Genomic DNA, 981,240 nt, shown 5'->3' with positions numbered 1-981,240 from the left:
GCACGCACAAGTACGACACGCACACCCCTCGGCCAAGCCTACGCGAACACCCCCACCCGCCAACGGCCCGTACCACTCACTCGCACGCACAAGTACGACACGCACACCCCTCGGCCAAGCCTACGCGAACACCCCCACCCGCCAACGGCCTGTACCACTCACTCGCACGCACAAGTACGACACGCACACCCCTCGGCCAAGCCTACGCGAACACCCCCACCCGCCAACGGCCCGTACCACTCACTCGCACGCACAAGTACGACACGCACACCCCCCCAACAAGGCTACGCGAACACCCCCACCCGCCAACGGCCCGTACCACTCACTCACACGCACAAGTACGACACGCACACCCCTCGGCCAAGCCTACGCGAACACCCCCACCCGCCAACGGCCCGTACCACTCACTCGCACGCACAAGTACGACACGCACACCCCCCCAACAAGCCTACGCGAACACCCCCACCCGCCAAGGGCCCGTACTACTCACTCACACGCACAAGTACGACACGCACACCCCTCGGCCAAGCCTACGCGAACACCCCCACCCGCCAACGGCCCGTACCACTCACTCGCACGCACAAGTACGACACGCACACCCCTCGGCCAAGCCTACGCGAACACCCCCACCCGCCAACGGCCCGTACCACTCACTCGCACGCACAAGTACGACACGCACACCCCCCCAACAAGCCTACGCGAACACCCCCACCCGCCAAGGGCCCGTACTACTCACTCGCACGCACAAGTACGACACGCACACCCCTCGGCCAAGCCTACGCGAACACCCCCACCCGCCAACGGCCCGTACCACTCACTCGCACGCACAAGTACGACACGCACACCCCTCGGCCAAGCCTACGCGAACACCCCCACCCGCCAACGGCCCGTACCACTCACTCGCACGCACAAGTACGACACGCACACCCCTCGGCCAAGCCTACGCGAACACCCCCACCCGCCAACGGCCCGTACCACTCACTCGCACGCACAAGTACGACACGCACACCCCCCCAACAAGGCTACGCGAACACCCCCACCCGCCAACGGCCCGTACCACTCACTCGCACGCACAAGTACGACACGCACACCCCTCGGCCAAGCCTACGCGAACACCCCCACCCGCCAACGGCCCGTACCACTCACTCGCACGCACAAGTACGACACACACACCCCCCCCCAACAAGCCTACGCGAACACCCCCACCCGCCAAGGGCCCGTACTACTCACTCGCACGCACAAGTACGACACGCACACCCCCCCAACAAGCCTACGCGAACATCCCCACCCGCCAACGGCCCGTACCACTCACTCGCACGCACAAGTACGACACGCACCCCCCCCCCAACAAGCCTACGCGAACACCCCCACCCGCCAAGGGCCCGTACTACTCACTCGCACGCACAAGTACTGCAAGCACACATAACGCCAACACCAAAACGACCACAAGGACCTTGCTAACAAGTCGCACTACCACACTGAACATGTCTCCTGTGTACACACCTTTGACAATCAATGTCCTGGTCACAGCCAAGCAGCCAAACAGAGGACAAAACCAACACCCACCCCATATAACACCCACCCCAAAAATTCAAATTAAGCCACACCCACCATTTGACCAATAAAAGGGACCACACATACAACCCATCATCCTTTGCAACATACCCATGCTTGCGAGGAAACACAGAGCACACCAACAATTCCAGCCACATACCTTCACACATACACCCTATCACATCTACACCAACACCACCTCCTTCACTATCACAAACACACACCCTCATCCATACACACCATCACACCCTCAATCACATACACCTCACACCATGAACACACCCAAGAATCCAAAATTCACCAACCCGGAGATGGAGATACTTACTGATGAAGTCATCAGAGTCGACCCACAGCTGTTTGGCGCATTGGTCAGACAGACCAGCATGGCAGAAAGAACACGCCTGTGGGAGAGGATTGTAGACCGGGTCAATGCTGTTGCACCCATCAGGCGCACCAGGGAAGAATGCCAGGCCAGGTGGTACGATCTGCGGAGGATGGTGAAGAAGAAGATGGCACAGGATTACGCCAATGCACACCACACTGGAGGCGGTGGTCCCCGCAGACCTCCTGTATACCAGCCCTGGGAGGAGAAGGTCATGGTCCTACTGCCAGCGGTGGGAGTACATGGAATAGAAGGAGCCATTGAGTCTGGTGAGTGTACAAAAAACACAACTTACATGGGTAGACTAACAACAGTGCCCAGCAGCATGGGGTGGGTGGCCATGACTCCAAGCAGTACACAACCAAATGGTGGTAGTTGCAAGGGGGAGGCACATAGGGTGCAATGTGTAGGGTAAGAGGCTGCTCTCATGCCATATGTCCCAGGGACACACACAAGCATAATGCCCAATGCACAGGGATAGGTAAAGATCACACAAGATACTAGACCACAGCTGCTAAATATTAACATTTTGCTGACACACCTTTCAGAGATGCATCATTTTGTGACAAAGTAAGGCAGTGTAGCAAGAGAGCAAGCACAATCTACCTGTCTCCATCCCTGTCTCGCCCTCTCCCTCTGTCTCCCTCTGTCGCCCTCTCCCTCCCCCTCCCTCTGTTGCCCTCTCCCTCTGTCTCCCTCTCCCTCTGTCGCCCTCTCCCTCTGTCTCCCTCTCCCTCTGTCGCCCTCTCCCTCTGTCTCCCTCTGTCGCCCTCTGTCGCCCTCTCCCTCCCCCTCCCTCTGTCGCCCTCTCTCTCTGTCTCCCTCTGTCTTCCTCTGTCGCCCTCTCCCTCTGTCTCCCTCTCCCTCTGTCTCCCTCTGTCGCCCTCTCCCTCCCCCTCCCTCTGTCGCCCTCTCCCTCTGTCTCCCTCTGTCGCCCTCTCCCTCCCCCTCCCTCTGTCGCCCTCTCCCTCTGTCGCCCTCTCCCTCTGTCTCCCTCTCCCTCTGTCTCCCTCTGTCTCCCCCTCCCTCTGTCTCCCTCCCCCTCCCTCTGTCGCCCTCTCCCTCTGTCTCCCTCTCCCTCTGTCTCCCTCTGTCGCCCTCTCCCTCCCCCTCCCTCTGTCGCCCTCTCCCTCTGTCGCCCTCTGTCGCCCTCTCCCTCCCCCTCCCTCTGTCGCCCTCTCCCTCTGTCGCCCTCTCCCTCTGTCTCCATCAGTCAGTGTTTGTCCCTCGGTCACCTCAACGCACATCCCTGGGGCACACACACAGTTGCACACAAGCACTGCACAGGCCTCACAAACTCCATAGAGCTGAATGTTAAGGGATGTCTCACAAGTACCAGCAAGCATCTGCCATGTGCCTGTAAGACAGCCACCATTTGCTGTCAACACTGTACTGTGTCAGGACACACATCTCAGAAAGCTCTATAGTACACAATGGGCACATGTGTAGGCAGCACAAGTCCCTCCTGTGCTCATTGCTAACACAAACATCAGGACAAGGTCACACATCCTGTGCACAAACACAAATCCAACATAACGGCAGCATGCCACATGAGGGGACAGCCAAAACATGAACAATGGACGCTTGCAATTCGCAAACAAAGTAATAGCATGGCCTGTTGTACACACCCCTTACAGAAACTCATCCCCGGGGGACAGGCGTTGTATTGCAACACTGTCCCAATTGCCATGTACCACAACAAAACACGTACTCATATGAATATGCATACAACTCTTACATGCACATAACAGAAGCTCCAGTCCATTGTGGCCCTCTAAAAAAGCTAGTGCCCCATCTCATTACCTTTGTGGATGTACATAAGTACCAACATGGACATGGGTATTGACAAGGTGATGCGTCTCAGAGAAGTGCCAAGTTCTAAAGCCATGATCTCCAAGTGGGTGTACAGGTCCAGCGGTGTTGGCATTGTTTGGCCAGCATGGAACAGCAAAAGACATCCAAAGTAGTAGCTGACATGCTAAATAATGATGCTCTGTCTCTTACATCAACATGCTGCATCTAAACTCTGTGCATGCTTGACGCACACATACGAATTTTCACCACATCCAGGATGTTGTGTGAAACTTACAAATGCTTTACACGTGTGGTGCCGGCAACACAAGACACAGCAATCGCTGTGTCAGTCATTGTCAAGAGATTGGAAGAATGTATATACCCCATCGTACTATTGTTTTTTCTACCACTAAATACACAACTGTACTATGTCAACTATGTATAGCTTGTGGAACAGTGATGCTGATAATGGATAACCAAACCACATGTCACTTGATATAGCCCTAACAGTGTCTCTCTCTCTCCCACACACAGGGCAACGTGCGGATCGCCCCCCCAGCCAGGGGGGCCAAGGATCCCAGTCCCAGGCTCAGCAGGACCCAGACCCCACCGCCAGCGCCGTCCCTCAACGCACTGTGGATGACCCCAACCAACCTGGCTCCTCTGGATCCCAAACCCCTGCAGCAACTATACCAGCTACATCTCTGCCAACCACCGGACCTATTCCCACCACATCCCAGCAGACAGGTCAGAGCCCTGCCCATGATTCACAATCGAGCCAGTCTGAAAATGAGGGACACCCTTTGTCGGGCGCCCCTGAGGTTGGTGACAACCTCCACCCTCCCAGCACTCGGGGGGCCCGTCGATCGGATGTGCCCACAAGCGCAGGCCGTGCTCATGTGGGTCAGGGTGGTGGGAGTGGCGCAAGGCGGAGGCGAGAATCTGGGCAGTCAGCTGCAGGGACCGGTATGGCTGAACTCGGTAACATCCTTGAGGCATACCGGCGGGACACCAGTGAGGTAAACCAGCTTGCGGAGACCATCAACCAGCTCAAAGAACAGCAGGCAGAGCAAATAGCCAGGCAAGACCTGCATTATGGACGGGTGGAGGCACACCAGGCTCAGCTCTTGATGGTGCATAGGGACATTGTCCATGTGCTACGTCAGATGGCTGCCAACATGCAGCCCCCTCCCTGTGTCACAAGGCCAGCAACATCACGGCAAAGTGCAACACCAGCCACAGGGAGGGAGGAGAGGGAGGAGGATGAACCCTCTGACGTAGCGTCCCATGCACCGTCCATGCCTGCACATGAGGGTCCCCCAAGGAAGGCGGGTCGTCCACGCCGAAGACGTTGAGGGCCTGTGGCCCATGGACTTCTCCCAGGACACTGGACCTGGCATATAGCCCCTGGGTGCAACAGCATCCCCTATGAGACTCTCCCACAAGGACTTGCTGGTCACAGTCTGCCCAATGATGTCAGGCACTGTGGGCTGGACTCTGTTGACTGAAACAGTAAGCCATCTCATCTCCAGCAGTGAATTTTGGATTTCCCCCCTTTCTGTACAGCACCTATTCACGTTTCATGCACTAGAGCACCCAATAAATAATGTAAACATCATACACATTTGGTGAGTAATCTTTGAAACAGCATACATGTATATGTGTCAGCAAATGTAATAAATGCAAGGTATACAACAAACAGCAGTCATCCACACACTAGGATCAGAATCTGAGTGAGGACACACATTGGTCAGAAATTTCCACAAACTACATACATGGATGGTAAGACACACCTGTGTGGGACAGTCAATGCTGGAGGGGGGATTGAATCCCAAACAGCTAGCACAGGCAGGCCCAGGAGAGTCACTTTGAGGAGTACATGTCAGTGTCACAAAAGTAGTAGTCCATGTAGGGAGTACCTACAACTGTGTCCTCAGGTATGTGAGATACCATCAGCATGATGCATTACTGTGTATGTGATTAATGCCGCACAGGATGACGGTGGCAGGACAGACTGTGGGCAATGGGCTGGAGCACTCTACACAAGCACACCTGATTAGGTGACCTACCCCTATGGAGCTACAAGTACTATACTACTGTAATGGGAGCAACGCATACAGAAAAACAACACACACCAGACAAATACCAACCCCGGAACGGCCAAATCACACCACACCCAAGAGACAGGGTCATGGTGTGTGTCCCATGTGCCAACTTGACTGACTGTGACAGCAATGTTGAAGTGGTGTGAGCATGTTGTGTTCTGGCACGTGACTGTAAGCTAACAGTTTTTGGATCTAGTGGTGTTGACAAGCTAACACTGTACAATAGTGTGCCTATGTAAGGTGTGTGTGTGTTGGACACGCCACATGACCTGGTGGTACGTAGACCCAATGTCATGTGAATCTGCATAGTTGTGCCAGTATGTGTTGCACACACACGCATAGCAGCAGCTATGGCTGAGTACACAGCATTTTCATAGCACGAGGGTGAATGTCTGGTGTTGTCTGTGTGTAGGGTGGCCGGAGCATGCTCTATTAATGGATGGTGTGCGCTGCATGTTGGCTGTGTATGCAGCTGCAGCAATGAGTGAATAAATGACGGCAGGAGGGGTGTGACTAATTGCTAAACAAACACATAACACAAGGGCAGCCGCAATGCACAAAGTGACATGTGGATGTGAAGGCAGGAGTGTCTGCCTCACTCAGGATCACTGACAACTAAATGGCACAGTAAACACCACACATCACAGTCAGTGGATCAGGGCCCTTACGGTCAAGTGGGGCACAAGACACACAGCGTCTGCAGGTGTATACAAGAGCTAGTATGTTCAAAGGAAAACTGCACCGACAAAGACATGTACCTCACACACAACATAGTATTCTAGCCGTCACCCACCCCATGCGTGTGGACAATACACAGTTACACACCTAACAAGCATGAGGTAACTAAGTTCAAAATAGTATATGTGCACATTAGACGGACATGTGTGTAGAGCCACAAGCAGGCACTATATTCTGTAGGAGTCAGACGTCATGCACAACATGATAATCTACATTGTGAGCCCATGGAGCTATCACAATCATACATGTGCATTGTCAATAAGTCCAAATTACACTAATCATGATGTCACCTGTAATGCCGCTTTACGAATACCTACAAGGCTGTCAACGAGTGGCCGTACCTTCCTTCATCAGACTGGTGTGATGCTCTAAGGGTTCCACCTCCAAATAGCCCATTGGTCTGAGTACAAACAACAGACACAAAAGGGTGATCAGGCGAGGGAAGGAGAGGATGGGAACTGCTGGGAGGGAGACCTGAAACAGAGGCAATTAAGCATTAGGACAACATTCTCATGTCACAGACACATCAAAAACCTCATTAGCTACACTGTACCAGTCACACCTGTGAAGTGTACTGTCTGGTGACAAATAATGATGATGAATCATGCCATCACATCAGATTCAATGCTGTGACACAGACACATAAAAACTGGGACAGTCTGTCATCCATTAGAGTCATGTGTAACGCTCACAAGTGAGCACCCATGCAAAAAGATCTATGTAGTATAAACACATTCCCAGGCACAGATGAGGTAGACCTCAGTAACAAATGGAAACATATGGAAATCCAACTACCGCTAACTCTAAAGTCTGTATGTGATATTGGTCAGCCATAAGGGCCCTGTAAGCTAACTTGAGCAAACCCACTACAGCTGTTAGTATCACATATGATGAGGAAGTTAATGATCGACATGCAATGAAGGCACTCTGTAGCCAGTGTTTTGGTGTGGCAAGTATGCATCACAATGCTAAACATGATATGCATGTACAACAAATATGAAGGGCAAGTGATGTCCATCCAAGCTACATAATCAGACCCTACCATAGCACAGTCATGGTGCCGGCGACCAGAGATTCATGTGAATGACCGCACTCCACTGGTGCTACACAGAAATTCACATATGCATCTTTCACACTTTTTACTTTGTCATGCTAAACATACATGGCATCATGTGCATCTAAACATCACGGCTACTCACTGTGAAGGCTGGCGTAGCAGTATTCTCAACCTGCACTGAGGTAACGACATGACAGTGACATGATATACTGCTGCAAGGGGCAATGCATCCATGTTAACTGATTCACGGGACAGTTGTCTTAAGATGTGGAACATACACTGGGCAACACCAACACCACATGGTTTCATGGTAATCACACTGGACTGGCCCACAAGCTGGAGGTGAGGATCCAGTCACATTCTAATGCACACAGGGAGGCTGCAATCCCCCACAGAGTCCGTGGTTGTGACCTCTGACACAATGTCATGCCATGGTATGTGCAATGTTGCTGTGGCAATGTCTACACACATTGATGCATTCACCAGAGTATCAAAGTACAACAGATGACAGAAGGGGGTGACTATCCTGTCATGGGAGTGGCCATACATGTCATGAGGTACATAATGGAGTAGCATGTATGCAAGATGACACCACATGCACATGAACATGTACCACACATTTCTACACATACCAATGCTAAACAGCCTCATATGAGTCCTTACCCAAATTGACTCCTCCACATGTTCAAGCATGCTCCGTTGATGTGGCTGACGTTGCAATCATAATGAGCAGTAGCAGGATGACCACGATGTACCCCAACGGACAACAGGCAGGGCGAGCTGTGGATGAGAGTGGCACACAAGGGGTCACGGTCGGTATAATGTCATTTTGTCAATGTCAGTTGAATAGCCAGATGTAGTATGACACCTGTACATTCCGAGTGCACTCATAGCACGTATGTGTGTAGCATTCCAACTGAACATGTGACACAGCACAACACACATCCAATTGATCTTACTTACAGTCTGTTGCATACATAGCATGCTACCCATGCTACTCTATAGTCCATCTTTTACTGAAAAGATGAAAGGACTCACCATCATGAAAAGAAGTTGCGGATGAGGTGACCGCGGATATCATCTTCACCCTCCTCATCACTGGCATCCTGGCCAAGGCCTTCATCCTCAACGGGCGGATGTTCCAGCTCATCAGGATCCAGGTAGAGTGGCACAGCCTTCTCCACTGCCATGTTGTGTAGCATGCAGCACACGGTGAAGATGTCACACACCTTGCGTGGGCTGTATTGGAGGGCTCCGCCTGTCTTGTCCAGGCACCTGAAGCGGCTCTTCAGGAGTCCAAAGGTCCGTTCGATCACCTGCCTGGTCTTCACATGTGCATTGTTGTAACGCTGGTCTGCAGCTGTCCTGGGGTTGCGTAGCGGAGTCATTAGCCACGGCATGTTTGGATATCCAGCGTCTCCTGCAATTTGACAACATGTACAAGAGTGAATCATATGATGCAGATCATGAAGTTGTGACATACTGACATACAGAGCTCACAGTGTATACTCACCAACTAGACATGCCCGGTGGTTGTGCAGCTGCAGCATCATCTGTGGTACCCTGCTACGCCTCATGATGAAAGCATCGTGGCACGATCCTGGATAACGTGCACAAACATGTGAGATAATCATGTTGGCAAGACACACCACCAGGGCATTTATCGAGTGGTAGTGTTTCCTGTTGCGATACGCTTGCTCCTGAGCCTGTGGTGGGACAAGAGTAACATGTGTACCATCAATTGCACCAATTACATGTGGCATACGGCCCAGGCCATAGAATTGCCCCTTGACATCTGTCAACTCTTCTGGAGTAGGGAATGTAATGAAATCATCAAGGTGGAGCAACATTGCTCCCAAAACATCACTCAATACCCGGCTAAACATGGTCTGAGACATCCCTCCCACATCAGCTATGGTAAATTGGAAGGTACCTGTGGCAAAGAAATGGAGGGCTGCCATCACCTTCACCTTGGGTGTCAGTGCACTTGGATACCTGTGGCGTGGTTGTAGGTGAGCCTCAAGCCTGCCCGTCAGGTCCTTGATCAACTGTCGGCCGAAGCGATATCGACGGATGCAGTTGCGCTCCCTCATGGCTTCCAAGTCAGGCAACGGCCTTTCCAGAGGGGGTGCCCTGCAAGACACAATTTTAAGGAAATGTCTACAACTGTCTGACTAAGACTATAACAATGTACATGGCACAAGCAACACCTCTTCAAATAATGTAGACAATTTGGAGTGTGGTGTGGGATACACACAGATGCCAGCTCCCACACACTCCTCCGTGGCGAAGGTAAATACCTGTAGTGTGTGGAATGGATGTGACATGCATACAAGCCTTCAGATGTACAGGTCTAAGTGACCATGACAATGTATCATGTCAGTGAGACACGTCATGTCAATGTCAGTAGGAGGTTGTCTGCACACCCAGATGGCAGACTGCAATACACACACACCACATGTGCAATCTTTTGCACTGTTCAGCCTTAGTCATGTCGCGGTGTGTACTTTCAGTGACAATTACATGACCATCATCATACAGCATGATAATAACATTTGTCACTGACGGTCTGTAATGCCATCACACATGTGAACGGGTCATTTACACACGTGGCATGGTGTGTGTACATTAGTCACCCTGCCATCACAGCAAGGACACAACATAGATGCTCCTACAGCAGATGCACAGTACTTTCAAGGACTAATTACTTACCTTTTGTGAACCAATATCTGTAAGGAACAGTAGGCAGTAGCAAAGTGTCACATTTCAATACATACATAGCTTAGGACTAATTAGCCTCCCTGGGTGTCATCGATCTGACCAGTGAGTGGTGGCTATCCAGGCCACACCGGAACAAAACTAGTGTTGTTGATTGGCATCCGACAAGGGCGTGGCCACGTTTTGGCCTTACCTACAACGCATACACTGGCAGCTGTTACACAAACATATCCCACAGAGAGTGTGGGTAGCAGGCAAAGATGCATGTCAAGTAGCTAAACATCACTCCCAGAGTCAGGGAGGATGATGACATCTTTGCGTAGTGCCTGTACCTCTTGGATACCCTCTACAGCGTAGGTAATGTGAATGTGTTCTGTGGTATTGAGGGCTGCATGCAGATGCTTCCTGGGATGGGGTGGTAGGACAGGGAACATGGCCAGTCCGGGTAGGGCAGTGGGGGTCTGACAACGTGCCTATGTACAGACAAACATGCTGCGTGGCTGTACATGCTTGCAAATATACATACAGTACTCTCATCAAGATAGGCCTGCAGAGGCTCAGCGTAGCGTTAGTGTAGTTGAAGGACCTGAGTGACTAGTTGGTCCTCACCGCAACAACAGGGAGATGAAGGGCCATGGTTACAACCGCCCACATAAACACTACACTGAACGTTACCAAATCATCCAAATACATCTTTTGAGTTGAGACATCACCTGTGTCTGGCTAGGTGTCCACAACACTCGCATCCCCCAGTCCACCTGTCCTGTGGTGTTGGGACTGACACTCACGTGCCAGTGGGTCTTCTTGACCCTCCCAATACTCATTTGCGCCAATTGTAATGAGGTGTGGCCAGCTCATTGATGTTTACATTCCCATGCAGCATTAAGAGCGGTGTTCTGCCACACAGTTACCACGGCGGAGCCGTACAGTGTGTGTTATCGGGGCCAGCACCACCCCAGAATGGCGCCACGGCTGACACCTGGGGGAGATCTGGCAGTGAGGTTGTGAGTTGAACCAGCGGGGACCTGGATGAACATTCCGATCATGTCTGTCACAGCGGTTCTGGGACGTATGCACCGCCTGCGTCCGTCACTCAGCGAATGATGGCGTCAGGGGCATATCAACTGAGGCGCAACTGCCCCCTGACGGGTACGGTGGGCCAGAAGCTGATGCGGAGTCACTGGCCGGGGTGAGGGACATCATGGACATGAGGAAGTGCACTTACTCCTCCTGTGTCACATGCAGGGCTGGGACCGTAGGTCGTGGTGCTGGCTATGATGGCTGCTATTCTGATGGAGCCGTGTGGTCGCCGTCACCCTAATCCCATGCAGCATTGCACTTGCATCATGGTTATTTGTCAATGCAATTACACATCTCTGACTTTTGTTGTTTACCTGACGAGTTTCGCCTGGGGAATGATGTACTAATGAGGGGCTCACATGTCTCCACACCCACACACATGCACTGGTCCTACATCCCAACCATGAGCTATTGTGCTGCTGTGCCACCTGCTGGAGTCTAAGTGGCTTGTGGGACATATCACACCTGGATTCATATGTCAGCTCCCCGCAATTGGAGCAGCTCTTGTTGTTGTGCCTGACGTGAAAACCGTGGAGACACAGACGGTGAGGGTCACTCACCAACATGAGGCCTTTTCATTCCTCACAGGCTTTGTAAGTGACATCCCTATTGGCACGGTCTTGAGTATGACAATAAAAGGTAAATGTTCTGAAGTGTTAGTACAATGATTTAGGGTACAAAATGTGTAAGCTTTAACTTAGACCAGACCTGCGTTGGTGTTGAGAAACACACAGAGGACCTGACGTGTGGACGCAGAGGTGACATATGACTACTCAGATAACGTCATCAGGGCAGACACAACGCCAAGGATACTTGCAGAGCCAGAGGAATTACACACCAACACACAAGTGTACGGTATTACGGAAATTGCCATGTCCAGGATGACATGTGTGGATATTCTGAGGTGAGTAATACTTTACTGACCTCTTCATGGCATATGCTAACAGCATGCACAATGTAGCACAAGGCACACACATGACGTGGTCACACAGGGTCATGCTGTGCGGCTATGACACCTCTGTGACAGTGGGCATGTTCCTGTCATCATGTGGCAGTTCCCTGTACTGAATTGTGGCCCATTCGAGTGTTCATGTGCCTCGCTACATGTTGCACACGTTAATCGTGTTGAAATTGTTGAATGCATGTGATGCACATGTGCATCATGAATGATGACATGTTGTGCAAGCTATTTACACATCAACTGAGGCACAGGGTCACAATCCCTGTGCTTCTTCAATGTCTGCCAAACCTGGCACATACTGATGTATGTGTGCCATGCTGATGTATGCATCCACATGGTTGACATGAGTGTAGACTACATCCCTGCTGTGTGATTTCCTAGTGTGACTCTGCCAATGGTGACATGAAGGTGGACAGGGACGCAGCCTACACAATCGTTCACTTGACCATGTCTGACTCAATGTACCCCAATGGTACGGGCCTGTGTACGCATCGTTTCCCTATCGCCTTTAGGCTCTACGCGAGCTGAGCGTACCCCAATGGTACGGGCGTGTGTACGCATCGTTTCCCTATCGCCTTTAGGCTCTACGCGAGCTGAGCGTACCCCAATGGTACGGGCGTGTGTACGCATCGTTTCCCTATCGCCTTTAGGCTCTACGCGAGCTGAGCGTACCCCAATGGTACGGGCGTGTGTACGCATCGTTTCCCTATCGCCTTTAGGCTCTACACGAGCTGAGCGTACCCCAATGGTACATGCCTGTGTATGCATCGTTTCCCTATCGCCTTTAGGCTCTACGCGAGCTGAGCGTACCCCAATGGTACGGGCCTGTGTACGCATCGTTTCCCTCTCGCCTTTAGGCTCTACGCGAGCTGAGCGTACCCCAATGGTACGGGCGTGTGTACGCATCGTTTCCCTATCGCCTTTAGGCTCTACGCGAGCTGAGCGTACCCCAATGGTACGTGCCTGTGTATGCATCGTTTCCCTATCGCCTTTAGGCTCTACGCGAGCTGAGCGTACCCCAATGGTACGGGCGTGTGTACGCATCGTTTCCCTATCGCCTTTAGGCTCTACGCGAGCTGAGCGTACCCCAATGGTATGGGCGTGTGTACGCATCGTTTCCCTATCGCCTTTAGGCTCTACGCGAGCTGAGCGTACCCCAATGGTACGTGCCTGTGTATGCATCGTTTCCCTATCGCCTTTAGGCTCTACGCGAGCTGAGCGTACCCCAATGGTACGTGCCTGTGTATGCATCGTTTCCCTATCGCCTTTAGGCTCTACGCGAGCTGAGCGTACCCCAATGGTACGGGCGTGTGTACGCATCGTTTCCCTATCGCCTTTAGGCTCTACGCGAGCTGAGCGTACCCCAATGGTACGGGCGTGTGTACGCATCGTTTCCCTATCGCCTTTAGGCTCTACGCGAGCTGAGCGTACCCCAATGGTATGTGCCTGTGTATGCATCGTTTCCCTATCGCCTTTAGGCTCTACGCGAGCTGAGCGTACCCCAATGGTACGGGCGTGTGTACGCATCGTTTCCCTATCGCCTTTAGGCTCTACGCGAGCTGAGCGTACCCCAATGGTACGTGCCTGTGTATGCATCGTTTCCCTATCGCCTTTAGGCTCTACGCGAGCTGAGCGTACCCCAATGGTACGGGCGTGTGTACGCATCGTTTCCCTATCGCCTTTAGGCTCTACGCGAGCTGAGCGTACCCCAATGGTACGTGCCTGTGTATGCATCGTTTCCCTATCGCCTTTAGGCTCTATGCGAGCTGAGCGTACCCCAATGGTACGGGCCTGTGTACGCATCGTTTCCCTATCGCCTTTAGGCTCTACGCAAGCTGAGCGTACCCCAATGGTACGGGCCTGTGTACGCATCGTTACACCATTCAATGTGTAGCATTGGCAATGGCAATGTCACCGTACTTGTGTGTGGATTTTAAAAAATGCATAGGGAACAACTAGGGGAACAGTGTACTGTTCCAAATGCAACCAGGTTGTCATGGATACGGAGTTTTTTCCACTCCTACAGGTGTCCTGGAAGATTCAGTTAGGAAAAAGTATACAATGTTGCGAAAGTTGTTGTTCAGCTCTGGCTCTATTTTCAAACCATGCATATGTGTGTCATGGGCTTAGGTGTGATGTGATTGGATGGAACATAGGATGCAAATTATGGTGGCCTATCACACACTACTCCTTGGACTCACAGACCCTCTGCAGCACAGATATAAGGCAGCATGTGGCTGTGGGAGGGCACTTGCCTGCACAACATTGGTGTGCTAACCACAGCTGCTGTCTCTGAATCCTCTGGCCCTGATTAGCTGAACATGGAGAGGGCACCTGCATTCACTGATGGTGAGAACAAGGCCCTTCTGGATGCCCTCCTGCCAAACTTCAGCAAGCTGTATGGGAGACTAGAGGATCAGGTGAGTGATGTGTGCAATACCTTGGAGTGTGCACCTGTTGTGTGTGTGACATCATAGCCACTGTGTAGTAATACTGGATAGATGCAATGTTGTTGTGAGTGAGTGCCAGGGTGCACAGTGTTGTTAGAAGAGAGTTATTTGTTGTAGTGTGGTGTGTGACAGCATGTCACGTGCTGCATTGCACCCAGATATAGCATATCTTGTTCAGTGAGTGTCATGCTCAAAGAGTGTTTTACAGCCCTCATGGAATCTGTAGATTTACTATGTCATGCTAAGCAGTTTTGTTAGCACACAGGCCACATACTCCTGGACAAATATGCTAATGTGTGTGCCATACGTTGCCCTATTGTCATCATGTATTTTGTGGACATATGGGTGTCTTGGGAACATGCACCAGGTATACTGATGTTCTGTAACTTTACATTTGTGACAGGTATCTGCCTATGAGAAGGGTGAAATCTGGGTGGACATCGCCAGGGCTGTCCGGAGTGAGGGGGAAACATAAAGAAGAGGTGGCAGGACATCCGGTGCTGGAGCCGCCGCATCGCCCGAGTCCAGCTGAAGCTGGAAGCTCCACGCCGGCATGGCGGCAGCCGCCAACTCACCCCCAACATGCTCCGGGTCCTGGAAGTGGTGTTCCCAGACCTCCATAGGCCGTTGCAGGAGGGACAGCAGCACGAAGGGGGTAGGTACATGTCTGTTTGTAGTCATGTGTGTGAGAAATGGTACCTGATGAGCTCTACAGCATGGTCACACTCCCATAGTTTGAGTGGTGTAGTCAGACAGGCAGTTCATGCATTGGAATTCGATTGTCCCTCTGTCAGCAGCTGCTTCTTTACATGCCTTGCCCTACTCCACAGTAGAGGTTTGCTTTGGCTAATGCTTGTTTTTGACATGTACTCCTATGGTGCAGTGTCTCAAGTTGCATCTTCCTTTGCACATCTTCATGTTGTAGGGGGGTATGTGACACCTGTTCGTACCTTAAATGTAGCACCACATGTGCACTATGTCTGCCCTTCTTCATATTGTGGCACTGTTCTTGAGTCTCAACAAGTGTTTTGTGCACAAGTCAGCCTCAGTGGCCTTTGTCCATGGTACACTTTCTAATTATCTTGTGTTAGCTGCAGGTGCACAATGTACATGTGCTATATTTTGGACTTCTGCATACTCACACTGGGCAGTGCGTGTGTGCATATTCTCTACATCTGTGGCATGTTCTTTGTACATAGTATTGATGGTTTGCCACACAATGTGACTTTGGATGTACTAAGCGGTGATGGCAGTGTGAGGTGATGGAAGACTTGTTTCAGGTCCCAGGATGGCATCACATGGCAGTTTGCCCAGGACTTTTCTAATGTGGCACAGAGTCAAAGCGAATCAAACATGACCAGGTCTTGATTTGGGTGGCAGGGTTGGCTAATGAACTGTTATGCATCATCAGCTATCCTGTTGTCAGGCAGTGGATCATGATTGTGTCTCTCATACAAGTATTTTCCTTGCCTATACCTTGTCTCCTACCTTACATTGAGCTGTGTGTCTCTGACATTTCTCCACAAGTAGAATTGTCATTATGAAGAGTTATGTGTCATGTGACTCATGATGCATGCCATGTTGACGAAAGAGGCCATATGATTTGCAGCTGATATGTCTGATGTGTACAGGTGACTGATATGTTTTCATTCTTCTCCTTGCTCACAGCATCATCATCTGAATCTGGAGGAGACAGAGGTGCGGACCAGGCGGAGGGACACACCAACAGTGCCACCTGCTGGGAGGTGTCAGAGGGAGGCAGTGGCACAGAGTGGGAGGAGAGTCTACAGGCCGCACGACATGTGACTGACACATCGTACCATGCCGACGAATCCGAGACAGACTCTCAGGAGGGGGGGGAATATGCAGCAATGGTCACTCATACATCTTTGGCTGCCCTCCCCTCCTCCAGTCCCATCTCCAACCTCCCACTCCTTGGTGTGCCTAGGGTCCGTGCTAGCCCCCGTGTCTCCTTTGTTCCCGGCACCGCAGCCCCTGCCCCTGTGTCCCCTGCTGCCCTCAGTGCTGAGACAGTGGACCTACTCCGGCAGATTGCAGTAGGTCAGGCATCCATGCTGTCTGTCCTCCATGGACATACACAACTGATTACACAGGTGGTGTCGTTCATGGAGGGCATGTCATCAGCCATGTCTGATCTGCGTCGGAGTGTGGCTGCCATTGAATCAACGCTGACGGCAGCTATGTACACCCAGCAGCATCTGTCCCCCCCCATCCTTCGGAGCCATCCACCTCTGCCTCTCACATACCTACACAGCATACACGCACACGCCACAGGTCAGACACACCCAGCGCACACACACAGCATAAGAAGCTCAAAGCTCCACGCACACAGTCTCAAGGGCAAGTAGGCACACCCACAGGGAGAGGGGAGACACCTCACACACACATCCACACACCCAGTAGGACTGACTCACAGCCCTGTACCTCCACCCCCAATGTGTCCCCGGGTTCAGGTGGTAGTTTTTCCGCCCTGGCTGAGGTGTGCAGCCAGGTTTTTGAATCTACTTTCGGCGATGCCCCAACCAGTGTGGATGAATCCACTACACCTGCACCCACTCCACCTGTCCTTCCCTCTCCTGTCCATGCGGTGCCGGAGGATTCCACAGATGGTGCCCCCGTAGTCAGCACAGCTGATTAAACGCCATGTGCAGGCAGGTTTGGGTGAGATGACACCCATGGAGGCACAAGCTATTGCTGAGACTCTATTGGACTGGCCATTGGCCTTTAATGAGCGAGGACTCTCATTTGCTTTTATTTTGTGATTCCGCTGAATAAAGCTAATTTTTGCTTTTCAGATTTGTAGTTTGTGTGATGATGTCTGTGACTGCTGGGTGCCTGGGAGCTGGTGTGATGTTCACATTTAGGTATACTAAAATGTGTCTATCTCCTGAGGGTAATGAGGTTGACAATGGTATGTTTATGATGTACGAGCTGGGCAGTGGTGGGCACTCTGATGCTGGGCTCTCTGATGCTGGGCAGTGGTGGGCACTCTGATGCTGGGCACTCTGATGCTGGGCACTCTGATGCGGGGCAGTGGTGGGCACTCTGATGCTGGGCACTCTGATGCTGGGCAGTGGTGGGCACTCTGATGCTGGGCACTCTGATGCTGGGCAGTGGTGGGCACTCTGATGCTGGGCACTCTGATGCTGGGCACTCTGATGCGGGGCAGTGGTGGGCACTCTGATGCTGGGCACTCTGATGCTGGGCACTCTGATGCTGGGCACTCTGATGCTGGGCAGTGGTGGGCACTCTGATGCTGGGCACTCTGATGCTGGGCACTCTGATGCTGGGCAGTGGTGGGCACTCTGATGCTGGGCACTCTGATGCGGGGCACTCTGATGCTGGGCAGTGGTGGGCACTCTGATGCTGGGCACTCTGATGCGGGGCAGTGGTGGGCACTCTGATGCTGGGCACTCTGATGCTGGGCACTCTGATGCGGGGCAGTGGTGGGCACTCTGATGCTGGGCACTCTGATGCTGGGCACTCTGATGCTGGGCAGTGGTGGGCACTCTGATGCTGGGCACTCTGATGCTGGGCACTCTGATGCTGGGCAGTGGTGGGCACTCTGATGCTGGGCACTCTGATGCGGGGCACTCTGATGCTGGGCAGTGGTGGGCACTCTGATGCTGGGCACTCTGATGCGGGGCAGTGGTGGGCACTCTGATGCTGGGCTCTCTGATGCTGGGCAGTGGTGGGCACTCTGATGCTGGGCACTCTGATGCTGGGCACTCTGATGCTGGGCACTCTGATGCGGGGCAGTGGTGGGCACTCTGATGCTGGGCACTCTGATGCTGGGCAGTGGTGGGCACTCTGATGCTGGGCACTCTGATGCGGGGCACTCTGATGCTGGGCAGTGGTGGGCACTCTGATGCTGGGCACTCTGATGTGGGGCAGTGGTGGGCACTCTGATGCTGGGCTCTCTGATGCTGGGCAGTGGTGGGCACTCTGATGCTGGGCACTCTGATGCTGGGCACTCTGATGCTGGGCACTCTGATGCGGGGCAGTGGTGGGCACTCTGATGCTGGGCACTCTGATGCTGGGCAGTGGTGGGCACTCTGATGCTGGGCACTCTGATGCTGGGCAGTGGTGGGCACTCTGATGCTGGGCACTCTGATGCTGGGCACTCTGATTCGGGGCAGTGGTGGGCACTCTGATGCTGGGCACTCTGATGCTGGGCAGTGGTGGGCACTCTGATGCTGGGCTCTCTGATGCTGGGCAGTGGTGGGCACTCTGATGCTGGGCACTCTGATGCTGGGCAGTGGTGGGCACTCTGATGCTGGGCACTCTGATGCGGGGCACTCTGATGCTGGGCAGTGGTGGGCACTCTGATGCTGGGCACTCTGATGCGGGGCAGTGGTGGGCACTCTGATGCTGGGCACTCTGATGCTGGGCAGTGGTGGGCACTCTGATGCTGGGCACTCTGATGCTGGGCAGTGGTGGGCACTCTGATGCTGGGCACTCTGATGCTGGGCACTCTGATGCGGGGCAGTGGGGGGCACTCTGATGCTGGGCACTCTGATGCTGGGCAGTGGTGGGCACTCTGATGCTGGGCACTCTGATGCTGGGCAGTGGTGGGCACTCTGATGCTGGGCACTCTGATGCTGGGCAGTGGTGGGCACTCTGATGCTGGGCACTCTGATGCTGGGCACTCTGATGCGGGGCAGTGGTGGGCAGTGGGGGGGGTTTAGCCATACACACACTCTGATGCTGGGCACAGGTGGCCAGGGGGGGGGGTCTCAGACACACACTCTCATACTTACACATACAATTACTTGGCAGACGTATGTCCCACACGTCTATTGCACTGGTGTTGTGCGGTGAGCTGGATGAGTACATCGAGCTCGATGACGTACATGCGGCACGTATAACACTGGTGGGGTGCGGTGACGTACCGTACCCCGAAGTCGATGACGTAGGTGCGGTACGTCTCCGTATGACACTGGTGTTGTGCGGTGACGTACCGTACCCCGAGCTGGATGACGTACATGCGGCACGTATGACACTGGTGGGGTGCGGTGACGTACCGTACCCCGAAGTCGATGACGTAGGTGCGGTACGTCTCCGTATGACACTGGTGTTGTGCGGTGACGTACCGTACCCCGAGCTGGATGACGTACATGCGGCACGTATGACACTGGTGGGGTGCGGTGACGTACCGTACCCCGAAGTCGATGACGTAGGTGCGGTACGTCTCCGTATGACACTGGTGTTGTGCGGTGACGTACCGTACCCCGAGCTGGATGACGTACATGCGGCACGTATGACACTGGTGGGGTGCGGTGACGTACCGTACCCTGAAGTCGATGACGTAGGTGCGGTACGTCTCCGTATGACACTGGTGTTGTGCGGTGACGTACCGTACCCCGAGCTGGATGACGTACATGCGGCACGTATAACACTGGTGGGGTGCGGTGACGTACCGTACCCCGAAGTCGATGACGTAGGTGCGGTACGTCTCCGTATGACACTGGTGTTGTGCGGTGACGTACCGTACCCCGAGCTGGATGACGTACATGCGGCACGTATAACACTGGTGGGGTGCGGTGACGTACCGTACCCCGAAGTCGATGACGTAGGTGCGGTACGTCTCCGTATGACACTGGTGTTGTGCGGTGACGTACCGTACCCCGAGCTGGATGACGTACATGCGGCACGTATAACACTGGTGGGGTGCGGTGACGTACCCTACCCCGAAGTCGATGACGTAGGTGCGGTACGTCTCCGTATGACACTGGTGTTGTGCGGGAGTGTGTGGTGCAATGTACCCAGACATGACAGTCGTGCAATGGAGATGTGCCCGTATGGCAACACGTACAGGTATGTTGGAGTTCGTTGTACTCACCTTCTGCGCCGTCGTCGGTTTCTATATACGAGGTGGTGGGCGTACAGGATAGGGATGACACGGACGATGGCGTTCATGTCTTGCTTGTCGTGTACCGGGTGCCGGGTTTGCCGGAGTGTGGGTTTACGGTAGTTTTGAGCTCTCGTAGCAAAAGAGCCGTACGGAGTGTGTTCGACACGGATCGTACTTCCTGGGTCGGAAGGCGCGGTCTATTTACGTACGGACGCTGCGTGGTGCGTCAGCCGACTGCAATTCGTATGGATTTTCGATTTGTACGGTGTTTTTTACGAGTCGTACGGAGTCACGCATTTATTTGTGATCGTACTTGCTGAATCGTACGGGGACGCCTACGGGTGCGATTCGTACGGGGAAAAACGCTCCGACCTGCAAATCGGAGCGCTTTTTACCGGATCGGAATCGACACCTAAATTGGGATTCTCATTTTGACATTGTCCTGTTCAAATGCCAAATTACATATTATCGACTCCAAAATATCGTTTGGACAGAATATCGAGTTTGAAATTTCGTTTGGACAAAATATCGACAGGACAGAATATAGACAGCCAAAATATCGTTTTTAAGGTAAGTGAAGTAATATCGACTGTAAATAATATAGAAAGTGAAAATATCCAAGTATATAATCTAGATAGTAAAAAATATCGTTTTTTAAATAATATTTAATTATTTATAGTGTTTTTTCATGTTATAATATGTGTGAAAAGTGTCATTTTATGTTATAATTATTTTTAATTAATGATTTTTTTTAATTATTGTGTAATTTTATTCTGTAGCGGGTTGTGGGTTTATAGGGGAATAGGGTGGGAAGTAATTTAATTATAATTAATTAAATTAAATATGTAAATTTATTAATTGGTAGTAATATTTAATTAATTGGTAATTAAATAATATTTGTTAATTATTTAAATGTAATTGGTAATTAATTTAATTTAATTGATTAATTGCTAATTATGTAAATGTAAATAATTTATTTCCTGTAGCGGGTTGTGGGTTTATAGGGGAATAGGGTGGGAAGTAATTTAATTATAATTAATTAAATTAAATATGTAAATTTATTAATTGGTAGTAATATTTAATTAATTGGTAATTAAATAATATTTGTTAATTATTTAAATGTAATTGGTAATTAATTTAATTTAATTGATTAATTGCTAATTATGTAAATGTAAATAATTTATTTCCTGTAGCGGGTTGTGGGTTTATAGGGGAATAGGGTGGGAAGTAATTTAATTATAATAAATTAAATATGTAAATTTAATAATTGGTAGTAATATTTAATTAATTGTTAATTAAAAAATATTTGTTAATTAATTAAAATTTAATTGGTAATTAATTTAATTTAATTGATTAATTGCTAATTATGTTAAATTAAATTATTTATTTCCTGTAGCGGGTTGTGGGTTTATAGGGGAATAGAGTGGGAAGTAATTTAATAATAATTAATGAAATAATAACATTTATTTAATTGTATTTAATATTAAATAATTGTAAATTAATTTTTAATTATCAAATAAATAATTGGTAATTCGTTATAAATTAGTATTAATAGGTAACTAATTGAAATATTTATAGTTAATTAGTAATTTTAATATATTAATTATTATGTTATATTAAATAGTTAATCATTTTTAAATAAATTTATATTGATATTATTTTGTAATTTATTTATTAATATATGAAGTATTTACTTTCTCTAATGTTGCACCCACTGGAGTGGAAATAGTAATTTTAACCCTTACGCTATCCAACGCTTTACCTACTGTTGCACCCACTGGAGTGGGAATAGTAATTTTAACCCCTACGCTATCCAACGCTTTCCCTACTGTTGCGGGAAACATCTTTTACAACGCAACTTTTACAACGCACTACCATTACAATGAAACTTTTACAACGCAAAAACTATTACAATAAATTATTATATACTTACCAATACTTACGTTGTAATGGTATGCGTTGTAAAGGTATCTGCGTTGTAAAAACATGCGTTGTAAAAACATGCGTTGTAATAGTTTTTGCGTTGTAAAAATTTCATTGTAATGGTAGTGCGTTGTAAAAGTTGCGTTGTAACGTCATATATCCACTGTTGCACTCTTTGGAGTGGGAATAGTAATTTTAACCCCTACGCTATCCAACGCTTTCCCTACTGTTGCACCCACTGGAGTGGGAATAGTAATTTTTACTCTTTTGTATTTCTACGTTAATAATATTGGCTATTATTTAATTAAATTGTGTTACTATATATATATATGTTTTAAGAAATATGAATAAAAAAATATTATTTTTTTACTTTCATTAATTATTAAAAGTTATTTTAAGTATTGTTAAGTATATTTTAGTAATTAATTTTTTATATTAATGTAATTAAACATTGTTTTTATTAGTCGATATTTTTTACAACTATATTTTTGTAAACGATATTTAAAACTCGATATTTTTGTACTTACCTGTTTGTACATAGAAAGTCGATATTTTGACAGTCTATATTTTGTCAACGATATTTTTGAAGGTCGATATTTTGTCACTCGATATTATTTCGGTGATCCCAAATTTTTATCTGATTTTATTTGAACCCAATTTACTCCAGGAAGCGCATGCTGTTTCAACGCAGCAAACCACCTACCCTATGGCTGGAGTGACCTTTTTAATTATGCACCTTGCACTCTATGTTTTGCTGAAGCTTCGCGCCCTGGAGTTCTGTCAAAAAAATCATTGCTATGATTCTATTACTGCCATTAGGCGAATTGACGGACCCTGCGATGTTTTAATGAAATTGTTATCTAAATGATATTTTATTACGATTGTCAACTTTTTAAATTGCATTTTTATTTACTATGAATTAAGCGTGTGCGTAAAATCAGTTCCGGTCGCGGATTTTGCGGATTTTCCGCAAATTCGCAATCCGCGAACTCTCGCGAATTTGCCGAAAATTCGCAAATCCGCGCGAAGAGGATTTTTTGCTTGGTTGCACTTCCCAAATGGAATACAATACAATTTTGCGGTGCGCAGCGTTCACTTACCGTTATTCAGCGTTTGAAGAGTTGTTTTTCTCCATGTTTGCGTGTGCTGCGCCATTTTGGATCTTGCTGCGGGATCCCGCGGGAGTTTGTCGACCGCGATTACATCATCGCAGCTTGCCACCTTGCACAGCGAGAGTTTGGCAACGCGAGTACGTCATAAAGGCCCGTGATCACGCATCGCGGGAGTAAACACTTGCGAACACGTAGACGCGGCGGGCAGCGACAATCTCGCAATTGCAAGATTGCAAAATTTGCAATTTCACACAAGAAATCCACCAGCAGACAGCATAAACCTTGAAAATTATGATTTTTATCAGAATAACTCCTCAGGTTGACATTTGCCTGCACTTTTTTTTGCAAGGAGTCCATTTTGGGGGGATGTGGGAGAAAGGAAGTGCCCCACAGTCTCAAACTTCCCGTTCCCGTCCAGCAGGCTCCTCCCAGTGCTTTGTTCATGTCCTGGTCACTTTGATTTGGATCTTGACCTGGAAGGATTACTTTTTGTGGATGCTGCTGGATATTTGGATTTGAGGCCTTTTTGACTTTCTTTGGATCACTTTTGGATTAGAAATTTCACAAGTAAGTTGATGTTGTTTGTTTGGGGCATTACAGTTGCTGCAACTACAATTTTGGTACTTTTTCAGAACATTAAATAAAATATATTGTGGGTAGCCACAGTATCCAGTAGGACCAGGGTTAGTTATGGGTGCATGATGCAACTGTTTTGTTGAATTTCAACATCATTTAGGGCATGGATGGCATTGGATTGTGGTGATTTTTGTGTGTTTTTCGATTTTTTTGATGTTGTTGGGGCCTTTTGCCCAGGGGTACTCAGTGGTGCATGGGCCTAGTCTTTCTGTGGGGTCTCTTTAATGTAAACATCATGGAGGGCATGAATGGCATTGGATTGTGGTGATTTCTGTGTGTTTTTTTTTTTTTTTGGCTGTTGTTGGGGCCTTTTGCCCAGGGGTACTCAGTGGTGCATGGGCCTTGTCTTTCTGTGGGGTCTCTTTAATGTAAACATCATGGAGGGCATGGATGGCATTGGATTGTGGTGATTTTTGTGTGGTTTTCGATTTTTTGGCTGTTGTTGGGGCCTTTTGCCCAGGGGTACTCAGTGGTGCATGGGCCTAGTCTTTCTGTGGGGTGTCTAGAATGTAAAGATCATGGAGGGCATGGATGGCATTGGATTGTGGTGCTTTTTGTGTGTTTTTTTGGCTAATGTTGTTGGGGCCTTTTGCCCAGGGGTACTCAGTGGTGCATTGGCCTAGTCTTTCTGTGGGGTTTCTTGAATGTAAACATCATGGAGGGCATGGATGGCATTGGATTATGGTGATTTTTGTGTGTTTTCGATTTTTCGGGGTGTTGATTGGGCATGGCCATGTGGGTGGGGGCCATTTTGAGGCCTGGTCCAGGCAGGGCCTGGCCATGTGGTGGGGGTGAAGGGGCCATTTTGAATCCAGGCAGTGTGCTTTGTGCCATAGGCCTGCATCCAATGTGCCTTGCTTTCATCCATTATGCCCAGGGGTACCCAGTGGTGCATGGGCCTAGTCTTTCTGTGTGGTCTCTTTAATGTAAACATCATGGAGGGCATGGATGGCATTGGATTGTGGTGATTTTAGTGTGTTTTTTGATTTTTTGGGGTGTTGATGGGGCATGGCCATGTGGGTGGGGGGCATTTTGAGGCCTGGTCCAGGGCCATGTAGTGGGGGTGAAGGGGTCATTTTGAATCCAGGCAGTGTGCTTTGTGCCATAGGCCTGCATCCAATGTGCCTTGCTTTCATCCATTATGCACAGGGGTACCCAGTGGTGCATGGGCCTAGTCTTTCTGTGGGTTCTCTTTAATGTAAACATCATGGATGGCATTGGATTGTGATGATGTTTGTGTGTTTTTCGATTTTTTGGGGTGTTGATGGGGCATGGCCATGTGGGTGGGGGGCATTTTGAGGCCTGGTCCAGGGCCATGTGGTGGGGGTGAAGGAGCCATTTTGAATCCAGGCAGTGCGCTTTGTGCCATAGGCCTGCATCCAATGTGCCTTGCTTTCATCCATTATGCCCAGGGGTACCCAGTGGAGAATGTGCCTAGTCTTTCTGTGGGGTCTCTTTAATGTTAACATCATGGAGGGCATGGATGGCATTGGACTGTGGTGAGTTTTGTGTGTTTTACGATTTTTTGGGCTGTTGATGGGGCATGGCCATGTGGGTGGGGGCCATTTTGAGGCCTGGTCCAGGGCCATGTGGTGGGGGTGAAGGGGCCATTTTGAATCCAGACAGTGTGCTTTGTGCCATAGGCCTGCATCCAATGTGCCTTGCTTTCATCCATTATGCCCAGGGGTACCCAGTGGTGCATGGGCCTAGTCTTTCTGTGTGGTCTCTTTAATGTAAACATCATGGAGTGCATGGATGGCATTGGATTGAGGTGATTTTTGTGTGTTTTTCGATTTTTTGGCTGTTGTTGGGGCCTTTTGCCCAGGGGTACTCAGTGGTGCATGGGCCTAGTCTTTCTGTGGGGTGTCTTGAATGTAAAGATCATGGAGGGCATGGATGGCATTGGATTGTGGTGATTTTTGTGTGTTTTCGATTTTTTGGGGTGTTGATGGGGCATGGCCATGTGGGTGGGGGCCATTTTGAGGCCTGGTCCAGGGACAAGTGGTGGGGGTGAAGGGGCCATTTTGAATCCAGGCAGTGTGCTTTGTGCCATAGGCCTGCATCCAATGTGCCTTGCTTTCATCCATTATGCCCAGGGGTACCCAGTGGTGAATGGGCCTAGTCTTTCTGTGGGGTCTCTTTAATGTAAAGATCATGGAGGGCATGGATGGCATTAGATTGTGGTGATTTTTGTGTGTTTTTTTATTTTTTGGGGTGTTGGTGGGGCATGGCCATGTGGGTGCGGGCCATTTTGAGGCCTGGTCCAGGCAGGGCCTGGCCATGTGGGTGGGGGTCTAGGGGCAATTTTGAAGCCAGGCAGTGTGCTTTGTTCTGTCATAGGCCTGCACCCAGTCTGCCATGCTTCATCCATTATGCCCAGGGGTACTCTGTCAGTGGTGCATTTTATTGGTCTTTCCATTTTGGGGGGTGGGTATAATAAAAATGCTTACTTGCAAACTATTAATTGAAGCGCTACATATGCAACATTTATTTAACTGATGTTCCTCTGGCTTTGTTTGCTTTTAGGTGCAGAAAGACGAATCATCAGCCTCATCGTTCCTCATCAGTGCCAGGAAAAAGTCCTGCTGCGGTGTGTGCAGCACAACGTCACGTGTGGTCACAGACAACTCTGCAACTTGTGCAACTGCGGCCTGCTGTTCTGAAATCTGAAGAAGATGGCCCCAAAAAAAGTTCCCCGTAGCTCCTCTAGCAAGAAAGTTGCCAGTAAGGAGCAGAAGAAGCAAGTGGCGCCACTTACCAAGGAGACTGGTGTGCTGACCGCCGTATTTTTTGGGGAAAAAAAGTACGCCTGCAGCAGCAGCGGGGTCTGCTGGGGACCAAGCTGGGAGCAGCACCTCCGCTCCATTGGGCTCAGTGCCACCAACACCACGCCAAGTTAGGTCCAAGCCCTTGAGTGCTGCAGAGGCAGCCAGTATAGTTGTTCAATCACCATCGACCAGTGATGTTGGCTCATCGCAAGAAAGTAGCAGCATCCCTCAATCAACACAGGTTGTTGTAACTCATCTGACGAGTGTTCAACAACCACAGCCGCAACAACAACCACATGTGCAAGTACAAGCCCAAGTACATGTGGAAGGAGAGGCGGCGCAAGGAGAGGAGCAAGCAGAGGTGCATGGAGCGGTACAAGTGCCCACAATAGTTGTTCCTCCCGAAGTAGGGGCACATCAGGAAATCGACATTCAAGCCGAGGTATCACATGAGGAAGCCACTCCTCCTGATGATTCATTGTCTTCCAGATCCCCAGCAAGGAAAAGATCAAGGATGGTGTCTACTTCTTCTTCAAGCCCCCTTCCTTCTGATGATATAGATGTAACTTGGGAACCACCACGGCCGTCTGAGAGTGAGGCACACCATGATCTGACAAAGGTAGCTAAGCGTAAAAGGAAGGTCCCCGAAAGCCTCAGAGTTATGGAGTGTGATGATGACGCTGAACAAGAAGTGGCGTATACTCCTGCTGATGAAGACTCTCACGACGACGACGCAGTCATCATACACGTCACTCCAGCCTCAGCAGACATACAGCAAACAGACATTTTAACCCTAGCCCGAAATGCTGGTGAGCGTGATGATGATGATGGCGACGTGGGAATGGGACCACCACTACAAATGCAGTTAACTAGTACACCACCACCTACATGCTTCCATATTTTCTTGCCAGAAGGGACCTCCATCCACCTCGACCTCCATTTCCTCAATTAGTGGTGCTGTAAGTGGACAACGTACTAAATTTCGGCAACACACATCCTCCAGTTCATCTGGCATTAGCAGTATTCCCAGTATCGCCTCCTCCACCCCCCACAGACATTTGAAGTCCGCAGTTTGGGACTTCTTTAGTGTTAGCCCAACAAGGGAAAACATAGCCATTTGTACAATTTGTAAGGTTCGAGTTAGTCGTGGTAAGCTTGGTACCAACTATGGTACCGGAGGCCAGAGAGGTCATCTTGAGAGACAGCACACTGTCAAATGGCATGCGCACCTAAGGGAGATCAAGGATGCCCGAATTGCAAGTCAACAAATTGTATCCGTTGATGTTTCATCTGCTGATGACGAGGAGGAAGAAGGGTCAAACATTTATTCAGTTACACCCATTACCCCCCACCCACACCCCCTGCAAGATATATGAGCCACACTAAGAGTGTGGGAGAGAGTGAGACACCAATGCGAAAAAGTTCATCATCACTGAGCGTAACTGGGTCGCAGAAGTCATCATCATCCCGTAAAATGGTCTAGCCCACCATTAGAAGCATGTTGTTTTCAGAAGCGCCATATGAACGCAACCACCCAATGGAGCGTCTGTATAACACTAAGCTGGCTAAAATGCTAGCGCTGGACCTTCTCCCTTTTTCTTTTGTGGAAGGGGTGGGTTTTCTTGAAATGGTGGCAACGCTCTGCCCTAAATGGAAGGTTCCTAGCCGGTTCTATTTTGCCAGAGTTGCGGTTCCAGTACTACATGAAGATGTGCTGGAGGTGATTGGGGCAGCTTTGCAGAAGAGTGCTGTTCACACTATACATCTGACAACAGACATGTGGACCAGTTGCGCAGCCACTGATTACATGTGCATCACTGCACACTGGGTCTCTTTTTCAGGGGTTAAAGCAAAGATAAACGCAGGTGTTGACTTGGACAAAGTTTATAAAGCTGCTCGGAAACATGCAAGAATAGCCATGTTTGCCATGGAGAAAAGTCATACAGGAGAAAACATTTTGCATGAGTTTAACACAAAGGTCTTTGAATGGCTGTCCCCAAGAAAACGCATGATTGGTTGTTTCCACGGATAATGGTGCCAATGTAGTTAAGGCCATGGATATGGGTAACTATTTCAGAGTGCCGTGTCTAGCGCACTGTATAAACCAGGTTGTTAAAAAATTCTTGAGTGAAGAAAGTCCAGTCTCCGAGTTACTGACCACGTGCCGAAGAATGTGCACACATTTCAACCATTCTTTTAAGGCCCGGAAGCAGCTGAGGTGCCTGCAACATGAATGTAAATTGCCAGTGAAAGCACTCATCCAGGAGGTGGCAACACGTTGGAACTCAACCTTCTACATGCTTGAGCGTCTGTATGAGAAGTATGCTGTAAAAACAGGACCCACTGCACACTTATAATGAGGGTTAGAGCAAATCAGATGTCACGATGGACATTAAAGTTCGGTTTTATCAGAGGAAATAAAAGTTCGTTTTCAGCATTCAAAAAATGGGGACACCAATGTTCCGGCTCCTCTTTTATTCTTCAAACAATGCCAGCCGACACGTGTTTCGTCGCCGGGAAACACCTTTTCCCGCGACTCATCAGGGCTGGGGAGGATACAAAATTACAGGATGGAGTACATGATGTTCAAAAGACAGCAATGATGCGTACTCAATTGTGATAATCATCGGTGCGGTCGTGCAGTGTGGGTGAGAGAGTATGATCATGCAAATAACAAGATTGGTGGTTGCATGTTACACCAACCCACATGTCACTGTGAACGGATCCGATTATTCGTGTATATGGAAGGCAAATGGACTGTGAATTTATAAGTATTGCGTGAAAAACCAAAAGAAGGTGGCTAAAAGTGCATTCGCCGATGGTCATGTGAAGACGGTAAGTGCAAGGTACAGTGCACAAACAAGGTATCATGGGATCAGTGCAATCTATGTAGGACAAACCGACCGGGGGTCGAGGACCCGTCAATAATTCCAAAAGGTTGGTGGTACGCATCCTACCTGTAGATGGTCTGTGTAGGACCAAAGGTCTGTAATGTCACAAAACGAAAGGAGACAGAGAACCATAAGGTTGTGTACGCGTGAACTGTGAGCTGTTAAATAATAATAGCACAGTGAGTGATAATTCAGATTATGTACAAGAACTCACCGCAGTGCCGGTGATAATTCCGTCCCGGCCCTGCTCGAGACCGGGTTCCTTTCAGTACAAAATGAGTCCTTGGTGTAAGAATTAAAATTTCCCCACGAGTAACCAAAGTAGCTAGAATAAAGGTAAATGCAGCCGATTAGGGTTAGCAGAGAGTGGGTCATGGGTAAAAAAACTCTGCGAAAGGACTTCACCAAACATAAATCATTTGTAGTTCATTAAAGCTCACCTTTGTTTATTGGTGACACTTGTTAAAGTGGGGATCCAATCGCTAATTCCGTCTAGACTACTAGTCAACATGTGTTGGGTGCAAATACTTGTAGTATCCTTATGCGTGACACCCTTAGGGATGAAGAAAAAGTCCACGTAGCAATGCGGGAGATGAAAGATAAAAAATGGGGGGGGGGGGGGGGAGAAAGGAAAAAATATAATTAAACCTTTGCCCGGTATCAAAACAAAAATGAAAATCTAAATATCAATTCAAGTGCATGGGCTAAAAGTTGGATCAGTGTTTAGAAAGTTAGTCACGGGAGACTTTCTTATAACAAAAAGGCAAAATAAGATCCCCAAATATGATCCGTCCTATGACGGACAATGGATCCTGAACATGTCAAACAATATCGCTTGGGGATCTCGAGTAGATAGTGGCCGGGGAATTACCTGTTGTAGATAACACGGATAACTTCCACACATTCCCACCTTTGAAGAAGAACGGTATGTATTGAAATCTTACCCGAAGTGCGGGATGCGGCGCCGGCAGAGTTAGTAAGCTCAATGGCAGTTCCGGGTGCAGTCACGTGATCTGACGACCCGGAAGCGTATTAAGTACTTCAGAGTAGAGACACCCGGATACGGGTGACTAGTGCGTCAACTTGTCATCAGGAAGTGGTAGTGTGATGCAAAATAGAGAACCAGGTTCCAAGTAACTAGTATGTCCACTCGTAATGTGGATTATGCTTATAAGTGGTTGTAACACCCTGCGCTAAGTAGCCACAGGCAGAAAAAAGTGGCATGAAAATAATTTTTTTTGATGTTGAGTATAAAGAACGCCGTGAGTGTGAAAACCCGGTGTTGCATACACTTATGTGGAGTGTCGAGCATGCAACATTTCACAAAGTATTTTTGACAATTTCTATAAATCACGTTTTGGTATACATAAATAGAAGATTCGCAAGCTTATTTTTTCTTCTCAAACCTTTTGACAAAATTAATGGAGCATTAAAAAGATTCTGTCAGCGTTCGCAGATGCAGTCATTTTCTAAACTATGTACAATCATAGATCGAGTTTATAGTTATACAATAATTCATCAGTGGACAAATCAAAATCCCATAAGGCAAATAAAATAATATGTAGCTGATAGTAACCGAGCCTCGAATTGCCTCTATTAAGGAGGAGTCCGTGACTCAGTGACCTCACGTACATTGTGTTTGAGAATTCGTAAATTGCGTTGCGTGGGATCAAATTAAAATCACAGAACCTGTTAATGAGATGAAAGACCACAAGTTCATGTAGCAATGGCAATACAAAAAGACATTTTATACATTAATTGCTGTTTGTCTCTAGGTCAGTAACAGTGTAATCGGATTAATCACCAAGGAAATATTGCATCTCCTGGTCGAAATTCAAACCCTGGTCAACCGATCGAAGACAAAGAATCCAAGTGGCCTCTTGTCGTCTGAGTTTGAGTTCCCTGTTGCCACCTCTGACACATAAAGGGACAGTGTCTATTCCAAAGAAGGACACTTGTTTGTCGACACTCTGGTCACAGCATGCAGCCGCATGCAATGCTACTGGGTATCTGGGGTCCTGCTTGTGGATAGCCCTGATGTGTTCTGCTATTCTCTCTTTCAGTGGGCGGATGGTACTGCCTACATACATCTTCTTGCAGACACACTCAATGATGTAGACTACAAAACGTGTAGTGCAATTAATATTATCTTTGATGGTGTATCTGTTACCTGTTGTGTCATAGAATTCTTTCGTTTTGTGCTTAGCCCAACGGCACATGGAGCAAAAGCCACATTTGAAAAAACCTGAATTCTTGGTTGTGAGCCAGTTAGATGTGGTTGGCCTGGGAGTAGTAGGACTAAGTCTGGTTCTCAGAGTTCTCCCTCTTCTGTATGTGATTTGTGGATTCTCTCCTATAAACTCTTGTCGCCTCTTAGGATTTTCCAATGTTTCGTAAAGCTCTTGCGCAGCAGTCTGTTATGGCTATTGAATTCAGTTATTAATCGAATTCTATTGGGGCTAGTTTCAGTGACTATATGCTTCTTCTTGAGTGTGTCTGCTCTGGTGATTTTCTTAACACGGGTGGTGGCCCTGTCAATAAGTTCATCAGAATAACCTCTTTTTCTGAAACGTGTTTGCATTTCTCTCAAATTCTGTTCAAACTCTCTGTCATTGCTACAATTCCTGCGTGCTCTTAAAAATTCACCATAGGGGATGGTGCTAATTTGGTGAGGAGGATGGGCACTCTGTGCATGCAGGATCGCGTTACAGGCAGTGCTTTTTCTGTACAGTCTGCTGTTAATTTTGTTATCGGCAATGTAGATTTCTAAGTCAAGGAATTCAACTTTTTCTGTACTGGAACTGATGGTGAAACTCATATCCCAAGTGTTGTTGTTCAAATGTTTGTGGAAATCCATTAAAAGCTTTTGTGAGCCAGACCAGATTAAAAAACAATCGTCTATGTACCTCCCCCAGAAAACTATGGAATCAACAAAAGTTGCACCCTTGATGCCCCAGATGAGGTCTTTCTCGAGGGCGCCCATGAATAGATTCGCAAAGGAGGGCGAGAATTTAGAGCCCATGGCTACGCCTTTAATCTGTTTGTACCATGAATTGTTGAACATGAATACATTGTTTTTCAGGATGAGTTCCATCATAGTCGCCAGCATATTGGTATGCTGCCACATGGTGGCAGGTCTATTGTGCAGTGCCTTAGTGACTGTTTCTAAACCAAGTTCTGGTTGGATGCTGGTGTAAAGTGCCACCACATCCAATGTTGCAAGAATGTTGCCTGATTGCCACTGTAGATCGGAGAGTAGGCTTAGAATGTGTTTGGTGTCTTGGATATAAGACGGAAGGTTATGTACAAGGGGTCCCAGAAATAGATCAACGTATTCTGCTAGTTTCTCAGTAGGTCCCCCTATACCGGATACGATGGGCCTCCCAGGAGGGAAAGGCAGATCGTTGTGTATTTTCGGTAGAGTATATAGATAGGGGAAAGTAGGTTTAAAGACTTTTAGATAAAGAAATTCGTCTTCATTGAGTAGACCCTCCTCTTTCCATTGGTGAAGGTGTCTATTGATCACTGTTGTAAGGGAAGCCATAGGGTTATGATCAAGTAGTTCATAGCATGTGTTGTCATTAAGTTGCCCAAGTATCTCATCTTGATAATCTTTCTTGTTCATAACCACAATGTTCCCCCCTTTGTCCGCCTCTCTGATGACGATGTCTTGGTCTTTGGTTAGGGTATTCAGAGCGGCCCGTTCCCCTGGTGTTAAATTGTCTCTGAATCTAAAGGTATGATGGTTTCTTGCTTTGTCCATTTTGTCTAAGTCTTCTAGAACTCTTTTATGAAAGTTGTCTATGGAATTCCCCCCTGGCAAAGTTGGGATCCATTTGGATTTGGACTTAAGTTCTCATAGCAATACTGTAATCGGATTCAATATTCAATTCTTCAAGTAATCTCTCCATATCGTAGGGAGTGTGTTCATCATCAGTTAAGGAGAGTAAAAGCTGAGTGGCATGCATATCATTGATTGTTAAAGTACTCGGGTCAAAATCAGTAGGAATGTTCTTGGATTGTTTATTAGACAAATTTCTATTAGAAAAATGTTTCTTAAGTTTCAAATTCCGCACAAACTTAAACAGATCAATTTTGTGTTTACAAACGTCAGTGTAAGCGTATGGATTAAAATTTAAACCTTTGCTTAGAAGGGAGATAGAGGTAGGAGATAGAGGTTTGGAGGATAAATTAATCACTTGAACATCCCCTCCCTCGTTTTCCACTATTTCGGGTTGTTCCCAGACCTGAGTTTCCTCCTGTATTGGTCTACGTTTCCCCCTTCTGCCCCTACGGGTTTTGGATTTTGTAAACGATTGCCTTTCCTGATCCGTTGTATCTCGCATAAAAAAGGTGTGCTTTCGCTATCAGTTCTATTTGAGTCATCTTCGCTGACACTGATGGTACTAAGTGATGTATTACTTGAAGAGGCAGAACTCGCCTCTACTTCTACACGTTTGTCTTTACCTTTTAGTGTGGATTTCTTGATCATGAAATCGTACTTCCTATCATAAGTAAAGATTCTGCCTTCTGCATAATCAGCCTCGTCTCTCTTTAACTGTCTGGCTTTGCGGTTCTTAATCTCATTCTGGTGTTTCAGTAGAATTTCATCTAATGTGGTGTAATTCTTTACTGTGGGTTCAGGACGGTTCAAGTCCTTAATCTCCTGTTCAAGAGTGGCAATTTCGGCTTGGAGTTTCGTAACCTTCCGGTCAGAACTCTCAATTAAAATGTCCATGAGGGTGTAGGAGTTGTTGGTGAGGGAATCCTCCCATTTAGCTAGGAGATCACCATCTAGGTCGTCATAAATAGGAAAGATCTGTGCCCTTAGACCCCTTGGTATACGTCTAAGTCTAACATATTGTTTCAAGGTGGTGCCATCCCACCATCTTGAATTCTCCTGTTTTTTATTAATTTCTCCAATTTAACAAACTTTTCTCTGAGACCTTCTTGCCTAGTGACACTAGGTGTGCCGCTAGTGGCAGCTCTGTGTGTTGACATACCCTTAGCCAGGTTGTCAAAGAGTTCCTCTGCTGCTTTGTCTCGGTTCATGATAAGGGATGGGAAGTGCCTATCCCTAGTAATGTGTAAGGTGACTGCGTGGCGGCCGCCCCCCTCCCAACAACGATATACAATATAGGACAGGGTATTTAGCAGATGAGGGAAATACTGGGCGCACAGCTCATTGGTAAAACGCAGTAGCTATGTTGAAGCAAAGGTGCGAATGGTTTAGAGGTAAGACCCTAGACCTCTCAAAGTTGTGTCAAAGACACAACGTGAACAATCAAAACAGGACCCACTGCACACTTATAATGAGGGTTAGAGCAAATCAGATGTCACGATGGACATTAAAGTTCGGTTTTATCAGAGGAAATAAAAGTTCGTTTTCAGCATTCAAAAAATGGGGACACCAATGTTCCGGCTCCTCTTTTATTCTTCAAACAATGCCAGCCGACACGTGTTTCGTCGCCGGGAAACACCTTTTCCCGCGACTCATCAGGGCTGGGGAGGATACAAAATTACAGGATGGAGTACATGATGTTCAAAAGACAGCAATGATGCGTACTCAATTGTGATAATCATCGGTGCGGTCGTGCAGTGTGGGTGAGAGAGTATGATCATGCAAATAACAAGAGTGGTGGTTGCATGTTACACCAACCCACATGTCACTGTGAACGGATCCGATTATTCGTGTATATGGAAGGCAAATGGACTGTGAATTTATAAGTATTGCGTGAAAAACCAAAAGAAGGTGGCTAAAAGTGCATTCGCCGATGGTCATGTGAAGACGGTAAGTGCAAGGTACAGTGCACAAACAAGGTATCATGGGATCAGTGCAATCTATGTAGGACAAACCGACCGGGGGTCGAGGACCCGTCAATAATTCCAAAAGGTTGGTGGTACGCATCCTACCTGTAGATGGTCTGTGTAGGACCAAAGGTCTGTAATGTCACAAAACGAAAGGAGACAGAGAACCATAAGGTTGTGTACGCGTGAACTGTGAGCTGTTAAATAATAATAGCACATTGAGTGATAATTCAGATTATGTACAAGAACTCACCGCAGTGCCGGTGATAATTCCGTCCCGGCCCTGCTCGAGACCGGGTTCCTTTCAGTACAAAATGAGTCCTTGGTGTAAGAATTAAAATTTCCCCACGAGTAACCAAAGTAGCTAGAATAAAGGTAAATGCAGCCGATTAGGGTTAGCAGAGAGTGGGTCATGGGTAAAAAAACTCTGCGAAAGGACTTCACCAAACATAAATCATTTGTAGTTCATTAAAGCTCACCTTTGTTTAATGGTGACAATGTGTTGGGTGCAAATACTTGTAGTATCCTTATGCGTGACACCCTTAGGGATGAAGAAAAAGTCCACGTAGCAATGCGGGAGATGAAAGATAAAAAATGGGGGGGGGGGAGAAAGGAAAAAATATAATTAAACCTTTGCCCGGTATCAAAACAAAAATGAAAATCTAAATATCAATTCAAGTGCATGGGCTAAAAGTTGGATCAGTGTTTAGAAAGTTAGTCACGGGAGACTTTCTTATAACAAAAAGGCAAAATAAGATCCCCAAATATGATCCGTCCTATGACGGACAATGGATCCTGAACGTGTCAAACAATATCGCTTGGGGATCTCGAGTAGATAGTGGCCGGGGAGTTACCTGTTGTAGATAACACGGATAACTTCCACACATTCCCACCTTTGAAGAAGAACGGTATGTATTGAAATCTTACCCGAAGTGCGGGATGCGGCGCCGGCAGAGTTAGTAAGCTCAATGGCAGTTCCGGGTGCAGTCACGTGATCTGACGACCCGGAAGCGTATTAAGTACTTCAGAGTAGAGACACCCGGATACGGGTGACTAGTGCGTCAACTTGTCATCAGGAAGTGGTAGTGTGATGCAAAATAGAGAACCAGGTTCCAAGTAACTAGTATGTCCCCTCGTAATGTGGATTATGCTTATAAGTGGTTGTAACACCCTGCGCTAAGTAGCCACAGGCAGAAAAAAGTGGCATGCAAAGAAAATTTTTTGATGTTGAGTATAAAGAACGCCGTGAGTGTGAAAACCCGGTGTTGCATACACTTATGTGGAGTGTCGAGCATGCAACATTTCACAAAGTATTTTTGACAATTTCTATAAATCACGTTTTGGTATACATAAATAGAAGATTCGCAAGCTTATTTTTTCTTCTCAAACCTTTTGACAAAATTAATGGAGCAGTAAAAAGATTCTGTCAGCGTTCGCAGATGCAGTCATTTTCTAAACTATGTACAATCATAGATCGAGTTTATAGTTATACAATAATTCATCAGTGGACAAATCAAAATCCCATAAGGCAAATAAAATATTATGTAGCTGATAGTAACCGAGCCTCGAATTGCCTCTATTACGGAGGAGTCCGAATCTCAGTGACCTCACGTACATTGTGTTTGAGAATTCGTAAATTGCGTTGCGTGGGATCAAATTAAAATCACAGAACCTGTTAATGAGATGAAAGACCACAAGTTCATGTAGCAATGGCAATACAAAAAGACATTTTATACATTAATTGCTGTTTGTCTCTAGGTCAGTAACAGTGTAATCGGATTAATCACCAAGGAAATATTGCATCTCCTGGTCGAAATTCAAACCCTGGTCAACCGATCGAAGACGAAGAATCCAAGTGGCCTCTTGTCGTCTGAGTTTGAGTTCCCTGTTGCCACCTCTGACACCTAAAGGGACAGTGTCTATTCCAAAGACGGACACTTGTTTGTCGACACTCTGGTCACAGCATGCAGCTGCATGCAATGCTACTGGGTATCTGGGGTCCTGCTTGTGGATAGCCCTGATGTGTTCTGCTATTCTCTCTTTCAGTGGGCGGATGGTACTGCCTACATACATCTTCTTGCAGACACACTCAATGATGTAGACTACAAAACGTGTAGTGCAATTAATATTATCTTTGATGGTGTATCTGTTACCTGTTGTGTCATAGAATTCTTTCGTTTTGTGCTTAGCCCAACGGCACATGGAGCAAAAGCCACATTTGAAAAAACATGAATTCTTGGTTGTGAGCCAGTTAGATGTGGTTGGCCTGGGAGTAGTAGGACTAAGTCTGGTTCTCAGAGTTCTCCCTCTTCTGTATGTGATTTGTGGATTCTCTCCTATAAACTCTTGGATACTCTTGTCGCCTCTTAGGATTTTCCAATGTTTTGTAAAGCTCTTGCGCAGCAGATTGTTATGGCTATTGAATTCAGTTATTAATCGAATTCTATTGGGGCTAGTTTCAGTGACTATATGCTTCTTCTTGAGTGTGTCTGCTCTGGTGATTTTCTTAACACGGGTGGTGGCCCTGTCAATAAGTTCATCAGAATAACCTCTTTTTCTGAAACGTGTTTGCATTTCTCTCAAATTCTGTTCAAACTCTCTGTCATTGCTACAATTCCTGCGTGCTCTTAAAAATTCACCATAGGGGATGGTGCTAATTTGGTGAGGAGGATGGGCACTCTGTGCATGCAGGATCGCGTTACAGGCAGTGCTTTTTCTGTACAGTCTGCTGTTAATTTTGTTATCGGCAATGTAGATTTCTAAGTCAAGGAATTCAACTTTTTCTGTACTGGAACTGATGGTGAAACTCATATCCCAAGTGTTGTTGTTCAAATGTTTGTGGAAATCCATTAAAAGCTTTTGTGAGCCAGACCAGATTAAAAAACAATCGTCTATGTACCTCCCCCAGAAAACTATGGAATAAACAAAAGTTGCACCCTTGATGCCCCAGAAGAGGTCTTTCTCGAGGGCGCCCATGAATAGATTCGCAAAGGAGGGCGAGAATTTAGAGCCCATGGCTACGCCTTTAATCTGTTTGTACCATGAATTGTTGAACATGAATACATTGTTTTTCAGGATGAGTTCCATCATAGTCGCCAGCATATTGGTATGCTGCCACATGGTGGCAGGTCTATTGTGCAGTGCCTTAGTGACTGTTTCTAAACCAAGTTCTGGTTCGATGCTGGTGTAAAGTGCCACCACATCCAATGTTGCAAGAATGTTGCCTGATTGCCACTGTAGATCGGAGAGTAGGCTTAGAATGTGTTTGGTGTCTTGGATATAAGACGGAAGGTTATGTACAAGGGGTCCCAGAAATAGATCAACGTATTCTGCTAGTTTCTCAGTAGGTCCCCCTATACCGGATACGATGGGCCTCCCAGGAGGGAAAGGCAGATCTTTGTGTATTTTCGGTAGAGTATATAGATAGGGGAAAGTAGGTTTAAAGACTTTTAGATAAAGAAATTCGTCTTCATTGAGTAGACCCTCCTCTTTCCATTGGAGAAGGTGTCTATTGATCACTGTTGTAAGGGAAGCCATAGGGTTATGATCAAGTAGTTCATAGCATGTGTTGTCATTAAGTTGCCCAAGTATCTCATCTTGATAATCTTTCTTGTTCATAACCACAATGTTCCCCCCTTTGTCCGCCTCTCTGATGACGATGTCTTGGTCTTTGGTTAGGGTATTCAGAGCGGCCCGTTCCCCTGGTGTTAAATTGTCTCTGAATCTAAAGGTATGATGGTTTCTTGCTTTGTCCATTTTGTCTAAGTCTTCTAGAACTCTTTTATGAAAGTTGTCTATGGAATTCCCCCCTGGCAAAGTTGGGATCCATTTGGATTTGGACTTAAGTCCACTAGCAATACTGTAATCGGACTCAATATTCAATTCTTCAAGTAATCTCTCCATATCGTAGGGAGTGTGTTCATCATCAGTTAAGGAGAGTAAAAGCTGAGTGGCATGCATATCATTGATTGTTAAAGTACTCGGGTCAAAATCAGTAGGAATGTTCTTGGATTGTTTATTAGACAAATTTCTATTAGAAAAATGTTTCTTAAGTTTCAAATTCCGCACAAACTTAAACAGATCAATTTTGAGTTTACAAACGTCAGTGTAAGCGTATGGATTAAAATTTAAACCTTTGCTTAGAAGGGAGATAGAGGTAGGAGATAGAGGTTTGGAGGATAAATTAATCACTTGAACATCCCCTCCCTCGTTTTCCACTATTTCGGGTTGTTCCCAGACCTGAGTTTCCTCCTGTATTCGTCTACGTTTCCCCCTTCTGCCCCTACGGGTTTTGGATTTTGTAAACGATTGCCTTTCCTGATCCGTTGTATCTCGCATAAAAAAGGTGTGCTTTCGCTATCAGTTCTATTTGAGTCATCTTCGCTGACACTGATGGTACTAAGTGATGTATTACTTGAAGAGGCAGAACTCGCCTCTACTTCTACACGTTTGTCTTTACCTTTTAGTGTGGATTTCTTGATCATGAAATCGTACTTCCTATCATAAGTAAAGATTCTGCCTTCTGCATAATCAGCCTCGTCTCTCTTTAACTGTCTGGCTTTGCGGTTCTTAATCTCATTCTGGTGTTTCAGTAGAATTTCATCTAATGTGGTGTAATTCTTTACTGTGGGTTCAGGACGGTTCAAGTCCTTAATCTCCTGTTCAAGAGTGGCAATTTCAGCTTGGAGTTTCGTAACCTTCCGGTCAGAACTCTCAATTAAAATGTCCATGAGGGTGTAGGAGTTGTTGGTGAGGGAATCCTCCCATTTAGCTACGAGATCACCATCTAGGTCGTCATAAATAGGAAAGATCTGTGCCCTTAGACCCCTTGGTATACGTCTAAGTCTAACATATTGTTTCAAGGTGGTGCCATCCCACCATCTTGAATTCTCCTGTTTTTTTAATTTCTCCAATTTAACAAACTTTTCTCTGAGACCTTCTTGCTTAGTGACACTAGGTGTGCCGCTAGTGGCAGCTCTGTGTGTTGACATACCCTTAGCCAGATTGTCAAAGAGTTCCTCTGCTGCTTTGTCTCGGTTCATGATAAGGGATGGGAAGTGCCTATCCCTAGTAATGTGTAAGGTGACTGCGTGGCGGCCGCCCCCCTCCCAACAACGATATACAATATAGGACAGGGTATTTAGCAGATGAGGGAAATACTGGGCGCACAGCTCATTGGTAAAACGCAGTAGCTATGTTGAACAAAGGTGCGAATGGGTTAGAGGTAAGACCCTAGACCTCTCAAAGTTGTGTCAAAGACACAACGTGAACAATCAAAACAGGACCCACTGCACACTTATAATGAGGGTTAGAGCAAATCAGATGTCACGATGGACATTAAAGTTCGGTTTTATCAGAGGAAATAAAAGTTCGTTTTCAGCATTCAAAAAATGGGGACACCAATGTTCCGGCTCCTCTTTTATTCTTCAAACAATGCCAGCCGACACGTGTTTCGTCGCCGGGAAACACCTTTTCCCGCGACTCATCAGGGCTGGGGAGGATACAAAATTACAGGATGGAGTACATGATGTTCAAAAGACAACAATGATGCGTACTCAATTGTGATAATCATCGGTGCGGTCGTGCAGTGTGGGTGAGAGAGTATGATCATGCAAATAACAAGAGTGGTGGTTGCATGTTACACCAACCCACATGTCACTGTGAACGGATCCGATTATTCGTGTATATGGAAGGCAAATGGACTGTGAATTTATAAGTATTGCGTGAAAAACCAAAAGAAGGTGGCTAAAAGTGCATTCGCCGATGGTCATGTGAAGACGGTAAGTGCAAGGTACAGTGCACAAACAAGGTATCATGGGATCAGTGCAATCTATGTAGGACAAACCGACCGGGGGTCGAGGACCCGTCAATAATTCCAAAAGGTTGGTGGTACGCATCCTACCTGTAGATGGTCTGTGTAGGACCAAAGGTCTGTAATGTCACAAAACGAAAGGAGACAGAGAACCATAAGGTTGTGTACGCGTGAACTGTGAGCTGTTAAATAATAATAGCACAGTGAGTGATAATTCAGATTATGTACAAGAACTCACCGCAGTGCCGGTGATAATTCCGTCCCGGCCCTGCTCGAGACCGGGTTCCTTTCAGTACAAAATGAGTCCTTGGTGTAAGAATTAAAATTTCCCCACGAGTAACCAAAGTAGCTAGAATAAAGGTAAATGCAGCCGATTAGGGTTAGCAGAGAGTGGGTCATGGGTAAAAAAACTCTGCGAAAGGACTTCACCAAACATAAATCATTTGTAGTTCATTAAAGCTCACCTTTGTTTAATGGTGACACTTGTTAAAGTGGGGATCCAATCGCTAATTCCGTCTAGACTACTAGTCAACATGTGTTGGGTGCAAATACTTGTAGTATCCTTATGCGTGACACCCTTAGGGATGAAGAAAAAGTCCACGTAGCAATGCGGGAGATGAAAGATAAAAAATGGGGGGGGGGGGAGAAAGGAAAAAATATAATTAAACCTTTGCCCGGTATCAAAACAAAAATGAAAATCTAAATATCAATTCAAGTGCATGGGCTAAAAGTTGGATCAGTGTTTAGAAAGTTAGTCACGGGAGACTTTCTTATAACAAAAAGGCAAAATAAGATCCCCAAATATGATCCGTCCTATGACGGACAATGGATCCTGAACGTGTCAAACAATATCGCTTGGGGATCTCGAGTAGATAGTGGCCGGGGAGTTACCTGTTGTAGATAACACGGATAACTTCCACACATTCCCACCTTTGAAGAAGAACGGTATGTATTGAAATCTTACCCGAAGTGCGGGATGCGGCGCCGGCAGAGTTAGTAAGCTCAATGGCAGTTCCGGGTGCAGTCACGTGATCTGACGACCCGGAAGCGTATTAAGTACTTCAGAGTAGAGACACCCGGATACGGGTGACTAGTGCGTCAACTTGTCATCAGGAAGTGGTAGTGTGATGCAAAATAGAGAACCAGGTTCCAAGTAACTAGTATGTCCACTCGTAATGTGGATTATGCTTATAAGTGGTTGTAACACCCTGCGCTAAGTAGCCACAGGCAGAAAAAAGTGGCATGCAAAGAAATTTTTTTGATGTTGAGTATAAAGAACGCCGTGAGTGTGAAAACCCGGTGTTGCATACACTTATGTGGAGTGTCGAGCATGCAACATTTCACAAAGTATTTTTGACAATTTCTATAAATCACGTTTTGGTATACATAAATAGAAGATTCGCAAGCTTATTTTTTCTTCTCAAACCTTTTGACAAAATTAATGGAGCATTAAAAAGATTCTGTCAGCGTTCGCAGATGCAGTCATTTTCTAAACTATGTACAATCATAGATCGTGTTTATAGTTATACAATAATTCATCAGTGGACAAATCAAAATCCCATAAGGCAAATAAAATAATATGTAGCTGATAGTAACCGAGCCTCGAATTGCCTCTATTACGGAGGAGTCCGAAACTCAGTGACCTCACGTACATTGTGTTTGAGAATTCGTAAATTGCGTTGCGTGGGATCAAATTAAAATCACAGAACCTGTTAATGAGATGAAAGACCACAAGTTCATGTACCAATGGCAATACAAAAAGACATTTTATACATTAATTGCTGTTTGTCTCTAGGTCAGTAACAGTGTAATCGGATTAATCACCAAGGAAATATTGCATCTCCTGGTCGAAATTCAAACCCTGGTCAACCGATCGAAGACGAAGAATCCAAGTGGCCTCTTGTCGTCTGAGTTTGAGTTCCCTGTTGCCACCTCTGACACCTAAAGGGACAGTGTCTATTCCAAAGAAGGACACTTGTTTGTCGACACTCTGGTCACAGCATGCAGCCGCATGCAATGCTACTGGGTATCTGGGGTCCTGCTTGTGGATAGAGTTTATAGGAGAGAATCCACAAATCACATACAGAAGAGGGAGAACTCTAAGAACCAGACTTAGTCCTACTACTCCCAGGCCAACCACATCTAACTGGCTCACAACCAAGAATTCAGGTTTTTTCAAATGTGGCTTTTGCTCCATGTGCCGTTGGGCTAAGCACAAAACGAAAGAATTCTATGACACAACAGGTAACAGATACACCATCAAAGATAATATTAATTGCACTACACGTTTTGTAGTCTACATCATTGAGTGTGTCTGCAAGAAGATGTATGTAGGCAGTACCATCCGCCCACTGAAAGAGAGAATAGCAGAACACATCAGGGCTATCCACAAGTGTGGGTTGGTGTAACATGCAACCACCACTCTTGTTATTTGCATGATCATACTCTCTCACCCACACTGCACGACCGCACCGATGATTATCACAATTGAGTACGCATCATTGCTGTCTTTTGAACATCATGTACTCCATCCTGTAATTTTGTATCCTCCCCAGCCCTGATGAATCGCGGGAAAAGGTGTTTCCCGGCGACGAAACACGTGTCGGCTGGCATTGTTTGAAGAATAAAAGAGGAGCCGGAACATTGGTGTCCCCATTTTTTGAATGCTGAAAACGAACTTTTATTTCCTCTGATAAAACCGAACTTTAATGTCCATCGTGACATCTGATTTGCTCTAACCCTCATTATAAGTGTGCAGTGGGTCCTGTTTTGATTGTTCACGTTGTGTCTTTGACACAACTTTGAGAGGTCTAGGGTCTTACCTCTAACCCATTCGCACCTTTGCTTCAACATAGCTACTGCGTTTTACCAATGAGCTGTGCGCCCAGTATTTCCCTCATCTGCTAAATACCCTGTCCTATATTGTATATCGTTGTTGGGAGGGGGGCGGCCGCCACGCAGTCACCTTACACATTACTAGGGATAGGCACTTCCCATCCCTTATCATGAACCGAGACAAAGCAGCAGAGGAACTCTTTGACAACCTGGCTAAGGGTATGTCAACACACAGAGCTGCCACTAGCGGCACACCTAGTGTCACTAAGCAAGAAGGTCTCAGAGAAAAGTTTGTTAAATTGGAGAAATTAAAAAAACAGGAGAATTCAAGATGGTGGGATGGCACCACCTTGAAACAATATGTTAGACTTAGACGTATACCAAGGGGTCTAAGGGCACAGATCTTTCCTATTTATGACGACCTAGATGGTGATCTCCTAGCTACATGGGAGGATTCCCTCACCAACAACTCCTACACCCTCATGGACATTTTAATTGAGAGTTCTGACCGGAAGGTTACGTAACTCCAAGCCGAAATTGCCACTCTTGAACAGGAGATTAAGGACTTGAACCGTCCTGAACCCACAGTAAAGAATTACACCACATTAGATGAAATTCTACTGAAACACCAGAATGAGATTAAGAACCGCAAAGCCAGACAGTTAAAGAGAGACGAGGCTGATTATGCAGAAGGCAGAATCTTTACTTATGATAGGAAGTACGATTTCATGATCAAGAAATCCACACTAAAAGGTAAAGACAAACGTGTAGAAGTAGAGGAGAGTTCTGCCTCTTCAAGTAATACATCACTTAGTACCATCAGTGTCAGCGAAGATGACTCAAATAGAACTGATAGCGAAAGCACACCTTTTTTATGCGAGATACAACGGATCAGGAAAGGCAATCGTTTACAAAATCCAAAACCCGTAGGGGCAGAAGGGGGAAACGTAGACCAATACAGGAGGAAACTCAGGTCTGGGAACAACCCGAAATAGTGGAAAACGAGGGAGGGGATGTTCAAGTGATTAATTTATCCTCCAAACCTCTATCTCCTACCTCTATCTCCCTTCTAAGCAAAGGTTTAAATTTTAATCCATACGCTTACACTGACGTTTGTAAACTCAAAATTGATCTGTTTAAGTTTGTGCGGAATTTGAAACTTAAGAAACATTTTTCTAATAGAAATTTGTCTAATAAACAATCCAAGAACATTCCTACTGATTTTGACCCGAGTACTTTAACAATCAATGATATGCATGCCACTCAGCTTTTACTCTCCTTAACTGATAATGAACACACTCCCTACGATATGGAGAGATTACTTGAAGAATTGAATATTGAGTCCGATTACAGTATTGCTAGTGGACTTAAGTCCAAATCCAAATGGATCCCAACTTTGCCAGGGGGGAATTCCATAGACAACTTTCATAAAAGAGTTCTAGAAGACTTAGACAAAATGCACAAAGCAAGAAACCATCATACCTTTAGATTCAGAGACAATTTAACACCAGGGGAACGGGCCGCTCTGAATACCCTAACCAAAGACCAAGACATCGTCATCAGAGAGGCGGACAAAGGGGGGAACATTGTGGTTATGAACAAGAAAGATTATCAAGATGAGATACTTGGGCAACTTAATGACAACACATGCTATGAACTACTTGATCATAACCCTATGGCTTCCCTTACAACAGTGATCAATAGACACCTTCTCCAATGGAAAGAGGAGGGTCTACTCAATGAAGATGAATTTCTTTATCTAAAAGTCTTTAAACCTACTTTCCCCTATCTATATACTCTACCGAAAATACACAAAGATCTGCCTTTCCCTCCTGGGAGGCCCATCGTATCCGGTATAGGGGGACCTACTGAGAAACTAGCAGAATACGTTAATCTATTTCTGGGACCCCTTGTACATAACCTTCCGTCTTATATCCAAGACACCAAACACATTCTAAGCCTACTCTCCGATCTACAGTGGCAATCAGGCAACATTCTTGCAACATTGGATGTGGTGGCACTTTACACCAGCATCCAACCAGAACTTGGTTTAGAAACAGTCACTAAGGCACTGCACAATAGACCTGCCACCATGTGGCAGCATACCAATATGCTGGCGACTATGATGGAACTCATCCTGAAAAACAATGTATTCATGTTCAACAATTCATGGTACAAACAGATTAAAGGCGTAGCCATGGGCTCTAAATTCTCGCCCTCCTTTGCGAATCTATTCATGGGCACCCTCGAGAAAGACCTCATCTGGGGCATCAAGGGTGCAACTTTTGTTGATTCCATAGTTTTCTGGGGGAGGTACATAGACGATTGTTTTTTAATCTGGTCTGGCTCACAAAAGCTTTTAATGGATTTCCATAAACATTTAACCAACAACACTTGGGATATGAGTTTCACCATCAGTTCCAGTACAGAAAAAGTTGAATTCCTTGACTTAGAAATCTACATTGCCGATAACAAAATTAACAGCAGACTGTACAGAAAAAGCACTGCCTGTAACGCGATCCTGCATGCACAGAGTGCCCATCCTCCTCACCAAATTAGCACCATCCCCTATGGTGAATTTTTAAGAGCACGCAGGAATTGTAGCAATGACAGAGAGTTTGAACAGAATTTGAGAGAAATGCAAACACGTTTCAGAAAAAGAGGTTATTCTGATGAACTTATTGACAGGGCCACCACCCGTGTTAAGAAAATCACCAGAGCAGACACACTCAAGAAGAAGCATATAGTCACTGAAACTAGCCCCAATAGAATTCGATTAATAACTGAATTCAATAGCCATAACAGACTGCTGCGCAAGAGCTTTACAAAACATTGGAAAATCCTAAGAGGCGACAAGAGTATCCAAGAGTTTATAGGAGAGAATCCACAAATCACATACAGAAGAGGGAGAACTCTGAGAACCAGACTTAGTCCTACTACTCCCAGGCCAACCACATCTAACTGGCTCACAACCAAGAATTCAGGTTTTTTCAAATGTGGCTTTTGCTCCATGTGCCGTTGGGCTAAGCACAAAACGAAAGAATTCTATGACACAACAGGTAACAGATACACCATCAAAGATAATATTAATTGCACTACACGTTTTGTAGTCTACATCATTGAGTGTGTCTGCAAGAAGATGTATGTAGGCAGTACCATCCGCCCACTGAAAGAGAGAATAGCAGAACACATCAGGGCTATCCACAAGCAGGACCCCAGATACCCAGTAGCATTGCATGCGGCTGCATGCTGTGACCAGAGTGTCGACAAACAAGTGTCCTTCTTTGGAATAGACACTGTCCCTTTAGGTGTCAGAGGTGGCAACAGGGAACTCAAACTCAGACGACAAGAGGCCACTTGGATTCTTCGTCTTCGATCGGTTGACCAGGGTTTGAATTTCGACCAGGAGATGCAATATTTCCTTGGTGATTAATCCGATTACACTGTTACTGACCTAGAGACAAACAGCAATTAATGTATAAAATGTCTTTTTGTATTGCCATTGCTACATGAACTTGTGGTCTTTCATCTCATTAACAGGTTCTGTGATTTTAATTTGATCCCACGCAACGCAATTTACGAATTCTCAAACACAATGTACGTGAGGTCACTGAGTTTCGGACTCCTCCGTAATAGAGGCAATTCGAGGCTCGGTTACTATCAGCTACATATTATTTTATTTGCCTTATGGGATTTTGATTTGTCCACTGATGAATTATTGTATAACTATAAACTCGATCTATGATTGTACATAGTTTAGAAAATGACTGCATCTGCGAACGCTGACAGAATCTTTTTAATGCTCCATTAATTTTGTCAAAAGGTTTGAGAAGAAAAAATAAGCTTGCGAATCTTCTATTTATGTATACCAAAACGTGATTTATAGAAATTGTCAAAAATACTTTGTGAAATGTTGCATGCTCGACACTCCACATAAGTGTATGCAACACCGGGTTTTCACACTCACGGCGTTCTTTATACTCAACATCAAAAAAATTTCTTTGCATGCCACTTTTTTCTGCCTGTGGCTACTTAGCGCAGGGTGTTACAACCACTTATAAGCATAATCCACATTACGAGTGGACATACTAGTTACTTGGAACCTGGTTCTCTATTTTGCATCACACTACCACTTCCTGATGACAAGTTGACGCACTAGTCACCCGTATCCGGGTGTCTCTACTCTGAAGTACTTAATACGCTTCCGGGTCGTCAGATCACGTGACTGCACCCGGAACTGCCATTGAGCTTACTAACTCTGCCGGCGCCGCATCCCGCACTTCGGGTAAGATTTCAATACATACCGTTCTTCTTCAAAGGTGGGAATGTGTGGAAGTTATCCGTGTTATCTACAACAGGTAACTCCCCGGCCACTATCTACTCGAGATCCCCAAGCGATATTGTTTGACACGTTCAGGATCCATTGTCCGTCATAGGACGGATCATATTTGGGGATCTTATTTTGCCTTTTTGTTATAAGAAAGTCTCCCGTGACTAACTTTCTAAACACTGATCCAACTTTTAGCCCATGCACTTGAATTGATATTTAGATTTTCATTTTTGTTTTGATACCGGGCAAAGGTTTAATTATATTTTTTCCTTTCTCCCCCCCCCCCCCCATTTTTTATCTTTCATCTCCCGCATTGCTACGTGGACTTTTTCTTCATCCCTAAGGGTGTCACGCATAAGGATACTACAAGTATTTGCACCCAACACATGTTGACTAGTAGTCTAGACGGAATTAGCGATTGGATCCCCACTTTAACAAGTGTCACCATTAAACAAAGGTGAGCTTTAATGAACTACAAATGATTTATGTTTGGTGAAGTCCTTTCGCAGAGTTTTTTTACCCATGACCCACTCTCTGCTAACCCTAATTGGCTGCATTTACCTTTATTCTAGCTACTTTGGTTACTCGTGGGGAAATTTTAATTCTTACACCAAGGACTCATTTTGTACTGAAAGGAACCCGGTCTCGAGCAGGGCCGGGACGGAATTATCACCGGCACTGCGGTGAGTTCTTGTACATAATCTGAATTATCACTCACTGTGCTATTATTATTTAACAGCTCACAGTTCACGCGTACACAACCTTATGGTTCTCTGTCTCCTTTCGTTTTGTGACATTACAGACCTTTGGTCCTACACAGACCATCTACAGGTAGGATGCGTACCACCAACCTTTTGGAATTATTGACGGGTCCTCGACCCCCGGTCGGTTTGTGCTACATAGATTGCACTGATCCCATGATACCTTGTTTGTGCACTGTACCTTGCACTTACCGTCTTCACATGACCATCGGCGAATGCACTTTTAGCCACCTTCTTTTGGTTTTTCACGCAATACTTATAAATTCACAGTCCATTTGCCTTCCATATACACGAATAATCGGATCCGTTCACAGTGACATGTGGGTTGGTGTAACATGCAACCACCACTCTTGTTATTTGCATGATCATACTCTCTCACCCACACTGCACAACCGCACCGATGATTATCACAATTGAGTACGCATCATTGCTGTCTTTTGAACATCATGTACTCCATCCTGTAATTTTGTATCCTCCCCAGCCCTGATGAGTCGCGGGAAAAGGTGTTTCCCGGCGACGAAACACGTGTCGGCTGGCATTGTTTGAAGAATAAAAGAGGAGCCGGAACATTGGTGTCCCCATTTTTTGAATGCTGAAAACGAACTTTTATTTCCTCTGATAAAACCGAACTTTAATGTCCATCGTGACATCTGATTTGCTCTAACCCTCATTATAAGTGTGCAGTGGGTCCTGTTTTGATTGTTCACGTTGTGTCTTTGACACAACTTTGAGAGGTCTAGGGTCTTACCTCTAACCCATTCGCACCTTTGCTTCAACATAGCTACTGCGTTTTACCAATGAGCTGTGCGCCCAGTATTTCCCTCATCTGCTAAATACCCTGTCCTATATTGTATGAGCAGTATGCTGTAGTCGATCAGTATTTCTTTAAACTGGGTACACCTATGATAGACATGAGGATACAGGTGGAGCAATGGGACCTAGTTAAAAGCCTGACAGACATGCTTCGTCCTTATGAGGTCTTCACGCGTGCAGTCAGCAGGGAGGACTGTAATTTGGGAAAAGCTAACCCATTGTTGAGCATGCTAGAGCACCGACTGAAGGCGGTGTGTTCTAAGTTTGAAAAAGATGGAAAGGAAGAAACATGTGAGTTGGCCACTCGCAAGCGTGTCTTCTGAACGTGTTTTCAGTGCTGCTGGTAGCATTGTAACTTCCAAAAGGACCCGCCTCTCGCCCAAAAATGTGGAGAGGTTAACAATGATCAAGATGAATCAGCACTTCATACCACCAGATTACAAAATACGAGAATGCACGCAGGAAGAAGACGAGGAGGACACCAACTTAGATGAGGGAAGTTCTTCCCTGTTAACTGACCTACTCCCGTCTGAATTAGCAGAGTTTGAGGACGAGCTCTTCTTCCCTGACACCGAGCCCTGAAAATGAGTCAATGAATCACTAACTTTCTTTTTCGTCCTTATTCACTTTTATTCCTGTGTGTCTGTCTTTCTTTGTTTTCAAAATCTATATAAAAAAACTTTAATCACCTAACCACAAAAACAAGCCCATCAGCAGAACTTTCTTCACTTATTTGCTTATTGATTTGAAGGTGCCGCAGTCTGCATTCCTCAGGTTCACAAGTTCACAAGAACATGCTCCTCTATCCTCCTCCTCCTCCAGACTCCTATTTCCCTCAAAGCAGATAGCTGGTTTACGCCCAATGAAGAAAGACTCTGCAATTGTGGTGGTGTTCTACTTTTTTGCGGGTGAGTTGACAGGTCTGGGGCCATTGCTGGGAAGGTCTAATACCGGATAAAAGGGGTTTGGAGAAAATCGGAGCAGAAAAAGATTTTGCGCTTTTGATCACTTGCCTGTCTTTGGGGTGCTGTTTGGCGGGCTTTTAGGTTGTTGTGGGTGGGTTTTAGGGTCTGGGAGCACTTCTCGCACAGTCTAATGTTGATTGCATTTGCTTTTCAGGAAATCCATTGTGGAAAAGGGGAGTTAGGGCCTAGCTGCACAGCGTATTTGGACAGAATTGAAGGTAGTAGGCCCATTTTTGCTTTTTGCCTGTTTGGGGGTGTTCTGCTTTTTTGAGGGTGGCTGCAGTGGTCTGGGGCCATTGCTGGGAATGTCTAATACCGGATAAAAGTGGTTTGGAGAAAATCGGAGCAGAAAAAGATTTTGCGCTTTTGATCACTTGCCTGTCTTTGGGGTGCTGTTTGGCGGGCTTTTAGGTTGTTGTGGGTGGGTTTTGGGGTCTGGGAGCACTGCTGGCACAGTCTAATGTTGATTGCATTTGTTTTTCAGGAAATCCATGGTGGAAAAGGGGAGTTAGGGCCTAGTTGCAGAGCGCATTTTGACTGAATTCCAGGTAGGCCCAAAGTTTTTAAGTGTGGCTTTTCCCGGGTTTTTCCTTTTGGCATGTTGGGGGGGTTAAACTTGTTTTCGCCCAGGTTGACAGTTCTGGGGCCATTGCTGGAAAGGTCTAATACCCAAAAGAAAGTGTTTTGGAGACAATCCCTGGGGAAAAAGTTTTTGCATTTTCTGAGATTTCGCTCACTCTACCGTTTTCGGGGGGCTGTTTGTGGGGGTTCCTGGTGTTTGTGGGGGGGTTTGCGAGTCTTGGAGCAATGCTGGGTATGGATACTTTTGCTTGCTTGCAAGTGGTTTGAATACAATCCATGGTGGGTAAGGGGGGATTTGGGCCTACTTTACTTTCCAAGTACGTTTTGTCACCATTTTCTACTAAGCCTCGTTTTTGGAGATCTGATTGGGGGTCTTCTACATTTTTGCGACTGGGTTTAGTAAGGGTCTGGGAGCACTGCTGGGAAGGTCTAATTTTGTTCTAAAACACAGTTTACAGTACACCTAGCTTGAGGGGAAAGATGCGCTAAATTAATTTGCCCATACTTATTTATCCTTCAAAAGGAGACTCAGACAGAGTAGGCACTTTCAAAAATATTGTACTGTCTATTAGGAAACTCAAAGTGTGACTTTTTGCACTACACAGCGTACATACCTTATATTTATTTGTCAGTGGTGTTCTAATATCACTTCCTGTTTTTCCATCAATAACTACAGGCCGGGTTTCAGCCTGTGCAATGGGAAAAAAAGGATGAAGTCAGGCTTCACATTAGTGAGCCGCAATTCAGCATCCGCCAGGCAGGCAGTGGACAGGGTGTCTTCTGGTCACCAACATTGATGGACGGAGCGTCAGATGGAATGGAGGAGTCCCGCTAATAAGAGGAATGGTTGGATGCATGCAACTTACCAAATTCAACAGGACAACTACAAAAACATACAGATACAGTATCCGTTCTTTTTAAATTATCTTTTAAATAATGTTATTGCTGTGAACTTCTATGAGTGTGACTCTGCATTTCTTTGATCTCTGCTTCTAAATTCATCCCTACAGCCATTCTATAGGTTTTACTTCTGCTATTTTTTAAACCTAATTTAATGTAAGAAGTGTTCCTCTGAGTGCAGAGATAGGCAAGTGAAAACGCATAATTATTACTGCAGCCCTGTACTGTCGCATTCTTTCATTCACGGTTGTCGAAAGTACTACTTACTTTTCAGTAACCATGCATGCAGTAGTGCATGCACTTCCTTTATGTCACTTACAAGATTTATGGATAGCTTTGTACCCAAAGATGTGTTTATCTTCAATTATTGTTTGTCCATGATGTGCTTTTTTTTTCTTCTCTCAACAAAACTTTCCCAAAAAACCCCATTCCCATCCATTTTCCAAACCCTAACCCTCTACCCCGGGCTGTGTGGTTTTGATTGATGTGTGACTAAATGACAGCAATAATTCCACACACTTGCTGGGGAGGATAAGGTCATAGCAACAGGCTGGTGAAGGAATGCGAGGATATATTCTTACTCAGCTAGACACTGAGTCACTATTGGCAAATGAAAGCAGATTTTCATGTGCCCATCAACTTGATTGGTCATCAAGAACATCCTCCTCCTAGACGTGGCAAATTAATATTACGCTGCTGTGTCCTTCACCTTCAGTACTATTTCTTGTAGTAGTAGCCAATGTCAAAGAAATTCAACGCAAGTACTTTCAATACTTTACCATTTGTTCGGCTACATTGTGGCACTGTTCTAGTGTACTGTCACCTGCTATATTCTCTATCGTACCGTTCTAATGCTACGGTAAGGACAAACAAGGTTTCATTTTCTTTTTTTTCAAATGCTGCAACTGCCACTGTGTAACACCACAAGTACCACCGCAATGATGACATTTCATCCGCCCAGGATTGCCAACCTTAATTGCCTCGTCCCGTGCAGCCAGCCCTGTGCCTAGCCCTATTTCCAAACACAAATTACACGTAGGATAAGCATTTGGGGGGAGGTAGTATAATGGAGTATTGGGAGAGACGAGAGACTGATGGTCCTAGGACTACTGAATTCACTTACTCTGTGTCAGGCACTTCGTTTTGAAAACATTTGGGCAATTACTAGTACTTACACAACTTGAATCAAGATGCCACTTAAGTTTCAGGAAAACAAACTTACTGTTAAACCCCCACCCACCAGCCTCCAAAGCAGTAAAAAACACGTATGCTAAGATAAAGTTTAAAGTGTATTTATATATCCCTAACATAAATAATCTCCCGCAAGACCCAACCCACCCCCTCTCCCAAACCCCAACGAATGTCCATGAAAACTAAGTCAAAAAAAGTAGAAAACCCAACTCCCAATTCCCACCCCCCAGAAGTCTTTAAAAAAGGGGCAAGGGACAGTCTCCTCCTACTGCTGGCTGCTGTTGACTTTTCGGGCCAGGTCGGCATGCTCCTTGCTGAGGGTCTCGAGCAGGGTTTTGGTGTTGAGGAGCTCCTGCTCGAAGTAGGACACCATCAGTGAAAGGCGGTGCACGCATGCCTTGCACCTGCTGTGGGGGGCAGCTGATTTCTTTGCTGCTCAGCGGTGGCTGTGGTATCCCGGCTCCGTACCGCTGGAGACCTGCTGCGCTGACTGGCTGACCCAGGGAGCGCGGAGGAGGATGCACGTTTCGCCGTGGATGTTGTTGACGTACTCTGCGTGTCCTCCTCCTCCTGGGCCACCAGCCGCCGATATTCGGCGACCGTGGCCTCCAGCCTCCGTTGCCGGGCCCTTTTAGCCAGCTCCTGCCGTGTTGGTTTGGAAGGAGCATCTATATGAAGAAAGAAAGACATAGTATGTAACCAATGCTCTTTAAGATTAACACAAAATGATTCAGCAGAAGGTTGTGTCACAGTAGAACTAGCAACTTGCAAGCGCAGTACATAACTATTGTGGCCAGTATCTATCTAACCTCCCACTTCTTCATCCTTGCTCTAACATTAGTGGGAGTTTAAGGAATCAATTCTACGAGCACTATGGACTCACTCCATTAGCATCGACTATGACAGTACACCAGTCTTCTTCTTCTTCTTCTCTCTTGTTTAGCAAAATTGGTACGTTAACTTCTGCAAGCCGGCATAATGCCAGCGCAGTCAACTTGCACCCGAGAAAAACAGACGCCCGCCATGATGAGTGAGACAGACTTGCGTTACTGTACCAGTCTAGTACATGCAGGTGGTGATGCTCTTACTTTTCTATTACGGGTGGCACTGAGAATACTCTGTTACAAGGATTACTGCTTAATTAATTTAACTTTCACCCTACAGTGCCAATGAATACTAGAAAAGGAAAATGAAGAAGATAAATAATCTGATTATCTATCACTGCACATGGTATGCATTTGCTTACATATGGGATGACTTTAGGTGCTTTGCTTTTTATTGAGTGAACAGTGATACATCCACACATGAATGACCGAGTTCTACTAAACTTATTAACAGAGGTAGTGAGTGGCCATCGTAATAGCCGGATATATGCTGTGCTTGCATTACAAACTACTGCTACTATTCATGGTAGTATTCGGACAAAATTACAACTTCTTTTCCTTGCCTTTCCTACACTGGGACGGACGTGCGGGTGCGGTGTTACTTGCTCTTCAAAGTAACACTTAGTTCATCCAGTGACCGTCTACTCTCTCTAGATACACATATGCTATCTAAGAGTCAGATAGTACCATGATCCAGGCATCCATCCATTCAAACTATATGTCAATCATTCTTCTTCATGTCTCTCATCTGGACAAACCTTACGTTTTCTCACGGGAAAACAACCTTTTCATTTTATTTGGGAAACCGCAAGCCATACATCCGTGCTTGACTTGCATTTGAATTTCAACCAAAGCATATATTGCGCACACATACAGTTTCTGTTTCAACCACCCAGGCTGTTCTCCTTCCACCCATCCTTGCTTCATCCTTCACCCAACCATGCATCATATTCCTTCCCAGCCACCTCGGGCACCAATCAAACACGTATCATTCTTCTTTGTCAGTCATCATTACTTTTAACTTGCTCATCCTTCCACACTTACTTACACCCTTCTTTCGCTTTCGTTCATCCCATCCATCAAGTTCATCTCAGATGAGATTTGGATTCTCGAAAAAAAAATCACCGCTGAGTTGAAGTAAATTTAGAGGAGGCTACTACTAACCCTGGGCGGGCAACTTCGCTACGCCCACGAAGTGGGCGCAGTGTTGTCTACTTTGCCCTTTGCAGAGTAGGTGAAGCAGGCAACACTACGCCCACTTCGTGGGCGTAGCGAAGTTGCCCGCCACCCGCCTCCCTCCCGCCCTCCCTAAATGCTTACATTAATATATAAAAGAATTATAAAACCACTTACCTTGTCCTGCCGCATCCCCGGGGCTCCCGCTCGTCATTGCGCCGCCAGCGCGCGCGTATTGGATGCTAATGCGCATGCACGGCCGCCCGCGCATTTCTCACGAGAAGTACGCATGCGCTGGCGGCCGCGCATGCGCATTAGCATCCAAGACGCGCGCGCCGGCGGCGCAATGACGAGCGGGAGCCCCGGGGACACGGCAGGACAAGGTAAGTGGTTTATAATTCTTTTATATATTAATGTAAGCATTTAGGGAGGGCGGGAGGGAGGCGGGTGGCGCGTAGTGGGGCTACGCGAAGTGCGCCACTACGCCCACTACGCCCAGGGTTAGCTACTACCTGGTTGATAAAAAACTTTGTTCTAAATTTGAAAGTCTGCTTAACAGTATAGTAACTTAACTGTAGAACATATATACTACACCAGTGCAGAGAGCACACTATGCAGTCTGCAATCTCAATAAGTAAGGAATATAAGAGCTTACCACTGCCCGCCACTACCGTGGCAACCCGCACAGCAGTTTCGTCCGGCACTTGCACCGCCTCCTCCCCAGAAGTGTCCTCCCCCACCTCCGCGCTGGGCCCAGCACCAGATGTTCCACCTACAAAGTACATTTAAGAATGTTAGATGTCATAGACATACACCACTCACTAGTATTTTGTCTAGGAATGAAGAAATGTGAATACAGAAACGAATCTAATAATTTGTGACTGTCTACTCTAAAGTAAAAATGTCCCTTTTTCCGGGGAAGGGTGTTGTCTTGCTGCACTTTTTGGCACAACTGATGAATGCTTGCTTTTTAACACGCACCATTTTTCTCATAACAGACAGAAGCTTCACTTCTAAGAACAAATCATCATCACTAGGACGGAGTGACCAACGATTCAGCACCAAAAAGAAAAATTAAAGTTCAAACCAGGTGAGGGCTCGGCTTGCCCACAATAAATGTGTGAAATAAATCACTAAGCACTTTCCCATTTTTAATCAACCGTTTATGTTTTATGACAAGCTTGATTTTAATAAATATTTTTACTTTTAATAAATCTTTAAAACTTAAATAGACTCTGTGGTTTTTGGTCAAGAGTGAATGAGCAAAAGGTTTTGCAATTTCCAAGCATGAGTCCGTGCCTCTGACACTCTGGACTCTGACTCCGTACTCTTGTCCTGCGTTGGATAATCATCATTGGGAATCAATAATCTATGAATTCGGGAGCTAAATGACTCTGCCACCCTATCTAGTCAGTAAGGAGATTGGGGGTTCTTCAAAGTCTGATATCACTGAGGTACGTGGAAAGTCTACCTGCGCCTATTATAATTGATAAACAATGCACTATTTAGTGTCCATAGTTCTGTTTGTGCAGATTTGTCCCTGCAACAGTAGTAGTATGGATTGTCCTCCTATCCAAACCAAAAGTAAAGTAGTATCTTATTCTTTCTTGGTGGTCATTCACCTTTTTATTGTTGGTAATCGTTTAACACCTTTTGCCAACTGTGCAATTTTAGTTAGTTACACAGACAGACTAATAAGAATAATCTAGTAATACCACAGGGAGTCATAGTGGAGGCAGGATAAGAATTTAGATACAGTCTACAAGAAGATCAAAGACGATTTAGAAAAAATCGAATGAGGAACGCTAGGAAAAAATAGGTACTCTATATTAAAATTAAAACTTACCGGGGCCAGCAAAGGAGCCCTCGCCTGACCGATCCTGGCCTTGAACAGCAGCAGCAGCCGATAACCCCTCCCCCTCTGTCCTCTTGCCCCTGGGGGGAGCTGATGTACAACATAAAAGAAAGAAAGACCCGAAAACATGGATGATTGTTGTCAACCAAATCAAACATTTCAAAAGAACAATAACAAAATATTTTGGTGAAATAGCAAATAGACAACTATTCCACGGGATATATTGACCTATCTCATGTGGTCTACTACGATATTAGTATTGCTTGATTTGAGGACCGTCGACTTGGAAAGTTATGTAACTCACTAAACAAACTACTAAAAAGGTTCGCCTAGGACTGGCAGGCAGAAGTCCGCAGCACGCGAAGTGACAGACAAACTCCATCGTGATTTCAGATCAGAGACAACACTAAAAAGTTTCCTACTACATTAACCAGTCATTAAAATACTCAAACTATCAATCCACCACCACTATTTCTTCTTATTGCCAGGTGTACAAAGGAAGGACTGGACTTGAGTCTGTAGGGGCAGATTTACAACCCCCTTGCGGCTCTTTTGCTCCATTGTTGCGTGAATTTTGTGACGCAGCGGCAGACCAAAAGAGGCGCCATGGTGCGGCGTATATTAACAACATGACGCATATGGGAGATGCATCACGTTGTAAAGCCCTGCGTCATCAGGGGGCGTTCCGGCGCAAGGGAGGGCGTTCCTGCGCAGGAACGCATCCTAAAAGTGGCTGAGTGAAATCGACAAGATTTCAATCAGTCACTTTTAGGACAATGAAGTGTGACTCAAACCCTGCACCTGCTTGAAGCAGACGTACGGCTTCACGCAGCATTGGGGAGATAGGGCACCCCAGAGCATTTCAGGAGCTGCGCCATCGTTGCGACGCAACTCCAGCAATGCGCCGCCTTTACGGCACAGATGCCTAACGCTTCGGTGACGTTTTGGGCCCATGGTGCACCGCATTGTAAATACGGCGCACCATGGGTGGTGGTGGCGTGGCGCACAATTACTGGCGCATCCCTGCTACTTTGCAGGGATGCGCCGGAAATTGAAAATCTGACCCTTAGTGTCTAGCATTACGCAGTTCTTTACACTACACTCATACATAATTTCTCAGGCCAATGAAATGAGCACAAAATCGAAAACAAATAAGCATAGTAGCAACGCTACTGAGAAGGAGAGCAGTGCACCTGAAATGCACAGAAGATTTTGAAATATAATTTACCTACAATGTAATCGGCAGCATTATTGCTCTTGGTAAAAAACAAAAATTTGCAATATAATAACACACAGAGCGGGAGAAAACAGAGTAGTGATGAAATAGCTAGAAATAGCTACTACTACTCACCAAGCCCGGGGATCTCGATGCTGAGCACGTCCAGCAAGTCGTGTTCCCAGTCCAGGAGATCCATCCAACGGTGGGTGGCCTAGTTGTAGGTGCGCCGGACCCGAGAGTGTTGAAACATGGCCAGGCACACCTTCTCCCACCGCTTCCGGCGCTCCCGGAGCCCGTAGCCACTAGCGATCTTGCCGCCTGCCATGATGGTCCTGGGGAGGCGGCGCTGGACATAAAACACTAATGCGGCCACCTCCTCCGCGCTAAAAATCTCCCGGGCTATAACTTGCTCCCCCCTCAAACGCCCGCATGGGAGTCGGGCACGGGGTGCGGGACCCTTCCCCTTCTCAGGCTGCTTCCCGGCTCCCTTTACCATGGTCTGGGCAGAAAGGAAGGTAAATAATAAATAAGAAATAGAATAGGGAAGAAGAAAAGAAAAGAGTTTAAAAAAGTAGTTTAAAATTAACCAAAAGTAGCAGAAAATACAAAAATATAGAGCTAGAAAAATAGAGGGATAGATAATAAGTAAAATAGATTAAAAAAAACTCCAAACAAGCAAAGGATGGCAGAGATTGACAGAGGATACAGAAAGCATGCCCAGAACCATAGCAATGAATGAAAAACAAGATGGCCGCGCCCGTTCACGACCGCGTGGGTAAGTTCGCGCGAGATTTCCCCCGGGATCACACGCGAACATGTACTAGCAAGCCGCACACTTTGCGAGATTACACATAGCGCCCGGAAACGGAAATACGTCACGCAAACAAGATGGCCGCGCCCATGTACGACCGCTAGGGTAACTTCGTAAACGTTGCGCTACAAGCGGCTTGCGAAAACGCAAAAAATCACGCGAACTAACATGCCGCAAAAAAACAAATCGTATATTCGCACGAATTTGCGGCTTCCGAATTCGATCTCGTGAGAATTTGTGCCCTGCGAATCGCGCGAAATTGCAGAAAAACGATTTTTGCAAAACTGAAAGCACTCAGCAGGTGCAAAAGTTCAATCTTCTCATTAGTAACCATTCCCTGTAGTGCTTCCTGAGGGGCCCCTTCAGAGTTCAGTTGCCTACTTGCAACTATTCTATGACCCTGCTCTGACCCTCACCGTAGTCTCAGAGAATAGCTACAAGTATGCCACAAAGGTCCTGTTAAGAAAAATTACACTGCAACAGAAAGCAATTACAGATAAGGAAGCAGGTGCCAGTCTGGAAGTTCAAATTCAGTGACACATTAATCAGCCCCTGATTCATTCATGTCAGTTGAGGCAGGGCTGAAAGCACTTGGCAGGTGCAAAAGTTCAAGCTCATCATTAATGAGGAAGCACTTACAGCTAAGGAAGCAGGTACCAGCTCAAATTCAGTGACACATTCATCAGCCCCAAATTAATTCATGTCAGTTGAGGCAGGGCAGGTGTGCTTTCCCCCCATAATCTACAGTGATGATGAACCAGAGGGTGGCATGGGTGAGCCAGAGGGTGGCAGTGGTGAAACAGAGGGTGGCAGTGGTGAAACAGAGGGTGCTGTGATGAACCAGACGTAGAAACAACATGGTCGCGACCGTTGCTACCCGACAAGTAAGTTCGTGTTTGCGAACTGGTAAAAAACCCTTGCGAAATGGCAGAAACACTTGCGAACACAAAAAAAAGGAATCCGCAAAATTCGCGAGAGTTCGTGGATTTTGCGGATTGCGAATCTGTAAATACGCAATTTCGCAGATTGCGGATTCGCAAAATTCGCCCATACTTACTATGAATATATACTGTGCTTTTATGGCTGTTTGATACACCCGAATAAAGCGTATTATTGATATTGATTGACATCACTCATCACATCACTGATGACATCTCAAATGACATCACTGATGAAATCACTGATGACATCATCCAGTGAATGTAGTCTTTCTGAAAAATAAATATTTTTTATATATGTATATCTTAAGGTCGATGGAAGAATAAATGGGTAAATTAGTGTCTAAATGGATGGTTTTTTTGTAAAATTGATTGTATTACTGACTTATTAAGTGTATCTTAGTGAATACATGTATTAGCGAGTAATGTTTAAATATGTAAATATCTGTATCAGTGTCTCACTTTGTGTATAAGTGGCTGCATTTGTTGGCGAGTAGCTACATGAGTGTCTATATGGGTTATTAGTTGTTTTTTTGAGTATCAGCATGAGTGTCTGTATGGTTTGGTGGGGGGTATTACTTAGCGCATAGATGCATGAATGACTGACTCACTGTATGTGTTTTGAAGACAGCATGTGTGCAGGACTGTATGGATGGATGACTGTGTGTATCGGTGTGTTAGTGAGTAAATGACTGTCTCAATAGTATCTTTATGAGTAACTACATATGTTTTAAACTAGTATATGTGAGTATTGATGTATATAAGTGAGTATATGTGAGAGTGTGAGAGATTGGAAGAGTTCCTGTATAAATAAGTATGTGTTTCTATAAGTGATTTTTTAAGAGAGTAAGTATGTGTACGTTTCTGTAAAAGTAAGTGAAGTGCTGTGTTTATAGCTGCATATGCAAGTAAATGGATGTTTGAAAGTTTATTTGCATGTGTGATTATGTGTGTGAGTAACTCTATGGTTGAGTATCAGTGTGTAACAGGATGTATAGGTGTATGAGTATATGTGATGAGTGAGTGCATGTGTGAGTGACTATATAGAACTGTTGGTGAATGAGTGGATGTAGATTTTGTAATTACTGAATAGGTTGTTGTAACTTGTATTGGTATCTCCATTGTTTTGAAAATTTTAGTTTCTATTTTTTAATGTGTGTATCAAAGGTTATATTACAGTGAGAGGAGGTCTGCCACTCTTTCACAAGGATGATGTCATCAGTGATGTCATTTGAGATGTCATGAGTGATGTCACTGACCATGTCATGTGTGATGTAATATGTGACGTCATCAGCAGTGCATTGCGGGCGCGCATGTTATAGTTAGCTGAACTAACTATTACGGGGGAACTTCAATGGTTTTGTATGAGTGAAATGTCCAGCTAACTATAACATGTGTGAAACCTATGGTTTTTTCAGTGAATTTCTAAGGTTTTTGAAATGCTAATTCCTAACTATAACGTGGCTGAAACCTATAATTTTTTCAGTGAATTTGCTAGGCTTTTTAAATGCTAATTCCGAACTATAACGTGTGTAAAATCTATGGTTTTTTCAGTGAATTTCAAAGGTTTTGTAAATTATAATTTTTAAATGTATTAATTATTATATTTCTTTCTTTTTATACTAATTTCCTACATTTGTATTATAAATATTTATATATTTTTTTAATTATATTTCATATTGTTAATGTAAAATAATAACAAAACTAAATTGATTTTTTTTGTATTAATTTTTTTTCCAATATATTAAAATTGAATTCTATATAATTCCTTTATCATTGTTTTTTTGGGGCAATCGTACTGTACGCATACGCTAACGGAATTACACCAAATTTGGCAGAGAGGTTGAGTTCGGTTAGCAGATTGTGCTTTTTGTTAAATGGTGTAAATCCGTTCAATAGTTCATGAGAAAATCCCTATAGATAATGCATGTAGTCGTCTATGCACCGGGAAACTTGTCTTTTATACCTTCAATTCCCCAATCTGTATCCTTACACTTCCAGTAAACACTATCACACTTCTGTTTCAGTATTGTAGTGACCATACAGCACTATGTACTTATCTATACACTATTCTAAAAGAATTCATTCACCACATTAAAACACTAATCAGCAGATATACAATAAGTGGTACATCCCCAGAGATATGACAGTTATTGTCTACTGTGATATCACCTCCTTCTGGCGCAGGGCTTTATAATGTGATGCACCTTCCACACACCATAGCACATCTTTTGCACTACCAGTGCATCACAAAAGTGACACAACTGCTGTGTTAAAAGAGGCACAAGGGGGTTGTAAATCCACCCGTAACACATAGAAATTCATCCAGGCAGTTTCACCAGCAGTGCAAATGAAGCATAGACTTGTAACATATTTATGTGCATATGTTATATTCAAGTCCTTCAGAGGTTATACAGTATACTATAGGTAAACTGCTTATAGATTTATGCTGTAGCAGTTCCTTATGGTTCTGCAGTTTCACATTCACCATACACTAGTAATGTATTAATTTATTAACTACACATTCATTCTGAGAAACATGTATACACTAACATAGATATATAGTTCTTTCTTTGACCAGTGAAGGTAGTTCTAAAAAGAACTGTTTTTTTTGTGTTTTTAGTTTTCAATTTTTTTTGTATTTGTCAACAAGTTTTTTTTAAAACCAAAAAAATTGAACTGGAACCGAAAAAGTGTCCAACAGAAACAAAATAATGAAAAAAAAAACTAATGTCGAGGACAGCGATGCTCCTGCTTCCTGAGTTTTATCAGGTCAATAGACTGTTACCCATAACACAAAAGTTTATCGCAATAAATGCATAGAATGTTAACTTCACCAAAATCAGGATGAATTTGTGGGTGTAGACTTGCTGAAAATGCTGCTTCAGCAGTTGATGTGCTTGGTGCAGTAGCAGGTGGGTTGTCCTGCAACCTCCGTGTTGCAGCTCGAGCAAAGTTGTTGGGATGCAGGTTCTTCACGTGTTGCACCATATTTGCTGTGTCAAAGGAGTATTTTTTAGATGAATCACCCCTTGAAAGAGTTGTTTGGCACATTTTACAGGTTACTTTTGGAGCATTAACCTTTTTTTACCCTTCAGGAAAAGTAAAAAACTTCCAAATTAGAGCTTCTTTCCTCTTCTTTGGAAGTCCTTCAGGAATGAAATCTCCCACTGAAGAATGGCTGGAAGATGAGTCCATTGATGTTATTATGGTGATCTTCCTTCTGTTTAACAGGATTCTCAGAAGAGACTCTTCTTCTTAGAAAGTTAAAGTAGAATGATTAAAATGGGACGGAACTTTCAACAGTTGAAATAGGAAGTGTTATGAACCAATCAAATCTCTTCTTTTAAAGTCACATGGCTTTGCGTACGCTTATGGTGTGCTTATAGTGCTCTTTTGATGCGAGTACGCATGACGTTCCACCGCGATTTGTGTAATTGCTTTTAAAAGTAATATACAATTATTAAAAGTTTGAAAAAACTATTTTCATTATTACCATAGATAATGTGTTCTGTTAGTATGTACATTAAATACTTAAATATATGGTTTTAAACAATTAAAAACATGTGCGCCTTTCGCGTACGGGGCGCCGTACATGACGTCACACGGAAGTTTTGATGTGACGCGTAACGTCAAAGCGTATTCGTAGCGTATGCGCGGGTACGTGCTGAGTATGATTAGCAGTACAAAGTATGGTGCGATCACCCTCTCAGTGTCAAATCAGATCACAGGGCGCGCTACGAGAATGATTACAAGTGGTCACTCATTGGAGATACGATTCTGGGCCTGCCTCTACACACATGATAACCCCGCCCCATCTCTCTCTGTTGTTAATTGTTGGTGCACACACTCACACTTGCAAATGCGCGGTGCACGCCCGCCGACACTCCCCAGATGTCACCACCTAGCTTTCTTGCTATTACTAAGCCTGGAAGCCAATACATTAGCCAATGGGAGGTCCCCCAGGGCCGTCATTCTTGTAGAGCACGAAAACGCTATCAATGACAACCCTGGGCTTGGTTTGGTCAGCCCCGCGGTTCCCATATAATGCGGGCACTGACGTGAGCACGCTCTCTTTTGCCTGCCTGTGCTGCGGTAACAGACAGACTCTCGTCGTCAATTGTACTACGAACTGTTTGCTCGGCGGAGGAGGACTCATGACACTCAACGTGGTGTCACTGCTGCTGTCGCCCAGCCAGGCCACCATAGGCGCAGTGGTGGCGGCGCCTGCGCCCAGCCCACCCCAGGCCCAGCCAAAACCCCAGCCTTTGAAGACAGGACAAGAAACGACAGAAGCAAAGGTAGGATAAGCTGTCACAACATGTGTCACTTAGCCCTCCCAGCTCTGTTTTGCTTTATTTTTGTGCGCCACATGCTTTGTGCTTTATTGTATTTACTCCCTCCTAATCCTCCCGTGAGTTTTAATATTTATTGCTGCCTCACTTGGCCTTCCCAAGCCTCTATTCCTATTGATCCTATATGGTTGATCGGAATATTTCCTTCTGCGTCACAGGGCCCTCCTAGGCCTTTTTAAATAAATTGTGCGTGCATGAATTTCTGTGTCGTATTTTTTGAAGTATCATGTGCTTTAGCCTGTATTGTTATAAATTGTGCGTTCATAATAGTATTATTTTTTTACTGCATCACGTGGCCCTCCCAGCTCTGTTTTGCTTTATTTTTGTGCGCCACATGCTTTGTGCTTCATCGTATTTGCTCCCTCCCAATCCTCCCGTGACTTATAATATTTATTGCTACGTCACGTGGCCTTCCCAGGCCTCTATTCTTATTGATCGTATATGGTTGATCGTAATATTTCCTTCTGCGTCACGGGGCCCTCCTAGGCCTTTTTAAATAAACTGTGCGTGCATGAATTTCTGTGTCATATTTTTGAACTGTGTTGCGTGCTTTAGCCTGTATTGTTACAATTTGTGCGTTCAATATTAGTATTTTTTACTGCGTCACGTGCCCCTCCCAGCTCTGTTTTGCTTTATTTTTGTGCACCACATACTTTGTGCTTCATCGTATTTGCTCCCTCCTAATCCTCCCGTGACTTTTAATATGTATTGCTACCTCACGTGGCCTTCCCAGGCCTCTATTCTTATTGATCGTATATGGTTGATCGTAATATTTCCTTCTGCGTCACGGGCTCTCCCAGGCCTTTTTTAAATAAATTGTGCGTGCATGAATTTCTGTGTCGTATTTTTGAACTGTTCACGTGCTTTAGCCTGTATTGTTACAATTTGTGCATTCATATTAGTATTATTTTTTTACTGCGTCACGTGCCCCTCCCAGCTCTGTTTTGCTTTTTTTGTGTGCGCCACGTGATTTGTGCTTCATCGTGTTTGCTCCCTCCTAATCCTCCCGTGACTTTTAATATTTATTGCTACCTCACGTGGCCTTCACAGGCCTCTATTCTTCTTGATCGTATATGGTTGATCGTAATATTTCCTTCTGCGTCACGGGCCCTCCTAGGCCTTTTTTAAATAAATTGTGCGTGCATGAATTTCTGTGTCGTATTTTTGAACGGTGTCACATGCTTTAGCCTGTATTGTTATAAATTGTGCGTTCATAATAGTATTTTTTTACTGTGTCACATGGCCCTCCAAGCTGTTTTACTTTATTTTTGTGTACCACGTGCTTTGTGCTTCATCGTATTTGCTCCCTCCTAGTCCTCCCGTGACTTTTAATATTTATTGCTGCCTCACGTGGCCTTCCCAGGCCTCTATTCTTATTGATCGTATATGGTTGATCATAATATTTCCTTCTGCGTCACGGGGCCTTCTTAGGCCTTTTTAAATAAATTGTGCGTGCATGAATTTCTGCGTCGTATTTTTGAACTGTGTCACGTGCTTTAGCCTTTATTGTTACAATTTGTGCGTTCATATTAGCATTATTTTTTTATTGAGTCACATGGCCCTCCCAGCTCTGTTTTGCTTTATTGTTGTGCGCCACATGCTTTGTGCTTCATTGTATTTGCTCCCTCCTAATCCTCCCATGACTTTTAATGTTTATTGCTACCTCACGTGGCCTTCCCTGGACTCTATTCTTATTGATCGTATATGGTTGATCGTAATATTTCCTTCTGCGTCTCGGGGCCTTCCTAGACCTTTTCTTAATAAATTGTGCGTGCATGAATTTCTGTGTCATATTTATGTTACTCTTGATAGTAAAGTATACTATATACACCAGGGCTGCTCATGTAAATGCTACTAGTGGGCCTGAAACAGTAATTGTGCCACCCACACAAGTAACCCGAATAAAAAAAGTCAGGCTTGGTACTGCAGTGCCTGAGCGCCCTTTCTAAAACTGCCATGTTTTCAAACTGCATCCATTTGGCAGGCCTTACCCGTCCCTTTGATTGGACTGTACTCTATATCCCTCACTTAAACTTTGTGGGTGTATTGAGCTGTGAAGACAGGGTGACAGTTGTTTTACTAATTATATATTCACACATCTTTCTAGTCATTTATGTCTTTATACTTGAATGTGCGCATATAAAATTTGTTCTTTACATCTATAATGCTTTTCTTCTAATGTTTTTTCCTGTTTTTCTTCATTTTCCATAGAAATGAATGCCACTAAGTACCAAGAGCTTCTGGATTATATAAGCCGTAATGTGTATCCTGATGGTTTCAGTAAGTTCCAGAAGCATGGATTGCGTATACTATCTAAAAAATTCTCTGTTGACGGTAGTATAATTTTTTCAGTATTGGCACATAATTTGAATGTCTAGATTAATGATGTTCTATTGGCTGGTGTAATTATCTCCTATATAGGTGAAAAGTTAATAGGTTGAAGAACAGTACATGATTATGTCTTTCTGCACACAACATATTTTACAAACTACATTAATGTAAGAAAGGTATTTCTGATGAACTTTTTGTGTTTGAGAAAGGTTTGTGGTAGGTCGTTAAACTAATTTCTTCTTTAAGAAATGTTACTTTTTTTAATAGTTGATGAGGTTAGATTCTGCTACATGTAAATTGTGTATACTATGGCTAATAACGTAAAGTAAAGTCCACATTTGTAAAGCGCACAATCACCCGTAAGGGTCTCTAGGCGCTGGGGGCCGTCGGGAAGATTAAGCGAGCTATTGCCCAGAGTCACATGGTGCTGGGCTAACCTGCCGCCGGAGCCGGGGATCGAACCGTGGTCCCCAGATTCCAACGTCAGTCGCCCTGGCCGCGGCGCCACACCTCTCCCACAATACCAACACGTATGATGTACATGTTGGTTCCTCTTTAGAAGCTCATGTGCTTTCATATATTTTTACAGGTAATCAATATCTTCCTCTCAAATATGTTTGTCAAGACAAAGTGTATGTATATTTCCATTCCTAATACAGTTACCTATCTTTAAGTAATAATTTCAAATCAATGTGTGTACTGAAATCCTTTAATTTTAACCTTAGTGTTTAGCAATATCAGCAACAGTGTTGTCTTGTATCTTCCTCTGCAAATATCGCTCTTCTAATTTTCAGGTAAATATTCATATCAGTTATGTGACTTTTCAGTGTTACTTGTTGCAAATACTGATCGTCATTGGATACTTTTGGTAATTGCATTCATCAATCTATTTTGAAAGTTCTTGTTTGAAAATGACTGGTTGCAAAAGTTCAAATTGTCCCAAAAATATTTTTTAAAAATTTTAATGCAAATTTTTCTAAATGATTTTGTAATGTATCTAGAGCCCTGAATCCTATGATTGCTTTTCAACCTCAAACCTTATGTAATTAATGGTTTTTATGTACATTAACATTCAGGCTGGACTTTTGCTCAACATATACATTGGTTATTATGTTTTCAGTTTGAAGAATTCTACCTAACTCAGCAGCAAGTTGCCGAGATTTTTACTAATGTAATATTTCTAGCGAATTATCTACTGAAAATTGCAATGGACCTAATGGGGTCATCAGGTTTGACTTTAACATTTCAATGATAAATAAGGTGTCACACTGTAGTGTTGTCCTGAACATTGGATTATTCTGTATTTTCTTTTTTATAGAAGGTTTTTTGTAGATAAAGGCATATCATTAATTTTTAACATAGTATAGTAAGATATTGTCATTATAGTTGTGAATTTTCAATAATGTTCGTAGTGAAGCCATTTGAATGTTTGCAACAGTTGTGACTGTCTCTATTCCTGGATCTGAAAACACCTAGAATCATGCATGATATATTGCAAAATAAGTTTTGAATTGTTAGCATTGCTGTTATGATGTGCTAATGTACATCTTTTTTTACATTTAGAGTCTGTTGAAAAGTATTGCGGTGTCTGCAGCCAAGATACTTCATCAATTTATATGCAAAACTTAATGGTAAGTACCCTCAATGACTGTAGATGCTGAAGATCAAAATTAGATGATATAGTCCTTGGGGTGTTTTGGAGGCATTAAGTCTCCAGTTCACATTCGTCTGATGCAGGGTGTATCTTGGTATGACTCAGATAACTGAGGCAATTGCAAGAGTATTTTCAGAGATACGTCCGCCATATTGCTTAGCTGGCTATGCACCCTTCCTAGTTATGGACTCATTACCACTTTTCCAATGAGTGTTGAAAGGTCACTATGTTTAGTATGTAAATACATATAAAGTTTTCATTTCGAAAAGCTAATTGACCTTTAAAAAATGCAATGTTAATAACAAGGTACTTTTCACTATCTTCCCAACAGGCCCAATGTTTCGAATGCAGCAGATGGGTCCACCTTGAATGTATCAAACCAAATGTAACATCCTAGTTACCTTTTACTGGTTACAAATGTACAAAATGTATGTCTTGAAGTAAAGATGTGATCGCATGCAAGATGTCTAATTAGATGTTTTGCACACTCCTGCGATCTAGTGTTGTGTCCGGATTATCATAAGAAGTAATGTAGAGAGTAGACACACTTCCTTCAGCTGTCACGATTTGCACAATCCTTTTAGAGTTGGGCCAGACTTCCTCTAACATTCCTACTTAATTTTCTTTTTCAAATCGAGCAACTATTTTGTTAAGGTGTTGAAATATAAATTTAAATCTTCCTCCTCTTTGAAAGTCAACAAGCAATACCGCTGCTCCACACATTATTGTTCAATGGTAGTCTAAAAAGTAGTGGTAATTCCACTATCACTAAGGTAGACGTCTGACAATAGAATCTATGATATAGTTACACCACTATTCCATGGTCATAATCCAAAAGGTGTGTTTAGAGTCAACAAAAAGAACAATTATGCACATTTTATGCTGGACAGTATTGCTTCTAAACACCCTTTCACTGCTTTCTTCCATACCTTCAAAAAAGATTTCATGGATTTACATGCATAGTCTTTCAGGTCTGTATATCTCTAATGTAAAACAAGCGTACTTGTTTTTCTTTTCTTTTGTCACTGACATATATAAACTCATCAGTCACTCCTATGGCAAGCTTTTACAATCCTGAATGCTGAGTGCTGGGTTTTGTGTGAGAGGGTGCCCATGCATAAGCATACTAAGTTTTCTTTGGCTGCATGGAAACATGTAGTGTAACCTGTCAAACACTTTGAAATGCTTCCCTCCCACTAGTCCTAGAGGCGGATGTAGAATTCAACCGTTCTAAATAAAATAGAATTGGATGTCACTAAGTACAAAGAATTTCTGTATTATGCAAGCCCTAATGTGTCCCTTGAAGATTCCAGCGAAGTCCAGACACATACTCACTGAAACACACCAACAATTAGTAACCTGTTAAATTTGCCTAACAACTCTTTCAAGGGGTGATCAATCCAAAAAATACTCCTTTGGCACAGTGAATATGGTGCAACATGTAAACAACTTGCACCCCAACAACTTTGCTTGAGCTGCAACACAGACATTGCAGCACAACCCACTTGCTACTGCACCAAGCACATCAACTGCTGCAACAGCATCTTCGGCAAACAGTCCATACTCACATATTGATCTTGATTTTGGTAAACTTAAATTTCTATGCATTTATTGCGATGAACTTTTGTGTTACGTGGAACAGTCTATCGACCTGATAAAAACAGGAAACAGAAGCATCTCTATCCTCCAAATTAGTCATTAGACATTTATCAAGCTTTTTTGTTGTAACAACTATTCCGGCCGAAGGCAGCGGGAAATTAGCGCACTTGCTGCCTTTCTTTGCTGGGGTTATCAATTATTGTTCAATTTCATATTCTGATTCAAAGTCAAGGCCGTTTATCAAACCTTTTTGTTGTAACTACTTCCCCAGCTAAAGGCAGTGGGTAATTTGCACACTTGCAGCCTTTCTTATTTTTTACATTATTCATCTTCCACTCAATCAACACATCATCTACACATACGCACACCTATTTGCTGCCTTTCTTGGCTATGGTTATCAACTATGCTATTTCATATTCGTATTCAAAGTGGAGGCCCTTTATCGAGCCTTTTTGTTGTAACAACTACCCCGGCCGAAGGCAGTAAGAAATGTGCACACTTGCTGCCTTTCTTGGCTGGGGTTATCAATTACTCTTGAATTTCATATTCTGTTTCAAAGTCAAGGCCCTTTCATCAAACTTTTTGTTGTAGCTACTACCCCGGCCAAAGGCAGTGGGAAATTTGCGCCCTTGCTGCCTTTCTTGGCTGGGGTTATCAATTATTCTTGAATTTCATATTCTGATTCAAAGTCGAGGCCCTTTATCAAGCCTTTTTGTTGTAGCTACTACCCCGGCCGAAGGCAGTGGGAAATTTGCACACTTGCTGCCTTTCTTGGCTGGGTTTATCAATTATTGTTCTTGTAATACAAATTCAAAGTCCAGGCCCTTTATTGAACCTTCTTGGTAAGTACTACCCGTGAATGGCAGTGGGTAATTTGCACACTTGCATCCTTTCTTGCGTCCTTTCTACCGCACAGTGTGTGTACTTTGTGCACTTGCTTAACTCCTTAGATGAGATACCCGTTTCTCAGGCTCCCACTGCGGAATCCGACTCGCAGTCTGTAATGGACTGGAAAACCAAACACCCATTTCCTTTACAAGGCAGTGGGTTGTTTGCGCGTCTACTACCTTTCTTAATTTTCACCTTATTCTGCATCCACTACCTGAAACACACCTACCTGCTAACTTTCCTGCTGCCTTTGCCAAGTATTATTCTAATTTAAAGTAGAGACCCTGAAATGGGCCCGTGTGTTGTACTTTTCAGCCCTACCGCCTACAGTGGGAACTTAGTACACTTACATTGCTTGCTTCGATGTGGTAGCCATTTCTCAGGCTCCCACTGCGAAATCCGACGCACAGTCTGTGTAATGAGCTAGGTATCCAAAGATCCACTTCCCTTACAAGGCAGTGGGTACTTTGCGCGTCTGCAGCCTTTCTAATTTTTCACCTTTTTTATCTTACACTCAATCAACACATCATCTACACATACACACACCACCTTGCTGCCTTTTTTGGATTGGGTTATCAATTATTCTTGAATTTCATATTCTGATTTAAACTCGTGGCCCTTTATCGAGCCTTTTTGTTGTAGCTACTACCCCAGCCGAAGGCAGTGGGAAATTTGCACAGTTGCTGCCTTTCTTGGCTGGGGTTATCAATTGCTCTTCAATTTCATATTCTGATTCAAAGTCAAGGCCCTTTATGGAGCCTTTTTGTTGTAGCTACTACCCCGGCAGAAGGCAGTGGGAAATATGCGCACTTGCTGCTTTTCTCCACAGAGGTTATCAATTATTCTTCAATTTCATATTCTGATTTAAAGTCATGGCCCATTATCGAGCATTTTTGTTGTAGCTACTACCCCGGCCAAAGGCAGTGGGAAATTTGCGCACTTGCTGCCTTTCCTGGCTGGAGTTATCAATTATTGTTCAATTTCATATTCTGATTCAAACTCATGGCCCTATATCGAGCGTTTTTGTTGTAACTACTTCCCCGACTAAAGGCAGTGGGTAATTTGCACACTTGCAGCCTTTCTTATTTTTTACATTTTTCATCTTCCACTCAAACAACACATCATCTACACATACACAAACCTACTTGCTGCCTTTCTTGGATATGGTTATCAGTTCAGTTCAGTTCAGTTCAGTTCAGTAAATCTTTATTTCGAAGAATAAAAATTCCTCATAAAAAAACATATTACATTATAAAATTCCATTAAATGTCATTACATGTCCTTCCTGAACTTCTTGTGTTAAAAACATCAATTACAAAGAGAGGATGAGATTCTCAAAGCAGTTATAATTTTATAAAACAAATTCATTTCTTGTGTTCTTCAATCTTACTGCCACTTTTAAAAAGCTTAAAATGGCGCATAGGGTGTGGGGATCAGTAGCTTTCTGTAAAAACAACAGTGCAGTTTTAGCTTGGCGGAGTTTCTGTTTCTTAAAAATGTCTACCAAAAACAAACGTATTGGATTGCTATAAAAAGGACATAAAAGTACAAAATGAAGGGTGTCCTGCGGAGACCTATTGTCGCAGCCGCAGGCACCCTTCTGCTCAATGGTTACAGTAAAACCAGCAGGATAAGCTAAAATATTTGGTAACCAGTTGAGCCTAAAACGGCACATTAAAAAACGATCATTTTGGCTATACATCAGAAACAGATATGGTTCCATCCCCTCCCCATTTCTTACAAGATCGTGGGCTGCTAAAGATTTCTTTGCCTGACCACGTCTTCTTCTATCGGAGGCAAATTTTTCTAAAAGCAATTTTTTCACCTTCAATTTACAGCTATATACAATAGAAGAAGGATCATTAAAGAATTGGCACTGGTCAATACTTGTTAGAGAGTCTTTCACATATTTCAACCAGGGGATTTGTTGGGCCTTGTCTCTTTGCAAACAGTCTGTAACTATTTCCCTGGTCAGGGATGCCTCCGGGTTGGTCCAAATTCTCATCCATGCCATTGTTGGCCTTAGTTTGACAATGTCCGAGATATATGGCATCCCCAATTCATCATGGGCAATTTCTGCAGGGATGGTTTGCGGGATTTTTAAAATTCTTCGAAAGAATTTGTCTTCATGCTGTTGGAGTTGCTTACAGTCCCTGAAGCCCCATACCTCCGCACCATACAAAGCTTTTGCTGTACTGATTGAGCCATATAGTGCCATTATCTGTTCTGGGCACCAAAGTCCCAATCTCCGGGCGAAGGTCAAGATGGCCCCATTAGAGGAGACAAGCTTGGTGCAATGGGCCTGAAGCAGGTGATTAAATTGCATGTCCCCATCCATTAACAGCCCTAGATAGGGAAAAGTCTTTTCTTTGCCCAGGGTGTGTGACCCGATTTTGAACACGCTCTTGCTGACGGTTTTTTTGCCGGCCACCATAACAAAAGATTTTGTTAGGTTGACAGACAGGTCCAAATCCCCCATGAACTCAACAAATCCGTCCACCAAGAGTTGCAAAGCCCTTGGGGTCCTGGCCAGCAGGACCGCGTCATCCGCGTACAAAAGTACTGGGAGATGACGCGGTCCTACTTTAGGAGAGTCAGCTTCAAGAGCAATAAGGGCACTCTCTAGGGCATTAATGTAAAGGGAGAAAAGAAAAGGGGCTAATATGCACCCCTGTCTTACTCCCCCTGAACATAAAAACTGATCGGTTTGCCCCCCCTCTGGGCTGAAGCGGACCTTGGCTGTGGTGTTCCAGTGCAGCTCTTTCAGGATGTTAATCAGCCCCTCCTCTATCCCTAGGTTTAGCATCATGGACCATAGTTTCGACCTATTGGCATTGTCAAAGGCTGCGGCTAGGTCCATAAATGCCATGTAGATAGTGCCCCTGCCTGCTTTTGTATACTTAGATGTCAAAAGATACAAATTTAGGCACTGGTCACTTGTCGATCTGCCCTCCCTGAACCCATATTGTATTTCAGCCAGGATATGGTGTTCCTCTGTCCACTCCATAAGCCTGTTTAGAATCACTCGCCCCAGGATTTTAGCAGAGACATCAATAAGCGAGATCGGCCTATAACACTTAGGGTCATCCCTGGATCCTTATTTAAATATCGGTATAATCAGTGCCGTGGACCAGGAACGCGGTAAGCCCGATTTAATGGCTGCATTTAAGACCCTTGTTAAGATTGGTGCCCATAAGTCTATATTACTTCTATATAGGTCCGGTGGTGTACCATCTTGACCTGGGGCCTTGTTTGGGGTCAACCCGCTGATTGCATTTGTTATCTCCACTAACGAGAGGGAGATTTTGTCACTCCGTGTGCCCTGCCATTCGCCCTCCTGGATTGCTAGGTGTAACTTATTATAAAGCCCTTGGAAGTGATTAACCCATTGCTCTGGGAGAATGTTACTGCTAATCACCGGGGCAGAATTCTCGTTGAAACAGGGCCGATTTACAATTCTCCAGAATTCTGCAAAGTCCCTGTTTTCTCCCGCCTCTCTCAGGTCTGCCCACACTTCTGCCTGTAGCAGCTTCTTCCGCTCTTTTACTTTAGTTCTATAATTTAGTCTGCAAGAGGCCACTTCTGTCTTATTCCTTGGTTTAACTTTAAGACAGGCTTTTAAATCCCTTAGGGCTTTGGAGCAGCACTTGTCAAACCAACGTGGGTTCTTCTGCTCTTTCCTCGGGCCTTTGACTTTCAGCATATTATCCACTCTGTTTGTGAGGATTGTGAAGGATTCCCTTAATTCTGGGCCTTCCTTCAGGGGGTCCAAACAGTCTTCTATCTCTTTTCTACCATTTTGGACAAGCGATTTATAAAACTCATCAGAGTTTACCCTTGCCCACTTGAGACGCCTACCCTGATCTGTTGGTTGGATGCTGATTTCCCCCCCCTTTGAATTTGCCCACCCCACATACATCTTTAATTTCTAGAACAAGAGGGTTGTGGTCACTAAAGGGACTCCGTTTAGTTATAGCCCTGGCAATTCTGTTTTTAGCAAAGGAGGATATTAATATATAATCTATTATGGTGGAACTCCCTCTGCCTTTGAAGGTTGGAACATATGTACCCTCTGCCTCTGGGACTATTAGGTCCATCGTATGTGCTAATGAATGGGCTTCTAACATTGCATTTAATTGTGTGCCCTCCTGGTTATGTACCCAATGGGGTCCCTCATTTAGGGGGCAGGTGTCCCAATATAGATGATCCTGAAGCAGGTCTGGGCAGAGATGACAGTTAAAGTCGCCCAATACTATTGTCATTGGTACCCCCCTCCCTTCTTCATCTCAGCCTCATATGTGAGTTTCTCATCTAGTTCATTGAGTGCGCCATTTATTCCCCTTATGGGTCCGGGGTTATAAAAATTGAAGAACTGTACCCGCAGCCCTCTACTCTTTGCAGGGTATATGATGACCAGGATGGAACAGTCCATTTCCCTTCCAGTGCTAGATTGACATAGAGCGCCAACCCTCCTCTCGCTCTTCCCGCCCTACCTTTTTGTGCGGGCACAAAAAAGCACTTGTAGCCCTCTATTTGATATAATGCTGCATTGACTGCCCATGTCTCTTGGAATGCCAGGATGTGATATCCCTGTATCTCATTCCTCCATTCAGGGTTATCAAATTTGCCTGCTAGACCCGCTACATTCCATGTCAGGATGTTCACTTTTCGTGTTTGTACTTCCCCACTATTTGTATCCCCTAGAACAGGGTTTAAATCTAATAGCATTTTGTTACCAGCTCTCGCTATTTCTGATATTTTATTGTTTAGATTTTCTGCCGTGTGTTGGGTGCCTTCACATTCCTCCACTTCCACCCCACTAACCAGCGTTGCAACCTTTTCTTCCTTATCCTTCTCAACTTCCCTTAGTCAGTCATTTTCATCCATGGATTGTAAGGGACTATATCTATTTGTCCATTGGGGCCCTCCCTGGTGTGCTGTAGTTTGCACCCCATACTCCATGGGCCTAGGACCAGGGCCATCTATGAATCTGTTCCTTCCCGGGAAGTGGAAGTTTGTTTGGCGTGTCACCTATTTCCTAGGATAGAAGTTTGCTAATGGCAGGGCCCTTATTGTGCTGGTGGTATTTCTATTGTCATTAGCTAATATATACTCCACAAGATTCGGATCCCTGAAATTGGCGATAATGCAATTTCCCTCTATTTCTTTCTTTCTGGTTCCCACCCATTGTACTCTCCTTAGATGTAAGATCTCCCCCCCTCTTCCACCCTGTAAAGGTCTATGGATGTTTAGCCAAGTTGTAATTTTTTGTTTTAATTCTGTGAAAGTTTCTCTCTGCCCCCTTCCTAGCCCTGGGACCCCCGTGAAGATAACGACAAAAGGGCTTGCTTCCGGAGGTAGGTTAACACATGGGAGTGGACCTTGTGTTCTAGCATTATGCTCAGTCAGATATTGTTGATTTTTTGCCTGGTGTGAGGTGCTGGTGTTATCTGGTTGCCTTGGCCCTCCCACACCCTGTCTGTGAGTGTTATTTCTATCCGAGTTTCCATGTGTATTGGTGTTCCCACCCCTATCTGCGGATGCCCCTTCAGTCGCGACATGCACCTGAGCAATGGTGCATTGTTCATTGCTAACGCAGTTGTTAGGTGATACAGGGCGTTGGGCTGGGGCATTATTTAAAAAGGTCCCCTTAACATTTTGTGTAGGTGTTGGGGATTCCCTTACCTTGCCCTGTCTTTGTAGTTCGCTAGCTATTTTATCTATCTTGCTCACTAGTGGTTTGATTAAACTAGTGATGAATGTCTCCAGGTGCTTTTGTAGCTCTAAAACTATCGGATCAAGCCACCTAGGGGGGATTGGGGCAGCTTTAGGTTCTATTATTAGGACTTCATCCTCTATATCTTTGGGCTTACTACACTTCTTAATCTGTTTCTTCGCCCTTGTTTGTCTGTTTCTATTGTGACGTTTTTTAGTAGGTAGTTTTGATGTTACGTTTGTTTCTACGTTTATGGATGCTTGGTCCTCTGCTGCTACTTGTGCACAGGGGATAGTATCTAGTGAGTTTTCACAGCTCCCTTCAGGTGTTATATCAGCTTGGGTTACATCCTCAATTAAATTAGGTGTCAGTGGCAGGGAGGTTAAGGTCATTGATATGCGTCTCTCTGCACGCTCGATGTCCCCTGCGACCTTTTTTAACATTAAATCAATGACGGTGGGAGTAGTTTTATGGGTGGATACATCACCAGGCCCTGGGCCGGGGTTCTTTAGTTTAAGAGGGGTTCCTACTTTGCTCATAGTTGAGCGGGTTTTAGGTTTAGTTGCCATAGTTTTTCAGGTTACAGTGACAATAATATGGTCCTTCTTGCTGTTTTGTGTAAAACAGTGTGGGCAACGATAGTAAACAGAACAATAGCAATAATCTGTCTGCTTTCCCCCCTAACAGTTGCTAGGCTTCCGTGTCAGTCTTAACAAATTTGACCGGGCTCGGGCACTCTTTGGCGTACGTCTTTTACAGTACCTTTCAGCAGGACCATGGGATGTGGCCCGTCCCGTCCCTGGTCGTCCCCGGACGGCCACAGGCGGCCCGCCCTCTGCCCGGGCTCAGCCCGGCGCCGCCCGCGCGTGTCCCGTGGGGCGGGAGGCTCTCGGTGCTCTTGTGGCGCCTCCGGGTGCTGGGAGAAGTGTCACGCCCTCTCCGGGGCTACTGGGAGCGGTAGTCCGCAGGTGGGTTCGCCTTGGCGGTGGTGGACACACAGGACACACAGGTGAGTTTGCCTGGAGCCGTTTCCCTCACGGCGGCGTCAGGCTCTGGAAATGCCCCCCAGGAGCGCTCGGCGCTCGGTGCTCTTGTGGCGCCTCCGGGCACGGGAAGAAGTGTCACGCCCTCTCCAGGGCTGCTGGGAGCAGTAGTCCGCAGGTGGGTTCGCCTTGGCGGTAGTGGACACACAGGACACACAAGTGAGTTTGCCTGGAGCCGTTTCCCTCACGGCGGCGTCAGGCTCTGGAAATGCCCCCCAGGAGCGCTCGGCGCTCGGTGCTCTTGTGGCGCCTCCGGGCGCGGGGAGAAGTGTCACGCCCTCTCCGGGGCTGCTGGGAGCGGTAGTCCGCAGGTGGGTTTGCCTTGGCGGTGGTGGACACACAGGACACACAGGTGAGTTTGCCTGGAGCCGTTTCCCTCACGGCGGCGTCAGGCTCTGGAAATGCCCCCCAGGAGCGCTCGGCACTCGGTGCTCTTGTGGCGCCTCCGGGCGCGGGGAGAAGTGTCACGCCCTCTCCGGGGCTGCTGGGAGCGGTAGTCCGCAGGTGGGTTCGCCTTGGCGGTGGTGGACACACAGGTGAGTTTGCCTGGAGCCGTTTCCCTCACGGCGACGTCAGGCTCTGGAAATGCCTCCCAGGAGCGCTCGGCGCTTGGTGCTCTTGTGGCGCCTCCGGGTGCGGGGAGAAGTGTCACGCCCTCTCCGGGGCTGCTGGGAGTGGTAGTCCGCAGGTGGGTTCGCCTTGGCGGTGGTGGACACACAGGACACACAGGTGAGTTTGCCTGGAGCCGTTTCCCTCACGGCGGCGTCAGGCTCTGGAAATGCCCCCCAGGAGCGCTCGGCGCTCGGTGCTCTTGTGGCGCCTCCAGGCGCGGGGAGAAGTGTCACGCCCTCTCCGGGGCTGCTGGGAGCGGTAGTCCGCAGGTGGGTTCGCCTTGGCGGTGGTGGACACACAGGACACACAGGTGAGTTTGCCTGGAGCCGTTTCCCTCACGGCGGCATCAGGCTCTGGAAATGCCCCCCAGGAGCGCTCGGCGCTCGGTGCTCTTGTGGTGCCTCCGGGCGCGGGGAGAAGTGTCACGCCCTCTCCGGGGCTGCTGGGAGCGGTAGTCCGCAGGTGGGTTCGCCTTGGCGGTGGTGGACACACAGGACACACAGGACACACAGGTGAGTTTGCCTGGAGCCGTTTCCCTCACAGCGGCGTCAGGCTCTTTGGCTGCGGGCTGTGGGCGCCGGGCGGCAGACACGGAGGAAGGCCACTCTCCATCTATGCCAGCCTGTCTTTCAGTCGTCTCTCCCACGCGCACTTTTTATTACACCGACCCGACGACCCCCAATGCACTCCAAACAACACATCATCTACACATACACAAACCTACTTGCTGCCTTTCTTGGATATGGTTATCAACTATTCTTCTATTTCATATCCGTATTCAAAGTGCAGACCCTTTATCGAGCCTTTTTGTTGTAGCAACTACCCCGGCCAAAGGCAGTGAGAATTTTGCACACTTGCTGCCTTTCTTGGCTGGGGTTATCAATTATTCTTGAATTTCATATTCTGATTCAAAGTCAAAGCCCTTTATCGAGCCTTTTTGTTATATCTACTACCCCGGCCGAAGGCAGTAGGAAATTAGCAAACTTGCTGCCTTTCTTGGCTGCGGTTATCAATTATTCTAAAAGTAACTCAAATTCAAAGTGCAGGCCCTTTATTGAGCCTTCTTGGTAACTACTACCCGTGAATGGCAGTGGGTAATTTGCACACATGCGTCCTTTCTTGCATCCTTTCTACTGCACAGTGTATGTACTTTGTGCACTTGCTTGCCTCCTTAGATGTAGTGCCAGTTTCTCAGGCTCCCACTACGTAATCCGACTCGCAGTCTATAATGGCATGGAAAACCAAACACCCACTTCCTTTACAAGGCAATGGGTAGTTTGTGCCTCTGCTGCCTTTCTTAATTTTCATCTTTTTCATCTTCCACTCAATCAACACATCATCCACACTTATACACACCTACTTGCTGCCTTTTTTGACTGGGGTTATCAATTATTCTTGAATTTCATATTCTGATTCAAAATCAAGGCCCTTTATCGAGCCTTTTTGTTATAGCTACTACCTCGGCCAAACACAACACGACATGGCAGGACTATGAAAAGCATCTAAATCTACAGCACTACATGCCAAAAAAAATGCTTACTGTGTAAGTGACATTTTCCATCTGTAAGATATAAGATCTGTCAATAGAAAAGAAACATCTGCAACTATTTTCACAACTTCCTTACTGTAATATCGAGGTTTGTGGTGCTCACATAAAATATTTTGTGATACCTTGAAACTATTTTTAAAACTTGTTTACTATAATATCAGTGTTTCAACTGCTTTCATAAAACATTTTTGGATACATTGCAACTATTCAAAAAAATTCTTTACTGTAATATCAGTGTTTGAGGTGGTAACAGAAAATAAATGTGATACATTGTGCTGTGTGGCTCACTACAATATTAAAACAGAAGTGTGATAGTGTTTGCTGGAAGTGTAAAGATACAGACTGGGGTATTGAAGGTATAAAACACAAGTTTGACGGTGCATGGAAGAGTGCATGCATAGTCTATAGGGGTTTGAAGCAGTCCATGTCCTAAGGCCCACTTTGCATCACGAGTACTTCAGTACTAGCTGAATGATTACAATTCTGCAAGAAGAGTGTCTCAAACCATTATTATTATATAATAATACATTTATTCTTGTAACATCTCATAATTTAATAGAGCTTCTAAAATAATTTCATCAAGTATTTCATTTTCCTGATTATTAATTTTAAAAGTCACATGATCATTCTTGATGTCATCTAATGCTTCAACAAAATCTGCATCCAAGGTTTCATCTAGGAAATCACAACTGATATCTGCAGCATTCATTTCTTCCTCTTCATTCTTGCTACTTACAAAAAAGTATGTTCAGCTCTTCTATGACACTGTTACTAATTTTTAAACCGTCTTCCAAATTGTTTTGTTGATTTTTCCATACTGAATTTCTTATGTTGTATGTTCTTGTACAAAAACAAACACTTCATTTTATCCTTACTGTAATATCAGCATATGTGATGATTCTCATAAAATAAATTGAATATTTATCTTGGAAATGAAGCAACAATATTTTGTACTTGAGTGTATATTATTTTGAAAACATTTGAAAAATAAATACAATAAATACAGTGTCACTATGCATTGTGTCAAGTGCTTTATTTAGGATATACAGGAATATGTTACCTTTGATTGTAATGACATACAAACCAAAACAAGATAAAACACTGCAACTAAAGCACATTACATAATAGTGCAAAGCATGTCATTGGAATGTTGGGTATTAGTATAACATACACAACTCACATATAAAATGATTTCAGAAACTTGCTACTTTTTTGCTGTTGAGGATTACTAATATCTTTCCAAGAAGATTTGAATATTTAAAAGGGTAAACTAAGAAGTAAAGAAAAAAAGGTAAGAGGTTTCATCTCAGCATGCAAGAATGGATGAAAAGGGTGGTCCAAGGTCTGCATGTACAAGCGCCAGTGGAGAAGTTTCGAGGGTGGATACACTCAATGTGTTCTATAATGTGCAATATGTGGTGGCCGTACCACCACACAGAATGCACAAGAGCAGATAAAATGATGGATTGTATGTGCCTAGACTATGATGAGAATACACTGTTGGAGGACCACGGTCAAGTGCAGAGATTAAGGGCCTTATTTATGAAGGCCTTGCGCCGCCGGTGCGTCACTTTTTCCCATTTTAAAAGTGGCGCACCGGCGGCGCAATGCCTTCATAAATAAGGCCCTAAATACTTAAGACATAGCAAATGAGGAGGCAACAAGGGCCAGGAGGGTTTAAGAGTGGTACAGCCTGGGTTTCTTAACCCGTGTCCTACCAATTGTGTTGTAAACTTAAAACAGTGACAACAGGAGTGCCTTACTTTGACTCCCCCCATTACGTTGTCAATTAGGATGGAGGGAGGGAAAGGAAAGGAGTAAACTACATGTCTACAGATGTACTGCTATGTTCAGGACACTGGATCAAGCACTAAATAAACAAAGTCAGATATAAAAGAAGATACACAAAAGATGGCTGCACAAAAGATACACAAAGGAAAGCTACACAAATAGGACAGCGAATCTTCAACACAAACTGGTAAGTCACCAAAAGAACAAGAAAACTAACAACACTGCAACGGATGCTTCGCTGTAAACCACATTGTGATGAGAGGTAGAAAGATACTGTACATAAAGCGGAATTCAAATAAAGAAAAAGTTAAAAAGATACATGGATGACAAAGTCACTGGGGTAATACTCTGTTGTCCAATACAAAAAAAATGCAGAAATGAGATGTTCGAATGTTTAAAGAGCTGCAAAGGGGGTACACAAACACCATTACCCTAGTGAACACACACTGCCAACCTAGAATCAGCCTTTATAACCTCCCTTTAGACTTAGGGGGTACACAAAACCACAGGGAGAAGAAATACTATCTGTTCCCCATCAACGGCAGCTGAACACCAGTCAACACACACTGCCAACATACATTCATAGATTCAACATAGAGGTTTTTGTCTAGTAATACTGGTGTATTACTATTTCAGGATACATTTCCGATAAGACAATTTGAGGAATAACAGAGGAGTTCTGTTGAGACCGTATAGGACAGGTGATTATGACTTCCCTATTAATTTAATATGCTTTCTTACTTTGTTCTGTTACTATGACTTATTATTCAGCACCTGTATTGCCTCTTATAAAATGAATGGTGGTGGCTTTCTTATGCTTTTGAGCACGTTTATATAAATAGGTGACCTTTGAATTTTGGTTTGACCTTTTCGATGGTTCTACCCTTTCACGGGATTGCAGTAGTATTGGATCATTTGTGTAGTATTCTGTTGTATGTAATTTATACTGTGTAACCCCCAAGTAATGTGTACACATACTATATGTTTGGGTTGCAGCCCTGAGGTAGTCAATGTGCATTATAAAGCATGACGAAACACGTGTTGGCTGCGTTTTGAAGAATACAGTGGATGAATAAAATCTAACTGGAACACGAGGACTACAGTGGTTATATTGGAATTGGGATTGGAATTTAGCTTCCTGCAATAGATGAACCTGATGACATTGGATTTTTAACTGTTTAATAATTTGTTTTTGAGTGCTCGGGGATAATTTTGTTTCAGCTTCACATAGGTGGCCCTGAGTGAGTATGTATGGTAACCATACTCTTCACCCCTAGTAGCACCGTGGGAGATATAATTCAGGATAATTTTCCCATAGATATTGCAGAGCGCCCTACCTAACTGGTTAAATATATATATATATATATATATATATATATATATATATATATATATATATATATATATATATATATATATATATATATATATATATATATATATGTCCAAACTATCTCCCCATGCGAAGAGAAAATGAGTCGCACACGGAACTTCGTTTTCAATTTCAAGCCGTCTATTTTATTTGGACAGCAGGATTAGGACTTTTTCGACGCGTTTCGTTTCTTCCTGGAAACTTTTTCAAGATGTGTCCTGCACCTAAAAAAACATGCCGTACGTTCCCCAGTCCGATGTTTTGGCATTGTTTCACTTCCTCCGCTGGTGTCTTTTTTAAAACATTTCCTTTTTGCGCTGCATTATGGGACTTCTTTTTGCGCTGCATTGTGGGACACGAGGTTCAGACGGTTGTTGCTTGTTTGTAACCCTCCGGTGGGCGGTGATTAAAATCCTGTTGAACATTGTCCATACAATTCCAATATTTTCGGCAAAAAGTTCCCCCATGTCAGTTTACTTTTGAAACTGACTCGGGGCCAATACCGTGGTCCAGTCCTCGGCGGCACCTTGCTCCCCATCCATCTTATCAACTCCAACACTGTGGTTCAGGTTTGGAGAGCATGGGCGCTCTTCTGGTGGTGCGTTAACTCTTCGGCAGAACCAAGCCGATATACATGTCCAAACTATCTCCCCATGCGAAGAGAAAATGAGTCGCACACGGAACTTCGTTTTCAATTTCAAGCCGTTTATTTTATTTGGACAGCAGGATTAGGACTTTTTCGACGCGTTTCGTTTCTTCCTGGAAACTTTTTCAAGATGTGTCCTGCACCTAAAAAAACATGCCGTACGTTCCCCAGTCCGATGTTTTGGCATTGTTTCACTTCCTCCGCTGGTGTCTTTTTTAAAACATTTCCTTTTTGCGCTGCATTATGGGACTTCTTTTTGCGCTGCATTGTGGGACACGAGGTTCAGACGGTTGTTGCTTGTTTGTAACCCTCCGGTGGGCGGTGATTAAAATCCTGTTGAACATTGTCCATACAATTCCAATATTTTCGGCAAAAAGTTCCCCCATGTCAGTTTACTTTTGAAACTGACTCGGGGCCAATACCGTGGTCCAGTCCTCGGCGGCACCTTGCTCCCCATCCGTCTTATCAACTCCAACACTGTGGTTCGGGTTTGGAGAGCATGGGCGCTCTTCTGGTGGTGCGTTAACTCTTCGGCAGAACCAAGCCGATATACATGTCCAAACTATCTCCCCATGCGAAGAGAAAATGAGTCGCACACGGAACTTCGTTTTCAATTTCAAGCCGTTTATTTTATTTGGACAGTAGGATTAGGACTTTTTCGACGCGTTTCGTTTCTTCCTGGAAACTTTTTCAAGATGTGTCCTGCACCTAAAAAAACATGCCGTACGTTCCCCAGTCCGATGTTTTGGCATTGTTTCACTTCCTCCGCTGGTGTCTTTTTTAAAACATTTCCTTTTTGCGCTGCATTATGGGACTTCTTTTTGCGCTGCATTGTGGGACACGAGGTTCAGACGGTTGTTGCTTGTTTGTAACCCTCCGGTGGGCGGTGATTAAAATCCTGTTGAACATTGTCCATACAATTCCAATATTTTCGGCAAAAAGTTCCCCCATGTCAGTTTACTTTTGAAACTGACTCGGGGCCAATACCGTGGTCCAGTCCTCGGCGGCACCTTGCTCCCCATCCGTCTTATCAACTCCAACACTGTGGTTCGGGTTTGGAGAGCATGGGCGCTCTTCTGGTGGTGCGTTAACTCTTCGGCAGAACCAAGCCGATATACATGTCCAAACTATCTCCCCATGCGAAGAGAAAATGAGTCGCACACGGAACTTCGTTTTCAATTTCAAGCCGTTTATTTTATTTGGACAGCAGGATTAGGACTTTTTCGACGCGTTTCGTTTCTTCCTGGAAACTTTTTCAAGATGTGTCCTGCACCTAAAAAAACATGCCGTACGTTCCCCAGTCCGATGTTTTGGCATTGTTTCACTTCCTCCGCTGGTGTCTTTTTTAAAACATTTCCTTTTTGCGCTGCATTATGGGACTTCTTTTTGTGCTGCATTGTGGGACACGAGGTTCAGACGGTTGTTGCTTGTTTGTAACCCTCCGGTGGGCGGTGATTAAAATCCTGTTGAACATTGTCCAAACAATTCCAATATTTTCGGCAAAAAGTTCCCCCATGTCAGTTTACTTTTGAAACTGACTCGGGGCCAATACCGTGGTCCAGTCCTCGGCGGCACCTTGCTCCCCATCCGTCTTATCAACTCCAACACTGTGGTTCGGGTTTTGAGAGCATGGGCGCTCTTCTGGTGGTGCGTTAACTCTTCGGCAGAACCAAGCCGATATACATGTCCAAACTATCTCCCCAAGCGAAGAGAAAATGAGTCGCACTATATACATATATATATATATATATAGTGCCGATCCGTGAACTCGAGTCACTTCGTAGCACAGTGTGTTGTCGAAAGGTGTTAAATACTGGAACGTGCTCAAGCCTTCGGGACAGTTGGACTGTGTATTGAGAACATTTCTCGTACCAGGAGGAGTAGTGCTCTTCCCTGTTGGTGTTTTGCCTTTTAGCTTTCATGCAGCCGTAGGATTTCTGGCAAAACATGGTTATGTTTTTGTTGTGTACGAAAAGTTAATGTTGACATTCGAATTAGTATAATCATTATATGTCTCGCCGATGTCTCGCTCTGCAGGAACCGGTGAAAGGCGAGCAGCGGGTGGCTGGACTACGGAGCAGAGTGTGGTAACTTTATTTTAAAATGGTGGAGTCCGTAGCTGCTTCCGCCTTCCCACACTAATACAGCGTTTCCCTTAAACTACAGAAAAGACTCCAACGCATACAGAACGCTTCTGCATCACTCATCCTGGAAATACCCCGACACAGCCACATCTCTGCCCACCTGAGAGACCTGCACTGGCTCCCCGTCAGCAAAAGGATCACGTTCAGGCTCCTCACCCATGCTCACAAAGCTCTCCACGACACTGGCCCCGAATACCTCAACAACCGCCTCACGTTCTACACACCCACCCGTCAACTCTGCTCCGCCAGCCAGCCCTCGCCACCATCCCACAGATTCGCAGAACCACCACCAGAGGAAGATCCTTCTCCTACCTGGCTGCCAAGACGTGGAACTCCCTCCCCACCCACCCACGACTAACCCAAGACCATCTCTCCTTCAGGAAGCAACTCAAGACCTGCAGTAGCAGCACCCCCCCCCCCCCCCCCAGCGCCTTGAGATCCTTGCGGGTGAGTAGCGCGCTCTATAAATGTCTTGATTGATTGATTGATTAAACTGAAGATGCGCCCATCGTTGCTTCTGCTCACCCTGTAACACAAACACAGGAACCGAAAACATCAAGCTACGCCTGGATTTAGCAGAGCAAAAGACACACAATTGATGGACGGAATGCAGAACAAATCAAAACATTCACCCCCAGTCAAGAGATCTGGGTTAAATCCATCATTCTTTTGCTCACCATGCCACCCCGGTTTAGACCTTTTGGCCATATGCAAATCAGTCTTGACCCTGTGCCTCATGGGAACAGTCCAGCCCGAGCTGCCACGCCAGGTCCTCCCTGGACCGGAAACAAGCATCCTAGGACCTGTTTCGGGGTTTCACCCCTCTTCAGCCAATCCATCAATTGTTCTTTTTGGATTTAACATAGGCATATTGCCATTCCTTTTATCTTTTTCCTTTTTTTCACTCTACGTTCTAATTTTTTTATTAAATTTACATACATGTCCGGCCGCGGTACTTCAAAGTTATTAGAGGTACACATGTCATGAATGCGCAATGTTATAGGGCGCTATAATGACCGTTTCAATGTTGGATTTTAATTATTACTGTGCCAGGGACCTAGTCGACTTAAGGCCTTGATTACACTCATCGTACATCCAGGATTGTTGATCTGCTATTATCACAGAATTGCATGTTGCCCTTGAACACTGCATTGCACTCAGGTTTTTATAATGTTATATGATATCCCATGCCCACAATCATTAGGGGTATATAAACATAGGCACCGTACCAACCTGGGACTTTTAAGTGAATGTGTAAAAGGTTAAGAATGCTAGCTCTCGCAGTCTCTGTCCACCGTGTTACAAGAGATTTGCAGTGAGTGTCCTGCTCGCTAATGCCGATCTTGACCTGATGCTGCAGTCCGAATTTTAATGACTCTTCAGCACGCAAGTTCGACGAATGTGTCCCCTAGCTTCGTCAGGGGTATTGAAGTGTGTCCTTTAATTGTATTTTGAGATTTTACACTGTCAATCTATTAAACACTCCATGTGAATGTCAAGGTATACTTTGAACTGTCTGTTTCTCTTACAGTTTCAGTGCTTTTGTTGTTAAGTAATATTGTTGAAGAATTCAATTCACCAATTGCTTTCAGTTTGTATGAGCCCTTCGCATGTTGTATCCTATGTGGTGACAAGACGCATTATCAAAACTTTGAAATTGTAACACATTATTACTTATACCAATGTATGTTAATCAGTCCCACGGCAGATTTCATTTTTGTAATTCATAATAATTTGATAATCTAGGACATAAAACTTCAACCTCGTTTTTGCTCAAGTAGTTTTTCCTGACATAAGGCTGATAGAAAACCAACATTTCTTCGTATTGCGTAGCATAGTTTGTTTTATATGGTCCCAAAGAGTTAGCACACTTTGCAATTGAAATAACTTTATACGCACACAATAAGGCAGCAGTAAGTGTATATGTAAGCTCAATTGCAGATACAGATACATTTATAAAAGACAGCACGTTGATCAGCTGAAGGGAAAGGTACAAGAGCAACAGCAAGCATGCACATAAAATCAAGGCAGTCCTTTAATTGTGCATTTCATTAGTGGTGATGACATAAACTAGTTTAGTCTGTAAGCAGTATTTTCTTTAATGTGTTTCTCCTACTGCAGGCGCAGAGTGCTTTCCTGCAACATTCAGCGCGCCACACGCACTTTCCTTTTCTAAGCAGCCTGGGACAATGGCAGCCACTTCTTTGAATAGGTCTCGCATTTACAAGAGTTTTAACTATTAACATTGTACATGATGATGCCTTTTATTTATGTGTTAATCATCAAAACATATAAGTAAAAGGCATTGTCATCTACAATGCCAATAGCTTAAACTCTTTAAAACGCGAGACCTATTGCATTGCAAATGCTTGTTCTAATCTGTTGATTCTATTCTGTTCTCTGTTTTCCGGGGGCATAGGAAGTGCAGGAATCCTTCCAAGTTCCAAGAGGGCGGTCGTTGTACTCTAAAGCTTTCTACTTACTGAATACTGTGCTCTCTAACACGTTTCCTGCAGTTCATTAATCCCGTCTCTCGTGTTAATCTGCTGAGGTCAAATGGCTCCAGAGAAAGCTTTGGAGGGCGATCAAAAAGCGAAAACACTTCTTTGTCTGTTTAACACGCGTTACTGCCCGGGAGCCTTGAGCCACTCTTGTGTCAATTAATTAAGCTGTGTTCCCGCCCCATCGCCCTGTTTACTGTGAGAAATAGGAATTCATGTGTTTGAGGGAGAAACTCTTTGCATTCCCAGGGCGCGCATCTTGCTGAACGCCTCACCTCTACCGTGCGCGTCTACATCCTGTCCCAGCGATGGGTCCGCTGTTATTAACTGTTATTCTAGCGTCGCTAACTCCGTGCCCGGCAACCAGTGAGAAACTTCCAGATGAACTGATCAGCTCTCTGCAGAACAGCGCGTCCTACCTGGAAAAAGCTTACAAGGACCTCAACCTCGATGGAATAGTGGGGTTCCAGTTCTTGAAAGGTAACTTGAAACTCTATATTCTTGGACTGTAAACGTTTTGGTTTAATACTCATTTTATTCGAGGGCGGAGGGGGGTGCTGGTTCCGGAATTCCCTATATTCTCACATAGCTGGGAGTGATAAATTATACACCTTGGGCGAGTCACAGGGCAATCTGAGTCTGTCAGCCTGAGCAGTGTTCATTCCAAGACAGCTTTATAACGACCTGCTTCAATAAGAATGTTAAATTATGTCGCAGGAGCATCTTAAACATGAGGAGATGAGGGGAAACTGTAGAAATTGTTATTGTTTTTTTGTGATCGTGACAAAAACAAACGTGAGGCTCCATTTCCTGATAAGTGTTGTCAAAGCTGATAGGTCGGGCTTTTTTAAAAGCGGAAGTGCTTCTTCATTGATCGGCCAGTTTGGCATAGGTGAGTAGGTGATTGGCAGAATAAGCCTATGGTTTGGAGAGTGGATGAACGCACGAATGCATGGATGGGGAAACGACTGACGTATTAACGCAAGGACTTTGTGAAGGGCACACAAAGAGTGTGTTAGCTTTGAGAAAGTCCCCAGGCCATGAGTCTGGGGAACACCCGGGTGGACTACGTCTACCCTCTATTTTCACAGCGTGAACGCCATCCACCTTGCCAAGAATTTGGGCCCCACTGAATAATGTGCTGAACTCGTCCCGGTGTAATTTTCAACACTGGACACTTTCAGCAGCGCCTGCCCTTTGACTGCTTTCCATCTGCAACAAGCAACAATGTGCAGCCAGGGATGGGATTTCTTATTTTAGACTCCTGCTGGGCCCAAAGCAAAGGCCGAATTTTAGGGGTCATCAGGCCTCCTCCTGTTGGAATCTCTTGGCTGGGAGCCATCAGGAGCCTCACACCTGATGCAAATGAAGCGGAGGGGAAACATAGGCTCATACCTTGTTAGCACTTCATACATATCTAAGAGAGGCAGCTTTTCACTTTGTTCAGTCCCTTTTTAGGAGATATGCAAGAACTGTAAGAATATCAGATGTGTTGGCCTTTCCCAGTTTTTACACAAAGCCAATTGCATTTATATAGAACTTACTACACTTGAGGGGGCGTTGGAATAATTTCAGTACCACTACTTTTTCTTGTATAGCTCTACTTATCCCAATGCAGGGTGTCGGAGCACCTTACATACACACATGCATATTACATGTTAAATACATTATATTTTTGTATATGAATGTACAGGATGTGTTACATGAAACTGGGGGTTTGCAAGGTGTAGACGTCACATATCATCTTCCAACGCTCACTGTACTATTAACCTCGCAATGCACTCAAACGTACTGATAGACCTGCGCAACATATATGTGAGGGCTTTAGATCTGATGTCACTTCATGTGATGCCACTTCCTGTAAAGTCGAGGCTTTTGATGTCACTTTCTATGATGTCAATTCCTGTGATGCCATGGGTGATGTCATGGCTGTGATGTCGCAAGCCGTGATGTCGAGCGCCGTGAAGTCACGTGCCGAGATGCCATTTGCATAATGCCTCACTAGGTTAGTCCCCCCACTTCCTTTAGAACTTGCGCCTTGTATGTCCCAAATACAGTATGCGTAAAAGGAGAGTAATTCTGGGTGAGAACATAGAAAGAAAGGAACACGAGCTGCACAGAATATCAGGCGTAGGCATCAAGGAGTTTCTACGACCATAACACACAGTTCAACTAATATCGGAGAAGTGAGGGTTATGTCAACATACAAGGCAGCGTGAAACAAACGGATAGGTGGGTCCATGAAGCCACCTGGTTCTAAATGTTCACAATTAACCCTTGTGTGTCATTCCCCATCACAGACTGAGCAGGTGTGGGATTCACAAACTAATAACAAATTCAAGGCATTAATTAATGTGTGTCCAAACCACAAAGACATTCAGAGGGAAGTAAAGACGAAAGGTTGACTATCAGTCGATGGCTTTAATTTCAACGTAAAATGCATAATTGTGTACTTGTTAAGAGTAGCGAAATCGAGAAAATGAATGCCCCCCCTGCAGCTGGATAGGAAATAGCGCACGTTTGAACTCCTTTCGCGAAAAAACACAGGGGTATATTACCAACAACTAGCGATAATTTTTGTCTCTAACTTGTTTAGAGACAAAAATTATCGCCGCACATCGGCGATTTTTATCGCAGATAAACCTTGCTATTAGCAAGGTTTATCGCAAATGCGATAAAAAACGGCCGCAATGCATGAATATCGCTGAAAAGTCAGCGATATTCATGCATTATCGAGCAAATGCTCTTAGCCATGTTATCCACCTCTCATTGGATAACATGGTGAAGAACTGCTCAGGGCAGGTGTTAGCTTTTGGAGATATTCGCGCTTAGCGCGAATATCTCCAAAAGTTGGTAATAGGAGATAGCGATGTTAGCGACTGTTTCCAGTCGCTAACATCTTGGCACGCCCACTTTGCATGTCATTAGTGATAAATATCACTGACATGCAAAGCGGGGCCCAAGATGGTCGCTATCTCCTATTAGCTGTCACTAACTGGTGTTAGCGACAGCTTGGTAATAGGGAGATAATTTTATCTCCGCTTTCTTGGCTTTTAAAGCCAAAAAAGCGGAGATAAACCCCTTGATAATATACCCCACAATTACAAGATCTTTATAAATATCTGACATGATTGCAAAATGCCTCTGGCTTCTTTAGACACGACGCTTGCCCGGTAGATGTGTGTTAGTCATGGGAAGATATTGTTCAACGTGTGGAAATAAATGCTGAGATTCCGGTTAAGATGAAATACAGTCCCAGGACTCCTTGAGTACATAACTTTTATAAAACAGCAAACAAGAGCAAAGCTAAAGATTATTCAGGGATTCGTTGTTGACACTAGGTACGGCTGGGTGACTCAACACAGGAACAGGGAGGTCTGAACCACAGCTGAGCCAACGGTCTGGCTTTGCTCTTAGTGCCCGCCGAGCCTCTGAACATGTTTTTATTTTAATCGTACAACATTCTCTTCAGCGTTTTTTAAAAATGCATTCATCTAAGCTGGATAAGCTTTGTCATTAGTGCATCGCATTATAACCCTGCACTGAGAAGTACCTATTAAAAGTGATAGTTTTTAAACACAAGCCATTCCTGATCTAAGAGGCAAGACAGTTGTTATGTAAACCCTGTATGTTGCCCAGATTATTGTGAAGTCACATTATAGTCTAGAAAATCAAACACTATAGGATTTGTACACCTGGTATTCTGAACTCACATATTTAAAAGTTTTCTTATGCCATAATGAAGAAAAAGGAGTTTTGGTGAAGTAAAATGTTTGCTTAAGATCACACAATTTAAGGAGGTAAGCCCAGATGTATCCATGTTTCATGGTGTCAGTTTGTACAGACCAGCCACTACACAGATATCTTTCTTTCCTTTTTATGTTAACATTTTTTTTAACCTCTTTATTTATTTTTCTGCCGTTTTTATATAGTGCGAACTTCACATTAAGTCTTTGAGTGGGTACCAGTTACATCACACCAGGTCATACTTATTCTTTAAAGGCATTGGGAGATTATGCGATTTGCCCAGAATTACAGGAAGTTGAGCTGACGTGAGACTCAAAGCTGGTTCGGCAGTTCAAAAAACATTAGCTCTTACCTTGACATCATGGGCCATATTATCAAGAACGGCGATAACATTATTGCCGTTTTAGCGGCAGGAAACTGCTGCTAAAGTGGTGATAAGGGGCTTGATATTATGTCCTTGAGAATTCCAATAGAAGCCCAGGTTCAGGTGTGAAGGACATCAAACCTGGGTGTTAGATTTGGGGGTCTCTAGTTGGCACAGGTAGGTACTTGTGACAAAAAATAGGGACCCTTGCCTCTAGTCAGGGTAAGGGGGTACACTCCTAAAATAACCCCTGCTCATCCCTTTGGTAGCTTGGCACGAGCAGACAGGCTTATCTCAGAGGCAGTGTGTGAAGCATTTGTGAACACATACCGTAATCAAATGACAACACTACAGATGGACACCACAAAAGTTGTATATTAAAAACAAGTATCGTTTATATAGATTTAACACAAGACCATAAACGACAAAAATCCACAATACTGTACTTACAATGGTAGAATTAGCTTAGTTCTTTTAAGATGGTAAATGCAACACTCTGAGTTCAATGTACCTTAAGATGCATAACGCAAGACAACGAAAGTGTTGCAAGGACGGTGATGCGTTGAAGATCTGGTGCAAAGAAACAAAGATGGCGCTTTCTTCTTGATGCAACATGCTTCACGGTGATGTGACGGCGTCTGCTGCGACGTTGATCCTCTTATCCGGCGATGCGAGATCCTTCACACGATGCGAGCCGCGACAGGCCCTGTGACACACTTCCCAGTGATGCGGCGGCGTCTGCTGCGACGTCGATCCTCCTTTCCCGAAAACTCCTTTGAAAAAACACACTTACAAGATCTTTATAAATATCTGACATGATTGCAAAATTGCTCTGGCTTTTTTAGACATGACGCTTGCCCGGTAGATGTGTTTCATCATGGGAAGATATTGTTCAACGCGTGGAAATAAATGTAGGGATACTGGTTAAGATGAAATACAGTCCCAGGACTCCTTGAGTGCATAGCTTTCATAAAACAACAACCAAGAGCAAAGCTAAAGATTACTCAGGGTTTCTTTGTTGACACTAGGTATGGCTGGGTGACTCAACAAATTAACAGGGAGATCTGAGCCAGAGCCGAGCCAACGTTCTGGCTTGGCTCTTAGTGACAGAGCCGAGCCTCTGAAAATGTTTCTATTTAAATCATACAACAGACATTATGGAAAATATGATAAATTCTCGTCAACATTTGAAAAAAATTCATTCATTTAGCTGGAGAAGCTTTGACGTTAATGCATTGCATTATAACCCTGCACTGAGCAGTACCTATTAAAAGTGATAGTTTTTAAACACAAGCCATTCCTGATCTAAGAGGCAAGACAGTTGTTATGTAAACCCTGTATGTTGCCCAGATTATTGTGAAGTCACATTATAGTCTAGAAAATCAAACACTATAGGATTTGTACACCTGGTATTCTGAACTCACATAAGTTTTCTTATGCCATAATGAAGAAAAAGGAGTTTTGTTGAAGTAAAATGTTTGCTTAAGATCACACAATTTAAGGAGGTACGCCCAGATTTATCCATGTTTCATGGTGCCAGTTTGTACAGACCAGCCACTAAACGGATATCTTTCTTTCCTTTTTATGTTAATGAATTTTTTTGAACGTCTTTATTTATTTTTCTGCCATTTTTATGTAGGCGAACTTCACATTAAGTCTTTGAGTAGGTACCAGTTACCTTACACCAGGTCATACTCATTCTTTAAAGGCATTGGGAGATTATGCGATTTGCCCAGAATCACAGGAAGTTGAGCTGACGTGAGACTCAAAGCTGGTTTGGCAGTTCAAAAACTATTAGCTCTTACACTGACACCATGTGCCATATTATCAAGAACAGCGATAACATTATTGCTGTTTTAGCAGCAGGAAACTTCCACTAAAGCGACAGTAAGGGGCTTGATAATATGCCCTTGAGAATTCCAATAGAAGCCAAGGTTCGGGTGTGAAGGACATCAAAACTGGGTGTTAGATTTGGGGGTCTCTAGTTGGCACAGGTAGGTACTTGTGAAAAATAGGGACACTTGCCTCTAATCAGGGTAAGGGGGTGCACTCCTGAAATAACCCCTGCTCATCCCCTTGGTAGCTTGGCACGAGCAGACAGGCTTATCTAAAAGGCAGTGTGTAAAGCATTTGTGAACACATACAGTAATCAAGTAACACCACTACAGATGGACACCACACAAGTTGCATATTAAAAATAAGTAGCTTTTATATAGATTTAACACAAGACCATAAACGACAAAAATCCACAATACTGTACCTAAAATGGTAGAATTAGCTTAGTTCTTTTAAGATGCAAGATGCTTCCCTTCGATGCGGTGGCATCTGCTGTGATGTCGATCCTCTTCTCCGACGATGCGAGATTCTTCACACAATGCAAGCCACGACAGGCCCCGAGACACGCTTCCCAGTGATGCGGCGGCATCTGCTGCGACGTCGATCCTCTCCCCTGGCAATGCGAGTTGCTTCCAGAACTATGCGAGCCGCGACAATCCCTGCAACAGTCTTCCCGGTGATGCGGCGGCGTCTGTTGCGACGTTGATCCTCTACTCTGACGATGAGCCACGACAGGCCCGGCGACACGCTTCCCGGGGATGCGAAGGTGTCTGATGCGACATCGATCCTCGTCTCTGGCAATGAGCCACGACAGGCCATGCAACACGCTTCCCAGTGATGCGGCGGCGTCTGTTGCGACATTAATCCTCTCCCCTGGCGATGCGGGGTGCTTCGGTGGCCCTGCGTTGACTCAACAATACTTCTGCGACGTGCTTCCCAGTGATGCGGCGGTGTCTGATGCAACGACGATCCTCTTCTCCGGCGATGCAAGATGCTTCTGGTTGTGATGTGGCAGCGGCAGTTCGGCGACACGCTTCTTGTTCTTGAGTCGCGCTTCCAGCTCCTTGCGACACTCAAATCCTTAGAAAGTCAAAGAACTCTTGGGGAGCTGGTGGGTGAAGTCTGTTGTCCCTGAGACTTCAGCAGGATGCAAACTCTTTTTTCAAGCCCTTGGAGATCCTTACAAGTTGAAATAAAGTACACAACGTTCCTCTCTCCTTTCTTTGGCAGTCAGGCAACCAATGCAGGCCAATCCCCCAAGCAGCGCTCCAGCTTAGGGATAGTCTCTCCTCAGTCTTTCTGGTTCCGCTCCTCAGTAAAGGTTTCTTCTTTCTGTCCAAAGTGATCTAAAGTTCTGGAGTTTGGGTCCCTTCTTTTATACAAAGTTTCTCTTTGTTCTCTGAAGGCAGAGAGGCATTTGCTTAGTCCAAACCAGTTCTGGTTAGTCCATGAGCGCTCTGTTTACATGACTCCTTCTTTCCTTTCACAGTGCAGGGCAGGGACATCAGACACACCACAGAGGGTGGAACCAGCATTTTGGAGGGAAGGCACAGCCTATTCAGGTCCTAGGTGCAACTTCTCTCACCCATCTACATGTAGATCTCTCTATTTATCCCTGTGCTGACTTACCCTGTCTCCTGGAATCCCCCAGCCCTGTCACTCCATCTCCAGATAAGGAATACACAACCTAGTAGAGGCAGGCTTGGGTGGTTAGACAAGAAAATACCTACTTTCTAAAAGTGGTATCTTTAAACACAGAATGTTAAAACCAACTTTACTAAAAGATGTAATTTATCATTCTGAGTTCAGGCATACTAAACTCGAATTTCTACCTAGTTCCCTGAGTCAGTTATGATTATAAGATGTATTTATCAAACTGCCCTTTCTGGCCTGAGGGGAACAGATAACCTTGCAATAGTGAAAAACTAAAATGGCTGTAATTCACTATTAGGATATGCCACACACATCAGGGCTTGTCCTACTTTATACTTACAATGCACCCTGCCCTTGGGCCGACCATAGGGGTGTCTGATATGAAGAAAAGGGAAGGTTTAGGCACTGGCAAGTGGGTGCACTTGCCCAGTCAGCGTGGCAGTACCAGACTGCACACAGTCTCTGCAATGGTAGACCTGAGACACATTTTACTAGGCTACTTCTGTGGGTGGCAAACCAGTGCTGCAAGCCCACCAGCAGCATTTGGATTTACAAGCCCTGGGCACACCCATTGCACTGTACTAGAGTCTGACAAGTGAACCAAATCAGCCAATCATGGAGTCACTAATCCATAAGTCAGTTTACAATAGGGAGAGCATACGCACTTCAGCACTGATCAGCAGCAGTAAAGGGCCCAGAGTCATAAAACCAACAAAAACAGGTCAGACAAAATACAGGAGGAAGGCAAAACGTTCAGGGATGACCCTGCAAAAACGGCCAAGTCCAACACTGGGCTTCTATTGAAATTCTCTAGGGCATAATATCAAGCCCCTTATCGCCGCTTTAGCAGCAGTTTCCTGCCGCTAAAATGTCGATAATGTTAACGCCGTTCTTGAGGCAGACAGAAGCCACATGAAAGCTCAGCTGGTTAGGGGCTCGCGGTTCCATCAGACATCCAACTGAGCCAGACTTCATGTCCAAGCCTGGCTCGAGCTATTAGTGGCCCACCCGCCTATAACACTAGGGTCTTCTTTATGCTCACTTCGTAAAACGTTGACACCTGTGGAAACCACTGTTTACATAGGTATCAGAGATATGCCATTTTTGTTAAAAAATCAACAGGCGGATTTTTCCCCTGATTAATTTATGTGCGCCAACCCAAATCTGGCAAAATGTATTGGCTGAAAAAAAAAGGGGTAACCATCATGTCGTACAGATTTTGGGGAGGTATGCAACAAAGTCTACATGCAATGAATGCTCCATTAACACCAGGAGTCTTGAAATTATCAATATTGTATTTAATACATGAGAATCCCAGGGTGTCGTTATTTCTTGGGAACAATAAATATATCACAGTTATGCAGGCTTCATAATCAAGGTCAATGTGGGTAGAATAGCTCAGCAAGTGGGCCAGTGCTCAGAAGCTGTCATCACATTCTTGCAAAGCACAAAAATAAAAAATTGTTGTTGTGTTGGTGGTAACGCCCCTGCCAAAACTTGTTACTCAAAACGCAGTATGTTTGACCTCAGAGCACCACATCCTGTGTTTTATACAAATAAAAGAAATATATATTTATTACAATTATAAATCTCAGTCACCTCTGCTTACATTTTTGATACTTGACCTTGGCCAAGTTGCATTATATTTTTACGTTGGCCCGTAGTTCTGAAATGTTCATGGCCTCACTACCTGTGTTTAATTGTTTAATTGTTTCATACTATAGAAGTTAACTGTTCGTAAAATACAGTAGTACTTTGCTGCTTCTGAAGAACATTGATAAAATACTCATGAGCACTTTAAGAAGATTTTAACTGTTTTAAAGCTGTCTTTGGTTATCACATTGCGCAGTGGGAAGTCACTTCTCAGCCTAATCTCATTAAGTCGATATTACAGGAACATAATTGGTCCAGAGGAACAAAATTAAAGTTTACAGCACAGTAACATCACAGAGAAAGCAACCAACCTACAGAATAGCTTGCCCTTTTTAGTTAGAGCCTAGATAGCTTATGCGCTGCACTGCAAGGCATGCTGTATTCAGGTATAGACTTGAAGCTCCGACCACTCTCCACCCATATTTTCATTGGCTTGTGTCATTGTCCTTTTTTCATTGGTCAACAGGTTTAGTAGTCCCTCCTTAGTACCGCCTTGATTTATTTTGTAACCTCCCATGAGGACATCCCCTGTTACATGTGTTGTTCCTTGTAGGCGTTAATTACAGCCTAAGAGCACTATTTGCTTAAATGTTTTTCTCCTGTCTGCTGTTGCAGGCAGGACACGCTTTCCTCCATTGCTTTACATTTTTTTTCATAGTACGGCAAACTCATACAATGGCAGCCATGCCTTTGGTTTATTTGCAAAAACAACAGTTGATGGACATTGGTTTATTTGCAGCACCGAACGTGCCACATGTTTTTTATTTTTGTAGTATTTATTAACTTTTTTTAAAAACTGCCCCATTCCACACTTTCACTTTAATGGCGGCCATGCCTGCTTCCTTAGACGAGCCGTGTCTAAGGAAATGGGCATGACAGCCATTAAAGTGAAACTGCGGCATCGGGCACTTTTACAAAAAAAGCATTTGTTTGTCAAGTTGACAAACAATTGTTTCTTTTGTAAAAGGCCCATGTCGCGGTTCCACTTTAATGGTGGCTGTGCCCCATATATGGTTACAATTTGAGGCATAACTTTGTCAACTGGAGTCCTGCATCTCTGAAAGTTGTACCATCACATTGAGAGAAGAGGAAGGAAATTCACTGTACATCCTCCTAACAAAGACTCAGCTTTATGCAACCTTCTCCGGAGTCATCGCGATATTCAGGGGTTGGCTTCATATATCTAGTAATATGTTTATTGTCTCTTAAACCACGTGGATCTCTGCTAGCTGCTGCAACTTAACTCTGTGCCTAATCTGCAGTTTGCATGCTTGAAAGTCAATTGTAATTGTATTTATGTAGCACTTACTACCCCTGACAAGGCATCAAAGCTCTTTACGGAGAGTAGTATGCTACTCTGGAACCCAAAGGGATTATTGGTGGATTAGTATAGGGAAATATAAGTATAGTATTAGTATAGGGATGTACAAGTTAATCTGAGCAGAGGACATTAGAGTCTCTTTGTTGGATTAACTAGAGCATGGGTCTTCAAACTAGGGGGGTGGGGGGGGGCTTTTCCTTTCTCAGGCCTTATAAAAATGTGTAATCATTTGAAGCCTATGAAAAAGCACTCTATAGGCAGCTCTGTTTATGTGAGGCTAAAATTGAGGAGCCTTCATCCACTGAATGGAGATTCATTACAGTGTTACTGTGTCACCTGATTTCAGGCCTTCTCGCCAGTTACTGGCTACTGGGTAATATCCTAGGTGAAGAATGCCATTTGCTACCAGGGTTTCAGGTCCTTGGACACTACTGCAGAGAAAAAAATGATAATCACGACTCCATTGTATTTTTGACTCTCAAGACTTAGCTTGAATGCCTTTTATAGGAAGTGCTGCTAATTTGTGTCCAGTGACTCTGTTCTTTATTCTGTTATGTAACTCTCTTAACTAGTGCCACTTGACCGTAAGGTATTTGGGCACTTGACATGTAACTCATGTATCAACATTTCATTAAATCTTAATAAATAGGCCACCAGAGATGGTGAGCAACTGGGCACTACTCTTTGTGTAGTGATAATGTGTTTGTGTGATGCTTCAGCAAGATGGTGACAACCTGGCAGAGATGGCTGGTTAGTATATATCTGAGCCTGACTTGGTGGCAGTTAAATCTGGGCCAAAGATCTGACATGCATCAAGCCTGCAGCGGCAACAGGTCATGCTCGCTTAAAACAGCGAGAGGGAGCACTTAGGCGCAACAAGAGACAGAAGTTGGCGAGGGCTTCCTCTCTGCTGAGGTAAGCATTTCCATAGACGTCTCTACACCACCCAACCACTTTCGTGCCATTAACTGAATATTTACAAATAAATTCAATGCACAATCAGAATACATTTTACAATTTGAGGCATATCTTTGTCAACTGGAGACCTGTGTCACTAAAAGTTGGACCATCACACTGAGAGAGGAGGAAGGAAATTCACCATACATCCTTCTAACAAAGACTCAAAAACCACAAATGGTATGGTGAATAGCTTTAGGGGATGGATTTCTTCTGCTATCCAGTCAAAATAACCTAGGGGCAAAGGACAAACACATAATTTCTGGATAAGGAGACTCACCCACATCATGTGGCATGCTTCATCAATGGAAACCTCATCCCACCTTGGTAAGAAGGTACTACCAGGGTGGACTCAACCTCTTCTATGAGGGAGTTCTTGAGAAAAGCTAATGCCTGAATAAGACAGGGGTGCAGATGGAGTTATAAATACCTTAGGGTATACCACAGACGTTCTTTTTTATTAGGTAGCACCTTAGGTATAATTTAAAGCATAAATTGCATTTGCGTGGTTCTAGGTACCATAGCCTTATCAACCTTTAGAGTTGCAACATGTTTCTGCCCACTTTTGTGCCTCGTGGATGGTCAGGGACATTTGTCAAGGCTGTGTAGAGATACCAATTCACTCACATTGTGTACAAACACAACCGGTGAGACAGGAATTTCTTCCCTTCATCAATTTTATGAGCCAACCTAGGAGAGAGATTAGATTTGATTACCAGGCTGCATTCGTTCCAGGGATCATGCTCTGTTATAGCAGTGTAACACAAGCACTTCTATCAACCCACATGATAAGGAAGTGGCACTGCAAATAACAGATAAGCATGTGTGCTGGTTGCTTAGTACGAAAATCCATGCAGTCCTTTACATTTATTGTTTACCAATTTCTTTCATGGTCTGGCACCAAGCATCGAGGTTTAGCTCCTCCTGTAGTCACACACTCTTCGCGTAAAAGAAGAATGACAATATTTACATAGTGGTAAGGAACTTAATAATTATGCTATGGGTAGTGCATTGAATAAGCTCAAGGGCAAATCCTGTTGGTTATAAAAATAGCATAATGGTTCCCTCAGCTCTCAGGTGAAATCTCAAGAAAAAGATAATCTTTACTCCTGATAGAGAGGTGTTGCAGCTATTTTTTTCTGTGGCGTTGTAATACACCTCTTTTGGAGGGTGCCCGCCTCCAGATAATTCTAAGGGCCTGATATACCAACCATTTCGTTTTGCGAGTCGCAAATTGAAATTTTTTGTGACTCAGAAAACGGAATGTACTAATGTGTCTCATACATATTTCGTGATTCCCAATGGTGTTGTAAATGACATGTCTCATCAATATTCAGGCAGGTCGCAATTTGCGACCCATTAGGAATGGGTTACAATCACAGGCATGGTGGCCTATTGGGGACAGCAGACCACCATGTCTGTGTTTTCTTTTTACATAAAGTAAACATTTTTCCCAAATGCAGCCCATTTTCCCTAAAGGAAGACTAGATGATTTTAAAAGAAAGAAATGAAAAGTTTTATTTTTCTTTTTTAAAGGTTAGGCTGCTGTACATTGGACCAATGCTTGCTCTCAAAAAATATTTTCACTGCCAAACACAAAGGGTAAGGGGTCCCCTGGGTATCCCTTCACGTTTGCGACTGGCTCACTACCAAGTTAAAATTGGTGGTAATTGCGATTGTTCTGCGACTGCACTTGCGGTCGCAAAACAATCATACATCCCCCTGCGACTCGCTATTAGGAAGGAATGCCCTTGGTATTCCCTTTCCTAATAGTGACTCGTAAATCCTATTTTGCGAGTTGGTAAATCCTATTTTGCGAATCATTAATAGGTTACTCCCTCTATCTATCGCACTCACTCTATCTATCGCACTCACTCTATCTATCGCATCACCACAGCATCACTCGGCACCACCAAAGCATCACTCAGGTGCACCACAACATCACTATGTGCTACCACAGCATCACTGAACGCCACAGCATCACTCATCGCCACCACAACACCACTCAGCGCCACCTCAGCATCAATCTGTGCAACCATTCAACAACAACTGGTTCAAATATATTCTCTCAATGTTTTAACCTTTATTACAAATGTCACAAAAAGATGTTAATATTTCACTTCTGTGCTTGGATTTTCGTCACAATAAAATGCACTGAACATAATCTTCACAAAAGTTATTTACAAAAATGTAAGCTATTGCCGTTATAAATTACAATAACTTTTATTTAAGTATTAATTATTTAAAAAAACTAAAAGCCATTTTTATGTGTAATAGCAATACATCAAAGTCACGTAAATACAACACATATTGCATTACAAATGCTATAGGTGTCACATTTACGAAAGTTATAACTATTGTCATTGTAAATGACAAAGCTATTAATTTCGCTATTTTCAAAACCAACACATAAATAAAAAATGTGTCATTTACAATACCAATAGCTCAAAGTTTCCTAATGCGAGACCTATTGCATTGCAAATGCTTGTTTTGCGTAGTGCCCGGGTTAAACAGATAAATGTCTCGGTTTTAAAATAGTGTTTCGCTCGGTGCGCCGGCTTTACTTCTCACAGGTGCTGAGATGGGTCTCTATTGGGCTCTCTATCTTTGCCCTCACGGCGAATGAAAAAGCTTACTACTGCAGCAGTACAACCCTACACTACTTTTAAAGAGACCCATTAAAGTTCTTTCACAGACTGTCTCTTCATTCCAGAACTGAGGCATTTTCAATGTTATGTACAGCGAAGCCAAAGTTGTTGCTTATTTCTCTTATGCAGCTAACAACCGTTGACAAAACCAATAGTCCAGGCTTGTTCTAGGTGTGATGTTACTCGTTATATTGTTGACAAAGCCAATAGTCCAGGCTTGTTCTAGGTGTGATGTTACTCGTTATATTATTTATCTGGAAGCGGGACGCTATGCTAAGTGCATATTTTTTTTGTTTATATGTTTTAAGCCACATCCTTAGTTACATCGACCACGCCCCTTGAGAGACACCCCACCTCTTTTTTTTTTTTTTTTACTTTTTATTGCATAGGTACCTTATGAACTTACACAGCTTTTTGCCTACAACCCTGGGTCCGGCAGCGGGAGAACATAAAAAATTAAACACGGCTTTGTGGCCAACAACCCAAGGGGCAGGCAGCGTTATATATACCGTAAAATACCATATATCACATATGAATCAAGACAATGATGTACTCAAGTCGAATCAACATAAAACGTTGTGTTTGTTTACAACTGTCAGGAATCCAGGAATCTATACATCGCCTATTCTCCCCCAGCAGAGGTAGTCGCAGAAAATCGCCACTCTAAATTACCTCTCTCCCTCCAGTTATCACTAGCGTCTCCAAATTTCCTTACTGAACATCTCCTTGGACTCCCACTAAGTATAGGTTTGTGACATGTCTACCATCAACCATCATGTGTTGTGTAATGGTGTTAAACTTCTCCATCTGGTTCTGCCGACACTTCGCCCCCTGGCTCAACAGTCCTATTAAGCTGGTATGTTGTATATAAACCCCAGAAATTCTTAGGCCTGCTACGAGGTGGGAGCAGCTCACTAAAATTCTCTGATTGTGTGCAGCAGTAGAGCATATCATGCGACCACTGTGTAACGTTAGGAACTGGGCCTCTCATCCAACACATTGCCACCCTGTGCTTTGCAATTAGGAACCCCAAATCCACTAACCTACATATCGCTTTAGGCAGGGCTTTAAAATAGCCCAAAAGGGCTATCGCAGGATCAGGTGTGAGCTCCGCCTCTACTACAGTTCCCAACTCACGGAAGACTGCCTCCCAAAAAGCAAATACTCCCGGACACTGCCACGCCAGATGCATAAAGTCTGCTTGGAGGGCCCAACATCTATCACAATATGCATCCTCCCGCAACCCGTATCTATGGAGTCTCTCAGGGGTGTAATAGGCTCTATTGATGTACTTAAAGTGTCTGCCGTGTAATGAGATTCGTCTGGTGTTAGTGCAGCAGTAATTCCACTTCGAGTCATCTATTGTAACCTCAAGATCTCTTTGAAATGCAAGCCTGGCCTTTGAATATTGATTTGCACTATGTGACGTAGCCAATTTGTATATGTTGGAGACCACTTCGTGGGGGGATTTAGGGCCAGATGTAGGTAATTTTATTTTACCACCTCTTAAATACCGAATCATACCGATTCGGTATTTAAGAAGTGGTAAAATATAAGTACCGAGATGTAGGTAAATACAGATGTGCATTTACCGAATCGGAAATATTCGGTATTTACCGATTCGGTAAATACCGACCGGTAAATGCCCATTCATTCCTATGGGCTTTGAAGCCCATAGGAATGATTGGGCATTTACCGGCCGGTATTTACCTAATCGGTAAATACCGAATGTCACAAGGGTGCAGGGGGTGTCACTTTGACACCCTCTGGCACCCCCAAAAGAGGCTCGGGTGCCATGTGGCAGGCATACCTGCCCTAAGGGCAGGTCTGCCTGTTATATGGCATAGGTGTGCATGCACACATGTGCATGCACACCAGAATCAGTATTTTACCATCAAATAGTATTTGATGGTAAAATACCGATTTTTTTTAATGCTTGTGGGACTCAGAAGAGTCCCACCTACATATCAATTTTCCCGAATCGGTAAAAACCGACTCGGTATTTTACAGAATCGGTAAATTTACCGATCGGTAAATTTACCGATTCTGTAAAATACAGGGCCCTACATCTCAAATTGCATTTACCAGTCGGTAACGGCCGAATTCGGCCGTTACCGACCGGTAAATGCCTACCTACATCTGGCACTTAGTCTTTATGACATAAGACAGTTCCAGGACCTCAGGAGGCTCATTTATGTCTTCCCCTAGCAGTTCACGCATAGCTCTGTGCACCCTGAAAAACTGAAAGCGTTGCAGTAAGGTGTTGGCATCCGCCGCTCCTGCAATTTGTTCCCATGTCTTAACCACCCCATCCTGCAACAGGTCTGCCGGCGTGACAATTTTCAATGTGTGAATAGCACGAGTGACCCCACTGTCCCCGCAGGGGGCTATCCACAAAGCCCATGCTAACGGCATAGCCGGTGAATAGAGCAAAGCCCCCGCTTGTAAGTGCAATAGAGTATGCCAGGCACTGCGGGGCGAGTTAATGGAGTCCTCAGATCCACGGGTTCGAATAACGTGGCTGGCAGAGTGAGGGGCTTGGCAAACAGTCTTTCAGTACGGAGGAACGGCACGTCAGGTGCACCATGTATCCAATGATGTGCTAGTGCTCCTTGCGCAGCCCTATAGTATAAGTCAAAATCTGGGGCTTCCAAGCCCCCCATCTGGTATGGCAATGTAAGTATTCTCCATTGCACACGTGCTTGTTTACCTGCCCAAGCTAATTTTATCATCGATTGATGAAGTTTGTGAAAAAAGGAGTGTGGTAAAACTATGGGAATATTTGAAAAGAGGAACAGGAATCTGGGTAATACCACCATTTTCATAAAGGAAACATGGCCAATGAGCGACAGCGGCATACGGATCCAGGTCTCAAAATCATCCTCCATTTTATATATGGCAATGCCATAATTCTCTCTGAAGACTGTCTCTGAATCTGTGTGGAGTCGAATAACTAGGTACCAAACCGAATCTGTGGTCCATTGTAGAGGGAAATCCATTTCAAAATTTGTCATGACCGGGGTGAGCCGGAGGACAATGGATGTAGGCCAATTTACCTTTATTCCTGATAGTGCACCGAAGCGGACTAATTCTCTAAGAACCGAGGATAGATAACGTTCCGGGTCTCGAACATATAATAAGGTGTCGTCCGCATATGTGGACACTACTATTCTATAAGTTGGGAACTGGATACCCTTGTGTCCATGATATTCTCTGAGAGCGCATGCCAAAGCTCAGCAACCTGGGCATATAGAATAGGAGACAGCGGACAACCCTGCCTAGTCCCCCTAGTAATAGCAATTGGATCTGTGACCAGGTTGCTGAGCCGGATCCGCGCTGTGGGCGCATTATACAATACGGCGATCAGCTGGAGGAAAACTGAGCCCAGACCCATCCTGTTCATCACCTGCCGCATAAACGGCTATTCGACAGAGTCGAAGGCCTTTTCGATGTCAAGGAAGACCGCAACCGCCTCAATATCTTGCTTAAAGTATTGTATGGTCCCAAACACTATACGCAAGTTATACGTAAAACTCCTATCTGGGATAAAGCCTGCTTGTTCCGGCCCTACCAGCACCGAAGATAGAGGGGCTAGGCGGTTGGCTAATATTTTAGCGAATATCTTGGTATCCACATTGAGCAGTGAGAGGGGGCGGTAAGAACCGCATTCCTCCAGGGTTTAACCGGTTTGCGGATGCCCACAATGATTGCTTCTCTCATAGTCTGGGGCATTGTACCCAAGACACACATATCATCGAATAGGGCTGAAAGATGAGGGAGCAGCAAGTCGAGAAGCGTTTTATAGATTCCAGCTGTAAGGCCGTCCGTGTCTGGGATGCTAGCAGTTTTCATTCCCGCCAGTGCTTCCGTAATTTCCTCTTTTTGAAAGGGGTGCATGAGAAACTCTCGATGCGTGTTGGTGAGAAATGGCAACTTAATGTGTTCTAAATAAACAAGTATTTCTTCGTCCGTGCCTGACGAATGAGAAGTATATCATTCCGAATAAAACTATCTAAACCTATCCGCAATGTCTATTTCGTCCGTCAACATTGTTCCGTCTGCTGACCTAATTTCACTGATCAGAGTTTTGTCACGCTTAGCTTTCAGAATGTGCGCCAAGACCGAGCCCGGCCTATCTCCTTCCTCATACGTTTGGACCATAGTGCACTTGCCCAGATGCTTAACTTCACTGTCTGCAGCCTCCTGGTATTCGCCTAGTGGGTCTTTTATTGCACTTGCGCGCTCCCAATCTTCACCCGCAACTTGCCGCAATTCCAAATCCTTCAATTTATGTTCCAGGTCTGCTAGCCTCTGTCGTATAGATCGGAGAGCCCCCGAGTGCTTGGCCATGGCCACACCGCGAGTATGCGCTTTGAAAGCCTCCCAAACGGTCTGAAAATTATCCACAGATGTGATATTGGTAGTAAAAAAATGTCAATGGCATCTGCCAGCTCCTCCTTGAAGAGTGGGTCAAGCAATGAATAGGGGGAAAGCGCCATGTGAAAGGCAGTATAGTTTTCTTTGGGGTGGGCAAGACCAGCAGCAGCAGCAAGTGATCCGAGAGCATGCGAGGGAGTACCATACAATGACGTACCCGCTCCATAAGCGACTCAGTGGCTAACCAGTAATCGATGCGAGTGTGCAAATTGTAATAGGCCGAATAATGCGTGAATCCTCCCTTGTCGGGATAGCCTCCGCCATACATCCCAAAGGTCGCAGCTAACCATTACACTGTCCAGCGCCCATGATGCCACCACAGGCCTCCTCACTGGACCTGCGGATCTATCTAGCGCAGGATTTTGGACCAAGTTAAAATCCCCCCCAGAGAAACTGTGCGCCCTGAAAATGGTATGCTGTAGTCGCCAAATTCGTAAAAAAACTCAGGGGAGTCATAATTGAGGCCGTATATATTCACTACAACCTGATCCATGCCTCTGCCCCGACATCTAGAGATGACAAACCGTCCCTCCGAGTCTGAGTGAAACTGCTCAATTGTGTATTCAGATCTAGGATGTACCCAGGTCAGGACCCCCGTGCATGTGAAGTACATCCTGAGGCATTGGTATTGCCCAGTAACCCCTGCCACACAGCAGCACACTAGACAGTGGGAGATGTGTCTCCTGAAGTAAAGCCAAATTTATGTTCTGCCTGTTCAAATAGCTTAGCACCTTACGCAGTTTGCAGTAGTCATTAAGCCCACAAATATTCCATGACAATACTCGTAGGGATTATTTACAAAGAGAGGGAGAAGTCTGTTTCAAGAAGGGCATTCACCACTCCTAAAAAGTGGAAGGTCCAGCCTCAGTCGTGCCCCAAAAATATAGGAAATTACAAAATTCTGGTCTGTTCCTAAGTTGGAGGAATGTACGTGTCCCTGTGGTATAAAGGATGTTGTAGGGTCTGAGGGACTCCTACAAATGGGCATCCATTATGTTGGATGTAATGCCCTCACACACCCTTTCAGGTGTCATGCTTCTTCATCTGGGCTTGCTCCTCGTTGGGTCGGCGGTGCAATACCCAATGGGTAACACCTCAAAGAGGGGCTCTTTAGCGGAGATCTTTTATCCAACTGCCGTTTAGATGAAGTGCGGGTGTGGGGCCAGAGGTGCGTAGACGTGTGAGTGTGAGTTAAAATAAACTAGGAGTACCAGGTAGTGACTTTATTCTGGGGGTCCCCTGCTCTAATTAAAAAGAAAGACTATCCGGTTCTTGCTGGAATATTATGCTTCCAGTTTGTGAGTGACGGTATAGTATGTGCTGTGGTTGGTCAACATGTTTCTCGCTCTAATGCAATTAGCTAGCGATTCTTTAGGACCTATCAGTAGAGAATATATCTATAGTGTTGACTGTCTACGTCAAAAGTGGTTGATGTCTCATAGTCAGACAAGCAATCAAGTGTGTGTATCTCACAGAAAAATAGGTGTTTCCTGCGTCATATCTCTGTCGGACTGCATCTACCTGGATTGTGAGAAAAGAAGCAAATCACAACAGGTACAATTCTAAAACCAGAGGGTGGATAACGTACATTCCTAGTGCCATGCTAGATCGAGTGCTGCTAGCATGTGATTTAAAACTAATATGAACAAGTGTTCGTGCAGATCCTTAGTGAGCAATGTGGTGGGCATGCTCATGTGGACCTCTGTGGACTGTAAAACATTATGGTTAAAATTAATAAAACACATACAAGACACGGAATCGCGTCCACAGTGTGGGGTGGTATCGCTTGTAACTCACCTAATTGGTTATGTATACAGACCCCAACAGTGTCCGGCGGGTCGTATAACGTGTTGAACCTTCAATTATCTGGTGGGTTATAGGAGGAAATCATCATTCAAAGCTTGTAACTGGTAGTGTGTGTCACTAGCTGTTAGTTCAATAACATACTCCAATTAGTTTGTGGTTATTTAGCTGTCGCCGCAACTCAGCAATTCCACAGTGTGTGCTAAATGGCGTGGCCGAGTGAGTTGATTGTGCATGGCTCATCCCTGATCGGACTATCGCTTGGGTACTGAAATCGCCCGCATTCTAGATCTGAGGGTTGCCTATTGTTTGGACCCCCGGCTGTGCCATACTAAGTGCCCTGGGTATAGGTTAAATAAGGATGCCCCCGAAACGCAGTAATCGTTTGCGGGAGCGGTCTGTAGTTTAAAACAGTTGAGTCTAGTGCAGTTAAGTAGTCACAAGCGATATCTACCCTGTCACAGTTCTCATATGGAGTCAGCTCATTTTTTCCCCTTTTCTAGGTGCCCCCGGTATCGGTGCAGAGGCGGGTGTCGCTACCATGTATCTTAAACATGCCTATTATAAAACTGCCTTGCACAACGTGTCGATCCCTAAACAATCCTTCTGGTGCCCCTTTGTTTAGAAAATAAGCCCGCCGGGCTATGGGCGCTGACTAGTGTTAGGTCCCCCCTCGCCACGACTGGGAGACAGCGAGGGGCAATGGAGAAGGTCAGTCCATGGTTCCTACTAACAGGGACTTATAACACTTACTTGGTTTCTCCTGCGTTGTTCAGTCTCACACCTACCCTTCGCCGCCGGACCTGGGTGGTAGTTAGCGGTCCGGCGGCTCGGTCTCTAGTACACAATCCCGCGGTCACATGGTGGTGTGACTCAGCGGGAAGAGGCATGTATCATTTAGCATGGGGAACATGGGGAACATGGCGGCCATCTTGGCGTGGAGTGGACGCGCTCCGTTCTGAAGGTCTCAGCCACACTCAATGCCATGCTAAAGCTCGTTCTGGTGGTTGTGTGTATTTATTGGACGGTTGTAGCGGACCCTAAGTACTCAGTAATTAAAGACTAATAATACGCCTATTCTCATTGTAGTGGAATTAGTACGTGTGTATGGCTCATAACACTGGCGTAATTACCCCTATGTCATGGGCAAGCCCGTCCACAGTGGGGGAGCTTGAGCAACGGAGTTGGGGTATTATCATAAAGATCAGTGTGGCTGGCCTGTTTGAGGTCAAGGTCACGTGACTCAGAGTGTCGGGCAGGCGGCCATGTTACAGTGGTGCTCGGTAGCTGGAGATATTGGTTATGGGTGTCTCATGGAGTGAATGGATTACAGTGCACTCCATGGTATTTCTTCATTGAGGCCTCTGTTGTCAGAAGATAGCCTATGTATCCAGCGTTGTTCTTTAAAGAACAAGTTCTGTTTCGATATTCTGGGACTGGCTTCTAAAACCAACCATTGTAGTGAATCAGGTGTGTGGTTCAACTCGAGATAGTGTTTACACATCTTCGTGTTATTCTTTTTACAACGGATGTTGCTCCTGTGTTCGGAAATGTGTGTCTTAATCGGGCGGGTTGTCATCCCAATGTAGTACAAACTGCTTGGGCATATCAGGAGGTAAATGCATTTAGTGCTGTTGCAGTTAGTGTGCCCCCTCATCTCCCAAGTGAATGTATTAGCCAAAGTAATGGTCTTGTGTATTTTAGTAAATAATCACGCACTACAGCTACCGCATGGGTAATGTCCCTTGACTGGTGGTAGTTGCCACAGAGTAGTTTGTACTCCCGCCATCTGTTGTGTCTTGGGTCTCGTGTGTATCAACATATCTTTGATGTTCTTTGATCTCTTGAGGCAAACCTAGGAGGTTCTAGTTCTAGGGTACCTGTGTTCAGGATCTGCCAGTGTTTTTTCACATTTTTCCTCACTTCATTGGAGGTGGGTGTGTACGTTGTGACGCATGTCATAGGTTGGTTTTCCAAAGGTTCCTTTACCGTGTGTTCAAGCAGACTCTCCATGTGGTTATTTTGTGCCCTTTTCCTGGCTCTGGTGATTTCCACAATGGGGTATCCCCTCTCCTCTAGGTTCCTGGATAGGATTGAGGATTCTGTTTTATAGTTCTCCAGGTTGCTGCAATTACGTCTGACCCTTAAAAACTGCCCAAAGGGTAGATTGACTCTAAGAGCACTCGGATGGTGGCTCGTGAAGTGCAGTAGGCTGTTGCGATTAGTGCTCTTCCTAAACATGGTGGTGTTAAGTCTCCCATCTACCCCCTTTGGATGGTAAGGTCTAGGAAGGCAATCTGTGAAGCAGATGCTGTCATGGTGAACTTCAAGTAGGGATTCAGTGTATTAAGTCAGCTGAAAAATTCAATGTATGATTCTTTGTTTCCTGCCCAGAAGACCAAAATGTCGTCTATAAAACGTTTCCAAACTTTTATATTGGTATTGTAGGGGTTTGTCTGTGATGCGATGTGTTTGCCCTCAAAGTCTGCCATGTATAGGCAGGCCCCACTGGGGGCAAATGTGCTGCCCATCGAGGTCCCCTGTGTCTGATGGTAATATGTGTCTGATGGTAATATTGGCCCTTGAACTCGAAATAGTTCTCAGTTAAGGCTTTTTCTGCACATTCCATAATGAAGGTAGTGGGTGTTGGTGATTCCCATGAGCCTGTATTAAGTACTTCCTCGATTACTTAGAGTGTGGCCCTCTGTGGGATGTTAGTATAGAGGGCCTCCACGTCGAGCGCAATGAGGAAGCCAAATTGAGTGCAATCTTCAAAGTCGTGTAGAAGGTGCAACATATCAGTTGGGTCCTGTATGTAGGAAGGGATATGTTTGACCAACGGTTGGAGGAAGTGGTCGCAGAATTGCGACAGTGGTTCCAATACCGAGTCAATCCCGGAAACTAATGGGCGGCCTGGGACTGGGGTGATCTCCTTATGGATCTTCGGGAGAATGTAGAAATAAGGTACCTTGGGATCTTTTTGACCAAAAATTCTGCCTCCCTTTTACTGATCCACCCTTGGCATTCAGCTGACTCAACCATCCCTGAAATGGTGTCCTTCAGACGCTCAGTTGGGTTCAGGGGAATGGGTATGTAGTAGCGTACGTTACTCAATTGTCTATGACATTCAGCGTCATAGTCAGTTGTATTCATCAACACTGTGGCACACCCCTTGTCCGCTTGTTTGATCGTAATTTTAGAGTAATTTGCCAGGGATTCAAGTATCTCAAGTTCTTTCTTAGAGATATTGGTATGATTCCTGTGTCTGGTCATGGTGTTTATATCTTTCAATACTGCCTGTTCAAAGGTCAGTATTTCGTTCGGGACCCTACCGCTGTGTGGAGTGAACGTTGAGGCATTCCGGAGGCCAGAATCATCTTTGCTTTCCATGGGTTTCCCCTCAAAGAAAGCTTTGAGCCTGATCTTGCGGAAGAACGTTTGTATTTCCACTGTTTGTTGGAAGTTGTCCACTCTCGGGGTTGGAACAAACCCAAGGCCCTTCTGTAGGACTCTTTCTTCATCTGGGTTAAGTTAGCGTGTAGAGAGGTTGACTACCAAACTCACTTCCTGGTGGTTTTGCTCCTGGTGTCCATTCCCTGTATCGTGGTGTCTTCCCTTTGGACTCTCTTGTCTGGCCCGTTGCCTCTCTTTCGCCCTCGCCCTCTGCCCCAACCTCTGTCTAAAAAAGGTCGGTTGGTACCTTGTGGGGCGAATTGTGGCGGGTATTGGGGACCAAACTGTGGCATCATTTGTGGGAATGTGGGGTATTGCCAAAGTGGGGGTCCCTGGTAGGGTGGTTGAGGATAGTTGTACTGGCCTCGCCTCCCTCCTCTCACCCCTCTACATTGGCGCGGTTGCCAATCATCTCCATTTGAGTTACTATCGCTGTTGGAGACTCTCCTAGAGGAATTTGCACTACAGTCCGAGAGGTAGCCTGTACCAGGGGGAACATAATCCGCTTTCAGGTAAGGGTAGACCTTCTCCTTCTGGAATTGTTGAATGTCCTTTTGGAGTTTGGTTATTTTTTATTTCATAAGGTATACCTTATGTTCAGTCAAGTCCTTATTTATTTCTGCTAGTTTGGTTTTGAAGCCAGGGTTCGGGACCCAGCTTTTAAGTGTGCTTTCCAAAGTCTGGATGCGCACTAGTAGTTCGTCTGCTAGACGTTTAGCTGTGTTCACTATCAGGATCAATAAATCGTGGGTACATTTCCAGGATATTTGAGACCATTCTATTTTGAATTGGCCATCTTCCCAAAAAATCCTGGGAAAATTCTTTACGATTAGGCCATTGGGTGCTATCTTGGCTTTAAAATACTCTGCCATGGAGTGAGATTCTCACCCATTCTCTCTTGAGCTCTGTGAGAGTCTGCCAGTCAGCAGAACTACTCCCCGTGGCGCTCTCAGTCTCAAGGCCAAGGATCGATGGTGTTCTAAGGATTGCTGCTGCGTCATCTTCCCCAAAGCTCAAACCTTGACCGTCCATGGTGAACTCTTGGAAGTGAAGAGGATAAAAATCACACAAATAGTGGATAGTATTGGCACCCTTAGGAAGGATAGAGGGTACCCGGGGGATAGAACTGATCTTACACACCTTTAGGAGCTCCTGAGGTGGTTAGTCGTGAGCTTAGATTGTTTACAAAGAGAGGGAGAAGTCTGTTTGAAGAAGGGCATTCACCACTCCTAGAAAGTGCTCGTAGGGAGTCAATACGCCTCGGAGCACTAACCTCACATGGTGTCGTCATACTGTGTATCTAGTCGCAACTTGCATCCTGACCTGTGCAGCTCGTATACAGTGTGTGCAATATGTGTAAAGCATAATAAAACCACAATTAACAAAAAAACAATCTAACACAATCCCTCCTTCTCCCACCCCCCACCCACAGCAGACCTTCCCCAACTTGGCCGCCCCTTATTCCAGAGAACCCTTACCCAGCCCCCTGCTACCCACCCCACTCCAACAATTAAGACCCTGGTGTGTAACACTTGTGGGCGGAGGTTTCTCGACAAGTAGAAGAAGAGTATACAAACACACTTCTGCTCTGCCTCACGCACACCGCCCGTAAATGTATACAGCCCCTTCAACCAGACCCCGTCCAGAAACGTAGTAGGGTGCCAAATCAGTCGAGGCCAACCTCCCATCCCAATTTGCCCCTGGAGCCCCCGGTCACCGTTGCCGCAGCTTCCTTACCAAATGGGCAAGTTAGCTCGTATCAGCCGCTAGGGACCGGCCAATGCAAGTGATGCAGCCGATCCCATATAATCCCCAGATCAAAGCAAACCTAGTGTCTCAATATTCTAACTGACACATTATCACTAAACATTAGCCGTTCCCCCCTCTGGACCCCCCAATTGCCCCCATGCAATGCCCCCTCATTATAGTCATCAGGCAGCAGTTGCAGTTCCTTTTCAGTCTTGTTCGTCCAGCGCTCCTACAGTCGCTTCGTCAAGCAGGTTCCAATCAGGACTCCCACTGTGTTCTTTAGACCAACCATTCAGGGCCTCTGCAGGGCCTTTGGATCCGTGAAGATGTGGGATCTGCCTTGCCTATTAACTCGTAATTTAGCGGGATACAGCATGGCATAATCCAAGTTGAAGTCCCGTAGTTGCTTCTTCATAGGGGCAAATTGTCTGCACGCTTCTTGCACCTGAATAGTGAAGTCCGGGTACAGCGATATTGAAGATCCTTCATATGACAGCACTTGTTTTTCACGCGCTAGGCGAGGCGCGACGTCTCTGTCCCGGTAGTTGAGCAGCTTTGCAATAATAGGACGAGGTGGTGCACCCGGAGGTGGGCGCGGACCCAAGGAGCGATGCGCTCTCTCCACCATGAACATGTTGAAGAAAACTCCGTCCCCCAGGAGAGTGGTCAGTAGTTTTTCAATTAATTGTTCCATATTGCCTGTGTAGGTTGTCTCCGGCAGGCCAGTCATTCTCAAGTTGCAGCGACGCAAACAGGCTTCTAAATCCTCCGTTTTGTCCTGTAGAACTCGCATAACCCTCCCCAGTTGTTTGTGATCCATATCCAGCTTGGTGTGCGCCTCTTCCACCTCTGTGAGTCTCCTTTCAGACATATCTAGACGTTCCGTGTGTTTGTCGAGACGTTCCACCATTCTATCCATTCTGTAAGAGAGAGTGTCCATTTTTTAGCCTAGGGAGGCAATGCTGCCTTGCAGGCTTTTTTCCATAGATAGGAGCATATTGCGAATGTCCAGGCTAGCATCTCTGCAACAGGGTGGGTGTCCTGGAGGCCTCTTCTGTGGTGGCATTTGTGCGATTTCTACCGCTTCTGCTTGAAGGAGAGCTTAGGTTGGGCTCTATCAACTCTACCCATGTTGAGGCCAAGGCAAGTATGCCGATTTGGGGGCTGGCCGCGCTTTGCGTTGAGTACCCGACTATAACTTGGCCAGAGCAATCGACTCACTCATCCAGCAAACTCCGTCCACGCTCCCCTGCCGGACAGGGAAGTGTCCTTGGGCGCGTGGTGTGACCGGTCTTCCCTCAGAGGAACTCTGCGTGCTCCAAATCAGCCCGCCTGGGCCCTAGGGCTGTGCAGTTTTGTATGAAGCTCCACGGTGCGCACTGCAGTCGTGGCACCAGCATCCGCATCCCCCGCCGCCATTCCAAAGGGTTCTTGCTGCACTATGTCCCAGTCCAAGCTGTTCCTCCAAGGTCGACGCCAACAGCTGCGGGAGTCAGTCCAGAATATATCCTCAGCCACCACAATGCCGCCCCCAGTGTTGTCTCTCTGTAGACACTGAAAGCGCACCTGTACCCGCACCACGCCAGACCCAGGCGCAACCGGTGAACCACAGTCTGACCATTCTCTATCTCCCTTTGGCAGCAAGGACTATTGCAGGGTCAACGCCATGGGTAGTGGTCCACAGTAGAGGTCTCACTGCCAATTGACCACACGTTGCGGGGCCCTGCGCTGCTCTACTAGGGGCCTCAATAGGACACAAATGCCCCAGGATGCCTTTATCCAGTCACCACCTCTCAGTGGTGTGGGGCACTCTTCACAGTGGGTCTCTCCCAAATCACCACTATCCAGACATGCGCTGGTACCCAAAATAGGCAGGCTCCCCAAGCTCAGTAATGTGTCACCAGTGTTCGCCTACCTGGCGAAAGAACTCCACCTCTCGCTGAGAGTCTCATGCAGCCTCTTTAAATACGCGTGGTGAGGCTTGAAATTGGTGAGAACACAGCAAAACTGCCTCACGCCTCAGTTTCCCCTTCACTGCGGTATGAGAGGGCAATCCTCCTTCTCAGAGCTGTGCGCACTTGCAGCCCTCCCCTCGTGGTGTTAATCTGTCCCGTGCTCACTCAGTCGGGCGTAACAATGGTGGCCAGTCCCGGCGGGCGCATCTCTGCCAGCTCTAGGGCGCCATCCGGACTCACTTCAGGGTCCAGCGCCATACCCAGGCAACAAGCGACGTCACGGGCTCAATGCTACTCTGGGGTCTGCTAGGGCGCCGGGGGCCACGCTACACGTCGGCGGACGCAGCTCCACTCCAGGCCGGGGATCACGGGCCTAGTCCGCAGTCAGCAATGCACTGTATAGCTCTGGCACGGCTATCCGGAGCAGCTCCAGGGTACGCTTCGTGGCCAGCGGGTGAGTTCTGATCGCTAACGCTGTGTCGGGGGGGGGGTCTGGAAGCCAAAGGGCAGTCGGATATGTGCAGGATTGTTGGGCGGTGGTGCAGAGTTCGAGGTTCAAGCAGCCATTCCGGTCACGATCAAGCTCCACCCCCCCTGTTTTTCATCCCACTTAAAGCTTCTATGTCTAAGACACCTGTCCCGGTTTTTTGTTTTGAGAATCTGGTCACCCTACCGAAGGATCAACTGCAAGCTTTAAAGAAAATATATGCTGCCTGTGAAAAACCACACAGCTCACTCTTCTAGAATGTGTTTATTGAGTAATATTATTCCAGTATCAGGAGACTGGTTGAAGCTAGGGGCATAACTATCACAAATCTGAGATGTCCAACTTTTTTGCCAGTTTTTAAGTATTAGAATGGGGAGACACAGGCCCGGTTCTAGCGGGTGGGCCAGGCCACTCAAACATGAGCCTGGCCCACCCAAACATAAACCCTGGCCCGCCCAGCGAGTTAAGACACTGCCCACATTTTAGTTCTGTGCAAACTGTGAGAAGCGGCATATCCGTCACTCGTGTGTTGTAATTTTACCCCGGGAGTTGAAGCTTTGGGCAACCCCAGTGGTGTAAAAATACATAAACGCGTCCTCCTGAAAGGAATGCTGATGTGGGGGGATGCAGCGCACACGTCCATTGGACTCAAAGGGCTTCAGCCCCCACCCCTGTTGTGTGTGTCAGCCAGGGATGAGACAGCTTCCCGGGCACAGGTCTTTAAAATACCATTTACTTGGATCACTCATTCTGGAGATTAGTCCGGTGGTTTGCCACTAGAGTTACGGATACCGGTGGTGCAGAATGATTGAATCTCGGGAGGGGTACGCTGACCGTCCCTTTAGAGATAAGAAATTATCTGCGGAGTCTGAAATACTGCACCTGGTTAGTCCTCATTTTCTTCCTTTATTTCACAGGCAGTTTTCTGCTGCTCTTAGCTGTGCTCCCACAGATCTTACATTCGAGATGGGTCCGAAATTGCTGGTACTGGCCCCTTCGAAATTGAGAAGCACTCATAATGCGGCCTTTAATGATTTGTCTCCAGGAGAGAAGCCATCGATTAAATCAGCTTTGGGATCCAGCAACCACAACACTTAGGGCCCGATGTAGGTCACCAAATACCGGTCGGTAAGGGCCGAATTCGGCCGTTACCGACCGGTATTTGGTGATTGAGATGTAGGGCCCAATATTTTGCACAATCGGTAAATTTACCGAATCGGTAAATTTACCGATTCTGTAAAATACCGAATCGGTAATTTTACCGATTCGGTAAATTCCAGATGTAGGTCGCACTGTTTACAGTGCTAAAGGCCTTCAGAATTCGGTATTTTACCACCCAATCCAATTGGGTGATGAAATACCGAATCCAGGTGTGCATGCACATGTGTGCATGCACACCTATGCCATGTGACAGACAGACATGCCCTTAGGGCATGTCTGTGTGCCACATGGCACACATGCCTGTATTTGGGGTGCTAGAGGGTGTCAAAGTGACACCCCCTGCACCCTTGCTGCAATCGGTATTTACCGAATCGGTAAATTCCGATTCGGTAATGCCCATTGATTCCTATGGGCTTCAATGCCCATAGGAATCAATGGGCATTACTGAATCGGTATTTACAGAATCAGTAAATACCGAATCTCAACGATTCGGTATTTACCGATTCTGAAATACCTACATCCCCCCCCTCCATTTTACCACTTCTTAAATACCGAATGGGTATGATTCGGTATTTAAGAAGTGGTAAAATTAAATTACCTACATCGGGCCCATAGACTCGAAGGCTGAAGATGGCTGACATTTATGAACTTCACCCATATGAAGAAGTCAACTGAGGGATGAGAATCCATGCCTCATGCTCTTAAAAGAAAATGGAAGATATCCGTGGCTTGCTGCCCCATAACATAAGAAATAAAAACAAGGTTCTATTTGTCGTAGGCATAATGGGAGATGGATGTTGTGACAGAATGTACACTGCACCGTCTGTCAAGTTTACCATATTAATTTATGAAACTTGAGAATTCTTTCTAGTAAAGACCCAGAGAATAGGAAGATATACTGTGGAATTACCATAAACTATTACTTTAGAAGCCGTCGTACAGTCTCCTAAATCTTTTTCTGGTGCCTTATGAATTACTCTATCTGATCCTTTGTACATGAGCATTTAAGTCAAGGGCCCCAGGAATAATTAGGGAACCAGGAATGGCTGTACTCAAAGTGTTTTGCAATTTGATGTTTGAAACAGAGTAAACTCTGAGAAATTTATTTTGATGTAATGCATAAAATGGTACTGATGTCTCCTTAGGAGTCAGTTTGCTCTTCTTCGGGCCCATATTCTGTCTGGACACCATAACCCCTGTCCATCTGCTCGTGTTTGTCTACTGCCACAGCTGTTGTATTATTTGCCTATTTCACATCCCTGTTTGTCTGTTTACCTGGCTGTTCTGACAACACTTGTGTGTCCATGTGTTAGCATCTGTTTCTGTAATTGGGTCTTTGTCAGTAAATTTGTATCTGTGTTTGGCACCACTTTGCCTTAGGTGCTGAAGAGAGCATGCGTAGGGGACGGTGTGCTCACCCACATTTTGTGTGTCTGAGATAATGTGTACACAAACAGCATAGTCCAAATAACTGACTAACATGTCAACCACTCAAATTACTTTAATATTTCACTATACTAATTCAACACTAATCCTTTATGGGTTCCGGAGTAGCATGCTATACGCCGAAAAAGCTTTTTGATGCCTTGTCATGGGTTGTAAGTGCTATATAAATTCAATTACAATACAATACAATTTACTTGCCCACGAGGCTTTGTTGTGTTTTCATCCCTTCTTAGAGCCACTGCATCTCCACTCTGCATATTGCTGGAAGAATCAGCCCCCCCTGAAATCTTTGGTAGCCCCTCCCCTGAAATCTGGCTCTAGTTACTCCTCTGGGGGGGAGCATTATTTGCCATGTTTTGCCCTTCGTCAGCCAGGATCCATTCCTATCTTACAATTAAGACTCCGAAATTCTCCAGAGACAGGAAGTCGTGCATGTGCAATGCCCAGTCTCCCAACGATTTCTGTCAGGCTTGCTGAAGTGAGGTATTCTACCATTTTAGATTTAATACCAAACTGATGTTATCGGGCACATTCAGTGCTCATCCAAGCAAACTGGATGCACCAGAGATTCCTCTACTGTTTAAAATGCGGGAGGCAGTTATTTACTCACATTCAGTGAGGAACTTTTCCTCAAGGTGGGAAGTGGTGTATTTTCAGAAGATGCTTAAGATCTTCATGAGGATTTTCCTTTAATTAACCCCTTGCCTACTCAGGACGGCCCCCAGTCGTCCTACGTCATGCTTGGCGTGTGCTCAGGATGGCGGGGCCGTCCATATGCCGCTGATTTCCCAGTGCAGCCCGAATTCCGAGCCTGCGATGGAGAATTAATTAGTGGGTGGAGTTCAGACGGCTCCTGGCCATCCTGTGCACACGCCCAGCATGACGTAAGACGGCCAGGGGCCATCCTGAGCATGCAAGGGGTTACGCCCCTAATTACATCCCCGCACCGCAGCGGAATTACTGCCGCGGGGAAGGGGTTAAACCGTGGTTTGTGCCCACTCTGCTGTAGCAAAAGCTCAGCTCTTAATGACGTTTAAACCGACTTGCTTTATTTAATTACAGCCAATTACTCGGTGAAACGTGGAATAGTCTGTGATCTGCAAGTGGAAACAAACCAAAACTGAATGTGTTCTCCTTGTGTAATATAACTGGTGCTCAGGCAAAGCACTCCAATAATATGGCAACATTAAACGTGAAATGTGGCAGACAGTGCCTTATAAATCAGATCACTCAAGATTCCAGGCACCTGTCCATTGGATGGAGTCGCACCAGCAGCACTATGTGTTTAGTTTAGTTACATGAAACGATCAGTCGCATGACACCTCAAGTGCCACTGCCTACTTTGCAGACAAGCATTGTCAAAGACAATAGGTCTGGTTTTATAGTTCTAAGGCTTCGAAACTGCATGTGTGCATACCTAAAAAAATAAACAGGAAATAACTGTAATAAGGCAGTAGGTAATTAAAAAAAATTTAAAGTATACCGCTGTTAGGGCAGACTTAAAGAAGACCATATGGAATGCAATACGACAGTGGAAAGGCACCCAAGATTGCAGAACACAGAGAGTAAGGTGCATATATCAAAACACAAACTTTATGCCATTCACTGGCAGAACATACTCTCCTTGCTCTTTAATAATCACATCGTTTTAATTCTTCCAGTGTCCCTGAATATTCATTATCATTGTTTTGAACATTAACATGGCTAGGGGCATGGGGAAAGGTGTATGATGTTTTAAATCGCTCGTCAGCACTAGTGTGTAACTAGGTGTGCAGCGCTATCGCATTTTTAATTAATCCCGTTTTTGGCATCTCTGTTATATTTACGTTTGTTAGCCCCTGATTTTAACATTTACCATTGTGCCCTCATACTTGCATCTTAATTGTGCCCCCCACCGCTTGTAGAGCGGATTACTTCCCTATCTTACAGCCACTCGAGGCGTCTCGCCGCCATCTTGGGGGTGATTGAGATTTTGATCCGGTTACTTGCCTGAGCGCTCTAGTGCTCGGTTTCCACATCAGGTGAGCCTCTATTTAAGGCGAGCACCTTGAGCTGCTCGTTCTTGGGGAAAGGTGTATGATGTTTTAAATCGCGCGTCAGCACTAGTGTGTAACTAGGTGTGCAGCGCTATAGCATTTTTAATTAATCCCGTTTTTGGCATCTCTGTTATATTTACGTTTATTAGCCCCTGATTTTGACATTTACCATCGCGCCCTCATACTTGCATTTTAATTGTGCCCCCCACCGCTTGTAGAGCAGATTACTTCCCTATCTTACAGTCACTCGAGGCGCCTCGCCGCCATCTAGGGGGTGATTGAGATTTTGATCCTGTTACTTGCCTGAGCACTCTAGTGCTCGGTTTCCACATCAGGTGAGCCTCTATTTATAGCTCACAATACCCGCGCAGCGGTTGACGCGCATCGGAAGCGCCTGACTCGCGCCTGAGTTGACCCAGAGTCTGCCCGTCTGCGCCCGTCAGTGTTCCGGAGGCGCCGGGGCGGCGGTAGACTACGGTCCGGTCAGGCGTGGGTGAGGATGATTTGTTACACCTCGGCGACGCTGCGCGCAATGCAGAACTATTCCTGCTCCTGTTGCGTGGTCTTTCCGGGGCGCTTCAAGGGTAAACGGCGCTGCCCGGGCTGCGGCTGGTCGCCTACTTGGACACCAGCCAACGCCCATAGGCTAGTTGAGGCTCGTGTTAAACATCTATGCCTGCTGCTCAATACGAGGTCAGTAGGTAGCCATGCCCAGCACATACATGATCTCCTTGTTAGGGAAAATCCCTTATGTCTTCTTCTGACCGAAACCTGGTTGGGAGAGGCGTCCAATCCGGACATTTTCTCTGCCATTCCACCGGCGTATAAAATTTTCCGGCAGGACAGAGCTAAGGGAAGGGGTGGCGGAGTAGCTGTGGTGGTGAAGAAGAACGTCTCCTGCTCGGTTCTCCCCTTGAATCCCATCGGGGGCTCTGAGTCTCTTGCCTTTACACTTAGATTATCCCCGGGCCAAGCGTTTAAGGGGCTGCTGGTTTACAGGCCACCAGGTCCCATGGGCTCTTTCTTGGAGGACTTGCAGATAGCTATCTCCGAGTTGGTGCTATCTACACAGCATTGTGTGGTAGCAGGCGACTTCAATGTCCACCTTGACGTGATAGATGACCCGGATGCTATTAAACTGCTGGACATTACATCCCCGTTGGGCCTCGCACCGTTTGTGTCGGGTCCTACACATGAGAAAGGGCACACCCTCGATCAAGTGTTTTCGTCAGTCCCGATTGCTGATATCGAAACCTTGCCGGTGCTCTGGACGGACCATAGTCTGATTAGGTTCTCCGTGCTGGAGAATGGGCGGCCGGACAACAGCGCCCCCACGCTGCCTAGACCAGCCTCGAGAGCGTTGCACAGAGTGACGCCTGATATGTTGGAGCAGGCGCTCACGGAACATCCCTGCCACCTCTCGGGGGATCTGGAAAGAGACACTAAGGCTCTGCAGCTGTGGTTGACTGAAAGGTTGGAGGATCTTGCCCCTAAGGCAGCCCCCCGCTCCACAGTAATACGGCAATCTGCGCCGTGGTTCACGGAGGCGCTGCGTGTGGCTCGCAGCCAATGTAAGGTTGCTGAGCGGGCCTGGCGCCTTCAGTATGACGGGGAGGCTAAAATTGCCTATAGGGCGGTTGTGAAGGCATATCACCGGGATATCCTAGGTGCTAAGAAAGAATATCTTGCTAGGAGGATTGAGGCGTCGGCGAACTCCTGTAAGGAGATCTTCACCATTGTGAAGGAGTTCACGACCCCTAGCTCCTCACCCCCGCCAGTATCATCGGATGCGTGGGCGTGTGATCTCACCAGCTTTTTTACCAACAAGATCAAGGCGATTCAGGCCTCCTTCTTGGAGAGCTCGGAGGAGGGTTGCTGCGGCCCCGGGGCGGGACATGGGTTACCGTCCATGCCTGTCGCTGTGCTGTCAGACTTTCCAGCCGTTTCCAGCGATGCGTCCCGGGTGCTGTTGGCCAGTCTTAAATCAGGCTCGCCACTAGACCCCTGCCCTGCCAAATTTTTGGCCGGGATGGCGGCGGTGGTGAACCCCCTGGTCAACCCTATCCTCAATGCCTCCTTGAGGGAGGGGAGTGTCCCACGCACCTGGAAAAGGGCGATGGTAATCCCCCTCCTGAAAAAGCCTGGTCTTGATGCCGAGGTTCTGGCCAATTATAGGCCAATTTCACTTCTCCCGGCTCTGGCCAAGATCACAGAGAAACATGTCCATGGCGTCTTGTCGAGCTTTTTGGAAGCCAACAATCTGCTCCATCCATCCCAATCCGGATTCCGTCCTAATTTCAGCACGGAAACGGCGTTGTTGGAGGTATCGGAGATCATCAGGGAGACCTTGGATGTATGCGGCAAGGCCATGTTAGTCATGTTGGACCTGTCGGCGGCCTTTGACACCGTCCCCCATGAGGCGCTTCTCGCCAGGCTTTATGACATCGGCATTAGGGGGACGGTGTTCAAATGGTTTACATCTTTTCTTGAAGGCCGCCGCCAGACGATCTGGGTTTCCCAGAGCTCCGCCGAGATGCCGCCATTGGGAGTCGGGGTTCCACAGGGTTCTGTGCTGAGCCCGTCATTGTTTAACATCTTCATGTCCCCTTTGGCGGCTGCGGTGGAGGCCTATGGGGCCCAGATCGTGTCCTACGCCGACGACACGCAACTCCTCTTCACATGCGGTAAAGACCAGGCATTTGATGGAGAGAGTATTCGGGGCTGTCTGGGAATGGTCTTCGACTGGTTCCAGCGGAACAGTTTGAAGGCCAACTCCAGTAAGTCGGAGGTCTTATTCTTTGGCTGTGTCACCGACCCTGAATGGCGGCAATGGTGGCCGTCTGACATGTGTCCTCCCGCACAGTCATCACAGGTCGCCAAAAACCTTGGTGTCAAGCTGGACAACAAGCTTTCATTGAGAGCTCATGTCCTTGGGCTGGCCGGCACCTGTTTCGGCATTCTGAAGATGCTCCGCAAGTTCCTACCACTGCTGTCTGTGGAGCATAGGCGCATTACTGTGCAAGCGCTCATTGGATCCAGGTTGGATTACGCCAACGCCCTTTTCCTTGGCCTTCCTGATTATCTGGTCCAGCGCCTGCAGGTGGCACAAAACTCTGCGGCCCGCGCCATTTTTGGCCTGCATAGGCGTGCACGAGCTTCCGGGTTGCTGCATACGCTTCACTGGCTGCCTATCCGGAAGCGGATCATGTTTAAATCCCTGACGCTGATGCACAAAGCATTGTTTGGTTTAGGTGCTGGATACCTGCAGCGAAGATTGGCCTTATATCGCCCAGCCCGCTCACTGCGGTCCGAATCTCTCTTTAATGCCGTGGTCCCGCGTGTGAGGAAGGCCCGCACTGGGGGGCGCTCCTTCAGCTTCAAGGCTCCCCAGTTGTGGAACTCGCTTCCGCTGGCGCTACGCAGCACCTCCAATCTGCTTCAGTTCAGGAAGAGCCTGAAGACCTGGATTTTTAATCTTTAGGCTTTTTAATCTTTAGGCTTTTTCTGGTGGTTTTTCTTTTCTTTCTTTGTATCTGTTGTTCCTTGTTGTGTTATTCTACACCGAGCTGCCTGTAGAAAGCGCCGGGACACTCTTTCAGAGTAGCCGTGCGCTATACAAACTCAATATAACATAACATAACATAACATATGCCACAATTGAGAGCTCTGGAGCGGAGACTGGGGGCACTGCACGTTTCTCATAGTGCATGCAGTCAGTCAAAAACATGTTCAGAATACATGGCCATCCATCCTTGGCCTCTCGGCAGAGAGCACAAAGTGGTCACATTCTCCTGTTGTAATTGTGTTTCTGTTGAAATGGGTGTGATGGGACCCTTTTGATGGGGCTACACAGTCTTCAAAATAATAAGGCTAAAGTAGAGTAAAAAAAATGCAGTGCTTGCTTGCTACTTAAGTCATCCCTAACTTTACACCACACCACTTTCAAATGTCACTAGCCACCACTGGCAGCGACATTAAGAAGGCCAACAGAAAATGGCCACTGAAATTTAAAACGTTCCTCTGAATGTTATTTTTCTTCTTCTAGGAGTTGCGTGATTGGGCCTGGGATCTTTCTCACAACCCTCCAATCACGCATCTCATTTTAGAAAGGTGGGCTGTGTCCCTGACCACTTGTGCAGGTAGAATAGGGGCATTTCGAAGGGGACAAATCCTTTCTTTGATACCAATGCAAGACAACAGTAAAAATGTCCAGATAACTCTGGTGATTATTTATTCCGCTGGAGAGCAATCCTTTGTCTGTTGGTAGTTTTGAAATGCAGATAAACTGTAGGTTATGTAGACAGCTCAGTGGGTTACTGCCTTGCTTACAGAGATCCTTTTGTTACTTGCAGTTCAGAAGTTACAATCCTAACAGGACAGTGACCTATGAACTGTCATCAAAGAGCCGCATACAAACTTGAAAGGTATAATTAGAACTTCTTTTTTTTGTAGTTAATATTTCCTCAGTCTTTCATTATTCTAATGTTGCTATAAAGAGTTTGTTAGGGCATATGTACATTTTAATCAGTAAAGCCCCCCACCACACCACCACTCTGGTATGCTTTAAATCCTGTGTTTGTGCTTCTCCAGACCAAACTCACTTAAAACATACTGCCCACCACTATGGATGACAAGTGATTCCTACTACTGGTAATCCTCATTGGCTCATGCGACATTCCCTATAGGCTGATTTACAAACTTGTATGATTCATTGTCTCATAATCTGGGCATGATGTAAAGTACTGTAACACCCTACACTATGAGTAGCGCTATACAACCAATGAAGTGCATATGAGAGAGAGGCTACGGAGATATGAGGGGTACTGGTGGAGGGTGGTAGTGAGGGAGTTTGAGGAGGAGGTCCTGAGGGGGAGAGGCACTGGGGGAGGGTGGTAGTGATGGAGTCTGAGGAGTAGGTCATGAGTTCGAGGGGCTATGGAGAGATGAGGCACTGGTGGAGAGTGGCAATGAGGGCATCTGAGGAGGGGGTCATGGGGGAGGGGCTATGGAGCGATTAGGAGCACTGGTGGAGGGTGGTTATGATGGAATCCACGGAGGTGGTCATGGGGTGTAGGGGGGCCTACAGAGTGATAAGGGGCATTGATGAAGGGTGGTAGTTAAGGTATCTATGGAGAAAGAGGTCAGTGGTGGGGCACCAATAAAGACTTTTGCACCAGCGCTAAAGCCGGTCCTATCATAGCCTTTCTGTTTTTGTTTATTTAATTAGCAGTCGGGTCATTCGGGCCACTGTGGAATATATTTTAAAGTGTGTACTCATTTATTTTCCTGCTATATATTCAATAATTTAAGTTTGAGGGTAATTTTCCTAATGTTTTTTACCGGAATAATGAAAATGGAGTCGGATGGTGGCTGATATAGGGCTGGGGCCCAAGGTCAGCTGTGAGCTAAGGTGCACGGGAGATAAATGGTAGAAAATGGATAATCAGGGCGGGAAGGGAGTGTGCTACAGTGTCCGGAGTATCTGCAGGTAGTAATGAAGAGAGATTCTCTCTGAAGACTGGCAATGAGGGAGGCTGAGTAGTGTTACTTGCCTTATACTTCCACCTCAGAAACCACCTCTTCTCATCAAAGGGACCTTACATGGGATAAATTTCAAAAAGAAAAATGAAACTTTTGTTTCATTTTTTAGGAGCGAACAGTGGTCCGTGGGACCACTGCCTGCTCTTAAAAAATATTTTAGCATCCATTCACAAATAGGAAGAGATCCCCTTGCGACTACTTCCTCTTTCCGAGCGGGTTACGGCCTACTTAAAGTAGGTTGTAAACTGCGAGTATTTTGCATTTGCGGTTGCAAAACAATGAAAAAATAAAAATGCGGCTCGCTATTTGGAAGGGACACCCTTGGAAAGCCCCTTCCTAAAACAGTCTTGCACAATAGTGTTTGTACATACCATCACCCTTTTTTCCCGTCGCAAATGGGAAAATCGCCTGTTTGCGACTGCAAAAAATGGTTGTATATCTTGCCCATAGTAAGCTAAAAGACAAGTCTGTTGTTATGTGTGCCTTACTTGGGGCTTAGATTCTATTGCAGATGAAGACTAAATCAAACAGAAAATGTGTTTTTAAATAAACTCTGTGTTGGGTGATATGGCCCAGTGTGGTGTTGGTGCTCACTCTTAGCTGTACTATCCTAATTCGTAAATAGTGGCTGTGGTGCTCAAGGGAGGGGAGAATCACCCACACCCCTGATATGTGACCCAGAGGGATCTACCTTAAAAGTGAGAACAAGCCCAAGCACTCATATATCAAATGATGTATGCATGCTCGTGCGTGTTCTTACAGAAAATTTGTTTTGTTCAGTGCACATCTTGAACACATGTATTTGAAGGTGCCCTCTTATGTAATGATGACTAATGGAGGCTCAGGGAAATAAAGGTTTGGCTAGGATCACACAATTTGGTCATGCATGGAAGCCAGGAATGATCCCAGGATTTCTAGTTTCACATTGTGCAAATCAGCAACTAGATGGGTGTCACATTCTCCTGTATTGCATTACAGATTAATGCTTTATCTTTCATAATTTGACTATTTTAGCACATGAGAACGGAGCTCACGGAAACCTATGTATGGATGAGTTTATAAGGGAGTTTCCAAAGAATAATAGAAGGTTACATCTTTGACTAGACTGCTAGGTTTGAAATGGTCGGTGTGAAAACTGCCGGCAGTTTTCATAAAATACTCCTTTCTCTTTTTTCAAATTCGTTACTGTTTTTCTAGAATTTGTATTTTTGAAAGTACATCGCAAAAGAATGACAAGAAAGTAAAATGTATCTAGTTAAATTTGTGCAATGAAATAAGTGTTGGACAAATTGCAACAAGTAATTAGCCAGCCTTTCGAATTTAATGATGTCAAGGCTTTCATGTGGTAATAGGGACTTCCTGAATCTTAAACTATTATAATATGCTTGGTATTCAACGACTTGGGTTGAATCCTGGCCTGCTGCAATTCGAGGGTTTGCAGTTAGGTCCAGACATTGCTCTTACTTTCAAATAGCTCTCCACGTGCTCTGCATACACACAGAATCAATCCGTGGTATCATGGTGACTGGTTGCAAGTAGATATGATGTAATCTAGGGCTTGTAGACTACCTCCAGAAGCAACAAATTGGGCCCGCAGTGCAGGGGCGGCTCCTGCACTAGGGTGGAGGAGCTTTGCCTCGTTGATTTCTCGCAGTGCGAAAAGTAGAAACATAAAATGGTGATAACATTCAGTTATTACCATTTTATGTTTGGTTGCGGGTGGGCGGAGCTGCTCTGCAAGCAGGGGAGGAGTGGTGTGCCCACTCCTGATTGTGTTAAGACTGTTTGGCCGACCCTCTGGGGCCGCCCAAACCAGTCATTCACACTCTGACCTTCTCCATGCTGATTAATTAAAATTAATATTATTAAACTAGCAGCCCGTCCCGACGTTGTCCGGGTATGAATTGCTGCCGGCCAGTAGTATATTGTTTTGTAGGATTTCGTTTTGATAGCATTTCTTATCTGTGAAAGGCCTGTGAAACGCTCCGATTCACAGTGCACTGCTGATGCACTCAAGACTGCGCGTTCAGTAGTGTGTGAACTCAAGTTTCCCTACTTTATTTTTCCTTGCAATATTATATAGCGCAAACTCTACAACATGGCATGAGCACAATTTACATTACAGAAGAACACATTAATTTGTGGTAGGCACGGGGAGACAAAGCGATTTACCTGGAATCACAGGATGTTGAGCTGATGCCGAGATTCGAACGTAGCTCCCCAGCTCTAAAGTTCGCAATTCTAGAACTTGTGGCGGGAGGTGTGTCTAAAAGTGTATGTCGGTGCTGGCCATCAATGAGAGAGACCTGTGCATTTTTCAAATGGGTGGTGAAAAAATATGAATATGGTGCTGGAGATGTGGTCCGCCGTGCCACCAATGTACTTACCGGGGGAAGGTAAACACCCATTATTACGCAACTTTCTTTCCGCATACCATCACTCCGCATACTTTCATTACGAAAGCACCAAGACTCCGGAATGCCATTATAACGCATGGCATTACATTTTATATGCTTTTACCACACATACATTTACAACGAAATTCGTTGTAAATGCATGAATGGTAAAAGCATGTTTTTTTTAATGTTTGGATAAGGTAAGTATGGGTATAGGGGTATATGTTTTGGGGTACTGAGGTATATGTTTTGGGGTGTTTGGGTATTTTAAGGGTTCAGATATAGTTTTGGGTTATGGGGTACAGGGGTAGTTTTAGGGTTTAGGGATAGGTATGGGTTATGGGGTAAGGGGTATTTTTAGGGTTCAGGGCTAGGTTTGGGTTTTGGGGTATAGGGGTATTTTTAGGGTTCAGGGCTAGGTTTGGGTTTTGGGGTACAGGGGTATTTTAAGGGTTCAGGGCTAGGTTTGGGTTTTGAGGTACAGGGGTATTTTTAGGGTTCAGGTCTAGGTTTGGGTTTTGGGGTTCAGGGGTATTTTAGGATTCAGGGGTAGGTTTGGGTTTTGGGGTACAGGGTTATTTTTAGGGTTCAGGGCTAGGTTTCAGTTTTGGGGTACAGGGGTATTTTTAGGGTTCAGGGGTAGGTTTGGGTTTTGGGGTACAGGGGTATTTTAAGGATTCAGGGCTAGGTTTGGGTTTTGGGGTACACGGGTATTTTAGGATTCAGGGGTGGTTTTGGGGTACAGTGGTATTTTTAGGGTTCAGGGCTAGGTTTGGGTTTTGGGGTACAGGGGTATTTTTAGGGTTCAGGGGTAGATTAGGGTTTTGAGGTACAGGGGTAGTTATAGGGTTCAGGGCTAGGTATGGGTTTTGGGGTACATGGGTATTTTTAGGGTTAAGGGACAGGTTTGGGTTTTGGGGTACAGGGTATATTTATAGGGTTAAGATGGGTTAGTGTTTAAGGGTGTTGGGGTATTTTAAGGAGTAAGGATGGGTTATAATTATGGGGTGCAGGGGTATTTAAAGGGAGCAGGGTGGGATTAGTACACAATATGAGACATGGCATGAAGGGCGGAACGTACCACATGCCCCCAGCGTTTGTCACGCACCCAGCACACGCCCACAGCACAACGCAGACACGCCCACAAGGGACTACTTTGCTGGCATGGTTCTTTTTACCTTTTAAATGTATATGGTGGGCGTCTGCATAGCCTATGTCCTTCTGCTGCAACTGCCCTTTCCAACGCTGTATTGGGTGTTGTGATTGGTGCTGTGGTTCCTGAGATTACCCGCCTCAAAGGTTTGGGCTCTCTCTTTATTATATTAGTATAGATGAAACCCCAGCGTGATACCCCCACAGCCCCCACACCTCTCTCCCCAGTCATGCCGGCCTTGACTGCTGCCGTGGCCCACCCGAAATCACCTTTGGCCCACCCAAATAAAAATTCCTGGAGCCGGGCCTGGTGAGACATCGTTAATAACAGCGACATCATACCAACACTGAAATTACGACTCCTCTTATACTGAGCCCGAGCGGCGACTTCACATGACAAAGACCGACTTTTTCCACAGATGTTTAACAATCACAGACAGGCTTCGCCCTGTTTCAGACTGGACAGTGTGAGTGATATGGCATTAAATAGAGGCAAATTGCGCTAATATTCATAATGGGCTTGATTCACAATATGTTTTTCCAAGTGTACGTATAACTTACGTCCAGAAATGCATGAATACTGAATACTGTATCAGTGGTATCTCACATTCACTGACCTACATTTGGAATTCAAGCAAAAAAACGAAATTCTGTTTTATGTAGAGCAAACTGGGCCGAAAATATCAGAGCACTTTACATGAGCACCAGTTGCATTACAAACGAATACTTCATTTTTAGGCATTGGGAGATTAAGTGATGTGGCCAGAATCAAAAGATGTTTCAGCCTCCCACCAGCTCGACCCTGCTTAAAATGCGGCCGCCCTAGCCGTTAAGCCACACCTCTCCCCCCTCAAATGTCCGAATAGACAGAAAAGGGTCACATAGGAGATTGAGTGGGCTCGGATTCTGCCAGACACCCGCGTGACACATACATCATTTTGTCTCATGTCCTAGGTTGGGGTGTTTCTTATCCGCTGGGCTGTGGGCACTAAATAGTCTACAGTGTTGGTGCACAATAGGACTTTGATAAACAGCAGCGTAGGGCACGTGCCAGCCTGAGCCCACTCGGCCGCCGGACTCCCTCCACACTGGGATTCTTTATGTGGATACCAAGGTGCCTTGCGTAATGTATGACGGCATGCGTGTCCTGGGCACGCAACTGGTCCTTCGTTTAAGTTTATGGGACAAGGGAGAGTTCAATAGGCACAGGCAAAGTCAATAGGCCTGGTATTATTGTGCTAACGTATGCTATCGAAGCAAGCTGAAGTGCTCATTTGTACATCCCTGTGACTCCACGTGTTAACACATTACACCCAGACGTGTTGGCTTTGCCAATGCTTGATTATTTTGAGGCAAACCAGAGCACAGTATGGCCCCACTAATGAACGGACGTCGATGCAAATGAATCCTATATAACCAGTTCTGGTTTGGAATTCTAAGTGTGTGCTCATATGTTCCTTGCCTGTCACAAAAATCTGTCAAAAATAGAACATCTATAAAGTAACTTTCACACTCCTTCATTTAATTTCCTAAAACTAAACTACCCATTCAAAAGTGGTAGGCAAGCACGTAATTTGATTTAAAGCAACAATTGTGGTAGTTTGCCAAATAAACGTTAACGTTGTTTTTGTGGCACATTTCGAACTCTCTGAACATGTTAACTAAAGATATTCAAATAGCACGCTTGTTTAGAATGATAGGTATTCATGGCTTTTTAACCTTGGAACGATTTTCAGAAATCTCACCAGAGTGAGCAATGAGTCCTTTCCAATCTGTGGTTTCGTCGCTTATTCCAGAACGGCAGCCTTCCTTTTGGGATATGTTTAACCAATTAGGTTTTACAGAGAGGATTGGCGGTACCCCATAGGATACGCGTCAACCTAGACCGGTGCACAGCAAGTGCTCCTGCGACATGTAGTGTGACCTGAAGGCTGCGAGTTCGAAATTTCGCAGGGTAATCTATCTCTGCGTTCATTCTAACGAGGTCGGCTTTTTACTAAGTCGAGCATCAGCAGCAAGTGACTAGGCAAGACGGTGATAGATAACCTGGTTGGACATCTGAACATGTTGTTATGTGGCCATCCAGGTGAATACATTTAAATCCTTGGTGTAGTATGGCCTTTTAATAGCTGCAGGCGCTCAAAGCCCATTGGGCCGTCGTGTGTGTGAGAAGTTAGCCTGGCATATGATGTCCACTAGTTCTAGTGGGCACCTTGCACCAGTCTAATCAACCCTTATTGATGGTGGTTGTAAAGTCAACCTTATAGAAAGCTATCCTCGTGATAGCATGAACCAGCAGTCTTCAGGCTAAGACTTCAGTAGGCGAGTTAAGCAAGTTGTTTTACCATATATAATCCCTTGAATACCAAATGAAAGGACACCACATAAGGTATATATCAAATATATATGTATTTAACCACATCGCTGCTGATGATATTCTTCACCTGTGCTGGACAGCAATAAAAACGGGTATGGTCATGACGAGCTCAGCTCGTCGTGAGCACCTGAGAGGTATGTGCCATGACGAGCTCGTCATGAGCACCGAAGTGGTTAATCTAAACGCAACCCCTCTGCACTCTTTATGAGGTTAGAAGTAAAAATACAATACAAGTCGCACAGTTAATAAACAATAAGTTGCACAGTATACGTTATGTCCTAGGGGCCTCACAAACCATATACTAAGAAAGTGGTATAAGTACCACGTGAGAATTAGAAAGCAGGCCTGGGGCCTGTGGAATCGCTGGGGCTACACTAAACAACATAGGGTTAGGAAGTAGGAGGCCCACGGGAGACGAGTGCAGTGTCTAAACACGGATGCGGGTTACCATTGACTTTCTATGGGAAACGAAGAAGTTACAAATATACAATTCAAGGACACTTCCGGATGAACTAGGATGGAACCCTTTTAAACTAGGACACTTCGATAGTCAAGACCCACGGGAGTACCGGAGTACTCGTGTTACCTCACCCAGGGAAGCCGGGTGCATAGGTGTCTTTTTGTGTTGGGTTTCGTCATCGTTTTCTATGGAGAGCTGCAAAAAAGTGCTGCAGGCGACCAGAGGAAAAGTGTCCGGGTGGATCCAAGGGTGGATCTGAGATGTGAAGAACCTGAAAGCAAAGGGGACAGAGTCTGGGTCACTAGCCAATGACCAGGAAGGTACCAGGAAGGAACCAGGCGATGTCGGGTGCTTGAAGGTGAAGAAGGTGAGTTTGTCTCTTCATGCTGGATTCGAGCTGTCCCACAAAGGATCTAGATGACTGCGGTGTCGGTATCCGGATTAGAGCCAACAAGCCTTGGCAACCGCAACCCACGCAGGATGTCAAGATTGGCTCTGTTGCAGACCAGCAAGGTCTGTGGCGCTTCTCCTTTTCAGGGAAGCTGGAGCAAGCCTGGAGCAACCAGAAAAGCAAGTTAGATTCAAGATGGCGTCTTCAGGGGGCTCACTAGCCACCAGGTAAGGCTTGGCCCACGGGACACTCGTGAAGTATGGGGGCCTGGGATTCGGTGCAAATGGTGTTCGGGGCTGGGGCTTCTCGTACCCCATTGCACAACTTACTGAGGCTTCAGGAAAGGAGTGCAGGTAGCAAAATGCAGGATGTCTAAGATGTCTGGTTCCACATCTCTCGTGTCCGCCACGGGTCTCAGCTTTGCTGTGGATGTGGGTCAGGGTCAGAGAAGTCTGGAAGTCCAGTTCTTGTGTCGCAGAGCCTTCTGGATCTGACGGGAGCCTTGAAACTGCTGACTGGCAAAGATGCTGTTGGTGCCTGTTTGCACAGGGTGGTCACTCCTTGACCGCAAGGGAGATGTCTTCCGTCTTCCAGTCAGAATGGAATGTCAAAGGTCCAGGATATGTCTTTCAAAGATTCGTCCAGGATAATCTAAAGTCCTAGGGACACAGCTCCTATACTTATACTAAGAATGGGCGCTGGATTACCTGATTAGGTCCCTCCTATGGGTGGATCTGAGAAGGGTTGGTTACACCCCTTTCCCTTCGTCCAGTTTCGCGCCAGAGTTGGGGCTGTGTGCCCCAGCATCCGGTTTGAACTGGGCTATGCATGGAGCACCTTGTGTGCCCCAGGCAGTGTCTAGAAAAGCATCTGCTGATGCAGCCCTCCCTGCCCCAATACACAAAATCCTGTCTGGGGAGGTGCTGGCACCTCCCTCGACAGGAAACCAATTGTCCAGGCCTCCCCTGCCGGAGTTTCGTCCAGCAACAGGAGGTCAGACTTGTGTCTGTGGCAGCAGCATCCATTTTGTGATGCTGAGGCTCTGTTTAATTTTAACCGGGTTTACCAGTAACTACATGTTTACTCCCTCTAGAAGGGTGGAATGCTACCCCTGCCCCAGGACTGGCGGGGGGTAGTATTCCAAAGTGTTTGACACCTTACACGACATGTTTTGATAAAGCCAAACCAAAGTTAGCCTTAACCGCGAGGATTATAATGCACTTAAGAGTATATGGTATGGCTATATCATAGAACAGCTATAAGGAGATGGTTCCAGAGGGGCTCAGCTCATGCTAGGGCACCCTCTCACATGAAACCAAGCACTCTGCCTCCAGGATTGTCGAGGCCTACCATAGGATTGGCTTATAGGTGTATATGTGTCTATATATAAAGGTAGATGTAGGTATACTATTTCTAAGTAAGGGGTGATTACACCACCTTACCCAGGCTGTGTGAACAGACCTGTGGTGTCAGTTTGGAAGGCAAACCAGGGGTGGCACAATACATGCTGCAGCCCCTGGTAGGCCTAAGGTGCACCTATGCCCTGGGTACCTATGGTACACTATACAGGGGCTCACAAGGGTGATCCAGTAACCAATCTGGAATGTACCTCAAGTACATGGAATCCTTTTTATAGAGAAAGCAGATAGTCTGGGGCCCTAAATAGCAGAGTCCCAGGCCAACTAAGTCGAAAACCAGCAAAACACCAGGAAAAAAATGGGGGTAACCATATAGTCAGATTCCACCTTCTGTGTCTGTTAGTCTGGGCTGAGACAGTCCCCGGGCACACGCACAGCCGCACCCAGGTATGAGTACTTCACAAGTCTTTAAAAGACCATTTGCTTTTTAATGAGGCTTTGTTCACCCCTTCTTAGAGCCCCTGCATCTCCACTCTGCCTATTGCTGGAAGAATTACCCCCTGAATTTGTTTTTATACCCCCCAACCCGAAACGTGGCTCTAGTTGCGCCTCTGAATAGATGTATGACTTAATGATCTAAAAAGTAATCCAAATGATGCAGCTACAATGTATCACCAAAGAGAGCAGCTCAAAACTATGAAAATGTGTTGCTTTCAGAACGCTTCTGCTAACATATTGGAACAGCACGAAACAAAACATAGCTACCAGCACGTTTCATGACAGTAATGAACAAGCATTGGCAAACCCAACAGGTCTGGCTGGGTGCCACGGATAATTTATTATATTTAAATTCCAAGAATGTGCCACAAAAGAAAAAGAATAGAAAAAACACGCATCCACCTAAATGTGGCCACTGTATGCTTGCAGTAAAAAATTAAAATGTAAACATTGTTCACTATTTTTTGATTGTTGTGAGAATAGAGAAAGTACAGCAAATACTTGTGTGGGCAATTGGTGGTCACAAGTAAATAACAAGCATGTTCCAATAATATAAGAGAATGCACTAGGAGTAAAGATTACAAAACAATATGCTAGAGTCTAGCTTATCGCTTTTCTTTTTAGAAATAAAATTACATTTTTAAATGCTCCAACACTCCTTTTAATAGCTAAATCAGTTAGCTCTACTTCCAATTTTTCAGTTCTGGGGGACCTTAATATTCATTTTGATCAGGCCCACGATCCGGAATCGTAGGCGCTAACCGATATCCTGGATGCACTAGCTCTGAAACAAAAAGTGCTCAGGTCTACCCATCAGAAGGGTCATGTTCTGGACCCTCTTTTTTCTAACATTAATGACCTTAAAGTGGATAAACCTATTCCTCTACCCTGGTCTGATCATTATTTGGTCCTTTTTGCCTGGTCTCCACAGGAGGGTGGACAGTTAAGGGAACGGGAAAAAACCTGGAACCGGAACTGGGCTAAACTTTCCATTGAAACCTGGTCGTCTTCGCTTGACAGTGGATGGCCTGTGCTTAGTAATGACCCTGAGTCAGATAACATTAAAATTAATCAATGGCTAGAGACATCGTTAGATAGCCATATTCCCAAAAAGTGGTCTTTTAGTAGAAAATCGGATCATGGTGCTGCCTGGTACTCTCCGAAACTCAGAGAGATAAAACAGCTCTGTAAGCGCCATGAAAGAATCAGGAGAGAGGAGTTTTCAACTCAGGAGAAAATCAAATATTGAGAAGCTGTCAAGGCCTACCAATCAGAGATCAGATCTGCCCAATCTGATTTCTTTACCAACAAAATTTTATTAGCGGCGAATTCTTCCCGTGAAATTTTTAAAATTACGAAATCTCTTACCCGTTCTCCTGAGCCTTCTATACCCCCCGAAGTCGCAGCTGCCCACTGCAATAATCTGGCGCTCCTTTTCCATAAGAAAACCCAGGATACCTACCTGGATTTTCCTCCCCTTCTTGTCCCAGGAGACGGGACCTACCCTCCTTTGATCAGAGATCTTTCTCTTTTTCCACACCCAGCTATTGATTCCATCCCATGCATGGATATAGACATTTTAAAATCACAATTGGAGCGCCTAAAATCTGGCTCCCCTAGTGATGCGGCACCCCCCCCGCATTCTCTATCAGGTATTTGATTTGGTTGCCCCTGTCTTTTTAGATCTTGTTAACAGTTCTTTCTCCTCTGGGATCGTCCCCTCCCATTGGAAACAGGATAGGATCAAAGCCCTTTGGAAGAAGCCCTCTCTGGACCCCAGAGTCCTTTCCAATTATCGACCAATACCGTTACTTCCTGGGATTGCCAAAATTTGCGAAAGGCATGTAAATTCTGTGCTTTCAGATTTTCTGGAGGAAAATCATTGCCTTCACCCCTCTCATACGGGCTTTAGGCCACAGGAAGGTACCGAAACTGCTCTGTTATCAGTTGTCGAGGAGGCCAGGAAAATCCTTGATGCCGGAGGCTCCGCTGCGATCAGTTTACTTGATCTCAGGGCAGCCTTTGACACAGTCAATCACCAGCTCCTACTGGTAAGACTTAGAGAGATTGGAGTGACTGGCTTTTTACATAAATGGCTGGAGTATTTTCTTGCTGATCGTTCATTCCATGTGTTCGAGAACAACGCCACTTCCGACTGGATGCCATTACAGTGAGGGGTTCCTCAGGGTTCCTCACTGAGCCCCACACTTTTTAATGTCTATATGCACCCCTTAGCTGAGATTGTTGAGCCGTTTGAGGTTCAGATTGTCACATACACTGACGTGTAAATATGTGGATATATTTCTACAACCCCTTGTAACTTCTCAAAAGGCATATATAAAGGACACGACATCAATAATACAGAAGCTGGAAGGAATTGACTTTGACCCAGACACCCAAATTCTCGTTACCCTCGATATTGAGGCGTTGTATACAAACATCCCTCAAGACGCCACTATCGAAATGATTAAATCAATGCTGAGCAGGAACGACAGAGACCACAATGCACACGAAACTTTCATTATAGACTGTGTACAAGTGGTACTTAAAAACAATATCTTCATTTTTAATAAAGATCTCTATAAACAGACAAAGGGTACCAGCATGGGAGCTACCTGTGCGCCGAGCCTGGCATGTCTCTACGTGTCCAGGTTCGAGGATCAACACATCTATAACGACCTTGCTCCCTTTACTGAAAACATCTCTGAGTGGTCCCGCTACATCGATGATGTCTTTTTTATATGGACCGGGACACCAGAGATGCTGCACGAATTCATTAGCTGGCTCAATCTAGGAGATGCCAACTTGAAGTTTACCTCCCACGTAAGTAACCAACAGTGTGAATTTTTGGACTTAATAATAAAACATGTAGATGGACGCATCAATGTAGAATTGTTTTCCAAGCCCACGGACAAAAACACAATGCTTCATTTCAAAAGTAACCACCCCCCAAGTCAAATCAATAACATCCCTTTCGGCCAGTTTCTTAGATTAAAACGCAACTGCACTACCATCAAAGACTTTGACAAACATGCAAGTCTTCTCCAACAGAAATTTATTGATAGAGGATACCCGCGCCGCATGGTAAGACATGCATATAAAAGAGCCAAATATTATAATCGAGAAAGTCTCTTGAGTGGCAAACAAAATTCCAACAAAGGTCCCCAACAGCTGGTTTTCGTCACAAACTTCAACCCTGCCAGCAACCAGTTAAAAAACATCATTAATAGAAACTGGCATCTTATCACTGATAGACAGCAAAAGAACTATCCAAAACCGATGTTCTCGTACCGCAGAAATCGCACGATTAGGAACAGCATAGTTCACACCTATAGAGACAATAACATCTGTACCCAACCGAGCATAAATAAAGCACCACTACCAACAGGCACTTTTGCGTGTTCGGGTTGTACAAACTGTAAGGATATAATTAAGGGCAACATAATTAAAATTAAGAACAACTCTGTAGAGATTAAAAGTTTCATGAACTGCCGTTCAAAAAATATTGTCTATATGATTAGGTGCCCATGCGACCTAATCTATATCGGTGAAACGTCACGGGAAGTACGCATCCGAATGAATGAGCACAAATCAGCCATCAGGAACAACAAGAAAGGGGCACCCCTTACTGACCATTGGCATACCTCGGGTCACAACATCAATGACTTCAGATGGTGCTGCCTGGAATCTGTGACCACCAGCCATAGAGGAGGTGACATAAATCAGAAAAGGAAAAAACGTGAGCAGTACTACATGTCGAGGTTCAATAGCGTTAGGTCAGGACTCAATAGCCGTGAAGACTGGGAGCGTGTTATTAACTAATTAAATAAAACAAGAGGTCTAGTGCAGGAAGACAGTCAACTTAGATGAAAACACTCCTTATTAGTAGTTGTGATTGTATACAGAATGCTCTCCTGTCAATAATATTTCTGGAAAGGCTGTGAACCAACATAGGTTAGTCTCGCTAGCCAAAGCTACACATACATACAATTGCAGCGATAGTCGCCCTACAACTCCAACATTCAAGTAATGTAATGCATAGAAACCAAGGGCTTAAATATTATCAGTGACTAATATATCGAATACAACTATGCATGGACGCTAACCTAAGTATAACCTATTTTAAGTCCCAAATCAGGTATACAATAAAACGTTTATCCCAAATGTGCATTATGGAAAATTACTCTTATAAAGTAGACTGTAAACTGTCGCCTTTATAAACTGAAAAGATTGTGTAAAGATTTAGTTAAGACTGAATGCGAACATTAAAGTTTTTCATCTAAAAAAAAACAAGTAGATCGCGATCACGTGACCAGGTTGCAGCCACTCACAGAGCCCTGTGTATCTACCAATAACAGACTGGTTGCTATTTAAAGAATAACAAACAAAATGTCAGCGTTTCCTACTGGGATCATCAGAATCCAGAACGCTGTAGACGGAGGTGCAGGGAGGCCAGCTCTATTTATGCAGGTAAGAAACACTGAAGGGTTGAACAGCTAGGTGCTTAAAATGATGCCATTACGCTGAGATAGTTACCGCGCCAGCAGTAAATCAATGCATTTTTAATGATTAGAGCAAGTCCCTGTAGCACGCACTCCGTTAAACAGCTAGGTGCTTAAAATGATGCCATTACGCGTAGATAGTTACCGCGCCAGCAGTAAATCAATACATTTTTAACGATTAGAGCAAGTCCCTGTAGCACGCACTCCGTGTTAGTTATAAAGCATACTGCATGGCACCGTACTGCAAGAGCGATGTGGTTACGATTATATTAGCAATGCGGTGCTGGGACAACACCGTGCTCCAGTCCCACTACCATACGGGTTTTTGCAACGACTATTAAAATACTTGGGATAATGCAATAAGCCCCACGTATAGAATAATGTGGAAATTTTTAAACAGGGGGAGTTAAACAGCCATGACAACAACACTGGGTAATTTAGAACCCCGATGATGCTGGCACAAACCTAAAATATGGAGGGCAATCTTGAGCGCCCGTTTCCAATGACATTAATATCCCACTGCGATGACCGCTGGCTGTGTAAAGGGAAGAATAAAAATAGAATAGGCAGCCAATAACACTATTTTTTGCAAAACAGATGGCAACTAGCTTAAAAAATTTTAAACAAAATTTTTTTAAAAAATTTATTAATTTACAGATGGAACTGATATCGCAAGCAATATAAAAACAGCCCATGAAGCACATGTACTAAACGGCTATAGCGATTACGCAAGAATTGCTATCGGTAAGTTATATTCCCAATAGGTGACAAACTAAGTATCCACGAAATAGCTGCAAAAAGAGGGGAAATCTTCGATTAAGAACAGTAAAAGACCCTGTTTCTCCTAAATTGCAGTGTATACAGATGTAATAGTGTACGAATCCTCTGGTGGCCCCTCCGATACAGCGATAAGTAATCAACACTCACAATTGAGGTATTTATGTCACCCATTGATTCTTTATTTACCTTTTGTGTATAAATAATAGTGGATTCTTAATTCATTTCTGGTCTTTATCTGTACCCCCATAGCGAAACGTTTTATCCTATCCCGAATATATGGGACGTTACTATCTTCATATGTGGACCCAAACCAGGACACATCTAGGCTTTGTCATCACAAAAGCTGGTGACTGAACAAATTGTGAATTCAGTCACAAAATCTGAAGGTAAGACATCTTCATACGAGTGGCCGGTTTATTGACATACCCGCCCAGTAATAATTGAAATAGATCTCTCATTCTGGAGACTCCCAGTAATATCACCACATTTTGTGTTATACTCCTCAAGCAAATTCAATGGCACAACCATTAGCACAAAAAACGACTGTTCTCAATAATGTTTCGCAAGTTGACATCTCTCGTAACTGTTCATGAGAGGACACTAGGACAAATCGCTGAAATGAAAGAATGTGATTGATTACGTGACAGCTGCTTTATTGTTTTCTATTGATGTACACCTGTTATAATATTGTAGTAATATTGTGTTTCTTTTTAGAAACTGTCCTGATGAAGGTTTTTTAAACCGAAACGCCGCGTCGACCTGTGTTCCTTTGAACATTTTTAACAATTTTTTGTGTATATTTTTATGTATTTGTTGTATTCGTTGTGTACAATATATCTGCTTTTTAAAAAAATTCAAGATAAATGTGTAATAAACTTATGTCTATTTTATACATACCAAACTTTTGATTTAGATTGCTTCTTGTCACATGAAATGCCTTACACAGTGATATGCTAATATGTCCATGTCCATGACTGAAACAAAAACCTGGTGTTATGAGAACTTACCCATTGATAACTGAACTCTAGTGGTTGTGTCCAGTAAAGGAATTTGCCTAGTGGGTGGCCTACTTAGCAGGTACCCCACCTTTTGATTATTCTCTAACGTAGGGACATTGCAACACTTTTCTCTGTCATTTCCCCTGGTCCCAATTTGTTCCTAAGGGGTCCCCCTATACTTTCTTTACATATTTACCCAGCTTGTCAGCTGAGGGGGCACTAACTGGTGCATATTTGCCTCAATTGATCGCACTAACCTATCCTTAATTAAGATGGAAGGTATCAAAACACTGTCCTATTCTGAAGATCAGTTTAATAGAATTATCAATGGAACTTCGTCAAAAAACGTAACATGTACACATATAGATAAAACAGACGAAGAACAATGGCGTGTACTATGGAACCTTAAGAAAAAGGTAGTACGAGCCGAATTACATGCTGAATTCTTAGTCCATTATTGTAAACAGGGCGTTATACCAAAAGGGTTGCAGGTAACGAACGAACCCGGGGTATTTATAGATAATAGGAAGTTTATCGAGAACTGGACACTCATCGCGAACCGATGCAGTCGCGATTGGATGCTTCTTATAATAGAGACGGCATTCGATATCTTAGTGGTAGAGCGCAAAGATATTGAAGAAATGGAAGCCAAATTTATGGCGGATACAGCACTTATAGATGCCAAACAAAAACTAGAAGAAATCCAAAGAGACGTGTCCAGTTACAGTGAGTATCTAACTAATAAGAAGACCAATAAACTACGCAAAGACATCCAAAACTACAAACTAGAGTATGTCTACCCCTATCTCCAACATGACTACTATGATAGACCAAGGGACACACACTATCCCCGTAGGAATTGGCAGAATCGACCTCAACATCAGCAACCTAATAATGGTAGGAAAAGGGTACGTTTCTTCGATACATCTTATACTAGTTCTGAATCCGAAGCAGACTGCCCTGAAGAAGGCAGATCCTCAAAAGAATCCCATACAGGTGCTAGCAAAGAGGGGTTCTCTTTTTTAGAATCTCGCCAACAAAACTTCAACCAGCCACGTGGGAAGGGAAGGGGTCGGGGCAATTTCAACCAAACTCCCCAATTCCTTCGACGTCCTCACACGAGGAGTCAGAAAAATTGGGACTAGCAAAATCCAAAAAAGCGCCAATCATTAATCTGTCCCAACATAAATTAGGCAATAGTGAAATGTCCCTTTTAGAGAAGGGACTAGGATATGCGGTCTCTGCACCAATAGATAGATATTCCCTCGAAAGAGATCTACAGAGCTTCTTTAGGAAGATTCGTTTGGCTAGCTTCTTTGAAGGTAAAGAGAAGCAGGTTAGTGCCAACAAGTCAGGTTTGAAAAACAAATCAACCTGGACTCCAAACATTAATATGGTATCAAAGGATATAGAAGCCTTCGAAAGAAGCGTAGACAAAAGTGTAGATGACCTTTTGAAACATAAACAATGGCCAAAACACAATTTAACTAGAGAAGAAAAAACTGCTCTTCGGACCCTTCAAAATAACACCAATCTAACTATAAAGCCGGCCGATAAAGGCGGAGGTATCGTTGTCATGGACACTTCTGATTATGACAATAGAATGCTTGTATTGCTAGCTAATCAACAACATTATAAACCATCTAATTTCACTGAATGGAGTAAACTTAAGACATCAATACAAACTCTTCTGTCACAAGCTAAGGATGACGATGTAATCTGTGAGGAAGAATATCTCTTCTTAAACAATACCAATCCCACCCTACCTGCTCTGTATGGATTGCCTAAAGTCCACAAGAGTATCACAGATCCACCAATGAGACCGATTGTGTCCAGTATCGGTTCTCTTACTGAACCATTAAGTAAATATGTGGATATATTTCTACAACCCCTTGTAACTTCTCAAAAGGCATATATAAAGGACACGACATCAATAATACAGAAGCTGGAAGGAATTGACTTTGACCCAGACACCCAAATTCTCGTTACCCTCGATATTGAGGCGTTGTATACAAACATCCCTCAAGACGCCACTATCGAAATGATTAAATCAATGCTGAGCAGGAACGACAGAGACCACAATGCACACGAAACTTTCATTATAGACTGTGTACAAGTGGTACTTAAAAACAATATCTTCATTTTTAATAAAGATCTCTATAAACAGACAAAGGGTACCAGCATGGGAGCTACCTGTGCGCCGAGCCTGGCATGTCTCTACGTGTCCAGGTTCGAGGATCAACACATCTATAACGACCTTGCTCCCTTTACTGAAAACATCTCTGAGTGGTCCCGCTACATCGATGATGTCTTTTTTATATGGACCGGGACACCAGAGATGCTGCACGAATTCATTAGCTGGCTCAATCTAGGAGATGCCAACTTGAAGTTTACCTCCCACGTAAGTAACCAACAGTGTGAATTTTTGGACTTAATAATAAAACATGTAGATGGACGCATCAATGTAGAATTGTTTTCCAAGCCCACGGACAAAAACACAATGCTTCATTTCAAAAGTAACCACCCCCCAAGTCAAATCAATAACATCCCTTTCGGCCAGTTTCTTAGATTAAAACGCAACTGCACTACCATCAAAGACTTTGACAAACATGCAAGTCTTCTCCAACAGAAATTTATTGATAGAGGATACCCGCGCCGCATGGTAAGACATGCATATAAAAGAGCCAAATATTATAATCGAGAAAGTCTCTTGAGTGGCAAACAAAATTCCAACAAAGGTCCCCAACAGCTGGTTTTCGTCACAAACTTCAACCCTGCCAGCAACCAGTTAAAAAACATCATTAATAGAAACTGGCATCTTATCACTGATAGACAGCAAAAGAACTATCCAAAACCGATGTTCTCGTACCGCAGAAATCGCACGATTAGGAACAGCATAGTTCACACCTATAGAGACAATAACATCTGTACCCAACCGAGCATAAATAAAGCACCACTACCAACAGGCACTTTTGCGTGTTCGGGTTGTACAAACTGTAAGGATATAATTAAGGGCAACATAATTAAAATTAAGAACAACTCTGTAGAGATTAAAAGTTTCATGAACTGCCGTTCAAAAAATATTGTCTATATGATTAGGTGCCCATGCGACCTAATCTATATCGGTGAAACGTCACGGGAAGTACGCATCCGAATGAATGAGCACAAATCAGCCATCAGGAACAACAAGAAAGGGGCACCCCTTACTGACCATTGGCATACCTCGGGTCACAACATCAATGACTTCAGATGGTGCTGCCTGGAATCTGTGACCACCAGCCATAGAGGAGGTGACATAAATCAGAAAAGGAAAAAACGTGAGCAGTACTACATGTCGAGGTTCAATAGCGTTAGGTCAGGACTCAATAGCCGTGAAGACTGGGAGCGTGTTATTAACTAATTAAATAAAACAAGAGGTCTAGTGCAGGAAGACAGTCAACTTAGATGAAAACACTCCTTATTAGTAGTTGTGATTGTATACAGAATGCTCTCCTGTCAATAATATTTCTGGAAAGGCTGTGAACCAACATAGGTTAGTCTCGCTAGCCAAAGCTACACATACATACAATTGCAGCGATAGTCGCCCTACAACTCCAACATTCAAGTAATGTAATGCATAGAAACCAAGGGCTTAAATATTATCAGTGACTAATATATCGAATACAACTATGCATGGACGCTAACCTAAGTATAACCTATTTTAAGTCCCAAATCAGGTATACAATAAAACGTTTATCCCAAATGTGCATTATGGAAAATTACTCTTATAAAGTAGACTGTAAACTGTCGCCTTTATAAACTGAAAAGATTGTGTAAAGATTTAGTTAAGACTGAATGCGAACATTAAAGTTTTTCATCTAAAAAAAAACAAGTAGATCGCGATCACGTGACCAGGTTGCAGCCACTCACAGAGCCCTGTGTATCTACCAATAACAGACTGGTTGCTATTTAAAGAATAACAAACAAAATGTCAGCGTTTCCTACTGGGATCATCAGAATCCAGAACGCTGTAGACGGAGGTGCAGGGAGGCCAGCTCTATTTATGCAGGTAAGAAACACTGAAGGGTTGAACAGCTAGGTGCTTAAAATGATGCCATTACGCTGAGATAGTTACCGCGCCAGCAGTAAATCAATGCATTTTTAATGATTAGAGCAAGTCCCTGTAGCACGCACTCCGTTAAACAGCTAGGTGCTTAAAATGATGCCATTACGCGTAGATAGTTACCGCGCCAGCAGTAAATCAATACATTTTTAACGATTAGAGCAAGTCCCTGTAGCACGCACTCCGTGTTAGTTATAAAGCATACTGCATGGCACCGTACTGCAAGAGCGATGTGGTTACGATTATATTAGCAATGCGGTGCTGGGACAACACCGTGCTCCAGTCCCACTACCATACGGGTTTTTGCAACGACTATTAAAATACTTGGGATAATGCAATAAGCCCCACGTATAGAATAATGTGGAAATTTTTAAACAGGGGGAGTTAAACAGCCATGACAACAACACTGGGTAATTTAGAACCCCGATGATGCTGGCACAAACCTAAAATATGGAGGGCAATCTTGAGCGCCCGTTTCCAATGACATTAATATCCCACTGCGATGACCGCTGGCTGTGTAAAGGGAAGAATAAAAATAGAATAGGCAGCCAATAACACTATTTTTTGCAAAACAGATGGCAACTAGCTTAAAAAATTTTAAACAAAATTTTTTTAAAAAATTTATTAATTTACAGATGGAACTGATATCGCAAGCAATATAAAAACAGCCCATGAAGCACATGTACTAAACGGCTATAGCGATTACGCAAGAATTGCTATCGGTAAGTTATATTCCCAATAGGTGACAAACTAAGTATCCACGAAATAGCTGCAAAAAGAGGGGAAATCTTCGATTAAGAACAGTAAAAGACCCTGTTTCTCCTAAATTGCAGTGTATACAGATGTAATAGTGTACGAATCCTCTGGTGGCCCCTCCGATACAGCGATAAGTAATCAACACTCACAATTGAGGTATTTATGTCACCCATTGATTCTTTATTTACCTTTTGTGTATAAATAATAGTGGATTCTTAATTCATTTCTGGTCTTTATCTGTACCCCCATAGCGAAACGTTTTATCCTATCCCGAATATATGGGACGTTACTATCTTCATATGTGGACCCAAACCAGGACACATCTAGGCTTTGTCATCACAAAAGCTGGTGACTGAACAAATTGTGAATTCAGTCACAAAATCTGAAGGTAAGACATCTTCATACGAGTGGCCGGTTTATTGACATACCCGCCCAGTAATAATTGAAATAGATCTCTCATTCTGGAGACTCCCAGTAATATCACCACATTTTGTGTTATACTCCTCAAGCAAATTCAATGGCACAACCATTAGCACAAAAAACGAATGTTCTCAATAATGTTTCGCAAGTTGACATCTCTCGTAACTGTTCATGAGAGGACACTAGGACAAATCGCTGAAATGAAAGAATGTGATTGATTACGTGACAGCTGCTTTATTGTTTTCTATTGATGTACACCTGTTATAATATTGTAGTAATATTGTGTTTCTTTTTAGAAACTGTCCTGATGAAGGTTTTTTAAACCGAAACGCCGCGTCGACCTGTGTTCCTTTGAACATTTTTAACAATTTTTTGTGTATATTTTTATGTATTTGTTGTATTCGTTGTGTACAATATATCTGCTTTTTAAAAAAATTCAAGATAAATGTGTAATAAACTTATGTCTATTTTATACATACCAAACTTTTGATTTAGATTGCTTCTTGTCACATGAAATGCCTTACACAGTGATATGCTAATATGTCCATGTCCATGACTGAAACAAAAACCTGGTGTTATGAGAACTTACCCATTGATAACTGAACTCTAGTGGTTGTGTCCAGTAAAGGAATTTGCCTAGTGGGTGGCCTACTTAGCAGGTACCCCACCTTTTGATTATTCTCTAACGTAGGGACATTGCAACACTTTTCTCTACCCTTTTAAACTAGGACACTTCGATAGTCAAGACCCACGGGAGTACCGGAGTACTCGTGTTACCTCACCCAGGGAAGCCGGGTGCATAGGTGTCTTTTTGTGTTGGGTTTCGTCATCGTTTTCTATGGAGAGCTGCAAAAAAGTGCTGCAGGCGACCAGAGGAAAAGTGTCCGGGTGGATCCAAGGGTGGATCTGAGATGTGAAGAACCTGAAAGCAAAGGGGACAGAGTCTGGGTCACTAGCCAATGACCAGGAAGGTACCAGGAAGGAACCAGGCGATGTCGGGTGCTTGAAGGTGAAGAAGGTGAGTTTGTCTCTTCATGCTGGATTCGAGCTGTCCCACAAAGGATCTAGATGACTGCGGTGTCGGTATCCGGATTAGAGCCAACAAGCCTTGGCAACCGCAACCCACGCAGGATGTCAAGATTGGCTCTGTTGCAGACCAGCAAGGTCTGTGGCGCTTCTCCTTTTCAGGGAAGCTGGAGCAAGCCTGGAGCAACCAGAAAAGCAAGTTAGATTCAAGATGGCGTCTTCAGGGGGCTCACTAGCCACCAGGTAAGGCTTGGCCCACGGGACACTCGTGAAGTATGGGGGCCTGGGATTCGGTGCAAATGGTGTTCGGGGCTGGGGCTTCTCGTACCCCATTGCACAACTTACTGAGGCTTCAGGAAAGGAGTGCAGGTAGCAAAATGCAGGATGTCTAAGATGTCTGGTTCCACATCTCTCGTGTCCGCCACGGGTCTCAGCTTTGCTGTGGATGTGGGTCAGGGTCAGAGAAGTCTGGAAGTCCAGTTCTTGTGTCGCAGAGCCTTCTGGATCTGACGGGAGCCTTGAAACTGCTGACTGGCAAAGATGCTGTTGGTGCCTGTTTGCACAGGGTGGTCACTCCTTGACCGCAAGGGAGATGTCTTCCGTCTTCCAGTCAGAATGGAATGTCAAAGGTCCAGGATATGTCTTTCAAAGATTCGTCCAGGATAATCTAAAGTCCTAGGGACACAGCTCCTATACTTATACTAAGAATGGGCGCTGGATTACCTGATTAGGTCCCTCCTATGGGTGGATCTGAGAAGGGTTGGTTACACCCCTTTCCCTTCGTCCAGTTTCGCGCCAGAGTTGGGGCTGTGTGCCCCAGCATCCGGTTTGAACTGGGCTATGCATGGAGCACCTTGTGTGCCCCAGGCAGTGTCTAGAAAAGCATCTGCTGATGCAGCCCTCCCTGCCCCAATACACAAAATCCTGTCTGGGGAGGTGCTGGCACCTCCCTCGACAGGAAACCAATTGTCCAGGCCTCCCCTGCCGGAGTTTCGTCCAGCAACAGGAGGTCAGACTTGTGTCTGTGGCAGCAGCATCCATTTTGTGATGCTGAGGCTCTGTTTAATTTTAACCGGGTTTACCAGTAACTACATGTTTACTCCCTCTAGAAGGGTGGAATGCTACCCCTGCCCCAGGACTGGCGGGGGGTAGTATTCCAAAGTGTTTGACACCTTACACGACATGTTTTGATAAAGCCAAACCAAAGTTAGCCTTAACCGCGAGGATTATAATGCACTTAAGAGTATATGGTATGGCTATATCATAGAACAGCTATAAGGAGATGGTTCCAGAGGGGCTCAGCTCATGCTAGGGCACCCTCTCACATGAAACCAAGCACTCTGCCTCCAGGATTGTCGAGGCCTACCATAGGATTGGCTTATAGGTGTATATGTGTCTATATATAAAGGTAGATGTAGGTATACTATTTCTAAGTAAGGGGTGATTACACCACCTTACCCAGGCTGTGTGAACAGACCTGTGGTGTCAGTTTGGAAGGCAAACCAGGGGTGGCACAATACATGCTGCAGCCCCTGGTAGGCCTAAGGTGCACCTATGCCCTGGGTACCTATGGTACACTATACAGGGGCTCACAAGGGTGATCCAGTAACCAATCTGGAATGTACCTCAAGTACATGGAATCCTTTTTATAGAGAAAGCAGATAGTCTGGGGCCCTAAATAGCAGAGTCCCAGGCCAACTAAGTCGAAAACCAGCAAAACACCAGGAAAAAAATGGGGGTAACCATATAGTCAGATTCCACCTTCTGTGTCTGTTAGTCTGGGCTGAGACAGTCCCCGGGCACACGCACAGCCGCACCCAGGTATGAGTACTTCACAAGTCTTTAAAAGACCATTTGCTTTTTAATGAGGCTTTGTTCACCCCTTCTTAGAGCCCCTGCATCTCCACTCTGCCTATTGCTGGAAGAATTACCCCCTGAATTTGTTTTTATACCCCCCAACCCGAAACGTGGCTCTAGTTGCGCCTCTGAATAGATGTATGACTTAATGATCTAAAAAGTAATCCAAATGATGCAGCTACAATGTATCACCAAAGAGAGCAGCTCAAAACTATGAAAATGTGTTGCTTTCAGAACGCTTCTGCTAACATATTGGAACAGCACGAAACAAAACATAGCTACCAGCACGTTTCATGACAGTAATGAACAAGCATTGGCAAACCCAACAGGTCTGGCTGGGTGCCACGGATAATTTATTATATTTAAATTCCAAGAATGTGCCACAAAAGAAAAAGAATAGAAAAAACACGCATCCACCTAAATGTGGCCACTGTATGCTTGCAGTAAAAAATTAAAATGTAAACATTGTTCACTATTTTTTGATTGTTGTGAGAATAGAGAAAGTACAGCAAATACTTGTGTGGGCAATTGGTGGTCACAAGTAAATAACAAGCATGTTCCAATAATATAAGAGAATGCACTAGGAGTAAAGATTACAAAACAATATGCTAGAGTCTAGCTTATCGCTTTTCTTTTTAGAAATAAAATTACATTTTTAAATGCTCCAACACTCCTTTTAATAGCTAAATCAGTTAGCTCTACTTCCAATTTTTCAGTTCTGGGGGACCTTAATATTCATTTTGATCAGGCCCACGATCCGGAATCGTAGGCGCTAACCGATATCCTGGATGCACTAGCTCTGAAACAAAAAGTGCTCAGGTCTACCCATCAGAAGGGTCATGTTCTGGACCCTCTTTTTTCTAACATTAATGACCTTAAAGTGGATAAACCTATTCCTCTACCCTGGTCTGATCATTATTTGGTCCTTTTTGCCTGGTCTCCACAGGAGGGTGGACAGTTAAGGGAACGGGAAAAAACCTGGAACCGGAACTGGGCTAAACTTTCCATTGAAACCTGGTCGTCTTCGCTTGACAGTGGATGGCCTGTGCTTAGTAATGACCCTGAGTCAGATAACATTAAAATTAATCAATGGCTAGAGACATCGTTAGATAGCCATATTCCCAAAAAGTGGTCTTTTAGTAGAAAATCGGATCATGGTGCTGCCTGGTACTCTCCGAAACTCAGAGAGATAAAACAGCTCTGTAAGCGCCATGAAAGAATCAGGAGAGAGGAGTTTTCAACTCAGGAGAAAATCAAATATTGAGAAGCTGTCAAGGCCTACCAATCAGAGATCAGATCTGCCCAATCTGATTTCTTTACCAACAAAATTTTATTAGCGGCGAATTCTTCCCGTGAAATTTTTAAAATTACGAAATCTCTTACCCGTTCTCCTGAGCCTTCTATACCCCCCGAAGTCGCAGCTGCCCACTGCAATAATCTGGCGCTCCTTTTCCATAAGAAAACCCAGGATACCTACCTGGATTTTCCTCCCCTTCTTGTCCCAGGAGACGGGACCTACCCTCCTTTGATCAGAGATCTTTCTCTTTTTCCACACCCAGCTATTGATTCCATCCCATGCATGGATATAGACATTTTAAAATCACAATTGGAGCGCCTAAAATCTGGCTCCCCTAGTGATGCGGCACCCCCCCCGCATTCTCTATCAGGTATTTGATTTGGTTGCCCCTGTCTTTTTAGATCTTGTTAACAGTTCTTTCTCCTCTGGGATCGTCCCCTCCCATTGGAAACAGGATAGGATCAAAGCCCTTTGGAAGAAGCCCTCTCTGGACCCCAGAGTCCTTTCCAATTATCGACCAATACCGTTACTTCCTGGGATTGCCAAAATTTGCGAAAGGCATGTAAATTCTGTGCTTTCAGATTTTCTGGAGGAAAATCATTGCCTTCACCCCTCTCATACGGGCTTTAGGCCACAGGAAGGTACCGAAACTGCTCTGTTATCAGTTGTCGAGGAGGCCAGGAAAATCCTTGATGCCGGAGGCTCCGCTGCGATCAGTTTACTTGATCTCAGGGCAGCCTTTGACACAGTCAATCACCAGCTCCTACTGGTAAGACTTAGAGAGATTGGAGTGACTGGCTTTTTACATAAATGGCTGGAGTATTTTCTTGCTGATCGTTCATTCCATGTGTTCGAGAACAACGCCACTTCCGACTGGATGCCATTACAGTGAGGGGTTCCTCAGGGTTCCTCACTGAGCCCCACACTTTTTAATGTCTATATGCACCCCTTAGCTGAGATTGTTGAGCCGTTTGAGGTTCAGATTGTCACATACACTGACGACACTCAGCTTATTGTGTCCCTCAATCTGATGAACAACAATAAGTTCATCTTGGCTAATTGCCTGCAGTACTTGAGTGCGGCTGTGTGTGTGCACCGGGAAAGCTGTCTTAGCCCGGGCTGACACACTCGCGGGTTGAGGTGACATAGGGTGACAAAGGGAGGGAGACAGAGGGAGAGGGAGGAAGAGGGAGAGGGACGGAGGGAGAGAGAGGGAGGGAGACAGAGGGTGACAGAGGGAGGGAGATAGAGGGTGACAGAGAGAGGGAGACAGAGGGAGGGAGAGGGAGAGGGAGGGAGGGAGGGAGGGACAGGGAGAGGGAGGGAGGGAGGGAGAGGGAGGGAGAGGGAGGGAGGGAGGGAGACGGAGGGAGAGAGGGAGACGGAGGGTGACAGAGGGAGGGAGACAGAGGGTGACTGAGGGAGAGAGAGGAAGGGAGAAAGAGAGAGAGAGAGAAAGAGAGAGCCAGAGAGAGGGAGACATAGAGATGTAGGCAGAGAGGGAGTCAGAGAGGGAGGGAGTGAGAGGGAGACAGAGGGAGGGAGACAGAGAGAGGGAGAGAGACAGAGGGAGGGAGACAGAGGAAGGGAGACAGAGGGAGGGAGACAGAGGAAGGGAGACAGAGGGAGGGAGAGGTTGACAGAGGGAGGGAGAGGAAGGGAGACAGAGAGAGAGAGAGAGAGACAGCGAGACAGAAGGAGACAGAGAGAGGGAGGCAGAGAGGGAGACAGAGGGAGACGGAGGGAGAGGGACGGAGGGAGAGAGGGAGAGGGAGGGAGGGAGACAGAGGGTGACAGAGGGAGACACACGGTGACAGAGAGAGGGAGACAGAGGGAGGGAGAGGGAGGGAGGGAGAGAGAGGGAGGCAGACAGAGGGGGACTAAGGGAGGGAGCCAGAGGGTGACAGAGGGAGAGAGAGGAAGGGAGACAGAGACAGATAGAGAGACAGAGAAAGGGAGGGAGAGAGAGGGAGGCAGAGAGGGAATCAGAGAGGGAGACAGAGGCAGGGAGACAGAGAGAGGGAGAGAGACAGAGGGAGGGAGACAGAGGGAGGGAGACAGAGGGAGGGAGACAGAGGGAGGGAGAGAGAGGAAGGGAGACAGAGAGAGATATACAGAGACAGAGAGAGGGAGACATAGAGACAGAGGCAGAGAGGGGGTCAGAGAGGGAGAAAGACAGAGGCAGGGAGACAGAGAGAGGGAGAGAGACAGAGGGAGGGAGACAGAGGGAGGGAGACAGAGGGAGACAGACAGAGGGAGACAGTGGGAGTTAGAGAGAGAAAGAGAGAGAGAGAGAGAGAGGAAGGGAGACAGAGAGAGAGACAGAGAGAAGGAGACATAGAGACAGAGGCAGAGAGGGAGGGAGGTAGAGGGAGACGGAGGGAGGGAGACAGAGAGAGGGAGAGAGGGAGGGAGACAGAGAGAGGGAGACAAAGGGAGGGAGACAGAGGGAGGGAGACAGAGGCAGACAGAGGGAGAGGGAAATAGAGAGCGGGAGATGGAGGGAGATGGAGGTAGAGGGGGGAGAGAGGGAGGGTGACAGGGGAAGGGAGAGTAAGGGAGACAGAGAAAGAGAGACAGAGAGAGGGAGATAGAGAGAGGGAGGCAGAGAAGGAGGCAGAGAGGGAGGGAGACACAGGGAGACACAGGGAGGGGGGAGAGGAAATCAGAGGGAGGGAGACAGAGTGAGAGAGACAGAGAGGGAGACGAAGGGAGGGAGACAGAGGGAGGGAGACAGAGGGAGAAAGACAGAGGGAGCCAGACAGAGGGAGATAGAGAGAGACAGAGAGAGAGGGAGACAGAGAGCAATGGAGGCAGAGAGGGGGGGAGACAGAGGGAGGGAGACAGAGGGAGGGAGACAGATGGAGGGAGACAGAGAGAGGGAGACAGAAGGGGGCAGTCAGGGGGAGACAGAGGGAGAGAGGGAGAGGGAGGGAGACAGAGGGTGACAGAGGGAGGGAGACAGAGGGTGACAGAGGGAGAGAGAGGAAGGGAGACTGAGAGAGAGAGAGAGACAGAGAGAGGGAGGCAGAGAGGGGGAAGCAGAGAGGGAGGGAGACAGAGGGAGGGAGAGGGAGGAAGGGAGAGGGAGGGAAGAGGGAGGGAGACAGAGGGAGGGAGTGAGGGAGAGAGACAGAGGGAGGAAGACGGAGGGAGAAAGAAGGAGTGAGACAGAGGGAGGGAGACAGAGGGAGAGGAAGAGGGAGAGGAAGGGAGGGAGAGGGAGAGAGACATAGGGTGACAGAGGGAGACAGAGAGAAGGAGACAGAGAGGGGGAGGCCAAGCGAGAGGGAGACAGAAGGAGGGAGACAGAGGGAGGGAAAGGGAGGGAGGGAGAGAGACAGAGGGAGGGAGACAGGGAGGGAGACAGAGGGAGGGTGACAGAGGGAGACAGGCAGAGGGAGACAGACAGAGGGAGACAGAGGGAGACAGAGAGAGACAGAGAGAAAGGGAGAGAGGGAGATAGAGAGATGAAGACAGAGAGAGGGAGAGAGACAGAGGGAGGGAGACAGAGGGAGGGAGAGAGAGTGGGAGGGAGACAGAGAGGGGAAGATAGAGGGAGGGTGATAGAGGGAGGGAGACAGAGAGAGTGGGAGACAGAGGGAGGGTAACAGAGGGAGGGAAACAGAGGGACGGAGACAGAGGGAGACAGAGAGAGGGAGACAGACAGACAGAGAGAGACAGGGAGAAGGAGGGAGACAGAGGGAGGAGAGCGACAGAGGGAGGGAGAGAGAGGGAGACAGACAGGGAGACAGATGGAGACAGACAGAGGGAGGGAGACAGATTGAGGGAGACAGAGGGAAAGAGAGCGAGGGAGACGAAGGGAGATAGAGAGAGGGAGACAGAGAGAGAGGGAGGGAGACAGAGATAGAGGGAGGGAGGAAGAGAGAGAGGGAGACAGACAGTGTGGGTGAGACAGTGAGAGACATAGAGAGGGAGGGAGAAAGAGGGAGGGAGAGAGGGAGAGAGTGAGCGAGATAGAGAGTGGGAGGGAGAGAGAGAGAGAGACAGAGAGAGAGAGAGAGAGAGAGAGGGCGAGAGAGATGTGTGTATGCCGTGTCTGGTGGCTCAGTGGACAAAGGCGTGTGATGCAGGGACCTGTGTTCAACATTACCGGTGCAGCCCTTGGCCACAAACCACACTGTAAATTTGGTCCCCAAGAGAAAGTTTGTGAGACCCAGGGTCTAGTGCGTCCAGACTGCATAATTCTATGGGCTTGGTAATGTTGAGTTTTGTGGTATATTGCCTTGTGTGTAATGCATGCAATTTTTAGCTCTATTCTTGCCTCGTATGGTAGCCAGTTGAGCGCTTTCTGATGTGGAGTGATGTGGTCGTATTTTTTTGTTCCCGTTTTGAATCTGGTTGCTGCATTGAGACAAGCTTTTAGGGGAGCTGTTGAGATCTTAGGGAGTCCTGATAGAGTTGTGCATCCATATTCAATTCTTGATATGCCCAAGGCCTGTACTGCCTTTTTCAGATCCCCGGGATCAGTGAGTGGCTTCAGTTTTCTGAGGTAATTCAGAAGAAAACGCAATTTTTTGCCATTGTGTTGATATGTCCTCGCATGTTTAGATCTTTATCCAGTGTGATACCAAGGGATTTGGTTGAATCAACTATCGTCGGGGTACTGTTTAGTGCTGTGATCATCTTGGTCAATTCTTTCATCTTGGCTGAACTCTTTGGAGGGGAGATCAGAAGGAATTCGGTTTTCTGTGAGTTGACCTTAAGATGATGGCCAGCTAGCCATTCAACAGTTTTCTTGAGTGCTTGGTTCATAGTGTTGATCTCTTCTGGAGATTATATCTTTTTATACAGCTGGGTGTCGTCAGCGTACATATGAAAGAACATGTTAGCCTTATGCAGTACCTTAGTTAATGGTTCTACGTATAGGTTAAATAGTGAAGGGGATGTGGAACCCCAATTCGAATCAGAGATGGTGGGATATTTTGTTGTCTACCAGGAATCTTTGCGAGCTGTTCTCTAGGTAGGAGTAAAACCATTTCAGTACAGTTCCTGATAAGCCCATCCTAATTTCTAGGCATTCTAATCTTTTGGGATGGTTTACTGTATTAAATGCAGATGATAGGTCCAGAAGGATCAGGAGGCAGGTTTCGTTACGGTCGAGGGCTAGCAGAGCGACATCTACTATGTGTAGGATTGCTGTTTCCGTACTGTGGTTTGGTCTGAACCCTGATTGACAGTCATTTAGTAGTTCAAATTCAGTAATATGCTGACTTAGTTGATTGTGCGCACATTTTCTAGCACTTTGGCTAGTAGGGGAATGGTTGTTACTGGACGAAAGTTTTTTGGGTTAGATGGGTTCTCCGTAGGTTTCTTTAGGAGAGGGATAACCTGACCTGTTTTTTGGCAATCCAGAATTTATCCTTCCTTGTGAAACACAGTTTGCCCCGGTTCCGGTGCCTGTAAAGGAACGGACTTACTTGTGATGCTTCTCGCCTGGCTGGTTACCTACTCGGCTTCCCTCAAGACCGGATGGTATCGTTTCACTGCCGGGATCCGCTATTAAAGGAAGTGCTACAATCTTTACCCAATGGACACTACCCATACACAGTACTGCCCAGGCTGACATTAAAAGAGAGTCCGCTACCTACGGAAAAGTAATCTCCCTTTCTCTTCCGCTTTTAAATTTACGTCGGAACTCTCTTGCCCCCTCGATTTGACCATGAGGCATAATACGGCCTTTTGAAACGTATGTTTATGTGTGTGTATTGTCCGTTTATCGTCTTTTAATGTGGCACTTTCAAGAGTATTGGTCATTTGCCAATCTATAGTTTACCTTTAATTATTCACTTCAGGGACACCGCGCACCGAAAAAAAGCGCTTTTTTTCCCTTCGAGGACTACAGGCGCATGAAGAATTACTTCCCAACAGGCACAACAATTCTTTATTTATAGCCTGGTGCAATATACTGTTTCTTTCCTGTCTAGGCACTACAAATAGGGAACATTATCTTTTCTTAGCAGACCAGCAGAGGACAGGTTGTTGTTTCTTAACATAGTTATTTTCTCTATTACAGATATCTACTAAACATTATCAAATGTCGTATGTATATGTTTTTTCAATTAATGCTCATTAACTGGCATTTGTGATTAGCATTTTTCACTGCACTTATGAGTGGTACACACAGGGCTGGTCCTTGTGGTGTCCTGAAGAAGAGCTTGGGGGTAAGCTTGCAACATTTTAGCACTCTGCTAGGACTCCTGACTCATTGCAAACCAGGCTGACCTAGAGATCCACCCCATTTGTAATATATCAACTAGGAGCAAGAATAAAATAATTCCGCCCAATAATTAGGTATTTCTAATCACTCCACTCCACAAATGGAGTGATTAAAACTACGTATTCTCGCAAGTCGCAGCACGCCTCAACCCGCAGCGGGTTTGGATGGCCCCTATGATGAAGCATGTCACCGTGAGGAAACTCCGGTGAGAAAGGGGACTCAGGAAAGGACATTTCTCCTTTCGAGATTACATCCATCACTGATGATAATCTACCTCAACAGCTAGGTTCTTCGTCCGAGATCTCGGATATTTTTGTGCCTACTCTCAGTTAGAATAGCCACATCAGTATCTTGATTCATGATTAGGTTGGAAATGTCAGCGGCATGTTTCAGTGCTGAGTGGCAGTTGATAAGTAGGCATAAGATCTTTTTTGTAGGGTTTTCTCGGTGCGAATTGGAGTTGGGTCCCTCTGGGCTTAACGTTGTTTCTTTCAGGTTATTAGAGTTTGATTTTCTTTGATTTGTGTGTGATATTCTGTTGATATTAATTGGGACCACCTCAATCTTCTGGTCGCTTTTCTGATCGGGGAGGGCGTATCATAATAAAGTAGTAGGTTTTGGGTTTCTATGTCCGACAAATATCTAAGGAAGATACGTGGATGGTAAATCCTATTGGAAAGAGGCAGTGGGGTTGTGTTGAGCATATTGTGGAGATCGTGTGCCGATTATTGGCTCTGGATAATGTTGGAGAGATAACTTTCTGAGAGCAGTAGAGTATTCTTCATGTGCCTAATAGTGTTTCGCATGTCTGTAGCTATTCTATCTGTCTGGGCCATGAGCATTTCTAAGTCCTTTCCTGACGGTGAGCGTTGGTGTTTTTGTAACAGGACTACTGACATGTGGATTGTTAATATGGTAGGTTCATTTTCTGGCTGATTGTTTACATGTTTCGTTCTTTCAGGAATTATTTTTTGCTTTGAAGGGCAGTTCCTGTATTAATATTGGTTGTGTGATTTGTCAAGTTTGAGAAAGTAACACTGCAGTGTCCCTGACAGTTCAAAATGAATGGGGCTCTGTGTACTGGTGCATCTACTAAAGGGGCTGTGGCTGACATTATGATCACAGATTTGAAGCCTGATGTTATGAGCGTCCAAAAACTGCTTTGGCAGTAATCAGTAATCATCGATTGCTTTGACATGATTTTATTTCAGCGTCAAACCACTTAACTCAATACTTTATTTTAATGTGTTCTAATCTTCAACTATTTATATTGCACCTATAACCGTACAAGTTTAAGCATCATTTTAAGGAGTATGATTGCTAATATTTGAACTACTATATCCATATTAAAAATTTTCAGCAAATATGTATTCTGTTCTCAATGTAGAATCTAATTATTTACCTGCTGGGAGTCAGCACTTTACGAGAGACAAGATACAATACATAAACTATTTTATTTACACATACATTTTGCTTAGATTACATTTCAATTTGGAAGTTTTAATCAGGCAAAAGTCAATTCACATAGTTAAGTTTCTGTGCAATCTTAGTATTTTCTCGGGCCCTCCATGGCAAGATGAGATGTGTGACACACACCAAGATGGCTGCCAGGGATCAACTAATGTCTTGAAAGTATACCTGACACCTCTTTTGTTCTCAGGTATATATATATTTTTTTGTTGTGAATCGCTTTTCTCAAGACTTACTACGAACTGGTAAGACACATGGGGGCCTCATTTATGAGCAGTGTTGCATCGCTGCGTGAAAGCAGTGATGCAACACTTCTCAGTGCGCCCTCCTTGCGACATGATGAATGTGTCATATTTACTGTATGACGCATCATGTCACCAGGAATGACAGATACATCAGCATTACTGACGTATCTGTAGGCGCAAAAGAGGCGCATTGTTGGGGTGTGTCTGAAAACAGACGCAACACCAGCTAGGTGTCCTTTCACATGGGGCAAGCCCCATTTGAAAGGGCCTGTATCACCTTTGTGCCTGCCATGAGGCAGGAGTAAGGTTTTGATGCATTGGCGTCCTAGAAGTGGAGCAGTGAAATCTAATAGATTTCACTGCGGCAGTCCTACGACGATTTCTTGAAGGGGAATGCCCACCCTGCATATATTATACCTGACGCAGGTATAATGTAGCTCAGGGGTTTGCGAAGTGAATCACCAGCCTAGATGCTTCACTTCGTAAATATTGCGCAACATGGCGCATTATTTACGCCACTGCAGCATCTCAAAAAGTGATGCAACTGCACTGTAAATATGACTCAGGCCTTCATAAATAAGGCCCATGCTATTTTATAGAGTTGGTACAGTTCAAAGAATGTAGTTGCTTAGGGTATAAGACAGTTTGTGAACTCCATGGCATCATATGCCCTTGTCCCCTGTAAAGTTGAGTGTGCGCACAGCAGTTTGTTCACCAAGTTTTGAAACCTGAATCTGTAATGTGAAATCATCAGTATCAACTTCAAATAAAGAACAACATATTATGTCAGTCAAAAGGTCTTTATTTCGATATATATCATAAAAGACAATATACAACAAGCATAAAATACATTTCATAAAAGGGTTAAGACAATAAATACAATTCACGTTAAAACCTGGGTAAAACAGCATTAAATTGGCCAGAAAAAGACCATGACAACGACATACGACAATACACAATTACAAAACAGATGACATAAAAATTATGACTCAGTGACTAAGGTTACGGGAACGTATAGACCAGGCCCAGCTAATGAACTTTGCCACACCGATGACAATAAAGGCAGTAGTGTCCGTTTTCAGATTTAGGATTCCGAGCATATAGAGCTACAGTGATAAGTACTGAATCATTGGAAAAGTGTTATACTACAAATATTATTTGGCCTGCTAGAGTGCTTAATCTACAGAAATTTTCACGGCCTCAATTCTTTTTCTTAGGGGCCTACTGCTTGTTCAATACTAAGACTGCCTTCAACTCAATGCACCACATTTTTCTTTCATCCAAACCCTACACTTTCTGTCTCTGTATCCATAGCCTAATAATGAAATACTTCCACTCTAAAAGAAAGCTCTGATGGGACGAAACAAGCCCAACCCTCCCTAGAAGATTTCCCTTGTTTCTTCCATCCAAGCAATTTTCCATCCAATCTTTCACCCTTCCATCCGCCCGTTGATATCTACGATTTCCTCTTGACATTCTATCATCCACTTATTTTTTCATCCATCATTCAGTCCCCATCCAATCCGTCAGCAATTCCATCCGTCCATACATTATCTATGTATGCATTAATCCATACATCATTCACCCATATAGCCATTGTTTGATCCATCCATCATCCATCCATCCATCCACCTATCTGCTCAGATTTCTCTTTACCATCCTTTCACCTGTCCATAAGTCTATACATTCATCATCCTTTCACCTACTCATTCATCTACCCACCAATTCATCCACCCATTCTATCTTTCCTATCCCCTTCCCTAGCTTTCTTTCCGCCTTCCTTCCTCACACTCTTTGTTCCATTCAATAGTCCTGCCTTCTTTCCTTTTTCTATATACCATCATTTCATTCTTCCTTTCTCCTGCTTGTTCTCCTAATGATGCTTGCATTCCTTTATAGCATTAAATTATGAACTTTTGTCTGCTGATTTGCACACAGAAGAGGCCCAAAAAGAACCCCATCAGAAGCTGCTAAAACTGGGGGTTTATGACTTCCCTTTTACACCCAAACCTTGCAGGTTCTTTTTCACCCCTGCTTTCTTATTGATTTCTATTTTTTCTCTCCCCCCTTATGTCTTGTTGGCCTTTCTGTTGTATGCTCTGATTCAAGTTCTGATGATGAAAAATAAGTCCTAGTGTCCAACATCAATGCTTCTATCCACCACTTGCAACTACCAGCTCAAACTAGTTTAGAAGTATGAAAAGAAATGGTTACACTTTATCTGGTAGGTTGTTTCTGACTCCCTCTCCCGCACCCCATTTCCTTCAAATGATCCTGCATGTATGTAAATATGGAAGAAACATTTTTTGTGCTGGGGGACTCTTTGACTATCATTTGATGTCATTTTGTGCTGATGCTGCTACTTCTCCTGCCATGCATTTTGCTTTAGAATGTGGTTACGCCTTAGAATCCAGGTCTTCATGGCACGCCTATTCAGTGCATAATTTGTACAAAAATCAGTGCAAGGGCGCTTGTCGGGAGGCCACTACAGTTTACACCACCAATTGCCCCTGCTAGAGCTGCTAATTACAGTACCATAACAACTAACTATCACACTCATACAAGTTTGACAATTCAGACTTTAAATATACATAAAAAATGACTAATGCATTTATTTATTTAGTTGCAGAGTTTTATATAGCGCTGGCTTGACCCGGAGGTATCAGAGCACTTTAAATGAGGATCAGTGAGTTATAAGTTACAAAATTACAACAATTACGGGAGCCAAGGATAACATAGGGAAAAACAAATAGCGTTACACAAAAACATGAGTCACTAGCGCATAGCAAAACCAGCTCACAGGTCCTAGGGGCAAAGAAGGAAGAGGGGGGGGAGGTAAAAAGGGGTAGGGGATGCAGATCGGGTCAGGTAGACCGGCAAGGAGGAAAGTACTACAGGGGATGGATTCGTCGGAGGGCGGGGGAGGAAAGGTAACACAGCGGAGAGACGAGGGAAACCATGTCCAATGCCCGGCTGGGTAGGTGATGCCCAAGGGGGTGAACCAGAGACTAATCTCCTCTATAGCTGATAAAACAGCTCCACCGGGCAGCGGCCATAATTGGTCGGGCTCCGAGGTCAGCAAAATGCACGGTCCATCAGAAGATCACAAACCAAAAGTCACGGGAATTGAAGAGATTGAAGGGCCATCATCACATATAACCTCAGGTGAGTCCAAAGGTTCAAGGAGGGAATAGAACTCAGGGGATTAGAGCCAAAAAGGAAACCCCTAGCCAGGGAGCTCCTGGCCGGATCTCCTCCCATGTCACATGTTACATGGCTCGCATGACTTAATAAAGTGCAATATCCATTGCATTCAAAGATATTAAGGAGAATCTCTTGGCTTTCATGGTGAGCTCCATGACTTTGCCTGGTTCATAGGACTGCTTGTCTGTAGAGAGTTGGACCTTTCTGAATATTCACACATTTATCTTCCACATTAATCCACACTGAGTTGGCCACCAGCTCTGCAGTCTGGTCTCCAGTCAGGATGTAATAGACAAGGAGATGCGGAGAGGGGACCATGTCGAACGCCAGCTAGAGGTTCAGGCTGTAATAGGCACAGTCAGCATATCTGCTCTGTGTCCCGTGTTTTACAATTTTTAACTTGGATAAAATTCCGGGCAAGATGAAGAGGCAGCAGGAGGGAACCAACAAGACCTCAGGAGTTCAGTCTCCTCACGCATCACACCTCAGCAATCACCAGACCTCAACGCGTTCCACTTGTAGGTTTCAGTGTTTCTGTTGTTGTTTTATGCACCGGGTGCACTGGCCATGTTGAAGTCAGGCACGCAGGTGTACCGGAGTTCCTCCTCTGGTGCCCCCAGATGCCTCCATCGACCGAACAAACCGCTCATTAAGCCTCTATGTACACCTTTGGTATCCCTGCAGCCACCACCAACTCCACCGTTACCTGCTCTAAAGTGGCTCATTCGTGGTTCAAACTGCCACAATGTTGGAATCAGAAAAACACAAAAATGCCTGACCACCATTATTTTTACCCAAAAATTCAATAGGTCAAAAACACCACTTGTCTAATTTGATCAAGTATTTTTATTTATACCAACTATATGTATCTATTTTTAAATGTTTTATGAAGACCTTTTTTCAGCAAATAAGACCACTGTACATCCACATATTTACACTATTATACAATGCAATTTACATACAAATCATGACATTACAAAAATCTATAAATTAAATGAATACAAACAACTTTAAATGAAATAAGTACTAACATCCTACATAAAACACAAGACTGTTAAACAAGACCATACATCATATAATCATGTGCCTTGAACAATGATACTTCAATCAATTCAAAATTAAAGGAGTTCAGTCAATAAATGACGACTATTTGGACCAGCAATTGTTGGTTTAGTGCTTTGAATAACCAAAAGTCCTCCTTATTAAATGCCGACGCGTTTCGATTCCAGGACAAAGTTCCTGGGATTTCTTCAGGGCGATGTCATTGTTTCAGATAATTTTAAAAGAAATGGGAGCTGCGGAATTAATTCTTGTGATTACACAAGCCTTGGCTCGTAGGAGGGCAACCTTTTAAGTCTTCCTTGCCTGTTTAGTGGTCGTCTCCGTATTGCATGCAAAACGCCATTCTTTTTTGTTAAAGTCGCTGATTTCAGGATTTTGCTGGTGAGGTTCTTAAACTTCATAAATATGAACTTCCGGATGTTATGCTATGGCAGAATTGTAGCTTAAATGTGGCGTGCTGTCCTTCTCGTGCAATTCCCAATACGATGGTGGCGTTTCTCACTCTCCGCTGCTACTGCTCACTTCACAATCGCATCAAGATCATTTTTAAAATTATCTGATACAATGACATCGCAGGAGGACTTTTGGTTGGAGATTTTGGGAGGAGTATGTATCAGCATGTGTTTCAAGTTCTTGGTTAGTTTGAATGCAAATCTCGGGACAGGTAGGTTGAGTGTACAGGTGTTAAGAATGCCCCAATTCTTTTTGATAATGTCCCTGATTTTATTTGAGGCAGGGGTAAAAGTGGTGACACAAATGAGCACCTCACTAGGGTCTTTCTGTCTTTTCTCCAGTAGGGCTTCACAATTACTGTTTTTAGCCCTCTGGGGTGCGGTTCCGATATTAGAACATTAGATGCAAATATATAACTAGGCCCTTACTGAAACTGCTGGCCACCCACCACAATACATTTGAAAAGTACAAATACATGCTGGTGCATAACCTCTATCAAACAAAAATCATCCTTATACAAGAGTTTTTGAACTTACTTCTTAAATCTCAATTACAAAGTCCTTAAATCCAATGGTATATATGCAGTAGACAAAGAGAGAGATTCTTCCAGCACCTAATCGAAATGAAAAGGGATCAGGAGATGGACAAAGCACTGGGAGGAGGCTTTTGGCCGAGATCAGGAAGTTGGAGTCTCTGGGGCACTTCCTTTTCTTGGAAAAATAGTAAAACAACAAAAAGGTTTCTCACACTAAAAAACAACTTGAATGGTCAATTGGAGAAAAAATCCAATTGAAAACCTATTTTTGTAGATGTAGTTGCTTCTCAAGCAAAAAAGTTACTTGAGTGGTGCGTTTGAGATCGCGAGTGGCACTACATTGGCACCGTCACAGTCGAAAGCCATGCAGGTGGTCTTGCGCACTGTGAGAAAGTCATCCTTTTTGCCCTAATCATCCCCATTTGTTTTGTACTGGTGGTAATTGACTCTGACTGTGCCCTGGGCTCTGCTTACTACGCCTGGGCCAGTGCTCTGATTATAAGGGTACGCAGATTAGATGTGATTATATTTGGTACTGACAACCTAGCTGTAAGTCCCTAGTACATATTAGGACATGTAGGTTTAGAGACTCAGTAGACGTAATGCACTTAAGTGTGCACTACTGTGGTGTCAGTTGTCATTTTAAAGGCAGCATTGCCTTTCCAGCTACCTCTACCTTGAATGTTTGTGCAAATTCGACATTGGATTTAAAGGCACTTTCAAAGTTCAAACTACCTTATTTTTACATATAAGCTACCTCAATGGTCTCCCCTAGTTGCCCTAGGGGGTAGGGTGCCTTGTACTATAAGCAGGAAAAACTGCCAAATCCGTTTTCCCCATTGTAATGAATGGCTGCATAGGCTAACATTGAATATATAAGCATAAATATTAACAGGAGCCAGCTAAAAATATACTTCAATGTATATAATTAATAGTTCAGATAAATCCAACAACTTTCCACTGTTAGATTTATAACTATTACAGAAAAGAAGTTATTAAACTTTCTTTTCTGTGAGCCAAAATCCAGCTTTCCAGCATTCCATCTACCCTCTCCTCTATGGCCAGCTTATCCGAAGCAGCTGAACCATTGCTGCTTGATGAGGTGTTCAGTGTTCTGTCAGAGTAGACCATGGATTTCCTGTAGGTGGAGACTTTAGCCACGGAAGCCAAAAGGCAGGAAGGAAGTGGGGGAGCCAAACTGGTCTTTAGATGGAGAATGACAGTTTGGGACCAACACAGACTGACCCGCACATTATACACCCCAGCCACACAGTAGCCTCAGATATTAGATTAGTCAGGGGGTTGGAAAGGGTGTGCTAGTGAAATGTAGCCACACAAATGGGTTGGCTTTGCCAGCTCTAACATCAAAGGAGAAGAATTCTCCATGTTGGATTTTGATAGAATTGTGCTTTCTGGGACAAGAATATGCCACATGTTGAAGGAAATGGTCATACACCTGGGTGGTACCCTGCATCCCATTGGTCAGGCCCCCCTGCTTGATGCCCAGAAACAGTGAATAAATATGGGAGGGCTTTATATCTCCTTAGATGTCAGGTCAGTAAGGGCCGCAGGCTTCTGAATCCTCTGGATCAGTTTGTGGCTCAAGTGGGTCCACCCCTGATAGCCTCAATTCGAAAATATATATTAGCACAGAAACTTGAGGTGATCAAGTGAGAGAAGGAAAGGATGGGAACAACAGGGAAGGAGATCTGAAATCCAAGACAAAACACTATCATAAGATGCCTATACCAGGTTGCATTTATATTAATACATTTGCTTAACCCATTACCTGTAAAATAAAATAAGAATGGTCTGTACCAATATGGAATACAAGGAATGAATTGTGCCTTCCTGAATACTGATACTCCTTCTTAGAAACACTAAATTGAAAAAAGAGTATTTACCATTGGATCTTACACAGATGATATGCCTGATATTGCTTCCTTCTGCGTGTTATGCACCCACCAAAACAAAAGGACTGCAAAACATCACCTTGGTGGGGGGAGATATTCACCTCAGAATAATCCTGTTAAATACAGCAAATGAGAAAGAATACTTATGAGGTGTGTGCAACATAGAAAGAAGCCTTTTGAGTCAATAGCATTGGTCTGTAAAGAAATCAATCACCTTTCTGAAACCATACCGAATTATTCACACCCAAAGTAAATGAACAAAAAATAAAGTCACAAAGGTTGTTGCCACACCTGTGACAAATCACCTTTTAACTGGGTCTTGCGAAAGGAATTTCCCATGGAAAAAATACAGATGAGACTGTTTATTTGAAGCTGAGTGTACCATAGACTTCCATGACTCCCTCCGATAAGAAGTACTGCACTGGTAAAGCAGAATATATCCGGCAAAACATCAAGAAATTCCTCGTAATAATAATCCTGGGCCAAAACGATTTGTGAACCTCAAATAAGAGGCCTGCAACTGCCTTACCGCACCACTTCTGAACACCGTGCTCAGCAACTCCTCCGAACAATGTAACTCTGGAACCAAATGAATAATCTGCACTGCGATTAACCCAGAAATGTCTTTTTAACATTTCTGGTTCATAACTAGATGATGTTACGTTTGTTTTCTAACGCGCTGATATCACTAGGGAATCGGTGCTTCACTATTGGAACATCTCAGGACTCCCACCACCCGCGGAGTCTGTCACAGGCATGCAGGTCGGTTGTTGGTCGAAAACTGATGTCCTGCATGTTACTCAAATGAACGGTTTCTCGGATCATGATAGTGTTCAACACGTTGCAATGTGGGCTCCGTCTAACAGCAGATCTGCTTCCTGAAACTACAAGGACAAGAAGGACTGCCTTGCAGGAATCTGGATCTGCACCCAAAGGATTGCACTCTGAGGAACTGCATCTGCTGGACAATCTGATATTACAGTGCTAAGGACTTTGCCTTGCTTCAAGAACAATTAAGGGGTGGATTCCCTGCATGCTACAGGTTAACAGAGCCCAGCTGCATCATCTCCACCAAGAATCCCAATCCAGGAGTGCATTAGGTGGACCTTTAAGTAGGGGTGCGGAGCAGAGTTCACCAGCGCGCTCACCTGAAAAAATGAGTCCACTGCTGGTAAAGGAAACAATCTGAACCAACTGAAAACAGGTGCAGTTAAAATTTGACCTGAGGTTCAACACATGTGTATGTTATCAATTTCACATGAGTATCACACTGGGGTAATGCACTCAACCAGCAGATGTGCTCAGAAGTCGTTTCAAAAAGCAATTCATGCATGTATGACCTTGTAGACCCTGCCTTAAATATTCATGGAGTCACAGTGCAACAACATAAGTGCACTCACTTTGTTCATCACTTCTTTGAATTTGCATCTCAGCTCACCACCATCGAGGGTCACCTGCAGCTGCTTCTCGGTAGGATCCCCTTTCTCCCTCCCCTGGAGCGCACTTTCCACGACATTCAGCCTACTGGACATGCAGACTGTACCATGGTTGAAAAGGAGGAGGAGGCTGACATGCGTGAAAGGTGCTCCCAGTTTGGAGCCTTTCACTATCCTCCTGATCCTCTTGTTTGCTTCGCCATTGTGGAGGACGCACAGTAGCCTGAGTGGTAGACTGCAAAGCTGTACATGCCTGTATTTACCACTCCCCCTGCATCTCACTTTATGGCTTTGGTACCTTCCTCCTCCAAGCTGGTGGCCTGCAGTGGCACTGCTCCAATCCTAGGACGGTTCGGGCTGTGTTTTCCAGGATCCAGTGCCTTCCCAATCCTCAGTGCCAAACCAGAGAGCAGCTGCAGTGCCAGGAGCAGGAGGCTGCGCACCAGGACAGGAAACCAGTGGCAGCAGTACACCAGTGCCAACTTTCATTTGCCTCAGTGGCTTCCGAGACACCTCTCCCATGAGCCCCCAGCCATGGGCGATGCTGCCAGTGAGCGCAACAAACCACCCAAACTGCCATGCCACTCCACTGCCCCTGTGTATTTTAGAGGTAAGAGTGAGCAGCACAGGGGGTGGTGACTCACAGGTGAATAGCAGGCAGTGAATTCTGTTCACACTGCATGTAGCATGTTCTGCTCTTAGTGGCTGTGCACTGAACATAGGGCTGAGTGGAACTCTGCAGAATCCCATGGAGTTTTTATGGAAATCTGCGGAATTCCACATAGTACTTGCGAGCCCCGCTCACCCCTACTTTTAAGGATTTGGCCAAGTTCATTGTGGGAATTGTAGTGCAGACATCCCAATGACCATTTAGAAGATTCCAAACCCTTTGAGTTTTGTTTTGGACACTTTGAACCCTCAAGAGGAACTTCAATAAGAAGTTTCTGAAGTTTGAAGAAGTTTAGAGCAACTTTTGAAAAAAGCTCCATAAGGTGATCAACTCAACATCGAGAGTCAAGCCCGCTACCTTCAACTGCGACCCAGCTTCGATTTCAAGTTCATCCTGCTGAAAGCTCTAGAGCTTAAGATTTCCAAGATTTGGCCAAGGCCTCGCAGAGAAACAGTTTGATGACGTTGCAAAAAAATTGACCTACAGGAGGAGGCACCGCTCTACCTCGAGAGAAAATTCCTCCAGAAAACTTTCCAAGTCCTGCTTAGTGTATCCGACCAGGGCTCCATTGTGGTCTGCCTCAAACTTTGACTTTGTCCCAGTCAAGCGTGATCAGATGTCCCAAAGTGGCATGATAGGTTTTTAAGCACTAGAGAGTGCTTTTTCTTTAAAAATCTATATCTCCGGTTCCCCACATTGGATTTTTGTTGTTTTGTTGCCTATTTATTCACAAAAAATATAATCTATCTTTATAAATTGAAGTCAGGTTTTTATTGTGTGTTGTGTCTTACTTATTTAATGTATTGGTGTTTTAATTGCTTAACACACCTGTCTCCTAAGTTACACCTGCCTACTCTATGCCAGCTGTCAAGAATTGGTATATTGTATTGAGACCTTGACCGACCTCCTTGATGTGCTTATAGTCTTATTACTAGTGGTAAGTCAATACTTATCACCGCCTATAATCCACTTTCCAACACGCACTGACTCGCGGCCCAAGACTATCACAGCAGTCGCTCTCGAGCGGCATCACAAATCTTGAGTGTACAAGCAAAAACAGAAGCTCAGTTTTGTGCAGGAAGGTGAAATCCAGAAACTCCATCCTTTGTTGTAGAGTGCCTGAAATCCAGAAACTCCATGCTTTGTTGTAGAGTGCCTGAAATCCAAAAACTCTGCGAGTGGAGCAGAGTTTTCTGCTCGGGCCTAGTCATAATGTTAGTTCTTGGCAAGCAGAGAATGTTGAGAAACAAGACACTCACTGCCCTCCTGCTTGAACTGATCTGACTCGGTTCCCTCCTAGGATGTTGTGGTGAAGTCTTCGGACTCACTGAAGAGCAAGTACTATTCACAATCCAGTGGTTGGTGTAATCGAGTTGCGCCGTATGGCTGTGGGGAAGGCAGTACAGGAGGAGCTGGGCAGGCAGCCCTGGGGAGCACTGTGGATGAAATCTTTCACGGTGGCCTCTCATTTCTTCTATCTCTCCAATGAGAGCAGTTTGTTCCTCTCACTTACATATTGTTCCTCAAGAGGGAGGGCTTGATGGCGGAGCTTAAGGTAGGATTTATACCGAATGGTGATTCCTAGCCAGGGAAGCTTACAGATGTAGCTCCCTCACAATCGGTGGCCATGGTTCTTTATTGGTTTTATCTTCAGTAGTGTTTTGAAAGAAAACTGCACACATGCTTTCATGATTGTTTCACTGCTGCAATAACATGCACCTGGTACGTTAAATGGTGCTTATTTTTGGGAATATTTCCAATGTCTTAATGTTTTTATTTTTTCATGTTGGCAGCTACATGGCAGGCTAACGCAATAACAAACAAATATGTACACATGTAGGATGAGCAAAGAAGACTGTTGTCTGACTCAGCCTTATATTTATGTAGAGGTTGAATCTTCAAAGATTGGAACCAATCTTAACATGCATGTTGTCTGATGCATAGTAGAGCGAAGGCCTTATAATTCATTAGGGTACTTAAATGGAGTCCACCTTTCCTTTCAGGCAACATATATGATCTGTTGTATTTTCAACGTTCTGTGCTCTATGTTTAGAACCGTGTTTAATTTTAATTTTAGAGTGGAACATGCTACATAGTCCAGAGGTGCTTCCTTGAATGCAAATTTCAGGGTGTAGACTGTGGGTTAAAGGTCAGAGTTTCGTAGTTGAACTCTTTCATACATTTATGTAAAAGGCATGGGTTTGTTTTAGTCTTCCTCTAATGAAATTCACTTTGGGACTGCAGTGATAGGAAGAAATAATTGCTCCGATGCCCAGCTAGTAGATCAAGGCCCCTTATAACAGTAAGCCCATTCCAGAGAAAATTAGTGTAACATGCTAGAGTAAGGGGAGTACATAAATCAAAACAAATGCCAGTACTGAGATCTATTTAACACTTGACTTTGCACTAGAGGCCACTGTAGATTTATCAATGGTCTCAACGAAAGGTGAATTTCTTCACCGCATTTTCTCGCGGGATTTGACACCGCGGAAGCTCTACGACGAATAACTCACGCCATATTTCCTGCCAGGACAGCGTTTTCCTTGCATTTCACAGGTTAGTACCGGATGGAGCAACCCGCAGTGGAGTCTTGAAGTGAAACGCCAATTGCCTGTAGCCCCTTTGAGTTGGACATACTCGAGTTAAGAACTAGACGTTCTGGGACAGCCTTTTCAAAGTCCATCATTTCCTGAGACATTAAGTGGCCAATACAATCAAATCTTGATGGTCCTGAGGAGAACCCTGATAATCACAGGGCTCGAAACGCGTCGACCTTGCACCCTCTTAAGTCAAGCAAACACATTCTAATTCAAGTGGTTATGTTTAATGCACATATAGTTGGGGATTTCACTGTGTAAATTCATATGGTGGTGCATTAGAATTGATTCCAATATTTTTGTGTTGGTTGACGGAGTGCACTGTTGTTTCCTCGGGGGGAAGCCCTGCCCCTTGCCTATAATTGCGCATCCACTTGGGCGACTCCCGTGGTTGGATGGATGAATGCGTTGAGTGGGTTATGAATTGGTAGTGAGTGTAGAACAGATGGGTGAGAACATTGAATGGGTGAGGTGTTTTATAACGAGTACCGGATTGACAAAATAATTTATGTTACATAGTTGTTGTTAGTCTATTGTTGAGTTATTTTTGTGTAACTGCATTTCCTGTAAATGAAAAACAAGGTTGGAAAATAAAAAACAATTTTGAGAAATTCACCTTTCGTTGAGACCATTGATAAATCTACAGTGGCCTCTAGTGCAAAGTCAAGTGTTAAATTGATCTCAGTTCTGGCATTTGTTTTGATTTATGTATTACTATTGGTTCAGCCTTTCTGAGTGGAGTCAAGGCCTGTGGTTGTTTCTAGAGTAAGGGGAGTAGCATTATGGATTTCACAAGCTGTAAGAAGCAACTCCATGTTATTTAAGGAAGGATAAAAAAGTTGTGAGAGAGAAGAGGAAGGCTCCCTGGGCAGCGACAAGCCCAAAGAGCTGATATGATCCAATTGGTCTGTTCTTTGGAAGATTCATTACCTTGGATAATTTGTAGGATGTTGTGTACATGTGAGATAGGCAGTGGGATGGTTCTTGTGAGTATCAGTTAGATTTGGGAAGCTGATGTGGTAACTATGGATTGGGTGTCTGTCCCACCAGTGGCACAATTCTCCAGCCCCCCCTGTGAGAAGCAGGGTCAGTATAGGTTGCTCACTTATGTAAGTGTAGCACCTTGTACAAACCCGGGTGACCCTTACAGTGGTATTAGGTGTTTAGATAACCATAGAAATCTCTCTAAATTGTAACTGTGGAGAACAACCTTCAGGCTTAATCTAGGAGGATTGCAAAGCAGCTCGGTTTACCAATATCTGATACTTTATTATAGGCTAAATGAAAAAAAAAAACATTGATATTTATTACAATCACTCACTAACATGTTACAATATCTCCTACCCGGAGATATACTCACAGTACACTCAATACTTTGGACATAAATAACAGGTAGCACTAGTACACAGTGGTCCTCAGGGGGGAGTCCAGACCATATATGAAAATAGGGGGAAGTGAACCACGACCGAGACAGGACCCAGGAGACATGGAAGAGTCGGGGATCCAAAGAACCACCCCAGATGAGAGTTTTGGATCCCCCAGCGGTTGGGTGAGAAGAAGATACCCAACTGTGTACTCAATACTGATCAGCGGGTACGTCATGGTTGCAGACTTATCACATAAGGACGAAATAGTCTGTTGGACCCCAGCAGTGAGTTCGAGTCATAGAGTACCTGAAAAGCAGAGGGGACAGATCAAGTACTCGAGGGAGAGGTTCCTCAGTATTGGTGAGAGGGAGAAGGAGGGGAACATCCAACATCTAGCCCAGAAGGGAGGGTGTCCAAACTCGCTAAACTGTGGACTGATGAATTGTAGGTCCCTGATTAAACACTATTTGGAGGTTTCCAACATGGTAGAGGATCTGGACCTGGATGCTCTTTTTCTCACAGAAACCTGGACTCGACCAGGTTGCCTGGTGGAACTAGGCTTTGCTTGCCCGGAGGGATATAAAATGTTCTATAAACTTGGGAGATGGGCAGAGGAGGAAGACTTGGGGTATTATATAAGGAAAAATGGGACTTTGCGCCTTTTGAGATAGAGGCAGTCACCGGGATAGAACTGCTGGGTTTCTCACTCCAAGAGAACAAAGGGAGGCTCATAACGGGAATGGTCTGCTATAGGCCCCCAGGGTCGGATACGCAGTATCAAGCACTACTTGACACCATTACCGAACTGACCCTAACCCACTCAAGGACGATCCTATTAGGGGATTTCAATTTGTGGAAACATGGGACCCTAGACAATCACCTGAGAGACCTAAAGCAAACGTGTGAAAACCTCAATCTTTTCCAACTGGTTCATTGGCCCACGCACCTAGGAGGACATATCCTAGATCTCCTATTCGCCAACCAGGATGAGACTAAATTAGTAGGCATAGTACCCCAAAGTTGGTCGGACCACTCCTTAATCAACTTTCATATACTATTAACCCGGTGGGGGGACAACAACACTCATGGAACATCTTATAGAAAGGGTAGGGAGTGGACTAAATTAGTCAAAAATAAGATATGCCTGACTTCCCAGAATCACAATCTCTTCGTCTCGGATAGATCAGTTGACGAAAATTATCAGGCATATTGTGACCATATAGTCATCTCTCTGGATGGGATAATCCCTATCAAGAAGATCAAAAACAGGAAAAAAGTCTCTGCCCCCTGGTACAGTGAGGAACTGAGAGCCTTGCGACTGACCTGTAAGAAGGCAGAGAGAAGATGGAGAAGGGCATATCTGGAGAGGGACAGAATAGAGCTGAAAATAGCTCAGACCAAATATAAGGAGTCGATAGTAAAGGCCAAGGCAAACTTTTACGCTAACTCTATTCTGCGTGCGCCAAACAGCACAAAAGCCCTCTTTAAAATCGTCAAGGACTTGTCCCAGCCAGCATGTACCAGCAACAAGGTGGTCAACACACAGGAACTCTGTGACACGATTGCCGCACACTTTGAGGAAAAAATCGCAAAAATTGTGGGCAACCTTGGGTCTGGTAATATTAATAATAGGAGTGATCCATTGGAGTCAGCAGAGGAAGGGCCTGGAGCAGCTTCCACTCTGGAATTTGTCCAGGCTCCATCTGAAGAGCATTTCATCAGTGTAGCCCAAAATATCACTTCGGGCTCCCCCCGGGACCCCCTCCCACCTAGAGCCTGGAAGGTTTTCGGACGGGAAACTCTCCCTTGGCTGTGGACAATTTGTAACCAGTCCCTGGCAGCGGGCGTGGTACCGGAGGCCTGGAAACAGGCAATAGTCACTCCCCTACTCAAAAAGCCTTCCCTGGACCCTGGAGTTCCGGCTAATTTTAGACCCATCTCTCTGCTCCCGTACCCAATTAAGATCTTGGAGAATATAGTTAGCAAGATTTTGTCTGGCTACTTAGAGGACAACCATCTCCTAGACAGGGATCAATTTGGCTTTCGTCCGGGCCATAGCACGGATACTGCCCTGGTCACCGTTATGGGATGTATGTCATTACCACGCATGCTTTTACAACGCATGCCTTTACCACGCAACTTTCACAACGCAAGTCGTTACAACGACTTCCGTTGGGGGGTGCTGGATAGTGAATAGTTTAATTTACTATTCCAACTCCAGTCCCCGTGGATAGTAGGGAAGGTTTTGGATAGTAAATGAACTATTCCCTATCCTAGAGCGCCCCCCCAGCGCAAGTCGTTGTAACGACTTGAGTTGTAAAAGTTGCGTGGTAAAGGTACTGCGTTGTAAAAGTTGCGTTGTAAACGCTGTTCCCCCCGTTATGGACAATTTAAGGATGCGGGCTGACAATGGAGACCGGTCAGTGTTGGTGTTATTAGATATGTCAGCCGCGTTTGATACGGTGAACCATACCATACTGGCAGAAAGACTGAAGGGCCTAGGGGTCAAAGGACGAGCCCTGCAGTGGCTGCAATCCTATCTATCAGGGAGACAACAGGAGGTGACAATGCCACCGTTTGAGTCTAGTAAGTCCCCAGTACACCATGGGGTGCCGCAGGGGTCTGCGATAAGTCCCATCTTGTTCAACATCTACATCTGTCCTCTGCTTACCCTGGTCAAGTCCTTCGGAATTGAATTGATCAACTACGCGGACGACACCCAATTGGTGTTTTCCCTAGAAGGGAAACAGGCGGTGTCCATGGATAAGTTCCAAGAGTGCATGTGCCGGACAGTAAGCTGGCTCAAACGTAACTCCCTACAATTTAATGGGGGGAAGACAGAGGTGATATGCCACCCTACTCCCTCTAGCTTACAGCTAAGATCGATTCCAGAATGTAGGCTTACCACTGAAGACGATCCCCTTGTCCCCGCAAAAACGGTGCGTAACTTGGGGGTATTAGTGGATGGGAGTCTCCAAATGGAATCTCAGGCTAATAAAACTGTCAGCGTCTGCTTCTCTCTGTTGCAGATGTAAATGTATTTCGATTTATATAGCTCACTAATCACCCAGGGGTCTCAAGGCGCTTGCTTAGGGAACCCGTCCTGGTATTGCCCTGTGAGATACCCTGGCAGGGTATTCACAAGGTGAAGGCCAGGCATCCCGCCGCGAGGGGCCGTAGTGGAGATTAAGCAAGCTATTGCCCAGAGTCGCAGAGTGTGACCCCATGAGTCGAGTAGGCACCGGAGCGAGAATTGTCGAGTCCGTGGAATTTTTGAGCCCGAGACCCGCCGAGGCATCAAAACCCTGGTCCACGGCTGATCTCAGCTTCCGGGTCTGCCACCTCTAACCACTGAGCCACGCTTCTCCACAGCAGATGCTGTGACAGATTCTTCCTTTCCTACCTATAGAAACCCGCTCACTGGTAGTGAGGAGCGTAATACTCAGCAGACTGGACTACTGCAATGCTCTGTATTTGGGTGCCCCACAATACATCTTACAGAGCTTGCAGAGAGTTCAGTCTATGGCAGCTAAGTTGGCGCTAAACAGGCAACGTAGGTCTTCTACAAGTCTAGCCTTAAGGGACCTACACTGGCTGCCCATCAAAGAGAGAATCTGCTTTAAATCTCTCTGCATTGTGTATAAAGCGGCACATGAGGAGGGCCCCATTCCACTGCAGGAGAAGTTTATATGGCATAATCCAAAAAGACAGCTTCGCTCCTCAAACGCAAACCTGATCAAGACCTCTAGGTTTAGGAGAACCAGAATGGGGGGCAGAGCCTTTGGGGTGGCTGCTGCACGACTATGGAATGATCTGCCCCAGACCATCAGACAGGCCAGTTCATAGACCTGTTTCAGAAAGAATCTGAAAACCTGGTTGTTTCCTAGGATGGAAGACTAGTTCTCTCACTGCCTATTATGGGCTGGTAACATGCTGACCATCACCATTTCTAAAAGCGCCAGGATACCCGTAAGGTGACAGTTTCTGCACTATATACGTGATTGTTACATTTACATTTACATTTTACAGAGTCTAGACCACACCGGGATGTCCAGGAGGCTCAAAAGATGAAGGTCACTCAAGCTCAATAAAACAGGTGAGGTGAAGAGGCTTCAAGTGTGGGAACACCGAATCCGTAGCTCGGCCCAAGCCACTGGGATGCTAAGGACAACAGAATCGGTCCATCCAACCAACCGTGTTGGCACGGGTCAGGTATAGTGGGGACAGACTCATCGACAGAACCTTTCCATTCGCCCAACCCTGTTGGCACGACTTCATTGTGGTAACCGTTGTGATTGCAGCGATCTTGTGACACAGTGCACAGGGGTTTTGTTGCAGGGCATCCTAAGAACGATGCTGCCCTCAACTCGACAAGAGAACAGCTCAGGCCTCAAGGGAACACCAATCCACCACCTGTGTTGCAGAGCCTTGTGGAATCTGTTGGTGCCCAGGTTCGGCAAACCAGTTGATCATGTTACGGTGTCTGCGGATGCAGGGGAGTGGCTCCTTCATTTCAAGGGAGATTCCTTTGGATGTTTTTAGATGTCCATAGGCCCAGGACGGAACCTGTATGGAGCACGGACCTGATGGTGCAGCAGATTTGGAGGACGGTGAGCTCAGGAGTCAACAGAGTAATCTCTGTTACAGTCTTGGTCCCAAAGCAAAAGTGCGATGCAATCAGTTTGGCACAGTCAGCACGACTCGGCCAAGATACTTAGGCAGTCAAAGAAGAAGTGGAGTTGGAGCTGAATTGAATCCCACGACAAATCTACAGATAAGCCATTAAATACCCTAAGGTGAGGGTTAGGACGATTCAGGGGCCCCTCCCCTAGGAGGGGTCCGACAGTGGGAAGGATCCTTTGTCCAGTTTCGTGCCAGAGCGGGGAGCCAACGGGTCCCTGATCTGGTTTGAACTGGAGTATGCAAGGAGGGAACAAAATGCGCCCTTGCAGCAGACTAAGTGGTGCTGGCAAGCCCCCCCACCCCGACCCAATAACCTAAGTCCTGTCTGGGAGGTGGTCACACCTCCCTGTGACGGGGAACCCATTGTCCTACCTCCCCCTGCTCGGTCATGGCCCACCAGCAGAAAGGCAGAATCGGGTCTGTGGTTGCTGTCAAGCTCTGTAAGACCGCTTCAGGTAGCATGGAGGGCCTCCCAGAGGGTCCCTACCATGGTTGGAATCATACCTCCAATACTGGATACGGTGTTGGGGTATGATTCCAATGTCTTTGATAGCAAACATGCCCATGTTCGTTCCAGCCAGTTGGAGACAGTCCTCGCGTAATGACGCATGGCTTCTCTTTATTATAATGGCTGATTCAATTATACAAAGTCTGGAGAGTGGACTCTGTAGTTTGTAGGGGTGGTCTGCTCATGGAGGGCCACCCTCACACTCGGAACCGAGCACCCTGCCTTTGGGACTGAAAAGCCTTCTAGAGGGGTGAATTATAGGTGTTGAGTACAGTGAGTTTCAGATATAAGGAAACATATCTTTTGTGAGTGGTGCATGCACCAACTCACACAGGCTGCAATGGCAGGCCTGTAGTGGTAATTTGGAGGGTCCCTCATGGGTGGCATAACACATGCTGCAACCCATAGAGGATCCCTGGGCTACCCATGCCCTAGGTACCTCAGTTACATTTGCTAGGGATTTACCTGGGTGCCCCAGCAGCCAAATAGGAATATACCATAACCAATTCAGGGAGGAAGCCCAGTGACTGGGGTTCTGATAAGCAGGATCCCAGTCAGACTAGTCAGAAAACAGTTGAACACCAGCAAAAAGTGAGTGTAGCCATGAACACAGATCCTACTTTCTTACACCCCTCACTTCAAACCACTGTCACTGAGGATTAGCATTGGAAAAGGAGCCAGTTCAGCTGTTAAACTTTGCATTATCATTGGAGGTGCAGCAACTCCTGACTTGCACTCTTGGACTCTTGTGGACTTTGCCCAGGGCTGGTAGCACCATCTCCCCATTTCTACCCTAGAACTAATAGGAAATATGAATGCTGTAGTTCCCTGAAGGAGGGAGTACTGTGAAATATTGTTGCTACTGGACCTGCTGCAGTGTCTCAAAGAAATGGTGACTGTAGGTTCATGAAGGGTGCACAGTCACCCTGCAACAGGCTGAAGCACTTAGTGGCTGGGGAGTGCAGGCGGCTTTTGGGGCCTGATTTAGACTTTGTCCAGCAAAGTACAGTCGAAAATAGGCTCCCAAAGTGAAACCTCCCAGAGTGTGTGGGTCACTATTGTATTTTTCCTATCCTTCACTGAAAGGGTTTTCCTACAGGTGATGGCCAGGAAACAGACTAAAATAACACTGCCCACCCTAAATAAGGCAGGTGATGTAATGTCCTTCCTCCGATGGACCCTTCTTTGTTAGGTTATCAGAGGAAGCATTCCATCGACAGATCCAAGGAGGGCTCCATTGACTGAATACTTGAGGCCGGCAGACAGAGAGTTTGATGGGCAGGGTAGTCTTTTACCTTTGCAATGGAGTACCATGTTTGCCAAACTCTACATCAGTATTTAACATTATGAGGTGCATTCACGTCCTTTCCCTGCAGTGGTGCACAATGTGCTGCCTTGCGCCAACGCAGGCACCCTTGAACCATAAGAGTGTCTGCATTGTAAAAAGGACTGCTTTTGTGCAGGAAGGGACTCCTTCCTGCACAAAAACAATCTCTTTGGGCAGTTTCATCATTCTGTGTGTTCTTCAGAATGCAGCACACATAGAAAGAGGAAAAACAAGGAGAAATAGAGATATTTTTTCTTGTTACACCTCCCTTGGGAAGGCCTATCTTTTGGCGCATTCCCAGGTTTACAAGTACTGGTAAATCTGGGAATGTATGAAAATTCATCGTATTTGTGTGGAAACACCCATGCAACGTGATGGAATGTCTTCCCAGGGCAGAGCAACGCAATGCAACAATTTGAGCTGCATTACATTAGGCACAAGGGCGGCGCAACACATTGATAAATTTGGCCCTAAGTTTATATTTTGCATTGTTTCAATACTTTTTATAACTTACTGTGCTGTACAACAATTTTTTGTGATTTGTTTTATTGATCAAACAATTATGCCCTTAGCCCCTGTGAAGGTTCCAGATAGACCAGCACACCTTAACAAACAAAGATGCATTCCAGTGCTTAATTTGTGCTTATTTTTGCCAGGGCCGGGCACTGGCACTTATTACACAATGCAAACACAAGGAGATGATGGACGGAGCACTGAAACCTTTCAGACACTCAACCCCAGTCACAGATCTGGGTTGAATCCACCATCGATCTTTAGCTTAATTCGCCACCTCAGTTCAGACCCAGCTATATGCAAATCAGTCTTGACCCTGTGCCACATGGGAACAGTCCAGCCCGAACTGCCAAGCCAGGTCTTCCCTGGACACCGAAATAAGCATCCTGGGACCGGTTTCTGGTAACACCCCTCATCAGCCAGGCTAACTTGAATCCAGTGGCAAAGCAAGCATGGGATCCACGCCCGGTCATACCCTGTCAACTTAGGGTGAATAAAGTAAACACAAGGAGATGATGGACGGAGCGCTGAAACTTTTCAGACACTCGCCCCCAGTCACAGATATGGGCTAAATCCATCATCATTCTTTAGCTCACTTCCCCACCCCAGTTCAGACCCAGCAATATTACATAACACCATAACTTCTTTTTATTCCACCACATTGTGGCCCTGTGTTTTTAAAAACAGTGCAACTTCACTGTGTTTAACAATCCCATATACGTTATGAAAAAATCATGCAGTGCAGTGCAGCAAGTCATCTTGCTGCACTACATGACAGGGAAAGCGCAGGAATGCTCCATATTTAAGGCAATATGATGCATTTCTGTCCTTTCCCCTGCACTGAGACACTTTTCATAGCCTAGCGCCAATGCAGGCACCCTTGCACCATATGGTGGGGGAGCGTCGCCCCACTGCTTATGATAATGACTTCCTGTTATTATCATTTTATGTTTGTGCTGCTTTGCAGGTGGGCGGGTGGGCTTAGCTTTTCTGCTCTCGGAGCAGGACAGGGGAGGAGGGGGTTGCCCACTCCTAAGTGTGCAATGACTGTTTGGTCGGCCCAAACCACTCTCGTGCACTTTCCCTGTTCTCCATGCAGGCTGCATTACAGCCTACGTGGAGAACCTGCGCAGGCCCCCATTCCCTGGTATTAAGATTTTTTAGATTAGCATAAGAAATGGCAGATTTTGTAATCAGTTAATCTAAAACTTCATAAATCAATTTCTTTGAGGTCTTTTTCCATAGTACAAGTTAGCAAAAAAGTGAAAATATTGTTTATAGGTTTATATTTGAATGTTCTATAATATGGTCATATCATACAGAGTGGTTACATTTGTCATTTTCCAATTGTTTCAGTGTATATGTCAATGGTTTAAGATTACTTTCACCTTCTGCTGCGGTTTGATTTAGTTTAGAGTAACCAAAATTAATCTTTCTGTATACTGAATTTATTTAATTCATGGCCGGTATTAATTTTCTATATTCTCAGGCTGTCTTTCAGACCTTTATCTTTTACCTCTTTTTCCAAGTCATGTAATTAGAGATAACTGTATTAAACTATGATTAGGATCTCTTCCCATTTCTGGATGATTTAGATATAAAAGGAGCTCACAAAAGAGCTTTAAGACAAGTTCATTTAGTACAGGCATTTTCAGCACTACCAGTTTTAACAATAATGACGTTTTTAATCTCTCTTAAGTGTCTGCAAAACTAGACCTTTGTAACACCTAATATTCCATTTTCCAAGTCAATTACTTTTCCCTCTTATTATCTAATCTAGTTCATAAATACCTCAGTTTATCGATTTGTGTCCTTCATCAACGAGGAATAGCATGTTGGTTTGTGGTGCTTTCAAATAATGCTTAATGTCCTCCAGGGTAAGAACCCCTCGCAAAGAGCACATGCATAAAGGGACTCATGAACCAGTAATTCCAAGGAGGAGGCAATTGAAGACTAGGAGAAACACTCTGCCTGGCATACCAGCTGCTTTGAAATGCTGCTGAATATCTTTTAGGTGAAATACAAAGGACCAAACCAGTAGACATTTTATCAATATGCACACTAGAATTGGTAGAGAGGAACGCTTCAGTACTTGCAGTAAACTACATTGACTGTTAACATGCACTGTGATTACCATAATGCAAAATTTGTGCTGAAATGAGACATTGGACTCCCAGCACCATATTTAACTGGCATACGTTTTATTTCTTTCTCAATTACCTATTCACTCAAGTTACTTGATCTGAATAATCGTTTATTGACTACTTTTATAATTTAGGAATTGCCAATCAGATTTGTCAAAGTATATATTATCTTTATATCTTAATATATTTGTTTACTTATTATATACTTTTTTTCTCGTTTTCTTTTTTTTTTTATCATGATACTGTCAATAGGTTGGATTGAATATTAGGAACTTGGATTACCAAATTTAGTTCTGAGTAATATCATTGTAACTCTTCATTAAAAATATAGGCATCTGCTTTGGCCCAGTCACAGATAGGGGCTGAATCCATCATCGTTCTTTAGCTCACTTCCCCACCCCAGTTCAGACCCATCAATATTACACCACACCAGAACTTCTTTTTATTCCACCACATTGTGGCCCTGTGTTTTTAAAAACAGTGCAACTTCACTGTGTTTAACCATCCTATATACGTTTAGGGGCTAATTAGTGAAAAAATCATGCAGTGCAGTGCAGCAAGTCATCTTGCTGCACTACGTGACAGGGAAAGAGCAGGAATGCTCCATATTTAAGGCAATATGATGCATTTCTGTGATTACCATAATGCAAAATTTGTGCTGAAATGAGACATTGGACTCCCAGCACCATATTTAACTGGCATGAGTTGTATTTCTTTCTCAATTACCTATTCACTCAAGATACTTGATCTGAATAAAATCGTTTATTGACTACTTTCATAATTTAGGAACTGCCAATAAGATGTGTCAAAGTATATATTATCTTTTTTTTTATCATGATACTGTCAATAGGTTGGATTGAATATTAAGAACTTGGATTACCACATTTAGTTCTGAGTAATATCATTGTAACTCTTCAATAAAAATATAGGCATCTGCTTTGCTGCGTAAGTATGTATTTTAAACATTATTTAAAAGAATGCCAATATTATGAAAAATCCGTTAAATTAGAAAAAAGTATTGTAATTGTTAAAACACAACAAAGATGAAATTGTACTGCTACAAGAAAACGTCTAGATGATTCTGAATCATGGAAACTTGAAAGAGACTTGGCATTAGCTGAAATTCATAACACTTCCTCTCGAAGACAAGAGGAGTTAGCTTTCCTATTCACAAAAAAGTTAATGTATCTGTACTGAAAACAAAAAAAGATTCAACAATCCATTGGGTTGTAGCTATAGTTAACAAATCGATAACGCTGGATTTTGGAATCGTGGAGGGAGGTGACTTAAAAATTAGTCCTAATCATTTTTAAGACTGCAGCAGTAGGATTTTAAAAAAATTACTTTAGAGAATGTTCTGGTATGCATTCTTTCTGACACAATATGGGTCCTGTTGTCTCTATAAAGCTATGTAGTTGAACTGATAAGGATTATACTTTTTTCTCCAGTGTGTGCATTACCTTCCTAAGGACAGATATAATCTTATCTAACTCCAAAATAAACAAAGATGTTCTAAACATGCTCCTTTCCAAGGAGGTGCTATGAAAATATAATGTTGTAACTAAGACCAGAGTAGCATATAGGCACCTTCCTCAAAGTCTGCTTTAAATGTGTGCAAATATACAGCCATATTTGTCTTCACCTGGAGCATGCCTATCTAGTAAATATGGGGTTATCACAAAGCTTCACATGAACTGCTGCAGCCCTGATGAATAAAGAGGTTTTCCGTCTGAAAATCTACCTTTCCGATACTCTATTCTGGCTCACCACTAATACCTTCTGCATACCAGCACAAGAAAAAAGAAAAGAAGAGAAAGCATCACGTAGACTCACACCAGGGGTTACACCTTTGGCATTAGGCTGCATTAAAACCTGTGAAGTTGCCTGGCTGTAGAAACCAAAGGGAGAGAAAACGATGCCAGCTTTCAAGATGTAGTATCATCATCCACCAATTACAGCAAGGACTAGCTGATTGGACAAAGGTGCGGGGAGGCAGTTCAACCAACGGAGCCTGCTTTGAAGACACAACAGTAGCCACAGTGACCCAGGAAACAACATGTAATGAATAATTATGCATCAAGTGACACTTAAATGTGTTGTAAGAAAGATCTCTCGATTTGGACAAAGGTGCGGGGAGGCAGTTCAACCAACTGAGCCTGCTTTGAAGACACAACAGTAGCCACAGTGACCCAGGAAACAACATGTAATGAATAATTATGCATCAAGTGACACTTAAATGTGTTGTAAGAAAGATCTCTCATGGTCAGGTCATGTTGATTATTAAATGTAGAATTATTATAGAAGAATCACTTAAGTTGTAAGTTACAGGCTCAGCATAAATAGCCCCTCAGGAGCAGCATCCTTGCAGTTCATCCCGCTCTCTCCAACTGACATTCATACCAACCAGGCACTCGTCAACATTCCAACATCACACTCACACAGGCTGAGCAGCAGGGTACCTGGAACAAAGGAGAGGAGTCATAGCAACAACCACAGGTTATAACACATCTCCTCCCCTTAGCGAAATAATTGAAAATACCAACAGACGTAAGATGGCAAAAAACAATTATTAATTCCCCTAAATATTCAACCTAATAAATCATCAATTGCAAAAGGACAAAAGATGGAAGTGATTAAAAACATTTTTTAAAACATCTTACATGACACTTTTACCGATTTAGACACAAAAAACTAAATGTGCATATTGCGCAAGATGAATGGAGTGATACAGCAATAGAGACAAATGAAGAAACAGCACTGTATAAGCGTGCTTGAAAGAGTTAGAAAAGGAGAAATTATATTTCTAAATAGCTATAACACATATTAATAGATTTTCATAACAATATTACTCAAGAAATAATGTTTTACTATTCACGTGCTGAAGAAAAAAAATGAATCAAAGGATGAGGCCTAACAGTTCTGTTGCCTTACATTGCAAATGTATCATAATTAGATTGTAGTACAATTATCTAGGGCTAGGAAATTGAAACTTACAGATATAATAGTAGAAACGTTAAGGATTATAAAAATGTAGAAATGGTTTTGGTAAAATGGCTTTTAAGAAATAATTTACATGACAAATGTGACAGTAGGCCATAGGAAATGCTATTCAGTTTTGCGTAAACATACATTGGGGAAACATTAGGGAAACAATGATTATATTTGATTTCAATTCAGTTTCATCCGTTGAAAGCTGATGTATGCATTTTAAGCTCTAAACACGTTCTTTCTGGTGCTGCAATTTTCCATTAGCAAGCAAAATAGTTCAATGGCATTTCTGCTAAGATTGCATTATTTGCTCTGTGTATAATTCATTTTACATACAAAGGAGATTCTTTCAAAGTACACTGTGAGATGTCTCTATGGGAAAATTAACTCTCTCGATGCCATAGTCTGTTACATTGTATGTTTTTTACAGTTGACAACCCTGTGAGGGCCGGGAAGTCAAGTTGTTCACATCATGTCGTTAGGAAAGAATGCAGGAGTAACTAAATGTATTTTGTGAGTACATACATAAACTAATCATACGATGGACTGACTAGTGGAGTGACACTATGTCATAAAGGTGTCATAAGGACTATAAATGCAGAAACCCCAAAAGGAGGGGCAACACTTAAAATGCAATAATGTTCCCCTATCTTGGACTGTTTTTTTGCTGATGCTGCTACAGTCATGCAGTTGACCTGGAATATTTCTCTGTCAAACAAATACATTTTTTGAATTATAGTTACTTTTTTGCCAATGCTCATGGGCATGGTAGAAGTCTGTAATCTTTTATCTGAAGTTTGTTTTAAACCATACTCTTTGTTCCTGAACTTTTGACTAGATGTGTAGTCTAGTATTACAAGCTGTAATAGCTCTTGCCTGAGATGCACAAGAAGTTGATTGTCTGTATGAGTTTTTGATCTTAAATACAATCAGTAACTATCTAAATTGCCTGAGTTTATTATGTCCTGGTGTTCGTTATTTGAAACTGTATTGAATTATTTTTTAATATAAATGCTGTGTAGGAAGAATCCGTGGATCTTTTGAGAATATTAAGTGCTGTTTCTTCTATTCTGTGTTGCAATAGCAGAGCTTCTAGTTTGTATCATTCTAGCTAGACAAAAGTTCTTTAGGCGATTGGATCTCGCATTGAAATACTTTTTTTACAGTACGGTCTTGATAGTAGTGTATTTTAACTAAATTTCAAATTTGCGAGTTGGTCACCCATTAATGGTCCTCAAAGGGTCAATAAGGTAGTGTTATGGCCATCCTAATTCCCACCCCTCTTATCAGCGGAGAAAGGTCCATCAGGGGACCATTCGCCTCTGTGGAGAGGGTAATGGTGTAATCAATATAGCTGTAGTGGGCCCAGTACAGATATAGGGATAAATGAGTAAGAAGTGAGTTGAAAGTTAAACTTGAACTGTTTATACCACTTATACTGGCTCAAATATTAGGTAGAAGAGCTATGGTTCTGCCTAGAGAAGTGAGGCTGTAAGGTACCAAAAAGACAGGGAGATAATTGAAAATGTTTGTTTGGCAAATTGAAGGATTGATGGAGTGCTGAAGTAGTATTGTTACTGATGAAGTCAACGTGTAGCAGCGAAGGAGTTTAGTATTAATCGGGATACAAGTTGCTATTGTTTTTGCTACAATTGTTGTTTTTTAAATGAGTCTGTGTTGCTGAGCAGAGTGAAGTGATTAGAGTCCACATGGTTATCAGTCACGTTTTCACTTCCAGGTAATGGCATCGAAGTAGCTGGGTTTAAGATCATGCATCTTTAAAGTGTCACATTTTCTGCACCAAGCAAAATGTGTTTACTCTTAGTCAAATGACAGCTACTCAAATACTGTGTATGAGTATGTGTCAGCAGTAAATCAATTGAATGGAGTACAAATACATTCAATAGGTGTCCCATGACTATACTTTTGCACTGTTCAAGACTCACACATGCAAATGCAACCACTTTCAAACATCCAGGCAATGCAGGCCTAACAATGTCAAGAGTCACGAAAAAAAGGTAATCGGTCTGCGATTGCTTCCCTGCATCTGTGTCGACACTGAAAGAGAGCAGCCTTCTCTTTCACTGCAAAACAACACAAAGCATTTACTGTAATCAGGCATTCCCAATACTGGTGCCCTACAAGGGCATTCTTGCAGCATTGTGAAAGCTGTCAGCGATCAGACACGTCTTTGTGTGTCAACCTCTGTAGAGGTTTTGTTGTCAATGAAAAATTTGGAATCCACTGCCAACAATAGCTCACCATTTCTAAGAACATGCAGACATCCTTTTGGATAGCTTGCTGATTCATGTTAAGATTAGCTGCAATCCATTCTTGTGACACTTTTCTCGCTCCTTTCTCAATGCGATGTACTGGGTACAATACTTCTGTTTTGCAAAACTATAACTTGGTTAGCAATACTTTATGTCCGTTCTCTTCCAAGTAGTTCATAAGGGCACCAGTTTCAATCCTGAAAGCTTCTTTTGTATTTATTGCACTGGTAGGTCATCAATGTACTGCACTAACACTGAATGATTCGGCATTACCAGAGACTCAAGATTCTTTTTAAGTGTCTGGTTAAAGATTGAGGGGCTTTGGCTTTATGCCAAAACATGATTGCCAAAAGAGAAAGCAAAAACATATTGACTATCTTCATGTACTGGAATTGAGAAAAATGTTTGACATAAGTCAATATTAGAAAACCATTCGGCTTCTAATGGAATTTGGGAACAATATCACAACTGGATTCAGCACCTCAGGACTACATGGATGTGATGACTCAGAAAGACCAGGGCGTAAACTAGCTCTGGGTAAGTAGGGCTTTATTTTCTTTACAGTTCATTTATATCTACTGGTCAGTCTATCAGCTGCAAAGCTTGTGGGGTCCGTGGTGAATGCTAGACTCCAGTTCTTCTATACAGTTAGCTGGCTGTGTCTCGAACTTCCTTCAGTCCGGAGATCGTTTGGTAGCCCCCAAAAATAAAAGTAAATAAAGGATAAGGTCACTAGGCTGCTGTCTGATATACACATTCCCAAAAGGGCCGGGAGTGGGGGAACACCTATGGCACTAGTGAATTGTGCATACTATTTACAAAACAACGGTGATTCGGTGCGGGTGTGTTGTGTCACACGGGAGGGTACGGGGTGTGAGGAATACTGCAAAGGAGTAACGGGTGCCCCGAAGCTTAAGACCCCGAGTAGCAGTTTAAGAGCGGCCCTGCACCCCTACCAAACCCGAGATACGTTCACATACCTGGGTAGCCACGCTGTCCTGTGAGAGTGACTTGGGGATAGATGGGGTCGTTGGCCTCCTGGCTTTACTCCTGCGGGCGCTGTGCTTCCTCCACCGAATGCCTCCGGTCCGCGTCCGAAAAGGGCTTCCCTCCTTTTCGCTCCGGTCGCCCCTCTCCAGCTTGCTTCTTCCGCGCCTCTCCAGCTTGCTTCTTCCGCGTCGGTGACGTCACACGCCGGGAGGTGGGCTTCAGATGTTATATCCAGTGTCTGTCCTGCGGGACTCCCTTGGGGCGGAGTCTCGTCACAAAAGAGAGACCAGTTAAAGGAACCTTGGTCTTTTCCTTCTTAATCGTCCTGCTCGGCGTTCCATGCCCAGGTCTCCTGTTGAGAGAGAGAGAGGGACGGAGGTAAGGGAATCCACCAGTCCTTTGATGCTTCTGGGGACCCCTTGGCCCGGTCTGCCCGGTCACAATGAAACAGCGATTGCATTAACCCTACGCAAATCCTGCACAATGCAATACTTGCCATTTGGCTTCTGAAGGCCCATAATAGGAGAGCTAAATTGACTTCCCGTGATCGCCTTTAAGATCCCTTAAGCAATCATTGAGTCGATCACAGGAGTAATCCAGGCAATAGTATCTGGACTCAAATTGTATTGTGGGATTCTTGGAAATTCTGCATTTGGTTTAATTACATTACAATGCCAGTGGTCGAAAGTGAAACCGGCCTGTCATTCCAGCTGGATTCCGATGGGCTCAAGGAGCCTGTCAACCAGTCAGAACCGACACGTAATCCTATAGGGCGGCGTTTCCGCAGTCAGGATTATGATCTTGGTTTCTGACAGGCTTTCCATGCCCGGCTTTCTGACTTGGAAAGCCTGTCAGAAAGCAACTTTGGGGACCCCCTAGCAGGCCCCCCTTATCCCTGTGGCCTCCGGTTGGGGTCCGCGGAGGCACCTATGGTGCCCCTCCTTATAACTCCCTGTACCGTGTGGCAAGCACCATGAGGTGCCTCCTAAACGGTGCAGGGATTTGCACAAGCTCCCATTTCTGTATGGGAGTTTGTGCTGTAGGCGGTTTACAGCCACAGCACAAGCTCCCATGGGGTAATGGGAGTAAGCGACCACACCATGTGCAGTCACATCGTAATAAGGTATAGGGAACCGCCAACCCAAGGTCGGGTAGTTCCCATACGGATACGGTTTCGGGCTGACTCAAGTTGGCCTGACATTGTGATAAGGTCCATAGTGTCACCGGTTGGTAGAGTGCCAACAACAGAACCCTGGAAGAAAAACACAGGTTGTCATGAGTCGTATTGATAAATCCACAGGTTCTTTCAACCGAATGCAAATAGACTTTATTGAAATGCCCCTTTGCAATGTTTTGGTCATTGTATGCATTTATAAAAATTGATTGAAGCTTATCCAACACACAGGAATGACAGTATGACTATGCAAAAAAATGTGTTAAGGGAGTAGATTCCACATTTTGGATTTCTGACCTCTCTTGAGTTGTATCAAGGAACTCATTTTAATAATGAGGTCCTGAAAATGTTCTGCCCAGCACTACTGGTTCTTGCAAACACAACAATGATGGACAGAATGTGGATCAATGTCACACATTCACCCCAGTCCAAAGATCTGGGCCCAAATCCATCGTTTTTCCACTCCACACCACCCTGGGTTAGACAATGGCGATATGCAAATCAGCGCTGACCCTGTGCCCCATGGGAACAGTCCAGTCCGAACTACAAAAGCCATGTCCTTCCCAGAACGGAAACAAGCATCCGAGGACCGGCCCGGTTTCGAGGTAACCCCTCTCTTCAGCCCGGCTAGCTTGATTCCAGTGGTGTGGAGCACTACTGGTTCAGCAGAATCTCCATTGCAGTTACCACCCAGAAGCCTCTGGCTTGGCGGAGCAAGTTTATGGCACATTGAATTCCAGATTGGCAAACGTGTGCGCTTCAACGTCTTTAAAATGGCCTGATGCATTGCCTCTTGTGGTAATGAATTTGAGAAGTACACCAAGCAGGAGGACAGGATTGTCAGCATACAAAGTAGTTATGGGCTGAGTGATGAGACCGCCAACTGTTCCTGCTTATGCATTAGTAGGCATAACCAATTATCTTATTTTAGACTACTGCAAGGGACTGGCGGATTATAGTCTCACCAGGTTGGCAAAGCTGCTTTTGAGGTTCAACAGGAGTAGTACTATGACCTCAGTCCTGGTAACTGATAATGGTGAAGAAACACATGTGCAAAACGTGTCTGGAACCGTGTTGGAGAGGACATTTCCAGGTGATCTTAGTCACCAATGCAGGTGTGAAGTGCGGAGGTCTCCCGAACTGTGGACATGCTAGCCACACTTTTAGAGTAGGATGCCCCCTTGATGATACAACAGCACCTGTTCCTGATGTACCAGTGGTCACAGTGAGACAGAAGATCAGGTTAGCAAAGCTGTTGGAGACCAGCAGGCTGCTGAGACAGCAGTTGTTTGGTCTGACAGGGGTCCGAGAGAGTCGACTGTAGGTAACGAAGGGGTTAAGCAAACAAAGTTACCTGCAAGAGATACAGATCCTCTCGAAGGGTCTAGTGCAGCAAGAAAGCAAATAGTACCCAAAGACTGTTGGCCCACAAGAGGTTTGATTCTGAGAAGTTGCCTGCCAACAGGATGAGTACCACCAACTGTTCCCAGAAGTTCTGAGCAGGATGAACAAAGTAATTCCGGTGATAAGCAAACAGATGTGCGGTGATCGAAAAGAACAAGAGTACCCAGTCAAAAGTACTCATCCTCAAAATGGACTTATCGGCAGCAAATGAATGGGAACGGTAGTTAATTACCCATTGTATTAACAATACTATTCCATCTGAAACTCTTTGAAACAAACGTTGTTTTAGATCTGAATTTCAACCCTGGTGTATCAACAAAAGGGACTGACCCAATGATTCTTGAATATACTCACCAACAAACCTGTCAGCCAATCAAATATTCCTTATTAGTTTTTTCACAACCATAAAAGAAACAGATAAATAGGTAAAAATAAAACAAATTAATTCACATGTTAATAATCAATATAGAGATTCATTATACCCATTCTGGGTAAACAGGTGTAGTCATTGTAGCAACCTCAGATTATAAATCTCAACTGATATATATGAATTTGTATCAGGTACATTAAAACTACATAATTAACCAGATAAGGATGAATAAAATAATGTATATTGCTGAGACAAGTTACCTTGAAATTGATAAAAGTTACAAAGAGGAAAAAGTGGCAACATGCAGACCTGAAAATGCACTCTTAATTCTCAATGGCATCCTCATATTTCGATATTCTCAATCAATAAATAGAGAAACTATATTAATATAGGTTTCATTAAAATCACCTAAAATGACCAATAAGTATTAAATAAAATTCAAATTGTATCATTAAATCACATTCAAATCCATAAAAATGAGAAATAAAGTGTTATGTACAACCTAAAAAATGCTAACTCGATACCTCCATACATAAAACCACTACCTTTAATAACCACATGATATATAACAGATATTCATTTTCCTACTAAATTCCGCAATTGAACTGCTGAAGAAATACATTTATATCTTAAGATGAGTGTGCTACGTGGTACGTAGGCACATCCCTGTGTGGTGGGCACACTTGTAAGGTTCAGAATAACTGACTCAAAGGAGGTTCAGGAAATAGAGTTAATGAAGAGTCCACACCAAGATTTCATCATATGGTTGATTTTTAGTAGTTTCACAAATTCTTGTATTTAAAGCGTTACATCACGCCAAACAATTGAATACAATCCAACGAAGTTTTCGAAATATGCTCCAATGCATTTCGGACTAATGAAAGTCCTTTATCAAGGAGCGGTTTACGAACTCAGCGGGAGGCTCACATCAGTGTGTGGAGAGGTTCAGGAGGTGGACCGAGTGTCACGAACTTCGCGAAGTTACTGCGGGACACTCGGTCCACCTCCTGAACCTCTCCACACACTGATGTGAGCCTCCCGCTGAGTTCGTAAACCGCTCCTTGATAAAGGACTTTCATTAGTCCGAAATGCATTGGAGCATATTTCGAAAACTTCGTTGCGATGTATTCAATTGTTTGGCGTGATGTAACGCTTTAAATACAAGAATTTGTGAAACTACTAAAAATCAACCGTATGATGAAATCTTCGTGTGGACTCTTCATTAACTCTATTTCCTGAACCTCCTTTGAGTCAGTTATTCTGAACCTTACAAGTGTGCCCACCACACAGGGATGTGCCTACGTACCACGTAGCACACTCATCTTAAGCATCAGTGGACGCATTCGGCCAGTTGCGTCGCCTGTTGGAGCACCTTCATTCCATCTTTAGCCCACCATTATCTTCTCCATTAACCATTCACTCAACTTGATGCTGTGCGCCTAAGCCTTGTTTTCCGCTTTGAAATACATTTATATACCATTTGAAATATGTATTCTGTTTTAAGAAGCTGGGGGTAATACAAAGCAAGCCTGAATTTCCTAATATTCAAACCCCTAATGGTGGGATCATTAATTCTCTTCACGGTTTAGAATATAACTGACAGAAAAAAAAGGAAATGGAACATATTCTGGGATGAATTAGAGTTGCACGGACAGGGATCACGATGGGAATAACAATATACTTTACGGAGATAAGAAACCAATAGGTGTGCAATACTAAACCTAAATCTAATAAGACAAAACCTTGTAGAATGACAAAAAGTAAACAATTGATGAGGCTCCAGGCGTTCAGTACAAACCAGGGGCTAAAATTTCACTACTTTCTTATTACCCAACTTCATGCGATCCCTCTCCTCCCTCCAGAGGTGTGGCGCCAAGGCCAGGGCGACTGACTCCGGAATCTGGGGATCATGGTTCGATCCCCGGTGCCGGCGGCACATTAGCCCAGCACCATGTGACTCTGGGCAATAGCTTGCTTAATCTTCCCGACGGTCTCCAGCGCCTAGAGACCCATACGGGTGATTGTTCGCGCTTTACAAATGTGGATTATTATTATTACTTAACACAGATAGGAGATCCTGCTTCAGCTGAGATTTGGTACTTTTGAGGTAAGTTACAGGTTACAGAAACAATCCACTCTTCCTACTCATTCACGCTGTTTTTTAACATAACTGGGCCAAGGTATTCTCTGCATGTGATCAAGACTCATACAATCCTGTATTATTGATTCAAGTGCTGGCTTGTCTTTTGCCCAAATTGAGTGCCACAGACGCTCCAGGGGATTTTAACCCGCAATCTCTGCTTCTGCCACCACTTACCTTTGCCTGCTGAGCTGCTGCTCACGCCCCTTCTGCCCTCGAGGCCACGGACACCACACCCTGATGGGACTCGCTATCCCAGGGTACATCACACCACAACGCCCGCATTGGATGCAGCTGCCTCTGGGGGAGGCGTTGTGATCGTGCTATAAAACGCTGCCAAGACCCCCGCAGCGCGGGACGCTCCAGGGGATTTTAACCCGCAATCTCTGCTGCTGCCACCACCTACCTTTGCCTGCTGAGCTGCTGCTCACGCCCCTGCCGCCCTCAAGGCCACGGACGCCAGAACCTGGTGGGACGCGCTGTCCCAGGGTACAACATACCACAATGCCCGCATTGGATGCAGCTGCCGCTGGGGGAGGCGTGGTGATCACGCTGTAAAGTGCTGCCTCGACCCCCGCGGCACAGGACGTGCCCGGGCCAAGGGTGGGCCAATCTGTGCCCGTTTGGGGCCGGAAGAGGCCGGGCGGTGCCCCCCCCTCTTGGTGTTCTTCTGCAACTGTGGGGCAACACTGAAATTCTAAACTGGGACTATGTCCTTCTTTTAGTGGACCGTTTGGAGAAGTGTTTAGGTGTAGCATCATACTGCGGGTGAAGTAGCACTCAAACGGGACCCCTTTGTGCTCTCGTTGTTGCACGGCAGGGGCCTGTAACGGTCTGTCAGGCTGATATTGTTTCTTTTACCTTAATTAGGGTATTAGGTGCTGTGCTGTGCTGTGTTGTTAACTTTGCTTAAGATTCAGGGGTTTATATTGTCATTGCGTCATGGGGAGGTGGAAGACTAAAGTGAGTCAAGAAGGGACAAAAGCTGTAACCAGGGCTAATGTCAAAACTATGGATTTTTTTATCGAGAGCCGCTTCAGTTATAGGCAAGGAGATCGAATTAGTGAACAGGCATCTCTCTAGATCTCCTTCCAATGGCCTATTCTCTCTCCTGGCTGGTCCTATCAACCTCATAAGGGAAGTTGTAATGGAAACACCAAGTAAATCTTTGTTCCCCGTGCTGGGTACTGACTTAGAGCCCACTGAAGCCTCATCTCCTTTGCAAGGAACCTCTTGTGAGGTGCCACATAGGCCACTTTCTCCCGCTGTTATTATTGTGAACAGGGAGAATGGTGTTTCTACGCTAATGACAGGGACATTAATAATTGTAAGTCGCTAGAAACACACAGTAACGTTGGCCCCTCACAACAGCCAAGGGTGGCCCAAAGGTCATGTGGGAGCATTAAAAGAAAATTGAAGCCTATCAGGAGTCAAGCCAAAAAAACTCAACCAAATGTATCCACCAAGTCGGTCCCTAAAATCATGGTACCAGTATCACCAGTAGTAAATACTGTTCACACTATGATGGAAGCCTTTAAATCAACTATGAGTTGTATGCTGGATGCTAAGTTGAGCCCCATCTTGGATAAGTTAAACCTCAAAGAGAAAATCCTAGCAGAACAAAATAGGTCTGCCCCACCCACCCAGTCTATCCAACCTGTGGTTCCGGACGTGTCTAGGGATAACATAGCCAAAGGTATTACACCTATGCCTGGGTCAGCTTCAGTCCCTTGGCCTGCCAGTGAAGCTTAACTTCATGGTATAAATATGGCTCCCGAAGACTTAGGGGAGTTGGCTAATGTCTCAAGTGAAAGACAGGTTCCTAGTATTCATCCCCAGGGTTCGGTTTCCCAAAGATCAGGAATTCCAACCGAAGAGGCGCATGGTCATCCAACAAATGCCACACAAAATCTAGCAGTGATCAATCTCCCACCCCAATCAACACCACTTGTAAGAATCCTGGGAAACGACCCTCCACTTTTACCAAGGTCCAATGAGGATTTTACTCAACTTAAAAACAAGGTTACTCATTGGCTGTCGAATAACACCTCTGTGCACCCAATGGTTGAACGCAATATCATTATGGTGCGTCGTGTGGGTTGGTTAGGGAGTTCAAGGAAACCCGGAGGGGGGTATTGTATTGTTGTGAATTTCAATAGATCTTCCCTTGTGGATAGAATTTTACAGGATGCTTATTTTGACCGTACACATCACGATTCTGGCATCCAGGTTCTCCCGTTGGGTTTTTTCTATAAGGCTGACTACATAAGGCCCCCAATCACAAACATTTCAAGTGATAGGTGGTTTCAAAGACCTTGTGAGGTTATAGGCGGTAGTCATCCACAATCCCAAGGGGTCCAATTCCGATCGACTGGGTACCAGCCTGCTAACCGGTTAGAGCTATCCAACAGATTTTCAGTTTTATCAAGGTTGGATGAGTGCCACTGCCTGAATAAGAACTTAGAGCCCGCTGGAGAGTTACCGCATCAACAGGGGTCCCCACACATTTCTAGGCGAAATGTTGTGTCCTGCTCTGTGGAGTCATCTGGGAAGGTTAGCACCCAGCAGCAGGTGCTTCCACCGACTGCACATCAAGGGATGATCGCAATTACCAACACTTATAATGTCCTGTCATGGAACATTGCAGGTTTATTGGGTCCATTTCAGGATCCCTCCTGGATGCAGTTCATCCGACAATTGTCTGTGATCTGTCTCCAGGAGACTTGACTTGTGAACTGTAACCTGTCTTTGGAGGGATATAAAGCCTTCTTCATTCCTGCGTCCCCGTCTCCTTGTGGCAGAGCTAGGGGTGATTTGGTGATTTATATATCGTTGGCTGTGACTTGCAGGATCCAGCAACTTTCTACTGCTAACAGGGACTCTCAAGTTATCGCTCTAAGGAGAGGAAATGACAGCATGGGCATTATTAATTTTTATAATGCAACAAGCATGGAGGGGGAATGCAAGATTGCCCAGCTAGGCTGCCTTATAAGACAGTCCTGCGGTTCTGTTGCACATAATCTTATGGTAGCGGGGGATTTCAATATTCATCACTGTGGAGATCCCAAAATCAGACGTATGGCTAAGCTGGGATGTGCCAGGATGCGGGGATTCCACTTTGAGCATTTTGTCCAGGGGAAGCACTGAATAATTTGCTTAATCAATTTGACCTGCTACCATAAATGTCTTTATCTGCCCCCTTCTTTTAAAGGATGTAGTGATGGTTCTTTTATAGATCACATATTGATCTCCACTGGCCTCCTGTCCAACTTCCTTGGATTTATAATCATGGACAGTGTTTTCAGCGACCATAATCCTATCTGTGTGCACCTTGTAGGTAGGCTGTTGTCAACACAAGCCAGGGTGACAGTCCCAGGCATGTTGAGACGTGTGGATGGAAGACGCCGCCTAAAATGGTCGCACATCTCCAGACTCATTTTATGACGAGGTACAAGTGTTATGTGCAACCAAATTAGCTTCCTGTGTGTCATCTGGCTCCCACCCGGGGGGTGTCCTCAAGGTGTCCTCAAGATTTTTGATGACATTATTACCGACATAGGGGCACTCTTAAGCGCCCCTTTACATAAGACGGTGCTATCCGACCACAGATGGTTTGACCCACTATGTTCTAAGTCAGCAAGACAATTAAAAGTTGCTCTAAAGGCTACCCCGAGAAATCAATCTTTGATTTGCGCCCGCCGTCGTGAGTACAAATGGGCATTGGCCACCCTTAAGGGCAAACTGAAGGAGGAAATGTGTAGAGATCTACTGGAGGCAAGCACCTTAGGGAACAGCGCTAGGTTTTGGGACAATATTAACCAACCTTTATTTGAAAAGGCTAGGGATGTAGAAGTAGGCACTAACATATCTGAGGATGAATGAGTGTCTCATTTCAAATCTATTTTAAGATGCCCCATGGATCCTCACCAATCCCAAGGCAGGGTTAATACCAATGCCCTAGTAATGTTCGAGCAGAAAGAGGTGGAGAAGGGCATCTTAGGGCTGACGTACAATAAGGCCCCAGGCCCGGATGGCATCCCTCCAGACCTTTTCATAATTAAAACCCACTCCTTTGGGCTCCGGTACGGATGGCTGTGCTTAATGTGGTGGCCAGGATCAGCTGCCCGGACTCCTGGGGCACCTCAAACATTGTGCCAGTTTTCAAGAAGGGCAATCGTAATAGCACTTCGTGTTATAGACTGATCTCCCTTCTTGACTCCGTGGTTAAGGTTGTGGGTGGGGTGTTATTGGGAAGATTATCCTCCTGGGCGGCAGAGAATGAGATCATCTCTGATATACAATACAGTTTTTGCCCAGGGCGTTCCACTTTGGCCCAATGCCTTAACTTATATTTGATCCTGGGGAAGTATACAATCGCGTAAGATCTACCTGGCCTTCATGGATCTTTCCTCTGCTTTTGATTGTGTCAATCGAGGGAAACTGTGGCAATCCATGAGGGCCATGGGGTGGAGGATAATTTGGTTGACTTCCTGGAGAATCTGCATAGGGACACTAAGGCCAACATAAAATATGCCCAGGATCTCCGTGTTTCTAGGGATTTTACAATAGAGAGGGGGGTTCCGCAGGGGTGTATCCTGGCCCCCTTTTTATTTAATTTATACATCAATGATATGGAAAAATCTCTGATAAAAACAGGGGTCGACTTCCCATACGTGGGGCGAAGAGGTCTGCCCGTCCTGCTATATGCGGACGACACGGTCCTCGTTGTAAGGACGGCAAGGGGACTCCAGACCCTGCACGACACCTCCCGGAGTTGTATGGAAGCCCGCGACCTGGCAATTAATAATTCTAAATCTTATATCATGCAGGTCTGGACTCGCCTAAAGAAACAGTTCTCTTTGAAAGTGGGTAATGGGAAAGTACCAATGACCTCGATATTCTCCTACCTGGGTGTTTTAGTAGATGATCGCTTGAATTGAGGGGCCCTGATTCAGAGGGAAAAAGTGGAGATCACAAGGGCGAATGCCGCAATTTTCAAATTTGCCGCGAAGATGGGTAAGCGCCCAATTGCGTCAATTCTGAAAATATACCGGGCCAAAAGTGTTGCTATAGCTAGCTATGGGAGTGAAATTTGGGGCTATATAGCAACTGACGCTCTGCAGGTGGCGGAGAACACCTTCTTAAAACGTCTCCTAGGAGTGCCCAGCAGAACATCAAACCTGGTGGTACATGAAAAACTGGGGTTGCCATTTTTAAGTGATACTTTGGCTATGTGCCCTTTGTTGTTCTGGCTTAATTGCTGGCCTTAACAAAGATTTAGCTCTCAGCCCCCAGATCTTAAGAGAAAATATGAGCCTCGATCATATGTCATGCATTCCATGGTTAAAATTAGGGGCTGTTTCGAAGAGCTGGGGAGGCCGGACCTTTTTTTAAAGCCTGGCGCTATCACTTTGAAGGATGTGGAATTTGTAAAGAAAACTTTTACTAACCTAAAAAAGCTTGGTAGAGATGATCTAGAAATTGGAAAATCTAGAGTCCGTAAACTTGTGATGCTTAAAACAATCACATCCATTGAGCCATATCTCTTGTGGTCATTGACGTCCCATGAGCGTTTTTTATTGATCAGGTTCCGATTGGACTATTTCCATCTGTTAATTGCTGTCCCAAAAGGGAGCTGTAGAGGCCAGGTGCTAGCATCCTGTGGCTGCGACAGAGTGTCTCCTCAGGATTTGCTACACTTTATGTTTTTCTGTAAATGTTATGAAGTACCTCACAGATATTTTTTAACACCTCTTTTAAAAAAGTTGAATTTTACTCAGGTCCACCCAGCTCTTTTTTATTTACAACTGCTGAAACCAGAATGTGTAACTTTTATAGTAGGCTTTCTGAAATCCTCTCTGAGATCTAGGATATGTATGGAGAGCTAGTAAACTCTCAACGTTGGTAGGCACCCCCCAATATTACCCATATAGATGAAGTTAGGGCCCCTGGCTGTGTGTTTTTCCCCCTATTATTCCTTGTATTAGATGACTATATTTCTTTATTTCAAGGGACCATCTGTCCCAATTTTAATGTATTGAATTGTATGTTTTAACTGCTACATGGAGTGGTGTAACTTTTATGGTTTTTACTTTAAAGCTGAATAAAGTATTTTGAAATGAAATGAGTGCCATAGCATAACTGGGGCAATTTGTATGCAATGAATTAAAAGGGTCAGACCTAATTTCGTATGGTATAATGTAATCAGCAGACTAGTAGGGAATGCCAGCGTATTCTGAGAAAATAATTTTCTATTGTCTGCAAGCGTGAAGAATTGCAGAAACCCCAGACTCCGGTTCCATACAGAATAACGGAACAAGAGTGTGTTTTATAGATATTAATTAATGCAGCAATTGGCTGAGATCCCAGTTTCCTCACAAACCAAAAGAATTCCTCCACGTTTTGTTCAAAACACCTTTTCCTGATCTCAATAAGTTAATTCCAGGTGCTTCTTTGAGCAAAAGGAACACCTAGGCAGGAAACAGTTGGAACATAAAGAAACAAAACATAACATAAAGAAACTTGACATTATTAAACAAAAACAAGCATTTAAAGGGGATAGGGTGTTCCCAACCACCATAACATGATATTTGGCTGTGTTTAAACCCAAGTCACTCATAAAATCATGAAATCTATTTAGAAGTATTTGCAAGCCCATACCAGTTCTGGATATCAGCACACAGTCGTCAGCATAAAGCAGTGCTGGGGGATTTCTAGAGCCTACCCTAGGTACATCGGCCATCCCCTGATTAGGATACCTCTCCAGATCATTAATATATAGACAAAATAAAAAAGGAGCTCCTACCACCCTTGTCGAACTTCACAACTCATTTTAATGGATGCAGTAAGTTTACCATCTAATCCATATCTGACTCTCCCATTCTCATCCTTGGCGCATCTGTGCTAGGACATAGACCAAAAATGAATCTATGCCGATGCCCAACATTTCTTTCACAGTTTTGGTCTGCACACAGTCAAAAGTAGATGTTAGATCCTTAAATCCTAGATAAAGAGTGCCATTCTTCGCCAACGTATTCTTGCTTATGACCAGGTGGAGATTAAGGCACTGTTCAACGGTCCCCAAACTTCTTCTAAAACCATATTGAATCGCAGAGAATTTTTCTCTCTAAGCTCCCCAAGTTTCTAAGTGATATAATAGAACTCAGTCCATTCATTGACATGTGAAATCAATCAACAAATTCGGGCTGTAACATTTGGTATTTGACATGTTTTAAAAAACAAATGGGGACTATTATCAAGTTGGACCAAGATTGTTTTTTACTCAAACTCTGTTTATTGAGTTTCTCACCAAACGGAGAAACAACAATAGAGTACTGGTGGCACTGGAAGGATAGGAGACATTAAATAAGCAGATACAGTGCAGCGACCGTACAGATACATAACACTACCATGCCTATTTAGAGAACTAAAAAACTTAGGAGAAGCCCCAAGAGGCACGGTCTGTCTGATGAGGAGGCTGTTTTATGTCTAAGCGACAGTTCAGGCACATTTGGCTCCAAATGGAGGGGAACTGTTCAAAGGTAAGGAGAACAAACCAGGAGTGAATAACAGGGAATGTGGGGGACTTGAGAGGGGGAGAGGGGGAGTTGGAGGTCCCCTTCAGGTCCCTCAAGGCCCGTAATGATGTAAGAAAATAGAAGAGGGGACATTGTTTCCGCAGAGATAATATGTTAAGCATAACCAGCCCGAGTCTGCTGGGTGGGGGGAGCCGCTATATCGGGTCCTTGAAAAGATGTAGTCCCTGCAGTCTGGGGGGTTGGAAGAATAAGTATTCTAGGTGAGGCATGTACTGGATGTGGGGTGACCAGAGACTTTGGAAATTCCTATCTGTAGGCCACCTTGTGTGTCAACAGCTCCAGCGCAATGGTGTGCCAGAGTTGTGTGAACAAGGAGGGGGCCAACGAGGAGCAACAGGACTGCGCAATATGCTGCTTAGCTGCACCAGCCACGTGATGCACTAGATACCAGTCTGCATGGGTCATTGCAGCCAGGTATGAGGGGTGGATGCCTAAAATAATTGTGTGATAGCCATCTGGTATTGGGTATGCAAGTGTACCCCTATAGTGGCTCAGGATCTCCTTCCAAAAGATTTTAAGAGAGGGCAAGCCCATCCCATGTAATGGAAGTCACCCAGAGGGGCCCCGCCGTGCCTGCAAGCAGCAGGGAACGTCAGGTGCTTAGCAGGAAGATGGTCTGGAGTGTAATGCCATGGAAACATGACCTTAAAGGCTGCCTCTTGCCAAGCAATGGTTCTGTGAATACATGGTATTTCCTGCCAGAGCTGTTCCCATTGCCTCTTGGTAATGGTGGTTAAAGTGTCCAGTGACCATTTGCATTGATAGGGGTGATGAGGAAGAAGGTGTGTTTGTTGCAGGACTGCATATGTTTTGAATATCAGTCCCTGGGAACCCATAAAGCAACAAACATGTTGTTAGAAGAGGGTGAGTGTGCGAGCGGCTGCCTCCGTGTTGGAGGGTAAAGGGCCCAGTGACGGAGCTGAAAATATTGGTGACAAGCAGATTCAGGCAGGTGTAAGCACCCGTTTGCAATGGTCAAAATACTTTATTGTCTGGTATTCGAAAAGATCCTGCAGAAGAATATATTCGCTGGGTGTTCACTCCAGGAAGGACACCTGGGGAGGGCGGGGAAGAAGTCGGGATTATGTGTGATCGGGGTGTTCGGCAAGGGGAACGTAGTTAGTCCACAACGTAACAACGTATAGCTAATGTATCCCAGATGTCCAGCACCGTGCACGTCATGATAACGGTGTAAGCGCTGCACAGCCGAGAGTGTTTGGACAACCGCACAAGGTCTCCTGGAGGGTTACAGGTGACTGCTCTATCCATGTGAACCGTGTTCCTCACTTTCCCGCACCACCCACTCACAGATATAACGTCAATGTGTCGCCCAGTAATAGTCCTGCAGATTGGGACACGCCAGACTTCCATGACTATGGGGAGCATTAAGAGTGCCACAGATATGCAGGGATGTTTACCCCTCCAAATGAAGGAGGTGAGGTCAGCCTGCAACCTAGTGATGTCCCATGCAGTGATGGGAATTGGCAGTGACTGAAAAAAAAGAGGAACCTGGGAAGAATAGTCATCTTTGCTAAATTAAAGCACCTCAGCCACGAGATGTAAAGCGGTTTCCACTGTCTGAGATCTTCTAAGATCGTTCCACAGAGGTGTGGCCAGTCGCCTTCATCCAGGAGGGTAGGGTGTTTGTTATGGTGAGACCTAAATATTGTACTGAGTGCATGGCCCACTGAAAGGGGGAAAGTGCCTGGAGCTGCAGGAGGTGGTATGAAGGAAGGGTGAGGTTGAGAGCCTGCGATTTTACTAAGTTGATCTTTTACCCAGAGAGACGCTTGTAGGCCTGCAAGATGTGAACAAACTCCGGAAGGGAGGTATTCAGTTCTGTCAACGCCAGGAGGAGGTCATCCGCATATAGTAGGACCATGTGCTCCTAGTCAGAGAAAGGGATGCCTTTGACTTCTGCCAAGCATCACAGTTGGATAGTGAGGGGTTCTACCACCAGGGCAAAGAGTAAGATGGACATATCTGCAGCGTGCCCCGGAGCAGCGGGAAGGATGGGGTGGTCTAGCCATTGATACAAATCGAGGAGGTAGGCACCAGTTAGGAGGTCATGTTTTTAATAATCATAACCGGGCCTAGGCCTATATACTGCAGCACTGCCCTCAGGAATGCCCAGCTCACCCGGCCAACAGCCTTTTCCACATCCATGGAAAGAAGGAGAGTGGGGATGGAGTGAAGCTGGGCCTTTTTGACCAAGTGAGCCAGGTGGCAGAAGTTGTCTGAGCCCTGTTGGTTCTTAATAAAACCCACCTGATCCGGCTGTATCAGCATAGGGAGGAGATTCTCGAGGTGGGTGGCCAGGATTTTGGTGTAAAGCTTCGCATCAGTATTTAGGAGGGCTATCTGGCAGTAAGTTGACCAGAGCGCAGCGTCTTTACTTGGCTTAGGGCTAAAAAAAAAATCAGAATTGGACATGGTGGGTGAAAGTCCTGTGGCAGGAGTAAAGGAATTCTAAAATACGATCAGGGGGTTAGGAGTTGAAGTAGAAAGGCCACGTAAAAAGCCGGGGTGAGGCCATCGGGACCAGAAGTTTTCCCCTTGGGGAGCTCCTGGAGCATAATGTGAAGTTCGGGGAACATCCTTTACAACGCAGGTGTTACCCCGCAGTACCGTTACAACGCGTATTTTAGAACGCAAGTCGTAACCACGACTTGCGCTGGAGGGCGCTAAAGGGGAAGGAATAGTAGATTTACTATTCCAACACCTTCCCTACTGTACGTAGGCTGGTGTTGGAATAGTAAATTAAACTATTCCTAAGTCCGCACCCCTACAGCGCAAGTCGTGGTAACGACTTGCGTTGTAAAATACGCGTTGTAATGGTACGCGTGGTAATACCACGCGTCATAACAACGTACATCCGTGAAGTTCAGCTGCTGCCATAAGTACTTTTTTGAGTGTCCCTGACATCGACCCTGTGCCCTGGATATGTAGCATATTTCTATCGAGTGCGGGGTACCAAACCAGATTGAAATCACCCTCCATAATGATGTCCCTCCACACTTGTTGCCATTTGTTAAGGAAATTAGGCCAGCAGACATTGAGGAAGAGCAGTTTGAGGTCATGTGTGGTGGTCAGAGGCAGGGACCAACAGTTGGTGAGGTGGGCGGAGTGTGAAGAACAGCTGTTTGGGTAGGGCCTGCAAAGAGTGGGCCCCCCAGTGGGCCCAAAGAGGAGCATGAGTGCTGTGAAGGAGAAGGGATATCGAGGAGACCAAGAGGGCACGTAGGTGCACGGGAAGGGGTTAACAAGGCCAACGTGGCCCAACCATGCAAACCACTCCTTAGGGGGCAGGGAGAAAATACCAGACACAAATGACGTGAAACCCTTAATGGAGGAGAGCTTGCCATATGCGGGGTGGCCTAATGCGATTCAGGTGATCACTAGTATTAGGTAGTCAATTCCACGAACAAATTGAGTGCAAGGGAAGAACAGCAATCAATAAAAAATTACAGTTTAGGCTCCATGCCCTGGGCCATGCCTGGTGAGCTGCTCTGTGCATGGCCGGAGAACTGGTAGAGGAGTGGTTAACAGGAAGGCAGGTGCCGGTGTTTAAGTCAAGTGTCCTCTGCCTGTGGTATCGGATTTTGTCAGGTCTACATACTCTGTAAAAAACTCTCGGACACCATAGAGTAGAAGTTGGCACGGAAACTGGAAATGCAAAAGACAAGTTTATTAAGACCCCATGGGGTGGTGGTACATTCCTACAGCACCCTTCGGTAATGCAAGAAGTATCACACCGGACATCGGTGCGTGACCTCTTTTACTCTTTACACTCTCTTCAGAGCACGAACTGCTGCTGAAATACTTACTAGCGCTGTATATTTATAATCTGCTTTGCACTTAGACATTTATAGGCTGCTATTGGATGAATTTTAGAAATATTATGTGATTTTAAAAATTGCCACTTTTAAATAACGATCGCGACGATATAGCTGTTGCACTCACTTTTGCTAATTTTGCACATACTTTAGCACCTACCCGACCCGCCAGAGCGGAGGGAATAGGGCACTCGGACTCGTCCATGAGCACCAGCCGCCATCTTGGGGCTGGGTCGGGACGCGTTCTAGCTCTTCTCCACTTCCCGGAGAGAGCTATTTAGAGCGAGCGAGCCCACCGCTCAGTGATACTCTTTACACTCTCTTCAGAGCACGAACTGTTGAAATACTTACTAGCGCTGTATATTTAGAATCTGCTTTGCACTTAGACATTTATAGGCTGCTATTGGATGAATTTTAGAAATATTATGTGATTTTAGAAATTGCCACTTTTAAATAACGATCGCGACGATATAGCTGTTGCACTCAACTTTTGCTAATTTTGCACATACTTTAGCACCTACCCGACCCGCCAGAGCGGAGGGAATAGGGCACTAGGACTCGTCCACGAACACCAGCTGCCATCTTGGGGCTGGGTCGGGACGCGTTCTAGCTCTTCTCCACTTCCGGGAGAGAGCTATTTAGTCCTCGCTTGGCTAGGATGCGCAGCGGACGAGCGCAGCGGGCGCGCGCCAAAGACGCGCCTAGGACAAGCCCGTCTGCGCCCGTCCGAGCCAGATCCGGGCCCAGGGCCACCCCCCCTGCTCCTGCTGCCATCCTAGACACTACATCTACCCTACGTTATACCTCCAAACAGATACGAGAGTGGAACACAGGTTTGGGTAGGTCTTGTCAAGTACTACCGTCCTTTAAACACCTGACATCCACACCTATATCATGTGTAGGCTGTGTTTTTACTCTGCAACCTCCTCTGCCCGCGATAAATATTACATCTTACTCACCTGTAATCGCCAGTGCCCCTTCCTCAGCTGAACAGTATGTTAGAGCACCATTGATTAATTCACGCTCTCTCCCCCAACATAGTCTGGATATTAGGGAGAGTATTCTTAATCAGGAACTGGACATCCTTTTCATTACCGAATCATGGGGAGATGAAGCATCAGGCCCTGATTTCGTTCTGGCCACCCCAGAAGGCTACTGTGTGGCCAGACAAGATAGAACTTCTGGACGAGGCGGAGGCTTAGCCATTATTCATAGGGCCATTTATCGCGCAAAATTTGAGCCTATCCAAAGTACCAAGTGCGAAGCTTTCGCATTTGCTATCAATCTCACGCAGAAACAAGCCTTCAAAGGGACACTGGTGTACAGGCCACCAGGGCCTCGGACTAAATTTTTAGCTGCACTCAATGAAATTACGGATTTAGTAATAGGATCCCCGGACCATACGATTCTTGGGGATTTTAACTTCCCCCTTGAAAACATGGAAAATAAAGATACAGCCCAACTCATCACTGATATGCAAGCAATAGGACTGCAGCAGTTGGTGAGGGGCCCTACGCATGAGGCCGGGCACACGCTGGACGGCCTGTTCACTAATGACCACAGCATTGAGTTGTCAGCAGTGTTACCTCTGATATGGTCTGATCACCAAGCTATTATCTTCAGGATTCGACTGTTACCATCCAAACCCTCTCAGACCAAAGTCCGGTCGTCAGTGGGGGCACAGATGTGGAAAAATGCAGATATGCCACACTTTACAAATCTCCTGCTGTCATCAGTCCCGGAAAGCGTAGGCGATACGGAAACCATGTCTATTAAATTTCAGGAGTGGATCCTAAAGGCAGCTAATCAAGTTGCACCCGAAAAATTCTATCGCCCTAATAGAGCCACTCCATCTGCCCAGTAGTATACAGAGGAGTTGCGACTCCAGCGTCAGTTCTGCAGAAATTTAGAAAGGCGCTGGAGAAAGCACTATAGTCCCTCTGCTAAACAAGATTATATAAATGCTCTAGCGATATACAAAAAAGCTATTAGCACGCAAAATAATCTCTTTTTTACTGGTCAAATTGAGCATGCACAGAACTCAGCCAGGATACTGTTTCAAGTGGTGAACTCTCTTTCCAGTCCTCCGGCTGGATCCACAATAGAGAACTCGCAGGAATTTTGCACCTCACTGGCTACATTTTTCACCACTAAGGTGATGGATATTTATTCCACTTTCTCTAAAGAGCTGGTGGGAAGAACTGCTGATTCAATCATTCATCCAGTAATGAATCATTCTTCCCTCGCTCAGTTTCAGCCAGTTACTGAAGATCAAGTCAGCGCGCTTGTTGGCAAGATCAAATCAGGTTCTCCGCTGGATCCATGTCCTCCTGCCATAATGAATCAACTACATAATGTTATTACGCAGCCGTTGACCAATATATGCAATTCCATCTTCAAAACAGGTGTTTATCCAGAGACCTGGAAGAAGGTCATTGTTAAACCTTTGATTAAGAAGCCCTCTTTAGACCCCACCATTACGTCCAACTACAGGCCTATTGCCTGCCTTCCCTTCCCGGCCAAAATCGTAGAGGCAATCATGAACAAACAGCTCTCAGAGTGTATTGAACAACACAAACCCTTAGATGACACTCAGTTCGGGTTCCGGAAGGGACACGGAACCGAGACAGCACTGATAAAGGCCTCGGATGAAATCAGAGATATCATGGATCCGGGAGGAGCGGCAGTGCTCATTTTGTTGGACCTGTCGGCGGCCTTTGACACAGTCGACCATGTCATCTTGGTCGACCGTGTCGCAGCCCTTGGAATTAACCATCTGGCCAAAGACCTTATAGCTTCTTTCTTAGCTAATCGTAAGCAGGCAGTCAAATTGGGCAACTATTATTCACCTACCTCCGAACTGCTCTGTGGGGTCCCTCAAGGATCCTCGTTAAGTCCTATGTTGTTTAATATTTACGTCGCGGACTTGGCGAGGGTCATTAAATCTTATGGGATGCGCTTAACCACCTACGCGGATGACACCCAGCTTGTGTTGGCGGTGCACAAGAACGGCCCAGTGGTAGCAGCTAAGTTTCAGGAGGGGTTACTGGATGTACAATCATGGATGCACAGTAACTGCCTGAAACTTAATGCGGAGAAAACTGAGGTCATGACCTTCGGTAAAATTTCTCCAGAATGGTCCCCAATATGGTGGCCCAGTCAGATGCCCCCCCCCCCCCGGTTCCAGCTGTTAGGGTCAGGAATCTGGGAGTGATCTTTGATAACAGGCTATCTTTTGGATGTCATGTTAACAAGGTGGTCTCAGCTGCATTCTTTGTGCTGAAGAAGATAAAAAAAACTCATGCCATACTTACCAGCTTCAGCAGGAAAAACACTGATTACCACCTTAGTGTTTTCAAAACTGGATTACGGAAATGCTCTTTTTCTCAGCACGCATAAATACATCCTGAATAAACTTCAGTCTGTCCAAAATATGGCAGCACGGATCCTGCTTAACATTCCCAGGCGACACTCCACTTCAGCAGCCATACGCCACCTTCACTGGCTAAGGGTGGAGAGCAGGATCAAATTCAAAGCTCTCTGCATCGCCTATAAGGCCATTCATCAGACTGGACCGAAGTTCTTAAAGGATGCTTTTCAGGTGTACACTCCTAAAAAGAACTTAAGATCAGCAGCAAGTTGTCTATTGTCTGTACCCCGTACAAGAACGGCTACATGGGGAGATAGACGTTTCCTGGTAGCAACTCCCTTACTGTGGAACTCACTCCCCTTGTACATTAAAACTGCACCAACTCTCATTGTCTTTCGCAAGGCCTTGAAGACTTGGCTTTTTAATCAATAAGTTTGTATCCTGACTTTTCTGTATCCTAGAGTATCTCACTGCGCCTAGACACCTTAGGGTATTAGTTGCGCACTAAAAATCCCATAAATAAATAAATAAATGTTATACAATTTAACAGCAATAAAAAAAGTAAGCAGTATACTTTTGAAACAGTTTAAGTACATATAAGGGCATTTTTGGAACACAGCCAACGTTTGGGAGGAGTTTAGTACCACTGGTCAGTTTTGGAGTACATTCCTAAGAGGTGACCGCTCATTAATCTAAATGTTCGAGTACGCATGCGTGAGCTTGACCAGTGCTAAAAATAGCCTGTTGCCGGGCAAGGTAAATGGTCATTGGAACAGAGAAAGGACAAAAGGGCATGCTGATCACGAGGCCGCATGTTCATACAAAATGGAAGCCAGGGAATACAAAATGGCCCCTGCAAGTTTGGTCAAGTTAAACACGAAGGTTCGTGTAGCTGAGCTAAATGCTAACCTAGTCACTGCCATATTACGACATGCCGAGGAATGTGCCTGTCCAAACTTCATTTTCTGAAGGTTGGCAATTATGTCCACCTTTGGCGATTCCATGGTTTGGTAGGTTTTGCGCAGCGGGAGCGACACCTCCGCAGGACAGTGTGCTACTGAGGCTGCCAGGAGTCTGGGTGCGTGGTGAGTGAGGGAAGAATAGGGAGTCTCTCCCGGAGTCCCTTGGGAGGCCCAGGAGGGACCTGGAATCCGACAGAGAGCGAACCATGCATTGCTGCCCATTCCAGGTGAAGAGCAATCCGAAGGGGTGGGTCCACTGGCACTTGATATCCTGGTTGCGCACATGTTCAGTTAGTGGCCTGAAGTACTGCCTCTTCTTCAGGGTCAGTGGGGAGAGATCTTGAAAAATCTGTATGGTGGCCCCAGAACACCAGATCCGCTTTGCACCTCGCTGCCTGAACCACAGTTTCCTTGTCTTGGAAAAGGTGAACCCTGGTGAGAATGTCTAGGGGGCATGTGGGCAGCTAGAGGGAGAGCCAACTCAATGTCTGTAGTAATGCTTATAATGTTATTTATTATAGTACCTCTTAAGTAATCTTAGAATTGTTATAAGTCATGTATAGAATGTGTGTATGTCATTATGCTTGTACTTGGAGTGCTGGTCAGTCCTGAGTTCTTCTACGAACTGGCAGCACCTTTTTACCTGTACTACTTATCTTGAGGAATAAAGGAGAATTTATTCAAATCTACTTTGTACTGATTCACTACAAATTTGGCGACGAGGGAAACCGCTAATTTAATGAAGATTTTGTGATCCTGCTTCATTCAACAGTACAATTGCCTGTCTCCGGATTTAACAAAACTCTTCGTTTTAAAGAAAAACTTCCTGTTTCTCTTCAGAACTGCTTCACTTCAATTGCGGTCAGATTCTCATTTATTATTAAAAAAAAAAAAGAGAAGAAGAAACTTTGTTTGAGTTCCTACCAGCGTCTGTGCCGGCATCTTTCAAACGTTGCCGTTTGACAAACCGCTGCAGCGTCTCCGCTCCTACTCCAGCGAATTCAAACAACGCAGCATTTTCTCAAAGAACCTTTCTTTGTTGCTGTTCGTCATTGCACCACTCGTCACTGATACCTACGTCAACAACCGGTGCAGTGCATTGTGGGTACGACCCCACGTAAGGTCACGCCGGCGGCCATTTTGGATTGGTTTTCTGCCGATTTCTCGCATTTCATCGCATTTCACTTCGTATTGAATCTGGACACGAGCAACTGCTTTTCGTGTGGTATTTATCAACGATTTTCTTTAGTGTTATTTAAATACAATTTCAAACTTGTTTAAGTTAAGGTGCTGCCTGCAATTATTTTTTATTTCTCCTCCTCAAATAAGATAAAATTGATATACAGTGATATACATATTACTTTTCTTCTTTCATTATGCCTGACACTAACAGTGCCACTACATCTAGTGAAAAGCCTGTACATGGCTTGAACTTAAATGCTCCCAGAGAGTTTTTAGTTGTTCCTGGTGATCCTCCTGTTGCTTGGTTAGATTGGAAAGAATATTTCTTGAACTATGTTGCAAATCTTGAGGATGTGAGTGGACTTTTCACTCCTGAAAGGAAGAAAAGGATTTTATTATTAGGTCTTGGCCCAGAAGGATTAAGAATCTACAATCAATTGGACAAGACTGATAGATCTGCGGGTGACATTGATGTTTTCAATTCAGCACTTTTGGATATTGATGATTATTTCTCTCCATGTGTTTGCATTGCTGTCACCAGACATTCTTTCTTTCAACGTAAGCAAGAGAAATACGAATCAGTAGAGGATTACGTTTCTGCACTTAGAAAATTAGCTGTTAAGTGCAAATTTGCTCAACTTCATGATGATCTCATTCGTGATCAAATTGTCATGTACACTAAAACTAAAACCATTCAAAACAAGTTATGGGTTGAAGGTGATGGACCTTTGAAAGAAATTATCGCCATGGGGAAAAAAGCTGAACTTTCAGAACGTTGTGCTAAAGCTTCTCTTTCCAGTGAGAAAAAGGAAACTGAAAGTGTAAACCAAATTTCTGAAGGGAAATCTTTTGTTAAAAGTAGCAAAGATTTCAGGTCTGGTAATTCTAAAAAGGAAAATTTTGACTATAAGAAAACTTCTGAACCAGTGTGTTATAGATGTGGTAGTCACTCTCACCTTGCTCATTATCCTAAATGTCCAGCTAAGAACACTAAATGTCTGAATTGTGGAGTTATGGGGCATTTTGCTAAGGTCTGTAAGAAGAAAGTCTTTAAAAATTCCAAAGGTAAGATTGCTTGCATTCAAGAGGTAGCACAGGAGTGTACCTCCTCTTCTGATGAAGAAGTGCTAATTGTGCAGAATGTAGTAAAAAAAAAAGTAGTGTTAAATATTTCTGATATTGACTCCAGTAAACCCTTATGCCTAGTCTCATTAGGTGGAGTCATCACACAGCTTGCTGCAGATTCTGGATCACCCTACACTATTGTGAACAAGAATGTTTGGGATCAGAAATTTGTTAGCCAAATTGGAAGTTGGTTAGAACCTTCTGATATCTCACCTGTTAGTTATACTGACAACACAATTGAGATTCTAGGGTTCAGGCTCTTGATTTTCAAGTTTAAAGGGATGCATGCCACCTGCAAACTTTATGTTTCTAAGGATGGTCCTTCAGTGTTAGGTTGGAGGGATCAAAAAAGTCTACACATAATTTTGATCCCAACAGTAAGGAACAAGTTTTGGTTTCCTGCATAAGTGAAGACACCAAGAAATGGGTGGTTGATGAGTTTCCTTCTGTTTTTACTGGCACTATTGGCAAACTTAAAGGTTTTACACATCAAATCAGGTTAAAAGACAATGCAGTTCCAAAAATTCACAAAGCTAGGAATATTCCTCTCATCATTAGGGATGAGGTTAAATCCGAATTGGATAAATTGTTAAATGCCAATATTATTGAGACTGTTGAGGCGGCTGAATGGGTTTCGCCATTGGTCGTCGCACGCAAGGCCAATGGTAAGGCCCGTTTATGTGTGGATTTGAGATATTTGAACAGTCAAATTTTAGTTGATCAATATCCACTTTCACGCATTGATGAAATGTTGTCCTTAACCAAAGATGCAAAGATATTTTCCACCTTGGACCTGTCAGCAGCTTACCATCAGGTTGTTCTTGATCCTGACAGTAGACATCTAACATCATTTGCTACCCCATTTGGATGTTTTCGATTTAAAAGAATGCCGTTTGGCTTAGCCTCTGCTGCGGCAGTATTTCAGAGACTTATGGCCAACCTTTTGGACACATCAAAGGGGTAATCTTTTTCCAGGATGATATTTTAATCATGGGAAAAGATAAAGATCACCATGACAGCCTCCTGAGAAAAGTTCTGAAAGTTTTAGCTGATAATGGTTTAGTTGGAGAGCTCAGCAAGTGTAAATTTTCGGAGAGCTCTGTTACTTACTTAGGTCACGAAATTTGTGATGAAGGTATAAGACCTAAGACGAAGTTAGTTGAGGCTATTGTGAACTCACCTGAACCTAAGTCCAAGGATGAACTTAGATCATTTCTTGGATTAGCTGAATTTTATTCTAAATTTGTTAATCAATTTTTCACAGAAGACTTTTCACATGCGTGTTCTGATGAAGAACAAATCACCTTTTGTTTGGGATGAAAAATGTAGTGCTGCATTTAAGGAAATCAAATATGCCATAGTGAATGCACCTATGCTACAAGGTTTTGACCCTTCCGCCAAAACTTATTTGACCACTGACGCTAGTGGAGTTGGCTTGGGGAGTGTTCTCTCACAGATTTCTCAACAAGGTGATGAAGTGGTTGTAGCTTTCGCTTCACGTTCTTTGTCGCCTTGTGAGGAAAAGTACTCTGTGATCGAGCGCGAAACTCTTGCTGTTGTATGGTCTATGGAACATTTTTGTAAATTTATTTGGGGTAAACAATTTATTTTACGTTCAGACCATAAACCTCTGACCAAACTTCTCACTACGGAGGGCTTGTCCAGAGCTTCAGCCAGGATTGCTCGTTTATCCATGAGACTGCAAGATTTCATGTACACTATTCAATATGTACCTGGTGCAAAGAATGTGGTCGCTGATTTCTTAAGTAGGTTACCCTTGCCAATGAAGGAAATTGATTTGAATGCTTGGAATGATTGTTGTGTTGCTGGAATTTTTTCTGATCCTCATGGCCTATCAAAGGATGAGTGGGATTCAGCATCTGACAAAGATGTGGTGTTTGAAACAATCAAAACTAAAATCAACCAAGGTTGGTTTGTTTTAGCTAAAAAGGACATTCAATTTAAGCCATTCTGGGAGGTCAAAGATGAGCTCAGTGTTGACGGTGATTTCTTATGTCGAGGTGACAAACTCATACCACCGTTAGGAGTACGTCAAAAGATTATTTCATTGGGCCATGAGGGACATCCTGGAATATCCAGAACAAAAAGGGTTATAAAAGCTTTGTACTGGTGGCCTGGCATTGATTTGGAGATCGAAAGATCTGTTCGAGACTGTGTGCAATGTGAATGTTCTGATAAAAGCCAGAAAACGCTTAATCCTCCAATGTCCTCTCTTAACTGTCCCAAATTACCGTGGGAGGAATTAGCGTTAGATATTATGGGACCTATTGTGTGGCAAGATGATTCTATCAAGTTTATCTTAGTCTTAGTAGATTTATTTTCTAGATGGATCGAATTGAAAGTGGTTAACAGAGTAAACACGGAAACTGGTATAGCATTTTTGGATGAGTGTTTTATCAGAGAAGGTCTTCCTGCTTCCATTCTAACTGATAATGGTGTTCAGTTCAAATCTGATACCATGAAGGTTTTTATGAAATCCTCTGGTATCAAACAAAGATTTTCTGCGGTTTATCACCCTCAAGGCAATTCTGTTGTAGAAAGGGTTAACAGAGTCATTAAAGGAACCTTACAATTAGCCAACAAGAACAGAAAGAATTGGTATGCTGAACTTGATAAAATGTTATGGTCATATAGAATCACTATTCATGAAACGTGTGGTGAGAGTCCTTTTGGTTTAATGAGGGGCAGATTTCCTTATTCCAAATTGAATCCTGTGTGGATGGGCAGAAGCAAAGAATATGTTTGGAATGCTGTCAATGTCACTGACAACATTTGCAAGTCTCAGGAGAAAAGCAAAGTGTATTATGATAGAAAACATGGCACTAGGGATACTCGTGTTGAGGTTGGTCAATTGGTTAGAGTTAAGTCTTCCAAGAAATTGGGTAAGTTGCAACCTCGTTTTTCAGATCCCAAGACCATTACTAAAGTAATGCGCAATACCGTCTTATTAGATGATGGTTCCATTCATCATATGGGTAAGATTGCCTTTGCCAGAGGGTCTGATTCTCGCAAAAATGAGAAAGGGGATGTGTGTGATGTTGATGATTTTTGGTGGTTGACTCCAGTTGGGTCCGTTGATTCCAGTACAGATTCTCTTGACAGAGACAATATTGTTAGTCAGCCTTTAACTCCCTTGCTTGGGTCTGGGTCTTTGGTTGAAGAGTCTCAGAACACAAGTGAAGGGCCTTGTTCATTGTCATCATCTCTTTCTGAAACTTCCAAAGGTAATTACTCTGATTCATCTCAAATTCAAGGTGATCACAATCCTTTTGTCTCTAAGGCTGTGCAGTCTCCGGTTCTTACCAGAAGTGGTAGAAGTGTTGTCACTCCAAAATTTTTAAGTGATTTTGTCTGTAAATAATTCCTTAATTTGATTTTGTTTTCTTTTGTTATTTTAGGGGGAGGATGTGTAGTAATGCTTATAATGTTATTTATTATAGTACCTCTTAAGTAATCTTAGAATTGTTATAAGTCATGTATAGAATGTGTGTATGTCATTATGCTTGTACTTGGAGTGCTGGTCAGTCCTGAGTTCTTCTACGAACTGGCAGCACCTTTTTACCTGTACTACTTATCTTGAGGAATAAAGGAGAATTTATTCAAATCTACTTTGTACTGATTCACTACAATGTCTCTATGCAAGACCAGAGGAGCAGACACCAATTCCCCACAGATGGCCGTCAAGAGGTCCCTGGTAAAGGACATGATATCTTCCCCTTCTGCTCTGCGAGGTACAACCCTGATGTGCAGGTTGTTGCTTTGCCCCCGATTTTCTAGGTCTTCCTGCTTGGCCTGGAGCTCGAGTTGTAGCACAAACCCTCCTCTACAGGGGTTTCTAGTCCTTAGCCCGGGCATCAACTGCGTGTTCCAGGCCATCAACTCTGTCCCCCACTGCCGCAACGTCTCTGCTCAATTCGTAGAGACAGCTTTTGAAGTCTGTCTTTAGAGAGTCTATCTCCTGTTGTATGGCAGAGAGAAACTTTTCCATGGAATCTTGCATTTTGGGGAGGCCAGGGGATGCTGTGTGGGCTTGCGGATGTTTCATTTTGGCCATGTCTGCAACAGCTGATTTGGCCCAGAGGGAGACCACTGAGCTCTCTTTAACAGCCTTACCTCTGGGCTTGTCAGGCACAGTGGCCTGCAAAAGGGTGCAGGAACACAGGACAGCACAATCCGGGTATCAGCGAGTTGAGGCCAGTAGCTGGGCACAGGAGATAAGCACCGCAGAGGGAGCCCCCTTGTATGCAGGAGAGGCAAGCCTCAGGAGAGATGCAGCAGAGGATGGACAGCCCCAAGCCAGACTTAAATGCAGGTAGATAGGGGGCCCAGGACCCAGCAAGGTCAACACATAGCAGGAGCCCGGGGGAAGAGCACAGCAGACGTCGGAGCACTACACCCTCGCCGTCTCTGGTGGTGACTATACTTAATCGCCAGGTAAGTCCAGTGAAAAGGGAACGAGGACTGCACCAGGCTACAATCAGGATTGTGTGCAGATGCAGGGGCAAACCTAACCGGTTCAGTGGTTCCAAGGAGGCGGTAAGAGCAGACCCTTACCGGGCCGTCCCTCTGTCAGGGTGAGCACCACAGCAGGAGGTTGTGAAGCAGGGGGCACTGTACCTTGTAAGTAGTCCACAGGCATGGTCCTAGTCAGGCCTCCAGGCCAACCTCCACTTTGGTCACATTATCCGATTGGGCAGCTGAGGGCCAACAGGAGGGGTCACAGATCAGACAGCAAGCAGGCGGAAAGTTGTGGCAGCGGCTGCAGGGAGCCACACAGAACTGTGGCCCTACCCCAGTAGCGAGGTAGTTTGGGCCATCTGGGGCGAGATGGTGGCAGTGGATCCAGCAGGCACCGCCATCTCAGGGGTGAGGAAGAGGGACCAAGAGACTGCAGGAGAATTGTCTGTGCTCCCGCTGTGCAGCAACAGTACAGGGGAGGCTCCAACGCTCCCACCAGCCCAGCCGACCTCCCCATGGGTTTGCCGCATCACAGGGACACCCTAATCAAGATGGCATCCGCAGCACTCAGTGCTGCAAATTCAGTATCCAAGCCCAGGGTCCAGGAGTTCAGTGGAGCCCGGCAGTACCCCCAGTGGCCCTGCTGGTACAAGGGAGGCTACAGCACTCCAACAAGCCAGAGCAGGCACCCCATGGCAGTGCCACAGCCCGGGTTCGCCCAGGACAAGATGGTGTCATGCATGCTTAGATTTCAGGCCCCCAAGGAAGAGCTCATGTAGCTCGAAATGCATCGGTCATGAAGAAAACTTCTCCGGATGATCTTATAATTGTTGTTGTATAAAAATTGAAATATTTGTTAATACGTGTATTGTTTTGAAAATGACAAACATGAATGTTTTCAAAAAAACGATAATTATGTGAACTATAAATATAAAATATGTGCAGAAATCTCTGTGTAAAGCGCAATATTATTTTGAAATTGAATTTGAAATTAAGGGTAGTGTTCTAAAATTTAGAACTATATTTGGCAACAGTGCAGAGAGGTTGAGTGTCGTGTTACACTCAAGATAGGATGGTTTAGTAGAGGCACGGTCTGGACAAACGTGCTACCTCTCCTGCACGCTTTGTTGAAAATTGTGTAAAGGTTGAAGTGTTGATAAGCAAACCAAATAAAAAAGACGAATGCTTCTCCAGTTGAAAATCATGCTGGGCTCAGGCCTGCCATGGCAGGAACTGGGTGAAGGGTCTGAAGAACTGGCATAGTGAGGATTAAGGGGCCCAGTGACAGCGGGAGCTCCAAACGTGCACGTCCGTCGCCATGTTGGTCAGGCCACACACACCTGGACCAAGATTTTAATGGGCCCAAATGCGCTACAAAACTAAAAGAATTGATTAACACTGGGAACCAAAACAGGCCCCCCTGGCAGTGCTGCAGCCCAGGTTCACCCAGGAAATTATTGGTTAACACTGGGAACCAAAGATCGGGGTATGCCAGAAAAAGATCGACAGAGACACCGTCCTGTGCAGATGCATTGTGCTTTGTGGTTCAATTTAGGGACTTTGTAACCTTCTCATATATAAGGGGTGCCATCTTTGTATCACTCACACCTATATAATTATCAGTGATCTCTGTAAGGCAAAAAGGCTACCAATCACTCCTGTATACCCCAGTATAGTAATCAACACATTTGTTAGGGGGAATTGTGACATCAATACAACTATTGTGACTTCCCTGAAAGAAAGACGAATTAACAGTCATCCAAAAAAGGCTAGGGTCCTTCCTAACACTTGTTTTGTAGAGTTTTTCCCATGACTCTTGTCTAATGGCCATCCTGTACATCATAAGTGCCTGCTTATATTGTTGTCTACATAATCTCACAAACCCTTTGCCCCTAGACTTTTGTTTCAAAGCCATAATAAGATTACTATGGTTCCATGAACAATCGCTATTAAACTATTTATAGGGAATTTGGACTATTGGCTTCCCCTCAGCCTGTAATATTTAATTTATGATCTGAGTTATATCAGCAAAAGCTTCCACAATGCTTTTTGGATTTATCATACCCTCTAGACAAGCCATAATTAGTGCCCTGTTTGTATTCATTATCTGCTCCAATACAATATCAGGGCTTACGGAATCCCATTTACACAAGTCCCTTAATATTATTATAAGTTATAGGAAGTAAGCTTGGTATAGTATTAGGTATTTCCATCAGTGTTTCAAAAAGAATGGACAATGAAAAGTGATCACTAAAACCTTCTTTTAAAATAGAAAAAAACCCACAGATGTTGCTTTGTAATACTCAGAAAGAGCACTAAAATCAATAGGATGCCCTTGACCTCTGCCTATATATGTAATTTTTTCTGTTAGCGACTGTATGGTGACATCTATTATCAGAAAAAGTGAGAATTTAGACAGTGTAGACTTAAAAATATCCCCACAGGGGTTATGATCAAAATGACAGTGATCATCCATATCCCCTACACTCAGACTACAAGCAGACATCTCAGATAAGGGGCATAATCTACAGTTAAAATCCCTGCCCCATAGGAGAATAAAATCAGTATTAAGTTCCATCAGATGTTTACTAAGACAGTGTTTAAGCCTTGCAGCTATATCAATGTTAGTAAGTCCAAAATCTTTGTGATAAAAATTAACAATGACCACGGTTACATTTTGTCCCAACATAATATTAATTAATTGAAAATGTGGCGATTCAAGATGAGTACTACAAACCTTATTATCTAAAGTGGTTGCTATCAAGGTAAGCTGACTTCACTTATGATGACCCACAATGCCGGACCAGCTGGGGTATAGAAAGATACGCACCCGTTGAGATGGACTATTTCCCCGGCCGGGGTTCCTTGAAAGTCAAAAATATTATAGCCCCCCCCGAAAAGTCAAGCCATTCATCATTCTTCATTATTCTTCATACTATTTAAAAGACCAACCACATTCCAAAATAGACACCTAAAGGCATTATGGTCATTTTTAGGAAGCAAACCAGGTCTGTCTACACAATCATTATTTCCAAAGTCAACGTCAGAGACAATGTTTAAGAGGTTACCTCTACCATCATCTCTGACGTTAATTCCATAATAATTTTAAGTTCCACATCGTCACAAACCAGAGGTGTAATCACATTTGCTCGGATGTCTATCACCATAACTCCACACGAAAAAAGGAGGTAAGGGAGACCTTACCCACAAGGAACCAGGGTAAGTATTGTATTAACAGAAACAGTGGTTCCTGTGGAACAATGTGACTAATATTAATACTATAATGCACAATCGCAGTATAAGTTTAAGGGTGAGGACGATATTCGAAGGAGAAAAACTATCACAACTCATTTTTTAGTATGAACATAGTTGTTTATCTAAATTTAAATGTATTTTTTTAAAAAACATTGCAATGTGTCCCCAGTGAACATGAAACCTAGAAAGTAGTGACTTATTTGTGACATATAAATTTGGTTTCCAATATTTATGCAAGTCGACCAACACAGGTAATGCATAGTACAGACAGCGTCCTTATATGACATACAGCATCCTTATATGATAATAGGCGCTGATGGGTGCGGCATACCCTGCTGTGGGCCAAGAAAGGATCTGAGCCCCCCGGGTCTGCGGGGTCTACCAGCTGCGATCCGTGAACTCGGAGATGCCCGGTGGATATCTGCTGATACTGGTATAGCCCTGCCTCTCTGCAACCAGCTACAATGGAAGGCGAGCGGCCGGTGAAGCGGAGACCGCGGAAGAGCGAGCCTGCCCGGCGTCTGCTGCCCATCACGCGAGCGCCCGGCTTTTGCTGGGCCCGCGGAACTCTGGCTCCAGGTTGGGGACTGCTGCCGATCGCGACCCTGTGGGCTGATCTCCAACTAGGTGAGCTGCTGAACGAACTAGCTGCCCCGCTGGTGATGGCCTGGATGCGGTTGGCCTCTTGCTGGTAATGCTTGCGGAGATCGGAGGCTTACCTGTTGCTGATCGTGCCTCCCTACCCCTCCGGGCTGATTTGCGGGGCTGCGCTAGGCCCCAGAGACCTTCAATGGCGTGACGCCCGCCTTGTGGCTGGGCGAAGTTGCGGTCAAACTGCGGTGTTCCTACTGCCCCGGCTGTGATCGGGAGGAGGCCTGTGTGCGGCGCGCCGTGCTGGCGCAGAGCTGAGAGGTGCGGCTAGGACCTCTAGAGACCGTCTTACATCTGACTCCCATTGTGCGGCCCCATTTGCAGATGGAATGGGCGGCAAGACTCTCCTGGCGGTGTGGCGGTGTGGCTGTGAGGCGAGAGAGGTGAGCCGGGAATACAGTAAAATTGGGCCCTGAATGGGGGTTCTCCCCTGTGCATAGGCCCCCCCTAAAGCTACAGCACTGTGCACTGCAAGCTGGCTTTTGTGACGCGTGTAGGGCCTCCTGAGACCTGGGACTCGAGATTGGTGTGAAGAGCCACCTTCCCTCCAGACGCCTCCAGAGTGATTCCGGGGCCCGGTGCTGTGGGCCTCCCTGTGGCGGCTCTACGACTGAGTGGGAGCCCTGCTACTGGGTGTGACGCATGGTCCCCCTTCTATTGGCATTGGTCATCTGCTGGTCTATTGCTTAAGGCCCGTGCCTTGCCTTCCCCGCCCCGCGGCCTGCAGCCCATACATCGGTCGAGTGCCTGGCTGGCGGGAGGAGAGCTTTGCCCCTGGCTGCTGGGGGCCACTGAGATCTACGTGCTTGCTTTTCACCCGGCAACTGCGGAGCGAGTGTTGGTGCTGTGTTGGGGCGCACAGACAGGACCCAACCCAAACTGTCTTTTGACAACAAACGGTCTAAATCTAGCGACCCTCCGCCGGACAAGGACTGCGCTGAGCCAACTGCAATGGGCGAATCGTCAGGGCGAGATATCCGCGGCATACTCTTTGCCATGGAGAAGGGTCTACAGAGCGGAATTGCCTCGCTGGGTTCAAAGATTGACGCTCTCACCTACCGTATGGACCGGATGGCGGAACGGATAGACAAACATGCTGAACGGCTCGACATGTCCGAGCGCCGCATTGGTGAGGTGGAGGAGGCGCAGTCCTCGCTGGACTCAGAGCACAAGCAGCAGGGCAGGGTGATCCAACTCCTGCAGGACAAAACTGAGGACCTGGAAGCCCGGTCCCGAAGATGTAATCTACGCATCACGGGTTTGCCGGAGACCACACAGACTGGGAATATGGAGCTGTTTGTGGAAAATCTCCTAAAGTCATTGCTGGGGGATTCGGCCTCTTCAGGGATGTTTGTCATCGAAAGGGTGCACGTTCCCTGAGACCGAGGCCGAAACCGGGGGCTCCTCCACGCCCCATAGTTGCTAAACTGCTCAATTATAGAGACCGAGACACGGAATTGAGACTCGCCAGTGCAAAACAACCGTTGACATAGGAGGGCTCGGCAATCTCCCTCTTCCCTGATTTTACTGCGAGGGTCCAGGAGGCACGGAGACAGTTTGCGCCAATGAAGCGCCAGCTTCGTGAAATGGGCAAGGACTATGCGATGCTATATCCCACTAAGCTGAGAGTCAACAGGCAGGGGAAGTCCATGATTTTTACCGACCCTAGGGCTCTCCAGAAGGCCCTCAAAGACTGGTGCAGGGAAGCGAGGCAACTACCAGAAGGCAAACTGCTCTGGTGGAGCCTACGGAAAGCTCCCTCGATGAACAGGACTGAACCGGGAAGATCAGTTGCTGTGAGAGTAGTATAGATTTGAGAGCACGTTGTGGGGGCGAGTTCTCTTGAGGTCTGTCCCTGAATATTTACTGCTTTTTGTACTTCATTAACTTTATCGTTGGTCAGAATGAGTGTGGCGAGGGGCGGGGGCTCTCGGGTTAGGCACCTGTATTGCATCACTTACTGACCCATGTTGATATATAGTACTAGCACTTTTTGATGTCATTATCAGTCGGCCCTGATGTGTAGCGCTGCCCACAGCCACAATGACAGGTGCTTGAATGCTCCGATGAGCTCTACACAGCGGAGCTTGGCCGACTGCATATGAAGATGGACACTGTCGCTCTCTCTCTTTTTGCGGGGCATTGGAACGTTAACTGGGACTACATGCTTTCTATTTTTCTTTTGTCTGGGAGACGGGGGGTATTGCACGGCAGCAGGACATTCTGTGACAAACAGTTTTTGTATAGCTACACTGCCGGCTACCTACGCCCCTGCGTGCATCACACTCCCCTGAATAGGGTTTCTTGTTAGTTGTTCTCTTTTTCTTGGGAGAAGGGGGGGTGGGTCCTTGAGGTATGAGGAGGCTTGATGAGGGGGTGACAGAGGGTGGGGGGTAGATGACGGCCTAGTTGGGGTTGGGGAGGCATGGGTGGAGCAGGGGAGGGGAGAGTTTGGTTGTTCTTCGGGCTTGAGGGGGTTGTGGGGGGAATGGCTGCAAGTTTTATGTCTAATTGAGGGACTTTTCTGCACAGATTTGAAGCGACAGATACTGCTGACACAAACTGAGACTGCACCACACAGGCATCTCTACATGCTGTTAACCCTGAGATGACGCAACAGAATTCCACTGCAGATACTATTACATTACTTACGTGGAATGTCAGGGGTCTCAATGACCATCGCAAAGTGAGGCGGGTTCTCCAGTACCTCACGAGACACGGGACTGATGTAGCGCTTCTGCAGGAGACCCACTTACGCCAAGACACCCGACACTACTTTATAGAGCTTTCTCGAACAACATACACGCAGCAGGATTTACCTCGCACGCTAGGGGAGTTTTAACATGGGTCAATCCAAAGGCATCTCTGAAATGTACCCCTATATCCACAGACAGGGAGGGGCGATACACGATTACTAAATGTACTGGGAAAGGTATGGAGTTTTACATAGTAAACACCTACGGGCCTAACTACGATTGTCCCGCCTTCTACTCTAATCTAGCGGCTAAAGTCCGAGAATACTGTGGAGAACATGTCCTATGGGGGGGCGACTTCAATATGACTAGGCAGCCTTCACTGGACAGGTCGGATGGTCCTGACCGATGCCCCTCGGCCTCTGCTAAAATATTAGATGCTGAAATGACGCGACTGGGGCTGCAGGACGTGTGGCGTTTTAGGCATCCCACCCGGGGGGGATACACGCACTACTCTGCTCCACATGACATTCATACTCGTATAGACTATTGGTTGTCCACTTCCCATCTACTTTCCCGGGTTCGGGCGTGTACGATTCTCCCGCACACCTTTTCAGATCACTCCCCTGTCCTTATTACACTAGTAGCGCCGGCGAGACGCATTCCTCCATTTGCATGGTGCTTCCCCCCTTACTCCTTGCTGGACGACGCCTTCAGGGAGGAATTGGCTGTCGCTATTGAGGAATTCTTTGATACTAACGTTGGCTCTGTTGATTCATTCTTGACCGTCTGGGAGGCCTTTAAGGCATTTATACGGGGAGTTGCCATCTCTAAGCATGCGGGGGTCCCTAAATCTATTCGGGGCGCCTGACGGTACTGGAGAAGAGACTTGGGGACATTGAGGCGCGACACCTGCAGGATGCTGACGCGGGCTTCACTCAAGAACTTGCTCAGATGCTGTGCGAGTACCATGAGGAGGCTGATTCTGAGATCAAGCATCTGGGTAAATACGCCACTGCGCATACTTACGGGGAGGGAGAACGACAGGGGACAGTCTTGGCACAGCTGGCCAAACAGCGTAGGCGGGGTACTGCGGTTCCTGAGATCCCCCAAGACTGACGTGCCCCTAGATGATGAGCAGGTTGCGGACCGTTTCCGTGAGTTCTATGCATCGCTGTACCTCTCCAGAGGCCTTGCCCCGGAGGAACGCATTTTGGACTATCTAACTCATATTGAGCTTCCCTGGCTGTCAAACACGCAGCCGTGAATTCCTGGTGCGGCCGTTTGAATGAGAGGAAATCGTCTGGGCCCTATCGTCGATGAGGGCGGGGAGTGCGCCGGGCAGTGACGGCCTAACTGTGTCATTTTACAAAGCATACTCAGACCTCCTAATCCCACGACTACTGACTCTTGTTGAGAACATAGCAGAGGCGGGCGAGATGCCCCCCACAATGCGTGCGGCGATCATTGTTGCTAATCTTAAGCCTGGGAAACCCCCGGAGGATTGCTCTTCGTACCGCCCGCTATCGCTGTTAAATGTTGACGTGAACATTTTTGCGAAGGTCATAGCCAATCGTCTCAGCCCGCTGGTTACCACACTAGTTGCCCCCAGTCGAAACCTCACATACAACTTACGGACTGTGTTCGCGGCATTTCAACACACACGCCCAAAGGTCTCTGCTGTCGCGGTATTCTGAGACATGGAGAAGGCCTTTAATTCTGTTGAGTGGCCTTTCCTGCGACACGTTCTGAGTCGCATGGGGGTGGGGGACCTTTTCATCCAACTACTGATCACGCTCTACGCTTCTCCTACGGGCCGGGTTCGCATTGGGTCGCTTATTATGGACCCCTTTGATATCGGTCGCGGCACTAGGCAGCGATATCCACTTTCCCCGATACTTTATGCTTTGGTGGCTGAGCCCCTCGCTTGCGCTCTACGCGAATATCATGGGCACCGAGGCATACGGTTTCCTACATACAATTTGATAGTGTCCACATATGCGGATGGTACATTACTGTATGTGCGGGACCCAGAGGTCAACCTGCCGACGGTGTTACGGGAAGTAGTTTTATTCAGCTCACTTTCGGGTGTACATGTGAACTGGACTAAAACACTCATGTTCCCGCTCACGCCTGCCACTAAGAGATTTGAACTGGAATATCCCATTCAGTGGACCACAGAGGCGGTACGGTATTTGGGAATCCGGCTGCAGACAGACTCGGAGGTAGTTCTTAGAGAGAACTACAGGGTGGCTGTCTCTAAGTTTGAAGACGATGTGGCTAAATGGATTGGCCTACACTTGTCCTTGATGAGCCGCATCTTGCTACTGAAAATGATTGTTCTCCCTCGTTTTTTGTTTCTGTTCAGTAATATACCCATGGCACTGTTGAGTGCATTTTCCCAGCAACTCCACTCACTCATTCTCCAACTGGTGTGGGCTGGGAAACAGCCCAGGGTCACTTGAGAAATCCTGGTTCGCCCTTACGAGGAGGGCGGTTTGAATGCTCCGGACCTGGAGCTTTATTATCGTGCTGCACAAAGTGCACATGCGCATTACTGGATACACGGCCCGGCGGATATTGCGCACATCCATATAGAATCGATTGTTGCAGCCCCGGTTCCTCTTCTTGCGTTGATGTCCCGCCCCAGGGATCGCCGGACGGGGTTACTTGACTCCCTGAATGTGGTTATTCACGCATGGCACAACCTGATAGATGTGCAGGCCTGCTCGCTTCTGTATACTCCGAAGGCCCCTCTTGCCTGGTGTTCGTGGCTTGCCCCTTGCAGGAATAAGGGAGTGCTATCAGCGCTGGCCGCTATCCATATAACACATTTGGGAGACTTATTCTTGGACGGTAGGGCTCGCACTTGGATGGAACTAGAATCGGAGGACACTACCAGCTCCCGCCTTCCCCGGTTTCAATTTTCCAGAGTCCGACATGCACTAAAGTATCTGTTTGGGGAGGACATGATAGAACCCCCGGTGATTAAGGCATACGAGTTTATCATTAACGCCAAGACCTCGACCAAATTAATAATTAATCTGTATCGAATCACGCTCTCTGAACATATGACAGATTACACTAAGCCTCGGCTGGAGTGGCAGTCGGACTTGGCTGTGAACCTACCTGATGAAACGTGGCGATACTGCTGCGCCAATATGAAAAGGGTGTCGCTCAACGGCCGCCACTGCTGCTGCATTCTAAATTTTTAAATAGGGTTTATTACATCCCAGAGCGACTTTTTCGATACGGGATTCGGGAGAGCCCTTGTTGTGAGAGATGCGGAGTACAGGTAGCTGATTTTTCACATTTGTCTTGGTCCTGCCCGAGAATCTTTGCCTTCTGGTGCGTGGTTTATGGAAAAGTCAATAGGGTTACAGAACTCTCACTTGCTCCTGCTCCCCTGCTAGCCATTTTAGGGTACTCTAACGACATTACGACAGAACATAGGCGACTTGTTGACATGGCCTTTCTTGTAGCGAAAAGGTGTGTTGCTCTCTCCTGGATGCGAGGCCCGGTCCCGACGCTCACTCAGTGGTCTAAAGAAATGCTCTATTGCTGCACACAAACTGAGTTATATAGCAAATTATTGCCTCCCGCAATAGACCCAAAAACTTCTGGGCGCTGTACCTGGTGAAACGGTCTGATCAGGACGTTCCCACTACATGTGAGGCGGACATGACTTTGACAGAGGAGGGGTCACAGACGGGTCCCCACCCCCCACGCTGGCGAGTGTGTGCTTGCTGGCCGTGGAGGTCTCTGACTGGTTTCATGACACCTCTTGATGTGGCCTTCACCGTCTATGTCTGAGTGACTAGGGTGTAACTATGCCTTTATTGCTTGTCAGCCTTGATTATTTTATTGGTGGTGCTGTATTTTTAAGTGTTCGATATGTGAATATTGAAGTGTCGCTGATTCATGCTCCTAATTTCGGTACTTGTCCCATGTTTCTCTCTGTTTTTTTTTGTTTGAAATGCCAATAAATACATATTTTAAAAAAACATGCGATTATGCATGTTAGCACCCTCTTGTACATAGGGCACTGGTTTTATCTTAAATATGCCCCGTATAACTTCGTTTTTTACTTGCTGTGTGCCTTCTCCCTCTGGTACTGTATAGGTGGGACATTTTTTAACCAGTGGAGTTGCTTCTGGTGGAAGTTCTAAGAATACGTTAGTGCTTTTTCTAACCATGTGATGTTCAATACTAGCGAATCCATCATTGTCGAATCTGTTAGGCCCAGGTTCAGGCCGGGTTTGACCCTTTCTCTGTACCACACTCGAGTCCCTAGCTATTCTATTTTGGGATGGGTGATCCGAAGTGCTGACGACTAAATTGTTATCTTGATCGTGAGTCTCTTGCAATGGATGTAACTTGCCCTGCTTATGAACTGCTGGAAGGTTTTGCCAGTCTGAGTTGGAATCCGAATGCACTAAATGTTTAGGTCTACTAGTAATGCTAGTCAGACTTGAACCAATCAAAATCTTCAATGGTGTGCCAATACTGTTAAAAATGAGCAGAAGGGGATTGAAATGTGTTTTCAAAGTTTTTTCCAGAATATTTTCAAACTGAGCATGCATCAATGCCTCACCCAGCACCCCTTTTACTGGATCCATCACATTGTTCTCCTCAGCTTTTACTTGGAAGCTTCCGTCTGATATTAGGTTTGTTGCAACCTTTACCCTTTCTTAAGAGTGGTGAGCAAGAGGTGCCAGTCTGGATTCCTAGCCTTCACTGGAAACACCATTTAAATCACCCTGGTACACCCAGGGGTTTAAATCGCCCAAGGGGGTCTTAGTAGTTCCAGCCAAACAGGATGGTTGCATAACACTAGGCACCCCAACAATAAGGCTCCTTTGCAAGGCTTTCTTTGTGGCCCCTAGCCTTTTTTTTCAACGTACTCAATTTAATTATTAATCACACCCATTGCTGTAGTGAGGAAGCTAGTAATTGTTGCAGTCAATCGTCGTTTTTGATGGCAGGCATAGCAGACTTCCTCTTCCCCGTTCTCTTACCTTATATGTAGGCTCGGTTTTGGCAGATAAATTCTTTAAAAAAGACCAATATACTACAGCGAGTGTCCCAGCCCAGCCTTGTTCGGCCGTGGATGGGCGCAGATGTGCTTGCTCTTGGCCAGTCCTTGCCCATGTGCAGGCCCACGCATATCCTGCACTGTCGTGAACCTACTATGCTTTTCATTTTGGTCAGAATAAGTTCCCCTCCTCCACCTGTACAGGCCTCCTGGGTGATTAAGTCTGGACCCAGTCAGCCGTAGGCAGCAGTGTAACAATGTAGCAGCTCTAAAGGTGTGTTCCATGCCACAGGGAACCTTCTGTGCTTTTCAACACAGCTGGTATCAGTTTACCCTCCTCCACCTGCACGAGCCTCCTGGGGGGTGAAGTCCTGCCCTATTCAGCCGTAGGAGGTAGTGCAACAATGTAACAAGTCTAAAAAGGCAAGTCCCGCAAGGAACCTTCTGCACTTTTCAGTGGGGCCGGAATCAGTTACCCTTCCTCCACCTGCATGGGCCTCCTAAGGAATTAAGGGCCAGATGTAGGTAATTCTATTTTACCGACTCATAAATACCGAATTTTACCGATTCGGTATTTATGAATCGGTAAAATAGAAGTACCGAGATTTAGGTAAATCCAGATGTTGATTTACCGAATCTGTAAAAGTCGGTATTTACCGATTCTGTAAATACCGACCGGTAATGCCCATTCATTCCTATGGGCTTTGAAGCCCATAGGAATTAATGGGCATTACCGATTCGGTATTTACCGAATCGGTAAATACCGATTTTCACAAGGGTGCAGGGAGTGTCACTTTGACACCCTCTAGCACCCCCAAAACAGGTTCGGGTGCCATGTGGCAGGCATACCTGCCCTAAGGGCAGGTCTGCCTGTCATATGGCACAGGTGTGCATGCACACATGTGCATGCACACCGGAATCGGTATTTTACCATCAAATAGAATTTGATGGTAAAATACCGATTTTGTAAGGCTTGTGGGACTCAGAAGAGTCCCACCTACATATCAATTTTACCGAATCGGTAAAAATACCGATTCGGTATTTTACAGAATCGGTAAATTTACCGATCGGTAAATTGACCGATTCTGTAAAATACAGGGCCCTACATCTCAAATTGCATTTACCGGTCGGTAACGGCCGAATTCGGCCGTTACCGACCGGTAAATGCCTACCTACATCTGGCCCCAAGGCCGGCCCCAGTCAGCCATAGGCAGCAGTGCAACAATTTAGCGCCTCTCAAAAGGCACGTCAATTAACCTTTGAGAGTTTGAGAGAAACTGCTGAACTGTGCCTTAACATTTTTGTGCTGAACTGTGCCAAACTACATAAACCACTGCTGGTATTTTTTAAACTTTGCTAGATAAATTATCTTAATTTGGAGAATATATTATAACAATAATCCTAAGAGTAACACATATAACATGAAACAATTAGATATAGACCAAGATGGGCGCTATATTCAACAGTGTCCAGCCGGACAAAGTATTTAATCAGATAAATAAATGTTCATTATTAGCAAAAGCGACAAACAATGTAGTGGGATGCAGTCCGGCAACCACTACATTAAACAAAGCACGAGTACATACAAAACAGTAAGGATTTCAGGCAACAAGTAGTTGAATTTTTGATTTGATAAAAAGATTGAACAAGCTATCCATGATAGTAGCCACACTAATAATACACAATGGTTTTATGTGTGGAACTATTTCAGTGGTCGACGACGTTTCGATCCCTTTCAAAACTATAGTGTGATCATCATCAGGACAAATGGGTTAATTGCCTGAGTATCAAAACACTGCCTGTGAAGAAAGAGAGTGAAAAAATATAGGGTAAGGCAGAGAGAAATGTAGTAAAAAAAGCTTGTTTAGGGCATCAATAATAGGACCATGCAGGTGGAGATTCTATATTGTGAGCATGCCAGTTGTCACTTCGAGGGTGTTTGAATTTCTATATTGTGACCCATGCAGGCCTGCATGGGCAAGTGTAACAACCGTGCCTAAGAACTAACAATTAATGTTGGCGGGCCACTGTGAACCAATATGGAAGAAATAATGAAAATATGCCAGTATATTCAGTAGAGTAAATGGTAATTTGAGCCAGTGTTTGGCGAGACAAGTGTACATGCGGCATAGCAGAAGGCATCACTAGTCAGATGGGTGAGTGATTAACGAGTGTCCCGAAGTTACAGTGCCTCGTGGTTCGTGATGAATCAATTAATAGCGGGAAAAGAACAAACTTTGAAATGGTTTTGGTTCAGAAATGTCCCGTAAAACGTAGGCAAAGTACAACACGAGCGCCTGCTGCCAAGGAGAAAGACAACATTGTCAGGAGACCCGTTGTGGTGATGTGAAACTTGTGATAAAAAACAGGGAAAGTACATACCGTGGCTCAGAATGGAGCCAATACAGGAAAAAGGTTTAAGCAGCGCGAGAAGTCTGCTCATGGGTGAAGCGAGTATAAGGATGAGTATGCTCACGGCGGTAAATGGCGCCAAATTAGTAGCCGGTATCTGTGGAAAGTAAAGCGCGCATTGGCAAGGTGATTATAGAAATTATACATTTTACAACCTGGTTTCTTGTTAGTGGTGTTCAGGTAAATTACCACTGGGCGTATTAAATTGAGCGCACATTGGAAAGGATGATTTATAATAAAAACACACATTATTATCCTAGAAGTTAGAGGTACATAAGCAAAATGCCAAAGGGCATAATGACACGAATATTGCAGGAACACTCAATACAATCATATACGTGAACTGTCAGGGAAAAAAATGTGTATACAATAACAGTCGTTTCAACACGAATGGCATTAACAATGAATACAATGAGAGATCTGAGTGTACAACTTGGCATGGGTCAGGACAAGGGATCATTTCTGGGTCAGTGGTTGCAGTCATGAACGTTAGTATTGCAGCTTGGAAAAGACAGTTGCAAGATCGTAGTCTAGAGTAAAGAGGTCCAGTCCTCAATCCTGTTCAAACCATTTCTGATACTGTCCATAAGAACTATCATCTTAAGTTCTTCTTTATTGAGGAATTGGGCCATGTGCCCGCCTCTCTGGGGGAGTTTAACTACTTTTAAGACCGTTCATTTCAAGTCGTCCTCACTGTGATTGGCCAAAGAAAAATGTTCCACTAAAGGTGCGTTCGGAGTTTTACATCTCACCCTGCTCTGATGCTGGCCAATCCTTGTCTTGACTTTCTGTGTTATTTGGCCAATATACACTTTGGGGCAAGGGCATTGGATCAGATAGATAATGTTACATGTATTGCAATTAGAGAAAACATGACTTTTTACAGCAATATTGTTAAATGTGAAAGATTGTCCTTCCATTGTGAAGTCACAAGCAGTGCAACAACCACATTTAAAGTGCCCGATCAAAGGTTCCAAACCCCAATGAGCATCAAGTGTGGTGTGTAATGTAGGATTAGGGAGTGCGGCTCTCACAAGGGGATCCTGCAGGTTGCGACTCTTGTGGAAGGCAAACAATGGGCGTTGGATATTGAGTGTCCCTACATTGAGTATCGACCAATGCTGAAGTATAGTCTTCCAAACAGATGGAAATAGGCATATATGGGAATATTTTCTATTATTCCTCTGATATTACTTGCTTTGCAAATCATGTTAAATTTACCACATTATCCTCCTGCAAAAGATTCTAAGCATACAATTTCTTCTGAAATTGCAAAGATTATACACTGATTATATATCTTGGAATTCTAAAACTTTACATAATGCAATTGCGATAACTTTTGTCTGCACGTGTATATAATAGATTACTAAGTGAATATGTTAATACCATGAATGTTGGTAATTGCTACGTATGAATGCAAATACCTTCATCAGTTGCTGAGGGTGTAACCTTCATAGTTTACCTCAACCATATAGAATTTCATGAAGTGCATTAACCTGCTTATTCTATGATACTGGTCAATAACAGTATTATTACTTTAATCAAACTCAGATCTTTTCTGAACTCCTGGGGCCAAAGGTATCAATCTATGTTATGAAGCTTCTAACGCAGAAACTATGGGTTCTATATTCAATTGACTCAATCTTTGGACATGGTTTATGCACTTAGAAATAACCTAACATGAAATTTAGTAAGAGCTACAAAGAATTTTATAAACTCCCTAGAAAGTAGACAAGCTAATATCTTTAAAAAATGATGCATTGCCTAAAGGAACTCCTTGGAAACTGCAGCAAGAAGAAACTAAAATAATAGAAGGAATGGCTTCATTAGCTTTAGACTGGCAACATGTGATAATTTTTTTATATATTAAAATGTTATTGGGTTTAAAACGTACAAACAAATCAGCAAAATCATGGCTGGCAAATGGTAATTTACTGCATCAATATCAATACAACTCTTAAGTCCACACCCCAAGGAGTGCATGTCAGCAAGAAGGTTTAGCAACTCATTTAATGTCCCCGACAGCGCCCTGCCACTTACCCCACACCCTCCTATATTTCTTGGGGCATCCACGTGCTGTATATAGAACTTTTTCGTGTGTCGCTCACCAGTCCACTCCCTTGCGCCACTTCCCAGGGCTGGTGGACCGGGACATATCCATGCCACCACTATGTCCCGCTTAGCTACAATCATGGCTGTGTTGAAGAAGGACTTGTCGTTCCGCGACCCATCTAGCCCATCCGTTATCCCTAATACTGAGTGACGAGGATCGTGAGGAATCGTCCACCCTAGGACCTCTGTAAGCTCCTCTTCAATGGCCCCCCAAAAACTTGTCAGCCGGGGACAGGACCAGACCACATGAGAAACAAATCTGCTGGATCTTGGCCGCACCTTGCACAGGACGCATCAGAGTGCAAGCCCTCTCGGTGAAGGCGCAATGGAGTGAGATAAGCGGCTTGTAAATAATATAATTGGATTAGCTTGAGTTTGGCAGAGGCAGTAATTGTCTTAGGCGCCATAAGCGCATCACACCAGTCCGCCTCGTCCAGAGGACCCACCCATTCTATCCATTGGTCCCTCAATTTGTCCAGTGAAGTGGGAGTGTTGCTAATGAGGGCGCGGTATATATGGGGAAAATATCGATTATTAACACATTTTGTAGGTTCTAGTTAACGGGAACATGCTTTTGAGATAAATGAAAACCTGGGAATATACTTAAGGGTTGTTGATTCCATCTTTCCTGGAGTGTATTATGTTTGTGAAAAGAATGCTTTGTATAGATTACTGAGAGGTTGATATGGAAGTTGTAATATGGGAATTGCTTTTTCAAAGATTTATCATGTTAAAGATTTTGAAAAAGAAAACAAATTTGGAAATGGGAGAATGAAGACAGGCACGAGTGTAAGTGAAATAGTAGGAGATATTTTTGGAGTATTAATACCTTCTGCAGGAGTAGCATTTCACACACATAAAATTAGACAACTTTCTACTATAGTTGATAAATTAGCCACTTGTACAGATGGGGAATTTTCTGTTATAGATGTAGAAATTATTTCAATAAGATCAATGGTGATTCAAAATCAACTTGCCCTTGATATCCTTCTTGTGAAGGAGGGCAGAGTCTGTCAATTATTAAAGGTCCCACATTATTGCACCTACATACCAGACAAGAGCATATGTTTAGAGAGTTACATAAAATGCATTATTGACTTAATTGAGGACGTCAGAAATGTAAAATTCTGATGGTGCATGGGAAACAATAAGTAAGGGATTTTGACTACTGTTAGTAACTGGTTAGGTAATTATGAAATTGACTGAAAATTTCTATCATGAGAGCTTTCGTGGTGATCTCTCTGAGCATAATGCTGGTGATATTATCTATCAAATTTTCCAAACCCCGGAAAAACAAACAAGGAGTGAAAAGAACAAGAATTAATCCTGAAATAGAAAATGAACAATGTAAATACTATGACAAAATCAAAATCCTAGAAGAGAGCAGAAGAAAGAGTTTAAAGACAACAAACCTGCAATCTGTGATGAGATCTAAGGAGTAGATATTGTAATGGCTTAATTCGCCTTCAGAGGGAGGCTTGATGAAGTGAAATATTTTAAGGCTTGATGAAGTGAAATATTTTAGACATCTTACATGACACTTTTACTGGTTTAGACACAAAAACTTGAATGTACACATTGCACAAGATAAACAAAGTAATACAGCAATAGAGATAAATGAACTAACAGCACTGTAAAAACGTGCTTGAAAGAGTAAGAAAAGGAAAAAATATATTTCCAAATAGTTATAATGCTAATAGATGTTCATAACAAGATTCCTCATGAAATAATGTTACTAGTCACGTGCTGAAGAAAACAAATTAATCTAATGATCGCAAATGCATTATAATTAGACTATGGTGAAATTATGCGATGAACTTAGCTAGAAAGTTTAAGTTTTCTGAGGTGATAGTAGAGACCTGAATGATTGTAAAAATGTAGAAACAATTTTGGTAAAATGGCTTTCTATGGATTATTTACATGTACGGCTGTTGAAAATTGTGGCAGTAGGCCATTACTAATGCTAATCAACTTTATGTAATAATACATGGTGAAACATTTTATTATTATTCACTTATTATGAAATAATGATTCTATCCATTATATTTGATTTCAATTCATTTTAATTCATTTAAAGCTGATGCATGCATTTTAAACTCTAAACAGTCCTTTCTTGAGCTGCAGCTTTTCCATTAGCAAGCAAAATAGTTCATTGGCATTTCTGCAAATGATGTATTATTTGTTATGCGTATATTTCATTTTACATACAAAGTACATTCTTTCGAAGTTCACTGTGATATGGCTCAGTGGGAAACTCAAATCTCACCCGATTGCCATAGTCTGTTACACTGTGTATTTCTTACCGTTGACAAACCTGTGAGGCCTCTCAAAAAGTCAAGTTGTTCACATGAAGTGCTTGGGAAAGAATGCAGGAGTAACTAAATGTATTTTCTGACTCCATACGTAAACTAATCATACGATGGACTGACTAGTGGAGTGATAACACGTCATTAAGGTGTCACAGTTTATAAAAGATGACAAAGGAAGGGTAACACTTGCAATGCCATTATTTTCCCCTATTTGGACTGCTTTTTTGCTGATGGTACTATATTCATGCACTTGACCTTGAATCCTCCTTTGATAAACAAATTGATTTTTACTTTATATTTTCTTTTTGTCAATGCTCACGGACTCGCCCATAGAAGTCTTTAAAATTGATTCATTTATCCCTTTGCTTAACATCTTTAGGTATTGTTAAAAAAGCTCTGAACTATAGTTCTGGCTTTAATGATGGTAGAGGTCTGTAATCTCATATCTGAAGTTTATTTTAAATGATCCAATTTGGATTTGAGCTTCTAGCTAGATGTGTGGTCTAGTACTACATGCTTTATTATTCTTGAATGAGGTGCACAAGAAATTGCTTATCTGTATCAGTTTGGTACTTTAGTACAATAATTATCTAAATTGCCTGAGTCTATAATAGTGTACTGATGTTCTTTATTTGAAACTGTACTGAATTACTCTTTTAATCTAAACGCTGTGTAGGTAGAATCTGCAAATTTTATGAGAATATCAAGGTTTGTTTCTTCTATTCTGTGTTGCAATAGCAGAGCTTCTAGTTTGTAACTTTCTTTAGAAGATTGGGTCTCCACATTGCGATACTCTATTTTTACAGTATGGCATTGATAGTGTATTTGAACCTTATTTCAAATTTGTGAGTTGGTCAGTCATTAATGGTCCTCACTGGGTGGCTAACATTTTGTTTTGGTCATCCGAATTCCCAGCCCCTCCTATGGGCGGAGAAAGATCCATAAGAAGACCATTAGCCTCTGTGGTGAGGGCAATGGTGTATGTAACCTGTCTAGCTGTAGGGTGCCCATTACAGTTAGAGGGATAAATGAATAAGTACTGAGTAGAAAGTTAAATTTGAAATATTCATACTGGTTACGCTGGATCAGAAGTTAAAGAATTTATCAGTCCTATACACATCTGACTCATAAATATTCCAAACAGGTAAATCCTCTGCAGGACTTAATATGCCCCCTACTACCCACAGTTAATCCATAACCCCTTAGGAAGGACACTCACAGAATCACCAGTGTTCAACACAAACACTCACCCTATACTGCTCCTACTACACACAGTTATCCTTAAACCCTTAGTAAGGACACATGCAGTATCACTAGGGTCCAACACATACCCTCACCCTATACTGCAACACATTGGCAACAATAGGATGCAACACACCACCCCCTAACTCCTAAGGAAGGACACTTTGTAACACTTTAGCATAACATTGTGCAATATACAAGATATCATACTCAGCATAGCATTACATGAAATACACCAGAAAGCATATGAAAAATATGCAACATTCAATATTTTGCCCTGGCAGGTAACAGAAAGACCTCAACCCCGGTGACCCCTCGATCCATTGTGCTATGCACACGTAGGTTCGTATCCGATCCTCGTCAACAGTGTTGTAATGTAAGATGTCATGGGGCCAGGTCATGTAGATTATAAAATATAGATTTCTTGTAGCAGAATCACTAATGTTACAACTTACAGGTCCAGTATAAATAGCCCAACCAGAGCATCATCCTTGCTTCTCAGCCCACTCTCCCCAACTGCCATTCATACCAACCAGGAACTCATCAGCATGCCATTACATCACACTCATGAACTATGGAGAGGATGCATAGCAACAACCACAGGTTACGACACAATGCCACACAAAAATCATGTAAGATACTGACATACATCATATTCAAAATTAACATGAGATGCAAGCAAGATAAGGGCTTATGGTAAAATTGTTCCATACTCAACATGTAATTTATTAACTAGTCTACTAAAGGAAATAATTATTTGAAATTTCCAGAGAGTGCAACAGTAGGGAAAAGCGTTGGATAGCGTAGGGGTAAAAATTACTATTCCTACTCCAGTGAGTGCAACAGTAGGGAAAGCGTTGGATAGCGTAGGGGTAAAAATTATGATTCCCACTCCAGACAATGCAACAGTAGGGAAAGCGTTGGATAGCCGGAGGGTAAAAATTACTATTCCCACTCCAGAGAGTGCAACAGTAGGGAAAGCGTTGGATAGTGTAGGGTTAAAAATTACTATTCCCACTCTAGTGAGCGCAACAGTAGGGAAAACGTTGGATAGCGTAGGGGTAAAAATTACTATACCCACTCCAAAGAGAGCAACAGTAGGGAAACGTTGGAAAGTGGTGGGGAAAAATTACTATTCCAACTCCAGATAGTGCAACAGTAGGGAAAGCGTTGGATAGTGGGAGGGTAAAAATTGCTATTCCCACTCCAGTGAGTGCAACAGTAGGGAAAGCGTTGGATAGCGTGGGGTAAACATTACTATTCCCACTCCAGTGAGTGCAACAGTAGGGAAAGCGTTGGATAGCGTAGGGGTAAAAATTACTATTCCCACTCCAGAGAGTGCAACAGTAGGAAAAGCGTTGGATAACAGGAGGGTAAAAATTACTATTCCCACTCCAAAGAGTTCAACAGTAGGGAAAGCGTTGGATAGCAGGGGGGGGGGGGAATTATTATTCCCACTCCAGAGAGTGCAACAGTTGGGAAAGCATTGGATAGCGTAGGGGTAAAAATGACTATTCCCACTCCAGTCAGTGCAACAGTAGGGAAAACATTGGATAGCGTAGGGGTAGAAATTACTATTCCCACTCCAGAGAGTGCAACAGTAGGGAATGTAATGATTTAATATTAAAATTATATTAAATTAATTATCAATACCAATAACAAATTAATTAAACATAATTACCAATTAATAAAGATTAATTACCAATTAAATTAATTAATAACCAATTAATAAAAATTAATTTACTAATTAATATTTAATTATCAATACATATAAATAAATAAAAATATTTACTTTATTACAATTAAATTACTTCCCCCCATTCCCCTATAAACCCACAACCCGCTCCAAATAATAAATAATACAATTAACATAATTATCAATTAATCAATTAATACAAATTAATTACCAATGAATACAAAATAATTACCAATTAATAATTAATTATCAAGCAATTAATTATCAACACATATAAATAAAAATAAATATATACATTATTACAATTAAATTACTTCCCACCCTATTCCCCTTTAAACGCACAACCCACTCCAAATAAATAATACAATTAACATAATTATCAATTAATCAATTAATAATGATTAATTACCAATTAATAAAAAATAATTACCAATTAATAAACATTAATTACCAATTAATAAAAATCAATTACCAATTAATATTTAATTATCAATCAATTAATTATCAATACACATAAATACAAAATATTATTTCATTTACTATAATTAAATTACTTCCCACCCTATTCCCCTATAAACCCACAACCCGCTACGGAATGAAATTACGCAAACATTAAATTACATAACATTCATTACTTTAACAAAATTAAACATACATTACAAAATTAATACATAATTTTAACACATATACTACCATACATAACACTAAAAAAATTCAATATTATGGAAATCGATATTTTAAATTCGATGTTATGGAAATCGATATTTCCTACCTCAAATTCAATATCCTGACTAACTATATTTTGGTAATTCGGTATTCTTTCCTATCTATATTTTGAAGTCGATATTCTGTCCATTCTATATGTTCGATTCTATATTTTGGTTGTTTACCTCACCGAACATCCACCAAATTAAGAGACTGGAATATATTGCATAGAAATAAAAAGTATAGAAGCTTAGAATATTAAGACATAATGTCCTGGGGTTTTAACAACAGTCTCTTGCTTTAAGGAGCTTCTTAGTTTATTTTGTTTTCATGAGAACACCATTATGGACCTCTATATGGGTATCTCTTACCCAATGCTAAATAAAGCTTAGGTCATCTTGGTGACCATCACAGAAAAAATTGCAGGACTTAATTCTTTTAGTTGATGACAATTATTCGACTGTTGTATTCAAAAGTGGGAAGTGCACTCAGCATCTGTTATCAAAACCAGCAAATGAACAAGTTTTTTATTTGTAATGCAATGAGCACTTCTCATGTTACCTCAGCAAAGCTTACACTCAGACAACCCACAATCCTTCTCACAAGTTCTCTGTTTAACGTACTATCACAAGCAAAGATCCCATGCCACCATAGTTCTGCAGCTCTTCACCCATCACTGCAGAAATAAGACAAAATAACATAACAGTTTCATGGTGACCACAGGACTTATGGGGTCATTGAGAACTTTCAGGTAGAGCTGCCAACTGCCTGAAGCAGTAGAGGCATAGTCTCCCTAGCCAAGTGGTAAGCAGGCTTCCCTATCTTGAGTTACCAACCGGTGAGTTACTGCTGCTACACACCTCTTTTAAGTCACAAGTATTTTCAATCCGTGTTTAGTGTTTTAAAAGTTTCCTTTTATCATGTAGAGATGTGATACTGTATGCCATGTTTTTGATTAATTATGCATAATAAATTTGATTTGATTTGTATCTTCATCTACAATAGTTTTACAGCATGGTGGGTGAACTTTTGGGTAACAAATGATTGACATCTGGCCAGCCATGCTGTTGTAGCATGGAGGATAAGATTACAACTGTTTTTATTCAAAGATAAACACCCAAAGTAGGGATTACCTTAGAAGAACAAATACTTTTAAAAAATCACTGTCACTTACTGGGAATTTTCTCCCAGCACATCAGTAAACATATGGGCAGTTTTCAAGCCCTTTCATTGCCGGTACAGCCTTGGTGACGGACATGAGAAAGCCTAATGGAAACTTTGTGGGCAGTTCCTTCATAAATTGATATAATACCAGCCAATGGATTGGAGGGAGGAAGGCTGTTATGTTTCTCTCTGCCATTAGTAGCTCCACCATTAGAAACATAGCAATGTTCCCATCTGTAATTGAGACGGGGGAACTGAGAAAAGAGCCAACTAGACAAAAGCCAATTTTTGGTGGATATCCCTTTACCACATTTTTCTTCTTACTAAGGGTCAAGCCCTTAGTAAGAAGAAGAAAAGATTAGTAACAGTCTGAAGATAAGATATTCATGTTTATGGGAGTTTTACTTATTGATTTGTGAACATTGAAGAGTTGTGTGTTTATGTGCTTTACAGTTAGACTAATTACTCATGTGCCTTAAATTCCCGCATCATTAGTGTTCTTGGATGTACATGGTGAAACCCCATGGCAAAAACAATAGGAAGGATTTCACAAGTGAACTCTCCGACAAATATTATAAGAAGGGGTTTTACATTGCACTGGCTGCCAAAATGATTCAAAGTCTCTTTACATCATGATCCATGAGAGAGTACTTTGCAGCAAAGATTGAATCTGCCTCCAACTCATCAAGAAAAGTTTTTAAAATCGTCAAGTCATTCACCTCCCCTGATGCAATTAAAAGTACCATGGCTCCTTCACATGATCTCTTCACTAGGCTATCCAACTTTTTTGATGAAAAGATACAAAAACTTTACTTCGCGTTCCCAGGATCTACTGGCACTATTAACACAGCGGTACCGCACTCCAGTCCCTCACCTGTTTCTCTGAACTCTGTACTATTTTGGTAGAGGAATCTCTGGAGGAAGTGCTAAAATGCAAATCGGGTTCCCTTGAGAACCCATTCTGCTCTCATATTCTTAGTTTGGCTGCATACTCAATCAATCCTTATCTGAATATGATCTGAAATGTTCAGTTGATGTCTGACATTTCCCCTCCATATGGATACAGGCGTTTCTGCTACACCTCCTAAAAAACAAACAAAAAAAAACAATGTGGTCCCGAGTATGCTCAGCAACTTTAGGCTCATCTCCTTTTTGTCTGTCCCCAATACGATCCTAGAGAAGAAGGTGAATCACCAACTATCATCCTTCATCAATGCAAATAATCTGCTATATGACACTCAGTTGGGCTACAGTGCTGGTTGTTACACATAATCTGCCTACTGGATGTTTTGGAGTTTGTCAGAGAAACTGTAGACTGTAGCTCCTCAGCTGTGGTCGTTTTGTTAGACCTCTCGGCAGCATTTGACATGGTGGCACACTCCACCTTGTTGAACAGTCTAAGCTAGCTTGGCATTCAGGGCACAGCTCTATCAGGGTTCAGATCTTTTTTGGAAGAGCTTTCCCAGCGGGTTCGTCTTCACCCCTTTTCCTCCTCATTCAAACCCCTTATCTGTGGGGTGTCCCGGAGCTCTGCAGTGAGCCCATTGCTCTTTAATCTCTACCTAGCGCCCTTGGTCACTTTTCATGAAACTTGGGGAGTGAAGGTTATTTTCTATGGAGACAATATGCAGCTACATTTGGAGAGCATTCAGTAGTGGCCTTTCTTAAATCCAAAGATTGTCTAAAAGACATTGTCATATGGATGGATTCAATCAATCAATCAATCAATCACTGCATTTATAAAGCGCGCTACATACCCGTGAGGGTCTCAAGGCGCTGGGGGGGAGGGGGGCCGCTACTGATCGAAGAGCCAGGTCTTGAGGAGTTTTCTGAAGGCCAGCAGGCATGAGTCTGTCGTAGGCTGGTGGGGAGAGCGTTCCAGGTCTTGGCGGCGAGGTAGGAGAGGATCTGACGCCGGCGGTGGTTTTCCAGATACGAGGAACTGTAGCGAGGGCGAGGTTGGCTGAGCGGAGGCTTCGGGTGGGGGTGTGGAAGCTGAGTCGGTTGTTGAGGTATGTAGGTCCGGTCTTGTGTAGGGCTTTGTGTGCGTGGATGAGGAGTTTGAAGGTGATCCTCTTGTTGACGGGGAGCCAGTGCAGGCCTCTCAGGTGGGGTGTGATGTGGATGCATCGCGGGACGTTGAGGATCAGTTGTGCCGAGGCGTTCTGGATTCGCTGTAGTCGTCTCAGGAGCTTGCTTGTTGTTCCTGAGTAGAGGGCATTCCCGTAGTCGAGTCTGTTGGTGATGAGGGCCTGGGTGACCGTTTTTCTCGTGTCAGGAAGGATCCATTTGAAGATCCTGCAGAGCATGCGGAGGGTGTTGAAGCAGGACGCGGAGACGGCGTTGACTTGCCTGGTCATGGAGAGGGTGGAGTCGAGGATGACCCCCATGTTGCGTGCATGGTCTGTGGTTTCCGGGGCTGTGCCTAGCGATGTGGGCCACCAAGAGTCGTCCCAGGCTGATGCGGTGGGTCCGAGAATGAGGACCTCCATCTTGTCTGAGTTCAGCTTCAGTCTGCTGTCCTTCATCCAGTCTGCTACGGCCTTCATTCCTCTGTGGAGGTTGGCTTTGGCGGTGTGGGGGTCTTCGGTGAGGGATATGATCAGCTGGGTGTCGTCGGCGTAGGAGATGATGTTGAGGTTATGTTGTCGGGCGACGTGGGCGAGCGGTGCCATGTAGATATTGAACAGCGTCGGGCTGAGAGAGGATCCCTGTGGGACGCCGCAGATGATTTTGGTGGATTTCGAGCGGAAGGGTGGGAGGCGGACGCTCTGGGTTCTGCCGGAGACGAAGGATGTGGTCCAGGCCAGGGCTTTCTCTTGAATTACGTCGTCATGGATGCGTGCTGATAGGGTGCGGCGGCAGACTGTGTCAAAGGCTGCTGATAGGTCCAGGAGGATGAGGGCGGCTGTTTCTCCTTTCTCCATCAGGATCCTGATGTCGTCAGTGGCGGCGATGAGGGCGGTGTCGGTGCTGTGGTTGCTGCGAAAACCAGATTGGGAGGGGTCCAGGATGTTGTTGTCTTTGAGGTAGCGGGTTAGCTGTTTGTTGACGATCTTCTCTGTCACTTTTGCCGGAAACGGGAGCAGGGAGATGGGCTGGAAGTTCTTCAGGTCCTTGGGGTCTGCCTTGGGCTTCTTCAGAAGGGCGTTGATCTCGGCGTGCTTCCAGCTTTCCGGGAAGGTTGCTGTCTCGAAGGAACGGTTGATTGTTTTTCGAAGGTGAGACGCGATGGTTGTGCTGGCTTTCTTGAAGACGTGGTGAGGGCAGGGTGTCGTGTATTTCTATAGGTTCTGAATCAGTCCCCCTATTCCTGACCCTATTCTGGTTAAACTAACTATCAAGTTAACTAACAGTCAGCCCATGAGGCAAGAAATCCCCCATGATGCAGATACCGTTATCTGACGCAGTCACACTACGGCACAGGAACGTGTTATCTGATTAGGTCATAACGCTTGAGATCTAATTAGACAAGCGACATTCCTCCAGCCCCTGATAAGGCATACGACGTTCTCATAACAAATCAAACCTATGACAACCTGGATAATCCGTGCGGCCATTGTTTTGATTTCACAGAGAACTTTTGCAAAAGAATGTGCTAACGAGCAAGTCGTATGACATCTTTATTGACGTACCTATGTCCATCCTTACGTCAATCTCGGCACCTTTAAGGTATAAATATTGCCGACCTTGCCCTATGCAAACACACGCGTGGTGACAAGACGGAGCAGCCATACTTGCCGAAGCCGAGAGCAGAAGCAGACCCCGCTGGCAGCAGCCCCGCCTTCCTGACGCGCTGAGAGACGCGCTGCTATCTCAAGCCGAGAGACCCAGCACCGGCGTTTCTGGGCAGCCCTCGCAGGCAGCCTGGAATATCGAGAGCAGAGAAAGAGATACCATTCCTCATCCAACCTAAATTCCAGGTACAGAACTGAATAACCCCTCACAGAGAATTCTTTAGTTATTCACTTGGCAAAAACAAACTTAACTTAAACTGTAACTTTCTATTCCCGCCCACGCATTAGACTTAGGTCAGGTACACGGGGTAGGCGTATTTAGAAACACCAGTTGAGTACGTTTAGTCAAATGTATATGTGTATGTAAATATATTTTAATCATTTTTAAACATCATATGGCTCAGAAACCATATCAATGTTTTTACAGTATTATTTTATACTATTGCTTCTAATGTATGCACTTTACTTAACTATAAGTATTGCAATAATATCGATCCATTTCTCTTGTACGAGAAAAGAGACTGATCAATAAATAACATCTTTTATTGAACACGCCCGTCTCTTCCTTTTCTCTACATTCTGATGAGACTAAGAATGCACGTACTGACTGAGTAAAATAATTGCCTTGTGCTCACACGACTCTTGAGATTGACTCTTGATTAGGGGAGAGCAAAGTTGTCATGTTCTATGGTTGTCAGAAACTAAATCCCTTCTTGTCTAATCAGGGAAGTTAATCCTTCCTTGAACATTCGAGAAAGTTTCTAGCGAACTCTGAGCTTAGCTGGCAAACCCAAAAATTAAGTCTAGCATCGACAGTAGTAGACCTAGTTAACGTCTGGTCTAGGCCTTTACTGCTGTAGGTACTATTCCAATGCGCAGAGCCTATTGGGAAGATAGGAGCTACACTACATGGCGCCCAACGCGTTTGGAAAGGGCGATAAAACTAACGTAAGACATTTAGAGTAACTCAGTCGTGCTTTCTCACTCAGACCCCTTTTCCCGAATACTCCAAAGATGTCTGGAGTGGGTGAAAGGTTATATCCTCCAAAACCTCGCAGGAGGGAACTCCTATGTATGGTTCTTGGTCAAGTCAACGTTGAAGGATAAAACAGTTCCGAAATATTGTGCATCTTATCTTTGTTCCATAAAGAAACCTGATCTGCAAACAAACATAATACCATCCTGACAGTAAAATGTCAGAAAGTGATGAAGAAAGAGAGGAAGTTAGATTAGCAACTGAACTTGCAGATGCTGATGCTACCATGCAAGCAGCAGACGCGGATATAATACTCATTCCGGTCATTAAAAGGAGATCTATAACCTTAAAACTTATAGAAAATGGACTGACACCTAGAGGTGGCACAGTCATATTCGTAATTGAGGCACACGAATATCGGCAGACAGAGGTATACTATTCATGGATACATTTTCCAGCAGCAAATGCTGTAACAAAGTACTTCCACTATTACAAAGTAGAGGAACCTCCTGAAACGTACACTCCTTTCGAGGAGGTGGAAGTACCACTCAAATTCCAAGAGCATTTGCTCTTATTTGATGGCGCCCTAAAACATAACAATCACATTACAAGGCTCGGTCCTTTAGGAAGACCAGGAGCAACGTGGCCGGTCTTAGCCGGATACACACCACATCCAGACATCGAAAGAATGCCTGCAGCAGAGCTATTAATACAGCTAAAACAACTACTAAAAATTCATAGACAATTAGTTCAGTATGTAATGCGGACTTCAACAATTCAGCCAGCGATTAAACTTCCACAGCTGACCCCTCACCAGGGGAACACAAACAAAATTACACCACAGAACATCCAATCCTGCCTAGGTAAAGTTCCAGCTAAACGGGAACAGATACCATTCTGGTTGGCACAGAAAATTACCCAAATAGAGGCGGTGTTTCCTGACACCACCCCATTAGAAAAACACAGGATTCTGACTATATGTCTCCCAATGGGAATCGCACCACACATTGAGGACTGTGACACTTGGGGTACAGTCTTTGCTTCCATCTACACAAAAACGCACGGTGTCCCATCCATTTCGGTGATACCAGATGTGCTAAAACAAATTCAAGATGAATACGATCCAGAACCTGCTTTAACTCTTGGTATGAAATTACTAAAAGACTTCAAACAGGTTTCGGCTATATTACTAGCCAACATAAAAGGTAAAGCAGCAAACGTGGCGATCCGCCAGAGGTTAAAAGAGACAGATATAGCAGACCAACCAGCTGAAATTGCCAGAATCATAGAAAAATCCTATGAAGAACTAGGCAGAGATAGTCTAGGTGGAATACCAGTAAAACCGCAACTGACTACAAGTCCAGAAAAAATATTTTTTAATAATAATAATTCACCAAAAAAGAACTGGGATGGAAACAAACAATCCAATCCTAAAGAAAAGAAATTCCAGTCCAGAGGAAGGTCTCCTAGGCGAAGAGAGAAATCTCCAAACCAAAGACAGAGGTCACAGCAGAGTGACCCCTCTGGGAATAGATATAACCTTAGAAATAGGGATAATATTAAAAAACCTGATAGATATCAAGACATTGATACACGTCCCTCTCAATCTTTTCAGAATTCCTCGCAGAAATCGGAAAGAAGAGGACGATCAGAAGAGCACGCCAAGTCCAAAGACAAGGAACCTGCTCAACTTAAAAAGAAATTACAATTTCCAAAAAAGAAGGTAGCCAGTATCAAGGTAGTTAAAAATGCCGAGAATACTGAGGACACAACTGAAAAACGGAGAATGGGCTCAGACAATGCTAGACAGCGCAGCAGAGGTGAGCATAGCTCGCAAAGTCCTTATGAATCATCTGGAGACAGTGGACACGAATGAATACCTTCAAGTGGAAACTGCAGACACCAGAGTTAGCAAGCCCCACAAGATATACGAGATAACATTACGTATAGAGGGAGATAAGACTAGGAAAATAAGGGGACTATTTTGGGATAACCTCTCCAAAGGCTATGACATCCTTCTAGCTGAAAAAGACTGGCCACCAGAGTTTGTCAGGGAGTGCCCTCATGGCGAAGAAGTAATTATGCCTGCCTTCTCGAATCAAATACCGATTCATAAAAAATACACACTTGCTAGAAAGTGGGCAGTGGCCTTAGCACCTGCTTTATATAAAAATCATGTAGGATGGGATGAGGATTCTCCTCCTCACAAAATCCATTTAAAATCACAACCAACTGCACAAAGGCAGTACCCAATTAAGCAAGAAGCTAAAAAACAAGTAAATGAAATACTAGATCAGCTAGAATACCAGGGGGTGATTGAAACTTGCACCTCACAAATGAACAATCCTTTGTTTCCGGTCTCCAAACCAGACAATTCGTACCGTCTAGTTTTGGATTACCGACACCTTAACACATGTTGCAAAACCTTTGCAGTGCAAAACTCACACAGTGCTGCACTAATGAATAACATAGTGTGCAAAAAATACAAAACAACCTTGGACATCTCCAATGGATTATTTTGTCAAAACATAGCACCAGAGAGCAGATCTTTAACTGCATTCTCAGTAAATGGCACTCAAAAACAATTCTGTCGGTTAGCCCAGGGGTACAAGAACAGCCCGGGGGTATTCTCAGCTAGAGTAACAGAATTACTACAACTATATGATGATGAAGCATTATCTTATGTCGATGACATTTACTTAACAGATGATGACTTGGAGACTCACTTGAAAAGGGTGAACACCATAATACTTGGGTTCGCTGCAGAGGGTTACAAATTCAACTTCAAAAAGTCCAGAATTGCCCATCTGACGGTCCTATTCTTAGGATATGAGTTATCAAGTGAAGGTAAAAGCCTGGCAGACAATTTCCTAGAGAAATGTGCCGTAATCCAAGCTCCTAAAACACTAAAAAACCTACAGTCAATTCTAGGCTTCCTAAATTTCGGAAGAACATACATTGCAAATTACGCAGAAAGGGTCAAACCCCTTTACGATCTAATTAAACCAGACTTTAAAAGATCCAGTTGGACTCAAAAACACACAGAAATTTTGAGATCCTTACAAACAGACATGCTAATTAAAACAAAATTAGAAACACGTGATAACACACGCAATCTTGTGATTCGAGTCATCCCAGGGAGATGCGGATTCACATAACTGACTTCTAATGAAGGAGAAAAGGTACCAATTGCATTCAAATCACACTTGTACACAAAAGCTGAACAGAGATTCAGCAACAAAGGAAAAATTGTTCAAGCAGTTCAAACCGCAATAGCTAGAGAAAAAGACATAGCTGACGGTAGACATATCACAGTCAGAACAGCTGAATCAGCCTTTGAGGCATTAACAACACCGTGTAATTTACCATCAACAACATTGGATCCAGAATGGATACAATGGGTGAATTCAATCACAACGGACAAAGTATACTACTACTTTGATCCAGAACTAGAAGAATTAAAAAATCTAAAATATGAAAAGACGTATCCTCTGCCAATCGACATTTTGCCTCTACGACATTACGCCTGTGTAATCTATACAGACGGACATGCTCAACCCTCCGTTTGGGGAGAACATGCATACAACCCCACATGTGAGATTACAAAAGAAGTGTGGCGCGGAGGTAAACTAAAACCTCTATTAACAAAATCACACTCAGTAGAAACTAATTCAGAACTACAAACTGAAATAATAGCTTTGAAAATGGCGCTAGATAATGCGGATCGCGAATTCCCGACACTTATAGTGTCAGATTCATATTACTGCGTCAAAGCATATAACAAGGATTTGCAGACATGGATTCAGAACGGTTACAAAGATGACACAGATGCACCAATAAAGCAGAGACTGCTCTGGGAACAAATAGCTCTTTTACAAAAAGAACTACCAAAGACTCACGTGACACACTCACTGAGTCATCAACTTGATGGCGTTCACGTTGTGGGGAATTCATTGGCTGAAACAGCCGCAGCGGCAGCCACTAAATCGGCTCCCGTAGATCGAAAAAAGCGTACATTAAAATACATTGACGGTGAAACATTGCTGGCAGTGAAAACGTCATCAAACGGCGACTGCTCAGCACTACCGATCAACTATCCACCCAATTATACATACATAATCGATGCAAACTCCGTCCCCTTTGCTCGAATCCCTGGAGTGGGGGATAGAGTGATTCCAAACATGGACAGGAGAAACTTGTTAATCGCAGACGCACACATGGGCGAGGGTTACAGACACCTTAAATTAAAAGATTATCTGGAAGATTTACAATCACGGTACTGGTGGCCAGGCATGAGCCTGCACTACACCATGTTTGTAAAAAACTGCCCAAACTGCAACAGAGATCGCAGAGGGGAGAGAAGCAGTTTAATACCTCGTCGAATCAAGGCAGATAATATTACCAGCAAAAAGAATGGCTTGCGATTAACATATACAGGCTAGTTTCCACTTATAATGTAGATCACCAGCACTCGGCTGACGTCCGGACTATTATACAAGATTCGCAAGTCTAAATGGCATATACGCTAAGAGCATGCTACGTTCGACCATTTCTTTCACTCAGGCAAACCAGCATGGGGGGGAAACATGGCCAAATGAGCACAGCCCAGCGGGAATCTTCTCACTTCCTTCCTGAGGGTATGGGATGGTGTAAAGAAAAAACCAAGGCAGAAAGCAATCTATAATAGAAAGGATATTAGGTTCGGGAGCTGGGTGGGTCAAACATCTAATAAGTGTCCAACGTAGTCTAAATAACTTGCCAAGAAATTCTCTGAAGGGATTAAGTCCGTACGAATTATTATTCGGAACTAGGATGTTGATCTCTGACCTTGATAGTCAGACTTCAGTGGTAATAGAAAAAACCTTTGATGTCAAAGACCGTTTGGCTATTTTGCAGGACTTAAATAAAACAAGAAAAGACCTGAGCAACATACAGTTGAAACAACAGCCAACAACCACTGAAGAGTCACCACCTGTCCCAGCAAGACCTGTCTGGATTCCAAAAGTCGGGGATCTAGTCAGGGAGAAGATCGCGGTAAAGAAGGAATTTGGGCCTTTTTACAGAAAAGCAGTTCCTGTCTTGTCTGTCAACGGGACAAGATCAGTTGTACTACCGCCACTTGCTGGAAAAAAGGAGAACCGAGTTGTATCCATCGACCTGGTAAAACCACAAGATGTGGCCAATAACAAACAGTAGGCCAAGTGGACTCCCAATAAGTAGCAGAACACCAAGGTTTGCTACCAGTACAGAGGTCCTATCAGAGAGGCTCATCACATTCGAAACGCCTACAGAAGAACAACAAGGACTATGCAACAATGCAATATAACTAAGACCTCTGAAAACCCAAATAAAAACATTTAGCAGAGACACACCTATCTATACTGAAGTACCAAGTGACAATGCAAAAAACAAAAATCCTGAACCAATTGGAACAATTGACAGAACTGCATCTGGTTACTTCATCAACTTCGATGATTCCTCTGAAGGCTTCAGTGAACCAAAGACACAGCCATCATCAAAATCCTTTAAAGACAAAGCTAAGGAACTTTTGAAACAACTGAAAGAAACATATCTGGTTTCTCCATGGATTGAATTTTGGGTGGGTTTTGGTGCATTTATCCTCATACTTTGGCTCATCATGGTATTTACTTTGGGACGCTTCATTGAGGGAAAATATGCTAAAATGGACACAGCAAGTCAGAACATCAACTTGGTCCTCAAACCACACACATCTTCACACGTCGAGAAAAGAGAACTTTCTCCAGAACTTTCTTCAGCCAACTTCACAGCCAATCCGATACCTGGTGGGGTAGCCTGGGACAACACTGACTATGAAATTTATGGTCCGGTCGAGATCCTGAAATATCCACACCAAATCAAGATCTCTTTGAGTGACTTTGCAAAACCAAACTCATTTGCTGATGATTGGGACTTTGAAAGTATTAACAATATGATGTCTGACTTAGTAATGTCTGCTAAATTTACAAAACATGATTATTTGCAAGGTTCTACAAATTATGATAGTATGTATTGCTATAACCATTATGGTAACCATTTCTTGCATAAATCTGCACAACCTAGAAATGTTTTAAATTATAATCAATGGGAACATTGTGCTACACCTCCAAAAGGGAGCTCTAGAACCGTTTATGACAAATATTCATATTTTTCAGGTTTTAACATAACTAATGCTGAAACATTTTATTACAAATTGTCAAACAAGACAGGGATGAAAACCATGATAACCAACACAAAATTGATATATTCAGATTCATTCTTTGAAAAAATGAATACTTTTGGATTTGATTATTGGGACAAAAATGTTGATTTGAAAAGTGTTTGGGGTACAAAAGAATGGCAAGTACAGGGTTTAGAAGCTTTGTTTAGAGCCTGCATGATCCCAGAACAAATGATATTTTTAAATGACACTGTTCAACAAACCACCTGTCTTGGCTGAGCCAAAATCAAAGATTTAAATAACCCGTCTATTCCAAAGCCAACAATGTTTAGCAATAACTCTGATACAGATGAAGGAATAGACATAAACCATATACTTAACCAAAACAGAACACATCCTGATTGGAAACAATGGTTGATCTGGCCCACAGATACAAATAACTGTCAAGATAGATTCCTGAATAAAACACAGGGTTTCAAAATGACCAGGCCAGACCCTAGATATCCCCAAAGACATCACCCAGGGATAATAACAACCTACAGTGTGGGCAAATTATGCCTCCAATGGCTACAGACTTCCACACTGCCTGAAATTAAGCAACACCTAACTTTACTTACTGATGGTGCTGACTTGCGTGATTTCATACTGGGACCACGCAAACAGCGTCAAAAGCGTTTCATAGCAGCCTCTGTATATGCAGCATACAATGAGGCCTGGAAGGTTACTCAAATTGAAACAGCAGAAAGAATACGGGAAATTGACCGTATCAATTTGGAAAAATCACTTTCTGTAGTGGACAATGGGTTAATGACTCTGTCCTCCAGAATTTTTTCATTGGACAGCATTGTGTCTTCAGCAATCGATATACTATCGCAAGACTTACTGTTATTACAACATGGTCAGTCACAATTGCGTTCCATTGTACAGCTTGGCTGGACGTTACAAAATCTGCGTTCAGGCTATGTGCCTTGGCGTTTAATCAACACAACGTCACTATTCCAAATCTTTAACCTTACTGATAGACAAATCGGTATGGCGCAAAAGGGTGCTGATTATACAATCTTGAGCATTGAAAAACTAGAAAGATTACCAATGACAATGTCAGAACGACCTGTCAGTGAATGGATAATACACGGAATCATAAATATTCCAATCTCAACCTTCAGGTTTCAATACTGCCAAAAATATATACAGGCTGGCATGTACGAGAAATTGGGAAAGGGGTACCTTAAAACAACTTGGAACCTGCCCTATTCACATGCATGTGTCAGTAATAAAGGACAGAAAGTGTTTCTTAGTGGCAACAATTGTGCTATGTTACTAAGCGGCACGCTTCTGTGTAACGGAATTAGTTTGCATGGAGCCTGTGAAGGGAATTCTTACAACCTTTCATGTCACCAGCAAGGCGCACCTGCAACTGAAATAGAACCATTCTTTCAAAGACTCTATAATGGGAGTTACATTCTTATTGTAGACCGCAGATGTTGCAGTCTTATGCCCGGGACTCCTTATCTAGTAACTACAACGGCGAAGGTCAAGTGCTGTGGACGTTCTTTATTCCCCAGCTCCTTTCCAGACAGGGAGGCAAGGGCATGGCCCAGTTTGAAAATTACTTCTATTCGAATAGACACTTTAAGCAGAATGAAAACAGTGCTTCTTCAGACGCCTACAATGCTCACGTCATCAAAAGAAACGTATGATCTACAAGTCGCAAGGACGACTGCAGAGATACATACAATATTATCAACTAATTCCCCCGTACATTTCGCGGAAATCCTAAGCGAAATCTTAAATATTTCTGATACCACTGGGGTCTCAAAGGTATTTAAGACAGTATTTTCGATGGCATTAACACCATTCAAAGCCATACTGGGTATTTTTCCAGATTTCGTCCATTCGATTTTTGGCGGACTTCCCCTGATCCTGGGACTAATTGCAGGAATCCTATTCCTAGTCCTTATTTTTCGTTATGGCAACCCATGTCACAGATCAAACTCTCGCGACAATGGAAGACACGATCCTAGCCATTGGATACCGGGACCGGATATCAAAAATCCTGGGACTTTCCCGGCTTAGAGACCTAAACATGACTTGGTTTCTATCATTTCGACCAATGTGGCAAAGGTGTGTTTTACCTGTACTAAGGTGTCTGCTATGCGGAGAAGAATGCGTGTTAGACACCTGTCTGACGCTACAATCGGATGCGCCAGTGGATGCAGATACACTGTTGGTTCCTACCAAGGTTCACGCTTTGTGCTGCCCTCAAAGGCTGCCAATCCTGATGACGGCATTCCTGGAATCTTCACCACTGCGATTGAAGAGTAGTGAAGTTCAAGATGAAAGCAACATCGAACAGGTACGACCTTCTGTCAGCAATGCAAATCAGAATGTCAATGGAGACAATCATGCCCATGAATGCATGGTTACCCCTATTTCCGACTTAGTGGAACTTTCCCATGAAGCTGTTGACAGTTTTTTCGAAAGCCTGAATGATATGATGTTCTCTCCGGAACAGAAATAGAGACTTTTGAGTAAACTCGCACACGGCGTTCCCTGAATTCGGCCTTCAACTTTAAAAATAAAGTCACATGAACAATTACCATCCAGTTCACGGACAGCAATTTTTTCAGCATGCCCCTTAAAATATTTTTCTACATATTTTTTCCCGGGACACTGATCTTCTGCTTAAAGTAAGAAACTATTCCTAGAGAAATAAGATTTCTATTTTTAGATACTTTATATAGACTTTAGCTGCCCGCTGGTAGGTTCACAAATATTTTATTATGTGATGAAATGGTCTCGGACTTCCTTTCTGTATAGCCATATTAAGAGCCATTTCATGTGTATTTCTCATATACCAAAAAGCAATAATGCATAACAATGCGTGTTTACTTTTGCATTTAATTCATAGCTTAAGTGCATACAATATATATGACTGCAATTTTTCAGTATATTTGAAAATTTCAAAATGCATTTATGTATTTTGGGGTGGTAAGGTATACACTATACTCTATAGTATGTTGTACTATGTTATACTATGCATAGATTAGTAGATATGACCATAGTTAGCGTGGAGTGGGTGTCGTGTATTTCTATAGGTTCTGAATCAGTCCCCCTATTCCTGACCCTATTCTGGTTAAACTAACTATCAAGTTAACTAACAGTCAGCCCATGAGGCAAGAAATCCCCCATGATGCAGATACCGTTATCTGACGCAGTCACACTACGGCACAGGAACGTGTTATCTGATTAGGTCATAACGCTTGAGATCTAATTAGACAAGCGACATTCCTCCAGCCCCTGATAAGGCATACGACGTTCTCATAACAAATCAAACCTATGACAACCTGGATAATCCGTGCGGCCATTGTTTTGATTTCACAGAGAACTTTTGCAAAAGAATGTGCTAACGAGCAAGTCGTATGACATCTTTATTGACGTACCTATGTCCATCCTTACGTCAATCTCGGCACCTTTAAGGTATAAATATTGCCGACCTTGCCCTATGCAAACACACGCGTGGTGACAAGACGGAGCAGCCATACTTGCCGAAGCCGAGAGCAGAAGCAGACCCCGCTGGCAGCAGCCCCGCCTTCCTGACGCACTGCTATCTCAAGCCGAGAGACCCAGCACCGGTGTTTCTGGGCAGCCCTCGCAGGCAGCCTGGAATATCGAGAACAGAGAAAGAGATACCATTCCTCATCCATCCTAAATTCCAGGTACAGAACTGAATAACCCCTCACAGAGAATTCTTTAGTTATTCACTTGGCAAAAACAAACTTAACTTAAACTGTAACTTTCTATTCCCGCCCACGCATTAGACTTAGGTCAGGTACACGGGGTAGGCGTATTTAGAAACACCAGTTGAGTACGTTTAGTCAAATGTATATGTAAATATATTTTAATCATTTTTAAACATCATATGGCTCAGAAACCATATCAATGTTTTTACAGTATTATTTTATACTATTGCTTCTAATGTATGCACTTTACTTAACTATAAGTATTGCAATAATATCGATCCATTTCTCTTGTACGAGAAAAGAGACTGATCAATAAATAACATCTTTTATTGAACACGCCCGTCTCTTCCTTTTCTCTACATTCTGATGAGACTAAGAATGCACGTACTGACTGAGTAAAATAATTGCCTTGTGCTCACACGACTCTTGAGATTGACTCTTGATTAGGGGAGAGCAAAGTTGTCATGTTCTATGGTTGTCAGAAACTAAATCCCTTCTTGTCTAATCAGGGAAGTTAATCCTTCCTTGAACATTCGAGAAAGTTTCTAGCGAACTCTGAGCTTAGCTGGCAAACCCAAAAATTAAGTCTAGCATCGACAGTAGTAGACCTAGTTAACGTCTGGTCTAGGCCTTTACTGCTGTAGGTACTATTCCAATGCGCAGAGCCTATTGGGAAGATAGGAGCTACACTACAAGGGGTCAGATGGGGTTCCGGAGTGGATGGAGTTCATGGTTTTGATGGTGTCTTCGTCGCTGACGTTGGACCAGGCGGTCAGGCGGCTGGTGCGGGTGGTGGTCGCAGGGGTGGTGGTCTCGGTGGTGGGTGCGGGGGTGTCGGAGTTGAAGCTGTCGTGGATGTCGGTGATCTTGCGGTAAAAGAAGGTATCCAGGGAGCCGCACAGGTCTTGTGATGGTGGGATGTCGTTGGCATTGGAGCTGGGGTTGGAGAGTTCTTTCACGATGCTAAAGAGCTCTTTGGTGTTGTGTGCGGTGTTGTCTAAGCGGTCCTTGAAGGCGGTCCTCTTTGCGGCCCTGATGAGTTGGTGGTGTCTGTGGATGGCTCTCTTGTGGGCTGTGTGGATGTCAGGTGTTCGGTCCTGGAGCCATTTCTTCTCCAGCTTCCGGCAGGTGTGCTTGGAGATCTGGAGGTCATCGGTGAACCAGGCGGCTTTCTTGTTGGTGTGGTTGGTTGTGGAGGTCTTGAGAGGGACGAGGGTGTCGGCGCAGTCGTTGATCCACTGTTTGAGGTTGGTTGCGGCGGTGTCGGGGTCGGCGGGTGGCTTCAGGGCGAGGGTGGTAGTCAGTTGGTCCTTGGTGACCTTGCCCCAGCAGCGGCGTGGCAGCTGTTGGGTGCTGTGGTGTGTGGTGGGTTTCATGAAGGTGAATTGGACGCATCTGTGGTCGGTCCAGTGGGGTTCGGTGGTGTGGTTGAAGGCGACGTGGGGGCCGGTGGAGAAGATGGGGTCCAGCGTGTGTCCAGCGGTGTGGGTGGGTGTCGTCACGAGCTGTTTGAGTCCGGGGTTGGCGAGGTTGTCGATCAGGGCGGTGGAGTTGGCGTCGTTGTTGTTCTCGAGGTGGAAGTTCAGGTCCCCGAGGAGGATGTAGTCCGTGGAGGCGAGGGCGTGGGTGCTGATGAGGTCGGCGATGGTGTCGCTGAACTGTGGTCTGGGTCCGGGAGGTCTGTAGATGAGTGTTCCTCTGAGGGTGGTGTTGGGGTCGGTATGGATCAGGAAGTGTATGTGCTCGGCGGAGGTGAGGGTGTCATCGGTGTTGGTCGAGATTCTGATGGTGTCTTTGTGGATGATGGCGATTCCCCCTCCTACTCCATTGGTGCGGTCTCTGTCAGAGATTTTGTAGCCCTGTGGGATGGCCATGGCGATGTCTGGTGCTGAGGTGGCGTTCAGCCAGGTCTCCGTCAGGAAGGCGACGTCGGGAGCGGTGGAGTCTAGGAGGTCCCAGAGTTCGATGGCGTGCTTGCGAGCGGAGCGGGTGTTGAGGAGGATGCAGCGGAGGTGGTTGGCTTCTCTGGTTGGTGGTTTGGTGGGCTGGATGCTGGTGTATCTGCAGTTCCGGGAGGTGAAAAGCCCTTGGGTGTGCTTCGGGATGGCCTGGTAGCAGGGGTGGTCTCGTTCGGTGTTGAGTGTGTGGAGGGTGCTGGAGTCATAGTGCAGTCTGGCGTTGTGGGGGGCGTGGGGTCCAGGGGTTCTGGCGCTGGGCACGGTCCAGGCGCGGACGGGCGCAGTGGGCTTGCCGCTGCGCGCGGCCGCTGCGTGGCCTCCATAAGAGGCGAAGTGGGAAGAAGGGGCAGCTGGGAGGCGGGAGCGGGGCGGCCAATGGGCGAGGGCAGGGAACAGAAAAGAAAAAGGGGGCGGGCCGTGGGGGTGCAGCGGCGGGAAGCGGGGGGGCACAGAGGGCAGGGGCGCACAAGAAGCGCTTAGAAATATACAATTCCAGAAAAAAGAAATACTTTAGAAATACAGTAAACCACAATAAACTTCAGCAACAACAATGAAGGTAGGCAGTACCCGGGGCACACCAGTGGCGAACCCTCGGCAGCACTCGGGCACCCAGTTGTGCGGCGTGGGAAGTGACCTGGGGTCAGGTCACACTCACCTGCGCTGCGCGGCCTCCATAAGAGGCCAAGTGGGAGGGAGGGGCAGCTGGGAGGCAGGAGCGGGGCGGCCAATGGGCGAGAGCAGGGAACAGAAAGGAAAAAGGGGGCGGTGCCGCAGGGGTGCATTCATACTTTCTTTTAACTGAATACAGATAAAACCAAGATCATTTTCTTCAACCAGAAGGCCCCTCCCCCTGCTTGCCTCAGGCGGATGGCCAAACTGAACCCACCCGCAGTTCCAGTTTCATCGGCAAGAATCCTAGGGTTCTTGTTTGTCTTTTATCTTTCTTTTGCCTCCCAGATTAGGTAACTATTGTTGAACTGCTACCTGAAGCTCCAATCAGTCAGGCTGGTGATAGCGCTACTTCCAGCTGTCACCTGAAAAATATTAATCCACACTCTTGTGACATCTTGCTTGGATTACATGAACAGTTTATATATGGGTCTACCCAGCTATCTGATCCATAGGCTTTAGATCATACAGAATGCGGCAGCCAGGTTGATTTGGCGGTTCCCTTTCCGCCATCCAATCTCGCTGCATCCGAGATTGCTTCACTGGCTTCGTGAAGCAAAAAGGATCAAGTTCAACACTCTGACCTTGGCGTTCGGAGCCTTGGCAGACAAGGGCCCTTGTTACCTGAGAAACAGACTCGACCAGAGAGATTGCTGAGATCCAACCATCTCTGACTCACGTGCATCCCCAGCTTCTCCAAAGTACGAGAGAGAGGTAGATAATTTGTAACTCTGGAACTCACTGCCTATCAAACTCTGCATGGCTGAGTCTGAGCACCTCTTCAGGAAAGATTTAAAACCTTGGTTCTTGAATTCAAAATTGATTTGGATACCCAGCCAGTCCTTTACTCAGTGTCTGTTTTGAGCGTCAGGATGTGTCTTTGAATCAGCCGAGCACTTTACAAATCACAGTGATTGATTGATTGATCTCTCTGACAAATGCAATAGAGAGGGGATTCACATTGTGAACTCCCTACAAACACAGCAGGCATGCAAACCAACAAATGCAGTTGGAAGGGTTTTATGCCGTGAACTCTGGCAAATGCATTAGGTTTAATTCTGTTTTTATTTCGTAATACCAACATTAGTCACATACAGCTTATGACCATTTCACAATATGTAGTATACACCCGTTCTACTGCATTACTCAGTGCAAATTGGATCTGTTTATAAAGGTGTCTGCATCTGCGTCATTTAGTATTTGTATTGTATATTTCTAATATGAAACAATATCCGGAGAAAGAAGTACAACAAAACCAGACTACAAACATTTCCCTTGCCCCCTCCCATCCTTCCCCTGTTACTCTTCTTTCTACTTCTATTGTGTATCTAGCTTCCATGGCTTCTTCCTAATCAGGTTTCAATGGGTCTCAGAGGATTTTCCATGTTTGTTATCTGAAGGAGGCAGAGATATTTCAGACAGGTGATTTCACGGAATTCCATTGACAGCCAACCGATAAGCGGTTTCCACACTTCTTTGAATGCTTCTTTGGAATAAGTGTGAGAGACATGTATGCGCTCCATCCCCAAAATATAACGTAATCTGTGGAGCCAACCGAGGAATGTTGGTGTATTTTGTGTTTCCCACTGTGTCAGAATATTCTGGAGCACTGCCCCCAAAGCCAATCTCATCTTTTTCCGCTTGCAAGATTTCAATGGGAACATTAAGGGGTTAAGCATTCCCAGTACTATATATGTCGGGAGTCATGGATCTGTGCCTCAAACCGTAGGTCTATCTCATCCAGTATCTTAGGCAAGTAAGATGATAAAAGTGAACAATCCCACAACAAATGTAGGTGCCCTCCTCCCCACACCCACGCCAACAGGTGGGGCTTCGGTCTGGATTCCCTTTATTAAGGTGTACGGGGGTCAGGTACCAATATGTGGCTATCTTAATAGCTGTTTCCTTACTAGCTGTGTTCCTAGTAAGCATGAGCGCAAAATCCGTTACGCTCGCGGATTTTGCGAATGTTCGGTAAATTCGCGATCCGCGAACTCCCGCGAATTTACCGCGAATTCGCAAATCCGCGAGTGGCGGATTCCGAGGGCAAAAGTTCAAGCCTTGCTGGCCTGTTGTAACTATTTTACGATGGCGCCGGCAAGCTGCCAGCGCCATCCTAAAATAGTTACTAAATTAGCTTCAACAGGAAGCACTAATAGATAAAATAAAGCAGATGCTCGTGCATCTGCTTTATTTTATCTATTCGAGCTTCCTGTTGAAGCTAATTTAGTAACTAGTTTAGGATGGCGCTGGCAGCTTGCCGGCGCCATCGTTAAATAGTAACAACAGGCCAGGCAGGTGTGCCTTCTTCCCAAATATACCATCGAAAATCAGCTGTGATGCTGGACAGAGGCCTTTGCATCCTTGACTTTCACGAGCGCAATCCTCGTGCTGTTCCTGTGGCCAGGAGCTTCTGTATCTTCATCTGCTGCTCTGATCGGTCTCTGACCTTTAATGCACACAAGAGGCATGTGCACTCGCATGGAAGCCCCGTCCGTTTGGCCCCGCCCACACACTCGCGGTGGGCACTGTCTTCCCGCCATTTACCCACTATGATAGCTCACTCTAGGGACCCCTGCGCCCTTCGGCGTGATTGCATAGTAACACACACCTGGTCGCTGTAGACAACTCTCTGGCACTTTAGGCAGCTGTAATGTAGTAAAAGCACTATACATTTACCCAACGAGGTATTGCACAAAACGGTGGTGTCTTCTTGAATAAATATGAAGGGCAGGGTTCATTCTGGCACCATGGTCCTGGCACAAAAATTAAACCTCAACCGGAAGCACTTACAGATATCAATTAAGCATGTGCCCTAGTTGAAGCTTAAATTCAGTGACTCATTCATCGGCCCAAAAAACAATCGTGAGCGTTGTCAAGGCTGGGCAGATGTGCCTTCTTCCCAAATATACCATCGAAAATCAGCTGTGATGCTGGACAGAGGCCTTTGCATCCAATGACTTTCACGAGCGCAATCCTCGTGCTGTTCCTGTGGCCAGGAGCTTCTGTATCTTCATCTGCTGCTCTGATCGGTCTCTGACCTTTAATGCACACAAGAGGCATGTGCACTCGCATGGAAGCCCCGTCCGTTTGGCCCCGCCCACACACTCACGGTGGGCACCGTCTTCCCGCCATTTACCCACTATGATAGCTCACTCTAGGGACCCCTGCGCCCTTCGGCGCGATTGCATAGTAACACACACCTGGTCGCTGTAGACAACTCTCTGGCACTTTAGGCAGCTGTAGTGTAGTAAAAGCACTATACATTTACCCAACGAGGTATGGCACAAAACGGTGGCGTCTTCTTGAATAAATATGAAGGGCAGGGTTCATTCTGGCACGATGGTCCTGGCACAAAAATTAAACCTCAACCGGAAGCACTTACAGATATCAATTAAGCATGTGCCCTAGTTGAAGCTTAAATTCAGTGACTCATTCATCGGCCCAAAAAACAATCGTGAGCGTTGTCAAGGCTGGGCAGATGTGCCTTCTTCCCAAATATACCATCGAAAATCAGCTGTGATGCTGGACAGAGGCCTTTGCATCCAATGACTTTCACGAGCGCAATCCTCGTGCTGTTCCTGTGGCCAGGAGCTTCTGTATCTTCATCTGCTGCTCTGATCGGTCTCTGACCTTTAATACACACAAGAGGCATGTGCACTCGCATGGAAGCCCCGCCCAAAATCCACGGATACGCAAATCCGCAAAATCCGCGGATTTTGCGGATCCACGATCCGTGAATACGCAAATCCGCGAATCGTGGATCCGCAAAATCCGCCCATGCTTAGTTCCTAGCCATGTTTTTGGCCATATAGTATATGTCTTCCTATTCCTTTATCGACAAATATCTTCCTAGTTCCTTTGTCCAGCTTTTCAGGCAAGCGGTGGTTTGTGTGGGGGCCATTTTACGTAGCATGTCATATAATTCGGAGACTAATTTCTTGTCTTCACTTTTGGTGATCAGCTATTTCTCATATCTCATTAATTTCCGACTATTTTTATTATTTTATTTATTTAAAACATTTATATAGCGCAGCTATCACCTTACAGGTATCCTGGCGCTGAGATAGCTCCTAAGAGAGATGCACTGGGAGAACAACAGTTGAATAAGCAGCGGCAAATAATTTGGAAACAGCCAAATTTTAACCCGTTTCCTAAAAGGGAGCAGTTCACTTGTTTGACGGACATCCAAAGGCAAGCTGTTCCAGAGTTTCGCTGCAGCAACCCTGAAAGATCTTCCTCCTGTCCTGACTTTTTAAAATCTTGGTACTTTGACAAGACAGGATGTTGTAGATCGGAGGGCTCTGGTTGGAATGTACCAGTCAAACATCGATTGCAGGGGGCCGGGCCCGACTCCATGCAAAGCCTTAAAAACAAGACAGAGAGATTTGGGGCCCGATGTAGGTAAAACGCATTTACCGATTTTAAAATACCGATCCGTACCGATTCGGTATTTCAAAATCGGAAAATGATATGTAGGAAATAATCATCGGAAAAATACCGAATCGGTAGCATTCGGTATCGAGAGTCGATACGTACCGATTCGCCAACTACCGATTCGGTATAGGCCGGGTCGGACAAGTCCGAATCGGAAAAAAAAAATGCGGAACCAACCGAATCGGTAAACGCCGAATCGGAATAATAAATACGCCCCATGGGCCGAAAGGCCAATAGGAAGGCATTATACATTCCGATTCGGTATTTACCGAACACATTCGGAAAATACCGAATCGGAAAATACCGATTCGGAGAATGCCGTTTTGCTGAGCTGGTTGAGTGACACTGAAGACATCAGCCAATGAGCTGTAAGCACCCTCCCCCACAGGGTGTGGCAACCCAGGCAGGTGCAACTCATCAGAACTTTCTGGAAAGCTGCCTGAGCTGAGCAAACACAGAGAGAGCAGCATTGTGAGCAGGATCCCTGAGAGACATGGACACCAGCACAGAGAGCCAGAAGGCAGGGCGTAAGCGCAATCCTAAATTCAGCACCATGGAGCTACAAACTTTGGTGGAGGAGGTGGTGAGGGTGCACACCCAGCTATATGGCAGGCAGTCCCTGACTGTCCCGGAGAGCACCAAGAGGAGGCTGTGGATCGACATCGGGGAGAAAGTGAATGCAGTTGGTGTCACCCACAGGAGCCTAGACGACCTCAAAAAGAGGTTTTATGACATCCGTGGCGTGACCAAGCGCAAACTGGCCGACCTGCACAAGCAGGCTGGACTCACTGGAGGAGGAACAAACCGTGCGCCACCCCTCACTCAGCTGGAGGAACTAGTGGCGACGACCATCGAGAGGGCCAGTGTCGTGGGCATTGGGGACCTGGATAGCTCATCCCGAGCTACAGCTACAGGTAAGAAGCATGCGCAACTTGACACACCATACCAGACACCTCCCCTACAGACCCAATGCACAGCCAAACCCCAGGCCAGTACAGCTAGCAACAGACATGAGCAATGCATCGTGCTAAATGTACTCAGCAAAAGTTACCAATAATGCCACAGCAGAAGCATGAGATAAATAACTGTAATACAGCATCAACGTGTTTGTAATGAGATGTGCAATGCTTTAATAGTTGTGACTGGAACACATTAGCACCCACTTGACAAATGCTTCTTTGTACCTAGGGCACCATCAGGCGGGGGAGCAGCATCAGCTCCAGCACCAGCTCCAGCACCAACAGCCAGTGCGGCAGTGGCAAGCACCAGTGCAGCAGCACAGGAGGAGGAGGACAACAGCTGTGCCCTGGCAAATGAGGAGGACACAGGACATTCCCTCACAACTCCACACTCCCCCCGACTGTCTCAGTCTCAGTCGCCCTCATTGGTATTCTCCCCGGACAACACACCACCACAGAGCCACCCTGCACCTGCCACTTCCCCGGCCCGGAGGAGAATAGTGGCTCCATTAGTCATCATGGAGGGGGCAGCGGGTCAGGCTCCTGCACAAGACCCCGTGACACCAGCGACACCAGAGCACACACAGCAGGGCAGCAGAATTCCACGTAGGCCACGTGCTACCAGCAGCCCAATACCAGCACCGGGAGGCAGCGTCTTCGCAGGGCTGGAGACCAGCATGGTCACAATACAGAGGATGCAGGCGAAATCCATCCTGGCCTGCCATCGCCAGTTGCGCCTGCACAACCTGCAGATGGGTGAGATGACACAGGGCTTCAAGACCTTCGTTGACAGCAACAAGGACATAGCAACATCAATTGGCCGAATGACCACTGCCATCACCCAGCTCTGCACCAGGTTGGATGACCATGAGCTGAGTCGTCGCAGGGATGCAAGAGTCACGAACAGGTCACTCACCCGCCTTGCGGCTGCGACTGCCCAGTCATGCCAACGTGGGGCAAACATGGAGGCCAGCCTCACACAGAACATGTCCGAGGTCACTAGGGGCATGGGCCGTATAACAACAGCCATGGAGACACTACTCATCTCCAACACCGCAGTGAATCCCGTCCTGGGCGAGGCTGGGGACAGCAGCAGCCGCAGCAGCCCGGCCAGCGCTGCGTCAGAGCCGCGCCGGAGCACCAGGCGCTCAGCTGAGGCTGCAGGGCATTCTGAAGGGGGTGAGGTTCATCCCAGTGGGCCTGCTAAGCGCAGCAAAAAATAGGACTGCCACTGCGGGTGAGGCAACCCGGACATTGGACATTCCTACCCCTTGTTGTTTAAGTTTTCTTTTGTTGCACATCAGTGCAGTAACGTTGATGCAACATTATTAAATTTAATTTCTGAACACATACATTGACCTGTTTGTGCATCTGTACTCACTCAGAAATAGTTGTCTGTGATCTCCTGACGCCTGTATCTGCCGTCAGATGGTGCTGAGACTCCAGCAGGTAGTGGTAGTGGGACAGCATTGTCATCGTCGGGGTCCTCGTAGTCGGATAACTCTACCTCAGTGCCTTTCCTGACTGCAAGGTTGTGCAACATTGCACAGACAGCAATAATCTTGCAGCAGGTGATGGGGGTATATTGCCTTGCACCTCCGCTCTTGTGCAGACATCTGAACCTGCTCTTCCAGATGCCAAAGGTCCTTTCCACTACGTTCCTCGTGCTTTTGTGTGCACGGTTGTACCTCCTTTGGCTGGGTGTTGAGGGGTTGAGGTAAGGTGTGAGAATGAACGAGCGTAGGGCATATGCACTGTCGCCTGGAAGGAGAAGGGGTAACATTACTCACATGCATACATGTATTTCACACTGCAATTTTGGTAATGGGGGTCTGACACTGTGTCTTACCTAGGAGGTATCCTTCGCCAAATTCCCCTGCCATCAGCCGTGCATAAATCCCGCTACTCTGGAAGATATAGGAGTCATGGGTACTCCCCGGAAACTTTGCAACCAGGTCAGTGCTCACACACTTGGCATTGCATATCACTTGCACATTTATGGTGTGCCGTGACTTCCGATTGCGGTATACGTATTCGGTGTCAGCAGGGGGGCAAATCGGTATGTGTGTGCCATCTATGCAGCCAATGATGTGGGGGAATCTTGCCATCTGATAGAATTCAGCTTTTGTCTGTGCCAGTTCTGCATGGGTGGAAGGGAAGGAAATGTAGTGGGCCATCCTCTGGATCATGGCATCAAGGAACTTGTGGAAGAACCTTGACAGGCTGCTCTGGGTCACCCCTCCTGCCACAGCAACTACACTTTGATAGCTGCCAGACGCCAGAAGATGTAGGCAGCATAGCACCTGCACCTGCACAGGGATTGCATGTGCCCTTGGGGTGGGGTGCTGCAACAGGGGTTGGAGGTCCCTGATGAGGTCTCTGATGGTGTCTGCCTCCAGCCTGTACCTCTGTAGGATCTCTGGATCTGTCAGCATGCACAGGGTCACCCTCTGCCTGTACACCTGCTCCTCTCTCTGCCATTCCCTCTCACCTTCCTGCTGTAGCCGTAGCCGTCTAGCTATGACATAGAAAGCTGCCATGTTGCAAGTAGAACTGCATTTTGGGTCCTTTTTTATAGGTTGCACCTGGTTACCACCTGATTCCAATCCATGGTAATTTCCGAGTCAGAAATACCGATTTTTGAGCAAAATCGGTATTTCTGTGCTTACCTACATCTCAATCTTAGGGTTTTGGCATGGAATCGGATTTTCACCGAATCGGAATATATACCAATTCGGCGATTTTACCGAATCGGAAAGTCACCGAGTCGGTCGGATTCCGAATCGGGAAAAAGTAGTAATCGGAAAAAATCTCCGATTCGGTAGATTACCTATTCGGAGATTTTTTCCGATTCCTACATTTTTCCGATTCGGAATCCGACCGACTCGGTGACTTTCCGATTCGGTAAAATCGCCGATTTCGCAGGATTTCGGCCTCCTACATCCCGTTGTCTGTATTCCGATCGGTAACGGCCGAAAATACCGATTTTCGGCCGTTACCGACCGACCTACATCGGGCCCTATAAAGCAACTCGCTGTTTCATAGGGAGCCAATGAAGCTCGGCCAAAGCCGCGGTGGCCGAGGATCTCCTAGGCCAGCCCAAGGCCAGTTTGGCAGCGGCAGTTTGAACTCTTTGGAGTCTGTCTAGCAGCACAGACGGGGCCTCAAGCAAAAGCGCATTGCAATAGTCAAGGCGACTAAGAATGGTGCACCTGACTATTAAGGCCCGGGCCTGTGAGGGAAGGAGTGGCAAGATCTTGCGAAGTGATCGAATAAGGACGGAGCAGGTGGACACTGTTTTCGCAACCTGGGCTTCCATGCTGAGTTTGTTGTCCATCATAACCCCCAGATTGCGAACAGTGGTGACCGGCTGTGGCTTTTCCAAGGTTTCAGGGGGCCAAAACTCCGCCGGGAACGGGCGTGGAATCCGACTTCCGGCACAGAACAGAACCTCGGTTTTAGAGGCGTTGAACTGTAGGGAATTTTTGTGTAGCCAGCCAGCCGTATCTCGCAGACAGTCATGAAACGACTCCAAAGGAATCGCTTCCTCACCCCCCCAAGAGAGGATGAGCTGAGTGTCGTCGGCATAGTTAATTGCCTTTAGCCTGTGGGATTTTATTAACGTAATCAGTGGTTTTAGATAGACGTTAATTAAAATCGGCTGATGGACGAGCCCTGAGGCACCCCATGGATCACCGGGGAGAAGGCAAATTGAAACGGGGGAGGGACACAGCCTGCTTCCTATCCCACAGGAAGGAGTGAAACCAATGCAGGGCAGTGCCGCCCATCCCGGCCTCTCTTAGTCTCTCCAATAGAATCACGTGATTGACCGTATCGAATGCGGCAGACAGGTCCAACAGGATCAAGGCTACTGCTTGGCCCCTGTCTGCACGCATACTAAGGTCCTCCATGGCAGTAAGTAAAGCTGTTTCAGTGCCATGGGCTGGACGAAAGCCGAATTGTATTTCGTCCAGAAAATGATTCTGCTCCAGATGTACGGAGAGACAAGAGCTCACCCAGCGCTCGGCAATTTTTGCCGGGAATGGTAACAGGGAGATTGGTCGATAGTTCTGTAGACACTCAGGGTTCAGAGAGGGTTTCTTTAACAGTGGCCTAATGAGAGCCTGCTTCCAAGGGGCAGGGACTAGGCCACTGCTTAGGGACTGATTGCAAATCCTGCGGAGAGTGGGAAAGAGTTCCTCCCTGGAAGCCTTCCAGTTTTAATCAGGAATAGGGTCAAGAGGAGAGCCCGAAGAGATCCCTTGAGCCAGTCTGTCAAATTCTACCTCAGTCATAGAGGGAAACTCCCACAAGTGGTCCATAAGCTGGCACCCTGGGCTCGCCACTCCATGATCAATGAAGACGCCCTCAGGGCCAGTGGAGCCAACCAGAGTGGGGGAGATGCTCAGGTTTCGAATAATAATTTCAATTTTTTCTTTGAAATACAGCGCATGATTGTCGCAAAGGGATTGAGGGGGAGGGATTGATTTTTTTGCGCAGTCAGGGTGGGTAAGGTTATTCAAAATCTGGAAGATACTTTTGGAACTGTTGGCGGCTGTACAAATTGTGGAACAATAGTAAGCGGACTTGGATTTCATAATCGCGGTTTCATATTCCAAAAGTTTGGTTTTCCAGAGTTGCTTGTTAGCATCGAGGTAACCCTGTCTCCATTTTCTTTCAGCCTGCTTACAGGCCAGTTTAAGGGCCTTTAGAGAGTCGTCGAACCAAGGAGCTGATACTCTACCCTTGTGCTTACATTTTTTTAGTGGAGCTAAGGAGTCAATAGTTGTCGCTATCCTAAGACGGAAGGCCTCATAGTTATCCTCAGCTGGACAATTTGGAGAGAAACTGTCCTCCACTTGGAACACGGCACCAGTAGTTCTCCGCCTTTCGAGAGCTTTCCAGTCTCTGTACATGACTTCAGAGGAGGTACTGCGTGCCGGCAATTTAGCTCCCTTACAGTTGATATAGAATTTAAGGAGAGAGTGGTCAGTCCAGCCCATGGGCAGGATATCATTTAAATGTACTAACTGCGGGGTGGAGAAGATATGCAAGTGGGTGAACTTCAGGGTGAAGTAAACAGTGCCTTATCTGGGTGTAGCTGAAACTCTCTGTTTCGAGTAATGCGTACTTTTGTCGCAACTGTGTGAATGGTATAATCCCTTCCAGATCGAATAAGTGTGCTGCCGCTTTGCAAGGTGTCTTGTGCCACTCTGCGAACGCCTTACTGTCTAGCCCTGGTGTGAACTCCCTGTTGTCTAATAGTGGTGTCATCGGAGAAGGGAATGTCATGAGCTTTGTTTTAGTAGCTGCCCTATCCCATGCTTCCATCACTGACTTTGTTACAGGTGACCTCCAGAGACTCCGCGGCCTATCCGCTTTCTTTAGAAAGGGAACCTTCCATAGGGCAAGTCTCGCTAGTGGTCTATCCTGGAATAACCAGTGCTTTTTGGATTCTTCTCTGCTCCACTCGATATCTCAGATGGACTGCTCTAAAATAGTTTAAAAGATTCAGAATCCCCAAACCTTCTGTAGCCTAGCAAGAGTTCCATTAGGTTGCGAGACCAGCAGTGTTTGAAATAAATATAGAGCTTTGGGTAGGATTGTCCTATTCACTGCCGCCACGCGGCCCAATAGGGACAGATGATGGTTTCTCCAACTATTCAGGTCCTTACTGATCTGTCGGGAGAGTTTCATATAATTAAGCTTGGCTATTTGTAACACCATCGTGGCTAACTCAAGTCCCAGATATGTGATAGACTCTGCTATCTGGATCTCTGGGATGCCAAACCCACTCCTTCCTAGCCCGGCAAAGTCTCGGTTAAAGGGAGGATCTGAGATTTTCCCACATTGACCTTAAATCCGGAGACGTGTCCAAAGGACTCCAGTTCCTGTAGAAAAGCCGGGAGCAATCGCCACAGGGAGTGGGGGGAGCTAATATGTCATCGGTATAAAGGCTTATTACCTGTTGCTCTCCCCCGAAAGGAATCCCATCGATATCTGGGTGGTCTCTCAATGTAATTCAATGTATAAGGCAAACAGGAGGGGTGACAATGGGGTGCCTGGTGCCTCGCTGGATAGCAAAGGGACGGGAAGAGACCCCGTTGACCCTAATTGTGGCTGTAGGAATAATATAACAGTGAGAAAAAATGAGAGAAGACCCCACAGGTTCCAGGGAACAGGGTACTAGTATCACTGTAAGTCAAAAAAGGGGCAATCCCTGGACACTATTTTACAAGAGGCGAACTCTTGCCACCAATACCTTATCATTCACTAATCCCACACAAGCAGAAGTGTCAACTAAATCACTGGTCACAAACTAAATCACAATGTTTACAATCTATTTTATTAAAAAAAGAAGGAGAATTTTTTCCAGTTAAAAATTCAGTAAAGATTAACTGAATACATCAATTTAAACACATCTCATGAAGACATTATTAAAAACAGACCTATTTAAAAATAAAAGAAACATTTTCATACAGAGTAAATTAAGAAAACAATATATATCTATTAAGCAAGACCACAGTACATTTGTCAAATCCACAAGGATAGTTTCACAGTATATCACAATTTAGACATAACAAACAACATAACCCCTCTGTAATCAATACAACTCTTAATGGTGCTACAGATTAATTGATTCAAAGAAAACCTTATGTGAATATCTGGGTTGCTTCTAGTACAATATAATAAAAGTATCTCAGGAGCCCCCTAGGTAAATTTGAATTCTATGCGGAAATTGCGTCGATGCGTTTCGGTGTTGTCGCCCGTTGATATGGTCACACCTTCCTCAGGACAATTTTTTATATATTGGGGTCTTCTAGAACAAAACTCCGTATCCTCTCTGTGTAATAAAAGAGAATCAATGAGTACCTATATTTATTTCCTTGTCATTAACTCAAAAGGTACACCATTGTATATTCTCACATGCATCATTAATTTAAGTAAGAGTGTTTCTTAACTACCACAATATAGCTCACAAGTTACTTTCTATTACACGCCTTTGTACCCTTGCATGTCAGATCTAGAAATGGAAGTACTGACAATTTTTACGTGGCAAAAAATCATTTTCCACATCTTTCACATATCTCTATCTAGTGCATATTTCTCCTATCATGGTCACTATATATTCATGTACTATGGTTCTACATTTACTTTTGCATCTTTGTCATTTATTAATTACCATGTGTCCCATATAAAATAACAATTTTAAAATTTTCTCCATTTGTATCATATCACGTCCCTCCATTGTGGTTTAGAGAGTGACCTGTTGTACTCTATAGACATGTCATTATGAGAAGGTGGGTCAACTGACCTCTAGAGTATATTGTCTGGGTTCCTCACATTCACCCGATCTTTCACCACTTCGTACGTTATCAAGGATAATACCCTGTTAAACGGAAAATTTAAAATTAAAACTAAACTATAGTTGTGCTTTCATGTTTACATATTAGGATTTGAGTTGACGAATAAAAATTACCTCTATGTTTCAGGCCAAACCGAGTTAAATGTTCTGGTCCTAAATTGGTTACTTGTTAGTCGCTGTAAAATTCATGTTCCTGTAAGTACACCTTCTAGGTGAATCATGTGGGATCCTATTTATCAAAGAGGGAGTAGTTTTTATTTATTATTTCTTTTATTACAGCTCCCTTTTTCACGTTTTTATTTCACTTGCACCCTTACCTTGGACTCTTGGATAATCCTCGTTCCCCGTAGTTAAACTATCTTTCTGGATCACCTCTTGCGTCCTGGTACAAAATTATTAAAACTGTCTGTTAACAAAACCGGCTATAGGTGGAGGTGGGACCGCGTTCATGGGAAAAGAGAGTTATTTTGGAATTTAAACTCCGCGGTTCGCACAGGGGAGAAGATTTTGGGCAGCTAAACTAAATCTGGGACAATATCGAGAAGTAAATAGGAAGTGAGAGCCCCAAATCTAACTAAATAAATAGAGAAGAACGGGTGGTGTATTTACTCTTACTGTTTTCCCATTGTAGAAATCACCGGTTTTAATAATTTTGTACCAGGACGCAAGAGGTGATCCAGAAAGATAGTTTAATGTCACGTTGATTCACATGTGAAAAAAAAAAAAAAAAAAAAATACGAACAGCGAAACTTTTCTATCAACACGCTGTGCATTGCCCACCTTACTTATTTGAACCTTTTGAGTTAATGACATGGAAATAAATATAGGTACTCATTGATTCTCTTTTTATTACACAGAGAGGATACGGAGTTTTGTTCTAGAAGACCCCAATATATAAAAAATTGTCCTGAGGAAGGTGTGACCATATCAACGGGCGACAACACCGAAACGCGTCGACGCAATTTCCGCATAGAATTCAAATTTACCTAGGGGGCTCCTGAGATACTTTTATTATATTGTACTAGAAGCACCCCCGATATTCACATAAGGTTTTCTTTGAATCAATTAATCTGTAGCACCATTAAGAGCTTTATTGAGTACAGAGGGGTTATGTTGTTTGTTATGTCTAAATTGTGATATACTGTGAAACTATCCTTGTGGATTTGACAAATGTACTGTGGTCTTGCTTAATAGATATATATTGTTTTCTTAATTTACTCTGTATGAAAATGTTTCTTTTATTTTTAAATAGGTCTGTTTTTAATAATGTCTTCATGAGATGTGTTTAAATTGATGTATTCAGTTAATCTTTACTGAATTTTTTAACTGGAAAACATTCTCCTTCTTTTTTTAATAAAATAGATTGTAAACATTGTGATTTAGTTTGTTACCAGTGATTTAGCTGACACTTCTGCTTGTGTGGGATGAGTGAATGATAAGGTATTGGTGGCAAGAGTTCGCCTCTTGTAAAATAGTGTCCAGGGATTGCCCCTTTTTTGACTTACAGGATTATTATAACAGCCTGCTACCCAAGATCGAAAATGGCTCCCTATGCCTAAGTATAGTAGGGTTTGTTCTAAGTTTCCCCAGTCGACCCAATCGAACGCCTTCTCGGAGTGAACTGTTAATAGTAAAGCATCCATGCTTGTGTGGTGGGCTTTATCTATTAAATGCAGGATCCTCTTAGTGTTGTCCCCGCTTTGCCAATTTTGGATGAATCCAGCTTGATCCGGTTCTATTATACCGGGCATCAGTGGGCCTAGTCTCGTCACTAATATACTTATAAACAGCTTTAAATCCACATTAAGGAGGGACATTGGGCGGTATGAGCTACATACTGTTTTGTCTTTCCCGGGTTTGGGCAGCACCACCATGGATGCCAACAACATTCCAGAAGGGATCAATCCTGGCCCATCGAATGAATTAAAGAGCCGCGTCAGCACCAGAGCTAAGATGTGGCAGAAGGATTTGTAAAATCCTGCTGAGAAGCCGTTCGGCCCCGGCGACTTGAGGAATCTAAGTTGTGATATCGCCCCAATCACTTCCTCCAGTTTTAGGGGGGAGTCTAGCAAATCTGCCTGATCTTTATATATTGTGGATGTATGTGCCCCTTCCAAATACGATGTCATAAGTTGCTCCGACCTAGCTTCTCTTTTATATAACTCTGTGTAGAAGTGCCTGAATCCGTGAGCTATATCTTCGTTTTCTATAAGATCATCCCCCTTGCTATTCTTGATAGCCTGGATCTTGGACTGTTGGCTCCTGACCCTGAGTTTATTTACCAGCATTCACCCTGTATTGTCCCCCCAATGTAGTAGGAATACTTTAATCTCAGTGCCGCATATTCCACTCTATCGAGAGCCAGCCCTGCCAGTTGTGCCCTCGCTGCCTTCAGTTGCTTCCATACTCTTGGCGCCCCCGTCCGGCAATGAACCCTTTCTAGTTCTAAAACTTGTGCCCCTAATTGATCCCTCTTATCTCTTTGTTCCCTACTCTCTGCTGCCGCAATGGCGATTAGTTCACCCCTCACCACAGCTTTCAGCTGAAGTATCGTTCACCTCTAGGTAGTCCTTAATACACTTGGTGATCTGCTTCGTCACTGTATCCATGTGCCATTAACCTCCAGCACCCCGGTGACTTCCACTATGGTGGTAGCCACAGTGAGATCATGACTGCATCATGTTCGGATAGCGCTGCCAGTATGATGTCAGCATTCTCTACTAGATTATTGAGTTCTGTCATGCCTATTATGTAGTAGAGGTGGGCATATGTGCCATGAGCGTGTGAATAGAGTGAGTATTGTGAGGTTTGGGGGTAGTTTTCCCACCAGCATTTCACCATCCCCATGGTCTGGAATCAACTGACCCCCTCTTGTGACAATTCTCCAGCATGCGTGTAATGGCTCCCCGATCTATCCTTGCCTTCATCCATTACTATATTTAAGTCTACACCCACTACTGTTAAGCGTTCTTGTCTATTCATGACCTCTGAAAAAGCTGTCAGTAAAAAGCGTTCCTGTCCCGAGTTAGGGGCGTATACCAAACCTACCACCCAGGTATGCCCCCCCCCATCTGTATTGTGTATGCTAGAAGCCTTCTTTAATTTCTGAAATTTTGTCCTCCTCCTCCCCCTGAAAATGTTTAGTGTTCAAAATTGTCACTCCCTCTTTTTTATCCCAAGAGGAAGAAAAGAACTGCTGGGGGAAGGCACACAACCATATCCTGTGCCAGTCTTTTCAGAGCAGGTGCGTCTTCTGTAGAAGGCACACCTCTGCGCCGGAGTTCTCCAAGTAGGAGAGAATGGCCTTTCTCTTTATGGGGTTATTGAGGCCCTTCATATTGAGTGTGAGAACTTTCAATGTGCCATATGACATAACGTAAAGAGTGGGTATTTTGCTGTCTAACCTTATTTCAGTGTCCATATCTCCTCTCTTGCCCTGATGTGTCCGAGCTCCCAATAAATATTGTTTGCCCCTGTAGACCTTTCAGAATGAGTACCAGTCCCCAGCCCCCCCTCCTTAACCCCAAATGTACCCCTAACAAGAACTCCCATATTGTCCCGGACCTGCAGGTTGAGTTTTAGTGTACTTGGTGATCCAAAGTGTCGGGTTCATGATGTGGACAAAGAAGAAGAAAAAAAATAAAAGCCCATTGTTAGAACAGGGGGTCTCTAGTTGGCAGAGGTAGGTACCACTGTCCAAATAGGGACCCTTGCTTCTAGTCAGGGCAAGCAGATAACCCTCTGAGATAACCCCTGCTCACGCTCTAGGTAGCTTGGCATGAGCAGTCTAGGCTAACCAGAGGCAATGTGTAAAGTATTTGTACCAACACTCACAGTAACACAGTGAAAACACCACAAACTGACTCCACAACAGTTTAGAAAAATAAAGGTATTTTTATTCTAAACTACACAAGACCAAAACGACAAAAATCCAACATACACAGTTCAAGAATATGGTTTCAAAAGTGTTCTTAAGGTTTGCGATAAAGTTCTTTAGGTTGCGATAGAATAATCCACAGATGCGTGAAAAGTTCACAGTTGCGTCACGTTTACTCACAGTACCTTTTAGTTGCGACAAAGTTCCAAAAGCAGAAGCTGGTGCGGTGGAAAACAGGCGATGCGTTGCTCCTGAGACCCTGGGGAGGCGATGCAACAACCCCGCTGCAGCAGCGGGCATGTTGCAACGAATCCGGTCTGTATGGGGAGGAAGGCCACTTGTATGGATTCCGGTGCGTAGGTTCCGTAGGAAGTTTGTTCTCGCAAAGGCACGATGCGACAATCTCGTAGGGGCTGCGACGATCTCCGGGGCGACGATGCGCGATTCAGCGGTGATCATCTCTCTCGCAGCTCCTCGATGCGATGGCTCTGCGACGATGCTCGCAGCGACATGATGCGGTCCGCAAGCAAGCGGTGTGGCAATCTCACCCAGCGACGACAGGCTCTGCAACGACACTCGCAGCGATGTTCGACTTTCCCGCACCGGTCTGGTACGTCCCGCAAACGAAGGATGCGACGGCTCTGGCAGCGGCGTCAGTTGCTGCGACGATCTCGACCTTCGTAGCGGCGGGAAACTTCTCGCACTGTCGGGGATGCGCTCCTCAAGCTTGGTTTCAAGTTTCCCAGCACAGGTACAACTTCCAGTGGCCCCACAACTGGATCAAGCACTCTAGGAAGGACAGAACTCCAGCTTGACTTGACTTGACTTGAGTGAGGGGCAGGGTCGTCAGCTGCCCAGCAGGAGGTGGAGCCAGCATTGTGGAAGGCAGGCCCAGGTGCTAACTCCTCCCACCACTCCAGTTGCAAATGCGGTCATTCAGCCTAGGGCTGACTCAGCCAGCCTCCTGGGGAATCCCCAGCCCCTGTCACTCTCAAACCAGACAGTCAATACACAAACAGGCCAAGGCACACAGAAGGGTCAGACAAGAGAACAGCAACTTTCTAAAAGTGCTGTTCTCAAACACAGGATTTAAAAACAACCTTTCCTAAAAGATGTGTTATTAAATTCTGAGTTCAGGGATACTAGATACTTATGTCCTCTCTTGTTCCTATGGGAAGAAATGCTGTTAACCACTGTAGCCAGCATCCCCCATGTTAATCTATGGAGCAAGATAGCCTTACAATAGTGAAAAACGAAAATGGCTGCCATTCACTATCAGAGCATGTCACCTGCACTAGTACATGCTCTACCTTTTACATACACTGCACCCTGCCCATGGGGGTACCTTGGGCCTTCCATAGGGGTGACTGATGTGCACAAAAAGGGAAGGGTAGGCCTGGTCAGTGGGGACACTGACCAGGAGGACATGGCAGTTTCTAAACTGCACATAGGCGCTGCAGTGGCAAGCCTGAGACACCATTTTAGAGCTACTCCTGTGGGTGGCACAATCAGTGCTGCAGGCCCACTAGTAGCATTTGTCATCACCAGCCCTGGCACACCCAGTGCACTTTACTAGGGACTTCATGGTGATACAAATATGCCAAACATTTATATCCAATCAGAATAACACTTTACATAGGGAGCACTTACACTCTGGCACTGATCAGCAGTGGCAGAGTGTCCAAAGCATCTAAACCAGCAAAAACGAAATCCAGCACAGCATCAAAAATACAGGAGGTAGAGGCAAAAAGATAGGGGGAAACCACGCCAAAGGTGCCAGGTCTAACACCCATTAAGGCCCCTGGCCCCAGCGGGAAGCCCCACTGCCCATCCAGCCCTCTTTCCCCATTAATCTGTCCCTTGACCCTTCCGGTTGCCACCGACCTATGGATGCCATACGACCCTTTCTCTCCGCCTCCTCTTGGTGTGGGTATTCAAAACCTAATCTCTGAGATGGTTCTTGCAAGGATCTAAGTTGGTGTAGCTTGCCCTGCAGCTTGAAGATTAGCCTGAAAGGACGTCCCCATGAATATGCAATTCCCTGCGACCGTAGATACATTTTCACCGGCCGGAATTCCCTTCTTTTTTGTAACGTGATTGTGGCAAGATCTTGGTATAGAGCAACAGGATGTTCCTGGTACCTGAGTGGGTGCTTATCTCTGGCTTTCCGTGAAATCAGTTCTTTCAGCTGGAAATCTGGGAGGAAAGCTAAGATATCAGGAAGTGGTGCTGGCACTTGTCTCTGTGTTCCAAACCTGTGTGCCCGGTCTATCTTAATTTCGAAATCCTGTATGGCATCCAGTATGCTGTGAAAGAGCCCCTGTAGGTATTGGGTAATATCTGCATCTTCAACTTTGGGAGGGACCCCCTTGATGCAGTGTGCCTGGAGGTCCACTTGTTCCTGCAGGCTAATCCCTCCTGCTGAAATTGTGCCACTTCCTCATCCCAAGCTTCGTCTTGTTCCTCAATGCTAGCCACTCGTTCCCCCACTTCATCTATGTCCCTGCGCACCTCCTTCATTTTAGATGCTATTTTGCCCTTTAGTGACTGTAGATCCTCTCGCAGCATATTGAATAGCATTTCCCAAAAGTACGGGGGGTAGTGCCTCTGTGGACTCTGAGTCCTTTACAGATTGTGGTGTACTGTGAGCTTCGAGAGCGCTTTAGGGTGTCGCCTCCTAAGGTCTGTCCATTCTCTCCGCAACTCTTGTGTGCCCCAGGAGGTGAAGTCGCACTTCGCGCGTACCTGTCCGTTCTCTCACCTTGTTAATTTCCAGCAAGGGCTGCCCATCAGTTAGCTACTCTGGCCCCCGATCCCTCAGGTGCAGACGCTTTCGTCCAGCGCTGGCCTCTCCACCGTTCCCCCTCGATAGCAGCAATACCTATGGGCCAATTGCCTGCTTGCTCTAATTCAGGCTCTGCAGTGCTCTGGTGAGTGCCCACTGACTCTTTATCTCCCTCACCACTCTTCACTGGGCCCTACATTTCTGTCGTTTGGGCGCCTGCTTAACTCTCTGCTTGCTAAACTTCAGGCTCTGCCATGCACACATGAGCGCCCGCTGACTCTGTGTCTCCCTCGCTGCTTTTTGCTATACCCTGAATTGTTGTCAATGGTTCTACTCTGCCGCTCGATCTCCTCATCAGCCCCGTGCTGCTTGCAGATCTGCTTTTCCCTGTCTTGATCCAGGCTTCTCCTCGAACCCTCCATGCGCCGCCGGTCCCTTGATTTCTTTGGGGTGTTGACTCTCTAATCTGTCCGCTCTCCGCCCAGCTCCTATGCACGTCAAGGGGAAGGGACATACCTCCTGCTTTCGGCCACTTTGTCTCCTCGAGAGCTCTCCACGACCGCTGTGGCGCTCTCCCCGGGCCTCTGTGCCGGACTCTCGATGCCCTTAACTTGCGGGCCCTTGGGTCTCGTTGCAACCTACCTCCGATATGTTGCGTCTGCGCTGCTTTCCACCTCCACTAGTCCTGCCACTTCAGTATGGCTTGGGGTTTCCAGCTCCTTTTCCCTGTATCAGCAGGGTCGGATTGGGATTGAAAATCGGCCCGGGCACACAAAAAGAAAATCGGCCCCCATTTGCATAATGCCTTTCCTCAAATCACTGCTTCAGCGTAATTACATTAAAAAGAAGGAGGAGGGGGGGCTTAAAAAAATGCACGCATTAGTTTATACTAGTGAAATACACCTGAAAACAAGTGAGGCCACTTCTACTGAGGCCCCCTGCCCCGCTCAGTATGTGCATACATTAATGGGCCGGCCAGCGAGACAAAGGGAGTGATACCTCTGCCTGTTGCTAAACCGGGGGTGGGGGACCGGCGGTGTTGGTGGCAGGGTGGGGGGGGTGGTTTAAGGGGTGGTAATGAGCACCCATCTGCCTGCAGAAAGGCCACACAGCTGGCTGTATTCTGAAGATAGAGACACTGCCCAAATCGTCTCCAGACTGCTAAAAAAAAAGCAGCCCACAGCAGGAACTCAGACACCGGCCCCTCGGGCGTTGCCCGAGTGCCTGCGTTACCAATCCGAGGCTGTGTATCAGGGTGGCGCCAATTTGCCTTCCTGTTGCCATTGCATTCTGGATGGATGAAAGCCGCACCGCCTGTTCGTCCCTCTCAATCTGGTGCCCGGCAGATTCCCCTGACACTCCCCCAGCGTTTAGGATCTCACTCTGCTCCGTAAACAGCAGCTAGACGCAGTGCCGGTCCTAGGCCTTCTGAGGCCCCGGGCGAAAGGAAAGATGTGAGGCCCCTCCAAGTGACATCACAGAAAGTGACTTCGCAGGACTTTTGATCTTAGTTATTTGGCATCAGTGAAGCAAACTAATGTGGATATCAGTAACATGGACAAAAAGTAGAGGGAATGGAAAACAGGTGAGCAAATATCCATGAGTGTAACACTTGCCGTCTCCTTGAATGATTAGTAGGACATGCCCCCAAATTCCAAAGGAACCAGAGGGTCAAGAAAACAGCAAAATAGAGACACCTTCAGTGTAATAATCATTGCGCAATAGGTGATCTAATGGCATAAGCACCATAAAGTAACAGGATCATGATCAGACATCACCACCACCACACTTCAACTCATACTAATGCAGACAAAGTGAGAGAAGACCTCACTGGCGGAGAAGGTGAGCACACATGAAAAGGAGGTGAAGAAAAAAGTAACACTACAGGACGTATCTGACTAGGAACACGTCTCTTGGTGACTCATCTTGTTCATAATTAAGGCTTCCTGTTTTCCGTTTTTACTGATTTTGAGAGATAAATACAGACAGAAAACATTTCTTTTCTTGTCTGTATTTATTTTTAAATGTGGATAAAAACGGAAAGTGGGTTGCTTTTAGAGTAACTCTAAATATTGTCTGCCATGGCTGCCAGGCCTGTGGATTGATAGGTTATGGGGCTAAAAAAGAAAGGAATTTTAGTAAAGAGCCTTTAACAGAAGTAGATATGCACAAGGTTCATTTTTAAAATAGCATATTTCCTTTTAAGTGCATTGATTTATCTTTTGCAGCCAGTGTTTACAGCATTGAAACATGAAAGGCATTCAATTATGACAGCATATTTACTGGTTAAATAAATGTGGCAATATAGTAATTTCAGCTTCATTTTTCCACAAAACCATAAATAAATATGGATAAATACAGATAAAATTGGCCACAAATAAATGTGGATAAATACAGACGGAAATGCCCAAAAAAATAAATACCATAAAACCGGAAGCCCTATTCATAATGTACCACATCTTACTGTAGAAAAACACACCTCGCACCATACAAATTGTATTTGTACCTTTCACTGTAGTTATCAGAATTAAAATACACATCATACCCTGTCAAATAACCATCCATTGCAATATACTTCCTTTGGTGGAAACATCAGAAAGTGGTTACGAGAAAATGAAAGGGGTTCGGATCATACTTCTGTCACATAAAAGGCATTTTTGAGAGATTTTGAAAATGTAGTGCCTGGCGAAAGGAAAAAGAAGGGGGAAACTTCACTGATCTTTACAATACCTAAATGGACTTTATTTCTGGTGCTCCCTAGTACAGAAACAGTGGAATGTTCAGCTCTGTGGGCTGGGATTTGCATGAATGTGTACCAACCTATAGTTACTTTCCTGGAAAAGGCCTGTCATTCAAACCTATTTTTTTTGTATATCACAGCAGTTCTATTGATGTACCCTCTCATCCGTTTTTATTTTATTTTAATCATTGCAGAAATTGATTTAACCATGTCACCTTCCGTGGCCATTATGTCATCTTCCGACTATGATATATTCATATAATTAGGGTATTCATATAATTAGGGCTAACGGCCCTTGACTCTCAATGATGAATTGAACTGAAGCAGGTCTCTTACCTTAACTTAGACACACGGAATCAACTGGTGGGGGGCGCAGGGGGGGCGTGCAGGCGTCTTTGCGTGCGTGCACAGACAGTGTTGTTCCCCGTATTGTGCAGGAGGTGCTGACTTAAAAGTAGCAGCAGGCTCTGCTCAACGATGGGACGCAGAGACCCTAGGTGAAGTAAGAGAGAGAGAGGGGGCCCAGGGGGCCCAGGGGGAAGTGATGCCTAATGAATAATGGCTGAAAGAATACAGAGCTCTAAGCTCTAAGAAGTCTCATCTCGCACTTTCTTTGCAGCCAGCAGACACCCTTGAATTGAATATCACAGAAATGCCGATTGTAGGCACACGCATCAGAGAGGCGGTAACAGATGTTCCCAATGTCAAGTCAGAGGCGAGGCAGGCAAGGACGGTCTGGAAGTAAGTGAGCGATGTGTTCAGTCAGGCACTTCGACCTAGGGGCCACGTGCAACAGAGTGTGGAGAACGAGGCCTGGTAACTGTCTGCAAAATAAACACACTCGATATTATTGGACGGAAGAATGCAGAAATAAATCTGAACCTTTGATACCAGAGCTCTGCCGAAGCAGCCGGCCCTCTCTACCTTCATCTCCAGCCATCGTTCATAATAAAGACTGGACTAGCCTTTCCTAGGGGCCTCGCATTCTATGCCCCTATCTTTAATACCAGAGCTGGACACACCTGTCCTAGCACCTCGGATCACTGTTCTCCCAATGCCTTCGTACCCGGAACATTGACTTCTCCCAGGCCTCCTTCCCTGCCTTAGTTAGTTACTGCCTGCAGCCTGCGGGCCTGCGGCCCGGCCCCTGCACGAGTGCTGTGCTCACTGCGCAGCACTTTTCCCCATCATCATTTATTTATTCCAGCAACTGCGGGGCTGGCAGCGGGGCCCCCCTGAGCGCGAGGACCTGGGCAGCTGCCCATACCGCCCATGGCTAGGACCGGCCCTGGCTAGACGGCTCGGCGGGCCAATGGGAGTTGAGAGACGATTGAGGCAAGTCTTACCCGATCGCCATCTTGGCCACGCCCCTCTGACAAATGCATTAGAAAATATCTCACATTGTGAACTCTATAACAAACGAGAGGTTTTACTTTGGGAAAACAATGACAAGCGCATTGGAAAAGGCTTTATGTTTTCAAATATTTGTGAACTACTATAGGAATGGGATTTACATTGCCATTTATGATCAATGCAATAAGAAGCAGTTTCGTACACATCTTCCTTTTTAGCTGCTGCCCTACTGTTAGTGTTTGGTGTTTTCAGAGTGAAGTTAATGTTCTAGTTAATGTATACTTTTTATCTGCTTTGTTTGATTCATGTGTCTTTCTAGACAGAGACAAATTGGTCATGCTTATTAATTACTAAATGTGGTTGAAAATGCAGCAGGCCTCTCATTTTACAATGTAAACAACTTGACAACGTTTGTATACTTAAACATTCTAATTGTGAAAAGCCTTCTGATTTTCAATAGGCGCACATAGGACTATTGCTGGTTTATGCGATTAGATCCTGCTGATATGCAATTTCAATATGGTCCCCCACAGATAAAGGAAGTTGACTACATTTACGGGAAGTGTTGCCTCCAGTGATCCTCCTGTGATACTTCTTTAGATTGTGTGGTCTACAGTGATCCTATAAATCTTATAAATATGTGCCACTTTTATTATACTATTTAGTGGTGTATGTATTAAAGTGCTTTTTCTTTTTAAAGAACGCACTGGCTGGACATTCACTAATTGAGTGTTAATGTGTATTGTTGTATTCTGAATTTGTAGTCCACTGCACCTCAATCAGTCTTAGGCTGCTATGCCTACTTGTTTTGAGAGACAAGTATTAAAAGGGGCTCTTAGTCTATACTTTGAGGCTCAAGGCATCAAGTGAAAGTGAAAGGTCCTCTTGACTCAATTCAAACCAGATTTATCATATCAATTGAAAGGAGTGTTACATTGGGAACTCTCTGACAAATGCAAAGGGGTGAGGTTTTACATTCTGTATTCCCTGCCAAACACCATAGGTAGGTGCTTTATATTGTGAAACCTCTGAATCGCAATAGAAAATAGGTTTACAATGAGATCTCTTGGATAAATACAATAGCATGGGATTTTATACTGTCAACCTTCTATCAAATACAAAAGGATGGGCTTTCACATCGTTAATACCATGTCAAAGACCATTCTAAAAGGGTTTTACATTTTGACCTTGAAAAATACTGTAGGAAATAGGTCTGTTCAAAGGGGCATTTATAGGTCTGGACAGAGTATATGGTTGGTGTAACACAATGGGACTAACTATTCATTTAAAGGCGTACTTTGGGTCTGCCTAAAATGTTTGATGAGTCTATCTAGGCAAAGACCAGAGTCATGTTTATGAGAAAGTCAATAACATTTCTTTATTGATTTCTGAATGTCATGAGAAAGTCAGTAAGCTTCTCATTTTACGTTGTGAATGACATTACAAAGTTTACAGACTCATATTTTCCAAAAGGCTCACATAGGACTGTTTTTACGGTTAGAGCCCATTGGCGTGCAAATTGCCACCTGGAATTTCACAGATGACTGAAGTGCACTACTTTTACAGAGTTACCTGACCACTATGATTTTTCTGTAAGTTATATGTGATTTACACCATATTTAATCGGCAAGACCATTATATGAGTGGTTCCAAATTGTAATTTCACTTGAGATCTTCAAAATATTTGCCATTTTGATTATAGTGTTTGCCTGTGTATGCGTGAAAATACTGGATGGACATTGATTTATTGAGTGCTAAGATCCTGTGTTGTTGTGTTTTGATTTTCTAGCCCACAGCAATTGCCTGAGTCAACCTTAGACTGCTCTGCCTAGTTACCTTTAGATATGAGTGTTAAAAGGGTCACCTGGTCCCCAGTTTGAGTACATGGGATGCCGGGACCCCAGGATACCACAGGTGAAAATCCCCATTGACAGTATTGGGCTAGTATTTCCTCCTGCCCTGGGACCTCCATAACTTTATTTGTCAATTAGTATGGGGAGGGGGTTACACTGTGAACTCTTTGACAGATACAGTAGGGAGGGGTTTTACATTATGAACTAATTATCAAACCCCATAGAAACAGGTTTTATATAGGGAACCCTCAGACAAAAGCAATAGGAATGTGTTCTACATTCCAATCTCTCTGGTAAAAGCAATATGAAGGGTTTCAGACTGTGAACCACTTGCAAATATAGTAGGAAGTGATATGACAACATGGGTGCCATGAAAACACCACAGGAAGAGTCTTTACATTGTGAACTATGTGACAAATAAGAAGAAAAGGGATTTACATTGTTAACTCTCTGACAATTGCAATAGGAAATGATTAAGTACTTAGGTCCCCTTTGCCATGTCTGGCCCAGCAAATGCTAAGGGGCCAATTAGGATGGCGGTGCTGGGACCGGACTCCAGTGGTGCGGCGGTCCCGCATCTGCAATTAGGATGCTACCACCACCGTGGCGGTGGCATTCTCTATTCCCATTATTTTGGCGGGCAGTGCTCACAGCACCGCCCGCCACAATGCTGGGAATGCACTGTGTGCATTGTCATGAACAAGGTGAGAGGCACCACGTGGTGCCTGCCACCTTGCCCATTACATTGTAGGGGGTACCATAGGTAACCCCATGTGTACCTCCCCGCCCAATAACCTGGGGGCCCGCAATGGGCCCGACAGAAAATCTGCATGCCTTTCCGTGGCGGTATCGCTGCCACAGAAAGGCTGCTTCCTGCACCCATGCTAATATGGATGGCGGTGTCTAGCAGACACCGCCACCATATCTAGCCCCTTTTCTGCCCGGTCAACTAGTCGACCAGCGGAAAACCTGCAGACGGTCTTTCCGTCCGCCGGGGTCCCCCCACCATACTAATATGGTGGGAGGAAATGGGTGGCTGGTGGAGGGAAATGTAGAGCAGATCGTCACCACCATGCGGGCGGTGGCGATCCACCCTACATCGTAATCAGCCCCCAAGTGGTCAGTGGGAGACTTAACGTCCTTGTCAACATATACTATGTGAACGCCTAAAAGGTTGAGTTGTTTTCTTTGTAGTAGCCAGTGCATAAATTGCCAGCTGGTACCAAAGAGGTAATATAAACAGACTAGATGTTCTGAGTTAGTACCCCCTGTGATATTTTGTTGGGGTACATGAAGTCCTGGGTGGTGTTTCATGGTTTAGAATGTGAGGCCTTTTTATCTTCACACAGCTCTCAACATAGTTGTGACAACATCTTAATGAACACAGGAAAGAGGGGTTATACATTGTTTAACACTAATAGACGTTCTGACAAAGATCTCCAGTTTAGGTGGTTCTAAGGAGGTCTTGTTGAGGGCCTGACATTCTGAAAGATGGTGTAAGCGATAGCTCATGGAGATGGACTTGTCATTATTAGAACAAATATGTGTTTGAATGAAGCAAACATTCACCTCTTTACAGGTCTGGCTCTGGATTGGCTCTGGATTGGTTTAGATCCTTTCTGTCCGGAAGATCTTTTCGAGTCACTGCTCCCCCTTTTTTATCTCAGGCGCACTCCATTGAACAGGGGGTGCCTCAGGGCTCTGCCCTGAGTACCACTTTATTCAACCTGTATGTCCAGCCATTAGCTGCGCTCGCCAGGCAGTGGGATATTTCCATCGTCTCATATGTGGACGCACGCAGCTGGTGGTGGCATTGACTGATGGCTCCACCCTGAACGTCTCTAGATTTAGAGATGGCTTGATGGCCGTGGCGGAGTGGATGACTTCCAACTACCTACAGTTAAATGTAAGCAAAACTGAGGTGCTGTTAACTGGTAAGAATGCTAGCCTGTGGGGTGAACAGTGGTGGCCGACGGCGTTAGGCAAGACTCCTGAACCTAAGGATGAGGTGAAGAACCTGGGGGTGTGGATGGATTCCTCCCTCAGTTTTCGGATTCATACGAAAAAAGTTGCCAGTACATGTTTTGGTTTATTACGAGGCCTTAAACCTCTTCTAAAGTTTTTGAACCCTCAACGGGTCAGCTGATTGTCGAGTCCACTATTCTATCTCGACTGAACTACACTAGCTCCCACCTTTTGGGGGCCAATCAAGCTGAGATCGCTCGACTGCAACGTATTCAAAACACAGTGGCTAGGACCTTGTTAGGGCTTCCTCGTTTCTGTCCTATTTCCGACACTATTCGGAAACTTCATTGGCTTCCTATGGCGGAGCGCATCAAGTTTAAAACTCTGTGTCTTTCATTTAAGATACTGAAACTTGCTTCGCCCAGTCTGCTCTGCAATCTGCTGACTCCATATGTTCCATCTCAAGCGATGCGCTCCTTCGGGCAGCACCTGGTCACGGTTCTCCGTGTGATGCGCTGTCGAGCAGGAGGACGCTCTTTCCGTTTTTTGGCAGCCAAACTATGGAACTCTCTGCCACTTCAGATTTGTGGCTTGGAGGGCCTGTCGGACTTCAGGAGAGCTATTAAAACATATCTCTTTCCATCACAATAGTTTCCGCCATCAGTTCCTTATCGGTGTCCCTCGCTGTGGCTTTCAGGATGGGTCTCTGTGAGTGAAAGCGCCGGGGCGCCCCTTTGCTGGGGCAGCTGAGTGCTATACAAGCCCAGTTAACATAACATAACATAACAACGTTTGTCAGTCAAAATTATTTATGATGCTGCAGCACCATCTGCGGAGATTCCCTTGGCCTTCCACAGGCCCAATTTGAGTGCCCAGTCTGGGGGTGCTCAAAAGTCTTGATCCTGTTCGGAGAAGCCAGACTGCTCATGGAGCCCAGAAAGTGTACAATGTCTTCTGCAGCATCCTTCATGGTCAGTCAGGGGCAGGTCACAGTGTGTGTGCTCAACCCCCGGTCGCAGCTACAGTTTTACATGAGGCAATTGACAAATCTTCCTGCAGTGTTGGTCCTGCCAGCCCCTCCAGTCATACGGAGTTGCAGCAGTACTTATGCCTTTGCACACACCACTGCAGCCCCTTGTGGTTGTTGTTAAAGTGGACATGAGTCTCAGAATGCTGACAGCAATAACTTCAACGGAGCCCCCTCAGGCATAGGTAGTCACCACAACAAGGTGGTGCGAGCTTTGCACTTCCCGCGCAGCATTTAATGCATGTCTCCATTTACGGCGGCCCTCTCTTGGCATATGGGGGTCACTGAATCAATCCTGTTGACAGATAAATTTGCATGAACAGCCATTTACACACAGCTCACTCAGGGAATCCTTGAGGTATGGCTCCCCAAATGGAACTCCCTCCTTCCAACACTCTCCTTATCCCCAAAGAGCACACTGGTCTTGTCAAACTGGCAGGTGCTGGTGCTCTAGGCTCCAAGGCAGGTGGCCATGGTTTCCATGGGTGATGTCCCCTCACTCAGCAGGGAGACTGGCAGGCCTTTGCCCCCAGTCGTGGTGTTTTGTAGTTCCCACTAATCCATAGGATCTGCACATTTTTTGGACAACATAATTTAGACTGCTTCCAAGCACCTCACAAGGACATGTTGGCCTAGAGACCAGCTAGCTCACATTGCCACCATAATCCTACTAGGAAGTCAATAGTTTCTGGCAACCACTGAACATGACAACCCTGACCCCTCAGGGATTGTGGTAACAGATTAAGACCTTTTGCTCAGTCACTGTTGCACTTTTGTCCTCAGAGAAATATACAGAGAATACATAGTGGGTTGTTTTCAATATATCTATTGAACCAATGTTATTCTTGTATAAAATGCATGCGCTGCAATAATCAGTAGACGGAAGCAGATGAAAATAATTACGAGTACTAAAAGAGTAATTAGTAGATTTAGTTCTACCATGCTAAAACAGTGTAAACATACAGGTATATAAACAAGGTGGTAATCAGGCGTACTCCTAATATGCAAACCCTACTCTGTGTATCTTTAGAGTGTATGTAGGTGTAGAGACAAGAAGCACCCGTCTCTAGCGATGATCCATCCCATTACCTGGCAAGAGAGATTGTAGGACCCTGTCTTGGGCATGAGCGGTACACCCCTCAGAGAGATGTCAGATCGCTATGTGGTAAAGTCTCAGCATGCAGGGACCCTCGTTGTCAGCTGATGTGCCTCCTCTGCAAATTCTATGAGATACTTATTATTTATAATAAAAAACATCCTTGTGATCTATGTATACATTAGCAATGTTCTAGATATGTAGATATCCCTGTCATCCCGTGGACAAAGACAGAACAACATGTGTACATTCATGTGAAAAGGCCTTGTACTTGCTGTTTGAGACATCATGCTAATGTTATGCAAAGCAAGATGTGTAAACAGAAGTAGTTTCAGAGAAATGTATCCAACATTGTCACACAGGCGAATATGTGCAAAAGGTAACAGCAGAAATGTTATTGTCCAAAAAAGGAAAATGTAAGAAATGAGCAGCTTCTCAGCATAGGCCTAACTCGAGCACATAACACTGGCAGAAGTCTTGCTTTTTCACAAGGCGCATATGACTGCTTGGCAGGTGACAAAGTTTCACCTTTCAACCCCACCTTTTTATAGCCCATTTATAGACACTAAACGCGATTTAGGGTCTGAGTCTTTCTAAGTTTTATGTTAGGTTTGTGCTTTGGGCTTCATTTGAAGTGTACACTTTTCTTTGTCTTCTTTCCTCTGGAAAGGCTGTCTATCACAGCAGGAAAGATATCTGCCACAGTAATATGGGCATCAAAAGGTTAATCCCAGGCTCCCAGTACTACTGTTTATGATTCCCTTATCAGCCGCATATCCTTCCGGAGATATGTCCAGGCTCCTCCCATGTGATCTATCAGTGAATCAAAGAGCTACCCTTTGAAGAGGCTTTTGCTTCCTTCCTCCAGTATGTGTCGTACTCAGCTGACAGTAATGCAGCAATGCACAAATCTGTCTGTGGGAATTCCACTACTCCTCATGTCTTCATCGGGCAGCCTTGAGCTTCCCGAAATAGAACCTAGGATCTTCTATGGAATGTATCATTGTAGGCACAATTGCACTCAGTGTACATTCAAAGCACACATACTGTCCAGCACAGTACTAAAGAAGAGTGGAGGTTAGTAGAGTGAAGTAAAGTGTTATAGAGTAGAGTGCTGTATAATGGATTGTGGAATAAAGTGGGATAGAGTGCCATGTAGTGGAGTGCTATAGAGTGGAGTGATGTAGCGTAGAGTGGAATAAAGTGTCATAGAGTGAAGTGGAATGCCATAGAGTAGACTTTCTTAGAGTGGAACGGCGTGGAGTGTTGTGGATTGGAGTACAGTTGCCAAGTTTGAAGTGGCATTAAGTGGAGTGGCATAGAGTGCCATATATGAGAGTAGAGAATAGTAGAGTGGTGTTGAGTGGAGTGGTGTAGAGTGGAGAAGAGTGGTGTAAAGTAGAGTGTAATAGAGTGGAGTGGCGTAGAGTTGAGTGTCATAGAGTGGTGTGCCGTCCAGTGGAGTAAAGTGCCATGGAGTGTTATAGAGTGACGGGCCATAAAGTGGAGTGGAGTGGTGTAGCGCAGAGTGGAATAAAGTGCTATTGAGTGGATGGTTGTAGAGTGGTCTTGTGTAAAGTGTCATTGAGTGGATTGTCAAGGAGGAGAGTGGAGTAGAGGAGAGTGATGCCTCGTGGAGTAGGGTGTCATGTTGTAGAGTGTCACGGAGTGTCAAAGAGTATTGTGTCTTAGAGTGGGGCAGCATGGAGTGGAGTGGCATAAAGTGGAGTAGAGTGTTGTAGTGTGGAGATGTAGAGTGGTGTGGTAATGCACTGCCATTACAGGTAACACATTTTTGATTGAAATGAAAATGACATGTGCTAATACAGTTTTACTGATAAAGGTATACTGCACCCATATATATAATGTATGGAAATGTCATCACCTAATATTGGAAAATGGCCCTCTCTGTAGGGTCACCCCAAACGTTTTGCCTTCCTCCTTCCCTTCGATTTGAACTAGTTTTTGTTGGATGTAGGCCAGTGGGAACTTTACCACTGCTAACCAATGCTACTGTGCAGGTGTTCTCTGCTTAAAACATGGAAAAATTGGCTTATCCACAATTGGCATATTTCATTTACCTAAATGTCGCTAGTAAAGTGCACTACCTGTAACCAGCGGTACAAAAGGGGGTGGTGATGGACGGAGCATCTGAACCAATCAAACACTCACACCCAGTCAAAAAATCTGGGTTTAGTCCATCACCGTTCTTTAGCCCACTACCTGTAACCAGGGCCTTGTAATTAAATGCTACCAGTGGGCCTGCAACACTGATTGTGCTACCCAAACAAATAACACTTTAAACATGTCTCAGGCCCATAGTTTCAGAGCCTTTGTGTGGAGTTTGCACTACCATGTCCACTTAGCATTTAAAACCTTTTTTTTCAAGTATTAAACTCCCCTTTAGTTACATATTTGTCACCCCTAAAGTAGGCCATAGATAGCCCACAGGGCAGCGTGTTGTGTAATCAAAAGGTAGGACATGCTCTTTTACGTTTTGCTTGTCATGATAGGGAAAACACCCAAATTCGTTTTTCAGTACTGTGAGGCCTACCTTCTCATAGGTTAATATTAGGAATTCTTTATGACACTTTTAAGCTGTGATTCCTGATTGCGAAGAAGTAGATCTGTCATATTTCATATCATTGGAATGGTGCGAATAAACCCCCTTTACTAGTAAAGGCAAATTTATCATTACCCTTTGAAAAATACCACTTTTGAAAGATATTATGTTTCTGCTCTTATGGGCACATGAATTGAGGTAACCATTTGCGAGTACCAAATAGCTAATTTTAAAGATTCACTATTTGGTACTCGAAATGCCTATGCATGAAGGATTTGCAAATAATTTAGCAAATCCTTAATATTCTCTAATAGCAATTTTCAAACTGTTAATCGCTATTAGGGAATGCATTCCCTTTCGTTCCTTTGGGCCTACAGGCCCATTGGAATAAATGGTAATGCATTCCAATTTGCGATTTCCTAAGGGCATGTGTGCGCTACATAGTGCATTGAAAAATGCATTTGTTGTGCATTTTTCCATGCATGCACAAATTACCATCAACTTGAAGTTGAAGGTAATTAGCGTTTCCTAAATGCACAGTCGCATTTAGGAAATGCTACATGCATCTCAAATGAGGGATACGGTACAAAAGGGGGTGGTGATGGACGGAGCATCTGAATCAATCAAACACCCACACCCAGTCAAAAGATCTGGGTTTAATCCATCACCGTTCTTTAGCCCACTCTGCCACCCCAGTTCAGACATGGCTATATGCAAATCAGTCTGACCCTGTGCCTCATGGGAAAAGTCCAGCCCGAACTGCCAAGCCATGTCTTCCCTGGACCGGAAACAAGCTTCCGAGGACCGGTTTCTGGCATTCCAGCCGTCTTCAGCCCGGCTTGCTTGAATCCAGTGGCAAAGTGAGCAAGGGACTCACGTCTGAGCATACCCTGCCACACTTATGGCGGCCAAAAGCGGTACAAAAGGGGGTGGTGATGGACGGAGCATCTGAATCAATCAAACACTCACACCCAGTCAAAAGATCTGGGTTTAATCCATCACCGTTCTTCAGCCCACTCTGCCACCCCAGTTCAGACATGGCTATATGCAAATCAGTCTGACCCTGTGCCTCAGGGAACAGTCCAGCCCGAACTGCCAAGCCATGTCTTCCCTGGACTGGAAACAAGCTTCCGAGGACCAGTTTCTCGCATTCCAGCCGCCTTCAGCCCGGCTTGCTTGAATCCAGTGGCAAAGTGAGCAAGGGACTCACGTCTGAGCATACCCTGCCACACTTATGGCGGCCAAAAGCGGTACAAAAGGGGGTGGTGATGGACGGAGCATCTGAGTCAATCAAACACTCACACCCAGTCAAAAGATGCATCTCCTTCAATCCTGAGCATCACTGACAATGCTCCTTTATTAATACATCTAAGGTACTTTTGAACAGGCCGAGGCTGGTCCCTGTATCTGACCTGCACTCCACTGTGGTTGTCTTGAACTTTTTGATTTTTCCTTGTCTAGTATGACCAAATGTCTCATAATAATACTCTTTATTGATTGGTTTAAAAAAACATTTACAATTTAAAACATGACAAAATTAAACGATAAAAATGACTGTGATAAATGTTAAAAACTGTGGATTTTAAAATTACTTAAAATTAAGGGGGCCATTATGGGATAATAATGTTCTGGTAAAAGACATCGCACTGGATTTCTTGTAGTCTTTGATTTGAGTCTATTAACTCGGCCGCCATGCCATGATGAGAAGGATTTGGGTGTTGTTGTGGCTTCGAGTAGTTTTAACGCTTTATGGATGAATTTCGAAAGGCCAATGTTTAGTTTGGGTTTGTCAGGGTTAAGAGCGGCCATTATTGCTTGGCGGCAAGATCGAACTCCCAACGTAATACATTGGCCTTGCAGCAGTGACCGTCTGGCCGTGAGCAGTGCAGGACATGCACAGACAATGTGTTTCATTGTTTCAGAATGATAGCCACACAACCTGCATTCAGAGCTACAACCCGGCCGGCGCCATTTGAGAAGATTCTTCAGCAAGGGCCAGTCACCCATCCTCAAGACTAAAAACTTGTGTTTCCAATAAAGTGCGTATGTGATAGGTAGAGTGGCTGAAAACCCACTTTAAAATCAGCGATTACAGCCCGAGCATGTCTCCTCTTTGACAGTATTGCCCTGTATGAGTGAAAGGACCACAATCTAAAGTTTATTTTAATGGCGGTCTTTAACACTGGATGAGAGGGGTTTGTTTCCCAGAGGTCTTTTACACCTAGTAGCTGTAAACTGTGATCCAAGAGTTGCCGATGCTTGTGACTGGTCTGATTTTTCCGTATTTCCTGCCAGAGTCGGGCCTCCAAGGAACCCTCCTGGTGTGGCTCAGTCTGTTACATAGTCTAATGAATGTGCCTGCCTCCACTCCATGGTGATCTTGAAGTCCCAGTTTGAGTCTCACTTGGGTTGGCGAGGCAGATTTTGATAACCAAAATGCTCTTTTAAAAAATGTTGTTATTAACTTGTTTATTAATATACTGGTTATGCCCTTATTGATCTTGTTTCCATATGTCAGGGAGTTGATTACTTTAGCTTTCATTACTTTCAGCATGGGAGTTAGGCTGGGACCTAGTAGCTGTTTTGCCAATTTTGCAGCAGCCACTTCTAACGACAGGGCTTTAGTTTTCAATGCTTCTTTGTGCTTGATAAAAGTACCTCTTGTATCAAGAAAGATGCCCAGGTATTTATAACTGGGGGTTGATTCTAGCTTTGTTTTGTTGAAGAACCACCTTTCTATTGACCTTTTTTGCTTCCGGAAAGATATAGTCTTGGTTTTTGACAGGTTAAGCTCTAGATGGTTTCTTGTCGTGTAAGGTAGCAGTTCATCCAGTAGCCTCTGGAGACCCACTTTTGTGTGACTTAACAAACCAAGTCATCGGCGTAAAGCAAATTAGTGATGCGGGTCCCGTCTAGTTGAGGAGGGTGGCAGTTTACACTGTCAAGAACCGGAGGAAGGTCAGATATAAGCAAATTAAAAAGTAGTGGGGCAAATACACAACCTTGTTTGAAGCCAGTTTCGGTTCAAATCTTTCTGGAGACGTGGCAGCCTTCGCCCAGCTTGATTCTTATCCATGTTTCCGTGTGGAGTTGGATTATTGCTTGAAGAAGAGGCTGGGGTATGCCCCACGATTTTAGTTTCTGCCATAACAGACTCCTGGGCACACGATCAAAGGCCGCTTTGAAGTCTACAAAGCAACAGTGCAACTGAATATGTTGGACTGTCGCTTTCTCCCTCAGGACTGTTAGCGTTAACAGGTTGGTTGTAGTACCGGTGTTAGCCACAAAACCCGTCTGATTAAAAGGAAGGCGCGTTTTTTTCGGCCCAGGCCTGTAGCTCCTCCAATAGAATATGAGCATAGTACTTGGACTCCACGTCAAGAAGTGCAACCATTTGATAATTTTTGGGCTCGTTTCTCTTCCCACTTTTGTAGATTGGGTGAATGATTGCACCTCGCCAGGACTCTGGGACCGTGTTATTTAGACTACAATAGAGAAACAAGGGGGTCAGGTATTCTGACCATAGACTGACATCAGATTTGAACATGGCTTGAGAGAGGCCATTCGGGCATGGGGCCCCTTAGGCTCTGGCTTTCGTTATGAGGCACAAGATCTTCTATTTTAAGGCATCAGGAGTCACTGTGGGCTCTGGTGAGGTATCGTTCCTTTTCGTTGATTCCTTTTGTGTCGGATCTTCAGATGGAGTGTTTGCAGGGCGAGCTTGCCTCGGCACTCCAGTCCTGATGGGGAGATCATAGGGTTTACAGGGCTGTAGAAATTGGTGCAAGCTTCGTTTATGTTGGTGTCTCCAAAGTGAAGAGATAAAAACGTACTCCAAACGGCGTCACTAATGTTTGCACTGCCATACCCACTTGTACTTTGTTTGCTCCTATTTACAAGAGACCAGAATTGCTTCGGGTTAGGATTTTTACTTTCATAGATGAGCTTCAGCCACAATTGATCTGAGGCCGCAAGTTTTTCCTTTTGTGTAGAGATTCTAAAAGCTGCTTGGGCTTGCTTGTAGGTATTGAAGTTGATTTTATTGCTGGGGTTCTTTCTTGGTAGACGGAGTGCTCAGTTCCTCTTGATTCTTAATTTCCTTATGGCTTTTGAGATGTAAAATTGAGAGATTTGGTTTCTCTGGCTCCTCCTGATTGGCAATTTGTTAAGAAGGAGGTTTGTAAGAGAGGTCCAGCCAGTAACGACATGCGTATTTAGCTCTAGGTGTTGATGTAATAGGGCTCTGCTTTTTTCCACCAAGGCTGGAGCCATGGAATCTGACCACTTTATCCGCTTTAGGTCCTCTGTGTGGCTGCCTGAGTGGGTATGGGCCAGTTCTTGATGGTGTGGAGTGCTGGTGGATAGTGTTATTATTTGTGCCTGGCAGTCACTCTCTCCTTGTGGTGCGATCAGATAACTCTTGATCCAGGGCAGTATTTCTCTACTCCCTAGAGTAAAGTCCAAAAACAAGAAGGATCTGCTATCTGACCGGGTCCATGCGGGCGGGATGTCAGTAGGGAGGCGCCCATTCAATAAGGTAAATCCTCTGCTGCTGAACTGCATTGCCACATATTATTCGCCCAATGTTGAAGATTTGTTTCCAACAGGAATTGACTGGGATGCAAAGTGTAGAGGGACTCTTGGGGGGTCCGGTCCAGTGTCGTCGGCAAGATTGCAGTAGAGATTGGTATTGAAATCACCTGAAATGATACTTGGTGTGCTGTCATACTTGCCAATTAGGTCACAGATGGAATTAATCAAACTGTCCATTTTGGTTTTTTTCTTGGTGGTGCAGGGGAAAATATTGACGTTGAGTATGGGAAGCTGAGAGTCCATAAGTGAACTTCCCAGAATTATTCCAGAGAGCCAATCCTCCTCAAATTTAATCTGTTTAATACATTTGGATAATTTTGTTGATACGTAGATCGAGAGACCGCCACTTGGTCTACCGAACTTGGACTGTCTGGTGGCGGGTGTCATAAACTCTAGGAAGCCCACTATTGGGATACTTTCTCCTGCCCATGTTTCCTGTAAAAGGAGGATTTCATATTCTTTTAAAAAGTCAAGGATAGCGGCAGATTGTTTTTCCTGCCCAAATCCGTTTATGTTCCAGGAGAATATTGTTAGACCGTAATTAATGGTGGTTCAATCGGTCTGGTTTCTGGATAGAGCCCCCGTCAGCCACAACCAATCCGCTCCGTCGAGGTTTCGCTGGATGGGTGCGGGCTCTGGGATTACTGTTGTTGAGCTACCTCTTGCGGACCTCAGGACTGAATAGGGGGCTAAGGAGGAACTGGAAGTACGGGCCTGGTTGTTTTCCAGTATTTAGGGGTAGCGAGGACCACTTGGTATTATTGTTGTTATACCCCAGGATTTAAATTGGTCAATTTTTGTCAAGACCAAATCCCGGGTTGCCAGGGTTACCAGTGTTACTTGCGTAGCTTCACCCGTATTAGATCCAGTAGATGTAAGGAATTCAATAGCGATTACGTCTCTCGATTGTAGGTGGCTTAAGTCTGTTAGTGATTCGAAAAGTATTAATATATTCTCTCAATTGAGGATGTCATGAGGGCCTCTGGAGTTAAATTCTGGAATGAGCAGTAGTTTGGTGTTTTGGGGGCTGCTTGGGGACTCACAGGGCTCGTTAGCCATTACTGGCTGTGTTCGCTTTGATTTTTCTTCGAAGGGCTTTCTTGATGATGTGGATGTAGTGAATGCTGGAAGGGGCAATTCCCTATGATGGGTGATTGGGGATTGTGAAAGATGACTTTTATTTGTGGCCACCAACTTGCGACAGCTTGCTGCGTTTGTAAGATTCTTACGACCAGGCTCTGTGGCTATACTCTGTGTTTGTGATTTGTTGTCCTCTATGGTAAGAAGACGAGAGAAACTAGCTTCTTGAGCTAGTATCTGGAGAGTTGTAGGGCTCTGTTGCCCTGCTTTCAATGCTGGGGACTTAGTTGGTGGTTGTTTAGGACCAGGTTTTGATTGTATTGATGGTTGGAGGGGGTGTCCCATAGCTTGAGATAGCCCTGACAGCTGACTGGGCTGGTGTGAAGGTTCTGTCTGTAGGGCCAAATGATTCGATGTTATTTGCGGGCTCATCTGTTCTCCTTTCGAAAATGATGTAGAGGGGACATTTCCTGGAAGCGATGTGTCGCTCCTAGAGAAGTTACCCATATTTGAAGTTGTTGTGCCAATTTTTTGTTTATTCCAGGTTTTTCGTTGTCTTTTTTTTCCCTTTTCGACAACCGATGTGAATTATGATTTTTGGATTGTTCGATAGGGAATAATTTAGCGACTGCCTTCTCCGTGAGGTACAAGGAAGGGAGACGGGTTTGAACTTTCAGGTGAGGTGAGCCCTGTGCCGGGTTTGGTTTCTGAGTTAAGGGGTCTGGGGGCTCGGACACCGAGGGCTTCTTTATTTCCGTTAGGACAGCTGAGAGAAATTGAGGCAGAGATGGTAAGGAGTCAATTATAGGGGAACAGCAGCACACTGATTGCACCAGTTGAGTTTGGGATTGAGCTTTTTTGATAAAAGCGTTAAGCGCCTCCAATTTTTTGTCGATCCCGGCGGTTTACACCGCAAGCGTGTTTAGTAGATGCACCTGCAGATCCATCTTGTCTGAATGATATGTTAGTGCGGCTGATGTTGTTTGCAAGGTTTGTAATAATTGGGACCATAGGTTATTAACGTTGGCCGAAGGAGAACTGTCCTGCCTTTCATACTCTTTGGGTTCAGTAGTAAAGAATGATATGTCTAAAGAGTTGTGAACTATGTTGTTGTTTGACCCTTCTCGGATGACCGTTTGGTCGGCTTGATCCCCTTGATTCACTTTGACCAGAAAACATTCCGGTTCTGGTTGGACTGGGTTGCTGAAAAAGGCTTGCGGATAGGCCATGACCTGTGGTAGTAAGACTTTCAGACTCTTTCGTAGCTTGTCAGGTTTAGATTTGGTTGAAGAGTAAAATACAGATGGTGAAAAAAAGGTTTAAGTTTAAAAATGGTTGAAAAGTTGACAGGTGGACGTCTCTAGGGATGACTATGTTGGGAGAAGCTTGTTCTAGATGATGTTGAGCTGGGGTATGAAGAGGAACCTGTTGTGATTGACTGACGTCCATGGCTTCTAAGGCCCTTTTGCATGGAGATTCTATTGTTAATAATGCAATGGATTGCCTCGAGTTATCGGTCCCTCTGGCATCCCTGTGGATCAGTGGCAGAACCGTAATTTGATGTGGCAATAGCTCGGAGGCTACAGGGGTGAGAACCTGCGAGGGGAGGGGTACCTGCTGTTTGTCCAGGTTGCTTGTCATTTTCTTCCGTGCTATAGCTGGTACTTTGTTCCTAAAGTAGTCCCTTAATGAGGCCTTGATTTTTGTTGGTTTGAATTGTTCTTTAGATCCAAGTGTTTGTTCCTCAGTGTTTGGATAGGCATGTACAGGCCCTGTATCGGAATTGGTCCTTGAATTTGCTGATGTTTGGCGAGGCGAGGACGCCATTGAGGGTTCTACCAGAGGTTCGCAGAGGTCCATTTTCTTTGCACCTTTTTTGGAGGGTTTTGATGAAGCTTTCCTTACTTGTCCTGTTCTCATCCCGGGAACTATTTTTTAATATTATTATTATTATTATTGTTTTTATTTTTTTAATTATTATTTTGAAGGGCTGCAAGGCTTCCTGGTCATTCCTGGTGATTTCTGTCGGCTGGTTACGGTAATGGTCCGGGTTGTTTGGTTGATAGATTGATGGAAACAAGAAAATTAGGTTAGTTAAATGATTGATCGATTGGATTAATTTGAGCCCTTGATTTGTTGCTGTAGCTTTATTGTGGGCTAGAGGAGCTGGCAGGACGCTCTGACAGAGTTGCTGGCAGCGCTTGTTCTAGACGGACCACCTTTGCGGGAAATCGCACTGGTCCGCCAACGGCCGGACTCGCTCCCCCAAATTTTGCTGGCTCACACTTACTATTTCATTGTTGCCGTTTCCCCCCTGGGTATCTTGAGTCTGCCGCTCCTCTGTGTGTCTGCGCGTCTACTGCCTCTGCTGTCTCTGATGTCTCTGAGATCCAGATGTCCCGCAGTGTCTTGCCTCTTCTGCCTCTTCTGCCGGGTCACGACTTCTGGGTCACAACTGTAGCACCTCGGCTCCCCACACCTCACCCTCACCTTACCCTGCCTCGCCCCACCTCTCCCCCTCTGCCGCCGCCCCGCTCACAGCCTTGCAGTGTCTGCTACTGGGGGCAGGGGGAAAGAGACTAGGGTGGTGAATGGAGGGGGGAAGGCGTATAGTCAAAAGGAGATGGTGATAGACTGCCACCGTGCCCCTACAGGCCACAAGCCATAGACCACAGGAGGGGCACAGGAGGCACAAGGGGGTACGCAGGGGGGGGGCGCTACACGGACCACTGCAACACCGCAAACCGCTCTGCAGTCTCCGCAGTCCAAGACCACGCCAGCCGCTAATGAAGGCGGAGGTCGGAACAGCAGGAGACAGCGAGAGCGGGAGCGGGTGCAGGAGCGGCAGAAGCGAAGTGTCTTCCTCGCCGTGGGCCGTTGTAGGTAGAGCAACACAGATGATACTGCCGGCTGCGATGGGGAACTGGGTGGGGATCAGGGAGGGGGGCCGTGGCTGGGACAGCGCCTGCCGCGTGCCGCCTGCCGCTGCCTCGCTTCGCCTCGGCTGAATGCTGAATGCCGGATACAGGGCGCTCCGAAAACACAGACAGGAGTCTCAAAATGTCTCAGTTTGGCGCTTTAACTGCTTCGCCGCAACAGACATTCCGTCGGGGTGCGGCCGAATCCAACATGTGCGCAGATAAAACGTACATGCCCATCGTGATGTCGGACGCATCGAAAAGGTTAAGCTTTTAAGCAGTATATTTTCATTTAATATTTAAAAATGTATAACCCTGGTCATTCTAATTGGATTTTTGTAATTTTGGTCTTGCTAAGTTCAGAAAAACATAAGCGCTCCTTTTTTGGTGTTTTCACTGTGTTACTGTTTGAAGTGTTGCACAAATATTTTACACATTACCTCTTAAGTTATGCCTGACTGCTCTGTGCAAAGCTGCCAGAGGGTGAGCACAGGTTAATTTATGGTGTGTATCCAACTTCCCTTGATTAGGATTTTGGTTCCTGCTTGGACAGGGTGCATACCTCTGACAACCAAAAACACGATTTCTAACACCTAGTGTCCTGATTTGTTTTGATTGTAATAAAATATTTGTTTGCCATACACGTTTGAATTACAAGAAATGGGCTTCATATAAGCTTTCCTAATTCTGAAATATTTGTACAGTTCAGTTACGGACATTTAAAGGTTGTTATGTGCTAGGAAAAAAATATATAAATTCTTTCACTTTGAAGTCAGAGAAATAAAAGTAAACACCAAGCTCCCTTGGCACACAGAGCCTGTCATTTGACCTCTGTGTTTGAACACACAGCAAATGTAAGAAGGTAAGAACAGCATTTAAAGGACTGTTTACAGAAAGCAATGACTCATGTAAGAATACAAGGAGTGAACAAGGTCTGCTCCATCGGACCCGCGATGACCCGCTGGAGAGCCTAAAACAAATGAAGTCAGCAAATAGACAGCCAGAAAATGTGAGTAACAAACTGCAAAGCCAATGGTATTTATTTATTTTTTATTTATTTCAATTTATATAGTGCATTATCACCCCAAGGTCTCTAAGCGCTTGTACAGAGAAAAAAGAAGACACCGACTCTACCGAAAACAGATGACTAACTTACAACCCTCCCCATGCTTCCCGAAAGAGAATAGTTTTTAACATTCGGCGGAAAGGCAGTAGGTTAGACTCCTTACGGAGATTAGTTGGTAATTTATTTAACGCTGCAGGAAGCAAAGTGGAGAAAGCACGCCCTCCCAAAGTGGACAGGCGGAAGCGTGGATTAACCAGAAGAGCAGCTTCAGAGAACCGTAGCATCCTACCCGGAACATAGCTAGATAATCTGGTTTTGATGTAGCTGGGCGCATTACCATAAAGTGCCTTGTGTGTAATACACAATCCTTCGAACAATGCCCTCTGTCTAACGGGGAGCCAATGTAACTGACGTAGGAGAGGTGAAGCATGTGTTTTCCTAGGCTTCTTAAAAATCAATCTCGCTGCATCGTTCATTACTGTCTGAAGCCTCGCAAGTTGTTGCTTGGGCAGCCCTATATACAGTGCATTGCCGTAGTCCAGTCATCCCAAAATTATAGCAGACACAGCACTTCTTAGCGTGGAAAACGACAACAATTGGGCGATCTTACGGAGCTGTCTCAAAAGACCAACACACGTACCTACCACTACAGACACCTGTTTCTTCATAGACAAAGTGCTGTCAATATGGATTCCCAGGCTTTTTACCACGGTTGCTGGTTCCGGCGTCCTGCCCATTGGTAAGCAATGGGCAGAACACAACTAACACAAAAGAACACAGAATGCATTCCAAGGGAAGCTTTCAGAATGCCCTCAAAAAGCATTCTCGCAACCAGACAGCTGCATTACCTAGTAGACTTCGACCTAAAAAGGGTTTCTATGGTTTTTCTAAGTAATACTGTCTGCTTGGAAGCACCCATACTGTTTTCTTAAAACTATATTTAATGTATAATTGTTTTTTAATGGTAACAATTGTATTGTAAGTAGATGACGCCACCTTTAGGCAGCAGTATTCTTTTTGGTTTTAGAATATACTTGTAATAAAACATTTTGAACAGCCTTGCATCAGTTTGCCATGGTCAGACCTATGGCTTTGCCGTTGCTTGATTTACGAAACAACATACTACAAGTTGTTATTCTAGAGAGGCTCCTTTGCAAGCAGACTACTGTGTCGCTTTATTGCGATGATGTAGAAGCTGCATGCTGCTCTGCAAACTAACTGAGCAGCTTGGCAAAACATAACGCTTCACTCGAAGTGTTGCTGTTTCTCAGCACGGTAACTACATTACCCAATTTAAGAATATTTGTATCAGAGAGAGGAGGATCCAAGATGGCGGATTGACACCGCCAGGAGTGGGGGCGCTGAGCCGGGTCCAGGTCTGAAGCAATAGCCACGCTATGACCCGACACAGTATACAGCGCTGATCCGCGAACTGCTGGTATACAATTAAACCTACATTACGGAGCAACCAGCAGAGCAACCTGGACTCTGGAGGGCTCACCTCGATTAAATGAGTAACACTCTAACATTGATGGACACGGAGACGGAGACGGAGACGGAGGCTGATGTGGAAATTGCGGCAGATCAGGAGCTGTTTCCAAAGCTTATTTTTCTCCGCCGGTGCTAAAAGAACTGAGACACCGCAACTGCCGCGAGTAACTGCAAGGACTCGGCGGGGTTGGGAAAGCCTGTTAGAGTGGATCAGGCTGGGATCGGCATCCGCATCAGCAGCGATCCGCTGGCCAGGTCTGCGTTCCTCCATAGCACCGGCAGCAGCCCAGCCGGAGAGAGCGAGCGTCTGCAGGATGGCGCCGAAACCTCCCACACGGACAACGCGCAATACAACAGCGAGCGGGAGAGCAGGAGCCTCGGCAGTTTCACTGTCGGTGACCGCAATCAACGAGATACTGACAAGCAAGAAATCCACCTTGGATACGGCTCAGAGCTCGGCTCAGGGCACCGAGCAGGAGATACAGCTTGGAGTAAGCGGGGGGACAGGAGCAGCAGCGGCGGCAGCGGCAGCGGCAACGGAGAACGTTGAAACGCTGCTAGAAAATAATCAAGGTAATACAGTCGATAAGGGTCAAATGGGAGGCAATGCTGCAAATGTAGAGGAAGGGGAGCAGAATAACTTAAAGGACCCTGTGAAACAATCTCAAAATGACGCTATTACAGTTATCACAGCTCCCACAGCTCAGGCTAATATTGAGGTACGGGCCTTAGACACAGCTCTACTGGGAAACGGAGTTGCAGCAGCGGCGGCGGCGGCAGCGGAGAACACTGCTGATCTAAATCCTACCATTAGCACTACCATTATTAACAATACTAGTAGCACTTTTGTCCATCATATCGACCCTCAAGCACTTCAGTCTCCAATACTGAATTCATCCAGTACTGACACCAACGCTAAAACTTCCTCTAGCGTCACTAATGCTATTAATGTTACTAGTTTCTCCCTCGATAAAGGCTGTGTTGTGGAGGTGACAGAAACTGAAAGAATTGCAAATGATGTTAACGCAGACGCAGGTGAAACAGATGAAGAGTATGTGGATGTCAATGAACAGGGGAGTAACACGCCCTTATGTTTGATCAAAGACAAAAATAAAACTGTACCTAAAAAGCCGAAGGGGAAAAGTAAGAATAAGATGGTTAAAATGGCGGGCAAAACGAAGACAAACGCCTTGAAGGCTATCGCTGAAAACAGCCCTATCAGACAATGGGTGCAGGCTAAGGGTGGTGTGAAAACCATGGCTCTGCGACTATCTGGTAATAGCCCCAATGATGTAATCACTGTACCCACCGGCAAAACAAAAGCTGATGTTCCACTCAGCCCTACCCAACCTATTCTCACTGAGAAATTAAAGGTTACTGGAGCTAGCACTGGAGTTAGTACGATGGATCAGTTACAACCTTACTCTTCTGCATCCACCCTGATATTTACCGGAGACAATCCTGCTTCAGCTTCTGTGTTAATCGACTGTAGCAATACCAGCAGTAACAGTGGGGATAGTGGCAATAACGGTAGTGACAGCATAATTGATGATATGTGTGATATGCCCAAGGCTACTACTCCGGAGGTTTTAAGGACCCCACTAAGTGAATCTATACAAGTAATGCACTTGGGTGACAATATTTCATCCTCATCAACTGGGGCAACTGAGTGGATACCGCAGGGGGAAGTGGCTGCTTCTTTCCAGACAATCTTGCATCTCCTAAATGAACAGAAACAAGAGGCCAAAACTCACTATCAGCAAATGAGAGAAGACAACAACAGAACTCAAATTTCTTTACAAGAGATGGCATGTAAATTGGGAGCAGTGTCACAGGACATAGAAGAATTGCAGCAGAGAGTGGCTGCTATAGAAGAGAAATCGCAAAGTTCTGAGGCAGGATTGAATAGGCATGATTCACAAATAGCCCAGATGCAGGCCAAACTGGAAGATTTGGAGAATAGGAATAGAAGGCAGAACCTTCGTGTCTTTGGTATTGCGGAAGGAGCAGAGGGGGCAGATCTGAGGGCATACATTACTCATTTGTTTCAAAAGGCTTTTCCTGATCTCTCAGACTGGGACTGGGACTCACAGATCCAGCGTGCACATCGATTACCCTTATTCCAGAGAGATAAGAGCGGGAAATTTCCAAGACCTATTCTGATTTACATTGGCAACTATCTGCTTCGACAAGCCATCTCCTTAAAAGCACGCCCTAATACCCCAGTTACTATTGAGTCAGTCACCTTCTTTGTGAGATCAGATTTAAGTAAACTGTCGCTAGAGAAAAGATGGAAGCTAAAACAATTTATAGATCCGATCAAAGAACTCGGATTTCAAGCTTATCTGCAAGAACCTGCAAAGCTAAAAGTGATAAAAAATGGCCGTTCATATTTTTTGGGGGATGTAGATGAGGTCGAAAAAGCAATTACCTCCTGGAAAAATGGGTAATGATTGAGCTCAGGACTAATGTTAAGTAAATACTGGTGTAATAGGGGTGTTATGTTTCTTTCTTTTTGGTCTCATTGGCCTTATTAGATATATTGGATATATTGAAGTCAATATCTTTTCAGTCTCTCGCCACTCACAAAATTTTCACAGGATATTAATTGATTGCTTATATGACAATGAAGAGGTTAAAATTGAGACAATGAGAAAATGCGTAGTACTGTGTCGTATGGACTAACTATAAATACCTGGACTCGGTTAGCGTTCCACCCACCTACTGCCAGGTGAACGGCAGTCAACAGGGAGGGGGGATCCACAGGTAAACACGGGGTGGGGGGAGGCAGTATCAGAGTGTGGGGTGGGTTAAGGGAAGTAATGGTTTGGGGTAAAAATTGCATCAAAGGACACAAAAATGACAAAGAAAAAATTAAGACATTTTACAAGGCACTGATTGTGATTATTTTTGGTTACATAGGTAAGGAAATATATAATTTAGAATGCATTTAATAAAGTGCTTAACCTGGAATGTTTCAGGATTAAACAACAAAATTAAGCGCCATCTTGTCTATGAGGAACTTAGGATGTATAGTCCGCAAATAGCAGTTCTAACTGAAACACATATTGCCTATAAAGACAAACAACTGATCAAACAATTAGGATTTGATCCAATAGTTTGCACGGAATTTCATGCTTCAATTAGGGGAGTAGCGATCTTAAAACATAAAGGACTGAAATGTGAAATAATTAAGACTCTAACCGATAAAGCTGGCAGATGGGCGATAGCGCAGATAAAGCTAGGAAACTTCAAACTTACAATATGTGGAGTTTATGCTTCTAATCAAGATGAGCCTATAATCTTTGACCAAATTAATATGGAACTACTGGGATGGGGGGGAGAGATTATTGTGTTAGGAGATTTTAATTGCATAATGAACTATAAATTGGATATCACAAGAAAAAATGCTTTTCAAAGGATGAGGAAAACTAGAGCTGCAATTGTGGATTTGGCAGCAATTCATCTTTTAAAAGATGTATGGAGATCTTTAAATCCCGATATAGCTGGATACACTTTTTATTCTGCTGCACATAAGGTATGCTCACGCATTGATATGATATGGGCCTCCGGCTTGATTCTTGATAAATGCAAATGTTCAATAGATATATATCCAAGGGTGACGTCTGATCATAACCCGATCTCTATAACATTTACACTTACAACTGAGGAAAAAACTACTCGCTCCTTCTCTTTTCCTCGTTACTTATTTTCTGACGCCATGTTTATAAATCAGCTCAAAGAGCATATAAAAGAATTCATTGATATTAACAGACAATCGAGCTTACCATGGATAGTCTGGGATTCATGTAAAGCTAGAGTACGGGGATTTACCCAACAATACATTTGGCGACAAAACAAAGAACTTCGAACTATAAACCAACAAAGGTTAAACGAAATCAGGGATATTGAACTCCAGATATCTGATGCTATCTGTAACAATGTTTTAAACTTAGAAGATTTAAACTTCAAACTAATTGAGCTTAAAGCAGCAATTAAAAACCTTTTGAGGGACAAAAGCATTAATAAACTTAAAAAATATCATTTAGAACAGTATGAAAATGGAGATAAAAGTGGGAAATTACTGGCTTACAAAGTTGCGGAAGATCGCTCCATTAATATGGTTAAAGAAATTAAAGGGGACAATAATCAATTATTCTGTGATCCAAAATCGATTCTACAACAGTTTGCTTCCTTCTATCAAACTCTTTATACACCGGAAGATGCTATCTTAGATGACTGTATTAATAATTATATTGATGTTAATAAAGTCAATAACTTAGATCCAGATCAATCGGCTCAATTAGAGGCCGAGATCACCCCTTTAGAAATTAGGGGCGCAATTAAATCTCTTGCAATGGGTAAAGCTGTTGGGGAAGATCTTATTCCTTTGGAATTGTATAAATATTGCACTGAAGAAGTATTACCACTATTTGTTGATGTGATTAGTGCTATTGGTAAAGGGCAACAAGCACCCAGATCATGGAATCTAACTAAAATTATTTTCTTTTTGAAAAAAGGTAAAGCACCACAAGAGAGGGGATCTTACAGGCCTATCTCTCTTATTAACAGCGATGCAAAAATCTTTGCCAAAATACTGGCTACTAGATTAGCTCCATATATGTCCCAACTTGTCTCTCCCCAACAACATGGTTTCATCCCTAAGCATGACACCACAGCACATATTAACATGGCTATATCAGCTTTCGATGCAGCACGGATTAAACACACCCCACTCGGTATGATTTTATTAGACGCTGAAAAAGCATTTGACCGGGTGGGGTGGGGTTTTCTGTGGGCCGCACTACAGGCATTTGGTATTAAAGGAAAACATCTACGATGGATTCAATCTTTATATGATAATCCTATGGGTAAGATTTCATATATGGGAAAATGCTCTTCTTTGTTTTCCATTAAAAGAGGGACAAGGCAAGGGTGCCCTTTATCACCATTACTTTTTGCTCTTGCAATAGAGCCTTTTTTAATTGCTTTACAACGTCAAACACTAATCTGCCCTTTTTTTAATGGATTAGACAAATTAGATATAACTGTATATGCTGACGATATCGCAGTTTTTTCCCCAGATGTCGCTAAAACTATGAAAGGTATTTTAATAGAAGCTAGCATCTATGGCTCAGTTTCTGGTTACAAACTTAATACCACCAAAACTCAAATCGTCATGAATTACCAATCTACCACTCCTGTCCCTGGAATTAGCAATGTAGCCACCTACTTAGGTGTCAAAATATGCTCAGATATTGATTCCATCATAGGACTAAATTACGAACCTTTATTAAAAGAAACTGCCATGCAACTTAAGAAATGGCATAAACTTCCTATCAATATGATTGGTCGAATAAATTTAATAAAAATGAAAATTCTGCCTAAATTCTTGTATTTGTTTCGAACAATCCCTTTGCGGGTCAATAATTCCTTCTTCACCAGACTAGAAGGTATTATTGGCGGTTTTGTATGGGGATATAAAAAAGCCCGGCGTGCTGTATCACTGCTTAAACTTCCCTTTAGTCAAGGAGGACTGCTTTTTCCGGACTTTAAATTTTACTACTGGTCAGCATTTATGACTCGGATTTGCAGTTTGGCAGTTCTGGATAAATGTTTATATTTTCACAAGTTTCTACTAGGATTAGATGTCAATTTGTTTTTGTATAGGATGAATGACCCCAACTATTTTAAAAGGGTTAAATTTAAGACCATAAGGGACACTGTGAGTATCTGGCGATCTATTATGGCTAAGTGCAATACATCTCTTTTTCACAGTCAAACACCTTTATGGGGCAATCCCGGCTTTCCTACTATTTTTCATGACACAGCCTGTCAAATGTTTTTAAACTCTGGTATTAGACTTCTGGGGGATTTATATGATCATCTTGGCTTTATGGCATTTGAAACTTTGCTACAACCTACCAGAAATAGCTAGGTTTAAATACTATCAGATTAGAGATTACTTAGTGAAAAAAATAGAACTCACTACAGTCTCAGAATCTGAGATATGGGACTGTATCTATAGGGATGCTGATAAATCTATTATAAGTCTGGGTTATAAGCTCTTTTCTGATCTCAAGACCGGTGATGCTACTATTTTAACAGAGAAATGGAATAGGAAACTGGCAATGAGTATTCCTACAGATTTAATTGTCACATCATTTAAAAGCCTAAATACATCAGTTCAATCTTCCAGCTTAAAATTGCAGATGTTTAAAACAATCTGTCAATTATATTATACGCCTGAAAGGATACTTAAATGGGCAACGAACAACATTCATTCAGATAAAACGAAATGCCCTAAATGTGATTTGAGTGGTGCGGACATTGTCCACATGTTCTTTACTTGCCCTCACCTCAAGGAATACTGGGAAGGAATAACTAAGGCTATCACTGAGAGGTTGGAGCAATCTTTCTTATTATCAAATATTGATGTTTGCGTAGGCGTCAATGGGGGTGAAAGGTTTAAAGATCTGTTGAATATCTTAATCACTTGTGGAAGGTTAATTGTTGCCAGAGCATGGATTCAAAAGAACCCACCAATAGTTTTAGAATGGTGGAGTTTAGTAAAGGAGATCCATAGTATGGAAGCCGCTATTGCAGATTCTAGGGGAGTGCAGGCCAGACGAAAAATCGACAGAATATGGGGGTTATTCATGTCTTAGCAAATATTTTTCAAAACACATGTTTATCGACTCTTAATTTTATGTCTCACACTGTTCAAATTATGCTATATATTTATCTAAATGCAATTATGGAATTCTGTCATATTTTTGTTTCTTTTTTCTTTCGTGAAAAAATGAATTGTTTATTGCCTATGTGATCCTTTGATGCAAATAAAAATATTTAAAAAAAATAAAAAAAGAATATTTGTAAAATTAGTGGAAAACAATATGCCTTAGACGTCTCCGTAAGAAATATGAATTTTCAACAAAAGGACTTGATTTTCCTTTATTGTTTTGGGCTGCTGTCAAATATGTATGCTGTCCTACGTTCTGTATTGTTTCAAGTTACACTGTACATGTGATGAAACTGGAAATGTATAGCAGGGTTACGACATCACTGTGAGCTACTGTGCCTCCAAATTACCAGTCCTGAGCTTATATTTGCCCCACAGGTGCATTCTGGTTGTTGTCGTTTTTTTCCCTACTGATGTAAATTCACTTGTAACCTTAGGACATGGTAAAAGAGCACACGCTTTTCTTCACAATAAATGCAACTCAAAAATATTAACACACATGCTACTGCCCACCATTGATCTGTAAATGTCACATTTTGACCAATTGCCCTCTGTACAAATGCGCTCGCCATTAAGTACTGCTCACTGACTCACTTTTAGACAAGTGTGTCCTTTGTCTCCAAATGGCTCTCGATTGTGAAAGCGTCTTCTTATTTCAAGGCGGCTCTTTGTCAAGTTTGTTGTTGTTTTTCTACAACGTGCACTGGGGCTGAAAAAAGTGCCTTTGTATTTCAGAGCACCCAGTGGCACGAAAGGCAGCTTGCTTTCATCGCTCTAGACAGATCCAATTGTGCTACCTAATTAGGAAACTGCTAGACTCTGCATACTGTATGAGTGATTTGGCACGAATGCCGACACCGCGCAGGCGCAGTGGAAAGTGAATGAACAGTCCGGCAGGATAAAACAAAGTACCAGAAACTGATACCTTTTGCCCCCTGGAAGTAAAAGAACACTGCGGCATAAAGAAACGCCACTGCCTGGACTACATTTTTTCTTTGTTGGGTGCTTGCCTACCACACACAGTACAGAGGCAGCGCCATCACCCACACTGCCTGACACGCCTAACACGAATGGCTGTCCTGGGGGCTGATCCAAAACAGACAAGCATTTGCAATGCAATACGTCTCGCATTTGTAGGAGTTAGAGTGATTGGTGTTATAAATGACAATGCCTTTTACCTATGTGTTTTGGTATGGAGTGTAGTGGGTGTATGATATATAGAGTGGAATTATATGGGTTGTGTTGAAACTGTTAGTTTTGGAATTGTGTGCTGTGAAGTGTATTTGCGTAGTGGAATTATGTAGCATGGGGAATAACCCTGGGCGTAGTACTACGCTACGCTCGCAGATCGTGCATAGTTTGCGCTACTACGCACTGCGCTAATTGCACGTAGCACAGTGCAAAAACGCGTAGCGGGCATTTTTTGCTCACTTGCTGTCCTCAACGTCAAGTTTGCGACCGCGAGTGAGCAAAATCAATATCCCGGCGAGAGTTTTTCCACGTTCCCGATCAGCAACATGAAGTTGCCGATCGCGAGCATGGAAAATAAACCTCCCGGCGAGATTCTCAACACGGGGAGGTCAGGTTTCTGATTGCGAGTGGTTGCGTATGCTCGGGACCGCTCGTGATGAGAAACTAGCAGCCCGTGTTGAGAAAGCTGCAGCTCGAGTACAAATCTACTCGAGTGGCAGAAAACGACAGTTTGCACTGTGCAAGATGCCATTTGCAATGATTGCACAGTGCGGACAAGCATCCGGCACTGTGCAATCAGTGCGAACTGCATTTCCCTACCACACTACGCAGTTTGCGTAGCTGCATGCAGCATGCGTAGTGCGAAGTGCACTTCGCGTAGCTACATGTAGTGCTACTACGCAAAATACGCCCAGGGTTAGAGATATGGGTGAGAGCTGCATAGAATAGATAGAAAGGAGGATCGAGATGGATAGTTTGTGCAGGAAGTGGTGAATGAACTCGAGCAGAAAGGGTGTGAGAAAAAGAGAAAGAAGGGAACAGCAGGCTACAGACTTATAAAGTGTACGCAGAAGACATGCTAATAGGAGGTTGGCATGGGTTTGAGGTTTGGAAACTTTGAAAAGGTACAGGAAAGAAACTGTGCTTGGAGATCTGAAGGCAACCATATGAGAGAGTCTTATTGTTTGTTGTGAAATTGTGTCATGTGGAGTGGATGTATGTAGTGGAATTATGTGGGATGATGTATAGTGGAATTATATGGATAGTAATTATGTGGTTTTGAGTGTAACTGAAATTATATTGAGTGAGATTGTGTTTTATGGAGTGTAAATATGTGTAATGGTATTTGGTATTGTGTAGTGGTATGTTGTGGAATTTAATTATGTGGTGTGTTGTTGAATTTTGTGGTATGGATTGGATTCATGTGGTGTGTTGTGTAAAAGTGTAGTTGAGTTGCATTATGTAAATGTTTTCCATATTATTTGGTGTGGAATGGAAATGTATGGAGAGGAATTGTGTTGCGTGTAAATGTGTGGTGTTTAGTGAAATTATGCTGATTGGAATTATGTGGTACAAAAGGGGGTGGTAATGGACGGAGCATCTGAACCAATCAAACACTCACACCTAGTCAAAAGATCTGGGTTTAATCCATCACCGTTCTTTAGCCCACTCTGCCACCCCTGTTCAGACATGGCTATATGCAAATCAGTCTGACCCTGTGCCTCATGGAAACAGTCCAGCCCGAACTGCCAAGCCATGCCTTCCCTGGACCGGAAACAAGCTTCCGAGGACCGGTTTCTGGCATACCAGCCGTCTTCAGCCCGGCTTGCTTGAATCCAGTGGCAAAGTGAGCAAGGGACTCAGGTCTGAGCATACCCTGCCACACTTATGGTGGACAAAAGCGGAGGAACTCAAAATACATGACTTCAGGATGCGTACTCTTCAGAACCATCTCCTGTGCTTGGATGTATTCACTAATGACATTGTTGTCAGGGTGGGAAGGGGGAAGCATGACCGTTTCTAAATTCATCTTTGTAAACCATCACTTTAAGAAAAATACTTCTGAATGCACTACTCTAATTTGATTTACTAAGGTGAAATGGTTCTACAGGTCAATGAAACACACTTTTTGAATTTTGAATAGACTATCGTATTTTTACACATTTGCTGTCTATAAAAATGAAGATGATCCTAAAGTTAAGGGCCTAGTTACTTCGTTTGCCTAACTGCAATTAACCTTTAAATAGGTGTTTGCTGAATATTTAACATTTTTATTCATGTTAATGCTGAACTGAGTAAACAGCAGCCCAGTGCAGCTGCTGCCTAGTGGGCTGCATGTAAAGGTCATGAGGGCCGCATGTATTGCTGCTCTACACAATGCTTTAGTTACATTAAAAAATCGCCGGGCTCATGTCCATAAAAGCTAGTTGGGTCACAAAAGTATGTCATTCAAAAAAGTGGGTTGCGGTTCTGAAAGTTTGAGAGGCATTGACTTAGATGATTTCCATATATTTATTCAAGGTACATAGATACGGTGTTCAGAATAGTAAAACCATACTTATGAATATATAATTACTTTCAAAATATTGTGATAGCACGTATTTTGGCTATGGTACTTTTGTGGGTACACTTAATATTCAAGTAGAATGCCTTCTAGCCATCACCCACTTTCCACTGAGTGGTGTCTCTTCATTTTCTCCTCCCGTATAGTAAAGTATGTGAACTGCAGGACTTGCAGCTCCATTATGAATGGAATGTACACATATACATTTTTCCAGGCTCTTAGCCCACGTTAAAGGCCTTCGAAGGCCCTTGATCATCCAACTTTGGGGCCCAAAATAATTTCAGTCTGATGCCCTGCGGAATCTCAATACCTGCCGCAAAACCTGCCTGAATATAAACCTGAAACATGACAAGACCTCTCATAAAAGCTGTAGAGACGGCTGAATTTGCAGCTTCACAACAATCTCCCCTTGGTGTTAGTTCCAGGATGCCATTTGCTAGATGGGTAATGCCAACAATGTACAGCTCCTGAGACAGGAGTAAGAGCCATCTTCTTTAGATAAATCCCAATTAGGTGAAGCTCACCTCTAAAGAAAAGACCCTCATTCTTATGGTATGAACTTTGACAACTAACAAAGACATCTGAAATTATGGAGTGTTCATGAGAGGCATAGGGTGTTTGACTATAGAACTTGTTTGTATGAGGAGTGAGACTCCAAGGGCCCGCCATTCCATTCATGAAAACTCTTTCCACCAAAACTCATGAGCCCATGTAGTCAGAGTCGAGATTTCAGAGTTTTCCACCTGAAGTGGTATGGTGTTGGCGAGTCCTGTAGAATGTTTTGTACACACAGAACAGCTCATTCAAGTAGGCAGCGATCAGGTAGATCTTACCTTGTTCAATCAGGAGCACCTAGATCTCTATTTAAAAGCTGCTATTGTCAATATTTCCACACAGGGTCCATATTTTTAATACTGTTTTTCTTGTGCAAAAGAATAACACCACAAGATGTTGCATGTTATCAATGTTGTTATGAGGATACCTTCACGGAATTCACAATGAAAGGAATTTGCTTTCTCTGTGTTCATTTTTAGGAAAGTGGCTGGCTTACCTGGATGGATTTCAATGATGATTACCTAACAGTTACAATTCCCCCATAGGAATCATGCTTGGAACAAGGTTGATATATGCACTCTGAAGGATATCCTAGCATCTACCAAATCAGTGTTTATTAGAGACACTGTGTCAGACGAGGTGCCAGTCAATAACTTACTGTCAAAAGCTGCCAATACGGTCTCCCCGAAACCGGGTCAGGCACTACCAGACAGCGCCCCTCCACCCGTTGGTTCACTACCGAATGAGCGGGAGAAAGGATGGAGTGCAAGAAACTAAAACAACTATAAAGGAAACACTAGTCCAAACTAGACAAAACCCAATACAAAGCTGCCTTTAGCACCTACTATGACAATTTGAAGCTTGCATGATGCAATTTCTATTCTAACCAAATTGTTAAAGCTAACAATAAAGCAAATTACGTTTTTTAAATTGTGACAGATTTTACAGACCTGAAAATCACTGCACCCTCCCCTTGAGACAAATGCCTCCCTATGTACTAAGTTGAACACTTTTTGACAGCAACATTCTAAAGATCCTGAACAAGCTCTTAGAATTGAGGGATATTGAACTCTCTGGTAATACTCAAACTATAAGAGTCCCCCTGTTTAGGGTATGTTGTCACAGCTCATACCTCCAAATGAAACCAAACTAAGAGGGTTCTTTGCCAAGTGCAAATCAGGCTCCTCCTAGATCCCCCTACTCCCCAAATTGTGAGGCAAATAAGGGAAATCCTAAACTCAATCTACCAGAACCTCTTCGCTACCTCACTAAGCTCTAGGCTAGTTCCAGCCTCATGGACAAAGGCGAACATCATCCCCCTCTTCAAAAAACCAAATGCAGACCTAGCATTCCTCATGGAGATTGTAAATACCCAACTGCTGGTTTACCTGAACACCTTCAATCTCCTACATCCCTCACAGTCTGGCTTCAAGGATCTCCACAGCATGGAGACAGCACTTATAGAAATATTAGGCTCCATTAAATTTGAGATGGATATCGGCTAAAATACAGCCCAAATTTTATTACATTTCTCTGCGGCATTTGACACAATCTCACATAAGATCATGTTACATCACTGGGCAGCAATTGGTGTAAAGGAGTCTGCTCTAGCCAGGTTAAGATCCTTAAGCTGAAGCCATTCTATTCTGAGGCAAAGATCCTTAAGTGTGCCTCAGGGCTCGGCCCTGAGCCTCCCAATAAGTTATTAATAGGTAAATGACACCATTGGAATACCTTATTGAATCATTCAGTATTCAAGGTGTGTCATATACAAATGACACTCAGCTACTGATAAACTATGACAACATTACAACAGGATCTAGGGCAATGTTTACAGCCTGCATAGTAGCAGTAATGAGGTGACTTAAGTCCAACTTGCTTCAATGCAACCCGGAGAAAACAGAGGTCTTGTTGTTAGGTGTCATTCCCCTGCCCATCTGGATAGGGACTTGGCCTGGTGAGTTGCACATCACCGCCCCAAACCACAGGGTTAACTAAGAATCTAGGAGTGCTCATTGACATTCATTTATCCTTCAAATCCCAAATTTCATCTGTTGTTAAAACCGCTTTTTGGAAATTGAGGATGTTGAGAAAATATCTGAACCTCCTACCAGGGGAAGCCTAGAAAAAAGTAGTCTAAGCCTTAATCCTTTCCAGACTGGAGTACATGAACATACTGTACCTAGGGGCCCCACTGCCAATGGTGCAGAATATGGCAAGTCCTCCCAAGCATGCCTCCATCTCCCACTATTGTGACCATTTGCACTGACTACCTGTTCAAAAGGAGGATCATGTTCAAAACTCTGATGGTGGCACATGCTCCCTTTTATAAGACATGACTCAAACAACTGTCCAATAGGGTGGTTGAATACTGTCCTAAAAGAACTCTACGTTCAGAGTCCACAAAGTTGCTAATTATCCACTTCAAAAATTGGGAACAAATTGAGTGGATCAGCCTGTCCGGTTCCTGTGGCAATGTACTGGAATGAGCTCCCTCTTCCTCCAAATGCATCCCTGAAAAGAAATCATTCTGCGAGCATCTGAAAACGTATCTATTTCAGCTGTAAGGTGTGAGATGCCTTTAATGTGCCATCTGCCTTAACTTCAGGACACTCTTGCAGTGCCTGTTGTGCTTTAGAAATCTCCTCACACATTCATTCATTTATTCATTCAATTTGAACTCACAAACCCTCTTTCAGTTCCTCTGGCAAAACAAACAATGGAAGTTGACTTACCTGCCTTTCGGGCTTTCCTTAGCTTTGAGGTGTTTACCAATCTAATTGATTGCTCAGTTGACTAACTTTATAACTAACTTTATTAATGAGGTGTCCACCTGATAATCTACAAAAAGAAGGCCTTATGTACTAAATCCCTCATGCATTCAATTCAATTTAATGTTTTTCTACCCCCCCCAGCACTCCTCCCTCCACCACAGGATATACCTCTAACACAAATATCAACAAAGCTACACTCAGAATTGGATGCTTCCGTCACCCAGATTGAGATCAGAAAGACAATTTGAATGATAGTGAAGCGCAAGTTACCCCGTCCCAACGGGTTGCCCCTAGAATTGTATTAAACCCTAATCTCCTGGTCCCTAGGGTAGAACAGCTTAACATGACAGCTGTGGTTGGAAGCACATTGGCACCTCTCTCCACCAAGCCCTTTTTGTGTCTATCCCTAAACTTTCTAAGATAGATATGAATGGCCTCTCCTCCTATATACCACTTGCTATACTAAACACAGATTATGTGATACATAGCACATTTTTGGCAGATCTTTTGCTGTCTATGGGGGTGGAGCTATTTTCTGCTGACCTATGCCATGTGGGAGAGTCTTGGGGCATCCAACTAAGTGACAGAACCCGTGGCATTCCCATCTACTCTGATGACCTGCTGTGGTATCTGCGAGATGTTACAGCTGACCACTCGGACACAGCGGGTGTCTTTCACACATTTGCCTGAATGTCTGGTATAAGGATCAACTGGCAGAAGTCTTGTGTATTTCCCTGCCAGAGAACCACCTCAAAGATCATCCTTTACTGCAGAGTAGTGATGGAGCAAGGATTCATGTAAAAGAGACTTGCTCAGATGCAAACCTCTCATATAATCCAGTAACAAAGTATTAATAATCTTTTGTAATACTAATTATGCAAAATATTCCATATATTTCTAGATAGATGCCTATGTGTTTTACTAACAAGTAACCCAAGTGTGATTAAAGATGGCTGCTAACGCTGGAAATTGTACTGCGCCTGCGTCAGCTGCATGACGTCTTATCGCTTGGAGGGAAAATTCTGCTTCTGCGCAATAGCATCTAATATGGCCACTTGAAAACCCACGTGCTAAGCATCTGCTTTGCTGAGAATTAAAACGAGTTATATACTAAATGCTAATGCATAAATAGTCTTTATAAGTAAATGGAATTAGAGTAGAGATAAGTGGTATACAGTGAAATCATTTTATTTTTAAATAAATACTTTTTCTTTTGACCTCTAAATTAGTTCATATTTGGACCTCTGAATGATGCTAAAGTCTGACACCCACGTGGTTATCTTCGCATGCGCAAAAGGGACAACTCCAAAACAGTGAGCTAAAGTCTTGAAACTCATCTAAGGACGTTTTTCACACATGTCCTGGGAACCAGCTGAACATCCTGTAGATTCAGTAGATGACTGTGAAATTGTATACATTGTTGTTGATAAAGTCTACAAATATGGGTGGGAAATAAAGCTTGAGAGAAAAAATTAATGGGCGGGAACTTAAAACAATGAACAAAAGAAAATGATTAAAAACTTAGCGTGGTGTGATGATCATCCCCTCGGCTCTTCCAATCAGAAATAGGAGTTTCATAAAGCTGAAACTTTTGGGGGTGGTACATACCATTAAGAAAGTATAATTGAGGTAGTGAGAGCAGCCAGAACTCTGAGAGACCGAGATGCTGTCTGAATGCTGATCGAATACCTGAAGAAGCCGATTTAGAATTTAAAAGCTAGATAATTAGAAGAAGGTAACGGAAGCCTCGAGGAGGTGATAGAATTAGAAGAAGATTGCGGAAGAATTGAGGAGGTTAATAGACTTAGAAGAAGATCGAGGAGGACGTTATTGTCAGAGAGGGGTGCGATGCAGGCAACGAATCCAGAAGAGGTCATGGTATAGAGTCAAAATATCGAGTTTTTAATATCGACTAGACATAATATCGAGTAAAAAATCTAGAATGGACATAATATCGACTAGACATAATATAGACTACCAAAATATCGACTAGAACATTTTAATATCGAATAGAATGGACATAATATCGAATAAAAAATATAGAATGGACATAATATCGACTAGACATAATATAGACAGCAAAAATATCGAATTTAGGGTAAGTTAATATTAATTTTTATTTTTTGTGTAATATAATTCTGTAGCGGGTTGTGGGTTTATAGGGGAATAGGGTGGGAAGTAATTTAATTATAAATAATTAAATATGTTATTTTATTTATTGTTATTTATTTAGAATTAATTGTTAATTAATTAATAATTGGTAATTAATTAAAATATAATTGGTAATTAATTTTAATTGATTAATTGATAAATATTTTAATTTTAGTAATTTATTTTCTGTAGCGGGTTGTGGGTTTATAGGGGAATAGGGTGGGAAGTAATTTAAATATAATTAATTAAATATGTTATTTTATTTATTGGTATTTATTTAGAATTGATTGGTAATTAATTAAAATATAATTTGTAATTTATTGTAATTGATTAATTGATAAATATGTTACTTTTATTACATTATTTTCTGTAGTGGGTTGTGTGTTTATAGGGGAATAGCTTGGGAAGTAATTTAATTGTAAGTAATTATATTTTTTAATTTTTTTGTGTCTGATTTTTATTTATTTTTATATTGTAAATTAATTTATTGGTAATTGGTAAATAATTAGTATTAGGTAATTTTTATTATTAGTTAATTTTTATTTGTAATTTTAATTGATTAATTAATATATTTTATAAAATTTTATAATATATTATTATTTTGTAATTGGTATTAATATTTATGTTATTTATATTTATATATGAAGTATTTACTGTCCCTACTATTGCACTCACTGGAGTGGGAATAGTAATTTTTACCCCTACGCTAACTAACGTTCTCCCTACTGTTGCACTCTCTGGAGTTGGAATAGTAATTTTTACCCCTACGCCATCCAACGCTTTCCCTACTGTTGCACTCTCTGGAGTAGGAATAGTAATTTTTACCCCTACGCTATCCAATGCTTTCCCTACTGTTGCACTCACTGGAGTGGGAATAGTAATTTTTACCCCTATGCTATCCAACGCTTTCCCTACTGTTGCACTCTCTGGAGTTGGAATAGTAATTTTTACCCCTACGCTATCCAACGCTTTCCCTACTGTTGCACTCACTGGAGTGGGAATAGTAATTTTTATCTCTACGCTATCCAACGCTTTCCCTACTGTTGCACTCTTTGGAGTAGGAATAGTACATTTTACCCCTCATCTATCCAACGCTTTCCCTACTGTAGCACTCACTGGAGTGGGAATAGTAATTTTTACTCCTACGCTATCCAACACTTTCCCTACTGTTGCACTCACTGGAGTGGGAATAGTAATTTTTACCCTAACGCTATCCAACGCTTTCCCTACTGATGCACTCCAAGGAGTTGGAATAGTAATTTTTACCCCTACGCTATCCAACGCTTTCCCTACTGTTGCCCTCACTGGAGTGGGAATAGCAATTTTTATCCTTACGCTATCCAACACTTTCCCTACTGTTGCACTCTCTGGAGTAGGAATAGTAATTTTTATCCCTACGCTATCCAACTCTTTCTCTACTGTTGCACTCACTGGAGTGGGAATAGTAATTTTTACTCCTAAGCTATCCAACACTTTCCCTACTGTTGCGCTCTCTGGAGTGGGAATAGTAATTGTTACTCCTACACTATCCATCACTTTCCCTACTGTTGCACTCTCTGGAGTGGGAATAGTTATTTTTACCCCTACGCTATCCAATGCTTTCCCTACTGTTGCTTTCTCTGGAGTGGTAATAGTAATTTTTACCCTCTCACTATCCAACGCTTGCCCTGCTGTTGCACTCTCTGGAGTTGGAATAGTAATTTTTACTGCTATGCTATTCAACGCTTTCCCTACTGTTGCACTCACTGGAGTGGAAATAGTAATTTTTACCCCCACGCTATCCAACGCTTTCTCTACTGTTGCACTCACTGGAGTGGGAATAGTAATTTTTAACCTTACGCTATCCAACGCTTTCCCTACTTTTGCGCTCTGTGGAGTGGGAATAGTAATTTGTATCTCTACGCTATCCAACGCTTTCCCTACTGTTGCACTCTCTGGAGTGTGAATAGTAAATTTAAACCTCTCGCTAGCCTACGGAAAAAATATTGTATATGTTTTGTTAATAATATGTATATATATATATATATATATATATATATATGTTTTTAAATTATTTTATTTTTTTAAAGTTACAATAATTATTTATTAATTTTAAGTTTATTTAAGTATTTTAAGTATGTTTAAATTAATTATATTTATTATTATATTACTTTAAAATTACTTTTAAGATATTTTAAAAATTCGATATTTTGACTGTCTATATTTTTTCCTATCGATATTTCGGAGTCGATATTTTTGTACTTACCTGTTTGTAGTTAGGAAGTCGATATTCTGGCATTCTATATTTTTACCTCGATATTTTGGCAAGTCGATATTTTGACTGTTGATATTCTGTCAGTGATCCGAGGTCATATGTCCTGTCCTGAAACCTGTCCTGAAGTCCTTGTCACCTGAACTTTCCAAGGGACCTATTAACTCTTGGCCAGAGGGTCTTATTTTCACACCATCCTAGGTAAATATAATTCTGTGTATTGTGTCAATGTGCTTTCTATTTTCTATCCTCTCTTTCCTGAGGTACTTGTTATTGTGAAATCTTGTTCTAAATTAGGTAAACCGATCTGAATTCCTCAGAATGATGGCGTTAACACTGTGATTTGTTTTGCTCATATGATTAATCAGATAAACATTTTAAAATGTTACAGAGTCTGTGAATATTTTAATAAGATGAAAAGGTAAATGAACTTAGGCCATATCATCAATTACTTCTCAATTAAAATAGATCCATTGATATAAGAAAGAACTTTGGACCACTAATAGATTAGAGGATTGAAAAGTAATGAATTTACAATTTTAGACCTATAAATTGACCCCAGAGGGAGTGTGTTAATGGGCCCAGATGAGTATATAGTGATAGATGTTTGCAGGTTGGTAGCCCGCTGGATCAGTAGGCCTTCTCAGGTAGAAACCCATAATGTTATGTGACCTTGGGATCCATATATTTCACGAAGATAGAGATCTGCTCAATGGAAATATCACCAGGACATTGACAGTGCTGAGATGCCTCTGGCCTTGTAGAGGACCCTTCCCCTGAAGGTCATTGGGAGGATTGCCTTATCGAAAATAGTCATGCTGTCAAGGCTCTTGTATTGTTTTGCTAACCTCCATGTATTCCTTCCTGGATGATTCTTTCTTATCACAGAGTTCTGCCAGTTTGTTTCGAGGTTTTCATTCGTACATGTTGTCTTTCTCTATCTACCCATCTATTGCATTTCATCCCTACTTTTTCTTTCTCACCTTTCTAGCTTAAGCTTTTTCTTTTGCCTGTCTCTATGTATTTTTCTCTAGTTTCATCATTTCTCTATCTCGCTTTTCTTCACTGAGCAGCACTGTTCACTCCCCACTTCCATAGTCTTCCGTTACAGTGTTATATATGAGCAGTGTGTCTGCAGACAGACACACTGCTCATATAGCAGGGGCCCAGTTGCAGCCCCTGCTTCTGCAGTGTGAGGGAGGTTCACTACGCCACAGCTTCTGTGGTGAAGGGAAGTCGAAATTGGCGTGGCCGGTGAGGGCTTTAAGGCAGTAGTGGGGGGTAGGAAGGGTGTAAGAGAGAACTCTTATTTCACTTTTCCCGATTTCATAAAGTTACCAAAACTAGGGTCTTACCGTCTTTTAGTAGATAAAGTGTACTGCATTGTTAAAAAGTAAGTGGGTCCCAGGCTGTGATTGTTGCCATTTTCATGACATCACAGTCGCCTCTCCTCAACCCCTTGGCCCGGGTTCCATGACTGGCAACCCCTGTATTTAATTTCCACTAGGCTCCATTTCCTGATGTACAGAACTGTGTAGAAATGTTAAGTGTGGATCTTTCAAAGAACAGTGTTGTGTAAAAACCGCAAATACTTGTATAAATATCTTACCTGCCATTCATCTGCATAACTGATGCAATATATGATACTGTTGTTCATTGTTAATATCTTTATTTCTATTCCTCAACCTGCACTCTGCCATCCTGTTAAGCTTTTTCTATGTCCCTGATTGTACTTTTAGCATTAAACCTCCATTGCACCCACAGCTCAGTAGAGCTGTGGGCCCGTAATCCATAAAGGAACCCTTGCCTGCTTCCCGAATCTCTTCGTACAGCATTTTATGCAGGGCAGTAAAGCCACAGCATCTGAAGCAACTATAATTCATCTCACTGTACATCTTAGTAGTTGGCTGTTGCAAGGGGTATCCTTGACAGTCACTTGGTGCATTCGGTTCCCATGCACTCGACACCCCCCTTTCGTACTTGCAGCCAATCAGCAGCATGGAGTCTGTCAAAGGAGGGGTACCTATTTGGATCACTTTTAGGGATTGGGGTCCCCATCCCACCACTGGCGTTTCTCTCCCCCAAGGAGGTGATTCACCTCGCTCGGGAATGCCTGTAGGTGCAAAGACCCCCTTTTAGGCCAATCCTGAGAATGGATCCTGGTAGTGGTTCAAAATTAAACTCTCCCCTGGAACTCCACATTTTGCATGAAGGCATCGTCAGCATGATAGACTTTCCTCTCACCTCCATTCCTTCAGGTTCTCGCTCCCGCCTCTTTGGTTCCCTATCGCAGAGACAGGTCAAACCAGCCTGAGCATTCTATTCATTCAGTCATAAGAGCTGCCCTCTGCGGCTGGGTCCCGAGATCTCATTCACACTGTAATTATTAGTGGCAGGCGCGGAAAAAATAACAATTGGGCCCCAGATCTTCACGAACTCTTGTAAAGAAAGAACTAACACCTAACTGGAAGTCAGAAAACACCTAACTAGTACAATACCAACGTCTGTGGGTCTTCCTTCTCAATAAAATGTTTTCTTTTGTTTCTATTAAACCAGAGCGTTTAAGGTTTCTTCTCATTTTAATCCCCACCTGGCCATCCTTGAACTAATCATTCATCTGTTTCACCTAAAATACAGATCTAACTAAGTTTATTATATCTAATATGGAAGTCACTAAGTATCCACATCAGTGGCTGAGTGCTATCATTGTACAGCTGTTTCATGACATGATCCATTCAATGGGCTTCAAGGCCAGTTAGTCTCCTTAGTAATTCACTTGAGAAGACAACACTGCAGACTGCAGTCAAATGGTTATTTTCCTTTGTTCTGGCCTTATGACATTCTGTCTACCTTTTCATTCTGCCAGAGGAGGACAGTCTTTGCCCGAGTTGAGGCTAGGTCCTGGCCTTGAGATAAACAGCAATCTTCAGGATCCCATTTCTGGTAAACTTCACAGAAAATCTTTCAAATAAAGATGAAGTGTGATTTCTGAAGCAAGAAGGACAATATTTATAGAGCAATGCTGCTCCCTAGACCGAATGCGCGTGACTTAGACTATTTGCAAGCGTATCTCCCATCACAATTTGTAGGTTTGATGTAACACCCTAAGTGACAAGAGGTATCGACAGATGAGGGCTGCTTCCTTGCTATACTACAAGATCTAAGCTGTACCTCACTGACAAAGCCTAACAAGGCTGAAACTAATTTGTGGTGGCTACTGTTCCCTTCTGGAGGGGGCATATCATGGTGGTAAACATCCTTTACAACGCATCTTTTACCACGCAGTGCTGTTACAACACAGGTTTTACTACGCATACCATTACAACGCATTACACTGGGGAGCGCTCTAGGATAGGGAATAAGTTTAATTTACTATCCAACACCTTCCCTAGTGTCCACGGGGACTGGAGTTGGAATAGTAAATTAAACTATTCACTATCCAGCACCCCCAAGTGTAATGCGTTGTAATGGTATGCGTAGTAAAACCTGCGTTGTAACAGCATGCGTGGTAAAAGCATTCGTTGTAACGTCATACATTCATCATGGTGGATCTATATGGACTGCTCCCCGAAGGAGTAGGGGCTGTAATGATTTGCATAAGACAAGCCTCTGTCTAGAGTGGTATAGCAGGTGAAAACACAATGAGTTGGACTACTACTCCTCGCAAATGCCAAGTGTTCAAACCATTTGCAAGCATTCCTCTTCCTAGATCTGACATCCTTGGTGTGGTGTTGCATTCCTCGAAATATTTGCTTTCACTCGCATACTTTGCTGAGCTCACTTTTGTTGGCATTGGGACTCTTAGCACTTTACCCCTGCTTACTAGTGTTAAAGTACTTGTACTCCCGCCTTAAAACATGGTAATGTTGGATTACACCCAATCTGCACATTTCATTTGCATGTAAGTCCTTAGTAAAAGCCACTACATGTATCCAGTCGTGCAAATTAAATGCTACTAATTGGCTGCCACATTCCTTTTGCCACCCAGCAAAGAAGCCTTTTAAAACGTATCTTAGGCCTGCAATTACAGCTTGTAAATTGCTCCTAATGTAGGCCCCAAAGGCTGATAGGGCTGGGTGCATGGTATTTAAAAAATAGGTTGTAGCTGATCGGGAGATGGGGCCGAGCTCCTGGCAGTCCTGCTGTGTCACCTGAGGTGATACAAAAGGGGATGATGGACGGAGCGTTTGAACAAATCAAACACTCAACCCAGTCAACTGATCTGGGTTTAATCCATCACCATTCTTTAGTTCACTCAGCCACCCTAGTTCAGACATGGCTATATGCAAATCAGTCTGACCCTGTGCCTTGTGGGAACAGTCCAGCCCGAACTGCCAAGCCATGTCTTCCCTGGACCGGAAACAAGCATCCTGGGTGTCGCCTGAGGTGTCGCGGGCCTGAAGTAAATGCCCATTAACAAGGGTTGGCAGTGCCTGCTGGCAGATTGACATGATCGACCTTGGTCCCCGGTTTCTGGACTGCAAAGGGCCTGCCTTCTTGGGCAAGGAGGGGTGAGTAGGGTGGAGGCCAACAGTCAAAAGGATTTCCTGAGGCCTTCCCCGACTTTTTTCCCTCCCATTTCCTATGAGAATGGGGACCGCAAGTGACAAACAGTGCTGCAGTGTCCTCTGGGGTCGTGGAAGGATTGTGTGGCAGGACGGGAGTGAACCCACGGGAGACCTGCATAGGCCTGTACATCGCCCTACTCCAGCGCTGGTATAGAGATCCTGTTGGACCAGTGGTGGGCCTCTACACCCCATTAAGTAAACGGAAGACTTTGGCCTGCAGATATCGGGCCTAGCTAATGACTCAGAGCAGCAGGTCAACCTGCCTGCAGTGCCCTGCCCCAGGCAAGGTTGGGGATGGCCATGGGGGAGCGCAATGAGACTGTGAGGGGGCACTCATCTCCACAATAAATAAACCAAGATTAGTACTGCTGTGCCCGAGCTTCAGTAGCTGCAAAATTTGCCTTAAGGCACAGATTGGCGGTGGGTGCTCATGAGTGGATTGAAGGCCTGAGGGACCCTGATTGTGAAGGGCAACGCAGCCCAAATGACATTTTAGTTAGCATGCCAGAAAGTTCAATGTCACTATCTTGCAGCACCGGGCGAGTGCTAGATAATAAAGAGCGGACTGCTGGAATGAGACCAGAGTGTATCTGTCAAAAGGAAATGGTCAGAAACCAGTGAATCAAACCAGCCCAGATGAATGACCTAGAAAAAAATACGTGGTGATGGCCACTCCCAGAGCGACCACTCGGAATGTAAATTGAGGCAGACAATCGGATTATCAACCTTTTGAGTATCCTTCCCTTATGGAAATAATGACAGCTATCCATGCTCTGCGAAGTACATTAGACCCAAAACTCGATGCAGCTAGCATTTATGTAAATCTCCTACGGGCAGACCTGCACAACATGTCTGATAAAGTAAAAAAGGCAGTCAACAGACTGGAGGAACAAGTCCGAACTCTGAATAAACAGAATGCAATCCTCATGGGGAGGCAGGATGACCAGGAGGTACAATCCCGGCGTAATAATATTAGGGGGTTTGGTGTCCTGAAGGGGGTGTAAGGGCCCAGCATTGACCTCAAATTGAAAGGCTTGATAATGAGCTCCCTCAGCCCCAAAAGAAAATTCAATTTTTCTCAATCGAGAGAGCCCACTGGGCATTGGGCCCTGCTTTAAAAATGGGTGCTCTGCCATGAACAATCCTTGCCAGGATTTCTTATAATGGAGACCGTGATGCAATTCTCCAAGTGACTCGAGTTCATGGTGACCTCTGAATTGAAAATGGAACTATCACATTTTTTTCTTGACTTCACCCTCCAGGTACAGAGGCAGCGAAGGAGCTTTGAGGGGTTTAAGTTGCCCCTATAAGGCAAATTGATAACATACTTGATGATGTACCCATTCAAACTGCGCTTCATTGAGCATGGTAGGACCTGGCATTTTGCCACCATGTAAGAGGCATGGTCCTGGATGGATGTCTAGAGAATACTGAAACAACAAGGAGAGATGAAGGGAAAAAGAGATACTCCTGGAAGGTGCCGCAAACCCGATAGACCGGCCTTGCCAGATTAGCATTGTATGACCATCTCCCAAAGGGATACCTGAGCATATGACTACATGAAGCTAGGGGCTATGAGTCCTATATAGTTTTGAGGGAGGTGGACATGTGAGACTGATTAATGATGCTCCTCAGAAGGGGGGAAGACCTTAACCTGAATGGTTTTGATTTTGGTGTGTATGGCCAGTCTTGCCCTAGGACAAGGATATGTAGAGTCGGGACAGATGAATGCCTATGATGGGATGCTTGGAACAGAACGTAAGTAATTATCTGAATATGGATCCAGGTGGCCGGTAACAGCCTACCCACATTACCAAATGTTATCAATGGGGCGACAGGCTCTCTGAAACTTTGGGGGTGGGCGGTTTTAGGCTCACGACGCAGGGTTGCAGGGAGGGGAACGTTTTAGCGGGTAAGAGTGTGGGCAGGGGGAGGTTTAGTACATATGTTGTGGTGTTTGGCATTCAATATGGCTCATTTGTATACAACTCGTGACATTAGAGACATCTTTTACATACATTGACTGGGGTTGGGAGGTGGAGGCCAAGGAGGTGGCTTCTAGGTGATGATGAGACAAGCGTAGTTCAATGGGGTACCTAGCTAAGAAGGAAGTGAATATTTGGACCTGGAATTTGAACTGTCTGAGTAACACGAATAAGAGGATTCTGGTTCTCCAGTATATACTAAGGTATGCCCCGGACATGATTTTACTTCAGGGGACCCACCTTAAGGCTATCCATTATGAAGCCCTCTATAGATTGGGCTGCCAATGGGTGGTGCATGCAGGACTCACCACAGACTCTTGAGGGGTGGGGATGCTACTCAAACAATCTCTACCCATTATTGTGCGATGTACGTAGCATGATCTTCAGTGTAGATTTGTGGCACTGTCTGGATCGTGAGAGGGTGGGATGATTAATGTCTGCTCGGTATACGTCCCTCCACGCGGACCCTCCCAATGGTGGCAATGGCATAGCCAGGGCTTGATAAGGAACCCGGTGCCACCCTGCATTTTGGAGGCCTTAGGGATGATGAACCTCCGGCGGTTCCATACCCACAAACAAAACAACAAAAATACGGCTCAGTGCCACATGGAAGCTTCTCCTGTCTATTTCACATATATACACATTACTTGCATGCTGGCAGATTTAGAAATGCAAAGCATTATGCAAGGGGCATCTCTGATCACTGCCCGGTGGGGGTAACATTAGAGGGGCCCACCAGGGAATTTGTGTTGCTTCCAAATATTGATCCTTGAGGGGATATTTACAAGAGAAGTGGGGGAGCGTGTCGTTAGCCTCCTTGGCCTAACAACACGCTCCGCCACTTCAGAAATGCAGGGCTGCACTATATTTACAAGAATATGGGGCAGCGCGGCGTTTCCCCCTGCTCTGTGGCTACACTTAGCAGTCTAGCGCCATGCAGGCATCCTTGCACCACAGTGCAAGGGTGTGCGTGCAGGAGAAGACTGTTTATGTACAGGAAAGTTCGCTTCCTGCACATAAACAATCTTGAAATGCCGTTTTGTCACTTCTGTGTGTGCTGCCTAATACAGCACACATGGAAGATACAAAATGTAATTTTTTAAAAGATTGTTTATGTGTAGGAAGGGTCACCTTCCTGAACATAAACAATCTAAGGCATTTTGATTTTTCCATGTATTCTGCACAAGGCAGCACACATGGAAAAAGCAAAAATGTGAAGAAATAAAGCATATCTCCTAGTTTTGTCAAGTTAAGACCAGGGTTTCCCTGGTCTTAATTTTGGCCAGACTCCTATTTACGCTGCCCTTGTAAATAAGGGGCAGCGTCAAAATCAATGGGTGTTGTGATGGAACGCCCACAGCAACACCCACTGCCCACCCTTTACACGCTAAGCATAGCATGATAGGGGGCCTTATTTACAAGGCAGCCGTAAGTCACGTTAAGTGGCTTAACGCTGCCTTGTAAATAAGGCGAAGTCCCTATTGCCTCGGGAATGTCGCAAAAACTGACGTTTCCGTAGTGATAGGAGCTTGTAAATATGCCCCCTGGTTTCCTGCAGAAGGGCCGTATAAGCACCTCTGTTAATTGTATTAACAATACAGCAACCTGTGATGTGTGCCTTATACCTCCATGCATGCATCATGAGAACAGAGATGTTTTAATTGAGAATATCACTTGATAAGCAGGGTTTTCATAAAAAGGGTTAAAAAAAGTATTACGAGTTCTGACACTAAAAAACTCCTAAAGTCCTTTTTCACTGCTAAAAGGCATATCTCTTCCATTGGCTTATACTGGGATACCTACGTCCAATTAATAAGTGTCAACTTCATGTTGGGAGCAGATAAAGCAGATTGGGAGCTGATAGAGAAATGATGTTTCTATTCAAATTAATTGTAGTTTAAAATCCTCCTAAATGGTAACATTGGATTTAAGATTATAATTTTGAGAATGCCCCTTTTAGAAAGTTTTAGGGGCCCTCCACCAATACTGTGTAGTGGGCCCAGACAGTGAACCGTGGGACCTGGGAATAGCTGGGAGAGGGTCTTTCTGACAGGATGTCTGGGGAGGACCTGTACTGCTCCTTAATTACATTTCTAAGGACTTGCCCACAGCACACACTAAGGATCCTGCCACCATGCCTGCTCTTTCCTTGTTACCCTAGACACTTTGGAGCCAGGGGAAGGGGAAGAATTGACAAGAACCAGTTTTGGGGGTAGGCCAGGGAATTCCCCACACAAAGTCTAACACCCAATATAAAAATAAGACCATCAGAACCATGCATCAGAATACTCCTGGACCAGTGGAAGATTCAGAAGTAGAACTGCTATTCTGTTCTAAGGAGTGCCTTGCTGTCTGCAGAAGGAGACTGACCTGCCTGCCTTGATCCCGTCAACCCATAGCAACTCTTAGGATCAGTTGGCTAAGCTCCTGTGTGAGCTACAGGAGCGCGACAAGCTTTCAAATGCCTCCTTGTAACTGCCCAGCTGACCAGCACCAACTGGACTTACCTAAGCCCTGCTGCTGCCCTCCTCTGGAGTCAGTCCTGATCCCCAAGAAATGCCTCCCTCAGGTCCTGGACCCTTAGCTAGCAACAGTAACAGCATCTCATGAAGAAAATGTAAAAATTCCGAAGTTTAGATTCTCTTCCCACTTTAAGCAACGAATTGACCACCTGCGACAACTGCCAATTTGAAGCTCCAGTGGAACTTGTTCTTCAGGCCTACATTGACTATCTGGGATGACTGACAATACAAGAATTTGACTTCGCATCAACAGTGACAATCAACCAATGCAAAGCACCAGTGATGACCGGCTCTTTGCGCTACATGATCAACCGTCCGTGGAACTCATCCTGCTCTTCACACTGGAAGCCACCTCCACCAATGCAAACATACCTCTTCACGTCAGACTTGAGAAAGTAACCCTTCGGCAGGATTAACCTGGTCACTGTGTCCGACACATGCTCCATCGCAGTTGACTTGAACTTGTGGCTTTCACCCAGTATAGCGCGACCAGATAACCACAAGTTGCCCTTTCTGCTTCTTGGCACAATTTTCTCCAAAACTTTAAATATCAATATCTGTGGTTCTAATGACTGGATTTTGTTAATTTTAGCAAATTGTATGCATTTCAATTTGCTCTAGTTGTCTAGATGTGTTGGAAATGTTTCTTGTGTTGTGTTTCAATATATTACTCCATACATAAATTCTTTACTCATTGCCCTTAGGTTAGGCCTGGTTGCTTTGTGGCAAAGTACCAGAGATTTAAGCACAGGTTAATTCAGTGACTTTTTGTAATTCACCCTAACAAGGTTATCAGTTGTTGCCTGAGTGGGGCTTTCACCACTCTCAACCAATATCCCAAATTTTACACTTCCTGTTACCTTTTGTGTGTTTGATGAAGGTAAAATAGCCCATATGTATGAAATTACATTAATCTGGTAAAGAACATCAGTCATGATCCATCCTGTGTGTGGGAGCAGGAGCCACCATCGCCTATTGGTGGTGCTATGCTGTCAATGTAGTCTTCAGCCAGAGACTCAGCTTTTATTATTATTTTTTTATTTTTTGTTTTATTGATATTTGCGTTGCAAGTTTACACAGATTATGACATGATTCCTTCTTGAAAAGAGATTCGACTAGATATTATACAATGTATAGAGAAAAGGAACATAATACAATCCAATACAAAATAAAGAAGAACTGGAACATACAAAAATACGCAATATATAAAATTCGCTATATCATTACTTCCTCAGTCCATTTCTGAATTGGTGACCAGATTTTTAACCCAAGTTGTTTCCTTTTTTTCCCCTTGGTGGCATATATTGCTGATTCAAGCTTATATCTAGCTAAAAGACGACCCCTCCATGCGGAAAAAGATGGTGATTCTGGACTGATCCAATCCTGAGATATACATGCGCGAAATTCAGCCATCATAATAAATAATAGATTATTTTGATCAATATCTTTTGAATCTTTGGAAACACCGAACAATATAAGTTCAGGTGATATGGCTATATTTTTACCAAGAATGTATTCAATAAATTTCTTAACATCACAGATTAATCCGTCTAATTTTACACACGAATAAAACATATGTAACGTATCGGCCCCTCTTAAATTACACCGATTACATTTAATTCCAGTAATACTCCCCCATTTCAAAACTTTTGCCGGTGTATAGTATAAATCACACAAAATCATATAATGTTGAGTACGATTACGCCCAGAAAATAAAATAGAGGAAGCCATTTTAATTGATTCTTCCAGAAATACATCCTTTTACCTAATTTCTCTTCCCATTTATCCCTCAGATTATTAAAGTCATCCACAAGATAAGTCATTAAGGTGTTATAATAGAACCCAATCCTTCTTTTATTATTTAAATTATCTAAAAGTAGAATTGGGCTTAAATCCAGTCTTTCTATGTTGGAGGATGAATGTAGGTAGCTGTTAATCTGTAGAAATTTGAAATAATCATTTGAAGGAATATTAAAGTTACTTTGTAATTCATCAAAAGAAAGTAATGTTTCTGAATTATTAATATACAAATCAGAGAGAAAGATAATCCCCTTATCATTCCAATTTTTCATCACCTGGTCCCTAAATATTGTGGGAAAGGATTGGCTTGAGTTTAGAGGCGTATATCTAGTGATTTTCCTAATTCCCACCAGTTTTTTAATAATTCTCCAGGCTTTATATGCTGCAGCCACTATCTTAAATTTTGTTTTTTTATAGTAGCTTGGCTCTATGAATTTTAACAAATGATAATTTGCATCAGTACCTATTACCATTTCATAAATATTTGGATAATGTGTCCAATTAATGGGGATCTTTTTACCTACGATTAAGGGAAACATATATTGGAGTGCGGCTGCTAAATAATAAAATAAAAAGTGTGGTGCGGCCCACCCCCCCCTATCTTTCGGTATAATCAGCTTCTTATATGCTCTTCTAATACCTTTATAGCCCCATAGAAATCTTATTGCAGTTCTTTCAATTTTTTGGAAAAAGTTTAAAGGAAATTCCAGGGGTATTGTTCTAAATAGGTAAAGAAATTTAGGCAATATAAGCATCTTTAAAACGTTGTTTCTACCATGAAGAGATAAATGTAAATGATTTATTCTTTCCAGAGTCGTGTTAACCTTTTTTAGAATTGGAGTATAATTAATACTAGGTATCTGTGAGATAGGTGTAGTTAATCTAATCCCTAAGTAGACTGCTTCCGAAACTATATTTATAATAGGAGGTGGATTTGATCCTATAAACACAATTTGCGTTTTAGACAGATTTAATTTATACCCAGAGAAAGATCCGAATATACCTGCTAGTTCTTCAATCCTCCGAAACGTTCTTTCAATGTCTTTAGTGACTACTACCAAATCGTCCGCATAGGCAAGGGCTCTATATGTCGTACCTCCTAACTGTAATGGAACTATGCTTTCATCCCTATTAAGCTGATTAAGAAAGATATCTATATATATAGCAAAGAGAAGAGAAGAGGATGGACACCCTTGGCGTGTTCCTCTTTGGATAGAAAATAATGCAGATTTATTAAGTCCTATTTTTATTGCTGAGACTGGATTTTTATATAATGCCTTAAATGCATTTATTATTCCTGGGCCAAACCCTTTCATGGATAAGACATCCCAAAGATAGGGCCATGCTACTCTATCAAATGCTTTTTCAGCATCAAGCAAAGTAATTCCTATTGTTGTATTAGAAGCTTCTGCCCAATCCATCATTGCTATAATTCTACGTACGTGATCCGCCGTATCTCTATTGGGAATGAACCCATGTTGCCACCGAGATACAATTGTTGGAATAATTCTTGACAGTCTTGTGGCAAGTATTTTTGAATAGACTTTGCTGTCGGAATTGATCAACGATATTGGCCTATAGGAGGCTGGATTGCATGGATCTTTATCTTTTTTTTAAAATGTCATGATTATCGATTCAGCCCAAGATGCTGGAGATAAGCCTTTCTGTGCCTCTAAGAACATAGCCAACATCTCATTTTTTATATGTTTTCTAAAGGACCTATAAAATTCTAACGGAATAAGATCCGGACCAGTAGCTTTGCCCATTGCTAGTGAGTTTATGGCGTTCTCGATTTCCTCCCATGTGATAACGGCATCTAAGACTAATTTTTGATCGTGAGTAAGGATCGGGAGAAGATTTCCCATGGCAAAGTTCAGGCATATATCAGATGAATAATTATCATCCTCTTGTGTATATAATTTACCATAAAACTTACGAAAAACTTCTAGGATTTCCTCTTGTTTATTATACACTTGCCCTGTTTCATCCTGAATTGTATTGATGGCATTAAATACTTCTTTTTGCCTGATTCTTTTTGCCAAGATTTTCCCAGTGTTTTCTCCTATCTCATATATCTGAGTTCTATAGCTTGCCATCAGTTTTGCTGATTTTTCTGCAAAGAGTTCGTAAGCAATAGATTTACTAATTGCCAGCCTTGTTTCTATGTCTACAATTGGTCGTTGATGTATTATTGCTATAACTAATTCCTTCTCCCAAAATAATATTCTCTGAAGAACCTTCTCATTCTTTTCACGCATAATTTTCTGTTTTTTTATTGTATATGACAAAGTCTCTCCCCTTATCCCTGATTTGAACGTATCCCAGACAATCTGTATTGATGCAGTACCTTTATTAATATCAAAAAATTCTTTCATCCATAAAGCCAATGTATTTATATATTCAGAGTCATGTAGAAGTTTACGATCAAAAGTCCAGGATCTCGGTTGAGTGGTTATTTCATCAGTTTTAATTTCGATCACTATTGGATTATGGTCAGATATTATGCGTGGAAATAATTCAAAGCTTGTATCATGAATAAATGATTTTTTAAGGAAAAAGTAGTCCAAGCGGACCGATTTTTTATGAGGATGGGAGAAGAATGTATACATGGGAAGTATAGATTTTTTTCATAAGCTACATCAACCAAACCATGCTCTAATACCATTGACCGTAGTGACATGAATAATTTTTTCTTAACGCCCTGGTAACAAGATATATCAGATATCTCTTTACTCACATCTAAATGAATATTTAAGTCGCCACACATTATTAATGATGAGGACCAGTTAGAGAGTTCGAGATTTAGACTGTCCAGAATACCTGGATCATCCACGTTTGGAGCATACACAGCACATATGGTCCATAATGCATCATTGATTTTAAACTCTGCTATTGCCCATCTGCCATATTTGTCCGCTTTATGTCGAGTTAATATGCCTAACCCCCTCTTAAATAGGATAGCAACACCTTTTGTCGTTGATCCTTGAGATGTACATACCGCTACCTGCATACCTAGGTCTTTATATAAATGTCTGTCATTCCATGTTATATGTGATTCTTGAATGCATACTATGTCGTTTTTCATAGATTGTAAAATTTGTGCCGCTATTCCCCTCTTCTTCTTATTATTTAAACCACAAATGTTCCAAGAACACACTCGTAACTTTCCCATTTATAAGATTTTTTATACAGCGATAACATCATCTTAAGTGAAAAAAAAGATTTCATTTCCTTCTCTGTCACAAGCCACCTATCCAACAGTGTACCTACAAATATCAAAGTAATAATATACAATCTGTTTTTACTTGCAACTTCATTTTTTCCCCTCACCCACCCCACACCCCTCTCTGGGCTCACACTGAGCCTCCCCCACCCCCCCCCCACCCCTCAGTGCTATCAGGGCAAAGGGACATAGTGTCCCTCGTATTGATGATGTGATAAGCACTAAGTGAATCTCATCGTGCGGCTCGGCTCATGATTACTTATACTTCACTCATAATCATTAAAGCCGCAGTTAGCTCAAATATATCTGAATATTTCTGAACAAGTTTTGTCTTAGTACATTGCTATAATCATTTACTTTTTCCTTACACGTTTAGTCGTTGCTCAAACGAAAAAAAAAAAAAAAAACAGAAAAACAGAATAAGCAAAAACTTATCAGAGAGTCATCAGGAATTCTTTGGCCGCTGCCTCGGTGGTGAAAAAGCTAGCTCGTTCTTTGTATATGACTTTGAGTTTGGCAGGGTTTAGAAGAAATGCTTGGGCGCCTTTTGCCTGGAATGTTGTAATCAATTGTCTTAATTGCCATCTTAGCTGTACCGTAGTATGACAATAGTCCGGTCGAACAAAAAATTCAATATCTCGAACCTTGCGCTTCTTATTAGGTCTTGCTAAGTCATAAAGAGCTTCTCTTGCAAGAAAATTATTCAGTGAAATAAGGATCGCTCTTGGTTTAAAAGCTGAGGCTGTGTCTCGCCTTACTTGGAATGGAAATCTATGCGCCCTTTGAATTTCGGTCTCCCATTTCCATTGACTTAGCTCAGGGAAAGCAGCAGAGAAAAGATCTATCATGAATTGTCGTGGACTTGTATTTTCTTTCCCTTCCGGTATGTCCAGGACTCGGAGATTATTACGGCGAGCTCTATTTTCCAAATCCACCAGTTTCCAATTAATCTCCTCTTTCAAGCCCACCATTGATTCTAGCTGTGCCTTTTGTTGCACCATAGAGTCTTCCATTTGTGATATCCTGCTCTCCGTCTCCGTAACTCTTATAACTGTGTCGTTAGAGATTTTCATTACTTTCCTGAGATTATTTTGTAGCTTTTTTACAGCTCCCTGGGTTCGAAGATTTTCAGTTTTAGTCTCCTCTCTGTGGTGCAGCATTACTCTATATAAGACTTCCAATGTTATTTCAGGCAAGTCATCGGAAGAATTATGGGGTCCAGAGATTACAGGTGTTTGGGGTGAGTTAGGTCTGTTTACTCTTTGTGGATCAAAGTTAGCATCAAAGTTCTCGGTTTCCTCCTCTCGCCCCCACTCCTGTCTATTCGGGACTCCTCTAGATCTGAATCTGAACCTTCAGAAATGCTAAGATCATCTTGACCCACACCCTCCTGCAGTAACTCAGTATTCGGTAACATCTCATCTATGTTATCAGAGTCCAGTGCTTGGGATAAATCAGTCATAGAGTAGAAGTTACCTGCTGAATCCAAGGACTCTGTATCGTCTCCTCGAGTATCAGCTGGAATTGCTAGCTTTTGACTTAGATCTTTATTTTTTTCGCCGCCACTAGACTCACCCTTAGCAGGACCTTCTGCGTCTACTTGTTTATCTAGAGACTTCTGGGTTACGTCAGGATTAACAGATTTTCTCCTAAACATGCCAGGAATTTTCGGTATTGCTCCTGTCCTACAACTACCAGAAGTCATTGCGTTTTCGGCATTTTCAACTGTACTACTTATTGTAGTTGCATTAATTGCGTTAGCGTTATTTAATTGTGGAGTAGCTTGATGTAACCCCTTGGCCGCATTTAAAACAGCTAAAAAGGTTTCATTACTTGCACTTGAGTTTGGGGTTGTACTCACATTTGTAGCAGGCTGAGTGTTACCAGCTATCACTGCCGCCGTATGAATTGTATCTTGACTTGCTGCTGCTGTTGCTGTGTCAGCTCTTGTCTTCGGTTTCTGCTGCCGTAAGGATCCTGCCGGATTTTTTGGCGCCATTGTAGCCGAGGGAAGCCGAGACACTGAAACAATGTTGCTGTCAAGCCCGTGTTGTTCCTTTGATTCCCGGTATCGACGTGCCGAGAAGGATTTTGACTCGCTCCCTACTCCTTCTCTTATGGTATTCCAGTTAGCAGCTGACACTGATGAGATGGGAGTCGAGCGCCCACACGCCGAACAAAGGGTTCGAATGTATTTTCTCCACGGGTCCAGGCGCATACCCAAGTTTGACAAAAACGTCCTTACTGTTGCCGACGCAGAGCACCGTCACCCCTTCAGACGGCTTTTTTTTTCCCTCCCGTAATCGGAGAGAAGGAAACGAAGCACTCTCTTCTCCAACACCACCTAGAGAGCACAATCTTTCCGTGAAAGTGGATAGTTAATTCCGTAATTAAGCTCCCGCTGCTACAGCATCAACATCGCCTTCCTTTTCGGCCACGTTCAGTAAGGAACACCAATAACTCTGAACGAGCCACACGAGAGCCTGCACTAGCGTCTCCTCACTCGGACTCAGCTTTTAAATGACATCTTAAAAAGCATGAACCATATCAGTTGGCTTGTTTTCAAACGCACTGCGGAAAATACAAGTTTGGCCACAAGATGCAAACCATTGCCATGATGACACAGCTTTCAAAATCATGCAAGTACTTTTGTTACAATGTGACATGCTGGGTGAAAGATTGTCTCTTGTGGCTACGGCATTAGATGGAGTATGAGCTTTAGGTCTCTGGAATGTCTCAGGTATTCATAGTTTACCAGATGGTGAGTATTCTACGCCAGGTTTATAAGGGACGGTTCCCAAGGGTGAAGGTAACAGAGTATCCCAATGATAATATGTCTCAAAGAAGAGGCTGCTGCGCATTAAAGTCCTAGTCAGTAAATTTAATACATTTACCATCAATAGATTTTAAAAATTTCGGCCGGATGGTGTTAAGAGTTTCTTCAGGTATAATGTAGTCCTAGTATGGAGGGAAGAGTAGGAACTGTGGTCTACCTTTGGCAAATATATGAATTGGTTAATATGTCCCCATCCACACCCAAAAATCTAGTTATGCATAGCTGTCAATGAAAAATCAACTCCTTGAGAATATACACTGAGAGTGCCTCAGTGCAGGTGTTGGGGTTGAAACAACGCGCCTGGTCAACCCTGATCAATGCAGTAAGATTTTTTTTCCAAACATAATTTTACTGGCATTTAGTTCAATATCCATAAGGAGCATTAACAATTATCAATGCTTATCATAACCCAAAAGACAAAACCCATCCAAGGCATATTTAAACTTGCTTTTGCTACTGTTCATTCCTTTACACCATCCCCTGTTTCAAATCGCGGGGCTGCACAAACGTTTTCCAGGATCTGTATATGTGCTGGATTTGTGCGATCTTACGGCTCGCTTTTGCTTTACTTGGTATAGTGTTGGGGAGGAGCCAGTCCTGTTCTATAAGTAAGTACATGAAGGGTGTCCTCTAATATGTAGCTCGTAATATGTAAAACAAAAAAAATATATGAAAAAAAGCGAAAAAGAAAATGTGTAACTTGTGTAACTTACTAATTAACTAACTAGGTGGTAGGGTCGAGGCTATGTAGTTGTATCAGTAATGCAAATTAAATGTCCGGGGTACGTGAAGTATAGGGTGGGCAAAGGTGCGCAGGGGCCAATTGTCTCATGTCAGGTTCCTAGCCCGCGTGGCCCTCTAATGGTGCACTATCTGCACTGGGGTGGGGGGTTAATGGTATGTAGGAATACTACCCATATATGGCCTTTGTTTTTCATTATACTGAGGTCATGTTATGTTGGTAATCCATCTATGAGCCTACCCAGTGGTGGTCACATAGGTGTTCCCTCTCCAACTCTGTTCATCCCTTACCTAAGCGGTGTTGTTGTTACCATCTTCTTCAATATGATCCCATTCTGGGTGTTCCCACATCAATCAAATCTCTCTCCAGTGCCCTGCGATAGGGTATTGTCTCAGCCCCCTCATATCTTCCCTCACTAGAGCTCTGCCCTCAGCCCCAGCCCTTTAGGTCACATCCCGCTTCCAAGCATCGATTGTCGGTCTGCTAGAGATCGCGGGTCACCCGACCAATAATTTCGCCACTTCCGGCTTCGGGTCCATATATTTCAAATCACCATATACATTGATCGGATGACGTCGCAACCTTCCACCATTAATTGTGAGTTCCTTTTCTTTTTCTAGTGTACCCGACTTACCATCCACTGTTACGGGTACCTATGACCACAATGGATCAGGGAGCTAGCTGTAAAAGGAAAGGCAGCAAATAATATACACTTCAATAAATGACCTTCGCTTTTCATAAAATGACCACGGACAACTAGAAGTTTTATAAAATTTATATAAAGTTCAAATCAGTGTGAAAATCCAACTTACATTGAGCAGATAGTCAGTAAGGAAAAAAACATTTGGATTCAAGAGAAATGCGACTGGGAACCTGCTAAGCTAGTAAACTAATCATACAAGAGTGGACATGGGTGATGAAGAATTAACTAGGGCAAGTATCATTTATTCTATGGAAATGGGAAAACTTTAGAAATCTAAGCAGTTTGGTTAACGTAAAAATAGGACACGCTATAACTTCAGAAAAATCTCTTCATTCAGTTTAGTGAGAAAATTTATAGAACACAATCAACCAAGTTATAAACTGCAAATAGGAAAAATGATTTGTAAAAGGAAGGGTAACATAGGAACATGCTATGAAAATAAATGCATACGTTTCATGAGATGCAATGAGTTGCAGAAAGCATGGAAAAACTTATCATATGCAAAGAAATGTCTTTATTGAAGCAAAGACAGAAAAATAGAAAGGTGCAGTTTCAAGAGATTTAGAGCGATATTTACCTAGACTGGTGTGAAAAACCAAACCCTGGCCACGGGTCAGTTAAGGACAGGAAACCCTCAAGGAAGGATACCCCTCAATGGACAGCAGGTGCAGAATGGACACCCAGGACAGGACAGGAAACCCTCAGATTCGGATTAGGACAGGACTACCAGGACACGACCAGCACCCGCAGTTCGGAAGCAACGCCTGCGCTCCACCCTCTCTGCAGCTATCGATCAGAACCCCGATTGGGTTAGCGAACTCCCAGCAAAGTGCTTCGCCAGCACTTTAAGGTTTAGTAAAACCTTAGTCTATGGTCAATTTCGGACAGAGTGCTCCGCAGCGGTCTGTATCAAGTCACCTATTGAGTGCGTTGGGTCAGTGACAGGTCAGCTATTCAGACAAGTCGGACAATTTCCCTAGGTGAACCTAGGCTAGATATACTGTTTTGGGACGGGGTACCACCCCCCAATGTTGCAAAGTGTCAGAATCCCCAAATTTTGATTGGTCCTAAGGTAGGATTTGGTTAACACACCAATCAGAACAGACTATTACAAGCCCTACTTAGCATCCTAGGGTGCCGCCTAGCAAGATTGGGGTTCCCACGAGAAGTCGCAGAGAATACAATGGAAAAAATACATTTTGATACAATAGAACACAATCATGATGCTCTTGCTGGGTGAAGGTGCACTTTCCCATGCTGGCTCTGGCATCAACCTTCTTTGGCTTGGTTTCAATGTCACCGCACCATCTAGTGATTCTGCGCAGAAATACCCTCCAAGATGGACTCCCCAGCCCCAGCACCCCTCAGTGTCGAGGATACATGAAAAGTAAGCGAAAACAAATTAATACATAGAAATAAATGAATGTATTATATGTCGTGACTTTTGTACTTCAGATTTATCATCAAAAAAAATATACTATGCAATTAGACATTAGTAATATATACACTGACACGAGAGCAACTGCACGAGCATCACCACGTTATCACGAAAGCTGCGTATTACGCATGCGCCCCCTTTCCCTCCAGAACTACCTCTACGTAGAGTCACGTGAGTGTGACTAACGCATGCGCACAAGCGAAAAGGCAAGCAGCGGCCATTTTATGGACAAGGGTTAGTCGGTTTAGTAAAACACATAGGCAAGCTTCTATACTTTGCACGCGTATCCAAAATAAAGATATTAATAATAACGTACGTTTGTTATGAGGTTATGACAAGTCGAGGTTCATGAATCGAGCAAGTCGCGATGCGAAATCTTGCTCTATCAATCCCCTCTTTGATGATATTTACTATCATCACACATAAATGGAACCAGATGCCAACTTTCTTTCACACTTTGTACAACTCTATCTCTTCTAACATTCCATTTAATTTTTCCTTCTCATTTTTGGTAGGGTGAGAATTTTTCACCCTTTTGTAAATCTGATTATTCATTTCTTCTAATTCAAGTTCATCCGCACTCCGTTTCACTCCTCTCGCATTCACTTGATACTTCTTTGTGTGTTTGCGACATTTGCAACAGACGAATATGAAAAATACAATAAGACCTATAATTCCAATTGGCATCAGTACTTTGAACAATAAGCTTCTACCTAAGTTAGCAAACCAATGACCTACATTTGAGAGACCATCAACTAGTCTCCTCCAGGCACTGTCAACCTCGAGTGGTTTGAGTTCCCTTTCCAAATTAGTAATGGTTTTCACATATATTTTGAGCTGCACGCTCTTGTCCGGAATGTAAGTGCAACAATGTTGCGCTTTCAACATCCGGCAGACTCCGCCCTCTTTTGCTAATAAGGTGTCAAGAGCAAGTCTATCCTGCAAAACCATTGATCTGATCGCAACCATTTCGGTATTGACCAGCAGAAATCCATGAGCTGTGTCAGTAGACAGCACATCCACTACTGTGGACAATTTGCAAATTCGGTGAGTGTTCAGAACCACTCCCACTCCAGGTATCAGTGCACTAAAAATACTACCCATTATTTCACCTACGCTTTCTCTTTTACTACGCACTAAGCCATTAGTGTTTTCATTGCTTCCAGAAATTTCATTCACATGGTATATTTTCGGGAAGACAATGCCAAAGTAGCAGCTTCCATACCAGTGATCCGGCAATTTGAAATAAGCCTTGTCTCCACATATATAATAAATTCCAGGAAACACAGGCTCTGACCCATTTTTGAATCCCCAACCTCCAATTACCTTGTAATTGTGCTCACATTGACTGGAACCAATGAAAATGTTATTATAATAATCAGTCTTCTCGCGGTGAAGACAGAGTTTCCCTTTCTTTTCAAAATCCAGCAACAGAGCAGGCCCTGCCTCGCCAGTTGAGGTGCTCCCCATGTCCTCGGCCCATTTAGGAGTTTTCTATCTTTTGTCATTGGCCTTTCTTTGGAAACTCTCTCTTCTCTTCTCTGCCATGTTCAAAAATATTTTCTCTTGCTCATGCAATGAACAGGTCAAGTTGTCTCTATGTGCTTCAGCTATGTCTATATTGCCTATAGTCAGAAAGTAGTCTCCCATATAGCGTATCACGTCACTTTTGGTATGTACAGGATTCAGATTTCCACGAATGGGAAGTTCAGAAAAGATCACGTCATTGTTAGAGTAATAGTACTGTAACGGTCCTCTTTTGTAAAATAAGCTTGCTAAAATACTACAGGAAATTCCATATGTCAGGGGCAAGTGACGGTATGTCACGCCTTCAGCCACAGAGGTAGGTAGCTTCATGCAGACATAGCAATCCTCTATCTCCATAGTCTCTACATAATGTACTAATAAGTTTGCGAAAACATTTGAATGTGTCTGATTCCTAACTCCGTGGTAATGTAGTCCTTCCTCATCTGATGCATCTAAGTCTCGTTTTGTCTGTTTGAGTGCTTTCTCACGTCTTTCTACACTTCGTGTTGTCAATTCTTCAGTGTCAGTAATCTGAGTAGGGGAAATATTAGTATTTTTACTAACCATAAAGGGAATGAACACTGTTAGTCCTATCCAAACTAAAACAACTATAACTATACTACATACACATACTTTGCAGCATGTTTTGCAACCACTGCAACTAGGCCTTCCATTCGTTCTTGACTCAGACATTTTGGCTCAGAAGAAATTTCTCAACCCCTCTTTGTAAGTTTACACAGGCAGCTTACTCTGTGCAACCTCAGGTGAGCTTGTCTTCCTCTTCTTCAGAGTACTCAGCAACCTGTTCTCCGTCGCTTTCGTCAGTGATATCAAGTTCCTCAAAATTTCCCAAGATTAAGTAGGTCCACTCCGGATCCTGATATTTTGCGTTTTGTCTTTTTATTCGCTCACTCCTTCTCTTCGAGCTATCTTCAGGTATTTCTGCAATTCGGGGACTTCTTCTTATATCTCCCAGTTTCTCTTGGACTGTTTTTATTCTTAATTTCAGTCTCTTAACATACCTTGGCTCAATGTGTTTCTTTTTCTTTAGTCTTTTTGCTGGCACTGTGATTGTGCTTTCTTCTAATGCTCTTTTATTTTCACTTGTCTATGGCTCTTCGTTTTCTGTTTCATCCCTTCCTGTCTGACTAGTCCCAGGTCTTGTATCTATTTCTTCTGCCTGGTTACTAAGCTGGCCTGGTTCAGGTGAATTTTTGTTTTTGCTTTTGAATGTCTCTATTTCTGTGTCCTGAAAACGTTCTTCTAGTTCTGACTGATCCTGTTCAAGCACTTCGATCCCTTGATTTTCTTCTGCTCGAACTATTACACTTTTTCTAGTCTGTCCCTTTTCAATTTCAGGAGTCAGTGGAGGTGTGTCCATCACCTGATCTGTCCCTGTCTGACCTTCTTCTTCGTCCTCAGACTTGATGTGAATCTCAATGATCTGAGGGTCTTCGCCTGTGCCTTGCTCGACCTCACTATTCCACTCTCTGTCTTCTCTTATTCGCTCTCTTGTTCTGAGTGGGTCTCCAGAGAGATCGACTATGGGTATCCAATCCTCTGGCCAGATTCCCTGCAGCTCGTCATCAGCTACTTCTGGACCAGTCTCCGTTGGATGCTTAGCAGTACTGGTGCTTGGCCATGCGTCATCAGCTACTTCCGGGCCAACCTTTGCAGGACCCTCCACTGGGCTGGTGCTCGGTCGTCTTTCGTCAGCTACTTCAGGACCAACGTCTGCAGACCCCTCAGCTGGACAACCTTCTGCTCCAGGCTCCTCGTCAGGTATCACCTTCTGGGTATGGCTGGCATGGATCCACTTGGGAACGCCGGCGCACTTCACAGCGGTCGTCGTTACCAGGATTACTTGCCGCTTTTTCCCCCACCTCGGTGCTAGGCAACTTGAACGAGTGTGCTTCTTTATTTTAACCCAGTCACCAGGAACCAATTTGTGAACTGGTGTTGTCGGGTTGGCGACGGCGTCTGCCCCAATCTGGCGAGAGATAGAACGCACTTGGTCACCCAGTTGCTTGCAGTATTCAAGTACCAAATCATCAGAAATGCTTAACAGTTTGTATCCTGGTACCCATGCTTGTCTCATCACTCTTCCCATCAAGATCTCATGGGGGCTCAGGCCTGTTCTCCGATCTGGAATGCTTCTGAGTCCCATCAGGACAAGAGGCAAGGCAGCTATCCAGTTCAGGCTAGTGGAATCACAGATTTTTGCCAATCTATTTTTGATTGTGCCATTTATTTGTTCTACCACTCCAGAAGCCTCTGGATGATATGCACAGTGCAGTTTGTGTGTGATCCCAAATGCTTTGCAGAGGTGAGCCAAGATATCATTCTGAAAATGTCCGCCTCTATCTGAGTCAATAAAGACTGGAACCCCGAACCTCGGTACTAGCTCTTTCAGCAATAACTTGGCTACTGTTATGGCGTCGCATTGTGTGGCAGGGTAAGCTTCCACCCACTTTGAGAATAGGCAGACAATGACAAGGACATATCGTTTTCCCTCACAACGGGGCATGGTAATGAAATCTATTTGTATTCTTACAAAGGGACCCCCTGATCTCCCAATTTTCATCAGTTCAACTTCTGTTCTCTTGCCAGCGTTGAACTGCTGACATGGCAAGCACCTCTGGCAAAGGGACTCTGCTACCTTCCTGAACTTCTTGTTGTACCAAGTCTGTTGAAATACCAGAACCATGGCATCCCTACCAATGTGTGATCCTTCATGTATCAGTCTGGCCATTGGGGCAAGTAGTTGTCTGGGTAACACAGCCATACCATTCGGGCCCACAATGACACCATCCTCACGTCTTGGTTTACAACCTTCTTCCTTCCACTTCTCTTTCTCCTCCCAGGGCGTCACATGCTGCCATTCTCTCACTTCATCCCATGTAGGCACTTCTTCAAACATCCTAAGTTGGCAGCTGTTTCCAGTCCCACCCCGCTTCGGATTTATTCGCATCTGCTCCACGGCGCATTGTTTTGCCACCCGATCAGCAAAATCGTTTCCCAAAGATACAGGGTCAAGGCCCTTCTTATGAGCAATACACTTGACCACTGCCAATTCCTTTGGTAACTGGATTGCCTCTAAAAGGTCTTGAACCACTTTTCCATTTCGAATGGGGGTACCTGATGAAGTCAGGAATTCTCTTTGTAGCCATAACTGGCCAAAGTCATGCACCACCCCATAACAGTACTGGCTGTCAGTATACACTGTTATTCTTTTGTCTTTTCCCAATTTGCAAGCTCTAATCAGAGCGATCAATTCGGCTACTTGTGCAGACTTTACTCCAAATAAATAAGCTGCTTCTTCAATTTTTGTTAACGATACCACAGCATAGGCAGCACTTAGGCCCCCTAGTTCATGCCTCAGGCACGAACCATCCACAAACCATTCCTCATCATGCACAGGCAAAGGAGTTTCTTTAATGTCTGGGCGAGGTTTAGTACTGAACTCTGTCAGATCAATACAGTCATGCTCATCATCTCCCTTACCTTCTATTACCATTGATTCAGGGAGTAGAGTGGCAGGGTTTGAAATATTGCATCTGGTGATGACAATGTTTGCAGCACCCATGAGAATCCTCTCATATTTAGTCAGCCGACTAGGGGTGAGATACTGAGTTTTTGTTCGGGTCAGTAGAATCACAACTGCATGTGGAACATACACAGTTACAGGATGTCCCATGATAATGGACTCACTCTGTTCTAAACTGGTGCATGTTGCAGCTACTGCTTTCAGACATCCAGGTAATCCAGCAGCCACTGGATCCAAAGTGGCAGAGAAATATGCCACAGGCCTTCTGGTCAAACCATGCTCCTGGGTCAGGACGGACAATGCACAATTGTCACGAGTGTCACAGAATAGGCCAAACTCCTTGGAGTAGTCAGGCATCCCTAGAGCAGGAGCGGTACACAGACAATTTCGTAATTTTGTGAAAGCGGTCAAGCTCTCGTCATTCCATTCCACTGGGTCTTTCGCTCCTCTCTTTGTCATTTGAATCAAGGGCTTTGCCAGGACTGCAAATCCCACAATCCATTGCCTGCAGTAACCTACAACTCCCAGGAACATTCTGATTTCTTTCTGAGTACGGGGTAACTGCATATTTTGAATTATTCTGACTCTCTCTGAGGTAACTTTTCTGATGCCTTTTTCTATCTGGTGTCCCAAATATTTCACTGATTTTGAACAGAACTGTAATTTCTCAGGGGCCACTTTATGTCCCTTTTCACTCAGGTGATTTAGTAGGGCAATGGTGTCAACCACACAGTCCCTATGACTTTTAGACGCCACCAATAGGTCGTCAATGTACTGGACCAAAACGGACTTTCCAGGTAAGACTAAAGTTTCAAGACATTTTTTCAAGATCTGATTAAAGATAGAGGGGCTCTCTGTGTACCCCTGGGGGACCCTATTCCAGACATACACGTGACTGTTGAAAGCAAATGAGAAAAGAAATTTGCTGTCTGGATGCAATGGGATCGAAAAGAATGCATGACATAGGTCTATCACAGTGAACCACTCAGCATCCCAGGGAATCTGATACAGGATTACTGCTGGGTTCGGGACAATAGGGCAGCAAGGAACCACTATTTTGTTAACCTTTCTTAGGTCCTGAACTACTCTGTACTTGCCATTAGGCTTTTTGATGCCCATAATGGGTGAGTTACACGGGCTACTCATCACTTCCTGTATTATGTTTGCTTCTAGCAATTTCTGTATTTCAATGGCAACACCTGCTCTTACTTCTGCACTCATTCTGTAAGGCTTGGTATTGGGGTATACTGCATTCTCTCTCATGGCTATTTGTATGGGGTCTACGTTTTTCATTAATCCTACATCCTTTCCTGTAAAGTCCCACACTTCTGGTTTTACTGTCTGTTGGAGTTCTTCAGGTAAGTCCTGTATAGTCAGTCGTTTTATTTCTGAGTCAGGTCTAATTAACATTAGCTTATAGATACCGTCTTCATCTGGGGTTTGAATTTCGACGCCCTTTGGTGTGCAAAAGATGGTACAATTCATTTTGCACAGCAAATCACGTCCCAGTAAATTTACCGGACTGGTATCACAGACCACAAATCTGTGCATTTGTTTGAAATTTCCAATTGAGATCTCCATGGGCTCGGTAACAGGTGTACTAATCAGTTGATTAGATACACCCACTACTTGGATTGCTTCTCCCGAGAGGGGTAGGTTTGGAACGTCCACTGTTCTCACAGTAGAACGGGTAGCACCAGTGTCCAACAGGAAGGTGACATCATTTCCATCAACCTTTCCTTCAATGTATGGTCCCGACTGGTCTACCGGCAAGGAGGCGCCAAGTACGCACTCCTCGTCCTCCCCTCTCAGGCCCCGTCAGTACTGGTCGTCACAGAAGAAAGTGTTGTTCAACAAATACTGCGAAGTTGCTGCATTTCTATTCTCATTTCCTCCCCAGATTTCTACATCATCACCCTGTGATGATTTTCCCTTAAAAATAGGTTTTGGCGCTCTGGGCACTTGGATCGTTTTTACCTGCTGCTGGGTCTTTCTTTGTTTTTCATTCTGCATCTGTGGAATTAAATCAGGTGTTTGGGCATTATCATCTTGTAAATAGGGACACTCGTCTCTCCAGTGTCCAATTTCCCCGCACTGATGGCAAGGAAATTTCTTTTTAGCTTCCTCTCTACTCATTTTAGGTCTAGGCTTTCCTCCACCCCCACCTCCAGTGCTTTGGTTCGGGGTAGTTTTGTTCATCTTGTTTAACTGCTTTTCCTGTTGTTCTGCGAGCTTTACTTGAGCCCACATAACCTTCTCCTTGAGAGCCTTTTTCTTTTCTGTCATCTCGTCCTCACAGTACTTTGCGTACCGTAGGACCTCATCTATCTTTTTAGTATGCCAACAGATTTTATTATCCTTTATCCACTGACAGATTTCGGGCCTTAAACCATTTACAAACCTGTAAATGAAGTGTGTCATATCTTTCATCTCGATGTTATCTATACCACTGTATGTTTTGAACACCTGCAACAGCCTTTCATAAAAGGAATGCACTGTCTCGTCTCTCTCTTGCGTGGTTCTATCTATCTTGGTCCAATCAGTTTCCTTTGCGGGCACCTTTTCTTTGAGATATTGAATTACCTGATCATATTTTCTCATTACCTCCTTCGATGGTTCTCCTGTTTTCTCATCTCTCGCGTATTCCTCACTAGGCCAAGCTATGGCTATTTTACACTCGGTCCACAGATCTACAGGGACCACTATGTCGAAGAACCCATCCAGGTCCTTCCACAGGCATTTTTGCACTTTTACGAATCTTTCTACCTGCCTATACCAATCCACTGTTTTTTCTCGTAATTTCGGGAAATCATTAGTAAAGGATACAATATCCTGTCTGGACCATGGAACATGCACATATTTTCCACCTGGTACTTTGCGCATAGGGCATAGCTGTTCTGGTCTGTCAGCTTCTTTTAGGACAAATTCGGGAGTTGCCTGCCTAGACCTGGCCTCATCCTTTTTCTTGGCCCATCTAGATTTCCATCTTTCCACATCTCCCCATTTTTGTAATACTGTCAATAGTTCTTTGACCTGTGCTTTTTTCCCTGAAACATTCAAGTTTTCCAAATCCTTGTCTGAGAAATCTGCTCTGTATGGTTTCTGCAGAGGTTTCGATTTTGAAATATCTATTCCCATGGTAGCAGCAGTGTCTGTCAGTTTTTCATGAAGTACTCGAGTATTTCGGGTGAGACTTTTGCAGATAAACAGCATTTCGTCTTCGGAGTAGGTATTTAATCTGTCTAATCCTACGTTTCCTGCCATCAATTCCTCTATTTCTATTCTCAGCTTGTAGAGATCTAAAGGTTTCGTTGGGGACCCTGGTTTTTCAAATTCTTGACTCCATCTTTCGATTTCTTCATGAGTCACCAATGTGACACTCTTAGTACCTGAGGTCGATTCCATTTGAATTTCCCTCGCATTAAAAGGATTATGTCTTTTCTGCATCCTTTTTCCTGTATTTCTAATGGGCAGATCTAGCAGCGAGACCTCCGACTCGCACTCACTTGTCTGGTCATCTACAATTAAGGGTTCTGGTCTGGTTGGTGCAATGACAAGAGTAATTACTGGAGTTTTCGGAGTCCCTTGACGGTCCCCGTACAACGGAACCACTGGTCCGATAGTTACTGGGATTGTCAAGGCTTCAGGACTTGCATTTAGCTGTGACATTTTCTGTATTATCTCAGCTCTCTGCTTTGCTAGTGCTTCTCGCTCCTTTTCTTCTAATAACCTGTCCAAAGATTTGTCATGTAATACCTGTGGGGTTAGAATGGGAGCATAACTTGGGGCAGTGGGATGTGTCTCACTCGGTCCTCCGCCATAATTAGGTTTTTGGAACAGACTTCCTGTGCCTAAAATTCTCGGATCTTCCTCATCCTGTGGCCGTAATAACGGCATACCTGAACCTAAGGACCTCACCTCACCTCCGTAGGGGGGACGAGAGTAAAAATCTCCTTCCCGTGAATATCCCATCTCCCCACCTACGGGTCTCCTGGGGTAAATACTTCTGGTTTCTACGGGTCCTAGACTCTCAGTATAAGGAGGAATTAGATAACCCTCTCCTACGCTTGCGGACCTGACCTCTTCCCTTTGTAGAGGTCTCCGGGGAATATCCCCTGCACTCGAAGGTCGGTGTCCTTCATTATAAGGAGGCGGACTTCTCATGCATATGTCATCTAACAATTCGTCATCCGATTCTCCGAGGGGCCCCCAGTGTTTGGATTTCTCTGTCCTTTTTCCCCCCCCAGGAGGATCTTCTGCTGGCATCATGGGAAACAGTCCCTCAACAATCATATTCTGTCTCCACTGTTTCATCTTTTTGGCTCGGGCTTCCTGCTTTAATTTTGGGTAAAATTTAGTTAACCCTTTATCCATTCTGGGTTTGTCCCTTTGAAAAGCCTCAATCTCCCATTCCTCTAGTGCTTCATACTGCGTTAACCTAGGTCTGGGATGCAAATCATTCATTCGGGTTCTCAAATTAAATAGAATTCTGCTGTTAAATGTTCCGTCTAACGGAAACGCCAATACTCCGTCATCTTTCGTGTATTCCGCCCAATTTTCCAACCATACACAGGTATTGTACCCTTTATCGAACATCATGAAAGATGCGGGAGTATTCGGTGGTGGAATGACAACGCCTTCTCTAGTTTTAATCGGCTTATCTTTCTTGAAATATTTCTTTACCTTATTTACAAGGGACAAATTTCTCTTATTTCCATACATAATGTCGTATCTATTAGTCTTCCACTGATCTCTTCCAAACCCTAGGTATCTGGGATCGGTTCTAGTCTCCGGAGTATACGTGTGCCACATACGATTTCTGCAAGCGGCTTTGTTTACAAGTCACTCCCAATCCGAATGCGTCTTTTATTTTCGTGCGGCCAATAAAATGCACGAGTTCAAATAATTTCGACCAATGGGTGCGCGGCCCCTTCGTGAGACAGTTCCCACGCTCCGGCGCTCACCCCTCCCTTACAATTCCAGCTCCACTACCAGCCCGCTGCGTCTACCAATCCCAGCGCGGCACGGAGTGACGTCAGAGCGGCTTCGCGACTGACTCCCTCCTTTACAAGGTAACGGAAACTTTCTTACTTTCTAAAGTGCTTAGTGCTTGGTTATTTTACAACAATTACACATTCGCCACCGTGCTCAAGTGTCTAGATAGAAAGAAATTTTTTTTTCACTGCAAGTAAACTACTTCCGTTTACTTTTCACTCACTACGGATAAGTCTTCTCTGCCTACCCTTCACTCTAGCATCGGAGAACCTGTTACTCCCCTAGACTCATCCACTTTACCGGGATATATCCGAGACTAAGGTTTCCCCAGCGAGCCCCTTTGCTTTCACCCAAGCTCCGATGAACCTGCTACTCTTCCGATGTGACCCTAAATAGGTTTATGCCACAATGGGAATTTTGCCAATGAACCTCGTTACTAACATTTATTCAAACATGCATTCGGAAAAACCCTAGTTAGTGCTTCCAGTTCTGCCTAACCTGCACCAACCTTCCTTAGAGCAGGTGACCTTAACACGAATGGATTCTATTCACCACTCGCTATTCAATTCCCCGGGGATTCTCAACAAAACATTTAACAATTTACGGACGAAATAGGTTAATACATATATCAATACAACAATAAGAAAAACAGTTTAAAACATTTCATAGTTTTTCAAAACAAGGCATTTCACGTGGGTGATCAATCCAGAGAAACACTTGTACTTTTAGCAGCAGTTTGTCATTTGAACTAGCAGCGTCCAACCTAGCTAGTTTAACTAGTCCTACCTAACCTTTAACTATTCCCTAACCATAAGTCTGCTACCAGAAAATTACTGCTAGAGATCGCGGGTCACCCGACCAATAATTTCGCCACTTCCGGCTTCGGGCCCATATATTTCAAATCACCATATACATTGATCGGATGACGTCGCAACCTTCTACCAATAATTGTGAGTTCCTTTTCTTTTTCTAGTGTACCCGACTTACCATCCACTGTTACGGGTACCTATGACCACAATGGATCAGGGAGCTAGCTGTAAAAGGAAAGGCAGCAAATAATATACACTTCAATAAATGACCTTCGCTTTTCATAAAATGACCACGGACAACTAGAAGTTTTATAAAATTTATATAAAGTTCAAATCAGTGTGAAAATCCAACTTACATTGAGCAGATAGTCAGTAAGGAAAAAAACATTTGGATTCAAGAGAAATGCGACTGGGAACCTGCTAAGCTAGTAAACTAATCATACAAGAGTGGACATGGGTGATGAAGAATTAACTAGGGCAAGTATCATTTATTCTATGGAAATGGGAAAACTTTAGAAATCTAAGCAGTTTGGTTAACGTAAAAATAGGACACGCTATAACTTCAGAAAAATCTCTTCATTCAGTTTAGTGAGAAAATTTATAGAACACAATCAACCAAGTTATAAACTGCAAATAGGAAAAATGATTTGTAAAAGGAAGGGTAACATAGGAACATGCTATGAAAATAAATGCATACGTTTCATGAGATGCAATGAGTTGCAGAAAGCATGGAAAAACTTATCATATGCAAAGAAATGTCTTTATTGAAGCAAAGACAGAAAAATAGAAAGGTGCAGTTTCAAGAGATTTAGAGCGATATTTACCTAGACTGGTGTGAAAAACCAAACCCTGACCACGGGTCAGTTAAGGACAGGAAACCCTCAAGGAAGGATACCCCTCAATGGACAGCAGGTGCAGAATGGACACCCAGGACAGGACAGGAAACCCTCAGATTCGGATTAGGACAGGACTACCAGGACACGACCAGCACCCGCAGTTCGGAAGCAACGCCTGCGCTCCACCCTCTCTGCAGCTATCGATCAGAACCCCGATTGGGTTAGCGAACTCCCAGCAAAGTGCTTCGCCAGCACTTTAAGGTTTAGTAAAACCTTAGTCTATGGTCAATTTCGGACAGAGTGCTCCGCAGCGGTCTGTATCAAGTCACCTATTGAGTGCGTTGGGTCAGTGACAGGTCAGCTATTCAGACAAGTCGGACAATTTCCCTAGGTGAACCTAGGCTAGATATACTGTTTTGGGACGGGGTACCACCCCCCAATGTTGCAAAGTGTCAGAATCCCCAAATTTTGATTGGTCCTAAGGTAGGATTTGGTTAACACACCAATCAGAACAGACTATTACAAGCCCTACTTAGCATCCTAGGGTGCCGCCTAGCAAGATTGGGGTTCCCACGAGAAGTCGCAGAGAATACAATGGAAAAAATACATTTTGATACAATAGAACACAATCATGATGCTCTTGCTGGGTGAAGGTGCACTTTCCCATGCTGGCTCTGGCATCAACCTTCTTTGGCTTGGTTTCAATGTCACCGCACCATCTAGTGATTCTGCGCAGAAATACCCTCCAAGATGGACTCCCCAGCCCCAGCACCCCTCAGTGTCGAGGATACATGAAAAGTAAGCGAAAACAAATTAATACATAGAAATAAATGAATGTATTACATGTCGTGACTTTTGTACTTCAGATTTATCATCAAAAAAAATATACTATGCAATTAGACATTAGTAATATATACACTGACACGAGAGCAACTGCACGAGCATCACCACGTTATCACGAAAGCTGCGTATTACGCATGCGCCCCCTTTCCCTCCAGAACTACCTCTACGTAGAGTCACGTGAGTGTGACTAACGCATGCGCACAAGCGAAAAGGCAAGCAGCGGCCATTTTATGGACAAGGGTTAGTCGGTTTAGTAAAACACATAGGCAAGCTTCTTTACTTTGCACGCGTATCCAAAATAAAGATATTAATAATAACGTACGTTTGTTATGAGGTTATGACAAGTCGAGGTTCATGAATCGAGCAAGTCGCGATGCGAAATCTTGCTCTATCAGGTCCAGTCACAGATTTCCAGGTCTTAGCTATTTGTCTTCTAGCCAGGACCAATGCCTGGCCAAGGAATCTACTGCCCACATTCTGTTTGAGTGGACAGTGGAAAAGTCCCAGCAGGCACACTGTCTTTTCCAATGTACGGTCCACTGCTATCTCCGAAAGCCACAAACCCTCCTCCCACCCAGAGAGTAAGGCACAACCCCAAAGTCTGCATCATCGCGGTCACATTCTTGACATTTGCGTGTGTCGCCCCCATAGGCCATTAGACGTGTATGAGGAGTCATATAGGTCATATGGGTGTAATTGAATTGTATATACTTCAGTTTTGTGTTGCGCAATACTTTTTTAGGATATGCTGGGATTTTGGTCCATTCCGGGTCTGTGACATCTTTAGCTAAGATGATCTCCCAGCGGTTGCACAATTTCCTCAGAGGTGTACAAGCCATCTCCTGTTGCAAGGCATACAGCCATTTTACCTTGTGTCCTGCTGTGCCCAACGTGAGGACTAAGTGTAGGACTGCGTGTATCTTAGGCTCTTCCTGGTTCCCTCCCCACAGCTCCCTGAAGGTACACAGTACAACCTCATAGGTTAAGAATTCGCCTGACTTTAAGTCATAACTCTCCAATAGATCCCCATATGGGGCCTGGACCGAGTGCTGATAGCGATCTCCTACTCATTCCATCCAACCTCGGTCCAGGACCTCAGCAAGGCTGGGGTTAGTATAGATCTTGGGTTTCCGTGGGGTAGTCCCACCAAAGGTAGGACCGGAGTGTACAAGAGGGTTTCTCCCATATTAAAACATCAATGTTTCCAGCAGTGTAAGGCTGTAGTTTGTAACAGAGATAGGTGGGGGATATGCACTGCAGGGTCAAACATTTTAGCTAATAGTAAGTCAGTGCGGGTCCCAAGAGCGGTTAGGTCAGTCCCCTCCGGGCCCATACCCGCCAGCCACTGTGCCAACCATTGCAGCTGGGAGTCCAGGAAATCAAATTCGAAGTTTGGCACTCCAAGGCCCCCTTCTGCAAATGTGCGTTGTAAAGTCGTTAAAACCATCCGCCGCCTTGCCTTCTCCCATATAAGGTCTTTCAGTAGTATGTCTAATTGTCTGAACCACGACGCGGGGACTGTGATGGGAAGTTTTTTTATTTGTATTTTTTTTATTTTTCAAAAACCTATATTGAGCATTTGGCATGTTACAAACAACATTTGGCAGGAACTGCAACAGATATTGCTGTCATGGAATAGCTGACACTGTAATAGGGATACTACATAATACTCATCTTGGTGCAGCATCTCAAATATAAAAAAGAATGGAACAATAAGAATGTGTTGGACTTGGCCCTTTTTCCAGGGTCCTCCCTGAACTTTTTGCCATCCTCCTGTATTTTTGTCTGACCTGTTTTTTTTAGTTTAATGACTCTGGGCACTTAACCACTGCAGATCAGTGCTAAAGTGCATATGGTCTCCCTATTGTAAATTGCTGTATGAATTAGTGATTCCATAATTGGCTGGTTTGGTTTACTTGTCAGACCCTAGTACAGTGCACTGAGTGTGCTCAGGGCTAGTGAACCAAATGCTGCTAGTGGACTTGCAGCACTGGTTGTGCCACCCACAGAAGCAGCCTGTAAAAGTGTGCCTAAATTCTGCAATTGCAGAGCCTGTGTGCAGTCTGGTACTGCCATGCTGACTGGGCAAGTGCACCCACTTGCCAGTCCCTAAACCTTCCCTTTTCTTCATATCAGACACCCCTATGGTGCAGGGTGCATTGTAAGTATAAGGTAGGACATGGCCCGGTGTGTGTGGCATGTCCTAATAGTGAATTACAGCCATTTTCGTGTTTCACTATTGCAAGGCTATCTTTTCTCCATAGGCCAGAAAGGGCAGTTAGATTATTGTATTTTATAATCCTAACTGACTCAGGGAACATGGTAGGAATTCGAGTTTAGTATAAGCATGGGCGAATTTTGCGAATTCGCGGTCCGCAAATTTGCGGATTCACGAACTCGCAATCCGCAAAATTCGCGAATTCGTGCGAATTTGCGAATATGCCGTTTTTGCCAGTTCGCGAGTTTGCAAGTTCAGGAACGCGAACTTACTTGTGTGGTCGCAACGGTCGCGACCATGTTGTTTCTACATGTCCAGCCTGTTTGGGACCCTGTGGTTCATCGCAGCTACCCTCCGGTTCATAACTGCCACCCTCTGGTTCACCAATGCCACCCTCTGGATCATCACTGTCCCCCTCTGGTTTATTACAGCACCCTCTGGTTCATCACTGCCACCCTCTGGTTGATCACTGCCATCCTCTGGTTCATCCCTGCCACCCTCTGGATCATCACTGTCCCCCTCTGGTTTATCACAGCACCCTCTGGTTCATCCCTGCCACCCTCTGGTTGATCACTGCCATCCTCTGGTTTATCGCTGCCACCCTCTGGATCATCACTGTCCCCCTCTGGTTTATCACTGCCACCCTCTGGATCATCACTGTCCCCCTGTGGTTCAAGGCTGCCACCCTCTGGTTCTTCACTGCCATCCTCTGATTCATCCCTGCCACCCTCTGGTTCATCACTGCCACTCTCTGGTTCATCACTGCCACCCTCCGGTTCATCCCTGCCACCCTCTGGTTCATCCCTGCCACCCTCTGGTTCATCACTGCCACCCACTGGTTTGCCACTGCCACCCTCTGGATCATCACTGTCCCCCTCTGGTTTATTACAGCACCCTCAAGTTCATAACTGCCACCCTCTGGTTGATCACTGCCATCCTCTGGTTGATCACTGCCATCATCTGGTTCATCCTTGCCACCCTCTGGTTCATCACTGCCACCCTCTCATTTGCCACTGCCACCCTCTGGATCATCACTGTCCCCCTCTGGTTTATCACAGCACCCTCTGGTTCATCTCTGCCACCCTCTGGTTCATCACTGCCACCCTCTGGTTCATCAATGCCACCCTCTGGTTGATCGCTGCCATCCTCTGGTTCATCCCTGCCACCCTTTGGTTCATCACTGCCACCCTCTGGTTTGCCACTGCCACCCTCTTGATCATCACTGTCCCCCTGTGGTTCAAGGCTGCCACCCTCTGGTTCATCACTGCCATCCTCTGGTTCATCCCTGCCACCCTCTGGTTCATCACTGCCACCCTCTGTTTTGCCACTGCCATCCTCTGGTTCATCCCTGCCACCCTCTGGTTCAAGGCTGCCACCCTCTGGTTCATCACTACCACCCTCTGGATCATCACTGTCCCCCTCTGGTTTATCACAGCACCCTCTGGTTCATCAATGCCACCCTCTGGTTGATCGCTGCCATCCTTTGGTTCATCCCTGCCACCCTTTGGATCATCACTGCCACCCTCTGGTTTGCCACTGCCACCCTCTGGTTCATCACTGCCATCCTCTGGTTCATCACTGCCACCCTCTGGTTTGCCACTGCCACCCTCTGGATCCTCACTGTCCCCCTCTGGTTTATCACAGCACCCTCTGGTTCACCACTACCACCCTCTGGTTGATCACTGTAGATTATGGGGGAAAGCAAAGCACACCTTCCCAGCCTCAACTGAGATGAATTAATTTGGGGCTGGTTAATGTGTCACTGAATTTGTGCTTCAAGTCTGGCACCTGCTTCCTTAGCTGTAAGACCTTCCTGTTGCAGTTATTTTTTTTACAGGAGCATTGTGCCATACTTGTAACTATTCTCTGACCCTGGTTTGAGGGTCAGAGCAGGGTCAGAGAATAGTTGAAAGTAGGCAACCAAACTCTGGAGGGGCCCCTCAGGAAGCACTACAGGGAATGGTTACAAATTAGTTTGAACTTTTGCACCTGCTAAGTGCTTTCAGTTTTCCAAAATTTGTTTTTCTTCCATTTCGCGAGATTTGCGGGACGCGAAATCGAACTTGCAATCCGCAAATTCGTGCGAATTTGCTCATTTCTCTTTTTTTTGCATGTTCGGGCGTTTTTTCTTTTTTTTGCGTGTTCGGGCGGTTTTTTGCTTATTCGCGGGCCGCTTGCAGCGCACCGACCCTGAGGTTGCCCATGAGGTCATGTACGGGTGCGGCCATCTTGTTTGCGTGACGTGTTTCCGTTTCCGGGCGCTCGTTGCAAGTTCGCGTAGTATGCGGCGCGCGATTACGTATTCGTAGGCGTTTTTGCGTGCTCGCGGGGGAAATATCGCGCAAACTTACCCACACGGTTTTCTATGGGCGCGGCCATCTTGTTTTTCATTCACTGCTATGGTTTTGGGCATGCTACCTTTCTATCCACCTTACATCTTTGCAATCCTATGTTTTTCTGAACTTTTTTTTGTTGTTTTTTTTGCTTATTATCTCTCTCTTCAATTTCCTACATCTATATTTTGTGTTTTTTTTTTACTTTTTGTTACTTTATTACCTACTTTATTTCTTTTGCTCTCTCTCTTATTTTTTTTCACACATATTCTTCTTTCCTTCTTCTTGTGCCCACGACCATGGCTAAGGTAGGCAACAAGGGCAAGGGAGGGAAGGGGAAGGCCGTCTCAGCCGTCTCAGCTTTACAGCGTCTCCGCGGGTAAACTGTAAATGACTTCCGCATTTACACGCAGAGACGCTGGAAAGCAGTACGTCTTAACCTGCGGCTCACACGGATACTCCTATGGTGTGTCGCATCTTTGGTATTAACCATCACACGGACGGCTGAGACGAATCAGCTAGAACCTCAACAGTACCCGGTAGCCGGGTCGGAATTAGAACCGGATGAGAGCACCTAGCCATTGTGGCAATAGCTTTGGAACCGCTGCCCGCGGGAGCCCTGATGAAGTCGCGGGCTACTAGCCCTGACGAAACACGTGTTGGCTGGGCGTGGTGGATAAAATCTGAATTGAAACAAAACTTCTATCAAGACTACTTCCACATTGTTTGTCTATTGGTTGTGTTGTTTGATTACCAACAGCATTTACTCTGTAAAAGGCGACGTGTGCACAGATACCTGCTGTATCAATTATGTTTGGATCTTGGTCCTAATTGGAGGTTTAGGTTCTTCCTCCTATCTGGGGCACCCTCAAAATAGTGGTTAGAAATTATAAATAACGTCACATACGGGAGGCGCCAGTTGTGGATCGACAATCAAAAAAACCCTGGTCCGTTATCTTAAAAATGTTATACTGTGTTTGCTACTTGCTGGTGTTACTGATGCTGGTGTTACTGAGTGTCAACTTTCTGTTGAATTATTTTGACTTTATGTTAAAGGCTATTGGATACAGTATTTTTCTTTCTTTTTTCATAGATGCTACTCCCAAAAAGCTCACCCGTAAGGAGATGGCTGTCCGGGCCAGGGCCCGTAAGCTGGAGGCTATTTGTGTCGAGTATCGACGGTTGTGGGCTCGGGAGCATGAGGAGGAAACTACAACAACCTCCACATCCTCCTCCACTGCCCCCGGGTCCACCAGCCACAAGCCTCCAGCCAAACAGAGCTGTGGCCCGACAGCCTTCCGCCACCGCCGCACAGCAGCAAAAACAACAGCTGCCCCCCCCAGAGCCTGGATGGTACGCCAGCGCCGCCTCCGAAAGAGTGGACTACCTGGAGCGCCAGGTCCGGGACCTCCGCAAAGAGCTGCGGGACGTGCAGCACCAGCTGTCCAAACGCCACCGGAGGAAGTGACTGTCCCTTGTCCCTTTTTTAAAGACTGTTGGGGGGGTGGGAATTGGGTTTTTGGGAAAGGGTGCTTTTTGATTTTTGGACATTGGTTTGGTTAGGGAGGGGGGTGAGTTGGGGTAATTTTTATTTTTGTGACGACAACAACATCCATAATTTATATTTCTCAATAATTATATTTTTCATTCAAACACACAGTATACGCACTCATATTATTTTGTGTGGGGGTTGGCGGTGGTTACTGGACGTTTGGTTTTTCAAACTTACCAGCATGAATGAAACATCTTGTCCTGAAATGTACCAAAATGCAAGTAACCGAGTTAGTCAATTCAGTAGCCCTACTACTGTACTTTACTAGTAGTACTGTTAGTCTCTGCTCTCCTCCAAACTTAGTCCTAGCCCATTATTCTACTACCTCCCCAATGTGCTTATCTTACCTGTGATTTGTGAATCACGGTTGGTGAATAAGGTTGGTTGTTGACTTGAATCCTCGACGGATGCAATATCATTGTTGTTCCTGTAGCAGTAGTGGTACACACTGGCAGTATCACCATATGAAAAAAAGAGGAAATTAAACATTGAGTTGCCTGAGCGTAGCATTAGAATAGAAACAGTACAATAGATAGTACGGTACAGAACAGTGCCCTAGCCTAAGCAGTGCCAACGTAAGGTAAGCATTAATCATTTCATTGTTGCTTGTTAACGTCGTGTAGGAGGAGGATGTTCTTATCAATCCACGATGGCGCACATGAACTTCTGGTTGCTTTGACCTTATCCTCCCCAGCAAGTGTGTGGAATTTATTGTTGTTGTCAGTCACACCTCAATGAAATACCACACAGCCCGGGGGAAGAGGGTTAGGGCTTGAAAATTGGATGGGACTGGGGGTTTTTGGGAAAGTTTGGTAGAGAGGAAAAAAACCACAGCATGGACAGTCAACAAATGAAGAGAAACAAATCTTTGGATTAGAAGATGTTGATAAATCTTGAAAGGGACATAAAGGAAGTGCACTACTGCATGCCATAAGTAGTAAATGGATGGTTACGTTACTGAAAAGTAGTACTACTACTTACTGCAACTTACTAGTAACTACGAAGAAACAAGTTGACAGTACAGGGATGCAGTCATTACGCAATTTCACTTGCCTCTCTGCCCTCAGAGAGAATAAACACTTAGAACATTAAATTAGTGGTAAACATAGCAAAGATGTATCTAATTGCTGGAGGGAGGGATGAATTTGAAGCAGAGATCAAACAAACGCACAGTCAGAGTCACACTCGTAGAAGTAAGTCCAAGTTCAAAACAATTTTGGAAAAGGGGGGTGGTGATGGACAGAGTTTCTGAATGATGCAGAATACTCTTACCAGGTCAAGAGATCATGGTTTTAATTCATCACCGTTTTTTAGCTCAATGCACCATCCCAGCTCAGAACCTATAAAGTATGCCCAAAACCCCCCATTCCCACCATGGATTATGTTCAAACGACTTGCAATCAAAATTAGACATTACAACAAGTTTTCCAAGACCCCACCCAATCGTAAAAATCTATAACCCCCGCCCAAACACATGCAATACAATACTGCTAACCAAGATTACACATTGCCACGAGTGCTGTAAGACCCCAGCTAGGCCCTAACTCCCCTCTGCCAACATGGATTTTCTTCAAACATCTTGCTATCAAAAGTATCCATACCCAGCAGTGCTCCCAGACCCCGAAACCCACCCACGAAAACGCTAAATTGAGCGAAATGTCAGAAAAAGCAAAAACGTTTTCCTCATGGATTTGGTCCAAAGCAGTTTTATCTGGTATTAGAGCTTCCCAGCAATGGCCCCAGAGCTGTCAACCCAGGCAAAAACAAGTAGAAGACCCCCAAACAGCCAAAAAGCGAAAGTACAAAAATGGGCACAGTCATTTTCAGGGCAATTTCCAAAATCACTCCGCGCGCGCTCTGCAGCTAGGCGCTAACTCCCCTCTGCCAACATGGATTTTCTTCAAACCTCTTGCTATCAAAAGTATCCATACCCAGCAGTGCTCCCAGACCCCAAACCCCACCCACAAACACCAGGAAGCCCCCCAACCAGGCCCCCGAAAACGCTAAATTGAGCAAAATGTCAGAAAAAGCAAAAACTTTTTCCTCATGGATTTGGTCCAAAGCAGTTTTATCTGGTATTAGAGCTTCCCAGCAATGGCCCCAGAGCCGTTAACCCAGGCGAAAACAAGTAGAAGACCCCCAAACAGCCAAAAAGCAAAAGTACAAAAATGGGCACTTAGTCATTTTCAGGGCAATTTCCAAAATCACTCCACGCGCGCTCTGCAGCTAGGCGCTAACTCCCCTCTGCCAACATGGATTTTCTTCAGACCTCTTGCTATCAAAAGTATCCATACCCAGCAGTGCTCCCAGACCCCGAAACCCACCCACAAACACCAGGAAGCCCCCCAAACAGGCCCCCGAAGACGCTAAATTGAGCGAAATGTCAGAAAAAGCAAAAACATTTTCCTCATGGATTTGGTCCAAAGCAGTTTTATCCGGTATTAGAGCTTCCCAGCAATGAACCCAGAGCCGTCAACCCAGGCGAAAACAAGTAGAAGACCCCCAAACAGCCAAAAAGCAAAAGTACAAAAATGGGCACAGTCATTTTCAGGGCAATTTCCAAAATCACTCCGCGCGCGCTCTGCAGCTAGGCCCTAACTCCCCTTTGCCAACATGATTTTCTTCAAACCTCTTGCTATCAAAAGTATACATACCCAGCAGTGCTCCCAGACCCCGAAACCCACCCACAAACACCAGGAAGCCCACCAAACAGGCCCCCGAAAACATGATAGTGAGCAAAAAGGCAAAAACGTTTTCCAGTCTGATTTTGTCCAAACCACTTTCATCCGGTATTAGACCTTCCCAGCAATGCCCCAAGACCCGCCTTCTTTCAATTCTGTCCAAACGCGCTGTGCAGCTAGGCCATAACTCCCGTTTTCCACCATGGATTTCCTGAAAAACAAATGCAATCAAAATTAGACTGTGCCAGCAGTGCTCCCAGACCCCAAAACCAACCCACAAACACCGGGAAGCCCCCCAAACAGGGCCCCGAAAACATGATAGTGAGCAAAAAGGCAAAAACTTTTTCAAGTCTGATTTTGTCCAAACCACTTTCATCCGGTATTAGACCTTCCCAGCAATGCCCCAAGACCCGCCAACCCACCCGCAAAAAAGCACAACACCCCCAAACAGGCAAAAAGCAAAAATGGAAAATCTCATACTTACAATATTTTTCGGCCTTCTGTCCAAACGCGCTGTGCAGCTAGGCCCTAACTCCCCTTTTCCACCATGGATTTCCTGAAAAACAAATGCAATCAAAATAAGACTTTGTCAGCAGTGCTCCCACACCCCGAAACCCACCCACAAACACCAGGAAGCCCCCCAAACAGGCCCCCGAAAACATGATAGTGAGCAAAAAGGTAAAAAAAAATTCAAGTCTGATTTTCGCCAAACCACTTTTATCCGGTATTAGACCTTCCCAGCAATGGCCCCAGAGCCGTCAACTCACCCGCAAAGAAGTAGAACACCCCCACAAGTGCAGAGTCTTTCTTCATTGGGCGTAATCCAGCCCTCTGCTTTGAGGGAAATAGGAGTCTGGAGGAGGAGGATAGAGGAGCATGTTCTTGTGAACTTGAGGAATGCAGACTGCGGCACCTTCAAATCAATAAGCAAATACGTGAAGACAGTTCTGCTGATGGGCTTGTTTTTGTGATCAGGTGATTAAAGTTTTTATTTATATTGACTTTGCAAAACAAAGAAAGACATACACACAGGAATAAAAGTGAATAAGGACGAAAAAGAACGTTATTGATTCATTGGCTCATTTTCAGGGCTCGGTGTCAGGGGAGCAGAGTTCGTCCTCATACTCTGCGAATTCAGGCGGGAGTAGGTCACCTAACAGAGAAGAAATTCCCTCATCAAGTTGGTGTCCTCCTCGTCTTCTTCCGGCGTGTATTCTCGTACTTTGTAATCTGGTGGTATGAGGTGCTGATTCATCTTGATCATTGTTAACCTCTCCACATTTTTGGGCGAGAGGCGGGTCCTTTTGCAAGTTACAATGCCACCAGCAGCACTGAAAACACGTTCAGAAGACACGCTTGCGAGTGGGCAAGACAAGTAGTTTATAGCCAGGTTGGAGATCTCAGGCCACAATGCTTTTTCCCCATGCCAATACGACAATGGGTCATCATGAACATAGACCTCTGTTGAGTCATTCAGATAGTCCTGCACCATCGACTCAAGGTTCTCCAGGGTTCCTCCACTTTGCTTACTTTTTGCTGGGACCTTTTGAGAAGCAAACCCAATCTGAGTTAGCCAATCCTCTTCTTCAAACAATGTTACTGTTGTGTCTGGTGCAGATGATCCGGATGCTGGTGTCTTTAACGCAGAGGTCTTCAATCTGTGGGGCGCGACCCACAGGGGGGTCATGGAGTCCTTGGAAAGGGGTCGCAGATTCTATCAGAGAGTTCAGTTCCTGGCGTAGGGCTGATTGAGGGTGCTCACGGCGGAGGCCTAATTCACACACAGGGGTGAAAAACATCAAAGCCTTAGCCTCATTAACAAGTAAAAGGTCTTTTAAAGACCTGTGAAGTACTTGGGTGTGGCTGTGTGTGTGTCCCTGAAGCTGTTTCAGACAGGCTCATATACACGAGCTGGGGGGGGGGGGGAGGAGGCTGTAGCCCTTTGAGTTCAACAGGACCTGGAGCTGTGGGTCCTGTGACATGTCCCATAAATCATTGGTTCAAGTCCCAGGAGCCCTCATACCTGGCCCCTGTGCGGGGAGAAATGTGCCTGAGAGTCTGTTCTTCATGGTGAGATGTTGTTGCAGCCTATCTGCCCCCTCCCCCGCCCCCAGCAGGGAGGCACAGAGATGCCCTCCCATGAGCGGGAAGGAAGAAGGAATAAGACGCAGAGAGATACTGACGTAGTGTGGCGCACAGGGGGTGTGCTGCTGACAGGGGTACTGGGTGTAGGTGAAGAAATGTTTGACGCTTCTTCCTCCTCGTCATCATCAGATGAAACATCAACGGATACAGTTTGTTGACTTCCAATTCGGGCTTCCTTGATCTCCTTTAGATGCGCAAGCCATTTGACAGTGTGCTGTCTCTTAAGATGACCTCTCTGCCCTCCGGTACCATAGTTGGTACCAAGCTTACCACGACTAACTCCAACCTTACAAATGGTACAAATGGCTATGTTTTCCCTTGTTGGACAAACACTAAAGAAGTCCCAAACTGCAGACTTCAAATTTCTGTGGGGGGGCGGAGGAGGCGATACTGGTCATGCTAATGCCAGATGAAGTGGAGGATGTGTGTTGCCGAACTTTACTACGTTGTGCACTTGCAGCACCACTAATTGAGGAAATGGAGGTCGAGGTGGATGGAGGTCCCTTATGGCGAGAAAATATGGAAGCGGTAGGTGGTGGTGTACTAGTAGTTAACTGCAATGGTGGTGGTCCCACTCCCGTTGCATCGTCGACAACTTCACGCTCAGCAGCTTTTCGGCCTAGGGTAAAAATGTCTGTTTGTTGCATGCCCGCTGGGGCTTCAGTGACGTTTGTGATGACTGCGTCGTCCTCGTGAGAGTCTTCTTGTTCAGCGTCATCATCACACTCCATAAGTTCGAGAGTTTCAGGGACCTTCCTTTCACGCTTAGCTACCTTTGTCAGATCATGGTGTGCCTCCCTCTCAGACAGGCCTGGTGGTTCCCAATTTTCATCCATATCATCAGAAGGAAGGGGGCTTAAAGAAGATGTAGACACCATCCTTGATCTTTTCTTTGCTGAGGATCTGGAAGACAATGAATCATCAGGAGGAGTGGCTTCCTCATATGATACCTCGGCTTGAATGTCGATTTCCTGATGTGCCCCTACTTCAGGAGGAACAACTATTGTAGGCACTTGTGCCGCTCCATGCACCTCTGCTTGCGCATCTCCTTGCGCTGCCTCTCCTTCCACATGTACTTGGGCTTGTACTACTTGCACAGGTGGTTGTTGTTGCGGCTGTGGTTGTTGAACACTCGTCAGATGAGTTACAACAACCTGTGTTGATTGAGGGATGCTGCTACTTTCTTGCGATGAGCCAACATCACTGGTCGATGGTGATTGAACAACCATACGGACTGCCTCTGCAGCACTCAAGGGCTTGGACTTAAGTCGGCATGGTGGTGGTGGCACTGAGCCCAATGGAGCGGGGGTGCTGCTCCCAGCTTGGTCCCCAGCAGACCCTGCTGCTGCTACAGGCGTACTTTTTTTCCCAAAAAATGTGGCGGGCGGCACACCAGTCCCCTTGGTAAGTGGCGCCACTTGCTTCTTCTGCTCCTTTCTGGCAACTTTCTTGCTAGAGGAGCTACGGGGAACTTTTTTTTGGGCCATCTTCTTCAGATGTCAGAACCGCAGGCCGCAGTTGCACTAGTTGCAGAGTTGTCTTGTCTGTGGCCACACGTGACGTCGCGTGACGTTATGCTGCACACACCGCTGCAGGACTTCTTCCTGGCACTGGTGGTTCTCTTGTGCGCCTAAAAGCAATGGAAGACAGAGGAACATCAGTTATACACCCCAAAAAATCGAAAAACACACAAAAATCAGCACAATCCCATGCCATCCATGCCCTCAATGATGTTTAAATTCAAGACACCCCACAGAAAGACTAGGCCCATGCACCACTCACTACCCCTGGGCATAATGGATGGAAGCTAGGCAAAATGGGTGCAGGCCTGAGAACACTGCCTGCCTTCAAAATGGCCCCTTGCCCCCAAGCACATGGCCAGGGCCTGCCTGTACCAGCACTCAAAATGGCCCCCACCCACATGGCCAGTCCCCGTCAACACCCCAAAAAATCGAAAAACACACAAAAATCACCACAATCCAATGCCATCCATGCCCTCCATGATGTTTACATTAAAGAGACCCCACAGAAAGACTCAGTCCATGCACCACTCACTACCCCTGGGCAAAAGGCCCCAACAGCAGCCCCAAAAATCGAAAAACACACAATAATCAGCACAATCTCATGCCATCCATGCCCCCCATGATGTTTAAATTCAAGACACCCCACAGAAAGACTAGGCCCATGCACCACTCACTACCCCTGGGCATAATGGATGGAAGCTAGGCAAAATGGGTGCAGGCCTGAGAACACTGCCTGCCTTCAAAATGGCCCCTTGCCCCCAAGCACATGGCCAGGGCCTGCCTGTACCAGCACTCAAAATGGCCCCCACCCACATGGCCAGTCCCCGTCAACACCCCAAAAAATCGAAAAACACACAAAAATCACCACAATCCAATGCCATCCATGCCCTCCATGATGTTTACATTAAAGAGACCCCACAGAAAGACTCAGTCCATGCACCACTAACTACCCCTGGGCAAAAGGCCCCAACAGCAGCCCCAAAAATCGAAAAACACACAAAAATCAGCACAATCCCATGCCATTCATGCCCTCAATGATGTTTAAATTCAAGACACCCCACAGAAAGACTAGGCCCATGCACCACTCACTACCCCTGGGCATAATGGATGAAAGCTAGGCAAAATGGGTGCAGGCCTGAGAACACTGCCTGCCTTCAAAATGGCCCCTTGCACCCCAAGCACATGGCCAGGGCCTGCCTGTACCAGCACTCAAAATGGCCCCCACCCACATGGCCAGTCCCCATCAACAGTACACCCCAAAAAAAACGAAAAACACACAAAAATCACCACAATCCAATGCCATCCTTGCCCTCCATGATGTTTACATTAAAGAGACCCCACAGAAAGACTCAGTCCATGCACCACTCACTACCCCTGGGTAAAAGCCCCCAACAGCAGCCAAAAAAATCGAAAAACACAAAAATCAGCACAATCCCATGCCATCCATGCCCTAAATCATGTTTAAATTCAACAAAACAGTTGTATCATGCACCCATAACTAAGCCTGGTCCTACTGGATACTGTGGCTACCCACAATATATTTTATTTAATGTTCTGAAAAAGTTCCAAAATTGTAGTTGCAGCAACTGTAATGCCCCAAACAAACTTACTTGTGAAATTGGATTTCTAATCCAAAAGTGATCCAAAGAAAGTCAAAAAGGCCTCAAATCCAAATTTCCAGCAGCATCCACAAAAAGTAATCCTTCCAGGTCAAGATCCAAATGAAAGTGACCAGCACATGAAGAAAGCACTGGGAGGAGCCTGCTGGACAGGAACAGGAAGTTGTAGACTGTGGGGCACTTCCTTCCCCCCCCCCCCAAATGGACTCCTTGCAAAGAAAAGTGCAGGCAAATGTCAACCTGAGGAGTAATTCTGATAAAAATCATCATTTTCAGAAGGTTTATGCTGCTTGCTGGTGGATTTCTTGTGCAGAATTGCAAATTTTGCAATTTCGCGAGTGCGAGATTGTTGCTGCCCGCCGCATCTACGTGTTCGCAATTGTTTACTCCCGCGATGCGTGATCACGAGCCTTTAGGACGTACTCGCGTTGACAAACTCTCGCTGTGCAAGGTGGCGGGCGCAATGACGTAATCACGTCGGCAAACTCCCGCGGGATCACGCAGCAAGATCCAAAATGGCGCAGCACACGCAAATATGGAGAAAAACATCTCTTCAAACGCTGAATGACGGTAAGTGAACGCAGCGCGCCGCAATATTGTATTTGTCAAGCGCGACCAAGCAAAAAAATTCGCTGCGTGCGAATTTACGAATTTTCAGCAAATTTGCAAGAATTCGCGGATCGCGAATTTGCCGAAAATCCGCAAAATCCGCGAGCGGAACGGATTTTACGCCCATGCTTAGTTTAGTATGCCTGAACTCAGAATTATAAAATACATCTTTTAGTAAAGTTGGTTTTAACATTCTGTATTTGAAAATACCACTTTTGGAAAGTAGGTATTTTCTTGTCTAACTATCCAAAACCTGCCTCTGCTAGGTTGTGTATTTCTTGTCTGGAGTTTGAGTGACAGGGCTGGGGGATTCCAGGAGACAGAGTGAGTCCGCCCAGTGGTGAATAGAGAGATCTGCATCTAGATGGGAGGGAGGAGTTGCACCTGGGACCTGAAAAGGACAGTGCCTGCCCCCACAGTGCTGGTTCCACCCCCTGTGGTGCGTCTGATGTTTCTGTCCTGCACTGTGAAAGGAAAGAAGGAGTCATGTAAACAGAGTGCTCCAGAACTGGTTTGGACTAGGCAAAGGCCTCTCTGCCCTCAGAGGACAAAAGATTTTGGGGTATAAATATTGGGACCCTGATCCCAAGAAATTAGATCACTTTGGACTACAAAAAGAAACCTTTGCTGGGGAGAGGAACCTGAAGAAACTGAGGAGAGACTATCCCTAAGCTGAAGTGCTGTTTGGGGATTGGCCTGTAGTGGTTGCCTAACTGCCAAAGAAAGGAGAAAGAACTTTGTGTGCTTTATTTTCAACTTGTGAAGGATCTCCAAGGGCTTGGAACAGAGCTTGCAGTCTCAGGGACAAAAGACTTCAACCCCCAACTCCCCATAGTTCTTTGGAAGTGCCTGCTACTGTTTCTGGGCCTTCTGAGGGACTGCCTGTCGCAAGGAGCTGGAAGCGCGATGCAACGAAGAGGAAGCCTGTCGCTGCTGCTGCCGTCGCATCGTGAATGTTGGCGCTGTAGCTGTCGTATTGCACCGCATCGAGAGAAGCGTCTCGCAATGAAGAGGAAGCGTGTCGCTCTCGCTGCTGCTGCCATCACAACTCCAAGGGAGGGTGTTGCAGCTGTAGCTGTTGTATTGCAACGCATCGAGAGAAGAGTCTCGCAACGTAGAAGAAGCATGTCGCCGTTGCTGCCGTCACATCATGAATGTCGGCGCTGTAGCTGTCGTATTGCACCTCATCGAGAAAAGTGCCTCGCATCCCCCGAGAGAGGCGCGCTGCCGTCGGAGCTGCTGCCGTCACATCGTGGATGTGGACGCTGTAGTTATTGCATTGTGCGGAAACCTCTCGCAACGTCGGAGAAGAGTGCCGCAGCAAGGCTGTTGCTGTTGCATCGCTAAACAAGGGTGTCGCTGCTGCAGCTGACGCATCAAACTGAGACTCCTCGCATCCTCGGAGAAGCGTGCCGCATCTGGAAGATCTTCACGTCTTTATTTCCTTTGCACCAGAACTTTGCCGCATTTCCATCGCTGCAACATTACTTGTTGTGGAAGCGCAACACATCGTAAGGTACATTGACGCAAAGTGTCGCATCTTAAGAACTGAGCTGAACTAAGCTAAAACTACAATTTTTAAGTATAGTATTGTGGATTTTTGTTGTTTAATGGTCTTGTGTTAAGTCTATATAAAGAATACCTATTTTTGATATAAACCTTGTGTGATGTCCATTTGTAGTATTGTCACTGGCTTACTGTATGTGGTCACAAATGCTTTACACACTGCCTCTGAGATAAGCCTGTCTGCTCGTGCCAAGCTACCAAGGGAGGGAGCAGGGGTTATTTTAGGAGTGTACCCCCTTACCCTGACTAGAGGCAAGGGTCCCTATTTGTCACAAGTACCTACCTGTGCCAACTTGAGACCCCCAATCTAACAGAATGTATGTGACTAGGTGAACTGCTGGTGGTCCACATGGCGACCTGACTCAATCGTGTCAGAATCAGCGACAGTGGTGTGGGCGTCAGTGAGGTTAGGACCCTGAAGGGGTAAGTCAGGGTTGGCTAGTCTGTGAAGAGGGCCCCATATATCTGGAGGTCTGCTTGCAGCAGGCATGAGATACCAGAATTCACCCAGGAGTGTCTGGCAACGAGCTACATCAGTTAACCAATGTTTGACACGCGGCGCCAGACTCTGGCCCCAGTGAATTGCCACTGCCTCTTGGTGAGCACCAGTAGCATTGCGACAAGCTTAAGGGTGGGCGTAGTGTGCGTAGTGGGGCTACGCAAAGCTTCGTGAAGTGGGCAGGAAGCTACGCCCACCCACACACTTCGCGTAGCCCCACTACGTGCCGCCTGCCTCCCTCCTGCCCTCTTCTACATGACTAATTTAATTTAAAATAGTGTAAAAATAAATTAAAAGCACTTACCTGCTGATATGCGGCATCCGGGGGCTCCCTCTTCTGCTTCGTGCCGACTTCTTCCAGCAAAATGCGCATGCGGGGCGACCGCGCGTGCCCATTTCTTGCATTTCTTGCATTTTGCTGGAAGAAGTCGGCGTGAAGCTGAAGAGGGAGCCCCGGAACGCCGCATATCAGGAAAGTGCTTTAAATTTACTTTTACACTGTTTTAGATTAAAATAGGCATTTAGAAGAGGGCAGGAGGGAGGCGGCTGGCGGGCAACTTCGCTCCGTCCACGGAGTGTGCGTAGTGTTGCCTACTACGCCTACTTTGCGAATCGCGAAGTAGGCAACACTACGTGCACTCCGTGGACGGAGCAAAGCACTGCACCCAGGGTTACTTATGATTAGCGTCTGAAATGTCTCTGAAATGTCCCAGGAGGCACAACAGGGGGTCAGGTGCGATGCGCTCCTGAGTGATATCGCTAATTATGGAGCATACCTCTAACCAAAAGTCTGAATCCTTGGGACATGTACAGGTCAAACGCACGAAGTCCGCACCGGGAGCAGAGCATCGCACACATTTGTCCCTGTTCACCAGGCCCATCCTACGCAGCGTGACTTTGTGCAGTACAACCGATGTATGTATTTAAAGTGAATAAGCATTAGGCAATAGTTGAGAGAGAGATATTTAGTTTGGCTACAGCAGTATTGCCACTGTATAGGAGAGAGGTCGCTAGCCAGGCCCTTGCTCCACGCCCAGCATATGCACTCCACCATGTCTACCTCACCCGGGGGAATTTATTTGGCAGAAATAGTGCTGTTTGCAGTGGCCAAGGGGATGCCAGATCAAGACATGTGTCTGAAAAGGTGTTGGGTGAATCCAAAAATGAAGGAAACTAGCTTGTGCGTAGATCGTGTAAAATCGGAGATCGGAGGGAACCCATTCCACCCCTCGCTAGGGGTAGTGCTAGGACGTCATAGGCGATAAGAGGCTGCCGTCACGCCCAGATCAAGGTAATAATGTTGGATTTCAGTTTTGTTTTTAAATTGCAATGTAAGTGGGATAGGGATGTTTATAAACAAGTGCAGGACTTTGGGAAGCACAATCATTTTTGCCTTGGCAATACGCCCCACCAATGAGAGAGGAAGTTTTTGCCATGTTTGCATCCTGGTCTCCAGCCACTCCATTGCTTTAACGAAGTTGGATCTCCACAACTCATCCAAATCTCTGTACAACCAGAGGCACAGATATCTGGTAGGACCAGTGGCCCAAATAAATGGATAGTCCGTGGGGACGGTTGCGTGGCATCTGTATGTGGGAACAGGGTCGATTTCCCCCAATTAATCTGGACCCCGGACAGGCAGCCGAAACGGATAACCTCCCTAGTCATGGGAGCCAGATTCTCTTGCGGCTCGTGAATATATATAAATGAATGAATGAATGGAGTCTTCTAACGTGCAAATTAGCCCAAGGGCGTCAAGGCGCATAAACAGGTCAGGTAGAGAATAGTAGACTAGGGGAGATCTTACAGATACGCTTCAGAGAAAAAACAGGTTTTCAGTGCTTTGCGAAATAGTGCAAGAGAGGGTTGCCTCAAGAGCTCGGGGGGGAGGGAGTTCCATAATCTAGGTGCAACCATGGAAAACGCTCTACCTCCCCCTTTGGCCTTATTGAACTTAGGTACCTCAAGAAGATTTTTGCTAGAGGAGTGAAGAGATCGACAAGGAGCATAGGGATGTATAAGTGACCTAAGACCCTCAGCACCTGTACCATGGAGAGCCCCGTAGGCAAGACAAAGAATCTTAAAGGAAATCCTAGATTGAATAGGAAGCCAATGTAGGCTTTTACGGGCTGCCGATGCCGAGGCACGTCTAGGGAGGTTAAGAACCATCTTTGCAGCCGCGTTGTGAACCATCTGAAGGCAATAGATAAGACTGTTATTAATGCCCACGTAGAGGGCATTACAGTAGTCAAGTCTCGAAGAGACTAAGGCCAGAGTGGCCAGTTTCCGGGCCTCAGGGGACAGGTAGTGAGCAATTTTTCTGAGGACCTTGATGATGCCACAACAGGTGGAGACAGTCCTGCTGACTTGACGGTCAAAGGAGAGTGCAGAGTCCATCAGAACCCCTAGGTTCTTGGCAATCTGACGGGGGGAGGGCAATCCCCGAGAGAAGCCGGCCACCAGTCATTGGACCAGACATCCTGACAGCTCCCGAAGATCAACACCTCCGTCTTCTCCCCGTTCAGTTTCAGGAAGTTCTGAATCATCCACTGAGACACCGCCTCCATGCAATTCCTGAAGTTCGAAGCCGAGTCCTTAACAGGCTGCAAAAGAGAGACCATTATTTGGGTGTCATCCGCGTATGAAAGTACTTCCAGCCCGAACGATCTAACTATCCTGGCAAGAGGGGTCACATAGATATTAAATAAGGTAGGGCTCAACGAGGAGCCCTGAGGGACCCCACAATGTACAGGCTTCGGGGTGGAAAGAAACTGGCCCAGCTTCACTCTCCATTCTCTTTCAGTAAGAAAGGAAGACAGGAGGCTCAGGGCAGGGCCTCCAACCCCAATCTCCCTAAGGCGAGAGATCAAAATAGAGGGAGATAGGGTGTCAAAGGCCGCCGTCAGGTCTAAAAGGACCAGAAGGGTGGTGTGGCCTTTATCGACTTGAGAGCAGATGTTGTTAACCACTGCCGTTAGTGCCGTCTCAGTACTATGGGAGCTCCTGAAACCGTGTTGGGAGATATCAAGAAGGGCCGAGTCCTGAAGAAAGGAGCTGAGATGTCGATTAAGATGGAATTCCAACATCTTAGCCGGGGCAGGGAGGAGTGAAATGGGGCAGAAGTTTTTCAAGACCCTTGGGTCTAGAGTGGACTTCTTAAGTAGGGGTTTAACGACCACCAATTTCCAGGAGGATGGAAATACTCCCTCAGAAATAGCACGATTCATGACATTCATGAGGGGGAGAGTCACAACATCCCGGCAGGATTTGAGAACTTTAAGCGGACAGGGATCCAAAAGGGACCCTGATTTGATGTTGTCCAAGAGCTGAATTGTCAGCTAAGGAGTGAGTAAGGGGAAGGACAGAAAACTGGGCGGGGATTCAACAGATGTGCTCAGAGCTCTGGGTGAAGGTAGAGTGTCAGGAGGAGTCATACTCTGATTAGATAATTCAAGGGAGCTATAGATATCCACGATCTTAGAGTGGAAGAAGACCGAGATGTTATCACACAGATCTTGAGATTCCACTATAGGATCGGCTCCCTGAGGGGAAGACAGGGAATCTATGATTTTAAAAAGATCCCTGGAAGAGCTGAGGGAAACGGTAATCTTAGAAAAGTGGTCCTTCTTTTCCTCCATAACAGCTAATTTATAATCTTTAAGGAGGAGTTTATGTAATTCCTTCTATAGGGGATCCAGCTTAGTCCTCCAACGCCTCTCCTGCTTACGACACATTTGTCTCAGCAACCTAAGTCTGTCCGAGAACCAGGGGGATGAAGGGTTCTTTCTCACAGAGTAATGTTTCTTAAAGGGGCCAGGATCTCTAACACCCCTGAGAAGGTGCTTGCCAGTTCAAGAGCAGCAGAATTGGCATCCTGCAGTTCAGCAGGCGTAAGTTTGTTCCGGTAAGGGGAGAGGGATTAATTATTGATGTTTTTAAGGTTCCCCTAAGTTCCCACTTCTTAGTGTGCGGGAGAGGGGGAGATGAGTCCAAAAGAAACAGCTCCAGAGGAACAGCCAGGTGGTCAGACCAGGCTAGGGGGACTAGAGAGCCCACCTTCAACCTAAGGGTCATTAGAGAAGACTCCGTCTAGGGTGTGCCCAGCCAAGTGGGTGGGACCTACCACCCGCTGCCTGAGGTCACAGGAGCCCAGTGTGTCCAGTAGAGTCTTAGTATCACTGTATTCCATGTTTTCCAGGTGAAAATTAAAATCACTAAGAAGGGTGATGTTGGACCTCTTAACAAATGGCTCTGGTAGCTTGATCATGTCCTGACTGAAGGAGGATCTAAGGCCCGAAGGTCTATAACACAGTAGACCAGAGAAAGAAATGGACGGGGTGGAATTGATAGAAAAATAAAGAGCCTGAAAGGCATCAGTAGGAGAAGACAGAACCTCAGTGCGACATGTGAGAGTATCTTTATAAAGGATCCCTAAGCCTGTTCCGCTACGACCAATCCTGTCCAGCCTAGCGAGGGTATACCCAGTAGGAATGGCATCTATCAGGTCAGGCCCCGAAGAGTCAGACGCCCAGGTCTCTGTGATAAAAACCCAAGCGGGTTTCCTAGCAGAAACAAAATCGCTGAAGTCAATATTGTTTTTTATTAGAGACCTGGCGTTGATAAGAAAACTTCTTTCCGAGATAGTATTCGAGCCGGGCATAGGGAGGACGGGACAGGGCGAAGCAGACCGACAATTACCATCTCCATACCCACTGCTACCACATCCACAGCCAGTTCCAGTTAAAAGAGCCTCAGGTGTAAATGAATGATGGCAGGGCTTTAGTAATGGTTTAAGGGCATACATGAGTTGTCTAGAATAGCATACACCTACTTGTGCGTCGACCATACAGGGTCCAGCCTCACAGGTCCCAGGCGCGGACTCAGCGCGGACGGGCGCAGACTGGCTGGACTATGGCGCGACTTCGGCGCGCGCGCGCTGCGCGCGTCCGCTGAGCGCGCGTCCGCTGAGCGCGAAAGAAGTCATGGGGATTAAATAGGGCAACGCCTGTAGGAGAGGCTAGCGCGTGACCCTGAGTCCCCAATGAGGAGGAGACCAACAATCTGAGCCGGCGCCCTCCACAGCAAGCGGGAAAACCTGTGGTGGAACAGGGCACTGGCAAACAAAGTGATCAGTGAAAAAACCAAATTTTGAACAGGTGAGTGCAACAGAACAAAGATTTAAAATTAAGCAGTAGAGCAGCAACGTTTTAAAAATGCAGCAGAGTGCAACAAACAAAGTTTAAAAATGCAGCGTAAAATGCAGCAGACAGGGCTTTCCCCCAACGATGACCAATAAGGAGAGGGCAGGTTATGAGGATTAAATAGGGCGGCGCCTGTAGGAGAGGCTAGCGCGGACCCTGAGTCTCCAATGAGGAGGAGACCAACAATCTGAGCCGGCGCCCTCCACAGCGAGCGGGAAAACCCGTGGTGGAACGGGGCGCTGGCAAACAAAGTGATCAGTGCAACAAGCGAATTTTGAACAGGTGAGTGCAACAGAGCAAAGATTTAAAATGAGGCAGTAGAGCAGCAACGTTTTAAAAATGCTGCAGAGTGCAACAAACAAAGTTTAAAAATGCAGCGTAAAATGCAGCAGACAGTGCTTTCCCCCAACGATGACCACTAAGGAGAGGGCAGGTCATGAGGATTAAATAGGGCGGCGCCTGTAGGAGAGGCTAGCGCGTGACCCTGAATCTCCAATGAGGAGGAGACCAAAAATCTGAGCCGGCGCCCTCCACAGCAAGCGGGAAAACCCGTGGTGGAACGGGGCGCTGGCAGACAAAGTGATCAGTGCAACATGCGAATTTTGAACAGGTGAGTGCAACAGAGCAAAGATTTAAAATTAGGCAGTAGAGCAGTAACGTTTTAAAAATGCAGCAGAGTACAACAAACAAAGTTTAAAAATGCAGTGTAAAATGCAGCAGACAGTGCTTTCCCATGTGACGTCGTCAGCAAACAGGGATGTGACCTGAGCGCGCAACGTGAAGCCAATGCCTCACTGTGTCTGGTGGTGCCGTAGGCGAGCCACCAGGGGTTCCATTATGATAGAAAATAGCATGGGGGACAGGGGACAACCCTGTCTGGGGCCACTCGTGATTGCTATAGAATCAGTCACCTGCCCATTGACCCTCATATGTGCCACCGGGAGTGTATAAAGGAGCTGAATTATCGGGACGAAACCAAGACTAAATCCCAGGGGAGGTAGGAGGTAGAAAATAAATGGCAACTCAAGAGTGTCGAAAGCCTTGGTGTCATTCAGGAGGGCAGACACAGCAGGCAAGGAGGGATTGATCTGGTGAAGAACCGAAAAAATGGTGCGCAAATTATGGGAGGTGTCGCGACCCAGGATGAACCCCAAGTGGTCAAGGCAAGCTATTAAGGGCATCAGCGGGAGGAGATGATTGGCTAAAAGTTTAGCATACATTTTATTGTCGGTATTGATTAAAGATAACGGACAATAGGAATCACAGCTCTCGGGGGTTTATCCGGCTTTAACAAAAAAGTGATCATGGCTTCATAGAGCGATGGGGGAAACCCATCCAGATACAGGCACTCATTATACATCTCAGCCATGTGTGGGACAAGGAGGGATGCGTACTCTTTATAAAATACGGGGGTGGGCCCATCTGAACCCGGAGCCTTGTCGCCCGGGAGACTTGAGATGACCTTTGAAATTGCCTTGTGCATGTATGTTTCATCCAAATACTCCTGATGACCGTTGCCGAGCCATAACAGCTCAATAAAGTCAAAATATTCATCAAGGGATTCCCTAGAAGCGGCTTCCACCATGGTGTTCAATTGTGAGTAGAAAGTAGAGATCCTCTCGATAATTTCCGAGGGGGAGGTAGTTCAACCTGCGTTCTCGTCGCCGAGTGCTGTACTGTAGGAGGATGCATGTGGCTGACTGAGACGATTTGCTAGGGTCCTGCTTGGCCGATCGCTCTCCCCATAATGGCGAGCGTGGGACTGCCTACCAAGGAATGCCACTCCGTGAACTTGGACCTAATGGATGCCAGAGTGGCTGGGTTGGAGTCCTGGGCATGCTGGAATCTGGTTTTTTTATGTCTTTTTCCAGACGCTCAAGGGTGCCCCTAATGGATTTCAACACCCCGGATTGTTTTGTGATGCATTCCCCCCTGATTATGACCTGAAGGCCTCCCAGAGCGTTGAGGGTGACTCAACAGAGCCAGTGTTGCGCTCGAAGTATTTGATGATGACACCCCGGATGTCCTTCAAGAATGCAGCGTTACAGAGTTAGATGGGGGAGGCAGCATGCAAACATGCGATGCATGGTGAGCAGGAAGCGCAGGCACAGTCACACCGGGGTGTGATCGCACAGCGTGCGGGCCAGGTGGTCTACTGAAGTGGTCCAGGAAACGACATCTCAGGTGGTGAGCCATAGGTCAATGTGGGACCATGTTTGCACAAGCCAGAGATGCAGGAGCCTTTCTGCACACCTCGGTGCGCATGTCGCCAGGCATCTAGCAGGGAGTTGTCCTCTAGGATTGAATGGAGAGTAGCAGTGGCCTGCAGGTGATGTGTGCGATCCCCAGAGCGGTCCAGTGTCGCCGAAGGTGCAATGTTAAAATCACCCCCCACCCCCAAAATCAGGGAATGGGGCTCCAAAAAGGAAATGATTTGCTAGATCTGAGTAAAAAAACTAGGGCCATAGAGCACCGCAAGTATCAACGGCTGCTTATAGAGGGTACTGACAAGGATTACATAGCAGCCCTCAGGGTCTATGAAGGAGGGGGTGCCAAGCTAGGGGAGGTCCCGTCCTGAAGAGGATGGTGACGCCTCTCCCATAATTAGAATAGAAAGTGTTGTAGGATTCCCCCCAGTGGTGAGAGTGCAGCCTGGAAGCGTGGAAGAGGTAGCAGGAAGGAGGTGCGTCTCCTGAAGAAAGCAAACATCCACCTTGTGTCTGTTGAGATGTGTGTGCATGAGACGTGCTTTGCGATAATAATTCAGGCACCTAATGTTCCCATGTCACAAAGGTGGTGTCAGTCATAGAGCAGCCATGGGGGAAATGATGAAACAGCGCCTGCAGTCTAAAGTTGGATCAAGGAAAGCCAGTGCCTTACAATATGAGCTGTCATGAAGGGCGTGCGGGTGATGACATGCCATAACAATACAAGAAAAACAAAGCAGCAGACTACATGAAAAGGTTGTCTGATGCGAACTCCAAAATACCAAACCCACCCCCATCCAATCCAACCCCCCAAATAGGTATCAAGTCCTCCTACACCCAGGAACCCAAAACTTGGAGGAAGTGGTACATGTGCGGGAATCATCCCTTTGGGGTGAGTGAGCTTAGCCATTGCCCCGTGCCGCAAGAGCAGGGGGGGGGGGCAAGCGTTGAGTGGCACAGAGGGAAATAGCTAGAAAGCAGTACATGCGTCTGAATGCTTGCCACACTGTTAAGGCAGGGCAAGAGAGGCATACCAAGAGGGACAAGTGCTCCCGCAGACCGTTTCACCCAAGCAAAATTTGTAAAATACTAGACATCTTGCGAACACAATACAATCTGCAAGTAGGTACATGAGATAGGATGTAAGTAGCATTGCAACAAGCAGTGTGCATGAGTACATCCTAAGAGTCATGCATAGATATGGGGTGAAGTTGAAACAAGTAGGAGTCAATATTTGTCACTCAGACGGCTGTCTTTGGAGATGGTATAGCGATTGCGCGTGGGCGATTTCCGTAGCTGCTTAGCAAAGGTTAGAACCGCCTTCGGATCAGTGAAGAATCCTGGCTTTTCCCCACAGTCGAGATGAAGCTTGTAAGGGTAGAGCATGGCATAGGTGATGTAAAGCTGCTGCAGAATACGTTTGACGGGGAGGAATTCCCTGCGAGCAGCCTGGACAGAAAGGGTAAAGTCGGGGTAAAAAGATAGGACATTGCCTTGATGATTAATCTCCCCCATCTCCCTGCCCCTGCGCAGTACAGAGTCACGGTCCCTGTAGTACAGCAAATGGGCAATGACAGGCCTGGCTGGGGACCCCAGAGGGGGGTGGGGACCAAGTGACATGTGCCTATGCTCCACGATGAAATGAGTGGACAGGGCCGGGCCAAAAAGGTCATGGAGAAGAGTCTCCAGATAGTCCTTCATCTTACCAGTTGCAGTGGACTCCGGCAGGCCAACGATCCGGATTTTGTTCCTTCTGAAGCACGCTTCAAGGTCCTCATTCTTAGGGCAGATGACTTCAAGGATTTTGTCCATCTTTAAGAGTTTCTGCGCACCCTCTGCTCCAGCGTCCTTGACATCCGAGACCCTTGTCTCGAGCCGGACTATGCAGGTGTCATGGGAGTCCACCCTCTGCTTGACCTGGTCCAGATGGGAAGTCAGGGGATCAATTTTGGCATCTATTGACTTCAAGCTTGATTGCACATCCAGGAGGATGGCACGTAGACTGTCATACCGATCGCCAGGGGGCTCAGTCTGTGTGGACTGCTCACCGGCGTCGCAGGGGCCTCCCCACCTCTTCCCGCCCCACACCCGGTGAAGGTGATCTTGGGCTGCCTCGTATCGGTTTCCCCCATAGTGACACCCAAGATGAGAAGGGACTGAAGAGTCCAAAAGCTTCCTCTAGTGAAGGGGGCCCTCAGCCCGGAGAGAACCAGTCCAGGGAAGCAGGTAGGGGTGAAAGGCAGCAATGCTCTGAGGAGCTCAACAGTTGCCCAGGTGAGCCTCAGAGAGCACCCCTAGCGTGGCTGAGACCAGCAGCCAAAGAGTACAGAAAAGTCACTGGCAAGCCGAGGGAATTTCCAAAATGTGGGCAGAGCAAGCCCCAACGCACTCCCTCAGGCCAAGCACAGGCGGCACCCAGCCGGGCCCCAGTTGTGAGTGCAGATCCGAGTCACCAGGGAGGCTGGCCAACCAGAACGACCCTGTACCAGGCACGAGGCAAAGCAGGGAGAGTAGAAAGTCCCAGGAGCAGGACTCCTCAAGTGCGGGCCAAATTAAGTGTGATGTAGGGGATCAGACAGCAGGAGAATGAAGGCAGTCAGGTCAGGCCTGTAACAGACACCAGCAAGCAGGTGGGAAACATTGCATTGGCGCAACAGCTCGCAGCCCCCAACCCTGAGCACCTGTCACAGGGGGGCGGACCACCAATGTCCAGGGCAGATACTGCTAGCACTGACAGGTTTTAGGCAGGGAGAGCAAATCAGCAGGTCCGTGGGTGGCCTCTGCGGAGCGCAGCCACTTCAGTTACTTCTGCTCTGAGAGCGAGGCCCATCACCACCGGCGACAGCGGGTCCAGGCGGCCGCCCACTTCGAGGCCCCACGCAGCCACATGATCATGAGCGCAGATCGGCAAAGGCCCGGCAGGTTGCTGAAGCAGCTGGAGCCCCCACTACACCCCCAGGCTGCAACAAACGCACCCGCACCACGCCTGAGACATCGGGGGGGCCGCACCCAGGCCGGGGCATAGAAAAGACCCTCCAGAATGCAGGACTGGACTGGGTCCTGGAACGCGCCAGAAGGTGTCCGCAGCAGCAGCAACAGGGCAGGCCCACACAGCCATCCAGGGCAGCCAACGTGGTTGAGACGGCGAAGCATCGTGACACAGATGTCTCAGGGCCCCTCAGGCAGCAGTGCAGGTAAGTGATATCAGGCGTATGCATAGGGGGCAATATGGTGCACTCAGATGATGGATTATTGCGAATGGGATGGCTCGGCCCGACGAAGCGCCCTAATGCGCAGCCATCTTGCCACAGGTGAGACCACGCCCACCACGTAATGGGAAGGTTAGTGGAGAAATATAATAGGTACAGCAATATGACCATATTAGAAAGGAAGACCCGAGCCATGATCGGAAGTTGGAGGGAGCACCAGAAGGGAATGCTCGATCTCAGAGATCTTTGAGCATTTCTGAGGTTACTTTTGTGTAGGTCGTCTAGCGAGTGAAACACTCGGATTCCCAGGTATCGAAGTTGAGGGAGTCCTGTTGATATCCTCTACCAGGCACAGGGGCGAGCTGTGTCGGCCAGCACAGGGAAGAGGTAGGTCTTAGTGTGGTTAACTATGAGTCCGGACTGTGTCTTTAATTGTTCTATCAGAGCTATTGCTGTGTTAGTTCCTACAGGCGCATCATTGAGGTAGATCAGTAAGTCACTGGCGTACAGGGAGATAATGTGTGTTCTCCCCCCTAAGGTTATACCGAGCCCTTCACCCCCACAGCTAAACAGCGCTGCCAGAGGTTCCATCACCATTGCAAACAGGAGATGCTACAATGGGCAACCCTATCAGGTGCCTCGGAAAATCCTGTATTGCATGGGCACCATTTTGCCTGTTTTTGCCCTAGTCATGGGGCGTTCTTAAAGTATCATCACCCATTTTCCCCAACCCTCGACCAGGCCCATGTACCGCATAATTTCAAACAGGTAGTCCCAGAGCACTGTGTCAAAGGCCTTCTCAAGATCTATGGAGAGAAGGGCCTCTTGTGGCAGTTGTCTGGAATCTGGGTGATGCAACACTGAGTACATTATGCGTAGGTTGAAGAGCGTGTTCTTGGCTGTGATAAATCCGTTCTGGTCTTTGTGGACTAGGTCCAGCATGTGGGGAAGTAGGCGGAGCACTAGGGCTTTACTGAGAATTTTAAAGCCCATGTTTAACATGGAGATTGGCTGGAAATCCATGACCGTCGCCTCTGTTGAGGGCTTCCAGGGGAGCAGGTCCACCAATGCATCTAGCAATGTTTCTGGAATGTACCCCAGCTTCTGGGGTCCGCATTTACTTTCTCCAACTGTGGCACAAGCTTTGAGGCATAGGTGGAGGAGAAGTCAGCCGGGAAGCCATCAGGTCCCGGAGTTTTCCCTGTGGCCATGTGTTAGACCTGGTATCATTGGCGTGAGTCTCCCCTTCCATTTTTTTTACTGATTGCCGCCTCTGTTTTTTATCTGTTTTTCTGGTTAGATGCGTTGGGCAATGTGCCACTGCTATTCAGTGCCACACTGCAAGTGCTGCCAATGTTAAATTGATGTATTGAAATGAGGAAAATCGAATTTTGCCTTGTCATGTGTCCCTACGTGTTCCCCATTGTATGTTATATGTGCATGATCGATATGCATATGTTCCCCCTTGACCGAATAAAGACGCAATTATAGTTGTGTCCAACGTTAGTATGCCAGTTATCCAGTCCTCGTGAAAGCAACGAGTATTAGGCCTATGTTGCCAACGTTTTACATTGTGCACGTTAATTCATCGAGTTGTCCCCGTTTCTAGGCCTCATAGGGCCCGGACACCAGATTCGAGCTCCAGTCTCCTGAAACCACTCCGAGGAGCGATACAGCCCCTCCCGCATCCCTGACCCTTCACTTACTCTCTGCCAAGCAGCGCGGTGCCCGGCCTGGCCTGCCTGCCTGTCTGCCAAGAATATGTTATGCCTCTAGTTATCAGTTCAGCTCCCCGGCTTCACATTCCTCAGCTAACGAACCGCATAAACATCTTCAGCTATAGTCTAGTCTTCCTGTCTCCATGCAAGAGAATTACTGAATTAGTATTCATAGAAGATTCATGGCACACGCAATACATGTAGAATATATGCATGCACCAGCCTTAGTGTCAAGTAGCCTTTGCCCTGATGACATTTAGATTCTATCAACATGTACTCCAAACACCAGATACCAGATATACTATAGGTACATGTCGTCCTGACATCCCAGACTTTAGTCTCCTCTTCTAGTGCCAGAAGTCAGAGCCCCAGCTCTCCCCAGTTACACGTCATGGCCCGTTTGCGCGCACCAGTAGGTTAAAGGTTCCAGCTGCCCAGGTAGCCCCCTCCATGTATCCACCCATTTATGACACTTCTGTGACGTTTACATCACATGTCTCCGTGCACGTCCTGTGCACGCCTTCTTTGTACGCCCATATGTTCTTATCTTTCGTTTGTCACTTGTTACGCCTACTGTATGCAATGCAATTATACTGTTTTACTATATATACTGTATAATGTTAATGAAATGCTGGCTGTCCCTTTTTATGCTTGTGTCTGTCCCTTCCTGAGCCTTTGCAGGTGATGGAACCCGATGGTCCATTGGCTCGAGCCATCTGATTAAAGCCCATTCTGACTCAGATATCACGGATCCTGCCTCTTATTTATTGAGCTATCCTTTTCAGTTAATGCATAGAAAAATAGTACCGGTATTTAATTATTTATTTACCACAGATTAGTGACTCCATGATTGGGTTATTTGATTTACCCTGGTACTGTGCACAATGTGTGCCCAGGGCTTGTAAATCAAATGCTGCTGGTAGGCTTGCAGCATTGGCTGTACACCCACATAAGCAGCTTGTAAAGTGTGTCTCAGGCCTGCCATTGCAGATCCTGTGTGCAGTCTAGTACTGCCATGTCGACTTGATAAGTGCACCCACTTGCCAGTCCATAAATCTTCCCTTTTCTTCAAATCAGACACCCCTAAGGTAAGCCCAAGGGCAGGGTGCATTGTAAGTCTAAGGTAGGACATACTCTGATTTTCACTATTGCAAGGCCAGAATGGGCAGTTTGCTTATAACATCTTATAATCCTAACTGACTCAGGGAACTAGGTAGAAATTCAAGTTTAGTATGCCTGAACTGAGAATGATAAAATACATCTTTTAGTGAAGTTGGCTTTAACATTCTGTGTTTGATAATACCACTTTTAGAAAGTAGGTATTTTGTTGCCTAACTATCCAAACCTGCCTCTGCAAGGTTGTGTATTCCTTGTCTGGAGGAGTTTGAGTGATAGGGGCTGGGGGATTCCAGGAGACAGGGCTGAATAGAGAGATCTGCATGCATGTAGATGGGTGGGAGGAGTTACACCTGGGACCTGAATAGGGCTGTGCCTTCCCTCCACAATGCAGGCTTCACCTCCTATGGTGTGTCTGATGTCCCTGGCCTACACTGTGAAAGGCAAGAAGGAGTCTTGTCAACCAAGTGCTCCAGGACTGCCCAGAACTGATTTGGACTAGGCAAAGGCCTCTCTGCCTTTGAGAACAAAGGGAAAATGAGTATAAATATGGGGACCCAGACCCCAAGACTTTAGATCACTTATGGGAACAATACAAACTTTTTGCCAAGGAGAAGAACCAGTGGTCTCTTCATTGCCAAGGAAAGGAGAAGGGACTTTTAGAGAACTTTCATCATCTTGCAGAATATTACTCCAAGGGCTTGATTTGAGCTTGCTTCCTCACCAAAGTCTCAGGGAAATCAGACTTTACCCCCTTCTGTTTACCTGCTTCTGGAACTTGCTGTTCTAGTGCTACAGAAGGAATATGCAATACCAACGCCGGTGAGCAATGCCGTAATCTGCACCGACGTCCTGAGCACTGCTCCGACTTGCAACGTAAACCCAACGCTGGCCGCTGTGCCGCATCGACTCCAGCGAACGGAATATTAAGCCTGCCATAGCTGTGAGTGCTGCTCCGACTAGTGCCACATCGACTCCGAAGCCGACATTATCGTGGAGTCGATCGTCGACGTGGGTGATCAAGAATCCATCGATACTGTGACATCGTACGGAACTGTAATGTCGGCGCCATCGTGACATCACCTCCTCTTCGGTCAGCAACCAACGCCTCCCCTGCCTACGCAAGCATCCAGGTCTCGACGTATCATCTCCCCTGAAGCAAGGAACCGACGCCGCAATACTCCAACGACGCTGCATTTCCCCGACGTCGTGAGCTGTCTCTGTTTTTGCATTTCCAAGGTACTATTCTTTGTGGGTCTGTTTTGACTCCATTGTTTATAGTTTTGTAATAAGTACATGTAAAGAATACCTATTTTTATAAAACCTCTGTTGTGTCCATCTGTAGTGTTTTCACTGTATTACTGTATGTGTTCACAAATGCTTAACACACTGCCTCTGACATAAGCCTGTCTGCTTGTGCCAAGCTACCAAGGGGGTGAGCAGGGGTTATCCAGTAGTGCAATCCCCTTTCCCTGACTTAGAAGCAAGGGTCCCTATTTGGTCAAAGGTGTATACCATTGCCAACTAGAGACCCCCAGATCTAACACCATGCTTTTAATTGCCGCCCACATTCTTGCACTGTCACTGGCCCTCCCATCGCATCTACTACCTGACTGTGAAATGTCTGAGGGTGCAACGCTCTTATGAAGTCTCTCTGGGTGTCAGCAGAAGACGTGCGTGGGGCCTTACATAAGGCTGTGTTATAGTCACCAAATAAGGTATTAATGGCTTCAGGGATATAATATGGAACACCCTCATTGGTTCTGACTTGAGTAATTGGAGATCCATGTGTCTCCAGTCTGATTAGCCATGCCAGCAGACTGCCAGGCCTCCCCTCTTCCTCCTGCACCTTAGTGAGGTAGCTGTTGTAGTCGTCACATCTCAGTCATTCGTGGGCTTGGTAATTAAGTGTGCATGTTCTTTTTAGGGCAGTTAAGGCATCTGAACAGGTTCCTTGTTCGTTGTTTAGCCTATGTAGGTCACCCTCCAGTCTTTCCAATTCTCGATGGGGTTCCCTCTGAGTCCCAATCGATTGTCCCAGGCAGTGCCCCCTCATCACCACCTTAAACGCTTCCCACTGTACCAGTATGTAGGAAGCTGTTTGTGTGTTGGTATTGAAATAAGTATCTATGGCTCTACCTATGGTCTCCTTAAAGCAAGTATCGTCTAGCACCAAGGGGTTTAGTCACCATAGTGGAATCGGTGGGCGTGTCCTCAGCGGTTGGAGTGTCAGCAAGAGGGGCTGCGGTCCGAGAGTGTGCGCTTCAGGCATTCTTTGTGGGTTACCGACTGCACACATTGGGTGCAGTCAAAAATAAGTCCAGCCTAGTGTGCAATTGATGGTATGAGTAATCACAAGATCCTCTGTGTTGTATTCTCCAGATATCTCCCAGACCCCAGTGTCCCCCTAATCTCGGAACCCAGGTGTTATACGTTGGGCTTGAGCCCTCGCCAAAGGGGGGTGGGAGCGATTCATGGCAATGTCTGTTACACAATTAAAGTTGCCGCCGAGAAGTACGTTGGGGATAGTACCTCTTAGTGGCATATACGCTACCCAATGTGATATCTTGCACAGAGAGCCTACCCTTTAGTACATATCTGCCCCCTTTATCTATTGATATTATGCAAGGGTTCAATGTGGATACCAGCTTTCACCCAGATCATCGGCCCATTGCGTATGCGAAGTAGGAGGTCACATATATTTGCCCCCTGCATCTCCTTAATTATTTTCTCCATTTCACCACAGGTGAGGTGCGTTTCCTGGTAGAATGCATTCTGTACTCCTCTCCTGCTCAGGTATCCATGGAAATAGTGGCGCTTAGCAGCTGAACCCATACCTCTAATGTTCCATGTCATTAGTTTCAGTGTGTGTTGATCTGATGGCATTTTCAAAGGTCTAAGTGCTCAGTTCTGCCTCCACAACCCCAAGCCCACTCCCTCCCCAGAAGTAGAAAGGCAGGACTCGACCTGTAAAATAAGCAAACAATAAAACAATGAGAACCCCCCATAAACAAGAACTCCCCTGTTCCCCAGAGCAGTCTGGCAATGGCCAGCCACACAAACTGCAAGCAAACATCTGAACCATATGGAGATGCCTTCTCTGTCTGGGTGAGGCCTTCCAGGAACAGCAGGCTATGGCAAGTGGCTAACCGTCTGTTTTGTGATGTTATTGAATGCAGCGCAAGCTTCGCCGCCCTTTTGTCCAAGGACCCCAGCCTGCTTGTTTTTGGACCATGGCAGGGTTCCATTGTGCCCCTGCATAGGGCTCCTTGTGGAAAAGAGGCAGTTCAGTTAAAGGTCCCACGCTTTGTAGGATTCAAGCCATTCCCAAGCTGCTTCTGAATTTTCATAAAAATGTATATTCCCATCCAGCATTATACGGAGCCTAGCAGGAAACAACAGGAAACATTGCAAGCCCTCTTCCCTTAGTGCCTTCTTAATCTCCAGGTAAAAAGCACACTGCTTCTGTACTTCAGCCGTAAAGTCAGAGATGATAGAGACCCTGGCGTTGCCCAGCATGAATGGGCCATACGTGCATGCCTTCTTCTGGAGGATGTCCTTGTCTTTCTAGTGGAGAGGTTTTGCTTCCACTGGGTGCGGTGGGCAGCCCGGGCCGGATGTGCAGGGACCCTGTGTGCCCTCTCCAGTGTGTACAACGGAGAAAGACCGTCTGGTGCCACAGCCGTTTGGAGCCAGGGTTCTAGGAAGGTGATCATGTCACTGCCTTCCGTTTCCTCTTGCAGTTCAATTATCCAAACATTGTTCCTCTTATTGCACCCTTCCACGTCTTCGGCCCTGCACTCCAAAATGCTGACCCTTTTGGTGAGCTCTGTGACTTGGCAGGTTAGTTTTCCTTGTGTAGGGTTTAGCTCTGTGAGCGAAGCCTCTGCCATTTTCACCTTTTTGGCTAACTTGTGGTGTTCGGCATGGTCCAGGCGCAACCCCCCGACACAGTGCTGATGACCAGATGGAGGGTGGCTTTGGTGTCGGCAATTGCATCCAAGATTTTAATCAATTGCTGCGGCACCACGTCCGTCACTGCCGTTGCATCCGTTGGGGCCTGTTGAAGGTCCGTAGTCACTTCTCCCGTGTCTGGGGGACCCTCAGTCTTCATTCTAGCTTTTCCCATGTTGTCTCTCCCCGGGGGTGTGGAGCATCAGGGGCTCAGGTGAGAATGTCCAGGATGACCCCAATGCCCACTCCGAGAGGGAGGTAAGTGTGTACCCTGTCTGGGTGTGGTACATCTTTCAGCCACCATGATGGACCCCATTATTCTTGCAGGAGGGATGTGGCTCAGGGGAAGGCTCTGTGTGCAGTCACAGGTGGGGGCATGCGTGGGTGGGCTTCAATTTGCCTCCAAGGGTCTAGTCTGACTCTCCAGACCCCGCTTCTCCACTAATCAAGGAAGGTGAGCTCTCTCCTGGGCCTCCACACAATTCCTATCCAGTACAGAGTCCACCACTCTAGGCCCCAGTATCCTTGCCTCTCCTGTTAGGATATCAGCCCCAGCATTTGCGAGCTGCTAAGTGCCCACAATATGGGCCCCCCACAGTTACCCCAGAGAGACAACAACCGGACTCAGTGCAGTGCTATCAGGGGTACGTGGGTCAGTCCCTTTTGCACTGTCCCAATGCAAGGATCCTCGCGGGATGCAGCCCACAGTCTCACTGCATGGCTCTGGCGGTGCCCCCTAGTGCAGTGCGAAGCTCTCCCCTGAGTAAGGTGGGGAGGCCAGTTTGTTATTGCCCATTCGGTCCTACAGCTTCTTTGGAGCTCTCTGTGTTGGTCCTCAACCACGATTGAGGTTCTGTAGGCTACCCCAGGTAGTCAGCCCCACCCCGTCCATGAGGGTAGACAAGGACCTCAGGCATCAATACTCCGCTCTTCGTAGGGTTCGCGGCGGTCACCAGTTTCTCCTTGTACCCGACTCCAGCCAGATCCCCGGAGGGGAATACAGATCTTGTGTCTTTTACGCATATGCGGCTCGGGTATTCTGTTTGCATGCCCCCAGGTGACCAGGGCCCTAGGTCCAGGCTTACAGCACGCTGATTATGGCCACCATTTTGTGGTCCAGATTGCCTTCTCCGCGGTTCTTGCATCGGTGAGCCGCAGCCCTCCAGCCCCACAAAAAAGCCTTACCTGGCCCACCAGGCTCTCCCCTCTTCAGCGGTTCTCACCTGGTGCCAGGGAGCGCAGGCTGGGACCTATGGCAGTCAGGATAATTGAGGGCTGCAAGCTCACGCGTCCGCTATCTGTGGCTTCCTATCCACACCCCAATCAATGCAACAAAATTACTATTCTGTCATTACCGCATGAAACATGTCGCAGAGCTGAGGCTAGCAGCTGGTTAGTTCTCCCACTGTCTCATGTTTTCTAGAAGGTGATCTTCATCATTCATTGTTCTTACAAACCTAACCTCTAGTTTTAAACCATTTAAGGTGTCCCAGTGGAACCCACACTGAGTCTAGATCAGATTGTGATACGCAAAAGGGAAGACGTACCTAAAGCGCCTCTTTAGTCCAACCAACCAACCTACATTCCTGGCTTTAATTCAGGGCACTCCTTTATATTAGAGCATGCCATGAAGCTCCTTTAGTAGTATAGCACATTCATGGATCCAGGCTGCAGGCACCAGTGGACGTCATTGCCATATGAGGAGCTTTAATAAGGTGGTAAGAAATGTGCTTCCACCTGAGTACTTCTCAAGCGTATCCTTTTTCCACTCCCAAGTATTCCACCCATTTCTTTAATCTAGTATACAATAACTCCATGTAGCAGCAACACAAGGGCTTATTTAGAGTTTGGGGGACAGGGTACTTTGCCGCACATGTGTCATAGCAACCTGTCCCGCACTGTCATTAGAGTCAGGGGAACCACCATGTTTCTGCCAGTGGAAACATTTGATCAATAGCCTGAATGGCAGTGGGCCATTGATCAATGGACTCGGGATCATCCTCCTAGTTGGAGGTGGATGTTACTACATCATTTTTTCCTGTTTAGGTCTGTAACCCAAAACCTGTCGTCCTCCAATGGAAATAGGACTAATGACCCAAAAGTACTGGGAAAAACGGTATACACCCGTTACAACGGATCTTTTACTCCGCACTACCATTACAACGCGACCATTACTCCGCATACCATTACAACGCATTGCGCTGGGGGGCGCTCTAGGATAGGGAATAAGTATAATTTACTATCCAACACCTTCCCTAGGGTCCACGGGGACTGGAGTTAGAATAGTAAATTATACTTACCACTATCCAGCGCCCCAAGGCGCTATGCGTTGTAACGGTATGCGGAGTAAAAGTCGCGTTGTAATGGTCTGCGGAGTAATAGTATGCGTTATAACGTCATACATCCGGGAAAAACATACATGGCACATTATTTATCTTAATTTTGCAAAAGGAAACTCCAGCTTTGGAAGTTTGTTTTCGATAACTTTTTGTTTTGAAAATGTTCCTGTGCAGGGGTTGAACATTTTGCCTGTACAGCAAAGCTTCAGTAAAGTGTAAATAACAAGGACCCCCTGGGTAATGCTATAATAGACTCCTAGGGCAGGGTAAACAACCTGTGTGCAAAATTTCCTAGCCAGTCAAGGGCTTTCAAATAAAATAAACAAGTGAAGGACCCAAGTCAAGGACAATTGAATAGCTGGAAAAACTGATCTAAAATCATCAAATTTTAATAAAAATGAACATATAATTAATACAAAAACAAAGATACCTGCGGTAAATCACTAATAATTGAAACTAAATAACACAATAATAAAAATTTCAAACAAAAAATACATTTAAAAAAACATGGTACAGGATAAAATTATGACAGGAACACCAATCAAGGGGGTGTCCAACCGAATTAACAATGCAATACTCGACGTGCGTTTCGGCGAATTAACGCCTTCTTCAGGAACCACAACGCAATTTCATAAAAATCAGGGATTAGCTCGGGCAATGCTCATAAGTAAATTTGATGTACCAAATTGGATCTGATGTAAATACACGTAGCCTGCGATCCTAAATAGGGTATGTTGTCTGGTAGAGGTTCATGTTAAGAGCCCGAATAGGAATGAGTCTAAAGAGCGATGTCTCTAAGACTGGGCACTTCTTCTATGGTGGTATCGAAAACGATAATCACGACGTTCAGACCAAGAAGGCTTAAAACATCTCTCAATGGAGTTGTAATATTCGAGTTCAGGTTAATCGAGTTAAAAGTTGATCCAAACAATATAGAAAATAATGTGTCAGGGTCCGTGGCGGTAGATAGAACTTGACTGGTGCAGGATATGGACCCGAGCTAATCCCTGATTTGAATGAAATTGCGTTGTGGCTCCTGAAGAAGGCGTTAATTCGCCGAAACGCGCGTCGAGTATTGCATTGTTAATTCGGTTGGACACCCCCTTGATTGGTGTTCCTGTCATAATTTTATCCTGTACCATGTTTTTTTAAATGTATTTTTTGTTTGAAATTTTTATTATTGTGTTATTTAGTTTCAATTATTAGTGATTTACCGCAGGTATCTTTGTTTTTGTATTAATTATATGTTCATTTTTATGAAAATTTGATGATTTTAGATCAGTTTTTCCAGCTATTCAATTGTCCTTGACTTGGGTCCTTCACTTGTTTATTTTATTTGAAAGCCCTTGACTGCCTAGGAAATTTTGCACACAGCAAAGCTTCAGTGCCACACTCTCCTCTATAGGCATTCAGTTCTCTAACTGCAAGGCAGAGAAGTCAATTTGGCTGGTCATAGCTCATCAAGTCGAAAGAGTACATCTCTCCAGTGACCTAGCTGTACAGCCTGCAAAGGCTAAATAAGACCATTAATATTGCAGCGCACAGCTCAGCATACACTGGGGTGGAATTTAGTCAGTGATATTCAGGCGATGTGAATCTTACATTTCCCAACTAAAAAAACAGTGAAGTGAAGGGGTGAGATGCTGCGTTGTGTGAATGTGTGATAAATATGACCCCAGAAAGATATCCTCTCTCACTCTCTCTTTCTCTCCAATGTTATAGCCAAGATCATTGTTCTGTCTTTATTCTTGGCTCACAATAAAAAGCTGACATGGACATAGCAGGCCAAGAATGCATTTATTGGAGGTTGTCACACCCCAAACAACCCCCTGTAGCTACGCCTCTAAGCATACAAGAAGCCAGATCTAGTAGAAAGTGCAACTCGCATATAGGGGCCAATTAGGATGGCGGGCGGATTGCCCCTGCCGGCTGGCGGTAGCCACCCCCGGCCCGGCGGGGGCAATCCGCCCGCCATCCTCACTGAAATGACCCCCCGCCACATTAGGATGGCTAGGGGGTCCGCGGCGGATGGGAAGACTGTCCGCCGCTTTTCTGCTGGTCGCCTTTGCGACCGGCTGAAAAAGTGCGTACATATGGTGGCGGTGTCTGCGAGACACCACCAGCCATATTACGATGCCTGCGGTCCTATGCCTTTCCACGGCGGCATTGCCGCCGTGGAAATGCATACGGTCTTTGCTTTGGGGACCCGTTGCGAGCCCCCAGGGTGAAGTAGGGGGTGGGGGTGCACATGGGGGGAACCTATGGTACCCCCCTGCGTTTTAAAGTACAACATGGCAGGCCCCGCACGGTGCCTGTCATGTTGTGCTTTGAAACGCACAACATGCATTTTTAGCATTGCGGCGGGCGGTCCTTTGAGCACGCGCACCGCAATGTTAAAAATGCGGGATGCACTCGCCACTGTGGCGGGTGCATCCTAATTCCACAGACGGGACCCCCGCCCTTATGGCGGACGGTCCCTTCCTACGACAGAATGGCGGGTGGACAAAGTCCGTCCGCCATCCTAATCGTACCCTTAATTTGTACCCGTGGTTGAAGTTAGTCGGCGCAGTCATTTGAGATAGCCACAGTTATTTTCAGTCCTTAATTCGAGTCAGTGGTTGCAGGTGGAGCCAGCTGAACTCTTTTTAGGGGAAGAGGACTTCTTTTTCATCAATAGCCTTTTACCCAGAATAAGAGCGCGTAAGGCAGAAAAGGAGAAAGGAGGAGGAGCAGAATGTCAGAAAAATGGTGTCAAAGGAAGAAAGCAGGGATGAAAAAGAACCAGCAAGATCCAGATAAAGAGCAAGGAAGTGTATGGTGGTGGATGAAAGAGGCATGAGGGGGAATCAAGACTAATCCTCCTTTATATTCTGCAACCCCTACATTCGGAAACGCTGGCTGCCAGCGACTGAGATTTTAATCATTAGACTTTGACCTAAAGGAAAAGAGAAAAATACAGAAAACGGAAAAGTAGAGGGACGATAAAGATAGAAAAATGAGGAGAAAGTGGGAAACTGGAGACAGAAAAGAACTGTAAGAGTGAGATAAAGAGACAAGGGGCCTTATTTATGAAGGCCTTGCGCTACCGGTGCGTCACTTTTTCCCATTTTAAAAGTGACGCACCGGCGGCACAAGGCCTTCATAAATAAGGCCCGAGGAGTGTAGGGTGGTGGAAGAAAGAGGCACAAATTGTAATCCAGACAAGGCAGCCTTTTCAATTCGGCAGCACCGAATCCAATGGCACCACAACTGCTAAGTAATACTTTTGGCCTATGCACTACTTATCATCATCATCATCATCATCATCATCAACATTATGATTGTTGTTATTATTGTTATTATTATGATTATTAATATTACCATTATTATCATAATTATTATCATTATTATTATTATTATGTTTTTTAACAAGTTATGCACTTGAGGTAATCACAGGAAATGTGATGTTGAGCAAAACCTTTATTTTTGTTCCGCAGAGTGGATCAATCATGCGCTGAAGAAATGGGAAAAAGATCCACAAATGAAATCACAGTGGCAACAGCTTGCCGACATCAGGAGCCAGGTCTCGTCTCTAATTAAAAAAACAATGGATGTTCTCAAGGAAACCGACTCGGTGTACTACGAAGGTAGACACATGAGCTGGATTTTAATTATATTTTCTAATACAATTGTGCCAATAGCAATTCAGTGAAGCCTGGGATTCGAAGGTAACCTCATCCCATGTTTTGTTGTGCTGCACTTCACGTCAAAATTAACATTACCACAAGCCAGTGCATGTTAAATACTATTAAATATTTTTCTGTTTTTTTTATTGCAAGATGGCCAAACCCTATTATGAACAATTTCACAGAAAAGATAATGCATTCACTTTACATTAATGAACTATTTGTGTGACAGTAGACAATGAACATCGACAGATGCCCTCGGTATTTCTAGCTCTCCTAGACTCTATGATAGAGACACACGAACACATTAGATTATCACACTTTGCAGGATTATTGTTCTTGAAATCACGAGAGTTGTCCATTGTACCCCCATTAAATCCTCTGTCTATATTATTCAATTGTCCATGTCTTGTCAGATTTTTGTGCAAATATTGAGAGATGGCAAGTTGTTTCATGCATCGCAAAAGCTAGTTTTGCGATCGCAAATGGCCGATTTTTGCGACTCGCACCGTTTGCGATTGCAAAAAGCTTTGATGCATGTGCTTGAGCGATTTCTAAATATTTCTTAATTGCGACTCACAAATTGCACTCTCCATTTGGACAAACAAACACCCTGTTACACCCCTGAAATCTGCATATGAGTACATCTTGCACACACACATGCCCCAAGGGCATGTGTGTGTGTAAAATGGAACTTTGAAAAATGCACTTTAGTGCATATCTCAAAGTTTTTGCAAATTACCCTGAAGTTCAACTTCATGGTAATTTGCACCCCCTATTAGCAAAATCGCTACTTATTTTACTTTAATGCATTGCATTTAAGGAATCTAAATTTGCGATTCCTTAAATGCAATCACAATTTGAGAACTGGCAATTAATTGTGAATTCTCAAATTGTGAGGGCCTTGACCCTTGATGCATCACAAAAGCTAATTTTGTGATTGCAAACATCCGATTTTTGCAAATCGCACCGTTTGCGATCGCAAAAAGCTTTGATGCATGTGCCAGTATATGTTTATAAAAACCTGAACATAGTGTCCTTTTTTCTGTCTACTAGTCACATCACTTCTCAGCTATAATAAAACATTACCTTGCTGTCCATTGTCCTCGTCACAGACTTTGAAGCACTGGGGTCTAACCTCAACCAACAGAAAGCCAAGCTGTATGCATCTATATGGGAGGACAACATTTTGTTCCTTTTTCAACTTCTCTTTATTGCAGGTTTAGCTCTGATAGAACTGGAGTGCTTTTTCAAGTTCAAAATGATTTATTAGATGAACTTTTCATAAATATAAAAAACACAATACAAAGAATAATACCAAACAATATGGTATAGGTGCATATTATAACATAGGAAATATAGACATCCAGTAATAATGAAAAGAATATCTATACCAGCATTAATACCTACATAGTAGATATAAAAAAGATATTGCACACAAAAAACAAAAACAAAAAAAGGGCTACATTCGATTGATTAATAAAAATTCAAAGAAGCATTTTAAATTGAAGAACATGTGTTGATATAGGAGTCCAAACTTGACCACATATTAGATTTAGAAGAAGTGGAATCACTAGGAAAGTGTGGAAAACAGCATTGCCCACCTCTAAGAAAAATAATCCATTCCCACCATGCATTAACTGAAAGTAAGGTAGCTTCTTTCCAATTGCATGTAATAGATTGATTGCAGTAGAGATAAGAAAGTCAAACAATTTAGAATCCACAGGGGATAGTGTAGATTTAAAAAGAGAGGATTTGAGGATTAAAGTGTGAAAATAAAGTTGTTTGTATCTTAATGATCTGAGATATAATATTCCATATGTCTAGTAAAAACTTGTGAATAATAGAACAATTAAATAATAAATTACATAGGTCACCAGTTGCAGACTTACAATGCCAACCATTTTGAAGTATCTATAAGTTTACCTTTAAATAATTTGTCTGGAGTCTAGAAACATTGGCAACTACTGATCTAATTTGGTCTCCAAAAAAACTAAAATATTTAGGTATAACTTTTACTAATTCAATTTAAGACACAGTTGAAACCGATTGTTCCTCAATTTTAATTAATACCAAAGAGAAACTAGATAGATGGTGTATTCTTCATCTAAATTGGTGGGGACGTATTGAAGCAATTAATATGTCTGTAACTCCTCAAATTCTATATTTATTGTCTATGTTACCCTTCTTTTTCCTGTCCACTTTCTATGCTAAATGATATAAGCTATTCACTAAGTTCATCTGGAATAATAAACCTGCATGAATCAATATTTAGATGTTACAAATGCCAAAATGTGAAGGTGGGGTTGGATTAAAAAAAATTCAGTTTGTGTTCCCCATGGTTCCATAGTATTCCTCCCTCTAATGCACCTAAATGGCTTATCCTGGAGAAAAATATTTTGGCCCCATATCCGTTAACTGCATTGCTTACCATGGCAAATAGTTCTTTTGGTAAAAGCTCCCCCATTATTGCCAATTCTGAAATCGCCCTTTTATCATTTGATAGTAGCTTTTCTATCACTCTGTCTTCCACTAAAAAGGTTTCTCTTTGGTTCAATCCTAAACTTCAATATCATAAGCATATTTCTTTCGGGAACTTATGGATTACTGCTGGTATTTTGTTTGTTGCTGACATTTGTCATTTTGATATGTTTTACACATTTGATGTGATTCAAACTAAATACAACCTATCTTTGTCTGAATTACCCAAATATACATTACTATGTAATACTGTTCTTAATGCTTACCCGCAATTTCTATGTCTCAGTCCTCTGGTATAGAGTTTTGTATTTCTTTGTTTATCCACTCAGGTCATATAGCTTCTAAAGTGTACCAAATACTTACCACTCCTGAATTCCTCCGTCTCACATTTTACTCAAAAATGGTCACCACTTATACATTTTCAATCTACTAACATATCCTTGAGGGATATTCGGAAATCTAGCACAGTTAATTATCTTACGGCTACTCTTATAGAACCATAGTGCTTTTGATGGATGTCATGAATCTTACTGGATCTCATTGGCTTACTGCATCATGTGAAAGGCTGGCTGAGTGACATTATGTGCTGCCTACAACTCCCTTCCTTTAGCTACCCTCTCATCTCAGAAAATCCATCAAGGTCATACAAGTGAAAGACAGAAAGGCCCTACCTGACACAGAAAATCTGCCCTCTTTATCCCCTTATCTTCTCATTATATTTCTCCCCTGCCACCTCGTGCACTCATTAATCCAAATGCATTCCTTCCACTCCATTACTACTCCCCTGCCTCCTCACTCACTCATGAATCAAAAAACATTTCATCCATAATTTTCCTGAGTCTCACTGACACTGTGGTGTCTGTGAATTGAATGTTCGTCCCTCCAGGGCAGTAAACCATGGGCCCTACAAAGGTGTCTACAAATGTCCTTGTATTCCCCCTTAATTGCTTCTGGGTGGATCCTACACATGCTCTACTTAGGTATCTGTTTCAATCTTTGCTTCATTCCCCTTCCTCATCTGTGTGGACATCAGAGACCCACTATTTTGACACCAAGGTATTCCTTGACTTATGTATCCGTCACTCACTGATAGAGTCCTCAGGAGTGAATTTTAGATGCATGAACTGGACATTCAACCATAGCCTCCTTTCATGTGTAAGATGGCACATTTATTTGTCTCACTTGTCTAGTAGTTTTGTTTATGCCCCCCACCCACTGTTTGACTACAATCTAGGTCCTTGAGTACTGGTTGTATTACACTTTATTGAAGTGAACAATATTGACCTACAAAAATATCATGCCCACTGTGTCACCTACCACTACATCATCAAGTTAAGTATACATTTACTACACCTATGTCCACTTCTACTTACCTAGCTGTAGTGGTAGCTATATAGTGGATGAAAAATACAGCGACCCCTGCTACACTACACTATAACAAATGCATGCCTGTGGTTTGCAAATGTAGTCACTCCTCTGTAGCTTCTATTGACCAGTCACTATTTATTCCATTTTATTGTACTTGATTATATTCAGAGCATGTCTGTGTTCGGTCGCCCGTCACTCCTCAGTCGACCCTATGGAGCAGTTCCTCTTCCAGTCTTCAGTCTGCTCACTCACGTGGATCACTCCTCTATCACTCCTGGGTAGAGGGTTTAAGACAGTAACTCGTGCTTTCTATAGACTTCCCCTCTGTTGTTCCTGGGTAACTCCTATTGAACTTCTATCCTGATTACCTAACGGGGCACTCCTATTTGTCCCAGCTAGCGCGAACAAGGATTTCTATGGCTGTATTTCTCATGTACTATTTGTTGCCTCCTGGAGAGAGAGGGACTGAGATCATTTACCATGGTCACTTACCTGTCTGGACAAGGGAACATAAACAGCACTTGCCATGACTTCCTGTATCCAGTGCATTCTGTGGGCTGCCCCCTCTTGCTCATGGGTGAATTCAAAAAAGACTCAATCATTCATGTACAATAATTATTTAATATATACTACATACATTCTATTCCTCACTCATCTTCCTGCCATCACACACTGAGGGACAATGACCTAAGAGATCAAAACACTAGTCACAACACCAAAACGCTTAGCAGGTAGGCCACACTTCAATTCAGCAATGTTCCAACTATGCCCCCTTCCCCGCACCACCACCAAAGGGTAATATGCCATCCATTGACTAATGCGCTTTGATGAATCATTATAGTTAAGAAATGCTTTGTTGGAGAAATTACGGTAAGGTACAATGTCATTCTCGTTTGCGGGTCTGAATGTTGTTTCTTTCAGGCATTCACTTTATACAAAAGTAGAGTATACTATCCTCCATGAATATGTGCCCTGCCAACTATTTAGTTTAAACCTATTTTGAGTCCCCTTGTCCCTACAGTACCTTTTTTTATTCCCTGCTGCAAATGTAGATTTCTTTTACTGTACCAAAATAGGTACTTCAAATCCAGATTTAGGTGGAAATAAGAGTTCCTCCCCAAATTGTAGGGACGAATGCAGTATTATTGTAAGTAAATTACCTCTGATCTTTTTTGGGCTGTATTCTCCACATCAAACATGGCAGAATGAACCCCAGAGAATGTAACTAGAATTCAGGAAGCCCCCAGAGAAAACAGTACAGAAACACTGATTTTTGGACGTAATTCCCAATTTCATAAGTAATAGATCAGAATAGTGCAATTAATTAGAATCCAGGAATTATGAATCCCTACAGTTACCATAACTATCAGTTTGAGCTTCAATGATAACCTGGCAATGAGAGCCTAAGTATGTGAATAACATAACCTAACATAATGTAATTATGCCATTGGGTATCTGTTTTCTTTAGTGCCATATTACTGATGTTCAGAGAAGGACAGTTAAAGTTTTATAGTTTGCATCCTTATTAACCAGTCTTCGTTGAGTAATTTACATCAAACTTAAGTTAAACAACATTCATTACACTAAATCTGAGCATTACATCTTTGATGCAGATTGCTCAAACAGATCAAAAGGCACGTGAGGGTCCCATAACATGTTACTATTAGAAATAGTGGCCTCTAGTTGGCAAGGGTTTGCACCTTTGTCCAAGTAGGGACCCTTCCTTCTAGTCAGGATAATGGAGTTGCATTCCTAAAATAACCCCTGTTCACTCCCTTGGTAGCTTGGAGCAAGCTAGTCACGCTTATCTTAGAGGCAGTGTGTAAAGCATTTGCACATAACCAACAGTTATATAGTTAAAACACTACAAAGTGACACCACACCAGTTTTAGAAAAATATCCAATACTTTATATACCTAAAACAAGACCAAAATGATACAAATGCACAATACAGCATTTAGAAATCTTCAGTAATCAAAATAGACTTGAAAAATAGTCCCTGGAAGTCCATAGCGCCGTCTGGGGCTATCACAGAATTGTGAGCAACAAATGCAAACAGTTCTGTCTGATTGGGTTGTCGTGGGCCAGCAAAGGTGTTGAGAAGACCCGCAAAACAGTACCTTTAGAAATGCAGGGCATCAGCAACCTCTCCATGAGCCCTGAAAGGCTGGCGTCCACAGGCATCGGTTCCAGAGGTCAGTGCAAGAGTCATCGGGCTCTTGAAGTTACAAGCATTGCAGATCAAACTCCTCCCTAATGTAGTCGGGAGCTCCGGCATCTGCAGTTGTCTGGGCTGTGGCGCAAAGTGCAGCGGTGTGACGTGTAGTGCCCTCAGGTCGTGGTTTAGGCAGCGGTTCTGTGACGGTTGTCCAGCGGCGTCCCTGAGACCAGGGCTGTGGTGCGAAGTGATGCGGCACTCGTCGCAGTGCTGGCAGGTCAGGGTGCAAATAGCGACATCGTCCTCTCAGGCAGAGAGTGTCTGTGCTTAGTCCAAACCAGTTCTGTCCTTTCTGGCCCAGCTTCATGGCAGGGGGTGGAGACAGCATTGTGGAAGGCAGACAAGGCCCACTCCGGTGCAAGGAAATCTCCTCCCACTACTCTAAATGCAGTCCAGGTCTATTCAGCCCAGCCCTGACTCATCAGACTCTCTGGAGCTGCTGCACATACCCAGCCTCTGTCACTCCAAAACCAGACAGTCAATCCACATCCTAGCAGAGGCACGCAGAATGGCTAAGCAAGAAAATACCTACTTTCTAAAAGTGGTATTTTCAAAGACAGAATGTAAAAATCACCTTTACTAAAAGATGCAACTTTAGATTCTGAGTTCAGGCATACCAAACTTTATTTTCCTATCTGGTCCCAATGGGAAGTTATATTTATAAGATGCTATAAATTACCTCCCATGCTGCTCCTATGGGCCAGATAGCCTTTCAGTAATGAAAAACGATATTGGCAGTATTTCACTATCAGGACTTGCCACAAACATCAGGGCATGTTCTACCTTTCACATACACTTCACCCTGCCTACAGGGAAACCTTGCGCCTACATGTACAAAAAGGGAAGGGTAGGTGCTGGCAAATGGGCGCACTTGCCAAGTCGACATGGAAGTACTAGACTGCACACAGACACCGCGGTGGCAGGTCTGAGTTACCTTTGAAGGGTTGCTTGTGTGGGTGGCACAACTAGTGCTGCAAGCCCACTAGCAGCATTTCATTTACAGGTCTTGGGCACAACCAGTGCACTGTACTAGGGACTGGCTAGTAAATCAAATAACCAATCATGGAATCACCAATCCATAACAACAATTTACAACAGGAGCACTTGCACTTTAACACTGAACAGCAGTGAGCAAGTGGGCAGAGACACTAAACCAGCAAAAACAGAGTCAAAACCGGGAGGTCAGAAAACAAAAAGATAGGGGAAACACACCAAAAGATGCCAAGTCTAACAGTTACCCTTGCAAATGATTTGAGTTTTTCCGTTTAAAAATGTATCAGTGCATAAATCCAAAAGCACTGTACAAAATTACCGAAACTTTTAAGGTAATTTCCTGATCTTTCTTGGTTTAGGGAAATTTTGTGCAGCTGTTTTCGACATATAATGCAAAGTGTTGCTTCTATTGGGCACGAACCATCTCAGCATATGTTTGTCAATGTTAAAAATCCCAGAAAAATAATGTTTAAAAGACAGAATTCATTAAGGAGAGACATTGTCATGTGAAAAAGATCATGAGCAGAACGATTCATACTAGAATTGGTTGTGATGGTTGTGATGATCGGAGTTTGTGAATATATGACAGGGTTCAGATAAAAAGCTGTAAAGAAAACACAAAATACCATGGGGCATATTTGTCATTATATGGCTTCGCCCTTGTGCCACGCAAGGGGGCGCAAGGGCAACGCAACAACAGACTCAGATTTATCACGCCTCGCAAGGCCTTGTGTGGCCCTGCATGGCATTACTCTGCCCCAGGAAGGTGCTTTTGGGTGTAGCGGGGGTATTCCCACGCATCCACCTATGGATTTTGGCATATTCCCAGATTTAACAATAGTGGTAGAACTGGGAATGCATCAAAATGCTATGCCTCCCTTGGGTGGCCAGTGGAGGGGGGTAACGAGGAGGAATATCTTAATTTCACCTAATTTTTCCCTCAGAGGAAAATGCCTCTCAGAATTGTTTTGCAAAGGTGCCTGCATTGGTGCTTGGCAGCCAAATATGCTGCAGGAATTTAATGTACTATATAATTTTAAATACGGCGCCTTTCTGCCCTTTCACACAGCACATCAAGGTGGCTTGCTTTACGTGAAAGTTTGATAAATATACCCCCAGGAGACCTTTCATGTTCCGGTTTTCTACACGGGTGCAGAAGATATATATGCATTCCTTTTTGTTGTATTAAGGGCATACATTACCTCGAATTAGCGCATGTTTTGCTGACAGCAAAGCTCAGAAAAACAGTGCAAGAAGTGCCTCTTTGTGATTCCGATATCTGATGCCATCCAGATTGCACTAACTCGAAAATATTTTTGAGGTAACTGGGTGCTCAAGATCCCCCCTAAAAAACCCAGAAAGCGCACAGATCCCTACTTCGCTGGCACAAAGCAGAAAACAGTGTCATTATGATAAGTCAGCATGGAGGAAGCCTTCACTGTAGTGGACCAACATGTTAACTCTGACCTGTTAAAATATAGTTTGCCTGATAGAAGGAAGACAGTGCGTTGGTAAAAGACAGTTCACAAACAATAGATAAAACACATATGTGTTTGGCGTAGGAGAAGCCCACACCATGGCAGGCCAATATGTCAATGCAAACATCATGTGGGACAGCATTACATAAATATATAAACAGATAACCTAAACAAATATCACCAGCTACACATTTCGGGCATGACAACAAACATACCAAGAAATACAAAGGAAATCATTTTAATTATTGTATTATTGTGAACAATGCTTAGAACACACAAAGGCAAGAGATATGGGGATGCAAATAGATGCTGGATAATATTTAAAAGATGGTGCTGGGGCGATGGAGATATGCTGAGGCTGTGAAGAGATTCTGAAGAAGCAATTAGATATCATGGTTCTGAGGAAAATCTGGTTTGGGGAAAAATGAAGGAATTAATGAAAGATGAAGAGACCAAACCAAGGGAGAGATGATAGTGCGGTGGAAAGTGATGAGGGTTGGTTGGAGATGACTGTGGTTTGGAGAGATAAGAAGTTGTGGATAAATGAGGAAGTCCTAGAAAGATGGAGCAGGGAAATACAAAAATGTAGGATCTGTGAAGAGATAAAAGCTGTTTTTAGACCTGAACCGCTTGGTTGGTATCCCTTGCACTTTTTCCCTTCACCCCTACTGTTCTTCTAAATTCCAAATTCGTTTTTGTTGGCTTTAGGGCTATGAACTAACCAGTGCTAAAGTGTGTGAGCTCTCTCCCTAAAACTTGGTAAAATTGGCCTACACTTGAATGGCACATTTAATTTACTTGTAATTCCCTATTATATGGTACCATATGTTCCCAGGGTCTGTAGGGTAAATGCTACTAGTGGACCTGCAGCACTCATTGTGCACCCACTTCAGGAGCCCTTTATTTGTTTGTGTTATAATTCTTTATTAGTCTTTTGCAATACAAATTACAAATACTATAGCATGAACCATACACTTAGAATGGATGAAAAAACAAGTGCTTTAATAGAGTACTATGCTTTTATATGATTAATAAATGACAACTTCATTTTAATATATATTAAATGGAAAATTAGAAGTAAAATATGTAAATTGCAATTTTACATAAATCAAATCAGATGTAGCCTAAAGTTTAGATATGGCTATTTATAAACGTGCTGGGAAAATTCTCCTAACTCACTTATGAATATGTAAATTTAATTCAAAAGCCATAAATAAGCATGGGCGTAAAATCCGTTCCGCTCGCGGATTTTGCGGATTTTCGGTAAATTCGCAATCCGCGAACTCTCGCGAACTTGCCGAAAATTCGTAAAATCCGTGCGAAGCGGATTTTTTGCTTGGTCGCACTTGCCAACTAGAATACTATACAATTTCGCGGGAGTAAACACTTGCGAACACGTAGATACTTTTTGTGGATGCTGCTGGATATTTGGATTTTTGCAAAACTGAAAGCACTCAGCAGGTGCAAAAGTTCAATCTTATCAATAGTAACCATTCCCTGTAGTGCTTCCTGAGGGGCCCCTTCAGAGTTCATTTGCCTACTTGCAACTATTCTATGACCCTGCTCTGACCCTCACAGCAGGCTCAGAGAATAGCTACAAGTATACAACAAAGGTCCTGTTAAATAAATTACACTGCAACAGAAAGCAATTACAGACAAAACTGAAAGCACTCAGCAGGTGCAAAAGTTCAATCTTATCATTAGTAACCATTCCCTGTAGTGCTTCCTGAGGGGCCCCTTCAGAGTTCAGTTGCCTACTTGCAACTATAGGCCACAAAGGTCCTGTGAAAAAAAAAATGCACTGCAACAGAAAGCAAATTACAGATAAGGAAGCAGGTGCCAGCCAGACTGGAAGTTTAAATTCAGTGACACATTAATCAACCCCAAATTAATTCATGTCAGTTGAAGCAGGGCAGGTGTGCTTGCTTTTTTTCACCCCCATAATCTACAGTGATAAACCAACCAGAGGGTGGCAGTGATGTACCAGAGGTGGCATGGGTGTACCAGAGGGTGGCAGTGGTGAAACAGAGGGTGCTGTGAACCTGTGATGATGAACCAGATGTAGAAACAACATAGTCGCGGCCGTTGCGAGCCGACAAGTAAGTTCGCAATTGCGAACTGGCACAGAACCCTCGCGAACTGGCAGAAATCCTTGCGAACACAAAAAAAAAGAAAATCTGCAAATTTGCGAGAGTTCGCGGATTTTGCGGATTGCGAATCCGTAAATACGCAAGTTCGCGGATTGCCAATTCGCAAAATCCGCCCATGCTTAGCCATAAATAACAGTAGTATAAGAAGAGATTATAATAACGCACACATATGTGTCTTTTTTAACATTAACTTGAAATTTGAGTATACAATTTAAAACCATTGAGCTATTCTAAATATATTATTGCATTTACTGCGAGTTCATATCTGAAAAGTAATAAGAGGTATAAAAAAGTGTGCTTGCAGAAAAGAAAGAAAAGAAAAGGGGAAGAGCAAGAAAAAAGAAACAAGCATTGGAAATGCAATAGGTCTCGCATTAGGAAAGTTTGAGCTATTGGTCTTATAAATGACTTTTTTTTTAAATTTATGTGTTGTTTTTTAAAATATCTAAATTAATAGCTTTGTCATTTACAATGCCAATAGTTATAACTTTCGCGAATGTGACACCTCTAGCATTTGTAATGCAACATGTTTTGTATTTACGTGACTTAGATGTATTGATATTACAAATAACAATGGCTTTTAACTTTTTTAAATAAATATTACTTAAATAAAAGTGGTTGTAATTTATAATGGCAATAGCTTAAACTTTTGTAAATAACTTTAGTGAAGATTATGTTCAGTGTATTTTATTGTGACGAAAATCCAAGAACAGAAGTGAAATATTAACATCTTTTTTGACATTTGTTATAAAGCTTGAAACATTGAGAGAACATATTTGAACCAGTGATGCAGTGGTGATGCTGAGTGATGCTGTGGTTGCGCTGAGTGATGCTGTGGTTTGCGCTGAGTGATGCTGTGGTTGCACTGAGTGATGCTGTGGTTGCACTGAGTGATGCTGTGGTTGCACTGAGTGATGCTGTGGTTGCACTGAGTGATGCTGTGGTTGCACTGAGTGATGCTGTGGTTGCTCTGAGTGATGCTGTGGTTGCACTGAGTGATGCTGTTGTTGCGCTGAGTGATGCTGTGATTGCGCTGAGTGATGCTGTGTTTGCGCTGAGTGATGCTGTGGTTGCGCTGAGTGATGCTGTGGTTGCGCTGAGTGATGCTGTGGTGGTGCAGAGTGGTGCTGTGGTCGTGCTGAGTGGTGCTGTGGTGGCGCATAGTGGTGCTGTGGTGGCACAGAGTGGTGCTGTGGTGGTGCAGAGTGGTGCTATGGTGGTGCAGAGTGGTGCTGTTGTGGTGCAGAGTGGTGCTGTGGTGGGGCAGAGTGGTGCTGTGGTGGTGCTGAGGTGGTGCTGAGTGGGAGATGGGGAGAGGGAAAAAAAGGAGAGCAGGGAGAGGGAGAGGGTAAAGAGATGGAGAGAGGAGAGAGAGGGGGAGAGAGGAGAGAGAGAGGGGGAGAGAGGAGAGAGAGAGGGGGAGAGACGGAGATGGGGAGAGAGGAGAGGGAAGAGAGGGAAAGGGAGAGAGGGAAGTGAGGGAAAGGGAGAGAGGGAAAAGGAGAGAGGGTAGAGGGAGAGAGGGAGGAGAAGAAGAGAGGAGGAGGAAGAGAGTGAAGGACGGAGGAGAGAGAGAGGGGAGGGAGAGAGGGAGAGAGAGAGGAGAGCAGGCAGAGGGGGAGATGGGGAGAGGGAGAAAAAGGAGAGCAGGGAGAGGGAGAGGGTAAAGAGATGGAGAGAGGAGAGAGAGGGGGAGAGAGGAGAGAGAGGGGGGGAGAGAGAGGGGGAAAGAGACGGAGAGAGAGGAGAAGGAAGAGAGGGAAAGGGAGAGAGTGAGAGGGAAGTGAGTGAAAGGGAGAGAGGGAAAAGGAGAGAGGGTAGAGGGGGAGAGGGAGGGGAAGAAGAGAGGAGGAGGAAGAGAGCGAAGGACGGAGGGGAGAGAGAGGGGAGGGAGAGAGGGAGAGAGAGAGTGGAGAGCAGGCAGAGGGGGAGATGGGGAGAGGGAGAAAAAGGAGAGCAGGGAGAGGGAGAGGGTAAAGAGATGGAGAGAGGAGAGAGAGGGGGAGAGAGGAGAGAGAGAGAGGGGGAGAGAGAGGGGGAGAGAGACGGAGACGGGGAGAGAGGATAGGGAAGAGAGGGAAAGGGAGAGAGTGAGAGGGAAGTGAGGGAAAGGGAGAGAGGGAAAAGGAGAGAGGGGAGAGAGGGAGGAGAAGAAGAGAGGGGGAGGACGAGAGCGAAGGACGGAGGGGAGAGAGAGGCGAGGGAGAGAGGGAGAGAGAGAGGAGAGCAGGCAGAGGGGGAGATGGGGAGAGGAAGAGAAAGGAGAGCAGGGAGAGTGAGAGAGCAGGGAGAGGGAGAGGGTAAAGAGAGGGAGAGAGGAGAGAGAGGGGGCGAGAGAGGGGGAGAGAGGAGAGAGAGACGGAGAGAGAGAGAGGAGAGGGAAGACAGGGAAAGGGAGAGAGTGAGAGGGAAGTGAGGGAAAGGGAGAGAGGGAAAAGGAGAGAGGGTAGAGGGAGAGAGGGAGGGGAAGAAGAGAGGGGGAGGACGAGAGAGAAGGACAGAGGGGAGAGAGAGGGGAGGGAGAGAAGGAGAGAGAGAGGAGAGCAGGCAGAGGGGGAGATGGGGAGAGGGAGAAAAAGGAGAGCAGGGAGAGGGAGGGAGCAGGGAGAGGGAGAGGGTAAAGAGATGGAGAGAGGAGAGAGAGGGGGAGAGAGGAGAGAGAGGGGGAGAGAGGAGAGAGAGAGGGGGAGAGAGGAGAGAGAGAGGGGGAGAGACGGAGACGGGGAGAGAGGAGAGGGAAGAGAGGGAAAGGGAGAGAGGGAAGTGACGGAAAGGGAGAGAGGGAAAAGGAGAGAGGGTAGAGGGAGAGAGGGAGGGGGAGAAGAGAGGTGGAGGACGAAAGCGAAGGACGGAGGGGAGAGAGAGGGGAGGGAGGGAGAGAGAGGGGAGGGAGGGAGGGAGGGAGAGAGGGAGGGAGAGAGAGAGGAGAGCAGGCAGAGGGGGAGATGGAGAGAGGGAGAGCAAGAAGCGAGTTCCTCCTGCAAACTAGCTTGAAAAGCCAGAGCTCGGGGTGTGGTGGGTTGAGTCTGCACGGGCCCACCATGCCGAGCAGCTGCAGCCCTGGCAGGGCGATGTAGTAAAAGTCTGTGCGAATCCTGTAAATATAGTACCTTTTCAATTTCCCTGGGACTGTACTTCATTACATGGTGTTCACAGCAACAAACAATATGAGAGTGGGGGCCAGTGACGGATGGCACGCTGTTCCTTTAAATCCTTTCAAAAACATTTTATCAGTACTAGCCTTCAGAATGTCAATCCAAGCAAACCAATTTTGTGCAGCCATAAAATCAGGATTTAGGAGGATGAAGAGGGGTGAAACTCCTACGGTGTGAAGTCTCTGTGCATGCACTGTCCAGACACAGCAATGTATTTAAAGAGTAGATCTCTTTATTACAGCCGCATGCTGCAGAACTCTTGTAGGCACAAACACAAGTAATGAAAAAAAAAAAATAAGCAAGTGCAGCCAAAGCGGACAGCGCTTGTGCAACTAATTAAATAAATAAATATAAAAGCACGGCCAAAGCAGACCACGCTTGTGCAACTGATTAAATAAATAAATAAACTAGGGCAGTGCAGCAATAAAATCAGGGTTTAGGAGGATGAAGAGGGGTGAAACTCCTACAGTGTGAAGTCTCTGTGCATGCACTGTCCAGACACAGCAATGTATTTAAAGAGTAGATCTGTTCATTACAGCCGCATGCTGCAGAACTCTTGCAGGCACAAACGGAACTAAGGAAAAAAAAAAAAACTAGACACGGAACCAAGCGCATCCGAAGCGGACCGCGCTTGTACAATTTAGTAAATAAATAAATGAATACCTCCGTAGGTCGGAACGCTCCAATGGCTAGGGCAGTGCAGCAATAAAATCAGGACTTATGAGGTGAAGAGGGTTGAAACTCCTACAGTGTGAAGACTCTGTGCATGCACTGTCCAGACACAGCAATGTATTTAAAGAGGTCTAGCTAGCGTCCGACAGCCTCTAAATTCGTGTATGGTGGTTTGGGCGGGGGGCGAACTCAATGTGAAGCAGACAGATCTCCAGCAGTTTAAGCAGCGAATGAACGCATGAATCCCCGATCAATGGACGAGAAGGATTCTTAGCCAGGTGCAAGTGCACATGCAGCCAGAACACCCTATAGAGAGGCTGGGGCATTTCACAGATGTCCACCATGCCACCACATGCCAGCATACATTAATATACAGGTCACCCACTACTACGAAGCAAAATGCAAACAAGACGGAGGGCATTGCTGTGGGGAGGGGGGAGGAGAAATGCGACACGGCGGGCAGGGGAGGGGGCGGAGCGGGGAGAGCGGTGATGAGGGTGTGAAGCAGCAGGGGCCTTTGAAGTGAAGCTAAGCTTCACTTCAAAGGTGTGGGAGGAGTGCGGCTGAGGGAACAGATGGCGATTTGATGATGTGCACGCGCATTTTAGGTCAATGCGCTTGCGCATTGACCTAAAAGCGCACGGGCACAGCACCAAATTGCCAGTTAGTTAAAGTCTGTTTAAAGCCCTATAGTCTCGCTCCGCTCAATGCGCATGCGGATTGATAGGTCACGAGACCTAAAAAACAGATGTGGAAATGAAAAAGATATGGCGGTATGTCATTAAAAGCAAAATATGCTTTAAAATAGAAACTTGATAAATTAAAATGCGGAATGGGAATTGAAGCCGCATCTGGTATAATAATAATCATATAAAGAATAAATAATAAATAAAGTGAAACAGAGTAGTTCCCAGACCTCTATGGAACTATGTAAACATGTATGAGAGTTTGATGGCTGTGAGAGGTGATCTTAACGGTAGAAGATCTCCATTCTCAATCTTGCCCACATTGGTCGCTTTCTACATGCAAGAAACGATCCCAGACTTGCAGAAATAAATCCGTCTGGTCTTGAATATTATAAATAACTCTTTCATGGGAGGCAGTATGTATCATGGCTACCAGCCAGGACTGTTGTGATGGTGGGTTTGGTGATTTCCATTGTCGTAATATACATATTTTAGCGGTGGCTAGTGCTGTGTGCATAAGATGCCGTTGTGGTTTGGAGAGGCTCGGTAACCTTGTAAATCATGTAAGAGAATGGTGGCGGGTATAAGTGAGAGATGTATAGGTAGTGTATTATTTAAAATTTGGCCTATCTAAGACCAATAGGATTGAACCATAGGACAATTACATATAATGTGAGTCAGATCACAACCAACAGCAGCGCACCTCCAACAGTTGGTGTTTGGAAGCAACCCTGTACTGTGTAAGAAAGCAATAAACGGGTTTGCCGTCTGATATGAAGATCTCTGGATAAAGGCTGTGAAAACAGATGTGATGTAAGCATCTTGTATAAACCAGATGTAATTCCTTTATGCTTCGCCCAAGTGTGCAGATATGATACTACTGGTGAAGATTGGAGTGATGAGATCCTAGACTCCTATTTAAACAGTTACGGAGTTGTGTGTAGTTGCTGCACCAGAAGATCAAACTTTTCTGATAGTTGTTCAAAAGATTTGATGCGTCCTTCATGGAGAAGCTGGTCTAATGTGAAAATACCTGCTGCTTCCCACCTGAGCCAGGATAATACTTTTCCTTTGAAGCGGATTCCTGCATTATTCCACACAGGGGCTTTCTCGTGTATACACGGGTTAGAGCCCATCGGACGATGTGCCCTTTGCCAAGTTTTGCGCATTGCAGACAGTAATAGATTATTAGGGTCAAGTCTGTTTGTTCCTGTCCCATACAAGGCTGAAAGGCCCACTTCTGTGAATAGGAGGTGTCGTTCTATTTGCCCCCATTGTGGTGTATCAAAGATGTCCGTTAACATGTACGTCACTTGGGATAACTGCAATGCAAGGGTGAAATGTTCTATTGATGGGAGAGACAACCCTCCATGAGAGTGATGTGCTTTCAGCTTTGTCACAGCTAAGCGGGTTTTTGTTGATCCCCATACGAAAGATTTATTCTTAGAATTTATATTATGCAATGTGGACAAATGAATCTGAAGGGGAAGCATTCCACGTGTGTAAATAAAACATGGAAGGGTTACAATTTTCACACCTTGTACCCGACCCCACATGGATAATTCCAGTATCTTCCACTTTTCAAAGTCATGCTGCATCTGGGTCAGTATAGGGCTTAAATTGTCTGGAACCATTCCTTCTGTCCTTCTGTTCCTTTGTTCACCAAAATACCTAGGTATTTGAGTCGTGAAGATTGCCAGTGAAAGGGGTAACCTTGTATAGCTGCTTTTGTGGTGCCATCTGATATGAGCAGTGTTTCACTTTCATCCCAATTTATTTTGTATCCAGAGAAAGAGGACAAATTATCTATGATCTGGAGTAGTGATGGTAGTGCACGAGACAGTGACAGTGAGCAGGATATCGTCAGCATATAATAAAGCTTAGATTGTCCCACGGGAAGAGGAATGCCCACAACGTTGGTCAACTGACGAATTATGGCAGCTAGGGGTCTATAGCCAAAAGAAATAAAAGAGGGGAGAGGGGACCCCCCTGACTAGTTCCTCTGCATATTTGGAATGGGTCTGACACAAATCCTTCACAATTAACCTGCACAGTGGGATTCTCATATAGCAGTCGCACCTTGGCTATTAAATTGGTCTCCTACGCCGAATTGCTCTAAAACTTTAAAACGATATTCCCATTCAACGCAATCAAATGCTTTTTCTGCGTCAAGCGATAATACCAGCGCATCATCCTGAAGAGATCTTGCAAACCAAACAGTATGGGCCAAAGTGCCCAAATGATTTATTGAGGAATACCCTGGCACAAATCCCACTTGTGTGGGATGAATTAAAGAGGGTAAGACTTTGCGAAGTCGAGAGGCTAAGATGCTAGCTAATATTTTAATATCACAATTTAGGAGTGAAATGGGGCGACAACTGCTGCAAAGCAAGGGATTTTTACCCGGTTTAGGTAAAACTGCTATTACTGCTTTATTTGAAATGCATCGTAAGGAAGCGCCACAGTCTGCTTCTTGAAAAGCGGCGTGTAGAGTATCGATTATCCACTGACCTGACCCGCAATAAAATTCAGCTGGAAAGCCGTCTTCACCTGGTGCTTTGTGGTATGGAAGTTTGGCTATTGCTTGCAAGATCTCTTCTTTGCCGATTTCCCCCTCAAGGAATACTCTTCCCTCATCTGAGAGATGAGGCACTTGTGCTTCAGCAAGAAAAGAGGTCATCATATCCCTATCCATACCTATAGAGGTATGTATAGTAAGAAGCAAATTCATTAACAATATTCCTGGAGTCGGGTCAACATGACTCCTCCAGCAGATTCAATGGCTGATATGTCCATAGCAGCCTCTCTCTGGTGCAACAGAACCGCCAAAAGTCTTCCTGCCTTTTCCCCTTGTTCATAGTGTCTGCCCTTCATTTTTTGTAAAGCGTATTCTGCCTTAGATGTAAAAAGACTGTTTAGTTCCATACAGGCTTGTTCTACAGACTTACGATCATGTATAGATGGCCTTGTGGTGTATAGATGGGAGTATGACTCAATTTCCTGTTCTAGCTCTTTCTGTCGAGCAGCATTTTGTCTATTGGCCTGCGCTGCATCTCTCATAAATTGGCCCCGTATGGCAGCCTTAGCTGCCGCCCAGTGAGTCCTATTGGAACCAACAGATCCCTGGTTGGTAGAGAAATAAGTTTAAAGATGTTCCTGTAACTGGGATTTACTTTTAAGAGTTTTATGGCTTTGAGTATTAATGCTCCATGGTTTACATCCTGGCTTGGTTATTCCTATTTGCAAAGATATTAGGACCTGGGAATGATCAGAGATTGACACTTCCAGAAAATGGGAGTCCTGAACTAATTGGACCACATTTTGTAAGTCTAAAAAGTAAACCAGTCTAGAGAGAGTTCAATGAGTAGAGGAAGAAAATGTATACTCGGTGTCTGCCGGATGAGAACGACGCCAATGGTCTATCAGGCCATTATATTCAAGTATATAACCCATCAAGGTTCTATCTGTGGCATTATTCTTGTCAAAGGAACTGGTTCGATCCAGAACTGGATCTCTTGCTAGAGTCCAGTACCCACCTATAAGGTATTGCGTCGCATTAATTTCTGTTAGTAAATGGTTCAGTTGTTCCGTCGGGAATAATGACCGCACAACGAGAGAAGAAATAGCCATCACCACACACTCTTCCGAACAAATCCAGGTGAGCTATCAACAGCGCGACAGACTAAACTTCCGCATAATCTGGTTGAACGTCAAATGAGGGTGTATTGTGTTTCAAACCAAAAGAGTTTTTAATTTGTGCATGATTAGACAACGGTTTGCGTCCTCGAACGCTTCCCAAGGTCGGTTTTTCAAATTTTCTCAGCTTGTTGAGTTAAACACTTTTGTTTAACCATGGCACGTTCTGTCACTTTACCACAACACATTTGTGCTCTGCAATAGATATCCATTCGCCCTTCTGAATTATGATTAACTTGTTCACGTCATAAGTCCGGTTTCTCACATTCACATACCTTCCTGAGCTACTTCATATTTTTTACACTTACCACGAAACATGGCATGGGCACATACCAAATGAGCACTACAAGCATTATGAAATAAAAGCATGCATTTGTGTTAAAAAGTATCATTACACTGGAAATGTCCTCTATGTTTGCAGATAATAATCCCCTGATGAAGGGTTTGGCCCGAAATGCATTGGGCACGGGAAACCAAATTATGAATTAATGGAATATGTCATATCACTGAAGAAAGTTATATGCCATAAAAGATGAACGACAAATAATAAAAAATCATGTGAAAAATTCCTTTTGAAGAGAGATTACATTATTGAAAGCATAAACAAGTGCAATTGGAGATGTCCTCCCGCCCAGGGAGCAACGCAAACCAAGTATTTAGCACATCCTCTTACTCAGGAGAATTTACCAATTAGCACAAACCAATTAACGAAAACAACCTTACACACCAGGTGTGCGAAGTCCTTCCCCATTTGGATATAATCACTACTGTGAGTAACATATAATGGATGTACCTATATTAAGATTTTGAACCTAATAAGCATTTCACATGAATATAGGCAGAATTACAGTTATAAGTATAATTATGACCGCTGGGATAACGAAAACAATAATGATAATGGAATGAATCAATACTCATTTGCTCCGTTTGTGAATATGACTTTCTTTCAGAATGTAATAATTAGATATCGCTCAGTCTCTGATGTGAGGATTTGAATAGAATCATGGTGAGGATATTGGCTATAGTAGCATCTTGGATCATAACTATACGCTGCTATGACTTATTGCTCATCCAAAGTAAATTTTAAGGGGGCAAGTGATTTATCTCTATGTTGTTCCTTTGTGAAGGTAGATACTGTTTGCAAGGCCGTGGTTTTGTCTTCACATGTGCGATTGATTCGCTCAAGTTCTCTGTCTCGAGATGCGGTTGTACTATCTATGCGCCCAGGCGCCTTTTGCCTCCTACTGGATTTTGGCGCCACCGTATACGCCTCATGTGGCGCTTGAGGCAGGAGCAGTGTATCCGCTACCCTTAAAGGCGATGATAGTGAATTCGCACTCGGTATATGGGAAAGGTGAAGTGGACACGGTGCAATGTACTTCTAAAGCTTGGAGGGAGCTGGGCAAACGTTCAAACAGGCTACCGCTGTATGCGCCAGCCATGCCCTTGCTGCATCATGCTGATGTCTCAGTGTCAAGCGAAGTGGGGGCTTTGCAGCTGTTGCAAGGTGCTGGGGTGCACACCATGGGAGATACTTTTCCGGCTGCCCAGTTTCTTCCTTTACAAACCTTATTGGAACGGGTGACTCATGGGACCATGGCTACTTTTATTTATGTCCAGTTGCGTGCTGCGGTGCATGATTTATATTCCTCTTTCCCTGCAGAGCCACCTGTGCTGGGTGCACTACAGATGCTATATACGACGACTAGTCGGGTGAAATTAGTCTCAAGGTTGTACCGAGCGTCACAGGAGGATGAGGGAGGAGTAGGTGCGGCTGCGAGAACCAGGTGGGATGCATGTTTGCCTGAACCTCTGACGGATGATGAATGGTCCGAATGCTGTTCTATGACTGGCAACTTCGCAGCTAATGGTAATTTTTGACTCATACACTATACATTTTTGCAGCAATGGTACTATACACCGGCACAACTGGCCAAGTATGGTCTCCGTGATTCGGCTGTCTGCTTGCGATGTGGGATGGATGGAGCTGATTTTATGCACTTGGCGTGGGGGTGCGCACATGTATTTGCGTTTTGGACGGATGTGACGGCAATGTTATCTGAAATGACTTCGGTGGAGATTGCTAACGACCCACGCATATGTTTGCTTGGTATGGCCTCTGGTGTACCGGTGGGAATGAGACGTTTGGTGATCTTAGCGTTGCAGATTGCCAAGCGCAGAGTGGCAGTTTGTTGGAGTGGAAGGCGGGCACCGATGTTAAAACCTGGTTACAAGACTTGGCATATTGCCGTGATCAGCTGACTTGCTATTATGAAGAACTCCCTTCTGCCTCGCGCCCACGCGATGTTTGGGGCCCATACACTGCTTATATACTGTCCAAAGTCCCTGATGACTGATGAGCCACGCTTCCTCTCTTTGTAATACCTGGTCGCTGCTATCCAGCCACTGTAGGCTTGAGTGAAGCCCTCTGCCTTGTTGTTAGGATGGTACTTGTCACGCCTGTATTATTGTGTGGCGTAACGCTGACACGCTGGACTCTGGTACCACTTACTCCCGCCTTCATAACCTTGTATTATGCTATTTCCTTACCTTAAGCATTTCGTCATTGTACGGAGTGAGACTGATGCCACGCCAGAAATATACCTGATGTCAACGTATTCCTCACCCTAGCTGTCCACTGTTCTATTTCACACTGTCCGCTGTCCTGCTCGAATCCCTGGGGATGTGGGGGGGGGGGTGTTCAATAATACAGTTGTTTCTACCATTTGTAAAAACCTAAGACTGTTTGGATCTTCTACATTAGATATGCAGGATGTGGATATATTATTTTGATGTTGTTATGCCGCCAGACCGTTGGTTATTGGCTGAAAGGCTGTGTAACGCTGCTTGGATATATATGCCTTTGACTACTTTGCGGCCGGCCCTTATTGGGTTGTAGGCCTGATGCTGTGTTCTTGCATTACGGAACAATAAAGGTCTTTAAAAAAAAAAAAAGTTCTCTGCCTCGAGGATGAGTGTTACTAGTATTCCGACGTCTACTGTGTAGTACTTGCTGATATGGTCTAGAATCCTGATGAGCCTGGTCTGTAGATATATGCTGAATGTCCATGCCCGGTGTTTTCATGCTGTCCAAAAAGGTCTGTAGGTCTTCGGGATTATAAAAGTCTTTTGACTCTCCATTTTTGGTGATACCAAAGCGGGCAGGCTCAAATAGGCCATATTTGATGTCCATTTGTCGCAGTTGAGGTCTGATGGAGAGAAAAGCTTTTCGTATTTCATTAGTTTCTCTGGAGAAGTCCGCTGCCATGCGAATTTCATGGCCATCATATATAAATGAGCCTTGTGTACGAGCTGCAGATAATAGCTGTCGTGTTTGGTCATGCCTTAAAAAGGATGCAATGAGGGATCTTGGGCGAATAGTCATGTCTTTTCGTGGAGGACCAATACGATGTGTGCGCTGAATTTCAAGCAGTGGATCAAAGGTAAAACCAGTCAGTTTTGAAAGAATATCACATAAGAATGCTCTAGCATTCTGTCCTTCAATTTTTTGGGGAAATACAAAAAAACAAATATTATCTCTTCTGCTACGATCTTCCAGATCCACGGGTTTGCTGTGCAGAAGCAACAGCTCCTGATCTCTGCTTTGGACAGAGTCAAGATGGCTCTCTACTACTGTTAATCGTTGGTCCAATCCTTCTGCCCTATTATGAAATCCTACAATGTCTGCCCTAATTGACTTAACCTCTGCAGTGAAGGAGGATATATTATTGTTCATATCGTCTAGGCGATGAGTAATTGTCGAAATTTCTTGCAGAATGGGGTCCATAGTGTCTCCTTGCACTGGGGTTGAGGTAACTGGAGATGAACTACTTGCAGGAAGATTAGAACCTTTTGTAGGCATGTTGTCCGGTTGCTTTAGTACTTCTGCAAAGAGGAGAGGCTTCTTGGAAGGTTTATTTCCGTGTTTATTGTTAGACCTTTGTTTTAGAATCTGAGTGACTTCAGTACAATATTAGTATCAGTGATCTAGGCCTCAGATTTAAATTGAAGTGTTAAGGGCCTTGTACCTTTGCTGCTCCTTGGGTACACCTGCGCATATGTACATTTTCCAGCTTGTCTGCCCCGTTAGATAAGGTATCAAAATACTTAAAGGTGGCAAATATTTGTGTTACAAAAACTCACTACAAGATCACCTCGGTAAGAGGGAAAAACAGTATTTGTGTAGAAAGTCCAGCAACCGTTCTCTTTAGATACTAAGAAAATATAATCGACACTATCTTTATCTCAAATAGACTATAGTAGAGTCTTTTTTAACTCGAAGGGATGGAGTCCTGAGTTATCTAGGGGACTGTGCCTTGAGTGCTTCTGGTCATGTTAGCTCTTTAGTAAACACAGGTCATCTTGTATCAGGACAAGTCGACCTGAGATTCCATCTAAAACGACCTCCTTTTATCAATATCCAAGAATTTCAATTGTCTGACTTTGTCTCATTCCCACTTACATCAAGAGCAATAATTTCAGCAAAAATGTAGTTAATGAGGCAGATGTAGCCTCTCAGTTCTGTCCTGCACAGGTATTGTAGAGTCTTAGAGGCAACAGATGTGGTCGACGTGGCTTCCAAATTAATTAGGATCCGAGGCTTCCAAAGTGTGGCCGGCCCAAATGATTCCAGTTACCTCAGAAGCTGCTTCCTGTCAGCACCACACGAAGGCACTATTACATCACTATTCTTTCAGGAGCCTCGTGTTCCTTTCCGATTCCACCGCACTCAGGTTTTCCAAAGCACTCATAGAGGTGACAGATGCAGCTGATGTTTCTCACAGAATACATGAGAGCCGAGGCTTCCGATGCATCACAGGGCCCAACAAGTTCTGATTGCCTCAGAGTTTCTCCATACCAGAATGAGCCCTAAAAGAGCCAATTTTTCAGCAAAACTTGGGCCATCTGTGCCCAGAGTATTGAACGTTTAAAAAAAGTTAGTGCTGCAGCCCTGGTTAGAGTGCCGTCTCTTTTCAGAGTCCGTACAGCGACGGAGCTCTCTCTTCAGGTGGCCATTTTCCCGCGTGGCCAGACCACGCACCCTTTAGCAGCCCTTTAAACACATTTTTCATTCCTGCCATTTCAAGCTGTAGTGTAGTGTTAAAATAAAATGTTGCAGGCCTAAACATCACTATTTATTTCTTATAAGTCACCCCTAAGGTAAGCCCTAAAAGCTGCTAGGGTAGGGCGCATGGTATTTAAAATTTAGGACATGTGAGTTTATGTTTTACTTGTCCTATTACTGAAAAACTTTTAACACGTTTTCACTATTAGAAGTCTCTCCCATGGGATAACATTGAGTTATCTAATTACACTTAATAAGGGACAACTTAAATTTGTGAGCAGGTCGGAAAACAATGTTTACACTCAAAACAAATTGTAATTTAAAATCCTCTTTAATTGCAAATTCGGAGTTTATATCAAAAGTCTAAAAATGCCACTTTTGCAGTTTCTGGTCCTAACAATTTGTTCCTTCTACATATATCCTGGGCCACCTTACAGTGAATGGCTTTGTTGCTTGTGTTTGCCTCCCAGACAGCGACGCAAAAGGAGACTAGATGTAGCAGGAAGGACCATCCTGCGAGGATGGCTTGGAATGGAAGTGTGCTCTGCCCCACTTACATTTCAAATGGCTTCGTCTCCTGCACACAAAGGGATGTGACACCAGACCTGCCCTGGCTTATCCCACCTCAGACTTCTTTAGAGCCTTGACAGGGGAAGGAATCAACTTTCCAGAACCAGGATGTGGCATTAGTATAGGGAACCCTCCCACTTCAAAGGCTGACACCAGGTATGAATATTGGACCTTCAGAGTCTCTTATCAGATCACTTCTAAACCTGGTGAAGACTCAGAAGAAGGACTGCTCTGCTGCCCTGTTACTGGAAGGACTGCGCTGATGCCCTGCTGCTAGAAGGACTGCACTGCTGCCCTGCTGCCTGCCGAAGGAAGACTGTACCTGCTCCTTGAACCCAGGACCACCAGAGTGATTCCAAGGGCTTGCAGGTTGGCTTCAGGGACCTGTCCTGCTTCTGCCCAGCTGACCAGAACCAACTGGACCTACCTGAGCTTTACTTCTGGATTCTGCTGGAGTGAGGTCTGATACCCAAGAGGTGCCACCCAGGCCCTGGACCCTTGTTTAGCATCACAGTGTACTCTACTAAGCCTGCTCAGCAATTTCATGTAAGCTGATGCTGACTGATAGTGAAACCATCATTGCAGCTCCTAATCAGCTTATTCATCAGAACCAACACAGAATGAAGCAGTTTGAGGCTGGATCTTGCATAGCACCTTGAAGCTGGACTTGAAATTGCAGCTCCTGTCAATGGCTTTAATCAGAACCTACGCAGCACAACACAGTTCAATGCCGGACCTGTCATCGCACCTCGATGCCGGACACTGCCTTGCTCGGCTTCCTCTTCGAGAACGATGCAGCAAAAGGAAGCTCGAAGCCAGACATCACCTCGCAGCTCCCAATCAGAACCGACGCCCCTTGATGCAACACGATCCTGCATCAAGGATGCAGCAATGAAAAGAGATTGAGAAAGTGAAGATTTACAGCGGTTCTACAGAAATATGCCAATGAACGGAGACAAGGACTATATGAAGATGGAGCTATTGTGAGAAGTAGTGTCTCTAGAGAGGAGACAGGTAAGAGAGAAGCAGCTATGGAGAAATGAACAGTGGATGCCAGCATGGCTCGCAGGGGGTGTGGTGGGGGCAGGTGCTGGGGGAGCTGCAGGGGGGGGGTCGCGCAGAGAATACGCATTATAAAAATGAAATAAATACACTTACCTTGCCACCGGGCTCTGCGCCTCTGCTCCTGCTCTCCTCGTCAAACTTGAGCAACAGGAAGCACAGCCTGGCCCCACTGACCAATCACAAAGCTGCAGTGCAGTGCTGGGAGTTTGTTATTACTCCAGAGCACCATAATGGCTTTACTGAAAACTGGGAAGTTTGGTATCAAACATCTCAGCACAATAAACCCACACCGATGCCATTGTGGGATTTAATGAAAAACACACTCAGAGCCTCTGGTGGGTTCCCTGACTGGTACACAGCAGCCTGTCACCATGAGATATGTTTCTGGACACCTGGGAGGGGGGGGGGCACCTTCGCTCCTTGATCCCAGAAACAAAGCCTTTCCTGGGAGGAGATGGTCGCACATTCCCCAGGCCAGGAAGAGCCATCTGTGGTAGGGGGGTTCCAAAGGTCTTGCAGCCTTTGTAATGCATTCCCTAGCCTCTCCTGCTATCAGGAGCAGGCCCCCTTACTTTCTCACCTCCTTTTCGGCTGGAAGACAGGTGGGAAAAATTAGCCAGCCCAGAAGGTGTGCCCACCTCTGCCAACCCCACAATTCAGGTGGGGAATGCAAGGTGAAATCCACTCTTCAGTGCCTGCCATCTTGCAGATGGCATGCACTCCCCAATCAGGATTAGGGTTGCTTAAATGTATCGTATGTCTTTTGTCCAGCCGGACAAGAATTTATTTTCATATAGGTTCAATTAATTGTGATTCAAAACATTAAATAACAAGTGGGCGCAGCCGTGACCCACAGAACACAAGACAAACAATGAAAAACAGAATGGCCAAAGGCAGGGTATAAAATGTGTCTGTATGTTTATAATCACTTATGACAGACTTAGATAACCAGTTACACACCATTGATCATTACAATATTATAAAATCATATTGCATATGGTGTTTTTAGTGTCGACGACGTTTCGATGCTATTCACAACAGTATAAAGCATCATCTTCAGGACAAAAGATAAATCATTGTTGTCTTAAACTTAATCACATGTATAGCCTATATCGCATTAGTTTGAAGGAGCAGGTAGATGTACCGGTAATGGACCGCACATTAGGATCCATAAATAGCAGCGGCAGTCATTAGATCAACTACAATTCTGCAAAACCCATTTTACTTACCTTTTCTCTAGGACATGTCCTAGTGTGATATCTAGGCATATCACACTGAGTAAAAAAAGTAACTTAAAAAGTAATCTGAAACGTAACTATAAAGCAGTCTGAACAGTAAATTCGATATTTTGACTTACCTCTATTTCAAACCACTACATTTGGAACTTGCATTCAATTTGGGAACACTGCATAATATTTTGCAAAGCTTTTCACTTACATGTGCCAGGCTTGGCTTGGTTCTAGAAACAAAATAACATAATATTTTTACACAAACAAAATTGATCTGAGGTCAGTCTTTGAGTGTGTGCCGTCATTTGCTTAACACTACCCTCTGATAAGCTTTACTGATCACCCACACCACCACAAACAGAGAGTAAGGTGCTATCTACTTTTACCCCTGCCTACCTTTGGGGTTTCAGTGGACTCTGTGCGCACTATGCCTCATTTTGGTATAGTATATATAGACTGTATTTAAGGATGCAACGTCGAGTTCGCTGTGCACAAGCTATTAGAAGTTTGTTTGATTTGAAAGTTTGTTGCGTGCCACAGAGGTATCACTCTCTAGACCATGGAGTTGTTTACCAATATAACCAATGACATGCGTCCTCTAAACTTAGGGGACGTCCCTCTGGGCGCTGCAATTCTAGTCGGGTTAGCGATTAATAAAGTTCAACAAGTTAGGTCCACAATCATTTTAACGCGCCATAGTTCATTGATGGTAGGAATTTTATTCAATCCATGAATATATCCTTCGATATGTGTAACGCTTTATTCATCTTCTAATTTAACATGTTAATTTGATTCATTTCCCAATGCATTTCGTGCCTAGATCGGCTCTTCATTAGGGGAAGTCTAAAGTAAAATAATAATTTAACTGTATGAGGAACCACATCCTAAAATGTCCACATTTCGTTCTTTACAAAAAACAAGCTGTGTTTTCTGTGTTATTTCAAGTAGAAAACAAGCAAAAAGTTCCACGCCTTAAGTTGATGTTTTTTAAAACTTGCCGACTGTGAGAAAAATTGCAGTGTGCAAAGGTGACTCACGGTGGAAAAAACGCGACGTGGTTTGATCACAACTAAACGTTTGGTCTCCGTGCTGCCGAATACGACAAGCTGATTTGGGCTGTAATTGTGCAGATGAAAAATATATTCAAATGAATTGTCATGAAGAAATAAAAGGTGAAAAATAATGTGTTCATCGTGATTTCATTCAGATATAACATACTTCATCTGTGTGTTAGTTATTCTTAAAGAATTGCAGTGTATTTAATTGATAAATATACCGAGGAAACTACTCTTGTTGAGCTAATCACAAAGCGTTACAAAATGTTATTCAACCCGTCTATCAAAATGGGATCTTACCTTCCGATAGAATGAAATGAACGTGGTCTGGCAGTGTGTTTGGGTTTCAAGTGAGAAGCCATTAGACTTTGGCGGCTATAAAGGAAATTGAAAACGGGCTAATGGTAACGTGACCATTCTCCAAGTGAAACTAACAACAGATTAGATAAGCCAGTAGATTATATGTTTTGTGTTGCAATAAAGACAAGGAATAAAGTAAAGAAACACAATGTACCATGCAACAAATTACTACACCTCCATCCCCCAAAACTTAGGGACTGAAGCTGTCGAAGAGACTCTTCTAGGATCACAAAAGAACTTTGATTGTCAAGTATTCCTGATGGAACTCTTAACCTTTACACTGTACCAAGGGGGAATATGGGAATATGAATGCTATTTGCAACTAACAGGTACTTCAATGGGCAATTGTGCAGCTCCTATCTATGCGAACACCTTCATGAATGTATTTGAGAAAAAACACATTCTAAGTTTAGACATGTGGAAGAAACACGCACTCTTATTTTATTGATGATATTTTCGTATTAAGGCGAGGAACACACCTGTATTTAACTATGGCATTTGAACACAATCAATGAATGAATACAATTCACTTATCAAGTGTATAATACCTCTATCTCATATCTGAATGTTTTATTGTTAAGAAAAGAGAACAGAATTGAAACAACTTTATTTAAAAAAACGACAGATCACAATAATCTTTTCTACTACAGAAGTTTTTACCAGCTCCCATTGAAAAATCATTTACCGCTTTCACAACTGCTGAGAGTTAAACGAATAGTATCAGACAGCACTGAATTACAGATACAGACCAAAAGTATGATATGTAGTTTTCAGGAACTAAGACATCCTAAAGAAGTCAATCACGAAGAAGTGTACCCAATAAACCTGCAAAGAGTTATTGCAACCATCAACAAAAATGGATCAATCCAATATGGTAGTAGTATCCCGATATTCTACTATGAGTTATCATTACAAACGTATTATTTATACTCATTGGCCATTATTGACTGGTGAACCGGATTTCAACGAGACTTTCAGCAATGTTTGCCTACACCAGAAGTATAAACATTCAAGAACTTCTCAAACCAAAGAATAAATCTGAAGCAGTCGCATACAAAGGGACGGTTCTCTGTCATAACTGCAGTAACTGCCACAACATAACCAGGGGCAACACCATCACACACCCAATGAGAGACACACCAATAAAATTAAGAGTTACAGCCACCTGCGACACCTCCAACATAATCTATCTGCTGAAATGCCCCTGTGGCTTGGTTTATGTTGGTAAAACAAACAGAAAAATAAAAACTCAAATATTAGAACACAAGAGCAATATTAGGACAAAAACATCAAATCAACTGTAGCTACTCATTTCAATGAGAGGCAACACAATGAAGCGCAACTGAAATCTATCGTCTCAGAAGTTGTGGAAAAAATCGAAGGAAAAGACAACACATTTCTTTTACAGAGGGAGAACGATTGGATCTATAGATTAGATTCAATCAAATCTAAGGGGCTCAACAATCGCTTAGAATTTGCATGCTAGCTGTGATTCTTCATCAGAACTTTGAACTTGCCGTTCATATATATCTTATGTTTACGTTTTATTTTCGTCTTATTTGAACTGACTCTTGCTTAATTTGTTGCGTGGTACACTGTATTTCTTTATTTTATTCCTTGTCTTTATCGCAACACAAAACATATAATCCACTGGCTTATCTAATCTGTTGTTAGTTTCACTTAACAACCATTGTATATCAGGCTTTAGACTAGCATATCTGTTGTTTTTGAATAAGTGTTGTTATTGTTTCAATCTACATGCCTCTTGACACACTTCTTTACATGCTGTCTTCCGTTTTACATCACTTTAACCCACTATAAGATGGCGCGCATTCACAATGCTGGAGAATGGTCACGTTACCATTAGCCCGTTTTCAATTTCCTTTAGACCCCAAAGTCTAATGGCGTCTCACTTGAAACCCGAACACACTACCAGAGCACGTTCATTTCATTCTATCGGAAGGTAAGATCCCGTTTTGATAGACGGGTTGAAAACCATTTTGTAACGTTTATCAATTAAATACACCGCAATTCTTTAAGAATAGCTAACACACAGATGAAGTATGTTATATGTGCATGAAATCACCATGAACACATTATTTTTCATCTTTTATTTCTTCACGATAATTCACTCGAATATACTTTTCAGCAGCACAGGAACAGCCTGAATCAGCTTGTCGTATCCGGCAGCACGGAGACCAAAACGTATAGTTGTTGTCAAACCACGCCGAGTTTTTTTCACCGCAAGTTACCTTTGCGCGCTGCAATTTTTCTCACAGTCGGCAAGTTTTAAAAAACACCAACTTAAGGCATGGCACTTTTTGCTTGTTTTCTACAGTGAAATAACACAGAAAACACAGCTTTTTTTTGTAAAGAACGAAATGTGGACATTATAGGATGTGGTTCCTCATACAGTTAAATTTTTATTTTCCTATAGACTTCCCCTGATGAAGTGCCGATCTTGGCACGAAATGCTTTGGGAAATGATTCCAATTAACATGTTAACTTAGACGATGAATAAAGCGTTGTATATATTAAAGGATATATTCAATGACTGAATAAAATTCCTACCATTAATGAACTATGGCGCGTTGAAATCATTGTGGACCTAACTTGTTGAACTTTATTAAACGCTAACGCGACTAGAATTGCAGCGCCCAGAGGGACGTCCCCTAAGTTTAGAGGCACATGTCATTTTTTATAGTATATGCAGAGTCAGCTTCCTACGCTGCTCAATTCAACCAAGTTTGCAAGGAATGATTTTACAATTTCCAGTGATTATTATGTACTTTGTAATCAATTTTCCATTGTGCTTCGCAGGATATGTTTGCATTTTTGCTGTTTATTATCAATGAGGAGGGAATGTCTATACCGTACTCATCGATTCCTCAAGATTTTTTAATTTATCACCCCCTTTTCCATAAACTGGAGGTAATTCTATCTGCTATAATTTGATTCCTTCAGATGTATTGCACTTTCGTCTAGCTGTCAGATATTCACACTATGATATACTTGGAAAAACAAAAAAACAACTCTCTTAGTCTATCTTTGTACCATGTTGTTGGCTCTGGGAGGCCCTTACGTGAAAGAAGTGAAACTGTAATGAATAATTAGAGCAGAACATGTCACTTCTAATCACTGTCACTACTCGTGATTTATAAGAGACAGCAGGTGGATAAACGAGTATTCCACTATTTATATACAGCAGAGTCTCTCTGGCTTGAAAGGTGTTGCAGAGCATGGAAAAAAAGGCACCATTAGTATTGTCTGCATGTTTCTTAAAATACTCCTGTTGCTGATCCACCTGCTCTCTCTCTTCAACTTTTTCATTAAAATAGATAATTAAAATGAATATCCATTTTTTAATATTTGGTCACTGTTTCATGAAATTGCTATTACATTGTCAGTGCTGATCAACAGTAAGCATAAAGTTCCCATGGAATGAAAGTGCAACAACATCTCAAACTGCACTGGTGGCTGCCGGTAGTATTTGCATAAGAGAAAGTTTGACTTTCTGCTTAAATCAAAAGAACTTCAATTCTGCAGAAAATGTATATGTAAGGTGTACTGTACTCACTGTCAATAGATGCTTACATGCAGCGGTTCCCTGAGAGGATCAGTATACAGACCGGGTTTGTTTCAACTCTGTCCAGAAGCAATGAAGGCTGAATGCCCCTGAAAATAGCCAAGCAAAAGAAACACAGATGCTGGTTGGAATGAAGAGCAAATCAACATTCTCCCCCAGTCAATAGATCTAGGTTAAATCCATTGTTCTTTTGTGCACCATGCCACCCCAGTATAGACTCAGCCGTATGCAAATCAGTCTTGACCCTGTGCCTCATTGGAACAGTCCAGACCGAACTGCCAAGCCATGTCTTACCTGGACTGGAAACAAGAATCCTGAGACCATTTTAAGGGCATCACCCCACATTAGCCAGGCTAGCTTTAATCCAGTGGCACAGTGAGCCCAGGAGCCACGTCTGGGCATACCCGGCCACCTAGGGTGGGAAAGCAAAAGACTCACAGATAATGGACGGAATGCAAAGAAAATCAGACATTCTTCCCCAGTCAATAGATCTGGGTTAATTCCATTGTTCTTGTGTGCCCCATGCCACCACAGTTTAGACCCAGCCAGAAGCAAATCAGTCTTGACCCTGTGCCTCATGGGAACAGTCCAGACCGAACTGCCAAGCTAAGTCCACACTGGACCTGAAACAGGAATCCTGGGACCATTTTTAGGGCATCACCCCTCATCAGCCAGGCTAGCTTGAATCCAGTGGCAGTGAGCCCGGGGCCCATGTCTGGGCATACGGGTCGCACTTAGGCAAGAAAGCAAAAGACACACAGATGATGGATGGAATGCAGAGCAAATCAAACATTCTCCCCCAGTCAATAGATCTGTATTAAATCCATCGTTCTTTTGCTCACCATGCCACCCCAGTTTAGACCCAGCCTTATGCAAATTAGTCTTGACCCTATGCCTCATGGGAATAGTCCAGACCCGATAATAGCTAGGCATATCCACAATTAAGACTTCCAGATAATACACTAGGTTAAAAGAAGAAATGCTCCCTGTCATGGAATAAATAACTTTTCAATTTGTTGGGTCAGTTTTATATAGCGCAAACTCGTCCCAAAGGTATCAGAGAATTTTTAAATGGATACATTCCATTTTGGGGCACCGGGAGAATAAGTGATTTGCTCAGAATTACAGGATGCTTGAGCCTCCTGCCAGACTCAAACCCAATTACTCAGCTACAAAGTCAGCCACTCTAGATGTTGAGCCACATCCTCTGTGTTTTTTTGGGTAATCCATCTTATTGTGTGTGAGACCCCTAACCTTCTTGTCGGGATAAAGCTCTCCCAGTGCACAGCTCCACTGTGAGTGCTTCTTCCTGGCTGACCAGGATTTGAGGCTGGTGCGTCACCCTGCTCCTGTCTCGCTTCATTTTCTTGGCTCTATTTTTATCCCTGTGCCCTGTTGTCTCTTAATTCTAAATTTTCATTTGTGCCTCCATTATTTCCTTCTTTTTACTTAATTTTATTTGCACGTTTTCCATTCATTTCCTTTTTCACCTCTGATTCTCCTGCAACTGCCACCTCGTGGTCCCACCCGCGTGTTCCCACTCCTGCCTCCCAGCTGTTCCGCCCTCTCCCAACCCCTACTTAAAGGCGCAGCTGCGCGCTGAGTTCAGCAAGACCCCATACCTTCTATTTGGGATATTGCTCTTCCAGCGCACAGCACCACTGTGAGTGCCTTTTCGCGCATACTGACCACGGTTCAAGGCTGGTGCCTCACCCTCTCCTGTCTCTCTCCGTCTGCTGCTTTTTCCTTTTCCCACAATTTTCTTTTTCTACCTCCATTTCTCCCACTGCTGCTGCTCCTGAGGCCCCTCCCATGTGTCCCCGCTCCCGCCTTCCAGCTGTCCCTCCCTCCCACGACCCATACTTAATAGCAGCAGATGCACGCTGAGTTGAGCAAGACCCTGACCCTCAGGTTGGTATACTGCTCCACTGTGAATGCCTCTCCCTGCATCCCGGTGGACTATAGATCAAGGCTGGTGCCTCACCCCGCTCCTGTCTCTCGCCATCTGCTTCATTTTTGTAGCTCTGCTTTTAGCCCTGTTCCCTGTTGCCTCTTAATTCTTTATCTTGATTTCCGCCTCCCTTTATTTCCTTGTTTTTACTTCATTTTATATGCACCTTTTTCCCTATATTTCCTTTTTCTACCTCTGTTTCTCCCACCTCTGCTGCCCCGCGGTTCCTCCCGTGTTTTTTTCGCTCCCGCCTCCCAGCTGTCCCACCTTTCCCCGGACCCCTACTTAATGCTAGCAGCTGCACAACTGCACGGCTGGCTCACCAAAGGCAAGCCCGTCAGCGCCCATCCATGACCCCACCGCGACCAGCGTCAGGAACCCTGGTCCTCCGACCTGCCTGTGACATAGCTCCTCGGCTCTCTATCCACTCAACGTCAGAAAGAACAACAACTGCAAGCTCTCTTCAACTCTCAACACCCACGGACTCTTCACCTACCGACACTGCCACCACTCCTTCACCTTTGCCAAGACCCAGGACCCACCTCCACGCTCCAGCAACAACTCCACCACACCCCAAACCCTGCAATGCATCCTAATCAACGTTCATTCCTTCTACAGAGACGCCTCTGAAATCATGGCCTCCCCTGACATCCCCTTCCTTACCGAAACCTTGATGAATGCCGGAATGACTGGCCTGGAGGAGGCATCGCCATTGCTCACAAGTCCAACCTCTGTCTGAGCACCTGCACCGAAGGGCCAACAGACTTGCTGGAACACCTCCACTTAAAGATACAGACCAACCCGTCCACCACCCTCCGAGGCACCCTCATCTACAGAACCCCCAGACCCTCCTTACAATTTTCTGACTCCATCACTGACATCATCATCCCGCAAGCCATCACCTACACTGACTACACCTTGCTGAACAAGACTTGAACTTCCACCTCGACAACTTCCAAAACCACAACTCCACCTCTCTCCGGAACAACAATATCGGACTCAAACAGATCGTACCGGAACCCATGCATGCAGCAGGACACATCCTCAACCCCATCTTCATAGCAGAAAGTTCGATCACCTTCAGCCAAACCTCCAAACTCCCATGGACAGACCATCGCTGCGTCCACTTCACCTTCAAAACAAACATCACTTGCAAACTTCCTCAGCAGCTCCAGTGCAGGAATTGGAGCAAGACCTCCGACGACTAGCTCATCACCTCCCTCAGCAGCTCTGCTCCTGACCCAGGGGATGATGACCCAACCACCGCCACCCGTACCCTTCACAACTGGCTCACCGACTGCACCAACACCATCGCCATCCTTAAGAAAACTTCAGCCCACACACCAAGAAAGCCAGCTGGTTCTCAACTGAACTCCAAAAAACTAGACAAACCTGCAGACGTCTTGAGGAGCTCTGGAGGAACTCCAAAACCACAGCCGACATCGTCAACTTCAAAGTAGCCACCATAGTCCACCACAAACTCTTCAGATACTCAGGGAAGAAAACACTCCAGGATGGAATCTCCTCCCATGCACACAACAGCAAGGAACTCTTCGGCATCATCAAAGAGCTCACCGAACACAACAGTGAGACTATCGACCTCCCACCCTCCCAGGACTTCTGCAACAGACTCAGTGCCTTCTTTCATCACAAAATCAAGATCATCTACGAAAAATTTGACAATAATAACATACACGCTGAATCCTCGCCTGCCGTTCCCCACACCACACAGCTGACACTTGACAGCTGGACCGCTCTCAGCATTGAAGACACCCTGAAGACAATGAAGTCAACCCACCCGGGCCCCCACGGACCCCTGGCCCCACTGTAGTGTAGTTCCTATATTCCCAATAGGCTCTGCACATTGGAATAATATATCCTGTAGATTAGACGTAGGGCTGAGGTCAACTAGGTCTGTATCGAATATACTAAACTTAATTGTGTGTGTGCCAGCTAAGTCAAAGGTCACTAGAAACTTTCTGGAATACACAAGAAGGGATTAGTTTCTGACAACCGCATAAACATGACAACTTTGTTTCCCAAGAATAAGAATATATCTCTCAGAGTCGCGGAAACAATAGATAAGTATTTCACTCAGTCAATCGTGCATGCTTCCTTTCTACAGAGTTACAGAGAAATACAGAGACAGGCGTTTTCAATAAAAAGGTTTATTGAACAGTCTTCTTTCTCATGCAAGAGAAGTGAACTGCTACAATCGTTATGCAGACTTCAAAGTATAATGCATACAGCGTAAACAGTAATATGAAATAATGCTGTAAGAGCATTGTATGGTTTCTAAGCCATATAAAAATACATACATAAATTAAATTGACTAAAATACTCAACCGGTGCTTCTAAAATACGCCTACCCCACTGTACCTAACCTAAGTCTAGTACGCGGGAAGAAGTAAGTATTGTGCATCATAGGTTTAGTTGTTTTTTGCCAAGAATGTTCCAAAGGTTTCTCTAGATTCTAATCAGCTCCATACCTTGGTTTAGAATGAAGGAGATCTGGTATCTCTGTCTTGGGACTCGATTTCCCAACACCCCGCAAGGGGAGCCGGAAAAACTGGAGCTTGATTCTCGGCAGGAGAAAGGCAGCTTCTTGATCAGTGCATCAGCTGGAGAGTCGGCTTCCTTCTGCACTTGCTGTAGCGAGCTGCATCAGGCAAGTAGGTCTTCAAACTGCTCCGAACCACCGTATCTTGCTAGAGCAAGTGAAGGTATATTTATACCTTGGAGGTGTTTAGGAATGCCATAGTTTGACGTAAAGTCGGACATATGAACGTCAGGAAAGAACCCCTAGGGAATAGTTGTTCTTTGTAAAGTAACTGAGTTCTTGGACAAATCAATATTCAAGCAAGGGGAAGTTCCCTAACTGCTTAAGCTGGTTTTCCAAGAAATCGTTGTGACGTTTGGTACGGGTGGAAGTAGCCATGCCTGTATTTGGGTAGCATGGGCTATGCCTAAATAAGTGATTGATTTCTATGCCTATATAAGGGCAATGTGAATTGTACCTATATAAGGGGATGAATCAGGAAAATTAACTCGGAGCTTAAAACACCACACAACACCACCACATCTACCACAGACCTTCACACATCATCGCCCGAGCTTCGACGAATCAGCAACAGCTCCTCCGAGACCGCCTCCATCCCAGACACTTGGAAACGTACAGAGATCAGCCTCCTCCTGAAAAAGCACTCAGCGGACCCCACTGACCTCAAGAACTTCAGACCGATCTCCCTACTCACGTATCTGGCGAAGGTCATTAAAAAAAGCTGTCAACAGTCAACTTGCCTCCTTCATGGAAGAAAACAACACCCTCAACTCCTCCCAATCAGGTTTCAGGAGGAATCACAGCACTAACACTGCCTTCCTCACTGTGACAGACAAAATCCTCTCCTTCCTTGACAGAGAAGAAACTGTGGCCCTCATCCTCCTGGACCTCTCCTTTGCCTTCGACACAGTCTCTCACCACACCCTAGCCCGCAGACTCCATGGCACAGGAATCCAGAACAAGGCCCTTACTGGATCTGATCTTTCCACTCCGGCAGAACGCAGCGATTCAGGCCCCCACCTTTCCTCTCGGAACCCACACCGTCCACCTTCGGAGTCCCCGAAGGATCCTACATCAGCCCCAACCTGTTCAACGTCTACATGGTCCGGCTCACATCCATCAACAGATTACACAGACTCTACACCATATAATATGCAGATGACACCCAACTCATCCTCTCCCTATCCAATGAACCCAACATCTCCTAACACAACTTTCAGGAATGAATGGAAGCAGTCACCAGGTTGACGAAGAATAGCTGCCTACAACTCAACACAGACAAAACCGAAGTACTCATCATGGGCCCATACCCTGATGCCTGGGACAATACCTGGCGGCCCCTCGCTATTGGGTCCCTTCCCTCCCCCATGAACCACGCACGCAGCCTCAGACTCTGAACTCAAAATGGACTGCCAGATCAACGCTGCCACCTCTTCCTGCTACTACACCCTCTGCCTCCTCCATAAGATCTTCAACTGGATTCCCCTTGAACACAGGAAAACTGTCACCCACACCCTCATCAGCAGCAGACTAGGCTACGGCAATGCACTCTACACCGGGATCAACAAGAACCTCACCCGCAAACTTCACAACGTCCAGAATGCCGCCACCAGACTAGTCCTCAAGCTACCGCCCCACTGGCACCTCCGCTAATACCTACAGACTCTGCACTGGCTCCCCATTGAGAAAAGAATCACTTTCAAGCTTCTTACCCAAGTTCCCAAACCACTCCACAATAACCGGACCGCCTACTTTAGCCACCGCCTCTTGTTCCACGCTCTCTAAAGATCCCTCTGTTCAGCCCAGGTCTCTCTTGCGACGGTACCACGCATCAAGAAGACCAGAACAGTAAGACGCTCCTTCTCCTTCTCCTTCCTCGTGGCCAAGGCATAGAACATCCTCCCTCTCCACCTCCAACACTCTGCAAGTTCCTGAAGGACCTCAAGACCTGGCTCTTCGATGAATCACCATGAACTCTCAGGAGCTGCACGCCCCCCTCAGTACCTTGAGATCCTTTTGGGTGAGTAGTTGCACTTTATAAACCCCTGATTGATTGATTGATTGATTGATACCACCACTTGCCCTGGTATCGTGGCTGTGGGATTTCTATCTAATGTCTATTTTTTTATTTTTATGGAGCCACAGAAAGTCACCAGACCTGGTGCGATTGACATAAAAAGACTTAAGACCAAATATATTAGCATAGGGCCCTCACTCGATCACTTAAAAAAAATCAATAATTAAGGCTGCAGTCAAAAAAGATTGCTTTCTGACTACAAGGCATGTGGGTGATAGAGAATTGAATGTGAATAAACGGGGATTGTTTCTGTACCTTTTAGAAGTAAAATATGCCCTTCTGCCTTGCAATTCCAACACTCTATTAGAGCTGGAAGGAAACAATCAAAAGGACGAAGTCAGAGATGAATACTCCTCTAGGCTAAGCAAGATATGATCATTAAAGTTTACTGTCAATGGCTAAAAAGACAACGGTTAAAAAGGGCAGACCCAAAGCCCACACTAATATATTAGAATCAATAGGTCTGTTTGACAGCTGCACTCTAAAATGTCAAGCCTAAAAATACCACACATAAAAGTAAAAATAACTATAGTCCTAGTATACAGTTTGTCAGCGGGCCCGCCATCCACCAGAGCAGCACAGGTAATAACCTCCACTACCCTGGCTGACTACCGACCAACATATTTGGAGCTCTTCAGCTGCGTGGCATAGACCTCTATCAATTCAGAGGGGCCATCTCCACAGCACCTCCATTCAAGGCATTGAATGTTTGCTGAGCAGTCTCCTGGTTTTATGGGGCTGCTAAGGACATCTTTTTATTTTACACAAACTCCCCAAACAGGAGTTTGTTTCAGTAAAACAAAAAGCTAATGACTCTGACACCCTGGGGGTTTTCTCCCAGAGCATGCTGGTCATTTTGATTTCTTTCCTCTTTGTTCATTTTCAGGTCCACTATCCTTTTCCTGACAGTCACAAAGAGAAACAAGCATTTTAGGCCTGTCTTTGGCTGCCAGCCTTTTGGCAATTTGTTTTGTCATGGTTTTGTACAAAACTTTATTGTTTGGGAAGCTGCTGGGCTGAACATTGTCTAAAGGAAAACGTTTCTTAATCTAAAAATACACACATTACCATAGTACTCCATGGCACTGAAGGGAACTACTTTGTGTATGGAAGTTCTCCTTGCTCGGGAAGTCAGTTAATTGCTGAAGTGGGCTGATTTACTGACCCTTGATGCATGCTGGTCACAAACATAGATGAGAAGATTGTCATCCTACTCACCTGGCTCTTGTCCTCAGAGACAATGCTGGAACTCCTATCTTTCCTAGTATGGCGTCTGATCAGGTGATTGTAACCGTGAATCAGGTGCCACCCCAGAAGGGAATATTTGGGACAAAATACCAAACAGAGAGACTTGCGGGACTTCCGGCTCAGCCACCGTCTTCTTGGAGTCATATGTATGTCTCATCTCAGTCCTGGAGAGCATTGTTGTCATATATGCGTAATGTAGTGCACAGTGAGCTGTACTGCAAATACAAGTAAAGAGTTTATTCAACAAATGAGTAGTTGTGAAATATTCCTTTCCAACTTTGACATGTGTCACTTAAACAACAATGAAGCTGTTGCTTCATAGACTTCCAATAATCAACTGTTAGTCTTGGAGTTGCTGTACTCCCGGGAGAAGCTATATCATATTTTCACATCAATTCGGGCTGGACTGTTCCCATGAGGCACAGGGTCAGACTGATTTGCATATGGCCATGTCTGAACTGGGGTGGCGGAGTGAGCTAAAGAACGGTGATGGATTAAACCCAGATCAGTTGACTGGGGGTGAGTGTTTGTATTGTCAACGCTCCGTCCATCATCACCTTTGGTTTTTCTTTGTTCGCCCTAAGTTGGCAGGGTATGCTCAGACGTGAGTCCCTTGTTCACTTTGCCACTGGAGTCAAGCAAACCCGGCTGAAGACGGCTGTAATGCCAGAAACCGGTCCTGGGAAGCTTGATTCCGGTCCAGGGAAGACATGGCTTGGCAGTTCGGGCTGGACTGTTCCCATGAGGCACAGGGTCAGACTGATTTGCATATGGCCATGTCTGAACTGGGGTGGCGGAGTGAGCTAAAGAACGGTGATGGATTAAACCCAGATCAGTTGACTGGGGGTGAGTGTTTGTATTGTCAACGCTACGTCCATCATCACCTTTGGTTTTTCTTTGTTCGCCCTAAGTTGGCAGGGTATGCTCAGACGTGAGTCCCTTGCTCACTTTGCCACTGGAGTCAAGCAAGCCCGGCTGAAGACGGCTGTAATGCCAGAAACTGGTCCTGGGAAGCTTGATTCCGGTCCAGGGAAGACATGGCTTGGCAGTTCGGCTGGACTGTTCCCATGAGGCACAGGGTCAGACTGATTTGCATATGGCCATGTCTGAACTGGGGTGGCGGAGTGAGCTAAAGAACGGTGATGGATTAAACCCAGATCAGTTGACTGGGGGTGAGTGTTTGTATTGTCAACGCTCCGTCCATCATCACCGTTGGTTTTTCTTTGTTCAACACCAGGTACAAGATGCACAAGACTGTGCTTTTGGATTCACAGACTGCATCACCATAAAGGATGGCACATAACAATTTCACTGGGTGCTAATACCTCACTATACGTGTTAAATACTGTTATGTTATGAAGATTTATGCAGCACACAGCTATTCACCAGAGTGTCCCAGTGCTAAACACAAGATGGCACCTTCGTATGAGACTTATACAGATTGTGTGAAAAGCCAAGTTTTCAGGTGTTTTTTAAAGACCAGAAGGTCCTGTGCTAGACGCAGTTCTCTAGGGAGCTTGTTCCAGTTGAGTGGCCTTGAATAGGAGAATGATCTGGTGCCTGTTCTAAGCCGGCAAATAAGCAGGACTTTAGCCATATTTTCAGAAGAGGAGCGCAAGGTGCAGTCAGGGATGTAATCATGGAACCTCTCTGTCAGATAGCCAACATCTGAGCCATGCAGGGCTTTATACATTAAAATCATGGCCTTAATTAAAATCCTCCTTCTCATTGGCAGCCATTAAAGAGCCTCCAAGTGAGCGGTCATGTATGATCTAGGTGGAAGCATAAATAACAGTCGAGCGGCGGAAATCCGAACAACCTGAAGTCTGCAAAGAAGGTACTCTGGGAAGCCAAGATAAAGGGCATTACCATAGTCTAGTCTCTAGGTTATTAGTGCTTGAATGACCAGTTTCTGAGCAGATTCTGACAAAAGGGGCATAGCTTTTTTCAGCATCTGAAGTGTGCCAAAGCAGGAGCTAGTCAGGGATTAATTCTGTGGTTGAAAGGAGAGAGCACTGTCAAACTTAATGCCTAGGTTCTTTACAGAACTCTGATGGGAGCCATGAAGTGGGGCCTCCTTGGACCAAAAGGATCTCCACAGGTTAGCGGAAGATGCATGAAGAGCATGATCTCGGTCTTATCCAGGTTGCATTTTAGTTGGTTCCTAGCCATCACTGAAACATCTTGGAGAAGAAGTTTGTGATAGCCTCCCCATCTAACTCCTTTCCTTTTCCACAGGAGAAAAGAAGCTGGCTGTCATCTGCATAAGAGATCACTTTCGCACCCAGCGACCCTGCCAGTGCTGCCAGTGGTGTAGGATAGACATTGAACTGGGTAGGGCTCAACGCTAAGCCATGAGGAACACCAACCATCAATGTGCGAGCTGTGGAGGAAAAAGGAGGCAGCCAGATTTCTTGTCTTCTGTTGTCAAAAATAGAGGAAAGTCACTTCAGGGCAGTTTCCCTAATCCCTCTTGCCTGAAGATGTTCGAGCAGCCTTTGATGAGGAATGGTATTATAGGCTGCAGATAAATCCAGACTAATCAGGTTGGTCTTACCCCCCTATCCAGGGTTCCTCTAACGTATTGAGCTTCTTCCAAGTGCACCGTTTCTGTGCTGAAATGTGGCCTGAAGCCTGATTGACTAGAATGTAAAAGTGTACTCTTATCAAGAAGATATTTTGGAGAAAGCAGGAATGAGGGAGAAATATCTGTAGCTTGCCCATTGTTTCGAATCAGATGTGGTTTTTTGGCAGAGGTAGTACTTTTGCCCTTTTTCAGTGTGCTGGAACCTTGCCAGAAAATACAGAGGTGTTTAATATTCTATTTACAATAGGATTTATGACCTGAGCTACCTTGGTCAGCATAGCTGTAGAGTATGGGTCAGAAGGAGAACCGAGTTCAGGTTCTTAATAGCTGACAAGAACACCTCGAGGGAAATAGGGCAGAGCTGGCCAAAGTGGATCTTCCCGTAATAGGGATAGAAGCTTCAATTAAATGAGGCAGGATATAATCAGATTGCAGGTCTTAAGAAGAGCTGCCTGAATGGTAGTGATCTTGTCATGAAAGAATAATTCCAACTCCTCGCACCATTCTGCCGACAGTTGGTAGTCTCTAGAAACGACATCAGATCTAAAAAAATATTTCCCAATTTTAAAGATCTCCTTTCGATTTGTCACCGACTTCATCGATCCTCCTTCCAAAGAAGACCATTTTGGCAAGATGCACCTTTGCCTAGTAGTTTCCATGCTAACTTATAGGTCAATTTATCCTCCAGATTGAAGTTATGTCTCCATTCCCTTTGGAGGTGTTTACATGACTTTTTGCTCATTCTAAGGTCCTCATTAAACCAGGGAGCTGTTGGTTAAGTCCTGTGAGGAGAATGTGTGCCCTGATAGGAGTTAACTCATTAATAGTCTACAGAATCCAGCTATCCAGGTACGTGTCATCCTCTTTGTGTAGAAGGCCCCAGGGAAGGCATAGGTATTTTTCCTGAGGGAGGGCCCCTTGAATGCTCGCGGCCACGTGAATGGATTAAGGTGGTGATGAGACCATACAAGGGGGGTTGACTCAGATACCTCCAGGCTTACATTGGAGAATACCTGGTCTAGTGTATGGCCAGCTTGATGGATTGAGTCAAAGACCTGTTGCTTGAGTGCAACGGAGCACACAGTGTCTAAGAGTGCGGAGGTCGCTCGGTCAGAAGGGTTGTCCAAATGGACGTTAAAGTCTCCAAGGACTATAAAATGAGTATACCTAAGGGCCCACAAAGCGAGGGTACCAAATGATTTCAAGCATGGGCCAGCATTTCCCGGGGTCTATAGATAAGGGGAACCGCCAGTGACTGTTGAGGAGTTAAGGTCAGGTAGAAGCTCATTGCTTCTGACTCTACGAGACCATCAAGCAGGAAGATTTACACATTCATACTCCGTTTTGGAGATTAATGCTATCCCAACCCCTCTGCCTGTTTTATAGTCTTTCCTAAGGATTTTAAAACCAGGAGGGATTGCTGTGGTTAAGGTTAGGTTAGTTGACCCCGACAGCCTAGTTTTGATGAGGAACAGGGCGTCCAGCTTCCCATCATTTAGAAGGTCAAAGACCTGTATTTCATGTTTCTGTTCAATGTTCAAGAGTTGTCCTGTTTTCTGATTTTCAGCCTCATAAAAACAAGTCTTTGCTTGATACTCTTTTCTTTAGGATACTAAACTTAAAGATGGTACTTACCCATGTTATCACTTTTTATGTGCGGCGCTGCAAGGATGGTGCTCACTATGTCTCTGGGTTTGAAGGGGAGAAGATGTCTGCAGTATTAGAGATTTGCAGCTGAGCTGCAATGCAGAAGAAGCTCAGACGGCTCATGGAGAAGTTCAAGTGAGCGGGATCACTGAAGAGGATACATCCTCTTCAACCAGTGGCTAAGCCAGGCACTGACTCATGGTTTGAGTGTGGTATAAATACCTTTCACAAATCTTGATGAGTCATCCCAAATATCGCTATAGTCATGTGCCTATTAGTCAGCCCAAATATCCCCATAGTCAAGTGCCTATGAGTCAGCCCAAATATCCCCATAGTCATATGTCTATGAGCCAGTCTAAATAGCACCATAGTCATGATGAATCAGCCTAAATATAAACATAGTCATGGCCTGAGGTCCTTGGGGGAAGATTGTTTGTACGTTGGTGTGTCTGATGACTCAGTGGCCTAGGGCACTAGGGGATAATTACAATGCCAAGAATGCTGTCAAGCTTAAGGGGAAATGAGTCCCATGAACAGCCAGGGAGCCATTGAGACGTGCTCAATCCTGCAAGTCCTTCATGCGCAAGTAGAGAAGACAAGGAGGTTAGGGTCATGACAAGGAGGGAGTATGGCTGAAAAACCCTCTCAGTAACTATGTAATACACATAATTTTGGTAAAATCATAAGGTCATGCCTAACACAGGCCTAAAAAGTCATTTGTTGCCAAGTTGGTGATGCAGTGAGCGCAAGGTAAATAGATGCATTTATTTAATTACTTACCTTACTCCCATGTGTCGTATGTCAGACTCCACTACCCCCTCTACCGCCCCACTGCCCCGCAGCTCTCGCTAGGTGAGCCGCCACTGAACAGCACAGTGCTAGCAATCTGTCTGTGCTGAGGTACACGCCAACCCCCCCTTTGCATCAGCAATTTTACTCTGCACGCAGTTCACGGCAACTGCACAGCCTGTGTACATCATAGTGCTGCTTCCCAGCATGAACTGCACTGAGGTTACACAGGGCAGGGCACCCACCAAGGTACACTGAGATCACACACTGCACCAATGCTTTCCCTCAGCCTGTATTACAAAATACTGATCCTGGACTGTAGCGCTATATAAGGCTTCATTGCTCCTCTTGGGCAGTCTCACTACACAATGCCCACCAAAAGCAGTGTAAACAGTGCTGTCCGGCCCTTAGCTGCATTTGAAAATACATTAACTCTGTAGTAACTGTCCCATGACGACTCCTAGCGATGCCATAATTGTCCATTATCAGTGGTTAACTCTGCAGTGTCTACATAGCTGGTGTTTAAAAACAATGACAACCAGCAAAGTGTAAAGAAACTACATCTTAGGGTCTTTAGGAGCTAGGATACTGTAGGCAATGCAACCAAACTGCATACCAGGTTTCAAAAGCAGAGTCACCAAGCAGATAGTGGGAACACAGTGCAGCTGAGATTCTTTAAAAACAGCTACCTATTGCATTCTGTAGAGAAACAGCATATCGGGGACTGTAAATACAGACATTAAGTGCACCTCTATAAAACACCCCATCTCAAGAACTTTAAAACAGACACCAAGTACACAGTGTACTGTTAACAAAATATATGCCAGGGACTTTATGAACTAGGATACTAACTACTTCATAGAGAGATGACATATCAGGTCTTTAAAAACAAATCTACCCAGCAACTAGTGTAACCAAACTGTATCTCAGGTTCTTTGTGAACTGGGATACTGAACACAAAAAAAAGACACTGGACCTCATGGAATTTAAAAATCATAACATCATGGCAGGAATGTAAAATAAAAACAGACACTTGAAGCACAGTGAAAAGAGACTGCACCTCGTGGACTTCCAAAAAACAAATGCCAGTGATCAAAGTAAATAAAAAGCATGCCAGGATGGTAAAAACAGACACCCTGTGCGAACTGCATCTAAGAGTTCTTCAAATCTTGAGAGACGCCGAGTAAACAAATGCAGGCCAGGCTTACAACTTGTCTTCTAGTTCCATATGCTAGGGTGGTTCGCTCGCGCGCCCAAAGACCACCCTCAAACAAGATGCTCTCAGGCCTTTTGGGTGGTTATCGTCTTTTTTTCGGTTACTCTTGTCTCACACAGGTATTGTCCAGTACTCCTAATACCCTTTAGGGAGTATGGGTAGTTCTAATTTATAAGGCCAAATGTCCTTGTCTTGGGCCTCTTGCTCCTTTGGTTCTCATCTACGTCGGGGCGTGGTCCTCAGGAGAGATGCAGAAACCCAAAGGGAAAAAAAAGAAAATATTTTCAGGCTGTTGCTTCCCTGACGTAAGCGAGGGTTTGGGGATTTCTGCTCCTCCAACAGTATCTTACCCGTGAGGTGCCTAGGTGTGGGGAATAATGGTGCTCAAGGAGGCATGGCCCTCAACCCCACCCACCAACCCTTCAATGAAACAGGACGTGCTGTAGGCACTTGCCTGAGTCCATGACCCTCCTGGGCCGTGGTGATGGGAGATCCAGCCTCCTTGTCCCTTCTGGTAGTACTGGTCTCTATAGCAGTGCTCTGCGAGCATGCCTCACCTCTTGGGTCCTCTTCCTCTTCTTGCAGGACGTCAATGGCCTCCGAGGCTCTTCTCCTGCTTCCTCACCAGCTCTGGTTCTCACGTTCTCCTCCGGTCCCTTCTCTCACGACGCTCCTCCACTCCTTTGTTTACCGATGACAATGCACCAGCATCGTCCCTTTTCCGCCTTCTTGTTCTGTGAGGCTCCCACAACGCATTTGTACGTCTAGACCGAGTCCTTCCCTTCCAGGTTGGTCTATAACCAACGCCATGTTGGGTTTCTCACTATGCTCATGCGGGCCATAGATGAGCTCCTCACATTCCACTTTGAAAATGCCTATGGTTCAGGAAGACCCGGGCTCCCATGCATGACATGTATTTATGGCCGATTGAACCACCTCTTCAAATACCCTTAGCTTCCCCCCATCACTCCACTTCAGCATATAGAACCCCACATTTTCACAAAATGCAGCAAAAAGGGCGTTTCCTTTATTACTTAGATAAAAAAAAATTAATCTACGAATGGAAAGGAGCGTCAATGTATCCACTATGGTATCCAATCAATTCTTGTTTTTTCGAGAATCAAATCCATAGGCAAACTTGTTTCATGTGTGTTTTCCATTTATTAATTCAAAGGAAAATCATCCAAAATATAACAGCATCCAATCGTCAGCCAAATATAACATTATCGAATCGTCAGCCTACGTGTTTCATCCTCACTTGGACGTCATCAAGGCTAGAAAAATGGATAAGTACACTAGTCAATAAATCCCTACATATTTTTAGAAAATCAATTATTTTATCACATTCCCCAAAATGTAAAATATCATATCAATTTCATTCTCCAAAAAGCCCCTTCGTGTCTGCCTATTTACAATCTAATTTCCATATATTATCCCATAAAGAAAATTCCATTAATGGTTTTATGGGTGGAAAACATCATGTGGTATCAGCACCCTCCTTATTGCTACCACATCAATCCTCATCAATTTCTCTCATGTACTATATATACTGTTATTGCCATGCACCATGAAATTATATTTAAACTTCTGGCAACAATTAATCATACATAAATCTCTGAAATTCTTATTTGTCATTAACTCCCCAACAGCCATACTGTCTGCTAAATTTCTTTAGTCACCTTTTGGAACATACCCCCAATGTATCTCCTAAGTGTTTATACTTACAGTTCTTCAGCTCTCCATTAGCTCAACCCATACAAGTGGCAAAGATTGTCCTGAACATAAAAAATATATATGTATGCTTAAAACCAACTTACAAAGCCCTATTCGCTTGGGGAAATTATTTTGATAAATCTAATTTTTATATTTAACTTTTTACATACCCCCAAACAGAGACATAATGAGAAAACGGAATGCTGTACCTTTTTCTAATATATTATCCAATTACATAACAAGAGAAAACAAAATACTTATTGTTCTCATGATTGTTGGTCACCAGGCTTTATAGATCTATTGTTCAAAAGCCCCAGTCAGGCAAAGCTCCCCCATATAACCTCCTGGTTCTCACCTCTTGCCAGAGTGTCTTACACTCTGATCTTCCTTCCACGGCCTGGCACGATAAATCCTGCCATAGAATTGATAGTCTATATTACATGTATATCAATGTACCAAATGATCAATAGTAAGCCGCTATTTCAAGCCCCTGCATTAGCATTGCTACAACTGCGGTTCCCTCTCAGGTCCTCACAGTACTTGACCAATCACCTTTCACAAGCCAATGGTACTATTATTTGAGCCAATCGCACGTCAGTTTTGTTTTTATGACAGTTTTCCCTCTGATCCTCACTTATTCAGACCAATCATGAGTCAAACATACTACTTCCCTACCTCCCATGTGTCTATGTGTAAGGACTTCCGCCTGACCTGCCTGACGTTGGCCAGTAATGTGTTACCACCTCCAACGACGTGGCCACAAAATTCACATAATACATTAGATTAGTTATAAAGGCCACCAATAACTATACTGTCTATGTTTTTTTAAAACTACAATTCACATGGTCGTTGCAAGTCAAAATATTCACTGAAACATCATAATTCTATTCACCGCCAAGCGCCCTCAGGAATTACGATTCCTGACCTGCCTAGAATTGGGTGTTTTTATCACAAGACTATCACTTCCTGTCCTTTATATGTACCATGTACAGGTTGCATTAAGTATGGACAATATCTATCACCCATAAAAAAAATCAATACATTTCTAAGCTTTCATTAACCTCATTCTAATTACATTCCTTAATCCCCAGTAATTGAATTGACACTACCCGACCTATCCAGGATTGTGCGTGATGACATTACAAATGGTCAAAGTTATACAGGCATCTAAACAGTGGCATCTAAGCACTTCTAATAAGGTACCTAAATAGTTAATAATTCATTGTGATTAAATTTAAATTAGTCGCTTTACAATAATTAATACAATCCTGCCTGACCTGTATACGATTTTACGTGGTGACATTTCACTTAATCTCAGTCGAGTACAGGTTCTATATTATGGCTTGCAGTAACCAAATGAATATGTCCTAATAATAGCTATTACCGCAAACATCAATGTACCCTCTCAAGTAAATAACAAAAAATGTATATACCTCCAACATGTTGTCAAACGCCTTACTCTAGATACAGACCTATTGCTCACAGTAGTATGTTTTCACAGGATGTAAATCTGTTACAAAAAATTGTGTTACTCATTGTCACTATTTAAACACTTATCAAATATTCTACATTTACTAATCTAGCTAGCTTCCTGTTGCCTTATTTGTTGTTCCTAATCACCCCCTCTCACATTTGGAATAATCCTCTGTATTCCGTGAAATTTGATATACCTACACATAGAGTGGTTGTCTAATATGTTGAAAAATTGGCGATCTAATGTCCTCATTCACAATCGCTCTTATATGCTCTTGTATCCTCAACTTTAAAATTATTTTTGTGCTGCCTATATAGATTTTAGAACATTCACACTGCTGTACGTAAATCACCCTACAACTTTTTCAATTTAGAAATTCATTAATACCATACCACTTGTTGGTATTGAACTTGAACTCTTTGATCCCATTGATTCCAACTGCACAAACATTGCATGAACCACATGTGAAGAATCCCTTAGGTTTGTCTGGGAGCCAATTCCCTCCCTTTACATTCCTAGGTTCTATGTAGTTCCAGGTAATTAGATTTCTGATCGTGGGATGTTCCCACAATGCATTTGGATGTCTAGACCGAGTCCTTCCATTCCAGGTTGGGCCATAACCACCTGTGCTCCTCACATTCCACTTTGAAAATGCCCATGGTTCAAGAAGACCAGGGCTCCCTTGCGTGGCATGTATTTATGGCTGATTGAACCCCCTCTTCAAATACCCTTAGCTTCCCCCATTGCTCCACTTCAGCATATAAAACCCCATATTTTCTCAAAATGCAGCAAAAAGGGTGTTTCCTTTAGTACTTACATTACATTTTTGTGGGATTGCATTCAAGAAAGAGTTTCTTTTACCTGAAAAGGACAAACATGCATTTTAATTCTAGTGTGTGATTTTAATGGCAATGGGGTTTGTGTGATTTCATTCTATTTTTTGTGGGGTTTTTTACCATGTAGTCTAGAATACCTATAAATGAGTAACACTGTCATATATTCTTTGGCGTCACCTGTATATACCTCGATAAGAGTAGTATCTACTTTAAAAAAATGTCATACTCTTCACTGTTCCCCATAAGACAACGCTTTTCCCATTCTAACTTGAGCCAAAGAATTCAGATTACGCTCTGCGTTTCCTGACACTGGTAAAACTTTTACTCGCTTTTTTTACTTCTACGAAAGGTTATTGAATTGAAGTCTTATCAAACTCAATTACACCGAATTGCTATCAGATATAATTCACGCATAGTAATGATATTCAAATCTAGCATTATTTATTTAACTTTTTAAACTGTCAATGCCATAATTCAAAAACTTTTAAATATTTTATTTTTAATTTTTACCACTTAGAAACTCCCTGATACTGATGGACTCTTTTATCAATTAATACAAATTTAATTTTAACTATCAAAAACAATACAAATAATACAAATAGTAATAGCACTATGCAAATATGATCACTCCACTTCAAATAAATTAGCAAAAGTAAAGAACATTGTCATTTTCGGTGTGCAGTCATAATATCGAGTTGTTTTTTTCGACTGGACAGAATATCGAGTAAAAAATATAGAATGGACATAATATCGACTAGACATAATATAGACAACAAAAGTATCGACTAAAATGGACATAATATCGAATCAAAAATATAGAATGGACATAATATCGACTAGACATAATATAGACAACAAAAATTTTGAATTTAAGGTAAGTTAATAATATTTTTAATTTTTTGTGTAATATTATTCTGTAGCGGGTTGTGGGTTTATAGGGGAATAGGGTGGGAAGTAATTTAAATATAATTAATTAAATCTGTAATAAAATAGTAATTGTTAATTAATTATTAATTGTTAATTAATTAAAATATAATTGGTAATTAATAATAATTGATTAATTGATCAATAATTATATTTTCGTAAAATATTTTCTGTAGCGGGTTGTGGGTTTATAGGGGAATAGGGTGGGAAGTAATTTAAATATAATTAATTAAATCTGTAATATAATAGTAATTGTTAATTAATTATTAATTGTTAATTAATTAAAATATAATTGGTAATTAATAATAATTGATTAATTGATCAATAATTATATTTTAGTAAAATATTTTCGGTAGCGGGTTGTGGGTTTATAGGGGAATAGGGTGGGAAGTAATTTAAATATAATTAATTAAATCTGTAATATAATAGTAATTGTTAATTAATTATTCATTGTTAATTAATTAAAATATAATTGGTAATTAATAATAATTGATTAATTGATCAAGAATTATATTTTCGTAAAACATTTTCTGTAGCGGGTTGTGGGTTTATAGGGGAATAGGGTGGGAAGTAATTTAAATTTAATTAATTAAATATGTAAATTAATAATAATTGTTAATTAATTATTATTTTGTAAATAATTAAAATATAATTGGTAATTATAAATATTTAAAGAATAAATAAATAATAATTAGTAAATTAATTTCTGTAGTGGGTTGTGAGTTTATAGGAGGATAGGGTGGGGAGTAATTTAATAATAACTAATTAAATATGTAAATTAATTACATTTGTTAATTAATTAATAATTGACCATTAAATAAAATTAACTTCGTAAATAAAAGTAATTGGTTTTGGAAATTAAATTTAAGTTTTGGGTTTTTGGGTAGAGGGGTATTTTTAGGGTTCAGGGTCAGTTTTGGGTTTTTGGGTACAGGGGTATTTTTAGGGTTCTGGGTCAGTTTTGGGTTTTTGGGTAAAGGGGTATTTTCAGGGTTCAGCGTCAGTTTTTAGTTTTTGAGTAAAGGAGTATTTTTAGGGTTCAGGGTCAGTTTTTAGTTTTTGGGTAAAGGGGTATTTTTAGGGTTCAGGGTCAGTTTTCAGTTTTTTGGTAAAGGGGTATTTTTAGGGTTCAGGGTCAGTTTTTAGTTTTTGGGTAAAGGGGTATTTTTAGGGTTCAGGGTCAGTTTTTAGTTTTTGGGTAAAGGGATATTTTTAGGGTTCAGGGTCAGTTTTGGGTTTTTGGGTAAAGGGGTATTTTCAGGGTTCAGCGTCAGTTTTTAGTTTTTGAGTAAAGGAGTATTTTTAGGGTTCAGGGTCAGTTTTTAGTTTTTGGGTAAAGGGGTATTTTTAGGGTTCAGGGTCAGTTTTCAGTTTTTTGGTAAAGGGGTATTTTTAGGGTTCAGGGTCAGTTTTTAGTTTTTGGGTAAAGGGGTATTTTTAGGGTTCAGGGTCAGTTTTTAGTTTTTGGGTAAAGGGATATTTTTAGGGTTCAGGGTCAGTTTTCAGTTTTTTGGTAAAGGGGTATTTTTAGGGTTCAGGGTCAGTTTTTAGTTTTTGAGTAAAGGGGTATTTTTAGGGTTCAGGGTCAGTTTTTAGTTTTTGGGTAAAGGGGTATTTTTAGGGTTCCGGGTCAGTTTTGGGTTTTTGGGGTACAGGGGTACAGTGTAAAAATAAAGTAAAAAATTAATGAAATTAAATTAAAATAAATTATATTATATTAATATGTTTATTTAATAATATGTTTATATATATATATATATATATATATATATATATATATATATATATATATATATATATATATATATATATATATATATATGTATTATTTTTGGTGATATAATTTTTTAATTTATATTAATTATTTATTAATATTACATTTATTTAATAATTATTTCTAAGTTTATATTAAATATATTTATATATATTATTTTTAACTTAATTTTAAGACATTTAAAAAAATCGATATTTTGACAGTCTATATTTTTGTAAGTCGATATTTTGGAGTCGATATTTTAGTACTTACCTGTTTGAAGATAGGCAGTCGATATTTTGTCCCTCGATATTTTATCCTCGATATTTTGGTATCTCGATATTTTTGACATCGATATTATGTCAGTGATCCGTCATTTTCAACTCGAAGAGCTCTAACTTTCACAAATGCGAGAACGATTGCATTGCAAAAGCTTGTTTTATTAGAGGTAATATTGCTAGAGATTTTAAGCAAGCTGGGCATGTATTTGGAGAAAGTTATTCGATTGGTGGGTTAGACGCTAAATAACTGTAGCGGAGAGATTAATAGGCCTACCTATTTATAGGGTGCATGACTCAGACGGTGCACAAGAAAGACTGACAGATATAACTAACCGGATATGTTCAGTAAGAGACATGATGAAGTGGAGAGTAGGCTAAAAGAGGTCGAGGTATGGGAGGCTTAAGAGGTGGACGAAGAGCATTGAGAAGCACAGCAAAGGTTTTTTGTATCTTATTTATTTTTGAAAACATGTAAGTTACAAAATCATTTATTGATGAAGATGAGAGAGTGATTATAGAGCGTGGTGAAATAGGTATTTAGGGACAAAACACAGATAAAATGGCAATGTAGGCAACAATTGTGAGAATTTGGAAACATTTCAAAATCATTTGTACCATAAAAGTGGGAAGGCCCATTAAGGGGCTCCAGTTTCCAGTCATTGAATTCAACTCTACAGGATTTCAAGACAGTATTTGGCAAAGTGAACAGAATAATTGTGCTACATGATGAGGTGAAAAGAAGAAAGAAATGTGAGCTACTAGTGAGTTGATACCTGAGCCAGAAGATTAGGCAACCCTAGTACAATCCAAACTATAGCGAAGGATGTTCAGTTAATCAGAGCATTACTGTCACCCCCAACTGCAAAGATTTACAGAAGGCCTGCAAAGAGATCAAGAGAAGTGGGGCTCAAAAGTAAAGTGCAAAAGATAAAGCGGGTTGGAACAGAGGAGAGAGCACATATTTCAGTCACCATCACAAAATCCCAAAACTTATTGGAGCCGGTCTTATATGGGAAGATTTTCTGAAAGGGCGTAGTCAGGAGGTGAATTGTTACAGATGATGTTTGAAGTACACCCCCAAGGGACAAGTGTGAAGTTTAGAGAAACATAGTAGGAATACTCAGGGGATATCTGGAAACAGCTGTATGCATACGCTCATTCTCATGGAATGTATTTCTAGTTATGGTAGTTCTCTTGCAGTTCTTTTTGAGTCACAAAAACCAATGCAATGCCATTAACAACCGAGAGAGACGTGAGCCTGCAGGAGGAATTGGATGTGCAGGAAAGGTAAATCACACTGGATAAGAATGGCAAAAGCAAAGCAGTGCATAGGTGATATAGTGCATTTGAGGAGCGAAACTCTTTTTTCCACGTGAATGGTAACGATTTATTTGCTCACAAGACCTTGGCCCGACTCTCTTACCTACAGCTTGCATCTAATATTACCCCCTCATGGGTCCTCCCCGTCTCAGTCCTTATTACGTGAGGCAGTCCTGCCTCCACCCAGCCAATCACAACGCCAGTATTTCCATACTACATAAGCCCCGCCCACCTACCGCCATGCCTGTTATCAACAAGACTCTGACACAAACACAGCGGGAGGGAAGAGGACTGGGATGGGGAGGACCCCAATCGGGGTAATGAAGATTACCTGTAAGTAATAAGACATTAGACGTGTTGCTACTAATAGAGCCCTGCCTGGGTATTTGGTGAGGGAGCAGTTGAACCACTAATCAACTCCTCATCCTATTTTACAAAGTGCTCTTGCCCCATCTCTCTTCCATTCTGATGATGCCCTGTGTTAATGTGCATGAAACACAACAAGGGCACCCAATCGAGTCAGCACAGGACCTCGGGGAACATAATAGTGTGAGCAACAGTGGTCCCATGCATAAAGGAATTTCAAAGCAAGATTCAATATAGACACAATGGAAGCTATATTATATATTGACTTGCCCAGCCGGACAGTGGTCCAATGTTTAATTTTCAGCAATAATTTCCAGAAAGAATACCTTCAACAATTTCTTAGAAATGGGCACAAGCCTGTACCCAAACATTTACAGATTGCCATAGTTAGCAGAGTGGACAGAAGGTAAAACAAGATTCTTAGGCAAAAGCTAATATATTCTGTAAGTATACCAATAACAGAACTTTCATTCACACCATTACTGAAATTACAGTAATTAATACACAACACAGTATATGGTGTAGTAAATGTCGACGGCGTTTCTATCCCATTACAAGATTACAAGGATCATCATCAGGACTGAATAAAGCCTAATTATTCCTAGCCATGATAGCCGCGATACTCAGCTTGCACACGGTGGTGCCGCCCGGTAAAGGGTAATTGAAGCCGCAATTGCAGTTGAGGTATCGGGTTCTATCAGGTCTATATACTCTGCAGAAACACTCGAACACCATAAAACAGAAGTTGGCACGGAAACTGAAAATGCAAAGAGACAAGTTTATTAGGACCCCATGGGGTGGTGGTACATTCCTGCAGCACCCTTCGGCAATGCAAGAAGTATCACCCCGAACATCAGTGCGCGACCTCTTTTATATAGTTTAACAGCAATAAAAGGTAGGTGGTATACATTTGAACAGTTTTAGGTACATATAAGGGCATTTTTGGAACACAGCCAGCATGTGGGAGGGGTTTAATACCACTGGTCAATTGGGAGGAACATTCCTAGTGAGTGAACAACCTCTCTAGTCCAAAGATCAGATGTACGCATGCGCGAGACTGACCATTGCTAAAAATAGCCTGTTGCTGGGCAGGGTAAAAGTTCATTGGCATGAAGAAAGGACGAAAGGGCAGGCTGACCACGAGGCCGCATGTTCATACAAAATGGAAGCCACCGAAAACAAAATGGCCCCCGCACGTTTAGTCAAGTTAACAGAAATGTTCGTGTAGCTGAGCTTAACGCTAACTCAGGTACTGCCAAATTACGACACAGTCACGATCCGTGGAGAGGCTCGTCGTTCCGTGTAATTCAGGCAATAGTTTCAGCAATTAAGGCGGAGAACAATATCCCCGTTTTCGGAGGAGACGCGCCAGCAGTTGGCTTGGTCGAGTCACTGGGAGCCTCCACAATCGACTGCCACAGCTTCCCGGGTCGCTGTGGCAGTCGATTGTGGAGGCTCCCAGTGACTCGACCAAGCCAACTGCTGGCGCGTCTCCTCCGAAAACGGGGATATTGTTCTCCGCCTTAATTGCTGAAACTATTGCCTGAATTACACGGAACGACGAGCCTCTCCACGGATCGTGACTGCAATTGCAGCTTCAATTACCCTTTACCGGGCGGCACCACCGTGTGCAAGCTGAGTATCGCGGCTATCATGGCTAGGAATAATTAGGCTTTATTCAGTCCTGATGATGATCCTTGTAACCTTGTAATGGGATCGAAACGCCGTCGACATTTACTACACCATATACTGTGTTGTGTATTAATTACTGTAATTTCAGTAATGGTGTGAATGAAAGTTCTGTTATTGGTATACTTACAGAATATAATAGCTTTTGCCTAAGAATCTTGTTTTACCTTCTGTCCACTCTGCTAACTATGGCAATCTGTAAATGTTTGGGTACAGGCTTGTGCCCATCTCTAAGAAATTGTTGAAGGTATTCTTTCTGGAAATTATTGTTGAAAATTAAACATTGGACCACTGTCCGGCTGGGCAAGTCAATATATAATATAGCTTCCATTGTGTCTATATTGAATCTTGCTTTGAAATTCATTTATGCATGGGACCACTGTTGCTCACACTACTACTGTGTTAATGTGCAGGCTGAAATTTAATTGCCTATCTTGGAAACCAGGTTACGAATATAAATATGAATATACCACTTTTTGATTGTTGATTATTTCTCTCCTTTTTTATGTTACATTGATTGGTCTATGGATGGTTGTTTTTACTCTGAGGATGCACTTTTCTCTGGGTTTTATACTACTGACTTTCTGATAAGGAACTAAACACCTTTTTCCTTTGCCTTTACACATGTGGGAGCTACTCTAAATAGTGTACCATTTGATCAATTTATGATACATTGATATTTTGACTACATGGTGTTGGTCAGCAATTCCTTCAATATGTATCTGCAATTTATTTTTGCTTATAGATGAAGAATGTTGATCATACCTCTCTGAATCATATACAAATTGTGCAACTTAGATATTTAATGATTACCTTCTTGGAACAGGATTGTTAAGCTTTCGTAAGTTACACGTTTCTTTGAGGTTTACAGGACAACTCCAGTTTACCTCTTTGTTATAAGTTTCCTTGCAACATTCAGATGGCAATGGCTCTATCTCCATAGCAAGCCCCCCCCAATCTTTGTAAAATGAAAATAGAATAGCTTATTGATAATTCTGCTAACTGGCTGATAGGTTTATAGGTTGGAATTCCAAAAGTTTAGTAAATCATCAAGGTCACAAAAGCACTAGAGACAAATCTAGTTAAAAAACATCTGTGTAAAGAGTCCACTTTTATATCTGTCAATGTTTGCTTTGTTTCTATTTTAGATTTTTCAACAGTTATTAAAGACGGGTTTTTTAAGCCTCCTTCGTCCTGGACTCAAACAGACCCATCACTTACCTACAACCAAAATTCCATAAGAGAGTGCTTTGAGCTTGTTGTCAGTAACGAATGCATAATGCATATTCTAGGAAAGGGGTGAGTTTCCTTTTTTGCTATATACACCTAGACTAAAATGATTGGTGACCAGATATGGTGTATTGAGTGTCACTTTATGCAAGAGAAATATGCACCACTGAGGGATAAAGGTGACCTCCACATGATTTCCATATTGATACTGTTATTTTGAAACACGAATGTTCTCCACCTATAATCAATATTATGTTGATCATAATCAGTGATCATTGTTTTTTTTTAAAATCTATTTGTATTTTATTTTGCATCAACTGAAAACATTGACATAACTGCAGCAATAGAATTGCACTTAGACCATATACATACACCTGGTAGTTCCCACTACTAGTGAGCATCGGAGGGACCCACATTAAAGTACAGACATAGTTACATCCATGACCCCGGTACACATCACAGTAGGGTGGTATCCCATTATCCACTCCCATTCCCCACTCCAGGGATAAGCAGGTTTCTAATGGGCCGATATCCAAGTTGCAGTGGATTGGGTATCTCCGGGGCTCAGGCTTATACAGTAGTTTCTCATCGAACTACCCAATATTTTCTTAAACTTTTTGGGGCAACCACTACTTTTGCATGTCACCCTCCCTGCTGCCATATACAGATTCATGCCCCATTTCCATTCTTGTAATGTGGGGATCTCTCACCTGGGCGTCAGTTAGCTGTGTACTGCATTTAGAAAGCTGGGCACTATGAGACGTACCTAGAGCATCAAGAGTGAGTTTTTCGCTTCAACTCATAGACAGATGAACTCCTAGAAGCACACAGGAGCACACGGGTCATTGACAACCTGACATCACTGTTCCTGCGGTGACCAGTTTCAGTTTCAGTTTTATTTTATTTTGCAGTTACTTAAAACCATTACAAAATGTGCAAAAAATAAAAGCAATATATAAAAGATTAATTTGCAATGATATAATGTCATTATAATTAAACTATCAAATCTGAAAGAAACACGTTAGTGTTAGATTCCTTACCGAAGAATATCCCTAGGCGTCAGACTGGATCCGGAAAGTTTTCATCAGCAATACCCCTACGCGTCACTAGCAGTCGTCTGCGACTCCGCGTCCGTCGTCGGCGTCGTGATCGCCAGGATGACGTCGTTGGAGTACTTAGACGCCGCCCTCATGCGCTGAAGTCAGTTCTTCTTTTTCCCGCGCCAGCAATCGCAGATCCGGGAAGAGCAGTACTCCAGTCAATTTTTGACTATTTTTTTGGATCACTTTTGATGTCTTCTCGAGTCGACCTTTCGACTCGCGGTGCCGGTAGGGATGCCTGGTTTTAAGCCTTGCGAGGACTGTCACCGCTTGATGTTGGTGACCGACCCCCACCGTCGGTGCCTTTATTGTCTCGGGGCCGTCCACGATGACAAATCGTGCCCCGACTGCAGGGCCTTGACCTCGAAGGCTAGACGGGAGTGGTCCCGTAAGCGACTCGAGCTTCAGCAGTTGGCTCCGCGCCGCTCAAGGTCCCGGTTGAGGAGGAAGTCGAGGGACGGGTCGCGGAGCCGCGGTCATCACCGCTCGACGAATCAACGCCACTCATCGGGCTCCAAGTCCGCAGGTAAGTCGAGGCACTTGAAAAAGAAGGCAAAGAGCCGTCATCGCTCTTCTGACTTCCCCCGATGCTCGCACGACGGGGCCGGGGATTCAGGCAACACCACCCACGCGGCTCCGCTGGTGCCGCAATCGCCGCGTCCAGCTCCACACCCGCCGGTCCCTGAGCTGCACGCGGTGGAGAAACGTGACTTCCTCGTGGCCATCAGGACTCACTTCCCTCCGTCGGACCCTGATGAGGTGCCTTCAGGCCCCACGGGTCCGTCTGGAAGTCCTGGCGGGCCGGTGGCTTCAGCCCTGGCGCCGTCGGGTGCTTAGACCCCAGCGCCGTCGTCGACTTTGGTCCCGACGCTGCAGGACCCCACAGGATCCGGGCCCAGATCCGGATCGTCACAAGTCGACCTCAGGACTCCTCCTCTGGTGCCAACCCAGAGGGTGTCACCCACGAGACCATCCCCGGACGATGTCGTCCCTAGTCCCAGCGCCGTCTCCGGCGCCGACAGGTGAGCAATTCACCTACGACCCGGCTCCATCATTTTTCCCTGACTATCAGGAGATGGATGACGAGGGGGACTGGGAGGGGTCTTAGGACCCTCTGGCACTGCAGTGCCAGTTGAGCCAGGACTGGGCAGACGAGCTAGGGGAGGCCAGTGGTCTGGACACTTCGCCCGACACTTCACCCGTGGCTACGGGGGTGGGGGTTGCTTACAGCATGGTGTTGAACAGCGCGGCCAAGGCCTTGGCTTTTGAGCTCCCTGTTGTAGCGTGAGGACTAACATCCTCACTGAGGTGCTCAAACAGCAGGCAAGCTCCTTGGAGCCTCTACTGCCGTTCAACGAAGCCCTCACCGACGTTCTGTTTGGCACCTGGTCCAAGCAACTCACAGGCCTCCCTGTGGATCGGAACATGGCCCGACATAACCACCCGGCTCCGGGCGATCCTAGCTTCCTGTCCGTTCACCCCACCCTCTGTCGTCGGCGTCATGATCGCCAGGATGACGTTGTCGGAGTACTTATACGCCGCCCTCATGCCCTGAAGTCAGTTCTTCTTTTTTCCGCGCCAGCAAGCGCAGATCCAGGAAGAGCAGTACTCCAGTTAATTTTTACAAGCTTTTTGGATCACTTTTGATGTCTTCTCGAGTCGACCTTCGACTCGCGGTGCCGGTAGGGATGCCTGGTTTTAAGCCTTGCGAGGACTGTCACCGCTTGATGTCAGTGACTGACTCCCACCGTCGGTGCCTTTATTGTCTCGGGCCGACCATGATGACAAATCATGCCCCGACTGCGAGGCCTTGACCTCGAAGGCTAGACGGGAGCGGTCCCTTAAGCGACTCGAGCTCCGGCAGTCGGCTCCGCGCCGTTCAAGGTCCCGGTTGAGGAGGAAGTCGAGGGACCAGTCGCGGAGCCGCGGACAACACCGCTCGACGAGTCAACACCACTCGTCGCGCTCCAAGTCCTCAGGTAAGTCGAGGCACTTGAAAAAGAAGTCGAAGAGGCATCATCGCTCTTCTGACGTCCCCCGGCGCTCGCACAACGCAGCCGGGAGTTCAGGCAACACCACCCACGCGGCTCCACCGGTGCCGCAATCACCGCGTCCAGCTCCACACCCGCCGGTCCCTGAGCTGCACGCGGAGGAGATACGTGACTTCCTCATGGCCATCAGGACTCACTTCCCTCCGTCGGACCCTGTCACGGTGCCTTCAGGCTCCACGGGTCCGTCTGGGAGTCCTGTCGGGCCGGTGGCTTCAGCCCTGGCGCCGTCGGGTGCTTCGACCCCGGCGTCGTCGTCGACTTTGGTCCCGATGCCGCAGGACCCCACAGGATCCGGGCCCGGATCCGGGTCATTGCCAGTCGACCTCACGACTCCTCCGCCGGCACCAACCCAGATGGTCTCACCCACGACACCATCCCAGGACGATGTCGTCCCCAGTCCCAGCCCCGGTCCTGCGTCGGACCGGCACCGCCCGGCGCCGTCTCCAGCGCCGACAGGTGAGCAATTCACCTACGACCCAGCTAAATCATTTTTCCCTGACTATCAGGAGATGGATGATGAGGTGGACTGGGAGGGGTCTTAAGACCCTCTGGCACTGCAGTGCCAGTTGAGCCAGGACTGGGCAGACGAGCTAGGGGAGGCCTGTGGTCTAGACACTTTGCCCGACACTTTGCCCGACACTTCGCCCATGGCTACAGGGGTGGGGGTTGCTTACAGCATGGTGTTGAACAGCGCGGCCAAGGCCTTGGCTTTTGAGCTCCCTGTTGTGGCGTGAGGACTAACATCCTCACTGAGGTACTCAAACAGCAGGCAAGCTCCTTGGAGCCTCTACTGCCGTTCAACGAAGCCCTCACCGACGTTCTGTTGGGCACCTGGTCCAAGCAACCCACAGGCCTCCCTGTGGATCGGAACGTGGCCCGACGCCACCACTCGGCTCCGGGTGACCCTAGCTTCCTGTCCGTTCACCCCACCCCCGGGAGCCTGGTAATCCAGGCCTCTACCTCCCAGAAAGCATTCCCGACCGCTCCTCCGGATCGGGAATCCAAAAGGTACGATTAGCTTGGGAAGAAACTGTTCTCCTCCTTGAGTTTGGGGCTGCGGTCTATCAACACCGCCTGCCTTTTGGGCCGTTACACCCACTCTCTGTGGGATACAGTTGCAGAGGTGCTGCCACAGTGCCCGAAGGTTGCGCGGGCAAAGCTCGCCCAAGCCCTTGTGGAAGGGCGGGATGCAGCACGCTATTCCATAAGGTGTGGACTCGACACTACGGACTCGCTGGGTAGGGTGATTGCAACGCCGGTGGTGGTTCGCGGCCACGCCCAGCTGAGGTCTGCCAACTTTTCGGGCGATTTCCAGGCCACCCTCATGGACATGCCCTTTGATGGCCGTCGCCTCTTTGGCGACAAGGCGGATAGTGCACTGGAGCATTTCAAGGACTCCAGGGCTACAGCCAAGTCCTTGGGCCTAGGCCAACGCCCGCAAACTTCCGCTTTTCGCTCCTTTTGTGGCCAAGGAAGGGGCGCCCCCACACGTCCAGCCAGCCGCAGACCCAGGCTTAACGCGGTCGCGGACGTGGTTACTATTGTGGCCGTTTCGTAGGACACCGGCAGGGTCAGTCCACACCCGCCCCTGCAGCATCTGCCTCTAAGCCTTCCTAGTCCGGCATTTCAGGCCCATTCGTCGCCAGTGGGAGTCAGGATTCGCTATCACCTCCCCCACTGGCGTACCATCATGTCGGACAGGTAGGTGCTGCAAATCGTCCGAAGGGGCTACTCCCTCCCCTTCAAAGCGACCCCTCCAGCCATGCCACCGCAGTACCACGGCATGTCGGGGAATCACTTGCAACTTCTGCAGGAGGAAGTTATAGCCCTCTTGGCCAAGGGGGCCATTGAGCGCGTTCCTGGGCCAGAAGTAGGAAGTGGTTGCTATTCCCACTACTTTCTGGTACCCAAGAAGGGCAAAGGAGGCCTACGCCCTATCTTGGACCTACGGAGCGTCAACGGCTTCCTCCAGAAGGAGAAGTTCAAGATGCTGACTTTGGCTCAGGTCCTAGCTACCCTGGACCCAGAAGACTGGATGGTAGTTTTGGACTTGCAGGACGCGTATTTCCACATCCCCGTCCTGCCGGCCCACCGGCGTTACCTGCGGTTCACGGTGGGCCGCAAGCACTTTCAGTTTACCGTGCTCCCTTTCGGCCTTACCAGCGTCCCACGGGTGTTCACGAAAGTCGCAGCTCATCTGCACCGATTAGGGGTTTCAGTCTTCCCCTATCTCGACGATTCGTACACTTCCCTCCATCCGGGGAAGTGTAGTGCAGGTGTTCACGGACAACACCACCGCCATGAGGTACTGCAACAAACAGGGCGGGGTGGGGTCATGGACCCTCCAGGAGGCTCTGCGCCTCTGGACATGGCTGGAACACCGGGGCGTCACCCTGGTGGTTCAACACCTGCAGGTTCCCTGAACGATTGTATGCCTTAACGACTACTGCCTAAACCACGACTTCTGGAACAACGAAGGCTAAACCACGACCATTACTTAACCACTACATTTTAAACCACTACTCCCTAAACCACGAAAAAATTTGTTTTATTGCTTTTTTTTCTTCTAAAATACTAGTTAAGATCTGTTTACTAAAACGAGCACACTGATTATATTCTTTTCGTGAATCGAAAGCATTTACAATTGTTAAATTCAAAGCAACACTGCCATCTCCTGACTTAAACTGGTAATTTAAATGTAAACAAAGTTTTTTTGTCAACCTTAGCTGTATTTGAATTTTAACTATTACGATTTTAATCTTCACGTATATTTCTAACTATATATATTTTTTATCGTATTTGTGGGGGGAGTCCCCACACACCCCCATCTACCCTTTTAAACGTTTTCCTAGCATGCTCAGGTGTTCTCAAAGTTGTGGTTCCATCCTTCGTTGTTCCTTCGTTTGTTGATGTTACCTTCGTGGTTCAGCCCTCTTCGTTGTTCACTCTTCGTTGTTCCGGTAAGTCGTTATTTATACATCGTGGTTACGGATGTTTTCCTCCGTGAACGCCAGGGCGGACGAACTAAGCCACAGGTGCATGATGGATCACGAATGGCGTCTGAACTCGGACGTGGCATAAGGTCTCTTTCTGCAGTTGGGAAAGCCTTGGTTAGATCTATTCGTGCCACCGAAGAGAACGAGCAATGTCATCAGTTCTGCTTTTCCAAGGCGGCACTCTCTCGGAGTTGCTTTTCGTCGAGAGTGGAGCTGCTGTCTGTTGTACGCCTTTCCGCCTATACCACTTCTGCCCAGAGTGCTGAAGAAGATCAGGCGAGACTGGGCCCAAGTTATCCTTGTGGCTCTGGACTGGGCACGAAGATACTGGTATTGATGCAGCGCTACTCCAAAAATAATTTCTGAAACCATATCACTTATCCCTGAAACACCAGAACATACATTCACTCACCAGTTATCACTGTGAGTTTTGTGCACACAATTTCTATCTCACTTTTGGGATCAGTGAATCTCAATGGAGAGCTGCTGTATCATAGCAAAATGTCTAAATTAACTATACATTTATATTATATACATCTGCAGTTTTTGAAAGTTTACCATGGTTTTATCATCAGAAAATATACATTTAGACATATCGCCATATGGGTCGATGAGTCTGCTAGTAAGAAAATTAGGCGTAAGAAAACTCGAGACCAGCTTTAATTTCCCATTTATCTACTTTATTAGAGCAATTCAACATGTCTAAAAGTTTCTTTTCTTTATTTATTCATTTTAATCGTTAAACTGCATTTAAAATCGAAAGTTTTTAGTTTAAACAGTTAATTTCATTTATTTTAGAAAATTTCAGAAAATAATGATACCAATTTTAGGTTCAGAACGCAAGTATTAGCAAAAGTGTGATAGTTCCCAAAGTCCATCTCCTAACTCCCTAACTAAAATCCCTCACTAAAGTGCCATTCCTGCAAAGAAAATCATAAGTCAAGAAAGAGGGTTCTTACATCACAGTAACATCAGTAATCCGGCAGCATCTCGGGAGGAAATTAAGAACACGTTTTTTACTCGGTAAAATCAGCACTTTTTATACCTTTTTCACTAGCTCTATCTATCTAAAAGAGTAACTTTTAAAGAAAAGTCGAGTCAGTTCAGGGGTGGATGAGCATAACCTCATCTCCACATTATACAATTTCTTCCTGTCAGGGTTTTTTTAATGCCCCCATTGTTTCTCCAAGTCCGGCCTAGTCGAGTTTCCTTAACTCGCAACTTCAAGCAATATTCTTACGTTTAGAACCATTGCTCTAATCATTAGGCAGCCATCTATACTTCCAGGCCACGGTGGCCTTGAACCGCCTTGCACACAGGCCCAAGCAGCTCGCGTTCATTCTCATCTCTTCGGCTGCGCATGCGTTCTGTCTTTGGCTGTCACAGTAAAATAGTGACTCCATTTTGTCACAGGCCTCTCGAGTCAGAATGGGAACTATCATAGAAACAAACACAAGTAAACGTTAAATTTGGAAAAATAGCCTTTCTGTTTACCTCCCCTCTTACTAAGGTTTTCCCTATTAGAAGTTACCTAGCAGATAAGCGACACTTATGCGTAATATACTCACGTTAGGTCCCGTTTCTAGCCACAAATACATAAACAAAAACACATTTATGCTTCATTCCATTATATCAATGCAGCATAATAGTACAGGACACAACAAAATTACGTAGTTAATTAATTATAATTGCAACATAAGCAGAGATTAGTTTCCCACGTGTGTTTATGTCCAAGTTTTTTTTTCTCGGTTGTTTATTCTCATGCACCACTCTATTAATTCAGATTACATGTTATCGAAGTGTGACTTCGCAACGGGTATACAAAATTTTGTTTCCATCAACTCCCCCCTTTGGTGATTTATCACCAAATATCTCCCAAAATGTGCAAATTTTATTCAAAACATGTTCCAGGTTCTTCAGGTTAATAAGCCTTTATACTTTAGTATATTTTTCTTTAGTTTCTTTAAAAATCTTTTCTCGAAACTCCTCCATTTCTATGTCATCCTTTTCTCTTTCCCTTTCTCGTTTTTCTTGAATTATTTTCTTTAATGACTTTCTAACATTCCTTCTTTTTTTGTATATGCAGCATAATCTTATCACTAAAATAGCTAATACTATGACTGTTATTGGAATTAGTATTTTGCCTATAATTGAACTACCTATTTCTTGAAACCAATGTTTAACTGCTGTAAAACCTCTACTAAGACGATCAAGCATACCATCAACATCCAATGGTTCAATTTCTCCATGCAAATTTGTAATGTTTATTATGTATTTTTCAATATTTTGACTTTTATCTGCTATATAGGTACAACAATGCTGCACCTTTAATATCCCACAGACTCCTCCTTCTTTTGCCAATATAATATCAAGAGCAAGACGATTTTGCATTACCATAGTTCTCATAGCAATCATTTCGGTGTTTACCATTAGGAATCCACCTGCTGTGTCTGTTGACAAACGATCTACTATCGTTGACAATCTTCGAATTCGATTTGCATTGAAAGATATTCCCACTGCTGGTATCAGTGCTCCAAAAACATCACCTATTATTTCTATAACACTCTCTCTTTGTCTACGACTTAACGGTTTACCTATCTCATGTATGCCATTTGTTCCCCTATCTACATGAAAGATTTTTGGAAAGACCAAACACACATAGCATGTCCCATACCAATGGTCGGGCAACCTGTAATAAGCTTTGTTCCCACAGAGAAAATAAATTCCAGGAAAAACAGGATCATCTCCTCCTTTAAATCCCCAACCCCGTATTATTCTATAGGTATCTTTACATTGACTCGCTCCTACAAAATAATTATCATACACAGTATTATCTCTTCTAATACAGAAATTTCCCATCAATGGAGTGTCAATATGTACAGCTACATTCACATTTCTTTCATCAATATTTTCATCATTGAATGTCCAATATTTTGATTTTTCATGTTTCACCCTTTCTTTACGCTTACAAGCTATTCTTCTCTCTTCCACCATGTCTAAAAATACCTTTTCCTCCACTCTCATTTTACATGTCAGATTTGAAAGCATAGTCATGACTTAATTCGTCCATTTCTAGAAAATATTCTCCCATCACTGTAGAAGGTTTTCTTTTATTACATTTCTTATCAATTTTTAATTTTGCAAATACTTCATCTCAATTAGAATAATGATATTCCAATTTACCTGTTTGGTAAAACAGGCTTGCAATCACACTACATGTAACCCCATATGTAAGTGGAAGGTGATGATAGGTCACCCCTTCAGAAAGAGATGCAGGCAATTTTGCACACACATAACAATCACTGGCATCCATTGTTCTAACATACTCTGATAATAATTTTGAAAAAGTGTTCTTTGAAAAATCGCTTATCGAACTATCTTGATGTATCTCTGGCCTATATACATGCTGTTTGTTAGATTTCGATTCTGTCCCCTGTTCGCTTCAACTTACATTATTTTTCAATTTCACTAAGCTATCCTGGAAAGGCATTACAATAGCCAAAATTATCCATATTATCATTAATAATCCAGTACAAACCAAGCATAATCTACACCATTTTCTAAATATAGAACATTTCGTCTTGTGCTCGTTATTAACCATTTTTTTTTACACAGCAATTTTTACTGACAATTTTTCTTCGACCTTGTGTCACCTACAGAATCAATTTTGTCTATAGAGTTAGTTTTATTACTTCTAACAAGATTTCTTCGATCTTACGTCACTTACATAATTAATTTTGTTTTTCTCTAACAACCTTATGTCACTTACAAATTTTCGCTCCCCTCTATAACACCTTTTCTTTATCAGGATTTTTCAAGATCTATTCTTTTTATCTTATACTTAGAGCAACTGTGGTTCTTTTCAATAATTTGTCTCTTTACTCACTTTTCCCTCTTGTCTTTGGGCAACTCAAATCTTCTTGGCTACTGTTAACCTCCTCAATTGACGGTAGGACAATGTATGTCCAGTCGGGTGATTTGTACTTCTGAATTGGTCTTCTCACTCTTTTGGGTCTATGTACCATCTCAATCTTCCTTCCCAAAGATTCTCTTTGACTGGTTATTTTGTGAACTTGCTCTTCTTGCTTTCTTTCTCTGTAAACCAGTTTGATTATCAGCTCATCATTTTTCTTAGGCAAATTATCTCCTTTAGAGAATCTTTTTGTCCTAGGCTCTGTGGTGTTGTGTTCCACTCTCCAGGCCCTTTTTCTTGGACTCCTTCTCACAAACGTTTCATCTGAACTGTCGTCAGTTTCGCTGTCAGTGTCTTCGACAGTTTCGTTTATGATAAACTTCACAACGTCTTTATCTTTTCCAGAGTTAAATTTCTCTTCTGACAATTCTTTCACTCCGTAAGGAACATTTCCAAAACTGGTACTTGGAATCTCATCCTTGTTGTGAGTTACTTCCGCTTTTCAGGTATCAGGATTTTCGTTCCTATCTTCCGAGTTTGCTGACTGTTCTTCAGAGTTTCTCTGGTCACCAGTTTCCTCTTTGTTCTGCTCACTGTCCTCACTGATGTTTTCCTCTACCAATTCTCGATCTTCAGATTGATCTTCAGAATGTGGCACTTTAACAGTTTCTTCTCCTCCTTCAGACGCAGAACTAGCCTCTGAAACTTCCAGATGTCAACGTTCTTGTCGAGCTTCAGAATCTGGACCTTCTTCTGGTTCACCTTCAGAGTCTGAATCAGTGGTACTTTCACCTTCGTTTGGATTTTCAGGTTCAGGCACACGGAGTGTATGGCTTGCGTGTGCCCACCTTTTCACTCCAGCACATTTAACTGCAGTTGTGCTAACCAAGATAGCCTGTCGTGGTTTCTGCCAACGAGGCACCAAGCAATTTCTCCTGCGGTGCACCTTGATTCGGACCCAGTCTCTAGGCACTAGGTCATGAGCTGGCTTTTTCTCTTTCGTGTCTGAATCAGTTCCCACCTGATGGAACACAGAAGTCACAAAATCAGACAGATTGTTGCAGTAATCTAGTATGATGTCATCACTAATAGTTAATACCTTATCAACTGGTACATATGCCTGTCTCATTACCCTGCCCATCAGAATCTCATGTAGACTCAGTCCAGTCTTTCTGTCTGGTATGCTCCTCAAAGTCATCAGAACACGGGGCAAGGCGTCAGGCCACTTCAATCCTGTTGCCAAACACATTTTTGCAATCTTGTTTTTAATTGTCCCATTTACCTGATCAACCACTCCTGAAGCCTCCGGTCTGTATGCACAGTGTATTGAGTCGAATGTAAGTTTTTATTGTATATAGTTAATTAAAACCTTTACAATATAGTTACATAAAACACATGTTTTAAGAATAAAATGTACGACCTAGAGGATCGTTAAAAAAAAAACACAAAAAGATAACTTTCTAAAATGTCTGTATATTTGGTATATTTATAAGAGGGGGTTAGGGGTCTATTCATAACCCTTCGGACATCCATGTTCGAGCGTTCAGTAATCTTTCTTTTCTCAGTCTTCACTACTAGTAGCAATGCCTTTTTTCTCAGTCTTCACTACTAGCAGCAATGCCTTTTGACTGAATCTGGCGGCCCTACAAGCTGTCTGCAGGTGGTAACTATTCAGTGCTAGCATGATGGCTGGGCGGCATGATCTAATCTGAAAAAGGCGGAATACATGCAGTAGATAATAACGTCTCAAAATTTTCAAGGATGGGCAGATGCACAATATGTGCAGCATTGATTCTTCCATTTGCCCACATAGTCTGCAGACAGAGGACGGCCATGTTTGCTTCCATGGAGGTGTATGGTCTTTTAAAACGGTGGTACACAGCCGTAATTGTAATAGTGTTTTTGGGCGGCATTGGATATATATGATTAACTAAGTACGGTTGGGGCTCCATTTTCACATACGTGGCCAGGACCGTCCAACTGTGTTTTTTCTGTGCTGTTGCGGCTTTGTCTGTTAGCCAAGATCTTTGCTTTGCTGCTCCGTTGGTTACTTTTTTAAAAGTCGCAAAGGTTAGTTTTGTATTCCATGCCTTCTCCAACTTAAGACTTGCAAGGGCGTTTTCCCATACTGGTTTCCAAGCGTATTTCGAATTGGTCTGGTTGTTCATCTCGATCCAACAGAGGGCCATGAGCGTGTCCTCTTGGGCTGCTCTTAGTTTCCAACATGTTTTTAGTATGGCCGCTTGTCTGACTTGATGTTGATTTGATAGACCAAATTCCAGGCGGATCAATGATTGAGATACAAACCTCGGAATCTTAAAGATATATTTAAACAGCTCTGATTGCTGTGTGTTCAGAAAATTTGCATCTTTACCCCTATACAATTCCGAACCATAAGTGAGCGAGGGTAAAAACTTGGCGGCTATCACCTTCAACAGGTGCGAGTTGGATGGACAATTCAATTTCGTTTTTAATATGTTTAGAGCAAAACGAAGTTTATTTGCCTGACCCTTTCTATACAGTGGGTGATCTTTCAAAGTCCACCTGGCATCGACAACTACTCCCAGATATTTGTACGAGCAAGTCTGATCTATTTTGTTGCCTGCGATGTGCCATTTGAAAGATTTCCTCCCTGGACGAGAAGCGAAACAGACGATCTTCGTCTTTTTATAATTAATTTGCAGGCCCTGCGCACTGATGTATTCATGGAGCTTCATGATGGAACGTTGTAGGCCCAACGGGGTCTGACTGCAGAGTACTATATCATCCGCATACTGAATGCTCCTTATTTTGTGATGGGCTAGCTTTGGGGGATCGCTTTCTGTCTCCGCAATGTGCTTGTCCAGGTCCGCTGTGAAGATGTTGAAGAGAGTTGGGGCCAATACACAGCCCTGCTTGAGGCCCACAGAGGTGTAGATTTTTCGTGTAGTTCGGTCACCATTGCCTAATTTTATTCGAACCCAAGTGGATGAGTACAAGTTCATGATGGCCCGCAGCAACTTTGATGGTATTCCCCAAGTGGCCATTTTTTTCCATAGAGACTCCCTCGGGACTGTGTCGAACGCAGCTTTCAGGTCGACAAAACACGTGTACAGCTTAGTTGACTTATCCTTGGCTTTGTCCACCAGGAGGTTTAGCGCCAGCAGGTTACATGAGGTATTGGTTCCGGGCCTAAAGCCAGTCTGCGTGGTTGGCAAGATCTTGTTCGCACAAACCCAGGCTTCCAAGGCCATCAAAAGATTCGAGGCGTATATTTTAGCCTCAACGTCAATGAGTGCAATGAGGCGGTAATTGGCTGGATCTGTTCTTGTGCCTGCCTTAAAGATTGGATGAAGAATACTGCCTCTCCGTGACTGGGGAATACTTCCAGTCTGGAATGCACTGTTAAATAGTGGGGAAAGATGTTCTGCCCAAAATTGTTGGTCTTGTTTGAACAGACCTTTCGGTAGACCGTTTGGGCCTGGGGCTCCCTTGGATCTCAAGCTTTTTAATACCTTTTCTACCTGGGATGGCGTTATCCTCTTTTCATCCGAAAGCTGGTCTGCTTCGTGATTGTTTTCTGATTGCAGAGTCTGCAACGCTGGGCCCTCCTCTGGCAAGCTGATGATTTGAGTTTGCTCTAAATGCTGTATCCAGTCATCCTCCAGAATATTGGCGCTGAAGACCTGTGCAGCCCCGTTTGCAACTTTATTGATTTCAGCCCAAAATTTCCCGTTGTTATTTGATTGACTGGATGCTAATAATGATTGCCAGATGTTGGTTTGGTATTTTGATTTGTCTAACCACACTTCTTTTTTGTAATTTTGCCTTAAACTATAAATTCGAGTGGTTATATCATCACCCTTTGACCTGGCTGTTGCTTGCAGCTTCCTGATTTCTTGATTCAGGGTCCTTTTCTTGCGCACTATATTGCCCAAAGACGCTTGAGGGGTATTACTTGATTTCTTTATATTACTGTGGTTGCCAAATCTCTCAGTTAGTGATGAAGTCAGTCATTCCCAGTTTTCCCGATGAGCTGATGCTTCTTCTCCGGTCACTTCAATATCGATATTTTTCACAAATGTCATTATGTCTTTGATGTTATTGCCGTTCCATGCCAGTCTCTTAAGGTTGTAGAGGCTTGGGGGTTCTATCAAGTCTTTGGTCGGTGTAGCCCTTTTATGTTGGATGTTGATTTCAAATGATTGCAGGCTGTGGTCGCTCTCTAATTTGTGGATGATTTTATAACTAACGATTGTTTGCAGAACCTCTAGATCCACGATGGTATAGTCCAGCACTGATTGGGCCTGTTTAGATATTCTGGTTGAGGATGCTGGTTGGTCTTGTGGAAAGCGGCCGTTCAGTGCGATCATCCTGACCTCAGCGAACATGAGTGCACACTGTTGACCGATCTTATTCCTTTTTTGGTAATTTGTAATAATGCTTGGGATTGGTCTGCCAATCCGTTTGTGTTGATTCATGAGTTGGGCGTGGTCTGTTTGAAGCAAGAACATATTCAGGTCGCCAGACTCGACCAACCCCGCCTGCGGGTACGTGGATTGTAGTGATTTTATAAAGGCTTTTAAGGTCAAGATTTTCTCCAGTTTATTCTTGGGATTTGGATGAGGATAGGTGTTACAGATTATTATTGACAAGGTGTTATGGGCCCTCTGCCTACCATTGCCGGAAACTGACGTCAACTCAATTTTGATACACTGGATCCATTGTTGTCCTGTGTCGATGTTTTCATATGACCTAATGATCCCAGTGTTCAAGTAGATCGAAAGTCCTCCGGCAGCCCTTCCTGAGGGGCCTCTTTTGATTGCTTCTAATTGGATTTCCTTAAAGCCGTCAATGTGCTGGGAGGCCATTAACCAGGTTTCTTGAAATAGGATAATGTCGAAAAGTTTTAAAAATGACATTAATTCTGCATCATTAGTATTGCCCCCCAGGCCATTGATATTCCACGAGCAGACTTTCAGAGTCGGTTTTATGCTTCAACCATCCTTGCTATGGATGTGTTTTGAGATGGTTGTAGAATTTTCCGGCATTCCTTGTCTACCCCCCACAGGCCTTGGTGAGTGATGCGTAAGTTGGCCCAACCCCTCTTGTTGATATCCATGCCCCCAAAGGCGCCCGAAGAATTCCGCCTTCTGGTTTTGGTCTTTCTTCCGCCAGCATGGATAGTGGGCCTGGGTATCTTTCTGGCGGCACTGGTCTTATTTCAATTCCCCAGTTGGCGAAATCTTCTCTGTATCGCCAAACTTCTTTGGCTATTTCCGGGTCCTTCCATGTTACCACAGTCATTTCTCTCCCATTTGTTTTGGGAATTGTTTTAAATACGATGCTATCTATGTGAGTTGTGTTCACATGTTTCAACGTCTCGAGCTGGTTGGTGAGTTTTAAAATGGCACTCCGGTTAAGAATATCATGGTGTCCTCTTGAGTTATAGTGCGGTATTATTTCCTGCACTAGTGATCCCACCGGATATGTTATATCTGGCTTCTCATTCTGATTTGATAAACGAATGTGATCATTTGGTTTGGGTTGTCTGGAAGGACTCCCCTGGTTTAGGGCGATCAACTGAGATCCTGAGTCGATATCAGAGACCGCCAGCTTTAAACTTGAGTCCGCTAAGACTTGCGGTGTGAAACTCTGTTGTTGCTCTGTTACGGGTGATTTTCTTTGAGTGCCGTCACCATTTTCGGGAAGTAGTGTGAAATTTCCTTCTGTTCTCCCTGCGGCTTCAATGCAGGAGGGCCGTCCGCCTGTTGCTTTGTAATTTGGGCTTGTGTTATATTTAAAGCACTTAATGACATTGTGGCAGCTGTTAGTTTAATTTCCGGGGGCTGAGTCGCTGCTGAGAGAATCATCCCGCGGTCCGATTGCTTTGTCAGGTTCACCTTTGGTGACTCTTTATGGTGGGAGCCATGCACTGTAGTTCCTGTGTTTGTGTCCGGCTTGATGTTTCATGTGGAATCTTTTTCCCCCTGATGCTTGTTTTGTCTTGCTTTCCTTAGTCACTTTCGTTCGCGCTTTGTGAGATGGAGTGTCTGTTTTATTTGCCCATTTTATGTAATTCCCGGCTCTTCTCTGCTCGCATTTTCCGGTTCTTCCATGAGTATCTGGGATTGGTTCCCGTTTTTTTGCGATTGCCCGGGAGCATCTTTCCCTGTGTTGGCTGAATCCGAAATGTCTTTTTGAGAGGACATTAAGTCTTCAGTGTTTGACATCTGGGGGGCATGGGGGAGAGGTATTGGGCTGCCTTCCATTTTGGTTGGCCTTATGTCCTCGCTATATGAAGTGGGACTGCTGACTGAGCTTGTCGTGTCTACAGGCGAGCTTTCAGACCCGGGGGTTTCAGAGAAGTTAGGAACATCATTGGATTTATTCTGTACCTCTACCAGAATGTCTGTTAGAATTGCTGGTAATACTTTGAGCTGGTCAATTGTTTCAGAGCACTGACATTCATGGTAAGTTGTACGCGGGTCTTTCTGTGCCCGTTCGATGAAGGAATTCAGCTCGAGAATCTTTTTATCTATCCCCGCCACATGTAAAGCTAAAATTTGCAAGATGTCTATCTGAGACTCTAACTTTTCTGAGTGTTGAAGGAAGGCTGAGGAGATTGTTTCCATCATGGTTATGAACGGAGACCACAATGGAGCGTGGAATGGTAATCTGTCGTCTACTGGGTGTCTTGGGTCTTGAGGGCTGCTCTGTGATTTATCCCTTGTTTTGGATCTTGTTACACCTGAGGCTCGTAGGTCTCCGGAGTCTGGTGGGTCTCTTCGGGCTCCACCCCGACCCTTGTCTGGGGTGGGCGTGTGATAAGATATTCTGGTCCTCTGCTCTTGGCCCTTGGAAGAAATTGTTCGGCTTGGTGAATCAATGTTGAAGTGGAGCGGGAATAGCCCCGACGGACGATTTGAGGTCATTTGGCTATTAGAAGTGGTTCGAACGCTGTTCAGGTTGTGGGGCTCCTGCGCGTTTGCGCCTGCAATGAAATTTGAAGTTATATAATGTTTAATTTGTACATCAATCCCTGACGGGTCATCCTTTGGCTGTGTTGGGCCGGTGGGTGTCATCCTTGTACTTGGAGATTGGTCCTTGTTATCGGTTTCTTTGATGTCCTTATCCGGTATGTACAATGAGGCCTTATTATCCTTTCTTGAAGCAGTTCTCTTGACGACCCCAAGGTGTTTTTCATAAACCCTAGGGCCGAGATAAGATCCTAAACTTAGTGAGCGTCACTTTTCTGGAATCGTGGAATCAATTTGAACTTCCTTTATGTTCTCCGTGCGCTCGTCACTTAGCATAATGTCTGAATTGGTGTCGTCAGCTTCCTCCCTTGTGTTTATTTGGGCGTTCACTGTGTGTTGATTCGTCGTCTTGTTTGGGTTCTTTTGGAGAATATCCCAGGGATATTGATTGTTCTCATGTGTTTTATTGCTTTGGGTGTTGTTGTGGATCTGCAAGGCTTTAGTTAGAGAAGACACTGATTGAGACAATCTTTTAATACTGATTGCTGTCTTTGAGTTCTGTACCTAGCGGCACGGATAATGGGGCAGAGAGTAGAAAATCTGTGATCTTTGTGTTTCTGAGGCATGCGGTCTTCAGAGGTGTTTTAACCGTGAGGACCCTAAGAGTAATGTCTTTTGCCTCTAAAGTATCCTCTGTTATGTCCTCTTCAGATGAGTGATGAGCTCTTCACTCTTTTTCCGGCATGGGAGTTGTTTGCTTTTACTTGATTTAACTATGGGGTCTGTTCTGAGTCTCCCTGATCTCATGGTGAGGCTGCAATGGAGTCCTCTTAATGCGGGTAGCTGTTGGATTATTTTGTTTTTGCCGTAGTCAATGGACTAGGCGAGGAGGGGTTCCGATGTTATCTAAGTGCTCAACTGCCACACTGGCTCAAAGTTCCTTTGATGTGGTCATTTGGTTTTGTTTAGTACTTTGTTGCTCTCTGTTCTACGCAGAGCTCTATCTGTGCACTCTAATTTCAGCTCGGTGATGCTTGGTCTTGTAACAGTTAGCCCAAGTCCAGGTCCGACCCCCAGACTCCCAATGCTGCCAAGGAAGATCTCCCCGCTGCCTGCCTCTTGTCTACACTCCAGGGGGTCCACCCCCCCTCTTCCTTGTAGTGCACTCCTTCTAGTGCTGCCTGCAGTATTGCGGTTTTTGTTTTTATAGACACACTGGCAAATATGAGCCAGTATGAGTGTAGGTGCTGGCAGGGTCAAGCCAGGATGGGCAGGATGAGAACAAGGACCGGGGGCACCAACGGGCCGGAGAGGGGGGAGGGAAGTTGCACCAACCTGATGCTGCCTGATGCTTCCTACTGTGATCCCAGGCTGGTCTCCCACTTCCACACGTTGACCCGCCTTCGCTTCGTCCCGTCTTTTCAATTTTGCCGCTCTGTGCTACGTGCAAGACCCTGCTGCCTGCTGCCGAACTGCTGTGCGCACTGGAGCTGCTTCTGCTCCTAAGTTCAATCAGCTGGCTGGCTGGCTGGTCTCTCCTTACGGGTCTCTCCTCATGGGCTGCAGGTGGCGGGAGATGCACAGGAGGGCTTTCACTGCTTGTTTACCTCTCGTCAGCGTTGACTGCAGAAGTGGTTGTTTCCCTCTTACTCAGGGCGGGTGCCAGAGAGGCGGGTTTTTTAAAATTGCATGCGGTTTCCCTTACGGGATTTGCAACTGCGTATACAGATCCCTCCGCCGCGGTTACCGCCGTTGCGCCTCTGCTGCCTGCTGCCTCCGCCTCCGCTCCCTTGCAAGTCCAGAGTGCAGGTGCAAACTCAGGCCGCCGCAGGCCCCTGCAGCTTCTTTTGGGTGCTCTGCTCTGTGTACGGAGCTCGTGGTTCGTGGGTCGACCCTCGTGGGTCGAGAGACGTGGGAGCCCGAATTTTCTAGCTATCGGCTTTTAGAAACCTCCGCGGCTCCTCTGCTCTCCTCTGCTCCAAACGCTGAACTGGAAACGCCAAACTGCTCGCCACGACTCTCTGCTCAGTGTAGTCTTTGGCGTATATCCAGTGCTTCACATACCATTTGTATGAGCTCATTTTTGAAATGGGGACCACGGTCCGTTTCAATAGTCACTGGAAGACCGAATCTAGGTATAACCTCTCGTAGAAGTAACTTGGCAACAGTTATTCCATTATTCCTCCTTGTGGGGAAAGCCTCCTCCCAACTTGAGAATAAACAGACAATCACCAGAAGATATCTGATTCGATTACACGGTGGTAACTCGATGAAGTCCAACTGCATTCATGTGAATGGACCTCCCTCCCGCCCTGTGGTTCCCAGACTCACAAGTGACACCAAACAACTCTGGCACAAACTCTCTGCAATCATTCTAAATTTGGGATTGTACCACGTTTGTCTAATTTGTCAGGCATTACTGGTCTTTCATCTTTGTAAACCCAGATTTCATCTTCCTCTCATACCTGCATCCTGCTTTTAGCCAAGTATTTTTCTCTTCCTCATCTGCCTCTTCCTGCATTTGCCTCACTTCCTGCCAAGTATCTACTACTGTGGTTAGCATTAAAGGACTTGGAACATGTTCTTTCTCTCTGTCCTTATTAATTGAAGCCAAATTCTTTGCACAGTATTTTGCAATTGCATCAACATAACGATTACCTCGGTGATATAATCATCCCCCTTTTTGTGTGCTGCACATTTTACCACAGCGATTTTATCTGGTACCTGAATTGCGTCGATTAGCATTTTCACAAACTCAGCATTTCGTATGGGTGATCCTGCAGAAGTCAAAAAACCTCTTTGGGACCACAGTTGGACAACTCCAAAGCCATACTGACTGTCAGTCACTATGGTGACTTTGATCTCCTTTCCCAATTCACATGCTCGAATGAAATCATTCAATTCTGCTATTTGAGCAGAACGGATCCCTTTCCGACAGGATACTTCCAGTACTTTCGCTACAGTGCACACGGCATAAGCTGCACTTAAAGCACCTTCATCCGTTCTCAGACATGATCCATCCACAAACATCACATAATCAGACTCAGGTAATGGCTCATCTGTGATATCTGGTCTTGGTTTTGTACAGTATTCAAGAACAACAAAACATTTGTGATCAACCTCGCCTCTACCCTGAGCATCAGGTAATAGTGTATAAGGATTTACATTTACACATTTAGTAATTTTCACATTTTCTCCTCCTAGAATTGTCTTTTCGTACTTGGTAATTCTGCTGTTGGTCAAGTATTGGGTCTTCGTCCTAATGAGATGAATCTCCACTGAGTGAGGTACATACACACTCACAGGAAATCCCATCATTATCCCTTCACTATGTTCTATACTGACACTTGTAGTTGCCACTGCTTTCAGACAACCTGGCAATGCCTTTGCAACGGGGTCCAAAACAGCTGAGAAATATGCAATTGCCTTTCTCAGTTTTCCATGTCTCTGAATCAGTACTGACAATGCACATCCCTCTTGTTCACTGCAATACAGTTCAAACTCTTTTTCATAATTTGGCATCCCTAAAGCTGGTGCTTCGCAGAGGCTTGTTTTTAACTGTTCAAATGCTTCCATTTCAGTTTTCGTCAAAACAATAGGGTCTCGGATATCTGCTCTAGTTAACCTCTGCAATGGCTTTGCAATCAATGAGAATCCACGAATCCACTGTCTACAATAACCTACCATTCCCAGAAACATTCTCACTTGCCTTTGAGTTTTTGGTGGTTTAATTCTCTATCATTTTAATTCTTTCTGCAGTAACTTGTCTAACTCCTTTGGCAATCTTATGACCTAAGTATTGCATTTCTCTCTGACAAAATTGTAATTTCGATGGAGGCACTTTATGTCCTTCTTCAGCCAAATGATTCAGCAATGCAACAGTATCAGTTATGCATGCGCCTTTTGTCTTTGATGCCAGCAGAAGGTCATCAATGTATTGAACCAATACGGACTCCCCAGGCATGCTCAAACTCTCTAATGATTTCTTCAGCAATTGATTAAAGATTGATGGACTTTCTGTATACCCTTGAGGAATTCTGCACCATGCCAAAATACGATCTCCGAACCGGAACGCAAATATTGGCTGGCTTTCTGGATGCAATGGAACTGTGAAAAACGCATTACACAGATCTATAACTGTGTACCACTCTGCATCGTATGGAATCTGATATAAAATCACTGCAGGATTTGGTACAATCGGACAACATGGGACAACTATCTTATTAACTTTTCTCAGGTCTTGCACAATTCTAAAGGTTCCATTTGGCTTTTTCAATCCCATTATTGGCGAATTACAAGGACTACTATAGGACTAAGGACTCAGTATTCCCTGCTCAATCATCTTGTCAATCACTGCAGTTATCCCTTCAATTATTTCTGCAGTCATGTTGTATTGGGGAACATTCGGGTAATTCACACCTTCTTTTTCTGATATTTTTACAGGGTCTACATCTTTCATCAATCCAATATCTTCTCCTGTGAAATCCCACACCTTCTCTTTCACTGCCTATTTCAATGCATCAGTTATCTTTTCTCGGTCAAACACAGGGAACAATTTATTCTGCTCAGCCTCAACCAGGAGCATAGTCATTTTATACAGGCTATCTTCATCTGGGGTCTGCAATTCTATGCCATCCAGTGAACAATATATGGCACAATTCATCTTACACAAAATATCTTGTCCTAACAAATTCACGGGACTGCTATCACATACCACAAATCGATGCATATCTCTAAAATTCCCAATCTCTATTTCAACTAGCTGAGACAAAGGTGTTTTATCTGTCTGTTAGCTACACCTACAACTTGGATAGAGTCTCCTGAGAGAGGAAGATTTTGGACTTCAACTGATCTAACAGTGGAATGGGTAGCATCAGTGTCCACGAGGAAAGTTATTTCTACATCATTCACTTTTCCATTCACATATGGACCAGACTGATGTACCTCAAGAGTGGCTCCAAGCACACACTCTTCTCCCTCTCTCAGGCACCGTCAGAACCTTTCATCCGACTCACTTCCACCCTCCTCCTGTAACCAATATTGAGGACACGCATTCACTCTGTGCGGTCTTGTTACCTGATCACCTCCGCTGAATCCTGTCTCTGCACTGTATCTCTGTTGGTTTACACTGTGTGGAAGTGGCGGTTGTGGCACCTGACTTTGCTGATTTACTATCTGCTGTTGTTGCGGTTGCTGTTGGTTTACCTTATACTGCACCTGTGGATTCAATGAGGAGTTTTCTGGATTAACTCTTGGCAGATACTTACACTCTTTTCTCCAATGTCCTAATCTGCCGCAATTGTGACAGGGGTATTTCTTTTTCAGTACTTCAATGTTTCCTACTAATTTTGGTTTTGCAAAATTACCCTTTGGTTTTTCCTGATTTGTATCAGCGTTCTTATTATCTAATTGTGCTACCTGCTCTGCGACCTTTACCTGTGCCCACATAGCCTTTTCTTTTAATTTCTTTTGCTTTGCATCAATTTCTTCACTGCAATATTTAGCTTTTCTCAATACTTCATCAACTGTGCTCGACTGCCACCCTATTAGAGTGTGTCGGATCATGTCTCCTATCTCTGGTCTTAATCCATACACAAATCTTTATACAAAATGACTCATATCCTTCTCACTTAACTCTTCATATCCACTGTACTGTTTGAATACCAGCAACAGTCTCTCATAGAATGCATGTACAGATTCTTTTGGCTCTTGGGTTGTCTTGTCTATTTTAACCCGTGTCTGTCTCTTTTGGTGGAATTTTATTTTTCAAAAACACTATCACTTGTTCATATTTACGCATCACATCTGGTGATGGAGCACCTGTCACTTTGTCTCGGGGGTACTCTTCTCTTGGCCAATCTACTGATATTTTACATTCAGTCCTTAAATCTGCTGGCACAACTATGTCGAATAATCCATCTAAATCAACCCATAATACTTTTGAAACGTTCACAAATCGATCCACCTGTCGATACCATTCCACTGGCTTTTCTCTCAATCTAGGGAAATCATTTGTAAATGACAATATATCCTGTCTACTCCAAGGAACATGTACATATCCTCCTCCGGGTATTTCTCTCATGGGAAATTCATTAGTAACTGCCTCTTTTTCCCTGACTGGAAACACTAGGGTAGATTTATCACTAATCTCCTCTTTCTTCTTTGCCCATTTAACTCTCCATTTACCCACATATCCCCATTTTCGCAACATCACAATTAACTCTTTTATCTGTGTTAATCTTCCAGCAGTGTTCATGTTCTCAATGGCTTTTTCTGAAAAATCAACTCTATATGATTTCTGCAATGTTGTATTCTTGGAAAATTCTACTCCAAGTTAATTTGCCAATTCCTCCAATTGATCATGCACTGTCTTTGCCTTCCACGTTATGCTTTCACACATAAACATAAGTTCATCATCTTGGTACGTTTTCAATTTATCGGTTCCAATTGTTCCAATTAATAATTCTTCCATGTCTACTTTTAACCTGGCTACATCCAATACTTTAGAATCAAGCTCTTTTAATTTTAAAGTTTTAATCCAATCACTTAGTTCTTTGTCTGATGGTCCTACAGGGATTTGCGTTAAATCTATTCTCTCTACGCTCCTTTCTGGTGTAGCAGAATCAAATTCCGCTCCAGTTGCATATTTATTAGGAAAACTCTGATTAAGAGTTCAGTCAGGCGGATTTACATTGTTTACTCGTTTTTCTGCTGACAAGTCTGAATAAATGTTTCTGTTCAGCTTTTGCAAGCCCTGCTGTAACGGAATTGTTAAACTGGGTTCTTTTTCTCTCTGATTTTCAAATACTGGAATTACAGGTCCTATTGTTACTGGAACTGTCACTGCTTCTATATTTTTTGTAAGCTCTTGTATCTTTTCTGTTAATTCATTTGTGGTACGTATATACTCTGCAGTACTGGCTTGTTCCTCAACCCGTTTTTCAGCTCTTTTTACACTCTCTTGTTCATGACTCTGTTTAGGGGTACCAAAAAGTCTACTATTGAGGTATTTGGGTTGTATCTCACTTCTACTCTTTCTGGCACATCTTTTAAATTTGAAAATTGTCTTGGAGTTTCATTATTTCTCTCATCAGCCAATCGGGCATTGGGTGTAATCCATAAAGAATCTGGTTGATATGGTGGCGGTCTTCTATTTAATATTTCTTCTAATACAGCATCCTCTGGTTGACTGTCACCATAATCTTGTTTCCCTATCTCTATATTTTTCATCTTTTCTGTACATTTTCGCCCTTCAAAATCATGCACCAATCTAACTGGAAACATGCCATCACACATGTTACCATTTCTCCATCTACGCATTCGGGTCTCATGTGTCTCTCCCCATAAATCATGGAATCTACCTCTTGGTCTGACATGTCCTTTCAATCTTTCGCTTTCTAATTCATGCATCTCATCCTCCCATTCAACTAAAGATTCGAACTGAGTTAGTCTGGGTCTTGGGTCAAGATTCACCATCTTTTCCCTCAAATTTCTCAAAACTGCCACATCAAAAGATCCTCCTTCCGGGAAAGCTAACACACCATCGTTTCGAGTATATCTCACCCAATTCTCTAACCAAACACACGTATGGTAACCATATTTTGACAACATGTATGAAGCAGGCGTTTTCGGCGAAGGAAGTAATTTTCCCTCTCTTGTGACTATCGCCTTATCTTGCACAAACACATTTTTCAATTTCTTAAACCATGAAGGTTTTTTCTTTTCTTCTCCGTAATAGTAATCAATTTTTCAGTAAATTTCCTGTCTTTTCTCAAAAGATCGCGTACTACCCTGTTGCTGTTCCGTAACACCAACCTATCACAGCGCGGTTTACACTAGCGCACCAATTAGAACAAGATACGTCTATGTAGTGCTTAACCGATAGCTTTCGCTGCTTTCTGTGATGCACCAATCAGCCTTTTCTCTGTCTTGGTCACACGGACCAATCCCAGCACAACACTTTTGACGTCACCAGCGCTCCGGCTTCTGCAGCGCCAACTGACCCCTCCTTTACAGGGTTTTTTCAAGAAGCCGTATTTACAAGATATTTTACAAAATTCGGTGAGTAACTTACACAAAACAACTCCATTCGTCTGTTTCGCTAAACAAAAGTGACAGTTTTCTCAATCACACAATTATTCTGTATTTCCAGTAGACAGCGCTTAACTCTTCTCTACCACAGAATTTTACATTCACTGATAAAGCAGCACCACTTCCTCTACTTTACCCTTCACACAAGCTCGGGTTAAGCTCTATTACTCTCCCAGCAGTAAGTTTTAAACCAGGATATGCAATGATCCCTATACTTGAAGGCAAAGATTTTATAAACGGTCCTCGCTATCCATTTATCCTTTCACACGTAGTGTCCCTAAACAGTGATATATACGACGATACCACCGCAGTATACACTGCGAATTCGATACATAGTTGGCATACGTCTGCGAACTACTCTTAAGTTGTTTGAAATATCTCTGTTTCTCTTCGTTTCTCCTAAACAGGCTTCCTTACAATTAGGCATGTCTTGTTCATTACGAATGTCCTGATGATGATCCCATGTATCTAATTGAGCAATAGGGATCGAAACGTCGACACCCATGAGTGGGTTCATATTTACAATATTGACCAATAAGATTGTTTATATTCCACTCCAGGCGATACTGTTATTGATTTTTTTACCTATCAACAGTGCCCTGTCTTTGCTCTCGCTCTATGCCTGATAGACACCGCTTTCACCCTTATTCTATTTTTCTTTTTCCTTCTTTTATGTACGGCACAGGCTTGTGTCTTGTGATTACGTTTGTATTGTTGGATTGAACATTGCTTCTTTATAAAATAAACTCCTCTCCCGGCTGGGTTTGGAAATTTTATAACGTATAGTTTTCCATTGTGTTTCTATACAGTATTGTGTTTTTGATTCTGAAATAAGCTAAGGACCTTCTGTTCACTATAACGTTGTTATACCCATGATACTTAGCTATCTGTTGGGTCCCCCTTGTTTCTTAAAAAAACCACCGCAGTATACGACAATACTACTTCTTTGAAACAGACTATGCGATGTGCGACTTCATTGCCACACTTCCTCTGCCTGCAGACAGAATGACCAGCTTCACGCAATACTCGAAAGCCTTTTCAGTACTACATATAACATAATACAAACTCAACAGATGTTAGTCATAATCCTAATTACAAAAACTCTTATATAGCACTTTGTACATAATCCTAGCTAATTTCTATAGCAACCACTACTCTGCTACCAAGCTTATAACTGATGCAGCGCTGCTCCAAAAATAATTTTTTAAACCATATCACTTATCCCTGAAACACCTGCACATACATTCACTCACCAGTGGGGCCCATATCACTGTGAGTTTTGTGCACACTATTTCTATCTCACTTTTGGGATCAGTGAATCTCAATGGAGAGCTGCTGTATCATAGCAAAATGTCTAAATTAACTAAACGTTTATATTACATACATCTGCAGTTTTTGAAAGTTTACCATGGTTTTATCATCAAAAAATATACATTTAGACATATCGCCATAAGGTTAGATGAGTCTGCTAGTAAGAAAATTAGGCGTAGGAAAACTCGAGACTAGCTTTAATTTCCCATTTATCTAATTATATTAGAGCAATTCAACATGTCTAAAAGTTTCTTTCTTTATTCATTTTAATCTTCTAATGGCATTTACAATCGAACGTTTTTAGTTCAAACAGTTAATTTAATTTATTTTAGAAAATTTCAGAAAATAACTATAGCAATTTTAAGTTCAGAACTCAAGTATTAGCAAAAGTCAGATAGTTCCCAAAGTCCATTCTCCTAACTCCCTAACTAAAATCACTCACTAAAGTGCCATTCCTGCAAAAAAAATCATAAGTCAAGAAAGAGGGTTCTTACATCACAGTAACATCAGTAATCCGGTAGCATCTCGGGAGGAAATTAAGAAGACCTTTTTTACTCTGTAAAATCAGCACTTTTTAAACCTTTTTCACTAGCTCTATCTATCTAAAAAAGTAACTTTTAAAGAAAAGTCGAGTCCTCATTGGTCAGTTCAGGGGTGGATGAGCATAACCTCTTCTCCACATTATACAATTTCTTCCTATCAGGGTTTTTTTTAATGCCCCATTGTTTCTCCAAGTCCGGCCTAGTCGAGTTTCCTTAACTCGCAACTTCAAGCAATATTCTCATGTTCAGAACCATTGCTCTCATCATTTGGCAGCCATCTAGACTTCCAGGCCACGGTGGCCTTGAACTGCCTTCCGCACAGGCCCAAGCAGCTTGCGTTCATTCTCATCTCTTCGGCTGCGCATGCGTTCTGTCTTTGGCTGTCACAGAAAACTAGTGACTCCATTTTGTCACAGGCCTCTCGAGTCAGAATGGGAACTATCATAGAAACAAACACAAATAAACGTTAAATTTTGAAAAATAGCCTTTCTGTTTACCTCCCCCTTACTAAGGTTTTCCCTATTAGTAGTTACCTAGCAGATAAGCGACACTTATGCGTAATATACTCACTTTAGGTCCCGTTTCTAGCCACAAATACATAAACAAAAGTACATTTATGCTTCATTCCATTATAGCAATGCAGCATATTAGTACAGGACACGACAAAATTACATAGTTAATTAATTATAATTGCAAAATAAGCAGATATTAGTTTCCCACGTGTGTATATGTCCAAGTTTTTATTCTAGGTTGGTTATTCTCCTGCACCACTCTATTAATTCAGATTACATGTTATCGAAGTGTGACTTCGCAAGGGGTATTCAAAATTTTGTTTCTCCACCTTGCTCCATCAGTATCCCGAGCTACTCAGCATGTCAGTCGTTCCCCCGATTCGTCTGCCTCTTCAGGAGGACCTTCTGTCGCAGCAGCAGGGGACGGTCCTTCACCCAAACCTGTCCAGTTTCCACCTACATGCGTGGAGATTGAGCTGCGACAGTTGAGGCCATTTGACTTGCCTCCTGAAGTCTGTGATGTGATTCTGGCAGCCAGGCGTCCCTCCACAAAAGCACCAAGAAACCAACCGGTGAACGTGGGCTCTACAAGTCCCTTATAACATAACATAACATAACATTACATAACAAAAAAGGTATACGCCTGCAGGTGGAACAAATTTGTGGCATGGTGCACAGCAAAGGCTTTGGATCCATTATCTGCCCCCTTTCAGAGTTTCTCATCTTCCTCTGTCTCTAGCCCAGCAGGGCTCTGCTCTGGGTACTATCAAGGGCTATCTCTCGGCTGTTTCAACCTTCTTAAGGCTTCCTGATCAGCCTTCTCTTTTCAAGTCCCCTGTTGAAAATAGATTCTTGAAAGGCACACACATGTTCCCTCCTGTTCCCTTCGTGATGCCTCAGTGGGACTTGAACCTTGTTCTGACTTTTCTGATGTGTGCTCCCTTTGAGCCACTTCATAACTGTCTTCTTCGTCTGCTGATTCTTAAAACTGCATTCCTGGTTGCCATCACCTCTGCCAGGGGAGTGAGTGAGCTCCAGGCTCTATCTTCAAAACCTCCTTTCCTCTCTGTCCATCCGGACAAAGTTGTTCTGAGAACTCGTCCTTCTTTCCTGCCCAAGGTAGTCACAGCTTTTCACATCGGGCAGTCCATCACCTTGCCCACCTTCTTTCCGCCTCCGCATCCTTCGAAGGAGGAAGAGAGGCTCCACCGTCTGGACCCAAAACGTGCGATCTCCTTCTATCTAGATTGCACACGCCAGTTCCGGGTGGACGACCAGCTATTTGTTGGTTATGTGGGCGCTAAGAAGGGACGGGCGGTGCACAAGCGGACCATCTCTCGGTGGGTCGTCTTGTGCATCAAGGTTTGCTACTCCTTGGTGAAATGCGCAGGGGTACTGCTGCCGAAAACATTCCGGATCCAGTCTGATGCCTGGGGATATTCTAAGGTAAGGAATCTAACACTAACTAATGTTTCATACAGATATATTGTTACCGAACGTAAGTAGCTTGTGCAACACTTCCATTGCTAGCAAGTTAAAAAAATACCAGTTTAAACATACCAAGAGCAGCCGCTATAAGTGGCCCAGTCAATGCAGTGATTGTTACTCCCACTAAGCAATTAAAATAGATAGTCCAATCACCCCTTTGCCCCAAAAAAGCTTCAGTGACAATTTGGAATTTTTGCCCTGGCTGCTTCAAGAAATTTGACTAATCTGTGGTTCAGAAGTGGTGATACCGGATCGAAGCATGCCAGAACGGCTTGCCTCCTTGTCCGAATTCTCCTTTGGTTGAAGGGGATTTTTAGCAGTTACTGCGGTGACTAGTATATTCATGATTTTCTTTTATTATTTCTCTTTAACCACATGTGTAGAGTGACTTACTTAATTGTACCTGTGACGCAGGGCAGTGCAGCAAGGTAACGTGCTGTGCTGTCCTGCAACACACAACTCAAAAATATTGTCATTCATTTTCCAAATCACCACACTCACATGAATTGGTAGACAAATAAAGCTACTTTGTGGATGCTCAGCATGATTAGATGGTACACAGCTCTTTGGTCCTGATTACGAGTGCGGCGGTCTTTTGACCTCTGCACTTGCGGTGGTACAGCTGTCGTATTATGACTTTCACCATTGTACCGACGGTGGACCGCTCCTACACCAGGGATCCGCCATTCCCTTGAGCTGCTGCGGTGGACAGGCAATGTCATATGCTGAGTGGGACTTTCGCAGTCCAGCCAGCATATCACAAGGTGAATCCACCACAAAATCCCTGACGCTTAGGGAACAAAAGGGGCGCTTACCATGGAGATGCATTCGGGGGGGCACAACATGTGTTCCCCTGTCTGCTTGTACCCTCAGTTCCAGCATGGTATGGCCTTCACAGTCCATGACTTCATGTAACATGTTTGCCGTTCCCATGGCAGTGCCCTTTTTCAGGTTGCCAGCCATAGGACAGGCAAAAAGACCCTCTGCCTCCATGAGTTGAACTAGTAATCTGACGGGTGGTCTTTGAGCAGCTTTGGCAATGCTGCACAGGTGGAGAGCCAGCACAACTGCGCCTTATTCGTAATCAGGTTCTTAATATTTTAATAATCTCCCTGCTCTAACTTTTCTAGTACTAATAATATATGCCAGGTATGCCAGGTATACAAAGAGATCAATAGTTGTGCAATAGTTATCCCTGTTATCAGTTTAGCTCAATTATGTCACACTTGTTAACTTTTTTCCGATTATAAAATTTAAAAAGATTTAAAGCATGAAAATTCACACAATACAGATGTCAAACAAGATAAAGAGCCGGGCCACGAATGCAGCGCTCTGCACGAAATCACAAGTCTGCAGCATCAGAGCAACTCAGCTCACAGGGGGGGCAGAAGGGCCAGGAAGAATGATCCATGATCTCCTAGATAGGGATGTCACTCACAAAACTCAGAATCATGCATGAACCAATGTTTTCTCACCAATCCATTGCTAATGACTCAGATCAATCACAGACGATGAGGCACTCCCCGCAGCACTCTCTTGGCGCTGACCACAGGGCGAGGCCTACCCATCTAAGCTCCACAAGCATTTGACTCACACAATGGGAGGTGGGGCCCCTTTGGGGCCACTAGGGGCCAGCTAAGTCTGCAACGAATGCGCAGTCAGAGGCAGCTACATCACCAGGAGAACTCAGGGCGGGATCCGCAACCTCTGCATTATCATTTCCTTCCAAAAGATCCACCATAACACCCCAGATCTTCAGGTCATATTCGGTATTCTCATCCAGTCTAACCTTCCAGAGCCAGCACTCTTCAACTACAGTCAACTCCAGGAAATCGCTCCTCCACCTAAACTGTGTAGGTGGGGCTGGGCTAGCCCAGTGGATAGTAAAACGCAGTCTGGCCAGCACCAGTCCAAGCTGGGCAAATACTGCATCTTGTGACCCTTCTTAGGGGAAGACAACAGTCCCAACAGACAGTGCTGCTGTAGTGTTAACTCAGCTTTCACTGCCATCACTCTCCACACCTCCCGCAGAACCTCCTCCCAAAGGGGCTGCACCACCCTGCAGTCCACACAACAGAATCAAACACAACCAGGAACACTCCACACCGCAAACACTCATCAGAGTGTGCTGGGTAAACTCTATACAGATGCTGCGGAGTCATGTATTCTCATTGCAAGTAGCAAAATTGTGTCAACTCCAACCTGGCACTGCTCACTACCTTCTGCGCCTGTACCCGAGCATGCCTCCATTCCCCATCCACAAGTGGGGGCTCCAGATACCTATCCCTGTTGTCCAGTAAAGATGCAACATATGTCAGCCTATCGTTATTATTGGCAGCATAAAGGTGGGAGATGAGACCCCTGGTGGAATAGGGGTCCAGTATCACCTGCAAAATGTGCGATTTACTAGGTTCATCCGGGAGGGACATCCACTGCTCCTGGGCCATGTGCGACACTATTGCATATTGTGGAAAATGGCCTGGACCTATCCCAGAGTTAATCCTGACCTACTCCAGGGACAGGAACGCACCGTTCAGAAATAGATCTCCAGCTCTCTGACAGCTACCCTCCTCGCAACCTTAGGCGTACATTTAACCGCATTTGTGCAAGAACGGGAGAAGCCACCAGAAAGGGAGCAGTCTAGCATAGGGCTCTTGTCTTATAATTAGAGTGCCAGAATACTCCTTTCATAATAATAATAATATTAATATCGCCATTTTTGGAGCACGAACAGCTACATCTAGCATAGGTGTCCCTGCACTAAAAAAAACGGCAGCGTCTAGCCAGGCCGTGTCATACCAGAGACCTGAGAGCAGTTTAAACTGGACTGAAAAGTCATTCTTTTACAGCTTTCCTGAATAGTGGTTTTGACTTAATCAGACGTAGGCAGTTAGGCATGGAATTCCATAGCTTGGATGCCCCCACTGTAAACGATCTGCTGCCGAGGCGGGCTTTCCTAACTTGTGAAATACAAAGCAGATTCTGAGAGTTGGACCTCGAGGCGCGATTCTGTTTGTAAATGCATAACCGTTGTCTCAAATAACTGGGCACCTCCCATAAAATGACCGGAATGCTAAGGTTAGGGCTTTGAATTCAATTATTTTTTCCACCGGTAGCCAGTGAAGCTCTTTGATGTGTGGAGAGATGTGATGACGAAATGGAACCCGTCTAATCAATCTCGCAGCCGCATTCTGTACCATCTGTAGTTTTTTGATAAGGTACACTGGCAAACCCAGGTATAGGCCGTTAACATAGTCCAGCCTAGATGTCACTGTGGCATGAACTATGACCCGGCAGGAATAGTCCGGCATCAAATGTAGGAAGTTTTGCAGATGTCAGCTTGCTGAACCAGGCGGCTGTCACTTGATGTGTCTGCGCAGAAAAGGAGAGATAAGCCTCCCACTTTACTCCCAAGTTTTTTACTGTGCCCGCTGGACCGGGCGGGGTGCCCATTTCCATTGGCCACCATAGATCCGCTGCAGGTGGTTGGATCTTGCCGAAGAACAATACCTCGGTTTTCTCAGCATTGAGTTTAAGTTGGTTATTATTCATTCAACGAGCTATGTCCTTCAGGCATCCTTTGCAATTCTTGAAATAATCCGCCGAGTGATCTTTATAAGAAAACATCAACTTCCAGAAGTGCCGTCTCAGTGCTGAAACCAGCTTGAAACCCAGATTGTGTGTCATGAAGGATGCCTTGGCTCTCAATGAAATTGGCCAGTTGTCGCTGCACCAATTATTCCAACATTTTGGCCGGTGCTGGTAGCAGAGAGATTGGCCTATAGTTGTTTAGTTCCCCTGGATGAACACTAGGTTTCTTCCTAAGTGGCAGGAGGATTGTGTGCTTCCAAATATATGGGAAGATGCCCGAGGTGAGAGATGTGTTCCATATGTGGGACAGCACATGGATAACATTGTGCGCCACCTCCTTCCATATCTTTGAGGAGCACGGGACTTCCGGTGACCCTGACTTGCATCTCATTATCTCTACCATGGCTTCCTGAAGAGAGATGGGTGAAAATTCCAAGAGGGGGGCATGGGTACTCTGTCACCAATCACATCTGATTTAACAGTCATTACCGCCGGCGAGAAGGAATTACAGACTTTGCGGATTTTCAGAAATTCTTGCACACAGCGAGAGAGAAGGCAGTACTTCAATCTCCATTACGTGTGGTTTTAGAAAAGAGTTAACAGCCTTGAATATTTTGTTTCCGGAGTTCTCAGCATTGCTAATGCACTGAGCTATGTAATCCCTCTTGGCCTCTTTCATTAGTTTATGGAGCTCCTTCAATACGGCCTTATAGGCCACTTTGGCCAAGGTCCCATAATCTACTTAACCGCATGTGTGCGGCCGTTTTTCCCGCTGTGTGCACCATTTTTCAAATTACCGCGATTCATAGCACACGGCAGGTAACGCTGATGACGAGCTGAGCTCGTCATCAGCATGGAAGGGGTTAAAATCCGTATACATCTACTTTTGTGTGTCCTCAGCGACTCTGAGAACCAAGGTGAATTTCCTCATCGATTTAGTAACTTTAGCCATGCCTAGGCAACCTGAGCAATAATAAAGGGAGTGCCAGCCGGGAGTCTACGACCATGCATGAGAAAGTTGGGGCTACCACCCACTGTGGCCGAACTGTCCAATAACATATTTTCCCAATTCGCACCACAGAGCAGCATACTGGAGTAGGCCCACAAAATAGTATAGCTGAAGGTCGGGAAGTTTCAACTCGCCCTAAGCAAGGTTAGGTATTAAGACCGCAATGTAGACCCTGCTCCTCCTCCCCATCTACACCAAGGAAACTAACAACCAATACAGCTTCCAGAACAAGGACGGCGGCAGCATGCAGAATGAACACCATGCGGCACAAAGGCAAAATAAAAATCTTACTCAGTGCCACCCTACCCATATTTAAGTAATATTATTGGTGTTGGTCATGCTTTATCTGCATCCCCAAGTATCATAACTTCTATGTTTTTCCAGGGTAGGCCCACGAAGGTCGGACAAAGCAGGTCTAGCCAAGGATGGCAGTGGTAAAGCATTGTCTTCCAATAATAAAGTTAAGTAAAAAACAAATGTGCTTCTGTTTCACAGATAAAGTTTCAAAGAATGTAATATGTATGCCCCTACATAAAACCTTTTCAAAGTAAGCAGCACTCTCTAGTTGCATCAAGACAGATGGGAGTTCTGCTTTTTTTCTGATGCTTTTAATTTTGGTTTTCATCTTGTAGATGCACAACAACAATTACCATAATGCAATAGTTAAAGATTAGCTGGACTTACACAGAACAATGTATCCATGAGGCATATGTGTATTCTCATATTGGTAGCTCTTTCAAAGGATGAATATACAGCAGTATTAATTATTGGAGTCTCTGGTGGTTTCTCCCTAAAGTACGATGATCAAAGCAAGCAGGGCCTAGGGGTCTCTGTGGTGTGGGGGATAGGTGGGAACGTACACAAGTTTTAAGTACACAGGTGATGGTACGAAACGACCTTTACAGAATTATTGTTGAGGGATGAGCCCTGATCTGCTCAGAGGCAACTATGTAGACAACTTGTTATTGTGAGGGGTTTCATTGCTGTTAGGCCAATTACTCTGCTAAGTTTCAATGATTCTACCACTTGGAAGAAATTTGTTCTATTGGTGGACAAAATTTCTCTGCTTGCATTGAGGACTAGTTATAAAATGATACATACAAGACCTGGAAATGTCACACCATGGTATGATGTGAACATGGCAGTGGCGTAGCAAGGGTGGGGTGGACTGCCCCTGACAGCACAGGTTATGGAATCGGCGGCCGCCCCTCAGCTCTTACACGCCGTCTGGGGCGGCAATCACCCCCGCTCTTCATTGTGCTGGGTGTCAACTGTCCACAGAATCGGCCAGCACCGCCTCGCTCTTCAATGCGCCTGCCGCGGGGCGACAGATGCAGGGACCGCCCCGGGTGATCTAAGGGCTAGCTATGCCACTGGAACATGAAAATACCTTACATAAGGAAAATGGCAGCCCTGCCTGTGCCATGTTTGTTAAAAATACTAGCTATCTGTTCATATGTGAGACTGTGGGAGGTCTGCAGCTTGTAGTTGAAAATCAGCTTATATAAAATTCTTTGTTCTCTAACTTAACAATTCTGATTTTGTTTTCTTTTACAATTATTTAGCAGTACCTTAGAAGGCTCTAAAATAACTTCGAAGTGGATTTCCTCTTGTGCTTGCTATTTTTGTATTTGCAGTATCCTAGGGAAACATTCTAGCTTTTACTGATGTTCCCAATTTTTATTCCAGTTCTGCCAGGCAAATACTGGCCATGTGGCAACCCGAGGTAACTTACAATTTTCTCTTTCCACCTTTTACTGCTCCTCTTTATATCTCAAATCTTAACTTTAAAGTGCGTCCAAACCCCCCTGCTTTCTGCACTGCCTGAGGATTGTAACAGAAAATTAAATTACTTTACTAATCTACTTGAAGCATTTTAGAAGCAAGCAAGCACTTCCAAGTGGCCTTGTACCGTAACCGTATTGTCTGGTGAGATGTGTGAGGGAAAGAGTTGACCCTAGCCGCTCTTTCAAGGAGCCCCTTGTCAAGTAAGTATTCAGTCTTGGGATTTGTTTTGCTTCCTGATACTTATAGCTCTGCATGAGGAATGAGAAAGAACATAAATACATGTGCAACATTTAACCTGAACTGGATAAACTGCTGACACAGGCAAGTGCAGTTGCAAAATCTGATCCAGCAATTCCGCATAGAAATACCTGAAATACATGCCTGTTAAATGGCATCATTACATCACATGCAAATGCAAAAATTAGGCTAATCACCTTAATAATTTGCCATACATGCTTTCCTAAACTGCAGCTGTACTTTAATCCATTTTAACCATTCGCATATCCTATACTCTGAGGTTCCGTGACGATTTTACTCGTCTTTGTAACATTGTCGTAAATACATAATTTTGGTATCAGTGAACCGCAAATGATCCATTTAGTATATCCTGGTGTTTTCGCTATGCTACGAGCAAGAGCACTCCAGTTACAAACACATTTCTGTTCTACCCGTGGCATCCATCTTAGAACACGGAAGCCATTTTGTATTCCTTGCCCTCACATAGTCTATGGACACGCAATGACCTCTTTTTCATTAAAGGACACGTAGGCTTTAACCGGCGATTCACCTTGCTAGTGACACGTGCACCTTAGGCCAGCAACGCTGTAGCAGCATGACTCGGCAAGAACTGCCTCCCCAGCCTGAGGCCAGTCCTGCTATACTGGTTCTTGTGTTCGTTGGCCTGATCATGATTAGGCGGCCGAAGCTGGTAACCGTACCCATTTACGACCCACAAACATTTCTTATCCTGTCTTTCTATCTTCTGCACCTGGCTCTGCTCCTTTCCTTCTGGGCCTTTATTAGGGGGAGGTAACGAAATTTACGATGAGGCGGTCCGGGTCTTGAATGAAGAATTGACATGGGATTATGATGGACTAGTGGGAACCCCTCATTTGTAATGTTTTGACATCAGATACTGCTGACGATCCCCGTGCAACGCCAAATATTTATCGTTTAAGACACGAATGTTTAGAACTGTGGTAACATGTAAAGAATTTGCCTGAAGCCCAATATTTAGTATATAAGGAGCAACCCTCTTTGTACAAATCGAACAGGCTCCTAGATACTGCCCATGTGTAGTTTCTGTGACTTCTGTGTCCCTGCAGTAATAAACCTTTGGTCTTTGACGCCACCATCGAGAAGCCCGTGTTTCTGTTTGTTTGTGCACCGAGACAGGTGGAACTCCGGGGTCTTCGGGTGTTATCCCTGACACCTCTGGACGGAACCAAAAAGTCCAGAACTCCAATTGGCGCCCAACGTGGGGCCACGTCATTCGGTACCGGTCCAAAAGCCTGAAGAGTTCGAGGAGCTTCGTGTGAAGATTTCAGAGGGAGGCGCCCCACTTCATCGATCCCGGCATATCGCAAAAGTGGCCCCGACGTTCTCTTCCACGAGGGTTCCCGTTCAGACGGCTGCAGTGGTCCGTTGCCTTGACCGTCGCCCTGTCTTGGACCCGAGGTGCAGTCCTCAGTACGGCGAAACGTGACGGGTTTCTCCTTGGTGACGTCTTCAGTGCCTCAGTTAAGTATTCAGTGGTTGCTAGTTGGTTATTTTGTAAGGGTTGCTCCTATTTGGATAATCCTTTTAGTTCTCAGTTCAGTTCAGTTCTGTAAGGTTATCACTGGTTATTCTGGTTACGATAATCATTCTGTTCAGTTCAGGTATCGATACATTTGTCAGTTCTGGTAGGCCTAAGTTCTTGGTTCGAGTGCGCATCTTTTCTGTTTGTGTCTTGTTTGTTTTGTGTTCCGGATTATAAAATGGTAAGTCGGAAAAATTGTATGTTGTCTTGTTTTAGTTGCAACAGTGATTCCCGGTTGGAGGACTCGTGTTTGGTTCCTCCGATTGGAACTCCCCTTTATGATCTATATTGCAAGTTTGGTGTGGGCCCTATCTCTTATAACGAGGTATGGATCCGCTACACAGAGAAAGATGGTGTCCTTAGTTGGCCACTACATGGTAGTTTTGAACCTGAAGTTCTCGATAATCTAGAAAGAAGGTTGTTTAAGAAGAAAGCCCGGCCGGCAATGTTTGATTCTTTCCGTTATTGGCGAAAAGAATCTAAACAGAGAGAAATTAAAAAGTTGAAGAAAGAACAGAAAGAGCAAGAGTTGACTTTAGAACAGTCTGCTAGACAGCTGCAACTCAACGAGTCTGAGAAAGCGATGGAGGTGGCCGATAGAGAGCGTAATTTAGCGATAGACAAGTGCTATCCTGCTTTGCCATCGAGTACGGCTAAGATAGTAGAGGACCCTGAAAAGGATCCCCTGTTGTCTTACTTGTTACGATCACCCCCACCGTATGCACAGGGTGCTACGGCTCCACCTATACCGAATGTTCAATTACCGGTTGCTGGACAACCTGGTGTCCCTGTTCCCGCTCCCCTGAATCAAGTTCCTGTACCTCCTGTGGTCAATATTAATGTTCCTTCGACAACCCCTCTTCTAGGGTTGCCGGCTTCTTTACCTATGCCTGTGTCGCTCACACCTGCTACTTCACAAGCTATTTTTCCTGCTACTCCTACTGTTCCTGATCTATCTGTTCCAACTGCTACTCTATTCACTGCCTCTGTTAATATTATGACTCCGCTTTCTGTTCGTCGAAGAATCACTGATTCTGTCTCTAATATTCTATCTCCCTTCTATAAAACTCTGATTAAGACTCCTACCTCTGACTCTGTGCAGAGACGTAGTCAGCTTCCCAGTACTGAAGAAAGAGGAATACTAGATTCCACTGCTCTTAGATGGGTTTCGAAAGTTGGAAGATATAATGTACAAAATGTATTAGATACATTTATGCAATGGAACGAACCGACACAACGATATGTGTTCGATGAAATGTGTTTCCTTCTACGTGAGGAATTGGAAGAGGATGACCCTGAATCAAATCTAGGAGAATTAATTAATGTTCAGAAAGAGTTTGCTGCAGGTATGATAGTTGGACAAAATATAAAAGAAGCGATGGAACTGATTTTAAGTTATAGGAATGACTCATCCCTTCGTTCACCGAGAGAATTAGAGAAACGTAGTACGAAACAAAATCGTCAATATCCAATGAGAGAGGTTCCACCAATTTGGCGTGAAGCTGTGCAAGCTAATGCAAACCTTGGTATTGCAGCCGCTCCGGCCCAATTCCAGAGAGTCTGGATACATATTCCATGGAAGCGAGCTGAAGTATTAGCAGTGAAACAGGCCTTGCCAGATCCGCGTAAAAATCCTGCAGGGTACTACAAAGAGTTGGCTCAAACAGTTGACGCTTGTGTATTGAATCTTGCTGACATAGATCTGCTATTTGGTAATGTAGTACCGCAACCAATTTGGGCTAAAATTCGTAAAGAGAATCATCCAGTTGCCCTAGGTGGTGACTGGGCAGCTATAATTGCAGCGGATGGTCAACAAATAGGTGGTTCCAAACCTGAACCTTTAATTGCTAATTTGCCTGGTAGAATAATCGATTTAATGAAAACCTTGATGCCAGCATTGCGCGTTAACTGGGACAAATTGTCCGCGTGCAAACAAAAGAAAGACGAAAGCGTCTCCGACTTTTTCACAAGATTCGAAGAGACTTTCGTGGATCATAGTGGTCAGGATATGAGCACAGAAGGAGGCCAGAGATTATTTGTTGATAAATTTGTGCACAATCTGTTGCCAGACCTTAGTGGTAAATTAAAGAATTCTGAAAGTGCGTGGGCTGTCTCTACGACTGCGCAAATACTTGCGACTGCTCAGTACTATGAAAATAGGGATAAAGAAGAGAAGGAAAAATCAGATAAAAAGACGAAAGATTTAAAAACTAAAGTACTTTTACAGCAAGCTTATCCGCCTCGCATGAATCAGACGAATATGCAGCAAGGGTCATATCAAAGAACGGATTATAATTTTCAAAGGCCACAATACCAATGGAATCAATGTGCTTATTGCAAAAAGGAAGGTCATTACAAAAGTGAATGTCCAGTTCGAACGCAAAATAATGCTGCGGCAGCTCAGAGAGGTCGTGGTAGTTCTATGCAAAACTCTAGAGGTCGAGGACGAGGTGCTATGCCTCCGCAGACGAGTGATCGCCCCTCTAATTATTTCGATCAGCGAAATGGACAATCTGCCCAACAGAATAGGTCTCCACAGTATCATGTCGAAGACTATTATGAAGCTAGTGAGGAAGTTCAGCAAAGTGAGTACTAGGACAGCCATGGACAAAGAGAGGGAGTAGTATCAGTTCCAGTAGATCAGAGTGGGCCTTATGTCGCAGTAGCAACATCAGGTATAGTCGAACCGTTTCTGTTGGATACTGGTGCAGCAAAAAGTTCTATCATACATGCGAAACTCCCTGGCGCACCTTTGTCTGGCTCAACAAACGTTTCAGTAGGTTTTTCGGGCGCCCCTGTTCACAACCCTGTTTCTGGTCCTTTGTCTATTTCTGTTGGACCACGTCAATTGAAAGCACCCCTGATTTTGACGACAGGTTGTAACGAAAATCTGCTTGGTTTAGACTTGTTAAAACGCCTGTACGCGACATTGTACTGTTCTCCAGCAGGAGTACAGCTTACGTTGGGTAAAAGAATAATCTCTCCGATGTACTTGTCGATGGATGCGCTCCCATCAGAGCTGCGTTCACTCCCTGATACTTTTTGGGCGACTGGTCCTAATGATGTAGGTCTATTGGAAATTCCACCCTATGTAGTAACTTTGAAAGCAAATGTCAAACTTCCACGAATTCCACAATACAGAATCTCTAGTGAAGGTGAGCGTGCGCTCCTACTGATAGTACAAGACCTAATCAAGAAAGACGTTATAGAAGAGACTAGAGGTAATGTCTGTAATAGTCCTGTACTGCCTATTTTGAAACGAACTGACCCTACAAAGCCTCCAGTATATAGGTTCGTAATTGATCTCAGAGAGGTTAATAAAATTGTGATCCCACAGTTTCCTGTGGTTCCAGACATTACTGCATTGTTAACGTTGATTCCTGCTACAGCAGCATGGTTTTCGGTTGTCGACTTGAAAAATGCCTTTTTCAGCATTCCGATAGCCGAGGAAAGCAGAGATATCTTCGGTTTCTCTCTAGGAGGACGAAGTTTTAGATTTAAACGCGCTCCACAAGGTTATTGTGAAAGCCCATCCATTTACAGTCAAGCATTAAAAAGCCAGTTAGATTCCTTCGTACTTCCTCGTGGTTCTGCTTTAGTACAGTATGTCGATGATCTTCTAGTGGCTGCCGATGACAAGGAAACTTGCAAAACAGCTACGATTTCTTTATTGCATCACTTGTCAGATTTGAATCACAAGGTGTCACCTTCAAAAATGCAATACTGCTGCCAAGAAGTGACCTACCTAGGTCATCTCTTGTCAAAGGAGGGAAGGAAGTTGACCCCAGAGAGAATAAAAGCAATTACACAGATGAACGTTCCTAGCACGCAGAGAGAAGTACGTGCCTTTTTGGGTATTACCTCATATTGTAGGCAATGGATCCCAAATTTTTCTCTTCTAGCAAAACCATTGGTAGCCTTGACTGGGAAAGGTGTTCCGAGTCCGGTACCATGGTCTGCTGAATGTCAGCAGAGTTTTTCTGAGTTACGAAATGCACTGTGTTCAGCACCTGTATTGGGTACACCCGACTACAGTAAGCCATTCACGCTCTATGTCCACGAGAGAGAAGGTTGTGCATTGAGTGTTTTGACGCAGAAATTTGGTGATAAACAACGCCCTTGTGCGTATTTTTCATCAACATTAGATCCAGTAGCTAGAGCATTGCCTAGTTGCTTGAGAGCTACAGCCGCAGCTGCAGCTTCCATTCGACAATCTGCTGGTTTAGTAATGAACAACATGCTAGTAGTTATGGTTCCTCATGCTGTGGATACACTCATGAACCGAACCAAGACGCAACACCTTACCAGTGCTAGATTATCAGGTTATGAACTGACACTGTTAGCTAGTCATATTCAGATCAAAAGATGCAATGTATTGAATCCAGCAACATTGTTGCCGACTAGCCAAGAGTCGAGTGATTCCGAACCACACGACTGTTGTTTCAAAACTGAGGAAGAAACAAAAGGACGAATCGATCTAAAAGACACTCCGTTGTCAGAACCAGATGGCACGTTGTATGTTGACGGGTCTTGCTTCAAATTGGAGAATGGTGATGTGACTGCTGCTTATGCAGTAACAACTTTGAGTACGATTGTGGAGACTGCAAGAGTGAGTCAGAATTCTGCCCAGGCTGCAGAATTGATCGCGCTAACAAGAGCGTGCGTTTTAGCTAAGGGAAAGAGAGTGAATGTGTTCACAGATAGTCAGTACGCGTTCGGCGTGGCCCATAGTTTTGGCCGTTTGTGGAAAGAAAGAGGTTTCATTACGTCCCATGGGACTAAGATTCAACATGGTCAGCTAGTTAATGACTTGTTGGAATCTCTAACCTTGCCGACTGAAGTTGCGATTGTGAAATGCAGTGCTCATAAAGCAATCACGGATGATGTTGGTCGTGGGAATGCTTTTGCTGATGAGATCGCAAAACAGACAGCTAGAAATATGATGAGTAGAATGTATGTTGCAACGTCTGCAAGATGGATTTCTGAGTCTGGAATGTGTGAGAACACAGTGGAAAGCGTGAAGGAAATTCAGAAAGAGGCGACTGAGGAGGAAAAACTTGCATGGAGAGAGAGCACGGGTAAATTGGACTCGAGTGGGTGTTGGATTGACTTGTCGGAACAACAGCGTTGGATGTTGCCTGATGCGTATGTGCTTGCAGTAGTAACGATGGCACATGGAACAGCGCACATCAGTTCAAAAGGGATTTGTAAGATGTTGGCTCCGGTCTGGAAGAATGACGGGATTAGTAAGTGTGCAGAGAGAGTGGTGAGAAATTGTATGGTATGCTTGATGCATAATCCTGGCAAGGGAATCCCCACACCTGCAGGTCACTTCGCTCCTCCTTCCTGCCCCTTTGAAGTGATCCAGCTAGACTTCATTCACATGGATCGTTGCAATAATCTGAAATACGTCCTAGTGGTAGTTTGTGCTTTCTCCAGATGGATCGAAGCATACCCACTGAAGGACAATACTGCCTTATCCACTGCCAAAATTCTTCTTAAAGAATACTTCCCCAGATACGGAATGCCACGGATTGTATGGTCAGACAACGGAAGTGAGTTCGTAGGGAAAGTTATGCAGAGTGTGTGTGCCGGCCTAGGGATTAGACAGAAATTTCATAGTGCGAATCATCCCCAGTCCGCGGGTTTAGTCGAGGGTTACAATGGCACCCTTAAACTGAAACTCGCTAAGATACAAGCATCCACGGGTTTGTCCTGGCCAGACGCATTGCCTCTGGCTTTGCTATCAACAAGAGCAACTGTACATTCTAGAGTAGGGCTTAGTCCTTACGAAATAGTTTTTGGCCGTCCTGCAAATGTTTGGGGGGTACCTAGACCGAAAGAATTTAAGCAGCTGGAATACCCAATGTTAATTGATTACCTTTTCGACTTGACTGCTAAATTGAGTCTTATTCACCAACAGGTTTTCGATGCATTGCCAAAGCCACCGGAGAGTCCAGGCCATCAGCTGAAACCGGGTGATCAGGTGGTCATCAGAAATTTTGCAAGAACAAAAAATCTTCAGCCCAGATTCATTGGCCCTTTCCAAGTCCTGCTAGCAACGAGAACTGCTATTCGTGTGGCTGGAAGGAAAAATTGGATCCATACGACACATGCTAAACGTGTGCCTCTGCCACTTCCTTACGACAACTGGGTAAAGAAAGGAATCGGTACCTCTGAAACGGAACAAGTCCCCAGGTTCATACCTTTCAGCGATGCAGAACTGATCACGGATTCACCAAATTCTGACTCTCCTCCTGAAACTGCTCTTTTGAACCCTGAACATTTGTCATCCACACCCAATGAACATTTGCCATCTGCGAACGTGAACATTGCAACGTCAGCTGAAAATACATTGTTTCCAGATCAGACAGCTCCTGCAAAACTGAGATACAACTTACGTTCTCGCAATATGGACAAATAAAGCAGGAAACTGCCTATTTTCAGATTTGAATTTGCTATACATTGCCTCCGGCCAGGAAGTTTGCTAATACTTTGTATTGTTTTTTTTGTTTTAAAATTGCCTTGCCGTCTGGGTAGCCGTAGGGTCGTGGCTGTGTGCCTAGTTGAATCTGCGGGGGTCAGACACAAGGTCGATCTTTCTGTTAGTTCTGGGAACTCCCAGGGCTGATAGAGGCATTTTCATCTACGTACACATCATCAGTGGTCGCGAACGGTCGTAGAAGATGGAGCTTCCTGAGCTACAACGAGAAAATGTAATTTATGTTCGCAGAAATAGACTGTACAGAATACTACACAGCAAATGCTTTCTAATGCAATGTGCAGTTACATTTTTAATTGTTTTGATAACGTTGGTGGGTGGAATCGTCTTTGGTGTACATTTGATTTTTATGCCAGTAACTACAGTACCTTCCCTTGATCCTACTACTTCTACGGTTTCTTCTATGCATTCTTTTCACTCATTTCCTGAACACGAACAAGCTCGACGCTCAGAATTTATTAACAATACATTTGTACAGCTCTTGCATCAACACCAACTGATAGTTAATACTACAGACTGCTGGGTGTGTGGCTTGATACCTCACACTATGGAGAAAGGCATTCCCTATCTAGTCTTGCCTTTCAGCTATAATGGATCATTTCAGGCCTTTCAGACCATTTTTTCATATGCCCTTGAGACCTATCCTCCGCGTCCACCACGGTCCACTAAATACAACTCAGCCAACAAAGCTTTAGTCCAGGGAATTATTGATATGATTAAAGACGTCAATAATACTCCATCTTATCCTAGAGATGAATTACTGGTGTATTTGAGTTGGAACTCTACAGAGTATCGCCTTAGTTTGGGAGAAAGCAAGCGTAAAAGCTCCACTTCAGTTTGGGTCGTGCTTCACCGAGGTCAGGTCTGTTTGCAAGGAAATGGGAGAAATCCGAGAGCTCAGCTAGGGAGGAGTGAGTGCGTTGAGACTTACGTATTTCCGTCTAACTCCTCCCCTGCCTTTCTGACTGCTAGGGGTACCTACTTCATTTGTCAGGACAGAGCATATACATGGCTGCCTGCTGACTTTTCAGGTTCATGTTATATTGCTCGATTGTTACCCCCGACATACACTGCTTCTTCAGATTATCACAAAACCAGAGTAGCAAGAGGTGTCTTCAGCAAGGAAGATACCGCTGGTCAAGAAGTTGGAGACTTCTTCAAAGGTTTTCTTCCGTTTTGGGGGCCTATGGCCAATAGTAGAAACCTTCGTCAACTAACACGGGTAGTTGAATCTACAATTACAGAAACTGCTGGTGCCCTTAGTAACTTAACAGCTGAGCTTCAGGCGGATCGTCTCATGACGTTGCAGAACCGTATGGTTCTAGACGTAATACTTGCAGATCGAGGTGGGGTATGCAGAATGATCCAATCGAGCTGCTGTGTCTTTATTCCAAATAATGCTCCAACAGTCTATGAAGCAATCTCTAAGCTACATAAGATTTCCGACTCTATACACGTAGATAAGGGAAACTGGTCCTTCATGGAGTGGTTTTGGACTCTGGTATCAGCGTGGGGATGGAAGGTTCTGATGGTCATTGGTGTCATCCTAGTATTTCTGTTCTCGTGCTGTCTTATTATCCAATGTGGTCCCGCTCTGTGTAGCCTCTGTGCTGCAACCTGTTTCAGAAAACCACCTGCATTAGGAGAAAAGGCACGAGACAGGATGATGATACAACAACATGTCACTGACCTAATGAGCATAGAATTAGACTCTGACTCTGATATAGACTGAGTAATTGCCTATGTAAGGGCAAAAGGAGGGTCTGAGGTTCCGTGACGATTTTACTCGTCTTTGTAACATTGTCGTAAATACATAATTTTGGTATCAGTGAACCGCAAATGATCCATTTAGTATATCCTGGTGTTTTCGCTATGCTACGAGCAAGAGCACTCCAGTTACAAACACATTTCTGTTCTACCCGTGGCATCCATCTTAGAACACGGAAGCCATTTTGTATTCCTTGCCCTCACATAGTCTATGGACACGCAATGACCTCTTTTTCATTAAAGGACACGTAGGCTTTAACCGGCGATTCACCTTGCTAGTGACACGTGCACCTTAGGCCAGCAACGCTGTAGCAGCATGACTCGGCAAGAACTGCCTCCCCAGCCTGAGGCCAGTCCTGCTATACTGGTTCTTGTGTTCGTTGGCCTGATCATGATTAGGCGGCCGAAGCTGGTAACCGTACCCATTTACGACCCACAAACATTTCTTATCCTGTCTTTCTATCTTCTGCACCTGGCTCTGCTCCTTTCCTTCTGGGCCTTTATTAGGGGGAGGTAACGAAATTTACGATGAGGCGGTCCGGGTCTTGAATGAAGAATTGACATGGGATTATGATGGACTAGTGGGAACCCCTCATTTGTAATGTTTTGACATCAGATACTGCTGACGATCCCCGTGCAACGCCAAATATTTATCGTTTAAGACACGAATGTTTAGAACTGTGGTAACATGTAAAGAATTTGCCTGAAGCCCAATATTTAGTATATAAGGAGCAACCCTCTTTGTACAAATCGAACAGGCTCCTAGATACTGCCCATGTGTAGTTTCTGTGACTTCTGTGTCCCTGCAGTAATAAACCTTTGGTCTTTGACGCCACCATCGAGAAGCCCGTGTTTCTGTTTGTTTGTGCACCGAGACAGGTGGAACTCCGGGGTCTTCGGGTGTTATCCCTGACACCTCTGGACGGAACCAAAAAGTCCAGAACTCCAACACCTTGGATCACTGGATCCACTATCAATGTGATGAGTGATTTGTATTTCAAAATGCACAATATTCCATGAATGAGGAAACACAATTGGAGACGCCCAAACATCCACACATGCAGTTGTAGTTGAAGCTTATTCACATATTCTGTTTCAAAATGAAGCATTTTATTGTCCTTTTTAAAAAAAGAGGCATGCCCTCTTAACTCTCACTGTTGTAGACTGTGAAGCCCTTATGTAAGATTTTAAACTGGATAAGTCTCAAACTTGTTGTCACTTCTCTTGGATGCACTGGAGCAGCTTACCATTTGTTATCTTCAAGGTCTCTCTACAGTGAGTCTCCCGACTAGAGTGAGCAGACTGGTGTATTATTAACCTGAGTTATAGAAATTGATATGAATGCAACCCTGGATAACTGCTTCATCAAGACTATAATAACTAGGGATCCTGCTTCCGGAAAAGAGAAGATGCCCAATGCAGGGGGTGCTAGAACCGCAGTTGTTAACCTTTTGACTTCCAGGGACCCAAAAGAATCACTACTGGACGCAGAGGGCCCCCACCTAAGCAATTTCAATGAAATGAAAGTCAAAACAATACACACAAATGCATATATATATATATATATATATATATATATATATATAAAACTGATACATAGATTATGGAAATTATTTTATTTACAAAAAAAAAAAAGCGTCAATCTAAATTTTAATTTATATGGAAGAGGTGGCGCTTTTCAAAATCCACCTTTATTTCTAAAATACAAAGCTAATATGTTAGACTCTAGCTGCATATCACTGTTTTTTTTTGCGCCTATAGAATGTTCTCTTTATTTTCGGCGCATACCATTCCTGCTTCAATTGAGGCCAACTTCACACTGGGGGGCATATTACCAAGCAATAGCGATAATTATCGCTATTGCTTGGTTAGAGACAAAAATTTACCGCTGAGCTGCGGCGATTTTTATCGCAGATAAACCTTGGTATTACCAAGGTTTATCGCAAATGCGATAAAAATCTGCCGCACTGCATGAATATCGCTGAAAAGTCCGCGATATTCATGCATTACCGAGCTAATTCTCTTAGCCATGTTATCCACCTCCCATTGGATAACATGGCTAAGAACTGCTCAGGGCAGGTGTTAGCTTTTGGAGATATTCGCGCTTAGCGCGAATATCTCCAAAAGTTGGTAATAGGAGATAGCGATGTTAGCGACTGTTTCCAGTCGCTAACATCTTGGCACGCCCACTTTGCATGCCATTAGTGATAAATATCACTGACATGCAAAGTGGGGCCCAAGATGGTCGCTATCTCCTACTAGCTGTCGCTAACTGGTGTTAGCGACAGCTAGGTAATAGGGAGATAATTTTATCTCCGCTTTCTTGGCTTTTAAAGCTAAAAAAGCGGAGATAAACTCCCTTGATAATATGCCCCCTGGATTTCCTGTGCTGTACTTTAGCTGATCTCACTAATCAAGTAAATTATACCAACTTAATTTTTAGCTTCCGATTTAAAATGTCTTCATATGTACAGAACAGTACAAAACTTTTAATGTTCAATTTTTCCTTTATATTCATGTATACTATACAGTGGTGTAGCTAGACCTTTTGTCTGTGGCGGTCGGGGCATTTCCCCCAAAACTCGTGCTGTGCTAAAGATATTAAATGGACAGTAATCTGGGCCGTTAAACAGTCGCAAAGAGGTGGAGACACCGAAAAAAATTTACTCCAAAAAGAAGCCTACCTCATCTTTAAGTTTAATAGTGCCATAACTGGCTTGAATGAAATGTCTGAAATATCAAGGGCATAACATATAGAAAGGAGTCTAACACGTCGAGGAGTAGTTTAAATTATTTAATCTCTAACACACTGACTGTGGCAGTCTGTGTTTAAAATTAACTACTTGGAGGCTCCCATGAAAGATACAAAGCCAAGCCGCTCTATGAAGACACTACAAGATTCCGGCATTCTTTGCTTAACTACTGCTTAGAATACTTACAAGGAACAGGAAGTCCTTTTCAACGTTATTAAGTGTAGCTGAACTGAGAGTGCTTTGTAAACCAGACGGTGACCGGGAAGAATGATTGATGGTCACTTTTGAAGCTCGAGTGAGTCATCTCATCGCGTAGGAAATGAAAGCGTATGGAGACGCCGCTCATATGTTAATGCCTTTGGTCATGTTTAAACTTACAGATAACTAACGTGGAAGCGTCTGCGACTTTGAAAACAACAACGTGGCTTCCTTTCCAATCTGCTATTGCGAACACTCGCTGGCTAACACAACATACTGCAAGAAGTGCATTCTAAATTGAATATGGTAGAAATGCTTGAGGCGCGTGGAGTCTGAACTTTGGTAAAACCTGAGCTCCTCTAGTATGCGCACAACGTGACACTCACATCTCTCCACCACTACCACTTCCAACATCCTTCTCAGCCCACCTCCCTATCATGCCCATGAAATCTCATAATGCAGTTATATTGTCCAGGGCGTAGATTTTATTACATCAAACAGGTTAATTCCACATAACCACTACATGAATATAGGCATACTACTTGGCAAACGGAAGATATACATGCTTCACACTTGGGTCATATTCATATGTCAAAGACTAATAAGGTCAAATATATAGTACATTTCAGCATACCATTACGCTGTCCATCCTCTGGAACACTCAACTGCGCACGTTATGCCGGCAGGGCCACAACGCGCTAACAGTAACAATTGCATTACCTGATCCAGGGCACCGCCTAACGCCTCAGAGGTACCTGACCAATGGCTAAACCTTCGGGCTTACACATATGAAATGCACAATGAAAATAGAAATTGCAGTCTCAGGTGACACAGCATCAAGTTGTTCATAGACTAGAATCCTCTGCTGTGCACATTGTGCCGGCAGGCAACAATGTGGTACAATGAACAGTTATCTTACTTGAAATCCAGGGCACCGCATAACGCACCGGCCCTCCGAGGTACCACCTGAACACAGGCTGCCTCCCAAGAATCAACTCAGTCCTTCAATGACGTGTTACGGCCATTGAGTTGAGGACCGCCGGCAGGCCGATCCCTCTCTCCTCCACTCCACTGCACGCTTCAATCCTACCCTGTCCTGGGGGTCTATCCAATCGTTCAACCTCCCTTGTTGAGCATGCCTCTTTGTTAACTGTCAGTGATCCGCCTGCTCCGCTATACTTTAAATGCCGGGCAGGTGGATGGTTTTCCGGCGCTCTGCGGCTAAGTCCAAGGAGACAAAAGAGGGCGATCCCCTGGAGACCCTGCCTTAAATACCCTCTACGGTAAGAATCGTTTTTGTTTCTTCTTTCGCCGATCCCCAGCTGCATGTCATTAGCCAGCCCCCTCCTCGAACAGCCTCCTATTATGATGTCCGGTCCCATGGCGCAACTAAGGCCGCCCCTCCTCTAATCGCGGTGGGGGACTGCTCATAGTATGCGCACAACGTGACACTCACATCTCTCCACCACTACCACTTCCAACATCCTTCTCACCCCACCTCCCTATCATGCCCATGAAATCTCATAATGCAGTTATATTGTCCAGGGTGTAGATTTTATTACATCAAACAGGTTAATTCCACATAACCACTACATGAATATAGGCATACTACTTGGCAAACGGAAGATATACATGCTTCACACTTGGGTGATATTCATATGTCAAAGACTAATAAGGTAAAATATATATTACATTTCAGCATACCATTACGCTGTCCATCCTCTGGAACACTCAACTGCGCAAGTTATGCCGGCAGGGCCACAACGCGCTAACAGTAACAATTGCATTACCTGATCCAGGGCATCGCCTAACGCCTCAGAGGTACCTGACCAATGGCTAAACCTTCGGGCTTACACATATGAAATGCACAATGAAAATAGAAATTGCAGTCTCAGGTGACACAGCATCAAGTTGTTCATAGACTAGAATCCTCTGCTGTGCACATTGTGCTGGCAGGCCACAATTTGGTACAATGAACAGTTATCTTACTTGAAATTCAGGGCACCGCATAACGCACCGGCCCTCCGAGGTACCACCTGAACCCAGGCTGCCTCCCAAGAAACAACTCAGTCCTTCAATTACGTGTTACGGCTGTAGATTTGAGGACCGCCGGCAGGCCGATCCCTCTCTCCGCCACTCCACTGCACGCTTCAATCCTACCCTGTCCTGGGGGTCTATCCAATCGTTCAACCTCCCTTGTTGAGCATGCCTCTTTGTTAACTGTCAGTGATCCGCCACAGAGTGAGAAGCTCCCCGGTGCACTCACCCTCCCCCCCTGGCACTGATTGTGCTCTAGAATAGCCCCCAACACTGTCTGAATGAAAATCTCTACTCCTTTTGCAGACACATGCTTTCCATTGTGCTGGAACAACTCCCGTCTCTCCAGGTGTAATAACTTGTGCTGGATTGTACCCATAGAATAGCCACGTAAGATTTTATGTATTGAAGAGTTCAATTTCCGCACAGAGTTATTAATAGCCTTTGCTGACGACCCACTAAGCCACTCCATCCTCGGTATCACCTCTGACCACAATAACAAAGTAGTTGGTAAACATTGCCTAATCCTAGCTAGGACTGAAAACAAAGCCTTCCGCACACCCTGTCTTCCTAACAACAGCATGTCATCCCCGCCCATGTGTATAACTAAAATGACTGGGCGAGGCACATCTTCTGAGACAATTCCTTGTTGCAATCTGTTGAAAAGATCCTGCAATTGTAGCCCCCGCGCCCCAAGCCAGTGATGTGCCAACCCAGCAACCCCTTGTGCTGCTTCCAAACTGGACCCGCGAAACTGCTGCTCCACACTGCAAATCAAGGAATTCCCACACCAACATATATGCACCGGTTTGTGCATATATGAGAGTGTAAGAGAAAGAATTGGTATTAGGAGCCTGACTAATAGGTACCTTGGGCAACATTCCTCCCCTCACACGAGACTCGGTCGGACATACCGATGAAAACATTCAGACTGCCACCGACCCACTGTTTTGATTACAGGAGCCGAAATCCCTTTGCTTTTGCTGTGGTGGCTGCCCCAATGCGGAAGGAATGGGAGCTAAACTGGCTGGAATCTTCCCCTAGATATGTTAATGCCTTCCTACATACCTGGGTAAACTGATACCTAGTCAATGGCACCCCCTCCTTGTGTACTAGAAGCCTTGTTGAGGCCACTTCTGGTCGTACTGCAAGGTATTCCTTCATCAACTGCATGGGGCAATATGCTACCTGATGGGCCGCATACAACCTCACCCATGTGCCTCTCCCACGTGGGTCCGTTTTTGATCGCCTTATTCTTATATGGACCACTCCCTCACCTAACAAGACATCCGCCAATCCTAATCCACTTTCACCCTGTTTAGAGGCTACTACCAACTCTGAAACACGCAGGGCCCCAAAAAAAGCAAGCAGGTAAGCCAGACTGAATAGCTTTACCTCATATTGACCACGGCACACTAACTGGAGGGCCCCCACAGCGTACTCAACCTTTCTATATTTATAGGCTGCCTAGTGTCCTGTACTCCCGGTACCAAGCGCTCCCACCCTTTGATGGCTTTCCGCACCCAAAAATGTTTGGTGGGATCCCCCACACTATGCAACCCGGCAAAGAAAGCGATGGCAGACAACTGCCTCCGCACCAACGAAAGAGACTTTCCCTGATTCTTCTGGGCTACCAGAAAACTCAGCACCCCTTCTGTTGTGAATCTGTTTTGCTCCAAGCCTGCTCCGAACGTCGCACTGTACACCTCCCAAGCCCTCTCGTACATAATTTTTCATCTGGGGTGCCAATGCTGCTGTGATTAGGTTTGCGGCGATGGGGCACCAAGCCTCCATAACTCCTCCGGGAACTCCGTCATCAATTTGTCTGCTTGCGGCCACCGTGCCCTGAACTCTGCCATCTTAAATCGAGAAAAAGCGTCAGCCACTGTATTATCCACACCAGGCACATGTTTGGCAGAAAAATGCACATTATGCAAGAGACACAGGCGAATCAGAGACTTCAACAACCGCAGCACAAGCGGGCATTTTGCGTTTTGATTGTTAATGGCCAGAACTGCAGACATACTATCCGACCAAAAAATTACTCTTGTGTTCGCCAAGGAGACCCCCCAAATGTGTAAGGCGACAATGATGGGAAACAGTTCCAGAAAGGTGACATTGCGTGTGAGCCCTGACGTAACCCAATACTCTGGCCAATGCCTCATGCACCACCTAGAGTCCAACACTGCTCCAAAACCATCTGCATCTGTATGGAGGGCCAACTCAATATTGTTGCAGGCTGGCCGCTGCCATAACAGTGTTCCATTGAAGTTATCCAAGAACCCCCGCCATAACTCCAAATCTTCCCTGACTTCTGCAGACAACCTTGTATGATGGTGTTTAGCCCGTAGGCCGGACATTGCTCTTGCTATGTTTTTTGAAAAGACTCTTCCCATGGGAATCACTCTGAAGGCAAAGTTCAACTGGCCCACCAGGACCTGCAGCTGATGCAAGGTAACCTTCTTGGCTGAAATGCAGGAGTTAACTGACTCTTTGAATGTCATCACCTTCTCCTGTGGCAATCTACACTCTCCTGACACTGAATCTGTCTCAATCCCCAGGAAACATAAACAGGTGGTAGGACCGTCATTCTTGTCTTCAGCCAGTGAAACTCCCAATGCCTGGGCCAGCTGCCGGAAGACTTGCAGCGCCCTCCCACATGCCTGACCTCCCAGGGGACCCATGAACAACAAGCACTGGCGTTGCCAATAGATTTCGCATTTGGAAAGTTGGAGCTACTGGTTTTGTAAATGACATTTTATATTTATATATTGTTATTGACAATGCCAATAACGATATATAAATATAAAATGTCATTTACAAAAACAAATGCTCCAACTTTCCAAATGCTAAACCTATTGGCAACGCCAGTGAACCGAACGTCCACTTGGGATAGCAAAATGGTTTTCATGCAAAATAGTGTATAGTGTGAGAGAAAGAAATTAGCGTGTGTCACAATCGTCTGCTCGACGTCCTTCACTTCATTTTCATCTCAGTGATTCACAGTCAAATTGTGAGAAGACAACAGGACCGGTAACACATTTAATTTGTTCCTTTTATTTATAGCTCCCATGTCTTCTTGTCCACTGGTTGTCATTACCTGGGGCTGAAACATGATTTTTCAGCGATAGCTTATTGCACTGTGAAAATTTCCGCTATATATGATTATTTTAGGCAGTTTTCTTTGTTGGCGCATGCTTAATTTTATGAATTTATATGACATTATTTAATGAATTCACGATTTCCATTTTCTTAAAATTTGTACTACAAGTTTGTGTATCTGCCCTCTTTTACTGGCTTTCATAGACTAATATGTTTTGTATCTTTGTTTTGTATCTTTGCTCACTCCATAAAGGACTTCTCCACTATTATCAGTGCGAGAATTCAAGTTTGTTCCGATGCTTGGAGGGAGTTCTTGCTTTTAGAATAAATGGACGTGCATTTTGAAGTCGCCTTTCACGCGCGTCCTTCAGTTTGAAATTGGGGAGAAAAACTTTTTTATGTACTGGGCTTTTAAGGGGAAGCGTGATTGTCATTTCATCGATGTTAAAGAGTAATGTCGTACTTTCAACTAGTTCTTTTTTCAATCTTCCAGTTAATGTTTACTTAACCGGAAAACTGTCAAGGATCATCAAAAATAATGGAGTCTGACAGTAAATATACCTGAAAAACGAGCTGGAGTTTCCATGCCGCTGCACCAAACCGTAGCAAGTACCTAACTTCCCTTTTAAAACACCCGCAGACACCAGGGAAGATCACCTGACATTTTTCACTCTAAAACTGTTTAAAACAAAAAGTCCATACAATGAGGACTTTGTTAAAGTGCCCATAAAAGTCCGGAAATGTATTCCCATTAAAATCAGCTGGGAAATGGCATTGTAGCGATTTAATATCCATCCACGCAGAGTGAGATTATTACAGGTCTTTAAAAAACATTTTTATAGATTCCCTCCTTTGAGCGAGATGTTTATTATCCACACTGTTAAGTGTTTGTCTTACCTGAAACGGAGGTGTTTTACCAAAGGCAGCTTACTAGAGTCAAACACTGTTCGGGTTTCTCTGTACAATGAGCCACGAGGAGCGCGGGAAGTGGATGGTGGGTGGCAAATGGACTCAAAGCGGCCGGTCGCTTTGATGTTCGGATAAGCATCAGATAAGGATCGTCTGGCCTCGAACACCTTCAAGCAGCGGCAGCCTGCCCTTCACACGCCGGCCTCCCAGCCAGCCGTCTCCGAGTGCCAGCACCAAAGAGGGGGGTTTGAAGCCCTAAATGAGTATTCCTTAGAATTTTTATGGGCGCCCCTTGCAGTTTGTAGTTACATATTTACAACTGCGGCTCGCCTGAAGAGCAGAGTGTGTGCTGGGTGACTGGCAAGCGAGCAGCAAATCCAACAGGCTGCTGCAGTGAACCGAAGGGACGAAGGAATACGATAAAGGATATTTATAATAACAAGAAGACAAACCTGTTTTATGACAGGTGGGGAAGACCCCGGAGCTGTCGTGAAAGTTAAAAAAAGAAACTTAAAGATAATCACACAACGCCGAGAAGAACATATCTTCAAATATTCGTGCCTCATTTAGATGATATTCAACAATTGTACCTAAGACAGGATTCCTCGTTCCATTTTTTAGGAGAAGTGTGGCAGGCGGGTTAGGGAGATGCGTGGAGGGAAGCCGGATGGGGGCGGGAGAGCCTGGTGGGGGGGCGGGAATGCGAGCGAGGGGAGGAGAAGTGTTTTAGGCGGATTAGGGAGATGCGCGTGCTTGTGTGGTCACGTGACCCGCTTTTGTGGCCACGTGACCTCACATGCACTGTGAAGAAACCGCAGTGGTTTCACTAGTCGATAGAGCCCTTGAATTTTCGCCTATTACATTCGCAAGCGAATGATAATAGGCGAAACCTAAAAAGTCATCCAAGTAATGTACCACATCATCTGATGACACCAAGTCTTTCACAGCCCATTCCAGAAATCTGCTGAATGTTTCAAATACCGAGCACACTATGGAACAACCTATGGGCATACACAAGTCCACAAAGAACTGTCCCTCAAACGTGAAACCCAGCAAGCGTGTATCTTCTGGATGAATGGGAAGAAGGCGGAAAGCGGACTCTATATCTGATTTGGCCATCAATGTCCCTTTTCCCAACCTCTGCAATTTGTCAATGGCCTCATCAAAAGTGGTGTACCGCGTTTTGCACAAAGCTTGATCCAAACCATCATTTACTGATCGGCCCATTGGGTGAGACAGATTGTGAATCAAACGGAATTTGCCCGGCTGTTTCTTTGGTACCAACCCCAGGGGTGAACACACTAAATTCTCACACGGGGGAGCATGAAAAGGACCTGCGACCCTACCCGGGAACACCTTCCCCATAATCTTGTCCCGGACCAACTCCCGTCGTTGGAGCACTGACTGTTGATTCTTTGGCGGGATCGATGAAGGGGGTGCGCGGGAAGGAATGCGGAACCCATCTTTGAAACCAAAATACAGCTTGGAAGCATCTTCTTGATTATTGTATTTACTGAGTAGGTGCGTGAGAACATGCACGCGGATTGGTGAAGGACACACATGATTAGTATTTGGGCAGTATGCTTTTAAAGGGGGTACGCTCTCTCTGCTTGCCTTGTTTTCTGAAACACTTGAACTCGGGATGACCCTGTCCCCCGCAGAATGAGCAAATGTGTTTAAACTTACATGCTGTCCCCCTGCTACATTCCTTCTTATTGTACTGCCAGCATTCCAATTTTTTCTCTCCCAAATTTCTGTTGAATCGAAAGGACTGAGTCGATTTCCCAGTTGTGTGAGCCATATTAAACTCTGCATGCCAAATATTGATCTCCCTCTGATCCCATGCTATCTCTGGCCTGACAGCTTTCATCTGCCTGAACTTAGTGTCGTACTGCATCCAGGCCGACCCTTGGAACTCAGAGGCCGCCCCGTGTATTAAGGACATGTATCCAAACAACTGCGGCGCTAACGCTGGTGTCTTCTCAGTTAATATTCCACCCACACCGTTTTTGGCTTGAACTCGCTCTCTTTAGTTGTTTTTGGACGACTTGGGACCACCCCTGCATTGATCAACTCAAAAACGTTCACGAACTCCCCTTTATGAATTTTTTCCCTCATTTCCAAAGGAACATGCCAAGCAATCGCGGAAGAGGGGGCCAACACCAAGGATGTAGAACCAAAAATTAACGGAGTCACCCCGGGGGGTGCTTGGACAACGCTCGCTGTTGCCGCAGGTAGCGTGGTCGCAGGCGGGCCTGTCCCCAGGTTTAGTGTTACTGGAGTAACCCTCCTCTGCGCCCACACTTGCGTTGCCACCGCCCCTTGTGTTCCTGCTGTTGACACTGGTCCCTGTGGTGGTATAATTGCCGTCCCTAACGCCACCGGGGGCTGGTGGGTGACAGACGTTCCTGTCACCTGCACCCCCCTGAAGCTCCTGAAGGCACCCCTGACCCAAGTGTTGGCTGAACCAACAAACCTGCCACATTCCCCGGGGGCTGCAGGGCCTCAGCGCTACCTGCCGCTTGCAACACTATTGGTGCACCCCCCACTTGTGGAGGCCCCACAGATGCTGCTGTTGTGGATATTGCCATGATGCTCTGCCCCACCGCACCCACAGTCATATTTAACACAGGCCCCTGTGCTGCATTATCTGTGCTATGTGCCATCATGTCCTGGCTCGTAGACTCACCCCCCACAGTAGCCACTGCCGCCGGTTGAATGCGCGCCTTGTCCTGCTGCCCCTCTCTATATCGAACCGGGACTTTCCTTTGCCGCTTTGATGCCCTGGCGTCCGTCTCTTGTTCTGACCCGCCGGCCAACTTTTGAAGCGCTACTTCCATGCCTTGCCGCTTTGCTGCCTTCCAAAGCTCACTCAGGGCTTGAAAATCCTCCTGGTCCACCGGTTTCCGGGAATTGGAGCGCATTTAGGTGCCATGCTACCACCTGCTAGCAGAAACAAAAGAATTTACCATCACAAAACTCACCATAAATTCATCCCCCCACCACCTGGTGGTCGTCCCCATCTTTTATCCGCCCCTGTACGCCTGGTGACACGAAAACCCGATAGGTCACCCACTGCAAAATATTTCCTTCCGGACAAAAAGGCCTTCTTTAAATGTTACGCGGGCATCCCTCCACGCATACCGTTGTACTAGGATGTTGGAATGGTCGTGCGGGGTGGAACCCTTAAAGAAACGCACGAAAACCTAGTTTTTTTTTTTTTTTAACCCCCCTCCTGTGGCCCACACTGTCGCATGCTTCCTTCCGTACTATGGGAGCTGGCCACACCCCCCATTTCGTATTCGTGTTGTCTTGCTCCCCCACGTGCCCCATGCTCTTTCTTGCAAGGAATCCAGAAATACATCATTCCCGCTCTATCACACCATTTGGCCACACCCCCAAAAAATCGCGCCGTCCAGAATACCACATTGCACTCCCCCTGCGCGCATTTATTTACAATAATACAATCGCACATGGCGGGCATCGAACCGGCAACCTTCCCGCTGTGCTACACCAGCTGTAGGCCGAGATAGACATCAGAGCATTTCTCGCGCCTACCGCCTCCCCTAGCCACGCCCCCAAAGCCACGCTGTGCAATCATGCCCAGTGTTCACCCTGAGTGCCCCAAGCGCTGACTCCGCACACATCCGTCCCACATACCAAACCTCGCGCCAACGAGGATGATGCCTGGCATTCAAGATATATATGTCTCTTGTACATTCATTTAAGAGCCTGATTGAGCGAATAAATCAGAGCGCTTTAAATAAGCACCGGTTGTAGAACGCCACCGAAAATATCAGAGTGCTTCAAATGAGCACATTTAAGTAATCGGTCACGCAATGCGCGCAAACATTCACCGTAATTACAAGGTGATGCTCACATGCCAATTGCTTTAAATAAGCACCAGTTAGCCCTTTAACTGGTACCGTATTACATTATTTACATTATGAAACCCGATGACTTGATCAACAGCAAAGGATGTTTGGGAGGGAGGGCGAGGGGTGTGAGAAAAGTAGACCAAAAGTTGTTTGTGTGTGTAAAAGGCCGCTTTATTAAGACACAGGTGCACATTACAAATACAAACCTTGGCAACGCCTTACAAAACTAAACCTCACTAAATAAATAAATAACTACAAACTCAGCCCCCCGAACCCTCCCCCACCCCTAAAACATTTGAGCCCTCCCGCTCCCAACAATACATCAATAAACAATATAACAGCATTATAACATTACGTCATCAATAAAACATTACATCATCAATAAACATTTCGTCATTAAACAAAACATACGTCATCGTTAAAACTTTATTCGTCAAACCACAATTGCAATAACAACGGTCAGGTCCTCCATAACCATAAACCCTGCCTGACCCTGCACTCCTGCAGATACCCCCCTCACAAAACTGAACGGTCAAACCATGACCAACATACCCCAGCACTTGTCAAAGAAATACTCAAACTAATACTCAACCAGCAATCTGCCTAAAACCGTAATGATACCCAAAAACACCGCACAGCACCTGTGTCTAGCGATGGATACAAATACAAGAGAAAAACCCCTGCACACCGGTGGCCCACAAAACAGCCTTTTACTTAAAAAAGAAAATTGGAGCAAAAAACCCCAAAAATGGGAAAAAACTGGGCAGCGAGGGGAAAAAAGGAACATTTAATGCAAAAAAGAGGGAGGGAGGGTGGGACAAAAAAGCTACAAGCCCACCTAGCCACCAGGTCACCAAACCTAAAATGGTGGCTGGTAGGCAGTGGGAGGGGAGTTTATAATTGGGCTATACTGGTCCTACTAGACCAGCCCAAATCTAGAAACTTCTGTTAACTTCTTAAAGTGAAACCCCTCGCAGCCCTCCCAAACCGCCCGGGGGAGGAGACCTCCCGGCGGTCGGCTCCCTCCCCCAAGCCCCCCTTGGGAGGGAGGGCGAGGGGTGTGAGAAAAGTAGACCAAAAGTTGTTTGTGTGTGTAAAAGGCCGCTTTATTAAGACACAGGTGCACATTACAAATACAAACCTTGGCAACGCCTTACAAAACTAAACCTCACTAAATAAATAAATAACTACAAACTCAGCCCCCCGAACCCTCCCCCACCCCTAAAACATTTGAGCCCTCCCGCTCCCAACAATACATCAATAAACAATATAACAGCATTATAACATTACGTCATCAATAAAACATTACATCATCAATAAACATTTCGTCATTAAACAAAACATACGTCATCGTTAAAACTTTATTCGTCAAACCACAATTGCAATAACAACGGTCAGGTCCTCCATAACCATAAACCCTGCCTGACCCTGCACTCCTGCAGATACCCCCCTCACAAAACTGAACGGTCAAACCATGACCAACATACCCCAGCACTTGTCAAAGAAATACTCGAACTAATACTCAACCAGCAATCTGCCTAAAACCGTAATGATACCCAAAAACACCGCCACCCAGAAAGGTAGGCGGGGAAGACACGCCTCCCTTTCTGCCCCCCCAACCGCGAAGCGAAAGAGAAACCAGAAAATCAGCGCTGCATGGCCAATGCCCGGGCTAAGACCTCACGAAGCTCCAACAAGTAAAGCTCCATGCCCACACGGGACAAATGAACTCCATCATCCCTAAAAAATTCAACAGACTCAAACTTAATGTCCCTGTGGGAAATCCTGCTGAAACCAAGGCTCCTACAGCAACGAGACACCTCTGAATTCACTTTCTTCCGAGCCCGATCGACAGCCCTGGGATTCACCGCTCCTCTCCATATCCTGCGAGGTATTAACTCTGTCCAAAAAACATGACACCCAGCCCACAGGTCCTTAATGAGGCCTAAATCACGTTTCATAGCTCGCAGCAAGACTACACCTTTCGTCGCACATAGGTCATTTTCTCCCAAATGGATAACTAAAATATCCGGGCATAACCCGCCCACCATGTTGTTGTTCAAACAAGGGATTAACTCTCTCCAGAGCATCCCGCCTTTACCCTTCCAAAGAACGTTAAACATTCGATCATTGAAACCAAGTAGGTCTCCAAAGTAACTCCTCGCTGCCTGGACTCTGGCCCACTTGACAAAGGAATGCCCCACTATCCAGACCGTTACCACCGAGGAGCGAGGCCCAGCAACGGATCCTGAAAAAGAAAAAAGAGTTAGAATCATGTGAAGGAGGATGACGCATGCGCCTCCTCAGCCGAGCTCCTCACATAACGCTGGAAACAGTTGGAAGACCAGCACCCCAAACGCATAATATCCCTTTCGGACCAACTTCTGTTAAAAGCTTCAGTGGCTGCACCTATTCGGAAAGAGTGAGTACCATAAAGATTGCCATCGAGACCTATGTGCTGTAGTGCTTTGCGCAAAACCATTCGTAATTGATAAGGTGTTACAGGAGTGCCATTGATATGTTGGAAAACCAGGACTTCATCGCCACCCCCACATAATGAACGCCAGCGCCGCGCCAGCAGCAGAGGGCAAGTAAGCTTCGGAGCACGGGCCTGTAACCACACACCTTTCCCCTTACCCGTCTGATCAGTTTTAGAACTGGCCAACCAGACGTGCACTCCCTCATCATAACAAAAAACGTCCTTCCAAAACAATCCACACTTATATTTTGACCCCAACAACTCCGATACCCTGAAAGCACCAAAAAACATGAACGCCATCAGCATTGAGAAAACACATGCCTCAAAATCATCTGAACAAACTAAAGGCAAAACTGTGATTAACCTGGCAAGAACTTGCCAAGATAGGGGGGCTCTGGATCTACCAACGTGCCCTTGCTCCCTGGCCCAACCCTCAAGCATCCTCCTACCAATTTCCCCCGCTGATGGAGGATAGCCCCACAACAACTTCCCCATGAAAGCAATCCCCGCCAGTTTCCCAGAAATGGTTACTTTGGTCAAACCCTTATCCATGAGGTCCAGTATAAAGTTGACAACATCATCCGACCGACGCGACAGATCCTCCCTTCTGACAGCACCAGATTCCAGGAATTCCTTCCACGCAAGGGAATACGCAGAACGCGTAGACACAGACAGAGAACCTACCACCAATTGTACGACCCGACCTCGCCGACGTGCCACAGATGACTCGGCATTGGAGTCGGGGATCTGTCTGCGTCCCTCGCCAGTCCACGGAATCTCCCCCACTGTGAACGAGACAGAGCATCCGCAATGTCATTGTCCACGCCAGGAATGTGTAAGGCACGAAAATGAATATCGTGTTTCAAACAACCCAGAACGAAAACTCTCATAAGTTTCAACACTTGTTCGTCCCTGGCCGATTGGCGATTCACTATCTCCACCACCGCCATGTTATCTACACGAAACAGCACTTTCTTGTGCGCCAATTCCTCCCCCCACAGGGTCAAGGCGACCAATAAAGGGAACAGTTCCAGGAAAGTGATGCTGCGACCTCCATTCAACCATTCATCAGGCCAACGTTCCGCACACCATCTGCCATTCCAAAAGAGCCCAAAACCATCACTGCCAGCAGCATCCGAAAACATTTGTACATCCCACTGAAAATCAACATCTCTGACCAAGGGGACACCATTGAATGTATTCAGGAAAAACTTCCACTTTCTCAAATCCTCCTTAACCCCCGCAGACAGACGAACACGATGGTGGGGCAATTGATGACCTGCCAAAGCCCTGCCCAGTCTTCTACAAAAGGTCCTGCCCGCTCTCACCACTCTGCAAGCAAAATTCAAATGTCCCAAAAGCACTTGGATTTCTTTCACCAACACTTTTCTCTTTGCCAACATCACATCCAGTAATTCAACCATGTTGACCCTTTTGTCCTCGGGCAGGCGAGCTGACATAACCACAGAATCTATTTCAATACCCAAAAAGGAGAGGACAGTGGCAGGGCCCATTGTTTTCTCGGGAGCCAAAGGGACTCCCAGATCCTCCATGAGCCCTTGGAATGTGTCCAGAGCCTTCTGGCACTCCGCGGAGCCCGGGGATCCGACAAAGAAAAAGTCATCGAGATAGTGAGTTACCAGTGAATGACCGGATTGATGGGAAAAGTACCATTGCAGAAAAGTACTAAAACACTCAAACAAGGCACATGATATGGAGCAGCCCATCGGCAGAGCCTTGTCCACGTACCATTTTCCAGCGAATTGAATACCTAAAAGGCTCCAATCGTCCGGGTGGACAGGCAACAACCGAAAAGCAGACTTGATGTCACACTTAGCCATCTCAGCGGCTGCGCCCGCGGTCACAACAAGTGACATGGCCACGTCAACCGAAGAGTAAGAGACAGACACTGCCTCTGGGTCAATGAAATCATTAACAGACGACCCTTCAGGCCATGACAAATGTTGAATCAGTCGAAACTGTCCTGGTTCTTTCTTCGGGACAACTCCAACCGGTGAAACAATCAAGTTATGGATCGGCCAATCATGAAACGGGCCAGCCATCCTCCCTTCATGTACCTCTTTATTAAGTTTGTCTTGTACCACTGTGGCATGTTCAGAAGCTGATTTTAAATTGGCAGACCACCTCCGTTCCCGAGAACCTAAGTAACCGAGCCGGAACCCAAACTGAAAACCTTCCAACAGTGTAACTTTTGCTGACTCATCTTCGAAACCATGGAGAGCAATGCGCAGCCTTTCTAAATTAACTGGCGTACGAGCCCTTGGACCCAGCACCCTTAGCACCTCTGTATCCCCTTCCTCCTGAAAACTGTGAAGTCGTATTTGATGTTCCTGAAACCGTTTGCTTTCCATGTGTACTCTCCGATGGCTGATTGTCCCAACACTTGGACAACGGGTGTTTCCTACCACAACCTGAGCATTCATGTTTAAATTTACAATACTCCCTGGTACAGGAGCCCCTATTAAATTCCCAACAGAAACCAGACCCTGAGTGCAAGGTTGCAGTGGCCCCCACCCCTCCCCGGGTGGGCTTCCCCTGAAAGGGCCGATAAACTAACGGCAAACCACTGGCCGTGAAAATGGTTTTCCCCCCTGACGCTGACCCCATTGTGTGCTGCCACAAGTCATTATCCAGCTCCCCCCACTTAGCCTCAGGGTCCCAAGCCATCCTGGCCCTAAATTCTTCATCATATTGAGACCAAGCAAAACCACCCCCGGTGATCTGCGCCTTGCGAATGACGTCCATGTATTTAAAAAGGGACACGCTGCGCTCAGGGAACTTTTCGCAATATACACTGGCATAAATCAAAAATGCAGCTGTCCAGTTTTCAATAGTCAAAGGCACTCTGGGGCGTTTAGCCAGCTCAAACTCCTCCTCCTTAGACCCCTCTTTAGACCGGACTTCCCGGTGCAGTAGCTTAAGTAGTTCCACATACTCACCATTCCAAATTCGTTCCTTGGTACTTAACATGAGATGAGCACCTAACGGTTTCGTAACCCCCATGTAAGGCATTTTCTTGATTTTTAATTCCTTACTGGCCACAGGCTCTTTAACCTTGCTGGAAGCACCAGCCATAACACCACTTTCCACCTTGTTCGTAACGTCTACCACATCATCTGTACCAACTGCAGTGTCTTTTACATATCGACCTTTGACCAGACGGCCATCACCACTAACCACTTCGGTTTCACCACCTGTACCCACAGACACCATCGTAGGTTTGGCCTGTGTGGCTGATTGCTCACCTGGCAACAGAGAGACCACTCTCGATGGCTCCGCCCGTGGCGCCGAGGTCAATGCATCCGGTCTGCGAGGCGCCCTACTCGATGGGCCGTGCTCTCTTCTCCCTTGCACTTGACTTTGGACCACTGGAGCCTGTAACACACTACAAGAAACATGAGAGGGCACCCCCCCTTCCGGATCCCGCAATTCACCTTCTTCAGGACTCTCTTCGTCGTAGTCCAACACCACTGAATCGACACTGGTATGTAACAAATCACCACGGGTCTTACCCAACCCGGTATCAACCACAGTACATTTAAATGATTTTGAAACTCCAGGAGGGGGAGCAGACTGTACGCGCCTGTACCTCCCTGCGCGTTGACTCTGCAGCTCCATAGCCGCCGGCAAGGCCTGCCACCTATACCTGCTACTCGTTGGGGCCAGCGGGGTCACGCCAGACCCTCGTGTGCTGACCGCGGCGGGATCCCTCGGTGGAACAGAGAGGGCCGCGCTAGGCACTCTCCTCACTTCCCCTTGGCGAGATGGGACTGGACGGCGCCCTGCCAAGTCTGGACCTCCGCACCTATTCCTATCCTGAAAAGAAAAAGTTTGGACTGGTGTGCTAGGGTCCCTGAATACAACACCTGAAACAGACCTCGGCCTCTGCAAATTAGCATCCACCATCGTCCCCTGAAACCTCTCCAAAGAACGCCCCCTAATACAACTTCTCAAAGGCGCTCCCCTAATCGGAGAGTCGCCTACCATCTCATCATCGTCACTCTCATCCAAGTTACCGCTCGTTGCCGCTGAAGAGGAAGCCTGAAGGGGGGCCCCCGCACCCCCCACGTGGCCCTCAATATCCTTGTGAACACCACGCTGTGCCAAACCTGCTGTACCGAAATGTTCCCATCCAGGAGAACCAAACATGATGTAAGGACCTCTAGCTTCCCCTTGAATAGGCCCCCCACTCACCTGCGTGGAAATCCCCTCACGCTCCAAGAACGTGCTCGAGACACCCACAGCCCCCGGATACCGCACAATAGGATGAGACAACCTCACAAAATCATCCACACCATCCCTTCCAAGTCCCCCCAACCCTGGGCCATGCTCAGGACCTGACCCACGACTCTCACAATGAAATGCTCCATGACCCCCATGAGACACCCCCCTGCCATCACCCTGCAAGTGGGCACTCCCCTCCTGAAAACCAGGAAACATAAAACCCCCCGATCTAGAAGAATCCTGGACCAAAACAGCCCCAGGCGTAAAACTACTTTCACCCATCTGCGCCCACTCACCCTCCCCCCTGGAACCCCCTTCAACAGACAAAGTAGCACCCACAGAGGAACCAGGCGTAGAGAACAATAACGGGCTGCCCACATTGCTGCCCAAATCCCCCAGTGGAGAACCAACACCATGTGAAAGAACAACCTGGCCAGCCTGAAGCTCCAAACCAACATGCCTTCCCATACCACCTGATGCAGCCTGACTTGAAACCCTAAGCTCAGACATATTCATCCCAGGTACAGAAGAGGTTAAAAATCTGCCAGCGCTTGTATCAACATTAAACTGTGTCTCTGCCACCACACGCTGAGAAACATTCAAATCTGACATAACGTGTTGTTGAGCTGTGTCATGCCGACTTCCCAATTGCACAGAGCCCCTACGCCCCCCTCGCGCAGGCACAACCATCTCATGCTCCACGCGGCGCTCTCCACTGGGGTCAGAAGCGGAGCGCTTCTTACCCCCTCTACGCCCCCCCCTCCCCCGCTTGGCCGCTATCATCACATCTGAAGGGAAGGCTTCAGCATCCAAACCGTGTCCCACATGCACCGGTAAAGAAAACGCACGCGCGCCAGCCGCTTCACCCTGCTGAAAGGGAGCCTCCCGCCCTGCCACCGGAGGACCTCCCGCCCCAACCTGTAAAGCCGGTCGAACTACCGGAGCCTGACGCGCGTCACCCACACCAGCAACGGGAGCTCCCACCGCTACTGGGGCTTCCCCATCCCCCGCCATAACCCGCGCCTGCAATGAAGGGGCCGGCTTCCTCGTCCGGGACCGGCCCCTTTCACTTACCTGGCCTGCACGCCTCTTCTTAGGCGAAGAACACGCCAAAACCGCGGCGGACACGCCGGCGGAGGCCTGGCGCTGGGGGCGCGCCGGCCCCCCTCCCACCAACAAATCCATGCGACCTGCTTCCGACAGCAGACGCATGGCTTCCAAAACGCGATAGTCCTCCATGTCAATAGGTGAACAAACAAAGGAACAATAAATGTTGCCCAAGAAACACCTAAAGCACCTCACAAATTACCCTAGACAAAAAAGCTACAAGCCCACCTAGCCACCAGGTCACCAAACCTAAAATGGTGGCTGGTAGGCAGTGGGAGGGGAGTTTATAATTGGGCTATACTGGTCCTACTAGACCAGCCCAAATCTAGAAACTTCTGTTAACTTCTTAAAGTGAAACCCCTCGCAGCCCTCCCAAACCGCCCGGGGGAGGAGACCTCCCGGCGGTCGGCTCCCTCCCCCAAGCCCCCCTTGAGCCTTCCGCCAGACTCGAACTGGGTTGCCCGCCTTCAAAGGAGGCCGTCCTAGCGTTACGGCACTCCTTTCTGGACTAGTTCCAAGAGTCTTGGAAGAGCTCAGCACCGCCAGACACCAGACCACAACACCTGATGGATAACTGTGAACAGGTGCATCCTCGATCCCAGAAAAACGCAGCCAAGAAACCACATCTGCACCAGTGCCCTGAATCAGCACCACAAAATGTTTCACAATCCTTGGTGGCAGCCCGACGAGCTGAAGCAACGAAAACGGGCAGTGACCCACGTGCCCTCAAACACCCCCGGCCTCATACACGCAAGCATCATTAAACTAAACAAACGAGGCACAACACAGCAAATAGATTATCACAATTTTTTTTTGAAGAAGAAGAATGCGGGCTTCGAACCCGCCACCTCTCGTATGCTAAACTAAACCACTACCACATGAGCTAATTCTCTCACCTCAATGCCTGTAATACATAGTAGCACTAAAGATAATAATTATACACACTACGCTGGCACCCCTGAACCCACCACGTAAGCCCTCCGTCGGGCCTTGTCGACCGGATCCTGATGACAGCCCTCTCGCTGTTTTTCCGGCGCTCTGCGGCTAAGTCCAAGGAGACAAAAGAGGGCGATCCCCTGAAGACCCTGCCTTAAATACCCTCTACGTTAAGAATCGGTTTTGTTTCTTCTTTCGCCGATCCCCAGCTGCATGTCATTAGCCAGCCCCCTCCTCGAACAGCCTCCCATTATGATGTCCGGTCCCATGGCGCAACTAAAGCCGCCCCTCCTCTAATCGCGGGGGCGACTGCTCATTCTTTATTTAGAATAAGGCTTACGTGTCCACCGCCAGTTAGTATACAAATACGCTATTGGAGCATTTTATAGGATTGACTTACAGAGTTCTTCCTTAAGTAAGTGGAAATTGCCATAATCATACTGAGCACCAAACATGTTATAAAGGAATGGAAGATCGTGACTGAGTGTTTTTGATTCTTTCAGGGAAACACACTCACAATTTTCTCCACGATCTTCGAAACCTAACAATTAGGTACACAATATACTGTTTGTAGCAAGTTCTCGGATCTGGAGTGGTTGGCTTTCATTAAAAACTATGACATTATCTGTTTCCAAGAGAAATGGACCATTGATAATAATAATTTTTTTGGAGTGTTTTAAGCTATTTATCATGACTGCTATTCCTTCAAGGGCAGGATGTCCAAAAGGGAGTCTCGCAGTTTATGTGTCTCTTAGTCTACATGGTGGTATTGTGGTATTGAACACAGATAATCTGTGTCTCCAGGCGTTTACCTTCACTTCAGGGTCTCACAGTCTAATGCTTTTGAACTTTTATAATATCAATTCCCCTCTTCCTGAGGTGAGTAACGTCACATGCCTATGTTTATTTTTAACAAATGGTATGGCCCTGCCACGGAAGCCTGGTAACATAGTCCTGGTAGGGGACTTTAATAGGCATATCTGTGGGGCCTTAAGGCAGGGGGACACAGGGGCTAGTGAGGATTCCTCTTGTCCTCTTTTAGACGGTGTGGTGTGCATTTTGATCATTGTAGGGAGGGGGAGAAACTAAACCCACTGGTTTGTGATGTGGATCTGCAACTAATCATTGGGAAACTGCCCCCTCTAGGTTATATCTTATCTTTTTCCAACCTTTAAGGGGCTGGGCCGGGAACCCTCGATTATTGATTTTATTTTAATCTCTACCCCTCTTTATTATCTGATCTTAGAGTTCTCAATAATAGCCAGTAGTTACAGTGACCATAACCCCCTGTGTATTACAGGTGTATGGCCCACTTTTGACTTACACAGGAGGAGGGGTTCTACAGGCAACATAGGGAGGGGGACTTAGATGGGGGCAGATCTTTCCAAACATGCTGTGCAGGTCTCTACTGGAGATGTGCCAGAATGAACTTCAGATCTGTCAGAAGTGATGCTAGAGTCAGATGAGTCTATCATCCGTGCCTTCGCATCAATATCCTGCTCCGTCGCCAAATTATTGGCTGTCCCATCTCAGGGAGCTCATAGGGAGAGGGGACCTAGATGGTTTAACCCAGAATGCTCACTCACTACCAGGAGTCTGAAAATGAGGAATGCCGCGCTAGTTCAAGTCAAGAAATACTTTATTCGGCTCAATATTCAAAAGCCATAAAAGTACAAGGCACACATAAAAAATGGTCCAAGAATCACGATACAACATTAAGAAAAAGTATCATTCTACAGTTAAAAAAAAAAACATACAACAGTTAAAAATTTGCAAAATACAGAACTTGATTCAGGTTACAGTGGGCATTATTTGTGGTGGCTATTCTATGTCCAATTAATCTTCTTGCCCAGTCTCACTGCAATGGTTAAAAATGTGGCCACATTATAGATTTCCCAAATGTCTGGTAACAGTTGAAGATACAATAAAGCTGGTTTGACCTGCCTGAACCCTCTCCCCTTTAATAGGGGTATAATAAATTTTTTCCTGATGTCTTCAAAGTGGGCACAGAAAAATAAGTAATGGGCAGTGTCCATGATTGAGTAACCATCACAGTTACATAAATTCAGATCCAAGTCCCTGGTCCAGCCAGGACGGCCAGAGATTAACAGATGGACTTTGTTCAGTCGGAACTTGGTGAGAAGATACCTGTGATTTGAGTTATTAACAACCTTTAGATAGAGTTCCAGGTCGTGATCTGAGGAAACAATCAATTGGTGAGTCCTAACAGAGGGTTTTAACAGCTCCCTGCTTTCTCTGTCCATTCCACTGTACTGCAAAAAAGTGTTCTTTGCCCACTTCAAATCAGCTTTCACCAGGGTAGATGGGTTATAAAACAGTTCAGGCCGTCTCAGCTTTACACACGTCTGTTCAACGTATTTCAGCCAGGGAATTTTGTTCCAATGATCCAACTTTAAGCAGTCCTTTAGGATTTCATGGTTAACTTCCAGCTCTGTGTTGAGCCAAACCGATATCCATTTTAAGAGGGGGGCCATAGAAACTCGATCTTCCAAAAAATCCACCCCACATTCCTGGTGGACTATGAAACTGGCAGTGGATCTTGGTAAGGAAAGAATTGATTTTAAAAAGTTATCTTCAATCACTTGAAGAAATTTGATAGGCCTAAAGCCCCACAGGTGTGCACCATACATAGCAATGGCAATACATTTAGCAGCATACACTTTTAATACTGCCTCTATGGGCTTCACCCCTAATTTACGTGAAAAACCCAGGACCGCAGATATGGATCGTGCCAAAACCTTTTTTTTCTCCAGCATTTGGGGATGCCATGTAGAGCGGTCATCAAATACGACACCCAAATAAGGGAATCTAGAAACTCTTGATAGCTTGTGGCCGTTACAGTGCAGTGTCATAACATTTTTTTTTTTTGCCTTTACATTGTGGCCTACCACCATGACGTGGGATTTGCCAAAATTGATACTTAAATCCAGTTTTGTCATAAAAGTATAAAAAGAGTTCAACAGACTTTGTAGACCCACTGTGGTTCTCGCTATAAGGGCCGCATCGTCCGCATACAGTAATGCTGGCAGTAAGTATTTCCCCGCCCTAGGTATATCCTTACAAGCTGTACACAATGTTCCACCTAGATCATTGATATATAGTGTAAAGAGCAGGGGTGCGAGGATGCAACCCTGCCTTACACCGTTAGTGATCATGATTTTCCCTGTACAGTTCCCTTTTCTGTCGTAACGGACAGTGGCGGTAAGGTCCCTATGCAGGTCAGCTAAAAAATACACTACGTTTGGGTCAATTCCAATACTAAGTAGCTGCCCCCACAACTTGGATCTGTTAACTCGGTCGAATGCCGAGGACAGATCCATGAAAGCAATATGCAGGGATCCTTGCTTTACTTGTGTATATTTCCCTATAAGCAGTTGTAAGTTTAGGCTTTGATCGATGGTACTGCGCCCCTTTCTAAAACCATACTGAAGGGGGGAGAGGGTGTTAGTCTCCTCTAACCATTCAGTAAGTTTGCTTAGGACCACTCTCCCTAGAACCTTGACCGCAGAATCTATAAGGGATATGGGGCGGTAATTTCCGGGATCCCCCCTGTCCCCTTTTTTGTAAATAGGGACAATTACTGATTGGGTCCATGAATCTGGAATACCTGCTTTAAAAATTCTGTTGAAAACTCTAGCTAAAATTTTGGACCAGAATAAAATGTCAACTTTAAAAAGATCAGCGGGAACCTCATCCGGCCCGGGAGCTTTATTGCTGGTCATTTTCCCAATGGCCGCGGCCACCTCTTCCTCATCTACCGTTAGGCTATAAGGGAGTTGGAGAAAGCTAGTCATGTCATCAGCTCCGGGGGTTTCCTGTTCGTAAACAGATTTAAAATGCAAGTGCCATTTTTCTTCCTGAATACCACAATCTAGTTCGTTATTGCTTGAGTCCGAGAAAAAAGGTTGGTTGACCACGGCCCAGAATTTGGCGCTACTTTTCAAGACGTCAATTGAGGTCAGGTCGGCCCAGGCGTCCTCTCTGATCTCACGTCGCCTTTTTTCAGTGGTGGACTTATATTCTTTCCTCAGGGTGGCCACGAGCGTTCTATCAACTGGTTTAGAATAAAGTGCTATTTTTAACTTATGATTAGCAGCAGAACATTTGTTGTCAAACCAGCCTTCCTTTCCTTGGCTTTTCATTTTGCCCTGTCGCGACAGGTTGGACAGAATATCGGCGCAGACCCTTTTGTACGCCTCTATTACCTCGTTGTCCTCTGCCTGATCATCCATACAGAGTTTTATGGCCTCCTGACTACTGATACACAGGTTACAAAAAAAGTCCTCAGGAATTATCTTACACCATTTAATTCTGCGTGCCTGGTCAATTGGTCGTATATCACTTTTATCCACTAAGCTCAAGCTGCTTTCCTTTATAACAAGTACATTCTTGACTTTTAATACAACCAGGTTATGGTCACTATGGTGGGACCTTACAACAAAGTAACTGATGATTTGGCTCCCGTGACTACTACTCAAAAAAATATAGTCAATTGTGGACCCACTGCCATGACCCGTAAAGGTGGGAATGTCCTCTTCCCCCGTGTTTGGCAACATTAACCCATTTTCGGCCAACAGGGATTCCAAGAAAATTCCCTGTTCTGAATGTTCGAAGTGAATGTTCTCTTCTTCGGGGGGGGCAAACAAAACATTGGGGGGACATTTATCCTGGCAACCATGAACATTAAAATCTCCCAGTAAAATAACAATACATTCAGTCTCTATAGACTCCCGGAAGTTAACCAAGAAAGAGTTTAGCCTCAGCAAATTGTCTACTGGGTGTTCCCTGTCAAAGGAGTTGTAAAAATTCACTAACAATACTGTGTTAGAGCCCCTGTGTGTGATTGAGACTGCGAGGCAGTAAGGGCTACCGGTAGGAATTTCTTTATAGGTGCCCGGAATTTTGGCGGATACCAATGTAACCAGACCACCTCTGGCCCGCCCTCGCTTAGAATTAACTGCTGGGAGAAAGAAAGTAGTAAAGCCGTCCACTGTAAGTATGTTGTCTACGGCCCATGTTTCCTGCATGGCTATTATGTCCGTGGTGCCTATAAGGTCTCTCCAGTAGGGGTCATTAACTTTACTCTTAAGGCCTGCAATGTTCCATGTGGCCAATGTAATCCCCCGCCTGTCCTTTTCATTTTTGTCTTTAGCATGAGATGCTGTCCTTTCCTCAGTACCCTGGCCTATAGTTAACACAGGGTCAGTATTTATCTCAGTGTTTAACTCTTGTGCGGGTTGGCTACCCTGTGGGGAGATGGAGGGGATGTTTTGCAACTGTTTAACGGGTGAGCCCAGTTTTTGTCAATCTACCCACTCCATAAATGACGGGCACTCATAATGATTAAACGTTGGAACATTGAAGTAGTTTTCTTGCCCGTTCCCAGAGTGGTGGTCATAATGTGGGTAGCTATTTTGGGGCCCTGCAACAAACCCTCCCTGGAAGGGTCTAGCCCTTCTTCTCTTGACCAGGTTCCATCCATCCTCACCACCCTCCTCCCAGCCACGGTGATGCACCTCCCATGGGGGATTGAACCTCTGTCTATTTTTATGATCCTGTGGGCCCGTTAACCAGCTCCATCTTTTATCTAGTTGATTCCCCTGTGCGTAGAAGTAGGAGAGAGGCCTGGCAGTGACCGTGCTTGCCTGATAGCGTGGAGTGCCGGCACAGATGTAATTTGCCACCTGTGGGTTCTCAAAGGTAACCACAATGCAGTCACCTTTTAGATTTTTCCTGTTACTGCCAACCCAAGGGGTTCTCTCTACCATTAGAATGTTACTAGGCATGCCGGGTGGTAGTGGGTGGTTTTTAGACAACCAATGACAAACTTTGTTTTTTAGGGCCTGTTAAGATTCTACTTCAGTTGGTGCAAGTTCAGTGACCCCAGTCAGGATCACAACATAAGAACATGCGTCCGGGGGAAGATGGACATTTCTCCGAGACTCTCTCTTGTCTTTTTGGGCTTGATCCAGTTTAGGGGTCGAAGGAATAGGGTCTTTAGATTTAACTTGTGGGATAACCTTGGGTTTAGCTGGGTTCAGAGTTTGTTTAGGGTCGGAGGTCTTTAGAGTGGTACTTCCTGGAATGATGGTATTACCAGGGTTACTGGGTACATTTTTATTGGTGGTAGGGACACTTTTATCAGCTAGGGGTGGCTTATTGATTGCAGTTTTTGCGTGTGTTACCTTATTATTCAGATTAAAACTAGGGGCACTTATGTCTTTATGGATGTTTTTTAGAATTGTTTCTAAACAGCGTAACCTAACTTCAATGGACTCCAAAAGGGATTTTAGCATTTCAAAGATGTTATTATTTACCATGCTTAGGCTATTTCTATCCTCGCTGCCTCTGACATGATTATCTACCACCCCACTGGATTCCAAGATTTCCTCTAGGCTGCTGTCTACAACAGTATCATCTGGTAGGCTTAGAGGTAGGCCAACATTGACTTGGTGCACTCCCCCCGTGTCAGTGGTATGAGCGACCAGATTACTGCTCGTATTTAGAAGCACCGGGTCTGGAATAGTTAAGTGTTGGTTATGGGTGATATGTGTTTTTTTCCCTTTACGAATAACAGGTTTATTGGTCTTCTGTTTTGGAATTGCCCCCTCAATTATTCCTTTTTGGTGTAGTACGTTAACCATGGAGAGATTTTCAGACTCATTTTCAATTGGGGCGGTGTCTACTAACAAAGTGAGATTAGGAGTGGCCTCTAACCCATTTTGGGAGCTTAAGACATCATAGCCCCCCTCATTGTGTACCATGGCAAGAGTGTTTGGGCCTGTTACAGCATGTGGTGTACGAGCTTGGGCTATGAGGCCCAAGGATGATCGCTTGGCCATAGCCAGGTCTTGAGACACCCTTCTATCCATTAGGATAATCCCTTCATCTATTAGCGCGTGAGTCCGGACAATAAAGTCATCAAGAGTACCAGTCAGTTTTTTAACTCCAGCAGCTGCCATACTTCTGGTCTCTCGGCAGTTCATAACAGACCCTGATGATGTGGCAGTGGTAGATTTCAACAATAGCGCTGGTCAAAAACAATAATCAACGTGATGTGTCAGTCCCAAATAAGGTACAACTTTTCGCGAATGACAAACTTACAGTTTTTGAGAGTCCGTGATCCCAGGGGCTGATGACCAACTGACAGCGTGGGTGGCCCAGGCCCGGCTCCTCTGGCCTCTGAGGGCGACAGAGGGCCCGCCCTTTGCCCGGGCTTAGCCCCGGGCACTCCCGCGCGCTTCCGCGCAGCGTTGAACTCTATTACTTATATGCCAAAGGCCATTGAACCATGTGAGTGCAAATGGGGCGGGGCGGTCAGGGAGAGCGGGGCCAGGTGACTCGGCCTCTGACACCGGGACTCCTGGGAATGCGAGTCCCGGTACACGCTCGCAGCCCTGCAGCCCCAAGCACGTCCCACAGAACAGCTGATGCAAAAGAGTCAAAGTAGTCAGGCAAGTAAAAACGAAGCGGGACCCGCGGAGCGGGTACCGCAAGGCGTGGGTCTGGAAGCCTTACTCCTTGTAAGTAACAGCAGCAGCGCCGGTTAGGTTATGGCAAAGGGCGTCCCACGAAGCAACAAAATCCTTGGCCTTTTGAGTGAATGCAGATGGGGCGGGGCGGTCAGGGAGAGCGTGGCCAGGTGACTCGGCCTCTGACACCGGGACTCCTGGGAATGCGAGTCCCGGTACACGCTCGCAGCCCTGCAGCCCCAAGCACGTCCCACAGAACAGCTGATGCAAAAGAGTCAAAGTAGTCAGGCAAGTAAAAACGAAGCGGGACCCGCGGAGCGGGTACCGCAAGGCGTGGGTCTGGAAGCCTTACTCCTTGTAAGTAACAGCAGCAGCGCCGGTTAGGTTATGGCAAAGGGCGTCCCACGAAGCAACAAAATCCTTGGCCTTTTGAGTGAATGCAGGTGGGGCGGGGCGGTCAGGGAGAGCGTGGCCAGGTGACTTGGCCTCTGACTCCGGGACTCCTGGGAATGCGAGTCCCGGTACACGCTCGCAGCCCTGCAGCCCCAAGCACGTCCCACAGAACAGCTGATGCAAAAGAGTCAAAGTAGTCAGGCAAGTAAAAACGAAGCGGGACCCGCGGAGCGGGTACCGCAAGGCGTGGGTCTGGAAGCCTTACTCCTTGTAAGTAACAACAGCAGCGCCGGTTAGGTTATGGCAAAGGGCGCCGCGCTAGTTAAAATCTGAAGAAAGGAGTACAAACTAGCTCTTAGTATACACAGGGCGGCTCTAAAGGAAGAAGCATGGGGCAACCTTATGAAAGCAACAACTTATAAGTGCAGTGCAAAGTTCTGGGGCATTATTAATAGCCCCATCTCGGGAGAAGAGGCAGCTAATGTTTTAGAAGCACATATTACTGAAAATTAATGGGTCAGTCATTTTGAGGACATGTTTAAGGGAGACTCGGCCCTGCCACCTTTACTTAATCCTGGTGGTACGCAAAAAAAAGTAGTAGTATGAAGTATGGCGAGGTTTCACTGGATTGACACGTAATAGGGCCTGGGGCACTGATCGAATCCCACCTGATCTTTATTTGTCGGAAGTGGCACTTTGGGCTCCAGTGCTCATTTCCTTAATTATTGCTGTTGCTAGGTTTGGCACCCAGTCTTCATGGGCAACCTCTACTATTGTGCCAGTTTTTAAAAGGGGGGATAGGGACAGCACTGTCTGTTACAGACCCATCTCCCTGCTAGATTCAGTGGTTAAAGTTGTTGGTAAGATATTGATGGATAGGTTATTGACCTGCCCTACTGACAATAACATTCTGTCACACGTCCTTTATGGGTTTCGCCCTGGCCGATCCACGATCGATCAATCTTTGAACCTATTTCTAATAGCCAGTAAATATACAGTCGCCCGCAGGGGTACCATCTTCCTGGCTTTTATGGATCTGTCAACCGTATTAGACTGCGTAAACAGGGGCACATTTTGGCAGACCCTCTTAGCATTAGGGTTAGACAAGGAGATGGTCTCCTTTCTCTATGACCTCCACTGGGACACCAAAGCGGTAGTACGATAATCATTGAGTTTGAACATATATGGTTCATTGCCCATTTGGGGCAGTGTCCGTTAAGCCTGTATATTGGCACCGTTTTCTTTTTAATCTCTACATTAACAATTTGGAGAAAACCCACCTGAGACTAAGGCTGATTATCCCCGGATCGGACCGCGAGGGCTCCCCATTCTGCTGTATGCAGACAATGCTGTCTTGATGGCTAGGACAGAGAGGGGTTTACAAACCATCTTATCTACGTTCGCCCAGTTTATGGGAGATTTGGACGTAAAAGTTAACAACTCCAAATCATACACCATGCTACTGGAGATGCAGCATAGCAAATCATATGCCTTTAAGGTAGGGCCGACCCCGATTCCTAAAACATCCTCCTTCGCCTACCTGGGGGTACTCTTAGATGATAACCTGAACTGGGGCCCACAACTTACACGTAAAAGAAAGGACCTCAATAGGGAAACTGCCGCAATCATTAATTTTGCTGGTAATCTGGGTAAAAGACCAGTGGGTGCTCTTTTGGAGCTCTACAGAGCTAAGTGTCTGTCAAAAGTACTTAACGGTAGCAAAATCGAGGGATATGCTGAAGTAAAGGATGTCCAAATAGCGGAAAATAAATTCATGAGACTTCTGCTGTCAGTTCCCCAGGGTATCCCCTCTTTTATTGCCCATGAAGAGTTTGGAATACCCTTTATCACGGATCAGATAGTTTATTTATTTTATTTATTTATTTTTTAGTTTTGTAGAGCGCGTAGTCACCCATTGGGTATCCCAGCGCTAGACCTTGTTACTCACGAAGGGGTGTAGTCAGGAAAAATGCCAATTTAGGGGAAGAGTAGAGTTTTAAGTGCTTTTCTGAACCGGAGGAGGTTGGGTTCTGTTCTGAGGCTCAAAGGGAGTGCATTCCACTTCTTACCAGTATTAACCGAGAAGCGGCGGCCACCTAAGCGGGCCTTTTTCACCTTGGGGATCGTAATGAGGTTTCCATGCTCCGAACGAAGCGCTCTCGTGGGTCTATAGGGGCTGATCCAGTTGTTAAGTATGGGAGGGCCGGTGTTGTGGAGAACCTTATGGGCAAGACAAAGGGCCTTGAAAATGACCCTTTCCCTAATAGGGAGCCAGTGCAGCTTCCTAAGTGCGGGCTTGGCAGATGATCTGGCCGGGGTGTTTGTAAGGAGTCGGGCTGCGGCATTTTGGGCTTTTTGTAGAGTTTGAAGAGTGGATTCTGGGGCGCCCAGGTAGATGGCATTGCTGTAATCCAGCCTGGATAGAATTAGGCCCTGGATCAGCATGAGCCGCGACTGGAAAGGTAGTAGTGGAATTACCTTCCTGCAAGACTTAAGTAGACCGTAGCATATGCCGGCTGTCTTTCTTGCCTGGGTCCTGAAGGTAAGGTCGGTCTCCAGCCACACTCCGAGACTTTTTACCTCCTTCTTGGGAGTGGGGGGTTCCCCCATGCAGGCGGGCCAGATGTTAGAGGGGAGGTTCATAGTTTTTTGTCCTAGGAGCAGGATCTCTGTCTTGGAGCCGTTTAGCTTCAAAGCGGAGTCACTCATCCACTGATGTACGTTGGAGAGGCAGTCGTGGAGATTGGAGGGCTCAAGCTTTGGGTGGGAGAGTGTCACCACCAGTTGTGTATCGTCAGCATAGCTGACGATAGTGACTCCGAAGGGTGAGACGAGTTCCTCCAGTGGGGCCATGTAGACGTTAAACAACGTGGGGCTCAGGGAAGAGCCCTGAGGCACACCACACTGGAGGGGGATGGAGGGGGAGCGGCTTTCGCCTTCCCATACTTGGTAGGAGCGTCGGGAGAGAAAGGACGATAGCCACTTCAGTGCTCTGCCCTTGACCCCAATATTCCCGAGACGGTGGGTTAGGACCTGGTGACTGACCGTGTCAAAGGCCGCACTTAGGTCTAGGAGGACCACTGCCACTGATCCTCCTGTGTCGATGATTTCCCTAGTTCTTTCTACTGCTACAAGGAGAGCAGTGTCCGTGCCCTGACCTGGTCTAAAGCCTGTCTGTGAGTCGTTGAGGAGATGGTTTGACTCGAGGTAGTGGGACAGCTTTTTATTCGCGAGTTTTTCGGCGATTTTACCTATCCAAGGGAGGAGTGAAATAGGTCTGTAGTTGGAAAGGTCTGTGGGGTCGAGCGACGGTTTCTTGAGAAGCGCTTTGACGACAGCTTCCTTCCAATTAGAGGGGACCTCTCCCTGTTCCAGCGAGATATTAATCAGGGCTGTCAGTTGGGGAACTATGGTCTGCGGGATATTTTTAGCGAAACGTATGGGCACTGGGTCGCTAGGGGCTCCGCTCTTGGTTAAGGTGAGTATGACCCTTACTTCCTCTTCTGTAACTGGGCCAAGTGACTCCAGAAAGGGTTTGTCGGCGGGGGGCTTCGGCTCCTTGGCTCTCTCTAAGGAGTCAGAATTGGCGGACGGGAGGGAGGCGAGAATTTTTTTAATTTTATCGTCGAAAAAGGTAGCCAGCTTGACGCATTTTTCCTCTGCTACTTTGGGGTCCATAGGTTTCTGAGGGGGGTCTGGGACATGGAGGAGTTCTTTAAGAATGGAGAAGGTCTCCTTGGATGAGCAGGAGGAACCTTTTATTTTTTCCTCATAATAAGTCCTTTTGGCGACTTGTAAGGCTAGTTTGTATGCTTTCATGGAGTAGTGATAGGCATTTTTCTCTTCTGTTGATTTGTTTTTTCTCCACGTGCGTTCTGACTTTTTGCATTGTTTTTTCAGGGCAGTGAGGGCAGGTGTGTACCAGGGAGCGGGGCTTATTCTTTTAACGTGTTTGAGAGTGCTGGTCAATGGAATGAAGCTATCTAGGGGTCGGACTAGCCAATCCATGAACTCTCTGTCCGCGGTGTTTGGGTCCGTGGACAAGGGGGCGATGGTATCACGTAATTTAGCCTCCCATTCCTCTGGTATTAACTTGTGCCATCGTCTGGCTTGTATCCTTGTTTTTTGTTTGAGCGCTGGTGTCATTTCGAGTGACCAGTGCATGGGGATCAGCATATGATCTGTCCAAGGCAGGGGAATGGGGTCTTGGGCGTACAGATTCCCGATGTTAGAGAATATAGGGTCCAGGAGTTGACCTTTCTCATGGGTGGCTTTGGGGTTTTGCAGATGGAGGTCAGCTGTAGCGAGATCCGCAAGCAGGTTTGCTGCGGCATTGTCCGTGGAGTCCAGAAAGTGCATGTTGAGGTCCCCTAAGAGGAGGAAGTTGGAGACTGAGATAGTCTTGAGTAAGATATGATCCAGCAAAGTATTGGTGAATTCGCCTAGGGAACCTGGTGGCCGGTACACCAACAGTCCCGAAAGGGAAGTAGATGGTGAGATCTGGATTGTAAAGTGGCAATTCTCGCAGTCTTTAACAATTCCAGACTCGATTCTACATTTGAGGTGGTCTTTGTAGAGTATGGCTAGGCCGCCACCTCTACCGATCGGTCTATTTAGGCAACATATTTGGTAACCGGGGGGTGTTGCGTTAGCCACATCGAAGTCACTGTACGGGGTCAACCAAGTTTCTGTCAGAAATAATAAATCCAGCATTGAATCCTGGACGAGGATGTTGATTTCGTGGGCATGTTTTACTAAAGATCTGCAATTCAAAAGACCGAGCTGGAGTCCTTGATGGCGTTCCGTTTCCTTGGGTCTGTTGCAGAGAATGCATCCTACATAGGGGGTGTCCTCCTTGAGGACATATTTGCACTGGGGATGTTTTTCCAGGTTCCAGGCAAGCAGTGAACCTCTGGAGTATGAGATGCGGTTTTGCAGATTGGGCATAGTGGCTGGGCCTAACGCCGTCTGGGCCCGGACGGGCCCAGACGGGCTTGCCTTTGGCGCGCTGACGGCGCGCCCGCTGCGCCCGTCCGCTGCGCGTCCCGTGATTACACATCTTTTAAGTAAGAGGAAAGGGGCGGGTGGGCGTGGCCTAGGGTAGGCGTGGCCTCGAGTCCTCGCCGTCAATGGCGGCAGGCAAGTTACTTTTGGCAATTGTTTGTTGCAGCGAAGGTCGCTGTTTTAGGCGTTTCTATGGCCCGTTTCTGGTGGAGCCAGGCAGGTAAATGCAGATTAAAATCAATTATTTGGCGAAATGGTGACACAAGAAATACAAATTTTAAAAAGGTCGTCTCCCGGCTTCCGCCTCAGGAGTAAGCAAGTTCTGATATCGTGGCGCTGAGAACAGCGTTTTATACTGTGTTGGGCGGGTGGGCGTGGCCTAGGGTAGGCGTGGCCTCGAGTCCTCGCCGTCAATGGCGGCAGGCAAGTTACTTTTGGCAATTGTTTGTTGCAGCGAAGGTCGCTGTTTTAGGCGTTTCTATAGCCCGTTTCTGGTGGAGCCAGGCAGGTAAATGCAGATTAAAATCAATTATTTGGCGAAATGGTGACACAAGAAATACAAATTTTAAAAAGGTCGTCTCCCGGCTTCCGCCTCAGGAGTAAGCAAGTTCTGATATCGTGGCGCTGAGAACAGCGTTTTATACTGTGTTGGGCGGGTGGGCGTGGCCTAGGGTAGGCGTGGGCTCGAGTCCTCGCCGTCAATGGCGGCAGGCAAGTTACTTTTGGCAATTGTTTGTTGCAGCGAAGGTCGCTGTTTTAGGCGTTTCTATAGCCCGTTTCTGGTGGAGCCAGGCAGGTAAATGCAGATTAAAATCAATTATTTGGCGAAATGGTGACACAAGAAATACAAATTTTAAAAAGGTCGTCTCCCGGCTTCCGCCTCAGGAGTAAGCAAGTTCTGATATCGTGGCGCTGAGAACAGCGTTTTATACTGTGTTGGGCGGGTGGGCGTGGCCTAGGGTAGGCGTGGCCTCGAGTCCTCGCCGTCAATGGCGGCAGGCAAGTTACTTTTGGCAATTGTTTGTTGCAGCGAAGGTCGCTGTTTTAGGCGTTTCTATGGCCCGTTTCTGGTGGAGCCAGGCAGGTAAATGCAGATTAAAATCAATTATTTGGCGAAATGGTGACACAAGAAATACAAATTTTAAAAAGGTCGTCTCCCGGCTTCCGCCTCAGGAGTAAGCAAGATAGCCTTTTGCCCGCTGTTACTTTGGTTAAAAATATGGGTTAAGGCAGGGGATTCGCTAAATAAGGCAATCCTGAAAGACTGCCTGGCCCTGGATCAAGTATTAAAGATTCCATGGCTGAAATATATCAAAAGGAGTCTAACGAACATGGGAAGAGGTGACCTTTTTTCTAATCCTCGGAACTCGAAAGGTAGATATACCCCTTCTTAAGATGGCATTCAGTACGCGTCAGACCATATAAAGAGAGGAGAGGGAGCTCATGAAGCCAAGTGTTTGCCACTTTGTTATATTATGGTCCACAGAGAAGGCTGAGCCGTATATACTTGGTTTCCTGAACTCTTACGATAGATTCCTTCAGACAGTGTTTCGGTTTGCTCTGTTTTACTTACTCCTTACTTACCCAAGAGGCTCTAATAGAGGGCAATCCTTTCCGCCCTGTGGCTGCGATGGAGCATCTCTGCAGGAAGTGTTACATTTCACTATGTTTTGTCCATTTTACGACACCCCTAGAAAATCATATTTAATTCCCATCTTGAAACAGGCCAACTTTAAACAAGTTCGGCCCACCTTTATATTTCTCCAGATGTTAACAGGCAATACTGTATTTCATGTTTTAACTTTTTTTAAATCCGCTATCAAGCTTAGGGCGAGTTGTGATTAGTTGGCTCGTCCCTTATCACCACCTCTGGTTTCATGTATATGTATTGTTAATAGATTGCGGATTTAGTTATTAGTTTTTATGTACTGTTTTTAGCTGTTTTATCCTAATATAACTCGAGTGTGGGATTTATTGCAATCCGTACATAGAACTCGAATTATGATTTTGCACAGACCTGCTTTCGTAATTTTACATTTGTATCATATCATTTGTATCCTGGTTTTTACATTGTGCTTTTAAGGTTTTATGTAATCATATGTTGTATCTTTCTGTTATATCCTACTTAAATGTAAAACATGTACTCTAGCCCAGCTGCCTCTAGCTCAGCCAGAGTGTGACTTGGTCTTAGAATGTTGGTGTGCCTGTGATGCGTGGAATGCCTGGGTGTCTGAGTGAGATGAATGTGGCAGTTTGAGATGGGCTGAGCAGCTAGGCAGGCTGCTCCTGGTGGTGCTGGTACCACACTAGGCTGGCTGGAGTACAGAGAGATGTAACCTGAATTGGAAGATTAATAAAGAAGACCTAAATATACATCCTGGCTCCTGGTGTCTTTCTACATTGGGCACAACATATTTTTGGCGACGAACGGACCTGGACCCAAGCGAACATATGGATTGAACAGAAACCCAGAGACTACAAAGAAACCATTGTAACCAGTGCAACTACAAAGTAAAAAGAAGGAAAAATACATGAAGCAGAATGGAGTAAAAGGCAAGCCAGCCCCACCAGTGTCCAAGCCATCGGACGGCTCTCCCTCCAGCCTGAACTTGCTCCATGGACTTGACCACAGGTATGGTCTGTATGTTAGGGTATGAATGGACTGACCTTCACCCTACCACTTTCTTTTGTCCACCGTATGGATGTATCTACGGCTTAAAGGGATTGTGGCTATACTAAGGCGAGTTAAAGACTAACTCTGTGAATATATTCACATGTACCACACAGGAGCGGTGTGGTTATGCCAAGCTAGATGTCTTAGTTACGCATGGCAAGCTCTAATTGCATGTGACTTCTGAGCAATGTATGGGGAAAATAAACAAAGGCCCCCTGAACTCTGATCATGCGATTCCTAGGACAGGGAATAAAACATGTTTGAAAAACAAATTCCTAGGCAATCATATTAGATACAAAATATATAGGCGGAGGGTATAACAAAAACCAATGACAGATAACAATGTACATAAAGTAAGGTTTCATATTTTAATACATCATCAGTTAAAATTAAAAACTATAATACATTCCAATAATAACTCAAAGTCTCAATTCATAAAATCAGGTAAAAAATACACAGTCAATCGGCAATAAAGTTATACAATCAGTAATAAATCAGACAGTGATAATCTAATAAGAAGAAACAATAATTTATACAAAAAGGGAATCAAGTAGTAATAATTCGACGCGCGTTTTGGCGTAGCGGACGCCTTCTTCAGGAAATTACTACAACAACCTACAATAGAAAATTATTATTACAAGTTTGTCTTGGACTATTCAAATTTAAATAGCTTAAAATTCACAAACTTTATACAGTTATACATATATGGACATCCATCTATACTGTCTGTTAAAGGAATACCACTCCATTCTTCATACATATTATAACATACAATATTTAAAACTAGACCATATCTCCTAATAGAGTACTCAATTCTTATATGTAATAGGATGGCAACTTCTGATCAATACCACTTGTACTTATGAAATCAGCAAGCGCAGTGTCAGAGATGGCCCTATGTGGTCTGTGCTATGGAAGTTGTCTGTATGAGAAGTTATGTACTCATGGGCATCCACAGAAATTTTTCCAGGGGGGGGGCGCTAACCTGGCAAATGAAGGGGCGTGGCTAATTTTAATCAATAGGGGCGGGGCTAAAATGGCAGACAATCAGGATCGGGTAATGCTCAGGCCAAGCTGAGAAAAAAAAAGTGGTGAACTCTGTATTTGAAACTGGACAACAATTAGAGCACACATATGAACCCTAATATTACACCCTGGCCCCTTAAAACTCATACATTCCCTAATCCCTGAAATTAGCCCCCTGGCACCCCAAAACCCATAACCCATACCCGCCCTGACCCCTAAAATTGTCCCCCTGGTACCCCAAAACCCATACCCGCCCTGAACCCTAAAATGTCCCCCCTTGCAACCCAAAACCCATACCCACCCTGAACCCTAAAAATAACCCCTGGTACCACAAAACCCATACCCACCCTGAACCCTAAAATTACCCATGCCCCCCAAAACCCATACCCGCCCTGAACCCTAACATTACCCCTGGCACCCCAAAACCCATATGCACCCTGAACCCTAACATTTCCCCTAGCACCCCAAACCCCATACTCGCCCTGAACCCTCAAATTACCCCTGGCACCACAACACTCATACCCACCTTGGACCCTAAAATGATCCCTGCCACCCCAAAACCCATACCCACCCTAAACCCTAAAATTACCCCACTGGCATGCCAAAAGCTGAACGCTATGGGGCAGATTTACAAGCCCCTGCGCCACTTTTGCGTCACTATTAACATGGGAAAAGTGTTGCAAAAGTGGCCCAAGGGGCTTGTAAATCTACCCCTACAAGCTTACACTACATTCGCATATTGGGAGGGGACTGTCCTCCTTGAGGTTTCCATGCATGTAAGTCTAAAACACTGTAACCTAGATATGCAGCCAGTAAGTAATGCTGGTGATGCTGCAGAATGCATTAAAGTTACTGGAACTTACTTAAAAACTGCTGCCTGCTCTTCTGATACTATTCGGTGGAGTCGGGCTGATCAGCAGCACTGTCATCCTGGTATCCAGCCCCTCCCAAAGGTCTCACTTTCTAGATAGGTGTCGGTCAAATGTCTCCTGGATTCTCCTTGCCTGGGCCTCCTCTGCTTCTTCGTCTGTGCCATTGGATGCAAAAAGAGACATATCCATGGCCCTGTTCACCATTTATCTGGTGAGCAGCGCCATGGATGTGTATTCCATACAAGTGCACAGACAGCAGGGTGAAAGTGATGGCAGTGCAGGTGACGCTTTTCCTTTGTAAAGTCATTCCTGCTGGCGTCATAGCCCATGCTTTGCTGTCTGTGCACTTGTATGGCTACACACCTATACAAGTGCACAGACAGCAACCCCTGGGCTATGATGCCAGCAGAAATTCTTATACAAAAGAAAAGCGTCACCATCCCTTTCCCCTTGCTGTGCACATCTTCCCACTCCCACGCCATGACCAGGCAGCTAGAAGTGGTGATTTGTCATTCTGAGGGGTGTGAATGTTATAAGAATGTGTATGCCCGGCTGAGACAGCTTCCTGGCACACCCCACACACACACAGCCGCACCCGAGTACTTAACACAGGTCTTTAAAAGACCATTTACTTAGTAATGAGGCTTTGTTGTGTTTTCACCCCTACTTAGAGCCCCTGCATCTCCACTCTGCAAATGGCTTTGGCTGGATAATTTAGCCCCCCCTCTCCCGAAATTTGAGGGAGAGGAGTTGACGTGAGGTTTAAAAGAGGGGTGAACAAGGGATTGAAGACACTGAGTGGTGACCGTGATGGGGCAGACATTTAATGCAGTTTCCTTTACAAATAGGTTTATTGTACAAATCTAATTTGACATACTCGCAGACAGCAAATGCTGCTGCCTTTCCATGGTGTCTGAAAGTTTTTTTCAGGAAGTTGGGTTGACGAGCTGATCTGGTTATTTTCTTCCTTCATGTGGTGGTGATGAGTGGGTTGCAGGGCGCCTGCACTTGGCGCCTCTGTCATTGGTAGCCCCCTCCATCTGAACGCCAAGGATCACCGCCCCCCCAGCCACCGGCACCTGGAGGGGTCGCTGTGATGCCTAGAGTGACCAACTGGCATGGGTGCAAATTCAGGAGAGTGAGTGTAAAAATTCAGGACAAAGGGTCAAAATTCAGGACAAAAATTCAAGATAGGAGGTCAAAATTCAGGACAAAAGGTAAGGTTTAAAGACACATCAGAGAAGGTTGCGCAATAGTATATAAGTAAGTAAATAGACAACCACTAAAGTACACGTGAAAATAAGTTTATATTAGGTTGAGATAATTGTGCACTTCATGGTTTGTCAGTATACGCGCAGCTTTAAGCAAATGTGCAGGTCTTTTTATGGTAACAAAACCACCCCCACCTTTCCAACTCCCAGAGAAAACGCCTGATGCCCGTTCCGGCCAGTCTGGCCTTGATACCACCCTCCAATGGCGCCCCTCATCTTCACATAGACCCTCTCATGTGTATTTAATTTCTTGTATAGTGCTACTCATCCCAAATATGTGGGGCAGAGTTTTGGAGTGCGTTACAACACACATATATTATATAGAGACAATCACTCATATAAATGAGAAAGTCAATATATAGGAAATGTTGCTTAAAATAATGGGGCTTACAATGTGTAATCATACTTTCATCCATCATTCCGTCTTTCACGATTCATTCTGTCCTTCCATCTGTGTGCCGATCCATGTCCATATTCATCCATTTACAAACCTATCCATCACGTTTACTTCCATCCATCTGTACACTCATCCATCCACTCTTCCACACATCCATCCATTAACTCATCCATCCAGCCATTCACCTGTTCAGTCATCCATTTACACATCCCCTTCCTCTTTCAATTCCCCTTTCACTTAGCCATCCATCCTTCCATCCACCCACCCATCCATCTACTCATCCACTCATGAATCCATCCATTGAACCTGTCATTCATCTATCCTTTCTCTCATCCATCCACCCTTTCACTCCGTCACTCATCTATCCATCCTTTTGTCCATCTACCCGCCCTTTCACTCATCCGTCCATCCATTCACCCTTTCACTTATCAATTCATTAATCCACCCTTTCACTTATCAATTCATCAATCCATCCATCATTTCACTCATCCATTCACCCATTCACTCGACCGGAATCCACCCTTTCACTCATCCATCCATCATTTCACTCATCTATCCAGCCATCCATCCACTCATCCCTTAACTTACTTACTCACTCACCTTTTCACATTAATTATGAGACCCATCAAGGACTCCACCCTCGCTATAGTTCCTAAAGTAAGGGGTGGGGTGGAGCAGGGTTCTCTATGCCCCTGCACACAGGCAATCAGAAAAAGGGGAAGGCATGAGTCATGCATGATGCGCAGGGCCTTGACGTGGTGCGACTGTGACATGGTGTTGTTTCCAGAGCTTTAAGTGGGATGAGAAAACTAGGGGATCTCTTCAAAAGGGTGTTTGATGTAACAAAATGCGTGCCTTAAAACACATAAGCTAAAATTCTGTGCTTAATATAATGTGCCGCCCGACTGGTATTTTTGTTGCTTCTGTCATTGCATGCAGATATATAATACAAGTAACGTTACACTTAGAACAAGTAACGTTACACCTACAACAAGCCAGAACTATTGGCTTTGTCAATGGTTGTTAGTTGAATAAAATAAAAAAGCAGCAACCATAGTTGCGGTACTAAAACTATAATCCTTTCCTTTCAACTTCTTTCACCGCCTTCCTTTGGCTAACTGGATTCTCACCTAGCAGCAGCATGGGCGTTTTTGCACTTTCATGTGACAGAATGCCCTGCCCTGGACCGAGGCTGGATGAGGCCACCACATGCTGTGCCAGCCCAGACTGACCCATTGTCAGTCTGTATGGGGCAATCAGCCCCACGCAGAATGATAATGGGCGGGGTGGGGCTGCTCTTGTGCTCAGAGGAGTGCGAGGCCCCCATCAGGAAGCTGAGGCCTTTTGCAGGGGAACAGCTCTGTTCCCTGCAATGCTTAAAAGCCCCGGCGTCAGGCCTCACTCCTGGATGCATTTGTACAGATGGGCTTGCGCAGGGGGGGGGGGGCAAGGAGAGGCGCTCCTGGGGGGGGCAAGCGCCCCTCCTTGCCCCCCCCTGCGGACGCCCATGTATGTACTTCACTACAGGTCTGTTACTCAAATGGTCCTGTGAAGTCTCAGTGTTGGGACAGATGTCATCATCTTGCGGTCTATACAAGATTTCCCAAATTCTACAGTTGGGCTTAAGAAGAGAGATGTGTTACGCATAAGAAGAGAGGTTTTATGTTACATCTCTGTGTGTTCCTCTGTGGTGGCATATATGGACACTTGTATATGGTTCTGGCGTTATAAAGAACAGTTTTACAGTCTGCACGTGAGCCTTTTGAGGTCAGCTTTGAGATTTATCTACAAAGTGTGTTGTTTGCCAGGCGTAATCTGGATTTCAATCAAGTACAATACATTGTTAATGAGGCCTCCTCGCACAGATGACAGTTTAACTGCCTTCTATTTAATTTTTTTTAAACCGGCACGAGCCATGTAACTTGCGTGCCTACTTTCTACAAGCTTATGGGTCGCATGCGGTCTCTCCTGCGAAGTGCCCTGCGTCATCTTCAGTCTGACGTGCAGCGCTGATTCGTATCAGGCGCTGCTAATTTTCAGAAAGGATCCGAAGGTGCATGTACGCACCGTGAGCCACTCTGCAGTGACGAAGCAGACATGCCGCCATCTCGTGTTGGACTGCTGGGGTTCATTTTAGCGCTTTGCTATCCACGTTGTTTGTCTTGTGGAAACCTTTTCTTTTGGGCAAGTTGTGTGCATCATCGCGCAACGTGAAGCCTTGCTACGCCAGAAAACCATCTAGTTGTTTCTTCTCCTTGTTTTCTTTAGTCATTATGGAAACACAAGTTACAGGAATACAACAGTTCTTCTCCGCTGCCCCTCGCCAAGAATCACTTCACTCAAGTGCGGCATTTAGAACTGCACTGTAGCAGTCACAGCATTGATGTTGTTACGAAGTTTCCCCATATCACCACGAGCGCAATGGAATTCTAAGCGCTGGACTAAGATGGAACCGCCTCGGTGTCTTGCTGTGAGACTTGTTTTGATGAGAAGCGGCATGTGAGTACTATTGTACCATATGCAACAAGTATACTGAGTCTCGTTTCTAGTTCCGTACTTAAATGTACATTTATGGACGAGTTTTAAATGTTGAATCTTGGTCAGGAGTGCCATCTTGTGGTTCTTGGTAGTATAACAGGGAACCAGAAAAAGCCTAGAACAAGTCAAAGAGATTGTCGGAACACATACTATTTAGAATAGCATTGTCCTATTATCTGTTATCTTATAACAGTTTAGTGTACGTTAAAGCATACATTACGCTAGCACTATTGTTAATGTCTCGCTTCACAAGTTATGGTGCATGTTTTGTGATGATGTATTTGATGCATATATATTCTTTCTCCTGCAAACCTATGGTCTGTGTAGTGATTTTACATGCTTTAAAAACTGAAATATGTTTATTATTTGCCTTGTCATTGTTTGAGCTTTTGTTTTACATGTTTCCTCTGTACCAAGTATGTATTTCAGGCGATGTACACTGTACCTGTGTCCCTACTGTGCAGCACAACTCGGGTGAGAGATCGCTCACCGTCATGGGGCACAGTTCACTAGTTCTAGTGTTAGTGTATTTGTGTTAGGAATTATTCTATTTTTCTGTTTAGTATGTAGTGATGTCACAGGTAATTATGCCACAGTTTTACGCAGTTTAATGCAGGGGTCGTCCATGTGTTTGGTGGGTGGCATCACAGTTGTTCCCTTAGGTGTGGGATAGGTTTTGGCCATGGTACATTCCTAGTAAGCATGGGCGGATTTTGCGAACTGGCAATCCGCGAACTTGCGTATTTACGGATTCGCAATCCGCAAAATCCGCAAACTCTCGCGAATTTGCGGATTTTTTTTTGTGTCCGCAAGGGTTTCTGCCAGTTCGGCTCGCAACGGCCGCGACTATGTTGTTTCGACGTCTGGTTCATCATCACAGGTTCACAGAACCCTCTGTTTCACCACTGCCACCCTCTGGTACACCCATGCCACCCTCTGGTACATCACTGCCACCCTCTGGTTGGTTTATCACTGTAGATTATGGGGGTGAAAAAAAGCAAGCACACCTGCCCTGCTTCAACTGACATGAATTAATTTGGGGTAGATTAATGTGTCACTGAATTTAAACTTCCAGTCTGGCTGGCACCTGCTTCCTTATCTGTAATTTGCTTTCTGTTGCAGTGCAATTTTTTTTCACAGGACCTTTGTGGCCTACTTGTAGCTATTCTCTGAGCCTGCTGTGAGGGTCAGAGCAGGGTCATAGAATAGTTGCAAGTAGGCAACTGAACTCTGAAGGGGCCCCTCAGGAAGCACTACAGGGAATGGTTACTAATGATTAGATTGAACTTTTGCACCTGCTGAGTGCTTTCAGTTTTGCAAAAATCCAAATATCCAGCAGCATCCACGAAAAGTAATCCTTCCAGGTCAAGATCCAAATCAAAGTGACCAGCACATGAAGAAAGCACTGGGAGGAGCCTGCTGGACAGGAACAGGAAGTTGGAGACTGTGGGGCACTTCCTTCCTCCCCCCCCCCCCCCAAAATGGACTCCTTGCAAAGAAAAAGTGCAGGCAAATGTCAACCTGAGGAGTTATTTTGATAAAAATCATAATTTTTAAGGTTTATGCTGCCTGCTCGTGGATTTCTTGTGCGAAATTGCTAATTTTGCAATCTGGCAATTGCGAGATTGTCGCTGCCCGCCGCATCTACGTGTTCGCAAGTGTTTACTCCCGCAAAATTGTATAGTATTCTAGTTGGCAAGTGCGACCAAGCAAAAAATCCGCTTCGCACGGATTTTACGAATTTTTGGCAAGTTCGCGAGAGTTCGCGGATTGCGAATTTGCCGAAAATCCGCAAAATCCGCGAGCGGAACGGATTTTACGCTCATGCTTAATTCCTAGATCTGAGATGGGTTTGTGTGTAGGCTTATCACAGTTGATCCTTTTTTTAAGGAATTGAGTTGGGTTTGAGTCCCAGTAAGTGACCTCCATATGAGGTTTGGGTCATGGGTTAGTTCCGATACAAAATCTTTTGATTTAACCTTTACTCAGGGTTAAAAATGGGTTTAGATCCCATTTACAGTTGTGCACAATACTAATGTATAACTAGGGTTTATCCCATTTGTTGTTGCGCACAGTACATATGTACAACTTAGTTGTGTGTTTTGGGTGCTAGCCCCTCACACAGTGTCATGGGTCGTTGTTCCATATTGTGGTAGTTCCCTTATTCTTGGGATTGTAGTCGCAGGGTATTCTACCTTTAGCGCTATTCAATGTTACGCTGCTGCTTATGCTTCAAAATGTTTAAAAATTCTCTTTTTAAGGGGGAAGGGGGATATTGCTATTCAAATGTATGTATCTTTACCATCCTTTCTTTTCTTGATGGTTCTTTCTCCTGTGATGTTTTGTCTCCAATGCTGCATCCTAGAGATTTGTACTAATATTGATTTTTCTTCTATCTTCTTTGATGCATTGTTCATTTGCTGCATCTTTGAGATTCGTTCAATTACTTTATCTGTGCTTAGTTCTATTGTTTCCTTTTTGTTTTTGTTTAAGTAAAAAGGGATAATGTTATACCCTACTTAAATGTATAACATGTACTCTAGCCCTGCTGCTTCTAGCTGCTCAGCCAGAGTGTGACTTGGTCTTAGAATGTTGGTGTGCCTGTGATGCGTGGAATGCCTGGGTGTCTGAGTGGGATGAATGTGGCAGTTTGAGATGGGCTGAGCAGCTAGGAGGCTGCTCCTGGTGGTGCTGGTACCACACTAGGCTGGCTGGAGTACAGAGAGATGTAACCTGAATTGGAAGATTAATAAAGAAGACCTAAATATACATCCTGGCTCCTGGTGTCTTTCTACATTGGACACAACAGTTTCCTCAACCGCTCCCTCCCGAATGTATAGCCGCCATCAAAATGCTATTCCCTGCTCGTCGTCTTTTCCAGGTATTGTAGCTCTAAGACTGACCTCCTCCTTGCTATTCAACCCCCAACTGCTCCTCCCCTCCCCTTAATTGGTTCAACCCAAGACAACGTGCACTCTATGAGGTTATCTCAGGACTCACAGACTACCTCAATGCTGCTCAGCACACTTGGACTCCGAACCTATATGTAGAATACTGCTTTATTGTATCAACCCCAAGACAACGTGCACTCTATGAGGTTATCTCAGGACTCACGTACTACCTCAATGCTGCTCTGAACACTTGGACTTCAGAACCTATATGTAGGAAACTGCTTATTGTATGAATCTTATTCAAAAACTGTTGTGAAGTGCTCCGGTACCCTCGGTCAGGCTAGTGTTATATAAAACTCCTTAATAAATAAATAATAAATGAATAAATATGAAACCGAATAAAGAAATACATTTCTTTTGATTTACTGTTTTTATTCGAGTGGTTATATAAAGATGAAAGGGCGGGCAAATGCTTTCTAAACAAAACATGTGTTTTTCTTTTCTTGTTATTGGTTTTACAGAATCCAGTCACAGCCCTGAGGAGAATCCCTTGCAATAAATTGGAATTTGAAATGCATTAGGTGTATTGATATCTGTCTTTTGAATTTATAGAATGAAGAATAATGAGCGAATATGTACAAATAAATGATGTAGACCATCTTATCAGTTAGCTTGGTCTGAGTCTGCTTAAATTAGTATCAGCCCATCAAATAGCCAGCCAGATGCTTTTGCATATTTAGTATTTATCTGCCCATTCTACCTGTGGGATTAAGGGCCCACCCTTAGTATAACTAAAAATTTAAAATATTACATTTTCTGGGATGTGGTCCATAGTCAGTAGTAGAGCCAGTCAGTAGTAGAGCCAACATGTTATCCTCTCACTCCTCTTCCATCTTCCAAAACTTAAAAATATCAAAAGACCACCAGACTCTAAAAACCTGACAGTTTGGTAAGTCTTGTAGCAAATCACCTACCAACAGATAGGATTTCCATCCATGAAGCATTGTGACCTAATGGCATGCATTTATTGCTTATTGTGGAGCTAAATGAGAGTGTTTGCCCCCTCCAGCCATAAACAAACAGTATATATGATGTGTCTCCTATAGCTAGTCAATCCAAATAAATTGAGGGTTCTTCACTTGGAGCATAAACCCGATCATATGTAGCCAAGAATTGAGTGACACAAGGTTAGAGTCTGATATTCAGAATGGTACTATCTGCAGAGGCCCAATAACCCCTCTGGGGGACCACATCTGGGGTGTTCTGCAAATGGCAGATGGATGGGGTTACCATTTTAAAGATTGCTGACTTCTACATTAAAGTCATTGAGAGTTTGCGCTTTACCTTTACATCCAGTTTATAGCTTTCTAGTATTCTTTCCGGATTACAGTCAAAAGAGTTTTCATTACCACTGGCAATTACCATCCTCAGTTACCTAAAATCATCAAGAGTCAAATTAATACTCTGGAATCTTAATTCTTCTACGATCTTTGCATTCATTTGTAAGTCTCTAAATTGTGTCTAAATAATGTATACTCTGAATATTCCCTTAATTTGTGAAAGATGGAGAGCTGCTCCAGTATTGATTGCAAGGGGTCCGCTGCGTTTAGGATTTTATTCCAATAGAGCAAATGTCATTATTCGTTCCATCTCATGAACTAAAGCAGCTGGTTCCCTTTGTTAACTTAACCCAGCATGCCAGAGGTTCTAGTGCTAGTGCAAAAAAAGATTGGATAGAGGAGACATCCTTTCACTCTTACCCATCTGCAGTTCTAAGACTGAGAAGTGCTGCAGGTACAGCCTCTCCACTGCAGAAGGTTTTGTATATAGGAAGTTAACCCAAGTGTAAAAGGCCAGAGCAGACACAAAGTGCTCTAATACCTGAATTTTTACCAGAAATAGCAAACACCAATAGAATCAAACACTTTTTAGTATTGGATATAAAAGCTGAAAGTGGTTTCTCTGCACTCCTTGTTTTATATAACTAGACATAGCACCAGCTGAAATTTAGTCTGGTCTATCTTTGTGACATAAATCCCGACTTATCTAGTTGTATTATTGTCATAATACCTCTTTGAATTCTGTTTGACATCACGTTAGCTACTGCTTTCATCTCCACGCTGTGGAGAGTTATCTAGTGATAAGAGGAGTAACAGTTAATATTAAATTTGAGTTTAGGTGACATATATATTTTTTATTTCAATTTACTTTTTTTGTCTACAGTGGACGAATAAAGATTTCTTGATTTGATTTGAACAGCAAGTTCTTGAGCTGACTTTCTGTATGTATAACTGGAAGGACAGCATGTCTAATTTTCCTTACTATTTCTCCTACTATTTTGTTTGAAGTCTGTTTTATTTTTGAAAGGCATAAAAAATAGAACGTAGGTCCATATGCACACAGCGTTAAGCCTACAACCCGTTTAGGGCCGGCCACGTTATTTTCAAGTGTCTCCTGGCATAGAAAGATGCAGTACTTAGGCTAATTGGGACCCAGCATGTCGCCTACAACCCGTGTTGGGCCGGCCGCGTGATCTATAACATGTAGCAATATGAACTTGTTGTGTGGATTCTCAGGACCTGTTGAAATCCAATGACATTGAGAACGAGGGCTAGAGGTGCATACAGAGTGAGTAGTGATAGATGGATAGGAAAAGATCGAGAAAAGAAAAGGTGAAAGACAGGGGAGGAGTTTAGCTGCGTGTGTGGTTGGGTGGGCGGACGGGTAGTGACATGGCGGCAGGTATGGCGAATGAGGGTCTTAGTGCTTGCTGAAGGGATTGTTGGGGACAACTGTTCTAATTATGGGAGAAGTCTGTTGGGGTCTGTCGGGAGTATGGCATCCTCAAAGAGTCGCAGCGCTCTAAGCTTGGAGGGTAAATGGTACGCATGCTCTATTTTACAGAGGTATTGAACTAATGGTTGCCAGACAGCGTTGAAGTGAGTATCTCATGCGTGCAGTCGTGCTGTGAGGAGCTCCATAGTGATCACATGCCACAAGCGAACAAACCAAGCGGCAATCGGGGGAGTCTCGGCTTTTTTCCAAGATAGTGCTATAATTTGTTTAGCCTTTTAGCGTCACTGAAACCATGGAGCAGGTATGGGCCCTTTAGCGAAGACAGTCATTTAAAGACTTCATCAGGAAACCCATTAGGTCCAGGGATTTTCAAGTTTTGCAGTTGACATAAAGCATCCAATACTACTTCCAATAGTATTTCACTGTCTGATTCTGTCTCAATCTCAGACAGAAATTATGGAAAGTGCACCAGAAATGTAAGGCTCCTGGGAGAGACAAGATGGCGCCTCTGTGAATGGCTGGTCTAGGAAATCCCCACGACGCGGTTCTGCTGAGTGGAAAATATACATATTCCTCAATGAAGGCATATTCTACAACAAATAAAACAAATGTGTTTGGACCATGGTTGTGTCGCGGGCAGCTGAGGTGGCATTAGTGATCGCCATACTAGCCAGTGTGCCGAGGTCTCGCAGAGTGCTGCGGCTCGCATCACCTCTGGCTTCGATCTTGGGAGGAGGAAGGGTCGGCAGGATCGGGTTGCTCACGGTTGGGTACTGCACAAGAGGAAGTATGCCTCCAAAGGAAACTACTCAGTTCAAGCCAAAAACAGCGATCTCAGTACAACGCCTTTACAGCAGCATCCCCTAATAAAAGCGCTATGTCCTTACAGCGCTCTAAGATGGGGAACCCTGGAAATACCGCCAATACTATTATGGCCAATCCTATTATGGCCAATCCTAAAATGTGTTTAAAGGGTAATCAGAGACTGGACAATATTAATATATGAGAAAGGAAGGGGGAAGGAAAGCTGGAGAAATCTATTGCAGAAATACAGACCCTCAGACCGAAATCACACTTCTGATGCAATTATGGTCTCAGTCTCAACAGCAACAGAGTATCACTGATTTTTTCCTCATGTGGCAATACCTGCTGGGGGCTCCGTGGCACAAGCAGTGGGAGCCCCAGAAGTTGTGTCCAACTTTCCAGTTCAAGTTCATGCAGCCAACAGGAAGAATCCGGGACAGTGGTTAGAAGGAAAATGCTCTCTAGAAAAAATAAAACCCCCAGTCTTGAGGACCTGCTGTAGATGAATTTCCCAAGTATAATGCAAAAGCTGCCTTGAAATGGGACTATTTAGAATAATTGCTTTGTAACACTATTTTAATCCCAGTTTGACATTTTGTATATTACACTATGAATTGGATGGATTTAGCATTCACCTAATGGGAGGTTTTCAGCTTCTATTGTTAGCCCCGGATTTATATCTTGTATAAAAAAATGCTACTTGTATTTAAATTATTGGAAATGTGATGTATTACTGAATATGCACTTTATGTTGCATTGTACTTTTATGATCTTATTTTTAAGATCGAATAAAGTTTATTGACTGAATGACGTTTCAGCTACACAGAATGTCTATCCTGATGTTTCGGGACAGGAGGAAATCTCCAGTAATGCAAAGACAACACAGATGGAGGAGCCATCCTTGAAATTAATCTATAAATCCATTAAACAGCTTCAAGAAGAGACCAGACAGGATGGGGAAAAAAATTGGTTGTCAACTGAACAACTTCAAGGTGCAGTTTGAATGATGGCTAAACCTGTGCAGACATGAATACCAGGCTGTCGGTAACAGAAGAATGCACTGCTATCCTCGAAGAGGATGTGGCATGCTACCAAACCCAGGTAGAGGCGCAGGCAGTGTGGAAACTAGCTGCAGTGGCTGTTAGCATCAGCTGAAACCATTTTGTTTTGTGGCAGCCATTTTCGTTAGCCATGTGCTCGCCATGTGCTTTCTCCCTCTTCACTATTGCCTTCCCTTGTATTCTGCTTGTGTCATTTATTTTAGTTAACTCTTTCTGCACTGAGCCAGAGCCTTGCACATGCTGAGAAAGACCTGTAGCTGCCAATACCCCTGTCCTAGTATGTAACTGTCAGGCTATTCCTACTGATGTAAGCAGTTTAGTCTCTCCTCCCACTCTGTTGACTAAACGATTCTTATGTATCCTTATATGTATTTGTGTGCACACTTGTACTGCCTCTTTTGAGTCTTCATGCTAACTCAGCAATAAACTGGCCATAAAAGGCCCCTGTTCTCTGTACTTCTTAGACTGTCTCATTACAGCGGCCTGAGGGTAACTGTATGACGCAGTCTCCCTCATGTGAGATTATAAAATACTTATTTTTGATATTACAGCTTCCGTGCCAATCTCTTCTTTGTTGGTTTAACGACCAGGCGTATCAGTGAACCCGTAAAAAGGTTTTTATGTCTACAAATGACGCCCGGACGTGGGCCTCATCGGTGAAGCAGCTATCCAAGGGAGTGGTCTTGACGGGAGACAGGAATCTACTGAGGAGGACAGGAATCTACTGAGGAGGTACCCTGCGCACGGAGATTCTTTGTCTTTGCAGACCCATGTGTTTCTGGTTTCCCATATCTGGCCCTCCAGGTGCTAGCCGCTCCCGACTGAGATCTTCTTTGACGTGAGTATTCTGAAACAACTGTTAGGTCACTCAGAACCGGACAGTGGGAGGCTGGAGATTTGTGCTTGGTAAGGTTGTCGACATTTGTTTGCTTGTTTGGCCAAAAACGTGATTTACTTGATTTGTCTGGATATATGTAAATTGCAATTTATGTAGGCAGGTAATGAGGAGATTTTTCTCTAAATTGTGAGAACTTGAGTGGCACACTTTGAGCTAAGTGCCCCTTTATCTATATATATATATAAACGAAAGGATGTCTGTCTGTCTGTCTGTCTGTTTGTCCCTTATGCATTACTACACCATTCATCCGATCGCCATGAAACTTTGGGAAGTTGTTGAGTACACTCCCGAGAAGGTTTCTGGCTTAAATTTTTTTTAAATATCGGCCCCCCAGGGCCCTTATAATCTTTCCAATACAGATGTACGCACTAGACGGAAAAACTAAAAATTGTGTATCCACAAGCACTCGAATAAATAATTAGAATTGAAACACCATTCATCCGATTGCCATGAAACTTTGGGAAGTTGTTGAGTACACTCCAGCAAAGGTTTCTGGCATAAAAGTTTTTTAAATATCAGCCCCCCAGGGCCCTCATATTCTTTAGAATACTGATGTATGCACAAGACTGAAAAACAAAAAATCGTGTATCCACAAGCACTCGAATAAATAAATAGAATTAAAACACCATTCATCCGATCGCCAGGAAACTTTGGGAAGTTGTTGAGTACACTAACGCAAAGGTTTCTGGCATAAAATATTTTTAAATATCGGTCCCCCCAGGGCCCTCATAATCTTTCGAATACTGATGTATGCACCAAACAGAAAAACAAAAAATTGTGTATCCACAAGCACTCGAATAAATAAATAGAATTAAAACAACACTTTGAAATGTTTTCCGTATTAAAATGAATAAGTTTCAATAAAAAGACACAATGTAAATTGAATGTTATCATAACGAGTTTCCTTGAATTTCTTTTCTTCGGAGATCGCAGCAACGCGCGACGGGTAAGCTAGTATATAATATTGTATATGCTACAATATTCTTGGCATGCCTGTTTCAAGCACACTTCGAAGAATGTGCTGCTTTCTTGGAGGTACCAATGTGAATCTTGAACGAACTCAGCCGGTTCCCCTAGAGGAGATACCTAAATAGGTTTAGGTATATTAAAAAAGGTATTTCTTCCATGGTGACTAAGTACACCATGGAACTAAATATGTACATAAAAAGGATCCTGATCTGCGCACTTAGGGGCAGATGTATCAAGCCTTTTGCGAATCGTAAAGGCCGAAATTCGCAGAATTTCGGCCTTTGCGAGTCGCAAACTTTCTTTTTGCATGTTTTGGCATGCATCAAAAATTCGCAAAATAAGGAATCGCAAAAAGTTGCGATTCCTTATTTTGCCATAGCATTTAAGGAATCGCAAATTTTGCGATTCCTTAAATGCTATGTATGTAGCATTTTTAAATTGCGAATTTTGTTTAAGAAATCGCAAATTAACACCAACTTGTAGTTGATGTTAATTTGCGAATTCTTTTAAAAATGCACAATTTGGCATTTTTGAAGGTGGCATGTGACGCACACACATGTCCAGAGGGCATGTATGTGTGCCATATGCACACACATGTACATTTCAGGGGTGCAGCAGGGTGTCTTTGAGACACCCCTGCACCCTTGAAATAATTCTCAAATTGCGATTGTTCCTTATTTGCCAATTCGCAAAATGTGAATTCGCAAATAAAGAAGATTAAGGAATCGCAAAAAATTCGCGATTTTTTACATACATTCCATTTTGCGAATTCTAAATAGCGATTCGCAAAAAATCGCTATTTAGGATTCGCAAAATGGAATCTTGATACATCTGCCCCTTAGTAACATTCATAAGTGGTGATATGCAGAACGCTTTTTAAGTGTTCTGCCGGCCAATCTGGCAAATTTGGTGTAGTTTGGCTTCTTAAACATGGAACAGTCTTTGGGATGTTTTTGTGCAGTCTTTAGACTATTTTTTAGAGCTCTTTTTGTAAATATGACTTACAGTTAGTACTTACAAATCGTTTGGTTTGATTACAGTCTGTGTACTGTCTCTTGTTTTTGTCCTAAGTGTTGATTTGCGGGTTGATTGTGTGTTTGAATGTCTATGTGGTTTGTGGTTTGACACCGGTGGTACTTGTGTGAGTGAGTAGCGATTGCGCTCTTTGTGTAAGAATGGCTAGCCTTGAGCACGCTGTGTTGTGTGTTATGAGTGTGTGGCCCCCTTGTTGAAAATGTTTGGAATGAGCTCAATTTGGTTTGTAGTCATCATTTGTGTTCTGCAGATGCCATTGTTGAAATTACACTTTGAAATTTCAAGAATGAAAAATATAGCATATGGTAGGTAGCTACATGCTACTATTAACAATAAAGTAGTAACAGAGTATAGATGTGTTAACCATTCATTAATATATCGCTACAGTGGTAAAGCACAAAATTAGAATTCACTTTCAATAGGAATAGAATTGGCCTCATAGAAAGGAAGAAAAAACGAACTTGCATGCTTTGCATAACTATGACTCCATACAAAATGTTACAGCATTCATCCATATATATTAATGTTAAAAAGGCATTCACATCATCTGAGTAAGTTGGTTGCTGCCGAAATAAACACACCTTTTTTCCAGATTAGAAGACAATAGATTTGTGCTGGCTTGAAAGGCGTTAGATGTTGATGCCTGCTGGTCAGAGCACAGCTGAGTAAATAACACATGGCTATTCCTGGTCACAAGCCATACAGGAAAAATGCTGGGTCAACTAGATCTTAAGTTAGTGCAAACATGGTATGAAGGCGTGCATTAAAGACTGCTGATTTTAAAAGTTAGAAAAGACAGTTTCCGCAGCGCTGACGGAGGCAGATGGTGAGAGGAGGTCTTGTATATTGTTGAAGCGGAAGCTTTCCCTGATCTGCGGAGCTCACCGGGGCATGGTCTAGAATTGTAGCGCTTGAACTGCAGTAGCGCTTCTAGGCACAGACTACCTTTCCTGGGGGACTACATATCCCAGCTCGCCCTCTGGACCCGCACACCTGAGACGGACCAGCGTCACGCCTACAGCCGCAGGCGCCTACAAACGACCTCGCCGCACCCACTAACGCGGGTGCCGCAGCGCTGACAGAGGCAGATGGTGAGAGGAGGTCTTGTATATTGTTGAAGCGGAAGCTTTCCCTGATTTGCGGAGCTCACCGGGGCATGGTCTAGAATTGTAGCGCTTGAACTGCAGTAGCGCTTCTAGGCACAGACTACCTTTCCTGGGGGACTACATATCCCAGCTTGCCCTCTGGACCCGCACACCTGAGACGGACCAGCGTCACGCCTACAGCCGCAGGCGTTATTTAACTATTATCTCATACCGCGTTGCGGGAGCGCGCGGGAGCGCCCGGGGCTAAGCCCGGGCAAAGGGCGGGCCCTCTACGGCCCTCATCGGCACGAATAGGCCAGGCTAGGCCACCTCCCTAAAAATTTTCACTGAGTACCAGGTATTAGCTCCAGCCAGCTCATCCAGTGGAAGTGTTATTGCTTTTTGTTGATCGCCTCCAAAGTCCTAGTTACCAGATGGGGGTCGGTACGTAGCCTGTATAAGCTGCCACCGAATCGCCCAGGAGCTTGGAAAGAGGAGGGGGCCCTCGGTGAGAAGTTGATAGCACACACAACATCACTACGAAGCAGGAAAATAGTCCGCTGGATACCTGTATAAGGCGCTGAAGTAAGACATTTGTTTTTAAACCTTTGAGATTTATATTTTGTCATTTTATTGAGTTGTGGGTATAAGACTATCACACCCCTTTGTATAATTATGCCTAAAAAAAATAATCACATGGGATCTGAAAAACCAAAGAACACCATGGAAAACTATCTTGTTCAAGTGGTCAACAAGATAAACAGTGAGCGCAGACAGTCGTTGTGACTGTCCCAGTCACCTATTCTCCCTCCTATGAGCCCACCGACTTCCTCGCAAACAAATGTGTCTCTGCTATTAGACTCTAACAATGATGCTCATGAAACAAACTCCCCAGTAAATGTTAGTACTGATACCAGTGCAGCAAACGTGGTGGATACTGAGCCACATGTGGACAATGAATCAGCTTCACAGGCCGTCATTGTGGTTGAAGAAAAAGAAGAAGTGGAGGACGAACCATCTGCAAAGCAGACCACGAGGGCAGTTAGAGCCTGCCGTAGATTACAAAACAAACGCGGAGGGGCACGCTCTGGAAAAAATAAGGTTATGTCACCACCAAAGAGAAAAAATATTCGCCATAACAATGAGCAGAACAATTTGAGGGAGATATCGGATGAGGACCCAATGTCAAGAATAGCAGAGCTGTTAGAAATAAAAATTCAGACACTCATCAAGCCACTTATTAGCAAGATTGATAAACTTTCTGCGGACATAAAGAAATTGGGAGGTACACAAAATGCATTAGCAGATGTGATAGGAACTGTCTTAAGCAATGTTAACAAGGGCCACGACTGTCCAAAGGAAGATAATGAATCTGGGTCAACTTCAGATGCTATTCCACTAGGGCCAACTCTTCCGGAATGCCCGCAAACTGACCCCATTATCAATGATTTGCTATTAGAAGCCCCAATTGCTCAACAAATTGATCCATCACATGCTACAGTGCCCCCTAGCTCAGAAGAAGATCCAACACAATTTGTAGTTGAAGCATCGCCATTGGTGTTAGTCCTAGCTAATACACCAATCCTATCACCGGGTCAAACCGAGTCAACATCGTCACTAAAAAGCAAGGCACTATACTGGCTGTCAAATAATATGCGGACAGCACAGGGGGGTGAACAGCGGCTGGCTGACGAAATCAAAATGGCAAGGAGGGTTAGATGGATAGGAAATAAGCAAAAAAAATGGAAGGGCGACTGTGTGATATTAAATCTTTCAAATCCAGCTGCTCTTCCCGATATTCTATCCAACATTCTTCCACCACAAAGAAGAAGTAGTTCTATAATCCCCCTTACATTAGAATTCTTTTATAATGAGTCGCAAAAAGCCAACAATCATAAGCCACTGAAGCCAGCTTGGTTAGCGAGAAATAATGGATGGGGTGGGGGATCTAAAATGTTTGACACGAACTATGTTGCTAAAAATAGGGCTGGCCCATGGCAAGTTAACCAACATAACATTCCTTGTTCCACCACTCCAGGGCAAAATTGGAATCTAATGGGCAGACGAGGGCCGGGCACATTTGCCAACAACTGGGAGGCCTTAGGTAATGGCAATTACAACGGAGGATGGCCAGGGGTGCAGCAGAATTTATTATATCCTATTACTCCTGCACCCATAGGCAATGGCAACCATAACGGAGGATGGTTGGGTGCTCATCTGAATCCAGCATATCTGTAAAAACAGTTTCAATCGGGTCGGGGACAATCGATATTTGCCCGGCGGTATTGCCTCTGTGACCCTCTAGTCATTTAAATCAATGAAGAGGCAGGCGCTGGAGACTGGAAAGCAGGAAACAAGGTTTTTTATTCTCTCCGGAGGAGAACACAACGAAACGGACAGAAGGTATCGTTCTGAGGTGCTCTAACTGCATCCCGGAGGCCTGGCCTCTTATACATGAGTTTATCTCTTTATTACATGTAACACATTCTCGTTGATACTTTGATGTACGGAAAGACATCCTCAGAATCCCCCTTTGGGGCCCGTTCCCACACACATTTACAGTTGAAATCCCCACCCTAATCACAACAGGTGATGAGCATCGCGCAGCTGGATAATCCGCCGAGTCACGGAATGTGGGGAGTGTGATTGGGTCTCATGGGGTGGGGGCTTCGATCAACCCGGGGATTTCTTTGATGGGGGAAGCTTTCTATTGTACGGGGAGGGGCAAGGGTGGTATCGGCAGAGCTGGGTGTCGGCTTGGGAACGGGGAGGACAAAACGGGCACACGGGGAAAAAGGGGGTTTGCATCTAAGGGCCGGAGATCATGAAAGGAAAGCAGGGAGGTGTCGCGCTGGGAACAGGATGAGGGCCGGGGGCAGAGCAGCGCCGAAGAGGGGTTTATGACTCAAGGCAGGTGCAAGCAGGGGGTGGTCAGCGTGCAGGCTTAGCGAAGGCAAAGGGCTATGTCAGGGGCCAGCGGCATGCAAAAGGGTTTGTTCTGATCGGGGCATCTTAAAATGGCGGGCGCGCACGACAAAAGTGTGGCATCAGGGGAAGAGGCAAGATGGCGCAGATAATGTTCACCAAAACGCACTAATTTTCCACAGTCCCTCCTTTAACATATTCAAGACATCTTGTTGGTTCATTTTCTACTCGGGTCTATTGTGGTGAGCATGAGAGAGAGAACGGTAGGAAACCCAAGATAAAGAGTTGTAAACAATACACTTTGAGGTTTCTAGTTTTTAGGAGGTGCACCTATTTGATGAACTTTGATAAATTTGTTCAGCAGGAAAGTCATAGGAATGAAATACAAAAACGGCGAGCAGCAAGTACATATCATAACGTAAACTGGCAGGTTAATACATATTTCGGATTCGGATTGGAGCAGGATCAATACAATGGTGGCTGGGAGAGAAATGAGGCGTAGAAAAAAACGGTGGTTGAGGAGGTCAAACGTTCGAAGTTTACGAGTTCTCATTGTTCTTTGTGGTCTTTCGTTGGCGCTGTTGAGCACCGGCGGTGGAGCTACGAGTCCAGCTCTGGTCTAAGTTCTGCGTTGCAGGGCACGACCCTTTCCTCGCGTTTCTGGTCGGAAAAGGTCCTTTTCGCCCCGTGTCCTTTGAGGTGATTGTCAGAAAGTTCCGATGGAAGAAGAGCGTTCAAAACAGTCTATAGGGTAGGTCAGAGGAAAAAGAGGGGGATGGAGCAAGGCCAAATTAGGAACAAACTAGGGGAACGAGAGACTTCAAATAGGCGGGCGTGTGACGGAATTCAGAGAGCGGGGACTTGTCGACAGGCACTGGACGTCGAGCAGGGGCATCAGGTCGACCCTTTCTTTTCATGCTGTCGAAAACAGTGCCTCGTCCTGCAGCTCTTTTCAGTCGTGGTCTCGCCTTGGCCAATGTCGTAGGTGTCCCTTAGTCTGCAGTCGGGCCTCGTGCTCCCACATCCGGTCCTTCTCTCCTCCAACAGCAGTACCCTTAAACAAGTTTGAAAAGACAGTCTTTTAGAAAATTTTCGGATGAAGATAATCAAAAAGTCTATTTCTCTCCCAGCTCCAGGCAAAGAATGAAAATGTCCGTCATTTTTAACGTTCACAACTGGCATATGAATGACCGGTGGCGGACCTGCTGGATTTACTATGACTTTCCTTCATAATCATTTATTACAGGCATGACAGTTCATCTGATGGTAACCCACCTTCGGGAGATAAATCTGGCAAAGATATGCCGTTCTCTAGAGTTTCACATTTACAAAAGGGTACAGTGAGTCGTCAACATGGTACTACACAGGTATTTCGCTGAGAGACGAACATGGCTAAACATTTCCTTTCTATCGGTGCATCCTGTTTTTCAGCTACTGCGAGGTTCATTTTGACGATTTCTTTACCTTGGTCTAGTCTGTTAACCTTGTAAAACATCATTCTGGGTCCTACGTAACCTTTTACAGCCCGGTTACTTAACTAGGAAGGACAGGGGATTTATGGGAAACAACCAGGGACAAAGACAGGGGAGGCAACGGGGGTGATCGTTTTTCTGGTTTGGGTATTGCGACGATTCGGGGAGGGGAGGGTCGCGTATTCTGAGGTCCTTGTTTTATACTATAGGAGCCGTTGACATGTAGTTCCCTTATTTCGGGCCAGATTAGGGAACCTCTGTCGTCTTACCTGTCCTTTCCCTTACGGCCCAACCTGGGTTCATTGACTTCTAGCGGAAAAGGAGAGGTAATGACGCGGCCTCAGGGTGATTGCATTAAAGACAAATGTTTGTGCAAATACTGACGGTATTTGAAGTCAATTAGGTGGTGTGCTAGGGGTGGCAATCTGCCAATTTCGGGGCTAACCACTCGGAAGAGTGGTAGTGAAAAAATAGAGAGAGAGTGAGAGAGAGAGAGAGAGAGAGAGAGAGAGAGAGAGAGAGAGAGAGAGAGAGAGAGAGAAAGAGAGAGAGAGAGAGTGCAACGGCAGGCTAAATAGTACACGTGCAACGGAGAGGGCGGCAGTGCGTTCGAGAAAGGCTATTTAGTGCATTACACAGTAAAGGGTATTCACGAGTCCACGTTAGCTTGTAATCATGCAGTTTGAGCATTAGACAGGGTAGAGGGGACGTGCTTTGGGAAAAGGAAAGAAGAAAAAGGGGGTACCATTTTGTCGCACTTTCTCGCATTCTCGGTCCTTTGACCAGTTGGGTCAACGCCTCAGCCACACACACACACACACATTCCCTCACAGTTTCGCATCATACGTAACGTGGGTTCATTCGTCCGGTCTGGTTTAAGGGTGATCACTTTTTATCAGGTTGTGCTAATTTTTCGGGTTTGTTCGATACGTGAGTAGTTTGCAGGCGTGCTTAGACACCACCCTGCGGCGCTAGTCCGTTTCGTGCACTTAGATATGGCAAGGTCTCAGATCTTCGCCACACCTTGGCTGTAATCTCTGATGTAACCTGCAGAGGGAGGAAAAAAGGGGAGGGGGTGGGGGAGACAGCATTCGCGCGCATACAAATACATGGATTCATAAGTCCTTTACTTACCTCTAACTCGTCTTTCCTCCTTGGGGCAGGGTCCCCGGGGATATGGTTTTCGGAGTCGAGGGGGGGTAGTGTGTTCATGTAGGGCGTGTGCGGGGAAACATAAAAAGGAAACCAGAGGTGCCTAGTGCGAGGTATCTAGTCAAAGGATATATCTCACTATCGGGATCCTTAAACCTCTTTCAACGCCGTGGCGTTCTAACGTTCTTTGGTTCTTGGGTCCCTGCTACTTTGGAACGTTGTACTTTACAATATTTACATTATTTCATTTCACCCTCCTTTTACATTCCCTCATTTACACCATTCGTTTTACCCATCCTTGGAAGTCACGGTCTTCCTCTACGCGAGAGTTCATGAGTCAGTCGCGTACTTTTAAGACGGAGTGTCGTGTTGTCGATCCGATCCGTCCTCCAGGGCTGGGCAACCATCTTCCTTTAACCTTAAAGAGAGAGCAGAGTAGGGTGCACAGAAAAATAACTTTCCTACCCATCCCATATTGTTTTAAAATAAAGCATGCAATACCCGTCCATAGTTTCAAAGACTTTATTTTGCAAATTCATTTCAGCATATGGATTAGGAGGGTGTGGTCGTATTTGGTCGGTCGTGGCAATGGCTAAAGTGCGTACAGCGGGGGTGTCGTTTGCAACAGTAAAAACATCGGAAAGTTTCATTCATTCATTTGTGAGAGACTAAAACGTCTATTAATTGGCTGGGGGTTCGGGGGCATATATTTTCATAATTTAGAAACATAAGCATAACAGTTGTAATCAGATTTCCTATATACATACCGTACGCATGTATCGTAAATGAGGTTTACATCAGTTATAAAAATATAATACATTGTATATTCGTAATCAACGTTTGTAACGGGGATCTTTTCATACTGTTCGTCGAGTGAGCTCTCCTTGTCTTTTCTAGCCAAGTGTACAAAGGATCACAAAAATCTCAGAACATCAAGTTTATATTAGTGCGAAGGAACACCACGAGGTGTTCGTAAGTTCCGATTGATACCAGCGCCATTTTGGGCGGGGCCGGCACAGTCCGGAAGCAGCATCAGGGGGAAATGTTTCCATTACTGGCAGTTTGGACCAGAGTCCTTTTCGGCAGTTCTAGAATTCACGCTAACAGAAGGTGTGGCAATGTCATGTTTGTTTCGTTGGCGATCGAAGCAGCCGTCCCTTACCGGAAACCTGCAAAGGCCGAAGGCTCCGCCGGGGACCTTTGTATGATCTTCAAGGCTGCGGAGATGCTGCCGGAGATGGGGGCTCGTGCTCCATGGGACAAATGTTTGAGTTGTATGGCTGGCCGAAGTTACTCTAGTGGCCGGGGCCCGCCTTCCAGCGGATCCAGACGCCATTTTGAGGCCCTACAGGGGCCACCTTCGTCGAGTTTGCAAGAATGGAAGAGACCCTTCGGAGTGAAAGGAAGAGGTCCCTGTTTTGTGAGAGCGGGACGTTCAGCTGGGGTGCAGCTGTGATGCCCCCACCTGGGGGGGGGCGAGGGAGACTCGTTCACATCGTCTCCTTCTCCCGGTGCACTCCATGCCGCTCCTTTTCATCGCCCTGCATGAAGGCCTCTCCACATCCGGTGTTCCCTAAGTGTCACCATTGTACGTTCGGTGCTGCGCAAATACTGGGGTGCCACCATTGTGTGTTCGGTGCTGCGCAAGTACTGGGGTGCCACCATGGTGTGTCCGGTGCTGTGGAAGTATGGGCACCATCGCCTGACTGGGGGTGTTCGGCGTCGGACTGGGGGCTGGGAAACCTCCTACCGGTGGAGGTGGGAGAGGCTCGTCCGCGTCGCCTCTCCCTCCCAGCCCAACTTGGACAAATTGTTGTGGAGGTACGTGCAGGACATCCCGCCGTCCAGGACTGCTGCGGCTGTGACAGAAGAGAAAAGGAAGAGATGCCTCGCTCTCCTCTTGACATGTGGCGGGACTACCTTAGTCTTTCCAGGCCCGTTGCGGTCGGCCAAGGAGACATGTGGCGGGACTACCTGCAAATGCCCAGGCTGCGGGCTCCTGCCTCTCCTCCGGCTCCCCCATACGTTAAGATTTCCTGACCAAGAGTTGGCGGCGGGGCTCGCCTTATATGGGTTGCCGTTGGTTGGGCGTAGCCGTAACCCTGCCCTATTTTGGAAGGTTCCAGAATGGGGGGGGGGGCGAATGTTCTGTTTGACTTTCATTTTCTACAGTTTATCGTTATTATTCCTTGTTTGTTGTGTTAAATTAAAAGTTCAAGTTTATTAATGTTCTACGGATTTTGTTTTATCATTTCTTTCTTTCCAGGTTGCTTTTATGCTAAGTTTCTGCTAACAGGGGTCGAGTAACACGGAAACACGTGTAGAGGGGTGACGCAGATTTGTACATTTACATACACACGAACTCAGACGGGGGGCAGTACAAGTACGACATACAAAGACCCAAGACAAATATAAAAACAGTTATCGGTCATAATTATCTCTTTCCGTCTGTAAGTTTTTAAACGAGGCTGGGTTCCCGTCTTGACATTGCCCGACCTAGGAGAACTTGATCATGCCGCTGAGATTTTCCTGGCGAAATCTGTGCCATCGGGCATAATCAAACGTGGTGGTTCTGTCTGGCCTGTCTATGTAAGTCGGGTTCTTCTCTGTCTCGCGCCTTTTCTCGTACTGTCGGTCTGTCGTTCCTGTCGGTCCTCTGCTCCTACTCACGCTCAGTAGAGTCGGGCATTGGGCTTTCCAGTGTCCGACATACCTACAAAAAGCGCATTGGTCTGACCCTAAGTCTGGTCGTCCTTGGTATAGTGTCGGGGGGTAAGTTGTGGGTAGCGGTGTCCTGGGGTTGTCCTGTCGGTATATTTCCCTACTTGGTTTATCCTCGTCTTTTCTCTGTCGTTTCGTAGCCTCTCTGCGCCACATACCGAGACTGTCGAGCATAATTGGCGTCGTCTTATTATTTCGAAGGGCTATTTCTAACGTTTCTATTTTATCAAGGTCAAAGGATCCTGCCAGTGGCCACTGTTTGTCTTGGCTATCTTCGGTATACCTGTGCCATAATTTATTATAAGCTATGGTGACTAACCCATAGTTTATGAACATGTCCTTATTAGGGGTGCCTTCTAGTGGAGCCATATGGTCCACCTCTAACACCCGGTCCGGGCTAAACAGGCTATTTATCAATGGGGAGAAGACAGACATGACGGCTCGTAACGAGGGACTAAAAAGTCAGCACTGCCTATCTTATCACTAGGTGCAAAGACTAGACAGAATATTTCTATTCTATGTTGTTTGCAGGCAGTGAATACCTCATGGATCCCAAAAAAACCAATAGACCAACAAAATAACAATGGGGAGAATGAGTAGGATCGCAAAGATCTGCGTTACCTACCCTTTTCACTATCTGCAAAAAGGATGGTCTCTTCCCTGCTTGCAGACAGAGAATCTCCAGGAAACAATAGTTTGTGAACAACAGTTCAGTTTCAAGCAATTATTGAGTGGGGGAGAAAAAGAATAAGCACGGCTGCTACCCTACTTATCCTCCACTGCTTGCAAAGGGAGAGAGAGCCTGTTGCTTCTCCGTTTGCAGACAGTGAATCTCTAAATAAAAATAAACAAGGCAATACTAGTATTTGAACAATCAAGCGATCAAAACAAATTTCGCAATTAGTCGTGGCAACACGACCTTACCCGGACCATGTGGACAGTTTCTTGTCTTCCGAATCCAGCGCCCGATCGTCCTCTTTTTCTCGTATTTCTCACGGCACTCCTGATGGTTCCCAGTCAGGACCGTAGATCACTCGAGAGAGGTCTGTTCGGAACTAGTGAAGTTCGGATGATCGGCTGCCAGACGAGGGTCTATTGGGCAAGAGCTCTCCCGATCGTTGCAGTCGTTCACTCTGTCGTCGGGACCTCTCCCACTGGATCCACGAGTCGCTGATGGGCCCCACGCTTGGGACGCCAATTGTAAAAACAGTTTCAATCGGGTCGGGGACAATCGATATTTGCCCGGCGGTATTGCCTCTGTGACCCTCTAGTCATTTAAATCAATGAAGAGGCAGGCGCTGGAGACTGGAAAGCAGGAAACAAGGTTTTTTATTCTCTCCGGAGGAGAACACAACGAAACGGACAGAAGGTATCGTTCTGAGGTGCTCTAACTGCATCCCGGAGGCCTGGCCTCTTATACATGAGTTTATCTCTTTATTACATGTAACACATTCTCGTTGATACTTTGATGTACGGAAAGACATCCTCAGAATCCCCCTTTGGGGCCCGTTCCCACACACATTTACAGTTGAAATCCCCACCCTAATCACAACAGGTGATGAGCATCGCGCAGCTGGATAATCCGCCGAGTCACGGAATGTGGGGAGTGTGATTGGGTCTCATGGGGTGGGGGCTTCGATCAACCCGGGGATTTCTTTGATGGGGGAAGCTTTCTATTGTACGGGGAGGGGCAAGGGTGGTATCGGCAGAGCTGGGTGTCGGCTTGGGAACGGGGAGGACAAAACGGGCACACGGGGAAAAAGGGGGTTTGCATCTAAGGGCCGGAGATCATGAAAGGAAAGCAGGGAGGTGTCGCGCTGGGAACAGGATGAGGGCCGGGGGCAGAGCAGCGCCGAAGAGGGGTTTATGACTCAAGGCAGGTGCAAGCAGGGGGTGGTCAGCGTGCAGGCTTAGCGAAGGCAAAGGGCTATGTCAGGGGCCAGCGGCATGCAAAAGGGTTTGTTCTGATCGGGGCATCTTAAAATGGCGGGCGCGCACGACAAAAGTGTGGCATCAGGGGAAGAGGCAAGATGGCGCAGATAATGTTCACCAAAACGCACTAATTTTCCACATATCCTATTACCCCTGTACCTAGATGGAATGTACCAGCAAATGGTTGGGGTCTTGGGGCCCCATCTTATAATTGGGGAGTTAGTACCTCAAATAGGTTTGAGGCCCTAGCTGGCTTAGCTGATTGCGATTGACTTGATGGTGGGGCTTTGGCAATGTCATGTGGCATAGAATATACACATCCTAGCTTGCACCCTGAACTTGTACCAAAGCAGACTGCACTTGTTAAAAATTCTCAACAGCCACAGTACTATGTTGACTTAATGGCACAAACACTACATTTAGATGTAAATGGGCCTATTATACAACAGCAGGTAACAGGGAAACCAGATGTTCTAGAAATAACAAAAATAATCTGTTGGAACATTGCAGGTTTGAAAAAAAACCTTTCAGACCCGGCCTGGCATGACTATTTGGCTAGTGGGGATTTAATTATGTTCCAGGAAACCTGGGGGCTCGATAATTATTTCAAGGTTGACTATAGATCCTTTTTCATCCCCGCAGTCAACACAAATGGGGGAAGACCTTCTGGCGGCCTAGCAATATGGGTGAAAATTACAGGTGGCTTGTCTTTTAGGCAAATTGATACAATTTTATTACTTGAGTTAAAAAATACCAGGGGTTGTAGCATTTACGTGATCAATATTTACATTAGACCACATCGATCGTGTAAAGAATCATCAGTTGTAACCCATTTTAGTAATATTGTGGCGGGGTTTGACCAAAACGCAATAATGATTATAGGTGGTGACTTTAATAGAGGTTTCGAACCTATAATAGGCCTAGAAGACATCCACAAAGACAAGGACAGTGCTAATAATATCCCCATGGTTGACACAAATTATAAAGCACCTTGCACAGTGAGTGCCTTACAACTATTGAATTTGACCCTTGAGTTAGGCCTACGTGCCTGCAATGGGCGGTTGCCCTCAGATTGCCCCAGTAAACCAACTTTTACCAGAGGGGCGAATACTATCCATTTAGACTATTTTATAGTTTCTCTGAATTTATGGCCCATGATCATCGATCTAATGGTGGATGACCGCACGGAAAGCGACCACTACCCATTGATTCTATCTGTCCAGACTCAGATCTTTAAAACCCTTGTTAAAAGTGCTAAAAGTACTGTTTCCTTACCACAGGACCCTTTAGTGGCAAATAACCGTAGATCTCTGAAGTGGCCAGTGGTTTTGGGTAACACAACAATCATTAGTCAAATCTATAATCTATAATGTATTTGTGAGGCACATGTCCCCTCTTATAGGAAATAGTACTGTTACCGAAAACCCTTGTCTGATAGAATCCCATGACCATTTAATTGATCAACTTGGCAAGATCCTAACTAGGGCGGTAAAAAGACCATATAACGCCCAAAAGAGTAAACAAACAGGGATCACCTGGTACAACCAGGAATGCCGGAGAGCCAAAACAGACCTAATTACAGCGGTCAGGGGGGATTCAGCGGACATTGTGAGAATTAAGAGAGCTCAGTACAAAAGAACATTAATAATGGCCAAAAAAGAGTGGGACGAAAGGGTTTGGTCAGATTTGTTGGACGCATGTAAGTGTAAAGATCAGACCTCCTTCTGGAGCCTCATCGCTAGAGGCACCAGGGGGGCGATTGAATGCAAAGATAGATTCTTAGAGGAGGAAATTTGGGTCAAGCATTTCACCTTGTTATATGCTTGTGAAAGCTCTGGCGAGGCAGAAGGCTGGGACAGCTTGCAGCCTCTTTTAGATGCGCATGACACACCTCTTGTCTTCTCTCTGCCAGAAACAATTCTAGCAATCAAGGCAGTTAAGCCAGGGAAAGCGCCAGGCCCTGACGGAATACCAGGTGATCTTTGGAAGCACGAGAACTATATTTGGGCTCCTTATATCAATTTATTATCTAATGATATTGCTAGAGGAGCTCCTGTCCCAGAAACCTGGAAGGGGGCGGAGATTGTAACACTGTTCAAGAAGGGTGACAGGTCAAATCCTTCGCATTACCGGCCTATCAGCTTAATTGACGTGTTGCAAAAAATCTTTGCCCGCCAAGTCCTTAGCCGCCTTTTAGCTTGGATTGAAGAACACTCTATCTATACAAAATACCAGGCAGGTTTTAGATCAAAGATAAGCACCGTAGACCAGGTTTTTAGATTTTTATGTTTAGTCTGGAAATATACGATTATAAGAAGTTCCCATATATACGTGGCTTTTGTCGATTTGAAGGCAGCTTTTGATATGGTTCCTAGGGTAGCACTATGGAAGACATTAAACAAGATGGGCGTCCCCGGGAACATCCTTCAAATCTTAATTAGACTTCACGAGAATAATTACGCACGAGTTAGATGGGGACCTAACGGAGAAGTCAGTGAGAAGATAAAAATAGCGAAAGGGGTAAGGCAAGGGTGCGTAATGGCACCTACCTTATTCTCCTTATACGTCAATGACATTCCCGACACTCTTTTGGGCTGCGAGCATGACTCTCCCAAATTGAGTGGGCAAGCCGTTCCGGCATTATTGTTTGCAGACGACACCATTTTAATTTCTCAGACACCCAGGGGGCTTCAAAACCTTTTAAATAAATTTTGCTTGTATTGTCATGACAAGGAACTAGAAATTAATTCCTCAAAAACCAAAGTTATGACAATCAATCCTCATAAAGGTTTTAGCAAAGTTTTTAAGATAAATAACGAACCGATTGAAGAAGTCCCCAATTTTAAACACCTGGGTATCATTTTAGACAGTAAAGTTACATGGAAAACACAATTGGAGAACTCAAAATTAAGGCTGACTCAAAATCAGTGTCCGATTTTAAAGAGGCATAAGAATAGCCATTTTAAAGCAGTCTCACCAGCCATTGAACTATTTAAGTACAAAGTGCAATCATCCTCACTTTATGGCGCGGATCTCTGGGCCTATGCTTTAAAGGATACCTTCCGAATGAGGGAAAATTCCTTCATTAGGCAACTTTTAGGGATACCTGGGTCAACACCACTGACACCCGTACTATGGGACCTTAATTTTCGACATACAGATGACTATGCTTCTCTCCGTCCGCTGCTCTAGTGGGTCCGCTTATGGTCCATTGAGGAGCTGACTGATTACAGAGAAGCATTGAAAGAGATATTGGCTATAAGGAATATCACGCAATTGCCTTGGTTAGAGTATGTCAAAAAATTGTTCGAAAAGCTAGGGTTAAGTGATTTTTGGTTTGACCCTGATTCTCTCACAAATAGCTCAAAAAGGATCTTGAAACAAAGGTACTGGGACTATATTAGAGATTCAGTGCTATTAAACCCCAGAACAGGGACTCTAACTTCGAAATTTTTTGAATTTAAAGTGACCATGCAATTAGAGCCCCTTATGGATGAAATTTACCCTCCATTGGCCAAAAGCCTATACTTAAAGTTCCGGTATGGTATTTTGCAATTAAAAGAAAGGACATCTAGCTGGAACTGCAATAAGGGGTTGGTCGGGGCCGTTGGATCCGATATATTTGAGTTTTGTGAGATGGGGCTGAAAGAGGATGTGTCCCATGTTTTATTTATATGCCCAGCATATCTTAAAGCCAGGAAAAAATGGCTAAAGCCAATCTGTAAAAAATTAGGTCACAGACAAATTAAGGTTGGACTTAGAATTTTTAAGGGAGACACTGCCCAACCGATTGTGTTCAGCCTGAGCCGTTTCCTCTTATGCGTAGCCTTGATTAGGAAGATGAAAGACCAAAAAACGTAAGGAAATAGGCTAGTTTACCATGTTACTGAGTCACCTGTTGACTGCTAAAGTGCTGCCTGCTTTAATGTTCTGGTGTACACTTTTTAACAAAAATAGATGCTTAATTTATTGTTTTATTACTCTGTATATTTATTCAGTGTGCTTGTACATTAGAGGGGCCAACTAGGACCAAGCCACCCCCAAGTGGACAAACTGCGAAATGAATTGAATTCTATGTATTATATACAAAGGAAGTGTGTTGATATTTTTATCTACCCGCTATTTTATGTATTTAAATTGTGATATGATGTATTATGATTAAATGTATTGTATCTTATAAGGTTTTTTAAACCGAATAAAGATTGAAATGAATGAATGAGTTTCATTATTTTGGATAACAGAGAAAAGATTAAAATTAGGGATTTTCTTTCCTGTTGCCTTTTTAATAAGCACATCTATGGATCTGAAGGGAAAATAATTACTGTCCTTTAAAAAGTGACGCAGACTTTTCATGTTTCAGTAAAGCTTCAGTGCTTAGTGTTATAAATAAATGCATTTAAATATGAAAGGTAAGGAATGAGGCTTGCTTTTCATATGTGGAACCATCAAAAGAGTTGGTGATCATTATTATGAAAAAGAAATTTGACTATATGGGGAAAAACATTTATTGTTGCAAATAATTGCACTAAAATCGTTTTTGATCCTTATATTATATAATAATCCTACTGTGAATAATACATAACTCCTAGCATCAAAGTTGAATTTTTAGCAGCACTTTACCACAATGTGGGGAATAAAATGTGAAATTTCACTTTACCCAGGCGTACAAAAATTCATTTTATAAAGGTGTACCTTATACATTTCTGATCCCCCATCCCTGGGATATCTAGAGGAGACCCTGGGGGTCCCTAATATGCCAAAACATTGTAGGTTATCCATTTTTAAGTGCCCCTACCACCAAAGTTGAATTGGGGCAAAATGTACTTTTTAAAAGCACTTCTGCCACTCAGGGCAGTTTTAGAACTGATCTCAGGCTTCAGTAATGCACACATGCAAGTACAGAACAAACCGCTGACCTCTATACTGCTAGACAGAACACCACACACTGCACACAAATGAAAATAAGTATAAAGAAACCAGCAGAAGTTATTATCCTACCTTTAAATTATTGGCAAACAGGTACGAAACAGGACTGCCTCTCAGCTGTGATTCTTCAGAGTTGCTTTTAATTGGAAAGACTGCATGGTATAGCCTTTATTCAGACATGGGACAACAGGTTTAAGGGTCAGAGGCCAAGGTCTGTTTTTAGCACTGACCAACCCTACTGAACGTGTAATTTCCACGCAGGGAGCAACTGTGACAGTATGTGATTTCTACATTACACTATGGAGCTTGTAATGCTGAAGAGTAGTTTAATCAACTGATTTCTTTGTATTAATTAACTATCCAGATTCTCAAACTGTAGGGTAAAGCACTATAAGTAATGTTTTAGGTAACATTAGCTAAAGGAACTATTGCATATTCTGTTAGGAGCACATGGGGATATCACTGTTTTCTTGAGACATAATACAAGTGTAGGAGATGTACAGGTGAGGTTTATCCTATTGAATAACATTATCAAGGGATAGCAGCATTTGTAGGTCATATGCAGAGAATAGCTCTGCCATTTATATAGCACTAATGCTTTTAGTTTAAAGATTACTGTGCAAGGGCTACAATAAGGAGGCAATGAGATTTAGTTTGCATTCATTGGCCTCATGTTAAAATAGTACAATTGCTGAAGGAATTGGTAATTGGTTATTAACGCTTTCTAAGTTGACTCAATGTGCTTGTGTTTAGCTGAATAAGACAATAGCCACTTTCTAAGATACCTCCTACATGTTTGTTTGTGCCCAGCTGCTAGAAATAGGGGTAGATAGTGTTGACAGAAGGTAAACCTGTTTCAGGTTTCCTACTGTCGAAATGCTGGAAAGGAGGTTATCTCCAGGGCAAATTAAGGGTAAGCAAATTTATGTTTTCTCTCTCTTTTTCTCACTCTCTTTTGAGCCTGTCTAAGCTGTCTAGGAAACAGTCATGAAACATTTAATTGGATTTTCAGTAATACGGTTTTAAATTGTTAGATTTAATAAAACGAATAAAAAGATATGTCATGTTACTGCCCATCCTGTCTGATGAAATTATGAGAGGATGAGTAGTCTAGATTGCTGTTCCCTTATTTGACCTTTAAGGGGAACTATATGTTATTCTCATGCTACACACAGTTTTGCAACCGCATTGCTATTCTTTTATTAGCTAGTCTGTGTAAATAAGCGGACAGCCCTTATTAGAGCTGGTGAACAGAGTTTTTTTTCTTTGAAAATTATGTTGCATAGTCCAGATCGTGGAAAGTAGAATGCACAGGTTCATAATGTCAGGAAAGATGCCCATGTGATCCTCAGCAAACATTTTTAAAGAAAAATATGGTTTTACTGGAGTTTGTTTGTTACAACATGTTCTGCTGGAGAAATGTATGTACCCACTATGTTGAGTTTTTTAGTTATTTATGTAATAAGAATCCCTGTTAAATTAGCGCTTTTAGATTTTCCCGCTGCGCCTATAACATGAGAGCATGGTTCTAAGCGTACAATGTTGGTGTCTTTATAAAAGAAAAATCATTTTAGAAGTGTCTGCAGTCCTGTACAAGTAATGCAAGGTTTATGAGTAAAAGTGTAGAAAATGTCCTTTTTCTTGAGGTTCTTCAGATGAATAATATAGGAATATACAAATGTAAGGATTTAGAGTATGTCTGTATTGTTTTTCTTTTTTCCTTAGAATTTAGTAAATTAACGCAGACTTCCTTGGGTGCTTGGGATTGGGAGAAACAAATCAAATAGTGTAACATATTTCTCTTGTCAGTTCACCAATGAGTTCCTTTTATACTTGCCAATAGGTCCAGGGTGTTTTTTTTACTCTCAGATAGATGAAGTGGTTCTTGGGTGCCTTGCTAATGTATGGGGTGCCCCAAGATTAAGAACATATTCTGAGACTATCCTCTCTATTGATAGATTACTTATATGCCTTGTCTAAAGACGTTTGTTCTGTCCACCAATAAATATTTGCTGTCCTACAACCATTGCCAGAGGGGACTGGATATCAGATCCAGCCTGGGGAGTCAGCACCAGTTCAGCTTGAAGCCAAGGTGAAGGGAACCATCACAGGTGTTGCTGGCAACTATGACCTCAGTGTAGGTAGAAAGCCGGAAGCACTGGGATGTGAAGTGTGTTCCCCTGCCACTGTCTTGGGCGAAAGACGGGGTCACAAATCAGAATGGAGAAGTCTTGGATCCAGTTTTTGATGCCCAGCTGAGAGAGTCACAGACCGACAGGGACGGCAAGGAGGCTTTTGCTTGTGCTGATCCCCCTTTGAAACAAGGGTTGCTTCAGGCCTCCGAATCCTGGTCCCAAAGTGAATGCAAGTCTGCGCCTTAGTTGTTAATCAAGGAATGCCTGGGCATACTGGGTGCAATCTTTGGCCCCAACAAAAGAGCAGTGCTCCAGCAGAGCAATACAGGAGAGTTAGGGAAGGAGTTGAGTTCAGGGTACAGGTGATGTGCCTTTGGTGCCTGTTAGATTAAAGTGAAGAAAACCTGTGCACTGTCTGAGACACTGGACAGGATCGTTGAGGGTACTTGCCCCGGAAGGTGATTGCCCAATCCTGAAAGAAAGACTTTTTCTTCTCAAACTGGGCCGTGATTGTTTTCTTGAGTTGCGAGTTGTGCAGCTCCACCGTGGGAACAACAAGAGCCTGTCTGTGAGATTCAGACGGACACAGGGAGAAGACTCCCCTCTTGCTGGTTGTACAGCGGCTTCAATTTCCCAAGGACTTCTTTTTGTTAGCAATGTACCCCTTTGGTAGTCCCATTTTTGAGGAGGAACAGCTCTTTGCGGCTCCTCGTCCTAATTCCCATGGCCCCGTGTGGTCCTCCTGGTCCCCTGAAGCCGAAATAGTTTCTGTAGTGATCCCTGTACTTTCTTTAATATTATTGTTTGGAATAATGTTTATTCTGCAAGAGAAAAGTTTTTTTGAACAGTTGATTAATTCTTCTTTGCCCTCTTCTTGAGTATATTATTTGGTACTCTAGCCCTCATAAAAGGAACACTGGAAAAGTCTATTGAAAATGTTTTTATTAGATATGTGCTGTTGGCTATTCTGAAATTGAAATAGATGGTTACTGAAATACATAGGAGCCCTGAAACATAGAATTGGACTGGATGGTTTTGGGATTTGCTTTCTGCTTGGGGTTGAAAAATATTGATTAGTTCTGTTTGTAATAATAGTCATTACTCTCTCCTGCTATCTGTATGTTAATTATGACCCAATGCTCTGTTCCCTTTTTGCTTCTGTCTATACCTTATATATGCCCGCTGAACAATATTTAGAATGAAAAATGCCCACCTAGCAATGGATCAAGATATTAATTTATGAGAATAAATGTGCAAAATATCTCCTATATTCCTTCTAGATCATAGCGGATGTCTTCAGCTAATGCTAAAATGGCCGTCTGTGGAAACTAACTGTAATGGCTGTTAGCATCAGCTAAAGCCATCTTGTTTTGTGGCAGCCATTTTAGTTAGCCATGTGTGAGAAGGACCTGTTGCTGCCAATACCCCTGTCCTAGTATGTAACTGTCAGGCTATTCTTACTGATGTAAGCTGTTTAGTCTCTCCTCCCACTCTGTTGACTAAGCGATTCTTATGTATCCTTATATGTATTTCTGTGCACACTTGAATTGCCTCTTTTGGAGTCTTCATGCTAACTCAGCAACAACTGGCCATTAAAGGCCCCTGTTCTCTGTACTCCTTAGACTGTCTCATACAGTGGCCTGAGGGTAGTGTATGACGCAGACTCCATCAAGTGAGGTTAATAAATACTTCTTTTTGATATTACAGCTTCTGTGCCAATCTCTTCTTTGTTGGTTTAAGGACCAGGTGTATCAGTGAACCCTTAAAAGGTTTTTATTTCTACAGGGGCACAAACAGTAGACATCCAGTGGAAGCTGGAAGATTTCGAAAGCTGACAGCGGAGGAATAATTTAAGAATAGTAGACATTAAAGAAGGTGTTAAGGGCAATGGAATCCAGTCCTGTATCCTGAATCTAATGAAGGGATCCTTTCTCGAACTCCAACACTGGAATTGGGACCTAGAAATTCAGCAGGTGCATTGCTTTCCACTGACATTAAAAAAGCCAGGTCAGCCACACGATGGAGAAACTATGAAACCAAGAGCAGTCTTAATTTATTTTGGGATCTTCCTACTCCATTAAGAAGTGTTCCCAAAAGCACGCCAGCTGACAAAAGAACATTTAAAGGACAGACTTTCTTTGCAAGACCAGATTTTTGACACTTTAAAGTGGGGAGACAGCGGAGGCTTAAGCAATTGATCCAGCCATATCAGGCTCTGGGGCAGAAGCATATTTGATGAATCCGGCTCATCTGAAAATTATATTTCAAAACAACATGAGAGTTTTTACCTCTGAAATCCAAGCAAAAGAGAACAAACTGAAACAGACCAGGCTGAATAGCCCCTCATTTTAGCAATTTAGGCCTGCGTTGGTGCGTATAGCTCTCATTGTCAGAATAAGAGGAAAGTAATGGAATAATGGGATAGCTCTAAAAACAGATATACAAAATGGGGGGAAAAGGAATATCTGAAAATAAAAGTAGTTATGACTCAGTGGGTGGCAGGGGGCAGAGCAAAGGCTCCATCACTTAGACCTCTAGTCTGCTTTTTTCACAGTGTAGGTGGGGGGAGGTGGGTGGGGATAAGCAAGGGCAGGGTAGACGGGGAGGGGAAGGAGTCAAGGAGGGGTGTGGGCCACACGGAGGGGTGGGCAATGTGGGGGGGACAAAAAACACCATTACATGAGGAAACTAAAGAGGTTGGGGCAAAAAGAGAGAAAATGTTGGTACTGCTTAAAATAGTAAAACTAGTATTCGAATAGCGACAGTAAATATATGCAGACTGAATTACCCGGCAAAATGATGGAAAACCAAAGAAGAATTGTGGATGTTGCATGGGGATATAGTGTGTTTACAGGAAATGCACATTGAGGGAGTCAGGAAAAATCTTTTAGAGCGGTTGGGATATCAACTAGTGGCATACACTATGCAAGGGGGGTCGCCTTTTTGGCCTGGAAGGGGGGTATTTTTTTTTAAAAAAGGGCAACCGATAGATTTGGTCATTGGGCATTAGTAGAGGGTCAATTTATGGGGCTCAATTGTACTCTTTCCTCAGTATAAGGCTCCACGGGCGATGATCCCGATATTTGTGAATTTCTTAATTCTGGGCTCACTGAATGGCCACTACCAATTATACTTAGTGGTGACCTGAATATTGATGGCCTGGGCAGGCTATGGAATGGGAACTTTGGGAACTATTCTGGCTGGAAGAAGAAAGTTTTTCGTGCCCTCACTCAGTTGAAGCAAGATAACAGGTTTATAGATGTCTGGTCATACTTAAAGATGCAAGAGGGAGGTAGTACATATTCTTCTGCCCAGTATAGAGGAGTAGCATGCCTGGATTGCTTTCTGGTATTGATGCAACTGCTTACGGCATGCACCACCTAGAAGTTCCCCAGGGTCATGTCAAACCACAACCCTCTGGTTTTAGAAGTAATCAGCACAGAGGTAGCAATTCCAGAACGAACATGGATATTTGACAGGGGTTTACTGCAGGATCTTGAATATATTAGTCATATGAACAAATGGTTGGTAGAGTATCTAGAGTTTATTAGGTGAAAGGCATTGTATGGAGTGGTATGGGGTGCTCCTATGGCCGGGATCAGAGGAGAGACTTTGAGCTTTTCTCTGAATCAGAATAAGAAAGTATCCTAGTGCTTAAATTGGATTTATAGCTCAATAGTGGACATAGAAGAAGAGTTGGTTAGGGCTACAACCAATGGCTTATGTATTGAGGGAATTTGAAGAAACTCACCTTAGCAAAAGCATCCACTGGAGACATTTCGGCAGCAAGGGCTGCAGAGAAATATATGGCCTGGAGACAAAACTGCTATGAATATAGTGAACAAGTTGGGCACCTATTTGCCATACGGACGAGACAGCAAACTCTTGGGGGGAGATTTTTGAGATTACGAACTACAAGAGCGAATTAATCTCTGGACCCAGGAATATACAAGAGGAACTCTATGGAGAAGAGGGACACCTAAACATGAAGCATATAAAGGAGTACCTAAACTCGTTCCGGAACAAGCAGTTTTCACAGTAAGATGTAGACTTCTTTGATGCTCCATTCACAGGGGAAGAAAAACAAAGCCCGCTAAAAGAACTCCCCTCTGGTAAAGCTGTGGGTCCTGATCAAATTCGGCTAGAGATCTACAAAGTTTTTTTCTCTGCTCTGGGGGCCGATTTAATCCATATAATATGTTGAGTGCAGAAAGGAAAGTTTCCTCCAGATTTATGGACCTCAGCTAATATTATTATTTTTCTAAAGAAGGGGAAACCCGTCAACGAGACTGGATCCTATAGGCCCATAAGCCTTATGTACATTGATACAAAGGTCTTCTCTAAGATACTGGCCAATTGGCTGAGTAGTATTATAGGGAAGGTGATATCCCCCTGGCATCCCTGGTTCATTCCAGGCACAGGAACAGCTGATTATGTTTGCAGAGTGATTACTCTCTTTGATGGAACATCTGCTACAGGAGACCCTATGGCACTTATCCTAGTTGACGCCAAGAAGGCGTTTGATAGGGTCTCCTTGGGGTATCTATGGGCCTCTCTCGAGAGGGTGGGGATCGGAAAGGAGTTTATTGAGGCCATTCATGCACTCTATAGAGCCCCTTGTGTCCGACTCAGATTAATGGTAGGTCAAACGGATCCTATTCATATCACTCGGGGGACTAGACAGGGGGGCCCTGTTCTCCCCTCTTATTTGTGTTCTACATACGCCCCTAATCCAGAAAATTGAGGCTAACACGAAAATTCAACCCATCCGGCATCAGAAAGTAGACACCAAAATCCTGGGGTATGCGGATGATCTCGTGCTAATGACACCTAACTCCTATGAAGCTGAGAGGGAGATCAAGATTGATGAATAACCTTTTGTGGTGGTGTCAGGCTACTTGCTCAATTGGGATAAAACACAAATTGTTATACACAGTAAGGCCTGCCTGTCAGATCAATGTGTGACGAGATCAGCAGTGTACTTAGGTTTCATTATGACCTCCGAACTGGGTTAAATTGTAGAAGAAAATCTGGTCCGGCAATCCAAAAGGGGAAGATGGATTTAGATAGGCTGAATAATCTGCATCTTTCAACTGTAGGACGGTGCAATATCATCAAAATATCATCAAAATGAAATTTCTACCAAAGATTTTGTACTTTGTATTTTGTATAATGATACGCTTAGAATTTGAAAGTTATTTGTTTTTGGGCATGGAAAAGATGGTTAATACATTTATTTGGGCACACTAAAAGACCAGAATGGCGCTAGGAACTGCATAACATAAGATTGAGTAGAATCACGTACATTTAAGTATGAGGGCTGACAAGGAGCCACAAGGAACAATAAAGTTTGTCACAACAGGGGAAGGTACAAGTTTAAACCACTTCCAGGGAGGGGCGGAACTGACGTGCAGTTCGGGTTCACGCTCTAGTCCCTTTCGGAACCTCAAGATGCAAATACAACCGGGGAAACTCACTGAGAACTTCCGGGTCAGCAGAAAACACGCACGGAGTGGCGGAGATATGAGGCATACTTGCTCAGGTAAGAGCGCCAACCTAAAGGGGACTCCTATATTGGAGGGGCAGCTTTGTAACCAGAGATGGGGAGCTAATGCAGCATTTTAATACCTACAGAGTCCAATATCAGAACATCCACCTGGGGCCGATATTAAGAAGCAAACCAAGCAACTAGAAACTCTGGAACACTTTACGAATTTCACGCTGGCTTACTACTAGGTAAGATTCGACGGCCAAAAGCACTCAGAGTGAATTATAACCTGAGACTATCTCACACTAGGGAAACGTTATCTTGCCTAATACATGAATAATGATTATTTATCTATGGATACTGCAGTGTGGGGATTAATCACAACAAGAAAGACAGAAAATCATCTAAAGTACAGCCTGGACAAAAGTAGAACTGGCGGGGAGGTGAGTGATCACTCACCGACTCTTGCATTGACAGTCACGTTTACCAGTAATAAGGCTATGTACAATCCAGGAACTAACATTAATGTGAGTTCCTCCTTGCACCCTGTTTTTCAGAACGTGACAGATATCTTCCACTTGCTTGGCAGGTAGGATGGTGGACCTAAACGTAGGCTCACACTCTTATCTAGATATTCTCCACCATTATAAACATGAATGTCACACCATGGTCTGTACAAATTGAAGATGGGGACATTTGGTATTGTCTTCCCCTTTTACATCAACTTAATTAAAATATTTGGCCTTCCCATATCTAGGTGTCACTTGGGTTACAAGGACCGATCTTGAATAGTAATGCAAAATGTTATAGATTTCAACCGCTTGCTGGGATGATGAGCACAATGCGACAATTTAGTTTTAATTCACCGTTTGGGCTGTATTTTGTGGGCCACACATCTGCTCACAATAAACCTTTGCACAGAAACAGTCACATTGCTATGTGGCTTGTATTGTAACGGTCACCAAATTATCCTCAGGATCAGGTTGAAGCTTAAAGGGGTCCACGTCTCGACAGCCCCAAGTCCGGATAGAATAAATCCTCTCAGATTAGTGGGATGGTTGAGCGAGGGAAGGAAAAGGTAGGAACAGCGAAGAACAAACAAAGAGAGAAAACAGTTTTAATGCAAGGTCAATGTTTTACTTTGCTACTCTGTAACTTAAAACCATATAAAAGGGAATCTCACACTACCTGTAAAGAAAACAAGGATGGCCTTATACTGGGCAAGATGTGAGGGTGAAGCGAGGGTGCCAGCACGTTCCTATCCTAAATAAAGAACAGGTTCAGTTAACAACCTATAACAATGTGGCCGTATAATCACACCCTCTATTTTGACCTTGGAAATGATAATCCTATTGAGAAGCTCATACCTTAGTAAGGAATGTACTTGTCGCCACCAGACTATGACAGTTCAGTCCTGGACACCCCCAACTGATCTCCCCTATAAATGAAAAGGGTAACACAGATGTCTATGTTAACAGCATACAAGAAATAATCAATGCGTTTCTTGATTGTCATACAGCAACTTCAAAAAGTTATTTTAGCAGCTCTCCTTTATCAACCCTCGATGAAGAGAAGTCAGGCTCCAGCTTAAAGAAGCCTCCATCGTACACCAATTTATGAAGAACAGAGTTAAGCTTCCATCAACCTAAACAATTTGGTCCAGCTATGTAGGAAAAATCGAAAATAAGAAAGCGCTCTCGCTTTTGCCTCAAAGCGAAACAGTCAATAGCTGCTGGACAACTTGGCTTGCATGAACATCAACAGCATAGCTCCTGGACAACTTGGCTCACAGGAACAGCAACAGCATTTCCTCCCGAATGAGACCGTAGAAAATAGCGCATCTCTCTAATGGGAGGAACAGAGGAAACGTGCTCCGGAAGCCTCCGTAGCACACTTAGTAAAAGGAACAAAGCTGGTGCGAGAATGCACCCTTACCCGACCGTACGTCCAGGTACTCTAGGATCCAGAGGATAATCAGTGTCTTCGTGAAGGCGCCATCTCCTGATAAACATTTCCGCCGATGGCACATCTGACAGCATGCAACATCAGCGCGTACGTTGACAGCGCAGGCGGATGACGGGAAATGTAGTTTCTTGTCCCGTTGTAGCTCCGCGTCCGCTGTCAGTGCGCTCACGCTATGTGTGCCCTGACAGTACATCCTCCCTTCCGAGAGCACTGACAGGAGCAGGGACTATCCGGGAACCTCTTATGAAAAGCCACCACCATACGGGGAGCATGTACAGAGGAGGCCGGTTCCCAGGAGTCCTCATTGGAACCATATCCTTTCCAGGACACCAAGTACCATAGTTTGTTCCGGGTGATTTTAGAGTTCACAATACCCTTGACCTCAAACTCCTGATGTTGATCCACCCATAATGGGACAGGCTGCTTTTTGACAGGGCAAAAGAAAGGCTTCAGGAGAGAGACATGAAACACCGGTTGTATACGGAAGTGTGCCGGCAAACGCAGCTTCACTGCCCCTGGCCCCACCCGTTTGAGGACTCTATAGGGACCTATGTACTTGGGATTTCGGAAACTGTGTCTCTTGAATCGTATGTTACTCATAGAGAGCCATATCAAGTCCCCCTTCTTGTATTCCAGAGCGGGCCCCCGATGCTTATCTGCCTGCCTTTTGTACAATTCTTATGTGTGCTGGAGATGTTGTGTGGTTTCAAGCAATGTTTGTCTGATGTGTACTGACCTCTGTTGTACTTTGTGGAGTTTAAGTGTGTGACTGGGCACCACAAAAGGAATAAAACAAGGGTGGAAACCAAAAGAACTCAGGACCTTTACACTAGATCTTCTCTCAGCAATGGGCAAGGAGGCGGACTGAAGCCATAGCACTGAGGCGGCTCCATTGAGATTTCCCCCTGAGATATCAGTAATGACCCGTTAAACTTGACCCAGTTAGACCCCGATTGCAGAATAATACAGCACGGAGAAGGAAAAGCGGCTACCTACTGATGTTTTTTGTGGCTCACGGTTCGCGGTTCTCGGCTGGCGGCTGATGCGGACCGGCAGAGACCGACAGGAGACGGAGACGGAGATCCTCAGCTTTTACTTGTCCGGACCGCTTGCGTGCTTGTTTGGCGTTCACCACCGCTCGGCTCGGCTTTGCTGTGCTCAGCTGGGCGGACTGCAGCGAGGGCGTTTTCCAGGCAGTTCCCAGGCGAGTTGAAGAGGAGCAAGAGGAGCGAGGAGCGGAGCGGCTGAGAACGGCTGGGAGCGACGGAGAGCAGCACGGCTCGGGTTCCCATGTGGTCCCCGTGGAGGCTTGGGCATTACTGTTCAATAAAGTTTTTGTCGGCTTTTTACACAGAGCTGCTCCTGCTCCTGCTACTGCAGTGAAAAAGTAATTTTTACTACTTGGCAACGAGAAATGCAATAACTATTTCAGGTCTACCTAATACAAGGAGCTTCATTTTGCATCATTTGCGCTTGTATTCTGCGACGAATTTAGCGGTATAGGCTTGTGCTGATCTACTGCCAACGCACAGGTTTAAAACAAGCGTGAAAGACTATTCTTATGGCTCTCATGGCTCCCAAAAATATGAGGCTTAATGAGGCTTTGCTGAAAGGCACCCCCTTGAAGGATGGGTCAGAAGAGCAGAGAAGAGGGGCGGACGATGGGAAAATACAGCCTCTCAGACCTATCTCACCTGCAGTGGTTGCCCGAACATCCCGCTTCAGTCAACCTGAGGACCAAGCCGGTAAGCCACAGCTTAATTCCCCCCCTAATCTCCCCTCTAATAATCAATATGCAAAGGAGAAAGTAACTTTGTCGAAATTAAAAGTTAAAATCAAAGAAGATGACCTTTCTGCTGATAAGGCCGCTCAGAAAAGCAAGAAGAACACTAATTCTACTAATAAAACTACTTTGCCAGGGGGTCTAAATAATGACGAGACAACGAGAGGGGAGATAGATTTTACTTTACCCGCGGAGAACAATCTAAATAAGGGGGTAGACGTGGGAGCAGAGTTGCGACACTTGCCGAATACTATAACTGAGCAGGAGGATCCGAACAGAGTGGTTGAGTCAGAGGTACAGACACAAACTCAAGCCCATGTCCAGGTTCTGATGCCGCTATCAAATTCAACTCTGGCAGAGATATGCTCCGATATTGTTATAATGAACACTGAGACTAACTTTGAGGCTAATTTGTCACAGGAAAATAACTCTAATGATGAGTATGAGGAATATGTGGAAGGAGTTGAGGAAGGGGAAGATTCTGAGACTGCCCGAGTTCAAACAAGAAGGGAGAAATCCTCTGCTGTCAAAAGAAGGGGAAAAGGAAAAGTTAGAGCTAAGAAGGGGAAGGGCAAAGACACAGTAACACTGCTTACAACTCTAATATCAACCGCTACAGGAGCTACAGGAGGGAACATATTAAAAGATCAAAGCCCCTTACTTAAGTGGATGCAGGTTAAAGGGGGCTCACAAAAGCTTTCTATTGCTTCACCAAGAAACCACTCCCTAGAGGCTGATAAACTACATGACTATACCTCTAAGACCTCACCTAGCAAAGGGGGTGTTCCAAGTTCAGATCTAACTCTTGGCCCAATATCCAACTCTGCTTCTGCTATTGTGGGCTCACCGGATCGTACTCCTGTTAGGCTCCACGTTGGATTAGACAGATGTGCCACACCTAACCAGAGAGACATTCTCGTTTTACCCACATCTACTACCCCTTGTAAAGTGGCAATGGCTCTACCGGATATATCACCGACATTGGTTACACCCGCTACATCTCTCATTTTCTCTCCTACCCCAACTGAAACAACTTCTTCCTCTCTGGACCTAATCATGAAAACACTAATGGTACATCACGAAGAGTCTCAGCAGCACTTCCGCCAATTAAAGGAAGACAACTGCAAGATACATAACTGTTTACAGGAAGTCACCAGTAAGTTAAGCGGAGTCACTAAAGATATTGAAGAGCTACAGAAAAGGGTAGTTGATGTTGAAGAAACACTGGCCACTACTACGGCCTCAACAGAAGAACATAAAGAAGATATAGAGATCTTGAAGAACAAAGTCGAGGACCTTGAGAACCGACAGCGACGCCAGAATTTGAGAATTTTCGGAATCCCCGAAGGGTCAGAAGGCTCTGACGCAAGGACCTATCTGGTCCGATTATTCCAAAAAGGCTTTTCCGGACCTTGGGGATTGGGACTGGGATTGCCAGCTTCAACGGGTACATAGACTACCGATCATTTCTAAAAATAGAGTTAGTAAATACCCTCGACCTATTCTCGCTTATTTTGGCAACTACCTGCTAAGGCAGGCAATCTCTATTAAAGCCAGACCGAATACACCTGTGACCTGTGATAATGTAACTTTTTTTGCCAAATCAGACCTCAGTAAGGCCACCATGGACAAAAGATGGGGACTGCGGAAACTAATAGATTCTTTCAAGTCCAGGGGGGCCATAGTATATCTTCAAGAACCTGCCCGCCTCAAAGTTATAAATGCAGGGCATACCTATATTCTTAACAATGTTACCGAAGCAGAGCAACTTTTGGCGAAAATGGACTTTAAAACTTAGGTAGTTAACCCTACAGAAATTTAGAATTGGTATCTTATGAATAACTCCCTTTTTTTCCTTCCAGGTTAATTATAAAAGTTTATTATTTGCGTTGGGTGGGTTCGGGATATTATATATGAGTTTAATACAAAGGGGGAGATCTCCGGGAGACCTCTCTGGCTAACTGCCCTTACAGCGGCAGTAGAAGATAGAGGGAGGCTTTTGGGTAGGTACTTGGGGTGGGACCTTTAGAGCAAGGGGAGTAGCTCAAAGGGGAAAGGATGGGGTGGGAAGGGTAAGGGGAAATGAGGGAGAAACTGACAGCACAAGCATATGTACAGACTTATATAATGATTTAATGAATAAACGTAATGAGAACTGCTTACAGAGTTTAAAATTGATTAAATGTATCAAATACACTGCCTAGCATGGAACGTTTCCGGGCTTAACAATAGAATTAAAAGACAATTCGTTTTTGAAGAGCTGAAAATGTATAACCCTCATTTTGTATTTTTAAATGAGACCCATATTCGTTTTCAGGACCGTAAAATGATGGCACAAGGGGGATTCGAACTAATCACTTGCACTGCCTTGAATGTACCAATAAGAGGGGTCGCTATTCTTAAGAGGAAAACTTTTAAGGTTGAGGTACTTAGAACTGTTGTAGACAAAGCCGGTAGATGGGTATTAGCTCAAATTAGTTTAATGGATTCAAAATGCGTACTATGTGCCTTGTACGGATCAAACATCGATGATGCGTGTGTTTTTGACCGTCTTAACATTGAACTTTTGGATTGGGAAGGTGACATAATAATGATGGGTGACTTCAATTGTGTTATGAACTGTGCCAAGGATACGACAAAGATGAATCCTTCATAACGCATGCGCAAAACTAGGGCAGCTATTTTAGAGCTATCGCGCATTCATAACTTAAAAGATGTCTGGAGGAATCTATACCCGAAACTTGCAGGATATACATTTTACTCTGTTCCCCACCAAATGTGCTCCCGCATTGACATGGCATGGACGACAGATCGTGTCTTGTATGGCTGTAAAATGGAGATCTGTCCAAAAATAACCTCGGACCACAATCCCATTATATTACGGTTTCATATACTATCTACTAATCTGGCTACTAGGTTATTTTCTTTCCCAAGATATTTGGTAACAGACACTTTATTTGTTTCTCAATTGAAGAAACATATTAAAGAATTTTTTTAATTTAATGTAGAATCAGCTCACTCCACTTATGTATGGGATGCATGCAAAACTAGCATTAGAGGGTTTGCACAGCAATACATTATAAGACAAAATAAAGAACGAAAAAATGAAATTTTGGAAATGACTTCTAGAATACGGTCACTAGAAGAATATTTGGCCGAGGCTATGAGACAAGAAAACTTAGGGGGACGTATTTCAAAAAACAAACCTTTACTGGAACATAAATTGAACACCCTTCGATCTAAAACTAAATCATTTTTAAGAGAGAAAGTTAGTTTGAAATGACATAAATATAAACAGTCGCAATATGAAAGCGGTGACCGAGTTGGTAAGATTCTAGCTTATAAAGTTGCTGAAGATAAGGCCAATTCTTTGATTAAAAACATTAAAGGGGCAGATGGGGTTAGCTATTACGAACCGGAACAGATACTACATCAATTTGTAAAATATTATGGTAACCTTTATACACCCGAATCTACCCCTACCGAAGAAAACATACAAAATTATTTAATCAAGAATTGGACTTTAGATAGGGAACTAGATTTAATGGCACCTCTTGAAAGACATTTTTCAGTTTCCGAACTACAATTGGCTATCTCTTCTCTTCCATCGGGGAAATCCGCCGGTGATGATACACCTCCAATTGAAATTTATAAATGTTGTAGTGAGGAATTGTTACCTACACTTTGCTCAGTGATAAATCAAATTGGAGATACAGGCAAAGCCCCCAACTCCTGGAAAACTGCCAAAATTATCTTTTTTTTAAAAAAGGATAAATTACCTACAGAGTGTGGGTCTTATAGGCCCATCTCCTTGATAAACGCCGATGCCAATGTTTACTCAAAGTTACTAGCCATGAGATTGGCCCCGCTAATGCCTAAATTAGTAAGTCAACACCAACATGGTTTTATAACCGGCAGAGACACAACAGCACATGATAACACTGCTATTACTACATTTGACGTTGCCACCATTAATTCCACTCCACTCAGTATGGTGTTATTAGATGCAGAAAAAGCATTCGACCGAGTGGGGTGGGATTATCTCTGGGCTATACTAAGGAGGATGGGCTTTGGGAAACAGTTTTTAACCAGGATTCAAGCACTTTACGATTCCCCCAATGCAAAAATAGGATATGCCAATTTAATTTCTAACACTTTTCCGATTTTAAGAGGTACACGCCAAGGGTGTCCCTTATCACCCCTTTTGTTTGCTCTTTCAATGGAGCCTATCATTAATGCGATACTAACTCAAGATTGTATTAAACCATTTATTTATGGCAATAACTCTCTTAAGATTACTGCTTACGCAGATGATCTGTCAATTTATTCAACTGATGTAGCGGAAGCTATGGCTGCTATTGTTAAGGAAGCTGACGAATTTGGTTTGGTTTCAGGATACAAACTAAATTTGAATAAAACACAAATCATTGTTAACTACAAATTGCCAACCCCAGTATCGGGGGTATGTCATACAGCAAACTATTTAGGTATTAAAATAACATCTAATTTAAAAGAAATAATGACTCTAAACTATGATACATTATTGAAAGATACAACTAGGCTTCTTAAAAAATGGTATAAGGTTCCATTAAATCTCCTAGGCCGTATTAACGTTATAAAAATGAATATCCTGCCTAATTTTTTTTATTTATTTAGGTCCATCCCTCTCTTTATTAACAACTTATTCTTTAAAAAACTGGATGGTATTCTAGGCAGCTATATCTGGGGCTACAAGAAAAACCGAAGAGCTCTTTCTTTTCTTAAATTAGCAGCTAGCAAGGGTGGCCTTGAATTCCCTGATTTCAAACTTTAGTTCTACGCTTCTTTTTTGGGTCGGATACGCAGCCTTTTTTCTTCGAACTATCCTTATTTTTTTCACCAATTCATGCTTGGGGACAACTCTACAATTTCTAGCTAGAAGCAATGACCCGAATTATTTCAAACAAGTCAAGTTCAAGACCGCTAAAGACGCGGTTCATATATGGAATACCATTCTGGCAATCAATAAAACTACGTTTTTCCATCCTAAGCTTAACATGTGGAACAACCCGGGCCTACCTGAGATTTTTAGCGACCCAACAGTTAGAACATGGGCTAATCACGGTATAAATCACCTCCGTGACTTATACGGCGCATCAGGTTTTCTAACATTTGATTCCCTAAGAATACTCTATAAACTTCCCGAAAATGCTTTATTTAAGTATATACAGATACGTGATTATTTCGTGAATAAAATGAAATTAAAGGAAATTTTCGATTCAGAATTATGGACCTGCATTTACGGAGAAACAACTAAAGATATAATTAGCTTGGGGTATAAATGTTTATGTCAACATAAACCTGATGACTGTATTAAACTTGCACAAAAATGGACTACCAATTTGGGTACGCTTATCTCCCCGCATAACATATCTACTTTTTTTCATAACAGTAACTCTCTAACCCACTCTTCTAGCTTAAAACTTCAATCGTATAAAACAGTATGTCAGCTATACTATACGCCACTTCATTTTTACAAATGGTCTGGGAATAACGCATTTTCTGAACGCACAAAATGCCCAAAATGTGACTTACTAGCTGCTGATTTAGTACACATACTTTTTTCATGCCCGGTGTTGCAGAAATTTTGGGATGACGTAGAAAATGTGTTGAAACTGAAAAAATTGATCTTCGATAAACTAACTACTGAGATGATTTTTTTGGGAATACAATCAAATATCACCGCCCACAAAGACTTAATGTTTATTTTAATTTCCTGTGCTAGATTGATAATTGCTAGGGCTTGGATCTCAGATAAACCACCATTGGTAAGTGAATGGTGGCTTTTGATAAATGAGATACATGATATGGAATTTTCCTCTGCAAAATTTCGTGGAAAACGATCACTGAAGAAAGTGAACAAAACATGGGATATTTTGTTTCCTTATAATGAATGAACATTTTGGTGTTGTTTTTTTCAATTGTTTGGTAATAAACTGATTATGCTGCTTAGTAAATCTGATGGGTGATAATTGCTGACCAAGGTCTTTTCTCGGCTAGGAAAACAATCAGCTTGACTAATAATATCGGGGTACCCCTATTCAGTTGAATGACTTTTTTTGGTTTTGAAGCTAGCTATTAGCACACTCGATAATTTTTTTAAATGAAAATGATGTAATTTTTTTTTCTCGTGACCTATGGTATATTCCTTGTTTACTGCTACTAGATTAAGCTTTTAAGGAATTCTGTGTACTATAATCTCTTTTTGAAAATGTTATACTTCTGTAATGAATGATTGCATGTGCTGTCAATAAAAAACAATAAAAAAAAAAAAAAAGGAAACCATAAGAACTGTTAAAGGTGAGTGGTGTGTAGAGCTGTGGAAAGCGTTGTTATAAGCGACCTCATCTATCCACAACCAGTCCACACACGCTCCTGTATTAGTGTCTACATAGACTCGTAGGAATTGTTTAAGTGTCTGGTTCAACGGTTCCGTCCGACTATCAGTTTTTTGGATGAAAACTAGTGGACAGAGCGGAAGAAATGTTCAACCTAGAACACCAAACCTTCCAAAACTGCGCTGCAAATTGTGCGCCCCTCTCTGACACTATAGTATGTGGAAGTCCATGTAACCTGACCACAAGAACTAGTAGAAGGGTAGCTCACTGCCCTGCAGTAGGGAGCTGTTTTTGAAGCAATAATGTGTCCCATTTTAGTCAAGTAGTCCACCATCACCAAGATGACTGTATGCCCTTGGTCCCAAGGTAGCCCAACTATAAAGTCAATCAACCATTGTTCCCATGGGTTTTGCGGAGTGGGCAAGGGTTGTAGCAGGCCTTGAGATTTGCGTTTATCTGTCTTCATTTGTGCATAGACCTCCCAACCCTTAACCCAAAGTATGATATCTCTGCGGAGAGAGGGCCACCAGAATTGTCGTAGTGTATTCTCAATAGTATTTAGACCACCACAATGTCCTGCACAGGGCAGGATATGGCACCAGCGAAAGGCTTGTTGTCTCCCTTCCTTAGTGGGTAATATGACTTGCTTTCCTTTCATGGGAATGCCTTGTTGTATTTTCCATTCGGGATGATGTCTGAGCCAGTCTCTCCAAGTGGCGGTTTGCACTCCTCTCTTTACCTTCTGTAGGAAGTCGTTTGTCTGAGTTACACAGATTACTTTATCAGGTGCTATGATTGCTCTTTCGGGGTTCGTAGTACAGTTCGTTTGAGTGGTTTGTCTGGTCAGGGCATCAGCTTTCTTGTTTTCTCTACCGGGTCTAAATGTGATGACAAAGTTGTATTCAGCAAAAAACATCATCCACCATAGCAGAGGGGTAAGCTGCCGGGCAGATTTCATGAATTGCAGATTGCGGTGATCTGTGTACACTGTTACCTTGTTTTTCGCTCCTTTTATCCAGTGCCTTCATTCCTAACGTCCTATAACTCCTTTTCGGCGATAGTGTCATTCATCTCCGCACTGTTCAGCTTACGAGACATGAAGCCGACAGGATGTAACTGCCCGGTAGATGGATGTCTTTGTGATAGGACGGCTCCTACGGCTACATCGGAGGCGTCAGCTTCCACAACGAATGGCAGTTCTGGATCAGAGTGGGACAAGATAGGAGCGGAGGAAAAGGCCACCTCAAGAGCTTCAAAGGCGGTTTGAGCTTCTTCAGTCCATTGGAAGGTAACGTTCTTCCTTAGCAAACGTGTAGCCGGGCCACCAAGGTAAAAAATTATAAATAAAACGCCTATAAAAATTGGCAAAGCCCAAAAAGGGGAAACATCCTTTACAACGTAACTGGTACAACGCGGTACCGTTACGACGCAGCTTTAACAACGAAAGTTGTTACAACGACTTTCGCTGGAGGGCGCTCTAGGATAGGGGATAGTTTAATTTACTATCCAACACCTTCCCTACTATCCACGGGGACTATTAAACTATTCACTATCAGCGCCCCCCCCAACGCAAGTCGTTGTAACGACTTGCGTTGGTAAAACTGCGTCGTAAAGGGACGCGTTGTAACGGTACGCGTTGCACCGTCATACATCCCCCAAAAAGCATTGTATGTCGCGTATATTTTTTGGACTGGGCCACTCAGTGATGGAGGTCACTTTCCTCTCACTCATGATTTGGCCCGCAGGGGTGAGCATGACCCCCAAGAATTCTACAGTGGTAAGATGGAATTTGCATTTACTGATTTTACAAAAAAGGTGGTTCCATTGGAAGGCCTGCAATACAATACTGACGTGTTCCTTATGTTCTTCAGTGTATGCACAAAATTTATCCCTAATAAAGAACAGGTTCAGTTAACAACCTATAACAATGTGGCCGTATAATCACACCCTTGATTTTGACCTTGGTAAAGATAATCCTACTGAGAGGCTCATACCTTAGTAAGGAATGTACTTGTCCCCACCAGACTATGACACTTCAGTCCTGGACACCCCCAACTGATCTCCCCTATAAATGAAAAGAGTAACACAGATGTCTATGTTAACAGCATACAAGAAATAAGCAATGCGTTTCTTTATTGTCGTACAGCAACTTCAAAAATGTATTTTAGCAGCTCTCCTCCATCAACCCTCAATGAAGAGAAGTCAGGCTCCAGCTTAAAGAAGCCTCCAGCGTACACCAATTCATGAAGAACAGAATTAAGCTTCCGCCAACCTAAACAATTTGGTCCAGCTATGTAGGAATAAACGAAAATAAGAAAGTGCTCTCTCTTTTGCCTAAAAGCGAGAACATCAATAGCTCCTGGACAACGTGGCTCACATGAACAGCAACAGCATTTATCCCCACATGAGACCGTAGGAAATAGCGCGTCTCTCCAACGAGAGGAACAGAGGAAACGTGCTCCGGAAGCCTCCGCAGCACACTTAGTAAAAGGAACAAAGTCGGTGTGAGAACGCACCTTTACCCGACTGTACGTCCAGGTACTCCGGGATCCACAGGATAAACGGCGTCTTCGTGAATGCGCCATCTCCTGATAAACATTTCCTCCAATGGCACGCCTGACAGCATGCAGTGTCAGTGTGTGCGTTGATAGCGCAGGCGGATGACGGGAAATGTAGTTTCTCATCCCTTTGTAGCTCTGCGTCCGCTGTCAGTGCGCTCACGCTCTGTGTTTCCTGACATGTATAACCTGAAAGTTACTGGGTGTTCAATTTATAATGTGTATTCTTTTACGATTGGATCGGCTGATCATACATATACATTTCTCTTTTGTAGCCCTGACGAAGTCGATTGGGATATCACCCACGAAGAAACACGTGTTGGCCGGGTAATACTTTTAAATAAAGAACATAAGAACACCTAATGACCATAATCATTGAAAGGAACAATAACTGATATCAATGTGTTTGTAATATGCGAATATATTGCAGTGTAAATACCATATCATAAGTGTTGATGAATGCAGTTTGTGCATAGGATAGAGTTACATGTCAATAGTGGACCATGTCAACGTGAAGAGATCAGGCACGAGAAGGTCATAAAATGAATCTCAGATCAGGGGATAGGAAGGTCTAGGAGGCACACAAAGCAATGAGGTGGTGGTAATGAATCTATCGTCAAAAATATTGACAGACTAAATTATCACTGTTTTAAAAAAAGGACTTACCCTCCTCCGGTGGAGGAGGCTAAGGTGTGTAAAACAAAAAAATACTTGTTTAAGTTTATAAGGGTTTTGAAACTTAGAAAATTCTTTATGAATAACCCAAAAATAAACAAATGCAACAAAAACATACCTGTGTGTTTGGTATCAGATGTACAAAGTATACAAGATATTCATGACACTCAATTGTTATTATCAATCACTGATGGAGAAAAGTCACCGATCAATATGGAAAGTTTACTAAGCGATCTTGACATTGACACAGACCATAGCGTAGCCAGTGGGTTTACAACAAAATCAGGATGGGCCCCAATAGGGGGGGGAACTCTATTGACACTTGCTACAAAGTGGTGCCGGAGGACTTGGACCGTGCAGTCACTAAAGAACGCAAGAAAAGACACAAAGGGGTTGACAACCTGAAAGATGGGGAACGTGAGGCTATCAAACTACTCACATAAAATTGACCAAATTGTGATTAGAGAAGCCGACAAGGGAGGGAACATAGTGGTAATGTACAGGGATGTCTATGACCAAGATGTAATCTCCCAGTTGGAGGACACATTCTGCTATGAAAAACTAGACATGAATCCCACATGACCATAAACACTAAAGATTAAAAAACACTTTGGAAAGTGGCACTCAGAGGGGTTATTGGATGAAGCGGAATACCTCTATCTTAAGGTATTCTTACCCACTTACCCTTGCTTGTACACCCTACCCAAGGTGCATAAAGACCTTCCTTTTCCTCCTGGAAGACCTATATTTCAGGCATTGGAGGTCCCACCAAAAGATTATCTTAGTACATAGACTTATTTCTTCAGCCTATGGTACAAAACCTCCCATCACACATAAGAGACACCAAACACATCTTAAGCATCTTATCAGATCTGACATGGAATGAACACATGTTTCTTGTAACTCTGGATGTGGTGGCATTGTACACCAGCATCCAACCAGATCTAGGACATAGAGCAATCAAACACCAGTTAGAAAAGAGACCAGCACTGTTATGGAAGCACACTGAGATGTTAATAACAATGATGGACTTGATTCTCCAAAACAATGTATTTCTATTTAATAACATGTGGTATTGACAGAAACAGGGAGTAGTGATCGGTTTGAAGTTTTCTTCATCATTTGCGAACCTCTTCATGTGGCATTTGGAAGACACCTGGATTTGGGGTGTGAAGGGCAGTTAGTGGAGTGAACACATTGTTTATTTGGGAAGATATATTGATCACTGCCTTCTGTTATGGTCAGGCTCAAAGTATAAACTGAAGGAATGTTGTCAATATCTGAATTCCAATAACATGGGAATGGAGTTCACCTCCAAATAAAGCAGGACACAAATAGAATTTCTAGACATAGAGCTCTATGTTAGAGACAACACACTTCATAGTAGGCTTCACCAGAAACCAACTGCTTGTAATTCACTCTTATACGCAAATAGTACTACCCCCTGCACCAGATTCAAGCCATACCGTTTGGGGAATTCCCAAGGGCGAGAAGGAATTGTAGCGAGGAGAAAGAATTTATCTTGTGCTTAGGAGATATGAAAGGCAGATTCAGGATGGGAGGTTACAACAAACGGACAATCAGGAAAGCTGAACACAGAATCATGCCTATACCAAGGTGTGACACACTAAAGGACAGAAACAAAAACACCAACACAAAACAACTGGTCAGATTAATAACCAATTTTAATAGGTTGACCAAATCATTGGTGAAAAGTATGAGCAAACATTGGGGCATCCTTAAGACAAACAAGACATTAGATGAGTTCACCACCGGGCGACCACTAATAACGTACAGGAGGAACAAGACATTGGAAACCATTCTGAGCCCCAGCATCCCACATATCAGAAACAGAACAGAATGGCTCACCAGTCAATCTGTGGTTCTCCACAAATGTGGGTCCTGTGGGGTCTGTAGATGGGCTGAGGACCAGAAAAAAAGCTGCAAGGGACGTGATGGACGAACATACACAATACGATAGAACATCAACTGTACATCCAAATTTGTGGTGTATGTGATTGTGTACAAGTGCAACTGAATGTACGTAGGAAGCCCAATTAGGATACTTAAAGAAAGGATAATTGAAGATGCTAGGGCCTTGAAACAGGGGGATGAGAGATACCCAATGGCTGTACATGCCAGCACTTGTGACTCACAGGGTCCCTACAAACAGTTCTCCTTTTTTAGGATCAATTAGATCTTGCCTAACCAGAGAGGGGGCAATAGGGAATTAAGATTACGTCGCTCTGAGGCAACCTGGATCATGAGCCTTAAGTCATGAGATGCAGTATTTCCTGTGGGACTGATCATCTAAAGGGAGTCAGAGAGAGAGAGAGAGAGTCACATATAATAGGTCACTTACAGAAGCTAAGTATAATCTGAGAATGAGGTCACAAATACTAGTCATCTGATATGCTTACATGCATTGTTCACACTATGATGGTTATGTGTCAACGGGTCCCATGTGGGACATATGAAATATTTGACATCTTCCTTGCCCACAATTTTGTACATCAGGTAGAAAGTATTATCGTTGTTGTTGCCATTTACGTTATGTGATTATACAATTTCCATTTGGATTATGCACTGTCCACACTTTTCAACCTAAGAACGTTACACGCTGCATCTATACACTTTGATCACACAATAAGGTGCAGCGCTTGACTATCGCCAGTAAACGCTGTACTCAGATATTAAGACAATGAATACTGTTGTACACCTGTCCACGGTTTACACTGAAAGGCCTGTCACTCTGTTTTATTCACTATATTTTTTCCATCCTGTATTAAGGAGACATTCATGGTTATAAAATAAGGGAAACTCATTGTGGCTATATTAGGGACCATGTAAACACGGAACTGCGTAACATAAGATTGAGTAGAATCGCGTACATTTGAATACGAGGGCTGACGAGGAGCCTCAAGGAACAATAAGGTTTGTCACAACAGGGGAAGGTACAAGTTTAAACCATTTCTGGGGAGGGGCAGAACAGCCCTGCAGTTTGGGTTCACGCTCTAGTCCTTTTTGGAACCTCAAGACGCAAATTCGACCGGGGAAACTCACTCAGAGCTTTTATTAAACATCATAAGAAAAGTGGGACATGCTCCTGTGGTGACACTCTGTATATAATGCCAGGCTGTAATTATCAGGAAGAGAAAATGGTATATCTTAAATGAGCATAATTGTTCATCTTTTCATACTGTTATGGCATCCTACTTTAATGAAAGAAATGTTTTGTATCACATTATCGGGTACACACGTCCTCAAGCGTACCATGTCTTTTTTTAACCAATTCAGGCCCCGTTCTCTTCTTGTATTTTATCACTGAATAATATGGCCATTATTTTATACTCTGATATGGACTATTGTGATTATTGCATTTTGTACGTAACATCATGGCGTCTGCTTTATCATAGTCAGTTGGTCATGTGACTGCGAGTGTCGCTCAGTGGTAACACAAATGATTCCTCACTAAATAGGTAGTAAATTTCATTATATGCCCACCAACTGACTAAGTAGCTGAAACTGTGTACTGTTTGGTCGGCGACCATGAAGACAGAAAATAAACTTCACTATTTACCCAGCTGCCGACTAGTTACCAGAAATTATGTAGTATTTGGAAAGCGACCATGCAAGTTGCAAAGAAACATCACTATTTACTAGGCCACCAACTAGATAGCAGAGAACAAGTACTATTTGGGCGCAGCCGCATCTGGTCCATTTGAGGTGAGGGGCCATTGCCCCTCACGAACAGTGTCTGTCAAGCTGAGCAAAGGTCTGCCTGACAGACACTGTACATTTTCAGGTCTGGCAGCCAGGAACCTGACATGCGCTAAATGTGCAGGTTCCTGTCTACCTGAGCTGAACTATGCTGGGCTGAAAATGTTACAGCTCCTGTTGGCGTGACCTCCTCAGCTCAGCAAAGCACTTCGAGGTCCTTCCCCTCAATGACGAGGAGTAGCGTCACTCATTGCCTTACATCTGGGCGCTTCAGTTTTAAGCCCTGAAGTGCCCAGGGTTGACTGTCAATCAGTGACACTTTGTCACAGAGTGGGGTGGGGTCAGCCGTCTTACTGACCCCATCCCTATCTGTGACAACGTAGGGACTGCTGCCTTCCCTAGTTTGGGGAGGCAGCAGTACCAAGCCTCCTGAGACCTCCGATGCAGAGCTGCAGGTAAGTGTGTTTTTTTATATTTTATTAATGTTTGGCGCATGCGTGCATGTATGTTTGAATATTTTCTAATTGGTGTTGTGAATGGATGTAAGTGTGTGTGCGCTTGTGTGTGAATGCATGGCTGTGAGTGTTTATGTATATGCCCTTATTCTCCTACTTGCTATCATCCCATTCCTACTGATCCTGCTCCCTCCTTCCCCAGACCCCCTCCACAACGACTTTACTCAGGTATAGCCATATATTTATTTTTGACACAGCACTGCCTAGGACAGAAATGAGGATTCCTGAACAGACAGGAACACTGCTTAGCATGATACAAATCAAACTACAATCAACAAGCTTCATTTTACAGGTTACTAAAATGTCAGTGTAGCAGAAGGGGCCCAATCAGCATCTATGCCTGAACCTCACTTTGCTGGGTCAATACTGTGATCAAGTGTATTTATTCACAGGCAGCAGAGTGAACTTTTTCAGTGAATTATCCATATGCATTACTCACCTGGCTCCTGCTGTCACTTTCCTATTCCACAGAAGCCCCATTACTGAGTCCTGCTCAATTAGCTACTGCAAGTGTCTCGGTTACTGTGCTCCTCAAGCACTCATTGCCTACTTGTATGTGTCCTTCCTCTGGGGCCAGACACCTCCTATTTGTCTGCATCCCCTTTTTGCTGATACTTGCCGACTACAGTTGTGTTGCCAGGTTTGAAACACCAAGCAAGTACAACCCCCCCCCCCCCAAAAAAAAAAGAAGAAGCCTAAAGCAGCACATGTCCTTCCATAAGAAGCTTAAAAGAGCCCAGCACTTACAAACATCAAAAGGAAGATCATAAACATTACAAAAAGCAATGTATTTGTATGAATGAATAAAACATTTATGTAAAATGCTTTAAGACCATACTCATTGTTTTTTGCAGGCAGCCAAGTATGAAGTATATCTGTGTGTTATAGCCTGAAGCTCCTGAAATAGAAGTTTGATCTCTACATTTCATATCTGAATATTAAAGTAACATAAGTGTTTTTATTCAAAATTGATTGTATTGGTTTTTCATCTATAAACAGCTTAGCTTAATCAATGCACTTACCTTTGTAAAAACTATTGTGTTTTTGTATATGGACTTATATTCAAATATCTCACACATGTTGCATCCCCATTACAAGATGGCCACCAGTTTACTATTGCCTGTTGTCCCTATTCCCCCCCTCTCCCCTCCATTGGCTAAATAAAGAGCTCCTTCACAGTATGTATCCAACCACCTGTCAAATTATACATTATCTATACTTTTTGGCCTATAGAAGAATAAGCAGAAGAGATTTTCCTCACATACTTCCTTGCTGTGAAGCTGCTTTTAAGCGCACTGTGAGAGGTTTAGCAATGTATTTGCTTTAATGCAGGTACGATTAAGTAAGTATATTGCCCGTCCCATCTCAGTGCTTCAGTAATCAGCTGTGTTCTTTTTCCCCCCACATATGAAGCAGTGGATCAGGTCCAATTCTACTGTGTACAAGGAAGAACACATATGGCTGTAATTACCGCATTTTGCTTTCCACGCAGCAATTTCGCCTATCCCTAGTTCAAATCCCAGAAGACCCATTGACACCTTCATGTTTTTGAGGTCGATAAAGTGAATAACATTATTTAAAAATAAACACCTCTTATTCAGCGTTAAGTTGTTGCCATGGGTGAAATTATACTTTAAAAATAGACATCATGTTATGACCTATGTGAAGGCAGAATGTATGCCTCTGTAAAGAAAATAAGAACGTATCTCATGTCATACCATAATAACCATGTTTTGTTCTGCAGGGAGGCACCTGGAACAGACTGCGTCATACCTCCATTTTGTAGAAGTAACATGACACTGCCTGATTGTCGTGGCTACTCTCTGTCACATCAGATGTTCTATTTTATGATTGCCAAGGGGGTAGGTACATGCATGTTAAAGTCAACTACCTGCTCAAAATTATTTTTTACTTGTCAATAAAAGAGCGAGTCAGTGACAAAGAGAGCTTGAACAATTAATTATAAATAAGCTCGACATGTATAGAAGAATAATTAATTTTGATTGCTCCAAACACCTGGCAGTATCTATCAAGTGTTGTCTCGTGGGCAAAGATTGTGCCGTAGCAGAAGGCATGCAGAGCCCTCCCAAAAATCAGTTGCAATGCTTAATATCATTTTCCGTTGCTACTTCTACCGCTTTTTTTTCATTGCCAACTTACCACAGATTCCACATACCTGTAGATTCCTCTTTGTAGATCAATCTTTGCAGTTGCAGCTGTAGTTACGAGTGCTTCGGAACCGTATGTTCGATCTTTAAGAATCCTTAGTAGTCGGGAGGATCCCAAAACGATTTTTAACTGGCCATTTTTCTTTAGCCTGTCCGCAAGCAAGGCAGTATCATGCAAACAACTTCCTACACTATATTATTATCAAAATATGTTTCTGGAGGTGGATTTATGTGGCAAGAAATTGTGTGCATATTTATTGTGTTGCCTTTTGTTGAGGTAGTCAGATGTTATGTTATGTTTAGTGCTCTTGTGTTTTTAAGCTGCATTATTGCATAGAATTTTGTTGTTTTGTGCCCCATTTTTCAGTTGTGCCGTTATGATGATTTGTGTAATGGTGTTATATTGAGAGTAAATAAATACTGCTGCAGTTCCATCCAAAAGCTGCAGATGCCTTTGGTGTTCGAATTATAAACAACCATTAACCACTTTCGAAGGCAGTATAATAAATAGCACTGCTACAGCCAGTGACGTAATGAAAAAGGATTTGAGCCGCCTCCAGAACTTGACGAGGAACCCACGATTCTCCCATATTTCGCACATATGCTTCTCATTGAAGTTTATGGACACTAACGCAAAAGAAATACATTTGTGAAGTTAAAAGATTTTCTGCACCTTTATAGGTGTTGCGAACCTCGTTTTGCACTTAAATTTGTTTCTAGAAATTGATAACAAAAGTATAAAAAACAGAAACTTTTAACCCCTTATTTGCGGGGAACATGACATTCATGTTGGAGGACATAAAAGTCGAATTCCTGCTCTATGGGAAGGGAATCCTACTGATGCTTACATCAGTAGGATCCTTTTTGGAGCACCCATCTAGGGCTGCTGGAGAAGAGCTTCCCAGTGGCGTAACAAACGTTTAAGGCGCTCCACTGCAATGTAGACTTAGGGGCCCCCTCTCCGGATTCAATCCAGAGCGCTCAGGCCTGAGAACTGTACTGAGGGGCCCCCTGCAGCTCGGGTGCCGCCCCACACCGCGGGGGATGCGGGGACCTGTGTTATGCCCCTTGAGCTTCCCTTGTGACAAGAGCCTTTTTGTATCGATGAATGATGATCAGCGTGCATGGTGCACTGATGTCATCATTATAGACAGTGAAATTAAAATGAGCCGGTTAGGTCCGTATTTAATTTACTGGGCTTAAGTGCACTGCACAGCTCACCCCCCTAGGAACCGATAAGAACAGAAGAGGTATTACTGGAAAGGCAAAATTCTCTCCTATTAAAAGATTTCTCCCGCATGTGGATCCTGGCTTGGGGACTGCTGTAGGAGGGTGATCCTGGAGCAGTGTGTAGCATCCAGCTACAATAAATACAACAATTAATTATGGTATTCACAGGAGCTTTATTCTATGTATCTCACTCCTACCTTGTCCCTACTCTAACTGACCCTTTCCTGTGTTCACTCCTCCTCTTCCTCTCGCCCCCTTAGCTCCTCCCACTCCCAGCTACTAGCGTGCTAACTTTATAACATCTCCCCCCTTTGTAACAAAACAAACAGAACATACTGACTTCTTAGTCCATCTCCTCAATCAGTCTCTTGGGTGGACGTATGTCACGCTGAGGTCTTGGCGACCTGGCCCTCAGACTATCAGTATTCAATGTCTCAGGGATCGGAGCAATGTTCTCACAACCATTTGACTGTGATTCTTCAACTAGGGGATTATGTGTGTCACTCACCATGGTTCTTGAGGTATCAGTTGGCAATTTCTTGAAGTGCGAGATGTTTCTCGTAACTCGCCGCTGCTCGGACTCCGCAGTTACCATAGTCCCTTGCCTTCTGGTGACCACCAGTGGTTCATCCTTGAATGTACAGTCAGTCTTTTTCTGCATATCTTGCTTGACGATGACACTGTCCCCTTCATTTAATGATAATGACCGTGCTCTCCTCCGGTTGTCGGCATAGGCCTTCATTTTTCTTTTGTTGCGGTCATCAGTGGCTCTCATTTCCCGCGAGTCCTTCTCAGATGATGATACTTCCAGGGCTCCATCCCACGTGGGAATGCGATTCCTCATGGGACGTCCCAGCATGAGAGTCGCCGGGCATTTGCCAGTCGTAGCATGAGGAGTTGTACGATAAGCTCGAAGAACTTCATTGAGTGCTGTTTGTAAGTCTTTCCCTTCCACGGTAGCATGCTGGAAGGTCTTTTTGAGGGTGGCCATGAACCTCTCAATTGTCCCATTCGCCTGTGGCCAGAGAGGCGTGATCCTGCGGTGATGAAAGTCAAGGTGTTTCGCAAAAGCAGCAAAGTCATTTCCGTTGAAAGGAGGTCCGTTGTCTGATTTAACGATCTTGGGAACTCCCCACGCTGCAAAGACTTCATCGAGGACCTTGAGGGTACTGGCAGTGTTCGTAGATGACACAAAACAGGCAAAGGGATACCTGGAATACTCATCAATGATGGCCAGCACATATTTGCCCGATGACAGGGGTCCATAAAAGTCTATGGCGATTTCTTGCCACACACCACTGGGCAGGCTGGTCATATGTAAAGGAGCTGGAGGGTCACCCTTGCTGGTGAGTTGGCAGAGATGGCAATCTTTTAAGGTGACTTCCACTAGTTGATCAAGGAACGGAAACCACACTCGTTCCCTTAGTGCTCGTTTGGTCGACACTATTCCTCGATGTCCTTCATGTGCAAGAGCAACCACTCCCTGTCTCAGTTGTGTAGGGATTACAATCCTCTGATCACGCAACAATATGCCATCAGTCGTGACAGAAAGTTCACCACTCACATGCCGGAAGGCTTGTAGTTCACGTTGAGTCAAAGAATCAGCTTCATCGTCTTGAGGATCATGCCTCCATCTATTGTTGCGGATTTTGTGAAGGACTCTCTGCAAGATGACATCCTGTGCCGTCATCTCCCGAATAGTCTCCAGAGGGATAGCTGGGGGAAGAGCTTGATCCGTTACAAAATGAATGTACTCTTCCGCAATGGAAGTTCGGGAAGCTGATGACGGGAGAGGATGCCGGGACATGTAGTCCGCAGGATTTTCAGATTTCCCAGGTTTGTGAAGTATAGTGAAGGTATATTCTTGTAATCGTAGGCCCCACCTTTCGATCCTCGGTGGCATCTTGGATCTTGGATTTCCGTAGATGGTGATGAGGGCTTGATGATCTGTGATCAGGGTGAAATGCTTTCCGTAAATAAAGACATGAAAGTGTTCACAAGCCCATACCACGGCCAAGCTTTCCTTTTCAGGTTGGGAGTAGGCTCGTTCCGGCTCAGTCAGACTACGACTCGCGTAGGCAATGATGCGGCGTTGATCTGTGTCATTTTCATATTGTGCCAGGATCGCTCCCAGACCTACTGGACTTGCGTCTACAGTTATTTCGGTTTTTCGCTTTGGGTTGAAATATGACAAATGATTCGCTGATTCCACCGCCTTCTTTATTTCTTTGAATGCCTGCTCACATTGGGGAGTCCATTCAAACGGCTGACCCTGCTTGGTTAGCATGCGGAGGGGGTGGCTGATTGTAGCGTAGTCTTTAATGTAGCGAGCACAATAACTGGCCATTCCCAGGAACGACCTGAGGTCGCCAACATCCCGGGGACTCTTGGTGTTGTTCAATGTCATGATTTTGTCGGGATCAGGTTTCATGCCAGCACCAGAAAAGATGTGACCGAAAAACTTCAGCGTGTTCTGGTGAAACTCGCATTTCTCCTTGTTCAAAGTCAAATTGGCTGCCAATAGGGCATGGCAGACACGATTGAGCGCAATGTCGTGCTCTCTGACATCAGAACCATAGACAAGGATGTCATCGCTATAGTTGAGCGTGTTTGGAATATTTTGAATGACCTGTCGGATCATTTCCTGAAATATCTCGGCCGCCGAGGACACACCGAAACTCAGTCTTTTATATCTGAACAACCCCAGGTGAGTTGCAAAAGTAGTGATATATCTGGACCCTGCTTCCAATTCCAATTGATGGTAACCTTTATTTAAATCCAATTTGGAAAACACAGTGGCTCCGTTGAGTGCTGCGATCATATCGCTCAAGTGTGGCCCCGGGTGCCGCTCTCGTTCTATCGCAGTGTTGGGCAAGCGCATATCCACACAGAGTCTGACTTTGTTGGCCGTGCCCTTTTTGGGAACAATGACGACCGGTGAAACCCATGGGGTCGGGCCATCAGTGCGTTCAATGATGTCCGCAGTCAACAAATCTTGGAGCTCTTCCTCAACAGCGGCCTGTAGGTGAAATGGTACTCGCCTAGGGTGTTGGGCGACAGGCCTGACTTGTTCGTTGATGTGCAATCGCACTTGACAGTTTTTCAATTTGCCCAGGCCTTGAAACAACTTGGGAAACAGGCGAGTCACGTCTCGGATGTCGCTCACTCTGAAGAGAATTTCCACCAGGTGGAGTCGTTCAGCAGTTGGTAGGCTCAAAAGACAGTCTGCTTCAGGGCCCTTGATAACATGGATGACTGCTGAAATGGTTGTGTTGTCGTGTGTAAGTGTCGTCGAGAATTTCCCTAGGCAGGGAAGAGGCTTCTTAGCCATCCACGTGAAGACTCTTACAGGTGCGAATATCAGGGGAGGTCGTGGATTCATCCTTTCATATTCAGTCACTGGAATGTAATTCAAGGAGGCACCAGAGTCTAATACAAACTTTGATTCGTGATTTCCAACTTTGATGTCCAGCCGAGGGTATCTCTTAAGCTGGTCCGGGTCTGCTGCCAAATTCAGATATTCAATGGTGTAAACAGAGTCACGGGACGAAGGTCTGGATTCTCTGGAAGGTGACCTCCTTTCCCACCGAGACCGACGTGACTCTCTGCTCGAATGTGACGATACAGGGGACCGCTCCGTCTGATCTTGGACAGCTCGCGCATGGTGTCTTCGAGTGTCGGACCGCGACACTCTTGTAGCTCTGCTTCGTGTGTCATATCGTGTGGTACCTGAGGGGCCACTTCGCTTCTCTTTGTTGTAGTCCCCGCACATCGCTTCAAAGTGGTTAGTGCGACCACACTTTCGACATCTCTGGCCCATGGCCGGGCAGCTGTCCACATGAGGGTAATCATACCCGCATCGGTAGCACTTTCTCACTCTTTCTTGTCGTCTCTCCTTCCTCCATAGTTCTCGACGTTGATAGCCTGATTGCTCTTGACGGGAGGATGTGTGTGATCTCCCTTGTTTATCTCTGGAGCTTCTTCGACTGTCACTTCTGGCGTGCACGCGTCGCGCCTGTTCATGACTCCCTTTATGTTCCGTTTCCATGACGGCGGCGTACTTCTCCGCCTGATCATACGCTCGTGTCATCTCCTCTATTTCATCCAATCCATGCGGTTTCCTCAGTAGTCGTCTCCTTAGTTGATCCGAATGACATCCGTCTATTATCTGGGATTTGATGGCAGCGTCAGTAGAGAAAGAATCGAATTCACAGTACTTGGCTAGTCTCCGCAGACGCACCATGAAGGCACTCATGGGCTCATCCTTCCCTTGCCTGGCAGAGTGAAATGTGTGTCGTTCATAGTCCACATTTCTCTTGTGAAGAAACTTCTTGTTCAGGACCTCACACGCTTTAACATAAGTATCGACGTCAGCAGCGGGCAGGTCTTTGAGTATCTTGACTATTTCTCGCCCCGCCAGGTTGCGCAGAGCAATCAGTTTCTTTTTCTCATCAGTGATGTCTGAACCTTCAACATAATCTTCAAACTCTTCCAGCCACTCTTGCCATTTGGGGCCCATGCTCCCTTCCGTTGTTACCTTGATAGGAGCGGGTGCTCGCAACAGCGATCCACTGGGTGGAGGTTGAGCATCTTCTTCGGACATTCTGCAACGATCTCACTCGTCTTTGCCAATGCTTATTTGCTATGCCACCGCTTGTTTCTTTCAGTTGCCAATGCTTGTTTTATTTTGCCAATGCTTGTTTTCTTGTAGTCGCCAATGCTTGTTTATTTTGCCAATGCTTGTTTTCTTGTAGTCGCCAATGCTTGTTTGCTTTACCAATGCTTGTTTCTTTCAGTCGCCAATGCTTGTTTATTTTGCCAATGCTTGTTTCTCGTAGACGCCAATGCTTGTTTACTGTGCCAATGCTTATTTGCTCCAGCGCCTGACTTCAAAATGGCCGCCGTTGCCTTGTATAGGGTTGTCCTTACTATCTTCACTCCAGCGCCTGACTTCAAGATGGCCGCCGTCCTTGCAGGCACACACGAGGCTGGCTCTCCAGGCTCATTCACTCGGGGGCACTCAGCACTCACCGGCGGTCGGCTTTTGGGGCAGTCCACGCCAGGATTTACTTCTCCACCAACACCATGGACATCAGGTGAGATCGGGGTGGGCTCCCGACTTGCCTCCGCAGTTCCCGCGTTCTTCCGCCGATGGCCTCCTAAACCTCACGCATCGGGCGTGAGGTTTTCCGACGTCCAATCTCGCTTGGACACAGATCTTAGCGCTCGCAGCAGCGCTTACTGGCGGCACGTCGTGGGCGTCGTCCACACCTCTGGGGCACTCCACAGGGTCGGAGTGGGCTCCCGATTCCTGCTTTCTTTTAGGCTTGCACTCTGGACACACGCTTCCAGTGTGCAGTGCGTTTGCAGCGCGACAGCTGCTAGGGACAAGGCGTTCGAGGCTCTGCACAGTGGGGTTTGCTCAATCCCATCCTCGTCGCCAGTTGTAGCATCCAGCTACAATAAATACAACAATTAATTATGGTATTCACAGGAGCTTTATTCTATGTATCTCACTCCTACCTTGTCCCTACTCTAACTGACCCTTTCCTGTGTTCACTCCTCCTCTTCCTCTCGCCCCCTTAGCTCCTCCCACTCCCAGCTACTAGCGTGCTAACTTTATAACACAGTGATCCACCCACTGGGTCATCAGGGAGATTGAAAGATGTTAAAGCAGACCACCAGGCATGGACAATAGCTCCTCCACCCAAAAGGTCCCCAATAGTCTTTAGGCCCCCTGTGGGTAGATTGAGGTGTTTACCCCACTTAATAACCAACCATGCTAAAACACTGTTGATCGGCAATTTTAATTATTGGGCCAGTGTTGTGACGGGTGGCTCACAAATAACAGAACTGACCGATCTACTCAGTGGGTTGAATTGCATCCAACATGTGTCAGCCCCTACATATATTAAAGGACACACCCTTGATCAAATCTGGACATCTAATCTAATCTTATGGTGTCCGCATTGACAGTGTCTCCTTGCACTTGGTCTGGTCATTTTCTAATAAAGTTTGTGATTAACAATATAACTACGCCAAGGATGGGCTTATGGCTCAGAAATGGTACCACATTGATATGAATGCCTTCTGCAGCTGGCTGGCGAACACAGTACCTATCAACCAGCCATGTGTCAAACTAAGTGAGGAAAACATCACAGCTTGGTTAACAGCAGCTAGCAAAAAACATGCCCCCTTCAGGATAATAAAAACAGCGAGGTGCCATGAAATCCAGAGATTGTTCTCAGAAGATTTAAAAGTTCAAAAATTAACAATGCGCCAAACTGAAAGGAAGTGGAGACGGAACTACTCCCCCAACAAAAAAGACATCTACTTAGCTCAACTCAAGGAATACAAAAAATCCCTACAACATACTTAATCTACTTACTTCTCCTCTAAGATCCTGATCTCTACCAATAAATCGAAAGAAATATATTTACAATTTTCATTGAGCTAATCAACCCAGACAGAGTTACAATAAAATTAGCCCATCCCAGTCGCTCTGTAACTCCTTGAATGCCTTCTTCATTGACAAAATCACTATGATTAAAGCCAGTATCCCCATCAACCCTGTATGTGAGACTTTATCATTGGTCTCCAGAAACCCTTGTTCCGTGCATCAATTCCCCGCAATAAGCAGAGAAGCCTTTCTGAAATTATTGGTCACAGTTAAGTTTGAAGCCCTGCTGACAGCTGTCCCCCTTACATTTTAAGAGAAGCCTTCACTGCATACCCTGACCCTGCCCTCTCTCTTCTGAAAGACTCATTATTACAACAATGCGTTCCTTGAGCTTATAAAAAAACCATCATAGTTCCCCTCATAAAAAAAACTGGGGCAGACCCGCTGATCCCACTAAACTATTGTCCCATATCTCTGCTCCCCGTCCTGGCTAAGGCATTGGAATCTCACATGATGACCTGCCTCTGCTCATTCATTGAACAGTCTCAATTTCTTGATCCCCACCAAGCAGGTCTTCGCCCCTCTCATTCAACAGAGGCAGTAATACTGACTGTTTTGGACATACTAAGGAAGGAAGCCGATAAGGGCACTTCTCAGGTTTTGGTGCTCTTAGATCTATCCGCTGTCTTTGACATGGTCAACCATGGAATTCTGGTAGATCGTGTCAGGGACGCAGGACTCCAGGGTCCGATTGCAGATGGATTACATCCTCCCTGGAGGATCGCTCTCAGTCTGCCCGCCTCTCCCACTCCACAGCGCTGTATGTTAAATCTACTTAGCGGCATGCCACAGTGATCTTCACTATCCCGCATCTGTTCAATCTGTACATACTCTCTCTGATTCTATCCCTAAGAGAAACAAATGTGTGCACGTTTAATTATGCAGATGACCTGCAACTTATTTTTACCATCGACAACACATTTGATTCCATTCTAAATTTCAAGTCCATTATGCTGCACATATGTAACTGAATGAACAGTAACCACCTAAAGCTAAACCTGGATAAAACGGAACTGATCCTGATAGGCGGTGTCCGGAACCATTGGAGCCCAACTTTCTGGCAATTGAGCTGAGCTCTCCCCCAACTCCATTTTCTTCAGCTAAGAGCCTTGGAGTTACAATGAACTGCGACCTATCCGTGAAGTCCCAGATTGGAGCGGTAGTCTCAACCTGCTTCTTCCAGTTGCGGAAGATAAGGAAAATCAGCATACTCATCAGTAGAGAAGCACTGGTTCAGTTCAGGCTGTTTTATCTTTGGTCATTTTCCACATTGACTAAGCCAATTCACTCTACTTCGGTCTGCCATCATATTTAGTCAAAAGACAGCAAATGGTGCAGAACCAAGCCACCAGAATGATTTTCTATCAGCCCAGATGGCACCACGTTTCCCTTTTATGAGGAAGCTACATTTGCTCCCCATAACACAGCGCTGTGCTTTCAAAATTGGGTGTCACTTTTTATCTCTGTATGAAACCTGTCAAAATTTGTTTAAAATTTTATCCAGAGATATAAACCTGCCCGCAATTTGTGCTCAGCCCACATGCACCTCCTGGTCACACAGTCCTACAAACGGAAGAAACTAGGCGGTGGTAGATTTGTGGTGTTTGACCATCACTTCTGGAAAGCCCTCCCTCTTGACATTAGATCTTATACATATTTTGTGACATTCAGGAGACTTCGTGAGACCTGGCTGTTTATCCAGGTGTACAAATAACCTACCAGGACCCAGGCTACTCCTATTTTAGCACTAAGAAACTGACCGGTGTACATGTGCTCTACAAATAATTTTAACATAACATGTCTATCCCAGGAGGGCAAAAAGCCCACTAGACACCAGGGCTGTTTGTTTTTTAAGTAATGCAGTGAGGGCCGGCCCGTTCTGCCACAGGGGGTGCTCCCACCCCTAAAGGGTAAACAGACTTTCTGACACAACCCAATCTCCCATGTTCCCAATCTGCGCTCTCCCATGGGGCAGAAAGCCAACTAGACACCTGAGATACTTGCTTTTAAAAAAATAGTTATTCGGGCCTGCCAGTTCTGGCCTCAGGTCGCAACCCCTCTCCCAAAGCTCCATTAGTCTTTATACACACCTGGGGAGAAAATTTGGGGGCCAATGGGGAGCAAAACGCACAATAGATACCAGGGATATATTTTTTATTTGAAATAAGAACAAGGTGAGGGCCTGCCTAGCATTGGCCCAAACCATATCCATAAAGTCCTGGCCTGGGAGGTAGTTATGGGCTTATCCCCAACCCTACCCTCACTATGGGTTTAGAACGCCATTGGACACCACAATAAATATTTTTTTTAAATGGGGTGGAGGTCCGGCCATCATCGGAGCCCAAAAAATGTTCTAATCTGCAGGGATCTACAGCTTGAACACTGTAGCCATCTCCAGGGTATGGGAGAGGACATTTTGATTCTTTTGGGCATGGTTTTTCCATATTAGCAGACACGGAGGGGGTCAACACCTACTCTGCCTCCTTTGGATGGCAGAAGACTATCTGGTCTCCAGGGGCAGGGCCCAACAACAAGAGGTTTGACGTCCTACAGTATTCTGTTTAGGGACGCTGAATTTTAGCCCCCTTGGACGGGAAGATGGATGGTGTGGCGTGCTTGGATCCTGGCACTTTTTCTTACTCAGAAGTCATTGTACACTTTTAGAATATATTTAAAACACCCACTTTCCTCTCTTTTTCCACAGGGAATAGCTGTAATATTTCTTTTCTGGGCTGGCCAGCACCCAGAGAACCCTCCCAAACTTGGGCATTTCAAAGACCTAAAAACCCTCAGAAATTCAGGTTGATATGGCTTCCAAGATGTGCTCCTTCTCAAAATATCCTACAAATATTAAAATTTAGGTTAAAAAAAGTAGTTGGTTCTATGCAATCCACACAACCCTGGACTGCCTTGGGTGTCTAGTTTTCCAAAATGTTTGGGGATGGTTGGTTTCTCTAGGTGCTGGCTTACCCTGGACTCAATTATCACAGTTAGCCGCATCTCCAGAAAGATTGAAATTCCATGGAAAAAACCTTGATGTATCCTTGTTGCATTTTGGGTCCTTTCCTGCTCTGGTGACATGCCCACCGACACAAACGTGGTTTTGCTTTTATTGGGAGAAGAGTCGGAATGCTAAATGGTAGAACTTTTGACAATCCCTAGAGATTCTAGATCTTTCCCTCACAGAAATATGAGGAAATTCTTCGATGGTAGCAAAAGTATCATGTGTTCAGGGCTTTGTTGGTATGAAAAAGTAATGGAATCCATGCAAATCAAACCGCTCCAGCATGTCACGGGTGTCTATTATTCAGAAAAGTCCAAGGTTGGTAGGTTTTCCTGGGTACCGGCCTACTCTGAGTTCAAATACCGCAGCTAACCACATCTCCAGAAGGATTGATATTCAGTGGAAAAATCTTGATTGTCAGAATTTCATTCACCGGGCCATGGGGGAAGCAGGAGCTATGAGGCCCAAACGTAGGGGTTGTGCGATTTTACTCCTAATGTCCTAGCGCCTGACCTACTTTGGGTCCTGAGTAACTGGATAAAGTATTACCCCTTTGGCACTTGACTATCAGTGATAGTGTGTGTCAAGTAGTTCAAGGCTTCTTGGGGGATATGTTTGATGCAAGGGTTCCACTCCAAACCCACAGAGATCATCTGCGGTGTGCCTCAGGCTCCTCCCTAAGCCCCACTCTCTTCAACATCTACATGGCCCCCTTGCAGCCCTCACCAGGAACCATGGACTTAACATCATCTCCTATGCCGACGACACATAGCTGATTCTCTCCCTCAACAAGAAAACCCACAGGCTCTAAGATCAACTTCCATGAAGGGATGAAGGCTGTCGCCACCTGGATGAAGAAAAGCTATCTCAAGCTCAGCTCAGAGAATACCGAAGTCCTCATCATGGGCTCCACCCCCTCTACCTGGGAGGACTCCTGGTGCCCTGCAGCACTTGGACCCCACACCCATACCCACACACCACATACAAAACCTAGGCATCATCCTAAACGCCTCGCTCACCATGAGCTGCCAGATAAATGCCATCTCATCATCCAGCTTTCACATGCTCTGCCTGCTCCGAAAGATCTTCAAGTGGATCTCCATCAAGTCCAGAAAGACAGTCACCCATAAACTCATCATCAGCAGAATTGACTATGACAATGCACTCTACACTGGCATCACCCAGAAACTCCTCAAGAAACTGCAGCACATTCAGAACTCCTCAGCCAGACTCATCCTCAACAACACCCGCAGCAGCCATATGACCGGCCACCTGAGAGAACTCCACTGGCTCCCAGTCAACAAAAGAATCACCATCAAGCTCCTCACACATGTCTACAAAGCTCTACACAATGCAGTACCTGCATACCTTAACAACCGCTTCTTATTCCACGCACCCACCAGAGACCTCTGCTCCACCAAACTGGCCCTGGTCACCGTTCCATGTTTCTGCAAGGCTACGGCAGGAGGAAGATCCTTCTCCTACCTTGCTGACCTGGAACACCCAGCCTCTCCACCTCAGGCAATCACCGCCACTACCTCAAGACCTGGCTCTTTGACAGAACCCCAGCACCTTTGGCGGAGCAGCTGTTTCCCTCCCCACCCTTCCAGTGCCTTGAGACCCTTCCAGGTGAGTAGTTACGCTTTACAAGACACCTGATTTATTGATTGATTGTATCTGAATAGTATTTGTATATGAACATAAAAAGAAATACAGCACACAACTTTTTATAAACACATATTCTTTGTAATGCTGGCACTCTAGTATTGTCCTTATCTAAGAACAGGGTCTATTCACCATTTAAATAAGCCGATCACTCAGGTTAGGCCTGTCAAAATTACAATGATTAGAAGATCCATGATGGCTTCTTACAAGTCAAAGTGTCCCAGTGCAGTAGCGCTTCTATTCACAATAAGTTACCCCAGAGGCTCGATAGCCAGTCAATCAGTCTTACCTGCTCTCTCATTGAGCTGCTGTTCAGCAGGTCCAGGTCCACATCAGTGGCCCAGCAGTGAGTGGAGTCTGGATGCTGCAGGGAGGCACCAGGCACCCAGAGCACTCCTACAATCATGTAGTAAGTCTTCCTGAGTCTGGTGGCTGGTCTCTGGTGTCCCTGGGTTCTGCTGCTCTTCTACTGCATGTCACAACATGCTATGCTAGCCTGGGGCATGCTGATTGACCCTCTTCTTGACCAGAACTCCCTCTTGATAATAATGGTCATGACCAGCGCATTGGGGGATGGCCCTTTGAATCATAACACTGCATGGTGGCAATGCCCTCTTCCTTGTCACAACTCTGTGCCAGAAAGACGGCCCTTATCTTTACCGAACACCCAGCTGGCAATTTGGATGCAACTTAGTATCTCAGGCTTTCAAGTTTGTGATGTGGGAGTTGTCCCATCTAAAGTGTGCACTCCTCTGTTCTTCCCCTTGCCCACGAAGCAGTCTGGCAGGAAAGCAGGAGTGACTCCAGTCTTGATAGCTCCACACTCAGGCCATGGAAGTAACTAGAGGGTCACACCAATATGTCAGTATCGCTGATATATTCCTATCAATGGTTCCCCAGGCCTCCAGCTCTAATCTTTATGATCCCCTTATCAGCCCCATCTCCTTCCTGAGATGCACCCAGGCCCCACTGATAAGTGACCTTTACGTAATGAAAGAGCCCTTTTGAAGTGCACAAGAGAGACTGTCTCTCCCCTCCTCCTCATGCTAATAAACTCTGGGTAAAGGCAGTAGCCTTTTACCACTACCAAGATAACACTTAGTGTGCCCCTTCTGGTCTGACAAGACCCCAGTCCATGTGGCAGACCTAAGTCAGGCATGCACGCATGATCCGTGATTGCCCATGATAAAGAAATTGGTACCAAGGGTCCAGTTATCTCTTAAGCTAGGGCACTCAAAGCAGAGTTGTACATCTGTTACCATGTAGGGGACTTTTCCATCCAAATTAGATTTTTCTGTGTTGCATTTTGGGGCCTCACCAGTTGAGGGCGGTAGGCCCACCCACATCTGTGAGGTACAGTTTTTATTGAGAGAAGTGTGGGAAGGATTAGTAGTAGGACTTTTGTCAATTTCCATATATTGATGAACTTTCCCTAATAGACATATGAGAAAAGTCAGTGATTTTAGCCAAGGAGTGATGTTTTCAGGGCATTCTAGATTAGAAAAGTTAGTGGGCTCCACACAAGTCACATGAATGTTATCCCCCACAGATGTCTAGTTTTCAGAGATGCCTGGGCTTAGTATTTTTCCCTGGGAGCTGCGCAATCCCCGGCACAAATTCTGCAGCTACCCACATCTACTGAAAGATTCAAAGTTCACAAGGAAAAATCTTGATGGCTCGACATTGCATTTCGTGGCCTTTCCAGTTGTCTGTGAATGGCTGTCACGTGGTCAGTATATGCCTAGTAAAAAAATACAGCTATTTACATGCTCATGTTTCTTAAGTGTCCTTCTCTTTTACACACGATAAATGTATTTCTACTTCGTACGCACATATCCTGAGTGTATGCGCAGAACCAGTTTGGCACAATCCTAACTTTTTTGTTGTCCAACAAATGCAGTTTTACCGCTGAAGATACAAGCCGCACAACATGGCGCCGTCAACGTTTTAGCTTGGGCTCTTACTTAATGGATATTGGATCGCCTGAGTAGTTTTCATTTATATACCTAAAGACCCCTACTCACTTATTAACAAGAGACGTCCTTGGTGTTAGGAAAAAAATACTTCTCAACTGAGTAGGTTAATCCTATGTATTGGCTGTAGATTTTTCAAGCTTGGACCTTTCACAGGATCTCCCTATAGGAGTACCCTCTCTGATTCCACAAATTCAAATGTCTGATACAAATGACCAAATATTTAACATACCAGCTAACTGCAGACATGTGGTTACACAAATGCTGTTGCAATGTGGTCTGCCCCACACCAGTACTATGTTACCTTGGTGGTGCAGGCTCACAAGCATTTAGGACACAGGTATTCTATTCATGGGTTACATTCCCAGCAGTTAATACAACTACAATATTGTTTCAGACATACACTGCAGATACAGTACCTAAAAACTACAGAGCTCATGAAGTTCTAGAAGTACCATTAACTTACCAAGAACATCAAAATTGGTTTGAAGGTGTCCTACAACATACATATAACAAGGTTGGACTAGGTCTACTTAGCAATAAGGGAGCAACATGGCCAGTCTTAGCTGGTCATATAGCATATCCAGAAATAGATCATCTGAACACCCCAGAATTGCGTACATTATACAGAGATCTGGTCAAAACATATAGATGTTTAACACCGTTTGTCATGCGAACAATGACAATAAATACTGTGAAGGCTGCTCAAACTGCACAACCACAATTGGCTATACTGGGTATTAGCCTCCAAACAATAAATGCAGTCCTGGGTAAGATACCCATCAGGAGAGAGTAAGTCCCGTTCTGGTCTGGACAGAAAACAAGCCAGCTTGAGGCAGTGTTTCCCTATATGGGACCCAAGGAGAACACATAATTCCTACAATATGCTTGCTAATGGGAATGGCTCCCCCAGTGGAGGCCTACACCACATGGGGTACAGCCTTTGCTGCAGTAGTTACCAGAATTCATGTTACACCATCATTAGGTGTTTTGCCAAAAGTGCTTAAACAGATTCAAAATGGATACAGGGCAGCCCCTGTCCTGGATTTGTGGATGAAACTGATGGCCAATTTTGCAGCAGTGTCCGTCATTATGTTAAGTAACATCACATGAGGAGCAGCGACATTGGCATTAAACCAATGACTCATTAACTTGGTTCCAAGAGACCAGGAGTGAGATGTACCTAAAGTAATTGCAGAAACCTAGGCATCCCTAAGCAGAGATAATTTGGGAGACTGTAACTACTAAACCACAAATTAAGAAAAATTCTGAAAAGGATAACTCTTAGCAAGAACCCAACTCTTCTAAGAAGAAGTGGGATAATAAGAAGCATAAAGAAAAGACTAGCACACGGGGTAGATCTCCTCAGCAGGAGCAACTGAAAAACGCTATAAACTGTGTAAGCAGGATAATATTAAAATGCCTCACAAGTATCAGGATATTGACACAGGTTTGTCTTGTTCCCTTCATTAGACATCTGAGAAATGATCGGAGAGAGGTGGATGGTCAGAGCACAAATCAGAGGAGTACATGAAACTGAAGAAGGACTCACAACGATCGTCTGACTACACAATAAACAAGCATTGGCATAGCCAATAGGTCTCGCTTTTGGGACCTTATAAGTATTTAGTTTTGCAGCACAATATCCTTGGTGCAACAACATCAGCTGTTGCATGGCTAAACCTTGTACCTTATAAGTGTTTAGCCATGCAACTGTAGATGTGGCACCAAGGATATTGTGCTGCATAACTAAATACTTATGAGGTCCCAAAAGCGAGATCTATTGGCAATGCCAATGCTTGTTTCGTTGTGCCATGCACATTAAAGGAACAATAGTTTTTCTTTTTTTTTCATCCTGCAATAGATGAGAGAAACATAATGCTTATCTATGTGAGGAAACGGAGCATTATAAATGAAAACATTGGAGGTGAAAACATTATCTCACTCCCCAAAACACAGCAGATAAACATTAGTTCTTTATTATGGAACACAATCCCACCATCACGGGTGAAAATGTCTATTGTGTCTGGTAGTCTAACAAAACAAAGACACTAGCTCATTACACGTCTCTCGTGTTAAAAATAGGGTCTGCTACGCTTTCCTCATTTGCTCCGAGAAATGTCCTTAAATACACCTCGGAATTCATCTCAGGTACCGGAGTGCCCGTGCTTGCTAATCATAAGCCACAGTGTCTCACGTTGACGCCTCTCAGAGAGCGGCTCTTGTGGGCCGGCCCGACATCGCCATTTTAAGGAGCACACTGCAGCAAGCAGCAGGAAAGTTCATCTGAGGACACAGCACTGATTCTTAAAAATCGTCTAGCTGCTGGAACATTGAGCTCTCATTCAATGCTGCACGTGAGCAACCCACCCCAATTTGTGCAGACACATAAAATAGGGGTGGGTGTGTTTGCTGGGGAGAGGACTGTGACAGAATGAATCAAAACATTGCCTGATAATGTGGAATCTTATGAGGACGCTGCTTTTGCTGTCATGTGCGCAGGCATCACAGAGAACATAAGTGGACTGCAATCGCATTACGTCACCCATCCGACGTTGTTTAACAGGACCTATTGGCGTTTCATTTATTATGTGATTAAACAAATAACATGATCAGTGTTGAAGCCATTTCAAAAGCCACCGTATGTCTTTATAAGGGAATGGCAATAAAAAGTATATGGATTTCACGGTTATACGATACATCACGTTTCGAGTGATAAGACGTATTTAGAGCGCTGCAGCAAGCTAAACTGCCTCTATGCGCGTGCTACAGTGCCCAGTGGCACGTAATCCTGGCGTTCACCCTCTTTGCAAGTTCCCCCAAATGTTAGTACCAATTGGAAAATAAATGAAGGGGGGAAACATAATTTGTCCAAGATCACACAATTTGATCTAGTGGTTAAACTGGGAATAGAATTAAGATTCCCTGGTTCCTATAGCTAATCAGCAGCATTTCTTCTTGTGCGAGGAAGTGATATAAGGCATTTGCAGTATCTGGGTCTGGGCAATCATGACCAGGTTCATAGCTGTGGATAAAGGAATGAGGCGTGAGGCCCAGGGGCTTCTTCCTTGGGTAAATGACAAGTAGGGTTTGTCAGTTTGTTTTTCACACCTTACGTAGTGTATGGCGGACAAAATAGAAGAAACGCTCCCAACGCCCCCCACTCCCCGTCCTTGCGTAATAGGCATGTAGAAATGTTATTAAACCTGACTAAACTTTCTGCACCTATTTGTTTCCCTGTGATCCATTTGTTTAATGTGGGCCTGTATTATAAAAAGTGCAACAATTGGCTTTGACGTGAACACATAACTAGTTTCCCAAAGAGGGTCGTTCGTCATACAAACTGGAAAAAAAAGTCCAACACCTCTGACCAATATTGCCACTGGATTTTAACTGATTGTGTACTGACTAATACGGTGTTCTTATATCTCGTAATGGTTTTACCTAACTATAATTAATACTCTTCTAATATTGCCACCGCCGGTAGGGGGCATATTCCTTTTCCCTGAAGGCTCTGGCTTCCGGGCAGCCCTTGAACCCTGGCTCTGAGGCAGATCTGCTTATACATGACGTGGAGCCTCTCCTAATCATGTGGTCAACAAGGGCTGCTGTAATCTGACAAACGATGCTTCCAACACTTGTGGCGGTACAGATTGTCTGTCCCACACCCCCTTGGTAAATAAGCTCCCTACTCGCATTTCATCATCTCTGCAGCAGCTTGTGCAACCGGCACAAGACGTACGATAACATCACAGGCCAGGACTGCTCCGCCCCCTGCAGGCTCAGCGCGTGCCAGCACCACAACTAAGCCCTCGCGCAAGCCCCGGCCTGCTCCACCCGGCTGCCCAGGACGTGTTTACGAAGAATGTAATTTATCGTGCTTTTTTTTTAGCCAATACCCGGAGAGCAGCTTCTTGGAAGGGGTCGGAACTTAGTTGTGTTCATCATACATTTCCTGTGTCATTATTTGGACTACCGTTTCAAGTTTCCAAGAGCACGACTCATCGTCTGAAGTTGTCTCGCACAGGCAGGCAAAGGAGGGGGCGGCAGGAAAGAGAGAGGGGTGGGAAGTGAGACAAAGCAGCTAACTCGACCGCAAGGGCTGTTATCAGGTAGTTTCGGCGGAAACATGCAGGGAGTTGGCATTCTGTTACTAGTAAAACAAGCACAAGCAAGAGCACGTGGCAGCTGGGGGAGGTGGGCTGCTCGATTCCCTTGCGGGAGCCTGCAGCAAGGCATGATCGCGATTGCGACCATATGGCACCACCATATGGCGCTGCGCACTCCCACAAGGAAATCGCCAGACGTGCACGTGTTGCCATTGCAAGCAATGCAACGCATACCCGTTTTTGCCCCCAAAGCTGTGCCGATGGCATTAGGTCTCTCTTCTAAGCAGCGCATGTGTGCTGCGTAGGCGAGACCTAAAAAGGAAGATAAACCTAAATAGTCAAAACCTCAATTCATAAAGAAGATGGTAGAAGGACTTAAAGTCAAGCATGCCATGGCTATTAAGGACACTGCTTCTGAATGGGGAGTGGTGTTAGAATAAAGATGCTTTAGCTGTGTTCTTTGCAAATATTGTCTGCATAAGTTAGCATTCGCGGCACAATTATATGTTCGGCCGCCATTTTGAGCCATGATCAAAACTAGATTCTCTCTCTCTCTGCGAGAAGCAGCCTTGGTAATTTTTGTTTCCTTCAAGGTAGGGCCTTGTACTAATGAATACACTGTTCTTATTAGCGTATACCTTTCCCACTAGATAGAGGCCTGTTCCCACTAGACCAGCGATGGGCACAGGCAGAATGACCTTGGCATAGAGATAGTGTGTGCCCGGTCCGAGTGTTGGCACTTATCCTTCTGTACCTCCTTTGTGTAGCTGCCTCCATCTGGAAATTTCCAATCTGGTCGTGCCCTCATTGGTTCTGAATTGTACATAATGTATCACTGTGCTTGCTGATGTCAGTCCCTCTGCAGCAATCCACAGAGACTCTGTAGACTTGGCTCCGCCCGAGTGTATCTGAATAAACAAACTTGGTTTGTATTCTCTACTGTCTGATGGGGAAACATCCTTTACAACGCAACTTTTATTATGCAGTGCCTTTACGACGCGACTTTTACAACGCAAACCATTACAACGCATTGCGCTGGGGGGCGCTCTAGGATAGGGAATGTGTTTAATGTACTATCCAACACCTTCCCTACTATCCACGGAAACTGGAGTTGGAATAGTAAATTAAACAATTCACTACCCAGCGCCTAAAAGCACTATGCGTTGTAATGGTATGCGTTGTAAAAACAGCGTTGTAAAAGCATGCGATGTAAAAGCATGCGTTGTAATGTCATACATCCGTCTGATGACTCTTCATTTGTTTGGAAGGCTGAGAGGTGGTCGCGGGTGACCCGTGGCCCCTATTGGGTCACTTTCTTCAGTCAGCTCTGAAAATGCCGGTCATCATGTCAAAATTCATGATAGTTCACCGGAACCTGATGGATAGTCTGGTGGCAGTGTTGTTGAGTGGCAATATCCAGGTGGAAACACCGAATACTAGGGTAAGTGTCCCGCATTGTTTATATACGAGATGCAACTCCAATTGGAAGGGGACATGCCAAGATACATTAATGTTCTGTTTTGGGAGAACTTGTCATATAGCTACGACAATCTTGGCTGAAAATGAAGTGTGGAAAATTTACCAGCCGAAGGCTGCTGAGACATTGTCGAAATTTACAAGGCAAATTTAGAAAGGGCTCAAGCAATAGTTGACTATATTGTTCTCTAGGATATTCTCTCTTGGTAACATTATGTTATCTGCAATAGACATCAAACAGAATGACATGTACTCTTTACAGCTGGACTCTTCCGGTACTTCATGCTGGTCATGTACCATGCTGACACCTTAATACAAATGGCTCATTTTTACCTTACAATCTATGAAAACAACAAACAATCATGGCAAGAAATGATGAGACGTAAACTATGTTACGCATAGAGAAATTAGAGTAACTCCCATTCACTGTTGCAGAAATACCTTCCCCTGATTGTATAATCCTCAGGTTTATTTTTCTGCTGATTTCAACATTTCTCTTCCAATACTATTTACACCATCGGGTAGGCAGATACAAAGCACTAAGAAATGATATGTGCATGAGTCATGGATCTTACCTTTGAGATTTCTCTGTAGGGATAGCGAGACTGAAGTCTTTCTTAGCTGGACTGAATGCGAGAATACTTTAGGGCATTTCTTGGTGTGTGGGGAGGTTTCGCTTCATGGTGCATGTAATGCATCCACGGCAAACTTATCCTGCTATCTGATGGGTTCTCCAACTGCTGGGATTTGTCCAGCCTTTGGATTACTCTTCAGTCGGAATTATTTGATGTTGAGCGATCAGAACTGCTGTGGCATGAAACCGGGCATCGTCTTTCTTGTGACAGTTTCAACAGTCATGACTTGCTGCATACAGGTACTGGTTCCACCTACCCGCACAGTTAGGGAGGCGACGCTTTGACCTTTGATAAAGCTTTCAGATGAGCACTTTCAGTGGCTTTCACTATGCTCCTAGCTATTGAAGAAGCATGATGCTTTTTTAGATTTTAGTAGTTTTATATTCTTGTTGACCCTTATATTTTAGCATTTGTAGAAGGGTAGCTTTTATCGATCTACTTTCAAGGAGTGGGTGTCACGTGGTCAGGATTAATGTTTATGTTGTCCAGCAAATGCACAAATTTAAAAAAGAATGTACAAGCCGTACAAAAAGGCTCACCTACACAAGCGGGGTACCCATTTTATTGAGAGAAGTGTGGGAAAACTGAAGAATACATCATTTGTTACTATCCATTGAACCTCTCTCTGTTTCTGGCTTAAAAATGTAAGCCGGTGTACAAGAAAGATCACATTTTGCAAAATGCCATCTGGATCACATGATATTATGAGTAACGCCAAATTCAGAGTCACATGAATAACCAGTATTTATAAACTCATATTTTAGGGCACATTAAAAAAATACATAGATTTCCTTCATACCCATTCTTCCTTCATAAGAGTTTATCTTATGAACTTTATCACGGTTGGTACACAATGACAAATCATTGTATCCTGTTGCTCTATTGATGGCTATGGGCAGTGTGTGCTTTTAGATAACCTACAAACACTAAGTAGTCCTGAGACTGGAAAGGGCTGATTGATGTAATGGTAAATCATGTTTGTATATTGCCATCAGGACAACAAAAATACAAATTTAAGCATTGCCAGCTATTTTTTCCTTTGGGAAAACCTTGAATAATATTCACCAGTGACCCCTTGCTGAATTCAGAATTTTTTCAAATTTTCATAAATTTACAACTTTCCATTTTCACAGCTCTTACCAACATAACCTGCAAGTAGTTGGAAACCGTGAAAAATTAAAAACTCAGAAAAATGCAAAAACTGTAGTGAAAAATATTGTTTTTCAACTCTGCCTGTTCCTGAAAGCTGGGAAGAGGGGAAATAGTAGCACACTAACACTTTTGTTCATGCCATTTGAGAATAAAACCCTGTTTTGCACAAGACTGTTTACCATGTTTCCCCCAAAAAGTTTTTGCTACATTTTGGATTTTTTCTCTGTTCCCTACCGTGGAATCCACAAAACATGGGTGCCTTCAGAATCCCCAGCATGTGGGAAACAAAGGACACAAATATGGTCTGCATATATTTTGAGTAAAACATGTTATGAAGGCTTAAGCATGAACAGCCCTAAACACAGAATGGGAGCTCAGCACTGGGGAGAGTGTGTTGACATCTGTAAGTAAAATGAATAGTAGCCATGAAACCTAGAGTTCACAGTAGCTGCCCTGAATATCCCACATAAGACTATTTTGATCTTTAGTATGCCATATTGTTGGTTCGAGCCTATCAAAATTCCAGAAATCCAGTTATACTATTGTAACAATTTTAAAGTTGGAGAACAGATGGGTTCAAGTATACTTACTTATGCAATATATGGAATACAAAAATGTATAGGCAGGTAGAAATATCTCAAATGGTATCAGGATGTATGTAACACATACCCCTGATGCCCCTGTGGCACTGGGTGGCCACTAACCCTTCAGGGGGCCTCCAATTCTCCAAGTGTCCCAAACTCAGCCCCAGGTCAATAGCATTAGTGAGATATGAGAGACTCAGGCCCTTATCACATTCTACAGGGGACTCCACTTTTTTGCATTATGCCACCGAGTATCCAGGTGGAGTTGCACACAGTTGACAAACTTGTTCCAGTCTTCCCCAGCCAATGCATCACAGTAGGTGAATTTCATCCCAAAAGATTACTGACTACATATCCATCTAACAAACATTCACATTTAAGCATATCAACACTGCTGACTTCCCCTTGGATACCCTTATCAACCCCCTCCACCATTCAAACTTTGCCTACACCAAGTTGAGGGCATATATTAGAAAAATGTCTCTCCCAGCACATTCAGGATATGACAATTTGTCAGCTTCATACATTCACCTAAACCAAGGGAGGAAGATTTACTAACCTTTCATGCAACACAGTGTAGGAAGGCAACTTGCAGTGCTGCTTTGCATGAGAGGTAGAGATCAAAACTGTGCCATATCTACTAAGATATTGTGCACTTCTGCTCTCTCAAAGAGCTGGCACACTTCAGGCAGCATAGCGCCACTGCAGACACCCTTGCATCACAGTGCAAGGGTGCCTGCATTACAAAGAGAATTGTTTTTGTGCAGTAATGGATACCTTCCTGCACAAAAACAATCTCTCAAGGCATGTTTCTTTTTATATAGGTGCTGTAGATTGCAGCAAACATTGAAAGAAGAAATAACGAGGAGAAAAAATATTTTTCTGCTTGTTATGCCATCTCTGGGAGAAGTAGCAATTTAACACAATCCCTGGTTTTATAAACTTTTGTAAATGTGGGGTTCCATGACGTCCAGGGGTGGATGCATGGAACTGTCCATGGGTTACCCCTGGAATTCTCCCAGAATTAAATGTAACACAATGCAGCGCAAGCTGCTGCATTGTGTTAAAGTTTTTTTACAAAGCCATGCAAGGCAGGGTAAATCACCCGTTGTGTGGCTTTGCGGAATATTTACTAACATTTTGCGTTATGACTGCCCCACAAAAGTGGTGCAACCATGACACAAAATGATAGTAAATCTAGCCATAGAGTCTTGCTCAATGTCATATCCTTTTCTTATTATATGTTGCATGATTCTCAATTACAAAAAGTAAACTCAATTTAAATTGATTTCTCTCAATAGAAAGGATGCACAAATCATCTATTTAAAGTGGAAACCCCATTTTACACGGCTAGATTTTGCGCCAACATGATGAAATTTAACCTGAAGGTTGAAGACTATGGCTATCCCTTTGAAAATCTAGATCTGTTCATGGAAAACAGTAAGTGGTCATGAGCTTTTGGAGAAAAGGGTTGGTGTGGTGATGTTAAATCCATGTCTTCCAGCATCAATTACCATTTTATTGAAGTAACAAGTTCGTCTTTTGTAAGGTACTATTGGGGAATGTGATGGTCATGGTTTGAAAAAAATAATTAATTTGTTTTTAACCTTTTAGTATATATAGAAATGTATATTACACAAAATGAATACAAGTGAGTCTTAAAAGTTAGATACATAAATTAGGATAATAAGGAAAAAGTTAGAGGGTCTGGTTACGACTTGCACCAGATCTCCACGGGCACAGCTGTGCCAAAGCCAGACAAACACCGCCTGCCTGATTAAGAGTTCAACTTGCGCAGGTGAATGGCCTTTTACCTTTCCCATGGCAGTGCCCTAAAAAAGGGCACAGCAATGAGAACGGCAAAAATGTTCCAGCGCAGTATGGACTTTAAAGTCCATGCTGTGATGGAACTGGGGAGTGCAAGCATACAGTGGGGCACATGTTGTGCCCCCCAGAATGCATCCCCATGGCGGGGGCATGGTCCCCCACTGCCACCCATTTCATGATGGGCTCACTGCCTGGAAAAGACTGGCAGTGGAGAAATTCATAATATGCTCGGTGGTACTGTGCCAGTCCCGCTCAGCATATTCCATTGCCTATTTGCTATGCCAGCGCAAGGGAACAGCGGTTCCCTGGCGTAGGCGACCCTCCACCACCGGTACGATGGTGAGAGTCGTAATATTGCAGAAGTGGCCACTGCTGCACCACTGCGAGTGCGGCAGTCGGAAGACTTCCTCACTTGTAACCAGGTCCTTTGTTTCTTATTCAACACAGAAGAAGTGACAGAATATATTTGTGCCCCAATCACTAATGCAGAAACTGGCTTGAAAGAGGCACCAGTAAAAGTGTGCTCATTCTTGGGCATCCTGAAGCTGGCAGGTGCCTGGCACACCAGATACTCTTTATCTGCCAGATAACCACCTTGAAGGGAAGGAGGCAATGCCATTTTTTGTTTTCTGAGCAGATTGGCATCTAGAAAAAGAAAGGAAACACCAGGGCAGGACTGGGAAGCCAAAGCAGGCCTGGTGATTTTATCAGACGAGCCCCCGGGTGGGGCAGTGAAAGAGTGAAGAACTGCTGCTTTTGTTACTGGGGGCCAATATTGCAGCACAGCTGCCAAACTTACTCCCAGTAACAAAACTGGCTCCCATCACAGCAAAACTGGCCCCCACACTACCAGCCTCCTGGGGAACTGCCTGATGCCTACTATGGCTAGTCCGGCCCTTTTAAATGCATTAGCAAATACGAGGATTACCCCTAAAACAGGCAAACCCACCAAAGGTTAAATCAAATTAGAATCTTTATGGATCTGTGAATCTCCCTTTGATACAAAACAAGTGCATCTCATACCCACTTCTATTACTATCCCTCAAGTCCCTGAAAACAATTGAGCTTGTGGTCCAGATGAAAGTTTGGTGAGGTAAAGGAATGCTGAAGCTCACACAAAAATACCAGTTGATTGACAGTTTTCTGCCAAATTATAGTTGTCATTTTTTCTACCCATTATTTAGAAAAAAATGCAAGATCACAAATCTCCCAAACCTATAACAATGCTCAACCAGATGAACTTGTTTCCACTGCTGCCTCTAACAGTTTGCCAGTGCCCCCACACCTGAGGACCAGACCACATCTCATCGCATCACACCAATTCATTCATGACCAGGGCCTTTCTAAACATCAGATCACTCTCTTCCACACTTTCCCTCTAATCAAAACAATAGTTCAACCAAATCTGTCTCTCCCATGAAAAGAATAAATAATATTATGTTGGGTTCTTCTTCCATTCTTTTGACGTCTGGAATTCCCGTAGGTCAAGAGAATGGAAGGAACCTTCTGGTGTCTGGGTTCTGGTGACAGTTGGAAAGAAGTTGCCTTGCAGACGGATCGTTTCTTCTGTCTTGTTGACAAACTAATAAACACAACTTAAATCTTCAAACCTGCGTCTGTACTTCCCTACACTGGCGACTGGCTGCCAGTCAACAGGACCTCCACGTGTGCGGTATTTACTGCTGACGATTCGTCTGTGCATGCTGTTTCCTGGTAACGCCGAAGATTACTGCCTTCATTCCTGCTTTTATTACGGACAACTTTTTTAACTCCGGTAAGGTGCATAAGCGGATCAAAACAGAATGTCACCCTGGACCATTTGCCATTCCTCCTGGGTTCACTAATGCTGCAAACTGCCATTCCAGCTGTGCACAAGCGCTCTGTCTTCAACAGTGCGGGCGTTCTGTTAAAATGAAGTTCCATCTTCATTTCATTTCCAAGTGCAGTTCATCGTGAACCGCACACGACGTCCTTACATCATGCGTCATCACGTATATGTCCCGCGGCCATCTTTAAATCAGGCACCACTCCATAGCCAATGGATTAAACCCAGATCTGTGACTGGGGGTGAATGTTTTGCCAATGTGCAACATTCCGTCCATCATCTTGTGCGTTTTACCACTCCATAGCTGGCAACGTTTTCTTGAATTTCAAGTTATGCATACTTTTCATCGATGCCAATCTCAGTTAGGCCTGAGCGGTAAATTCCGTTCCGCTCCCGGAATTTGCGGAATATGGGTAATATCGCGTTCCGCGGAGAACGCAAAATTGCCCAAAATTATGCGTTCCGGGATTTCGTGAAATTTTTTGCTTGTTCGCGTTCTCAAATACTTGTTCGCAAGATATTTCCCCCTGAGGACACAAACTGCAATAGCGAACAGTAAAAAAGCATCTCGAACAAGCAATTCCGCATGTTTGCGGAATTCCTGCGTGTTCGCGGAGATTTTTTACCGTTTTTCAGAGATTTGCGTAACGCGATTACGCAAATTCCGCCCACCCCTAACAGTGATCAGTACACCAATTTCCAAACTAAACATCTACATGTGCTGATCTTGGTGATCTGCACACTAATTTCCAAACTAAACATCTACATGTGCTGATCTCAGCAATCTGCACTCATTTTAATTCAATTCGTTATTGAATGTTTTTCTCTTTTCTTCTCATCAAACTAATTTAATTTAACATTGCACACATTCAATAATTATTTAATTTGGGTCCTTAATGTGTATATAATTTTACAGTTTCGCATAGATTCATTCCAGGTGTGTTTCAAGCTATTTCTCGACCTGCACCTTTTCTACCCAATCCAGCTTCTCCAGAAATAGACTGGGAAAAATTGAAAGAAGGATTTAAAGCGTATCTCAATGGAGGATCTTTAACTTGTAAAAAGAAATATGCTGTTCTCAGACATTGTTTAGGTACAGAAGACTGCACCATATTAACACATATTCCTTAAAAAATTGTCATTGTTGGTAATGGTGAAGGTGACAATGTAGTAGCTGAATATGCTACTGCCATCAGGGCATTAGAAAATCGGTTCAGAGCTTGTAAAATGTAACTGTGGAAAGACACAAGTTTCACAAGAGAGGTCAATTACAAGGTGAATCTGCTCCAACATACGTTGGTGCTTTACGTATTCTTGCTTCTTCCTGCAAATTCAAAACTTTTGAATAGGAAATGATCAAAGACCAGTTGGTCGAAAAGACCAACAACAAAAAGGTTCAAGAGGCAATTCTATCCAAACCTGACCTAACTTTACAAAAGGCTTTAGACATCGCTACAAGGATTAAAAGCACTTGTTTGTACATGGAGCAAATGTCTTTATCCAACAGCAATAGCCAAAAAGTGTGTGCAGGTAAATCAAAATATAAGAGGTCTAATGACTTAAAGATTAAACCAGATAAAAAAAAGCAGTAACACTACATCAGCGTGTTACAGATGAGGCAGGATTAATCACCTTGCCAATGCCATATCGTGCCCAGCCATTGATAAAATATGTGTCAAGTGCTCAAAGAAAGGGCACTTTGCAGCTGTTTGTAAGTCTAAAAGAAACAGACCCTTCAAGAAAGTACAAAATGTCGAATCTTTAACGGAAGAAAACTTTTCATCCAGCAAAGAAGATGAAATCCTCACTATTGTGGACATGGATTGTTCCAATGGTATTTGGGGTGTCAATCCTCAAGGACTGAAGAGACCTCTGTGTACAATTGTTGTAAATGGTGTTAATGTACAAATGTTGGCTGATTCTGGTTCTCCTTTGACTTTAATATGTGAATCACTCTGGAAACAATCCTTTCCAAAGCAAACTCTGAATCAGTCTTGTGTACATCCTATTGGCTATAGTGAAAAAATCATTGATGTTGGTGAATTTAATGCTGATTTTGAATTCACGGATAGAAAATTCAAAGGCATTGTATACATAGCAAGGAATAAAGCGTGTCTTCTTGGGTGGGGAGACCAAGGTAATCTTGGTGTCATCCTTGATCCCAATACCAAGTGATGTTGAAGAAAGATCTCTTCCAAGTTCAAACTGTCCAACCAAGCTCTTGGGATGTGTTATATCCAGGAGTGTTTAAAAAAGAGTTAGGTCTTTTCAAGAGGTTCAAACATGATTAGATTAACAAATTGTGCCCAACCTGTCATACACAAGGTTAGGAGGGTGCCCCTAGCTTTACAATCTGACTTAAAGAAAGAATTAGATAGATTGTGTTCAAGTAATGTAATCAAACCTATTGAATCTTCTGATTGGGTGTCTCCTGTGGTTTTGGCTAAAAAGGCAACTGGCAATCTGCGCATGTGTGAAGATTTACTTGATTTAAATAAGAATATATGGCTGATCAGCATCCTCTTCCTAACATCACGCATATGACATCTACTCTCAATGGTGCCAAGTTCTTCAGTTTATTAGATATGTCATCTGCATATCATCAAATTGAATTACACACTGAATCAAGGCACCTAACTGCTTTTATCACTCCTGGGGGCCTCGTCAATTTAAGTGCTGCCCTTTAGTCTGGCCTCTGCGTCTGCTGTCTTTCAGAGAGTGGTTGAAAGTATGTTCAAAGATATGCCTGGGGTCATGGCCTTTCAAGATGATTTTTTGGTGTACAGTGAGGATCAAAGTCAACATAATAACAGATTGTGCCAAGTGTTGTCTTTGTTAAAGTGTGTCACTCTTGGCATTGACAAATGTAAACTTAATTGTACTACTGTGGACTACTTAGGGTATATGTTATCTGTTGATGATGTGCAACCCAAAAACAGCCTGGGTAAAGCCATTGAAGATTTTGGAATTCCAAGTGACAAGGATCAAGTAAGGTCTTTTATGGGCCTCATTGAGTTTTGTTCCCGTTTTATTCCCAATTGTGCATTTAAAATTTACAACATGAGATCTCTTCTCAAGAAGAATGTCTGTTTTTCTTGGGATGATGCATGCTCTAAGGAATTTAACTTAATCAAACATGAAGTAGCTCAAAAAGGTTTAGGTGCCGTCACTAAGCAAAATAGTGATGGCAAAGATGAAGTAATTGCATTTGCCTCAAGGAGTTTGCATGGTGCTGAACCTTCTTACTTGTGATCGAGCATGAAGCTCTTGCCTGCTGGTGGGGCATCATTCATTTCAAGCATTACCTGTATGGTTCAAATTTTGTGGTACGTGTTGACCATAAACCACTTATCGACCTGTTCACTACTAAAGGGGGAGGGAAAGCTAGCCCTAGAATTGCGAGATGGCAATACAGACTTATGGAACACAACTTTAGCATTGAGTATGTACCAGGAAAACTAAATCTCCTTGCTGATTGTTTATCCAGGTTACCTTCTGACAACATCAAGTTTGTCGTAGCAAAGGATGCTCATGATGATTTTGAATTGGTGTGTGTGGTAATGTCTTCTTTAAGATAGAACTTGATGATGTATGTGGTGACATCATGGGGAGTTCTGTGGAGAGCAGTTGTAAGCTGAAGTTTGCTGATAAGCTGTATCTTGTATATCTGCTGAATAAACAAGCTCTACAACCAACAATTTAAGTGTGATTACTACACTTTTTATGGTGACGAGGAAAAGTGGACTGATCAGGGGGGAATCTACATATTGAAAACCGTGAGTTACAACCATTCTGTGTTTGGTGCTGGATATTGGATGATTCAAGGACTTATTGATCTGATTGAAAGCAAAAGAAAAGGAAATCCTATTTGCCTAAAGGAAAGAGGCTTTATAATGAATGATCCCCACTGACTTTTAATGAATTTTAAAACAGTTTATAATGCTTTTCAATTCGCGTGACTCAGCATGAGTTTTGCAGCCTCGGTGTAAAAAGAACTAACATTCCAGTGTAGCTGTGTGTGTTTCAGTAACCGAGCAAGGCAAGCACAAAGGAAAATACAGTTTCAACCTATAAATAAATAGCATCTTCAACTAAGCTGTGCGTGGAGACGAATGAGCTATTATAAGGAAGTTGGTGATCTGTGGACATTGATTTTGGAGCCATTAATTAAATGTAAATGCATGCGCTCGGACACGAAAGGGAGCAGGGCCAGTGATTGCATTTGAATGTAAACATCAGCATGTGAAGCAGCTCGAGCTTGAGAGCGCATGTGATTAGAAGCGCGTGCCTGAAGGCAGCCGAGCCGGTAATTAAATTCAACGTGAAGGAGCTCGAGCTTAGCGTGTGCTCGAGCGTGAAGGCTGCTGGTAATTGAATATAAACACTCAGCGTTCAGAGCGTTCAGAGCTCGAGCTTAGGAGCGTGTGTACTGGAAGCACGTGCAGCTGAGCTTGAATGCAGTCGAGTTGATTATAAAATAAATACGGCACAAATAAAGACATAAGACACCGCTTTTAAAGATATTAAAGATGACTTTAAACATTTTTTTTATTTAATAGCAAAATACATGAGTAACAGAAATAAACTGAACATATGCGGCGTAGTATCAAATAACTGATTACAATTGAACATTATTTATGCCAAAATGAAGAAGCACATAGAAAGAAGAGGCAACAGAGGATAATATAATACTGATGTCATAAATACTCATACAGACAAATTTTAGAGCATATAAACTATACTCCATATTAAACATAGAGAAACACCTTGCCCTCCATGCCTCGAATGATGGGGCATCCTTTTGTAACCAATCAGAGGCTATACATAATCTTAACACTGCTGTGGCTAAGAAAATCAAATATAGATTCTTATTAGGTACAGCTTCAGCCGCAACCCCCATCTCTACCCCTAGCAAAATCTGCTCAGGTGATAAATGTACAGGCAATCCCAACATTTCAGTTAGGAACTTATCCAGCTGCTCCAGTAATCTACCTAGTAGTGGACATGCATAAAAAGTATGTACAGCATCAGCAGCTGGGTTCCCACAGCGGAATCATTTTCCCTCTGGGTCCCCACCCCGTTTGGCGATCTTATCCGGTGTGTAGTACAAATGGAAGATGGTCTTATAGTACTGGGTGGTTAACTTGGCAGATAAAAATAATTGTCCAGCTAATTCTAGAGAGGTCTCAAGTTGTATATCTTGACATCCTAGTCTATTCTCCTATTTACGACCTTGCTCCTCCAAATCATTAGGCTTCGTACTAAGCATGAGTGAGTATAATGTCCCAATTCTTGATGCCTTTCTATTTGCTTCCATCAGAAGATTGGGTTGAATATTCCCACAAACATTCAAAAGATAATTTCTAATTCGCCCGGGGCAGAAAATATTGCTCCCTGAGTTGTTCAAATGATTTAAGAACATCTTCCGAAAATACATCCCCAACCAGGGTGATACCTTTAGTTCTCCAATTATATACAATCCGGTCCCAAAATCCACTTGGAAAAAACGTTGTTGCTGCCAATGGGGTATACCAAGATTTTTTTGGAACACATACATCTTCTTAATTACTTTCCAGACTTTATACGCAGCACTAAGTATATTAAATCTAGTACGTTTGTAATAGCTCCAGTCTAGATTCAAGAACAAACAATTTTTTGCTTTAGTACCAAGCATCATCTGATATATAGAAGGACACTCCGCTATGTCTGCAGGCCCTACCCCTGTGAGCAATATGTTCATATGTTGTACCATACATGCATAGTAGTAAAGGGTAAAATCAGGCCGTCCCACCCCCCCAGCCATTCTGGGCAGAACCATATACCGCAATGCCCTCCGCGCTTTCCCACGAGACCATAAGAATCTCATACAGACAGACTGTAACTGTGCAAGACTAACTTGCGGTATCTCCAAAGGTACACACCGGAAAAAATATAGAATTTTTGGAAGGATCATCATTTTTAACACATTACACCTCCCTACTAATGAAAGATGCAAACATTCGCACTGGTCGAGTTGCAGACGAACCCCTGTCATCAACTCACCCCAATTGGACTTAATCAGTGCTGCAGCCGAAGTCCGGATACGCACTCCCAAATATGTGACTTCTTGTAAGACCCTTTGATCCGTATATGAGCTCACATTCAGACATAGAATATGAGTTTTGGCAGTGTTTAACTTGTAACCGGATACGGCCCCAACATCTGCTGCCAGTTGCGCAATCTCCTGCATTGCCACTTCTGGCTTGGATGATACAACAGCCACGTCATCTGCGAAGCAAAGACCCGTTATTGTTGGGCCTGTATGATGATTGGTTGAATCCTTGAGCTCGATTCAATCATTTTTAAAAATGGGTTAATATATAATGAAAATAATAATGGGGAGCATGGACAGCCTTGTCTGCTGCCCCGCTGAATGAGAACCGCCCCCGATTCAAGTTCCATGGTGCATATCTTGGCGACTGGTTGGCGGTATAACGTTTGTACAGCTGTGATATACTGTTGCCCGAAACCACAGTGCCGCATCACATCCCATAAGAAGCACCATGAGACACGATCGAAAGCCTTCTCGGCATCTAGTAAAATAAGGCTGAGTGCGCCCCCGGTAGCATTGGCATGGTCTAGTAATGTTATTACCCGATTTACTTGGTTTGTTGTTCCACGGTTCGGAATAAATCCGTGCTGACGAATTAACACCAATGGAGTGATAACTGTCGCTAACCCGGTGGCCAGTATCTTTGAATAGATCTTACCATCAGTGTTCAGTAAAGATATAGGGCGGTATGAAGCCGGAGAATCTGCTGGTTTATCTTTTTTCCGAAACACGATAATACTAGCTTCGTCCCAGGATTTGGGAGCAGCACCACTCTGAACCTCTCTGAATGTTACCAACATGTCCACTTTTAACACACCAAAGAAGCATTTATTAACTTCCAGCGGCAATTTATCAGGGCCGCCTGTTCCAACTCATCCATTATGATTGGGGCATCTAACCTTGCTGCTTCCTAAGCAGTCAAGCCCTGTTTGCAATGCTGCTGTAAAAGTGTTTCCGCTTTGTGGCTGTCATAATGTTCTCCAGCGTATAATGTATCATAAAAATGCTTAAATACCTCTAATATGCCACTCTCACTGTCAATGGAGCACCCCCCAGAGTCAGTGATATTATTGATCCTTTGGGCCGCTTCTTTTACTCTGAGCCTCTGGGCTAGACATCTGCCACTTGCCTCCCCATACTCATAATGCAGCTGCTGCTTGATAACATATTTTTTCGCAGCCTCCTGACTCCAATGAAGATTTATTCTAGCCTTAGAGCGGGCTACCTCAGTTGCCAACTCACTGATGTCGGCTCCGGTATGTATGCCTTTTATGAGCATCTCCTCAGCCTTTATAAGACCCTGATACAGCTCCTGAAGTTTTAACCCCAACTTTTTTTGATTATAGAGCCCATAGCTGAGGGTTTCCCCCCTAAGAGCAGCCTTGAAAGCATCCCAAACATAGCCACTATGAGTGCTGCCCCGATTGATGCGGAAAAAGGCAGCAATCCATTCTTCCATATATTCTAAACGTTTTTGGTCATATAGTAATTTGCGATCAAATGAAAACCCCCTGGGCTTAATACCTACACTGATACCGCAGATAGTTAAAACCACTGTGCCATGATCAGACGTCACCCGCGGATAAACCTGAATAGAAGCGCCATTCAACAGACATTGTGAAGCAAAAAACGAATCCAATCTCACTAGCTTTCGGTGAGGGAAAGAAAAAAAAGTATATCCTGTTTCGGTGCCCCTAAGTGAAGCCCAGGAATCTACCAAGCCATGTGCATACATCCATGATTGAAGTGCTTTGAACACTCATGGTTTCCTGCCCATATATCTTAAATTTTTATTACACAGTATATTTGGTGCCAAGTTTATATTTAGATCCCCACATAAAATCACTGGTATAGGCCATGTTGTTAATTCAACATTCAGAAAATCTATCATTGCAGCTTCATCCATATAAGAGCCGTATACAAGCAGAGCGTACATTTTGTTGCCCCTACACTACATTCTAATATTGCCCATCTCCCAAGCCCGTCTGTTAAAATTCTACTCATATTGCCTATATGTTTTTAAACCAAGATTGCAACACCCCTAGATGTGCACGCCTATTTGGTACATGCCACTAAATCATACCCCAACTCTGTTAACAATTTCCTCTTGGCCCAGACTATGTGTGTCTCCTGGAGGCACATAACATCACAGCCGAGCATCCGCAGTTCCTGTGCAACCTGTTGTCTTTAATCGAAAGAGTTAAATCCTCTGACATTCAATGTGCCTATTCTAATACCCTTAGCCACCATCAAATTCCTCGCTAACACCGCCTCTGATCCGCATGCACTGGAACAGCCAAACTTTCAAACAATATAAAAATCTTCACTCATGTATTTTTCAACACCACCCCCCTCCATCGCCTCATCCCGCCAGCACCCCCCAACTCTTCAACACCCCCCACACCACCCAAACCAGGGCTTAAGGTCCGTGTCCTCTGTGATGGAGAGTGATTGTGCGCTGCCCCCCCCCGGTCCCTCCGCTAGCCGACATCCTACCGCACCGCATCTCTTACAATGCATTTATCAATTTCTCTCCCTCTCTCATCTTAAAACTAAATACCTATAACTAGTCGTGTAGGCAACATATCAATTATTTCTTCCCCCAGTAGCAGCCACATATTCTATTCATATATGATTCGTACTCTACCCAGTCTCTTACTTAGACAGTTAAACAGACCAAAAAAAGCAGGAAGAGGAGAGAGAGAAAAAAGTGGAAATAAGAGCAAAGAACAAAGAAGAAAGTAATCCGCATGGAAGAGAAAAACCAGCTAACTTAATACATCATGGGATAGGCAGGTACAAAGTAAGCATGGGCGGATTTTGCGAATTGGCAATCCGTGAAATTGCGTATTTACGGATTCGCAATCCGCAAAATCCGCGAACTCTCGCAAATTTTGCGGATTCCCTTTTTTTGTGTTTGCAAGTGTTTCTGCCATTTTGCAAGGGTTTGTTACCAGTTCGCAAACGCGAACTTACTTGTCGGGTAGCAACGGTCGCGACCATGTTGTTTCTACATCTGGTTCATCACAGCATCCCCTGTTTCACCACTGCCACCCACTGTTTCACCACTTCCACCCTCTGGCTCACCCATGCCACCCTCTGGCTCACCCATGCCACCCTCTAGTTCATTACTGTAGATTATGGGGGGAAAAGCACACCTTCCCTGCCTCAACTGACATGAATGAATTAGGGGCTGAATAATGTGTCACTGAATTTGAACTTCCAGGCTGGCACCTGCTTCCTTATCTGTAATTGCTTTCTGTTGCAGTGTAATTTTTTTAACAGGACCTTTGTTGTATACCTGTAGCTATTCTCTGAGCCTGCTGTGAGGGTCAGAGCAGGGTCATAGAATAGTTGCAAGTAGGCAACTGAACTCTGAAGGGGCCCCTCAGGAAGCACTACAGGGAATGGTTACTAATGATAAGATTGAACTTTTGCACCTGCTGAGTGCTTTCAGTTTTGCAATAATCCAAATATCCAGCAGCATCCACAAAAAGTAATCCTTCCAGGTCAAGATCCAAATCAAAGTGACCAGCACATGAAGAAAGCACTGAGAGGAGCCTGCTGGACAGGAACAGGAAGTTGGAGACTGTGGGGCACTTCCTTCCTCCCACCCACCCCCCCCCCCCCAAAATGGACTCCTTGCAAAAAAAAGTGCAGGCAAATGTCAACCTGAGGAGTTATTCTGATTAAAATCATAATTTTCAAGGTTTTTGCTGCCTGCTGGTGGATTTCTTGTGCGAAATTGCAAATTTTGAAATCTCGCAATTGCGAGATTGTCGCTGACCGCCGCATCTACGTGTTCGCAAGTGTTTACTCCCGCGATGCGTGATCACGGGCCTTTATGACGTACTCGCGTTGCCAAACTCTCGCTGTGCAAGGTGGCAAGCTGCGATGACATCGACAAACTCCCGCGGGATCCCGCAGCAAGATCCAAGATGGCGCAGCACACGCAAACATGGAGAAAAACAACTCTGCAAACGCTGAATGACGGTAAGTGAACGCTGCGCGCCGCAAAATTGTATAGTATTCTAGTTGGCAAGAGCGACCAAGCAAAAAATCCACTTCGCGCGGATTTGCGAATTTTCGGCAAATTCGCGAGAGTTCTCGGATTGCGAATTCGCCGAAAATCCGCAAAATCCGCGAGCGGAACGGATTTTATGCCCATGCTTAGTACAAAGCTTTACTCGCTGCGCATAGTCTTCAGAAAGTCTTGTGCAAGTATCTCCGAGGTAAAGTAGCGGGTTTACTCTTTATATGTCACTTTTAGTTTTGCAGGGTTAAGGAGAAATGCTTAGGCGCCTTTAGCTTGGAACGCTGCAATCAACTGCCGCAATTGCCACCTTTGTTGAACAGTGGCAGGGCAGAAGTCCGGCCGTACAAAAAATTCACATCCCTTACCAACACAACTCTTATATGGCCGAGCCAGGTCATAAATTGCCTCACGTAAGAGATAATTATTTAAACATATTAGAATTGCCCTAGGATTTATATTCGTACCAACACTGAGGTTGCCTTTTCTCTTACGTTGGATAAATGGAAATCTATGCGCCCGAATGACCTCAGTCTCCCAGTTCCAATCATTTAATTCCGGGAGGGCCTCCTTGAACATTTCGACAATACATTTTCTTGTATCCTGCCCTTCTTTAGGCTCCGCAATGCCAAGGACGCATACATTTTTGCGTCTAGATCGATTCTCCAAGTCTGTCAACTTCCAGTCAACATCTAACTTGGTCTTTTGGAGCATTTCGATAGTCGACTGCTGTTTAGCTAAAGAGTCCTCGGCACCAGAGATGCACTCCTCTGCTTCCACTACTCGAGTAGTTATATCCGCGCAAGATTTAGCAATGCGTCTAACCGTGTTTTGTAGTTTTCGTACAGCGCCCTGTGTGCGCAGACCTTCAGCTTTTGTCTCAGCCCGATGGGCCATGATGCTCTTATAAATTATATTCAAAGTGACAGTGGTTTCACCATCATCATCATCATCATCTACATTGTCTGTCAGCAGTGCTCCTTCTGGGCCTGGGTCTCCTACTGCCGCCATTTCCCAACTAGGCTGATCCATAGCTGCTGTCAGTGCATGAGAGGGACATTCGCCGAGATCTACAGGTTTTTTCACAGTTTCCTGATATAAAGACTGCTCCAATTCATCCTCTTCGTCCTGTCCATACCCCAGTCCCCCGCTGTACTTGAGATATCATTATCATTGTCATTTTCGGCTTCATGTTCCGAGACTACCGAGAGATCAGACATGGAATAGAATATTCCCTCTGAGCCTGCATACTCCAACTCATTAGCTCTGTCCAGTGAGGCACTTTGATCATGTAGGAATGCGTAATCGATTAGTGCGGTTGTATTCAATACGTTACTGCTGGCTGGCAGGACCGTATCTGTCGCTACTTCATTACAGGGCCCATTGTCCCCCACCGCCACTGCAGCGGGGAGTGCAATATCCACCGGAGCATTCATGTGCATAGAACTCTGATCAGGTGCGCCCGGGTTTTCAATCACTTTAATTCCATTTGACTTTCCTTCTACTGCAGGGCGTTTGTTAAAGATTGCAGGTACTGTACGGATTTTATCACTTGCCTCTTGCTGTATGCCCGGTAGATTTCCACCATCTCCCATCTCCCCTGCCATGGCATTGTTGCCAGCTGGCTCTCGCTGTCGTTGAGTATTAGGTGTCTGGGAGGCAAGTTCAGTAGCCGTTGGTCTATCATTGCCAGCGCACTTTTTGCCAGGGTCTCCTCCCTCCGTTGCCGTTGCGCCATCTGCAGCTCCCCTCAAGCCCGCCACACCTGTCAAGCCTGTAGAGTCTGCCCCAGCACCCCCGTGTGTTTTCGCGCCTCTTCCTTTAGGCGCCATCCCTCCGGACACACTATACGGACTGCTCGCACTGAAGCCTTGCCAGTTACCAAGCACAGCCTGCAAAAGTCTCTTATGTTTCTCCCGCAGTCTACAACAATTTCTCCTACCACGGGCTCACTCCACAAAGCGCCCTCTGCTGAATTGGGAACAGCTGTGTTTGGCGCTGTCTCTTGTGCTTCTCCCGCAGTTTCCCACAGTTTCTCCTCCTTCGGGCACACTCCACGAAGCTCACTCCGCTGAGCTGGAAAGAGCGGTGCAGGGCTCAGTCAACCACTAAACTCCGCTGAGCTCCACTGGATGCCGCTCCTCTGCGGCGTGCTCCGCCTCCAATTCGCTGCTACCTCAGGGGGTTTTCTACCGGACACTGCACCGCCCGGAGCCAGTCATGATTGATACGGACAGGGGTGAAAAATTGATGTCCTCATTTCCTAATGTGTTTACTGACAAGTTAGGTTTGCTGAAGGGCTTTACGCATCGCATCATCTTGAAGAAAAATGCGGTACCAGTAGTGCATAGAGTAAGACCCATTCCATTGCTTATGAGAGAACCTCTTCAACAAGAAATTAATAGGTTACTGGAAAGTAAGATCATTGAACCAATTGAAGCCTCAGAATGGCTTGCACCCATTGTGGATGCCCCCAAGGAAGGGAACAAGATTTGTTTATGCATTGATCTAAGAGATCTAAATAGAAATATCTGGGTGGATCGGCAACCCCTTCCTAATATTGGGGAGATGTTGAGTGCAATGAGTGGTGGTAAAGTTGTTTCTGAATTGGATATGTCTGCTGCTTACCATCAAGTAAATTTACATCCGGTGTCAAGAGCCTTAACATCTTTCGTTACGCCTTTGGGTGCTTTTAGGTATTGTTGTATGCCTTTTGGATTAGCTTCCGCGTTGGCAGTATTTCAAAGGATTATGCACAATATTTTTAAGGGAATGGAGGAAATATTGTGTTTTCAAGATGACATTCTTGTCGTGGGTGAGTCTTTTGAAAAGCATGATGACCTTTTGAATGAAGTATTGAAGAGGATTACTGAGCATGGCATGACTATTAAAAAAGAAAAGTGTCAACTAAGGAAAGAACAAGTGAATTATTTAGGACACAAGATATCTGGTAGTGGAATCCAACCAAAGAATAGTATTGTGAAAGCTATTGTTGATGCTCAGAGGCCTGTGGACAAAGATTTATTGAGGTCATTTTTAGGCCTAGCCGAGGTATACAACCTTTACCACGCAACTTTTACCACGACCTACCTTTACCACGCAACTTTTACAACGCAGGACCCTTTACCACGCATACCATTACAACGCTGGTATTTACAACGCAGGTACCTTTACAACGCATACCATTACAACGTAAGTATTGGTAAGTATATAATTTTATTTAAAATATTTTAAGTTTGGGTTTTGGGTAAATGGGTATTTTTAGGGTTCAGGGTCAGTTTTCAGTTTTTGGGTAAATGGGTATTTTTAGGGTTTAGGGTCAGTTTTCAGTTTTTGGGTAAAGGGGTATTTTTAGGGTTTAGGGTCAGTTTTCAGTTTTTGGGTAAAGGGGTATTTTTAGGGTTCAGGGTCAGTTTTCAGTTTTTGGGTACAGGGGTATTTTTAGGGTTCAGGGTCAGTTTTCAGTTTTTAGGGTACAGGGGTATTTTTAGGGTTCAGGGTCAGTTTTCAGTTTTTGGGTACAGGGGTATTTTTAGGGTTCAGGGTCAGTTTTCAGTTTTTGGGGTACAGGGGTATTTTTAGGGTTCAGGGTCAGTTTTCAGTTTTTGGGGTACAGGGGTATTTTTAGGGTTCAGGGTCAGTTTTCAGTTTTTGGGGTACAGGGGTATTTTTAGGGTTCAGGGCTGGGTTTGGGTTTTGGGGTTCAGGGGTATTTTTAGGTTTTAGGGCTGGGTTTGGGTTTTGGGGTACAGGGGTATTTTTAACATATATATTTAAAAATTAATAAATAAATATTAATATAAATAATTAAAATATTAAATATTAAAATAATAATTTATTAATTAAAAAAAATATTATTAATAATTAAATTATTTTACCATATTATTTACTTACCTATAATTACATTGTAATGGTATGCGTTGTAATAGTACCTGCGTTGTAAATACCAGCGTTGTAATGGTATGCGTGGTAAAGGATCCTGCGTTGTAAAAAATGCGTGGTAATGGTCTGCGTGGTAAAAGAACGCGTGGTAACGTCATATATCCCTAGCCGAATATTGCTCCAAATTTGTGTCTAATTTTTCTGATATGGTTGAACCAATGAGGGCATTACTGAAGAAAGGAATTGAGTTTGAATGGAGTGAGGCTTGTGAATTGGCTTTTAATAAGATCAAGGATTCTTTGGTTCATGCACATATCTTGAGTCACTTTGATGATGTCAATAGGAAGACTATCTTGACGACGGACGCTAGCAATGTGGGTTTGGGTGCTATATTGACACAATATGTGGATGGTGAAGAAAGGATAATAGGTTATGCCTCACGTCGTCTACAAGGTGCTGAAAGATCCTATTCGGCTATAGAAAAAGAGGCCTTGGCTTGTTGTTGGGGAATGCATCATTTTAAGTTTTATCTCTGGGGATTACCATTCATGCTTAGGAGAGATCATAAGCCACTCTTATATATTGTTAAAGGTGGTAAGGGACTAGAAGGTAATGTAACTCCTTGAATATCTAGGTGGCTTTTGTCTGTCATGGATATGAATTTCACGATTTACTTTGTAAGAGGGAAGAAAAATGTTGTAGCAGACTGTTTGTCTCGCATGCCAATCGATGACGAGGAAAGATGTATTTTCTTGTTGAAGTGGATGTGACGTCAAATTCTACTGGAGGGGAATTGGCTTTGAGAAGTGAAGACTGGAATGAAGCTTTGGAGGGTGATGAAATATATGAGGGCTTGAAGTGTGTAATAACTAATGGTTGGAGAGATATTTCGACCATGAGTGAAGAATTGAAGCAGTATGTCAAAGTTAAGGATCAGTTGAGTATTTAATCTGAAAAAGTGTTGAGGTGTAATCGCATAGTTCCACCTAAGGTGTTGTTCTGCTCGATTTTCCCGGCCCTTTTTGGAGGAAAGGTGATTGATGGTGACTTCAGTCTCTTATCATTCCGGTACATGGGTTAGAATAGTGGATAGAGCCTATTTACAAGGCATTTTGACAATGATTCTGTATCCTATTCCCTAGATTAGGGCTTATATATATAGGCTAGGGGATAGATTCGTTAGTCTTAGGGATAATTCGCCCTTTAGTTAAGGTATTAGTATACTTTCCATGGAGTTATGCTGAATTCGGGCCTGGTAGGCCTCAAACGGCAGAGACTCCATCTTTCTTTCTGCCGCGGCAGCTTGGGATGCTTCTAGGTCAAGTGTAATGTTTAAGGATTGTATTTTTCTTCATACTGAAGACACAACATCAGGCCGGCCGGCTGGAAACGTGTCCTTGGTACGGGGAGGTACAAGAATTTGGTGGGCGGCAGGTTACTGGCTGGAATTTTCCGTGAAGAAACACGCCTCTATATTAGTGAAAGCCCGAGATAGTTGCGGTGTTAGTTTTGCAGGCAATATCTGGCCGTCAGTAGAAAACCTATTACTTATTCCAGGGAAGACAGACACCAGTCCAAAGGCGGAGAAGAATCGAGAGACATACACTCTCCTAGCAGACCAGCAAGGAAAGGAGAGTAGCTGATGAGAGGAAGGTCCCAGGGGCTTAGAGAGGAGTGAAGGGAACAGTGCATAGCGGTGCCGCCGTGTACCCGTGATTGCGGAGGTGTGACTTCAAGACGAACTAAAAGCCCAGACGAGAAGGGAACCTAGATGACTGCTGACTGTGGACTCCATATTAATAAGGTGATGTCGACCCTTTCTTATTAGAGTGTACAGCCTAATCTTTTACTTTCCTTTGCAAGCTATGTGTTGTAATGTGGTATTATGTGTTTATGTGTAACGATGAGAAATAAAGTACTTAGTGAACCAGTGTGTAGACGTTATTGTCCCTAGTGGGGCTAACCTTTCTTCTAGTCAGGTGCAGGTGAACGGATGCATCTCCCGTCCATGTGGGTCTGAACAAGGGGGAGAGGAGGGCTTACATTTGATAATAACCTTTGCATGTGTGCTCCTTATTCTTCCATGAAAAGATAACCTGTTCTTCTAGTCAGATGCTACTATGTGAACAGATGCTAATCCTGATCAGGTAAGTGGTAACTGAATAAGGGAGAGAGGAGCTCTTGGATTGAAGGATAGGTGGTACATCACCTAATTTGGCCAGAGTAATATAGTACTATACCCCTGATGAATAGTGAGATCGATCCCTTTGTGTAATGGTACTCATAGGATAAGCTGCCGGTTGGGTAGGTTGACTGGGTTCGACTGGGACCGCGAGATCATTGGTTTTACTGCTGCCGAGTGGGTAGGTTGACTGGGTTCGACTGGGACCGCGAGATCATTGGTTCTACTGCTGCCGAGTGGGTAGGTTGACTGGGTTCGACTGGGACCGCGAGATCATTGATTCTACTGCTGCCGAGTGGGTAGGTTGACTGGGTTCGACTGGGACCGCGAGATCATTGATTCTACTGCTGCCGAGTGGGTAGGTTGACTGGGTTCGACTGGGACCGCGAGATCATTGGTTCTACTGCTGCCGAATGGGTAGGTTGACTGGGTTCGACTGGGACCGCGAGATCATTGGTTCTACTGCTGCCGAGTGGGTAGGTTGACTGGGTTCGACTGGGACCGCGAGATCATTGGTTGCTAGTATTATAGGAGGTACCGGGTATGTATCTTAGGAATTCCCTATCCTTAGGTGGTAGATATATGTTGAAAACCTTGTAAATAGGCCCTAGGGAGAGGGAGGTGGTAACGTTCTGGCTGGGTTAGTGATGCTCTGAGGAGCAGGTTCTATCTGATCCGAAAACCCAAGCAGAACAGGTGTTGAGGGCAAGGTTGATTAAACTTGTACATGAGAGACATCTAGGTAGGAGCATGAGCAAGAGAAGGTTGAGGCAGAGTTTCTGGTGGCCTGAAATGGACAAAGAGGTGGAGGAAGTCATCAAGGATTGTTATCCTTGTAGAAATAGTGACAAGTGCAAGGTAGTTCGTGAGCCGCCATTGAGGTGTGTGGAAGTCCCTGATCGTCGATGGGAGAAATTAGCGTTAGATTTCCTAGGTCCAGTGGAAAGGCGTGGTGTCAGAAGTAGATATTTGATAGTTCTTGTAGATTATCATAGTAAGTGGTTTACCATCAAGCCTGTTGAGAATATCACGTCTGTGAAGGCTATTGAGTTTCTTAAAGAAGTGTTTTTGGAAGAAAGAATCCCCAAAACGTTGGTTACTGATAATGGGGTGCAATTGGTGTCTAGTGTGATGAAGAGATTTCTTGAGGATTTAGGAATCGAACATATTAAAGTAGCATTGTTCAGACCAAAGGCTAACGGTCTGGTTGAAAGAGTTAATAGGATAATCATGGATAATATTCAGTTGTCTTTGGCGAATGGACTGGTTTGGAGAGAGGAATTGAACAAGATGATGTGAGCGCATCGAGTGACTTCCCATTCCATCACTGGGATTTCTCCTTTCATTGCTTTGAAGGGGAGGGAACCTGCCACTAAAGAGTCTCCCATATGGTTGAGAAAGAAGGATCAAGTTTGGGTGGATCGTGAGTGTATTGCTGAAAGAATCAAGGATTCTCACAAGCGTAACAATGAAAGTTATAATAGAAAGAAAGGTGTGAGAGTTGTGGGAATAGAAAGTGGTGATTGGGTTGTAGTGAGAAAGGCTGGGTTTGTCAGAAAAGGAGAGAGCAAATATTCTCAGCCTCGGAGAGTAATTAAGGTGATGGGATCTGTTGTGAAGTTGGATAATGGGAAAGTTTGGAGTGTGGGTAGCTTATGTAAGGTCAATCTTTATTCTTCAGAATAATGGTTATTGTTTATTATGATGTTCATGTTTTCTTTTTGATGTAATCTTATCACATTGTCATTGTATTTTTATATATTTAAGAGTTGTATCATTTGTTATATTTATTGTAATGAAACTATGTTTCCTTGTTTTATTATTTGTATTACGGTTGTGAGGGGGAGATGTGTGGTATTGTCTTCTTTAAGATAGAACTTGATGATGTATGTGGTGACATCATGGGGAGTTCTGTGGAGAGCAGTTGTAAGCGGAAGGTTGCTGATAAGCTGTATCTTGTATATCTGCTGAATAAACAGGCTCTACAACCAACAATTTAAGTGTGATTACCACACTTTTTTGTCTTATTGGTCAATCTGAGGATGTCATTTCTGAGAGAGAGTGGAGAGAAGCTTCTGAATGTGATCTGGAATTGAAGGAAATTTTAAACATTTTATGTCAAAGATGGTCTCACAACATTGATGAACATAATTGTGCCTACAAGTACAAGCATGTTTTTGATGAGTTATCCACAGTGAACGTCTGTTGTACAGATCATCACTCTTAGTTGTTCCTGAAGCCATGAGAAACCAGGGGCCATATTATCAAGAAAGGGCGATACATTATCGCCGCTTTTATCGGCAGGAAACTTCCGCTAAAGCAGGGATAATGGGCTTGATAATATGCCCTTGTGAATTCCCATAGAAGCCCAGGTTAAAACCATAACCTGGGCTTCTATGGGAATTCACAAGGGCATATTATCAAGCGCATTATCGCCGCTTTAGCGGCAGTTTCCTGCTGATAAAAGCGGCGATAATGTATCGCCCTTTCTTGATAATATGGCCCCAGATTATTACGTTAGCTCATGAAGGCCACATAGGTATATGTGCCATGAAAAGAAGGGTAAGAGAATGTTTTTGGTGGCCGGCCTTAGACAGAGAGGTGGAGCATTTTCTTAGGGCTTGCATGGAATGCGCCATCAGTGACAAATCGCAAGTAACATGTCCTTCTCCTGTTGAAGCCATAGAAGTTCCTGACAAACCCTGGTTTAAAATTGCCGTTGACATTATTGGCCCTTTGTATTTATTTGCCAATTTACCTGCGTACGGCATTGTTCTCATGAATTTTCACAGTCCTTGGCGAAAAATCAAGTGGGTAAGAACTGCTGATTCCAACTCTGTCAATAAATTTCTCAAGTCAAAACCTCTCTGTACCATCCCAGAAGCAATGGCCTTCTGGAACATTTTAACAGGGTCATTAGACAGAATGTGCAATTAGCAAAAGCTAGTGGTTTGAATTGCAAGGCAGAAATGAAAAACCTCTAGGGCCGTTCGCACCACTGCCAATTCTGACACTAGTGTGTCTCCATTTGTTTTATTAAGAGGTAGTATACCTACCTCTAAACTTTTGAGAAGATGGATTGGTGATAAATAGTTTGTTTTGCCCAAGGATAAGATTGATGATGTTGGCAGAAAGCTTATTGAGGCACAAAATAGATATGAACAGTCCAAACCTGTTTCCAAGCAATTGACAGTTTCCTTCCAAGTTTCATAATTATATTTTGCAATGACTTTTATGATTTATCTGCTATGTTAATTGTTGTCTTTATTCTCTGTACACACACATGTGTTCTTTGTTTTCAAGTTGGATTTTTTCATTGTTAGGGCTAAAATTGTGTTGGGTTCTTCTTCCATTCTTTCGACGTTGGGGATTCCTGTACATCAAGAGAATGGAAGGAACCTTGTGGTGTTGGAGTTCTGGGGACAGTTGGAAAGAAGCTGCCTTGCAAACAGATTGTTTCTTCTGTCTTGTTGAAAACCTAATAAACAGAACTTAAATCTTCATCCCTGTGCTGTACTTCCCTACATATTACACCCTAACAAGTCACAACCCAAACCACTACATGGCTGATATATTATTCATACCAAATGCAGAACATTCACCACAATTACTTGTCCCCTCTAAACAGACTCAACCACCACAATCATTTTGTCTATGTGTGGGAACTCTTTTATGAGTGCCATGACAGTCAAGTGCTATTGGGATTCAGTTGTATCAATCAGAGCCATTTGCTGCTAATGTCCTCTGGTTTAACTTTACTGTTGGAACAAAGATGAGCATGAAGTATACTTCTGTAGCAATTGACCTACAGGGTAGAATGTAGAGCAGTCCACATTTTACACACAGAGTTGACGTGGGGTTAGAGACTTCCAGTATCATCAATTTGCCTTCCAAGTTTCATGATTATATTTTGCAATGACTTTTATGATTTATCTGCTGTGGTAATTTTTGTCTTTATTCTATGTACACATTTGTTCTATGTTTTCAAGTTGGATTTTTTCATTCGTAATGGGAAAGATGTGTTGGGTTCTTCTTCCATTCTTTCGACGTCTGGAATTCCTGTACGTAAAGAGAATGTAAGGGACCTTGTGGTGTCGGGGTTCTGGGGACAGTCGGAAAGAAGTTGCCTTCCAGACAGATCGTTTCTTCTATCTTGTTGACAACCTAATAAACACAACTTAAAGCTTCATACTTGCGTCTGTACTTCCCTACATATTACACCCTAACAAGTCACAACCCAAACCCCTACATGACTGATATATTCTTCATAGCAAATGCACAAAATCCACAACAAATACTTGCTCCCTCAAGACAGACGCAAACACCACATTCATATTATCTATGCGTGGGAACTTTTTTAGGAGTGCCATGATAGTCAAGTGCTATTGGGATTCAGGTGTATCAATCAGAGCCATTTGTCGCTGATGTCCTCTGGTTTAACCTTACTGTTGGAACAAAGCTGAGCATGAAGTATACTTCTGTAGCAATTGACCTACAGGGTAGAATGTAGAGCAGTCCAAATTTTACACACAGACCTTAACAAATATCAGATAACAGTTAGAACATTGCTGACATCCAGTACTTGATTTTACAGAAAGAAGGTACTTGGAGGTTCATTACAATATCCTTCAGATTGCCACCGTCTTGGTGGTCTGCCCGACAGTCAGGGACTCAGTCTAATTGCTGCATTATGATGCCGGCGATCAGAACAGAAACAGTGGGAGGAAAGACTGCCACCTCCGGCAGGATCTATGATCTCATCGGAGCAGTGGTTGTAATCATATTCTCTTAATAGCAGTGGTGCCGAGCAGGAACCGCCATCGGGATTCATTTTCCACAGCCTTTTCATGGCAGTCCCACTGCCATTGAAAGGCTTTGGGGGCCCCAACCAGGGCCCCCATCTGTTGTGGTCCACCAAAAAGTGGCCCTGGCGGCATATGTAGTGTCCCCAAACACAGCCATGCGCCGTGTGTCATGCAGCACATGGTGTATGGCACACTGTACATGGATGTGTACATATTGTCTTGTGCTTCGACCCTTTACCCGCAAATTTATAGGAGTGGGCCCTAGTTACCCCACGTTACATGGGCTAAAGCTTATGCAAATAAAAGAGGTCTGTAATGCGAAAATGAATTCATAAAAATATAGTGGAGACCTCATGTGTGTGTAACCCACAGACTATCTCCAATTTGGACTGTGTGAAAAATAAACAACCGGGCCATATTCGATAAAACAATAGGGAGACTGAGAAAAACGTTTCCTAGTCAGTACATTAAGTGTTGAAGACTTGTGATATATTGTTTACATATGTGTAAATATTCCATGTTAATAGTCCCTTATCCACATGTTTATTTGATGGTTTTTATGTATGTTTAATTCATTTGACAACACTTGAGAACCCAGGTATTCAATGCAGGATTGAACGATTACACGCTTATTTGAATTGCCTAAAACAAATTTGCAGAAATCATGCAGAGATTGTCGGTGATTAATTAGTTTAATCATTGGACAAACCATGTTATACGTATTCATTCCCTCATAACAGCCCTCTTTTATTTGTGACCCTTTACCTGGGCAGCAGCACAAGCTGCAATTGAAAAGGACAGTTCACAACTGCAACACCAGTTGACCTATCATCATTTGGTACGGTGGTCGGTCTTCTGACTGCCATGATGTCGCCACCCGGCATCATAATCAGGCCCTTACTTACTATCCTACATATGACATAATCACTTGTCATAAACAACAAAGGGAATTTATCAGGGATACAATTGGGAAACTGTACCTCCAGTAATCCAAGGGACATTCTGTAGCAGAAAAGTGCATTGGTCCTAGGCCTTGTGTTGGCAATCATAGTGGGACTGTTTGGAGGAAGACCACCCTAAGGCTGCCAGGCCTAACAGTGAGGAACTCAGTCTAACCGCTGCATTATGATGCCGGTGGACAGAACAGAAACAGTGGGACTGTTAGACCTGGTAGACTTAGGGTGGTCTTCCCCCAAAGTTTTCGCCTTCTTGCCTCCAATTTTGTTGTATTCATTATATTTGCTTTAGAAATATGAGCACTTTACCATTGCCAACCAGTGCTAAAAAGCATGCACTTCTGCCCTAAACGTGATTCGATAGACATATGCACCACTGGCATATTTAATTTATCTATAAGTTCCCAATAGAGTGCACTACATGTGCCCAGGGCCTTTAAAGTAAATGCTAGTAGCGGGCCTGCAGAGCTAATTGTGCCATCCACACAAGTAGCACTTTAAAACATGTCTCAGGCCTGCTACTGCAGACGTTGTGTGTGCAGTTTAAACTGCCATGTCGTCTTGGCCTTTAAAACCCCCTACGAAGCCTTAAACTACCATGTTGTTAGATATAAGTCATCCCTAAGCAGGGGTGACTTCTCCATTGGGGAGTGGGGGCCCCACACCTGAAACAGACTCCCCCTCTACTGCTGTTCATATATCCCCCATTAGGGGCAGAGCTATAGTACTCACTGGATCAATTGTGATGACCAGGAGCAGCTTAGGCAGTGCTAACTGAACTGCACGTCAGATTGACCAGTGTTTTTGCTGTGGTCAGCCTAACATGCGCAGTTCAGGCTTCTAGAAGTAATAAATCAGGCAATACAGCCCAGTTGGTTTCCGACAAAGCGTTGTGTTTAGCTGACTCAGCCAATCTTGGCGCTGCTTTTATGCTGTTTACTAATATAAGCAGCATGAGAGCAGTGCTTGGATTAGCTGGGGTGCTTGGGGCTTTGTTGTCTGTGGGACCAGCAGGTACATATTTTGGAGGCAGCATGCCACAGAAGTATTGAACCTTGCCCAGGTTAAGAAGATTATGTTTTTAACAGTATGACAGGCAGTAAATGCTTTATAAATAGAATGTTCTGTGATCGCCTCTTCATTGCAGAATGGAATTAATAATGCAGAGGTGATTGGGGCACATTCTATTTATAAAACATTTACCATCCGTTATAAGCATTTTTAACTTTTGCCTGCCTCATTACTTTCAAAGGTCACCAGTCGCCACTGACCTTAATTTATGCCATAGGTAGCCAATAGGGCAGGGTGCTGTGTAATTAAAAGGTAGGACATGTACTTTTAGGTTTTGCATGTCCTAATGGAGAAAACACTCAAATTCCTTTTTTCACTACTGTGAGGTCTAAACCTCTCATAGGTTTACATTGGTAATTCCTTATTAAACTTATAAGCTGCAATTTCTGATTGAGAAGTAGTAGCTCTATCATGTTTCACATCATGGCAATGGTAATGACAAATCCTCTTTGCTGGCAAAGTTCAATTTATCATTACTATTTAAAAAATGCCACTTTTAGAAAAATTCAAAGAGAACAATTGATGGTCAGAATGCTGAACAGTGTCAAACATTCACCAAGTACAGAGATCACATCGTAAATCCATCGTTCTTTTCCTCCACCTGCCATTCCAGTTTAAACCCAGCCACATGAAAATCAGTCTTAACCCTGCTCCTCATGGGAACGGTCTGGCCCGAACTGCCAGGCCAGGTTCTCCCTGGACCGGAAACAAGCATCCTAGGACCGGTTTCAGGGTATCACCCCTTGTCAGCCAGGCTAGTTTGACTCCAGTGGCATGGAGAGCATGGGACCCATGCCTGGGTATACCCGTCCCACTCAGGTGATAAATGCAAAAAGAACAATTGATGTTCAGAAGGCTGAACAATGTCAAACATTCACCCAAGTACAGAGGTCTGTGTCTAAAGCCATCATTTTTTTGCTCTCCATGTCATTCTAACTTAAACCCAGGCATATGCAAATCAGACTAGGCTAGGCATTAGGATAGATGCGTAATTTGAAAAGAACAGAGGCTCAGTCACTGATGCGGGTGTGTTGTGGGATGCAGGCAAAGCCATGGTAAGAAGGCAATGCTTGGGGCAGAGCTGGCGTGTCAGAAATCAGCTGGACCATGAAGTAAAGCATATTGAAGACACCCTGACCGAGTTAGAAATCGATCTAGAGCACGGCAGTGCCACGCAGCAAGCCCTAGACACACAAAAGAAAAAGCATGCGGAGGTGCTGGAGAGGCTACGCTGCTTGATTTATGCATCACATGCTGCTCACACACATGCAGCGGCAGAATGGGCGGGCAGACTACTTGTGAGAATGATTAGGCAAGAGCACATGCAACCACCTGTACTTTGGCTGCAATCCACCATGGGGTGGCTGCTCACCAAACAGCACAAAATTCACTGCAAATTTTCTGAGCACTACACCAAATTATATAAGTCATTGACCCACGCTGAATCAGCAGAGCTGGAATCCTTTCTCTCCCCTAACCTTGCAGCAAGTCACAACAGAACCGAGAGATGAATTAGGCACACCAATTACGCTACTGGAGATACAAGACGGAGTACGATCACTAGCCACAGGTAAAGTGCCAGTGCCCGATGGGTTACCAGCTGAATATTACAAAGCCTACAAAACTATCCTGTTTTTAAAAAAGCACGTTTTTGTATTTGCTTTCGTTTATTTTATTTTTTCCCTGATTTTAACAGGTAGTACTCCTGGGGCTCACCCCTTACCTGCACTTTAATTGTTGAGAACACCGCCGCTTGTGCGGGCCCGGTTTCGGGGTTGTTGAGGGTTTCCTTTAGCTTCCTAGCGGGCGCCATTTTGAGAAGGGCTTTGGCGCTCTTCCAGCGCCATCTTGGGTGTACCGGAGGGTCGTTTTTGCTCCCCACCTGGAGGGACTATTTAAGGCGGTCCTCTGGGACTGAATACCTTGACAGAAACGAGTGGCCAGGCATTGGCAGCTAGTAACAGCACTGCGCAGCGTGGTGAGCGCGTCCTGTTTTTAAAAAAGCCCGTTTTTGTATTTGCTTTCGTTTATTTTATTTTTTCCCTGATTTTAACAGGTAGTACTCCTGGGGCTCACCCCTTACCTGCACTTTAATTGTTGAGAACACCGCCGCTTGTGCGGGCCCGATTTCGGGGTTGTTGAGGGTTTTCTTTAGCTTCCTAGCGGGCGCCATTTTGAGAAGGGCTTTGACGCTCTTCCAGCGCCATCTTGGGTGTACCGGAGGGTCGTTTTTGCTCCCCACCTGGAGGGACTATTTAAACCAGTCATCCGAGCGCAGCGGGATCGCGCAGCGGGTCGGCCGCCGCTTTGCCGGAGTCTTGCCAGAGTCCTGCCCGTCTGCGCCCGTCAGCGTCTCGGCAGCGGACGGAGCAAGACGGCGGGGTGCTTAATTTTGTATTTGTTTGCAGAACTTCTGTGTTATTTCACAGATATGTTTTGCTATATTTCGGCAGACTTACTTGCTTTACGCCCCCCTCGTGGCCAATGTCATTCTTTTTTTCCTGGCAGCCGAGCCTTAAGGAAAGGTTGTCCGATCTGCGGTTGGCGTCTTCCAATGTCTATTGGAACTGCGCTGGAGGATATTCCGGCCCCTTATCAATGTCTTCTCCTTAATACCAGATCCTTGACTTGTCACTCCCTTGATATCTGGAATTTATTACAGAATTCCAATATATCATGCCTATTTCTTACTGAGACCTGGTTGAGTGATTGTTCCGCACCTGATTTAGCCAACGCCATCCCTCCGGAATATAACATCTTTAGGAGGGATAGAACATCGGGCAGAGGGGGAGGTGTAGCTCTTGTGGTAAATAAAAACATTCCCTGCTCAACCTTCCCGGTAGAGAATATCCAGGGATGCGAAGCCTTGGGTTTCACCCTTCAGCTCTCCCCCCTCCAGGCTTGCACAGGGATCCTCCTGTATAGAGCCCCGGGACCTGCAGGGCCGTTCTTTGATGAACTACAAGTAGCTCTCTCAGTCCCTTGTCTTAGATCTGAGCATTGTATTCTTCTCGGGGATCTCAATGTTCACATGGATAATACATCGGACCTTGATGCTATGAAACTTAGTGACATCACAGCTCCATTAGGATTGTCTCCGTTTCTGCAGAAACCGACGCACAATAAAGGCCATACTCTAGACCAGACTTTTTCAACAAAATCTACTACGATAACGTCTGTACAACCAGTACTATGGTCTGATCATTTTTTGATCTCCTTTTCCGTGCCTGCCACTGCTCTTACTCGGGTGAGAAAATCATTAGAGACCACGCGAACTTCGCGCCCTTTCCATCTGCTTTCGATGGATATGTTATCTGAGGCCCTTACCGCCTTTCCATGTCCTCTTTTGGGCAATTTGGAAGAGAATCTTAGTCTCTTTCATAATTGGTTGATAGCCAGATTCGAGACCTTAATCCCCGAAAAAAAGCTTAAATCAGGTGAACGCAGAGCGTCGGCCCCATGGTTCACTCCCCAGTTAAGGGAGCAGCGGCAGGGTTGTAAAAGGGCTGAGAGAGTTTGGAGACGGGCCTATGATCCGACTGAGAAATTGAAATTTCGAGCAATAACTAAAGCCTACCACCAGTCAATCTAGAATGAAAAAAAGGCTTATTTCGAGCGTCGAAATTTTTAAAGTTGTTCCGGATTTCACCTCTCCAGCTATCTGTACACCATCTCATACTCATTCAGAAGTATGGATAAAACAGCTAGCAACTTTCTTTGTTAGTAAAGTCACAACCATTCAAGCCTCTCTTTTCCACTCTAGCTCTCGGTCGGTTGTGGGTCCCTCATCCCCCCCTTCATTTAGGGAGGGTCTAGGCCTTTCTCTTTTACAATTCCCACATCTATGCCTTGGCACTTCTCTCGAGCTTCTGTCAAGTTTGAAATCAGGCTCTCCACTTGATCCGTGCCCGGCTAAACATCTGGGGAAGGTGGCATCCGCCTTAAATGCCTTGCTGAACCCCCTTCTGAATTCTTCACTGTCAACGGGAGTGGTCCCGCAGGCATGGAAACATGCTCTGATCCTGCCATTGATCAAGAAGCCTACCTTGGACCCCCTCATCCATGCCAACTATAGGCCTATTTCCCTTCTCCCTGCCCTGGCGAAAGTGGCCGAGAGATTTGCACATCGGACGATTTCCAATTTCATCGAAGGAAACGACCTGTTGCATTACACGCAATCTGGGTTCCGTGCAAATTTCAGCACGGAGTCGGCTCTTCTCGAGGTCACGGATGCCATCAGGGAAGTACTCGACTCTAGGGGAAGGGCCATGTTGGTTATGCTAGATCTGTCGGCGGCGTTCGACACCGTTCCTCATGATCGCCTCCTTGTAAGACTCTGGGAGAGCGGCATCCGGGGAACGGTGTGGAATTGGCTTAAATCTTTTCTGGCCGACCGCCGGCAAACGATCAGGGCGCCCCCTTTCTCCGCTGATATGGCTCCACTAGAGGTAGGGGTTCCGCAAGGTCCCATTCTTAGCCCCATGCTATTTAACATCTTTATGGCCCCTCTGGCGGTAGTCGCGGAGTCTTTTGGCGCCCAGATCGTATCTTACGCCGATGACACCCAGCTCCTATTCACGTGTGATAGGGGCGGGTCATTCGACGGTGTACAGATCAGGGATTGCCTTGGCGCGGTCTTTGAGTGGTTCAGGTGTAATGGATTAAAGTGCAATTCCGATAAGTCGGAGCTGCTCTTTTTTGGATGCACCTGTGAACCAGACTGGGAAGCTTGGTGACCACAAGACTTGTTTCCTCCTGACAATGTGTCTCTCAAGGCTAAAAACTTGGGAGTGATTGTGGACAGTGAATTGTCCTTTGGGCCGCATATTTCGTGCCTCTCAGGTAAATGCTTTGGCATTTTACGGATGCTGAGGAAATTTCTTCCTCTAGTGTCATTCCAGCATAGGAAGATTATTGTCCAGGCCTTGATCGGATCTCGACTGGACTACGCAAACGCTCTCTTCTTAGGTCTACCAAAATATCTTTTGACCCGTTTGCAAGTAGTCCAGAACTCAGCAGCCCGTGCTATTTACGGGCTCCCGAGAAGAGCCGGTTTTACTGAATTCTTTACACTGGTTACCAATCGCTAAAAGAATTCTTTTCAAGTGCCTGACTTTTGCCTTCAAAGCTCTACAAGGATCTGGCCCTAAGTACATAAGGAAACGCCTCTCCCGATATGTACCCAGCAGGTCTCTGAGATCATCCTGTTTATCCAAAATGACAGTCCCGGCTATCAGGCGTGCAAGGATGGGAGGTCGATCCTTCCGCTACTTAGCCCCGAAGGAGTGGAATGAACTACCACTTTCTCTCAGACAGGCTCCCAGTCTCCTTGCTTTTAGAAAAGAGCTTAAAACGTGGTTTTTTACCAAATAAACTTGATCCCTCTCTTCTGTCTGCTTCTTAGTTGTTATGTGGTTGTTTTGCTTGCTGCTATTCTTCACCAAAGCGCCGGGATGCTCCTTGGAGTAGCCGAGCGCTATAGAAGAAATAAATTAACATAACATAACATAACTATCAACAGGCCCTACCGCGGCAGCTCCTCTCAATGTACCAGAGCATGCTTGAGTAAGGGATACTGCCAGGCACACTTTGTAAGTCCTTATTGGTGTCGTTGCCTAAGCCAAACCGGAATGCAGAGCAGATAGGCTTGTATCACCTGTTAGCACTCCTAAGCACGGACTACAAAGTGCTAGCCAAAATATTGGCACGTAGGTTAGTCCCACTGGTATTGCAACTAATACACATAGACCAAAACTTGCAGCACATCATTAAACTTATGATGTTTTTTTAGGGTGGTTCCAAGGACAACTGGCCACACTCAGGGTGCTTGGTAATGGACTTAGAAAAAGCATTTGACACCCTAGAATGGAGATTCTTATTTGCTATGCTGCGTAAGTATGACCTGGGAGATGAATTTCTAGGGCTCGTTAAAGTGCTCTACACGTGACCTATGGCTAGGATCAAAACAGGCCTGTACATATCAAAGCAGATCCCAATCAAAAGAGGCACGAGGCAGGGCCGCCCGGTCTCCCCATTATTGTTTGCGCTGGCCACCGAGCCACTAGCCGAGTCACTGCGCAGATCGCAGGATGATTGGGGAATTCCCTTAGGTGACTGTATGCATGCGGTCTCATTATATGCAGATGACCTGCTAATATATCTCAGGGACGTCAGGTTACCTTGTGCGACAATAGAAAGAATATTGCTTGAATTTGCCTTACGTATCAGGGCTCCGCGTGGGTTGGGAGAAATTGTCCTCGTACCCCTTTTCAGAGTCCACTCCAGATGTGCAATTGGTCATTAATGGCAAGCCAGTGCACTGGCAACTAACAGCGTTCCGTTATCTTGGGATACTTATATACCCAACAAACCTACTTAAGGGCAATCTGGTGCGAGCTATCACAGCAGTAAGAGCGCATATGACTTTCTGGGGCACCCTGCCCCTAACAGTTATGGGACGAATTGCACTACTGAGAATGGTATTAATTAATTAATTAATAAAAAATACTCCTGTGCCACCTATATCACTTCAGCACCTACCCAGTTATTGGTAAGGGTGGCCTACAACTGATTCTGCCACAGCCTGCGCATTACACAGCGACTCTCCCCATACTTGACACATCCAGGTGACACCAGGCAATCACAAGTGCAGAACAATCCCAGTGGGAGGAAGTGGGCATACAAACACTAGGGGACGTATACAACGATGGGCACCTCATGGCATTTGAAGCGCTCACTGAAGACTCTGGCTTACCACGGGGCCAGGCTCGGGACGCCATCTCACTAGATGGTTCGCGGAATCCTTAGAATACACACAGCACCAGAACTACTCTCCCTTCGCACCCATTGGGACACAAACCTGCAGCGGCCCAGCACGGATCGGGATTGGGAGGACATTCTCGGGAGCCCTACAGGTATCCCCCGCAATGCCAGATTCCGACTCATTCAATATTGTATGGCACTTAGAGCCTATCTGACACCAGCCAAAATAAACCAGTATTTTGGCCGCAACAATGCCAAATGTCCAAGATGCGATGCGATAGGTGGAGACCTACTGCACATGCTATGGTCCTGCACAGCTATCCAGTCATACTGGGAAAGGTCATCAGATGCCTAACCCATTGCACAGAACGCACACTACATTGGTCATGGGAGATATGCATATTAGGGCTGTTAGAAGCGGGGTAACTTGGAGCGGAGCGGATAGGCCAAACTCCGGAGCAATGTGTAAAGCATCTGCGCAGCACACACTCACAGGCAACACACTGGGCACACTACAAAAGGGACTCCACACCAGGTTGCATGAAAATAAAGTGTGTATTATAAGAACACATTAGAATGCAATCACAGTTGTAACACTGTCCCAACTGGCACCAGGTAACCATTTACAAGGGACTATTTACACGGCAGGGCCAATCGGGCCACTGCCAGCATCATCACACAGTACAACAAATAAAGATAAAGTCCTCAGCAATAACTGGGTAGCAGCCAGTACCTTCTGGCAAATCCATGCACTTGGCATTATCACATTAGCATTAGAGCAGGCATAACCATAATAGCATTGGGCATAAACCACGAACACGAATCACATTAGCCTTAGGCACAGAACCTGTGAAACATATGCTGCATAACATTAGGCATAAAACATGTGAGCATTAGGCATAAACATCTGCATTACCATATTAGGATGGGGCCTACAACAAAACCAACATTGTATGGCATTAGACAAAAAGCATATTCCGCATAGACATAGGAATAAACCTCATTAACAGTGGGTATCAGGTGCATTAGCATGAGGCATAACAAGAGACATCAGAGCACATTATGCACTAAAAACAGGCATATAATGGAAACGTCATGGCGTAAACATACGGGCATGAAGTGTAAGACATACAGTGCAAAACATCAGCCCCTTAAAGCGCAATCAGGCACCAAAATACATTAGGCATGACCATCAGCCTCGTAAACCTTCGGGAAAAGCTATACCCATAAGCGCCCCGACATCGCAGGTCAGCCTTTGGCGCCACTGCGCCTGGGGGAGCCCCTCTCCTGGGACTCTCAAATCAACAATTCCCCCCAGAACGGTGCAGCTGCCGCTTCCTGTGGTGCAGCTGTGTAGTCACAAATGGTCCCTGGCACCTATAGTGCTACTACAGTCAAGACTGTCCCCCAAAAAGAGAGTCCTCGCTCCTCTCCACACGTGGGGAGGCCCTGGTCCCCAGATGAGGGCTCTATACGTAATTGTGGCCCCCGGGGGAAATGGCGCTGGCTCGCTCTAATTACACATTGTTCCCAACATTGGAGCGGCCGTTCTCCTGCAGGACCACTCAAGCAGAGCAGGCCCTGGCGAGGCACCTCACTGTGGCGGCCCAGGGGCGGGCACTGAATATGTGCCCCGACGCAGCCCCAGGCGCCCTGCAATTGCCCCACTCACCGGCTCAAGGGGAACCTCCTTCGCTCCAGTGGCGGGACACTGAGTCTCTCCTGCATTGGAGAGGCTCCGGCGGCAGCACTTATACCTCTGCGGCAGGGGCAGGCACCGACAATGTGCCTCGGGCACCCTCTGCCTCTCCCAGCAGAAGGCTGCAGGCCGCGCAGGGCTCTCTCCTATCACGGTAGCCCCGTGCCTTGATCCAGGCTCTCATCAACCGGGCCGCCCCTCGTGGGACCAGGGACTTGGGTTTTGCAGTTTGTGGGGCGGGACTTCCTCCGAGCGCTCCCGCTGGCGCCAATCTCAGCACGGCCCGTCTCTTCCTCTTCCGGGTCCCCGCAGGCAGAGCGGGGGCCATCTCCTTGTTCTGCGCAACCCGGATTGTGGCGGTGATTCCGGGCAAATTCCAAGTGCGGGGTAGGCTCCCGCCAATGTTGGCACTAAACCTGCGGGGTGGGCTCCCGCTGGGTTTCTAAATAGGCCGGAATGCGGGGTGGGCACCTGCCGCTAAACAACATTACTCTTGGGGTAGGCTCCTGCTAAAAGGCATAAAGCAGCGGGCAGGCCTCCACTGTCAAAGTACAAAGAAAGGCGGCACTATGCGGGGTGGGCACCCGTAAAAGTCAGCAAAACATGGGGTAGGCTCCCGGCATATTTTCAAGTAAGCCGCAACCTGCGGGGTAGGCTCCCGCTGTTTTTAGACATGCAGCTCCCCCAGGCAGCACTTATAATTCGGCACGAACGCTGGGTAGGCACCTGCTTTCCTCCTGCATGAAGGGGGGATCCCCACGCCAGGGGACCCCTCGGTGGCCACTCAGCAGCAGGGTAGGCTCCGCTCCCACTGTATTTCTGAAACAAGCAGCTCTCCCGTGCAGCATGCACTACAGGCCCACGCACCTTCTTCTCCTGGGCACGTGCTGGAGGCAGCGCTCACAAGGCGCTAGACAGCAAGCAAAGCACAGCCAATTCAGGGATGAAGTTGTAGCGCTTCCCAGACGCTAAGTCCCACCAAATAAAGCTGCCGCCCTCACAAGGCGCTAGGGAGGCAGGCAAGTATTGTTACTTGAGATAAAGCGCTCATGGGGTGCTAGGGGCCAGGCGACAGGTAATGCAGGGCAAGATCAGCAGGCAGTAGGGCAGCTCACCAGACCTGAAGCTGCAGTTCCTAGGAACAGTCATCCTCCATTACGACTGAAATCCTGCTTGCGCCACAGTCTCCACTCCAGCAGAGTCTCTCACTAGCCCTGTGGACAGCAAAGGGGTACAGATGGGCACAGTGGCCAGCACACAGGCCCTTGTGGCGGTACCTCTTGGCGGAGTGTCCCCTCCAACTCAAAGTCCACGCTCAGTCTGAGCACATGGAGACGCAGCCCCCGTATATATACCCCATCACCCCTCCTACCAGAAAGGGCTTCAACTTTCTTGTAGGCTCCTGGCAGTTCCAGTCCCAACAGTCACTGTGGGGGAGGTGTAGGGCACCCTGTCACTCTGAACACTAGACCGCCAACCGACTTCAGGCAGGCGGCACAAAGCACACAGCGACGGCGTCCATTTAAAAAGTGAAGTTACTGCAATGGTGAAAATAAAGGTGCGGCACCATTGCACAGCATTTATTATTTTCTTCTCACACCACACATGGCATATATATTTCCTACCATGGGGGAGATGTCCCCTAAAAAGGGGAGGTTCCTAACATAAGCCTATTTAGGGCAGAAAGCACACACACTTGGTACTGCTAACCAGCGCCAAAGAGTCCAATGTCCAACAACCACTCATTCCACAACAGCAAAAAGGTTAGGGGGGAAGCAAAAAGTTTCAGGAGGACCCTGGAAGCAGGGCAAAGTCCAACAAGGGCTATACCAGAGCCCCCAAAAATCCAACATGACGTCTCACTACATAGACTTGGGACTCATAGTGGCCAAGCTCCTGCTCAAGCGACGCTGGAAATACCCTGAGCCCCCAGCAGCGAAGGCCTGGTATCAATCACTTCTATATTGGGCAAGGCAGAAAGTATAGCGCACCGTCATGAAGACGCAGTGGGGATGTGGAAGCCACCACTGGCGGCAGAATGGGATGCGATCTTGTCAGACTTTTACACCTCCTGGCAGAGATACTCTGAAGCGCTGGAAGGTGGGTCTGAGTAAGATGAGGGGTGGAATCTACTAAAATAGGCAGAATGCAAGGCACATGGAAACATAAATTATGTCCAAATCGGTTACACACACAGAGCTGTAGACATGGCACACCCCTGACAATCAACCAGGGTAAAAATGTACTGATTAAGTAACATAGGTATCGACAGGAACATATATTTAGGATAAATACGTATTAGTGATGCATGATGGCTGATGTGATGCAATAGTTTAATAACTCAAGCCTGAGAGGAAGGGTAAATGTACTGTTTTCCTAGTTATATCAATGTTATGTTGAAAAGTGTTTAAGTTTAAACCACCAAGACATCGCAACTGCTGTTAACACACTGGATACGACTCTGGAATTCACAGTTGAGGTAAATTATGCTGTAAATTTGCCTAAAACAGTTTAAATGTATATACATTGTACCGTGTTGTAGATGTGCAAATTGATATGCGAAAAAACCTAAAATTCAATAAAACACATTTAAACAAAAAATTTCACAGAATTGGGGTGTCCGGAGATTTATGACAGTCTAGAAAAGCTTGTGAAGGCAGACCTGGCATAGACAAAAATGCTTTTATGAACCTTTACAGGTCTATGGTTGTTTCAATGTTTATAGGTTTATAGGATTGGGGGTTGTTGGAGCAGGGGATTTTACCGTGAATAGGTGAATGCGTGTTCATTGTTTTATAGACATATGTCTAAACAATAATAAGGATTTTACTTACCTTGTCATAAGGATATCCAAACTGCCCTTGGGTCACCCCAGGACAATGACTTGGCATGGTACCAGAGGCAAATCTTCATCTTCAAGTTGCAGAATATGTATGGCAGTTCTAGGGTAGCTTATCCCTTTTTTGTAATAGGATAAATGCAAAGTGTTTGTTGCTGACAAGTCTTAGTGTGAAACTCCAAATATGTTTTTTTTTCTTTCTCTGTAGTTATGTTTTGTGGACTATGCGGGTTTTCAGACTTCCTAAAACCTAAGTGGCTCAAGAAAATTATCAGTTGGCAAGATCCGGATACTGGATGCTTTCGAAAAATTAGTAAGTGGCAAAATATAGAAATATTTTTATCTAGGGGTTGAAGTAGGTTTCTGTTAGCAAAATAATGTAATGTGCCTCAGCAAACCAAACTACACAGTAAGCCATAACAAATATACTATTTACTGGTATCATAAATACACAGTGTTAGCAGTTACACAACTGGAGAACACTTAAGGCTCGATTACGAGTCTTGCGTTCCACGAACCGCCAGAATCGCAGGGGCGCGGCAGTGGCAGTCTTCCAACCTCTCTATTACAATAAGATTGGTCGGACCACCATAGCCCCCTGCAGCCACTAGGGAACCTCCATTCCCTGGCGGTGTTGTGGCGATCTTGAGCCAGCAATATGCCTGGCAGGACCGCCACGGTCCCTCAAAGCATATGACAAGTTTCCTCTCCTCCAGGGTTTTAATGGCAGTTCCACCTCAATAAAAACAATGGTGTAGAGGATACAAAAGGGGCTCTACATGGCCCCCTTGTGCCTCATGGACAAGGGGTGCATGCAGGGGGGCACATGTGTATGCACCCCAGTTCCTAGGTGGCATGGACTTAACAGTCAATGCCACACAGTAACTGTTTTTGACGTTCCCATTGCAGGGCCTATTTTCTGAGGCACTGCTGTGGGAACGTAAAGAAAAAGCCCGCCAGACCTGGAGGGCAGCCCGAGCACAGGTTTGGTGGTGCTGCAGAAGGGTGGACCCGGCGCCACACTGCCAATCTCGTAATCAGACACTTAAAAACTACATTCAATTTACACAACATTTATGCAACTGATCAGGACCAACAAATGCTAGGGCTGCAGTCCCAGAGAACTTTTAGAATATTTCTTAAAACTCTATATTGTATCAATTTGCACATTTCAAACTCCCATGGATCAATGATGGACATCCTACTTCCTGACTGGTGGAAGAAAAGCTGATATTGGCAGTGTTAATAGCATATTTTAGTTTATTTCAAAATAATACAGGTAATAAAAATAGTGATGTTCAAACATACAGTGTTAAATACTATTAGTAATCAACAATCATTTTGTATGCTTCAAAATGTATATATTGCCTTAATACTTTTCATGTCATGTGAGTTAATCAGAGCAGTATAAATATTCACTTATTCGAAAGATTTCATGATTTATAATATTGATTTACTGTACATTTAGAAACTTAGGAACAACAGCAGGAGCCAGGGATGATACACACACACGCCAAGGGCTTACCGGCGTTTCCTTGTGGTTGCTGTTGACACCGCTGTTTTTGTCTACAACTAGCCGCACCCGCTCCGCTGGTGCCGCGTCGCAGTTGGGGGCTTGTGTGGCTGTTGGGAGCACGTTTGCTCACAGCTTTTAAGAAGGACTCGAGGGAGCAGGGACTACGCTCACACCATCAGCGCCGCTGCAGGGACTCACCTAACCAGGAGCCCCTGCTTTCCGGCACACCTGCTGACCTGTTGCCCCTCCCACCCCTCGCTCAGAGGGTGACAAGCGTTCGAACTCTTCATCTCAGCGGGACACACACACGCCAAGGGCTTACCGGCGTTTCTTTGTGGTTGCTGTTGACACCGCTGTTTTTGTCTACAACTAGCCGCACCCGCTCCGCGGGTGCCGCGTCGCAGTTGGGGGCTTGTGTGGCTGTTGGGAGCACGTTTGCTCACAGGTTTTAAGAAGGACTCGAGGGAGCAGGGACTACGCTCACACCATCAGCGCCGCTGCAGGGACTCACCTAACCAGGAGCCCCTGCTTTCCGGCACACCTGCTGACCTGTTGCCCCTCCCACCCCTCGCTCAGAGGGTGAAAAGCGTTCGAACTCTTCATCTCAGCGGGACACACACACGCCAAGGGCTTACCGGCGTTTCCTTGTGGTTGCTGTTGACACCGCTGTTTTTGTCTACAACTAGCCGCACCCGCTCTGCGGGTGCCGCGTCGCAGTTGGGGGCTTGTGTGGCTGTTGGGAGCACGTTTGCTCACAGCTTTTAAGAAGGACTCGAGGGAGCAGGGACTACGCTCACACCATCAGCGCCGCTGCAGGGACTCACCTAACCAGGAGCCCCTGCTTTCCGGCACACCTGCTGACCTGTTGCCCCTCCCACCCCTTGCTTCACGCCCCCATAAAGGGACGCCCCTTCCCCGCTGTGCGGGAGCACGCGGGAGCATCGCGGGAGAAGCCCGGGCAAAGGGCGGGCCGTCTGTGGCCGTCAGGGGCAGGAGGAGGCAGGGCTGGGCCACCCCTCTTACATCCACTGCAAAAGGTCCTAGTTCGTGGCGCTTCATTGTGGGCCCGGAATCCAGCATGTCAACCCGTTCCGGTAAGGCCTTGAGGGGTGGCGGTGAAAGTGCCCCAGGGGGTGCCATGTTCGGTTCTATGGACAAATTTCTCACCAGGGTGGCGGCTGTTATTGACAATGAGCTCGCCATATCAGAACGGCGCCTCTCTTTTGACTTCCCCCCTTCAAAAAGTCTTTCTTCGGCATTAGTGATGTCCCCACCAATCTCCATTTCCCATGCACCCTTGCTTGGGGATTTACCTGGGGATTCTTATATTGTACCACTAGAGGTTGGAACAGATGGGGTAGATAGTTTGCTGATTGATCCTCACCTCGTCAGCCCTTGTACCGTGGTTGTAGAGCCCTGCCCCGACCCCCCCACAGCCGGATCTCCTGGCACTCAGTCCCAATACTGCTCTGACGCTCCCACACTCGATCCACAACTTCCGCCCAAGACACGATCTATCCAGGGGCCTATGAAAAGGAAAGGGAAAAGGGCGACCATCATTCGAAAGGGCTGTCACCCCGCGCTTATTAAGCACGCCAGGTATCAGCCCCACAGGGGCCCCACATTCCCAAGTGCCGGAGGACCTGTACCACCGGGGAACTTTAATGCCCCTCCAATCGTAGCTGACACAGTGCTACCCCCCCTGCTGGTCCCAGCAGTACCTGACCTAGCCAACGAGGGTCTCTTTCTGGAGCCGATCGAGAAACTGGTCAGGTCTCTTTTGGTACCACTTATTGACCAAGTCAAAAGTTTGGGGGACAGGCTTGACCGTTTTGAACAGGTTACCAGGGACAATTTCTTTTCCCTGAAAACCCTGTTCAAATTACAGCCGAAGCCCAGCGAGGATAGGACAGACAGGAACACTGGGAAAGAGGCTTCAGTGAGTCATTCTCTAGGAGAACAGTCGACACAGCCGCCCAAGCGACCAGTTTCTGGGAACGCTTCCTCGGTTGCTTCCCTGGATGGCCCGAGGCAGACAAGGCCGAATGTCTCCACCCATGCTGCCCAAGTGCATGCCATTCCTCCCTCAGTTGTAACAACCCCTGTGCCTAACCCAGGGCAAAGGAAACATCAGAAGGGAGGGACGGGCCCAACTTCACAACCTGGGGCCGTTTTACACGCCAAAACTGGTGGTGCAGCGACAACCCTTAAGGCTAAACCCACCACTCTTCCGCCCAAAAACCCTTCTCCATTGGCTTTTTCGCAGAAACCTACACGAAAGTGTCCCCCAGTTAACCTTCCCCCTGAGTGCCACCCGTTTGTTGTCGTCCTTACCAAAGTCCCCCCTATTAGGAATACCCAGCAGGAAAATCACCAGGCGCTTAAGAATAAGGTCATCCATTGGCTGAAAATCAACAGGCCCCTCCCTCCGGGAGTGGATGGCATAATTCTTGGCGTACGCAGGGTGGGATGGATTGGACACGGGAAAAAATCTCTTGAAGGGGATTGCGTGGTGGTTAATTTCCAGGACGCAAGAGTCGCCCATTTGATATGTTCTCAAGGGCGATCCACGGCTGGAACGGGTGTCGATGCTGTCGACTTAACATTCTTTTACCCACGGACTATCACGACCACTCCTACCATCCATCTTGGACAACTCCCCTATAACAGCAGTCCTGGGGGTCAATTTTTCGTAGAAAATATCGCCCACGGTCATCCTTCCCCGGGAGTCTTCTCACAGCAGTTATATCCAGCTCCAGTGATACAGAATTGGGGCTCCTGGGGCTGCTGACTCTGTGACGCTCCCGGGGAGGCCCTCGTGGTTTTGAGTCCTGCTGCTGAGCCTACACCCCTCTTTAAAACCCGTAGCCTCTCGACTACATCACAAAGTCAGGCTACTGCCGAGTTTGTAAAAGAGCAAGGGGAGATTGGGGCATCCTCTGACCTTCTGGTTAGTCTCCCTGGTGTGGGTGTTGTGGACACGCTGCACCCTGTCGAGGACTGTAGCATTACGGCTGTGACGGACCCCTCGATTAGGGTTTTCAGCTGGAATGTGGCGGGCCTCGAGAGGAAGCTAGCGCTGCCGGACTGGAACGCGCTAGTGGAACAATATTCCATATGCCTGTTCCAGGAAACATGGAGTGGGGTGCCCCTGCATAAGGCAGGATATTCCACCCACTTTTTGCCGGCAGTTCTTAGTGCAACTGGTAGGGGTCGCCCTTCGGGTGGCCTCTTAATTTGGGTGGCTTCAGAACTCAACTGCAGGGTGGTGGAGCGGGATACCAAATGCCCGGATCTCCTTAACATATTGCTGAAAAATCCCCAGGGCCGAGTCATCTTAAATATCTTCAACATTTACGCCCGAGGCACAAGGGGGGGTAGAGAATCCCCAGCAATAGCCTGTTTAGAAGCCCAGCTTCGCTCGTCACCTCACAGGTCTTGTACCTTGTTGGCGGGCGATTTCAATTGTACCTTTGAGCCCCTGGACCTCGAAATTCTATTTGATCAAGAGGAACATGATATCAGGTGGGGGATCCCGTCCCTTGAACTTAGACCCATCAAAAAGTGGACAGAAGTTGCCCTCCAGATCAACTCATTAGCTATGGAGTTTGGTCTGAGGGCTGCCAACGGCAGGACTAGGTCCGACAAAGCAGGGGCCCATACCTACAATAGGCCAGGGCATACGTCACGGATTGACTACTTTCTCCTTGACATACACCTGTGGAGCATGGTGGAGGACATGGTGATTATACCTTCTGTCGAGAGTGATCACAACCTCCTCTCTCTCACCTTGTCTCACAGGTGGCTAACTAGCACTGTGAGCAGAACTTCTCGTAACCCCGTCCCGGACCTGTCAGTAGTCGCCAACTGTGGACGGCGGCTAAAGTGGGCGAAGTTGGCACTCTCAGTGGAGAAAACTTCTGCTATCAGGCAGCTTCTTGCCTCAGCTCTAGTCAATCTCGACCCCCAAGAGGATGGGTTGCTGGAGGTGGCCCCAAGGTTTTGTACCATAACCCAGGCTATTAGCGACCTCTTTGTGGTTCCAGCTAATACGAACAGAAGGAAACCAAGCTCACGAGCTAGACAGGGCTGGTACAACCAGAAGTGTAGGGAGGCGAAGTCACTTCTCATTGAAGCAGTCAATTCCAAACTACCGTCCAAGACTAGGGTGGCCAGGAGACACTATGCACTCTGCCAAAAAAACGCTAAGATGGAGTGGGAGGATAACTTCTGGCAGGACCTCCTGGCTGCCAGTCGTGGGAAAGACGCCAAAGGTTTTTGGGACTTGGTGGGCAATAGGAACCGTCCCGAGGATACCCTGAGGACCTGTACCATCAATGCCCAGACATGGTTCTCCCACTTCCAAAAACTCTATTCTGCTGCTGAAGGCCCACTAAACGACCCTTTTAATCTCCCGCCCTACACCCTAGTCCAAGACTTGGAATTTTTTTCAGTTTTGGATGTTACAAAGCAGATTAAAACCTTGGTACCATTAAAAGCAGCTGGTCCGGATGGCCTACCAGGCGATATCCTACGAGCATATCCGGAAGAATGGGGGGCACTAATCTCTGCACTCCTCAACGCAATCGTTGTGGGAGGCCCCGTGCCAGATTCCTGGAGAGGTGCGGAGGTGGTCCCCATCTACAAAAAGGGTAGTTGGGATATCCCTGGGAATTACAGGCCCATAAGCCTAATAGACTCGAGCCAGAAACTGGCGGGGAAAGCCATTTTGGGGAGGATCTCACAATGGGTGGACGATAACCACATCCTGTCCGATATGCAAGCCGGGTTCCGTTCAGGCACAGGAACTATTGAACAGGTCTTTAGGCTCCTGCTACTACACTGGAAGGTGGTGGAGCTGGGCAAAGGCAGTCTTTATTTGGCCTTTATTGACCTAAAGACTGCCTTTGACCTGGTTCCTAGGGAGGAACTTTGGAGGGTGCTTCACGAACTAGGGATGCCCCCGTATATACTAAACCTCCTTATCAAACTGCACAATAACACCTATGCCCAGGTTAGATGGGGGTTGAACGGGGAAAAGACCGATAAGATCAGGGTCGAGAGGGGAGTTAGGCAGGGTTGTGTCCTGGCCCCCACCCTTTTCTCCCTCTATATCAATGGAGTGGTAGATCATCAACTCGGCGAACCAGCAGACGCTCCCACTCTGGGAGGCGTAAAAATTCCAACTTTGCTGTTCGCCGACGACACCCTCCTCATCTCTAAAACCCCCCAAGGCCTCCAGACACTACTGAACCGCTTCCAGGATTTTTGCACCACCAAGGGACTTGTCATCAACGTGGAAAAAACCAAGTACCTAGTTATGCATCCACCACGCAAACTTGGCCGCCCTCCCATTCTGAACTCCATACCCCTTGAAAGAGTGGCAGAATTCGACTACTTGGGAATTCGACTTAACGACGCGATGAGCTGGACCGCCCACATCAATAAAATGACAATGGCCCACAAAAGGGTGGGGGGGGCCCTTCTCAAGGAGTTCAACAACTCAACAAAACACTGTGTTGCCCCTCTACTAGACATATACAAAGTACGTGCGGTCCCTGCGTCACTCTATGGAGCCGAACTGTGGGGCCTGGGCAAAGTGGATTTACTGAGCAAGGCTGAAAACAAATTCATTAAAGATCTCCTTGCTATTCCATCGAGTAGTCCGACTATCCCAGTGCTCATGGATACTGGCTGCAAAGCTATAAGGGATCAGGCCCGTCTTCGTCCCCTCTTGCTCTGGGCTCGCCTGTGGAGGGTTCCCGAGCTAAAATCTTATGCCAATGGTCTAGCTGAGGTGATGCACTCCGACGGTTGGCATAGCATTAAATGGCTGAAGGACATTAAACATCTTTTAGGGGACCTAGGCCTGGCCTCTTGCTGGCATAGCCACTCCGCTCCCCCGAAGGAGATTCTAAAAAAACTTTTTTGGGAGTGGGTTTGTGTGAAGCGCATCAGTAGCCAGCAGCACTGTAAAACTACCACAGCTTTTCTGCTGATAAAAGATGTCGTCACCTACGAGCCATACATGGACATAATAACAATCGCCATGGATCGGTCCCTGTACATCAAATTCCGGTTAGGAACCCTACCCTTGGCCGACTTCTGTTCCAGGTGGAATAAACCCCAGTCCTCATCACGCTTCTGTGCTCTTTGTCCCGACAAATCAGAGACGGTGCCACACTTTCTTTTCGAATGCCCGGACTATGGTCGCCCCAGATCACGTTGGCTTGGTCCTATCTGCAGAGAATTGGGTACCCGCCAGTACTCTGTTGCCCTCCGTATTCTTTTAACCAACACAGCCCCTCCCATTGTTTGTGCTGTTGCCAAGTTTTTAAAATGGGCTTGGTTGATTAGACATAGAAGACTGTCCATATCAATTTAATCTTTGTTTTAACTAATTTATGCTGATTTAATGTGTTTTATTCTTTTACCGAATGTACAGTCATACTTTTTTTCGACATGCTGTTTTTATCTTTTGTACTGCTTTTATGATATATGCATATCGAAATAAAGCAATCAATCAATCGATAAAAAGATTCCCATAGAGGAGTTCCCAACAGAAAATTATCAAGCACACAACTGGTGAAGCAAAAGGAAAAGACAGACCATGCTTCTTTTTGTTCATAAAGTGATGAAAGAATCTGAAAAAAACATCAGATTCATAACAACATATAACAATGAGGCGTGGTAAATAAGAAAACTTTTAAATACACATTGGGACATAATGAAGACAATAGTATCACTGCAAAGAAGTTAACAAGAATGCTTCAATAACATACAGAAAACCTAAATTCCTGAAAGACATGTTAATCAGTAGTGACATAGCAGAGGAGAATAAGACCAACTGATGGAAAATCAAGGGTGGTAACTCACATTTGAGAAAATGTAAAGCATATAACTATGATGATTTTGAAGTTCGGGATAATGAGTTGGTCTCTGATCGATTTATTCTAGGATATATTAGATGTGTAACTGTTTGATTGATCTCACTATGTTAACACTCACACAGGGGGTGCAGACACAGACAGTGGAATTAGGAGATCTAGCATGGAGATTACTACATGCAGGTTTGAAAGAGATTAGATTTAGAATAGAATTCAGTGCTGTCACATCAAGACTTTGGGCCCCTCTAAACATGAGTAACAGTTACTGCCCACTGTGGCTGGATAACTGTGTAGTTATTTAATATCATATGGTAATATGAAGTTTATTAATTTAATGGTGTTATAAAATAGGGTTCATCCCTGTGCTTGATGGAATATTTGCACCCCACTGGGGCTATATGATATTGTGGAAAAGTATATTGACAAGAGAGTATTGAAGAACAAATTAAACCCCATGTTCACATGGGAATTACATATGGAGAATATACAAATGGGAGAATACGTGATCTTGACCTCAACACGTGTTAAAATATTCTTTTTTTCACCATAGGTTATAACTATTGAGCATCATATCAGGGAGGGAACACAGCTAATAATAATACTGTGCCTTGCTTATAAAGCACCGAGTAGATTCTATATACTTTCATATAACTGCTAACTCCAGTGATTTTGTAAGAGCACACACATTTTTTTACACAGTCTGTATATATATATATATATATATATATATATATATATATATATACATATATATATATATATATATATATATTCACTGAAAAAACCATAGGTTTCACACCAGTTATAGTTAGCTGGACATGTTACTCATACAAAACCATTGAAATTCCACCGTTATAGTTAGTTGTACTCACTAAAACTCGCGCACCCGCAATCCACTGCTGATAATGTCACATATTACATCATTCATGACATGGTCAGTGACATCACTGATGACATCTCAAATGACATCACTGATGACATCATCCATGTGACAATGAAATACACCTCATCACACACTAGTATAATATTTTTCACTCACTGTAAAATAGAAAGTGCCCTATTTCAAACCATTGACACATCAATAGTATTTTCTAAACATCCACTCAGTGAATCATAGATCTATACGCACATCTAATCAGTTACCTATGGATTCAGTGTTATATGCAGTGAATAATTAACAGAACACTAACAAATATACTTATTCGCCTATTTCAACATTACACACCAGCACACATTGTATTCACTTATAAAGACATCTTATTGACTTATGCAAACAATGGATCAGACTTAAATTTACTCACCTACACACTTCTGCAAACACCACTTCATCTATTCATAAATACACTTAGTGTGTCATAAAATGACTATTAGAAATATTCAGTTCTCCATACAGTGACTCATACAATCACTAAGTCTTAGGCTCACTTAATTAGATATAACTGTAACTTACACTGCTTTTTTATGCAAATTTAATGGAGATATACTATTGAGAGACATATTTAATTACCACCACACCCATAAACATATACACTCACTGAAACAAGTGTTATAACATGTAGTCTTAACCTCATTTACCTACTGAATGAACTATTCACACATTTTTAGGCAATGACATACCCCCCACCAAACCACATAGACATGCATTTACCCATACAAATACTCAGTTAAGAAACCAATAACAAATATAGTCTTTAATATACCAATTAAGTCAAAGCAATAAAGACTTTAACACAGTAAAATAACTACATATTATATATAGTGAGACTCTACAAATTAGTCAAGGAAACAATCAATGACACTGTTACTAAATCCATCATTCACACATTTATATTTATATATCCACTCATTCTTCAATGCAAAGTAGTATATTTATAATACATATTTAAATATCAAAGCAAACCACATTCACTGGATGATATCATCAGTGATGTCATCAGCGATGTCATTTGAGATGTCATCAGTGATGTCATCAGTGATGTCACTGACCATGTCATGAATGATGTAATATGTGACATCATCAGCAGTGGATTGCGGGCGCGCGAGTTATAGTGAGTACAACTAACTTTGACGGAGGAATTTCAATGGTTTTGTATGAGTAAAATGTCCAGCTAACTATAACTGGTGTGAAACCTATGTTTTTTTCAGTGAATTTCAAAGGTTTTTTAAATGCTAATTCCTAACTATAACGAGTGTGAAACCTATGGGGCCGTATTTACGAGCCCCTTGCGCCTCCGGAACGTCACGTTTTGTGAGGTTCCGGTGGCGCAGAAGACTGAGTGATATTTATCAGGCAGGACTAAGCCACTTTTTGTGGCGTAATCCTGCCTGATAAATATCAGTCCCTTTAACGCAGTGTCCTGCGTTAAAGAGGCGTGCAATGGGTGTTGCTGGCGGCATTCCCAGCAGCATTCATGGACTTGAGTAATTTATAGCATCTTCAAAGTCAGTCTTTCAAAAATTCCAAAGTATAGGACATGATAATCCAAATCCAAATGTTTCTCAAGAAAAGTCATACACCGTGTCCGTGGGTCATATCTGCCCAAACGCCGATATTCCAAATGATTGAAAATGACTTTTCTTGAGAAACATTTGGATTTGGATTATCATGTCCTATACTTTGGAATTTTTGAAAGACTGACTTTGAGGATGCTATAAATTAGGTGATACAAAAGGGGATGATGGACGGAGCGTTTGAGCAAATCAAACACTCACCCCCAGTCAACTGATCTGGGTTTAATCCATCACCATTCTTTAGCTCACTCGGCCACCCCAGGTCAGACATGGCTATATGCAAATCAGTCTGACCCTGTGCCTCATGGGAACAGTCCAGCCCGAACTGCCAAGCCATGTCTTCCCTGGACCGGAAACAAGCATCCTGGGACCGGTTTCCGATTCATAATCCTCATCAGCTAGACTATCTTGAATCCAGTGGCCAAGTGAGCAAGGGACTCACGTCTGAGCATACCCTGCCACACTTAGGGCGAACAAAGCGATACAAAAGGGGATGATGGACGGAGCGTTTGAGCAAATCAAACACTCACCCCCAGTCAACTGATCTGGGTTTAATCCATCACCATTCTTTAGCTCACTCGGCCACCCCAGTTCAGACATGGCTATATGCAAATCAGTCTGACCCTGTGCCTCATGGGAACAGTCCAGCCTGAAATGCCAAGTGTGGCAGGGTCCATGGAAGACATGGCTTGGCAGTTCGGGCTGGACTGTTCCCATGAGGCACAGGGTCAGACTGATTTGCATATGACCATGTCTGAAATGGGGTGGCTGAGTGGGCTAAAGAATGGTGATGGATTAAACCCAGATCAGTTGACTGGGGGTGAGTGATTGATTTGCTCAAATGCTCAGTCCATCATCCCCGTTTGTATCGCTTTGTTCGCCCTAAGTGTGGCAGGGTATGCTCAGACGTGAGTCCCTTGCTCACTTGGCCACTGGATTCAAGATAGCCTGGCTGATGAGGATTATGAATCCGAAACCGGTCCCAGGATGCTTGTTTCCGGTCCATGGAAGACATGGCTTGGCAGTTCGGGCTGGACTGTTCCCATGAGGCACAGGGTCAGACTGATTTGCATATGGCCATATCTGAAATGGGGTCGCTGAGTTGGCTAAAGAATGGTGATGGATTAAACCCAGATCAGTTGACTGGGGGTGAGTGTTTGATTTGCTCAAACGCTCCGTCCATCATCCCCCTTTTGTATCGCGATGCTATAAATTACTCAAGTCTGCCCGAATTGTGTGGGTAAAATTGATACCTAGTCACTTTGAATAAGAATGTACTTATGACTCGTCTAACATTTGGAAGAAATATCTAGTTATTTGACACAGGATACCGACATAACTTGAAGGAAATAAGAACGCCCTGAAGAAGTTCTGTTGTACAGAACAAAACGCGTCGGCTGGCTGTGGTACATAAACTTAAGGACAATAAAAGCATTTGAATATACACCAAGATTCAGCGCTTCAATAAGGACTCTAAGTGATAGGATTAGATTGGACTTGTTGTGCAAGTAGTGCTGTGCCAAACTTTGGAATATTCTCCACTACTCTCTACTACTCACTCTCTACTACTCCACTACTCTCTAATACTCACTCTCTACTACTTATTCTCTACTACTCTACTACTCTCTACTACTCTCTCTCTACTACTCACTCCCTACTACTCACTATCTACTACTCTCTACTACTCACCTACTACTCACTCTCTACTACTCTCTACTACTCACTCTGTACTGCTCTCTCTCTACTACTCACTCTTTACTACTCACTCTCTACTAATCTCTACTACTCACTCTCTACTTCTCACTCTCTACTACTCTCTACTACTCACTCTCTACTACTCTCTCTCTACTACTCACTCTCTACTACTCTACTACTCACTCTACTACTCACTCTCTATTTCTCACTCTCTACTACTCTCTACTACTCACTCTCTACTACTCTCTCTCTACTACTCTCTACGACTCACTCTACTACTCACTCTCTACTACTCTTTACTATTCTCTCTCTCTGCTACTCACTCTCTACTACTCACTCTCTACTACTCACTCTCTTCTACTCACTCTCTACTACTCTCTACTACTCACTCTTTACTACTCTCTACTACTCACTCTCTACTGCTCTCTACTACTCACTCTACTACTTACTCTCTACTACTCTCTACTACTCACTCTCTACTAGTCACTCTCTACTACTCTCTACTACTCACTCTACTACTCTCTACTACTCACTCTCTGCTACTCTCTCTACTGCTCTCTACTGCTCTCTAATACTCACTCTCTACTCTCTATTACTCACTCTCTACTCTCTACCTGTCTCTACTTCTCTCTGCTTCTCTCTCTACTAGTCTCTACCTCTCTACCTCTACCTCTCTACCTCTACCTCTCTACCTCTACACCTCTACCTCTACACCTGTACCTCTCTACCTCTCTCTACACGCACACATATATATGCATATATATGCATATGCATTTATATATATGTATGTGTGTATATATATATATATATATATACATACATATATAAACATATATAATCTGCATATCTATATAAATACGAATATAAATGCATGCATACATATACCTATATGCATACATATGCATGTTATTTACATGAAAGTTTGAAAAAACACTAATAAAAGCAACCTAAAAAGCCACCTCATTACAAACAGAATGGCTTTAACTTAAACGAGGGCGAGATCTATTGCATTTTCAATGCTTGTTTACTTTGGTTCCATCAAGAAGGCATTCAGATGTGTCACACATTTGCCATAAAATCTGAATGTTAGCACTCTAGTTGCTCATTAGATCACTGTAGTAAAGCGACTGCTCACCAGGGAAGTCTTCTGCTGGTATTCAAAGCGCACGTTTCAGTCTGCATGTCAGAATTTTTTTAATGAAATAGAAGAGGATTTGAGAAGTCAAAATGTGCCCTAACTTTTCTTTCTTCAGGACTAATCATAATTTCTATGGCAAAATGAACCCACTCATTTTGTTCCTTTGCAAATTAAATGTTTTAAGTGTTACCACTTTGTTCCAATCAAGATGACTTCAGGTGTGCCATACTTTTGTCATAAGTAAGACTGTTAGCACTCTAGTTGTTCTTTATAGCACTCTGGGACATTCTGTCACTGGGCTATACTTGGGCTATATCGGGGGGATATTTGTGCTACATTTGGGCTCTTTTGTCTCTGGTGGCCATCTTGGGAGACTTAATCGTTATGAAGTTTCCTAATTTCCTCATTTACTACAGTCTCCTCAGTAGGAAATACTTTCAGTTTTCTACTTTGATTCCATCAAGAAGGCATTCAGATGTGACACACATTTGCCATCAATTCAGAATGTTAGCACGCTAGTTGCTTATTAGATCACTGTAGTAAAGCTACTGCTCACCAGGGAAGTCTGCTGCTGGTATTGAAAGTGCATGTTTCAGTCTGCATGTCAGAATTTGTTAATGAAATAGAAGAGGATTTGAGAAGTCACTCAAAATGTGCCCTAATTTTTCTTTCTGAAGCACTAATCATACTTTCTATGGCAAAATGAACCCCCTCATTTTGTTCATTTTTAAATTAAATGTTTTCAGACTTACCACTTCATTCCAATCAAGATGGCTTCTGGTGTGCCATACTTTTGTCATAAGTAAGACTGTTAGCGCTCTAGTTGTTCTTTAGAACGCTCTGGGACATTCTGTCATTGGGCTATACTTGGGCTACATCTGGGTGATATTTGGGCTACATTTGGGCTCTTTTTTCTCTGGTGGCCATCTTGGGAGACTGCATGTCAGAATAATTTAATGAAATAGAAGAGGATTTGAGAAGTCACTCAAAATGTGCCCTAATTTTTCTTTCTGCAGCAGTAATCATACTTTCTATGGCAAAATATACCCCCTCATTTTGTTCCTTTTTAAATTAAGTAAGTAAATGTTTATTGTTTAGTTAATTAAAACCATAACAATTTAAAACCAGAAATTAGAAAAGTCAATGTTATACAACCAAATAAAAAAAAATTGAACAGTACATTCATTTCATCTCTTCTTAATACTTATAAAATTCATTATTAAAATTCAGTGCAATACGTTTGACCTTTTTTCCTCCTTTACCAACTTTCCGACCCTTTCAACAAAAGTCATTTTTTTAAATGCTTTGAGGAATTTAATCAATCTGCCATTCAATGGAGGGTCTGAAGGGTTTAGGCACACCATTATTGCAGCTCTACAAGACTTAATGCCTCTTTCATTAAAGCTTGTTTTTAGGAAGATAACTCGTTCATTATACAGTTCCTTGCATGTGCAGATTACATGGATAAAATCTTCTTTGTGGAAGTTGCACAACCGACATGATTTAGGCCCGGAGTGCACCCAAACAGGCTGGTCCACCAAAGACGGTAGTGTCCCAAAGCGTAATGCCATAAGTTGCTTTTTTACATTAATTGAGAAAGTTTCACTCAAGGTGCAAGGGACTTATAGTTGTTTATCACCATCCAGGTGCGCGACCTTGATCTAAAGATGTTTTTGTCCAATTGTGATGAATGAATTTTCAAGACTTTGTTTATAGCTTGTTTGAAGGATTGATACGAGAGGTTTTTATCCCATAATTCTTTTGTACATGTGGTTGAGAGGGATTAGCATAGGTATTGATTAAAAAGAGAGGTTTTGTCCTTGTTTACTTCCAACCAAAGGGCTTCATTAAATTCTGATGTAGCTACATTTTGTTTCAAGCGATACCAGGTTTTCACTGTCGCATTCATTCTGCCTATATCTTCATTTATTAGGCCGAATTCAAGGCAAACCTGGGCTGGGGAGGCCGACCTTTGTGTCTGAAATACTTTTTTGTAGATGGAGACTATTAGATGATTTAGGACGTCTCCATCTTCGCCATGAAAGGCTGCGCTGGCATATGTAAGTGTTGGCAGAATTTTTGCCTTCATTACTGCGAGCAGGGGTTTATAAGAAGGACCCTTCAGCTTTTTAGCCAGTAAGCTAAAGGCAAATATGAGGGCACTAGTTCTCTGTGTCATGTACCTTTTTTGCTCCATGAGGCTTCTTGAGTTATCGATATAGAGTCCTAGGTACTTGTATTTTTTTTCCTCCTCTAGTTGTTTGCCATTAAGCCAAATTGTTTGTTTACTTCTCTGTTGGCTCCCAAACACCATAGTTTTAGTCTTGGATATGTTTATTTCAAGATTGTTTTCTGAGATATAAGCTGACATTTCATTCAGACTTCTTTGGAGGCCGATCTTAGTTTGGCTCATTAACACCACATTTAGGGGTCGATTAGGATGGCGGTTTTTCCGCATCCTCCGGGCCGGCGGAAGTGTCCGCCGGCCTGGAGGATGCGGAAAAACCGCGGCGGAGACTCCAAAGACCCACCGCCAAATTAGGATGGCTGGTGGGTCTGATAATCTGTCCGCCGCTTTTCCGCCGCGGTCGGAAGGCGACCGCGGCGGAAAAGCACTAACATGTCTGGCGGTGTCTATCAGACACCGCCAGGCATATTAGGATGTCTGAAAATATATGCTTTTCCGCGGCGACTTTACCGCCGTGGAAAAGCATACGGACCTTCACTTCGGGGGCCCGTTGCGGGCCCCCTGGGTGAAGGTGGGGTGGGGGGTGCACATGGGGGGTACCTATGGTACCCCCCTGCATTTGCGTGCACAATGCAGCAGGCACCGCGCGGTGCCTGCCGCTTTGTGCACGCAAATGCTGTGCATGGATTTTTTACATTGCGGCGGATGCAGCTTGAAGCTGCACCCGCCGCAATGTTAGAGATGGAGGATGTGACCGCCACACTGGCGGTCACATCCTAATTTGATCGGAGGGAACGCCGCAGCCCATGCGGACGTTCCCTCCTCCTCAGGGGTCGCGGACGGACTCAAGTCCGTCCGCGATCCTAATCGACCCCCATGTGCGTAAGAGGGATGAGAAAGTCTCAATTTACCCAGTTTCGGTGGGGAATTTATGCGGTCCAGCCTTTGAGAGGGTCAGACAGAAACAAATTAAAAAGGTGAGGGACCAGAACGCACCCTTGTTTGAGGCCTCTGGTCGTTGTCAGCTTCCTTGATAATCTTGACCCATCACCTACCTTGATTCTTAACCACGTGTTCGAATAAAATAGCAGGATACCTTTTAATAGCCTTTCAGGAATGGCCCATGATCACAGCTTTTTCCACAGGAGATGATGATCAACACTATCAAAAGCTGCTTTTAGGTCTATAAAGCAGATGTCGAGATGTAGTTTTCTCTGCTTACACTTGTTTGCAATCAGTGATAGTCCTAAAATATTTGTTGTCGTCCCTAAGCCCTGCCTGAAGCCTGTCTGGTTGGCCGGGATAAGATTGAGATTATCAGACCAAGCCTTAAGCTCTTCTAGCACCAGAGTGGCGTAGTATTTGGCCTCTACGTCCAGCAAAGCTATCAACCTATAGTGTGCTGGGTTTGATCTATCTCCTCTTTTCAATATAGGAGTCAGAATCGAACCTTGCCCGTTTATCGGTATGTTATTTAGGCCAGCCGCGGTGCGTCCATTGGAGCGTAGGGGCGTAACCCCACCAGCCACATGGACCCGCATCACGGCCGCCGGCCGCAATTCTATGTAAATAAAATTACATTGCAACACCATTCAATAATCAGATTCAGCCGCCGGGAATTGCGCAGGGGCCAGGGGGGGTGGCCTGCTGCAGCTTGAGTGACAGGCTGCAGAAGACCGTAGTGCGCAGTCCCGCTGGGGAACTTACAGTGCGCATGCTTGGGATAGTTGGCAACTATCTCAAGCATGCGCACTGTAAATTCCCCAGCGGGACCCAGGGGTACTTATTCGCCTGCCACAGCCTGGGTTTACAAAGGGCGACGGGGTGAGCAGCAAATGTGCCCCCCTAGCCAATCCTGGCACTGCATGCAGCGCCAGGATTGGCTGGTCCACCGCGCAGCATCCATCATTGGATGCCGCGCGTGGTGGGGGTGGGACATCCTGTCAAGGAAGAGCACTGGCGCGGCCGGGGTCGGCGTCTCGTGTAAGCCACCCTGTGCCCCAAGCCGTCCTCCTCTTCTCCTCCACAAAATATCCTGCTGGGATTTTCTTTCCATTCTTCTATAAGCCCTGTGTTTTCATATTGACATTAGTGCATGCGGACAGCTGCTCTTGTCTGTCACTGCGGCCAAGGCGGAGAATTCCTGAATATACTTAGCCCCCTGCAGGGCCTGCAGCAGCCGAGGTCGGGAGCTGCGAGAAACGGGTTGCCATGCCAAGCCATGCTTTCAAAATGAAACAGAGACGGAGTGTGGCCCCCTGGTTCTAAGACACTCTTTTCGTGGGGTTTACCATGAGAGACTTTGCATTCCAGTCCTCCAAATCCTTTCCCTGGCCGTGCTGTGCTCGGCAGAAAAACTTCCCAAAGGTGAGTGGCGCTGCACCTCTCTCACGTGTGTGTGTGTGTGATTCTGGAGCTAGATGTGTGGTAACAAGCGAGATCTGCTCAGCTTAACCACTCTTTTTGAATATAGTGACTACGGACATAACTGTGCATGATGACGTTTTCGTGAAAATGTATGTTAATAACTTTGCTTGTACGGCGTGGCGTTCATTCGCGATGCCATGGATTGATCGTCAGGGTCTGATACCAACTGAGGAGTTTATTGTGCAGTGCTTAAAAACAAACATGCATTATTTTATTTGGCAATGACTTACTTTTAAACATGTTTGGTTTTTGAAACCTGTTTGTGGCAGAAAATGCATGTTTATTGTATTTTCGTTTGATGAGAAGCACAATAATGACTTGCTTTTGAGCTCAGTGGCTAGGGTTTTCACAGCGGCCCCTCTTTTATGCTGAGGGAAAGTATGAGCCCTTATGTTTCAAGGACTCAATGTTCTCTGTTTTCGGGTGCTTCGTTTTTTAAAATATTTTTCTTCTGAGCCTCTCTTTGTTGAACAAAAACTGGCTTCAGCTGCGCACACTCTGGGCAAACGGAGTCATCTGTCTGTGGAGCACACAGTGGCAATAGAAAGTCATCCCTTTGAGACTGTTGTTTACTGGCAGCTCCAGAGAAGGCAAAGATGTGGACTGACCATGAATTAGAGAAGTAAGAGTTAGTTGCCACACATTGTATTGTCAATGATAAAGGCGCTGTTCCCATGAGGCACAGGGTCAAGACTAATTTGCATATGGCCAGGTCTAAACTGGGGTGACATGGTGGGCAAAAAAATGATGGATTTAACACAGATCTCTTGACTGGGGGTGAATGTTTTGATTTGATTTGTCCTGCATTCTGTCCGTCAATTGTGTGTCTTTTGCTTAAAGGCACTGGGGAGCCATGGCTCAGTATCCTCCCAAGGTAGGTCAGCTCAGAAGGTTCTGCACTTCCTTCATGTGTACAGTCAGATGTGCGAGATACATGTCTAGCATCTTTTATAAGGACACTGGTATTGTCATGACTCTTTGGTGTCTTCTCTTGGGATGCACTCAGCACATGCCGTCATGGCTCTTTTATAACCAATGGCCAGGCAGATTCATGGTTTTAATGTGTACAGTTTTGTGAAACGTTGAAAGGTGGATCTTGGAAATTAGGTCGTTTTTCCCTTTTCCAAATGTATACATCAAACTTGTCCTGTAAATGAGGTAGGTAAGATGGTTGAGAAAGATGAAGAAAGATCAGGTATGGAACATCTGGTTACCTGTGGAAAGTGGTTGTATTTGTCAAACCTGTTTTTGATGTTAGACATCACCTGTGCATCACTTTAATTTGGAATGGTAAGCACCTACTTGATGTTGTGTGGAAGACAAATTAAAAGTGTATAAAATCATAAAATATTTTGTTCTCAATAAAACCAGAACGTTTAATAACAAACTTATGTAATGTAAATGTGTAAACGTAGTTGAGCTTATATAGCGCACAGCTACCCGCAGTGGGTTTCCGGGCGCTTGCTTAGGGAACCCTTCCTGGTATTCCCCTGTGAGATAGCAGGGTATCCACAAGGTGAAAGTCAGGCATCCCGCCGCGAGGGGCCGTTGTGGAGATTAAGCAAGCTATTGCCCAGAGTCGCAGAGTGTGAACCCGTGAGTCGAGGAGGCACCGGGGCGAGAATTATCGAGTCCGTGGAATTTTTAGCCCAAGACCCGCCGAGGCGGGGAATTGAACCCTGGTCCAGGACCGATCTCAGCTTCCGGGTCTGCTGCCTCTAACCCCTGAGCCACACTTCTCCACAGCCCGAGTCAAACATGAACTAGTTAGTGATAAGATGCACACGTTTCTAAAAGAGATATGAAAAGAATTAGCTGAAAAGATATGAAATACCAAAGGAGACTTTTGCTCAAACCAGTCTTTTTGACCGAGGGTGCACGTAATGCGCACAGGCATCCATTATTTGCTTTACTAGCCAGTACTCAGTGGCATTGGGGAGATAAGCCAAATGTGTGAAAATTTAAAAACAGCAGCTCTCTTAATTTAAGACAACAGCACCCCTTCAGGAGCATAGACAGACTAGGCTATCGTTAGAACCAGTATAACAAGTTCCTTGCCGACCATCCTGAGAGCTTTTATTGGTTTTAATGTTTATAGTATACATTTTTTATAGATTTCTATTACAGTGGGGCTGTAATATGCACTTTGAATCCCTGCTTGTCCTTCCCTTTTTTATCGAGGTATGCTATTTACAATGGCTTTTAGTAGCTAAAAATTAAAGATTTGATTTTGATATGAAACACAATTATGCAAGGAACAAACTTATTTGTAGAAGTACAAATATTGTGAAAACAGAGTGCATTTTTCATTTCACAACTTAAAAAAAGAAACATGGGCGTGTCCATCCTATGCAGCAATATCAGTATGAATTATTTACATATGAATGTTAACTATCTATGCGGAGACAACATCATCCGATGTTCGTGGGACAAATTACTAGCTCGTAAGTAGATTCCTGTAGGTGGCAAGCAACTTTAGAAAATTTGTGATTTTCTTCAAATCGTGCAAAGAATAAAATGATACTTCAGTCACTTCCCAGGTAATGTGAAGTAGTGTTATATTTTCTTGTTTTTTTCTTATAAAACGATTCACCCTTAAACATTCTTTTTAATATGGAAAATGCTGCATTTTAGCACATATTGGTCAAATCTACCTCTAATATATAAAAAAATCTACAAGGGTGCTGTCAGCATCTTCCTGGATTCTCAATTCGAAGTTGGACGAATGGTTGAGTGATTCTGAGGAACTACACTTTTCTTCCTGTAACTTAAATTATAAATAGCTGCAATTTGCCAATGTAAAAATGGGAAAAGAATTGAACCGGGTGTACTCCTAATTATAAGGGCCCACCTATTCCCCATCACAAAATCTGGATCTCTTTAATCTGGTGTCAGCGAAACCCCAAACATAACCTGTTCTATGCATGGAATTTCCTGCTATGTATGTTTCTCCCAAAATAAAAATTATCTTTGCAAAGCCCTCGGCTGCTACTTCAAGCTGTGTCAGCGCTATATCAAATATTCAAAATCAATATTGTTGTTACCATCTTTCTCTTAAAATATCACTGTCAATGAATTCTGTTTCTCACTCAAAAAGTTTATATAAATAAGTTTATAAGTTTATGTAAATTTTGCTCTGTCATTTCGCTTTTTTGCCCATGTATGTTTCCTATTCCTCCCCTGTTTTTTGTTATTTGACTAGTTCATTCATCCTCTTTTGTATGGTTTAAGGGAGGGGTAGTTCCACTTGTTTTGTTCTGCTTTAGAATATGCTGTAGAACCTTGCATGGTCATTCTGTGGTTATACTGAATAAGCAGCGACCTATGTTATGCCATCTATTAATGTAATAACTGCACTTTCACAATTGCTTTATTAACCTTCCTGCTTTCTCAAATTTGCTTGAAAATGCATGATTTTTCTTCTTTTTTTTCAAAATTTTCTGGGGGGGTAACCCCCGCTAACCCCCCTTTTGGGGTTTGGGATCGCTCGCTGCGCTTGCTCGCTACGGTGCTGTATGCGAATCACTTTGCGCCCCACCACTTTGAAATGTCACCCACCGGCCCTGATTTAGGCGCTCTATTTCTTGATATAGGTTAAGGAGCTGATTACCCCAGAACGAAGTATCGTGTTTGAAGATTGCTTGAGGCATTCCGTTTGGGCCGGGTGCACCGTCGCTTCGGCCTTTCTTGATTATGCGTATAACACCTTCGCTTGAGAGGGACGAAATGCTTCTCGCTGATTTCGGTGAGGCTTTTTCCTCCATTAGCTTTGTCCCAATGACCATTTGCTCTTCCTTATGAAGAGTTATGGATTCTTCTGAGCCAGTTATTTTGGTGATCCCATTGGGCTTGCCTTTTCCCTCAGCTGGAGCGTGGGTTTTTCCTGCTGGTGTTTCTTTGGTGTTTTCTACGATAATTAGGGCATTTTCTGAGCTGGTTGTTTCGGTGACCCTTTTGGGCTTGCCTTTTCCCTCTGCTTGAGCATGGGTGTATCCTACAGATGTTTCTTGGGTGGTTGTTTCTATAAACCTCCTTGTTAAAAATTCTGCCCACTTAGCTTCTTGTATATTTGACGATAATGCGTTTGTTGGTCTATGCAGTTTGTTTATGGTTGCCCAAAACTGTTTTGAGTTGGGTTTCTTAGAGCTACAAAGAAGTTCAGCCCAGAATTTTTCGTTGCTCTTTCTTTTGTCTTCCCAGAGCTCTTTTTTATAGTGTTTCCTTAGCTGCCTTACGTTGTCCCAGGCCGCTGTGTCCGGTTCTGTTCTTTTTAGCCTCCTTAGTGATTTTTTGAGTTTGCATTTCAATGCTCGCAGCCCTGCCGTTGTTGTTTTTCCCGGGTCTTTTTGGCCATAATTGTATGTCTGCTTTTGTCCAGACAACATTAATGATGATAAGTCCGCCGTGAAGTTTTCCCAAGCTTGAATTTTAGACTGGGTCTCAGCTTTGCTTGCAATTATCTTCTTTTTTATTTTTGACTGTAGTATTTCAATTGTGTCATTTGACCATTTTAGGCGTTTTAGGTCAACCGTATGTATATTTCCTTCAACTGTTATATTTGACTGATGTTTAGTGATTTTTAACCTGAAGTGTATTAGCTGATATGAATGGTCGCTCCTGGTTGTAAACTCTATCGAGAAGTGGGAGAGGAATGGCATCAATGATACTGAGATGGCTGTGTAGTCCAGTCTTGATCTTGTCTTTCCCCCATGGAATGTATGTTTGGGTGGGAAGTCGTCTGGAGTTCTGCCATTTAGTACTCTTAGCCCAAGATACTTTAGAGCATTTACAAAACCTTGGCCTGCAGGGTCCACTTTTGACCTTATTGGCTGGTATTGTTGTGGGCCGTTCCAAAAACTGTTGTCCGATGCTAGAAGGTCGTCCTCATCCGGGGTATGGATTAAGTTGGAATTAAAGTCCCCTGTGAGTATCAATTCCCATAAGGGAAAGGTACTCCTGATGTTTGTAATAATTGCAATTAGTTGTTTAATATGGGCCGATTTTTTCCTAGCCAAGGGATGTGCATATGTGTTTATCAGTAGGACGGTTTTTGAACTGCTCGCAGACCCAGATGTTAATTTTATCAATTGGATATTAGGTCTTACAGGTGGCATCTGTTCGGTAACTATTTTTAACTTTGTGGATATATAGACTGCCAGGCCCCCTTTTGATCGACCATAAGTTTTGGATTTTATGGCTGGGACTATATAATGTATGTAATTTGTTAAGGGGAGATCTTCTAGTGCCCAAGTTTCCTGCAGAGCTATTATTTCATATTTTTCCCATTTGTTTGGGTGGGACCCATTCTCCAACCATTTTTTTGCCCTGGCAATGTTCCATGAGAGCATTTGTATATTGCTCAAGTCTTGGACTGCTGGAATCTTATCCATTGGTCAATGGCATGAGTTTGAATTTAGCACTCCAGGCAGCCAGCCCCAGTTGTCCTTAGGCCCGTCCGGACCATATGCCTGGTCATTCTGCGTATTTCTTTTCTGTACTGATGGATGATTGCTACCCAATGCACCTTTGAGGAATGTTTGGTTATTCGGCGAATTTTCTTTTTGCCTTTGTCCATTGCTCTTGTTGGCATTAAGGTTACTATTTAGAGGGCCGGGATAACGTGGTGACATTGGCTTTAGCAGTTTAATTCCCCAACCTTCAAATTGAGCCTTTGAGTTCCTGATATGCTGAGCGCCCTCTTCAGTCAGCCAAGTTGTCAATGTTTGCTCCTTATTTTTTTGACATTCCATTCCTATGAATTCCACTGTCAACAAATTTGCCGAGGTCAAATAATTTAAGGCTGGGATGTTTGCTGTTAGTTTCAATATATTCCCCCTGTTCAGGATGTCATGACACCCTTTTGAATCATATTCTGGAATTAGCAATAATTGCCGTTTCGATGGAACGTTACAGTGACCTGGCTGTAGTATTGGGTCTTCTGCCTTATTTTCGACTTTGATTTGCTTTTTATCATCTTTTATTTCAATTTTTATGTTTACATGTTGGGTCTTGGGATCTTCCACAGGGTGAGAGCCCTGGATGTCATCCGCCCAGCGACCTGGACAGTAGATGGTGTCTAACTCCTGGTCAATATTCCTTCCGGTGTTGACGTCTCCCTTTGTAGATTGAGAGTTCCTTTGATTTTTCACCATTGGGTAGGGTTTCCCAAGGCCAAACACTTGAACCTGTGAAATGTCCATTTTTGGGCCTTCAGTTGTGCTATCTCCGCACTTTTGAATCTCCTGGACTGAGTTTCCTTGGTTATCATTAACCTTTGATGACTTTCGCCGTTCATTCTCGAGTTTGAATTAGCCTTGTTTATTTACAGCTTTGTTACCCAGTGCTTTTTCTGCAAAAGCATTGTGAGCTGTTAAATTGCTGGTCGTAGGTCCTGGTAGCTTGTGGATTGTCAGATATAGTGGAGAAGTGTGGCTCACTGGTTAGAGGAGGCAGACCCTGATGCAGAGAGGTCAGACCCGGGACCACGGTTTGATTCCCGACGCGGCAGGGTCGTGAGCTCAAAATGTCCACAGACTCGATAATTCTTGCCTTGGTACCTACTCAAATCATGGGTTCACACTCTGCAACTCTGGGCATTAGGTTGCTTAATCTCCACTATGGCCCCACTGCGATGGGATGCCTGGTCTTCACCTTGGGGATGCCCAGTAGGGGTTTTCTCGCAGGGAAAGCCAGGACGGGTTCCCAAAGCAAGCGCTAAGAGACCTGACTGTGATTTGGCACTATATAAATCGAAATTAACATAACAGATCAACTTTGATGGTTTCAGTGCGTTGCCCACTTTTGTTCTGAAGGGTTTTAATTTCTTTTTGATTGATTCCGATTGTGTTCTCTGCTAGAACAACCTTTTTATTGGGCCCATGTTTATTGTCTCCTTTTCTTTTCCTAGTCTTCTTTTGGACCCCAGGGCTTATGCTTGAATCCCGGATTATCTCTCCAACTCTTTCAATTGTCTGATTCTCGTTTGCTGAGTTGTCCTTATCAGACGTTTATGGGTTCTTGTTGCTAATTGAGTGGTCATCTGTAGAACTGACCGAGACTGTTGTAGCATTGCCCGTCTTTGTAAAGCAGAACATTGGGTAAATCTTTGTTGATAGCTGCTCTGTAAATTGGGGTATTTTGTTACGTGCTGTCCTGTCGCGTTTTTTTTGTTTACGTGACAGTTTTTGTTCTTTATTGATTATTTTCTCCTGTTTGCTTATTTCACTATTTCTAGTTGACTGGTTGTCTGTTTCGTCTTTGAAGGGTTCAATGCTTTGGTGAACTTGGTTGTTTTCTGCTTTAGCTTTTATAAGATCTTCTTTTTTTTCCTTCTCTCCCAGGGTAGATTTGTTAATTAGTATTATCTGTTCAAGGAGGGTGGGCAAAAGGCTTAGTTTATCCATTATTGGGCTACATGTACACTGGACTGAATATTTTGCCTGGGCTCGTGAGATAAGTTTGTTCATATTTTCTAGTTTGGTATTAATCCCTGCGATTTGTATTGCTATAAGGTTCATGAGGTCTATTTGTATGTCCATTTTTAAACTTTGCATATTAAACGCCATTATTGTTGTCTGTAATGTATTCAGTAAGGATTTAGATATCTCCGAGAAATCACTTTGATTAGTAACTGTCTCGCCTTGTTGGAGCTGCGATTTTAATTCTAGATTGGGTTTTTGATCTTGGTCCTGTTTAACCTGGTAGCTTTTGTCATCTCGCTCCCTGAAGGGGTTATTGTTAATGATTCTTTGAGTGGTTTTAATACCCTGTAAAACCGTAATGTTTTGTGGATTGACCTGTTGCTTACTACCCAGGTGGTTAATCGTTTCAGAAACCGATATTCGCATGAGTTCTTTGGTTGTTGTCGGCGTTGTTTCAATCGGCCAAACGTTGGCTTTGCCTTCTTGATCATCTTGGCCACCTGGTGGACCTGATCAGCTATCTGTAGCCTTGTTGGTCTTGCATTGTTAGCTGCTGGTTTCGGGGTCGAAGATGTATGGTCCCCTTGAGATGTTTTGAAGATTGTTGTTGGGAAATAGGATTTTTCCCTGTAGCTAAGCGCCCTTTGATCAGCGGTTTGCGAGCCTGCTGTTTGATTCAGATGATCTAAGTTTTCTTCATTGGAGTTATATATGAAGCCCTCGCTTTTTGTCTTGTTCACTTGGAGGAGATCGTTGCTCAAGCATGTGTCCTCTTTGTGTAACGTACCTATACTGGTACAGTTCAACAGTTCCGCCTTAGCTGCCGGGTTTGGACCGGCCTTTTCCTCATTCTGGAATGGTTGCTGCAAGAGCCATTGTTGGATTGTACCATTTAAATTTTGGGCTGATTTGTTTTGTACGTTGTTTTTTCCGTTCCACGGCGATAAAGATGTCTGGGGTGCTAGAGGAGTCATAAGGCCTGGAATCTCCGCTGATGTAGAATAAATGGCTGCTCCAGGATCTTTGTGCAATAGCAGTCTGTCGCTTGGGGCTAGTTTTCCTTTGGTACCTTCCTCTATATTTCGGAACATTGTTATTATAGGCGAGATCAGAGGGCTTTTTTGCTTTGTGGTACAACCTTCTACTTTTGTACTTTTTTTGTTTTTTTTTGTTTTGCTTTTCACTCTTGGCCTTCAGGGTTGGGGTTGGGATCTGTCGGACTCTTCCTGATCTAATTTCTTTAATTTAGCTCCCTCTTTGAAAAGCCGACAGCTGGCCCCCCAAGTTCTACAAACAATTTAACACAAGCTCCCTCCTCTTTTACCCCCCTTTTGCCCCTCCTATGCCCCCTTCCTGTGTGCAGCCAAGTACAGGGCCCTAATGTCCAGCTGCCCTTTTAGCCCTTGCAGCCAGTACCCGCTACAGGTACTCCAGAACTCTAGCAAAGCAAGAAGGGCACCTTCGTCAACAGGGGTACCCCCACCGCTACGTGTCCCTGCTGTAACTGCCGCCTGCCGCCTGCCGGCCAGCCAGAGGCCGCAGTTTTGGCGGGATTGACGCTGTCACTGTCACTGCTCTCTGTAGAGGCAGTGTTAGCAGCCCGCCGGTCGCAGTTCCTCTCGCTGCCGCTTTTCACTTCGCTTTTCACTTACCACTCACTTTGTGCTCACTTCACCCCCACGCGATGGTTCTCACAATGGCTCTCAGTAGGGGCGGGAGTGGAGAATATTTGCTGGAGGGGTTGGGTGGAGAACGGCTCCCCCAAACGGCTCTCAATACCACAGGCTGCAACTTTTGCTGGGGAGCTGGCGGACCGCAAGGCTAGGGGATAGAGGCAGACACAGCGACCCGACTCAGCGAAGGAGGGCAACACCCCCGGGCTGCCCCTAGATTCCAAGTCGCCTCTGGACTCCGCGGCTCCTCGCTCCAAGCTGTGCTCCGCTCGAAAGCACACCTAGATACTGGAACCTCACGCCGCCTCACACCCTGCGCCGCACACCTCACACCGCCGGCAGCTCCCGGCCCCCGGGCTGCTTCCACGGGGGGAGACGGGGGCTCGGGCACGGCACCGGATGGATCCGCAGATGTGTAAGCTTAGGTGGGCCGGGTCAAGCTTTGGGCCACCGCTCCGCCACTCCCCCGCCGCCGCTGTGAGCCCGACGGGACAAGGGGGCGAGGGGGCAGAGACGGGTTGACAGGTTGGCAGGTTGGCGTTGCTCGCTGACTCCCTCTAACTCCGCTGTTTCCCTCGGCCGGTCTCTCCGGTGAGGCTCCCGCCGCTTCCCCTGCCGAGATTTCAGGAGATCGGGCAGAGAAACAGAAACTCAGGGCTCAGGTTCAGGAAGCGGCCGCAGCGTCTCTTGGCGTCTCTTTTGGCGACTTTCCGTGTGTAGCGTCCCCTGGTAGCAACGGAGGCGGTGGCTGCTGTGTTTCACCCTGCTCAGCCGACGCCTCGCCTTGCTCTGCTCCGTACTCCTCTGCTCTGCGCTGCTCGGCGGGATTGCAAGCCTGGACTGGATTAAATTAAATGTTTTAAGAGTTACCACTTTATTCCAATCAAGATGGCTTCAGGTGTGCCATACCTTTGTAATAAGTAGGACTGTTAGCGCTCTAGTTGTTCTTTAGAACACTCTGGGAAGCTGCAGAAGAACACAAAGGAATCAACTGACAGTCTCTGTCCTTGTTGGATGTATATGTTTTAGTGAGAATGTCAGACTTCATTCTCACATGACTGAGAAAGATAATGTGAATTTACAGAAAATATGCTTTAAGTTTAGCTTATAGATCCCCTTCCAAACCACTGTGGGAAAAGCATGAGATAATAGTTTTCTTTCAAACATGATTCATGATATCCCAGCAGAAGGCTTTTTCACATGGTAAAATCACCTTAGAACACACCACAATTCCTAAAATGAGTATGGTACCATCAACAAATGATTTATAATGTAACTAAAGTCCTAAAACCTTCTATTAACTGCAATGCTTTTTAATGAGGTGCTATCATGTAAATTGGTCCCAAGGCGGCTGCCAACACGTCTTGGATGAAGTGCTGACAGCCAATCGGATCTCACAATGAGATGTGTAGTTAGGCTCCGCCCAGATATATACATTTTTTCACATTTGATTTTCCCAGGAACTACTGGGGGGATATACACAATTTAACCAAAAGGGTGATCTGTGTACCAGACCCTACCATTTTCCCAAATTTGGTGTAATACCGTTCAGCGGTTCGGGCTGTAGCCGTGTCTAATCGTCCTATGGAAAATAACATGGGGAAAACATGTTTCGGGACCCCCTTTTTTCTCAGCCCCCACTTGATAAATCCCCCCAAAACTTTCAGGGAAGGAGCAGAGCGGAGCGGGCCATCTTCTTTGAGAAATTTGAGAAGATTCATCAACCGGCGCCAAAGGTATTCCTAATAGAATGTTGCGGATTTCCTATGAAATCTAGACCCTAACTATAACTACCTACTGGCGACCGCCAGTAGGTAATATATATATATATATATATATATATATATATATATATATATATTCACTGAAAAAACATAGGTTTCACACACGTTAAAAAACCTTTGAAATTCACTGAAAAAATCATAGGTTTCACCCATGTTATAGTTAGCTGGACATTTCACTCATACAAAACCATTGAAATTCCCCCGTTATAGTTAACTATAACTCGTGCGCCCGCAATGCACTGCTGATGACGTCACATATTACATCACTCATGACATGGTCAGTGACATCACTCATGACATCACTGATGACATCTCAAATGACATCACTGATGACATCACTGATGACATCATCCAGTGAATGTGTGTCTTTCTGAAAAATAAATATGTTTTATATATGTATATCTAAAGGTCGACGGAAGAATAACTGGGTACAACGGAGAAGACCTTCAAGAATTTGTTTCCGGTTGGGGGAAGGCTATTGCTGCTATTTACTGAGTTACGAAAAAGATATGAGTTCCATTATCCAAGCAATTACAACACACCCCAAACACAAAACAAGATAAACCAATAACTAAAAAGAACTAATAAAACTCGTTTGCTGTACTTTGTTCCTGTTGCCGCTGGGAGGTCATTTTTACTACTTGCGGAACCCGCTTCGCGGGTCCCGCTGCGCTGTTGCCGCCACCGGAGCCCAGGAGTCACAGGAGCCAGCTGGGCGTGAGAGCGAGAGACAGGGCTGCGAGCGAAGGAACCGGGACTCGCTTTCCCAGGAGTCCCGGCAATCCTCCGGCCTGTCACCTGGCCCGCTCTCCCTGACCGCCCCGCCCAGCTCACCTATTTAGAAATCTCCGCCCTCCATTGACATTGGGGTCGTTTGCTGTACTTTGTTCCTGTTGCCGCTGGGAGGTCATTTTTACTACTTGCGGAACCCGCTTCGCGGGTCCCGCTGCGCTGTTGCCGCCACCGGAGCCCAGGAGTCACAGGAGCCAGCTGGGCGTGAGAGCGAGAGACAGGGCTGCGAGCGAAGGAACCGGGACTCGCTTTCCCAGGAGTCCCGGCAATCCTCCGGCCTGTCACCTGGCCCGCTCTCCCTGACCGCCCCGCCCAGCTCACCTATTTAGAAATCTCCGCCCTCCATTGACATTGGGGTCGTTTGCTGTACTTTGTTCCTGTTGCCGCTGGGAGGTCATTTTTACTACTTGCGGAACCCGCTTCGCGGGTCCCGCTGCGCTGTTGCCGCCACCGGAGCCCAGGAGTCACAGGAGCCAGCTGGGCGTGAGAGCGAGAGACAGGGCTGCGAGCGAAGGAACCGGGACTCGCTTTCCCAGGAGTCCCGGCAATCCTCCGGCCTGTCACCTGGCCCGCTCTCCCTGACCGCCCCGCCCAGCTTATTCCAGTCTTGGGCCCATATAATCTATCGAATCATGCTGCGCGGGAGCGCGCGGGAGCGCGCGGGAGCGCCCGGGGCGAAGCCCGGGCAAAGGGCGGGCCCTCTGAGGCCCTCAGAGGCTGAAGAAGGCTGTGCTGGGCCTATTCTCTAAAATTTACTTAGTGGGCTCGTGTTACAGGTTAGTTAATGGCTACCCTACCTGATGGGGGGTCACCTGGGAAGAAGGGCAAACTTCGCAATGGGTCACTAGACAATTACTTCCCCAAGGTACTGTCCGTTGGGGAGAAGGAATTGATCATGGCCGAACGCAGGGCTGAGCGGCGGCGTTCAATCGAAAGTTTGAAAAACAGATCTTTTATTGACTCTGCGCCTGCTTCTTTGTTCACTGAGGGGGACCTAATTGACCTTGGGAGGGAAACCGTTAGTCAAGAAGGTTTCCCACTTTTACTGCGTGACTGCACCTCTTCCCCTGGTATGCCCCTTGATTCTATCGTGATTGACCCCCCTTCCCAGATTCCATGCCACACTGCTGCTCCCCCGAAGCTTAAATCTATGAAATCTAAGCAACTAGTGGTTGCACAGATACATGGTCCACCACCAAATAAAAAAAGGAGGAAATCAAGGGTGGGACAAGGCAAAGTTAAAATTTCCCATCTAGACTTTGGCAAAGGCCCTAAACTATCCTCACCACATGTAAGGGCTACCATGGTAGTTGCAACTACAGTAACACCTGAGGCATCACCACTGGTGGCTACTCCGCTCGTTGAGGTCCCCAATATAGCAGTATTAGATAACAGTCAGGGGCCCTTATCTACAAACACATCGACCCCTTCTCCATCTGTAGGGGATTTCGAACTTTTACTGAGGTCTCTGTTGCTACCCGTGATTGAGAGTCTTAGGAAAGTTGAAAATAGATTGACCTTAGTAGAGGCTGCCATAAATAGTATGGCCACGGTGACCAAGGCCCAGGGGAGTGGGGGAATACAACCAACACCTTGTACCGGGGTTTCGTCTAACCAGATTGTAAAATCCCCAGTAGCTACCCCCTCTGCTCCGCTCCAGATGTCTAAACAGTCGTCTCAGCATCAGGGAAATGTGGTGCCTGCTATTCATAAAGAAAACCCCACAAAGAACCCGAATATGTCTGTATCTGGGACAGAAGGTGGCCCCCATAGGCCAACGACAAAGGCTCCCCCAGTTAACAGAAGTGAGAGACAGGGGGAAGGGGGACGCACCAGAGGTCCCTTAACTAGGGTACCACAAGTGGAAATTCCACCTCAGGCGGTGCCCTATGTAGTAGTCATGACCGGGGTTCCCCCATTAGCAGACAACAAGAAGGAAGGTTACGTCCAATTGAAAAATAAAATAATTCATTGGTTGAGGACATTCAGGCCCATAGCCCCAAATGTGGATGGAGATATTGCACATGTCAGACGGATCCCTTGGTTGGGTAACACAAGGAAAGATATTGAAGGGGATCTAGTGGTGGTCAATTTTAGAGATCCTCGGGCAGTAGACTATATTTTAAATTGGCCATATGCAGGAGGAGGAAACTCTATTACACCTAGGCCCTTAACCTATTTTTACCCGAGGCCGGTTCTTTACCCCCCCAAATATTGGGAAGAGTCTTATGCCCCATGGCCCAAGCAGTTTGGCTACAATAGTACTTATCAGGTAAATGGCCAGCATCAGTTTCAGCCTAATGGTCAGTCTGGTTGGTCCACGATTCCACAGAGACATCACCTAAGTCACAATAGTGCAATGGAGCATCTTAGACCCTTCACCCCCTTAGATACCTTCAATAGGTTTTCGCAGCTTACTGGTATGGAGGACTGCGATTGATGTTTACAGCCTAAGGAGGAGGGATGCGGTCGACAAGGAGTGGATCCCCAGCAAGGAGGAATTATTTGTGACAATTCCCAGGAGGTAACCACAGATGTCTCTAATGTCATCCACCCGAATATGCCTCTTTTTGCTGCTCCGGGTATGTCTATTGCTGTTGATTGTTCTGAACCTGACAGGCAATCTTGTTGTGTGAGTAATAGCCACCAATTTAGATGTGTGGGATTGGAGCTAGGGGGGGTGACCACGGATGGGTCCTCCTTAGTGCACAAGGGTCCTAGGGTAATAAACCTGATTTCCTGGAATGTAGCTGGGCTAAAAAGGAAGTTAGACATTCCTGAATGGCATGCATTCATCGAGAAGTTCGATGTCTGCCTGTTTCAGGAAACTTGGTGCCTGTTACCAATTGATAAATCTGGCTATACTACCTTCTTTTCCCCAGCGATAAGTAAAGGAAAGGGTAGACCAGCAGGAGGTCTTTTAGTCTGGTTAAGAATTGACCTAGATTGGGACATGGTTTCCAATGATACTCAGTGTAATGACTTAATGCACCTTTCTTCTAGGGGTCACATCGAGGGGATTAGGCTTGAACTTTTTAATGTGTACGCTAGAGGGGCTGCGGGGGATAATACTTCAGCAACCATATCGAGCCTTGATTCTGCTCTAGCTAATTGCCCTCCCTCAGCCAGAATTATGGCGGGTGGCGATTTTAATTGTACGTTCGAACCCCTTCTTGGTGATGATCCACTAGGTACTGAGGAGGACGACTCCAGGTGGTCTATCCCCCCCTTGACGGTACCCCCCATTCGGAAATGGTCTGCTAGGGCAATCCAACTGAATGCCCTTACTAGGGAGCACAAATTAAGAGCCCTTAATGGCAGGACCCGGTCTGATATATCAGGCGCAATGACTTTTAACAGGTTAGCGGCCCCGTCCAGAATTGACTACATTTTAATGAGCGTTAGTATGTGGCTTGACCTCATTGATATGGAGGTGGTACCCACCCAGGATAGCGACCATAATCCGCTTTGTTGCAAGTTTAAATGGGGCAAAATTAAAGTGAAAGGGATGAGTGCGCCGTTGAAATTAACCAAAGAGGTCATCCCTTACGAAAACAATCGTAGATTGAAGTGGGATAAGGCTCAGTTAAATATAGACCAACTAGGGACCATTAAATCTACCATCGAAGACCTGTATAGGGACTTGGAGGCAATGGACCGGGTGGTTGCTAGCTCTCCGTGCCTTTCCTCAAAACTCGATTCTGCATACAAAGGCACGATAGACCAAGTGAGTCTTTATTTCACCTCTAAAGGGAAAACCCCTAGACTAAATAGGACCCCACCCATTTCCAGCAATCCATGGTATTCAGCGGACTGCAAGGGGAAGAGGAAAAGTTTGTCAGTTGCCTTGCTCGCAAGGAATCCTACTCTGGTTAGAGCGGCCAGGAGGGAGTACTTGAGAGCAATTGCACTGGCAAAGCGCGATTGGGAGGAGGAGCACTGGAGGGAAATAACAGATGCCGTCAGCAGGAGGGATTCGACGTTATTTTGGGATTTAATCAACAGAGCTAGACAGGGTAAAACCCGGCCTTTAGCATCCCATATAACCAGCCTGCAATGGTTCAATCACTTCTCATCCCTGTATGGCGGTAGTGAAGATACAACTGGCCCCTTGGTTGCTTGTGGGGAGGGAAGGGATCCTGGCGGGGAGACTGAGTGCTTATTTACGGCCTCTGAAGTAGTGGCAGCAATTAAACATTTGACCCCTAAGAAGGCAGCTGGGCCGGATGGGATCCCTGGGGACCTCTTGATCGCTGAACCCCTTGCCTGGGCAAATCTAATAGCCACCATAATGAATTTGTTAGTAAAGGGACACCCCGTGCCAGATTCATGGAAGGGTGCCGAGGTGGTCACAGTGTACAAGAAGGGGGCAAGAGATGACCCTGCCAACTACAGACCGATCAGTCTGATAGACATAATCCAGAAAGTGGTTGGCAGGGTCATTATCGCCAGGGTGGGCGACTGGATGGAGGAGGAATGTATTCTCTCTCATCTGCAGGCCGGATTTCGCCAGAGGGTGGGCACGATGGACCAGGTCTTTCGGCTGTTTGGGATCTATTGGAAGGCAGTTACCATCAAGAAGGGCAGCCTATATATGGCCTTCATAGATCTCAAGACGGCCTTTGACCTGGTCCCCTGTGCTAAACTGTGGGAGATTCTGAAAAGTATGGGCTTTCCTGGCTCACTCTTGAGATTAATTGTAAGACTCCATGAGGGGACATACGCTAGGATCAGATGGGGTACACAGGGCCAACTGACAGACAGGGTACCTGTGAGGAGTGGAGTCCGTCAAGGGTGTGTCATGGCTCCGACTCTCTTCTCCTTGTTTGTGAATGGAGTGGTGGACCATCTGAGAGGAGAAGAGACGGATGCCCCAACCCTGGCGGGGGAAAAGATTCAGACTCTGCTCTTTGCGGACGATACCTTACTGATAGCTAAATCCCCGATAGGCCTGCAAAAACTTCTGCAGCGATTCACCTCCTTTTGTACAGAGAGAGGCCTAACCATCAATACCACCAAAACCAAACTGATGGCCTTTTCGCCCGCCAAAAATTTTTACAATAATTTTCTGCTTAACGGGTCTCCCCTGGAGTTGGTCGAGGCATTCGACTATTTAGGGGTCCGGATAAATAGCCGAATGACCTGGAAGGATCACTTGGCTAAAATGCTATTGGGCCACAAAAGAGTGTCGGGGGTGACCTTACGAGAGTACCGGGCATCAATTAGTAAACCAGTGTCCCCGGTAATGGCCATCTACGATGGCCAGATACTCCCGGCTGCATTGTACGGCTCCGAATTATGGGGGTTCGACAATGTTAATGAGCTAACCATAGCAGAAAATAAGTTTTTTAGAGATGTGGTGGCCCTCCCTGTTTCCACCCCGCTGATCCCCCTGCGGTTAGACCTTGGTAGACGTGCCTTAAAGGATATAGTGAGGCTGCGCCCACTGCTCTTTTGGGTCCGCCTGAGAAGGACTAAGGAGCTGGCCAAATACGCCGAAGGTCTGGACGAGCTAATTTTATTAGATTCTGGGTTCAAAATTGGCTGGCTGAAAAATCTGAGGCTATTAGTCTCCCAATTGGGTTTGAGAGATGTATGGGAGTCCCAAGCGCCCCCGCCCAAAATGGTGATCAAGAAACTATATTGGGATTGGGTTCAGGCCGAAGCATCACGCAGTATTTCAGGGGGTTCACTTACAGAGTATTTTCTTGAGTGTAAGTGGGTAAGGAAACTTGAACCCTTTCTTGACTTGATAACCAAGCCGCTAGACAGGGCCCTTTATTTAAAATTAAGGTACGGCACTCTCCCGGTACATGAATTTACTTCAAAATGGTCCAATCAGGATGGCCCCTCACGATCTTGCCCCGGCTGTGCGGCCCCTAAAGAGTCTGTGGCCCATCTTCTTTTTGCCTGCCCTGCGTATAAAGTGGCTCGGAAAAACTGGCTGAAACCAGTTTGTAAAGGACTGGGGATGAGGTGCCATCGCTCGGCCCTACGAGTGATTACAACGGATCTATCATCTACCTCATTGATATGCGGGGTGGCAAAGTTTTTAAGTAGTGCCTGGATTATTAGATCAAGATCCCTGGGAATGATTGCAAGGCCACTATCCACCCTCAGTGGAGCTATTTGAAGCCGCCTACTTTGAGTGCCTGGAGTATTTTTGCCCGTGGTCTTATTAATTGTGATAGTGTTTAGTCGTATTTTAATTATGGTCAACCTTTGTTGTTGCTAGTACATCTTGATGAAATGTATTTTAAAATGTATATGTTGTCTTTTATGGTGATCAATTTTACCGAATAAAGATTTATACAGACATAACTGGGTAAATAGGTGTTTAAATGGATTTTCTTTGTAAAATTGATTGTATAAGTGACTTATTAAGTGTATCTTAGTGAATACATGTATTCTTGTGTAATGTTTAAATATGTAAATATCTGTATCAGTGTCTCACTTTGTGTATAAGTGGCTGCATGGGTTGGTGAGTAGCAACATGAGTGTGTATATGGGTTATTAGTTTGTTTTTTGAGTATCAGTATGAGTGTCTGTATGGTTTGGTGGGAGGTATTACTTAGCGCATAGTTGCATGAATGACTGACTCACTGTTTGTATGTGTTTTGAAGACAGCATGTGTGCAGGACTGTGGGTGGATGAGTGTGTGTATGGGTGTGGTAGTGAGCGAATGACTTTCTAAATAGTATCTTTATGAGTAACTACATATATTTTAATCTAGTATATGTGAGTATTGATGTATGTAAGTGATTATATGTGAGAGCGAGAGATTGGATGAGTTCCTGTATAAATAAGTATGTGTTTCTGTAAGTGATTGTTTAAGAGAGTAATTATGTGCATGTTTCTGTAAAAGTAAGTGTAGTGGTGTGTGTATAGCTGTATATGCAAATAAATAGATGTTGATAGTTTATTTGCATGTGTGAGTATGTGTGTGAGTAACTCTACGGATGAGTGTCGGTGTGTAACAGGATGTATAGGTGTATGAGTACATATGATAAGTGAGTACATGTATGAGTGACTATATAGAACTGTTGGTGAATGAGTGGATGTGTATGTAGATGGTGGAATTACTGAATAGGTTGTTGTAACTGGTATTGGTATCTACATATTTTTGAAAATTTTAGTTTCTATTTTTAAATGTGTGTATCAAAGGATATTTTAGGGTGAGAGGAGGTCTTCCAGTTTTTCACAAAGATGATGTCATCAGGGATGTCATCAGTGATGTCATTTGAGATGTTATCAGTGATGTCATGAGTGATGTCACTGACCATGTCATGAGTGATGTAATATGTGACGTCATCAGCAGTGCATTGCGGGCGCGCGAGTTATAGTTAACTATATCGGGGGAATTTCAATGGTTTTGTATGAGTGAAATGTCCAGCTAACTATAACATGTGTGAAACCTATGGTTTTTTCAGTGAACTTCAAAGGATTTTTAAATGCTAATTTTTAACTATAACGTATGTGAAACCTATGGTTTTTTCAGTGAATTTCTAAGGTTTTTTAAATGCTAATTTTTAACTATAACGTGTGTGAACCCTATGGTTTTTTTCAGTGAATTTCTAAGGTTTTTTCAATGCTAATTTGTAACTATAACGTAGGTGAAACCTATGGTTTTTTCAGTGAATTTCAAAGGTTTTGTAAATGATATTTTTTAAATGTAGTAATTGTTATACTGATTTACTACATTATTTTAAATTATTTATTTTTAGATATTTTATTTTTTAAATTACATTACATATTTTTTATATAAATTGAAAAATAAATGTTTTTAAAAATATTGAAATTGTAATATTTTGATTTTTTTAAATATTTTTTTAATTTATATATATTTTATATAGCAGGCAATGATATCCTATGAAAGGAAATTCAAGTTACTGTAACTATGGTTAGAATTACTTTTCAGGATCAATAGTGGGCTGAGAAATGCAGCACTGAGGTCTCTCCTGATAACAGGTGAGTAAATCGGAATTCGTAGTTCGGCTGATTTTTGAGGAATTTTTTAAAGTTCCAAAACTCCTCACTTAGAACATTTTTCAAGTGAAACCAGTCAATGTTAACCTATGGAAGGAAATTCAAGTTACTCTAAGTATGGTTACAATTACTTTTCAGGATCAGTAGTGAGCTTAAAGATGCAGCACTGACGTCTCTCGTGATAACAGGTGAGTAAATCGGAATTCGTACTTCGGCTGATTTTAGAGGAATGTTTTGCTCAATATTGAAGGAAGATGGGCGGGGCCTGAGGAGACATGTGTGCAAACACTCCCTGTGACGCATTTTAGGTTGGGGAATATATTCCTCTTCAATCCTGAGGTCATCTGTGAGCCAACTAGCCCATCGTGTACCTCCAGTTTGCACCAGGGAGCTGCGTTGCAGAGAGGTGTTCAGAGGGCATGCCCCCTTTTTACAACACTCTGCGACGCAGCTCCGTGGCACTTATTAGAGGTACCCGTTGGACTAGTTGGCCCCTAGGGGACCTCTGGATTGAAGAGGAATATATTCTCCAAGCTAAAACGCGCCACAGGGCGTGTTTGCACACATGACACCTCAAGCCCCGTCCCCTACCTTCACTACTGTGCAAACATGCCCCGTAACACGTTTCAAGTTGAGGCATTAAGTCCCCTTGCATACTGGGGGTCCCTAGGGGCCAACTAACACACCAGGAACCTCCAGTATGCGCCAGGGGGCTGTGTTGCAGAGCGGTGTAAAAAGGGGCGTGGCCTCATTACACCTCTCTGCAACGCAGCCCCCTGGCGCGTTTGCAGAGGGGGAACTAATTCCCCTTGCATACTGGGGGTCACTGGGGGCCAACTAGCCCACCAGGAACCTCCAGTGTGCGCCAGGGGGCTGCCCCCAATTTTTATTTTTAATTTTTTTTAAATCGGAAGGGGCCGCATGGCCCCCCTCCCATGGCCTATTTTGGCCCCAGGGACCCCATCCCCCGGGGCATGGCCAAATATTTGTTTTATTGTTTGTGGAGGAGCCCCCCTCCTGCACCCCCCTTAAGGCCCTGGGGACCCCATCCCCGGGGCCTCCCTTTTTTTTTATAATTTTTTTTTGGGAGGGGGGCCATGTGGCCCCCTCCCGGGCCACTTCTGGCCCCGGGGACCCCATCCCCCGGGGCCTGGCCCTCCTCGTTGTGGGCCGTGGGGGGGGTTGCCAAGCCCCCCACGGTCCCTGCCGGCTCCCCGCATCCTCGCGGAACCGGCATTGCTTTTCTGTATGGGGAGCAGCTTGCATATAAATATATATCTATACTAATATTATAAAGAGAGAGCCCAAACCTTTGAGGCAGGTAATCTCAGGAACCACAGCACCAATCACAACACCCAATACAACATTGGGAAGGACAGTTGCAGCAGATGGACATAGGCTATACAGCTGCCCACCATATACATTAGAAGGGTAAAAGAACCTTAGGGGCAAAGTAGTCCCTTGTGGGCATGGGCGTTCTGCTCCAGGCGTGGTGCTGGGGGCGTGTGCATACAGCGATGGGCGCGCCATTCCGACATTAAAACGGCATTCAGAAAAACAAAACCTTCACACTATTGCCTTGTGGGCGTGTGCCTTCTGCCGGGGGCGTGGCCATACAGCGATGGGCAAGGCATTCGCACGGCATTCGTGGAAAAACAAAGCCTTCACACTACTTCCTTGTGGGCGTGTGCGTTCTGCCGGGGTGTGGGCATACAGCGATGGGCAAGGCATTCGCGCAGCAATCGTGGAAAAAGGGCCGGAAATCCTGGATGCGTTCTGGATCCGCCACATACCATAACATATTTCTAGGGTGCTCAGGCGGGGGCTGAGGTGAGTCAGCTTACCAGCAGTGCTCAGGCGTGGGCTGAGGAGAGTCAACGTACCAGCGGGCATAAAAAAAAATAAAGAGGCTGCTCTTTCACACACAAGCAGCGTCGCGTGCACGCTGTCACGCACTGAACTCTCAAGAGGCTGAGGAGAGTCAGTGTAACAGCGGGGATACCCGGACAACGTTGGGACGAACTGCTAGTATATATATATATATATATTGTATGTAAACAATTATTCAGGCACATCACTACATACACCATGTCATCGTCACATATTAACCATTCGTTAACTATGATGTCCCAACTGTATTATGACTGGGGTTGTCTGATCCTGGTCTTGTGGCTGTCCTTGAATTTGTTCTGTGGCACTAATCCCAAATGACCCAACATCATTGCAAAGGGAGTAGAGGAACTGGGAGAAAACAAGCCACATGTGCTTAAGTGTGTGAAGTGCTTAAATAAAATACAACTAGTGCGGTTCTGGTTGGTGTGGTACTCATGTGATAGGAGACATTTTGAATTTTAGGTGCTGTGTGGCATCCAGAAAGACAGGTTTTTTGTCTGTGTATGGGCGAAGTGTCATAGTGTATAATGTGGGTAATATTCTTTTTTTTTTTTTTCATTTTTTGTTGGTCCTCATTTCACCACTAGCAAGTGCAAATAAACCCTTACAGCCCCATTCCGTCCTGAGCACCCCGGGCTGGAGTTCTTGCTTTCGCCTGGGGCCAACCCGGCCTGCCCCTTTATACCGAGGCATGGTGTAATCATAGGCCCTTTCAGGGCTTTAAACCAACCTCATTTCTGTTCCCCATTCTATAAAAGGTTCCCAAACCGTGATATTTACATTATGTGCCATAACAGATTCTAACCGTGCGATTCTCAATGTTGCTCGAAGCCAGTTTTCATAAAGAGGAGGGCTAGCATCCTTCCAGAGCTTACAGATCTCTCTTCGAGCAATTAGAATGAAACAAAAAAATAAAGCGACTTGTGTTCCCCTTACCCCAATAATAAGGTCAGCATCCAAACCAAACATAACTCTAAATATGTTCAGGGTCAATTTAACTTTAAAGATACTCTCCATAGCCTTCTCCACTGTAACCCCAAAAGGACCCACTACAGGACAGTCATAAAAAACATGGATATCGTCTGCCTCAGCTAGTCCACATCTAGGGCAAAGAGGAGGCGGGCTCACAAACTTCGCAATTTTTTGGGACGAGTAGTATAACCTGTTTATGGTGTAGAAATGATTTTTCTGAAGAGAGGCAGACCTAAAGTATTTATACAGAAATTGAAGAGATGTATCATACAAGGTGGTGGGGCAGCCTCGAGCCTAGAAAAGTTCCAAACATGATATAATGGGGGGGACTGTAGTTCTTCTGCCTCCAGCATCTTTCTGTACCAGAGTCCGACTTCCCTCCTCTTCCTAGAACCTGGGGGTTGGAGAGCACACTCAATATCCCAGTTACCACCGATGTTCTCCTTCTCGGCGGAAAACCAGGAACAGAGTTGGATGTATTTAAATCTGGAGAAGGAGTCCCCACTCTTAGATCTCAAAACCTCCCAAGGAAGGACTCCTTCTGATGTTACTAGGTCCGACCAGATTGTTATTCCTGCTCTCCTTATGGGGAGGGACAGACTGTCCCTGGGGCATGATGGCAGGCCCGGAGATTCCCAGATTGGGGCAAAGTCAGAGTAGTATTTTATGCCCCACCTTCCTTTGACTCTATTCCATACAAAAAGAGCTAGTTTTAATACCTAAGGCGTACCTTTTTGTAAACCTTTGCGGCACCAAATTTATACAAAAACCCAGACCCGCCTCCCTCTTGATCCACCATTATATTCAAAATCCGCCCCCAGTTAGAATCATCAGGACTTGTAAGAAGACTTCGAATGTTTTTCAGCTGAAAAGAAAGGGCATACCAAAGAACATCCGGCAAAGCAAGTCCCCCTTTTAACAATCTTCTTTTCAACTTTTTCCATGATAACCTAGAATTTTTATTAGCCCAAATGAAACTACCGATTTTCCCCTGGATTCTCCCCAAGATTTTATCAGGAAAGATCAGGGGTATCGAAATAAACAGGTATGTCAATTTAGGCAAGATACCATCTTGACCAAGTTGATGCGGCTATATATTGTCAGGGGGAGGTTCTGCCATCTCGAGAAGAGGTGATCGATGTCCTTAGCTAACTTCTTTATATTGGTTTGGACTTTCCAGTTAAGATCTGATGTTATTATTATGCCCAAATATCTGAACTGGCTACTTCGAGCTCCCTCCCAAATGTCAACCCCCCAGCACATTATTTCAGTTTTCGAGTTATTAATCCGGTAGTCCGAGTGGAGGCCGAAATCAGTCATTATCACCTCGACTCTAGGGAACACCTCGACCGGGATGCTGGTGTAGACCAGCAAATCATCGGCATATAGAGCCAGCTTACAGCTATATGCCTTGACTCTAAAAGGTGTAATTGAGTCATCGATCCGCAATGCCTGAGCCAAAGGCTCGGTGTAGAGGTCAAACAGGAGGGGCGAGATGGGGCACCCCTGCCTGGTTCCCCCCTTTATGATGAAGCGTGATGTCAAAAAACCATTCAATAATATTACAGCAACGGCCCCCTTATAACACCCTCTCAATGTTTGAATAAAGATTTTACAGAAGCCTATGATGCTCAGTACATTCCACAAGAATCCCCAGTTGACGCGGTCGAAGGCCTTCGCCGCGTCATAGGCAGCAAGCGCCAAGGGCTCCGACTGTGTCACCGCTAAATCTATACTGCCAATCAGCTGCAGGGTCAACTCCTGAATATACCTTCCAGGTACAAAACCTTCCTGGTCGGGGCTTATAAGTTGCGGGGCAAATTTAGCCAATCTCCCTGCCAAAACACTAGTGAAGATTTTATAGTCAGCGTTTAGCAGGGAGATAGGCCTAAAAGATTCTGCCTTTAGGGGGTCTTTCCCCGGCTTTAATATGAGAACAATTATGGACTCCTTCCAGGATGCTGGTGCCCTACCCTCAGGACTATAGACATAGTTGAACAGCTCACATAACCTTGGCACCAAGATATCCTGGAAGACTTTATATACTTCACCAGGAAGAGCGTCCGGCCCACCGCTTTGTTAATTTTTAATATTTTAATATGGGCTCTGATTTCTTCCTCCGTGAAGGGGCTATTGAGCATAACTCGACCTTCGTCAGTCAAATTGGGTAGAGCCTTGCTCTCCAACCACCGTAGGGTGTTCTCAGGGCTTGGAGACGATTCTTCCTCATAGAGTTTAGAGAATATGGAAAGCAAGTGCTCTTCCATATCCTCCTGATAATGTGGGTAATATTCTACCAGCGATATATTCGTACTATATGGTGCAAGCTGGGCCAGCTCAGTCAACCAGCAACCCACTCTTCCTCGTGTGGCTCCTCAACACTCCCAACAATCTTACTCTAAGTGTCACCATTGGTTTCATGCATGTATCGTTCAGTGCCCTGTAAAACCATCTCACCAGAAGCTGTGCCGGGCCCACAGAAAGCAGGACTTGGAGAATAGTAATGAGTGCAAGCTCATCCTGTCCCCTGCCTCATAGGTCAGGCCTGCCACCAGTCAACTTGAGAACAGAGCAGTAGTGAAACAGGCTACAGAGTTCCCATGTGGTAGGCCCACTAGTGTAGTAGTAAATACTGTAATGTTGATTAATGAAAATCATTACAAACAAGAATAAAACATGCTTTGGAATGTGTAGGGAACATGATTGGACTGATTTGATTAATCAATTATATTATCTTCCAGTGACAAATACACATAATGCATTGCAAGGAGAAAAAAAATAATAATACCGGTGATACATTATGCTTCAGTTCTCAATTTCACACAGAACACAAAGGACAACACTAGATTACATAAAATGATAATAAAAATATTCTCAGCAGAGCTACCTATGCTACCCCCTATTTTTTAAATTCATATATTAAAATACCATAGTTAAAGTGCCGTAGTTAAAGTGCCACTGTGAAGTTCCTTACAAGTAGGCCATTCTTAAATCAAGCAAAAAGTACAATTGATCGATAGAATGCAGAACAATGTCATAGATTCACCCCAGTACAGAGATCCGGGCCGAAATCCATCTTTTTTTTGCTCACCATGCCATTCCAGTCAAAGGCCTTCTCGAGGTCGACTGACATGAGTATCACCCCAGGTGAGGTCTTCACATCAGGGTGGTGGAGCACATGGTATAATCTCCTCAGATTTAGGGAGGTACTGTGGTTCGAAATGAAACCTTTCCGGTCTTAATGTACCAAGACTGCCATGTATGGGAGCAATCTACATGCTAGCACCTTACTCAAGATCTTAAAATCCATGTTGAGTATGAATTGTGGGTGGAATGTGGAGGTGGGGCCCCTGAGATCTTAGATTGAGGAAGGGGATGACAGTGGCACTCCTTGTAGAATTGGGCATAAAACAAGTCCTCAGCATAAAGTGTTTCTAATCTTGGGGCCAGTAGGACCCTGGAAAAGCTGAGTAAAACTCTGCTGAAAGTCCATTGGGGCCCAGGGTTTAGCAGTTGCCATTTCCTTAATAGATTGTCATATATAATTCCCCTGTCACTAGACCCCCAATAGCATCCTGTACTTTGTGTGGCAATGTGGGGAGGGACAGGCATTCCAAAAAGCTACCCTGCAGGTCATCTGAAAGTTTCTCTAGGTGGCAATACAATGTCTCAATAATGTCTAAACTCATCACTGATTGCTCCCGGGAAGTAAATGTGCATCCCAGTAGCGGAAGTTAATTGTGTAATGAGGTTGCCATATATCTCGGAAGGAATGAGCCATGCTAATAGCCTTCCTCTCTTTGGGCTCTAGCTATATAGTTATTATAGTTGTGGAATATCAGTCTATACAGAATGGTATTGTAGTGGTTTTTTTGTGTCGAATAGCTGCTGGAGATTAACCAGGTCTGTTCCAAGGGTGTTGTCTAGCTTAAGGCTCATTCGGTTCTTCATTAAGTTCTCCACTAACGTCTACGGACTGCCCTATACAGGGACTGCGGACTACGACCTTGAATGCATCTCACACTATAAGTGCAGACGACACTGACCCTTGGTGTAGGAGGCTGGCTTAGTATATGGTGTACACTTATTTGAGTGAAGCACCTTGCACTAATCCAGACAGCACTTATGGTTGTTTTAGTGGTCTTAGACAATCTTAGACAACTCGTTAAGTGGTAGCTGTGGAGAGCAGCTTTCAGGCTATGTCTAGAATGAGTGCTAAGCAGCTTGTTTAACCAGATCTAATCATGTAGTGTATGTTGAAAAATAACCACACAGTGTAGTCATAAAACGATGTCTATTTATTACACAACACTCATTAACACAATGATATTTCTCCTACCCAGAGATATCAGCACAAATACACAAGAAAACTTTAATTGCAAAAGGTAAGTAAGCAAAATACACAGTGGTCTCCAGGGGGAGACCAAACCATATACTAAGAAAGTGGAATGCAAACTGCGACTGAAGTTGGGGCTTGGGCTAGTAGACTTAAAAGAGCTGGGGACACAAGGAACCACCCAAGGTAAGTAGCCAGGAACCCCATGGAGGCTGTGTAACACAGCCACATACTCAATAGAAGTCCACAAGAAAGTTGTGTTACAGTTTTGAAGAAGAAGGACCCTTCTCAGTGGACCCTGAAGAAACCCAATAGCAGACAGAAGATTGGAAAGTCACCCCACCCGTGGATATCCCAGGAACCAGGATACCGACATCAGGGAATCCGGGTGCATAGGTGCGAAGTGAGGTCGGAAACCGCCATAGACCACAATGGAGTACTTAAGTAAAGAGGCAGCTGCTGAAGACTCTGCAAGGGTCTGGTGGAATCCAAGGGTGGGTTCTTAAAGAAAAGAACCTACAAACAGACGGGACAGAGTCTATGACCCTCAGAGGGGACCAGGAGGCATGGAAGGGCAATGCCCATCAATGGCGGTGTAGTGTAGTTTCTATATTCCCAATAGGCTCTGCGCGTTGGAATAATATAAACGGTAGTTTAGACGTAGGACTGAGGTCATCTAGGTCTCTACTGAATATATTAGACTTAATAAGGTATGCCAGTTAGCTCAGAGGTCACTAGAAACGTTCTCAAGTAAACAGGAAGGTGTTAACTTTCCTGAATAGACAAGAAGGGATTAGTTTCTGACAACCGCATAAACATGACAACTTTGCTCCCCCCAGAATAAGGAGTATATCTCCAGAGTCGCGGAAAACAATAGACAGCTATTTCACTCAGTCAATCGTGCATGCTTAGTTTCACCAGGAGTGCAGAGGAATAGAGAGACAGGTGTTTTCAATAAAAGTGGGTATTTATTGAGCAGTCTTCTTTCTCATGCAAGAGAAATGAATTGCCACAATTGCAATACTTATCATTAAGTAAAGTGCGTACAGTAAAAGGAGAATTATGTAATAATACTGTAAAAGCATTTATATGGTTTCTGAACCATAAGATACTTAAAATGGATAAAATATATACATACATAAAATCATTGACTAAACGTACTCAACTGGTGCTTCTAAGATATGCCTACCCCGGTGTACCTAACCTAACCCTAGTACGTGGGAAGGAGTAAGTGAGCTGCAGTTTAAGTTAAGTTATTTTTGCCAAGAATCTGAATCAAGAATTCTCTGAGGATCTAATCAGCTCCGTACCTTGGTTATAGAATGAAGGAGGTCTTGTATCTCTTTCTCAGGACTCGATCTCCCAGCAACCTGCAAGGGTGACTGGAAACACTGGAGCTGGATTTCTCGGCAGGAGAAAAGACAGCGTCTCTCTCAGTGCATCAATGGGAGGGTCGGCTTCCTTCGGCTCTCGTTACAGCTGGGCTTCGGGTAAGTAGATAGCCGATCTGCTCCAAACCACCGTGTGTTTGCTTAAGGCAGATGCTGGTATATTTATACCTGGAAGGTGCCGAGTTTGACGTAAGGTTGGACATAAGACGTCACTAAGAACTCGCAGTTCTTTTAGGACTCCAGGAGTTCTTGGACAAATAAAAAAAAAAAGCAGTGGGAATTCCCGGGCTGCTGGAGGCTTGGTTTGTTTAAAGAACGCGTTGTACTTTCTAGGAGTCTATGGGAGTAGCCTTGCCGAATTTGGACTGCATTGGCTATGACTAAATATGGATATGATTCTTATGCCTTTATAAGGATATGATTTGTTATAACCACATAAAGGCATGAATCGGGAATATTTAAATAGGGTCCTAGATACGTTCACAACACCCACTCCACGTATAATGTCCATCATTACTAAATACTAAGCAATACTAAACATATAACGATGCATGTGTTTTCAAACCCACCCCAAAATACATAAAATGCACTTGAAATAGTGTGTACACGAAAAATGAGTATCATACTGTACGTTTTCAAGCAGAGGTATCATTCAGATAATGCATATATGGTACGTTGACTGAATGTTTTGCGAAAATTACAATTATGAAATGGCTCTTAATACAGAAAAGAAGGTCGAGACCATTTCATCACATATTTATACAAGACTGTACATGTGCTAGAGGCTAAGTTAAAATATTGTTCTAGGGTCTCTAAAAATAGAAATTCTGTTCTCTAAGAATAGTTCTACTTTAAGCAGAGTATCATGTGCCAAAAAAAAGTTACTTTTTTAGGGAACTGGAAAAATAATTTCGCTTTCAGGGGAAGAGAGAAAAAATAGTTCCAATGTTTTCAGAAGTGTTGTTTATCAAAAACTGAAGGCCGAATTCAGAGTTCAGGGAACGCTGTGTGCTCATGTTTTGTTTCAAAAGTTATTCTCGTTGTTAGGGGAGAACATAAGTTCAGATAGGCTGGCAAAGAATTTGTCTACAACAGTAGGTGAAAGTTGGGCCAAGTCCGAACAAGTAGAAATTGTGCAGATGTGAGATTCATTGCCGTCATCTGTGTCTAGATTAGCAATGTTCACAGAAGGTTGTACCTGTGTGCCGCTTTCATCTCGTACCTCACCGCACCTAATCGTAATGGTGAGGTCTCAACGGATGCCGTCATCAGAATAGGTAGCCGCTGGGGACAACACATTGCATGAGCTGTTACCGAACCAAGCAAAGTATCGATATCCATGGGTACTGCTGATGGTAGTGTAGAACAGATGTCCAACACGCATTCTTCTCCGCATAGTAGACATCGTAGAACAGGTAAGATGCAATCTTGCCAGATTGGTCTGAATGAAAGAAACCAGGTAGTATTCAGATCTCTAAGCCGAGCCAAGTCGAGGACCTTAGTAATCCGTTCTCGGTATCTCATTGCTAGGATTGTTTCTTCCATTGTTGCCTAAGTTTTGTCTGTGACTTGACTTGCCATATTGGAGCAGAAGGAACAAAAATAAAATTCCTGCTACGAGTCCCAAGAGAAGAGGCAGGCCACCCGAACACAGAGTGCACGAAATTCAGGAAGATGTTCAGGACTGCTTCAAAGGGTGCTAATAGTCCCGAATTTTTTTTCTTAAATACATGTGCAATGCCACTGGTATCAGACATGTTTAAGATTTGACCTAACATTTCTACGAAATGCACGGGGCAATTTGTCGACAATAGTGTATGTATCTCTGCCGCTGTCCTTGCAACTTGCAGATCATACGTCTCTTTGGACGAGGTTAAAGACACAGTTGTCTGTAAAAGAATAGACTTCATTCTGCTTAAAGTATCAATTCGAATAGAAGAGATATTCAGTGAAGGCCATATTGCAGCCTCCTTGTCTGGTTTGCTGTTTGGATACAATACTTGCATACAGCAAATGACCCTGGAAGTAACGCTCACGGGATAGGCTTTTCCTGGCACCATGCCACAACAGCTGTGGTCACTTATTATAACCTAGCTGCCGTTGGAAAACTGTCTGAAAAAAGGCTCTATCTATGTTGCAGGAGTGGTGTGCAGGTGACATTAAAGGTTATTTGATGAACCTTCGCAGGCTCCATGCAAGTTAATACCTTGACACAGAAGTGTACCGCTTAGTGATTTTTTCAGTTGTTACCAATAAGGAATACCTCTTTTTTCCCTTCACTATAACATCTATGTGTATAAGGTAAATTCCAGGTTGACTTGATGTATCCTTTACCCAACCTTTCATGCAGGCCTGCTGGTATATACTTTTGGCAATATTGAAACTGAAAAGTCGTTATCGGAATTGTAATTGTATCATGTATTATCCATTCAATGACAGGTCGTTCTGACATTGTCAATGGTCATTTTTCTAGTTTTTCAATGCTCAGTATCGTATAGTCTGCTCCTTTATGTGCCAAAGAGATTTGTTTATCTGTAAGGTTAAAGATAGAAAATAATGACGTTGTGTTGATTAGACGCCATGGCACGTAGCCTGAACGGAGGTTTTGCAACGTCCAGCCTAACTGTACAATAGAACGTAATTGGGACTGGCCATGGTGTAACATTAGCATATCCTATTCTATTATATCAATAGCAGATGATACAATGCTGTCCAGTGAATAAATTCTAGAGGACAGAGTCGTTAACCCATTGTCCACTACAGACAGTGATTTTTCCAAATGAATACGATCAATTTCTCGTATTTTTTCAGCAGTTTCAATTTGCATTACTTTCCAAGCTTCGTTGTAAGCCGCGTATATACCGGCGTATATGAAACGTTTTTGACGCTGTTTGCGAGGTCCCAGAATGAAATCTCGCAAGTCAGCACCTTCTTTAAGTAAAGTCAAGTGTTGCTTAATTTCAAGCAGTGTGGATTTCTGTAGCCATTCGAGACATAGCTTTCCTACACTGTATGTTGTAACTATCCCTGGATGTTGTCTCTGGGAATATCTTGGGCCTGGCCTGGTCTGTTTGAACCCCTGTGTTTTGTTCAGGAATCTATCTTTACAGTTATTTGTGTCTGTGGGCCAGATCAACCATTTTTTCCAATCAGGATTTGTTCTGTTTTGGTGTAAAATATGGGATACGTCTATCTCCACATCTGTAGTGCTATTACTATCAGGTATGGGCTTTGGAATAGACGGTTTGTTTAAGTCTTTTATCTTGGCTAGGCCGAGACAGGTTGTTTGTTGAATGGTATCATTTCAGGAATATTATCTGTTCTGGGATCATGCAGGCTCTGAATAATGATTCTAAACCTTGTACCTGCCATTCTTTTGAACCCCAGATGTTTTTTGTCTCAATGTTGTTTATCCAAAATTCAAAACCGAATGTAGACATTTTTTCATAACATTTTTCAGAATATATATCAATATAGTATTGGTCAGCATGTTTTGCATTCCTGTCTTATTTAACATTTTGAAATAAAACGTTTCTGGATCAGTGTTGTTAAACCCTGAGAAGTATGGGAATTTCTCATAAAATGTTTTCGAGCTGCCTTTTGGCGGTGTTGAAACTGGTGTAGGATGGATGCACAGCAATTTTTTGGTCAAGGTTAGACTTGGTTTGAAAAGTGTTTTATGATTGTTTTGTGGTGCACTGCAAGGAGGCGTCGAGGGCCCAACGACGTCAGACACAATATTTGAAAACGTGAGGCTAGAGGATCTCTGGTCTCATCCCTTCACTGGCACACACTTGATTGTCATTCCTTGGGTCAAGAAAACGACTTTCATTCAATGTTCATTTAGTTCATTATTTATTTCGTGATTAAGTTCATTGTTTTAAAGAATAAGTTCAGATTTCTTCAAAAATCATTTTCAACAGTATAAATCAAGCACTGTCTTTTGAACGTGTCCAATGCATTTCGGGCATTAGCGATATGCCCTTCATCAGGGAATTGACACTAGAAACAATAATATGAACACACATTAATGTAAGTATTGGCTATATGTTTAAACATAACATGTTATACAATTGTAAGGCATAATGGTAATTTCATAATTGTAAATCAAAATAGGTGAATTTGGAGGTGAAAAAACATTCCACATTGTGTATGAAAGGGATCGTTCCGGGTGTTTACATGCAAAAGGGGAAGGTGAAACGGGTCGGCGTGTCACTTACATGCCTGTTGACAAAGATTGTTGTGAAATCTAAAAAAAGAAGGATGGTAAAATGTGGTTAACGGCTGTTGGCTAGAGAGCTCCATAGTGCTCAATAGCGCACTTAGGGTTTGCTGGGGGGTAGAAACTGACCTGCTAGTGATCGGCAATGTGAGTAGGTCCGGTGCTTGTCTCCGTGGAACGCCGGCAAAAATTTTTGTTTGCCGCGTTTGGTAAATTCAAAAGAGGAGTGTCATGTGATTGGTCACGTGTGTGACAACATGGTAAAGAGACTGTGAATGTCGGCGAATTGCGTGTAAGAGGTCTGAGTGGTTATACGATCTACTGCAAAGTTCGAAGTGGGTCTCAGAACTATGTGAATGCGAGGCATGGAAGAGGGATAAAAAAATGGGCTGACCTAATGTTTGAGGCATAAAAAAATTATTATTAAGTGAAAATTGGTATTATGAAAAGGTCTGATGTGAGATCGAACTCGGGTCTCGGGGGTTGGAAAACACAGTGTTCTATCCGGGTAGCTAAAGGGGAATGTGGCTGGACCATGCTAAAAAACGGTGTCAAATGTTGATGGAAATGGGAACGTACACAATGGCAACAAGATAGGTGTTCAGAGCAATGATATCACAGATAACAAGAAAATTCAATTCTTTCATTGAGACCCATTGGTTTCTGGGTCGATAATTTGTGAATCCAATAGTTCTCTCTCCTGAGAAGAAATTTGTTATTGTCTCTTCCTTCTATTTTCGACACAGTCTCAAGAACGATAAACTTGATTTGGGAGACATTGTGTTGAGATTCAACAAAGTGTGATGATAAGGCTGACTTTAAATTTTTGAGTCGGATGTTAGACTTGTGTTCCGTAAGACGCACCTTAATTCGTCGTTCGGTTTTACCGATGTACATCTTCCCACAAGGGCACTTAATTCCATATATCAAATTACTAGTATCGCAAGTAGCGTTCACTTTTAGCTTGATAGGGTAGCCATGTCTCGGATGTTGGATGATGTTTCCTCTGATGATGTTGTTGCAATTACCGCAATTTAGGCAAGGTTTAGTTCCATTATATGTAGTACATTCTTTGGGTTTATGTTGCAAAATTTCACCTAAGTTTTTAGCCCTAGTGAAGGCGAATATTGGTGGTTGGCTAAATGAATTTCCAAAATCTGGTTCAATATTGAGGATTGCCCAATGTTTCATTATGATCTGTTTGAATTTCTTTCTGGTTGTAGAGTATTTAGAGACCACTACTGTCCGTGACTGTTCATTCTTTGTAGTAGGTGTTAAAAGTTTGGCTCTATCCATATTTACAATTCTGTTTCTGGTTTCTTCTACTAGGGGTTTTGGGTAACCTCTGTTGGTGAACTTTTTGGTCATTTCAGTGAGTCTTAGTTTGAGGGTAGTTGTGTCCGAAGTAATCCTTTTGACTCTTGCCATCTGAGAATATGGTAAGTTTCGTATCAGATTAGGTTCATGGAAGCTGGAGTGTAGTAACATGTTGTTCCTATCTGTAGGTTTGACGTAGAGATCGGTGTCGAATCCATGTGGGGTTACACTGATTTTCACATCAAGAAAGTTGACAGAAGTGTCTGAAATGTCCCAGGTTAATTGGATCCGTTGGTCAATGGCGTTGAATTTGTTGAGTTCCATTCTCAGTGTCTCTTCAGTGTCGGTCCAAATGATAAAAAAATCATCGATGTATTGCGTTATCATTCTGAGATGTTTAGTCCAATTTATGTTTTTGAGGATGTGTTGTGTTTCGTACCATTGCATAAAAATGTTGGCATACACAGGTCTTGCCGAATTGCCCATAGCCATCCCGGTGAGTTGTTGGTACCATTCATCTTTGACTCTGAAGTAGCTATGGTACAATGTGAAGTACATAATTTCCATGAGGAACAGCTGCAGATATTGGTCTAGGTCCGTATTCAGGAGTGCTGCTTCCATGGCTTCAATCCCCATGTCATGTAGTATGCTTGTATATAGACTACAGACGTCCGCGGTGCATAAATATACCTTTTCTGTTGGGTTGAATGGTATCATTTGTAGTTTGAGTAAAAAGTCTGTTGTATCCTTAGTGTACGTTTGCATTGATTGTACTGATGGTTGTAAATATTTGTCAATAAGTTGCCCAATCGGTTGATGAAGACTTCCTCGGGTAGAGACAATTGGTCTTATGGGAGGGTTTCTGACATTCTTGTGTATTTTAGGTACCATTCTTAAAGTCGGACTTTTTGGGTTGGAGGTAGTGAGAAAGTTTTTAGTCCTCTCCGTGATGGTCCCTGTTTATATGCTCGATCAATGATATTCCTTAGAGTAATGGAGTACTCCATGATGGGGTTAGAGGCTAGTTTGTTGTAGGTTGTCGTGTCACTGACGTGTTCCGTGACTTTGTTGTCGTACATAGTGGTGTTCATAATGAAGATCGCCCCCCCCTTGTCCGCTTTGGTAAATATGATTTGGTCGTTCGTTGCTAGTTTGTTCAATGTGTCAAGGTCCTTTTGTGTGATGTTTCTAGACTTAGGTTTGGTGTGTTTTATTTTATTGAGGTCCTGTTTGACTATGTTTTCAAATAGGTCCAATGTCTTGTGGCTTGTAGGTGCTTGGAATGAACTCTGTGGACGTAATCCCAACAATTGGTCTTTCACCTGTTGTGGACGTTCGGGTATGACATTGTCAAAGAAATGTCTAAGTCTTAGTTTTCGCATTAACTTGAAAAAACTCACTTCGAGTTCCAGATGGTCGGTAGAGGTAGTAGGTACGAATGAAATTCCTTTCTCTATTGGTGTTGGACAATGTTCCCATTGATTATAAGTAAAAACATTTCTAGGATTAGCAGACTTATGCAAATAGTGATGACGATAATGATTAAAACAGTACATTTCTTCATAATTTGATGAACCCTGCAAATAATCATGTTCTGTGAATTTTGCTGACATTTCTAAATCTGACATCATATTATTAATATTTTCAAAGTCCCAATCATCAGAGAAAGTACTTGGGGCCTTATTTATGAAGGCTTTGCGCCGCCGGTGCGTCACTTTTTCCCATTTTAAAAGTGGCGCACCGGCGGCGCAAGGCCTTCATAAATAAGGCCCTTGGTGTTACAAAGTCACTTAATGAAACCTTGAACTGGTGTGGATATTTCAAGCGCTCAATCAGGCCATAGATTTCGTAATCTGTTTTGTCCCAAGCTACACCACCAGGTATTGGAATGGCTGTGTTGTTCACTGATGACAGTTCTCTTTTTTCAATGTGAGAAGATCTGTGAGGCTTTAGGACCAAGTTGATGTTCTGACTTGCTGTGTCCATTGTACTATATTTTCCATCAATAAATCTACCCAAACTTAAAACCAAGATGAGCCAAAGTAGGAGGAAAAGTACACCTAACACAATCCATAATTCAATCCATGGTCAGATATGTTTCTTTGAGTTGATGAAAGAGTTCAGTCATTTTTTCTTTGAAAGTTTTTGTTGCTGGCGGTTCTTCATGTTCACTTGGATCATCAGAAAAGTCATCGAAATTGATGAAGTAGCCAGATGCAGTTCCGTCAATTGGTGGAATTGCTTCCGGATTTCCTTTAGTCTTTGGATCCACTTTTGTCACATTAGTATAGTCAGAGGCTACATCATTGTAGACAGGTGTTTCTTGACGAACTGTTGCAATTTGGGTTTCAAGAGGCACAAGTTCCATGGCTTTGTTGCATAGTCCTTTTTTATTTACTGCAGGTTTATCAAAAGTGATTAGTCTTTCAGTTTGAACCTCTTGGATTGTAGCAAGGTTTGGTCTTCTGCTACTTCTTGGGAGTCCACTGGGCCTACTACTTATTATTGGCCACATGATTGTGGTTTTACCAGGTCGATTGATACAACTCTGGTCTCCTTTTTACCAGCAAGGGGCGGTAGTACTACTGATCTTGTTCTGCTGACAGCTAAGACAGGTACTGCTTTTCTGTAAGAAGGCCCAAATTCCTTCTTCACCTCAATCTTATCTCTGACTAGATCCCCAGTCTTTGGAATCCAGACAGGTCTTGCTGGTACAGGTGGTTTTTCTTCTGTGGGCGTTGGCTTTAGCTTTATGTTACTTAGACTTCTTCTTGTTTCATTTAAGTCCTGTAAAACAGCCAAACGATCTTTGATATCAAAGGTTTTTTGTTTCACCACTGAAGTCTGACAATCTAGATCCTGGATGATCATTCTAGTACCAAACAAAGTTTGTATGGAGTGATACCTCCTAAGGAATTTCTTGGCAGATTGTTAAGACTACGTTGGACACTTATTAGATGTTTGACCCACCCGTCACCCGAACCTAATGCCCTCGCTGTTATAGATTGCTTTATGTCTGGTTGTTTCTCTCCACTACCGCATTTCCCTTGGGATGGAATGGACTAGAGTACCGCAATGCAATGCCCATGCTGGCCATGACCTCCTTGTAAGCTCCGAGCTAAACGCAGGACCCTGGTCAGAATGTAGCATACCAATTGCGTATGTGCCGATAAAGACTCGCAAATCTTTTATAACAGTTTTGGCGTCAGCCGAGCGCTGGGGCCACATCCAAATGAATCTCGTCTTAATAATTATGGGATCGCATTTCTCCATCTGGATTTCTGCGTATAGATAGCCTAATGCTGTCTAATAGAGGTGTTTGGGCAGGTGTCTGGTCCGGTTCACCACTGTGATCTCTGTTGTAGTTTTCACAATTCATTGCAAAGTTATAAATTTGCACGCTCATCCCCGGCTACCAGTATTGTGATTGTAGTTCTATTAGAGATTTCAAGATTTCTTGGTGCCTCAGACCATTCCCATGTGTGCTTCTTCAATCAAGTAAGCCCTCCGGTTCGTGTTTGGAATTACTCTATACCCCACTCCAGGGATGTGAGCAAAAGGAACGGAGTTTGCATCAATTATGTATGTATATCCAAGTGGATAATTTAAAGGTAACGCTGCATAGTTGCCTTTCTTTGAGGCTTTTACTGCTAGTAGCGTTTCACCGTCTATTTGTTTTTTAGAACGCTTTTTTGTGGCTACGGAAGCCGATTAAACAGCCGCCGTCATGGCTCTGTTAGCCAATGAATTCCCTGCAACGTGAACGCCATCACGTCGATGACTCAGTGTATGTATCACATGAGTCTTTCGTAGTTCTTTCTGTAAAATAACTACTTGTTCCCAGAGCTTTTTATGCTTTATTGTGGCACCTGTCTCATCTTTGTAACCATTTTAATCCAGCATTAATGCGAATCACACACTATTAGTGTGGGGAAATTGCGATCGGCATTTTCAAGCGCCATCTTTAAAGAGCTTATTTCAGCTCGCTGAGATGTACAGTTTCTGAGTGATTCTGTTTTAGTGACCATCGGTCCGAATTTACCTAAGCGCCAGCGACCTTTGACAATCGCGCATGTTGCATTGTAAATTTGTATTTCCACAACGTAGTGTTGTGCAAATCTGTCCGTGTATATTACACAGGTGTACTGTTCGAGAGGCAGAATTTCGATTGACAGAGGGTATTCATGTTCGTATTCTAGATCTTCTAGTTTTTTCATTTTTGGATCAAATGCGTGTTTCACATCTGTTGTAGCAAGAGAATTTTCCCATTGTATCCAATTTGGATCTAAAGCTTTAGCATTCGGAATGCTTGGTCTTGTTACTGCCTCAAGGGCTGATACTGCTGTTAAAACAGATATGCTCTTTCCTTGGGCTAGGGCTCTTTCTTTTGCTACAGCAGTTTGAACCGCAGTCAGAATTTTTTCAGTAGAACTGAATTTCATTTCAGCTTGTGTGTATAAGTGTGATTTATAAGCTATCTGTACCGTTTCTCCCTCATTAGAGGTCAGGTATGTGAATCTGCATCTTCCTGGGATGACTCGGATTACAAGGTTGCCTTCGTTTGCGCATGTTTGCCGTTTTGTTTTTGTAATGAACGTAAAATTTCTGTGTGTTTCTGAGTCCAATTAATTGGTTTGAAATCAGTTTTTATTAATTTGTAGAGGGGTTTAACCCTCTCTGCATAATTTAGAATGTAAGTTTTTCAGAAATTCAGGAAACCTAGTATTGATTGTAAATTCTTCAGCGTTTTTGGAGCTTGGAGTACTTCACACTTCTCTAAGAAGTTGTCTGCTAGGCTTTTGCCTTCACTTTATAATTCATATCCTAAAAATAGGACAGTTAGGTGGGCAATTCGTGACTTTTTAAAGTTGAATTTGTACCCTTCAGATGCGAACCCAAGTATGATGGTGTTCACTCTTTTAAAGTGTGTCTCCAGGTAGTTGTCTGTAAGATAGATGTCATCGACATAAGATAATGCCTCATCATCATACATTTGTAGTAACTCTGTTACCATGGCTGAGAATAATCCTGGGCTATTCTTGAATCCCTGTGGGAGACGACAAAATTGTTATTGAGCCCCCATACTGGAGAAAGCGGTCAAATACCTGCTTTCTGGTGCAATATTTTGACAGAAGAAACCATTTGAAATATCTAATGTCGTTTTATATTTTTTGCGCACAATGTTATTCATTAGTGCGGCACTGTGTGAGTTTTGTACTGCAAATGTTTTGCAGCAGGAGTTTAGGTGTCTGTAGTCCAAAACTAGACGATATGAATCGTCTGGTTTGGAGACAGGAAACAAAGGATTGTTCATTTGTGAGGTGCATGTTTCAATCACCCCCTGATATTCAAGTTGATCTAAGATCTCCCTGACTTGCTTTTTAGCTTCTTGCTTTGCTTTGTGCAGTAGGTTGATTTTTTAACTGCATTTTGTGGTGAGGAGAATCCTCATCCCATCCTACATGATTTTTATATAATGCAGGGGCTTGGGCCACTGCCCATTTTCTAGCAAATGTGTATTTTTTATGAATTGGATTGTGATTTGAGAAGGCAGGCATAATCATTTCTTCACTATGTGGGCACTCCCTGACAAACTCTGGTGGCCAGTCTTTCTCAGCTAGCAGGATATCATAGCCTTTAGATAAGTTATCCCAAAAGAGACCCCTTATTTTCCTAGTTTTGTCCCCCTCTATACGCAATGTTATTTCATTTAGTTTATGGGGTATGCTAACTCTGGTGTCTGCAGTTTCCACTTGAATGTATTCATTTGTGTCCACTGTCTCCAGAAGATTCATCAGGATCTTGCGAGCTATGGTCACTTCTGCTGCACTGTCTAGCATTGTCTGGGCCCACTCTCCATTTTTCAGTTGTGTCCTCAAAATCCTCAGCATATTTTATTTTAATACTAGCTACCTTCTTTTTTGGAAATAGTAATTTTTTACTTTGATGAGCAGGTTCCGTGTCTTTGGACTTGACGTGCTCTTCTTTGTGTTCTGACCGCCCTCTTCTTTCCGATTTCTGTGAGGAAGTCTGAAAAAATCGAGAGGAACGTGTATCAATATCTTGATATCTGTCAGGTTTTCTCAAATTGTCCCTATTTCTAAGGTTATATCTTTTTTCAGAGGGCTCGCTTTGGGGAGACTTGCCTCCTCGTTCTGGAGATCTATCTCTCCGTTGAGGAGACCTTCCTCTGGACTGAAACTGTTTTTCTCTGGGAGTGGTTTGTTTATTACCATCCCACCTCTTTTTTAGAGTATTGAGATTATTCTTAATAAAGGTTTTTTCAGGATTTTCAGTTAGTTGTGGTTTTAGTGGTTTCCCACCCAAACTATCTCTACCTAGTTCTTCATAGGATTCTTCAATTATTCTGGCAAGTTCAAAAGGTTGTTCTGCTATTTCTGTGTCTTTCAATTTCTGGTGGATCGCCACAGATGCTGCTCCTAATTGAACTAATTGTCTATATGATTTTGTTAGTTGTTTTAGCTGAGATAAAAGTTCCCTGTCTGACATTTTTTCAATATTGGGATGTGGTGTATAGCTGGCTAGAACCGGCCATGTGGCTCCTGGTCTAACTAGTGGACCGAGCCTGGTGGTGTGATTTTGATGTTTTAGGGCGCCATTAAACCAGAGCTGGTGCTCTTTGTATGTTAGTGGAATTTCAACGTCCTCGAAAGGGATGTATTTCATAGTTATAGTTTTTCTAATATTGACCGGGATGATTATAGCAGTCAGGTCATCTTGTTGGAGAGTTGTGTCATCTAACAACAGTTGAGCTGCTAAAGCATCTCTTTCTCTGTCACTTCCCTTCATTTTACTGACAGAAAGTTTGCAGAGTAAGTTTCAAGGAAACAAAGATTAGGTGCACAATATTTTGGAACACTGTATCCTTCAACGTTGACTAAACCAAAAACTAATACATAGGATTCTCATCCTACAAAGTTCTGGCGGATATTAACCTTTGACCCACTCCAGACGTCTATTGGAGTTTTTACGGGAAAAAGGGTCTGTGTGAAAAGCATGACTGAGTTACTCTAGTATCGAGCGTTAGATTATCGCCTTACCAAACGTTGGGCGCCTTGGGCGCCATGTAGTGTAGTTCCTATATTCCCAATAGGCTCTGCGCATTGTAATAATATAAACGGTAGTTTAGACATAGGACTGGGGTCATCTAGGTCTCTACTGAATATATTAGACTTAATTAGGTATGCCAGCTAGCTCAGAGGTCACTAGAAACTTTCTCGAGTAAACAGGAAGGTGTTAACTTTCCTGAATAGACAAGAAGGGATTAGTTTCTGACAACCGCATAAACATGACAACTTTGCTCCCCCCAGAATAAGGAGTATATCTCCAGAGTCGCGGAAAACAATAGACAGCTATTTCACTCAGTCAATCGTGCATGCTTAGTTTCACCAGGAGTGCAGAGAAATAGAGAGACAGGCGTTTTCAATAAAAGTGGTTATTTATTGAGCAGTCTTCTTTCTCATGCAAGAGAAATGAATTGCCACAATTGCAATACTTATCATGAAGTAAAGTGTGTACAGTAAAAGGAGTATTATGAAATAATACTGTAAAAGCATTTATATGGTTTCTGAGCCATAAGATACTTAAAATGGATAAAATATATACATACATAAAATCATTGACTAAACGTACTCAACTGGTGCTTCTAAGATATGCCTACCCCGGTGTACCTAACCTAACCCTAGTACGTGGGAAGGAGTAAGTTAGCTGCAGTTTAAGTTAAGTTATTTTTGCCAAGAATCTGAATCAAGAATTCACTGAGGATCTAATCAGCTCCGTACCTTGGTTATAGAATGAAGGAGGTCTTGTATCTCTTTCTCAGGACTCGATCTCCCAGCAACCCGCAAGGGTGACTGGAAACACTGGAGCTGGATTTCTCGGCAGGAGAAAAGACAGCGTCTCTCTCAGTGCATCAATGGGAGGGTCGGCTTCCTTCGGCTCTCGTTACAGCTGGGCTTCGGGTAAGTAGATAGCCGATCTGCTCCAAACCACCGTGTGTTTGCTTAAGGCAGATGCTGGTATATTTATACCTGGAAGGTGCCGAGTTTGACGTAAGATTGGACATAAGACGTCACTAAGAACTCGCAGTTCTTTTAGGACTCCAGGAGTCCTTGGACAAATGAAAACAAAAACAGGGGGAATTCCCGGGCTGTTGGAGGCTTGGTTTGTTTAAAGAACGCGTTGTACTTTCTAGGAGTCTATGGGAGTAGCTTTGCCGTATTTGAACTGCATTGGCTATGACTAAATATGGATATGATTCTTATGCCTTTATAAGGATATGATTTGTTATGACCACTTAAGGGCATGAATCGGGAATATTTAAATAGGGTCCTAGATACGTTCACAACAGCAGATGATGCAGGAGTAATGATGGTGACATTGTTGCTGAAGCTGTGAGGACCAGCTGGCACTGAGGAAGCCCAGGAGGCTTTCACAAGTTGTCCCATATCATATGTTGAGAACCAGGAGGTCAGTGTCTGGTGGGAGCACCAACAAGCCTTGGCAGCAGCAACAGATGTGGAAAATCATGAAGGAGCAACGTTGGGACCAGCAAGGACCAAGAGGCTCAGCATGTGCAGGAGAGTCAGTGAAAGCATGGTAGCCCACTGAATCAAGAGAAAACCCTTGAGAGGATCCAGGTCAAAGGCACAAGAGTTGCAAGAGGACCTCGAGCAGCTCACCAAAGATGAAGGGCCACGGTGCAGAGGATGTGGAGAGGATGAAGATCTTGGCAGGAAGTGATGCTGGAAGATGGCGCTACTTGTAGCCTGAAGATCTCTGAAGTGCAGAACCAACAAGCCTTGGCAACAGCAAGTCAACGCTGTGCACAGGGGTTTGCTCCTAGCGGTTCTGACAAGGGATACTGGCCTAAAAATTGCAGAGAGGACAGGTCAGGCCTTGAGGGAGTTGCAGAACCACCAATCTGTGTTGCTGAGACTTTTGAAGTCCGTGGGACATCAGAAGCAGCAGACTGGTCCACTTTGTTGCGGTGTCTGCAGATGCAGGGGAGAGACTCCTTCACTCCAGGGGAGATTGCTTTGGGTGTTCTTGATGCCCACAGGTCTGTTGAAGATCCTGCAAGAAGCACAGACAGTGATAAAGACTTGCAGAACAGCGAGACCAGGAGCCACAGGATTCTTTCTTGATGCAGGCTTGGTTCTAGACAAAGTCCAGCGAAGTCCAAGTGTCCAGACAGTCAAACAATGATGCAGTTTAAAGCTTCAGTCTTGTCCCACAACAAATCTGAGGACCCATCCACAGGTAAGCCCTTTTATTGTAGTGTAGTCCCAAAAGGTACCTTGTCATGCAGGACATACAACGATTAGGGATAACATATACTGTGGGTCTGGTGGCAGACTGACACTGTGTAGACCCCTGCTGCATATATTAGCCTAAGGTTCGCATTAGCTAGCTCGCAGTGCCCCTAGAATCTCCTGTTATCAGAGAGATCAGTTTGTGCAACTTTAGAACACAATAACCTCAGACTCGTGGAAACAATATATTACTTTTCACCCAGTCACTCATGCTTGCTTGTTTTTACTCTCAGAAAGATACGGAGAAGAAACAGTTGAACGTGTTTACAATAAGAATTTATTGTACAGTAGTTCTTCTCATGTAGAATAAGTGCGCTGTTACGACCGTAACACAGTAACAGAGATATAGAGCCAGCAGTCCAGTGAATAGGAAGAAATAATATTGTTCTACCATTTTGCAATGGTCACAAACCTATACATGTATATAGAATGCATTTATAAAATAAAGTGCGTACTCCTAAGATACCTGTCTAGTCGTACTTAAGTGTACCTCGCATGTGAGTAGGTGCGAAAGAGCTAATGAGCCTAATAGTCTAGAATCTAAAAGCCAAGAATCCCGCTAGGATTTAGTCCAACCCCCATACCTGAATAGTGAGAGTGTGGGACTCCGTCCTTGCCTCGAGTTGGACACCCCACAAGGGATGATTGTTATGTCCTTATAAGGGTCGTTCATATAAAATGACGGGAGCTGATGTAGGGAAAGTGTACAATGTTCCCTGGACCTATATTAGGGTACCAATATTGAATATAACATTATAGCCTAGGAAAGGGGTTAGGACGACTCAGGGGTCACATCCAGAGGAGGGCCTAGACATAGGGGAGGATACTCCCATGTCCATTGGCAAGTTTTATGCCAGAGCAGGAGCCAAGGGGCCCCAGACTAGTTCTAACTAGAGTTTGCAAGGAGGGCAACAAATGTGCCTTTCAAAGCAGTTTGGTGGCACTGGCTAGTGCCCTCACCCCAGCCCAATTCACTAGGTCATATATGGGAGGTGGTCACAACTCCATGTGACAGTAAACCTATTGTTCTACCTTCCCCTGCTCGAACTTAGCTTAGCAGCTTGAAGGCAGAATCATATCTGGGGTCGGCAGCCGCACTGGCTTGCTGGCAGTCCCTGGAAGGCTGTTACCGGTAGTACTAGGGCCTTCCAAGAGGAGCACCCCAGTGCATGGAATCATACCTCCAACACTGGTAATGGTGTTCTGACATGATTCCAGCATGTTTGCTGCCAAAAATACTCAGGTGTGGCACAACCACCATATAGTTAACCATTGTGTAATGATGCAAGGCCACTATATGTATCAAAATGGCTGACCGCACTCACAAAGCCTGGAAATTCGACTCAGAGGTTTGTAGGGATGTCATACAGGGGCACCCTCACACTTATAACCCCGCACCCTGCCTTCGGGATTGAAAGACCTGCCTTAGGGATGACTTATAGGTTTTAAGTGTAGTGATCTCAGATAGAAGGAAACATCTGTTGTAAGTGGTGCTAGCACCATCTTACACAGGCTGCAATTGCAGGCCTGTATTCACAGTTAGAGTGGTCTCTCATGGGTGGCATAATACATATTGCAGCCCAGGGGAGACCGCTGGTGTACCTATGCCCTGGGTACCTTGGTACCATATACTAAGGACTTACAAGGGTACACCAGTAGCCAATTTTGGAGGGACTAAAGTACTTGCAATGTCAAATTTAGGGAGAAAGCCCTATGGATAGGGTCCTTCCTGATTAGCAGGTTCACAGCCACCGAGTCAAAACATAATACTGACATCAGCAAAAAGAGGGGGTAACCATGAAAGCAGATCCTACTTTCCTACACTTGTTTATTGCCAAAAAACTCTGTAATGGCATTGTGTAGTAATTCCCTATGACAAGTGTCCTCAAGTGCAGCCAGTTGAAGGATATTGCATGTGGGGATCACCAGCCAGTCGTCTATAGTTCGGAACCCCAAGAGTAGAGGGCTGTGGTCAGAGAAGGTACGCCCAAATATTCAGAAAATTTTACATAGTGACTCAGTCTGTCTGAGCACAATAATCTGTCCAGTCAAATGTGCAGGGCATAAATGTGGGAAAAGAAAGAGCAGTCTTGATCTGTACTGTGTTGAGTTCACCATATATCTGTCAGTTTCCAGTGACGGAACCACTCCCGAAAGCCTGTTGCTATTCTATGTGTGGGGGCACCAGGTAAGGTGGATGTAGAGGGGCCTAGAAGCACATCTATTGCCCAATTAAAGTCCCCTCCTGATTAAAGTCCCCTCGCCAGCAAGTCCGATGTCTACTATAACTGCTAATATCTTGTCAAATGTGAGCTCCAATGGAGGTGCCATCACATCAGGCATATCACCCGCTCCGGGTATGGTCATGGCTGATTCAGACATACTTGGCTGAGCAGTGGACTGTCCGACACCAGGTTTCCCAATGTCCATAAAGCACTCCATTTGTTGAAGCAATCTGCCTTGGGGTTGTCAGAGTAGCATTCTGGGGCCCACACCAGTCACAACAGATCTTTGCAGGATTACGACGCGGTTTCCCCGGGACACAATCTCATACGACCATGTAGGGCCAGCTCAGCTGGTATCACAGTGGGTTATGTGCCTCTCGTGCTCTCCAAGACCAGTGTGGCAGCGTTCATGAAAGGTGTCAGCGGGACACCGACATGCACCTCAATACAGCAGGTGAGACCCTGCCTCTCACCCAGGCAGCCACGGGAGTGAAAGTTCACTCTGGCATTTCAGGGTTGAGGCAGCGACCACAGCATGGGAACGAGGTACAGGAGGGGGCAGTAGTAGTAGGCTGTTTCCTGATGTGTGTGCTGGTGCAGAGCACCGATTTGCACTCTGAGTGACCCAGTCCAAGCAGAGTCCGCAAGTATTCTCTGAGTCAGTTATCTCCTCCTTGGTCTCCTGCACCAGTGCAGAGCCACAGTGACCCAACGCAGGTCTGTCTCTTGTGTGGGGTATGCGTGTCACCGCAGAAAGTTCCATCAAGGACAGTACACGAGTCTGCCTGCTCCCCTCCACGTGGCCAAATGGTCGATGGTGGGCCAGTGCTGCCCCTTCCACTTGATTAGTGGTGTCTACTTAGTCCACTACGTATTGCCCCAATACTGACAGGAGGATTGACTGGACTGCTTTTGGCATTGAGGGGCCAACACCTGCCAGGCCCCCCTCTCTTTCCTTTGCTCCCCGGTTCTCTGGGTTCAAGTGTGGTGGCTTAGCTCAGTCCCTTATGGCAAGGCTATTCAGTGCAGGCCCTCTTGGGGCCACCAGTCTACTCATGGTCAGCCTGCATGTGTGCTTATTTTCCCCCAGGCAGGGCCTGTCAGCTGTGTGTGAGGCAGGATAGTGGTAATGCCCGCCTGGGCTCCAGCCGTAGCCTGCGGTCATATGTTCCACCCCTCTCATTCAGGCAGTGGGCAGACCCTTGAGCTCCTGGTCATATGTGAGCTAGTGAATGCAGGGATTTGCGCCGTGGCCTGCAGTCACAAGCATGTCTCTCACCTTGGGTGTTTCTGTCCTCCGCACCCACCCCCATGTGGACGGGCAGGTTCGACCAGCTGACATCAGCAGAACAGTCCTCCCGGCACTGTTGTCTGTTCCGGCTGGCCCCACATCAATGTGCCTGTCGCCAGTGCATCCTTCAACCCAGTAGCATCGAACACAGGCTACTTCAGTGGCAATTGATACAGCGACAGCCCTCCCCTGACAATGAGGCAGGCCCCGAGGCCACAGTGCTCCACATTCGCTTTGTGGCATCTCAGACTGGGGGATTAAATGAATTACAATGAGTTTAAAAATGTTGAATACAGAATGGTAGAAGATATATTATATTTGGAATTATAATGAACAAGAAGAAGAATATGATCAATTCATAAAACATATGGACAGTACTTGGAACAGAAAGTATGGCAGGCAGAAGCAGGCTACCTATGATGTGATTATGGTTTTTTTCCATGGTTACAGAATGTCTTTTTTATGTCAACTGAAATCACCATACACTGTTGGCTTGAGAAAGGCTGCTGATGCTGCAACGTGGCATCCAATACAAGTTTTGCACTATTTCAGAGTGCTGGTTCTGTCATTCATTGGAGAAAGATTTTACATGACTTTGCAAGACTTGTGGATATGGTCCCATTTAAAAAGCATTTGTCTACAAAAATATTGTATATTAAAATTAGGAAGCTGTTAAACGGCTGAGAAGATGGTTAGGCACACAAACAGATGTGGAAAGGGAAAGCTGTACATACGCAGATGTCTTTCTCCTAAACTGTTTTTAGCTCCTTTAAAAATACATTATGCCTTTGTTGCAGGGTTTCTGTACTCACACAGAACTGTGCACAGAGGAGTGGAACCTCGGCAAATTAGGATGTCCCAAAACTTACCTTAGCAACCAACTCACCCCTTACCGAGCTAGCTACAGTGTCTCATTGGACATATCAAACACCCAATGTTTAGACAAACCAGAACATGAACTTACAGTACCTCAGGGTACGTGGGACTCATGAACACTCTTTCGTTATATTATCATTACAAACCAGAACATGGAGTAAAGAAGACACATGTGCATTTGAAATGTTTATTTACTAATGCCGTCTTCTCAGGCGCAGTATCTTTGATAATACAAGTATACTTATTATCAGTAGCAAAATTATCAGCATAGTTACTAAGACATAAAAAGCGAATGGTGACAGCATGTTAACATGCTGTAATGAATAAGAGTTAACAACACTTATATCTCACCCTCCCTAACACATATATTATATTATTAGCTAAGAAGGTCTCTTTGGGTTGTTTTAGGGCGGGCCCATACCTTAGTGTCCTAGCATGAAGGAATCACATCAGCATACACCAGCTCTCTCTGCATGTGCACCGCATCAAGTGTGTTAACAATTCTCGTGCAAAGCAATATCAATCCCGCCTCAAGCCCAAGTTGGCAAAGGCTGCACTTGTGTTATGACTATGAAGGCGTGGAGATCAGACCTCATAACAATTCCATATCGTGTTGCTCCTGAAACTTCAGCACTCTCCGTGCAGACATGGTTTATTAAACAAGACTGATATCAGAGCAATAACATATTATTCTCACATACACCACGGCAAACCACTAGGTTGAAAGCTAAGTCAACAAGTAAGGGTCGTGTGCAGAAGTTGCAAGAAAGGAAAAATGGCGTTTAAATCTGAAATGTACCTATGCTAACTTAACACGATATAAGGATATATAGGAGCTATACAACACCCCCCCATGATCCGAGAACGGACTAAATAAGGTAACAGAAGTGCCATCACATGAGAGCAGAATCCATTTATAAACGAGCATGAATAAAAATTCAATAATAAAAAACTAATGCTAAAAAATGCTAAAAAATAGCCCACAAATATAATGTGGCTCAAGCCAATAGGCAAGCAAAAATAAAATGTCTTGACCAAAAGTCAATAAAATCAAGGAAATGCTATCAATCAGCATGTCAATTTGAGGCAGTGTCTATGATAAGACTGTATATGAAAAGTAAGCTGCAACAGCCTCCAGGAGGAAGTCACTGTCCTCATCCGAAAACAGTTCAGCCATCCAATTTAAAAGATGAAAGGAACATACGTGATCTTCCAGCACCGGATCCTCTATAACCATCAGAGGACAGCTCGGTGGGTTCTCAAGAAAACTTAGTTCCAAGAAATTTTGCGCTGCCGACAACACATCCCAGGGACCCATTAGTCCATGTGCCACCGCCAAGGCCATAATCCTTTCGTCAGAACAAACCAACTCGTGAGCAATGATAGGACTCATCAGTTGATCAAAATCGACGTCAGAAGATGCTGGTCCGCAGAGACACAAATCAATGGCCCAAAGGAAATCGCAGGTCAGACAGCGAAATACAGGCTGGACACAGGTGAAATAGGAGAACCGAAAAGATAATCCAAACGCCGTGCTTAGAGTCGCTAACGGCAGTGTGCCATAGTAATCAAGCATGCGGTTGCGAAACCGCGTCAGTAGTAGCTGTTCGTGGTCTTGCACAGGAAGGGCATCCATATTTAAAAAGGCAGAAAACCACCAATGCGCCAGCCGCTAATGCAAGCAAAAACGGGAACCCTCCAAATAAGGATGAAAAAATAGAATGGAAGAAGGCAGGGATGACTCCAAATATCTTCTCAAAGGAAGTCACGAGACCACCGCTAACAACTTTAAAAAAATGTGCTAGGCCCGTTGTGGAGGATGCGTTAAAGATAGAACGGACCATGGCTCCGAAATGCAAAGGCAAATCAGTGTTTAATAGAGCCTGAACCTCCGTACGGGTGTTAGCAATGTGAAGCACGAAAGTTTCACGGGCCGAGCTCAAGGCCACCTCTTTCTGGGACAATAGAGCTCTTATTCTAGCCATGCCGCTGAATTCTGCTCCCAAGGTCGGTATCTGTGGCCAAATGGAAGACTCCCTATGTTCACGTGTGGGAGGATAAAGAACATTTCTGCAGCAAATAACTCGCTCACTAACCGTTACTATGAAAGCTATACCTTTAATTAAACCACAGCAGTTTTCATTATTGAGCATTAAATAACTACCATTCTCTAACAATTTAAACGTGGGGATGATAGCAGGAACTGGCGTGCCCTGTAAAACGCAAGCCATATTCGGTCGGTCCTTGTTACATGAACCGTGTAACTGTATGTGTCTGCACATTAAAGAATGATCTGGCGTCTCAGTACACTCATCCCCTGTTAGATAAACCTCTTGTTCATCCTTGAAACATCTGTATGTGTATGGGAGTGACCAGACTTCATGAAGAAAACCGCTACCTAAGGGTTCAAAACGACCTATTGGCACATACTTCATACAATTTGAAAACTTATATAAAGCAAAAGGCAGCGTTATTAAACCGTGGATAAGCCACGTAGCAGCAGTGGCTTCTGCCACAGAAAAAGGTAAAGATTCCAACCTTTCAATATGGAGCATAGAAAAGGAAGCATCACGCATTGAAAGCAAGCGTTGTTTGTCGGTCAAATTAAACGGTGCAAATAAAGAAGAAACATTCATGTATCCCCAGGGAACTTTACCCATTTTCAGAGTCTGAAGTGTCCATGCAAACTGCATGATTGAACGTAATTGATTTTGACCATGGTATAATACAGATACTTCATCATGTACAATATCAACAACAGACGACACAATATTATCTAATGTGTAAATTCTAGAGGAAAGCACGTTAATGCTATTGTCAACAACTGCAAGAACTTTCTCAAGATTTGCCTGATCAATAGCCCTAAGGCGTGAAGCAGCCTCAATCTGTGAGAGTTTCCAAATTTCATTGTAAACACCATATAACCAACGTTTCGACCTGCCACTAGCTGGGCCCTTAATGAAATCATTCAAATCCACGTCTGCATTCAGTTTGGAAAGGTGATACTTAACCGCAGGTAAAGTTGAATGTTTCAGCCAAGCTTGACACAACTTGCCCACTGAGTAAGAGGTGACAGTATGACTCAAATCAAAACGGGGATCAGATCTAACAGTCTTAAAACCGTCAGTTATATTTAAAAATCTCTTTTGGCAAGAATCAGCACTACGGTGCCAAAGCAGCCAACCCTTGGGATTCATACTGGAAATGTTAAAGGAGGAATTCAGAAGCAGAGCCTGTATATCTCTAATGGACAATTTAGTAAAATTACTCCAATTCTCATATTCCTCCAACTCCGGGAAAGACGGGGTGTTTAACCTTTTAGATGTAGCCAATCCAAAGCATGTGGTCTGGGAAATGGTTTCATTTAAAAACAACATATGATTTGGGATGAGACATGCACGGTGCAAAGCCTCAGTGCCTTGTACCTGCCAGGCCCTTGAGCCCCAAACTGATTTAAGGTCTATGGTATCCTTCCATAACTCATACCCTCCAGTAACTAATTGATCCAGGAAGGCCTTTGAATATAACAATTTTGTATTTGTAAGTCGAACCTTGGACAGTGGCTGTTTGTTAAATTTAAAATAAAAGGACTCGGGATTGGACTGATTAAAGTCAGTGAAATAAGTATACTTTTTAAGAAACGTTTCTGAACTCCCTTGTGTAGGTGCTGGGCAATGTTCCCACTGAGTAAAATTAACCGCATCCCTTCGGGAAGATGTCTTGTGTAAGAAGTGATTGCCATAATGTTGGTAACAGAACAATTCACCATAATTAGCAGATTCTAAATATAAATCCTCAGCATCAAAAGCAGCATAATATTTCAAATCAGAAAACAAACTCTCCACAGCATTAACATCCCAATCATCAGAACGAATGTTTTGTTTCACCACATCCCCCATATTAACTCTTAGTACATTAGGGACATTAACGACTTCCGTTGGGCCATGAATCTGAAAACGAACTGCATCCCACGCGATTCCATCCAGAACAGGCCACGCTGTGATGTTAACCAAAGTCAAGTCTCTTTTTAATCTATGTGTAGAATGTGAAGAGGAAAGTGGGGCCAAAGTTCCATTTAAATGAGTAATGCAAGTTCTCTCCTCGACATAGTGTCCATTCATAATCCGAAAAAAATAAAACACAAAACCAATTGACATAAAAAGGTAAACTGAAAAAAGGACCAGCCAAATGTATATCCAAGGAGGTATCAAAAAATGTTTTTTAAACAGGCTAGCATATACTGCAATTTTAGAGGGTTTTTTCGAGGCAAGGGAAGCAGAGTCAAATGAAAATCTGGATTCCGTGGCTAAACGAGCTTGCAGGTCAGGCATTGACAAATCAGTGGGGTATGTATAGTCTGTCTCATCAAGGTTAGTTCCTGGTAAATTATTCAATAATGGACTGGAAACAGCAGGTAATTCGATGGCCACCTCAGGTTCATTATTAGAAGCAGTGGGCATAATTGAATTTCTCACAATGGAAGGACAGGAAACAGCCGGTGTCATGCTAAGAAGAATCGGCCACTCTGTGTATCTTGACATTGTCAATAGAAATAAACCTGTTTTCCTTACGACCTGGAAGTGGTGGTAAAATGACTGTTCTTGTGCCCTTCACTCCAAGCACTGGGACTGGAGCTCGATAGGAGGGACCAAACTCTTTCTTGTTGTCGATCTTCTCTCGAACCAGTTCTCCAACTTGGGGTAGCCAGCCAACTACCGGGATCTGCAACGCATCATCCGATGTGGAGGGCAAATGTTCCTTTGCAAGAGTGTCTCTCGTCTTTTGTAGATTCTGTAAAACATTGCAATGTTCATCTGCGTCAAAGGAAGTGGCGCGAACCACCGAGTCTAGACCGTCAAGGTCAGGGACGAACATCTTGATGCCAAAGAGCATTTCGTATGGGGTCCGCCCACCCAGAGACCTTCTAGGGAGATTATTAAGAGCACGCTGCACGCCATAGAGGTGAGCCAGCCAGTTTCTGCCAGTGCCTATAACTCGGGCTGTCAAAGATTGCTTTAAATCACGGTTCATTCGTTCAACTACACTATTACCCTCAGGTCTGTAGGGTGACGAAAACTTGACTTGGACCCCCATCGAAGTCATGGCATCCTTATACGCCTTAGAGGCGAAAGCTGGACCCTGATCCGAATGGAAGGTACCACAGGCAAAAATCCCTATAAAGATACGCAAATCTCTGATGACAGTCCGGGAATCAGCGCTGCGATGTGGCCATACCCACACAAAGCGTGTGCATGAGTCAACTGCTACTAAGATGTATTTATACGCAGTATCAGATGAAAATGGACCGCAGTGATCTAAATAAACACAGCCTAGTGGTTTATTAGAAATGTACAACTGAGTCTGAGGCGGACGCGTAGCAGTTGAAGGTTTAATCTGCTGGCATATGTCACAAAGAAGGACATAATCACGCGTCTGTTTGTACAGTCCCCGCCACCAGAAACGTTGTTGTAGTTGCGTTACAGTGGCTGAGACGCCCGCATGCGCAGACGCCACACCTTCATGAGCCGCTGTAATCAAGTCTGTTCTGCGATCCGTGTTGGGAATCAGCCGTTCCCCAACATCAGGAATTGTCACAAAAGGAACCTTTTCGGGACTTAAGTGGTATTTATACTTCGAAGGGAATCCCGAAGGATGTTTACTTCCCTTCTCAGAGGCAGCAACCGCTGCCAAGATGTCGCTATCAATCTTGGTTTTAGACCTAGTAACTGCTGCAACTAAGTATGTAGATACTGCTGATTTCGCCGCTTCATCAGCAAGCGAGTTGCCAACAGCGTGTACTCCCACGCGCTGATGACCGAGAGTATGAATCACATAAACGAGTGGCAACATAGCCTTAAGCTCTGCCACTCGAACCCAGATCATTTTATGTTTTATTGTGCTACCCTTGGAATCATGAAAATCATTTTGAATCCAAAAGAACAAGTTTTCATTGTAAGACTGGACACAGTAGTAAGAATCACTTACAATTAGAGTAGTAACACTTGGATCTGCGTACTCCAAAGCTAGTAAGAGAGCACGAAGCTCTGCCAATTGTGCGGTGCAATCGCCCAGGGGCAACGTGTGTACCTCCCTGGAAATGAACTCATCATTCAACATAGCACCGACCACAATGGCGCATGCGGAAACGTAGGCATGTTTAGAGCCATGCGCAACCTGCGCCGACCCATCAGTGTAAATGATGCAATGGAAGTCTTCCAAAGGTCGCATCGCCAGAGGAGCAGGATGAACGAATTCATACTGCAAGTACTCCTGCGACCGTAAGGAAGCGTCAAAAATAAACATGACATCTGCGGATGACAATGACGCAGCCCACTGAATACACCGAGGGTGCAAAGCCTTTGAATTTGGTACACTGGCTTTCGTGACTGCCTCTAAATGAGGACAGGGTGTTACCACTAGCATGCGCTTCCCCTGTGACAGAGCACGTTCTTTTAGAATTGCCATCTGTACAGCAGTTAAAACCTTTTCCACTGTGGGAAACCGCATCTCAGCCGAAGTGTACAAGTGTGACTTGTAAGCAATAGGTACCGTGTCACCTTCATTAAAAGTGAGGTACGTGAAACCCACCGTCCCAGGAATTATTCTTATGACCAGGTTGGTGTGGTTATCACGAGTCAGTAAATATTTAGAAGCGAGCAGATCAGCCTGCAAGGATTGCAAAATGGCTGAATGCTCAGGCAGCCAGCATGATTTTGAGAAAGTTGGTTGTATCAAAGCATACAAAGGCTTGATACGCTGGGCATATTCCGGAATGTAAGTTCTGCCGAAATTCAAAAAGCCCAGTAAAGACTGTAATTTTTTCAGTGTCGTTGGTGCGCGCAATTGTGCGCACTTCTCTAAGAAGTGAGGAGCCAAACCTCTACCTTCATTGTTGAGCTCATAGCCCAAAAACAACACTGTGTGTTCAGCAATGTGCGATTTTGCAAAGTTGAATTTGTAACCCATGTCTGCGAAGTTGCAAACAAGAGAATTTACACGACACAGATGCTCCCAAATATCGTCGTCCGTGAGATATATGTCATCCACATACGAAAAAGCATCAGGGTCTAGTGCCTCCAGAATAGAGACAATTCGAGCGGTAAATATACCAGGACTATTCTTGTAGCCCATTGGAAGACGCCGGAATTGCTTTTGGACTCCAGCGCTTGTAAAACTGGTCCATTGGGAGCTAAAGCTGTCCAATCTGTGGGCATAAAAACCATTGGATATGTCAAGCGTTGTCTTGAAACGCTTACGCACGAGACTATCCACTAGGGCAGAGCCGTGGGTATTCTGTACTGCACAGTTACGGCAATGCGAGTTTAAATGCCGGTAATCCAAAACCAAACGATATGATCCGTCAGGTTTATTCACAGTAAAAAGGGGATTATTCATCGGTGACACACACGTTTCAATAACTCCCTGATATTCCAATTGTTCAAGGATTTCCGCGACGGAAGATTTTGCTTCACGCCGAATGGGATATTGAGGTTGAGGCTGCGGCTGAGACCGCAACGGAATTTCGTGGCAAGGCGACAATTTATCCCAACCACATTGGTTACGGTACAGAGCCGGCGCGAGAGCCCGAGCCCACTCTTCTGCAAAATGCTGCGCATGCTCTGTCGAGACAGTGTTCGCGAAACTGGGTAGGATCACCTCCTCCCCTCGCGGCGCCGCGAGCACAAAAGGTGGGGGCCAGTCAGCCTCCGAAAGCAAAATATCATATGTAGAAGACAGATTCTCCCAAAATACACCTTTAACGGTACGCTGTATGTCACCTTCAATTAACAGGACAATTTCATATAGTCTTTCAGGGGGAGCAAGTCTCGTATCCGCTGTTTCTATCACAACGTAGACATCAGTCGCTGTCACCCTCAGTAGTGGACGCAGCGCCTCTCTGACTATGGTTATCTCCGCCGCGCTGTCCAGCAAGGTCAGAGCCCACGTCAGATTCCGAAGCCGCGTTCTCACTATCTGTGGCATATCGATGCGCTGTTAAGGCTGCGACTTTCTTTTTCGCAAACTGCGGACGCCTAGGCGTAGAATCCTCCTGCTTCACTGCGCCGTCCGTCTGGCGGGACTGACCACGTCCTTGTTGGCCACCACGTCCACGTCCACCCCCTCCTCCTCCACCGGTCTTCGGGGCCGATGTGTCCTGAAAGGAACGAGGAGAGCGTTGATCAGAACCCTGAAAACGATCAGGTGATTTAATCATCGCGCGGTCGCGCAAATCATAAACTTTTTCGGATGGCGCAGGAGCTTGTATTGCAGGAAAAGTACCCTGAGTCTGCACTGTCTGCTTCCCCTGTGTCTGTTTTTTAGGCCAATTCGATTTCTTGGACTTGGGCTGGGCATCTGTCACTGCAGATTGTCCCTGTGGTTGTTTTTTATCCTTCACTGGAAAATATTTCAGACCTCTACTTGTGCGGCCAATCGTTTTATAAGCGGCCACCACAATCTTTGCTAACTGGCGGGGTTTGTCGGCATCGGGCAGAGCAGCCAAAGCATTCGACACCTGAAAGTTAACTGCATCTCCTTTTACATTGGAGAGAATGAGATCACTTACAATCTCAAAAGAACCACACAGGCGCATACCCAATTCAACCGCTGCCTCTGGACCGTGATCATTCTGAACACGTCTAACGATTTCAGGCAGGGCAGTCATAGACGGGGTGCCAAAGCACCTTGTATAAACTGCCGCAAATGTTTTCCCCCAGCTGTCACAGTCAGCAAGTTCAGGAGTAATATCCTTCGGTAGAGTAATCGTCAACATTCTATGTTTATCAGCAGGAGTAGAATTCGGAAAAACCGCCTCCAGTTGATCAAACTTCTCCGCTAGCCAGAATGGGAAGTCATCGTTGTCAACAGGACGCGCACCAAAAACCGAATTTACCATCACTGGATTGAGACGCATTCCGCCTCGTTCCATGGGAGCGGCCGCACCCCCCTGGGGACCACCAGGAAGATGTCGACCAATGTATTGCACTAAAGCACGAATCACGGAAATGGAAACTACATGTAGCCTGCGAATTTCTGCCAGGGTACAAGCCCCGTGATTCGGGTGCGGGGTAAAGCCACCCAATGCAGGCCAATTCGTACCTGGAATCGAGAGTGGACCTAACCTCGCACGGGACAAAGAGTGGGGGAGGGCGCCATCAAACCAAACTCGATGCTGCCAATGATCAATAGGTATTTCCAATGCCCTGTATGGCGTATATTCAGCCGGGACATCCGAGGCGGTGTAGGAGTGGTACAAACCAGAATTAGCGTCCACAGCCGGAAACGTAACCCAAGAGTAAAACAACTCGTAAGGAAACGCCGGATCTGCACTAACCACGAAAATCACAGCCATCCCATCTACCGGGACCTGGTACGTCTGAAGATGGTTGCGTACCGCTACGCGACTATGCTGTGCAATAGCCACCGCAGCCGCCATCACAGAATCGGAAACAAGAAAACACAAAGAATACTTTGTAGCACAACTGGGTAGTAATTCAAAGAAACCGTTTAAGTAAGAATCAAGCTTGAATAAAGACCTATTTCAAAAAATAGGCAGGTTTCACCAACACCCCGTTTTCCGGAAACGGACGTGAAGGGGTTAAGGCATGAACGATAAACTACTCGAGTGTCATGATATAAGACCACCGAAACCGTTGGGCGCCATGTTGCAGGGTTTCTGTACTCACACAGAACTGTGCACAGAGGAGTGGAACCTCGGCAAATTAGGATGTCCCAAAACTTACCTTAGCAACCAACTCACCCCTTACCGAGCTAGCTACAGTGTCTCATTGGACATATCAAACACCCAATGTTTAGACAAACCAGAACATGAACTTACAGTACCTCAGGGTACGTGGGACTCATGAACACTCTTTCGTTATATTATCATTACAAACCAGAACATGGAGTAAAGAAGACACATGTGCATTTGAAATGTTTATTTACTAATGCCGTCTTCTCAGGCGCAGTATCTTTGATAATACAAGTATACTTATTATCAGTAGCAAAATTATCAGCATAGTTACTAAGACATAAAAAGCGAATGGTGACAGCATGTTAACATGCTGTAATGAATAAGAGTTAACAACACTTATATCTCACCCTCCCTAACACATATATTATATTATTAGCTAAGAAGGTCTCTTTGGGTTGTTTTAGGGCGGGCCCATACCTTAGTGTCCTAGCATGAAGGAATCACATCAGCATACACCAGCTCTCTCTGCATGTGCACCGCATCAAGTGTGTTAACAATTCTCGTGCAAAGCAATATCAATCCCGCCTCAAGCCCAAGTTGGCAAAGGCTGCACTTGTGTTATGACTATGAAGGCGTGGAGATCAGACCTCATAACAATTCCATATCGTGTTGCTCCTGAAACTTCAGCACTCTCCGTGCAGACATGGTTTATTAAACAAGACTGATATCAGAGCAATAACATATTATTCTCACATACACCACGGCAAACCACTAGGTTGAAAGCTAAGTCAACAAGTAAGGGTCGTGTGCAGAAGTTGCAAGAAAGGAAAAATGGCGTTTAAATCTGAAATGTACCTATGCTAACTTAACACGATATAAGGATATATAGGAGCTATACAACACCTTAAATTACTAAAAACTTACACCACTCTTCATATTTTAACCATCTGTATTCCTTCCTGAATTAACATCGCAATGCTCATTTCCTTCAACCTACTCTTCAGGAAAGACTTTCAAAAGCTCATATTCCAATAAAATGAGACGCAAGGAGAAGCTGTTGCTGCGCTGTGCACGAAGGGCCGCATTAGTCTACTTGGGAGTATTGGCGCTTATTTTTTATCTGCTTTTAATTTTCTTACCTTTCTCGCCGCTTACCCGAACCACCGCTGACTTTGGTCAGATTGATGTGGAGGGAAGACGGACTTGCAGCACACACCGGAAGTGAGTAACACTTCTGCCTTAGCTCCTGGTGCAGGTTAGTTGGTTCCTGAGTAAAAGTAGAGATGTCCCCCTAAACGCGCCGCAGACGCACGCAGCAGGCGCACCGGCGGCGCGCCAAAGGCAAGCCCTTCTGCGCCCGTCCGCGCCAGTACGTCGCCTCTTGCCAGGTATGCTGGTCGAGGTGAGTCAGGTGGTTACACCTACTCAAGGGATACTCTTACATTTGAACCCGCTAGGCAACCGATGTAACATGACTCCATTATACCCTTTGAGTGGCCCCACTCACTGATTATGTGGGATGTTTTCCCTCCCTTAACCAATAGCACTTCCAACCCCTAGAGTCATCTGCCCCCAACAACGGCTGAAAAATCTTCAGCTGAATGTAAGATCCCTAGTTAAGCACCATGCTGAAATCTATGACCTTATTACCGATAAAAGGCCGGATATTTTTTTCCTGACAGAGACGTGGCTGCAGGAGCATATGGTGACAGTATTTAACCTAGCCCTACCTCCTGGCTACTCCATGTGCACGATAAACAGGGAGACGAGGGGCGGTGGTATTGCAGTGATTGTTAAATCTCGTTACTCATGCCTCTTCTTAAAAGTTGATATGGAGGGCTGCGAATGCGCTCGCTTTAGCATTCTGATAAACCCACACCTGACCCTTTCCAGGGTTTTGATGTATAGGCCGCCTGGTCAAGCCAGCAGTTTTAAAAACGCTCTTTTGGAGGCAATAGGGACGCTTGCTGTAGGGACTGCTAATTTTAGCATCTTTGGAGACTTGAATCTTCATTTTGATCTTATTCAAGACAAGACTATTGGCAGCCTGCTTGCTGATTTAGCGGCATTTCAGCTGTACCAATTAGTCGCGAGTCCCACTTATAGCAGGGGGCATCTGCTAGACCCCATCTTTTCAAACATTGATTCAGCCACTGTGGCGGCAACCACCCCAGTAGCTTGGTCGGATCATATGTTGGTTGAAATGACCCTCCCTTTATTAGAACCTTTGGGTAGGATCACCAAGCAACTGGTTTACAAGCGACCATGGCGGAAATTGAGATTAGATGACTTTTATGCCCTGCTCATAGCAGACCCCCTCAAACCTCTTGACAACGCAGAGACTGGTTACGAGATGTTCTGTGCCTGGATAACTCAGGCTCTTGACTCTCTTATCCCGGCGAGTTGGTTCAAGGGACGATCTCAAGAGTCTAGTCCATGGTATAATGACACCTTAACTACACTGAGGAAATCATGTAAAAGAATTGAACGGGACTGGAGGAAAGATTATGACCCGGAAATAAAAACCCACTATATGGCAGAACTTAAAACTACCATAGAGCCACTTGCAGGACGCGGGCGGACTACTATGCCAATGAGATTAGGCTTAGCCCGAACCCTTCCAAATGTATTTTTAAAATCTTAAAAGACCTTAGTGCCAGGAGATCCTCGGTGCCTGTAACCATCTCAGAATTGCACTGCGAAGAACTGGCCTCCTTTTTTGTGGAGAAAGTACGTGTAATCTATAGGTTTTTTCCACCCATGCCAACACCCTGCAAACCTATCCCTTCTAGTCCAGGGTCGATCACCAAACTCATGGCGATCCCTGAGGTCCCCTATGAGGAGCTCAATAGACTGTGTGGTAAAATTAAGTCCGGCTCTCCAGCGGACCCCCTAAAGCCCACCCAATTTAGGGAAGGATCCACGCTCTTCCTGACTCCCCTCCGTCAGATAATCAATTCTTCCTTCTTGTCGGCTGTGATACCTGCTCAGTGGAAACAGACATGGATATCCTCCATTATTAAAAAGCCAACTTTGGATTCCACCAAACCAGAGAATGTCAGGCCCATCTCCCTTCTTCCCTGGATGACCAAGGTAGCGGAGTCACTTGTTAATAGTACTCTTACACGTTTCTTGGGCTCCAACAACACTCTGGATGCCTCACAACATGGCTTCCGCTCCGGCCACAGCACAGAGACAGCACACTTAGCCATGACCGAGCACCTACCGACCACTCTTGACTCTGGTCAAATGGCGGCACTGATCCTATTGGATTTGAGTGCCGCCTTTGACACGGTCTCGCACGGTGTTCTGCTTCATCGTCTGGAAATAGCGGGTGTCTCGGGCTTGGCCTTGGAGTGGTTTAGATCCTTTCTCACCGGAAGATCCTTTTTGTTTTCACTCCCCCGGCGCTCAGCCCCACTTTGATCATTCTTTACGTTCAGCCACTGGCTTCGGTCGCCAAGCAATGGGGACTCTCAATGGTCTCCTATGCGGACGACACGCAGCTTGTGGTTGCCTTGGCGGATGACTCTACTCTGAGGGCCTCCAGGTTTAAGAATGGTCTGACGGCCGTGGCGAACTGGATGACTGCTAATCACTTGCAGTTAAATGCGAGTAAGACAGAAGTTCTGCTAGTGGGCAAGAACACCAATCTTTGGGGTGAACAGTGGTGGCCGAACACATTAGGCAAAATCCCGGACCCCAAGACCGAAGTAAAAAATCTAGGGGTGTGGATAGATTCCTCCCTTAGCTTTTGCACCCATACTAAAAAAACGGCAGGGGCATGTTTTGGGCTCTTATGGGGTCTTAGACCCATTTTGAAATGTATTGACCCTCCCACCCGCCAGCTGATAGTGCAATCGACTATCCTCTCCCTTTTGGATTATGCTAGCTCCTTGTTTCTGGGGGCTAATCAAGCAGAGATTAGGAGGATGCAGCATATACAAAATGCGGCAGCTAAAACTCTGGTAGGACTCCCACGTTTCCATCCTATTGCTGATACCATTCGCAAACTTCACTGGCTCCCTGTGGCAGAGTGGATCCAATTTAAAGTTCTTTGTCTCTCTTTTAAGATCCTAAATCTCGCCACTCCACAGATGCTCTGTACGCTATTGACCCCGTATGTACCTCTGAGAGCACTGTGCTCCTTAGGTCAGCACTTAGTAGCGGTCCCGCGGGTGAAACGTTCCCGGATGGGCGGCCGCTCGTTCCGCAATCTTGCAGCTAAATTGTGGAACTCTTAGTAAGCTCAGGCGACTGTTATGTTGAGTTTTGTTGTGCTTCCTGTTGGGGCAGCCTGCCCTTTTTGCTAGTGACCCTTGGCTGGGGCAGCTGAGCGCTATATAAAACCATATAACATAACAACAAATAGCTTTCACAAGTGTCTCAAGATTGTCTTGAATACAATGTTTTAATGCTCAAGTTGTTCATTAGATCTCTGTGGCTATGCTGCATTTGATTACCAGAGAGTTAACTGACAGACTGCTGCTGGTGATATAAATACATTTGACTCTGCATATTAGAATGTTTTACTGAAATGGATGAGGAAGATATTTGTGATGTCATTTCAGATTTTTAGAGCACTAACCAATTTCTATGACAAAGAACCCTCATTTTGTTCATTTTTAAAGGGAATGTTTTAAGTTTTAAAGCTTTGATTCCCTCTAGATGGCTTCAGGTGTGCCAACGCTTTGTTATGTTTACCGAGGACCTGATTAAAAAAAACTGCACTTCTAGCTTAAAAGTGTAACTTTCACTTTTGAATAATTTTACTACTATTACTTAGTCACACATTCTGAGTGTAAGTTATGAGTTAAAAAAGCAGTACTTACTAAAAAGGTAAGTTAGAAGTGCAGTTTGAATCAGTCCCTGAATGTTAGCCCTCTAGTTATTCATTAAAACACCATGGGAAGCTGTAGAACATAAGGGAATCAACTGAGAGTCTTCTGATGCTGTTGGAAGCACATTGTTTACTCAGACTATCTGACTTTTTTCTCACATGGCTAAGGAAGATAGTATGTAGTGGAAAATGTGTTCTCATTTTAGCTTCTGAAGCACATTCCATAACCTCTGTGTGAAAATCATGAGAGAAAACAGTTTTCTTTCAAACATGGTTCAGCAAATCCCAGCAAAGGTTCAGCATTTTTCACAGTATAAAATAACTTTTAAACACACTAACATTCTTAAAACTAGAATGAAAATGCCAAGAAATGATTTATATTGTGACTAAAATGTGTTACCTGTCTTTATATCTGTTCCTGTTTGTGATCCTCAAACCCTGGCATTCACTATAATGCATTACAAAGAGGATCATGACCCCATATTCTGTAATGGCTACCACAACATGTTGTCCATGTTGCGTACAGCCAATAAAGGGGACGTCACTCTGAGACCCTACCTTGCCACATACCCCTTAGTTTCTGAGTGTGCTCACTGTATCCCTCTGCATATTTTAGCTAACTTTCAGGATGCAGGGACCATGCTCCTGAGTCCTATATTGACTGCCACAACATTTTGATCAGGTTGTGGCCAGCCAATCAGGATTGACTAGCTGCTTTTTAAAGTGGTAAATGAAAGCATATCTGGTCACCAACAGACATCACTACATTTGTAACTGCTTCAGTATAACCCTGAGCTTCTCTTTAAACACTGGTCTCCTGAAAGCAGTGCTAATGTTTTGCTATAGTCAGTGTAATTCTGTTAAAAAAAAATTTCCGTATCACTTCCCACAATTTCATCTGGGAATTAACGTGGGGAAACAATGTTTTGGGATCCCCGCCTTCTTCTTGGCCCCAGATTGATGGCTTACACTGAAACCTTTCAGGAAGGTGCTGGGTCAATGAACTTTGTTTTGGAAAGTTTTGCGAAGAATCGTCAAAAGGCATTCTGAGCTTTTATCTTCTTTAATAGTGGGAAATGCTTGTACCCACAACTAGAGTGATTTATAAATGGTGCAGTACATAACTTTCAACATTCACAATCATGCTTGATTCCAGTTGTTACTCAATTTCCATGCTATGGATTCACATATGTGCACTCAGTAACTCAATGCTGTATATGACCATGATTTTACCTTCAATGATGTCATATGAGATGTCATCAGTGATGTAATCACTGATGTCATTTAGCATATTATGAGTGATGTAAATTGTGAGGATATAAGTAGTGCATGCTGGAGGTGCAAGTTATAGTTAGCTCAGTAAACTATAACTGGTGAATTTCAGTTATACTTTGGTTTTTGAAACGTTATGTCTGATCTCACTTCTTTTTTTTGTTGTAAATTCTCTTTAGTCAACTTTGCGTATATTAACAGAGGAGAACAAGTACAATTACATTTGATTGCCAGTAGCACAGTACAGCAAGGCAGAGGAATAACATCACCAGGTTTAGTGCTTGAGTCTCATGACAACTGAGGAATGGGAAATGAAGGGAAGAAGGGGACCCACTTAGAAGTTATCAACAGCTAGTGAAGTATCTCCACAAGGCGTTACAGGGCCTGCGTTAGGGGGGACAATCACCACAATTATGCCTGGAACCCTATATTGTCGGTGTCGCAGCAGGAAGAGGCTTCTGGCAGCCCCGCAGCTGAGGGTTTGTGTTATTGTCGCTCTCTCTCTCTTGGCAGCCGGCGCATTCAAGTAGTGCTCCAAAGGGGACCAAATATCTTGGGAGTAGGAGCTCGCAGGCATCAGCTCCTAATACGCCATGAGTTATTCTTGGTAATAGGTTGCATCTCAAAGCCATGCCGACCGGTGTGGCCTCAGATGTCATTCCCAGCGCATTGTCACCTGATGCTTCACCAGGAGGCTGGGCACGGCAGTCAATCTATGCATTTCCAAGTGGACATCTTTTACTATCCAAAAAGTGTAACCTTTGGTGAGCACTCAGTTGCATGTCCAGTTGTATCATCCATAGCAGGTGTTTCCGACCAGTCGATTCTGAGCCCCCAGTAGCTCGCAGAAACCTTTAGAGTAGCTCCCAGCCTTGACTTAATTTTTTACTCAGAACTGCAATAAGTAAGTATTTCATTTTCTTTTTTATGGTTAATAAAAAGCTATGTTTATTTCGAAATATTATCAGGCTGCAAATAATAGAACCTGATGATGAGCAGTGCTCCTCCCAGATTGATGACCCATGTGGGTCACAGAGGCTCAGTACCGAAGCACTGAGGTATTTAACTCTTAAAGTCGCACCTTAATATTGGAGCATGAGAAAAAAATGATGTTTCTGAATGCTTTTAAATGATAGGAAATTTCAATTGAGATTTAACTTATTGATTCAGTTAACTCTTCATTTTAATTGTATCTCATTTCAAAGCGAGGCATTTAAAAACAGCAGTCCTCTTGCTACCATTGTCAGGTGGACACAGTGCCATATATATGACTGGGAAGTACAGTAATTTTATTTTAAATGGTAGAAATGTAAACCGAAGAAAAACTTTCTCTGAAACACTACGTTTTTAGATTTTATCTACTTTAAAATAAGCCAATCAAGTCCTAATGTTTTATGAAGCAAGTTTCTTCACTTTCAAATCCTCACTTTTAAGTAATGACTGTCTTTTCCTGTTATGAATATGACATCATATCTACAGGCCACTGTGAGTAAAATGCCTGCTGTTTGTAAAGACACTTAGACATGGGAGATAATCAAAATTATGAGTTTTATGTAATGCATATAAAAATAAAGTTAACTCTTCAGTTGAATTTTTCTCATTTTAATGTGTCACATTTACAAACAGCAGGCCTCTTGCTCCCAGTGTTTGGTAGACACACTGCCATATTTATAATCATATTAATAACTGAAAAATACAGCCATTTCTTTTTAAATGGGAGAAATGTTAAGTGCATTTAAAAACAAAATGCTTGTATGTTTGTGTTGTACATATAACAGTGTCATATGTCAAAAGGTAAGTCCTGTGCCACATGTACATACGGCACAGGCTCTCAGTCACTCATACACATATCTCATTCTTTCACATGCATGTTCATATATGCTCAAAGACCATGCACTCACTGACGCACATGGCAGCCCCATCTTAGTACCCTTAGTCACAATATTTTGTTCAAATCATAGTATAGGGCTCCATGAAAAGTCAATGAAGCTGGGCAAGGAGGTGCCTGGTAACAATGTACAAGTTGCTTGGCATTCAGTAGCTCACGACAAATTTCACTGATCAGGAGTAGCTCTCATTACAGAAAAAGTTGAGACCCCTGATCTATAGTGTCAAATATCTCAATCTAAAAGTCCTGCACTGCTGGGCAATCCCACACGAGGTTCAGAAAGCCAGCTCTAGGAATTGCACTGGAGATACATTGCGCAACGTCTATTAGCCCTATTCGAAATAACTTATATGGAGTGTGGTATAATCTATTTACATACTTGAAATGTACCAGACGGAGCCTGTAGTTGGGTGACAGTGACCGAGATTCAGTTCATCATTATTTCCACTGTTCATTTGTAAAGTGCGCCCTTAGATTCACCTCCTATGCACTGTGAGAGTTGGGGATGCGAATCAGCGCAGCCTGCTGCATCCATGCAGATAGTCTTGTTACTAGCCTGCAGGGGGGCCGCCATCTTAGTGATGGCAAGCCGTCCAGTCAATGAGAGTGGAAGTCCCATCCAGCTCTCCATGTGCTCCATTGCACTTAGTTGGCCCTCCACAATTCGGTATCGGTATCAAAAGCTTTATTCGAGGATTAGTCTCATAAAAGCACAAACATACATTTAAAATACAAGATTAAACACTTGTTTCCTCGTTAGAGACAACAGTTTAAAAAGGATTACACAAACATACACAATTAAAAACAAAGAAATATAAAACTTTGATATATGATTACATGGGTACCATGGAAGATGCTCCATTCAGTATACTCTTGGGAACAGCCCTCCGTCTGATAGACCATGCCCAACCCAAATACTTAGCTGTTGCTAAAACTACAGGCATATAAGTAGAGGTACAAATGATTCGTAAGGCCTCTACTCCCCTAGATGGCCCTAGATTTTTACAGCCAGGGACTAACCAAACTTTCCTCGGGATGTCGTAGGCCTTACAAGAGAATAAAAGGTGACCTATGCTTTCATTTAGTGCACCACAGGCTGGACAATATAGGGTGGAGGAGCTCCTCCACCTACCTGTCAGTGATCTCAATGGAAGGGCACCTGATCTTAACTGGAAGAAGAGCTTCCTGTCCCCAGGATTGAGTGAAATAGGTCTCCCGGCCGAGTTGCTTACTCTGATTATGAGGTTGCATGAATGCAACTTCGCCAAAATCCAATGGGGCACCCATGGGGAATCGTCTGATGACTTCCCGGTCGAACGAGGAGTGCGCCAGGGGTGCGCAATGGCTCCCCTGCTTTTCTCATTATTTATAAATGGGATTGTGTCTCGAATGTTGGACGCCAGTATAGATGCGCCATCGCTGGCGGGCCTCGAGTTCCGTTCAAAAAGTGATAGGAAGGATGGTGGTTAATAAATTGATGGACTGGGTTGACGAGAACAATGCCCTGTCCCCTTATCAGGCTGGTTTTCGGCGGGCCACTAGCACAATTGACCAGGTGTTCCGCTTCACTCTGCTACAGTGGGGGACAGTGGTGCTAGGCGAAGGCAGTCTGTATGTTGCCTTTGTCGACCTGCGGGCTGCCTTCGACCTGGTCCCAAGGAGAAAGCTCTGGGCACCAGGGTTCCATAACAAAGGTAAACAATTAGGGTCTAGTGAGCACCCCTGTTGGGTGCCCCGCGACACGGGGAAGGGAGGGCCATTGTGCCATTGACATGTAAGGAGGCAACAGTTTGGGCATACAGCAAACCAATTAATTTAATACATTTGGGGCTCATTTCAAGGTGCAAAAGCAATGCAAACAAACAAGGCCATTCTAAGGAATCAAATACCTTATTTGCATCCAAATACACTGCAGTTGTGCAGAGAGCAGGATCAATGGTCTGTATCAGAGCAAAAAGGTGTGTAGATTATGCACTGTTGACCTTCCGTGCACAAAGCTCGACTGGTCTGGGCACATGATAAGTGGCAGAAGCAGGAGCAGTGTGCGGCAAATAATTTTGAAAGGATTTTATTATCGAAATTAGTCATGCATAGAGGGCTATATGGCTTTCTCCGGCGGGGATTCCTAGTGGGCTTCAGTATTGTAACAATGTGCACTTCCAGCAATGGGGAGGGTGCCTGCTGCAAGGGATTTCTCATATAACACGAGGAGATGCTGGCAAGAAATCCCACATACTCCTTTCAAAAGGTTGCAGTAAGTCTGCCCAGCCCAGGAGCTTCATCACCTGGCAGCGAGTTAATGACCTGAACAATCTCTTATGCAGTGATGAGCTCATATAAGTACCACCAGTGGCCCTCATCTAGCCACAACAACTGCACCTAATTGAGATATAAAGCGAGATCCAGAGGTGGCACATCCTGTGTAGTCATATAAAGTTTGGAGAAAAAAGGAGTAATTTCTCTCTGTACAGCCTCTGTCCCTTTTAGGTGCGTTGGGTCTCGGCAGGAGCAGAATCAACGTCAGCTCCCAATGGCCTTCTACTAGAACCCCGCATAGGTTTCTGGCCAGGTTTCACCAATGAAGGGGATTTTGATAAAGAAGAGATAACTCCTGCTTCGTCGTGGTGTTCTCATGACTAGACTCTCTGCTACCATCACTGTTTCTTCCTAGCAATGTTTTCTCAGTAGCTATTTCCACTTGAGAGAGTACCTAATGCACAGACATATGGAGAGAAGCAATGTATCTGTAGGAGTACCAATTTTGTCTATTTGGCATTATTGAACATACCCAGCTTAGTGGAGGGATTAGCCTCTCTTCTAATAACGTTTCCTCCTGATCAATACTGTAAGCAGACTTAATATACAGTAGGAATTGTCACCCTGAACAATTATTCAAGACCCACTAGTGACTATATCTGTTCAGGATTTCAAAATACTGTTTCAGATAATGAGGAGTTCTGAATTGCATATAAAGTTTCGCTCCCTGTTCATCTGATAGTGCAACTTAATTTCCTATGATTTTTACTGGCAACCCAGACAAAGTTTATTTCTTGCTAGGTGAATAGATGAACATATTGAAATTGCCAGTTTCAATGTTTACTTGAAATCCTTCTGCAGTAAGCGCAAGACCCACTAGTGGCTATAACTGTTCCAGATTTCGAGGAATTCTGAATTGCATATAGAGTACATCTCTCAGTTCACTAGCTAGTACAACTTAATTTCCTAAGAATTATACTGGCAAACCCAAAAAAGTTTATTTCATGCTAGGTGAGTAGATGAACATATCGAAATCGACAGTTCCAGTGTTTACTTGAAATTATTATGCACTAAGCACCAGTGATAAAGGGACAGGGGAGGGAAAGGAGAGGAGAAAAAAGGTAAAGGAGAAAACGCCTAGAAGAAAGCTTTAAAGGGGAGCCTATGACCCGGCGCTACTTTATGTACCTGAGGCATGGTTCGCTTAATGACTTTTTTGCTGCGTTGAATAATTTCCTGGAAACTCTTCTCAGTAAGTCAACATTGTTCTCTGAATAGCAATGAAGCAGCGTGCCTCCGGGGTTTCTGTCAAGAGATGTTTCTCACTATAGCTGTGGATTCAAACTTGACTGAACAGGAGAGGGCCTATGATAGACACCGCTCCTTCACTATGACCAATAATGGGAGCCCTCACTGCTCCTCCCACAAGCAGGAACTTTCAAAACGGAGAGGGTAAAAAAGACGCTAATCTCCTAAATGTCTAAATTGAAGTGCGCAGGGAGAAGCTTGTGCTAAAAATACGAAGAAAATCTTGCGAGAGCCCATCCAAAGAAGTATGAGACAGTCCAACTCAAAGAGCAGCCATTTTGTAATGAACATTTAATCCCTTACTATCAAAATTGTTTTCCTGCGATTAATCACCACAAAACCCCCAAATTTCTAGCCCAGAAAGCTACTATATCTGGAGGAAACAGACACTCTAGGAGCTCCGACAATCTTCTAATGAAACCTTCATGCTTCAGAAAGAAAAAACATTTGATAGAGTATTTTTCGGAGCTCCACCAAGAATCTGGAACTCACTCCCTCCAAGCATCAGGAAGATCTCTTGATCGACATTATTTAAAAGGGAAGCTAAAACCTTTCTGATTGAGAAAATTCGTCCCTTAACTCCTTAGCAATCTTCACCCACCTCGGCTCCATTAACTGCAACAGATAACTTTTCCACTTGCCCCTCCCTGGGAGTGACTCTCCCCACTTTGGCGATTACAAGATCCGGTTCCAAAGGAAGCTCTACTTTCGATCTTACTCCTGCTTGGAATGAACCAATCTGCTACTCTAAACTCGTATCTATGATGCCAGCCTCACTAATATGGATTGTTTGTACTTGAACTTGTTCCAACTGCACCGAACTGAACAACTTTTTTCTACCTATTATGTTCATTATCGATTTGTACTCTTCCGAACCTCATATATGCCACATATCTATATGTGGGACACAACTAAAATGTTCTTGAATTTGTTGCTCTGTACTGTGAAGCGCTCTGATACCCTACTCAGGGTCTTCTTCACAGTATAGAAAACACTACAAATAAAAATAAATAAATAAATCACTTGAATTCTAGTTAACACCTTGAATCTCAACCCATAACCACACCTTCTTACATTTGACTTATTGAAGACACATTAGTCTAATTCCTGACAATACCCCCTCCCAATGGCCAATTTGTCATCTTTGATTTGAAAGGATACTGTATGTGAAAAATCCTTTTTAGTTGAGGGGTATGAACATTGTCAGTGTGTACCCAAACTCTTTATTCAGGCCCATAACCTTTCCATTTAATAAGATAATGAAGTTTCGCTCTGATTCTTTTGGAGTTGAATATGCTCTGGACTTCATACTCATCATGCCCATCTATCAAAAGAGGTGTAGGAGGTTTAGAAATCCTAGCATTTGTTTCACTTTTTTTGGGAAGGGACACATGAAATACAGGGTGAATCCCTCACCTGTTGGGAACTTCAATGTAACTGTGACTAGACCTATAATATTTTCTACTAAATAAGGGTCCTACAAAGCATGGCTGAAATGTCTGATTCCCTATTAGATGGATTTGGTCAGAGGATACCTGAACCTGATCATCTACTTTTTATTTTGTTGTGTGTTTTCTGGGTCTATCTGCTTGTTTCTTATAATTCTCTTTAGGCGTTACCATATTTCTCTCTGCTGAGTTATGATGAAGTTTTACATTTTTCATTACATTTCTAACCCCAGACTGTCCCTGACAAATGAAGGGATTAGGATGTCTTTCATAACTTTAAAAGAAAGGGGAGTACCCAGTAGAAACATTCTTGGCATTATTGTGTACAAAGTCAGCCATCCATAATAAGTCTGACCATTCACCCTCCTGATCCAGAAGGAACAATCTGAGATATTTCTCCAATTCCTAATTTGTTCTTCCAGTTTGATCATCTGTTTCAGGATGGTAACTGGTCACATGGCTGACTTCCACTCCCAGTTCTCGAATTAAAGCCTTCTAAAAGTGTAATATGAATTGGTACCCCCCATTGATAATTACAATCTTAGGAACTCTGTACATTTTAACTGCATGTTCACAGAGCATTTGGCTAACTCTTTAGTTGTTAGAACCCCCTTTAAGGAGACAAAGTGACTCATATTCGTAAAAACATCAACAAAAACTAAGATAGTGTGGTTACCTTGACTGAATGGTAATTCCACAATTAGGTCCATATTGACTGTATGTCAAGGGTGGGGAGGATTAAGCAATGGTTGTAGATACCCCTGAAGAGCTTGTCTGACATATTTTCCCTTAGCACAGATTTTACAGGTCGTTACATATTGTTGGACATGAGGGTTCATACCTGCACACCAGAAATAATGTTTAACTAAATCAATAGGTTGAAGCTTTCCTTTGTGATCAGCCAATAGTTGATAGTGACATTCATGTAAGGCCTTTTCCTGAATTTCTTGAGTAGGTAAGAACAGTGCTGTATCATAATAAGGCAACTGATAGAGCACCTCTCTTCCAAACTCTTACTCAGATCAAGGTAACATTTCCTCTGGGGGTCATACTCTTCTTAACCTCATCATCAAAATTCATCAAGGAAATACCACGGTTTTTCAACTTGGGAATAATTAGTTCTTCAAGTACTTGATGTTCTTGTGTCACAGTCTAGATTCTTCACAGAGCATCTGCTTTACTGATCTTGTTCCCTGAGTAGTAGGTAATGACAAATTCAAAATCAGCAGCAAAGTAAAGGGACCACCGTAGTTGCCAGGGAGTCTGGGTCTTAGCAGTCTTTAAAAAACTGAAGTTTGGTGTGATCAGTAAATACAGCCATCACATGTTTTGCCCCCAAAAAGTAATGTCTCAAATCCTCGAAAGACTCCTTGACTGCCAATAACTCTTTCTCTCCAATGGTATAGTTGATCTGTGTTGGTTTTAATTGTTTTGATCTATATGCAACAGGATATAGCTGTCCAGTACTATTAGAAATGGGATTCTTTGCTGGCTGAGGTTGGCACCAAAGCCAGACAGAAATCACCACTCTAGAAAGGGCAAGGGAACTACTCCTCAGAATGACCCCTGATCACCCTTTTAGGTAGTGTGGCGCGAGCAGACAAGGCTAAACTTCAGGGCGCTATAGTTAAGCATTCATGACCCTTCACAGTGAAACACACTGATTCCCCCCACAAATGGACACCAGGGTTATATAAAAATACGTACTTTATGAAAAATATATATATATCAGGCAGTGACTTATCACAAGACCAGTATAACACAGTTTGAGGCCACAAGATCTTTAAATAGGCAAATGTTCTTTTTGTGACAGTTCAAATTACCAAGGTTCCTTCTATAACACAAGGCAAGGCCACAATACTTTAAATATGCCAGGGTTCTTTGGAGATTGTTTAAAAAATACTTCTTCTTGAGGTTTTTAGGATCTTGCAACAGTTCCAGTTACTCTTTTAACAAAATGATGATGCCACAGTTCTTGATATGCAATATTTGGGGCCTTCTGCCCCGTTCCTTGAAGGTACGGCGCTCCCAAGCGCCTCTGTGCGCTACATAGCGCTCTTCTACGCTCAGCACGGGAGAAAACCCCGGGCCCTACCAATACTCACGCATCTCGCGTGAGACGCGTACACCGAGACCCTACCAATACTAACGCATCTCGCGTGAGAAGCGTACACTACAAGTGAACCAAGGGTACGACTCCGATGCGAAAGGGGAGCTTTCCAGGCCGGGTACGCACCGAACTCTACCGTCGGTCCAGGCGGTGGATAGGGGCGTACGGGGCACGGTGGAGGTGCACAGTGAATTATGGGGCAATAAAACGTTGCGGGCCCCAAGCCCGTGGTGTGCAGATTGTTGTTAGGCGTGCTGACACAGTAAATCAAGGATTGTCCCTCGTCACAGGGGGACGTGTCAGGCTCTTGATGCGCTTCGTAGTGCAGACGTACCTCGGGGTCTAGGAAGCAGCGGGAGGGTTCCGAAGGCGGGGCGCGGCACGGGGGCCTCCAGCACAGTCCGTGCTGGGGGCGAAGTCCTCTGTTGTGCTGCGCGGCCTCTCCACAGGTCAGGGGGCACAGCGGGGTGGCCAGGTGCGTTCACAGCGCACAGGCGGCCGTCCAGGCTTCAGGAGTGCGCCCTAGAGACCAGGACTCCGGCGGGAGGGGGGCGGACAAGCACTCCAAGCACCTCCAATAATGAACAGGGGCAGAGGAGCAGGCGGCCTGACCCGAGGGGAAGAGAGCGACTCTGTAGCAGAGCGAGGCTCTCAACGGGTAAAAGGGCGGGCCGCAGCTCTAGGAGGGGGGCGAGGGGGTGCAGGCTTGCCTCGGGCGGGAGGAAACACACGGCTCAGTTCCAGACGAGCCAAGGGACAAAGAACCCACTAGTCCTGGGGTTCAGGTCAGGGGGCAAGCTCAATCAAGCCCTTGGAGAAAGTTTCAGCACAAGTCAGCAGAGTCCTCTTTAGGTTTTCTCCTCTCCTTCCTCAGCAAGGCAGACAGCAGGCCAGTCCTTCCAGCTTCTTCTTAGTCCTTCTAGTTGGGCAGAGGTTCGTTGTGGGAAACAGGATCTAGTTTCTTGGGAGCAGGGCTCCTATACTTATACTCAGTTTCTTTTGTTCTTTCACGCCAGGGGGGCCTTTGCATAGCCCATTTCATTTTTGAAGCACTCTGTTGTGCTGTTCCTGGCTTTTTCTTTCAGTGTGAGGGGCAGGCACATCAGACGCTCCGCAGGAGGTGGAGCCATCATTGTGATGACAGGGGCAGCCAGGAATACTCTGTTGACAGTCCTCCCTCTTCCTGGGCCAGGTGTCGGGCTGAGTCATCAGTCGGTCTCCAGGAGGTGAAGCCAGCATTGTGGTGGCAGAGCACAGCCCTATTCAGAGTTCAGGGGCACCCACACCTCCCACTAAGGTGTAATCCTTGCATTCACCACCTGTCATCCCCCAGCCCTGTTACTCACACAACCCATACAGCAGATACACATCCTAGCAGAGGCGGGCTGAAATGGTTAGGCAAGCAAATGCTAGCTTTCTAAAAGTAGCATTTGCAAACCCAGGATATTAAAATAAACTTTACTAAAAGAAGTATTTTATTATTCTGAGTTCAGGCATACTAAATTTGACTTTCTACCATGTTCCCTGAGCCTGCTGGGATCATACGGTGTAATAATTCCAGCAGCCCATCTTGGCCTAAGAGAAAAGGTAGCCTTCCAATAGTGAAAAATGAAATTGGCTGTAATTCACTCTTAGGACATGCCACACACATCAGGGCTTGTCCTACCTTACACTTACAATGCACCCTGCCCTAGGGCCTACCATAGGGGTGACTAATATGAAGCAAAGGGAAGGTTTTGAGGCTGGCAAGTGGGTGCACTTGCCCAGCCAGCATGACAGTACCAGACTGCACACAGGTTCTGCCATGGCAGACCCTAGACACATTTTCAAAGGCTGCTTCTGTGGGTGGCGCAACCAGCGCTGCAGGCCCACTAGCAGTATTGGCATTTACAAGCCCTGGCACTCCTGGTGCACTTTACTGGGGACTGACAGTAAATCCAATGAGCCAATCATGGAAATCAACCACATATACATTTTGCAAAGGGAGAGCATATGCACTTTAGCGCTGGTCAGCAGTGGTAAAGTGCCCAGAGTCATTAAACCAACAAAAACAGGTCAGAGAGAATATTGGAGGAAGGCAAAAATTTCAGGGATGACCCTGCCAAGAGGGCCAAGTCCAACAAGTACATTTGTGGCATTGAGAGAGGACCCCTCCGATTTCCTGGTTTGGTACAGCAGCTTCCAAATAAAAAATCTCAGCAGGATCAGCATGAAGCAGAATGGGGGTGGAATGAAACTTTCTTTAAGGTACTTAAAGGTATTTTCAGCTTCTTCGGACCTATGGGGTTTTGTCCCCTTTTGGTATAATCGTGTAGTGGGAACAATCTTTTGAGAGAATCCTGAAATAAACCTTTTGTACAAATTGGCAAAGCCAAGAAATCTTTGGTGTTCCTCAACATCCTTTGACGATGGCCAGTTTATTACAGACTCCACTTTCCTGATACCCTTGGTAGCTCCTTTGGGGGACAAAATGAATCCAAGGAATTCTACTGTCCTCATGCTAAATACACATTTCTCCAGTTTTACTTATAGATCATTTTTACATAGTTTAAAACTGTTGTTTCATGTGCTGTATGCTCCTGAAGATCTTTAGCTAATAACAGAATGTCATCCAAATAGACCACTGTTATTTTATGAATCAGATCTCCCATTACGTCATTGAAAAAATTCTGAAAGGCAGCTGGAGCATTACATAGAAAAAAAGGCATTACCTGATATTCCAATAGGCCCTATTTAATTCGGTCAGCAGTTTTCCTTTTGTCACCTTCTTGTCAGGCTTGACGTTGGTTCTCTTCGGGGCTGTGCTGAATATGCTATAACCTCCCCCACACGACTCTCCTAGAGTCTGAAATGCGTAACACAGACTACCAAGATCGTCCCGTGAGGGCGGGAAAGGAAGGGGACAGCGGGGAGGGAGATCTGAAACGACAATAACAATGATTTAGAAAACACCCCCCCAAAACCCCACAAGGGAATAATTCTACAATCCTTTCTACTATTCACAACAATGTTCTGTGCCCCTACCTGAAAAGGAAAATATAAGAGTCTTTGTATTTAGGGAGGAATGATGAGGGCCGAGATCGGGGATGGAAGACAACTGCAACAACAAGCATATAAGAACACAATAAGCATATTATCTCATATGAGACTATGTTAATTCCTCATATCAAACTACCTACCACTCGAATATAGTGTTCTTCTTTAGGCTAGAACAATCTCCATGATCACGTACCCACGTTTCGTCTCCCCTGTGTATTCAAATACAAAGTACAGGATAATGATGTAACAAAAAAGAATCACAAAGGAAAATACGGCAGGCTACGTTGAATCACCCTTTTATCACAGTTTCCTGCCAGAGGATTTAGTTTATCCAATTGGAGAAGGTATCTGATTCTTGACACCCCTGTATTAAGAAAACACGATATCTCTTTCCACAAACAAAGTCTGGTTACACTGTTCCGATTTCCGTATTTAGATCAATATCATACGTTATGTCTGTGGAAATGAAAGTACTGTTCCGATCTGATTAGACCGTAAATAAACCTCTCCCCGCAGTGAGAACGCAGACCGGTGTCTCGTCCAACAGGGAGAGGAGTAAAACAGGGTCGTACCAAGGTTCTTTGTTTATGAACACAGCCGCATGCACTAAACACTCAAATCCAACTTCTTTCACCCTGCCCAACACGGGGTGAAAAGGGACAAAGCCAGATAATGCTTCTCCAACCGGAGCTTACCGCTACCTCTTCATACCGACCAGTTCGAAGTCTTGGCATTAATTATCGGCACCGCGAGTGAGTAAGGCTGTGTCTTATTTCCGGGATTGTGCGTGACTGACGTTTGGAACGTGACGTCGTCTCCCGGCCTTCTGGGATCTGTAGTTTGTTCCGTGCGGTCGCCCGTGTGTCCCGCAAAAGGCGGAAAGCGACCATACACAGCGGAACCTGACAGTACATCCCCCCTTACAAGGGGCGCTGTCCAGCAGCAGGCTTCCCGGGAAACAGCCGATGGAACTTCGCTACCAAACGAGGAGCATGAACCAAACGCTCAGGTTGCCACGAGTTTTCCTCCTGGCCATATCCCTTCCAAGAAATCAGGTACTGCAGACGCCCCCTCACCCACCTGGAGTCAAGAACCCCCCGGACTTCATACTCACGGTCCTGCTGAACCCAGATAGGCGACGGGGCCCGCCAGACTGGACAAAGAGAGGGCTTCAACAGGGACACATGAAAAACAGGGTGGATCCGCAGATGGGCAGGCAGACACAACATAACAGACACAGGATTCACATGTTCCACCACCCGATAAGGCCCAATGAACCTAGGATTAAACACACTGTGTTTCCTGAACCTAACATTCCGGGCAGACAACCACACCAGGTCCCCCTTCTTGTACACGGGGCAAGGCCTGCGGTGTTTATCTGCCTGTGCCTTGTACGTTCTCTTGGCATGAACAAGATTCTTGCGCGTTTCCGAGAGTATCCGCGTATGCGCAACAACCTGGCCCCGACGTCTGGCAGTTTTACATTGTCGCTCGGGAGCAACAAGGGACTGACTCTAGGATGGTGACCATAAGTACAGAAAATAGGAGAATGAAGCGTGGAGGAATGTTGCGTGCTGTTATATGCCACCTCTGCCACCCACAACCAATCCACCCACGCGTCGGTATTGGTCTGAACATAGCATCGCAGATACTGCTTCAGGGTCTGATTAAGTCTTTCAGTCTGACCATCAGTCTGGGGATGGAAGCTGGTAGACAAGGAGGGGGACACCTGTAATGCAGAGCACCAAGTCTTCCAGAATCGAGCAGTGAATTGAGCCCCCCTGTCCGACACTATCACCCTTGGTAGGCCATGCAACCGGACTACGTTCTCCAAAAGGAGATGTGCCAAACAACCAGCCGTAGGGATCTGATTACAGGCTATAAAATGCCCCATCTTGGTCAGATAGTCCACCACAACCAGGATAGTTGTCTTTCCCTGATCCTTGGGGAGCCCGACAATAAAGTCGACTGAAAACCTCTCCCATGGCGCTTCGGGGGTAGGCAAAGGTTGCAAAAGTCCCTGTGGTCGTTGATGGTCGGATTTCATTTGGGCGCATTTCATGCACTTTTTTCCCCATTGCGCCAAGTCAAACCTTATCGAAGGCCACCAGAACTTCCTCAAGGCTTTTTCAAGTGTCTTTACCGATCCCATATGACCAGCACATGGTGCTTCATGACACCAAGTAAATACTGTTTTTTGCAGAGTCTTTGTGGGTACAAGAACTTGAGATCCCCTCATAGGCACACCGTGTCTCATCCTCCACTCCGGATGATGTCGGAGCCATGTTTTCCACACACAGGTTTGTATACCCTTGCGTATACCTTGCAAAAAATCCCCCGTCTGAGTCACACCCACAACATTGGCGGGATCGATGATGGACCTGCTAGGTGTTACAGCATGCCTTGCTGGGTTCTTTTGTCTCATCAAAGCATCTGCCTTTTTATTCTCTATGCCGGGTCTAAACGTGACAATGAATTGATATTCCTCAAAGAATAACATCCAGCGCAGCTGTCTAGGTGTAAGGTGACGGGCAGCACGTAAAAACTGAAGATTCCGGTGGTCCGTATAGACCGTCACCCGATGAGTAGCACCCAGCAGCCAATGTCTCCATTCCACAAAGGCATCACGTATGGCCAACAATTCTTTTTCCGCGATTGTATAATTCGTCTCTGCGGGACTGAGTTTTCTTGACATGAAGGCAATGGGGTGTAACAAACCGGTGGATTCCTCCCTCTGTGATAATACCGCCCCTAAGGCTACTTCAGAGGCATCAGCCTCCACCACAAAAGGTAGGTCGGGATTGGCATGAGTCAGAACGGGCGCCGTGGAAAAAGCTTCCTTCAACCCATCAAACGCTCCTTGTGCTTTTGAATCCCAAGCAAACAGAACGTTTTTTCATGTGAGACCGGTCAAGGGTGTCACCAAAGCAGAAAATCCACGAATGAATCGCCGATAAAAATTGGCGAATCCTAATAGACACTGGATGTCTTTTACTGTATTCGGACGAGGCCACTCCTTTATAGCCTTTACCTTTCTCTCGGCCATTACTTGACCCGAGGGAGTGAGCATCACCCCTAAGAATTCCACCGTAGTCACGTGAAATTCACATTTCGTGATTTTACAATACAACCGGTGCTGCCGCAATGCCTGGAGTACTTGGCTCACTTGTATCACATGTTCTTCGGTGGTGTCGGAATATACCAAGATGTCGTCTATATATACAACAACGAAACAGTCAAGATATTCACTCAGAACCTCATTGAGAAAGAACTGGAAGGCGGCCGGGCGTTACATAGCCCAAAGGGCATCACCAGATATTCAAAGAGCCCATACCGCGTCTTGAAGGCCGTCTTCCATTCGTCGCCGTGCCAAATACGGACAAGATGATACGCACCACGCAAATCGAGCTTGGTATATATGGTGGCGTAACGGACTTGTTCTAACAACACCGGTATCAATGGCAGCGGGTATTGATTTTTAACCGTGATGGTATTCAGGGCTCGATAGTCGATACAACACCTCTTTTCTCCATTAGCCTAGGGTATAAAAAACAACGGCGAGGCTGCAGGCGATCTTGATGGCCGTATATACCCTATGGCCAAATATTTGTCCAGATATTCCCGCAAGTATTCGTTTTCAGGCACCGTGAGTGCATAGAGTCGTCCATTCGGCACCACCGATCCTGGGAGAAGATCTATTCGGCGTTCGTAGGCTCTATGTGGTGGGAGCTCTTCTCCCTGAACATCACTAAATACGTCCTCGAATGCTTCATAGCAGGGTGGCAAAGTTACCTCTTTTTCAGCAGCCGTGTCTATTCCATGGATTGAAGCCAAAACCTTTGAGGGGCCCTCTGAGTCGAGTATACACTGTGTCTGACAATACTCTGATGTCAACCGTATCGTCTTGGTGGACCAATGTATGGTTGGTTCATGTTTTTGTAACCAGGGAAGCCCCAGAATAACGCCATATTGGGGTGCCTGAATTATATTGAAGGACAATAGTTCATGATGATTTCCGTTATACGTGAGGTTGTATTCAGGGGTATGGAACTTAATGGGACCTGCTATTAATTCACTCCCGTCCACAGCGTACACCATTTCTGGCTGTTGTTTCTCAAGAACCCGTACCCCCAATCTTTTTGCTTCCGCAAAATCCATAAAACATCCCGTTGCACTGGAATCCACCATGGCCTTAATATCTTTTACATCGGAATCAACAACCAACGACATAGCCAAAAACAAATGATTAACCTCATGGTCACAGCCAGGTATTACTGAAGTGATGACATTCCTGCTTGATAGGTCCCCTTCACTCGCCTTCAAGCACTGGAGTTTTCCGACTTCTTCTCACTGCTTCCTGCTACAGTTTGTCCTGCTCTAACCTTTTCTGGCTTAGGCTTCACCGGGCAGTCTCTCAAATAGTGCCCTTTTTTACCGCAGTATAAACAAAGTCCGAACTTTCTGCGGTGTTCCTTTTCGTGTAGCGTTAAAGCAGCCCTTACTGCTCCTATTTCCATAGACTCCGAGGAGGTACTGGATTTCTCCCCCAGTTCCCCTTTATCATAAGACAAAACGGGCTGTTCTTTTTTCTTAGTGTCTCCTTTTCTCTCTCGCATTCTGTGATCCAACCGCAAGGTCAGCTCGATAAGGGCAGAGCAGGAACGAGGCTGTGGATCTATATGGGCCGATACGTCCTTCATCTCATCGTTTAGTCCTTGATAAAACAATGCAGATTATTTGATTTCCGGCCAGTTGGTCTCTGCTACCAGACGACGGAAGTTATTCAGGTAGGTTACCAAGTCTGTGGTGCCTTGCTTCAGGACTAGCAGCTCCCTGTCGGCGGTGAATGTTTCAGCTCTACGATCAAAGGTTTTATCGAATTCTGCTCTGAACTCGTCCCAATCGTAAAGGAGTGGATCGTCTCGCTGGACCACAGGGACTGCCCATTGCGCTGCCTCCCCCCTAAATAGGATATAAGAAAAGCAACCCTAGCCTGGTTGGTGGCGAACATCTTGGGCTTGCACATAAAGTGTAAAAGTACCTGTGTCATAAACACCTGAACCTTTTTGTTGTCCCCATAAAAGTGCTCCGGAGGTGCCAAGGGAATTTGTGTGGGCATTTCTACCACTACAGAAGTGGAAGGAGAAGGGCTAGACCCAGCATCAAAAAGGTTACCCTGCATTCTGTCCATTCTAGCCCTTAATTGTGCAGTCTCAGCTCTAGAGGCCGCCACCTCCCTGTTGGAGGCCGCTAGCTCCGTCTGCACCAAAACCAACGCTGCCAGCACGTCATCTATAGAGGCCATGGTATCTTCAACACAGCCAGGAAGAGAAAAACAATCTTGGGCCGATAATTCTGTCAGGCTTGACGTTGGTTCTCTTCGGGGCTGTGCTGAATATCCTATAACCTCCCCCACACGACTCTCCTAGAGTCTGAAATGCGTAACACAGACTACCAAGATCGTCCCGTGAGGGCGGGAAAGGAAGGGGACAGCGGGGAGGGAGATCTGAAACGACAATAACAATGATTTAGAAAACACCCCCCCAAAACCCCACAAGGGAATAATTCTACAATCCTTTCTACTATTCACAACAATTTTCTGTGCCCCTACCTGAAAAGGAAATTATAAGAGTCTTTGTATTTAGGGAGGAATGATGAGTGCCGAGATCGGAGATGGAAGCCAACTGCAACAACAAGCATATAAGAACACAATAAGCATATTATCTCATATGAGACTATGTTAATTCCTCATATCAAACTACCTACCACTCGAATATAGTGTTCTTCTTTAGGCTAGAACAATCCCCATGATCACATACCCACGTTTCGTCTCCCCTGTGTATTCAAATACAAAGTATAGGATAATGATGTAACAAAAAAGAATCACAAAGGAAAATACGGCAGGCTAGGTTAAATCACCCTTTTATCACAGTTTCCTGCCAAGGATTTAGTTTATCCAATTGGGGAAGGTATCTGATTCTTGACACCCCTGTAGTAAGAAAACACGATATCTCTTTCCACAAACAAAGTCTGGTTACACTGTTCCGATTTCCGTATTTAGATCAATATCATACGTTATGTCTGTGGAAATGAAAGTACTGTTCCGATCTGATTAGACCGTAAATAAACCTCTCCTCGCAATGAGAACGCAGACTGGCGTCTAGTCCAACAGGGAGAGGAGTAAAACCCCTGTTAAATCACAGGGTCGTACCAAGGTTCTTTGTTTATGCACACAGCCGCATGCACTAAACATTCAAATCCAACTTCTTTCACCCGACCCAACACGGGGTGAAAAGGGACAAAGCCAGATAATGCTTCTCCAACAGGAGCTTACCGCTACCTCTTCATACCGACCAGTTCGAAGTCTTGGCATTAATTATCGGCACCGCGAGTTAGTAAGGCTGTGTCTTATTTCCGGGATTGTGCGTGACTGACGTTTGGAACGTGACGTCGTCTCCCGGCCTTCTGGGATCTGTAGTTTGTTCCGTGCGGTCGTCCGTGTGTCCCGCAAAAGGCGGACAGCGACCATACACGGCGGAAACCTGACACTTCTTTTGCTCTGAGGAAGTGATAAGCTCATCGTAGGTTCAGCTATGTATAAATCTAAGCTTTGACCTAGTCGAGCGGCACAGAAATCAAAGACAAAGATAATGGGTTTTTATTGTTACTTGATTTAAAGCTATATAGTTAAAGCAGATTCTCAAGGTTCCTCCTCTTTTTGGGATGAAACATGATGGAGAGGATATCAGGGATTGAGAAGGTCAAATAAACCAATTGGATTAGTATCTGTCTAGATTTTCCTTTAAATATAATTGTTTCTGCTTCAATTAAAGCATGAAGTTGACTACATGGAAGAACAGCTTCCAATTCAAGGTCAATTGTACAATCATACAGCTGATGTGATGGATGTCTCTCTGTTCCGCATAGTGAGGGACATCTCTGTAGTATTAATAATGCAAATTGACTGTATTCCAAAAAATAATAAAGATGCCTGAGAAGACCTGGCCTCTGTTAAAACTTCTGCTTGAGTATTAAGCAGTAACTGGATCAACTGGACCTCATCTCCACAGTTCAGTTCTCCCAGTGTATAATTGGGTTGTGCTCGGTCATCCAAGGTAAACGTAAAATAATCTGGAATTGTGGGGCAACAATAAGATTGAACTGGATGATTTCTCGATGTTCATCAGATTTGATTAGTTCCATGAGTTAAGTATGAATTGTGATGGGGCCTGAAGACAAGTTGGTTCCATCTACTGCCCACACTGTTTCACTCTTTTCCTTAAGAATGGCACTTACTCTAATTTTGTAAACATACTTCATATCACAGGAATTGCCAGTGACTCTGAAATCAATCATTATTACAGCCCCTGGAATGTCTTTATCGTGAAATTTGATGGTCAAAAGCAGGACTAGATGAGGGGCGACCTTCTGTAGGGAATTCACAATAAGATGAGAGTCAGGCATTATCTTAGTATCCTTCAACAGCAGAGCGACCCAGTCTACTGATGACTCTTGTCGTTTCCCTTCAAAGATCCTTTTAGTTTTTTAGGGCATTCCTTGAATAAATGCCCTTAACGTCCACAGTAAATGTACAGATTCTCCTGTCTTTTGCTTCTTTTGTCAAGTGGCCCTGAAGCATTCCTATTTGTATTGGTTCAATTTCAGGAGATGCTTCTGAACTGTTTACCACCTCAGGTTTTGCTTGGTTAAACTTTGAAGGCTTCTTCCAGAATTATTTTTCTTCTCGACCTTGCGCTCAGACCATCAGAAGTCAATTTCTAGCACCAAATCTACAAGAACAGAAAGTTCAGTAGTTTATTAGGAATCTTGGCATAGGTGTCATTTAATTCATCATGCAGCCCTCTATTAAAAAACGTGGTGCCCTCTTTTTTTTTTTACTGGCCGATTCATTTCAACTATTTACCTGTTGAAATGAGCAAGATAGGCCACCAGCTCTCTGTTCCCCGGACAGAGTTCCAATAGTTCATTATCATTGTCTGAGATGGTTTTCTCCTGTCCCTAGCAACCAAAGGAATGGACCAGTGTGCTGCATCCCTCCTCAAATATGACAGAACAAAGGCCTCCCTGGTCTGAGCATCTGGAAACAGTGTTGGGCGACACGTGAAATGTAAGAAACATTGTGTGAGAAACATTTTGTCTTTCTGATGGTCTCCACTGAAACTTTCCGGATGGGCAAATTGAATAAGTGGAGATACTGTCTGAAAGACTTTTGTAACTACCCATTGAAGTTGCTTGTGTGAGAAAGTGGAAGGTTCTGTCTGGGGCAAAGGAGCGGGCCCTGTGACCAACCCATTTACCTTAAGGGTTAACATATTCGTTTCTTGATGTGAAGTGATATTTATGTTTATGTTTATGTTTGGGCGATTTGTATAGCGCGCAAATACCCAAGGGTGTCTCGGCGCTTAAGGATTATAGATTTTAGACAGGGAGACGCTAGGGATTATTGGTTGAACAGCCACGTTTTCAGTTGTTTCCTGAAGGAGATAAGGCTGGGACTGGTTTTAATTATGAGAGGGAGGGAGTTCCAGAGTCTGGCCATGGAGACTACGAAGCACCTGTCTCCCCAGGTGGCTTTCTTCGTTCTTTGGACAGGTAGGAGGCATGCTGAGGAGGAGCGTAGAGATCTGCTGGGTGCGTTTAGGCGGAAGGCCTTTTTTAGGAACTGAGGGCCAGAGTTGTTGATGGCTTTGTAAGCGATACATAAGGCAATGAGCTTGGTGCGGCTTCTGATGGGCAGCCAATGGAGAAGGCGGATGAACGGGGTGATGGATTTGAACTTGGGGATACCGAGTAGGATTCTTGCCGCGGCGTTCTGCACCAACTGGAGCTTGTTGAGGACCTTTTCTTGGGCATTGAGGAGGAGGGCGTTACAGTAGTCGGTTCTGGAAAGGATTAATAAGGTGATCAGAGTTTTGCCGGCCGTGGGTGGGAGGTATGGGAGTAGCTTCTTGATTTTTCTAAGGGTGAAGAAGGAGGTGGAGACAATCGCATTTGCGTGATGATTGAAGGGAAGCTTATCGTCATACAGGACCCCAAGATTTCTCACCTTGGTGACAGGTTGTGGAGGAGAGCCCATCTCGGTGGGCCACCAGGTAGGGGACCATCCTGGAGATAGGTTGCCAAAGGTCATAACCTCCGTCTTATCGGAGTTTAGTTTTAAACAGTTGCTTGTCATCCAGGAGCTAATGGCTAGCATTCCCTCCTGGAAACTGGCAGCAACTGCTTCCCCGTCCTTGCGTACTGATAGTACCAGCTGAGTGTCGTCAGCGTAGGAAGTTAAACTTAGGCCATGAGATTTAATTACCCTCGCCAAGTCCGAGACATAAATGTTGAATAAGGTGGGACTCAGCGAGGACCCCTGAGGCACTCCGCATGGGAGGGTGAAAACAGGTGAATAGAAGGAGCCCAGTTTTACTGATTGGGTCCGATTGTTGAGGAAAGAGGCTAGGAGATCTCTGGCTGTATGATTGATACCCATTGCTGAGACACGGTCGATCAGGATGGCATGATCGACCGTGTCAAAGGCAGCGGACAAGTCGAGAAGTATCAGGACTGCTGCGCCGCCTTGATCTAGGGTCATCCTGATCTCGTCGGCTGCCTTTATAAGGGCAGTTTCCGTACCATGACCCTGTCTGCATCCGAATTGAGTATCGTCCAGGAGATGATTTAAGTTGATGAACTCGGATAGTTGTCTGTTCATTAGAGTTTCGAAGATTTTGAATGGGAATGGGAGACAGGCAATGGGTCTGTAGCTAGATGAGGCAGTGGGATCCAGGGAGGGTTTTCTCAGAAGGGGTTTGATGACTGCATTTTTCCAGACGGAGGGGTAGGAGCCTGTGAGGAATATAGTATTGCAGATATTAGTGAGAGGGAGGGTTATAGCGTCAGGAATGAGTTTAAGGATGGACGGTGGGCAAGGGTCCAAAGGGGATCCTGATTTAATGGAGGAGATTAGTTGAGAGATGAGCTTAGGGGGGACCTGCTGGAAGTTTGAAAAGGTGGGGGTCCCGATGGTGTAGTGGTGGTTAGGAATGGTCCGGTTTGGCTGGGAGTGAGAAGCGAAAGCAGAAAAAATGGTGGTGACTTTGTCCGCAAAGAAGTTGGCAAGGGAATCGCAGAGGACCTGTGAGGTGCCTGAAGGTGGGCAAGGGGGGTTGGAAAGCTTTTTGGAACAACTGTTTAGGAGAGTTGTTGGCAGATTCAATTTGAGTTAAGTAGAAGTTGCTCTTTTCTGAGATGATGAGGCGTTTGTATATGGCCAAAGCGTTCTTATAGGTTTGTTTCTCACGCGGGTTGTAGTGCTTGCGCCAGTGTCTCTCCAGGTTTCTGCAATGTTGTCTCTGCAACCTGAGGGACTACGTGAACCAGGGGGCAGATGGAGTGATTCGGTTGCAGCAAGTCAACTTAGGAGGTGCAAGAAAGCTGAAGGCAGAGTGTAGCCGGTTAAGATAGTTGTTGGATGCTATTTCGGGGTCGGGATTATGTTCCTCGAGGGAGTTGGAGAGGGTGGTTGTGAGGAGGGGTATGTCGATGTTTTTCCAATCTCGAGTGAGCTTGGGGATGGGGGGATTGGTCTTGTCACAGATTCTTATTTTCCTCTCACACCACTATCAGTTCTCTCTGAATTACCTCTAATATCTCATGCAGAGCTTTTAAACTAAACCTTCCACCGTTCTGCTAAGGTAGAACAGTGGAAGCACTTCAATCTGTCAGGTGCTTTGCACAGGAGCAGAATGAACATAAACTCCCAATGCCCTCCCACTCTAACAGCCACTTAGGATTCCAGCCAGGTTTCACCAATATGGGTGAAAGGGATTGGGCAAGAAAAGAGACAACTCCTGCTTCACTGTGGTGCTCTCATGACTGGACTCTCTGCTACCGTCACTGTTTCTTCCTTGCAATGTTTTGTAACTAGCTATTTCCACTTGAGAAAGTACCAAATGCTCAGACATATGGAGAAAACATCCAATACCAATATGCAATGTATCTATAGGAGTACCACTTTTGTTTATTTGGCATTATTTTACATGCCCAGCATATTGGAGTGATTCGCCTCTCTTCTGATAACTTTTCCTTCTGATCAGTACTGTAAGCAGACTTAATATACAGTAAGAATTGTAACCCTGAACAATTATTCAAGACTCCCTAGTGACTATAACTGTTCTGGATTTCGAAATACTGTTTCTGATAATGAGGAATTCTGAATTGCATATAAAGTTCAGCTCTCAGTTCATCTGATAGTGCAACTTCATTTCCTAAGAATTTTACTGGCAACCCAAACAACGTTTTTTCTTGCTAGGTGAATAGATAAACATATTGAAATTGCCAGTTTCAAAGTTTACTTGAAATCCTTCAGCAGTAAGCGCTAGTGATAAAAGTGACAGGGGAGGGAAAGGCGAGGGGAGGAAAGGAAAAGGAGAAAACACCTGAAGGGATAATAAAAGGGGACCTGAAAAATCACTGCTACTTTTATGTACCAAAGATGTGGTTCACTTACTGACTTTGTTGCTGTGTTGAATAATCACCTGTAACACTCTTCTCAGAATGTCAACATTCTCCTCTGAATAGCCGTGAAGCAGTGCGCCTTCAGGTTTCTACCAAGAGATGCTGGTCACCATCGCTGTTGATTCAGACTTGACAAGACGGGAGATGCACTGGTGAACAACACAGCTCCTTCACTATGACTAATGACGTGAGCCCTAGCTGCTCCTCCTACAAGCAGGAACTTTCATAAAGGAGACCATTGAAAAGACACTAGTCCCCTCGAAGTCTAAATTGAAGTACACGGAGAGGAGCTTGCGCCACTGCCAACATTAAAGGAAGACAGTCCAAACCAAATGGCAGCCATATTATAATGCTTATTTAACCCTTTTTGCTCAATGCAGTTTTCTAGTGATTAAGCGCTGAACATCTAGTTAGCACCTTGAATTTCAACCCATGACCAAACCTTCTAACACTTTGGCTTGCTCTGATGGTCATCTTCTAGCTCACTATGTAATCACTGGGCCAAGGCTTACAAAGGAAATTGTTTAAGGTCTCACCAGTCATGTTACCCTCTCCATACTGTTGAGCGTATGCCTCCTTGCTTAGGTTGTTGGCCTACCTCTATCCTGCTTCCTTAGATTCGCCCAACTTGTCTCTAATATCTGCGAGGGGGGATGTAAAACAAGTCTCAAAGTAGTGAAGCTCTAAATCATGAATCTGGCCTTCATGATGTGCCAGGTCTCCAAGCAGCACCCACAGTACCCCTGTCTATTTCACATTGCAGACTCCCCATATGACAAATGCAAAAAGAACAATTGATGGACAGAATGGAGAATAATGTCATACATTCACCCCAGTACAGATATCTGGGCCTAAATCCATTGTTTTTTTGCTCACCATGCCATTCCAGTTTGGACCCAGCAATGTGCAAATCAGTCTTGACCCTGCACCCAATGGGAACAGTCCAACCCGAACTGCCAGGCCAGGTGCGCCCTGGACTGCAAACAAGCATCCTCTGACCCTTTTCGGGCTTTCAGCCCTCATCAGCCAGGATAGCTTGACTCCAGTGGCATGGAGAGCACAGGACCCACAACTGGGCATACCCGTCCCACTCGGGGTGACATGCAAAAAGAACAATTGATAGACAGAATGCAGAACAATGTCATACATTCCCCATATGACAGCCTTAAAGGCCTACTACACGTGGATTGCAATGACACTGGCCCTACATTTTGCTTAATAATCTGCTATAGCCAATCGGACGTCTTCCTGAAATACCTGATCCCAAAGAGCTCTAGATGGAAGATGCCAAATGTGAGAAAGTGCCCTCTTTCTTGCATGTTATGCCCCCACTTTCTGCTGAATTGCTGATGTTCTGTGACTGAGTTTGCCCTGGCTCCTGCTAATCAGGTACCCCTGAGTCTAACTCCAGAGCCTTAACTCCCACAGTCGATAACTTACCTGTGAACCGATAACCTGTTTTTCCTCCTTAGAATAACATTTACAATTTTCTTCCAAAACTTTTCTAAGTGTGGAGTTTTGAAATCTCAAAATATTCTTTAAAAATCACACAAATAACCAAAACGTATTTACTTACCTGTTTGCAGGAAATGTCCCAGTGCTGAATCGATGGTATCCAGCACTGAGTTAGAAAAGTAACATAAAAAGTAACTTACCTGCAATTTACTGAAAAAAACCTATGCATTTCAATGTACTGTATTTGCTAAGAGTTGTAACCTACTGCATCCCCTGTAAATAAAACTACAATTTCTATTGCATTTTCAAACTGTTCTATATTCAGCAACTTATTACTGAAAAGTATTTAATGCTTACCTGTGCCAGGCTTACTTGTTCTAAAATAAAACAACAGTATATATTTTTATACAAAAACAATTGGCCTAGAGTTCAGTTCTTGAGTGTGTGAATTCATTTGCTGACTGAGTGTGTACATCAAATGCTTAACATTGTCCTCTGATTCTGCCTCACTGCTCAACCCCTCTACCACAAATAGAGAGTAAGGTTCTATCTAACTTTAACCTCTGCCTACCTCTGGGGTCACCTGGACACACTATACCTCATTTTGGTGTAGTATATATAGAGCCAGTTTCCTACACTAAGCAAAAGCACGATTGGCACAATCCAGCAGATGCTGCTCCAAATGAGGTGATTGATGTTTGCAGACCAGTATTCTAGGTCACACATTTTCAGACAGTAATGTATACATGACCATGTGCTATGTGATGTACCTTTGCTTGTTCCTTCCCCGCCATTAGTTTATCGTGACCTCCACTAGTCAGTAATTTGGTTGTCTGACATTAGCAAGCACAGTTTCTCTGCTGCATGTGGGTGAGGTTGGCAAGATTCACTAGATCTGTCAGCTTAGGGATCCAGGACCTCATTGAAGTCCCCTCTCCATAGTATTGCCCCTGGGCCCAATGTGCATGCCAGTCAACATACTTCTGCAAAGAAACAGGGGTCGTCTATATTTGGGCCATGCACTGAGATTAGCTTGAGTGGGTGTCCATGTAGCGTCCCCGAGAGTAGCACATATCTATCCTGTTTGTCACACAGGACGCGGAGCATGCACCAAGGTAGCCCTTTGTAAATGAGAATTGCCCCTCTCTGAGTATAGTTGAAGTATCAGAAAATGTAGGGTTATCCGATCCAGATGAATTGGAAGAGTTAGCTCACACCGAATTTTAAACTCATGTAACAATGAAATCAAAAGTTAAACTCGTATGCGTGCAATCTAGGCAGGGGTCGTCAGCCTCGCAAACAACAAAAATATACCAAGTGAATGTGCAGCTAGTATTCAAGTGAACAGACCCTTTGCTATATTTTTGTTATCCGATCCAGCGCACTCACAGACACATTCTAGTGCCCTCAGTGAGATGTAACTCTTGTAGCATGCAAATGTTTATCTGATGTCGTTGAAGGTATGCTAGCACTTGGCGTGCCTTATATCTGTCATTAAGTCCAAAGATATTCCAGGTCATACATTTAGTTTGCTGCATTACAACCTCCAGGTGAAGACATACATGCCAGCTGTGCAGTTAGGAGACATATAAGTAAACAATAAGACACATAGCTCAGAGTGGTTAGGGAAGAAAGGAACAGGTAAACTTTCAACAGCCAAGTAACCGCCAACTTTCTCAACAGCCCATGTGACCTCCATCTACCACTTTGACCTATCAATCTGGCCGAACGGTGCTATACCTACTATAATATAACCCAAAGTTGAACATCAGAAAATAAACCAAATAGGGAATCATCCCACAGGGGGGTCCATAGGCACAACACACTCCCAGCCTGCAGTAGCCAGGTGGCCACCAGAGGTGTGGTAGCCGAGCATACCACACCCCGGCAGCCCCCACAACTGCCATCAGGAGAATTGCTGCTACCAGCAGCCCAACAAAATTACAGTAGAATTTACTGGAATATCATGGCGGTGTCTCTGCAGGTCATCTCACAACATTACCATAGGGGACCAGTAAGGATTATTTGATCTCTGGGGCTGCTGTGGAAGGACGCAGAGACGTCTTGGAATATGTGCTGGACAAATTTGTCTGCTGCAGCTTTCGGGTCTGGAAATCAGTGCGTCTTGCTTTGATGTTGAATTCAAAGTTTGGCAGGGTGGATGACAGAATAATTAGCTTACATTTTTTGCAAGAAGCATTTGATTGGCAAAAAGTCTCTCCGGGCAGCCTGCATAGCAACAGTGGAGACCAGGAAGATAGAAATTCATTGCTCTGATAGTGGATGGTCTTCTGATCCCTCCTGAGGTGCAAGACTGTGTCCCAATCACTGTAGTTTAGCAGTCTTGCGATGATTGGTCGGACCGGTGTGCCGGGGGTCTCTGTCTAACTGACCTATGCAGCAGTGAGTGCATTGCCAAACAGAGTGCGGAACATCATCTCAGCATAGTCCTCCATACGGGCAATCTCCGTAGACTCCAGCACGCCAAGGATGCACACATTATTTCTTTTCACGTTCACTTCCAGTTTTTCATTCTTGCTGCGGATTACCAGCAGGGCTATTTTTATCCGGAGCAATATCACACCAGCCGCCTGATGTTCTTCCTCATCCTCTGAGGTAGGGCGCTCCAGGTAATCGAGCCGTTCATCGTGCTAAACAACGTTGTCTATTAAACGATCAAATCTGTCGGCCTGCAGATTAATTTAGTGATCAATCCCCGTGAGGCAGTGCTTAAGCTCCAGAATTATGGCATGAATGTCTGGTTTAAGAGAGGAGCAGCCACCATCACCCTGACTCACCTATAGATCCTTGGGGGTTAGTTCTGCTGATCTCATCTGCCTGTAGTTTTCACAAGAGAGTTTTGATTGCTTGGCATCCACCTTTCCTCTGACTGTACCATAGGAAAGTGGCATGATTTAGGAAATCACCAGGGACGGCGAAGTGGGCTGCTCAACTGTCCACAGGACCTCGAGGGCCCCGCCTCTAACCTGACCTGGGACATTGAGGGGAATGAACAGACCGGCTGCGACAAGTCTCGATGCAGCAAGATAATGTTGGGCTAAGTGTCTGGTGGAGCTGGTACACTCACGGGAAATGATAAGCAGTCAATGTAAAGCTGTGTGAGGAGTGTGCCACAGGCGATAAGAGAAGGCCCCACCCCACCATGGGAAGACAGCAGTGGGGAAACTAGCAGGCCAATTTCCCACCTGGGACACAGGGCTGGATTGCAAGTGAAGGCCAGACAGTGTAGCAATCTGCAAATCCCAAGCGGCTGGTGCCAATGGTGGGTTCACCTGTCTATTATGCAGTCTTCAGTTTCACATGTAGATGGCATAGTAACAGCTCTCAGTAGTCAGGATTCCTAATGGTAAGCACGCGGGGAGGCAAGGGACGGCAATCTCTTGTCCCCATGGCCCAGGCCAGGTTCTTTCAGCAAAACCCGTTCTTTCAGCACGGCTTCAGGGCCTTTCAGCCACATTTGTAGGCATAAGTATCAACATAGGTTTCCCAATGCACAGACGGGGAAACAGGGAGCCTCATGGCCACAATATATGGTGCCAATGGAGCCCAGTTTGCACTGCCTGGGGGCTTTGAAAGCAGCACGTTTCGATAGCTTTTTGCATCACCTCCAACCAGGCCCATCCCTTGTGGTCGGCCTTCAGACCCGCAGACCTTTCTAAAGCTCTCTCCCAGGGCCAGCGCTAATAGCAGATGCGAATACGCCCTACTTACTTAGTTCACCGCTGCCTTCCCGGGCCTCCGCCTCTTGAAGCTGCACAAAAACAATCATCCCTGCAACACAGGCACCCTTGCACCATGGTGCAAGAGTGCCTGCGTTGGCACATGGCTGCCCATTGTGCGCCAGTACAGGGGGAAAGGGAACAAATGGATTGTATCTCATAGATACAGCGCATACCTGCCCTTTTTTTATGCTGGGCAGCCAGGGCCGGACTGGGAACCAAAACCGGCCCTGGCAAAGTGCTCGCCCCCCCCTTCCCCACTCCCCCCCCATCCCCACTCGGAGGGGGGCGGAAGGGGGGACGGCCGAGCACTTTGCCGGGCCCGATTTGCGGACGATTTTGTTACAGGGCTGATTTTGCAGCTATGCTGCAAAAACGGCCCTGTAACAAAATCGGCCCCGAGGGGCCCAAAACCGGCCCCCACCCGTGTGGCGCACCGGGGGATAGTCCGGCCCTGTGGGCAGCGCAGCAGGATTCCTTGTAGCGCTGTCCTGCACTAAAACCTTGTAAATGATGCCCTCAAGCTATGACTGATTCACATAATCATGAGTTGTATGAATTTGGAGTCAATTGATCAAAAAGGTGTTTCCATCGAGCAAATTGGCTCTCATAGGTTGCTCCTCAGAGGTAGTCTTTGAGTGGTAGGATGTGTCTAATGTCAAGTGTTAGTGATGACACATGTTGCAGGGTAGTCATAAAACTGTTTCAGGTAGTTTCCCAACGTACAAACATCTGGAGATGTCCTACTGGCAATAGCAGGGGTATATCCATTTTCAAGTTAACGAGAATAATTTCTCCACAGCAAAACGTATTTCCTTATAGAAAATAATGAGAAAGTGCAAATTCTCTTTAGCATGTCATTTCAACAGGCTCACATGTAATTTCATGTATATCTGTGTTACTGGGCTAGCCATACCTTCTGTAATGTCCCTCTTCCACGTGCACTGATCAAACAGGATGTGTGATGTGGCTTCATGCACTATACAGGCTGTATTCACTGTGAATGACATACTGTGAAGCAGATATCTCATGAGCGTTTTGGATGTGAGGCTTTATTTGGCATGCAATTGTTAAGCAGGCATGATTCTATGCAAATCACATGTGAAACCTGCAATCCGTGTTTTTTTGTAAAATAATAAGAACCAGGCAGGGGCTGACGTTTTGCTCAGAAGCCAGTCGCCAGCACTATCAATGGTTGGGGTGTCGAAATGCAAGGTTGTGTAGTCTTGATTCCACCTGATGCCTCTTTAATCCACGACCAGCCACTCTGTTTCTTTTTATTTCATTCTTCCTGGTTTTCATACCTGCTTTCTCCCTTTGTCACTGTTTTTCATATTTCTCTCCTATTTCCTTTAGTATTTTTGACTGAACTTTGAATGATAGGAATGCTGCTTGTGGTTGAAAGAGAGGGAGCAGTTGGAAAAGATAATCTTTGTTTTAATTACCAGTTTGTGCTATTAATGAACCCTTTTGTTTGTACTATGTTTTCTAGAAGAATCAAATGTTAAGAGTGACCGAGAAAAACATCACATTCCTCGAAGAGTTAAACGTCGAGAAAAGACATTGGATGGTAAGATATGCAATGCAAGAGGGTCAAGTGTATTACATTACAGTTCCAAGCAAAGTATTTTATTAAAATGTTTGCAAATGTACAACGGTGGTAATCATTGGTTATTGTTCATTGGTGTGTTTATTTTCAACTGTTCGGTAGTATTATTATAGGCAAAATGTCAATAAAGAAAAAAAGGAAAGTTAACAAAATTGAGAAAGAAAAACGTCTGCAAAATGAGTACTACTAAAAAACCTTTAAATGCAGCAGATCTTTAGAGAAGATAGGAACAGCAGACTTGGTATTATTGCTATTATTATTATTATTATTATTACTATAATAATAATAATAATTATTATTATAATTATTATTATTATTATTATTATTATTATTGTTATTATTATTGTTATTATTGTTATTAATATTATTATCATGCTAATATTAATAATAATAATGTTATTTGTGTTTTGTATTTTGGGACTGAGGTGCATTCTGTTTCTAGACACTTGCACCTGAAATGGAATCAATAGGAAATTACAAAGTATGATCAAAAATGCTAAGAACTCAGAGCAACAATGTTTTGGGCAGCAGCCACTTTTGGCAAGACCAAATTTGAATAGCAGAATGTGGTCAAGATCAGGAACTAGCAAATAGGGATTCTGATGCTCCTCCTAAATGTAGTAGTTTTCTTATGCAGGAGCCAGTCTACCTTTCCTTTGATCTCTAATTCACTGGAAGCCTATCAATGATAGGCCAAACTGATTCTTATTAAAGAAGCGAAGGTATTAAACGTATCTATCATGAACTTCCTCTATTTCTAGTGAAACCTAAGATTAATACAGTTAGTTCATAGATGTTTCTGCAGATGGATCTTGAAGTTAAAATTGGGACTCTCGCCCCTGTTGGGATATTTTGAGAAACCGTAGTGGCCAACATTCATCCAGCCTTTAATGTCTAGAGGAAAACATTGTGAAAGATAACTCACAAGAAAGCATAACATTCATTTTAGCTCCACCTATCAGGTGTGAAGGAATACTGGAAGTATGCATGGAAACACTAAGCCAGGTCACAGATCTAGGAATATAGGGAAACTCCATAAACTATGATTAAGACAGAACTCCGGATCTAAACTTCATTTTGGTAATAAAAGCTTTAAATAATCCCAATTCCAATTAGTTTTATTATTCTTCAAGAGGACAACTCTGTCTTCAATACTTTGGGGGTGAACTATAAGTCTATTCAGTGGTTAACATATAGTTTTATCTGGGAGGGAAGCCTAGTGTTGATAATGTTCCTAACTTATAGTCTGATTTATACCTTGGTGGATGCGACCAGGCTGTCGAAAATCAATGGTCCATCCGTTCGCCATTGGAACTGTTTGCCCATCTGATTTACATGTTGGTAGTATGATAGACATAACTGCATCTACCCTCCACCATCTCCGTTGCATGCGGACGGAGAAGTAGCCAAAAAGCGGCTGAAGGAGGAATTTTAAGTCACAACTCTGCCGGCCTTATTACAATGTTGCTTACCGTCGGCATACGCATGGTTGAAACTCCACTCCTGACCTGGCAGATTCTCACATATAAATGGGCTAAGCTTACCATACCTCCCTTTCCAACTCGATTCTTCACCATGAACCTCATGTTGCAAGGCGTCGCTTACTTGCTGCTCAATATGGAGGACGGTCGACTAAGTGGCTACAGTAATAGGAGGTATGTGAACTTAAAGTTGCTTTTTTTATTTGTTGGCCTTTTACTTACCCATTCTGATTTTTCAAGTAGTCTGTTGATTTTTCCGAAACTTGCATCAGTAACAATTATGATCACTTACTAAATTTATATTGTGATGCATATGCAGTTGTATCCTGTAGCCTTGTTACAAGGCTTACGTTATGTATGCAGTCTTATATGCATGTTCATCATAGACGAGTTCATGTCCAATGAAAATGTGGTGTAAGCTTCTGTCATCATGATGCAAGCATACACCAAATATCCAATATAGAGTTGACCTTCAAATAACTATCAAATTGCAAATCTAAATAATAGGACATACAACATATAACAGAGACTTATATGTGTATGTCATAGTGACCTTATGTTGCAGTTTTTAATCCATAATGCATATGTTAAAATGTCAATTATTCAATAATCATATCTCTCAGGTCACTTTGCTATTAATTATATTTATTATATTTCTAAAATCCGTCGCACGCTGCCGTCTCAACACCAACAATTCGGTCTTCACCCCTCCTATTATCTGAACATGTTAACGTTTCTTATTAGCCCATTAGCAATGCTAACCAATGGAAATGTGAATTGGATCACTCCTTTGGTTTACACATAATTGGTACATTTCATGTACTGACCAAAGTGGTACTTCATGTACCCTGGGTGTGCACGTTAAATGCTACTAGTGGGACTGAGATATCAAAGGGGGTGATGGACGGTGCGTTGGAGCAAATCAAACACTCACACCCAGTCAACTGATCTGGGTTTAATCCATCATCATTCTTTAGCTCACTCTACCACCCCAGTTCAGACATGGCCATATGCAAATCAGTCTGACCCTGTGCCTCATGGGAACAGTCCAGCCCGAACTGCTAAGCCATGTATTCCCTGGACCAGAAAGAAGCATCCTGGGACCGGTTTCTGGCTTGAATCCAGTGGCAAAGTGAGCAAGGGACCCACGTCTGAGCACACCCTGCCAACTTAGGGCGAACAAAGCGATACCAAAGGGGATGATGGACGGAGCTTTGGAGCAAATCAAACACTCACCCCCAGTCAACTGATCTGGGTTTAATCCATCATCATTCTTTAGCTCACTCCACCACCCAGTTCAGACATGGCCATATGCAAATCAGTCTGACCCTGTGCCTCATGTGAACACTCCAGCCCGAACTGCCAAGCCATGTCTTCCCTGGACCGGAAACAATCATCCTGGGACCGTTTCTGGCTAATCAGCCGTCATCAGCCAGGCAAGCTTGAATCCAGTGGCAAAGTGAGCAGGGGACTGTTGGACTTGGCCCTTCTGGCAGGTTCAAGCCTAATCTTTTTGCTTTTAGTATGTGATCTGTGTTAGTGATTTTTGGTCTCTGCGCACTTTTTCCCTGTGTCCCAGAGTAAAGTGCGTGCGTGTAGTGAGGCTGACCTGCCCTCCCATAGGAATGCATGGGGAATGTATGTGTCCCTGGTAGTTCCTGATGCGTGGGGTGTGCAGGCTCGAGTCTGGTATGGGCGGACTCGTGTGATTGAATGCTGCCCAATGATGCATACGGTGTGTATGTGTCTAGTGTGGAAGTGCCACTTCTAGACATTGGTGTGTGTGTGCAGTGAGTGTGCTGGCGTGTGAATGGCTGGAGCTGGCTGGGGAGGCTGGCTCCAGGAGTCTGGATGGGTCTGCCGGTGGTGAGTGGGGAGATTAGCATGAGTGATGTGAGGGAGGGGTGCACCTGGGTCCTGAATAGGGCTGGGCTTTCCCCACACAATGCTGGCTCCGCCCCCTGTGGTGCGACTGATGACCCTAGCCTGCCTGGTGAATGGAAAGGGTGGCTGGGGAAAACAAAGTACTCCAAAACCAGCTGCAACTGGTTTCTCCCCCACCCTGCACCCTAAGACAAAGGATTTTACAGTATAAGAAGGGGCTGTGTCCCCTTACAATTTGTTCTGTTCCTGATCCTACTGAGGTGGGCTGCTGCTGGGCGCCAGGAGGAACTGCCACTTGGCACTGCCTTCCTGCCTGGAGGGCCCAGTGAGCTGGAACCTGGCCCAGCCTTGCCCCCCCTACCTTGCTCTGCTGAGGGACCTTTTGCTGAACTTGTTGTTCCTCTAGAGCCTGGAAGCGCTTTATCTTGTCCCAAGCGCCTGGGAGCGCTGCAATCACCTGCTAAGCACTGGGAGCGCTTTGTTTCTTCCCTAAAGCGCCTGGACGCGCTTTATTTATCCACTAGGGCTTGGGGAGCACTTTTATTTGTCCTAAGCGCTTGGTAGGTGGTTAGGGTTGTGAAGGAGGTATTTACCCTTTACCAGTAATTACTGGTTGTGTGCTACATTTACTATTTTGGTGCTATAGTCATTATATGTTCTATGTGCTAAGTGTTATACCTACAAGAATTATTATTCCTACAAAGTGCTAATTACAACAAGTGCTAGTTCTAAAAGTGCATACCCCTGACAGTGGTCCAGGTGGCCCTGTCCTGTACATAATCCCCTGTAAATTCTGCCTGTGCCTGTTGGCACATTGTAAAGTGTGTATTTTTATCTAATGTGTTTTTTTATAATACAAAGGCTATTTTTTATATAACCTCGTGTGGAGTTTCCTTTGTGGTGGGCCTTGGGTGTTGTTGCTGGGTGCACGCGCAAATGCTTTACACATCGCCTCCGAGATTAGCCTTGCTGCTCGCGTCATGTTACCTAGAGGGTGAGCAGGGGTTATCTTGGTGTGTAACTCCCTTGCCCTGACTTAGGAATGGTGATCTCTGACTGACTTTGGCGCGAGCCTTGGCCAGCCAGGGACCCCGTTTCTAACAGGGTCCCACGTCTGGGCATGCCCTGCCAACTTAGGGCGAACAAGTGATCTGGGTTTAATCCATCATCATTCTTTAGCTCACTCCACCACCACAGTTCAGACATGGCCATGGCAGTTTGGGCTGGACATTTCCCATTGGGCGCAGGGTCAAGACTGATTTAAATATGGCTGGGTCCAAACTGGAATGGCAAGGTGAACAAAACAATGATGGATTTAGGCCCAGATCTCTGTACTGGGGTTAACGTATGACATTGTTCCGCATTCTGTCCATCAATTGTTCTTTTGGCATTTGTCACCCCGAGTGGTACGGGTATGCCTAGACATAGGTCCCGTGCTCTCCATGCCACTGGAGTCAAGCTATCCTGGCTGATGAGGGCTGAAAGCCTGAAACCGATCCTAGGATGCTTGTTTCCAGTCCAGGGAGGTTCTGGCCTGGCAATTTGGGCTGGACTGTTCCCATTGGGAGCATGGTCAAGACTGATTTGCATATGGCTGGGTGCAAACTGGAATGGCATGGTGAGCAAAAAAACGATGGATTTAGGCCCAGATCTCTGTACTGGGGTGAATGTATGACATTGTTCGGTATTCTGTCCAGCTATTGTTCTTTTTGCATTTGTCACCCGAGTGGTACGGGTATGCCTAGAGATGGGTCCCGTGCTCTCCATGCCACCGGAGTCAAGTTATCCTGGCTGATGAGGGCTGAAAGCCTGAAACCGGTTCTAGGATGCTTCTTTCCAGTCCAGGGAGTACCTTGCCTGTCAGTTTGGGCTGGACTGTTCCCATTGGGCCAGCGTCAAGACTGATTTGCATATGGCTGGGCCCACACTGGAATTGCATGATGAGCTAAAAACGATGGATTTAGGCCCAGATCTCTGTAATGGGGTGAATGTATGACTTTGTTCTGCATTCTGTCCATCTATTCTTCTTTTTGCATTTGTCACCCCGAGTGGTACGGGTATGGCTAGATTTGGGACCCGTCCTCTCCATGCCACTGGAATCAAGCTATCCTGGCTGATGAGGGCTGAAAGCACAAAACCGGTCCTAGGATGCTTGTTTCCAGTCCAGGGCGGTCCAGGCCTGGCAGTTTAGGCTGGACTGTTCCCATTGGGGGTAGGGTCAAGATTGATTTGCATATGGCTGGGTCCAAACTGGAATGGCTTGGTGAGCAAAAAAACAACGGATTTAGGCCTAGATCTCTGTACTGGGGTGAATGTATGACATTGTTCTGCATTCTGTCCATTGTCGTGTATTTCTATAGGTTCTGAATCGATCCCCCTATTCCTGACCCTATTCTGGTTAAACTACCTAGCTAGTTAACTAACAGTCAGCCCATGAGGCAAGAAATTCCCCATGATGCAGATACCGTTATCTGACGCAGTCACACTACGGCACAGGAACGTGTTATCTGATTAGGTCATAACGCTTGAGATCTAATTAGACAAGCGATATTCCTCCAGCCCCTGATAAGGCATACGACGTTCTCATAACAAATCAAACCTATGACAACCTGGATAATCCGTGCGGCCATTGTTTTGATTTCACAGAGAACTTTAGTAAAGAATGTGCTAACGAGCAAGTCGTATGACATCTTTATTGACGTACCTATGTCCATCCTTACGTCAATCCCGGCACCTTTAAGGTATAAATATTGCCGATCTTGCCCTATGCAAAACACACGCGTGGTGACAAGACGGAGCAGCCATACTTGCCGAAGCCGAGAGCAGAAGCAGACCCCGCAGGCAGCCGCCCCGCCTTCCTGACGCGCTGAGAGACGCGCTGCTATCTCAAGCCGAGAGACCCAGCACCGGCGCTTCCGGGTAGCCCTCGCAGGCAGCCTGGAATATCGAGAGCAGAGAAAGAGATACCATTCCTCATTCATCCTAAATTCCAGGTACAGAACTGAATAACCCCTCCTAGAGAATTCTTTAGTTATTCACTTGGCAAAAACAAACTTAACTTAAACTGTAACTTTCTATTCCCGCCCACGCATTAGACTTGGGTCAGGTACACGGGGTAGGCGTATTTAGAAACACCAGTTGAGCACGTTTAGTCAAATGTATATGTGTATGTAAATATATTTTAATCATTTTAAACATCATATGGCTCAGAAACCATATCAATGTTTTTACAGTATTATTTTATACTATTGCTTCTAATGTATGCACTTTACTTAACTATAAGTATCGCAATAATATCGATCCATTTCTCTTGTACGAGAAAAGAGACTGATCAATAAATAACATCTTTTTATTGAACACGCCCGTCTCTTCCTTTTCTCTACATTCTGATGAGACTAAGAATGCACGTACTGACTGAGTAAAATAATTGCCTTGTGCTCACACGACTCTTGAGATTGACTCTTGATTAGGGGAGAGCAAAGTTGTCATGTTCTATGGTTGTCAGAAACTAAATCCCTTCTTGTCTAATCAGGGGAGTTAATCCTTCCTTGAACATTCGAGAAAGTTTCTAGCGAACTCTGAGCTTAGCTGGCAAACCCAAAAATTAAGTCTAGTATCGACAGTAGTAGACCTAGTTAACGTCTGGCCTAGGCCTTTACTGCTGTAGGTACTATTCCAATGCGCAGAGCCTATTGGGAAAATAGGAACTACACTACACATTAATTGTTCTTTTTGCATTTGTCACCCCGAGTGGTACAGGTATGCCTAGACGTGGGTCCCTTGCTCTCCATGCCACTGGAGTCAAGCAGGGTCAAGACTGATTTGCATATGGCTGGGTCCAAACTGGAATGGCTTGCTGAGCAAAAAAACAACAGATGTAGGCCTAGATCTCTTTACTAGGGTGAATGTATGATATTGTTCTGCATTCTGTCCATCAATTGTTCTTTTTGCATTTGTCACCCCAAGTGCTACGGGTACGCCTAGATGTGGGCCCCGTGTACTCCATGCCTCTGGGGTCAAGCAATCCTGGCTGATGAGGGCTGAAAACCCCAAACTGGTCCTAGGATGCTTGTTTCCAGTCCAGGGCGGTCCAGGCCTGGCAGTTTAGGCTGGACTGTTCCCATTGGGGGCAGGGTCAAGACTGATTTGCATATGGCTGGGTCCAAACTGGAATGGCTTGGTGAGCAAAAAAACAACGGATTTAGGCCTAGATCTCTGTACTGGGGTGAATGTATAATGTGTAGAACAAGGACCCCCTGATACGGAATGATAATTCCTTAGGACAGGGAATAAAACAGTGTGTATATCATAACAACAAAATCACAAGCAAGAGGAAGGGTGACTATATCAAGGAATCACTGATACAATTCAATATAAAAACTCAAGTTCATTTAATAAATGTTCATAATGAAAACAAAATATATTACTGTCAACATTACATAGCAATCAATAAAATACACAAAAAGTGACAAACTACACCACAATAACATAAAATAATCATATATTAAAAAAGATTAAAAAGGTGGCAATCAATGTGTTTCCGACGCGCGTTTCGGCGTTTCAAGGACGCCTTCTTCAGGAGACACAAATTCTGTTTATTAACTGCGTGAGATGATTCCATGCAACACGTAATTTTTAAATTCAGGACGATGCCATTCTCTATAGTGAATATAACTTCATGAATTTGTGAAGACTTATACTATTCGATGTGGATTGATACACCGAATTGTGTTCTTATCATGAAAAGCCCAACGAAACGTAGTAATAGATACGGTTATGCCTCGTCAAATTAGGGCCAATGTCGTTGTAACGATGTAAAGTGCTCTATTTTCAGATATTCTATTGGACGCTGACTTCAGCCAAAATTGTTCTATTTTCAAATATTCTATTCAACGCCAGCAGGCACAACGAATTCTATTCTTTATGTGATGGAGTATTTCCGTGTCGGTTCCACTGATATATGTGGATCGTATTCAACAATTATCGATACGTATTAATGATAGACCGATGTGGGAAGCTCTCTGCAATACGGAAGGCACTTTATCAAGATGTCCGATACTTTGACTTTCGGCTGTTACTCAAGGATAACGAGTTTCGATAAGATTCTAATGAAATCTACGTAGAAGGCACCGGGCGCTGCAAATGGTAGCCGCTAGCGTCCTGCGGCCGTTGAAGATCGTACGGTCAGATCTCTGTACTGGGGTGAACGTATGACATTGTTCTGCATTCTGTCCATCACTTGTTCTTTTTGAATTTGTCCCCACGAGTGGTACGGGTATGCCTAGACATGGGTCCCGTGCTCTCCATGCCACTGGAGTCAAGCTATCCTTGCTGATGAGGGCTGAAAGCCCGGAACCGGTCCTAGGTGTTTGTTTCCAGTCCAGGGAGGACATGGCCTGGCAATTTGGGCTGGACTTTTCTCATTGGGCGCAGGGTCAAGACTGATATGCATATGGCTGGGTCCAAACTGGAATGGCGAGCAAAATACGGATGGATTTAGGCCCATTTCTCTGTACTGGGGTGAATGTATGACATTGTTCTGCATTCTGTCCATCAATTGTTCTTTTTGCATTCGTCACCCCGTGTGGAACGGGTATGCCTAGACGCGGGTCCCGTACTCTCCATTCCACTGCAGTCAAGCTATCCTGGCTGATGAGGGCTGAAAGCTCAAAACCAGTCCTAGGATGCTTGTTTCCAGTCCAGGGAGGACCTAGCCTAGCAGTTCGGGCTGGACTGTTCCCATTGGGCGCAAGGTTAAGATTGAATTACATATGGCTGGATCCAAACTGGAATGGCATGGTGAACAATTAAACAATGGATTTAGGCCCAGTTCTCTGTACTGGGGTGAATGTATGACATTGTTCTGCATTCTGTCCATCAATTTTTCTTTTTGCATTTGTCACCCCGAGTGGTACGGGTATGCCTAGACGTGGGTCCCGTGCTCTCCATGCCACTGGAGTCAAGCTATCCTGGCTGATGAGGGCTGAAAGCCCGGAACCGGTTCTAGGATGCTTGTTTCCAGTCCAGGGCGTACTGGCATTTCTTTTTGTTATTAAATTTGAGTAGGCTCAGCCTTACTGATTAGAGCCAAACCCTGTTGTACTATCGGGTTTCCAAAGGGACACCGGCAGGGCAAAAAAGTATTATTTTTTTAATTTTCACCAAAAATCTTGGCAGGTCCGTGACCCCCGCGAAAATTAGAAATAAAAAAAGAACAAGAGAGGGCTCCCACTCATAAGGCTCATGGAGCCCCGGGGACCACAATCTCCTTGGGGCTTTTGTTATGAAAAAATGAGGGGGTGCACTGGTACCCTTTGATTCACTCTATGAGCCTTGGGGACCACCACCTCCACGTGGTCAACAGAAATATTGATGAGTGAGCTGTGTGGACCCCCTGAGCCCAGGGGATCACTGCCTTCCTGGGGCCAAATACTTTAAAAACAATGGGAGAAGGGCTGTGCAGCCTTTCTACAAGGCTATTCTTGCACCAGGGGACAACAACCTCCCTGGGCCAAGGAACTTGAAACTCAAAGGAGGGGAGCTGCACTGCCCTCTCCTAGAGTCAATAATTCCCCTGGGGACTGCCATCCCCAGGATCGCCTCCTGCTATGTCCTGGGGTGTGCACCCCTGGGACAACGCTGATTGCTTTTGCTTGGTAGGAGCTGTAAATTAATACTTGTATAGCGCACTACTCACCCGCAAGGGTCTCAAGGCGCTTGTACGAATACCGCTGTGGAACCCATCCTGGCTTTCCCTGTGAGGTGTCCACTCCTGGGCACCCTCTAGGTGGAGGCCAGGCATCCTTAGCGTTGGGGAGGCCGTTGTGGAGATTAAGCAAGCTATTGCCCAGAGTTGCAGAGTGGGACTCCATGATTGGAATAGGCACCGAGGCGATAATTATCAGGTCCGTGGAATTTTTTGAGCCCAAGACCCGCCCAGGCGGGGAATTGAACCCTGGTCCCGGGCTAGACCTCTGTATCAGGGTCTGCCACTCTAACCATTGAGCCACACTTCTCCACTGTGACCGCTACCACCAAGCTAAAGAAAGCAATCTGGTTCCAGCTGTTTCATTTCTTTCCCTGCATGCAGGAATGTGGACAGGGAACAGGTTGAAACTATTGTTCCTGCATGGAGGTAGCCCCATTTCCAGCAGCTCCCTGCATGCAGAAGCAATGCTAGCTCCCACAGGAGGCGGAGAGGCAGCTGAGACAGTGGGTGCCTTGAGGCTTTCCCTACGGTCCCAGTAGGTACGGTCAACAGGGAGCAGAAAAAGGCAGAAATAAGGTCAGCAATGAGAAGAAAGAGACTTGATAAAGGTGAGAAATGGGCAGAAGGAGGCAGAATAAAGGTTAACAACTAGAAGAATGAGGCAAAATAAAGGTGAGGAACGTACAGAAAGAGGTAGAATAAAGATTGAAATGAGGAGAAAGATGCAGAATTAAAGTCAGAAACGAGCAGCAAGTGGCAAGATAAAGGTGAGAAACTAGAAGAAAAAGGCACAGTAAAGGTTATAAATGAGCAGAAAGAAGTAAATAAAGGTCAGAAACAAGCAGTAGGAGGCAGAATAAAGTTCAGAATGGAGCAAGAAGAGCCAGAATAAAGGTAAGAAATGAGCAGAAACAGGCAAAATAGAAGTCAGAAACAAGCAGGAAGAGGCAAAATAAAGGTAAAAAATGTGGAGAATAAAATAAAGCAATGGTCTGCCATGAGCAGAAAGAGGCAAAATAAAGGGGAGAAATGAGCAGAAAGAGACAAAACAAAGGTCAGCAATGAGTAGAAAGAGACAAGGTAAAGCTGAGAAACTAGCAGAAAGAGGTAGAATGAAGGTCAGAAGGGATCAGAAAGAACTAGAATAAAGGGCAGGATGATCAGAAAGAAGCATAATAAAGGTCAGAATTAGCAGAAAGAGGCAACATTGAGTTGAGAAATTAGGAGAAACGGGCAAAATAGAGATGAGAACTGAGCAGCAAGAGGCATAATAAAAAGGGCAGGAGTGAGCAGAGAAGAGGCAGAAAAAGGAGGAGAAAACAAGCAGAGGAGGCACAAAACCGAAGTTAGCAGAGAATAGCGGACTACAGGCAATTTGGCGAGGAGGACTGTCGCAGGGGGAGCTGGCACAAGGACCTGTTCTGGTGTTCCCCCCTACTTTTCCTACAGCACACCCACTAATAGACCTACTTATACATTCATGCATCTACTTACAGACCCACTCAGAGACTCTTGCACCCAATAACAAGCACACTCAGACACTCATGACCCGACTCACAGATCTATTCAAACCCTCACTCACCCACTCACAGACCCACTGAGAGATTCACACACACTCACAGCCCCACTCAGAGACTCACACACCTACTTGCATGCTCATGTACCCACTCATACACCCACTCAGAGACTTGCACACCGACTCAGACCTACTCAGATACTGACGCACTCATTCACAGATCCACTCCGACACTCAAACACCCAATCATAGACTCTCGCACATTCTCACAGACCAGCTCAGTCATCCACCCATTCACAGACCCACTCAGACACTCCTATTTCCATTAACAGACCCACTCAGAGACTCATGCACCCACTCACAGATCTACTCAGAGACTCATGCACCCACTCCCAGGCTTACTTAAACACTGATGGACCCACTCACAGCACCACTCAGACACTTATGGACCTACTCACAGACCCACTCTGATACACACTCAACCACTCACAGACCCACTCAGACTCTCACACACTCACTCAGAGACTCAAATACCTACTCACCTACCTATACAGCCACTCACACACCAACTCTCAAAGGTTGAAGGTTACGGTTAGGAAATGAAATTAAAAAACACCAAAATTAATGGGGAAAAACAAAGATTACTGGTATCTTATAGTTAGGAAATATAATTTTTCAAATGCAGAAATTCATTGAAAAATGTCAAAGGTTACAGGGACGTTATAGTTAGTCAATAGATTTTTTTTAAAAACCTTAAAAATTCACTGAACAAACCAAAAGTTACAGGGAGGTTATAGTTAGGCTCATTTTTCACTCATACAAAACAAGTGAAATTTAGCAGTTGTGGTTACTTGAGCAAACTATAAATTATGCCCCCACAATGCATGGCTTATGACTTCACATATTACATCACCCATAACATGGTCGATGACATCACTGATGACATCTCAAATGACATTACAGATGACATGAGTCAGTGATTGTAAGTATTTCATCAATGTTTCTGAGACTTAAAGACATATATTAAGGTACTGCATACGTTAAAGCACTATTCTTTCTGTACTACTAATAAGTGATACTATTTCTGACATATGTGATCTGAGTGGTCTGTGACTGTCTGTACCAGTGTGTGAGTGGGTATGTACATGGCTGTATGAGTAGGTGTTTGAGTGGCTGTAAGGGTGAACAAGTAGGTGTGTGAGTATCTGTATGGGGGAATGAGCAGCTGCATGGGTAGCTGTATTGAGTGAGCGAGAGGGTGTGTGAGCAGCTGTATGAGGGTGTGAGTAGCTGAATGGGTGGGTAACTAGCAGTATGGGTGACTGAGTGGTTGTATGAGTGACTGTATGAGCGAGTGACTTGATGTATAAATGGCTGTATGGATGAGTGAGTAACTGTTTAAGTGGCTATTTAGTTAACTGAGTGGGTGTGTGAGTGACTGTACTGGAGAGTGAGTGGCTGTATGGGTGAGTTGCTGTATGAGTGAGTGAATGGTCATGTGGGTGCTTGTATGGCTATGTGAATTGGTTTGCAAGTGGTTTTGTAAGTGGATGAGTGGGTACATGAGTGGTTGTGTGGGTGATTGAGTGGCTCTGTTGAGATGCTGGATGTTTAAGTGAGTGGGATGTGAGTGGCTAGATGGGTGAATAAGTCGATGTGTGAGTAGCTGTATAGATAGATGAGTGGTTGTGGGAGTGACTGTATGGGTGAGTGAGTAGCTTTGTGAGTGGGTGAATGGATAAGTGAGTGGCTGTGTAAGTTGCTGTATCGGTGTGTGTATTAGTCTATGGTTGAGTGAGTGGGTATGTGAGCAGTTGTATAGATGTGTGAGTAGGTATATGAGTTGTATGGGTATGTGAGTGGATGTGTGAGTGGTTCTATGGATGATGTCATCGGTGATCTCATTTAAGATGTCATCAGTGATGTCACTGACCATGTTATGAGTGATGTAATATGTGTGGTCATAATCAGTGCATTGTGGGGCATAAGTTATAGTTAGCTCAGGCAACTATAGCTGCTGAATTTCACTGGTTTTGTATGAGTGAAACTTGAGCCTAACTATAACGTCCCTAGGAAAGTGCCTTTTTTTACATGCTTAGCCACCACTTTTTGCCTAGTGCATGATGTGATTTCAAATGTAAGTGTACTGTCTCCCAGCCAACCAGGCTCACAGTACCAGATCTCATTCCTAAAATTGTACCATGATTGGCACAACTTTAGCTACCCCTGTAAGTCCCTAGTAAATGGTACACCTGGTACCTAGGGCATTGGTACTAGAGAGGGTCCTCCAGGGCAGCAGAACAAATTGTGCTACCCTAGGGACCGCTCACCAAGACCATGCAAAATGCCATTGCAGGCTGCATGTCTTGGTGCAAGGAAAACCAGAGTCAACATGTCACACAGTGCTGTGTGCCATTCCCACATACACTGCATGAGTTACAGGTATGTCACCCTACTGCAGGCCTTGCAGCCCTAAGCCAGGGTGCACTGTACCCCTTGTCTGGACATATCTGCATGAACATATATGACCCTGCAATATCTCAGTCCATTTTTGGATATTGTAAGTGCACATGGAAGCCATAGAAAGTGCATGGACTTGATACTTCTCATTACCAGTTCCCTAGGTCCATTTATAGATTCACAGTACTCTTAATAAATCTATCCTGAGGCCAGTGTTGGATTTATTAATAAATGCACACAGGTGACACCTTAGAGGGCCCCCTGAAAACCTATTAAGCACTGGTGTGGTCTCTGACTAATCCTAGCCAGCCTACCACCACCTGATATCTTTCTGACCTCATGGGGTGAGAGCCAGTGCTCTCGGAGGCCAGGAATAAATCCTGCTCTGGGCAGAGGTGCATCACATATCCTGCAGGCCATAATGGCCTTCCAGGGTGGGAAGCTTCAAAGGTGATGTTGCCTTTGAAGTGCATCTTAGACATCTCCAGATAGTAGAGGATGACAACCCCTTTGTCCGGCTTCACATTTGGTGGCAGGGCAGGTGGGAAGATTAGTTAGATTAGGAGGTCCCACATTCAGCCAATACCACCCCGAAGGTGGTGCAGCTTATGTGGACACTACTTTTCTAATTCCTCCATCTTGGAATGACAGGAATTAAACCTATCATGCCTAGGGTAGTGTACCTTCCCACAGGAAGTGGTCACTTGGCTACTACCTGTCACTCCCTTTAACACTCCTAAATTTAGCATTAAGTGGTATCCCTGTACCTTGAAACAGATTTGATGGAGACATGGACAAAGAAGAGCTGCTGACCCGACCTCCAAAGACCTGCTGCAGGGAACATTTGCACACAACCCTGCCTGCTGCTCCCAGGACTCAACATTCTGGGTGTGCTGTCTCGCCCCACCAACTCCGAGGACCGCAAGAACCCCCGGAGCACCTTGGGCCTTTGAAAAATCACCAAATAACTCCCTTTGAATAGAGGTACTACTCCCCTGACGTCCAAAGGCACAGAATCCACAGAATCCAGTTTCTCGATTTGCTGCTCCCAGGCGACTCTGATGCAGCACCGAAATTGAAAGTATTACCACAGGTACAGAGGATCTGATCTGTCTCCTGACCAAGTGTTAAGACACCAGGACTTACAGGAGCTGTAATGCATCAATACCTGGGGTACTGGACCCTGTTTAACCTCCACTGAGTCAAAAGGTCCAGCCCAGACTCCAAATGCCCAGGAAGTAAGCCCCCATTGAGGGATGTCAGGAACCCTGGGACCTGCTTTGTGAATGGCCGAGCTATCCCGGAATCATCCCTGCAAAATGTCTGCTCCTGACCATGAGGACATTTTGACGCACACCGCCAACTGACCTATCTGCTCTGCATACAGCCTGCCTGGCCTGGATAATGATGAACCAGCTGAGCTCTTGTGGTATTGAGGGCCTTGCGACTGCTCATTCCAGTGGAACCCCTCATCCATACCTTTAAGTCCCCTTGTGCAGTGTGTTTTCAGGTGGCCCCTTTCTTCATAGTGCATCATCTACCAATGACCTCAGCACCTTCCTTCCAACTGATTCTGGGACGCTCCCAAGAAACCGCTGGTGTAACACTAGATGGGGCCTTGCACTGACCTAAATCCAAAAAGTGAACCTTGAGATCCAAAGATATGATTTTATATGTAGTTTTCTATTTTTTCCAATTGACTTCAATTGTGCATAATTAAGCACAAAAGTTAGTTATTGTGTGAACTTTGAAAATTCCTATCTTAAAAAGTACTTACTGTATAATTCAGTTCTTGGTATGAAGAATTACATAAAAATCAATGTTATTTGTGCAAATTAATCTTGGATTTGTTTCTTGAGATTGTTTCTTGTTTATTGCCTCTGCGATTACAACAAATGCTTAGCACTATCCTCTAATAAGCCTAACTGCTCACCCACACAACCACAAATAGAGTGTTAGTATTATCTACTTTTGTCTCTGTACACCAATATGGATCTCACTGGATTTTATGCACAATGCACCTCGTCACTATATAGAGAGATAGGTTACTACTTTGGTGGATCAGGGGTGGGATCCACAACTTTGAGTCTGCTGATACCAATCTGTCAATGTGCGACCGAATAAATAAATCTAAAAATTGCTCTTAGCCAGTTGTATTTTTTGATTGGTATATTTTCCTAAATTTTAAAAGTAAGTGTTAGGGCCCGGTACCAGTGCTTAGAATTTCAAAATCATACTCTAGTTAGGACAAAAGAAAAGTGTTATGTTTTTTAACTTTCTAAAAAGTCCCAGTTTTAGTGAATAACATTGATAACCCAATGAGGCAAGCCCAGGAGCTTGACCTGACACCATACATGGAATTTTCCTACTCTCAGTTATGGGCCGCCTATAGGGGTTATGGTGTTAAAACTGACTCTCATACTACCAAAGAAAAGCTTATGAGGCTTTTCGCACAACATGAGTCAATTGTCCAGTGTATGAGAATTATTTCTAGGAGAATTATAATGTAGGAGAAGATGCGGAGGAGGAGGTGGATACCCCTGTCTCAGAAGAGGAAGCTCCCTCGTAGGAGGAGCTGGCCCTAGAAATACTGGCCTGGAGGTTGAACTTAGAAGCTGAACTTCTGGATGTAGGGTAACAAAGAAAAGAGATGAGCCTAGGACCTGTGTCTGGTGCTAGAAATATAACTAGAGGGAAGAATTGTTTGACCCTAAACTCCCCAAAGGAGCTGTCCCTAAATCTGCAGAGGGTGATGAGTCTGACATCACCAATTGGTTTACTGCCTATGAGAGAGCCTGCATTAGCAGAAAGGATGCCAAAAAGCACTGTGACTCTCTCTTGTGGGGACCTTTCTCAGGTAAACGCAGGAACTGGCTCCTAACATTAAATGTGGAAGATGCTGAGTCTTATAACCTCATGAAGCGTACCCTGATTGAAGGCTTTGAACTCACCACTGAAGATAGATTTAAATTCAGGGAGATCGAAAAACCCAGAGTCAGTCCTAGGTTGAATTTCTAGACCTTTCAGTGAAAACACTAGGTGATTGGTTAACAGGTAACAATGTGCATAACTATGTTGGGCTTTACAATGTAATCATGAAAGACCATCTGTTCAGTAATTGTTACAATGAGAAGTAACATCAGCAACTGGTAGACCTAGTTCCACTTTCTCCCCAAGAGTGTGGGGAAGAAGGCAGACCACTGGGTCAAAACAAGGGTAACCAAAGCTGCCACTGGTGGGGCTGACTAAAATAAAGTGGTCAAAAAGACCCATCCAAGGGAAAGATGGTGACCAAAAAGATAGAGTCTTCTGAAGACCCCCACTGTGGGCTGCTTTGGGTGGGCTGATCCGCCTGCTGCATGCTCATTTGGCCGAAAACTCGACTGGTGAACTATCGGGCCCGCGCTACCAACATGGTGGCCCGAGACGCGCTCTGAATGCGGGACTGCAGAGGCCCACAAGTGGTGGTGACTGCTGCTCTTGGGCACCAAGAAAAAATCGCGCTGCTGTGCCTTCGACCGGTGTGCTGTTTGGATCGGGGCGAGAGTGGGGATCAAGTTTGCTCCTGGTACTGCCCGGAGGCATGGCGGACCTACCTGTCAGCCGGCCAAAGCTGCCAATTTATCACGCATTGGGAAGGCGGCAGGCTTCTGCTAAGATCAGACCAGTCGACCAGGTATGTCCCGCAGTACGACTCGGCTCTGTGTGCAGCCCACCTTGACACCCCTGCTGATCCTGCTGGTCGTGCTTCTGCTGCACCTGAGAGACCTATTATACTCCCCCCTCTGTGAGTCTCGGCGATAGGCTACTGTATTGAGGGATCACCGTGTGCGGGCCACGCACTGGAGCGGGGACACCCGCTGCCTGGACCAGCTGACTGCAACTGCAGCCTACCTTGCGGCTGCACTCAACTGAGCCTACTCCTGTTGTGGTAGGATTGCCATTACTCATCTTTGCCTCGAGGACTGTTGGCGTACTATCTAAGTGGGGACCTTGATGCTTACTAGCTGTGCTCGAGTGCTGTAGCCCCCCTGCTCAGACTTCCAAGCTTGTGGCTCCTCTCTGGGAACTCTCTATCGTCTACCTTTGGCATTATCAACTGAGGCTGCTCATATCACAATCTTTGTTCCTTTTGCCCTTTCTAGCTATGCGGCTCTGTGTGAATCGTAATCCCTTGAGCCTCTTTCCCTGACCTGCAACAGTGCTGCTGTGCTGAAGCATGAGACATACGCAATCTCATAAAGCTCAGTGGAGCCTTCTGCTGCCAGTATCCCTGCTGGGTGAGGACCCTACTGTGACTCGTGCAGCACACCTAGATATCTGGCATTGCGCAGCCAGCAGACTCTTGTTCATAGGGCGCATCTCACTCTTGTGCACCTCAACCCAAGGCTATCAACATGGAGAAAACTGAGCACAGTCAACTGCACTTAACCTACGAATCCCGCAAATCGAGCAAGACTTCTCAGCATGCAGCTACTGATTCGGAAGCCGATACGGCCAGTGATCACCTACCTAACATTGATAAAACACTTCTTGCAGTACAAGTCAGCTTGCAATCTATTGATGGGAAAATCAATAATTTAAACTTGCGAATGGATCATATGTCCGCTAAACTGGACAAGCATGCAATGCGCCTTGGGGAGGCAGAAACACGCATTTCCGATGTTAAAGACAGCCTGCAGCAAGTGACCTCTAGAACGTCGTCTATGGAGAAGGTATTAGCTATAATACAAGCCCGCAACGACGATTTGGAGGCCAGATCCAGACGAAACAACGTGTGCATTACTGACCTGCCTGAATCTATGAACACGGGCCGTCTTGAGTCCTATGTGGGGAAGCTCCACCAGGCGATTTCCGGTGCAGACCAATTGTCCCAGGTCTTGATAGTGGAACGGGCCCATCATTATCTGGCTGCTCGTCCCCCCCAGGTACCCCTCCACGTCCATCATAGCTCGCTTATTGAACTACAGGGATCGGGATGCTGTCCTCCGCATCGCTCCTTAAAAAGGCACAATCATCCATGAAGGAAATACTATACTGATTGCACCCCAGCTATACAGGAGGCACGGAGAGAATATCAGCCGGTCAAAAAGTTGCTCATCTTGGAACAGATACCCTACGCAATGCTTTACCCAGCACGGCTGCGCATTAAGGTAGATGGCAAGCCCAGAATATTCACCACTCCCACGTGGGCAATGGACTACCAAGACTTTCAAACGACATAGCCAGACCTCATCCTGCACGGCGGACGACAAAAGCGGGGGCCCTGCGGGTCGACAGCTGAACATTGATATGACTGGGCACTGTGAGTTGTGGACACAGGTGCATTTTTACCTTGTTCTGGTCCCACTGTGATCTATATCTGTTTGTATGTCCTGGCCATGTGCTGTACAGACTAAACACAAGAATTTGTGCCATACAGTTAATATTTCTCCTACTGGTTGAACTTGTAGTGCTTATTACTGTTGGGGGACTTTAGTAGTGTTTTGTGATGTTGTAATACAGAGGGTAGGAAATGTTGTCACTCTGCCACCTCCTACTACTTAGGGAGGGAAAAGTGCTTCAGCACACCCCCCATTGGTGCTCCCCTTAGCTGCTTTTTCCTTCGGCGCTGCACTTGGGAACTGTTTTGGGATGTTCAGGGTGGCTTTCGCACGTTGCGGAAGCTAAAGTGTGTGGGGAGTGATGTTGGAAGGGTGAGGTTTGAGGGGCTAGTTCATGTGGCTGATTGCATTCTAAATGTTGTGAGGTATACCTATGTAGCATCATACATTACAGTTGAATCATGCTTGATATATAATAAACTAAAGGCCAGATGTAGGTGGCCCAAAATTACCGAATTTCAGCCATTACCGAATGGTATTGGGCATTTGGAATGTAGGGGAGGATTCGGTAAATAACGAATCGGTATTTACCGATTCATCATTTACCAATTCGGTATTTACCGAATCTGTAAATGACATGTAGGAAGCACTTTCAAGAGCGCTTCTGTGCTTTAAGGATTCATTATTTACCACAAACTATTAGTTGGTGGTAAATAACGAATACCTCTGTAAATGCAAATCTGTGCATTTACACTTGTGCCATGTGACAGACATACATGCCCTTAGGACATGTATGTGTGCCGCATGTGCACACAAGTACTATTCAGGGGTGCAACAGGGTGTCAAAGTGACACCCTGCCACCCTTGACTCTTTCCCTATTTTACCGAATCGGTAAATACCGATTCGGTAAATTCCGAATCCTAACGATTCGGTAATTGTTACCGAATTATTACCTACATAGCATTTACCGATTCTAAAATACCAAATCGGTCAAATTTTAGAGTCGGTAAAATGGGATTACCGACATCAGGCCCTAAAGCTCTACATCTGGATTACACACTGTCGGATCCGGGACTGTCGGTCCACTTAGGGTAGCATGGTCCTGTGTGGAAAGGCTAAATCTAGAAGGCAACTGTGTGGTGCTTGCATTATACACTCTACAACACCTCAGCGCAAACCCACCAAAAATGACACCACACCATCTGTTGAATAGAATATAGAGTAATTTTATCTCGTTATATTGTGAATTTCAAATGAGAGTTTCATTGCACAGTTAATTAGATCCAGGTCTCTTCTTATAGAATTAGGTACAACCACTGGTCAATACATAATGTCCCTTATGGCAGACAAAGCATCAATATTTTAAACACATTCAGTTTGCTTTACAACAGGTATTATTCTTTTAGATGGTTCACTTGTAACTGATTGTCATTCAGCTACCCAGATAAGTGCATTGGCTATTACAAAAACAGATATGGGCAATTCTCTAGAACAAGCATATAAATAGAAGACATTCTGTTTCAACCGGACTCTTCCCCTTATTCTGAATTAAGCTGGGAAAGATTTCTGGATTCAAGGCACCAATCTCTGAATTAAAGTACACAGTCTCACTGTAGTTCCTGAGCACGAGATCTGCTTCAGAAGGAACTATTTCCAGGGAAAGTTTAAGTCCGGACTCCACTCTGCCTTGCCAGATTTGTCAGAGTATGGGCAGAGATTGTATTATTCCGGGGCTTAATTCCCGTCACACCCTAGTTCCATTAAGGACCCTTTCCCTGGATAACTTCTCCCTCTTCCTCCCCACCCTCTGCTGTGGAGTTCCCGATTACCTTGGCGCCCGTCCGGCGCCTTAATTGGCTCCACTGAAGGTTGAGTCGGTGGCCCGGTCTTCCCCCCCTTCTCCCTGCTCGGGTCTTGACTCTTTGTCCGAGACAGGGCAGAGGCGGTGACCGGGTCGGGTGGTGAACTCCTTGGAGGCCTCGCAGCTGACAGGCCTGCGTACTCACTCTCTCCTGGTCTTCCAGGGAGTCGATCGCGGGATAGCCGGCTCCTAATGAGCGTGCCTGCTTCCGCCTCCCTGAGAGACTTCTGACATGCTGAGGAGAGGCTGCGCGCTGGGCGGGAGTCCTGTTGCCAAGCGACCCCGCCCAGTGTCTCTCCCTGAGCCGGCACTGCTCCTCTTTCCCTCACGCTTCGCGCGGTCGGCCACGCTATCTCAGCAGACTTACGGGGACTTAAATTGCCTAAAAATAACCACCAGGTCTTAGCATATGTGGATCGCAATGGGATAGAACTTGCCCTCAAACAAGAAACACACTTGACCCAACAATCTGAAGTACACGTAGGAGCACAGTGGGCTGGTTATCGTTAAGCCTCCTCATATTCTTCCTATTCCTGGGGTGTAATTACACTAGTCAAGAAAATTCTTCCCTTCACCGTGAATAAAACTTGCTTGGATGACGCAGGTCGATATGCTATTGTTCATGGGAAACTGATGTGCAGTTTAGTTACTTTTGTAAACACTTAGGCCCGAACGTAGATGATCCTGCCATATTTGAATGCATCATTTCCACGCTGCAGACCTGGTCTGAACCTCTGGTTTTATGGGAAGGCGACCTCAATAGACATTTAAGATCCGAGTAGAGACAAATCTAGTGGCAAAGGGGGTCAGTCCCCTCGGGCAGCCCGTGTCATAAACGAGGGGATGGCTTAACTGGAATTGATAGATGTGTGGCGTCATTGAAATGCAGAGAGTCTGGAGGGCAAACACATTTCTACTGTGCAAGGCAGCTGGTCTCTGATTGATTACTGGTTGCTGAGTGAGAGTGCAGGAGGATGATTGTCCATAGTGGAGGGTTTACCCCACACACTGTCTGATCATAATCCTGTCCAAATTAACCTCTGCATTCCACGCACTGTCTGTCGAGCATTCATGTGGCACTTTCTTTCTGAGGCACTGTTGGACCCCTTATATGTTACAATGATCCGCGAGGCCATTGTACAATACTTTGACCACAACAAGGGTTCGGTTGATAGTGCTCCGACCCTCTGGGAGGCATTTAAAGCCATGATTCGAGGCACCTGCATTAGCACATCAGCTGGCATTTTGCAGGATTTACGTAGATAGCTCGCCAAAGTCGAAGTCACTTTACAGTGCTTTGAGCGTGACTACAAATGTTCACCCTACACTCAGACACTGGCGACAATTAAAAAATCCATATTAGAAAAAAATGAGCTAGCAGAGGGGGAGGCCAGGTACATCTCTAGGCGTCATGTGGCCCGTTGTTCCGGAGAGGGAGAGCCACCAGGACATTATTTAGCCCACAAGATTAAAGCTTGAATAGACCGGCCTACTATTACAAAGATCACTGACAAGACTGGTCAGGATTGTTATAGGAATCAAGACAGTCTAGCACAGTTTAGAAATTCCTATGCCGAACTGTATACCACGCAAGGCACGTTAGACACTAACGAGCTGGACATATATCTAATGGATGTAGCCTTGGCATGGCTTTCGGACGGTCAGAGGGAGCTCCTTGCTCAAACAATTACAGAAGAAGACATCCGCATGGCGATTAAAGCTCTCCCCAACAAGAAAGCCCTAGGCCCTGGTGGTTTTCCCAGTGAAATTTATAAGGGCAATGCTGAATAATTAACCCCCCATTTACTAGAAAGGTACTCCGAAGCATATGACGCAGGCATACTGCCGCCTACTCTCCGGGAAGCTCTGATTATTAATTTCCTCAAAAGAGACAAACCGCCCTCTCGTTGCAACACAAATCGGTCACTGTCACTCATTAATACCAACGCCAAAATAGTGGCCAAGATCCTGGCCTCCAGACTACAGCCTCTCATGCATGGTCTGGTTCTTCCGGACCAGTCCATGGTCATTCCCACCAGATCTACCTCTCACAATCCACGCACACTCTTATCTATGATTCATATTCTTGATCCTGGGCTCCAGGCGGTGGCCGTGATGCTTGATGCAGCCAAGGCCTTTCACTCCATAGAATGGGGCTAGCTATTTTATGTTCTGTGGCGAATGGGGCTCTCTCCTATTTTTATTAATTTGGTAAGCCTGCTGTATACTGATCCCGTGGCGCGGATTCGAGTAGAGGGAAGTACCTCAGATGCTAAACAGATTACCAGAGGGACCTGGCAGGGGTATCCCCTTTCGCCACTTCTCTTCGTGTTGACGCTAGAACCACTAGCCTGCATTGTTCAACAACGACATAGAGCCTCGGCCCTCCAGTTCGTTCACCGCCCTATGAGCATCTCACTGTACGTGGATGATATTCTGCATTTTATATGGGAACCACACACCTTCATGGCACCAGTTCTACGTGAATACATTCAGTTCGGGCTGTTTTCAGGATTACACATTAATTGGGTCATATCGGCGGTAGTGCCCCTGACCGAAAGCACACATCCCCATGAGCTTGAGTATCCTCTTGTAAGGTCAACAGACCCTGTAAAATACTTGGGGGTGTGGGTTCACATGGACCCTGACACAGTTATCTGTGAGAACTATGCTGCTGCATACACAAAATTGGAACAACAGGTGGGCAGATGGGTGATGCTTCCACTATCCCTGGCCAATCGCATAGCGCTTATCTAGATGGATGTGCTGCCTCAATTTTTATCTCTTTTTAGTAATATACCAATACCATTAACCCAGCTATTTTTTAAAACCACTCACTGCTCCTCCGGTGAATTTAATGAGGAAACAAGCTTGGGTGAGGTGGGAGACATCACTTTGGACTATAAAAGTGGGGGTTTCAGTGTGCCTGACCTATATTTGTACTATCTGTGTGCTCACGCACAATATGTGCACTACTGGTGGGGCTCTCATGACTTCATCCGGCATATAGCGTGGAGGATGGTGACACTCATCCTATTCCCTTAAGCTCTATATTGACTCTCACTCATCGGCAGACGCCCCGCTCTGAGATCAAAATTATTGATTCCATCATTGCAGCTTGGCATGCTCTAGGCCGCATGGCAGGGAAGTTAAATATATATTCCCCTTTGTTACCTCTGGCATTTCATGCAGACCTGTTGGTTACGCATGAGGCAGGAGCTATGCATACTTTAAAGCTAGTAGGGATAGATAAAATGCTGGACTTATATCCTAAAGGTGCTTTTTTGATGGATGATGATCTTAGTTATGTGCGACATAAGAAGGCATTATTAACACTTCTTTTTCCCAGGTTAAAAAAGTGATACAGGTGCACTATCATACTTTCCCGACCGAACCTCCCACACTATAGACCTTACAGGTCATGCTCACCAGCCCAACACGGCGTATACTCCTTACTAAACTCTACTGAGAAGCTCGAGCTGAGAAGCCTCTGCCGCATAACAAAAGCACGGAGAAATAGAATGCACATCTAGACCCCCAATTGATGCAGCAGGACTGGGAGCATTACTACCAGTTAACTGGTGCTCTAACATCGAATGGCAACCTCCGAATCATACGTTTTAAATACATCCATCAGGCTTATTACACCCCACATAAACTGGTCAAATATGGGCTCAGAGATTCTATGCATGCAAAAGATGTGGCACGGTGGCTGCCGACTTCTGGCATCTAGCCTGGGTATGTTGTGCGGTGGGGGTGTTCTGTGCCGATGTGATTCGTAGCACATCTAGTATGGTCAATGCTGAACGCATATGTTTGTTGCAGCGGGCAAGTCTGTGAGAGTAGCGCTGCTTCTGGCCATGAGACGCGTGACAATGACATAGGAGGGCATTACTGGGCCTTCCACTGCACAATGTCTTAAGGATCTAGTATATTGCCAGGAAAACCTAGTGCTCTATGCAGAGGAACTTCCTACCTCCTTGAGACCTGATGACATTTGGGATCCTTTGCTACAATACCTGCGATCTGTTGAACAAGACAAGTCCTCTGAACATGCAAAATGTTGAGTATGTTTACTCTTCACTTAAATGTATGATACCTCACTATGTGACACTGTTCAGTGATTGATTGCTGAAATTGATGATATGAAGTATAGCCATGGGATGTTAAGTTTGTGTTATCAGCAACATGTATCTCTTGATGCTGTTTATGTACACTGCATTCGATTTAATAAAATCTTTTTTTTAAATAAAAAAATTTTTTTAATAGATATTGCAACCCTGGCTGTCTGGCCCAGTAACCTGGAGAAATACAGACAAACAGCCACATACACATGGGGTTAAAGTTGAAGCTTTTTGAGATACTGGTGCAAGTTTCACTATGGTAACTGAGAAACTGGTGTCGTCAGACCAGTATTTGCTTAGAGACTTACACAGTCCTAAATGCTGGCTGTCAGGATAAGGTACAGTCAATGGCATTGGTGTCCTTAGAATGGGGAGGAGTTACTGCCCACAAAATTGTGGTGGTATCTTATGCAATTCTTGTACAGTGTCTACTTGGCAATGATTTGGAGTACTCAGCATGGGCTGAGGTGGAAATGACACCCCATGCAGCCATGCTGGGTATACCTGAATGGGTGTGTGTAAACACAAGAGCACAGTGTAGAACCCAAGGTGGAAAGAAGTGATGGAGCCAGCAATTATGGGCCAACCTTTCAAGAGAAAGGCACGAAATCTAGAAAACCAACTTCTATTCAAACACCAGATCAAGTGCTCTCTCCTCAGGAAGAAGACTTGTCAATCCCAGAGGGAACTGGGCCCTAGGAGCTTGGGCCTCATATGGCAGGGCTTTTGGGCTCAGGAAAACCCTCTAGGGAAGATCTGTGCCAGGGGCAGATGACCTGTCCCACTCTTGAAATCCTGAGGCAGCAAGCTGCTGGGCAGGAAAAGGGAAGTGTCAGTCGTTCCAACATGACCTACTGGGAGGAGAGACACTTTTTACTGAGGCCAGAATCCCAAACCTGGTGCCACCAGGAGAGCAGTAGTGCTGCAGCAATTTAAAGCATTTCTACTAATATGGACCCATTCCCCTAGCATGGCATCTATCCAAATCAAAACTTGGAGTAGGTTGCTGAACCACTTCTACTGGCCAAGAATGTCTCAGAAGTTGAAGGCGTTTTGTAACTCCTGTACCACCTGTCAAGCCAGTGGCAAGACAGGTAGCCACCTAAATACATCCTTAATGCCACTACAAGAGGTTGGGGTGCCCTTTGAGAGAGTTACTTTGACATGTTTGGCCCCCTTGACCCTCAGTAGCATCAGGAGATCAATTTATTCTGGCGGTAGAGGAACATGCCACCACGTATCCTGAGGCAATTGCCCTGAGGCCACCACTGCTTCTATAATGGCTAAAGCCCTCCTTGGTATTTTCACTAGGGTTGGTTTTTCAAAGGAGGTAGTTTTAGAGAGAGGTACAAACTCCATGTCTGCATATTTAAAACACATGTGGACTGAGTGTGGAGTGACTTATAAGTTCACTGCACCATACCATCCACAGACAAATGGGCTTTGTGAGGGGGAGATACGGAGCGAGGTCGGAGACTCGCCTTATTGCATCCTTGACAGCCTGAGTTTCAATATGGGAAGGATAGAGCTAACCCAGAAGCCTCCCATCTCCTCACAGGAAGAAGGATGAGCTGGGAAGTACAACACGAATGGCAACCCATTCCTAATGATTCCTAATGAGCAAATTCTTACCGTAAGGGGAGGAGGCACATCCAATTCGTCTGACTTTGTTCTTTTCACCATGGTACCTCCAGCTACAATGGATCATCTCCTTTTTTTTCACATGCGTACACCTGTTTACTGTATTATCTTCCTTTTTTTGCTGCTGTTTCCCAATTGATGTTCGTACTACCCCCTTGTTCTTTATTTCTGCCTATTGTAAAGCGCTCTGATATACTCCGGGATCTTGTTTGCGCTATATTAAACTTTATAAATAAAATAAGAATAAATAAAACCCAGGAAGGAGCCGGAAGAGGAGGGGCAGTCAACATGTAAGAGGAGGGATTTGGAGGCAGAGACGTCATCATGGAGGACCCCGAAAGATGCGGAACTGAAGACGGGATCGGAGAAGAGGTGCCCTGGAGATTAATCGCTGACTGACTGAGAAACCTCGAGAAACCCCACATGAGAGGAAGAGACCAGCAAGGAAATGGAGAGCTGGTCCGACGACTGGTGGACACCTGTGGAGGTTGCTGTGAAGCCATCGCAACTCAGGAGAGTTGTGGCAGACACAGTGAGTGCTTTGGGAAAGGGGGAGGGGAAAGAGGAGGGGGGCGAAGAAGGGTCTAACGTGAATTCAGCCCTGTATGGTATTTTGTACCAACATGAACCCTGAATTCAGCCCTGCACGTCAGGCTGCTCATTCGTGCACTTTTCCAGTTACAGGTTGAATGAGAAGAAGTCATCCCTGCATGATTTTTAATGTGCATGCCCTTTTCTTTAAAATATATGCACACAGTGCTGTGTAAGGAAATAGCTCTGCATGTTTTTTTTGTTTCCTTTTCTTTTTCATTTGCTCAGACATTGTCCTATTCTACGCTCACACTGTGACACATGAGGAAATAGCCTCTTCCTTGATATATCTTGTGCCTGGTTCCATTTCTTAATTGCACCTGTTGTTCTAATTGGGATGAGGCTGGTCATAACTAAAGTGTCTACATGGAACCCTGAAAAAGAAGAGAACTAATTTTGACAGACATAGGTTGTTTGATGGTATCTTTCTTTACTTCCCTTTACCTCCACTTCAGGTGTGGTGATGGTAACAAAGATTTAAGGGCAGGGACACTCCACTTACCGCTGCTTTCTTCTTTTTTGAGAGACCCTGGGGAAACGTCATCCTGATCACGTTGAGAGATTCTTGCTATAAAGAAGAACAGAGAAAAGTGCCTGAAGAAAACCACACAGAAAGTCCTTAAGCTTTGATATTGAATGGATTTTATTACCTTTCCAAGACTGTTCAATAAAAATTCATCACAGTTGAGAAACATATTAAGCCTCCTAGATTCTGTTTCCGCCCATCCTTCCCACAGGCATGCTGAAAGATTTAACTAGGCCCTAAAAGGTATGTTTCATGGGCTCCTTGAAAAGCTCAGAAGGAGTTGGAACGTTTTGCTATCATGCCTGCTTTTTGCTTCCTGAGAGGTGTCAGAGAAGGGAGTAGGGTTTCCCTATTTGAATTTTGTTTGGTCATCCTGTCAGGGGACAACTGTGGTTTGTGAAGAAAGGATGGGAGTGACCTCTCATATTGTGGATTATGTGCTTGGCCTTCATTCTCAGATGGGTGAGCAATTGAAAAAAGTAAACAAAAACCAAGATGCCAGCCAAGAACTCCAAACGCTCTGGTATGACCAAAAGGTTGCCATGGTGGAGTTCCAACTAGGGCAGAAGATTAGGGTTTTGGAGTCTGTGGCTTCTTGGGCCCTCTAGGACAAATGGACTGGGCCCTACACTATCCTTGAGAGAAAAGGGGAGGTTACCAACTTGGTGGATCTTGGCACAAGCAGGAACCCTGAAAGGGTCATACATTTAAATCACCTTAAACCCTATCATGAGAGGGAAGAACGCACCATGCTCGTGGTCACAGATTAGGATCAGGAAGCAGAGAGTGAATATCTCCCTGTCTGTGTCTCAAACAACCTAAAGATCGTTCAGTTGAAGGAATCGTCTTCTCAGACACCCTTACTGCCCAACAGCAGACTGATTGCAGGCAAGTCCTAAATCAATTTGCTGATCTCTTTCCCATGATCTCTGGCCAGACTAACTGGTGTTCACATGATGTACAGCCTACCCGTCAAAAAGTGAAATCTGCAGGCAGTCTGATCATGTCAAAGAGAGCTTCAAGACAGAAGTAAGCAAGGTGATGGGATTGGGTGTCATTGAACCCTCAGGGATTCCCTAGGCCAGCCCAGTGGTTTTAGTCCCCAAACCTCACTCCCAGGCTGAAAAAAAAGAAACGAGGTTCTGTGTGGACTACAGGGGCCTCAATCATGTAACAAAAACTGATACCTATTCAAATCCTAGGGCTGATGAATTGCTTGACAAGTTAGGGGCAGCCAGATATCTCAGTACTTTTGATCTCACAGCAGGGTATGGTATGATAGATGGCAGATAGGTATGACCCCTGGAGCTAAAGCAAAATAAGCAGTCTCAACCCTAGATGGGCACTTTCAGTTTACTGTGATGCACTTTGGGCTAAAGAATGTTCTTGTCACCTTCCAAAGGCTGGTGAACAAAGTCCTTCCTCAGATGTAGTCCTTTAGTGCAACATATCTTGATGATATTGCTGTATTTAACTCCACCTGCCAGGGTCACCTGATCCACCTTGAGGAGGTCATGAAGGCCCTGCGGAGTGCAGGCCTCACTATCAAGGCAAGCAAGTGCCAGATAGGGCAGGGCACAGTTTTATACCTGGGCCACTTGGCAGGTGGAGCCTGGTGAGGTCCTTATCTACTTACCTTGGGGTATGTGGCCGCTACCAAACAAAAACAAGGACATTTGTAGTAAGGGAAAAAGTTATTAAAAAGGTGTCACATTTTAACTACTTGGGAAATGTTTTTAATAATGCATTAAACTGGGAACACCTAATTGTTTTTTTTTTTGTCCTCATATATGCCACCAGTAGATGTTAGCTCTAAATGGGCGTACTTCAGGCCACTGACACAAACCTTCCTTTCCTGCCCTTGTGTTTGTGGATAGCCAGTGAAGATTGCCCAGAGGTAAGGTTGGTTCCCGTCCAACTCCCACTCGCGATGTTTCTTGCTACATTGGGAGGACCGGACCACTTAACCTCTGGCATAATCATTGGACTATTGGTTTTTATTTCTCGCTCCATGCTTTTAAGGCACACCAAAGTTTAACAGACTTCGCCCCTCCACATAGTATATCAAATCTACTCACCGCCATGATGTTTTTGAGGCAATCAGCACATTTTGGGGGGAGTTCTGACTTCCACTCTTTACAAATCTCTCTTCTGGCGATGACTACCACATAAAAAATAAACTGTGATATATAGCTGTTAATGTCATAATCAGATTGAAGACCAAAGAAGACTAATCTGGGGGTACATATGAATGGAAATAACAGTACTTCTTCCAAGAAACCACACACTTGTCTCCAATAGCTACCTATTTCAGGGCATTCGACAAACATATGTGTATCATTGGCTGCTGAAAGCTTACAACTAGGACAAAAATATTGTGCCGTTGACATTTTAGAAAGTTTCGCCGGAGTCCAGTAAGCCCTATACATTGTAAATAAGTGATTTCTTCTCAGGTTTGAAGGTTTTATAATTTTTTGAGACATTGTAAAAGAATCTATCCAAACTTTCACTAAATTATCTGAGGTCTGAACTGTGGAAGTATCCCATAATTTAATAATTTCTGCTTCCAGATTATCCTTACTTCCCACTAAGATTTTATACCACTGAGCAGTCTCACCCTTCCTTCCTGTAATACTACTTATTAGTTCCAACAAAGGGCTCTCTTCTTCTGTATTCCAGTTTTGACTCCCCCACCAGGCGGACAGTTGGTAAAACTTGAATCTCGTAAGGGTACCCCCGGTTAAACTCACTAAAGATTCCCAGCTTAGTAGTGTCGAGGCATCACAAAATCCCCCCATTTTGAAAGACCGGCTCTCCTCAATGGACGGGCTAATTGATCCATTAAGCATTCCGGGGTGCGGGGGAGTCCCAAATTGGGGCTTGAGAGTGGTAGTAAGGAATGCCTAATATTTTACGAATCTGTTTCCAATTGTCTAGGGCTGTCCTTAAAAGCTTCAGGCTAATTTAAAAAAAAAAAATTGGATCACCAAACTTAAACAAGAAGAAATCTGCACTATGTGGAAGGTCTAATAGCATAGCCTGGAAGAGTCTACCGTCTGAAGTAAAGTCCTGCTTATTGGCTAGAAGTCTAACATTTTTGAATTGGAAGGCGTAGCAATAAAGAAGTAAGTCTGGAAGTGCCAAACCCCCGAGTTTCAGTCCTCTCCTCAACTTCTTCCAAGCTATTCTGGGAGATTTTGTGTCCCAAATAAAAGAACCTATCCTTCCTTGCAGGTTAAGGATATCTTTTTTTATTAAAGATTAAAGGAATGGAATTGAAGAGAAACGTTACCTTTGGCAAGATTACCATTTTAATTAAATTCACCCTGCCGTAGATATTTAAGGGCAGGGTGTTCCACCTAGTCAAGAGTTTTTTTACCTCTTTTATTACAGTTACCCAACTGGTCTTAGGGGTATCTTCCAAATTTTGAGTGAGTTGGATCCCAAGGTATCTGATTTTAGATTTTGCTTCTGGGATAGGAACAGGGTTATTCCAGCACATTATATCAGTTTTATCTCTGTTAATACTATACCCAGATACTGTACCAAAATCCTCAGCCAATTTAAATAATCTGGGTATTGCTTCCACTGGATTCGATGTATAGAGGAGGAGTTCGTCTGCATATAGGGCAGTCTTGAATATTAAATCTCCTATTTTGAATGGTTTGATAACTGGATCCTGTCTTAAGGAACAAACAAAAGGCTCAATATATATATCGAACAAAAGAGGAGATAGGGGACAACCCTGCCTTGTCCCTCTTAAAATGTTCAACCAGTCAGACAGACTACCATTTACTAAGATCTTAGCTCTCGGGCCCCTATACAAGGTTTCAATTCCCTTAACAAAAATCTCTGGGAAGCCAAATTTTATCATCGACTTCCATAGAAAGAGCCAGTTCACTTGATTGAACGCTTTAGCCGCGCCTATTGCTACGATAGTGAGCGGTATCTTCTTCTCAATTGCGATATCTATGGCTCCGGTTACTTGAAAGGTGAGTTCATTTAATTGACGGCCTGGTATAAATACCCTCTGGTCAGGGTGGATGATTGATTTTATAACTTTAGCAAGCCTGGACGCCAAGATACCCGAGTATATTTTTGAATCTGAGTTCAAAAGCGAGATAGGGCGGTACGACTCTATTTTTTCCGGATCTTTGTTTGGTTTGGCTATCAAAGAAATTGTGGCATCTAGCCAAGAAGACGGGATTTGTTCCATGAATGAATATTTTGTTAAAGAGTCTCTGTAGTGGGGCTAGAATTTCTTCGACGATATCTTTATAGACCTCTATCGGGAGTCCATCAGGGCCGGAAGCCTTATTTCTAGTCATCTTTTTCAATTGTGACCTGATCTCTCCCTCTGTTATCTCCTTAATCAAGAAAGCTTTATCTGTGTCACTCAACTGTGGCAACTCTCTTAGGGTCCACCAGTTATCCAGTTCTCCCACCGGCCGATTGGTCTTCTCTTGGTATAGTTCTTCATAAAAAGTTCGGGCTTCCCTTTTAATCTCTGTATCTTCTGTTAAGGATGCTCCAGTCCCACGCTGTATTAAGGATTTAATGTTGTTCCTGCTCCTCTCCGTCCTGGCCTTCCACGCTAGCAATGGCCCACATTTCTCTCCATATTCAAAATTGCGTAGCTTACTTACTTCCCATTTATCTTTGAGTATTTTTTCCGCTCTTGTTCTAAAGTTCGTTTGTAGCTCTAGTATTTCCTTCTCAAGTCTTGGAATACTGACTCTATCATCCAAGGCAGCGGAATGGAGTTGCTGTTCTTTTATTTTAATTAAGTTAAGCTCTTGAATATCTCTTTCTTTTTTAAGCTTCCTGTTTAAAGTCATTTGGGAGCCATATATTCCTCTTATGTAGGACTTGAATGTGTCCCATATAATATGGTCTGAGGCGGTATTGTCATTAAACCTAAAGAATTCCATTGAATTTTCCTTAATTTTATTCCTGAACTCATCATTTAATAAGATGGTCCTGTCAAGTGTCCACCTATATTCTAAGATATTATTTTTGATATTTATTTTTAACTCAACCGCAGAGTGATCTGACAGGCCCACTGGGATATAGGAGATAGAAGAAATATTTGCTAAGAAAGATTGGTCTAACAAAAAGAAATCAATTCTTGAAAACTAGCGGTACTTTTTGCTGTAAAAAGAATATTCTCTTTGGGTACCATGTTTAACTCTGCAGGCATCAAATAATGTATAGTCTTTCATAATATTTTTTAAAACTAAAAGGGATTTTTTTGGAGGGTTATATTTGGCTTTCAAAGTGCGATCTACTTGGGGATCTAGCAATAAATTAAAATCACCCTCTAATATGACTGGAATTGTATGCTGTAACATATATTTTCCTAGGTTTTGTAGAAAGCAAGCATTGACTTCGTTAGGGCCATAATATACCCCACATAATACGCCCTAGGAGGCCCTATACCCTTGACACCCCGCTTACATGTACGTGTAACTAATCATTGGTCTTTGTTATGTTTTTTTTTTTTTTTATCACCTCACCCTTTTTTTCCACCGTTTTTTATTTATTTATTTATTTATTTATTTTCCCCCCCTCCATCTCCCTTTCCCCCACTTTATTATTTAACCATTCTCTAAGAGTTTAGTTTAGGAAAAGAGATAACTATCTAGTCTTTCATTTTAGCTAATATATCGTCAACTTCTTCTGGGAAGTGACAGGTGAACATTTTATTGTCCACATTATTTTGAGGAGAGCTGGAAATTTCATTTGTACCTGCGCCCCCATTGAACGCAATTCTGGCATCCTAGAGCCAAGCTCCCACAGTCTTTGAGCGGTTTTCCACCTATATTTGATCTTATCTGATAGGGGTTGGCCCGAAAATGTAGAGTAGTACGTGCTAAGCATCTGCTCAGGATCAATTCTTTGACACTATAAGTTTGGAAATACACCAGAATCTTCCTGGGTGCTTTACGATCAGGGTGTAGCCTAAATGGATCCCTGTGTACTCGCTGGATCTCAGCTTCCAGGTTGATATCCGGTCGGTCCTTTAAGATATCCTCACGAAACAGTCTGCACACGAACCCCTTTATGTCCTCAACTTCTGCTCCTTCAGGAATTTTGAGGATCCTCAGATTATTACGTCGACTTTGAGTTTCCAACCTTTCCAGATCCATTGTTAAGGTACGATTCTGCGCTTTTAAGGCATCTATATCCTTAGAGTTGTCTTTTGAAGTCTCTGAGAGGGCTGTCACTTTACCTTCTAGGACACTAGTTCTGGCATTAATGCCTTCAATTTTAGCCTCCAGGAGGTCAAATCTATCATGTAAACCCCTCTGATTCTTCTCAGAAATCTCAAACTTTCCCAGTAAATCGTCCCTCAATGTATGAAATAGAGAACCAAGTCTATCCTCTTCTTTTTCCGTTCCATACAGTCCAACTGCCCCATCGAGATGAGGGGTTGGGCCATGCTTTCCCAAATCTGAGTTAGGTAGAGGTAGAGGTGTTCTAACGATACTGCCCGTTGGCTTCAGAATTCAATTTAAAGCTCTCATTACGATCTTTAAAATCTTCAAACAGGGAAGTCCCACTCTTCTACAAAATCTCATTAGCCCGTACGTTCCTGGTCGCGATCTGCGCTCCTCTAACCAGCTCCTTTTGAGTGTTCCCCGTGCAAAGCTTTGCCGCACTGGAGGTCGCTCCTTCAGGGTCCTGGGACCCAAGCTATGGAATGCTCTGCCCCTTCACATCCGTTCCCTAGACAGCCTTCCTACTTTTCGAAAAGCCATCAAGACCCTCCTATTTCCTTCCGGTTAGCTCTCCATTGCCCCCCCCTTCCTCTTCCTGGTAGGGTCTGTAACTTCTCTCAGCGCCGGGACGCCCCTTTGCTGGGGCAGCTGTTGCGCTTTACCAAACCCAGAATAGAATAGAATAGTTTCAGCAGGATTTAAAGTCACAGATTCTTCCAAAGAAGGGGGAACAGTTTGTACTGTTTGTACATCATTCGGTGGGATATCTGCGTCTAACTCTAGGTTCTGCCTTGAGATTTTCTGTGCAACCACCTCTAATCCCTCCCCAGTATGGGTTAAATCCAAAATAGCATACTTATTGCTTAAAGGAAATGTAGAAAGGAGTGAGGGGGCTGATACTATATTGGACTTAGTGATTTCATCCATTATGGGCTTCTCAGTTACATTTGAGCCTGTGTCAACCCCCACTGTTCCTATGGTGCTCTCCTTGGAGTTCAACGCCTGTTCCATTATTTTAAAGTAACTTTTTAACGAGGGAGTCCCTCTAGGTACTTGCGTTTACTTTATCCCTTTGGATGACCTACCTCTTTTGGCCCCCCTTTCCTATTTTGTTTGTGGGGCGAGATAGGTATCGGTATCGAACCACTACTCTCAGCAGAGTCAATAGAATTCAGAACCCCCTTCTTCTTAAGTTCTTGTTTTGATCGTAACTGATAGCGGCTCCTTACTTCTCCCCGTTTTTCTTTAATAATGGTGTCCTGTTTTATGGCTTGTTTTGTGTGATGATCAACAGAGGCGGCCCCCTCTGAAGTTTCTCCTTTCTTAGTGGCTTCTATTGCACTAGTACTATCGTTTTGGGGGACTATTGTGCAATTGTCTGCCTCCATACAGTCTCCCCCTTTAAATGCCACTATGCCACTTTTAAGAGCTGCTGTGAAGATATCCCGGCACACTGGAGCTTTCGCTCGATGCAGAAATGCTATTCTCGAGCGCAGCCATATATCGTAACAGCTTACCCGGGGTCTGCTGGGTTCAGTTCTCTCCGCTGCAAACGGGTAGTTGCTGCTTCTGACCTGTTTCTGTAGCTCAATGCATTCGTTGCTTGAGATTCGATACAGCTGCCCAGTCTCTTGCTCTGTTGCGTACCGCCGTTCTCGCATCACGGCAGGGTCCTAGCGCAGGGTCCTAGCGCTCCCGTGGTTGCCGCAATTCCAACCTCCAAAGCAAAGAAATCGGGAAAAAACTCAGCGGCACACACCGAAAATCGGTAAGGAAGTAATCATCCGCCTCACCAGTTGTTTAAATGCAGTTATCCATACTCTCAATATGTAAAGACCGCCACTACACAGAGCCTCGCAGCAGCCGTTAGCCTGCCGCCGCCATGTTCCTTCCTCCGTCCCCCGCGTCTCAACCTCTATGATAATGTGATTGGGAACACCTAATTGTGGCTAGGATCCAACTAACCAGCAGAACAATAGAGGGGCTTTTTCGCTTTGCTAGTATGCTTGGACATAAGCGGGTAGCTGAAATGTTAACCCTATATAAAGTAAAATGTCTATCGGTAACCACCTTTGGGGCAGGAGTATGGGGTTACCATACAAGTTTCCAGATTCAGATTTTAGAGAATAAAGTCTTATAAATATTATTTATGATTCCCCGCAGTTCTCCAACAAGTTTTTGCCACTCTGAAGTAGGTATGGATTTTGTGAAAGATAGGATAAATATTGCCCCATTGATTTTATGGGGTAAAATCTAGACTTCGGAGGACCTATTATTCTCAAGGAGTATTTTCAGAGACTGTGTGAATCTTGATAATGCAATGTCACTCCATTGGCCTTGTTATGTTAAAGATACCTTTTATAAAATAGGCTTGGAAAATTATTATGATAACCCTCAGGGCATCCAATCAAACATGAAACAGGTCATAAAAAAAGCTTTCTGAACTGAACTATGTATGTCTAATCAGGATAATGGAACACCAGTTTGTAAGTCTCAAAGCCAATTGCAATTTTATTTGTCTTTTACAATGCATGTTCACTCGCGTTTCCTTATGACTAGATTCCGACTTTGCACATTGCACTTTCTTGTGGCTATTCCTAAACATGCGGGCTGGTGTCAGAGCCTAACCCCCAGTCCTTGCAATAATTCAGCCCATCAGAGTCCCATGCACTTTATGCTGTTTTGCACACTTTATAAAGACCCAAGGGCATGTTTTATCAAGTCAATTTTAAAGAAATCCGTCCCCGCTCTTAACAGGAGGGTTTTCATTATTTGTGGTCATTATCTACTGCTGTTATTTGCAGTGCTGTGCTTAACTTCATTAGAATTGCTTTTTTAATCAGGAAACGCTATGAATCTTAACATGAATTTAAGTTTTTAGAGATTTTAGGGCTTTTTTCAATATTTTGCATCTTGCATAAATGTGTTGCAGAATGGTAGTAGCTTCTTTGCCCTGTGGACAAAATTTTACCATGCATTTATTTTGTTTTATTTTTAATGTATATAGTAAACTTTTATGATTCGATCGAATAAAGTTATTTGAACTGAACTGAACTACTTACCTTGGGTGGTTCGGTGGGTCCCCAGCAATTCTACATCCTCTCGACATTGTCTTGACTCGAGTCGTGCTTCTTATACCACTTTCTTAGTATATGGTTTGGTCCCCACCCAGGGCCTACTGTGTATTAGTGCTATTTACTGTGGTTTCTTTGCTTTAGTATTGTGTGCTTTGTGTCTATCTCCATGTGGGAGTTACTGTAATGTACTAGATAGTGTTATATAATAAATACATATCTTTATAAATACTATGTGTGGTTCTTTTTCATTTAATCTATCTATATGATTGCATTCCGGTAAAACAAGCTGCTTTACACTCCTTCTCTACAAACTGAGCCTGAAGGCTTCTCTCCACAGCTACCACTTGGATAGTTGTCTAAGGTTGTCGGAGATCTCCTAAATCACCATAGGGTTTCTCTGGACTGGTGCTAGGTGCCCACTTACATTAGCGGACATCATATAACAGGCCAGCTGCTCACAACAATGTTCAAAATTCATGCTTTCATTGCAAGGCAAATCTGTTGCAAAAATTGTCCCAAGAGTGAATGGTAGTTCTTCACAGAAGGAAATAAGGACTTGCGTCTCTTGGTGGAGGTCTTGGTGGGATCCTTTCCCACTGCTCCAGCTGAAGCACCCTTCCTAGGAGGCACTGATGTGTCCACAGTTGAAGAGTCTGAGGTAATGACAGGTGACTCACTCCAGGGTATGCATGGCTTCGCTTTTCATGGAGGAGAGTCTGGTGAAGTGTTGCTTGATGTTGAAGTTCCATAGAAAGGGGTAGGTGACTCTCAAATTGTACTTCACCCATCCTGCACCACCCCCAGACAGAGAGCATAAAACAGATATCTGTATTTCTATCAGGTCATTGTGCTCCCTCTTCAACTGGTTTTGTTACCCATGAATTGCCTATTCTTTCTGAGAAGCACTATGACCTGGCCCATCTGGTCTTTGTGTCTGGAAGCTGCTCCATTGATGTTGCTCCAATGATGCTGTGACCCGTAGTTTCACAAAAACTATGGGCATCAGTGGCCTTACTCCACTGTTCCAATTGTGGCCTACCCCTACCTACACGTCAAGTTGGTGAGCGTGAGGGAGGGAAATCACTTCCAGGAAGAGATTTCTCAATGTGGGCAGTCGGATTTCTCAATGCGAGTAGCCGCTTATGCTCACAACCGCTTGTTTAAAGAAACCGTCCAGTTGCGTTGAGGAAGCTGCTGCTCGAGTCAAAAATGTACTCGAGCAGCAGAAAGGAAGAAGCGCTAGCTTACGCTGTGCATGGTGCCGCTCGCAATAATTTCATAGTGCGGATAAACACACGGGGCTGAAAATTACCTAAAACAGTATTTTTCTAAGTCATTCCATCACTTGTTGAGCTTCGTGTAGCGTGGCTGAATTTTTTGGGGATTTCGCGGAGTTCCGCATAAACTCCACGAACTCTGCCCATGCTTAATAATTACTCCTGCATCGCAGACTTTTGTCTGTAAGAAGTGTAATCCTACAGGAGTATTATGAAAGTTTACAAAATGGATCCGCTATACTCCTGGGATGAGCTGAAACAGTGCAAAATGTGTTTTAGGAATCGCAGTGAGAGGAATATGTGCAAACTTTTCACACTTGACAATTCAATGCCACAAAAACACATGTATAAACACAGCTGGGTCAAACCTTGCCTACTATATTGTTTCTCTTTAGTAGGTTACAAACCATGTAGAATTGTTTTTCACCATTAGTAAAAACTGGTCCGCATGATGTAGTCAGTTACCACATAGTACTATATTCATAGTACCATCAGTTGGAAAGAGGATATTTCCACCCGGCATCTGCAAGCTTTAGGTGTGTCGAGAGACACCTTGAGCTCTTTGCCAGAGCTCATGTAATCATCGAAGGGAACTTTAAGAAGTAGTACTGAGAGAGGGGCTTGTGCAGCAATTATATTAGCTCACCTATGACGTAGTTCCATTGTTCATAATTGACAGAGAAATTGTAAATGTAGACCCTGTTCCAACTACAGTAAGAAGGGGCTTTTTAATGTGTATGAATAAAACAATGTAAGCAGTGACTAATGCAAGACATGTAAGCCTACCCTCATAGTAGAAATGTCTTCTGTCAGATCAAATTGTAAGTAAACAGTGTAAATATTTGTAATCGATGATGTATCTGTGTTAATTGATTCTGAGCTATCACATGCATTAGTAGATTCTGTTAAAGTCACCAAAAGTATCTAACCAGGACATAACCGAGGTACAACAAGAACTGCCCAAATGCTTTCTCCAAAAAACACTGACAATGCTTCCTTTGATTCTGGATAACACAAGATACAAAGGAACTATTTTGATGTCAATGGTTGTCCCGGTTTTTCTTCTGAAAATCTGGTCAGCCTACCAAATAAGTCAGTCTAGATTTTCACATAACAGAGGTTCAACAAGAACTGCTCAAATGCTTTCTCCAAAAAACACTGACAATGCTTCCTTGGATTCTGGATAACACAAGATACAAAGGAACTATTTTGATGTCAATGGTTGTCCTGGTTTTTCTTCTGAAAATCTGGTCAGTCTAGATTTTCTATGTTTAACTCCATGTATTTTGGCAATTGATATTCTATCTGAGATGGTCTTGTGCCACAATATTGTTGATGTCAATATTCAGTTGTACAACCGTATATTGCTTTCGTTAATTTCTTCATAGATTGTTTTAGAATGCTTTTTAACGAAGCTGTCCCTATTTTCTGTATTCATGTATTTCCTTCAACATTCAAATAGTGCAGCATATATCGTTGCAACCCGTTCCCATTCACTGATTGTCATCTATACTAATTTTGTTCCTAGCCTGGATTCCTCTTCATTTCCTTCGAATGCTGTGTGATTTCTCTGTAAAGTGCCCGTATTACTTGAGTTGCCTTACCTGTATGAAACTACAAAGAGGTTAAAGGAAAAATAAAAACAAAATAAAATCAGTGTCACTTTGCACCGGTTTGTTTTTTATATTAACGTTTGACTCATTCAATTTCCAGTGTGTGTAATCCTCTTTTTGTAATTTCTTCATAGATGGGTGTCTCTGTCACATGGGGAGTGTGGCCATCGGAGCCCTTGGACCATTTCTCAGATGAAGTTGAGTGCATTTGGCAGGGCATTGATGTGCCAATGATTACCTACACAGTTGAATGAAACAGAGTTTTTAGAAATGTGTGTTATATGAAAAATGTAAATAAAACATCTGCTGTAAAGTGATATCTTTGGAATAGTGTTATTCTCTGTTATCATAAAACACCACCCCATTATTTTGAAGAGCAACCTTACACTGTGCTAAAATGTGTTACTCTGGCTGGTGTAAAGAATAAAGATGTTGTAATATCATTCTTGGGTAGTCGTTTTTTTGTTTACAAAAACTTTATTTGACATTATGCAAAGTTCAAACTTCAAACGTGTTACAATTAGATGAAAAATCAAATGCCATAGCAATAATAAAATTTAAAAACAGATATGCAATAAAATAGAAAAACATCATTAAAACTAGAATAGTAAAAATGTAATGACAATATAAAACCTTTATTATAAAAAGTACTAATTTGGTTGTTTTAAATCATACCAGAAACCAGAATATGAGAAAGGGTCCCAGGGGAATAAATATTTATAGACCTGCTTGTATCTTGTCCCCCAACTGAACTATACAATAACACACGAAAGATACCAAGAGTCTTATGAAATTTTACTATGGTCGGTACCTATTTGTGGTATACGGACTCATAAATACCAAGAGGTTATCCAAAAGGTTACATAGGAGAGAGAAATGAGTGATCAAAACAAAAGAAATTAAAACAAAAGAAAGAGTATCCATCAGCCCACCCATTGGCGGAGCTTCATCATCTGGGTTTGTTTGAGAAAGATGGTTTCTTGAGGATTGCTAGTGTCGGATCGTGAGAAAAGACCATCAACCGGAAGATTAGATTTTTTAGGCTGAAGGGGCAAGTTGCAGTGCTCAGAAGGTGTAAAGTTTATAAACAAAATTAGTGGTGATATAAAAATGCCTGTTTTGATGTCTTAAGAAAGCTTTAATAGGTGCGACCATCAAGACGGCATGTTTAAAAACAGAGTGAAAATAGTATGGAAAGAATTACTATTCATCAATGATTTGGGTTGGTCGACATGTTTCAGCCCACACGGGCTTTCATCAGGACCTATGATGTGCACTACTGCAACACTTACCACAAGGCGTGATAATCAGTGTAGATTATGTAGACCTACCAGTTGTGAAGTAGTCTCATATCTCAATTTCAGAACCTCTCCTATGAAACAGGAAACAAAAAGGATATACACAAAACAGAGCAAGTGTCAAAATCAAAGAAACGCATCTGATGTGTTATACTGGATGTATCCCCATTAGTATAATCCACTCACCCATCAATGTTGGGGGGAACGACCTCACCTCGCCTGGCACTCGCTCAGGATAAAGAGGCCATGCACTAGATAAAGATAAAAATATATACAAAATTGTATGTAACATGTATTCATTTAAGCCAACATGTACTTAATACAGTGGCTGTGTAACTCAAAAGTCAGAATGGAAACAAAAAAGCAGAAACACATGTCCCTGGTAACCACGACAAGAGAACTCTATAAATGTGATATATTCCCACATGCTTGGACTTGTGCTGCCACAAAACATTCTAAAATACAGGGGCCACTACTCACTAGACAACACATATCAGTGATTGTTCTACAGTACCAGCGTCCGTGCCCATGTCAGATTGTTTCAAAAGTCCCTTGATGGTAATTTCCTGACGAAGACACTTGTTGTTGTCGAAACGCGTAGAGAAGAATTCGTCGTTACCTCATTTGCACCATTTTAAAATATTTTTTTATATAATTTGTTGTCCATGCAATGTACTTTTATTATGTATAAAAATTTTGTATGTAAAACTTTTTTATTCATATGTATATGATAATTATTAAAACGTTAAGAATTTTCTAAAAACAGATACTATTTTGCTGTTTCATGTCATTTTCAATTGTCTGGGTCTCATCACGTTGTTTATCTAGGTTGCTTGCCTGGGTGTGTTATTTTCAATAGACTGCATTATATCTCCAACATACCTGATTGATAAACAGCCAATTCGGGGATAGACCAAAATCTCTTTCAATTTAAAATAGGTCCTAGGCCAATCACAGCAATTATATTTTTTGTACCATATCCATACTTAGGGGGAGCATGGGGAGGGGAATCGGAAAACCTGTTAACTCTCACATAAAGCAATTTTCCACTAGCCCAAGAGTAAACACATCCCTATAAACCTAAAGCGGTGCATCATATAAGGCGGAAGCAGGTGTAAACCTGTAATGCAGGAGAAATGGGATAAAAGGGTAAACTCTTGGACAGTTTTACAATACCCCCAGAAGTTTGCTCTAACCTAAGCCTGCTCCTTCTACATGTGGTTGCCAATTAAAATGTTCAGTAAGGGTGACTCCCACATACTCAAAGGTACAAACACGTTCCAAGAAGGACCCCATAAGAGTAGGATTTGGTTTCATAGTATTACAGACTCACGGCTAGGCTGGTGTATTATTAATAACCTTGAAAATGGTAATTTTAGAAGTAACAGTGCCAATGTTGATGAATTAAGTTGGGTAAACTTTTTTAATTACTTGAAAACTGTTCCTCAATCCCCACGGGGCGATGATGGTAAATGTTATCGACATCATTGCCAACCTGAGTCAGTAGATGGGGGACCACACTCGAGTATTTGTGATTCACTAAGTTCCCTTAACTTTGTGCCATGGTCGGTTGATAAAGTAAAAAAAGTATTAATCAAGATTAGATCTAATGGTGCGCCTGGCCCTAACGGAATCCCAAACGGCATTTTTGAAGTCAAGATAAAGAACTGGCCAGAGCTATTAACGCTCCTGTTTAATGATGTGCTTAAATCCGTCCGCATTCCGGAATCATGGCAGGGAAGTATTATTCAGCCAATTTATAAAATTGGCCCCCTGCGCAATCCTGCAAAATATCGCTTAATAACACTTACAGATGTAGATGCGAAAATATTTGCAAGTTGTTTGTTAGACGAATTGGCATTGTGGGTTATAAGAGCGGACCTGATTCCAAATCTACAAACTGGTTTTAGAAAGGGAGAAGAATCAACTCTTACTAATTTTATTTTATTTACATTATTAGGTGAAAGAGCCAAACGTCGGAAACAAAAAATATACATCTGTTTCATAGACTTGAAAGCAGCCTTTGATTCTGTCCCCCGAAATATTCTTTGGTTGAAGTTATAACTAGGGTATATCTGAAACACTTTCAAAAATGATTAAACTTTTATACTCCAACACTTGGGTACAGATCAAAATAGGCGACGGCAGACATACGACACGTCGCCTTGAAACTAATTTCAGCTTAAAACAAGGATGTGTTTTGGCTCCTTGCCTTTTTAATCTTTTTATGTCTCATCTCCCAGCCCATTTTATTGATGTTAAGTCTCACTCCCCTAAGGTGTTGGGTAAAGAGATCAAATATTTACAATACGCAGATGACACCATTTTATTAAGCCAAACTGTTATAGGGTTAAGAAGATTAATAGATTCTTTTTACATATATGTTACACAAAATGGTTTAACAATAAACACAAAAAAAACAAAAATAATGACAGTTGGAAAAGGTAAACGGGGAGTAAAGGAATGGAATATTAATGGTTTGGCTATCCAATGTGTAAAAACTTACAAATATTTGGGAATCACATTTGACGATGGTTTATCATTTAGGCAGCATTTTAATAACCTCGAAGTCAAAGGTACCTCGCTCGCTTTTGCATTAAGAAAACTGAGGGATAAGTGATTATGTCCTAATTACGATCACTTGCTGAAGGTCTTGAAAGCAAAGTTAATTCCATCTTTGGACTACGGCTCTACTATCTTTCGGGGCAAGGATGCGAAACTGCTTGATGACATAGAAGTAAGGACGTATAAATCAGTTTTTAGGATTCCCAGATATATTACTCGTGCCAATTTAAGATTGGAATTTGGTCTAAAGAAACATTTCTTGGCCAGACAATCCACATATCTAAAATCTCTATTGGCACTATCTCGAACTGAAGAGGAAACATTAGCAAATATGTGCTGGCTTGAGATTTCAAAAGGTGAATATTCGAGTAGTTGGCAGGTTTATTTTTCTGAGTGTTTATGCAATTTTGAATGCCCAAATTTAGTAGATGAAGTGAGGAGTAAAATGGTTTATAAAAATGAATTAACCAAACGGCTGTCTCGCTGTCTAATATAACAGATAAAGACGAACTGAGGAAAAAAAATCACTTCTGGTCTATAGCTAACTCTTTTGATAAATTGTTAGCCCAACCTTATTTGCTATTTCATTTAAAACCTCTGATTAAAAATAAATGTATGCTATTAAGGTTTGGGATATATCCAACTAAAGACGGAAGCCCAAAATGGGAGATTAAATGGTTGTCGAATACTTGCAGGCTTTGTGGGATGTGTGATGAAACCTTAAATCACATTATAACTTTATGCCCAAAAATGTTGCAGGAGTTGAAGATTGTCTTGAAGCCTATTGTCAGGGAATTGGGAGTTACAACTTGTATGACCGCTATTATATTATGTTTAAGAGGTGTCAATATTTGCATTATACATCAATTTGTTGAGTTTAGTTTTTTAGCTGAAAAGAAATTACATAGAGTAGACATCCTAAGCAAATGATATATCTGTTATGGTTATGATATAATGATTTTGTAATGTTCTTAAAGAGTATGTGGGGTATTTTGCTGAGTATTTAATCTATTTTGAATCTGTGTATTCCTTGCTGCCTTTACAAGTTATGTTGTAGTTTACCCTTTGCAATGTTGTATTTTAAAGGTAATTTTATAATTGTGGCTGGCACTTTATGTATAATCAGATTCTATGATCATAGAGGTTGGTACAATGCATTTTTTTCCTGTTGGTGCATTGTATATTATGCAGCATTATAAACTAATAGAGTCAGTTGTAACGTTCTGCTGCTAGCATAAGGCACTTTAGTTTTGATGCTGAAAGTTTAATGCACTTTTTCTTCTGTTGCTAACTGTTATTGACAAATTGTAAAAATTATTATTATTTGCACTTTTCTTCTGCTGCTGATTGTAATTGAAAAATTGTTATTATTTGAACTTTAGTTTTGGTGCCGTAAGCACAATGCACTTTATCTTTTTGCTGCTAACCATTGTAGACAAATAAAAAAGGATTTAATATTCGCTACTAGCATAATGCACTTTAGTTTTGGTGCTATATGCACAATGCACCTTATCTTTTGTTGCTAATGGATTCTGGCTACTTGTTAAATTATTGTTGATCAACTTATGTTAGGGTTATGCTGCGGACCGTACTTTGATCATAAAAAAACGAACTGTATCTGTATATGCTCAATCAGATTTTGTTTCAGATGTGTACTTTTTTGTAATTATTTTAATTAATCAACAAATCAATGTACTTACTTACTTTACTTACTTACTCATAGTCATACAAGGATTAAAAACCTTTTTTTTGTTTTATCAAAGTTGATGTCCAGACTTCTAAGATTGCAAAAGGTTTGAAATCTGTGTAGGAGTTTTTGGAGTAACTTAGGAGATTTTGAATAAGGAACATATCATTAGGAAACATCACGGCCAGTATCCCGTTGTTTGCGAGCGGCGGTGCATCAGAATCATAAAGGTCCACAAAGGTCACTAGATCATTAATTTTTTTCAACTATTTTTTTATTGCCTTTCTGTTCATATTCATCAAAAGTAATTACACTCATCAGGGCATATTGTATCACTACATTACATTATGTCTGTGGCATCAATACATACATACATGCTACTGTTTACGTGTTCGTACATTACCCGGTTCTGCAAATTATTATTCAGTGGATATTTTTCGGGATGTATACATTTGTTCGAGTCATACAAACTTATGACTCACTTTTGCAGATTTCAAGGTATTGCTAGCAAGGAGCCATCTATGGTCTATAGACTGTCATTTGAAGGAGGCCATTGTATAATCGGCCCTTATTTTATGTGGAACTACGTAATTCGAACTACTTCAAACTTAACTGGTTAGCCATCGCAGTCCTTGGTATGTGTTCATATCAGTGATGCAGGGCAAGTGCTGGGGTACTTGGGACATAAGGCCAGTAGGGGAGGGAGGAAAGGTTGGTTGTTGCTCTACAGGTGGTCCACCATTGTTGCCCTCTCACTATGTTTTATATACACTGAGAGGAGGTGTACGGAGAGTGGGGGCAACCCACTGTCAGTACCCTTTCTTGTTGGTGTGTCGAATCTCAAGTGTATTGGTGTTCTCTAATTGAGACCTCCCAATGCCGGGCATTTGTGTGTCCCTTCCGTGATGTGTCCGTTGTTTGCCTAAAGGTCAACTTTGTCCTCTCCTCTACTCTGGTATCAGTCTGGGTTTTCCCATGTGTCTAGTACCTCTCTCCAGTGTATTTTTGTATTTATTAATTTTTTTAAATGTAATGAGCGTAAATACAAAACAAAGCAGACATATTAACCACATTACATCAATCAATCAAATTAACCACTTTACATAAAGCAGACCAATTTACAAACTCCACAATCTCATTTTATAAATAGGCAATAAGTAAAACACATTCCATAATCCATTTGTACATGATAAAGAGAGTGAATCCTATAGAATATTGAGTCACCAATTTAAAATGTACACTAATAAAAAATGCAGATTCTTATCCCATTTTACCTGGTGCGCAATTCCAGCATTCCGAATAGCAGCTCAATGATGTCCTGTCACCCGTACCTTGCTGACCTATGAGATTACAGTCTTTCCTTTAAGAAATGATACTTCATAATTAATTTAATTCTACCTCCTGAGCTCTCTCCTTGGGACTACCCTCCTTTTAACTGCTACAGTAGCATCCATAGGTCAACAATGTTAACATTTATCTTTAAAGTCACAAAATGAATTACATAGTATAATTTTTAAACGTGGTTGCAGCATACCCCTCCCATGTCTTCCCAAATCTCCGCACTGCCCCAATCCTCTTCGCATAGGCCTCTCAAATGTGTAGGTCCTCTACAGCTTAAATAGCCATTAAGCTAATGAAGGGATTTCCTGAGATCTCCAATTCTGTAAAATTTAAGATCTGGTTACTGCTATAGTTAGGAAAACAAAGGATTGACTATAAAATGAGAGCTGGGCAACTACATAGGAAAAAACAAACAACGCCAACGATGCACATGGAAGGATATCTCTTGACAGACATTTACTGATAAACCTAAACACCTCCTCCCAAGAATATATGTGTCCAATCCCCCGCCTCTGGCCGATAACATCTAAAACAATCATTCAGTGTCATAGGAAAACATTTTTGGAGTCTGGAAGGAGTGTAATAGGCCACCCATCTAGAGAGGAAGGACATTCTTTGAAAATTGGCCGCCCTCAACGTCCTGTGGCCAAGCTCACAGACTCGTCACCAGCAATTGGTTTCCTGAACAATTTTTGGGAACATTGTTTCAAGTAGGTTTTTATTCATATCCTGGCATAATAACCTATACCAATTGCCAATACCAATTAGATTTATCTCAAAAACTGATTTTAACATCAATTTAACTCTTTCACTTATTCCTGTATAGTTGGTTAGGAGAAAGTATGTAATCTGTCGAAAGCTTACCCATAAATCACAGCTCTGCAATTCAAATTGTATTACGAAGACATCCCACGTTATCAAATTGGCACCATTGTAAAAATTGCCTAGTTTAAAAAAACCTGGCCTAGAATAGGCCTGAACTCCCTATTGCAAGAGCTTAAGGCCCCATACCTCACGGTTGTGTAAAGAGGAATATGCATGACATGATGGAATTTTATAGTTTGTATTAAACCGCTGCATGCGGCTTAAGAATATACTCACAACCTTTTATCTTGTCTTTTTTGGTAACTTCACAGAACGCAGGAATGCAGGTAGCTTATTTGCACTCTCCATTAACATAAGATCAAATAAAAAATTGTCAAAGTTAGAAATAGGGGCCAGTATCTGAGGAGTTAAACTAAGTAGTGCAGCTTGATAGTAAGTAGCCAAGTGAGGTAATGCAAGACCCCCCGGATCTACAGGCAAGTGTAAAATAGATAACTTAATCCAAGGCTTTTTCTTAGTCCAGATGAACTCTCGGATCACCTTGTCCATTTCATTGAAATACGAGATTGGAATCTTCAGCATAAGATTTAGAAATAAAAAATATCAGCAAGGGGAGGATCAACATCTTTATCAACGCGAATCATCCTATTAATGACAGAGGTAGAAGTGTCCATCTTTCTAACAGACTTTTTATTTTATCCAGTGTTCTACAATAGTTCAGCTGAAAAAGTTGAATAAAGTCAATTGTCACGTACAGGCCCAGATATCTATTAGGTTTAAGAGACTGAAATGTTAACCCTTCAGAAAGCTCGAATCCTTGTGCATTAAATAGGAGAAGCTCCGTTTTAGACTGATTGACCCTATAGCCCCCTAGTTCTGTGAACCTCTGAATTTCTCCCAGTGCTCTCTGGATGTTTGATTTTTCTGGGTTCAGGTACAAAATCAAGTCGTCAGCAAACAACTTAATTTTGGCCATTCCAGCTAGAGCTTGGATTGATACATTGGATCTAATTTGTATTGCCAATGGCTCAATAAAAAGTGAGAATAATAGGAGAGAGAGAGGGCATCCCTGCCTAGTACCCCGCCTCATCACCACTTCGCCCACCTCCTTGGAATTTATAAGTATTTTTGCGGTGGCTCCCCTATAAATTATTTCTAGCATCTCGATCAGGTGGCGTGGAAAGTCAAACTCTCCCAAAATAAAAAAGAGGGACTGCCAATCCACCAGATTGAATGCCTTTTCTGCATCTATCATTAAGATGGCCCCATCCTCCTTACTAGCAGAGAAATAGTCAATGGCGTGGGTCAGAAAAAAGTATTTGCAGCCATGGGTCTTACAGGCAGAAACCCTGTTTGATCCGCATGTACCACATATTGCTCACAGTCCACGTTTAGTAAACTTATTGGGCGGTAAGAGCTTGGGTCTTTAGGGTCCTTATCCTTCTTTAAAATTGAAATCACAACTGACTCCTTAAATCTACCTGAGACCTCCATTTTGTTCATAGTTTGATTGTATAGTAATATCAAGAACGGGGCGAGTTCGTCTAAAAACAATTTATACACTTCAACAGGAAACCCATCATTGCCACTTGCCTTCTCATTTGCAATTTTTTTTAATGATTTCACTTAATTGCTCGTTGTGATTGGTTCACCTAGGAGCATACGATCCTCCTCACTAATCATGGGTAATTGGAGTGTCATAAAATATTTAGCAAGAGCTTGAGGGTTCACTATCTGTACTTCCACGTATATCTTACTAAAATGGGCCACAAACATTTCGGCAATTTCGTCTTTATCATTCTTCTGGCACCTAGTACTAAGATCTCTAATTTGTGGAATAGACTTCTTGCTCTGATGCGTTTTTGTGGACCAGGCTAAAAATGTGCTGATGTGCTGGCTCTCCTCGTAAACCTTTTGTCGAGAAGCTTTGCTTCCATAAATTTCCTCGAGCATAAAAATACTTTTCAGCTCCTCCTTTGCTCTTAAAAATTCCTGCTAGAGTGCCTCTACCTCCGGGTCCCCAGTTGATCTTCCCGAGAATTTCTTCCTAGCCCGTTCCACTGCCTCCTGAAATCCAGCAATCTAAAGTTCCCTTAAAATTGTGAAGATCAGAAGTGTATGCAACCACCCGTCCCCTAAAAGTGGCCTTAAAAGCTTCCCACAACATAAAACCTGGTGCCGTATTCACATTTTCCTCAAAAAAACACTTTATAAAATCTCGGGTTTCATCAATCCATTTTTGATCCGATAGCAATGTTTTATCAAAATGCCACCTGTTATTTTTTCTCTTGGGGGCAGGCAATTGTATTATAGAGGAGAACAGTGAGTAATCTGACGAGATGTTTAATTATCAAAAATAAATCCAAACGAGATGCTGTTTTAAATCGCGCTGAGTAACAAGTGAACTCCGTAGTGGCTGGATGGTCTACCCTCCATGGGTCTAATAGGGCAAGATCCTCTTTTATAATTTTTAAAAGTCTGTCTGTCTTAGGTTTCAAATGCTTTTTCCCCCTATTAGAGGTGTCCAGGCTTAAATCGTGTACTAAGTTAAAATCTCTTCTCATAATTATGGACCCATGAGCATTCACCAGCAGATCATACACCTGTTTTAGGGCCGCACAGTCATCCCCAATTAGTCCATAATATTTAGGAAAGATTAGGGCTACCCCATTAACTAAGACTTCTATCCAAATCCACCTAGCTCCCGCATCCCGGATCACCTTACCCACCTCCCAGTCTAATTCTGTAGATAAAAAGATGCCCACCCCCCGCACTGCTGCATGGGCCGAGGCAAAGTATGCTTGGGCATATTTCTTAAGGAGAGTAAAGTTGGGGGAGTTAGATTTAAGATGTGTCTCCTGCCAAAAAATCACTTGCTTTTCAAACAGGATATGTGAAGGGTTGACACAGAGCTGCAGGCTCACACATCCTCCATCAGTGGCTTCCAGGCCATGACCCCTATCGCTAGATCACTAATAAAGAGTTAGAAAAGAGTTGGAGCAAGGACACACCCATGTCTCATACCCCTTTTAACAAAGGAATGTTCTGTCACTTCTCCCTTCTGGCTGCATCTAACTTGTGCAAAGTTATCTTCATGCAAATGCATGATCATATCCAATAAGTGATGTGGTACCCCTAGGTCAGCCAGAACCTGACATAACTTGGTATGAGAAATCAAATCAAAGACTGATCTAAGATCAACGAAAACCACATATAAGTGTCCCTGCCCTAGTAAAACAAATTTCTAATATAACAACTGAAATCGGAACACCTGATCTGGTGTGCTAGTCTGTTCTCTAAACCAAGCCAGTAGAGGAGAAAGTATCTGTGTGGCAGACATCCTCTCTCGAAGCCCATTCAAGATGACGCTCACAAAGAGTTTTTGAGTACAATCAATTAGGCTTATAGTCCTATAATTAGTCTGGATATCACAGGCTCCCTTCCTAAAAATAAGGATGATCTCGGCCCCAGCCCAAGTAGAGGGAATGGGGGCATCCCTCAGTATGGCACTAAAAACAAGTGAAAAATGAGGAATACACACCTCAGGCCAATTTAGAAAGAGATCTCCTGGGACCTTATCCAGCCTCAGGGCTTTCTGAGGAACAATTTTGCTTATTGCCAAATCAACTTCCTTGGGAGTAAAGACTAAGCTGTGATGAGTGTCGCCGAATAAAACCTGTGGCACTGTCTCAGAGCTAATCACGATGGTAGCACTACTGCAAGGTATAAAAGTATCAACACCAGATGATACACTAGGTTCACAAGCAGAATAGAAATTAGAAAAATAAGTGACCCAGGCTGCCATAGGCATATGTTTTTCAGTCGGGTAGGGCCATCCATGCTGCCAGAGGGAGCTCTGCTCCAGAAAGAGCATAAATCACATATTTTTATTGCTGTAAGCAAACTTTCTGACTTCTTTGTTTCCCATTCTCACTTAGCCTCCCGAATACTAGTTTCATATGCCTCTCTAGCTCCCTGAACCTTAGATTGGTCTTTCTGCTTTGTGGCAATTGACAACACCACTCTTACCGATCTACACTGCCTATTGTACCAAGTAGGGGGTTTCTGCCTCTTTCCCAAACAGCAGGAATCTACATAAAAAAACTCTCTTAAATTGTGGAACAACTGCAAGAGTACATTGGTAAAAATGAGTCTAATCACCCAACTCCTGCTGAGGCTGCTCTAATAATGACAAGAGATCCTCTATTCCGCCAGCAACATTTCTATATGTTATACCAATGACTCTGCTGAGGGTGAAAGCACACTGCATTTGACCCAACGCCTATTAGTAGAAATGGCCTGCCTCCTGTCAAAGGGTTCATCATAATTAAATCCTGCAATGAGTATTAGGATCTTCAGCTCTAACGATAGCACTTTGTGGCGCTGTGAGTGTGGGGTATCACTATCATATCTATGAAAACAGACTACAGTCAGAAGTCCAGGAGAAGATAGTCCAAAAGACTAGATCATTGGGGTCGTTTAAATGTATGTTTTCCCTCCCTGTCTGACTTTGACATGACGTTAAATGCTCTAAGGCCCAGATGTAAAGATTTAAAGTAAAGGTGTTTAACAGGACTATCAGTGGGGACCATCTGATTGCTGTTGTGATTTTCAGCTCAGGTATAGACCATGCTTGTCCTACCTCAGAGAAATGGAGTCTAAAATGAGCAACTAGCGGCTCAAACTGACAATTAAGGTCACCCCCCACAATTTTAACAACCTCAGAGGGAGGAGGTGAACAGGGTCCTAAAAAGGCCCTGGCATGAACTCAAACTGAAGGATTTCCATGCCTCCCTAGGGATGCTCTCCCTGGAAGACTTAGCTGACCCGAAGGCGGCGTATACTGCCTTTTGTGACTGGATTGTAAGAGGTTTGGACGCTCTTATTCCAGTCAAATGGACTAAGGGGCGTAGGTCCATCTCAAATCCATCGTACGATGAGGCTCTGAGAGCTTTGAGGAAGCAATGCAAGAGAGCCGAGCGGACTTGGAGAAGGGATTATAAAGAGGGAGATAAAGTAATCTATCTGGCAAAAATGAAGATATATCATAAAGCGATTTGCTCTGCGTGTGCGGCATTCTATGCAGAGGAAATAAAAACCAGCTCGAACCCCACTAAATGCATCTTTAAAATCGTGCAAGAGCTAAAGAACTCCAGATGCAGGATATCTAATCTATCCTCTGCACAGCAATGCGAAGAACGAGCCACTTTTTTTGTCGAAAAGGTGGAAAAAAAATCTATAAGACCTTTTCGCAGCATCTTCCTGGTCCACATGATTTTGCTGATATCAGGCCTGGTGGTACCACTCTAGCATCTATCCCAGAGATTTCTGGAGAAGAGCTAGTCAAACTATGCAGGAAAGTGAAAGCGGGCTCTCCATCGGACCCTATGAGGCTGGCGCAATTTATGGAGTCCCTGGCGCACTTTCAACAGCCGATCGGCGCCATACTTAACCTGTCCTTCTCCACAGCCATAGTCCCTAAGGCCTGGAAACAGGCATGGGTTAGCCCCATTATTAAGAAGCCCTTACTGGATCCGTCCAAACCCGAAAATTTTAGGCCAATCTCCCTCCACCCGTGGGTGGCCAAGATTGCTGAGGCCCATGTGAATAATGTCCTTTCTCAGTACATGAGCCAAAATGACATTTTGGATCCGTCGCAAAACGGGTTCAGGCCTGGCCACAGCACTGAGTCCACCCTTCTTGCCTCTATTGAACACTTAAGGTTGATCCTCGATGCCGGTCAGAGTGCAGCGCTGATTTTGTTAGATCTCAGCGCTGCCCTTGATACGGTCTCGCATGAGATTCTTCTGCACCGTTTGGAGGCGGTAGGGATCACGGGATCTGCCTTACAGTGGTTCCGATCCTTCCTAGAGGAGAGATCTTTTCGGGTTTCGGCACCAACATACATCTCTAAGTCTCACTCAATTGGCCAGGGGGTTCCGCAAGGTTCTGCACTTAGTCCATCTTTGTTCAATCTGTATGTTCAACCCCTGGCAGTTGTGGCTAAAGAGTGGGACTTAGCGCTGGTATCATATGCGGATGATACCTAGCTGGTTATCACCCTAGCTGAAGGGCCATCTGCGCCAGCTATGAGGTTTAGAGATGGTATGGCAGCGGTCGCCCAATGGATGCCAGATAATTGTTTAAAGCTCAATGCTAGTAAAACAGAGGTTCTGCTGGTGGGCACGACACCAACGCCCAAGCCCCTTGTTAAGAACTTGGGAGTATGGATGGACTCCTCACTCAGTTTTCAGACCCACACAAAGAGAGTGGCAGCTACTTGTGTGGGCCTGATGAGAGGCCTAAAATCAATCCTGAAGTACTTTGAGCCAACAGTTCGCCAGCTTATTGTTCAAGCCATGGTCATCTCTCGCTTGGACTATGCTAGCGTGCTGCTTCTGGGTGCGAATAAAGCCGAGATCTTGCGACTCCAACGGGTCCAAAATCTGGCTGCGAGAACTCTGATCGGGCTCCCTCGCAGATGCTCTGTCAGAGCAACAATTGAAAGACTTCATTTGCTCCCGATTGCTTCTCGGATTAAATTCAAAGCCCTTGTTATGACATTTAAAATCCTGAAAACCGGGATACCGGTTTTATTGCGCCCACTGCTGACTTGGTACCTTCCCCGCCGGAGCTTGCGCTCGTTGGGGCAACACCTGGTGATGGTACCACGAACCAAACTATGCCGTATGGGAGGTCGCTCCTTCCGGGTGTTAGCGGCCAAATTATGGAACTCCTTGCCGGTCCACATTCGTGGAATGGAGAACCTGTTGGCTTTTCGAAAAGCCATTAAAACTATCCTTTTCTCACTTCCATAGGCTCTCGTCTTTGTCTGACTATCCTTAGTATCTGTTTTTTTTGATCTAGCAGCGCCGGGACGCCTCTTTGCTGGGGCAGCTGTTGCGCTCTACCAAATCCTTAACATAACATAACATGTGTGAGGATAACAGGGTAACCACGCCCTATTCAAGTTCACCACCCTTAGGCCTGCAATAGATATTGTAAATACGGCAGGTTATATAAACTAGAGATACAAGGCTGAGGCCCGCTATGTCTGACAAACTTAGCTTGACTTCTTTAATAATACCAGTGAGAATAGTCTTGGCCCATATTTTAACACCCTGAGGGCCTACCTCTCCTTGAAGAGATAGCCACCTCACTAAAGGTAGCAAACCCTATGCGATAGAGTGGAATGGTAGACCAGCTCTATTGAAACAGGCCTATGTCATTAGAGTCAATACATTTACACCACTCCGGATTAGAAAGATTTAACTGAAGGCAAGCAATGTTCCAAGAAATCAGTTTAAGGGAAGTGGCGGAATTCAAATTCCTAACATTGCAGGCCACTGAACTTCTTTGATTCTCCTCCCCTGGGTCAACTTGTCAATCGATGTCTGCCAATACTGTTATCTTCCCTAACCTAGGTCTAAGTAGCAAAGTGACCTTTTACCTACATTTGTCCTACCTTGCTTTGCATAACGGATCTAGCACTCACCTTTTACCCAGTTATGTGCTGATTAAGGGGCCTATTAGGATGGCGGATGGAAATGTGTCCCGTCCGCCATGGTCGCGGAAAAAACACTCCCGACCGCACCGCAGATAATCCGCGGTTGCGATTAGGATAATTATGTCAAGAAACTCCGACCGTCGCGGACGGATCACATCAAACACCGTCCGCGGCGGACGGATCACACCAAAGACCGCCGTAAGCGGACGGTACCAAATAAACACCCTCCGCCGCGGACGAACATGACCGCGGGAACAGGCACAACCGCCGCTATACCTGCGAAGGGTCCGGCCGCGCGATTAGGATAACGCCGCCATTCCAACGGAACTCACCACCTTCCTCGACCGCAGCGGAAACAATGCATCGACACACGGAGCATGACTGCGGAAGGACCACACGAACACCTTCCCTGCCGTCAAACCGATTACAAAATGGCAGACGGAAGTAAATAGTAAACACACTAAACAGGACACCCACCCCCAGAAACTACACGCCCCACTGACAACCCCCCCAAGCACCGAAAAATGCACCAAAGTCACCACACCCACAGAACACCTGACTGGCAACAACCATTGGGACACAACCACCACACAGAGTATAAAATGAATCCCTCCCACAACCACAATCCTTTGCATCGCAGCATAGCTGCAAGCAAGAGGCAGAATACCACTAACAGCAGACACACACAAACACACATACAACCTGCACACAAACACATCCACCACACAAACACCCAGAAACACCATCCCTACACACCACACACCCGCACATCCCACCCCACCCCACCAACACCTTGCACATCACACACCATGGCACCAAAGAAAAATCCCAAGTTCACAGACAGTGAGTTGAAGGTCATGGTGGATGAAATCATCCGTGACGAACCACATCTGTTCGGTACACTAGTGCAGCAGACCACTTTGGCAACCAAAACCAACATGTGGAACAGGATAGTGACCAGAGTCAATGCGTCAGGGACCGTGCCACGCACCAAACACGAGATCCAGAGGCGCTGGCATGACCTCAAGGCAAGGGTGAAAGGCATCAGTGCCAAGAACCACCTGCGGTCACACCACACTGGCGGCGGCACTCCCCCGGAGCCCATACCATTTGCAGAATGGGAGGAGAATGTGTTGGGCATACTGCACCCTGAGAGCCTGGAAGGAATCGAAGAGGGACTAGAGGCTGGTAAGTACAAACCAATGCCCACAATCTCACTGCCATGGTCTGCCTTGCACAACTGCCAAGACACATCTCCCAGGCTCAAATCCATGCATGTGGGCCACATAGTCACCCAAATTTGAAGTCCAGGGCTCAAATGCACCCACCATGAACAAACACACAACTCCCAAGAGGCCTCCATGTCTACAGGGAGGGTGGTGTGGTTTGGGGGGTGTGAGAGACCAGCACTACAACTCCCCACAGGCCCCCATGTCTACACGGAGGGTGTTAGGGGGTGGGGTGTGTGTGAGAGGTGGGTGGGGGGTGTGAGTGCCCAGCACTACAACTCCCCACAGGCCCCCATGTCTACAGGGAGGGTGGTGGGGGGTGTGAGAGACCAGCACTACAACTCCCAATAGGCCCCCATGTCTACAGGAAGGGTGGTGGGGGTTGGGGGGGGGTGAGAGACCAGCACTACAACTCCCAAGAAGCCCCCATGTCTACAGGGAGGGTGTTGGGGGTGGGGGTGTGTGAGAGACCAGCACTACAACTCCCAAGAGGCCCCCATGTCTACAGGGAGGTTGGTGGGGGTTGGGGGGGTGAGAGACCAGCACTACAACTCCCAAGAGGCCCCCATGTCTACAGGGATGGTGGTGGGGGTTGGGGGGTGTGAGAGACCAGCACTACAACTCCTCACAGGCCCCCATGTCTACAGGGATGGTGTTAGGGGGTAGGGGGTGAGAGAGGTGGGTGGGGGGTGTGAGAGACCAGCACTACAACTCCCAAGAGGCCCCCATGTCTACAGGGAGGGTGGTGGGGGTTGGGGGGTGTGAGAGACCAGCACTACAACTCCCCACAGGCCCCCATGTCTACAGGGAGGGTGTTAGGGGGTGGGGGGGTGTGAGAGGTGGATGGGCGGTGTGAGGGACCAGCACTACAACTCCCAAGAGGCCCCCATGTCTACAGGGATGGTGGTGGGGGTTGGGGTGTGAGAGACCAGCACTACAACTCCCAAGAGGCCCCCATGTCTACAGGGAGGGTGGTGGGGGTTGGGGGTGTGAGAGACCAGCACTACAACTCCCAAGAGGCCCCCATGTCTCATCCCAGAGCAAGATTGAGTCCTCCCACCATTTGCTGACCAGTGCATCTCCTCCTGCAAATTGACAGGTAGATAGACATCTTCACAGGGGGAACATCCAATAGCAGGACAGGACCACACATATCCAAGTATTGCCTTCCCACCTCCACGCCACCATATTGGCCTGTACTGTCAACCACAACAACATGATGACAACAACAACCATGTCCTGATTCCATAGTGATTTGTAATGTTGGTACCAAAAACATGTCATGTCCACAGCATTGATTCTGAAAATCTTGTCCCTCAGGTGATCGCAACTTGACCGGCGAAAGCAGCAACCGCCAGCACCAGTCGCCCCCCTCACAGCCCGGACTCTCTGGGGAAGATCCCATTGACAGCTCGGGTGCAGAGGATGATGCTGGCCCAAGCAGACTCCCAGGGCCATCAGGCTCCCAGGACATCCCTGCCTCCACCACCTTGGCCTGTGTCACTACACCAACACCTGCCATTGTGAGCTGTGCAGCCACCACCACCACCACCACTCCTGCCTGTGCCACCCTGCCTGACCCATCGCCCGATGATGGGCCATCGACATCCCAGGCAAGCAGGGAGAGTGGACGGGAGAGGACACAGGTGAGGCCACAGCTCACAACCAGGAGTGCAGTTGTTAGGCGAGGTCGGGAAGGAGACCCACCCCATCCTGGGGCTGAGACCCTGGAAGCCATCGCCAGAGTCCATGCCTCCTATGAGCGGTCGCAGGCAGAGTCCGATCGGGCCCACCAAGACTCGCAAGAGAGCAGCCAGCTGTTGCGGTCCATTGTCACTCGCATTGGCCAAATTGTGGACCTCATGGGCCAGCAAACTGCTCTGTGGAGGGATTGGTTATTCCGCGCCACACCACCACCCCCTCACCCAAGTGCCCAGCGGGACAGGTAACCAACACCACCGCCACCCACACCTGAGGCCACAGACAGGGAGGTGGCCCATGACCAACCTGCCCCCACAGCTGTCTCCGCTCTGGCTCCAAGACGGAGGGGCCGTCCAAGGCTGGATCCAGCTGAGAGTAGTGGAAATGCCTCATCTACCCGCTCTAAGAGGGGCCGCAACTGACTTCACCCTTCCTTGAGCCTGCCATTCACCCTGCCAACTATCCTGCCCCACAATGCCAAGCATTGGCACACGTCCGTTGGACTAGGTGGACATCACACAATGTGGTGTCCCCACGGTGTTTTCATCTGCCATGACCTTCAACTCTCACTTCCCCCAACACCTACTTGTAAATATGCACCAACATCAATCCACAACCTCTTAATAAACACCACGTAAACACTCAATGCTGTGTGACCTCCATGTTTTAATCACATGATTGTCTAATAAATTGTCATTACCAGGTGCAGGGATCAATATTTTGGAGAATCATGCCTCTGTGGGAGTGACCTAGGGATAATGAGAGAACAACAAGCACAGGTCAGGAAAGTGATTCACACCCATCACAACACACTGTACTGCAACATCCCACAAACCACACTCATCACCAATTAAGTGGATCACAGGACACACATCAGGGAGATTTGCATGTACACCATCTCCCACACACATTTGCAAACAGAACACACCAGAACAGGCAGCATAGACACACCACATCCACACTTCACCAGCAAACATACATCACGCATTGTCTAGCTGCACATTCAAGGAAAATAGCGATCAATGATCCACACCTTCTTCCTCACCACTATCCTCATCAGTGGACATGGGTGGGAGGGGAGGCGGAGCAACCTGTTGGTCTTCAGGGCCCATGATCAGTTCAATGTTATTGCGCAAGGCCAGGTTGTGGAGCATGCAGCAGGCAACCACGATTTTGCATACTTTGCCTGGTGAGTATGGCAGGGCCCCTCCAGTTTTGTCCAGGCAGCGAAACCTAGACTTCAGCAGTCCAAAAGTACGTTCCACCACTCGATGTGTCCTCCCATGGGCATCATTATAACGCATTTCACCAGGGGTAGTTGGATTCCGTATGGGGCTCAGCAGCCACGGCCGGTTTGGGTACGCAGAGTCGCCTAGGTGGGGGGATGACAGACACAAATATCATTACCAGGATTGGTGAGAACACCATGCCACACATACAACACAATTGTCCTCACAGCATACTCACCTACAAGCCACGCACGTTCTGGACGCAGATTAGCCATCAGTTGGGGGACAATGCTGCTCCGCAGGATGTGTGAGTCATGTGCGGAGCCTGGAAATCTGGCACACACATGGGAGATGATGTTGTCAGCCAAGCACACCACTTGCACGTTGATCGAATGGTAGTGCTTTCGATTGCGATATACAGGTTCACGTGCCTGGGGTGGAATGAGACCAATATGTGTGCCATCTATGGAACCCACTACGTGTGGTATCTGAGCCAGTGCATAGAAGTCCCCTTTGACTGCTGCCAACTCTGCCGGACGTGGGAAATGAATGTAATCATCCTTGTAAAGCATCATGGCATTCAGAACATCCCGCAGTACCATGCTGAACATAGATTGTGACACCCCCCCGGCATGACCAACTGTGTACTGGAAAGTGCCAGTTGCAAAAAAGTGAAGTGCCGCCATCACCTTTGCTCTGGGTGTAATAGCTCCTGGATATGTCCTGCGTGGCTGCAGATGAGGTGACAATTGGGCTACAAGCTCCTGCAATCTACGTCGATCCAGCCGGAATTTGCGGATCACCTCCTCGTTAACCATGTCCTCCAGCACAGTGTATGGTCGATGCACATTTGGAGCCCTCCTGTGTGGGAGTATATGGTAGCAGATGTCAATTGACCAACAACGCATAGCTGTGCCACACTATCACATCTTGACCAACACAATGCAAATAATACATGTTGCAGACACTGATTATATGTGTGACGTGACCAATATATAAGGCAATACAGCTAACTACACACACAATGTTCACACACAAACAACATCAGGTGTGCAAACATGTCCAATGTAACGTGCACACATGTAGAAAGAACTGCCAACAACACATGACTGAGGGCCCAAATGTGGACAAGCGTCCCCACAGACACACATGCACGTGCACACACAACACGAACATGGAACACACCCTCCTTGTCTTCATGCACCCTTGACCCCACCTACAATGCTGGGTATCCTCACATGACATGCATGGGCACACAACAGGCAACACACATACGCATATACAGAATGCAGGTATACCCCCATAATTGTTACTTGCATACACAAACCACACACTCACAACAGATTCTGAATGTGGGTAGACACCCTTGATGTACTGTGTAGATGTGTACAAATGGAAACGTGTGTCCGCCAAACCAAGACGTCAACACGTCGCCATGCACATCTGACTCAACTTGGGTGCACATCAATAGCCTTTGTTAACCACTGGCAAGGTCAATAGTATGAACACACATGCAAAAAATGGACATGAAAGACACACGTGGCCACGGGCCATTGACTTGACATTATGATTCTTGCAGCATTCTGTACATGTCCTAACACACATGTACAAGTATGAACATTACATGTGTGCGGAGACATGCAGTGTGTGTACATACGCCATGTGGGGATGCCAACACAGAAGTTGATCGTTGATCCTGCAATTGTGCATGACATATGCTGTATGGTCAAGGACCATCACGGTCACACCCCGCAAAACGCTTGTGCGTACTACCGCGACAGTGCATCATTCGAAAATATTCACTCAGTGGCGTTGCTATGGCGGGGCACGCATTCCGCGGGGGCGGTGCAGGCTAACATACTTTTGAATATGCAATTCAAAATGGCAGTTGATACCCCCCCTTACAGTCACATTGCAGCACCCACCGCAGAACGCCAGCCCTGGCCGGTCACCCACCGCCGGTCCTGGCCGGTCACCCACCGCCGGGCCTGGCCGGTCACCCACCGCCAGGTGCTGGCGGTGGGTGACCGGCCAGGCCTGGCGGTGGGTGACCGGCCAGGCCTGGCGGTGGGTGACCGGCCAGGCCCGGCATGGGTGACCGGCCAGGGACATCCATGCCATGGTGACCTCAATGCACAGGCCGCTCACCCACCGCCAGCACCCAGCGGTGGGTGAGCGGCCAGGAGCGGCGGTGGGTGAGCAGCCTGGATTGGCGGTGGGTGACCGGCCAGGCCTGACGGTGGGTGACCAGCCAGGCCCGGTGGTGGGTGACCGGCCAGGGCCATCCATGCCATGGTGACATCAATGCACAGGCCGCTCACCCACTGCCAGAACCCAGTCGTGGGTGCGTGGCCAGGACCGGTGGTGGGTGAGCAGCCAGGACCGGCGGTGGGTGCCCAGCCAGGACCGGCGGTGGGTGACCGGCCAGGCCCGGTGGTGGGTGACCGGCCAGGGCCAGCCATGCCATGGTGACCTCAATGCACAGGCCGCTCACCCACCGCCAGCACCCGGCGGTGGGTGAGCGGCCAGGACTGGCGGTGGGTGAGCAGCCAGGACCGGCGGTGGGTGACCGTCCAGGACCGGCGGTGGGTGACCGGCCAGGGCCATCCATGCCATGGTGACATCAATGCACAGGCCGCTCACCCACTGCCAGAACCCGGTCGTGGGTGCGCGGCCAGGACCGGTGGTGGGTGAGCAGCCAGGACCGGCGGTGGGTGCCCGGCCAGGACCGGCGGTGGGTGACCGGCCAGGCCCGGCGGTGGGTGACCGGCCAGGGCCATCCATGCCATGGTGACCTCAATGCACAGGCCGCTCACCCACCGCCAGCACCCGGCGGTGGGTAGGCGGCCAGGACCGGCGGTGGGTGAGCAGCCAGGACCGGTGGTGGGTGACCGTCCAGGACCGGCGGTGGGTGACCGGCCAGGCCCGGCAGTGGGTGACCGGCCAGGGCCATCCATGCCATGGTGACCTCAATGCACAGGCCGCTCACCCACCGCCAGCACCCGGCGGTGGGTGAGCGGCCAGGACCGGCAGTGGGTGAGCAGCCAGGACCGGCGGTGGGTGAGCGGCCAGGACCGGCAGTGGGTGACCAGCCAGGACCGGGGGTGGGTGAGCGGCCAGGACCAGCGGTGGGTGAGCAGCCAGGACCGGCGGTAGGTGACCGGCCAGGACCGGCGGTGGGTGACTGGCCAGGACCGGCGGTGGGTGACTGGCCAGGACCGGCGGTGGGTGACCGGCCAGGGCCATCCATGCCATGGTGATCTCAATGCACAGGCCGCTCACCCACCGCCAGCACCCGGCGGTGGGTGAGCGGCCAGGACCGGCGGTGGGTGAGCAGCCAGGATCTGCGGTGGGTGACCGGCCAGGACCGGCGGTTGGTGACCGGCCAGGACCGGCGGTGGGTGAGCGGCCAGGACCGGCGGTCTGCGGTGGGTGCTGCAATGTGACTGTAAGGGGGGGTATCAACTGCCATTTCGATTTTAAAAATCAAATGTATGTGTTAGCCTTCTCCGCCCCCATGTAATGCGTGCACCGCCATAGCGACGCCAGTGATTGATTATTTTCAAATGATGCACCGTCGCGGTAGCGCGCTCATGCGGTTGCCGGTGTGTGACCGTGACGGTCCGTGCACATGTAGCCAATGGAAACAGGTAACGTGGGGCGCGTAAGCGCATTCAAAAATAGTGGAAGCCGTGCACCGCCACACCAGGGCCAGTCATTGGCTCTTTTTGAATGAGGCGTCCAGGGAAAACCAATTTCTGCAGACGTATGCCACTGATATGAGCTCAGGGCCCTATATATGTGTGAATTTCTGCAGCACACATTCACTGCTTCCAGCCACTGCTGCCTGCGACCATCACCTCAACCTGCTGCTGCTGAACTATCCAACAACTGCTGCCTGCGACCATCACCTCGACCTGCTGCTGCCGAGCTAACCAACAACCGCTGCTGTTGTGCCACAGTCCTGGAGCTTGCCATGCACAGAGTGCGAGAGATCCGGTCTCGTCCCTTCACCGCAGCGGAGCTGGATGTCCTTGTGGACGGTGTTCTCAGCCACTATGAACGGCTCTACGGTGCCCCCGGACAGGTGGTAAGTGCAGTGGGGAACATGTTGGTGGGCATGAGGTGGTTACTGACTTCTGGCTTCTGCAAGCTTGGCGGTGTGCTGTGGGTCCTTCACATGTGTTGTACTGAGCATGGCTGCATAAAGATACGTGTTTCTACGATGTTTGTGAATGTCAAACTGTCCACTGACGTTCCCCTCTTGTCTCCCATCATGGTAGGTCAAGCTGCACCTTCGCAAGGCTGTGTGGAGGACCATAGCACATGATGTACGGGCAGTGGGGGTGTGCAATAGACGACACACACTGCCACAAGCGCTGGGATGACATATCCATGCTCAGCAAGAATGTTGCGGAGATGACACTGGGGATGATTCCAAGATCAACCCGGCTTGCCCGACTCACCATGACCTCTAATCCACCGTATCATTGCTGTGACGCATCCTGACCTGTCCGCCCGGCTGAGAGGGGATCAACAGCAAACTAGCGGTAAGCAGACTGTATGTGTCTGTGACTTGTGAGTGCATGCATGTATTGGTGCTCAGACACAGTAGTGACATCCGTGGTGCGTTTGTTTTGCTGCAATTGCATGTTGGTGCCATTAGCGGAGTGAGCGTTAGCATCCATGTCCGCCAGGTGGACATACCAGTTGCTTTGTAGTTGAGGGTTCCAGGACATGCAGATGAGGTCTGTGGTCCCATGGCATGACATGTGTGGTGGTCTGCATGCACTTGCCCTGTTTGTATGATATACAGGTTTCACAGGCACCCCCGGTTCTTTGACATGAGGATGTCTGGTAGGGGTGGGTTGTGTGCAAGTTGTGAATATGTAACCTTCAGTACGTGAGTGTGGCACTTAGGTAAACATCTTTTCCCTCTCTTTCAGCTTTGGCCGAGGGCACTGACCCAGAGACGATGGAGATGAGTGGTGGCAATGCATCCAGATCCGAGATCACACACACACAGACTGACACTGAAGAGGGCAGCCCCCGGAGAGGGGGACAGAACCGTCCCTGAGGACTCACATGTGGAGACACCATCGTCCTCATCTTCAGACAGTGTTGGTGAGTAAGCACCGTTGTCACAGACAGGGAGTGGGCAATCAACACGTTCAGTCGGTACACAGCACACAGGGCCCACACTGCCACCAACTGCAACAAGTACTGCTCGTGCTCGCCAGAGTAGGGGGAGCAGAGTTGCCTTCGGTGCAGGCACCGCTGCCCCTGCCCCTGTGACACAAAGTGTGCTGAGGCTGTTGATCTGCTGCGACAGATGTGTGTAGGGCAGACCAACATGATCAATGCATTCCAAGACCACGATAGGAAGTTGGGGCAGGTGGTAGCATTCATGGAGGGGATGCATGGCGATGTTGCTGGTCTCCACAGAACAGTTCAGTCATTAGCAAACACTGTGTCTTCAGCCATTCTACAAAAGGGGTGGTCGATTACAAAACAGTTAAACATATCATTACTTAAACATAAAGGTACATCCACCAAGTAAATGTGATTTAAATTGCATTTAATCCAACTATTCGCAGTGATTTTCTGCAGTTACGCATATACTATATTTCATATTCATACAGTACATGGTTAATTACATTATAATTCTTCAAACAGTGCTCGGTGATTGTCAGATAAGAAAAGGGATTTTAAAGGAGGGTAGGGTGTGTTTGGAAAAGAATGAGGGACAAAGAAAAGGAATTGTGTCCTATAAACAATTCTGTCTTAATTCAACAGAACATTTCCAGTCATATTACAGATCACAGTTGTTCCCAAGAGGTACACTATACACAGGAGTTGAGTTTATCAAGTTTTCGGCAGGGCGTGTATGTGTTGGTGGTGATGTCGACGTTTCGACCCCCAAGTTAAGGGCGGGTGAGTCCTCAGTTTGGGGTCTTCCTCAGGACAATTAAAAACAGTGACATTGAGCACCTAGGGAAACAGAAATGTGTATCACTAGATGGAATCCATTAAAATCTAAAAAACAGGGCAAAAGTCAAGGGGTACCTACATGTGCAGGCGATCGAGTAGTATCCCGTCTGAGTTGGGACTCGCGCCTGTGGAGTTATTCTCTGGAGGAAATAGATTGCGGTTAGGAAGGATACAGAGGGCAGGTCAGGGTAAGTTAGACCAAGCAAGTAAAACACGACTTACTATGTACGCCCGTTCATTGAAGAGCAAACGTCGTGGATGACGATACTAGGAACGGTCTCTCCGTGGGTGAGGCAAGCGTCCTACATCCAGCGGGCGGTAGAGTACAGCGTGTAGATAAGTTACACAATCTGGAAGGACATAGAGATACTGTAATGCTTCGCATGTCAACTCATCGTGGTAGACAAAATTCTATAGGGGTGTAATGGAGGTTCTCAGTCCGTCCATCGTAAGGGTGGACCAGAGCTACTACCGGTCGACCACAGGACCAAAGCAAAATATGGGGGACCCGAAACGGGCCGCTGCCCCGTGTGATTAGTAACCAAACAGTTCGGAATGGAAAACAGTCATCCATAATTATTGGTAAATAGGCCAGCCACAATACTGGTTGGTCTCCGACTCAGGAGGACAGATGGGGCGCCCAAACTCTAAAAGGCGTGTGGTCCCATGCTAGTTGAAAGAAAAGACGATTTAAAAGGTAAAGGCTACATTTACTACATGACTAGAAGAGTCGCGCTGCCTGGGTTAGCCAGGGTCGTGAGCGCTTCTCCTCGGTATCTGGTAGGACGGGCCGCTACCCCGTGTAATTTGTAACCAAACAAATCGGAATGGCAAACAATCATCCATAATTAATGGTAAGTAGGCCAGCAACAATACTGGTTGACCTCCGACTCCGGGGGACAAACGGGGAAACCCAATCTCTAAAAGGCGTGTTATCCCAGGTTGGTTGAAAGAAAAGACGATTTAGAAGGTTAAGGCAACATTTACTACATAACTATACGAGTCGCGCTGCCTGGGTTAGCCCGGGTCGTGAGCGCTTCTCCTCGGTATCTGTTAAAAATGCCCTAGTATTTTCGCAGAACAACGCGGAGCGAGCATACCTGCATGAATGCTGCCGACTCTTTCACAGTGACAGCTCGCAGGCGCCCGTCAACCCGTACATGTAACAGGCGTAACTAAGGAGCGTCTCTAGGGGGCGTGTCCCGGCACCTCGCGGTGCTGCCGCTGGCTGCTGCGCGGCTGGAGGGCTGCGTGGGGCGCATGCGCTGGGCTTGAAACACTGACCCCCATCCGGACGCGGGAGGACTATCTGAGTTAATATACTGTACCAAAGGCCAAAACAGTAGCGAGCGTAAGGACTCTGCTCTATTCACATCGGTGTCTCGGACATCCAAAAAGGGAATGTTGACACATAGCTCCTCTGGTGAGAAACACAGTAAAGGTTATGGATGGAATCACACTTGTCACATCTGTGTGTATACACACGGAGCCACGGGCATTGGCTAAATGTAGTTAAGGGGCTGGTGGTGGAAATTGTTCTATCGGTAACCTCATATGCAACGGGGCTCAATGTGCATGGGTACTCCGGAGCAAGATAGCATTTGTACATGTATTTCGGGACCCCTGTTGATATTATACCAGTATTCGTGTTAGTGCACATGTATATGTCAATCCTCAACAAGGGAGAAGATCATTTGAAGATATAACACGTTATTCTCTCAGTGTGGATCGCTCATCGCATTATCGTCAACATATTGATACAAATATACAGTTCAACACAGAGTCCCTGTCCTGGATATTACACACATTATGTTTTACCATCTTACTGGTCGGGTACAAGTCCAGCTAATTGCGAGTAGGTGGCATCAAGTTCATTCAGGCCATTGTCAACAGTGTCCAAAGTGTACATCCATTTGCACTCCCTAACATTTAGTAGTGAATTCAAATTCCCACCCCTGGGTCCCACCGTGATTTTTTCAATCACCAGCCATTTGAAGGATTCAGGGGTGTGTGATTTCAACATGAAGTGTTCAACCAAAGGGGAGCCCGGTGTTTGGCACCTAATCCTGCTGCAATGTTGTAAAATCCGCTTTTTGACATGTTGTTTAGTTTGTCCGATGTATACCAGATCACAAGGACATATGATGGCGTAGATAACGTCACTTGTGTTGCAGTTAGTCATTGTTTTCAAGGTGACTGTGTTGTTTCGATAGTTCCAAACCTTGGTTTCCATTGCTTGTGGGCACGCTTTGCACTTCGTACATTTGAAATGTCCGACAACTTGGGGAAGGTTCCATATGCTTTGCAGAGTGGGGGGTGCCGGGGTTCCTAGGTATGAAGAGACCACTTTGTCCCTGATGTTTTTAGCTTTCTTGAACGCATGCATCGGCAGTTGTTCATGGTTGATCACATCCGATACCATAGTCCAGTGTTTGTTTACCGTCTTCTTAATCAAGTTACTCTTCGTGCAGAAAGTGGTAACGCAGATAATCCTTTCGGGATCCACGGGACGTTCTCTGGGCTTCAACAGGTCCTCCCTCGGGCTGTACCAAGCTCTCTTTCTTGCTCTTGTAACCAGTCGTCTTGGGTAACCTCTTTCCATTAGTCTCCTGATCAGGAGATCAGATTCTCGGAAGTAGTCTTCTTTGAGTGAACAGTTCCTCCTTATCCGGAGAAACTGACCAAACGGTAGATTGTCCCGTAGGCTTCTTGTATGGTGACTCGTGTATCGTAGGAGGCTGTTCCGTTCGGTGGGTTTTCGAAAGAGGGTGGTGTGGAGGTGACCACTCTGGGCCTTGATGCTGATGTCTAAGAAGTCCACGGAGGTCTTACTCATACTCATGGTGAACTGAATGTCCTTAGACTGGTTATTCAGCCATGTGAAGAATCCGTTGAGTTCCACTTCACTTCCAGTCCATAGCATCAGCACATCATCAATATACCTGCGCCACATCCAAATGTTGGTCTCATATGGATTAGTCATAGTCAGGATATGGTCCCGTTCGAATTCCGCCATATACAGTATAGCTAGGTCAGGAGCAAAGGCTGCCCCCATCGCTACTCCCTTGCTCTGCCTTTTAGAGTTTGGGCGCCCCATCTGTCCTCCTGAGTCGGAGACCAACCAGTATTGTGGCTGGCCTATTTAACAATAATTATGGATGACTGTTTTCCATTCCGAACTGTTTGGTTACTAATCACACGGGGTAGCGGCCCGTTTCGGGTCCCCCATATTTTGCTTTGGTCCTGTGGTCGACCGGTAGTAGCTCTGGTCCACCCTTACGATGGACGGACTGAGAACCTCCATTACACCCCTATAGAATTTTGTCTACCACGATGAGTTGACATGCGAAGCATTACAGTATCTCTATGTCCTTCCAGATTGTGTAACTTATCTACACGCTGTACTCTACCGCCCGCTGGATGTAGGACGCTTGCCTCACCCACGGAGAGACCGTTCCTAGTATCGTCATCCACGACGTTTGCTCTTCAATGAACGGGCGTACATAGTAAGTCGTGTTTTACTTGCTTGGTCTAACTTACCCTGACCTGCCCTCTGTATCCTTCCTAACCGCAATCTATTTCCTCCAGAGAATAACTCCACAGGCGCGAGTCCCAACTCAGACGGGATACTACTCGATCGCCTGCACATGTAGGTACCCCTTGACTTTTGCCCTGTTTTTTAGATTTTAATGGATTCCATCTAGTGATACACATTTCTGTTTCCCTAGGTGCTCAATGTCACTGTTTTTAATTGTCCTGAGGAAGACCCCAAACTGAGGACTCACCCGCCCTTAACTTGGGGGTCGAAACGTCGACATCACCACCAACACATACACGCCCTGCCGAAAACTTGATAAACTCAACTCCTGTGTATAGTGTACCTCTTGGGAACAACTGTGATCTGTAATATGACTGGAAATGTTCTGTTGAATTAAGACAGAATTGTTTATAGGACACAATTCCTTTTCTTTGTCCCTCATTCTTTTCCAAACACACCCTACCCTCCTTTAAAATCCCTTTTCTTATCTGACAATCACCGAGCACTGTTTGAAGAATTATAATGTAATTAACCATGTACTGTATGAATATGAAATATAGCATATGCGTAACTGCAGAAAATCACTGCGAATAGTTGGATTAAATGCAATTTAAATCACATTTACTTGGTGGATGTACCTTTATGTTTAAGTAATGATATGTTTAACTGTTTTGTAATCGACCACCCCTTTTCTTATAACATTGTACTGACCCAGGTCGATGAGGTAAGGGTTTACCCCATTATTACCTACCACAGCCATTCTACAGTCACATGGACAGGGTGCTACTTCAGTTCCCCCATCCACACCACTTGATGTCTCAGGGGAGAGTGACATTTCAGACCAGGCATCATTTTCGGGGTATTGCACTAGAAGCAGCCACAGGCAGCAAGGCAGGGCACGGAGGGCACAGACACCATCCCCTAGGACAGGGAAATCTTTCACCGAAGACGACGTGAGCTACACTGGAGTTGACACACAGGATCCTCAAGGGGTGTTGGGGGAAAGGGATTCACATGTAACACAGGCATCCCCCTCAAAAGGTACTCACAAGGCAAGGGCACCTCCCAAGTCCAGGGACACTCCCAAGGACAAGGACGCTTCAAAGGCAAGGGCAACTCCCAAGAGCAGGGACACTCCCAAGGACAAGGACACTACAAAGGAAAGGGCACCTCCCAAGAGCAGGGACACTCCCAAGGACAAGGACGCTTCAAAGGAAAGGCCACCTCCCAAGAGCAGGGACACTCCCAAGGACAAGGACACTACAAAGGAAAGGGCACCTCCCAAGAGCAGGGACACTCCCAAGGACAAGGACACTACAAAGGAAAGGGCACCTCCCAAGAGCAGGGACACTCCCAAGGACAAGGACGCTTCAAAGGAAAGGGCAACTCCCAAGAGCAGGGACACTCCCAAGGACAAGGACTCTTCAAAGGAAAGGGCAACTCCCAAGAGCAGGGACACTCCCAAGGACAAGGACACTACAAAGGAAAGGGCACCTCCCAAGAGCAGGCACACTCCCAAGGACAAGGACACTTCAAAGGACAGGTACACTACAATGGACAAGTCTGCTCCCAGGGACAGGGCACCGCCCAGGGATCAGGGACATTCCAGAGACAGGACACCTCCTACGGCCAAGGCACATCCCAGGGCCAAGGGTTCTCCCATGGACACGAGCTCCATCAAGGACAGGCATACATCACCCCTGGCTGCCCTGAGGCTGATGTTGTTGCAGGAACATAAAACACATGTGTCAGCGGTGGAGTCCCCACATACCTCTACTCCCATCCACACCCCGCAGAAGCAGAGGAAGGAGTACACTGTTGTTGCATCCCCCATTACACATGATGCAGAGGGCAGAAGGCAGGCCCACAACAAACGTCAATCAGGGTCCACCACGTCCCCAGAGAGCAGACCACCACAAGCACATGATCCACCTTTGATGTCTGATGAGGCCACACCACTTACCAGTCCAGTCATGTCCAGGGTGCCCCTACATTTCACAAAGAAACAGAGACACACACCAGTGAGACCTGACCACCCCAATGTCGCTCCAGTACAGCTGTCCCCAGCTCCAAGAGCCACCATGCCCCCTGGCCCATACAGCCCTGTGGCTCATCATTTCTCTGCTCCTAGCGGCTCAGCTACAATTCACTATCATGTGTCAGATAGTGGGACTGTGTCTGTTGTTCGCTGTCATGCATCATGTAGTAGCACTGTGTCTGTTGTGCCCTCTCCTCTTTCAGGTACTGGCACTGTGTGTGTCCGCCACTCTCATGTGTCAGATGCTGGCATGGTATTTGTAGGTCACTGTACAGGGACATGTCCTGGCAGTGTGTCTGGGTCTATGGCTCATGTGTCAGTCACTAGAGCTATGGCTGTGTCTCACACTCCTTTTTCTGGTGCTGGCAGTGTGTCGGGGTCTTTGGCTAATGTGTCAGTCACTACATCTGTGGCTGTGTCTCACACTCCTGTTTCTGGTGCTGGCAGTGTGTCTGGGTCTATGGCTCATGTGTCAGTCACTAGAGCTGTGGCTGTGTCTCACACTCCTGTTTCTGGTGCTGGCAGTGTGTCGGGGTCTTTGGCTCATGTGTCAGTCACTACATCTGTGGCTGTGTCTCACACTCCTGTTTCTGGTGCTGGCAGTGTGTCTGGGTCTATGGCTCATGTGTCAGTCACTAGAGCTGTGGCTGTGTCTCACACTCCTGTTTCTGATGCTGGCAGTGTGTCTGGGTCTATGGCTCATGTGTCAGTCACTAGAGCTGTGGCTGTGTCTCACACTCCTGTTTCTGGTGCTGGCAGTGTGTCTGGGTCTATGGCTCATGTGTCAGTCACTAGAGCTGTGGCTGTGTCTCACACTCCTATTTCTGGTGCTGGCAGTGTGTCCGAGGCGACTAGTTCAAGCAGTCCACCAGATTCTGTGCTGTGAGGTGTAGCTCCCATCACTCACATGTCATTTGACTTGGTGTCTAAATTGTCCATTGTAACCACCCATGCATTATTAATGTCATTGGGACGGGGCGCTTGACCCACGTACTTGTGTTTCCTCTGATGTACCTGCTCTGTTATGGACACTGCCCTGTTGCTGTTCTGATACTGCATTGTGCCCTCTCATGTGCTGCCTCTGATGTACCTGCTCTGTTCTGTCCCATGGACTGTTGATGCACTTAGCCCCTCTCATGTGCTGCCTCTGATGTACCTGCTCAGTGCCATGGACTGTTGATGCACTTAGCCCCTCTCATGTGCTGCCTCAGATGTGCCTATTCTGTTATGGACACTGCCCTGTTGCTGTTCTGATACTGCATTGTGCCCTCCCATGTGCTGCCTCTGATGTACCTGCTCTGTTGTACCCAGTGCCCATGCTCTTGGATACTCTAAGATTATACCCCTATTATGTTTAATAAAGCAAGTAAATCATGTGTAGTGGTTTGTCGTTGTCATTCCTGGTTGTGTACTTGAATTGTGGATATATTGGTGCGATCGTAAATGCAGTTTCTGAAACATGATTCAGAAAAGGGGGTGGTGATGAACAGAGTGTCTGAATTAAGCAGACCACTCTTACCCAGTCCAAAGATCAGGGCTTGATCCATCACCGTTATTTAGCTCACTGCCCCATCCCAGCTCAGAACCTGGCTATATGCAAATTAGTCTGTCCCTGGCCCAGTGCATCATGGGAACAGGGCAGACCAAACTACCAAGCCAATTCTTCACCAGAAAGGAGACAAGCTTCCGGGGACCGGTTTCTGCCATTCCAGGCGTCGTCGGCCCGGCTTGCTTGAATCCTGATGGAGCAGTGAGCAAGGGACTCATGTCTGAGTATACCCTTCCACGCTTATGGTGGACAAAATGATTCAGAAAAGGGGGTGGTGATGAACAGAGTGTCTGAATTAAGCAGACCACTCTTACCCAGTCCAAAGATCAGGGCTTGATCCATCACCGTTATTTAGCTCACTGCCCCATCCCAGCTCAAAACCTGGCTATATGCAAATTAGTCTGTCCCTGGCCCAGTGCATCATGGGAACAGGGCAGACCAAACTACCAAGCCAATTCTTCACCAGAAAGGAGACAAGCTTCCGGGGATTCTGAAACATGACACTCCCCCTCCCAACGTCACAGCCCTGGCAGGTACTCCCCTTCCGACAGCAATTGGTGTGTTGGCATACCTGCGTCGTCGTCGGCGATGGTCCATGACTTGCTGGTGGTGGAGCACGAAGAGTATCGGAAATGCGTGTAGCGCTGGGTCCATGACGGCGAGCTGCTTGTGGTGGGTATCTCTGCAATGTGTTGTATCTTCGCTGTGGTGAATCCGCCGTGTTCAGCGATTTGATGTGTGTTTTCCACCATCGTGATTTAGAGGACGGTCGGAGACGTCATTCCGTACGGCGGTGTCTCTGGATTGGTCACGTCCGCCGCGGGGTCGGGTGTAGTTCCGCGGCGGTGCGTGCTCTTCCGCCGCGTACGGGCATTTGACAGTGTTTCCCATCCTAATATGGCGGACGGAGTGACCGCGGCTGGCGGACTGGAAAAAGGCATTTCCCGCCTACTCCAGGCCGCCGGTCGTCCTTCCGTCCGCCATCGTAATCGACCCCTAAATGTCTATTGGTTTCCTTGAAACTAGCCTCATTTATTATGCTTGAGGATTCTTAGTAAAATCCCCTGCACATGATGTACATAACAGGATTAACATACTCTGTACAAACGTCATCACTATCTTTCATCCTAGGGCAACCAAGCTACTTTGCATAATCACAATTATTTATTTAAGCTCATCTAAATAATCATTCTCACAACATATTGATTGTGGTAGAACCCCTGAGGCTCCTTTTTTGTATAAAAGAACTGCACTGTAGTGTAGTTCCTATATTCCCAATAGGCTCTGCCCATTGGAATAATATATCCTATAGATATGACGTAGGACTTAGGTCAGTAGGTCTCTATCGAATATACTAAACTTGCGAGGTGTCCAATTCGTGACCAAGACGGGGTCTTTCATTCTCTTCCACCAGGTAATGGGGGTGGCTCCTTCCTAGGGGAGTCTAGGCTTTAAACCCACGTACATGCTAGGTACACTTAGGTAGAGTCTGCGTCATAGGAGTACCCTTGATTACTGTCATGTTTATATGCCTGCATATATTCGCTGTTTTAGCAACATGGTAGAATTCTACTTTCTCTTTACTCTGTTGGTGCTTGTGATCTCTTATGTTAGCTTCTGTCTATTGATTGTTGCAGCAAACATGTTTTATACTAGAATGACGCTGGTTCAATAAATGCTTATTGAAAATTGGCCCAACATTTATTCTGTGTATCTCTCTGAGACTTAGGGGCATATGTATGAAAGAATACTTTTGCGATTCTCAAATAGCGATTTTTAGAGAATCGCTATTTGAGTATCGCGAAACGATATGTAATAAAAATTTGCTTTTTTTGCGATTCCCTCGCATTCCTTAATTGCAACCCGCAAATTGCGAGTCGCAATTAAGAAATGGCTTCCCATTCATTCCTATGGGCCAAGAGGCCTATAAGAATGAATGGGATTGTGCACGCAATATGCGGGTATTCGCAATTTGCGCACACAATTTCAAGGGTGTAAGGGTTCCAAAAGGATACCCTGTTGCACCCCTGAAATATGCATGTGTGTACATGTGGTGCACATACATGCCCTAAGGGCATGTATGTGTGCAACATGGCACTTTAAAATAAGCAAAAAAGTGTTTTTTTAAAGGAAATTGAAATCGCAAATTACCACCAACTTGAAGTTGGTGGTAATTTGCGATTCTTTAAGGCAATAGTGCAATTTGCGATGCCTTCTTGCATAGCATTTAGAGAATCGCAAATTGCGATTCTCTAAATGCTTGCTCAAAATAAGGAATCGCCAATTTTACGATTCCTCATTTTGCAAGTAGGTTTAAACTTACCTACATAGCACAAAGCTAAATTGCGATTGCAAATGCTGAAATTCAGCAAATTTCAGCATTTGCGATTGCAATTTAGCTTGATACATATGGCCCTAAGATTGATCGATTTAACATAAACAGGAGAGCCAGTACCTGATATCATGGCCAAAGGAGAAATCGTGAAATGCTGCTTCGTCGGATCTTGAAACAGTCCCTAAAAAGGATAAACACGTGTAAACAGCAGGCAGCAAGTCCCAAAATTTCTAAGGAATGTCTGTGTATCTAATAAACCTATAGGTACCTTGGCATACTAACATACCTTAAAATCGTGTTGATGGTTGACTTGAAATGTAGATTCCAAATAGAGTGAAGACCTCTATTGATAATCATGGGTGGATTAATAATAATAAGGCACCTATGATCTTCATGCCTGTGATCCAGCGGGTTATCAGCAACAGGTAATCTAACACCACATACTCACCTAGGCCCATAAATTCAATTCACAACACACAGACAATAACCGCTGGAGTCATTGTTTATATAATTCACTAGATTAGTTATTTCTATTCCCTAACCAATCTTTTCGAAAAGTTCTTTCCTCTGGTCGATGGACCATTAGTTGAACTAGTTGATGGTGAAATGACATATGATTTCAATATACCTACACATTGGAAATGATCACGGTCGGGATGACTTTTAAAGTTTTACCTCAGATTAATACACGTGAACCATTTACACGGTACAGAACAAACTCCGTCTTCCACAGGAATAACAAATAATCAATCAAAATGCATTTATTTATACTTTACAATGAAACTGCATGAAAAGGAGAGGATAGAGAGAAAAGCACAAAAGCGCATACACAGATATTTTATATTTACCAAACATGGTGTGAAAACTAACTCCCAGGCCTAGGAATTGCTAAGGGTCCCCCAGGAAAGAGATGGCAAACAAAGGCTTCAGGACAGGAATTTGGACAGGAACCAGGACAGGACAGATGACCTCTATATCACCGATGCTTGCGTAGCACCCCTCTCTGACACTCTTCCTCCTCGAGGTTCTTCCGCGATCTTCTTCTAAATTTATTTTCTTAAGATAATTGGTTCAGCAATTTGCTTCTTCTTCAGTATCTCTGTCTTCTGACTCTGTGATCTTGGGACAGCATTGCAGCCTCAAGACTAACTAACTAACTAACTAATGCTACCTCAATTATACCTTTCTGTATGCTGGACCACCCATTAATGTTTCAAACCTACGAAAATAATAACTCTGATTGGACAGACCGGGGGAGGTGATCATCACACCATGCTTACATATTACTCTTTTCAGTTAGCCCTTTGTTAATAATTCTTAATTCAAACTTTATTTCCCACCCGCATTTACAATGTAATTGTCACAAATTATGAAACATTCTGCAGGTTCCCATGCCTTTCGGTAGACTGCCATTCCGGTTCTCATGAAAGTATCCACTGGAAGCCTTGGACGAAGTTCAAGTTGACATGGCGTCTGCCAGCTAGATTGCACTGGGCATGTGCGGCAGAAGGAAAGGGAATAGACTGTGGCCCAAGACTTCAGGCCCATAATAAGCACTATTGAAAGAGTCAAAAATACAAATGTTAAAATCAAAAATAATATGTTCACTGTATACCACCTATCTCTACTCTAATACCCTTTACTTGTATTAATTTCCCTGCATTAGCATTAGTAAAATAGCTGAGTTTAGTGTTCCAGCAAGCAGGTGGCAAGGCTGGGAGTGTCAAGCGGCCATTTTATTACCTACTGCGCAAGTGCAGAAAGTTCCCTCCATACTACGTAGATGCAGTAGACGCATGGGCACTAAAGAATTTCAGTTAGTGCCTAACTTAGAATCACTCTCGAGTTACTGGTTAATAAAATGCATATGCAAGCATTGTTCTTACTATAAATGTTGTGTTATGCATGTTATTTCCACAATACAAGTTTAGTAAGGGTTAGAGGTTACACAAGAAGATTGCATCCAAGCAAGTCTTTTTCCATGAGTCCTTGCTCCATCAATCCCCTCTCTAATGGCATTTTAAAGCCATCACAAAATTACCCATCCTTCATCAGATACCAACTTTAGCAACTTTCAATTTCATTCCCCTTCCTGTTCTTGTTCTCATCTTTGTTCTTTAATCCTTTCATTTGCTCATATGACTTGCCTTTCTTCCAATGGAATCTCTTCATAATTTCTTTTATTTCAATTTCCGTTTATCTCATATCTCCTTCTTCTCAGTTTATTAGTGCAACACTTACATCATATTATTATTGCTACTACTATTATTGCTATACCTATTATAGGAAAAACTACTTGTCCTAGGAAACTTTTCCCTATATTGGAAAACCAATTCCCTACTGAAGAAATGCTTTTTGTTAATCTTTCCAATACATTATCAACTTCCAGTGGTTTCAATTATTCTTGCATTTTTGTAATATTCTTTATATATCCCCTAATTTCTGTGCTTTTGTCTGGTATATAAGTGCAACAATGTTGCGCTTTCAGCATTTTACAGACACTGCCCTCTTTAGCTAATAATATATCAAGCGCAAGTCGATTTTGCAAAACCATAGACCTAATTGCAACCATTTCTGTATTAATCGTCAAGAAGCCTTCAGCAGTATCAGTCAAAAGACGATCAACCAATGTCAGATTCTATGTGAATTTAGTATGACTTCCACGGAAGGTAACAATGCACTGAATATGTCACTATTATTTATGAAAAACTAGCTCTCTTTCTACATGCTATTTCATTAGTATTTTCATTGATTCCAGTGATTCTTTTAACATGGTATATTTTCGGAAAAACTATTGCGAAATAGCAACTCCCATACCACCTGGCAGGTAGGTTATAATATGCTTTATTCGCAGACACGTAGTAAATTCCAGGAAATACTGGATCAGTTTTAGGACCTGATTCACAGAACTAACTTAAGACAAAATCTTAAACTTACTACTATTTTGGTATTCACAGAAGACACTTACTCATTGATGAGTAAGTGCCTTCTGTGAATACCAAAATGAGTAATTTTCTAATTTTGAGTAATTTACTAATTTTGAGTAACTTACTAATTTTGGTATTCACAGAAGGCACGTACTCATTGATTAGTAAGTGCCTTCTGTAAATACCAAAATGAGTAAGTGCCTTATGTGAATAACAGAATCGTAGTAAGTTTAGGATTTTGTCTTCAGTTAGTTCTGTGAATCGGGCTCGCAGGCCCCAACCTCCAAAAATTACGAAGTTAGGTTCACATTCGCTGGAACCAATTCATATGTTATTATAATCTGTCTTTAATCTATGGAGGCATATTTTCCCTGTCTTTACAAAATCTAGGGCCATCGCAGCATGTTCTATGCCAGCTGTATACATTCCTTCTTTCTCTGCCCATGATGGAATGTGATGTTTCTGTTCAGAAGCTTTTCTTTGGAAATCTTGCCTCCTTTCTTGCACTAAATTCAAAAATACTTTCACTTCTTCCCGTACTGAACATGTTAGATTATCTTTATGTACCTTTTCTATATCTAATGATTTCGCCTATAAACTGTGCATCTAAACTACCTTTTACTGGATTCATATTATTTCAAATAGGAATTTCTGTAAACACTACACCTATATTAGAATATTAATATTGTAATTTCCCTGTTCTATAAAACAAACTTGAAAGTACTCCACAAGAAATACCAAATGTTAAAGGTAAATGGTGTTATGTCACTCCCTCAGCTACTGAAGTGGGTAATTTCATACAAACATAACAATCACTAATCTTCATGGTGTCTGCATACTGAAATATTAACTTTGTAAATACATTTAAAGATAATTAATTTGAATAGGTAACTAATAGTAAAAATTAATTGTAATTTGTAATTTTAACTGATTAATTATTATATTATATTAAATTGGTAATTACTTTTAATTAAATATTTATAGATATTAATTTATATTTTTTAAATAATATAAGAAGTATTTGCTTTCCCTACTGTTGCACTCTTTGGAGTGGGAATAGTAATTGTTACTCCTACGCTATCCAGCGCTTTCCCTACTGTTGCACCCACTGGGGTGGGAATAGTAATTTTTATCCCTACGCTATCCAATGCTTTCCCTAATGTTGCACTCACTGGAGTGGGAATAGTAATTTTTACCCCTACGCTATCCAACGCTTTCCCTACTGTTGCACCCACTGGAGTGGGAATAGTAATTTTTAACCCTACGCTATCCAACGCTTTCCCTACTGTTGCACTCATTGGAGTGGGAATAGTAATTTTTACACCTACGCTATCCAACGCTTTCCCTACTCTTGCACTCACTGGAGTGGGAATAGTAATTTTAACCCCTATGCTATCCAACGCTTTCCCTACTGTTGCACTCTTTGGAGTGGGAATAGTAATTTTTACTTCTACGCTATCCAACGCTTTCCCTACTGTTGCACCAACTGGAGTGGGAATAGTAATTTTTACCCCTATGCTATCCGACGCTTTCCCTACTGTTGCACCCACTGGAGTGGGAATTGTAATTTTTACCTCTACGCTATCCAACGCTTTCCCTACTGTTGCACTCTTTGGAGTGGCGATCGTAATTTTTACCCCTACGCTATCCAATGCTTTCCCTACTGTTGCACCCACTGGAGTGGGAATAGTAATTTTTAACCCTACGCTATCCAACGCTTTCCCTACTGTTGCATTCACTGGAGTGGGAATAGTAATTTTTACACCTACGCTATCCAACGCTTTCCCTACTCTTGCACTCACTGGAGTGGGAATAGTAATTTTAATCCCTACGCTATCCAACGCTTTCCCTACTGTTGCACTCTTTGGAGTGGGAATAGTAATTTTTACTTCTACGCTATCCAACGCTTTCCCTACTGTTGCACCCACTGGAGTGGGAATAGTAATTTTTACCCCTATGCTATCCGACGCTTTCCCTACTGTTGCACCCACTGGAGTGGGAATAGTAATTTTTACCTCTATGCTATCCAACGCTTTCCCTACTGTTGCACTCTTTGGAGTGGCGATCGTAATTTTTACCCCTACGCTATCCAACGCTTTCCCTACTGTTGCACCCACTGGAGTGGGAATAGTAATTTTTTCCCCTAAGCTATCCAACGCTTTCCCTACTGTTGCACTCTTTGGAGTGGGAATAGTAATTTTTACCTCTACGCTATCCAACGCTTTCCCTACTGTTGCACTCTTTGGAGTGGGAATAGTAATTTTTACACTTCTGCTATCCTGCGGTAATAATATTGGATATTATTTAATTATATTATGTTACTATATATATATGTTTTAACAAATATGATTTTTTAAATTTGTTTTTATAACTTTCATTAAATATTTAAATATTATAAGGTAATTTAAGTATTTTTAAGTATATTTTAGTAAATAATTTTTAATATTAATTTAATTTAACATTGTTTTTAATAAATTCGATATTTTTATAAACTATATTTTTGTAAACGATATTTTTTACTTGATATTTTTGTACCTACCTGTTTGTAGATACAAAGTCGATATTCTGTCTGTCGATATTTTGTCGCCGATATTTTTGATAGTCGATATTATGTCCCTCGATATTATGTCAGTGATCCCTGTTCTTCTAACTTTGCCCTACTCCGTGTTTTGATGAAGTCTATTGGTATCCAATCCTTCTGACTTGTGCTCAGCTGTTAGTTGTAAAACTCTCTAGAGTCCATTGCTCCAGGATCTTCGACTGTACAATCTTCAGAAATTTCAACTGGTTGTGTCAGTTGTGGTCTTTCTTCATCAGGGGCTGGTGCCCTTTTTGTATGGCTGGCATGCACCCAGTTTGGCTGGCCTGCACACTTCACTGCTGTGGTAGTAACCAATATGACCTGTCGTGGCTCATCCCACCTTGGTGCTAGGCATGACTCTCTGGCGTGGTTCTTTACCACCACCCAATCTCCACGACTCAAATCATGAGCTTGATCTGGCTGTCTGGTCACTGCGTCTTCTCCAACCTGGTGAAAGATAGAACGCACTAGGTCAGCCAATCCTTTGCAACTATCCAATACCAGATCATTAGTTATATTCAGCAATCTATGTCCTGCTATAAATGTCTGTCTCATTGCTCTTGCCATGATAATCTCATGGGGATTCAGACCTGTGTTCCTGTCAGGAATACTCCTGAGTCCCATCAGAAGAAGAGGCAATGCATCTGGCCAACTCATCAAAGTTGATGCACACACCTTTGCCAGTCTTGACTTTATTGCACCATTCAGTTGTTCAACCACTGCAGAAGCCTCTGGACGGTATGCACAGTGCAGTTTCTGTTCGGTTTTGAATGCTTCACAGGTTATTCAAATGATTTCATTGTTAAAGTGAGTTCCTCTATCTGATTCCAAAGTTACTGGAAAATCAAATCTTGGAATGAGTTCCCTCGACAAAAATGTATCAACAGTTATGCTGTCATTTCTTGTTGTGGGGTATGCCTCTATCCACTGTGAAAACAAACAAACTATGATAAGGATGTATTTCAATCCTTGGTGAACTTGGTGAACTTCCATACTTATGCTCTAAAAGAGCAGATCCTCAACCTTGCTTTAAGGCAAAAATCTCTAACAGGCAAAGGGTTCACTTTCCAGATACGCTCTGACCTATGTAGGACCATTTTGGAAAAGCAATGGGAATTGGGGAGAAGGATGGAAGCATTTCAGGGCCTGGGCGCAACAGTCCAAATGGGCTTCCCCGCTGCCCTGAAGATCATGTTTAACAACAAGATGTTTAATGTTCGCTCAGTTCAGGCGGCAGATGAGTTGTTGTTGTCTTTAGGGAGGAAGAAGGGGGCCTCTGGTTAGAAAAGAGAAGCAACTTGAATTTGAATTTAATTACACAAGTCCCATATCACTGGTTGGTTATCTCTTCTGTTTCTCCCTCTCCCCCCTTAGCCTTTAGGCTCTAGTCCTGGGTCTTTTCGTTTTTGAGCTCCTTTAGTCGCCTATGGGAAATGACTATGTCAGCTTGTTATAAGGGCTTAAAGAAAAAGGGGTAACTGACATAACAATAACAATTAGGAACCTCACAAGTAAGGGCTATCTAACTTAATATAAAATGTATAATGACCAAAAAAATAAAATATATATATATATATATATATATATATGAAGGAAGAAATTTAGGATTATAAATCAAAATATGGTAAGGATAGGAATAATAAAATAATAAAAAGAAAAAAAAGGAAGGAAAAGGGAAGGAAAAAAAAAAAACACTTTTAGAACTCACTCTGCAGGGGCTTGGGTAGACGAAGGGGTACCATCAGCCGGACCTGATCCGGTTAGATAGTACAAGGGTTCCACATTGGAGGGGGGGGTAGGATGGGGCACTGGGGTGAACGGGGTTGGGTAAAAAAACACAAAATCTCCTCATTCATAGTTCGGTTTCTGGTTAATTTAAACATGGCAGGAATTAATGCTGATTTTCTTTTTTTAGCCAGACTTAGTGGTTCTATGGGTAAGGCAGAATTATTGACCTATGAGTAATCTTACGATCCTCTCCTGGAATGTAAATGGCCTGTGCACCAAGCCAAGAGCAAATAGGATCATACAATACTTACGAGACTCGGATGCGCAGGTCAATATACTCCAGGAGACACATTTAATTGAGGCTTAGATGCTCGATTTGGTCAAGAAAAATAGGTGGATTGATGTTTCTGTATCCTCCTCCCAAACACTGAATATAAGGGGTGTGACTATTCTTTTTAAAAACCCATAAACACAAGAGTTATTTCACAACAGGTGGACCCCGGAGGGAGATGGGTAATTACTACTGTAGACATATCTGGGCCCGTTTGACTTTAGTAGGCTACTATGGGCCCAACCGGGATGACCCATCAGCTCTTGAACTATTATTTTCCCACCTTTTACACTTCCCAGAGCCCATAGATAAATCGCCAAGTAGTAGGCAGCAAGCGTTGTCAAGATCTAGAGCTTTCCTTCTTAACTGTATGAGTCAGTATGGTCTAATAGATATTTGGAGGGAAGAGCAGGGCAGAAATCTGGATTCTCGTTCCGAAATTTTAAATACCGGCACCAATCCAGAATCGACTTTATTCTAATTACACGCAATTTGGGAGACTCGGTAAAGAAAGTTAGCTATTTGCCCTCGCATCTATCCGACCACTCTGCAGTATCTTTGAATCTCTATGGAGTAACTACATCTTCTCCTAGATCTTGGTCTTTCCACCGCTCCCTTCTGTTGTCCCGAGATGATGTTTCATCTATTAAATCTGAAACCCGTGAGTTTATGGAAGTCAATATCGGCTCTGCGGAGCCTTTCATAGTATGGGATGCTTACAAGTGCTTTCTTCGAGGTGTAATTAAGAACAAGGCTGCGTTCTGAAGGAGGCAATACACCCAAGAAATAGTATCCATTGAAACTGACTTACTTGCAGCACAAGCTGCATTAGATACCAGCTATAATGTTCCTATTCACGATTCTTGATTGCTACATAAAAAGCTGCTTGCCCTAAAAGAGAAATTGACTTCCGTTCTGAATCAACGTATCCTCCAGAAATGGGAGGCAAGTAAGTTATCCCATTTTGAATATGGGGAGGGAGCTGGCAAATTACTGGCCTGGAAGTCCAAATCCGATCAGGCACGTAACATCATAGACTCCGTAATAACGAACAAAGGCACCCTCTCTTCAGACTCAGAAATTAGATCAGCTTTTAAGGATTACTTTAAAAATATATATCAGGAGGATAAGAACATCACTATCTACAGTGTAGATAGTTGGTTAGAAGGTGTCTCCCTACCTTCACTTTCTTCTGAACAAGGTGTTTCTTTGGATAGGGAGATTACTGTGGAGGAGGTGTCGGCTGCTATTCAGGGCAGCAAAGGAGGCAAGGCTGCAGGCCCAGATGGCTTGCCAGCTGAGATTTATAAAAACCTGGTGGTAGAAATATCTCCATTCCTTGCTGTCCTGCTTAATCAAATACTGCAGAAGGGTACCCTCCCACCAACATCTTGGAATGACGCATCAATCACGCTTATTCTGAAACCTGGTAAACCTGCTACTAACTGTGGTTCGTATCGTCCCATATCAATTTTAAATGCAGATTACAAAATCTTTGCATCCCTTTTAGCAAGTAGGCTGGGTCAGGTTGCCCCTGATATCCTGCATTCCAACCAGAAGGGCTTTGTTAAGGGTCGCCAACTTCACAAACTTACTTATGATCTTATAGGTGCCATAGATATAGCGATTAAAGATTCCATCCCATTGGCTATCCTCACGTTGGACGCAACCAAGGCCTTCGACAGGGTCAATTGGACATTCCTGTCGGGGGCCTTGACCAAATTTGGCGTGGGTGAGGGCTTTCGTAGAGTGGTGGAGGTGTTGTACAATAGTCCAACTGCCTCTGTATTGGTAAACGGGGCCCTGTCTGAACCTTTTGCAGTTACAAGAGGAACTCGGCAGGGCTGCCCTCTATCCCCTCTCCTATTCGACCTCTATATCGAGCCCTTTGTGCAGAAACTAAGAGAGGACGATACCATCAAGCCCTTTATCTATGGACAGTGGGAAAAGAGGGTGGACCTCTACGCGGACGATGTCATGATAATGACATCAGAAATCAGCACCGCGTTCCCTGCAGCCATTAAGTTAGCCCTGGAATTCGGGGATGTGTCAGGATATGATGTAAATACCTCAAAGACTGAGATCATGGTTTGGAACGACGACGCAAGCGGTCTCAATGAACAACTTAGTGCAAGTCTGCGCTATCTAGGGCTAAACATCGTCAAAGATATTACTCAGGTTGCCCCCATGAACTTTGCAGCAATCGCTAAAGAATGTCGAAAGCTTATGAGATCTTGGCAACATCTCCCCCTGTCTTTGTTGGGTAGAGTGAATCTGGTAAAAATGTCTATTCTGCCGAAAGTTTCTTTTTTATTTAATACAATTACACTCTTTTTTGACCCTTCTTTGTTGGCTAAATTACAGGGCGAAATCTCTTCATTTCTTTGGAAAAATAAAAGCCCAAGGATAGCGTGGAAAAAAATCAGGCATCGCAGGGAGAAGGGGGGGCTGGCGGGCCCAGACTTACAGATCTATGCATGGGCATTTCAAACATCGCACTCACAAATGCTTCTCAAAAGGCCAACAGATGAGGGTATAGGTAGCATGTTTTTGGCTCTACTGAGTTGCGAAGGAGTTGGTCAATCTGGTTACTTATTTAAGTTTGGAGATCCCAAATATTTAAAAAGTAATATTGAAGGTGCCGCATGGCCTGGCAAGAACCTGGGCAAAGATGAGATCTACAATTAACTTGGGGTACTATTCTAGTAGATAGCCAATATGGGAGTTACCCATGGCTCCAGGCTGGGCGTGCGACACACTAGTTCTCCCGTTAAGAGAGGCAGGAATATCAGTCTGGGGAGACTTGTTTCTTGATGGGTCCTTGCTTCCTTGGGAATACCTATCAAACAAGGTGGGGCCCAACTTGTCTAGATTTAAATAGTTGCAAATATCGAGTTGGGCTCAAGCTGTTACTATCCAAACTACACGCCAAACTAACCCGCCATTAGGGGGAGGTTGTGAACTCGAATCTCTTCTCTTAGACAAACCGCCAGTAAAAAAAGAGATCTCTTTGTGGTACAATTTAATTTTGGAGGAGATCGACGGCAACTTCCACCTTCCAGAGCTACTGTGGGGAGATTCGATGCCAGGCTTGAATGTTACAGATCTATGGTTAATGTCCCGTAAAGTACTCTGGGACTTAGTCAAACCAGCCTGGCTTCGTAGAAACCATCTTTTTACCCTACATAGGGCATACTATTCCCCACAGAGGTTGTCTAAGTTTTCCCTGGGGGGTCCTGTGGTTTGTGCAAGGTGTGGTTTTAAAGAGGCCCCGGATACACACATGTTCTTTGACTGCCCTCACTTGGCGCCTTTTTGGGATTCAATCAGTAGTAAACTTTCCTCTTCTCTGGGTTTTAAAGTAGTGATCGACCTCCGCATTGTAATCTTTGGAGTTGGGGACCAGACTCGCAGTCCAGCCAAAAACCTACTGTTCTATTCTATTCTGGTGGCCCGCAGAGAAATTTGCAAGCATTGGAAGGATGCATCCCCCCTACATTCAACGACTGGTGCAATTCAATCCTTCAGATCTCGAAACTGGACCTCGCCAGGGCCAGGAAACAAAACAAAAGAGCTTTCTGGCATTTGTTGGATTGGTGACATTGCTTTGAATCTGTTTTTTTTGGGGGGGGGTTTCCCCCCAGGTCCGATGATTATGTAGCCATGGTTTATTCTCTTTGCAATGCCCGGTCCTTGGTTGGCATCAGTTATGAGAGTAACTGGCTCAATGGGTGTCATCTGCCATCTGGGCAACACGGTGTTCTGATTGGTGTGAGCCAGTCGTTGCTGTTGGGAACTCAAATCATCCCCCGCTCGCCTTCCCTTCCAGTCTTGACTGAGGCAGCACGATTGTTCCCTTTACACCTCGCTACCCTCTATGTCGCCTCACTAATGGTCCCTCTGCTTTCCCACTCTTTCCCCTACTGACCACTGTTTTTCTTCCTGGATTTATTTGCTGAGAAGTTAAGCATCTCTGCCAAAGACTTTCTGCCCTAACTCTTGAATTGTACCAATCCTGTCTGAATTGTTGTATCATAGCATCCCTGCCTATATGTGTGTCTCCATGATACATTCTCGCCATTTGTAAGAGCAAACAATCTGGCATAGCTGGTCTGCCATCATGGTACACCTGCACACCATCTGCTTCCCTTAATTCACAACCCTGTTTTATCCAATTTTCCTTTTCACTTTCTTCCACTTCCTCCTACAACTGTCTCACCTCTTCCCATGTCTCAAAAACTGAAAATGATATAAGTTGGCAGCTGATTCCACTAGTTTTAATTTTTATGTTTATTGACATTTTATTTCAAGCACAATACTGAGCAACTTGGTCAGCGTAACGGTTACCAGCTGTCACTTTGTCATTTCCTGACTGGTGAGCAGCACAGTTGACCACTGCTATTTCTTTTGGCAATTGTATCGCTTCCAATAATTCTTTCACACATTTTCCATTTCTAATAGGGGATCGTGAAGAAGTCATATATCCCCTTTGCGATGATAAGTGGCCATAATCATGCACAACACAGTAACCATATTCGCTATCCGTAAGTATGGTCACTCTCCAATTTTTTCCAATTTTACATGCTTTAATTAAAGCGATCAATTCGGCTACTTGTGCAGATTCAACTCAAGGTAAACAGGAAGCTTCAAAAACCCCAGTCAATTTGCATACAGCATAAGCTGCACTCAGTCCACCTTCCTCAAGTCTTAGACAAGAGCCATCAATGAATAACTTGTGTTCTGGCTCCTTCAGTGGTTCCTCTTGTAAGTCAGGACATGGCTTAGTACACTTCTTTGTAACATCTAAGCAGCCAAGTTCTGTATCATCTTTCACTTCTTCACATTTCGGATCTGGCAATAGTGTGGCTGGATTCATCATAGTACATCTGATAACTGTCTCATTCTCTGCTCCTAGAATTACTCTTTCGTACTTAGTCATCCGACTTGGGGTAAGATGCTCTGTTCGATTTCTTGTTAATAAAATCTTGATTAAATGTGGGACATACACTTTCACAGGATGTTCAATTACAATTGATTCGCTTTGTTCTATGCTCATATAAGTAGAAGCAACAGCTTTTAAGAAGCAAGGTAATGCTAAAGCCACATGATCCAAAGTAGCTGAAAAATAAGCCACTGGACGTCAGCTTAATCCATGTCTCTGTGTTAAGACTGAGTGTGCACAACCTTACCTCTCACAACAGAACAGTGCAAACTCTTTTGTGTAATCAGGCATTCCTAGGGCTGGGGCCTCACATAAACAGTGTTGCAATTTTACAAAGGCTTCTACACTTTTGTCATTTCAAACTATTGAATATTTTGATCTTTTCCTTGTCATCTGGATTAAAGGCTTCGCCAGTAAGGAGAATCCAACAATCCACTGCCTGTGGTAGCCCACAACTCCAAGAAACATTCTGATTTCTCTCTGCGTTTGGGGCAATTGCATTTGTCTTATTATTCTGATTCTTTCTGTGGTCACTTTCCTCACTACTCTTCCTATTTGATGACCCAAATATTTTACTCCTGTTTTGCAAAATTGCAATTTTTCTGGAGATACCTTGTGTCCTCCATCAGCTAAATGATTTAATAGTGCAATTGAATAAGTGACACAATCATCTCTACACTTTGATGCCACAAGCAGGTCATCAATATTTTGCACTAGGACTGATTTTCGGGCCCTAACTAACTTTTCTAGAAACTTTTTCAAAATCTGATTAAAAATAGATGGACTTTCTGTATACTCTTGAGGAACTCAATTCCATGTTAAAATACGATCCTCAAATTTAAAGGAAAAGAAATACTGGCTATCAGGGTGTAATGCAATCGAGAAAAAGACTTGATACAAATCAATTACAGTAAACCATCCAGCATTCCAGGGTATCTGATACAAAATCACTGCTGGATTTGGCACCATTGGAGAACACAACAATACAATTTTATTGATTTTCCTGAGATCTTGCACTATCCTGTACTTCCCACTAGGCTTTTTGAGATCCATTCTAGGTGAGTTACAAGGACTGCTCATTATTTCTTTTAGAATGCCTTGTTTAATCATTCGATCAATTTCAAAAGCTACTCCTGCTTTAACTTCTGGACTCATTTTGTATTGTCGGGTGTTCGGATAAACTGCACCTTCTTTCACCGTCACTTTTACTGGGTCCACATTTGCCATTGGACCTATTTTATTTCCAGTGAAATCCCACACTTGTGGATTTACTGAAGTTTTTAGCTCATATGGTAAGTCATTCTCTGTTATTAATGAATATAATTCATCTACTTCGGTACCTTGCTTAGCTAGCATTATTTTATATACCATTTCTTCGTCAGGGGTTTGAAGAGCAACACCATCCGGTGTCCAATAGATTGTACAGTTCATTTTACACAAAAGGTCTCTGCCTAACAAATTCACTGGACTTGAATCACAGACTACAAATGTATGCATATCTTTGAATGTCCCAATTCGTACCTCCATAGGTTCTGTAATTGGGGTTCTGATCTGCTGATTAGCTACTCCAACCACTTGGATTGAGTTTCCCGAGAGGAGTAGGTTTGGGATGTCTGCTGTTCTCACCGTAGAATGGGTAGCACCTGTGTCCAATAGAATAGTCATATCATTACTTTCCACCTTCCCATCAACAAATGGACCTGACAAATCTACCGGTAAGTGTTAGAAATGGGATTTCCGGCTGCCTAAGGCTTGCTCCAAAGTCAGGCAGAAACCACCATTCCTACGTCAGGGCAAGGGAGTTACACGCCAAAGATAACCCCTGCTCACCCTCTAGGCAACGTGACACGAGCAGTAAGGCTAAACTCGGAGGCAATGTGAGTTAAGTGTTTGCGTGCGCACCCAGCAACAACACCCAAGGCCCACCACAAAGGAAACTCCACACAAGGTTCTGTATAGAAATAGCCTTTGTATTACACCAAAACACATTAGACTATTTATACACACTTTACAATGTGCCGTAGGCACGACAGAATTTCCAGGGGATTAGATGCATGGGACAGGGCCACATGCGCCACTGTCAGGAATAAACACTTTTAGAACTAGCACTTGGTAGAATTAGCACTTTGTAGGGATAACCCTCTACACATAGAACAATTGTAGAACCAGATAGAAAATAAAGCACACAACCAGTAACCACTGGTAACAGGTAAGTACCACCTACACAACCCTAACCACCTTAGGAGAATGTCAGGCAGGGAACCAGAACCTTACTAGCAACACCTGCACTAGAAAGAAAAACCATCTAAGTATCACTATACATTTAGGGGTATAAGCATGAACACATTACACATGATGATTCACAACATTCAGAGGTGTAGGAAAGAAAACACATGATGATAAACATACATTCAGCGGTGTAAGGAAAAGAACATGACGCATTAAAAACACATTCAGAGGTGCAGCAAAGAACAATTGCGCAGAAATTACGTAGGCCAAAACATATAGCTGTCTCCAGGCCAACTGGCCTCTCAGGGGCTAGGAGGCCCTGTGTCCCAAATGTCAGGGGGCCTAAACAGAGCAGCTGCCCACTAAGTGCTGGGCAGCTGTGGAGACAATTGGGCCAACACGTTGGAGTCCCTCTCGGGGGACTCGAAATTAAATAACTGTCCCCAAGAACCTCGTGGGTTTTAAACCAACAAAATGTGCCCTGAAACTCTCGTGGGCTCTTAAGAATGATGCCCCCGATGTTGGAGTCCCCCCTTGAGCCTCTCGGGCTCGAGACCCAAGCAACGCCCCTGAGCCTCCCTGGGCTTGAAATGCTGACTGCGCCCTCTGAGCCTCATAGGCTCTAAATGACCAAATGCCCCCGTGAGCCTCTCGAGCTCAAAGAAAGAATGCCCCTAGGTGGAGCCTCTGCGGCTCTAGAAATAATGGGGGCTGAAATTGGAAGGGGGAACGGCCCGCTGCCGTCTGGGGCCGCTCCACTGGTTGAAGAAATGCCCTGTCGTCGGAGTCCCGCTCGGGGGACTCGAGATAGAACTTAGGCTCAGGATCACGCCCAGAGCTCACCCCAGCCCGTGTCACTCACTAGGCTGTACTCTCCGGGAAATCCGCTTCTCTCCCGGCACCTCGGGCTCTGCTCCACTCAGGAAAATGCCCCCTGGGAGATCGCGCTACTGGGTAGGGGGGGCGGACACCGGCAATGTGTCCCGACGCCCCCCTCGCCTCTTCTAAATCACCCACACTCACTGGCTCGCTGCTCTCTCCCTCGGGACTGCAGGGCTCACCGGCGAGACTCTGCTGGCTTCCCCAGACCGGGGGAAGCGGGGAAAGGCATCGGCTGGTCTCCTCTTCTCCGGGGCCTTCTTTCTCGATGCAGGAGCGCGAGGTGGGCTCCCGTCCGCTTCCTGTCTGGCCGGCAGTACTTCCGGGTCGCGGCTGCGGGCAATACCAGCGCGGCCCTGGGGCGTGGAGGCGGGACAACGCCTCACAGCGGATCCCCGGGCCGGCGGCGGTGATTACAACCCTGCAACAGATGAGGGGTGGGTTCGCTCTTTAATTTAAATATAGAGCGAGGTGGGCACTCGCTTGGGCCATAAAGAGAAACAGCGGCAAGGTCCCTGGCGGGGTGGGCACTCGCCAGGGATTCCAATTAAAAGAAGGACCCCTGCAACAGGCGGCGTGGGCAGCCGCAAAAGTGGAAATATAGCACTCTGAGCGCTTAGGGGCAAATCTAGTGCTCCCTGGTGCTGGAAGCTCCAGACAAGTAAAAGAAAATCGCTCCTCCTGCGCTAGGGACCTCAAAGTCCTGCACAAAGTCCTTCAGGAGGTGTGGGGGACAAGGCTGGGCCCAGAGCCAGCTCACAGGGTCCTCTTAGGCAGGGAGGCAATCCCCAGTGGCGGTCCTCCTGGCGCCCAGCAGCAGCCCCCCTCAGGAAAAGGATCCAGGAAGAGAACATTTTGTAAGGGGACACAGCCCTTTTTTATACAGTTAATCTCTCTGTCTCAGGGTGCAGGGTGGGGGAGAAACCAGTCGCAGCTGGTTTTGGAGCACTCTTGATGTGCTCTACCATCTTTCCTATACACTGGCCAGGCTAGGGACATCAGTCGCACCACAGGGGGCAGAGCCAGCATTGTGTGGGGAAAGCCCAGCCTTATTCAGGTCCCAGGTGCACCACTCCCTCATATCACACATGCTAATCTCTCCACCCACCACCGGGGCAGACCCATCCAGACTCCTGGAGCCAGGCTCACCAGCCAGCTCCAACCAATCACATGCCAGCACACTCACTGCACACGCACACCCATGTCTAGAAGTGGCACTTCCACACTAGACACATTCACGCCGCACACATCATTGCGCAGCATTCAATCTCACAAGTTCGCACATACCAAACTCGAGCCTGCACTCCCCACACATCAGGAACTAGCATGGTCACATACATTCCCCATGCATTCCTATGGAAGGGCAGGCCAACCTCACAACACGCACGCACTTTACCCTGGGACACAGTGGTAAAGTGCGCAGAAACCAAAAATCGCTATCACCAGGTCACATACCAAAAGCAAAAAGTTCAGGGGTGAACATGCCAGAAGGGCCAAGTCCAACAGTAAGGATGCGCCAAGAACACATTCCTCTTTCTCCCCCCTCAGGCACCGTCATTGCGTCAACAAATCCTCTTGATTTTTGTTCTGCAAACAATATTGTGAAACTACAGAAATCTTCTTACCGCATCATTGAAATTCGGTGTCCGCACTGTACTGTGCTTGGTTCACAAAGTTTTGCATAGGCGCAGGTGGCAACTGATACTTCTGATTAACTGATTCGTAAGTCCCTCATTCTGCTTCTGTGGATTTAGGTTTTGATTTGGACCATTATTATTCTGAATATTTTTACACTTGTTTTTCCAATGTCCAAGCTTTCCGCATCCATGACATGGAAACCTTTTCTTTGCTTCCTCTCTGCTCATTCGTCCCTTTTGTTTACCACTATTGCCCACATTATCACTTTGGCCCTTCTCTTTTGTCTGTCCATCTGTTTGACCATCTAATTATATTCCTTATTGTTCTGCTAATTGCACTTGTGTCCACATCATCTTTTCTTTTCATTTCTTATGCCTATCTTTAATATCATCCCCACAATATTTAGCATATTCAAATATTTCATCTATGGTCTTGCTTTGCCAACAAATCTTATGTTGTTGAATCATTTGACTAATCTCAGGTTTTAATCCAATGGCAAATCGATATACAAAATGTCCCATATCTTTATCTCCAATGATTTCAAATCCACTATACTGCTTGAATACCAGCAGTAACCTTTCATAATAGGCATGAACAGATTCATTTGGCTCTTGGGGAGTTCAATCTAATTTTATCCAGTCTGTTTCTTTCGGAGGTATCTTTCCTTTTAAGAACGTAATTACTTGGTGGTATTTCTTCATTAGGTCATCTGAGGGTGCTCCTGTTTTTTGATCTCTTAGATATTCTTCAATAGGCTAATCAACTGTGATCTTACATTCTGTCCATAAGTCTGCAGGCACTACAATATCAAATAGACACTCTAAATCTTTCAACAAAATCTTTGAAAATTTCACAAACCTTTTAACCTGTCTATACCATTCAACTGGCTTCTCTCTCAATTTTGGAAACTCTTTTGTAAACAGACAAAATATCCTGTCGTTTCCATGGAACATGCAGATATCCACCACGGTGCACAGTCAAAATATCGATTTTTTAATATGTACAGAAATATCAAGTTAATTATATCGACAGTATTAAATATCGATGTTCTGTATATCGATGTAGTAAATATCGTTTTGAAGTGTTTTGGTAAATATCGATGTTAGGAATATTGAGTGAAAAAATATCCACATGTCAATATATTGTTTTTGTATGTTTTTGGAATTTGTTTAGAGTTAATGTTAAATAGTAAATTGTTTTAAATGTTATCAAATAAAATCATTTTGTTATATTATTTTAGGAGCGGTGGGGAGTGCGTTAAAAAATATTAATTTAATTTGCATTACTTTTAAAATGTCATATATTAAAAATACATTTTAAAATGTTCAATATTAATTTAAAATTTAATTTCAATTTTCAAATGGGTTTTTAGGGGATAAGGGTTGAGAGTGTTCCCAAAAATATTAATTTAATATGTATACATTTAAAAATTTTAAATATCAATTTAAGATTGAATTTAAGATTTTGAATAAAAATGTAGGATTGGGTTGTTGGGTTTATAGGGGATAAGGGTGGGGAGCTTTTTAAAAATTAATAATTGAATTTGTTTTAATTAAAAAAAATGTAATATTAATTTAAAATCTAATTTTGAATTTTAAATAAAAATGTAGGATTGGGATGTTGGGGTTAAGGGGGTAAAAGTGGAGAGTCTTTTTACATTTTTTTAAATACTTTGAATGAATGTAAAAATTTAAAATCGTACTTTAAATAATACAATTCATTAAAAATAAACAAAAAAAAGAATTGGGATGTTACGTTTATATGGGATAAGGGTGGTGATTTGAATTTTCTTTTAATTTGAAAGATTTTAAACAATTGTATATGTAAAGTATAAATAAAGTTTCTAATTTTACAATATTTTTTTAGGATTGGTATGTTTATAAGGGACAAGTGGGGTGAATTGTTTTTAAATTCATGTAAAATTCCTTAAGAAAATCTAGAAAATTTAAACTATGAATTTTAAAATAAATAAATAATGTAGTAAATTAATTAAGTTTAGTGGTCAGCACCTACCCCAATTAAATAGTGACTGGAGTGGGAATAGAAAATTAATTAGAACTGGGGGCAAGGCAAGATGGCCGCTGGCAGGCTGTAGGGAGAGGACGTGTCTCTCCTCTCTCCCTGATTTTTTTTGAGACAAAGATGAAAACGTGCAGGCAGACCAGCGGTTGAATGTCTCGGTGTGCACGGAGAAAACGTGGATATGGTGTACTTGCTTGGCCAGAAGAGCAAGAAGGATTTTCTAGTGTCTACAACTACAGCGGAGTATAAATTATATGGACAAGAATTAACCACCCAGATGGCGAAGACGACGGTGGTGTGGGCGCTGACACGCTCAAATCAGCTGATCGCTAAGTTCACTGGCTGGACTTTGCTATACTATCAAAGAGCGCTTGCTGCTTCGTTTAACTATTGGAATATGATGGCTCCGAAAATAATGAAGAATGCGAGAGAGGAGAGGGAGAGAGCTACCTGGAGCGACTCGGATGTTCCCGCAGCTAACCTCAGAGCGAAGAAATTATTTCAGAGTCAGGAGGCGCGCGATAATCTTCGTGCTGGTGAGCAAGACAGGAATGCCCTTAGGAGTGATGCAGCCAACAGCGCGACTGAGAAGAAGAGGAAAAAGGAAAAAAACAAGGCGGCAGCTACCAAGAAAGGCAACGCGACCGGCAAAGCAGTTGAACCGACAAACATGAGGCAGTCTACGGTCTACGAGGCTTTTTTACCTGTTAGTGTCAACGCCGGCACCCGCGGGACATTGGTAAGTGCAGCGGCTCCCACAGAACTTGGTGTGGTTGAGTCGATTTCTGCTTCTGCCCCAGAATATTTGGAACAAGACAGCGCTATGGCCCCAGCTCTGATAGTACCGGTATGCGCGGAGGCAACGGTCGAAGCAAACGAGCAAGGGGCGGGGCAATCCGCTTCAAAGCAATTGGAAGAGGTAATGCTGCAGATAGATGGAACGGAGCGAGGCAGGAACGAGAATGAGAGCGATTCACTGGAAGGGGGGAAACAGGTGGAGAGCCAAGTCCAAACAAACAATACATCCCAAATGGAAGTGACATTAACTCGGCAGGAACAAGGGGTGGTAAATAATGGCAATAATGGCAGTCGCCAGGGTAAGGAGGGGTCTATTTCTGTTTTTGTAGATAAGGACATAGCATCAATAGGGGGATTAATAGGGAAAGCAAGTGCAGAAATGCAGGCTGAGGGTATGATTTCTCCCCCGGAAGACACTACGGGGTGCGGGTCTGCTCAAGAATTAACTAAATCTGGACCCGTGATTACAGTGAATGATATGGCTATTGTGGACTCTGATGAATTTTATACAAAGAAAGGAGGTGATCCTAGCAGGCACCCTCTGGCAAATTCAGGCTCTCCTTCCGATGAATGTTTTTTTTCTGTAAATGAGGGAATAGAAAATTAATTAGGTTTTGTGTCCATCATCTACCTCAATTAAATACTGACTGGAGTGGGAATAGTAACTTAATTAAGTTTTGTGTCCAACAACTACCCAAGTAAATACTGGCTGGAGTGGGAATAGTAAATGAATTAAGTTTAGTGTACAGCACCCAACCCAATTAAATTGTGATTGGAGTGGGATTAGTAAATTAATTAAGATGCGTGTCCAGCAGCTACCCCAAATAAATACTGACTGTAGCGGAAATAGTAAAATAATTAAGTTTAGTGTCCAGCACCTACCCCTATTAAATACTGAGTGGATTTGTAATAGTAATTAAATTAAGTTTAGTGTCCAGCACCAACCCCCAAAAAATATAGACTGGAGTGGGAATAGTAGTTAAAATAAGTTTAGTGTCCAGCACCTACCCCAATTAAATATATACTAGAGTGGGAATAACAATTTAAATAGATTTAGTGTCCAGCACCTACCCCAATTAAATACTCAGCGGAGTAGTAATACTAATTAAAATAAGTTTAGTGTCCAGCACCTACCCCAATTAAATACTGAGTGGAGAAGGAATAGTAATTAGGTTAGGTTTAGAGTATAGCACCTACCCAAATTAACAACTGAGTGGAGTAGGAATAGTATTTAAATTAAGTTGAGTGTCCAGCACCTACCCCAATTAAATACTGAGTGGAGTAGAAATAGTAATTAAATTAAGCTTAGTGTCCAGCACCTACCCCAGTTAAATACAGACTGGAGTAGGAATAGTAATTAAATTAGGTTTAGTGTCCAGCACCTACCCCAATTAAATACTGACTGGAATGGGTATAGTAAAATAATTAACTTTAGTGTCCGGCACCTACTCCAATTAAATACAGACTGGAGTAGGAATAGTAATTAAATTAGGTTTAGTGTCCAGCACCTACCCCAATTAAATACTGACTGGAATGTATAGTAAAATAATTAAGTTTAGTGTCCGGCACCTACTCCAATTAAATACAGGCTGGAGTAGGAATAGTAATTAAATTAGGTTTAGTATCCAGCAACTTCCCTATATAAATACAGACTGGAGTAGGAATAGTAACTAAATTAAGTTTAGTGTCCAGCACCTACCCCAAATAAATACAGACTGGAGTAGGAATAGTAATTAAATTAGGTTTAGTGTCCAGCTACTACCCCAGTTAAATACTGACCGGAGTGGAAATAGTAATTAAAATAGGTTTAGTGTCCAGCACCTTCCCCAATTAAATACTGAGTGGAGTAGGAATACTACTAATAAAATAATGTTAGTGTCCAGCACCTACCTCAATTAAATACTGAGTGGAGACGGAATAGTAATTAAATTAAGTTTAGAGTCCAGCACATACCCCAATTAAATACTTACTGGAGTAGGAATAGTAATTAAATTAGGTTTAGTGTCCAGCACCTACCCCAATTAAATACTGACTGGAATGGGAATAGTAAAATAATTAAGTTTAGTGTCCAGCACCTACTCCGATTAAATACAGACTGGAGTAGGAATAGTAATTAAATTAGGTTTAGTGTTCAGCACCTACCCCAATTAAATACTGACTGGATTGGGAATAGTAAAATAATTACGTTTAGTGTCCGGCACCTACTCCGATTAAATACAGACTGGAGTAGGAATAGTAATTAAATTAGGTTTAGTGTCCAGCACCTACCCTAATAAAATACAGACTGGAGTAGGAATAGTAACTAAATTAAGTTTAGTGTCCAGCACCTACCCCAATTAAATACAGACTGGAGTGGGAATACTATATTAATTAGGTTTAGTGTCTAGCACCTACCACAATTAAATACTGACTGGAGTGGGAATAGTAAACTAATTAAGTTGAGTGTGCAACACCTACCCCAATTAAATACTGAATGGAGTGGGAATAGTACATTTATTACGTTTAGTGTCCAGCACTTACCCCAATTAAATACTCACTGCAGTGGGAATAGTAAAATAAGTTATTCTAATGTTAATTAAGTATTGGATATTCATGTTGAGTGGAGTAGTAAGTAGTAAGCATGATTTAGGTGAGTAGTTTTAAACTATAGGAAAATAATATTATTATAGTTAAAATTAGTATAAACATATTAGTTATATTTAGACCAAAAATTACAATTCTCATTTTTATTACGAATTTCTATTTAAAGAAATAAAATGACAAGTATATGCAAAATGTATTTTTTATTAAACATTACAAAAATAACGACAAAACTTATATATACAGGAGAGTATACTTATTACTGAAAAAATACAGTTTACCAATATGTATATTTCAACAAGTAAATAATAAACAAATAATTTCACCAATAAAAATTATTGTATTTCACATTTGTTTATATGTTACACATATATCATGATGCATATGAATATTTTTATGCACATTTTGGTGTCATTACTATATATTTTTAACAAGTGCTAAATATTGTTTGATATATATTTTTTTCTTTTCTAGTATTTATTAACATTATATTCAAAATATTTGTACACTATGGGGACTATTACGATGGTGGTCGGACAAAGTCCGCCTGCCACTGTTATGGCAAAAGGGACCGCCCGCCATATGTGGCGGTCCCGTGATGCAGATTGGAAACCCACATTTTTTACATTGCGGCAGGCGGTGCTTTCAGCAGCACCCGAAGCATTGTAAAAAAGGCATGATGTGCATGCAAATGCACGGGGGTACCATAGGTACCCCCCATGTGCACCCCCCAACACCCTGGGGGCCCACAACGGGCCCCCATATGCAGACACTGCATGCATTTCGATGGCGGCAATGCCGCCATTGAAAGGCACATTACCGCCTGCATCTTAATATGGATGGCGTTGTATTGTAGACAACGCCACCATACTAAGCCCCTTTTCCGCCCGGTCGTCTCATCGACGGACGGAAAACTGGCGGACGGTCTTTACATCTGCCAGGGTTCCCCCCGCCATCTTAATATGGCGGGGGAAATGGGATCCGGTCGGTGGAATATGGCGGGCAGATTGCCACCGCCGTGCGGGCAGTGGCGGTCCACCCGACATACTAATAGACCCCTAAATTAGAAATTTTGAAATACAAACATAATACATTTAATAATACATTATAATACATTGTAATTATAATATTTACATTAAAATTTTAATATTAAAAAGTATTACATTTATTAACAGTCGTTCATTTTATTTACAAATTAGAACTTTTTTAAAGAAAATTTTTACTATAATGTTTCAGTAATTGTTTGACATAATATAATCCTACATAAAATAAAAAGCTGATAATAAATAATAATAGATCAGGTACATTTTATAGAATTTTATTAGAATGTAACAGTCATTTTTAAAGCATTTTATAATATTTAAAAAAAAGTTAAGCTATTTATTTAATATGTTTATAGTTGACATCTTTGTTTGGGGCTTTAATTTAGTAAACTCTTGTTGTTGTTTTGGGTCATTTGGGAAGAAAGAAGTTCGCAGTTGGGAGCTGCTTCACGTCGGAGAAGGTAAGAGTAATTTTCTTAAATATTATACTATTTTAGGTGTATTTTGAAGGTAGTAATGTTTAAGAACTTATGGTGTGTTTAGTATTTTATTTATTTATTAATGATTAATGTTGTATTCCGTATTTGCCGCCTAGTTAAATTTTTTCCATTTAAGACGTTTTTACATTACTATTGTGTGAATAATGTTTGTAATAATGTTATTAAGTGTATTATGTGTCTATTTGTGTGGGTGGAATGTTTGTTTTTTATTTCTAGGTTTTACGAAGAAAACGTTTGTAATTACGGAACATTGCGATTTTATTAGTGTGTATTAGTTATATTAACTAATAATTAGTTAGTACTTCCTTAATTTTTTGGTTTTCATGGAGCGGTTCTTAATTTTAAACTATTTTACGGGTTTTTTATGGTTACTGGATTGTCGATTTATTAATGGAGGATTACGTTTTTGATACAGTTGAATTTTTACCTTTTATTGGGGTTCCTTTTTAATATCTATGGATTGTGAACTCCCTGGATTGCTTTGGAAGATGTTGCATGTTCATATTACAACTACGGGAATGGTAAGTGTTTTTAAATGATATACTTGTGGGACGGAAATGATTTTAATTTAATTGCAGTTGCTGTTTATTTGCTTTACTGTTTAATTTGTCTATATATATGTATATATTAATTTATAAGAAATATTAGACAAATAAATTAATTTTATGATTTAAAAAAAATGGACTGGTGCTATTCTAATAATTGTATTCTTCAGAATAGTATGTTTATATTGTTTGTATGTTTTAGAGTAGAGATTTGGCTATCATTTTTAAGTATTCTAGGCCTCTTGTGGAAGGGTATAGCTGAACGTGCTGTTGGAAATACTGATACATTTGATTAGTTTGTCTAGATAGTTTTGGTTTTAGTTGGATGACAGATTGTTGCATTCTGAGTTCTTGGAAGCTTTGTTCTTTATGGCAAGTAATAGCTTATGTAGGGTAGGAGTGCTTTGTCCTGTACGGGATAGGAAGGCATTATGTAAACCCTCAACTGCGTTATTTGTTTTAGCTTCTTGGTTGAGTGTAGTTGGGTACACATTGCACCAAGGAATTTGAAATTTTGGTTGTTTCCTATGGCCTGATCTATGTAATCTCCCCACCCAGGTATCTTCAAAATAGTCTAGGAGGGGAGATATTTTTTGTTCATTTGTTGGTAAAAAGGACTTTCGATTAAACGTTTATAATGCTCAGCTAAATCTGTTACTGGCACATAGGCCAGGGCAATTAGATTTTTAATTTGGTATGCACAGGTAATATTTGTTGCATATTCTACACAGAGGGGTCGATTCCGATCTCGGTTGGACAGTTCACCGAGAGCTGTCTGTAGCCTTACCTTATGACCAAATCGTTCCAGGAGCCTGACCATCCGGGCGAAGAAGTACGATATGGAAATGTGCCCAATTCCAAGCCGGCGTGTACGCTCCGACTCCATCCACAATTTCCGTACCAGCCAGATACGTAAACGCCAATTTGAGTCTCACTGAACCATTTTTATTGCATTTTCCGGGCAGTCAAGTAAGATGCTTACTTCCTACGCGCTCAACGGGTCGCCACATACAGCACATCACAGCATCCGGGAAGCAGCATATCAGGTATGATTCACACCAGAACACAATCCACGGCTACGAGACGGACCAGCTAGCAATGCGTACGAGACGGAGAAACAAGCAGTGTGTATGAGACAAACACATCATGAATCCCAAAACACAGGTCATACCATTACTGTACATCTATGACCGGATCAGGAACAGACGCGGACGGCGCAGACGGTAAGTCAGACACCCACCACACAAACAAACAAGACGTACCCGCCAAATGTCAGACACACCCAGGGGGTCCATATCCTGTCCACTAGCAACAGGCCACTATAGGGTTTGAATGGCTATCACTACTACCACCCCCACTCACAGGGTGTATGTTGCCTATCACTACTGCCACCCCCACTCAGAGGGGGTATGTTGTCTATCACTACTGCCATCCTAACTCATAGGGGGTATGTTGCACATCACTACTACCACCCCCACTCACAGGGGATATGTTGCCTTTCACTACTACCAACCCCACTCACAGGGAGTATGTTGCCTATCACTACTGTCACCCCCACTCACAGGGTGTATTTTGCTCATCACTACTACCACCCCCACTCACAGGGGTGTGTTGCCTATCACTACTGCCACCCCCACTCACAGGGGTTATGTTGCCTATCACTACTGCCATCCCCACTCACAGGGGGTATGTTGCTCATCACTACTACCACCCCCACTCACAGGGGGTATGTTGCCTATCACTAATACCACTCCCACTCACAGGGGGTATGTTGTTCATCACTACTCCCACCCCCACTCACAGGGGTTATGTTGCCTATCACTACTACCACCCCCACTCACAGGGGGTATGTTGCTCATCATTAGTACCACACTCACTCACAGGGGGTTTGTTGCCTAGCACTACTGCCATTCCCACTCACAGGGGGTATGTTGCTCATCACTACTACCACCCCCGCTCATAGGTGGTATGTTGCCTATCACTACTGCCATCCCCACTCGTAGGAGGTATGTTGCTCATCACTACTACCACCCCCACTCACAGGGGGTATGTTGCTCATCATTCTTACCACGCTCACTCACAGGGGGTTTGTTGCCTAGCACTACTGCCATTCCCACTCACAGGGGGTATGTTGCTCATCACTACTACCACCCCCGCTCACAGGGGGTATGTTGCCTATCACTACTGCCATCCCCACTTGTAGGGGGTATGTTGCTCATCACTACTACCACCCCCACTCACAGGGGGTATGTTGCCTATCACTACTGCCATCCCCACTCATAGGAGATATGTTCCTCATCACTACTACCACCCCCACTCACAGGGGGTATATTGCCTATCACTACTGCCACCCCCACTCACAAGGGGTATGTTGCCTATCACTACTGCCATCCCCATTCAGAGGGGGTATGTTGCTCATCACTACTACCACCCCACTCACAGGGGGTATGTTGCCTATCACTACTACCACCCCCACTCACAGGGGGTATGTTGCCTATCACTACTGCCATCCCCACTCACAGGGGGTATGTTACTCATTACTACTACCACCCCCACTCACAGGGGGTATGTTGCCTATCACTACTACCACCCTCATTCATAGGGGGCATGTTGCCTATCACTACTGCCATCCCCACTCATAGGGGGTATGTTGCCTATCACTACTGCCATAGGGTGCTGTGTGACTTTCACTAGCAACACCCACACCCATAGGATGGGTGATGCGCCACACATCCATCATACACCAAGATTAGGTATGTCTCCAAAATACATCCCTCCTATCATCATGACAAGAGTGTTTAGTCTGTGACAAATACCCACAACAGTGAATACGACTTCGAACATACAATGTAAGTCACATCACATGTGTGACCATAAGTGTTATTATATTAATATAAATATTATTATTTTGTTGGTGAGTACACTGTGGACAAATAAATGCCCCCACGAAAGGGTTTTCTTGTACCTCTGACCAAGATTCTTGAACAATCACTAAGGGTAGACATGTGTTTTCCCAATAGGACACCCAACAAAAACGGAACGATCTAAGTTCTCAATAATATACGGTGGTTCCTTCGTGCAAAGAGAAAACGTGGAGGCAGTATTCTAAAGGTAAATGACTGTCTCATAGTATTTAAATAATTGAGGCACCTATAGCATAAAAACTCAATTCCTGAGGGATATCGAGCTATAATAAACTATTTATATTCTTATAGCTTCCCAGCGTGACCCATATCATCATATTACCAGTCTATGCTGAGAGTGAAATTGACACATACCTATCAAAGTTGAATCTGGGAGTACACTGCAGGTACCAGATTGTTTATAATCAAGAGATATATGAGGCAACTTTCTCCTGGGGTTGGAGTAGACAGTTTAGGTAACATCAAGATACCTTAACAAAAAATAGGAATAAGAATGTGAAGGGGGTATAATTTTGTTGAATAAGTAAAAGAGAGTAAGCCAACTGTATTGTTATAAGTATAATAGATGACATAGTACTAAATTCTTGTTATTTGACTTTTAGATTCTGTGAAAACTTTATGTTTGTCCTGATGAAGGTGCAAAGATTGAAAGCCACCGAAACGCCGCGTCGACTTGTTTTGCTTATTGCATTTGTTTGTTTTAATTTATAATTGCAATCCTTTTACGTAAAGGTTGTCTTAGCTGTTTTTAATTTTTAAGATTGTAACCCATTTGGGAGGTCCAAATAAATTTTGAATTGATTTTTATCTCTTTGTTGATACTTATCATTCCATTACATTGTATTGTTTAAATGCTCACTTCGATTGGCTCTCTGCTGCGTTTGCCCCGTATTGTACTCTCCGTAAGAAACCCCTTTTATGATTTTTTCTTTCAGCAATCTTAAGCTGCTTCTAAATAGAGGGACTCCCTTTTGTTGACCATAAGTGTGGCCTACACAAGTCAAGCATCACTTTAGCACTGTGCCAATGTGCTCTAACCCCCCATCACTGTGTAGAACAATAGTCAAGTGTGGGGTTCCAAACTACAGCAAATGTTGAGCATTGTGGTAATGGGCTCTAAACCCTCATCACTGTGTAGAACTAAAGTCAAGTGTGGGGTTCCAAACTGCAGGAAAGGTTGAGCATTTCTGTAAGGGAGTCTAAACCTCCCCATCACTGTGTAGAACTAAAATCAAGTGTGGGGTTCCAAACTGCAGCAAATGTTGAGCATTGTGGTAATGGGGTCTAAACCCCCCATCATCACAGTGACCAAAAGGTAAGTGTAATCATGGTAAAAGCTGCAAATGCCAAACAGCATGTATTATTCCTGGTCCCAACACATGGAACATTTCTGTGGCGAAGTAGTGGTTGTATCACATATCTATAGAGATGTGGTGAGGCAAACAGTGCTGTGAAAATAAAACATACTCTAAGCCATGTGCAGACAAGCATCACCCATGGGGGCTGACATTGCATAAAGTGTACCACGACACAAAAGCAGAAGTAAACATCATAATCCATACACATATCTTGAAAATAGACACAGAAATCAATACATCCTGTGTAGACTGTAAGTGTCAGGTCACAAACTCCTATTTCATGGCAGCAATGGGACCTAACAACCAGGATGAATGTGCAGAATGATGAGATATGACTCACAGGGACAGCAGGGAAAATCACCCAAACAACATCCAGCCAATGGCCCACAACAGCAATGCCAATGCACTGGTGCAGATGCACAAACACAAACAGGCAACCTCACAATGCACATCTAACACAACATGTGTTTGTGTGTGTCTCAGTATCCCCAGGCAACTACACAACACATGAGGGGGGCTGTACCACAATGACACAGATGTGGACACAGTGCCATACAAAAGTAACCCATTAATTGGGCACCCCTTAGTGGGCAATCAGGCATTGTAAGATGAGAGGGATCCCAACAGACACATGTGAAACAAGCTGGAATGTACAACAACTGAAACAGCAAGAGGCAGACCGACAACAGCTCTACCCCCAGGGACCATACGTTGGGGTGACACAAGCCTGCATGATACGTCCATTGTGATGACAGAGGCAGGTTTCGTTTAAACAGTAAAACTCAGACATGTGTCCTGTGCCACAAACGTACATCACACCTACACCTAACAAATCATTCAGCATGGCCCGTTATACAGGGACAAAGGGAGGTAGGGGCGAGCCATGCAAACATTCACATCTGTCCACCCTCAACAACACACACCCTGAACTGCACCAATGTGCATCAGTGAAGCCCACATGGACTGGTGACATCGCACAGGCACCCATTACAATCACAGTAATGCTGGGACGAACTAAGGTGCACAGACTCATCACACAAGGACAGTCTACAGCCACAGTGAATGACAGACATACTGCATAGTATGCGGTACATGGCCATGACGTCAAAGCTCCTATAACCTTCGGAATACTTGCCACAGTCCCAGGACAATGCAAAAGCCAAGGAGAACCACAAGGCACACATGCTGACACCTGCCAACATTGCACCTCTGAACCTGATGAGTGGGAGCAGTCACACACACATACACATATCTCAATTGTCCCTAGGTACCACCTAGGGACAACTACATGATATAGCGAGAAAACAAGTGCCCTGGGTACCCCTGACTGTCTCCCATCTGCGTCTGATCACATCATCGCCACTCAGAACTGACAAATCCTAATGAAGACACATCAATGAACAGCAGTGTGTCATGCACCCACATTTCTGGAAGCCCAGAACAAAGATGTGGGATGAACACAGGACAACTCAGCAAGCATCACCAACACGAACATATTAAGGGAACACAGCCTCTTGTAGAAAAAGGGATGGCAACACACAGACATGCTCACACAACACACACCTTGGGCCCAGGCAATGTCACGGAACAACACACTTACTTGAGGGGACTCAACTCATGTGGAAGCTCAGCTGTGCCAAACATAGTTCCAGCTGGTCTCAGTCATGTGAGCAGAACACTTGGTCAGTCAGCCTTCAGTTACCACTCAATGAAGGCTCTGGTCACATCAGCCTGGGTACAGGAGTGTCCCTTAACTCATCTGCACATACTCAATACATATGTCCAGCAAGTTGCACAGAGGACACAGCTGACTCCTACACCAATGAATCCCAGACCTGCATGTCCAGTGGGGATGGGCCCACAGTCAGGGAAATAGACAAATCGGACAATGGGAAGCACATCATATGTGCATGGGTGCAAGCCACAGTTGTGACCATGCAAATGAAATGTAAACATCCCTGTGCAAAATGTGTTAATTATGACACACCCAGCTTGCTGCAAAGGATGACATGGATACTGACCAGAATAGGATACATATCTCATGGACCACATGGAGTATATCACATCAACACATCAGTATTCAACACTGAAAAACCAAAATTATAACAGCAAGGTCATGGTAAACATCATCATCATAAAGTACAGCTAAATCAAACTCACAAGGATAAGAAAAAATGCTTTATTCAGCAAATTGGAAAATCAAATGTAAAGTCCAGAAAAAACAAAGGTCAATGGCCAGTCCATAGCTAAAGTCCAAATAGGGTGTGAGTGACAACTGTCACCCGTTGCTTGCCTGCACTGCTAAGGACAGGGGACATCCACTCGGAGGGGCATACATGGGGGCAGGCCAGGTACCGCAGGGACAGAATCAGTGCTCAGCAGAAGGAGACAGTGAAGGGGTGGTGGGTGCAGGAGAGTCACTGACAACTGCAGTGGAGGTGGCTGACATAGTGGGTGCCGTCACAACTGTAGGGGCACAAGTCTGATGGGGTGGGTGCCGGCACAACTGCAGTGAGCAGGTCAGATGGAATGGACTGGGTCCCCACTGCAGTGCCCAATTCAGAGTGGGTAGTCGTGGACTCCACTGCAGTGTCTAACTCCATGGGAGCAGAATGGGGTTCAAGTGAGGTTGGCAGGACAGAGGGTGGGCCACGTCCCACACCAGTGGCACAAACAGGCTGACCGGGGGTGGTGATGGAAGAGCAAGTGTTAGGGGGGAGGGCCTGAGCATTTTGGGGATGGTGTATTTGTGGGTGGGGAAACCTGGAGCAGGGTGTGGCGGGGGAACCTGTGGTGTGGTGGCTGGGGGATGGAGGACGGAGACTGTGTTGTGGAGCTGCAGGCGGGGCGGGGTCTTGCTCTTCCGGGTCCGAGGGGACTTGCGGGTGGGGGTCTCAGTCTGCCTGCGCCTGGGGGAGGGTTTCCGGATGTGAGGGGCACTCCCCTCTGTGTGTGGCGACTTCCTCTTCCCCTTGTAAGCTGGATCTGCTCGATCGGTGGGGAAGAAACCAAGGTCACAGAGGAAGAGCTTCTTGGGAGATGGGGTTGCAGGTGAGGCAAGGGAAGTGCTCTTGGAGGGAGAGGTATCGGAGGACTGCGGAGTGGTTGTGGATGCCTTGTGTGTGTTTGCAAACCATCCCCTGTGAGTGTGGTATCAGTCCCCTGAGGTTGCTTGCATGCATGTTTAGACATTGCTTTGGGTGTTTATGTGCTGCTTGTGTCTGTGGGTTTGCGTGAATGTGCTGGTGTGTGTGTGCTTTGGACAGGTAGGGTGCTAGGAATTGCGGATAGGGCAGAGGTAGGAGGGGTGAGGGACTGTTGGAGGAGGGACACTGCTGCTGTCAGGGAGGGCATGGACTGATTGGTCCTCTGTAGGGCAGACATGCCTGATGACATGCCCTCCATGAACGACACCAGTTGTGTCAACAGACTGGTGTGTGCATGGAGGACACTCAGCATTGTCTGCCCTACATGGATCTGTCAAAGCAAGTCCACAGACTCCACACTCAGGGCAGCAGGGGACACTGCGGCAGGGGGTGCGGTGCCGGGCACAAAAGAGACATGCTCCCAAACACGGGAGCCTACACGGACCTCTGGGATGGGAGCCGATGGGAGGGTGGTGGCGGGGACAGCCTCACTAGCTGGGGTTTGGTGGCAGCTGACAGCCGCCTCCACAAGGGAGTCATCCTCCGAGCTGCTGTGGTCCTCAGCTGAGGTGGGTGGTGCTGAAGACTCTTCGGTGTGGCTCCCCTCCCCCTCCGTGCCACTGGGTCCTCCGACTTCTCGTTTGCTGTCCCAGTCTGGCTCTGTGGTTCCTCCTGGTCCAAGGCACTGTCCCCGTCTGTGGCAGTGGATGTATCTGGATAGAAATAGACAGACCAGACCAACATCAGTCACCCGCACGGACTGCACACACCACAGTGAGTACAGCACATCACAGGGCAAGCCCTGGCATCATCAGCTGAACATTGCTAAAAGTGATCACACTGTTTAGAATAAGCCAATTGTCAGTTTGACCATCAACCATGGCAATCATATCCCTCCTGGCCTTGCACCCATATGTCTGTTGCATGTTGGATGCTAATACCCCAATGTGCACACATGCACCACCTACACAGTTGTTGGACATGCAAGTGAACATGTTGAAGTTTGTTACTATACACACATCACATCTCTTGCCACTGACTCAGTACAGGTGTCAGGATGAAGGGATAGCCAGAGTCTCATTTCACATGTTGGTGATGCATACCAGCACCAGACACAATGATGTCCTCATGTCTTGATTGGCAATGCCACAATGGGGTGCAAGGAGCACATTTGACTCCAGTGCAGGATCCCTCCTATCAAGTTCACTGCCATGGCACAGGCATGCCTGGAAAGTGAGTCATCACTGTCTCCTGTCACAGAGGCAGGGCAAACAGAAAACAACAGCCTGCACTGTGTCACAATCATAGGTAATGGGGAATGCAAGCTCTGCAGCTGACAAGTGCATATGGCCATCTCCTGCAAAGTGGATATTCTGGACTCTAATGACCACACATCATACGAATTAGACATATGAGTGACTGCGAACACAACTCCCTGAACAAGAGCACCTCACAGTCTGCTGTGAATGAAACACAGCTGCCTGACCTTCACAGTTGCATACACCATTGTGCAGAGTGAAGTGATCACACACCTATATGTCACACAGGTCTCGTCTCCTATAGTCACATCTCAGATGGTCTGCTGACCCTCAAACACCCCAGTTGTACTAAAAGGAAGCCACGCCACAATGACACAGAGGCAGACACCTGAGGGCACATGTCGCTAAGCACAATCTGTAAGTTGATACACGGGAGTGGGAGTACAGAGTGTTTTAATGCCCTGGACTAGGCATGACTGCCCAGGTCAACGTGAAACAGTGTACTAGCCCTGGACAGTAGGCAGGTGGCTAAGCAAGTGTGACACACTTGATATACATACTCCTGAGGCCCCACAATTGGCCTCACCTGCTGCATGGGTGTGTTTGAAATTCCCCAGGCACATGTGGTGAGTCAGATCAGCAATTGGAACACATATCAAAGGCACACACAGATCACATGTCAGATCTCAGGCATTCTGTAAACAATTGACCCACCCACGAAGCACACAACAGAGTCCCGGTAACATATGCTGTCCGGAACCTTAAGCATAGCTGACTGCAAGGACACAGTGCCCAAGTGAAAAAGTCACAGACTGTAAGGGCCACACCTGTTGATCAGATGAGGAGGGTGCAATACACAATTGACAGACATGAGTCCTGGACTACAAGACAGCCGTAATGTGCAAGTTTAACCAGGCCAAAAGACCTCAAATAGCATGTCAGACATAGTTCACAGATTAGGCATGGATTTACCCCCTCATTGCTGCTGTCTGGCCTTCAGCTGCCCATCCAGGTCCGGGAAGAACACCGCCAGAATTCTGAGCATGTGGGGGGTCAGGGTCCGGTGTCTGCCCCTCCTGCGAGGAGGTGACAGCTTCAGCTGGAGCCTTGCGATCCTATGGGTCCAGCCCCGAAGGTCCTGCCACCTCTTTTGGCAGTTGCGGATCCGGAGCTTGTAGAACCCCACTGATCTAACTGCCCAGACGATGGTCAGCCAGATCTCCTGCTTCTGGTGGGCATGAACCTGTGTGGATGACAAAGTGAAAAGGCCATTTACACACATGCCACATATTTGTGCTGTGCACAGTTAGATATACATGTAGTCATCACAAAGGTAAATGAGTTACACAGGTAGTGCACCCATGAAAATCGACAATTCTCCTGCATTCCTGACATGGTAACATTGACTGGAAAGTAAAAGCTTGCACAATTTCACTTTTGCAGCAGAACACCTGCTCAACACATGTACCTACACACTTTGGGGGTTGAAACTACTCAGTGAGTATGCTTGCCACCGGTGTACACACTGCTAGCACTGCTAGTCAGACAACTTGCACAATTAGGAAGGCAGTGGACTTCACACTCACCTGCTCCCCTGGTTTCCCATACAGCTTGCAGTACTGTGGAAGGAGGATGACCAGGAGGACCTGGTTCTCCTCCTCTGTGAAGGCTGAGGCTCTCTCCACAGTACATGCCATAGCAGTAGCCAGAGGATGCAGAGACAGCAGCAGTGGTAGCAGAGATGTGGTCCTGTACCATGTAGTGCAGGCAAGTGAGCTTTCTGGGGGCCAGCCAACCTTATATATGTGCTGCAGAGGCAAAATCTGTGCCATTTGTCCTAAGTGATAGGTCCAACACGGTTGCATCCTATGAATCTGGCAAATCCATGGAATTGCACAACTCAAACACATCTTCCGCATCGTTCAAAATTTCACCTTCATGACACCCCAGGATTTGCAACATTGTTGTAGGCAGCCAACTGAATTTCCAGCGCACAACTCGTACAAGTTTTAAATCCGCATCCGTCTCCATGACAGTCCATAGCCACGGCTCGGTCAACTAACTGTAGAATGCGTCTTTTGAAAATCCACACGCACCCGTCTCGATAAGATTCAATGAGCTATGTGTGTGCACGGCTCGGTCCCTGCCTGTATGACACGTCTGCATAAAAGTCCCCCGCGTCGGTTAACATTGCAGTCAATGGCCAAGGCGTGCGCACGGCTCAGTGCACGCCTGTATGACGCGTCTGCATAAAAGTCACCCACGTCAGTTATCATTGCAGTCAATGGCCAAGGCATGCACACGGCTCAGTCCACAACTGCACGACGCAGCTGCATAAAAGTCACCTGCGTCAGTTATCATTGCAGTCAATGGCCAAGGCGTGCGCATGGCTCGGTCCACAACTGTGCGATGCGTCTGCATAAAAGTCACCCGCATCGGCTAACATTGGTCTGACTTGTTGACGTATTACACACACAATTACTTTGCCAGGGACTCAGGTGCACACCTACAACACCACAGCATGTGCCAAACTGTATCCCAGGGCATGTAAGGCTGCATTACCTGTGTGCCATTGCACTACATGGAACTTATATGGACAATCTTCCTTTGCACATCTCTGTACTGCAGGGCACCAGCTGTCCATAGACCGGTCCCAGACCTTGAAACCATGGTGGAACGCGACTGCATCTGATGGTACTGCTTCACCAGGCCACTGATTGAGGAGTTGGCAGAGCAGTTGGCGCCACATCTGCTGTTCAGTCGTGTGCTTCGCGATATCTTGGAGGGGATGTTGCATTTATTTGACCTGTACATCAAGTTTCCTAGCCCATGTCAACTCACTGACATAAAGGCTGCTTTTTATACACTGGGGAGGATACTGAACATCATTGGATCTATTGATGGTACACATGTGGCCCTGGTACCACGATGGGCACATGAGCAGACATACCAGAACTGGAAACATTTCCTCTCCATCAATGCTCTGGTGGTATGTCTAGCAGACATGTGTATCACACATGTGTGTGTACGTTTCCCCGGTTCTTGGCACGATGCCTACATCATGAGGAGTAGTCACATTGTGACGATGGTGTCACAGATGCCAAACCAGCATACCTGGCTTGTGGGAGTGTACTGACTGTTTACCATTGTGTGTGTTTGGTAATGTTGTATTCCACCCTCTTTCAAAACTCAGCTAATGTGCAATTGTTTGTATGTAGGTGACTCCGGATACCCAAACATGCCGTGGTTGCTGACACCCCTCAGGAACCCTGTGACACCAGCCGGGATGCGCTACAATGAGGCACGAGGTCGGACCAGGAGTGTGATCAAACGGACATTTGATCTCCTCAAAATCTGCTTCCGCTGCCTGGACAAGACCGGAGGAGCCCTCCCATATGACCCTGCAAAGGTGTGCAAAATTTTCATAGTATGCTGCATGCTACACAACATGGCAGTGCTGAAAAAGTTGCCTCTCATCCAGGATGACGATGACCTACATCCGCCGCCTGTGGAGGATCCTGGCCTGGGCCACAATGCCAGTGAGGATGATGATGAGGGTGACATCTGCACACAGCTCATCAACAACTTCTTCACCTGAATGTGAGTTTACAGGGTTGCTATGTCAAAGCATTGAGTTAGCCTGAAATGTGTTGTCAGTCAGTCAGTCAAACAAAACTTTATTTGATTTGTTAAAACCTTAAAAGTACATTTCCCACATTCCGTGATAAGAGAAAGAACAGCAACAAAACATAACAATATTCAGCAAGAGAAAGAGCAGCAGCATAACATGATAATATTAAAACCACAATTACACCTCAAGATACATGTAGTTTAACTTCTCTTGTTCCTTTTAAAACGGAGTATTATAACATTTAGGGCCATATGTAGGTAAATGGCATTTACCGAATCGTAAATACCGAATTTTACCGATTCGGTATTTACAATTTGGTAAATGCCATGTAGGTAATTATTCTGTAACAATTACCGAATCGGTAAGAATCGGTAATTACCGATTCGGTAATTACAGATTCGGTATTTGCCATTGATTCCTATGGGCCTTGAAGCCCATAGGATTCAATAGCAAACACCGATTCGGTAATTACCAAATCGGTAAAATTACCGATTTTACAAGGGGGACAGGGTGTCACTTTGACACCCTGTTGCACCCCTGTTTCTGGCTTGTATGCCATGTGACACACATACATGCCCTTAGGGCATGTCTGTGTGCCACATGGCACAGGTGTACATGCACAGATGTGCATGTACACAGGAATTCGTTATTTACCATGCCATACTATTTCATGGTAAATAACGAATTCCTAAGGGCCTGTGGCACTGTTTCCAGTGCCACCTACATCCCATATTACCGATTCTGTACATTTACCGAATCGGTAATTTACCGATTCGGTAAATATACAGAATCGGTAATATTTTGGCCACCTACATCTGAAACTCTAAATACCGGTCGGTAACGGCCGAAATCGGCCGTTACCGACCGGTATTTGGCCACCTACATATGGCCCTAATTTGTTAAAATCGCTAGAATTTTTTTTTTTCTGTATATACATGACTTCTTCAGAATGCAATTTTTACTACTGTTATACCTTGGTGTCTCTACCTTTATTCAAAGGTAAGGGCTGCACTATACATGTTCTTCTGCGCATTTGAGGAACAACTTAACTTTATTCATATATTTCCCCAACGCACAGGCTATATCTAATTTCTCCATTTCCACCAACAGAGTAGCAGCTTGCATTCTGTGCGTAATCTTATATTTGTAAAAAATCGGACATAAAAACTCCTTTCGAAAGTCTAAAAATCTCGTACAATCTAATAAAATGTGTAAAATATCGCAGGTGGTTCCTAAAGGGCAAGTGCATTTCCCATTACATCCTATCATTAGGTTTCGAACCCCGTTGTTCGCATAACCTGGGTTTATGCCAATTCGCATTTTCAAGACTTCTCGCCTCAGATTGTGGCTGGGTAGCCGATCCACGTAGGGGAAGTGTTGGCTGCTCTCCCACGCCACTTTCATGTGTGCTACCGAGGTCTTTTGAGCAAGGTAGTCCCGATCATAACTACCGGACATATTGACCCCTTGAATCTTTAATTCTTTTTTCCCAATTATTATGGAGTCTTGCGGCAAGCATACCTTCAAATCTAACACCCCATAAGCCTTACTTACTGAGGCTCTCACCTCTTTTGCCCAGGGAAGCTCACTAATGGTGATTTCCTCCTTAGCCCATTGGGAGATTTTAGAGATTTCCCCTACTCCCAACCGCTGCCAGAAGCGTACAAGGCTCTTACAAGCTGTTATAGCCCAGGAGGTTATTCCCAGCTCCAGTCGTGCTGCCTGCACCATAGAGGATTTTGGCAGTGCGAATAAGCTTTTTAATATATTTTCCTCCTTTCTCTCCCAGGAGGTCTTACCACTGAGATAAATAACCTCGGCTCCATACAAAAATTGTGGGGGGACCATTGCTTGATAGGCTTTTAAGACCGGCCTATCTGACCTTTCACCATAGGTATTATTAAATCTTTTTAGGCCTTTGACCGACGCCAATGCCCTTATTTTTAATGCTTGCAGGTGTGTATGCCATTTCAAGTTACCTGAGAACCACATTCCCAAATATCTGCAATTAGTCACCCTCTCAAGCAAAATTGTGCCAAGATGCCACGAGAACTTCACTTCCTTCTCCCAAAACATACAATTTTCGTCTTATCCATATTTACCACTAATTTTTTACTCGTACAATATTCTTTGAACCTATTTAGTTTTCTCTGGAGGCCTATCTCCGTTTGATCCATAATTGCTAGGTATTTGATCTCCTGAAAATCCGCTTTCCGCTGCCTGGACAAGACCGGAGGGGCCCTCCCATATGACCCTGCAAAGGTGTGCAAAATGTTCATAGTATGCTGCATGCTACACAACATGGCAGTGCTGAAAAATTTGCCTCTCATCCTGGATGACGATGACCTACATCCGCCGCCTGTGGAGGATCCTGGCCTGGGTCACGATGCCAGTGAGGATGATGATGAGGGTGACATCTGCACACAGCTCATCAACAACTTCTTCACCTGAATGTGAGTTTACAGGGTTGTTATGTCAAAGCATTGAGTTAGCCTGAAATGTGTTGGTGCTGCGCTGTTGCTATTTGAGTGTGTCTGTGTGCTACTTGACTGGATGCGTGCAGTGATGTGTCCTTTTAGGTAGTCTGTACTCCACAATAGTGTCGACATGCTAACTTGTTTCTGTGTAGGTTTCTTGTGACATGTTTTGTGCATGTGTATTGCATTTCTATCCTGTTCTGCTGTGCTTTTGACTGTGTCTTATGTCTGTCCTTCCCAGGGTACTTTGCCTGTTGTTTGGTCAACTCTGACCCCCAACACCCAGAATCCAATTTCAGGGTGAAGTTGTCGATTCCCATCAAGTGAAGTACCACACACCCCAGGACTTCAATTCTTTGACATTTGGTGAATGTGTGCGCACTGTCACGTGGAATTACCTTGCAACACGTTGCTGATGTGTAATGAACCTGTGTTTCACTTTGTTATGTGCGTTCACTGTCTTCCCACATCTGAAGACAGTGTCTTCCCACATCTGACTGAGATTTGCTAACCTCAACTGTGGGCTTGTTACCACTGACTGTGGATAGGTGTGGTGTCTGTACATTCCACTGTATTTCTGGTCAACATCATTGTAGGCGATGAGTTACATGGCCATGGTGCGTATGTGTTGTGGTGCCCTAGTGGTGTGTCTCCCTCATATGTGTCGTTGACGTAGTAGTTACCATGCACTGTGTTCTTTAGCAGATCATCATCTCCATGACACATACCAAGTTGGAATCACAACAGAGGCAAGTATAGTGTAATAGTGAGTTTATTTACAAAAATGTGTGAGGAAAGTGCACAGGATGGTGGGTGCTGTACATTGGGTTTGGAATCCAAAGTCCACAGATGAGTTGGAAGTGTTGGTAGCTGAAATGTCCAGAGTAAAGGCCACAGTCATCTGCTACATTATACCAATATAAAACCTCCATGTCATGTTGGCGAGTTGGGTTATATGCAACAAGGTGAACGGTTTGCACACAAATAACAATTTCCCGAACAGGTTTTGTGTTCCTGGGGGATGTGCATGGCCATCTGCGTCTCACTTGTCCATCTTCGGACGACCCCTCTTCTTCTTCCGGGGGGATCCTTAGGTGCATGCGTCTGCGGTGCAGAGGACTCTCCACCAGAGTCATCCTCACTCCCTGTGGCATTTGCAGATCTTGTGGCAACAGATGTTGTGGGTACACAGGGAGGTGTGGACATGTTGGTGCTTATCTGGCGGAGGCATGTCAGTTTGTCCCTATGTACCGCAGTAAGTTCATACCACTTGGACTCCATGCGAGCATGATGGCCAGCCTGCTCCTGTTGAATGTCCTTGAGGATCCCCACTACCTGGCCAAATCCTCCGGTGCTATCCTGGTACGCATCTATGATGCGTACCAGTTGGGGGTCATCATGCAGTCGAGACCCTCTGCAAACTGTGACCTCTGCCTACCACCCCTCCCACCACCCATAGCCACATGGGCAGGACCTGCGGTGGCACTCACAGGTGACCCTGGGCCCCCTTGGGTGTTGTTACTGGTGGTGTTGACCGTAGCATCCTGGGTGGCCTTTCTCCCTGTGCTGTCGGAATTCTGTGTCCTTGGTCTGTCCGTGTTGGCTGGGGTGCTCTGTCTGTTGCCAGATGTTATAGGCGTGGCTGCAGGGGGTGCAGATGTTTGTACTGCTGGTGCTGCTTGATAGCTCAAACCGAAGGTGCCAGGTTGTTCTACGTCATCCAAAAAAAAGACAGAGAATGGTTCACACCAGAGAATTTAGGCTCATCCGGAGCCTGGGACAGGGACTCCTCTTTGTTTGCTGCTGTGTCCCCAGCACCACCTGTGTTTGAAAGGGACACACAATGTAAGTTATGTTTCTACATGCATCAATGATTCACATTCATGACATTTGTAACTGTACGTCAGGATGCGTGACTGTACACTGCATTGTCCTAAGTTGTCAGGGACAGAGATTGATATTGTTGTAGCATATTGTCCAGCCAACATGAAGCATTTCAATGTGCATGTCGGAATGTGTGCACGACCAGCTCATGTATAGATTTGACTGTACATGGCCATTGCTACTCAAGGGCCATCACGTGGCTGATACAGGTGTGTCATCCCTGTTCACATTTGACTCTGCTTCCCTGTGAGGGAGTGTGCCTGTGCTGACAAGATGGTTGACAGTGTTGTCTTGTTGTTTGTTGGTGCACAGTTCCCAGCAGGGCCTTGTGCTCCCCACAACAGAGCCCAGTGTCAGACATCTTGTCAATCCATTTCTACTCCCTGTGAGGTGAGCATGGTTCAGTGTGAGCTTGCTGGGACATGTAGGTGGATGAGGATTGTCGGTGACTGCAACTCCCATAATGCTCTTGGCTACACCCCCCTTTCTAGCATGCCCATACATCCCTATTTTTGACTCTGCTTCCTTGTGAGGGAGTGTGCCTGTGCTGACAAGATGGCTGACAGTGCCGTCCTGGTGTTTGTTTGGCTACAAGTCCAAGAAGAGCCCCTCTGCTTCACACTGCAGAACCTAGTGTGGTGGATCTTTAGGTCATATTTCAATCGAGTGTGAAGCAATGCATTATCCCCGGTGAGTTGTGTGGAGTGTGTGTTGAGGGGTGTGTGTGACCAAACATGCTGTAAGTATGGTCAGAGCTGTCAGTCCTCCTTCCCACCCGGTCAGAAATCCCACCATGAAAGGTACTTCCATTGCAGGGTGTGCAAGTTGGCTTTCAGGATGTCAGGCAGTGGTGTCCTGCTTCTGATTCGAACACAACCCCGACCAGGGCCTTGTGCTCGCACAGCAGAACCCAGTGTCAGCCATCTTGTCAGTTATTTTCCACTTCCTGTGATGTCAGCATGGTTCAGAGAGGTCTTAATGGGCCAATTGGGAGGGGAAGCATTATCAATCAATCAATCAATCAGAGTACTTGTAAAGCGCACTACTTACCCGTGAGGGTCTCAAGGCGCTGAGGGGAGGGGGTGCCGCTACTGCTCGAAGAGCCAGGTCTTGAGGAGTCTTCTGAAGGTGAGCAGGTCCTTGGTCTGCCGTCGGTGGGTAGGGAGGGTGTTCCTGGTCTTGGCGGCGAGGTAGGAGAAGGATCGGCCGCCGGAGGTTGTTCGTTGGATGCGGGGAACAGCGGCGAGGGCGAGGCTGGCGGAGCGGAGCTGGCGGGTGGGGGTGTAGAAACTGAGTCTGCTGTTCAGGTGGGCTGGGCCGGTCTTGTAGAGTGCTTTGTGTGCGTGGGTGAGGAGCTTGAAGGTGATCTTGTCAACGGGGAGCCAGTGTAGGTCTCTCAGGTGGGGGGTGATGTGGCTGCGGCGGGGGACGTTGACGATCAGTCGGGCGGAGGCGTTTTGGCTGCGTTGTAGTCGTTGTAGGTGTTTGGCTAAGATTCCTGCGTAGAGTGCTTTGACGTAGTCCAGTCTGCTGCTGATGAGGGCCTGTGTCACCGTTCTTGTTTCGGTCGGGATCCACTTGTAGATCCTGCAGAGCATGCGGAGGGTGTTGTAGCAGGAGGAGAAGACGGCGTTGACCTTTTTAGACATGGAGAGGGAGGAGTCGAGGATGAATCCTAGGTTGCGTGCATGGTTGGTGGGTGTCGGTGCTGTTCCCAGTGTGGTCGGCCACCAGGAGTCGTCCCAGGCTGAGGGGGTGGGTCCGAGGATGAGTACCTCCGTCTTGTCCGAGTTCAGCTTCAGACGGCTGTTCCTCATCCAGTCGGCGACGGCCTTCATTCTCTCATGGAGGTGGGTTTTGGCTGTGTGCGGGTCCTTGGTGAGGGAGAGGATGAGCTGGGTGTCGTTGGTGTAGGAGATGATGTTGAGGTCGTGTTGGCGGGCCACTTGTGCGTGGGGAGCCACCTCCCTGAGCCAGCACCCTCCTGCCAGCTCAGCGAACCCCAGCCAGGCCGCCGACAACCTCACGACGTGGATCAGCAACTGCGCGGACGAACTCGCCCCACTGAGGACCCCGCCTAGCAGACCCGGCAGCAAGAAGGCCCCATGGTTCACCAATGAACTCAAGAGCTCCAAGAAGAACTGCCGAGCTCTGGAGAAAGTCTGGAAAAGGGAACCGACACCGGACAACAGGACCTCCTTCAAAACTGCCACCCGGAAACACCACCAGCTGATCCGCGCCGCCAAGAAAACAGCATTCAAGGACCGGTTGGACAACAACGCACACAACTGCAAGGAACTCTTCAACATCGTGAAAGAGCTATCCAACCCCAGCGCAGGAAACAACGACATCACCCCATCGCAAGACCTCTGCAACTCCCTCGCGTCATACTTCCACAACAAGATCGCGGACATACACAACAGCTTCAACAACCAACCAACGCACACCAAGACCGATCAACCACCCCCCACCACCACCCTCCACGCCTGGACCCCGATCAGCACCGAAGACACCATCCGCACGATGAACTCTATCCACTCCGGTTCACCGACCGACCCCTGCCCTCACCACGTCTTCAACAAGGCCGACGCCGTCATCGCACCCCACCTGCGAGACATCATCAACACATCCTTCGACACCACCATCTTCCCGGAGAGCTGGAAACACGCCGAACTCAGCGCTCTACTCAAGAAACCAACAGCGGACCCCACCGACCTCAAGAATTACCGCCCCATCTCGCTCCTCCCGTTTCCAGCCAAAGTCATCGAGAAGACCGTCAACAAACAGATGGCCGCCTTCCTCGAGACGAACGGATCCCTCGACCCCTCACAGTCCGGCTTCCGAGCCAACCACAGCACCGAGACCGCCCTCATCGCCGCCACCGATGACATCCGAGCCCTGATGGACAATGGAGAAACAGCGGCCCTCATCCTCCTAGACCTCTCCGCGGCATTCGACACGGTCTGCCACCGCACCCTAGTACGGCGCCTCGGCAACAGCGGAATCCAGGACAAGGCGCTGGAATGGATCATCTCCTTCCTCGACGGCAGAACACAGAGAGTCCGCCTACCACCGTACAAATCAGAGGCCTCCGACGTCATCTGCGGCGTCCCCCAAGGATCATCTCTGAGCCCCACCCTCTTCAACGTCTACATGAGTCCCCTCGCGGCCATCGTACGCAAACACAACCTCAGCATAATCTCCTACGCCGACGACACCCAGCTGATCCTCTCCCTGACCCACGACCCCGCCGCCGCCAGAGCCAACCTGCACGAAGGGATGAAAGAGGTAGCCGAGTGGATGACGACCAGCCGCCTGAAGCTGAACTCGGACAAGACGGAGGTTCTCATCCTGGGCTCCTCACCCTCCGCCTGGGACAACTCCTGGTGGCCTCCCGCCCTGGGCACCGCACCCAAACCGACAGACCATGCACGAAACCTGGGCTTCATCCTGGACTCCTCCCTCTCCATGACCAGGCAAGTCAACGCCGTCTCCTCGTCGTGCTTCAACATCCTACGCATGCTACGGAAGATCTTCTGGTGGATCCCCACCGAGACCAGGAAGACCGTCACCCAGGCCCTCGTCACCAGCCGACTGGACTACGGCAACGCCCTCTACGCCGGTACCACCGCCAAGCTCCAGAAGAGACTCCAGCGGATCCAGAACGCCTCAGCCAGACTCATCCTCGACATCCCACGAACCAGCCACATCTCCGGACATCTGAGAGACCTTCACTGGCTCCCCGTCAACAAAAGAATCACCTTCCGCCTCCTCACCCACGCACACAAAGCCCTACACGACCAAGGCCCGAGCTACCTCAACAGCCGAGTCAACTTCTACGCTCCCAAACGCCACCTCCGATCAGCCAACCACGCCCTCGCCGCCGTCCCCCGCATCCGAAGAGCGACTACGGGAGGAAGGTCCTTCTCCTACCTGGCCGCCAAGACCTGGAACTCCCTCCCGACCGACCTGCGCCTGACCCAAGACCACCTCTCCTTCAGGAAGAAGCTGAAGATCTGGCTGTTCGAGCAGTAGCGGCACCCCCCCCCCCAGCGCCTTGAGACCCTACGGGTATGTAGCGCGCTCTATAAGTGCCACTGATTGATTGATTGATAGACGTTGTACAGCGTTGGGCTGAGGGATGAGCCCTGGGGGACGCTGCAGATGATGTCGGTGGCCTCAGATCTGAAGGGCGGGAGGCGGGCGCTCTGGGTATGACTACAAACCCCATCATGCTTTTGGATACACTCACTTCACCAGCATACCCACTATTCCTTCCTGTCAGTCAGATTGACTGTGTGGTATAGTGTTTGTGGTGGCAAAATGTCCGACAGTATTTATTTAGATCTCTGCCACTGCCTTGCTCTATTTGTTGGTAGGTTTGTGCAAGTCATGACACAGTTACAAATCACTATGAGATGGCAGGTATTGTGTTTGTCTGACTAGCATACATATCTTGGGATGATTATCTTTTGGTTACTGTGGCTTTGCTAACGGTGCATGGTTTCACTGTCCCCTTGACAGTGATGTGTGTGTATTGCCACACAATATTGAGTATATTGGTTGTGTGCTCACCAGGCTCTGGAATGTCTGCTAGACCATGGACGCTCTCTGGTAGTAGGATGTCCGGCACCTTCTCCTCCCAGGACCTGAAATATACTAGTTTGGCAGGAGGGCCACCAAAAGTGCGCTTACTCAAGGCATGATCCCTCTCGAAGAGCTTCTTGACCCTCCTGCGAACATCATACCACCTGTTCTGGATCTTATCCTTTGTGCGCAACGTTGGTGCTTGTGCGTTGACCTTGTCCACAACCCTCGCCCACATCTTTGTTTTCTGTGACATGGGGGTCCTTTGCACCAATGTACCAAACAAATGTGGCTCTACTCTGAGGATTTCATCTACCAGGACTTCTAACTCTCTATCTGTGAACTTTGGATTCTTCTTTGGGGGCATGGTGATGGGTGGTGATGGGGAGTGATGTGTGTGTGATGGTGCAAGTGAGGGTGGGTAAGTGTCAGTTTTGCTGGGAGTATGTGAGAGTGCTTTTGGAGAGGTGCTAATGGTGTGAAGGTTGTGTGATGGGTGAGTTGTGAGTGTGCCTGTGGTTGCTGTCTGATGGTGTTCTCTGCTGGCTGATCTGTTGAATTTGCAAAGAATCATGGTAGTGATTTTTGGACTTTATATAGGTGGAGTCGTGGGTGTGTCTTTGTTCCAATTTTTTTTATATTTATTGACTTTGTCATTGCTTGTTTGGTCCTTTTTTTGTGTTTTTTCCTTTGTGTTTTTTAGGCATGTAGGTTCTTTTGACCGAGTCGGACGCTGATGTGGGCTCGTGCGTGCTTCTCTGAGTCTTTCACGCTGACTTTCTTCTGTGTATCATAAGCGTCGATCGCAGAGAACTCTATTGCTTCAGGTCCCTGTTTTCTGTGCGTGTCGGTCATGCAGCTTGAGCTCCGTGCAAGTCGGTCTGGTTTCACATGCATTGCATCGTACTGCGCGGGTCGGACATCGCGGGTAAGTGTCGGTTGGGTTCATTCCTGGTTTGTGTCCGTCGGTGCGAATTGCGTCCTGTTTCCGGGCGAATCACTGGTTTCCCTACGACTCGGTCATACGACTTGTATTCCGTACGGGTCGGTTGTATGTCATGGGCGTTGCATCGTACTACACAGGTCGTACGGAGCCTGTACGTGTCGGTCAGACTCCGTTCCCAGTCAGTGTTGGTCGGTTCGATTTCCAAACGGAATCGGAATCGACGTCTAAGTGCAGATTTTTGTAGCTGTCTCCATAAACATTGATTAAAATGGAAGTAACATCCTTGTATTGATGTGCGGGGATACAATTTGAGGATAGAATTTATCATAGCTTGCTCAAAGTCTAATATTATTCTTTGATGAAAAAAATTGTTTGTTTCTAACTTTATTTTACCTAACATTTCAGTATATCTTGCATTCTGTTTATTTGGTAACAATGCATAAATAAAGGGGATGCAACTGTTGTGATATTGGCCATGGATACTGTAAAGTTGGTAGAATGGTTTGGGGCATATTGTAAAGGTCCCATCCCTCATCCATCTTTGACATTGTTAAGGTTTAGTTATATTGTTTGCTGCAGCAAACATAATAATTATTTTTTCTTTGTTTTTATTGTTATACAAAATAAAAGGTTTGTCACTGTGTGTTATACCTAGCTCTGGGGGAATTATTACATCTTCAAAACATTTAGGAGTGGGTATTGTGGTTGTTGTTGCTTTTTTTAGTCCTTGCTATGCTTCTTTTAATTGAAGCAATGGATGGTAATTGACTGGTTGAATCTTTGGGTACTTTAGGCAAAATTCCTTTAAGTATAACACTTGTAGGGGCTAGTGAGCTAGTACTTAATTCTTTTATATGATCAAGGCTTGCTCTCCCTTCAATTTCAGAAACATTGGGCAGATGGTTATGTTCTCTAGTGTATAAAACAGTTGTTTCTCTGGTAGTAGCACAACCATAACATTTATTAGAATAATATTTTAACATTTCCAATTCACTTTAAGGCCAGTTTGCTTCTCTTGGGTGTAGACGTACCCAATGTAACACAATAAGAATTTCCCTTTCTGAGATGTTATAAATTGGGCGCCTTCAGTCATCGTGGTGTGGAAAATTCTATAAAAAATGTATATGAACATATATGAAAAAGCATATTATACATGTTTATATGGTTAAAAAGATTTTTTTTTTACATATACTCACAAAGTGTTATTTAGTTGTCTTTCAATGGAGATGTTCTTTTTCAATAAATGTTGTTTGGTTGTAATTTTCTGTGAAGGGAAAATAAAGCATATTTCATTTGATGTTTTACAATTGTACATGGGGTAGTATTGGTGTTTAGGATAGATTATAGCTCTATTACCATTTTTGTTAGATTTTACAAAGGCTTTTAAAAGTTTTGCAATTCTAAATGGGGTGGTAATGGGGCTTAGGATACATTAGGGGTTTAGTTGCATTTTGGTGAGATTTTACAAAGGCTTTTTAAAGTATACTTACTTTGTTAGATGTTTTTACGAGGTAAATTATTTTTTCTCGTTCTTTTGAGTAACATCTGTAGTGGAAACATAAATAGATAAAATATATAAGTAAGTAATTTTAGTTAGCAATTTAAAACTGTGTTACATTTTAATTTAACGGTTTATTTGGAAATGGTAATTTACTTACTTTTGCTAATTGTAGTAGGCCTGAATTTAATGCAGTCTTTGCTTGTGGTCAAAATCCTGAATAGTTTTGCCTTCCTTAATTATTTTGGTTTAAGGTGTGAAATAAGAATAATTTTTCTTTGCTTATATAGTGTCTTTTTAATTGTTTGTTTAATTTCATTGGTTTATTTCAATCTTCCGTATTTCTATTGGTTAATTGTTAGTTTGTTTATTAGTATGATGGGCAGATCACCACCGCCCATATGGCGGTGGCGATCCGCCCGCCATTTTCAACCGCCCGCATACCACTTCCCCCCACTATATTCTAATGGCGGGAGGACCCTGGTGGACGGAAAAACCGTCCGCCTGTTTTCTGCCGGTCAGACAGGCGACCGGGCAGAAAAGGGCTCCAATATGGTGGCGTGTCTGCAATCCATGTTAGGATGTCGGTGGTGCAGGTCTTTCCATAGCGGAGACCCCGCCATGGAAGGCCAGGTGGCGTTAACTTTTGGGGGCCCGTTGCGGGCTCCCAGGGGTTGGGAGGTTGGGGGGGTTGAGGGTGCCCTTGGCATGCCACATTGTGCATGCAAATGCACAACATGCATATTGTGCATTGCGGCGGGTGCTACTGACAGCACTGCCCGCCACAATGCATTATATGCAGGATGCGACTGCTAGGGTGGCGGTCGCATCCTAATTTGCATGGCAGGACCACTGCACCCCTGGCGGGTGGTCCTGTATCGTAATGTTTCCCTCGGTTTGGTAATTGTTTTCCTTTTATGGAAAACACTAATTAAGAGTCTTTTTTTTGGGTGAGGAAGGAGTCGTTGAACGAATTATATTTTAATAAAATATATATAAGATGTATTAAAATGTTTCAATATGTTGCAAGAATATATTTCAAATTGTTATTATAAGTGTGTTTATTATGTTATTATTTATTTAGGTTGTTATAATTTTGATAGTTATGTTTTTGGTTTAATTAAATTTTATATGTATGTTTATGCACTTAATTGTATTTATGGTGTTTAAAGTATTTTTTTAAATATATTATTGAGTTGTCGATATATTAAAAAAACAATAGCATTGATGTCTATATTTTTGTATTTTTGTTGATATTTTAAACATGTTCGATATTTATTTAGAAACGCCGATATTGTGAATAGCGATATTTATGTGTGTGATATTTGGTTTGTCAATATTGTTACTTGACGATATTGTGGTATCATTTTGTGTGTATTTTTTAAATTAAGTATACAACAGCGATATTTTTGTCATCGATATTTTGGCATCAAAATATTTGTCTTTCGATGTTATGTCAGTGATTCATCCACCTCCAGGTACCTCCCTCATGGGACACAATCTTTCTACTTTCCCCGTTTCTTTCATCAAATATGCATTCGATGTTTCCTTGACCTGTGCTTCCTCTTTTTTCTTTTGTCAGCTTACTCTCCACTTATCAAGAAGAGAAACCTGAGCCCTTTCCTGACCCGGATTACGCGGCAATACTTCTGTTGAGCAGGACAGAAACACAGTGAAGGGCAGTGCCGGCTACTCTTGCCCATTGCGGCTCTTACCTGGAATACTAGAAAACGGCCACCTTCTTCTGCCCTTGCTGTTCCTGGCGCTTAGAAAAAAAAAGAAATTTTATCGAGAAGGAATTAATTACGAAGTGTATTCATCATTTGATTTGCGCGCTTTACCAGACGATCCTCTGTACCCGGACTGGGTTGGAATTATCACCAGCCGCGGGGGACTACTCATCATTCCCATTTGGAGATAGCCCTGAAGATTTGGAGTGCAGTCCACTCCAATGAAACACGTGTCGGCTGGCGCAATAAACATTATAGCTGCACTTACCAACTGTCCCTCGTTGTTGCTGTATTCAGAACCAAAGAATTTATTATAATTTGTATCATTTTTGTGTGTGCTCAGGTTTCTCTTCTCATAAATTTATATGTATGTGCTTGACACATTACATTGTTAAGGGGTTGTACAGGTCACCCCTTTCCTAGCAGCACCACTCCAACATAACTACTGCATAATCCATGCCAAATACCCGTTGGTGCGCAAAGCCCCCCTTTGAATAAGTACCTGGCCCATTTTTGAAACATCTCCACTTATCAAGGTCTTCCAATTTTTGCAAAATACTCAATAACTCTTTCACTTGCAATTTTATTCCTGACACATTCATATTTTCCAAATCATTGTCAGTAAAATCCACTCGGTAAGGCTTCTGCAATACCTTTGATCTCCCTATGTCTATTCCCATCTCAGAGGATAGTTCTGTCAATTTCTCATGAAACAATCTTGCATTTCTGGTTATACTCCTGCATACAAACAACAATTCTTCTACATCATAAGTGTTCAATATATCTATTCCGTCCTTTCCAGCTATCAGTTCTACCAATTCTACTTTCAACTTGTAAGTACCTAATATTTTAGTGGGTGAACTCTGTTTTTCAATCCCTTTTGCCCATCTCTCTAAATCTTCTGGTGATACTGATGTGGCACTCCTGACCACTGAAAATATTAGAGTCCTTCCTTCCTTTGTACTACTAGGTATAACTCTCTTTGGGGTTTCACATACATTGTCTCTTATTGGTAGATCCATTAATGAAATCACTGGATCACACTCACTGGCTTGGTGGTCTGTTATTATAATTTATTTTCTGGGATTATTCAAAGTATTTGCTGTAGTTTGTGGTTTAGGACAATTTACCTTGTCTCCATACAAGGGAACAGCAGGACCAATAGTTACGGGTATTGTCAATGCTTCAGGATTTACATTTAGCTGAGGTATTTTCTGTATTAGTTCTTCTCTAGTTTTATTTAATCCTGCTTTTTCTTTATAATATAGTACCCTATTAACTGTTTGCTCATGTACAACCTGTGGAATTAATGGTGGTCCTAACATTGGAGCACTTGGGATAACTTTACTTGGGCCTTCTTGATATGGTGGAGGGTTTTTACTCAAAATGCCTTCTAATCAAATGCCTTCTAATCATTCATCATCTGATTCTCCATACCCTGTTGCATTCAAATGTTTTGATTTTTCTTTAAACTTACTCCCTGTTTGTTCATCAGCCATTAATAAGGGATCCAATCCTTCTGATATCATTGCTCTTCCCCACCGTTTCATTTGTTCTCCGCATGTCCAATTCATACCTCTAGTATAAAATCCTGAAAATGGTCTTCTTTGACCATTTTATCTCTCAGATGACTCAGCCTCCCATTCTTCTTAATCTAGGCCTTGGCTCTAATTCATACATCTGCATCCTCAAATTTTGGGAAATTCTTCCATTAAAGGTACCATGCTCTGGGAAAGCCAAAACACCATCATCTTTTGTGCATTCCATCCAATTCTCCATCCATACACATGTATGATAACCTCTTTCCATCATCTTGAATGAAGCAGGCATTTTAGGTGGCGGAATAGGAATTCCCTCTTTAGTCAAAACGGGTTAATCTTTCTTGAAGAGTTTCTTAATTTTCTTTATAAATGACACTTTTCTCCCTCCTCCAAACATTTTAGATATTCGATGAATAAACAAATAATCTACAAAACTTCAAATGTTTCTGTCAAAGCGTCTCATACCAAAAGACAAATGAGAATCAAGCATACAAAATGTTACTTACTAATCAAAATGTAGTTCTTATTCAGGCTTCCAATCAGGCTTCAGGTCACGCTAGTAATCTAACCAATGCCAGCGCGGCCTTTCAAATGATGTCAGTTCTGCTCCTTACTACTGACCCCTCCTTTACAATCTGCTTTTCTCATGCACCCGCTGTTTCCACCAATCCCAGCGCGGCTCACTGTGACATCAGTGCAAGTCCAGCAACTGACCCTTACTTTACAAGGTAATGCATAAACTTATTTTCTTTATTTTCCTTTTAAAATAAAATCCATTACCAATGACATATAAACATGTGTTACTCTGTCTGTTTCACTAAATCAAAGGATAGTCAATTTATTTCTACTGCAAGTAAAAGCTTATGCTCCCTCTTCTTTGAGGAAGACCTTCTGTTTACTTTTCATACACTACGAGTAATACTTTCCGTTTACCCTTCAATCAAGCTCAGAAGAACCTGCTACACCTTAGTGTTACCCTTACTAGGTGATATAACACAAAGTTTCACCTGCAAACTCTCTGCTGTCTATCACTCTCACTTTTTCACAAAATAGTCCCTAGTTCAACACTACCTAGCTTCTCAGTGTTATTCCAACAGACGAGTAACCTCACTGCAGTGTGGTTTCTATCGCCACGCGCTATTAACATTTTCCCCTGGAAATTCTGGACAACATAAAACAAAACGTAACACAACAACAATCAGTAATCAATATATCACCAAACTAGTCAATAACAACCATAGCTCTGCTACCAGAAAAAACTGATCCAGCGGGTTACCAGCAACAAGTAATCTAGCAGCACATACTCACCTGGGCCCATAAATTCAATTCACAAAACACTGGCAATAACCGCTGGAGTCATTGTTTATATACTTCTCTAGATTAGTTATTTCTATTCCCTAACCAATCTTTTCACTGATCAAAAAGTTCTTTCCTCTGGTCGATGGACCATTAGTTGAGCTAGATGATGGTGAAATGACATATGATTTCAATTTACCTACACATTTGAAATGATCACAGAGTCAGGATGACTTTTAAAGTTTTATCTCAGATTAATTCATGTGAACCATTTACACAGTACAGAACAAACTCTATCTCCCACAGGAAGGAAGATTTCATATAATCAATCAAAATTGATTCATTTATACTTTGCAATTACACTGCATGAAGAGGAGAGGAAAGAGAGAAAAGCACATAAGCGCATACACAAATATGTTATATGTACCAAAAATGGTGTGAAAACCAACTGCCAGGCTTCAGAACAGGAATTTGGACAGGAATCAGGACAGAAAACCTCTCTATCGCCAACGCTTGCCTAGCACCCCTCTCTGACACTCTCTTCCTCCTCAAGATTCTTCCGCAATCTTCTTCTAAATGGATTTTCTTAAGATACTTGGTTCAGCAATTTGCTTCTTCTTCAGCATCTCTGTCTTCTGACTCTGTGTTCTTCTGACAGCATTCGAGCCTCAAGACTAACAAACTAATGCTACCTCAATTATACCTTTCTGTATGATAGTACCACCCATTAATGTTTCAAACTTATGAAAATACTAACTCTGATTGGACAGGGGGGGGGTGATCATCACACCATGCTTACATTTTACTTTTTTCAGTTAGCCCTTTGTTAATAAACCCATCCCCTTAATTCTTTATTCAAACTTTATTTCCCACCCGCATTTACAATGTAATTGTCACAAATTATGAAACATTCTGCAGGTTCCCATGCATTTCGGTAGACTGTCATTCGGGTACTCATGAAAGTATCCACTGGAAGCCTTAGACGAAGTTAAAGTTGACATGGCGTCTTCCAGCTAAGTTGCACTACGCATGTGCGGCAGAACGAAAGGGAATAGACTGTGGCTTATGACTTTAGGCCCATAATAAGCAGTATTGAAAGAGTCAAAAAGACAAATGTTAAATTAAAAAATAAATGGTTTCACTGTATACCACCTATCTCTACTCTAATCTCATTTTCTTTTTATTACTCTCCGCGTATTAGCATTAGTAAAATAGCTGTGTTTAGTTTTCCAGCAAGCAGGTGGCAAGCATGTGAGTTTCAAGCGGCCATTTTGTTACCTACTGCGCAAGTGCAGTAAGTTCCCTCCAAGCGAAAGATACGTCATACTACATAGACGCAGTAGACGCATGCACACTAAAGAATTTCAGTTAGCGGCCATCTCAAAATCACTCTCGAGTTACTGGTTAATAAAACACATAGGCAAGCTTCGTTCTTACTATAAATGTTGTAATGCATGTTATTTCCACGATACAAGGTTAGTACGGGGTTAGAGGTTACACAAGAAGATTGCATACAAGCAAGTCTCTTTTTCCATGAGTCTTTGCTCCATCACCTGGAATGGGGTTGCCAAAAGTGAGAATCACGAGGCCAAACCAAGAACCTGTTAAAATGATTCAAAACCAAGGGAACCGTTACCGGAGAGAGCAAACATAGATATATGACGAATCCGATAGTGTAAACAAAATGCTACCAACATAGGGGTTAGGGAACCGACTAGATAAGCTGCCGAGAACTTCTCTGAAAGCACTTCACAGAAAGTACTCAGGTGCACAGAACGTTTGTACCAGAAAAGTGAAATGCGGGAACTATAAACAATCGTAACATGGGCAAACCTAATGAGCACGTCTGTCAGCAGAATGAACTGCCCGGGAACACCGTGACTGAGATACTGTAGTGAGGCCTGAGCCTAGTTTGTGTTTCCTGTTATGTTAGCATGACCTTATTAGACGTTTAAACGCCATTTTACCTTTGTGCTGCTTTTGCACACAACAGTACATATAATTATTGTAAGTTAGATTGCGTGAAATGCTTTACATGAGAAAAGCTTGTTTCTACATCTCTAGACTTACATCGTGACCCTAGTCTGCACAGTGAGTGCTGAAGCCGTCAAGGTTATCATAACATAGTAACTGTTGTTCGTACTGATCGGCTAACGGTCTTAGACACAACAAATGGCAGCTGCAGGCCCGCTGAGATCCTGGCGCCTTTATTATTACACTGCAGCCATGATTTCACATACTTGGAAGATTTTCTGTTTCCAGGGATGCAGAGAGCCTTTGATGATCCTCATGTGATATACTCTTGCTGAGCTGGGAGGTAATGGGGTCCCCCAAACAAGCCTAAGAGAACTTCTTTAGTTTATAAAACATAGTTCCTAGCTAGGGAGGGTGATTTACTAGGCGCTATAGTACCTATTTTCACCATCATTGTAATATGTTTCTCCTTTTGTCTTTTATGGAATTGTAACAATGCTGATCACAATATTTCTAATAATATGTCCGCTTATGTTAGCAAAGATACTGCATCTGAGGGCAAGTCGTTAAAATAAACATTTTAACCTTTCTGTGACTCATTTTACTCCTGTTGTGGACTGGTATGAGAGTATAACGAAAGAGTGTTCTTACTTTCCACCATTCCTGAGTATAATCTAAGTCGCATGTTCTGGGTTGTCTAATCATTGGTTGCTTAGCTATAGGACGAAGAGCTAATGTGACATTGATGCTAGTTGGTTGGGGTTTTCTAGGCACTAAGGTGAGTTTTTAGTACACCACAATTCACTGAGGTCCTGGTTCTCTGTGCACAGTTCTGTGTAGGAGCAGAATCTTTGCGACATGGCGCACCTAACATTATGGATTTACTGTGAGACTCTTGAGTAGTGCTTGTATCAGTCCACGACCCCCTCACTACTGTTTCCGGTTGACAGTGGTGACGGATAAACCTACCTATATTTTTTATAGGTCTTTTCAAGCTTGATATTTTATAAACGGTTTCTATTGAATTACTCGCAGTTGTGCTATATTACATTGCATTGTTCTTTTTTATTTCAGTGTCATAATGGCCGTTGATATCCCGCAGCACAGTCGTTTGGCTGTACACAATCATTTGCAGGGTTTCAACGCTGCCTTGGAAGGTATGGCAGTTGTTTTTGTTGTGAGTGCTGACGAAGCTTACCCGTTTGAGCTTTTCTACTCATGGGTCACGTTTCCTGCGGTTAATGCAGACACTAATGTGTTTCATACATACACTCCCACTGCCCTGCCTGCGGAGTACACTCCTTATAGGACATAGGAGGTTCTGATTTCTGCTTGGCTCCCTTCCCCACCCTCTAACACCAATTAGATTAGGTCCTTTGTCCATTCCAGGCACCCCTTGGCCTGTTTTGGCTGGATTTACCCCGCACCCGCGTGCAGGGGAGTGTCCCTTACTTGAATTGAGGCCTCTTTATACCTCTGCTGTAGCAGTTATTAGGGTGTTGATTCATTACATTTCCCGCAACATACTAGGTGGGGGTCCTGGTGTTGGGGCGTATACAGTTGGGCAGAACGGGTTGAAGCTTAGTCCCGTTATGGTTAATCCGGTTATGGGCAAGCGTCACCAAGATAAGGATGAAATGCCTTTTTGCCGAGAAATCTGACCAACTGGAGGCAGTATATTCCTAAAAAGAAAACCTGTGGAGAAACACAACATTCAAACGATTAATTAAAAGAAAGACTCAGTACCTGAAGTGACTGACTGTACCACATGGGGTATGATTTTTGCGGCAGTCTATACAAGATGGTTCGGCACCCCGTCATTGTCTGTCCTATCCTCCATCATTAAGCGTGTTCAGGATGAGCACGGGCCGGAGGCGGCTGTTGAACTGGGAATGAGAGTCTTTGGAGGGTTTGACATAGTTTCCGATCTTGTCCTTGCCAACGTTAAGGGAGATGCGGTGAGCTTCCAGGTGTCGAATGCTTTGCGCGATGTCACCGATGCAGAGAAGCCTCGTCAGTTACCGAGAAGTATCATGGCGGCTTATAAGACCGTTGGCCGTAATAGTCTAGGTGTTAAGCCTTTTGCCAAAACAGTGCAAACGCAAACGCAGGCAGCGAAGTCTGACAAAGATGATCGCCTCCAGGGTCCTAAACAGACTTGGACCAAAAATAAGAAATGGGAAAAAACAGCAGAAACAGGGGTCACGTTCCTCCTCGCCAGTACCTGTGTCTACTGAGCGCACTTATGAGTTGCACGACCACGCTATGATTAAGTCACCTGATCGTTTTCAGGTTCCTGATCAATGTTCTCCTCGCCCTTTGCAGGATTCATCGGTCTCACCCACCGGTGGAGAAGACGGTGACTAGGGGAGGGGTGCGAAGCAAGACCCACCCCGCAAGACTGACGGTAAAGGCAAGCAGGACGACTCTTCACGTACAAGACCCCAGTTTCAGAAGAAGAAAGTTGCTGCTGTAACAGCGAGATATGCCACAAATAGTGAGAATGCAGCTTCGGAATCTGACATGAGAGCTGACCCTATTGGACAGCACTGCGGAGATTACCCATATACGAGGAGCCCTGCGTCCACTACTGAAGGTGACAGCGACTGATAAATTTGTTGTAGTTGAGACGGCTGACGCTAGAGCGGCTCCCCCTGAAAGACTATTTGAAATTGTGCTTTTAATTGAAGGTGACATACAACGTACCATAAAAGGGGTATTTTGGGAAAATCTAAATACTACCTACGACATTTTATTGGCAGCGGTCAACTGGCCCCCACCATTTGTTTTAGCAGCTCCGCAAGGGGAGGAGGTAATCCAAACACAGCAACTTTTAAGAGGGAAGCTAGGATCTTCCTTATGAGTAATTTCCTACCATAGACAAGACAGTTCTTCACTCGTACCGTGGCATAGATGTCACCAAACAGAACAGCTTTGTACGTAAAATGAGAAAGTCACCACCGATACTGGAGGGAAACATTAACTGACTCAGGGAGGGAGATTGCATAGGGAAACTACACTCCAGAACTATGTTGGCACTGGAAATCCCATACCTCCTTTGATTCCAAGATGTATCCACATACTTACCTCATATGTCTATTTATATATTTGGTTTAGATTAACATTTATGATTGTTTATTCACCTACCTAATATCATTGTGAAATGTCTGTTATACAAGATGTATCTCTAAACTACCTCATGTAATGTGAAGTGCTCTGATACCCAAGGGTCACGTTCGCACTATAAAAAACTCTTTAAATAAAATAAAATAAAATAAAATAAATCCTCCCTGCTTTTGCGCACACAGTGCCGAAAGAGCTGGTAATGCATTTTGCAGAAGATTGGGCTAAGGCGCTAGCGCCGGCTTTGTACTGTACTCATTAACATGATATTCCTTTACGGTCAATGCCACAGCCTCAACCCCAATACCCTATGCGACGTGAAGCGAAGGCTCCCGTGGCTGAGATCCTTGAGCAATTGGAATATCAAGGTGTGATTGAAACATGTGTGTCTCCGATGAATAACCCTCTTTTTACTGTGACCAAGCCGGATGGCTGGTACCGTTTGGTATTGGATTACCACCACTTAAATTCACATTATCATACATGTGCGGTGCAGAATACACACAGTTCTGCTCTTAAGCATAGTCTCGTGCGTAAAAGGTTTAAGACCACACTTGATATATCCAATGGCTTCTTTGCCCACAATCTGTCCTCTATCAGTAGTCAATGGACAGCTTTTACCTGTGGTGGCAAACAACGCCAGTTCTGTCGTTTGGCTCTGGGCTATAAAATAGTCCAGGTGTCTTTGCCGCCTGAATAGTCTTTCTTTTGGAGGGGCTCGAGGCAGATGCATGTTCGTATGTGGATGACAGTTATCTCACAGAACACAAATTATTGCCGCATCTGTGCCGTGTTGACCGCATAATTTGCAATTTTGCGGATTTTGGCTATAAATTCAACTTTGTGAAATCTCACATTGCAGAGTACACAGTGTTGTTCCTGGGCTAAGAGCGCAATAATGAAGGTTGAGGTTTGGCTCCTCACTTCTTGGAGAAATGTGCACAGTTGCGTGCTCCCACGACACTGAAAAAACGACAAACGTTACTGGCCTTTTTGAATTTCGGGCGTACTTATATTTCCGATTATGCCCAGCGTATCAAGCCTCTTTACGCCTTGGTACAACCTACTTTCTCCAAATTGTGCTGGCTGCCTGAACATTCAGCCATCTTGCAATCTTTGCAGGCTGATCTTCTAGAATCTAAATTCTTGTTGACTTGTGATAACCACACCAACCTGGTGATAAGAATCGTACCAGGGGCGGTGGGTTTCACTTACCTCACTTTTAATGAGGGTGACACAGTCCCTATCGCTTAGAAGTCACACTTGTACACTTCGGCTGAGTTGTGGTTTTCCACTGTGGAAAAAGTTTTGACAGCAGTGTAAATGGCGATTCTTAAGGAACATGCACTGTCGCAGGGAAAACATATTTTGGTTGTTACTCCGTATCCTGCTTTGGAAGCAGTGACGAAAGCAAGTGTACCAAATTCAAAGGCTTTGCACCAGCGGTGAATACAGTGGGCTACGTCCTTGACGTCTCCGGATGTCCCGTTCATTGTTAATTCCTCTCTGCAGACTCAGGAGTTTTTGTAGTATGAATTCGTTCATCCTGCGCCTCTAACCATGTGGCCCTTAGAGGATTTCCATTGTATCATATACACTGACAGTTCTGCGCAACCGGCTACGTATTCAAGACACGCCTACGTTTCAGCCGGTGCAATTGTGGTTGGTACTATGGTAAATGCTGAGTTCAAGTCCAATGTCATGCATACATAGGCATTAGGGGACTGTACAGCCCAATTGGCAGAGCTTTGTGCTCTGATGCTTGCATTGGAGTACGCAGATCCTAGTGTGACTACTCTTATCGTAAGTGACTCTGACTACTGTGTTCAATCATCCAATGACAATTTATCCTTTTGAGTTGAAAATGACTATCGTGACTCCAAAGGTCACACAATAAAACATAAAATGATCTGGGCTCGAGTGGCTGAACTTAAAGAAAGACTTCCACTCGTTTTTATAATTCATTCTCTTGGTCATCAGCGTTCTGGAGTTCACGCTGTTGGCAATAGTCTTGTGGATGAAGCCGCCAAGACAGCAGTTGTGACATATTCAGTAGCAGCAATAAAACACATTCCAAAAGTAAGATTGATGATGACATCTAGGCAGCTATTACCGCAACAGAGAAGGGAGGTAATTATCCGAAAGGTTCCCCTTCTAAATACTCTTATCATTTAAGTCATGATAAAGTTCCTTATGTGAGAATTAACAATGTTGGTGACAGGTCAATTCCCAACGCGGACCGCAGGCAGTCTTTGATTACAGCAGCCCACGAGGGTACGGCATCCATGCATGCTGGTGTGGTGGCTACTGTATCTCTCCTACAACAGCATTATTGGTGGCGAGGGTTGTACAAACAAATGCGTGATTATGTCCGTCTTTGTGACACTTGCCAGCAGATTAAACCTTCGTCTGCTGCACGCCCGCCCCAAACACAGTTGTACATTTCTAATAAACCACTTCCGTGTGTTTATTTAGATCACTGCGGTCCTTTCTCTTCAGATACTGAAAATAAGTACATCTGAGTTGCAGTTGATTCGTGCACACGCTTTGTGTGGTTGTGGCCACAAAGGAGTGCTGAATCTCGAACTGTCGTAAGGGATTTGCGTGTCTTTGTGGGTATTTATGCGTGTAGAACCTTCCACTCGAACCAGGGTCCAGCGTTTGCCTCTAAGGCATACAAGGATGCCATGGGTTAGTTGGAGGTCCAGGTCAAATTTTCCTCTCCATATCGGCCTGAGGGCAATAGTGTTGTGGGGCACATGAACCGTGACCTAAAGCAATCCTTGACAGCAAGAGTTTTCGGTACAGGCCGGAACAGGCTAGCCCACCTCAATAGCGTACAGCGTGCACTTAATAATCTCCCAAGAAGGTCCCTGGGTGGGTGGACCCCATACAAAATGCTCTTTGGTATCAAAATGTTTGTTCCGGACCTTGATGGTCTAGACATGGTGGCGTCAGCCGCATCCTTTGACGTAGATGAACACTCTATTGTTTTACAGAATCTACAAAAGACCAGAGACAGTCTTGTAAAGGAACATTTGCCCTCCACATCTGATGCTGTGTTGCAGATTCCGGTAGTTGGCTGGCTACCCCAAGTTGGTGAACTGGTGCAAGAGAAGATTGAGAACAAGAAGGAATTCTGCCCCTCATATCATGCTCCAGTTGCTGTGCTTGAAGTGAAGGGTACAAGAACAGTCATTTTACCTCCACTTCCTGGTCGAAAGGAAAACAGGTACATCTCCATTGACAATGTCAAACTACACAGAGTGGCCGATTCTTCGTCTCTTGTCCAGCTATGCTGCAAAACTCTGTTTTGGCTCCAACACCTGCTGAGGTGCCTACAGTTTCAGATCCTTTATTGAATCCTCCAGTTGATAATCCCATTAATGAAACTGAGTACACTTCCCGCGGATTTGTCCGTGTCTGATTTAGAGACCTGTGTCGCTAATCAATCACGTTTTTCATTTGACACTAACTCTACCACATCAAAGTCTCCTTCTAAAGTTTCAATTTTTGCAGTATGGTTTAAAAACATTTTTTAATTTCTATTTGGACTTACATTTGGCTGGTGCTTTTTTCAATTTTTTTATTCATGTCCATTGGATTTGTGGTGTATTTTTTCCGACTTGCGAACGGACACTATGTTAAAGAAATATCTACAATTAGACTAATTGATGGAACTTTGGCACCCCACTCCTCATCACACAGAATTGAGAGACCAGACATTTGTGAACATCACTGCTTGGGCTGTCTTAGATGGCATTGTATGGGATGCTGTAAAATTCCAGATCCATGGTCCCACAGAGGTTATTAATGTCCCTAATGTACTTTGTTATCTAAGGGGGATGTGGTAGAACAAAATATTTGCTCTGATGATTGGGACGTCCAAGCCGTAGAGGCTCTATTTTCTGATTTGAAATATTATGCTGCCTTTGATGCTGAAGATTTGTATTTAGATTCTGCTAATTATGGTGATTTGTTCAGTTACCAACACTATGGAAATCACTTTCTGCATAAAGCAAACACTTTTAGACATTAAATTACACACAATGGGAACATTGTCCTGCTCCTGTACAAGGCAGCTCTAAAACTCTGCAAAAATGTTTTCCTACTTTACTGATTTTAATCAATCCAACCCGATGCATTTTATTTTAAAGTGACTGAGAAGTCCTCTTCCAAGGTTAGACTTACCCACACAAAATTGCTGTATTCAAAGTCCTTTGTTGACCAATTGGCTATTGGGGGCTATGAACTGTGGAAAGATACCATTGATCTTAAATCTGTTTGGGGTTCTAAACATTGGCAAGTGCAAGGCACCGAGGCTTTGCATCGTTCATGTCTGATCCCAAACCATATGTCGTTTCTGAATGCTACTATTTCACAAACCACATGCTTTGGATTGGCTATGTCTAAAAAATTAAATGCTCCTTCATTTCCAGATTTGGGTAAATACCCCCATTGGAATAATTACACCGGTGCTTCCCTTACTGATATACAGACCCTGTTGCAAAATTCTTCCTTTAACATTTCTGGTCTGAATCCCGAAGGTTGGCTGCTGTGGTAAAAGAGTGCAGATTCCTGCCAACACCGTTTTCTAGGTTTGACCCCTGGTTATACAGCGGTTAGATTAGATCCGCGTTTTGAGAGCGGTCATTCTGTCCCTACCTATTCTGTGGGTAAGCTGGCTAGAACTGGCTTAAACACTCCACCTTGGCGTCAGTGAAAATACAGTTATCCAAATTAACTGACACCGTTCATTTGAATGACTTTGTGAAAGGTCCTGCCGCTGGCAGATCAAAGAGATAGATATATGCTATTTACAACGAGGTTTGGAAACTGAAGCTACTTCTACACTTAGGACTATTGATCAAGCAAATTTAGAAAAAGTACTTGCTGTCGTAAATAATAGCATTAACACCCTTTCTTCCCAAATTTACACATTGGATAATATTGTTTCTTCTGTTGTTGATATTGTGCAAGACGAGGTTTAAGTTGTGTACCATGGTCAAAATCAATTGAGGTCTATTATGCAGTTTGCATGGACTTTACAGACGTTAAAATCTGGGAAGGTGCCTTGGGATTACATGAACACGTATTCGCTGTTTCTGCCCTTTAATTTGACTGTTGAACAACAATTTATGTCAATGAAAGATGCAACGTTTTCTCTGTTACATATTGAAAAGTTAGAACCATCACCATTTTCTGTGGCCGAAACAAATTCTGCAGTTTGGCTTATCCACGGTTTAATAACGCTACCTTTTCCACTGTTTAAATTTGAAGCATGCATGAAGCACTATGCTATAGGCAGATATGAACCATTGGGTAGCGCATGTCTCCATGAGGTTTGGTCTCTTCCATTCACCTATAGGTGTCTGAGGGAGGGTAAAGAAGTTTATTTGAAAGGGGAAGATTGCCCATCCACACCCGATCCCTTATTGGTCTGTAGGAATATACAATTGCACAGTTTGTGCAACCAGAAAGCACCAAATTATGCTTGTATTTTAAAAGGTACACCTGTTCCAGCTATTACACCTACTTTCACGTTGTTAGCAAACGGTAGTTATTTGTTATTAAATAATGAAGATTGCTGTGGTATGCTTGCGGGAATTCCATACATCGTTACTGTTTCCCAACGTGTTGTGTGCTGTAAGAATGTCCTGTTTCCTCCTCCACATGGGAGGCTCGATGTATGCATCTGGCCTCTATTCCGACCTTGAAAGCAGAGTTCAACAAAATGAGTCGAATAAGAGCTCTATTGTCCCAGAAAGAAGTCGCCCTTACTTCTGTGCGTGAAACATTCGTCCTTCACGTTGCTAACACTCGTACTGAAGTACATGCCTTGTTAAATACAGATCTGCCCCTGCATTTTGGTGCTTTGATCCACACAATATTCAATGCCTCTTCCACTATGGGATTGGCACACTTTTTTAAAGTAGTAAGTTCTGGCCTTGTGACCTCATTCCAAACTATATTTGGTGTGATACTGGCATTTTTCATTCTATTTTTTCCAGCCTGTTTGGCGTTTTCCCGTTAATTCTGGCCTTAGAGCCGGCATACTACTGTTGATTTTCTTGCTGAAAATTGGTTGCACTGCCTGTGCCTCTCGACAACTAGCCCCGGTTGCTCCAGCTTCGTAACCGGATGCTTGAATACTATGGATCGCTACCTCTGGCTACCTTGAGTTTGGGATATGGTTTATCCTTCTGGTTTTCATATTTTACATGCGTGCAGCCAGTTTTCCACTGCCTGGATTGTGGTGTCGAATGACCTCTGTATTTGTGTCTCTGCAATACGGAGTCTCCTAACCAGGATTATGATCTACTAATGAGTCCCTTAGTTGCTCATGAACTAGATTGTTCTGGTTTCGGCATTATGGCCTGCACAGCGGTTCATGGATTCCTAGGCAATTGGAATATATGGTTGGCAGCCCATGATTTCTTGGCACACAGTTATCTCGAAAACACCAGAGTTGTCCTCTGATAGTGCTAGAAGCTCCGGCTGTTGAAGAACGTGTGTGTTCCGTTACATTATTAAACTGGATGGCTGAAATGTTCACTGATGATAACAACGACTTCCTATTGGAGGCGGTTGTAACTTACTGTGCCTATACACTGTTGGATTGAAGTGACATATTTTTTTCTACTTCATAGACATACTGGACCTGTGCTTTTTTCACTCATGCATTATTTTTTCCCAATATTTTTGAATTTCAGTTTCTTCACACCATGGTATCCTGTGACTGTTTTGATACGTTTGATAATTCTTAATTCGGATTTTTACTCCCAATTATCATGTTTGGCAAAATATCGGAACTTGTTTCTGTCTCATTCAGAATTGAACTCTGCGTTCAACAAATATTGCCCCCTTTATTGTGTGTTCTCCAATCAAGGGAGGGTGTAGTAAGGCTTGAGCCTAGTTTGTGTTCCCTGTTATGTTAGCATGAGCTTATTGGAAGTTTAAACATAATTTGAACTTTTTGCCGCTTTTGCACACAACACTACATATAATTGTCGTTGTAAGTTAGACTGCGTGAAATGCTTTACATGAGAAAAGCTTGTTTTCGACATCTCTAGACTTACATTGTGACCCTAGTCTGCACAGTGAGTGCTGAAGCCGTCAAGGTTATGAAAACATAGTAACTGTTGTTCGTACTGATCGGCTAACGGTCTTAGACACAACAAATGGCAGCTGAAGGCCCGCCGAGATCCTGGTGCCTTTATTATTACACCGCAGCCATGATTTCACACACTTGGAAGATTTTCAGTTTCCATGGATGCAGAGAGCCTTTGCTGATCCTGATGTGATACACTCTTGCTGAGCTGAGAGGTAATGGGGTCCCCGAAACAAGCCTAAGAGAACTTCTTTAGTTTATAAAACATAGTTCCTAGTTAGGGTGGGTGATTTACTAGGCGCTATAGTACCTATTGTCACCATCATTGTAATATGATTTCTCCTTTTGTGTTTCATGGAATTGTAACGATGCTGATCACATTATTTCTAATGATATGTCTGCTTATGTTAGCAAAGATACTGCATCTGAGGGCACGTCATTAAAATAAACATTATAACCTTTCCGTGACTCCTTTTACTCCTGTTGTGGACTGGTATGAGAGTATAACGAAAGAGTGTTCTTACTTCCCACCATTCCTGAGTGTAATCTAAGTCGCATGTTCTGGGTTGTCTAATCATTGGTTGCTTTGCTATAGGATGAAGAGCCAATGTGACACTGATCTGAGCTGGTTGGGGTTTTCCAGGCACTAAGGTGAGTTTTTGGTACACCACAATTCACTGAGGTCCTGGTTCTCTGTGGCGAGTTCTGTGTAGGAGCAGAATCCTTGCGACAATACAATGTCTAACCGACATGCAGCAACAAAGTTACAGGCAAATTTCAGGCAGTGCTAACAAGCATTACTTACTTGGATAGCTCGAGTAAAGACTAAATGAGGACTTGAGGCGCTGTTGATCTGGACAGCTTTTAAATTACGGAAGGTCGACGGAGGTCGATGTCAGTGTGACTAAGTGTAAAAAGTTAAAGGGAAAACGTCTCATGAAAACCCTGATATGCCCAGAATAAACACTGTGAAAAGACTCATTAAGTGGCTCAATGGAAGGAGATAACACGTATCTAGGGAGATGAGAAGATGCATGAAAGATAATGGGCCATGAGCAGGGCTAGTATGAGGAAGATACGGGGAAAAATGGTTATATTTCTGTTTAATAAAGGCCTAAAAAGAATATAAATGTTAAATTGAACACAAATGAAAGTGGATGAAGTAAGCTATGAAATATAATCTACACAGCGAAATAAGTGTATAGAGGGAGGTCCACTTGCCCAAGGACAATGTGGTCAACTTAGAAAATAATGTGTAACAAATCAAGTTTGAAAAGGACTGAATATAAAGAGAGGGTACCACTACCTTGGGTATTATATCTAATAGCGTTCCCCACGGAATCTCATCGTTCAATCCTTTTTAATCGGTATCTAAAACTATAATCCCAAAAACTTCACATCTTTTTCTTATCTCAGTACTTTTGGGTTCTTGCATAGATTACATTTTTCCAGTACATGCCATCTGATCTCACTGGTATTAAGATTATTCTCAAGGTAATGTTTGACAAGAGCAGCAGTTGGTTTCGAAATGTGAATCACTGAGTGATGTTCGTTGAGACACATCAACAGGGCACGTGAAGTTTCACCAACATACCCTAAATTACAATGGCATAATAGACAGTAAATCAAATTCTTAGTTTTACAATTAGTAAATTTGTTAGCTTTTATGTTATATTCGTTATGTGAGAAAATCTCTCCTTCAATCGTAGTCTGATATGCTTTACATTGATTGCATTTAAAAGTACTTTTGATGGGCGCAATCCCATCAATGGTCTTTTGGACAAACCCAGAACCTGCGGTAAAACGTGAATGCACAATCAGATCTTTAATGTTTTTGCTCTGCTGATGTGCAAATATTGGTTTTGGCAGTTTGGTTTCTTGTGTCATGGTATTCAAAATGTGTCAATTCAAGTTCATGATCTGCCTTACTGTTTCATTCATCTTTGAATGTTTTGTAACATACACAAGTTGGGTCACTGGTGATGCAGGACGTGATTTTAGCAAGGAATCTCTATCGTAATATCTGGCTCATTTAAACAATTCTCTTATGAGGGGTTTGAGGTAACCTCTTGCAAGAAATTTTCTGTTATCGTGGATGCTTGAAGATCAAAGTCCTGGCGGTTGGAACAGTCACAACGAAGTCTAAGAAATTGCCCAAAAGGGATGGTTTGTTTTTGGCTATGAGGATGGAAGCTCTCGAAGTGCAACAAGGTATTTCTGGCAGTTGGTTTAACGAAAAGATCTACTTCTAAGAACCCGTTGTTGTTGCGGATCACAATATCGATTATTTTGATGTTTCAGGTTCTGTTGCTTGATCTATATTATCTGGCGGGATCGCCTCATTTGTAGGTGCAGAAGCTGAAGATCACGAGGTGGGTGCTTAAAGTGTGACAAATCTCTTGTGATGTATTTTCTGGAACAATGGGCCATCACTATATGACCTTCGTATGTCACAACCCTAAGGGGATCAACAGCAAATGGAGTGTCTGTTTTTCCACTTTCACTACTGCTTGACTAGGACTAAGCCACCTTCATTGAAGACTGTTTCTTGGGCTCTCCGATGTCGATTGGCGTATGTCTTCATTTTGCACTTTCAAGAAGTGTCATCACACAAACCATTTCAGCATTCAAGGGTCGGGCTACTGCCCATTGTGGCAGTTTGGTGTGATGGCTCTCACAAATAGTAAGGTGGCGCAAATTCCTACTCGCTTGAAGCAGGGCTTGCTTCAATTCAGTCTCTTCCATTGATGCTCGCTGAATTACTTTTTTGAAGGTAATCATGAATCATTCCACCACACCATTGGCTTGGGGCCAAAGAGGTGTACTCTTTTAATGCTTGATATTCATTTTGACTAGAAACTGTTTGTATTATTTGCTTTTAAATTGCGGACCATTATCAGATTTGAGATTGCAGTATAGGGTATCCTTTCCAAAGATTTTATCATTAACAACCCATGACAAGGTCATTGAGCAACTTGATAACTCCTTTATCTTCTACCAAAGGGAACAATGAATACTCATCAATGACTACCAAACAATGATGTCTGCTTTTCAGGATCCCATAGAAAGCAACAGCATCTCTTTCCCAAGCCTTTGCAGGAAGGTTGGACATGGCAAAGTGACACAACATCCTTTGACTATCTTTGCAACTGCCTTCCCCCGATTCATTTCAGTTCTTTCTCAACTCGCTCAAATAAATGCGGAAACCACACTTAATCTGTCAGTGTTCTCTTGGTGGCTACAATGCCAAGATATCCCTCATGGGCGAGTTCAGTGACCTGTTGTCTCAGGCTCTTCGGTATGACATTTCTCGAGCATATCAACGCAACATCTTTCTTGCTCACAGACAGTTCATCCCTTACATTTTTTTTTTTTTTTAATTTGATATTGTCAGCAAGAGGTCAAATACTTCTTTTCCAGGATTGAGTTAAAATGATGTCTTTGAGTATAAGCATGTTCTTGTCAGCATTGTTAGAAGCGGCAATCTGTTCAATAGATAGAGCGGCTGGTGTACTAGACTTCATAATGAAGTTAATGTACTCATCAGCTGTTTTGGATGTTGAACTGCGACGATGCAGTAGTACTTGTGAAAAATATTCAGCAGTGTTCTGGTCTTTACCCATATTGTGTACAATTGCATAGATGTACTCTTGCAGTCTCAAACCCCAACTCTCAATGTGAGGAAGGGTAACAAGACATAATATCGAAGCAAAAATATATAATGGACATAATATCGAAGTAAAAATATAGAATGGACAAAATATCGAATGGACACAATATAGTGGTTAAAAATATCGAATTGAAGGTAAGTAATATCGATTGAAAAAATATCGAAGTCAAAATATCGAAGTATATAATATAGGCATTCAAATACATCGAATTTTTAATATTAGCACATTTTGTAAGTGTTTAGTATGTTAGTATATGTGTGAAAAGTGTATATTATTTTTGTAATGTATGTTTAATTTTTTTAAAGTAATGAATTTTATGTTATTTAATTTTTGTGTAATTTAATTCTGTAGCGGGTTGTGGGTTTATAGTGGAATAGGGTGGGAAGTCATTTAATTATATTAAATTAAATATTAATTTTTAACAATTATTAATTATTTTTCATTTAATTTTGCTCATTAGTTCTGTAGCGGGTTGTGGGTTTATAGGGGAATAGGGTGGGAAGTAATTTAATTTTAATTAATTAAATGTTTGTATTTATTTATTGGTATTCATTTTGAATTTATTGTTAATTATTTTTTAATTGGTAATTAATTTGTATTAATTGGTAATTAATTTTTATTAATTGATTAATTGATAATTATGTTTATCATATTAATTTATGTTCCGTTGCGGGTTGTGGGTTTAGAGGGGAATAGGGTGGGAAGTAATTTAATTGTAATTATTTAAATATGTTTTATTTATTGGTATTGATTTTTAATTTATGTTTAATACATTTCTAATTGGTAATTCATTTTTATTAATTGGTAATTCATTTTTATTAATTAAGTCTTTGATAATTATGATAATTGTATTAATTTGTTTTCTGTAGCAGGTTGTGAGTTTATAGGGGAATAGGGTGGGAAGTAATGTAATTGTAATTAATTGCATATTAAAAATACTTTTTGTGTATTGATAATTAATTTACTGTTAATTAATGATTAATTGGTATTAATTTGTATTAATTCGTTTTTGTTATTGAAAATTAATTAGTTGTTGAGTAATTATGAATAGGTAATTGATTTTTAATAACTAATATTTATTTGTATTTCTAGTTAATAAATTATCACATAATATTAAATTGGTAATTCATTTTAATTAATGTTTTATTAGTATTGATATTTAATTTATTTTTATTAATATATTAAATCATTACTTTCTCTACTGTTAAACTCACTGGAGTGGGAATAGTAAGTTTTACCCCTACGCTATCCAATGCTTTTCCTACTGGTGAACTCACTGGAGTGGGAATAGTAATTTTTACCCATACGCTATCCAACGCTTTCCCTACTGTTGCACTCACTGGAGTGGGAATTGTAATTTTTACCCCTATGCTATCCAACGCTTTCGCTACTGTTGCACTCTCTGGAGTGGGATTAGTAATTTTGACCCTCCAGCTATCCAACGCTTTCCCTACTGTTGCACTCACTGGAGTGGGAATAGTAATTTTTACCCCTACGCTATCCAACGCTTTCCCTACTGTTGCACTCACTGGAGTGGGAATAGTAATTCTTACCCTCCCCCTATCCAATGCTTTCCCTACTTTTGCACTCTCTGGAGTGGGAAAAGTAATGTTTACCCTCCCCTATCCAGCGCTTTCCCTACTGGTGCACTCACTGGAGTGGGAATAGTAATTTTTACCCCTACGCTATCCAACGCTTTCCCTACTGTTGCACTCACTGGAGTGGGAATAGTAATTCTTACCCTCCCCCTATCCAATGCTTTCCCTACTGTTGCACTCTCTGGAGTGGGAATAGTAATTTTTACCTCTACGCTATCCAACGCTTTCTCTATTGTTACACTCTTTGAACTGGGAATAATAATTCTTACCCTCCCCCTATCCAACGCTTTCCCTACTGTTGCACTGACTGGAGTGGGAATAGTAATTTTTACCTTCCCGCTATCCAATGCTTTTCCTACTGTTGCACTCTCTGGAGTGGAAATAGCAATTTTTACCCCTATGCTATCAAACGCTTTCCCTACTGTTGCACTCTCTGGAGTGGGAATAGTAATTTTTACCCCTACGCTATCCAACGCTTTCTCTACTGTTGCACTCACTGGAGTGGGAATAGTAATTCTTACCCTCACCCTATCCAATGCTTTTCCTACTGTTCCACTCACTGGGGTGGGAATAGTAATTTTTACCCTCCCACTATCCAACGCTTTCCCTACTGTTGCACTCTGTGGAGTGGGAATAGTAATTTTAACCTCTACGCTATCCAACGCTTTCTCTACTGTTGCACTCTTTGAAGTGGGAATAGTAATTCGTACCCTCCCCCTATCCAACGCTTTCCCTACTGTTGCACTCACTGGAGTGGGAATAGTAATTTTTACCCTCCCGCTATCCAACGCTTTCCCTACTGTTGCACTCTCTGGAGTGGGAATAGTAATTTTTACCCTCCCGCTATCCAACGCTTTCCCTACTGTTGCACTCACTGGAGTGGGAATAGTCATTTTTACCCCTACGCTATCCAACGCTTTCCCTAATGTTGCACTCACTACAGTGGTAATAGTAAATGTTACCCTACCGCTATCCTACTGTAAAAATATTGTATATTTTTTATTAAGATTACGTTAATAAATATATATATATGTATTAAAAAATAAAATTGTATGTTTTTTTAACTTACATTAATTATTTATTAATTTTAAGGTTATTTAAGTATTTTAAGTATGTTTAAGTTAAATATATTTATTATTTCATACATTTTCAATTCATTTTAAGACATTAAAAAAATCGATATTTTGACTAACTATAGTTTTTTACAACGATATTTTTTATTCTATATTATTGTACTTACCTGTTTGTAGATAGGAATTCGATATTTTTGCATTCTGTATTTTTTCATCAATATTTAGCTAAGTCTATATTTTGGTATTCTATAGTATGTCAGTGATCCCTGAGGAAGCTTCTTGGCTTTTGGATTTCTGAAGATGGTAAGCAGTGCTTGCTTGGATATTATGACTCTGAAAGGAAAATGTTTCACTAACACATGAAAATGTTTGCAGTCCTACACTACAGCCACACTCTTCTTCTCCCACTGAGAATTGTCACAATCTGAAGTAAACTTCTAGCCACATATTCTTTACCTTTGAATTTCCCAAGCAGCAGACTTGATCCGGAAAATTTTTCTTCGAGCAATACCCTTGCATGTGGGTAGGTGGCGTTGCTCGGTTCCACATGATGTTGTCTGCATCACCTCCACCATTGTGATTGCTGCATTATCTATATAGGCACTACCTCGGTGCGCTGGTGTCAGTTCTTTTCTTTCCATGCTAGTTAGCGCAGATCTGTAAGGAGAAATACCCTCTGTTACTTTTTGAGACACGTTTTCCGACATCCTATACACCAAAAAAGGTCGACAGAAAGTCTTCTGGATTGAAGCCACGTGGCACCTGCCACCGCACAATGTTGGTCACGTATCAACACTCTGAGTCTTGGTCTCACCCAGGCACCAAAGAGACACTCGTAAAACGGGGCCGCCCTTATGGCGGGCGGCCGTCCCGTGGGGGCCATTAGGACGCGCCCACCACACTGGCGAGCGCATCCCAAATTTTTAACATCAGCACCGCCCACAGCAATGCTGAAAATGCACATTGTGCACTTCAATACACAACGTGACAGGCACCGCGTGGTGCCTGCCATGTTGTACAGAGAAGTGCAGGGGTGTACCATAGGTACCCCCTTGTGCACCCCCCACCCGCCCGGAGACCCTGGGGGCCCGCAACGGGCCCCCACAAGACATTCCCGCATGCCTTTCCGTGGCGGCAACGAAAAGCATGTCCCCCGCACACACCCTAATATAAAACTCTTTGACCAGGCGGAAAAGCGGCGGACGGTCTTTCTGTCCGTCGTGGTCCCTCCTGCCATAGTAATATGGCGGGGGGGGAATGGGTGGCGGGCGGGGAAGGATGTCGGGCGGATCGCCACCGCCCGCATGGCTGTGGCGCTCCGCCCGACATCCTAATGGGGCCCTAAGTCATGCTCCGATGGCCAGGTCATTACTCCGAAAGCTTTTAGGGAGCAGTCCCTAAGGCTATTTGCTGTCTGACACTTAGCACTGTGCCGTTCACCTTTGAGGTCTTGGTCATAGTCCCGGTCGAGATGAAGGTCTGGGCACTGCTTTGGAGGCTCCCACTTGAAGTCTTCAGGTGCTTGTATTTTTTATGCTTCTTAACTGACCAACTCGAAGCATGCTTCGACTTCTTCGCATCCATTGTCTGATGCGATGGAGGAACCTTGGCGTTGCAGGCCTCATTTGGCTGAACCTGCGCCTGAGTGCGCTCTGCACTTCCCTGCCTTTCTGGCAACTGTAGTGACCCCTACCCAGCTGAAATGAATTTATGATGCCATGTGCTTCATATTTGGGCAGCCTGACCCTCCCGAAGGCTCAGACGGGGCTCCATCGGGTTCCACGCCATGGCTCCAGTGCTAATGACAACCCATGGATCAGGTAATTGATCCAGACCATGTCACCAAGCTATTTGCCACTGTGGGCCCCCACTCCGAAACTCCCAACACCGCAGAGCCGGATCGGTACCTACCAACGCTGATTCCGGCGCAGACAGAATCCTCTGGTACTAGGTTGGTTCCTCAGCATTATTCTGAAGGGCTAGGAATGGAGGAAGATAGGAGAGGTCGCTCGACCTTTTACAAGAGCAGCCAGAGCATGAAATGTACTGGTACGAGTAATTGGGTGAGGCCAGTTGTCTGGACACCTCTGCAGATTCTGGTCTGCTTTCTCCCTCTACTGTAGCTATGGAGGAGAGAGTTTCATATGCTATGGTGGTGCGAAGGGCAGCTGAGTTCCTGGACCTTCAACTCCCTTCTGTGGAAGTCAAGAGAAACATCTTGAAGAAGGTCCTGCAGCTGGGTATCCCCTCCTGTTTTTAAATGAGGTCTGACTGCTGTCCTACTGGGAACCTGGTCCAAGGCCAGCACAGAGGGTCCTGTCAACAGGACAATCGCCCACCATGGCCCTGCACCAGATGACCCAAATTTTCTCACCAACCATTCTACCCTCAAGAGCTTAGTGATCCAAGCCTCTACATCTCAGGGTGAGTTCCCTTCCACACTCCCGGACAGGGAATCGAAGAGGGTGAATAACTGGGGCAAGAAAATGTATTCTTCTGCCAGTCTTGCATAGCGGTTGGTGAAAACCACATGCCTATTGGGCCATTAATCCAACTCCTTGTGGGAAATGGTTGCAAAACTGCTTCCACAGGTCCCGGAGGAGGCATGGGCCATCCTTTGTTTTTTCTGTCCCATCTGATACTGCTGGAGAAAGTTTGCCTTTCGTTGTGAGCTTGACATGATTGACTCTCTGTGCAGAGCAATGTCATCGACAGTGGCTGCTTGATTCCACGCTTGGCTGTGAACTTCTAGCTGTTCTGGGGATGTCTAGGCTTCCCTCATAGACATGCCTTGAGTCTCTGAAGAGAGAGGTGTTATCAAAGCAGACAAGATTCTAGAGCGCTTTCAGGACTCACAGGCTACTATCAAGTCCTTGGGCCTCTCAGTGGCCATACATCCCCCATCTGAATTTTGCCCCTTTTGTGGCTATAAAGGGGCTTTCAGCCATGCCAATCATACCCCAGCCACAAGGCAGCACAAGTTCAGCAGTCTCTGCATGGCTGTGGTCACGGCTTATTCTGACCTCATGGTTCAGGCTGCTAGAGACCAGGTCAGTCAACCACCACCCCTGCCGCCTCAGCTTCCAAACTCTCATAGTCCAGCCCTTTCAGATCATGGGAAGCCACTTGATGGCAGGATCAGTCATCACCTCCACCACTGGCAAGACATCATGTCGGACAGGTGGTTCTTCAGATAGTCTGAACGGTCTGCTCCTTCCCCTTTGAGACTACCCCTCCATCTGTGCCTTCAGATTATGACAAGCTGGTGGATAATCACCTGAATTTGCTACAGGATGAAGTTATGACTCTCTTGGCCAACGGGGCCATAGAGAGAGTTCCGGCACCAGACGTAGGCTGTGTTTGCTATTCCGCAACTTTCTGGTCATGAAAAAGGAAAAGGCCCTGTGCCCTATCCTAGATCTCTGTTAGGTCAGCCAAAACAAAACACTAACCTGAGTCTTCTGGTCAAGTGGGGGCCGATGAAGAGAGGACAGTCCGACCACTCCCTTCATATTTTCCCAGAAGGACAAATAGGAACTGCCCTCACAAGGCAACCCTCTAGCTGAATCTGCACCTGAGAGAGGTTACCAATGCAGGCTGGTCAGGGTGTGTGCAAAGTTCAGGTGAAGGAAGAGTACATCAGAGTTATCACTGTCATGACAATCACCTGCTTCTCTCAAGCCCTAATCCCCCATCTCTGGTACTCACCCATGCAACACACAAACAAAGCTGGACTGTTTAGAAGACAAAAGTTGGAAGCATTGCTCCTGCTTCATAGATCCAGTTACCAAGCAAAGAAAATTAAAAGAACATCCAAATAATCCAGAGATAACTTCTCTAAAGATTAGACGAAGTAATTCAGTTAGCTACATACCTAAAACAAAGGTTATTCCAAGTGAGCAATTTTGACACTTGTGCATTTTGCTGTGGACAAGGTTGTGTTTAAGAGCTGGCTGCAGGAAGCCAAACATTTTGAAAGACTGTTAATGAATACTCCAGTGCACAGATAACACAAAACAGTATTAAAAAAATACAAAAATAAAGATCATATGGAAAGAATCTTCCCAGAAGAAGAAGAGGGTGTGTATCTTAACACACCAATTTTTTTTATTGCACAGAGCTTGAATGCCAAACTGAAATGCAGGCCGAGAAAGAAAAAGGGATGTGCTCTTGCCTAAAGTTAAAAAGAATCCCTAGCAGCAGTCACTGATGAACTCAGCGTGTAGAGTTAAAGCTGATTGAAGGGTTCCCTGTCAGTACAGGGGAAAAAGGAGCCACAAGGGAAAAATATCAGCAATATTCCTGCCATGAGGAATCCAGTAACCGGCACAGGGAACTCTACCACCCACGTAGCCTGGATGCTGCCTGCAAATACGCCCACTCTGGAACATAGTCGGCATTGGGGAATCACCCTGCAGAAGTTGATTAAGAGAACTAGTCCAGAGCCCAACAGTCTCCGTTACAAGGGAAGATTGTCAAGCACTGGAACCTCAAAAAAGTGTCGTACTGAAGCCTCGATGTTCATTAACGTAATGTGTAGAAGCTGAGGCACATTTGCACCATCTCAGAGGATTCTGGGAAATTAAGTCCTTTCCATGTTTCAGTGTTTCTTCACACATACCTCATGCATTAATTTCCCTGTAACCCAGATATACTTCCTGAGCTGTTCTTGTTTGCAACCACTATGGTGAAGGATCATGACAATCTGAAAGCCCTCAACTACTTCCTCGAAAAGGAAATGTTCAATACACTCACTCTAGCTCTTATCATGTCGACCTTGACCATGGTGACTGGATGGTAGAATTTGACTTGCAGGACACCTATTTTCACATTGTCCTGCTTGCTCATCAGTGCTACCTGCGGTTTACAGTAGGCCACGAGTATTATCAGTTCACAGTGCTCTCATTTGGCCTTACAAGCACCCCTCGGGAGTTTGCCAAGGTGATCGCCTGGTTGCAGCTCATCTGCGCAGATGACATCCTGGGGCAAACTCACCTTCAACAGCCAGGCGTCTTGTACCTCCACACTACGGTGAACCTTCTACACTCACTAGTGTTCTCTATCAACATGCTGTAATCACACCTGACACCCTTCCAGACACTCCTTTTCATCGGAGCTGTTCTGAACACAGTGCTGGTTTGACCCTATTGTCCCGAAAGGCGAGTCCACAATATTCAAACTAGGATACTGCTGTTTCTGCTTCTATCCTGGATTTCGGTAATAATAAATCTGAGGCTGCAGGGCCTCATGGCAACCTGCATCCTGCTAGTGACACATGCCAGCTTTGCAGTGAGACTTGGTGAGATTATCCTGATGCTGCATCCACTGGAACTTCGACATGGTTTGTATCTAGGAGAGAACTGCACAGAAACTGCAGTGGTGGCTAACAGACCATGATTGGGTCATAGCAGACCCCTCTCCCTTCCCCAAACAGACCACACAGCAGTAACAGATGCATCACTCTTGGGATGGGGTGGCCTGCTGGGAGAGGTGAAGATCAAATGACTGTGGTCTCCAGCGTAATCTAGACTCCACATCAACTTGCAGAAGCTCCACGTGATAACCTTGGCATTGAAAGCCTTTCTTCCTTCAATCAAGGAAAAGATGGTTCAAGTGTTCACGGACAGCATCACTGCCATGTTGTACTGCAACAAACAAGGAAGGATGGGGTTTTGGACCCTTTGTAATGATGCCCTGCATCTCTGGAAGTGGCTGGAACAGTAAGGTATTTCCCTGGTGGTTCAACACCTGGCAGGTTCTCTGAAGGCTACCAGATCACAAATGGCACCTTCAATCCATCCTTTCAGCAGTGGTAAAAACCTTGATTAGATCTGTTTGCTTTTCATCATGAGTGAAGCTCAGGCCTCTTGTACACCTTTCTTCAATATCACTCCTGTCCAGAGTGCTCAAGAAGATGAGAAGCGATTGGACCAAAGTCATTTTTATGGCTCCGAACTGGGTACGGAGAGTTTGGTAGGATGTATGACGTTACAACGCATACTTTTACAACGCCTACCTTTACATCGCAAGTTTTACGACGCATACCATTACAACGCATAATGGTTTTGGGCGCTGGATAGTGAATAGTTTAATTTACTATTCCAACTCCAGTCCCCGTGGATAGTAGGGAAGGTGTTGGATAGTACATTAAACCTATTCCCTATCCTAGAGCGCCCCCCAGCGCTATGCGTTGTAATGGTTTGCGTTGTAAAAGTTGCGTTGTAATGGTAGTTCGTTGTAAAAGTTTTGTTGTAAAGGCTGTATACCGTTTGGTATCCCGAGTTTCTCCAACTGAGCATCAATTCTTCCATCAGGCTGCCCCTTAAGGTGGATCTTCTGCCACAGGTTCAGGTGGAGATCCCTCCCCTGCTGCTGTCAACGTCAACACTATGCCTTCTTGCATGGAGATTAAGCAGCTGCAGTTGGCAGCATTTAACCTTCCTCCCAAAGTCTGTAATTGTGGATGGTCACCTGTCTGCCAAAATAACAAGAACACGTATGCCTTGCGGTGGCAACAATGTTTTAAAATAGTGTACAGAAAGATCTATTGATTTTCTTTCTGCTTCCCTCTCTCAAGTCCTTCTCTTCATTTTGACCCTTGCTCTGCAGGGCTCTGGTTTGGGCATTCTCACAGGATATCTTTCAGTCCTGTCTGCCTTCTTGAGGCCACCAAACCAACCCTCTTCTATTTACAATAGGGCATTTAAATATTGTACAAGTAAATTGGCTCTCACCTTCCTTATGCGCAGAGGTTCGAACTGATCACACAACTACCCAATCAGGCTGCTTAACATCAAAACAGCCTTTGTAGTAGAATGACTTCTGCCTGGAGGGTGAGCGAATTGCAGCCTCTGTCATCCAAGCCTCCTTGCCTAACCATCTTCACTGATAAATTGGTGCTTCACACTAGGGTCTCTTTCTTACCGAAAGTGGTGACACCATTCTACATGGGAAAATCAGTCACTTTGACCACTTTCTATGCTCCTCCACACCCCTCTGAAAAAGACGAGTGACTTCACCGTATGGTCCCAAAAAGAGTATTGTTGTTCTACCTTGACCACATAAGAGTTCAGTGTGGACAACCAACTCTTCTTGGGGTATGTTGGACCAAAGAAAGACAGTGCAGTGCAGAAGAGGACCATCTCATGATGAGTCATTCTCTGCATCAACATTTTCTATGCTCTGGCAAAGAAGCAGCCTCTTGAGGGCTTAAAGACTCTTTCCACCTGATCTAAGGCTGCTACCACAGTGTTGCAACATGGTGTTCTAGTTGTTGACATTTGTCTGGCAGCAACCTGGGCATCCCATCACCTGTTTGTTCAGGCAGTAGTGTTTGGCAGTCAAGTCAGAACGGATAGCCTTTATGGCTTCTCTGTCCTGCAGGACTACCTGGTCTAAACATGGCCGCAGTCCCTCCACTGGGTATGGTATTGCTTGGGTATATATTTAAAGAAAAGGAATCTGCGGGCAGATGTCTTTATCAGAAGGACAAGTTACGTACCTTCAGACAAGCCTTATCTAGTAGAGACATGATCTGGCTGCAGATTCCTTACTGACCCAACCATTCTCCCCGCATTGTGGACAGTTTTCTAGGGTCAGGGAGGAACCCTTTCCGGGCCCTAGTTGTCCAGGAAAACACCAGTTTTAGTGCACTTCATGGCTTTGCGTTCTTGCCGTGGAAAGTTGCGCCTATATACGCAAGGCGGATGTCACAGCGGTGGAGACAATGACATCACACAGAGCAGACCAACGCCACCTACCGGCATGCAAGGCCATTTCTCAGAGAAAAATCTACCTGATCCAGACTGAAGCCTGGGAAATTCAAAGGTAAGTAATCTGCGGCTGGATCATGTCTCTACCAGATTCGACTGACATGGGCCATAATGTAACTCTGAGCATAGGAATGACCATTACGTGGAGCAAGAATTGTCTCCAACCACTTCTTTGACCTCAGCCTTTAGTTTGGGTTAAAGTAGGCCATCTCATTGTATTCTCATTTGCTTTTTTTTATCTTTTGAAGCTTTGATCACATTTAGCAGACTATTGGAACTGGGCATTTTGTTTTGTCAACTCTCTCAATGGGACACTTACAATAGCAAAATCACAAATGTACTTTGAACAAAAACTGGCCATGCCTTAGAAGGATCACAGCATAGTGATATCTTGCAGGGGTCAGGTAGTCGATAGTGCTTTTTGCTTTATCAGGATCAGAAGTCATTCCCCCATCAGAAAATATGTGTCCAAAAATTTGAGTTTGGTTCAGTACGAGACCTGCATCAATAAGTGCCTGTCACAGATTCTAGTATGTCATCACTGTAGGTTGGAAAGTGGATTATTGGTAGGGGCAAATGTAGGTCTGCCACTGGCAATAACGCGACTAACACATGGAAGGACTCAGCATAGGTCTTAGAAAACTATTCCTATGCTCAACCCTTGGTAGCTTGGCTGCGAGCAGACAGGCTTAACTTCAAAGACAGGTATGTAAAGCATTTAAAAACACCAATTCAGTAAATAATTAGGACACAACACATAATAAAAATACAATACCAATTTATAAAAATAGGAAATATGTTTTATCTTTAAATTTACACAAAAACAACAAAAATCCAATGTAGGGAACCGGAGATATGAATTTTTTGAGATTTAGTAAAATATAGAATTTAGAAGATTATAGCACCATATTATGATACCTGCTCGCGATAGACCGGGCCAAAGTCAAAGTTTCAGGCCGGGCGCGATGGAGCCCTGAGCGGCTACAGCTCACGGCAGGTCTCGGTCTCAGTTTCTACCTTCACACTTAGAAAATGTTCTGGAGCTTTTCTTCTTGAGGGCCCTCAAAGCACCCAGCAAGTCCGGATCCGGTGAGGGTTCGCCGGCTTGCCTTCAAACAAGCTCCCAGTCAACTTCTCTGGAGCAGACTTAGAACATTTTCCTTTAATGCTTCAGTGGGACAACCCAGGATTCCAGGCCAGCACGCGATGGAAGGCCGGCGGCTTGGCTCTTGCGGTTGCTCCAGGTCTCCTTTTCTACGAGCACACTTAGAAACGTTTTTGGAGCTTTTTCTCGCGGGGTCTCTCAATGCTCCTCATGTAGCCAGATCCGGTGATGGTTCTCCGGCTTCATATTTCTCCTAGTTCCAGTCAATCTCTGGAAGTTGGAGCAATGGAGCTTTTAGTGGGACGAACATGGTTGGCTTGGCCGTCTCGCGGTTGAAGGCAGGCGGCCTGGGTGGTCAGGTTGAGTCGGTCACTGTATGGAGATTTTTTTTATCAAAGTTGCTTCAAAGTTCTCCAAACGTCTTGAACTTCTTCCTAAAGTTCTTCAAGGGGTCCCAAAGTGTCTCAAACTCACTCCAAGGGTCTGGAAGCTCCAAGATGGTCCTTCAAAGGTGAGGACGTCAGTTGCCACAATCCACTGACACAAAACCCTTACAAATCCGCTGGTAGTTCTCCAAGGTGTAGATTTAGCTGGTAATGTTCCAGATGAGCTCTTTTAACCTGTAGCTTTGAGGGAGTCCACTCTTTTGTTCTTTTTCCGCAAGATAATCCACAGGGCTGTAGTTTCAGATGGTGCAGTCTTCAGAGGTCAGGCCTTAGAAATCTTTGCACAGCAAAACTTCTCAACAGGGCACTCCTTCCTTCAGTAAGTTTCAATTAGCAGATCTGGAGGGCTCTGCCCCCTCTCAGATACTTATTCCAAGTTCTCTGGGTCAAGCAGGAGTTCACTTCTGACCAATGGGAGCAGGGTAAATCCTCTAATATGTGACAACATCCTGTAGAGCGTAGCATTATTTTGTCCCAGAGTCTATCAAATCTTCCAAATTCATAATGGCTGATTTTCCTGCAAGGAGGCAAGAGCTGGCTAAACACCCCCCTAGGATGGCTAATTTACTTAGAATCTCCCCCCTGCATCTGCTCATAACCTCCATAATCCTTCCATCTGCCTAAGGTCAGAAGTTCAGAGTTGTAAATGACACTGTTCTCTGCTCTCCTCTTTGAAGAACATAGTTTATGACTCCTCCCACAGGCCTGGCATTCCTATGGAACAGTGCACTGCCCTGCCAGCAGAGCTGGTTAACCCCAGGGGCTCTTTATCACCTCTTCAAGGAAGCCTGGCTAATCCACTTAACTCTGACAAATCAGGGCAGACCACTGGAAGGCTCAATTTGGACTTATAAACAAGAACGTCTTATAACTTTTTGTATGTACACTTTAGGAGAAATTCAACAATATTGGATTTATTAATACCCTTCTGGGAAGTGTTTAAATGGCATTTCTAGCCCTCTCCTATCAAGAGCTATTAATCAATAACTTCCTACCATGTTAACCTATGTAACAGGGGATTTGCAATGGGAAAAATTACTTGGGACATTTTTCCAGCACCAGGACTTACAAAAACATATTTTATAAGTACTTGTCTTATATCTACAGGAACTCCACCCCATGTGCAACTAGGGGAGACTTTAGGGGTTCTAAATCTGTAGAAATATTGCAGATTCTCCCTCCACAGTGCTCCTAGCATCAAAGTCGAATCTGAGCAACAGTTTACCACAATGTGGGCAGTGGAAAGTGAAATTTCACTAAACCCAGAGCATATAAAACTAATTTTATACGGGTGCCCCTTAAAAATATCTGACCCCCCCCCCCCAACCCTGGGATACCTACTGGAGACCATGCTTGTCTCTAATATGCCAACACATTGTAGGTTATCCTTTTTTAAGTGGCCCAAACACCAAAGTCGAGTTTGGGCACAATTTACTTTTTAAAAGCAGTCCTGGCACCCAGGGCTAATTTTAAACTGACCTCAGGCTTCAGCAGTGCCCACATGCAAGTGCAAAAAGAGCTGCTGGCCTCCAAACTACCATGCCCTATAATACTAAGGACTTCTAGGGAGTTTCAATCCCCCTGCCTAATTATATACTAGAGGTCTATAGGGTAGGTCATGCCAATCACAGGGGTACCTCACCATACCATTGTGTACCCTATTGTATGTAGGTGTTAAAACTGTATTCGAATGTCTCTTTCAGCATAGCACTGGCCCTGGACCTGGTTAGTCAGAGTCAAGTACCACTAGTATCAATCAGCAAAAAGTTGGGAGGTGCCCGGGGCACAGGATGACTTTAAAACACTGTAATTAAAAGCATTTATGACAGGTTGAATTGTTTTACATATGGCACCCTATAATATTTCTGCAACTAGCGACAGTCTAAAGCTCAACCTTTTGTACCTGACCAACCAACTTGAGTTGATGATATCCCTTTGTCAGGTCAAGATGAGAGAAGTCCTTGGAACCTTTCAGTTGCATGATAACGTGTGCTATGTGTGGACCAGGATGTCTTTCTCTCTCAATTGCTTTGTTGGCCTGGCACATATCAACACAGATGCATGCTGCACCCTCACTGTCCTTTTTTGGCACCACCACTATGGCGGACACCCATGGTGCAGGACCAGAGGAGGGCTCAATGATGTCATGCTTCAACAGCATTTCTAAATCTTTCTCAACAGTTATTTGCAAGAGGAAAGTGACTCTGTGGTGCCGCTGGGCAACAAGGCGAAAGTCCTCATTGTTGTGAAGTCTTAGTTTCATTGTCTTGAGCCTGCCTAGGCCATGAAATAACGAGGGGATCTTACTCACAAACTCAGACTCAGTTTGGATGTTTCAATTGGCATTCAGTCCAATGTCAGCAGGTTGGAAAAACTGAGTAGACAAGCACTGGGCAAAGCTCCTTGAGGAACATGAATTGGCACTTGCACTGATGCTGCGTCATGTCGCAATGTGGATTTGAATGATGCTTGACTCTGCAATGGGTTTGAAGTGGCCCAGGTGTCTACTTTTGTGTTTGAAGGGTGGAGGCATGGCTCAGGAGGTAAGCTGTTGAACTTTTGAACTTGCACAATGGTAATTTGCGCACCACTTTCTATAAAAAAGGGTATGGAGCAACCTTTGACATTTATTGTAATCTTGGGACAATGTCCCAATGAGTTCAGTTGCTTCGTTTGTTGATTTGCCTTTGTCTTTTGTTCTTCCTTGCATGCAACCAAACCCACTTTTGCCTGTTGTGCATTAGTTGACCCCATCAGCACACATCCATCTCCTTCACTGGTGCTCCATAATGACATTGACGAGCATTTGTAAGATGAGCTTGACGACTATCTAACTTTGTCTTTTTTCTACTTGTCATAATTGATGTCACATTTTGCTTTGTGGGCACATGTCGATAATACTGTGTTTTGTTTCGATTTAGATCTCCGTACATAGGTTTTCCAAAATTAGGTCCATATATAGGGACAATTTGCATTGCCCTTATTTAGGCATAGAATCCAAGTTCTTATTTAGGCATTAGCCATGCTATCCAAATACAGGCATGGTCACCTACATCTGTCCATCCCAACATCACAACGAATTCTTAAAAACCAGACCCTTAAGCCTGTGGGAGTTTCCCTAGCCCAGGATTATTGATTTCTCCAAAAACTCATCTATTAAGCGAAACTACTATTCCTTAGGGGTTCATTCCTGAGGTCTTCCTCTGCCCGACTTTACGTCAATGCTAACATTCCTAGCCCCCTACCAGGTATAAATATACCTTCCTTACCAAGGCAAAACACGGCTTGATTCTGCTTGGCTCGCCTCTGCAAGTTCGGAAGAAACCACGACTCCAGAAGAATTTGTGTCCCAGCCTGACGCACTTACCAGACGCTGTCTTCCCTGCTCGCAGAGAAACCAGCTTCCAGTGTTCTAACTCCCTTCGCGGGGTGTTAGAGTTTGAGACCCAGAAAGAGATTCCCACCTCTCTCATTCTAAGGTATGGAGCAGACTGGAACCTAGAGGAACTCTTCTTGGCACACACATATAAAAAACTATAGCTTACCATACTATAGAAAACAGCACCTACTTCTTACCTTAGGTTAGGTACACTGGGGTAGAACTATTTAGAAGCATCAGACAAGCATCCACTTTTTAGCCTGTGTTTTTTATGTATGTTTATATGAATATATGTCATAACTAAAAGACAATGCTATTGCAGTATTATTTCTTCTTACTGCTCACGCTGTACGTATTATATCTCGCATACTGTCTTGCGATTGTAACAGCTCATATCTCTGACACGAGAAACAAGACTGGTCAATAAATCCTTTTATTGAAACGCCCGTCTATCTATTTCTGTGTAACTCTGAAGAAACTAAGCATGCACGATTGACTAAGTGAAACTGTTATCTATTGTTTCCACGATTCTGAGGGAAACAAAGTTGTCATTTTTATGCGGTTGTCAGAAACTACTCCCTTCTTGTTTATTCAATAACTTTCTAGTGACCTCTGAGTTAGCTGGCATACAAAGTAATTATGTTTAATGTACTAGATAAAGGCATACTGACCTCAGTCCTATGTCAAAACTATAGTGTATATTATTCCAATGCGCAGAGCCTATAAGGGAAATAGGAACTACACTACAAATTCTCGAATTTTTTGGCATCCATTTTCTCTTCTCACTGTGACGTAGTTGGTTTGCAAAACTATTTTGAAGTGGTGCTGTTTACCACAACCTTTGCGCTTTTGTATTATGGCTGGACATTTGTCTTCATGTGGAAATAAAAGTCCACATCAGAAAGACAATCTTTTCTTTGTTAGTGACGGTGACTTGCTTGCAGCTACTCAGTGTTTGTTCTTACTGTTCATGACCAACGCTGATTTACTTTTCAGTATTCGAACTTCCATAGCAGTTGTTCTGTGTCGGTACCTCCTGCAAGCACTGGACTAGTGCTTGTACTTGGCACCAGGGATAGACTGAGAACCGAAACCACCCCTGGCGAACTGCTCATCCGGCTCCCCTGAAGGGAGGAATGGGGTGCGGTCGAGCTGTTTGCTAGGGCCAATTTCGGCTGATTTTTTTCAGGGGGCCGATATTGCTGGCCCCGGTAACTAAAACACCCCCCAAGGGGCTCAAAACAGGCCCCACCCTAGCGGCCCACTAGGGAAATGTCCGGTGCCTGCTATGGCCAGTCCGGCCCAGCTTGGCACCTTATGACCTCCGATCGGGCCTGATTATCGAACCTCTTTCTTTAGAGTAAGTGACTGTTTCTTCTCTTGTACTTGTTCGTCACTGGCTTTAGCGTTTCGTATTGTACCTGTTTTTTGGTTGCCTTTAGTGTTTCACTTAGTATTAACGATTGCTCTATGTTATGCTGTGGTGCATTAGCTCTTCTTTTGGTCTTATTAGTGGAGTTGTGGCAGACTTGTTTCTCATCAAAATGTGTGCATGTGATCAGTTTGCTTTCTGTCAGAGTTTGCAACGCTACAGTAATCTGGTTCTTTGGGTAATAGATCCCGCACTCGTTGCCATTGGCAGCGTCCTCACCAGCCCTGGAACATGCAAACAAATACACCACACACGGAGCTCTGGATTGTACATCTTTATTCCTCAGCATACGATAACACTCTGCTCTGTGACGATGTCATAACCGTTATTAGCCACACCTCCCAGCAATTTACTACTTCCTCAATTGAATCTGTCCAGAACCACATGGTTCCTAGTACACATAGTCTCGGGACACTACAGCTGGTATATCAGTTCTGGAAGGTGGTGATTGGAGCAAAACTACTGGCATTGATGTTGGAATTGGCTATAATGTGTGCCAATTAGTGTCTCATCTGGTAGAAACTTCAATAAATCCTGATCTCTGGGTGCAGTCGGTAAGGTTAGGATCCTTGCTCCCGTAATCACTCTGCCCATTCCTGTTTCTTGCTGCTAACATGGCATCCCCAACCCTATAGTAAAGGGAGACAGGGATGCCTGTGGATTGTTTATTGTACAGTGTATAAAATGGAGGCACACTACTGATAATATTGTTCCGACAACACTGTGATTTCACCTTCTTGACATGTCCCTTCTCTTAATGCGTGGTACAAATTAAGCCTTAAGCTGACTATATGAATTTCAAGCAAACACAAGGAGATGATGGACGGAGCGCTGAAACTTTTCAGGCACTCACCCCCAGTCACAGATCTGGGTTGAATCCATCATTATTATTTAGCTCACTCATCCACCTCAATTCAGACCCAGCTATATACAAATCAGTCTTGACCCTGTACCTCATGGGAACAGTCCAGCCTGAACTGCCAAGCCAGGACTTACTTGAACCGGAAACAAGCATCCTGGGACCGGTTTCTGGGTAACACCCTTCATCAGCAAGGCTAGCTTGAATCCAGTGGCAAAGTGAGCAAGGGACCCACGTCTGGGCATACCCTGCCAACTTAGAGCAAAATAAGCCAACACAAGGAGATGATGGACAGAGCGCTGTGTGCAGTCACAGCTCTGGGTTGAATCCATCCTCATTCTTTAGCTCACTTCGCTACCTCAATTCAGACCCAGCTATGTGCAAATCAGTCTTGACCCTGTCCCTCATGGGAACAGTCAAGACAGAACTGCCAAGCCAGGTCTTCCTTGAACCGGAAACAAGCATCCTGGAAACGGTTTATGGGTAACACCCTTCATCAGCCAGGCTAGCGTGAATCCAGTGTCAAAGTGAGCAAGGGACCCAGGTCTGGGCATACCCTGCCAACTTAGGTAAAAAAAGCAAACACAAGGAGATGATGGACGGAGCAGTGAAACTTTTCAGGCACTCACCCCAGTCACAGATCTGGGTTGAATCCATCATCATTCTTTAGCTCACTTTGCCATCCCAATTCAGAACCCAGCAATATGCAAATCAGTCTTGACCCTGTGCCTCATGGAAACAGTCCAGCCTGAACTGCCAAGCCAGGACTTCCTTGAACCGGAAACAAGTATCCTGGGACTGGTTTCTGGGTAACACCCTTCATCAGGAAGGCTAGCTTGAATCCATTGGAAAAGTGAGCAAGGGACCCATGCCTGGGCATACCCCGCCAACTTAGAGCAAAATAAGCAAACACAAGGAGATGATGGACAGAGTGCTGTGTGCAGTCACAGATCTGGGTTGAATCCATCCTCATTCTTTAGCTCACTTCGCTACCTCAATTCAGACCCAGCTATATGCAAATCAGTCTTGACCCTGTGTCTCATGGGAACAGTCAAGACTGAACTGCCAAGCCAGGTCTTCCTTGAACCGGAAACAAGCATCCTGGGACCGGTTTATGGGTAACACCCTTCATCAGCCAGGCTAGCTTGAATCCAGTGTCAAAGTGAGCAAGGGACCCATGTCTGGGCATACCCTGCCAACTTAGGACGAAAAAAGCAAACACAAGGAGAGCGTGGACTGAGCGCTGAAACTTTTCAGGCACTCTCCTTCAGTCACAGATCTGGGGTGAATCCATCATCATGCTTTAGCTCACTTCACCACTTCAATTCAGACCCAGCTATATGTAAATCAGTCTTGACCCTGTGCCTCATACGAACAGTCCAGCCTGAAGTTCCAAGCCAGGTCTTCCTTGACCTTTTTCTGAGTAACACCCTTTATCTACTAGGCTAGCTTGAATCCAGTGACAAAGTGAGCAAGGGACCCACTTCTGTGCATACCCTGTCCACCTAGGACACAAAAAGCAAACATAGGGAGATGTTGGACGGAGCGCTGAAACTTTTCAGGCACTCACCCCAGTCACAGATCTGGGTTGAATACATCATCATACTTTAGCTCACTTTGCCACCTCAATTCAGACCCAGATGTATGAAATCAGTCTTGAACCTGTGCCTCATGGGAACAGTCCAGCCTGAACAGCCAATTTATGACATTGTTCTGCAGAGGCGGCTGGTGACATTTGAAAGTGGTGAGGCGTACCACGGTGAGCAAGCTCGATTGGCATAAGGAGGGTCCCCCCGAGAAATTTTGGGAAAAGTGTGAGCAAGCTCGATTGGCATAAGGAGGGTCCCCACGAGAAATTTTGGGAAAAGTGTCGGCAAATGGTGCATTTCAAGCAGATTTGAGAAAGCAAGAAGGTTAAAAAAGCAGTGTGAAATTACAGTTATTACATTAATAAACAGATGTCAATATCATAAAATAGGTAGTTGCTTATTCAGTATAATCACAGAACTTTATAACAGACTTCGAGATAATGCTGAGTACCATTCATACATAGCACATTTGACATCAAAATGCTTTTTTTTAAAGCATTCATCTTATCTGTTTGAGCTTGTAAAATAAGTAAAGCAGTGGCAGCTGGTAATTTTTCAAAAGTGTAAAAAAGTTAGGCCCAAGTGAGCCGAACCAATAGAAGTCAAGATCAGGGGGAGGGGGTTCTTCCTCTGAGAAGTTTTTGAAAGAAAAAAAGGGCAAATAGTGCATTTTAGGCTAATTAAGAAAAAAAATGAAAAAGCACCGGAGGCAATGCTCAGGCACTGCTGCACTGCACTGGGCTGTAGAGGCACTGGTGTACTGTGGTGAGCACTGGAGACAATGTTCAGGCACTGTTACACAGCAGTGGGCACTACAGACACGGCTCTACTATAGTATGCACTACAGGCAGTGTACCGACAACGCTCCACTGCAAAGGGCACTACAGACACGGCTCTACAATACAGTGGACCAGCCACAAAGCCACGAGCCTCTAAGCCACAAACACAACAAGCATTGAAAATGCAATAGGTCTCGCAATAGAAAAGTTTGACCTTTTGGTGTTGCAAATGTAATATATGTATTTCTTCTTTTTTTTCTAAATAGAATTTTTTTTTTTTTTTTTGTAAAGTGAAGTTAGTTTTTTCCTTTTTTACATTTAAAATCTTTTGCCATTAAAAATTAAAAATAACATTAGGTCACTGTTCTTTATCTATAACAATGTACACAAAAATGTTTTTTGCACATCAATACATGTCAAAAAGGACAAAAATAAACATGTAACTTTACTAATGCTATAAATGTAACCTTTGGTGTGGTGCCAAAAATGCAATACTTCTTGCATTATGAAACTTTGAGTTTTCCGTATTCCAAATGACAAAATTTGTATTTATGTTTTAGTTTGGAAAATAAAAAAATTAATAGCTTTTTCATTTACAATGTCACTAGTTATAACTTTTGCAAATGTGACACCTATAGCATTTGTAATGCAATATGTGTTGTATTTATGTGACTTACATGTATGGATAATCCAAATAACAATGGCTTCTATTTTTTTAATCAGTAATACTTAAGTAAATGTTATTTGAATTTATAATGGAATTAGCTTAAAATTGTGTAAATAACTTTTCTGAATTATATGTTATTATTTTTTTTATTGTGACGAAAAGCCAAGAACAGAAGTGAAATATTAACAATTTTTGGTAACATTTGTAATAAAGCTTGAAACATAGAGAGGACATATTTGAACAAGTTGTTGTAGAATTGTTGCACAGATTGATGCTGTGGTGGCGCAGAATGATGTGATGGGGAACGAGTGAAGCAGTTGCGTTCAGTGATGCTGTGTTAGAGCATAGTGATAATGTGGTGCCCCTGAGTGATGCTGTGGTGCTGATGAGTGATGCTGTATTCTATGCTATTTTTTATTTATCTATCCTATGTTTTTTTGTTATGCTATGCTATGTGGTGTTGTGTTATGCTATGCTATGTTTTGTTTTGTGTTTTATGATGCTATGCTATCTTTTGCTATGCTATCGTTTGTTATGCTATGCAATGCTTTGTAAAGCTTTCTTTTGTTATGCTATGCTAAGATTTGTTTTGTTATGCTATGCTATGTTGTGTTGTGTTTTGTTATGCTATGCTATGTTTTGTTGTGTTTTGCTGTTTTGTTATGCTGCTTTATTCTGCTATCTTTTGTTATGTTATGCTATTTTTTGTTCTGCTATGTTTTGTTGTCTTTTCTTATGCTATGCTATCTTTTGAAAGACTGTGTTATGTTTTGTTATACTATGCTATGTTTTGTTTTGCTATGCTTTGGTATGTTATGCGATGCGATTCTTTCTTTTTTTATATTTTGTTATGCTATACTATGTTCTGTTGTGTTTTGTTATGCTATGCTATGCTTTGTTTTTTTTGCTATTTTGTTTTTTGTTGTGCTATGTTTTGTTTTGCTATCCTATGCTTTCTTTTATTATGCTATGCTATCTTTTGCTACCATATGCTGGTGAGGGTGTGTGCGAGTGTGGGAGGGCGAGTGAGGGTGTGTGAGGGTGTGCGAGGGTGGGGTGAGGTGGTGTGAGGGTGAGGGTGTGTGAGGGTGAGGGTGTGTGAGGGTGAGAGGGTTGTGAGGATGAGTGAGAGTGAGTGTGTGAGGGTGAGTGAGGGTGGGGGTGAGGGTGTGTGATGGTGAGGGTGTGTGAGAGTGAGGGGGGAGGGTGTGTGAGGGTGAGGGGGGAGTGTGAGGGGGAGTGAGGGTGTGTGAGGCTGTGTGTGTTTGAGGGGGTGAGAGTTGTGTGGGTGAGGGGGTGTAAGGGTGAGGGTGTGAGGGTGAGTGAGGGTGAGGGTGAGTCAGCGTGAGAGTGTTGTGATGGTGAGGGGCCTGAGGGTGGGTGAGTGCGAGGATGTAAGGGTGAGTGAAGGCGTATGAGTGTGTGTGAGGGTGTGAGTGTTGTGAGGGGGAGGGGGTGAGGATAAGTGAGGGGGTGAGTGTTTGTGAGGGTGAGTGGGTGAGGGTGTGTGAGGGTGTGAGCGTGAGGGTGAGTGTGTGAGGGTGACTGAGGGTGGGTGATGGTGAGGTTGTGAGGGTTAGTGAGAATCTGTGAGGTGTGTGAGGTTCTGTGAGGGTGTGTGACGGCGGGTGTATGTGAGGGTGGGGGTGTGTGAGGGTGGGGGCGTGTTAGGGTTTTGGTGTGTGAGGGTGAGGGTGGGAGGGTGAGTGAGGCTGAGAGTGTTGTGGGTGTGAGGGGTTGTGAGGATGTGTGAGGGTGAGGGTGTGTGAGGGTGTGGGAGGGTGAGGGTGAGTTGGGGTGATAACATTGTGAGGGTGAGGGTGGTGAGTGTGAGTGAGGGTGTGTGAGGGTGAGGGCATTGAAGGCGGTGAGGGTATGAGTGTTAGAGTGTGAGGCTGAGGGCATGAGGGGGAGTGAGGGTGTGTGAGGGTGAGGGTGTGAAGGTGTGTGACGGAGTCTGGGGTGGGTCAGGGTGTGTGAGTGTGAGGGTGTGTGAGGGTTTGTGTGTGAGGGTGAGTGAGCGTGAAAGCGTTCTAAGGGGGGGTGTGGGTGGTTGTGAGTGAGGGTGTGTGTGGTTGAGGGTGTGTGAGGGCGTTTGTGTGTTGTGTAGTTGTGTTAGTGGTGTGTGTGCTTATGTGTGTGTGTGTGTATGTTTTTTTTCATTGTGTGTAGTTGTTTGTGTATTTTTGTTCTTTATTTAATTTTCGGAAATGTGAAATAGCAGATGTGTGACTGTCCCATAACAATATTTTCGAATTTAAGTTCTGCGTTCTAGTTTTTTTTGGGAATCGCGTACTATTTTGATTGACGTCCCTGTCAGCCAATGATATTTCAAAATCCTCTGACGTTGCGTAAGAATTTACTCGCGTCTAATTGGAAATCCCCATATTGGTGAAAGCGCGTCCCGTGTAAGGAGTGTTGGCTTTGTTGTCTGTCCCGTGCATTGTTCGACAGGTAAGTTTTTTTTTGTGTTTGCGTAGTGTAATGAATTTGTCGATTTGTTCTTTCCTATTGTTTGATTTGCATTGTAGTGTTTTTGTCTTGCAACGAAGGATGTTTATTTTGATATGTCGGCTCTTTATGTATGTAATGCCTTGTATCCTATTGTTCTGATCTAATGTTTATAATGTTTAATATTGCTTAGTAGTTGTGTTAATAATTAGAACCTCATTTTTTTCTTTCTGTGTTAATATGTATTTTGTAGTATATGTGCGTGAATAATTTATATTGTTGTAACGCTACGTTCGGTTATGTAAGTTATTATTAAATGTATGTATGTCTTAGTTTTTTTTTGGAATCGCGTACTATTTTGATTGACGTCCCTGTCAGCCAATGATATTTCAAAATCCTCTGACGTTGCGTAACAATTTACTCGCGTCTAATTGGAAATCCCCATTTTGGTGAAAGTGCGTCCCGTGTAAGGAGTGTTGACTTCGTTGTCCGCCCCGTGCATCGTTCGACAGGTAAAAAAAATGTTTTTGTTTATTTTGTGTTTGTGTAGTGTAATGAATCTGTTCATTTGTTGTTTCCTATTGTTTTATTTTCATAGTAGTGAATTAGTCTTGCAACGAAGGATTTTTATTGTAAATGTCCCCTCTTTATGTATGTAATGCATTGTATCCTATTGTTCTGATCTAATGTTTATAATGTTTAATTTTGCTTAGTAGTTGTGTTAATAATTAGAACCTAATTTTTTTCTTCCTGTGTTATTATGTAGTATGTTGTATATGTGCGTGAATAATTTATATTGTTGTAACGCTACGTTCGCTTATGTAAGTTATTATTAAATGTATGTTTGTATATCTTTTTATCTTGATGTGGATGTTAAATTCGTGCTGTGTTTTGCGATACTTCCTCTTCGATAAACATCAATGTAATGTTTCAGCTTTGCGTTCCGATGTTATGTTTTAAAGCAATATTTTCTTCTTATATATGCTTTCTCCATGTTGCTATGAGAATTCTGACTGATGTCAACATTACAGTAGAGTTGAGTAATATGTTTTCTATATTTGATGTAATTTTGTGTTAATGAATGCCATTGTTATATGCGTACGGCTTTTTGTGTAACTCTTGACCAAATTGTTTAATCCGTCCCATTCCCCCGGTGAATAATGCTTATTTATTGCCCCAGTAAAAAGTAGGCTGTTTCACATTTGTCTTTGTACATCCTCGTCCTCGCTTCCTGCCACATATTTTTCGTTCTTTTGTTGGTGTTATATAGTCCGAATTATTTTTGTTTTTGACCTGAAGCCTGATAAACATCCTTGCATGCTGTAGATCACTTTTGGGAAGTAGCTTTAGTGTGTAACGTATCTATCTGATGCACTACTCCGTAGCCCCCCTTTGTTTTTAATTTCGTCGTAAAAATTTGTTATGTCTCTGAAAAAGGCGTAACATTTATCAAAATGTTACATGTACAATGTTTTGTTTTTAATAGGGTGGATTAGGAGGCTCTTTTTTGAGTCTTTAGTTATATGGTGTTTTTGTATTGTTTAAATAGATTGTTGATGTCGCTGGTGGATTAGGATGGTGTACTTATTGTTTGCTTTTTGTTTTGGATGATGTATTTCTGTTGCGTATCTTGTGGGTGTCTTTGGAGTTGACACTCAGAAGGCTTTTGACTGAGTCAATTGGAATGCTTCTTTGTATTTTTTTTTAAAGTTCACATTTCCTTATTAATTCACCAAAACGCTTAAGTACTTATATCGAAATGCAGAGGCGTAAATTATCATAAATTGTCAGTGAGGGTGTGTGAGGGTGTGAGGGTGAAGGGGTGTGAGAGTGAGGGTGTGAGGGTGAGAGAGGGTGGGTGTGAGGGTGAGGGTGAGTGAGGGTGGGGGTGAGGGTGTCTTTAAGGGGAGGGTGTGTGAGAGTGAGGGGGGAGGGGGGAGTGTGAGGGGGTGTTAGGGTGTGTGAGGCTGTGTGAGGGTGAGGGGGTGAGGATGAGGGGGTGATGGTGTGAGGGGGAGGGGGTGTGAGGGTGAGTGAGGGTGGAGTTGAGGGTGTGTGAGGGTGAGGGTGTGTGAGAGTGAGGGGGGAGGCTGTGTGAGGGTGAGGGGGGAGTGTGAGGGTGTGTGAGGCTGTGTGAGGGTGAGGGGGTGAGGATGAGGGGGTGATGGTGTGAGGGGGAAGGGGTGTGAGTGTGAATGAGGGTGTGTGAGGGTGAGAGTGTTGTGTGGGTGAGGGGGTGTAAGGGTGAGGGTGTGAGGGTGAGTGAGGGTGAGGGTGAGTGAGCATGAGAGTGTTGTGAGGGTGAGGGGGCTGAGGGTGGGTGAGGGTGAGGATGTAAGGGTGAGTGAAGGGGTCTGAGGGCGTGTGAGGGTGAGGGTGTGAGCATTGTGAGGGTGAGGGGTGAGGGTAAGTGAGGGGGTGAGTGTGTGTGGGGGTGAGGGTGTGTGAGGGTGTGTGAGGGTGAGTCGGGGTGAGAGCGTTGTGAGTGTGAGGGGGGTGAGGGTGAGTGAGGCTGCATGAGGGTGAGGGTGAGTCAGCGTGAGAGCGTTGTGAGGGTGAGGGGGCTGAGGGTGGATGAGGGTGAGGACGTAAGGGTGAGTGAAGGGGTCTGAGGGTGTGTGAGGGTGAGGGTGTGTGAGGGTGAGGGCGTGTGAGGGTGATGGTGTGAGCGTTGAGGGTGAGGGGTGAGGGTAAGTGAGGGGGTGAGTGTGTGTGGGGGTGAGGGTGTGTGAGGGTGAGTCGGGATGAGAGCGTTGTGAGTGTGAGGGGGGTGAGGGTGAGTGAGGCTGTGTGAGGGTGAGGGTGAGTCAGCGTGAGAGCGTTGTGAGGGTGAGGGGGCTGAGGGTGGATGAGGGTGAGGATGTAAGGGTGAGTGAAGGGGTCTGAGGGGATGTGAGGGTGTGGGGGTGAGGGTGTGCGAGGGTGTGAGGGTGTGGAGTGAGTGAGGGTGGGTGATCGTGGCTGAGGGTGTGAGAGTTAGTGAGAATGTGTGAGGGTGTGTGAGGATGTGTGAGGGCGGGTGTGTGTGAGGGAGAGGGTGTGAAGGTGTGTGGGGGAGGGTGGGGGTGGGTGAGGGTGTGTGAGTGTGAGGGTGTGTGAGGGTGTGTGTGTGAGGATGAGTGAGCGTGAGAGCGTTGTAAGGGTGGGCGGGGTGAGGGTGGGTGTGAATGAGGGTGTGTGAGGTTGATGGTGTGTGAGGCTGTGTGTGTGTTGTGTAGTTGTGTTTGTGGTGTGTTTGATTGTATGTGTGTGTGTGTGTGTATGTCTTTTTTTCATTGTGTGTGTAGTTGTTTGTGTATCTTTGTTCTTTATGTAATTTTCGGAAATGTGAAATAGCGGATGTGTGACTGTCCCATAACTATATTTTCGTATTTAAGTCTTGCGTTCTAGTTTTTTATTGGAATCGCGTACTATTTTGATTGACGTCCCTGTCAGCCAATGATATTTCAAAATACTCTCACGTTGCGTAACAATTTACTCCCGTATAATTGGAAATCCCCATATTGGTGAAAGCGCGTCCCGTGTTAGGAGTGTTGGCTTCGTTGTCCGTCCCGTGCATCGTTCGACAGGTAAGTTTTATTTTTTTATTTTTTTTGTGTTTGTGTAGTGTAATTAATTAGTCGATTTGTTCTTTCCTATTGTTTGATTTGCATAGTAGTGTCTTTGTCTTACAACGAAGGGTGTTTCTTTTGAAATGTCGGCTCTTTATGTATGTAATGCCTTGTATCCTATTGTTCAGATCTAATGTTTATAATGTTTCGTTTTGCTTAGTAGTTGTGCTAATAATTCGAACATTTTTTTTTAATCTGTGTTATTATGTAGTATGTTGTATATGTCCATGAATATTTTATATTGTTTCAACACTACGTTCTTATATTTCAGTTATTAGTAAATGTATGTTTGTATATCTTTTTATCTTGATGTGTATGTAAATTCCGTGCTGTGTTTTGCGATACTTCCTCTTCGTTAAACATCAATGCAATGTCTCACCTTTGTGTTCCGATGTTTTTTTTTAAAGCAATGTTTTCTTCTTATATATATGCTTTCTCCGGAGGCTATTTTTTGACTCGTTAATTATATGGTGTTTTTGTATGGTTTAATTAGATTGTTGATGTGGCTGGTGGATTAGGATGGCGTATTTATCCTTTGGAATTTTTTTTCGAGGATGTATTTCTGTTGCATATCTTGAGGGTGTTTTTGGAGGTTGAATTCTGCAGTTTTTTTATTAGGGTGGATTAGGAGTCTTGATTTCTATGTTGGAGTTAGAGTGTGGATTAGTATTGTTTATTTCTCTTCTTCCTTCGGATGCTGGATTTAGATTGTTGTTTTATAGTGTGCCTTTGGATTTTGGATTTGTAACGTGTGTGCAGGTGCCTTTGTATTATGTAGAGGGTGTTATGTTTCTGGTGTGTGTGTGAGATGTAATGAGTCTGAGGGCGTGTGAGGATGAGTGTGTGGGGAAAGTTTGAGCTATTGGTATTGTAAATGACACATGTGTGCACTGTGACTGAGGGCTGTGTGTACAGTGATTGAGGGCTGTGTGTACAGTGAGTGAGGGCTGTGTGCACTGAGTGATGGCTGTGTGCACTGAGTGAGGGCTGTGTGCACTGAGTGAGGGCTGTGTGCACTGAGTGAGGGCTGTGTGCAGTAAGTGAGGGCTGTGTGCACTGAGTGAGGGCTGTGTGCACTGAGTGAGGGCTGTGTGCACTGAGTGAGGGCTGTGTGCACTGAGTGAGGGCTGTGTGCACTGAGTGAGGGCTGTGTGCACTTTAAGAGGGCTGAGTGCACTGAGTGAGGGCTGAGTGCACTGAGTGAGGGCTGTGTGCAGTAAGTGAGGGATGTGTGCACTGAGTGAGGGCTGTGTGCACTGAGTGAGGGCTGTGTGCACTGAGTGAGGGCTGTGTGCACTGAGTGAGGGCTGTGTGCACTGAGTGAGGGCTGTGTGCACTGAAAGAGGGCTGAGTGCACTGAGTGAGGGCTGAGTGCACTGAGTGAGGGCTGTGTGCACTGAGTGAGGGCTGTGTGTTCTGAGTGAGGGCTGTATGCACTGAGTGAGGGCTGTGTGCACTGAGTGAGGGCTGTGTGTACTGAGTGAGGGCTGTGTGCACTGAGTGAGGGCTGTGTGCACTGAGTGAGGGCTGTGTGCTCTGAGTGAGGGCTGTGTGCACTGAGTGAAGGCTGTGTGTTCTGAGTGAGGGCTGTGTGTTCTGAGTGAGGGCTGTGTGGTCTGAGTGAGGGCTGTGTGCACTGAGTGAGGGCTGTGTGCACTGAGTGAGGGCTGTGTGCACTGAGTGTTTGCTGGGTGTACTGATTGAGGGCTGGGTGCACTGAGTGAGGGCTGGGTGCACTGAGTGAGGGCTGGGTGCACTGAGTGATGTCTGGGTGCATTGAGTGAGGGCTGAGTGCACTGAGTGAGGGCTGTGTGCACTGAGTGAGAGGCTGATGCAATGTAAGTGTTGCTGGTGTGCATTTTGAGTGTTCCCTTGACCCTTCTTTTTTTTTATGGTCGCGCACTATTTTTTCCCCTCTGCAAGGTATTCCCTTAGTAAATATTTATCTTGACGTTTTGTTTATGTAATTTGAGCGTTACGTTTTTTGACGTAGCGTTGCGTTTGGCGTGCGTTTGGCGTGCGTTAGCTGAGAATTTCCCAGATCTTCTAGAATCTTCGGACGCGGAAGGCGTGTTGTGCTTCCTGTGCTGTTGCAGCGTCATTTCTCATGTAAGTGACAATTTTTTATTGTGTTTCCCTATGTTTTCGTGTTCTATAATTGATTATGTGTTTAATTTGCTGTTAATTTTCTATAGTTAGACCCAGAAAGAAAATCGCGAGTGTTTCCTGTTTCGCATCTGTATTTGTTTTCTTTTCTTTTCAATGTTTAAAATGATGATGTCCTATGTAAATGTTTTTGTGAATTCTTTAAATGCTTATATGCCTGCCATGGACATCTGCAGTCTGACCTATTTGTCTTTAATTCTTAGAGCACTGATGACAATACTATGGTCAATTTGTGACACCGGCCACTTATTTGTTCTTGTTGTTCATTTATAGAAGTTTGTGGCGTGCCCATGTAACAACGATGCAAAACACTAGTTTACATTGCTATTTGTTTTTATTTCTGTGAACGTAGGTATTAATATCATAATTCTATTATCCTGATACGTTGCTAAGAGACAGTAAGCAAGTTAGAATAATACCCTACCTTGTTGAAAAGAAATTTGCAGTTTAGACATCGATTTGCAGACAGGTATTCCCATTACGAGTGGCCACCGCTCCTTTCTCTATGTACCTGCCTGATGCTGTTGTCGTGTTCAGTGTTGCTCCGATGATGCTTAGTGATGTTTTACTGGTTCTGCGTGGTGTTGTGGTGGTGCTGAATTATTATGTGGTGTTGCAGAATTTTTTTGTGATGGTGCTGAGTAATGTGGTGTTGCACAGTGTTGGTGTGGTGCTGTATAGTGTTAATGTTGTTTTGCAGAGTGATGATGTGATGTTGCTGAGCGATGTTGTAGTGGTGCTGAGCGATGTTGTAGTGTTGCTGAGTGATAATGTTAACGTGCTGAGTGGTGTTGTGTTGGTGCATTGTGTTAATGTGGTGTTGCTGAGTGATAATGTGGTGCTGATGAGTGGTGCTGTGGTTGTTGTGAGTGGTGCTGTTGTGTTGGTGAGTGGTGCTATGTTGATGCTGATTGATGCTGTGCTGGTGCACGGTGTTACCGTGGTGGTGCACTTAGCACCACCAAAACACTCTGTGCGACAGCAGCATCATTCAGAGCAACACCAGCATCACAATGCAACACATGCAGCATCACTCACCACCACCCTAGCAACACTTAGCAACACACCAGCATCACTTATTAACACCATAGGATCACTTTGCATCACCACAGCATCACTGAACACTATAACAGGAGCACTTTGCACCACCACAACATCACTTAACACCACTACAGCATCACTCATCACAACAACAGCATCACTGAGCACCACTGTAGCATTACTCAGCATGCTGGTGTTGTGTTGACTTTTGTTGTTGTGCTGCCTCATGTTGTTGTTGTGTTGAGTGTTGCTGTGATGATGATGAGCGATGTTGTAGTGTTGCTGAGTGATAATGTTAACGTGCTGAGTGGTGTTGTGTTGGTGCATTGTGTTAATGTGGTGTTGCTGAGTGATAATGTGGTGCTGATGAGTGGTGCTGTCGTTGTTGTGAGTGGTGCTGTTGTGTTGGTGAGTGGTGTTATGTTGATGCTGATTGATGCTGTGCTGGTGCACGGTGTTACTGTGGTGGTGCACTTCGCACCACCAAAACACTCTCTGCAACAGCAGCATCAGTCAGAGCAACACCAGCATCACAATGCAACACATGCAGCATCACTCACCACCACCCTAGCAACACTTAGCAACACGCCAGCATCCCTTATTAACACCATAGGATTACTTTGCATCACCACAGCATCACTTAATACTATAACCGAAGCACTTTGCACCACAACAGCATCACTTAACACCACTACAGCATCACTCATCACAACAACAGCATCACTGAGCACCACTGTAGCATTACTCAGCATGCTGGTGTTGTGTTGACTTTTGTTGTTGTGCTGCCTCATGTTGTTGTTGTGTTGAGTGTTGCTGTGATGAGGATGAGCGATGTTGTAGTGTTGCTGAGTGATAATGTTAACGTGCTGAGTGGTGTTGTGTTGGTGCATTGTGTTAATGTGGTGTTGCTGAGTGATAAAGGGTGCTGATGAGTGGTGCTGTCGTTGTTGTGAGTGGTGCTGTTGTGTTGGTGAGTGGTGCTATGTTGATGCTGATTGATGCTGTGCTGGTGCACGGTGTTATTGTGGTGGTGCACTTTGCACCACCAAAACACTCTCTACAACAGCAGCATCAGTCAGAGCAACACCAGCATCACAATGCAATACATGCAGCATCACTCACCACCACCCTAGCAACACTTAGCAACACACCAGCATCACTTATTAACACCATAGGATATTTGGTGGTGGAAGTATTTCCTTTACGCCATAATTGTGGGCCTGCAGAATGGAAAACACATCCTTCCTTTGTAAAAAAGGATAAGATAAGTAATTGTATGCACTGTCTGTTGGTGCTGTGTGTCTAGGTGTTGGAAGCATGCAGTACGGGTGTCGGTGTGTGTGACTGTTGTAACAATGTACTAAACGGTACATAATAGGTGGAGCTGTGTCGTTGGAGCTGGGTGATGGGTGCATCTAGGGAGCTGTGTGGTGGGTGCATCTATTGAGCTGTGTGTTGAGTGCCTCGGTGGAGTTGTGTGGTGGGTGCATCGGTGGAGCTGTGTGGTGGGTGCCTTTGTGGAGCTCTGTGGTGGCTGCCTTGGTGGAGCTGTGTGCTGGGTGCCTTGGTGCAGCTGTGTGGTGTGTGCATCGGTGTAGCTGTGTGATGGGGGATCTGTGGAGCTGTGTGGTGTGTGCATCGGTGGAGCTGTGTGGTGGGGGCATCTGTGGAGCTCAGTGGTGGGTGCATCGGTGGAGCTGTGTCGGTGTAGCAGTGTGGTGGTTGCCTTTGTGGAGCTGTGTGGAGCTGTGTGGTGGGTGCATCAGTGGAGCTATGTGGTGAGGACATCTGTGGAGCTCTGTAGTGGGTGCATTGGTGGAGCTGTATCGGTGGAGCTGTGAGGTGGTTGCCTCAGTGTAGCTGTGTGGTGGGTGCATCGGTGGAGCTGTGTGGTGAGGACATCTGTTGAGCTTTGTGATGGGGACATTGGTGGAGCTATGTGGTGGGGGCATCTGTGGAGCTCAGTGGTGGGTGCATCGGTGGAGCTGTGTCGGTGTAGCAGTGTGGTGGTTGCCTTTGTGGAGCTGTGTGGAGCTGTGTAGTGGGTGCATCGGTGGAGGTGTGTGGTGAGAACATCTGTGGAGCTTTGTGATGGGGACATTGGTGGAGCTATGTGGTGGGGGCATCTGTGGAGCTCTGTAGTGGGTGCATTGGTGGAGCTGTATCGGTGGAGCTGTGTGGTGGTTGCCTCAGTGGAGCTGTGTGGTGGGTGCATCGGTGTAGCTGTGTGGTGGGGGCATCTGTGGAGCTCTGTGGTGGGTGCATCGGTGAATCTGTGTAGGTGGAGCTGTGTGGTGGTTGCATCTGTGGAGCTCTGTGTTAGTTGCATCGGTGGAGCTGTGTGGGTGGAGCTGGTTGGTGGGTGCCTTGGTGGAGCTGTGTGGTGGGTGCCTTGGTGGAGCTGTGTGGTGGGTGCCTAGGTGGAGCTGTGTGGTGGGTGCATCGGTGGAGCTGTGTCGGTGTAGCAGTGTGGTGGTTGGCTTGATGGGCCTGTGTGGTGGGTGCCTTTGTGGAGCTGTGTGGTGGGTGCCTTGGTGGAGCTAGTCTGTGGCATGTGTGTGTTTATGTAAATGAAAATCTACAGTGGGGCGCATGTTACAGATGGAATGGGGGGGGTGGGGTGGGATGAGTCAGCTAGATGGGAGAGAGGCAGTGTGTTTGTAATTACTGTTACAAAAAAGTTGCCTTATGAGCTACAACACTTTTTTTTACATTTTGCATGCATTTTTTGTTTTCAAAAGATAAATTATGTTAAGAAAAGGTTATTTTAATGACGCCGACAAAGCAATTAGCTTTTATGTGCAAGACTAAAGATTTTATTTAAAGTAATAGCATCCCTTGACCCATGGCTTTTTTAAATGCATTTTATGTACATTTCAACTTTTGTGCGCTTGGATAAATGTGCATTGTGCAGAAAGTGAAGACACAATAGGAGAGAGGGTATGGGATGCGTGATAGCGTGCTACAAAGAAAGCTGCTGTAATCAACGAGAGTGACAAGAAAAAAGCGTGCAAAAACTGAAGAGCCAATGGGAAATGGGCTGGGAACTGCGTGATAGCGTGCTGGATAGAAAAAACAGCGTGCAATAACTGAAGAGCCAATGGGAGAGAGGCTGGGAACTGCGTGATAGCGTGCTGGAGAGAAAGCCGGTGTGAGTCAGCTGAAAAGAGCGTGCTATAACTGTAGAGCCAATGGGAGAGAGGCGAGGACATGGGTGTTAAAGTGTGCGTAAGGGAGAGTGAAAGCCGTGTGCAGTGAATAAATTAGGGGAGGAGAAATGCCTGAGGCGCTAAATGAAGAGCCAATGGGAGAGAGGCTGTAAACTGCGTGATAGCGTGCTGGAGAGAAAGCCGGTGTGAGTCAGCTGAAAAGAGCGTGCTATAACTGTAGAGCCAATGGGAGAGAGGCGAGGACATGGGTGCAGCTGAAAAGAGCGTGCTATAACTGTAGAGCTAATGGGAGAGAGGCGAGGACATGGGTGTTAAAGTGCGCGTGAGGGAGAGTGAAAGCCGTGGGCAGTCAATACATTAGGGGAGGAGAAATGCCTGAGGACCTGCGCACGCTAGGGATAGACGTGGGAGGGAGGCTTGTCGCTTTGATGTGCACGCGCTTTTTATGTCAATACGCTTGCGCATTGAGCTTGCTTTTCACGGGCACTGCATGGAATCGCCATGGAATCGCCGGATGGTTAAACTCTGTTTAAGACCCTATAGTCTCGCTTCGCTCAATGCGCATGCGCATTGACAGGCGAGACCTAAAAACCTTTAAAGCTGCCCCCGAGAAATACCAGAGCTTTGCCCCAGCTCTGCTACTTTCCTTTCATTCTGGTGCTTGTAGTATTTCCGACCCGTTATAACTAAGACAAGTCATAGAACATTTTTTTTAAACATAACAGGATGCGCTGCTTCAACAGGGTTGAGGACACTTAAAAAGCTATATTTTACTGCGGGTCCTTTATTTAGTTTCAGATAAAGAACATCAACCTATTATTATTTTTTTATCACACACCTCTTTTATACTTTCCCAATCATAACATCCCTTTACAGTTCACGTTAATCCGACCTTTACCCCATAATCCATACACATTCCCACACACACCAAACTGCCTTATCTATTCAAGCAGCGACGAGGGGGGGTAGCAAGCTCCAAACTCCCAGATTGTTGCCGTCACCCGTAACTCAGCAATAGACTCATGTGTGACCTTGCTCACTAACTGCTCCCACCCAGAGAATGTCTAACTGCTCGAAGCCAGCGGGCTCTGTCGTGGAGCACAGAGAGCAGAGCTCACCTTGAAACAGAAGCCACAATATGATTGGACGATTGAAGGTCATTGTCACTTCTGTGAGAACAAACATTCATCTCATGCACAATTTGAAAGGTATATTTAATATACCTTCTTAGACACATAATGGCGCCGCCGCCGCCCTTGCATTTTAAATTACTGAGAGGGTAAAATGAAAATATATACGCGGATATTAAAAAAGTACTGCTGATTCTCGAGGCATTTCGCATTTACAGTGCCATGTGCTGCTGCATTTCTGTCAGACTGCTTTTCCGGTCTTGAAGTCATTCTTTGTAACAAATCCTTTCCTGCTCAGAAATGTGCCCAGAAATTACCGCACATATGGTTTTTACTGTAATTTGTTTGAAAAGTAAATTTGCATAGCAGCACCATCTGAACCGAAGCTGCCGTGGTACACAAACCCGCGCGCTTTCCTCACAGACGTTTTGAAATAAAGGCGAGGGCAGAAAGCCTGAGAGGCTGCAGCGAGGATGGGACTTAACATGTCACTGCTACTGGCCGCCGACGGCCAGTCTGGGCGTCGCCTCGTTGTCAAGGCCATTGATTACAGCTCCGATAACCACACATGGCTTCTACTGGCATTGCTCCGTTCAGTCACATTAGCATATAAATAGCGCGTCCTGCTTTCCATACATTTAACGTGCCTGTATCCTGAACACCGATTAGAAAACAAAGACACCATGAAATGCATTTTTATTGAAAACAGCAGAAGCACTTGCCACGTAGTATGCAGAAAGATAAGCGCTTCTACCTGAATGTGCATTTTCTGTCTGCAGTACCTTACTTCAAGTTCCCGCCTTCAAGTTCAACTGCCGACTCCCGCCGTCCTGTTCTGAATTGATTTCCATGGTGCTCGTCGTCGTCACGCTCAGGCAGGAAGGCAGCAGGCAGCCTCCCTCCCCTTCACCACAGCACAGCGCTGTGATTCGTTCGGCCGGCTGCCCCAACACCACGTGATTTCTCTGTATGCTGCAGCATACAGAGAACAGGGAGAGTGGGAGGGGTTACTCGAGGGCAGGGGGGAGCGGCTTGCCCGCTGTTATTAATACAATTAATACAGTCTGTTTGGACAGCCTCTCAGGCTGTCCAAACAGACAGTATTAACAACAGTGGGAAAGCCACTCCCCCCTGCCCTCGAGTAACGCCCACTCTCTCAGACAGGAACTTAATCTGCTTTCTCGCCGTGCGAGAAGGCAGAAACAAATGGTAGTATTCTACTATTTGCTTCTGCATCTCGCACGGCGAGAAAGCAGTGGGGCGGCGCCCAAACGCCCCCATGGAGGATCCGCCACTGTTGTTCTGCATTCTGTCCATCATTTGCTGTTTTTGCATTTGTCACCCCGAGTGGAACGGGTCTGCCCAGACTGGAGTCCCGTGCTCCCCATGCCACAGGAGACAAGCTATCCTGGCTGATGAGGGGTGAATCTCCGAAACCGGTCCTAGGATGCTTGTTTCCAGTCCAGGGAGGACCTGGCCTGGCAATTCGGGCTGGACTGTTCCCATTGGCCACAGGGTCAAGACTGATTTGCATATGGCTGGGTTCAAACTGGAATGGCGAGAACAAATATGGTGGATTTAGGCCCAGATCTCTGTACTGAGTTGAATTTATGACATTGTTCTGCATTCTGTCTATCAATTGTTGTTTTTGCATTTGTCACCCTGAATTCGGACGGATATGCCCAGACGTGAGTCCCATGCTCTTTATGCCACTGGAGTCAAGCTATCCTGGCTGATGAGGGGTGAACCCCTGAAACTGGTCATAGGATGCTTGTTACCAGTCCAGGGAGGACCTGGCCTGGCAGTTCGAACTGGACTGTTCCCATTGGGCACGGAGTCAAGACTGATTTGCATATGGCTGGGTTCAAAGTGGAATGGCGTGGTGAGCAAAAAAACGATGGATTTAGGGCCGGATCTCTGTACTGGGTTGAATTTATGACATTGTTCTGCATTCTCTCCATCAATTGTTGTTTTTGCATTTGTCACCCCGAGTGGGACGAGTATGTCCAGACGTGGGTCCCATGCTCTCCATGCCACTAGAGTCAAAATCCTGACTGATGAGGGGTGAAACCCCGAAACCAGTCCTGGGATGCTTGTTTCCAGCCAGGGAGGACATGGCCTGGCAGTTCAGGCTGGACTGTTCCCATTGGGCACAGTGTGAAGACTGATTTGCAAATGGCTGGGTTCAAACTGGAATGGCATGGTGAGAAAAAAAACGATGGATTTAGGCCCAGATCTCTGTACTGGGTTTATTTTATGACACTGTTCTGCATTTTGTCCATCAATTGTTATTTTTGATATGAATTTCAAGGCTGGGTTCAAACTGGAATGGCATGGTGAGAAAAAACCGATGGATTTAGGCCCAGATCTCTGTACTGGGTTTATTTTATGACACTGTTCTGCATTTTGTCCATCAATTGTTGCTTTTGGTATGAATTTCAAGGCTCCAGCCACGAGCATGCAACAGAATGGATATTTACATTACGACAGAGCGGTCAAATTATCTCTGAAGTCACTTGACAATTTTCCAAGTCCTCGGAGAACGTCCCAGCGCATCACACACCCTTCTCCTTGCCTTATTGTTCTCTACAGGCAGACCAACCCTTGTAATTTCCCCAGTGGAACACTCCCTGTCTTTCTGGAGTTATATATTTAAATACATCTCTTCCTTATTGAGCACTCGGCGTCTGGGATCGGAAGCTAAGAAACTTGTTGTCGGGACCTTTGTGGAAACTATCTGGTAGGAAACTATTTTAATATATTAATGAGATGAACGTGGCATAATAACTAATACACAGATAGATAAAAATATCAATAAAACCAAGCATTTAAATGCATAGTGTGAGAAGTACAACATAATAAACTGTACGTAAATAGATAACACACCAACCTTGTTGATAATAAACACACACTGCATATTCATCTTATTTGTTTCTTAATTAACTAGTCGTGGTGATCTGGATTCGATATGCTTTTGTTATAACATCCTATCACGAGGATAGGCGGTCGAGTGCCAAGCTGGTAATATTGAAACCCAGCCACCAGCTCACAAAATTGACTGCTATTTCTAGGATTCTGAGCAAATTCAATTAATTTTGCTGGGCACAAAATTGTAAATATGTGCGAAAATCTGATACTATTGGAGAATAGGGATACCACGGTGGAAGTCCGCAGTTAATTTACACAACGTTGCACCATTTCCCAGTACCATATTTATATACACTATAGATGTACCAGCATATACAAGTTCAGTCTCACACAAAGAAAAAGTATTTGTAACTCTTTGGTCAGTGTAGTGATGAAGTCAGAAACTCAGGTGTTACCACTACTTACTAATTCTCGCAACATTTATTCTTTACTGCAATAGAAAACGATACGGGGAGCGGAGGAATTGATTAGACAAAATATTTCATGAGAATCGTTTTGAAAAAAACAGACATCTATATCCTTTTTTACTATAAGCCAATGTATATGTGTCTCGATCTATCTGGAGTTCCCCCAGAACCTTACTGGACATCTGAACTCAGCTGCCCAGTAGTGTGTTGTCACAGTACCTTAACGGGGTGCATCGAATGAAGGGGCCTATTTATATGGCCAGGAACCAATATATTGCCACTGGTGCAGGGAAAGGTTTGCAGCGACTTTTGCTCCAAACGACCAGCACAACATTTAACTAACTGACTAGTTCAGGCATTGAGGGGGTCATTAGTATGGCGGGCGGACATCATAACTTGGATTGGGACCGCCCGCCATTGGTGCGGGGGCCCCGTTGCTCACATTAAGGTGGGCCCGCCACACTGGCGGGCCCATACTGCATTCCTGACCCCTGGCCGCAATTCCAGGAAGGCGTCTGGTGCACTTCCATGCACAGTGTGTCAGGCACGGCGCGGTGCCTGCCACGTTGTGCATGGAACTGCAGGGGAGTACCCCCGCCCCCCAGAAACTCTGAGGGCCTGCTACGGGCCCCCACAAGAGATTCCCCCATGCCTTTCCATGGCGGCAATGCTGCCACGGAAAGGCATGTTCCCACCCACATCCTAATATGGATGGCGGTATCTAGCAGACACCGCCACCATATTAAACTCTTTTCTGCCCGGTCGACTTGTCGACCAGGCGGAAAAGCGGCAGACTTCTTTCTGTCTGCCGCGTTCCCCCGCCATAGTAATATGGCGGGGTAAATAGGTGGCGGCCGGGGAAGGATGTTTGGCGGATCACCACCGCCATGCGGGGGATGTATGACGTTTCAACGCATGCTTTTACAACGCATGCCATTAGGACGCAGGTTTTACAACACAAGTCGTTACAACGACTTGCGTTGGGGGGCGCTGGATAGTGAATAGTTTAATTTACTATTCCAACTCCAGTCCCCTTGGATAGTAGGGAAGGTGTTGGATAGTAATTAAACTATTCCCTATCCTAGAGCGCCCCCCAGTGCAATGCGTTGTAATAACTTGCGTTGTAAAAGTTGCGTCGTAATGGTAGTGCGTTGTAAAAGTTTCGTTGTAAAGGATGTTGCCCCCATGCGGGCGGTGGCGATCCGCCCGACATCCTAATAGGGGCCTAAGTTTTCTATAGGTTTGTCGAAGCAAAAGATATTTATGCACCCATTGCTTGGTTTAAATAATGGTTCAACATAGAACTCACAGGCCGGGTTACAAAAGTCACCAATTGTAGTTCCATTTCAGTAGAATCTATTACATGGAGATTGCAGCTGGAGACATTATGCACACACCAGGCATGAGCTGGAGCTTGTGGTAACTGTGAAGCTGAGGATTTGTGGAGAATGGGATTCTTACTCTGTTGGAGGGAGGTTTCTTCTCTAAGAGAGAGTCTGGTAGGAGACATATTTCCACACAGGGCTAGTATGGCTGACGTACTTCCGCCAAGGGGGCCACCTTGGGAGGATAGGCCTCAAACTGAAATTTTGTGAGGTAAGCTAAATCCTCCATTGCTACCGAACTTAAAATCGACTTAGAGTCTGGTTTAAAGCCTTAAAGTTTAATTCATTAGTCATAATCAGGGGATAATAGCAGATAGTGTCTTTCTAGAGCATGAGTAGGCAACATTTTTGCATTTGTGGGCGGCAGGAGAATTTCTTTGTGCTATTCGGTCGTTACTCCAGCAGTCCCTGGAACGCTGTTGAGGAAAAGTGCCTATCAGAAGTATAAACAAGCTTATTAAAAATAATACATCATTAAGCTCATGAATTTCAGAATCGAGCGACAAAAAAGTCCATCTGCCCCAATGACCATGAATGCAAAAAACACAATACATACTGTGAGAGACTTGTGAGATCAACAACATTTGACCTTCCATATGATAAAAAAGTAAGCTTTCAGATGCTGAGAAACTGAGAATTCTTGCTTAGTCCTGCCAAACATGGAAATGAGGATTTATATATCACATGCGGAACAGCCTAATACATCAGTTAACAATGCAAACAAATTGCTTCCCAGAGATCACAGTGGTGCTTAGGCAAATCTGACATTTTTTACCATGCTACTGACAAGTGCTAGAGAGGAATTTTTTAACAGAGGGGTGTCATGTTGAAACAAATAGGTCTTTGAAGGGGAACAAGCATGTTGCAATGTGTGTGGTGTGATGCTATTGAACAAAACATGTATATGCCTGTGGTATCTGGTAGTGTTGCATGCGAACATTTTGAGAGTCTGTTGATATCTACTTTAGAGAGCAGAAGAGCTACAGGAAGTTCAGGGCCTTATTTAGGAGGCCTTGCAGCACTTTTTGTGACGCACTGGTGGCATAAAAAATGCGCCATGTTGCACCCTGTTTACAATGTGACGCATCAAAGCAGATGCGTCACTTTGTAAAGCCCTGCACTAGATTATACCTGCATCGGGTATAATGTATGCAGGGTTGGCTTGGCCCCGCAAAAAGCCTCGAAGTGGCACAGTGACATCTATCAGATGTCACTGCGACACTTCTAGGATGCCACTGCGTCAAAATATTGTGCCTACCTCAAAGCAGGTGTAGGACTGACGCAGGCACATTTAACATGGAAATTGCACATATTTAATGATGACCCATTGCTGGAGTGGAATCACACTCCAGTAATGCTTCATTACTTCGCCTACAGATACGTCAGAAATACTGACGTATCTGTACCTTTTTGCGACATGGAGCGCCATACATTAAATACAGCACTTCCATCGTGTCACAGGGAGAGTGCAGTGAAAACGGTTATATCGCTGTTTTCACGCAGCAATGCAAATTTCATAAATGTAGCCCTCAAGGTGTAGTAAATAGGATGGCATGCCTATTATTTTTATATGACTCAGTAGCTGTTGTGCTCTATGTACCGTGTTTGCGGTCACATATACGCTGAGACGAAATATTACTAGCTCAGTATTTTGAAAAACAAAAGAAATAACACGGTAGGCCCAGTGTTCCGTGAAGGGGAGGATCAAAAGCACCAAAGGTAAGCCACAAACCACAATATTTCATGAACGCTGCCCATACGTTCATGAATCTTTCCTCAAATAGTGTAACAGCATACTTTCATATTTTCGTGAGAAGAAACAGTTTTACTAAACACCCAGGGGATCATTCTCTGTGAAATTCCTTGACAGGTGAATTCGCATGTTCTTGTTTTGGTGTAATGCTTTACCCAAGACTGGTCACAATGCTCTTTTGGGTATATTTTGTGTCTGAGGTGGTAACGTTTAACTTGTGCAGTAGCAGCCTCGCCTTTACAATGAGAAGTTTGCGTAACAACATAATTCCCTTTACCAGAAGGAAACTGGAAACAGTAGGGTGTAACTGCAATTGCATAATTCTTTCAACATTTGAGGGTGTGAACCGATGAAACATATATGTTGGCCTACATCCTGCTTTGCCACAGAGTACTGTGGAATCATCGCACATTTTGTATTCCAATTTTTTTTTTTTAACCTCTGCGTTTTTTTTTAAAATCTCGTTGACCAACTGAACAATACTTCATAGACCAGAAATTTAAAGAATATAAAAACCAATTTAGCTTGCATTGCATTTTACAGTTTGCAAGAGAATGTACCACAATGATTCAATCTACATGTGAAACAGACAACATATTTCCCCGTTCAGCCTCCTTAGCGTCCCAGAACCAGCATTGCTGTCTGTCCTCAGTATCACAAAGTATATCCGAATAGTGCTTGGAGAGTGAGTGTGGAAATGTGCACAACGAGGGTGGGTTACTGATCAGAGTGAAAGTGGTGTTTACGAATAGCCTAGAGCTTCACACACTGATTTGTGACTCTGAATTGTGCCTTATACATATTAAGAACATTAAGCAATGTGGTTGTATTGCCGATCTCTACTTCCTAAGGCACTGCCTTACAAGGCTTTTAGGAAAAAACTCATTGTTGTGATACTATGCTGGAAGCTGTACTATCTTGCCATTTCTGCTTTTCCTGCATGTGTTTTTTCTCTGAGGCATGACATCTATGACACCATTAGAGGAGCTCTACCTGTTTAGCTTGCTTCACCAGCAGGACGCAGTGGCATAAGGCATAAGGCTGATGGACCAAAGTTGACCCTAAAGTGGATGTTCACCATTAGTGGCTGATTGGATTTGCCTCAGTCAGGTTTTTCTCAAGATATGTAGTTGAAAAGGTCACCAGGCACCATAAAAATCAGCATGCTAGGGCTCCCAACCTGGATGCTACATCTTCAATAACAAATGATCTCATTAAAATTAGGCGTGCTGGAGAATCAAGGAGGCTTAACGTGTCACTCCCTACAGTAGGACAAATATCCTGAGGCATATGTCTAGTGATACACAGCACTAGCTTCATCAACAAGGGTGAATACTAAAGACTTTCAAATGAATTGAGTATTATTATGCACTGGGATTTATCACAGTGCATCTGGGTACATTGTAGACCAGGTGCTCCTTATCCTCTTTTGTGTTTGGCTCTATGTTGAGTGTTTGGGCTAATAAGCTCATTGGGATGAATGTGTGCTCTGGCAGTGGTAGACAAGCATGATAAAAGAGTAAATTTGGATGTGTTTGCAGTGCTTATCAAAGTGTTACTCTCTACTGAAGAAGTACAAATATCCTGAAACATGAGTCTTGTTGAAAGTCTTTAGTATTCAATCAGTTATCTCTAATTTGTTCCCTCTTGTGGAGGAAGAGCTTAATGATTGAGGGTTAAAGATGATTGAGCAAATAGAGGGACTGTATATGAGCAGCTCTATATGTTTTCCTTTGTCTGCCTTCTCTCTCCACAGAGCGGGCCTCTAAATCCTGAGCACGGTCCAGGAGAGGTGAGGTCCAGTCCCCGGTCAAGCTGGGCGAGCATTTAGATTATATAAGTACTTTACATTTAATTATAGGAACCACACCAGGAAGAGAACATGTATGATATAATCTTATAATTTTGTTTTATTTAATTTATTGTAGATGCCATCTGCATTCACTGATGCGGAGTATTAGTACACAACAGGTTGTATTTATTCCAACCTTTATTGATTGTTTTCACTTACATATTTTTTTACTTTAACACGACTATATGCAGTAGCAATCTTTGAGAGCAGAGGCCCTGACGAAAGCCTAGGGATTATTTGCCCGACCGGCTGACCCATGTTGGCCCTTCTTGGCAGTTATTTGTTTGTACTGCCCTTTGCTACTGTTCTGTTTTTAACTAGGGGATGTGTCTATATCTCAATAAAATGTGTACTATTTTTGGCCACATCACTCTATTTTAATTCACCACATTTTTTGTGTTTTGCGCTGCACTTTCTCTTTTGCAATCAACTATTTAGTTGTTCATTTGTTGTCTGAGAAGTGGCTGTGGGCAAGATCCAGCCTACTATCATTGTAATGGTAGTATGTCTCTATGATCAAGAGACACACCATTTCATTAACTGGATGACCAAAATATAATACTGATCACAAGGTTAAGTTGATGGCAATCCAGATACATTAGCTTGGATCATCCCATTTATCACTTAAGTGTTCTCTTCCTCCTATGAGTTCTTTTTCCTTGGGTTTCTTTTGTAACTCTGGTACTAACTTACCATTGTGAAGTTTAGATTAACCCGCCATAATATTGGCCTTTAGACCCTTGGTTCTTTTTGTTGATCACATATACTATTTGGGGATGTGAACATGGGCACCCCCCCCCGGTATTGTTGTAGTACTTTTAATGGTACACAAAAGTCAAGGAATGAACAATGCTAAGATTTGTCATTAGTCAGTAACACATACTGTTTGTCATCTTTGTGAAAGTCTATAGCAATGCAGAATGTAGTGAATAGGTGATCTAACTTTCTGAAGGAGCTATACCTGTCAAAATAAATCCACACATTTCTTTTAACATCCAATAAATACATTAATGTGTCCTCCTCAGGGGAAGCAAAAGGAAAGAAAACTGTTAATGCTACCTCTTGCGAAGTATGAAGAAATGCTGGACCAGGCTTTAGAATAACTCCACCCTCATAAAATCCCAAGAAAGGAGAATGGCATAACAGAGCAGATGGCTTCTCATCTCGATGAAGCGATGTATAGGCCACCAAAAAAGATACATTAGAGGTCAAATCCTTAAATCACTAGACACCAAGGGTTCTAAAGTATGACCTGAGGATTGTAGTACTAAAGGAAGAGCCCAAGGCTGAGACATGGAACAAATGACAGGCCTGGCTAAGAAAAAGTTCCAAGACAATCTGCCAACCAACAGAACACCTTCTTTCAAGCCTTCTTCGGGCTCAAGAAAATGTTAATAGCAGGTCATTGCATATTTAAAGTGGATGAAGAAAGATTCAACTGGAACCCATGCCAATCGAATTGCAACCATCTCAAAAGAATTGCAACAGAGTTAAGTGAACACATTCAGAAGAGAGAGAATTACTTTTAAAAACAGGGGAAGTATTTATTCAATACCCTGACCAACAACAACAGCCTGTGTGTAATGGAAAGAACTGAGGTCTGGAACAGAGATAGAATGTGAGAAAGGACCCAATGAGCAAACGTAGCCAGAGACCTAACCAGAGAAAATCTAGACCTTTGAGACCCAAAAGGAACTACCAAATGTGTATTTCCTTCTCTTAAACTCTGTAAAAGGAGATAGGGAAATACAAGAACTGAAGGGAAGGCATACAACTTCATGGATTACTTCCTTGACCACATTCACCCCTCCCACATTTCTACTGCTGGAGCAGAATCTGTGAAGTTGGGCGTTGTTCTTTGGCATTACAAAAAAGATCTTTAAAAAAGGGTGTCATACCATACACACACCTTCCGAAATCTTGCTGATAACACTGACAAATTCTGCGACAATGGAAGCAGTTTGTTCAAATGATTTGCCCAAACATTGCCTACCACTTAAATATGAATGGTTGACAGCGCTAAAAGGGTGTTCTACCGCATAACCACCTAGTTGAGCTGCCACTGCATTCAGCGATGTGGAATGTGTTCCTCATTGATTATATATAGAGGCCACTGCTATTGTATTGTCTGACATCACTTGAACATTAGTGCTCTTTGTAGTGTTGAACATGAGACTGAAAATGCAAAGAACTACTGTCATCGCCCTTCTGTTGGAAGGCTGACTACTCACTATCAAGAACCATCTGGTTTTGCATCACAGGAACTCTAATGCTAATCCCCAATCCAGAGTGCAGGCATCAGTTAGTACTAATGGTGTTTAAGGATACATTGTTAAACCTTTGGAAAATGTTGTTGGATCTAGCCACTACTGAAGAGGTAACTATATATCTTATGTCAACAAGCTGCCATGTGACCTTTTCATCAGCAGCCCCGGAACTCCCACCCTGGAACTGCTAAATGACTGGTGTTGGGTTGCAGCTTGCACTTATTACATCTCTCGAGGAGTGGGGGATTCTGAAGATGCTGACAGCTTGAATGCAGATGTATCTGATGTAAAACCCATAAGGTGCGACTCATCTGACTCCATTTTAAGTAGCCCCCTTCATCATTTTAGACAATGGAGGACACCATCTTTCTCAATTTCTGCAGAATCATTGTCATGTCTGCCATTTGCCACAGATTTTGTCTGACCGTATCCTTCTTAGACCTGGAAAATTGTTAGGTCATTTGACTAATGACATAGATGTAACACCTAATGGTACATCAGTCTGGGTGGTGTCTACTTATCAACATGTCAGAGCACACTTCAAATATGCTACATCTCACTCAGTGCTGATAAAGCAGTGTGTATTTCCCCTTTGCATGGAACACTGCCTTTACACATCCACTGATAACAACAGCCCTTGCTATCAACAAAGTATGCGGTGCATCTCTTCTCCCTAAGAAACTCTAGACTGCAAGTTGCTCTGCTTTTCATGCTCTAAGTGTAACACATAGTGCCATGTAGCTCCCACTAATCTGTATTATCAGTGTATTTTTGGACAACATAAACTTTGGGTGAGGTGCTTAGACTGATTCCATGCGCCCCCATAGTATGTGTTGGTCTAAAGAACACCGAGCTCGCAGTACCACCACAAGCCCCCCTAAACTGAACAGGGAAAGAATGGTTTCTGGCAACCACTGAACATGACAACCCTGATCCCTCAGGATTGTGGTCACAGATATAGAACCCTTTCGCTCAGTCACTCGTGCACTCTTGTTCTCAGAGAAGTATACAGAGAATAAACAATGAGACGTTCTTCAATATATTTATTTAGATAACGTTATTCTTGTATAGAGTACATGTGCTACGATCATCAACAGACAGAAGCATATCAAAGTGATTACAAGCACCAAAATAGTAAATAGCAGGTATAGTTTCACTACTTTGCTAAGAACAATGTATATATGCAAGCATATAAAACAAAATGGGAATTAGGAACACTCCTACTATATAATCCATACCCTACGTGTGTCTTCGGTGTGTGTTTGTGGAGATATGTATATCTATCTAGCCAAGAATCCCCTCACAGGATGATCCAACCCCATTACATGGCGGGACAGAATGTAAGACCCCCATCTTGTTCGAGAAACAACCTTTACAATGCAACCATTACATCGCACTACACTTACAATGCAGTCATTACATCGCAACATCCTTTACAACGCATGTCACTACAATGCAGGCATTACAATGCATACCATTACAATGCATGACACTGCATCGCATGTCACTACAATGCAGGCATTACAACATATACCATTACAATGCATACCATTACAACGCATAGTAACCCTACACTATCCAACACTTACCCTACTGTTGCACCCCCTGGGCTTAGAATAGTAATTTTTACCCCTACCCTATCCAACACTTACACTACTGTTGCACCCCCTGGAGTTAGAATAGTCATTTTAACCCCTACACTATCCAACACTTACCCTACTGTTGCACCCCCTGGAGTTAGAATAGTAATTTTCACCCCTATAAAATTCAAAACTTACCTTAAATGCAATGTAATGGTATACGTTATAAGGGTATGCTTTGTAAAGGTATAATGCGATGTAATGGAATGCGTTGTAAAGGTAGTTTCTAAAACTGCGATGTAGTGTCATGCGATGTAATGGAATGCGTTGTAAAGGATGTTGCAATGTAAAAACTACATAGTAAAGGCATGCGTTGTAAATGTATGCGTTGTAAAGTCATACATTCGTCTTAGTCATGAACTGGACACCCTTCATGGAGAGGATAGGCAGCTGCTTGGCAAAGCATCAGCATGCAGGAACTTTCCAATGTCAGCATAAGTGTCTCCTCTGACTAACCCCTGAAATGCCTATTTATTTATAATAAAAAGCATCATTGCAAGGTATATACAAATTTTGCATTGTTATGGGTTTGCAGATAGCCCTGTTGCTTTGTGGATGAAGGTACAACAACATTGTAGAGTGTCCAATGTCTTCTACTCGTTGTTCGAGGCATCATGATAATTTTTTGCAAAGAGAAAGTGTAAGCACAGTAGTCTCAGAGAACGCGCGATTGCCTTGAGGGGAACAGCTTTTTCATACCTCTTTGACAGCTTCAGATGCCGTGAGGGGAACGGCCCAGCACCCTTGCTATCGCTCAGTGAGGGGAACCGCTGTGCTTAGTCCTACACGCCGTGAGGAAAACGGCCGGCAGTAAGCAGGACTACAACTCCCAGCAGCCCCCTGCAGCCAGCGGCGCACATCTGACTCGGCAGCCTGCCCCCGGAGGTGCTACAAAAACACCAAGCACCCCCCGGACGCGCGCGGGCGGCGCCCGGGCGAAGTCCGGCAAAAGGCGGGCCCATCCTTGCCCGTCATCGCCAAGAAGAGGCAGGGCAGGGCCACTTCCCTTTCATCCGTCATTAAGGTCCTGCATACAGGTACTGTTGACCCCTTCTTGTGTTATTAACACTTTACTTGGCTCGTAGTAAAGGTGCTGTTTCGTCATATGATAATGCCCAATGTACTTTGCCTTCCTGGACAAGGCGTATTAATCCGTCACACACTAATCTCGTCTTTGTAAGATATACTGGACCAAAGGCACTGGCCTATGCGCCTGGATTTAACACTGCACTTTGCACTTTAGCGCCATTTTACTGATGAACTGTTTTTATTGATGCTGTTAACTAGTACACAAGCACCTAGCATTTTTTTAGGATTATAATTAAGGCCCTGAGGAATTTTTGAACAGTGTTCTGCACATTACATTTTGCACGTTGTATTCTGCATATTGCATTAAGTAATCGCCCAATATTATCAGATTTGCATTTTATTAGGACCTGGTGTATTTTTTTTTTAAAAAGTGTGTCAATAGGTTGATAATAATGAGTAAGCTGAAAATTAACACAGGGAAAAATGTGGTCGGTACTCTAGACGCCTTCATCTTGAGGGCTGAATCTGCCCTCATTCATGAAATACAACTGACAGAACGTAGGTTATCTCTTGACCCACACTCCCCGCTAGGTAGACTTTCCCTAACCCCTGCACTCTCCGACTCCTTGTCGGCACTGAACCAGGATGCCTCCCCAGCCAGGCTGAGCCCGCCTCCATCTGCACCCTCAGTTATAATGATAAACTCTCGTTCTTGCTCTTCCAAGGATCATGAACCTACCCCAGTGAAAACTAAGGTGACTACTAAAGGGCAGAAAGCTAAGCTTAAATTAGATTGTAATAATGAATCTTTCTCTACAAAAAGAAAGGGTTAAGCGTGTCCAAAATAAAACAAATCCGCACAGGTAAGCTCGGGGGGGATAGTATCAGCTGTCCCCCCACAAGTGTTGACAAAGAGGGTAATCCCACCTCCATGAATCAGACTTTGCCAGGGCAACTAATTGATAGCATTGTGGAGGGGAATTTTTGGAGAAGGCTAGAAACCATGTTATCCACCTTACTAGACCCTATGTTCCAAAAAACAGTGTGATAGATGCTAGGTTGGCTAAACTGGAGGGGACTATTCCCCGTAATCTTCCAGCTATGCCGACAGTTGGCCCACCCACAAATATAGATGACACAGCCATGAGGGGCAAAAGAGCTGTGTGGGAAGGAGCAGGGAGTGGGCCTTCTGTAAGGATTACAGCAAGTGGTGATGCACAAGACAAGAATAGTCTTACCAGCACCAGGCCCAGAAGTCCAGAAACTCTGGCTACTACATACCAGCCACCTAGCAGAGCAGGATCTCCTGTGTCTCGCATGGAAAGGTGGTCAGAGGGTAGGGACCATCATTCATTAAGTCTTCCGATTATAGACCTTTCACCTGAATCTACCCCATATGTAGTGGTACTGGGGAATGTACCTCCTCTCCCCAATGGGGTAAAGGAAAACTATGTGCAGCTGAGAAATACATTGAATCACTGGTTTACACACAACACCACCCTGGGCCACCGAGTATATAAAAACAATCTCATGGCACGCAGGGTTTGTTGGATAGGGAGCTCATGTAAATTTGACACTGGAGATTGCGTCATCGTAAACTTTGACAACCCCTTTAGTGCTGGGCGTATCTTATCCAGAGACATAAGTCTCACTCCGTTAACTGGATCTGTTATCAAGGCTTTACCCCTGCGTTTTTTTTATAAGCCAGCCCCCCACAGGGAAATGTCAGAAAACGGTCATAGGATATGCCAAGTAGGGGGTTAGTTAAATAAACCAGCTCCCAGACAACAGCCCTCTGCCCTAGCCCATTTAGCCGTCGAGTCAGAGGGGCAGTTTTGTAGCACCAATTCATTGGTGCTAGATAACAGATTTGCAGTTTTATCCGGATTGGAGAATTGCTATTGACTGAGGGCTCCCGTACCCTCTGGACCACAAACAGCTACATCTCCCCAGACCCCAGGGGTGGTAGCTGTGAGGCATACAGCTGTGAGGCCTAACAATGTTTTATCTTGGAACATTGCAGGGTTGGCTAACAAGTTCCAAGATCCATGCTGGGTATGTTATATGAAGCGATATACTGTAATCAGTCTTCAAGAAACGTGGTCGGTGGATTGTGATCTTTTTTTAGAAGGATACAAGGCATTATTTGTCCTGGCCATTCCATCGGCGAGCAGAAGACCAAGGGGTAGTCTAGTCACTTACATCTCTGTGGCCGTTGATTGCAGGTTGCAGGTGATTCCATCCACATATCCAGGAATTCTGGCACTGTCAGCAATCAGGGGGGATACTAGATGGGGAATCTTTAATTTTTATAACTCAGCGGCTCGTCCGCAGGAGGTGTGTAATGTTACCAATCTGGGAGCGTTCATAAAACAATTCATGGGCCATGGATTTTATAACTTTTTGGTGTCTGGTGATTTTAATAGACACCCTTGTGGTAACCCTTCAACATCTTGCATCTCGTAGCTGGGCTGCCCCCGCATAAGGGGCTTTCATTTTGAACACCTTGCTCAAGGGGAACTGCTGAACGATATGTTAAACGAACTAGATTTGGTGGTCATGATGTCCATAACTGACCCTCACACCAAGTTCCCTGTACCAAAGTTTAACAGATCATTTATTGATTATATTTTAATCTCTTCATCGCTGCTATCCTTTTTCAATGGTTTTAAGATTGCAGAAAGTGAATTTAGTGACCATTACCCCTTAACAGTCTCTATGTCAGGCCCATTATCGACTAAAACTGTGGTGGCCACTAATAGGGGTACCCTGAAACCGACGGATGGAAAGCGTAGATTAAAATGGTCCCACGTGTCTCCCGACAGTTTTTATGATAAGGTGAAAACAGTTTGTGCCCATGAACTGTCATTATGTACATCTGAGAGGTCCACTCCCAATGAGATCCTTGGTGCCTACGAGGCAATAGCACAAACAGTGGGTGAACTGTTAAGTGTTCCGGCCCGAGGCACCATCTCACATGGCCCTAGATGGTTTGACTCTGATTGCTCCAAATCAGCTAAGCGGCTGAGGGAAGCTTTGGCAGCCAAACCAATAATCTAATCTGAGGTCTGCATTTGTCACAGGGAATACAAGTTGGTTATGGCCAAACGTAAGGGAGCGCTGAAGGAAGATGCCTGGAAGGAATTGATCGACTCTAACACTCTGAGGAACAGCTCGAGATTTTGGAGTGTTGTGAATGGGTCCCTGTTTGACAAGGAAGGGGGGGAGGGCCTGGTGGCTCACATCACAGAGGAGGAGTGGGTACTCCATTTTAAAACCATGTTTGACTGCCCGCTTGAGCCTATCCGCAGAGAACCTCAGAATAGGAAGGATGTTGTGATAAGGTTCGATAGGAGTGGGATCATGGTAGGGATTCTAGGGCTAACTATCAACAAAGCCCCAAGCCCAGATGGGATCCCCCCGGATTTATTTAAGTCAGACCCCTTGTTTTGGGCTCCGATTATAGAGTCTCTATTTAATGCTGCGGCAAAGAATGGGTGTCCTCAGTCTTGGGCTTCTTCAACCATAGTTCCAGTTTTTAAAAAGGGAAATAGAAATAGTACTCACTGCTATAGACCAATCTTGCTTATTGATTCAGTGGTCAAAGTGGTGGGTCGCGTCCTTTTACATAGATTAACAACCTGGGCAGATGAGAACAGGATCCTGTCGGACATCCAGTATGGCTTCCGAGCGGGGCACTCCACTGTCGCGCAGTGTCTTAATTTATTTATGATACTGAATAAATACATTCATGGATTTGTCAACCGCTTTTGACTGTGTAAATAGGGCCAATCTATGGCAATCCATGAGGGCAATGGGGGTGGAAAATAGCATGTTAATCTTCTTGAGGACCTGCATTCATCAACTAAAGCCAATGTTAGGTTCTCACAAAATCTGCAGGTATCAAGGGACTTTGAGATTATGAAGGGTGTCCGGCAAGGCTGCATTCTCGCGCCATGTTTATTTAATTTTTATATTAATGAATTAGAAAGTGTGCTGAGGGCAACTGGAGCTGATTTCCCCTATGGAGGAAGGCGGGGCATTCCCGTCCTGCTTTACACGGATGACCCCGTCCTAATATCCAGAACCGAACTGGGCTTACAAACTCTGTTAACTGCGTTTTCTGGATTTATGACAGATTGGGACTTGGCCATTAATACCTCAAAGTCCTATGTCATGAAGGTAGGGAAACACATGAAAAAGAGCTTTCAGTTCAGAACCGGTAATGATAAGATTCCCCACGCAAATGTTTTTTCTTACTTAGGGGTCTTATTCGATGATCAACTTAAATGGGACCCTTTAATCCAGAGAAAAAAGAGGGAACTGGTTCGGGTCAATGCAACAATTTTTAATTTTGCCTCTAAAGTGGAAAAGAAACCGACAGGAGCTATGCTACAAGTGTATCAAGCAAAAAGCTTGCCATAGCAACTTATGGTAGTGAGATCTGGGGATACACAGTAATAGAACCCCTCCAGGTAGTGGAAAATGGGTTTTTACAAAAATTATTATGTGTCCCGCGAGAAACCTCGAACTTGGCGGTACATGAGGAATAGGGGGTCTCCTACTTAAGTGACATCCTTCCCCTGCATCCCCTGATCTTCTGGTTAATGTGTTGGTTAAATGAAGATCTAATCCTCACTCATCTGATCTTTAGATAATGCCTGTCCTTCGTTAATGTGGCTCGTATCCCCTGGCTCAATTATATTAAAAGAGGGTTTGAATGGATTGGGAGCGGCGTTTTATTCTTTAAGCCAGATGTTATTGTAAGAAAGGACGTGGAATTACCCCAGTCAACCTTTCGGAGCCGAAGGCAAGCAGATCGGGATGCAGAAGAGGCACGGAAACCGAGTGTTCGGGCATACTTATTGCTTAAATCGACACCACTGTCAGAACCATACCTTATGGGGTCCTTGACGACACATGAAAAATTTATTTTAACCAGGTTCTGGATGAACCTTTTCCATCTCCTGTTAGCAAGACCCAAGGGGGCTACCAGAGGCCAAGTGCTAGCTTCCTGTGGCTGTGACAGAAAGTCTCCTCAGGATTTGCTGCACTTCATGTTTTTTTGTAAATTGTAGAAGTCCCCAGGAGGCATTTTTAGTTCCTATTTTAAAGAAATTGAATTTTAACCAAGTTAGACCAGCACTAATGTATCTTTAATTGTTGAAGGAGGATTGTATAATTTTTATAGTAGGATTTTTAAAAGCAACTATGATATCTAGGCACATTATGGGCATGTAAAGTCTACTCATTTAGACCTGTTTTTTAGATGATCTATTGTGTGGTAACGGAGTCTGTTTTAAAAAAAAAATGTTAATCTACTGTTGGTATGTATTGTATTTGTGTAACTTTTATGGTTTTGTATTCTAAAACCGAATAAAGTTTATTGACTGACTGTCTCAGAGAAACAAATCTAACATTGTTATGCACGCGAATATGTGCAAAAGGTTATCGTAAAATGTTATTTCGCAGAAAGAGGGAATGTAAGAAAATGCGCAGCGTTTCATCATGAGCCTAACTCAGGCACATAATAATGAAGTAGGTTTTAGGGTGTAGAAATTATGCCAGGGTAATATTTAATTTACCACATTTTAAGTGACATTTTAAACATGTTAGAAATGTTAACGTTATTCTTGTTGCTTGCAACGTGCCTTCTTACAAATATCACCTGCATACATACATGCTGACTTACAAACAGGTTGGTGGGGGAAGATGGAATTAAATTCAAGACTGACGTTGGTGCACAAATCAGTACATTGGTTAGCTCTGAAACATTTAAAGGCAGGACTTTAGTGATAATTTACAGGTGTATGGCATCACATAGGGGCTACTGAAATTACTTGTTGGGTCTCAAATATATCACACATGCAGGAATCCTGCTTTGTGAGATTAAAATGCATTTACCAGAGTCATTGTGGGGCCCTGTAAAGAGTGGGCCTGGGGCACGCAGCCCTGACTGCTACTCTTGTGCTGGTCCTGTCTAAAGAAACACCTCCAGTCTTTTTTTTTTTACGGAGTTTTATATAGTGCTAACTTGACCCGGTATCGGGCATCAGTGCGCTTTACATAGCACCAGTTGTGTTACATGAGGACACATTCATTTTTGTTAGGCACGGGGAGATTAAGTGATTTTCCCAGAATCACAGGATGTTCAGCGTAACTGTTGCATTCTTGTGACAAGCTACTTATGCAAGAAAAATCACAGAGCGAAAGAACAGGACACACAGGTTTACATGAAACGGTGTGTAGCCTTTGTGAACAACTAATGAAATGACATTATTTATTGCCTTTTAGGAAACCCTTAAAGGCTCACCTATTTTAATATACTCCACCTATTAACCCTCCTGAATAGAAAGTGCATAATTACTATATAACAAATCGTGAAGCTAGAACAAGTTTTTCAAAACAGTCATCTCTGCAACTTCACACTTCCCCAGTCATTTACTGAACTAAGTATTATAATGTTGTTAATGTGGATGGGTGCTTACATGGTGTAACAAAAGAGGTCACATCTCACCATTTCTGCAGCTTGTTTAGTAAGCAATTAGGATAAACACATTTGGCGCCAGTCCATATCACTGACATACTCTGTACCAGACCAAAAATAGATTCATTTATGTGGTTCCACGAACTGTTTTCTATGTTGTTTAATGTATTTTCTTATTAACATATGTATTTTAACAAAATAGTTCTAGTCAACAAGTCACTTAAAAACATGGGTATATAGAAATGGATTTAGAAATAGAAATAGATTTTGCTCTATTTTGAGCTACATTTTAAATAAAAAACACAAACTGAATTTGCTTCACAAATAGTCACATATTTTATATTTGGTAAGTGGGGGGAACATATTGTTCTCTACGTGTTATTCTGCGTATAATGTCATATAGTAGAAATTAGTACTTCCTACATTTGTGATGATGCTTTTGATCATTTGCTCCATTACATATTAGGCAAGCAACACAATTGTACAAAGGATTTGCCTTTCTTTTAACCAGAGCAATGTACCTTTAATATTGGAGCAAGTCTCAATATGAGCGTAAAAAAAAAAGGAGGACCTGATCATAACTAACCAACTGTGTTATTCATTTAGTCACTAGGACATACCTCATATAACCTTACCTTCATTGCTCAGACCTCGACTCAGGTGGAATTTCAGCAGCTAATATGAATGCATTTTATAAACCACTAGCTTACTGGTCGCGCGTTGCTGCTATCTCAGAAGAAAGGAAATTTAAGGAAACTTGTTATGAAAACATTCAATTTACATTATGTCATTTTTAAAGTGTTGTTTTAATTCTGTTTATTTATTCGAGTGCTTATGGATACACGGTATTTTTTGTTTTTCCGTCTGGTGCATACACGAATAAATCAGAAGGTTTTCTGATGTGTGAGCTGGTCACATACAGTTGTCCATGTGAGAAGCACGGATTCTCCAAATCTAGTCCACATACTTGCAGCGATTGTCCTTGTGCTTTGTTGATGGTCATTGCAAAAGCGAGTCGCACCGTAAACTGTAAACGTTCAGTCTTGGAAAGATTAAGAAGGCCCTGGGGGTCCGGGGGGGCTGATATTTAACAAATGTTTCTTTTTTTTTTGCCAGAAACCTTCGCGGGAGTGTACTCAACAACTTTTAACAATTATTTTTTTTGCCAGAAACCTTCGCGGGAGTGAACGCAACAACTTCCAAAAGTTTCATGGTGATCAGATGAATGGTGTCGTAATGTTTGAAGGACAAACAGACATACTTTTGTTTTTATATATATAGAAGATGACCATTTTGAAACAGACATCAATAATCTATGGAATTGCTTAAAATTCCATAATTTGTTCATGAAATTCCAGAAAATTATCATAATTTATACTGGCAAACCACATTTTGCATCTCTTCTATACCAGGTGACAATTTCACTAATCATCGGCCTGATAATGATTCAAGCACAAAACGTCTTGCGAGTGATAGATTTTCAATATTAACTGTTTAGCCTTTTGTGGACAAAAGTTACCAGAAACTGCCAAGTTGGAAATTTTGAAACTTTGAGTTATGTGAAATGTTCTAAATGTTGCAAGTTGTGCTGGTATAGCTACAATTCCCCCCAGACTTTAGTATCTCCAGAACAGGCAGCATTTTGTAGGTTCTTTAATAACCGGGTATAAAGTACCTTGTCTGTTTTTTTACCCTATTGGGATAATCTTTAAAAATGTTCCTTTCATTTGATTCCTTTTCAACAGGTGCCTTTAGAAAATTGATTACCACCTGCTAGTCACTCAGACTGCAAAAGGAGCAAGACCAGCACTAGCAATGTATGGACAACCAGGCAAGTAATAGTATTTCTTCTAAACTACTCCAATTAAGACAATTCAAAATTTTGAAGATTAAAGTGAAATAATTGTCGGATAAAGGAGATCTACATGATGCACTCTAACTTTCAATAATCACTTCACTGGACACTTTTATGAATGTTAAACTTTGCAAATGCAGATGTTTGTTTGTTGGCAAGAATCACCCTACCCAAACTCGAAACTTAGCCCCTTTAAAAGATTTAGTTCTGAACAAACATTTGAGTTATCACTGTGCATTAGAGCTTTTGAATTGTAATCCCTTTACGATCTTCTGGAAGAGCTTTAAGGGTAGAGATACTGAGCACTCAGAGACATAAGTGTGTAATGGGAGTGATTGGTTATTAAATTGGAATTGAATAGTATCTTAGACCCTTTGAAGTAAATGCTAACCAGCAATATCCACCAAGGATACTGCCCAGTAACTACCTTTCCCCTTGGGTCTCATAACCAATGGAAAAGGCTTCACAATTTTCTCTATCTATTTTCCCTTGTCTGAAAAGAAGTGAGTAATTATAAACAAGCGCAATTCAAATAATGAGAGTTATACAAATAACGTTAAAAGGACATACCAACAAAGCAAGACAACTAGATACATTTTAGGCAATGAACTCCAATTCCTGACATTTAATACTCACTTTACCAAAATATAATAATAATAATCACTTTATTTTACATCTAGACATGTTCTGAAAACAATGGTATTATTTGGGTCAGTCATTGGGCTTTGCTATCAGAAACTCAGTTGTGGTGAAGTGAGCAAGTAGAAAACTGTGGAACCGTACAATGTAATTTTTAATCTCAGTCACTCCCTGCCACCAAACTGAGCGCTCGCGAGCAACCTCTTTAAAATATACCCCCTGCTTCTGTTTTTTACAGAGATGTTCTTATGTGAAGAACACAAACTACTAGGATTCATGTCAATATAGACCTATTAAACAAGATGGCCTGGCTTTTAGTCAAAGCCTAACATCAAAGGTTATCTACAAGGGCAAGCTGAATATCCTGTGATATTTCCATGTGTAACATGCAGGTTCCACACAATTACAAATTTTACAAAGCTTAACCTTTGTCAACTGTCATCACCATACAGAAGGCTATATCTTTTGTTCAAATCCCAAGCTAGACACTGGTGACTCACCCTTGAGCCACAATGCACTGCTGACGCTGTAATAGAAATATGAATTGAACTGTATTGTTAGAATTGTAGGTGCTGCTGTAGACTGATACAAACTGTAAAATGGTCTCACGTTTATGCAAGGTCCTCATAATTGATAAACAAAGTCAAATGTTGCTTTATTCGACAAGATTATTCATAAAAGCAGTTCAAAGTGCATACAGAAAAATATGTAAGATATAAAACAGGTCCAGATAAGAGAATGGTAACGTCACATTATAACGTAAAATAAATAAATCAATCAATCAAGTTTCTTGAAGAGCGAAATACTCACCCGTTACAGTCTCAAGGTGCTGAGTGGGGGGGCCTGCGGTAAATAAGATACTAGGGGGTTTGTTAGGATGGTGGCCGGAAGACCTCCCCGACCGCCATGGTAGCGTAAAAGACTGCCCGCAAGGACCGCAGCATAACCGCCAGTCCAATTTGGATGCTCCGCAGCCGAAATCTGACCACGGCGGACAGATTCTGCCCATTAACATTGCGGCAGTCGCTGCTGCCAGCAGACCTGCAGCAATGTTAAAAGGAGCATGTCCTGCATCTCCCTTCACTGCTTGGCAGGCAGTGCATGGTGCCTGCCACCTGGCACAGGGAAATATTGGAGGATACCATGGGTACCCCACCAGTGCAACCACACACCCCCAACACATTGTAGGCCTGCAATGGGCCCCCGGAACATGTCTCTGCATGCCTTCCTATGGCGGTTCCACAGCTGTGGATAGGCTGGCTACCACCGGCATCATAATCGGCCGGCGGTGCTTGGCCCTGATCCGTCACAATTGTAGTGGTCCAGCTCCGCCTGCCAGGCAAGCTGGCGAATAGCAACCAGCGGAAAAGTGGTGGGCGGAAAATCACACCGCCTCGGTCACGACCGCGATGCTAATCGGACCAGTGGTTTTCCAGGTTTAGATTGCAGGCAGATGGCCGCCGCCGATATGGCAGTTGCCACCACCGGACCACAGCGGCTATCCGCCCACCATCCTAATAGATCCCTAAATATATTAACAACAGCACACATAGATGATAGAGACATCTACCTGCAGATTTCTTAACTTTTTTATTCTCGCCAGGCTTCAGACTGGATCCATAAACTTTTCAGCAGTACCTCTGTGTGCTGGAGGACAGCGTCGTACGGCTCCATGATGACGCTGACTCCGATCGTGATGTCAGTGGAGCCATATAAGTCCCCTCCTGAGTGCAGACATCAGTTTATTGTTTTCTGCACTGCAAAGTGGATCTGGAGAAGCTGTTCCTCAGGCTGTTTTTTCTTGCCTACTTCGACAGTTTTTCTCGGGTGGGAACAGTGTGCCATTTTCCCATGTCTTCAGGCTTTAAGCCTTGTGGGTCTTGTGTGCAACGGATATCTGCTATAGACCCGCATTCAGTTTGTATGTGGTGTTTGGGAGAACACCACATCTCCGAGGATTGTGGCTCCTGCCAGAAGTTGAAGCCGAAGGCGCTCAAGGAGCGCTGAATGAAACTCCTAACAGCGTGACTGTCACTGTCTTCAGAGACTTCATGTCAGCCTGCTCTTCTTCTTCCCATTTGGAGGTCTAGTCACTGGGCCGCTTCAGGAGCCAGAGCCGATCACAGGGACGTCGCTTTCCATCGATGTACCAAGGTGAGCGCAGGCACTTGAAGTCGTGGCTTTGCGGTGTGGAGACTCCATCTCCAACGGTTCCTTGTGTTTGCTAATTGAGGAGGCCATACCCGACTCCACCCCGCGCCTCCCCATCATTCCGGGAGCAGGGGCATTGATGCCCCAAATAAGATAATATTATATTTCTCCACATCTTACCTTTGGGCCCCAATTTTCCTCTGGAGTGCCTCTGGGCCCCAAGGAGGTGACAGCATACATGCCAGTGGGTTTGCCCTTGGTGGCAGTTGGGCCTACGAAGTCATTGGGTCAGCGCCGGACGGTGTCGACCGGGTCCACTTTGACGTCGGTGCACAGCCCTTCTGGGTCTCCACCTTGGATGTCTGTCCTTGATCAGCCTACTCCGGCAATGACTTTGTCAGCATTGATTGCGACCATTCCATCTACTCTTATCGACGTCGAGGTGCCGACTTCTTGATGTCAGTTGACGTTGGGTGTGGATTTGATCGAGTCATCTATGGGGAATATTGCCTTCCCACTTGCCTCTCATGGTGACATGAAGGAATTGGGGGTTTTACAGCCTATGTCTGAGGCCATTCCACCATTTGTGGAGGCTATTAGATTGGAGTCATCTACAGCTTATGGACTTCTTCCCCCTCCCAGCCTTGCTACTGAGGCGAGTTCCTCCTTTTCAGATATGATTAGGAGAGTGGCTATGGTTTTGGAGTTGTCTCTTCCTTCAGTGGAAAAATCTAGTGATCCCCTGATTGATGTTCTTTATCAAGATCAGACAGGGATGGAGCCTGTATCCCCATATAGTGAGGCCCTGTTCGAAATATTGTTGGGTACTTCGGCTAGACCTGATACGGGGATTGCAGTGCATCATTCTATAACTCTTAAGCAGCTGCCTGCTCCTGGAGATCCAGCTTGTCTCCTCAAGCATCCTACGTCTCGTGGTCTGATGGTACAGGCGGCATCAGCCTCACAGAATATAGATTCTGTGGACGTGCTTCGACTGTGGGACCCGGACCGACTTCACTCGTGCTTCCTATCACCCTGGCTGGAGCCGAAGCCCAGGGTGCTACAAAACGCCACATTTTGCCGCCATCTACCCGCTCACCTTCCCTGTGAAGGCCTCTTCTCACCCTGGTGGGACTCAAAGTCCCAGGGTGCAATGCAAAGCTTTCCTGCCACATCAACGCTGCCACAGGTGAAGGGGAGGCGCTCCCATCGCACTATAAAGCGCTGCCTCACCCCCCGTGGCGTGGGAGGCGCGCGGGCCACGCCTGTGCAAAGCCCGGGCCAAGGGCGGGTCCGTCCTTGCCCGTCATCGCAAGGAAGAGGCTGGGCTGGGCTACCCCTCTTTCATCCGCCATACAATAGCCGCTAAGCACCAAGACCAAGGTACTGTTTTAATCTTTCGTCATACTTGTGGATTCTGTCCTGTAGCGGGTCGACTTGGACCTTGGACTTTTTGCTTAACTTGGAAGACATTGACTTTTTACCCTTATTCGCTTAGTCCCGATTAGGGTTAACTGACTTGATAACCTACTCATAATCAATGCTAAGTTCAATCAACAAATAAAGTAACAGAGTAAATTGTACTATATTTATTGTCGCAGCCTAAACAACTTTGTACTCTGAGAATGGGGAAACGGAAAACTATGGAGGGAGCAGGAGTGGTCCGTAGGAATGGTGGGGCTGGTAAGGGGAAAAAGACTAAGAAATTGGGCAAACATCCTGCCAGTAATTGTGTTCTCGATAAGATAGATACGCTAATTAGGGAGTGTGAGAACATATTGGTGGCAGACCCTCCAGGGCCAAATAGCAATTGCAGCTAATCCCCCTCTGATCCCAAAAGTCCTGTTTGTTTACCCACCATCCCTACTATGTTTAAGAAATCAGCTCGCAATGGTCCTGGCAACTCTAGCAAAAACAAAGAAAGTGATCATGCGAGGATACAAGGGAAGGTAACCATTCACCAATCAACCCATAAGGAAGTTATCCCATTGAAGTCTAATATCCCTTGCACTAATAGATTTGCCCCATTGCAGCCCCTTTCGATCTAACTATTGAACAAGCGATACTACCAGGTATACTGCAAGGTGGTAGCACCGCTGAGCGACCAACTCACAACATACCTGGGCCAAGTGATTCCCTAAGGTTGGAGATTATATCCCTGAAGCGAATGATTGAAGAGCTTACGCTCTTGGTGAAGTCATTGCTCCCCTCGGCGCGACTTGGACACCAGCCCGAGAATCGGGCCATTGCCCAAGCCCAGCTAACCCGTTCTCTGGCTGAGCCAACTCGTACCGAAAGGACAGTTTCAGGCCAAGAAGCTTCTCCACCTACAAAAACTCTCACAAGCCACATCGTGTCAGGATCGAAACTTGGAAGCCCGAGTCACCCCAAGCCCATGACAATAAGGATTTATTACACTTCACTAGCTGCCCTAAGGACTGCCATAACCTAGGCAGCTGTAGTTGAGCCACGTACATTGCCGAGCCTATACATGCTCCTTCGAAACCCCCACAATGGAGAGAAACACATACCCTGCCTCCACCACAAGGCCCTAACATTTACATGGTTAACGTACCCAAACTTGGTTCAGATCACGGTAGAGAAAGTTCAGATTCTTTGACCAATAAAGTCATACATTGGATACGACATACCAATCCCAATCCCATTCCACCCCTATGATTATATTGAACTTACCTTTTCCAATGTTGATTTGGCAGAAAACCTCTTAGCTTTAGAATTCCGGACTTGCTCCCCTGCCACTTCAGCTGTACAATTTAGACAAACACAAGCAGCCCCTGAGGCCAGACATCAAACTCAATTAGAGGGTAGCTCAACACTTTAAGCAGTCGATTGACTGCTTACCTAGCCCACCCACCATAGAGAACAAGGCACCCTGACCCCTAGCTACACTTATATTACAGACAAACCCTTTGTCCTTTCTACTAAAAAGGCTCAGTGGATAAAAGTGGGAACGCCTCAAAGCATAACCGCCAGGGCTCACATGAGATCGATTCTTGCGTGTTGCAAGACTTAACAACAACACTTGTTCCTCTAGATCTACCTTGTAACCAAACTTTGAACAATACACCTGATATTGTCCCGATCATATGCCCACAGCAGTTAAAAATTCTATCGTGGAATGTGGCAGGGCTAGCAAACAAGTCACTATTCCCACATTAGAACAACTTGATTGAGGATCATGATATACGTCTATTTCTGGAGACTTGGAGCCAGGTCCCACTATATAAATCCGTTACGCTTGTTATTGTATTCCAGAAACTACCAAAGGTAGAGGGCGACCGTCAGGCGGCCTGATCATCTGGGTGAGCATAGCTCTTGGCTGCACAATCTTGGTCCAGCCAACTCAAAGCCTAGACATCTTGAGACTAACTATCAAAGTACCTAGGGGAGGGGGCAACTTGGAGCTGTTTAATGTCTATATCAGAGGCACCAAGGGAGGCCAAATATCACCTATCGTCACTCCTAGAACATTCTTTATCTAGTTGCTCACCCCACGCTAAAACTGGAGGATCGGGATTCTAAATGGGCGGTTCCCCCAATAAATATTCCACCAATTAGCAAATGGACCCTGATTGTAATTCAACTCAATGCACTGCCTATTGAACATAAACTTAGAGCAGCTACTGGTAGAACCCTTTCAGACACCCGGGGACAAATACTTTCAATAGAGTAGGTTCCCCTTCACGCATAGATTACATCCTAGTGGATGTTAAACTATGGGACAAAATGGCAGACATGTACATGGGTAGGACTACTGATAGTGACCACAACCCCCTATGCATGCCACTAAAATCTTCATGGGCTCCATTAACCCCCCAGCAGATTATTATGGCCCCTACTTCCATCATAGACATCATCTCCTCGAACTGCAAAAGACATCTGAAATGGAATAAGGCCTCATCCCAAGAAATTAGACAAACTGGCATCAGGGAAGTTGTCATGACTAGTACATTAGAGCTACAGGCAACCCTGCTGGTCACTGAGTCCTGTGCAGGAGCTTCCCTCATCCCTTCACGTACCATAGCGCAGTTAAGCACTTTCTTTCTAGCCACTGATAACCATATTAAACCCAAGGTCCTCCAAAAAAGGCAACACCTGTGGTTCACTAAGAAATACAGGTTAAAAAGGCAAGCTCTAGCTGTTGCGATCTGGACAGAGAATCATAATCTGGCAAATTTTGATGAATGCCATAGCCAATGGGTGCACAATCCTGGATTCCTGAAAAGGTGCGATGGTGGTCCGGATATTCAAGAAGGGGGACAGGGAAGACCCATCGAACTACAGACTAATAACCTTAATCGATGCCATGCAAAAACTGGTAGGTAGGGTCCTCCTCCATGGAATACAGACTTGGGCTGAAAAGGAAGATGTCCTTTCCCAATACCAGGCCAGGTTCAGGTCTAAGACAGGAACGATCAACCAAGTTTTTAGATTATTACTCATATATTGGAAGGTCGTTGTCATTGGCAAGGGTAGCCTTTACCTTGCATTCATCGACTTGAAAACCACTTTTGACCTTATACCCAGGATAAGACTATGGCAGACGTTGAGGGACCTGGTTACTCCTCCCCTAGTACTTAATTTTTTAAACCACCTACGTGAAGGAAATTATGCCCAAGTGAGATGGGGGCACCAAGGGGAAGTCACCGAGAAGATCCCAGTCGGCAGAGGAGCCTGCCAGGGCTATGTCCTAGCCCCCACCCTGTTCTCTTTATATGTCAATGGGGTGGTGACATTTCTTCAGGAGGTCTTGGCTGATGCGGCAATTCTGGCGGGCGAGAAAGTCCCAACCCTCTTGTTCGCCGACGACACCCTGTTGGTGTCAAAAACTCCATCTGGTTTACGCAAGTTGCTAAACAGATACCAATTATTTTGTGACTCTCGGGGTTTAGTTATAAACACCACTGAAACAAAATGTATGGCTTTTAATCCTCACAAGTCTTTTAAAAACAACCTAATGCTAAATGATACCTTACTGGAGAGCGTAAATATGTTTGATTATTTGGGCATAAGGCTTTCTGACAAAATGCGTTGAAAGCCCCACTTAGCAAAGATGCTCATGAACCATAAGCGTGTAGTCAGGGCTTTAAGTAAAGAACACCAGTCCTCGTACAGTAGGCCGGTTGCACCAGCCCTCGCAACTTATGATGCCAAAGCAGTCAGCTCCGCCTTGTATGGTGCGGAGCTCTGGGGCTTTGAAAACATTGAGGATATCTACAGATCTGAGCACAAGTTCCCGAGGGACTTGGTAATGCTTCCTCGCTACACCCCTCTAACCCCTCTAATGTTTGACATGGGTAGACAGCCGCTCAGGGATATTGCTAAGTTGCGCCCATTGCTCTTTTGGGCTCATGTAATGCGCACCCCTGAGCTGGCAAATTATGCTGCTGCCCTGATTGAGGTTACCAATCTAGATGGGCGCAGGGTCAAGTCGATATCCAATGTTAGAAAGACACTGACTAAGCTTGGTCTTTTGGACTGGTGGAAAACAAGAGCCCCCTCAAAACAAGCTAGAGCTGAAGCATATTTATTGGAACTGGGTTGACTCCAATGAACTAAGCAAAACAAATTTGGGGAAATTGACAGATGAGTTTTTTAGTCATAAACAGTGCAGAGCCCTAGAGTCTTACCTGGATATTATCCAGGATCCACGCGATAGGCTGCTATACACTGAATTTAGGCTAGGCACACTTCCAGTACATGCAATAACATCTATATGGAGCACTCATGAACATCAAATCAAGGCTTGCCCTTGTTGTAGAGCCCTGTCGGAAAGTGTGTGCCACGTTCTATTTGCTTGCCCGACTTATTCCACCGCTAGGTCAAATTGGATAAAACCAATTTGTAAATCCATGGGCACACTTGACCGCAAGGTCGCCCTGCGTATTCTTAAAAATGACTTTACTTGAGGGGTGGCCAAGTTTTTGAGCCGTGCCTGGAACATCAGACACAAAGCTTTGAAGGACTCTCACAAGCCGAGCGAAAAGTGAAACTGGCAGCTCCTCTCTCATTCCAGATCGATCATAATATGTTGAGAAGCCCACAAGTTTTGAACCCTTCGTGGATTGTACATGTTTAAAAAAAAACAGCATCTTCAATCCTGAGATACATCACCCTTGTTTGTGAGAGCTCATCTATAGTTTGTACATATTTATGTTTTACATATTACTGTTTGGTGGTACTGTTTCATTCATTCTTGTTTTCATAATTTTAACAAAAGGAAATATCATTACTTAGAGCCCCTTTTTTCTTACAAGTATTTTCTCTTATTACATAACCTTTTATAAATTTAGCAACTTGAAAACTCAGTTAAATCATGTTTTAACTTGATGTGAACCTCCACCGATTTTTATATGTTTTTGTATGTTTGTTGCATATTGCTTTTATGATAAAAAGTGATCGAATAAAGTGTTATTTGATATATATTTTCTGCCAAATTTTCCATCGAATGAAGAATCTAGGAGCAAGATTTGTGTGGCAGACATATTTTTTCTTCAACTAGTTTTGCTTTAAGGTCCACTAACACGTCTTATGTCCTTGGGCATTTTTCTCACGCTTTATGGGATTCTTTGCAGACCGTTTCCAACACTTTTGTATGACCTCCATCCTAATCATGAACAGCTGATTAGGAATGGACAAAAGGCAGCTAATCTGATTATTAGATGCAGCATGGATACTACTGATTCAGTAGGTTTGGCCATGGCAACCTCTGCGGCACCACGTTACGGTGCTTGGTTATGGATCTCAGGTTTTTCAGAAGTGGTCCAGGCTCCGGCAGAACAACAGAGGACGAAGTCTGGTGCAATCTTGCTGATATGCATCAACAATCGCTTAGTTACACTACTCCAAAGTGCTCCAATGAAGTTCCTTCGGAAACTATTCTCAGAGATGGAAAATAAGTCTAGATTGGAAAACCCCCATTACTCCGAGCCATAAAGGGTGGCGATGACGACTTTGCTATCATAAATCTTTAGTACAGCTGCAATTAGTTTAGCGAAAGGTCTAGAGTGTTCTCTTGCAGTAGCACCTGTTATTTGTCCATGTTTTATTGTCATGCATTAAGGAAATACTTAGACCAGTTTTCGCTATCTGACAAAACAATGGCAGCAGAAATGCCATCTAAACTCTGTACTCTAACTCTACTAATGGTATCTAGGGCTAGCACTACATCAGCTGGATCGGAAAAAAAAACAGAAAGCACTGAGCCATCAGCAATGTGGTCAATCCTTGTTGTGATATTCAAATCGTTAGAGGAAGGAGTTCCAGAATACAAGTTGGATAAATGATCGACCTAGGACTGAGGAGCAATGTTACTATGGGGCTGATTCCAATCTCGGTCGGTAGGGCACTGAATCGGGTTCGGCATTAGCGGATCCGATTCGGAGGCTGAATTTCCATCTGAGTCGTACACGGGTCCGGACGTCGAAGTACGATGCGAACACGCGCGAAATCTCTGTCCGAATCGTTTCCGGGTCCGAACCGCTCCGTACGACTTGGTCACAAACAAACCGTTGTGGCGCGCAATGGAGACGTTTCATGACCGAGCTAGTACGATGCTCGATTCGGACAGCCGGATCGAGTCGGAGCTTCCGGCTCGTAATAGCTCCCGGAGTTGGACTTCAGGGGTCTGTGTCGGACCCCCTGTTACCCGCAGCCTTACGACTCGGACACAGGGGGAGACCCATGGGTCTCCTCAACACAGGCATGTACGGTGCAGATGGCACAGACGCGTACCCACTGTAGGGGGCGCACTTGTCCGCGACGTACCCATTCAGTCAATGGTAGCCCATGTACGTGTCGTAACGACCGGCTCCCATTGACTTCTATGGGAGTCCTACTGTACCAAGTCTGACAGCATACGGCTGCATAGTACTCGCTCGGTCGGACTGCAGGAGTCCGGATCGGTTGGAAAACACCCCGGATCCAGCTCGGTCGTAGTGCTTTATGACCCAGATTGGAATCGGCCCCTTAGAGGAGATGTAAAACAGGAGCGATGCACTGGTTCCAAGGGTGAGCAGTCAAAGTATCGATTTTTTAATATTGATATACAGTAATATCTAGTTTTTTATACCGTAGGGACCGAATATCGATGTCAAGAATATCGTTGACCAGAATATCGATCTTAAGGTAAGTAATATCGTTTTTTTTTGTATCGAAGTAAGTAATATTGAAGTTAATAATATGGAAGTGAGTAATATCGTTAGCAAAAATGTCATTGTTAATAATATTGATATTTATATTAGTGGTATGTATTGTATATGTATGTTTAACATTTTTTATAATGTAGTTTTATTATTTTTAAATATATGCAATAAATGTTAAGAAATTTGTCATTTTTTTTAAAGTAAATTTTGCGTTTTAGTATCAGAGCGGCTTGTGGGTTTATAGGGGAATAGAGTGGGAAGTAATTTAATTCTAATTGATTAATTGATATGCTTTTATTTATTGTTATTAATTAGTAATTTATTGTTAACTAATTAGTAATTGCTCATTAACTTTTATAAATTGAATAATTTATAATCATATTAATTACAATTAAAACAGTTTTCATGTATTGTTATAGTTAAAGAATGTATTGTTAATTAATTATTAATTTGTAATTACTTTTTATTAATTGATTTATTGATAATGAAATTAATTATGTTCATTTTTATGTGTAGTGGGTTGTGCGTTTATAGGGGAGTAGGGTGGGAAGTAATTTAATTATCATACATTATTTAATATTTGTTAATTTATTGTTATTGATAATTAATGTATTGTTAATCAATTATGAATTGGTAATTATTTTTTAATAATTGATTAATTTATAATTATATGAATTATAATTAATGTAATAGTATGTTTTATTTGTCTTTGTTGTTAATTTATTTATTGATAATTTATTATTAATTGGTAATGAATTTTTCTTAATGAATTAATTGATAATTACCATAATTATGTTAAATTGTATGTGTAGTGGGTTGTGTGTTTATGAGGGAATAGGGTGGGAAGTAATTTAATTTTATTTAAGTAAATGTTAATTTAATTGTATTGTTATTTATTATTATTTTCTTAGTTATTTTAATTTGTAATATGTTATTTATTTTTCAAAAATTATTTAATTATTAAGTATGCTAATTTAACCTGTACGCTATCCAAATTTTCAACACTGGAGTTGGAATATTAATTTTTACCACAACGCTATCCAACACTTTCATTACTGTTGCACTCACTGGAGTTGGAATAGTAATTTTTACCTCTACGCTATCCAACACTTTCCCTACTGTTGCACTGTTTGGAGTTGGAATAGTAATTTTATTATCTCGCTATGTAATATATTTTTTATTATTTTAGTTAATGTAGTATACAATTAATATTAAAAGGAGTAAAACATTTTTAATTTTTTTAAATGTGTTATTAATATGTATTTAATTGTTTTATATTATTGTTTCATGTGTATACATGTATTTATAATGTATATGATATTTAAAAAAAATATAAGCTATTCAAAGTAATTATTAAAAATGATATATTATGTATTATATGTATATGTTTAATTTAATTTTACATTATATATATTACTTATAATTTTTAAACATTTTAAAACATTTTTAACTATGTTTATTTTAATTATATGTAGTTTTTACTTAATTTGAAATTTTTTAACGAAAAAACCCGACATTTTTAACAAAGATATTTTTGACATCAATATTTTTTTCCGATATTTTTATACTTACCATAATGTAGATAGGATGTCGATATTTTGACTTTGATATTCTTGTCTAAATATTTCTGTAGGTCGATTTTCTGTCCGTCGATATTCTGTCAGGCATTCGGTTCTAAGTGTCCAGAAACTAATGGAACCCTACAGGCACAGGCCTTTTCAAGTTCTTGCCACCTTTTTTCATCCTAGGCTTCCTTCGCTCGAACATGAGCTCTTTTGTAGATCATCCTTGGCGAGCTAATTTGTAGAATATCTTTTAAGTGAAGAGCCGACCTAGTTGTCTAAGGGCTAATCTACATTCTTTATTAAACAATTATGTTTTTTACAATTGATCTTTTTTTTAGCCCTTTATAGGGACTTCAAGATAAGACAGTTTTCTTAAAAAGAGTGTTATGAGTAGGAGTCATGGTCACTCTGCGCTCAAGGCAGGAAGGTATACAAGACAAATCCAGTGCATAGTACTGTACATGCATGCTTATTTACTGTAGAATAAGCAGTGACTCAACAACTTTGGACCAGTTAAAGCGCTGCATATGATTGGAGGGAATAACTTACCTAGGAAGGACTAAAGTAGTCTGCTCGTTCATTTGCCTAGGGCAAAAAGAGCCCATGGAGAGGCTTAGAGGATAGTTGTCACTTTCAATGACCTTCATGTTCAAAAGACAAGGCCATGAATCAAGATCTAATAAAAAATAATCTTTACGGCTTGAATGAACAGAGTTACTATACATACTAACTCCCTATCTATGGGAAGGGGCTCCTTCCTAAGAGAGACTAATAGCAAAGTCCAGTGTGAAGGCTTTTAGCCTTAATACTACCTCTGTCCACTTGCGTATTGGGGAAGATCAAGCTGAGGCATACCTCAAATTTTGCCTTCATCCCCATTTCTTATGGTATCCTCCTGGTCCGGGAGATCAAATGTGGTGTTAAAATAGTGCATCATACTAAGGTGTCGATTCCGATCCGGTAAAATGCGCTCCGAATGGTCGTACGGAGAGTTTTTTCCCCGTACGAATCGTATCCGTAGACGTCCCGTACGTACGACGAAGTACGATCCGTACTAGGTGCCGAACTCCGTACGAGTCGTACAGGACTCCGTACGACTCAAATCTCCGTACGAATCTCACTCGGAACCCGCTGTACGCGACATCGCGGCACGTTTTTACGACCCAGCAAGTACGATTCGTGTCGGGTACGCGCCGTACGACCCTTTTCCTACGGGAGCCGAAAACAGTCGTAAACGCAGAGTTCGTGCCGAAACAGGTACGGAACGCCCCCCCCGGGGTACGGCACGTACCCCCCATGATCGCAGGGGTACGCGGCGTACCCCTGTGGTCATGCGGGGTACGTGCCGTACACCCAGCGTACATGGGGTACGCACCGTACCCCATGTACAGTGGGTGTACGGCACGTACCCCATGTACGCTGGGTGTACGGCACGTACCCCGCATGACCACAGGGGTACGCCGCGTACCCCTGCGATCATGGGGGGTACGCGCCGTACGGTGTGTAGGTGATCGTGCGCTTTTCCGTACGAATCGACGTGTACCGTACGAATCGCGTCCGGGTCGGCCGATCGGGATCGGAATCGTCCGGTCGTACGGCGTCTGTACGAGTCGTACGGAAACGGCTCCGGATACGATTCGTACGGACGGTGATTTTACCGGATCGGAATCGACCCCTAAATTGGGATTGCTTGTACGGGGATATTAAATAATCTTCAAGGGTTGAGATAGTATGAGATCGTAACCCTCATCGAACACCTCTAGAATAAACATTGATGATGTCTATGTCAAGAGGACTCCCCTTCGAAGCCCTTACTTGTATAGCTAAGATGTCCACTAAATCAATGAGCAGCCTTTGGATTTCACAGTCAAGATCCAATCACCCAAATGGTTAGGCTTCCTGCGGGCCTACCTGCAGGGCCACGAGTAGCTGTGAAAGAGTAATTTAAATAACCCAGTTTAAAAGCTAGGCCCATACTACAAGTTTCCTGGAGCACACAGATATCATGTAGCTCTTTTAAAGAGTTCCAATCTGGAAGGGCAATTTTCAAGTTCAAACCAGCAACATTTCAGGAAAAGATGGAAATACCTTCTCTGGCCAGAGATATCTGAGGGGGTAAAGACTGGCTATCACTTGTCATAAAGTTTAAATAAGAGCTAGTGTGGATAATAGATGTAACATGATCAGTGAGAGGCGTGTGTCACATAGCTAATGACAATAATTTAAGAGTTAGTATACTTGTCAGTCAAATTAAACAATCTAGGGCTAGATTGCTCCAGTGATGGGCACTCTCTTCGGGAATCAGTATGTTGTTGTATACAGAGGATATTTCTCTCTGGAACTCTACGATTAGTGGACAGGATGTATTTAATACAGATGTCTGCTTTAAACTATAAGTATGTACCTAGAAAAAGCTGCCAAGTATTCTAAGAATCAATGCTAGTTAGGGTAAGCCCCCAAGATGTCCTCTCTAATAACAGAATGACAGCCTTGCACCTTCCTAATCCAGTGAATGGATTTGTTGATTAAGACCTCCTCGCTTTCATATATCCTCAAATGCCTATTTCTTGGAACATGTTTTTTTGAATACCGAACGGCTCCGGGCCAAGCCAGATTTCCTCTCATTTGAAACCTGGGCCTTATTTCATCCCTGAATTGTGCACCAAGTTTGTATGGATTTAGATAGACTCGACCTGTCAATAATGGGAAGGCTGGGGAGTAAAATTTGTTTTCCAACATTAGGCTTATTGGTAGTATTTAAAAAAAAGAAAACAAAAAATAGAAGGAATCTCAGTTCTACCTTTTCAAGAGGATTTAACTTTCATGCAGGTCTCTTGACTGTGCTTCTTCTTGGGTACTGCACCCTGATTATGAAGGGACATATCAGGCCCGTTGTCGAAGGTACATTACTCAGGCCTGCTTGGTGAGGAGGATCTGTGCTAATCAAGGACTCCACCTCCTCTATCAGAAGGTTGATCATCTTGAGAGAACAATCAGCCAACTTGCGAGAACATGAAGGTACATGAAGACATAGCATGATTGAGTTCAGATGCCTTCCGCTTTTCCTTTTGGACGCAGATAAATTGAACAGTTAAGTATTTACTCTCCCTGCAGAAACATATAATCAGTACTGAGCTGCCAGCACCCCCCCTCAGCACCTTTAAGACCCTCACGGGTGATTAGTGTGCTTTATAAACCCCTGATTGATTGAATACAACAATAATTCAAAGAGGTCTCAACCACAGAGAGGCATAAAAGATGAAACTAGCAAAACAAATTGAAATTGCTGACCATGCAACCACAAAATACAAAAAGGCCCCACAGCCTGTTCAAAAAAATCCCAGCAGTTGGAGGTGCAATTCAGTTTATGGAATTCACAAAAAGCAAGCCTTGTCTGGAAAACCAAGAGAGTCTGCCCAGCCCAGCCTCCTATGGTCTCAGACAGCTGCAGATAGGCCCGTCCTTGGCCTGGGCTTCGCCCACTTGCATCCCAAGTACAGGGGCTCCAATACACCTCAAATAGCACAGGTTATGACAGTTGTTAAACCTGCAGGGAGTTATGGGATACGTTGTCCCCAGTAGTCACATTCCGGTGACAGCTCAACCCCAAGGTGATTAGGATGCCGAAAAAACTCAAGGGCAGCTTCCTCTCATAATGGACACCAAACAACTGCAGATAGCAACCCCAGCTATGATATGGCCACAAACTGTTAGTTCCCTGATTCAAAACTAAGACTTGTCCTCAGGTAAGCCTCCAACTGTTGTATAACCTGGAGAGGGGGCTTCAGCATAACAGAGAGGGAATAGAAATCAGCCTGTGCCCTAGTGTAATCAATTGCCAGAAATGCCAGATTCAAAATATCACAATTTTATTTTGTGCACTACACCTATTTCATTCCAGTGAGACTTCATATAATTTTTTTTTTTTTTTAATTGTTGGGATGTCGTAGATGTGGCGAGGGCATTGGCAATTTTCTCTGTATGACATGGGAAATGCTATCCCATAGCAAATTACTGGGTGGCAGTGACCACAACAGTGAAGAGTATAACATCCGTCAATATAAATTCCACATTACGTATTGCGCTCACCAAACTGCAACTGCCCACCACCCAGGGGGGTCCAGGTGTCCCGCCTTTGAGTCATACTTCCTGGCTGCACAGCTTCAGTGGCTGTCGTACTGGACGGCAGGATGACTTACCGGGGAGACCTACACCATGACGGGTCCTATTCCTGTCCCCGAGCTCCGTCGGCTGCTGCTCCCGGGCACCAACCCCCGCCGGACCTATCCCTTGCAGGTGTCGGTGGCTCACCGGGTGTGCGTATGTTGGAGTGTGCAGGTTACCGCTGTTAGGCGTGGACGGGGGGAGGGGGCACGAACGAGGATCACCGCATCTGAGCCCTATTGCAGTGCAGGAGTCGTCGGGAGCGCAGTGGTGGATTGGGAGGTATCAGGGGCAGGGTTCGCATGCGCTTGTTCAAACTGGTGAGAGAGCATGGCCCACTCCAGGGATATGGGGTGCTTGCGTTGGCCTTTGGCTTCCTCCTCCAGTAGGAGTTCCTCCTCCACGTGTGCCCATTTCTGTACCGCCCCCACCCATGCCTCCAAAGGGGGTCCCGATGTTGCCCGCCATTGCATGGCAATGTTTCTTTTAGCTAGTAGCAGGGACAATGCAGCGAAGCGGACAAATGGGCCTTCACCCCAGGGCTTCAGGGAGCGAGCGATGAAGCTCCTTGCGGCCCGGCAGTAAACATCATCCAGCGAGACTCTGCAGAGGTCTCAGTCCCGATCGAAGAAGAGGAGGTCGTGGGACAGCTCCCAGAGCCCTAAGTCTTCTTCACCCCACTCGAGGTCTTCAGGACACCTGAGGAAGAAGCATAAGAAGAAAAAGTCCAAACGGACTTCATCTTCACCTCAGCTGACATCTGTCGTCGAAAGAGGTAAGGAACACCGACGCTCTAGGCACAGTTCTTTGGAGCCAGAGTCGACTTTGCGCCTCCCACCCTTTCCGGGAGCCGGAGGGACTCCCGCTCAAATAAAAGAATTTTATGAGGTCGTGCACAGAATATTTGAGGAGAACGACCCCTGTGGAGTCAGAAGGGGTCCCATCCGGTTCAACACCGTTGGCTCTGGCCACGAGCGTTGGGGCCTTGAGGATCCGATCCCAGATCCTGGTCAACACCGGTCGTGCCACCGAGACCTTCCCCGGCGTTGGACCCGAAGTTGATGCCTGCAGTGCTGCCAGTGCCCTTCAGCGGCACCAGCCCTAGCCTCATCCCCAATGACATGGAGCCAGAACGACATCGCTCGACACCGATTTAAATCCAGAGATTCCATGTTGTCGTCTGAGCACTTTGAGGGTGTGCTAGGTTAAGGAGAGAAATGGGAGGGGCCTGTGGACCTCTGGAACACCAGGATGTCTCTGAGGAGAACTTGGATTGGTATGGGGCATTTGATGAGGCCAGTGGACTGGACACCTCCCCAGATACTGGCATGCTCTCTCCGCCCACAGTTGCTACGGAGGACGGGGCATCATATGCCATGGTGGTAAAGAGTACACCTGAGGTCCTTGGACTAGAGCTGCCCTCAGTGCAGGTAAGGACTAATCTACTGATCAAGGTGCTTCAACCAAGGGTTTACACTTCTGAACCCCTTTTGCCCTTTAATTAAGCTTTTACGGGTGTCCTTCTAGGCACATGTTTCAAGACTAGCACAGGGGCTCCTGTGATTAGGACCATTGCATGCCACCATGGCCCAGCTCTGGGTGACCCTACGTTTCTCAGCCAACACCCCACCCCAGAATGTTTGGTGGTGCACGCCTCTACGTCCCAAAGTGTGGTCCCTTCCACCCCCTCTGGATAGGAATTCAAGAGGTTGGATGCATTTGGGAAGAAATTATTTTCTTCCTCCAGCCTGGCCTTGCAGTCGGTGAATACTGCATGATTATTAGGCCATTTCTCCCATTCCCTTTGGAAGAC

General features: G+C 44.6%; 1 protein-coding gene across 1 annotated transcript; it reads left to right on the top strand.

Annotated features, from left to right (window-relative positions):
• Positions 1 to 89,290: 89,290 nt before the first annotated feature.
• On the top strand, positions 89,291 to 803,457 carry LOC144785417 (UPF0764 protein C16orf89 homolog). Its single transcript, XM_078664336.1, has 8 exons — positions 89,291 to 89,605; positions 390,053 to 390,202; positions 447,648 to 447,798; positions 590,090 to 590,207; positions 614,103 to 614,241; positions 650,982 to 651,086; positions 762,718 to 762,795; positions 803,275 to 803,457. The coding sequence occupies exons 1-8, from the start codon at positions 89,434 to 89,436 to the stop codon at positions 803,334 to 803,336; spliced, it is 975 nt and encodes a 324-aa protein (XP_078520462.1). The 5' UTR covers positions 89,291 to 89,433; the 3' UTR covers positions 803,337 to 803,457.
• Positions 803,458 to 981,240: the final 177,783 nt, after the last annotated feature.

The sequence above is a fragment of the Lissotriton helveticus genome, chromosome 10 (genome assembly GCF_964261635.1).
Source record: "Lissotriton helveticus chromosome 10, aLisHel1.1, whole genome shotgun sequence".
Taxonomy (NCBI): domain Eukaryota; kingdom Metazoa; phylum Chordata; class Amphibia; order Caudata; family Salamandridae; genus Lissotriton; species Lissotriton helveticus.
The sequence above is the reverse complement of the archived record's forward strand: the minus strand, read 5'-3'. Positions and strand labels throughout refer to the sequence as shown.

Excerpts from the sequence above, each read along its gene's own strand:
- LOC144785417 (XM_078664336.1), top strand. The coding sequence starts at position 89,434 with ATGGGTCCGCTGTTATTAACTGTTATTCTAGCGTCGCTAACTCCGTGC. Across the intron at positions 590,208-614,102 it reads ATTTTATGATTGCCAAGGGG|AAAGGATGCACAAATCATCT; the intron begins GTAGGTACATGC and ends TTCTCTCAATAG. Across the intron at positions 651,087-762,717 it reads TGGATGCTTTCGAAAAATTA|AAGAATCAAATGTTAAGAGT; the intron begins GTAAGTGGCAAA and ends TATGTTTTCTAG.